Source organism: Mobula birostris, chromosome 21, assembly GCF_030028105.1.
Source record: "Mobula birostris isolate sMobBir1 chromosome 21, sMobBir1.hap1, whole genome shotgun sequence".
Taxonomy (NCBI): domain Eukaryota; kingdom Metazoa; phylum Chordata; class Chondrichthyes; order Myliobatiformes; family Myliobatidae; genus Mobula; species Mobula birostris.
In genome coordinates, this window is record NC_092390.1 from 49,623,359 (window position 1) to 50,776,791 (window position 1,153,433).

Below are 1,153,433 nucleotides of genomic sequence, written 5' to 3' on the forward strand. Positions count from 1 at the left end.
GGTGCACCTGTGCTGATGGAGATTGTGGAGGAGATGTTGTTGCCATCTGGGGTCTGCAGGTGAGGAAATGCACAAGGAGGTATTGAGGCCAAGGTCTTGAAGCTTGTTGGTCAGCTTTAAAGTGATGATGGTATTAAATGCCGACCTGTAGCTGATAAAGAGCATCCTGATGTATGCATCTTTGCAGTCAAGATGTTCCAGGGTTGAGGGCAGAGCCAATGAGATGGCATCTGTTGTGGACCTGTTGCTGCGGTAAGCAAATCAGAGCGAATCCAAGTTGCTTCTCAGGCAGAAGTTGATATTCTTCATCACTGTCCTCTCAAAACACTTCATCACTGTGGATGCAGTGTAAGTGCCGCTGGGCGATATTCATTGAGGCAGGTTACCATATTCTTCTTGGGCATGAGTAGAATGGAAGATTGCTTGAAGCAGTTGGGTACCTCAGACCGCCAAAGCGAGAGGTTAAAGATCTCAGTAAGCACTCCAGCCAGTTGATCAGCACAGGTCTTTAGCACTCGGCCAGCTACTCCTTCTGGGCCAGATGCTTTCCGTGGGTTCATCCTCCTGAAGAATGCTCTAACGTCACCCTCAGAGACTGAAATCACAGGATGATCAGGGAGCTGTGAAAGTTTGTGATGGTTCATCCATGTTTTGATGGCCAAAGCGAGCATAGAAGCCATTCAGCTCTTCTGGAAGCAGAGTGTGTGATTTTACTTTGTAAGAGGTGATAGCATTCAAGCTGTGCCACAACTGTTGAGCATCCTTCATTGAATCAAGTTTAGTCCAGAATTGCCACTTCACCTGTGAGATGGCTTTCCAGAGATCACACCTGGACCTCTTTTATAACTTTCTTGGTCACCAGGCTCAAACGCCTCTAATCCAGCCCTCAGCAGGTTGTGGATCTCATGATTCAAGCAGGGCTTCTGGTTGGGGAAGACTGAATGATTTTGTGGGTGACACACTCATCTACTGTCCGTGACAACTGTGGTGTAGTCATTCAGATCTGCAACAAGCCCTTGAGCATGGCCCAGTCCACCGACTTGAAGCAATCCCACAGCCACTACTCTGATTCCGGCGACCACCTCTTTGTTGTCCTAATGTTTGGAGCCTTGCTGTTCATTCTCTACCTGTATGCAGATGGGAGAAGGACAGCCAAGTGATCATACTTCCTGAAATGTAGTCTGGGCATGGAACGGTAGGCATTCCTAACTTAGTATAGCTGTGATCTAGTGCCTTCAGACCTCTGGTGCTACAGGATATATGCTGATTGTAATTCAAAACACTCTGATTTAAATCCCTGACTATGATATGAAATATGTCAGAGTGGATTGTTTCTTGTTTGGTGATGGCACCAATCAGTATCTCAAGCTCTTGATTATAGTCAGCCACTGGTGGTATGCAAACTGCAGTCAGGATCACAGAGGAGAACTTTCTTGGTAAATAGAATGGTCAGCATTTGATTGCTAGGTGTTCAAAGTCATGGGAACATGGGCACGTCAAAACCTCCACACCAGAGCACTGCTGAGAGTTTAATATGAAAAATACACCTCGACCTTTTGCTTTTTTCGAATCAGCCCGTTTGGTCTATCATGAGTACCGAGAAGCCTTCTGGCCTGTTCACCGTATCTGTCGAACTTTGAGTAAGCCATGTCTTGGCAAAAGACAGAACACAACAATTACTCATTTCTCTACAACACAGCAACCTTGCCCTCAGGTATTCGATCTTGTTCTCCAGCGACAGCACACTTGCCAGCCAGAGGGTGAGTACAAAGAGCGTAATCTCTCGACGTTTCAGTTTAGCTTGGAGTCCTCCCTCCTGCCCTGCTTCTGGTCATGGTAATGAACCCTCCTCCGCTTAAAGATGCTGTATCTGCTTGCTGGAGATTTAAATCCACCAAGTCCATTTCACATAAATGCATACACATATACACACACACACACACACACACACACCCACACACACACACACACACCCACACACACACACACATTTTACCCCTCCCCCCACCACCACCACCCTCATCAGCAGATCACACATCTTCATGAGCAGAGATATTGGATAAGGAAGTAATTTCCTTCTGCAGGAATCAGAATCAGTACTGTATCAGGATTAATATCACTGGCATATGTCATGAAATTTGTTGCCCTTGTGGCAGCAGTACAGTGCAGTACGTAATAATAATAAAAAACATGAATTACCCTAACTATATGTATTAAATAGTTAAGTTAAGTAACTAGTGCAAAAATAGAAATAGAAAAGTAGTGATGTAGTGTTCATGTATTCAGACTTTCCTATTCTGCACCCCTATTCACTCAATGAAGTTATGCCTCAAAGGAGAAGTTAGTTGCCTCTAGACACCAGTGTTTCAGGGTCCATCAGCCAGTTCATCACTGGATCTGGAGGTTGAAATGCCAGTAGAGCACTCATATTACTGCCATTTGTCTACACAGCCCCTTGAGAGCTTCCCTGGAGAGCAGATTGAGGACACTGAAACCACATCAAAAGGCCATCAATGCACATCCCAGCACAGCCTCTCAGTCTACATATTTGCTCATCTCCCCCACGCTGAGACATCCCACTCTGGACCTTATTCTCACAGACAGCTGTCTGAAGGCAACTCATCTAGAGCAAGAGCTGCTTATAGATCATAAGTGAAAGGAAGCATAGGGAACACTGCAATATGTTGCTAGGACACCAACACCCACCAATAAGGTATCAAGGCATGTTAGTTTACTGATCATTGTCATAATTTTCTGTTTCTTTATAATTTATTTGATGTAGCTTTGTTATAAACAACCATCAAAATACATTTATCATTTCCAAGAAATAATATGTTTCAATGAGAAAAGAAAAGTCACACTCACGTGGCAGCTGCTAGTATTACCTCACGCTCTGTGATACTTTGTCAAGAAAGGGTTCTAGTGGCGTGTACATCTTGTGAAAACGTTTGAGATAAACCTTGGATTACCCGCCAGACGATCAATGTCTTTAAACTTCATGGTGTAGCAATTTTCTATTCTTTGGATAGATTGAAAATCCACAATTTATGGCATCTTTAATTGTTTCAGAATGTAGCTTCTCACTTGAATCATACTGCTTGCTGTCTTTCAGTGCATGTCCATATGTTATTTTAATTCTCAGGCACAGACTTTAAATTTCATGGTTTTATTAAAATGGTTTTTGACAAAATGTACCACTGTCACTTTCCAAGGAGATGGTTGATAGCTACTAAATTAACAAAAGAATTTACTAGGAAACATGCATCTTTTTTTCCGATAAGCATCTAATACACAGCAGCATGTAAGCGGAAAGTTTTCAAAAACTTATTCCTAAACATTGCTGCAATATGGGCAAAGAAAATCAGAATCAGAATCAAGTTTAATATTACCAGCATATCTCATGAAATTTGTTAACTTTGTGGCAGCAGTACAATGCGATACATGATACATATAGAAAAAAAACTGAATTACAGTAAATATATATATGTACATTAAATGGTTAAGTTAAAATAAGTAACGCAAAAACAGAAATTAAAAAATCGTGAGGCAGTGTTCTTGGGTTCAATGTTCATTTCAAAATCGGATGGCAGAAGGAAAGAAGCTGTTCCTGAATTGCTGAGTGTGTGCATATATATGATCCTTAAATAGTTCACACCTAATATTACATAGATACATCTGTTTTAATTTCAATTGACCAAATGATCATGAAATAATTTTGTTGTTGTCATGGCAGCCATGTTATTTGGGCAGTTATTTAGTCAGTCCTGATGAAGGGTCTCAGCCCGAAATGTCGACTGTTTATTCCCATCCATGGACGCTGCCTGACCTGCTGAGCTCCTCCAGCACATTGTGTGTAGATTTCCAGCAGCTGCAATACCTCAAGTGTATGAGTTACTGAGTCTGCTCTTCATTCTGGGATTGATTTTTAAGTCTTGATTCTTTTTGCATGCTTAGTCTGCTCTACAATGCTTCATCACCGCAACTTGCAATGGAAGACTGGGAAACGTGAGCAAAGTTAACCAGTGAGAAGAAATATTTGCTCCATGTTGCTTATTCTCCACAAGGCCCCTTCAAATGTGGGGTTTAATGTTACAGAAACAAGGTGAAAGAATAAAAGACAACTGTGATGGCTTGTGCAGAAAACCATGTGGCTACATGAAATGCACCCAACTGTTACTAGCACTGTACCTTGAAATGGTCACCTAGAGCAAAGACTCAAAATGAATTCCTCTCGGAATTTTGTTAGGGATTCCTCATAGCTGAATGAGTACAGACATCACTGACTTGAAATGTTGGATCTTTGATGACACCTATATTTCGGTTGGTTATAATGCTAACCAGTTACAACCAATGTTAAGAAGCACTCTAAAGAGTTCACAATTGCAACTGAGGCTTGAATCTGCAGACCAAAGCTAATCCTAGGGATGTACATTTTATACAGAAGTCATAGCTGCTCAAGCAAGGTGTCAATTATCAGGAGAGGTGGCGCTAGAGAGAGGTAGGGATAGAGATAGAGGAGAGGTAGGTTGCAATCAATTTAAATAATTGAGTCATTGATGCAGTCATTGATACAAGCAATGTAGGCAGACCTATGCAGCAAGATGTAGGGAATTATATTCAACATCTGGGAGTTTCTGGCTGATAATTAGGGTGCTAAATTGGTGTAAGGGACTGCAGTGTAGATGGGATCACTTGGTTTGCAATAGAATCTGTTTCTGAACAGGCTTCTCTAGAAAAATGACAGGATCCTTTCTAGTCTATGCAGACAAAAGCAGTCTAAAGGTAGCGCACTACTTCCAAACTTTGAATACGAAAGTTAATACAGATTCACAATTTAAATCATAGTAATATTACATTTTCAGTTAGTCGTTAGCTAAAAATTATTATTTATATGGTTATACAGTTTGCACAAATAGATATGCCAATAATTACTATAATGTGGTCTAGCAAATCCTTCACTATCTTTATTTGTATTTATTATGTTTGAAGTAAGCATATTTAGTTGTTCTTCCAATTCCTGGAACAGATACAATGCAAAATCCTGCAGTATAAATTTTTCAGATTCTATTCATTAAAATATTCCCTATTGTCCCCGATACCTGCATTTTTTTTCACAATTGTATCTAGAACCTATACACAACCAGAGGAGAAAAACAAGGCTTACAAAGATGAAAAGCCTGGCAAGGAAAATTGTATCACAGCAAATTAAGACCAGAGGTTCCATCGTCAATCCGATGTCTGAAAAGACATTGCATCTGTTGAAAAATTCTCCATAAAGGAACACTGAATGGAGCATAAACTGGAAAGGTTAACTACTGAAACATGAAGGAATATTACCCACAATGGATAGCAACAGAGAAAGAGGATGGACATTTATTTTATTATATTGGACATTTGTTTTAGTTTATGTCACACTGGTTGTCCCCAGATGGATAGTAAATAGACAATGTCAAGTGATATGAAGCACCTTTACCGTATACCAATGCCAGAACAGGTTGTCTATCTAGTTAACATACAAAAAAAATGATGAAAAAGCACCATTGTAATGCAAGTCTGCGATGCCTTTAAAAGTCCTCTACTGTTTTGAATAAGATTTCACTGATCATTTGTTTCACTTTATATTTTTGTTCTTGAATATGGAACATACAATATACTTAAATTAAGAATAGAGATTACTTTAAGTGAAGGTGTTTTTGTGAGTATTTTAAATTCATGTGATTTTGTTGAGACATATTTTATTTATTTATTTGATTATTGCGATAGAGTGCAGAGTAGAACCTTTAAACCACAATGCCCAACAATCCCCCATTCTAATCCGAGCCTAATCACTGGACAATTTATAATAACCAATTAGCCTACCAACCAGAACATCTTTGGACTGTGGGAGAAAACCAGAGCGCCTGGAGGAAACCCACGCAGTCACGGAGAGAACATGCAAACTAACTTCACTGTACTAAAGATTCAATCTTCTTGGTGGCACTCTGTTTCTTTCTGGACCTGTGGAGTGACATCAGGTTTGGCAAGTGTCTTGTCAAAGACAACGTTCTCAGTTGCTGGTGTCACATTGCTGTTAGTGACATGATCATCACTGAGAGGTAAGTCAGGTGACTATAATGTGTCCATCTTGTTGGATGCAGTCGACTCAGATGTGTTCTTCAGTTGAACCTCCAGTATCTGGTCACATGATGTCTCTTCAACATCCACTGTGTACATTAGTGGTCTAGTTCTTGTAGCTATTCTATCGGGTGTCCACTTGTCATCTTGGCAATCGCACACTAGGACTTCCTGTCCAACCTCGAAGCTCCTTGCTGATTTACTTGACAATTGGCTGAACTGTTTATTCTGCACTTCTCTCAGTAGATCTGGATTCAGGAGGTCTATGCGAGCTTTCAGAATCCTGTTCATGAACAGTATTGCCGGTGTTTGAATTGTCGCCGCGTGAACAGAGTTCGATACTCAAAAATGAAGTTGTCCACCTTGTGCTCTAGAGAAAAGTCCTTCTTGCCCATTGCTTTAATGGACTTCTTGTAGGTTTGGATGAACCTTTTACTAATCCATTCGTTGCTGGGTCATTGCTGATGCCATTTTTCTTCATGAACAGACAGAATTCTTCTAATGTGTATTGTGGCCCACTGTTACTCACAATTTGTTCTGGTAAGCCATTTCTGGTGAAGATGGTCCTCAGAGCGGTAATAATCTTTTCTGAGGTGGTTGACTTCATTGGTATAACCTCCAGCCACTTCAAATGAGCATCCACAGCAATCAGAAACACGGAGTCCATGAATGGCCCAGCAAAGTCAATATGCACTCTTTGCCATGGTGATGATGGCCACTCCGATGGATACAACGGTGCCCACAGGAGTGCATTTTGAACTTTTTGACATCCAGAACAGCTTTTGGTCGAGTCCCCAATCTGTCTATCCATTCCTGGCCATTGCAGGTAGCTCCAGGCAGGACTCTTCATCTTTACTGTACCCAGGCGTCCTTCATGCAAATTCTCTAACATAGGTGTGCAGTTTAGAGGGAACTACAACACAAGATCCACACATCAGTGTTCTTTGACATATACCAACAGTTGGTCTCGTCTCACTGAGAACCCTGGAAACATGCTGTGTGGAACACCTCTGCTGGGTCACAGAATGAAGACTTTTCTTCTTCAGTTTCCAACAGTAGAAGTCATGACAAACAGTCAGTGTTGTATCTGGCTCCATTTTCAGTTTTACACCAGACACATCTATTGTGATCCATATGATTTTGTGATCTGCTTCAGTTATGCATTGCAGTTCTAGGCTTGACAGTTCACCTGTGTCAGATTCTGTTGTCTGATTCTCTTTCACATTCACTAACTTTATGCATTTGCTTAGTTTTATCTTTGAAACTTTACACTCGGTGTGGTTTTTCTCTTTTGTTATGTTTTTTGTCTGCCTTGCTCACTTTCTGTGACCTCGTCTGTGACACTTTCTGCAATCCTTTTCTTTGAACCAACAGTCATTTTCATCATGGGAGGACTTGCCACATCAATAACATTTTTAGCTTTTTGCACTATTCAGAGACATTTTGTGCATTTCACATTCTAAACTCTTTTTCTGCGGTTCTTCTACATCCTTTGATGCAGTCTCTTAACAATATCACAATAGTCAATGCCTGTTCCAAGGTTAGGTCTCTCTCTGACAGGAGCCTATTTTGAATGCTTTGACTATGCAAGCCACATACAAGCCTGTCCCTTAATGCATCAGGAAGTCCACCTCTAAAGTCACAGTACTGGGAGAGTTTGTGAAGCTCTGCAATATATTCAGAAATGCTTTCATTTTTTTGACTGGTTTCTTTTGTGAAATTTAAACCTCTCAGCCATTACTCGTGGTTTAGGGCTCAAGTGATTTTGTAAAGTTGGAACAATTTCATTGAATATCTTCCTTGCTGGTTTTTCAGGAGTTACTAGGTTGCTTAACAGCCTATACGTTTTAGCACCCATTAAGCTAAAAAGCATGGCTTTCTTTTCCTCATTCTCGTTGATTGCTTTACAACACAGTTCAACCCTCACGATATATGTCTCTCAGCCTTCATTAGCAATAACAAATTCTCAACTTTCCTGACTAAAGCCATCGCCACATTATTTTCACTTTAACTTTACTGGTTGTGCATCCTTCACCATGTACTATGCAGATACTCACGCGTCCATTCGTCAGTGTCTGTGACGAAATACACTGTACTGCTTAACTCTTTCCTCTGGCTGTCTCGTCCCATAATCATCCCATAACTGTTGGTGGAGTTCGTGATATTCTCTGACATTCAGGCTCGTACTCTTCGCCAATTTATTGTGTCTGTGCACAACTACATATCAATTAAATAAAAGCATGTGGGCTATAGCTTTAATTGGTGTGTTCACACTGCAGCAAGAGCGAGAGAGAGAAAGAGCAGATTAATATGCATGTATAGACAATAGATTATTGCGCATAGAGCATAGAACATAAACATCTACAGCTCATTACAGGCCCTTCGGCCGACCATGTAATCTACTCTAGAAATTGCCTAGAATTTCCCTAGCGCATAGCCCTCAATTTTTCTAAGCTCCATGTACCTATCTAAGAGGCTCTTAAAAGATCGTATTGTATCTGCTTCCACCACCGCTGCCGGCAGTGCATTCCACACACCTACCACTCTCTGTGTGAAAAACTTACCACTGACATCCCCTCAGTACCTATTTCCAAGCTATGCCCCTCGTGTTAGCCATTTTAGCCCTGGGAAAAAGCCTCTGGCTATCCACACGATCAATGCCTCTCATCATCTTATACACCTCTATCAGGTCACCTCTCATTCTGTATTGCTCCCATAAGAAAAGGCCAAATTCACTCAACCTATTCTTATAAGGTACACCCTCCAATCCAGAGTAAGTTATCAGTCCATACATAGTGCTAAGGGGAGTCATTGCTCGAAAAGAAATAGATCCATACATTGCAGTAACCAATAGAACAGCTAAAGGAGAACCAACATATAACCAACAGTGGAGTGTCACCACAAATGTTATGAAACTAAATTCAAGCACATAAGGTTCAGAATTATATTTTGGTGCATGTTTGGACAGGAAACAAAAGCTTACTATAACCTGACTGTTTTCAGACTGGAAAACCAATGTGAAACCCTGGTAAGACTTCACATGGAATATTATGTTCACATCTGGTCACCGACTGAAGGAAGAATGCATTTGCCTGACAGGGAATGTAATAGAATTTCATCAGATTGATTCCATGCATGGGGAGAAAACTTCAAGCATGCTGAGACCATAATGTAGAAGAACAAGAGGTGATCCCATTGAAGCAACCTAAGGGTGGATGTTTCCCTGACTTAGAACCAAGTATCCTAGACTCAAAATAAGAGGTCATCCTTCAGGAGTAAAGTGAGAAGAAATTTCTTCACTGAAAGTGTAGTGAAATTCTCAACCCAAAATGTGAGTAGAGGCTCAGTATGGAGCCTCAATATTGGAGATGAATAGATTTTTGGATAGTAAATGAAACAAGACATATAAGATCAGCACTTGCTGAGGGGAAAGATCACACACAGTTTTATTGGAACAGGCATTGTAGGCAAATCTTTCACCTGATCCTATGGCTTGAGTTTTTTATTCTTCAGTCATTGTAAGGAAAGTAAATTTGCTGCATGATTGTAGCTCTTCCAAAACTCTAAGTACCATGTTCACAAGTATTTACTTTGTGTTGCTAATTCCATGAAACTGATAAATCAAAACTCTTTTAGAGATTTGGGGATTTAATGACTACATTTAAAAATGATTCTTCAATAATTTATTTATTAAGACAGAGCGTGGAATAGGTTGTCTTCGAGCCTTGCTGCCCAGCAAAACCCGATTTAACCCCAGCCTAATCACAGGACAACTTACAATAACCAATTAACACACCAACCAGTACAGTAACCAATAGAACGGCTAAGGGAGAACCAACAGTGGGAGACTGTGGGAGAAAACCAGAGCACCCAGGGAAAGCCCATGTATTCCTTGGGGAGGACGTACAGACTCTTACAGATGAGGTCAGAATTGAACTCTGACCTCTGACACTCCGAGTTGTAACAGTGTCACACTAACTGTAATAGCACTACATTTCATCTATTTAAAGATAATACTAAACAGTCACTTTTTTTGTTATACTGTACTTTGAAAGTATATATTAATTTCTGACTGTTTTCCAAGAACCAGTTCATTGGAAACTAAATCAGGACGGAAGAGAATCTACAGATGCTGTAAATCTGGAGCACACATAAACTGCTGGAAGAACTCAGCAGATCAAACAGAATTGGTGAAGGGAAATGGAGAGTTGGTGAATCAGACTGCAGACCTGCATTGGGATTGGACAAAATGAAGGGAGATAGCCAGTATAAAAAGGTGGGGGGTGAGGTGGAAGAAGAGCTATTGAGTGATAGATGGATCCAAGTTGGGGGGGGCGGGGGGGGGAGGTTGATAGACAGGTGAGGGAGCGAGAGACTGGGAATGATGTAAGAAGGAAGAATATGATGGGTGGAGGTAGCAATGGGCTGAAGAAGATGGAATCTGATACAAGAGGAGATAAAACAAGAAACTAAATCTTCAATAATGTAAAGGATAAATTCTCATTATAAATTCCCTTTTTAATATATAATGAGTTGAATTGTGCTTGACTTGATCCACCAACCATGCTCATCTCCTGTACTAGCCTTGTAGCAGCACTGACCAACCGTCATCAGTTCAGTGGCCTCGCCATGAGTGGAGCTTTTCTGATCAATTCTTATTGCTCATACCTCTGATCCAGAGAGCATCCTGGTAAACCTCCTTTGTACCCTCTCCACAGTCCCCACATCCTTCCTGTAATGGGGTAACCAGAACGGTACACAATACTCTGTGTGGTCTTTCTCCTTTCTTTTGACTTTCCAAATGCAACGCCTCACACCTCGTTAGTACTGAATTTCATCTACCACATCTCTGCCTATACCTATTAATGATCTATATCCCACAACATGTTTTGATAATCGTTTACCTTGTCCAGAATTCCACCAATCCTGGTGTTATTCGCCAACCTGCTAATCTTTTATGTATGTATTATGTATGGTGGTTGTCCATCCTGTCCGACGATGACAGGAAACCTGCTCGGGAGAGTTTTTAAAGTGGAAAAGCCACGGGGCAGTTCCACTTTCTCAACCCCAGAAGTCTGGGTCCGGTGGTACAAACAAGAATCACAAACTGGGGTCTTCCTTGGTTGCAGTGCGTGACCATGACATCTTCTGTTCCTTGTCATGCCCTTCGCTCTCCACAGAATGTTGCAGTACTGCCGTCCTGCCCATTGGATCTCACCACAAATCTCATCTGCCCAGTCCGCTGGAGCTAACTTTGCATGCTAGGACAGGCATGTCCCTGTCTCACTGGGGTACGAGGCTGCCACCTACCCGAAGCTGACAATACTTCCAGTAAGTAAGGCAATCACTGGAAAGGCAAGTGAATGGAATTGACAACGGATGAGACATGTTTTAATTGAATGGTGAAACAAGAATAATGGCCAACTCAATACCCTACTCCTTTCTACATTCTTGCCTCTTGATTTAATGGCATTAATGTTTCTGAACATTAATATCCCAACAACCTCCCGGGGTTATTTGTGTGCTCTGCGATGACAACGTTGTTTCTCACTCTTCCCTTGCAAGGACTATCTCATCAGTTGTTCAACTTGACCATCTCATTTTCTAATATAGTTCCACAGAACTATGCATGTTATTTCCAGCTTTGCTTTATGACCCATGGTGTGCTATTATATATAAACTAGGTAAGAAATAGAAACACGTTATACTGAGGTTTTCTAATTTTCATCAGCAGCATGATTGTCCCTTACACAAATACTCCATTATGTCCTTGAATGTTTCCCAAATCACTGACATCCTCACTTGAGCTCCTTTGTTCCATTGCCCATTTAATAATATTACTTTATAAAGCATTACAATAGGATATTGACAGGTTGCAGACCTGAGCTGAGAAGTTGCAGATGGAGTTCAACATGGAAAAGTATGAAGTAGTTCACTTTTGAAGGCTGAATTTGAAGGCATAATACAGGGTCAATGGTAGGGTTCTTAGCAGAGTGGAGGAACAGATGGATCTTGGGGTCTACATCCACTTATCTCTCAAAGGTACCACATAAGTTGATAGAGTTGGTAAGAAGGTATATGGTATGTTGGCCTTCATTAGTCAAGAAATTGAGTTTAAGGACCGCAAAGTAATATTGCAGCTCTGTAAAATTCTGGTTAAACCACACTCGGAATATTGTGTTCAGTTCTGGTTGCCTCATTGTAGGAAGGATGTGGAAGATTTAGAGAGGGTGCAGAGGAGATTTACCAGGATGCTGCCCGGATTAGAGAGCATGTCTTTTGAGGATAAATTGAGCGAGGTAGAGCTTTCTCTCTGGAATAAAGGAAGATGAGAGGTGAGGATTGAGCTATACAAGTTGCTAAGAGGCGCAACACCTTATATGCCATCTGGATAGTTTCCAAACTGATGGCATGAATATTGATTTCTCCGCCTGATTAAAAAAAATTGCCTCCTCCTTCTATTCCCCACTCTGGCCCTTTACCTCTTCTCGCCTGCCTATCATCTTCCCCAGGTCCCCTCCTCCTTCCCTTTTCTCCTATGGTCCACTCTCCACTCCTACCAGGTTCCTTCATCTCTAGCCCTTTACCTTTCCCACCCCAGCTGACTTCACCTATCACCTTCTAGTTATCCTCTTTCCCCTCTGGCCACCATTTAATTCTAGCATCTTCCGTCTTCCTTCCCAGTCCTGAAGAAGAGTCTCGACCCAAAATTTCCATGGACGCTGCCTGACCTGCTGAATTCCTTCAGCATTTTGTGTATGTTGCTTTAAATCGTTAACTGACTTGTTTCTTAATATTTGTCTACATGTATTAACATGACTGATCTCTAGTGACAACACAATCAAAGTTGCTGGTGAACGCAGTAGGCCAGGCAGCATCTCTAGGAAGAGGTACAGTCGATGTCTCGGCCTAAAACGTCGACTGTACCTCTTCCTAGAGATGCTGCCTGGCCTGCTGTGTTCACCAGCAACTTTAATGTGTGTTGCTTGAATTTCCAGCATCTGCAGAATTCCTCGTGTTTATGATTTCTACTGATGCTACTTTAGGTTGCTTAAGTTACATTTTCTAATAGCTTCATCTCATTATTCCAACTCTTCACACAGCACCTATTAATCATACTTACTCTGACAATTTTTTCTCAAATAGTCCTATACAAAAGTCTAGATTTTTGTATTGTTTCAGATGGTATGGCCGCCACAGAGACCTGAACTCAACATCATTGAAGCTGTCTGGGATTATCCTTAGGCACAGAAGCAAGCAAGACAGCCCAAGCCTGCAGAAAATCTGTGGCAAGTTCTCCAGATGCTTGGAACAACCTACCAGCCAATTTTCTTATAAAACTGCCTAAGCGAATTCATGCAGTTTTAAAGGCTAAGAATGGTCACACCAAATCTAGATTTGATTTAGCTTTTTTTTACTGTTTACTGCTCTTCACAGTAAATTTTTAGTTATTTAGAAACTTCTCATATAAAATTTTTGAAAACATCATTGCTTTACAGTATGTTTTTTACATCTACCTAGGATTTTTGCACAGTTCCATAATTTCTAAATAATTTTTCATTTGATTTCCTACAGAGAAGCAATAGTTTAAACAAATAGCCCTTAGAATTTCTCTTACCAGCACTGTTCCCTCTAAACTACAGGAATGTACGGCCGCACGGTAACTGAAATGCTCCCGCGCACATAGCCTTTGTTGCCGCACAGCTGGAGTTTTCTTTTATATAAACATTTAAAGTGCTATGCAGTTTTCAGCCCGTGAAAAAATTTCCTGCTCAGAGCCATAGTTGGTTAGAGGGAACATGGCTTATCAAGAAACAATATACAGTATGTTTGATTTCTAATTCTGTTACTTTCTGTAAGATAAGAACTAATAAAATAATATCATGAACATAAATAAGATCATTTTTTATATTTGTCCTTGGGATGTCCGATTAGATTTAACAGTCTTTATCTTGTGTGAATCATATGACGAATTGTTCTGTGTCCAACACATTCTTTAATGGAATATAATGCATAGGCTTCAGTAAAGAACATGGATCGGATTCCTCAGTTGTCAATCAGCAGATTTCTTCTATAGATTCTCTGAGGTGATGTCAATTTTTGCTTTATATTGCTTTTGCTCCATAAAGGCATTATATAAATGCTGAATATCATTGTTATCACAAACTGGAAATTCAGGAGACTGAGTTTCAGGATGCATTACGTTTATTGCTAGCAATTGAAAATAAATTTCACGTCATACTGTATTCTCTCCTCCTCCTTTTTCCTCTTACACGTTTCTTTCCTACTGCACTAACGCTTGATGTGGTGAGCTCCAGTTTTTTTCAGTTCACCCAGGTTTCAACATCATTTCCAGGCCAAGTTTTGGTTTCTGAAATCCACAATAAATTTTAGGAAGCACGGCAGCACTGTAGTAACTGATGGCTTAGGATAACCAGCAAAGCTCTCGTAATGTCTTGGCTGATGCTGCCCGAGATCTGTTGAATTATAGCATTGTTCCCTACTGAAATATGTATGTACCCAGATGTCTTATAACATATTGGTATCAATATAGGAAGGAAAAGCAATGAGATCCTGAAAAGAGAATTTAGAGAGCTAGGTAGAAAGCTGAGAAGCAGGGCCTCCAGGGTAGTAGTTTCTGGATTGCTGCCTGTGCCACATGCCAGTGAGGGTAAAAACAGGATGATTTAGCAGATAAATGAGTGGCTGAGAAGTGGTATAGGGGGCAGGGCTTCAGGTTCTTGGATCATGAGGCAGGAGAAATAATAACGAGGGACAAGGAGATGGCTGACGAACTAAATGAGTATTTTGCATCAGCCTTCACTGTGGAGGACACCAGCAGTATGCCTGATGTTGTAGTGTGTGAAGTGGGTGCAGTTACTATTACAAGAGAGAAGGTGCTCTAAAAGCTGAAAGACCTAAAGGTACATAAGTCACCCGCACCAGATGAACTGCATCCTAGGGTTCTGAAAGAGGTAGTGTTAGAGATTGTGGTGGCATTAGAAATGATCTTTCAGAAATCATTGGACTCTGGCATGGTGCCAGAGGACAGGAAAATTGCAAAAGTCACTCCACTCTTTAAGAAAGGAGGAAGGCAACAGAAAGGGAATTATAGACCAGTTAGCCTGACAGTGTTTGGGAAGATGTTAGAGTCAATTGTTAAAGATGAGGTGATGGAGTACTTGGTGACACAGGACAAGACACTACTAAGTCAGCATGATTTCCTTCAGGGAAAATCCTGCCTGACGAACCTGTTGGAAATGTTTGAGGAGATTACAATTAGGAGAGCTAAAGGGGATATAGTGGATGTTGTATATTTGGACTTTCAGAAGGCCTTTAACAAGGTGCCACACATCAGGCTGCTTACCAAGTTAAGAGCCCATGGTATTATAGGAAAGTTACTAATATGGTTGGAGCATTGGCTGATTGGTAGGCAGCAGCTAATGGGAATAAAAGAATCCTTTTCTGGTTGGCTGCCAGTGACTAGTGATGTTCTGCAGGGGTCAGTGTTGGGACCACTTCTTTTTATGCTGTATATAAAAGATTTAGGTGATGGAATAGATGGCTTTGTTGCCAAGTTTGCAGATGATACAAAGATTGGTAGAGGGGCAGGAAGTGTTGAGGAAACAGATAGGATGCAGAAGGACTTGGAGAGATTAGGAGAATGGGCAAGTAAGTGGCAAATGAAATACAATGTTGGAAAATGTATGGTCATGCACTTTGGTAGAAGAAATAAATGTGCAGACTATTTTCTGAACGGGGAGAAAATCCAGGAATCTGAGATGCAGAGGGACTTGGGAGTCCTTGTGCAGAACACCCTGAAGGTTAACTTGCAGGTTTAGTCGGTGGTGAGGAAGGCAAATGCCATGTTAGCATTCATTTCAAGAGGTCTAGAATACAAGAGCAAGGATGTGATGCTGAGGCTTTATAAAGCACTAGTGAGGCCTCACCTTGAGTATTGTGAACAGTTTTGGGCCCCTCATCTTAGAAAGGATGTGCTGGCATTGGAGAGGGTCCAGAGGAGGTTCACAAGGATGATTCCAGGAATGAAAGGGTTATCATACGAGGAATGTTTGATGGCTCTGGGTCTGTACTCACTGGAATTCAGAAGGATGGTGGGGGGGATCTCATTGAAACCTTTCGAATGTTGGAAGGCCTAGATAGAGTAGGTGTGGAAAGGATGTTTCCCATGGTGGGAGAGTCTAGGACAAGAGGGCACAGCCTCGGGATAGAGTGGCACCCTTTCAAAACAGAGATGTGGAGAAACTTCTTTAGCCAAAGGGAGGTGAATTTGTGGAATAGGACATGGCATCAAAGGTTATGGAGAGAAGTCCAAGAACCAGGGTTGAGGAGGAGAAAAAAAAATATCAGCCATGATTGAATGGCAGAGCAGACTCGATGGGCCAGATGGCCTAATTCTGCTCCTCTGTCTTGTGGTCTGATGATCTTATGGAAATGCTTCATGAAAATCATCAAAAACCTAAATAAGGCACTTTCTGTAAGACGAGCACTAAGAAAATAATATTATGAACATAAATAAAATCATTTTTTTATATTTGTTCTTGGAATGTCCGCAGTTTGGGCAAGCTCACCATTTATTGCCATCCATAACCATATCTTCAGCTGGTTTACTAGGCCATTTCAGAGGGTGGTTAAAGGTCAACTGCACGGTCTCCAGTCTCAATGTAATCTAATGATACAAAATATATAATTGTGCTGTGTCTACCAGCAGCTATTTAAAAACTCAGTTTGTAAACACTTATTGTGTTTATTTGACAGGAGTATTGATAAGAAACTCTTCTGATTCAGATTTGTATACACAACAATGTTGAAAGCAATGATATTTGCAAGCTTCTGTTTTCAATACTTCTTTTTGTTGATTCAACATTTTTACTTGCCTGACTTCCTCCTTTTCTTTCGTTTGAAGGATATACTTCCTTCCTGACTACAGTTAGCTTCAGTACCTTGTCCCAGCGAAGGACATACTTCCCCTGATTACTGTTAGCTTCAATACCTTGTCCTAGTCATCACATTTATGTGTGAGTCTTGTCTTTGAAAGTCAGCAGGCTGACTTGATTTGAAGGATGCCACAATGCAATCAGCTCACTCACTCATCTTCACTCTTGTGCAGAAATCTTAGGCATCCTAGATTATTTATGTGGCTTCAGATGGTATGGCCTCTACAGAGCCCTGATTCTAACATCATCGAGGCTGTCTGGGAGTACCTGGAGAGACAGAATCAGATGAGACAGCCAAGATCTGCAGAAGAACTGTGGCAAGTTCTCCAAGATGCTTGGGACAACCTACCAGTTGATTTTCTTATAAAACTGCATGACTATGTACCCAACAGAATTGAAGCAGTTTTAAGGGCAAAGGATGATCACACCAAATTTTGATTTCATTTAATTTTTTACTGTTTACTGCTCTTTATAGTAAACTTTTGATATTTAGAAACTTAGTTTACTATTTTTGAAAACACCTTCACTTTACACAATATTATTACATGTGCCAAAGACTTTTGCACAATTCTGTACATCCATGTATATTCACTTCATTAGAGATCACTGCACAGTGATCCGAAACAGGAACCATGGTCAATTTGTTCATCTTTAATCAAGCTACTCCAGCTGTTGAACAGCAGTTCTTGTGAGGCCAACTAACTACAGAATGGATGTCAAACTTGATTTTTCCCTATAATATTTGGTTTAAACGTAGTCATAGAAAAGCACAGCACAGAAGCAGGCCCTTTGGCCCAAATAGTCCATGCCGAGCTATTTAAGCTGCCTGCTATTATTGACCTCGACCAGACCCATAGCCCCCCATACTCCCACCATCCATGTACCTGTCCGAACTTCTGCTAAGTGTTGAAATCGAGCTTTGACACACCACTTATGCTGGTAGCTCATTCCACACTCTCACAACCCTCTGAGTGAAGAAGTTTCCTCTCATCTGCCCCTTAAACATTTCACCTTTCACCTTTAACCCATAACCTTTGGTTGTAAACCAAACCCAACCATAGTGGAAAAAGTCTGCTTACATTTACCCTATCTGTACCTCTTAATTTCGTATACATCTGTCAAACCTATCTCAATGTTCTACTTTCCAAAAGAATAAAGTCCTAAACTATTCAATCTTTCCTTATACCTTAGAACCTCCAGACCCAGCAACATCCTTATACATTTTCTCTGTGCTCTTTCAACCGGAATTTCTGTTTTACTGGATCTCCAAACCATTTTCAATTGTATTTAGGGGGATATATTTCCCACTCTGAGGTCATGGCAAAGAATCAGCCCTAATGTTGGGTATTTCTGAGTCTAGCGAGTGGCTGTGAAAAATCTGCAAGTCTGAAAGTGTTGAAAATTGAGCAGCTTGGCATGTGAGTTCTGGTGCAAAGCATCAAGGAGATTACTATGTGTTAAATCACAGCCATTCAATGCAGTTGGAAATTTCAACATTTTAAATCTGCACTCCACTAGCCACAGGAAGATGAGAACCTCAAAAGTTCATATCTGGACATGCACATTGAGCATTTAGTTATTTATCGATTGATCAATTGATTGAGATACAGCGCGGAATAGGCCCTTCTGGCCTTTCAAGCCACATCGCTCAATCATGGGACAATGACCTATTAATTACTAACTGGTACATCTTTGAACCAGAGCACCCAGAGGAAACCTATCTAAAATACCTTTTGATAATAATTACCAGGGATGAATGAGAGATTGAGTAAAGGAGGATCTTGAATCAATTTCTGTCTTCTACTGCTCTATTTATACTGTGGAGTGGGTGGCATAATTCAAACAACATCTGGGCCCATGCTTCTGCTCTTAAACTATTGCATAAACCACATTTTAATTATTAGCCCAATATCCAGTTCTTATCTGCTGATCAAATGACTCAGGTATAACAATTAAAGGTATGTTGTTGAGAACACAAAAAAGAGCTTATAAAACCAGCATACAGAGCCAAATAGATTTCCATAATGCATTAGGGAATATAATTTGAGTGATTTGTAATGCGCATCAATGTAAGGATGCTAAGTAGTGAGTTTGTTGTTTATTAGGCCAATATTGTGGACAGCAGAGAACAGATTCAGGCCTAATGCAGACAAATAGGATCAGCACCACAGTCAGTATGTACGAGGTGGGCTGAGAGGGTCTGTTTCTGTGCAATTCAATTCTATGATTTCATGATTCAAGTCAATACATTACTGCAACAGGTTTGGGATATCCACTACCAGGATTGGCAGATGTGAAAGTTTTGTGGTTGTCTTCTAAGACTGACAGCTATAGATAATGGGTGATATTACAGGAGCACGAATAAGGTGTTACAAGAAATGTGCATAGGACATGAGAACTTGATTCAATTTATATTTAATTGACAGGTCCTTTTTGAAGATGAAAGAGCAGATATTCAACAACCAAGGTGACCCCCTCGCTACGTTCTGAGAAATAAGATGGGAATTCACTAGTTCAGGGGAGTAGAAAGCTTTCTGAAAGGAAAACATCTTTGGTTGTTGGAAATTCTCATGGGAAAAGATAACTTAGAAATCTCAAAGCCAACAGGAGACGGGTTGAGAAGAACTAACTGATTGATGTTTATGAAAGAGAAGAGAAATAGTGAGCCCAGAGTTTCTGGAAGCCTGTTCTGTGACTGCAAGTTAAGCATTCCAGCTGAGCTGTAGCCCTGACCTCGATATTAGGGTATGGATCATTTCTGTAACAGAGGTGGGGCCTACTCACATTTCTGTGTTCTCTGCCTGGTGGAAGGAAGATTTGTCAGCAATGTTTTCCCACTACATTATGCAGGTGTCAGATGAGCTGAATAAGGCAAAAAATATTGAAAATGAGAACTGTTTAGCACTGCTAAGGCAATTACTCCAACATGGAATTCACCGAAGCAATGGAATTGATTGTTGACGTTATCACGAAGAGTCTCGTCACCTATTTTCCCCCTCCCTGAATCACAGAGCTGAGTCTATCCATCCAAAGGCACAAGACTGACTCCACGAACACTAATATCATGTATGGAATTGTACTGCTGCCACAAAGTTAGCAAATTTGACAACATATGCTGGTAATATTAAACTTAATTCTGATTCCAATTCTTCTCATTTTTACCATCAGGTAGGAGGTACAGGAGCCTGAAGGCACTCACTCAATGATTCAGCGACAGCTTCACCTCCTCTGCCATCCGAATCCTGAATGGACATTGAACCCCTGAACATTACCTCACTACTTTTTTGATTTCTAATTTTTTGCTCTACTTATTTAATTTCACTATCATATATACTTACTGTAATTCACAGTCTATTTTTTCTCTCCACGCTCGACCAGAAACAAGTCATCCTTGGTTCTGAGGGATGACTTAAAAGAAAAGGGTAAGGCGCCAAGAAATCTTATTTCGTTCCTTTCATACTCTTGGTAAATGGAGCGCCTAGATCTTGCAGAATGATCAAAGCTTAAAGTAAATTTATTATCAATGTATGTATATCATATACAACCTTGAAATACTTCTTCTTGCAGATAAAACAAAGCAACACAATAGAATCCATAAAAGGACTCATACAACAAAGACTGACAAAAATCCCAATTGCAAAAAAGGACAAATCGTACAAATGGAAAAAAAACTAAATAAATAACACATAGACCATGAGCTGCAGAGTCCCTGAAAATGAATCCACAGCTGCAGAGTCATTTCAGTGCTGAGGCGAGTGAATTCAGTCCTGGATCCCAATGGCAGGAAACTCGTGGAATTCCTGACCAATAGCATCATCACATTAAGCTTTCCTCTTTTGTTGCTTTGCATGGGTTAGTAGGAGCATGCTCAATGCAGGGAGTATCTTTCTGCATCAGCAGCAGAATTTGTGGCCAGAGAAAGAATAGGTTTCAAAACTTGGTTGAAGAAGTTTAAATCTTCTCTTCAATGGGAGGTCAGTGAAACCCTCTCTCACTGCTCCCCTTCAGTGATCTCTGCTGCCCTCTGACTCTTTGACATTTCCCACCCACCTGTTCTCACCTATCACCTTCCAGCTAGCCTCCTCCCCCTTCCCCCACCTTTTTATTCTGGCATCTTCCCCCTTCCTTCTCAGTCCTGAAGAAAGATCTCAGCCCAAAATTTTGATTGTTTACTCTTTTCCATAGATGCCCCCTGCCCTGCTGAGTTCCTCCAGCATTTTGTGTGCTTGTGTCACTTTTGATTTCCAGCAGCTGCAGACTTCCTCCTGTTTATCAGTTGAAGTGAGTTTTGTGTCAAATTCAGGTTGACTCCTTGGCTCATACATGTTGTTGCTAACTTGACACCTATAGTTTCATCCTTAGGAATCCAAGGCCCAAAGTGAACACTGAAAGCTCAGTTGTACTTGATACATTTTACTTTGCCCTCTTGGAATTCAGTGGAAAACCTCCTGTCTGAAGTAAATTACTAGCATAGATCACAGAGAACGAATGGAGTCACCCAAGTTATAATACACAGCTACTTATGATGACAGAAGCACTGTGATTTAGGGATAAAGACAATGGATAGATTCAGACAATGTAAATGCAGAAAGGTTTCTCAACTTAATTGTTAGTATTCTCAGTTTTTTAGTGCTTAGCTCCTTTTCATTGGTGGTTTATGCAACAGAACATATTTTAGCATCTTAGCAGAACTCTGCAGATAATATCAAAGAGCCTAATTTACAGAGATTGTTTTCTCCCAAGTGCAGAAGACTACAAGCCCCTGAACCAGCTGCGTTGACTCTAAAGCACTGGAGATTACACTAGGTACTCCCCCAATGTCAAGCTGCTGCATACATTTATTCATTCAGAGGAAACAACCTCTGAGTGAGTCTCTCCATTATATTATCACTAGTTCAGAGGCCTGTCATTGGTCACACTGAGGAACACCCAGTTAAACAGATTGAAAATTAGTTTAAAAACCAGCTTTTCTGCTTTCCTGGAATAGTGTCAAATCAATTTTGCATCCTTTCATGAAAGACTAAATGATGGAATTTGTTGTAGGAGCTGTATTTTGTTCAGTCATTGGTTTTACAGGACGTAGCAAGTTTATGGGTGCATAGTGTGCCATTTTTTCGAGTGCTTTCATTTACTTCCCATAGACAATCAATGCACCCAAGAATTACATTGGATTATGTACATAATTGAATACTCAACATGGGTACAATGTTAAAATGAACAGATAACACTATTACTCAACTATCACATGAAAATCTGCGGATGCTAGAAATCCAAAGCAACACACACAAGTTGCTGAAGGAACTCAGCAGGTCAGGCAGCATTTATGGAAACGAGTAAACAGTCAATTTTTCAGGCTGAGTCCCTTGATCAGGACTGGAAAGGAAAGGGGGGGGAAGTTCCCCTTTATTATTTAACTATATTATTAACAATAATGGCTCAATCCAGTTTGTGGTAAATGCAAGATCCTTCTTGAAGAGTGAACAATGATGCTTATCCATGTAATGTCTAACACAAATCCATTGGCCTCAGAGAAAGAGCAGTGTTGATTTATCGTGGTGATACCTGGAATCCCAAGATAAAGTCACAAGAAGCAATTAGACAGATTAGTTTTGTAATCTTGTAATGTTATTTGATCAAATTTTTCAAGATGACAAGAGAAACAGATACAGTAAATAGTGGGAATCAATTTCCACTTACCGAGGAGTGTAGGACTCAGTACAATCATCTTAAAATATGAGCCAAGCCTTTCCAGACTTTCTGGAAACAAGCAAAGAATTTTGGAAAGCCCTTTCACAGTGGGCAGTGGTGCACATCCATTTTAAATCAGAGATGAATAGATTTTTGTTAATTTCGAGTATCGAGGCAGAATCAGATACTGTATTTGAATTTAGATGACATAGTGTCACTAAGTAGCAGAGCTTGCTAGAGGGATTAAATAGCCATAAAGTGAAAGTTGATCGAGTGCAACTTGATTAAAGTGATACTTTAATCCTTCTCCTGCAGAATTTGCACATTAAAAATTGGTCCAGAAGAAATAATATCACTCTCCAACTATAAATGCACTGATAAAAGATACCCTAAATTCGTAAGTAATTAAGTTTCTTCCTCAAGGTTAGGTCTAATATAGAACTAGAATTTTTTGAAAGATTATTAAATAGGATAATCTATCCTATTCCTTCTGAACTGCTGCTTATTCAACTTCTCTTTCTGACCCCCATGAAAGCTGATATTAGTAATCCTCTGCATTTTTCTGTCTTGGAATATTGTGCACAGTTTTGGTCGACCCATCAAAGAAAGGGTGTGGAAGCTTTAGGGAGGGTGCAGAGGAGAATTACCAGGATACTGCCTGGATTAGAAAGCATGGCTTAGCAGGATAGATTGAGCGAGCTAGCGCTTTTCTCTTTGGAGCAAAGGAGGATGAGGGGTGACTTGAAAGAGGTGTACAAGATGACAAGAGGCATTGATAGAGTGGATAAGTGGCATCTTTTTTCCCAGGGCAGAAATGGCTAATATGAGAAGGCATAATTTTAAGGATATTAGAGGAAAATATAGGAGGGATGTCAGAGGTGGCTTTCTTACATAGAGAGTAGTGGGTGCATGGAATGCACTGCCAGGGATAATGACAGAGCCAGATATATTACGGACATTGAGGGACATGAGTGAAAGAGAAATGGGGAGCTATGTGGGAAGGAAGGGTTAGATTGGTCTTGGAGTAGGTTAAAAGGTCAGCACAACATTGTGGGCCTACACTGTGCTATACTGTTCTATGATCCCCCAAAATCCTAAGTGTTTATTATAATGTGTTTTTACTGCATTTTTGTTGTGTCAAAACCAGCAAGATTCATCTCTATATTTTCTGTTCGAACTTTGATGTCACTTTTAATTCCCCAAAGGAAGCTGGAGGCAGTGTTTAACAATCTTGTGCAGCGTTGCTTATTCCTAAATTCTGTCCAGCTTAAGACCTAGCTTTAGCTTTTTAAATCGGCAGTATTCTAAATTCCCACCCCAAATGTCTGATTATTGTTAATGGGTTGAGATATAGAAGTCTTGACGTGTACTGCATCCAACAAAATCAGTGACCTTAATCTCTATTGTACGTCACCGTTACAAACCCTAGAGCTAAAAGGTAAATCTTTGATGCTGCTCACAAGACACCACCTTATAATTTAATTTTGTTGGAAGAAGTAATCAATGTATTATGAAATAATTTGGTTGTGAATTGACATTGTTCAATTTGCTTTAAAATAATGAAATATAATCAGTTTTTTTCTATTGCTGTTTTCATATTACCATCTATGTTTGGTTCTGTGGGTATATGGGCAGGAAACAAAGGAAGGAAGAAAAACTGTTTATTTATAGTACCATTCAAATTCTTAGGAATTGTCAGGGTTCCAATAATATATTTTGAAAGTACAACTACCTCCGTAATGCAGGAAATTTGAGCAGAGTGTATTTTTACTAACCAATGATGAAATAAAATAACAAGATCATCTGTCTGATTCCTTCTAAACCACTGACCACTTAATGTCACTTTCTGATCTCCACGGTAGCTAAAATTGATAATGGTTTTCTCCCTTCATCTGCTTCAAATCTGGGGACATCAATGTTTTTTAAAAACCCTACCCTTGACCCTTCTGCCCTTGCAACTCCATGATATCTCTAATTTGCAATCCTTTCCACTGCAGTGACTTTTGTTAGAGGCATTAATGACATTGTATATAATCATGACAATAGTTATCTGTTCCTCTTTGTACTCTGTAACCCTTTTACAAATGTTGTCATGACTGTCAGAGTGTTGGAGGAGGATAATGTGGCCAACATACAATTGGATGGCTCTTCAATCACTTGCTTCCTATCTTATCTATCTAGTCTGAGCCACAAACTCAATAGAAGTGCCCTCCTTTCTTTTTTCTTCACCCTTCCCACTCCCAGGGAGTGGCCAGTACATGGAATGAGCTCCCAGAGGATGCGATTGAGGCAGGTACATTAACAAGATTTAGAAGATTCAGGTACATGGATAGGAAAGGTTTGGAGGGATATGGGCTAGGCACATGCAAATGGGACTAGCCTTAGAAGGGAATTTTGGTTCCCATGGACTAAATGGGCTGAAGGGATAATATTCATGCTGTATAACTTTATGACTCATGTTTAAGGATCCTGTTTACCCCTTCCTAATTCTGATCTACATACTACCTGGTGGCAATACCACCCCAAACCAAAGTGCCAGTATCTACGCTAGACTAATGAAACCTCACCAGCAATCTCCTTGAACCCAAAGTTGTGGCAGGCCTGGCATTCACTACTGCATGAACTAACCCCCAAGGTTCTCCACAGGTTACATCCCTCTGGCTTGAAGTGAATCAATTTATTCCAACTCCTCGCTTTCCAACAGACAACCAGTTTTCAATCCATCACTTAAAATCTGGGAAGAGTTTTTGCATCACTGATAGTCATGTCTTCATATGCAAAGATCTTAAACTTTAAAATTTCCTCCCTAAATTTTTCCACCATTTTGCCTCTCTTTGTGCCATCAAGAAGCTCATTAAAACCCATCTCTTTCACTGCACTTTGATTCACTGCCTTAATGTTTTTTTTCAAATTCTGTTTAATAACTCTCCAGAGAAGCAACCTTTGTTATGCCTTCTATCTTGGAGGTGGACAGGGTGGGGGCTTCTTTATGAGGTCTTCTCTGTTGGAGGTGTTAGGCCAGAACAAATTGCTGTTACCTCTGTCTTAAATATAGGGTGAGATGTAGACTTTGGACTTCCAGCAGTACTGTATAATTTCCCTAGCCAGCAACAAGAAAGCTACCAAACTAATCCCAGTAAGCATAGTATTTTTTAATGTCAGCTTTATCCATAGATTACTATTGATACATTTTTAATATTATAGATCCCAACAAACTCTGCCCATTGAAAGTCTAAAATATTTGATCCTTCAATCAGAGCATCAGAAGTTTCCAATTCCAGACAGAGAGAGAATAAGTGGGCAAACAAGCATGGTTAATCTGTCAAAAAACAGAAAATGCTGGAAATACTCAGCTGGTCAAGCAGGATCTGTGGAGAAAAAAAAAGTTAACATTACAAGTATCTCAGAAAGGATCTGTTGTCATTAGAGAAGGTCCACAGGAGGTTCATGAGGATAATTCCGGGAATGAGGGATTAACATATGGGAAACGTTTGGCAGCTTTGGGCCTGTACTCACTAGAGTTTAGAAGAATGCAGGGGGATCTCATTGAAACGTATCGAATGTTGAAAGGGCTAAATAGGCTGGATGTGGAGAGGATGTTTCCTGTGGTGGGGGGGATCCAGAACTAGAGGATAAATCTTCAAAATTGAGGGGCGACCTTTTAGAACAGAGATAAGAGGGATTTTTTTTAAGCAGAGGGTAGTGAATCTGTGGAATGCTCTGCCACAGACTGTGGTGGAGGCCAAGTTCGTGGGTATATTTAAGGCAGAATTTGATCATTTCCTGATCAGTCAGGGTATCAAGGTATATGGCGAGAAGGCTGGTGCATGGGGTTGAGTGGGATATGGGATCAGCCGTTATGGAATGGCGGTGCAGGCTCATTGGGCTGAATGGCCTGATTCTGCTGCTATGTCTTATGGTCTTAAGTAATTCAACCACATTTGGAGAATAAAGCACAAAATGGCAGGTTTATGTACGACTGTAAATTTTCCTCAGTATGAGTGAGTGGCAGGAAAATGGCAGGGGGGCAGGGATGGGAGGGAGAGTTGAAGAACAAGCGAGATGGTCCAGGTTACAGGAAAATAAGTGAGAGAATAGCATTGATGTAATTGCTCAGAGAGCAAGGATAGCCTTGATGGGCTGGGTGGCCTCATTTCTGTGGTAAGAAAATATGAGAAGAGAAAATTTGTGATCCTGGACATCTGAGATAACTCACCTTCACTGCAACAAAATAGTGCACACAGGATTTTTAACGAGTTAAAAACTGTGTATCTTTTACATCCAACTGACAGAGCAGATGGGGTTTTGGTTTAATGTTTTAAGTAGAAGATGGCAGCTTGCAGAGTGCAGTGTTCACGCGATACAGTGTTCACGCGGTACGTTGTTCACTCAGTACAGTGTTCATTCAGTACAGTGCTCACTCAGTGCAGTGTTCAATTGGTACCGTGTTCACTCAGTGCAGTGTTCATGCAGTACAGTGTTCACTCAGTACAGTGTTCACGCAGTACAGTGTTCACTCCGTGCCGTGTTCACTCAGTGCAGTGTTCACGCAGTACAGTGTTCACTCAGTACAGTGTTCACGCAGTACAGTGTTCACTCAGTACAGTGTTCACGCAGTACAGTGTTCACTCATTACAGTGTTCACTCAGTACAGTGTTCACTCGGTAATATGTTCACTCAGTACAGTGTTCACTCAGTACAGTGTTCACGCAGTACAGTGTTCACTCATTACAGTGTTCACTCAGTACAGTGTTCACTCGGTAATGTGTTCACTCAGTACAGTGTTCACTCGGTACAGTGTTCACTCGGTGCAGTATTCACTCAGTACAGTTTTCACTCATTGCAGTGTTCACTCAGTACAGTATTCACTCAGTACAGTGTTCACTGGGTACAGTGTTCACTTGGTGCAGTGTTCACTCAGTACAGTGTTCACTCAGTACTGTGTTCACTCGGTACAGAGTTCACTCAGTACAGTGTTCACACGTTACAGTATTCACTCAGTACTGTGTTCATTCAGTACAGTGTTCACTCAGTACAGTGTTCACTCAGTACAGTGTTCACTCAGTACTGTGTTCATTCAGTACCGTGTTCACTCGGTACAGTATTCACTCAGTACAGTGTTCACTCATTACAGTGTTCACTCAGTACAGTGTTCATTCAGTACCGTGTTCACTCAGTGCAGTGTTCACTCATTACAGTGTTCACTCGGTACAGTATTCACTCAGTACAGTGTTCACTTATTACAGTGTTCACTCAGTACAGTGTTCACTCATTACAGTGTTCACTCGGTGCAGTGTTCACTCAGTAGTGTTCGCTCAGTGCAGTGTTCATGCAGTACAGTGTTCACGCAGTACAGTGTTCACTCAATACAGTGTTCACTCGGTGCAGTGTTCACTCGGTGCAGTGTTCACTCAGTACAGTGTTCACTCAGTACTGTGTTCACTCCGTACGGTGTTCATTCAGTACTGTGTTCACTCAGTACAGTGTTCACTCGGTACAGTGTTCACTCAGTACAGTGTTCACTCATTACAGTTTTCACTCAGTACTGTGTTCATGCAGTACAGTGTTCATTCAGTACAGTGTTCACTTGGTACTGTGTTCACTCAGTACAGTGTTCACTCAGTACTGTATTCACTCGGTACAGTGTTCACTCAGTACTGTGTTTACTCAGTACAGTGTTCACTCGGTACAGTGTTCATTCAGTACAGTGTTCACTCGGTACAGTATTCACTCATTACAGTGTTCACTCGGTACAGTGTTCACTCAGTACAGTATTCACTCAGTACTGTGTTCACTCGGTACAGTGTTCATTCAGTACAGTGTTCACTCGGTACAGTATTCACTCATTACAGTGTTCACTCAGTACAGTGTTCACTCGGTAATGTGTTCACTCAGTACAGTGTTCACTCGGTACAGTGTTCACTCGGTGCAGTATTCACTCAGTACAGTTTTCACTCATTGCAGTGTTCACTCAGTACAGTATTCACTCAGTACAGTGTTCACTGGGTACAGTGTTCACTTGGTGCAGTGTTCACTCAGTACAGTGTTCACTCAGTACTGTGTTCACTCGGTACAGAGTTCACTCAGTACAGTGTTCACACGTTACAGTATTCACTCAGTACTGTGTTCATTCAGTACAGTGTTCACTCAGTACAGTGTTCACTCAGTACAGTGTTCACTCAGTACTGTGTTCATTCAGTACCGTGTTCACTCGGTACAGTATTCACTCAGTACAGTGTTCACTCATTACAGTGTTCACTCAGTACAGTGTTCATTCAGTACCGTGTTCACTCAGTGCAGTGTTCACTCATTACAGTGTTCACTCGGTACAGTATTCACTCAGTACAGTGTTCACTTATTACAGTGTTCACTCAGTACAGTGTTCACTCATTACAGTGTTCACTCGGTGCAGTGTTCACTCAGTAGTGTTCGCTCAGTGCAGTGTTCATGCAGTACAGTGTTCACGCAGTACAGTGTTCACTCAATACAGTGTTCACTCGGTGCAGTGTTCACTCGGTGCAGTGTTCACTCAGTACAGTGTTCACTCAGTACTGTGTTCACTCCGTACGGTGTTCATTCAGTACTGTGTTCACTCAGTACAGTGTTCACTCGGTACAGTGTTCACTCAGTACAGTGTTCACTCATTACAGTTTTCACTCAGTACTGTGTTCATGCAGTACAGTGTTCATTCAGTACAGTGTTCACTTGGTACTGTGTTCACTCAGTACAGTGTTCACTCAGTACTGTATTCACTCGGTACAGTGTTCACTCAGTACTGTGTTTACTCAGTACAGTGTTCACTCGGTACAGTGTTCATTCAGTACAGTGTTCACTCGGTACAGTATTCACTCATTACAGTGTTCACTCGGTACAGTGTTCACTCAGTACAGTATTCACTCAGTACTGTGTTCACTCGGTACAGTGTTCATTCAGTACAGTGTTCACTCGGTACAGTATTCACTCATTACAGTGTTCACTCATTACAGTGTTCACTCAGTACAGTGTTCACTCAGTACTGTATTCACTCGGTACAGTGTTCATTCAGTACAATGTTCACTCAGTACTGAGTTCACTCGGTACAGTGTTCACTCGGTACAGTGTTCACTCAGTACTGTGTTCACACAGTAAAGTGTTCACTCATTACAGTGTTCACTCAGTACAGTGTTCATTCAGTACAGTGTTCACTCGGTACAGTGTTCACTCATTACAATGTTCACTCAGTACAGTGTTCATTCAGTACCGTGTTCACTCAGTGCAGTGTTCACTCATTACAGTGTTCACTCGGTACAGTATTCACTCAGTACAGTGTTCACTCGGTACAGTGTTCACTCAGTACAGTGTTCACTCGGTACAGTGTTCACTCGGTACAGTGTTCATTCAGTACAATGTTCACTCAGTACTGAGTTCACTCGGTGCAGTGTTCACTCGGTACAGTGTTCACTCAGTACTGTGTTCACACAGTAAAGTGTTCACTCATTACAGTGTTCACTCAGTGCCGTGTTCATTCAGTACAGTGTTCACTTGGTACTGTGTTCACTCAGTACAGTGTTCACTCAGTACTGTATTCACTCGGTACAGTGTTCACTCAGTACTGTGTTTACTCAGTACAGTGTTCACTCGGTACAGTGTTCATTCAGTGCAGTGTTCACTCGGTACAGTGTTCATTCAGTACAGTGTTCACTTGGTACAGTATTCACTCATTGCAGTGTTCACTCATTACAGTGTTCACTCTGTACAGTATTCACTCAGTACTGTGTTCACTCGGTACGGTGTTCACTCAGTACAGCGTTCACTCAGTACAGTGTTCACTCATTACAGTATTCACTCAGTACTGTGTTCACGCAGTACAGTGTTCATTCAGTACAGTGTTCACTCGGTACAGTGTTCATTCAGTACAATGTTCACTCAGTACTGAGTTCACTCGGTACAGTGTTCACTCGGTACAGTGTTCACTCAGTACTGTGTTCACACAGTAAAGTGTTCACTCATTACAGTGTTCACTCAGTACAGTGTTCATTCAGTACAGTGTTCACTCAGTACTGTGTTCACTCGGTACAGTGTTCACTCATTACAGTGTTCACTCAGTACAGTGTTCATTCAGTACCGTGTTCACTCAGTGCAGTGTTCACTCATTACAGTGTTCACTCGGTACAGTATTCACTCAGTACAGTGTTCACTCGGTACAGTGTTCACTCAGTACAGTGTTCACTCAGTACAGTGTTCACTCGGTACAGTGTTCATTCAGTGCAATGTTCACTCAGTACTGAGTTCACTCGGTACAGTGTTCACTCGGTACAGTGTTCACTCAGTACTGTGTTCACACAGTAAAGTGTTCACTCATTACAGTGTTCACTCAGTACAGTGTTCATTCAGTACAGTGTTCACTCGGTACTGTGTTCACTCGGTACAGTGTTCACTCAGTACAGTGTTCACTCATTACAGTGTTCACACAGTGCCGTGTTCATTCAGTACAGTGTTCACTCAGTACAGTGTTCACGCAGTGCAGTGTTCATTCAGTACTGTGTTCACTTGACACTGTGTTCACTCGGTACAGTGTTCACTCGGTACAGTATTCACTCAGTACAGTGTTCACTCGGTACAGTGTTCACTCAGTACAGTGTTCACTCGGTACAGTGTTCACTCAGTACAGTGTTCACACAGTGCCGTGTTCATTCAGTACAGTGTTCACTCAGTACAGTGTTCACGCAGTGCAGTGTTCACTCGGTACTGTGTTCACTCGGTACAGTGTTCACTCGGTACAGTGTTCATTTGGTACAGTGTTCACTCGGTACTGTGTTCACTCGGTACAGTGTTCACTCAGTACAGTGTTCACTCAGTACAGTGTTCACACAGTGCCGTGTTCATTCAGTACAGTGTTCACTCAGTACAGTGTTCACGCAGTGCAGTGTTCATTCAGTACTGTGTTCACTTGACACTGTGTTCACTCGGTACAGTGTTCACTCGGTACAGTATTCACTCAGTACAGTGTTCACTCGGTACAGTGTTCACTCAGTACAGTGTTCACTCGGTACAGTGTTCATTTGGTACAGTGTTCACTCGGTACTGTGTTCACTCGGTACAGTGTTCACTCGGTACAGTGTTCACTCGGTACAGTGTTCATTCGGTACAGTGTTCACTCGGTACTGTGTTCACTCAGTACTGTGTTAAAATACGAGCTCAGATTTTGAGCTTCTGTCTCTGAGTCATTTTCTAACTCTGAGGAAAATGTGCTTTTAACCGAACAACCGTTTACACATTCAGACTCCTGCCAATCTGACTTGGTGACAATGGAGGAGATTTTTTTTGAATGATGGGGTTAGTAAATACATTAGTGATTTATGTAAAATGAATGTAAACTAAATGCTTGACTGTATTTTCTTAGGAATATCTCATGAGGAGATCAAGTCTATTTACAGCCAGAGTTTATTCATACTAATTCCAAAGGAACTTCAGTGGCTCGACTGAGTGCCAGCGAGACATAACATTATCAAAACTAGGACCCCACGATTAGCACTATTGGGGAGTCCACTTAAATAACACAAGTAACACAGAATCCCTGAGCTCATCAAAGTACACTAAACAACCTTAAACAGAAAGCACCAGGAGGCCACGTTACAAAGAGCGAGGTGCTGGACAAAAACACAAGCAGATCTAAACGATTAATGACTCTCATTGAACAACAATTAACCGATACAGGTGCCTTGAAAACCTTGGAGCCCCACACTCTCCGGCACCCGCACACATGGCCAACGAGCTCATTTCACAGTTGGGTCGATGCTGCTTGAAAATATCCTGATGTATGCAGTTGAATTATAGAATAAATCTTGGAGTTGAGATGTTATCTGCATTTGTCCTGTGTTCATAAATGCTGAGATTCGAACACTTTACATTTCCAGTACCTAGTGATAAACTATTTCTCTTCCTGGAATGGATATAAGGCATCTGTGATCATATATCAAAACGCTGGAGAGCTTACATTCCTACTTTCCTTACACCCTGGCCCATATTCGTCCGTCAGTCAACGTCACTTAAAAAATTCAGTATGTCAACCATAATCGTCACCTGCAAAGAGTTGCTTGGGTTCTCTACCAAGATTAAAATTTTAAAGTCTGTCACAAGCCTTCTCTACCAAGAAGTAGGACCTAAAAAGAAAGCAAAGGAAGAGAAACAACAAACTCACCACCCCATACAAGAAAAGAACTGCAACACGGTCGTCAACTCCCAAACCCCCTCTCCCCGCACAAAATATAACAAGAACTTTGACCACCAAACCACCCCACTCCCCATGTATGAGGGGAGGGGTTTTGGGGCTTGATGTCCATGTTACATTTTGTTAGTATTTTGTAGGGGGGAGGGGGTGTTGGTGGTCAATGGTCTTGCTATATTTTTTTGCGGGGCGAGGGGGTTTGGTCATTGACGATCGTGTTGCAGTTGTTTTTTTGTACGGGGTGGTAGGTTTGTTGTGTCTCTTCCATGTTGTTTTTTGTCTGGTGGCTGGACTGATCTCAGAGCTGTATACGGCATACATGCTTTGATCATAAATGACGCTTTGAACAGGAGAAGAAACTGGTATACTTAGAGGGAACAGAGAGAATGAACGTGCCAATCCCATGCAGACAGCACCCATGATCAGGATTAAAACCACCCCAATGCAAGGTAATGGCTCTACCAGCTGCATCACTGTGTCACCCTGTTTAATGAGAATGACCAAGAGATCATAGAGCCCATGTTCATTTACTGAAGCAGACAACTCAATTGACCTTGCAGAAGACATCTGCATAGCAAAGGTCTTTTCCCAACCTGGACCCACAGCACCAAAGCACCACCTGACAATAAAGGGCCACATTGAGATCCTATTCAATTATCCAGGAACAGAAAGTCCAGTCCTGAGAAGGGTCTCAGCCCTATTCATTCATTTCTATAGATGTTGCCTGTTCCTGAGTTCCACCAGCATCTAGTAGGTGTTGCTTTGGATTTCCAGCATTTGCAGAATTTCTCCCGTTTATGATCAGGTACAAAATAACTTGTGTTTCACAAGTGTCCCCAACATCTCCCTGTGCTGAGAGGTGTTTCACAGTTTTTAGGGATGAAGTCCATGCCTTCCATTGACTATATAAATAATTCAAAAATATCAGCAATTTCGATTTCCATTTCACTGTAGGATAAACTCAATGACTTGTCCACACAGCAGGAGTCAGGACAGAGAATCAGCAACAGTGCTGTCAAACTGAACTCCCTTTAGAGCTGAATTTGCAGTATGTGCTTCTGGGCAGAAATAATGCTGGTAAGATGAATGGGTATAAAGTTCATGATTTTGCTTTTTTTCATTATAATTGTTAAAATCATGGGTTATGTGCAAAGTAATTCACCTGTGCTCCCGTAATCTGCCATTCTATTCAGGGAGTGCCCTATCACAGAATCAACTCTGTCTTCTGGGAGCACTCCTGTGCTGAATTTAGCCTTAAACATCATCTTTCATTTTAGTTTTATTGTTATTTTTCCTGTTATTATATTTTTACTGCTTTTAGTGATATCTATATATTTATTGAGATACGATGTGGAGCAAGGCCTCCCAGCCCTATGAACCATGTTGCCCAGAAACCCCCAATTTAACCCCAGCTTAATCACAGGGCAATTTACAATAACCAATTAACCTACCAGCCAGTACATCATTTGGACTGTGGGAGGAAACCAGAGCACCCGGAGGAAACCCACGTGGCCACGGGGAGAAAGTACAAACTGCTTACAGGCAGCGGTGGGATTTGAAACCAAGTCACCTGTACTGTAAAGCGTTGTGCTAATCACTACGCCGCCATTGAAGAGAGATATAGAAATGCTTTCTGATAGGTAGGGTTTGACAAATCATGGTTCCCAATGTTCTGTACTTGAGCCTGCGGTTTAAATGAGTTACATCACTGATTTGGAAGAGAAGATTGATATTTCTGCTATCCTGTTGGCAAGTCTGAATGAGAAGGCATAGTTGTTTACCCTGATGGGAGTGATAGGCGTTGTGCTAACCGCTACACTGTTGTGCCACCAAAGAAGACACAAACTTCTTACAGGCAACTATCGGAATTGAACCCCTATTGGTATCGCTGGCCGGCACTGTAAACCAATGTGCTAACCACTACAATACCATGCCACCCTCAATGGTATCAGTGAGAGGGTACAATAAGAAAATCAGGATACATTATCTAAACCAGAACACATATTACAGACAGCAACACACACAAAATGCTGGAGGAACTCAGCAGGCCAGGCAGCACGTATGGAAAAGAGTAAACAGTCGATGTTTCGGGCCGAGACCCTTCGGCAGGATTTTGTGTGTGTTGCTTTGGGATTTCCAGCATCTGCAGATCTGCTGGTGTTTATGACGTATTTTCAGCAGTTTCGTGATATTCAATGAAAATAGCAATGGTGAGCCGGTAGTAACGTGTTCACTTTCACAGAGTAAAAGAATGTACAATTAATCGATCAAAACATTAGAAATATAAAAAGAATAAACACAACACAGTAACTTTAGAGCTCTACACCTTAGGGGCTTTGTTGGTGGATGCTTGCAGAAGCTTCAACCTGCTGACAGATGTTAATTAAGTGATGTTTACATTTTTGATTTACTGCCTAAACAAAGATAAGGCAGCCTCATCTAGACAGTTTGAATGCACAGTCCAAACACATCTATTAAATCTGTCACATTAAACATGACAGCTTTCTTCTAACCTAACAACCATATTCTTCATTTCCATATTAATGAGAAACTGAGACCAGGTAATGCACAATTACTTGAATATAGACAGGATCCGCCTCCAATAGCACAAACCTGCAGTCATCAGTACGAGCTATCACAGTACCGGTGTGAATTACCTTTGTTCGGCCTGTTTTCTGTGTTGTTCAAATTTTTTTGCTGGGGCAAATCGATTTTTAGTCCTGGAGTCCACAATTTTGAAACCAATTGAATGATCTGCCCAAACATTACAAAGAATCCAGTTATGAACCAGATTATCACAGGTAAGGTCAGATCTGGTTTCGAGCTGTCATGGTAGCTTAGTGGTGAGCACGATGCTTTACTGTACCAGTGACTGGGGTTCAATTCCTGCTGCTGCTTGTAAGGCATTTGTACGTTCTCCCCGTGACCGCGTGGGTTTCCTTCCACGGTCCCAGATGTACCAATGGATAGGGTAATTTATCATTGCAATTTGTCCTGTGATTAGGCTAGGATTAAATTGGGGGATTGTTTGAAGGGCCAGAAGGGCCTATTCCATGCTGTACCTCAATAAATAAATTTTCATTTTGACTGTCACATAGACTGACCGATGTTATCATCAATCACTGTTTGTGAATTGTGCACAGTTTGACTTTTCAATAAAAATTGTGTTTCTACAAATCAAAGCTCTAGATTCCATGGAAATTATACAAATAAGGTCATCTAGGATAAGTGAACTTAGGTGGGTCTTATAACTCTGCCAACCAACCAGCTTGAGCATCGAACAGTGGAAACTCAAATGTTTACCAAATTCCTCGAATTATGGTGGACCACGACTATTCGCCAATAAATCTGACATTGATCATGGCTGTGATGTTGTCCTGTGGGGTGGGGGTGTGTGGCATATTTGCTGGTCAAAAGCCACTTCCGTCGTGATTGGTCAGTTTAAAAACTGCAGCTGCTCTTCCCATTTGTTGGCCTGCGTGCCACAGCACCTAGTGTCCAGTTTCAAACACCTCAGGCGTATAAAGAATAGCACGTGTGACAGATCTTCCCTCTTTCTCTTTGTCCCCAGAACCATCAGGAAAGTATCCTCTGCGTGCACTTTTAACCAAGTAATTGTTTGTTGAATATATAGTTCTGTAATTTGCGTAACTTGGGGGGGGGGAGTGTCCTAGATGTTGGTTGAAATTTTTACTGTATGCTGATTAATATACTTAATCACAGTCAATATTTTCTGTCTCACTCACCAAAACTATGAACCTGCTTCAATGTTACAGATGTTATTTATGACTGTATAAAAATGTAAACTATTGCTATTATTGCTGTTTTAGAGCTGCAATGGGACCATCTGTTTGAGAGCCCGGAGTATCATAACTTGTACTGCTGAGTTGCCTTTTCTGTATCGCCATTTACTTGGAGATGTACCTAGTGTTTGATTCCCCTCTATCTGAATCACCTACTGCTGTGTGCTCAAAGTGATCCTGCTAAAAATAAACTTTGAATAGTTACAGTGTCGACTTGACATAGTCTTACATCATCTGGCACTTCAATCACTATCACTTCCAACCCTTCATCACCAGCGCTACGTTCTTCTGCCATCATTTGATCCAATAGTTCGCCATGATCTTCAATAACATCTTGTAACGTGGATCAAGGTAACTTAACTAACACTTAAGAATTAGGGTTTATAAAGCAACCATAGCTTCATTCAAGTAGAAAAAAAACAAATGCTGGAAATAAGATCAGAAAATGCTGGAAATACACAGTGGGTCAGTTAGCATATGTGGTGAGAATGTTTCTTTCTCCACAGGTACAAATTTTACCTGTGGAGAGAGGAACATTCCACAGATACAAACCTCACCTGCTACAGTTTTCCAGTATTTTTGACCATGTTTCAGATTTACACATCTACAATACTTTGCTTCTGAATCTATTACAATGCCCCTTTTATCCATCAGAACTTGACTAAATTTAATGAACTAAAGAGTAATTTTGTATTATGATTTAAAGGCAATAATTATGAAATATTGAACCAATGGCTTTATTGATAGTCAACAAAAAGTTTTGAATCATGGGTAATTAACTCAATTGAGGTAATATTGTAGATGATTAACATTACCTTTTAGCTAGTCCATTGCTTCTTTACAAATTTTGACTGTTAATTAAAGTCACATGTAGTCAATATTTATTCTGTATATTATCAACCTTGTAAAATGGATCTGCAGTATTTAACCAAAGCATTTATTAACATGAAAATGAGCCTAGTAGGAGGATAATAAATTGTAGCAATTCAGCAAAAATACAAATAAATTTAAGTTACATACACAAAATGCTGGAGGAACTTGGCAAGTCAGGCGGCATCCAAGGGAAGGAACAAACAGTCAACGTTTTGAGGTTGAGATACTTCTTCAGAACTGGAAAGGAAGAGGGAGGACAGAGAATAAAAATCAATATTTAAATCATCAGATTGGAGAATTTCCTTGGAGAGCATTAGCTGCAATATGCTCAGAGTGTTTATTTTAACAAACTAAATTTGTGAAAACAGCAATAATATTTTAATAATTTTATTGATTCCTAGCCAAAAGGAATATTTCTTGCCCCTTTCTTGTACCAGGTAATTTGTTTTATTGTTCACTTGGATTCTGGGACGGTGGTGTTGAGGCCACCATTTACTGAGCTCCTTACTGGTGAAGTTATTACCACAGTACAGTTAGGTAGTGAGTTCCAGCATTTATGCTGGTGAAGAAATAGGGATGTTTCCAAAATCAGATAGCAGCTAAGTTGTAGGAGGACTTACTGAATCAGTTTTAATTAATGAATCAATTGTGAGACAAAATTAAGGGGTGTCAGATTATGCCCTGTATCAGATTTCCCTGGGTTGAGTTGTTCTTTGATCTTGACAATTTACTTGTGAATGTTTCATTTTGTGGTGTGTCTTCCAAATGTTTGGTCTTTATATCCTTTTCAATCAGCAGATAGAACATCATTTTGGAAACTCATTTGTGATTGGGGGGGAATCTCATCACTGATTGGCTGTGTGGCGAACTTTGTGCATTGTGGTCTGAAATTTTGCCCGCATCGGCTCATAAATAGGATCGAGGTCTACATGCTTGTTTAAAGAATTGTTTGCGGAAAACTAATCTTCTATGAATCCTCTTGCATGCCACGTGTTTGCTTGCGCCATGAATCTAACTGATGACCAATCGACTTTGTGGCCCTCTTGATCTTCATGGGTAGAGACTAGAGAGAGTGGCTCATGCTGCTGTACAGCCAGTTGATGTTGTGGAGAGTTTTCTCCCAGCTCGGCCAACAGGATCTCCTCCCCACATCACAATTGTGTTTCTGAGATGATGTCCAGTCAGCTGACTGGAAAGCATATAAAGGCCAAGCATTCGGAGGACATACCACAATCAACAGCGCACAGACGATGCCTCCTTGCATGGTAATGAAGCGCTTGCAAGTAAGTTGCCAAGATCGGAGAACAGCTCAACTCGAGCGACACATCTTCCAAATTATTTCCAACCTCAGATTTACAGCTTTGTTAATAAGCAAACTGACATTGTTCTGCATATTTCATTATGAAAAATGTTTAATTCCAAGGTTTATACAAAGTAATGGATAAACATAAATTCTTCTAATTAATTATTAACTTAATAATTATGGTACTGCTTATATCCTATCCCTGTATTCTGCAAATAAGAGATAAAGAGTGCCATGTCAGGCTTCCCCTGATTGATGTATCTTTGCTATATGTGTAAAGCAATGTCTAAACTAAGTTTCATGATCAATTTAGCTTTGCAAATCAGCTCAAAGAACCTAGAGGTTATAACAGCTGTGTGACCATATAACGCCTATTGCAGAAGCTTTCATTTTAACCGTCAAGGTCTAGGATGAAATAATTAAATCAACTAAAAGAATACAATCTGAAAGAATATTTCCTATTGTATTTTATTTTGCTTGAAATCGAAATTCCTTATGTGCACTTAGTCTTTTACACAAAAACTCTAGAGAAAAATCTAGCACCTGAGATCAACTGTCATTTAAAAAGATATTCTAGCTCCAGTCTCTGTGCTGACGTGCAATGGCATCATGGCTGACAGTACACCATGATAGCGAAGGGGATTTAAATAAAATGCAAGCACTTTGAATTTAACCTTTGCATTTTATCCTGCCCTTCTTTAATTGATCCATTTGCCAGAGTTGCTTATTTCTCGTTTATTCGTGGATCTATGTATGTGGAAAATGTGACTGCTAAGCAAAACGAAGTCTCTATGTCCCTTGCCCAATACAAATTGGATGGGGCATAGTGATTATAATTATAGCTTACGCTATAAAATTAATGGAATAAAAATGAAATCTTCTGCTGAAATAGTAGACAGAGAGGAAGGCTACAAGGTAGCAGCAGGTAACATTGTTGGCTGAATCATTCAAACAAAGCACAAAACATGCAATTACACAGCCAGGCTAAATACTCTAGATTTTTTGACCTATCTTTTCTTAAATCCAGCTGCATTTACTTTTACGTTATATTACATCTCCACTTGTAAGCAAGGTGGAGGTTGGATTTTGTCTTTCAGGAAGTTGATTTATCTCTTCACGTCCTCTGAAAGCATGTCTACAAACATCAATCAATCAAAATGGCATCCGACAAGAAGAAAACAGTGACATAAGGTAAGCACCAAAAGTGCCAAGACTCTGCCGGCTTTGAGGAGAACAGCAATCATCTCTTTACAAGCATTTTCATAATGCACATTCCCCTCAAAGCCCAACCCTACATCCCCGGCGTGAGAGGTGGAAACAGCTAAGGCCAGCCGAAGGGTTCTGGTGAAGCTGTACAGGCAAATCCCCTATACAGTGGATGCAATGGATTGTAGAAGTGTTGATGAACTCCAACCATACCATTGGCTTTGGAGGATGAAGACGGGAGGCCATCAAAGGCCTATGCTCCACTGGGGGCTAAGGGCCCGAGTAAGTAAGTCATATGTTCATGTCATTGCACACTTTCCCTATCCTTCGCATCAGAAGAAGTGTATACTTACAGTACAAATTTCATGCAAAATAATATCTTAAAACGTAAAACATAGAACAGTACAGAGTAGAAACAGGCCGTATGTCAATGCTGAACATGGAGCCAATCTAAAGTAATCCCATCTACCTGCTCATGACCCATGCCCCTCTATTCCATGCCCGTGTATGTGTCTGCCTAACTGCCTCTTAAACATTGCTGACATATCTCCTTCGGCTGCCTCTCCTGGCAATGTGTTCCAGCCAGGGATCACTCTTTGAGTGCTGACCAGAAATGCACACAATGCAAATGTAACACAAATGTGGCATACACCATGGTTTATGCACATGCACCAGATCTTCCCAACTTCCACTCTCCATGCCCCAAACAATGGAGGTATGCATGCTGTATGCTTTGCTTACCACCCTATCAACTTATGCTGCCACTTTCAGTGAACTATGGACTTGTATCCCAAGATCCCTCATGTTCCTAAGGTTCCCTACCACTTACTGTAAACTTTCCTCTTTACCCTCCCAAGATGCATTATCTTAAATTTGTCTGGATAAAACTCCATCTGCCATTGCTCTGTCCAATTTTTCAGCTGATCTATATCCTACGGTATTCTTTGAGAATCTTCTTCACTGCCCACAACTCGACCAGTTTTTAAAGTCCTCTGCAAACTTACAAATCAGTCCATCTACATTTTGATCCAATTTATTACATTGTTAACCTGAAATACAACTCTAAGCTGCTATAGCCATTCTTTCCTATAAGACACATTACCAAGAGGTGATGAATTAATTATGCCCACTTTCATTTGTTGGTCAAGAGATGTTGCTAGACTGGACCCAATAAGTTGCAGTGCTGTGGATACAATCAAACTCAAAAACATCAGGAAACGATTTCTGGTTTTGGAAGTCCATAAAATGTACTATTTATTCTCCACATTTGATGAGCTCATACCCATTCTGGGTTGGGTCCTTGTGTGTTTGGGTCATGAATAACCTTTACACATCGAGTAACCCACATGTGTCATGGAGGTCATCGAGTTAGTGAGCCTCCTACCCTCTTTCCATCCAACATGTGTTCTTCTGTTGAGATTTTCTGCTGGACCCTTGCCTTCAGGCACTGGTACAGTTGTTTCCTCTCCCTTGCACAACTACATGTAATGCTGATTAGCCCCTCAATCTCCTTGTCATTTTCACCAGAGCAATCCTGATTCTGCTTGGTAAGGAAGCCAAGAGTCTTTTCACAGATGCCACTTGAGGTAGGCACTTTGTGGCTCCTGTTAGCTGGGAATTGACAGAAGGCCTATGAGATACAGTCTGTGGGGCCCTTATCAGCTTCAGCATTGGTTTTCTCATGGAAATGTTTCTGTTAATGATTTGGGTCCACCTGGTCAAGATTATTGTTGGATTTGACCGTGATCAGTCCAGCAGTCATTGATAATTTTCTAAATAATCAAAAGATTGATAAATATTCAATTCCTATCGACTGATAAAATTTCTGTTAAACAGTTTTGGAGTCTCTCACTCAACTACAAAATAATCTTCAATGAGCCATGTGCAACAGAAATCTTGTCAGCCTATAGGAACTGAACATTTATCAATCTTTTAATTATCTAGGGAATTACTTAGACTGGGGTTTGCTGCCATGAGGACTTGTGGTTGTCCCTCTGACAAAACTGGGTGTTGGTTAATTGCAAGACCATGGTCAGGAAAAGCTACTTGAGAGAAGTGAAAGATGGGAAAGCTGGATGAAGCAGGAGGAAAAAGGTCAACGTTAAATGGAAGGAAGTCAAGTAATAGAGAAAGGTTCAAAGGGTGGTTAAAAAATAAGAGATCATGACAAAAATGTGTAAAGTGTTTGCTTCAATATCCAATGTTTTATTCTTTCTTGGTTTCATGGCTATCTGGAGGAGAATTTCAGAGTCGTATACTTTGATAATAAATGAACCTTTGAAGACTGCACACCAGGGTAACATTATTTATACACAAAATAGAATACACCTTTGACAGTCATAATGCTGCAGAGAAAGGACCATAGAAACTATATTACTGTACAATGGTATGTAAAAATTTACAGTTCTGTGCAAAAATCTTAGGCACAAATATATAGCTAAGGCGCCTAAGACCTTTGCACAGCACTGTATTTGTCAATGTGTACTACAGAGCAAGTTTGTAAATCTGGTGGGAGCAAAGGCTGTGGGAATGGTGAGGGTGGAGTGCCAAGGGAGGGGAGTGGGTGGTAGGTTGATCAGCACTCATATATGTCATGAAATTTGTTTTTTTTTTGTTGTGACAGCAGTACAGTGCAATACATAAAATTACTACAGTACTGTGCAAAAGTTTTACCTATATTTATATGAGCCAAAGACTTTTGCACAGGACTGCAAAATACAAATGTTTGTACACTACACTGAATGAAGAACAAAATAAAAAAAGGCATTTGAAAAAAATTGGCTAATACTTCAGGTAGAGGCCATTCATCAAAACTCTTAGGGATTTTTCTCGAAGAATTACTCTGCTTTCTTTTTGGATTGCAAGAGATTTAATGCATAGCTATTATTTCCTATTTCATTACAACAGTAGTGCCAGCAGTGAATAGGAATTGTGCATTTATCATTTCCTTCAACATTTTAATTATTTATAGAAGGATCATTCAATTACATAAGGAAGATATAAAAGAATAACATAACTCTAATCATTGCAGTCTATCAGAAAAATGGCAAAGGCTCCAGTTTTTAACAAATTATAACTAGCCTTCTTTTTATAAAAAGTTCTTTATTAGGAGAGAAATTTCCCATAAATTACCCATCAATTCAAAGTTTTTCTTTGTACGTCTATCAACAGCCTTTTTGTTGTGCGTTTAATATTTCAGTTATATTTCAGCAGTCTTGTATATATATTGGACACACACAAAATGCTGGAGGTACTCAGCAGGTCAGGAAAACGGAAAGCAATAAATTGGCGACATTTTGGGACTGGAGAAAAAGATGAGAAGTCAGAGTAAGAAGGTGGGGGGAGGTGAGGAAGAAGTACAAGGTGGTAGGTGACAGGTGAAACCAGTAGAGGGGGAAGGGTTGAAGTAAAGAGCTAGGATGTTGTGCAGAATTTCTCGTGGTATTTATTTATTTATTTATTTATTTATAGTTTGATTAAGTATTCTTGTTTGTTTCAATAATTAGTTAGGGGTTATATGTGAAATACATTGATTGCTCACATCATCATGCTGCCATGTGATATGTGCATGCATCACTTAAAGTAAACTCAAACTACACCCGTATTCCCTGACTCTCCGTGTCTTCATTTGAATTAGTTTAATGTTTTGAAGTTACAAAAAATAACACTTTTGAGACACAGCTGCAGTAAATTCTACAAATATTAGCTACAACTTTTAAAATGTGGTCAAAAATTTCAACATACTGTATACCATAGATTAATGAAGTGCCTCTGGAGAAACAGTTGAAGTCCCAAAAGGGAAGCGGGGAAGATATGAATAAATAAAAGAGCAAAATGGAACATCAGGAGGAGGGTAACTGGAAATGATAAGAGTACGTGTAGATTGAGCAAATCCATGCTGAAACATAAAACCACATGGGACCTTCAAAAGTTGAACGACCGCGTGAATTTGTGTGAACTGAGTCTTTCAGAGGATCAGGTTACTCAACAAAGAGAGGCTTTTCACTTTATCTCAAGAAAATACTGAATCACCAAACCGAGACCTGTGCACGGAGCCAAAAAATAAGAAAGAAGGATATCTGGTTACACTGAAAAGCAATAGTGATATTTTTCAATACAAGGAAGGGCAGACTTTTTATGGGTGTATTTAGACTTCTGGAAGGTCTTTGATAAACTGTCTACACAAGAGATTATGAAACAAGTATAGAGCAATTGTTTTTGGAGTTAATAAACTGTTTTGATGTTCAGAGAGGCCTGGGTGCCCTTAAAAACAAATTTCTGAAAATTAAAATGTAAGTTCAGCACGCAATTGGGAAGACTAGCCATATATTGGCATTTATAACGAGATAATTTATATTTCAAGTTCAAGTTTCTTGTCATCTGACTGTACCTGTATAAAACCAAACAAAATAATGTTCCCCTGAAGCCCGGTGCACCCACAAAACATATATCACTCCCAACACATAAAACAAATATTACCCCAAATAAATCAATACATTAATAAAATATCATTCAAAGTGCATGTATAGTGCACAGTACAGACAAACAGTAAACAGTAAAGTAGAGACATCTTGCTCCAATTACACAGTACTGAACAAAAGACTTAGCTATATATAGCCAGGGTGCCAAAGACTTTTGCACAGTACTCTATTTGTCAACGTTGATTGGAGAGTGGAGAGTGAGACAACAAGCAAGGTTATTTGATTCCAATCAATTGGTTTATTGATAATTTTAATCAGGACAGAATGTCTCTCAGGTGTTTCCCGCTCCTTCCCCTCTCCCTTCTCCTTTTCTCTACCATGATTCCCCTCCCCCAGCCCCCTTCCCACTGTCAGTCCACAATAGAGACCCATATCAGAATCAGGTTTATCATCACTCACATACGTCATGAAACTTTTTTTTTGCAACAGCAGTACAGTGCAAAACATAAAATTACTACAATACTACAATACTGTGCAGAAAGTCTTAGACACCCTAGCTATATACTGTATAACTGCCTAAGACTTTTGTGCAGTAATGTATATAACCCTGGTAAGACCATATCTGGAATATTACATACTACCCTGATCTCTCCACCTGATAGAGAATAATTCTGCAATAGAGGGAGTACAACTAAGATGCATCAGATCGAATCTGGATCATAGGGGCTGTCCAGTGGAGAAGCATTAAGCAGTTTAAGTTTAGACTGGTTTAAGGTGAAAATAATGAAGGATGATTGTAATATATAAAAGTTTACAGGACTGGACATTGTGAATGTTTCTCCCGACTGGGGTATCTTAAACCAGGATAGAGTTACAGAGATGAGAGGATTGTCTTCTCACAGACAACGTGTATCTTTGAATATCTTGGCCCAAGAGGGTAATGGAAGTTCAGTTGTTGAGCATTTAAGTGCTATTGGGCTAAGTGACCAGCCATGATTTTGCTGAGTGCTAGAGCAGGCATTGGAGTTAATTAGCCTTCGCCTGCATTTATTTCTTATATTCTTTTATAATTGAAAGTAGGCTTGTAGTTTGAGGGGAATTTAGTACTCGACCTTTTTCCAGAATACTACAGAGAAACAGTATCATAACTTTTATGAGAACTTCTCTTCCTTCTTTTTTGGGGCATATTCTATTACATGAAGTAAACAACACTTCAAGGAACCCACGATATTAAACATTTAAATAAAAATGTCCAATTACAAATTAAGTTTGCACACTCTTGTTTACATATACGCCAAAATTCTAGAATGGTGGGAATCGAAAGATTTGACATACTGTAAAGTATATTTACACATTGTCTCAAGATGTTATAAGCAATCGCACAGTGCAGCCAATTCACAATTTGGGGAATATATATGCAGCTCAAGTGTCTTTAGTATTTCTTTCACTGAGGTACTGAAATGAATTTGAAATGTTGATTTTATACCTTAGATGTTGATGATAATTAGCCGGGGCATAGGCAAATATAATCTGTAGGAATCTTTACGATGTAACCCTACATGCCATCATAGTTCTGGTCTCATTACATTCAATGTAGTGGGAAAATCTAGGACCAGAAAACACAGCCTCAGAAAAGAGGGACGTCCGTATAGAATGGAGATGAGGAGAAATTTCTTTACCAGAGGGTGGTAAATTCATTGCCACAGACGGCTGTGGAGGCCAAGTCACTGGGTATAGTTAACGTGGACGTTAATAGGTTCTTGATTAGTCAGGGCATCAAAGGTTACAGGAAAAGGGCAGGCGAATGGGATTGAGAAGGATAATAAATCAGCCATGAGGGAATGGTGAAGTTGGTTCGATGGGTCAAATGTCCTAATTCTGCTGCTATAATGTCGTGTGGTCACTCGGAAACCTCTATAAGGTGGAGCCACAACACTGAACCGGAGCATGTGATCTGGAAGCTTTAACCCCAGTAACTCAAGTATACAACCCTGTTCTGGTGCTTGAATGAATGCAAAGGCAATGAAGTCACCATCCAGGGGCAGAGGTCATATAAGTGAAAGAAAGTGTGCGGTGAAAGCATCTTTGGGATCCAACGTAATTGAAACGATTTGCTAGGGGCAGCAATCGGGACATCGTTGTTGAGTATAGGAGGAGTCTGGAAGCGGAGGAGTACTCCTGTTCCCACCAAAGTTGCATCAGAATGAGTCACCAGAAAATCTATCTTCAAAAGTTAACTTTACCTTCTCCACCCATGGTTAAAAACTCTGCTCCACTACTTTTTGCTGCCTCTCAAGAGAATGTGCATGACCTGAACCTTGATTAAAACTGCAGCCATATCCTGATGAAGTCATCATGGTATTGTCACTTAAAGTGGTTTCCTGCATCACAGAATGGCACTTGATCCACACTCGAACTCCAGCACTCTGAACTACTGTCAGAAGGAATACGATGTAATGTCTCCCAGCCTCTTAACACAGCACCTACTCCCTTCCTGCTAGGAGTGGCATTAAAAACAAAGCCAAAAGAATAAACAAACTCCTCTTTAAACGCATATTTCCTGTCATTCCTGAACAAGACCCACCCTTATCAGCTATTTTTACAAGTATGCACTGCAAAGAGAGCTTTTCTGGTGAGAAAATATTAAATTAATATGTGCTCAACAGATGCAGGCAGAAACTGGGCAAGGTTAAGCCCTGATCAGTTTCCCAATGTTCATGCACACATTCTGACATAACTCTATAGCCATGGCAACCAGAAAATATAGCTGTATGATACTTCTGGTGATAATTATTTAAACAAAGTAATTTTGTGGAGAAAATGAGAAGGGAATTAATCCTAGGTAGAACTGATTTAAGAGTGATAATTATCTCATAAGTGACATGTCAACATGTCAATTCTGAGGAGCCACATATCTGTAATAGTCAAATTATTCCGGTCAATCCACAGTAACTTTCACGTGCATTATCTACATGAAGTATCAAGAATAAGATACTTGGACTAGATGGGATTGCAGCAATAGGGACCAACAATGTGATATGTGCAGCACAGGAAAAGAGTGAGTGAAGCTGTCCGATACAATGATGATATTTTATGTATCATGAAAAGTACAGTGTAAAACTTTAACCAAAGAGAGGTCTGTAAAGCGAATATCAATCTTTTAGCCAGAAACCCACAGAGAAAACCAAAACATTAGGTAAGAATCAAGGCCAGCTAAGGATTGAAACTTTAAATGACTTCTTCCACACCCACCCTCTCACTGGCAATATAGACAGTTCAAAAGCACAGTATGCTACTTTAAAGGGAAATTGCAGGCTGCAGATTGCTGCAATAATAGTTCAGATGAAGCATATCTAAAAGTTTTGTTGGCTGTCTGCAAAACAGCGCTGTGTATTACCAGCGCCATCTTGGAATTGATGAGGAGTAATCCGTTATCAAGGACGTGCACCATCCAGGTCATGCTCTCTTCTCACTGCTGCCATCAGGAATGAGGTACAGGACCCTGAGATCCCACGCCATCAGTTTCAGGAACAGTTATTTCCCTTCAAACACCAGGCTCTTGAACCAGAGAGGATAACTTCACTCAATTTCACTCACCCCAACTCTGAATTGATTCCACAACTTATTGACTCACTTTCAAGGATTCTACAACACATGTTCTCAATATCTATTGCTTATTTCTTTATTGTTAGTATTTTGGATTTTTTTTCTCTTATTTTGTACTTGCAGTGTGTTGTCTTTTTGCACTTTAGCTGTCCTTCTTTGTTATGTGTGGTTTTACATTGATTCGATTGTGTTTCATTGTGTTTACTGTGAATACCCTCAAGAAAATGAATCTCAGGGTTCTCTATGTACTTTGATAATAAATTTACCTTGAACTTTGAACTTTTGAATACAGAAAGTCAAAATTTATCTCGGAAATCAAATTGACACTGCCAGAAATAAGTCCAGTTCCCTCTTGAAGAAAATTTGCAAAGCACATTCAGTGCATCACTTGCCAACCTGTCTGCTATTCTTGAAGAACCACTTAATACCCAAGCTGTTACACAGCTTCTATGAGTAACTTTGCTTTCCACTGCATCCCAACTCTTCCCAGTTTATTTTGTTATGTTGTAGTCGATGTCAGGTGTTCCCAACCTTTTTTATGGCGTGAACCCCTACCATTGACGGAGAAGTTTGTGGACGCCAGGTTGGGAACCCCGGTCTATCTGAATTAAATACAATCTAACCTTTCAATTTCTATAAGTATCAATCTTCACTACAGTGTACAAATTTAAGAATATCTCAATGGTAGAGGCTCTTAATTTTCTAGAATTGATTTTCAGTCAAGGCCAGTTTTATGCATTGCACTTACCTCATTGTCCTTGGTCAAGCTTTGGGAACGCCTCCATCAACCATTCTATTTCGTCTGGTGAATTTCTGCAGATGTACCTGGGAGAGATTTCTGGCTGGTTGCATCACCATCTGCTACAGAACAACCAAAGCACAAGACTGGGAAAAGCTGCAGAGAGCTGTAAAACCAGCCAGTTCCATCATGGCCATTAGCCTCCCTCACCATCAAAGACATCTTCAAAAGATGATGTTTCAAGAAGGCATCATGAAGGACCTTTGCCATCTTGGACATGCCCTCTTTTCATTACTACCATCAAAGATGAGGTACAGAGATCTGAGGTTACACACTCAATATTTTAGAAACAGCTTCTTCACCACAACCCCCACCCCCGACATCAGATTTCTAAACTGCCCATGAACTATAAACATTACCTGACTATTTTGATCTCTTTTTGCAATATTTGTTCATTAACTTTATATAATGATCAAATATTGAAAAATAAATCAAAATAGTGCCCCCAATAGTGTTAGTTGTTGTTGCAGCATTCATCGAGGCAAGTGAAGAGTGTTCTGTCATGCTTGTCAACAATGGAAAGCCTTGGGGTGTCGGGGATGAATTGTTTGCTATTATGTTTTGTAACTCCAAAACACAATAGCTAATTGAAAGGAAACAAGGGAGCCAAGTGATGAGAGACTTAATTCATTTTTACTTCAGTAAGGTGCACCCGGATCACATGGTGGCCTGATAACTTATGCCATTTACATACTTTTACAAACAATCCACAATGCATTATCTAAACAACAAAGAAATTATTTAAACAAACAAGAATGTTTAATCAATATTACCCAAATATCACTGAAATATTAAGTACACAACACTCTTCTCTGCTTAGCTATAAACTCCAACTCAAAATAGAATGCTTTTCAACATATACACAGTTTACTATATAATACAACTACTATATAGACATCCACAGCATAGTAAATTTTAAGTTGTCCCATTCAGATCCAAAGATTTAATCACTATTGAGGCTTTCTTACTCTTGTGGGATAATGTCTTTCCTGACAAGAGGGATCACTCTACTTGAAAGGTGAGACTTGGGGTTGTAAAACAATCTCAGGTTCTGGGACATCCTCCGTGGTGGTTGGAAGAGTTGACTCTGAGAATGCAGGAAGTGGTTTTGACAGCTCTGGACTCCTTTCTTCTACTTTTCTCAAGTTTTCTCTCTGGATTTTCTTCTATCCTTACTTCTCTCCCGGTCCCAGCTTCTTTCTCTCTCTTTCTTTACCTTTTTCTTCTTTCTAGGATGTGCATCTTGGTCTTGGGAAGGTGCATTTAGTTCACTGGAGTATTCTCTTATTAATCCTTCAATTGCTCCCTTTATGAAATGTTCTCTCCTGGTTTCCATATCCACAACATCATCTGATGAAACTTCTGTTTTTGTATATCCATTGACTCCTTTCTTTTTGGCCTTTCATTCATCCAGATGGGCTTTGGTCTTTGCATCTAGTTTTATAAGCAGCTTTTTCTCTCCCACTCGAAGTTCTTGCAATAACCTTAATGCATGTAGAGTAGATTCTGGTTCTTTCATACTCACAAAAGCTGGTTCTTTATACTCACAAAAGCTGAATGCTTGCAATTTTCCTGAAGCTGCTTGCACTCTCTTCCAGCTTAAAACCAAGCAACATTTTGCAAGTAACTGCCTGATTAACATATCAGAAGCTTTCTCAGATATGTTGTCTATAAAATCTGTTGTAGTTGGACCACTGCTTTCATCACCTTCATGATTCCGCTGAGCAGCATGGTCCTTCTTTGATTCTTCATGCTTTCCAACCAGAGGCATAGAGATTGGCTTCAACATCTGCTTATCCTGTTGGGGAACGATTCATGGTGTTCAGCATGGAGACAGTTGCGGCATCATCCAGTACTTGCTCTCAAATGGATTCATTGCAGTGGATGTGGCATGCAAATAGTGGGTGTATTTCCAATCAAGTTGTAGTTGTCTCAGCCAATCATGCCTCACAATGCTGACCCTTTTGTTTTCACCACATGCAAGATCAATGCAGCTTGTTGATTGTTGTATTTCACAGTTACAAATGTCATTCCCTCAGGAGTTATCTTTCCTCCAATATAACTTCTTGGTTAGATATCTGCAGGCTTCAGTTCAGTATCTTTGAAATGCTGTTCAGACTCTTATTATAGAATGACTGAAACAGCCGAGCCCAGGTCTAATTCCATTTTAATTAATTTGCCGTTCATTTCTGGAGTAAGCCATAATGACCTACTAAATTCCTGCAGCATTTCATGTTGTTGCTTCTTTATTGTTAGTTTTCACATTGTAAATCTCAAAGCTATCCGGCCCTGTATTACTCTCATCATAATCAGATTTTTCCTCAACAGCATGCAGTTTAGTGCTCTTTTTGAAACTGCAACTTGGCTTTCGTCTTTTTCTCTTCCTCGTACAGTTCATTTATTTTTGTTTGCCCAACATGCTCTTTGTGTCATACTTTGACGCATTTTCTGTAAGTTTTGCTCTTAAATCTGCATTGGTTTGGCGTATGTGAGCCTCTGCCACAATGGTAACACAATTTGCTTAGCCAGGCTATTTTCTGTTTAGATGTTGCAATTTTATCACGCTCACTTTCATTCTGGATATCAACTCAATCATGTCTCCGTCTGCCGCTTTCATTGATACAGCGACTTCACCTGCTCTTTAAAATGTAAGTTGTGCTTCAATAAGGAGCCGTTTTTGAATGCTTTCTTGTAAGATTCCTCAAACTGAACAATGTCTCATTGCATCATTAAGCCCATCATTGAACTGATAATGCTCAGACAATCTCTTCAATTCAGCCACCTATGCTGAAATGGACTCCTCTTCCTTTTGATTCCACTTATGAAATCTGAATTGTTCTGCAATCAACAATGGTTTCAGTTCCCAATGTTTCTGCAATGCTTTCACAATATCTGCAAATCTCATTTCAGCTGGTTTGGTTGGAGTCAGTTAAACTTTGAAGCAATGCACTTTAAACTCAATGCACTCAGCAAAACTGGTACAGTACTTGCTTTAAAGTACTGCAAATGCCATATACATATTCCTGTTATCTTTTGTGTAATCAAACACAATGTAGCCAGCCATTTCTTCTCTCTTTTCTTTTAGGATTATTATCACCTGCTACTCATTGTTTATGAACCCGTGAATTCTTCCATTTTCTACCTTTTTTTTAAACTCGGCCGCATCTTCTCCTCTTGTGAAGAAGGCATGCTGCACTTTTATTTTTAACTTGAATATCTTGCTGCACTTCAACAGGTAGGTAGTCATCTCAGGCTCATTTAAAACTTCCTCATTACAAAACACTGTTATGTTTTGTAACTCCAAAACGTAAAAACTAATTGAGAGGAAAGCAAGGGAGCCGAGAGGTGCATTTCTTAGTTCATTTTAATTTAAGTGAGGCACGTGCCTATCACATGGTATCTGCCATTTATGCACTTTTACATATAACTCACAATGCATTACGTAAATAACAAAGAATGCTTAATCAAATAATATTTTTATAATATCACACAAATATTACTGAAATATTGAATACACAACTCTCGCCATATGATACCCAACTTCTGACCTGCTCTCGTAGCTGTGATAGTTATTCGGCTAGTCCAGCTGAGTTTCTGGTCAGTGGTGACCCCCAAGATGTTGAAGGTCAAGGATTCAATAATAATAACATTTTTTGAATGTCAAGGGTTGGCAGTTAGACTCTCCCTTGTTGAACCTTGTTGCTATAATTTGCTCCCCTTCCAAAGCCTCAGATTCAGCCACCAAGGAAATAAGCTACAGCAATTAAACTGAGGCCTGTTGAGGTATAGGATATTCTGGCAACACACACAAAATGCTGGTGGAGCTCAGCAGGTCAGACAACATCTATGGAAAACAATAAACAGTCAACATTTCGAGCCCAGACCTTATTCTTCATTGTTTTAAAATATATTGCCCTTTGAGTACAACTCCATGCACAGAATAGAATGAATCTAAAGGATTATAATTAATACAATAGATAGCTGTAGATGATATTCAAGAATAATAAATGGCAAGTTGTTCATCTTTGGTGCTAGCAGATCAAAGTTAGGAATATAACACAGATGGCTCCATAAAGAGATAGAAGCTTACAGAAATTGCAGTAAATAACAGTATTGTTAGTCTATCTAAACAACATTATGCTTAGTACAACGTTTTACAGTACAGGTGGCCTAAGTTCAATTCCCATCGCTGCCTGTAAGGAGTTTGTATGATCTCCCCATCACCACGTGGCTTTCCGCTGAGTGCTCTGGTTTTCTCCCACAGTCCGAACACGTACCTATTGTAGGTGACACACATCAAATTTGCTGGTGAATGCAGCAGGCCAGCCAGCGTCTCTAGGAAGAGGTACAGTCGACGTTTCGGGCCGAGTCCCTTCGTCAGGACCAACTGAAGGAAGAGCTAGTAAGTTCACCTATTGTAGGTGAACTTGGTCACTGTAAGTGGTCCCGTGATCAGGCTAGGATTAACTCAGGGGATTGCTGGGTAGTGTGATTTGAAGGGCTGGGAAGGCTGATTGCATGCTGTATCTCAATAAATAAATGAATAAATTCCAGTAGTTTTCACCCTGAGCTTCCCTCTGTAAGAAGCCATTTTATTTTTGCATTATCATCCAACCACCAGGGGGAGAATCAAACATGAAATGAAAGTACCCAAGTTCTTAGAAATTCAAGCTGGTAAGAGCACACGTGACTATTTCCTGGCACCAGAGAACCAACAAGTATATTGTGCACCTTGACTATGGTAAATGACCCAGATAATACTCAGCAAATGGAAAGTCATCAACTTCTTGGTAGAACCTCCAACAGAATATTCAGCTTTTTTATGATTTTGAAATTAGGAATACTAAGAGCCCAAAAACTACATCTAAATTTTAAGGAATTGGAGGAAGATTATTAACAAACTACATTTAATAATCTATGGTTGCTCTTTTGTTTATTTCAGCAATAACTATATTAATTGATTGTGTTCAAAACAAATTATAAAATGTAACAAAGACATCACTTCTTAACAGAAGTGCCATTCAATTCACTGAATTGGGAGGAAATGAATATGTACCATATCAGGTTCAATGACTGCCGGGGGAAAGAGAGAGAGAGCTCTGAATAAATATCTCAGTACAACCGAGATATGAAAAGGAACACACATCCCATTTAATCTGTCCATTGAGACCCTTGACATTTGTTTTCCATGATGGCTTCAAGCACAGAACCTTCTGTTCCCTATTGTGTTCTGTTCAGTTCCTCTTGTAATACTTTAAGTGAAACTATATTATCTGTGATAATGTTCACTTTTCCACTAATTGGCATTTGAAAGGATGGAGAGGTTGCAATTTATTTTGCTTGAAGTCTCTTTTTGAAGAACTTCCAATTTTAACTTCTTGTTTTTTTTAATCCTGGGTTCTGAGAATTCTGTTCCTGACTTCTGTTTTTCTCTTCTGTGTAAACTGAAGATTGAAGTAACAGATTGAATGTATCTCCATAACGTCATTCTGTTCAATGTGTGATATTCAGGACTCATCATTGATTTTATGAACAACAGATCTGAATCCTGTTATTAATTCCACCTACTAGCTATCAATTGCCTGAAGGCTTTATTACATGGTGCATGTTATCTTTTGCTGTCTCTAATCAGGAAAGTAGGTAATGGATGTACAGTACTGTCTTAGGCACAGATATATAACTAGGGTGCCCAAGACCTTTGCATGGTGCTGTATTTGTCATGATGGAGCAAAGAACAAGTTTGTAAATCCGGTGGGAGCAAAGGATGTTGGGAATGGCAAGGACAGAGTGCCATGGGAGGGGTGTGGGACAGGTGGCAGAGAAGGATGAGACACCGGGCAAGGTCATTTGATTCCAAACAATTGATTTATTGATCATTACAGAATGTCTTTCTGGTGCTTCCTGCTCCCTCCCCTCTCCCTTCCCCTTTTCCCAATCTCTCCCTGCCCCCTTTCCCATTCTCAGCCCATAATAGAGACCCATATCAGAATCAGGAATATCACCACTCACATATGCCATTAAATTTGTTTTTTGTAGCAGCAGTATAGTGCAATACATAAAATTACTACAGTAGTTTGCAAAAAGTCTGAGGCACCCTAGCTCTCTCTCTCTCTCTCTCTCTCTCTACATATACATATATATATATATATATATATATACACACGCACACACGCACAAAAGGAGTGATTGATAAGTTTGTGGCCTAAGGTAAAAGGAGTCAACTTTAGAAAACCTAGCACATTTATTTTTCAACATAGTCCCCTCCTACATTTACACACTTAGTCCAGCGGTCGTGGAGAATACGGATCTTGGACCTCCAGAAAGTGTCCAGAGCAGGGGTGATTTATAAGTTCATGGCCTAAAGTAGAAGGAGATGAGTTATACAGCTCTCGTTACATGCACATGCAGTTCAATGCTTTGCATGATTATGCAGAAAGTTTGAAGTTAATAACTCATCTCCTTCTACCTAGGCCACGAACTTATCAATCACCCCTGATGCGTTATTAACTTCAAACTCTCTGCAGTAACATGACTCACTATTGGGATAGATGCAACACTCTGTTACTCCAGTGTGTCATATGTCATCCTATCTAGTGGTTTTCTGACTCTCTGAGATCTTCTTCACTCACCTTCAGCTTCTTCAGCCTCAGGCACTCTTTGGGACTGTTCCTGTTAACTTGAGGATGCCTCTCCCTGTCTATTACTCCTGCCTTCCGGCAACTGAGGTCCCCCTGTCCCCTGACAGCTTCATACTCAATTACATTGGAGCCCAGTTTCCCCTCACTGCCTATCATAACGTCTGCCTGCCCTCTGGTAGTACTCCCCATTACATCTGTGTCAGGGCTGGGAGATTCTGGAATCTTTTCATCAATTCTTGGGGAGTTTGCATAAGATAACGTAAACCACATCACCATTTCCTCATCCTCTGAGTTCATACAGCAGTCAGTGGTTGGGGCCCTTTCAGGTCATTCCGCTGCTAGAGGTAAAAAGTGATTCCGATGCAGAATTTTGACAGGGCCATTCCCATCCTCTGGCTTCACCCAATAAATGGGTACATTTGGCATCTGGCTCTCCACTACGTAAGTCGTAGACACCCAGTGATCAATGGACCAATGCTTCCTTGGTGGCCCCAAACTTCTTATTAAAACTCTGTCTCCAGGCATCAGTGGACAGAACCTAATCTTTTGATCATATCTCCTCTTGTTGCCTTGATTTTTCTTACTAGGCGAAACTGTTGCTAGCTCATGAGCCTTTTGCAGTTCTTTCCTCATGTCAGACACATACTTGAGATATGTCTTCTATAGCAAGTCTTCACTGCCGGCTCCAAAACAAAGATCTACAGGCACCTGAACATCAAATATTATTGTGAGTATCTAGTAGCTTCATTCTGTGTACCGTTGTATCAGTACATCAAACATCCAATATGCTGACTACACTTGTTCTTTTTCCTGATATCCAGGGCTCCAAGCATGTCTAGCAATGTCTGGTTGAACTTTTCAGGCTGGGGCTCACCCTAAGGGTGAGATGTCGTGGTCCTCGACTTCTCGACTCTAAGCATGCTCAAGAACTCATGCATGAGCCAACTCTCAAAATCTTTTCCCTGATCACTGTGTGTCCTTATTGGGAGGCCATAATCAATAAAATACTTCTCCCATAACTCTGTGGTGACTGGGCGCACCCTGATCCTTTGTGGGGAAGGCCTGAGCGTATCTGGTGTAGTGATTGGTGAGGACCAAGACATTTGCAGCATTGCTGGAATCAAGCTCTACAGAGAGGAAACCCATGCACACTAAATCAAGTGGTCCCACACTCTGTAAATCAGATAATGGAGCAACTCTTGTAGGCAGCGTCTTCCTCCGAATGCATCAGGTGTATGACTTACAGTACTCTTCAACCTCAGGCTTCATTCGGGGCAATAGAACTGATCTCAGTCCAATCATAGGACTTGTCAAACCTCAAATGACCTGAATCATCATGAAGTGACTTAAACACAATCTTCTGATGCTTCTCAGGAAAAACCAACTGGAAACACCGAAGCCCAAATGGAGGAGACGTGACCCTGTATAAAACTTGATTCCTCAAGTCCCATTGTCCCATTTCCTCATCAGTAGGAGTATGGTAGGGAGTTTCACCTTTTCATCTTGGGCCATATCCCCTTTGGCAACCGATGACCAAATGGCACCTATACAAGTGTCGTCTCGCTGGGCCATGCTAATTCCTCTCAAGGACTCAGGCAACTGCTTCGAATCCAGAGCCATCAAATTGCAATATGCTTATGGAATGACACAACCAGAGCTCCCAAATGATCCACAGCTCTATCATGCCATATCCTTGCCTCTGATTCCCCACTGTGCAAATCTGGCACATTCCTTTAACACCAAATGGAGAACAGCCCTCCCACTCTTGGTAAATTTCCAGAACCTCATGCAAACACCGGTACAACACATACACAACAACGTATGGCTCGCTGGCTGATATTTCAGGCTGAAATCATAAGCAGACAATGCCACCAACCAGCGATGACCTGTGGCATTACTTTGCCAAGGTCAGGATATAAGTCAATGGATTGTTGTCAGTCCTCACCTCAAATTTAGCACCACTTAACTTATCCACCACAGACCATTTCAATGCCAGAAGTTCCAATTTATGCATAGGGTAGTTTCATTCGGAGGGTGACAGATTCTGGCTGACAAAAGCATCAGGTCTCAGCCCTTTGCCCTGGTCCTGATATAGAACACCCCCTAAATCCTCACAGCTAGCATCGGCATGCAGTACATACAGCAACTGGGGGGTTTGCAAAGGCCAACACGGATGCTTTAGTCAGCAACTCTTTCAGCAGTTGAAAGGCCACTTCACATTTTGCATCCTATCATTCTCCAAAATGCTCTGAATGGCTAAGATAAAATTTGCCTTCTTCTCCTTTCATTCTCCTCCCTTTCTTCCCCAAATGAGGGTAACCACACAGAAGCTGATTCAAAGGGTGGCTTTCTTTGGAGCAATCTTTCACAAATCTCCACTAGTTCCCACAGAATCCAAGGAATGAGCGCGGGGCACTCACATTCTTGGGCCTTGGCCATGTGGTCACCGCCTCTATCTTAGATGGATCTCCTGTGAGACTATGTGCCTAATGTAGCTGACTGATGTCTTACAGAACTGGCACATGTCCAGTGACAGTTTTAACCCTTCAATAGCCTCGCCTCATGCTCCTCCAGTGTAGACCTGAACACTATGAGATCATCCAGTACACCAGAAACTCAAGCAAGTTCATGTGCCCAACAGTCTTCTCCATGACATGTTGGAAAGTAGCCGGTGCTTCTGAAATGCCCTAGGCCATTCTTTCAAACTGAACGAATCCCAGTGGACATATAAATGTCGTCTTCTCTTTATCAGCTTCACTCATGGGTATCAGATAATACCTGCTCCTTAGGTCCAATGCATTGAACCATTTTGCTCCACTCAGGCAGACCAGAGCATCCTCAATCCATGAAACTGTATATTGGTCAGGGACTGTACGTCGGTTCAGTGTCCGATAGTCAACACACATTCGTACCTTCCCATTTTTCTTCCTCACCACCACTATGGGTGACACATAGGGACTCCTTGACCCAGTGATAATTCCAGTTTCCTTCAGTTTCAGCAGTTTCTGCTGAGCATTTTCCTCCTCCACTGATGCTAACCGTCAAGACTTTTCTCCGAAAAAGTTGTCCTCTGTCACTCAGCTAGTGTGGCGAGTACTCTTGCAGCAACCCTCATCAAACTCGTCAGTGAAAAGACACCTTCAAACTTCAACATCTTCTTTGTAGTCTCCTTTTCCATCCCTCGGATGCTGGGGAGTCTCCAAAGTTGAATGACTTTGCAGATGACTTTCCCTATCCAGGAGTCTGTCTCTCTCTCCTGTTTTCTCACTGGAAAACTAGACATTACAGCCACCAGGAAAAGATGTGCCATCAGCATCCCACATCTGAGGGTGACCTCTCTCGCCAAGGTGTTCCTGACAATCGCTGTCAACCTGTTTACGTGTACAGCCAAAGGTTTCTGCAGTTTAGGTCTCACCAGCACCCCAGCAGGTACGTGTGACCCTTCTTTGTGATCCTCTGCAGCATCCCCCAGGAGGGCCTCAGCATCAGGCATTCTGGAGAATTTGGGGGTTTCCCGTCAATCTAACTACTTCCCTGGGACTTAAAATGATGGGATTGGACTGGGTGTACCACACGGTTCCTTGTTTATGCTCATCATCTGCTTAGGAGGAACTTGCACCTTCTCAAAAACAGCTCTGAATACCAGATGAAAGGACAAGGTTTTCAAAAAATGCTCTCTATTTCTCTCCTTGCGTGCTCCCACAAGCCTTCTCACAATGGGAGTATTTGTCTCCACAATAATGGAAGCTCTACCTTTTTCCAACCAAACCTGGACAAACCAACATTAATATCTCAAGGGTCTCTGCTACTCCAACTTCTGCTTCCGAAAACTCCAACTTCAATGACAAGTAGCCATCATGTGGGTAATCATCCATCCTAGGGTGCTGAGTGGCGTCAGAGATAAATGTATCAACTACCAATTGTAAAAGGATCTGTAGAGTAGAGTAACCTATATCAAGAATGGCTCTAGCATTAATACCCTCAATCCATATGGATACACCTGAGTTTGGTCCTACTAAGCCTTCAAGAATAGAGTTTTGCACTTTAATGTTTTCCTTGATGCATTGACTGGAATGTGTTCTCTCTGAGATGCCAGGCCATTCCTTAATGGGTCTCTCCGAAGTTTCCTGACCTCCTTTCCTATTCAAGCAACTGCTGGGTTACCTTCCAAAGGTTTTCCTGCCTTTCACACTCCCTCTTGAAATGGTGTAACAGAAAATACCAGTTGCTTCCCTCATCAATAGACTCCTGTCAGCAGCAGTCCTCTGCTTAGTACGTCCTACCAGTGGGTTTGGTCTCCTAACAGACTTGTCACGCTTGGTGGCAGCACTCGGCAACAGCAACCGAGATACCTTGGCTTGCAGGTTTTTCAGTACGTCCTGCAAAACCCCCTCTTGTGTGGCATCAGGGCTCACTTCAGCAACTGTGGCCTCTACCGACGACTTTGCCCTGCTGATGGAGGCCTCCTGTTCCTCCTTTGTCATATCCTCCTCTCTTACTTTTGATGTGATCAGTTCAACCAATGGGGGAGGGGGTTGCATCTTATGAGACATTCAAATGCCTAAAGCAATCATGCCATGTGACAGAACGCCCTTCACAACTTGCTCCATCCTCCATCAATTTATCTCAGCCAGTTGGATAGCCCCTTTACAGCACACACAATGCAGTTGTCTGTCTAGCATGAAAATGGAGGCAGAAAGTTTTTCCCCTTTCTCCTGGAATATGTGCCTGAACGTCATGCCAAAAATTTTTTCTAATGCTTGAATATAGCCCAATGTGACCAATGGGTTTTCTGCCTGTAGAGACCTCACCACCTCAGCAGCCAGACCTTTTAGACACTCTGTCAGTCACTGTCTTTTCATTTTATCTGAGCAGTGCCACTCATCCAGTAACTGAGGTGTCTGCTCCACCCAAGTCCCATATTCTTCCTCCTCATCAGGAATGGGCTTGACTCCAGAGAACATTCCCAGCCTACAATAACTTCGGCTCTCCACAGGTACACTTTGGCATTTATCAACCAGTGATGTAATAGCCAAAGCCAGCTCAGAATTTCTATCAACCGCTGAAGTACCCATTACACCTTCCCCTCACTTTGCAGAAATGAGAACAACTTGCCTTTACTGAGAACAACTCAGCTACATTTCCCCCTTCTCTAAGAATATGGACTGCTCATGGCCCCACTCCTCCAGGTGCCCCTGTCCTATCAAGCAGTGCAACTACAGTTACATCACTGCTAGTCTAGACTAACACATCACCCTTACTAGCCAATTGATCAAATCACCTTTCAACCAGTGTAACTTTCTCCAAAACTTTACAGAACTCAGCATTCTAATTAGCAGTTCATCAAAGCTTCAGATGTCCACCCTGCTCAGGCTACAAGCATTATTTGTGGATAATCCCTTCAAATCACACCAAACCTTAATTACTGCAGCATCCATAATAAAGTACCTTCGTCACTTTCCCCGACACTAGTTTAAACACAGACCACTTCATTAATTCTGAAACAGCATTCACTGAATCCCGGATGAGCCCCCAAAAATGTAATCCTTGCACTGAGCTCTTATGCAAACTTGGCTCGATAGCTAACTCTGCTAAGACCCTTATGACTCAGCAGTGAGAAGGACACCTTTCACAAACAATGTACATCTAGGGTCTGTTTGATGTGCGGTTCAACCAAACAGGAAATTTGGGATGTTCCAATTAACGGAACCTCGATTTGAGCGAGTGCTGCGTAAATACTGCCCATACAGAAATATCAATCACCAAGAAATGACCAATCATGCACCAGCATAAAATTATAAAGAAAGTATATTTACCAATTTCAGCTTAATCAAATACTTATTAAGAGAAAGAAAGGAAAAAAAGGCTCAATATAGTTAGAACAGCCTAAGTGTGCGCATGACTGTTGGAGATCATCTTTTCAAAAGGCTGGGTATAGCCACTACTCACAGTACTGTAGTGAATTCTTATCATCATTCATCAGTAGAACTTCCCATCTTGGACTCCTTCACCTCACAAAGCACTCCTTGCAATAGTGTCTTCTCATCAGATCGAATCCTATGGGCCATCTTCTCAATCTTCTCTTCTCCAGCCAAACGACCACAAACTCCACTACTATCCATCACAAATCTCTTTACACCCAGCTCCCTCTAGAACATCCTCCCGATCCCACCATCCTGACTGTCTGACAGAACTTTCCTAAGTTGAACAACATGGCTTCTTATCTTTAGTCGAAACCAAAACATTCTACCAGCAGGACACTGCTTTTACAGAAAACAACTAAAATGAAATACCTCACAGCATAGCAGTGGAAATCCCAACCAGAGCATTCCACATGGACTCAGTGGGCACAAGGATCTGCTTGCTTGCAGTATGATGCAATGACATTCTTCACGCATGTTCACATATGCAAGTCTTTGCAAAATCCAGCAAACTGAAATTCAGGCAATATCAAAAATATCACTTGCGTTTTAGTCTTCATTATTTTTCTTGGCTATTTTCCCCATTCCTCTTTTAAGAGAATATGAAAATGTTAATAGCCAGCGGCTGTGTGAAGAAACATTGCTCAAGAGCCAGAAGTAATTGAAGTTGATGGTGAGGGGACTTTGGCCTGATCTGAAATCATCGAAGAACTATTTAAAACTATTCTCTGCAGTAGAGATTGCTTTACACTCTAAACTGTGCTCAAAGGTGCTTGTAAAACCAATGGTGAAAACTATCGAATGAATGAGTGAAGCTTGAATGGTGCTCAATGTTATTGCACCAGATCTTCTGTGTTCTAACTACCGATCATCAAACAGACTTCCAAAATCTTCCCAGAAAATGCTGAACAGTGATCTCCAGGTTATAGTTTAATGCAGACAGATGCAGTAAAGTTGAGCTCCCTATTCATAAAAGTATGTGTAAGCCATTGTTCGCTTCACTTTCAGTGTACTTGCGAGCCAGCTCCACTTTAGATCTCTCAGCTCTCGATAAATCATCTGGCAAGTTGACGGCTGATCTGCCTGGTATGCACATCTCATCGTTTCTATTTGTAGGCAGCACTGCGATAAAATGTGATTCAAGCTCAAGCCAACATAGGCTGACATGTGGAGCTATACTCCGAGTTGAAATCCCTCCCCACCATCAAGAGTATCTACTGGAAGGACTGCCTCAGGAGGACAACATCAAAGATCTCCACCTCCAGGCCACGCCATCTTCTCAAGCTACCATCAAGCAGGAAGTATGCAAGTCTGAAGTCCCACACCAACAGGTTTTAAGGCCAGCCCCTGACCTTCAGCCATTCAGTTCTTGAACCAACCAGATCAACTCTAATCCTTATAGTTTAGCCACACCATGAGCACTTTGCACAAAAAATGGACTTCATTTTCTAATTGTTCTAATTGTTTTCTTTCTTGCAAAAAGTGGGTATAGTTTACACTTAATTTGTTTTTTCTTGTGAATACCATCAGTCTGTGATAATACTGCAAGTGAGTCTTCGTGCATATGACAATGAATTTAACTTTGACTTATAGTATGGTAGCCACTGACAAACTGCCGGTTACATCTTGTGTACTACGACTGGTCAGAGGATTAAGGGAGGAATCAGATGCACTCTCATCATAGACTTGATCAAGTACTCCATGCACCTAAACCCCTTCCCACTACTCCACATTTCTAGTCATGTATTTACTCTGCTAATCTGCAATTTGAAAATTGGGATGTTATATATATTTTTATGCTTTTATACTTGAAGTCTAAAACTTTCTGTGACCTGCAGAACTGTAGAAGTCCTTTACTTCTTCCACTCTATTTAAAACTTAGCCATTAAAGGTTTGTTTCCTACTTCTATTCTCATTCTAAGATACATATTTTAGTTCACATTTTTCTACACTGAACTTCCTCTGCTGACTATACAGCTATCTATATTCTTTTTCCTTTATTTCACAATTTTCTTCAAAATCTCCCCTAATTTTCAAACCGATCTGCAATCAGCAAATTTCATCATTGTTCTCTCAAAATTATTAATTGCAGCTCAATGTAATAAACAACAGAAGCCCAAATGTACCTCCTTGTGGAACACATTTCACTGGTACAGATCTCCGATTCATACATGCTTTCCTTTCCACCTTCCTAATATTTATCTTTCCATATGGTCATATCATTTATTAGCATCCAGTGATACCCGAACTTTGGTTCCATTAGCTCATGTAAAATCAACAGCATATTGAAAACAACAATAAATTATAAATACTACTTTTCCTTTTACTTTATAACATTTCCCAAAGCAATTCTAATTATCTGGTGAACCAGACACTACCTTTTAATCCACATTCAGGTGTTTTGAAGTTTTAATTTATCCAGAGTTATATATTCCAACCCCTGACAAACCAAGTCCAGCTTCTGGTCTTCAGGTGTGGTTTAGCTAATAAGTCTGACGGAACCATTTCTACTGACAGGAGAAAGGGCAAAGACATGTTACTGGTGCCTTAAAACCAGTTGCTTTGGGCAGATGGTGCTCATCAGCCGTGTTTGGCAGCTCATCTAGGAGAACAAAAACTCTGATCTCAAACCTCCGTTGCCTTGCAGCTATTCCCATTCATGGGGAAGACTTCGGAAGTAGATCCCAAGGGAAAATCTGGAGCTGCAGTCCAAGTATTTAGTTCAATGCTGACTGGCAACCCCTGCAACAACGCTAGTGTCAAATTGTATCAGCCTCTGCCGTTCCTTTGGGTTCATCAACTGCATGGAGAGCCTGCTGCATGGGCAACAGCTTGCTCTCCATATCATACTGCCTAGGCTTGCCTATCATGTAGACATCTGGAATGCAACATCCGTGGTCAGCTTCAACCAATGGAGGGCCTCACTAGTTTACCAGTAACTGAAGTTAAAATGGATGTTCTAAATTTTAAACCTGTTTCAAGGAAGTGAGCTGCATTTACAAAGATCAGTATTTTGACAAAATGTTCCTTTCTTACAGAAATTTCAAAGTTCACGGTCTTTCTTTCTTTCTTAACCTAAAGGAAGGCTTAATTACTGTCTTTAGAGCAAACTCTCTTTAATAATGACCTCATTGTCTCCCCCACATCCACCTCTGATCGTTCCAAAATCAACCCCATCTTTAGCTATGAGGCACGAGGCCAGAACGTGCAAGATGCTTGTGGTACGACAGTAAGCATTGTCGTAATGGTCAACGCTTACTTGCATTTCTGGTCAGAAGGTGGGTAGAGACTCTCTGTGACTCCTGAAACCTCTTAAACAGCTGCTTTCTCACTAATGAAAGGGACTCCCCTACTGACACCTTCGGTGCCGCTCAGAGCTGAATCTCTTGGTCTTTTCATCAGAGGAGGGCCTCCAGGTTCGGAGATCTCACCTAGACCACTGGATAGTGACAGCCCTCTGGCTGTGTGAGACCTCAAAAGGAACTTGGCCCAAGGTGGTCTGAGGAGATGGAGGAAAGAGCCATGCTTACATTTCAAACAGCATGTTTACTTCATGGGTGTTAATTATTTATATTCTCTAAACATTCCACAAGAATATTCATTGGGCTGATATGGGTTAATTTAACATAAAGAATCTACAACATTCCTTATGAGCTTTTTATAATTCTGGAGTCACCCCTCAGCAAAGATAGATATCACTATTGAAGGTCACCTGCATCTCCGGTGTACCAGTGCAGTCTTTAGTCAAAACAGAGGAAAAGGACATTTGAAGATGAAGATTTATGAGGTGGTGACTCCTTCCAGGACTCTCAATGCATCGGGACAGGTTCTCAATGCCATTGCTAATGGTCCTTCTCCACTTTGAGGAGTTATGGCCCAAGAATCTCCAGGAATCAGTGAGAGCGAAACATCTTTTTCAAGGAGGCTTTGAGCACATTTTTGAACATTTCCCTGCCTGCCATGACAGAGCTTGGGCTACGGCATCTGTTCCAGTGGATACACCTGTTTTATGTCAATGGCCAAGATCATTATGCAAGGGGTCTGTGGACTCCAGGTTGGGAATCCCTGTTCTAGATTGACAGTTGATATGACCAATTAGAAGAGTGCTCCAATTAGAGTGCTCCAAAGGCATGAGGTGCTGTAGGCTCAACTGATGTGAGTAAAATCTAGCCAAAAGAGAAAATGGAAGTCCTTTTCAAATAGACTATTGTTTTTTGTATCCTGAAAGCATTCCATGAACTTGCCCTTAAAACTCTTTTGCCAATGCATTTGACTCAGTCCTAATGAATATTAAAGTCTCTCACAGTTATTGGCTTTAGAACAGGCCTTCATTATTTGTAGTTTGACACTCCATCCAAAAGCACAGATACAATTAGAATGCCTACAAACTACCTTCATTACTGGTTTCTACCCCTGGTTATTCTCAAGATCTTCCCAAACTGATTTCCTGATGTTATGCACCAAGATTTTTTTAGCATTACTCTCCTAATTTCATCTTTTGTTAGAACATGGAACATAGATCAGAGGACAGTACAGAACAGGAACAAGACATTTTGGTCCACGGTGTTGTGCTGAACTAATTAAATTGATGGCACCTAATCCCTTCTGTCTGCCCGCTGTGCATGTCCCTCCATCCTCTGCATATTTATGTGTCTATACAAGAGCCTCTTCACTGCAGAACTAATCCCCACTTCTTCTTTTCCATTCTACCCTTCTCTTCTAAATGTAAATTACAATATCTTGTCCCTGCAAAGGCTATTTTGCAAAATTCCATTCATTCCTATTTGTGCCACTAATATCTTGTCCAATAAAGTGCCTTTAATTTCAACTAACAATGTTTCCATTTTACCTACATTGACTGTATTTCTGCTTCACTGTTATCATTATCTGATATCTGTTTCTTTCTTTCACATCCTGCCTATCATTATGGAAAGTGCTATTACCTTGCCTTTCTCTTAAAAATTTCAATTCTTCTCTCACCTGATCCTCTGTTGATGTTTATTTGAATGCCTTATCTTCAACCCCAGGTCCCAGTCAGATTTAATTGAAGCCATTCCAGCAGAACAGTTCCTCAGCACTGTTAACATTGAAACCTTTTCTTTTCCCAGACCACTCTTCTAGCCGTGCATTCAATTATCAAATCTATTTGATCTGTTGCCAATTTGCATGTGGTTTAGGTAGTAATCCCACAATTACTACCCTTGTTGCTTTGCTTGTTAATTTAGATCCTTGCATCTTATATTACCTTTCAGAAATTAGTTCTTAGTTTCACCTAGGTCATTGGTTCCTAGGTTGACCACAACAATCGAATCTTCCCCTTCGTACATCGTTCCCCATCAATCCCAAGGACATATGCTTATTCCTGGCATCAACCAGACAGTTCAGTTTTTGTAGCCTACTGCTATAGGATAACTTTTTTCAAAGGCAAATGCAATGTTAGAATTCTTTTCTAGAGGACTAGAATATAAAAGCAAGGATGTAATGCTAAGGCTTTCTAAGGCATTGGCCAGACCACATTTGGAATACCGTGAGCAGATTTGAGCCCCATATCTAAGAAAGGATATGCTGCCATTGGAGATGGTCCAGAGGAGGTTTACGAGAATGATCCATGAAATGAAAGGATTAACATATGAGGAGCGTTTCATGCTGCTAGGTCTGTACTCGCTGGAGTTCTGAAGAATAAGGGAGAGATCTCATTGAAAGATATCTAATATTAAAAGGCCTGGATAAAGTGGACGTGGAGAGGACGTTTCCAATATTGGAAGAGTCAAGGACCAGAAGGCACAGAAGGATGTCCCTTAGAACAAAGATGAGGAGGAATATCTTTAGTCAGAGGATAGTGAATCTGTGGAATTTATTCCCACAAACAACTGTGGAGGCCAATTCATTAGATATATTTAAAGTTGAAGTTGATAAGTTCTTGATTAGTAAGGGTGTCAACAGTTACAGGAAGAAGACAGGATAATGTAGTCGAGAGGGAAAATAAGTCAGCCATGATCAAATGGCAGTGCAGACTTAATGAGCTGAACAGTCAAAATCTGCTCTTTTGTCTTATGGTTTTCTACTATTACCATATACCCTACAGTTATAGAGTCATAAAACACCTAAAAGGTGGCATGTACACTAACCTTGTACTATTACTTACCCCACTTTATCCCTCCATATTCCCATTAACCCCAGATTTTACCACAGGGCAATTTACAGTGGACCATTAACCTATCAGTCTGCATATCCTTAGCATCTGAGAGGGAACCAGAGAATACAAAGGAAACCCTTAAAGTCATGGGGAAAACATGCAAGCTCCAAACGTGCAAGAGGTCTCTGAAACTGTAAGGCAATCTCTCTCATAGTTGTGCCAGTGTGTCACAGGTACATTTCAGAGTCATACAGTTATACAGCTTAGAGACAAGCTGTTTGCCCACCACGTCTATGCGAATCCACATACTAATCTATACTAACCCCACTTGCCTGCATTCATTATAATCCTTTCATGCCTTGATTGTTCCATTTTTCAGACACTGTGTGAAATGAAAGAGAGAAGGATTTAGATGTATGTTTATATCATATCATCATGGCCTCAAACTGTTGCAAAGTATTCAGTTGACATGGTACTCTCAAAACTGTAGTCAATTTTATATTGTAAGATTATGCAGGCATGTACACCAGTGATCAGTACAGGTGGTTCTACAATATTCTATGTTTTCATAATGTGAACTGGTTATAGCATAATTGTTGGATCTGGGAACATATTTACATTACGTAGGCTGCAGTGGTTATAGAGTGACTGAGATCATCATACCCTTTTAAAATCTCTGCTTTGAAGGAATCTACAGCCTGTTCTGTAACAGCACAACTTTCTGGAAAGCAAGATATTTTTAGGAAAGTAACTTTTGTGTCCCAGCAGAACTACCTGCATGTTGGTGAATGATAAAATGCTGGAGGTCCATGTGTGCACATCTGGTTCCTCCTACTCAGTATCCTTACTTAGTACTTAGCTAGGTCTTTTCACGTGGACTCACGATAACCATCTGAGTCACCAAGAACTTACAAAACAAAAATGAATATAAGCACTTCAGGGTGAGGTGAAAAAGTTTGAAGAAAGAAATCCATTAAAATTATTCTCTTTATGTGAAAGTTGGGTTATAATGGAATGGAAATGATAGGATGAAGAATTATGGCAGATTCAAGTATTCTGTACCCTGAGCTCAGCTGTAACAGTGACAAATAATTATTCCCAATAGTTCACTTTGAGGAAACAAAAAAGAAAGGTTACACTGACTTAAATCATTACATATACAATACTGTGCAAAAGTCTCAGGCACATATATAAAACTAGGGTGCCTAAGAGTATTGCACAGTACTGTATTTGTCAACGTGGAGCTTAGAGAAAGTTTGTAAATCTGGCAGGAGCTCAGGATGGCATGGGTGGAGGGCCACAGGAGGGGTGTGGGACAGGTGGCAGAGAAGAAGAGCCAGGGGTGTGGGTGTGATCCAGGTGCAGACACACCCCGCCCTGAGACACCAGACAAGGTCATTTGATTCCAATCAGTTGGTTTATTGATCATTACAAAATGTCTCTCTGGTGCTTCCCAACCCTCCCTTCCCCTTTTCTCAACCATGAATCCGCTCTCCCTGCCCCATTCCCACTCTCAATCCACAATTTGTTTTTTTTTTTGTGACACTAGTACAGCCATCGTCATTAGGTCGCATCTGGAAATTCCAGTTGGCAGACAACTTCCCTCCACGCCGCTCTGACACATTGGGTAATCATGTACTCAGCAGGTTACAGCACTGGTTTGCCTTTGCCTACTGCTGGGTGAGCTTAACGAGATCACCACCTCTTGCAGTGGATGACCAGGACGTCTAAGTGTCTTGTCGCGCTCTAGTGCTCCACAACACCTGCTGGGCCTGCTTTCTTGACCGTTGGACCATTAATCGGTCTCCTCTGCTCAATCTGCCAGGGCCAGTCTTCACACGCTGGGATAGGCAAATCTCCTACCTCACCGAGGGTTGAATACCCGTCGGCTATCCTCCCCTGGTTTGGCCCGTCTACCGAGACGGTTTACCAGGATGTTGCCGCTGCGCGTGTTACAGCTACTTGGAGTCACAGGTGAGAGCTGAGTGCCAGGTGGGGACCAAAGGTGGACGAGCTGCCCTGAAAAGGCACGGCAGGCCCCCCCACCAGAGGTGCTACCCCTTCCTGGACACCCCATACACCCCTATAGTGCAATACATAAAATTACTACAGTACTGTGCAAAAGTCTTAGGCACCCTAGCTATATATATAGTATATGCCTAAGGCTTTTACACAGTACTGCATTTCTTGTCCACATCAAAAAAATATACATAAATGCCTATTCCTATTCTAGTTCTCCAGTAAATACAAAGGCAGGAACACAATGCACAGAACTGAAGCAAGCAGGACAATTTATTTATTCAGCAGGTCAATATTTTTTAATATGATAACATTATTATTTTGCAGGGAAAAATAACTCTTTTAAAAAAAAAGTCCCTCAGATATCCTTCCTATTTCCTTCCTCTCACTTTAAGCCTATGCTTTCTGGATTTTGATACCCCTGCCATGGAAAAAGATTTGGTCTATCCACTCAATCTGTGGCCCTCATAATCTTCGATTGGGTGGCAGGGTCAAGATATGATTCTAAAAAAGGAGTACGAGGCGCTCCTTCCCTCCGCTAGCTTGCAGGTCACCCTTGGGCAAGGTGTAGCACCTGCTTAGCACCCACCCCCCGCCCCAGATCAGGGTCATGTGAAGCCATGGGATCGGGTGGTGGATGGTCACATGAGATCAGGTTATGTAACCACTGATGCCAGACAAACAATCTCTGGAGAGTATTGATAATGGCCAGGGTCACCTTTCTTGTAAAGACACTGCCCAGAAGAAGGCAACGGAGAACCACTTCTGCAGAAAAAAATTGCCAGGAACAATCACGGCCAAGACCATGACCGCCTACATCATACGGCACGGCATATAATGATGATAACAATGATGAATCTTATATATTTCTATCAGCTTCCTTCAAACAACCTATCCAAACTCTTTCCATAACTAAAGTCCTCCAATCCAGACAAAGTCCTGGTGAATCTCCTCTGCACTTTCTCCAGCACAAATCCTTCCTTTGGGGTAGCAACCAGAACTGCACACATTTTTCTAATTTTAGCCAATGTCAAAGCAAAAGAATACAAGGAAGTTAAATAGAGAAGTGGCATAAAAAGCATCACTTTAAACCGTGGAATAGAAAAGCATGAGTCATCTTAAGTACTGAGTATAGCTTTTTGATCAGAGAAAAAGAAGGGGAGAAAAGATCAGATGTGTAGCCAAATTAGGAAAAGATAACTTGTAACAAATTTGAATTTATTCCAAAGTGAATTACAGCTGGGTAATGCTTGTGATTAGAAATGTGTCCAAGCTGACCTCTCTTATATGCTATCACTTCAATAAGAAATGTAATCTTATCAGGGAAATCTAACACCTAGGGAACATTTGGGAAACATTGTCCAAAATATAACTTGATTTATTAGGAGAATAGAACAATAAAAAGAGAAGTTAAACCATAGAATAGACAAGCAAATAAACCAAGTTACAACAAACACTAAAATACAATTATGGACAGAAAATCTGGAAGAAATCCACAGATTAGAATCATATGTAAATGAAATAGAGGATGGGTAAAATGTCAAACATATTCCAGTAAAATTATCTAAGATTGAAGCTGCATGAGCAAGTGAAAGATTAGTGCAATTTTTAACAAACTTAATTAGGGGAGTGAATAAAAATGAAAGTTAGGACAAATATGAAGAACATGGGGGGTTCATAATGCATATATAAAATGGTAAAGCACCATAAAATGGAATAATATGTCTGATCATAATGATATTTATAGGAAGAAGCTTCTCAAAACATGAATGATCATGGAGAAAGAAATTAGTTTACATGGGAAATTGAGGAAGTGACATAGATCCCCAGAGCAACGCACACAAAAGCTGGAGGAACTCAGCAGGTCTGGTACCATCCATGGAACCAACAGTCGACATTTTGAGCCAAGACACTTCGTCGGGACTGGAAAAGAAGGAGGAAGGCGCAGATTGTCTAGCACCACGTGCCCTCAATTCGCTATTTGGTTGTGGTTGCAATATGACCCCAATGACAATTATCAAACCTGCTAGGCTCCTGATTCATCCCAGCAAGTAGACCCTACATACAGTGCATTCTGTCTCTGGCATGTGTGAAAGTCGTGTGAAAAAACATTTTAATTCCACATCCCATTCCCATTCTGACATGTCTATCCACGGCCTCCTCTACTGTAAAGATGAAGCCACACTCAAGTTGGAGGAACAACACCTTATATTCCGTCTGGGTAGCCTCCAACCTAATGGCATGAACATCGACTTCTCTAACTTCCGCTAATGCCCCACCTCCCCCTCGTACCCCATCCGTTATTTATTTTGATACACACATTCTTTCTCTCACTCTTCTTTTTCTCCCTCTGTCCCTCTGACTATACCCCTTGCCCATCCTCTGGGTTTCCCCCCCGCCTTGTCTTTCTCCCCGGGCCTCCTGTCCCATGATCCTCTCATATCCCCTTTGCCAATCACCTGTCCAGGTCTTGGCTCCATCCCTCCCCCTCCTGTCTTCTCCTGTCATTTTGGATCTCCCTCTCCCCCTCCCACTTTCAAATCTCTTACTAACTCTTCCTTCAGTTAGTCCTGACGAAGGGTCTCGGACTGAAACGTCGACTGTACCTCTTCCTAGAGATGCTGCCTGGCCTCCTGCATTCACCAGCAACTTTGATGTGTGTTGCATGAAAAAATCTACTGGATTTCCATCGTGAATGCTTGTCATTGGAGGGCAGTGTTGTACAGTGGGACCAGGCTGATAAGAGAATGTTTGTGTTCAGCAAGAGGCCCATCCGCTCATATGCTTCACTGAATGAGTCAATGATTGCTTGGAGCTTGGCCTCCAAATGTGCACAAATACAAGTGTAACCTCCATATTGCAGGTCAGCTATCGAAAGTTGAGTGACCTGGAGTACAGTTGCCAGAGGTTGACATCTTCCCATCCAATCCAAAGATTATCTCCGCTCCCACAAAGTTTGTCAGAAGTACAATGCAGCCTTACAGTAAAAAAAGCTTGAGAAAAGTGTCCTGCCAATAACACAACTTTGTTTGACATCAGATAAGCTCTGTTGTAGGCCAGCTGATTAGGACCACGGTTTACAATACAGTTGTAAACCTCAGCAGCAAACACCTTCAGACACAAATGTGCGATCATGTGGTCCAGAGTGAAAAGAGAAGGTTACAAGGGGGATGTCAGAGATACTACAGTCACAACTAACTTCCAGGAAGGAAATGTCTGACTTTGAAGGGTTATAAAAGGTTCTTCCTGCTGTCTGCCACACAGGAAGTCATTGCTATGTTCTTCTCAACTGTCTCCTCACATGGCCGAAGAGCTGGTTCCCAAGTCAGCGTTAATTGCACCCATAGTAGACATGATCTTCCCTTAATGGCGCACAGCATGAAGCACTAAGAATGGTCAACCAATATCGCCTTCGACTCAATCGACAGGAAGCACTTTGAATTAACCTCCACAAATATGGCTGTCCAGAGAAATTTGCTATATCATAGGAGTTGGATGCACATCACTTTGCTGGTGTTTCTGTTGAACTACAGCTTGTGTTGCAATGGGAGATCAAAGAGTCCCTGAGAAATTTCAGAGCCAATGCACTGAAGGGGATTACCTATTGATACCTAAAATCACTTCTAAAATATTTCAGTGAATGATGGGGATATACATGGGCAAATACTTCTGTCCTACTGAAAACCCAATTTCTATTTATTTGCTTAGGTCAAGAAATGTGCATTTGTTTTAGTGCAGTAATTAGAGTCGTAGAGTCATAGGAACGTACAGCACAGAAACAGGCCCTTGGCCCATCTAATCCATGTCAAACCATTTAAACTGCCTACAGTTTCTCAAGCGACTCGCTCTTTGTAATGTGGTCTTCAAGTGCTTTCTGTTTAAGCCCAGGGATTCTATATTACTTGTATTAATTAAGCAAGTGCCTGATTAGTGCTAATCAGTTTTGATAATGTTACCTCTTGCAGTGTTGCTTGGCCAAGCTTCCGATGTTCTTTTGGAATTATTATGAGTAATTTCTGCTCGTCATCTCTACATCAGAGCCTGTCTTTCCTCTGCACTTGGGTTCCGACGTTGCCAGCAAACATTGCGACAAGTGGCTTCCTAGACCGGTTGAAGGACTCAGATTTTTGTATATCAGTATTCAGAAGGAAAATCGTCCCTGAAACTGTTCGACCGGCAGTTAGTGGGTTCTTTTGTTCTGATATTTACCACTAGATCCAGTCTAAGGAACAGGCAAGTGTAAGTGTCACTTAGAATCTATGCCTTCCAACTTTCACCTGAGGACATTACTCTTCTACTAAATGCTGCCCAATGGTTTCACTTTAAAGAAATAATGCTGCATTTACCAATCATTACAGTAAGCAAGTTAAATGGCAAATTTCATCTACAATTTTCAATGACTGTCTTCTAAGGTAAGAGTTAACAGCTAAGCGACATCATAGGTGGTTGGGTTGAGTTGTTCTCTGATCTTGGCACTTTATTTGCAAACATTTTGTCGCCATGCGAGGAGATATCATCAATGTGCTCTTGATGTCTCCTTGTGTGGTGGCAACACGTTTGCAGGTGTAGGTTTTCACAGATGAAATGGTGTGAGGCATTTTATCTTTAAGGAAACCCATAACAACTCATTTATTGTTCTCCAAACACTGAACACAAACACAGTAACAGAAACTCACAAAATTACATCATCACGTCAGACCAGCCTCTTAAAGTGAACCCCAACTCAATGTCAGTGGTTGTGAATTATGTACATTTCCAGCAGTTACATTACCCTACACAAGTAACTTGCCAAGATCGGAGAACAACTCGACCCAACCGTTGACTACCTGAGCTACACGTCTTCTGAATTATTTCCAACAACATAGGTATTTATCCATGCTTTCAATCTTTCTATTCTTTTGAAGGAGGAGAGAATTCCAAATTCTTCTCCCTAATGCTCAGCCTTGCCACCTAATTTCCATTCATGAGACAAACCTGTTGGTGACACATCAATATGGTACACACAGAAGCACGATCTAGAATCCTTTATAAGGTTAAGAGCGAAACAGAGGGGGCTTTAAAAGAGGAGAAGCATTATAAAATTAGAGCAGGATCCAGATATGGTATTGAAGATTTGCTCCTGTTTATAATGCTCTCTCAAAAACAAATCTTTCTCCAACAAATTGCTTCAGCAAAATAAATCATCTGATGCTTCTTTAAATATCTGGGGAACATGCAAAATTTCCAGATAATGGCTCGGAATTCCAATCCGCTGAAACTTTTCCAGAGTGTAGGATATTTTGGAAAATCATAACCAGTGCAACCACTGTCTCTGTGTCTGCTTCTACCAAGAACCTAGGATGCAGGGGAAAGACCAGAAGCATTGCCTGAGGCAATAGAGGTGACCAAAGATTATTTCAATAAAATAAATGACTGCATAAATAAGAGCCAATTTTTCTAGTGCAGGATCTTCAGAGAGATTCATCCATCCATCAGAAGCATATTTCAGGACAGCCCATGCTTTGTAGATTTAATGAATGGAATATGATATGCAGTACACCTGTAATTTCCTGATGCATTCTCCCAGTGGGGAAAACTCAAAGGCAGGAGCTTGCATTGTGAAAATGTTATTACATATGCTCGACATGAAGAACAGTAATATTAAAGATGTATGCAAAAGCTGCTTTACTAACTGAAAAATATGGTCAATTTTAGAGAAAAATGGTAGAAGATAGAGAAAAGATCTTGTCTCAATCCTCAAAGATTAACAATTAAAAATAAACTAAAAGGGCATGGCAAGCAAGCAAAACCTGAATTATTTCAAAGGGAATTTAGGGAAGGCTTTAGAGAACTACAGAAACCAGCAGAGAGCATTCTGAAATTAATCCTGCTTTCCACAGCCTATCGACATTGCATCAATTTTTCCAAGCTTGTAATATTATGCTATCCCCAGCAAGTAAATAAAGTTCTGTTCTCACAGAGCAAATACAATACAGCTATTAACAAAAGGCAATGAAACATATCACTCTCCTAAGCATTAACCATCAAACCAAGGGGAAAACACATGTAATTCTGCAAAGATTAGTGGTAAATCAGAAGATTGGAAACATTTTAGAAATCAACAAAGGACGACTGAAATGAAAATAAAGAGGAAAAAAGTGGATTAACACTAAGCTAACAAGAAATATGAAAACAGACACTAAGAGTTTCTGCAAGTAGATCAAAAGGAAGAGAATATTTAAGGCAAACATTTGTACCTTAAAGGATTAGACCGGGGAATTAATAACATGAAATAAGTAGATGGCAGAGCTTTTAGACAAATATTTTGTAAGTGCCTTCATGGTTGAAAATGATAAAGGCATCCCAATTATAGTAGAAAATCCAGGAACAAAAGAAAGGTAGGGATCTGAAATAATTGCTGCCATTATAGAAAAGATTCTAGACAACCTAATGGGGATCTGGTGCATTCTCAAGACCTCAATGAAAATGATGCACAGATTCATGGGTTGTCATTCTCTAGAATTCAGTAGATTCTGGAACGGTCTCTGTGAACTGGAAACTGAAAACAGAGGCCTCCCATTCAAGAAAGTAGTGAGACAGAAAGCAAAAATCTGTTGATCAGTCAACTTTAATTCTGCCTTTTGGAAACTGCAGAAATCCATGATCAAGGGAGTAGTAACAACACACTTAGAGAATCATTTTACAATCAGGCAGGGTCAAAAAGAGTTTATGAAAATGAACTCATATTTGAGGATGTAACAAGCAGGTTGAAAAAGGCAAATTAGTAATGCAATTGCTAACATGCCACACTAAGCTTATAATATTTGTTTTTTTTTTCATTATGTGCCATGTCGTGTGATCAGGGCAATTATGGTCTTTACATGACCATGATTGTTCTTGTCAAATTTTTCTACAGAAGTGGTTTGACATTTTCTTCTGGGCAGTGTCTTTACAAGATGGGTGATCCCAGCCGTTATCAATACTCTTCAGAGATTGTCTGCCTTGTGTCGGTGGTCACATAACCAGCTGCTCCACCACCTGCTACCACGTGACCCTGGTCAGGGAGCAAAGCAGGTGCTACACCTTGCCCAAGGGTGACTTGCAGGCTAGTGGAGGGAAGGGGCAGCTTGCACTCCTTTAAAAGAGACGTATCTCCACCTCCACTTCCCACAAGTTGCAGTATTTACTTAAAAGTAAATACTTTTAAGAGTCGCGATGTAATGATGCAGCTCTATAAAACTCTGGTTAGGCCACACTTGGAGTACCGTGTCCATTTCTGGTCACCTCACTAGAGGAAGGATGTGGAAGCATTGGAAAGGGTACAGAGGAGATTTACCAGGATGCTGCCTGGTTTAGAGAGTATGCATTATGATCAGAGATTAAGGGAGCTAGGGCTTTACTCTTTGGAGAGAAGGACGATGAGAGGACACATGACAGAGGTGTACAAGATAATAAGAGGAATAGATAGAGTGGATAGCCAGCGCCTCTTCTCCAGGGCACTACTGCTCAATACAGGAGGACATGGCTTTAAGGTAAGGGGTGGGAAGTTCAAGGCGGATATTAGAGGAAGGTTTTCTACTCACAGAGAGGTTGGTGTGTGGAATGCACTGCCTGAGTCAGTGGTGGAGGCAGATACACTCGTGAAGTTTAAGAGACTACTAGACAGGTATATGGAGGAATTTAAGGTGGGGGCTTATATGGGAGGCAGGGTTTGAGGGTTGGCACAACATTGTGGGCCGAAGGGCCTGTACTGTGCTGTACTGTTCTATGTTCTATATTCTAAAATAAAGAATAAAAAAACATGCATCATCTGCACCAGTCTACACACCAACAAGGACGTATTGTATATCATCATCATCATGTCCCGTGTCGTATGACATAGGTGATCGTGGTCTCATGACCATGATTGTTCTTGGCAAACTTTTCTACAGAGGTGGTTTGCCATTGCCTTCTTCTGGGCAGTGACTTTACAAGATGGGTGACTCCAGCCATTATCAATACTCTTCAGGGATTGTCTGCCTGGTGGAATATGAGTTGTTGCTTCTCCAGCCTGACAGTAGCCTCATCATGAATGTACAGGAGACCCATGGGACGCGATGTCAGAACGGGAATAGGAATTAAAGTGCCAAGCCACCAAAAGATCATTCCTGGTGTGAACAGAGCAAAGGCGCTCATCCACAACAGGGAGGATTTCCCAGTGGCTAAACACTTTACTCCAACAACACCGCCATTTTCTCATTCTGACTTCATTCTCCTTCCTTTCCAGTCCTGATGAAGGGTTCCAGCCCAAAGTGTCAACTCTTTCCTTTCCACAGATGCTGCCTGCCCTGCTGTGTTTCTCCAGCATTTCGTGTGTGGATTTCGAGCACCTACAGAATCTCTTGTGTTTTTAAATTCTCGTGATGATTTCCATATACTTTCTGTCATTCTTTGAGCCATAATTGCACAATGGAGTGACACGGGTATCACTACTGGAGTCCCAACCTTTTAAAGTTTATCACATAGATGAATAAAACCAAATGTATTGTAACCAATCATAAAAACAAAAAAGTCTGCAGATACTGGAAAACCAAATCAACTCATACAAAATGCTGGAGGAACTCAGCAGGTCAGGCAGCATCCATGGAGAAGAGTAAACAGTCAACATTTCGGGCCGAACCTCTTCTTCAAGACTGAGAAGGAAGGGGGAAGATGCCAGAATAAAGAGGCAGGGGGAGGGGAAGGAGGATAGCTAGAAGGTGCTATGTGAAGCCGGGTGAGTAGGAAAGGTAAAAGGTTGGAGAAGAAGGAATCTGATAGGAGAGGAGAGTGGACCATAGGAGAAAGGGGACTCAGAGGGAAGTAATAGGCAGGTGAGAAGAAGTAAAAGGTCAGAGTGGGGAAAAAAGGAAGGGGTGGGGGGGTATTTGGTTACTGGAAGGAGAAATCGATATTCATGCCATTGGGTTGGAGGCGGAATATGAGGTGTTGCTCCTCCACGCTAAGAGTGGCCTTCTCATGGCAAAAGAGGAGGCCATGGACCATGATGGACCCAGCCATAGGGAATTTCTGCTCTTAGCAGGTGGAGAGGAGGTGCTTGACATAATCCTTGCAGCTTGCTAATTGGCTCTGTATCCAAACAATACGAAACTCCAATTCAAACAGAAATAGTTAATTTTACTACAAAGGGGAAAAATATTCAGAACTCTCAAATTATATGTTTTTTTTGTGGTCATTGTAGTAACTCCAGTGCCTCTGCTCTCTCCAAACTGTTCTGACATATCTGCTCCTTACAAGATAAATCTCATCTGGTTCAGAACAATTGGTGGGTCAATCAGAACACAGAGTAACCCTGAGGTTCTGTAGACTAGATGACATGAGCTATTCAGGGCCCCAGAAAGTGAAGAAAGGTCTCACCTCTGCTGGCTGAGGATGGAGGACATATGGTCCTGCCCAAGAATATACCAAGGGGATCTGATCTAAAATCAAACTTTTTGTCCTTCATATAAGAGGTATGTAGAATCACCTCTCTTCTCCAAACAAATAGCACATTTTCCATTTGCATGAAGTCAAGTCAAGTTTTTTGTTATTTAACTATAGTGTATATAACATATATATTCATATAATGTATAGAGAAACGAGACATTTCTTCAAACCAGCATGTAAAGCACAGTAGCACACATAACACACAATAACTTATAAAAGTAAGGATAAAATCTACAGATGAATCATATATAAATAATACTAAACTGCATTAATATTAAATATTGTATGGTACAGAATAGATTAACCAGGGACACTTCGATTACGATGCAACAGGGAGTTCAGAAGCCTAATGGATTAGGGGAAGAAACTGTTTCTCATTCTGGCCATTCTTGTTTTTATGCATCGGAGTCTCCTGCCTGATGGCAGAAAGTCAGAGGATGCTGGATGGTTGAGTGGGATCCTTGTTAATACTAAGCGTCCTGAGTATGCAGCGCTCCTGATAAATATCCCCAGTGGATGGTAGGGAGACCCCTATGTTCCTCTCAACCGTTCTCACAGCCCTTTGTAGGGACTTCCTGCCCAAAGCTCAGCTGCTCCCATACCCAGATGGAGCTGCATCTTGTCAGGACACTCTCAATGATGCTCCTGTAAAACTAAGTGAAGGGTGCCAGAGATACACTCACACACGACATGGAATTGAAGCTGTAGCTGATCATTTGCGAATAATGAAATGGTTGGAGTTGAAAGGCACAGTGGAGACAATCCTTGGGAGATAATGCTGAGATCATGCCCCAAAGATTTTCAAGCCAAGATGCCAGATGACACTTAAACCAAATGGCTGCTTCTTCGGATGTTCCTATGGTAGCTTGGAATGTAAATGAGACCTGAAAGTTGAGAACAGTGTTGATTTTCACTTCTATTGGTAACACATAGCAGATGGTTAACTGTTCCTGCGGGTTTCATCGCCCAGATGGCTGGATGTAATCACAACCTCACTCCTAAGCTCGAGGCTCCTTTATCATGCAGGTAGCTGATTGTTGCAATAAGCCTGCTACCTAATTTGTGCATTTTGCACTTGCTGTACCATCTCCATTCCTGAGCAGTCCTGCCTTCTCCCTGCTGCACGGAAATTATTTTTTATTTATTTGACTTTATGTAGAGCTACAGTGTGGAACAGGCACTTCAGGCCCATTGAGCCGCACCCCCTGGCAAACCCTTGATTTAACCCTAACCTAATCACAGGACCATTTACAATGACCAATTACCTACTAATCAGTATATCTTTGAACTGTGGAAGGAAACTGGAGTACCCAGAGGAAACCCAAATGGTTCATGAGGAGAATGTACAAACTCCTTACAGGCAGCCCTGGAATTGAACTCCAAACTCTGCAATGCCATGAGCTGTAATAGCGTTGTGTTAACCACTTTGCTACTGTAGCAGACAAGTATACTGTATCTTACATTAATTATGCTCAGACTTGATCAGTGATTTCCTTGCTCAACTAAAGTCAGTGATTTTTAATCCATGAAATGTAATAAAGCGTCTGATATCAGCTCGTGATTTAAATATTCCTGCTTTGATTTTACTAACATTGCATTAATAGCCTAAAAACTGTATTAGCATGTAAAAATTGACATTCCTTTTAACTGTTATTAATTGATAATCATTTTGGATTAACAACTAGTAAGGTTTGGAAGCTTCTCCAATACAGAGAATGTTCAATTACTGTATGAAATAATGAATTGTTAGCAAAACACAAAAACTGGAGGAATTCAGCAAGTTAAGCAGCATTTATGGAAATAAATAAACAGTCAACGTTTTGGGCCACGACCCTTCTTCAAGACTGTAAAGGAAGGGGGGTAACACCAAGGTAAAAAGGTGTTGGGGATGGGAAGGTGGATAACTAGAAGGTGATAGATAAGTGAAGCCAGGTGGGTGGGAAAGATAAAGGGCTGGAGAGGAAGGAATCTGATAGGAGAGGAGAGTGGACCACAGGAGAAAGGGAAGGAGGGGACCCAGGGGGAGGTGATAGGCAGGTGAGAAGAGGTAAGAGGCCAGAGTGGGGAATAGAAGAGGAGAGGGGGAGGGAATTTTTTTTACCTGAGGGAGAAATCGATATTCATGTCATCAGGTTGGAGGCAACCCAGACAGAATAATGAATTCTTCCTCACAGCTCCTTCTCCTCAAAAGGACTGAATAAGCTATGTGTGTCAGGGATCAATATATAAAGGGGTATAAGTATACAGAAAGAATAAGAGAAATAGTAGAAGAGTAGAACAGTCTTATTGATTAAAGATGAAATTACTTCAAGGAAGGACGTAATGAGAGGGAGACAGATAGTGGAGTCTTCACAGCTAGAATTAAATAAGAAGAAAGTATATTTACACCTGAACATGTGCCTAGAGCTCCGAATAACACAAAGATAAATGCAATCAAAAAATGAAATAAGAGTGCCATGTGCATTAAACAGAGATTATTAACTTTATATGATTGGGATAAGCAGACTAGCTCACATCAAAAGGTTCAAAATTTATGTCGGCGTGTTCATGAAAAATTTCTGCAACTGCACAGAAGTAGGAACAAACCCACTTTTGATGCACCAACTGTGCATTTAGCTTACGGCTAAGTAAGTGTTCACCAAAAAAAATCACAAAATTAGAATTTCCTTGCTTGAAGAAAGTGTTGTGGAATATATACCTCAAGAGATTTTTTAAAAACTTGCCTTTCTTTTTGCATACGTCTCTGGCTGTGAGGTTAACTTAGGGAGGAAAGAGGAAATGGATGAGAGACCCTCCTGACATTGGAATGAGTCATCAAGATACTTGGCTGCAGCTGTATCCCGAGCCCCTGTGATCAACATCAGCATCAGGACACACAGTTCTCAGAAGCTTTTTATTTTCTGATGACTGCTGGCAATGGAGTTTACAGAAATAAAAGGTACTGAGCTGTAATTTTTAAAAGAAAAAAAATCTCAAAATTGAAGCAGACTGTTTTGCTACTTTCAATATGAAGTACTTCTTGCTGAACTGTGTTAATAACACATATTGAAAATTGCAACATCATGTTGATGCTGTTTTCCAAATGATGGGAAGTGATATTGACACTGGCATGAACTGCACAAGGAAGTGTTAGCCAAATCTACCGATGGGCCGGACTTCTCTAAAAAGAGATGTGCAAACATTGAAAAACATGCTGGAATTTGTATGTTATGAGCAATTCAGTCATGCAAACAAGTGCAGTTAAATGTTCTCTAATCTCCCAATTCGTAATTTACACCGTGAGGATTTTATGATTTTGTTAATATCCTAATTTTATGTAATAGCAATCATAATTTGCTCAAATTCAATACTGTTGTGAAAAAAAGACTGCATAGATCTGTAACTGAGTAAAACAACAGAAAATCAGTAGGGAATATTCCAAAAATAATGTAACATGATGTACAATTAATATCCATCCATATCAGCAAGAGGTTTACATGATGATAAGAAAAATCTTCCATGGATAGCTAAAGTGGTAATGGTATTGTAATACTCAGATCATGGTACAAAGGATCATAAAAGAAATGTCACTGAAAGCCATTAACAACCATACCTTAAAGAGAAAAAGAGAGATGACTGGCATGAAGAGTACTCTGCTTGGTGACATTGAACTAGGACCATGAACTTATTGAAATTGTTAGTGATAAACTAAAGGTACAGAAGAAAATGAAGGTACTAAAGATTGTCAGATTCTCAAGACTAGATGAATTCTCTCCCAGTTAAATAGGTGTGAATATTGCAGATTTGTATGTTTCAAAGGGTACCATTCCATTACAATTGAAAGTTTAATGTGTTACTCCGTTATTTAGTAAAAGTGAGATGACAAATTGAAGAACTGAAGACCAGGTGGCCTAGAATCCTTCCATTCAAGTTCAAGCTTAATTATCATTTAACCATACATGAATAGCGTCAAAGGAAGCAACGCACCTCCAGGGCCAAAGTGCAAAACGTATTACCAACAGCACACAGCACACTGAACATGGCACATAGCACAAACAGCACATATGGTGCTATTTTTTTTCAGAAAAAAACATAGTCTCAAAGAAAAAGAAAATAGCCTAAGTTCCTGAGTGTCCAGCTTGCTTTCCACCCAGTGAACACTGGAGGGGAACTCAGAGCAAGCAATGGAGAGCAGCACTGAAGGGAGAGTGCTCCCCCCCCCAATGCAGAACAGATACCAGTGAATCCCACAGAGGATCTCCCACATTGCCTCAGTGTCTCCTCTCCTGGTAGGCTGCAACAGGTGACCCTGTGGCCTAGGCCTAGTCCTTGCCACAACAGCTCTCCTGCTATTAGTCCTGCTGCCAATGAACCAGTGAACTGGACTTGCAGTGTTCCACATTACCAAAGTCAAACAGGGTCTTGTGATCGCAATAACAACACCCAAGGCAATCACTCACCTGTTTTTTGAACTGTATACTGTCTAACACCAACAACAAGTTGAGGTGACAACACGACAGTACACAATAAATCCAGCTCCATCCCTATCAAGAAACTCACTGATGGAATAGTTCAATAGTACTTGTTGTTCTTAGTATCCAATCGAAAAAAAAACATGCTCAATGAACAAATTTATCTTTGCTTGGACCTGGAGTGGCCTCTGCACGTGAGCACTCTGCCATCATACCTGAAGGTGGAAGATGGAATCATACCATTGTTGTAAAATTACTATAATCCATAAAAAATAAAGGTAGCGTGATTCAACACCTTAAATATCTTTGGATAATCAGACGCCTGGCACAGATTCTTAAAGAGTGAAAAAAAAAGCAGAGTTATAGATTGGGGAATATCTAGAGATGTTACTTATTGACTCAGTTAAAAAATTTGTTGAAGCATATTCAAAATGGTTGGTTTCCTAGACGTTCACTATACTTACCAACATCTTATATAATGGAATCGAAAGCCAGATATCCAGATTGTGCAATGACTGAAAAATAGTCTGACTCACACACTCACTTTGATTCAAGGATGACTTGCCTCTACTCCACTTCTGTGGGTTCAGAAATGACTGAAAGGTCTTTTGTAGGATCTACAGTCTCTACCACATGAGGAAGGTGAGGCTTGAGAGACCTAATGAGCTGGTGTTAGGGATGTTAGGTGATCCCTCTGCTATTTGCCCATCAGATTTGTGTGCTTCTATTGTTGAGACTAAAGGTGCTCACTGCTCTTCCCAAACGTTCCTCCTCCTTTATGAACAGTGCAGGCAAACTCTGCATTATGGAGGTAGGTGAGGGGTGAGGGGTTGCATTCTTAGAAAAAGGGCTGTAGCACGAATTTACATAATGCAAAGCCATGTGATCTGCGCACGCGATAAGAAGTGCAAATTGAAAAGCAATAAATGCTGTTTTGATTATTTATGTTGTTTCGCATAGATTATGTATATATGAGTCATATAATCTTCATTTTAAAATTTTGTGTACAGGGGCCCTCCATTGGTCAGGGTTAGCCATGGATATTGTGATATGCAAGCTAGTACATACGCCAGGGCAGTACGATACGGAGAGCAAGCTATTACCCATGTAGCAGCCTTTCCCTGTCCTAGTAGCTGCTGAATCCAATGGAATGGCAGAGACTGATACAGTTCAGCACCAGCGGCATCGCAGGAGTTGCCAGTCATCGTTGAACTCGACATAGGACTGCCTTTGAGACTCCTGCTCTGGAATTTCCTTAGGGTGTGCTCTCAAAGCCTTCCCCTTGAGTAGGTATACCCACAAGGCTGCAGAGGTTTTAGATCAGAGTCTCCCTTCTCCTGGATGAGCTGCCAACCACGGCTGATAAACCAGATCTACCCAGAATTTTGGGTAGCGATTTGTAAATTCTGTGTCCCTACACATCAGCTGTAATGTGGGGATCACCTGCAGGGATTCCCAAAAAATAATGAGGATGTTACATAGCTTAAAAGAGGCCCAAGAATATTCCTGATTCATGTTTTCTATCCTCTAGGAAATGTCTTTGTGTGGTGTACTGTGGATCAAGAGCAGAGTGTTGGCTTCAGAAGTCTGGAGCCAGACATGTCATATAGTCATAGGGTTAAGCAACATAGGAACAGGCTCTTTGGCCCATCACTTCTTTGCTGACCTGTAGTCCAGCTACATTAATCCCATTTGCTCACATTACAGCTACCTTCAATGCCTTGCCAATTTAAATGTCTGTTGAAATGGCCCTTAAATATAGAAATTGCATCTGAATCCATCATCTCTTCTGACAGCACATTTCAGATGTCAATATTTTCCATGTGGAAAAACTTACCCTCATAACCCTTTTTAAAATGTCTTCCTCTCACTTTAACATATGCCCTCTTACTTTTGATAGCCCACCACTTAAAAAGATTTTGACTATCTGTCCTACTTATGCCTCTCATAATCTTATATACAGTATATCTTGATGATGTGGAATGTCCACTGGGTCTGACTGAGCTTGATCATAACCTTATTGTCAGGGATACTAGGAGGGAGGGGACACTGGCATTGGTTTGCTTATTCTGTCAGTGGATTTGGAAGATTATATGGAGACAGAATTGCATTTCTTCTGCAGTGCTTTAAGACATTTGCTGAAGGTAGTTCACCTTTCAAATGCATACTAAAGCATCAATAGACTGTGAGGTGCATGTCAGGTTTGAAATTTTGAGCACCTTGGAGGTGCTTTTGAATTTTGTCACCAACAACCATCTTCACTGAAATATGGCTTTCATGATGTGTGGAAAATGATCTACAATTTCAAATGTTGTGGTTGTTGAAATATACTTAGATGTTCATGTACATACGTCTTTAAAATGCCACGGTAGGGTACAAAAGATATTGTAAAATTTGGCTCTTATACTGAGGAAGTAAAAGTTATCCTACAGTTATACAAAGCAATGGTTAGTACTAAGAAGACAGATTGGTCTTAGAGGGGATACGATGTAGGTTTTCCAGAAATGGCATCTGGAATCTAAGGGGTTGAGTTATGAGGGGAGGTTATACAAACTAGGATTGTATTCCTTGGAGTATTTTAAAATAAGAGTTGATTTAATCAAAAGTTTCAAGACATTAAGAGAGACGAGGCAGCCAATTCTGCTGGTTTCATATATGATAAGGAATAAAGGTCTAAAATCTTTCAAGAATGAAGTTATGAAATATTTCTTCATGACAAGTGTGCATATGGAAATTGATAATTTCAGATGTGTGAGATCATTTGATTATCGTCAACTAAGCATATTAAGAGAAATAGGACAGCGTTTGACCTGTGGAAGTGGATCACAGATTAGAAATAATCTCAATCTATGGTGATACTGGTGCTGGGGAAAATCATCTATTTCTCATCCTATTTTCACAATTTTGAAGAAGTGAAAATCTAGATAATAGAACGATCATCTGCAAAAGAAAAAATATTGAATTTCATTTTAAAAGAATTTTGGTCATTACACGCCATCATGGATTCGCTTGAATCAATGTCTTCAACTTTACATTTTATAAGTAAAGTACCTTTTAAATTGTCATCATTTGAAAGACTATATGAAAGCAAATTATTAATGTTGCTGACATCAGCCAGAAATCTTCAACATAATTACACATAAGGGTTTGGAAATTTCTTTTGCCAGCTTGTAGAATCTGACTTAATGGAAAACTAACAGCCAACTTTTAAAAGAAAATTCACAACCCTTCCCCGAACTGGGTGATGTGAAGCTTGCATAAGGAAATATCTATCATTCTACCATCTTAAAGCACATCTGCTATGTACAATGTGGTTGAATTGGAGGTTTATGCAGAAGAACAAAACTACTACAGCACTGAAACTCCAATTTCATGTTTTCAGATTTTATCAAATTTATTGGTAGGCATTCGTGTGTTGCATAATACTTGTACAATTACATTTGGGGAAATTCCACTCTTTGTTTATTGTTCTCATCATTTTCACATAAAGTTCTACCAAAATAAAGCAGCAGATTATTTAGGATTAAACATTCAATAAACTGTCTGCTGCTTTAGAGCTTAGTAACCAAAAACTAACCTTTGACAGCTTTGATAAAGAGGAGTGAGTGTTGGCCCAACTTGCTACCTAGGCTCACTTGCCTTTGTGGAGAAAATTACATAATTTTTGAACTGTTAAGAGGAGAACTTTGCAGAATCACCGTGAGGAGAAATAATTGTATTCCACAAGCCAGCTTTCTCCCAACTGTTGTGGAGAAACACTGGTGCAGGGAAGTGGTAAGGCAAAAAAAAATCTTCCTGTGGGTATTTCACAATAATTGAAGACATCTTATTTGATTTTTTTTGTATTCTCCTGCTGCTTTGTGACATTTAGAGGTATTCCAAAATTTGCACTTGTGCCAAAAAAGCAGCAAAGTCTGCCACATACAACCTTATACATTGTCACTGTTAAGATTTGTCAAAACTTTCATCTTCTACATACCACCAATTATTCCTGCGATCAAAAATGAATTTAATATAAATGCTGAATTAATAGATCAACAAATTAATGTAATGGTATCTTAATATAACAACTACTTATTCATACAAATGTATGAATTAACTATTTTCTGTCAAAAATGATGTTGCATTAATATTTGTGTATGCCATCCAGTATGGTATTTATTACTGGGAATCCAATGGCTATCTGTGAACAAATGTACCCGAAATCTCCATTTTAAATTTAAAGGATTTCTTGGAACTCTATAAAGAGCTAAAGAGCTTCAAATTAAGTTTGGTCTAATAAAACTGTTTTATTGCATGTGATAACTAGCTGCTAATTTTGTGTTATTCTTTGTGAAATGTGAGAGTGGAAACATAGATGTAATATTTAGTTATTAAGCTGGAGATCTAGATGGTGGTCACTTTATTATCAGAGCTCCCTCCAGAAAAATACCTAAATTTTTGAAATGTATGTAATGTATCCAACTGGAATTTGGCAACTTCTTAATTTGTACATGTATGTCATATTTCTAATTATTTTCTGTGCAATTAAAGTACTGCACTTCTGAGACTTTCTACCATCTCTCTAGAGACCATATATCCCAATTGTTCTGACACAATTGATTTTCAATCTTCAGGTAAAGTGGAAGCTGGTTCAGTTACTTGACACAACACAATGTAGCTAGGTAAAGAACCTGTGCCACATACAACAACTTTAAGAGTACCTTACACCCATTGTCCAGGCTTCCACCCAAGTCATACACTATTTGCATTCTCATTTCTGTTTCTCGTTAGCAATGTGTACCTCACTGTCTTGGTGCATACCTCCCTAACATCCAGGACATTTTCAAGGAGCGATGCCTCAAAAAGGTGCCGTCCATCATTAAGGAACCCCATCTCCCAAGATGTGCCCTCTTCTCTCGCTGCTTCCATCAAGTAGAAGATACAGGACTCGCACCACCAGGTTCAAGAACAGTTACTACCCCTCAACCATAAGGCTCTTGAACATAAGGGGATAGCTGCACTTATTTAAGGACTCTGTTATATTGTTATTTCATGCTCATTATTTATATCTGTATCTGCACAGTTTGTTTACAGTTTACAGTTAGTATTCTATAGGTTTGCTAAGTATGTCGGCATTAAAAGAATCTCAGGGTCGTAAGTGGTGATGTGTATGTACTCTGATAATAAATTTTACTTTGAATTTCTCATTGCTACCACCAGGGAGGAGGTACAGGAGCCTGAATGCACACACTCAATGATTCAGGATTAGCTTCGTCCCCTCTGAGAAAAGATTTCTGAATGGACATTGAACCTATGATTAGATTAGATTAGATTATGAGGACACGCAGTCCTCTTTTATTGTCATTTAGTAATGCTACCTCACTACTTTTTTACTCTTATTGAACTATATATTTAAATTTACTTTTTAAAAAATATATATACTTCTTATTGTAATTTACAGTTTCATGAAATATGCTGGTGATATTATACTTGACTCTTATTCTGATATCCTGACCCTGTTAAAACATAGGACAGCAAGTGATACGCCTAGTCAAGCTGCTCCAGTGTAACTTCGGTGACCCGGTTCATTCCTGATCCCTGGTGCTGTACAGGTGCAATATGCATGTTTTTTCTATGTCCCCCTGTTTCTTCTGTTGCTTCAGCTTCTTCTCATATCCCATGGACATGCAAGCTAATTGCTAATTGGTCAGTGTAGATGCACCCCCCCCATGTGCAGATGGTGGGCAGAGATTTGGAATATGAGCAGAATCCCTACCTCAGTGGGTATTTGATGCACTGGGGGGAAGTATCCAGGCAAATATCAAGAGGATTCTTAGCCTCAAAGAGCAAGGAAGCAACAGAAGCGAATGTCCCAAATCCGGAAAATTATGTCAAATCAGGATTTGCTGCAGTCAACAGGAGTAAGCTTCAAGAAGGGAACAACTTTGCCTGAGAGCACTTTAAGATAGTCGTCTGGTTCGCTCTCTGCTCTGAGGAACAGGATGAGATGTGCTTATATACTTTTTTCTTCCTAAGAGCTACTAGAGAGAGCTGAGGTAAATAGCCTGAAGGGAAAAGATAACTTAATAATACCCACATAGTCTAACACAGTAAGCATCACCAGGTCCTTTTAAGGACTGTGCAATATATGAAGATGAAAGCTCAGAGTACCACTGCTTCCTATCCTCTATCCTGGAAGCAAGTGGAAGTGTCTGCATCATGTGCTAACCTTGGACAGGTCTTGCAAGTCCAGGAATAGTAATTTGTTAGTTGGGGTGTATTCAATAAATTCCAGCTAGCAACTGGACAGGTATCATCCCTTATATCTGCTACTTGAAGCAGAAGAGTGAAATGATTGAAATTGGAAGCTTATTTTACAGAGAGAAAAACAAGTTCACTATAAAATCTTCAGGTCAAGTATGCTTTGGAGCGAGTGAGGTCATAGCACAGACCTGCTACATACGGTCCATTGTTAGCGTGCACTCCAAAATGGGTTGGAAAAAGAACTCACAAATGAACATAAAGGAAACAGTAGAACTATGTAATTGATAGTGTAGGAACAGAAACCTTCTGGTGATCAGGCAAGGCTGTTCTCCCTCTTGTTACTTACTGGTAAATTGTGTATAGGTAGTCGTGTGTGAATCGTCACCTTTTCCCCTTTCAATGTCAAAAAAAAACTGAGAAAGTCACTGGCTTTCTTTCTCTTCCCTTGAATACTTTTGATATCTAAAGTGATGTCATATGTTAGATGAAAAATGAAAAGATGATGGTCTCATTTCTAATGAATTGAAGGTATCATGGAAACCTAGAGCAACATGTCAGTCCATGGCCTCCATGGTGAAGAGGGAGCTCTGGGTAGCCTCCAACTTGATAGCATGGATATCGATTTCTTCTTCTGGTAACCTAATTCCACCTCCCCCCCCCATTCCCCAGTCTGACCTTTTACCTCCTTCCCCTGGGTCCCCTCCTCAATCACTTTCTCCTATGGTCCACTCTCTTCTCCTACAGATTCCTTCCTCTCCAGCCCTTTATCTTTCCTACCTACCTGGCTTCTCATATCGCCTTCTAGCCGTCCTCCTTCCCCTCGCCCGCCTTTTTTTAGTCTGGCGTCTTCCCCTCTCCCTCCTCAGTCTCGAAGAAGGGACTCGGCCCGAAATGCCGACTGTTTACTCATTTCCATAGATGCTGCCTGACCCGAGTTGCTCCAACATTTTGTATGCGTGTGTTGCTCAATGTAAAGTCGATGTAGGGCTGTTCTGCTCCTCCGAAGACCGACCCAACTGATCCCACTACCCCGCTGCTCACTTGAATTCTCGCCTCTGGTATTTAACGTTTCATTCCGAAAACCGGCGTAATTCTATCGCATTGTCAGACAATGCATTCCATAACCTCACCGGTCCTTGTGCTCTGCCGACGCTTATGTAGAATGTTGCCTTACGCTGTGGTAGGATTAATCCTGAAACTGTTAGTAAAACAGCTATACTGTGAGAACGGAACTTTCCTATCCCCAAGACCTTTCCAAATCCGATCCGACAGACTCGCTGCATATAAATATATAACCAACGAATGAGACAAGAGCAATAAACCAAGCGCTGGAGGAACTCAAACTCCCCGGGTCTGGCAGCATTGGGGGTGGGGGTCAGTGAAGAAGGAAATTGTCGACGTTTCGGGTCGAAACCCTGCATCAGGACTGGAAACAATGCTGATGCATGCACGCTGCAACTTTTTAAATCAGCCGGATGGGGAAAGAGTAGAGCGTTTTTATTTGTCTTTTAAATTTTTAGAATTTAAAAAGCATGTGAATTTTAACCTAGCTTGAAGGGATTATTTTTGTCAATATTCAGTTAATTAAAGAAAACAAAGTAAATCTTGACTTAAGTCTGCAGTTTTGCTCCCAATGTATTTAATTAAGTTTTTTTAAAAAAAATATAAACGAGCAGAAGCGAGCTGTTGAAGTCTTGATGGGAGACAGGCGGAAAACTTGGGTCACCTCACTTTCGTTATGGTGAATGCAATGCTTTTCTGTATTTGGAAAGAAAAAGTGAGGCTCTTGAGAATATTTTCAGTTCACGAAGCAGATTTTAATTTGGCGTGTTTTTTTTTAACGAGGAACCTTGCAGTCGGAAAGTTGAGGGTTGTAGGCGGTGCTGTGTAGTTTTTCGTGCACGGGGAAGGAGTCGGTGGCTCCTGTCTCCATGTCGATGCTATCGGGAGAAGTGTAAAAGTGAGCGGCTGTGCGAGTGTTGGAGGCGCGGTTGTCCATGTGGGGCTGTGTCATTGGTTTATGGCAGAGCCCGCCCGCCGAAGCCAGCCCAGCCCAGCCCAGCCAGACCCCCTCCGGTCCCGGCCCGCTTGTTTCCTCTCCCTCGCTCTCTGCAACTCGCTGTTTCTTCTGCTGGGGGTGTTGGAGGGGGGCAAGAAGGGAGGGGGCGGGGGGCGAGAGGAGGAAGTCCGATCGCCAGGAGTCACCGAGGACCAGGACAGCAGAGCGGCCGCTCCGTCCTCCCCTTCTCCGACTGCTTCTGTCTCTCGCAGCGGCTGTCGTCCCCCACTCGGGGGGAGAACCCGGTCCTGTCGCTCGGATCTTACAGGCTGCAGTCCGAGGATTAAGTTTAATTGTTTTCTTTTTCTGATGTGGGACCAGCTGATCGGAGGGAGCTGCCGGCAAGCGTGAGCGAGGTCCGCCGAGTGATGGAGATACTGGTGCCGAGGGACGGGCTGTAACCGGGCGGTGATCGCACAGGTACCGGGAGCTGGGCTGGGCTGGGCTGGGCGATTGGCGACAGCGACACCCTCCCTGGGCAATCCGCTCCCTTCCTTATTTCCTTCCTTCCTTCCTTCCTTCCTTCCTTCCTTCATTCACTCACTCCCCCCACCTCCACCTTGTACACGCCCCCACCCCGCCCCCTGCGGTCATGCCGCCGCTCGCACACCATGCGCGAACTCCTTGCGTTCGCCGCCAACACAGCCCCCCTCCTTAACTTAATTCTCTCACTTCTCTCTCGCCATCACTTCACTCTGTCTCCTTCCCGCCCGCTATTCCTCACTCCCTGACTTCTCACTCCCCCCTCCAGCCCTACCTTCAGGAGCTTCTCATCTTCCTGCTCTCCTCCTCCCTTTTAATGGGAACAGTCGCTGTGTCTACTCTCCTGCCTACCCCCACCCCCACAGAGTTGCCTGCAACCCCCACAAATGGATCTGCCACCCCTTTATCATTTCTTCCCTCTTTTACCCACAATAAAGAATGACCATGCCTATTATCCTGCATATTCCAAATTAATTATACTGTGCTCTTTCTCTTCAGCCCTGAATTCCTTCTTGACCCCATACCTTTTGTGCATGGTGCAGGTCCAGGTTCAGGTATGCCTGTCCCCTCAATCAGCCTCAGATCCCTTTCCACACAGCCTTTCTATTGGCACACTTATCCGCGACCTTTTCAACCTCTACTCCACTTCCACACAGAGCCCAGTCTCCTAAACAAACAAATCCCAATTTGTCACCAACCACCTGCCAATAGTTCCTTGCTGCCATTGTCCTTAAACACACTTCCCTTCTAATCTTTCTCTTTTCCCTCCGATCGTTTTCTGTCTCCCCTAGCTTCATTTCCCCTGGCACCCTTCTTTTCTCTGCCCTCTGCCTTCCCTCTTTTTCCCACCCATCCTTTGCTCCTCTGAGTCTCCAGCTACTTTTTCTATCTTCCCCCATCCAGCTCAACTTGTGTTTTTCGTCAGTAATGCTGAGAGGATAGTTGGAATGTAGGGAAGTAAATGTCGCCATGCAGTGGTTTCCTGCTGTTTTCTAATGATGAGAAACTAGATTATCCACGTTTCCAAAAGGAAGTTTGGGGGGTGGGGGGGGGGTTCTATGCCTTGAATGTTAAGTTAATTGCGCCCTTTTGGGAGCTTATATATCATGGCAGAGTCATTTACAAAGATGTATAGAAATGATAATTTGAGGTATTCTCCTTGGTATTACTGGATAGATGCTTTTGGAAAAATATGTAAGAAATATTTTCAGTTTTAGATATCTGCCATTCTGACACTGAAGATTTTTAGATCCAAACAATTCTAGTCCCTTCCAGATGATCTTCCTTACACTATGGTGATTGTGACTGACCTAACGTGGGTGCATTAATTTTGTAAAGTTGGAGCCTATGTTTATTATAAAGTTTGGTGGTTTAGGAAGCAGTCATTGAAAACTACAGGCCGCTTTTGGCCCATCCAGTCTGCGCTGAACCATTGAAACTTCCTAGTCCCATTGACCTGCTCCTGGACCATAGCCTTCCCATCTATGTACTTCCCTTGTTGGTAAAAGCATATGAGGTTTTGTGCGTATTTTAAACAAAGGCTTCCCCGCCCTCCCCCAACAAGTTTATCCTTTTTTAAAAAATATTGCCAGTCTATGAAATTTGATTCCAGAGGTACTTTTTAAAATACTCCTTCACAGTTGATATGCTGAAGGTGGTGCATTTATGTTAATCCAGGGTCACTTATGGTCAGAATGCATACTGTCTGTTGAATTATGTATTTTGGGTGTTTTTTCTTTAGAATTACATCTAACATCACAAAACGAGAGAAATAAAGTGATGTTTGACACTTACAGGGTATGGGCCTGAACTTGTCACTTTTGTGTGTGCCAAATGTTTGGGCAATATATCTTGTGGGATATATATAATGTGTAACAGCAATAAGCAGACAATAGTCAGTTTGTCAGATTTATAATGTTAGTAAATGATTAAATAGTGATATGAAATACCAGAACATGTTTGTACCAGTTTGTTCCAGTTGAGCAAGGGAAAGTAAAACGTTATGAATTAGTAATAGAAACCTTGGTTAATTTCACAAATAGATTAACAGCAGATTGAGTTTGCCGCTGTATAATTAAAATGGCTGCAGAGTTTGACTTTTCTATAGAGATTGATTTAAAGAAATTTCAAAGCAGTTTGACTATTCTTAAATTGATTTGGTGATTTATTAGGGAGATAAAAAATGGATTTCAAATGTAATGTAAATTTAATATAATTGATTCTCAAAACCAAAACATTTAAGCCACGTTGTTTCAATGGAAATGGATATTAAGCAGTAGTTTCTGTGTATAGAGTTGGTACACTACCAGACAGTTTTCTGGGTCTAGCTTTAGAGTATGCTCTGTGGGGTGTATCTGCAGATAATTGAAAAACATGCATAGACTTCTTCTGTCCTTATGCTCATTTCCAAACAAAAAGTGCCAACTACTTAGTGGAAAACATTTCTGGCAGTGGAGAACATGGTTTTAACTCAATATGTGGAGTATATGAAGTCGCTGGTAATCAGCTGAAGTTTTTATATTTATTTACTGAGATAGGGCCTTTCAGCCCTTTGATCCACACCGCCCAGCAATCCCCCAATTCAATCCTAGCCTAATCACAGGACAATTTACAATGACCAATTAACCTACCAATCAGTAGGTCTTAGGACTGCGGGAGGAAACCGGAGCACCCGGAGCATCACAGGGAATGTAAGAACTCCTTACAGGCAGTGGTGGGAATTGAACCCAGGTTGCCTGTACTGTAAAGCATTGTGTTAGCAACTACACCACTGTTGAAGAGAGAAATAAGAATGCTTTCTGATAGGTAGGACTTGACAAGTCGTAGTTCCCAACATTCTGTACTTGAGCCTCAGCTTTTCATCAATTATACCTGTGATTTGGAAGAGGAGATTGATGTTTTTGTTATCCTGTTTGCAAATCTAAATGAGAAGGCATAGTCGTTTGTATTGATGGCAGTGCTAAGTTTTAATTAGGTTGAACAAGACTAAGTAAAATTGAAAGCTGGAGTTCAGTGCAGGGAAGTGTAAAGTCATCAGCTTTTGGATTGGAGAGAGAGAGTTTGGAATTCTTAATGGGAGGTGATGATGAGCCGTTGAAGAGAAAAGGAGTTTAGATGTACATATCCTTAAAACTTTGTGTGCAAATGTATAAAAAAAATCAAAAAGTCTTGTAGAATACTGGTGGCTATCTGAAGGGGTTAACTGCAAAGCGGAAAATGTAAATTAAGATCCAGTAATGTAGGAGGGTGTTTTAAAATTTTCCTCAGATTTAACTCTTGGTACTACACCTAAGGAAAGGTGTATAAATTTAGAAAAAGGTGTAGATTCATTGGAATAGCACAATAAAAAGGTTGCTTTTGATCACCTTGGCTTTAGGAGATTGAGGAGTGATGATAGGTACGTAAAAATGCTGAATGTAATGAGGGAGATCAAGAGAAATAAAGAGTTAGGTTTGCTGTAAGTGAACTCAAGAAGCACCTACTGTACTTACACCGCTGTGGATGCAAAAACTCTGCCGAAAACTGGATGGTGCTGAGGTAACCACAGTTTTCAAGATTGTGGTTGATAGATACAGTATTGGGTTATGGAGAGTGGTTAAATGGAATTAAGGTACAGAGAGCCACAATGCACTGAATTGTGAAACAGCCTTCAGATTTAAAGATGGTTTGCTTTTGTTAGCAAATTGCTGTTGTCTGGTATAGTTGAGTGGCTGATTTCTTGTGCACCTTTTGATGGGCATCTCAAGATTCATTTGTGTGTGATGATCATACAAACCTTTTGTCTCAACTACTGCCTTTTGGTCCACCTAAGCTGATGAAATTGGAATCAAACTTACCATTAAATTTCCTTTATCTATATATACAGATTTAAACATCTGTCTAGTAAGTATGAGATTGTACTCTTTGCTAATTTGACGTTTATTTGATTAATTCTGTTAAGCTTTGGTTATTTTTCCTGAACCTTATTATCATAGAAGTAAGTTTTCAGCCAATTCAGTTTCCGCTGTTTGGTGTCTGAAGGAACTGGGTACAACAGGGGCAGGCAATGGGATCAGTCATCACCCTAGCCACTTTCCTGCATCTGAGATCTAATTGCACCTCTAGCCAAGCTATTTCAGTACTGTTGTAATACTGACATCTACAGCAAGGTGGAAAGTTGCCCTGCTGTGTCTTATTCACAGAAAGTAGGACAAATCCAATACAGCTAATTACCACCCAGTCAGTCTATCTTCCAATACCAGGAAGCTGATGGAAACTGCTATTGACAATTCTATTAAGGGCAATTGTTTCCCTTACCTATTTCCATTGTTTCCATTATCTATTTCCCAATGTCCAATTTTGATACCACTTGGCTTCAGATCTAATCACAGCCTTTAGTCGAGATGTGAACCAAGGAGCTGAATTCCTAGAAGTTGAGGTGAGTGACTGGGCATTCAATTGTGTGAATTCAAGGTAAGGCTAAAGTCAGTGTTCACCATGTGGAAAATAGAGTCACACATAAATGAAGATGTTTGTGGTTCTTAGTGCTTAATCATCTCTTCCCTAGGATATCCCTGCAAGAATACCTCAGAATAAGCTCAACCTTCTTCACTCACTTCACTACAGGCCTTCCTTCCATCAGAATGGGTTTAATATCATCGGTGTGTGTTGTGAAATTTGTTGATTTTGTGGCAGCAGTAGAATGCAATATATAATTTAAAAAACTGAATTACAGTAAATATATATAATTGTTAAATTAAATAAGCAGTGCAAAAATAGAAATAAAGAAGTAGTGAGGTAGTGTCTAAGGGTTCAACGTCCGTTCAGAAAACAGATGGCAGAGGAGAAGAAGCTGTTCTTGAATCGGTGAGTATGTGCCTTCAGGCTTCTGTACCTTATTCTTGATGGTAGCAATAAGAGCAAGGCATGACCTGAGATATACCCAAGTAGAGTTCAATTCCCTTCACAATTCTTAGAAAAAGAAGTGGTTTAGGTCTGTATGCAGCAAGATCAGAACACAGTCAGGCATGATATCGGTGACACAGTTTGGGTTGATACATAGCAGCAACATTTGCAGCTCAAGACTACTAGGTAATAATTGTCTCCAATAAGAGAAAGTCTAACCACTTTAAGTATTATTACCATTGCCAAATCCTCCATTATCAATGTCTTGGGCTCACCGCTGAATGAAAACTCAGCTGGACCAACCACATGGTTATTTGAGTTGTTGAGTGGCTGTGTTACAACCACGGACTCTGTTGTAGGGTCTAAGCACCCAAGCAGGTGGGCTGTGCACCAGGTTTGACAATTGCACCCGTTAGTATGCATGTTCTTGCTAATGTGTGTCCCATTATGATGGTATTTAACTCCCTTCTTTTCATTCTAGTCTAGTTGAGACTTGACCAAAAGCACAGCAACATTTATGCTCCCTGATTGCTCTCACCTTTGTCTGGGAAAGAAGACTACTGTTTTGACTGACGGTATCAAGGAGTGGTGTACATTTAGTATTTAGTTATTGCTTCCAACCACAACGTTGGTGTTCACTTTCAGTTTGAGGGTTTTAGTTAATGACCCTGTTGGCCTAGCGTTTCTTGTTTTCCCTTTCTTTTAAAATCTACACCAGTTCTCATTAAAGTCAGTGAACTGTTGACCTGCTCCAGTGTCTCTTACTCTCGGCACTTGGCCATATCCAAACCTCTTAACAGGTTGGGTATCCTGCAGGGAGTGACAGAATCCCTAATGTCCCAAGGTCCTTCCTGTATCTCTAAGTCACAGTGCAAGAGTGCGATGGACTACTTTCCACTTGCCAGGACACATGCAGCACCAAGAGCTCGCGAGAAGCTTGATGCCATCCAAGACAAAGCAGCCATCCTTATTGTCACGCAAACACGAGGAAATCTGCAGATGCTGGAAATTCAAGCAACACACACAAAATGCTGGTGGCACGCAGCAGGCCAAACAGCATCCATAGGAAGAGGTACAGTCGACATTTCAGGCCGAGACCCTTCGTCAGGACTAACTGGAAGAAGAGATAGTAAGAGATTTGAAAGTGGGAGGGGGAGGGGGAGATCCGAAATGATCGGAGAAGACAGGAGGGGGATGGATAAAGATGAGAGCTGGAAAGTTGATTGGCAAAAGGGATACAAGGCTGGAGAAGGGAGAGGATCATGGGACGGGAGGCCTGGGGAGAAAGAAGGAGGGAGGGGAGCACCAGAGGAAGATGGAGAGCAGGCAAGGAATTATTGTGAGAGGGACAGAGAGAGAAAAGGGGGTGGGGGGGAATAAATAAATAAATAAGGGATGGGGTGTGAAGGGGAGGAGGGGCATTAACGGAAGTTAGAGAAGCCAATGTTCATGCCATCAGGTTGGAGGCTGCCCAGATGAAATATAAGGTGTTGTTCCTTCAGTCCGAGTGTGGCTTCATCTTTACAGTAGAGGAGGCCATGGGTAGACATATCAGGATGGGAATGGGACGTGGAATTAAAATGTGTGGCCACTGGGAGATCCTGCTTTCTCTGGCAGACAGAGCGTAGGCGTTCAGCGAAACGGTCTCCTAGTCTGCGTCAGGTCTCACCAATATATAGAAGGCTGCACCAGGAACACCAGACGCAGTACAGTATATCACACCAGCCGACTCACAGGTGAAGTGTCGCCTCACCTGGACGGACTGTCTGGGGCCCTGAATGGTGGTGACATAGGAAGTGTAAGGGCATGTGTAGCACTTGTTCCGCTTACAAGGATAAGATTTCTTTTTGGCCTGGTGCTCCTTGGTGGGGTCATGATCGAGGGGTAAATAAGAGGAGGTATCAGCGAGTTGTCGCTTTGCCTCGGCAAGGTAGAGGTCAGTACGCCAGACTACAACAGCACCCCCCCTTATTAGCGGGTTTTATAGTAAGGTTAGAATTGGTGCGGAGGGAGTGAAGAGCAGAGCATGGAAGGAGCGAGGTTGGAATTGGAACAAGGTGTGGTGAAGTTGAGACGGTTGATGTCCCGTCTTCCTCTGGCGCTCCCCTCCCCCTTTCTTTCTCCCTAAGCCTCCTGTCCTATGATCCTCTCCCTTCTCCAGCCTTGTATCCCTTTTGCCAATCAACTTTCCAGCTCTTAGCTTTACCCTCCCCCTCCTGTCTTCTCTGATCATTTCGGATCTCCCCCTCCCCCTTCCACTTTAAAACCTCTTACTATCTCTTCATCAGTTAGTCCTGACGAAGGGTCTCAGCCCGAAACGTCAACTGTGCTTTTTCCTGTGGATGCTGTCTGGCCTGCTTCGTTCCACCAGCATTTTGTGTGTGATCCTTATTGTCACTCCATCTGCTATCCTAAATACCCGTCTCTTCCAACACAAGTGCACAGTGTTGCAGCGTCTAGCATGTCTAAAATATAATACAGTTACTTGCCCAAGCTAGTGACCTTCACAACCAAAAAGGGCAAGAGTGGCAGGTGTGTGGGAAAACGACCACATGAAGATTCCCCTCCAAGTGTCTTACCATCCTACTTTAGAAATGTAGCACTGTTCCAGCATTGTCTCTAGGTCTGAATCTTTGTTATTCTTGAACAGCAGCACTGCAAGAGGACATCAAAAACAACACTTCAAAAAAACCAGCTTGCTTTCTCAGGAAGACATCTTTTTCCCAAGAATGGGTAGTAAGTGCTGTCCTTGCCAGTGCTGCTTAGATCCTGAAAAGAAATTAAGTACTTGTGAAAGAAACGAATATGATTTCTATGTGCTAGACACTCGATTGTAAGAAATCCTACTTCAGCACCATGCTATTTATGCCATTACACCAGAACACGATCAAACATGACGCATATATGAGCTGAAGCTTTGTGTGCATACACTACCACCAGTTATTGTGATGATTTCAGAGGCTGTTCAAATCTTGAAACAAGTAAGAAATTTCTTCTGACAGATTGTTGGGGTGTCATCAAGCCAAGAAGGAAAACTTACTTAGGTTGGGGAATCAAAGGAAGGTTGCTGTGGTGATAGTTACTATTTCTTTCAAACAAGATGCAGGAACAGCAGCAAGCAGGAATTATTTTACAACCAACTAGCGTGAATTGGCGTTTGGCGACTTAAATCCAGATTGAACAGTTACAGTAAAATTCTGACCATTTAGACCTGATTGTTTGAAAATCCTGGTTATCTGGCATCTGATTCACCCATTAGTCTGGGATGTGCAGTGAACTAATGCAATGTAGTACCATAGCCAGGGTTTCAGAGTGCAGATGGGTATAGTGCCTGAACAGATGTGTGCCTGCAAAGGGGTGGAATCAGGTAATTTGTTAGGTTTGTGGCCAGAAATGGAGTACAGAATGTTTGTTTATCTTCCAATCCCTTTAACCTTGCTGACTCCATTGAGAAGTTTATTAAACTACTTTCTAAGCTGTAAAATTAAATGAAATCTAAGTGTGTTTGGGTATGAATAGAATTATATCTAATAAGATGGGTAATCTCCTGCTCTACCTGTACCTGTGTCAAAAAGGTGCTTAACTGTATAATTTTAGAGACTTATATTTGACTCCTTTGGTTAACGAATACTGTATTTTCACCCATTAGTTTGCCTAATTCCTGCATAAAGTGAAGTGGAGTAGTGACTCTTTCTGCACCCAGTTGTAGTATCTTGTGCAGTTTCATGGTAGTGACTTGTACCTTATTATTGAAATGTTTCCAAATAACATACCTGTGCTCTCAGTAGGGCTTGGTATGTCACCAAAGACGCTCACAAATTTCTACAGATGTACCGCGGAAAACGTTCTAACTGGCTGCATCACCACCTGTTATAGGGGCGGGGGGGGGTGGTGTGGGGGGGTTGAAGTAAGCTGCAGAGAGTTGTAAAATTAGTCAGCTGCATCATGGACGCTAGCCCCTGTGGTATCCAGGACATTGTCAAGGAGCGATGCCTTGAAAAGGCAACATCCATCATTAAGGACCTCTGTCACCCAGCGCAGTCCTTGTACTCATTGCCACCATCAGGAAGCAGGTACAGAAGCCTGAAGGCACACACTCAGTGATTCAGTAACGGCTTCTTTTCCTCTGCCATCCGATTTCTGAATGGCTACTGAACGCATGAACACTACCTCACTACTTTTTATTTCTAGTTTTTGTACTATTCAATTTAACTATTATATTTTTTTTACTGTAATTCACTTTTTCTATTATCGTGTATTGCATTGCACTGCTGCGGCAAAAACAACAGATTTCACGACATGCTTGTGATATTAAACCTGTTTCTGATTCTGATTCTGCACAAAGATGACTGTGGAAAAGGTGGATTTCAATCCTGTGCTGCCTTTGTGATTTTAAAAATGGGAGTTAGTCTCAACCATGTAAGCAGTAAGGTTTCAATCATTGAAAGATGTTGAAAGTTGAACTTCAGTCATAGTTCTTGTTTACATTTGCTTACTTTCATCACTTTTGATTTCTCATTGTGTTTCCCAACTCTGAAGTTCTTCATAGTAGAGGTGACAGTTGTCTACAATTTACCGTAAATACTGCCCACGATTTACCGTAAATACTGTCCACATTCTTGGTAGACTCATGGCAAATTTTTCTTTGGTCACGAACAAATAATCCTGCCAATTCCTCTCAGAGATGAACTAAGGTTTCTGCAAGGGCATGAAGCTTGTTAAATGTAAGTGCTGGCAATAGTTGAGGCTTGTTTTCCTGAGTTGGCATTTCATCATTCTGTCTGTTCAGCTGTTCTGTATCAGTCCCACCCTCTAATCTGCATTGAATCAATGTGCTTTCCCCTTTCCATTGCACTATCTCCATTGCTGTTTGGTCTCTTATTCATTTTTACAAGGCACTAACACTCATGAAATGGATGAAACCTGCCTTTATTAAAGATTCAACTTAAATCGGAGTCAACTTTGTTTCTTCATCCTAGCATTGACAGCAGTGTAGGAAAGAAATTGTTAAGCTAATTAAAGAAAGCCCCTATTGATCAAGTTAAATGCCATTCAGTTTTAAAATGCATCTAGAAGAAATGTTTACAAGGATTTGTGTACCTGCAGGAGAATGGTGAATGTTGGCGATTATGTAACTACACACACAAAGGGCTGGAGGAACTCAGCAGATCGGGCAGCATTAATGGAATGAATAAACGTTCAACGTTTTGGGCTGAGAACCTTCTTCAGGATTAGAAAGGAAAGGGAAGATGCCAGGATAAAAAGGTGGGTGGAGGAGAAGGATAGCTGGAAGGTGATAGGTGAGCCAGGTGGGTGGGAAAGGTGAAGAATTGGAGAGGGAGGAATCTGCTCGAAGAGGAGAGTGGGCCATAGGAGAAAGGGAAGGAGGAGGGAACCCATGGGGGGGCGGGGGGGGGGGTGATAGGCAGGTGAGAAGAGCTAATAGGCCAGAGTGGGAATAGAAGAAGAGGGGAGGAAGAAGGGAATTTTTTTTACTGGAAGGAGAAATCAATGTTCATGCCATAAGGTTGGAGGCTACATAGACGGAATTGCTATATTTATTGCTATATTTATGTATTGCTATATTTATGCTCTATTTTTGGTTGGTGCGGCTGTAATGAAACCCAATTTCCCTTGGGATCAATAAAGTATATCTATCTATCTATATAAGGTGTTGCTCCTCCATCCTGAAGGTGTCCTCATTGTGGCATTAGAGGAGGCCACGTACCGACATGTCAGAATGGGAATGGGAATCAGAATTAAAATGTTTGGCCACGAGGAAGTACTGCTTTTGGCAGATGGGACGGAGGTGCTCGATGAAGCAGTCCTCGAATTTTTAGGGGTCTCACCAACTTAGAGGAGGCCACATTAGGAGCACTGAATACAATTGATGATCCCAGCATATTTGCAGGTGAAGTGTTGCCTCACCAGGAAGGACTGTTTGGGCCCTGAATGGAGGTGAGGTGAGGTTATGAGGTTACAATGAACAAAATAATATGTATGTAACATACTATTTTGGCCATTGTAATGCTGATTACATGGGAACAAGTTTATGCACCTCCCACGAATAGCACTGAAATCGCATTGTTTTAATTATGCTGATATTGGAGAGGGTCTGAGGAGGGATTACGGGAATGAAAAGATTAATGCATGAGGAGTGTTTGATCGGTCTGGGCCTGTACCTGCTGGGGTTAAAAGAATCGGGGTGGGGGGAGGTCTCATTGAAGCCTACTGAATACTGAAAGACCTCACTAGAGTGGATGTGGAGAGGATGTTTCCTATTGGACCAGGGGACACAGCCTTAGAGTAGGACTGAGGAGGGATTTCTTTAACCAGAGGGTGGTGTAACGTAGAAGTCATTGCCATGGACAGCTGTGGAGGACAAGTCATGGAGTATATTTAAATTGGAGGTTGATATATTCTTGATTAGTCATGGCGTCACAGGATATAGGGAGAAGGCAGGAGAATGGAGTTGAGAGGGAGAATAAATCAGCCATAATGAAATATCAGAGTGGACTCAATGGGTTGGGTGGCCTAATACTGCTTCGATATCTTATGGTCTTACATAGTTCCATGGGACCTCTGGTTTAGTGCTGAGTTTTGCTGGCATTGCACTGATTTCTTTCTAGTCTTTCCAACCCAGAGTGGGTTGTGAACCCACAGTCTTCTGACAGAGGCTTTCGCTCTGAGTGTTTGTCACCAAGAAGAACAGACATGCGGAACTTCTTTCTGTGACTTGTTTTCGTGCTGTTCAGCATACAGAGAGCTAAGTGTTACCATCACCCACGTTTCTTGGTCAATGTTTCTAGTCATCCTGACAGTCTGCGTAACATGTTTGATTTTCTACCTCATGACTTAGCCTTTCAAGCTTTGATAATAACATCATTGTGTATCTGCTTTGTCTTTTGTAACAATTGCTTCACCTCTGTGGCACCTTGTGACAACTTAAATAAAAGGTTTTTTTCTTGGTTTTCCTCATTGGCACAAATTGTACAGTGGCATGCTAAAGTTTGGGCACCCATGGTCAAAATTTCTGTTACTGTGAATAGCTAAGTGAGTAAAAGATGACCTGATTTCCAAAAGGCATAAAGTTAAAGATGACACATTTCTTTAATATTTTAAGCAAGAGTACTTTTTTATTTCCATCTTTTACAGTTTCAAAATAACAAAAAAGGAAAAGGGCCCGAAGCAAAAGTTTGGGCACCCTGCATGGTCAATACTTAGTAACACCCCCTTTGGCAAGTATCACAACTTGTAAACACTTTCTGTAGCCAGCTAAGGGTCTTTCAATTCTTGTTTGGGGGATTCTCGCCCATTCTTCCTTGCAAAAGGCTTCTAGTTCTGTGAGATTCTTGGGCCGTCTTGCATGCACTGCTCTTTTGAGGTCTATCCACAGATATTTGATGATGTTTAGGTCGGGGGACTGTGAGGGCCATGGCAAAACCTTCAGCTTGTACCTCTTGAGGTAGTCCATTGTGGATATTGAGATGTGTTTAGGATAATTATCCTGTTGTAGAAGCCATCCTCTTTTCATCTTCGTCTTTTTTACGGATGGTGTGATGTTTGCTTCCAGAATTTGCTGGTATTTAATTGAATTCATTCTTCCCTCTACCAGTGAACTGTTCCCCGGGCCACTGACTGCAACACAAGCCCAAAGCATGATCGATCCACCCCCGTGCTTAACAGTTGGAGAGGTGTTCTTTTCATGAAATTATGCACCCTTTTTTCTCCAAACGTACCTTTGCTCATTGCGGAGTTCAAAGGAACATCTAAACAAGCCTGATGCATTTTGGAAACAAGTCCTGTGGACTGGTGAAGTTAAAATAGAACATGCTTCTGTAAAAAAGCTGAAGATGAAAAGAGGATGGCTTCTACAACAGGATAATGATCCTAAACACGCCTCAAAATCCACAATGGACTACCTCAAGAGGCGCAAGCTGAAGGTTTTGCCATAGCCCTCACAGTCCCCTGACCTAAGCATCATCGGAAATCTGTGGCTAGACCTCAAAAGAGCAGTGCATGCAAGACAGCCCAAGAATCTCACAGAACTAGAAGCCTTTTGCAAGGAAGAATGGGCGAAAATCCCCCAAACAAGAATTGAAAGACTCTTAGCTGGCTACAAAAAGCGCTTACAAGCTATGATACTTGCCAAAGGGCGTGTTACTAAGTACTGACCATACAGGGTGCCCAAACTTTTGCTTCGGGCCCTTTTCCTTTTTTGTTATTTTGAAACTGTAAAAGATGGAAATAAAAAAGTAATCTTGCTTAAAATATTAAAGAAATGTGTCATCTTTAACTTTATGCCTTTTGGAAATCAGGTCATCTTTTACTCGCTTAGCTATTCACAGTAACAGAAATTTTGACCGGGGTGCCCAAACTTTTGCATGCCACTGTACATGCTTGATCTACATTTTTGAATGCAGATAGTTGGGAAATAACATGTGAAAAATCTGAGGGATTTATAGTTGATGAATGCTGATGTAAAAAATCTGAGGGATTTATAATTGATGAATTTTGATGTATAAGTTCTATTTATTTCAGGAAGATTGCTAATAGAATAATGCATTATGCAAGGTATTTTGCCTGTTTTATTGGTTAGTTCTATTTGAAAGGATTACAAAGAGAACTGGAAAAATAATGATGAACAAAGCTAGAGTAACCCCTTGCAGATAGACAGATTAATGAAGTTGCAGTCAACAAGCTTTTCTACTGCCTTTAGTTATTTATTTTCCTTGGGCAAACAAAGGCTGCATTGTCTGAGAGTTGTTCGCAGCTGTGTGTTGGATGTCCAATATTTTGTGATGTAATATTAAACCAAACAGGTGTTCAAGTATTTCATCTGCGTCATCTGGCGTTTCACTCTATATTGCGAGACTTCTCCCTCTTGAGGTAACGCATCATTACTGGAATTATATATTTCTCTCAATTGCTTGCTGATTTTTGCAACCATCTTAGGGAATACATAGCACCTGAATCTTGTTTTAGAAACTTAACAAGGTGGAATGAGAAAAACGCACTTATTCTGTTAAGTCTATTTGCTACAATTTTTACTCATTGATTGAAGCTCATTTATTTAATAAAGCACCTATTTATCCCCAAGAGTTAATTTTTGAACAACTTTCAGAATCTTGCATATTTACCGCGTAGTCTATTCATTTATTGATTGATTGGGATACAGCGTGGAATAGGCCATGCAAGCCATGCTGCCCTACAATCCCCCGATTTAACCCTAGCCTAATGGGACAATTTACAATGACCAATTAACCTACCGACCGATAGGTCTTTTGACTGTGGAAAGAAACACAATGGGAGAAAGTACAAACTCCTTGCAGGCTGTGGTGGGAATTGAACCGGGGTCACTTGTACTGTAAAGCTCTGTGCTAACCACTATGCTACCATACCTCAGACCATTGGTTGATCTCAGATAATCTCAGTTGACTGCCTACCATTGTTCCATTTACCACTCCCTCTCGCTTACACGTTTTCCTATTTTTCCACCAGCGACTGCTATGTCTCCCCCTATCCCAACCAACTTTTCTCTGTTCTATTAATTGAGAAGTTAAGTCCATGCCTTTATGTTATGGACTGATTACAGTGGGCAACAAATGTTTTACAGAGGTGTTGCTTCTTCAGAATTTTTTTTGTTTACGACAAATCTCTTGAAGCTGAACACAAATATAATTTCAAACTATTTATATCATGTAGGAATTTATAGAAACAAGAAATTAACTATTCAATATGTGTTGAGTTGTATAACGGTGCTGATGTTTTGCAATAGCTCAACTGACTTAAAAATGATTTGATGATGATTTTTAATTTGTACTCAGTCAGAGTCATCTCATTTATGTGTCCCAACAATAATCAGCCAGCATTGGTGGATTCTAGTTGCCCTGATGCTGTTTCTCCATGGCAGCATTGTCCAGGTGAAACCCTTCAGCATGCTTGTCACTGACAGTGCCAAGACTTACAGGGAAGAAGTCTAAATGAGAATGCAGAAAATGAATCTTTGGTTGCACTTCATGGTTTTGTATGTTTGAAGCCTGTTGTCAACCAGCTACACATAGTTTGATGCTCTGTAGTTGCCAAGAAAATTTTCAACAACATCCTTGAAGCTTTCCATGTGGTTTTCTCTGGTTCCACTAGAAGTTCTTTGAATCACCTGTCATTCATGACCTGTTTGATTGGTGGACCAACAGAAATGCCTTCCTTAATCTTGACTTCAGTTATTCTTACTTGAATTATGAATTGAAATAACAAATATAGGCGCTGCTGGGCGATAGAGAAATTTTGTGGTGATTTTCATGATCAGTAGCCCAAAAGCCATGAGATACACCCAAAAAATATTCAGGAAGCAAAATCTCTGTTGACCAAAGTTAGATGTCTTGGTGCGTATTTTGTGATGACATGAATTAACTCTCTGGTGGTGAATCTAATGCTGTGACTCACTGGTGAAAGACAACATTTGGGACTAAAAGACTTCCTTGCATATTATTCTTTATCTCTGACTAGCAGGCTACCAAGCTGGTGATGTACTGTAATATGAATCCAGAGAAGGAGAACGCATGTAATGAGAGAGCTCAAATACTTTCTTTAATTCTGATCACTGTCATTACATTGAAATTTAAGAATTAAAACATGATTTTAATTTTAAACAAAAGTTGTCTATATTTGTGAAGAGACGTGTACAATAAGCAGCTAAATTATCAATTAATTGTGAGACAATATAAGTTATTTCTATTGGTACATGAGCACCCAAAATTATTACTGATATCAGTGTATAAATACTTCTTAAAAATTTGTGGCGGATGTTTTTAGAAGGAATATTAATTTATATGCATTAGAGTTAGCCAGCCAGTGGTGTAATGGCATCTGCACCAGACTTTGCGGGCTGTGATCCCAGGTTTGAATCCGGCCGGCTCCTTGCACGTGCTGGGTTGGGTTGAGCGTCGAGCTAGCAACTTGGCCTTGTAAAAAAAACAAGACAAAATGCGAAAGAAATAGCAATGTTGCCGCCCGATGCGACATGACATGGAAAGGATTAAGAGGTAGAAGTTAATAATTTGCATATGTTGTCTATGTTCGGCTTTAAGTATTAATACTATTAAATGACCATTTGATGTGCGTTTTCAAAACCTTTAGTTTGGTATTCAGCCCGATAACTAGCTTCATTCTTAATGTTTTGGAGTCTGTTTGATGTATCTGAGGGGTATTAACTTCTGTGCAGGTCATTTGAAGGTGCAGTGATACTAATCTTTTGCAGTCTGTAACTTGTAATGAGAAACAGTGCCGGAAGGTTTTATGCAGAGAGCAATTTTTTTTTCCCTGAGAAGACTCAATTCCTCATTTTACTACCAGCACTATATAAGTGCTTGGCCACTTTTACTTGGCAGTAAAATAAATGAGCTGACAGGTTTTGGTAATGGCTGGAGTGAAACAAAGCGTTAAGTGATTGTACCCGCTGTCTTTAATTATTGATATAAAGAGTATATCATGCTCAGTTTTGGGAATTGTATTTAAATTACTCTGATTTAAGCTGACCGTGAGTTTGTCATGAACGGTTTAAGAGGTGAAATAGAGATTGTACTCCATTATCTAATAAACACATTTCAAATGAGTTGAATAAGTGTCAGATAATTCTTAAATTGATGTGAACTGAGGGGACGGAAGCGTTGTGGCTCATTTTTACCTCAGTGCCAGTGGCTACATGAGTTTGCAGCTTTTTGTTCCTCCTCAGCCTGTCCAGATTGCTCTGTCGTGTGAGGTAGCTTCATCAGTAACAGAAACTACTGCCCTGGAACTTGTGGTTAATGTGCAGAACTGTAACCATAAGTGCACACTGTTGGATGGGGAGCTTCCCCCATCTTGGGGGAGGTCAGAAGAGGCCATTTATTTATTTAGAGATGTGGTGTAGTAACAGGGCCTTATGGCTTATGGCCTATAGAGCCACGGTGCCCAGCAACCCACTTACTGACCACAAGCCGGAATTGAACTCCGAACTCTGACGCCGCAAGCTGTAATGGCATCGCGTTAACTGCTATGTTACCACGGTGCCCCTGTTATAATGAGGAGGAGGGGGATGCATTTGCTGCTAGCCTATGCTGGTGGTGCAGCAGCCATCCATGGCACATTTTTGTCAGCAAAATCCTGTCATAGAACCATAGAACATTACAGCACAGAAACAGGCCCTTTGGCCCTTCTTGGCTGTGCCAAACTATTTTCCTGCCTAGTCCCACTGACCTGCACCTGGCCTATATCCTTCCATACACCTCTCATCTATGTACCTGTCCAAGGTTTTCTTAAATGTTAAAAGTGAACCCACATTTACCACTTCAACTGGCAGCTCATTCCATACTCCCACCACTCTCCGTGTGAAGAAACCCCCACTAATGTTCCCTTTAAACGTTTAACCCATGTCCTCTGTTTTTTTTCTCCCCCTAGCCTCAGTGGAAAAAGCCTACTTGCATTCACTCTATTTATACCCATCATAATTTTATATACCTCTATCAAATCTCCCCTCATTCTTCTACGCTCCAGGGAATAAAGTCCTAACCTATTCAACCTTTCTCTATAACTCAGTTTTTCAAGTCCCGGCAACATCCTTGTAAACCTTCTCTGCACTCTTTCAACCTTATTAATATCCTTCCTGTAATTTGGTGACCAAAACTGCACACAATTCTCCAAATTCGGCCTCACCAATGCCTTATACAACCTCACCATAACATTCCAACTCTTATACTCAATACTTTGATTAATAAAGGACAATGTACCAAAAGCTCTCCTTACGACCCTGTCTACCTGTGACGCCACTTTTAGGGAATTTTGTATCTGTATTCCCAGATCCCTCTGTTCTACTGCACTCCTCAGTGCCCTACCATTTACCTTGTATGTTCTACCTTGGTTTGTCCTTCCAACGTGCAATACCTCACACTTGTCTGTATTAAACTCCATCTGCCATTTTTCAGCCCATTTTTCCGGCTGGTCCAAATCCCACTGCAAGCTTCAAAAACCTTCCTCACTGTCCACTACACCGCCAATCTTTGTATCATCAGCAAATTTGCTGATCCAACTTACCACATTATCATCCAGATCATTAGTGTAGATGACAAATAACAATGGACCCACCACTAGTCACAGGCCTCCACTCAGAGAAGCAATCCTCCACTCCCACTCTATGGCTTCTTCCATTGAGCCAACGTCTAATCCAATTTACTACCGACCTATAATTTCTCGGATTACTTTTAGAGCCTTTTTTAAATAACGGAACAACATGAGCTATCCTCCAATCCTCCGGCACCTCACCCGTAGATACCAGCATTTTAAATATATCTGCCAAAGCAGAACTTTAGGGTGGCATGGTAGCATAGTGGTCAGCACAATGCCTTACAGTTCCAGTGACCTGAGTTCAATTCCCACAACTGCCTGTAAGGAGTGTGTACATTCTTCCTGTAAGTGCGTGGGTTTCCTCCGGGTGCTCCAGTTTCCTCCTACAGTCCAAAGGCGTACTGTTTGTAGGTTATTTGGTCATTGTAAATTGTCCCGTGTTTACATAAGAACGTAAGAAATAGCAGGAGTAGGTCATCCGGCCCATCGAGACTGCCCTGCCATTCAATCAGATCATGGCTGATCTGTCCGTAAACTCAGCACCATCTACCTGCCTTTTCCCCATAACCCTTAATTCCCTTACTATGTAAAAATCTATGTAACTATTTCCTAAATATATTTAGTGAAGAAGCTTCAATTGCTTCCTTGGGCAGAGAATTCCACAGATTCACCACTCTCTGGGGAAAAAAGTTTCTCCTCATTTTCGTCCTAAATCTTCTCCCCTGAATCTTGAGGCAATGTCCCCTAGTTCTTGTCTCACCTACCAATGGAAACAACTTTCCTTCTTCTATCTTATCTATCCCTTTCAAAATGTTATATGTTTCTGTAAGATCCTCTCTCATTCTTCTGAACTCCAAAGAGTATAGTCCCAGGCGACTCAATCTCTCCTCATAGGTTAACCCCTTCATCCCTGGAATCAACCTGGTGAACCTCCTCTGCACTGCCTCCTATGTCTGTATATCCTTCCTCAAGTATGGCTACGATCAAATCAGGGGTTACTATGCGGCATGCGTCGAAGGGCCAGAAGGGCCTATTCTGCCTGTATTTTAATAAATAAAAAATAATTGAAACTTCATTGTCCATTGCCTTGTTTATGTCTCAACCATTTTATCAGTGGAGATAAATCTCACTAGGTAAAGGAAAACTGCAGCTACTCTTGATTGTTGTGACAGGTCTGGTCTATTGAGAAGCTGATCGACATCATCTCAAATAATCCTTCAATAGGAAAATGACTAATGCACTGTATGGGAATGTGACAACACCAGAAATGATTTGATTTTCCTGTGAGTCATGGAGGCAGTGTGAGCCTTAAACGCATTGACTCAACAGGAGCAATAATGCCAAGAGTCTGTTCAAGTACATCAGTGACTGTCGTGAGGAAATGAAAGCTCCACTTACCGTTGAGTAAGAGCTGCAGGCAGTAAGTGTTCCATAGCAGAACAACAAATTTCAACAGGGTCCTGCACTAAACTGGATGTCTGTAAAGAAGCTATTAATGCTGTGACACAACGCTGAAACTACTAGTTTCAGCTTTGACAAGATGAGGATTTGTTTTGTTGTGGGACCATAAGACTTGGGAGCAAAATTTGGCCATTTGGCCCATCGAGTGTGGTCCACCATTCCATCATGGCTGATTTATTATCCCCTTCAACTCCATTCTCCTGCTTCTCTCTGTGACACTCTTGCTAATCAAGAACCTATCAACTGCCACTTTAAATATACCCGATGACTTGGCCTCAGCAGCTGTCTGTGCTAATGAATTCCACTGATTCACCTCCCTCTAGCTGAAGAAATTCCACTTCATCTTTATTCCACGGGGACGTCCTTCTGTTCTGAGGTTGTGCCTTCTTGTCCTAGACTCCCCCACTATAAGAAACATCCTCTCCACCATCCACTCTGTCTACGCCTTTCAATATTCGATCAATTTCAATGAGATTCCCCCCTCATTCTTCTAAATTCCAGCAAGTAAAGACTCAGAGCCATCAAATGCTTCTCATACATTAACCCTTTTGTTCCCAGATATATCAATAATGATGTCAATGTGTGCCTGCTCAAACCTTCATGCCCTGCTTAAGTGCTGAGGCAGGTGGTGCATTGATTGACCTAGTGCACTCTGGAGTTCGATGCTGGGACTCAGCACAGGTGACTCATCCCTGATCTCCTTGTGTTTGTTGCTCATTGATGTTAATGCTCAGGCTTCCTCACACAAGGAATGGTTGCTTACACGAAATAATAAAGAACTGTTTCTGATTGGGAAACTGCATCACCATAGGAGTACAGGGAGTGGAATAATGATTAAAACAAAGACATTGCTTGAAGCAGTGATGCTTATTTGTACTTTATTCATTGAGATTTTATAAAAAAAATTTTGATGACATGGCATGCACTTTATTATTGATTGCCATTCATTTTCCTTCACCCCGTGTTCATTGTGATCAGTTTGCCCATAAGATAAAAGTAACTGAAGTATTTAAGTCATAGAGCGTAGAATCATACCCCACAGTACAGGCCCTTTGGCCCATGATGTTGTGCCAAACTTTTAACCTACTCTAACACTGGACAACAAAATCTTTTGAAAGTGCTGCTTCCTCAGAATTTTTTTTTTGTTTATGATAGACCAATTGAAACTGAACACAAGTATACTTTCAGATTACTTGTATCACATAGGAATTTGGAAAAACAAGAAATTTATTGAATAGAATGCATTCAATTACATAACAGTGCTGACACTTTGCAATAGTTCAACAAAGCTAAAAATGGTTTGTTGATAATTTTCATTTGTACTTGGTGTCTGAGGCTTCTCACTAAAGTGCCCAACAATAATCAGCCAGCATTGGTGGATTCCATTTGCCCTGATACTGTTTCTCCATGACAGCGGTGCCCTGGTGAAACTGTCATGCTCGTCACTAACAGTGCCAAGACTTACAGGGATTTTAACATTTAAGAATAAATTGGACAGATACATGGATGGGAGGTGTATGGAGGGATATGGTCCGTGTGCAGGTCAGTGGGACTAGGCAGAAAATAGTTCGGCACAGCCAAGAAGGGCCAAAAGGCCTGTTTCTGTGCTGTAGTTTTTCTATGGTTTCTATGGATGGAAATGCAGAAAATGAACCTTTAGTGACATGCTACATTTAATGGTTTTGTATGCTTGAAGCATGTTGTCAACCAGCTGCATGTAGTTTGGTGCTCTGCAGTTGCCAAGGAAATTTTCAGCAACATCCTTGAATGCCTTCCATGCGATTTTCTCCAGTCCCACTAGAAATTCTTCGAAATTTCTGTCATGGGTGACCTATTTGATTTGCGGATCAACAAAAATGCCTTCCATAATCAGTTATAATGGGAATCATCTGTCAAAATATTGAAATCTTTCATGGAGATAGATAGCCTTTCTAAAACCTGTCGAGCCATGCAGCATCCAGCCTGCCTAAGCATGCCCAGGCATGCCTGGACAAGATAGAAAACTTTTCAGCCTACATTGCAGGCAACATTTCAATTGACTTGAATTACAAATTGATATAACAAATATAGGTAATAGTGCGGCTTCGGGAAATTTTAGGGTGATTTTCATGAGCAGCAGCCTAAAGTTGATAAGATACACCAAGACATATTCAGGAAGCAAAATCTTTGTTGTCTAGTGTAATTAAGCTAGCCCTTCCCTTCCCCATAGCCCTGCATTTTTCTTTCATCCATGTGCCTAAGAATTTCGTAACTGTCCCTGTTGCACCTCCCTCTACCGCCACCCCTGCCAGTGCGTTCCATGCACCTCCACGTGGTGTTAAATGTATGAGTGTTTCCCAGGCCGCTTATAGTGAATAGTGGTTTGTAATACCAGCATTTGCCATTTAACTGGTGATTAACAACTGTTTTGTTTGTTTTATGAAAAAAATTATCTTCTTAAATCACTAATTAACAAAAACAGCAATTTACAAAAGTACACTGTGTGCTTTGAAAACCAGTTATTTGGAGTATTTTGTCTCTGCTTTGGAGAGATTGTACTGATTAAATTTCTCTGAGATGATATCTGAGAGTGTGTGAGATGTTCTTATGAGCTATGCCCACACCTTGCATGATTTTGTTTATTATTGCTGTTAGTCAACACCAGCTTGCTCTCCATATCAAACTGCCCTGGCTTACAAATCATGTAGGATTATAGGAAAGATGTCAATAAAATTGAGAGAGTACAGAGGAGATTTACTAAAATGTTGCCTGGGTTTCATCTCCTAAGTTACAGAGAAAGGTTGAACAAGTTAGGTCTTTATTCTTTGGAGCGTAGAAGGTTGAGGGGGGACTTGATAGAGATATTCAAAATTATGAGGGGGTTGACGTGGATAGGCTTTTTCCATTGAGAATGGGGAAAATTCAAACAAGAGGACATGAGTTGAGAGTTAAAGGACAAAAGTTTAGGGGTAACATGAGGGGGAACTTCTTTACTCAGAGAGTGGTAGCTGTGTGGAACGAGCTTCCAGCAGAAGTGGTTGAGGCAGGTTCTATGTTGTTGATACGATGTTGTTGTTTAAAATTAAATTGTACAGCTATATGGACTGGAAAGGAATGAATGGTTATGGGCTGAGTGCAGGTCGGTGGGACTAGGTGAGAGTAAGAGTTCGGCACGGACTAGAAGGGCCGAGATGGCCTGTTTCCGTGCTGTAATTGTTATATGGTTATATGTAGACAGCCAGGATGCAATATTCATGGTTGACCCTAGCCAACAGAGGGTTCCGTATTAGTCAATACCTTGAATCAGTCAGTTTTAGTGAAGATATTCGAGATTCAAGTTTACTTATAAGGTGTGTACTGAGACATACAGTGAAATGCATCGCTTGCGTTAACAACTCATCTTTGCTCTTTTTAACCAATCAACCACAACAGCACTATACGGATGATTATTCTGTACGGTTTTATACCATCTCTCTCTGTTATGATGACAATTAAATTCATAGCACCATTTACATTTTCTCAGAAAGCCAAGCTATTTCTGCCAGCGATGAAATTAGTCATTAACGTTCTTCAGTAAAATGTTTGAGAATGCATCAACAATGTGCTAATAGCCCAGGTATAGTAATTCTGCTTGTTTGACTGTCTTTATGATATGAATATGTAAAAAATCCAAACTAATTGTCTCCATACAGCTGTTTTACATATTGCTGGTAAATGGTTAGTACCTGCTGCTTGTTCTTACTGCAATATGACTGAGTTTTCATTTTAGTGTAGATTACACTTTTGAATATATTTAGAGTCCAAATTGCACATCCTGCATAGCTAGACATGCCAGTATATGGTCTGGAATGTGACTCGTTTGAGCCTAATGATTCAATAGAAAGGCAATTGTAATAAACTGAATGAGAACAGTTGACGACCAGGAGTACGTGGAAGTTGTGTTCTGTCCTTTTGTATGTCAGAAAAAAGGAGAAATCACTTATTGCAAAATTAGTTTGTCAGAATATTCTAAATGTATTTTCTGTTTTTGTCAACTGTACTGTGCAAAGGTCTTAGGCACCCTAGCTGTATATACGTGCCCAAGAGCTTTGTACTACTACTAGTATAGCTGTACTTGTTAACGTGGAGCGGAGAGTGAGTTTATAAATCTGGCAGGAGCAAAGAATATTGAGAATGATAAATGTGGAGCACCGTGGGAGGGGTGTGGGACAGGTGGCAGAGAAGTGCTAGGAGCTGGGTGGGGGTGACGCGGGTGTAGACACACCCAGCCCTGAAACACCAGGCAAGGTCTTTTGATTCCAAATAATTCTTTTATTAATCATTGCAGGGTGCTTCTGCTCCCTCCTCCCCTCTCCCTTCCCCTTTTTCCAACCACGATTTCCCTCTGCCTGCTCCCATGCTGCTCTCAGTTCACAATAGAGACCCATATCAGAATCAGATTTATAATCGCTCACATATGTCATGAAATTTGTTATTTTTTTGCAGCAGCAGTAGTGCAATACATAAAATGACTACAGAACTGTGCAATTATCTTAAGCATCCTAGCAAGATATATGCCCAAGACCTTTGCACAGTACTGCATTTTTATCAAGATATTTGATCTTTGTCATTGGTTTAAAGATTCTGATTTGCTTCTTACATAGTGTGTGTGTGTGTATTTTAACAAACAAGCATGAAATTTTGTCCAGTTGTCACTGATCTGTGGTGGTGTTGGGGAGGTAGGTTGTATTTCAAATGTTAAAGTTTTGGTTATTTGTAAGTATTTTTAAGCAGTATTTTCATGGGGATTTATACCTTGGTGTACTTTGATCAAACCTAACCTATCAATACATCCCTAACCGAACACAAGAGCTTTTAATAGAGTCTGTGTGTCAGCTAGCTTAAACAATTAATAAAACTATGGCTTCTTCAGAAATTCTTTTACAATAACTGAATGTTTGAGATACTCCACAGTGGAAAATTATTAAATTTCATTCACTTTTCACCTTGAGTCTGGTTCAAAGATGTCAAAGGCCCCCAGGATAACAAGGAGTTTATTGGAATGAGTGGGAGTAATCAGGTCGTAAGGAGAGGCTTTTGACCATACAACAAGGTGATGGTTGGTCATGTTACTTATAAATCTCTTTAAAAATGGGCATCTCCACTTTACTGTGAATGTTCAATGTTTTTGTTAACTAGTTTACTGAATATTTAACCATGAATGATTAAAAGCTAACTGTTTGGAATGCAAGACACCAAAATTGCTAATAAGCAATAATTATTTTCTGGATTTTTTCACCCAGTTGACAATTAACATTGCCCCTTCCCTCAATATTACTGGCAGCAAGGATAGATACTGTTGAACTTGTACACAGAGCAGAGAGCTCTGCTGTTTATAATTGCAATCAGTTTTACCCTAACTCTGTCCACTTTAAATCTTAACATGCAAGAGTCTCCAGATTGTGCCTTGTACTGCAGTTTAGCTGCTGTTCAGCATGACTGCCCCTTTGCTGCTTTATCATGCCCTTGCACATAACTTTATAGACCTTGTGCCAACTTGCTAGCGTCTCAGCAGTGTTTTTAGTGTACCATTCAGTATTGTTGGAGGTCAGTGGAAAACGTTCAACAGAAACAGCTTGTGTTTTTAGTATAAGAACACGCCCGGTGCTCTCCGGCGGGGGCTCACCCGGTTCTCTCGGTGGGGGCTCGCCCGGCGCTCTTGGCGGGGGCTTGCCCAATAGTCTTCACTGGAATAGGCAAAACAGTGACTCTGAACCAAAGGAAGAGATATTAGAAAGTTCTCTCAAAAATGTGACAGGTTTTAGAGAGCATCTTAAAAGTGAAGAGAGGTTTGTGAGGATAAATTCCAGAGCTTGTTTGAGTGACTAAAAGTGCACTGTCAAAGGAGGGAAGAGATCAAAAAGGTGGGGAACAGGCTAAGAGTTTGAATAGATGGACATAATTTAAAACTCCATGCATTATGGAAGTAGAGGTATTTTTTTTCCACAAGATGGTTATTACTGGCAATAAAGGCTAGCAGTTATTGCCAATTCCCAATTGCTTTTGAGAGAGGGAGTCTCTTTCATGATCTGAGGCAGTCCTCTAGGGAATGCATTCTCACCATGGTGTAGAGATGGGTATTCTGTTATTTAGCCCCGGAGGCAATGAAGGTTTATCATTGTATTTCTCAATCAGGAAATTGTATGACTTGAAGTGGAACCTGATAGTGATGGCATTCATGTGCACATACCACTTTCTCCTTGGTGAAAGAGCCCAGGCAGATAACTGCAGTGTAGTTTTTAGATGAAGCACTTTGCAGACTATCCAAGTCTGTGGTTCAGGTGAAGGGTAGAATGCCAGTCAAATAGACTGAGTTTCCTGAGAATGGTTGCAACTGCATTAATCCAGAAAGTGGTAAGTATTCCATCTTGCTTTTTCACTATGTAGATCGGAGGTGGGGGGGGTGGAGCAGGTGCGTGTAGAGGGAGAGACTCTGAGGAGATCAGAAGGTGATTATTTGTTTTTCCTTGCTTTCTGCGATCAGGATGTATCTGGGCAGATTTCCGCGTTATGGGTTAGATGTCAGTATGTTAACACTATTGAAGCAGCTCGGCTAGAGGTGCCTTTAGATTTGGAGTGAGGATCTTCAGTGCTGTAGCCAAGACCTTGTCTGGTCCCATAACCTTTGCTGGGTCCAGTATCCTTGGCAGTTTCTTTAGTGCCTTCTAATTAAATAGAATTGGCTGACGACTGCATTCTGTGATGATGGGGATCTCAGGAGAAAATGGGATTGTCCACACAGGACTTTTGGCTGAAAGTGGTTGTGGATGATTTGGCCTTGTCTTCAGCACTCGTGCTGGGCCCCCCGAACTTTGAGCTTGATAATATTCTAGGGTCTGGACGCCCACCCAGTGAACCTGTTTCCAGTCATTGAACCAGCCTATGATGGTAGGGTGGAGGGTATTCGCGGTGTGAAGTGGGACCATGTTTCTGCAGCACTATGTGATGCGCACTTCTACCAGTGCTATAGTGGATGGAAGTATCCCTCTCAGATAAATTAGTATTGGGTTATCATTGTCACAGGTACTAAGATACAGTGAAAAGCTTGTTTTGCGTACTGCTTATACAGATCAAATTCTTACACTGTGCTTTGAGTTAAAACAAGGTAAGTCAATAAAAATGCAGTGTCACGTACCCCGTGACGGGTTAATGAACCAGCAGTAATGGAAAACACTTTGGAGTCCAGTATTGCTACTAACTAATGATATTTATTAGTAACTACGCAATACAGTAATATAAAATTTAGATAAATCTAACAGGTTAGCAAAGATTATATCTAAGTAAGTGTTGAAGTATATGAAAACCAAGCTTCTTCAAGTCTAGGGGTAAATAGATAGTCTTACGATGATGAGTAAAGTTCAGTTCAGTTCGTGGTATTGAGTTGAGTAGTGATGGCGAGAGAGAGATTTGAGTCTTCAGGTGAGCTGACGCCATCGATCTTCCCGTTGTCCTCCAGAATCCTTTAAAAGCCACCGACTGTGACCACAACAAAGGGGACCGTTCTTTTGTGGTGGAATCATCAACCGAGGCGAGGGTTGGACACAGAAATAACTCCCCATGGTCACACCTTCTTCACACTGCAAGAGCCACTGATCAATCCGCCTGATCGATCCTCCAATAACCCACTTTTTCTGTGGGCAAAACAAAGCTCATTCAGTGTCCAAAACTGTGTGTCTGAGGTCTATCATCTGACCTTCTATTTATCTCCCCGTGCTGAGCATCAACTGTCTCTCAAATAACTCGTCCCTTCTCTTTCTGTAAGAACGTACAACCAGGCAATGTCCTTGGGAAAGTATAAACAAACTGTGAGCAGTCTTCGTCCCTCTGTCTCCTTCTTTCTCTCTTTTTAACAAGATGTCTGTTGTTTGAGCATCTCTCTCTCTCTCTCTCTCTTTTCAAAAGCACAGTTCATAGGAGTAATCGAGCACAGTTCACAGGGGTAATTCAGGACCCCGTCACAGCAGAATAAAGTGTAAAAGTTACCCAAAAAAGTGCAGTGCAGGTAAACAGTAAGGTGCATGATCATAAGAAGGTAGATTGTGTGGCCAGGAGTCCATCTTATACAAGAGGCCCATTCCAGAGTTTGGTAAAAGTGGGGTAAAAGCTGTCCTTGAGCCTGATGATACTTGCTTTCAGGCTTTTGTATCTTCTGTCCAGTGGCAGAGGGAAGAAGAGAAAATGTAAGGAGAATGTCAAATAGATTTATTTCTCATTAAAAGTTCAAAGTAAATTTTATTATCAAAGTACATACATGTCACCATATACAACCATAAGATTAATTTGCATGTGGGGCCTTCTCAATAAATCTATAGAATAATAACCATAACACAATCAATGACAGACTGCCCAAGTGGGCATTCAACTAGAGTGTAGAATCCAACAAACTGTGCAAATAGAAAAAGAAAGAAATAATAATAATAATTAAATAAGCAATGAATATTGAGGACATGAGATGAAGAGTCCTTGAAAGTGAGTCCATTGGTTGTGGGAATGGTTCAGAAATGGGCAGCTGAGGTTGAGTGAAGTTATCCCCTTTGGTTCAAGAGCATGATGACAGAGGGGTAGTAACTGTTCCTAAACCTGGTGGTATGATTCCTGAAGCTCTTGTACTTTCTTCCTGATGGCAGCAGCAGGAAGAAAGCATATCCTGGTTGGTGGGAGTCCCTGTCGATGGGCAGTGCTTTCCTGTGATAGTGTTTCACGTAGGTGGTTGGCAGGCCTTTACCCATGATGGACTGGGCAGTACCCACTACTTTTTGTGTAGGATCAGTTCACCCACTCCCTGTTGCATATATAACTTGATGGGTACAACCTTTAGGATATGGACAGCCTCATTAACAGTGGTATAGCCTAGCTACTCAATGCGTAGAACAGTACAGAACAGAAATAGGCCATTTGGCTGACAGTGTTGTGCCGAACCAGCTAAAAAGCAAATCATAAACACCAAACACTAATCTCTCTTATCTACACCATGTCCGTATCCCTTCAACTTTCTAACATCTGTGAGCCTATCCAAATGTCTCTTAAAAGCCTCTAATTTATTTGCCTCTACTACCATACCAGCAGTGTATTCCAGGTATCCATGACTCTTTGAGTGAAAAATCTTGCCCCTTACATCCCCCTTGAACCTACTCTTTCTCACCTTCAATGCAATTTCTCTGGCATTAACAATAATGGCATTGAAATCTTGCAACCAAAGTATATTCTGCCCCTACAAAAAGTGCTGGTGAATGCAGCAGGCCAGGCAGCATCCATAGGAAGAGGTACAGTCGACGTTTCAGGCCAAGACCCTTCGTCAGGACTAACTGAAAGAAGAGATGGTAAGGGATTTGAAAGTGGGAGGGGGAGGGGGAGATCCGAAATGATAGGAGAAGGCAGGAGGGGAAGGGATGGAGCCAAGAGCTGAACAGGTGATTGGCAAAAGGGATACAGAGCTGGAGAAGGGAGAGGATCATGGGACGGGAGGCCTAGGGAGAAAGAAAGGTGAAGGGGAGCCCAGCGTATGGGCAAGGAGTTATTGTGTGTGTGTGTGTGTGTGTGTGTGTGTGTGTGTGTGTGTGTGTGTGTGTGTGTGTGTGTGTGTGTGTGTGTGTTAGGGCATTAACGGAAGTTAGAGAATTCAATGTTCATGCCATCAGGTTGGAGGCTACCCAAATGGAATATAAGGTGTTGTTCCTCCAACCTGAGTGTGGCTTCATCTTGACAGTAGAGGAGGCCGTGGATAGACATGTCAGAATGGGAATGGGACGTGGAATTAAAATGTGTGGCTACTGGGGGTCCCCCTCCCCCTTTCTTTCTCCCTAGACCTCCCACCCCATGATCCTCTCCCTTCTCCAGCCTCGTATCCGTTTTGCCAATCAACTTTCCAGCTCTTAGCTCCATCCCTTCCCCTCCTGTCTTCTCCTATCATTTTGGATCTCCCCCTCCCCCTCCCACTTTCAAATCTCTTACTATCTCTTCTTTCAGTTAGTCATGACGAAGGGTCTCGGCCCGAAGCGTCGACTGTACCTCTTCCTAGAGATGCTGCCTGGCCTGCTGCGTTCACCAGCATTTGTTATGTGTGTTGCTTGAATTTCCAGCATCTGCAGATTTCCTCATGTTTATATTCTGTCCCTGTGCTTTTTCCGGTGTTCATCAGCTGAATGAGGAGGTACTCAGAAGGTGGGCTCCTTACCTCTGTTTGTTCTACTGCCTTCAGGCTTCATGGGCTCTGGAATCAATGCTACGGACACACAGGGAAAAGGTGTTCTCCTTTAGATTTGATAATGCTGTGCCTTTATGGTGGTACTATTCTGCTGATATGACAGGATATATTCAAGGACTGAGTTGGAGTAGTCTGAAAAAATTAGAACACTGTTTACTTTACTAGCTTATAATACAAATAAAATGAACCGAGTCATTGAATGATGTGGCAAGGGTGAACAACATGTGATAGTCTGATGAGTTGTGATAGTGGCTAGCACAAGGCTTTACAGTGCCAGCGACCCAGGTTCAAGTCCTGCCATTGCCTGTAGGGAGTTTGTGTATTCTCAGAATCAGAATCAGGTTTATTATCACCGGCATGTGATGTGAAATTTGTTAACTTAGCAGCAGCAGTTCAATGCAATACATAATCTAGAAGAAAAAAAATAATAATAATAAGTAAATAAGTAAATCAAGTACAGTATGCATATTGAATAGATTAAAAATCGTGCAAAAAAGTAGAAATAATAGATATTAAAGAAGTGAGGCAGTGTCCAAGGGTTCAATGCCTGTTTGGGAATCAGATGGCAGAGGGGAAGAAGCTGTTCCTGAATCACTGAGTGTGTGCCTTCAGGCTTCTGTACCTCCTACCTGATGGTAACAGTGAGGAAAGGGCATGTCCTGGGTGCTGGAGGTCCTTAATAATGGTCACTGTCTTTCTGAGACACTGCTGCTTGAAGATGTCCTGGGTACTTCGTAGGCTGGTGCCCAAGATGGAGCCGACTAGATTTACAACCCTCTGCAGCTTCTTTCAGTCCTGTGCAGTAGCCCCCTCCCCACCGTACCAGACAGTGATGCAGCCTGTCAGAATGCTCTCCACAGTACATCTATAGAAGTTTTTGAGTATATTTGTTGAAATACCAAATCTCTTCACGTTCCTAATGAAGTATAGCTGCTGTCTTGCCTTCTTTATAACTGCATAGATATGTTGGGACCAGGTTAGATCCTCAGAGATCTTGACACCCAGGAACTTGAAATGGCTCACTCTCTCAACTTCTGATCCCTCTATGAGGACTGGTATGTGTTCCTTCATCTTACCTTTCCGGAAATCTCAATCAGCTCTTTCGTCTTACTGATGTTGATTGCCGGGTTGTTGCTGCGGCACCATTCCAATAGTTGGCATATCTCACTCCTGTACGCCCTCTCGTCGCCATCTGAGATTCTACCAACAATGGTTGTGTCGTCAGCAAGTTTATAGATGGTATTTAAGCTATGCCTAGGCACACAGTCATGGGTATATAGAGAGTAGAACAGTGGGCTAAGCACACACCCTGAGGTGCAGCAGTGTTGATCGTCAGTGAGGAGGAGATGTTGTCACCAATCTGCACAGATTGTGGTCTTCAGGTTAGGAAGTCGAGGATCCAATTGCAGAGGGATGGTACAGAGGCCCAGGTTCTGCAACTTCTCAATCAGGATTGTGGGAATTATGGCATTAAATGCTGAGCTATAGCCAATGAAGAGCATCCTGATGTAGGTGTTTGTGTTGTCTAAGCGCGTGACCAAGTGGTTAAGGCGTTTGTCTAGTGATCTGAAGGTTGCTAGTCCGAGCATTGGCTGAGGCAGCGTGTTGTGTCCTTGAGCAAGGCACTTAACCACACATTGCTCTGCGACGACACCGGTGCCAAGTTGTATGGGTCCTAATGCCCTTCCCTTGGACAACATCGGTGGTCTGGAGAGGGGAGACTTGCAGCATGGGCAACTGCCGGTCTTCCATGCAACCTTGCCCAGGCCTGCATCCTGGAAACCTTCCAAGGCACAGATCCATGGTCTCACGAGACTAATGGGTGCCTATATATAATGTCTAAGTGGTCAAAAGCCGTGTGAAGAGCCATTGAGATTGCATCTGCTGTTGACCTATTGTGGTGATAGGCAAATTCCAGTGGCTCCAGGTCCTTGCTGAGGCAGGAGTTCAGTCTAGTCATGACCTTTCCCCGTGACTGCATGGGTTTCCTCCGGGTGCTATGGTTTCCTCCCACAGTCCAAAGACATACCGGTTCGTAGACTGGGGGGTCATTGTAAATTGTTCCATAATTAGGCCAGAGTTAAATCAGGGTTTGCTGGGAGGTACGGCTCAAAGGGCCGGAAGGGCATATTCCATACTATATCTCAATAAATGAATAAAAGTTTTGATTCTATTTATACCTAGTGTAATTTCACAAATTGTATGATACAGTTTAATAATCAGTGGGGAATTCCAAAGATACCTCATTCGTTCTTCATTTCCAGTTTTAATTTGTATAAGATTTTACGAGATTTTTCTTACACTTCCTTTTAGAAGATAGTTTTAACATTCTTACAGCGATCACATAACTTGCATTAAATGATAAATGAGAATTGATACCTCCAGATGTTGAAAACACATAAAGAATCAGCTGATGTGGGTTTCCATAGACTGCACGAACATGTTTTATGGGGATCTCCTGAACAATAAAGTGCCAATTTATGCACTCTTGGCAATTACCACTGCATGTATTGTATAATAGATTTGCCTGTAAAGTAAATTTTTAAGAATTTCCAGTGGCACCGTCGCATTGATGAAGATCAAATTTATATTTGAAGAAGAGCAATTATCAAGATTTAAAGAGTGGGTTAATTTTAATAGTAAATAAGTCACAATAACTGAAACTGCAGATGCATTGCTCAGGACGTGACCAGCTTAATCAGGCTGAAAGATTGTATGTTAACTGGAGGTGAACTCAGTGGATCCTATTACAGTTTTTGCCTACCTCTATTCAATAATTTTTATCTGTATGTGTTTTCTCAATGCAATGATTTGAAAACGGGCAAGCTATCTTTATATGTCTTGTTGACTTAATTACATTATTAATGAGGTGAGAGGTTAATTAGTTCATCAGTGGATTTGAATGAGGATGATGTTTAGAATCTGAGATGATTAGTTGATTTGTGCTGGCCATTCAGAGGTTTTATCTGCTGCAGGAACAAGATAATGGCATTCTAAGTGGATAAATCTAATGTTCCTTTTCGAATGCACCATGATAAGATGTTGCAGTTAGAGTTTGATTATCTGCAGGACATATTACGATGCAATTAAATGCCCTGGCATTTCCAGATAGTAAAGATTAAATATGAACATTTCATTTTGCACAAAATATTTCTCAGCACTCAGACTGAAGTGATAAGTTGTGTAATTATGAGCATATTTGTGGCTTGCATCATATTAAAATTGTTTACCTCAGGACATTAATTTTGATAGTGCAAGGATTAAACCAAATGACAGACTCTATGGGGATACTCACACCCTTCCTGTGTCATGAGAAATTAAAAACTATTGGAACTTTAACTACAAATCTGAAAATCTACATGAAGTCTCGCTCCAGCATTCTGCTTGACTACCCATGGAATCTCTTCGGATATTTTGTGTTTCATTTTAAAATTTGAATTCCTTCACTTTTGATAGTTGCAAAGTCTGAAGTGGCTGTGTCATGGATTGATGTAATGTTGTGTGACATCCCTAGTCTAGTACTGAATTATCAAGAGGGTCAGTCCTACAAAGAGCATCAGGTTTCATTCAGTGAAGATGGAGAATTATTCAAATATGGGCTGCTCATAAAATTGCTGAAATAAAACTTCAACAAATATAGCGAATATTTAGTATGTCCTTTAGTATTATTCAAAAGCATTTAAGCTTTTAAAAAGTTAATGAAACTATTTAAAAGCCAGTACTCATAACAATTAAAAGATTCCATTGAAATTGAATCAAGGGAATTAAATTATTGGCATTCTATTTTTGCTCCACAGTCAACAAATCAATTCAGGATTAATTTTCTGCTCTGCAATTAATTGCAACTAAGTTAGTTTTCAAGACCCTAGTTTCTTCATTTTCAAAAAGAAAACACTTCTTAGATCCGAGAATTTTGCCTGCTTCCTCTGTTTAAAAGAATCCCAGGAAGGCAAAATATACAGACTTTGAACTGATTATTATAAAAACAATGGAAGGAAAAATTGTGTGTTATGTTTTGGATTTCGATGTTAGTTCCTGTAGTTCATTTTGTTTTCTTTCTCTCTCAAGAGGTAAGAGCCCAATCTAGTTGTGGTTGTACTTAAGCAACACACATAAAAATTGCTGGTGAACGCAGCAGGTCAGGCAGCATCTACAGGAGGAGGTACAGTCGACGTTTCGGGCCGAGACCCTTCGTCAGGACTAACTGAAAGAAGAGATAGTAAGAAATTTGAAATGGGGTAGGGGTGATCTGAAATTATAGGAGAAGGCAGGAGGGGAAGGGACGGAGCTAAGAGCTGCAAGGTTGACTGGCAAAAGGGATATGAGAGGATCATGGGACGGGAGGCCTAGGGAGAAAGAAAGGGGGAGGCGGGAAACCCAGAAGATGGGCAAGGAGTATAGTGAGAGGGACAGAGGGTTGTATTTAAAATTGCTTAGAAGTACTAAATGCTTGTGTCGATTTATCAATCCAGAATTAAGAGATTGTATTGTACCTGTATTTGTTTGCATATAGTTAAAATACTCACACAAGTCTGACTCTGTAGGGCCTTTATTTTTAACTGACATTTCTGACAGTTTTATTTAGTGTATGTCAAGGACCGATGGTAAGCATCAACAAAGTGACACTGTCCCTTCTGAGTCCATTTTGTTTAAAAGTTACAGAAATAAAAAGATGTCATTGGCTTCACTGCTGCTGACAAATTTGGGCATTCAACTATAAAAGGGGTAAAAGAAAAGTAACACGAGATGGAGAAAAGACTTGTCAGGATGCGACCAGGATTAAGTTCTAAAGAGGTTCTTGAAAAGATGGGATAGGAAAGCAGCATCCATCATCAAAGATCCTCACCACCCAGGCCATGTTCTTTTCTGGCTTCTGCCATCAGATACAGGTGTCTCAGAGCTCACACTACCAGGTTCAAGAACAGTCACTACCCCTCAACCTTTAGGCTCTTGAACAAAAGGGGAATCATCTATTGAGATGTTTACACAACAAATGATCTCACTTTAAGGATTGTTTGTCTTGTTATTTCATGTTCTCATTATTTATTGCTATTTATTTATATTTGCATTTGCACAGTTTGTTGTCTTCTGCACTCTGATCTTTCATTGACGCAAACAACAGGAATTCTGCAGATGCTGGAAATTCAAGCAACACACATCAAAGTTGCTGGTGAACGCAGCAGGCCAGGCAGCATCTCTAGGAAGAGCTACAGTCGACGTTTCAGGCCGAGACCCGAAGGCCTGAAACGTCGACTGTAGCTCTTCCTAGAGATGCTGCCTGGCCTGCTGCGTTCACCAGCAACTTTGATGTGTGTTGCCTGATCTTTCATTGATCCTGTTTAGAGTTACTTTTCTGAGTATGCCCGCAAGAAAAAGAATCTCAGGGTTGTATGTGGTGACATACAAGTACTCTGATAATAAAGTTTACAGTGTACTTTTTTATTCTGTTCCAGAGCTGAGAAGGCAGAAGGTCTTGGAATGTGCTTATATGGTTGTTCATTTCTAAAACTCTTTAATAGATTTTTGTATTTTTGTTTTGTAGAAAGCCAGGCAAGGGTAATTTTGCAGGATTGAAAGGGAATTTGAGATATTTATTGTTGTTTCAGTTGTGCCCTTCAACCTACTGTAACCGCGGTACTGAGAGATGCCAGTGGCATTCCCAAAGTTTTCTCTGTGCAGAAGCTGCATAATTCACAGCCGAGGCTGCTCGGCACTACTAGATCTTTGAACCTTGTCAGCAGTGGGAAAGGCAACACCCAGAGCATTCCCTCTTTACTGCTCTCTGTGTTATACGCCTGTTAGAGATTGTTCAGGTGCATAGAGGCTAGTGTCTGTAAAAAAATTAATAACTTGCTGTATATTAAGCTGGTGAAGAAGGGTATGTGATTTAATGGGAGACATAGAATCTGTGCTGTGACTGTCTGTACCATGGTTGGATTACTGTTGCTTTAGTGCGCTGATTCACTGTGTGTTGTCAGGTATCGGGTGCCAAAGTTACACGGGGAGATCTAATATCGGGTTTGTTCTCAGTGCAGCGGAAAACTCGGTAGGTGATATTTATGAAGATTTAGAATATTATGATGAAATTTATTAGAATATTTTCAGCTGGTTGGTACATCAGTGATGGGAGGGCATCAACTTATAATTAGTAAGTGTGATAATTAGCATTTTTTGCAGAGTTTTGTTACATGGAATGAATTGCCACAGTGCATTTGGAACAGAAGATAAGATCCCTCTCATTCTTCCGAGTTCCAGTGAGTATAGTCCCAGGTGACTCAATCCCTCCTTACTGGCTATCCCCTCTTCTCCAGGATCAAACAGGTGAGCCTTCTCAGCACCGTCTCTATCTTTCCTCAAGTAAGGAGACCAGGCCGCACCAGTTCTTAGTTTCAAACCCTCTGGCAATGAAGGCCAACATTCCTTTTGCCATTTGTTTTACCTGCAAACCAATCTTCTGCGATTCATCCACCAGCATTCCCAAGTCCCTTTGCACAACAGCCTGCTGCGATCTTTCACTATTTAAATAATAATCTGTTCTTCTAGATTTCCTTCCAAAGTGGATGACCAATATTGTACTCAATCTGCCAGACCTCTGCCTGCTCACTTAACCTATCCATCTCTCTCTCTGCAGTCTCTCCATACTTCGATTTTCCACTCAATTTAGTGTCATTTGTGAACGCAGATACACTACACCCAGTCCCCTCTTCCAGATCATTAGTACATCATGAACAGCACTGACCCCTACAATACTCCACTCACCACTGACTGCCAACCAGAGAAACACCCATTTCTCCCACCTCTTTGCCTTCTGTGGCTTAATCAATCCAGAATCCATGTTGATACATTGCTGCCCCCCACCCCACCCCCGCCGACTCCATGCATCCATTTCCTACGGATAAGACTTTTATGCAGCACCTCAAACATCTTCTGGAAATCCAAGTATACAGCATCCACCTGTTCCCCTCTATCCATTAAACTCATGATATCCTCAAAGAACTCCAATGGGTTTGTCAGACAGCACCAGACCTCGCTGACATCGGATGTATGACGACTCTGGCAGGGTTTGCAAGATATTACTTCCTACAAAGTGAAATCCAGTAGCATGAATGGCAGCGATGCTTCACTACCAGATGAACTCAATGCCTTCTATGCCCACTGTGAAAGAGAGAATATAACTACAGCTGTGGAGAGCCCTGCTGCACCTGATGACCCTGTGATCTCTGTCTCAGAGGCCGATGTTAGGCTGTCTTTAAAGAGGGTGAACACTCACAAGGTGGAAGGTCCCGCTGGAGTACCTGGTAAGGCTCTGAAAACCTGTGCCAACCAACTGGCGGGAATAGTCAAGGACATTTTCAACTTCTCACTGCTATGGGCAGAAATTTCCATTTGCTTTAAAAAGGCAACAATTATACCAGTGCCTAAGAAGAATAATGTGAGCTGCCTTAATGACTACCACCCGGTAGCACTCACATCAACAGTGATGAAATGCTTTGAGAGGTTGGTCTTGACTAGACTGAACTCTTGCCTCAGCAAGGACCTGGACCCATTGCAATTTGCCTATTGTCACAATTAGGTCAACAGCAGATGCAGTCTCATATGGCTCTTCACATAGCCTTAGACCACCTGGACAACACAAACACCTATGTGAGGATGCTGTTCATTGACTACAGTAATACCATCATTCCCACAATCCCGATTGAGACGTTACATAACCTGGACTTCTGTGTGGATTGGTGATAACATTTCCTCGTTGATGATAGTCATAGTCATAGTCATACTTTATTGATCCTGTGGGAAATTGGTTTTCATTACAGTTGCACCATAAATAATAAATAGTAATAGAACCATAAATAGTTAAATAGTAATATGTAAATTATGCCAGTAAGTTATGAAATAAGTCCAGGACCAGCCTCAACACTGGTGCACCTCAGGGGTGTGTACTTAGCCCATTGCTGTAGTCTCTCTATACCCATGACTGTGTGGCTAGGCATAGCTCAAATACCATCTATAAATTTGCTGATGATACAACCACTGATCACTCAAAAACTTCTATAGATGTACAGGGGAGAGCATTCTGACAGGCTGCATCACTGTCTGGTATGGGGGGGCGGCTACTGCACAGGACCGAAAGAAGCTGCAGAGAGTTGTAAATTTAGCCGGCTCCATCTTGGGTACTAGCCTACAAAGTACCCAGGATATCTTCAAGGAGCAGTATCTCAGAAAGGCAGTGTCCATTATTAACGACCTCCAGCACCTATGGCATGCCCTTTCCTCACTGTTACCATCAGGAAGGAGATACAGAAGCCTGAAGGCACATACGCAATGATTCAGGAACAGCTTCTTCCCCTCTGCCATCCGATTCCTAAATGGTCATTGAACCCGTGAACACTACCTCACTTTAAAAAAATATATTATTTCTGTTTTTTGCACGATTTTTAATCTATTGAATATATGTATACTGTAATTTATGTATTATTATTATTTTTTTCTTCTCCTTCATGTATTGCATTGAACTTCTGCTGCTAAGTTAAGGTATTTCACGATACGTGCCGGTGATAATAAACCTGATTCTGATTCTGAATCCATGCTCTGTCTGCCTGACTTCTGTTCAGATGTCTCACTATATCTTCTTTAATGATTAACTTCAAGATTTTCCCAGCTGCGATGTTAAGCTAAGTGGCCTATAATTGCCTGCCTTGTGTCTGCTGCATAATTTTTAAACAGTGGCATTACAATCTGTCAGAACCTCTGGAATCCACTGAATTTTGTTAAATTGTCACATCACAAATGCCTCTGTTATAACTATCACCATTTTTTTTCTATACCCTTGAATGCATTCCATCAGGACCAGGAGACTTGTCTACATTTAGGCCCACTAGTTTGCTAAACACTATTTCTTTAGTGATAGTAATTGTATCGGGGTTTCTCCTCCTATTGCATCCATAATTTTATATTAAGTGTTGGAAAAACCTTACCTATCGAAATTGTGCACTATTTAAACTGGACGGATACTGCCTCTAATACATTGTTGTTAGATCAAAGTTCTTGAACTTAATACCGGCAGTGTCAATGGGATATTGACACTACACGAAAAATTTTGCAGATGCTGGAAATCCAAAGCAACACACACAAAATACTGGAGGAACTCAGCAGATCAGGCAGCATCTATGAAGATGAATACTCACAACACGCTGGAGGAACTCAGCAGGTCGGGCAGCATCCGTGGAAAAGATCAGTCGACGTTTCGAGCCGGAACCCTTCGGACAAAGGGTTCCGGCCCAAAACGTCGACTGATCTTTTCCACGGATGCTACCCGACCTGCTGAGTTCCTCCAGCGTGTTGTGAGTGTTGCTTTGACCCCAGCATCTGCAGATTATTTTGTGTTTATGAAGATGAATAAACAGTTGATGTTTCAGGCCAAGTCCCCTCTTCAGGACTGAGGATGATGATTGTGTGAATGGATTTAAAGAGAAGGCCTCTCAGCAGTTTAGTCAAGGCATTAAATAATGGCTTTATTGGCAATGTCTATACCCCAAATATTATGTACTTTTGAAAGCAAACAAGTTTCATTGCTCTCTTCAGTACTGCCCAACAGTTTGATTACTTTTTCTTTAACATGCTGATGGCCAAAATTGTTTGTATGGTTCACTGTGTCATCTGTACAGTTTTTGCAGAATCTAGGAGAAAAATAAAAATATGCACAGAAACATCCAGAAGAGATGGTTGTAATTTTCACTCTAATTAGTCTTAGTACATCAAATATATCGTCAAGCTTTTAATTGAATTTTGTGATCTGCCTGCTTTTATTTGTAAGTAAATAATTGCGTTTAGTTGGCACATTTAATGTTCACAGGGTGATTCAGAGCCAATGAATAACTTTGAAAGTGTAGTTGCTGTTAAACTGTAGACAAGCAATTTATATTTAGCAGTTTTCCACAGGTTTTTTTTTAAAGTGCATCGCTGAGTTTGAACTGCATGTTCCCTGTGGTCACAGGGGTTGAAACCTGCCCTTCAATTTTGGTTGTGTGTTTTATTAGCAACCTCTGTACTCCTGCTGACATCATCAAATTCCAGATAGAATGCCTGCTCGTGTCTTCCGGTATTCTGGAGGTGACCTCTATTATTCACGAGCTTCCATATCAGCGGGTATAATTTTCTACAATTAAGAATTCCTCATTAATACTGGAGCATATTGGAAAACAGGCATCCTATCTCCTATTGGATTCAACTACTCTTCACTAAGCTGTAAACATCTGTGACACACATTTTTTTACATTAAACTCTCAGGGGAAAAATAAATCCTTTTCAATTGTTCTTTAACTGCAGAACGACCTAACTAAGTTGGAAGCCTGTGGATTTTTTTTTCTCAAAAAAAGTTTTTTTTCTTCACTTTTGTTTTGTACAACCAATTGTGGTGCGTAGTTTCATGTTTCAGGGACAATGTAACCATTGCACTCGAGAAGTTTTCATTTGCCCACCATTTATTTCAGTATGGGTAAGATGTAAGACTATGAAATCGAGTTTATTGGAGAAAATACCAGAGTGAAAAATAAATTGGCCATTAAAATTCAACAGAGCTCTTGAGTTTTATATTGGCAGATGTAGCTGGGTACACAGTCTGATTTTGCCACCACAACAAGCAGTAACGTGAAAAGTACTGAAGTATTTGAAAGGAATGGAGAAAAGTACGTGAAAGGCAGATAGGACCAGGAGGATATGCTGCTATAGGGCTAGATGACTACATGGAATATAAACACAGATATGTGCTGTTTTGTGCAAAGTTGAATGCAAGCCTGATATTTCTCAGTGCTATTGTGATTTGTGTCTGTGCTTTCACACTAAGAAGTGTGTTAATCCTAAACCCTACCAGTTTTCTCAGTGCATGGAATTTTATTTTGCCATTTGATTGGCAACTTCAATCTCGTTCCCTTAAGCTCCCTTGATTTCTTTACCACCTAACCTTTTAAAACTGAAATCTATCCATTTCAGTTCCTGTGCTACCTCACTCTCCAAGAGTCATCATTTCCTTCCATGAATCTAATAATAGGGAAAGTTCAAAGTAAATTTTATTATCAAAGTACATATATATCACTATACACAACAGTGAGATTCATTTTCTGTGGGCAATCCCAGCAAATCTAAAGAATAGTAACCGTAGCAGGGTCAATAAGAGATCAACCAGAGTACAGAGGACAACAAACTATGCAAATACAAATATAAATATATAGCAATAAATAATGAGATAATGAGATAAGGAGTCCTTAAAGTGAAATCAATGGTTGTCAATTATGGGGCAAGTGAGTGTGGTTATCCCCTTTTGTTCAAGAGCCTGATGGTTGAGAGGTAGTAACTATTCTTGAACCTGGTGGTGTGAGTCCTGGGGCTCCTGTACCTTCTACCTGATGGCAGCAATGAGAAGAGAGCATGACCTGGTTGGTGGGGATCTCTGAATAATAGAAACAGTTTTACAAATCACAGCTATTCACATTTGTTCTGAATATTGTCAAGAGATATTATAATAAAAATAGTTGTTATCAGTTTTATTGGCTATTTTGCACTATAGAGTCCATTTACCTTAAGGCAAAGCAAATTTACCATCAATCAAAAGTGGAGTACCATTAATGTTGTTGAGAATATGACAGAATGTACGTTATTCAAGATCATACAGTATTATTCAAACGTCAGAAACTTATTTTGCTTTTAGATTAATTGACCAAAGTATTGGCCCTTGTATTTATTTTCCTAGAAACCTCTGTAGAATTCCACTTGAGAGCAGAGGAGAGATTTAACAATGTAAGTCCTGAATGCTCAGACTTTTTCTGCTGCTGAAGGCAGGAAGTGGCTGAGCGCAAAAGAGGCAGGACTTTCCCCCTCTGTGTCTGAAGAAGATTCAAGAGATATGCTCAAAGCTTTCTTGGAAAATTTGCAACATCCCTATTGATCCTTAGTTGTTGCTGACCTTTGACCATTCAAAGTGGAGAAGTGATATTCCAGATGTTGCTGTGAATCCTGCCCATGGATTAGGAATACAGAGAGGTCCAGTAACACACACAAAATGCTGGAGGAACTCAGCAGGCCAGGCAGCATCCATGGAATTGAATAAGCAGTCGACGTTTCAGGCCGAGACCCTCCTTCAGGATTGAGAAGGAAGGGGAAAGATGGCAGTGTAAAAAGGTGGGGCTGGGGGGGGGGAGGGGAGGGGAAGGAGGCTAGCTAGAAGGTGATAGGTGAATCCAATTGGGTGGGAAAGGTCAAGGGCTGAGGAAGAAGGTATCTGTTAGGAGTGGAGAGTGGACCATAGGGGGAGGGGCCCCAGGAGATGTAATAGGCAGGTGAGAAGAGGTAAAAGGTCAGAGAAAGAGGTTCTGTTTAAAGGGCAGAAGGAGTGTACTACCTCAAAAACTACCCATGCAACTGTCCTGTCAGGCACCTCCTGTCCCACTTGTGGCAGACTCACTTGTTCCCATTTTGGGTATTAGGATGACTGATGAGTGGAATCAAAATAGAAGAACGTCTTCCTTAAACCTGAGAAGATTCCTGAAGTGAAATAGTCGTTGGGCTAGCTTTTAACCTGCAAGTTTAAGCAGAAAAAAGGTTACAACTTGTTAAATAACAAGCAGGTTTACCCAATTGTTACAGGTGCACCAAAACAGCAATCAGACCACACCTATGGTATTATCCCTGATCAAAGAAGATCACCATCTTTAGTACAAAAGGTACAAATCACCATCTCTGTCTAATCAGATAGAAGTTGTAGGGATTTTTGCTTTTCTGCTACTATATGAGAAGTAATTCATCTCAAGAATAAAGGTAACAAAGTGTGACATACATTCATGGAAAAAACTTTGCTGGAAGCTTGATCCATGAACTGGCAGTACCAAGAGTTCTTTACTTTTTTGATAGATCATTCTGTTAGCAATAGGGGCTTTGTCTACAATGACAACATGGAACAGAAAGTTCTAGTACAACAAAGCATTTAACTTGTACAAAATCAGCAAGGAATAGACGTTGATCATTGTGCATTGTAACTTTAGCAGATCTGGCTCCTGGGGATGACTGTTGAACTGTGTTAATGAAGTTAGAAGGATAAAGGCATTTCGAAGAGTATAGATGTCATCAGTGTTGAACACTGCAAAGCATCACTGTTCAGTGAGAGTATTCTGAAAGAGGGTGTTAAAACCGCACAAACAGAATTATGGAAGAGTTACATAAGCGGAGACAAGCCTGTGGTTTGCAAAGAACATGACGTAAACCGAAAGCAAAAACCGTGGGAGCTGCAGTGTGTTTTAGCTTGTGTCCCTTTTAAGCTGTCAGCTTTGAGTCCTTATCCACCATGATGCCAGCCCTGTCACAAAAGAAGCCGACTCTGCTGGAACCAGGTCAGGATGATGATGTACAATTGGAAATATATAAAAAAAAACAATTTAAAACGAAAGCCAGCTGACAGCCGCAGCAAGTTCCCGGCACGTGCTTCATTTCAGGAGACGTGGTCTGAGAAACAAGAAAGGCAACGTGGTGCTTTGATTCAAAGCTGCTCAATTCTGCCTCTGAAACAGGCCACTGCTGTCACTGACTGTTTTTAAGCTCTGATGGAAGTTTGAAAAACAAGTCGATGGAAATGAGTCATAACAAAAAAAAGTGTGGTTAGAACTAACGGCTTGGAAATAAATGGAAAGCATTGCGTTCTCCACCACCGAATCCTTGTCATTCATTCATGATCCTGCTGTTTTCTGCAGCATTTTCCCAGATAGATTTAGTACAGTGAAATCAGTGGTTGGTAACTGATGCAATCTCTATCATGACCATTGTCTCCTCAGGCAGATTGGAAAAAATGAATTGGTATTTTTGCAACTTCATTAAGATAATATATGTTTCTTGTTATTTCTCTAGAGCAATGGATCTCTGGCTTTCACTGCACACTCCTGTCCCAGCTACTCCTGATACCCAACACCAATTTTCTTTGATTGATGAATGATTTACACACTCACTCACTCTTGTTTCTCACTTTATCTCAGCCGTGCTCTCTCCTCACCTATGAGCCCTCTCCTTCTCATGTTCATGGTTTCGTCAGTGCACTTTTCTCTAAGCTGGGAAGCCAGGGATAAAACTTCAGAATACCTGCAGCCAAAATGTGTTGATCCTCTGGCCTTCCTGGCACAGAATTTTTAGACACTGGGATGGACAGTTGACATAGTAATATTGTTTTGTTAATTTGGTGTGTGTCTTGCTGTTTCTATGACTTGTATTCAAACAAGAATGATGAATCTTTATAAATTATTCTTTTTCCCCAAACAGTCCTTCCAGGTGAGGCAACACTTCACCTATGTCTGTAGGGGTCATATACTGTGTTTTTTGCTCCCAGTGTGGCCTCCTGTATATCGGTGAGACCCAACTTAGATTGGGAGACTGCTTTGCCAAGCACCTATGCTCCATCCACCAGAAAAAGCGGGATCTCCTAGTGGCCACCCATTTTAATTCCACTTCCCACTTCCATTCCGATATGTCTATCCATGACCTCCTCCACTGTCGCGATGAGGCCACACAAAGGTTGGAGGAATGACACCTTATATTCTGTCAGGGTAGCCTCCGACCTGATGACATGAAATAGATTTCTCGAACTTCTGGTAGTGCACCCTCTTCACCATTCCCCATCCCATTTTCCCTCTCTCACCTTATCTGTTTGCCTGTCCATCACCTCCCTCTGGTGCTCCTCCCCCCTTTTTCTTTCTTCCATGGCCTTCTGTCCTTTCCTATTAGATTCCCCCTTCTCCAGCCCTTTATTTCTTTCACCAATCAACTTCCCAGCTCTTTACTTCACTCCCCCCCCCCCAGTTTCACCAATCACCTTGTGTTTCTCCCTCCCCTCTTCCCACCCTTTAACTCTACTCCTCATCTTTTTTTTCTCGAGTCCTGCTGAAGGGTCTCGACTGGAAAAGTCAACTGTGCTATTTTGCATAGATGCTGCCTGGCTGCTGAGTTCCTCTAGCATTTTGTGTGTATTGCTTGTATTTCTAGCATCTGCAGATTTTCTCTTGTTTGTGAGTTGTAATCCTGTTCTTGGTTTTGCCATTAAGCAATGCAGGACCCCAGTAAACAGTTGAACTTCATTGCCTCAATCTTTCGATCACTTTGGGTCGCTCACTTCCTACAGCTGAGGTAGCAAGAGAAACACTTGGAACTCCAGATGGTGTACAAAGCAGCTCAGTGATGCCTCTTAATGTCCTGCCTTTCTCCGACTTCAGAGCATGACTTGGTGTATCAGAAGCAGGTTTAATATAACTGGCATATGTCGTGAAATTTGTTAACTGTGCGGCAGCAGTACAATGTAATACATGATAAATATAAAAAATAGAACTGAATTGCAGTAAGTGTGTGTGTATATAAAAATAGTTAAATTAAGTAGAGCAAAAACAGAAATTAATAAAAAACTAGTAAGGTAGTGTTCATGTGTTCATTTGGAAATCGATGGCAGGGGGGAAGCAGCTGTGCCTGAATCACTGAGTGTGTGCCTTCAGGTTTCTGTACCTGCTTCCTGATGGTAACAATGAAAAGAGAGCACATCCTGGGTGGTTGGGGTCCTTGATGATAGGCCACCTTTCTGAGGCAAGAAACCATGATGGAGCTGACTAATTTTGCAACTCTCTGCGGCTTACTACGATCCTGTGCAGTAGCTCCCCCCACACCCATCGTAGGTATCTGTCTTATTGGTGGTATTTATTCATGAGTACAGATACAGATCGAATGTTTTTGTGAATTACCAAAGGGTTTGAGCAAATGTTAAATTGCAGAATACAATAAGCTGGTTTACTTGTTCTTCGTAAACATGAGCAACACACATCAAAGTTGCTGGTGAACGCAGCAGGCCAGGCCGCTCTTGGCTCCATCCCTCCCCCTCCTGTCTTCTCCTATCATTTTGGATCTCCCCCTCCCCCTCCCACTTTCAAATGTCTTACTAGCTCTTCCTTCAGTTAGTCCTGACGAAGGGTCTCGGCCTGAAACGTCGACTGTACCTCTTCCTAGAGATGCTGCCTGGCCTGCTGCGTTCACCAGCAACTTTGATGTGTGTTGCTCCACAAAACAAGTTCAGTTCAAGTTTTTATCATCTGACTGTGCATATGTACACAGGTTGGAGGAAGGTTCTATTGTCTGATGAAACCAAACTTGAGCTTTCTGGCCATTGGACTAAATGCTATGTTTGGAGTAATCCAAACATCACTCAGCATCAATAACACACCATCCCTACCATGAAGCATGGTGGTAACTGTATCATGTTGTGGGGATGCTTCACTGAAGCAGGCCCTAGAAGGCTTGTGAGAGTAGAGGGTAAAATGAATGCAGCAAAATACAGGAAAATCCTGGGGGAAAATTATTGCCATCCACAAGTAAACTGCGACTTGGGAGAAGATATATTTTCCGGCAAGACATTGACCCCAAGCACAAAGCCAAAGCTACACAGAAATAGCTTAAAAACAGCAAAGTTAATGTCCTGGAGTGACCAAGTCACTGTCCGGACCTCAATCCAATTGAGAATTTGTGGCTGGACTTGAAAAGGGCTGTTCACTCATGATCCCCTTGCAATCTGACAGAGCTTGAGCAGTTTTGTAAAGAAGAATGGGGAAAAATAGCATTGCCCAGATGTGCAAGGCTGATAGAGACCTATCCACACAGACTCAAGGCTGTAATTGCTACCAAAGGTGCATCTATAAATACTGACTTAAAGGGGATGAAGACTTAAGCAGTCAATTATTTTGTGTTTTATATTTGTAATTAATTTAGATCACTTTGTAGAGATCTGTTTTCACTTTGACACAAAAGAGTCGTCTTCTGTTGTTCAGTGTCAAAAAAAAACAAATTAAATCCACTGTAATTCAATGTTGTAAAACAATAAAACATAAACTTCCAAGGGAGTTGAATACTTTTTATAGGCACTGTAAATGAAGCCTTGGGGCTTTGTGCCATTGCTACTGTTTTGACCTTGTGTTTAATCTATACTTTCAAGTGTGTAGTTGGTTGCTTTTGGACCAAATGATGCATTACATATTGTTTAGCGAGTAAGGTATGCTTCTCTTCAATTCATATTGGATTTCTTCCACCGCTTCTCTTGAACAGGCAAGATGTAAATATAGCATCTCAAAGACAGTAAATGCAAGCAAGAGACTGGAATAATAATTGATGAAGACCCTAATCTGTGCTGCATTAGCTGCAGTAAGTTGATGCATCTTAAGGGCTTGTGAAAGTCTGCAGACCACAGGATGCCGCTGATGACCGCCAGCACCATCTTGACCAGAAGAAGCGAAGTTGGGGATAACTACACGCAACTTCACTTGACCCATCATTGAAATGTTCCCAGAACCAATGAACTCACTCTCAAGTACTCTTTATCTCATATTCTCGTTATTTATTATACTTATTTATATTTGCATTTACACTTGCACGGTTTGGTATCTTCTGCATCCTGGCTGATCTTTTCACTGATCCTGTTTAGTTTCTATTCTATAGATTTGCTGAGTATGCCCACAAGAAAATGAATCTCACAGTTGTATATGGTGACATGTATATACTTTGATAATAAAATTGACTCTGAACCTTGAACTTTGAAGTCTGTAAATGTTTTGACAAGGCCTTAACTTCAACAGTGTTCAAATAAACCATTATGATGACTGCTGTTACATAACAATAATCAGTAGCTCAATCTCTTATGGGGACATGCATTAAACAGTATTTTTAACTTTGAAGTTCAGGCTTCTTAACAGCAAGAGCTTAAAGTTCAAGTCTTTGCCGCATTCATCCTCCTAAACTGGAGAGGAGGGATACTGAAAACATTAAGTATGCGGTATAGCATCTTTTATTGTTGTCACTTAATCCAGGTTTTAAATTCAGTGGAAAAAAAATTCTCTGCAATCTGTACATAGGTCGGCAGTTCCATAACTGCTGCTGCACTTATTGCTGATGACTTGACACTGAAGAAACTGACCTGTGCAAAATGATGCACCTACTCATCAAAAAATGTTATTTTCTTGCAGACCTGTTAATCTTATGGAGCAAACAGGAGCTAATGACATCAAATGCTGTTTGTACCCAGGATCATTGTTGTGAGAGAGTGAGATGTTGCAGAGTGTAACAAAGCTGGCATTTACAGATGCAGCACATATGAATTAATTTCTATTTATCTTAGATGCCTATTTCCCAATATTTGCCTCCCAAAGCAAGCTCAGACATCCCCGCCATCCAGGCCATGCTCTCTTCTTGCTGCTGCCATCAGGTAGAAAATACATGAGCCTCAGGATTTGCACCGCCAAGTTCAAGAGCAGTTATTTCCCCTCAACCATCAGGCTCTTGAATAAAATGGGATAACTACACTCATTTGCTCATCCTTGAGAAATTTTCCACAACCAATTATCTCACTTTAAGGACTCTTTATCTCATTATCTCATGTTCTCATTTATTTATTTCTGTGTGCTATTTATTTCTCTGTGCATTTGCACAGTTTCTTGTCTTCTGTACTGTGATTGGTCTTTCGTTGATCCTGTTATAGCTACTATTTGCTGAGTATGCCCGCAGAAGAATGAATCTCTGCGTTGTATATGGTGACGGATATGTACTTTGATAATAAAATTTACTTTGACTTGGATTTTGACTTTCTTTTCCTTCAACAAGGAGGTTAACGTAATCTCAGATGAAGATAAGCAAGATTGGACTTTCATCTTGGCTCCCTAAAGGAAGCAGACTTACTTATCTGATACACGAGGAATTCTGCAGATGCTGGAAATTCAAGCAACATACATCAAAGTTGCTGGTGAACGCAGCAGGCCAGGCAGCATCTCTAGGAAGAGGTACAGTTGATGTTTCGGGTTGAGACCCTTCGTCAGGACTCACGAAGGGTCCAGACGAAGGGTCTCGGCCGGAAACGTCAACTGTACCTCTTCCTAGAGATGCTGCCTGGCCTGCTACGTTCACCAGCAACTTTGATGTGTGTTACTTAACTGACAGACTGTTTATTCATAATGTATGACTGTTACGTTTGTAACTCCAAAACATAAAACTAATTAAAAGTAAAACTCGGCGAGTCTGGGAGAACGTGTACACTTTGTTTCTTTACTTTAGTGAGGCACGCATTTATGACGTGGTGGCGTGATAATGTATGCCATTCACATACTTCTACGTGTAACCTGTAATGATTTGTTTTTACAAAGAATGCTTAATCAAACAATATATTTGCAATACTACTCAAATGTTACTGAAGTATTAAATACACCATACTCTTCCTTGCTTAGTTATAAAACACTAACTGAAAAAAACAATTCATATATAACTATATAACACAGCTACTATATAGACATCCACAGCATAGTAAAATTTAAATTGTCCCCATTTAAGCTTAAAGATTTAATCTCTGTGAAGGATTTCTTACTCTTGTGGGATAACATTTTTCCTGACAATGGGTGTCCCTCTGCTTGGGCAATGCAGGCTATTCACAGGGATGGAGGGGTGTTGTTCTTGGCATCTTCTGGATGTGTTACATCCCGAACCGTGCATGGCAAGCTGCTTGATCTGCTGATCTATCCCAGGCCACCAGACAAAGCTTCAAGCCAATGCTTTCATTTTGACCACACCTAGATTACCAGCATGTAGCTCCTTCAACACCTTAGCTCTTAGCTTGGATGGTGCAACAACTGAAAATCCCCTCATAAACCAACCTCGGTCAAAGGCAAGTTCATCCTGGTGCTGTTAAAAATGGGGGAACTGGAATTTCTGCTATACATTCTAGCTATTTTGGGTAGCTGTGTAGACATGAGACAATGTGGGGTCTTTTCTGCTTTCCCTTTGCATCATCCCTGTCATAACAGGAATACAATGATTTGCATTATGGATAATATGTCAAGAGGAGTGTCCTCTTTTGTAAATTTTTCAAGTATTCCCTTTTCCAAGGGTAAACAGGACTACCCATCAGCATTTCCATGATTAGCTGTCCTCTTGAATTCAGTCTTGTAATCGTGTCCTCTAGGAAACAGCCCGTCTCTACATTCGTGCTGCTGCTGTCAGTGGAGCAACTTCCTGTGGATTGAAAATGAACACTACTCGTTGATGATCAGTAATGATCTTTCCCATACAAATACTGGTTGAAACATTTTACACCCCAAACCAGACTCAAAACCTTTCTGTGCGTAATTTTTCTCTGCAGCGTTAAGGAAATGTGAGGCAGAGCCTATGGGACATTCATGTCCATCCCTCATCACCTATGACATGACTGCACCTATACTATAAGGCGAGGAGTCACAGACAAGCTTCACTGGACAATGTAGATCATAATGTGTGGGTACAGTGCTTGACGTTACCATTTTCCTTACCGTCTGGAAAGCCACCACACGCTGCTTTGTCCATTGCTGTTTCTTCCTGATCTGTAGTAATGAGTTCAAGGGATGGAGCACTGTTGCCAGGTTTGGCAGGAACCTGTTATAATAATTGACAAATCCTAAAAAGGATTTTGAATGTGACATGTCCTTTAGCCTTGGGACATCCACCACTGCTTGAATTTTCTTAGCAGACTTGTGTAAATCTTGTGGATCAGTGGAGTGACCATAGTAAGTGATGCTTGGTTTAAAGAATTCACATTCGTTGCGTCATGCTCTGAGCCCCTAATCTTATAATCTTTTTCATACTGTCTTGAGATTTTGGAGATGTCCTTTGTCATCCTCACTGGTAACAATGATGTTATCCAGGTGACACTGAGTGCCTGGGTAGCCTCGCAGCACCTGGTCCATAGCTTTCTGCCAGAGCGCAGGTACAGGTGCTACTCCAAAATAGGCCTATTATAGCAAAGAGGCTCTTTGTGAGAGTTTATAGTGAGAAACTCTTTGGACTCTCCTTCCATCTCTATCTGTAGGTAGGCCTCAGCTAAGTCCACTTTGCTGAAATGTTTACCTCCAGAAAGGTTTGCAAAGGTATCCTGTATCCTGGGCAGAGGGTATTGATCTACTTTCAGTTCTGCGTTGATGGTGTCCTTAATATCACCACAGATCCTGACCAACATACTCTTCTTAGCTACTGGGACCTTTAGCATCGTCCCTGGGCTCCACTCAACCTTGGAAAGAATTCCTTCAGCCTCCAAGCGATGTAACTCACTGACTACCTTTTCATGGATGGTATAAGGAACTGTATGAGCTCTGCAAAACTTGAATTTGCATTTTCAGGTAAAACTACCTTATCGTTGATATGTTTGAGTTTTGCAATGCCATCTTTGAACTCTGCTGTGGCATCATCCATTACCTTTCTTAATTCACTTTCAGCTGACTGTATTGCAGGGGATATCATATGCAAATAATGGTTGTTTCTCCAATCCGGTTGCATTTGGCTGAGCCAATCACAACCCCACAATGCTGGCCCTCCTTTTTCAACGCATACAAGTCACAATCACCGTAACTTCTTAAGACCCAAAGACATAGAAGCAGAATTAGGCAATTTGACCCATCAGGTCTGCTCCGCCATTCTATCATGGTTGATCCATTATCCATCCAATCCCATTCCCCTGACTTCCTCCCATAGCCATTGACACCCTGGCTAATCAAGAGCTTATCAACCTCTGCTTTAAATATACCAAGTAACTTGGCCCCCACAGCAGTCTGCGACAATGAATTGCACAGATTCACCATTCTCTGACAAAAGAAATTCCTCTTCATCTCTGTCCTAAATGGACGCCTCTCTATTCTGAGTCTGTGCCATCTGGTCCTAGACTTCCCCACTACCCTCTCCATATCCACTCTATCTAAGCCTTTCAATATTCAATGTGTTTCACGGAAATCTGCCCTCATTCTTCGAAACTCCAGCGAGTACAGGGCCAGAGTAACCAAAGGGTACTCAAATGTTAACCCTTCCATTCCAGGATCATTTTTATGAAGTTCTTCTGGACCCCCTCCAATGCCATCACATCCTTTCTGGTTAAAGAAAGGTGCCAGAACCCCTCACAATACTCCAAGTGCTGTCTGACCAGTACCAGATGAGCTTCAGCATTACATCTTTGCTTTTATATTCTAGTCCTTTTAAAATGAATGCTAACATTGCATTTGCCTTCCTTACCACTGACTCAACCAGCAAGTTACTCTTGTTTTGGTCGAGAGCGCCATTCAGCCCACTGACTCTATGCTGGCTCTCAAAGCGTTCCCACTGGTCTTACTCCCCCAAGTTCTGATGTAGTCTGTGCTCTGTCCAGAGCTCATTAACTTTCTCCTGTTCTCCACTTTCATTTAGGTGAATTTGTGGTAGCCAGCACAATCCATCTGTGCATATGTGAGAGAAAACCTGAGCTGTTGAGGAAAGCCACGCAGCACAGGGAGAATGTTTGCAGAGTGAACCAGAGGCCGGATGGAACCCCGGTACCTGGAGTTGTCCAGCAGCAACTTTTCCTTTCGTTTTTAGGTACAAGGTGGAAAGTTTCTTCGGTCAAAATACCCTCACTTGGATGAGATAGAAAGGTTATAGTTTCTAGTTGTTACTTCACAAGATTATCTTTGGGCAACTTATCTGAAAAAATACATTATTAAGCTATGTTACGTTTAAGTGCACAGAAGAAATCTGACCTAATAGACTCTATCAAGCTTGAAATTTTAACAATGACAGATATTACGAATGAAAATCATTTAGTAGCAGGCTGCGGTTCACAGAGACAGAGAAAAAAAAGTACACAATGAAATTTGCTGGGCTCCGGCTATAATTGAAATATACATACAGGATATGGGGGGGAGGAGTATCAGGAAAAAAACATTTATTACCCACTTCTAATTGCTTTGTAAGAGTGAGTCACTCTTGTGAACCTTTGCAGTACGGGAGTTTATCGTCATTGTACCCAGTCTTAGACCCAAAGGAAAAGGGATACATTTTGATGTTTGGCCATATAGGAATGGAAATTGCAAGTGAAGGCAAATCCATAAACTAAACCATTTTGCCCTTCAAGTCAATCCTTTTAATAAATCTAAGCTTCCAAGCACAACCTTTTTAATTTTGCAACCTTTTTATTTTTGCATAGCAATATCTATGAGCTGTTCCATGTGTGTGACAATGGGGAAAAAAACAAAAATGCCGGGTTATTGTTATGGGCACATCTGAGATTTCTGGAATTTGGAGCAGGGATGTTAATAACAAGGAGAAATAAAACCCTGACAAAATTCAATCATATTTATCCTCATCTTCCCCTTACCTTACCCCCTACATTGATTGTGTCCACAATTGCCATTAGAGCAATTAGTTTCCAGTGTGTGTTTTGCTCCCAGTGTTATCTCTCCCATTACAATTCCCTCTTGAGCCTCTGCTGTCTGATCCTTTATTTGTCTTGTGTTAGCATGGAAGAACGCATTTTGATTTTTAACAGTGGGTGACATCATAACAATCCCACTCCTCTGTATAATCAGTGAAGTTGCCAGCGGGTGTTCAAGAGTAGAAAATGTTCACCCTCCCATCTCAGCATGGAACCTCAGCTACTCAAGCTTTAGAGAGGCTTTGCTTTTATTTTGAAGGTTTGTGTTAGACAAAAAAAAGGATAATTTCACTTCCAATAGTCTATTTTAACACAACCCTTGGTTTCCTTCTGGCAACAATTCAAGCTTGTGCTTGGAAGCTTGAAGTTATTAAAAGAATGGGCTTGAAGGACCAGATGATTCAGTTTACGGATTTTCCTTCACTTGCAAGTTCCTTTCCTAAGTGCTTCAACTTCAAAATGTACCCCGGTTCCTTTGGGTCAAAGAATGGAAACAAACCTTATATGGTGATGATAACCTCTTTACTGCAAAGGTTCACAAACGTGATTGGTAATTGATGTTATATTTCTGGTAAACCTCCCCATATTTTCTGTATATGCATATTTTAATTATAGCTGGAGCCTAGCAAATTTCATTGTATGTTTTTTATATTCTCTCTGTGAACCACAGCCTGGAACTAAAATGATTTTCATTCTTAATATCTGTCATTTTTTAAATTTCAAGTTTAATACAGTCTAATAGGTAAGATTTCTTCTGTGCACTTAAACATAACATAGCTTAGTAATGTATTTTTTCACAAAAGTTTGCCCAAAGGTAATTTTGTGAAGTAAACGCTAGACACTATAACCTTTATATCTCGTCAAAGTGAGGGTATTTTGACCAAAGAAAGTTTCCGTGTTGTGGCTCAGTGTAAGGTACTTTCTTGTCAAACCAGGTGTACTGTGATGGAAAGAAGTTATATTTAACTACCACCTTTATGCAGCTCCAAAGCACAATATGCCCCATGAATTATTTATGTCTTTGTTGACTACAGTTGTTACATAGGTAATCACAGCAATCCGATTATGCAGAGTAAGATGTCACAAATTGCAAATAGTTTTATGATAACCTTTGCTTGACTTTTTTTTTGAACTCCCTGTCCTTTGAAAGGTTCCCTGTGATTTTCATTGTAAACATCCACATGCAGACATGTCTTGACGTTTCATATAAAAGGTGGCATCTTTGATAAGAGCAAGAGTTGCTTACTGTTACCTGAAATTGTGAGTTCTGATTCAGATAAAGTGGGGACGGCCAGGTGTTATAATTCTGACTATTCAATCGAAATGCTGCTGAGAACTTCACTGTGTACAAAAGCAACCCCCTTCAGTGTGTGTTTTAAGTGTGATTGCCAGATTGTGCTGAATTACGGGCAGCTTTGTATTTACTTGTGCATCGGACACCTGCTGTTCACCCAGCGGGTGGAAATTGACCCAAAGGTTTCCTGCAGAGAACAAAAGCAAGATTTTCATTTCTGCCTGCATTAGCTACGTTTAAAGCCAGATTTTAGAAAGTAAATGCGTGTTTCTTGGTGCAAAGATGGATTTAGGCATGGCTAGTTTGATCTTGGGATATTTGTTTCTCTCTGGTTCTTTACCAGCTTTCTCTGATTGGTTCTGCCTTGATGTCTTAACGCATTAACAAAGTCACTGGAGAGAAATACTGGTAGATATGAAGTAGTCTCTTTATTTGACAAAATGAGACATCATATTGAGACCCCTTTCGGAGGAAGAGGCCTGCTTGACCCAACACTACATGACATTTTATATGCTAAAGATCTAAGGACAATTCTATATTTACAATGCATCCACAATCCTTCCTTTGAATTACACACAACCTTCACGCTTCCCTCTTCACACCCTCATTACAGACATCCAAATGAATTTTAAATCAGCATTTTCTGGTCTTCCTAGTAACTGTAGTTCACAACGTTTAGGAACCCAGAGCTGCATTTTAAATTTAATTTACAGTTCATGTAAAGATTTAAAGATAGGTGGCTGAATTTAGTTGCTGAAGTTATTTACTGTATGTGCTAACCCCAGAAAATTTCCTAACATTGGCTATCTCTAATCAGCGGATTTGTTTGATTAGTATTCATAGTGAAATACTAATATTCGCAGGTATATTTAACAACATTCTATTCTTGACTAGAATAGATCATCTGCACCAATTCCTTTTTGTGGAAGAAATCATCCTGCTTATACTGAGAAATGTTGACATAATTTCAGACATCATTTCAAGGAAATGCACAGTTCATGAGAAGCTGTTTAATAATGTCTTACCATTGGCATTGCTCATTGACTGACTCAGTGATGTCAGTTGCCACTGAATATTTTCTCACACTGTGAACCTGAGTACAAGATACTTTATAGTGGGCTTCTGGAAGCTGTCAAACCTGAGATCTGGAGGGAGCAGGGTAAGAGTGGAATAGTTTGCAAAGACTCGGCTTGTTAGATACAAATAATTAACCTTGGAATGGAACACTTCATACTCTGTTTAGGAAACCTCTAACCTGATGGCATGAACATCAATTACCTCTTCCTGTAATCTTTTCCCACTTTTTTCCCCCTTGCCCTTCCTTCTTTTATTTCCCACTCTGGCCTCTTACCTCTTCTGCTCACTAGTCTATCACCTCCTCCTGATGCCTCTGCTCCTCCCTTTTCTCCTATAGTCCACTCTCCTCTCTTTTCAGAGCTCTTCCTCTCCGGCCCTTTATCTTCCTACCCACCTGTCTTCGCCTATCACCTTCCAGCTATCCTCCTTCTCTCCACCCCTCCCCCCCACACCACCACCCACCTTTTTATTCTGGCATCCTCTCCCCCTTCCTTTCCAGTCCTGAAGAAAGGGTCTCAGACAGATACGTCAACTGTAAATTCATTTCCATAGATGCTGACTGGCCTGCTGAGTTCCTCCAACGTTTTGTCTTTGTTGCTTCCTAATGGAAGATTGCTGCTAAACCCTGATAGACTGCATGAGCATGGTATAGCAGAAAAAATAAGTTAACAAATCTTTGAATCTCTTATGCAGTGGGTTCAGATTGATTTTGGAGGGGGTGGGGAGAGAAAACCAATTGTTACCTTTTCCGCGGCTTCACTAAAATGAAATTATGGTGCGAAAATTACCTTGGCCATTTTATTTTCCCCTCTAATATCACCCATTCACCTTAATTCATCCTTCAGCAGTCTCTGCAGTGAAAGAATTGGATTCTGATGAAACGTAATGAGGTTCCTGCCTTTTTTTACACAGCTAGAAGCAATGTTCTAATTGACTCTGAGTCACAAAAGCAGCAATTTTATCAGGGAAGACCACAGAATGGATCATTGTGAAGCGTGATGTCGAATTTGAATTGATAATGCTGCTGAGACATTTATGTGCACACATCAAGTTGGCTGTGTTTGTCTTTCAGAGAGGTAGCGAGTCTTACCTCCTCCTCATTTCAGAAGTCTAACAGAATATGGAGAGAAAAAACAAAGTTGACATGTGCCAACAAAAGCTAAAGGTGCAGACCTTGTAGATTAAATAGTTCATTAGTAATGTTTTAAGAACAGCTTCTTCCCCTCCACAGTCAGATTTCTGAATGGCTAGTGAACACCTCTATTGCAATATTTAATTATTTTTGTAGTTTAAAGTTTTATATATATATTTACTGTAATTTACAGTTTATTATTATGTATTGTAATGTACTGTTGCTGCAAAGACGACAAATTTTACGACATATGCCGGTGATATTAAACCTGATTCTGAACATATGGCAGTGGTAACGAACATTACTCTCAACAAAGGATAGCAGTGGATAATTTTGAACAAAATTACCTTCCTTATATAGTGAGGGATCTTGGTACATAGGAGTTGGAAGTTTTCCGGTTCCAATGCCAGTGGCAACATGTACAGCTTGCAGTTAAAACACAGATCAGGTATAATGCTACCTTTACCCACCTGATTATGTGCTTTGCTACAAACCACAGGCTGAAACTCGTAATACTATGGTAGTAGCCAGTCCCTAGCTTTTATCAACAGATAGCTGATTAGTATTGGGTATTCTGCCTAATGAGAATTTTGCTGAGACTGTTGTTTGCGCGGTGTGACAGATATTTGGGCACTGATTGCTTGGTTTTGCTTTCCGTAAGTGCTGGCATTGAATCAAGACAGAGGGTCTAATCTTGTTCGTAGTTGGTTAAAATGTGGTGTGTGAGAAACAGAACCACTGACGGTGTTCCAAAGTGTGGCTTCTGGCCTTGTATAGGATAAACTGTAAGCTCGTGACACCTTCCGGTGCATCTCATTTAGGGCCCAACACTGGTGCTACAGCTGTGGGAATCTGCCAGTGGAGGAGGGCAGATGAGGAGAATGTTCTAATTGACTCTGAGCCATCACAAAGGCAGTATTTTTATCAGGGAAGACCATAGAATGGATGGTTGTGAAGGATGATGTCTAATTTGAATTGATAATGCTGCTGAGCTGTTTGTGTGCGCACACTGAGGTGCAGGCAGGCATATTCTCACTCTTCCCGACTTCAAGAGAATGCTTTCTTGGAAAGAAACTCGCCTTCCTTCCACCAGCTCAGGGCAGGCTGTTTTGAACCTTATTTATATCTGTATCACTTCAGTATTCCTTCTGGGTAGAATTATTAAAATAGGCCAACGTCGAGGTGGGCTGGGTATTAATATGACTTTCTTACTGAGAACGCTGATTGTTAAGGTTAGGCTTTGATTGCAGCAGTTGTTTACCCAGGTTGGGGTAATGGATGAGGTGGGTAGGGAGAGATAGATGGGCAGGAGCCTCAAGTAATATCCAGACAATGGTGGGACTATGGATGCATATCCATGCCCCTCCAAAGCCAATAAATGTAGTTCCTGTGTGTGATCTGCTGAGATCCAATTGTTTGTGTATCAGCAGTAGCAGCTCTCTGATACACTGTTAGTACATGACACGATAGTGTAGTGGTTAGTGCAGCGCTTTAGAGTGCCAGGGATCCATGTTCAACTTCCTCTGCTGCCTGTAAGGAGTTTGTGCGTTCTCCCGTGACTACATGGGTTTCCTGCGGGTGCTCCGGTTTCCTCCCACAGTCCAGAGACGTACAGGTTGATAGGTTAATTGGTCGTTGTAAATTGTCCCGTGCTTAGGCTCGGGTTAAATCAGGGGTTACAGGGCGGCATGGCTCGAAGCGCTGGAAGAGCATGTTCTGTGCTGTATTTCAACAAATAAATAAATTAATTAATTTTTTAAAAAAGTCTACATGTGCACATCTTCAGAATCAGGTTTATTATCACTGACGTGAAATTTGTTGTTTTGCGGTAGGAATACAATGCCATAACATAAAGCATTACTCTCAGTTAAAATAACAAAAAATATATTAAAAAAACAAATAAATAGGGCAAAAAAAAGGCAGTATTCATGGGTTCATGGACCATGAGGAAATCTGGCGGTGGAGGGGAAGAAACTGTGCGTCTTCAGGCTCCTGTACCTCCTTCCTGATGTTAGTAACGAGAAGAACACGTGTCCTGGATGGCGAGGGTTCCTCAAGGTGAATGCTGTGTTCCTGAGGCAGCACCTTTTGAAGATGTCCTCGGTGGTGGGGAGGCTAACGTCCATGATGAACCAGCTGTGACTGTAACCCTCTGCAGCTTTGTTTGATTTTGTGCATCAGCACCTCCATACCGGACAAGGATGCAACCAGTCAAAATGCTCTCCATTTTACCTGTGCAGAGATTTTCTAGAATCCTCGATGACATACGAAATCTCCTCAAACTCCTAATAAGATATAGATGTGACTGCATGAATATGTTTTGTCCAGGATGGATCCACTGAGATGTTGCCGCCCAGGAACGTAAAATTGCTCACTCTTTCCACTGCTGATCTCCTGATGAGGACTGGTGTCAGTTCTTCTGACTCCCTTGACCCAAAGTCCACAATCATTTCCTTGGTCTAACTGATGTTTAGTGCAAGGTGGTTGTTGCAACACCTCTCAACCAGCTGATCTATCTCACTCCTGTATGCCTCTTCATCATCAGCTGAGATTCCGCCAACAATAGTTGTGTCGTTGCTAGCCACATGTCATGAATGTAGAGAGAGTAGTGTAGCAGGCTAAGCAAGTATCCTTGAGGTGCATCTTTGTTAACTGCCAGTGAGGAGGAAATGTTATTTCTGATCTGGACTGACTGTGGTCTCCCAATGAGGAAGCCAAGGGTACAGTTGTCGATGGAGGTACATGTCAATGGAGTTTTGAAGTTTGTTGATGAGTACTGAGGGTGTGATGGTGTTGAACGCTGAGTTGTAATCAATAAACAGCGGCCTGACTTTGGTATTGCTATCGTTCAGGTCATCCAAGGTGAGTGGAGGGCCAGTGAGATTGCATCCACTGTAGACCAGTTGTGGCAGTAGGCAAATTGCAGTGGGTCGATGGAAGAGTTAATTCTAACCATGAGCAACCTCTCAAAGCACCTCATCACAGTAGGTGCAAGTGCCACCATGTGATCCTGCTCTTCTTGGGCACTGCGATGGTTGATGCCCCTTTTGAAGTAGGTGAGAACCTCCGACTGCAGTAGTGAGAGATCGAACATGTCCTTGAAGAGTCCTGCCAGTTTGTTGGCACAGGTTTTCAGTGCCCTGCCAGGTACAACATCGGGTCCCAACTCCTTGCATGCGTTCACCCTTTGAAAGATGGTCTGACATTGGCCACTGAGATGGATTTCACAGGGTATGCAGGGGTGCTGCAGGGATTCATACGGGTGTAGTTTTATTCTTCCTTTCAAAGCGTGTATAAAAAGCATTGAGCTCATTGGGGAGTGACACATCACAGCCATTTGTGATGTTATTTCACCCTATAGGAAGTAATGGCATGCAAACACTACCATGGCTGACATGCATCCAGTTGCGTAGATAACACTGGATAACAATCAGGGTTGACATTCTGGCTTATTTGTCATTTGCTTGCTGGAGCTCAGCAATGCTGAACTTAACAGCTTTTATCCAGCATTAAATTGATCAACTTTAGCCTAGTATCATATACAGTACTGGAAAGATAATAGATTCCGCCAACAATAGTTGTGTCGTTGCTAGCCACATGTCATGAATGTAGAGAGAGTAGTGTAGCAGGCTAAGCAAGTATCCTTGAGGTGACTGGAGATAGAACCTTTTAACTTCATTACTACCATACTTTATAATGTATCTTTTCAACTGTAAACTTGCTTGGAAGATGTATCTTGTGCGACACACACACACAAAATGCTCAAGGAACCCAGCAGGTCAGGCAGCATCTATGGTAGGGAGTAAACAGTCAACGGTTTAGGCCGAGACCATTCACCAGTACTGATGGAGTGTCCTGATGAAAGGTCTTGGCCTGAAATGTAGATTATTTCTTCCTCTCCATAGACCTGACCCACTGAGTTCCTCTAGCATTTTGTGTGAGGTGCTCTGGATTTCCAGCATCTGCAGAATCTCTTGTGTTTTAAGATCTATCTTGTGTTTGGGTGGAATAATGTTCAGTGCTCTACCTTATCCAAACTAACTCTGCGTCTGCTTCATTTGTATCTGAGTGGTCCTCAGTACAAGCCAAATAAAAATTAGCATTTTATGCATAGTCATGAGTTTTGTCATTATCATGCCTAGAAACAGCAGATCAGTTTTTGAGCTGTTGAAGGAGATAGCTTTGTTTGAATTGTTTGAATTGGCCTGTGGGGTGGAGGTTCTTTAGCAGCTGTGATGCTAAGCCTACAACACATTTCTCCACACACTGCTATTGTAGTTCTGAGAACACAGATACCTCCCTGCTTCAAATCAGTCCATGAGAAGTTATGGAGGTAGCAGAGTCATTTTCTTCCTCCATCTGTATTTTTGCAGAAGCCTCTCCAATATAATATTTTAAACTATCATTTTGTAAGGCCATTGTTGAACTGTGGCTTAACTACCTCAGAGTCAGGTTATGTTGTGAAAAATTTGTTTTGTGGCAGTACAGTGTGATACATAAAATACACTATATTTATAACTTCCAGTTCAACAGGGCACTACTGAGGCTTACAGATAGTTCAGATGGCAAGAAATATGGCTAAAGTCATTATTAATAACACCTTTCTGAAGTAAATTGTGGTCAACTATCACCACAATCAATGAAGAAACAAGCGGAGGCAAAGCTGATCGGAAGGATGGGTCATTGGGGAGCATCGCAAAGCCGAGGGGCAACATGTTCAAGACAGGGTCGCAGATGGAGTTTGTATCGCTGTTGCTGTTGGAGTGAACGATTTGGAGAGGAGTCGATGCGGAAAGGTTATGATGCCCTTCCACTTAACCCGGGTGTGAGGGGGATCGGCCCAAACGTCGAGCCGATTTGGTGAAATCAAGAATGGCTTCGGGCTATGTAGTCCAAACGTGTCCCTGCGCCAGGATCTGGGTCCTGGAGCTAGGCCTTACCTGGTGCTTGGGCAATTTAAACACCTGCCCAGATAGACTGGAAAGCCAGAGTGTTGGTACTGGAGGTGAGGGGCGGGCTGATTTCACTTACTCTCCCAAAATATTCATTCTTCTCACTGGTGGCAGTCGTCTTTGAGAGTTTCGAGGCATTTTTGCCTGCTAATATGATGAATTGAGATGGCTAATATGAGTGGCCTGGGGTCTCAGTTTGGCACTTAAATCCTTATATCCCTCTCTACTCTAGATAACATATTCATCTTGGTTTTAAGATCAATAATTGATATAGCATCATTTGGCATTTCTGGAAAAAAGTTCCAAATTTCCACTACACGTAGCCTGCGGAGATGTTTCGTAGCTTTTACAATTGAAAGGTCAGACTTGTAATGTTTTTCTACCTTCAAGTCTATATCCTGCCTGTTATATCTCTTTGAAGCGCAGCATGTGTTAAGTAGATATTTAATTTGTGTTTTCTCCTTGCTCTATTAGTGTTAAACTTTTGTTCAAGTTGCCCCTGTCAGAGCTGGTGGGCACCTGCCCACAAAACCCTGCTCTTCGTTTGAACAGCGCCCAGATGTGAACAGCTTTGGATAAGCCCTCACTGAATAGAAATCAGACCCAAAGTAAAGGTGAAATCTGCCCATAAATATGTTTGCCAGGCAGCTAACCCATGCCCCAGTTTACCAGCTGTCAAAACACTCGAATGGTTTAATGGTTCAATTTAGTATCAGAGAATGTATCTAGTATACTACCTGAAATTATAACTCTTTGCAGACATCCTCAAAACAGAAGAAAAATCCTAAAGAATGAGTGGCAGGTAAATATTAGAGTCCCAAAGCCCCCCACCCCTCTTATGCACATGCATCAGCAAAAGCAACAACTCCCTCCCCCAACTTGCCTCAGCAAAAATATCAGCCCCCACCACCACCCAATAGCAAAGCGCCCCCACAGATCATGATCTAAAGTCCATCTCACAGGCCCTCTCACTCACTAACAAGGGAGAGACTTGCCCCCTCCTGCCACAGCGAGAGGGGGGAATCAATAACCTGCTGTTTCCCAAATATTCAAAACTGTTTAAAAAATATCCTGAATCTAGAAAATCAGACTATAAACACTAGAAAGCAAAGACTTAAACCAATTAAATATAACATTTACTCAAATAAATAACTTCTGTCCTTCACCTTTCTAGCTATTCCCCTTTTGAAGATGAATGGGCTGGTTATTCTGGCAACAGTACACCTGGTGGTAGGGCACAAGTGAATTAGTGGGCAGGTTTCAGTCTAATTGCTGTGCAAGGTGTGGAACCGGGGTTCCCAAACTTTTTTGCTGCCATGGAGCAATATTATTAAGCAAGGGGTTCGTACACCCTGGGTTGAGAACAATTTTGCATTTATGTTCAAGATCTGAATTTCCGTTTAGAAGTAAGTAGACAGAACACTGGTGTTTCTGCAGACAATTCAGTATTGGCTGGTTTTTGACACTGATTAGTAAGGCAATATTGAACACTATGTTGAGAGTACTTGGTGCCTGTTCCTTAATGTTGATTTGTCCAGTTCTGGTTGTTCTGACAATCTCTAGGCTTCACTGCAGTTTTAAGGTGAAAATTACATTCGTTTATTGTCATTCCCACCGGGTTATAGTTTAAACAGTATACATGGTCCCGATTAATCAATAAACACAGTGGTGGGAGCAGAACAAGGGAATGGTGCAGTGGCAGCAGTGCAAAGGAAATGCTAAATTGACAATAACTAAATAACCGAGAGGGACAGGAGTAAGAGTCTGAGAACATTGTAGCACCACTGAGAGCAGTGGGGAAGGTACTGCTCTTGAGTCTGGTCATCTGGGATTTCAAGCTTCTATATCAGGATCAGGTTTAATATCACCGGCATATGTCATGAGATTTGTTAATAAAAATGTAGTGTTCATGGGTTCAGTGTCCATTCAGAATTCGAATGGCAGAGGGGAAGAAGCTGTTCCTGAATCGTTGAGTGTGTTTCAGGTTTCTGTACCTCCTCCCTGATGGTGGCAATGAGAATAGGGCATGTCCTGGGTGATGGGGGTCCTTGATGGACGCCACCTTTCTGACGTATTGCTCCTTGAAGGTGTTCTGGATACTACGGAGGCTAGTGCACATGATGGAACTAATGAATTTTACAACTCTCTGCAGCTTACTTCAATCCTGTGCAGTAGCACCCAGGAAGTAGAAGGGATGGCCAGGATGGTAGGTAACCTTGGTGATACTACTGTATTAGCCACTGTACCATGAAGATGGCCTGGATGGAAGGAAGTGACCACTGTGTTTTCAAGTCACGGTTGAACTTGCTTTATGGCATCATTATTATTCCAGTTAAAACTGAAGGCAGGCAGCATCCCTCCATCCATCAGCGTTTTAATAGCTTCTCACACCACTCTTGCCGAGTCTAAGTCTTAACTCTAAGATGCTACTCTTTTAGTGTGCTGAGCTTGGCCTTTTCTGATAGATTTTACAAGTAGTAAATATAAAATGACAATATCACCAGAATTAATTTTTATAGTTTTTTTTTACTTATTCATTTAATGCCATTATAACAGGGAGTAAGGAAATTAAAATCCTTCAAGGTTGATCTGTAAGGATTTTGTGTGGAATATATTCATTGACGTGACTTAAAATGAATATTGGTATTGCTTGATAGAGTCCAATCCCATCATTCTTGTGGTCACACACACTTGCATTATATTTTTATCTTCAGAGTTGTTATTTCCATAGAATTTTTCACAAGTTAATCTGGCATTGTTATTAAAGAATTCAGCCGACTGATTTTATCATTCCAGAATTTCTGTTTTGCAGTGATAATACTATTGATATATCAGCATTTTCAAAATCTTCATAAATCAAAATCACACATTCTTTTAGCTGTCACTGTCATATTCATTTCTCACACCTCATTTTGTCACTTTTATTTTGTCTTAAATATCTGTTTCCTTTTGCTTTGCATTTATTGCCTCTGAATGATAATTTTTTAACTCCTCTAGAATCCTACATCTATTTGCCGTGCAGAGCTGTTAAACCAAAAAAGCCAAGCCCAAAAGGACATTTTTTATGTATACAGTGCTTTTGCACAGTACTGTTATTGAAGAAAATGAAGTTTAAATACGTTTACGATGATTGTCAAGGTCAGAATAGGTCCTTCAAACTGAGGGAAGAGATGCAGAATATCTAGGTGAAGTTCTTGTGTGGCATAGTTTTGCTCAAGTGTTAAGTAAATATGACCATTTGTACAGGAAATGCAATTTTTAGGGTGTTGATTTACATACCAAATAATTTTGTCAATACAAGATAGAGTTGCTAATGTTGACGAGTACCTCCATAGACCTTGCTTTGTCACACTTTGCAACAGCCGTTTCACACTATTCCCTATCCTGACCTAGCTGGAGTGATATCGCCTCCGAGTCCTCCCAGGGGAATGCATTTCTGACCTTGAGGTTACTCATTTGCTGACTGTGTAGAATTTGCACGCTCTCCCTGTGACTTTTCCGTAGATGCTGCCTGGCCTATTCTTCCAGCATCTGCAGATTTTCTCTTGACTCTGTTTCCTTCTTTTGTTTCAAAGACATTCTGGGTTGATGAAGCCACACTCAGGCTGGAGGAACAACACCTTATATTCCGTCTGGGTAGCCTCCAACCTGATGGCATGAACATTGACTTCTCAAACTTCCGCTAATTCCCCACCTCCCCCTGGTACCCCATCATTATTTATTTATTTATTTGTTTATTTATATGCACACATTCTTTTTCTCTCTCTCCTTTTTCTCCCTCTGTCCCCCTCATTATACCCCTTGCCCATCCTCTGGGCTTCCCCCTCCCCCTTTTCTTTCTCCCTAGGCCTCCTGTTCCATGATCCTCTCATATCCCTTTTGCCAATCACCTGTCCAGATCTCTCCCCTTCCCCCTCCCACTTTCAAATCTCTTACTGGCTCTTCCTTCAGTTAGTCCTGACAAAGGGTCTCGGCCCGAAACGTTGACTGTACCTCTTCCTAGAGATGCTGCCTGGCCTGCTGGCTTGAAATTCCAGCATCTGCAGATTTCCTTGTATTTGCGTTCTGGGTTGATTGGTGGGTTAATTGGACCATGGGTGTCCAGATAGTGCCGTCTCATTGAGTTGATGTCCCTGTCTCCATGTTGTGTTCCTTGATTAAATTGTTAAATATATATTGTTAAAAGAGCATTCCAGATATTTAATACAAGCGGTGTGTGGGTGAATAAGCAAGCTCAGACAGTGAGAATAAGTTTTCTGACTGTGAACCATTTCAAGAGGGCAAGGCTTGCCCTTACCAGAAGCCACATGTTCTTCTGAGCAGGTGTTGTTGCGTCCCTGACTAATTGTTGGGGAACAGCTGGTGAATTCCTCCAACTCTCCCTCGCCCAGAGGTATGGAGACTTCATTTAACAATCCAGCTAGTGATTGGATAAAATTACTTAATTTAGTGCAGACCTGAGAAAGCAAACCTTGGGGTTTCTAATCTGTTATTCACAATGCACCAAACTGAAATTGGTAGGCAATTAGGCATCAACTTATGCAGTGGAGTTCGACAAAACAATTGCACATATCCAGTCATAAGGTCTGAAAGTTCACCTTAAGGTCTTTTAGGGACTTGTATATAAGTACTGTACATATGAAATAGGAGCAGGTTTGGGCCCTGTGACCTTTAATATGATCTGCCATTCAATGGGCTTGTGATGGATCTGATCTTTACATGAATTCCACTTTCCTGTATCCCTCAGCTTCCTGAATTTCCAAAAATCTGTCCATCTTAGTCCTGAATATGACTTGATCATTCTCAACTTTCTGGGTCAGAGAAAATAACACACTACAGCGCCATTTGTTCAACCTACTGTTCAATTAACATAACTCTTCCCTCCTCCACAGAAAATAACCACCCATTTTTCTTTCATCCATATGCATATCTAAGAGCTTCTTAAAAGTCACTAATATATCAATCTCTACCTCCACCCCAGGCAGTGCATTCCACGCACTTATCACTCTCTATTTAAAAAAAAAGCTACTTTTGACATCTTCAGTAAATGTTCCTCCATTCACCTTAAAAGGATTTTCCTCTGGTATTAGCCATTACCACCTTGGGGGAAAAAAGCACTGGCTGATCACTTTATTCCTCTTGGAATTTTATACACCTCGATCAAGTGGCCTCTCATCCTCATCCACTCCAAAGAAAAAACCATAGCTCACTCAACCTTTCCTCATAAGATATTTTTTGCTAATCCAGGCAGCATCCTGATAAAACTCCTCTGCACTCTCTCTAAAACTTCCACATCCTTCTTATAATGCAATTACCACAACTGAACACAATACTCCAAGTGTGTTCTAACTGGAGTTTTATAGAGCTGCAACATCACTTCATGGCTCTTGAACTCATTCCCCCAACTGCCAGTCAACGTATACGGCAGCTTTGAAGGCTCAATGGACTTGGACCCCAAGATCCCTCTGTTCCTCTACACTGCTAAGAATCCTCTCATTTATCATATATTCTGCCTCAGGTTCAAGCTTGAATAGGTTAGGACTTTATTCCTTGGAATGTAGAAGGTTTAGAGGAGATTTGATAGTATACAAAATTATGAGGAGTATAGATAGGGTAAGTGCAAGCAGGCTTTTTCTGCTGAGGTTGGCTGGGACAAAACAGGAAGTCATGGGTTAAGGGTGAAAGGTGAAAAATTTAAGGGGAATATAAAGGGGAATATAAGGGATCTTATTCACTCAGAGTGTTGAATGAGCTGCTAGCGAACGTGGTGCGTGCGAGCTCGATTTCAATGTTTATGAGAAGTTTGGATAGGTACATGGATATTAGGGGTATGGAGGGCTGTGGGCCTGGTGCAGGTTAATGGGATTAGGCAGTTTAAATGACTCAGTACAGTACAAACAGGATGGGCCGATTGGCCTGTTTCTGTACTGTACTTCTCTATGACTCTAATTTTAGATTCCCCAGAGCAGGAAATATATTAGGATCTGCTCTGTAAAGCCACATTAGAATGTTACATGTTTCAACGGGCCACCTCTTGTTCCTCTGTACTCCAGTGAGAATAGGCCTAGCTTGATCAACTTTTCCTCAAGATCAAGTGCAAGTTTATATCAGCCATACATATGTATACAGCTAAACGAAACATTGTTCCTCTCGGGCCAAGGTGCAAAACACAGTCTTTAAAGTTACAATCCAGCACACACATTCACAAAATAAAATTAGAAAAATTTGATACCTACATCCCAGAAATCAACTTAGTGAATCTTCCCTGACCTGCCTTCAACTAGCATTCCTTAGATAAGATAACCCAAACTCTATGTTCCTGATGTAGTCTTCCATCATTTATCATCATCATCATTTATCTGTGGTCTTGGGGTGCAATTTCTCCTTATGATCTGTCTTTTTTTGTTAATTTGTATGAAAAAATATCAAACATCCTTGTTTGAGAGTTATTTTTATTAACAAATTCAATATTTTAGGGCCAGCTTGTTAGAGAACATGTTACCTGATTTGAAAGGTTTTTTTTTGTCCACTGGCATGCATCCAAGCAGTAATCTGGTGAATGGGTTTTGCATGTTCTTGCACGTACCCATAGAATAAGCAGTGAGCTGCTCTGCAACAAAGGAGTAGGATGGTGGAGGATCTGAATTGGTGTTTTGCATATTATAGGATCAGAAATGATGGAATAATGCACATAAGATGTAGGTCATTGTGTTTCGGGTGACTTTTTGAAAAAGCTTTTTTACACTTTTTCCACAGCTCTTCTAAGTTTTCCTCATTCTGTTCGCAGCATGCATCCATTTCTCTTTTGACTACAACCTAGCTATCTTAATGGATCCATGAAAGAATGGAGAATTGATTTTCAAAATTGATTTTCAAAAATGACTGAAAAAGATGGAACCAATTGTTGAAATGTTGCTGTATTTTTTGTGATGTGTAATATAAAAGAGCTAGTGTGTAAAATTACTTTTCTCAGAGTGCCACCGTTTAATAAACACTTGCTCTACAGCCTTTACAATTTTGATTTTTTTGACAAGTACCACAAAGAAACCTTTCGAAAGTGTCTAAGCAGTTTTGCTATTGCAACATTGCAACATCTTATATCTTTTAATATCTCTGCCTCAATCATTAATTCTGCCAATGCTGTACTGAGCTTCACAACTTCACATCTTAAAAAAAAACTCCCATTTGCAGCCCTTTAGCATTTAACCTTCATTCTGGTTTTGCTCACAAGAAGTATTTTGCTGTGTTCCAAACCGTAATTTGAATTGCCTTTATCAAATTTTCATTTATCTTCAATGGCTGCCTGTACTCGTGAGAAGGCATAGATGCTGTCAAATCCACAGTCATACCTCTTACTACAGTCAAAGTACGTAACATAATTTTAAACATGAATATATTGCTTGGGTGACACTTCAATGTATCAACAAGCTCCAGAGTGAGTTGGACTGTGAGCACCTATTGGGGTGAATGGAGTCATCGTGACCTTATGTTCTATGGAGAAAGCAGTCCAAACATGAGGGTGTGACCAAATGTCTTTGTACAGAATGTTGCTTATCTCTGAGGTGACCGCTTTGAAAAACCTGAGCCATTGATGACCAGAGCGATTGTAGCAGAAAGGACACATCTGAGAGGAGATTTGATAGAGGTATACAAAATTATGAGGGGCATAGATAGGGTAAATGCGCTAGGCTTTTTCCACTGAGGTTGGGTGGGACTACAACCAGAGGTCCTGGGTTAACAGGGAAGGGTGAAAAATTTATTGAGAACATGAGGGCAAACTTGTTCACTCAGAGGGCAGTGAGTGTGTGGGATGAACTGCCAGCCCAGTTAGAGCATGCAAGCTTAATTTCAATGTCTAAGTGAAGTTTGGATAGGTATGTGGATGGTAGAGCTATGGAGTAAATCATTGGGAGTAAGCAGTTTAACTGGCTTTGGCATGGACTAGATGGGCTGAAGGGCCTGTTTCTATGCTGTACTCTTATGACTCTATAAAATTTAAGCTTTTCTATCTTTGGAAATTATATTTTAGCCTTAATTAACATCTTTAATTCAGACAATAAATGCAGTAGCTAATACAATATATAGCTAATGTAAAGGCATCCTGCAGAATAAAGTTGTACAGATACAGAGAAAGTGCAGTGCAAGTAGAAAATAAGATGCAATCTCACAATGAGATATATCGTGTGGTCAGCAGTCCATCTCATCATACTAGGAACTGTTCAATAGTCTTAGAACAGTAGTGTCCTTGAGCCTGGTGGTACATGCTTTCAGACATTTGTATCTCCTACCCAATGTGATGGGGGAGAAGAATGTCTGCCATGGTTGAGGACGTTGATTATGCTGGCTGCTTTACTGAGGCAGTGAGAAGTGTAAACAGTGTCCATGGAGGAGAGGCTGGTTTTAGTGATGCGCTGAGCTATATCCATGACTCCCTGTAGTTTCTTGCAGTCACGAGCAGAACAGTTGCCATAGCAAGCCATGATGTACCTAGGTAGGAAACTGTCTGCTGTTCGTTGGCGAGGATCAGAAGGGACCTCAGCCTCCTGAGGAAGTAGAGTTGCTGGTGAGCTTTCTTGACTGTGGCATCACTGTGGTTGGATGAGGACATGGCAGTGTTCACTCTTACGTGCTTGATGCTTGCATCCTCCTGACATCAGCACCTTTGACACAGAGGACCACGTGCACCAATCCCCTTCCTGAAGTCAATGACCACCTCTTTTGTTTTGCTTACATTGAGTGAAAGGTTGTTATCAAGTCACCATATCACTCGGCTCTCTATCAACTTCCTGTACGCTGACTCATCAGTATTTGAGATGTGGCCCATTATGGTGATATTATCTGAAAATGTGGATGGAACTAGAGCGAAGCCTGGCCACAGAGTCGTGAATGTGCACGGAGTAGGGGATTGAGGATTCAGTCTTGTGGGGCAGTAGATTTGAGGTTAACCATGGCAGGGGTTGCTGCCTATCCTTACTAATTGCAGACTGCTGGTCAGGAAGTCAAGGATAAAATTGCAAATGGAGGCAGGGAGTCACAGGTCTAGGAGCTTGGAGATGGGTTTGCTTTGAATTATAGGACTGAAGGTGGAGCTATAGTCAATAAACAAAAGTTATTATAGGTCCCTTTACTGTCGTGATGTTCCTGAGATAAGCGTAAGTCAGGGAGATGCCATCTGCCATTGACCTGTTTTAATGCAAATTGCAGTGGGTCAAGGTGATCTGGAAGACTGGAGTTAATGAATGCCATAACCTGCTCTTGAGGCACTTCCTTTTGGTGGATGTCAGAGCAATCAGCAGTAGTCAATGTTTTTCTTAGGTTCATTCATTGTGTACTGAGTCATATGACATGGGCGAACATGGTCTTTCTATGACCATGATTTTTCTGCAGGTGGTTTGCCATTACCTTCTCCTGGGCAGTGTCTTTACAAGATGAGTGACCTCAGCCATTATCACTACTCTTCAGAGATTGTCTGCCTGGTGTTAATGGTCACATAACCAGGATTTGTGATATACAACCAGCTGCTCATATGATCATTATGGTCTTTCCATGACCAGGCTTGTTCTCTGCAAATCTGCTCCCATAGCAGATCTGGGGGCTAAACAGGTGCTACACCTTATGCAGGGGTGACCTACAGGCTAACAGAGGGAAGGAACGCCTTACACCTCCTTTGCTAGGTGCTACTCTGCCACCCATTTTCTTCGGTACAGAGATGATAATGGTTTCTTAAATTGAAACCTCAGATTGAAGCAGGAGGAGTTTAAAAATATGTGCAAGTATTTGCACCAGCTGATCTGCACTGGGTCTAAAGACACAGCCAGGGATATCTCCCCCCCCCCCCCCCCGCAGGCCAGATGCTTTCAGTGGGTTCACTCTGCAGAAGACTGTTCTTACATCTGTAATGGTGACTAGATTCAGCTGCATTAGAGGCTGTCAGGACAAATGGTGACATTCCAGTCCCCTCTGGTGAACATGCATAAAATGCCTTAAGATAATCAGGAGGGAATGCATTCACACCCCCTCCCCCCATGTTGCCTGACTGAGCTTGTTTTGCAGTCATTTGTAGCGTGTAGGCCCTGCCACCACTGGAGCTGGTCTGGGACTTGACTTTGGACTGGTATTGCCTCTTGGCATCTCTGGTAGTTTTATGGAGCTCGTACTTTGATTTTTTGTAAAGCTTATGGTCAGTATCATGTGATTTGAACACTGTAGTCCTAGACCTCAGTAGGGAATGTATCGTCCAGCCTGGGAACACCCATATTGACATCTTTGGTATGGAGTTCACAACGCACTTGCTGATGAAGTCCATTATGGTGGTGACATACTCATCTAGGCTGGCTGTTGAGTCTTTGAACCTGGACCAGTCTACCGACTCAAGAAGCTCATCTATATCCTCAGACCAGCACTGAATGACTTTCTGTACTGGATCCTTGTGTTTCAGCTTATGTTTGTGTGCAGCGAAGAGTACAACTTGGTGGTTTGATTTACCAAAATGTGGGTGGGGAAGGGTGTAGGGCTGTTGCCTAGTAGGTGCTCTTGATGTAATATTGCTGAATACTTCAATAATACTACCCTAAGAAGTGAGACAGGAGATATGCAGGTAGTGTTTTGGTAGCACACTCCTGAAGCTGCCCTGTTTGAAGTTGCCAGAAAATGAAAATTTAACAGAAAATGAATGCTTGTTGGAAATAAATTGGTGCGAGGAAACTTTAGAGTGATACATGAATTATTACAAACAATTTCTGAACTCTTATCTTAGATGTGAGTTTGGATCAAAGTGGAGTTTAAATTTCCATTAATGTGAAACTGTGATCATAAAGTTTTGCAACTAATCATGTGACATAGTTAGTTGACTAAGAAGTTGAACTTTTGTTGTCCTTGACATTAAAAATTAACAAAAAAACTAAGAGTTTTTGTTTGTGTAATTCTAGAACACATTTTATTTGGGTAGGCAAGTGGTTGCAAATGATAATCGCCATAGCAACAGTTGGACCTGAAGACTTGTCAGTTTAGACGGCTTTATCATGTGTCAGTATGGCTTGTTGCTTGGAATTTCATAAGGTTGAGAAGTTCAATAATTCCTTTGTTTTCAGTTTGCTAACTATTAATCTGCATGCATTGATGGGATGCTGACTTTTGAGGAGATTTCACCGAGCAAAGAAGCAAATGTCTCTTTAATGTGGTTGCACAAGATCAGAACTTTATTCTGAGGTATTTAAATTGATTTATATTCTTAAATACAAAATGACAGTCTTAGTCTCACTGTTTCAATTTTTTTTTGCTTTGAATGGTTCAAAGGTGAAAATTTTAGTTAGATTTTTTGCCTTTACTTGTATGACTTCAAACCTACAGTGTTGGGGATGATCAACTTACTTGTCTTTTACAGGACCAATGAGAGAGTATAGATTTATCTGTGTATTTGAAGGGTTTCAAAAACTTTGCTTCAATCGAATTAATATTCAAAAGAGATGTGTGGAGCAATGCTGCCGGGGTTGGTGGTGGAGGCAGACATGATAAAGACATTGAAGAGGCTTTTGGATAGGCCTTGGAATGTGCAGGAAATGGAAGGATATGAACGTTGTGTACACAGACACAGTTCATTTGGTTGGGCATTTGATTACTAATTTAATTACTCTGACACAATATTGTGGGCCTGTTCCTGTGTTATGAGGAGGAGAGCGAGTGGTTCGAGTTGCTTCCCTCGGAGGTGCCACTGGGTCCCAATGCTCTCGGAATTCTGAAACTTTGAATATCGAAATACTGAGATTTATGGATTGGATGTAGTTCAAATGAACTGTTGTTCATATTGGCCTCTTTCAGTTCTCTGGTTTTGTTGTGTTTTTGCCCAATCTTTCTTGTTGCCAATTGGCGAGCTGGGGTTTGGGGTTTGATGTTCTTGTTGTTTCTCCATCTGGGTGATCTCTCAGTTTTTGTGCAAGAGAGGGGTTGGGGGGGGCTTGGAGTTTTCAAGTTTTTATTTCTTTTTCTTTTCATGCAGGGGTGGGGTGCATGATTCATGTCTTTCTTTCAGCTACCTCGATGTTTTTTTGTATTTTATGGCTATCTGGAGAAGACAAATCTCAGAGTTGTATTCTGTATGCATTCTTTGATAATAAAATCAAAGATCCTTTGATGTTCTGTTCTTATATGGGGTTTGATGGAGATCTTCTATGCATGTATGTAGACCAAGAAGCATTATTTAATAGTGAGTTGTAACATTCTGAGTTATGAAGTTACCTGTTAATGAAGCATCATCTAATTTGAAAGGAGATACTTTATTTATTTTTTATGATTGTTCTCTGAGTGCTGAAGCTAGCATGCTTACAAACTGAACGAGCTACTGTTCTAGACCCTAGGTTAGCCAGCATCCATTTAAACAGTTCGTTGACTGCATGTAATTAGATTTTTTTTCAACAAAAAAATCAATTGGTTTGATGCCTTAATTCCTTTAAGTAATCTTTTCCTTTGAGGTTTGAAAATATAATTTTGTTATTTTGGAAAATATATTTGTTACTTCCCAGAATGAAATACAGTAATAGGTTGCTGAAAAGTAGGAACCATGTTTCTGTATTGTTACTTAATGGAAGGGGAAAGGGTTAGTTTAAATAGTGATTGAGAAAACTTTCTCAAAAAATTGTCCAGATTTTAAATGGTTTGATTTACACCACTATTTTGCAGAAATATTTCAATTACAGTGTCAGCTTTTTCTCTCATTTATTTTTGGCTTAATTTCCTTAAAACTGAACAAGCCTCATGTAATCTTGTTAAAAACTGTTGTACATGCTGGTGTCCTGTTCCTAGTCAACTCAACCAAAGCCAAGATGGTCCCCATGGCTTTGCCCCAATGAGAACCCTTGTCTCATTTCATGACACCACTAGTGACTGGTTTAACAAGTCAAGCATGTGTACTGTACTTGAATTTATTGCTGCTATTTTGCTGGGCTGTGAAGCAGTATAGCATGATATAGATCCTCATTTTATTCTGTTTTCTCCATTTACTGTGTGGTTACTATCTTCACAAGTTGTACTAATGAAAAATAACAAATTACAGATAAAAATTGTTTTTGAATGAAATCCTGTATATTTATGTTGAATGTGATGCTTGTTTTGGCTGATAACTGCATTCCTTCTGTAATATTAACTGTGAACATAGAGAAGTCTTTTTTTCTGGTTATTATAATAATCTGTTAAGAAGTTTTTGCGTTTTATAAGGAGTGCTAGGGAGGCTATGAAACTTCCTTAAGTATTAGCAATTTGCACGCAATGTGCTGGAGGAGCTCAGCAGGTCAAGCAGCATCTATGGATGGGAACAAACAGTTGCTGTTTCGGGCTGAGACGTTGACTGTTTATTCCCATCCACAGGGGCAGCCTGACCTGCTGAGATCCTCTAGCACATTGTGTACATTGCTCTAGATTTCCTGCATGTGCAATACCTCTTGTGTCTTGTATAAGTTGTAATGCTAACTGTAAACTTGATTTATTTAATGCTGTATTAATCTCAACTTTCTTGTAAAAGTTCCTGCAACGTAAACCAGACTTCCCTCTGGGTTAATGTTTTGAGGCTAGGCTTAACTTCCTATCACTTGTAGCTTGCCTCCCATAATTAACCCTTTGTAAATGTTGAGTTTCTGTAAAATTAACCCTTTGTAAATGTTGAGTTTCTGTAAAATTTTGCTCTCTGGTCCTTAACTTCTGTTTAAGTCTTTAGCCATATGCTCACTAATGTCGATTGGGGCCTCATAAGGCAACATGTTCTTGTTTCCATACCCCTTCATAACCTCAAACCTCCCTCTTTCTTTTTATCTCTTTCAACTCTACTGTTCTTCCAAGATATCTGTTCTTCCATTTCTGAATCAGAATCATATTTTGTTGTTAAATTTATTAACTTTATGGCAGCAGTACAATATAAATAAATATAGTGAAAAAAACTGAGTTACTTTAAGTGTATATATGTCTGTTAAGTTAAAAATAAGTAGTGCAAGAAAAGAAGAAATAAAAAAGTCGTGAGGTAGTATTCATGGGTTCAATGTTCATTTAGGAATTGGATGGCAGAGGGGAAGAAGCTGTTCCTGAATCGCTAAGTGTGTGCCTTCAGGCTTCTGTACCTCCTTCCTGACGGTAACAGTGTGAAGATGTTATGTTCTGGGTGGTGGTGATCCTTAATGATGGATGCAAAATTTTCTTTTGTATTGTTGGCATTGACGTAGACTGTTTCAGTTAGTAATAAAATGATACTGCAAGCCTAAGGCCTGGTGCACCAGGAGTTTATTGCTTCGAATACAACTCAGATTTTGATCATTCATTTGATGGTATCCATTCCTTCCACTGCCAGGGCCCTGAGTTCTAGAATTTCATCCTTATGCTCTTTGTCTCTCTATTTTTCCCGTCTTGGTGTTCAAAAGTTGGAAGTAAATTTATTATCAAAGGACATATATGTCACCATACACAACCCTGAGATTCATTTTCTTGGAAGCATACACAATAAATCCAACACAATAGAATCAGAGAAAGACTTCACCCAACAGGTTAGACAAACAACCAAAGACAACAAACTGAGCAAATACAAAATAAAACAATAACAAATAAGCAATAAATGTCGAGAACATGAGATGAAGAGTCCTTTGAAAGTGGATCCCTAGTTTGTGGGATCATTTCAGCAATGGGGCAAGTGAAGTTGTGTGAAGTTATCCCCTCTGGTTCAGGAACCTGATGGTTGAAGGGTAACAACTTTTCTTGAACCTGGTGGTGTGGGTCCTTGGGCTCCCCGTACCTCCTTCCTGATGGCAGCAGCAAGAAGAGTGCATGGCCTGGGTGGTGGGGGTTCTTGTTGATGGATGCTGCTTTTCTGCAACAGCTCTCCATGTAGATGTGCTTACTGGTGGGGAGGGCTTTACCCATGATGGACTGGGCTGTATCCACTACTTCTTGTAGGATTTTCCATTCAAGGGCATTGGTGTTTCCATACCAGGTGGTGATAGAACCAGCCGAGAAACTTTCCACCACACATCTGTAGAAGTTTTTCAAAATTTTAGATGATATGCTGAATTTTGCAGACTTCTGATGAAGCAGAGGTGATACCATGCTTTCTTTGTAATGACACTTATAAGCTGGGCCCAGGACAGATCCTCTGACTATTTGACCAAGTTCCTGGCCAAATATGTCCTTGTCAAACTTAATTTGATAACACATCTCGCATTAAAAGTATGTGTGTCTGTATTGGGGGGAAGGGGGAATGTCATAATTCTTGCATCTGGTAGGGCAGGTTTTAAAAATACACTAGATGGAAAGTAGTATGCCAGAGCATTTCATGAACGTAGGTGATATTTATTATGAGATGCCTGACCTTGAGATAATTAGTTTTCTGTCCTGTATTCCAAGCAGAATCCTTCTGGATTATTCATTACTGCTTTTAATGAGGTGGTGTGAGAGGATGTTTCCTTTTTGTGTTATCACATGGATTGTTTATTATAGCAATATAAATATTGATAAATATCCAAACTAAAAATTGAAATAGATTTTTTTATTGAAGAATGATGACCCATTAATTAAAATCCAAATTAATGGTAGTTCAACTAATATTTATGGGTTCCCTAAATGGTTCTGGAGTTGTATATGGTGAATTGAAGAGTAACCGACAAGAATAGATTTATCAAATGACTTTGATGTGTCATGTATTTGTGATTTATCTCTGGAAAGTTTCAGACCCAGAGCGAGGCTTAATTGCCATTCTAAATAATATCCAGACATTTATTTATGTATTTATTTATTTAGAGATCTCGCTCAGAGACAAATTCATCTGGCCCTAAGAACCCACACCGCCCAATGACATCCGCGTGGCCAATTCACTTACTAACCTGTATGCCTTTGGGATATGGGAGGAAACCGGGGCACCCAGAGGAAACCCACACATTCATGGAGAGACCTTGCAAACTCCTCACAGACAATGGCAGGGTCGCTGGTGCTGTAAAGTGTTATGGTAACTGCTACACTACTGCGATTTATCTCTGGAAAGTTTCAGACCCAGAGCGAGGCTTAATTGCCATTCTAAATAATATCCAGGCATTTATTTATGTATTTATTTATTTAGCGATCTTGCTCAGAGACAAACACATCTGGTGTTATGGTAACTGCTACACTACTGTACCGCCCCACAAATGTAGAGGACAGGACGTCCGGATGTGGAATTGGCGATTTTGAAAGTTTTTCAATCAGTGATTCGTGGTCCGGCAATGTTGATTTGGCTATGGCATTGCTGTATTTGGAACAACAAGCTCCTGTCGAACCAGACCTTCAACATGTGGCATCATTCTGTTATTGATTGTAGCAGACAAGTCAATGCCAGCATGTGGTAAAGTGCAGACCTCATGAATGATATGTCTAGCTAATTTTGGGTGATGGGGTGGAGATACATCTCTACCAAAGGAGGTGTGAGGCGCTCCTTCTCTCCACTGGCCTCCATTGGGCAAGGTGTAACACCTCCTTCGCCCCTCCATTCAAGGTCATGTGAAGTCATGGGTGCAGACGGTCGTATGAGCAGCTGGTGCATATTGCAAATCTGGTTATGCAACCATTGATACTAGGCAGAAAATCTCTGAAGAGTATTGATAATGGCTGGAGTCACCCTTCTTGTAAAGATACTGCCAAGAAGAAGGTAATGGCAAACCACTTATGTCAAAAAGTTTGCCAAGAACACTCATGGTCATGGAAAGACCATGATCACCATGTCATACGACATGGCACATAACAAACGAATGAATGAATGAGCTAATTCATGTAATGTGGGCAGCCCTAATTATTTCTTAAACAGTGTGTTGGCTTCTTAAGCCACTGGTCTCTGTAGTGAAGATATGCCTTCAATACTTCTGTATAAATTCTCCAGGAGGACCACAACCTTGTCATTGAGTTTGGAGGCTTGCTTGCCTCAATGACCAGGTGATCTATGTTGTCTGAAGTCAGGGCTTTATGCTTTGGCTCTTGGTAGGCTCACCTATGCCAAACAGATCAAAGAATAGAGGACAGACTAAGTGTGGTCCACTGGTGTTTCAGGTTCAGCGGTTCAGCTCAGGGCTAACAACCTGAACTGGAAAAACAAAATTGCTATGGAAACAGCAGTGAAGAATCCTTCTACATCTGAGTGTGACAGTATTCCTGGGTCTCCACCTGGGACTTGCGTGATTGACAGTAGTGAAAATGGAGAGGAAGCTACTGACATGATGAAGGAAACCCTGAACACTACCAGAGATGGAGGACCTTCATAGCTGCCCTAAACACCAGCAGCATAATGGGCAGTAATTAAGTAACTGCTGGCTAAATGGATCCAAGAATTTTGACCAAGCGATAATGAAAGAACAGATATTCAAATGAAGATACTGTATAATCTGTAGTTCGTGCTGTTTCCCTGCTCCTCCTGCTCTTAGTTCTCCATCAGAAAGGAAGATCTGGTTTAGGCGATGCCTCTAGCTAAACCTTGGCGATATTGATGGATTGACCTGTGTGACATTAGTGGATTAGGGGAATGTCACCCTGGATCATTTCGGGATATCTTATGACACATTGCAGCAGCCTAAACGTGCATATTAGCCATTGGCAGAGTGTTTCATACCCCTTCTTAATCGTCCAAGGATACCTTATAACAAAGGAGGTACAGTATGTTAGATCATTGTTATAATATAGGGAGCTCACGACCGACAATATGATGATGTTCAGCAAGTGATACGTATTGGCAAAATATAAATCTTCAAAATAAAGCTATAAGACATTTTACATCCACCTGAGAGAGCAGGTGGTTTTTATTTTAATATCTTCCAGCCTAAGGATGGCAATGGCCGCAGTACCCTGATGCCTCCTTGTGGTAATGATGTAATACTATTAGTGATCTCCTCTGTTGATCTCCTTTTAATGTTGGTGGAGTAACTGAATTAGGATTAAGTGTCTAGAAATTGGATTTACAGTGAAAACGTGAGCAGATATATTGGTGAAACACACACACAAGACAGTGGAGAAGCTCAGCAGATCAGGCCTTTTATTCCATGGTCTTCTGTCCTCTCCTACCAGACTCCTTCTTCTTCCACCTGTCACCTCCTAACTTTCTCACTTTATTCCCTTTCATTCACCCTTCCCCACCCACCTGTTTTCCCCTCTATATAGAAGTACTTGGTTAGGTGCGTGGAACGGTGGGGTTTAGAGAGATATGGGCCAAAAATAGGAAATTGGGACTAGCTGGGTGAGCACTATGGTTGGCACGTACTGATTGGCCCAAAGGGCTGTCATGCTCTGTGACCCTTGAACTCACCTATTGCCAACTTATGCCTTTCTTCTCCCCCACCACTTTATTCTGGCTTATGCCTTCTTCTTTTCCAGTCCTGATGAAGTGTCTCAGCCCAAAACATCGACTGTTCATTTCCTTCCATAGATGTTCCTGACCTGCTGAGTTCCTCCAGCATCTTGTGTGTGTGTGTGTGTGTGTGTGTGTGTTGAAATGAACAACATTTCGACATTTCGGGCACAAGAGGCTGCAAGTGCTGGAAAAGTGGAGTAAAAGGATCTCAGCTCTCTGTTGCTGTGAGTAACTCACGGGTGGCATTCTGTTGCCTTGGCAAGTGTGGCAGAGCCAGAAGAAGCAGCCTTTTCTACAGCTGCTCTGGCTACCATAGAGAAATGAGGAAACAGACAAAATGCAGAGCGTTGATTGCTTCTGGTCGCATCCCGGACCCTGTCCCTCCACGCCTCTCAATTAGCCATGCTGACACAGTCGGCATCTGCAAGTAAGCTCTTTCCTCTGGGGTCCAGCCTCATCATGTCTGTGGAGGTGGCAGTAGGCATCAATATTGTGAATAACTACAATAATATAAGAGCCAGTGATGATTCATAAAGTGAAGTATTGAAAACTCAATAGGGGATATGAGGCAGTGTTGATGTCCCATTAGTTTACACTTACTTATACTTCATACTTTATTGTCGCCAAACAATTGATACTAGAACGTACAATCATCACAGCGATATTTGATTCTGCGCTTCCCACTCCCTGGATTACAAATATTAAATATTAAAAATATTTAAAATTAGTAAATATTAAAAATTTAAATTATAAATCATGAATAGAAAATAGAAAAATGGAAAGTAAGGTAGTGCAAAAAAACTGAGAGGCAGGTCCGGATATTTGGCGGGTATGGCCCAGATCCGGGTCAAGATCCGTTCAGCAGTCTTATCACAGTTGGAAAGAAGCTGTTCCCAAATCTGGCCGTTCGAGTCTTCAAGCTCCTGAGCCTTCTCCCGGAGGGAAGAGGGACGAAAAGTGTGTTGGCTGGGTGGGTCGTGTCCTTGATTATCCTGGTAGCGCTGCTCCAACAGCGTGTGGTGTAAAGTGAGTCCACGGACAGAAGATTGGTTTGTGTGATGTGCTGCGCCATGTTCGCGATCTTCTGCGGCTTCTTTCGGCCTTGGACAGGACAACTTCCATACCAGGTTGTGATGCACCCTAGAAGAATGCTTTCTACGGTGCATCTACTTCTTTACCTACCTACTGTGAGAGTTGCTTTATTTTGCCCCTGAATTATAAATGCAAACCAAAGGGGTAGATACTACTGCTTTATTTCTAATGCCAAGAAAGAGATGGGCATTGCATCAGTGTGTCTGCACATAACACTAAAAAAGTGGCAGCCAGCCCAAACTGAATACTGTCTAGTCCAGTTTCACCAAGGACAGGAGCAGAGTTCAGATCCATTAATCCAGTTTTAAGGTTATAACATCAGCAATGAAGTGCTGTCAGCAAAATACCTATCAGAAATCAACTTTAAATTAATAACTCTGGGGAAGAGTGAGCAGTGGCTGAAATCTAAATGTGTAGATCTGTTTCATTTTTATTTAATGAGATATAATGCTGAATAGGCTCTTCTAGCCCTTCGAGCCACACCTCCCAGCAACCCTCAATTTAACCCTAGCCTAATCACAGGACAATTTACAATGACCAATTAACCTACCAACCGGTACGTCATTGGACTGTGGGAAGAAACCCACGCAATTACGGGGAGAACGTGTAAACTCCTTACAGGCAGCAGTGGGAATTGAACTTGCGTCACTGATACTACAGAGCATTGTGTTAACCACTGTGCTACCATGCCGCCCTGTCTGAAGCTTTCCTTAACTCTTACATCAATTTCTGAAATGCTTCGTTAAGCCTTGAATGTTGAAGATACTATTATTAGTCAACAAGGTTATTTTTATCTGCCTGAACGAACTTGCTAGCTGTGGGTATTAAAGCTGTTATCATCTTTCTTCTTGCTTCCTCTTATTGCAGAGTGGTAAAAATGGAAAAAGAAGCACTCTAGTGTGAACGTGTGTATATGCGTGTGAGCACGTGTGATATTGGCCTTGTTCCAACTGGCAATGATAGATGGAAAAGCAGAAATTCAGGATGAGAAATGGATGGGAATACCTGTGTGAATTTTACCCTCTACCTATTACACAACAGATTTTTAATGGTAAATTTTTGATTCAAGTGTATAGTACCTTGAAAAAAATATGCTGACAGTAATTCTTAGTAAATGCCGACCTTGCCACTGAAAATATTTGTATGAGTTTGTTAATAAAACCCGAATGATTGGGCGGTTTTGTAATTTTTCCACGGCACTGAAGAACTGTGTATATGAGGGCTTCAGTGTTTCATGATCTAGGATAGACTTTTGACCCTCGTGTTGTAGAGTGTGATATATAGGCACACACACCTTCAAACACACCAATATTCAGAAGAACCATAGATCAACTGCCACTGCTGAATTGTTTTAAAGAAAATATAACGAATATATTCAACATAATGAATGGGCACCTAAACTATAAATTAAATTAGAGTCATCTAATCTTTAAGTGGTTTAGGTAATTTTTGAGAGATAATTAGGAGTAGGCCTAGGCTTTCATCATTTAAGCCTCAGGTACAGTAACAAATTTAAACCATTCATTCAAGAGCATTGTCTGTGCTCTGAAATAAAGCACAATAGTGATCTGGTGAGTTTGATTCTAATACCCTTATTAAAATTTGATGCCATTTGTAATGAAATAAATTCTGAAGTTACTAAAGGCTTTCGTTTGTGGCTTGATTAACCTGCATGCTGTGCTGTCAGTGAGTTTTTATTAACAAATGTTCCTTTTTAAAACCATGGTTTTAATCGTTTTTCTCTTTGCTTCCTTCTGACTTTGATCGTCTTTGAAACATTCTAATCTCTGCTGAAAGGAAGACTTCCATTTAAACCACAAGCGCAACTGCTTCTAATGCAATTTATTTTTAAATGGAATTTGCAAAATGCAGCTGAAGTGTGTTTTGCTGAGTGTCTGCATTGATACTAGAGCTATGCACAGTATCTTAAGTCAGCAGCTTTATATGGTGTTATCTCATTAAATTTTCAGAGAAAAGCTGCAAGCAGCTAATTGGAAGCATGTAATAGTTTAGGCCATGAGCTGTCTTATGGTGTAATAAATTACTGAAGGAGAAGACAGTTTTATACACTTATAGAGGGTGAAGTAGTTTACACTTAATGAGTTTTTAGAGAATATTTGATAGAAACATTGAACTCCTTAATCATTACAGCTTCACTCTAAACTATTTAGAGTTACTTTATGAATAGCATTAATTTCAGCAATAGTTGCAATAATTCATTTATCACAAATTAATGACTTGCGGATAAGAATGAGACTGAATGTAATTTTCTCTATAGCACTGGCTATTCCCATTTATTACAGGCATCGTAATTTCAATGAAAGAAGTACCTTCAGCTTTGCATGGATTTGTTTCCTGGAGAGGATCATACGTATCTGTAGTGTTGATTGGGTATCATTATAGTTGCCGGTGTAAGCACTGTACACAAAGCAAATTATTGCAGCCTGTAAATATATGGTGACTGGAGAGTTATAAAGTAACTATGCTTACTGCTACTTGGCATAAATGCAATGTGAACTGAGGAAAAATGATTGCAGAACAACTTTCTCTCACCCCCCCCCAACCCTGCCAATTGCTGACTGAACACAAACGCGGACACGTGCCTGATTCACTTGTCCCCACATATATTTGCAAATGAAATGACCAAAGTGACCCAATTTCTTTACTTTTCCCGCATAATAACATAGTAAGCAGATGCTGGAAATCTGGTCCCTTCTGACTCGTGTTTATCTGCCAACTCCAGCGAGTGCAAACTGTAAACTAGGGAGATTGCCAGAGCTTAGAGGCTTTTATTTAAAAGGCAGGCCAAACTGTGCTGGTAATGGAGCATGAAATAACCTTCAGTTTTCAAATAGGTGCAGCAACTGTATACAGTCCTGTGCAAAAATCTTAAGCATAGCTAGGGTACCTAAGAGTTTTGCACCATACTATTTTTGTCAATGTGGAATGGAAAGCGAGTTTGTAAATTGGCAGGCATAGGGGATGTTGGCAATGGTGAAGATGGAGTGCCGTAGGAGGGGTGTAGGACAGGTGGCCAGCGGGGGGGTGGGTGAGGGGTGTTGCCAGTGCAGACACACCCAGCCCTGAGACATCAGGCAAGGTAATTTGGAATTTTTTCAGACAAGCAGCTGTGGAGGCCAAGTCTTTATGTATGTTTAAGGCAGAGGTTGATAGATTTTTGATTGGTCAGGGCATGAAGGGATACAGGAAGAAGGCAGATTCTTCAAATGTAGTTGAAATCTGCTTGATCGGACGTGTCCTGTTTGTTTTACAATATAGATGAGGTGGATCAAGTACTTAAAAGGCACCCGTCACAGCTTTGTACCAAAACGATTTCGGCCCTGCCCTTATTTGTGCTGGATATAGGACTGAGTGACTATTCAGAACTTAGTGAAGAAATCAATCGGTCCGTGACTTAATACTTTTTTTTATGCGTTCCTGCTGGCTGCATCTCTGAATCAGCACCATCATTTTCTCATATTTCCCCTGCAAGCCTTCAGTAAATGATTAGTGTTTCAGAAATCAATCATTTATAAAACACTCTCAAATTATTTTTGTTGGAGTTCACTCCTTTGGTATTCATGGCTTTTACTTGTGGTTTTAATTCCTTTGTATAAACGTGAAGAGGTACTGAGATGACATAGGAAGAGAAGGCAAAGCAGTGCAAAAACACTTCTACAGTCTCGTTCTTTGGTTGGAAATGAGCATTAGTTAAGGCAGCAGCAGAGAGCACAAAGCTGGTCAATACCAGTGTTTCAGAGTGAGTTTACAGAGAATCAACAACTCAGAGCCCTGAAGCAAACTTTAAGCTCCATGCCAAGAGATAATCATAAGGAGCCAGTAAACAATTGGGGAATTCTATACTGCTCAAAAAGAGGAACAGCATCTCGGAAAACACCACGCTGCTTGAATCTTGCAGAGATACCAAATCGGCTGAAGCAGCACATGGTGCCCCTACCTACCAACCAGTTGTCTCCAACAGAAAAATTAACTTTGGGTAATTCCTCTGCATCAGTGTGTATGGAGTGTATTCATTTGGGAGAGAGAGCAGTGGAGAACTAGCACTTAGAGCATCCCTATCTTGGGCAAGTGATGCAGGCAAGTAATAGAGTGAGAAGGGTAGAGGGGCACTTGAATTGCCAAAGGATAGTAGCCTGCAGGCTAAGTCCTGGTGAATGAGATTACTCTAGAAAGGTATTGATTGTCAGCGTGAACACGGTAGGCCAACATGGACATGACTGAATCAGTCAGATTGAGTAAAATGAAAAGTTCAAAGTTCACTTGTTATCAAAGTGTATGCACATCATACGACTATGAGATTTGTTTCCTTATAGGCAGTCACAAGACAAAGAAACCCAAAAGAACCCGTTAAAAAAAAGTCCTTCAAACACCCAATGTGTAGAGAGAGAAAAAAATACAAATTGTGCAAACAATAAAAGAAAGAAGAGCAGAGGAGGACAGCAAATAAGGCATCTGCTAGCATCGACAAGGCTATCAGCGTATCTCTGCAGCAGATTTGAAATGTGGTTAGTGATGAATAGTCTTGGAGGGAGCCAAGTCAATTGGTCCACTCACCAATTCTCTCTCTCTCATACACGCGCATGCACTCACATTCACTCACACTCAACAGTGCCTTAGCTTGTGATAGCATCGATGTGAATGCAAATCAGAATGCTGAAGATGCAGTTCATTGTTTGGTTCAAAACAATGATAAATATATTGGAACTCTTCTAGCAGGGATTATTGTAAAAGGAATAAACACAAGAGATTCTGCAGATGCTGATAACCTTGAGCAACACACACAATGCACAAGGAATTCAGCTTGACAGGCTGTGGAGGGATGCTGAGGGGTTTTGGCTTGATATGCTGACTGTTTATTTCTCTCCATAGATGCTTCCTGACTTGCTGAGTTCCTCCAGCATTTTGTGTATGTTACTGTAGGAGAAGCAATCACGGACATTACAACACAGACAGCTCATCTAGTCCGTGCCAAACTGTTATTCTGCCTAGTCCCATCAAACTCCATTTGGACCATAGTCCTCCATACCCCATCCATCTTCTTATCCAAACTCACTTAAATGTTCCAGTTCGTTCCACACTCATGCCACTTTCTGAGTGAAGAAGATGCCCCTCATGTTCCCCTTAAATATTTCTGCTTTTACCCTTAATCTGTGACCTCTAGTTTTAGTCTTACCCAATCTCAGTGAAAGAAGCCTGTTTGCTTTTACCCTATCCATACCCCTCATAATTTTGTATGACTTCTATCAAATCTCCCCTCATTCTTCTACCTTCCACGGAATAAATCCAATCCTATTCAACCGTTCCCTATAACTCAGGTCCTCAAGTCCCAGCAACATCCTTGTAAATTTTCTCAGTACTGTTTTGATCTTTTGATATCTTTAGGTAGTTAACCAAAACTCCATGCAATGTGCCATATTTGGCTTCACCAACATTTTATTCCACTTGAACATAACATCCTCATTCTTGTACTCAGTACTCTGATTTATGAAGGCTAATGTGCCAAAAGCTCTCTCTAATACCCTATCTACCTGGGATGCCACTTCCAAGGGATTATGGATCTGTGTTCCCAGATTCCTTTGTTCTACCACACTTTCCAGTGCCCTACCATTCACTGTGTAAGTCCTACCCTGGTTTGTCCTCCCAAAGTGAAACACCTCACACTTGTCTGCCTTAAATTCCGTCTGCCATTGTTCAGCCCATCCTCCCAGCTGGTCCAGTTGCTGCTGCAAGCTTTGATAATCTTCCTCACTTACACTGGACAACAATTTTTTTCAAAAGTGTTGCTTCCTCAGAATTCCTCAGAAACAAGAAACAATTAGTTAACTTTTATTGAATATAATGCATTTAATTGCATAACAGTGCTGATGCCTTGCAATAGTTCAACTAAGCTAAAAATGGTTTGATAATACTTTTCATTTGTACTCAGTGTCTGAGGCTTCTTGCTTAAGTGTCCAACAATAATCAGCCAGTATTGATGGATTCCAGTTGCCCTGATATTATTTCTCCATGACTGCAATGTCCTGGTGAAACCTTTAACCATGCTCATCACTGACAGCACTAGGATTTGCAGGGATGAAGTTTAAATGGGAATGCAGAAAATGAACCTTTAATGAAATGTTGCACTTCATGGTTTTATATGCTTAAAGCATGTTATCAGACAGCTACACATAGTTTGGTGCTCTGAAGTTGCCAGGAAAAATTTCAGCAACATCCTAAAATGCCTTCCATGTGATTTTTTCATATACAAATAGAAATTCTTTGAATTGCCTATCATTGATAACCTGCTTGATTTGTAGACAAACAAAAATGCCTTACTTAATCTTAGCATCAGTTATTCTGACTTGAATTATGAATTGAAATAACAAATATAGGCAATTTTAAAAATGGCACGTGATTGGGACACCTTGGTGATTTCTTTAATATTATTTCTGTTTTGCACTACTTTTAATCTAACTATTTAATATACAGATATATACTTACTGTAATTGATTTATTTATTTATTCCTTCTATTTTATCATGTATTGCATTGAACTGCTGCTGCTAAGTTAACAAATTTCACAACACATGCCGGTGATTCTGATTCTGATTTTCATGATCAGCCGCCCAAAATCCAGCAGATACTCCCAGAGCAACACTCACAACATGCTGGAGGAACTCAGCAGGCTGGGCAGCATCCGTGGAAACGATCAGTCAACGTTTCGGGCCGGAACCCTTCGTCAGGACTGAAGAGGGAAGAGGCAGAGGCCTTATAAAGAAGGTGGGGGGAGGGTGGGAAGGAGAAGGCTGGTAGGTGCCAGGTAAAAAACCAGTAAGGGGAAAGATAAAGGGGTGGGGAGGGGATAGGCAGGAAAGGTGAAGAAGGAATAGGGGAAAACACAATGGGTAGTAGAAGGAGGCGGAACCATGAAGAGGGAGGGAATTACCGGAAGTTGGAGAAACTTCAACTTCCGGTAATTCCCTCCCCCTCCAACTTCCCCCATCCCAGTTTCACTCTGCCCCCTCCCCAGCTGCCTATCACCTCCCTCATGGTTCCGCCTCCTTCTACTACCCATTGTGCTTTCCCCTATTCCTTCTTCACCTTTCCTGCCTATCACCTCCCTGCTTCCCCTCCCCCACCCCTTTATCTTTCCCCTCCCCCACCCCTTTATCTTTCCCCTTACTGGTTTTTCACCTGGAACCTACCAGCCTTCTCCTTCCCACTCTCCCCCCACCTTCTTTATAAGGCCTCTGCCCCTTCCCTCTTCAGGCCTGACGAAGGGTTCCGGCCCAAAATGTCGACTGATCATTTCCACGGATGCTGCCCGACCTGCTGAGTTCCTCCAGCTTGTTGTGAGTGTTGCTTTGACCCCAGCATCTGCAGAGTATTTTGTCTTTAAGGTACACCCGGAAGTATTCAGAAAACAAAATCTTTGTTGTCCAGTGTTCCCAGTTATTTGGATAAGCTCTCTGTTTCTTTTACGCATACATTATGGCAGCCTCTGGTATTGTCCCATGGCAGTGTCCTGTGAGTATGCAGGAAATGGCTATAATTGGTCAGAGAAATCAATTTTTAATTCCCACCTCCTTTTGCACTCCTTAACCTCCCACTCACCCTATTTACATTTTAAGTGTCATGTCGTCATGCTAGTTGGAGTATAACCTCACCAGATAACCGCTTACAAAATCAGGTATTAAAGCTTCATTGCGAAATGAATTGCTGGCCATCACTAAGTGATCAGTGATATGCATTTAACCTGTAATTAATTTAATCTGTTATTAGCAGGTGGCTCTCTGTAATTTTCTCCTTTTTTCGTTGGAAAGAGTGGACAGTGCTGATATGGTAAAATGTTTCCTGAAGATTAATTTTAAATCCGGACATTACAGTGGAGTCCTGTTTAGATTTATACCTGAGCTTAGCAGAAGCCTGTTTCAAGGATGAACATCTCTTGGCCAATTACTTGGACTCTGTGCTTTTCAAAATTCAGCTGTATTCATATTTAAATTGAGTAGAAATTTGAAATGTCACGGAGATTAAGGCACTAATGACACAAAATGTAACAAAACCCCACAGTGAATTGGACGTGCAAAAACTGGAAATGTAAATGGCAAAGTTTTTTTTTTCTCCCTGTCAGCTATTTAACCAGTTACGACCATGGTGTACTTGACGCTGAGAGCAAGAGAGTGCAGGCCAGCCAAAGGTGACCTTGGGAACAACTTTACCCACTCCCACTGGAAGAGCAGTGGTGGTGTTTGTATCTTTAAACTAATGACTTGTATTATTTCATAACCTTTTACAAACAATGAAGCTTGGCCACCTTTCTGCAGCATAGAACATGGGGCAGGAGCTTTTACCCAGTAGTATCCCACAATACAGTAAATAACTTGATCATCTGTTTTAGTTGTTGGATGTCACTGGCTGCAATCTGTTTGGAATGCTGGTTTTCTAAACTCATCCAATTTACATAACATTGGAGCTGAGAACAACATTATAATTGAAGCTTTTGCCTGAAGGTTGGCAAGGGATTTGAGGTTCATCCAATCCAAGGTTGTAATGAACACATTGTTCCGGCCTATATGGGTGGGCTTGTAGGTTCAGCTGGCAACCTGCACCATGGTGCATTTGTTTACAATCTCACTTCTCAGTGCACAGAAAACCTGGAGCAAATTTGGGCAATTTTATGAAACTGGAGGCATCTTTTACTGCAAAGCACACCTAGCAATCCTTAGCAAAATAAGTTTAACTGCATAAAATGCTTATGGAGTGAAGAAAAGATTCTTACACACAATGAACTGATCATATATTGTTGCACAGATGGTGAGTCAATTGTGTAGTCTCAGCTTTTTTTATAGTTAGATATTTACTGAGATACAAGATGTGAACAGAAAGTCACATGTCGACTTAATTTCAAAAGAGCCTCAAGTAAAGTTACTGCATAAAAATTTGTTTACCTTTGGTCTTGGTTATCAAAGGTAAACAAATGCATTATAACCAAATCTTGTGATTTTGCTAGTGTAATCATACCTAATTCTTTAAATTCACATGTTATAATGTATATCATCTAGAATTCGAATACCTATGGAATGTAGGAGGAAACCTTTAAGTTCGTTGTAACCTCTGAACCATTACCAATTATCTCTCTGCAATTCAAAGCCCAATTCAGTGGCATGCTTTTAATTAAACAAAATAACAAAGCTCCCAAGCTCTGCACTCAAATTTCTGTTAATGATGAAGGGTTAGGTTGCAGGATTTGTGATTGGACAATATTGAGTTTAATGGCGATTCCAATTCTGAAGGGAAAGTAGGAGAAATATCCGAAGCAGTGGAAAATTTCAATCCTTGGTGGAATGTAACCAATAGGACATGTTTAGTTTTCTCCCTGGCACAGAAATGTTTCAGAGTGGAGAAAATGCCAACTAAATTTAATGGAGCAAGAGAGAGTTGAAGAGGAAAGTGGGAGCAATAAGGAGCTTCATTTTACCCAAGCATAAAAAAAGGATCTAGTACTTTCCCGGCGTATATGACTCATAAACTCTTCTCGGGCTTCCAGCCGGATCCAGGTGTTGATTTTAACTGACATTTCAATGACAAACTCCACCATCTTCATCAGGGATGATGCCTAGGCATGTCTAGTCCAGTGGAATATACTGTATTCTCAACTCCTGCCATTTGTTCCTCCTGATTGGTTAGTCCTCAACCAGTCAGTTTTCCACTGTTCCACCTTAGTAAGACCTGGAGTAGAATTCTTAACAAGAGCAAGACCTTCATCTTTGTTGAAATTTATTCTTTATTCAAAAGCCATTGGCGCAACACACTAGTTCTGTCCTATCGAAGTCAATCTTGTGGTCATTGCATGTGTAATGTTCTGCTACCGCCGATTTCTCTGGGTACCCCAAACGAGTGCACCTCCTATGCTCCTTAATGCACGTTTCCACTGTGCACCTCGTCTGGCCGATACACATTGCTCTGCATTCACAGGGTATTTACAGATGGGGTAGATCAAGTCAAGTCAAGTCAAGTCAAGTCAAGTCAAGTCACTTTTTATTGTCATTTCAACCATAACTGCTGGTACAGAACATAGTAAAAATGAGACAACATTTTCCAGGACCATGGTGCTACATGAGACAATACAGAAACTACACAAGAAAAAAACGCGAAAACTACACGACTACAGACCTATCCAGGACTACATAAAGTGCACAAAACAGTGCCGGCACTACAATAAATAATAAACAAGACAGTAGGCACAGTAGAGGGTATAGTAGGTTGGTGACAAGCCAGGCTCTGGGTATTGAGGAGTCTGATGGCTTGGGGGAAGAAACTGTTACATAGTTATCCAGCATTAGAGAATCAAGACCTTACACTTGCTGTAGGTTTCAGATCGACTTTTTACACCATAAACTCAATCTTCTGTTGGTTTCGAAGTTGGAATAAAATTTTAAGAATGGGTAATTGGATAACAAAGAAAAGTATTTACAAACAAACTCAGATTATTTTGAAACATAAGGTATAAGAACAGAAAATGCTGAAAGACTCAGTGGGTCAGGCAGCATCTGTGGTAGAACAAACAGCGTTTTGTATTTGTGAATTAACATTTACATTGGAGAACCACTTAATTGCAGGATTCTGCAGAGAGTGGTGTGGACAGCCCAGTGCATCTGTAGTTGTGAACTCCCATGATTCAGGACATTTACAAAGACAGATGTGAGAAATGGGCCTGAAGGATCATTGGGGACCTGAGTCACCCCAACCACAATCTATTCCAGCTGCTGCCATCTGGGAAATGGTACCGCAGCATAAAAGTTAAGACCAACAGGCTCCGGGACAGCTTCTTCCACCAGGCCATCAAACTCATTAACTCACGCTGATTTGAGTGTATTTCTATGTTACATTGACTGTTCTGTTTATTATAAATTATTATAAATTACTATGATTGCATATTTAAATGGAGACATAACGTAAAGGTTTTTACTCCTCATATGCTGTATGTGAAGGATACAAGAAATAAAGTCAATTCAATTCTAATCATTGAATGAATGTTGATTATGTGGGCTGATAAACAGCATTGCGTAATCAGCACCGGGATAGGAGATTTGAAGGAAGGAGTTGTTCTTGTCCAGTGACAGAGAGAGCTCTTGATGCTGTCTACAACACATCAGCAGCCCAGTGCTGCCACACGTTAGTGCATTTCCCAACCTGAAAGGAAATGGAACAACACACTTGCTTTACATAAGGATTTGGAGCCAAAGCTGGGTAGAATAAAAATGGAAATCAAACTGAAACCTATTGTTCATGTAAGGGGCTATTTATACTGAATATTTGCTTCATGTGCAATGATTATTTGTGTAGGCAGACTTTCTAAAATGATGCCGTGGCATGGTTTGTTAACGAGGGCAATTGTGGTGAGTCTCAGGCAGCAGTGTCTCATTGCTTTAATTCTCGATATTACTGATCTTTACCATCGTAAGATTGAGTAAAATGAAGATTTTTGTTGCAGTTCTCTCCCCCGTTCCTTCCTGGCCCCTCCCCTACCCCATCCAAGTTGATTTGTATTTTCTTCACACCAGCCATCTTTCCTAATAAGAAGCTGAGGAAGTCATCTGTCCTTGCTCTGCATCATGTTTGTGTCTAAATGGGTGTCAACACCCTCTCTGCCTGAATTGCCCCCCACTGTATTGTGCAGTCCGGGACAAGCTGTGTGAACAGAAGCACTGTAACAGTGAAGCCCACCCCCCTCCTCACCCAGTGCTTAACACTCAGAGTTGCTGACTGATCAAGGAGCCAGAATTCCTTGCCTTATTCTCAGCGTGGGGAGCCTGATCTTATCAACTTTGGATGTTCACCCACTGCTGATACGAGCTAGTTTACTATAAAAGCTGAATGTGGTCTTTGTATATTTTCTTACGCATTTAACTCACGGAGGATTGGGAAACTTGACGCTCTTATCTGAAGATAAAATTATATGTTCAGGAATTCTGTACATTGAATTTAATGTTCTTGGGAAAATTTGTGAGAGTGTTGAATTTGTCTAATATGTGCCGTGAATCCGGAATTACTTCAATATCCCTTCTGGGTAGAATTGTTGAACTGGACCAACATCAAGGTGGGCTGGGTATTAATATGACTTTCTTACTGAGAGAACGCTGATTGGTAAGATTTGGCTTTGACGGTGGCAGTTATTTACCCAGGCTGGGGTAATTGGTGAGGTGAATGGGGAGAGATAGATGGGCAGGAGCCTCCTCATGCTCACCTCAAATAATATCTGGAAAATAGTGGGATTATGGATGCATATCCATGCCCCTCCAAAGCCAGTAAATTTAGCTCCTGTTTATGCTTTGGTGAGATCCAACTGCTTGTGTTTCAGCAATTTGAAGTCAGAGCTGTTGTAGCTGTCGCTGATTCACTCTTAGTACACAGCACTGTAGCGTAGTAGTTACTACAACGCTTACAGTACCAGCAATCCAGGGTCAATTTCTGCTGCTGTGTGTGAGGAGTTTGTACGTTCTCCCCATGACTGCTTGGGTTTCCTCCAGGTACTCTGGTTTCCTCCCACAGTCCAAAGACGTTATCAGGGTTGTTGGGCGGCACGGCTCGAAGGGCTGGAAGGGCCTATTCCGCTCTGTATCCTTGGAGCTGATAGAGGTGTATAAGATGATGAGAGTCATTGGTCTCATGGATAGTCAGAGGCTTTTTCCCAGGGTTGAAATGGCTGCCACAAGAGGACACAGGTTTAAGGTGCTGGGGAGTAGGTACAGAGGAGATGTCAGGGGTAAGTTTTTTACTCAGAGAGTGGTGAGTGCGTGGAATGGGCTGCCGGCAATGGTGGTGGAGGTGATACGATAGGGTCTTTTAAGAGACTTTTGGATAGGTACATGGAGCTTAGAAAAATAGAGGGCTGCAGGTAAGCCTGGTAATTTCTAAGGTAGGGACATGTTCGGCACAATTTTGTGGGCCAAGGAGCCTGTATTGTGCTGTAAGTTTTCCATGTTTCTATGTATCTCAATAAATAGTAATTAAATAAATATGGATCAAGAAAAGATGGGGTTTAGTCCTTGTCTAGTGCTAGCTGATTGCAACCAAACACCTAACGCTCCTCTATCACATTCCTATGTTATTGACCTTTCCTTTACTGTGATGAGGGCCGTGGTGCTAACTAATGGAGCTTTTTATCCTGAAGGAATGCTGTAAATGTTCAGCACGGTCAATCAAACTAAAAACTAATACCTCACATTTTGAAAAGGAGAAAAGTAGAAGATACTGTTTACCAAGTGGATGGATTTCAGAGGCATTCTCCGCCTGTGTGATACTGTATTGTCTTCCTTGTCCTTCTGCCCTGCTTTGAACTAAGCCATGGTTAGCTTCTTCTTTACTACAGTCTAAAGCAGGGTTCCCAACCATTTTTTTATGCCATAGACCAATGTTATTAAGCAAGGGGTCCATGGATCTCAGGTTGTGAATCTCTGGTCTAAAGCCTCACGTGAATTTGATTCTGGTTGAGTTCTGATGTGCAGAAGACGTAAACCAAAATGATGGTGTGAAGGACAAAAGCTAATCTAATGTTCATGTCTATTTTTATAAAATTGCAGCTGCCCTGCAGAAGCAATGCAAATCTTGTGAAGATGTATTGGATTAGAATATTATTAGTCCTTTGCAGATCATAATGCCTATGGGCCCCCTAAATTGTATTTTAAGTGTAATGGAATTCCTCATTTGTATATTGAAGCTGTGTTTGGCCCAAGTTGTATGGTGCATTACCCAATACATTATTTAATGGGTGTAGTGTTTAGCCATGCGCTAATACAGATAGGGTTATTGGAGTTCAGAGTTCAATTTCAGCATCTTCTATAAGGAGTCTGTGTATCCTCCCCATGGAACATGTGAGTTTTCTACGGGTCCTGCAGTTTCTTACCACACTCCAAAGACCGTGGCAGATAGGTTAATTGGTCATTGTAAATTGTCCCGTGATTAGGTTAGGGTTAAATTGGGGTCATCGGGGTTTGTGGGGTGGTGAGGCTCAAAAGGCCAGAAGGGCCTATTCTGCACTGCATCTCTAAATAAATAGATCATGTCAACTATTAAAAGAAGTTGCTGCAGGGACCTGTTGAGATCATGGAGAAACTGTTTAATTCTTGTATTTTTCACATACCAAACAAAAGATGGGGCTCCTAAGTCTTTCTGGAATTGCTTTAATACTTCATCCAGATCTAATATATTCTGAGACATATCTTCAAAGCAAGCCTATTTATTTTGTCTAAGTGCATGTAAATTTTCTGGTAAGAATGTGCTCTTTCAGTTGTGTTTGTAAAGAGAGCTCAAGGACTCTTCTGTAAATCATTTTAAGCTTTGTTACCTTCACAGTTCTGTTAAACTCTTGAGCGTTGGGACTGATCCAGCCTATTTATAGTTTGAGTACTTCTGCCTGGAAGTCAGATAAACAAGCTGCTTACTGTTGGCATTGTAGTCACGTGTCTGTAGTCCTTTGGCAAGAGCAATGGGCTCTTAGTGGAGTATAAAGATCCTTTACGAATATCCAGAAGAGGATATTGTGCTTTCCTGCTTCTAGACACTGCTTTTGATTCAAGAGAACCTGTAACTAGGCTGTGGTGCAAAGCCTGCAACCCAATGTGTTAACTGAGTGTACCTTCAAAGTTCTTGAAATCCAGTGTTCTTGGCACAGTGTAATGTGTTTTTAAAAGTGGGGTAGCTTATGTTCGTCAGGATTGCGGGACAACCCTTTCTGAGCTCACTGGAATTTTACATCTGGGGAGAATGTTCCAAGGTCCTCGATTTGTTTTCCACCTCTTCTGAAATGCCCAATTTAATCCGTCCCTCATCCAAGGATTACAAGTCATGGCCATGCACATTGGAGTGGGCTGTAATTTTGCAGTTATTGCTAGTGAGAGTATTCGTAGTCCTTTGCACATTTTAGGCAGCTGGAGAAGCAGGTTTGTGTTAGTAAGTGGTAACGTCTGTAAACACGATAGATATTGGTTCACCGAGAAGTGTCTTCCTCCATCATGAGAATCATAACCAAGTAGTAGTTATGGGAAGCTAAGACTAAGTCTGCTGCTGCTGCTGCAGAGCGAAGGGTCTAATTCTCTGTTTTGATCTATCTTGCATTCATTTCATAATTTTAGTTTTGCTTTCAAAATCTAGAATAGGATCTCGGCTAGGATGCAACTATTTTTTTCTGTATATTTATTTACTGTATTGTACTGTGATTAAGAAACATCTGTAAGGAAATGGATAATTATAATGGTGGAGCACAAAGTGCGTTCTGTCACAAGCTTTCTTGCGACTTAATTCTCCACCTTCATATGACATCTTGAGTCAGGAAATCCTGTTCTCATGTAAAGGTGCCTTAACTCTTTGTGGGGTTATTATAGATGGTTTCAACCTTAAGGAAAAGATGAGCCACTTTCATTGACTCTATGCGTAATTAATGTTTTGTGGCAGGCAGTTTAACCTTGACTCACACCCGTCGTGGGAGATTCTCATTCTGCTGAGTCCCAGCAGAGCTCTTGTGATTGTTACATTTCTGGCTTGACAGCGAGCTAATGATCTCAAGGTTAAACCCTGAACTTCTTCCTCGGCACTTCATCCAGCTCAGCTTCTATTATTACACTTAACCTGCTGCTAATTCTCTTTTTATTGGAAATGATATTGTTTAACTTTTAAATTGTTTTCAATATTCATGCATTTGTGCAATGAATTGTATTAAGTCTGACATTAGAAACACGAGTGTCACAGGCGAGGCACCCTTTACTTATAATCGAGTTTAGTTACCCGCACCACTTCAGCATCAGATGTGTTATCACTGACATATTTCCTGAAATTTGTTTGTTGCTCCAGTGCAGTGCAAGACTTAAAAATTATAATTAGTTGCAAAAAAAAATAGGAAGAGAAAAGGTGAGGGAATGTTCATGGGTCCATGAACCATTACGAAATCTGACAGTGGAGTGGAAGAAGCTGTTTTTAAACTTGAATATGGGTCTTCAGGCTCCCGCTCCTCCTCCATGTTGGTTGTAATGTGAAGAGGGCATGTTCCAAATGGTGAAAGTCCTTAATGATAGACGCTTCCTTCTTGAGACGCTGACTTTTGAAGATGCCATCGATGGTGAGGAGGCTTGTGCCCACGATGTAGCTGGCTGTGTCTGTGTCTAGAACCCTCCGCTGCCTCTTTTGATCCCGTACATTAGAGCCTCCATGATGGAACCCGTCTCTCCTCTGTGCAACTGTAGAAATTCGCGAGTCTTTGGCGACATAGCAAATCTCTTCATACTCCTAATGAGGTACACCCACTGGTATTCCTTCTTCATGATTATATCAGTGTGATGGGCCCAGGACAGATCTTCTGAGATATTGATGCCCAGGAACTTGAAGCTACTCATCCTTTCCACTGCTGAACCCTCACTGAGGATTGGAGTGTTTTCTCTGACATTCCCTTCCTAAAGTCCACAGTCAATTCCTTGGCTTTTCTGACAATGAATGCAAGATTATTTTCTCTCTTGTATGTCTCCTTGTCGCCATCTGAGATTCTGCAAACAACAGCAGTGTCATTGGCAAATTTATAGATGGTGATTGAGCTGTGCCAAGCCACACAGTGATGAGTGTGGAGATGTTACTGTTATTTATTAATGTGGTGGCACATGGAGAGGCTTTCCCATAGAGATTCTGATCAAACAATTTGGTAAAGGTGAACCCAGTTTGGTGGTGTTCTGAGTGAGGCAATGGCCCTTGGGTCATTAGGCCCCAACATTTCAAAGTTAATTACAATCCCAGCAGAACAGATTAAGAGACCTCTACTAACAGCCCCATGGGTACCTGCTTCCTAATGTCTTGGGGGCTTTCCTGTAATAAACCATTGTACCACTGCCATGATCATGCCCTACCTGTATGTTAATACAGAATTAACTGAGAAGATTAAATAAGTACCTGCACAAGGGATTTATATTTACAGTAACTAGACAATCCCAGCAGTTACTTGCTCAGTTCCATTTTTAAATTTAACAAGTTAAATAAAATTCTTGTATTTCAAGTTGTTCTTTCAAAAACATCCTGTGTTGGATCAATATTTTAAGACAAGCAGTGACAATCTATTCACTTTATTGCCAGCATTTGGAAAAGGTTAAAGAGACACTTTACTATAGATTTACTCTAGTGTATGAAGATTTCAAAAGCTGTTACCATGCTCCATTTGAGCATTCAAACAAAGTCCAAGTACTTCTTGCCGACCAAAGTAAAACCACACAGACTACGCGTCTTAAACAAGAGAAAATCTGCTGATGCTGGAAATCCAAGCAACACACACAGAATGCTGGAGGAACTCAGCAGGCCAGGCAGCATCTGTGGAAAAGAGTACAGTCGATGTTTCGGGCCGAAGCTGCTCTTCAGGACTGACAGGTTTTGAGTCCCAAAAAAGTGTCTCAGACCAAAATGTCGACTATTTATTCATTTCCATAGATGCTGCTTGACCTGCTGAGATCCCCCAGCACTTTCTCTGTGTGTTGCTTTGGATTTCCAGCATCTGCAGATTTTCTCGTGTTTAAATATTACTTAAAACCAGTAAATCCCAATAAATAGGATAATGACCTTTGTTCTCTTTAGTATTTTTAGAAGTTTAGGTTTTAAGTTCTGGTTTTAATTCAGCCATGAATATAGTTGTCTTTATGAAACTTTCTGACTGCCACTGTCACCCTCTTGTTTTCCATAAAGAAATACTTGTTCTTACATTCGCTTGTTTTGTGTTATGGTTTCCTTTGAAAGTCCCAACGCAGCCTAGAGGAAATAAAAGTCTGCACCATGGGTTTGTACCTCTTTATGGCTGTTGGTTCTGCTTGTGTCTGAGTAGAAACATGACACAGTGGAGCTGACAAATTTTCTTCAGGATTCCCAGTGGGCTACTTGCCAGACTGAGAGACCTCAGTAGTGATCTGGGTTCAAAGGTTAGGGGTCATTATATTGCTTGACTATACTTGCCAAAGAACTCAGAAACAGAACCTCCTGTTTGTTTTTCTAAAACCATTTGTCCAGAAGGAGCTCCATTCTGTTTTTCTTACAAGTTTTGCTGAGGATGTGAAAGTATTAATGATTTGCATCAGATCTAAATACCCTTGTTATTCACACTTTGAGATTTTATTTAGCACTTTGAAAATGATATTTGATGCTTTTTAAACTGACTTTATTCACCAGCTATATGACGCAATTTGGGAAGGGTTATGCAAAAATTCTCAGATGCTTCAAGTCATTACTTATGCCTGCAAGAGCTGATTAAAATGGGGTACACGTTTGACGCAAATCTACCTGCCAGAGATGGCTGAAGGAGATGCTGTGGAAAGTAGTTTGGCAAGTTTTCTGGTATTCCTGATAACTGTCCTTTTATGGACGCAAGAGTTCTAATTTACATATGGAAAGAGATTCCAGTTTATTTGTGTTCTAGATGTTGGATTTGATACAGTGCAAGATCCTGAGTTAATCCTTCTGGGTACTTCAGCAATCATTGTCAAACAGGACATTGCTTTCTCTGGGGGTGGGGGGGATATTGCTGCAGAGCGGGGCTGAGCTGTATGTCTTATCTTCTCTACTGCCACCACCTTCCTTGTGAGGCTGCGACTCGCCAGGTCTCCTGGTGAAAGAGGAATGAAGGATGTTGCCATGTGCACGGTACTTTATATGCTGTCCTGCAGTTTTCTGTATTTTCTTTCTTGTTTCCAAGTTCCGAGTGGGTGATCTGTTGGTTTTTGTGTGAGGGAGGGGTTGGGGGGTTTGAGATTTACAAGTTTTGTTTCTTTTCCTTTGTGTGTGTGTGTGTGTTGGGGAGGAGGGTTGATGTCTCTTTTTTTAAATGACTAACATGTTTTTTTCTGTATTGTATGGCTATCTGGAGAAGACAAATCTCAGAGTTGTATTCTGCAAACATACTTTGATAATAAAATGAACCGTTGAACCTTTACAATTCTCAGGCCTCCTGGTTTGGACATGTGTTGCAGCAGCATTGTCATCAAAACTAAGTATAAACAGATTAATACTCATGTATTAATTATGTTAAATTTGAATAGCTCTCACTATTTCAATGGGGATCTAATTTTAAAATTAATTGAATCCTGATAGATTTGAACTGTGAGTGGGATTTTGCTTTGACGATGTCTGTTGCTTATTCTTTTAATTCTTCTAATAAATTTATTTCTTGAAAGCGTGTTTCCTGTTTGGATTTTTGTACTAACAATGATTTTATTGTTACATTTCTTGTTTTTGTTTTCCCTTACCGACTCCCACCACAGCTGAACATGTTAGCACTACCTCCTCTATATTAATTTAATTACTTTGGTAATTTGTTTCCTTTTGGTAGTAACTGCCAGAAAATGACACGTGTCGATATTTGCACAGACAAATATTTTGTCAATGCCATGGTAACCGACTATTATTGGGATGTTGGGCAGTTAATATTATATTTTTGCTGCAGGCAACTTCTTAATGCTGAGATACATGTTAGGATACGCTGCGACACATCATCAGTGAGGTAACCTCGGGTCATTGGGTTTTTGGAGTCTTTCAACATCAGACACTCTCGCCCAGACGACCCAGCCAGGGTTGATCAGGCCCTGGCTTGTGTCCCAGCAGCTTTGGTCTATGAGTCACACCTCTTGATCCATACCTCTGGAGGCTTGATCAGCACCTTCCCAATGACAAGGAAGATTTTAAGTAAATCTCCAGAAACTTTCACACTATGCAGAAGCACAGTTATCCTGATGAAGAACCTTGGTCCATAATGTTGACTGTTCATTTCCCTCCATAGATGCTGCCTGACCCGCTGAGTGTCTCCAGCATTCTGTATGTGTTGCACAATTCCTATGTTGAGTTGTAGGTTGATAATTTAGTTCTGTATTTTCACAATTTATTCTTTAAAAAAAGGCAACTGGAGCTTTTTCTTGGGAATTGTTTCTCTACTTGTAAGCATTATTTTCCTGTGGGAAATCTGCATGTTGGGGTTCCAAGTTTTTGACAATGGACACAAAAATGTAAACGATAGAGATCTTGGAGAATTGTTGCCGTAGCTTTCTACCTGAAGGCACCCTTAATTAAGAACGTAAGACCATAAAATGTAGGAACAGAATTAGGCCATTTAGCCCATTGAGTCTGCTCTACCATTTCATCACGGCTGATCCAATTTTCCTCTCAGCTCCAATCTCCTGCCTTTCTCCCATGTCCCTTCATGCCCTGACCAATCAAGAATCTATTAACCTCTGCCTTAAATATACATAAAGACTTTTGGCCTCCACAGCTGCTTGTAGCAAATAATTCCACAGATTCACCACTCTCCGGCTAAAGAAATTCCTCCTCATCTCCGTTCTAAAAGGACGCCCCTTTATTCTGAGTCTGTGTCTGTTGGCCTTAGACCCTCCCACCAAAGGAAGCATCCTCTCCACATCCAATCTTTCAAGGCCTTTCACCATTTGATAGGTTTCAATGCGGTCACCCCTCATTCTTCTCAATTCCAATGAGCACAGGCCAAGAGCCATCAAACGCTCTTCACACAACAAGCCATTCAATTCTGGAATTATTTTCATGAACCAGTATGTGAATTAAGTAAGTGTTGACATTAACGCATCAGCAAGTATAATCCCATAGTCCAAAACGCTATAGTTATGGTAATATTAATGAAGGAACAGAATGTTTGTAAGTGGTGTGTAGAAACAAAATTACATCGTGGTGGGCCTTTCTAACTGGGTGCATCACCATCTAGTATGGGGAGGTGGGGGGGGGGGTGCGATCGCACAGAATCAGAGTAAGCCACTGGGTTTTGTAAAATTAGTCAGCTCCATCACCGGCAGTAGTCTCCAGAGTATCCAAGTCATCTTCAGGGAGTGGTGCCTCTAAGAGTCATTGAGCAAAAGAACAAAATGAGTGTTTGGAAAGACGAATGTGTTGCAGTGCGTGTTTGTGACTGTTACACGAATTATGGTTAGTGGTGGGAAGGAGTGGAAACGGAGTTATAAAACACTGTTGATGAGTTTTGCTTGCCCTTAGTAGTCTTGTGGGATGGTTTTAGTATGCCCTACATTCTACTTGGCCTTGTTAACTGCCTCTGCCTGGCAGGGAACACTCCCTCAGCTGCTGTGGGACTACACTTTTTGCTCCTTACTCTCAGGCCTGTGGCGGGGCTGTGGCACACCTTAATTTCCCCTCACAGTAGTGATGTCTGAGTGTTTTATTTTAAAAGTTATATACTCTCTTAAGATACTCTTCGGGGTTCTGAGAGTTTTCCACTTCCTGACTAAATCAAGGAGACAACTCAACTGTCATATTGAAATGAAAATTGGGGCTAAAGTTGTGTGAGCCTTGTGGTGGTGATGCCATGGGATGTTTTCTCTCTGGGATTCAAGGCATTCAGTTAAAATTGAGGTTCTTGCTTAGTTTCTCAACATAGTGAAAGTACATTTTGAGAATTGCTGCACATTCTGAGCCCTAATTTACATTAAAATTACCTAGAAATTAATTTTCAGAGAGAGTTTAATACACTGATATTACTATATGGTATGTTTGTGACTAGGAATTAATTTTTAGGCAAATTGATTTATTAAATCTTAATTTGTGGAAGTTGATAGCCTTCAGTGAATATAATTAGCAACCTGTGTTTTTTAAAACTGTTATTTTGCATCAATAAGACATACTTTTACTGGAGCAATATTCTGCTTTTATACTGCAGGTTTTGGGTGTGATTCTTGATTCCTGCGTATTACTATTTTTTGTTTAAAAATAAACTTTATTTGTAAAATGTATTGATTTATTGATTGATTGATTGAGATACAGTGTGGAATAGGCCCTTCCGGCCCTTTGGGGCACGCCGCCCAGCAATCCCCCAGTTCATTGCTCACCTAATCATAGAACAATATACAATGACCAATTAACCTACCAAATGGTTTGTCTTTGGACTGGAGTACCAGGAGGAAACCCACGCAGTCACAGGGAAAACATAGAAACTCCTTACGGGCAGTAGTAGGAATTGAACCCAGGTCACCTGTACTGTAAAGTGTGGTGCTAACCATTATTCTACAGTGCATCACTTAGTGCATGAAATTCTTTACATACATAATGTCATTCAGTCTAAACATTCATAGCTTGATTGGTTTGGTATATCTGTGCGTTAGCACATTCTGTGTACGAAACGCCATTGTCTCTCCAAGTTTTCTGGGATGATTCAAACTTCAGGTGTTTGTGAGGCTTCTACACAAGGCTTAGCTCCTTGATGTCTAATGGCAGAAGGGCTTTGGACTGTAATCTTTCCCTGCAGAATGTTTGAACTGGTTGCATATGCCTCAGTGCATCCCTCAGCATGTTCAGTACAGCACACAAGTTTTCAGGAAAGAATGGTTAGCCTCGTTTTACTCCAGACTAGATGGGGAAGCTGTAATTTTTCCACCCATTGATTTGGACTACACTGCAGGATGGTGGGACCAAGGACGACATCCAGAGCAGACTCAGCAAAGCTAGAAACATCTTCAAACCAATGAGCAGCATGTGGGGATCAACCAAGTACAGAATCCACACCAAGGTGAAGCTGTACCAGAGCTGTGTTCTGCCCACACTCTTGTACGGACCAGAATGCTGGCCAATGATAGAGAGCGACCTTGCCAAGCTGTCGTCATTCCACATCACAAGCCTCCAGAAGATCCTTCGTACCTTCTGGCCAAAAACAGATTTCCAACCACACCCCACTCCTTCAGTGTCAAGAGGACATGGTTATAATCATCATCAGGAAATGCTGAAAATGGGCTGGGCATGTGATGAGAAGAGAGGCCAACTCCATCATCTAGACAGCACTTCACTGGACCCCAGAAAGGCAGAGGAAACACGGGAGACCAAGGACGACTTGGTGCCATACTGTAGAGGCATAAATGGGGATCGTGAACCACACCTCGAGTACAATAGAGAAGATGGCTAAAGATAGAGGGAGATGGGGGACCTTCATTGCTGCCCTAAACGCCAACAGCATATTAAGCAATAATCAGCCAAAGTCAGTGCAGAGCAATTGTACATTATTGCTGATTCCCTCCTCAGGCCTGCTTTGGGGAGAAGATCCACCATATACGTATGCAATAATCTGTCAAATACCTTCTCCTGGTCTAAGCCGCCCAGGCCAATGTCCACTCCACTGTGGATGATAGGAGAATCAGGGGTTAATGAGCTTCTGAGAGAATAAGTAATACACTTGAGAAAATAGGGCGGCTTTGAGAGCCAGTAGAGAGTCGGTGAGCCAAATATCTATCTCCTAAGCAGCCTCCCCTCCTACTCCCCTGCTCCTGCCAAGCACCCCTCATCCCTGTTGCCCATACTTTGTCTGACACCTCTCCAGATGCTGACTCCTGGGTTGAGAATGCTTCCTGCCTTCCTCTGCCCTTTGGAGGTTGTACTTGCTGCATACAATATCAAGAGAGAATGACAAACCATTGTCTGCACCTTTTAAAAGGTAAGATATGGTGTTGTTTGCAGGGCTGTTGACATTAGTGGTATGAATTGGACGCTAGGACTTTGTTCCCTGACAGTTAATTAATGACTGGGCCACCATTGTTGAGACCAGATCAGCATCAGATCACATGGGGGACATGTCTTTGTTTCAGTCACTGTTGTAAGCTGTCCCTGTATGGGTGGGGTTTATTTGTAATGCTGTAACAACAGGCACAAAATGGTAGATTCTAACATAAGGAAGTGTTGCCACTGTTCTGTATTTAATATTCCAGTTATATTTGAGTAATATTGTAAATATATTATTGGATTAAGCATCTTTGTTACTTACATAATGCATTGCGGGTTATATGTAAAAGTATGTGAATGGCCTCCGTCATCATGCCATAAGTGCATACCTCACTAAAAGTGGAAAACAGAACTAGTACATGTTATTCCCAGATCTATGTCTTTATTTCAAGTGGTTTTATGTTTTGGAGTTATAAAACACAATAACCTCTGTCATGCCTTCAGAGTGGAATTTGACTGGTGGAGCAGAGCAAATGGAATATGGGAGTGTGTCAAAATGATCTGACGTCATCCTGCTGTAGGCTTCTTGAAAGTTTTATTGAGGAAAACATCATTGCTTGTAGTTTGTCACCAGTTACAATATATTTTCTTTGCATCTGTGCATTATCAAATACAGGTGCACATTCCTTTATCCGAAATTCTGAAATCCAGAAAGCTCCGAAAACCGAAGTTTTTCTCGCCGACAGCTGACGTCACCCAGGTGTGATGTGGCAGCACTAAGCAGAGGCCGCCAGACGTCAGTTGTGGCTCAGCGCTCATACTGGTTACACGTGCATTTGCTGTTTGCTGATACTTTGTGTTCACTGTTGATTTCACTGTGAAAATGTCAAAAAGAGCTGCAGATACCCCTATGGGTAACAATGAGAAAGAGGGAAGGAATCTCCTCTATCAATAATGCAGAAAGTGGAGTTATTGCAGAAGCTTGATCGTGGTGTGTCTGTGCAGCGTCTTACTGAAGAAAATAGTGTCCAAACGACCACTGTATATGATTTAAATAAACAGAAAGACAAGTTACTGAAGCTTTATAGTGACAGTGACGCTCTACATTTATTCCAATAAGTCATTTACCATGTGTTTGATTCTGTTTGTTTGAAGCTGTATATTTTTATGTTTTATTGAATGTTTTTGTTGGAAATAAAATTTCTTCTTGTCATTATTCCCTAAACAATACAGTATAACAATTATTTACATAGCAGTTACATTGTATTAGGTATTATAAGTAATCTAGAGATGATTTAAATTATACAGGAGGATGTGCGTAGGTTTGGTGCGCCGCCGGGTCCTAAAGTCCACCACACTGAGACAGATTAAATAAGGGACTTGAGCATACATATTTTTTGGTATCGGGGGGTGGGGTCTGAAATCCAAAAAATTCTGAATTCCGAAATGCAACTGGCCCCAAGGATTTCGGATAAGGGATTGTGGACCTGTATTATTGAATGCTGTGTTCTTAATCAGTTAGCATTCATTTCCAGAGGACTAGAAAGTAAAAGCAAAGATGTGTCAGTGGGGCTTTTATAGGGCATTGATTAGACTTCATTTGGAGTATTGTAAGCAGTTTTGGGTCCCACATCCAAGAAAGATTGCGCTGGTGTTGGAGAGGGTCCAGAAGAGGTTTATGAGAATGATCTGGGAATGAAAAGATTAACATATGAGGAGTATTTGATGGTTCTGGGCCTGTACTTACTGGAGTTTAGAAGAATGAGTTGTAACTCAATTGAAACCTACTGCCTAGATAGAGTGGGTGTGGAGAGGATGTTTCCAGCAGTGAGCAAGTCCAGGACCAGAGGACACAGCCTTAGGATACAAATTAGTCCCTTTACAACAGAGATGAGGATGAATTTATTTCACCAGAGGGTGGTGAATCTGGGATTCATGGCCACAACTGGCTGTGGAGGCCAAGTCATCGCGTATATGTAAAGTGGAGGTTGGTTAGGTTCTTGATTAGTAAAGATGATGGGGTTGAGGGAAAATAAATCAGCCATGTTTGAATGGCAGAGTAGATTCGATGGGCTAAATGGTTTAAGTTCTACTCCTATGTCTTGTAGTCTTAATTAAAAAGATTAGTCCCTGACACAATGCAGATCCACCCTTTCACACAGCACAGTGTGATGCACACCAGACAGCTGTCACTGTGGAGGCTGAGTTAGTACAGCAAGAAGTTGTAGGTTAAAGTTCAGCCTCTCCCCGTCATCTCCTCACAGTTGTACGTGGAAACTGTGTAAAGGCATGGCAAACTAGACTGATTTAATAACAATATGAAAATATCATTTAACCATCAATTCTCAACAGGGATCTTGATTGAAAATTTCATGGGTAAGTTGTCACCATTTTGCTTGTCAATAGGGTCACTGTTACTTAAATCTTTCGGTGAGATGGGCAAATCTTTCAGCTGATCTTGAAATCACTGCGCAGCCCAGTGCATCTTCTCAGCAGTGTGTCCAATGGCTTACTTTGAATTTGTATCCTCCTCAATTTGAACCATATGGGTGTGGATAGTTTTCAGTTGGTTGGCACACTCACCATTTCTCCCCAAGTCTGAGTATAGTTGGAGGTGGGGTGGGGGGAAGTGGTTTGGTAATATTATATACTGTTAATCACATACACCAGCAGTATAGAGATTGTCAGGAGTATTGCATGCTGAAACATTATGTGACCTTGCACAGTGCTTTGTTAGTGTGCCCCGTCCACGTGTCATGTGAGAGTATTAACACTCAGTGTTATGTAGCATGCTATTTATTTACACTGTAATTAAAGTCCAAAAGTTCCCAAAAATTCTCTTTATATATTTTGGTTTTGGGCATTTGCCAAGGTGGAGTAGTCCACAGTGAAGTTAGGCAGTTTGGCACATTTAGTTACTGTAAGGCAATGGTGAAATCCCTCGAATTTTTGAAAGCAGTGGTATGGCATTGATGATAATACTAATCAAAATGTTCCTTTCTGTGTGTTTAAGGAAAATTTGTTATTCTTATCAATATCACTTGCATGGGGCACTATATCTCATCAATAATAGTTCAGTTTGAGGTACTGAGTGGAGAAAATCACTGCTATTATAAGAAAATCAAATAATGTGTCTGTGGCCACTATTTCTGCAGTCTCACCATGTCTCTGGTGCTTGGGTGGGCTATACCAAGACCTCGCTTTAATGAAGAATTATAGCACTAAACACATCCTGCAGGAACTAGAAACAACGAATCCCTAATTCACGTTTATGGCGTGCTCCAGTTCTCTGGTTGCTCTTTTTTTGTGGGTAATCTGGATGATTTTCAATCAGGGCAGCCTGCAGATAATGAACACTGAGCTGAGCTGAAATATGCCTTTTGATTATCTGTTTTAAATCTGTATTTTTGCTTGTTTTTTGTTGCTGCTTGTGCGATTTGTTTTTGTTGCACAGGGGGTAAGGGAGTTGTTAATTCATGGTTCTTTGTTTCGTGACTGTCTGTGGGAAGACGAATCACAGGGTTGTATACTGCATACATTCTTTGATAATAAATGTACTTTGTATCTAGCATTTGTTTTAAGAGTTGAACATTTAATGTTTGATTTAATAAAAATTGTGGGAGAAGGAATCTTTTTTTAACCTGCATTTTAATTTGGCTTTTGGCTCATAAAAACTCAGTTTTACAGGTTTTGCCTTCAGCACTTCTTGTGCATCTGTTTGGAGAAAGAAAATAAAATGAATGTGATTCAAGGTCAGTCAAATATTATTGTCCAATGTTGAAGACGGAGCAAGGTGGATGGTGGGAGGTCACATGAGATTTGAATTCAGAGATTTTCTGGAGAAAGGGGGTGAAGGTAGATTTGGTTGTGGAATGCTTGAGTATTTGATGGGGAGAGGTCTGAGTTTTTGAAAATGGTTGAAAGGATCTGGTAGAAGTTAGGAAATAAGGGATTACTTAAAGTAGAAGGCAAAAGAGCTGTTTGCTGCCTGTTGACCCACTAAAATACTCCTGACTTTGAGAGGGTCTCTGGCACAAACTTCTACATAGAAGCTGATTTTGATCTGCTCAGTTTGATCACTTTGGTAGAAAGGATAAAGAAAAGATTTGTTTTTCAGTAGTGAGAAGCTAGAGAGCAGTAGAGCTCTTGCTGTGGTGGTTGATGAGATGTGAAATGTAAATCTGAAGTACAGTGAACAATTAGAAAAACATCTTCGCCTTTATGTCAAACTAAGTATTTGACGTACAAACTAAGGACGACTTGCTGAAACTGCAGAGGGCAGTGGTGGGAGTTCATTTGGAGGACTGTGCAGTTTGGGTCTGTCTTAAGAGGATTTACTTTGGAGTCAGTGCACAATTGACTCATGAGCTTGATTCCTGGGATGAGGAGCTTGTTCTGTAGAAGATGGAGCCATACTTCAATTCAGAAGAATTTCACTGAGACAATATGGGTTAACAGGGTAGATAATGAGGAGCTGTTTCTCATTGCCAGAGAGTTTAAGTCTGGGAGGCACAGTGCCAAGATGGGGGGAGAGTGGTGTTTCAACCTGAGATGAGTAATGTCTTTAATTGAGCAGCTTTAGTACCTTAGGTAACTTAATCAGAGGCATAGATATAGTAGAAGGGGGTATCTGATTCCCCGGGTTGAAATGTCCAATATCAGAGGGCATGCATTGAAGGTGAGAGGGGGTAGGTTCAAAAGGGATGTGAGAGGTAATTTTTTTTACTCAAGGAGTGTGACGGAAGCCTGGAATGTGTTGCTTGGTATGGTAGTACCGGCAAATGCTGCAGAGGCTTTGAAGAGAGGTTTAGATGTTTAGAATGTGAGTAAGATAGACAGGTATGGATATTGCGTAGGTAGGAGGGATTAGTGTTTGGGTGTTTTTGATTTGCTTCTTGGCTGGTTCGGCGCAACATTGTGGGCTGAATCATGGCCTGTTCCTGTGCTATACTGTTCTATGTTTTTTGTTCTATTCCACCTTGGATGCTTAGGCAGAGAGTATATTCAATGAGAAGACCAGCAGATGTTTGGGCAGAATTAGATCAGCTATGGCCTTATTGAATGATAGATAAGGTTAAGCGAAGTGGGAGTAGTTTCTGTTTGCAGATCTTAAAAAATACTGCTGAAGATTAAACATAAAACACTGAAACCAAGAAAAAAAATAGTTTTCTGCTGGCCTGTCTTTGTAAGTACCTGCTTTAGTCAACTTGTTTTGGATTTGGATCAGAATGCAAGAGTATTCTGAGAAATTCTGACTAAGACTGTGTAACTGAAGAAGGGCATCAAAATATGTGTGCATCTATCAATCTACGTATTCAAGATATTTTCACTCTGAGCTGTAGTTGATATCTGAGAGCTGCAACATCTATTTTGGTGAGGTTCAGTATGTCATTATGTGGTGTGAGGCACACTGGTTAGATTTAGTCTTGCGGAAGTTTGTTGCCTGCTACATCTTCAGATCAACTGAAAGGTACAGGAACGATATCTGGGCTGACATGATTTTTTTTTCCTTGTGGTTGGTTTGCCAGACTTGCCTTCCCAATAGCTAAATTTAGACTGAGTTGCTTCCTGTTGGAAGTGGTGGTCACGCAGTCTAATTGGAGCCTCTCACCGTGAGAAAAGTTAACGCAGGGCAGAAAAGCACAATGCATCACTGCTAAGGGATCCAGACATACGGTACACATAGGAAGGAGTTGCAGCAAACAGCTTCTATTATACAGCTGGACTGGCACATGAACGTCACTTTGATCAAAATGTCAGGGTGTTCTTCTTTAAGTAGTAGCTGCCATTTCTAGTTGTCATTATTTCCTCTGACAAGAGCGCAACTTCGAAAAGCATCGAGATTCAGTTGCACACGATGATAAAAAAAAATCCAGAACATTAAGTTAGTATCTACTGTTTGAATTACTGTAATAATTTCAGAATGGGTCATGAACTCTACACTTCCGTAATGTACGACTGAAGTCATTTTGAATTTATGAAGCACCTTTTCAGTTTAATAAAGATCCAAGGGCACTGAGAGATGCAAAGCAAAAGTGGGCACTGGGGGAGTATGTGAGAACTTTGGAAGGGTTTGTCAGAAAGATCACTTTGGGAAGGAAATTATCGTGATTAATTCTCTGGTATTCAAAGGAACAAAGGGAGGCATTATGTAGAGAGTAATAGAGAAACAATTTAGAGGGGTAAGAGTGGGATATATGACTATTAGGTGAAATGACATGGTGAAAATTAAAGATGAAGAATGAGACTTTAAATCTGAGAGAATATGTTCACTTTTTATGCTGGTATTTATAAAGTTTAAAGCAAATAGGCCAAGAAAGCATTCATGGAGGGGGAGAGGGAATTTGAATGCTTGAGACAGGAACTGTTAGCAAAGCGATTGTGGTCAGCAGAATGAAATGATTGAAATATGAAGTAAACAAAGTTTTGATCATTACAACAATAAAATAAGTCTTCATGAGTTCTGAAGAAAATATGTTAACTAAGATTTAGTAGTGCTAATGACTCTAAAACTGTTGGTATTAAACCTGTGGGAACATTGCAAATTCCTTGTATTTATTGTTTAATGTGGAAATTCCAACATTGTTGTCAGTGATTAATTGTGTCTTTTATAGATGCTATTTGCTGGTTGCTGGCTTCTCCGCTGGGATCAAAGGAATTAATGTGAATTAAAGATTTTTACAAACTGGTCTCATTATGAAATGCTTAGAAAATGTGCAGCCTTGTAGCCTGAAATCTATTTGACGAAATATATCACATTAAGCTGCTGCCTTGGACCTTGGTTTCCCTGTAAGTCCAATTCTGTGTGTATTCTGATTTCTTCGCACATACATTTCAAATGATAGTTGAAATATCAGATAAAAGTTAAATGTTAGCTTATACAATTATATATGCAGATTCCAGGTTTTATTTACCACCCCATGAAATATTCAGAAAATGTTCCTTTTGATCCTGTTGAAATCTATTCAATTATAGTTTCATTTTGAATAATTCAGATGCACTGAAGACAGGACATTTTCCTTTACCTTTTATCCGTTTATATCAATGATTCCACTGACTGGTTTTGCACCAGTTTGCTGTATCTCAACGTCCTTTAAAGTGATTTACTGCGATACCCTTGGAGATGCTGGACAGCAGGGAATCCTATTGAACTGGCACCTGAAGCCAACAGATTGGACCAGGGACGTTCTTAACCGCAGGGTGTTTAAGGGGAGTGACGTTAGTAGTTTGAATCGTTGCATTGCCACTGACTGCACCTCTATCCTCAAAGGAAAGAATGTCAACACCTCTACCCTTCCTCTATACCCTACACTGACCTTTCACTTCTCCTCACCTGCCTTTTACTTCCCCCTGTCCCATCCTCCTGTCATCCACTCTCCTCTGCTATCAGATTCTTTCTTCTCCAGCCCTTGACCTTTCCCACCCACCTGGCTTCACCTATCACCTTCCAGCTAGCCTCTATCCCCTCCCCCAGCTTTTTATTCTGGTATTTTCCCCCCCTTCTTTCTCAGTCCTGAAGAAGGGTCTCAGCCCAAAATGTCAACTGTTTATTCTTTCCCAAAGATGCTGCTTGATCTGCTGAGTTCCTCCAGTGTTGTATGTGTGTTGCTTTGGATTCCCTCTTCAAGTCCTTTATTTTTTTGTTGTGATGTACTATAGTTATTACAGAATGCAACAGAGAGATCAGAAGTAATATTTTTGCATACAGGTCCCTAATGCATTGTTGCAGGTTAAAATTCCGACAGCATGTTGCTTAGTCGGGTATCAAACATATTTTGGTTCCTTAGTGGCTTTTCTCTCCCAAAAAATTTCATGTTTCCTAGGAGGAAATGAGTTCTAAATTTGTGGTCATCTTGTGAGACCCTTTCCTTCCCTGGATCATTAACCTTGTCTCCAGCTGGAAGTGTACGAAGGACAGAGTTATGCTGCTGCATTGTGTCGATTCAAAATAAGGGCCAATACAGTGGGTAAATATCTCAAAGTACTCTGTCTCCAGGGTCTTACTGCTCAGTTTGGACTATAAGACTATGAGCGGAATTAGATCATTTGACCCAGCAACTCTGCTCCACCATCATGGCTGATCTATCATCCCTCTCAACCCCATTCTCCTGCCTTCTTCCCCCATAACCTTTGACCCCCTTACTAACCAAGAACCTATCAACCTCCATCTTAAGTATATCTTATGATTCCTCCACAGCTGACTGTGTCAATGAATTCCTCAGGTTCACTAGTCTCTAGTCCTAGACTCCCTCTTTATTGGAAACATTCTCTCCACACCCACTCTATTTAGGACTTTTAATATTTAATAAGTTTCAATTAGACCCCCCACCCCCACTCATTCTTTTAAACTTCAGCAAGTACAGGCCCAGAGCAATCAAATGTTCCTCAGACAGCGACCCAGGGTTCATTTCCCGCTGCTGCCTGTAAGGAGTTTGTATGTTCTCCCTGTGACCACATGGGTTTCCTCCGGGTGCTCTGGTTTCCTCCCACAGTCCAACGATGTACTAGATGGTAGGTTAATTGGTCATTGTAAATTGTCCCGTGGTTAGGCTAGGATTATTTTTGGGCATTGCTGGGCAGCAAGGCTCAAAGGGCCAGAAGGGCCTACTTTGTGCTGTATGTCAATAAATAAACAAACAAGCAAATAAATAAATAAACCCTTTGATTTCTGGGATCATTCTCGTGAACCTCCTCTAGACTCTGCAGTGCCAGCGCATCCTTTCTTATATTTAGCTTTTTAAAAAATATCTTAACCTCCATTACAGGTGCCATTCTGGTCCTTTACAGAATTTTGCGAAGTGTCAGTAAAGGGCATCAATTCTGTCATTGTATAAAATGTCATCTGGAATGCATCACAATCTTTCATTTCTTTTAATCTTCAAATGTTGCTGTTGGGAATTGCTTTGTTTGCCTTACAACAATTCATCGATATTGTTTGTTTTTGCTTCTGTGCAGGCAATTTATCGCTATTTAGGTAAACTTTCCTTATTTGAATCCCCGTTTGAAATGAATCCTATTATTCACTGTCCTTGGCACTCCTAACTCCTTTGCTGCCATCTGATCTCGCTGGGTTTGGTGCCGAGCCCCACAATCAGCAGGAAGGGTTTGAGTTCTTTCCCAGGCCTGAACTGAGTAAGCTGGTCTCACCTGTTGTTCGTGCCGCCTGTTCTCTGTAGTCTCACAAATAACCCAATGCTTGCTGAGATAGTATGGGGAATACTGCGAGTGGTTTTGGAGCCTGCAGACTAGTGGGAACCTCAGCCCAGAATGTTCTGCCAACTTTCTCTCTCTAAGCGTGAAAAACGACTACTTTGGATGTGCTGCTGGTATTCAGCCAGCACTTGCTAAACTTGCTCCAGTCTAGCTTTAGTAACTGTATCCGAGCAGTGATGGAACAATACTTGTTCAAGCTGTTGCATTGAAACACAGATTGTGTGCATCTTGTGGAGTAAATGAGTTACAATAAGATGCCAGCGAACGAAACAATCCCGTCTTTATAATTTCAACATCCTATTCAAATCAGTTTGAGTAGGATTTCCTCTTGGAACAGTTTAAATACACTGCACACAGTAAGTGTTCGCCTGCCCTTGTCCCTTTCTATCGGTGATTTTTAAGGACAGGTTTTACCTCAGTTTGGTGAGGTGAATGTATAAACAGAAATATTTTATGCTGTTTTCCAGCACCTGGCGAGGGCAGGAATGTCCTGACAACAAATGACTGAGAGAGATAGAAATAGGCAAGCAGCTTGGTGACAAGGGCAGCCATTTTCTCTTGCTCCTTCGGAATGAGTTTGCAGCATTTGTCGATGAGCTCCCTGATTGCTTAACAAAGAGGGTACATCTGCCACCATTCTCACCACTGGCTGCTAAAACACTAAATGTGGCTGACAACAGATTGTGATGTGCTGAGTTTATGTGTAGAAGCTGTTTTGTTTGGAAGCACTTTGTCGCTTTTATGTAGTGGTTATTTTTGAAATCTCTAGGCGCAGGGTTTAAACTTTTATTTATTTAGAGATGCAGCATGGAACAGGCCCTTCTGGCCCTTTGAACCGTGCTGCCCAGCAACCCACCGATTTAACCCTAGCCTAATCACGGGACGATGTACAATGACCAGTTAACCTACTAACCGGTATGCCTCTGGATTGTGCGATGAAACCCATGCGCACACGGGAAGGAACATGCAAATTCATAGAAGAGGCCAGAATTGAACTCTGAACTCTGACCCATGCGCTACCGTGTACTCGATCCAGGCTAGAGGGACATGTGTTCATTTGCTCAACTCTTGGCACACTGTATCTCAGAGATATACTCTCACCTCTCTAAATTGTAATGTTCGAACCCCCAGCTGCGCTCAATTACTTGGGTAGAATATGGTGTTGGGAGTGATAAGGTCATGGCAGAGCACACAAAATGCAGGAGGAGCTCTGCAGCGTGTCTGGAAAAGAGTAAACAGTCGACGTTTCGGGCCGAGACCCTTCTTCAGGACTGAGAGGGAAGATGGGGTGGGGGGGGGAATAGATGCCTGAATTAACTAGTGAGGGGAGGGGAAAGAGGCTGGCTGGAAGGTAATTTTTTTTTACTGAGTTAAAAATATTGGGCCCAAGGTTAATATTGATTAACTTGCTTTACAGATGTCATGCAATGATGACATCACCGAATCAGTAAGGCTGCACTGAATTTGTGTGCTGAATGGTCAGGAGCAAATATTTTCAGGGCATAAAAAGAGTACAATCCATTATTGTCCAGGATACAAGAGGTACTGCAGATGTTGGGAATCTAGAGCAACACAAGGAATGTGCTGGAGGAGCTCAGCAGGTCAGACATCCTCCGTGGATGGGAGTAAACAGTCAATGTTTCAGGCTGAGACCATTCCCCAGGACTCATCTGTCCTAGACCTGTTTTTGCAAGAAGCGCTGAAGCTGGACTTCACGATAGCTGTTCTACCAAGGCTGGAGTTGCTGGTGGAAGAAAAACAGTAACGTCACAGTTGGTGCGATGCTCTTACAGTTCAGAACATTCTGAAGTTCGGAGCACAGTCCAGCGCCTTTCTGCAAGGAGTCTCTGTATGTCTTCCCCGTGGAATGTGTGGGTTTTCTCCGGGTCCTCCAGTTTCCCCCGACAGTCCACAGACCAAAGGTTAATTGGTCATTGTGAATTGTCCCGTGATTAGGTTAGAGATAATTGAGGGCAGCGTGTCTCAAAAGGCCAGAAGAGCCTACTCCGTGCTGTCTCACTAAGTAAACTGAACAAACATCTCTGGCCTTATTTCGCCTTGATCATCAACTTGCAGTGTCAGCATCATGTTTTGTAACCTCAACACATTAAACTAATTCAAAGGAAGACATGGGAGTCCAAAACGTGAGTCTGACTTTGTGGTCATTTTTAGCGAGGAGCGCATCACGTTGGGAGCGTGATGATGTATGCAATTAACATATTTAAGTGAACAAGAATGCTTAATCAACCCATATATATACACAAGGTTACTCAAACATCTCTTAGATATTAAATAAACAACAGGGAGAACATGAATTCTGCTGCTTCCCTCTTAAAATTGCCGGCTGCTATTGGGCATGCTTGCTCTGAACCTGTCTGTGGGCTAATCTAATGTTCATATGACCTATATTTGAAAGACTGGAGTTAGTCCAAAAAAAATGCTGAGTTCAGAGTACAAACCTTTTAGATTATGTATGGAAACAGAGCGTGTTTTATTTGTGCCTTGCAATTTGATGTCACTGGAGAAATCAGTCTTTGATCATAACTCAAAATGGGAAATAGGAATCCACAGACCATTTATAAAATTCTGCAAGGCATGGAGAGAGAAAACAGCCAGTATTTTTTTCCCAGGGTTAATTTGACTAATTCCAGAGGGCCTGCATTTAAGGCCCTTTGAGCCACACCACCCAGCAATCCCCAGATTTATTCCTAGCTTAATCACCGGAAAATTAACAATGACTGATTAATCTACCAACCAGAATGTCTTTGTAATGCGGGAGGAAACCCACGCAGTCACGGAGAGAATGTAAAAACTCCTTCCAGGCAGTGGCGAGAATTGAACCCGCGTCACCTGTACTGTAAAGTGTTGTGTTAATCGCCATGCTACTGTGCCACCCCGTAGAGCAGAGTTTATTTGGGGCACTTGATTACTAATTTAATTAGTTCAGCACAACACTGTGGGCTGAAAGGCCAGCTCCTGTGCTATTCTGTCACATTGCTCACTGCATTTTCTTTTTCTGTTGATTTTGGTGATCAGAAAACAGGCCTACCACTTTCCAGTACAGCTCAAAAACATCTTGCTCTGTGTCCTCGAGATGTAAGCAGCCAGGGATGCTTGCTGCAAAAGATAAATCTGTCCCATTATTCAGCCATTAGACACATCTTCAACTGACAGTCACAGAGGATGATAGACACTTACAGAGCCTTTTCCTAGCTCTTCTTGCTGCCCAGTGGCAGAGCGGAGATATTGGCAGTGGTGTACAATGTTCTTGTCCTTGGACTCCTCTGTCTTAAAATCAGAAAAGGTAGATTGATTCTTACTTTGCACAAAATACAGAGGGAAAGAAATCATGACAAGTGCCTTTGAATTCTTGCCAGTTTTTCTGGGAGTGACAAAAAAAGTGGATCTGATTGGTCTAAAAGTATTAAGGGTCCATTATGTTAAGTCAGAATCAGGTTAAATATCGTGGGCATATGTTGTGAAAATTGCCATTTTTCAGCAACAGTACAGTGCCATACATAAATTACAAAAAGGAAATTCAAACATCATTCTTTTTTTAAAGAAGTCATTGTTATTTTTGGTGAATTTATTTCTGAAAACATGTAAGCTTGCATCTTGCTTTAAAACCCACGTCTTTTCCACAGATTGGTAATCCTTTTGTGGGGCAGAACCTGTTTGGGTAATGATGATGTGATGTCGCAGTTGATTGTAATAAACTGAAAGCTGTGCTCCTGGATTACTAATTCAGAGCTCTGGACTAATAACCTGGAGACATAAAGTTAAAAGCTTGTTAATTAAATAAATTGAAAATATCAAATTAGCATCAGTAATGTTAACTACCAAATGGCCAATTTTCCTTAAAGCCCCATATGGATAACGAACCTCTATTAATGAAAGAAGTACACTGTCCTTGGGCTGCTGGTTTTTAAGCAATTATCGGGGTGAAAACTTGGGCCTGATCACAGACAATCCCTCTGTTATTTGTTCTTTTCACTCTTGTTCTCTTTGCAATCCAAAATGGGCTTGTTCCAATTCTGTTGATGGCTCCTGGAAAGTGTTTCTCTGTATAGACACGGCTCACTGAGTGTTTCCAACACTTTCTGGGAAGTTTTCAAATTTTCAGCATCTGACATTTGTTGCTGTGCATTTTCTAGTTGTTTGCTTAAGTAAAAGTATAAACTCAGGCTATTTATTTAATTGCTGTTTCGTGCATCGATTTGAACTTTAATCTTCACATAGTGAGGGAAAACCACCTCAGCTTTTCAAATCAGCCATTTGTATTTGAAGTGGAGCCATACTTGGGGGAACTGTGCAATGATTTCAGCTGAGTCCCATGTTTCTAATAAAAGTCCTAATCAAGGCTTATACAATTTCAAGTAAGTGGACTCCAAGGCAGCTAGTAAAAATGTGATTTCCAGAGCTACTCCAGAACTCGTTTTGATCATTCACAATGCAGTCACTGTAATCTGAAAAGATCTAGAGCGGCATTCAAGATGTACTTTGAGAAAGCAGCAACCATGTTTCAGGTGTAATTTTGTTTCAGCGGTACACATTATGTTTTAGAAACAGTGCATTAACTGTTTCTCGGTACATTATGGTTGAATGTGATCTGAGTCACACCAGTGCTTTCTTTGCTTCATTTTAAAATATACTGAAGGTCACAAGGAGCATTTTCTCATTCTCTCCTTTGTACTCTAACCAGAGAAATCGTTTCCAGTCCTAGCCGAATCTCAAACCCTTGAACAAAAAGCTTAGATATTTTGCATACTGACATTTCGTACTTAAAAGCCAAATCTTTGTTGTGTGTTTGAGATATGTGCCGTGCAGCACGTGCAGACTTGTTCCTGCAGGGTATATTTAACATCTTCACTTTACAATTATTATCGAGGTTAAGCTGAATCAAATTTACAAAGTTTGCAAGGGAAAAAAAAGATTCCTGTTAAACGTGTGGTGGGGTAGAATATGGAGAGCAAGAATATAATTCTGCTCATGTATTTACTGTGCATGCAGATAGTTACGTATGCGACGCTCATCTGCCTTTTAGCTCCCAGGCTGTTGAATGAAAATGCCCGTGTTGCACAAGGTGAGGAACGATGCAAAAGGTATTTTCCATGTGAGGATATCGAGATGTGATGGTGAACTGGCTGTAGAATCCCTAGTCAGGTATGGGGACTTTGTGGCAATAATTCTGTATGCCCTGCAGATGTTCTCAGGTGACCTGTTTGCCTTAATGATGGGCATCACAAAAATTTAGTTTCTGATGAGATTTGCAACTAGTTGGGCAGTCTTTCATCGATTCTGTTGTGGTTATTATCCTGTAGGTTTATTGAGTATGCCCTCAAGAAAATGAATTTTAGGGCTGTATATGGTGACATGTATGTACTTTGATAATTAGATTTACTTTGAGCTTTGAACTGTATTAGCCTAAATCACAGTTAGCGTTACTGTACAGCTTTTAATAATGCCGAGGGCTAAAACTGAGTAACGTCTGAATGGTCAGGCACATCTCTCCAACATTTGTTGACCGACAAGATTCAAGATTCTTTAACGTCATTTCCGGGGGCACAAGTCTAAAGGACAACGAAATAACTGTTACTCTAGATTTGATGTAGCACAAAAAACACAATTAAGATAAAGAACACGATAATTAAAAAAAACACAATAAATATAACTACATATGATAACATATATATGTATTAATTGAATGTTATAAGGTTATAAGTGACGCTAGGCACAGGAGTGACTGTCCATAAGTTGACGCTGGTGTGGATGCTACGTAGCCTCCTCCCTGATGGGAATGGGACAAACAGTCCATGGGCAGGGTGGGTGGGATCATTAATGATGTTACTGGTCTTTTTCCAGCACCTTTCTATATATATGACCTTGACGGCGGGTGGTGCATTGGGCAGTTTTGACTACCCACTGGAGAGCCTTCCTGTCTGCCACAGTGCAATTCCCGTACAGTGCTGTGATGTAGCTGCTCAGGGTTCTCTCCACTGCGCATCTGTAGAATGACGTGAGCATAGATGTGCAAAGCCCAGCTCTCCTCAGCCTCCTTGGAAACCAGGCATCGCTGCTGATGACGGGCCCCACCACTCTTGTGTCATCGGCGAACTTTGGCAATGTGAAGCCTTGAATGTTTGCCGTTTGAGTGGAGTGAACCCAGTGGGCTCAGCAGTCTGTCCTGGGGGACACCCATATTGAGGATGATGGGGGCAGGAGGAGTGGCTGTGCACCCTGACTCTGGAGATCTGTTGGTTAAGAAGTTGTATGGATAGACCAAGGGGAAGGAGAAGGGCAATAGTGTTTCTACAACTCAATATTTCTTAGTCATAGAGTCAGACCACATGAAAATGAACTCTTGAACCAATCACATCTCTGCTGACCATCAAGCACCCATTTTATTCTCCCCGCATTCTCATCGGCACTCCACACATTCTGTGACTCACCTACTCAATTGTGCTATTTACAGTGGCTAGTTAATCTACTAACCCACAGGTCTGCGGGATATGAGAGGAAACCTGAGTACCCAGAGGAAACCCATGCACTCACAAGTAGAGCATACAGCCTCCACATCGATAAGACCTGAGGTCAGCATTGAACCTGCATCTCTTGGTGCTGTGAGGTAGCAACACCACCAGCCATAGCTCAAATAAACTTTGGTAAAGGATCCTGGTCACTTTGTGATAGCTTCTTTCAAAAGTTTCTTCCTCAACATTAAATGTCCAGAAATGCCATAGGAAATTCGAACAAGCAGAGAAAAGCTCAGATTAATTAGAAGGCGAATGACTGAAAATGTAAAGGGTATTTGTTGCTACAGAGTTGTAGGTAACGAGCCAAGTGCCTGCATTTTTAGAAGCCCTTTGCTGCAGCCAAACGCACTCTCCATGTGTGAATGGAAATGTCACATTCAACAATTCAACTGTGCTGGCACAGCTTGTCTTGACTTCCGCAAGGCAGCAGAGAGAAGCAGAATGCCACATACGGCATTTGCGCGTTCTCTGCAAGTCAGTGGCCCTGTGACTGCTGAATGCAGCAAATAATATTTTATTTTCCTCTGCGGCGTGGCAGAACCTCAGCGGGTAATCTGACGAATCTTCCATCTACGATGACTGTGGTTTTTGCAGTCATGTCTGGATGTGGCATCTGACTGCAGTACAGGGCTGGCAAAAGTGCGGGCATTCGTAGAGGGTGCTCATGACTCCGGAGATGACTGCTTCCTTGCACGATTGCCCTTTACACATAGATTCTGCCTCTTATGCTCGGAGCTCTTCAGAAATTTGTGCCAGTTTCTCTTCTCCCACCACCCCTCCCCCAACAGACTACATTGTTTCCCATCCTCATTAATTGCCAATACTTTCTTTTTGTATTGTTATGAATCAGGCTGCCTGTGCACTGACCCTTCCTGAGTTTAAAAATGTGAGAAAGGGGACAATTAATGGAGGAAATTTGCCAATAATACCCACTGTTGTTGAAGCAAAGCAGTGTCACTTGTGAGAGAACCTCTTAGAATCAGAATCAGGATCAGGTTTATCAGTGACATGTGTCATGAAATTCATTGTTTTGCAGCAGCAGTACAGTGCAATATGTAACAAACTACAAATTATAGTAAGAAATTAAATTAGTAGTGCAAAAAGAACAAAAATACTGATGTGGTGTCATGGGTTCATTGTCCGGTTCATTTTGCATGGTTCTGAAACTGGTACGAGTGAATTTTAAAACTTCCTTTAGCACTTTTTAGAAGTTGTTAACTTGTTTCAGCGAAATGGCATTAATGAATTTCCAGGCGTTGGCGTGTTACTTGCCATGATAAAGAACCTCTGCCTGCCTCTACAGTGCACAACTCTCGATATGTAATGTCCTTGTTTTGGAACATTGTGCAGAAGTGTAGTGAAACTGCTCACACTGCAGTGATGCACAGGAATGTCACATCATGACGAAGTTAGTGCAAGTATTCTTGCCTTTGAACTGCAACATTGAAAATGTTTGGAGATATTCAAATGGCTGTGTCTAAAGCTCCTTTCACTTGGCAAGCCTTAATTGTGAGATAATTTTCAAGTACTGTACAAGTAATTTTGATTGAACTATTAGTGTCCAACCATTTCTATAGCAGAGACCAGTGCATCTGCTGGGATTGGGGCAATTTATCTGTACTACAGGTGAACTTGTGCCAATGTAAACACACTATGTATGTATTCCATGGTGTTAATTGCTTTTTAATCCTTTTGTATTTTCATTGTCTTAATATTTTTAGAGAGTACTTTGATGGGAACTGCATATAAAGCAGGCTGATTATTATCACAAACACAAAAAAATCAGCAGATGCTGAAAACCAAAGCAACACACACACACACACACACACACACACAATGCTGGAGGAACATAGCAGTCCAGGCAGGATCTACGGAAAAGAGTAGCAGCCCAGGCCATTTCAGGCTGAGACCCTTCATGAGGACTTAACTACCCTTTTCTGTAGATGCTGCCTGACTTGCTGAGTTCCTCCAGCATTTTATGTTGAGGCTGATTACTATGTTGTCCTAGCTTGCTTGGAGCATCAGCCTTGGATAGCAACACACCTGGAAGGTAGCAATGTTTCCAATTGTTCACAAAGGAAGCTTATAAACTTGTACGAGGTTTGGGTCACTTGACTCTCCAGTGAAGAATGTCTGTGAAATGATTGATTAAATATTCAGACTGAGGATATTCATCCTCTTAACATGTTGTGGACAAATAATTTATTAAAGAACCGTTGGTTTTTCCGTTTACTTCTTTAACAATTTGACCAAATCTAGACATGGGTTTTAAGTCTATCAATGTGGCATTGCCCCATGTTGATCCCTCGTCTGCACTAAATTAACCATCTTCAACCACGTACTTCTTCAGTTTCAGTGTCCCTCAGTAAAAGAACATTGGGAAATATAACTAGGGCTCTTGCACCTGACAGTATTCTTTGTTGGAAGGTACATGTTTGTCAGTCTGAATTCCAGTCCCAGCCTCTACCGACATTCTTGTATTTTCATACACCGTTTCAAACAAATGTCTACATTTAATGCTTCAATAATGTTTTTGCAAACGTCGGTAGTTGCTTTATTTCTTCTGCTCCATTTGAAATGAAATAGCAAAAACTGAATTTAAGCAAATGCTACAAGATGTCATGTTCAAAATATATTGTTTTTCCTCTGTACCAGAAAAAAAAATCAGCCTACAGTAACTTATTGGATTTGGGAGACTGAAGGCACACTCTTCATATACTGAGTGGAACTTTTAAAAAAATCAAAGTTTTGATGTTCAAAAATGTTGCAGAATTCATTTACAGCAGTTGATTTTCAAAGGAGAGCTTTGCAGTTTACAGGTAGGGGTGGTGTTTGGCAGAGGGTGGCAATTTTCACCACCCTTTTTGAGCTGTAGAAAATTGCAGCCTCTCTGGGATAGAAGGAACTGGAGAATGGTGACTTCTTTCTCATTTCCAAGTTATGTATTGAATGGCAAAAGATAGCAAATATACATGAAAATCTTCACAGGGGAAAAAACAGGAAGTACAAGAAGTAGTGCAAATCAGACAGCATCTATGTGTGTGTGTGTGTGTGTGTGTGTCGGGTTGTGGTGGGGGGTGGTGTAACCTATTCATTGTCAATATGCTGTAGGAAAGACTACAAATTACAATTCCCCTTTTCTGTGGTGTCCTTCATTCCTGCCCTTAAGTTGTTCCTGTGAGTATCCATACTGGTAATGGATGTTCTGTCACCAGTGTTTTAGATCTTTTTGTTAGACTCATCCCCACACCAACCCTGGCCTTTAATCCAAGTTAGTGGAAATCAAACTTCATGAGGCAGGCGTTAATTCAAGACTGTTTAATGTCATTTCCAGTACACAAGCGTGAAGGAGAATGAAATAGTTGTTACTGAGGATCTGATGCAGCATATAAAAAGCACAAAGATAAAGAACAGAATAATAAAAACACAATAAATATAAATACATAGATTATATGTACCTAAAGTGATGCTAGGTACAAGAGTGTCTGGGCTAAAGGTGACTCTGACAGGAAATGACAAAGTAGAGGTGCTGGGGGTAGTGGAGTGATGGGTTAGTGGGTGGAGGTGTTGATCAGCCTTACTGCTTGGGGAAAAGTAACTGTTTTTGAGTCTGGTGGTTCTGGCAAGGATGCTGCGAAGCATCCATCCTGATGGGATGGAGGCAAACAGCCCATAGGCAGGGTATGTGGGATCCTCCACAATATTTCTGGCCATTTGGCAGTACCTTTCTGTATACATATCCTTGATGCCGGGCAGGCTGGCACTGGTCATGTGTTGGGCAGTTTTGACTACCCGTTTTAAAGTCTTCCTGTCTACCACAGTACGGTTTCCGAACCCTGCTCTGATGCAGCATGTTAAGTTGCTCGCGACTGTACATCTGTAGAAGGTCATGAGTATTGTGCTGAATCTGTTAGAGTTCACAGCCACCAGAGGAAAAGGATTAGTTGTGGCAGAATAAATGCTTAAGGCTAACTCATCGGTGCTGGTGTGCCATAACAGAGTCACTAATTATTTATGTCAACCGATATTTTTCTCAATTCAAGTGGACAGAATTTAAAGCAAATTCACACATTTTAGGATGTGATATGCTTCATGAATTTTTTAACGGGTACTTACTGACCCAAGAAGACTAAAGGAAGAAGATTGGGCACATGAGGCTGCAAACTGCAAGTCCAGCTAAATAAAGTTGTAATGTTATTGGTGAATTTAAACATTCCTGTCTTGCTGAGCTGTAGTTTGGAGACCTGAAAACTGAAATGAATAGGTTGACCACAAAGTATAAAAGCAACTTTATTATTGACTGTGTGGCTGTTGTAGGTTTTAGGTGCAGTTGAACAACTTGGAACAGTACTTGGCAGATTGAAGACACTTATTAGAGAATGACTCAAGACCACAGTTGTCCAAGGGGGCCTCCACACCATTATCAGAGTGTAGCTGTAAATAGAGAGCATGACATAATTTGCTGTGTGATACCAGATAAGAAAACAGAAATTTTATCAGTTTATGAAAACAGTCTCAATTGAGTAATAGTGTACTTCACATTGCTGCCTACTCATCCAGGCAAGTGTAGAAACCCACGTTTGATTACGAAAAAGGGCCATTATAAGTACAAGTGAGACTATAAAACAACGGAGCTGGTTCAGCCATTTGGTACATCGAGTCTGGTCTGCCAAAACAAAAATGGCTGATTTATTATCCCTCTCAACCCCATTCTCCTGCTTCCTCCCCGTAATATTTGAGTGTTCCGACAGAAATCAGTAGCCAAGGTGTGCTTTTAGTGGAAGCTGTTCAGAATTGGGGATTGTGGTGTGCTTATTTAGTTGCTTTTGGTATTGACAATGGATTTTTCTGTGACTTGTTGCTGAATTGTGGGTTTACCTTGCACCAATAGCTGCAGGTGCCTCCAGCAATTACTCTAAACTGATTACCTTTGCTAAGGACAACAAAGAACACGCTTCATTTTTAGGAGGAGAAAAACATCACTCCATTGTGTTTTAAAATGCCTTATTTTGATGGTTATAGCTGACACATCTCTTTGACTGTGTAATTTTGTGATGGACTGAAATCTGTCAATTTTAGGTAGAGAACGTTGCCGTTTATCATGACAACATGGGAAGGAGAGCACTGACCTAAAGGTCAGGTATCCAGGATCCATCCAGCGCTGTCCTAACGTTTCCCTGCAAGAACTGTGACACTAATCTGCACAAAGTAGGTCAGGCACATGAACTAGGTCACCTTACATCCCTAATTACTCTTAACAGTCTGGCTTCTTTCAGGTTCTGAAGCGTTTAACCTTGTCAGTAAAAGAGAAACTTTTTCATGTAAAATCAGCCCTACAAGGCTTGTAGTCTAAGCCACCTCTCTGCTTTTGCTTTTATTCATCCTCTTTCCATGAAAATTAGTTGTGTCGTACATTTGTATAAAGCCGGTTGTATTTTTCTTCCTCCTTTCTACATTGCAATATTGACACTCTGGGAAGAAGTCAGACCCTGGTGACTTTGGGTAAAAATAAATGGAGTTCCCCTTTAAGCTTTATTGATTTTATAGTTGATAGTACAAACCAATTAAATAATTATGTTGGCAAGGGCCCTCTGTAAGCAAGCTTTCAAATTTGTCTGCAGTATCAGAGCTAAATATCTTCCAATAAAAATAAATAGTAGCAATATAAACAAATAAGGGCAAGCACGGAATTTCCCTCGTTACGGGCAAAGTAAGAATGAAAGCTTCTTAGGTCAGATGAAATACAAGTTGTGCGAAGCACATCAGTCAATAAATTCATACATAAACGTCACTGAATACTGTGCATGGCACTGGCAAAATCTTTCCCTTTTCCACATTCACTCAGCTTTGCAGGCTGAGCCAGTATTTAATTGTCCATCTCTCGCTGCCTCTGAGAAGATGGCGGTAGCAAGCTGCCCGCTTTGATCTACTGCCGTGCTTACCGTGTGGGTGAGAGCCGTGGGACTTCGACTCAATGCCGGTGAAGGATGATGTCAGCATGGTGTGTGATTTGGAGGGCAACTTCCAGCTCGTGGCGTTCCCATGCTTTTGCTGTTCTCCGTCTTCGAGCTGGTAGAGCTCGTGGGTTTGAAAGCCGCTGTATAAGGAGTCTTGGTGAGTTGGAGCAGTGCATGCAGCGAATGGTACAAACTGCTGCTACTGTGTGTTAGTGGTGAATGAGTGAATGGGCTGCCTATCAAGTGGGCTGCTATGTTGTTGGGGACACAGCCTCTGAATACAAGGGTGTCTCTTTAGAACAACAATGAGGGGGAAATTTTTCAGCCAGAGGGTGGTGAATCTATGGAATTCATTGCCACAGATGGCTGGGGAGGCCAAGTGATTGGGGATATGGGGGAGAAGGCAGGGGAATGGGATTGAGAGGGAAAATAAATAAATAAACCCCTACCACTGTCGGTGAGGAGTTTGTACGTTCCCCTCAGTAACTGCGTAGGTTTCCTCCAGGTGCTCCAGTTTCCTCCCACAGTCCAAAGATGTACCGGTTGGTAGGTTAATTGGTTATTGTAAATTGTCCTGTGATTTTTTTTTTCTGTGTGTGTGCCATGCTCTGCCAGAGCCTCGGCGACCACTTTTTCAAGTGGTTGCCTTGGAGGAAAGATTCTGTGAGTGGTCCCCCACGTCCTTCTCACAGCGCAGTTTTATTTTTTATGAGGCCGAGTTGCGAGCTCGACACTCAACCCGGCACGGATGGAAAACATGCCCGGGAGCAGCCCGACTGGACTTGAACTTGTGGACCTTCGCTCCGGAGTCCGGCGCTGATGTCACTACGCCACCAGCCAGCCGTCCTGTGATTAGGCTAGGATTAAATTGCGGGATTTCAGGGTGGCACGGCGCAAAGGACCGGAAGGGCCTATTCCATGCTGTATCTCTATAAATAAAAATAAAATTAAATCAGTCATGATTGAATGGCAGAGTAGACATGATGGCCAAATGGTCTAATTCTGCTCCTATCATAAATGTAGAGTCTTCTATGACACTGCTGACTTGAGCCTCGTCGATAGTGGAGAGGCTTTGTGGAGTTACGAGATGGGTTACTCACCGCAGGACTCGTAACCTCTGTCCTTTTGTAGCCACATTGTGTTTAGGACTTGTTCAGTTCAGATTCTACTTTGCTGTCCTTTTGAGCTCAAGGTTTTGGATATGACTAGGATTAAACTGAGTGAGCAAAGTCTCCCAGCAATTGCCAGAAAAGGGAAGAGATGAAGCGAGGTAGATTGAGCTTGAGTTAGAATCCAGGTCGAGAGAGTACCAGGCTGTTGTCCACACGTTATCCACTCTTGCTTCTCACACTGCTGTGTGTAAGGCGGTATAAAGAGAGGTACGAGTGGTGCGAGTTCTCCTGAAGTCAGTCACCATTGCTGTGGTCTTGTTGACATTGAGGAAGAAGTTATAAGCCTGGCACCAGGCCTCAAGTCCTACCATCTCCTCTCCTCTCTGTAGGCTGTTTCATCATTGTCCATGACGAGCCTCACCTCATCGGCGAACTTGACAATGCAATTACTCTGGTGTTGGAATGGGACATAACTTGTGTTGTCTTGGTCTGAATATGGGCTAACATCTCAATTTCTAGCAAGTGGTGGGGATGAGATTTGTGCTAATCAACATGCTTATGCACAATGCTGGTGTGTTCTCAAGTAACCTTAAAGAGGTGATGTGTATTGAAGGAGTCTGGTCGACTCCGGAAATGATTGGGGGACACTAGATGTAAGATTTTCATGTATTTAGATTTTCCATTGTCCACGTTATTTTGCTATGTTTCCACCCCACCACATCTATTTAATAATAGACATAAGATGATGGAGATAAGCTCACTCTGTGGGGACAGGCCATAGTGAGAGTGAATAACAATATTAATATCAGAGGCAGCGGCAATGAAAGTGAAGGTGTGGTTGAGCAGAACTGTAGTGGCAGGAGTCTTGTGATGAGTGGAGGGCCAAGTGGAATTTTCACAATGCCACCGTAAGTGAATTGGGTAAGTTATTTTCCAGGGTAGACACTGGAAAGTGGGTTGAGACAGAACAGGGAACTGTGGGCAGCCGGCAGCACAAGGAAGCAGTCTTTGCAGACTGTAGTCGTGACTGAGTGGGAGAATGGATGGGATATGAGAAGGCAAGGTCAACACTGGGCTGAGATTGTGCGGTGGGAATGTTTATGTGGAGTGATTAAGGGAGGCGGGGAGAGCAGTGAACTTGGCATAGAGCAGAAATTTGTCTTGAGGTTTAAATCAATCACTGAGGATGAGAAATTAGTTGGTGGCATGAGTTCAGGAGGAATAACATCAACATAATCTTAGTGAAACGTTTATTACATTGTGGGTGACGGAGTGGAGATGCGTATTTACCAAAGAAGGCGTAAGGCCCTCCTTCCATCTGCTAGCCTCCCGGTCACCCTTGGGCAGAGTCATGTGAAGCCATGGGAGAAGCTGGTGGATGGTTGTTTAAAGAGTTGGTGCATATCACAAGTCCTGGTTATGTAACCACTGATGTCACGCAGCCAATCTCTGAAAGAGTATTAATAATAGCTGGGGTCAGCCATCTTGTAAAGATAATTGCCCAGAAGAAGGCAGCGGCATACCACTTCTGAAGAACAATCATAGTCACGGAAAGACCATGATCACCTACAAATGAAGAATTATATTAGAGTTGCCAGAAAAAGAGGATTTTTAAATGAATGGTGAGACGGGTGGAACGAAGGGTGACCTCGGTGATGAATCAAGATGCACAGGGCAGGGCAAGTGGTTGAACATATAATTGCGTGAAGCAGCACAAGAAATATTCATCGCCTGTAGCCTGCATCCGGTCAAGGCCACATTTTTTTGTAGCAAGAGTCTTGTTCAGAGTGGGCAGATGTTGTAGAAGTGGAAAGAGGTGGGGACTGCAGCACTGGTAGAGATTGCTGTATGTGGGATGAAGATGGTCATGGCGATCACTGCTGCCTGAGCATGTGGCGAGAAAATAGGGTCGCGCAGATGGGATGGCTGTTTATGGGGAGGCTTCGATGTGTCCAAATGGACGATGTTCAGAAAGGCATCGGGTGAATGTGCAAGCGAGAGCCAAATCCGAGGAAGCAGCAGCATCTGGGAACAAAGGGTAGAATAGTGGAAGAGCAAGAGACATCAAGAAGGGAGAAACGGAGGCAAATAAGAATGGGCAAGAGTGCAGCTGAGTATTTTTTGAGGAAAAATTTGATCTTGGAAATGATGAGCTTGGGTCTGGCAGCTGAGCTGTGCACAGAAATGGAAACAGAGTATACACAGCAATATTTTAAAAAAGGTAAGTTAATAATTTTCTGATAATGAACTGAAAATGCTGGGGGGGGGGGGGAAGCTCCAAGACAATAATCTGTCATGGTGGGATGGATACAGTTGATGTGGGGAGGTGGAGTCAGTGTGGAATATTGATGAACTAACAGACATTTTTGGAAATCGGTTTGGTGAAGCTATTTGTAGGGCCACATTCTGAGTCTTTCTTTGGATATGAAGGAGATTTGCATAACTGAATTTAGCAGAAACAGGCAGTTGGAGGTCAGCCTAAGACCCAGACGCAGCAAAGAGATTTAGCTCTCCGCAAGTGAGTGAAACTTCTGCTGTGAACTGGTAAATTTTAAGGCTCAGCAGCTGAAACTGATCTGAGGTACAGTTTAAATAACTGGGAGCTGTGCCGTGACGTGCAGTCTGTTTAGGAACATGATGTCCAGAGAAGCCCAGGTGGTTGAGGGCTAAATTTGCAAGATCAGTTCTCATTGGCCTGCATGTGGGGTTTAAAGGTGCGGAAAGAGTGGGAGGGTGGAGAGGAAGGCAGGAAGGTTGAGCACTGGCATTTTACACCAGCAGTTAATTAGTAGTTAGTGTTACAAGGCACCAAAGAGAAGGTTAACCAGTGGGAGAAAGGACAACCGTTGGAGGCTCACAGTAAGCAGTTCTCACAGTCTAATTGCCCTGGATTTGTCTCTCAGTTCACCTTCAGAACTTGCTCAACACAGAGGGTTTATGAGATGTTTATTCATAAAAGTATGCGAAGTATCATTGAGAGCCTCTTTCATGATTTGCTGAGAAAACACCCACTGTGCAGAGGGAAATGAGAATTATTACGCAATTACCAAGTCTTAAGATGATTATTGTGTGTCTAAAATAAAACATTTAACTGAAACGACTCTTATTTCCTTGAGTACTAATTAATTCTTTATCTGACAGTACTTCTAGTTCTGCAGTTCTGAATGCTTTTGTCTTTCCCAGTTTTCTGACTTATCATTGTGCTGAGCAGTGAATGAAGGAAATCTTTCAATTAGTTCTGAGAATAAGGAGGGAGTATAGCCTGTACAGTGAATGAGCACACGCCATATTGGAGGTCCAGTTGCTTTATCACTGCATCACTTGTGAACCTGGAATGAGAGCTTAGAAAAATCCAACTGCCTCATGTTCTCAGAGTCACAATCAGCTTTAGTATCACTGGCATATGTTGTGATATTTGTTGTTATGCAGCAGCGGTATATTGCAATATATAATAATAAAAGCTGTGAATTACAGCAAGCATATTTCTGTATATTAAACAGTTAAATCAAGTAGTGCAAAAAAGAACAGAGGTAATGCTCCTGGGCTCAGTGTCCTTTCAGAAATTTGATGGCAGAGGGGAAGAAGCTGTTCCTGAATCATTGAGTGTGTGTCTTCAGGCTCCTGTACCTCACCCCTGATGTTAGCAATGAGAAGAGGGCACGTCTTGGGTGACGGGGGTCCTTAATGATGGTGCGTTTTTGAGGCACCGCTTCTTCAAAATGCCCTGGATGCTGTAGAGGTTAGTGCCCATGATGGAACTGACTGAGTTTACAACTTTCTGCAGCTTTATTTTGATCCGCTGCCGTAGCCCTTCTCCGCCCCCACCACCACCAGTGACATACCAAGCCCCCACAAACTCCTAATGAAATATAGCTGCTGTCCTTGCTTCTCTGTAGCTGCAGCAATATGTTGGGCCCAGGTTAAATCCTCAGATAGACACCCAGGTACTTGAAATTGCTCACGCTTTCCACTGCTAATCCCTCTATGAGGATTGGTTGTGTGTTCCCTCGTCTTAACCTTTCTGAAGTCCACAACCAAATCTTTGGTATTGTTGATGTTGAGTGCAATGTTATTGTGGCAACACCACTCAACTAGCTGGTATATCTGGCTTCTGTATGGCTTCCTATCATCATCTGAAATTCTGCCAACAATAGTTGTGTCGTCAGCAAATTTATAGATGGCATTTGAGCTGTGCTTAGCCACACAGACGTGGGTATAGAGAGAGCAGAACAGTGGGCTAGGCACACATCCTTGAGGTGTGCCAGTGCTGACTATCAGTGAGGTGGAGATCTTATTTCCGATCTGCTCAGATTGTGGTCTTTCAGTGAGGAAGTTGAGGATCCAGTTGCAGAGGGAGGTTCAGAGACTCAGGGTTTAGTGCTTTTAGATCAGACCTGTAGGAATGATTGTATTAAGTGCTGAGCTCTAGTCAATAAACAGCGACCTGACATAAGTTTCAGTATTGTCCAGGTAATCCAAGGCCGCATGAAGAACTAGTGAAAACTCTTAAGAATTCTCAGCAGTTAGAATACTAATTTGATGTTCTGACTGATAAAATAATCCTGCAAACTAACATCAGTGTCTATATATTATTTCCTCTTTTTTAGTTGGCTAAAGGTTACAACTGCTCTTCTATTTTCTGCAACAGACAGAACTCCAGTGGCTCATGCCTTTGTTTACAGAACACGTGCTTTTAGATAACCTGGTCTCTAATAATATTTTACAGCTCTTCCAGAGCAACCTTGCAATTGCCTTCTTCAGAGTTCTGATGAAGGGTCTCAGCCTGAAACTCTTTTTCATGGATGCTGTCTGGCCTGCACAGTTCCTCCAGCATCTGCATATTTTAAAAACGCAAACACAAGGAAATCTGCAGATGCTGGAATTTCAAGCAACACACATAAAAGTTGCTGGTGAACGCAGCAGGCCAGGCAGCATCTCTAGGAAGAGGTACAGTTGACGTTTCGGGCCGAGACCCTTCGTCAGGTCCTGACAAAGGGTCTCAGCCTAAAACGCCGACTGTACATCTTCCTAGAGATGCTGCCTGGCCTGCTGCGTTCACCAGCAACTTTTATGTGATCTGCATATTTTCTCTTGTTTTTCTGAGATCACTGGATGACCTCTTGCCAGCGTTGACCATAGGAATAATTTGGTCATGGGCTGAAGTTCAGGATATTCACAACTCAAGAGTCCAAAGTTAAAAGCTGTTTTCTGAAGAATGGTTGATTGCTTCTGAACATGGTCTGGTCTGGCTTGAGCTTTGCTGTGCTACTTAGTAATTTTGATCAGTAAAACAGGGAATAAATACTCTATGAATGCGATCTGCTCAACAAGTCATAGCTTTGTCATGAGAAATAATAGTAGATTTGTGTGTATATTGTTACACCAGATGTTGGGGTTGTGGACAGTTGAATCAGAAACAGCTCAACAACCACTGCTTTATTATTGAGAGGAAGAAGCCATTTGGTCCATTGAGTTCTGTAGGATCTGTGATTAGATACCCACTGGTCTCCAAATAATGTTTCAAATACCCAACTAACCAACTTCCTGCAGAAAACTGATCAATTCTGTATCCATCATCCTTATAATAAATGAGTTCTGAATCAGTCACACGGAATTTTACCAAAAATCTTCCTGTATTTTTTCCCACTTTGAACCTATGTTCTTAGATTCTTCAACCATCTGCCAATGGAAAAGACTTGTCTCCACAGTATCAAGGCCAACTGTGATCTTGCACACCTCTATTAAATCTCCTTTTAATTTCCTTTGTTCCAAGGAGGACATCCCCAGATGCTCTAAGCTGGTAGTTGAAATCCTTCATCTCTGAAACCTGGTACATCTCTTCTGTACTCTCTCTGGGGCCCTAAAAGTTCCTCAGGAATAGTGACTAGACTTAAGCAAATCGTAGCCTAGCTCTTACTTTATAAGTGTTGATTAAAACCCTTGTGTTTTTTTTAAATTCTCAGTGCCCTCTACATATGAAGTCTAGGATCCCATATACTTTACCGACCATTTTCTCCACATATCCCGCGACTTGCAAAGGATCATACACTGATATACAAGAATCTCACTGCATTTGCATAATATTCAAATACTACTATTTCCTTGTCTCTCTCCATTTTTGTATCATATTCATCAGTATACCCTGCTGAATATTAAATGTCATTCACAAGTTATCTACTCATCCTGCAAGCTTATTGATGTCAACCTGACATCTATTACTGTATTTCTCTATTCACCCTTCACCATATCTTTGAGTTTTGGATCCATAACATACCAAATTCTGTTTGCATATCTACCCCTAAGGCATTAGCAGATGTAGTATTCCAAGTGTTCATCCCAGTCTGATCATGATGACTTTGTGCTTTCAAACTTTAAGTCAGGATTTGATCTGCTACCACTGGATTCTGTTATGCCATGGACCAGTGGTTTTGCTGATCACTCTTTCTCTGGGCTTTGTCCACTATGTTCCGAAAGTTAATTAAGGATACTTCTGCCACAACTCAGTAATCAACTTTCTATGTCACTTTTATCAGTAGAATTCATTCCGACTGGTCAAACATAATTTGCCTCTAACATATAATCCTTTATTGGAAATTGACCTCTTATACTGGCATGTGTACAGAAGTGCAGGAGAGTGATTCACTCTCTGAAGTTATCAAGTTATACTGTATGGGAGCATAGCCTTTTGACGCTTAAATCCATACTGGCCAACAATCACCCACTTATGCTAAAATTATACCAATCTCAAGTGTTTTGTCCACATTCCTGTCAATTTTGCCCAGATCCTGTCACTCATGTACACACTAGTGGCAACTTATAGTGGTCAGTTAACCTTACCAAACTTTCGGATGTGAGAGGAAACTGGAGCATCCAGAGGGAACTCACTTGGTCACAGAGACAACAGTGAAGGGCATGGTTGAACTTTAAGTGCTGGAATTGAGTGCCAGCTCTACCTGTTGTGCCATCTGGCACCCTAAACTCATTGACAGACCCTTGACAGAACAGGCTTTTAAATAAATACCTGTGGAATTTCAAAGTAAATTTATTATCAAAGTGCATATATGTCACCATTAGCAACATTGAGATTCATTTTCTTGTGGGAATACTCAATAAATCCATAATAGAATAATTACCATAATAGAATCAATGAAATACTGCATCAACATGGGCACTCAACCAGTGTGCAAAAGACAACAAACTGTGCAAATACAAAAATAAAGAAATAATAATAATAGTAAATAAATAAAGCAATAAATATCAAAAACATGAGATTGAAGAGTCCTTGAAAATGAATACACAGGTTGTGGAAACAACACACATCAAAGTTGCTGGTGAACGCAGCAGGCCAGGCAGCATCTGTAGGAAGAGGTGCCAGTGAAGTTGAGTGAAGTTATCCCCTCTGGTTCATGAGCCTGATGGTTGAGGGGCACTAAGTGTTCCTGAACCTGGTGGTGTGAGTCCTGGGGCTCTTGTACCTTCTTCCTGATGGCAGCAGTGAGAGGAGAGCATGTCAGGGGAGTGGTGGTCCCTGATGAAGGATGCTGCTTTCTTCCGACAACGCTCCGTATAGATGTGGTCAGTAGTGGGGGAGGACTACACCCATGATGGACTGGGCCATATCCACTACATTTTGCAGGATTTTCCGTTCAAGGGCATTGGTGTCTCCACACCAGGAAGTATTTCAATGCATACATGCCTTCAGAACTGAAATAAGGAATTACCACCTAGAAGCTTGGTGGTCAATAGTTGAAAGGTTTACATTATGCAAAATAATAAGCAGGTCCTCAATATATCCCAGAAATCCCTACCCACAGTCTTCTTTTCAAACAAGTGAATGCTTAAACAGAAGTCTCCCAAACTTTTGTCTTTGTAGAAACATGCAGGCATTATATATCCCTGTAAGTCATGCTGACTGTTTAAATCTTTTATTTAGCATATACCTCAAGACATGATATTTCTCTAAATCCTGAGTCAGGATTTATCTAATCTATACCAAACTTAATACTGGTTATATTTAAATTGGTTAAAGCAGTGACAACTAAAAGTCCAGATTGAATTGAGATGTTTGCATTCCCTGGTTTGCTTTTGTATCATTGCATGTGGCTGGTTTTATTGCAAACTTCATTACAATCTGTAATTAAAATGCTTCATTTAGGCAGTGAAATCTTTTATATTGCCCAGGTAAAGTTCTTCTCAGTAACAGATTCTGACTTTTAAGTAAATATGCAGCATACCACAATTGTTCCAATTGATAAAGTATATTTTAAGATACTGTTTCTGACATACAATACATCTGCATTAGCAGGTGGGCTGGCTTGTGCAACAAATAAAAGAATGCCGTTAATTTTGTTTAAGTACATATTCTAGTGCAAGAATGCAGCAACTTTTACATTTTCCTGAATGATGAAATAGTTCAGTATTGTACAGTTGTGCATTAACTGCCTTCCAAGTTTTAGGTGCTAAGAGGTGAGAGGTGTTTCCTTTGGGTCTGTTACTACACTGATAGTTCAGTAAGATACTATTATCACTATAATACAGTCTGCATTCCTGTAAAGCAAGATCATGTAAATACCTTTTGAAAAGGCTGGACAAAATGCATTATGAACTTTATTGTTCAGAGACATGCACCCTAAGGAGTCAGTGGCATTAAAATTCAAATTCATAACTCATTTATATTTTAAGGAATGTCTACATCATACAATACTCCATTCACTTCTAACAACAAATAGGCTTTAGCAAAAAGAGGTTTGTCAGGATATATCAGAAGAAATGTGGAATAAAATGGAATTTGTGTAAGTGGGTGGTTGATGGTCAGTGTGGACCTGCTTTTGTGCTCTGTGACTCTCAATCTAATTAATAAAACTTGTCCACAAACTGAGGTAAATGGATCTTTAAAAAATCCCGATGAGGTCCTTGCGTACTCTCAGTCCACAGGTGATCATCATTGTTTTAATTAAATGTACAATTATTAAAAGATCTATTAATGGCATTTGAAGTTACTGACATGTTGAGATGTATATTGGGAAACTATCTTCACTGCTTAAAAAATTGAATATCATAACACCAAATTCTTTCATACAGAGTGTTGGGACAATCAAAAGTATATTCAGAAACAATGTTGTTCGAGACTCCATTGATGCTTCTAAAACAAAAGTAGTTGAACATTTGAAGCACTGAAGTCAAAAAAGGAGAATGAAATCTTACACAGTGGGAAATAGGTCTGAAAGGCAATCAGAAATGCAATGGGATAAATGGCATCCTATTTAATACTTCCTACCTTCAATGGGTCTACATGCTTCAAAGTTCAAAGTAAATTTTATTAGCGAAGTTCTTATATGACACCATATACAACCCTGAGGTTCATTACCTTGTGGGCATACTCAATAAATCTATAATAGAATAATAATATCAATGAAAGATCGCACCAACTCTGGTATGCAAAACAAAACAAAACTCTGCAAATACAAAAAGAAAGAAATAGAAATAATAAATAACTAAGCAAGAAATATTGAGAACATTAGATGAAGAGTCCTTTTCACAAAGAGCGTGCTGGGTGCGTGGAATGCATCTCCAGCGACTGTGATAGAGGCAGATACAATAGGGCCTTTTTAAGAGGCTCTTAAAAATGGAGCTTAGAGAAACAGAGGGCTATGCAATAGAGAAATCCTAGGCAGTTTCTAGAGTAGGTTACATGGTGGACACAAATTGACAGCCGAAGGGCCTGTAATGTGCTGTAGATTTTTACGTTCTGGGTTCTATGTTGAAAGTAAGGCCATAGGTTGTGGGAAGATTTCTGTGATGGGGTGAGTGAAGTTATCCCCTTTGGTTCAAGAGCCTGATGGTTGAGGGGTAATAACTGTTCCTGAGCCTGGTGGTGTGAGTCCTGAGGCTCCTGTACCTTCTTCCTGATGGCAGCAGCGAGAAAAGAGCAAGGCCTGGGTGGTTAAATATATTAGTTAGATTATTTTAATGTTTTGCCTCATCCATTAATTTAAGTCTAATTTCCCTAGATATAGAAAGTTGTAAGTGTTTGCAATTTGCAGCAGATTTTATCAAGATTAGAAATGGAGGAACTTGCAAAAACAAGACATTGATCTAATAGTGAAGCAACATGGTGATGCTGTGGTAGTTTTAATGCTGGTGAACTCTAATCTGTGAAAACCATGTGAAAAACACAACACAAAGCACCAAATATAGTCAGAAAGTGTTGTCTCCTGACAGCAGAAAATTATTCCCACACAGTAACAACAGCATTTGTTTTGTTTAGTCCTGTTAAATGACGAAGATCGAAGGCAGTTTTGTGTCGGTTTATCTCTCCGATAGCTCCATTGGGCGAGGAGAAGGGTAGTTACTGCTGACTACAGTTCTATGTTATGGACTCAAAGTACTTCTCATTGCAAACCATTTCTTTAGCTGGCAGTGTTTACAAACGCCGCTGTCTACAATGAGTTTGTACGTTCTCCTCTTGACCGCATGGGTTTCCTCTGGGTGCTCTGCTTTCCTTCCATAGTTCAAAGACGTACCAGTTGGTAGGTTAATTGGTCATTGTAAATTGTCCTGTGATTGGGTTAAATCGGGCGGAGGGGGGTGGTTGCTGGGTGGCGTGGCTTGAAGTGCACGATAAAAAATAATGTGGACTGAAAGTTGTGAATTGGGAAGGTTAGTTGCTAGGTTGTTACTACTGCTTACACAGTGCCTGACATTAGGAGAATCTAACGTTGATACAGTTGTAAGTACTGTACTTCTAAGACTGTAGACAGAGGATGTAAAGCATGTTTTGAAATGACACTCAGATTTCAGCACTAATCTAGGTCCTAATGTAACTTTACTCGCAAGAGCAAAGCAGCAATAGCTCACATTTCCTTGGCTGAATTAAGTGATTCATCAATGCACAAGCTTCAAGTCTCTGGTTATATTGTTTGCCAGTCTTTTTTTAAGTGGGCTCTTTTGGGTTTCTTGTTTTGTGGCTGCCTGTAAGGAGACAAATCTCAAGGTTGTATAATGTATACGTACTTTGATAATAAATGTACCTTGAACGAGGGGTCACAGTTTGAGGATAAAGGGGAAGCCTTTTAGGACCGAGATTAGGAAAAACTTCTTCACACAGAGAGTGGTGAATCTGTGGAATTCTCTGCCACAGGAAACAGTTGAGGCCAGTTCATTGGCTATATTTAAGAGGGAGTTAGATATGGCCCTTGTGGCTACGGGGATCAGGGGGTATGGAGGGAAGGCTGGTGCAGGGTTCTGAGTTGGATGATCAGCCATGATCATAATAAATGGCGGTGCAGGCTTGAAGGGCCGAATGGCCTACTCCTGCACCTATTTTCTATGTTTCTATGTTTATATTGCCTGAATATCGAACTGTGAGGGACTCTTGCTCTACTGTGATACTTCTGACATCATATTCTACAATTGTAATAACAATAGCAGGGTGCCTGATGCATTGTGGTATGTCACACCACTTAATTCTGGTTCTGTAATGTGTCTGCTTATTACTTGGGGATTACTAAAATGAGTTTTAGTTACATATGTGCGCTTAACTTGGCTTCAAAGTTGGTATGGTTTTAAACCCTGACATCAGACTGAATGAAGTATAAATGGCAGACTGGATTTAAGGCGTTACTTAAACCATTTCATGAATTAGGCCCCAGAATTTAATAGTCTAATCAAGGTAGCATCAAAGGTTAGAAAATATGTAGAAGATTTAATATTTTTTCGGTGTAAAACTATTGTGTATTTTTTAATTTCCTTATGTGAGACACATGGCTTTTTTTGCAGGATTTAAAGATTAGTTAAATCTTTAAAGAGTCAAAATGCCACTCGTGGTAATTTTCCTATTGCAAGCTTCAGTATTTATGATTGAAAAACATCTTCTCCATGCCAATAGAAAGCAAGAAGCTTCAAATTTGGTAAGGTGATTAGTCACAGAAAATGGACATTACCTGTAAACTCCCCGTCTAAGACTTCCACTATCCTAACGCAGAAATATACTGTTCCTCCATTCCCTCTTTGTCACCAGGACTAAAGCATGGGACTCTGTCTCCAAAAGCATTGTGGGAACACCTTCGCCAGAAGGTCAACAGGGTTCACCATCACTTTCTCAAGGGTGGTCAGGATGGGCAATAAACACTGCTCTTGCCCATGATCTCAGAATCCCAGAAGATGAATAATTAAAATAGATGTGGTTCAAATTTCCCATTGCTCTGTATTTGTCAGCGTAATTGACAAATTTTATTTATGGGGTGTTGAGCTATCCCATCAAGCCTTGGTGAAGCACATCAGTAAAGAGGTTTCACTGACTTAGTATAGGCTTTATTTTGAATATTCGTGTGGCTGCAGTCTCACTAACTACTTCTGTCTGTTAATATTTCAGGTTTTGGGATAGAGTTATGCACTTGCACTCCTGTGGATTCTTCTGAATAGTGAACAACTCGAAAGGCTGTTTGCTTGTTATAGCGAAAGGATTTCTTTAAGTGGCACGGCTGACATCTCTGATGGACAAGCACAAAGTGAAGCGACAGCGATTAGATCGAATTTGTGAAGGTAAGCAGGTTGCACAGTTATATGGTCTTCAGCAAAAGTAGTAGTGGTAATTGAGGAACGCCAGGGTCATTATGTCTGATAGGTTAGGCTGTCAGTTTGGTAATGTGCGGTTTGAAGGATAAATTATAACCTGGACGTGTCAGGTTGGCTAAGTAGGTGGTGTACACTGTAGAGTCATACGTATGGGGCGCCACAGTAGTGCAGTGCTTGGCACAATGCTAATACAGCTCAGAACATTCCAGAATTCGGAGATCAATTCCAGCGCTATCTGTAAGGCGTTTGTACGTTCTCCCCATGAACCGAGTGGGTTTCTTCTGGGTGCTCCGGTTTCCCCCCACAGTCCAGAGGTGTACCGGTTAATGGATTAATTGGTCATTGTGAATGGTCCTGTGATTAGGCTAGTATTAAATAGGTGGGTTGCTGGGTGGTGAGGCTTGTTGGGCCAGAAGGCTTTGTTCGCGTGGGATCGCTAAATAAATGAATGTATTTCAATAAGAACGTGGTAAGTTAGTAAACTGGAAGCTGTAGAGAAGAATGATAATAATATGATAGAATTTTATACAGAGGCTGAATATAATTTACTTCAGCTTGATATTAGGCTGGGGTCACCTGTCTTGTAAAGACACTGCCTAGAGGGCAAGGCAATGGCAAACCACATCTGTCGAAAACTTTGCCAAGAACCATCATGGTCAAGACCATAATCGCCCATGTCGTACAACACAGCACATAATGAATGATATTAGATCTTAAATTTAGCTATATCAATTATAAAGGCATGGGATATCAGTTGACCATGATGGATTGGGGAAACTATATTAAATGTTTTGACAGTAAGCAACAATGGCTTACATTTAAAATTACATTGATTTCAGCAAATCGATAGCCTTTTAAGACTCAACCACCCAACAGAAATGTGGTCTAGTCATGGCATATAGGAGAAGTTGAAAATCACATTTGGTTAACGGAAAAAGTTTGTAATATTGCGGTCAAGTGTAGTAACAAGGATTAGGAAAATTTCAGAATTCAGCAAAGGAAGATCAATAAATTGATAAGAAAGGGACAATAGACTACAAAAATAATTTACTGAGAGATATAAAAACAGACTGGGAAATCCTCTGCAGAAATGTAAGAGAAAGGTTAACAAAAGTTAGTGTTGATCCCTTACAGACTGAGACAGGAAATAGTACAGAAGTTATACAAATATTTTGTGTCTGTCTTTGTGGAAGAAGACCTAAAAAACTTCTAGAAAGCTGTAGCAGTCTGGAGTGAATAACTGCTGAAAAACATTAGGAATAAAATGTGGGACAAATTAATGTGACTGGAGGCTTGATGACCTGCATCCCATTAAAGTGTTCTGGTGATGGTGGGAACATGGTTATAGAGTTTGTAAAGGATTAGATGTAATCCTATTTAAAGTAGAAGTAGAGGAAAACAAGAACTGAAGATAATTTAACAGTGATAGTAGGGAAACTGTGAGAATCCATTACTAATGAAGCAGTGACAGAGTGAAATCAAAGTTCAGAGTAAATTTTACTATCAGAATACATGTACGTCACCACATACAACCCGGAGATTCTTTTTCCTCCAGGCATACTCAGCAAACCTGTGGAATAGTAACTATAACAGGATCAATGAAAAGTCAAGTAGGGCATAGGAGACAACAAACTGTGCAAATGCAAATATAAATAAATAGCAATAAATAATGAGAGCATGAAATAATGAGTTAAAGAGTCCTTAAAGTGAGATCATTGGTTGTGGCAACATCTCAATGGATGAGTGTAGTTATCCTCTTTTGTTCAAGAGCCTGATGGCAGAGGAGTGGTAACTGCTTTCGAACCTAGTGGTGTAAGTCCTGAGGCTCCTGTACCTTCTACCTGATAGCAGCAGTAAGAAAAGTTATGGCCTGGGTGATGAGGATCTTTGATGATGGAAATCATATTTGACGTGTCAATTAGTTTTTTTTTGAAGTTGTAAGGAGAAGAATAAATGAAAGAGAATCAAAGGATGTAGGAATTTGAACTTTTAGTAGGCCTTCACTAAGATTTTACAGAAGAAATTAGTAAATAAAATTCAATAGGGCTGAGATACTGGCATGGAATGAGGGTTGGTTAATGTCCAGAAAGCAGACTGCTGGGATAAATGGGTCATGGCCAGGTTAGGAAAAGGTGATTTGTGGAGTGCTGCAGGAGCTGGGGGTACCTCTTCATGATCTATGTTGGTGATTTAGGCAGGGGAAATACCTGTAAAATATGAAGTTTGCAGATGGTACAAAAGCGAATGTCACCTTTAGGTGACACAGCGGAGCCTTAGTGGGGTATAGCAGGCTAAAGGAATGAACAAGGTGGATGGAATATAACGTGGAAATATGAGGACACTGACTTTGGGGTAAAAGACTTTTTTAAAAAGTAGGATTTCTGTTTCTAAGTGATTGAAACGTTCAGAGAAAAAAGGTGTCACGGAAAGTTAGTGCACAGATACAGCAAGAAGTTAGAAACTAAATCCATTATCACAAAAGGATTTGAGTAAACGGCCAAAGTTATTTTGCTGCAGTTATTTAGAGCCTTGGTAAGACTGTACCTTGCATATGGTGTTCAGATGTGGTCTCCCTGTAAGGAGATTGTTCAAGGAAAGTCTGCCAAATTGATTCCTGGGATGGGAGAGTTTGTTGTATCAGGGAATAGGCAAACTGAGCCTGTATAATTAGCAAACGTATTTTGATCAGGCAGAATGTAAAGGAATAAGTTGAAGAAGAGGAGGGACTACCTCTGCCTTGGTTAACATTTCTCCCTTGAGCAGAATGACCAAGACAGAAAACCAATTACTTATTCCCCTGCACCCTGCATTGTCTAGTGTGCTTCTCTGCACAGCAGCTTAGAAAAAAAACTGATTGATCATGATGCTGTCTCAAGGCTGTAGGATAAATGCTCAGTCAACATAACACAGCCACATCAACCTGTGTAGGATTCAGATTAATTTATTTATCACATATGCATCAGAACACACAGTGAAATGCATCATTTGTGTTAACAACCAACACAACCTAACACTACCTTGCCAGAAAATGATTGCTGACTTTTGTAGCCTCAAGTAAAATGCAGAGACAATGGATTTGGATAATAACTGACTTTCCTTTAACTCAGGGGTTTCCACCCTCTTTTATGCCATAAACCCCTACCATTAGCTGAGGGGTCCATGGACTCCAGGTTGGCAACCCAAGCTTTGAATGGATATACTCGATTAACTCTTGACTACAATATCTTTTTTAAATGAAATGTGTTTTTTATATTCTAATCTTTATGCTAGTTATTGGGAAGGTGCGTTGGTGGGAATGCCTCTGCAGGGGAATAGGCAGGTGATAAAAGGAGTTTGTACATTTTCCCCATTACCATGTAGGTTTCCTCCAGGTGCTCCAGTTTCCTCACCCAGTCGAAGGACGTACCGGTTGGTAGATTAATTGGTCACCGTACATTGTCCCGTGATTAGGCTAGGGTTAAACTGGGGGGTTGCTGGGCAGCGTAGCTCGAAGGACCCGAAGGGCCTACTCTTCCCCGTATTTCAATAAATAAATTGAAATTTTCAATGGGATGATACATCGGTTGAAGTGGATAGTTGGTGCTAATCTTACTTACTTCTTGCCCATGTTGAAGCCAAGGAAATAATTTCCTCCCATTATTCCAATAATGTAATCTATATTGTCCAGTTTAAGTGTGGGAATGGGCGTCATCTCCCCTACCTCATTCTCCTTTTCTGAGTGTCATCTGCTTTTATAGTTATTTTTATATAAGGCTTGGAATCTGAATTTGTGCTCAACAAGAACTAGCCTATGTTAATTTTAAAGTATCTATTCACGTTTTATCGAATAAAAATCCACCTGATTTAGTGAAGAATATTTGTTGGCAGCCTCGAATATTTGTTGGTGCCTGGAATCTTCTGAGTGCTTACCCGTAAGAAAATGAGCATTACAACGAAGGATTTTGATCAAGGTACTTGAGAATCACATGCGCCTTTTTCTCACAGTAGAGCACACCCAAAAAAAACAGGGAAAATTGTAAAGCATGAAAAACCAAAAACTCGAAAACTGAGCTGTCAGCAGTTCAAAAGTATTCATCCCCCTTTGATCAGTACTTGGTTGAATCACTTCCTGCAGTTATTACAGCCTGTCGTCTTTTTGGATAAGTTGCTACTAGTTTTGTACATCGTGATGGAGCAAGATTTGTCCATTCCCTGTTGCAAAATTCCTCAATCTTTGCCAGGTTAGTTGGGAAGCGACGGTGGACAGCAATCTTTTGAAGACTTGCCAGAGAGCTTTGATCAGGTTAAGCTTAAGACTCTTAAACACAAAATAATCTGCAGATGCTGGGATCAAGACAACACTCGCAACACGCTGGAGGAACTCGGAAGGTCGGGCAGCATCAGTGGAAACGATGAGTCGACGTTTTGGGCCGGAACTCTTCGTCGGGACTGAAGAAAGAAGGCGGGGGAGGGTTGTAAGAAGGCTGGTAGGTTCAGTTAAAAAACCAGTAATTTGAAAGACAAAGGTGTGGGGGAGGGGAAGCAGGGAGGTGATAGGCAGGAAAACAATGGGTAGTAGAAGGAGGCAGAACTATGAGGGAGGTGATAGGCAGCTGGGGGAGGGGGCAGAGTGAAATAGCAATAGAGGAAGGGAGGGGGAGGGAATTACCGGAAGTTTCTAGAATTCTATGTTCATACCAAGGGGCTGAAGACTACCTAGACGGTATATGAGGTGTTGCTCCTCCAACCTGAGTTTAGCCTCATCATTGCAGTAGAGGAGGCCATGTATGGACATACCTGAATGGGAATGGGAAGCAGAGTTGAAGTGGGTGGCTACTGGGAGATCCTGTCTGTTGTGTCGGACGGAGTGGAGGTGCTCGATGAAGCGGTCCCCCAATCTGCGTCCCGCTTCACCGATGTAGAGGAGGCCGCACCGGGAGCACCGGATGCAATAGATGACCCCAACAGACTCACAAGTGAAGTGTTGCCTCACCTGGAAGGACTGTTTGGGGCCCTGAATGGTGGCAAGAGAGGAAGTGTAGGGACAGGTGTAGCACTTACGCTTACAGGGATAAGTGCCGGGTGGGAGATCCGTGGGGAGGGACATGTGGACCAGGGAGTCGCGGAGGGACTGATCCCTGCGGAAAGCTGAGAGGGGTGGAGAGGGAAAAATGTGCTTAGTGGTGGGGTCCTGTTGAAGGTGGCGGAAGTTGCGGAGGATAATGTGCTGGATCCGGAGGCTGGTGGGGTGGTAGGTGAGGTCAAGGGGAACTCTGTCCCTGTTGTGGTTGTGGGAGGATGGGGTGAGGGCCGAGTGCGGGAAATGGAGGAGATGCGGGTGAGGGCATCATTGATGATGGTAGAAGGGAAATCACGATCCTTAAAGAAAGAGGACATCTGAGATGTCCTAGAACAGAAAGCCTCATCCTGGGAGCAGATGTGGTGGAGGTGGAGGAACTGGGAATAGGGAATGACATTTTGGCATGTGGCGGGGTGGGAAGAGGTATAGTCAAGGTAGTTATGAGAGTCAGTGGGCTTGTAGAAGATGTCAGTGGACTGTCTGTCTCCAGAGATGGAGACCGAGACATCAAGAAAGGGGAGAGAAGTGTCCGAGATAGACCAAGTGAGCTTGAGGGCTGGGTGGAAGTTTGAAGTAAAGTCGATGAAATTGACGAGCTCAGCATGGGTGCAGGAAGCAGCACCAATGTAGTCGTCAATCTTCGAAGGAAAAGTTGGGGAGTGTTACCAAAATAGGTTTGGAGCACAGACTGTTCCACATAACCAATGAAGAGGCAGGCGTAGCTGGCTCCCATGCGAGTTCCCATAGCTACACCCTTAGTCTGAAGAAAGTGGGAAGAGCCAAAAGAGAAGTTATTAAGTGTGAGAACCAGTTCCGCCAACCAGAGGAGGGTAGTGGTGGTGGGGAACTGGTAAGGTCTATTATCCGGGAAGTAGTAGAGGGCTTTGAGGCCTTCTTGATGGGGAATGGAAGTTTATAAGGATTGGACATCCATAGTGAAAATGAAGTGGTTGGGACCGGGGAATTGGAAGTTATTGAAGAGATAGAGGGCATGGGATGTATCCCGGATATAGGTGGGGAGGGACTGAACTATGGGTGACAAAATGGAGTCCAGGTAGGCAGATACAAGTTCGGTGGGACAGGAGCAGGCAGAAACTATGGGTCTACCGGAACAGTCAGGCTTATGTACCTTTGGGAGGAGGTAAAACTGAGCAGTACGGGGTGTGGGAATAATGAGTTTAACCCCTGAGGATTGAAGGTCTCCGGAGTTGATAAGGGCGGTGATGGTGCGGGAGACAATGGTTTGATGTTTTTTGGTGGGGTCCTGTCCCAGGGGTAAGTAAGAGGAGATGTCAGAGAGCTGCCGTTTGGCCTCAGTGAGGTAGAGGTCCGTCCGCCAGACTACTACGGCACCACCTTTGTCAGCAGGTTTGATGGTGAGGTTGGGATTAGTGTGGAGAGAGTGGAGGGCAGTGAGTTCAGAGGGAGTGAGGTTGGAACAGGAGAGAGGAGTGGTGAAGTTAAGACGGTTGATGTCTCGGCGACAGTTGGAGATGAAGAGATCGAGTGCAGGTAGAAGGCCCGGGCGGGGTGTCCAGGAGGAGGAGGAGGGTTGAAGACAGGAGAAGGGGTCATCAGTAGGAGGAGGGGAATCCTTGCCAAAGAACTAGGCTCAGAGACGTAGGCGACGGAAGAAGAGTTCAGCGTCATGGCGGGCATGAAACTCACTGAGGTGTGGACGGAGGGGGACAAAATTCCTTCCAGGTGAGGCAACACTTCACTTGTGAGTCTGTTGGGGTCATCTATTGCATCCGGTGCTCCCGGTGCGGCCTCCTCCACATCGGTGAAGCGGGACGCAGATTGGGGGACTGCTTCGTTGAGCACCTCCACTCCGTCCGCCACAACAGACAGGATCTCCTGGTAGGCACCCACTTCAACTCTGCTTCCCATTCCCATTCAGATATGTCCATACATGGCCTCCTCTACTGCAATGATGAGGTTAAACTCAGGTTGGAGGAGCAACACCTCATGTACCGTCTAGGTAGTCTCCAGCCCCTTGGTATGAACATAGAATTCTAGAAGCTTCCGGTAATTCCCTCCCCCTCCCTTCCTCTATTGCTATTTCACTCTGCCCCCTCCCCCATCTGCCTATCACCTCCCTCATGGTTCCTCCTCCTTCTTCTACTAGTCATTGTTTTCCTGCCTATCACCTCCCTGCTTCCCCTCCCCCACCCCTTTGTCTTTCAAATTACTGGTTTTTTAACTGAACCTACCAGCCTTCTTCCAACCCTCCCCTACCTTCTTTCTTCAGTCCTGATGAAGGGTTCCGGCCCGAAACATCGACTCATCGTTTCAAGTGATGCTGCCCGACCTGCTGAGTTCCTCCAGCGTGTTGTGAGCTCAAGACTCTGACAGGCCACTTATGAACATCAATTTTCTGAATTTGAAACCCTGGCAGTGTGCTTTGGGTCATTGCCCCGATGAAAGATGAACTCCCTACCCAGTTTAAGCTTCCTGGCAGAGGCTAGCAGGTTTTTATCCAGGATCTCTCTGTGTTTAGCAGTGTAGCCCCCTGCTAAGCCTCAGGCTCGCTCAACTCCCTTTCGTCTAGGGGAAGCAGCCTTTGGCCCCGCCAAACTGGGTAATCAAGTTCGTGTGGATGCTGTGTGATATACCCCACCCCGCCAAATAACAGACAATACACCATATATGATTAAATGATTACAATTGATAGATATTACTGGAACTATATAATTAAAAGAGATAAAATATAAAAGGAAAGTAAAAGGCGCCAAACTTATCAAAGTTCAACCTCTTGGTGCACAAACAGTTGGAGCTCTAGTAACGGTCCTCTTCTCAATATTCGATCCCCTCTGTCCACCTTGACCTGCTGCCTGGGACCAACCACGGTGGTCGACCAGACGCTCCACACGAGTCTGTCTTCGTCTCCTCTCCTCGCCGAAGACCCTGGACCTTGGGCTCCGGCTTGGGGTCTGCCTCGTCGGCCCGCTCACAGCATCGTGTCCACTCTCTCTCTCCCCATCGCGCCTTCTGCCCAAAAACTCGTGCATCACGATAACTTACAGACACACAAGAAAGAATAACATCTATCCCAATTGGTTAGCAACTGAATACAACTCGCTCTATAACCCAAACAAGCTGCTAGTGTGAGAACTTTCTCAGCAGTTAACATAACAAAGAAGCCATTTTGATTAACCTACGCAGTAACATAAAAGAAGAAACCTCTTACAGCAGCATTCATCATCCCATCAATCCTGACCAGATTTCCAGTGCCTGCTGCTGAAAATCATCCCAATAGCATGATGCTACATCCACCATACTCTATTGTAAGGATGGTATGTCCTGGCTGAAAATCATCCCAATAGCGTGATGCTACCTCCACCATACTCTATAAGGATGGTGTGTCCCGGCTGATGCTCAGTAAACTGGAAATCTGGTCAGAATAGATGCGAACATGAATGCTGCTAAGTTTTTCATGCTTTACAATTTTCCCTGTTTTTTGGGCTCCAATATGGGAAAAAAAAGGGAGCATGTGGTTCACAAATAAAAATTCTCAGTTAAATTGGTCAAACTCCCTGATTGTAATACTCATTTATGTGAGCAACGGGTTGGGGGCTGAATACTTTCTTAAGGCTCTCACTCTATTTTGTAAAGCTAGCACCTAGAGTAGGTCATCTGTTACATCCATGTGTGTAACATTAAAGCTGTAGAATGAAAGGAAAAAGAAAATGTCATGCTATCTGGACAAATTTATTTGCGTGGCTGTCTCCCCTTGGGTCATCTCTCTGAGGTAATTTTCTTACCTGAAATTCTATTATGGTTTATATATTCTTTTAATAATTGTGACAGAAAAGAGCAAAGCAATCACAGGTTAATCTGAACATGGTTTGAATTCTGCATCAACTTTACTGTGACTTTGTGTGAGATGAATAAAATTGGAGCAAACAACGGCCCAGACACACATGCAGATGCATATGATGTCTCCTTCTGGACAACCATTAGTGACAAGCTGTGATCACCCATGGACACAATGAAATGCCCCCATCATTGGGCTATCTGGCATGTCATTTTATCTTTACTATATCATGGTTAGCTTCGTTTTATTTTGTTCAGTTAATGGTTGTGGACTGGTCTCCCAGAGTTCATTTAGTGGTATTGATTGCATTGTAAATAACTCAAGACTCCTAACAGTAAAGTGCCTGAAGTCCTTTCGCTTAACAATGCAATGACTTGTTTTGGTGGGTTGAAAAATGTTAAGTCATTTTGAATTCGGTTCTGTTAACTCCTTGACTAGAATCACTGGTTTAGTCCGTTCCCATGTGTTCCCAGCTTCAGTTCCTATTCTGAGGGTGAGCTCTGAGGGTGGAACAATTGGTCGCAGGCAACTGCTGGAGGGGAAGTGCAGGTTAAGTCAGCCTGGTTGCCTGCTCGCATTGTTACGCAGTGGCCTCTGCTGGCAAATATGCTGTATGGACAATAAATTGGGAAACGATCAGACTTGGCTGTCCTCCTTATCCTGGCCAAGTGACCGCTTGGCACTTGGATATTCAATGAGATAGAGCCAGCAAAGTTTGAGAAATAGCAGGGGATTCTAACTCACCAACCTGTACCCACTGTGAACCAGTGCTTTAAAGAGAAGAATGGAAATGGGGAGAGTGCGTGAGGGGTGGTGAAAATTATGTAGGTATGGGGGAGATTACAATTCCAAATCAATTTGTTGGTTTAACGGCAACATCTCATTTTCATTTTGGCAAAGGTCTTTCACAGTGATTGCTGTGGTGAAAACAGCTGGCGGGTGACAAAATCTGAAAGTTAGGCAATGTTCCCATGTCTTCCACTTGTACTTCGCTTTGTAGCAAATGTACTCATTAAGCAATCCCTTTACCCATGATTTATTAAACTCAGTTTCATCATTTGAGGGTAATCATGCGTTCTTGTTCTACAAAAGTGGCTTTGAAGACAAGTTAAAAGTACAAATAAGCAGAACTACCTTCTAGAAATTTGCCTTTCTTGTCTGATGTTTTTCATCAGACCTGATAGCTACTGATTTGAAAGTAACTGGAACAAGAGAACAAATGGTTGTAAAGAATTCCACAGTTGCAGATTTGATTATGATTGCAGATTATTTCCAGCTGTGATCCTTAATTTGGTGTTTTCTCTTAAAGGGGACCAGTTTGGTGAACTGCACTTCAGAATGTTCAGCACCTTCATCTGTCTGTTTACACAGCTGACAACAAAATTGAATGAGATTGAGCATTAGTTTCTTGCTCTGCAAGTTAGTCACAAGCAATGAAAGTTTGTTGGAGCATTTATTAAACTCACATCGCCAAATACTCCCTCTTCTCCACTGCAATTTTGCATTATTTCCAATTATTTTACCCTGCAGATGTAAACATAGATCAGAGGGCAACTTTTGCTTGATCTCCTTACCTTCCATCAGGTTACCTGTTGGAATAAAGGCACCCGCTGTCTCGTTAAACCTGCAGCAACACTCAGCGTTGAAGCCAAGTAAAGATTGCTGCAATGGTACTGCCCTTCAAACTTAACGTATAGAATTTCAGAGTAAATTACAATGAAACACCGAATTGCACCAGGAGCTGGAAATCAAGTGGTGGTGATAAGGAGTTTGTGCATTGTCCCCGTGACCCTGTAGGTTTTCTCCAGGTGCTCCAGTTTCCTCCCACAGTCCAAAGACGTACCGGTTAGTAGGTTAATTGGTCATTGTAATTTGTCCTGTGGTTAGGCTAGGATTAAAATGGAGGATGCTGGGCAGCGTGGCTCGAATAGCCAGAAGGGCCTATTCTGCACTGTATCTCAGTCAATCAATAATAAATAAAACTAGGATGCAGGAAATACTCAACAGGTGAAGCAGCTTCTGTAAACTTTCAGGTCCGTGACCTTTTATTAAGGGGTGGGGGGTAAAGGGGGCTCCAACCTTGGCGGAGGTGAAGGCGTGCTTTGGTTTCTCCTGTCTGTATGTGAAGTATAGAGGAAAATCTCAGCAGCAGCTCTGCTGGAGGTACTTCGGTCCTGATCTGGGGTGCTGACTGTGTGCAATGGTATGTTTTCCCTGTGACCACATGGCTTTTACTGGTGTTCTGATTTCCTCCCCCATCCCAATGATATGCTGGTAGGTTAATTAGCTACTGCAAGTTACCCCCTTGACATACCCAGTTAATAAAACAACTAAGGGGGAATTGACAGGCATGTGAGGGAGAATACATTGCAGGGCCACAGGTGAAAAGGCCAAGGCAAATGGGACTGATAGGATGTTCTGCTGGAAGCTGGCATGGATCTAATGGGCAGAATGGCCTCTTCCTGTGCTGTGCTAAGTAAGAAAATACCACCTTTAGCCTGTAGATGTCAGTCAAATTGCTCTCTTTCTGTCCAGATTAACATAGCCACCCAATGACATTAGTAAAGTAAACTTCTTTATTATCAAGTTGCATATATGTCATCATATACAACCCTGAGATTCATTTTCTAGCAGACATACTTACTAACTGCAATGACCGAAATATACTCAATAGAAGACCGCACCAACTAGTGTGCAAAAGACTACAAAGTACAAATACACTAAGAAAGTAATAATAATAAATAAATAAACAATAAATATCGAGAACTTGAGATGAAGAGTCCTTGTAAGCGAGTCCATTGGTTGAGGGAACATTTCAGTGATGGGACAAGTGAAGTTGAGTGAAATTATCTTCTCTGGTTCAAGAGCCTGATAGTTGAGGGGTAATAACTGTTCCTGAGCCTGGTGGTGTGAGTCCTGAGGCTCCTGTACCTCTTTCCTGATGGCAGCCGCAAGAAGAGAGCAAGGCCTGGAGCGGGTGGGGGTCCTTGAGGATGGATGCTGCTTCCCTGCAAAAACATTACATGTGGATGTGTAACTAACCTGGTTCTCGCTGGTTGTACTGAGGTAAAGTTAGCACTTAAAATAAAATTTTGGTACGATTTGCTTGATACCACTTCTAGGTCAGAGATTATTTGTTTTAAGTTCACTGCCGGAACTTTATATTCTGGGAAATTATCGAGGAAGTGTGACATTACCTGAGGTGTGTTAGGTGAACTGCAATACAGTACTTGGCAGTCTATTGCTTTGTCCTTACGGTGCTGGTTCAAAATCCTGGCCAAATATTCCTAAATTACTGCTGTGGTTGCAATCCTGCTGTGTCAGGCCATTGATTCAATCTAATCAGCGAGATTCTTGAGCTAAAATAGGATGTGTGTGAATGCTGCTGATTACATATTACTTCTTTTTGATAAAATTGTTTTGTTACTCCTTATGACTATATATGAGGACTACTTAAAGCTATGTTTCCCCTCTGTGCTTTCATTCTTTTTGAAAATCGGGGGACAAATTGCTTGAGGAAAGCACATCAGCTGGCAGGATATGGATCTGGAGTGAGAACAGTCATTAGCTCCAATTAAGTTCCCCCTGCCAGGGAAGCAAGTGAACTGACCTAGAACGCATTGACACAGAGAAGTGCTTCTCAATGGAGGTCCAATCATTGATCTCTGTCAGGTTCCCACTAATTACTCAATCTTTTGAGTTGCTAACTGTTTGAAAATCAGTAGTCATTATTTTGTTTATTTTTTTCTGTGATTTTGTTCTTCAAAAACTTTTTTATTAGCATTTTTGGTCTTTGAGCAAGGGTAATTAGCCAGGGTTAGGAAAGCTTTTGCAGTGATGAGTGTGATGTCATGTGAACTGACGTGTTACCATTACTAAGGTATTTAAAGGAGTTGCATTTTTTACTTCCTTATATTCCTCCCAGTATTATCAATTAGTAAATCTCTCAGGAACTACATTCTACAATTTCAGAACTCTTTTTGCCCACCTGGGAAGACAGTGATGTGGAGGTAGTTTGCAGTCCCTGATGCTGTTCATTCTGTAATAAACACTAAAGTATTTTAAACATTTTCTTGTGTAATTTTCTTTTGATATTTGCTGGTGTATGCATGGATCTGATGGGATAGCTGCTTTCAGCGTCTGTGACAGCAGTAATACACCAGCCTTGGTGAAGTTGGGGTGTATGAGAGGGTTCTCACCATTGTGAAATCAGAGCCCAATCTGGCTACAACGTGAGATCACAGGAGCGAGAAATTGCAGGCCCCACCCCGCCCTGCCCCGCCTGGATCAAACCATTGCAACAATAACATCTATTCACGTGGTTCCATTGAAATAAAATGTCCCAAATGTCTTCTCAGTGTCATTTTGAACAATCCCCACAAGGAATTATTTGGAAAGAGTGCCAAGAGCACGGCTAAAGATGTAACTCTTCGGTGGCGTAGCTAGGAAGTGGGATGAAGTCTTGAAGAGTGGTCCAGGAAGGAAATGCAGGCCCACAAGGGTAGTGATCTTGAGGTTGTTGCCTGTGTCTCTCACCAGAGAGGATAAGAATAGGATAAATTGGCTCATGACTGTGTGGATGAAGAATTGGTGCTGGGGCAGGGCTCAGATTAGTGGGTCATTGGGATCACTTCTGGGAAGATATGACCTGTACAAAAGGTATCTTTTATACCTGAACTCAAGAGGGACCAATATCCTTGCAAGCAGGTTTGTTGGAGCTTTTGGGGAGGATTTAACATGGTTGGCAGGGTGACGGGAGCCAGAGTGATAGGTCAGACGATCGAGTAGTTAGTGTAAACGTGGAAGCATTGTGTGAAGAGACTGTGCAGAGGAATAGGTGGTGGACTGAGCATAAATGCAATCAGCTGGATGGGTTGAAATTCATTTTACTTTAATGCAAGAAGTAGTAGGAACAAGGGTGATGAACTTAGGGCATGGATCGGTAATTGGAGCTGTGACGTTGTGGCCTTTACAGAGATTTGGCTGTCACAATGGCAGGAATGGCTGCTAGACGTTTCAGGGTTTAGATGTTTCAAAGGGGATGGGGATGGAGGTAAAAGAGGAGGGGAGTGGCACTGCTAATCAGGGATAGTATCACAGCTGCAGAAAGCGAAAGGGCAGCACAATGTTGTGGGCCGAAGGGCCTGTATTATTCTTTGTTCATTGAATGGTCCTGTGGTATTCATCTCAAACAATGTATGGATTCCACAGTCTCACCACTCCATATGAAAAAGATTTCCTTGATTACTTGATTGGATTTATTGGGACAAGCTATGTCCATATAATAATTCAGCTTTGTATTCTTGCCACAGTCTAAAATCCTCCTCTGTATATTTCCTCTGTCAGGTAACCACCACTGTCCCTTTTTCCATTCAGTCAAACCCGCAATCTCCATTGCCTTTAAACAAAGGAACCCTAATCCATTTGTTCCTTACTGAAAGTTCTACCCTCCCACCAGAAATGCTTTTGTAATTTTTCTAGTGTTTCTGCATTTGGTAAGAAGAAGGCCAGAATCATGCAAGAAAATGTTGATCTAACCAGAAATTATATATGAGTGCAACTTAATGATGATGTTGAATGCTGTTCCACTAGAAATAAACTCTTTTGCTTATATGTGTTATGGTTTCGTTAGCCTGCTGTTAATGGCAACTTTTAAGTTGCTGCGCAGGAGAAATAACTTGTAAATACATAATTTACTCTTTTTTAAAATCTGTTTGAATATATATGCATTTCTATAAGAATTACAATTTAAGTGCTTTGGCAGTCCTGATATGAGATAACTTCCCAACCTAATCAGAGTGTGTGAATTACTGTCTGAATCAGCTCCGTGTCGGTGTCTCATAAACTTTGCATATGGGAGTAAAGCAAGCAAATCTCATGCATGGTGTATGTGTGTGTGTGTGTTTGTGTGCACATACTGTACGCATGCACGCGCACACGCATGTGTGTGTGGGGGGGGGGAGGGGTTCTAGTAACATGAGTGCAAATCAAATCAATAGTTTAAAAATCTACTTCCCTCTCCCCTTACTGCTAATTACAATGAAAGACGTATATTATCAAACAATAGGATCCTTATGTTCTTGTTATTTTTTAAAGCGGGGGCTTGGTGGGGAAACCAGCAACGGCTTGCAGAGGAACTCAGCAGTCTGACAGGGAAAACAGCAACAAGGAGAGGTACGTACTTATGTTTCAGATATAGGAAGGTTAATAAAAGCAGTCTATTGTATCATTGTGTTTCATGCATTATTGGCACCATGTCAAGATTCAAAACAAATTAATAGAAAATTTGTACTTTGAAAACTTTATCCAAAACTTGCACGAAAGATGCTTTCTCCAATCCGTAGTAAATAAAAGAAATCTGGACCGTAGTTTGAGAATGTCTGCAAAGTGGTACCAAAAAAATTAGATGCTTTCCTTGAGAGCAAATGTTAATGGTTATTATGAAGCTGTCAATATTTGTGAGTTTTCATTTTTCAAATGAAGATGCTTCAAACTATGGGAGAGATGTTTAACTAATGAGTTGATTCAGCTATTAAGACAATGCATATCTGGTTGAAATTATGTTTTGTGATAGTTTTTACGGGTGTAGTACTGTTGTAGCTTGTAGACTATATGTATGCTGTTTTACTGGATCTGCATATAACAAGGCATGTAGCATTTATGATGAAAAGTGTTCTAATATTTGATCATTTGATTTATTGTTCATGCACCCTTGGACAGTGTATGCTGAGAGGCCAGTATTTGTGGGGGGGGGTGGGGGGAGGTTGTAATATATTATGAGCTTAGTACACATAAAGTTGTTAGATATCATACAGATATTTGTCAAGATGTATACTTCCTATATTTTAAATGTCATTTATTGTCATACTTGTATTTATTTGTATTTGAAGACTGTTGAGGTCTTGCATTAATGGTACAAGTGTAATTGTAAAATGGATCATGCCATTCTTGCTATAATTCATTTTTCAAATGTGTTTCAAAAGTGTTTCAACCCCTTTATGCCCAATCTCATGTTGGGAGTATGAAGACATTGCTGCAACTTGCCTGGAAGGAGAATTGTAACAAAATTAACTCTTCGAACCGTGATAGCTGACTATTCCTCCTTTGTGGACTGACTGTAGTCCAGGCATCACATTTATTAATGATGATGCACAGAGAAGAAATCCCAGGTTAGCCGTGATGTAGAGGAAATTTATGACTGAAACCTTTGAATAGTAACTAATATTTGTCTGGTGTGTATCGCAATATGATATGTAATGTTAGCATTTTAGACATCCTGAATGGTTTGTAGTATATTTCTGTTTCCTCGCTGTTATGGCAGAGAGTCAATTTTTGTTTGGATAAATGTACTAATAACAACCAAAAGAAATATCTGTGAGCACAAAATGCGGGAGTGAGTCAGCATTTGACCTATTAACCTAACCGTTTTCATTATAGGTTTGGTTTAGAAATTCACCTACATCATTTCTCAGGTATTAAAGCATTGTTAACTAGCTTAGCTGCTTTAAAAGGTCATGAAACAGTGCTATTTAAAAAGCCTAATAATCGGGCTCCCTTGAGCAATTCCATTCTGTTGCAGAAATGGTCAAATTTCTTGCTGCTGCCAGCGTTTAGACACAGATGAGAGCTCCTCAAACGTATAAGCGCACAATGACACCAGCACTTCTCCAGCTCTGAGAGACCTCAAAATTCGGGGGAGTAGGTTTAGGACAAAGATGAGGAGGAAATGCTTTTCCCCAGAGTGGTGAATCTGAGAAATTCTCTGCCCAATGAAGCAGTGGAGGCTACCTTAGTAAATATATTTAAGACAAGGTTGGATAGATTTTTGCATAGTAGGGGAATTAAGGGTTATAGGGAAAAGACAGGTAGGTGGAGATGAGTCCATGGTCAGATCAGCCATGATCTTATTGAATGGTGGAGCAGTCTTGACAGGCCAGACAGCCTACTCCTGCTCCTAGTTCTTATCTTCTTATGTTAATACTGTTTCCTTGATGAGTGTACCAGTAATTCCTGTGGGTAGCGAGCATGCTCGTAGGGTTATGATGGACAACTAGAGGCTGGAGGATCACATTATCAGGGTGGGCCATGAAGAGTAGAATTGTTAGTGTTGTGATAAGATAAAGAGTTGAATGAGGAATTGTTACAGGAGCTGACAATCCTCTACTGAGAAAAGTGGAGGAATGCTCCCTGTCATAAAACTTGGCCTACCGTTACAGAGAACTTCCAAGGCTGCAGCAGGAGTAGTTTTTCTAAGGACCGCAGCAACCTTGTCTCCTATTCTCAACCCCCGCCCCCCTTCCCCACCCCATCTCTCGCCTGCTTCTGTAGGCTGATGGAGATGCAGCTGCTCTGATCTGGTGGAGTCGGAAGTGTGGTGCCCTCCCCCTGGGCGGAAGTGAGATGTGGTATATATCAGCAGGCTTGAATGTCCTGCAGCTGCTAGCTGAGGGTGAATGACTTGGTCCTCATAAGTGTCTCTTCATGCCCCAGGCATCCATGAAGAAGAGTATTATTCTAGGCAAATAGGCTTTGTAGGTCAGTTGTGGTTGCAGCTGAATACTTATTGATGAAAGGAAGAGTCCGCTTTCGATGTGAGCAGCTTGCGGGATAGGCTGTATGTATATGAAGCAGTGTGCTGTTCTCAACGGTGCAGGTTTAGAAAGGACGGGATCTTTACAGAACAATTAGTTCACCCTTTCATCAATCGTAAAAGCTGCCGTCTTCAATCTGACCAAATTTTACAAAATTTGAAGATATTGATGAGTTTTGGGCCTTGCACTGCTGTTGCTGTCATTTGGACAAGTGTGTTGCTAGGAGTATATTGCCACCGAAGAAGAAGATTTTACATCATATGTTTAGTCAGTCAGTCAGTGGGTGCCATCCCGAATCCGGGGTTGGCGGCTATGCACCTCCATCTTCTTCGATCTTGCGACAGCACCGAGTACAGCCTCTCCTCCAGTTTGTTCTCGCTGGCCGCCTTGTCATCGCCTGCCGTTGCCCCACCGAAGTCGAGCCCGAGGCCGTGTCGGTCTCCAGCTGCGGCCGTTTCTTCGAGCTCGGCCCTTCCTTAAGTGGAGGCCTTGGGCAGGTCCAGGCACACGGTGCAGCGCCCAAGTTCATCATGTCTCTTCTAACTAAGTGCATAGCGTACGATTCGTAGATACGTGGTGAGGCTTTAATCTCTTCCGCAATATGTTTAGTGGCTGGCATTAAAATGCCCAAATAAGGGCACTGAGCAAATATGATATTCATCTTATCAAACCCTGTTTATTTGGTGTCATGCAGGTTATTATCATGGCCATTAAATGATTTGCTCCGTGCTTCCAATATTATCGAGTATTAACTTTCTAAATCAGCTTCTCAGCTTCTGCTATTTCCTGAGATTGATGTAGAGACTGTCAGCTTTATCTCTTGCACACTTTCTGCCATATTGCAAGCTATGTTCATTGTTTTTGTTGAATGTACAGGCAACACAAGTATTTTATAATTTAAAAGCTAAAAAATAACTAACACTATGTTGAAGTGCAGTTGCATAACCAAGGCGAACGAGTATCAGAAGTTCTGATTTGCAGTAAATGAGCCTGATGAAACAGAGCTTTAATTCGCAATTCAGGGTCTGTTTTGGATTTTGCGAAGCCTGAGATATTAAACGTTAACTATCTGAAACAAGATCAGGAAATATATATAGTTCAGCAACATTATTGAATAATGCCTTCTACCTGACCATGTTTAAAAACTACTCAGATAATAAGTAAATTCAGTCTACAGCAGAGCTTCTCAACCTGAGGTCCACAGACTCCTTGGTTAATGATAAGGATTCATAGCATAAAAAAGATTGGAAAACACTTGGTCTACAGTAAGTAAGACAAATCCAAACCAACTAATTACTGCTCTATCACTTTACGCTAAATGACCAAAAATGTGGTGACCGTGCTGTCAAGTGGTACTTACTCATCAATAATCTGCTCATCTATGCACAGTTTTGCCAGGGTCACTTGGTCCCACACCTCATCACAAACATACATCAAAGAGATGAATGCCGGAGGTGAAGTGCAAATGTTTTCTTGACATTTGACGTCAAGCCTGGTGGAACTGATGGTTGGTGCCAAGTTCTGAACAAAGGAAGACACCTGTGATTGTTAAATAGCAATCATTCCAGTGTTACCATATGGTCAGTGTTCAAGGGGTTCCTCAATGCATTATCCTGGGCTCAACATCTCAACAGTGAAGGTTCTTCCATCGCTGGATCATGCAGTGATGTATATTGATGATTATGCAGCACTCTGCTCCATTTTCACTCCTTAGAAAGGAAGATAGTTTAAGACAGCAAATAGCAGAGCTTGGAAAATATTCAAACAGGGTCTGATAACATTTGCATCACACAAATGCAGAGCAGTAACCATTTCCAATAAAAATAGAATCAATAACCCTTGATATTCAGTGGTAAAATCATCAGTCAGAATCAGGCTGATAAATACAGTGATATCAAGAGCAGGTTAAAGGCTTGGTATTCTGTAGCAACTGACTTCTTACATCCCAGAACCTTTTCATAATTGCCTTGGTTCAAGTCAGGGGCTTGAGAGAATATTCCCCACTCACCTGAATGACTGCAGCTTTAAGAACAATGAAGAAGGTTGTTACATTCCAGAATAAAGTAGACCACTTAATTGGTACCTCTTCTACTATCCCGAACATTCACTCTCTTTACTGCCATGGCTATACTATATACAGTTATTCAGCTAGGCTATTGTGACAGCACCTCTGAAGCCCACAAACTCCCACCGTGAAAGATAAGGGCAGTAAGAGCATGGGTAAGCCACCATCTAGAGGTTCCCTTTTAAACCTGGGTATCAGAATCAGAATCAGGTTAATATTTGTGAAATTTGTTGACTTTGCAGCAGCAGTACAATGCAACACATAATAATAGAGAAAAATTGTAAATTATATTAAGTATATACAGTGGCATGCAAAAGTTTGGGCACCCCAGTCAAAATTTCTGTTACTGTAGATAGCTAAGCGAGTAAAAGATGACCTGATTTCCAAAAGGCATAAGGTTAAAGATGACACATTTCTTTAATATTTTAAGCAAGATTACTTTTTTATTTCCACCTTTTACAGTTTCAAAATAACAAAAAAGGAAAAGGGCCCAAAGCAAAAGTTTGGGCACCTTGCATGGTCAGTACTTAGTAACACCCCCTTTGGCAAGAGTCTTTCAATTCTTGTTTGGGGGATTTTCGCCAATTCTTCCTTGCAAAAGGCTTCTAGTTCTGTGAGATTCTTGGGCCGTCTTTCATGCACTGCTCTTTTGAGGTCTATCCACAGATTTTTGAGGTCTATCCATGGACTGTGAGGGCCATGGCAAAACCTTCAGCTTGCACCTCCGGAGGTAGTCCATTGTGGATTTTGAGGTGTGTTTAGGATAATTATCCTGTAGTAGAAACCATCCTCGTTTCAGCTTCAGCTTTTTTACGGAAGGTGTGATGTTTGCTTCCAGAATTTGCTGGTATTTAATTGAATTCATTCTTCCCTCTACCAGTGAAATGTTCCCCATGTCACTGGTTGCAACACAAGCTCAAAGCATGATCGATCCACCCCCGTGCTTAAGAGTTGGAGAGGGGTTCTTTTCATGAAATTCTGCACCCTTTTTTCTCCAAGCATACCTTTGCTCATTGCGGCCAAAAAGTTCTATTTTAACTTCATCAGTCCACAGGACTTGTTTCCAAAATGCATCAGGCTTGTTTAGATGTTCCTTTGCAAACTTCTGACACTGAATTTTGTGGTGAGGATGCAGGAAAAGTTTTCTTCTGAGGACTCTTCCATGAAGGTCATACTTGTGCAGTTGTTGCTGCACAGTAGAACAGTGCACCACCACTCCAGAGTCTGCTAAATCTTCCTGAAGGTCTTTTGCAGTCAAATGGGGGTTTTGATTTGCCTTTCTAGCAATCCTACGAGCAGTTCTCTCGGAAAGTTTTCTTGGTCTTCCAGACCTCAACTTGACCTCCACCGTTCCTGTTAACTGCCATTTCTTAATTATATTATGAACTGAGGAAACGGCTACCTGAAAATGCTTTGCTATCTTCTTATAGCCTTCTCCTGCTTTGTGGGCATCATTTATTTTAATTTTCAGAGTGCTAGGCAGCTGCTTAGAGGAGCCCATGGCTGCGGATTGTTGGAACAAGGTTTGAGGAGTCAAGGTATTTATAAAGCTTTGAAATTTGCATGACCTGGCCTTTCCTAATGATGATTGTGAACAAGCCATAGCCCTAACAGGCTAATTAAGGTCTGAGACCTTGGTAAAAGTTATCTGAGAGCTCGAATCTCTTGGGGTGCCCAAACTTTTGCATAGTGCTCTTTTCCTTCTTTTCACTCTAAAATTCTACAAAACAAAAATAATACACTAATCTTGCTTAAAATGTTGAAAGGAATGTTTCATCTTTAACCTTATGACTTTTAATGATCAGTTCATCTTCTACACACTTAACTATTCATAGTAACAGAAATTTTGACCGGGGTGCCCAAACTTTTGCATGCCACTGTATATATTAAATAGTTAAATATGTAGTGCAAAAATAGAAAGGAAAGTACTGAGGTAGTGTACATGGGTTCAATGTCCATTCAGAAATCAGATGGCAGAGGGGAAAAGGCTGTTCTTGAATCTTTCTGTTTATGACTTCAGGGTCCTGTACCTCCTCTTTGATGGTAGCAATGAGAACAAGGCATGACCTGAGTGATAGGAGTCTTTAATGATGGATGCCATCTTTTTGAGGCATCACTCCTTGAAGATGTCCTGGATACTATGGAGGCCAGTACCCGTGATGGAACTAACTAAGTTTACAACTCCCTGCAGCTTACTTCAATCCTGTGCGGTAGCACCCCACCCCCAATACCAGACTGTGATACAGCCAGTTAGAATGCTCTCCATGGTACATCTGTATAAATTTTCTAGTGTTTTTGGAAACATACCAAATTTTCTCAAACTCCTAATGAAATATAGCGACTGACATGCCTTCTTTGTAACTGCATTGATATGTTAGGTCCAGAATAGGTCCTCAGAGATGTTGACACACAGGGTATGGAATTATATTACTGTTAATTATCATTGCTAAATCATGAAGCTCTCCAACCAGCACCACCTCGAGAGACACTTTGCCCAAAGGACTGCACCAGCTTAAAACATTGGCTCACTACCATTTGTTCAAGAGTAATTACGGGAGATAATATTAGTGTTTCCACATCCTGAAAAATGAATTTTAAAAATATTTGGATGTACTAAAGTAATTTCTGCAATATTTTCCTGAGCTTTGAATATCTCTTTACATAGGAGTTGTGGTTGTGTGAACAAAGTCATTGGTGAAAAGTACCGGTAGATATAAAGCAGTCTCTTTATTTGACAAAATGAGATACAGCGGGCATCAGATGGAGACGCTTTCAGAGGAAGAAGGTCTGCCTAACCTAACGCTACATGGCATTTTATGTGCTAAAGGTCAAAGTACAATTCCATATTTACAATGCATCCACAATGCTTTCTTTGAAATACACACAAACTTCACACCTCATGCCTGCACCCACGCCACAGTTTTTTTAATCACTGTTGTCAGGTCTTCCAATTATCTGTGGTTCACAGTTCTTAGGAACCCATTGTTTAGAGTTGCATTTTAGATCTAATCCACAATTCATATTTGCATCTGAAGACTGGTAGCTGGAGTCAGTTGCTGAAGTTATTTGTTATGTGTTCTAACCCCAAAAAATGTTCTAACAGAAGTTTATTTATCTGTTCTGTTTAAAGTTAGATTTAGACCACAGTGAGTGTTCAAGCATGAAAGCAAAGGAGTTTGTACTGATTCAAGTTCAACAGACATTATTTATAGATCACATCCAATTCATTCTGAAGTCACTGATAAGTCAGCGTAATGCTGAACAAAATATTAACATAAGACATTTTGAGTATGCTAGATGGAATTGAAACCATAAATCCACTGAGTACTCTTAATTCCATTCGCATACTAAGATAATTGTGTGGTAGATCTTTATTGTGCAGGCAGTCTAAGAGTTTCATAGAGAGGGCTTGCATTTAGATTACAACTGCAGTATCTTTGCTAAATTGCTTCAGTGTTATAGAAGCTACAAAGTTGTCGCAGATTTGAGAATTTTGCCCCAAGAACAGCTATGTAGCACATCAGAAGCAGGCAAGCATTTACCATGTAGGCTTTTGAACCAAAGGGGATAACTTTACTCTACTTCACTTGCCCTATCAATGCAATGTTCTCACAACCAATTTACACACTTTCAAGGACTTTTCATCTCATGTTCTCAATGCTTGTTGCTTGCTTGCTTGCTTATTTATTTATTTATCTATATATCCATCCATCGGGGAAATTTATCAGGAACGCTGCATAAGCAAGGCCCTTAGTATTGTCAAGGATCCCACCCATCCATCCAGCATCCTCTTTGACTTTCTACCATTAGGCAGGAGACACGAGGCATTAAAACATGAATGATCAGGATGCGAAACACTGTCTTCCCCCAGGATATAAGGCCTCTGAACTCCCTGCCGCAACATATTCAAAATGTCACTGGTTAATCTGTTCTGTACCTTAGAATATTTAATATTATTACACTTCAGTTTGTTATTTATATATGATTTATCTGTAGATTTTATCCTTACCTTCATAAATTATTGTGTGTAATGTGTGCTATGTGTACTATTGTGCTTTACACCCTAGTTCGGAGAACCATCTCGTTTCTATATATGCAAACAACAGGAATTCTGCAGATGCTGGAAATTCAAGCAACACACATCAAAGTTGCTGGTGAACGCAGCAGGCCAGGCAGCATCTCTAGGAGACCGCTTTGCTGAACACCTACGCTCTGTCCGCCAGAGAAAGCAGGATCTCCCAGTGGCCACACATTTTAATTCCACATCCCATTCCCATTCTGACATGTCTATCCACGGCCTCCTCTACTGTAAAGATGAAGCCACACTCAGGTTGGAGGAACAACACGTTATATTCCGTCTGGGTAGCCTCCAACCTGATGGCATGAACATCAACTTCTCTAACTTCCGCTAATGCCCCACCTCCCCTCGTATCCCATCCGTTATTTATTTTTATACACACATTCTTTCTCTCACTTTCCTTTTTCTCCCTCTGTCCCTCTGACTATACCCTTTGCCCATCCTCTGGGTCCGTTCCCCCCCCCACTTGTCTTTCTCCCCAGACCTGCTGTCCCATGATCTCTGGTATCCCCTTTGCCAATCACCTGTCCAGCTCTTGGCTCCACCCCTCCCCCTCCTGTCTTCTCCTATCATTTTGGATCTCCCCCTCCCCGTCCCACTTTCAAATCTCTTACTAACTCTTCCGTCAGTTAGTCCTGACGAAGGGTCTCGGCCTGAAACGTCGACTGTATCTCTTCCTAGAGATGCTGCCTGGCCTGCTGCGTTCACCAGCAACTTTGATGTGTGTTACTCGTTTCTATATACTGTAGATTAAATGGATATATACATTATATTCATGCATATAGTTAAATGAGAACAAACTTGGCTTAATTCTTATTCTTTTTGTATTTGCACAGATTGTTGTCTTTTGCACTCTGGTTGAATGCCCAAGTTGGGTGCGGCCTTGCATTGATTCTGTTTTGGTTATTATTCTATAGACTTATTGAGTACGTCCTCAAGAAAATGACTTCACTGTTGTTTATGGTAACATCTATGTATTTTGCTGATAAATTTGCTTTGAACTTTGAAGCATTTCATCCAGTAAACTCCTGATCAAGGTGAAGTCTGTGTTGAAAATGAAGGTTATTTTTGATGTACAATGAATCACTCAGGAATAATACACATAGTAAATGTAATTGATAGAATGCATGCTGATAAGCGATTCTACAAAAGTGCACTCTATCTTAGTTGCTCTCTATTTGTTGCATTAATTCTCAGAACTGATGCTCTTGAATGCAGCTCTGGAAAATCCTCCACTTTTAAGTGTTAGGCACAGGAAGGTGTTGCAGTCACTGGGATGCTCTAATGGTTAGGTGAATTTCAACCTGAATACAGAGATAGAACTATGAATGGAAAATAATTATATTAGGTTATAATCCACGAGGGATAGAAAAATAAGCGAGGATGTGAAGTGATAATTCAGGGAAGCACAGTCAATGAAAGCAAAGTAATTATTTAGAGTTAACGCAAGTGAAGCTCAGTGAGTGTCCACTCGTTGAGTACGTGTGACTCAAACTGAAAGGAGTAATTCTACTGACTGATTAGAGAAATGAATGGGTTGAACAAAATTATCATTTGAAAATATTTTACTTACTAACTTTATCCATTGTGGTAAGGACTTAAATGAAGATGAGGTAATGGGATTCCTCAGAGTAACAGCACACACAAAGTGCTGGAGTAGCTCAGCAGGCTAGGCAGCATCTTCGTAAAAGAGTAAACAGTTGACGTTTTAGGCTGAGACCCTTCATCAGGACTGGGAAGGAAGGGGAGAAGTCAGAGTAACAAAGTCGGGGGGGGGGGAGGAGAGGAAGAAGTTCAAGGTGGCAAGTGATGGGTGAAAACAGGAGGGGGAGGGGGATGAAGTAAAGAGCTGGGAAGTTGGTGAAAGGGATAAAGGGCTAGAGAGGGTAGAAGATCATGGAAGAAAGGAAAGGGGGAGGAGCACCAGAAGGAGGTGATGGGCAGGTAGGGAGATAAGGTGAGGGACGGAAGCAGGAAGGAGGGGGAACAATTGCTGGAAGTTCAAGAAATCAATGTTCATGCTATCAGGTTGGAGGCTACCCAAATGGAATATAAGGTGTAACTTCTCCAACCTGAGTGTGGCCTCGTCGCAGCAGTAGAGGAGGCCATGGACTGACATGTCTGAATGGGAATGGGAAGTGGAATTGCAATGGGGGGCTGCTGGGAGATCCTGCTATTCCTGGCAAACGGAGCGTAGGTGCTTGGCAAAGTGGTCTCCCAATCCACGTCGGGTCTCACCGATATACAAGAGGCCACGCCGGTAGCAGAGGATTCAGTAGGTGACCCCAACAGACTCACAGGTGAAGTGTCACCTCACCTGGAAGGACTGTTTGGGGCCCTGCATGGTAGTGAGGAAGGAGGTGTAGGGACAGAGCAACATGTTAGTTTGCGAAGATTTTTTTTGCTGCTTGTGAATAATCAAATAGGTCAAATAGATGAATTAGTTGGTGAACTCAAAGGAAATACAAGTCCAGAAGAGTGATATTCTTAAAATTCAACCAAAGTATAAAATATTTGAACATAGAACATAGAAATCTACAACACATTACAGGTCCTTCGGCTCACAATGTTATGCCGATCATGTAACCTGCCACTCTAGTTTTCCAAGTTCCATGTACCTATCTAAGAGTCTCTCAAAAAGCCCTATTGTATTTGCCTCCACCACCATCACTGGCAGTGCATTCTATGGACCCACCACTCTCTGTGTGAAAAACTCACCCCTGACATCATCTCTGTACCTTCTTCCAAGCACCTTAAAACTATGACCCCATTGTGTTAGCCATTTCAGCCCTGGGAAAAAGCCTCTAGCTATCCACATTAGGAACCCTAATGCCTCTCATCATCTTATACATATCTATCAGGTCACCACTCATCCTCCGTCAGTCCAAGTTGAAAACCTATCTTCATAAGGCACGCTCTCCAATCCAGACAGCGTCTTTGTAAATCTCCTCTGCACTCTCTCTGTAGTATCCACATCTTTCCTGTAGTGAGGTGACCAGAACTGGCAATATGTTCACAACATGCATAAAACTGTACTGGCAGCAGTTAGTATTAGTGATTAGCATCAGTGAGATGCTACAGCAAAACCACTGCCTACAGGCCATGCTCCAAGTTGTCCTGAGCATTTATTTCTTGCTTAAGTAGTGTTTCAAAATCCCGGAATTCCCTACCCAAGATCATCTTGGGAGTGCGTAAAAATCTTGGCCAGAATAATTTATCAAAGGTACTTGATAAATCCTTGATTCCTTCATCTGTATCGCTCGTCATAGAACCATCTGGGTTTATCAACCAGTCTGTGCCTGGGAGTTAATGATGCCTATGTTGAGTCCCTGAATTGTTTAACATTAAGTGGTTTGAATTATATTAGCATTTATACCATGAAATTCCCATCAGGATCTGAACAACGTACTAACTGAGCAGATAACCCTTTGGTGCCAGCATTAGAAAAAGCCAGACCGCAAAACCACAAACTGGCAGTCAGTCATTTGACTTTAAGAGGCACTGAGATAGGCAAACCCTGCACGACAACCATTTGGATGATAGAAATTTAAATTCTCAAATCAGCACCTAAACATTAGTGCTGCGGAGTAAAATTTCCCATGCTGCCTTTAAGGAGTTTGTACGTTCTCCCCATGACTACAGAGGTTTCCTCCGGGTGCTCCAGTTTCCTCCCGTAGTGCCAGCTGGTAGGTTAATCAATCATTGTAAATTATCCATGATTAAGTTCAAAGTTTGTATAAACTATACAGTCTTGACATTCGTCTGTTGACAGGCAGCTGCAAAACAAGAAACCTGAAAGAACCCGATTTTAAAAAAAAGACCAACACCCAATGTGCAGAGAGAGGAAAAAAAATTACAAATCATGCAAACAATAAAGCAACAGCATTTAGAATGAAACTGAGTCCATAAACCTGAAGCCTGGAGCAGCCAGAGCAGGCCCGTAGCCTCGGTCTCAGTTCACAGCGGGGCAATTTGCCAGGAAGCTCACAGGCGCTAAGCCCGAAGCAGTGCCGAGGAGAGCGGAGTAAACGCCACAGAGCAGATTAGGCTGGGGTTAAGTTGGGGATTGCTGGGCGACATGGCTCAAAGTGCCGGAAGGGCCTATTCCACACTGTGTCTCAATGAATAAATAAATAGAATTCTGTCTCATGGAAGTTATGTGAAATAAAGTAAATTGACATAAACTTTTTTTTTCCAACACAGAAAGTCATGATACACCCCATTTTCTTGGAACTCCACTTGCCCGAAACACAGGGTGGCCTATATGCAAATAAATAGTAATTCAGCATTAAGTAATTGATTACATCTAAGATTGATATGAACTGGTGACAATATTGGACTCTGTATATGCAGAGCCCATTCAGTGTGAATAAATTAAAATTTAGTGTATTTTCTTATATTCTTACAGTTATCTTTATGCATAACTTGGCCGAATGAACTGGTTGCCTTGTGTTCCTCTGGGATGATGCTAGCTTTTAGGCCTGTATTTTCCAATCTTCCTGGATTCTGTGCACAGGTCTAAATTCACCATCTACTCTGGAAACTATCATATCTCATGAATATCTGAAATGTGCTTCCTTTTGTCTGGAGTGGCAACATTCCCTATTTTTGGAAATGTTTCACTATATTAGTGACAGTCTTTTCAAGCTTGCAGGACACCTTACCGCATCCTTGTACCCAGAATACTCATCTAATTTCCACTCTGACTAGTACTGCGGAAGCTACTAAGAGAATTCAAAAATAGAATGCAGACTGTTTAAAACACAAAAATTTACAAGGATGTTGCTGGGACTTAAGCAACAGAGTATAGGGAAAGGTTGAATAGATTATTCCTAGGAGTGCAGGAGAGTGAGCTGGATAGAGGTATACAACATTATGAGGGGTATAGATAGGGTCAATGCAAGCAGGCTTTTTCCACTGAGGTTGGGTGAGACTGGAATCAAAGGTCATGGGTTAAGGTTGAAAGGTGAAATGTTTCAGGGGAACATGAGGGGGAACTTCTTCACTCAGAGTGTGGTGAGAGTTTGGAGTGAGTTGCCAGTGAAAATGGTGAGTGTCGGTTCAGTTTCAACTCCTAAGAGAAGTTTGGATAAGTACGTGGATGGGAGGGTTATGGAGGGTACCGCCCAGATGCAGATCGATGGGACTAGGTAGAATAACAGTTCCGCATGGAATAAAGATGCTGAAGGACCTGTTACTGTGCTGTAGTGCTTTATGACTGTTTCTTAACACCTTAATTTCCAATGAAACTTTTGCATTTTTGTCGATCCATTTGAATGGCAGGCATATTTGAATTTGTGCTTTTCAGTTAGCACGGACATCTAGATGGTCCAATCGCATATTTATTTCTGTTGTGCTTTGGGGGCTGCAGTCTTGACGGTGTATCATGTTGGCAGGGAGTACTTTGTCTCTATAAGCTTCAGTCAGTTGATTAGGATTAACCCTTTCAGAGCTGAGTCCTCAGTTTGACACTCCATTTTGAGAGCATGTTCGAGGTAGTCACTGAGTTCCTCTTGCAAACAGAATCATCTTGAGGATTTCAGTTGTCAATAACAAAGCCTAACTGCTGTTTTATCAAGAATACTGCAGTTCTATAATGTGTTCTTAGTCATCCAGCTGGCTTCTATTCTGCTGTTATAAGACTATTGAATGGTTCCTTAGCACAATTGTCCTCACAGTTCACTTCATTATGATCTTGCACCTAATTGTCTACCTGCACTGCACTTTCTCTGTAGCTTGTACACTTTATTCTGCATTCTTGTAGTACCTCAGTGCACTGTGTAATGAATTGATCTGTATGAACCGTGTGCAAGACAAGCTTTTCACGGTACCTCGGTACATGTAATATTAACAAACCAATTCCAATTCACCCATGTTGTATGACAAGTAAAAACTGAACCAAAATGTTTTGGCTGTAAAGCTGTGTTGCAGTGGCATGCTTAGGGAACTATGTTTGGTTTTGTGTGTGTGATGCTAGTGCACAGATTTTTTAAAGAATATTTCTTACTTCAGTGCACTTGCAGGAATCTGTGTAAGTGCATCTTAAGATAAAAAATTAAAGATCTTTAATTGTCCAGCAACTTGGATGAAATGCCGTATCTATCTTGCAGAGAACTTTTCCCTGTTGATAAAAATATACTCACCCAGGATTTATATATTGATTCACTGAGATACAGTGCAGAATAGGCCCTTCCATCCTTTCAAGCCACACCGCCCAGCAATCCCCTGATTTAATCCTAGCATAATCATGGAACAATTTACAATGACCGGTTAACCCAGCAACCAATACATCTTTGGACTGTGAGAGGAAACCGGAGCACCTGGAGGAAACCCATGCAGTCACGGGGAGAACGTGCAAACTGCTTACAGGCAGCGACAGGAATTGAACCTGGGTCGCCTGTACTGTAATGTGTTGTGCTACCATGCCGTGCCATTGTAGAGCATGTTTAGACAGTGTATCTTGGAAAGCTATGCCTAAAGCATATTGTATATTGGGGTTCACTGGATTTTATAGGGCATGGGACACACCATCAGGTGAAGTCTTGGTCTGTCGAAAATTGTCTGCATAAGCCAGTTATTTAGGTTCCATTAAAAGACACTTAATTATTATTAAGACTATTTAAATACAGCTGTAAAAAAACAGGGTCTGTCAGTGATTAGTAACAGTTTTGTGAGTAATTACGTGATGGGACTGATGTTTCATGCTGCAACATGCAAATGAAATTCAATGCCCAGTGGAATACTGTGTAATTCCCGGGAACTGGAACCACCCAGAACACTCTGGCAACATTCTGTGATGAGTCTGAATTATGGCTGTAGTCTTGGATGTTTTTGATGACTTTTTGGAATAAAGCACCACTCTTCCAGAAGCAGGCTCTTGAACCAAAAGGAATAACTTCACTTGCCCTCTCACTGATATGTTCCCACAACCTATGGGCTCACTTTCAAGAATTCTTCATCTCATGTTCTTGATGTTTGTTGCCTATTTATTTATTATTATTATTTTTCTTTTTTGCACAGTTTTTTGTCTTTTGTACACTGGTTGAATGTCCAAGTTGGTGCGATCTTCCATTGAGGGTTATTATTGTATTATGGGTTTGTTGAGTATGTTTGTTTGCAAGAAAGTGAATCTTAGGGTTGTATATGGTGACATATGTGTATTTTGAAATATATTCACTTTGAACTTTGAAACATTTTCATCCTGTTTTTGGGAAACATTGAGAATTGTAGCAAACACGAGGAAATCTGCAGATGCTAGAATTTCAAGCAACACACATCAAAGTTGCTGGTGAACGCAGCAGGCCAGGCAGCATCTCTAGGAAGAGGTACAGTCGACGTTTCAGGCCGAGACCCTTCGTCAGTGAATTGTAGCGTCTGATTTGTGAGCTACCAACAGTGTTGCCACGTGGCACTTCTGCTTCTTGTGGAAGATTAAGTTCTGCAAGAGCCACCAACCCTTGGATTCTTCACCTGAACACATGGGCAGGTCGTGCTGACAGTTTCAACGTATTCCAGCTTGTTCCTTGCAAGTGTTGGCTTTTCTTTCTCTGCCTAGTTCTGTTAGTCTGGTCACAGTCGAGCAAGTGGAGGTTGTCTACTGTAACCTGACCTCTAGTCTTAAAGCTCTAACTGTGAGGCATTTGCTGCCTCAGAATGACTGAGTTTTTTTTTACTTTGTGTAACTATGGTTATACAATAAAGGATAGATGAAAGCAGTGTGGTAAACCATGTATATAGGTTGTAACTGGGTTACCTGTCTGGACACGCCCCTCTGCTGACTGCTCCTGTGGCTCCCCCCACAGATCCCTGAATAAAGGCGATTGTGTCATTGCTCCTCCTCTCAGTCCAGGACAGATACTCAGCATGGACGAGGACCCATTTTATTGTTAGTAAAAGTCTTTCAGTATTTACTCTACTTCCAGTCTTTTGGACTAATTGATAGTGCATCAAGCAGAGCAGTGTTCATCCTAGCACCAAACACATCTGTGCATCACTCCTTTTCTCCGCTTTCCACAGGGATCGGTACACTGTACACTGAATACAGTTTACCAATTTTTCTCTTCTGGAGCATTTTTTAACTTTGCTGATTGTGATGTTGATTAGACAAGGAGAAAGCATGTAGGGTAACATCTGAACACTGGGAGAAGCACTATGCTGTAACCTTGACACCAATGCAATTTCTGGGACCAGAATTAAAAACCAAAAACCCTGGAAATACTCAGATGTCAGGCTGCATCTGTAGGAAGAGAAGTAGAGTCAATAGCTCGGTTTGAAGACTTTACATCAGAACCTGGAAAGAGAATTGGTGCTAGAATGAGTAATATCCCTGATAAAGTAAAACCAAGCTGACAATGGATGTAAGCTGTCCACAAAGTTATTGGGCCATCAAGTGAATGGGAGCAGTTAGAGCATGAGGACAGAGATGAAAGAACAAAGCAAGAGGACTGTTGGAGTGTTGAATTGCAGAGTCTGAGGATATGCCAGGACATCAAACCTGCCATGTCCTCCACTCCCGGAGGGAATAAAAGGAAAAATGGAAATAAGTCGAGACAACGTCACTTGGTGGCAATGAAATGTAGAGTTTCACCTGATTGCAACAGAATCTAGGTTGTTGTGCCAGAGTTAGATTTAAGTATCATTTAGAGATGACTGAAGTGAACAGGAACTAGAAGAAAGCTACAATGCAACCCCTGTCCCCCATCTCCACCAAGCCCTAAATAACTTCATCCACTGATGTTCTACTGAACATCAACACCACAACCAAGATGAGGCGTGAAGTCTGCAGTGAGTTGAGTTCATTCTGGTTTGCATTGAGTGTTATAAATATTCTTGCTTTCCTTCACTGAGACAAGACAGGTGGAAATTGGTGTCATTTCCTGCTGGTTTGGCATGAATGATACCTGCAGAGTAGAAGAGAATTTTGGTATTCCTCATTTGTAAAATGATTTCTTATCTAAACCTGACTGGTTTTTATCAATCGTGTCCCACTCCAAGAAAGCTAATTGCCATCTTCAAAAGAGAGCTTGGGATAGAAGATAAATGTGAATGCCATCACTTCTACCCATAACACTGCCGGTGTTTAGGGTAGCAATGAAGGTCCTCCATCTCTGGTGGTGGTGGTGATGTTCATCGTGTCAGTAGCTCAGTTTTCACTACTGTCAGTCATGCAAGTTCCGGATGGAGACTCAGGAATACCATCGCACTCAGATGTAGAAGGATTCTATATTGCTGTTTCCATAACAACGGTGTTTGACCAGTCAGGGTGGCTAGCCCTGAGATGAACCCCCGAACCTGGAGGACCGGTGGACCGCTCTTAGTCTGTCCTCAACTCTTTGACCTGCTTGGCATGGGTGGCCCTACCAAGCCCTGAATCCAGCCAACATAGCTCTCCGGGTCATTGAGGCACACAAGCCTCCAAACCCTACGACAAGTTTGTGGTCCTCTTGGAGAATGAATGTCCATAATCCATGAATAAAGTGAAAATTCAGTGGTAAAAGAATTATCACTTCAACATTAGGCAAAACCATTAATATATCCATTCCATTCTCATTCCCATCTCTCACTCTCTGGCACACACTCCAGTGTTTTAAAGAAATGTGAATTTTGTTGCATTCTAGGCACATCAGTAGTAGAAAGCTTGACGTGAACGAATCTGTTTCACAAAAAACCCGAGTTGTCTCTGTAGCTTTAAAGCCTTGCGTGATTAGTTAATGAGACATGAGCTCAGTAAACAGTGAAGTTCTTACGTGGCAAAGTAAATTATCATTAGTGGCACACAGTTGTTCATTTACTTCCTAGTGAATGGATTTTTAGTGCCATGCTGTCTCCTCCAATGAATTGTGTGTAGAGACGCGCCGTTTTTAACAAGAAAATCGACTAAAGCATAACTGCTCTTTCTTGTCCAATGTTTACCTTGTGATTAGATTTTTTTAAAGTTTGGGTTTGTAGAATCATGGTGTTTATCAATGGTCCAGACAAAGAGGCTTTTCAAATATTTAAAACTCCTATATTTTGTTCCCTCAGCCCCTGTTAATATCTTGTGTTCTATATGCTGTGCTGTTTAATGTAAGCATATCTGAGCACTGCAATGGTAAATCTATAGCATGCAACATAAAACAACACGTCTGATCCATTTTTACAGCTGGAATGCCTATAAGACAATCGCCAGCAGTTCATTACCACATGCCATAATTGGTCAGTGTAGTTGTTTCATTATTTTTACACTATCATTTGGCTTCAGGATCACATACTGTATACCTTTGGTAGCTTTGATAAAGACCAGTGTCATAGTCCTTACAGCCAGTGGGATGTACATTTGCCACACTATTACATGCAGGCAAATTAATTAGAGCTACAAAAATTCCTAGCACATATTTAAGATCTACATTGCAGGGCGTGAGGCACCCTTTGATAATGGAGGTCTCTATTTGCCATTTCTATTTTTACATTAACAAGCAACAACCATTTGAAAATAAAACACACTTATATACTGCTTTGGCCTGTTTTCAGCTGCCAGGTTCCACACATAGGGTATTTTCAGCATCTCTGCCAAGTTTGTTGCTGTGTGTGTTTTTTTTGGTAGAACAGAGCATTCATCTGTATATTTTTTCCACTTTTCCTTCCTCCATTAGCACTGTTTAAAAGCTAAGAGGGCAAACAAACTGTAGTCCCTTGCACAAATGGCAACTTTAAGGTTGTTTCATGAATCATAGGTACAGTCTCTGTGAGGGAATGCAGCATTAGTGGTGGGTTTTTCCCCCTCGGAGTTGAAGTGTGCAACCATGGTTCAGGAATATGGGATATCTGTCATTTAGATGGTTAACATTTTACTGCTCACCTCCTTAGGGATTTTAGTTACAATCAGACACCTTAACTGCTCGCCATTGTTTGAATTAACGTGTTTACTGCATGCTACAGAAAGGTATTGGAGTTGGTGTGTGAAGGTGATGTGCAGTCCAACAATGGGTGATTGCCTTGGACATCTTTCCTGCGATTGCAAGGCCCTGTTGGACATTGGTAATGTAGAACACTGTCAAGTTCGTCTGCCTTGTTTATTGGTGAGACGGGTGGCGGGGGATCTGCGTGGCCTTGGTTTGCGGCGAGCACTAGGCCACAAGTCGCGGACTTGCACTTTGCAGCGGTCCGGGAGAGAAGATGCTGGAGGCGGTGTAGCTCGGTGGCATCCATGCCGGGTTGGTGGGAGGGGTGGAGGGGTGCTGGCCTCTCCCGTTGGTACTACCCTCCAGGGTTCACATGATGCAGTGATAAGCTGGATAGTGTATGTATGGTCATCTGCTGACTGCTCTGAACTACTTGTTCTTGCCAATAACACCCATGCACTATCAATTTCCAGGACGTGTCACTCATGGACTTGGGCTATTTATGTGTGACTGTATATTTACTTGTTACCTTATATGTGCCTTATGCTGTGTATGACTGTTGGTTATGTGTTTTGCATCTTGGCTCCGTAGGAACATTATTTTGTTTGGCCGTATTCATGGGTATTCATGTATAGTTGAATGATAATTAAACTTGAACTTGACTTATTTCCTTTTAAAATAATACTTCAGTCGATATGTTTATCTTGGTGTCTGCCAGTTGCAGCTCTGTTTTCCTTATCATTACATCCTACAGGAAACATCTACATTTTTCTCAATTTCAGCCAGTGATTCACTTAGACATAGTACTGTTTGGCCATGCAGCTGTCAAATTCTGTGTCACTGTACTTAAGCAGGGTTTAATTTCAACAGCAGAGAATCACAGAAATTTCCATCCATGGCAATACTCCAGGAAAGAGAACCAGACAGAGTGCCAGCAAAGCTGACTGTTCCATTAGTTTCTGGCCATTGAACTAGCAGTCTGGTTGAGATGGAAAGAGACATTTTAATTCAACAACGTTGTAAGTATATTATTCAAATTAATTAAGATAAGTTAAGCCACAGTTAATTGTCCACCTTTGACTTCTTCCGGACCAAATATGAAAACGATCATTCTCCTCGTGTTCTGTAATTTTTCACGGCACTTTACTGTTCTGTTTCTCAGTAAAGTGATAGATGTGATAGATCTAAAGGTGGTGTTGTTCTTATAAAACCAGTTATGATTATTTGTCCGCTGGTCAAACAGGGCTTTCAGCGAAGAGTTTTAAAACTTTTCAAAAATAGTTGCTTCACTGATTTAAACATCCTTTTTGACATTTTTTGATAGTTTTAAAATTTGTTTTATTGCTTCATCTCCTTAAAACAGTAATCCATATGTCATGCATTTATTCCATGTTCTTTTGGACCGTATTTGGGTATGGTATTTGAAGTACTGCATCATGCTGAAAAATCTTTTGAGAGCAGTGAAAGGTTAAACATTTTTCTAATGAATGCTGCATAATTAATGAACTCAATAGGCTCCAACAGTGAATCAGAAAGCAATCTTTTCCATCCACTGAAATGATAGGATTGCGGGTTCTACTTTAATTACTAGTGACAGGCCGGAAATTCCTTCGTCAACATTGACGTTGAAGTTGATCGTTCCACTCAACCTTTACAGTTCTCCTTAATATTTCATGGAAGAGACTATATTTGCAATTTTGCAGCATTCTATTAAGATTGTCCTGTAAAATAAGTTGGAACTGATGGAGGTTGTCACCAAATTCATTTTTCAAGTATTTCAGAATCAATGTACAACTTGCTCTTCAGATGATGGTGGCAATGGACTTGGATATTTTCTGATGATTTGCATCACTCCCCTCACTACTTGGAGGGAGCTGTTATTGTCTGCTCCTCATGGTGTGGGATTAGGTGGCCACTGTCTGTTATCTGTTGACCAATTATCATCCTAAGCGAATGGGTGCAAAACAGCATTCCCTTGGAGTCAAGTTCTGTACATGTTTTCATGCTCCTCAATGGGAAATTAGAACAAGACAATGATTGTTAATGGGTAAAAGAAAGCACCAAAATATCCCCTGTCAAGATGTCAAATAAAATGCAAAATAATCATTTATGGAATATCACATTTCTTCACACATGTAAATAGGTGAATATTTATGGTGATGTTTGAGGTTTAAAAAATGAATTCTATTTGTTTTGTTAATGTTTAGATCAACCTAACCAGCAAGTGTATTATTCACTAAGTCTGTTTAGGAACTGGTACAGCTGAATCCTAACCCTTCTGGGTTTTTTTTCCTTGAGGTTTGCTGACCTCTGCTCTGTTTACAAGGCTGCAAATTAGAGATTACATTCTGATCATTTTTCTTTGAGTTGGCAAAAGATGTTTTCTCTTCGTGGTAGTGGTGTATGTTGAATCTTGAGTTGGGTTGATATAGGTTAGCAAACGTGACTTTGCTTAGAAAATAAAAACCATAATTACAGCATGGGACAGGAAAATTCCCACATTTTTCACTTTTTTAAAATTTAAATTTAATTTAAATACAGAATAAATTTCAGTTTCATTTAAATACAAAATAAATTTCAGTTTAATTTAAATACAAAATAAATTTCAATTTAATTTAAATTTCCTGAGTTTTCACAATTTATGCGCACAAAAACCATAAAATGTCGATAGACTGAAAGGATAATTCTAATTCTTTGCTTATGCAGTTTAAATTTCTATATTATCAACATTCCCTTTCGCTTGCAATTTACTTCCAGCTATTTTTGCTGGATTAGTATCTCATCAAGATGGATTTGAATTGTGCTGACAGTGAGGGATTGTCAGGGTTTTTTGCCTCTTTAATTCTCCCTTCTCCTTTTTACCACAAAGTATGAGGTCCTCCATTTATAGCAACATTTTAAAAATGCAGAACGCATAAGCAATTTGCTAGGAAATTGCTTAGTGGCTTCATTTAAAAAATTGCGAATCTGCAGCGTATGACCAGTGTAAGGTTTGGAATGAGCTCGGTTGATGTCACAAAGAGCAAAGGCTTTACTGGTTTAATATAGTGCTTAATCCATGAGCCCTGTCATACCAGTTGTCTGCACAAGCCGTGTCCCAAGCAGGAAAGGATAAATGTGTGGATTAAAGAATCTACCCTTTCTATCTGCAAGCTGACACACAAACAGGATCTTTCATTTGGCCGTTGTGGAATGAGACTTGGTAACAAGGTGCGTTATTTTTTTTGTTTCTTCTGATGTTTCTTTGGATTAATAATTCAAGCGGTACTTTGTAATAGAAAACCTGCAGTTGTTTGGTTCTGGAGTCCCACTGGGGCTCAGGTGAAACCGGCCTGCTTTGTTTCATGTTTTATAACCAGAGGTCCCGCCTCTTTAACTAAGCTGAAGTCATTTTATCCCAATGCCTGTCCCTAGCAAGCATACAACTGTTGGCTGCTCTCAGAGCTGGGACTCTAGCAGATGGTACAAAGACAACTGGGACAACAACAGCGCATGCGACTACCAAAGGCCTAGCAGGAGAAGAGGTTCGCTGACCTACTCCAGCGACGGTGTCTACGACGGCAGCGATAGCGTCAGAGTTCATGGTCACGACGTTGCAGGAGGGTATGAACATAATTACGAACATTACAGCCATCCAGATTCTGGGTTTGATGAAGATTATCCCAATCGGTATGATCACAGACCTGTGAGAAAATCCTCTGAGTCTGATCTCTCTTGCTCCCATGAAAAGCAGGCCGTGATGACCGGACGCAACTCGGTGCCTCCGCAAGATTACTATGGCGACCCTGGCGTGGCACTTAGGCCATCTGAAGAGGCACGGTTTTATAGGGATCATATGCTGAACAGATCAGCGCCGAATTATGGGATGTCAAGTGGGAGAATGTCTTGGGACCACTCACAGGGGAGGCCTCCCCCTCCTCCTGAGGTAAACCGAGTGTACCATGATCCTTCTGGGAAGCTGGTTCACGACGGACAGAAAATACGCAGCCGAGACCCTTCTCCCGCCAGGTATGGTGCTGAAACCCCTCTCCCTCGTTACGGGGCTGAACCGCCACCTTTTTCTGGTAAACAGATGTACACTGATACCACTGGTCGGCCACTGGACTCCACCAACGCACGACAGATTACTCCAACGTGCTTAGTGGTGGATCCCGCCATTGGGTCTCGGTGTGAGAACAGCTTGGATAGAATGCTGTGCCCTGTCACACTAAACCAAAGCCGTAGGCCAGGAGGGACAACTCGAATGATGTCTGAATACGGCGCACACAGGGACGGTTTAATTTCAAAGCCTGTTTATGATGGTTATGACAACACCATGCTGGCCCGCAGCCACCTTCCCACGGGAATCCCCGGGCAGGACAACAGAGCTGAATTTCTGGCGCTGCTGCGCTCGGAGGGTTTATCGGAGAGCACAATTGCAAACCTACTGCAGCAAGGCTTCGATTCGACCAGCTTCCTGGCCGTGCTGGAGGAAAATGACATCAAATCTGTGGCCCCGAACCTGGGTCAGGCGCGATTGCTGTCGCGGCTTGCCCACAGTTGCAAAGCGGACGCGCAGCTGCGGCAGGAGCTGCAGAGCAGTGGCGCCCGCATGAGAACACGCTCGAACAGCTTCAGTCACAGGAGCGAGCTAATGCGTAATGACTATGGAGTTCCAGCAGGCGTGGTCCCTCCTATGGATAATGCCAGTGCTCAGCATCTACCAATGGCTTTGCAACCAATGTCACCCAGGCTCGCCGAAGTGAGCCGCCGGCCATCCAGTGCCCCATCCCAACACCTCCTCGAAACCGCTAACTATGGGTCCTCTGGGTCTGGAAGACTTGGGGGCCATTTTCCAAGCCTGACAGGTTACAACGGTCCCGCCCCAGTGGGGCTGCAGAACCTCCGATCAGGGCCTCTCTACCTCGCTCAGTCCGGAATAGCAATGAATACACAGCAGGCCACTCCGAATCCAGGTCCCAAAACTGCCTACTCTACTACCTACACTGTGCCCATAGAACTGATGACGAGGGAGCGCAGCTCAACCCAGTCCCTTATGCACAGCCCTCACAACAGTCCTCGGATTCTTCGCAAGCCAGGAACGCAGGTGGAGGCCACACTGGTACCTACAAGCTCGGCTTACCAGCTGGTGAATGCTGCAAACCCAAAAGTGACCAGGCGGACTGGACCTCCAGTCATTGTCTCTACAATGGCATCACCTGAACCAAGTAATGCATTTTTTACATTCTAGCTGTGTTTGATCTATGTGCTATCACTCCTACTTAAATGCTTTTATCTCTTGTTTTTTTTTTATCCTTGTGAGGCAAAATGGACTGAAACCAGAGGCTGATTGATTTTCTTTTGCATTTTATGGCCATTGTTTTTGTTTCACTGTTTTGACACGTTATCAAAAAAGATTATTGAAAATCCCTGTGTGTGCCAATCTGCATCTTCTCAATTAATTAGGTCAGTTGTCTTTCTATTAATGCAATAATTTGTGTCAAGGTGGGCCTGTTCACTATATTATTGTAGCATGCAATTCTCCCTGTAGAGAAATCAGCAGCCATCATTATGATACAGAATATTTCTATCCTGTAGGTCAAGTATTCATTAGACCAGCTCATATGTGTCTATAAACTGATCCTCTTGCCATTGTGGTTTCATTTATTTGCTACAGAAGAGACTAAGGCTGATTGTGTTCTTATAACACATTGTTACGTGAGCTCTCAGTGTTGCATCTATAGATTTGTATGCTGCAGAACAGTAAAATAATCTAAAAATAATTAAAGAAGCAATTATCAGTCAGCTTTAACATGTATAATAAAATAGCCATTTGTTGAAATCTTTTATCGGACAGGAAAGAAAGTCAAGTTTTAAGCAATATTTTTGAAGAAAATGCATTTAATGTATTATAAAGATAGCAGTTAATGACTAACAGTACTGGGCTTCATACCACTTTTGAATTATTTCTGTGCATTGGTTAATGCACTCATATTAAATTCTTACTTCCTTACTTACTGCCCAATATGCCACTGACGTTTAGGGCAGCAATGAAGGTCCTCCAAATCTAGCAGTGTTCAGGGCTTCCTTCTTCATGTCAGTAGCTTCCTCTCAGTTTTCACTACTGCCAGTCATGCAAGTCCTGGGTGGAGACTCAGGAGTAGTATCGCACTGAGATGTAGAAGGATTCTTCATTGCTGTTTCTGCAAAAATTTTGTTTTACCAGTCAGGGTTGTTAATCCTGAGCTGAACCCCCAAACAAGGAGAACTGGTGGACCGCTCTCGGTCTGTCCTCTACCCTTTGACCTGTTTGGCTTGGGTGACCCTACCAAGCCCTGACTCCAGCCAACATAGCTCTCCAGGTCATTGAGGCATGCAAGCCTCCAAAGCACAACAAGTTGTGGTCCTCTTGGAGGATTAAATTCCTGCCTGCCCTTTATTAATCCAACGATAATAACTGTGTTAAAATAATGAACTAAGAATTTAACCTCAGTGTTAGCCAGTACCAAAAATATCACAAAGAAAATTAATGTGTGTAAGCATATTGATTAAGGTTTGCATCTGGATTCATTTAGAAGTCTCCTTCAATTATCTCCTACAGGACATCAGATTTATTTTATTGCGAGGGAAAATGTCAAATAAGCAATACTGAATGATTACCTATACCATAACAGAAAACTGATTCTCTGTGGTTTATTGAGGTACAATGCCTGCTTTCTTTGTTTCCCTGGCAGGAAGCATGTAGTCTATTTTAATTTTTCTTTGAGAAGTGTGGTTGAGCAGGAAAATAGTCAGTAACCTTTGATAGACCTGGCATTGCATGTCTTAAGAGAACTAGCTACTAGACAAATAACTAAATGTAAAGGTGGTTAGTTACACTCTGTCCAACATGAAGGCCACTGTCCATGGAGAGTTCAGAGAATTGGCATTCAAATAGGAAAATGCTATGAGACATGACTACACAATACTGTATGAGTCATATCGGAACGCACCTACTTTTTACCAGATAATCTTGTTAGATTTTTGAACTTCAATTTCCCCCAATTATTCAATTGGGTTGGTGAAAGGTCTTCCCAAAATAATTTTAACAATAGTTGGACATACTTCCAGCCACACCCTTTCAAATAAACTATGTGCCGTTTTTAAGTTGCAGTATTACACAGATTTCCTGTTGAGCAGGCTGTATCTTGGACATTATGAAGTCATGGGCATCTCAGTAATTCCCCCCAGGTGAGTATTAAGCAATAAGTGATTGAAAGTTGGTTGTGATATGGTACGGCAGAAGGTATTTTTGATGGCAATCTATTATTCAGAAACTAGAATTGATGAGAGGATGTATCTACAGATCTTTATTAATCTTTGCTGTAAATTTTCTTTTTTAAGCAAAGTTCAATGCTAAGTAAATCATGGCAACTCTATACCACATGGGAAATAATTGAAGAACTCACAAGTAAACCCATAGAGTCAGGGGCATTTCAGGACAATGGACTGAACAGGATGAAGGCTAGGGAATGTACCATTAGACCATAAGATGTAGGAGTGGAAATAGGCCACTCAGCCCATCTATTCTGCTTTGTCATTCCATCATGACTGAATTATTATCCCTCTCAACCCCATTCTCTAGCCTTCTCCCCGTAAACTTTGACGTCCTTACTAACCAAGAACATATCAACCTCCATTTAAATATACCCAATGAGTTGGCCTCCACAGCTGGCTGTGGCAATGAATTCAACGGATTCTCCTTCCTCTGGCTAAAGAAATTCCTTCCCATCTCTGTTCCCATCTCTCTATTCTGAGGCTGTGCCCACTGGTCCTAGACTTGCCCACTATAGGAAATATCCTCTCTGCATCCACCCTATCTAGGCCTTTCAATATTCGATAGATTTCAAGGAGATCTCTCCTCATTCTTCTAAACTGTAGTGAGTACAGGCTGTGAACTATAAAATGCTCCTCATACGTTAACCTTTTCATTCCCCGAATCATGTAATTTTCACAGATAAGGGGCACAGAACTGCACACATTTACTCCAAGTGAAATTGGATCAAAGCCTCAGCATTGCATCTTTGCTTTAATATTCTAGTCCTCTCAAAATGAATGCCAACATTGCTTGTGCCTTTCTTGCCAATGTACCACTGACTCAACCTATAAGTTAACCTTTAGGGAATCCTACACAAGGACTCCTAAATCCCTTTGCATCTCTGATTTTTGAACTTTCTCTCTGTTTAGAACATAGTCTATGGCATTATTCCATCTACCAAATGCATAACCAAATACTTCTCTAACTATATTCCAAATGCCACAACTTTACCCATTCTCCCAATCTCTTCAAGTCCTTCTGCAGACCCCTTGTTTCCTCAACACCATCTGCATCTCCACCTATCTTTGTATCATCTGCAAACTTGGCAGCAAAGCCCATCAATTCTGTCATTCAAATTGTTGACATATGAGGTGAAAAGAAGCGGTCCCAACACCAACCCCGGTGGAGCACCACTAGACACTGGCAGCTAACCAGAACAGACCCTCTTTATTCCAACTCTGCTTCCTGCTGGTTAGCCAGTATTCTATCCATGCTAGTATCTTTCCTGTAATACCATGGGCCCTCATCTTGTTAAGCTGTCTCATGTGCAGCACCTTGTCAAATCCACTGACCCACCCCACCCCCCTTTATCTAGCCTGCCTGTTATTTCCTCAAAGAATTCCAACAGATTTGTCAGGCAAGATTTCCCCTGAAGAAACTGTGCTAACTTTGGCCTCCTTTATCATGCTCTTCCCCATACCTTGAAACCTCATCATTAATAATCAATTCCAACATTTTCCCAAACACTGCAGTCAGACTAACTGGCCTGTAAATTCCTTTCTTCTACCTCTCTCCCTTCTTAAAGAGTGGGGTGACATTTGTAATTTTCCAGTCCTCCAGAACCATTCCAGAATCTAGTGATTCATGCAAGATTATTACAAGTGCCTCCACAATCTCTTCAGCTGCCTCTTTAAGAACCCTGGGGTGTAGTCCATCTGGTCCAGGTGACTTACCTACCTTCAGACCTTTCAACTTCCCAAACACATTCTCCTTAGTAATAGCAACTGCACTCATTTCTGTCCCTGGCACTTCGGAATTTCTGGCATGCTGCTAGTATGTTCCATAGTGAAGACTGATGCAAACTACTTAATAAGTTCATCCACCATTTCTTTGTTCCCTATTACTACCTCTCCAGCATCCAATTCTAGCCGTCCGATATCTACTCTCACCTCTTTTAATCTTTATATTACTGAAAAAACTTTTGGTTTCCTCTTTGATATTATTGGCTAGCTTACCTTCATATTTCATCTTTTCTCTCCTTATGGCCTTTTCAGCTGCCGTCTGTTGGTTTTTAAAAGCTACCCAATCCTCTTAACCTCCCACTAATTTTTGCTCTATTATATGGCCTCTGTTTTACTTTTATGCTGTCTTTAACTTCCCTTGTCAGTCAGGGTTGTCTCATCCTTCCTTTAGGATGCTTACTCAACTTTCTGATGTATATGTCCTGCACCTTCCAAATTGACCCAGAATCTCCAGCCATTGCTGTCCTGCCATTATCCCTGATAGTGTTCCCTTCCGATTAACTTTCCCTAGTTCCCCTCTCGTACTTCTGTAATTTCCTTTATTCCACTGTAATACTGATACATCTGACTTTAGCTTCTCCTTCTCAAACTGCAGGCTGAATTCTATCATGTTATGATCACTGTCTCCTAAGGGTTCTTTTACCTTAAGCTCCCTACTCAAATCTGGTTCATTACAGAACACCCAATCCAGAATTGCCTTTCCCCTAGTGGGCTCAACCACAAGCTGCTCTAAAAAGGCATCTCATAGGCATTCTTCAAATTCCCTCTCCTGGGGTTCAGAACCAACCTGATTTTTCCTGATCGATCTGCATATTGAAATCCCCCATGACCATTGTAACATTGCCCTTATTACATGGATATTCTATTTCCCATTGAAATTTATATCCCACATCCTGGCTACCGTTTGGGGGCCTGTATATAACTCTCATCAGGATCTTTTTACCCTTGCAGTTTCTTAACTCTGCCCACATGGATTCTACATTTTCCAATCCTGTGTCACCACTTTCTAAGGATTTGATTTCATTTTTTTGTCCCCTCTGCCTACCTACCTGTCCTTTCCATAGAATGTGTATACTTGAATGTTAAGCTCCCATCTATGATCTTTTTTCAGCCACAACTCAGTATATCCACAACGTCATAACTGCCAATCTCTAACTGCGCTACAAGATCACCTACCTTATTCCATACACTGCGTGCATTTAAATATAACACCTTCAATCCTGTATTCATCACCCTTGTCCATTTTGGCCCTACATTTCATTTCAACTCGTCCCACTGACTGCAATTTAACCCTGTCCTCTGGCTGTGCTTCCTCACAGTCTCACTACACACTGCATCAACTTGTATACCATCCTCAGCCCTATCACTTTGGTTCACATCCCCCAACCAAACTAGTTTAAACCTCCCCAACAGCTCTAGCCAACCTACCCACAATGAGTTGGTTCCCCTCCAGTGCAGACATAACCTATCCTTTTTGTACAGGTCATAACTTCCCAAGAAGAGATCCCAAAGTTGCAGAAATCTGAAACCCAGCCCCCCTTGCACCACTTTGTCAGCCACTCATTCATCTGTACCATCATCCTATTCCTGTCCTGACTAGCATGTGGTACTAGGAGTAATCCGGAGATTACTACCTTCGATGTGCTGCTGGTAAGCCTCTTTCCTACACTCACTGCACCTTTCTACCTCTTCCACCTTTCTGCCCATGTCATTGGTGCCAATGTGCATCACGACTCTGACTGCTTACACTTCCTCTTGAGAATCTGTGCAGCTGCACTGAGACAATCCCAGACCATAACACCAAAGTGGCAACACGCCTAGCTTCTCTTTTGTGGCCGCAGAACCCCTAACTATTGAGTCTTCTATCCTTATCACCCTGCCTGACTTTACCCTTCCCTGCTGAACCTCAGAACAGGCCACAGTGCCACTGCCTGGCTGCTGCTGCTGTGCCCTGCTGCTGTCTTATGGTCATCCCCCTTCGCCCCCAGCAGTTTTTAAAGAGTTGTACTTGTTGCTGAGGAGAATGGCCACAGAAGGACCCTGCACTGACTACTTACTTCCCTTACTTCTCCTGGTGGTCACCCAACTGCCATTGGGGTGTGACCACCTCAGTAGATGTCTCAACCATAAGGTTTTCAGCCTCCCAGGTGGTCCTCTGTGCGTCCAGTGCCAGTTCCTTGACCTTGCTAGTCAGGAGCTGAAGTTGGGTGCAATTCCTACAGATGTAGCCATGAAATAAATGCTGGAACCCCAAGTCTCCTGCATCTTTCTATGAGACTGAGGGTTGAAAAGGATGGTGAGCTGGCCTGGAACCAATAGAACAGCTGGCTGTTAAGAACTCTCAATTCCTAACTCTCATGCAAGACATGATTGCAGAAGTCTTGACCAGAGACAGACAAATTGTATGGATCTAGCAATATCTTGGCATAAACAAAATTAGCATCTAATGACATGGTCTGATTGGCCAATAGTGTAACCTCACATTTTGCACATTCTGTGATTTCACAGAGCATAGAATTTGGGTCTTTATAGCCTCTAGTTCATAGTGCTGAAACTTAATGGTGGCTCTGCTTTAATTATAAGGTGTCAATATGAAAATCCAAATATCATTATATATATTTAAAAGTAGGCCAAAGCAAGCAGAGAACCACTTAATGAATCCAGAGACATTGATTTCAAGCCTAAAAATGGTAACAAGATTTCAGATTTAGATTGATTTATCGTATGTATTTTGATACCTGCAGTGAAATATGTTTCAATTGCATTAACAACCAACACACCTGAGAATGTGCTGTGGCAGCCCGCAAGTGTCGCCACACATTCCAGTGCCAGCGTAGCATGCCCACAATGCTCATAAGAACAACACACAACACATCAAGTAACAATGCAACAACAGCAAAACAAACCTCATTCCTATATTAGTAAGACTTTGACATGTTACTTTGTATTGGAGAATGAAGCAACACACATAAAAGTTGCTGGTGAACGCAGCAGGCCAGGCAGCATCTATAGGAAGAAGTACAGTCGACGTTTCGGGCCAAGACCCTTCGTCAGGACTAACTGAAAGAAGAGCTAGTAAGAGATTTGAAAGTGGGAGGGTGAGGGGGAGATCTGAAATGATAGGAGAAGACAGGAGGGGGAGGGATGGAGCCAAGAGCTGGACAGTTGATTAGCAAAAGGGATATGAGAGGATCATAGGACAGGAGGCCTAGGGAGAAAGAAAGGGGAGGGGGGAAAATCCAGAGGATGGGCAAGGGGTATAGTGAGGCGGACAGAGGGAGAAAAAGGAGAGAGAGAAAGAATGTGTGTATATAAATAAGGAACGGATGGGGTACGAGGGGGAGGTGGGGCATTAGCGGAAGTTTGAGAAGTCAATGTTCATACCGTCAGGTTGGAGGATACCCAGATGGAATATAAGGTGTTGTTTGTCCAACCTGAGTGTGGCTTCATCTTTACAGTAGAGGATATCCTTTCATATCCCTTTTGCCAATCAACTGTCCAGCTCTTGGCTCCATCTCTCCCCCTCCTGTCTTCCTCTATCATTTCGGATCTCCCCCTCCCCCTCCCACTTTCAAATCTCTTACTAGCTCTTCTTTCAGTTAGTCCTGACGAAGGGTCTCGGCCCGAAACATCGATTATACCTCTTCCTGGAGATGCTGCCTGGCCTGCTGCATTCACCAGCAACTTTTATGTGCGTTGCTTGGAATTCCAGCATCTGCAGATTTCCTCATGTTTGTATTGGAGAATTATTGGTTTGGTATTTGCTGTGACTGTGAACAAAGCAACCAGAGAGACACTGAAGCTGATGGATATAGAAGTCTTTGTTCAGCAAAATGAGCAGCAGGGATCATATTCGAGGCACTCTTGGAAAAAGAGGTCTGCCTGATCCAATATTACATGGCATTTTATATGCTAAAGGTCAAAGGTAACAGCAGGACAATTCTATAATTACAGTGTACTGTATCCACAATGCTTTCTTTGGATCGCATGTAATTTTCAAACACCTTCACCTTCACACCCACACTCCAGACACCCAAAATGAATGTTAAATCCCACTGATTCAAGGACACATTCACGCATATGCAGGCATCTGAGGTCAAATGGAGTGTTTCTTTGTTTGTAATCAACCCCAAAATGCAGATCCAGAAAGACCATTGTTCAGAGCTGCATTTAAATTCAATCTATAATCCACATTCAGGTCTGAAGACTGACTGTTGTTGAAATTAGTATTTGCTATATTCCCTAACTCCAAAATACACCCTAACAGTATTAGAACATTCACTCTGGTGAATTGACATGTATATGAATATCATTTCAAGTTTGCCTTGATAGCAGTTCATATTGCTTGGACTGTTTTTAATCTAAATATGCAGCCTGGTATTCAGATGCAAAATTGTCATTTTATTAGAAGCCCTTTAATAGTGTTAAAATAGTCTGATTAAGGTGCATTAACCAGTTATTTCGCCCTGAACTTGTAGTGACAGGGTAAGGTTATTGTTGTTACCAATAACCTTAACATTTCCCTCAGAGACAATGCAGCCTGCCTCCGGTGAGCTCTGGCCCCTTGTCTGATGCCAAGTATGCTCAACTACAAGTTCAAGGGGACCCCTGACACCTGTGTTGTAGTCATATGTTATTTAGCCAATCCCCTTTCTTTTAAAGCAACTTTCAACCAGAAAATTAATTTTTGTTTAAACTTCTTAACAATTATTTCAATTGCTAAATAAAGATTGGCAAGCAAATGATTAAACATGTACGTAAAATTTCATTTCCTTTTCATTTTACAATCCTTTGTCATTTCAGAATATCATGATAGATTTGTTTCCTTGGAGCCAAATAGTTTGCTAAACAGCAATTTGGTTTAGAAAGCCATTATAATTCATTCAGACTACATGTAATCGACTGTGAGATTTTCAAGATATTTTACAGTGGGACTTGTTCACAAATAGCTCAAGTTCACAGCATTTAGAATGATTTCATCAAGTCTGGTGGAAAAGTTCATAAACAGTGCTGTTTCCTCTAAGGTACGCAGTAACTGAGATGCCCCTGCGCACATAGCCATTGTTGCCGGGTGGCTGGAATTTTCTTTTAGACAATGTTTTATTAAAGTGTCACATATTTTTCAAGCCATTAAAAATTTCCTACAGAGCAATGGTTCGTCCACACAGTTTTTTTTAAAAAAAATTAGAGCAAGCTTAGAGGAAGGAAGAGTGGATCACTGCCAGGAGCTACTGGGACTCCTGCATTCAGAAGTCCAGAAGCTGCTGTTAGTTCCACAGAATACTGAACAGTGAACATCATTATTCTGAGCCATTGCTTTGATAGACATGCAGATTAAGCTACTAGAAGTTGAGAACAATAGTTTGGTTGAGGATGGCAGAGTATTAAATCTTCAAGTTCACCCAGGCCTTGCTGCTTTCGGCTCCAAAGAGAAGAATAAATGAAATGGAAATCCCAAACCAACTGAGTGGTATGATACTGTTGCACCTCGCTATCGAATGTTCAGCGATTTCTTTATTTTGATGGGCAAAATTAGCCACCTCTGTGACGGATGATAAGTAGCCAAGCATTTCTCTTGTAATTTTAAGTACAACTTGAGTAGTTCCTGCAGATTTTTAAAATGTTGTTTCAGTGTGTTGTTCCAAGCTGATAACAAAAATTTCGGACCTCTCTCCCAGTGAAATGTTCTGGTGGGAAAAGTCAATTTATGGATTACTTCCTTGGTTGGTTTCTATAAATATGCTTTAGCAATCATTTCAGCTTAAGTCAAAAAGGGCAATCTGTGTTTAGGGTGTAAAACGTTCATTTGATACTGGGTGAAGACTATTCATTACTGGAGTATTAATGGGGTTTCTTGGCCTGAAAACCGCATAGCTTAATGGGTCAAATGTTAGTCACAAGTGCAAAACTTTCCCAGTTGTAAAATATCCGCTCTGCTGATTGATTGGACCAGTTGCTCGATGACAGTACGTTGAGGAACACGTCTGCTTTCATAGCCGAGTCTTATTATAGGCAACTCCAGACTGGAGAGGGAACATCGGCTCTCTGGATCCACTTGTCCACTCTAGGCTGCTAGGAAATCTAATAAGCAGATAACTCACCTTTGTCAGCTTTTGAACTGTTAATTTACACTCGGGTTCTATTGAGTAATCAAGGTTAAAGTTGATACCCCTGTCATGTCCAAAAAAAATCCTCTGCCTGGAGGATCATTTGAACTGTGAATCATCCTTTTAAGTCATTCTGTTAATTTCGTCTCTGATTGTGCACAGGTTTCGCTTCATACTCGTGAAGCTTCCAAGCAGTTAAACAACAGTCCAGTGCCTGCTGCCTGAGTTCGTTACTTGATTTATTGTAAATCCACAATATCCTTCTCTTTAATTCCTGATCTGATTTCTGTAATCCTCCTGAGTACAGAGTCTAGAGTATGTGTTATTTATCCTGGGGTTCTGTCAGTTAACAGGAGTGCTGGTTAACAAGCAAACCCCCTACGTTCTGATAAAGGTCATTGATGAAAAACGTTAGCTCGTTTACTCTATTCACAGATGCTGCCTGACCCACTGTGTTTCTGGTGTTTTGTACTTTCATTTCCGACTAACAGCGTTATTTTACTCTTGAGTCTTCCATGTATGCTAGGTAATTACCTAATCCACTAACAAACCCTCTTATCTAAAGGGCATAGAGGCTTTGAACATCGTGGGTTTTTTACCTATTTATTCCATTGTGAGATATAAACATCTCATTTACGATTCATTTAATTTGCCCTGAAATAGGCTGTTAAGAAAAAAAACCACATTGGTTGAACCTGCTGTTGCATTTAGCTCATACCAAATAAAGGTGGCAGATTTTCATCCCTGTGGGATATTTTGGAACCAGATGGGTTTTTACAACAAACATCATTTCATAGTTGTTGATGTTAGTTTTTTTAGATTTTAATAACTTGAATGATTTGCTTTGGAGGGGTTTAACCTCCCACCTGGAGACCGCAGGTATATTAATTTACCCACCATGCTATTGTAACATTCACAGGATTTATTGTATCATAACCTAGGGAAATGTTTTGTAGGATAAATAGTGTAACACACACAGAAAGCTGGAGGAACTCAGCAGGTCAGGCAGCATCAATGAACTGGCCATGTTTTGAGCTGAGACCCTTTGTTAGGACTGGAAAGGAAGGGGAAAGATGCCAGAATAAATAGATGGTTGGGAGGGGGGGAGGCAAAAGAGGACAAGCTGGAAGTTGACATGTGAAGCCAGGTAGGTGGGAAAGGTAAAGGGCTGGAGAGGAAGGAATCTGATAGAAGAGGAGAGTAGACCATGGGAGAAAGGGAAGAAGAGGGCCCAGGGGTGGGGATCGGCAGGTGAGGAGAAGGGGTAAGAGGTCAAAATGGAGAATAAAGGAGACTGTAAAAGGGGTTAGACAGATTAGGAGAATGGGCAAAGAAGTGGCAGATGGAATACAGTCGAGATGTGTATGGTCTTGCACATTGGTAGAAGGAATAAAAGCAGAGACTATTTTCTAAACAGGAAGAAAATTCAAAACCTGGTGGTGCAAAGGAACTTGCGAGTCCTTGTTCAGGATTCCCTAAAGGTTAATTTGTAAGCTGAGTCGAGGTGAGGAAGGCAAATGCAATGCTAGAATTCATTTCGAGAGGACTAGAATACAAAAGCAAAGATGTAATGTTGAAGCTTTATAAGGCATTGGTGAGGCCTCTCTTGGAGTATTGTGAGCAGTTTTGGACCCCTTATCTGAGAAAGGATGTGCTGACGTTGGAGAGGGTTGAAAGGAGGTTCACGAAAATGTTTCCGGGAATGAAAGGGTTATCATATAAGGTGCCTTTGATGGCTCTGGGCCTGTACTTGCTGGAATTTAGAAGAATGAGAAGGTAGCTCATTGAAACCTATCGAGTGTTGAAAGGCCTAATGGAGAGGATGTTTCCGATAGTGCGAGAGTCTAGGACCAATAAGCACAGCCTCAGAGTAAAGGGACGTCTGTTTAGAATGGAGATGAGGAGGAATTTCTTTAGCCAGAGGGTGATGAATCTGTGGAATTCCTTGCCATAGGTGGCTATGGAGGCCAGGTCTTTGGGTATATTTAGGCAAAGGTTGATAGATTCTTGATAAGTCAGGGTGTGAAAGGTTACAGGGAGAAGTCAGGAGAATGGGGTTGCGAGTGAAGTGGATCAGCCATGATCAAATGGAGAAGTCTCGATGGGCTGAATGGCCTAATTCTGTTCCTATGGTTCTTGTAGTCTTATATTATTCATCACCGCAGTTTCAAGTGGGAATAACTAATGACTCTTGTAAAGCTTTCCTCCCTAGATTGAGAGAAATAACAAAAATTGTTACCAGTACCTCTGCCAACATGACATACATATGGATTTCTGGGATATCTAGCTGGTATCATGGCTATTCCACTTAGAACAGCGTTACACGACACATGAAAGAGCAATGAAAGTGCTAAACCTTTGCTGTTCCTTGCCCAAGGGAAAATAGTTTTTATGTATGGGAGCAGTGAAGTTTATTTAGTTCCAGCTCATTATTGATAGTAATCCTTAGTAGTGTCCCAAGTCAGACATCAAGGACCTTCTATTGGTCATGTGATCAGAGATGAGGACCTTGGTAGGTGACTTCTCAAGAGCCTGTTTCCAATGACAACCCTTCATGTAAGGAGGCTGTTAGTACTCACCTGCCTTAGGACCTGTCTAACCAAGAGACGGGTAACATTTGTGCCAAATAAATCCATATCTTCTTGATGTTCAAAAACATTTTCACTCTTGTAAGAGGATTTAGGTGATGGGATGGGGGGAAGTTGGGGTGGAGATAATTGCAAGTGGGTGAGATTGGTTGACACCTCATAAGGCCTGTCATGTAAATGCTGTGGCTACAAGAGCAGGTCAGAGGTGGGGACTTACTGCTAAATAGGTCTGGACTCCCCAGAGGCTTTCCATAAGGCAGGAGTGTGATGGAATATTCTATGCTAGTTGGATACAGCTCCTGCAATATTTAAGAAGTCAGCACCATCCGGTCGAAGCAGCTTGTTTGTTTTGTATGCATCCAGTAACTTAAATATTTACTTGTTGTCCCTTTGAAACAATGGGGCTGCAATGTGCACTGTCTGCAAAATCCAATAACAATAGTTCATCAAAGCTTCTAAAGCAACCCATCTCAATTTCCACCATCTAGAATGAGAGGAGCAAGGAAATGTTCGTCTGTTCATTATGTGCCATGTCATATGACATGGACGCTCATGGTCTTTCCATGACCATGATTGTTCTTGCCAAATTTTTCCACAAAAGTGGTTTCCCGTTGCCTTCTTCTGGTGGTGTCTTTACGAGATGGGTGATCTCCAGCTGTTATCAATACTCTTCAGAAATTGTCAATGGTCACATAACCAGGACTTGTGATAAGCACCGGTTGCTCATACGACCATCCACCACCTGCTCCATGGCTTCAAGTGACCCTGATTGGGGGGCTAAGGAGGTGCTACACCTTGCCCAAGGGTGACCTGCAGGCTAGCGGAGGGAAGGGCCACCTTACACCTCCTTTGGTTGGGACATATCTCCACCCCAGCACCGTCAGCTGCCATCAGCTCTAATTCTTCCTCCACTTGCCCTTGTGGTTGTGCATAAGCCTGATCTAAACATGCATGGCAGATCTTTCACCAGCGCTTGGTCAAGATGTCTTCACTCTATAACTTATGATTTGACTTACAGCACACTCGTAAGGAAACTTGCCACTATCTTCTCTAATAATTCCTGACTCTGCTTATGTTAGCCAGAACTTACGATGGCCATAAGTGATTGAGGACAAGCTCAGTTTAGCTTTGTTACCCACTCCCACTACCCCTTGACCCCACCACTGCTCGTGCCCACAGTTTAGGACCTCACAGTCCAGACTCGGAGGCTGTGCTGTGGAGAGCAGTGAGGTACCGGGACTGGCTGAGACAAATTCTTTGGCTTAAGGAGCAGGAAGAATGAAGGGAGGAAAATCAGGCAGGAGACAAACAGGAGCAAAGACAAAAAAAAAGCTGACAGGATAACAAAAAAAAATAGCAATGCTTGTACAATAAAAGTTAATAAGTGAACAGGAACCATCAGGCAAACAGCCAAAGCGATGGCATGTATAACAGTAAGACAACAGATCCACATGGCACCTGCCTCTTAGTAGATAAAGCACTAACAAGGTTCTTTATACAATTGGAAATGATCATCTATCTGCATTCTTTAATAGAGATTGGCACTTGAGGAAAATTAGAAATACATAAAACCACATCACAACAAAACAAGGCTATGAAAGCAGCAGGGGAAAGGAACAAAACAAATAGCTGCTGATAAAATAATCAGGAAACCATTATTGAAAGAGACAGCTTGGAACATATTTCCCCTCAAGCCCTCATAAGCATCCTTTGGTATATGAGCATGTTGAGATTTGTCAGGAGAACTGCACAACAAAACTGTTGTGATGGCGAGACCTACAGCTACTAAAATGTGCAATGCGGATAACACACTTCAAATAAGATAAAGCACCCCAAAATAGAAACAAGTTGAAAATAATACAAGAGGCATAAATGAAATAGGATTCAAATTGCATACTGATCTGGATAAGTGGATTCTAATTCGTAACCACAGATACCGCATAATTAGCTAAGTATTTCCATCATTTTCTGATATTTGTTTCAGGTTTCGGCATCTGCCGTTCCATTCAGTTTACTATTGAGCTCCACGTTTTTCCTGCTCTTTGTGTGCAGTATTCCTGCATGATTATTTGTGCTGTGGGCATTGTGAATTTATGCTCCCTTGTTCCGAACTTCCACAAAGAAGGTTATGGGGAGAAGACTGGGGAGTGGGGCTGAGGAGGGGAAAAAATGAACAGCCATGATTGAATGGCGGAGCAGACTCAATATCCAAATGGCCTAATTCTGCTCCTGTGTCTGATAGTCCTATGGTCTAAAACTATTTCAATGTTCATCTTTTTAATGTCCCTCTTTATTACCAAAACTTCTTTAAGTGTCCTCTTTGATTTACCCTTGCCAGATAAGAGGGCTGTAGCTTGCTCCAGAACTGTGCAAAAGTCTTAGGTACATATATATGGCTGGCGTGTCAAAGACCTTTGCACAGGACTGTAGTAATTTCATGTATTGTACCACAGAAATAAACTAATTTCATGACATATGTGTTTGATGATAAACCTGTGGACTGGGAGTGGGAAGGAGGCAGGGAGAGGGGAATCATGGTTGAGAAAAGGGGGAGGGAGCGGGAAGCACCAGAGAGACCTTCTGTAATGATCAATAAGCCAATTGTTTGGAATCAGATCACTTTGCCTGGTATCTCAGGACTGGGTGTGCCTGTACCCATTCCACCCCCACCCCTGGCATTCCTTCTCTGACACCTGTCCCACATCCTCCCATGGCACTCCATCCTCGCTATTCCAACACTCTTTACACTCTTTCCCAACGCCAGATTTACAAACTTGCTCTCTGCTCCATGTTAACAAACACAGTACTGTGCAAAGGTCTTTGGCACCCTAACAATATATATGTGTCTTAAGACTTTTGCACAGTACTATATATATATAAACAATTCGTGCAAACATTACAGCAAAGTTACGATATCTATTTCTACCTGCAGGTTAAGTGGAGATAAAATACTTCATTATGGGTGAGAAATTTGACAAACACAAATCGACCTTCTCCTTGCAATAAACCTGCAATGAAATATGCAAACAGTGCTATCATATTCCCTTGGTTTGAAATTATATTGACAAAATAACATCATTGATGTCTTTCCTGCACTATAGAAATACTCATTAAAATTCATTAAAGTCACAAGCACACAATGTGCTTTCAGACAAGAATAATCACTGCCAGGCCTGTGATGATGATGAGCAGTTGACTCCTAAACAGTCTACCCGTGAGGCTGACTGTTCACTATTATGTTGCCGCTTACAAGTTATTTAATGAAGCACCCCTGGAAAGACAGTTATCCTGTCACAACTGATTACAATATTTAATACCCAAATACTTAATAAGTTACCAAACCAGAACTCATACATCAGATTCCATGAAAGAAACGACCACTGTTGTACGTGCTAACGCCTCGTCAATGCTGAATGTTCCCATGACTGCAACTAACGATACGAAAACACACTGGAGTAGTCCAGGAGAAACCACAACTGCAGCACTACATTTCATCCTAATAATAATCACAGCAGGTAGACCGTGTTCACTACTGATATACACATTAGCCAAGCTAATGATATCAGTGAATGCTATAACAAAAATATCTGCAGCAAAGTCACGTCTTGTTAGTTTGACATCCTCATTGAATGAAAGTTGCTTTACTTTATAACTGAATTGCAATTCCATGCCGGCAAAATGCCGGAATTTTGACAAAATTTGAATAAAAAGTTCAATTTGCTGACAGACATTCAGCAGCAAAGTCCAACAAATGACTCTGAGAGACATCTAATTCTGTGACCTATATATCCAATTTAAATACATGGGCCCTGAATTTATTGAAGAAATAAAGGTAGGTTTAAGAATATTTTATTAATTGTGCATTTCAAAAAAAATTCTCAGTGATGAATTACTAGTCAACTTCTTTTTCACTTCATCATCATTAGCTTCACTCTTGATTTACTGGTCCATCTATTTAGTATCTTATTTCACATGTTCCATTTTGAACCTTATATGTTATTGTGTTAACTGTTTCATTCCAGTACTTGCTAAAAGCACTCACTCTCTCCCACAGCCCACCCCCACCCTATAACTCTAATCCCTCTCCCCTCCCCCTCACACTTCTCCCTTTCCCCCTTCCCTCCCTCTCTCCCCTCCTCCCATCTTCTTCTCACATCCTTTCCTTCCTCCCTCCTCTCCCTTCCTTCTCTCCCTATCTCCTCTCCCCCTTCCACCTCCTGTTCCCTGTCCCCCCACCCCCTCTCCTACCCCTCCCCCACTCTTTCCTTCCCCACCCCCTTCCCACATCCTCCCCCAAATTCTCCCTTTCTCTCTGTCTCTCTCTTTCTCTCTGTCCCCTGTCCCTCCCACTGTCTCTCCCCTGCTATCCTCTGCACACACCAACAAGAGTCTTCCTGTACATCCAGAGTACCTCCATCATTATAGATCATATTTTGTCTTCTATCCTTGCTTAATGCATTATTAATTGTTTATCTTAGTTATGGTTATTTTTATACTTCGGGAGGTGAAAATACTGATCAGTGTTACGTCAGGTTGCTCATATTTTACACTGAAAAAGTAACTGTACAACAAACTCGTTTGCATAAGCTTAACATTCGTTGCTCTAGTAATTTTAGCTGATGATGGCCTGATTGCAGAATGGATCTGAAAACATATTCCTTAATTGTGTGTTGCTAGGTTACAGAGGGTTTGACCATAATCAGAGAGAGATTATGGACTCATTTTAGTTGCTGAAAGGTTTAACCAAAGGAGGACTTGGAGAAAATTGCTTTTGGATTTTTGATGTATGCAGTTATTCATGCAAAACATTAACCAATCATCAGAATTATTATTCATACTAGTAATATGATACATGTAACATATTCATTTTCAAAAACAAAGGTAATGAACCACTAATCTCTTGTCTTTTAATTTAAAAAAAAAGTGGAATTGAGTTGACCTTTATTAATTCTTAAGCCTTTCAGGAAATTTCCATCATTGTGTGATACATCATTTTATAATGGCAGTTTATTCTTCCCTTAATATACATGAATGAAAATAAAGACCATCGGCTTGTTAAAGGCAAAATTTCTTGCTTCTGAGAATTTAATGTTTATAATTAATATGAAGAAGATTGGCTTGCTGCAGGTGGAATTTATTATATTTCCATGAACTTATGTTTTTAAAAAACTGGACTGCATTATTGAGAAAAATAAAAAAAAACAATCAGCAATGCAAATACTCAAGTTATGCAGGGTAGCAGGAATTCTCAGACTAGGTCATCGGTGTTTGCTCAATTAGTTTATGTTGTGTTGGTTAAAGCAGAGGAGTTCTCATTTCAACTTTTTGTCCAGTGATCTTCCCTGGAAGAGTATAAACCTACAAGATTCAGCAAGGACAGTTTTCCCTCCCCTCACCAGCACAAAGTTGAATGATGCCACATAAGCAAACATCAGATATCAGGGGACTAAGGAATCAAAGATTACATGAGAATTAAAATAAAACAAAATATAATGATAAGATGTAAATATTTGCTGAAATTCTTGAAATATTAAATACTAAACATAGAAGTTATTAAGAACAGGGTTGGCTCCACTTTTACACAAACTGACCATTTTTAAATTCAATTGTGGTAGGTGCCTATCACTGGTTCCTCTGGGGTAATGTGGCAATCTGGCTGATGAAAGTACAACCACGCTGCTATTGAGCAGGGGTACCAGGATTTAGGTCTAGCGTTGATGGTGATGGAATCATCATCTTCTCCGAGGGTCGTCACTTTGTCATGGTGGAGAGACCTGTGCATTCCTCAGATCTTGAGAGTGATGCCATCTGGAGCTTAGCTCCTGGTGGCGTCACCCATGGCAGTAAGGTCTAGAGGGAGGTTTCAGATAAAGACGATCTAACCAAGACCTGTACCATGGAACTGGTGGAAGATGATGTTGTTGAGTTCTTTATATTTATATGTACCGTGGGTTAACAATAAAAAATCATATTCTGGAAGAATTAGAACTTTTATTTACAGCAACAAAACCAAACCACATTTTTACCAAGCCATGTTCTCGATCATCCTAACATTTCTGCGCATGCTCAGAACTCTTTCCAATCACATTCTGACACGTCATTACACGTGATATCACCACAGATGTCAGATCACAATGACAGTGAAAGTGGAGGAAGGCTACAGCAGTAAAGGTTCCGCATTTATTTTGCATTCCATGCCATTGGACATATTAGGAGGACGGAATTCACAGGCCTTGGTCTCCAGTACTAACTCATTAGCCTCGTCATCAATTTTACTGCCCTTCTTGCTCTTCATCTGGCATTGAGTCAGAATTTCTACAACCTTGGCATCCTGTGGAGCAAGACTGCAGCTTCGTAATTGCTCCATTAGAAAGGCCTCCAATCTCCAGAACCATTAGATTACATTTACCAGCTGCTGCCTCAGCTATTCGTTACAAAACCCTCATTCATGCCATTTTCTGATCCAGACTTCATTTTCCCTCATTTTATTTATTGACCACCATAAGCAGCTCCTCCAAAGCCTTTCTGGCCCAGCTCCAAGTACCCCTCACCATTATGCTAGCTCAGTCCCATACTGATCATTGCCGCACTTCTCTTTCACCTCCCTCCATGCTGAAAACCACCACCTGTGAGCTATCAGTGAGCAAGATATTTTGGTCGACAGCAACAGTTTATGCGAGGGGAGCATGATCCTGGTTGTGCTGACTTCCCGCTGCTGGCATCAGGAAGAAGGTACAGGAGCTGCAGGACTCACATCACCAGATTCAGGAATGGTTATTATCCCTCATCCACCAGGCTCTTGAACCAAAGGGAATAACTTCACTTGCCCTATCACTGAAATGTTCCCACAACCTATGGACTTGCTTTCAAGGACTCTTCATCTCATGTTCTTGATATTTATTGATTACTTATTTATTATTATTATTATTAATGTCTTTTTGTATTTGCACAGTGTTGTCTTTTGCACACTGGTTGTCTGTCCTGTTTCTGTGGTCCTTCATTGATTCTATTATGGCTATTGGATATACTGAGCATGCCTGAAAGAAAATGAATCTCGGGGTTGTATATGGCAACGTATTTACTTTGATAATAAATTTACTTGGAGCGGCTGTGGGCTCACTTTCATAAGACTCGTACGGCCAGATTTGGGAACAGCTTCTTTCCAACATACTGAACGGATCCTGACCAAGATCTGGGCCGTACCCTCCAAATATCCAGACCTGCCTCTTGTTTTTTTTTTGCACTACCTTACTTTCCCTTTTCTATTTTCTACTTATGATTTAAAATTTAAATTTTTAATATTTACTATCGATTTGTACTCCAGGGAGCACAAAGTGCAGAATCAAATATCGCTGTGATGATTGTACGCTCTAGTATCAATTGTTTGGCGATAATAAAATAAAGTTATATGCTTTCTTTTGTTGTTTCCACAGTTTTTTTCCTGCACATTGGGCGTTTGATGGTCTTTTTTTAATGGGTTCTATTGGGTTTCTTTGTTTTGTGGCTGCCTGTAAGTAGAGAATTTCAAGATTGTAAGTAGTATGCGCACTTTAATAACAAATGTTTTATTGTCAACTTGAACAGTTGTTTCATTTGGATGCTACTTCTCCCCTTAGAAAGAGAATAGAGGATTAGAAGGAGAGGGAACGGGCTATTGGCACCAGGTTATGTATGAGCTATGCGCTGTAGTAAGAATGTTTCACTGAAATATTTTTCCTACTGCAGCCTTGACTAAGAATCAGGGCAGGAACTGCAATGCCTGAGGCTGTTAATAGACATGTGCACTGATTTTTTTAAGTATGTCTAGGACTGGCCACATCTTGTATTAGGTTGTCTATTATTCCATGAGAGAGATTACTAAGCTCCCTATTCAGTGAACCATCACAATATTTTCACTTTTTCTGTTTGTTCTGTCTATTTGCTTGAACCGTCATTATTGTCCTCATCTTCAACTGTGAGGGCCAAAAGACCTTGATTTCCTCAACGTGTTGTTACTATTACCTCTTCATTTCTCTCTCGTCCCTGAAACGGTTCTTCCCAAAAATCTATTAATATTGTCACTGTTGTAATGTGAGCATTATAAAAATAAGTTAATACTAATTAGGATAATGGTAATATAGCAATACTCCCGCTCGGGGAAGCTGTTTGTAAAGGGAGGCTGGTTCCGGGGTGGGAGGGGGGGTTTACTTCCGTTTTCTTGTCCGGTGTACACGTGTGTAGCTTCTCTGCCATGCAGTACGGTTCAGTGAAAGCCTCTGTATGTAAATATTGGTTTTGCCATCCCAGATAAAGTTGTTTCCTTTCGGCATGAAGCTGTCCAGTGGTCCTTTTTCAAAGTAGAAGTTACCACATATTTTTGGCGATGAGGTGAACTGGTTTGTTGCACGTGTCGTCCTGTTTCATTGTTTGTTGTTAGCTTTAGCTAGGCTACAGTGTGCTAGCTAGTTAGGTAGCTTCGTATGAGCAGCGGTGCCAAGGGGGAGCTGCTCAGGTACGAGAGGCAAAGGGTGCCAGTGTCTGACAGGAGTTGTGTGGGGACGAGAGGCAAAGGGCATCAGTGTGTGAACAGGAGTTGTGTGGGGGACAAGAGGCAAAGGGCACCGGTGTGTGAACAGGAGTTGTGTGGGGGACGAGAGGCAAAGGGCACCAGTGTGTGAACAGGAGCTGTGTGGGGGACAAGAGGCAAAGGGCACCGGTGTGTGAACAGGAGCTGTGTGGGGGACAAGAGGCAAAGGGCACCGGTGTGTGAACAGGAGCTGTGTGGGGGACAAGAGGCAAAGGGCACCGGTGTGTGAACAGGTGTTGTGTGGGGGACAAGAGGCAAAGGGCACCGGTGTGTGAACAGGAGTTGTGTGGGGGACGAGAGGCAAAGGGCACCAGTGTGTGAACAGGAGCTGTGTGGGGGACAAGAGGCAAAGGGCACCGGTGTGTGAACAGGAGTTGTGTGGGGGACGAGAGGCAAAGGGCACCAGTGTGTGAACAGGAGCTGTGTGGGGGACAAGAGGCAAAGGGCACCGGTGTGTGAACAGGAGCTGTGTGGGGACGAGAGGCAAAGGGCACCAGTGTGTGAACAGGAGCTGTGTGGGGACAAGAGGCAAAGGGCACCGGTGTCTGAACAGGAGCTGTGTGGGGGACAAGAGGCAAAGGGCACCAGTGTGTGAACAGGAGCTGTGTGGGGATGAGAGGCAAAGGGCGTCAGTGTCTGACAGGAGCTGTGTGGGGACGAGAGGCAAAGGGTGCCTGTGTCTGAAGTGGAGCTGTTTGGGGACAAGAGGCAAAGGGCGTCTGTGTCTGACAGGAGCTGTGTGGGGACGAGAGGCAAAGGGTGCCAGTGTCTGAACAGGAGCCATGCAGGGGACGAGAGGCAAAGGTGCCAGTGTCTGAACAGGAGCTGTGTGGGGACGAGAGGCAAAGGGCGTCAGTGTCTGACAGGAGCTGTGTGGGGAGGAGAGGCAAAGGGCGCCAGTGTCTGAACTGGAGCTGTGTGGGGATGAAAGGCAAAGGCACCGGTGTGTGAAGAGGAGCTGTGCGGGGGACAAGGAGCCTCGCGTTTAGATAGCTACGTTTGGGACTATCCGTGAATTTGTGGAGGGGAACAAGGACTGGCTGGAGTATGAGGAAAGGTTGGGACACTTTTTCTGCGCTAATGGAATTACTGAGGAGGCTAAGAAGCGCTCTATTCTCCTGAGTGTGTGTGGGGCAAAGGCTTACAAGCTGATAAGGAACTTAGCCACACCGCGGAAACCAGGGGAAATTCCATATGACAAACTGGTCAAGCTCGTGGAGAACCACCACAATCCGAAACCTTCAGTGATAGTCCAATGGTTTAAGTTTCACAGCCATTTCAGGAAGCCAGGTCAGTCTGTGGCCAATTTTGTGACTGAGCTTCGGCAGCTGTCGGAGTATTGTGATTTCAGAGCGGTGTTGGAAGACATGCTCTGTGATCGATTGGTATGCGGCATTAATAATGACACCATACAATGCCGCCTGTTAGGGGAAACCCCACCGTTGACTTTCAAGAAAGCCTTAGAGATTACCCAAGGCACGGAGATGGCTGCTAATAATGTCAAGGATATCCAGAAAGGACATGTGGGGTCGCAGTAGGCGGCAGTGCACCGCGTCAGGAGGGAGACTGGTAAACAGGCAAAGTGGGTGGAATGTTTCCGGTGTGGAGGGACGCACTATGCAAATGATTGCAAATTCAAAGACACTGTCTGCCATACCTGTAACAAAAAGGGACATTTAGCTAAAAAGTGCAGAAGTTCAAAGGGTAAGATTAAGCTTGGGCAGGGAAAGCTCAACAGGCTCAGGCAGCCACACACCATCTACAAGAATCAGATGAAGAGGCAGCATGGGCCTACAACATGTTTGGAGTGAAAATGGATGAGGAACCACCTGAACCATATTATGCCACAGACACTGTCAGGGGAAAGGACTAAGTTTGAGATTGATTCAGAGGCTACTGCATTGGTCATTAGTGAGGAGACCTACAGGAGGACATGGGGGTCCAACCTGCCTTCCATTAGACTGTCAAAGCTCAAACTTAGGACCTATACGGGGCAGCCCATACCTCATTTAGGAGTGTTATATGTGGACATTTCAGCCGGGGGTCAGAAGGCTGAAGCCAGGCTAGTGATAGCTAAGGGCAGGAGGCCCAGTCTTTTGGGCCACGATTGGCTTTGCAAAATCCAGCTAAACTGGCATGAAATTAAGTATGCACACACGACAGAGGACATTCTGCAGTGGTGCAGTGGTACAGTGACGTTTTCAGGGAGGAGCTAGGAACACTGAAGGACATGACAGTGAAACTTCATGTCGACCCTGAGGCTACACCACATTTTTTTAAGCCCAGGTCGGTGCCCTATGCCATGAAAGGCAAAGTCAAGGAGGAGCTGGAATGTTTAGAGGCTGGGCATCATTGAGCCCGTCCAGTTTTCAAGGTGGGCTGCTCCCGTTGTTCCAGTTTTGAAGGCAGACGATATGGTGAGGATATGTGGGGATTATAAGCTTACGGTGAATCAGGTCTCTAAGCTGGAGGAGTACCCATTGCCACGGGTAGATGACCTGTTTGCAACCCTGTCAGGGGGTAAGCTGTTCACAAAGCTGGACATGAGCCAGGCTTACCAACAGCTACTGCTTGACAAGGATTCAAAGGAGTACGTCACTATCAATACGCACAAGGAATTATTCAAGTACAATTGCCTGGTGTTTGGAGTGGCGTCCAGCCCCGCTATTTTCCAAAGGACAATGGACACTTTGCTGCAGGGGATTCCGCACATAGCAGTGTATCTTGATGATATTTTGATCACGGGGGCTATGGAGGTGGAGCATCTGGCTAATTTAGAACGGGTGCTGAAGAGGCTCTCAGATGCAGGGCTGTGGTTGAAACGTAGAAAATGTGTGTTCCTGGCATCGAGTGTGACTTACCTGGGACACCAGATCACAGCTGAGGGGCTTTGCCCTGTGGAGGACAAAGTGAGAGCTATTAAGGAGACCCCCAAGCCCTAAGATCATCACGGAACTCAGATCATTTTTGGGCATGGTGAATTATTATGGCAAATTTCTTCCTGACTTCTCAAGGGTTTTGACCCCACTGTATAAGCTGCTTCACAATGACACTAAGTGGCAGTGGGGTGAAGAGCAGGAGGAAGCTTTCAAGGAAGTGAAAGAACTCCTCCACTCCGCGAAGCTGCTTGTTCACTATGACCCAGACAAGGAGATCACCCTTGCATGCGATGCCTCGCCCTATGGAGTCGGGGCAATTCTCTCACATGTAATGGAGGACCGTTCAGAGAAGCCTATTGGTTTTGCTTCTCGTACCCTGATGGCTGCTGAGAAGGGATATGCACAGCTAGACAAAGAAGGTCTGGCCGTTGTTTTTGCGGTCAAACGCTTTCATCAGTACCTTTATGGATATGTATTTACAATTTACATAAACCACTGATGAGCCAGTTCAGTGAGACTAGATGCATCCCACCGCTAGCCTTAGCTAGGATACAGCGTTGGGCTCTTACATTGTCAGCCTACCGGTACACTATAGTGTGCAGAGCGGGTGGGGATAATGCAAACGCCGATGCGCTGAGTCGACTACCTTTACCTGAGACACCTGCTACTACATATGTGCCTCTAGAGACTGTGTTTTCATTGGAGAGGCTGTCAGAGACACCTGTAAAGGTGACTCAGATCAAGCAGTGAACAGAGAGGGACCCAGTCCTGTCCCAAATCAGGACTTTTCTTTTACAAGGTTCTCCCAGCGCCGTGGAAGGACAGGAACTGAGGCCTTATGCCAAACGCAAGACAGGACTCAGTCTGCAGGATGGCAGCATTTTTTGGGGAGCGAGGGTCATCGTGCCTCCCCCTGGCTGTTCACAGATTGTGGAGGAAATTCATGAGGCTCACCCACCCAGGGGTGTCTCGGATGAAAAGCCTTGCAAGGTCCTACGTCTGGTGGCCAAGAATGGATCAGGACCTGGAGAACAAGGTAAAATCATGCATGCAATGTCAGACCAATCAGAACATGTCACCACCAGCTCCTTTGCACCCATGGGAGTGGCCAGACTACTCCTGGTCTGGGCGACATTTGGATTTTGCTGGCCCTTTTATGGGGCAGTTGTTTTTTGTAATGGTGGATACGCACTCCAAATGGATCGAAGCTCGCATCATGAGCAACATCACAGCCCACTCAACCATAGAAAAACTCAGGCAAGTATTTGCAGTCCACGGGTCGCCTGACACTCTGGTCACTGATAATGACCCGACGTTCACCACTGAACTGTTCAGTGAGTTCATGCAGCAGAATGGCATTCATCACATTCGGACGGCCCCTTTCCACCCAGCCTCCAATGGCTTGGCTGAGCGGGCTGGCAGACAGTGAAGGAAGGCCTGAAGCGGATGACAGGGGACTCTCATAGCATTCGGCTTTCACGTTTCCTGTTTAAATACCGTCTCACGCCACAGACTACGACTGCACGCACTCCAGCAGAGATGCTGATGCAGTGTAGGCCCAAGGCAAGATTGGATCTGCTGCTCCCAGACATGAAGGCAAAAGTGGAGAGAAAGCAGGAAAAGCAGAAGGAGGGACATGATGAACATGCGCAAGAGAGACATTTAAAATCAGATGACAATGTTCATGTGAGAAATTTCAGCAGTAACAACAATCAGCAATGGCTACTGGGGGTTATTCTTAAGCAGAGTGCTCCCGTCTCCTATGTTGTTCAGCTGACTGACGGACGTGTTTTCTGCAGACATCAGGACCATGTGTGCCTGCGTCATGATACAGGCTCAGAGGCAGACAGTTCCACAGAGTTTCCAATGGTGAGAGAGACTACATGATGAGACAGCATGTCCACCAATGACTTTGCCAGAGAGAGAGAGAGAGAGAGAGAGAGAGAGAGACACACAGGCAGAAGAGTCAGGGTCTCCTGAAGAGGATGAACATTCTCACATGGACACACAGACCCCTCTCATGCCCCCAACACCAGATCCACCCAAAACACCCTCACCAGCAGTGCCTGCTGGGTCACCGGGGGTAGTACGCAGATCACAGTGCACTCGTAAACCTCCTGACAGGCTGAGTGTTTGACTGGACAGTCTTTTTTGTGTTAGACTGAATGTTGAATTTGCCGCATTTTTTAGGTGTTTTGTATTGGTAAACTGTTGCTGAGACACTAGTATATGTTTCAGGGGTATGCATGTTAATGACACCACTGTTTTTGTTTCCCAGTTCTTTTACATTTGGGAAATGTTGGGGGGAGAAGTGTTATAATGTGAGCATTATAAAAATAAGTTAATACTAATTAGGATACTGGTAATATAGCAATATTCCCGCTAGCGGAAGCTGTTTGTAAAGAGAGACTGGTTCCGGGGTTGGGGAGGTGGTTTTACTTCCGTTTTCTTGTCCAGTGTGCACGTGTAGACCATAAGACAAAGGAGCAGAAATCGGCCATTTGGCCCATCGAGTCTGCTCGGCCATTTTATCATGAGCTGATCCATTCTCCCATTTAGTCCCACTCACCCGCCTTCTCACCATACCCTTTGATGCCCTGGCTACTCAGATACCTATCAATCTCTGCCTTAAATACACCAAATCACTTGGCCTCCACTGCTGCCCGTGGCAACAAATTCCATAGATTCACCACCCTCTGACTAGAAAAATTTCTTCGCATTTCTGTTCTGAATGGGCGCCCTTCAATCCTTAAGTCAAGCCCTCTCGTACTAGACTCCCCCATCATGTATAGCTTCTCTGCCATGCAGTACGGTTCAGTGAAAACCTCTGCATGTAAATATCGGTTTTGCCGTCCCAGATAAAGTTGTTTCCTTTGGGCATGAAGTTGTCAAGTGGTCCTTTTTCAAAGTAGAAGTTACCACAGTCACCTACCCCAATTCTCCTCTCTGCTGCTGTTACCTAACTTCTCTTTAATTAGATTTCCTGTGATACGCTATTTTTATAGTTTTCTATAATGAATTTGCTTTTTAAATACAAACTCTTGTTGATTAGAATCTTGTTTTAAGTTTCTGAAAGATCTCTTTATTTTTCTTGTCCCTCTGCTTTATGTTTTTGAAAAAGGAAAATTTTCAACTGATATGCATTGAAAAGAGTATTTTTATCTGTCACTCATTTCTGAGCAGAAGACAGTTTGATTATAAAGTGAGTTGAACTAATTGATTTGAAAATGTCACCATTAGCTTTGAGGGTTTAGAGGCCTAGTTAAGCACATGCATAAAGTCACGCCAAGTCCAAACACACAACTGTGATTCACACAAATTGTTTTTGTAGATGGTTTAATCTTAGAACTATATTTTAAGACAATAATTGCTTAACTATCTAATTTTTGGTCTTTCACAAACATAGTTATTAAGACCTTACTTTAATTTTTTGAATCCCCATGAATCATCCTCTTTTCCTTCTCAGTCTTGCAGATACCTAAGTCTAGGTCGTAACAAAGGCCCTCAGCAGAAACTTGGGTGCTGTTAGGAAACTTATGTTAGGAAAAATAAAAATGACAATTAAAGCCTGAATGGTCTTGAGGGGGAGCTGCCTGCGAATAGCTGAGCTAGAAGGTGAGGCTGTTGCCTGCAGGTTAATGGCAGAGAGATAACCACACAATGAACACCATTTGACAAAAGAAACCAACCAAATTGTCTGTCTAAGATGTATTTGTGGAGATCAAGTCAAGACCTGTGAGAGGAACTGATTTGTCCATGGTATCATGTGGATAACAAGATGCAGTCAGATATCTTAAAATCTGAATTACTAATATCCTGATATTGATCACAAGCTTAGGAGTCGTGTAAAATACTCTACTGTCAAGATGAAGCTACACTCAGGTTGGAGGAACAACACCTTATATTCCCTCTGGGTAGCCTCCAACCTGATGGCATGAACATTGACTTCCCTAACTTCCGTTAATGCCCCTCCTCCCGTTCTTACCCCTTCCCTTGTTTATTTATTTATTTATCTATCTATCTATCTATTTTTTATTATTTATTATTTTTTCCTTTTTGCTCTCTTTCTCTGTCCCTCTCACAATAACTCCTTGCCTGCTCTCCATCTTCCTCTGGAGCTCCCCTCCCCCTTTCTTTCTCCATAGGCCTTCCGTTGCATGATCCTCTCCCTTCTCCAGCCTTGTATCCCTTTTGACAATCAACTTTCCAGCTCTTAGCTCCATCCCTCCCCCCTTGTCTTCTCCTATCATTTCAGATCTCCCCCTTCCCCTCCCACTTTCAAATCTCTTACTTTGTCTTCTTTCAGTTAGTCCTGACAAAGGGTCTCGGCCCAAAATATCGACTGTGCTTCTTCCTATGGATGCTGTCTGGCCTGCTGCATTCCACCAGCATTTTGTGTGTGTTGTGTAAAATACTCAGTGGGTTTTGATGATTATGTGGATGTCCATTCCATTCTCACAAAAAATAAATTCTCTTGCTAGCATCCCACTAAAATTCTGCTTGAATTGAGCTATCAAGAAGATACATGTAGACCAATGACAAAATAGAGTATTACACGGACACAAGTTATTTCATATGAGACATCTTTAGTTTTATTATAATCCCATCCTACATTTTGCCTTAAAAATCTTTGTTTAAAACAAATTGCCTCTCACACCTCTTTCCGTCTTCTTTAGAGTCATCCCAGTTTCCAAGTTCTCTTTCAACACAGGAAAATAAATACTATGTCAGTCCACTGTAAAAAAGCACTCTTCTCTGAGAAACATTAAGTCGTTTTGATCCTGTCTGCAGTGCGATTATCGTGCAGTAAGTGTTCAGTATTTCACAGAGACTGCTGCTGCGTTTTCATGGAGAATTTGATGCCTTTTCCAGGATGAGCTGTGTACCTTGAATGGCTGCAGTTGGACAATAATAATGTGAATAAATAGTGTCTAAAAATGGTGTTCCAAGCAATATGCATGGCAATGTGAAACACTGTGCATTTTGATTAGTACTGACCATAGAACAATAGCTCCAAGTAAATCTTGTATGGTGCTTCCTCTAAACTGACAAATCATAATTTGAACTTGAGTGTATTCCAGTGAAATAATGTTGCAGCTCTAAAGTATCCATGGAATAAATGCAGACTAGTGTGCTGAAAACTCCCTTTAATTACTTTTGAGTTACTATAGTCAATGATGTTTGTTCAACTTTAATTAATAAGTCAATCAAAAATAAATTGTCACCAGTTTGTACCTAGTTATTGACATCCTACTTCATTTTCGTCCTTCAAGAAGATTTCAGAATAAAATCTTATCAATGACTTCACCTATAAATCATGGAGTAGTCAGAATCAGAATCAGGTTTAGTATCACCGACATATGTCATGAAATTTGTTTTGTGGCAGCAATACATAATAAAAAATCTGTAAATTACATTAAATATATATATATATGTATTAAAATAATTGAATTAAATACCTGGTGCAAAAAGAGAAAGAAAAAGTAGTGAAGTAGCATTCATGGGTTCAATGTCCATTCAAAAATCGGATGCAGAGGGGAAGAAGCTGTTCTTGACTCATTGAGTGTATGCCTTTAGGCCTCTGTACCTCCTTCCTGATGGTAGCAATGAGAAGAGGGCACGTGATGGGAGATGGGGGTCCTTACTGATGGATGCCAGCTTTCTGAGGCATTATACATTGAAGATGTTGTGGATGCTGGGGAGGCCAGTGCCCATGGAGCTGACTGAGTTGACAACTTTCTGCAGCTTATTTTGATCTTGTGCAGTGGCCCCTCCGTGCCAGATGGTGTTCAATAATTTAACTAAATTATAAAAGTGCCATCGCTTGCCATTAAAAATGGAGAAGCAATCAGCGGCAAGTTTATTGTCTACCTCAAGATTAACATAAAAGAGTCTTTTTGAGGCAATGACTGCTTAAATACCTAATTTTCTGTTTTTCACAAACATGGTTATTAATACCTTCAGCATTGTATGGTATAACAGCATAAATTATGCAGTAGCATAGGGGATAGCACAACTGTACTACAGCTTGAGGCGTACCAGAGTTTGGAGTTCAATTCTGGCATCCTCTGTACGGAGTCAGTATATCCTCCCCATGGAATGCATGGGTTTCCTCTGGGTGCTCCCATTTCCTCCCGTACCGGTCATTGTAAATTGTCCTGTGATTAGGCTCAGGTTGCATCGGGGTTTACTGGACAGCACGGCTCAAAGGGCCTGTTCCACAGTGTATCTCAGTAAATAAATAACGTTTAACGCAGGGTGCTGAAAGTTAGTTAAAACTAAATGATATAACTAGGTGCCTAGATACAAAAAGTTATAAACAGGATGAGGTGGGGTTGGGGGAGCTGATAAAACTGCAGACTTTTACTGTCATTCTTTAGTTTCTGCAACAATACACCCTCCCATTCTGAACGCTTCACGAAGGCCCTGGAGAACGTGTAGAAGAATTTTCATGCAAAGTGATCAGTGTCAAGATTCAAAAAAATTGCCATTGTTTCTACTGCTGCAAAGAATGTTAGGAGACGCCCCGTGGAAATATTGTTGAGGAAGAGCAAGAACAGTAGATGTTGCAGATAATATATATTCCTCAATCAATATCACTAAAAACTAATTACTTGCTGTTGTCAAGTTGCTATTAGTTGAAGCTTGCTGGGTGCAAATTAGCCAGTGTGTTTCCTGCACTAAAGTTGCAGAGGTGCATTAGGAGTCACCTCAGCAGGGAAGGTGCCGCAGTGGAGGGTCCCCAGTTGTCTTGCATCCCAGGCCACTGGACTCTGACACCGAGCAGTCAAGGACTGTGCATGGTGGCTGCTCGTGCATCAGCCTCCCCACCTGAAACAAAGTCACGCACAGGCCTTCTCCATGAAGGGATCCACGCTGACATCCTGGATTAAGTCCCTTGGCGATCAGCAGGTGGAGAAAGTGGCAGGATTATGAGGTCTGGAAGCCCCTAGCCCCTAGGAATATATAGATCCTGGGTCAGCCTGTACAGCCACATGAAGACCCACCAATAGACAACCCCTTGGGAGAACATCAATCTCAACTCGAGAGACCGTGGTAGTACTACTACTACATCAGGAGCAGGTTAGTTGCTGGCAAAGATATCTGTAGCTTGATAGGCACTGTAAAATGGAAATCTTTTTTATTTTTTCCATTGGAAAGAAAGATAGGACAAATCTATCAGTGTTAGAGCTCTTGGAAAATCACAATATTATTGGACAATATTAACACTGTCATATGACACTTTTGGTATATCAATTAAGAATATTTTGGGAGCATAATGTTTAAAGAGAGTGTATTTGACTTTTCATATAGCTTGAGAAGCCACTCGAGGTTATTACTCCAAATCAGAACATCTGGAAACAGGGTTAAAATATTGCCATATATCGAGGATTGGATGGAAGAAAGTATTGAGTGGATGAAGGAGATTGGCAGCCTGTAACATGGGGTAGAATGCTTGGACTTCTTCTATTTATCATCTACATCAATGATGCATCTAAGTGCTGTTGCCTTGGCCAGAAACTATAGATGTGGTTAAAAGTCAAGCATCAGGAAATAGACCCATTTTGACAGCTTTATATTTTGCACTGCTGGAGACAGCTGATAAAAACAAAATGCTGAAAACTGCAAGTGAAAATTTTCATTTTATTTTTAGATCTAGGGAAATTGAAAAATAGCAGCATTTATGCATGTACAATGTAACTGTATCAAAATATTTCTTCCCTATCCAAGAGTCAAAAACAGCTGTTCAAATCACATTGAAATAGTGTAAACACTTAAATATTCCAGATGGAAGGGGTGAAAGGTTATTCACATGTATTTATGGAAAAGTTAATTCCATTGTCAAGTATTTGACAATTAACATATATTTTTCACTGGAAATGTTTTTAAAAGGCTATGCCAGGATAGAATGGGATCATTCAAAAATATAAATGTTTTTACAATAATACAGTTAATAAAACATGAATATTGATTTTTCCATCTGGTGAACACAATCCACCCTCCCCCGCCACCTTCCTCTATTCCCCACTCTGACCTTCCACATCTTCTCATCTGCCTATCACTTCTGCTTGTGTTCCCTCCGCCTTCCCTTTCTCCAGTTGTCCACTCTCTTCTCCTATCAGATTCTTTCTTCTCCAGCCCTTGACCTTTCCCACCCACCTGGCTTCACCTATCACTTTCCAGCCAGCCTCTTTCCCCTCCTCATCACCCCCGCCCCGCCATCTTTTAATTCAGGCACCTCAGTCCTGAAGAAGGGACTCGGCCCGAAACATTGACTGTTTACTCATTTCCGTAGATACAGCCTGGCCTGCTGAGTTCCTCTATTTTGTGTGTATCCCTTCAGCTACTTTTGGATGCTTGCTCAGGGGTAAAGTTACCCCCACAAAGCTGCTGTGCAATCTTATTAATATGACAACAAACAGTATTAATAGTCTAGAAGGGGAAGAATTGAAGCAAGAGCTGCTTTTGCATCTTGTCATCAGATCGCTTGTGGATTAAGTGGAAATTTAATGCATTCACCTTCACCCTTGTTTCTGTCAGCTAACTCTACACAGACCAGTGACCTTTCATGTTTCTTTTCATTTATTTATCTCTTTTCAGCATCTGGCTTTCACTGGAAAAACCATCATTTATTACCCATTCTAAACGGCCCTTGAACTGAGTGCAAACACGAGGAATTCTGCAGATGCTGGAAATTCAAGCAACACACATAAAAGTTGCTGGTGAACGCAGCAGGCCAGGCAGCATCTCTAGGAAGAGGTACAGTCGACGTTTCAGGCCGAGACCCTTCGTCAGGACTAACTGAAGGAAGAGCTAGTAAGAGATTTAAAAGTGGGAGGGGGAAGGGGGAGATCCAAAATGATAGGAGAAGACAGGAGGGGGAGGGATGGAGCCAAGAGCTATTCAGGTGATTGGCAAAAGGGATATGAGAGGATCATGGGACAGGAGGTCCGGGGAGAAAGACGGTGGGGGGGGGAACCCAGAGGATGGGCAAGGGGTATAGTGAGAGGGACAGAGGGAGAAGAAGGAGAGTGAGAGAAAGAATGTGTGCATATAAATAAATAACAGATGGGGTACGAGGGGGAGGTGGAGCATTAGCGGAAGTTAGAGAAGTCAATGTTCATGCCACCAGGTTGGAGGCTACCCAGACGGAATATCAGGTGTTGTTCCTCCAACCTGAGTGTGACTTCATCTTTACAGTAGAGGAGGCCGTGGATAGACATGTCAGAATGGGAATGGGACATGGAATTAAAATGTGTTGCCACTGGGAGATCTTGCTTTCTCTGGCTGACAGAGCGTAGGTGTCTTCAGTTAGTCCTGACGAAGGGTCTCGGCCTGAAACATCGACTGTACCTCTTCCTAGAGATGCTGCCTGGCCTGCTGCGTTCACCGGCAACTTTGATGTGTGTTGTTTGAACTGAATGCTTTTGCTTGGCTATTTCAGGTGTCACATAAGAGTCCAGCACATCGAGTCTGGAGTCACATATTGAATAGAGCAGGAAGAAATGGCAGATTTTCTTCCCTAAAGGACATAAGTAAACCAGATGTGTGTTTTACAACAAACCAGTAATAGTGTAATCATTGTTACTAATGTACTGATTTTTGGTTTTAATTTCAGTTTATCAACAGAATATTAAATTCCACAACTGGGGTTTTAGCTCTGCTTTCTTGATTGTCAGTCTAGGGCTCTGGATTGTCATTCCAGGCTGCTGGATTACTAGACCAGTAATTTGACCATCCCTGTGCCTCTATATCATACTTAGCAGAACATTTGCCTTTTGATCCAGCAGGAAGCCTAAAAGCCTGTTCTATAAAGTAAAACCAAATTTAAGTAGTCAACTGTGACACATTCACATTTTAATGACAGAGGAATAGCTCAGTGTTTCTTTCTAGTCATTAAACGTTTTCATTGGAAATTGGAGACCATTCTGCTGTTCCTGTATAGGCGATTAAGTATGTTGGTGCAGACCCCTAGCTACTATACTTACAATGCAACATGAGTGTCAGGTGAAAATGCAGCTCCCTGCTTGCAGTGGAGTGAAAATTGTGGTAATTTTGTGCTTTTTGCTCCTTTACGAAACACAGCAGTCACTGTGTGGAATGAAACAGTATGCATAAGCACACTCACTAACTTAAGTCATAATTTGGCTGAACCACAACCGGGACAACGAAATTTAAGAAGCTTGATATTTAATAGGGGGAAAAAACACGTCAAATATTCAGATTTGATATCATGGGCCAACTGCTGATTAGAACAGTGAACTGAGCAACAAACATCTTTGATATTGGACTGCGCTGAAAATGTATTTTTAAAGGTAGAGATTCAGAAACTGTAGTGTTTTGCACATCTGCTCAGTAATTCCAAACAGCTGTATCTTTCTGATGTTATTGGCTGCCAAGGTGACAGATGACTGTTCCAGTTGGAGATTAGACCGCACATATGCTAACCCCAACATTGGTGTGGGTGGCAACTGGGAGGATTGTGTGGTTAAGCGAGGCCTTCAGGAGACATTATTTGAGTGGAAATGGAATAAAAGAAATCTGCATGAGACCAGATAGGTAAGGAATGCCTCAAAATAGTACCTCTCTAGCAGGTCTGCATACATTGTACAAAGCCTGTAATCCAAGTGTTGTTTTGTAACAGAGGATCATATGCAAAGAGAGGATTATTGCTTAGCCATCAAGACTGATTACTGCAGGCAAATGTTAATCTGTGAGTAACTAGAAAGCTATTTGTAGTCTTTAAATCAATAGCATGCAACAAAATTGGAGACAAAAGAAACAAGTTTTCTACCTTGTAATGATAAGCCAGAAGATTTCGCCTTCCCCTGAGTCAACTGGTTAGTTATCCAAGATAGGTAACTACATTATTCATCAATGGAAAGTTTTTTTTTCTTAAGTGTATTATGTTGCACAGTTATAAATAACTAATGAATCAACATTTAGCAGCAAACAGGAGTTTTTAGTTCACCTAGATCATGTTTGCTACATTTTCAGAAATCATTGTGGTCCTCTGTTCCTTTACTCTTAAATTCTAAAAACAGTTTCCGCCAGTAAAGTTCAAAGTTTTTTTTATTATCAAAGTACATATATGTCACCTTATACCACCCTGAGATTCATTTTCTTGTGGGCATATTCAGCAAATCTATAGAGTAGTCACTATAGCAGGATCAATCAAAGATCAACCAGAGTGTAGAAGATAACAAACTGCAAATGCAAATATAAATAAATAGAAATAAATAATGAGAACATGATATAATGAGGTCAAGAGTCCTTGAAGTAAGATCATTGGTTGTGGGAGAATTTCAATGATGGGGCAAGTGTGTGTAGTTACCCACTTTTGTTCAAGAGCCTGATGGTTGAGGGGTAGTAACTGTTCTTGACCCTGCTGGTGCAAGTCCTGAGGCTCCTATACCTTCTGCCCGTTGACAGCAGTGAGAAGAGAGCATGGCCTGGGTGGTGGGGATCTCTGATGATGATGATTACAGCTTTCCTACGACAGTGTTTCATGTTGATGTTTGGGAGGGTTTTACCTGTGCTGTACTGGGCCAAATCCACTACCTTTTGTAGGATTTCCCATTCAAAGGCATTGGTGTTTCCATACCTGACTGTGATATAGCCAGTCAATATACTGTCCACTACGCATCTTTAGAAATTTGCAATGTTTTAGATGCTGAATCTCCACAGACTGCAAAGGAAGGAATTAAGAACTTAATGTAAATGGCTGGTGTTTGTGTGTAGGCCCAGAACTGACTGTTAATTACCCCATTAACACCAATAAGAGATTGCTCTTTGACAAGGCAGTGGGTCTGTGGAGCACTCTTCCTCTGAGAGTAGCGGAAACTGAAGAATATTTGAATATTTATAAACAGAAATAGAATTTTGATGAGCAAGGGCATGAAATGTTATCAGGGATGGATAAGAATGTGGAGGTCACAGGTAGATCAGCCATAATCTCATTCAAGCGTTTAAAAAAAATAAGACATCATTCCCCTTCACTCACCTTTTTATTCTGGTGTCTTTCCCCTTTTCAGTCCTGAAGAAGAGTCTCGGCCTGAAATGTCGACTGTTTATTCATTTCCTGACCTGCTGAGTTCCTCCAGCAACCCCATCATGACTGATCTATTATCTTTCTATAAGACCATAAGGTATAGGAGCAGAATTAGAGAGCCATTTGAGAGTCATTTACCTTCTCCCACAGAATCAGTAACATAGTTGAACTGAAGGGGTTGCCCCTCATAGCCAGCCCTCTCTGGTTTAAAGCTGAGGGGCCAGATCCAAAATTTGTCCTCTCCCCACCTTTGTACTTCAGGGCTCTGTAGCTGGTCTTTTATCTTGCTGAACTTGCGAGGAAGCCCAAGGCAAACTCAGCCAGACCAAGGGTAGCAAATAGCCAATGGCCAGTGTTACGTACCCCGTAACTGGGTTGCCAAACCTGCAGAAATGGACCACTCATTGGAGTCTGGATTACTAGGAACTAATGAAGTTTTATTAAAGAAATAAGTAACACAGTACTCTAAATCGTAAGGATATAAATGCAACAGGTTAGCAATGATAATACACATATGTACACAGAACTAGGGTAATAGGGGTCAACCAAGCTCTACTGCAGTCTAGGGGTAAAATGATCAGTCTTAAGTGACGCAAAGTTCAGTTCAGCTTAGTACAGTTCACAGTAATCACTGTTGTGCCGTTGGAGCGAGAGAGGGAGGGGGATGCAATTTGATTCAGGCAGACCTTTGATGTCTTCACAGTTGGTTTCAGGCGGTCCCTTTTATGTCTTCTATCCCGCTGTGGTCACCGACTGTGACCCCTCCATTCCGGATACGATCGTTCTTCCGTGGTGACCCTGGCACCCAGACAAGGGCGAGCACACACACCAGGTTCCCACCGATCGTACCTTTACGCCCTGTGAGCCTATGGTCGGTTCCTGCGAACCGGACCTCCAAACTCCCACCAACTTGTGGGGGCACACCGCTCTTCCAGGGTCTCATTATCTCGTGATCTCGTAGTGTGTCGCGTGCCTAGCGAACCTGCTCCTTTTTATCCCCCTGCTGGGGTATCACTTGTCCATCAAACTTCAAACAGTTCAGGTTCAAAGTAACCGGTCTGTCAATAGCTGAATTGTGTTTCTTTTCTGTTAATCTCTCTCTCCTCTCTCATTAATATTTTGAATGGTTCTCCATTGTCTCTCTTATCTCTCTCATTAGCATCAATCGTCTGATAACTTGGTTTGGCGTCACATCAGTCAGCTGAATTAAGAATTGACTCTTAATTTTGTGGATGTCGATAATAATCTTTCTGCTTTGGCATTCTTCCTTTAGAGAATAGTTTTTGGACTAGTGGAAGGATCTGCAGGATAATTATTGTGTTGATATGGCAAGACCTGAACACTTATTCCATGACTGTGACTGTCGGTGTATCAGCCAGTCGATTGTCTGGTTATATTTGGTGGAAGAAGTTTTAGAGACCCTGCAGTTCCTAACTGGCAGGAAATGTAGAGGAGGCTTGGCCCAAAAAACAGAGCAGCAGAAACAATTTAGTGGTGAGCGATAACTTTAATAATAAACTGCAAAATATCAAGCTGCAAGAGGCAACAAAGCAAGAGAGAATAGATACTAAACACAATGAGGCAACAAGGTAACTGAAGGCCAGGAGCAACTTGTTGAGCCTGGCTGGTTTGTATGAGTGAACAGGGACTGTGGATGAGAGCTGGGTTTTAATAGGCTGCAGGCCTATTGACCCCCTAACCTGCATGTCTGTCCTCTGCGATGATTTTATCAATGTATCCTCTCCACTGATACTGCTCACCTTTTGATACTGCTGTCATCAATCCCTCTGCTGCCAATGAAATGCATCTTTAACCCTTTCTTCATGTAAACTGCCGCTCTGTTTCCACTTCCCCTTCTTGCTTGAAGTTATTCAAGGTCTTACCACCTCCATATTTCCCCATGAGTTCATGGCTAAATTAGGTCTGCAGCTTCACCAAAATAGGCTGCAAGTTTTGATTTAGAAATGAGTGCCAGGTGACTCCTATCAGCTGGATGGAGACTTGGCAGAGCCCGCATGTGCATGAACTCACATCCACAAGAAGGATATGCAGACTCCTTACCAGTGACGTCAGAACTGAACTCCGAATTCCGACGCCACGAGCTGTAAAAGCATTGTGTTAACCACTACGCTACTGTGGCACCCTTCCTAAACTAACCCATTGAATTGTCTCTGCATTCCTAACAATTTCCACCCAAACTTTAGCACTCAACTACAGTATATACAGTGCTAGAGGCATTCTACAATGAGAAAGTTACAATAGCCAATTAGCCTACCAACCCAATCAGTTTTGGCAAGAATGCAGAGGATATACACAGTCAGTTACAAGGAGACTGTGTTCCCTCTACACGGATAGGACCAGAGGTCGGGATTGTGCTGGGATTATGAGATAACAGATCTAATAGCTGTGACATTCCTAAATGTATGTTGTGAAAATGTAATAATGAGATTCAGAAGTTACAGGTTATTGTGATGAAGTACAATGTATGGCCTACATAATACAGTACTTGTGCAAAAGTCTTAGGCACATTTATTTGCTAGGGCGCCTAAGACAGTACTGCAGTAATTTTATGTATTGCACTGTACTGCTGTCGCAAAAAAAAATCATGACCTATGTGAGTGATGATAAACCTGATTCTGATATGGGCCTCAATTGTGGACTGAGAGTGGGAAGGGGTCAGGGATAGACAGTATAGTCATAGTCATAGTCATAGCCATAGCCATACTTTATTGATCCCGGGGGAAATTGGTTTTCGTTACAATTGCACCATAAATAATAAATAGTAATAGAACCATAAATAGTTAAATTATGCTAGGAAATAAGTCCAGGACCAGCCTATTGGCTCAGGCTGTCTGACCCTCCAAGGGAGGAGTTGTAAAGTTTGATGGCCACAGGCAGGAATGACTTCCTATGATGCTCTGTGTTGCGTGTCACATGCCACATGTCATATGTCACATACTATCCCTCTACTTCCTCATTGGAAGCTACAGTTTGAGATTGTACTTCTCACATCCCGTTGATCAGCGGTATATATAATTTATAGACTATCACTTTACTCCAATAACTTATTTATATTAAAGCACTACAGGTGAAGTCATTTGGTGAGCACGCTGACCATGCAATTGGAATCTCTGTCACAGAGACACGTGATGCTCGTTTGTATTTATGAGTGGAAGTATTATTACTAATAAAACAGGAGCTGCTATTGTGTTGAATCTGCTTTATGCAGCCAATGCTAAATTGAACCACTCAGGAATAATGACTTGGGTCATATTGACATTATGGGCTTGAACTTTTGCTAAGCCTACACTGTGGTAAGAATGCTTAACACATTTCTATGGAATACTTTGACCAGTGTTTTTATTAGGGGGCCTGACCGATTTGTTTCGCCACTTTCATTTATTTTGTTGCTATTCATGTAGTTTGAAGTTTATGAGGAGTAGATGGGAATATTTGCATTTATCTTTAATGAGCCGTTACGTTTTCCAGTTAAGTGGGAAACTATGTGAAACAGTTTGTCAATGTGTTCAAATATACCTTTCACTAAATTGCCAAATATTCTCCACTCAGCACTGTATACTGTATCAGCCTTGGGGTGGCGTGAATATTGATTTCTCCTTCCGTAAACTAATTCTGCACCCCCCTTCCTCTGTTCCCCACTCTGACCTTTTACCTCTTCTCACTTCCCTCTGGGTCCCTTCCTCCTCCCCTTTCTGCTGTGGTCCACTCTCCTCGCCTATCGGATTCCTTCTTCTGCAGCCCTTGACCTTTCCCACCCGCTTGGCTTCACCCAGCTAGCCTCTTTTCCCTCCCCCAGTTTTTCTTCTGGCGTCTTCCCCCTTCCTTTTCGGTGCTGAAGAAGGCTCTCGGCCCGAAGCATCAACCGTTGGTTCATTTCCATAGATGCTGCCTGACCTGCTGAGTTTCTCCAGCATTTTGTGTGTGTCTACTGTATAATGCTTCCTCGAAGCATTAATTTCTATTGGCAGATGCTACAGCTGAGATTATCCCAGCTCTGCTGTTTGTTAAGGCATTCACACGCTAACATTTATCCTTCTGATATTTTGTTTATTTTCCAGAAATGTTCTCTTTCAGGTTTTTAAACTGTTTTCGAAGAGTGTCTGCAGCCTTTTGCACATTGTATAAAGGAGTGCTAATTAGAGATATTACTGTCACACATTGGATTGTGGACTACATTTGAAAGAAATGTGGAAGTGTGCGAGCTCACATTGGGTGCCCGGTAATCCGTTCACATTTGTGGCCCTAATTAATGTTATTTACTGTGCACCACATTTCAATTACTTGTTACATAACCAAAAAAACAGATCCTGACCTCGCGTTTCAGGGCTTGTAGAATGATTTAGCCAGGACAGACTGTCTGAAGAGTTCTGTGTAACAGTATAATGGAAGAGAAGTGGCAGAGAGTTGCAGTAACTATATACAGTGCTGATAATAAAAATGTTTTCTTTGCAAAAGAGATTGCATGATTAATTGGGTTTATGTTTGAATATTTAGTTGTGAGTGTTCTGAATCTGTTGTGTGTTTATGATTTCTTTTCATCCTCCCAAATGCACTTGCTGGGATACACTTCCACTGATGCCAACAACCCTTCATTATCTCAGATAAGTGGCCATTCTTGGTGCACAAGCCTGGACAATGAATGTCATTGGGCTATTCAGCTGTGAAATGTGATAACTGCAGAACCAGCACTCTCACACCAACGTACTCATGCACTGGGTAGCACACTAGGGAAGAGTTCTTGTCTTCTCACGAGTCGAGGTACTGTTGCCTCGACAGTAACTGAGCTTGTACCCAAAATATTGGAAATGTGCTTACTGGCTTGGAGAAAGAAAATCAGTCGCATTAGACTTGAGAGAGAAGCAAACCTGAGGGTAAACGATACAGCTGGGCTGTCATTAACAGTGTGAGAAAGAGCAGAGAAAGAAAAGCAGAATTAGCCAAACACAAGGGGGAATATTCTGAAATTATGTCCAGTTCAGCCCAGTGTAAGAAATTGTACCACGATGGGGCCACACTCGGGGTGGAGGAACAACACATATTATATTTTGTCTGGGGAGCCTCCAGCCTGATGGCATAAATATTGATTTTTCCTTCTCGTAAAAAAAATTTCCCCCCACCTTTCTATTCACCATTCTGGCCCCTTACCTCTTCTCACTAGCCTATCACCTTCCCCTGGGTCCCCTCCTCTTTCCCTTTCTCCCATGGTCCGCTCTCCCTCCTATCAGATTCTTTCTTCTCCAGCCCTTTACCTTTCCTTTTCACCTGGCTTCACACATCACCTTCCAGCTATCCTCCTTCCTCTTATATCTCCTTTTTATTCCGGTATCTTCCCTCTTCCTTCTCAGTCCTGAAGAAGGGTCTGGCCTGGAATGCTGACTGCTTATTCATTTCCACAGATGCTGCCTGACTTGCTGTCCTGCATTTTGTCTGTGTTGCTTTGGACGTCCAGCATCTGCAGAATTTCACTTATACAGATATATATTAGTTTATAATTTTAGTGAATATTAAAAGTGGCTGGTAGATAGGTGGTTAGTGCTGGCTTTTAGATTTTTTCTTTGAATTACACTTTATACGTTGCTATTAGATAAACAATTAGCCGAATCTAAAAGAAGTATATAAATAAATTTAATTTATGAATTAAATACCTAAAAGCTATGGAAAAGCAGTTTGAGTTTCTGGAATGCAGCAATGGAGTTGGTAGCCAGTTGGACGAGTGTGAACAATCACCTCTGTATCTTGTTCTGATTCATCAAGGTAGATAGTGAATTGGAGTGCTCTTGCTCATAAAGCAGGGGCAGGAATATCTGGGCAGTTTACTAAAGACCAACATCGCATCTGATTGAGGTGATGGATCATCATAGGACTGAAGTAATGGATAATGAAAGGAATAACTAGAGCTCAAGTTTCAAAGTACATTTATTATCAAAGTGTGTATGCAGTATACAACCCTGAGATTTGTTTTCCCAAATTAGATTTAGAGGTAGGTTTGAAAACTTCGAAAGAAGAATCCCATCCAACGTGGACAGGGGTATCATCTTGAGGCAGGAGTTTTTCCAAATAGAAATGACCGGTAATGGAAAAGAAGTACGCCAGTTATATAGGGGAAATGGTGGGGGTGGAGTGGCCTTTTACATTCAAAAGGAAATCACTTCAGTGAAGATAATAGATAGTCGCCCAGCCCTTCCTATGGAAGCAGGAAGTTCCACTTGGAAGAGCAATGCTTGACTGCTACTTGGCTGGCTGCTAATTGCAGTATATTTGTGCTTCACTGTTGGATTTCTTGTGCAGTTCATTGGAGGAGGGCAAACATCTGTAGATGTCACTGCAATTATGCTGATAAATCTGCACTGGGTCCAACAGACCTATTCATTTCCAACAAAAGAAAAGGCTATTATCAGAGATATACATGCAGGATAATTTCACATTTATTATTTAATTAAGTCTATTTAAACATATTTAATTGTTGCCCAGTGTTTCAAAAGAATTACTTTATTTAATCATTCAGAACTTTCAAATGTAACTCTTGATAATAATTTTAATACTTTTTGAGTGGTTGGTAATGTTGGTGAATATCCTTGGCATTCACTACGACAGTTCTGACAGCTGGTAAGCTTAAGGGAACAGGGAGTCTAGTTACCTGGCTCTGAAAGGACCCATAAGGTATCGGACCTGTCAGGTTGACTTGGAAAGGGCCCCACTGAGTTGTGCCCCAGTACAACACTGGAAGTTGGTTTCCCAACAGAAACTTATACCCAAGAGCCCATTCCAGGTAACAGGAGGGCCAGGGCAAGTTTTATGTGCAGTGGAGACTGCGTTGGTTCATTCATTCATTATGTGCCATTTTGTATGATGTAGGTGATCGTGGTCTTGACCGCGATTGTTCTTGGCAAATTTTTCTGCAGAAGTGGTTTGCCATTGCCTTCTTCTGGGCAGCGTCTTTCCAAGATGGGTTACCCCAGCCATTATCGATGCTCTTCATAGACTGTCTGTCTAGCATCAGTGGTCACATAACCAGGACTTGTGATATGCACCGACTGCTCGTACGACCATCCGCCACCTGCTCCCATCGCTTCACGTGATCCTGGGGGGGGGGGGGGCTAAACAGGTGCCTCACCTTGCTCACGGGTGACCTGCAGCCTAGCAGAAGGAAGGAGCGCCTTGTACCTCCTTTGATAAAGACATATCCCCACCCTGCCACCCCCTGCATTGGTGCACCTTAGAAATAGAAAAAACGTGAAAGACTGTGTTGAGTTTACAGGTCTCTAACTGGATGCTGCGAAATGGTAGTTTATATAAATATAGAGATTAAGCAAAGGGAAATTTAAACTTTTGTATTGGCCTAAGCAGCCTCAATCACGTTGAAGAGATGAAAAGGGGGCAACCAAATTAGAATTCGGAATGAGTAATCAAACAGATTTCATTAGTAGCCTATTGATTCAGGAGTCTATATTTAAAGATTATTATAAGGTATTTTATTTGTTGTTTTTATAAGGTATTTTATTGTTGTTGCTCTCCATGCCTTGTGGCGTATCGGGCAGCAACCTTATCATTTATTTAGCGTTTGTCTTAATTTTTACGAGGCAGAGTTGCTAGCTCAACTGGATGGCAGCTGATTTGAACCCGGGACCACTTGCCTCGAAGTCCACGCGGATGGCAGTACACCATCAGCCGGCTAGTTATATTGTATGTGAAATCGATATTTCTTTTGAAAAGGAGAAATGTAAAGCAGCTACTTGGATTCCAGATTGATCTGGAACTGATTTCACTGGGACAAGACTTGCCACAACATGTGACTCAACCTTTTTTTTTAAATGACCAAAACAGTGCACATCAGTTGGATGAGCTTGAAGGAGGATTTAAAGTGATGTGGAAAGTCTGAGGACTGAGAAGGGCTTTGCGAAGTTTTGTAAGGTGCTGGAAAAACAGAAGAACAGGAAAGGTTTTGTAAAGTAGTTGCAGAGTCTGGATTTGAAGACAGTGCCACTAATGGCTACGGGAAGGGAAAAGGGGTATGTGCATTAAGGATCAAAGTTTGATGTTGTTAGGGATGAATCAGTCAAAAGAGACCATTCAGGCTGTGGAAGATGAAGATGAATGTAAATTTAATGCATTAAATATTGGGAGCCTGTGTATTCAGTATGAGTATCATTGGGAGTAGATAATGTATTAATTGAATACATACAGTGAGTAACTTCACGTTGAGAGTATAAGGACACCTTAGCTTCACTGGGTGGGCCTCACTGATTCAGAAGGTCCTCCACTGATCTTTGCACTGAAATATTGAAGTTAAAATATGATGGCAAGCAGTGCTAAATTACTGAAGAAGTTAATTCCTGTCACCTTGACAACTCTCTACTAAAACAAGAACAGTGCTCATTTTGCTGAATACCTTGGGTGAAGTATTAATTGGATCTTTGGCATGCCTGTTCTGTTGTTGATCTGGTCCAGTTGGAATAATCGGAAGTCAAACCCACAGAGAAAGGGATTTTAACTTTGAGTTACTGTCTCCAAGATACTTAAAATATTCCTTCAAAGCATTCGTGTCCATTATGTTTGCATAGCTGCATTTTTTAAAGTTTTGCTAAATAGAATATTCAATGGGGAAAAAAAATGAAATATTCTGAACTTGGATGTTCTCACTGTCACTTCTGAGTAATACTTTTTTGTTACTGAGATACAACATGGAACAGGACACTTCAGCCCTTTGAGCCGTGCCGTCCAGCAGTCCACCAATTTAATGCAAGCCTTATCACAGGACAATTTACGATGACCATTTAATCTACCAGCCGGTACGTCTCTGGTCTGTGGGAAGAAACCTGAGCACCCGGAGGAAACCCCTGCAGCCACTGGGGAGAATGTACAAACTCCTTCCAGGCAGCAGTGGGAATTGAACCCGGTTTGCTGCTAACTGCTACATGACCGTGAATTGGACTTCCCCACTGTTGAATAAATAGCTTCCAAGCATTTTGAGTGCATTTTTTTCAATAAGAAAAATCTGTTTGACAGTGAATTGAATTGACATTATTTCTCACATCCTCATATATATTAGGAGTAAAAATCTTTACATTACGTCTATGTGCAAAATGAAATTTAGAGAAATTTATAATAAATATTATGTACAACAGGGTAGTCAATATAACATAGAAATGCAGTTGCGTCAGCATGAGTTAAGCAGTCTGATGGCCTGGTGGAAGAAGCTGTCCCGGAGTCTGTTGGTCCTGGCTTTTATGCTGTGGTACCGTTTCCCGGATGGTAGCAGCTGAAACAGTTTGTGGTTGGGGTGACTCGGGTCCCCAATAATCCTTTGGGCCCTTTTTACACACCTGTCTTTGTAAATACCCTGAAAAGTATACATGAGCATCATCAAACGGCAGAAATTGGAAATGTATGAATGCTTCTTGACACAACTTTTAAAAGAAAATCCTTTAAATTGTCTTGTCGCACTATTATAGATTTTACATTTTTCTCAAAGATTGCATGTTGCTCTGTGCTTAAGCCTGATGCATGCTGTTGGCTGCAGGCTGGCTTTTCCCAGATCACAGTTTATATTCTGCCTTTCTAATTGTCATCATCAAAATGTACCTGTTTACACATGCTGCACTGCATCCTTAATAAGGGTTTCATACATCATAGTGTGGTGAAATTTTGAAATGGCAGATACTAAGAATTCATTCTGTTTAATATCCATTGAGAAGTTACTGTTTGCAATATTTGCTTATGAATGTTATTATCGCTTAATGTTTCCATATGATGTTCTTCTGCGATTTAACAGGGGAGCAAACACATTTAAAATCAAACAGGTTAATGATTATTTTAATAGCATTCAGAAGAATGTCTTTCAAATAAATGCACCAGGCTTGTAAGTGAATGCAAGGAGTAATTTCCCCGCTGTTTGGTGATTGTTTATACATTAACATGAAGAGAGAAAAATCAAAAATTGGAACTGTAGGAATCAAAAATACGGATGCAACTATATTGAGTTTGGAGTTTTATTTAGGAAATTGTCAGCTATGTGCTTGAGTAACAGAAGTTTATATATAGGCACATATCTATAGCTAGGTTGCCTAATACGTTTGCACAGTACTGTAATAATTTTATATATTGCACTGTACTAATGCAACAAAAATAAACAAATTTCATAACATATATGAGTGATGATAGACCTGATTCTGATATGGGTCTCTGTTGTGGACTGAGAATGGTAAGGGGGCAGGGAGATAGGAATTGTGGTTGCATAAAGGGGAAGGGAGAGAGGAGGGAGCGGGAAGCACCAGAGAGATATTGGGTAATGAGCAATAAGCCAAAGGTTTGGAATCAAATGGCCTTGCCTGGTGACTTAAGGATGGGTGCGTCTGAACTCACACCATTCCCCTCCCCTGGCACTCCTCTGCCACCTGTCTCACACTGCTCCTGCGGCACTCTATCCTTACCATTACCAACAAGCTAACTCACTCTGCTCCGTGTTGACAATACAGTACTGCCTTCTGTATATAGTTCTGTCTTGAAGTAGGAGGGGGATGGGTGAAAATACATTGTTGGCACAGTCACAGATGTTATCCCTCTCTTAACAAAAGCCTGCTTGTTCTTTGCAAATATTTCTTCGATTTTGCAAAATATTTGTTTGGTAATTTTGCCATCAAATCACAGGGATCAGAATCCACAAAGTTTATATGACCAAATAGACCCTCTGAGATGAAAATTGATCTGTCCTCACATTGAAAAATAGTTCTGAAATTGGAGCAAAAGACTGTAGCCCAACCTTAGCAGAGTTTGGATAGGTGGAAACAAGATTGGTTCTGAACTGCCAGCACATACTGCACAATGGAAGGTACGTTTGTTGCAGCAAGATTGCTGCTGTTTGCAGTTTTCCAGGCCTCCTTCATTTTTCCATCATTCACAGGAAATCCAATCTTTTCTTCAATCTGCCTTGTTACACAAACTATTGTTTCATTATGTAGCTCCCCAGTTTCCTGTAAACATAGCAAGCTGTACCTCAATAAAATTTCAAAAGAAGAATGAAAGTTTAGAAATCTGAGCAGTGTATTTTGACAAATAGCAAAGGAAATTCACTGCTTTCATAGGTAATGCTTTTGTTTCTTTGCTTTTTAAAACTTTCTATGATATTGAAATTACACAGTTTGAATGTCAGCGTGTGATTGAATAATGCTTTACACAAGGCACTTTTAGTTTCATTCCGAGGTGAAGGGCTAGCTTAAATCAATGTTGGTGTTAAAAGTGGGGAAACTTCTTCAGGTGATGTGAAATGCTTCCACACAGATGTTTTCCCCACTTAGTTTCAGGCCTTTGTAAGTTTCTTTGTGCTTTATTGCCCCTTCACTCTCATATTTATCTCTTCATTCATTGCTTTATTCTTTTCTACTCTAACTCCTCTTCCTGATCCTTACTGAGTTTCTTTTGTCTCCAGTCTCAAATCTGATATACAATTTACTAGCAACTTTTCTAGAGTCTTTGATTATGGTAACTGAAAGTTGCTCGAAGTTGTGAAGGTATAATTCAAATAATGTCTGTACTCTATTTGTAGACAAGTTTTTGCTATTAATCTCAGGTAACTGATACGTTCAGGTATTTATAGTTAATCCTTGGAAAATTTCTGTTGGTCATCAAGGGCTAGTAGTTAATTATTTCTTATTTATGTTAATTGTTTAGTTTTCCATTGTTACTGAAATTTTATGTTCCTCATTAACCTGGGAGGGGAGTGACCCTTGTATTTTATTTGGCAACTATCAACTGCTGTTCTCCAAGTTACTTACAGGAAATAGTTGTACTTCCACAGGATGCCACTTGCTTTGCTAGTTTTTCAACCGAAAGGATAGCCACAACTTTCCCAGAGTCTTGGTTGTGGTAACTGAAAGTTGCTCAAAGCTATAAAGATATAATTCACACAATGTCTGTATTCCGTAATCTTTAAGGAGTGCCTTCTGAACTACAGATGCAATGATAACTAAATCCCTTGAATTTAATGTTGTGTGCAGTATCAAAGTTCAAAAGTTCAAAGTAAATTTATTATCAAAGTAAAATATATGTCACCATATTCTACCCTGAGATTCATTTTTTGTAGGCATTCACTAGAAATAACAAGAAACACCACAGAATCAATGAAAATTACACACAAAGAAGGACAAAAAAATGTTCAAAAGACAACAAGTTGTGCAAATGCAAAAAGAGAAACAAAATAATAAGTAAGTAAGTAATAAATGATATTGAAAACATAGGTCGTAGAATTCTTGAAAGTGAGTCTGTAAACGATGGAAATCAGTTCAGGGTTGGGGTGAGTGAAGTTATCTACTCTGGTTCAGGAAGGATAGTATATCTTCTATGTATTTAGTAGACTAAAGGTGTCAGAAGACTAACATGAAGACTGAGAGGAATTAAAGCTCAATGCCTATTAATATCTAAACTTTTTGATGTCAGAAAAATTGTTAGAGATTGACGGGTCCAGTGCTTTCAAAATTCTCAGTATTGCTTTGTATGAGTAGAAAAATGCTAAATAGCTCCTTTTTCATTGAGCAATAATTCACTTAAACATTCAAAAATGAAGAGATTATTGATAACACAATCCGGGGAATACACAACAAAGGAACAGTTTCAATTCATTGCCACTCCCCTTCACCAATCTAGCTCTTGCCAGTTTTCAGCAAACAACAAAACACCCAAAATAAACTTCCGAGTTCTGATAAAATGCTATTTCAAATTTAATACAGAAGGCCCCCTTAAATAATGTGCTGTTTAATATGTTAATATAAAATATATTTTAAAGGAAATAATGCAGTGTGGCATTCAGCAAGTAGAATTGGAATAAATTTAGCTGTTCTCCAGCTGATTTCATTTTTTCATGAATACAGTGTTAGATGTTCCAAATATGACCTCATTGTCTGAGGTGAAACTGCACACTGGCCTGTAGTGAAATATGCCTTTTGTGTTTTATATTCTGTATTTTACATTTTTTGGTTGCCTTTTGCACAATTGTTTTGCACATGGGGGGGAAGGGGGTTATGATGTTTGAAGTTTTTCATTTAATGGGTTGGTCCCATGGTTTTTCTTTGTTTCATGATTCTGTGGGAAAGACAAATTTCAGGTTGTATACTGCAGACATGCTTTGATGTTAAATGTATTTTGTTAATAAATATACTTTGAACTTGATATTTCAATTAGCTGGGAGTAATTCAGAGTTTTGGATTCAAGGCCTGCACCTCTGGATGAGGACTTTGTAATCATCTTTTAGCGAACAGCAGTCCCCCAGCTGGTATGTATGCAGGAAAGGAAGATTAGAGCTAATGCCGGGGACTGAAGTTTCTGTGACTGCCTTTCAGATCCGAAATGCCAGAAAGGTCCATAGCGCACCAAGTTCCAAAGATGAGGGCTGAGCAGAAATCTCAAAGTAAAATCATCATGCAAGAACAGTTGACGTTTGACCTGGGCAGCTTTTAGTTTGAGCAGCACACACAAAACGCTGAAGGAACTCAGGCCAGGCAGCATCTAGGAATCCTTTGGCAGGACCGAAACATCAACTGCACTCGTTTCTTAGATGCTGACCTTGGCCTGCTGAGTTCCTCCAGCATTTTGTGTGTGCTGCTTGGGTTTCCAGCTTATGCAGATTCTCTCTGGCTTTTAGCTTGGTGCCGTTTAGTGGTAGATGGTAGGAGACAGGAAACTGTTTGACTCAGGAAAAGGAGAGACTGATGGAGTCAAAAAGAGAGGCCGAGGGTGACAAAGGCCTGAATTATATTTGCCCTTAGCTGGTGATTTGGAAGAGAACCCCCTTGTGAGGTGCTTTTTGCAGGTCAGTGTGTTCCCTGTCTGTGCATTGCAAGTGAAAGCAGAGAATATGTGGCAGGTCAGGTGTCTGTGTATCTGAAACCTCCGCAGGCTCACCCACTCAGTTCAGGAGCATTTCCACATCTTCCTGAGCTGGTGGGTGGTGGGGGAGAACGGATCAGATCACTCATCATTGATTACAATGCAGCCAGTTGGGCCCCCATTGACGGCTGCTTTCAGCCATGTCAGCCCCTGCCTTTGTGCCACCAGGATTTGTGGGAAGCAGATCTCAGCCTTAAAATGCACTGTCCTGGGCAGCTATAATACAGCAAGGCTGCTGCAGTGGTGAGTGAAGTGTGCATGGTGAGAGGCCACCTGCCTCCAGAGTATGCAGCCACACCCCTCTCCCCTCCCTCTGTATTCCCATGATTATCAGCACAGATAGGGTCCATTGCTTTGAATGGCATCAGGCCATAGCAAGGCACAGGCTTATCACTCAACAGACTATGTACTGTACGCAGCTGTAATTAACACTACACAACGCAGCAACGATGTGTCAAAATGGAGTACATTAAAAACTCAAGCACGTTGAAGTGTCTGTGTGGAACCTTTCACTCGCATTTCCTTGCCAGTCTGCTGTGGGCTTTGCTTCTTGTTTCACTGACTGTTGGAAACAAATATGATAGGTTGCACCTTACTGCTCCAGATTCTGTGGGTGTAGTGGGGATTGGTTCTGCAACACGTTAATTATGTGTAACTCCCGCTTCGTCTAGCGGCTTAATACACAGGAGATGATAGCCCCCGGCCCGGCCAAACTTAAGCAATCTCGTTTGAGTGGATGCTGCGCGGTGTGTCCCCTGTTACAAATTAGTACCACAAAATAACAAACAGTACACAATATGCGATTAAATGATTGAGCGTTATAATTCTTAATTTGACTATATGGTTAGTAAAGAAACAAAAAAGAAAAAGAGCCCATTCTCATGAAACAGTCTATTGTGCAATGTTGGAACTCACTGATAAGCCGATCGTCCACCATCGACCTCCTCCGCTCATCACTGACTTTCGGACCCTCGCTTCAAATCCACTCCATCTGGCGGTCTACTAACTCTCCCTGTTCGCGTCTTCTATCCTCATCTCTCCCCAGCAAAACACCCGCAAAATCCTAGCTCCCAGACACACAAGAAAGAACAACATCCTGCTCATTGGCTAGCATGCCCTGTTATCTCTAGTCATAACCCAAACATTGCTGCTACAGGGAAAGCATTACCTCAGCAGTGGAACATTACAGAGAAGCCATTACATTAGCAGTAAAATCTTACAGCGTGTTACATATGTCATTACGTACACGAATGATGCCAGAAATTGTCATCTGTAGTGAGGTAAATTATGTCCAGAAGTGTTCAGTCTAGTTGTATAATGGGCTGGACTTCCATGGTAAATGGTAGCTATTGTCTTCAAGTCTCCGTAAAATGACTTTTATGTGCAATTTGTTGATAAAACAATGGGTGAAAATGAGTCCAGTTTGTAGGCGTTTGCAGTAAGGATGGTGTTACCTGGCTGATGTGCAGTATTAGATTTATGCTATACATACGGCTAAAAAAACATATCCTTGCCCATAAAGACTTTGCAAAGTGTCAATTAGAAGATACTGTAAAGATGTGGAAGCAAGTCTTGTGGTCAGATGACACTAAAGTGGAACTTTTTGGCCTCAACGCTAAGTGTGGCATAAATCTACTACTGTGCATCAGCCTGATAACAGCATCTCTACTGTAAAGTATGGTGGAGTTAGTATTATGCTAGAGGGATACTTTTCAGCAACAGGGACTAGAAATCTGGTCAGGATTGATGGGTAGATGAATGTTGCTAAATACAGAGAGAGATCCTGGATAAAAACCTGCGCTATCCTCTGCCAGAAAGCTTAAACTGGGGAGGAAGTCGGCCTTTCAGCAGGATAATAATCCAAAGCACATTGCCAGATCAACCATGGAGTAGCTTCAAATTCAGGAAATTAATGTCCTTGAGTGACCCAGTCAGAGTCCTGACTTAACCTGATTGAGCATCTCTGGCAAGACCTCAAGATTGCTCCCCAACAGAACTGGCACAACTTGAGCAATTTTGCAAGGAGGAATGGGCAAATCTTGTTCCATTGCATTGTGCAAAGTTAATAAAGGCTTATCCAAAACAACTACTGGCTGTACTAGCCGCGAGAGGTGGTTTATTTATCCTCACAAGCAACATATTTTTCCTTTATGTTCACACTACTTAAGGAACCTAAGATTGCTCTCTCAACCACGAAAGGCTTGTTTCTATAATTCAAAACAAGCTGTCTGTTTTGTAGGCAAATCTGTTTCACTTTGGAAAAACATTATTGTCTAGCTTTATCAATGGTTCTTTCAAAGCCTTTCGGACTTGGACAGGTAGACCAATGTAGATCCTTTATAAATTGTCAGGTTCAAATAATTATGATTATTTGCTGCAGTTTGAATAGTGTTAGTGATTAATCTTTGGACAAATAAATGTGCATCTGGAAAATCCTCGATTTGTTTGGATCCTTAACTTTAGTACCAAAATGGTACTGAATTGTTACTTAATTGAGTGTATCTTCCTGGACACCTGCTTATCATATCCATCAGAAGATGCTGTGAGTGGACATGATGCACATGACACCACGGTCAGCATGTTTTAGAAAGAAACCACTAGTAGAGAAGCCATTGCATTTCATAGCTCCATCACTTGAGTAAATCATCCATTAGAATTTCACTGATTATTGTCAGTCAAGATTTGTGAGTTGAGATAGGGGCAGCAGAGCTGGCGATAAGTTCCGTGTACAGAATGAAAGGTCTTAGTGTTGAGGCCAAGAAGTTCCACTTTAGTCTCATCTGACCACAAGACCTTCTTCCACATCTTTACAGTATCTTCTAAGTGACACTTTACAGGCAAGGATATGCTTTTTTTTAGCAGTATGTGTAGCGTGAATCTTATACCGCACATCAGCCAGATAACACCATCCCTACTATAAAGTATGGTGGAGTTAGCATTATGTTATGGGGAGGTCTTTCAGCAAAGACTGTAAATCTGGTCAGGATTGATGGGAAGATGGGAAGAAGCAAAACATCGACTGTTTATTCATTTTTATAGATGCTGCCTCGCTTGCTGAGTTCCTCCAGCATTTTGTGTGTGTTGCTCAGTATACAGAAGATGCAAAGTGGGCACTTAGATGGCTCCAGTTAGAGCTGAGTACATTTTTTTTCTAAGGGAAACCACGCTCAGAGGCCACTATATTAGGTACACCCACACACCTGCTTGTTGGCAGCAACTCAATGCATAAAAATATGCAAACATAGTCAAGAAGTTCAGTTGTTGTTCAGACCAAACATCAGAATGAAGAAATGTGATCTAAGTAACTTTGATCATGGAATGATTTTTGCTACCAGATGGGGTGGTTTGAATATCTCAGAAACTGCTGATCTCCTGGGATTTTCATGCACAAGCGCCTCTAAAGTTTACAGAGGAAAAACAAAAAACAATCAGTGAGCGGCAGTTCTGTGGGTGAAAATGCCTTGTTAATGAGAGAGGTCAGAAGAAAATGGCCAGACTGGTTTAAACTGACCGGAAGGCGACAATAACTCAAAAGACCACGCATTACCACAGCAGGCATCCCACCTCTCCCGGAAGTTCCGGGAGTCTCCGGCATATTAATAGCGGCTCCCTGATGCCCGCAAGTTATATACAATATCCTGGAAATCAATTTTTTTGAGAGAGAGCGAGCACGCACCATGGCAGAGTGTTCCAAAAAAAGAAAATATAAAACGTACGTCACCCCAGACTACCCTAAAGTGTACCCCTGCCTAATAGGGGTCAAAAATAATGACAGTGTTGCTCGCTGCACTGTTAGCTACAGTGACTTTTCTATTGTCCATGGTGGGTTAGGACTGTTAATGCCATGTTGAGGTGAGTTTAACAGGTGTCAATCTTTCATTATCATAGCTAACGTTATTTAAACTAGCTGGCTAGCTGCTAAGGAGCTACTCTATTGCAGACATCCCACCTCTCCCGGAAGTTCCGGGAGTCTCCTGCAAATTAATGGTGCTACCTCCCTGAAATGGGTTTTTGCAGGGTGGGATGTCTGCAACAGCGGTGTGCAGAAGAACATCTCTGACTGCACACCATGTCGAACCTTGAAGTGGATGAGCTGTAGCAGCAGAAGACCACACTGGGGTCTGTTCCTGTGCCGAACGGAGTGGACACTGAGTGTATGGTGACCTGTAATATGAATGTACTCTGAGAAGACTGACAATCACACATATGCTGCAAACTGCAATTATATGTGAGCTGGCTTGGATAAAAATGGCAGATCTCCTTCCCTGGAGTATATTTGTGAATCAGTATGGAATGGATTGATGGTCTGGTATTCCTCATGTTAACACGTCTCTAGGCAAAAGAAAAAGCATCAGTAGGAACACTTAACACCACACCACTTTAACTGGCCTCAGCGTAGTTGGATTAGAAGGCACTTGGATATCTCCTGAAGGCACGCGAAGAAGGGGAATGTTTAGTGGAAACAGAGCAACGCTGCTTTTAGTCAAGCGGCTGGTCAGCACTTAGAAGCACAGGAGGTTCTGCAGATGCTGTAAATCCAGAGCAACACACACAAAATACCAGAGGAATTCAGCAAGTCAGGCAGCATCTGTGGAGGGGGATAAACAGGCGACCCTGATGAAGAGTCTCAGCCTGAAACATCGGCTGTTTATTTGCCTCCTGACCTGCTGAGTAACTCCAGTATTTTGTGTGTTGATCAACACTCTGGTCAATTAGTACTCACCAGCGACCAAGGAAAAGCGAGAAGAGTGAACAATGTAATTAGAAAGAATACAGTGAAAAAGCAAGTTCCCATATTTGCTTGAGAATTCGGAGTTCCTACTTTATCTCTGAGTGCTGAATGGGTTGCAAATAACAGCAATTTGCAATCTCCTTTTTACATGGCTGCTATCATTTGTCACTTTTTGCTGTTGTATCGTCCTGTGAGCTGTCTCATTTATCTGACATGCAGGATTGAGACAACTTAATCTGACATGTCAGGCAAACAAGATATCCGGTGCATACACAGATCTGGGGAATTGGTTGAGTTATTTCAGCCAAATAAATTGACTATGTGAATAATTAGTTGACAGCTTGCAAATCTGCATGTCTTTTTAGCGTGTTTTTATTTTTGGCAAAAGCAGTCTTTGAATTAATTTTGCCTTCTAATGCTGCACAATTTGCAGGGGATGCCTGCATTTTTGGCTAGATGGAAACTGCCCAATTAAAAAAAGTTGGATTAAGACCGCCTGAAATACATAATCAGTTTCAAGCTAGTTCAGTCCTTTGAACTCTCTGAACATCACATTGTATAAAAGTTAGTACTAGTGTTGAAATCACTTAACTAACCACCTGAGATACTGATTTAAACTTTACTTACTCGGTTCATAGTAAATAATATTTTGTCATGATTGGACTTGCTTCTCCACCAATTATTTATGAATGAACAAAAATGGTAGCGTTTCCCGGCATGTTGTGATCAACATTTTAGTAGAAAATTGGGATGTGTTTTGTAAGCAGCTCTACTGTTTACTGAGATAAGAGTATTGAGAGCAACGACAGTCTGTGTATCTACAGAGAGTGATGATCAGATATTTCCTGGAACACAATGCATCCTGTGTTGTTAGGACAGCAACTAGTCAGATCTAGCAACAGAAGTGTTGTGAAGATTCAAGTTGTGAATGTTTGCTTGGCTGGCAATTCCTTTACTGGAATGCTGCCGTAGCTGATAATTTTTGGGTGGAGTCGAGATTAAGCAGATTGTACCTGAAGGTGTGCTGAATTTTTGCTAGAGCAATATTATATTTCTAACTCAGTGTCAGGACACTGCTCGTTTAGTAACACAAGCTGGTGTTTGCAAAATGCAACCTTAGCAAGTTTGCACTCTTTGTGTTGGCCTCTTAAAATTGTCATTAATACAGGGGACTTAAAGATCTTCACAATAAAACCAGAACAATGTCATAGGCTTCTTAAACAATTTTTTCCTTCTTTCCATTTGGACTTTGCAAGGACTCCAGCCTGGTAGATGTGGCTTGTTCAAGATTGTGTATTAAGAAGTTATATTGATAAATGCATTCCTACCCTTTCCGTCTCTGCCGTACCTTCTCAGAAGGGGTGGCTGGAGTTGAATTTCGCTGCGCAGAAACCTGTAAGTAAAAATCTGTGTCCAGCACTTCCTGGATATGAAGTTATTTTGACTTATTCTGAAAAAAACTGTGTGGAAAGTTTTCAGCCTGCAAAGTGGTTGGAATGTAAAGATTTATGCCTTAAAAGGGCACAGCATTTGGTGCCAGTGGGTCATTTTGGTGGACCCCCCTCCACTGCAGGAGTTATTGGTGCAACAGCCCAGCCTTTACATGTGCCGGCTAGTTGGATTTGTGCAGTGGGTAGTGGAATAACTACTAACAATGTATGTCAAGAATAAAGAACTGGGTATGGGTGTGACTTGCAGGAAAAAGGTTGTCTGACTGCAATCATTTCATAAAATTTGATGAATAGGCAAATGAATTTTTAAAACTGATATAAAACTAACATTATGTTAGAGCTCTCAGGCAGGGGAGAAGATCTTTGGTATTTCGTTTTAAGGTATTAATGGTTGCCCCAAGTATTAGAGGAATCGGCATTGCAACAAGGTGAGGTTCAGGAAGGATGGGAAATTTCAGTATCACAGTACAAAAGGTGGGAACCAGTGTGGGGATCGGGAATATTGAGGCTATCAGTAGAGCATCAAGCTGAATGGGAAGGGTCCAGGAATAGAGGTGAGTAGTTTGCTGTCCTTGTGCATTGGTGTTGTGTATTTAAATAATATTTGAGTAATCTTGTGCACAATCTTGGTTAAGCATTCCTGTTTGTTTAAGTAATTCATTATGGGTTATATGTATAACTATGTGAATTGCATACATCATCACGCTACCACGTGATACATGAGCACCTCGCTAAAAAGTAACTTTGAAGTTACACCTGTATTTCGGACTCCAGTGCCTTCCTTTGAATTAGTTTTGATGTTACAAAACACACCATTTGGATTTATGAGACTCAGAGCAATTTGTCCCAGGTGCGACCAGCAGGGAGAGACCCAGAGCAACATTAATCCAAGTTCTCCTGTGTCCTGGGGAAATTACCTTGTGTACGGAAATCAGGTCAGGATCACAAAACAAGCCGACAACAGGAAATGCCGCTTTCGGTTTCCCAATTGGTGCCATGTGAGCCAGTAATTGTTGCAAGTATGCTCAGTGGAAATGACTTTCAGTTGGATTGCACTGAAAGATTCAGTGGGAATTGATCTACAATCTTGGCGGATGATGCATGTTTTGGTTCTTCTGTTTTTTTTTCTGTTTGCTGCCTTTTCTCAACTTCGGTTTTCCCTGAAAATTGTTTCCTGTTTGAGTCAAAAATAGCAGCAAGCTCTGCTTCGGCGCCACTGTCGAATGAAAATGGTCAAATTGCTGATTGAATGGAAGACTGGCAGATTGCAAAGGTTGGAGTGTGGGGACCGCAGGCAAGGCACGGGCTGGTTCTGCTTGCTGCTCTGTGACGTTTACTGGGCTCTGCTCTGCGCTGAACTGAGGCTGCAGCCTGCTCTGTCTGCAGTGATGCCTGTCTTCATGTATGTGAACGCACTTTCATAAAACTTCAGTTCTGAATGCTATTTTCTTACTTTAATCATTCACACGATTTGTTTAGTTTTCTCTGCACATCGGGTGTCGCGGTCTTTTTTTTAACAGGTTCTATTGGGTTTCTTTGTTTGGTGGCTGCCTGTAAGGAGACAAATCTCAAGGTTGTATAATGTATGCATACATTAATAATAAATGTACTTTGAACTTTGACTGTCTTCCCCAGAGCAGACATTTTCCGGTAAATTCTATTTAGCCGTTTTCCACATCGATTATACCTCGTCTGACCACTGACAAGGCAGTGAAATAATCTACATGCTCGTCAGCTAAAATTAAAATAGTGTGACAATCAATTTACTTCAATAAGTCATTTACCAAAGCATCCAATTAATGGACCAAAGATAGTACTCAGTTAAACTGACTAGTTTAAGAAACTTCACGTAGGTTCACCAATCCAGGTGTTAAATGCGTGCATGATTTAGTAAGTGTGATGCAAAATGACAACCTGACATTTATTGGCCTTAATTTGGAGTGAGAAGGCTTTGCCTTTATTCCTTGAATAGGTTTGCCAGTCATTTAAAACGTTGGATCAGTACTACAACAGCACGTGTTGTCGCTGGAGAGAGAGAAACTGTCAGTAACGTCCATCTGTTTGAATTTGTTCCTTTATACAGTCAACCAGCATTAACTGAACAAAAATGTAATTGCAACACTGCGGTGGATGTTGCAGTGCAATTAAACTGGCTTGACCCCTTGTTAGTAAGTCAATGCCAGCCAAACTTTACAAGTGTGACAATCTTTGTACAGGCACACCAAAGCTATCTTGATATTTTGTCATATACTGAGGAGGCCAGCTGGGCTAAGAACAGACATAAAGTCATTTCAAGCACCACCTATTGGACCCCACCTGCAGAGTGCAATTCTGTCTTTACGTTATCTTACAGCAGTTGGTGTGGCAGCAACTTGTAGCAGTTAGTCCCTAATATGAATGCATGTTATCACCCTCCTGAGCAAACATAAGATGCCAGGCTGCTTTTCCAAATCTGTTCTGTTTTCTGATACTTCCACACATGTTCTGTGCTATTATTATTCAATATAATTTCTTCAAGATTGATGCTAAATGTGCTTTTAGAATATGTCAGAACTTATAGGCAAAATCTAACTAATGGAAAACATATGGCTGCACAGAGCCAAAGTTCTCATTAGTGGATGTATAGAATGTCAGAAAGACTGGTAAAATTTGGCCTGTTCCGTCACAATTATTTAAAAACCTGAACAATTTATATAATTGGTTCAACTCATAAATTTAAAAAGTATAAGTTCTTACATGCATACTCTTATGAGATAGAAATTGCCTTCATGATCTTAGAATTCTAGTTTAGCTGTAAAGTTCCTATGCTTCAAACAATTTCTCTAAATCTTATCTTACGTTGGAATCCATTATTAAGGATGAGGTTTCAGGGTACTTGGAAGCACGTGATAAAATAGGCCAAAGTCAGCATGGTTTTGTTAAGGGAAAATCTTGCCTGACAAATCTGTTGGAATTCTTTGAGGAAATAACAGGCAAAATAGACAAAGGAGAGTCAATTGATGTTGTTTACTTGGATTTTCGGAAGGCCTTTGACAAGGCGCCACATATGAAGCTGCTTAACAAGATAAGAGCCCATGGTGTTACAGAAAAGATACTAGCATGGATAGAACTGGCAGGAAGCAAAGAGTAGCAATCAAAGGGGCCTTTCCTGGTTGGCTGCCAGTGACTAGTGGTTTTCCGCACTGTTCAGTGTTGGGACTGCTTCTTTCCTTGTCATGTGTGAATGATTTGGATGATGGAATTGATGGCTTTCTGGCCAATTTTGCAGACGATATGAAGATAGGTGCAGGGGCAAGTATTTCTGAGGAAACAGGGAGTCTGCAGAAGGGCCTAGACAGATTGGCAGAATGGGCAAAGAAGCGACAGATGGAATATAGTGTCGCGAAGTGTATGGTCATGCACTTTGGTAGAAGGAATAAAGGCTTAGACTATTTTCTAAACACAGAGAAAATTCAGAAATCATTGGTGCAAATGAACTTGGGATTCCTGAGCAGGATTCCCTATAGGGATGCGGGAGTGGCAAGGAAGGCAAATGCAATGATGCATTAATTTTGAGAGGACTGAAATATAACAGCATGGATGTGATGCTGGGGCTTTATAAGGCTTTGCTGAGACCGTGCTTGAAGTATTGTGAGCAGTTTTGGGCCCATTATCAAAGAAACGATGTGCTGGCATTGAAGAGTGTCCAGAGGAGGTTGATAAGGAAGATTCTGGGAATGGAAAGGCTAATGTATGAAGAGCATTTGATGGCTCTGGGGCCTGTACTGGAATTTAGAAGGATTGGGGGTGGGGGGGCATCTCTTTGAAGCATGTCGAATTATGAAAGGTCTGGATAGAGTAGATGTAGAGAGGATTTTTCCTATAGTGGCTGAGTCAAGGACCAGAAGGCACACCATCAGAATAGGATAGGAGTTCATTGTGATATTAGGAAGGTTAAGACTCTTCATCAAGAGCTGAGAGATGGAAGTGAAGGCCAGGGGCAGGTACATCTGAAGCTGGATGTGAGTGAAAAGCAGGAGGTGAACCAACAACACAATGAGGCCACGGTAGGGCGGGGTTGAAGCAGAAGACATTGGCAGCTAGATTTGTGTGGATTGTGGAGTGATGAATGACAAACAAAGTACCTTGAAAGAATATAATTCCCATGTGATGAATGGTAAGGCTATTTCCCTTGGTGTATTAATCCAGTTTGTGGGAAGAGCACCAATGTGAACTGGTTGAGAGAAGTTGTGAGCTGGTACACAAGGAGTTTCAGAGAAGTGGAAAACTAATATCAGTGATTTGTGGAGCTCAGCAATGAGGGCCAATGAATGTGTTCTGATTGACCTAAGTGTTAACTTTTTTTGTTCTCTGTGCATGACACCTCCATTGGTATTTCCAAGATTTTTTATTATTTCACTTTCTAATAGTCTCATTGTTGTGTTTTTGTAAATTATAGAATGCAAGATTGAATTTTGAAGTCAACGTTAAGGTCAGTGAGAGAGTTAACAAGAAAAGTGATCGTGATTAATAACCAGATTAACAGTTTACCAAACTAAGTAGCAAAGGCAATCTCACACTTTTTAACCACATTTTCTGATGTGGTATTGAGTACACCTCTGCTCAGTTATGGCAAATCATTGCCCTAAATCTCATTTGTTGTGGCCCATCACCACTTTCTTTGCAAGCTGTTGGTCTACGCTTCCATTTCTCTGGTTTGTCATTCTTCTGGCAAATAGATCGCCTCAAGGTACTTCATACACCACCATAACACACAAGAGATTTTGCAGATGCTGGGAACCTTGAGCAACACACACATACACACACACACACACACACGCGCGCGCGCGCGCACACACACACACACACACACACACACACACACACACACACACACACATACACAAAGTACTGGAGGGTTTCAGCAGGACAGGCAGCATCTAGAACAGGGGTTCCCAATCTGACATCCAGTGATGCCTTGGTTAATGGTCGGGGTCCATGGCATAAAAAAGGTTGGGAACCCCTGATCTTGAGGAATATATAGTGGATGTTTCGGGCCCAGAGCTTTCATCAATCCTGAAAAGTCAACTGTTTTTTTCCTCTCCAGAGGTGCTGCTTGACCTTCTGAGTTCCTCCAGCATTCCTCACCTCATGTCAAAGGAGATAACTGAGAGGGCTCAGATTCTGGTGCTCTCCATTCGCCGAGCTCAATAAACATGTATTTCTGACAAACTTAATCCCTAAACTCCAAATTTTCTTTCCGATAAAAGAGCAGGTTAGTGCATTTTGTGCCATCAGCTATTTTTTTATCAAGATGCTAAACCATTGCTCATAGATCATGTGATAAACAGCAAGGCAACTTAAAAAAAACTTGCCTATCTAATAGCCAAGCTAAGCCAAGGGCATTTGGATTTACAAGGTGGCGTTAACCAAAAAAATATTGTTGGAAAATGTTGAAAGCTTATTAAAGTTGCTGCTGGCTTGTGTTCTTCCCTGTTTTTGATGTTATGATAGCGGGGTTTTCTGTCACCAGTCTTTGGATCTTCCATAATGACCAATCAGGTTCTTTGAGTACTCAACAAACAGTGAGCAGCTCTACTAATAAAGACACACCTTCTACTAATTCGGAGACTCTGTCTGTCTCTTGGCAGCCATGATTGAAGCAAGTAAAAGTCTTCACCTTTGTATACTAAAGAAGAACATAGACTGCAGAGATGTAAGACCATAAGATATAGGAGCAGAATTACGCCATTTGGACAACCTAGTCTTCTCCGCCATTTCATCATGGCTGATCCATTTTCCTTCTCAGCCCAATCTATTGCTTTCGCCCCGTATTCCATCATGCCCTGACTAATCAAGAATTTATCAACCTCTGCCTTAAATATACCCAATGATTTGACCTCCACAGCCACCTAGTGAACAATATCCAGCAATTTATTCAAGAAGATTTTAATACTTCCAGTCCTCAAGGAAGTATGTTTGTCCAACAAGAATGATGGCACAGCTTTGAAACATCTGCTGCATTATTAAATTATATCAACAAATACTAACAATGACACATTCCCAGTTCTGGTCTCTTTGACCTGAAGAGTTAATTCTGTGTCTTTTTCAACATATGTTGCCTGACCTGATCAGTGTTTACAATAACTGGTTTTATTCCAGTTTTCCAGCATCTATATTGTGATTGTAAGTATTAATTTGTAATTTAGTTCAATATTTTACCCTTAATATGAAGATTCTGTATTGTTTAACTGGGTTGTGTGGCAACAATTTAGTGCTCACTTGTTAGAGTTAATATTTCAGGCTGAGACTCTTTGTCAGGACTGGAAAGGAAGAGGACACAAGCCAGAATAAGAATCATTTCCCTCTGTAGGTGCTAACTGACTTGCTGAGTTCCTACAGCATTCTGTTTGTGTTGCTTAAGATTCCCAGCCTCTGCAGAAACTCTTGTGCTCACTTAGTCGAGTTACCTGAGGTACTTTGATAGTTTAAACTTAGTTGAGAGTTCGGGATCATCCGAGGCCTGGCTGCACAACAGCCAGTGCTGCTGCTTCACAGCTTCTGAGACCTGGTTTCAGTCTTCGTATCAGCTGCTGACTGCACAGTCTGCACATTCTCTCCATTACAGTGCGAGTTCTCTCCGGGTACGTTGGTTTCCTCCTGTTTCCCTCATCCATGCTTGTCAGTTGCAAGTTGCCTCTAGTGGCAAAAAAGAACGAAAGTGCAGTTGTTGGGCTTGTGCGATGGAAAGCTGCAGGAAAAGAGGAATGGCATTATTGGAATGTTCCCCAGGAAGCTGGCATAGTGTACAATCGGTCAGTTGGCCTCCTCCTGTACCATTGTAGAAGGTGAAACAGTACAGCATAGAAAATGGCCCTTCAATGTTCAATGGCTCCATTTAATATCAGAGCACGTGTACAGTATACGAGCTGAAATCCTTACTGTTTGCAGATATCCGTGAAACAGAGAGAAAAATAAATAACCCAAAGAATGAATGATAGAAAAATGTTAGAACCTCAAGGCCATCTCTGCCCCCCCCACTCCAATAAAAACATCCGCCCCTCCCACCACCCACCATGCAATAGCAAGCCCAGAGTCCAACAGAAACTACTGTCCAGCCCAACACTTCGACATCTCAACAGGCCCTCTCTCTCACTAACGAGGAAGAGAGAGATATCGTCCACAATGTTGTCCCAAGTATATGACGGACTAAACTAATCTCTTCTGCCTACACAATGCCCATATCCTTCCGTTTTCCTCACATTCATGTGCCTATCTAAACGTCTCTGAAATGGACAATTTCTGCCTCTACCACCACCCCAGGCAGCGCTTTCCAGACATCCACTACTTTCCGTGTGAAAAAAAGCTTGCCCCTCACAACTCCTTTGAGTGCATGCCCTTCTGGTATTAGACATTTCAACCCTGGGAAAAAGATACTGTCTGTCTGCTTTATTTATGTCTCTCGTAATGTTGATAAACCTCTATCAGATCTCTCCTCAGCCTCTGCAGAGAAAACAACATAAGTTTGACCAACTTCTCATAATAGCACATGCTCTCTAATCCAGACAGCAGCTTGGTAAATCTCCCTAAAGCCTCAACAATGGGACGACCAGAACTGTATGCCATTCTCCTGTTGTGACCTAACTGGAGTTTTATAAAGCTGCAACCTAACTCTCTGGATTTTGAACTCAGTACCTCGACTGTTAAAGGCAAGCATGCCATATGCCTTCTCAACCCCCTATCAACCCAAGTAGCCACTTTCAGGGAGTTATGAACTTGGACCACATGTTCCCGCTGCTCAGCAACCGTGTTGGGGGTCTTGCCCTTAAAAGTATACTGGTTCTTTACATGGTGTGTGAAAATGTGATTTCTATATTTCCATGTGTTGAAAGCAGTGACTTTGCCCGTGGGGTTTGTAGGTGGACTTGCATTGTTTTACTAAAACTTCATGTGTAAGGAAAAGTCCTTAGTAAAGCACTTCTCATGATTTGCTTGTATATGAGGAAGGAGAAAGAGAAAGTGCTGATCAGAACAACTTCAGTCTTGACCGAGTACAGTCCTGTCACAGGCGAGCACAGCTGGAGGCAACTGCAGGCTTCGGTAACTCTTGGGCCACCATTCATCATCATTGCAACAACTCTGCTAACCTCAGGAAGAGATCAAAGTTCCTCACAACAAAAATTTGTTCTAAATCTATTAGGTTGATGTCTGTTTTTAGCAAAACCTGCTCAACAGGTTTGCTTCTCTCCCTCTCTGTCGTGCTCGCTTCCTCTCTCTGTCACAGATACTCCCGCTCTGTCGTGCTTGCTCCCTCCCTGTTGTGCTCGCTCCCCCTCTCTGTCGTGCTTGCTCCCCCTCTCTGTCACGCTTCCTTCCTTTCTCTGCTGCGCTCGCTCCCCCTCTCTGTCACACTTGCTCCCTCTCCGTCGCGCTTGCTTCCTTTCTCTGTCACGCTGACTCCCCCTCTCTGCCGTGCTCACTCCTCCTCTCTGCCGCGCTTCCTTCCTTTCTCTGTCGCGCTCGCTCCCCCTCTCTGTCGCGCTTGCTTCCTTTCTCTGTCGCGCTCGCTCCCCCTCTCTGCCATGCTCACTCCCCCTCTCTGCCACGCTTCCTTCCTTTCTCTGTCGCGCTCGCTCCCCCTCTCTGTCGCGTTTGCTTCCTTTCTCTGCCGCGCTCGCTCCCCCACTCTGCCGCGCTCGCTCCCCCTCTCTGCCATGCTCACTCCCCCTCTCTGCCACGCTTCCTTCCTTTCTCTGTCGCACTCTCTCGCTCTCTGTCGCGCTCGCTTCCTTTCTCTGTCTCGCTCGCTCCCCCTTCTGTCGCGCTTACTTCCTTTCTGTGTCGCACTCTCTCGCTCAGTATCTCGCTCACTATCGCACTCGCTCCCTCTCTCTGTCGTTCTCGCTCCCTCTCTGTCATTCTCACTCTCTCCCTCTGCCGCACTTGCACCCTCTTTCCGTTGCACTCTCTCACTCTCTGTCACAATCGCTCCCTATCACTGTCTCCCTTGCTCCCTCACTGTCTCGCTCGCTCCCTCTCTCTGTCTCCCTGGCTCCCTTTCTCTGCCATGCTCTCTCCCTATCTCTGTCACACTCGTTCCCCCTGTCTGTCTGCCTTGCTCCCTCTGCCACACTCTCTCAGCCTGTCGTGTGCTCTCTCCCTGTTGCACTTTTGCTTTCCATTGTGCTTCCTCTCCATGGCACTCTCTCTGCCTTGCTCCTCCTCTGAATGCATTGTTCCCCCTCTCTCAGCGTCCCTCCCACTCTCCCTGCATCACACCCCCTCTCCCTGCATCACACCCCCTCTCTCTGCGTCACTCCCCTGCTGCGTCACTCCACCACTCCCTGCGTCACTCCCACCCTCTCCGATATCTGTCACACACTCACTTCAAACAGATCTTCTGATGGCATTGCCGAGAAGCTGAAGAATTTGCATCAAGTTTTTGGTGTTAACAAATGAGTTTGCATTGGAGCTGGAGCAAACCTTTAGAAACAGGAGGAGATCACTCAGCCTTTGCTATTGTATTCTTCAGCTACATCACTACTGACTTATTATTATTTTAGGTTAACTTCTTGACACCCTTTCCCATCAGAGATCTATTCATGTCAATCTCAGAATTCTCAGGCGAGCCGGCATCCACCACCCCTTTGGGAAAGCGAGCTTGACGTATTCATTACCTGGAAAATAATGCTTGCTGGGTTCACTCCTAACTAGCCAGATTTTAAGGGTTGAAGTGACTCATTTTACATTCTTGCTCTGAATGCCATAATTTTAGTGGAATCAGAAGGTGTAAAGATTGAGCTGGTGTGTGCTATTGGATCCAATGATCAATCCCCATCGTTTTGTGAACGACAGGACAGGACAGATTCGGCTCATTCCCTTTTCTTCTAAACACAAGAATTTCTGTAGATACTGGCATCTTCCCCTTCCTTCCCAGTCCTGAAGAAGATTCTTGGCCCGAGACGTTGACGGTCTGTTCGTTTCCGTAGATGCTGCCTGACCTGCTGAGCTCTTGCAGCATCTTGTGTGTGTCGTTTTCCCTTTTCTTCTCCCATAATGGGCTAATCTGAACGTAGGGAACAAAGGGAGCACAAGCCTTGGCTCTTTATCTGTACTCAAAATTGATATCTTTAAATTCTTCTGTCATTGAGTTAAGTCCATACCCTACTATTACTACAGTAAATATATTGGTTTTGTTTTAAGGAAAATGTTACAATCAGTCATACAGCATGGGTGCAGGCTTTTTATCCTCTGAACCTGCACTAGCCATCAAGCACCTAATAATACGGTAGCATAGTGGTTAGCACAATGGTATCAGTGACCCAGGTTCAATTCCCACCACCACCTGTAAGGAATTTGTACTTATTTCCCATGACAGTGCGGGTTTCCTCCTGGTGCTGCAGTTTCCTCCCATAGACCTTCCGTTTGGTAGGCTAATTGGTCATTGTGAATTGTACCGTGATTAGACTAGGATCAAATCGGGGAATTGCTGGGCGGTTCAAAGGGCACTAAATAAATAAATCGAACCACTAAACTATACCTAGTCCTTTATTATTCTCGCCGTATTCCCATTAACAAGCCAGTACCCTACTCGTACCCTGTCTAAATTCTACCTCACACTCGGGAAATTTACAGTTAATGCTTACCTGCCTTACAAATGCTTCCAAAATAAATCCAAGCATAAACGTAATGATACTCCCACTAAAATAAATCTCCAATTTCCCCTTCATCTGACACTGTTACACACCTGGGAACTGGAGATGGACAGCTCGGATTCTAACTAATAACATGCTGCTGGAGATGATCCCAATTGGGCAGCGTCCCATCAGGGTCTCTATTTTGTCTTTTGCATGTGTTTTTGTAAGCTTTCTGGAATGGTTTAGGATGTGCAGCATCTTGAGTCGTTGGCTGTCAGTGACGTTGCACTAGCAGCATCTGTATCAGCTAGGATTGCAATCAAATGTACTGAATCAAGGTTTTAAAATAATTCTGCTTCGGGTTTTTGATTCTCATATTCAACTTGCCACCATCTGCTTGGATATCTTGCTGCCTTACTACCCTGCCGTCTCAGCAGCATCTCACTCAAGGGATGAGGGGTGTATTGGTGGGTGTGGTAGATAGATACCGTGTCCTGCCATCTGCCCATGACAGAGCATTGCTTATATTGTTAAAGACACTTCCAAGACCCTGGATTCCCCACCCTCCCTGCTGATAGGCCGTATAAAGACAAGAGGTTGGAAATAAATGTGGGGGAGGGGGGCATGAAGGGAGTAGGTTGAAGGAAACAGAAATTTATACAAAAACTGAAGAGTTACCGAAGCCTTCAAATTCCTACTTGGAATTAACTATTGTGTGAAATAAAATTGAGTAAATCAGAACTGCAGGAAAAACAACAGGCTATTAAAAACAAAAATCAAATAATAACTTTAAAAAGCACATTTAGCGTGTCTGGTTTCTAAGTGTTTTTTTTTAGGCTGGCTCACATGATTTTTCAAGGGGTTGGAATAAATTGTGATTAGTTAAAAGCTTCAGCACAGTGCGGCGTGAGTACTGTGGAGTTTACAGTGGTGTGGAGGTGACTGTATCCGTGCTAGGGGAGCCTGGACCTTTCCTCAGAGCCCAGGACAAAAGCCTTTTCTTTTCTATTTGTGTTCAAAGAGACATTTGTCTCGAGATGTTGCAGCTGTGGGGAGGGGGACTGCTTGATCGAAGACATCCCTTGTAGTTGTACTGGCGGAGGCTACGAACTAGACCCTGAACACTGAGTGTCTGCCTGTTGTGTTTTTTTTTAATTTCTGTTTTCCTGCGCTGCCATGTACCATGTGTGACTCTTATCAATGTATTAATGTGAAGAATGTGGAAGCAACATTTTCCAGGCAAGGAAAACTTCCTGTTTCTTTTCTCTTTGTTTAATAATTGTGCACCATCTTTTCAAACTGTAAACGTTTGGTTTATACTAGTGAATTAATCCTTCCATTTGAGTATATGAGAGAGTGTGTGTGTGTGTGTGTGTGATGAGCCTGTAGCCTGTTTATGCGCACTTCATATGCTGCAGTTTAACACATTTAAACCATCTAAGCTCTGTTGTGGTGCATGCAATGGAGATTAATGAGAATTAGAGAAATGGCTTCCCTTTTGTTTTTCTGTGAGATCGTACCAGGGACATTACAGTAATACAAAGGCGGCTATTTAACAAGGAGTAAGCTCTAATTTACTTGGCAGGGTGGCATTGGAATAGGATATGACTGGGTGGCAAAGAGCAAGAGACGTGAGCAAGGACAAGCAGTCTTTGTGCATCAGCAGTAAAACAAAGACACTTTATACAGTGTGCTCCATGCAACAAGCTGTTCAGCTTTTCATTTGAGGGGGAGGTGGAGTTCTCTGTGCTGTGGACAGTGGAAACTCAGAACCCTCCTCAGAATAAAATGCAGCCTTGCTTCCCAGTAAACAACTGAAATTAGGAGCTGTGTTTGCGACTAAGGACATATAATTGAAGGAGAAATTGATCCTTGCGTCCATTTGCTAAATTAAGTGTTGTACCCCAGAATTCCTTACATATAAACTTAAACTTCCCTAAACTTCCTAATTTCGGAGCAGCTGATCTGGAACCAATTATTTTTTAATACTGACCTGAAACAAGTGTTGGTAAAGAATTAGTTTTGTCCCTTCTGATTCAAACCCCTCACAACAAACACATCAGAGTGTGCAATGAGGTCAGCCCGGCTCAGGACACATTCTTGATGTGTCTATTATTGACTCCGAAGTGATTTCCCTCCTGTCTTTTTTTTCCCACTGCACTTCATTCCTGAGCTGAGTGCAGGTCCTCGGACATTCTCTGGTATCTGAGAGTTCACAAACTTTCAATTTAAAATTCCTTCCCTGGGCATGATTTTGAGTAGGATGTGATGTAATTGAAATTCATTTAGTTTAAGTGATATCTGACCCTTACTTAACCTGTTGAATAGTTATGTGTGTTTGCAATCTAGACAGTAATACAGTAGCTTGCATTAAAAGATTAAACTGATTGGAAAGATGAGTCTAGCTGTATAACAGAATGGCAGAGGTGCAAGTTACCTCATTTAATTTACTATAGTGCAATGTAGTATCCTGCCCACACTACTGAGTGCTTTCTCTTTCAAGGAAGATAAGGGAAAATGTTGAAAATATGTTCCCTATTGTGGCTTGGCATGTGTAGTCCCCTCGCAAAGATCAGCAGCCTCGCTCTCAAATTAATATTTCAAATGAAAAGGATATGGGGAAAAAAACAAGAGTTTAGTTTTTAATTATATTCTTTCTTCATAACTTAAGTATGATGTGTTCTTCTGATTTGCAAGACAAACACCTAGTTCATTGAAGCTAGTTTGGATAATCATTGGCTTTGAAGCCATTTTCAATTTTTTTATATAACTGAACTCAATAAGTCTTATTTTTCCCCATATCCTTTTCATTTCAAATATTGATCATACAGAGAGGCTGCTGATCTTTATGAGGGGCTACACATACCAAGCCACAACAGGGAACATTATTTTCAACCGAGGAAGCAACGTTTTTCCCTTATCTTCCTTGAAAGAGAAAGTATATTAAGTCAAGAGGAACTTACCCATGAAGAAGATCCTTTAGAACGGCCCTTTGTTTCTGCCATTGATCATAAAGGTGTTTGGATTATTATAAATTTTTACATTGAGGGGTTTGTGGGTTTTCAGGAGTTTCTAGCGTGACCTTTCTCATTGGCCTGATAAAGCATTCATTATGCATTCAATATGAGCAGCCTCTTTCTTCCTCCCCCATCCACTTTCAGACCAGCCGAATAACATTAACCACTATCTCTGTTTATGCTGTGATAATAAAATGGTACACTGCCTGAGGCCCCACGAAAGAAATGTACCAACAACAGAGCCGTTTAATGGAAATATTTTCAAAATTAAAAAGTGAAACGTGAACGAACTAACTGGAAATTATGTACTGTTAGAGTTTTTGAATAGGATCAGGGAAAAGGTCAAGGCCTGCCCTTTACAAAATGGCAGATTCCTAGCACATTCTGAGGTGGTGTCAGTATAGTGATTAAAAAGCATGGGCAAGTATGCAGCTCTTCTGGAAATATCTCTATGGTTTGTTAACCTTTCACCTTCTGTTGAAGGAGTTACTATCCATTAGTAGGTAACTAGTCTTGGGAATATGTTTCAGGAGGAGGGGGGAGAAATAATATTTGTGATTAAAATAATTGATTTTTACTTTATCTAAAAAACATGCGATATTGACATTGGCACAAATGCAATTTTCACTGCATTATTCATGTCTTCGTGCAATGCATTTTCGCTGCCAATCTTGTCTGCAGCTGCCACAGTCATTCATAAGTTAAAATGGTATTTAGCATGATGAAGAAAAATGACATGTGCAGTGACAGCATTTTAAATAATTAGCGGAGATGCAGGATGACTGAATGTTTGGATAGAGTCGTAGAAGGAACAGATGTTCTGCCAACCTGCTGTCTCTGCACTCCTCTTGCCAGTTCCTCATCTTCTGAGAGCCAAAGTTGTTTGAAAAGAATACAGCAGCGTCATGTGAGTGCCCCTGAATTACATTGTACGGATTTGGGTCAATGTGATGTTTATTGGTTTTCATTCTTTCTGTTGGAAAGATGACGCCTATTAACCCGTTAAACTTTGCAAGCAATTCTTGACAGGAATGCCCAGTAGCTGCAGACCCACGACCTGCTCAGCCCTATCGTCTGTAGTTTGCCAGTTTACCAGATGGAGTATCATGGACAGAATTCTGTGCGTCTCTGTTAACCAAATCAAAGGGACATTCACAACTTCACTGCCTTGCAGGGACAGATAGAGGAAATGGCAGAATGCGTTAATCTTGGTCTATATTGCATGTTCTGTTGCTTTGATTGTGTGATATTTTCTTTATTTCCCTTCATAATGATCAAGTTTGCAAGTTGCACTCGTGGTTTTCCAGCTACTCAGCAGATAGTCAAGGAAGCTAAGCAAATGGCGCTGTGATCATTTTGGTTCATATTGTTTAATTTTAAATTAGCAGCAGAAAATGGTCTCTGTAAACTTGTCAGCTCTGTCATTGGCACTGGCCTCAAGAGTAACTGGGACATCTTCAAGGGTGATCTGGGTGCCTCAAGAAGGCAGCGTCCATCATTAAGGACCCCCATCACCCAGGACATGCCCTCTTCTCATTGCTACCATTAGGAAGGAGGTACAGGAGTCTGAAGACACCCACTCGATGTCTCAGGAACAGCTTCTTCCCCTCTGCCACCCGATTTCAGAATGGACATTGAACCAATGAACACTACCTCACTACTTACTTATTTCTATTTTTTGCACTACTTAATTAATTTAACTATTTCATATATATTATATATATATTTTAGAATCCAGTGTTTTCTCTATTATGTATTGCACCGTACGGCTGCCGCAATGTTTACAAATTTTGCGACATATGCTGGCGATATTAAACCTCATTCGGATTCTGATATCCCTGACATTTCCCCAATTATCACATTTAAAGCTGCACCCTGTTGTGGTGAGATCCCTGTATTCTTGTAGCAACTTAACCAGTTTGAAACCTGTTCAGCTGTTGGATTAGCTTTTGTATTTGATATTTTTGATATTTTCTTGTCAGGCAGATTGAGGAGGTTTTCTGGCTTCTCAGAATTGAGTGGAACAGCACTAAAAAATGCAAACATGCATCCCAGCCTGAGGTGCTTTTAGGTGTAAGTAAATGGTCATGGTATATTGTTAAAACATCGCTGAAGATTTTTAAAAAACTTATCTTGGTACAACCAGAATTAAATAGACAGCAGAGACTCAGCATGAAGTGCTGCTACCAGAAGAGGAATTGCACCATGCCGAACTCTTATTGGATTTGGTTCACTGGTGTCTGATTTCTGCTGCATTCGCAGTATAATTTTAGGATCAGATATTAATTTGTTTCCATTTCAAATTATTCTAGTTTATAAATGTGCCTGTTTGAAAACAAAAAGCTCCACGTTTCACAGTGCAGTTACAGTAACTGGCAGCATGACATTTTGACCATGTATCTTCACTTCCCCCTGCCCAAGAGGCTGAAGCTGAGGTGAGATATTCCACAGGACACCAGTGCGTGTGGGAGGCTAGTTAAGATTCTCCTCCCCCACACCATCCCCCTCCCTCCACTATTAAATTTTATTAAAATACCAGCAGCCTCGTTACACGTGCTTACCCAGAAATAATTCTGTTGCCGGCTCATATTTCGGAGAAATGCCCCTCATGCCCCTCTCTCTACGCGCCCCCCCCACAACAAACCCAGAATATAATTACTGATGTGAAACCGAGCTGTAAATTGATTGATTTCCCTTCATGAATATTTGATGGTGTGAAACACTGTTCATAGCTGTCCCTGGGCTCACTGGGAATATTTTTACCAATAGACTTTAGAACATAGAACATAGAAAACCTACAGCACAATACAGGCCCTTCGGCCCACAAAGTTGTACCGAACATGTCCTTACCTGAGGAATTACCTAGGGTTATCCATAGCCCTCTATCTTTCTAAGCTCCATGTACCTAACCAAAAGTCTCTTAAAAGACCCTATCGTATCCACCTCCACCACCATTGCCAGCAGCCCATTCCACGCACTCACAACTCTCAGTAAAAAATTTACCCCTGACATCACCTCTGTACCTACTCCCCAGCACCTTAAACCTGTGTCCTCTCGTGTTAGCCATCCCAGTCCTGGGAAGAGGCCTCTGACTATCCACACAATCAATGCCTCTCATCTTATACACCTCTATCAGGTCACCTCTCATCCTCCGTCGCTCCAAGGAGAAAAGGCCTACTTCGCTCAACCTGTTTTCATAAGGTATGCTCCCCAATCCAGGCAACATCCTTGTAAAAGAAAATCAAACTTAACTACTACAAATGTACATACCTTTTGTCTGCTTTGAAGCTATTCTGATATCTGGTGTAATGGTAACAGCTCTTAGCATTACGATCTTGTGCAGATGTTGGAAAACCGTCCGTGACTGGGTTTTGTACCAAACCACCTCAAAATAGTGGGAGAGTCCTAAGACCAGAGGAGGCTGCCTCAGAATAGAGGGACGTCCATTTCGAACAGAGATGAGGAGGAATTTCTTTTGCCAGTGGAGGGTGAATCTGTGGAACCTGTTGCCACTGTGGAGCCCAGTCACTGGGTGTATTTAAAGGACAGGTTGATAGATTCTTGATTAATCTGAGCATGAAGGGATAATCTGAGCAGGAGAACGGGCTGAGAGAGAAAATGGATCAGCCATGATGAAATGGCGAAGCAGACTCGATGGGCCAAATGGCCTAATTTTGCTCCTATAACTTATGGTCTTATGGTCCAAAATGGTTTCATCATTTTTCATCCTTAGTGGTTTAGCCCAACGTTTTGTCCAGGTGCAAGCCAAGCTTAGAATGCCAGCATTTACTCTCAATGTATTCAAGTGCACACATTAAGAAAAACATGACCACAGTCAAAATTTCACTTGGTCACCATTTATACTGGCACTGTGCTCTCCTGAATAAAAGAAGTCAGTGATTCAAAATTTTAAAATGTGAAGTTTGTTCATGTGGTTGCCAGTACTTTGAAGGTAACCTTCAACTTTTGCCTGTTTCCATCGGTCTATGACCAAACGGGACCTGATTTGGGAAGTTTTTCCCCTTCCACAGTCCAAAGGAAAATTTTGTTCTGAGTTTGCATTTTCTGCTTGCACAGCACGGGCACGATGTTCTTGCTCCAGCAGAGGTCAAAGTCAGAACCTCTCTCTTTGCAGTATTTCAGATAAATAAATTTGTTAGAAGTATTTCAGATTTAGATTCTTCTGTGCTCCTTCAGTTCTCCTCCAGTTAGTGGAATGATGTAACAGAGAAGAAGAGGGAAGATGTAATTGTTATTACATGTGTGAATCTCTCAGTTGCTGCCAATAGTCTTCAAGGTTAAATACTTCTGATATCTTCTGTCAAGTGTGCTTATACACCAGAATGAAGGCCTTTCACACAATGCCTCAGTAGAAGAGGGGATGAAATTTGGATTAAGAAATTCCGTGTGAAACTACTTCTTTATGGGCTTTAGTATAAAATTCAGTTAAGGATCTAGTTTCTTGCTCCATTAACTTATCATTGATTTTAGAAGAAATATAACAACATAGAAGGAGGCCGTTCTGCCCTCTGATTCTCTGCCAGCTCTATAGAAGTTCAGTACAGTTAGTCTGATTAATGTGTTCATGTTCCCATATTGCTGCCCTTGTTTTTCAGCTGCTGGAGCTGAGTTGCAGATAGATATAGTTGTGTAATTAATTTCGATTGTAATATTGTTTATTTATTCTTATGATAGGAGCAGCTGCAATAAGAAAACTGTTCATGTTGAATGCAGTGCGTATGAAGCAAAGTAGTTTTCCTGTGAGGGAAAGTGTGATAGTTGGGCACGGATTAACGTGTGGTTTGTTTCAGTTGTGTATGTTTTATTAATGTTCAGCAAAATAAGATGTTTTCAGTCATCAGTTGAACGTCAGTCAGAAGATGTACGTATCATCTCTCTGTCTCTTTAGAACAGGTGTTGCCAACCTGGGTCCACACACCCCTCGATTAATGGTGAGGCTCATTGGCATAAAAAACAGCTGGGAACATCAACCAAAATCGGTAACAGTAATATCATGCACACGTAACTAAAGCCAGATTAGTGCTAATGATAACCATTTTGTACCAAATTACACCCATTGACCAGCACATCCCACAAATAAATACAATATTCTTAAAACAGTATGAATGAATCTATACATTCTGCATGGTTGACAGCACAGGATGGAGACAAACTGAATTTACCAACTTGAATTTCATGGGTGCCTTTGGATACCTTTTATTCATTAAAAATGAAATTGATTGCTAATAATAGTCAAGACCAATGAGGAGACAGAGGGACAGATCTTCATTCTAATTATGGAACAGCAGAATTTGAAATTACCGTATTTCACAAGGAAAGCACACACTGGTGCCTTGGATGTTAGTTTTACTTCAATGGGAGCACTTTTAGATTTACAGGTTACATCCCTCTTCTCTGTTGGATTTCAGTTTGCTGAGGATGAATGCATGTCCCTGTTTATGCTAGCCTTTAATAATAGTTCACATTCATTTGTTCTTTCCAGGTATCCGTCCTCAAATTATGAATGGGCCAATGCATCCGCGCCCCCTGGTGGCACTGCTGGATGGCAGAGACTGTACCGTGGAGATGCCAATCCTGAAGGACATGGCTACTGTTGCTTTCTGTGATGCACAATCTACTCAGGAGATTCATGAAAAGGTAGCATTCAGTTTTAACATCAAGTAAAGTGGTTCTGATTTTGTCCGTCTCATGTTCTCTCCATTTTCCCGTCTACCCACCGAAGTGGTTTTTTTCTCACCTTGTTACAAAACCTCCGAAATTCTTCTCTGCTTGGCATTACTTTTGGATTCCTAAGCAACACACACAAAATGCTGAAGGAGCTCAGCAGGACAGGCAAGAGTAAACAGTCGACATTTCGGGCCGAGACCCCTTCTTCAAGACTGCTTTTCCGTAGATGCTGCCTGCCCTGCTGAGCTCCTGCAGCATTCTGTGTGTGTTGCTCGGATTTCCAGCATCTGTGGACTTTGTCGTGTTTGTGACTCTTGGATTTCTGTCATAGATTTCAAATTCTGAGAGCAAATTTAAAAATCCTTAGCCTTTAAACAATATATTTAAAAAAAAACAAAAACTGGCCTCATTGATGCACAGACAAGTGAAAATCTGCAGATGTTGAAAATCCGAGCAACACAGCACTTGTTGATAATGTAATGCCATGAACTACCTGTATTAACTTTCTACTGATGCATTTTGTTAAGTTTATTAGACCAGATGATGATACTTATGTGCATACTTACAGCTAACTGAGATATGGATACAATATCCCTTGTTGACTTGCTATATGCGAGCAGCCTGATCTGACCGTATCGCTCTCTACTGCGACGCACTGTCCTGTGACAGCTTAAACAACGAATGTGCTCCTTTCCTGGATTGCAAGTGTTGTTGCTGAAGTCAGCATTTAACTATTCACCCCATATTTTTGCTCGAAAGTTGATGGTGAGCCTCTAGCCTCAGCTGCAGCAGTGGTGAGCTGCCCACTGTGTTGTTAGAGTGGACTTCCATTAACTTGACCCTCTGGCTAATACGGAGCTGCTGCCTGATGATTCAGCGACCCCAGTTCAACATTGACCTGCGCTCGTGCCTGGGCAGAGTTTGCACATAGAACATAGAAGAATACAGTGCGAAATAGGCTCTATGGCCCATAATATTGTACCGAACTGATTAAATTAATAATCAAATGCCCATTAAACTAATGCCTCTGCTTACACAATGCCCATACCCTTCCATTTCATGCACGTCCATGTGCCTATGTAAGAACCTCTCGATTACTATTGTATTTGCCTCCACCACCACCCAAGAGAGCACGTTCCAGGCACCCATCACCCTCTGAGTAAAACAAAAATAATTGGCCCCGCACATAAGACCATAACGTATAGGAGCAGAATTAGGCCATTTGGCCCATCGATTCTGCTCCTCCATTTCATCATGGTTGATCCATTCACCCCTCAGCCCCTCCTTTGAACTTGTCCCCCTCACCATAAATTCACTTTCCCACTATGACCATGTGGGTCTCCCCAGTTTCCTCCCATGTTCCAAAGACTTGGAGGGTGTTAGGTTAACTGCCTGTGTTTCAGGGTGAGTAATAGAAACTGGAGGAAGTTGATGAGAACTTGGGGAGAATAAAATGGATCGGGGCAGCTTCAGTGTAAATAAAGCTTTGATGTCTGACACACATTCGGTGAGTCAGATGGCCTGTTTCCACGTGGTATCTCTGCAATGTAGATGATGATAGCATGATATTTTCCCATTTGGGGGTGAGGTGTGATTTAGTGTATCCAGTTACCTGCTCCTTTTACCCTCTTAGACCAGAGGTTCCCAACCTTGTTTATGCAATGGCGCCTTGCCATTAACTGAGGGGTCTGTGGGCACCAGATTGGGAACCCCTGCCTTAGACAGTAGAGAATGTTTTTACCAGCTGCAGTTATAGATGGTGCAGGATTCCCAAACTTGGTCCATGTACCCCATGCTTAATAGTTTTGGTCCATTGCATAATAATGGTTAGGAACCCCTGCCTTACTGTGTTGCTGCATTACATCTTGTAGAGATGGTACTCAGTGCAGACTTGGGTCAAGGGAATGAAAATTTAAGGTGGCAAACGGGCTGCCCATTAAACAGGCTACTTCATCCTTGGATTGGGCTTCTTAATTGTTGCTGGAGCAGCACTCTTCCAGGTGAGTAGAGAGTAATCCATCAATTTCTTAACTTGTGTTTTGTGAAATCAGGAACAGAGTCGTTTGATAACTTGACTCTGATCTGCTCTTTTATTGGCCCGGTTAAGCTTCTATTTCATTGTAGCCACCAGGGCATTAATCATGGTGGATTTGACAGTGCCACTGGATATCAAGGGGAAGTGGTCAAACTCTCCGTGAAAATGGTCACTGCCAAATGTTGGTGCAATTGTTAATTGTCACTGACCAGTAACTGTAGACTGATCTGAGAAACTAGCAATGGATTTAAACACAGTGGAATTGGCAGTAGGCATCCCCACTTCTTTCTTAAAGTGGAAGGAAAGTCATTCATAAGATGAAGGAAGGTTATTGCTGAACCTGGTTCTGTCTAAGATGGCTGAGTACACAGAATTTTCTTGATGAATTCCCTAAAATGGTGCTGTAAGCTGAAATTATTGTCTTTGTATCATCTTTCTATCACAAAGTATGACACCTCCAAAGGAGAATTTACTCTTGCTTCAGAGTGGTTTTAATTTTGCTAGGTTATATTCTGTCAGTCGTTAAGGGAAATCCCTGTCATTTCATCTCCAGAACTCAGCTTTTTTGTCCGAAGTTGTAATGATGTCTGGAGCCAAATGTATCTTGACAAAACCAAATCTTAGAATCATTGTGCATGTTATTGGTGAGTAGAACACCTTATAGAGGTACTGGAGCAGATTGGCTGAAGTGGCTGTGAACTCTGAAGCATCAAGTGGGTTTCACCGAGCTCTCGCTGTACTCAATACATTCTACAGTTACTTGATACTCTGAGGAGATAATTGAATTTGCTAAAGATTGGCTTCTGTGATACTGGGCACTCAAGGAAGGCCATGGTGACACTTCTGGCCAATGACAACTGCAGATGACTGAACACTTGTTGCCTTTAACATTAAACTGGGCTCTGCCATTGTTGAAGATGTTCAGTTGCAAGAAAAAGTTTGCGAACCCTTTGCAATTACCTGTTTTTTTTGCATTAATTACTCATAAAATGTGGTCTGATCTTCATCTAAGTCACAATGACAGACGAACACAATATGCCTAACGTAATTGATTGATTGATGGATGGCATCCGTCTGTCTCAACGGACAATGGAATGTGCGCTATGGGTGACACAATCCTACGCGGTAGGTATGGAGATCCTGGGATGCCCAGTCGTCAAGATCCCCCTCTAGGCCTCACCAGTATAGTCCAAAGGAAAGTGAAACAATACATTTGGCACCAGCTTGGCTGCCGGAGCTGCCGGAAGGAATTTCAGTGACGTCCAGCCACCTGAGGGGCTCCACTCCAGATTTTCTGTCTGGGTTTACTTCCATATCCTTTGTCTCTCCCGAAGCTGCCAACAAGGCAGTGGGGTTATCTACCCATAGTTTGGGATCTGGTTCACGAACAGCAGAGCATGTTCACACACCGATGGGCCTGAATGCTGCATATTCAGGGGCCAGACCTCCTCCCCATCCTCTGAGGCTCAGCCTGAGTACAAAAGCCTGATCTGGAGTCTTTTTCCGAGTGTCACCAGCGAGGAGGCACTACATGAAGCTTGCTGTTGGAGAGACTCTGTATTGGCAGGGAAAGACTTACGCATTCAGCTCTTCTTTTCCTGTGACTGCTAGCCAGCAGTGGAAGCTGAAAGTGACAGCGACAAGCACTACCCACTACACTACTGCTCCAGGTGTGTCACAACAGCCATTTGACACACTGATGAATTGGCCAGGAAATGAACCTGGGCCTCCCAGGCGGCAGGCAAGTAGCCTAAAGTAATAACACACAAACAGTTGTACTTCTTCTCATCAATACTAAGTACACCATTTAGCCAATCACAGATTTGGTTCAAAGAAGTAGGTGAACCTCTGGGGTAATGCCTTTACAAAAGTGATTTGGAGTTTGGTGTTCCAATCAATAAGTGCTGAAGGAGGTGAAAAAGATTCCAAGGGTAACAGCAAAAAGACCTGCAGAAACCTCTAGAACTTGCTAAAGTCTCTGTTCTTGTGTCCACTATAAGAAAAACACTAAACAAGAATGGTGTTCATGGAGGGACACCACAAAGAAAACCACTGTTCTCCAGAAAAAAACTTGCTGCACACCTCAAGTTTGCAAAGACCAACTGTATGTTCCACAACACTTCTGGGACAATGTTCTGAGGACAGATGGGACAAAAGTTGAACATTTTGACAGAACTGCACACTGCTATGTTTTGAGGTAAAAAGGGAATCAGAGTTGGAATCAGAATCAAGTTTATTATCTTCGGCAAGTGAAGTGAAATTTGTTGACTTAGCAGCAGCAGTTCAATGCAATACATAATCTAGCAGAGAGGAAAAAATAATAATAAATAATCAGGTAAATCAATTACATATATTGGATAGATTTTTTTAAATGTGCAAAAACAGAAATACTGTATATTTTAAAAAAGTGAGGTAGTGTCCAAAGATTCAATGTCCATTTAGGAATCAGATGGCAGAGGGGAAGAAGCTGTTCCTGAATGGCTGAGTATGTGCCTTCAGGCTTCTGTACCTCCTACCTGATGGTAACGGTGAGAAAAGGGCTTGCCCTGGGTGCTGGAGGTCCTTAATAATGGACACTGCCTTTCTGAGACACTGCCCCTTGAAGATGTCCTGGGTACTTTGTAGGCCAGTACCCAGGATGGAGCTGACTAGATTTACAACTTTCTGCAGCTTCTTTCGGTCCTGTGTTGTAGTCCCTCCATACAGTGGTGCAGCCTGTCAGAATGCTCTCCACGGTACAACAATAGAGTTTTTGAGTGTATTTGTTGACATGCCAAATCTCTTCAGACACCTAATAAAGTATAGCTGCTGTCTTCCCTTCTTTATAACTACATCGATATGTTGGGATGAGGTTAGATCCTCAGGAGCTTGAAGCTGCTCACTCTCTCCACTTCTGATCCCTCTGTCGAGGATTGGTATGTGTTCCTTCGTCTTACCCTCCCTGAAGTCCAAAATCAGCTCTTTTGTCTTACTGACGTTGAGTGCCAGGTTATTGCTGTGGCACCACTCCACTAGTTGGCATATCTCAATCCTGTACGCCCTCTCGTCGCCACCTGAGATTCTACCAACAATGGTTGTATCATCAGCAAATTTATAGATTGTATTTGAGCTGTGCCTAGCCACACAGTCATGTGTATATAGAGAGTAGAGCAGTGGGCTAAGCACACAGCCCTGAGGTGCACCAGTGTTGATCATCAGCGAGGAAGATATGTTATCACCAGTCCACACAGATTGTGGTCTTCCGGTTAAGAAGTCGAGGATCCAATTGCAGAGAGAGGTACAGAGGCCCAGGTTCTGCAACTTCTCAATCAGGATTGTGGGAATGATGGTATTAAATGCTGAGCTATGGTCAATGAAGAGCATCCTGACGTAGGACACTGCACGCCAACACTAAAACCTCATCCCAACTATGAAGCATGATGGAAGGACCATCATGGTTTGGGGCTGCTTTGCTGCCTCAGAGCCTGGACAGCTTGCAATTGTTGAAGGAGCAATGAATTCAAAATTGTATCAAGATGTGTTCCAGGAGAATGTCAAGGTAGTAGTCCATCACCAAAAGATTAGTAGAAGTTGGATATTGCAACAAGACAATGGTCCAAAACACCAAGAGTAAATCAACAACAGAATGGCTTTAAAAGAAGAAAATCTGGGTTTTGGAATGGCCAAGTCAGAGTCCAGGCCTTATCCCAATTGAGATGCTGTGGCATGACCTGAAGAGGGCTGTTCATGCAAGAAATTCTAGTAATATTGATGAACTGAAACAGTTTTGTATGGAGGAATGGTCTGAAATTCCTCCTCACTGTTGTGCAAGTCTGATCAGCAGCTACAGGAAATGTTTGCTGGAGGTTGTTGCTGCTGAAGGAGATTCTACCGGTTATTAAATACAAGGGTTCACATACTTTTTCCAGCCTGGACTGTGGATGATTAAATAAAGTGTTCAGTAAAGACATGAAAGGTGCAATTGTTTGTGTGTTATTAGTTTAGGCAGATTGTGTTTGTCTATTATTGTGACTTAGCTGAAGATCAGACCACATTTTATGAGTAATTAATGCAGTAAACCAGGTATCTTCAAAGAGTTCACAAACTTTTCTTGCAACTGTGAAGTTGTCTGCAATTTCCTCATCTCTTCATCTCTTTTACTTGTCCATCACTATTTGACACCGAGTGCTTTGAGCTGGTCCATTAGCTATGAGGTTGCTTGGGTCAATCTCAGCCATGTTACTTCTGCACATAAATATCTACATATTACCTCAGTTTCTCTAGGTTGGATTTCAATTTTGTACCTGGTGCTACCCCTGGGATGTTGTTTTGCATTCTTTCTTATCTTCATCATAAGGAGAGCACTGGAAAAAAAAATTAGCAGATCAGACCGTTTGTGTGTGGTGAGAAAAACAGGTAACATGTTAGGTCAATGATCCCTCTTGATGCCCTGAAATATCATCTAGATTCCTCACTACACTTGCTGAGTGTTGCTGGCATTCTCTGGTTTTAACATAGAACATTACAGCGCAGTACAGGCCCTTCGGCCCACAATATTCTGCCTATCTTTTAACCTACTCTAGGACCAATCTAACACTTCCCTCCTACATAATCATCAATGTACCTATCTAAGAGTTTCTTAAATACCTCTAATGTATCTGCCTCTACCACCATCTCTGGCAGTGTGCTTCATGCACCCACCGTTCCCTGTGTAAAAAAAAACTTACCACTGACATCCCCCCTATATTTTCCTCCAGTCACCTTAAAATTATGCTCCCTTGTATCAGCTGTTTCTGCCCTGGGAAAAAGTCTCTGGCTATTCACTCAATATATGCCTCTTATCATCATGCGCACCTCTATCAAGGGGTTTCAGATCCCCAAAATCTCACATTCTTTGCTTCACTTTGGCTTTGGCGAGCATGCAGGAGCGTTTCACAAAAGTGATTCCCACGATGAGGAATGTGGTTAGACTGGAGAAAGTGCGATACTCCTTGGAACAGAGAAGGTTGTGCCGTGATCTGGTGGTTTTTAAAGTCATTAAAGTACAGACAGTAGATACTGTACAGTGAAACTATTCTCATTGCCGAAGGAGTCAAGAACCGGGGGGGGGGGGAAGAGAGGTGTAGGGGGCAAGGAATGAAAGTGGCCAGCACTAGATTTAAAAGTGACATGAGGAAAATAGTCCTTTATATGATTTGTTATAGGTCTGGAATGTGCTGCCGGAGCGGTGATGTAGATTCAATTGTAGCGTTCAAAAGGGAGTGGGATAAATATCAGGGGAGAAAGGATTTGCGAGGCCCCATGTGCTACCTAAGCACCAAGGGTTCAGTCGAAAGGATTTGCAAAGATGTGGGGAGGGAGAGAAGCGAGTTGGTTATACATTGAGCTAGTCTAAATCTGATGATCTGAAAAGGCCTGTTTCTGTGGTTGTTGGTTATGGAGCCATGTGGCTACAGACTGTGTGGTGGAAAGGAATTCTGCTGCTGTGAAGACCCACAGTGCCTCATGAATGGTCAGCTTTTGAGCTGCTGGATGGATTTGCTTTGAATCTGTATCATGTGGTACTTTGGTAGACTCACACAATAATAGGAGGGGGAGTCCTCAGTGTGAAGGTGGGACAATATCTCCACAAGGACTGTGAAGGTGATCGGCCCGGCCAGTGCTGTCGTGGACAAGTATAGCAATAATGAGCAAGTTGATAGAGAAGTGTTTTCTCTGGGGCTATTCCTCTGGCCAACTACAAGTGTAGTAATCACGTCCATCAGTTTCTGTCAGTGGTGCTATGGAGGTTTTTTTTCATTTATTCATTTTATGGGACGTGTGCGTCAGCAGCTAAGCCCATCCCTAGTTACCCTTGAGAAGGCGATGATGAGCTGCCTTCTTGAACCACTCCAGTCCCTGGGGTGTAGGTATGCCCACAGTGCTTTTAGGGAAGGAATTCCATGATTTTGACCCAGCGACAATGAAGGGTCGGTGATTTGTTTCCAGGTATCTGCTGTTCTCTTCCTTCCAGATGGTAGTGGTCGTGGGTCCGGAAGGTGCTGCCTTAGGAACTTTGGTGTGTTGTAGTGCAACTTGCAGGTAGTACACACTGCTACAACTGTTCGTTGCTGGTGGAGGGATTTGATGCTTGTGGAAGGAGTACCAATCAAGTTGGCTGCCTTGTACTGGATAGTGTCAAGCATCTTGAGTGTCGATAGAGCTGCATTCATCCAAGCGAGTGACAAGTATTCCATTCCACTCCTGACCTGAGCCTTGTAGATGGTGGACAGGCTATGGGGAGTCTGGAGGTGAGTTACATGCCACAGGATTCCTAGCCTTTGACCTGCTCTGGTAGCCACGGTGTTCAGTTTCCAGTCAAAGGTAACCCCTAGGACATTGATAATGCAGGATTCAGTGATGGTGATGCCACTGAATGTCAAGGGACGATGGTTAGAGCCTCTCTTGTTGGAGATGGTCATTGCTTGGTACTTGCATGGCTCGAATGTTACTTGCCACTTGTCAGCCCAAGCCTGGTAAAGATGCATGGTAAAGTCCACTACTCAGAGATTTTAGTGTGCCTTTATCACCCCCGGTGCATCTTAAACATTGTTCCAAATGAATAATGGTAATTCGTCCTTGGTGAGAAGTAGGTGGTAACCATATTGAAGGTGTCTTGCCTACGTTTCACCAATGCATTGAGACAATGACCATGTGGGACCAACAATGTCAACTTCATTCCTTCCCAATTCTGTATCACAAAGACCCTCACCTTTGGTGAATCTATCCTGACAGTGATGCAGGCCATACGCAGGGAAGGTTGCGGAGGAGCCTGGTATTTGGCTGAAAGTATGATTCTAAAAGCATTAGTACATCCCACTGAAGTTTGATCTATCTTTCTAATGGTGTAGAAAATATTCTTTATCTTAGGGGTTTAGACTTTGCTCCAGAGAAGCAAACATTACTGATCTCAAACATTTGCATCTGTTGATGTGAACTTCCCTCTACTGAGGACATTTAGAAGGCCTGGAAGATCATCGGGGAAACCAATCACCCCAACCATAAACTGTTTCAGCTGCTTCCATCTGGCAAACAGTACTGCAGCATTAAAGCCAGGTCCAAAAGACTATGGGACAGCGTCTTTCTACAGGCCATTAGATGTATAATTTCACGTCTGTACATTGCAATTCATAACGCAAGGATTTTTACTCCCTCACATTGTGGGACAGGTGTAAGATCTAAATAAATTCAAATTCAAATTCAAATTCAGTCCCTCTGTTTCCCTCCTTAAAGGTGCTATCATATCTGCTGATTAGTTTGTTTTTATTTTGTATTTCCATCATACAGTTTTCACTATTGCACGCCTGGTTTATTGAAATGTTATGCAGGTTGAGTACCCTTTTCCCAAAAGTCCAAATTCCAAAACCTCCAAAATCCAAAATTTTTTTCTGAGTGCTGACACAATGTCACAAATGGAAAATTCCACAAGATGCTGGGAAGGTTGGGCAGGTCTTTGACACCACAGGCAGTTCTGAGAAATGACTTCACATTATAATATACGCAAGTTAATGAAAAATAAAAAGATTGCATAAAGCAAAAACTGAAGATCGCGATTGTGTATTGAAAGAGTGGATTCATCAGCGTCAGAGTGAACATATGCCGTTGAACAGTACGCTGATCATAAAACAAGCAAAGATATATCACAACCCCAAACTAAAAATTGAAGGTAGCTGTAAATATTTAGCAGGCTGGTGGCAGAAATTTAAGAAAAGGCACAGCATTGATTTTTTAAAGATTTGTGGTGATAAAGCATCTGCTGATCACGAAGCAACAGAAAAATTTATTGAAGAGTTTACTAAGATTGTCGCTGATGAAAATCTAACACCAGAACAAGTCCACACTATTGATTGTTTTTATACCATACATAAAACCTTAAAAAAAGTAAAATACAAATAGTGTACTGTAACCTTTTAATCAAAACACGACATTGTAGATGGAGACGGAAAGTCTGCATTTGTTTGTTATTGTTCAACAGCTGAGTCAGGTTATTTTCCCGATGCTGCTCTGCTGCTTTTGTTACCCTGCACACATTCTGTCTTCGTTATATTAATGTTATGTAGTGATTTTTACTGTTAAGTACATATGTAATGTGTGATGAACAAGTGTAAAACAAAGAAAGCTTACCGGTTGTGCATAAATTCAGAGTTGGAAATGATGGTGACCCCCAACCAAGCTATCTCATTATATATTTCAAAATCTGAAAAACTTATGGCCCCAGGCATTTCAGATAAGGGGTACTCAACCTGTATTTCTAGTAATTTGATTTAAGAACCTAATTAGATTCAGGAAAGTAGATACTGCACTGTGATAAAAACATTTCTTCTGCTCAGTGTTTACTATTGGAATTTGATAAATTATAATTAGTTCATGTAGATGAAGGTCTCTTTGACATTCAGTTGGTTGAAAATAACAACAAGTTTTCCTTATGTTTTTATTTACACCATTTCTACACAAAATTTAATGTGAATCAAAAGAAATCTGTCATTTAGATAGAGGCATGTATTTTGGCAAAATTTAAAAGCATTGGCCTAGAGATTTTTTGGGTGTACAAACAATGTTGGCAATCTACTTGATGGTGTTGTAAAAAGCAGTTTAAAGAAATAGTGAAATTCATTAGCGTTAATTCCAAAAGCACGTAGGCGGGCTTGTTTGTTTGTTTATTGATTTAGCGATACCGCGCAGAATAAACCCTTCTGGCCCTTCAAGCTGCACTGCCCAGCAATCCCCTACGATCCCCCTTTAATCCCAATCTAATCACAGGACAATTTACAATGACCAGTTAGCCTACCTGGTATGTCTTTGGACTATGGGAGGAAACCGGAGAAGCTGGAGAAAATCCACACATTCCACAGGGGGAAGATGTACACACTCCTTCCAGGTTGCTGGGATTGAAGTCTGGGGTCTGACTCTCCAAGCTGTGGTAGCTTCATGCTAATCACTAAGACACCATGGCTTTGCTCCATATCAGGGAGAGCAGATGTTAGTGATCGATTGGTTACATCTTTCCTAATCACTCCGACCTCAGGAAGTAACCCCTCAGAGGGTCTCACCACAATGCATCTTGCTCTTCCCGCTGGTGGGAACTGTGGGCTGAAGAATGAATTCTGCTACAATGATAAGAGGTGGGTGGTGGGACAGACTTAGGGGGCCACCTCTTTGGTTAGATTTCTTTTTCGTGATGTTTAGTCTCATTGCAGGTATAATTAGCAATCTCCCTTTTTGCTGGCTTTCTCTCCTGGCCGCTTAATTTGAGAGAAATTTTGCTTGAAAGCCGTTGGAGGTGTGGTGATTGGGATTCCAGTTTGCATCAGACAACATATTTATTGGGCAGTGAGTTATGTAGCAGCCTACTTATTGCCACTTATTGACAAATGTACCCAGCCCTTTAACTAACATTTTTCAAAGCGGTTATTATTTTCTTGCCAGTCATAGTTCAGAACAATCTCACCAGTAATGACTCTTGGGCTGTACACGACCGTTGTTATTTTTGACAAAGGTCAGTGAAACAGGATCAACAAATTTTTCACCAATAAGATGTCCACTCATCTGGGGTGGAATCATTTCGAAATGCACAGAATCTTGAATGATATTTTGTGAACACATTTTTTGTCGAACCAAATGGATTCTTTACTGGGGATGGGGCTTTGGGCAGGTTAATTTCTAGGCTTCTAAGTGCTGAATAGTGTGAGCTATTGAAAATAAAAAGAAAACTTAAGTTGTTGCAAATCTGAAACTAAAACAGAAAATGTTGGGAACTTCCTGCAGGTGCAGCAGCATCTGTGGAACAAGAAACACTTATGCTTCAAGTCCTAGACCTTTCAACCTAATATGTTAGCTGTTTCTCTTTCCACAGGCATTTTCTGTGTCCATTAGAGTTTGAGCTTCCAGTAGTTACTGATATTTTGCTTCGTAAAGTTGGCTCAAAATAAATCGCTGGAATGTGTTTAACTTCCTGCTGATGGAAGGAAATATTGGCCTGCTGCAGTAGCTTTGACGCAGGAAATAAGTTTGTAAGGAGCTGCCAATGCGTAGGCACCTGAAATCAAAAACTAATTTTTCAAGAGTGAAACAGGGTATCTAACATTTCTAGGCCATTTTTGTAATTCTCTGTAAATTGAACTGACCACTCCCCGGCTACAATCACCCTCACAGCCCCAAGGCGTTGTTGTCATTCTTCATACAGCCTTCCTTTCGCACCATTGCTGTGGAGTTCAGACCATACCGTGTTATGGTCTGCCCATAGCAGTGCCTGGCAGATAACACTAGAGCCTCTCCTCCGATCTTCCTGAAACTGCTCACTTTATGCACCCATTTCCAAAATCTGCCTGCTTTGGACCTCCGCCTCCACTTTTCTCATCCAGCTCCAGTTCCAGAACCCATCATGACCATCTCCATTTCCCAGCTTCACATTCTCAAATCTGCCTGTCCCCCTTAATCTGCTGCATGGCACACCCACGCACATAGCTGCCCTGCCCTATAATTACTGATTGAAGCACCTAGATCTTTGGATATGCCACCTCGCAATCCCTCCCGAAACTACTGATGGCAGCACCCATTCAAATTGTATGTCTTGGGTACAGTGGGTTCAGCAATGCTAAAGCAGTCACTTACCTTCATTGAGCTCATCTGACAATCTAGGATTTCTGTGCATAAACGATTATTTGTTTGAAATGCACCACTTGGTTTTGAAACCAGCCATTTGATTAATGCATTTAAAAAGATGCAGATACTGGAAATCCAAAACAAAAGAATGAAAGGGTAGAGAAGTTCTGGTACAATTTTATGAAGCATTGACTGGGCCACACAGTTTGCTTTCCTCAGAGAGGGGAACATTAATGAGGCACACAAGATGGAGGGGCAGAGATAAGGTAGTTAGTAAAAGCTTCCTTGCCATTATGGAGCTATCTAAAACCCAGGAGGGCAAAAGTTTAAGAAGCAGGAGCTTAGAAAGGGGTATGAGGAAAATCTTTTTCGCCTGAGGAATGTTGGATCTGAAGAGCTCTGTCCTTGGGTGGGAGAGGCAGAACACTTCACTCGCCACGGTATAGAAGACTGTGGGCCAGGTGCTGGTAGATGGAATTATTATGGATAGTTAGCGATCAGGTGGGCCGATGAGTCTACTTCTGTTATGTACGGTGTATTATGTCTTTCCAGTTACCAAAGAACACTTAATACTACTGAGCTAATGCAAAGCTAAGTACTCTTATTTCTGTTTCCCAACCACCTTCCTATTTTAACCAACATACAGTAGTGAGCAAACATCTTGGACACCCTGTATGCGCCTAAGACTTTTGCACAGTACTGTACATACAGCAACTGAAAAGCAGACAATGCTAGTTTCCCTCAGCAGGTTGATGCAGCATCTGTGGACAGAGGAATAGAGTTCATGCTTCATACCAGAACACTTCGTCATCGCTCTCTTCAGAAGTCCGGAATGAAATTCTTGAATCGCTTGTCATTCGCCTCTGGCACTGGCCCCACCGGGCTTGAAATAATTCCCGCCATCTGGAGCATTTGGCAGTGTGTGCAGCCTGGGCACAGAAAACTTCACCCGTGAAAATCACCATCGGAGGGAAGAAATGACATCTTTCAACTTAAGGTGACGCTTACGATGGACCTGCAGCTCTTGGCCACTCGTAGGTGGAGAAACTGCACACCAGGGAGGTCGTTTCTGAAGTGCGCAAAGGAAAGAAGTGAACACGTGGAAGTGAAACAGCTGTGAAGTTAGTATCAGTGTACTGGATTCGCGCTGAAAGGTGGCCTATCATGCAGCTTCCTCTCAGATTGTCAAAGCAGATGAGGCTGGTGGAAAGCAAATTCCATGTGGTGACATGAGCGAGGCTATTCTGCCAGGAACAGATCAGCATCCACTTACTGCGCTATAAATTATTTTGTTTAATAAGGAATGCACCAGGCTGGATTAAGATCTCAATCCCTTCACCTCTTCACACCTAGGTCTATTCTATTTTCCAGCGGCCACCCTATGCTTTCGGTCAGATTGTAACCATCTCGTGGCACATTTCCATGATATGCACTGAGAATACTTCTGACTGAATTTTGTTCAGATACGCCCTGCAGCCTCATGACAAATCACAGAGGCTGGGATTGACTGCCATCTGATTTTACTCTGTCACAACCTCACTTCTCCCACTGCCTGTGCCCTGACCCTGGCCTTAACTAAGAAATAAATCAGTCTTGTAAATCCCATGAAGACCGCCTGCCTAAGTTCTTCTAAAGCGGGGGCTCCCAACCTGGAGTCGAAGTAACCTTCGGTTAATGGTAGGGGTCCATGGAATAAAAAAAGATGGGGAACCCCTGATCAAAAGTGAGCTTGTCATCGAAAAGATTCCTAGTCTGGGGTGAATGAATTTCGATGCAGGAAACTTCAGATGCACTGAAGTGAGCCATTCAGCGCAAATGTGCAAGTATTTTGTGGCAATTATCGAATAGGCCCTTCTCTCATTCTTAAACATATGTCCAAATCCCTTTGGAAATGTCTGGCAAAACTGTTGATGAAACAGGTTTAATGAATTACAGGGGCAAACAAATTGTTGCGTAAAATTATGCCATATCTTCCTTCTGATTCTGGTTTTCTTAAATTTTCATCTCTTGGTTACTGACCTTACTGCCCGTGGAAGCATCTTGTGCCTTCTCTGTTAGAACCAGTTACTGCCCAGAAATTCCTCTCCATCTTCTGTGACTGAAGGCGAGCGATCCTCGTTCCCTGTGTTTTCCCACTTTACTGGCCTTTCTCCCTGCCATTCAGCTCCCATATTAAGAACTGAACACAGTTCTGCTGCTCAGGCCTAACCAGAGTGAAAATGTTAACGCTCAGTATAACTTCTTTGTTTTTGTGTTCTTTGCCTTTTTAGATGAAAACTAATGCTCATTCCGAACAGTTCCATCAAACTGTTTGCCATGTTCAAAGGTTCTTTTTTGTGAACTGCTAGTTCTTCCTGATCATGCATGGCTTTTAAAAAGCTGACTGTATAATTTATATACTGTATCCTTTCCACATTTTCCTTTTAACACGCATGACTTCATACCTCTCTAGTGAAATGGCAAGTGAAATTTAGTTTGAACTAAATTTGTGTTTGAACTCCAGAAACTGCTCCTATCCTCCTTCCTTGATTTCTTTGGGTCATGGTTTAGAAAACATGATTTCCTTCCCTACATTCCAGCTTACAGTTTTAAAGACACTGAATGCCTCTCTCTGAGGCTGCACTCATTTCTAGTTGAGCCAGTTATGATGGAGACTAAGGATTTTTTTTTCTCTTGTAGACAAACCTCACACATCAGTTCTGTTTAGTGAGCAGATTACCAAAAAGATAGTAAAGTGCGTGTTATTATTTTGTTCTTTTAGAGGTATTTTAAGCTCCGTAATCACAGTATTCATTTCCTGCTCTTGCCCAATGGCAATTTTTAATAAATCTGATTCATAGTTTGTAACTTGAGTCACAGCATGTTTACTCCTTGGTTAATTGAAGTCTGGGAGAAGGAAAATGTTGTGGTTTCATTTCGGTGAGGTAAATGTAGTGTTTGTGTTTGACTCTGGACCCAGATATTATGCATTTCACTGTGGCTTGTGTAGTACAAACCCTTATGATGATTAGTACTAAGGATAGATAAGCTACCCTGCTGAAGCCCTAAAAACACTGCTGACTTAACAAATGACCTCCATCTCTGTCTGTATAGAAATATTCTTCATTGCTGTCCAAAACAATTGTTTTTTGACCAGTCAGGGTTGTTAGTTTTGAGCTGAACCCCCGAACCTGGAGGGCCGGTGGACCACTCTTAGTCTGGCCTCTGCCCTTTGACCTGTTTGGCATGGGTGACCCTACCAAGAGCCAAAGCACAAGACCCTGACTCCAGCCAACATAGCTCTCCGGGTCTTTGAGGCATGCAAGCCTCCAAACCCAACAGCAAGATTGTGGTCCTCTCGGAGGTAAAAACACTGCAGCCTATCACAATTTGTGAGCAACAGTGCTTCAGCAAGGCATTGCAGAACAAATAATTTCATCCAGACTTCCTGTTACTTTTGTACGAGCTGTAACCACATGGAGGAATTCTGCAAACTGTTAGTAGCACAAATATCACTCCGTTTTCATGAACAATTAGTGTTGTGTAGTAAGTGTCAACCAATTTCTCCATAACATCAGATTTTAGAGTATCTTGTACTGTCTGTGGCTGCCCTGAAATTAAATCATCATAGATTGATTATTCATCAGCTCAGCAGGCCAGGCAGCATCAATGGAAATGAACAGATAGTCGTCATTTCAGTTGAGATCCTTTTTCAGGACTGAGAAGGAAAGGGGAAGATGCCAGAATAAAAAGGTGGAGGGAGGAAAAAGAGGCTAGCTGGTGAAACCTGTTGGGTAGGAAAGGTCAAGGGCTGGAGAACAAGGAATCCAATAGGAGAGGAGAGAGGACTACAGGAGAAAGGGAAGGAAGAGGATACCCAGGGCGAAGTAATAGGCAGGTGAGAAGAGGTAAAAGGTCAGTGTGGGGAATGGGGGGGGGGGTAGAATTTATGCCATCAGGTTGCTGGCTATCCAAATGGACAATAAGGTGTTGCTCCTCATCTTGACACAGGAGGAGACCGTGGGCTGACATTGGTGCACTGCTGCTAGCAAGGAAAGGAACAGAGACAGACCTGACAGGGAACCTCAAATCCTTTTCAGATTTGAAACAGCACATTTCCTACTCACTGAATATTTTTGCAGATTTAAAAACTACAGGAATTTGTACCAAGCTGTCATTTACACATGTCTGATGGCAAAATATACTTTGAATCTACCATCATTACCGCCCTCAATCACATCTCTTCCACTTCGCACACATCTGCCCACCATCCCACCAGGGGTAGGGTTCCTCTTGTCCTCACCTACCACCCCACCAACCTCCGTGTCCAGCACATAATTCTCCGTAACTTCCGCCATCCCTAATGGGACCCCACCACCAAACACAACTTTCCCTCCCCCCCCCCCCCCACCACCTTCTGCTTTCCGCTTTCCGCAGGGATCACTCCCATGGAACTCCCTTGTCCATTCATCCCTCCCCACTGATCTCCCTCCTGGCACTTAGCCTTACAAGCAGAGCAAGTGCTACACCTGCCCCTACACCTCCTCCCTCACTACCATTCAGGGCCCCAAACAGTTCTTCCAGGTGAGGTGACATTTCAGCTGTGAGTCTTTTGGGGTCATCTACTGTATCTGGTGCTCCCAGTGTGGCCTCCTGTATATCGGAGAGACCCGACGTAGATTGGGAGACTGCTTTGCCGAGCACCTATGCTCCATCTGCCAGAGAAAGCAGGATCCATTTCCCATTCGCATTCCGCATGGCCACACTCAGGTTGGAGAAACAACACCTTAAATTCCATCTGGGTAGCCACCATCTTGATGGCATGAACATCGATTTCTCAAACTTCCGGTAATGCCTCCCCCTTCCTTCACCGCTCCCCATTCCCATTTCCTTCTCTCACCTTATCTCCTTACCCACCCATCACCTCCCTCTGGTGCTCCTCCCCCTTTTCTTTCTTCCACGGCCTCTGCTCTCTCCAATCAGATTCCCACTTTCACCAATCAACTTCCCAGATCTTTACTTCACCCCTACCCCCCTACCCCTCCTGGTTTCACCTATCACCTTGTGTTTCTTCGTCCCCTCCCCCCACCTCCTTACTCCGAATCCTCAACTTTTTTTCTACAGTCCTGCTGAAGAGTCTCGGCCCGAAATGTCGACTGTACTTTCTTCCATAGATGCTGCCTGGCCTGCTGAGTTCCTCCAGCATTTTGTGTGTGTTGCTATACTTTGAATCTGTGCATTGGTGGAAACTGGAGAGCTTTGCTATCTATAAATGCTTTTGCAGTTAGACGTAGCATTGGGCTTCAACAAACAAAGTTTATACATATGAAACCAATAAGCCTCTTCTATCATTTTAGAGCTTCAGGTGTGTGCATCTTTGCAGGTGGTTTGTTCAAAGCTCGTGGGGCTAAAGTTGGCACTGAATCAACCATCACGTTTCTTTATATTAACAGTAGTTAATAATTTTTCTCTCTGTGTAGGTTTTAAACGAAGCCGTAGGTGCATTAATGTACCACAATATTACCCTGACCAGAGAAGATCTGGAAAAGTTCAAAGCCCTGCGAATAATTGTACGGATAGGCAGTGGATATGACAACATTGACGTGAAGACTGCGGGAGAGCTCGGTGAGTCAAGTCCAAGCATACTTTTCAACACTACTCTTTCATGTGTATTTGTAATGTGTGATTTGCAAAGTCATTTATGAGTCTGCAATGGAACAGATGCAAAACATCACTAAAGAGCCTCTATAATTCATTAAAGAAGCAAGTAATGTCTTGCATGAATTATAAGCACAGGCAGTCTAATGAGTAGAAACAATTAGGCAAGGTTCTGCAGTATCCAAGTGAGAATTGTTTTGAGAAAAGTAACTGAATGTGTGCTGTGCTGCCTCTCCTCATCTGGAAACACCACAATTGTGTTTTTCCCAGTGCGTCAGCCAAGTTAGATGGAGCAATTGATAATTTATTGCTCAGAAGGTGGTGGTGCTGCTGCAGTTTGCCCGCATGTCTCTCTGTGTCTGAGGAGGACAGAGGATCACTGAAATACCACTCCTAGTCATCCATCCTTCCACGTTCACTGAGTAGGCTCAGACAGGAGACATGGCCATGCATTCATTGGGTGTGCCTGTATCTTGGCACGTTAGCCACAAATCACCGATTTTGTTTTGAAAGAATGGGCAGCCATGGATCATTTCTTGTTCCAAATTGCAGCTGATGGAAGATAAAGATTTTTTGTCATGTTTACACCATTTAAAACACTACACTGTGTTCATCAGAATAACAAATGTGAATTACAGATGTAGAAGTCTTTATAACTTTATACTGGCACCATTGCATGGAAAATTTGTGAGCAAAAGTTACCTGTGCTGGATTGTGGTTTACCAAAGCAATTAAAAATCTTTTGGAATTATGAGTTCCAGAGTTTAAGCAATGACCTCATAGAGTATGCATGTCTTACTCCATGTGTCCAGAAGTACCCACTGGGAGATTCAAGTCTTGCTGCTAAATTTTCCTTCTTAAGTGTCCGTTGGAGAAATGCCTTGGGGGATTTCAAACATAAATATAGAAAAAATGATGTATTCATTTGTACAGTTGCTTTTTTACAAAAAATCTGGCATTTGTAAACACAACTACAGTTCAGGCCATCAGAGTTCAGAGTTTGATTCTGGCGCCTTCTGTGAGAAAGTTTGTGTGTCCTTCCCATGAACGCATAGGTTTCCTCTCACAGTCTAAAGACACACCAGTTAGTAGGTTGATTGGTCATTGTAAATTGTCCTGTGATTAGGCTAGGGTTAAATTGGTGGGTTGCTAGGCAATGCAGCTCAGTGGGCCGTTTCACTATGTGTCTCTAAATCAAAATTAAATAAAGGGGAATCTGACAGAGATCACAGCTGTCCAGCTGAGTTAGGTAATTGTTGTAATACAGGATAAAGTAGTTTCTAAACAAGTACAAAGAGTAGCTTGAGACAGTCCAATCTAGATTTAATGCATTCAAGTGCAAGGTGTTACACTTTGGTAGGACCAATCAGGCAGGTCTTAAACAGTGAGTGGTTGGGCATTGAGGACTGTGGTAGATCAAAGGGATCGGGGAATACAGGTCCATAATTCATTGAAAGTAGCATCACAGGCCGATAGGGTTCTAAAGAAATCTTTTGGCACCCTAGCCTTCATAGATCAAAGTATTGAGTACCGGAGATGGGATGCTATGTTGAAGTTGTATAAGACGTTGGTGAGGCCTAATTTGGAGTATTATGTGTAATTTTGGTCACCTATCTACAGGAAATATGTAAATAAGGTTGAAAGAGTACAGCAAAAATTTACAAGGATGTTTCCAGGTCTGGAGGACCTGAGTTATAAGAAGAGATTGAATAGGTTAGGACTTTATTCCTTGGAACATAGAAGATTGAGAGGAGATTTGATAGAGGTGTACAAAATTACAAAGGGTATAGACAGGATAAATGCAAGCAGGCTTTTTCCACTGAGGTTGGGTGGGACTACAGCCAGAGGCCATGGGTTAAGGGTGAATGGTGAGAAGTTTAAGGGGAGCATGAGGGGAAACTTACTCACTCAGAGGGTCATGCCAGTGTGGAATGAGCTGCCAGCACAAATGGAGCTTGCTGGTTTGGTTCCAACATTTAAGAGAAGTTTGGAGAGGTATATGGATGGTAGGTCATAGACAGCTATGGTCCTGGTGCAGGTTGATGGGAGTAGGCAGGTTAAATGGCTTGGCATAGACTAGATGGGCTGAAGGGCCTGTTTCTGTGCTGTATTTTTCTGTAACCCTATGATGGGCACCAGTTTAGCACGAGGATAATACAACTTCTGAATTCCTTTAGAAAATTCTTCTTGCAGTGCATTTGATAAGAGAAGAAATGTTTGGTAGTTTTACCATTAGTACTTTGAAAGAATTCCAACTCATGGAATCATGTCGTTATTTATTCTTCAATACTAACTTGTAAAGAAGACTTGCACCGAACTGAAGGTCATAGGAGTGATTTGGCAGTGTGCCCTTAATAAACTGTGCTATTAGAAAACAGCCCTGGCTATTGGTGATGATTAAAGGATGCTAATTTAAGTGTATGCTAGATTAAAAACTGAACGAAGAACCAAGTTGTAATGTCTGATTTGTTTTAAATGGGGTACAATGTTGAATGTAAAGATGCATTTTAATTGGTTATTACCTAAATATTTTGCTTAATATGTTTGCTGTGGTAGTGGAGCAAGTTAATTCAGAACACACAGTTCCTGGAACTGAAATCTTTAACAGTTTATTCCCATTTAGGCTCTGGGTTGCTCAGAGGGTCAAGACAACGTGGTATTTTGAGAATAAGAACAATTATATGTGTTGGATAAAGGAATTAGACCCACAGAGTTAGAAATGTTAGTGGAACTATGAACTCTGTTTTTTACTTGATAAGTAAACAGTGAGGTCAAAAGGATTTCTTCATGCTGAACCATTTTTTTAATAAAGGGCTCATGTATGAAGATCTAAACATAAGAATTAAGCCACTCTGCCCCTCAAACTTTCCTCCTCCGATCAATAAGATCATGGCTGATCTAATTAGGACCAAAACTCTGCATTCTTAACTCCTCCCAGTAACTTATCACTGCCTATTTATCTCTGCCTTAACATTATTCAGATGCTCTGCATACAACTGAGTAAAAGGCGAGACCCAATGAGATATGAAAAAAAAATCACCTCTCTGAAGTAGTCAATCTCTTATTTTATACAGTGTCCCTAGTTTTAATTTCACTCACAAGAGAAAACATCCTCTCCACTTCCATCCTGTCTTGATGATGTCATCCTGTCAGGATAATGTATGTTTCAATCAAATAATATCTAATGTTTCTAAACTCCAGTAGATACAAGCCTAGCCTCTCCAGCCTTTCCTTACAGGACAACCTACCTATGCCAGATGCTCTTCTGAACTGCTTCCAATGCATTTGTATCATTGAATATTGTATCATTTCTTAATGCATGCATTGCTGAATGACAATAAAAGAGGACTGTGTGTCCTCATAATCTAATCTAATCCTTTCTTATATTAGGAGAACAATACAGTACACAGAGTTTGAGATGTGATCTCATTGTTGCCCCATATATCTGAAGCAACACCTCCCTACTCTACATAATGAATTACTTGAAGAATAAACAACAACAGTCTGGTAGCTTTCCTGATTACTTGCTTTACCTGCATATTAGCCTTCTGCAAATCATGCACAAAGATAATGAAATCTCTCTGTATTTCAGGGATCTGCAATCTCTTACCATTTAAATAATAGGCTTTTATTCTGACAAATTTGGCGATTTTAGCTTTCACTACATTCTACTCCACTTGCCTGAACCTTGATGACTCACTTCATCTGTCTACGTCCTTTTGTTGTATCATATCTTCTTCACAACATAGTTCCTTGCCTTTCTATGTGTCATCAGCAGATTTAGCAACCTTTGATGCCTTCATCCAAGTCATTTATATAAACTATTGAAAGTAGAGATCCCACTTGCTACATCTTTCCAAAAACCCATAATTCCTCTTTCCTGTTAGGCAGCCAATCTCTTTTCCAATATGGTAACTTCTATACATTGAGCTTTCATTTTTTGTAGTAACACTAATGTGGGACCTTTGGGTGGTGGAATGGAGATACGTCTCTACCAAAGGAGGTATAAGGCGCTGTAAATCACCCTTGGGTAAGGTGTAACACTGACTTAGGACCCCTCCCCCCACCTGTAAGGGTTACATAAAGCCATGGAAGCAGATGGTGGTGGATGGTCTTATGAGCAGCTGATATGGATCACAAGTCCTGGTGATGCAACCACTGATGCCAGGCAGACAATCTCTGAAGAGTATTGATAATAGCTGAGGTCACCCGTCTTGTAAAGATACTGCCCAGAAGAAGGCAATGCCAACCCACTTCTGGAGAACAATTTGGCCAAGAACAACCTGGGTCATGGAAAGACCATGATTGCCTACAGCGAATGGCACCTTACACTAATATGTAAGCATAATCAGAATGTTAGAATCAGGTATATTATCACTGACATGTGTCATGAAATTTGTTAACAGCAGCAGCAGTTCAATACAATATATATTAATAATAAATAAATAAATAAATTACACTTAACATATATTGAATAGATTAAAATCATGCAAAAAACAGAAATATATATTAAGAAAGTGAGGTAGTGTTCAAGGGTTCAATGTCCATTTAGGAATCAGATGGCGGAGGGGAAGAAGCTGTTCCTGAATCGCTGAGTGTGTGCCTTCAGGCTTCTGTACCTCCTACCTGATGGTAACAGTGAGAAAAGAGCATGCCCTGGGTGCTGGGTCCTTAATAATGGATGCTGCCTTTCTGAGACACTGCTCCCTAAAGATGTCTTGGGCACCTTGTAGGCTAGTACCCAAGATGGAGCCAACTAAATCCACAACCCTCTGCAGCTTCTTTGGGTCCTGTGCAGTAGCCGCCCCCCCCCCCCATACCAGACAGTGATGCAGCCTGTCAGAATGCTCTCCACGGTACATTCACAGAAGTACCTCCCCTTTCCCCTTCATCCACAATATGTTAATTCTTTGAAGAATTCCAGTAAGTTAGTCAAACATGATTCCCTTTCCACGAACTTCGTATGATTGCCGAAGTCAAAGTTGAGTTTATTGTCACATGCACAAGTACATGCATGCCCAACTGCAGTGAAAAACTTCCCTGCAGCAGTATCACCGACATTTAGAATCAGATAAGCAGCTTTTACAAGAAAAAGTATATATTATACATAAGTTTTGCATGAAAGACCACAATTCAAACCAAAGAAAAGCCACAGTCATGGTGCAGCTATACTGAAGTAATGATTAGGGTTGCGGCTGTTGGTTCAAGAAGCAAGTGGTTGAATGGTAGCTGTTCTTGAACCTGGTTATGCGGGACTTGACCTCTGTATCTCATGCGCGAAGACAGCTGCGAGAAGATGGCATGGCCCAGATGGGGGAGACCTCTGACGATAGGTGTTGCCTTCCTACAGCAGTGTCTCAGGTGGATACTACCAAGGATGGGCTGAGATGTGCCCCTGATATATTGGGGCTAAGCCCACTACTCTCTGCCGTTTTTTTCATTTCTGCACACTCAATTGCCATACCAGGCCTTGATGCAACCAGTCAGGAAACTTACAGCTGTACATCTGTAGAAGTTAGTGTAGAAGTACTTCTTCTTGTTTCTTTTGCCTGTTACGTCACTGGTGTTTAGTGCAGCAATGAACGTCCTCCGTCTCTGGTGGCATTCCTTCATCAGGTCAGTAGCTTTCTCGCGGTTTACTGTCAATCATGCAAGCCCTGGGTGGAGACTGAGGAATACCGTTACACTCAGATGCAGAAGGATTCTTCATTGCTGTTTCTGTAACAGTTTTGCTTGACCAGTCAGGGTTGTAAGCCCTGAGCTGAACCCCTCCCAAACCTGGAGGATCAGTGGACCACTCTTAAACTGGCCTCTACCCTTTGATCTGTTTGATGTGAGTGACCCTACCAGAGGCCAAAGCATAAAGCCCTGACTCCAGCCATCATAGCTGTCTGGGTCATTCAGGCACACAAGCCTCCAAACCACAACAAGGCTTTGGTCCTTTTGAAGGAGTGTACAAGAACCTGTACCCATGATTTGCTACGTCTTCAGTAATCCACATTGAGAGGAATTTGTTTGACTTACAATATACGTGCTGTGGATTTCTTTTGACACTCCTTAAACAGTCAGTTTCCCTACAATTACATTCTTTTGTTAAAATATTATTCAGGCATGGTTTTGTGGATGCAATGTGGAAGTGACTTCCCCAGTTTCAATACTACTTCCCGACTGGGCTTAGTGAACAGCAATGAAAAGTGCAAATATTAGCACTGTTGGTACTCTGCAATATTTTATCTATTTGCGATGTCTTATTTTACTTCTGTTGTCTATTCACTGAACATGGCACCAATTGCAAAGGGTCCTTCAATCCAAAACAAGATTAACTGGTTCTTCATCTCTGCAGATGCTTGCATTTGCACCATTAGCCAGCTGATGTATCTGTTTAACAACATAGTCACACTTCAAAAACTGTAACTCTAGCAAGCAAAGTCTTGTAGAGCAGTGCCACATGCAGAGATGAGATGAACTAGGTGCAGTACATTGGTTTTGATTGTATACCAGTGTAATTTTTTTAAAAAATAAGATTTATTAGAATTGGAATCATGTTTATTATCACTGACATATGTCGTGAAATTTGTGGTTTTGTGGCAGCAGTAGAGTGCAAAATATTTAAAAATTACTGTAATTTACATTGAGAAATATAAGAAAAGTGTGCTTAAAGACAGCAAAGTAGTGAGGTAGTGTTCAGGGATTCATGGGCTATTCAGAAATCTGATGGTGGAGTGGAAGACCATAAGATCATAAGGTATAGGAGCAGAATTAGGCCATTTGGTCCAATGAATTTGCTCCGCCATTTCATCATGACTCATCCATTTCCCTGTCAGCTCCAATCTCCTGCCTTTTCCCCATAATCCTTCATGCCCCGACAAATCAAGAATCTAACAACCTCTGCTTTAAATGTACCCAGTGATTTGGTCACCACAGCCGCCTGTCACAATGAATTCCACAGAATTCTACAGAAGAAGCTGTTCTTAACACGCTGAGTGTGCATCTTCAGGCTCCTTTACCACCTCCCTCATGGTAGTAATGAGAAGAGGGTATATCTTGGACAGTGAGGGTCCCTAATGATGGACATCTTCTTGACTGGAAGTCATGAGTGTAGAGAGAGTAGAGTAGTAGGTTAAACATGCATCTCTGAGCCGTGCCAATGTTGTTTGTCAGCAAGTAGGGGTCGGTTTACCAGTGTACACTGACTATGGTCTCCTGATAAGGAAGTCAAGAATTCAGTTGCAGAAGGAGGTACGGAGGCCCAGGTTTTGAAGCTTGTTGATCAGTACTGAGGGAGTGATGGTGCTGAACACTGTTGTGTTGATGGTGAAGAAGGAAATAAAATTGATTGGAGAATAAAATTTGTGGGGAAAAGAAACAAGGGGATTGGGTGTTGGGGAGAGGTTCAACTTTGACCTCTACAATAACCAACAATGTGGGATGATATGAAAATGAGGTTCTGTTGAGAAAATGAAAAGCTCCAGTTAGTGTTCAAAAAAGATCTCAAATTTGTGGAAGGTGGTGATCTCTGTTTTTTTTTGTCCTGAACTACATGCAAATTAGCATTTTGTCAAGGAAATTAGAGGTTTAAGTGCATGACTGTGTAATTAGAGCAGAAGATGCCACAGGTTTACTGTTGCCATTGATGGAGAAAGCAAACTAGAACAGACTCAACTCAAACTGGAACCTGCATCACAACAAATCAACCTATTAGGATAATTAATAATTGGAGACAAATAAGATGGCTGGAGGGAAGAAGCAGGCAAAGAATAATAATTCTGAGAAGCCAAAGCTGTAGAGAAAAGTAGTGATATGGGTAAGAATGAGCAGATTGCATCAGGAGAAGGTATATTATAATAATGGAGGTGGTGCACCGGTGACTATGTCACATCAGAATCAGGTTTAATATCACTGGCATATATTGTGAAATTTGTTGTCTTTGTGGCAACAGTACAATGCAATACATAATAATAGGGGAAAAAATAAAAAAGTAGTGAGCTAGTGGGTTTAATGTCTGTTCTGAAATCAGATGGCAGAGGGGAAGAAGCTGTTCCTGAATCGTTGAATGTGTGCCTTCAGGCTTCTGTACATCCTTCCCAATGGTAGTAATGAGAACAAGGCATGACCTTGGGTGATAGGAGTCCTCAGTAATGGACGCCGCCTTTTTGAAACATGGCTCCTTGAAGATGTCGAGGATACAACAGAGACCAGTGTCCATGATGGAGCTGACTAAGTTTACAACTCTCGGCAGCTTATTTCCCTCCCACCCACACAAACACACAAACAGTGAGAAATAGTAAAGCACTAAAATTAACAGTGATAGTGTGACTGTGGAAAATATTTAATCAACGTAGATGAATTAATGACATAAGTAGAGGTATGTGGACTTTATCTAATCGTCATTATAGGAATGCAAGGTGACCAGGAGTGGGACTGTAATCATAGTGTTGGGTGAAGTATGCGTTGTTGGATTAAACGAGCATGAAACAAGGATAAGCAATAATCATTAGGGACCTTAATCTTCCTAAACAGTGTGCAAACCAAATTAGTAAAAGTAGGACAATTCGTGCAATACATCTGAGACCACTTTCTGCAAACAGATGTCAGGGAATCAACTAGGGAACAGGGCACTTTATGTAATGAAGCAGGATAGATTAGTAATCTTACAGTAATGGATTCTCTGGGGAAGAGTGCTCATAACATGGAATTTCATTTTGAATTTGAGCTTGAAATGAGGATCTTAAATTTCAACAAATCAACACAAGACAGTTGAAGGCCACATTGCTTTGAGGAAATCAGATTCAAAGATGCAATGGGAGATAAGCAACAGCAAGCTATAAAAGAAATAATTCGTAATGCTTTTGAGCATGTTTCTTTGAAGGTGAACATGGCTCCAGAAATGCAGCTATGCATTGTCTTGCTTTGATGGCATTGACACCTGATTGATGGTTTGTACAGAGCCATTGTCATGCTGCAATGCAAACGTCATCCCAGCCTGCACACTGCAAGACACTGGTGCAGAACACATGCAAGATCACTTTGGGTCTTCAGCTCTGAGTCTGTAATCATTCCATAATGTTCTGAGCTGAGGACCTGGTTACACTTTGTGTCTGGTCTTTTACCTTCATACATCTGGTGTACCTAACTTAATATTTGATGATCTAGGACCAGAGCACACAGTCTCAGAAGAGAGGGGCTTCCCTTTAGAATGGAGGCAAGGAGAAATTTCTTTAGCCAAAGAGTGGTGAATTGGTGGAATTCAGTGAACAGGTAGCTGTCGAGTCCCAGTCTTTATGTATATTTACAGCAGAGGTTGATAGATTCTTGATTGGTCAAGGCATGAAGGGAAATGGGGAGAAGGCCAGGAGACTGAGGCTAAGAGGGAAAATGGATCAGCCATGATGAAATGGAGAGCAGACTCGATGGGCCAAAAGGCCTAATGATGCTCCTATAGCTTATGGTCTTAAGTAGAAAGAGAAAGATGAAAGATTATCTTTATTTGCTTGTCACATGTACGTTGAAACATGCGGTGTAAAGCATCGAGATTGTGCTGGCGATGGTGCTCATGGATTGTCATGTTTGCAATAGCAGCATAGATTGCCAGCAACTCACTAACCCTAACCCTAACGATACGCCTTTGGAATGTGGGAGGAAACCAGAGCATTCAGAAGAGCCCACGCGGTCACAGAGAGAACACACAAACGCTTTACAGGCAGCAGCGAGAGTTGAACCCTGACTGGTGATTGCGTAGCTATGAAGCATTGCACTGATCACTAGCTGAACTTCGTTCATTTCATTTCTCTGCAATTTTATGTTGTTACTCGTTTCACTTTCTAAAATTCTATAAATTAAGTAAATCTATGTCAGTCTTCTTAAATACCTGGTTCTGGAGACAAAAGTTGTGAAGCAAGTCTTTGATAGCATAAGCTGTCAGGTCAGACAGTGATGCAGGTGGCTCCACAGAGATGTGGGTGTTACCAGGTACTCTGGGCTGCCGGATGCCGAGGTTTTTGTTATATATCCCATTATGCAAACAGCCCAGCGTACGTAGCAATTCAAACATTCGCTTCTGACTATCTGAAAACACAACTCAATAGAAAGTAAAACCCAGCATTGTGAAGTCCCATAAAAATATGGGCATAGGGAAACAGATATATCAATGTATACCTCAAACCAGTCGCTGAGAATCAAATCGCTCACGAAAATCATGAGAAAATCAAGGATGCTGGAAGTCCTGATGAAGGGTCTCAGCCTGAAACTCAGACTGTACCCTTTTCCGTAGATGCTGCCTGGCCTGCTGAGTTCCTCCAGCATTGTGTGTGGGTTGCTTGGACTTCCAGCATCTGCAGATTTTCCCATGTTTGTGATTGGAAATCTGAATCCACAGATGCTGCCTAACCTGCTGCATCTTTCTAGCATTTTCTGTTTTTTTAATTAACATAATGTCATAGCATCCATTTTTAAAATTCTTGATCTCTCTAGTCCTGTCTCTACCCCTCTCCTGATACTCAGTCAGGCTTTGTGTAATTTCTCTCATATTTGGTGCTTTCAGCACACTGTCTACTCAAAACCGATCACTGTTCTTTGGCTTCACCGATTTCTTAGGGTCTTTCTCAAACCTGAGATCTTTTTCCCCACCCCTCCATTTGCCCTCTTTGACCGCTTTTCATCCCCTCTTTTTGACCTCCTCTGGTAGCTGGAACTTAATGCCATCAATGGCATACACTTCAGAATTTCAGCTCCAAACCCTATTGCTTCTTCACCTCCGCCTCCTCCTCCAAATACTTCATAATTAAACATAAGTTATAACATAATGTCAAACCACTTTGTCCAAAAAATCCATGTTGCTGTATCTTCTTTGCAAATATTAGACATAATCGCATGTTTCCTTCCCATTAATCTCCTTTCCCTTCAATGAGTTGTATAACATATTCAAAACCTGACATACTTGCTTCACCAAACACCAGCATTCGACAGTGCCTCAGCCACTCATATGAAAAGTAACATTATCCTAAATATGCTATATTTAATCTTGTAACCTATCACAGTCACTCATCCTTTAAACTGTTTCCATCTATTATTAACCCTTCATTATTTGAAATAAAATCTAATTTTCTCAATTCTAGGAAAAGCATGCCTTTATTCATATTTCTGCTTCCTTAGACAAGGCAAGATTGTGATACTTCCGTTATTGGCTGAACATCTTATTTGCTTTGGAAAATATTTCTGTTTTAAAAATGCTCTACAAATACAATATAATTTTTGTAATAACACAGTTCAGATGCATGTGGAGAAAAGGCTTGTCATACCCAATACCCAACGTCAGATGTATTGGTGTTAACTGAAGTGACGATCCATTTACTTCCTATCTTTGTTACAGATACACCTTCCCATTGCTAATGGCTTGTGTTTTAAAGTTGCGTTCATCGTCATCTTATGTGCTGTGTTGTAAGACGTAGGCAATCATGGCGACCATAATTGTCCTTGGCAAATATTTCTACAGAGGTGGTTTGCGACTGCCTTCTTCTGGGCAGTTTCTTTTCAAGACGGCCATTGTCAATACTCTTCAGGGATTGTCTGCCCGGCATCAGTGGCCACATAAGCAGGACGAATCTCCACTCCGCCACCATTGAATCAGGGGTTCCCAACCCTTTTTATTCCATGAAGCCTTACCATTAACTGAGCAAACCCCAGGTTGGGAACCCCTGCTTTAAATTGATTCTACTATTAGTTCCATGAATGCTTTGATTTACATTATCCAGCATGTATACACACACATACTGACCAATACTAAACTAGGCATGACAACCGGCCTCAGAGTACTGAAATCTTACGTTTATCCAGTTGTGTTATATGGCTCAGAATGTTGGACAATATCTAGTAACATGAGGAATCGAATTGAAGCAGCAGAGATGTGGTTTTTGACGAGGATGCAAAGAATATCATGGACGAAACAAATATCTAACGAGGATGTCATGAACAGAGCAAACACAAAAAGAGAAATAAATGTATGAGATCATGAAAAGGCAACGTAACTTCATTGGACATGTGATTAGGAAAGAGGAGTTAGAATGCACAGTAATTATGGGAAACATTGAAGGGAAGAAAGCAAGAGGAAGACAAAGACAAATGATGCTGGAGACAGCAGCAGAGAACTGGAAATGAATACCAATGAATTGATCCACTTGACCTGAAACAGGAGTGTGTGGGCCATGGCAGTCAAAGCTCAAACTGGGCACAGCACCTGATGATGATGATAATGATACACACACACTCCCCAGAAACATAGGCCCACAAAATGTTTAAAATTATTATTGACCATTCCACACATGTTTTAAGCAAAACAATTCTAGTTCTCCCATTTATTCTTTCCGTAAGATAGTGACTCTAATGAAGGTATTGGCAACGCTGCTGTAACTGAACCGAATGTTGATCGTACATCTTTGAATCACTACGGTGAGTGACGGTGAGCTATGGGAGCCTGATCTTGCCTCCACACTTGAGCTTTTCTCAAGTGAAAAGCAGTTCTCTTTTTCCTAGCCCAAGGCTGCAGCTGGGGAACAACCAACTCTGACCTGAATAAGAGCAGTTAATTCAGCATACATCAGGAGCCGAGGCTGTTTGATTCCACACGATAGAAGCACACAGAGTAAGTTGTGAGGTTAAAACCGCTGTCTGAGTTAATGCATATCAATAAAGCCACAGCTGCTAGAAACTGGAAATATAATGGGTCCCAGTCCTGAATTGTTAATTATCCATTACACTTTCTACAGATATTGCCTGAACTGCTGCATTTTTCTTGCATCTTCTGCTTTTATTATCTAAGTTAACACTATTCAGTATTTTATCATTTTTTTTCACTGAGAGGGACCTAGAACTTTCTTTGCTTGTTATATTGCTTGGTCATTAATCAGTCAAGATGTTTTTAATCGTCCTTGTTTTGAGTCATCAAAACCCACCTAAACATTAAATGCTGTGGGTACCTGTCTGTTAAAAGCAGCGAAGGGAAATGGGAGCAATAACCAAACTTATAAGCATCAACCCAAGAGTAGAAGAAGGGCACTGAAGAAATGTTAAATCCACGTTTCTCCCATTGCTGTTCTTTCTATTCAAAACAGTCTTATAAGTAGTCCAAAGAATTGTTTATTCACTGTTGGTTAACTGTATGTGGCTAACCTTGTAACTCTGCTAAATTCCAACGTACATATATACGACAGATGTACAGTGTCTGACAGATTGGAAGAGTGTAAATATCCCCTAAGGAGCACTCTTTCTTCTGAGGTCGAAGCATTTACCACTTAACACCGTTAGTTACAAACTGCGGCTACAACTGCAAGCATCAGCCTGCCAGTTCTACTTCCAAGTGACAGTGATGGATAGTAATGCTTTCTAGGACTAGCAGGGAGACTGCTGCGGATGTGATATTTATATTGCATTTCTGTTGCCATTACATTCCGCCTCAACAACAAAAACAGAATTAACAGAATTGTGGCTTTTAAATATTGATACTGAACTAAGCACTTACTAAACATTATTCTCAATGGGGCATTTTATATTTTCTAACTAATACACTTAACACCGGCAGTTGTTCCATTTATTTATGGCCCTATTCAGTGCCTGGCAGCACAACTTTGTAGGGTTTTTTTTTTACTCTTTCGACTCAATGCACCGTAAAGTGCTGGGAGTAGGGCTCACCAGTTTCTGCTCTCTGCTGAAGACTTTCTTGTGGAAGACGGGAATCTTTAGAAGCCTGGCCGCTGCAGACTGCTGATTTGAGACGAGGAGCTACTCTGGGGAACAAGCTCTCCATCTGCCCATTTCAGGAAATATGGAGTAATTTTCGAATACTTATCCAGGATAGAATAAGAACAGGGTAAAAAATCGTACAGTTACCTACAAACAAGACAACAGGGACTTCAGCCCAACTAGCCTATGCTTCATCCAATGTGGTTATGGTGTTGAAAATTCGGCTACTTTCTCACTAATTTTCATAGGCAATAAACAGTGATTTTTTTTTTTCTTGAGGAACATCAGAGTTTGTGGATCCCTTTTCTTAAACACATTTTATAAACCTTTTCCCAAAAGGAAAGAAGGATCTCCCGTAGGTCCTTCCCGTAGGGTGGCATGGTAGCATAGTGGTTAGCACAACGCTTTACAGTACAAGTGACCCGGGTTCAATTCCCACCCCTGCCTGTAAGGAGTTTGTACGTCCTCCCTGTGGCCGCGTGGGTTTCTTCTGGGAGCTCTGGTTTCCTCCCAGAGTCCAAAGATGTGCTGGTTGAGAGATTAATTGGTCATTGTAAATTGACCAATGTAGGATTAAATCGGTGGTTGCTGGGTGGGGTGTCTTGAAGGGCCGGATGAGCCTATTGCAGTTGTATCTCAATAACTAAATAATAAATATTTAGTCGCTCAGGGTGTGGCAAGAGCAACTGCCTGGTTAAGAAAGAAGCTGATAAAAGTCACAGTGTTGTGGAGTGATCCAGCAAGTCCCTTCAGTGCAGCAAGTGCATGCCAATGGTAAAATAGTTACATTTAAAAGGATTTACATCTAAGAGGATCTCTTTGTCATTCTCCTCATATTCCACAGCTCCCATTCATCCACATTCTCCAATTTACAGAGAGGTATTGTAACGTGGGGGGAAAGCAGGGCACCTATGTGTGTAACGTGGGAGGAAAGCAGGGCACCCATGGGAAACCCAGCTGCCCCAGGGAGAATGCTGCTACGTGAAAGAAGATAGAGGGATTTGTATATGACGATACACCAGTGAATGCTGAAATCCTGTATGGATTTTCAATTTACGAGGGGTGATTGATAAAGTTTGTGGCCCAAGGTAGAAGGAGTCAATTTTAGAAAACCTAGCACATTTATTTTTCCTACATTTACACACTTAGTCCAGCGGTCGTGGAGCATACGGATCCCTTCTTTGTAGAAGTTGGCCTCTTGGACCTCCAGAAGTGGTCCACAGCAGGGCTGATTGATAAGTGTGTGGCCTAAGGTAGAAGGAGATGAGTTATTAACTTCAAACTTTCTGCATTTTCACTCAAAGAGTTGAACTGCTTGTGCATGTAACGAGAGCTGTATAACTCATCTCCTTCTACCTTAGGCCACGAACTTATCAATCACCCCTCGTACAAGGATCAAGGAGCTTCATATCTATCCTAATAGAATTATTCTGCTGTTGGCTTGGAAATAAGGGTTCAGCTGTAGCTTGTATTGTTATTTCCTAAGGAAATATTGAGATAAATTGCATTTTAACTTTCTAAACTACCACAGAGATACTTTAGAGATTGGTAAGAGTGCCTCAAGTTCACTCCCTCAACAATGTTTCAAAACCTTTTTTGTCGACTCTCATGAAGGCACTGAATGATTCTTTAGACATGATATTTAAAGTGGAGGTTGATAGGTTCTTGATTAGTAACAATGCCACATGTAATGGGAAGAAGTCTGAAAGGAATTGGATGGGATAATGAATCAGCCATGATGGAATTGCAGAGCAAATCCGACAGGCCAAATGGCCTAAATCTGCTCCTTTGTCTTATGGTCTTACATGGGTCACTGAGGGCATCTGGAGGTTTGTCCAAGTGTCCATTATTCATATTTGATTCTTGATTCACATTGAGAGTGAATATTATGCCACTGAGGGAGAGATTAAGAGTTTAAACAAAAGATTTTCCAAGTGTTTGGTTTCAAGATCTCAAACCTCCTACATAGAGCTTAACACTGACTGGCAACTCCTGCAACGCTGCTGGTATACCAAACTGTATCGGTCTCTGCCGTTCCTTTGGGTTCATCAAATGCGTGGAGAGGGGGATCTTGCTACATGGGCAACACCTTGCTCTCCATATTCTACTGCCCAGGCTTGCATATCTAGACAGCCAGGATGCAGTATCTGACTGATGGAGGCATCCTTCTTGGTTTCAAAAAATGTAAGAGACAGTCAGCAAGGTTCAGAGGAGGGATTCCAGAGAGTAGCATGTGTGTTGCTAAAAGCACGATGATCAGATTGTCATTTCCGAGCATCCATGTGGTGAGTTTATAGAAGCAGATTACATTCCCAGTCCTTCTACCTAATAATAGTTGTTGTAAAATGACGTTAAATAAAAAAAGAATCAGTCCACAATTGCAGTGCACAGACTGAGCCAAAATCAATTGTAGTCTTCAGTTGTATTGCAGCTTTAACGTCTAGGAGCAATTTGAATAATGCTGTAATCCGCGACTCGGTGACATTGCTATTTATATCACATACCTCTGAGTTGATATTTATAATTACACTGGCCAGGTACATCATTCACAGTGTAATTGTACCCTTCTATAAGAGTCAACACAAGGTTCATCTGCAGTGAAATTGTCAGTTGTCCAGAAATTTATCTCCAGTTGCACATACTGAACACTCCAAATAGTCGTATTGATCGTGTTGTACTGTAGCTCTGAATGGAATGAATTTTGAAGCCAAGTACAGCGTCTGGTTGCTGGTGTAAAGCACATGTGGTGGTATTGAGCTGCTAAGCAGATTCTATTATAAGCGCAACCGTAGGACTTTCTAATCGGGAAAACAAGGCAAGAAATGCATATCAAATCAAATGGTTCCGTTTATTATCAGAGAATGTATATAGTATACAATCTGAAATACTTAGTCTTCACAGACACCCATAAAAAACAGAACCCCAAAAGAATGAACGACAGAAAAATGTTAGAGCACCAAGGCCCCCTTCGCCTCTCCGCGTAAGCAGCAACAAAGCATCAGCCTCCTGCCTCCCCCATCCATTTCAGTAAAAAGGCATCGCAGCCCACCACCCACCAAGCAATAGCAGCACCCAAGGGTCATGATCTGCAGTCAACAAAAACTGTTGTTTACCCAACAGTCCAATATGTCTGTCTGTCTCTCTCCCTCCCTCTCTCTCTCCCCCTCTCCCCCGTCACCCCCCTCTCCCTCCCTCTCCCTCCCTCTCCCCCTCTCTCTCACACACACACACACACAAGAGACAAAGAGATGTCTCCCATTTCACAGTGAAATGGGAGACTAGAAGTCACTGTTACGATGTCACATCAGATTTTTAAAACTAGGCTTAGTCAGTTCTATGGTGGCTTAATGAATAAAGTCACTGGCTGTACAGTAACTCACAGCAAAATCTTCAATTTCATGACTTGATCTCATCTTCAGCCAGCTAGTGCAGGTCTTGAAATAAGTCACTGTTTTCCAGCGCATTGACAGAAAAGTGGAGAGTTTTGTCAGTGAGTGAGGGTACAGTCAGTCCATGCTGTGATTCTTCCTCTGAGTGGAGCAGTAGATGATTTAAGCTGAAGAATGTGAACCTGTGCAGGAGGATAACCATGGCCTAGGTTAAATCTACATCTTCAGGGAAAATGTGGTGAAGTTACAGCACGTGGTGGAAAATCAAATGGGTTGGTACTCCTGGGCTCCATTCGAGAAAGCCGATTTAACCACGGGACTGTAAAACTGGTGTCGAAGGTATCTTTTGCAGAGTATAGTTCGTAAACCATATGAAAACAAAATTAAAATAAAAGAACCAAAAATGATTCAATGAATTGGTCTGTAGTAGTTCCTCCTGATGTTGGGTTCTCTCACCACAACTGGACTGTGGGTCATGCTGGCCATTAAAAAAGTATATTTTTAAAACAGATGTCTTAAAGTTTGTGCTTCTAACCTTGAGACAAGTTGAGTCTCCTAATTCTTTGCATACTCTACAACCTTTGCCTCCAGTCGAATTCCACTTTCCATCTTTAAAATCCCATCTATCCTAACTCCAGTATCCCTGCAATGCCTTAAAGCAGCATAAATTACAGGGGCCTCTCTCTCCAGGACCCCAAACCTGCCACCAGTCCCTATTCCAAGCACTGCCCCCAATCTGTGCACGCAGACTAGCTGCTGACCCCTCTGTGATCCCAAGCTGGCCACTGCCTCCAACTGGATTCCCTTCCTCCACAAAGCCACTGGTTGGAAGTGCCTGCCAGTGCTTTGGGAACTGGGGCACAAATCACGCCTTTTGTCTTTGGGTTTTATCACTCAGTTCTCTGTGCATGTGCCCCCTGAAAAGCACCATTAAACATTTGATTTTTACCTTGATTCCATATTACTCATTTGTGGATGAAGAAACAGCATTTGATTTTAGATTGCATCAACTACCCCGTCCTGATCATAGCCTAGTATGGAAACACCTTTGACCAAGAATGAAAAAACCCACAAAGATTGATGGATACCACAAGTCCAACACAGGAAAAGCCCTCCCCACCACTAGTCCCTCCTGCAAGGAGCACTGACACAGGAAAGCAGCACCAATCGTCAAGGATGCCAGCATCCAGGCCGTGCTCTATTCTCACTGCTGCCATTGGGAAGGAGGTACAGGAGCCGTGGGTTCCACACCTCCACATTCAGGAACAGTTAATGGCGTTCCACAATCAGTCTCCTGAACTGGAGTGGATAACTTCACTCAGTCCAACACTGAACTGCTTCCACAACTCGTGGACTCACTTACAGGGACTCTACAACTCCTGTTCTTAGTACTATTTATTATTTGTTTTGTTCCTCTTATTAATATTATAAAGTAACAATTTGTTGCTCTATAGTATATGTGTACGTTGATAATAAATTTACTTTGAACTTTGTGTTCTGCCGTGTCTTGCACAGGGATTGCCGTGTGTAACATCCCGGCTGCAGCTGTGGAGGAGACAGCCGACTCCACCCTCTGTCACATTCTTAACTTATACCGACGGAACACGTGGCTGTACCAGGCACTGCGCGAGGGGACCCGTGTACAGAGTGTCGAGCAGATCAGAGAAGTGGCATCAGGAGCAGCCAGAATCCGGGGCGAAACACTTGGACTCATTGGTTTTGGTAAGCAACAGGGCAGAAAAGACACGTTAAAATTGATGACTATATAAGGTAACTGTGTGTTACTACACAAGTGTCTTGGGTAGATTTTAATGCAATTTAATCACTTCCAAGTCTTAACCTTAATGAGCTAATTAACTCCTGGGCTTAGATTTTCAATTGGAATTCCAAAGTCTTCTCTAACTTGTCCCTGGACTCACTTATTTCCATGAATTTTTCCCAGGTGGCACCTATTCCCACTAAGTTTGGCCTAACAGAGGAGAAGTACTGGGTTTGAATTGTAGTCAGATCTCACAGTGGTGTCATTAGGACAGCTTCCATGGAATACCAGTGGGTAATTCTCCCATTCCTTTCTGATGAGTAGTGGTGGTTAGCAGCATTCTCTTCCCTTGCAGCATGAGATGCTACTGACGTAAATAACAGTGTCGCTTTGGTTAAAATAATCTCTAGGCAGTATCAGGAGATTTAAGATTACTACAGCTGATTGGAAGCTTATCACAGTGACAGTTCATTAATTTTGAAATGCTGCACTAGAGGTTGGGTGCAAATTACTTCTCAGAAATGTTTTTGTGCAGAAGAAAATATTGAAGGGAGTGAATGAGCTGATAGAGCAAAATCATTGACAATAAATGGGGATTGCCTGACGGATTGAAGTTTAACTAGAATTTTCCTACAATTGAAACTTGTTGCAAAAATCAGGGAGTGGAGAGGAAAGGAGAGAGGAGTGATTCAAATAACTAGGTTTCAGTCAGTCTGCCTCAGAATCTAACATCAACTAGATCCAATCTACAGTGTATCAGTCAGAAACCATAGTCAAGGCACGACGATTCACAACCTTGATCAATTAATGTGAAAAAGATGGAAAATTAAGGTTTAATAACCATGATTTCCCAATTGAAGTATTACTAATCTCACCCCATTCTATCAATATGCATGGATTCTATAATTTGCATGAAATGTGCTCTAAGAAGTGCAGTCTTCACATTGTAAGGATTGATGTCCGTCTTGATGTTGAGATTGGTCCAAGTTGGCTAAATCTCAATCAAGCAAGTAATCTAAATACATCTTGTTCAAAACACCTTGTTGGTTATATTTTAAAATGTTTATTGATGGGCTCTGGATATTTAGTGCATTTGAAGCATTATGGGTTGGCAGCATGTTGGTGTTTGAGCTTGTAGTTAGGTATTCAATTTTAACTAAAGAAAATGTAATGTGTTGGTCATTCTGATGGTCACAGTCTAGCTGAAATTGCTTTGTTTGCCTCCATCTGGAAGGTGTTCCAGGAAGCTCGTTTGCTGTCCTAAGGAATATGAAATAGTTTACTATAACTACAAACGTTTGTACTTATAATAACAACCTTTATTTCTGTAAATGTTCATGAATAAAAAGGAAGTGACACTCAAGTCAAGTATTGGCCAGATATTAATTTCTTCATCTGAAAACAGGAAATGAGGCAAATGAACTCTGATTCAGTAACCAAAACGATTTAAACTTAACATACCGGTTAATGCTCTTCCAACTTCTCTACAGTTCAAGGAATGCATGGAGATGCTTTCATATGAAAGTAACTTGTTTTATCCAAAACGTTTTTAACTTGTTCTGCTTTACAGTGAATTCAAGAGAGTTCTTCTTATTCTTAAGTGAACTGTGTTTTTCCTCTTAACTGTTTTAATGCCTTTTTTATTTCTTGACCTATTTTGATTGCAGAAGCTGGAAGAGAGAATGCACATATGAAACCTCTGGGGCCCCTGTGCCAATTAGTGGTGTAGTCTGTGAGAGAGCCTGCAAGTCAGAGGACAAAAACTACAGGCACTCTGAGTTTTCTCAGAGCTGTGAACTGACAACATGTACAACACATGATATATTGTTCTTGTCGCACAGCTCTGCTATTGACTGGGAATCTCTGTTCAACCGTTCTGTTTTTCTACTACTTAAAGTGACTGCGTTCCTGTATTCTACTGCATTAAGAGTGAAAATGTTTAAATGCAAGTTGAATGCACTTGGCCAATCATTAACTCTGAAGGAAAGGTCAAGGAAAACAAGAGTATGACATATCTATTTTGCAATTCCCTTGTTGCCTGGAAATGTTCCTTCTTTCAAGCTCCAACCATAAAAGTTGGCAGAATTTCCAGGGGCTGACTAAACAAGATTAGATCTTTGCTGAGTTACTTACCACTTTGATGGTCTGACCTGCAGTCAAGTGCTGAGTAAAATTAATGTTACAAGAAGTTGTAAATAAGTCTACACTGAATATCTTGCACATCAGTATATTCCTGTCACGTATGACTGGAGAACAGAAAATGAGTGACAATATTCGGTTGCACATGATGGCAGCCATAGCTTAGTGAGTTTATTCAATGAATACAGGATTTTACATGGGCTTCAGAAACTGTCAGAGCTATGTCCAATTCGAACTGACCATAGACCGGTCAGCATTAGAAATGCTTTCGCTGGCCTGAGAGTTCAATTAGCTTCCCTAATGCTGTTCGATTTTCCACGTATATGTGGGCCAGGTGAAAGGGAGATAGGAGGGGTCGCAAGGCAAGTTGGCCTGCCATTAGTGATCAGGTTGGCTGATAAACCTGCATGAACCATGCCCAATGCAGAGTCACTAACGCTGCAGAAGATGACCAGGCTGATACACTTTGTCTTAATAAAGCTGCATTTTATCAACAGTGGTACTTCAATGCTGGTTTTAAAATAAACTACTTAACACTGGCATTAAGTGAAGCGTCCAGCTATGTTTTTCAGAATATAAATTAGCTGATTTCCCACTGACAAAGATGTTAACTTGATTATTTGTCATCATATGCAAGCCTTCAAATCCACTGGCCTTCAGTTTCCAGGGATGTACAAGAGTTAGATAGAACTCTTAAAGATAGCGGAGTCAAGGGATATGGGGAGAAGGCAGGAACAGGGTACTGATTGTGGATGATCAGCCATGATCACAGTGAATGGCGGTGCTGGCTCGAAGGGCCGAATGGCCTACTCCTGCACCTATTGTCTATTGAATTATAGTTTGTCTCTCAACAGCTTAAGCCTCTGTGATACTGGATGGAATGATATTTGCCAAGACGTTGGAGAGAGCACATTTTGGTGCACTGAACACATATTGTATATGGCATAAATGAGCTGGATGGAAACGTTGATGGGTGGGTTAGTAAATCTGCTGATGATAAGAAAATTGATGCATTGTTGATAGGGTATAGCAAGGGTTCCCCACCTTTTTAATGCTGTGGAACCCTATCATTAACCAAACCCCTGGTGCAGAGGGTTTGCCAAAGGATATAGTGGAATATAGCTCAATTATAGATATGGGTAGAGGAATGGCAGTAGAGTTTAAAACTTGTGTAGTATTGCATCTTGGGAGATCAGACATACAGGACAAAAACACAATTAATGGCATGATCCTTAGCAGTGTGACCTTTACCAGTGTTGGTGTTGGGGTCAAAGTCCACAGCTCTTTGAAAGTGGCCGCACTTGTCAATAGGGTGGTAAAGAAGACAAACAGCATGCTTGATCTTGTCAGTCAAGGCGCTGAGTTCAAGAGTCAGGAAGTTCTGTTACAACTTTATAAAGCTCTGGCTAGGTTGCATCTGGACTATTGCACGGAGAAGCTCCGGGAGAGGTTTACCAGAACGCTGCCCGCAGTAGAGGACAGGAGCTATGAGGAAAAGTTAGTCAAACTAGGCCTGTTTTCTCCGGAGCAGCAGAGGATGAGGAGAGAAGTTTATAGAATTCTGAAGGACATAGGTAGACATCTTTCACCCAGGATTGAAATGTCTAATAGTAGAAGGCATACATTTACGGTATGGGGCGGGGTGTTCATAGAAGGTGTGCAGGGCAAATTTTATTACAGCAAGTGGTGAGTGCCTAGGAGCACTGCCGCAGGTGAAGGCAGATCGAGGCATTTCAGAAGTTCTTAGATTGGTACGTGAATTTGTAGAGAGTGAAGCAAAATGAACCTTGCGCAGGCAGAAGAGACTCAGTGAGTTCAGTACAACATTGTGGGCCAGAGGGCTTGTTCTTGTGTTGTACTGTGTTCTATGTTTAGTAACATGCCATTAGATCCCTACAAAACTTTGTGAAGTTGGTTTACATTTTAAAATGTATACTAAAGCAAGACGTGTACTTTTCCTGCACTACCCAAGTGAAAAGCTACCCACAGCGCCGTCTTTGCCGTACTGATACCTGAAGGAGGGAGGGGGCTATATTTTAAAGGCCATTCCCCATGACAACCACAACACAACTGCATGACAGGTTACTGTGGAGGTGACAGAAACTACAAGGCGAGGAGAGGGTCGCCGAGTGGAGACACTTGGAATTCCTGTGAGTTAGCATTGCCTCCTTCACCGTGTCATCCCAAGCCTAGAATGAGTCCCATCTGCTAGTGGCCCCATGCCGCTCTGAGGGAAGGAAGGTTCAATGAGACGGTCACCATAGTATCTAATTCTACTGTGCATTTAATAAAAAAGGCTGCAATCGATAATGGGACAACCAGTGATCAGGTTTCACACATCCAAAGCAATAAAAATACAGGCTCACAGATTATCAATGTCAAATAGAGACCTATTACTTAATACCTTATCAGAAATATTTGCACAGTGTTCTTCTAGTGGCTGTGATAAGGAGGAAACAAATGGTGGGCAACTTGTTATGTCATAAGGTGCACGACGGATATTGAGGGAAAATGCCATCCGCATTAAGTGACAACAGTGCACAGGCCAGTTTCCCAATGGGCGTGAAATTGGATCCAATTTCTAAGCTGTTTGTTTAATGACCTAGTGATTATGCTGCAGCTGTTCTTCTTTATCAGAAACTCTTCATTATGTATTTGTCAAGGCCCCTTAGCCCCGGCCATGACAGTTGTCCTAGTCATGCCCAATTAAAAATCCATTTCACCAGGAATTGCCATGACAACAAGTTGCAAATGAGACCATTATTAAACAACTTATTACACCAAATTGGGGGGAAAAAACATCCTTTTAAGGCAACATAATTTGATCTGTAGTTGGGAACATCTTACAGTTTTCAACCAGAAGTACCTTGTTTGCCACTATCTTCCGTAAGTCATCAGTGGTCACAGCTCTATAATAATACTAAAGTTTGGCTATGAAATCCTGGCATTAAAAGGAAAATACCTTTTGGGATTCATGATGACGTAAATGAAGACCCCAAGATCAACAGCTCGAAGGAAGAAAATAGAGTCACCTGAATTCCAGACACTTCACAAATTCTTAAAGCATTATAGATTTGGGGAAGTTTTTTTAACACAAAATTTGCATAGCCAAAAAACAGAAAAATGAGCACGAATTGTATACTGAGATCAAGGAGGTAATTTTTAAATTAAATTTGTTCCTTTCAGAATTCAAAGACAGAGCTGAGTGGTGGAAAAACACAGTCAGTAATATGTTTTCATTCATTATTTCATGCACCAAGCACGATGGGCATGATTTTTTTTATTTTCAGGTATAAGGAATCGTTTGTTTTAACTTCACTTTTCATTTCCCCCTGCAGTCCCATTTTCCTGTTATCCTGTGTTAACACTAGCAAATGCCAGCCACTAGCACCTTCAGGGACTCCGCATATGCTGTTCTTGTGTTAATTGACCAAGAGCCAGCTTACCATGTTCCTGATCTTAACCCAGGCAAGGCTGCTGAGAACGTAGCAAAGCGTTCTGTCTGCAGGAATTCTGTGAGTCTTACATAGAGACTAGCAATCATACTTGTCTCTCCTGGCAAAATAGAGCCTTTTCCTGCATTTAATTGTGTGAGTCGCACAACTGATAGTTTACTGTGAGAAAAGAGCACCCTTTCTATCTCCCTTTTTTTAAGTATCTTTAGAAATGTCTTTGTGCAAAGTTTATGCTATAACAGTTTTGCCCACAATCACTGGGGTGAAGCTCTTTGGGATAATTTATTTTGTTAACAATGACTGCGTAAGCGTACTGAAATAGTGGCTTTGATAACCTCAGTTATTGGTATTTGCTCCGAGCCCCACTTATTGAAAAACCTTGGTGTTTTGTAGGTCGCGTTGGCCAGGCCGTTGCTGTTCGAGCTAGAATCTTTGGGTTTAATATCATATTTTACGATCCGTATTTGCCGGACGGAATTGAGAGAGCTCTGGGCGTTCAGCGCGTTTATACTCTGCAGGACCTGCTGTACCAGAGTGACTGTGTCTCATTGCACTGCAACCTGAACGAACATAATCACCATCTTATTAATGACTTCACCATCAAACAGGTAACCCTCATGGTAGACTGGCTCACAGGTGCTTGAGTGTTCTTAGAATATTTATGATATTTGTTCCAATTATAGCTTTTAATACAGTAAAATGTAAAGTTAATAAGAGACAGCAAACGCCCTGTGTAAGCACAGAGCCAAAATGGCTGGTGTTCCTTGCCTTGTCTGAGAACATTTCCTCTAAAAAAATGGGAATTATCTGTTAGGGGGAGAAGGCAGGAGAATGGTGTTGGGGAAAAGAAAATCAGCCATTATTGACTGGTGAAGCAGACTTAATGGGCCGAGTGGCTTAATTCTGCTCCTATCTCTCATGGTCTATGTGGTCGGAGAGTGAGAGCAGTGCATGCTCTGTCTAGAGGAATTTGTGGCCACTGTATTACAATTACACTGCTGTGCAGTATTTGATAGACAGCTAGTGAGCAGGTAGCCCATCGGCCTGCTCCATGTGGTGTACAGCTCCTGTGTAATGTAAAAGGACACAGTGGTAACTGTCTATGTGGCAGATACATAATCTTGGTTCGATCCTGCTAGTGCAACAGGGTGGCAGCCCAGTGCCATATTTCAGGATTAGAGGTAAAATCAGCTGGTCAGACCTCTTGAATGACGTGAATGCAGCTCCTGCCGATTTCTAGTGATTGGTATTCCGGGAACGAGCTGTCTAATCAGCTTCAGTGTCAGTCAGTTCATGGCGTCTCAGGAAAGAAACCTTCCAAAATATGGATGAAGGAATGTAGGTCAGCATTGTGTGAATATATTTATCTATTGTTTGGTGTCCTTTAGAGTTATCATCTTTGCTGCTTTTTGATGTTTAGTTTGTTTATTTTTTCAGGTTAAATAATTACTATGCAGACTTCAGGACACGTAGTTAAAAAACAATACTCTGTGAGGGATATGGTGTTTTTTATTTCTGTCCAGGGAGATTCAAGTTTGCAAACACTGGTCTGATAACCAATGTGAGAAGCAAGAAGGTACATAATAATTCCTACACTAGTACGTTAGAAAAAGCCTCTTGGCAGTGAAACCACAGGCAATATGGCTTACTATCCTCTGGAGAAAATGGTTAACTTTAGGCAAAAAATAGAACAAGTCAAAGTCTGTTTTACACATAAGTTGCCTGAAAATCAACAAATGCAAACAATTAGACAAGGTTTAAGCTTTGGATAGGATGAAGTGTGACAGAAATGGATTTCTTTCTGAAATAACACAAGGAAGATCATCCTGTTGGTGACTAACGTGATCCCATTGATGTGGTCCTATCAGAACTTCAGAGATAAAGTTGCAACAAAGGTGGACATGCGACAACTGAAATTTTTGTAAAATTACTCTTAAATAGAGTGTTACTGACGCCATCTAAAAATGTGTTCATTATTTGACAAAGTGTTCTTATTCTACTGGGGGCTCATTGGCAGAGTAACAATTATTTCCTTCTCCTTACACTAATGTGTACAGGAAATGACATTAAACAATCTTAAACAACATTACACGCAATAAAGCCACACTACATCGGATTTATGTACAAACTAGACATACTGTGCATCGTGGGAGCAGGCAAACGAGCCACCATGATAATTGTTTTGTCATTATCGTAGACTTTGGTAATCATCTCCTGGAGTAAACTCTTGCTGTGCTTGGTCCTCAGATGAGACAGGGAGCATTCTTGGTTAACACAGCACGAGGTGGACTGGTCGATGAGAAGGCGTTAGCTCAGGGCCTGAAAGAGGGAAGGATACGAGGAGCTGCTCTTGATGTCCATGAGAGCGAACCCTTCAGGTAAGACATCGACACCGGATGTAAAACTAATCAGATCAGATCGTGCCGGGGACGGAGCGACACAGCTGCCCTGACTTGAGTTCAGTCCAGACCTGCGGTGTTGCGTGAGTGGAATTTGTGCAGCTTCCCTTTGGGTGTTATTTACACCATAACCTACGGACACGCAGCTTGGTTGGGAAGTGGTAGAGTCCTTGGGAAATGCAGCAGAGAAACAGGCCATGCAGCCCATCGAGTCCATGCTGACCATCAAACACCCTTTCTACAGGGAAGACGGAGAGCTGGTGGAAAGTGTGGGGAAAACATATCAGAGTAGGGTTAGTGTCAAAGTGGTTCTTACCACATATTATAATGTGATATATCCATTTTGCACCACTCCAGTATTCTAATAGAATACTTTGTGCATTGATGTAAATTGTGCCATTCCCCATTCACTGCTCCTTCTGAAGATTGTAAGGACGATGAACCACATTGTGCTGAGGATGACATTGTAGTGCCCTATGGGATCAGCTGCCTCCTTACAACCAGTGGTAGACTTTGGCCGCATCAAATGAAGACCACTATTGCTTTTCATCCTTCAGCCCCTAGCTTGGGAATTACCAACTATGGACCCCTCAGTTAATGGTAGGGGCCCATGGCATAACAAGGTTGGGAACCCCTGCCCTAACCCCTTGTCGGACTTGTTACTCTCAATGCCCTAATTGGCCCAAACCTCAGCCTCCAACCTTCGCACACCAAATTGGCTCTGCCTCTTAAGTTGTTCATGGGCCGCTGATTTCCACTCCCAGTTCAGCAGCCGTTCTCTCCGATCTGTGTAGAGAGCCCTGAATACGTAATGCCCACATTCACCTTCTTTACCTGATCACTGACCCAGCATCCCTCCAATCTGTGTAAGTGTGCAGAGTGCCTTGAACACTTCCCCAACGCCCACGTTCATGTCCCTTCACCTGATCACTGACCCAACATCTCTCTGATCAGTGCAGACTGCTTTGAATGCTTCCCCAATGCCCAGATTCACCTTCCTTCACCTGATCATTAACCCATCACCAGGAGCTACACGTCTCTCACCTCTATTTGGTCATTTCACGTATAATGCCTGTTCCTGAGGTCCTGGTATAAACACAGAACTGTCCACAGTGCCGTCAGATCACACCAGAATTCCTGGGCAACGCTGTTTGATTATGATAGGATCTTGAAAGTACCTTTCCGTAATGGAGGCGTACATCGCTTTTAGAATACATTGGATAAATAATATCCATCAATTGGGATGTGCAGATTCATTTCCTTCTGTAATATTGTCCTTCAGATTCCAGTGTGAAACGATTAAAGTTCAAAGTAAATTTATTATCAAAGTACAGCTATGTCACCATATAAAACCCTGAGATTCATTTTCTTGTGGGCATACTCAGTTAATGCATAACAGAACAATAACCATGACCGAATCAATGGAAGACCGTACCAACATAGGTATTCAAACAGTAAAGTAAAGGCATCCGTTAGTCTTGCGAGACCATGGATCTGCGCCTGGAAAGTCTTCACTCTCCAGGGCGCAGGCCTGGGCAAGGTTGTATGGAAGACCAGCAGTTGCCCATGCTGCAAGTCTCCCCTCTCCACGACACCACTGTTGTCCAAAGGAAGGGCACTAGGGCCAATACAGCTTGGCATCAGTGTCGTTGCAGAGCAATATGTGGTTAAGTGCCTTGCTCAAGGACACAACACGTTGCCTTGGCTGGGGCTCGAACTCACGATCTTCAGGTGGCTAGTCCAATGCCTTAACCACTTGACCACGTGCCCAAAGAAACAAATTGTACAGGAAAAAATACAAAAAGAGGAAGAAAATAATTATTAATTAATTATTGAGATACAGTGCAGAATTGGCCCTTCTGCTCGAAGAGCCACCCAGTAGCCAAATCGCGGGACAATTTATAATGACCAATATAAATTGGTCAAAGACCAAGTGGTACGTCTTTGGACTGTGGGATGAAACCCTCCCTGTCATGGAGAGAACATACAAACTGCTTACAGGCAGCGGCGGGTAATGAAACCGGGTCACTTGTATTTTACAGTGTTATGTTAACCACTATGCTTCCATACCGCTCAATAAGCAATAAATATCAAGAATGTGAGATGAAGAGTCTTTGAAAGCGAGTCCATAGGTTGTGGGAACTTTTCAATGATGGGGCAAGTGAAGTTGAGTGAAGATTTTAACTCTGGACAATGGTTAATGTGCTTTGTCTGCTCCCTCCCTGCAATTATGGAGCTTTTTTTTTTGCCATCTTCTTCAATATATGTCAACCGTGATAAGGATGAGATTAAAAATAGTGCAGCTTTTTCTTTGGGAGCAGAACAGCTGTTACAAATTGAGTGTAATTATCTATTTCTCAATTGAAGAATGCCAAATGTGCCTTTCTTTATCAGTGTTGTATACACAAAAGTTGAAGTGTTTTACTTTGCATTTTGTGAATAATAACTAAATGCAACTGAAAGATATTAACATTAAGAATCCCCCTTGTTTAATTATTCAAGCAAGTAAACATCTTGAGTAGAAACATTCCTTACTCCAGTAGCTTAATTCAATTATTACGAAGAAAAAGAACTCCAACCTAAACTTTCCAACTCAATCAAAATTATATAATAAGCAAGGTGAAATTCAGAAATGTTGTTAGCTGTAAGTACCTACTACTTAATCCTGTCTCCACTCTCTGGCTTTACATCATTTAAAATATAATGGGGGTGGCATGGTAGTGTAGTGGTTGGCACACTGGTGACACTGGTTCAATTCCCGCCACTCCCTGTAAGGAGTTTCTACCTTCTCCTCTGTGGCCGCGTGCGATTCCTCCAGGTGCTCCAGTTCCCAAAGACGTACCGGTTGATAGGTTAATTAGTCATTGGAACTTGTCTCGTGAATAAGCGAGGAATAATTCTGAGGATTGCTGGGTGGCACAGGTCAAAGGGCCGGAAGGGGCTATTCCGTGCTTTATCTCAATAAATAAATGGATAGATAGATAGATAGATAGATAAATAAACAGCCTTTAAAGCAGGAGGATCAGAGCAGGCACTTGATACACACAGCATCTTCTACTTAATCCTATTCACTGCAAAGGACATGGAAGGGAGCAGACAGTAAAGGCAGTATTGCCTCATCCTTAGTGAATTTCCAATCGTTTTTTGTAACTTGAGGTAAGATGCCAATTTAGCCTTCATATGAGCTGTAGAGATTGCTTAGAACGCTTGTTTCAGACAGCTTTACTGTTCCTGACATCTTATAACCTGGCATTGATTTGTGGTACATGGTGTCATCTGCAGAACAGCATATAAATTGACTGTAGTATTTTAATCTATTATTTCACTTCTGATTCTCAGTAGCACCTAACCAAAACTTAAGATATTATTGAAACTCTGCCAAAGTACCTGAGTCAGACATCTTTCTGTTCACCTGGGTTCCAGATTTTTTGCGGAATGAACGTTCTTTGTTGTCCATCAATTTTAAGGGTTAAGCATATCTAAATTCATACCTTTACTTCACCGAGCATTGTAAGTATCTGCCCGTTATTGTAGATGTGTATTGTCTGTAGTTGGTGCCACTGGTGCGGTGGTGTCCGCACCCAGACTTCAGAAGAGGTCCTGGGTTCGAATCCAGCCTGCTGCTTGCACGCTTTCCATCCGTGCTGGGTTGAGTATCGAGCTAGCAACTCAGCCTCGTAAAAAAACAAAAGCTAAAGAAACAGCAAGGTTGTTGCCCCATGCTCCAAACAAGGCATGGGGAGACATTTTACCTTTACTTTTATATTGTATGTAGCAGAGATTATAAGGATGGGGAAGGAGAAAGACATGGAGGGATTTTCAGTTTGAGGCTAGGATCCAATATGAGGTTCTGTTAATTGGTGGCTCTTCTATTTATAGCATTGACCAGATGGGCTGAATGACCACCTTCGCTATCATTATAAGAGTGACCATGTAAAACTATGATGGGAAATGGTTGACCACGACAGTAGCATGTGAGATTATATTACATAGGAAATCCTCACCAATATAAGATTACAATGTTAATCTGGTGATTCATTGCCAGCACTTAGTCTGTTGGGTGATGCTCTGCAAAATTAATGAAAAAAGAGAAAATAGAAAGGAAGTAAATGTTTTGTAAATGTGTATATCAGGGTGCTGCCGTAGCCCAGCACCTTGCTCACCTCATCAGCCACCTTCGGCCCCATCTGTGCAAGCATCTGCCTTTTCCATATTGACATTATCAGCCACTCACAAAACTACGGACACAGAAGCAAATCACTCTCAATCCCAAGACTGCCGAAGAAGAAGATGAAGAAGAGGCCTGCCAGAAAGGAAGTAGCTTCATTTTGAGATTACATCAGATTGTTAGTAAGATGGAGCTGTTCCTATACTGCACGTACTGGACATTGTGACGTTGGGTATAAATAGTCAAGCATAACCAGCCATAGATTGTAGAAACACCATTTTAATTTTTTTCCTTTTCTCTGTAATTTACCTTACTGTAGCCTTCTAGTCAGACTCCTCACTGTGCTGAGAGAACTGTGTTACTCAGCTGAACCAAGACCAGATAACTTTGTCCTGGCACTGCTATGCTAAAACTTCACGTGATAGAGCACAACTGCTGAAGATTTGCTTTTGACACTTATGGAGTTAACTGAAATCTTTAATCAGACTGTTGTGTTGTAACAATTTTGAAATATCTTTACTTCTCTGTCGGCAGATTACAGATGGATGCCCTCGCATGTGTGCGAGCTCCCACAATACTAGACATGTAGACATTCATTTGTCCCTACGGATAGCAGAACTAGTTTCCTCTCTCTCCTCTTTAAGCAATTGTTCTTTCTTATCAGTCTTGTGTGCTTTTGATGCCATTCATTACAAGGTTGTGAGGGTAGGATTACCATATTGAGTGTTTTGACTTAAGGACAACATTGACTAATGAATGCCCATAAAGACAAATTCCATTCGTTGCCCAGGAGTGGTCCGCATGCGAAATTTCCATATTAGTGACATCTCAGTGAATAGCATCTAGTCTGGTGACCTGCAGCTTAATTTTGTTTTGCTGGATTTCCATGTAGTTCCTGAATCTTGATGTCCTTGTGAATGAACGTAAGTATCAGCAGCAAAGCTCTCTGCTGTCCTTTCAGCTTTCTGGTGCGAATCAACTGGTGATGTGCCACACTGGCAGGTCCAGTTAGTTTCCACAGCACTGTGTCTCCTCACCAATCTCAAAAACTGCAGATACTGAAAATCTGAAACTATATGGCAAATTATACAAAGCTGAAATTCAAGACAAGGACACATGAGCTGTTTTACTGCCATGCAAGTTGACTGTCAGTAATGTTAATGGCTTGAGGTCAAAGTTCAATGATAGATGATTTATGACAAGGGTAATGTTTAATCATTCAAAATGTATTTTGCCCCTAGTAAATAATTTTAGTTTCATTCACAAAGTGATCTAGCTATGGGGTAACTTTCAAGAATGTTTGAACATACAGTATTAGCAGCAAGTAATGTTTTTTTTAAAGATCTTTTTCAAAACAAAATGGAAATCCTTTGCATAGCTAGAGCTAGAACACTGTATTTAACACCTTGCTGTGCTGGAGTTTTAACTTGTAACGTATACACTGATGAGATTCCTATTAGGAAGGCGTTATGTGCTGGGCTGTCCTTATGGTTGGTTGTGGAAGATCTGTACTTAGGAGAACATTGGGATGGGGAGGGAGGGAGGTTAGTTGTAAGAAAATAAATTATAACTTGTGTCTAGAAGAAGATCAGGGAATGGCTGACCAAGTTGTTAATGTACGAGGAGTGCTTGATGCTTCTGGGCTTTTACTCACTGAAGTTTAGAAAAATGAGGGGTGTGGAGGTAATCTCATTGAGACCATCCAAGTATTGAAAGGTCAAGGTAGAATGGACGTGGAGACGACGTTTGCGTCATTGGGAGAGTCTAGGACAGGAGGGCATAGCCTTAGAATTATAGGATGTCCCTTTAGAATGGAGATGAGGAGGAATTTCTTTATCCGGAATGTGGTGAATCTGTGGGATTCATCGCCCATCGGACGGCTGTGGAGGCCAGGTCGTTGGGTATGTTTAAAGCAGAGGTTGATAGGTTCCTTAGTGGTAAGGGCATCAAAGGTTATGGGAAGAAGGCTGGAGAATGGGATTGAGGTAGGAAAATAAATCATGATGAAATGGCGGAACACAATGATTAGGCTGGATGGCCTAATTCTGCATCACTGGCTTATGGTCTTACCTCAGACCCTCAATCATAATACTTGCAGCTTTAGGGCAAGTGGGGGATACAGATCAGGATGTGGGTAGTCTGGGAACTAAGAATGGAGGGTTTTCAAATTTAACAAGGCGCAAACCATACCCAGCTGTTCCCTACAGCAGGTGTCCTGAAACAACATGGTTGAAGTTGCTCTGCAGTGGTCCGTAAGGAGTGGGGTTTCCTCCTACACTCTGACTGGGAAATGTCATTAGAGTTACAATGATAACCGGCACCAGAGAGTGTAGGGTGAAATCTCCTGAGCCTGAAATGGACATTACCATGTCCTGGTGAAGGATCTCGGCCCCAAACGTCAACTGTTTACCCTTTTCCATAGATGCTGCCTGACCTGCTGAGTTTCCCCCAGCATTTTGTGTGTCTTGCTTAGGACTTCCAGCGTCTGCAGATTTCCTAATGTTTGTTTTGCCGGGTTTCATCGCTGGGGGAAGGAATAGAATATCACTTACACAGCACCACTAATAAATGGGTTTAATCAGGATTTTACAGATGTTCTCAGGCCCAGCGCCCACACGGAAGATCACTTGTTTGTTGGTTGTACACTGCAGTAGGAGTTGCTGCTATTCTGTGACAGCGAGAGAATCTAGAAGAGGTAGTTTCAGTATGATATATTATTTTTTCATTCATTGAATGTGAATGTCATGGGAGAAGAACCAAAATCAGCTTTATTATCCCTGACATATGTTGTGAAATGTGTTTGGTGACAGCAGTGCAGTACAAGACATAAAAAGATTACGATAGGTTACAATAAAAATAAAATGCATAAATAGTGAAAAAGAGGAATAGTGGGGAAGTGTTCATGGGTTTCTGGGCCGTTCAGAAATCTGATGGCAAAGGAGAAGAAGCTGTTCCTAAAATGCTGAGTGTGTGTCTTCAAGCTCCCTGTTGGCAGTGATGAGAAGAGTTTGGTGAGTGGTCTTCATGATGGATTCCTCCTTCTTGAGGCACAGCTTTTTGAAGATGTCCTCGGTGGTGTGCAAGTGTATTCCTGAGATGGAACTGGCTGAGTCTACAAGCCTCAGCTTTTTTCGATCCTGGGGATTGGAGCCTCTGTTACCAGGTGGAGATGCAAACAGTCGGAATGCACCCCACAGTGTATCTGTAGAAATTAGCCAGAATCTTAGATCAGATTAGATTATGAGAGCACTCAGTCCTCTTTTATTGTCATTTAGAAATGCATGTATGCATTAAGAAATGATACAATGTTCCTCCACAGTGATATCACAGAAAACAGGACAAACCAAAGACTAACACTGACAGAACCACATAATTATAACATATAGTTACAGCAGTGCAAAGCAATACCATAATTTGATAAAGAACAGACCATGGGCACGATAAAAAAAAGTCTCAAAGTCCCAAGTCAATCGACTCCTGAGTCCTGATAGCAGGCTGCAAAGGGAGAAACTCCCTGCCATAAACATCCAGGCACCGACAACTGCCGATGCCTTGGAAGCACCCGACCACAGCCAACACTTGAGTCCGTCCATCTGAAAATTTCGAGCCTCCGACCAGCCCCTACGATACAGCCTCCCGAGCGCCATCCTCTGCCAAGTGCCTTCGACCTCGCCCGGCCACCAAAACAAGCAAAGCCGAGGATTCGGGGCCTTCTCCTCCAGAGATTCCGAACCACACAGTAACAGCGGCAGCGAAGTGGCCATTTCAGAAGTTTCTCCGGATGTTCCTCCGTACTCTCACGTCTGTCTCCATCAGATGAGAATTGTGCACGGTCTCCTACTTGACAAATAACAGACATCACCACCGAAGTGGCCGCGCGTGCTGCGTCGCGCTGCCATCTTCTCCTCCCTCCTGCTAAGAATCTTTAGGTAACATCCAACTCCTAATGAAGTCTAGCCAGAGTTTAGCCCCATCCCTAATCCGCCCAACAGATAAGTGCTGGCACGGCCAGTTCAGAGGGCAGCTGAGTCAACAGCAATGGTACGGAGTCAAGTCGTGCACAAAAAAGATTTTCTCCATCCAGTGAAGTTGGTGGGATTTTCCTTTCTAGCCAAAATGCAACCACTATTACTCGTGCTGATTCTTGATAATTTAACTGTATTTAAATCCCTACCTACTTTGTTGAGACTTGAACTTATTTCTGTACAATTAGCCAGTAAAATCTATCTAAAATCAACGAACTGCTAGTCCAGCGACATAATCCCTAAGCTGCTCCTCTCAATATTTATTATGGGTGTAACTTTAACAGAACCTGAAGTGTAAATTTAGTAGGAAAATGGAGGGCTATGTGGGAGGGATTAGATTGATCCTGGTGTAGGTTAAAGGGTCAGCACAACATTGTGGGCCAAAGGGCCAGTACTGTGCTCTACTGTTCTGTATATGGTCTAACCGTGCAGTTATCTTCGTCCCTGTGGCTCACTCTTGCTTTCTCTTATTAGTCACCATCAAATATTCTGCTACTTCAACATACTCTGTGTGAGAGGGGGAATGAGAGAGACAGGTGCATTAACATTAGTGCTGCTGGAGCCCACTGTGTTGACTTTGTCGCTGATCTAGGCCTGATTGATCATTGGGAATCTCGTGGCAATGTGGCAGTTGTCTTTGGTGCATCACCTTTGCCTTCATGGTTCATTGCCTTGGGTTGCTGGATTAATGGACACGTGAGAAGAATGAACAGACAGATTCTTTATTTTTATTCGCATGCAGTTTCACACAAGGCCCACTGAAAGATGCTCCCAACTTGATCTGCACACCACACACATCCTGGTACAGTGAGCAAGCATCCCTAGAGATGAGAGAAGCAGCTGCCACTGAGATTCGAAGAGCTATTACAGGTGAGAGCACTTGACAGCCATAATTTCAGAAAATATAATGATAATGGTGCTGACATAGCTAATCATATGATGTAACCTTCTTCAATGTAAGTAAATATTTTCATCAATTTTCAGATTTTGGCCGATTTGTTACTTTAATCTTAGACTGTGACAGTTTGAGGAAAATAATTATGATGTTAGTTGTCTTCAAGGATGCATAGTTGTAATTCATTAATTTTGATACCTTTTTCCTGATGGCTGCAGGTCGAATCCCAGACAGTTTAAGAAACTGTGTAAATAAGGATTACTTTGTTACAACTGCTGCCTGGCCAACGATGGACCAGCAGGCTGTCCACCCAGAGCTCAATGGAGCCACCTACAGGTAAGAGGATGTTCTGTGCACATTTCAAAATGAGATCATCTTTTTATTCGTTCACAGAATATGGGTAACCTTGGGAAGAAACCTTTCCCTCATTGATCCCTGAAGTGAGTGGTTTGCCTGTCAGTTCAGGGGGCAATTAAGAGTTAGCCAAAATCAAAAATAAAATGTAAATAATGGAAATCTCTGAAATAAAAAAGCAGAAAGAACTGGATACACTTAACAGGTCAGAGAGCGGAGGTGAAAGAGTTAACATTTCTGGTTAGAGACTCTTTGTCCGATCCTTCTGAACCACTAAGTGCTTCCAGCGTTTTCTGCAAGGGTTACCCACATTGATGGGTTTGGACGGTGAAGACGGCGGAATTCCTGCCCTGGAGGATGTGGCATTTATATAAGAAATAGGAGCAGGAGTCGGCCGTCTGGCCCGTTGAGCCTGCTCCACCATTCAGTAAGATCATGGCTGATCCAGCTATGGACTCATCTCCACTTACCTGCCTTCTCCCCATAATCCTTAATTCCCCTACTATGCAAAAGTCTACCTAATTTTCCAGCAGTTTAATAGTTTCATAGTCACTGTTCCTGATACCATTTAAACTGTAAGTACTTGATTTAAATTCCTGAAGAGTCATGATAGAAATTACATTCTTGAGTGTGGATATTAGTCCGGTAACTTAACCACATTGTGCATGTGTAAAGTGAATACATTTTCTTTCTTTCAATGCTTGCAGTAAATAGTCAAGCCTGATTTTACTACAGGAAGGGATAAAGCAAGAAAGTAGAGATAAACGAGTTTAACTCGTGTGGACAAGTTATTGGAGTGCAATCAAAGGGGCAACAAACTTCCCAGAAAAGCACAGATTAATTACAGGGTGCTTGTAGAGTAATGGTCTGAAGTGCAGGATAGGAATCTGTAGTAGCCAACACATATACTGTACGTGAAGCAACACGCATAGATTCTGATGGAACTCAGCAGGTCAGAATTGAATAAGCAGTCGATGTTTCGGGCCAAGACCCTTCTTCAGGACTGAAAAGGAAGGGAGAAGATGCCAGAATGAAAAGGTGGGGGGAGGAGAAGGAGGCCAGCCAAGAGGTGATAGGTGAAACCAGGTGGATGGGAAGGGTAAAGCTCTTCCTTCTCCAGCCGTGTGGATGGCCTCTTTGAGTCATGAATTTCCTATAATTTCAATCCTGCTTTTCTTCCTTATTATCCTTGATCAGCAAAACACTGTTCTATGTGCTGCTGCCATCTAACAGTGTTGCTGAGAAGGAGAAGTGCTTTACCTGTAGCTTTAGAATATCTTTGCAGTTTTAAGCTCCAAAGATGGATTTTTTGATTGAGATACAGCGTGGAATAGGCACTTGTGGCCTATTGAACCGTGCCGCCCAGCAACCCCAGATTTAATCCGAGGCGATCCTGAAGTTTCCTCATCTTTATTTGAGCCCGGAGAGGATGGCCTGGCAATGTTCCATCATTAGAGAAGCTAAGCCCTCTGACATCACAGGCAGTTAATACTTCTGCTGTAAGCACCACAGGTTCAGTTCACATCCTAGACATCCACGTGATCCTGAATATCTCTCAGAACAGATTTTAAAACCAGGTCCTCTTCACCTTAGCAGTACAGTCAAAACATCACCTAATCCCAGCGTCACACATTATTCACAATGAACTGGAGAAATTGTCTTCAATAGTTAGGCAAACCCATTGCTTGCAGAGGTGGAGATGATACCAATTTACCCTATGATTTGACATAATTTCACAGGTACAGTTGGAATATTCAAAAGATACTTTACGACTTTGCTTAGTATCCTTGCAAACAGATTACATTAAAATCTGGAAAATCAGGTTATGTGAAGGTTGAAGCCTATTGCTTTATAATGTAATAATTAAAGACATGTATTGACCACATATTATCTGTTAACCGTTGCTAATTGACTAGTCCCTTATGAAAGGTCTTCTCTTTAAATTCAAATTCTGATGCATTGACTGGATATTATGAGCTTAACTGGATACCTAAATTGCCCAAAAGTTTCACCTTGTGCTCTTTATTAATTTGTTATTCTATATTTTAACCAATTTTAATGGTTAAGTTAGAACGATGGACAAAGTAATTTCATACATATATGGCTGAACATTTGTATATAAATTACTGGTGGTGTAATATAATTTTAGCAAGTCAGGAAAATGATAATGTTAGAGGGTATCCACCTTCAGGCTTTCAGTTGGCTTCATTTACTTTGCCCAGCAATGTTGCCCCTCTTCAATTTAAGCCATGCTCTTCCCAATATGTGTTCAATTTCTGTCATTATTCATTTGAAGTTTTAATCTCTTGCCAATGAACTGCAAGGTGCTGAGCCAAGATTCAGGAGGTTTTACATGATAGCTATTAAAATTACTAAAATTTCCTTTTAGATTCATAATCCGAAGTTTTTTGGAGAATTGGTCACTGGTTTTTTGTCACTGGGAGAAGGACAGGAGGCTATCTGCTTCTGGCTTAAACACAGCAAAAAAGGAGTTTGGTGCATTTCCATCTTAGCAGCGGAATGCACATTGCCCATTAATAGAAAACAAACTCCTTTTCTGTTTGATCAATAGGGAAAAGACTAATTGTTGTGAGCTCTCCTCATTCACAAAAACCCTCCTATATTGATATTTGAAGTTTACCATTTCAGCCAGCAGCTGCTATCATCTGCTGATAAAATGCATTAAGGTAAGGAAAATAAGTATATGTTTATAGATGAAGTGATGTGAAGCGTCTCTCTATCTATCCTCCCCTCCCCACCCCCCAAATCCCTACTGTTTCCTTGCCTTGCCTTCAGTCATGAAGGTACTGGTTCATGCTGTTGATTCAGCCTGTAGACAGTGCTGATTATTCAAGTGTAATCTCATTCACAAGGTGCCTATTTTTCATAGACAATGAAAGATAGAGTGCTAGCAGAGTTTTCATCTGTGGGACATTATAGTGAAGTTCATCTTAACTGATCTCCACCCTCCTGCTCCTAGCCTGCATTTTTTTTTTGTGGTTGCTGTTTCTTTAAACCTTGTTCAGCCACTGATTTAGTGTTTGTCTTGAACATACGCTGCTTAGAGCCTGGCATGACTTACGGGCTGCACAAAAGTAAGATCTCAAGCTTTAGGTCTTGAGGTATGTTTTTGGTCGCTGATTGGCTGGTGGAACAAAGGGAAGCCATCACTGGTTAATAGGTAGCAGGATCGAGATCTGAGGCTGTCTTCTCTGCTCCTTCTGGTGGTCGCATACTCACTTGATTCTGCCTTCCTTTCTAGGTACCCTCCTGGTATAGTAGGTGTACCGTCTGCTGGAATCCCAGCATCCATGGAAGGAATGGTTCCCGGTGGAGTCACCGTCTCCCACAACCTTCCCGCAGTAGTGCATCCGTCACACACTCCCTCCCCCAATCAGCCCACAAAACACGAAGGCGACAGAGAGCACAGCGCTGAGCAATAGCACAATGTAGAGCTCATGCAGTCTTAGGGTTGGGACCAAGAGACACCGAAAATATCATTATGAAAATGGAATATTTATAGGATATTTGAGACTTGAAACTCTTCTAGGAATTTGTACTCTCTACAGCTGCCAGCCTCGAGAAGTCAGTGTTATCTATGGATGGGACTGAAAACTGCGTTAAACTCAAGAGAATTCCCTTGACTCAACACAAACTAAGAAGTATTTTACAAAGTGTGTTTTCCGATGAAATGTCCCTGTTGATAAATGTGTGTCACGTTCCTTCATATCTTTTATCTGTTGATCACAAGTTTTACTGGGTAGATTTTTTCTTATAATTTGAAGTAAGTATTCGATAGGTGATAAGAGAGAGTGAAATGTGCTATTGACAGAAAATGGTAGCCTTAGGTGTGGAGTTTCAATAAAAGTAGCTTGAAGCATTTCCCTTCATCTCAGGAACAAAACCTTTTATATTGTTTGTTGGAAAGTTTGGCTTCAGATCATTTGTTCCTCAAAGGGTCTCCCATTTCTTGAACAAAAAAAAACCCTCTCTGTCATAATCTTTTTTTTTTAGTACAAGAACTCACCTGGTGTGGATCTGTCTGGACATATGAATCAAACAGGTTTATTTTCAGATACATCAGTGCAGTTTCTTACCAGTGAGAATGGTGCAGGAGACAAGAGCTATAATATTAGATATTGCAGCTCGTCATGACCTTGAGGGGTTCACGTGGTTACAGCAGATTTTCTTTCAGTATAAGATCACTTAGCTGTGAAACTCAGCATGGAACAACAGATTCAAATTTAAAAATCCTTTACCAGGTCATAGCACTACCACACAAAGCTTTTGTTCATTTCTAAACTTTTCCACTATCAAAGATTTTCTTGGCACTCAACACACTGGACGTTATCAAACTGTCGCCTGATTTCACTTAAAAACAGCAGCTCAAGTTACGTAAACAGATTTCATTAAAACTTAATTTTTGCTTAATGTTGTTTTCAGATAACAAGTCTCTAGTGTTTTATTTTAGTTATATTCAGTTGCTGAGTGAAAGACTAATTGAGATGAATTTAGTATTGCACATTATTATAGTCCAAAATCCTGATTCAAACCTTTACCTTTGCTAAATGTGTTTATCGTGATTCCACTCTGTTACTATTTTTATAGGGTTCTAGCAATCATTTCTTGTATGGAGTTTTAAAGATTGTTTTTTTTAAAATCAGGAAAAGCAAATCGTCAAGTGATTTCTTTGAATCTATGGAAAACGCATACCACTGCTGTGAGTTGGGGAGGGAAGAGATGCTTGCTGTACCTGGATATTAATCTACCCTTTTAAAAGAAGGGTCATCATATGGAGATCAAAAGTATGCGTGTGTGAAAGACCTTGTTTAAACATTCTTTTCGGCTTAATGTGTTCTCATTTAAACTAGAAAGCTCTTTATTAACGTTTGTTAAATTGTGTCATAAACTTGCTGTTCTGTTGTTCAAATGTGTGCAGCCATGTTGGGTTAACATTACTAGTGTTAAGCCTTTTTCACTTGAAACTTTTTTGGTAGCTGTGCAGTGACAGTTTCCAATTGCAGGAAAATCATTTTTTTAAAGTCAGTCTTTCAATTTCTATATTTCTTCAACAATTTGTGTTAACAGTGAAAAAATATAAAGAATTAAAACTATTGCAATTATTGTTTGCATGTGTCTCATTGTCAGCAGTTCTTGAAAATAACAGAATTCAAAATATTTCCTGACACTTTCAAATATATTCCAGATTTTTAAACTGTTAAATATTTCACACGTTTTCTTGGTGCAGATGTACATTTTAAGCTATTTCTATCCCTGATATTCCTTACACATTTTAAAGAACGTAATTATTAACGTTTTCTTTTCCCCCTTGTCTTTGGAAAGGGAATGGCCAACAAAATAACTTCATACAAGAAGTTTCACAGCTTTCATTGTCCTGGTCACAAGTTCTAGCTTGGACTCTGAGAGTAATAATTCTTGACGAAGACAGACCATTTCTGCCTTTTCTGGATCAAGTCTGAGATTTCTATTCTCCTCTAGATCTTCTTCCTCCTTTTCCTTCTGTTTCTCCCCTTCTTCAATCCCCTACAGTCCAGCTGTAAAGTTCTCAGTGCTGCCTCCAAGACTTCCACAACAATGTCCACAATGGACTTACCAGCCATCAGAAATTGTGCTCCTCAATTTCATATTTGCAGTCCCCCTACAATGCATGTTTCTTTTAGTGCTTTAAAGTGGCTCAATTATTAAAAGCCAATGCAATTTCAGCAGTCACTGGCTTTAAATTTATATAGAGTTATACAGCATAGAAACATCCTTCAGCCCAGCGGGTCTATGCTGACCAAAATGTCCCATCCAAGCTCGTCCTTCATTCGTCAGACTTTGGCCCATAACCTTCTAAACCTTGCCAATCTATGTCTTTTAAAATTTGTTACTCTATCTAACTCAATCACACTTCCTCTGGCAGCTTAGACCATATACATACCACTATTCAGTTAAAAAGGTTTAATAACAAAAATGTTCTGTTCCTCCTTAAAATGTTCCCATTAAGTCTTTCCCCTCTCACTTTAAACCAATGCCATCCAGTTCTTGATTTCCCAGCTCTGGGGGGTGGAGGTGGGGGTGGGTGTGGAGGCAAGGGAATGGAAATTCACCTTATCAACGGTGCTGTGCAAAAGTCTTACATAGCTCGGGTGCCCCAAGACTTTTGCATGGTACTGTTTTGTCAAAGTGGAGCAGAGAGCTTTAGTAAATCTGGCAGGAGCAAAGGATGTTGGGAATGGTGAGGATGGAATGCCACGGGAGGGGTGCGGGACTAGGGAGTGGTGTAGGTGCAAACACACCCAGCCCTGAGACACTAAACAAGGTCATTTGATTCCTAACAATTGGTTTATTGATCACTACAGAATGTCTCTCTTGTGCTTCCTGCTCCCTCCCCTCTCCCTTCCCCTTTTCCCAAACATTCCCCTCTCCCTGCCCCCTTCCCACTCTCAGTCCACAGTAGAGACCCATATCAGATGTAATGCCAGACTGCCCGTTAAACCAATCCTATTTAATTTATTGGTTCTGAAATCTTCATGCCCATCAACTGCAGCTCCAAATTTATCTCCTTTAGCCTTTGAGGGGCTATAGACTCTCCCTAGTTACTCTTTTCCCCTTAATATTTATAAAATCTCCTGGTATTCTTCATTATCTTCTCTGCCAACACTATCCGGGCTGAGGGAGATGATAAATCAGCCGTGATGGAGCAGCAAAGCAGACCCGATGGGCCAATGGTCTACTTCTGCTCCTATTTCTTATGGTCTTATCTTATGCCTATCTTTTGTCCTCCTGATTCCTTCTTCAGTACACTACTCCACTTCTCCATCCCCTACAGTCCTCCGGGGATTTGCTTGATCCCAGCTGCCTCTCCCTGACCCAAGCCTCCTTTTTCATAGGAACATAGAAAACCCACAGCACAATGCAGGACCTTTGGCCAAACATGTCCTTACCTTAGAAATTACCTAGGGTTACCCATGGCCCTCTATTTTTCTTTCTTCATGTACCTATCCAGGAGTCCCCTATCGTTCCTGCCTCCACCACCATCGCCGGCAGCCCATTCCATGCTCTCACCACTCGCTGTGTAAAAAAAACTTACCCCGACATCTCCTCTGTACCTACTTTCAAGCACCTTAAAACTGTGCCCTCTCATGTTAGCCACTTCAGCCCTGGGAAAAAGCATCTAACTATCCACAGGATCGATGCCTGTCATCATCTTATACACCTCTGTCAGGTCACCTCTCATCCTCCGTCACTCCAAGGAGAAAGGGCCGAGTTCACTCAACCAATTCTCATAAGGCATGCTCTCCAGTCCAGGCAACATCCTTGTAAATCTCCACTGCACCCTTTCTATGGTTTCCACATCCTTCCTGTAGTGAGACGACCAGAACTGAGCACAGTACTCTAAGTGGGGTCTGACCAGGGTCCTATATAGCTGCAACATTACCTCTCGGCTCCTAAACTCAATCCCACGATTGATGAAGGCCAATGCACCGTATGCTTTCTTAACCACAGAGTCAACCTGGCCAGGGTCCCTAAATCTCTCATCATCCAGGCTCCATTACTCCTGCCTGCCTTGCCTTTGTCTCTAACAGGAGTGTGGAGATCTTGAGCTCCCACAGGCCTGTGACCTACTTGCCTGCAAACAACCTCGTCCAATCAACCTTTGAAAGGTGATTCTCCAGAGCAGTACCCCTGCTGTGTACAATCTGGGAGCTGCATGTCAGAATGGGTGGTAAGCATTAGTCTACTGCCTAGGGCTTTGTCCTTCATCAGTTGCACATGCAGGATAATAGGACAGGAAGAGCTGGAGACATAAGAAGCAGAAAGTGATGTCAAGGTGCCCAGGTAACAGGTGAGGAGCTGTTCCTCAGGCTTGGCCTGTGCTGTTCAGTGCAGATGGCCACAAACATGCAGGTCACTAGAATTTCAGGGACAGGCGCACAGAGCTAATTCACGTGCTCTGCAAAGCGAACACCAATTCGTGGTATGTCAAAAACGTTTCTGGCTGTCTACAGTTAAAAATATATTACATCAGAGTGAGGCACAGTGACATTTCTATCTTTGTCCAAGTACATTGTCCCACCCTACCACAGCTGCTGCCCCCCAATTAAGAATAGGATTATGCAGCAGGAGAAAACTTGACCAAGGTATCTTCCCCACAGGCACATTATCTTGGTGTAGTTTCTTGTAGTGAATAATCTTTCTGTGTGGCTTTTTTTTCCCCTGGAGTTGGGGAAGGGGAGCACAGAAAAAGTGGGTGAGAAAAGAGGGCAAGTGTTTAGAAACAGATTTTTATTTGCCTTGTTGGTTGGTTTTTGATCACTAGGTGGCAGTATTTCACTAACCTTGGAACCCATGTTTAATATTAGCAGCCCTAACACAATGGCTGGTGAATATAAAGTAACTTAAAAAAACAATTAATTCCATTAATATTAAAATTCCATCACTTAAAAGATAAGCCTTTGTACAACATAATATTTGTTACATATTGGGTGGTGATTCATAATCTTGTTAGTAACCATGACCAGTTTTTGATACTTAATGAAAAGGTAAAATGCTATTGTATCAACAACTATCACAGGGTTTAATGTTTTAAGTACAGTATCAGACAATCATTTAACTAGAGCCTTCAATGATTTGGATTAGAAGAAGATAATTTTTTATGATTCATTCAAAATTAGAAAAAATGCATTAAGTGTAAAACTTTATGGCATTATGTGACATTAGGAAAAAAAATTTAGGGTGTGTATATTGTGGATCATCCTTTGTTTCAAAACCAGTTCTCGGGAAATGGGAGAGCATCAGAAGATCTTAGGTGCCTTCCGAACCAATGACTCATATACGTATTGCCATTCAAGCAATTTGTTATTTCATTCATGCTGTTTATCATTTGAACACTGAATCAATAGGTGGACATGAACAACATGAAGAAATACAAGACATCAGCTGAATGATCAAATATTGTAAAACAGTAACTGGTGCCAGAGGTGTACAGCACAGAAAGAGTCCCTTGCATGCAGAGCAAGTACTTACCTACTGACTTGCATTGGTCCGTATCTCTCTGAATCAGGGGTTCACAACCTTCATTTTCACACCATGGACCAATATGATGAAGCAAGGAGTCCATGGACCCCAGGTTGGGAATTGTGTCTCTGCACATCTACATATCAACTAAATAACATGCACACGGGAGGTGGCTTTAGCAGGTGTATTCACATTGCAACGTGAGAGAGCAAGAGAACAAGGCGTATGCATAAACAACAATACGTGCAGACAGCAGATCAATGTGTAGTGCTGTGGGGGGTAGGTTCATTGTACCAGCAGGCACAGAAAGAGCTTCTTCCCTGAGGCTGTGACACTGCTGAACCTCTCATCACAGCGCTAAGCAGAATTGCATCCGTATTGTACTGTCTCAGTACTTTTATATTTGTGTGCTGTAGCACTTTTTTTATTCACAGTTATTTTCTAAATAACACTATTCTTTGCATTTCTGGTTAGATGCTGAATGCATTTCATTAGCTTTGTATCTGTACTCGACAAAATGACAATAAAGTTGAATCTAATCTAATCTAATCTAAAAGAAATAGATCCATACTTTACACTTCCTCCCCCTTTAGATTAATGTAACATTAAACTGTATGTGTACAAAACATTTAATTTCTCTTTCACAAACCTATATTCCAAATAAACATGCTCTCATAATAACAGTCCACAACCAACTTCACAGTTCTAAAGGTTCAATCTTTTGGGTGGCAGTCTCTTTCTGTCAGGATAGTGCCTCTGAACCTGTGGAGTGGCATCAGGTGTCTTATCAATGATAAAGTTCTCTTCGCACCTCTGGATCTGTGGAGTAGTATCAGGTTTCCAGTATCACGTCACTGTGACATCATCAGTGAGGGGTAGGTCCACTGACTGTAATGTGTCAATCTTGTTGCGTACAGTTGACTCAGGTGAGTTCTTCATTTGAGCATCCAGTATCTGGTCCACATGATGTCTCCATGTCTGATCTCTAACATCCACTGTGTACATCAGTGGTCCAGATCTTGTAGCTATCCTACTGGGTGTCCACTTCTCTTCTCAGTAATGACGCGCTAGGACTTCCTGTCCAACCTCGAAGCTCCTTGCTGCTTCACTTGGCAACAGGCTGAACTGTTTATTCTGTACTTCCCTTCGTAAATCTGGTTTCAGGAGGTCTATACAAGATCTGATTCTTGCTCATGGACAATATTGCAGGTGAGTGATTTGTCATCTCATGAACAGAGTTCTCATACACAAAAAGAAAGTGGTCCACTTGGTGCTGTAGAGCAATGGCCTCCTTGTCCATCACTTTAGTGGACTTCTTGAAGGTTTGTTCAGCTAACCCACCCCACTCATTGCAGGGCGGTGAGGAGCTGATTTGAAATGTCTGGTGCCATTTTTCTTCATGAATAGATGAAATTCTTCTGATATGTGTTGTGGTCCGTTGTCACTCACAATTTGTTCTGGTAAGCAGTTTCTGGCAAAGTGGGGGCAGTCTTTGCTGAGGCGGTTGACTTCATTGGAATAACCTTCGGCCACTTCGAATGAGCATCCACAGCAATGGCCCAGCAAAGTCAAGATGTATTCTTTGCCGTGGTGACAACAGCCTTTCCCACAGTTTTAACAGTGCATCTTGAACTTTCTGGCAACCCGATCAGCTTTTGGCCAAGTCTTCAATTTGTTTATCTATTCCCGGCCAGACGTGTCTCCAGGTGAGACTCTCATCTTGACTGTACCGAGGTGTCCTTCATGCAGATTTTCTAACACTCTGGTGTGCAGTTTAGAGGAAACCACAACACGAGATCCACACACCAGCATTCTTTGACATCACATCTCACTGGGAACTCTGGAAATATAAGGTTACCATGAGCTGGCCATCCTTGCCTTGTGATGTCATAGACTTTTGAGAACGTTGGATCATTCCTTGTTTCCCTTTGTATTTTGGAATTCGTTACCGGCAACTGGTCCATCAATGTAGTGTGGAACACCTCTGTTGGGTCACAGTATGAAGACTTTTCTTCTTCAGTTGCCAATACGGTTCTAGAAGACATGACAAGTCATCTGCGTTGCTATGTTGTTTAGTACCCTTGAACTCTATGTCATAAGAGTGGGCTCCGAGGAATAGTGCCCAACGCTGTAATGGGGTAGCAGATATCACTGGGATTCCCTTCCTGGGATTGAAAACAGATAAAAGGAACGAGTGACCTGTCACTAGAGTAGACTTTTGTCCGCAGAGGTAGCGGTGGAACTTTTTTATTCACCATACTATACTAAGGGCCTCTCGGTCGATTTGTGTGTAGTTGCATTCTGTGCTCATTGGTGATCTTGAAGCAAACACAATCAGGCGTTCAGATCCATCTTTCGTAATGTGTGACAAAACAGCTCCAATGCCCTAAGGGGACGTATCTAACATTAGTCTGATGGAGCAGAGATAGGTCATAATGGGTGAGCAGTTCATCAGATGTTATTAGTCTCTTTGTTTCCTTGAATGCTTTTTCTGACCATTCCCACTTTGCTCCTCTCTGCAAGCAGCGTGCTCTGTAGCAATGTTTGGGAGAAGCCGGGGGTAGTAGTTTACACGGCCCAAGTATGACCTGAGTTGTGACACATTTTCTAGTTTAGATGCTTCAGTCTTCTCTTGTGACTTATGTAAGCCTTGCTTGTCAACGACATCCACAATATGAGATTTCAATCTTAAAAAACTCACATTTCTCTCTTTTTGTGCGCAGACCGTACTCACTCAGCCAGGTAAGCACTTTACCAAGGTTCTGGAGGTGCTCTTCATCATTTCTGCCAGCCTCTATGAGGTATCAAGGTAACATTGTGTTCCTGGATTATCTTGGAGCATTAGGTCCTTTGCTCCTTGCTGGTGCTGCTCCAAATATGAGAAAATTATACTGGAACAGTCCCTCGTGAGTGTTGATTGTGAGGAACTGCCTGCTTGACTCCTCAATCCCCATTTGCAGATAGGTTTGTGACAAGTCAATCTTTAAAACCCCTTCCCCGCCTACTAAAGATGCAAAAAAATGTCCTCTATTTTTGGCGGGGAATACCGCACAGTGTGCAGCACCGGGTTGATAATCACTTTGAAATCCCACATGTGAATGGCTCTGGCCTTCCCTTTCTTGATCACTGGGACAAAGGGCATGGCTCAATTGCTCCACTCAGCCTTGGAGAGAATTCCAGACACCTCTAAGCTTCGCAGTTCAGCATCCACTTTAGGACGTAGTGCATAAGGCACTAGACGCACTTTATGGAATCTTGGTGTTGCTGTTTCATTCAGTTCAGTTCTGGTCTTCATGCCTTTGAATTTACAAATCTACTTCTCAAACACCTTCTCATTAGCATTAAGCAGCTGTGCCAGTGTCTGATTAGTGTTACCATTTGGGCTGCTGTTGCCTGTTGATGTCACCCTGAGAGCTTTGATTGAGTGCCAGTCTAGTTAGATTTTTCTCAAACATTCACATCCAAAAAGTGCTGGCCCTCTACTTTACAATACATGAAGCTCTAAACTGCTGTGTTTGGCCTCCATACATCACACTTACTTTCAGTTTGCCTTTCTCTGTAAGTCTTTAGCATCACTGAGGTCTTCTCTAATGGCATCTTAGAAAACAGTATGCTGTCATTAGCCTCTGGAATTATGGGCAAAGCTGACCCTGCATCCAGCTCCATTTTCAATTTTACACCGGACTCATCTATTGTAATCCGGTTCTGGGTATGACAGTTCACCTTTGTCTGACTCCATTTTCGGATAGTAGCCTCTTTTGAGTGCTTTGACTATGAACCACATACAAGCCTATCCCTTAATGTTCAGAAAGTCCATCTCTAAAATTTGTGCAGTTCTGAAATGAATTTAGAAATGCTTTCATCTTTTGACTAGTTCCTTTTCGTAAAATCTAAATCTCTCTGCTATCGCTAGCGGTTTAAGGCTCAAGTGATTTTGTAAAATTGTAACAATTTCATTGAACGTCTTGCTTGCTGGCTTTGCGGGGGTTACTACATTGCGTAAGAGACTGTACGCTCTTGGACCCATGAAGCTAAGAAATGTAGGGAATTTCTTTTGCTCCTCCATATTGTTCGCATTACAGTACAGTTCAACCCTCTCGCTATACGACTCCCAGCCTTTATTAGCGCTATCATATTTGTCAACTTTCCCAACTGAAGCCATCGCCAAGTTATTTTACTTCAGATTCAGCACATCTTTCACTGTTACTGTGCACTGTACTTGCACGTTTGGTAGCGTCTGTGACGGCCTTCTCATGCTGTTTAACTCTCGCTGTTTCATCCCGTAACCGTGGGTGCAGATGGTGATATTCTCTGACATTCAGGTTCGTAGTTCTCGCCAATTTGTTGTGTTTGTGCACAACTACATATCAATTAAATCAAAGCACACGAGGGAGATGGCTTTAACTGTTGGATCCACACTGCAGCAAGAGGAGAACAATGCGCATGCGTAGACAACAGCGCAAATGCAGACAACAGATCAATACATATAATCCATATATTACAGGAACCCTCTGCTCTAAACCTTTTCTGTCTGTGTACTTGTCTAAATATCCCGAAATGCTGTGTACCTATCTCTGCAGCTTCCTCTGGTAGCTCTAAAAGACATTTGACAAATGTACAGATTGTACTAGAGTATTAAAAAATTGTTCAGAGATTCAAAAAACTAATCCAAAATAATTCTACCCAAGTCCTTTGTGAACGTGAAAACTCATTTAATGTGTTGAAGCTTTTGTGCAGCCATTTCAAAAGACTCAATTTTCTTAAGAGTTTTTCGAGGAAGTTACCAGGAAAATTGAAGCCGACAAGGCGGTGGATGTTATTTACATGGAATTTAGCAAGGCCCCTCATGGGAAGGTGGTCAAAAAGATTCAGTCACTTGGCATTCAAGATGATGTAGTAAATTGGATTAGACATTGGCTTCGCAGAAGAAGCCAGAGAGTGGTAGTAAGTGGCTACTTCTCCACCTGGAAGCCTGTGACTAGTGGAGTGCTGCAGGGATCGGTGCTGTTCGTCCTTTCTACCAACAGTCTGGATGATCATGTGTAAACTGCATCAGCAAATTAGTGGATGACACCAAGATTGGGGGTGCAGTGGACAGCGAGGAAGACTGTCTGAGCTTGCAGCGAGGTCTGAATCAGCTGGAAAAATGGCAGATGGTATTTAAAGCAGACAGGTGTAAGGTGTTGCACTTTGGGAGGCCCAGGGTAGGTCTTTCACAGAGAGCAATAGGACACTGAGGAGTGTGGTAGACCAGAAGGGTCTGGGAATACAGATACATCACAGGTAGAAAGGATTGAAAAGAAAGCTTTTGGTTAGCCTTCAAAAATCAAAGTACTGCATACAGGAGTAGGGATGTTATTTTGAAATTGTAGAAGACATTGGTGAGGCCTAATTTGGAATATTGTGTGCAGTTTTGGTCACCAACCTACGGGAAAGATGTAAATAAAATTGAAAGAGTAGAGAGATGTTGCCAGGACTGGAGGACTTGAGTTATAAGGAAGGATTGAATTGGTTAGAATTTTATTCCCTAGAATATATAAGATTGAAGGGAGCTTTGATAGAGGTATACAAAATTCTGAGGGGTATAGATAGGGTAAATGTAAGAAGGCTTTTTCCCACTGAGGTTGGGTGAGACTTCAACTAAGGGTCATTGGTTAAGGGTGAAAGGTGAAATATTTAAGGGGAACATGAGGGGAACTTCTTCACTCAGAAGGTAGCAAGAAAATAGAATGAGCTGTCAATGGAAGTGGTGGGTGTGGGTTTGATCTCAACATTGAAGAGAAATTTGGATTGGATTGGTACATGGATGAGAAAGGTATGGAGGGCTGTGGTTCAGGTCCAGGTCGATGGGATTTGGCAGATTAATGTTTCGGCACAGACGAGATTGTCTGAAGGGCCTGGTTCTATGCTGTAGATAATTATTTTTGTTCCTATACTGAAACATAAACAGATGCAGAAATTATAATGATTTATTAACTGACACCAAACTGTCATTTTATGAAATATACTGTAAATTCAAGGAAAGTCTCAAAATATTTTAAGCCAAAATGGGAAATTGCAAAAAGTACAGTATTTGAAAAACGTATACATGGCTTTGTCCATGAGAACTCATAGTACGTATTTCTTGGCCTTCTTCAAGGAGGTAATCAAGAGGAAGGATGAAGGTCGGGCAGTGGATGTTATCTATGTTGAAGTTAGCAAGGCCTTTGACAGGCTCCTACTTTGTAAGCTAGTCTGGAACATTAGATCACATGGGATCCAGGGGTTCATAATTGGCTCAGTGGTGGAAAGCAGAGGGTGATAGTCAAGGGTTCATTTTCTCAAAGTGGATGCTTGTGTTTAGGGATGTGGCACAGGGGTTGGTGCTAAGATCTTTGTTGTTTTTAAGTTATACAGTATAAGTGATTTGGATGTGAATGTGCAAGGTGTGGTATCTAAGTTTGCAAATGATACTAACATGAGTGTAGTAGACAGTGGAAAAGGTTATGAAAAATTACAGGGGATCTTGATGTGAGCTGATATAAATGTGAGGTATTGCATTTTGGTGGATCAAACCAGGATAGGACTTGCGGAGTGAACGATAAGGCCCTGAGGAATGTAATGGGACATAGGGACCATGGAGAGCAGGTGCATAGTTCACTGAAAGCAACATCACAAGTAGATAGATTGATCAATGTATTTGGCATGCTGACCTTCAGTCAGGACAGAGTATCTGAGTTGTACAGTTTAATTACATAATATGCTGTTGAGACAACACACAAGTGGCTACCGTTGTAGGAAATATTATTAAACAAGAATGCAGAACGTACTTACCAGGGGGCCTCAGTTAGAGAGGGCTGCAAAAAAAAAAAAAAAACAACCAGAGGGCTCAGGTTGAGATGAGAGGCAAGAAATTTAAAAGGGACATCAATGATAGCTTCTTCGTGCAAACAATGGTGCTTATTTGAAATGAGCTACCAGAAATAGTGCTTGGGGCAAGCACATTATCAACATTTAAAAGCTATCTAGATGAGTACTTGAATAGGAGAGACTGAGGGGGTATGGTGAGATGGGACCAGCTTGCTGGGCAACACAATCAGCATGGACACGTTTGTAGAAAGGGCTTGTCTCCAAGCTCCACATGACAATAATTCAATAATTAATGAATGATTTTTCAAGTACAGGTTTTTGAAGTACCTGTCAAGGGACCAATGGATAGATTGTTTTGTAGACAAATACCTAACGGAATCTGCTGGCGGACCACATGCTCTGGGATTGAAGAGACCCCTGCCAGTTTAGTTTGGTAAGAGAGTTGTAGGATACTAAACATGTCCCAATGCAGTCTCCCGGACTGAAGTCAACAAGAAAATTGAGATCCTTAATGCAGAGCATCATGGAGAGTCTCAGATGGATAGGTACTAATTCACAGCTTAATTCATTTAATATGTTGCCAGATGTTTGTAAATAAGATTTGATAACAGGGAGCATGATACAGATTCACACTCGTGCTGAAATGAATAACAGGTGGAATTTCATTGAAGTCCAACTTCCATTGTAATTGGCCCATCCCTGGAAACAGACGAACTCTAGCCAAAGTGTAGTAGGTCTCTTTCAATAGGCAGGTGATAATAGTGGGACTGGAAGGGTATCAAACTAATTCCAAGTTAGTTGGTGCCTTAAGGTCAATTTAAAAAACTCCTGCCAAAATATTCGATAGTACCCATAGATTTCATATACCAACTATTAGCACCAAAATCCTAAATCTGGATAATATATCAACATCACTAAGTAAGCAACTTGAAGTATTGTATTAACAACACTGCATCACATGTTTCTAGATCAGACATGGGTCAGGATCAGCTAACTGGTTTCCATTTAACTTGCCAAATCCCACTCAGCACCAGTGATACTAAATTAAGGTCATTGCTCGTCTACTATTTCAATGTTCATTCTGTACTTACTAGGTTACTTCCAGCATTGCACAACACCGAGGTGCGACATCTCACATTTATCTGGGTTAAACTCCATCTGCCATTTCTCAGACCACATCACCAACTGATCTATATTGTGCTGTATTCTTTGCCGGTCTTCTATACTATCCACAACACCACTAATCTTGGTACCTTCTGCAAACTTACTAACCCACCCAGCTACATTTTCACGCAGGTCATTTATATACATCACAAACAGCAGAATCCCCAGCACAGATCCCTGCGGAACACCACTAATTACAGACCTCCGGTTCAATCAACCCCTTCAACCACTCCCCCCGTCTTCCATGTGCAAAGCTGCCTGGATTCAGAACTGCCAATTCGCCATGGACCCCATGCATCCTGATGTTCTGGATTAGCCTCCCATGAGGGACTTCGTCAAACATCTTACTAAAATCAATGTAGACAACATCTACTGCCCTGCCCTCACCAATCTCTCTCATCACATTGTCGAAAAACTCAGTCAAGTTGGTAAGACACAACCCTGCCCCGCACAAAGCTATGCTGGCTCTCCCTAATTTTTCTCCTTAATCTTTCCTACTAAATCCAATAAGCATATACATAGAAACATAGAAAATAGGTGGAGTAGGCCATTCGGCCCTTTGAGTCTGCACCGCCATTTATTATGATCATGGCTGATCATCCAACTCAGAACCCTGCCCCAGCCTTCCCTCCATACCCCCTGATCCCCGTAGCCACAAGGGCCATATCTAACTCCCTCTTAAATATAGCCAATGAACTGGCCTCAACTGTTTCCTGTGGCAGAGAATTCTACAGATTCACCACTCTCTGTGTGAAGAAGTTTTTCCTAATCTCGGTCCTAAAAGGCTTCCCCTTTATCCTCAAACTGTGACCCCTTGTTCTGGACTTCCCCAACATCGGGAACAATCTTCCTGCACCTAGCCTGTCCAATCCCTTTAGGATTTTATACGTTTCAATCAGATCCCCCCTCAATCTTCTAAATTCTAACAAGTACAAGCCCAGTTCATCCAGTCTTTCTTCATATGAAAAGTCCTGCCGTCCCAGGAATCAATCTGGTGAACCTTCTTTGTACTCCCTCTATGGCAAGGATGTCTTTCCTCAGATTAGGGGACCAAAACTGCACACAATACTCCAGGTGTGGTCTCACCAAGGCCTTGTACAACTGCAGTAGTACCTCCCTGCTCCTGTACTCGAATCCTCTCGCTATAAATGCCAGCATACCATTCGCCTTTTTCACCGCCTGCTGTACCTGCATGCCCACTTTCAATGACTGGTGTATAATGGTGTACAACAGTTTATCTCTGTGCGACAGGAGAACATACATCATAGTACAATATTCTCTGCTTTATTAATCTGTACATTATTATTGCACATTCATACATTGTGTATATTATTCTGTACTTTATTATTAGTTAAGTCTGCACACTGCTAAGTGTGTTTTTAAATGTTGCTGCTGTAATGAAAATATTTTCCACTTGGGATCAATAAAGTATTACAGTATCATTATTATTAAGCCATGGGTTTCCAAATGCTCATACATCCTATCCCTAAAATTTTTCTCCAGCAATTTCCCTATAACTCACATGAGACTCACTGGTCTATAGTTTCCAGAATTTTCCCTTGTTCCCTTCTTAAACAGAGGTACAACATTAGCCACTTATCAATCCTGCAGGACTTTGCATGTGGCTAGAGAGGACACAAAAGTACTGGTTGAGGCCCCAGCAAGTTCATCTGCTGCCTCCTCCAATAACCTGGGGTAAGTCCCATCAGGCCCTAGGGACTTATCCACCTTAATGCTCATTAAGAGGCCCAATACTTCCTCCTCATTGATCTTTAAATGCCCGAACGTATTTATACACTCAGCACTGATATATATCCTGGTCCTCCATACCATTTTCCTTGAAATACTGAAGCAAAGCATTCATTAAGTATCTCACTCAAATTCTCATCATCCAAGCAAGTGTTCCCCCATTATCCTTGAGTGGTCCCACCCGCTCCCTTTTACTCGATGTATTTATAGAATGCTTTGAGATTCACTTTTATCCTACTTGCCAAGGATTTTTCATGGCCACTCCTGGCCTCCCTACTTCCCTTCATTAGTTTTTTTCTGGCTTCTTTATACTCAAGTGCTTCATTTGATCCCAATTTCTGAAGCTTTACATACTTTTCCTTTTTCTTCCTGACAAAATTCATCCCGTCTCTGGACATTTTAGGTTCTGTTATCATTCTATCCCCGTCCTTCCATCTAACAGGAGCATACCTTTCCTGTATTCTGCACAATTGATCTTTAAAAACACCCTACATGTTTGATGCAGACTTGCCAAAAAAAGGTGTTCCCAATTAACTCTTCTACGCTCCCACCTAATGCCCTGTAGTTTGCCCTACTCCAATTTAAAACTCTCCTCCAAGGATCCTTATCTATTGCTATCCTGCAAGTTAAGGAATTCTGGTCACTGTTCCCTAACTGCTCACCCACCGAAAGGTCAGTTACCTGGCCAGGTTCATTACCCAACACCAAATGCTGGAAATCCTGAATAACACATAAAATGCCGGAGGAACTGAGTAAGTCCAGTAGGATCAATGAAAGGGAATAAACAGGCAATGTTTTGAGCTGAGATCCTTCACCGGGATTGGAAGGGAAGGAGGCAGAAGCCAAAATAAGGTGAGAAAAGGGGAAGGAGATGAAGGAGAAGGGGGTTGAAGAAGCCATGAGGTGATAGGTGGAAGGGATGAAGTGCAGAAGGAGGAATCTAAAAGGAGTGGGCAGTGGACCACGGAAGAAAGGAGGGGAACCAGAGGTAGCTGCTGAGCAGGTAGCTAGAATGGAGAATGGAAAAAGAGAGGAGGGAGTTAGTACTGGAAGTTGGAAAAATCAAAGTTCATGCAAACTTTTGCACAAAAAAAAACTTCTGGAAGTAGTCAGTGGGTCAAGAGGCATCTAGGCAAAAAGACGGTAAAGAACATGCATTTGGACTGTTAGTGTAGCGCAGGGTTTCTCAACTGGGGTTCCATGAGAGATCGTGATTAAAAGAAAGAAGACATCATTTTTTGAACTTCGCACAACGTGCGATGCTGGTGCTCGGTGGTGGACAGTGACTGAACAGCCCCGTTAGCAATCACATTAGAGGCCCCTCAGCCCAGTGTGACAGAACGCAGTACGACAGTATTTGTTCTCAGTTGTTGACGCGAGATAGTTTTTAAGGCCGTTGATAATTGGTAAGGGAAGAACGGTAGGCTGATGAGGAACGAGCAATGCATTTTCTGAGCATTGACTGGACTCACCCAACTTGGGCCGTGACGTCTGCCTCTCCATCCCAAATTACCTCCCCTAAATACCTTTACGTGTCACCAACTGACTTAAGGGAGCGAACAAACTACCAGTGTAGTAGAATATTGGAGGGAAATTTTCATTCTAAAGAATGACATTTTACGTGCCGCCGTTCAGCTGCTGGCCTGCCGCTACCCTGTTGTTGTAAGCATTGCAAAAGGTGGATTGTGTAGGTTAGAAGTGAATTGTATTAAGTTTTCATATTTTTTGTGGTTTTCTTGTTTAGTTATTTATCATGCCGTTCTTCTTATACAATTCTTTTTTGCAATGGAAGCTACTTAACAAATGGGTTTTACACTGAGTGGTGATCCAAGTTGTCCTATTCCATTGTACATAGACTGCGGCAAGCAACTTACAAATGCAACAATAGCTCCAGCAAAATTGAAAAGACACTTAACTACAAATCACAGCCATATGACACGCAAGAGTACTAATTATGCTAAACAGCTGTTGCAATCTCAAACGGAATAAAGGTTTCATTAATAAAATCACAGTCAGTAAAAAGACACAGGAAGCAGGTTTTTTTTAATAGAACTTATTACCCAGAAAAGGAAAGGTCACACAATCCCTGAGAAATAATGATGACAGGTGTAAAATTAGAGGGAAAATGCAAGGACAGACACAACATTCTGGAGTTATAGAATGGAAGTTCAATTGCAAAGCATAAATACTGATTAAAGTATGAATTCTCATTCAGGTGTCTAATGGGAATATTCATACATACCTCATGATGTTTACAGTTGAATAGTATGGCTTTCCTGATTATAAAGTGATGACATTAGCTCTTGTGCAATGTGTATTTCAATCCTTCCCCACTTAATTGCATCATCTTACCTATATTGCATGGGCCAGACAGGATATCATATGATGGAATGACAGAGCACTGAATGGGCCGTGCTCCAACATCTTATGGTCTTGCATCAGAACAGCAGGCAAAAGCCTTGCATTTATGCCATTAAAGTAGTCACACACCTGTATGGAGTTGGAGAAATTGTAGATTATTGCATTGTAATTTGAAAATGCCACTATTAGCAAAAAAATTTCCAGAGGAGAAAGTTTCTGCTCTAGTTTGGCTAAAATCAGAGAAGATTCTGTATCATCGATGGCACATCCCAGAACAGGAGCAGTTGTCGTCCAAAATATCTTTGGCTGAAGTGGGCAAGGAGAGCTCTTTCTTACAAATGGTTCACAAGACAGCTTCCTTTCCTGGAAACTGAAGCAGGCAATCCCCATGATTTGGGACCCTATCTCAGCAATGCCCTTCATTTCTGAAGACATTTCAAAATCAATAAAACCTTACTGTTGCTTGATACAACAGTCTGCTATCACCACCACACCCACTCTAAGCACATCAGATTTAGCAATCTATATTAGGAAAAATTGCTAGTGTGGTGTAACACCCTAAAAGTTACTGAGCACTACAGCTCAGAAGCAGAACAACAGTAGTATCTGCAAAGCTGGCACTTTACAGTTGAATAAGTTCCTACAATAGGAAGGAGAGAGAGAATGACATATGCACTGTCTTTATATGAAAAAAATCCTCTTGTAATCAATTAAAATAATCCTTTAGGATTAAAGGGTTTTCTTTCATTCATTACTGGTGAAATTAATCCCAAAAGGCAAAGCAGAGGAAAACTAGTAGGACTTTGTTAATTAATTTCCTAACCAGATTAAAGACTTCAGAAGTTTAGTAGAAATAAGTAAACCTGAAACATAGGTCTGAAAAAGGCTATTGTGTGAAAAATAAGAGGCTACCCGAATACAGGGATTAAAAATAAGGAAAATAAAATATGCAGGTGAAAATGAATAAGATTCCAGGTAAAAGTGCCAAAGCAGAAGATATGAGAGTGAGCAAAAGTGAATGTGTGGTGGTGGGGGCAGGGGTGTGTAAATGGAGATGGCTTTGAGGAATTTGCTAAGGCAGTAACTACAACAGACCAAAGTAATATCCATGGTAATCTAATTTACATAACTGTCCACAATAACATTGAAAATACATGTTCATCAGTAAGAAATTCACTTGTACTAGTTAGAGATGGATTTTTCACTATCCACACTTTTTAAAGACAACTTACTCCCAGAGTCAGTTTTAGGGTGGTTTCTAGTTTCTTTTAATTAAAGTAACACAATCTGCTTCTTTGAGAATGTATGGATGCAAAGAACACAAAGGAAGAATAAGCAGTGTAGTGTCACAGTTGCTACCTGTCAGCTCCAGCAACACTGGTTCAGTCGTCACCTCTGGTGCTGTGTGGAGTTTGAACTATGTCCCTGTGACTGAGTTTCCTTCAGGAGTTGATTTTGTCTCACAGTAAGTAGCTGGTGAACATTGCATCTGCTGTGTAGGTGAGTGGTAGAAACTTGGGTATGGCAAAACAAAGTACCCACAATGACGGGTCTGTGCAATTCTCAACTTTAGCCAATGGAAATGGCACAGTGTTGTAAAACTTCACTGGGCATCTGTGATGTAACTGCTTACGTACACTGAATGTCTAGTAAGAATAAATGCTTAAATTTTGTGAAGCAGTATTTTCCTGGGCACAGCTATTATATTCATTAAAATTTTAGTACTCTGAGTACAAAAATTTAAAGTAACAATGTGAGAATAATTGAACAATACACAAGAAACAAGAGTCCATTTGCTTAAAAGACAACTTTGGGAATTTTAACTTCATTGCTTGCTTTTGATCTAATTTATATCAAATGCAAAATTCACTTCACTTCAGACATGTGCATAATAAATTTGACTTTTATCATGCAAAAGATTAGTTTGATCTACCTGATACTTCAAAGAAATTCAAATGCTTCAGGTAAGCTCCAGCAGAAAATCCAAATAAATGGTCTATGAATTTTTTACAAATACAGATTGCAATATTTACTATACAAATATACTGTACACTCTAGTCTGGAGCAACTCTTCTGAGATACAAGATTCTGGTAATTGTCTAACTCTAACTTGTTTTTTTTCCCCTCTCTCTCTCTCTCTCTCTCTCTAGTCAGCTACAATTTGAAGATAGACATCAGCAGGAAAAATTGCATCTGATCAGCTTGCAAGGACCAGCTAAACACCAAGTTGTTAAGACAAAAGTAGCTCTGGGGCATGTATTCACTTTTTAAACTTTCATCACCAACTGACATTTGAAGTATAATATGCGCTTTTCACGTGCTTAGGTTGAGCCAGAATGTTATACTTTAATATTTATATTTTTAAGATATTTCATAATTATATGCAAAATACAAATCTTTATATATAATACAATCTTCATGGTGGTTGTGCAAACCAGAAGCGTGAGCAAGTAAGTAACAACCCATTGACCTTCATCAATTTCTGTACTGTAGCACACACCAAATTATTTTAGAGAATGAAACTAGAAAACCTTCCACTTTCCTGTTATATCACCATTAACTGAGTTATCTATCTTTAAAGAGTGGAAAAGAAAACACTGCTTTAAACCATAGGGAATTTAGTAGATTTAATTTGTAGCAAGAAAACTAGTTAACTGTCTTCCATTGTGATACTGGGCAAATGGGGCATTTTTGTTTTCAAAAATTAACATCAGAATCCATGCAAAATATAGTTTTATAATTTCCTACAATAGAACAGCAGAAGATATGTTACAACCAACAAACTGATCAATCAAAATGATTTTCTGCCTTTAGGAGGCAGCCATGATTTAATTGATAGCACATTTGCTGAAGTCAGGTTGTGGGTTTAAAATCTAATTATGGAAATTAAGGCATTAAAAATTAAGTCAAGTATTTGTTTGCCAGGATGCAGCTACCTTTCAGATAACAAATTAGAAAGAGACTTTGTTTCCTTCGAGACCTCACGTCACCAACATAATGAGCGGAATTTTCCTCATGGCCTAGCCATGAATGGTTCTTTGCCCATAAATGGTACATTTTTAAAAATCTTATTTTTTTTTCATTGGTACATTTTCAACAGCACCTATACATTTCATTCAATGCCCAACCATCTCGGACATCTACCCCACTTCTTCCTTACAAGGAAAAAAAAGATATAAGTCACATAAATTTAGAATACTTTTATGAAAAATATCACAAGCATAGTTATGAGCTCAAATTGAACAAATTTCATGGAACTTAAATCTAATTTTTAAAGACACAATCTGACACTGGTGCTTCAAAAATATTTGTATTCTTAGTTGTTAATATATTGCTGAACACAGTTTCTCTGCAAACCTGAATACATCATTTTATTCAACGTATTTACCATATATTTACTTTCTGATCAATTCTTCTAATTCCTCCCCACCTTCCTGTTACTTAATGCTGTGAGGTGAGTCAAGACACAATCATCGACTTGATCACTTGAAACTGACAGATTGCTTTTTCTTTCAAGGAAATGTTATGCAAATTGAATAAACGAAAAATTCACAACCAGAATGGGGAGAAAATATCTTTTGAAAGTACAAAATTCTTTGAGACATTATACTATTAAGCCTTCACTTCCACAAAATGACAGATACTGAATATGTATGTATTCCTTTACTGTCAGTACTGCTTGTAAGTCATAAGATTTGGATGATTTTTTACAACGAGATTCTATAATTGTTTAAATATGTCATGTTAATAAATAAAACCATAACAATGCACTCTAAAGCTACACATAGAAACATTAGGACATTTTCATGCTCCATTTAAAATCCAGTCAGTCATCCTGACTTGTGCTGAAAAAGTTACATAGATGCATCACCAAATACTGCAGATCAACAGATCTCAATGCAAACAAATATTAATTTATAGCAATTAAATAGGCTATGTGCATGCCTGTGAGCACATACATCTCAACCAAAGATTGCATATATGCACTTGTACTTTGCAAGCATACAATGAATTAGTACAAGTTACCATATCATGTTTGGATTCAACTTTCTTCATAAGTTACTTTTAAAATGACACAGAACTTTAGAACTGTTTTGTGCCTATTATATACTTTGGTTACAATTCTATTTGTGTCTTTTGAAACAGTTGCAATTTCATTTATTAAATACTCATTGCCTAAGTATTTCACATCAAATGTAATTTAATTTGCACAGCTGCTGTTGTGACAAGTACTGTAGGGATTACACAGTAAACTCAATTTGCATAAAATGCATGGAATAACATTACTTAAAGTGTCCCTTGTAAAGCTCAAAAATGTACTGAGGAGAATTATAAAATTTCTGTGAAACACATGCAACTGCAGTATAATACCCTCGTTAAGTTGAAACCTTTGGCTTTGCAGTGGTGCACAACATTTGCATAGACAAAAAAAAAGTCAACAGCACATTCAGCAACGTTTTCACAGCAAGAATATGTATTTGTGCAACATGAAATTCTTCATCAGGGTTGAGTAAACAAATCAACAAAATCCACACAATTGGTTCTGAACTTAATTTTATGGGAAAAAGCACCTCATATCTTCAGGTCACTTAAATAAATAGGCTTATCAGAACAAAATTCATGGCAGAGTTCAGGGTCTAAACTAGGTTTTCGTAGTGAACATTAGTGAAGAGATGAGAACATGAATGACCTCTGCAAACTTGAAAACAATAATTAGCTGACTCTATTCTAAATAGAGCAAGTCTTTAAAAAAAAACTTAACAAAGACAATATTTGGTGAACACTTTCCAATACAACGCAACATCTCCCATTTTGTTCCTTAGAGATTTTACTTCATTATAGTATTCAATCTTGCATTTAAAAACAACACTCATGCACTTGTTCTCATGGTGGTTTTTGCCCTCCATAATGCCCCTATCTCTTCTCATCCCAATGCATGTCCCTGGCCCTCAGTAACATAATTTGGCATTAAAATCTCTCTTAAAGAACATATGCACATGCATTTTAAAAACATGACTATAATAAAATAAACCCAGAAGGAACAAACCAAAACCTAAAAGTCTTTAAGTGCCCTTTTTTGGAAACCATTACAAATTCAATTATCTTAGATGCTGGTATAGTTTTCCCCCCTCCCCTTGTTACACAAGTTCTTACACAACCACATGCAGTACATTTATAGCTAAGGATGTACAGACTGGGGGGTTGGGGGGGGGGAAAGAAAGCTTTCTCTTAACATTAAAGTAAATTTAAGCATAAACAGTTTATTGTCCAACTATGCCAGTTCTGATTTTAACATGGCACATCACGTCAGCCTTTCTGTTGCCAACGATCAGACTTCATATAGAACTTCTATTTGGTATCCAAACTTTCCATGATGCACGACAAGCTAGAAGAGTCCAATCTGGAGGCTTCCGCACAAAGTAATGCCCATGACACCATCAGATACCATGCATCACTCATCATCTTCCTCCTCATCTTCTTCACCATCTGAAAGTGAAGTACATGGTCGTATCTGCCGGTAACGGTCCAACCATTTCTCCACCATTTGTGTAACTAATGGATGGTTGCGTCGACGGGAGCTCCTTTGCTGTGCAACAAGAATTCCACCTTCGGTGACACAACAGTCAAGCCATTCCCTCAGTAGTTTCTCCTGCTGGTCCTCATTACCAATCTGCAAAGAGTCATTTCAAATAATTAGTAACTCAGCAAACTAAAGGCATCAGAAATAGCAGACACTATAAACTGGGGAAGGTATGGGATGATGTTTGGCTGAAGTAGAATGGGGTACAGCACTTCTGATGATAGATTAGAAATGGCACACCTAGGGCAAAAATGGAACAAACGGAAAAAAGTATCACTCATTTGAAGGAAACATGGACAACTACCATATACAAGGACATAGAAATTGAAGCGAAAAGAATCACATCCTGCCCAATTCAGAGAAGATTAAGATCAGTGCATAAAATTAAAACACGTGGGAATGGGGTACTGGATACTAACATGGATAAAGAGATGGTAAGCAGGAAGCAGAGTTCTGAATAAATGGGTCCTTGTCCCATCATCAAGCAATATCTAAGGACATATCAAAGGATCAATACTGGGGCCCCAGCTAGTCATGACCAGTTGCAAGAAAAATGTTTGTGAACCCTTTGCAATTACCTGGCTTTCTACATTAATTACTCAAAATGTGGTCATATCTTCATATAAGTCCCAATAATAGACAAGCACAAGCTGCCTAAAGTAATAACACACAAGCAATTGTATTTTTCATGGCTTTATTGAACACAGTGTTTAATCTTTCTGTCCAGACTAGAAAAAGTATGTGAACCTGTGTATTTAATATTAGCAGCAATAACCTCCACCAAACGTTTCCTGTTGCTGCTAATCAGTCTTGCACAAGAGTGAGGAGGGATTTTAGACCATTCCTCCATACAAAACTGTTTGTTTATCAAAACACAATTTTTCTTCTTTTTAAACCATGTTGTTGAGTTCCCCTTGTGATTTGGATCATTCTCTTGTTGCAACATCCAATGGCCTACAGGGACGAGGTCCAGCACCTGGCTGCGTGGTGTGCTGACAACAACCTGGCCCTTAACAACCAGAAGACCAAGGAGATCATTGTGGACTTCAGGCATGCTAGGTGCCATACTTACGTCCCCATCTACATCAACGGAGCTGTAGTGGAGCGTGTATCAAGCGTCAAATTCCTTGGTGTCCACATTTGAGGATCTCAGCTGGTCCCTGAACTCCTCCATCCTGAACAAAAAGGCGCAATAGCGCCTTTATTTCATGCGGAGCATCAAGAAAGCTCACCTCTGTCCCAGGATACTGACGGACTTTTACCGCTGTACCATTGAGAGCATACTCACCAAATGCATCTCAGTGTGGTATGGCAGTTGCCCCGTATCGGACCGCAAAGCACTCCAGCGTGTGGTGAAAGCTGCCCAGCGGATTATCGGCACTCAATTGCCCACCATTGAGAACATTTACCATAAACGCTACCTGGGCAGGGTGAAAAGCATTATTTATCAAGGATGCATCTCACCCTAACCATGGACTTTTCACTCTCCTCCCATCCGGTAGGCACTACAGGAGCCTCCACTCCCGCACCAGCAGGCACAGAAAGAGCTTCTTCCCTGAGGCTGTGACCCCACATCACGGCGCTAAGCAGTATTGCATCCATATTGTACTGTCTCATTACTTCTTTATTTGTGTGCTGTAGCACTTACTTTTTATTCGCAGTTATTTTGTAAATTAACACTATTCTTTGCATTTCTGATTAGATGCTAACTGCATTTCATTTGCTTTGTGTCTGTACTCAGCACAATGATAATAAAGTTGAATCTAATCTAATGCTACCCTGACGTTCTCCTGTAAAAATGTTTCGATACAATTTTCCCCTTAATTGTCCACTTAATGATTGCAAGCTGTCGAGGCCCTGAGGCAGTAAAGCAGCCCCAAACCATGCTTCATAGATTGGTGTTGGTATTGTTACATACTCAAGGAGATCTGTTTAGTTTTGTGAGAATGATGTAATGGTCTTTTGGAGGTCACCTGATGGGATTTTCCTGCCGATGTGAGGTCACATGATGACATGTGCACCATGGCTATATAGGGTCGACTCAGATGACGCAGTAGGTTTTTAGTTTGTAGATTTCCAGGTAGAATGTGCTGTGTCTCTGTTTCTGTTGCGTGTTTGTTTTTGCGACGCAGTTTCATTTTTAAAACGGAGTATTGCGTTCTATTGCAAGATACCATATTATTGGACTAGAAATTTTTGCTAGATGTGTTGATTTACCCAATTCCAACAATAGAAGGGAGAGTGAAGAATTTATCGAAGTACAGGATCGAAGGATCGAGAGGAGTCAGCATCATTTGGCAGTTTAATAAAAGATCGACCTTATTGAGTCTTCGTTGGAAGAGTAGCAACCTGCATCGAGGATAACCCTTGCCAAAAAGAGCAAGGAGTTCATGTAACGGTTTGCTCTCTCTCTAAAAGAATTTAAGGTCAGTTGTTTTAAACTGTTTATTTTCAGCATGATGAATCCTGTGGACAGAACCAGCAGGAAAGTTGCGTCTGTGAAGAAATCCTTCTCCAGAGAAGTCTCTCCCAACTGAACGTGCAAATCTGTTGGACTTTCGAAGTTATCGCTTTAAGAACTATATTTGACTTTATCGCTTTAAGAACTGTTTTCGCATTTAACACTTTAAGAATCAGTGCCGAGTGACGAGCTGTTGAACGGCTGCATAGTGGTTAACATCCGGTTAAAGTTTTCGTTTTTTTTTAACCTTATCGTTTATCCGTGTTTAATTAATGTTTGGTTGTTTTTATATAACCTGTCTTGATTGATATTCATTGCTGCCGGTTACGTAACAGTATACAGTGCCCTTTTTCCTCCTAACATAGCAGGGTGCATTTCTGCCAAAAGTTAAACATTTGCCTCATCTGTTCACAGAACATTGTCCCAGAAGCACTGTGGAACATTTAGGTGGTCTTTTGCAAATTTGAGACGTGCAGCAATGTTTTTTTTTTAAAAAAAGGAGTACTTGTTTCCTCCATGGTGTCCTTCCACTAACACCACTCTTGTTCAGCGCTTTTCTTATAGTGGACACATGAACAGAGACTTTCGCAAGTTCTAGAGATTTCTGCAGGTCTTTTGCTGTTACCCTTGGGTTCTTTTTCACCTCCTTCAGCACTGCACACCGTGCTCTTGGTGTGATTGTTGCAGTATGCCCACTCCTAGGGAGAGTAGCAATGGTACTATAATTCCTCCATTTGTAGACAAAATCTCTTAATATGGACTGATGAACACTCAGGGCTTCCGAAATGTTTTTGTAGCCTTTTCCAGCTTCATGCATCTCTACAATTCTTCTTCTAAGGTCCTCTGAAAGTTGTTGTGATAAAGGAATGGTGCACATAAACATTTTTTTGCGAAGAGCAGGCTCTGTCAATAACCTGACTATACATTTTTTTTATATACAGAGCAGGGCACCTCTACAACCCACACCTCCAATCTCATCCCATTGATTGGAACACTGAACTACAAATAGCTTTTGTATAGGGCATTACCCCAGAGGTTCACAAAATTTTTTTGAACCTAGACTTCGATTGTTTGAATGGCGTACTCAAAATGTCAAGTAGTACAATTGTTCGTGTGTTATTAGTTTAGGGAGATTGTGTTTGTCTATTATTGTGACTTAGATGAAGATCAGACCAGATTTTATGAGCAATTAATGCAGAAAACCAGGTAATTCCAAAGGATACACTAACTTTTTCTTGCAGCTATATTAATAATTTAGATGAGGAATTAATGGGTAATATCTTCACATTTGCAAACCACGTGCAGATGGAATTGATCACTGAGAAGCCACAGAATAATTTGAAAAGGTTCACTTACGAGTTATTCACTTCAAAGTCAAAAACAGAAAGCAGGTTACCTGAAACTGTGTAAGATTAGGAAAAGAGGTGCAACAACACCTAGGGTGCCCTTGTGCACTGGTCATAGAAAGTAAACATAGCATTGCAGCAGGGAGTTAGCAGGGCAAAAGTTACAATCAGCTTTCATGATAAGAGGATTCAAGTGCAGGATAAAGAGTATTTTGTTGGAGTTGCACAAGGTCTTGGCAATATCACTTTTAGTATTATGCACAATCTTCCACCTCCATATAGCAATTATTGTTAGTGTTTTCAGCATTATGCCTTAAAATAAATATTATCTTAGTGCATTATCAATCTTAGCCATTTTAAATCCCTTTTAACTATTATAAATATGGCCATAAAGACTAAGCTATTTAAGTAAAGTGCAATATTCTATATAAAGTATTCAAAAGACCTTAGGACATTATAGCAGAATTAGGCCATTTGGCTTATTGAGTCTGCTTATTCGATCAAGTAATTATAAATTGTTAGTCAAACTCCATGTACAACTATAATATTCAATCACATAGAACTGCTACAATTGCTCAAGGTAAATTTCACTACTTTCTGAAGCAGGTTAAAATTATAGCAAATTGTGTCATAAAAGTTGAAAAAACAAACCTCATGAGCTGAAAGGAAATGGATGTGCAATAGCTTCCTCTCACTGTCCACCAATGGCAAAAAGGTAATGTTGACATCATCATCTGTATTTAGGTTGGCGCCAGCACCTCGATTGTCATAGCCAACATTTTCCATAGCAACCAGTGCAGAGAAGTGGCCCCTTGTATACCCAAGAGCTATAGGGCTCTTCCAACAGAAACTCTGCTCCCATAGCAAAGGCAAATACACACCTAAGAAGGAGAAAATAAACTTACCCAATACTAATGCTAATTAACAATAATTTTACTAATAATTTTTACTGTTTTTGATCATTGGCACCATTTTCTTTCAGCTCCACCTATTATAAGCATGCACTTAAGCACCTTCTAAAGTCCTTGCCTATTTCTCAGAGAATTCTAGTATGTATAATTTATTTATATATCTATTACAATGTGATGTGCTTCTCTGAGTATATAATTTAAAGTGTGGAATAATTAAACACGTTACAATTTCTAAATTTCATCCAAGTAATTCCACTAACCTTTTAAAAACACCTAACTGCTCTTTTAACATCCCTACTTACATAACTGAAAAATGTCTCGGGACACAAGGTCAAATACTTAACGAGCTGGAAGGGAAGGAAGCAATTATAACTAGATGATTACAATCGGGCTAAATGAACCAATCAAAATTTCATCCCTCATGTTGCACATCTTCTCCATTTATAGTAACACCAACTGTTATCAGATCGTAAACTACATTTAAGTCTTTTTCCCTCAGCTGGAAGACTTTATTCCACCAAACCGATGCAAGGATTGATTGCATCGAACTACCAATCCACTACACAAAAACCTGTATTGATGGAGCACATCCCCTAGTATCAATTTTGCATAACTCTTAACCACTTCTTAGGTCAGATGCATTGGGAATGTCAGCACTCCCAGCCATGTACACATCACATGAATGCACAAAAGTCCCTTTGTTATTTTGCACTAAAAATTCAATAATAGCATTATAAATTAAAGCTTTAATGAACTATATGCAATTTCAATTATTCACAAAATTCCTTAAACTAGTGTTGGGCAAATTAATAAATAATGATGCAAATAGTGGAAGTACATCTCTTGCACACCTACAGTAGATATATGGAACGATCTGTAAGGGCAACTTGCAAACAAGGCTTGTCACTGCATTCTAGAACATGTCACCAGCAGTACTAACACACAGAATATAACAATTAAGAACCTTGGACAATCAATTAAATAGCATTGTTTCTCTATGACACAGGCCACCTTCGTGATCCTACGACCTAACAAATCAATTTGTAGGGGGATGATGGCCACTATATAAAAGTGAGAGGGAGAGGCAAGGCAGATATATGGAACCAGAAAGAGTGTGGTAGGAATGGGCAGATAGAGCCAAGTTTTGAGAGGTAAATGCTGAGAAAGAGACTGATAAGTAACAAGTGAAACTACACCAGGGGTGGGGTGTTGTGTGGAGAGGCAGAGAAGTGATGTGTATGGTGAACCAGGTGGGGGAGGGAACTGAAATTACCAATAATATAAACACAGTAATATGTGACAAAATTCCAACAAGCTAGTTAAATCATTAATCTTCACATCAATACTTGCTCACTCAACAAAAAGTAAAGTTAGTAACCAGGATTTTTCAGTGAATTCCTTTTACTTAAAACCTAGTAGCAAGGAAATCCTATCAACATGGGGTGAGGTGGCTCTGTTGGTGAGGAATGAAATTCAGTCCCTTGCGAGCGGCGACATAGAATCAGATGTAGAGTCAGTATGGATAGAACTGAGAAATTGTAAGGGCAAAAAGACCCTAATGGGAGTTATCTACAGGCCCCCAAACAGTAGCCTGGATATAGGGTGCAAGTTGAATCAGGAGTTAAAATTGGCATGTCGCAAAGGTAAAGCTACAGGTGTTATGGGGGATTTTAACATATAGGTAGTCTGGGAAAATCAGGTTGGTACCGGACCCCAAGAAAGGGAGTTTGTGGAGTGTCTCCGAGACGGATTCTTAGAGCAGCTTGTACTGAAACCTACCAGAGAGAAGGCAATTCTGGATTTACTGTTGTGAATGAACCGGATTTGATAAGGGAACTCGAGGTAAAGGTGCCATTAGGAGGTAGTGACCATAATATGATAAGCTTTAAACTACAATTCGCGAGGGAGAAGGGAAAATCAGAAGCGTCAGTATTGCAGTTGAACAAAGGGGACTATGGCGCCATGAGGGAGGAGCTGGCCAAAGTTGACTGGAAAGATACCCTAGCAGGGATGACAGTAGAACAACAATAGCAAGTATTTCTGGGAATAATACAGAAGGTGCAGGATCAGTTCATTCCAAAGAGGAAGAAAGATTCTAAGGGGACTAAGGGGCGACCGTGGCTGACAAGGGAAGTCAAGGATAGTATAAAAATAAAAGAGAAGAAGTATAACATAGCAAAGATGAGCGGGAAGCCAGAGGATTGGGAAACTTTTAAAGAGCAACAGAGGATAACTAAAAAGGCAATACGGGAAGAAAAGATGTGATACAAAGGCAAGCTAGCCAAGAATATGAAGGAGGATAGTAAAAGCTTCTTTAGGTATGTGAAGAGGAAACAATTAGTTAAGACCAAAGTTGGGCCCTTGAAGACAGAAACGGGTGAAATTATTATGAGGAACAAAGAAATGGCAGACGAGTTGAACAGGTACTTTGGATCTGTCTTCACTAGGGAAGACACAAACAATCTCCCAGATGTAATAGTGGCCAGAGGACCTAGGGTAACAGAGGAACTGAAGGAGATTCACATTAGACAAAAAAAAAATGGTGTTGGATAGACTGATGGGACTGAAGGCTGATAAATCCCCAGGGCCTGATGGTCTGCATCCCAGGGTACTTAAGGAGGTGGATCTAGAAATCGTAGACACATTGGTAATCATTTTCCAATGTTCTATAGATTCAGGATCAGTTCTTGCGGATTGGAGCGTAGCTAATGTTATCCCACTTTTTAAGAAAGGAGGGAGAGAGAAAACAGGGAATTATAGACCAGTTAGCCTGACATCAGTGGTGGGGAAGATGCTGGAGTCAATTATAAAGGATGAAATAGCAGCACATTTGGATAGCAGTAACAGGACCGGTCCAAATCAGTATGGATTTACGAAGGGGAAATCATGCTTGACTAATTTTCTGGAATTTTTTTGAGGATGTAACTATGAAAATGGACAAGGGAGAGCCAGTGGATGTAGCGTACCTGGACTTTCAGAAAGCCTTTGATAAGGTCCCACATAGGAGGTTACTAGGCAAAATTAGAGCACATGGTATTGGGGGTAGGGTACTGACGTGGATCGTAAATTGGTTGGCAGACAGGAAACAAAGAGTGGGGATTAATGGGTCCCTTTCAGAATGGCAGGCGGTGATTAGTGGGGTACCACAAGGCTCGATGCTGGGACCGCAGCTATTTACAATATACATTAATGATTTAGATGAAGGGATTAAAAGTAACATTAGCAAATTTGCAGATGACACAAAGCTGGGTGACAAGTGTGAAATGTGCGGAGGTTGTTGAGATAATGCAGGATGACTTGGACAGGTTGGGTGAGTGGGCAGATGCATGGCAGATGCAGTTTAATGTGGATAAATGTGAGGTTATTCACTTTGGTGGCAAGAACAGGAAGGCAGATTACCATTTGAATGGTGTCAAGTTAGGAAAAGGGGAAGTACAATGAGATCTTGGTGTCCTTGTTCATCAGTCACTGAAAGTAAGTATGCAGGTACAGCAGGCAGTGAAGAAAGCTAATGGCATGCTGGCCTTCATAACAAGGGGAATTGAGTATAGGAGCAAAGAGGTCCTTCTGCAGTTGTACAGGGCCCTGGTGAGACCACACCTGGAGTATTGTGTACAGTTTTGGTCTCCAAATTTGAGGAAGGACATTCTTGCTATTGAGGGAGTGCAGCGGAGGTTCACGAGGTTAATTCCCGGGATGGCGGGACTGTCATATGTTGAAAGATTGGAGCGACTGGGCTTGTATACACTGGAAGTTAGAAGGATGAGAGGGGATCTGATTGTAATATATAAGATTATTAAGGGATTGGACACGCTAGAGGCAGGAAACATGTTCCCGATGTTGGGGGAGTCCAGAACCAGAGGCCACAATTTGAGAATAAGGGGTAGGCCATTTAGAACGGAGTTGAGGGAAAAATCTTTTCACCCAGAGAGCTGTGGATCTGTGGAATGCTCTGCCTCAGAAGGCAGTGGAGGCCAAGTCTCTGGATGCTTTCAAGAAAGAGTTAGATAGAGCCCTTAATGATAGCGGAGTCAAAGGATATGGGGAGAAGGCAGGAATGGGGTACTGATTATGGATGATCAGCCATGATCACTGTGAATGGCGGTGCTGGCTCGAAGGGCCGAATAGCCTACTCCTGCACTTATTGTCTATTATGGAGTTAAAAATAATGTATTCTTTAAGAGAAATGAAATGCTAGTAAGAATGATTTCCTCCACACTGATAGCAGTTTTCAAGTTTGATTGGCTGAGGGCATTGCAAAAATTTACATTTATATGGCCTGAGAAATCATATTCTTATAGATGCTGCCTGGCCTGCCGCATTCACCAGCATTTTTTGTGTGTGTTGCTTCTAACTTAACTGTTAGCTTTGGTTTAGTAAAAACAATTCAGCCCAGAAGATTATGAAGTCCAGTTTATAATATCGAATTGTATAACATGTGCCATTCAATTTTAGAAATGTTAGCAAGGCAGTGTGTGGAACAATCAGTAGACAAAATGAGTTTAACATTTGCTAACTCCTTACCTTGAAATCGTGTATAACCCAGAGTCTCTCCACGGAAACTCTTATAGTACTTTACTCCATATACTATAATTGGTCGGCGAAGTATATGTGCCAAAACAAAAATGTGGGTTTGCTCTAGACTGGCTCCAGGCTAAAGTGAATAAAATAATGAATTCAAATTAATAATTCCATTCAAAATAGGTTGATCTCTTATGTAAAGATAAAGAAGATACATTTTAATTGTTTCCAATATATCTTTTGTAAACAAAGTGAGAATTGGGAATCATGCAATCGACGACCAATTTGAAAAACATGAATACAATCTCGTTAAGACAAATTCTGCATGCATTTATGACATACAGATTTCTCATTTTCACAGATATGCTATTTACTCTGAGATTCATGCAAGCAAGGAATTTCAATGTAGCATGTTGTATATGCCAATAAACTAAACCAGAGTTGTTGGGAGATCCAGGAATACTAAATGTGGAAATTTTGATAAAAGATATGTCACATTCTCCCAATCTCTGAATTTTATTTTTTCATTCTGCTGTTCCTCAGGAGCAAGAAATATCATACAACGTACATAGATCTGTAATCACGCAGCTGATGAGATCAAACGTAATTAGGTTTTACCTAGAAATATTAATTCTCCCTTCCCCACTCTACACGATTCAGCTATAGTCAAAGAACACTACAGCACAAACAGGTCCTTCAGCCCATTTAGTTTGTGACCTGTCTAGTCCCAACAAAGCAGATGAGCTTAGAGTGCGGATCAGTACTTGGAGCTACAATGTTGTGCCATTACAGAGACTTGGATGGCTCATGGGCAGGAATGGCTACCTAGAGTGCCAGGCTTTAGAGGTTTCAGAAAGGACAGGGAGGGAGGCAAAAGAGGTGGAGGCATGGCACTGCTGATCAGGGATAGTGATATGGCTGCAGAAAAGGAGGAAGTCATGGAGGGATGGTCTACTCTGTGGGTGGAAGTTAGAAACAGGAAGGGGTCAATAACTACACTGGGTGTTTTTTTATAGGCCACCCAATAATAACAGGGACATCGAACGAGTAGATATGGAGACAGATTCTGGAAAGGTGCAGTAATAACAGGGTTATCATGATGGGAGATTTTAATTTCCCCAATATTGATTGGCATCTCCCTAAAGCGAGGGGTTTAGATGGGGTGGAGTTTGTTAGGTATGTTCAGGAAGATTTCCTGACACAGTATGTAGATAAGCCTACAAGAGGAGAGGCTGTACTTGATCAGGTATTGTGATATGAACCTGGTCAGATGTCAGGTCTCTCAGTGGGAGAGCATTTTGGAGATAGTGATCACGATTCTATCTCCTTCACCATAGCATTGGAGAGGGATAGGAACAGACAAGTTAGGAAAGTGCTTAATTGGACTAAGGGGAAATATGAAGCTATCAGGCAGGAACTTGGAAGCATAAATTGGGAGCAGATGTTCTCAGGGAAATGTACAGCAGAAATATGGAAAATGTTCAGGAGATATTTGCATGGCATTCTGCACAGGTACATTCCAATGAGACAGGGAAAGAATGGTAGGATACAGGAACCGTGGTGCATAAAGGCAGTTGAAAATCTAGTCAAGAACAAAAGCTTACGAAAGGTTCAAAAAAACTAGGTAATGATAGAGATCTAGAAAATTATAAGGCTAGCAGGAAGGAGTTTAAGAATGAAATTAGGAGAGCCAGAAGGGGCCATGAGAAGGCCTTGGCGAGCAGGATTAAAGAAAACCAAGGCACTTACAAGTATGTGAAGAGCAAGAGGATAAGACGTGAGAGAATAGGACCAATCAGGTGTGACAGTGGAAAAGTGTGTACGGAACCGGAGGAGGTAGCGGAGGTCCTTAATGAATATTTTTCTTCAGTATTCACTACAGAAGAGGACCTTGGCAATTGTAGTGATGAGTTACAGCGGACTGAAAAGCTTGAACATATAGACATTAAGAAAGAGGATGTGCTGGAGCTTTTGGAAAGCATCAAGTTGGATAAGTCACTTGGATCAGACGAGATATACCCCAGGCTACTGTGGGAAGCGAGAGAGGAGATTGCTGAGCCTCTGGCAATGACATCTGCATCATCAATGGAGACGGGAGAGGTTCCAGAGGATTGGAGGGTTGCAGATATTGTTCCCTTGCTCATGAAAGGGAATAGAGATGGCCCAGGAAATTATAGACCAGTGAGTCTTACTTCAGTGGTTGGTAAGTTGATGGAAAAGGTCTTGAGAGGCTAGATTTATGAACATTTGGAGAGGCATAATAAGATTAGGAATAGTCAGCATGGCTTTGTCAAAGGCAGGTCATGTCTTACGAGCCTGATTGAATTTTTTGAGGATGTGACTAAACACACTGATGAAGGTAGAGAAATAGATGTAGTGCATATGGATTTCAGCAAGGAATTTGATAAGGTACCACATGCAAGGCTTATTGAGAAAGTAAGAAGGCATGCGATCCAAGGGGACCTTGCTTTGTGGATCCAGAACTGGTGTGCACACAGAAGGCAAAGAGTGGTTGTAGAGGGGTCATATTCTGCATGGAGGTCGGTGACCAGTGGTATGCCTCAGGGATCTGTTCTGGGAACCCTTCCCTTCATGATTGTTATAAATAACCTGGATGAGGAAGTGGAGGGGTGGATTAGTAAATTGCTGATGGCACAAATGTTGGGGATATTGTGGATGATATGAAGGGCTGTCAGAGGTTACAGCAGGACATCGATAGGATGCAAAACTGGGCTGAGAAGTGGCAGATGGAGTTCAAACCAGTAAGTGTGAGGTGGTTCATTTTGGTAGATCAAATATGATGGCAGAATATAATATTAATGGTAAGACTCTTAGCAGTGTGGAGAATCAGAGGGATCTTGGGGTCCGAGTCCACAGGACCCTCAAAGCTGCTGCGCAGGTTGACTGCGTGATTAAGAAGGCATATTGGCGTTCATCAACCGTAGGATTGAGTTCAAGAGCCGAGATGTAATGATGCAGCTATACAGGACCTGATCAGACCCCACTTGGAGTACTGTGCTTAGTTCTGGTCGCCTCACTACAGGAAGGATGTGGAAACTATAGAAAGGGTGCAGTGGAGATTTGCAAGAGTGTTGCCTGGATTGGCGAGCATGCCTTATGAGAATAGATTGAGTGAACTTGGCCTTTTCTCCTTGGAGCAACAGAGGATGACCTGATAGAGGTGAATAAGATGATGAAAGGCTTTGATCATGTGGATAGTCGGAGGCTTTTTCCCAGGGCTGAAATGACAATCACGAGAGGAAACAGTTTTAAGGTGATTGGAAGTAGGTACAGAGGAGATGTCACGGGAAAATTTACTACCAATCCCTCCACTTGCTCATCCAGGTCATCTATAAAAATCACGCAGAGTGGTGAGTGCATGGAATGGGCTGCCAGCAACGGTGGTAGAGGCGGATACAATAGGGTCTTTTAAGAGACTCCTGGATAGGTACATGGAGCTTAGAAAAATAGAGGGCTATGGGTTACCTGAGGTAATTTCTAAAGTAATTACATGTTTGGCACAGCGTTGTGGGCCAAAAGGCCTGTATTGTGTTGTAGGTTTTTCCTATGTTTCTATGACCTGCACCCAAGACCATAGCCCTCCATACCCATCCCAAGTTTAGGTACCTACCCAAATTTCTCTTAAATGTTGAAATCAAACAGGAATCCATCCACTGACAGCTCACACTTTCACCACCCAGTGAGTGAAAGTCCCCCTCATGTTTCCCTTAAACATTTCACCTTTCAGCACTAACCCATGACCTACAGTACTGGTCTCACACAATTTATATTTCTCTTTAGTCCCTTCACTTTCAATTTCCCATATTAAAAACAAACTGATCTAATGATTTAAGCAGCTGTTTGCCGAGCCTCTTCAGAACCAATATATAGTTAATACATACTTCTACCAAATTAGGCACAAAATATTATCACTGCTCAAGAGACATTCCTTGAACTGTTGTAGGAAATTAAGAATCATTATTACCAATCTTTGTAAAAAGTATCTAACTAGATTTAAGTGCATGCAAGATACCAGCTAAATATTTTTGCAGTCAATGCTTTTGTTTAACCGTTTTTGGACTTCAACAATCCATTACTTGTACCCATTTCCTTATCTCTTGTGCATGGTATTGTTAAATGAAGTTAACAGTTAATCTGATTTAATCTACCTACTTGTTGCAACACTTTCCAAATTAATAGTGCTGTAAGCAATACTTGTCACCTCCTGTCCTCACTTCAAATTTGGGATACTAAGGATCTGGAGCATTTCTTAACTCTGCCGTGTGTCATAGCTCCTACTGGTTAAGTTTCCAAATATTTATAAGTGATTTTTATGGTTATGGATTTTTTTTAAACCAAAAAAAATTATTTTTACCCAATTAGTTGGAAGAATAAAATGCAATCCACTGGTGAGAATAATTTACATAAATAAACACCATATGATAAGGCTAGTTAAAAACTCTGGTCAATTAAATTAGGACACTTACAAAGTGAATATGGTATGTAGGAGATTGGACATTGTGATGGTGCAGAGGATGCATGCCAAGGAAAGGGAAAGAAGGTCAAAGGATAAATGCCAGGAAAGCAGACAAAATTAAGTACAATGGAATCCTTGTAGTGGAACATTTTTAAAGCAGTACAAAATGAAAAAAAGAGCATTCAAAACATGCAATTCCTCATTACAGTCAGCATGAAGCAGATAAAGTGCCTTGTACAGAAAATACCCTAAATGAATTGAAAAGTTGTAACATACTTTTGTACTATCATACGAAAAAGACATGCACCAAGTAAGCAGCACATATCGTGCTGAAATTAAGAAATTATGAAATGTTTTATAAAAGGACTTAAGAGAATGATAGCTTGACCAAACAAACAGTAGCCTGAGGGGCAATCTCCTCTTATATTTTGTCTTATTGCCAGACATTCAAACCATGGCCCACAATCAGCAACTGTTTGTTTGCCAAGTGAAGGGAGCACCCCTGAAGTTTGAAGATAAAGTTGACATTCAATGTTGAAATTACTCTGATAAAAGTTCTTTTCTGTTTAAATTATTGATTTAAATTTATTGCAAGAAATGGCCAAGTAGGAGAGATGAGCACGCTTGTCCAAAATAAAAACAGAATTGAAGAAAGGTCATAGACTTGAAACAGACTTTCTTGCCAGAAAATGTCTGAACAGCAGATTTTTGCTTTTGAAATGTTTTAAGTCTGACTGTAAAAGTTTTCACCATAATTAACCAGAGAACGAGATTAAACAGTTGACGGTTTTGGTGTGGTGTACTGCAGGTCAAAAATTCCAAAAAGCATGACTACAAATGTTGAGTCTTTTTGAAGTCAGCAGTAATGCCATTTACCTGACTTGCAAGAGAGAGAATGAATGCCCAGTCTTCCTGCCACTGCTCCTCCCGCAGAGAGAAATGCAACCCAAAGCTCTGAGAGTACCATGACTCCCATTCCTTCCAGCGTGTATAAAACCTAACAAGGAAAAAGATTAGATGCAATAATTGTATATATGAAAGTAAAGTCTGCAAATAATACCACTGACCTTATAGTTTGCTCTTCAACACAGAAGTATCTAGGGCAGGGATACCCAATCAGTGGTATAAAGACCATACTGATCCATTCTAATGGCCTATGAAATTCTACCATGCACAAATCCAAAATTTACCTGGTAGAGCAAGCTCTTCCTCTGGGATCTCATTGCATTAAGAGCACTGTGGTGTTGTTCAAGTTAGGGTAAGGTTCAAGTTGATTATAGGCTAGATCAGGCAAGGATGGAAGGATGGAGGAGATGAGAGTTTTCAAACTCACATAGTAGGAGGTGCTAGATTTTACTGAAACATCCTATGTATTCCAACTTACAAAAATGAAATTGCAACTTGGTGAGTTAAATATGAAATAAGTATCAGGAAGAAATGAATAACTTAGCAAAAAAGTCACTATAAAGAATGAGCATTAAGCTTGCACTTACATAATACATTAAAATACCATCTTTAAGAGCCACATGAACAGTAGTCAGACCTCAGCTAAGTTCACATCCATATGACAAACTTATCACCAGTCAACACATTCTTATTGAAGCTAATGGTGAACCTAGATAATTGATGCATAAGCCCATGTACCACCACTAACATACAGCTTTTTGTTAGTACTTGATATAATATGAACTGTGAGGGGGAGTAGGTAGCCACAAAACAGTGTCTAAAGTCTAGATTTTCTCACAAGAGAAAACACTCCTCCATTAAAACCGTTTAGGAACTTGCCTGCTTCAATCCAAGTCATCCTTCACACTTCTAAATTCTGGTGGATCTAAGCCTAGCCTGTACAGCCTTACCTCATAAGACAATCCACCCATTCCTGTGTACATTAATTAAGATTAGGTATTAACATTTTTATTTAAATTTGACAAGATTGCACACAGAGCTGCAGAACCAGTGTGCTGAACAGCTGAGGAATAACCTTCCTACTTTGATTTGCAAGTTTTTATGTCTATTAAGCAGCTGGATAGAAATTAGATTGAAGCATAAACTGATTTCCACTGCAAGTCTGCTGTATTAATTTCTTCAGATTCAAAGCAAATGCGAACCTGATTATTTTTGTAAATTTCCACCCTTTGGTTTTCATTACCCACTGGTGTATAATAAATAAATGTTGATATTAAAAGATGTTAGAAAGACAACAAGCAACTTGATAAATTCAAAAATCTCTCAGCTCCGAGAATTAGGTCAATATAGAAAATTAGAATGCTAAGACTCAATTAGGACAACAGCAAATATGACCAATCTCAATAAAAAGAAATATGGGAATACGCCAAAATCACTGGACTGATAGGTCATGGAAGTCTATAGCATAGGAAGTTAAATTTTCAAGTGTGTGAAAGCATATATTGTCTCTTGATGCATGACCCACATTAGCTGCTAAAACCATGCTGTTGGACTTTGGGGTGAAGAGGGCTATTACAATAGGTTATTGGAATCTTCTGCATTGCTCAGGCAAGTCCCAAAGTTTGCCAAGATCTCAAGTTAGGTCATATTGATGTTGAACTTTAAAGAGCAATTGCTAAACTTATATCAATTCACAGAAACAACTTTATAAAAGCAATAATTAGAATGTTAGTTGGAAGTGTCATTACTTGCTTTCAGTCAATTACAAGAACTTGCTGGAGCACTTTTATAGATTGAACTGAATAAACTTTCTTTGCAAATATCAACATTGTAGTTAAAACTCATACCAATGTGAGCAGTCATGCAAGCTGTCATGAAGAGCTTTCCGCAGAACCGAATCTTTGTCATAAATACCCCACGTTGCTTGTAGTACTGAGTCAAGCAGACAGTCACCTGCTGTGCGATTCCAGAGAGCATACAGTCGACTATCAAGACGGCTTCCAAGTTCCAAAGACCAGTTTATAATAGGGGACTCCTCTTCTAATTCTATAAATCCAGAATATGAGATTTTAAATAACCAACTAATCTGCAAATTAAAGGTTAACAAAAAATACCTTTTCACAATATTGACACTGATGAAATAATTGGATTTACTTAAAGAAAAAAAGATCATCAGTGCTCCAGTTGTTACAAATTTGAATACTTCAGTAGGGTAACAAGAGGATGGTACTTACCTTAAGAGCATGGGTTAGTTCATAAATCTCTGGACAGTCAATCCTCAAATAGATAATAAATTAGACTTTTGTACTCAAAGGTCAAACAATTAACTGCTGACAGCAGGAATGAAGAAAACTGACCCACTCCTGCACATCTTATGGGACAGATATAGGCCATACAATCCCTTGAGTCTGTCATGTAATTAAAACCATTAAACTGTTTCTTCACATAAGCAGGGGAAGAAAAAGAGAAGGAGGGCAAGAGACTGGTGGCTGAGTGTGGTGGAAGGCGGCAAACCCTGGACTTCACATAGTAGATCACCTCTTTGCACTGCTCCAAATTAACCCCAGACCATTCAAGGAAGACATACACATTGTATAATTTAAACTAAACTCCAATAATTGTCAGAAATTTTATCAATTCAAATAGAATTTTAAAAACTACCTTTCTGTACATCCCGATCAAGCACCTCATCAAACAGCTTTTCCTGGACAGACGGTGGGAGATCTTCAACATCTGCAAGAAATAAATGGCAAATTCAGATCATACAATTTCACTCATTCTTAGCACCAATCCACAAACATGTAAAATTTCTGGTATCTAGCAAGTTCCTGGACCATAAAGCACTTAAGCAATTCCGTTTCATATGTTCATTTTTATTCATTCCATTCCATGTTCGAGACCAGCATTTATTGCCTATCCATAATTGCTCAAGAAGTTTACCATCATGCTGTCGTCTTCAGTCCTGCTGATAATGAACAGGCTTTGGGGGGTATGATGGTCCAAACAAGTTCTCAGTCAACAGTAGCCACCAGGATGTTGGTGATGGGGGATTCATAACTGATAAGAGGCTAGTAGTTAAAAGACTCCTTTTGGAGGTGGCCTCTGATTGTGACTTGCTACATACTTAGCGGACACTTCATTTGATACACCGGCACACCTGCTCGTTAATGCAAATATCTAATCAGCCAATCATGTGACATCAGCTCAATGCATAAAAGCATATGGACATGGTCAAGAGGTTCAGTTGTTGTTGAGACCAAACATCAAAATAGGGAAGATATATGATGTCAGTGACTTTGACCGTGGAATAATTGCTGGTGCCAGGCAAGGCAGTTTGAGTATCTCAGAAACTGCTGATCTCCTGGGATTTTCATGCACAACAGTCTCTAGAGCTTGCAGAGAATGGTGCAAAGAACAAAAAGCATCCAATGTGCAAAAAAAACAGCTTGCTAATGAGGTCAAAGGATAATGGCCACACTGGTTCAAGCTAACAGGAAGCTAACATGTGTTACAACAGTGGTGTGCAGATAAGCATCTCTGAATGCACAACACATCAAACCTTGAAGTTTGGGAGCAGGCTCAGTGGGACATGGTAATGGACAGGAAGGCTTATGTGGTCTATTTATAGTTGGTGGCCACTTTATTAGGTACAAGATACCTAATAAAGTAGCCACTGAGTATAAAAGTTGTGAAAATCTAGAACTTCTTGCATACAGGTGAATAGAAACATTAGCTAACATCCCCACTTCTCAACGTATGGTCAGTAGAGGAAGTAGGAGGGAGGGAATTTGGTGGAATTTTGTTCACCGGGAAAAATTTATATTCATACCATCAGGCCACCTTCGTCTATTCCCCACTCTGACCTTTTACTTCTTATCTGCCTATTACTTCCCCTTGGGTTCCCCCCCCCACACCCTTTCTCCTTTTGCCTACTCTCCCACATGTTTAAGGTATATATTAGAATTAAAGGTTCAATATTGCAGGTTTGATGGAAATTAAGCTTCCACAATGACTACAGTTATAAAATACTTAAATGAATATCAATGTTCAAATATTCTGAAAACATCCATAAAATTCACATCTGAATTGTCAATCATATTGCAAAGGAATAGAAAATTATATCTTTTGGAAGCAACACAATAACTTGATAGAACTTGCTCTACACAGGAACAGGTTGCACTTGTACATTCAGGAATGTTAATTTCATCAGCAACAAGTTATTAATAGAAATTTCGAACAAATTCACCACTATCAAAGTAGAAAGATAATATATGAAGCAGGACTAAATGTAAATGTAAAAATATTTTTAAGATTAAGATGCATTCAAATTTCTAATGAATACACAGAAAAAGAGTTTCTGCCCAGATGGAAGGTAGTAAGACGAGATACAAGACCACAGATGCTGGAATCTGGAGCAAGAAACAATCTGTTTCACATCTGAGGTGCGGGGGGAGGCAAAGGAATTGTAAACGTTTCTGGTGAAAACCCTGTATTAACAATTCCCCTCCCCCATTAATGGTGCTCAAACTGCTGAGCTCTTGCAAATTGTTTGATAATAGATCGATGTTGGCTTTAAAAAAAATGCACAAGAAACAGCGCCATGTCATTTGTCATCTGGCACTTAATCTCCTACCTCAACATAATTTTCTGCACTTTCACCATAATTCCAATTGCCTTAATATCAGTAACCAGTTTTTGAATCCAGTCAACAATGAGGCTCCTTTCACCTCTTCTATTCCCATCATCCAGGGTCTCACTCTTACCCAAAAAGGCAACAATTAATTTGCATTTCATCCAATCTAGTACTGACTGTTCACAATGTGGTCTCGCTCACATTGGATATTGGAAAAACCATGGATTGGGTATTCACTTTGCTAAGCGTCTGTGCTTATTTTGCTAAAATGAGCCGAAGCTTTCACATGCCTGTCACTTTAATTCAACTTACCACTCAAACTCCATCCTCTGTGACCTCCAGGATAGCTATATAAAGCCACAATGCAAGGTCAAGAATCAACTTCTCATGTTTTGTCTGGCATGCTGCAATGTTCGAGACTAAATATTGAATTCTCCAACTTTAAGCAACCATCTTTTATTCCCGTTTGTATCAGGGCTGGCTGTTTTTACCTACAATTGCCCATTTCCTCCTCCTCTCATTTGTACAAGTCTGGTCTCCTGGACATGTCCTAGGTTCGATCTATACAAAATTATGGAGACAATGATCTGTTCTGATGTGTTGACCACCCTTCTGCTCCACAGATAAGACTTGTAACACAATACTGTTACCTGACCTGCTGAATTTCCTCCAGCAGTTTGTTTTTTGCTATATAACATTAGAGACTTTACCCGGCATTAACAACACATTACATACAATAGTCCCTTGACAGTATTTTACCCTCTCAGAGAAATTCCCATTACTGCCCCCGCCCTTCACTTTCTTCGTCACCCAGTCTGAAGATCTAGGATCTGATGTGTTAACAGTTTCCTTTCACTGGTACTGCTTCACCTGCTTACATTTCCCAGCAATTTTTGTCAGTTAAAAATTTCACTGATGCAATTTTCTGAATAAAGCTTATACTTTTCTTCTAAATGAGAAAAACACAAAATTTCTGGTACTTGTCAAGCTCCTTCAAAATTTTTTTTTTCACATTAGCAAGATCCTCTAAAGTTGTTACAAACTCCAATCAGTATGGACACAGCCTGGTCAAACATCACACTTGTCAATCCAGTTACACCAGACATCAAGCTAGAGAACTCCTAACTGCCTCCACAGTGTATTCCTCAACTTAGGAAACCATTACTGAAACTGTGCACAGTACTTTGGGTGTGGCCTTACCAACACATTAGTGATGATATTTTTTATATAGTGGTGCTAGAAAGTTTATGAACCCTGTAGATTTTTCTTTCTGCATAAATGACCTAAAATGTGATCAGATCTTCACACAAATCCTAAAACTAGATAAAGAGAACCCAATTAAATAAATAATGCAAAAAACATTATACTTGTCACTTATTTATTGAGAAAGATGATCCAATATTACATGTATACATTGGAAAAGGTATGTGAACCTTTGCTTTGAGTAACTGGTGTGACCATCTTGTACAGCGATAGCTTCAACCAAACATTTCCAGTAACTATTGATCAGTCCTGCACATTGACTTGCAGGAATTTTAGGCCATTCCTCCTTACAAAACTACTTTAACTCTGGGATGCTGGTGGGCTTCCTAGTGTGCACTGCTTGCTTCAGGTCCTTTCACAACATTTCTACAGGACTTTGACTCGGCCATTCCAAAACACAAATTTTCTTTTTAAACCATTCTGTTGTTAATTTATTCTTGCCTTTCAGATCATTGTCTTGTTGCATTATCCAACTTCTTTTAAGCTTCAGGTGATGGACTACTACCTTGACATTATCCTGAAAAATATCCTGATACAATTTTTGAATTCATTGCTCCCTCAACAATTGCAAGCTGTCCAGGCTCTGAGGCAGCAAAGCAGCCCCAACCATGATGCTCCTTCCACCATGCTTCACAGTTGAGATGAGGTTTTGGCGTTGGTGTGCAGTGTCCTTTTTCCTCCAAACATAGCAATGTGTATTTCTGCCAAAACGTTCAAGTTTTGTCTCATCTGTCCACAGAATATTGTCCCAGAAGTGTTGTAGATCATCCAGGTGGCTTTTTGCAAACTTGAGACATGCAGCAATAACATTTTTGAGCTGTGGTTTCTTCTATGGTCTCCTTCCATGATCACCATTCTTGTTCAGTATTTTTCTTACAATGGACACTTGAACAGAGACTTTAGCAAGTTCTAGAGATTTCTGCAGATCTTTTGCTGTTACCCTTGGATTCTTTTTCACCTCTTTCAGCATTACACATTGTGCTCTTGCTGTGATCTTTTGCAGGACACCCACTTCTAGGGAAAGAAGCAACAGTACTATAATTCCTCCATTTGTAAACAAAAAACTCCTACCATGGACTGATGAACACTCAGGGCTTCAGAAATGCTTTTGTAACCTTTTCCAGCTTCATGCATCTCTACAATTCTTCTTCTAAGGTCCTCTAAAAGCTGTTTTGATCAAGGCGTGGTGTACATATACAGATCTTTCTTGAGAAGAGCAGGCTCTGTCCGTAACCTGACTGTGTCTTTTTTCATTAGGCAGGGCACCTCTACAACCCAGACCTCCAATCTCATCTCATTGATTGGAGCATCTGAATCCAATTAGCTTTTGTAGAAGGCATTACCCCAGAGATTCACATACTTTTTCCAACAAATATATGTAACATTGGATCATTTTTCTCAATAAATAAATGAATAAGTATAATGTTTTTGTTATTTATTTGGGTTCTCTTCATCTTGAGGACTTGCATGAAGATCTTATCACATTTTAGGCCATATTTATGCACAAGTAAAGAAAATCATACAGGGTTCACAAACTTTCTAGCACCGCTGTACTATATTCCATCTGTAATAAAGGACAACAGTATATTTAACTTTCTTTCTAAGAAATGAGATCAGACATTTAAGTTCCTCTTTTGGCATCAAAATTATAAATTTCCAAGTTTTGTTTTTTGAAGGTCCCAATTCTGAAACAGACCAGATATTCCCTGCCACCATAAGCAGAAAAGGCTTCCTTACATTTTCTCAATTCATTTGAAATACCAAAACCTCAGTATTATTACTATGTTCAATAATTTCTTGATAGTGTAATCATTGGAGCTCTGGCAACATTGCAAATATGCTGCATTACCAAAGGTTAATACATCCAGCTGGAACAAAGAACATATGATGTAGTCTAACCAAACCTTTATACAAGTTTACAACAAAAAATGCTGCTTTATGCTGTAGCTCCCAACATAGAAAGGCTCCCATTTCATTAGCCTTACCTTGACATGTCTGCCTATGCCCTCATCGATACTACGATGAACTCAAACTCAGGTTGGTGGAGCAACATCTCAAATTCCATCTGAGTAGCCTCCAATCAGATGGCAGGAACATCAGTTTTTCCAAATTCTGGTAATTTCTCCTCCTCCCATTTTCAATTCATCATTCTGGTTACCCTCATCCCTTCTCTTCTGCTCACAAGTCTGTCAGCTCCCTTGGGTGCCCTTCGTCCTTCACTTTCTTCAATGGTCCATTGTCCTCTCCTAACAGATTCCTTCTTCAGCCCATTAACCTCTCCCAGGCAACTGCTCCCAGCTTTATACTTCATCCTTCTCCCAACACCCCTTCAATTTCACCTCAAAGCTTCCAGCTTCTACTACTCCCCCTACCTTTTTATTCTGACTTGTGCACATTTCCTCTTCATTCCAGATGAAGAGTCTCAGTCCAAAACACTGTTTATTCCCCTCCATAGATGCCATCCAACTTGCTAAGTTCCTCCAAAATTGTGTTGCTCAAGATGTTCCTTGAAATCTGCAGAATCTCATGAGCCTAAAACTATTTCTTTTTAAATCTTCCACTTATGAGCTCTGTACACAAACCTCATCTTAGTGAATTTCTACAGCAAGTAGTTTTTCACAATTTATTCAGATCTATTATTTTGCAAGGAGAGGCCTTTTTGATTCTATATACAGGTGTCCCCCACTTTTCAAGCGTTTGCTTTATGAAACCTCACTGTTACAAAAGACCTACATTAGTACCCTGTTTTCGCTTTCAAAGGTGTTTTCACTGTTACGAAAAAAAAGCAGTGCGCGCCCCGGGCAGCCGCTCTCCCCCGGATTCTCGCTGGCATTACTTAAACACGAGCCTGTGAGCAGTCGTTTGCAAGATGAGTTCTATGGTATCGGAAAAGCCTGGAAGAGCTCGTAAGGGTGTTACACAGCATAAAACTAGACATAATTAAGCGTTTTGATCGTGGTGAATGAAGTAAGGGCAACGTGAGTTTGGCTTGTGGAAGCTGACAAACATGATGTTGAAGAGGTTTTGGCATCCCATGACCAAGAACTGACAGATGAAGAGCTGATGCAATTGGAGGGAAAAAGGATAACAATCGAAACTGAATGAGTAATGATAAAGTAAGACTTTCATTTTGAAAGGGTACGTCGGTTTAGGGGATATTTGCAGGATGGTTTGAGTCCTTACAAAGAACTGCGTGATAGAAAAATGCCTGAGGCTCAGCAGTCAATTAAGCCTTCCACATCAGCCACATCGAGGCAGGCAGAGATAGAAGAAGACCTGCCTGCTCTAATGGAAACAGATGATGGCGAGATGACACCCCAGTGTCCCACTCCCCCAACCCCCAGGCCACGGACAGATACTGATTTGCAGAGAATGCAACGGTAGCCGGGAGGCACACAGCACACCTTTAAGAAAAAAGCCGAAATAAACATGCTAATTAATTAGGTGCTGCCGACACGTAACTGTCAGCCCAGATCAGAAACGACGCAATCGCAAATCGGCACTGATTTGGGCCGACAATTACGTGCTGGGAGGCACCAAATTAATTAGCATTTTTGTTTCGGCTTTTTTCTTAAAGATGTGCTGTGTGCCTCCCGGCTACCGCTGCATTCCTGTATGCTTCGCGGCAATGTATCGCTCGGCGGCCTGGAGGGTGGGGGCCGCTGCACCACCCAAACTCCGAAGACTCAGTCTAACACACCATCATCCGTGTGCTCGGCGCTGTCTTCCCGATTCCAGTAAGTGATACTACACTATACGTATGTTATTTCTACTTTATATAGGCTGTGTATTTTTACATGTTATTTGGGATGATTTGGCAGCTTCATAGCTTAAAGGTTATTGGAGAGCGCTTGCGCTGTGTTTCTGCCAACAGCGCTTGCGTGAGATTTTCGCTACGGAGAGCAGTTCAGTAATGATTGTGGAAAAGTATTTCTACTTTATAAAGACTGTGTATTTATCATATCATTCCTGCTTTTACTATATGTTACTGTTATTTTAGGTTTTATGTGTTATTTGGCATGATTTGGTAGGTTATTTTTGGGTCTGCGAACGCTCACAGAATTTTCCTATATATATAATGGTAATTGCTTCTTCGCTTTACGACATTTCGGCTTACGAACTGTTTCATAGGAACGCTCTACCTTCAGATGGCGGGGGAAACCTGTATTGATCCTTTGTTTTTAACCATAACCTGTCATTCATTTGGCACCAGCTGAAGTATAATTTTGAAAAGTTTACCGCTTCTAGCTTCTCACATCCAATTAAAGTCTGAGTCAGTCTTAGAAAAGGGGACATCAGTGTCCCTGAAAGTTACTGTCATGTTGCACAGCCATAACAAGGTATATCTAGAAATATCAAAGACAAACCATATCCTGGTTTCTACTTATAGCTTTGAAACAGCTGCCCAGAATGCGACATATGCAAAAATTAATTAACGTTTTTGTTCAAAGAACTCAAGACATAATCTGCTTTGAACAAATCAGCATTAGTTGCTCCTTGTCAATTTATGCCTCCATAAACAGGAATTATTTTTGTCCTTTGCAGTGAGGTGTCAATGGAATCTAGGTTAGTGCAGTTGACCTTTGAATTAACAGCTAATATTTAGCAGTTAAAACCATCATACAGCTTCATGATCAACAGAGCAGCCAAGACCCATCAATGCAAGTACTACTGTTAACTATGACCGGTATTTTAACTAAAATTGTTATCTTGGCTGTTACCTAGAAAAGCATTTTCATTATGTAAAGTGCTACTGGCAAGCTCAGGCAAAATTATTACCCAAGTTCCTTTTTCTTTCAAAATTCAAAGATACAAATGAAGTAAAAATGATCCATTCGGGTTGAAGACAGGGCTTAAATTGCATGATGAATTGCAAACCTACATAGCTGGATGACCTATACATTGTTCTGTGGCTATACCCTGATGGCTCATTTTTATTCAAAGGTTTCAAAGCTGAACTTAATGTCAGAGAAATGTATACAATATACATTCTGAAATGTTTTTCCGGTGGATTCCCACTGAACTTAGCATCAAAAAGCTGGAGATGAGGTATATATATGCAGTTTCATGCCAAAAGTTTCTGCTATATGAACTGCTCCATCCATGAAGATAACTGTTAGGTTACTTCATCTTAGATGCTGTTAAATTATTTATTAACTCAAAAAATGTTTTCAATTAATTCATTTTAATTTTTAATTATTTAAATTTGAATCCAAATTAATTAAATCTAAATCTTAACCCTTCTCAATTCAATTCATCACATGTAGAGGTTATTTCACCCAAAATTCTTCACCCAGATGGGCAAGCTGAGCAGGTGACAAGTCTGGACTCTGTGTCTGATCGAGCACAATCTGACCCATAAAATTTTCCCCAACCTCTAATCTTGCTGATTTCAGATTACTATATCTGACTACTATAGATTCAGTCAATGTTAAACCAGTTTCCTTCACTATTTAAAAACATCCCAAAATATGAATGCAGCCACAAAATTTACTTCCACAATTTCATTTCAATGTAATTGACATATCCTTATTTAATATAAAATGCATGGGCACAATAAAGTGAAGCCTATTTGTGCTGTAAAACTATAACTCTATTTAATGCATTACTTTATACAATCATTATAGATATTAAGTAAATACAAATTAGAACATTAACAAACCTTAGTGGAACACTATTTATTATGAATCTCATCTTAAGTATACTAATTTTTTTTAGAAAATGGATAGGCTTATTTATTTAGTCATTCAAAATTTCTGAAACTAATTTGATAAAGCGTAATTCTGCCTCAGTCTTGCACAGAACATTAATTCACGATTTTACAAATAGCCACTGCTGTGGCAGTGAACTTCTGTATGGCTTCTCAGCAAAGTAGAATAATTAACTCTTAACCATCATCACTGGGACTTGTACTGTGCAGTCTGCTGTTCTGCAGATCAATGGTAAACAGAGTCAGTTCAAACAACTTTAAATGGTTGATCAGCTTCAGTATGCTTATACAAACTCAAAATGCAAGTGCCTATTATTTAATACTACTTGAATTACGATTTGCTGATCGGTGTCTGTAACATCGTTGGTGACTAATACTCATCAGCTCTCTTGAGTAGTTCCCTAGGATAGCAACTTTTTTCATTTCAGCAAGATTTCAATATCTCAGTTGTGATGAGAAGGTTGATTCTCATTATTTTGACGCAGTGATCACTATGTATAGATACCTTAGCTAGGATCAGGGGCTCCCAACCTGGGGCCCACAGACACCTTGCTTAATGATATTGGTCCATGGCATACAAAAAAAAAAGTTGGGAACCACTGGCCAGGACAAAACATTGTATCTACCTTGTCAAGCTTTGAAAATTTTGCACACTTCAACACAGTCATATCTCACTCAGTCTGATTAATCTCTCTCATCAACTCCCCACCAGTAAGTAAATCTGCTGAAATTAATTGCACTACCTCTTTGTAAATGCATTGCTCATTTGATAAGAGATAACACCTCTACACAATACTGCAGATATGATTTCATCAGGAACTTCACAAGGCATCTTTACTGGCACTGTAAATTTTTCTAAATACCTAAATTAGCATAATTTATTCTGTCATTGATATCAAGCTGTTTCACAGCTCCCCATTCCCCCCTCATCCTTTTTTTGAAAAAAAAAGAAATATTATGATGCCATGCATACGCTATGATCCAGGAGCAACTTCTTCCCCTTTGCCATCTGATTTCTGAGTGGATATTGATCCCATAAACACTACCTCACTACTTTTTAAGCACTAATTTAATTTAACTACCAAGTTATATTTACTGTAATTCAGTTTTATTATTATGTATTGTATTGTACTGTTGCCACAAAAACAAGAAGTTTCACGACACATGCCGGTGATATTAAACCTCATTCAGGTTTTTCTTATTAACTGTAGAACAATTGATTCTTATCAACTATTGAACAGAATAAGTCAACTGACCTGCTGGTTTTGTTCCTTGCATATCAGATACTCCCTTAAGGGATACACTGTTCATTCAAGTAAAAATATCTCAAGCCACCTCCATAAAAAATACCATGCTGAATAGCTAGATGAGCTTTCACTGGCTCTCTCCACTGTCTACAAAAGGCAACATCTCCGGAAGGCAACATCCATCATTAAAACCTTCTGCTCTCTTTGGTGTCATCATACAGGAGGTACAGTTCACCTCAAGATTCACCATCATCTTCCCCCCTGCCATTAGGGTCTTGAACTGGCCTGAAAAGCCCTAACCCTACCTTGTATTTTATTTTATCTTGAAAGTTATATACAAATGTTAAATTATGCAAACTCATGCTCGTCACATTTGTAATATAATGTGCTGCAGCAAAAAGCTAATTTTCATGGCATTTGGTCACTGGTATTTAAACCCATGACAATAAACTAGAATGAACATTACATATCCAATTCAGAATCAACAGTAAAACAGAAATCTGGAATCACGTACGTTGACATTCATTTAAAATTTTTCATTCTTAAATCAATAAACTTTTGAATTCAATATCCATACAGAGTTCAGAAATAACTAAACAGAACCCCAGTGGGATCACTCATTCTACTTGTACTGAAAATGTTACTTTTTTTTATTCCTTAGAGGCATGATCATCCTTGAAAAGTATCATTTTGGGACTAGAAATCAATAAACGTAATATCGGCATTTGCATGATTTTGTCATGGTGCAAATGTTCAGTGCATTACCTACATTTTTGGCAAGCTTTATATTATTCTAAGATGGACTTTTTCATCTATGTAACTTTATATTTAACCATAATACTGGATGTCTTCGCACTGCCACATTTTGGGGGCAATCTGTAGTTATGCCCCCATACAACCGGAGCATCCAATCTGCCTCATATGATTCACTATTTCTTTGAAATGCACTTCTGACTTCTAAATTAGATTATCCCATTATTATAAAGAAGAAAACCAAGGGTATTCTGTAAATATTCAGTTAGGGGATTTAAAGGAGCATTACATACCAAGACCAGTCATTATAACCATTGAGAATGTAGTGGTGAACCAACTTTCCGACTATTCAAGTCCACCTGATGGATGATGGGGTGGGGGGGAAGGAATGAAGCTCATATGCAACTGAGAGTGTGGCAAGTTACAGGTGACTATGTTACAATGCATCTGTTCAGTTTGTTCTTATAGGTGGCAGAAATTGCTGACAAGGAGTTTTTTTTTGGAAGAACCTTGGCAAATACTGTATGCATTTTGTAGATAATACATATTGTAGTCAAAATTTGCAATGACAGATGGGATGAATGACAGTATCGATCAAGCAGGATGATTTTCTCAGTATGGTCATCAAACTTGGTGCTTTTGGAGCTGTACTCAACTAAACATTCCCATAAAATTCCTGACCTTATCTTGAGGTTGGCACTTGGGAGAGTCAATGGCAATTTGCAGATCATACCAAACTGCTCATCTGCAGAGTTTACTCGGATCAAACCATTCTGATCAAGTGACCTTAGTGCTGGAGAGCTCTACGGATGTAACTGAACATCAGATCCTTTTGCACAACTTGGCCACAATGACCTTGGTGCCCACCAAGACAGTCCCATTTGTTCACGTATGACCTATATCACTCTGATGCTGTGCTATCTATGTACTGATCCAAACATTATTGTACCTGCCTTAACCACTTCCACTGGCAGCTCATTCCATGTACACACCACTTTCTGTGTGAACCTGCTCCTCAGGTCCCTTTAAAGTCTGTCACCTCTGAACAAAACTATATCCTCTAGCTTTTAATTCTTATTTTCTGGGAAAAGATGTACATTAGATCTACCTTTCATGATTTCACAATAAATTCATGATTTCAGACATCTCTATAACGTCATCCCTCAGTCTCTTGTGTTCCAAGAAATAAAGTCTTAACCTGTCCAGCCTCTCTGTAACAAAGGCCCTTAAGGCCCGGGGACATTTTCATAAATCTACTCTGCATTCTCCACAGTTTAATGATGTCTTTCCAGTAATAGGGCAACTAAAACTGTACACAATACTCTGTGCAGTCTCACCTGCATGCTACACACCTTCACTACCCCATCCAATTGTGAACGTACTTTCAGTAAACTGTGTTCTTGTAACTCTAGATATCATTGCTCTATAGTACATACCAGGATCCCACCATTTGCTGTACAAATCCGAAGCAACAAACAAAATGCTAGAGAAACTCAGCAGGACAGGTAGCATCTACGGAAATGAACAAACAGTTGACGTTTCTGGCTGAGATCCAACTCAGTCTGAAGAAGGAGAAGGGTTCTAGCCTGAAACAAACAGTTTATTCATTTCCATGGATGCTGCGTGACCTGTTAAGTTCCTCCAGCATATTGTGTGTTCTGCTTTGGGTTCCCAGCATCTGCATACTTTGTACAAATCCTACCCTTATTTGACTTCCCAAAATACAATACTTCAGTTCAATAAAATGATACAAGCAAGTATATGAACATAAAAATCAGGAACATAATTGGTTACTCAGACCTCCAAGGTCTGCTCTATCTGTTATTATTATGGTACATATCATTGTAGGCAGTATTCAGTATATCCAAGTTTAGCTCTGTTGAAAAAAATCTTCAGAAACATTGCTTTTTAATTGAAGAGTTACGTAAACTCATGATCTTCATAAGTATATTCTAAATTTCCCCCTGCCCCCAAGAGGAAACGCACTTCAAATTCACTTATGTTTCAATCATGACTCCTCTCATTCTTTAAACTCCTGCAAATACAAGCTTAGCCATAAGACAAACTAACTGCTCTCAATGCATTAACATCTTTGTTCAATTAAGACAACAATCAATACCTTATATTGTATTCCAGATGTAGTCTCACCAATGTATCTGAAGCATAAATTTGCCTTCTTTCGCACTCAGTTACCCCAACAATAGAAAATAACATCGTTCGCGTCCCTAATTAGTCACTTAACAGTACATAATATATTAATAACAAACAATTATCAAGATTTCCCCTGTGTGGTTGGCGAATGCTGGAATCTGGGGAGTTGATAGAATGTGGAGAAAATAAAATAGGATTAATTTACAATTTGCTTTTGCTTGCAAAACTGCAGTTAGTCTTTTTGTTGCGGATTTAAAGAAGATTGTTAGACAGGTGTATACCAACATTCATCCCCATTCAATATACATTTTATGATAAGTAACTAGGGATTCAATAAAAAAAAAATCAGAAGATTAAAAAAGTACAGCTTAGTTAGAATGTCCAAACAGCAGCAGTAAACTGCATAAGAATATAAGTTCTTATACAAAATAACAAAGCCCAGGATGGAAATACCCAATTACAGTATAAGAATATTGAACTAAGAATATTTGAACAAAATTTCATAGATAAAAGATCACTTTTAAATAATTTGCATTGTGAAACTTCTTCAAATCAAGAAAAAAATCTAAAGGTATAGAGGGCGACTACAGCAGACAGCCATTAATTGAAGACTGCAAATTTTGTTTGTGCTGGCAATGATGGTAAAAGGTTGTAATGGTCTCAAGTAACAGCACAAATAAATCTAGCATTATTTGAAGCAACTAGGATTAGGGGAACGTTACTTTATTTACAGAATGACACCAATGCCAATTATACCCACAAACCATAAGGTTATCAGTTTGTACTGGAGAAACTAATCACAGTCAAATCACGTATCAGGCTCACAACTTTGGATATAATTGCATGGAAAAGAATGGAAGTCAGTGAACTTTAGCAGCAGAATTTCCAGACGAATCTATCTTTTGCCAAAGGAGTTTGGGGTCAATTGCTGACAAGCATTGCAGACCAGCCAATTTGAATTGTGGATTACATTTCAGTAGGATCAACTTTCAACTGAAGAAACTCAACCAAGTCATCAAAGCAGATATCATTCAACCAATAGGTAGAATTTGCTTTAAAATGTTAAACTATGACAGAAATTTCTTTGAATGGAAGACCCGTGCAGCTGCTGGGAATAAAGAACGATACCCAATGGTTAACTTAGTCCTAAAATTTTGTTGTTTACATCAATGATGTGCCTGGTTGATGTGCATTAATTCTTCCACTTTACTAGCTTCCCAAATCTCCTTTAAGGAGCCTTTTAAAATTCTAGTCTTGGGATCTCTTATGATTAGAGCTACTGTATATCTGTACCTTCAGACACATTTGTTTGATTACATCCCATAAATTCTTAAGAATTTTTTAAACATACAAAAAGCACTACATGAATATAAATTGCTATTTTAAGATAAAAAGCATAGTCTGACTTGGTGCTAACGCCTGTTGGGAAAGCAATGCATCCAATTATAATTCTACCTGTTCAGAGCACATTTCTCACCTCACATTGAGAAAGATGATATTACTGATAACATTACATCCTACCTCAAATGCACACTCACTTCTTCAAATAAAAATACCTCAGCAGGTACAATTGATTTCACTTTCAGATTGCTAGTTACTAAAACAGGTGACATATTATGAGTCAAATCATCTGAATACACCCCTTTGAATATAGTTGTTACCTGCAGGTAATGTAAATGTCACCAGATCAGTCAGGAAATAGCAAGCAAAGTCTCCCTTGCGTTGATGAAGTGATGCAGCTATTTCACGCCGTATCTGTTCAGTGAGCTCCAGACACACCATTGCAGGGATGCACTTCGCAGCTTGCTGAGACACCTGAAGAAAAAGCACACAGATATAAATTATTAAATTACTTCAGAAATTAAATTGTTTCAACATATAATAAGCAAAAACTAATCCCTGGTGGTGTTGGAAATTTGATAATACTACCAACACTCAGAGCTAATGTTTCAGGTCAATGATAGTTCATATCATATCACAGGTCACTGATCCAAATTTTAACTAGGTTTCTCAGTAATAGGAAACTGGGTTTCAGTATTACATGTTCATTCCAATTTTCTAACACATTTTTTTCATTACTGTTTGGATAACAGCCTTCTAGCTATAGTCAAAATTTTCAAAAGGCTTCATATTCCACAACTAAATTGACATCTTCCCCAACTGATTTGAAAATGACTATGAAAGGCATTTTTGAACTTGGCTAAATATAGTGCAAGTTATTTACACTCACAATGCACAACCAATGGGAAAAGCAATTTTTTTTAAAGTCATATAATAAATTGGATGTAATCTTATTTAAATGTTGGCATCTTCACAGTGTTCAACTTTTATACTGTCACTGCAACATCTGTTTCCTCTGTTATCCACAAATCAGTAGCTTTGTTTTGAAATCAACTTCACCTAGTTCTTAACTTCAAAACTTGTTTTTGTTCATGACAAGAAGCTTAATTTTTCTGTATAACAGATTATTTATTTTAAAAAAGAATGAAAAGAAGGTTTATTGTGGTGCCTCAAACAAGCCACTTTTTTCTAGAAATTCTAGATTACAGATGCTCATGTGCTTTTCATAAGTGTCCCCAGTTGCTACCTTGGAGGTAAAAAATAGAAGTGTACTGCACTGAACATTGATTTATTCAAAGGTTTGCCATATCACTTTGAAACTGAGCAGTGAGCTTCAAAGTAAGCGTCAAAATTTACCTTGAGGTCAAAAACCTGGCTGATATTTTCAAAATTTAAAAAATCTTTAGCATGAACAAGCAGAAGTTACAGGATACAACTTGATCTCATTCATCATTGAGCACTATAACAAATTATTGGCAAATTTATTCTAATCCTCCTTTTTTCCAAGTTTGTAAGATTTTCTAGAATCAATTGCATTCTCTAGTCTCCAGAGTCTTTGCATTTGATTAGGAGTTTTTGAATGTCGAAATCCAATAAGTGCACAGGGAGACATGGTGGCAATAGTACAGAAAAATCTAAGGTCTTTCCAAGTGTAAAGCACCACCTTTAGCTTACTTTGCAAATAGTATGGAAAAATCTAATGCCCTTTCCATGTGTAAACCACCTTTAGCTTACTTTGCAAGTTTGAAAGCAACCCCACAACCAACGATGAAAATTTTCTCAGCTCTTCAACAGTAGTAACTCTTGACAGTGCAATACGTATCAGGTGAGTAGGGTCAGCAACACAGAGCAGTGCCAATTTCTGATTAATTTAATCTGTGTAAATCTAGCCATCCAGGAAGCAGGATCTCAAATTCTTGACAATACCTTCAGGGTATGTAAAATTGGACGATAAAAAATGTTTATTTTACTTCAGTTTCTTGACAAATTGAGGATGATTCAGGAGACTCATTACAGCAACCAATGCAGTATTTTCATGACAAGCAAATTGTCTGCTTATGCAGCATAACAGAAGTCAGTAGAAAGTTTGTCTATTTTGCAAATCTCTCACTCTGTACATCAGCACCTTCAGCTTATTTGCATGTTTAAAAGCAACTCCACAACCAATGATGAAAGTCTCTCAGTTCTTCAACAGCAGTAACCCTTGACAGTGCAATATGAATCAGGTGATCAGGGTAAGCAATACAGAGCAGCACCAGTTTCTGATTAAATTTTATCTGTTTAAATCTAGCCATCCAGGCAGCAGAATTTTTTTTGTAGATGTCAAGCCTCATGGTGAGAAAAAAATTGAATGCTACACTTACTAATATGTACCTCAAAGTAGATGTAATTTGAATTTATACTGGTTCCCTCTATTTTAGGCTACGTCCACACTAGACCAGATAATTTTGAAAACGCCGGTTTCGAGTAAAAACGACAACCGTCCACACCAAGCGTTTTTCAAAATATCTCCGTCCACATTAGAATGGATATTTGGGCGAATCTTCTCCTACTGGGCATGCGCAGGACACACAGAAAACAAGCGAAGAGGAAATGGTATACTTGGTGCGCGTTTGTCCAGTTACAGACTAGAAAAACTTTAAAGGAATTCTGTTGGCTCTCGCGCAGGAAGGCTTAAAACTAAAAACAACAAATACTGGAACGTATGGAGGCAACCAACAGGGCATTCACGGACAGTATGACCTGGCTGACGACAAACACTGAAAAACTGACTAACTCTGTTGCATTAATAAAGCACCTTGTTAAATGTATAAAACATGTCTGCATCAGTGTTATCCTGTATTTCCATACAACGTTACATTAGGCTGTTACACATCTATTGTCAGAGAAGTACTTGCATAAATAAGTAAACCACCTTCATACAAGCAAGGACAGAAAACAGGGCAAAGTGAGTATACTTATTTATTCAGTACGCTATGGGTCAAAGTATTTGGTGAGTACATTTCTAACTCTTCTGGCTTCAGGCTTGTTGCCGTCTGTTCTGAAATTGTTAGGTTGTGTGGGGGGGTTGCGTTCAAGAAAACAATGAAATGCCGTGCTGCGGCCGTCTGTTCCGGCACGTCATGACAGTGTTTTTAAAATAGTCAAAAAAGCTCACTTTACAATTTAACTCTCAAGCCGTTCACACCCACTGCGCGTTATAACAGCCGTCCGGCAGTGCCTGCGCAGTACCAAGCAGAAGCAGAAAAAGCATTGTTGTTGTGGTGTTGACATGACAGCGCTTTTAAATCTCTCTGTTTACCCTGTCCACACTACAACCGCAACAATTGTTTTCAAATTTACACACTCTGGAGAGTGTTTTAGAAAAGCTCCATTTTCGGGGAATGAAAACACCGTTTCAATGTGGACAGAGGGTCAAAACGAAGAGAAAAAGCTTCGTTTTCAAAATTATCCAGCATAGTGTGGACGTGGCTTTAGTTTACCAAATTCACTAGACTTAACCTGCAATACATTTGACATCGACTCCTGTTTTTTGGCAAACAGAAATGGGGGTCACTTTAACTGGGTAGTTAAAATAGAGAAAAGTTTGATTGGTTAACTTACCTCCGTCAACAAAACTGCCAGCATGTCCTGTCTCTGAAAACGGATAGCAAGGTGTACAAGGGTGTAACCTACATCAAAAGCAGAAGGTCGATTCAACAGACGTACTTCATCGGATACAAGCTGACGAGCAATGTCACTTCCAGATGACTTGTAAGCTTCCACTGCAGCCAGATCCCCCTCAACTACTCCTGCAGAATACAATGAATGTGCAAATTAAGATACCTGTTACATATTGCTACATACTGATTTTGTCAACATAAGACACAGAATTTGGAACTCGGCACATCTATATGAAGACAGTAAATGATTATAAATCATTCAAAATATAAACAGTTAAATGACAACTTTAAAAAAAAAACTTGCTAAATGGAACCTATAGAGTCTGCCTTTAAATATTTGCTTAATAGCAAAAAGCGTTTCAACTCTTAATTCTGATAACATAGTTAAATGTGAATTGAGAGCAAATAAGATGCTTTTAAAAGAACTTATTAAATACTATGGGAGCTTGGAAGAGAAGGAATAAAAATTCTTTGACAGTGGAAAAAGCTTGCAGCTTACCCCATCACAGAAAATTAGAAGATATGTGAAGGCAAGTTCAATATGAATACCTGTGGATGGGAAAGATACATCTCACAGATCATTTAAAATGCAAGCAAAATATCTTGAAGCTTCATCAATGACGGCATATTTTCAAGAAAGTTTTGTCAACTGCTGAATTTTTATTTCATGCTTCGTAACAGGCAGTTTAGGAAAAGGCAGCTGTGACTTCATTTTAATACAAACACAGCTCACTGTAATGAAAAAATAATTAAATCAAACATCAGCTACACTTATTTCTTTCCCAAGAATGGTTGTACTAATGTCACCTAATTTTAAAAAGCTAAAAGCAGCCTGTTGCTCAATTTAAGAAATAGATTAGCTTACTTTATTTTAAACAAGGCAAAAAGTTTAAAATATTTTGTGTCAAAAGAGTATTTGTTAACTCATGTACTGCACTTGCTAATGAGTTAGTTCACAGAATTGTTCAATGACTTCATATGGAAAATTACGTACGGGGAACAGTAATAGCTTCAGATAGCTCATTACGATTAAAAAGCCATTAAGACATCCCTGCACATAAAGAGAGATAGTTTTTTTTAAAAAAAAGGCCGGAGAAATATAGGTACAGGGAAAAAAAATCTTCCTAAGGCTGAATTGAGTAGATGGGGTCAATATATGTGGCCATAAATGATGTTCTGAAGGAGATACAACGGCAGAAACATGTAACTAAGAATGGACACAAACATCAAAATGCAAAAGCAAATACACTAGATACAAGAAAGAAGCACACTTCCAATGAGCATTCAGGAAATTATTTCCACATGTACACTTCAGATAAAGCAAAAGTTGAAACAGCTGATCTAGAAAACAAAAATTACATTAAAAACCTAGCATAAAAGAGAGCAAGGCATAATGAGGAAAATGCTGCAGAGGTCAGGAATCAGCTTACAATTCAATTAAAATGTTGAATAGCCAAAAAGTGTTTCACATATGGCAGAGTTATGACAGTGCAAAAGTGTATTGAACCTGCTTATTTGGGCAGTATTTTGATTGGGCACTAATGTAAAGCAACTACAAGCTGGTGAGCACTTATTGGTAGGGTAGCCAAAGACAGACTTTGATAACAATCTAGCAATATCTTTATTTAGGAGTATGAAGAAAGAAAACCAGCTCACTCAATTTAATAACAAAGAGGTTTTATTTTGGGGGGAGGGGGTAACAGGATGAGGAAAGGCATGAACAGAAAAAGTTTGTTCAACACTTCATTAAAATTTACAATACTCAATATGTTAAATACAAAGCAAGGCCTAACAAGATGACGTAAGCTTAAACTAAAACAACATTTATTAATTGGAGAGGGAGAAAATGAACACAAGATCAATATGTTGCTAAACAATGTTATTCACTATAACTAAAATGCAATATGCAGAAAACGTACACAGGCAACATGACCTTAACATTAATGGGGGGAAAAAATGAACCTAGCTGCAGAAAAACTATTTTCTAGAATTTTTCTACCTTTAACAAGGTAAACCTAGAATGACAGGCGGAAGCAGAGATGAGCCTAATATAGCTTGATAAATGATTTCTGAAGATTTATCAGATCAAACATTTATCTTTCCTCCATGATAGGCAAATAATTGATATTACAATTAAAAACAGAAACAAAGATTTCCTAAAGTACAAATTGCTTACAGCAAGTATATTGCTAGGAATAGATGGTACGATGCAGAGGAGAAGAAATGAAGTGTTTGAGAAAATTTAACAGCACAAAATTCACTGAATATTGTAAGCATGTTAATGGAACAAGTAACGGCAATACAACTGAATGTGGCACCCAAAGTTAAATTAACCTTAAAGATAAACAAAGTACTCAGAAGTACATTGAAAAACTATATCCACAACTTTTTAATATAATTGTCATTAGGGAAAAGTGAAAGTGATCCGATGTAAAATTGTAGAAGATATTTTCATATTTAATGGTTCAGATAACTAGTCTCAGCAAGCTTTATCAGACATCTAGCATTAACAAATAAAAGTAAAATTAATCCTGCACACATTCAATAAAGAATAGTCACATAAATTGGACATTTCAGCTGTACATCTTACATTCTGACTGCCTATTCATCGACTGCCATCTTTCATTCAACTTTTATTTGTGATGGGGCATGTTTATTTTGTAAATTATTTTGACCAGAAAAATTGCAAACCCCTTGAAATTAATTAATGTTGTTCTACTTAACATTATAGCTAAAATTATTACATAAGAACATAAGAAATAGGAGCACGAGAAGGCCATCTGGCCCATCAAGCCTGCTCCACCATTCAATAGGATCATGACTGATTTGGCCATGGACTCACCTCCACCTACTTGCCTTTTCCCCCATAACCCTTAATTCTCTTACTATGCAAAAATCTATCCAACCTGGTCTTAAATATATTTACTGAGGTAGCCTCCACTGCTTCATTGGGCAGAGATTTCCTCAGATTCTCCATTCTCTAGGAAAAGCAGTTCCTCCTCATCTGTCCTAAATCTACTCCCTCAAATCTTGAGGCTATGTGCCCTAGTTTGAGTCACACCTACCAGTGGAAACAATTTTCCTGCCTCAATTGTACCTATTCCTTTCATAATTTTATGTTTCTATAAGATCTCCTCTCAGTTTCCTGAATTCTAGCAAACACAGTCCAGGCAACTCAATCTCTCCTCACTCCCCTTATCTCTAGAATCAACCTGGTGAACATCCTCTGCACCGCCTCCAAAGCCAGTATATCCTACTTCAAGTCAGGAGACTAGAACTGCATGCAGTACTCCAGGTGCATCCTCACCAGTACCCTGTACAGTTGCAGCATAACCTCCCTGCTCTTAAATTCAATCCCTTCAGCAATGAAGGCCAACATTCCATTTGCCTTCTTGAAAGCCTGCTGCACTTACAAACCAACCTTTGGTGACTCGTGCACAAGCGCTCCCAAGTCTCTCTGCACAGCAGCAAGCTGCAATTTTTTTTTTAACCATTTAAAAGATAATCTGCTCTTTAATTTGTGTTTCCAAAGTGGATGAACTCACATTCACCAACAGTGTTCACCATCTGCCAGACCCTTGACCACTCACTTAACATGCATCTCTCTGTATCTTCTGCAGAAATTTGCTTTTCTACTCAATTTAGTATCATCAGCAAATTTAGATACACTACACTCGGTCCCCTCTTCCAGATCGTTAATGTATATTGTGAACAGTTGCAGGCCTAGCACCGACCCCGCGGCACACCACTCACCACTGACTGCCAACCAGAGCAACACCCATGTATCCCAACTCTCTGCTTTCCATTAGTTAACCAATCCTCTATCCATGCTAATATATCACCCACAATTCCTATGCATCCTTACTTTATGGACAAGTCTTTTATGTGGCACCTTTTCGAAAGTCTTCTGGAAATCCAAGTAAATATCATCTATTCCCCTCTGTCCACCATGCTTATTATATCCTCAAAGAACTCCAGCAAGCTTGCCAAATATGACCTGCCTTTGTTGAATCCATGCTGCCCCTCCCCCCCCGATGGATCCATTTCTTTCCAAATGCCTATTTCTTTTTTAATGACAGCTTCAAGCATTTTCCCAACTACAGATATTGGGTGATTGCCTCTCATATTTTCCAGAGCTTGTTACATATTAAATTATCCACACATCTAAAGTTTTACTCGTTGGTGGCTGAGCAGTGTTGGAATTTTTATAAAAATAAAGTTGGAATTCAATTACTACAAGTGGTCACAGACAATCATCAATTACACAGAAAAAGGAAAATTAACAAAATCCAAACAACACATTATTTTGGAAATTAATGATAACAAATGTACTTTCAATTTAAAACCATTAGATGTTCTTATCAATAACTTGTTTAGGTAGCTGATGAATGCTAGGGTGAAGGATTTCTGGAAGTCCTAGCACAGTTTAAAAAAGTATTATTATAAACAAAAATGCCTGAGTGTACATGTTCCTATTTTTAAACAATGGCGGTTTTCCAAGTTTTAAGTTTAGAAGCAAGCAACAAACAGAAATTGGAAGCATGTGCTCTACTGAAAAATATACAAAATAATCTGGAATTAGGAGTTCACTTGGAGAGCTAAAAATAATTAAATATGCCCATCTCAACTTTACTGTTCTGCCGAAATAATTAACAACATTCAACTCAAAATACCTTCACATGTTTTATGGTGTGCTGAACTTGCAGTTCACAGCCCACACACAAATTAAGGCAGTATTCCAAACTTCAAAATGTTACTTTCTGGTTCCTGTTTTGTTTAAGGATAATCTGACTGAATAGCCCACATTCAGTTAAAGTGCCCGTTTCTGCGCAACCCTCTGTGGTACTAAAGTGGAGTATTCTCAAAAGCCCAAGTTCATGCTGATAATTGACCATTTAATTATAGTAACTCCATTTTATTCTCTCCTGATCCACATTAAACCCTCCCCCCACACTTACGGCAATTTACAGTGGCCAATTAATCTTGCATGCATTTGGGATGTGGGAGGAAGTCAGAACACCTGAGGGAAACCCAAGTAGTCACAGGGAGAATGAATAAAACTTTATACAAATCGCATTTGAGGTCAGCATTGAATTTGGGTCACTGGAGGTTTGAAGCAGTTCTACTAACAGCATCATTTTGCTGCCTATGATCGCCTCTCATTGTCCTGCGTTTCTACCAAAATTTGTAAATTTATTATGATAGGATGAACAACGTTTTAGGAACTGCTTCTTCCCCTCCACCCAAGACAGTAAACCCATGAACACTACCCCACTATTTTGCTCATTTTACTCCAATTATGTATATTATATTTAAGGCATTGGAAAAAATTTGTGTAGCTCGGGTTGAGGATGTTGTTGTTGAGTGGCTTGCCGAGCTGGCTTGTTAGCTTGCAGACGTTTCACTGCTCAGCTAGACAACATCATCAATGCAACTTTGAATGAAATATTAGTTATCTAGACTGTTAAGTCTTTTTCTCAGCAATTATCACCTTATCAGATTTTTTATGAAGCATTCGCAGATTACATAATCAGTAACCAATAGAAATGACACACACACACACACACACACACACACACACAGAGCCACTCAACGACAGCTTATTATATTTTAATAAATTGTATAATAGAGTTCAGTGGTACCCAACCACCGGGCCGCGAGGAAACGCTGCACCTTTCCTCATTTCCTGTCACGCACTGTTGAACTTGAACATAGGGTTGCCAACTGTCCCATATTTACCAGGACATCCCGTATACTGGGCTAACTTGGTTTGTCCCATACGGGACGGCCCTTGTCCCATATTTCCTCGCTAAGGTACAGCGTTCCTATGAAACCTTTCGTGCCGAAATGGCATAAAGCAAAGAAGCAATTACCATTAAATTATATGGGAAAATTTTTGAGCATTCCCAGACCCAAAAAATAACCTACCAAATCATACCAAATAATACACAAGACCTAAAATAACACTAAAGTATAGTAAAAGCAGGAATGATATGATAAATACACAGCCTATATAAAGTAGAAATAATCTATGTACAGTATAGTTGGGAAGATTAAGCCAAAATCGATTTGTGGGAATATTAAACCGGTCCGCGGTGCAAAAAAGGTTGGGGACCCCTGATATAGTTTATATATTATACAGTTACCTCCAACAAGTATTTAGCCCCCAACCCTTTCACATAAGTGATTATTACGAACAGGAATTTTGATCTATTTAACTGAGGAATTTTTTTCATGAATCACATGCTCCTTCCTCCTCTCGGCCCACACAGTAGAGCCCAAAAAAACAATGAAAATTGTAAAGCGTGAAAAAACAAAAATTCAAAAACTGAAATGGCAGCAGTTTAAAAGTATTCATCCCCTTTACTCAGTACTTAGTTGAACCACCTCTCACAGCTACGACAGCAAGTAGTCTTTTTGGATAAGTCTCCATTAGCTTTACACCATATAATGGAGCAACATTTGCCCATTCTTCCTTGCAAAATTGCTCAAGCTGTGTCAGGTTAGCTTGGGAGCAGCAATGGACAGTAACCTTGAGGTCTTGCTAAAGATGTTTGATTGCCTTAAAGTCAGGACTTTGACTGGGCCACTCAAGGACATCAATTTTCTTCTTCATTTTAGGCATCCATTGATGCCTGACAGTGTGCTTTGGGTCGTTGCCCTGCTGAAAGACTACCTTCCTCCCCAGTTTAAGGTTTCTGGAAGAGACTAGCAGGTTTTTATTCAGGATCTCTCTGTATTCAGCAGCATTCATCTTCCCATCAATCCTGACCAGATTTCCAGTCCCTGCTGCTGAAAAGCAGCCCTACAGAATGATGCTACCTCTACCATACTTTACGGTAGGGATGGAATTACCTGGTTAAGTGATACACTAAGTGGTATATGTGTTGAGGTTAAAAAGTTCCACTTTAGTGTCATCAACCACAAGACCTTTTTCCACACCTTTACAGCATCTTTTAGGTGTCATTTTTGAATGTCTTTACGTGCAAGGATATGCTATTTTTTTTAAGTCAGGACTCCTTCCTTGTCACTCTTCCATAAATATTTTTTTATGGAATGTCTTAGATTGTGAACCATGAACTTCATCTCCAGCTGCAGCCACTGACCTTTGCAGCTCAGTCAGATGACTGTTGGCATCACAGTGGCCTCTCTTACCCCTGTCATTCTTCTCCGGCGACTAAGTTCAGGGGGTGGCCTCACCTAGGCAATGGCTTCATATTTTTTCCCCACTTTTTCCACAATGCACTGCACTGAGCTGAGGTGTGTTCAGTGCTTTTGAGATGGTCTTGTACCCTTCCCCAGATCTGTGCTTCTTTGTTATTATTTCCCTGACTTGCCTTGAATGCTCTTTTGTCTTCATTTTGGTTTGGTCTTTTGAAAATCTACCACACTGTTGGGCCATACACAGAGAGAGGTATTTGTTCAGGTAATCCTCCAATTTTCGGCATCAACGAATTGGGTGAGTTGGTAAGGTTAATAGTATATTGCACCTGAGGAAAGTCAGCGTAATTACAAAGGGGATAAATAGTTTCTCAGCCTCAAATTTGGTTTTTAATTTTTAGTGAATATATTTTAAATTTAGAAAATGAGACAGTAAAATGTGAAAATAGTTTTGCAGGCTGAAGACTTTTTCAAGACACTGTATAACACACACACACAACCTACTCTACTAGGTACAAGCATAAAATCTAGTGTGGTCTTCTGTTGTTGTAGTCCTTCCACTTCAAGGTTTGACTTGTTGTGCATTCGAAGATACCTCTTCTGCACACCACTGATGTAATACGTGTTTATTTGAGTCACTGCTACCAACCTGTCAGCTTGAACCAGTCTGGCCATTCATCTCTCATTAACAAAGAATTTTTGCTCACAGAAATGCCACTCACTGGAAGTTTTCACTTTATGTACCATTCTCTGTAAACTCTAAACTATTGTGCATGAAAAACAAGGAAATCAGTATTTTGAGATACTCAAAACAGCCCATCTGGCATCAACAATCATTCCATGATCAAAGTCACTTAGATCACATTTCCTCCCCATTGTGATGTCTGGTCTGAGCAACCATCTTGACCTTATCTGCATGATTTTGTGCACTGAGTTGCTGCTACATGATTGGTTGATTAGAAATTTGCATTAATAAGGTATACACGTGCACCTAATGAAGTGGCCACTGAGTGCATACTAGGATTCCACTTCTGTCAAATGCCTTTTTTAAAAAAAAAGACAAGTTAAATGGTATTCAGTAAAAGTTACAATTTAAAATTCAACATTAAGAGGGAGAATACTAAAACAGTGAACTATCTTCCACAAGTTTAAATGGTGTAGGGTTAAGTTTATGAGCTTCAAATTAAAACAGGCACTCAGTCATCACTGGCAAACTTCTGATCTTGTTGGTATAAAATTGCTCACAGACACACTGAATGGACCCAATCAATGTTTCCATTCAATTTTTTTTATAAAGCACACTGTGCATGGAGCAAGATTAAAATAGTTTGTGCATACAGCCTTGTCATATGTTACATGTATGTTACAAACATCTTCCACTATCATTGGAATATTCTTAGGTACATTATACTTCTGTCACTTATAAAGGTTAAGCCCTGCCATCTGAAATGTTCTTTTCAGGCCACCTTAAAGTTATCTTATCAAACTGCTGCAACCAATCAAGACAAAAGTATTTTAACATTAGATTATGAGGACACGCAGTCCTCTTTTATTGTCATTTAGTAATAAATGCATTAAGAAATGATACAATGTTCCTCCAGTGTGATATCACAGAAACACAAGACAGACCAAGACTGAAAAACTGACAAAATCCACATAATTATAACATATAGTTACAACAGTGCAAGCAATACCATAACTTGATGAAGAACAGGCCATGGACACAGTAAAAAAAAAGTTCAAAGTCTCTTGAGAGTCCCATCATCTCACACAGATGGGAGAAGGAAGAAAACTCTCTTCCTGCCATGAGCTACCAGTGCCGCAAACTTGCTGATGCAGCACCCTGGAAGCACCCCGACCACAGTCCGACTCCGAGTCGTCCAAAAACTTCGAGCCTCCGACCAGCCCTCCGACACCGAGCATCATTTCTGCCAAGCGCTTCGACCCCAGCCCCGGTTGCCAGCAACAGGAAAAGCCGTGGATTTGGGGCCTTCCCTCCAGAGATTCTCGATCGCACAATAGCAGCGGCAGCGAACCGGGCATTTCAGAAGTTTCTCCAGATGTTCCTCCATGCTTCTCACGTCTGTCTCCATCAAATCAGGATTGTGCATGGCCCCTATTTAACAAATACGATACCATTTCATCGGAGAGGCCGCGCACACTGCGTCGCGCCACCATCTTCTCCTCCCACCATTTGCTTCAGGGAATTTAGTTACAACCCGTTTGATCGAGAATTAATCAAAAAAATACTGGTGACTGTCTACTTACACACAGCAGTCTCTAGAGTTTACAGAGAATGGTGCGAAAACAAATAAAAATCTAGCGAGCAGTTGTGGCAGATGACAGCAAGCATAATAAATCAGTCACTTTGAGATAAAGGAGCTACCTCAAAGTGACTACTGTGTGTATTATATACATACACAGACTTGTATATATACATACCTATGTACATACAGTACAGTATATAAATTACACAGTACACATAAAAGCACTGAGCAAATATCTTAGGCACCCTAGATTTTTATATAAATTTTGTTTTAGATGTTTACTTTTGTCTTCTGCATTAGCGTTAACAGCAGAAGAGAGCAAATTTTAGATTTCAACAAGTGAAAATATGCAGATGCTGGAAATCTGAGCAACACACACACAGGCCAGGCAGCATCTACGGAAAAAAGTACAGTTGACGTTACGGGCCGAAACTCTTTGGCAGGACTGGAGAGAAAAAAATGCTGAGGAGTAGATTTCCAAGCTTTCATTTTCCAAAAAATTAAATGTTGGTAAATTTTTTATATTTCATTAAAGAAAGTAACGTATTAAGCAATAAACCACTTATCAAATAAAAACTTGATTACTTTGTAGGTATAAAGCTCACGATTAAACAAAGATAACAGACAGATCAATGACTTAATGAGTTGATGAACTAAACTGATTCAAAGTGCATAAAAGTTGTATAACTTATGGTGGCATCCGTTAGTCTCGCAAGATCATGGATTTGTGCCTGGAAAGTCTACTGGAGTGTCCTCTCCAGGGTGCAGGCCTGGGCATGGTTGTATGGAAGAGTGGCAGTTGCCCATGCTGCAAGTCTCTGTTCTCCACGACACTGATATTGTCCAAGGGAAGGGCAAAGGCCAATACAGCTTGGCACCAGTGTCGTTGCATGAGTTGCCAGAACAAGGTTGAAGGCAACCTCGGACTGCCATAGGGACTCCAGCTCCAGATTTGTCCTGAGGGTTTACTCCCAAAGCCTTTCCCATGAGTAGGTATGGCCGCAAGGCAGCGGAGGTTTGAAATCAGAGTTTTCCCTCTCTTAGGTTCCAAGGTTGTCAAGCCGAGGGGTGGTAGTGGGGATAAGCTCCCACTATCTAAAAGTGCTCCTCACGGCATGTGCCTCAAATAGCCTCTGACAGACAAGTCCAATTCCTGGCCTTCTCATGTGGTTTAGCCTCTAAGCCCAGCGAAGCTGTTTCTACTGACGAAGGCGGGTCCTGGCGCCTTAAAAGCACTGCTTCGGGTATAACTTATACAATTTATTAATCTCAATATTATATAGATTATAAATACTTTGATAATAAAAGTACTTTGAATTTTTTGATTAACTGAAACAGGAACAGGTATAGAAGGACTTAAACTAGGCGGGAAGACAACCAAACTAAAAATGTCAGTGTGTGGCAGATGTGACAGTTTAACCTTCAAATCAACAATTCTTACACCATGGCAAGAATTGAACTGACTTTATTTCTTACATCCTTCACATACAAGAAGAGTAAAAATCTTTGTTACATCTGTCTAAATGTGCAATCATAGTAATTTATATTATAATAAATAGAACAGTCAATGTAATATAGAGTACTCTCAAATCAGCGTGAGTTAATCAGTCTGATGGCCTGGTGGAAGAAGCTGTCCCGGAACCTCTTGGTCCTGGCATTTTTTTGCTGCGGTACTGTTTCCCAGATGGCAGCACCCGGAATAGATTGTAGTTGGGGTGAGTTGGGTCCCCAATGATCTTATGGGCCCTTTTTACACACCTGTCCTTGTAAATGTCCTGAATCATGGAAAGTTCACAACTACAGATGCGCTGGGCTGTCCGCACCACTCTCTGCAGAGGCCTGCAACTAAGGGAGGTACAGTTCCCATACCAGGCAGTGATGCAGCCAATCAGGATGCTCTCAATTGTGCCCCTGTAGACAGCCCTTGGGATTTCAGGGCCCATACCAAACTTCCTCAACCGCCTAAGGTGAAAGAGGCGCTACTGTGCCTTTTTCACCACACAGCTGGTGTGTACGGACCACATGACATCCTCAGTGATATGGATGCCGAGGAACTTAAAAGCTGTTTACCCTCTCAACCCCAGATCCATTAATATCAATAGGGGTTAGCCTGTCTCCATTCCTCCTGTAATCCATAGCCAGCTTCTTTGTTTTCATGACATTGAGGGAAAGGTTGTTTTTTTGACACCACTGTGTCAGAGAGATGACTTCTTCTCTGTATGCCAGCTCATTATTGTTTGAGAAAAGGCCAATCAATGTAGTGTCATCGGCAAATTTAATTAGATTAGAGCTGTGGGTGGCAACACAGTTATGGGTATACAGGGAGTAAAGGAGGGGACTCAGTACACAGTCCTAAGGGGCTCCTGTATTGGGAGTCAGAGGGGTGGAGGTGGGGGAGCCCACTCTTACCACCTGCTGGATCATATCAACAGGATACAAGGCCCTCCAAGCCAAAATTTCACGGTAGACAGGAGTTTCAAGATGTGCTGTCCAAGCTCTTCTAAAGAAGTTTTGCTCAATTAGCACTTTCTGACCTGAGGACATTTCCTACAGATTTCATGTCATAGAATTTATGACATGCCCCTACTCACTTGCCCTCATTAACCAATCAAGAGGAGTACTTCATTAACAGCTCAACCCCTCAGAAAGCTGGGCTTATACTCACTTTATCTTATCCATTCTACTTCCTCTGCAAATAACTTGCTTACTCACTTTCCTAGTTCTGACTAACGATAAAGAGGAGAACACCTCTTTAAAGTAGTCGCATGAAACAGATATCCACGGAACTTCATACAAAGATGCCTACAAGGTCGACAACAGACCAACCGTGTTGTCCTTCTATACATTCGAAATATCTCAGCAATGACAGCCCAACTGCTACAAGAACAAAGAATTTCAGTTACGCATAAGCCAAGAGCAGATGCGAGGAGAGTACTTTACAGACCAAATGAACCAGCCAACCTATTAAGTCAAGACCAACGTGGTCTACAAAATCCAATGTGGGGACTGCAGCAAATACTACATCAGCCAAACTGGGAGAAAACTATCCATGAACATCAACTGGCTTCAAGGCAACATTACCAACTCTCCCTAGTCTCTACCCATGAAGACCACGAAGGGCACAAATTCAACTGGGCACCAGTGAAAATCATGGCGCAAGCAAACATATGTCATGCAAGAGAATTCCTAGAAGTGTGGCTTTCCATGAACAATTCTGTAAACAGATATGTAGATCTCAATCTTATTCACAGGCCAATGCACGCAAAATTCGAGATCACAACACTTTCATAACACAACCAATCTGCAATGAGAGTTCCTTCCCATATCACAACTGAGTTTCTGAAATGACGATCAATCAGCTGATAGATAAGTATATAAAGGCCAATCTTTATGAGGACACACCACAATTAACATCTTACCAATTATGTCTCCTTGTATGGTGATGAAATGCTTGCAAGCAAGTTGCCAAGATTGAGAACTCAACCCAACCTTTTACAGATGTACCATGCAGAATATTCTTACTGGCTGCATCACCATCCAGCATGGGGGGGGGGGGGGGGGGAAAGAGGTGGGGCGCGACACTACTGCTTAGGCTCAAAATAAGCTGCAGAGAGTTGTAAAAGTAGTCATCCTCATCATGGGCACTAGCCTGTGTAGTATCAAGGACATCTACAAGAAGTGAAGTCTCAAAAAGGCAACATCCATCATTATGGACCAAATCACCCAGGTTATGCCCTCTTCTCATTGCTACCATCAGGAAGGAGGTATAGAAGCCTGAAGGCAAACACTCAATAATTCAGTAACAGCTTCTTCCCCTCTGCCAACCGATTTCTGAAGAGACATTGAACCCATGAAAACTGCCTTACTACATTTTTGAAATTTCTATTTTTGCATGACTTATTTAACTATTTAATTTATTTACTATAATTCAGTTTTTCCTCTATTGTGTATTTCATTGCACTGCTGCTATAAAGACATATACCGGTGATATTAAACCCGATTCTGATACAGCATGGAACAGGCCCTTCAGGCCATATCACCCAGCAATCCCCGACTTAATCCTAGCCCAATCACAGGACAGTTTACAATGACCAATTAACCTACCAACCAGTACATCTTTAGACTGTGGGAAGAAACTAAACACCCAGGGAAAATGGATGGTTCAGATGGAGAGTTTATTCCAAGAGATATTCCTAAGGTTTAGGTCAGGAAGTAGTAGCACACAGGTAAAAGATTGGCAACTAGTGCTTGGACCTGAATATTCCATTCCTGCTTTGAATTCTCATATTCATAGTAATACCATTTATTAAGGAATGGAAGCAGAGCTTGAGAAAGAGGAAGGCAAATATAAGGAATACCAGACACTTTGAAATGCGCCAGTTTTCTTCTCACCAACCCTTTTGTTTTTAATTATTATCCAGAATGACTTCAAAGCTCACTGTACCAAAGGCAAAGTTGTCACAGATTTTTTTTTCCTGCCCATTAAAAATATGGCAGCTTAACCCACAATTGTGGATGACTAGAAAATTATTTATTCACTCTTAAAATCTCGGGTAAAAACTAGTGTCTACAATGTTAGGTAAATACTGAGGAGCCTGATCAGTAGAAGTTTCCTCATGCAGACCCTATCCCATTGTGCACATCATACTGAGCCTATTGTGGCACAGTACTAGTCCCCCCAAAAAAAGTTAAAAGCAAACACTATTTTCGGCTGTTGTTTTAGTAAATGTGTTTTAAATTATCCTCAATAGATAGACAACAACCAGATTTCAGCCTGGCCCACTTACAGATCAGACCACTTTAAACACAGCTTTTATGGATGAATGCTGCTTTATTTTTGGTGCATGAGATGCAGCAAATTGAGAAGAAGGATCCTATGCCTGAAAGTAGCTTATCCAATTTTCTGTTTAAGTGTAATGCCCTTATTCAGGGCAGACAGTACACCAAGCAGAAAAAAGGTTTAATTATTATTCTTGTGGCTGGATAGTTTAAAAGCAGGCAAAGTTATTATTTCTTGTGAGGCAAGAGATCATACAGTGAAGGCAGTCAGAAATGTTGATTTGGCTGTAATTAAGGATGAACGCATTACTTTAGAGGAAGAGGTGCAAAAGTACCAACAGCTCAAGACACTTGCAAATTATCTATAGAAGTATCAAAGAACAAACTAACTTCTTTAATCTACCAATAAAGTGCTTATCTATTTAACCTCAAAGGGACTACAGAGCCTGGATTTTTAATCTGATCAGTCATCAGGGATACATGGTTATGAATTGCAACTCAAAAACATTAAACTAATTGAAAACAAAACACAGAGCCAGGAATAACGTATCTTAGCCTCATTTTTAATTTAAGCAAGGCGCGCACATATGACCTGGTGGCATGAGAACGTGTGCCATTTACATACATGTAACCTGTAATAACTACTTAAATGGTTAATCAACATGTACATTACTGAAATATTAAATACACAACACTCCTCCCTGCTTAGCTAGAACTCCAACTCAATATGGAATGCATCTCAACTTGCAGAGTATACTGAATATATACAGTACAATGGATTTAATCTGGCTTTTTTTGGACACTGATCAACAGAAAAACTCCTTCGCATCAAAGTGAAAACAGATCTCTACAAAGTGATCTAAATTAATTACAAAAATAAAACACAAAATAATTGACTACAGTTTAAGTATTCACCCCATTCAAGTCAGTGTTTAGTAGATGCACCTTTGGTAGCAATTACAGCCTTGAGTCTGTGTGGATACGTCTCGATCAGCTTTGCACATCTGGACACTGCACTATTTCCCAATTCTTCAAGACATTGCTCAAGCTCTGTCAGATTGCATGGGGATGGTGGGTGAACAGCCCTTTGAGTCCAGCCACAAATTCTACTTTGGATTGACATCTGGACTCTGACTAGACCACTCCAGGACATTATCTTTATTGTTTTAAAGCCATTCCTGTGCAGTTTTGGCTTTATGCTTAGGTTCATTGTCTTGCTGGAAAATCTTCTCCCAAGTCACAGTTCTCTTGCAGACTGCATCAGGTTTTCTCCAGGATTCCCCCATATTTTGCTGCATTCATTTTACCCTACACTTTCACAAGCCTTCCAGGGCCTGAAGTATCCCCACAGCATGATGCAGCCACCACCATGCTTCACAGTAAGGATGGCGTGTTTTTGACGATGTGCAGTGCTTGCCTTACACCAAAGCTAGCATTTTAGTCTCATGGCCAAAAAGTTCAATTTTGGTTTCATCAAACCATAGAACCTTCTTCCAGCTGACTTCAGAGTCTCCCACATGCCTTCTGGCAAACTTTAGCTGAGATTTCATTTGAGTATTTTTTTTTCCCCCCAACAGTGGCTTTCTCTTTGCCACTCTCCCATAAAGTTGCGACTGGTGAAATGCACAGTCTCTTCCATCTCAGAAGCTTACAACTCCTCCAGAATTGTCATAAGTCTCTTGGTGGCCTCCCTCACTAGTCCCTTTCTTGTGCAGTCACTCAGTTTCTGAGGATGGCTTGCTCTCAGCAGATTTACAGCTGTACCATATTCTTTCAACTTCTTGATGACTGACTTAGCTGCACTCCGAGGGATAGTCAGTGACTTGGAAATTTTCTTGTATCCACCTCCTGACTTGTGCTTTTCTCCAACCTTTGTGGAGTTGCTTGGGAGTGTTTTTTTTGCCTTCATGGTATAGTTTTTGCCAGGATACTGACTCACCAGCAGTTGGACCTGCCCAATACAGGTATATTTTCACTGCAATCAATTGAAACAACTTGCCTGCACACAGAACTCCATTTATAAGAACATAAGAAAGTGGAGCAGGAGTAGGTCATCTGGCCTGTCGAGCCTGCTCTGCCATTCAGTAAGATCGTGGCTGATCTGGCCGTGGACTCATCTCCACCTACCTGTCTTTTCCCCATAACCCTTAATTCCCCTACTATGCAAAAATCTATCCAACCTTGTCTTAAGTATATTTACTGAGGTAGCCACTGCTTCATTGGGCAGAGAATTCCACAGATTCACCACTCTCTGGGAAAAGCAGTTCCTCCTCATCTCTGTCCTAACTCTACTCTCCCAAATCTTGACGGTATGTCCCTTAGTTCTCGTTACACTTACCAGTGGAAATAATTTTCCTGCCTCTATCTTATTTATCCCTTTCATAATTTTATATGTTTCTATAAGATCTTGTCTCATTCTTCTGAATTCCAGTGAGTACAGTCCCAGGCGACTCAATCTCTCCACATTCCCCTCATCTCTGGAATCAACCTGGTGAACCTCCTCTGCACTGCCTCCAAAGCCAGTATATCGTTCCTCAAGTAAGGAGAACAGATCTGCATGTAGTACTCCAGATGTGACCTCACCAGTACCCTGTACAGTTGCAGCATAACCTCCCTGCTCCTAAATTCAACCCCTCTAGCAATGAAGGCCAATATTTCATGAGCCTTCTTGAGAGCCTACTGCACCTGCAAACCAACCTTTTGTGGCTCATGCACAAGTACTCCCAAGTCCCTCTGCACAGCAGCATGCTGCAATTTTTTTTTACCATTTAAATAACATATCTGCTCTTTCATTTTTCCTTCTAAAGTGGATGACCTCGCATTTACAATAAATTATTTGACTTCTAGAACCAAATGGCTACACCAGTAATGATTTGGTGTGTCATACTAAATGGTGTGAATACTAATGCAATCAATAATTTTGTGTTTGGTATTTGTAATTAATTCGGGTCACTTTGTAGAGATCTGTTTTCTCTTTGACATGGAAGAGTCTTTTTCTGTGACCACTGTCAAAAAAGCCGAAGTAAATCCACTGTGATTCAATGTTATGAAACAACAAAATATGAAAACACACACACATCCCCCCCACCCCCCCCGTACAGGTAAATTTTAAAATGCTGCATTCAGGCCTAAAGATTTAATTGCCGTGGACGATTTCTTGTTCTTGTGGAAGAACGACTTTCCTGACCGGAGTGGGGGGAGCGAGGTGCCACTGCTTGGCAGGTACCTGTGGCTATGAAAACAATCTCAGGATCTGGGCCCTCTGATGGTTGTAGGAGTCGACTTCAAGACTGCAAGAAGTGATTCTGATAGCTCTAGACACCTTTTCTCTCCTTCTCTTGACTTTTCTCTTTGGATCTACTTCAATCCTTGATTCTCTCCCAGTCCTGACAGCAGCGATACTTCATTAAGAATCTGAAGAGATTTGGTATGTCAACAAATACCCAAACACTTCTATAGATTTACTGTGGAGAGTATACATCACTGTCTGGTATGGGGTGGGGGGGGGAGCGGGACTTCTGCACAGGACCAAAAGAAGCTGCAGAGGGTTGGGTACCAGGCTACAAAGTACACCAGACATCTTCAAGGAGCGGTGTCTCAGAAAGGCAGTGCCCATAATTAAGGACCTCCAGCACCCAGGACATGCCCTTTTCTCACTGTTACCATCAGGTAGGAGGTACAGAAGCCTGAAGGCACACACTCAGCGATTCAGGAACAGCTTCTTTCCCTCTGCCATCCGATTCCTAAATGAACATTGAACCCTTGGACGCTGCCTCGCTTTTTTGATAATTTGTTTTTTGCACAATTTTTAATCTATTTAATATAAGTATACTGTAATTTGTTTATTATTATTGCCTTCTATATTATGTATTGCATTGAACTGCTGCTGCTATGTTAACAAATTTCACAACACATGCTGACGATAATAAACCTGATTCCGATTCTTTATGCCACTCTCAATCCCTTTCCTGGTCGCGTTCCCCTTCCTTATTCTTGGTCTCGCTTATGGTCCCGATGCCACCCACATTCTCATTCCACCTCATGTTCTCTGTCTTTTCAACTTTTTGTCTTTGTTTTCCTCACCTTCCTTTTTTTTTCATCTACTTTCTTGTATCTGTTAAATTTGCTAATTTTGAGAAATTAGATCTGCATTATTCTTTTCCATTTCCATAGCCCTTATTTCATCAACAGCATGCAGATCTGTGCTCTTTTTGAAACTACAACTTGACTTCTTAGCTTTTTCCCTTCCCCGTGCAGTCTGTTTTTGTCCGCAAGACATGCTCTTTGTATGCATCCCTTCTGTTGCATTTTCTGCAAATCTCATCTTCAAATCTGAATTGGTCTGGTGCATGTGAGCCGCTGCCACAATGGTAACACAATTTATGAGGGTAACTATACTCATCTATTGCGATGTTCCCACAACCAGTAATTTCACTTTAAGGACTCCTCATCTTGTTATTTCATGCTCCTGTTATTTATTGCTACTTATTTATATTTGCATATTTTGTTGCCCTCTATGCGCTTGCTCTTTCATTGATCCTATTTACAGTTCTACAGATTTGCTCAGTACACCCTTGGAAAAAGAATCTCAGGGTTGTATGTGGTGACATGTATGTACTCCGATAATAAATTTTACTTTGAACTTTAAAGTTAGGAGCCTTTTTGAATGCTTTCTCGTAAGATTCCACAAACTGTCATTACATCATTAAGCCCATTACAAAACTGACCATGCTCAAACAATTTCTTCAATTCAGGCACGTATGCTGAAATGGATTCCCCTTCCTTTTGATTCCACTTCTGCAATCAACAATGGTTTCAGCTCTAAATATTCCTGTTTTACTTTCATGATATCAGCAAAGCTCATTTTGGCTGGTTTGGTTAGAGCAAACTGTATTTCTGTAAATCCAATGCATCTGGCAAAATTGGCACTTGCTTCTCATTGGCAATTTCATTTGTTTTAAAGTTATCTCTTGTGCAAAGAGTTTATTGCCGTGATGTAGCCAGTCATTTTTGCTTGCTCTTTATCATCATTTGGTACTCACTGTTTATGAACCCGTGATTTGTCTGTTTTCTGCCCTTTTAAAAAAACTTTGAACAACTTACTCCCCTTGTGAGGAATAAAAACTTGCTGAGCTGCTTTTATTTTACTTGACCACTTCACGCTGCTCTAGGTAATCATATGTTTAAAACTTCTTTGTTGCCACTGTTGTGTTGTAACTCCAAAACATTAAATTAATTGAAAGCAAAAATGGAGCTGGGAATAACTAAACAACAGGAATTCTGCAGATGCTGGAAATTCAAGCAACACACATCAAAGTTGCTGGTGAACGCAGCAGGCCAGGCAGCATCTCTAGGAAGAGGTACAGTCGACATGTCAGGACGAAGGGTCTCGGCCTGAAACGTCAACTGTACCTCTTCCTAGAAATGCTGCCTGGCCTGCTGCGTTCACCAGCAACTTTGATGTGTGTTCCGGGAGTAACTATCTCAGTTTCGTTTCTACTTTAAGCGAAGCACGCGCATGACATGCTGTCATATGCCATTTACGCACTTTTACATATAACCTGTAATGAATTATTTTAACAAAGAATGTTTAATCAACTTGTTTACAATATTACTGAATTATTAAATACACAATGCTAATAACGAGACAGGAAGTCTGATGAAAGATGGTGGGAGACCATTCTTCACCAGCTCTCCTCTACATCCCCTAACATGCCACTGAGCAACACTGTCTCACACAAGGTAAAAACATGGGGCAAAGTCTGTGACACCGAGTGCTGAAAATAATCCGACGTAGCTTTAGTGGCTGCTCGGATATGTTTGCTCTTAGTTGAGCAACGCCACTGAGCTGACCTTGGTTTTGTCTACAGAATTAAATGCACACAATGTAAGGATTTTAATTCTGAATATCCAGTACACAGAAATGTACATTTGATATGTTTTGTACTTCGGAAGAATACTGCTAGCTTTTGATAATTGGACTTGTACTGGATTTGAATCGCTATATTTATTTTGCAATTAAATACTTCAGTGTTCAAGGTGTAAATCAATTTAAATATTTGTTCATGCTTAATCCCGACATATTTTTCTTTTCATATTTCTTAATAACCATTTTGTTAAGTTGATCAAAAGGATTTCTGGCATGCAGTGATTTTATTGCCAGTGTCAAATCCAAAGGATCTGTCACATGATATCCTGGATGAGAAGAGACCAACACCAGTTCAGCAGAATCCATATGGATTTGGTGAGTGGCATTGTGGCAACTGACAAAGGGTGGATGGTTGTGAAAATTTTAAATTGGCATTCACAATAAGGATGATTCTCTACAGAAGTATTCAAATATTTTAGGATTCTTCTCCTGTCAAATAAAACTAATGGCCTCTTAAAAAAAAAAGTTGTCCAGAAGTTAAATGGAATAAAACTTACAATTTAAAATTTAATGTTGAGGAGAAGAAAAGCAATGTATGAACTATTTCACACAAGTTTAAATGGTGTAGGGGAAAGTTTAAACTGAAATTAAAACAAACGCTCAGTCGTCACCAACAGAAACTACTGATCTTGTGATATAAAATTGCTCACAGACACGGCTTCATAGAATGGACCCAATCAATTGACTTCATTCAATTTTATTCAAGTACATCGTGCATGGATCGAGATTAAAATAGTTTCTATAATCATGTTTTGAACGCATTACTTACAACTGTTACAAACAGTCCTCCAGTCTCATTGGAATATTCCATTTCAGGTACTACCAAATACTTCTGTCACTGTTAAAAAGTTTAAGCATAATCTAAAATGTTCCTTTCAGGCCACTTTAAAGCTCTATCAAACTGCTGCAACCAATCAAGATGAAAAGATTGAACATGCTACAGAGAGTTTAGATACAACCTGTTTGATCTAATAGTCAAAGGAATATATGGGTCGGTACAACATTGAGGGCTGAAGGACCTGTACTGTGCTTAGTATTCTGGTGTCAAAGAATACAGGTAGCAGTCTGTTAAGAATTCTTGTCTCAGACACGTAAATGAGTTTGCACACCTCGATAAAAATGAATAGAAATACACAACTGCTGCCAAGTTCTCAAGCGTGTTCATAGTTTAATCCACAAGTCATTGCGGTAAACATTATGACTGACTGTGAGTGGTTACAAACCAGCAAGGAATGGGAATCTCCTTATTTGGCAATACAAGAGGCCTCTTGATCAGAATTTATTCGCAAAATATTCAAAAGCAGAGTTCTCAAAAGATCCTATTCCACAACTATTTAGATGAAGCTTAATATTTTTTTTAATGTGTATTACCCAAGATGGAATACTCAAATGAGAGTAGCCTACTGCTGGTAACAATTTATTTAAGTAACAAGTGCAACATGTGACATGACTGCCTGCACAAACTATTTTAATCCCGCTCCATCCACAATATACTCAAAATTAAATTGAATGAAAGCAATTGTTTGAGTCCATTCCATGAAGCTGATTCTGTGAGCAATTTTATGCCAACAAGATCAGTAGTTTGTCAGTGATGATTGAGTGCTAGTTTTAATTTCAAGGCTCATATTTTGAGGAAAATTTCCATACTATAACTCATTTCCGTTTCTGGTTATTACTTATATCATGTAATGAAGTAAAATCTTTATGATGAAACACTAAAGACAGGAAAACATCTTCAATCGAATAATCTGATATTTTCAATGATGAAAGGGTCAATTACCAAGTATTTTGTTTCAAAAGCTTTCAGCCTCAGTTTTCAAAAATCTACTTCAGAATCTGAAACTGAAGGCTTATACCAGCAAGCTCAATGGGCTGTATGTTTATCTTTTGCAGCAGCATTCTCTCACCCCTCCCACACCTAAATTTTGTGCCCTCTTGTTAAATTTTGTTCTAACTAGAAAATAAGGCAAAGGATTGTTACAAACTTCTCATGAAAGGTTTGTAAATCGCATACATCAGTAAAATACAAACCCCCATTTCCAGAAAAGTTGGGATATTTTCCAAAATGCAATAAAAACAAAAAGCTGTGATATGTTAATTCACATGAACCTTTATTTAAGTACAAAAAAAAGATTTGCAATAGTTTTACTGACCAACTTAATTGTATTTTGTAAACATACACAAATTTAGAATTTGATGGCTGCAACACACTCAACAAAAGTTGGGACAGAGGCATGTTTACCATTGTGTCACATCACCTTTCCTTAAATAACACTTTTTAATCGTTTTGGACCTGAGGATACTAATTGTAGCAGATTTGAAATTGGAAATTTTGTCCATTCTTGCTTGATATAAGACTTCAGCTGCTTAACAGTCCGTGGTCTCCGTTGTTTGATTCTCCTCTTCATCATGCGCCATACATTTTCAATAGGAGATAGATCTGGACTAGCAGCAGGCCAGTCAAGCACATGCACTCTGTGTCTACAAAGCCACGCTGTTGTAGCCTGTGCAGAATGTGGTCTGGCATTGTCCTGCTGAAATAAGCATGGACGTCCCGGGAAGAGACGTTGCCTTGATAGCAACATATGTCTCTCTAAAATCCTAATATACGCCTCAGAGTCAATGGTACCTTCACATACATGCAACTCACCCATGCCATGGGCACTGTCACAGAAGCTGGCTTTTGCACCTTTCACTGATAACAATCTGGATGGTCGTTTTCATCTTTGGCACTGAGAACTCGATGCCCGTTTTTCCCGAAAACTAGCTGAAATGTGGACTCATCTGACCACAGCACACAGTTCCACAGTCTTTCAGTCCATCTGAGATGAGCTGGGGCCCAGAGAACTCACCGGCGTTTCTGCATAGAGTTGATGTATGGCTTCCTCTTTGCGTAATACAGTTTCAAGTTGCATTTCTGGATGCAGCGACAGACTGTGTAGAGTGACGATAGTTTTCCGAAGTACTCCAGAGCCCAGGTGGCTATAATTGTCACAGTAGCATGACGGTTTCGTAGGCAGTGCCGCCTCAGGGCTCAGAGATCACGCGCATTCAACAGTGGTTTCCGACCTTGCCCTTTACGCACTGAGATGTCTCTGAATTCTCTGAATCTTTTCACAATATTATGTACCGTAGATGTTGAAAGACCTAAATTCTCTGCAATCTTGCGTTGAGAAATGTTCCTTTTGAACTGACTAACGATTCTCTCACAAATTTTGTCACAAAGGGGTGAGCCACGACCGATCCTTGCTTGCAAAGACTGAGCCTTTGATGGACGCTACTTTTATACCCAGTCATGATACCTCACCTGCTACCAATTAGCCTGCTTAATGTGGAGTCTTCCAAACCGGTGTTACTTGAATATTCTGTGCACTTTTCAATCTTATTTTAACTCTGTCCCAACTTTTCTTGAGTGTGTTGCAGCCATCAAATTCTAAATTTGTGTATGCTTACAAAATACAATTAAGTTGGTCAGTAAAACTATTGCAAATCTTTTCTTTGTACTTTTGTCAGTTAAATAAAGGTTCACGTCAATTAACATATCACAGATTTTTGTTTTTATTGCATTTTGGAAAATATCCCAACTTCTCTGGAAATGGGGTTTGTATATTAAAAACACATTTGTTTAAAATGAATTTATATTCCTAAGAGATAAGACAATTCAAGCAATCAATGCTTTAATCAGATTAATAGTTTGATTTAAAAAAAGGCGTTTAGTAAATTCTCTTTTTAAAAAATTTAAAATTGTAAATGAGACAAGAGAATGACTTCCTGTACAGTACGTATTAAAATAATTTGATTGGAAAATAATCACTATTGCTTGGAGCCAAAAGTTTAAAACACTGATTCATTACTACTATCAGAATCTACAGTCAAGGTTAGTCATGCCAGTTAAACCTCTCATCTTTAGTAGCAATCTGGAAGGCATGTCCCAAGTGTCATTGCTATATCTGGAAACAAGAGACAAAGAGTTCTTAAGACAGTGAGAAATACAGTGTCCTTGTACCACTCTACAACTTCATAACACAAGTGGGAGGGGTGCTCAAATACAAATACCTGAAAGCAGCACAGCTTCCCCACTTTTCTTCCGCAGGCAAGGTGTATGGCAAAAAAATGGAAAATCCTGAATTGCAAGTTTCAAAGCCTTGCATAGAATTTCCAAGGCATTTTTTTTTTGCTACTTCCTTCAATACTGACCAGTGAATTACATTATAGGAGAAAACAGTTCACCGAGAGCTGAAAACAGTACAAAATCAACCCTTTCTGAAGCAGCTAAATACAAGCATTATACAGAATCCCGAGTTGTCTTGTACAGTTCAAAAACAGTTAGTGAACAGTATACTGTAACAAAATCAACACTTCTAAAATCAAGCAAACACTCGAAACAAAAGTAAATCACAGACATCTTACATTTTGTCACATTTTAGTGCCATTGGGTAAAAATAATTCTCCCAGTGGCACCATAAGTTTCCTCCGGGTGCTTTGGTTTCCTCCCACATCTCAAAATTGTGCAAGTTGGTAATTTAGCAGACAACTACAAATTGCCTCAGTAGAATCTGGGATGTGTTGACAGGATTGCAAGTAGAATACAATAAGCTAAATTCAAATTAGTATAAAAGTGGGTGCCTGATAGTCCACACGGACTCAGTAAGTTATAGGACATTTTTCTGTGCAGCATTTCTCTATCCTGCATAATTTTCAATTGATGTGTATATGCCAATTAAATTCATCCACAAAGGATGTGCACTGTTTTAACTTTAAAAATAACTTCTTTTACTGAAAAAGAATATCGTGCTTTCTCAGTGTATATGACGAATAAGCTCTTCACTGGCTTCCAGCCAGGTACAGGTATCAATTTTAAACGACGTTTCAATGACAAACTCTGCCATCTTTGTCAGGGATGACCCCTGGGTATGTCTAGTCAGTGGCAAATATACCCCATCGTCTGTTCCTCCTGATTGGTTAGTCCTCATCCAATCAGGTTTCCACTGTCCACTTTGCAACTTATGCAGGTCAAAGATGACCTGGGACTCAGGACAGTTGGCATTTACAGGATTCCATGTGAATGCAAAGCAGCAAATATCGGCCAGACGGGGTGCACGGTGGAAAACTGCATCAAGGACCACAGGAGGTGTATCCGGAGAAATCGGTGGTAGTAGAACAGTACATTCGCAATGTCCATAGTATTGACTTCGACAGCACACAGCTACTGTGCCACACCAATGGGTTTTGGACTGCCAGGTAAAGGAAGCCATTGGAATAAAACTAGAGAGATAGAATTTTAATAAAGCCAAAGGTCCCCCTCCAAGAAAGAACTTGAATTTGGCTGTAAACAAGGTGGGATACCGGAAATCTGGATGGGGGAGGACTAACCAATCAAGAGGAACAGACAATGGGGTAAATATACCACCAGACTAGACATACCTAGGCATCACCCTTGATGAAGATTGCAGAGTTTATCATCAAAACATCAGTTAAAAGCAATACCTGTACCCACCTGGAAACCCAAGAAGAGGTTATTTTACTGCTCATCATCAAAATACACTTGGTCAAAGTACACAATGGACCATGAACAGAAAACATTATCCTGCTTTGCTTTGAATTGGAAAATAAAAAATGTTTGTAGATATTGGCACCACTAGTACGGGACTTTTGCATTCTAACCTTTGGCACGCCAAAGTTGCAAACAGTCTGTTATTTTAACCCATTTTACAAAGTATCAATCACCAAGTCTCCAACTAAGGAGTGTGAAAATCAGAGCATGGCACAAATGAACCACGTTCATATTGGTTGAATAAAATATAAAATTAAATGCATCTCATACAAAATCAAATACAGTGGATTCCAGTTAATTGGGCCAACGGTTAACAAGGGCAGCCACCATTTGGGGCAACTCTCAAAGAACAAAAACTAATCAAGAAAATAGCTGGGATTCCCCTTAATTATTTGGAACACCATGTCGCTTAATTGAGATAGGAAACTGTTTGTTAATAGCTTCTAACTAGCAGCAGTCACGTGCACCTGAGGCCATTAGACACTGCACCATACTCAGTGCAAACAGTTTTTAAATAGAGACAGTTGCACATGTTTATGTTCAAAAAGCAGTGATTATTGTCACTGATACCTGGTGAGAAATAAGCACTAAGACAACTTAAAACTGTTTCTTTCTCTGCAGTTCCAAGCAGTGAGGCTTGAAGATGCTAGAAATGCCTGTAAGTGTAGAAACGTTTTCACTACTTCAAGTTAGGAATGACAAAGGATTTGAAAGTATCAACAAATAGTGGCTTTCCTTATCAACAAAGAAAAAAAAAATGAAGATCTGGAGGATGGAATTGTCAAAAGCATTGTACGAAGGCAGCCCATTACCTGCACCAGCTGTCTGTACTAATTTTGTTCACTTACAGTCAAAAGAACATGGCAGTGTGCACCAGATGAATTCCTCCATTGATAATTTTAGGAACTGATACAATTTCATCGTACTGTAGTAGTATAGGTAGTGCTCTAATTTGTTCTATGTCTCACTTCAATAGGTAATTTGTGACAGTTAAATAGTAGTTTGTCTTTTGTTTAATACTTTAACTATTTCTACGAATCTTCGGCTGATTGGGGCAGTCATGTAATTGGCCCATAAAGCACTGGTCTTAATGTGTCCCAATTAATCAAAATCCACTGTATATAGAAATGGAATTCAATTTCTGATTGCAAGTCTATTGTCAACAAAATTAGTTTATGGACTTGTGGATCAACACATTTTTCAATGTAAATGTAATCTTTGGTGCCAAAGTGAGATAAAGAATTCTGAACATGTAATGAAAACTTTGCAAGTCAAATTATACAATTTAACATTATTTCTAGATCTCAACCTGTCAAAATAATCTCATTAGCAAGAGAAAAAAATCCTTGCAATAGTTGAGAATAGAAGAATTTAGACTCAGTATTACCACATCTGCAAATTCTAAAGATCAAATTACAGCATATGGAATATTCTATGATTCTGTGTGAACAAGTGCTCTGTTAGAAAAATTAAAATATTTGATTCACGAAGCACTTCATCAGGGTATATCTTGTGATATTGAAACTCGAAATATATAAAGCATATATCCAAAAATACACAGAGCACATATAGTCAGCAAGACAAAGAGTAAGCCCACTTAATGAACCATTTAGACAAGTAGTGAAGTTCCTCCTTTCCTAAGGGTTTAAATGAACCAACACTGAGCAAGTACTTCTCAAGCTGAGAAAGTATTTGGTGAATGGATGCAGTAACATAGTCTCAAACTCAAGAATTTACATTGTTCATACTAACTTTGTAATTAAAAAGCACATGATGAAAACGTGTTCATTACTTGAGCTGTTTTTTTTAAAAATGGAGGTGGTTACAAAATATTAATATTAAAAAGAGTTTACTTACAAATGAATAGAAAGTGTTATGCTATGGTTTAATTTATTAGCCCAGTAGCAATTCCTTGTTCATATGACATGAAAAAATTTTGCAAATTTAAGAAGGACTAACGTGTTGCTTTGTAGTTGCAATAGAAAAAATTGAATCAAATTAATAAAATCATGACCACTCTGGGAATCACTGGAGTCCAGTACTTCAGATTTTCTGATTGCTTTGGAAAATGAATTCTATACTGGTATTAAATTGTATTAAAAAAATTATGGCAAACTTGTGCTCATAACCAGAAGCAGCAAAATTAACCATTACTTATAATCCAAACATCAATTTTTCAATTTTAAATATACCAACTTGACATCATCTCCACCACAAAATGTTCTTTCACAAAGATACAGAATTCTACTATGCTACTGACAATGAGCAAAGTGCACATTTCAAAAATGAAGTTTACAAAAGACTTACCCACACAAGCGTTGAGAAAGAGCCAGTCTGATCTTTTCATTCTGTTCTTTATTTGCTTGAGTCTTTTAAAATCTACTTCCAAATCTCCTTTACTGCAAACAGCTCCAGGTGCTAGCTCAATCCTTTGGAAGTCCATTTTCATCTCAGTTTCAAGTTTCGGTACAGGAGGAGACCTCCTTTGGCTATTACCACTGCTGCCACTGCTCCTCCATCGAGCCCTGTCCTGCTCATTTATTAGTGACGAAGCCTCCTCTGCTTCTGCAAATTCAATTGCTTCCAAATTGTTAGGTCTAGGATAGTCACAGACTGCACACTTCCGAGACTTGGGGCAGTTCTCATATGTGCAAGCTGCACAAATCCAATGCTGTGCTTTTGTATTTAGTCTGTTTCTGTCATTGTATTCTTCACAAGGGTCCTGAGAAGCCTGAACTGGTCTTGAAATACAACCAGATGATTGAGGGGAGTCCGCAGGACTTCTGGTCCGACGCTGAGACAAACACTGAGTGCATCTAATTGCTCTTGGCCAATTCAAGTAAGTACACATGTGGCATGACCACTTGCTTGCACTTTCTGAACTGTATGATTTAATTCTTGGTCTAGCACTAGAGTCTGGACAAATCAGAGGGCTGCTGCTACTCTCTATACCTGTGGTATCCCAATCTTGATTCAGATCACTTGAGCTGCCTCTGATTGAATCTTCAGTTATTATAGTGCTATTGGGTCTCGGTGCACGACACATGGTGCATTTGATTGCAGATGGCCAGTTTTCGTACGTGCAGTATTCGCAGGCCCACTTTATTCCATATTCAGTCATCGTTGCTTACACCTCACATCAGTTGCCTTTGCAAGACTGGAGGCTGCAAAATTTAAAATTAACCATCATTAAGACAGACACCTTCCCCAACCATCCCATTGAGCAAACACTATTACACAGGATTTCTAAAATGAATTGCAAGATGAGAAACATAACAATTGTTCAACGAAACTTTACAGTTAACATGTGTTCAGATCACAATTCCCACTCCCCTTCTACCCTCATGCTAGATTGTAAAATCTACAAAATAGTTATTTATAAATTATTATTTTAATGAAATAAGTGATTCCCTGTTGCAAATAATACAAGCCTATACAAGGAGGGAACTAACTCATTATTTCTACAGTTTGGACATGAATATTTGGATAGAACTTTAGTACACCAAAGTATTGTCCACTGGCAATACTTATTGCATCATTAAAAACATTATTTTTTGGCAACTCAAAAAAATGCAAGAGGAACGCAGGTCATGCAGCATCTTGGTAATAGATACGGTCAATGTTTTGGGCTGAGACCCTTCTCCAGGACAGGTCTCACTGCTACAGTTTTCCCACAACTCTCAACCATCTAAACATTACCAATTCATTACACCAAAACCACAGAACAAATCTTAATTATTACAAAATTAGAAATTATACCTGACATTCATACAGTTGGCTACTTTTGACCATTTAAAAAAAATGTACTTATGCAAACTAGTTTTCAAATACAGACATGCTACATCATTCCAAGTAGAAAATGGTACAAGGCAGGTGGGCTCAGAATTCAGCTGCTCAGTAACAAACTGTAAAAATTCAACATAAACAATCTGCTGATAGTAATTAAGAAATTGAAGTATATGAGAGCAGAATATTTGCAAGATGTAGTTCACACTCAAAATGCTCATGTTCCAAAAAAAAGTTGAAGACCAACTTTAAACACAAGAGAAGCTTCAGTTGCTGGAAATCTAACACACACACAGAAAGTACTGGAGGTAATCAGTCAGGTACAAATTAACTTTTCTGAATCTGCAGAAGATATCAAAATTTTTGATAGATTTCTACAAAAATAATCTGTCCTAAACTTAACCAAGATGCAAGTTTACTGGAATTATTCCTTTTACCAGAAAGGAAAAGTGATGCTAGACATTTGGATTTCTATGTGTAAATGTCTATATAAATTAGCAACTTGAAAGACAATTAGTAGACAATACAATGTGAAAGACAAAACTGAACAGTGTGGATTCCTCAAACACTGATAACAAGTTAAGTGACTATTGTTTCTGAAAACAGCTTGGCCTTTTTCAACAAGAGCTGTATGTGCTAAAACAAACTGCATATTATGTGATTAAATACATTTAATTAGTAGAAATACTACTAAATCAAAACATTGAAGGAATATATCAAAAGTTTTACACTAATTACATTGCCCAATTTTAATATAGCAATGAGTAATGACAATAATAGATTTAAATACAAACCAAGCAATTCCAAATTTCAGTTGCATATCATAACACTCGCTGTGCGTTAATTTAACTGCAACACTGGATTCGGGAGCAGATTAAGGGCTAGCACAGCAAGCAGAATGATTTATTGTAATATAATGCAACAAATGTTATAAATAAACACCGTAGACGTATATACTATTCCAGCATTTCTAATCAATGGCTTCAAACTACAAAAACTATAAACGGTTTCGTAGGTGGTAAAAGCAGCTGAAAAAGACTTGCAATGTAACCCAAAACGTCTACAAATGCGTTTTTTTTTGTTTATCCTATAGTCTTCAAACACTTGGCAATTCATTCGAGGGATGCAAACCTTAATGAACGTGACATCTGATCTGGAGCAAATGCAATTGGCAAAAGAACAAGTTGAAAAAAGTATGCCAAAATGGGATGCGTTCACTAACGCAGCTCAACTCTTAAAAAACATTCATAAATATGGATATACATGTTGTATCGCATATTTTATGGATAAAGAAAAATGATTAGCAATAACTCATCTAAATACAAATAGCGAAACAGGGACTTGACGATCATAACCGAAATCACACATCAACCACAAACTTTTCAAAACTTGAAAACAAAACCTTGAACACAAAAGTAGAACTAGCTAGAACCTGTCCGCACAACGTGTCCATTTAATTTAGTTGCTAAAAGTGTCGGGCTCCGTCCTTTACTCTCTGAACTGCAACAGCATCAGATTTAAGCAGGTATGACCTCACTCTGCACCTCGCCGAAATCAGTTTCTGTCACATCGCGCAGGGTACTTAACTAGCGCGATTGAGCTCCGGATTTCACTTTTCGCTACTGATTGACCAGCAGTTACCTAATTCCAGTTCTCGGGCATCAGCCTCGCAGGGACTGCACTTCCACGCCGCCGCCGCTGCTGCATACTTAGGTTAGGGTCAGAAGGGGGTTGCACATAACAAACAGACCTTCTCCCCGCGCACTCTCGCTCTCTTTCGTCTCTCCACCGCCGCCTCAGCCGCTGCCGCCGTTCCAGTCGATCCGCTCCCCACACATCCCCCTCCCCAACCCCACTGCCCCCGCCGCCGCTCTTTTCCTTACATGGTGGCTGGGTCAAACAAAAACCCCGCTCACAGCCATCGCTCCATCCGACCGGCGACCTCCGGCTTCCACCTGCTCCCCCCACCCCCCCTAACCTCCTTGTTTTTTTATGACATTTTCTTCCCCTTCGCTCCTCCGTTCGGCTCTAATGGCGACGGCAAAGACAACATAAAGACAAAGTTTGCTGGGATATTTAAAACGTCACACCGCACCTCACGCTCGCATGCTTCTCTGATTGGACATTGCTCCTTCTCAGGCGAAAGACCAATCGGAAAAGCCGTCCTTGCTGTTTTGGAATGGACGTCACCCCAAATAACCAGGCTCTGACGACGAGGCGTAAACAAAATGAGAGGTCGGGGAGTACAGACAGTCGATCACGTGATGTTCACTCTCACGAATTTTGATTGGCTTACGATTACATCACACAGTTCGGTCTCGTAGAAAGCATCTCAGCTGATGAAAGTCCGTGCGCACTGATAGTGAGAAAGTTTGTATAACTTTAACTGGGCTGACTCATCATAACGCCTTTTGCCTTGAAGGTTCTTTAAAATCTAACCAGCATCGCACGGAGCAACATTTGAACGGATCCATTCCGATCATATCGGTTTGATTATTGACCCGAAACGGGAATAATGGAAATCATATAACTTGGCAGTATTACAGTAATATGTTTAAATTTCGTTTTATAATTATTTCAATAACGGTATTTACTTTCAGCAGTATTTTTAAAAAAATCAAGTCTGCAAAGCAAAACAAAAATCTACAGAAACTTGAAATCTGAAATATAAAACCATACATGTGCTAATATTAAACACGAGATTCTGCAGATGCTGGAAATCCAGAGTTCTATACATGTATATGGTTAAATGACAATTAAACTTGACCCTGAACTATAAAATGCTGGAAATACTCCTTGGGTCAGGCAGTATGCATGAAGAGAAGTTAACGTTTCGAGTCGATGCGTCGGGCGAATCTCGGCTAAAGGGAACGAAGCAAGACTGACTGACGCAAGTGTTGGTGGTAAAAGGCTTGTTAATCGCAGCTGATCTGTCTCGAGAAGATATAAACAGAAGTAATTGAATAAGAACAGATGAGGATGAAACACAACGGATGTACAAATGCTACGGGGTTGAAACTCCTAAACAAAATAGTTACCATGTCATCTGAAAAGGCTGCTTCTCTGGAAGTGTTGAATTTATTGAGTTCTGAGGGTTGCAATGTGCTATTTCAAAAGATATAATCATATATCAGCGATTCAAGAACAGCTTTTTCCCCTTGCCATCCGATTTCTGAATGAGCATTGAAACGATGGACACCACCTCGCTACTTTTTATTACTGTTTTTGCACTACCTATTTAATTTAACTATAATATATATATAGTTACGGTAATACAGTTTTTTAAAAAATTTGTATTGTACTGCCGCCGCAAAGTTAACAACTTTTCATGACATATGCCGGTGATATTAAACCTGATTCTGATTCTTTCTCGGGCTCATATTGGACCTCGTTTAAATAGTGTAAGAAGCCAAAGGCAAAAGATAAAGATAGAAATTAAATGTGACAGGCAAATGTAAACTGAGGAACCCACTTGCAGCCTAAATAGAGGGTTTTTGAAAAGTAATCACCAAAGCTGGGGTGTAGGGGTGAAGATTGAGCTTAAACCAGAGGTTTACAGAGTGAAAAATTCCTCTCCAGTGGTGAAAGGAGAGGGAAGGGGAAATGTTGACAGTGGTACAAACTACATAGATTGATTTGTTGAATGTGGATTGTGGAGTAAAAGACAAGAAAGGGAAATCTGTGCCTGCTCTGGATGTAAATAGAGAGTGTGAGAGCAGAAGTGTAATAAATAGACAACTGTGTTGTGAGTCCTGCGAACTATGCTGGATGGAGAAACTAGTTAAGTAAAAAGGAATAAATCATGAAATTATTGCTGTGGAATGTTGTCAGAATACACAAAATTGAGCTAAAGAAATGGGGAGAATAGAATGGAAATCTTATCAGAAGTAGGGTGGTAGGAGTCTTTAGGTTTGTAATGGGTATTGATTGTTCTCATAACCCTGAGATGGAGATAAAGCAGTTAAGGGAAGAGTGACATATGGACCATTTGAAACCAAGTTCATAGAAAGGAAGCTGGTTCCTGTGATGTACTGTGGTGTCCACAACTCTCTGCAGTTTCTTACAGTCACATGCACACCAGATGCCATACCAAGTTGCTATGCATCCAGACAGAGTACTTTTTATGGCTAATTGATAAAAATTGGTAAGAGTCAATCGAGACTTGCCAAATTTCATTAGCCTCCTGAAGTAGAGGCGTTGGTGAATTTTCTTAGTCATGGCATCATAGTTGCACTCGGACAGGTGATGTTCAGATCTAGGAACTTGAAGTTCTCAACATCAACAGGAGCACATGCACCACCTCCCTTTTTTGAAGTCAATAACCCGCTCTTTTGTTGACATTGCCAGAAAGGTTGTTGCCATGACATCATGTCGCTAATCTCTATCTCCTTCTTGTACACTGACTCATCGTTCTTTGAGATGCAGCCCATTACATCTACAAACCTGCAGATCAGGGATTCCCAACCTTTTCTGTCATGGACGAATATCATTAAACAATGGATCCGTGGGCCCCGGGTTGGGAACCTCTGCTGTAGATGGAGTTCGAGAAGAATCTAGCTATGCAATCATGAGCGGACAGAGAGGTGGGCCAAAGGACGCAACGTTGTGGAGCACCAGTGTTTAGAGTAATCACGGTGGAGGTGTTGCTGCCTATACTTGCTGATTGCAATCTGTTGGACAGAAAGTCAAGAATCCAGTTGCAGAGGAAGGCATCAACTCCCAAGGTCTGAAGTTTGGTCATGAACTGTAATGAATTAAGTGCACTTGAATTATATTCCAGAAATACTTAATTGTTTTTGCAAAGCACTTTATGATATACTAAGGGATGACGTGATCTATACAGATACCAGATGCAGAAGTGAAATGGAAATGGATTAATTGCATTCCTGTACCCGAAGTCATTTATACCTGATGTTCATGTAATTGATATAACCTGTTTCATCAATTTGATACCGAATCAATGGAAATATTAACTCTCATACGTCATACTGATTAGGAGCGTTAAGAACGATTATTTGTAAGTTATCTGTCTCTCATCAGATAGATAACTTATCAACTGATATGCTGAAATTGTAGTCTTTTTCTGTTTATTTACATAAGGCAGATGTTTTAAACCTCCTCAAAAGCCAATAGGCTGGATTCAGCTCACTACCTGGACTAACACCCCTGCATTCTTACTTGTAATATCCTGGTACAGATATGCAGGTCCAGTCATCCTTGTTTCATGATCCTAGAGTCAGGTAGCAAAGCTGCAACTCAGCTTCAGCTAATATACTGTTGAGACGTGCTTTGAGAATACACTTGACAGCCTTTAAAAGAAAATGGACTGAGAATGCTCCCTTCTTCCCACACTATCAAACTCTTTAAGGTTTTATAATAAATTTTAAATCCCTCTGATGTGCAGAGATATTATAAAATTTATTAAAATATGTTATATAATTAAACACTTAAACTATTTTAAACATTAAAACATCAATAAGCAATGAAAAATATTTCAAAATATTATAAGTAAATACTGAACTTACCTTTATCTTCCTAATCTTCAGATCAGTAAATCTCATTCAAACATATGGGGATCTTAATCCTACATCAGGTCTGACAGTTGTAGGATTGCAGAGGCATAATGCCCTGGCAAAGATGCATTAGCATCTGTCACTCCACTTGTAATAGATTTATGGCAGACCTGTGTAGCTCTGGAACTCGCTTATCAATGAATTTCTAAGTGGCATTATTTATATTCAAAGTCACCAGCTACAGCCAGCTTGACCTGGCCCATTACTTAAAGTCAATTCTCCTAATCTTGTCATCCACTCTTTTTATTAATGTTGTAGTCCTTCCTATACCCATGAATTATTGTGATATTTCAAAGTAAGGCCATGTTTAGCCAGCAAATGCTCTCAGGGAAGAGTCAAGGATGGATAGGCATCCAGTACAAGACCACAGATTCCCATAGTTATCTTGACTATACAGCCTCCCACACCACCTCCTATATTGAAAAGTCTTCAAATGGTTCACTTCTAACTCTTTCTAGATCTCTCTATTGCCTTCTCACAGGGTATGTAAGCTGCAAACATTCATGACAAACCTACAGACTCCAAGAGCAATCTGAACTTACATAGTCACATCTTGCCTCCTGAAAGGTCTGCCTTTTATTGTACTAGTTCCTTGATCTGTCACATTCGGTCAAAGGATTTGATATTCCACACAAGTGCCTCTGAAATGCCATTCTTATTCCTGAACTGTGGCATCACCTTCACCTTAGCAGACAGAGTGATTTTCCAAAATTCATCTATTTCCCATTCCTCTGCTCTCACTTCCTCTTGGATGGAGCATAAATAGAATTCTCCGGGTCGTCACCTTCAGCCCTACTAGCCTCTGCATTCAACAGATCAATCTTTGGAATTTCTGTTGACTCCAACAAGATTCCCATGCTAGGGTACATTCCCTTCCCCTTTCAGATTCAAGATTGTTTAATATCATTACCAGTACACAAGTGTAAAGGGGAACAAAATAATTGTTATGCTCTAATACAGCATAAAAACACAAACACAATAAATATAAATACATATGATAGCTTATATACTGTATATAGATTGTTTATATGTCCATAAAGTGACAATAGGCACAGGCGTGTCTATACATAAGACAACTGACAGGAAATGACAAAGTAGTGGTGGTTGGGGGTGTGCAGGGGTGGGTTAGTAGGTGGTGTTGATAACCTCATTACTTGGAAAAAGTAACTATTTTTGAGTCTGGTGGGTCCTGGTGTGGATGCTACATAGCCTCCTTCCTGATGGGAGCAGGACAAACAGTCCATGAGCAGGGTGGGTGGGATTCTTCATGATATTACCGGCCCTTACCTGGCACCTTTCTGTATACATGTCCTTGGTGGTGGGTAGGCTGGTGCCAGTGATGCGTTGGGCAGTTTTGATGACCCATTGTAGAACCTTTCTATCCACCGCGGTACAGCTTCCATACCATGCAGTGATGCAGCTTGTTCGGATGCTCGCTACTGCACATCTGTAGAATGATGTGCATTGTCTAGCCATCTTCAGCCTCCTTACAATCAAGTAGAGGCTTTCCTGATTGAATATAATGGGGCTATGAGAGGTTGTGCTATCACTGTAAAGAGGGGTGTAAGTGGTGCAAATTCATCTCTTTTGTCTTGTTGACATTGAGGAAGAGGTTATTAGCCTGGCACCATGCCTTGAGCTCCTCAAACTTCATTACAAAGAAACGGTTCAAAATTCCTTGGGTCGTTCTTCTATCGCCACCGAACACTCCCCAAATAGGACAATTTCCACGCAACTGCAGGAAATGCAGCAACTGTTCTTTCACCTCTTCACACCCCACCTTACAAAGACCAAAGGAATTCACTTGCACTTCTTCCAATCTAGTATATTGCATTCGGTGTTGACTATGAGTTCTGTTCTGCACTGGAAAACCAAATATAGATTGGAAAATTTCTTTGCAAAGCACCTGGTTTTTGTCTGCCAGAATGACCGTGAATTTACAATTGCTTGGCTCTTTAATTCACCATCTCATTCTCACTGTGCTTTCTAGCACAGATACTGTGTGATCTGCTGATACTTGCCGCATTTTTTCATTTTTATTTGATATTTATATTAAAAGAAAAATAGATGGGAAAAGGGTTGGTCCATACTAGGACAAAAAAGAGAATCTGTATCAGGAGCCTGTGAAAGTGGGCAAGGTCCTAAATGAGTACACTGTATTGGTCTCACCGAAGAACATAGATAGATGATAGTGAAATCTTGGGTTGGTTATGTTGATACTCTGTCAATATTAAGCAGGAGGTGGTGTTGGGATACTTTAAAATATTAAAGTGGGTAAATCTCCAAAACTTGATGTAATCTATCCCAAGATACTGAGGAGGCAAGGCTGGAGCTTAACTGAGCTACACTGTCACAGGTGAGCTTCTAGAAGACTGGACAAAAGCCAAATTTTTTTCCTTCATTTAAGAAGAGTAATAGTGACAAACCAAGAAATTATAGGCCAGTGAGCCTGTACTTTTTCACATTCTACCTCCTGTGCTAGGGAAATTCTTACATAGGATTTAATCACATTTGGAAAAGTATGGACATATCAGGGAAAGTCAGCAGGCATTGTGTGGAGAAAGTCCTGCTCACAAATTTGATTCAGTTTTTAGGGAAGTGATGAAGATGATTGACAAAAGGTAGGGCAGTGGATGTTGTCTACTTGAACGTGACTAAAGCATTTCACATGATCATTTATGGAAGGCTAGTCGAGAAGAGTAAGTCACACAAGGTCCATAAGGAGTTCGTAACATGGATACAAAATTAGCTTGGTCATAGAAGACAGAGGATAGTGGTGAAGGGATGTTAGTCTGTTTGTTAAACTGTGACCAGTGGTGTTTTTCAAGGACCAGTACTGGATCCTTTATTGTTTGTGATATAAGGTCTACCAATGTTCTAGATGAAAATGTAGGTGGTCTGATTGATAAGTTTGCAGATGTGATAAATAAGAAATTGGTGGAATTGTGGATAGTGAGAAAGGTTGTCAAAGGATAGAGATTAACCTAGAAAAGAAGGCATTCCATTCTCGGGCAAATGAAAGAGGAAAGTGTACAGTAAATGGCAGAACTCTTACGTTCTGGCATTGGACTGATGGATCTTAGGCTGCAAGTTCATAGCTCCCCAAGTGTGGCAACACAAGTAGATAGTGGTAAAGAAAACATACTGCATGCTCACCTTCATCAAATGGGGCATAATAATGCAGTTCTGGTCACCACATTGTAGCACCTACTTTGGAGAAGGTGCAGGAATGGTTCACCAGGATGCTGCTGAGGTTGGAGAGTACTACATATGAAGAGAGGTTGGACAAACATGGATTTTTTTTCACTGGAGTGTCAGATGCTGAGAAACAATCTGATAGAAATATAAAACTTTGAGGCATAGTCAGGGCAGATAGAGTTTATTTCTGGGATGGAAATGTCAAAAGATAGAGGATATTGGTTTTAGATGAGAGTGGAAAAAATTTAAAGTGATTTGTGAGGCACACATTTTTAAACAAGAAGAGTGGTATGTACCTTGAAACTACTATCAAGGGAGTTGGTGGAAGCAAACACAATAATCATATTTAAGAGGTATTTAGACATACTGTAAGTATGCACAGCCAGAGAATAGAGAGATACAGACTTTCTGCAAGCATGACGACTGAAATCACATTTGGCACTTACATGGTGTGCTGAAGGGCCTGTACTTGTGCTCCGCTTACTGTGTCCTATTCCTGACTTCCAGCATCTCAGTTTGTCTATTTTCTTGAATAAACTGATTAATTTATTGTGATCAGTATAAGTTTAATAATATGTGAACATTGAGCTAACCTGATTATCTTCAGAGATTTAAACAATAGCAAAGGGAAAACATGTAATATTTCAAGATTCATTTATCAAAGAATGTATAAATTATGCAACCTTGAAATTTCCTTGCTCACAGATAGCCACAAAGCAAGGAACCTAAAAGAACCCAATTAAAGATAAAAACGAATAAAAGTAAAAATAAAAGACCAACACCCAATGTGCAAGAAAAAAAATTGCGAACAATTGAAGTGAAAACAGCATTCCAAACCAAAATTGTGTTCTCAGATCTGAACCTCAGAGCAACTTGGAGTAAGCCTAAAGCTTTACTTATCAGTTCAGCATATTAGTGGACAGTCTTCATAGCCTCACTGCCACGGAGATGACCATTGCGGAGAACGAGCAAAATTAGCTCTCGTCCTGACCGACACCCTGCCTTTGCAGTCTATCTGGGCCAGTGTTTAAACTGACCCAACAACGGAACAGCAAAAGGTTCCACGCCCTGGAGATAGGAGTGACCATCACGGAGAGTGAGCAAACTCAGTTCTCACTTCCAATCTGGGCTTCCATTTAAATGGTCTAAGGAGTACATTTTACCTTGCACTAGGACCCAGGCTCCGGGCACAGATCACACTCCAGGCCCAGATTTTGCTGCTCAGCCCAAAGCCACTCTCAAGCTCTGCAAATCAGCATTCTGCCCAGAGCACTCCAACCTTGCTTGCTTCAGAAATCTACATTTCTCAAGCTAATTAAAACAATGCAATCAAAAATTATGTTCCTACTATTCTTTAAAGCTAGGTGTGATTCTTAACCCAGAAGTTTATCTCGTCTTTATTGCCTTCCATTAATTACTATATCAATGCCTTTGAATAAGAACTCATTTGATCTTTGTTTCTTCAACGTTACAACATACATCCAACAGGAAAGTTCTATCTCCCTTTGAAATATGTCTTGTGATTTATTCGTTTCACTGCTCACACTAGCAGTTGCTACATGAATGCACATTATTTTTTATTTATACAGTACTCTAGACATAGGGTTACAAAAATGCCTCAAGCACTCCAATGGACACTGCATACTCTCTAATTTACAAAGATGCAGGCAGATGTTTTACAGCAAAAACTTTTTAACTAGAATTACAAAGAGATCTCCATGCCGGTTTGCTCTCCTCCATGCAAATTAAGACTTTGGGCTGAAGGACATTGCAAATGATAATGGTTTATGTGTAATGTAAATTCTCAAATCACCAACAATGCTATATTCCAAGGAGTCTGCAGGTTGCTGATCTCATCCAATAACGATAAACTTAGATTCCTTCTACATCATTCCCTGTTGCCATCCCAGTCTCAAGTTGCAGAGATTCTTGCAGCAGGCTCCCAGTCTATGACAGTCCATGAGTTGGCATTGATATTACACCTTCGGGACAACCTTTTTCTCCAACCCTCATGATGGAGCCGCGAGGAAAAAAAAAGCTAGTTTGAAGAATTGGGAGCTGAGTATCTGTATGATTTGACTGGTGTAAGTGAGCTTATGTAAGATAATCTTTACTCCAATGCTTGATGTGTTCCTTTGAGAGTATGCTGATGTCCATTAATCTCTCATATATACGAAAATATTAAAGGTTCTTCAGTTGTTGATGATGGTACCATGAGAAATCTCACATACACTTACCATGTTTCAGCTCTGTACCTAAAAATCACAGTAAATCACAATCATTAAGAATGTATTTTCACTTTATTTGTGGTGAAATTGGAGTCCTGTCAATAGTTCGCCAGAGGCGGCTTCTGAAATATTAAGTATGCTCTCTCAATGAGTTTCAGTTGTTGGAAGAAACTGTTGATTCCTCTCTTCTGTGAGGTTCACAATGAATTCTGCGTGTTGCTGAGTTGCAGGGATAATATGTGAAGTTCTGGAATGAAGCTATCTAGATGGTCTTTTACAATGATCTTTCTTTGATAAAATCAAAGTGAGCACCATGCAATTTCTGTTGCAGAATAGTTCTCTTTTCTCTAAATTTTTCACAATCTTGGCACCCCAATTTGTCTGGAGTTTAAAAATAGAAAATGATTGGAAAAGAACTGAAGGTCAGGCAGAATCTATACAGAGAAAAACAGAGTTAACAGTTCATACCAATTACCTTTTATCAGACCAAGGAAAAGTTAAATTTTAAACCACCTTCAAATTGCAAGGAATAGAACTGAATTGAATACAACAGAATTAAGGCCAAGAAAGATTGGAAAATACAAAAGGTAGTTAGTGCCAGCTGAGTTAAGGGAGTGAAGGCTTGTTAATCCTCTGGGGTTTTCTCATTATTTTCACTTTCAAAAAGATCTGGATAACGTTATCTTAACTCGTCTAGCTTGAAAACATCTACATCAGGGGTCTCCAGACCCGTCGCTTAATGGTATTAGTTCATGGCATAAAAAAGGTTGGAATCTACATAGATTTCATCACTTCCGGATCCTTTGTCACTTCTCATTTTTAATGGTCATTCACACTCGTTCAAAAAAGGTAATCGCTATCTCTTAGTCATACAGTCATCCAGCCTTGGAAGTTTTCATGTTTTATTGTTCTACTACATTGAATCCACATATTTAATTTGGCTTGTTCTGACACTGATCAACAGAAAAAGACCCTTTTGTGTCACAGTGAAAACAAGTCTCTACAAAGTGATCTAAATTAATTACAAATATAAAACAAAGTAATTGATTGTACAAGTATTCACCCCATTTAAATCAATATTTAGTAGATGCACCGTCAGTAGCAATTGCAGCCTTGAGTCTTTGTCAATAGGTCTCCATCAGCTTTGTACAGCTGGACATGTACATTTTTCCCCATTCTTCTTTACAAAACTGCTCAAGCTCTGCCAGAGTGCATGGGGATCGTGAGTGAACACGCTTTTCAAGTCCACCACAGATTCTCAATAGGATTGAGGTCTGGACTCTGGCTTGGCCACTCCAGGACATTAACTTCGTTGTTTCTAAGCCATTTCTGTGTAGCTTTGGATTTCTGCTTGGAGCCACTGTCTTGCTGGAAAACAAGTCTTCCAAGTCACAGTTTTCTTGCAGACTGCATCAGTTTTTCCTCCAGATCTTCCCTGCAATTTGCTACGTTCACAAGCCTTCCAGGACCTGCTGCAGTGAAGCATCCCACAGCACGATACAGCCACCACCATGCTTCACTGCAGGGATAACGTATTTATGGTGTTTAGTCTAATGGCCAAAAAGCTCAATTTTGGTTTCATCAGACCATAGAGCCATCTTCCAGCTGACTTCAGACTCCCATGTGCCTTGTGGCGAACTCTAGCCGACATTTCATGTGAGGTTTATTTCAACAGTGGCTTTCTCTTTGCCCCTCTCCCATAAAGCTGTGACTGGTGGCGCATCCAGTTGTTGTGGGCACAGTCCCACCCATCTCAGTCGCTGAAGCTTGTAATTCCTCCAGAGTTGTCATAGGTCTCTTGGTGGCCTCCCTCACTGGTCCTCTTCTTGCACGGTCACTCAGTTTTTGAGGATAGCCTGCTCCAGGCAGATTTACCCCTGGGCCATATTATTTCCATTTCTTGATGATTGATTCCAAGGGATATTCAGTGACTTAGAAAGTTTCTTGTGTCCATCCCCTGAGTTGCTTGGAGTGTTTTAGTGGCTTCAGGGTGTAGTTTTCGCCAGGAAACTGACTCACCAGCAGTTGGACCTTCCAGATTCAAGTATATTTTTACCACAATCAATTGAACACATTGATTCACAGATCTCCAGAATCAAATCTCCATTCAACTAATTATGTGACTTCTAAAACTAATTGGCTGCACCAGTGACGATTTGGTTTGTCATATTAAAGGGAGTGTATACTTATACTATAAATTATTTTGTGTTTTATATTTGTAACTGAGATCACTTTGTACAGTTCTGTTTTCACTTTTTACATGAAAGATGGAATTGAGAGATACAAAATTCTGCATCTTTTGAGTCACTGTAAAATCTGAAATTGAGAAATTGCTGAAAATACTCAGCAAGTTAGAAAATAAGTAAAGTACTAAGTAAAATTTACAGTTCAATAACCTTTCATCAGCACTGAGGGGGGGAGACATGAGAATGCAGATCCTGAAAATCTGGAGCAACCAGCCAACTGAAGGAACTTGGTAGTGAGGCAACAACCCCAATGCATCACTGGCACTAGCATACCCACCAAGGACATATACACAGAAAGATGCCAGAAAAGAACAAGTAAAATCATGAACAGTGAAAATGTATGAGCATAAAACATAACCCACTGCATCATCCTCAATAGACAAAGGGCCGAGGTCAACAGATTTGCACATAATAACATGCAATGGATGAAAAAAAAGCAGCATTTCCCTGACCCTGAGTATTTTTATCCTTTTTTTAAAAAAAGCTTCAGATTCCAGCATCTGCAGTCTTTGCATTTTTATGAATATCTGTCTTCTGTCACCTGCTTTCAGAAGATATCACTTCAAAAGAAATCCTGAGCTCCTCAACACAAGAGGTTCTGCAGATGCTGGTAATCTTGCGCGATGCATACAAAATGCTGGAGAAACTTAGCAAGTCAGGTAGCATCTATGGAAAGAATAAACAATTGATGTTTGGGGCTGAGACCTATCATCAGGGCTCAAACTGGCTAAACAATGAATCATAAAGAACTCGCGAAAAGCAGAGATGTTTTATTACGTAATCATTGAACTATTATACAAAATATCTAAATATTGAAACATGAACATAAATTTACAATCAAGTGGGGAATATTTTTGACATCTTATGTTTTCACTTGCTCATATAAACTGATAGAAACAAACTTAAGCATAGTGTTACGAACAGTAGCATTTTAGAAACAAACCAGCAGGAAGAGATTTCACACTGAGTCAGGTTTTAATGTTAAAACCACTATCTTTATTAGTATCTACTTAATATAGCAAGTCAACCAAGATAAACAAAAGTTAACAGTGTTATGTGTATATATGTGTGTAAATATAACTCCCAAACTACTGTGCTTGGGGGAACAAGGCTTAGAGTCTTGAGATGGTAAAGTAGGAAAGTTCAGTAATCCACAAAATAAATGATGAGAGAGAGGTATTTTGTAATCCACATTGTATTGGAGAGGGAAGGTAAGTACAAAGTATTCCACATATTCCATGCTGGTAAAACGAGATAATAGTCACCATAGATCTTGTCCGTCATGACATTCCAAATCCACATACAAATTATCACCAAAAGTGACCTGTCACAGGAATATCGTCTTCCAGTAGTTACCACACAACATACCCAGCCAAGGGCTACACAAGTGGTCCCACAAGATGTTCCAAAAATCCACTCCTACGGTTTATATGAAGTGACAGTTACACATTCGTTGTGCACCGTGTGGGAATATTTAACCCAATCTTCTGGGCTTAAAAGAGTTCCAAGCCTCAGCTGCAACAAGCTGAAGCTACCAGCTTCCCCAGTCTCTCTCTACTACAACTGAAGGTCTCTCTCTTTCTCTGTTTAAGTCCACAGTCAGCAGTGTCAGCCTGTGACTGATGTCATTGTCCCACCTCGCTCAGGCGCTTACAGCAACAGTCCACAGTAAACAAAACCTGTGGGTTCGTAACAATAGGGCCCCAGCTGTTTGCCAAGCAACTACAACTATAGGTGAGGAGTTCATAGATACTTTATACTTTATTGTCGCCAAACAATTGGTACTAGAACGTACAATCATCACAGTGATATTTGATTCTGCGCTTCACACTCCCTGGGTTACAAATATTAAAAATAGTTAAAATTAGTAAATATTAAAAATTTAATTTATAAATCATAATAGAAAATAGAAAAATGGGAAGTAAGGTAGTGCAAAAAAACCAAGAGGCAGGTCTGGATATTTGGAGGGTACGGCCCAGATTTTTTCACTACAGGTTACCCAAATCCATCATCAACCCAACATTTATTTCTGCACTAATGCTAAACAAGCCAAACTCTTCCATGTTGAAGCACCTTCTCCAGCTTGACTGCAGGAATCAACAGTCCATAAATTGTATCTGTTTTTGCTGCATGGGTTACCTGGCCTTAAAACTCAACCCCCCCCCCCCAATACACTTAAAAATGGTCTCACTTTAAAATTTTCCACCCTTCCTCTTCACCTGGTCTCATTTATCACCTACCAACATACTCGTTCTCCTCTCCCACCTTCTTATTACAACTTCTGCCCCATTTCTTTCCGCTCCTGATGAAGTTTCTCGGCCTAAAACGTCGACTGGTTCCTCCTCCAGAGACGCTGTGCTTCCCCCCCCTGCATTTTGTGCGTGCTGCTCAAGACCCTCAGCATCCTCAGAACTTCTCATGTTCTCCCCTGAACTCACTTCTTCGAGCAGGGTTTTGGAATGGCACTTTCTGTCTGTCTGTATCTTGTTTTACGGCGGTTGGCATCCAGCTTAATGTTGCATTACCGCCACCCTCTGCTCCAGAATGTGCACTAAACATACATTCTAAATCCCTTCACCCAATCACGCGCGCACACACACACACAAACCTACACTTCACCCTCCCATCTTTGACCATCCTAGTATCCTATTCCTGTTTATTCGTCATATTCTATAAACCCCTGTACCCCTTAAAAATGCTAAAAATACCCAGACTTGTGCTCTCTCACCCATGCCCAGCAACCCTTTTAATGTGAATTCCTGCATCCCCAACTCCCTTATTTCTCATCATCTCTCTCTGTATCCCATACTTCCTGCAACACAAAACTACATGTTCCACTGACTCCTCTTCCTGACATTCCTCACACAATCCTGTCTGTTGTTTCCCTATCATTTTCAATGTTTTGTTTAATGCACAATGCCCCAGCCTTAACCTAGTCCACACAATTTCCTCTCTTCTGTTTCCATTACCTACCCTAGTAACTACAACACTCTTTTGTATTTGATATAAATGCCTCCCTTTCCCCTCCCTGTCCCATCTTTCTTGCCACATTCTGTTGACTTTTTCCCCAGATTACACACTTAACCTCTGCTTTACTGATACTAATGTGCATTTCCACATTTTCTTTCTTTAACGCCCTCTTTGCCAACTCATCCACCCTCTCATTCCCCTTCACCCCTACATGTGCTGGAACCCATAGAAATTTTACCTGACCTCCCTGATTTGCAAATCTTGCAATTAACTGAAGGACTTCATAAAGTACATCTTGCCGACTGTTTGTGTAAAAAGACCTTAAACTTGCTAGAACTGAGGATGAATCTGAATATATCAATGCTTTGGTTTGTCTGGCTTTCTGCACCCATTGCAACGCAACCAACACTGCCATCATCTCCACTGTAAACACCCCTAACTTATTAGATGTTCTTCTGCTGATTCCAATTTCTTTTGCTGGTATTACCACCCCAAACCCTGTCACTCCTGTTTCAGGTGGAATAGCACTTCGAATATTGCTTTAGGTTTTATACCCAGTTATAATTAGTACGTTACCTGGGGATGGTCCACCGTGCCTGAAGTGATTCAACCACCCCGCCTTCTGTCTAAGTGAGTGACGTTCCCACCTGGCCGTGACAGCTGCCGGTCCCACGTGACAACGACTCGCGCCCTTCCCGCCCGTGCGCGGTGGGAACCGCCCCCTCCAATCATGTCCTCCCCTGGCTCCACGCCCCGCCCCCTGCCCGCCCACCATCGTGAGCTGCTCGCGCCCAAGCCAGAAACAGCGAGAAATTCTACAGATGCTGGCGATCTTGAGTAACGCACAAAAAACGCTCGCGGACCTTAGAAACTGAGGCGGCATCTATAAAGGGGAATAAACTGATGAAAAGTCCCGGCCCGAAGTATCAACTGTTTCCTCGAGCCCGCCTGCCGGCTCGGAGTAAGTAATCCGCCCTCATGTGAGCTCCGACCAATAGGGCTTGTGCTGACCAATGGGCTTGTGCCTCATGTGAGCGCTGACCAATGGGCTCGGCCAAACGTGAGCTCCGCCTCCACACGTGTCCTGACGAGAGGTCGGCGCTGCGGCGTGTTCCGATTTCTGTTCCCACAGACGCGGCCTGGTCAGTAGCGTATTCCCGGTCTCCGCTGTATTATTTTCAGATTCCCACCATTTGCTAATTCATTAGTTTCCTTGACTCAATATCCCGCTCACTCCGTCCCTGTGACTCTCCATGCTTGTTAATGGCGGCCCCGGTGCAGCGGCTGAGTCACCTTGCTTTCCATGTCAGCGACAGCGAGCGCCTGGTCCGCTACTTGGTGCGGGCGTTCGGCTTCCAGCTGTGCGGCAGCCGGCAGACGCCGAGTGTTAGGCAGTCGCTGCTCAGGAAAGGCTCCGCCGTGTTCATCGTTAACGAGAGCGCGGGCGGCCGGTGCTCGGGGCCGCAGAGCTTTCTGTACGACGCGGCTCCGGCGCATGTGGTGGACACCGCTTGCAACGTGTCCTTCGAGGTGAGGGACGTGGAGCGGGCGACGCTCAGCTTGAGCCGCCTCGGCTGCCGGGTTTTAGTGCCACCGAGCCCCGTGGAGGACGAGCTGGGTTCGGTCACTTACTCTGTGCTGGGGTCGGTGGTGGGTGATGTCCGCCACACTCTCATCGACCGCAGCAACTACTTCGGAGACTTTCTACCCGGTTTCGGACCGGGTCCTGCGGCTGCGGTCTTGGCTTGGGAGCAGGACGGCGATCCGGTGACAATCACTCATTTTGATCACATTACCTATGCGTGCCCTCAAGGGCACTGCAACTACATCATGGACTGGTACCGGAGGTGCTTCGGCTTCCAGCGCTTCCTCATTAACCGGTGAGTGCCGATGGAGGCGCTTTAAATAAAAACGCAAAGATTTCCATCCTTCCTCTTGTGACTTTATAAGTTACTTGGAAATGTAGCGATGGCGGTGAAGGGAATATGATGCTGTTGTTTTATAACAACCGATCCATCCGCTGGCATTTAAGAATTCACTTTTGGCTTACAAGTGTGTCCTGACGTTAAAGTCTTTGTTATGTCTCTCTGGAACCTTACAAGGTTGTCAGAGCAATAATTTTGGTGCTGGTGTTTATTCTGTAAACAGTAATGATACCCTGCAGGACTTTTCACAAATTATAAACATCAAATGCAGAATGCACCATAGGTGCTGAAAATCTGAAGTTCAACAAAAACAAAGCGCTAACGTTGGGACCATTCACACAAATAGTTGAGTTAGAAATGGAGTTAATGTTTCTGGTGTGACTTTTCCTCAGGACCTCTATAATGCACAATGTACTAATGTAAGACACAATTAAGACTGTAAGACTTGTGTTCAACATCTACTAGTTTGTGTTGCCAAGAATTTTTTGTCCATTTTTATGAACTCAAACCTGTTTCCTCTCCATGGTGTGTTTTATTATCTTTTTATTTTCTGTTTTTGTTAATCTGCTTCTTCCAGGCACTATGTAATAGACATTTTTACATTATAGATACAAATATTTGCTGAAGGTTCAACTTTTACAGTTAAGAATTGATTTTAATAGTGTTTTTTTCGGACTAACCAACTTAACATTAATGCTTTGGCAATCTTACATTAGAATCAGATTTCATATCACTGGCATATGTTGTGAAATTTTTAACTTAGTGGCAGCAGTACAATGTAATACATGATCTGGGAAAAAATAAGTAAATCAATTACAGGATGTAGATATGTATTTACTAGTTAAATTAAAGATAGTGGGAAAATAGAAATAATAAGTGAGGTAGTGTTCATGGTTCATTGCCCATTTAGGAATCAGATGGCAAAGGGAAGGAAGCTGTACCTATTTCTGAGTATGTGCCTTCATGCTTCTGTACCTCCTTCCTGACAGTAACAATGAGAAGAGGGCATGTCCTGACTGATGAGTGTCCTTAATGATGGACATCACCTTTATGAGGCACTGCTTCTTGGATACTACTGAAGCTAGTACCCAGATGGAGCTGACTAATTGTACAACTTTTTGTAGCTTTTGAACCTCTGCAGTAGCTGCCCTGAACCAGACAGTGCTGCAGCCTATGAGAATGCTCTTCACAGTACATCAGTAGAAGTTTTAGAGTGTCTTACGTGACAAACGAAATCTTCTCAGACTCCTAATGAAATATAGCTTCTGTCTTTTTATAGCTGCACTGATATGCTGGAAACCAGGTTAGATCCTCAGATCTTGACACCCAGGAACTTTAAATTGCTCACTCTCCACTTCTGATTCCTCTGAAGAATGGTTTGTGATCCCTCGTCCTATCTTCTGAAGTTCACAATCAGCTCTTCAGTCTTACTGGTGTTGAGTGCAAGGTTGTTACTATGACATCACTCAACTAGCTGGTATATCACGCTTCTGTGTGCTCCCTTGTCTCCATTAGGATAATTTGAATTGTAATAGTGTCAAACATTTTATTTTTCTAGAAATGAAAGTGTAGACAATGGTTATGTCATTCAAGGGAATGACATTGGATTGCGCTTGACTGCTATGGAATATTGGAAATGCAGTGAAGTTGGTATGTCAATCTCTACAAATGAAGAAAAGAAAACGGACTGCAAGTTTGTGATTGCTGAGTCCTTACCCTGTCAAGGTACAACAAACATTACTATGGCAAAATGTCACTTCATTTTAAAAAAAATTAAATGAAGCTGCATTTTATGTATGCATAGTTTCAGATATTTCTCCATGTAATATCTCCAATGATGGCCAAATATTTTAACAATAAAATCACTGGGAGTCCTTCTCATCAAGGTGTCATGTCAATTTTGTCTGTAACTAGTTAATCACATTTGCATCTTTTCCCTATTAAATAGTAAACAGATGATCACAATCTAAGCTGCATCTGTCACCCTATAAGGTGCCACCAGCCAGATTATAATTGCTCTGTGGATAGAAGTTCTTCCAATTTCATCTTTAGTTCAATGGTTCTCAAACTATTCCTTTCTTCATTTCTTGGTGTTCTTAGAGCATAACATTCCTATCAAGGTAGGCATTTGTCACCCAATCCTGTGTCCTTGAAAGGATAGTGACTCAATTTTGAGGGAAGTTTAAAGGTAAGGTGAGGGTTTTTTTTTAACGTAGAGAATGGATGGGAACTGCCTCCATTGTAAGTACACTCCTCCTTAACTAATGGAATCAAATCTATTTGCAGGACACGTAAACTCATTAATGTTCTCTACTGTTGTAGGAAGGTGTATCAACTTTGACAATAAAAGCCAAGATCCAGTTTTTTCTTAATATAAGCATTTGCTGTACATCTGTAATAATAAGTACTGTGTATGAGATCCCCTGTTGGCAACATTGTGTTCTTCACATGTAAGCAACACTTTACTGTTTTTTTTACTCCTCCCAAAGTGGTAACCGCACTCTCTGCAAGTTTTACTCCATCTGCCAACCTTTTGCCAGTCACTTAACCTAAGAATTGGTGTAGTTGTTAGTTGTCAGTATCAGTGCATACGGAAGTGCTATCTAGGTCTTATTACACGCAAGTATGGACTGCTCCATTTGCTAAGGAATTATTAATAATGGGAAATGTTCATTGAGTATCTACCCTGCTGATCTGATAACTGTAATGAAAACTGAAAATTTAGAGGCTAAAAACCTGGAATTAAAATGGAAGCTGCTGGAAACAGTCAGGTTCGGGAGCCAGTGTAGGTTTTGAGGTTCTGAGGTTTTAAACATTGGCCAGGCAATGTGCATTTACAAATCAGACCTTAGTACGACAAAGTTAATACTAAAGGATATATTTGGCATTTCAGGAGGAAAAAGTTTGTCTTATGAAAGAATAACAGAATAGAATTTGAAATGGGCTTAAAGAAGAATTAAACATCTACTTCTGTGTTTAGTTTGCTTCAAATTTGGCAGTGATTATCACTTGGCAGTTAATTTGTGCAAACATATTATTGAACTTTAAGTATTTGAGATTAAATTATAAACCAGTCTACTGTTTTTTGTGTGTCCATGAAGGATAAACATTATTAAGAACAGCAATGTTACTTCTCTTGATAATAAATAGCACTGATTATGTCTGTACTGGAATGAGGCCGAGTTTCATGCTTTCAGGCCTTGGAGTGGATTGTCTTCGTTTCAATTAGTAATTTGAAAATTTACTGCAAATCATCCTTACAAGAGACTGTGTATTAGCATTGTTGTTTTCTGAAGAGTAATAGTCACATTGGCATAATCCAACTTTTGGACATGCACCTCCATAGTGGTTCTGGTGAGGATTTGCTTTATATACTTTATCCCATTATTACTGTGCTTTAAAATCTGGAGGTGAGAGAATACCAGAGAGATGGCAGGGAAAATGCTAGTACAGTGATTATTACCTTAGTGTTAAATGATTGTACAAAGTAAACTTAGAATGTACTTCAGACTGACAAGCAGGACAAGAAACATGCTTGTTGCATTGAGAACACATTTGCGTTACTCTTGGGTAGGGAATTTTAGAGGTTAAGCGTAGTGCTGATGAAGGGAATGGTAAAATGTGTACACGTCAGGGTGTTTTTAGTGTGACGGTGTGCCCTTGTACCACCTGGCCTTGATGTTCAGGAATATGGTCAAGGGACCCTTGGTTAACATTGCTGGTAGCTCATAGTGAAGCCATTGTGTGCCTATGGTGATGGAAAAATATTTTTAAGCAGGTAGTTTAAGAACTGTTGGAGTGGATTACTTTACTCTGAATGGTGGTGGAGTGTTGCTTCTTGTATGAGTGTAGTGAGGATAACACTCAGTGATGGAGTGTATTCTTTCATGCTGCTGACTTGTGCTTTGGTGGGGAAAGTGAGGAGGTGGAATCTCAGTATTATACACTTGCTGTGACCTGCTATTGTGGTTAGATTCCATTTGTATCACAGATGCCTGGCTGCCAAACAATAAATAAACTTCCAGAAAATTAGCTTTATAAACATGCAAATATCTAATTTCTGGGAGACTCCTCTGCTGATGCACGGGTATGGATACAAGCTGAGCCTTATCATAACCTGGATGACTGTCTAACTGATTGGTGGCTACATTGTAAGGCTGTTGCGATCTTGTTCCAAATATTTTTTGCAGGAGAAGTCCATATTCCTTTTCCTTATAGAACAACAATTCTTGACTTATGCTGAACAACAATTTGAAGGAGATGATAAGTAATTTAAATATTTATTCTTGTTTTCCCCGACCTTTTTTTGTTCATGACCTTTGGGTAACTTGCTTAGAGAAGGTTTCTGGGGTTTGAGCAGGGATGGCACTTAATCATTTTGAGATAACACATTTAGATCATAATAGCTGAGTATCACCTTGAATGAACTACAGTGCCTATAAAAAGTATTCACTCCCCCACCCCCTTGGAAGTTTTCATGTTTATTGCTTTACAACATTGAATCACAATGGATTTAATTTGGCTTTTTTGTCACTGATCAACAGAAAAGACTCGTGTCAAAGTGAAAACAAATTTCCACAAATTGGCCTGAATGTATTACAATTATTAAACACAAAATAATTGCATAATTACTCATCCCCTTCAAGCCAGTATTTAGCAGATGCACTTTTGGCGGCAATTACAGCCTTGAGTCTATGTGGATAGGTCTTTATCAGCTTTGCACATCTGAACACTGCAATTTTTCCCTATTTACCAAACTGCTCAAGTTCTGTCAGATTGCATGGGGATCATGAGTGAACAGCCCCAAATTCCCAATTGGATTAATGTCTGAGCTCTGACTTGGTCACTCCAGGACATTGATTTTAAGTCATTCCTGTGTAACTTTGGTTTTATGCTTGGTCATTTTCTTGCTGGAAAACACATCTCCCAAGTTGCAGTTCCCTTGCAGACTGCTTCAGGTTTTCCTCCAGGATTTCTCTGTATTTTACTGCATTCATTTTTACCCTCTACTTTCACAAGCCTTCTAGAACCTGCTACAGTGAAGCATCCCCATGGCATGATGCAGCCACCGCCATGCTTCAGGATAGGGATGGTGTGTTTTTGATGGTGTTTTGTTTTATTTACACTAAACATAGTGTTTAGTTTGGCCAAGAAGCCCAAATTTGGTTTCATCAGACCATAGAATCTTCTAGCTGACTTCAGAGTCTCCCATGTGCCTTCTGGCAAACTCTAGCTGAGATTTCATGTGAGTTTTTTTTCCCAACAGTGGCTTTCTCTTTGTTACTCTCCCATAACATTGTGACTGGTCTGTTCATTCTTAGCCACTGCAGCTTGTAATTCCAGAGTTGTCGTAAGGCTGTTAGTGGCCTTCCTCACTAGTCCCCTACCTGCACAGTCACTCAGTTTTCGAGGATGGCCAGCTCTCGGCAGGTTTACAGCTGTGCCATATTCTTTTCATTTCTTGATGTTGACTTAACTGTACCCCAAGGGATATTCAGTGACTTGGAAATTTTCTTGTGTCCATCTCCTGACTTGTGCTTTTTAGTAACCTTTTCGTGGAGTTTGAAACACCTTGACTACACACAGATCTCCATTTAACTAATTACGTGGTTTGTAAAACCAATTGGTTGCACCAGTGATGATTTGGTGTCATAGTAAAGGGGGTCAGTACTTATACAATCAATTATTTTGTTATATTTTTGTAATTAGATAACCTTGTAGAGATCTGTTTTCACTTTGACATCGGAGAGTTTTTTTTTCTGTTGATCAGTGCCAAAAAAAGACAAATTAACTACCATGTGAAGTTAATGTAAAACAATAAAACATGAAAACTGTCAAAGGAAGGGTGAATACTTTTTATAGACACTATATTGATTTGTTGAATGATGGCTCTGTAACCTCACATTAGGAATTAATATTCAGATACTTCCTGCTTTGTAAAGACACTGAGTGTGATCACTGTGAAAGATCTTGGACATTTCTGCTTTAAATTATACAAATATTTTCTTAATATGATCCTGATAGTGGGCTAGTTTGATCTCAACAAATTTGCTTATTGCTTTTCATAACCTTGTGTTGTACTGCTAGTGTAATGAGAAGTAATGCATATCAAGGTAAATTATTTTAATACATTAAAAGGGGACATTCATTTAAATTTACATTATTAAACATGATAGTATTTCACAAGATGAACTAACTGCACAAATGAGAAATTCTGCACAAAGATAAATGGGTTTGAACTAGGGTATTAGTACAAAGAATTGGTTGCATAATTTCCAAGGTTGGGCTTGAAATCATCCAGCATGCCATGGGCAAAAATGGAAATTGTGGTGATGTAACCTTGAAAGTGACAACAGAAGGAAATAGTAAATCAGACGGTGTACTTATTATGTGCATGGATAAGTAATGAAGTATAAAACTCATGGTTTTGTTAACCGAGTATTTACTGGTGATCATACTTTGCTGGAACGGTATGAATCTCAAACTTAAACATATACCAAGATTTGGGCAATGTTATAGTTTTTTTTTTGTCTTCCTATAAATTAAGCAAACTTTATTGGTGTAGTTTCAAGTGTATTTAACAGTTTTCTAAATTATGTTGATAACTCATTTGGGGACAAGTCTACATTGGATTACAATGTTGTGTAATGAGAAGAGATTAAATTTCTTAAAGGATTGTAATAGATATTGATTCAATTTTATTCTGTAACTTCTTTGTCATTCCAGTTAGTTAGCCATTCTCCCTCATTCCTCCAAATTGCCTAGATGATATTTGCTCTCTTTTGTATCTTGCTATTTAAATAAGCTGGAAAATTAAATATTGTTAAACTAAATTAAAATTTTAATCACAACCAACTAATGTTCTGGCCTGACACTCTGTTTAAAATTGAAGTGAATTATTAGATATTTTAACAAATAATTTGTGTATGTGCTTAGGTAAAAACCAAGTTGACACATTTCTGGAGGAGCACCGTGGAGCAGGAATACAGCATGTGGGATTGTACACCAGTGACATAGTTTCTACCTGCAAATCTCTTGTAGACGCCGGGGTTCAATTTTTTACCCCTCCTGCTACATATTACACAGAGGTATAGTACTGACTGAACAATTTAAATAGTTTTCAAAAGAAATAAAAATACAATATCTCAAAAGGTAATATAAGATAGTTTCTTCTAATATTTAAGGTTAAGTTTGTGCTTTTCTTTATCTTGAAGAATCAGTCAAACATCAACAGTTTTGCAGTATGTTCAGCATAATTCTTGAGTAGGTATCATTTATGATCTTCCAACTTTTTTAAATAAATTGTTGGATTGAAGGAAGAATTTTTCAAACCTGTCTTTAGAACTGCATTGTTCTGAAGAAATCTCTGCGTTTCCATATCTCTGGCTATTATGACATTGATATATGAATTTTGGTAAGAATGTGCTTTGTATGTAACCCCTTTTACCCAATTACAGTCTAGTTCTAGGGCCTTTAGCCTCACAGCATCCACCATGTTAAGCCTCCATGGAAACTCCTATATTTCGGTGAGTTCATACAAGCTGTTGAGAATATAGGCCAATTTGTCTTAATCACTCTTCGAGGTAATCTTTTCATGTTAGGAATGCATCGTTAATCTTTGTTGCAGTAAGGTGCATACTTTCTTATTCATGAAAGTCAAAACTGCAAACATGATTTCAGAAATGGTCTTGCTTGTATGATTGTAGCAAGACTTTCTTCATGTACTTTTGCAGTAAAGGTTAACATAGTTTGATTTTCTAAGAGTTAGTTAATTCTCCACATTTAATAAAATCTTAGTTAAAATGAGTTGTTATTGTTTTTACCTGCCTTGTACAAGATAGGATCTAAAATATCATGTTCCTTGCTATGTTTGATTCCTTGAAAGAATCCTCTGAAGCAGTTAGCGTGCCGCTATTATAGCTCAGGGTGTTGTAATTCGGAGTTCAGTTCCGACATACAGCCTTACAGGTGACGTCTTCCCCGTTGCATGCGTGGGATTTCTTCGGTTTCCAGTCACAGTAGCATGACGGTTTCTTAGGCAGTGCTGCCTGAGAGCTCGAAGATTACGTGCATTCAACAGTGGTTTCCGACCTTGCCCTTTACGCACTGAGATGTCTCTGAATTCTCTGAATCTTTTCACAATATTATGTACTGTAGATGTTGAAAGACCTAAATTCTCTGCAATCTTGCGTTGAGAAATGTTCCTTTTGAACTGACTAACAATTCACTCAGGAATTTTCGCACAAAGGGGTGAGCCACGACCCATCCTTGCTTGCAAAGACTGAGCCTTTGATGGACGCTACTTTTATACCCAGTCATGATACCTCATCTGCTTAATGTGGAGTCTTCCAAACCAGTGTTACTTGAATATTCTGTGCACTTTTCGATCTTATTTTAACTCTGTCCCAACTTTTGTTGAGGGTGTTGCCGCCATCAAATTCTAAATTTGTGTATGTTTACAAAATACAATTAAGTTGGTCAGTAAAACTATTGAAAAACTTTTCTTTGTACTTTTGTCAGTTAAATAAAGGTACACGTGAATTAACATATCACAAATTTTTGTTTTTATTGCATTTTGGAAAATATCCCAACTTTTCTGGAAATGGGGTTTGTATTTCTCAACACTGTATTGCATCTGCCACTTTTTTTGCCCATTCTTCCAATTTGCCTAAGTCCTGCTGCAATTGCATTGCTTCTTCAGCACTACCTATCCCTCCACCTAACTTCATGTCATCCGCAAACTTTGCCACAAAGCCACCAATTCCGTTATCCAAATTATTGACAAACAATGTGAAAAGTAGCAGTCCTAATACTGACCACTGAGGAACACCACCTGCATCATTTTCCAGTGGTCCAATAGCAATTCTTACCTCCCTTTACTCTTTATATAACTGAAAAAACTTTTAGTATCCTGCTTTATATTACTGCGTAGTTTTCCCTCATATCTCATCTTTCCCCTCATGCTTTTTTAGTTGCCTTTTGTTGGATTTCAAAAGCTTCCCAATCACTCAATATGCCACTTACTTTTGATACTTTATATGCCCTGTCTTTGGCTTTAATAATGTCCTTAACTTCCCTTGTCAGCCATAGTTGCCTACCCCTGCCATTTGAGAGCAACTACTTCTGTGGGACATATCTATCCTGTGCCTAGTGAAGTATTTCCAGAAACTTCAGCCACCTCTGTTCTGCCATCATCCCTGCCAATATCTTCCTCCAATCAATCTGCGCAAGCTCCTCTCTCACCTCTATCGTTCCCTTTATTCCATTGCAGTACTGGCCCATATGACTTGTGCTTCTCCCTCTCAAATTGCAGTATGAATTCAATCATTGTGTGATCACTGTCTCGTAAGGGTTCCTTTACATTAAACTCCCTGATAAGACCTGGGTTATTACACAACACACAATCTAAGATGACCTTTCCCCAGATAGGCTCGAGCACAAGCTGTTCTTAAAAAGCCATCTCGTAGGCATTCAACAAACTCCCTCTCTGCGATCTAACACCAACCTGATTTTCCCAATCCCCTTGCATGTTGAAGTCCCCATTACAATTGCGACATTACCCTTTTTTTATAGGTCACACCTGCCCCAAGAGAGGTTCCAACTAACCAGAAATCTGAATCCCTGTCCCAATTCTTCAGCGATGCATTTATCTGCAACCTCCTTCTATTCCTATCCTCACTGTTGTGTGGCACAGGTAGCAACCCTGAGATTACTACTCTTGAGGTCCTGCTTCTCACTTCCTAACAAACTCCCTGCATTTTTTTTTTTTTTTTTTTTTTAATATAAGGACCGCTCCCCTTTTTTTCCTTCTACCTGAGTCGTTGGTAACAATATGTACTATAACCTGGCCTCCCTTTTCAGGATATTTTGGATGCGTTCAGAAACATCACGGATCCTGGCACCTGGGAAGCAAACTGACATCTGTGTTTTTCATGTCCACAGTATCACCATCTGTCCCCATAACTATAGAGTCCCCTATTAGTGCTGCCATCCTGTTCAGTTCCCTACCCTTCTGAGCCACAAGGCCAGACTCAGTGCCCGAGCCACGGCCACTGTTGCTTCACCCAGGTAGGTCATCTTCCCAACAGTACACAAAGTGGAGTACTTATTGTTATGGGGAATGGCCACAGGGGTGCTCTCCACTATCTGACGTCCTTCCTCCCCTCTCCTGACGGTCAGCGATTTATCTGTCTCCTGTAGCCTTGAGGTAACTACCTCTTTGTAGCTCCTGTCACCTCATCACTTTCCCTAGCAAGCTGAAGGTCATCGAGCTGCAGCTCCAGTTTGTTAACACAGTCTGTTAGGAGCTGCATCTTGATGCACGTGGTGCAGACATGGTCATCGGGGAGGCTGGTAGTCTCGGAAATCCCGCATTTGACACCCAGAACAAAACACTGGCCCTGTAGACATAGCCCCCTATTTCCTTGAGTTAAATAAGAAATAAGAATGAACATGCCTACTTGCCTTGCCTCCGTCTGTTGAGCCAAGGCCTTGCCACTCTGACTCAAGACTGCTCCTGTGATGACTGCTCTGCTCGACAGTACCTCTTTTATGGAAATTGGATTTTTAAAGCTCTTCGCCAGAGTTGCATGGGAACACTTCTCCTGCGGCTGCGCAGTACTCCGATCAACAACCTGCTGAAAAAAATTGCTGCTCTTTAAGGCTGTCTGGCAGACCTGCGCAGGAAAGCTTCTCCTGCATCTGCAGAGTACTCCAACCAGTCCTGCCCCTTCTCTAACCAAGTCTCACTGATGGCTACAATACCATAACTCTGCATGCTGACCATACTCTCTGCTCATGTACCTTGCACACAATACTCCCTGCATTGAAATAGATGCAACTAGGTACAGGTCGACCACCTTGAATCTGGCAATCAGTCATCCGGTTTTACCACTGGTTCAGACATGATTTTTGCCAGCCTAATTTCAAATTCCCTGTGCTTCTGCGCCAAACTGCCGCTACTATTTTGGTTGATGCCATTACCAGAATTAGCTGTTGGCATGGTCTTTAAAAGAAGCAAGTCATTCCTCTATTATTCTGCATTTAGTTTTTTTATATAACCTGTGCTTATCTATCCCCATTCATGTGTTCATTGAATAAAGGAAGTGCTTCTCGTGGTGTAAAGTGCTAACAGCATACATTGCTGTACTCAAGACAGACACTCTACAGAGGATGCAGAATCACCAACAGATTATAAAGCAGCAAAAGATCATTGAATTGACTTTATTACTAGCATCCTTCATATAGATGAGGAGCAAAAATCTTTACATTACGTCTCCATTATAGTAATTTATAATAAAATAGGGTATGTACAACAGAACAGTCAGTATAACATAGAAATGCAATTGTATCAGCATGAATTAATCAGTCTAATGGCCTGGTGGAAGAAGCTGTCTCAGAGCCTGTTGGTCCTGGCTTTTGTGCTGCAGGTGGTAGCAGCTGAAACAGTTTATGGTTGGAGTGACTCGGGTCCCCAGTGATCCTTCGGGCCTCTTTTACACATCTGTCTTTGTAAATGTCCTGAATAGTGGGAGGTTCAAATCTACAGATGTGCTGGGCTGTCCGCACCACTCTTTGCAGAGTTCTGCAATTGAGGAAAGTACAGTTCCCCTACCAGGCAGTGATACAGTCCAGTCAGGATGCTCTCAATCGTGTCCCTGTAGAAAGTTCTGAGGATTTGGGGGCTCATATCAAACTACTTCAACTGACTGAGGTGAAAGAGGTGCTGCTGTGCTTTTTTCACCACACAGCCGGTATGTACAGACCACGTGAGATCTTGGTGTATGCTGAGGAACTTAAAGCTGTTCACCCTCTCAACCTATCAATGTTTGGCTGCTCTTAACACTGCAGGAACACTCAAGTGTAACTTGTTAGTCTTAAGGTATTTTGCCTGTGCTGTACTTCAACCAATTTTACTTTTCATTTGTAGTTTCTTTTTAATTATTATCCAACTTAATTCTATTTACAGGATACTTTACAGGTAGGGTGAGTTAGATGTGTGTATTTACTTAATCCTAACCTAACAACCTGTGATTCAGCAAAGTCACTAATCCAGCGCTGCACAGTTCCAGGTTTGAGCTGGATCAGTCATGCAGTCACGAGTCAGCAACTTGCTGAGCACACAGCCCTGGGGTGATAGGGGGGATGTGGGGCACCAGTGACCTGCATGATGGAGCTTGAGCTGTTGCTGCCAACTAAGACTAACTGGGGTCTTTCCATCAAGAGGTCCAAGATCCAGTTACTAAAAGGGCTGTTGGGACAGTTTATCTACCAGACTCTCAGGGACGATGGTGCTAAATGCCAAGCTGAAGCCGATGACCCATATCCTGGTGTCTGCAGCATCATTTCCTAGGTGGGAGAGGACCGGGTGGAGGGCCGAGGCTATACCATCAGTGGATGAAGCAGCAGGCCAACTGGAAAGGGTCCAATGTAACTGGAAGGTGGGATTTTGTATGATCCATTACCAGCCATTCAAGGCACTTCATGATTGTTGAAGTCAGGGACAGACCAGGTTTATACAAATACATAATTCCAGAAGTTTTAATGAAAATTAAATTATTGTTTTTTTAAACAGGCTTTTTGCCCATTTTCCTTGAACTACATGGCTTGGGAAAGGAATTTGCAGTCTGAATGAAGAGCTAACTATCACTTTTCATCCTTGTACACATCATAGATCCTTTGTAGAGTTAGTTGTGCTGAAAATTAAGCTTAAATACTTGGCTGCTCAAAAATCCCTAAGGTGATAGTATCATTCTGTTGCTGTTGATCGGAAAATTCTGACCTGGATTATTTTTACACAATTAACAATTAAATCATTTTTGATCAGGAGGAATGTGTGCAATGTGCTGTCACTTGGTATGCACAGTGGTTGTCAGTATAAAGCTAATCACCACAGACAATTTATTGGCCATAAACTTCTGTGCCTCTTAAAATTAGTGAAATTAAAAATAGACTCAATGATTCTATTTAATCTACATTGCATTTACCGTTTCTTAATATTTTCCCCCTCTGAATAGTGACCAGTTATTGCTTTAGATACTGGGCCTTAATTGCAAAATAATTTACAGTAGTTGTTTCTGAAAGACATAAATTACTGAATAAAGTCACTTTCTCCACTAGTGTTTAATTACATTTTGCAATTGTTTTTTATATCTAGATATTTTAATTATAAGGTATTAAAAGTTTAATATCCTATTTGGGTAGACCAAATTTGCACTAAATTCTTTTGCCTTTGTCATGTTCTTTTTACAGATTGACAAACAGCAAGAGATCATGAAAGTAGGAGAAGATCCAGAGTTGCTTTCACAATATGGCATTCTCCTCGATTCGGAGGTTGATGGTGAGCACTGTAAAGAAGAAGCTGAATGTCACAGGCCAGATGATAACAAAAATAGGTTTGTTGTTTTTTGAGACAATATTTAAAATTTTCTGGTCCGTTTACTGTCATGAACAATATTTGAAGAAAATATTTGAATAAAATAATCATATTTTTGCTGACTGCTTTCTGATTTACATCTTGATCTGAAAAGCACAACCAGGGTAACCTGAATAGCTCAATACCACCACAAGTCTCTCAGGAAAGTATGCAGGGACATTGTGTTTGGGCATTCTTGGTCATTACTCAATATCCACCTCCAGGTTTTGACCAGTGATATTTACCATCCTGGCAAGTTTTGATTTGAAAATCTCGCTCTACTTTACTTTGACATTGAAGGAGGTCATTTGATCCATCTGCTCTCCACAAAACAATCTAACTAATCCCATTCTCTCTCCTTATCTTGCATTAATCCTCCTCCCTCCACCCCACCCCACCCAAACTTGTTCTTTCCACACCCAATAATTCCCTCCATTTTTTTATTGATTTTTTTTGACATTTACCAGACATCCCACCTCTCCTGTCCCTGATGCCCACAAATTATATACAATGTCCCGGAAATCAATTTTTGAGAGAGGGAGAGTGTGTGTGTGTGTGTGTGTGTGATGGCAGTCAGTCAGTCATGGCAGTCAGTTCCAAAAAAAGAAAGAAAATATAAAATGTACGTCACCCCAGACTACACTAAAGTGTACCCCTGCCTAATAGGGGTCAAAAATAATGACAGTATTGCTCGCTGCACTGTTTGCAACAGTGACTTCTGTATTGCCCATGGTGGGTTAAGACTGTAAAAGACATGTTGAGGTGAGTTTAACAGGTGTCATTCATTCATTAGCATAGCTAACGTTATTTAAACTAGCTGGCTAGCTGCTAAGGAGCTACTCTATTGCAGACATCCCACCTCTCCCAGAAGTTCCTGGAGTCTCCTGCAAATTGATGGTGCTACCTCCCTGAAATGAATTTTTGCAGGGTGGGATGTCTGCATTTACTTACACTAGCACTTTATTTATAGGAGGCATGCCTTGGAGGTGTGAAGGAATATGGAGTACCCACATGGTCATGTGGAGAATGTACTGACTTCATGCAGTCAGCACTCAGTCAGGACCAAACCTGCGTCTTGAGATGTGAGACCGGAGCTCTAATTACTGCCAAGTTGTGAATCGTGTTGCCTTTAAAGATATCCGTAACAATTTGGACTGTATTGGGTCACCTTTCCCTTGCTTTAGGATTCCCTAATTGTAGAGTACTGCAGGAGGGGTGGCATGGTAGTGTAGTGATTAGCAGAATGCTTTACAAAACAGGTGATCCGGGTTCAGTTCCCACCGCTTCTTGTAAGGAATTTGTATGTTCTCCATGTGCTGTGAGAGTTTCTTCTGAGTGCTCTAGGTTCCTCCCACAGTCCAAAGACCGACAGGTTGCTAAGTTAATGGGTCCTTGTAAATTGTCCTGTGATTAGGCTAGGATTAAATCAGGATTGCTGGGCGGCATGGCTTGAAGGGCGGGAAGAGTCTATTCCATGTTATATCTCTATAAGTAAATATGTATGTCTGATTTTTCTGTAAATCAAATTTTTGTTGCTACCTACTCTGTAAGCTCTGAAATTCTCTTTAATTTTTCTGGTATTCTGTCTGCATCTTCTAAGGTGCTTATCGAAAATAGCTCTTTCAGCGTGTAATGTAACTTATCAAGCATGATGGTTCTTTTTAGGTGAGGTGAGCCATTTTATTACATTAAAGATGTGTATGAAATGCAAGTTGTTATGGCAGCAAGCATGATGGACATTCTCCAGCTGTCAGCAAACGGAATCTGAGACTGAAGCATGACTTCCTTTCTGAGATTGTGACCTCCTTCATCCCTGATGTGAAACATTACAGAACCTCCCAAAGTTACAGCAGGGTGCTGCTCCTGTGAAATGTTCTAACCGGAACAGTTTGTGATTTGGAAATATGGCCAGAAATAGTTTTCTCATGGGAAGAGATGCCTGCATCCTCCAAACAGCCAGCAAATGCACCCTGCCTATCACCCGTGCTTGTTTGTACATTCAGCCGGAACCTAAGTGGCGCATTTGTAAATTGGTAAAGACCTGTATTGATTAGGAAAAACACAAAAAGAAAACTTTTCAGAATTATAACCTGCATCAAAACCAAACATAACTTGCCTCAGCTTCCTTGCTAATAAACATTTATGGACTGAATGCACTGTTACAGCACATTCAGTAGCTTTTGGAAAAGCTATTGCTTTTGCACGAAGACGTGTCACTGAAATGCAGTCTACTATCAGTTCCAGTGTCATGTGATGCTTTTTGTGTCTGGGCAAATAGAAACCGAAAACCTTGTTAGTATGATTGCAGTATCTTAAATCCTGAGTATATTGGCATCTAAAGGTAATCATAATTCAGACTTGTTACATTCTCTGTGAAACATCAAAGCAAAATTGTGCTGTATTTATAATAAAAATAATTCAGTCATAATTCTCATGAGGTTAATGTACTGCTTTAAAAAAATATATGGACTTTATTTCATTTGCTGCTGGGGTGCTGAGGCTGCTTCACCGTTCCTTTTTTAAATGGAATATTTCTAAAGTTTTCTACATGTTTTCTGAAGTTTCTGAACTACGTGCAGTGTGTTTTGCTATGCGATGTTTGTAGTCCATATCTTCATGGATCTCTGCCTGGTCCTAGTTTGTCATTAAGGATGCTTCTGTCTGTGGTCTTTTCAATATTGTTGGCTCAGATTCAGGAACAAGTTGTTCTACCATCTCACTGGAACATTGATAGGAACAGAAGAGTGCAACCAATGGCAATCTGAACCTGTAAACTTTTTTTGTAACAGCACTATTAAGGCATGCATAACTTTTATTTTGTCTAGCATTTGTATTAGATGCTACTTTAAGTGTAGTCAAGATTCCATAGCTTTGTATTAAATTTTATAAACAACCGAGGTTAGAAGTAGTTGCAAAAACCAAAATGACAGTGATTCCAAACTTGGTTAAGTATCTGTCCTTTCAGAAAATCTATTGTTTTGTGTGCCATTCCTCAGATCAGCTGCACCAACTTGTCAGTTCTGTCAGAGACAGTGGCTGTGAAATTCCAGAAATGGAAAGGCCAGTGGGGTGCTTAATGGTGTAAAGAAACTCTCTGCTGAAACAATAGGAACCCAAATAAGCATTTTGGGCCATAGTGCTATAAATTGATAAGAAAAGGCTGGAAGTGCCAGCATTTATGCAAGTATCACTGCAGGATATGCCTCAATGTTAGTTTATTATCAGGAGAGAAGTTTAATGTGTTAATTTTAGAAAACTATGACATATGAAAGTGAGCACGCTAGATGTTTTCCTCTACCTTAAAGATCCTGTTATGTTTTTGTCAATCTGTGCAAGGTTTTTTTTTCCCCCAAAGATTCCTATGGCTAGATTCCAAATGCATACTTCCTGCATAAGTGTATATTACTTGGGCACTAGTATCGAGCACCATTTTAAAGTCTTTGTCACCCTTTATTACATCATGGTAGAAGTTTTGGGTATTAAGAATTGCATTCAAGCATTCACCTAAAAAACCATCAAAATAGCTCAGACATTTAAATTATTTTTTAAAGTGCCATTCCCTTTCTGAGATTGTCATTCTAATTTCATTTATAATTGTGTTATTCTGAGACCTTACAACTTTCTCTGGCTTGCTATTTTCTCCTAGTATTAGTTTCAGAACTTGGAATGAATAATTAGGTTTTTGAAGTTTGATTATCAAACAATGTATGTTGCTTGTTGGTTTTGTGGATCCTATAATTCTGTGCTCTCGTCCAGTGCTCACAACTTACTTGACCCCCTTCTATAGTTCCTTCTTAGAATTAGCAAAATTGTTTGCTACAAGAGACAAGGCAGGTTCTGATTTGGCATGTAGAGTTGAGTTTAATGTATTTTTTGTGAACATTTATGATCAAAATTTTCTTTGTTGTAGGTACCTCATGCAAATGTTTACAAAACCAATATTTTCTGAAGAGACTTTTTTTCTTGAACTCGTTGAGCGAAAAGGTGCCTCCGGATTTGGAGATGGGAATATCCGTGCACTGTGGAAATCTGTTCAGACAGCTATGGATCAGCATGAGGAGAATAAAACCACAAAGGGAATATTGATGGGGAATGCAGGTTTGCTCTCAAGTTGAAGGTCTGCAAGTGACAGTTGGAATCTATCAGACCACAATCCTCCTTTTGGCATTGAATTCCTAGGGTCTGCTTTCCGGAAGTATGCAATTGTACCAAATATTAAATATAAATGTACTGTAACAGATATATATCAAGTTCAGATATGTCTTTGCAAAATGAAAAATTGCAATGTGAATCAATTTCTAGGAATTAAACCATTTCAAGTTAATATTTCTGTAATTTTTTTCTACTGATGTTGGTAACATTTCCAAATTGATCTTGATGTATAATTTCAAAGTTCATTCCTTTTTCACACTTCCAAAAGATTTAGTTAGAAGCTCATCAACCTCAGGAATAAATCAGAACAGTGAGGAATGGTTGGGTTTCCAGAGATACCATACTTTAGATGAAATTTTGGAAGAAAAATGTACAATTCAAATGATGCCACGGTCAATTCAGAGGAAGAGCTTTCCCTGTGGCCAGGTAAAGAAGATTTACTAATATTGCTTTCAATTTAGTATGGCCTATTCACTGCCTGATGTTTGTGTATTCGGACTCGATAAACATTCTTCCATACTTTGCAACAGAGGGCAAATCCAGGGTTCTGAAAGGCACAACATCAATCTGGGTTTTATTGATGTGCGATAGGGTCAACTTCCATGTCCAGATATACAAGTCCGTTACATCTGCAGATTAATGAGTTTAAATAAGTAGATTTGCATTGGTGGAATTTTCAGTTTTAATTGGAAATAGAGGCAAGGGGAATTGCACTCCAATATTAAGTAAACGTGTATACAGGTACCTTAAAATTCTTGTACATTTCCTCGCAGAAGTTTGAAATGAAATTAATTCTATCCATGTAGTGATGGTAAAACTGCTTTTCAGTTTGCACAACAGCAGCACATAAAACAATCCTTTTTTTTTTACTTTGTGGTTTTATAATTGGAATCAAACTACAGATTGTATCAGTGAAAGCATATTGAATAAATGCATACTATAATTTGCTTATCATTTTTGTTGTAAATTGATGTAATTTGATTTTACCATATTTTTTCCTTTTGGAGAACATTTTTCTAACACTATGTGCCTTTGCCTTTAAGACAGAGGATTATAGCTAGTGCATCCTGATTTTAGTCCCTTTATCTTGAAATGCACTGAATATGAATTGGTTTGAATTAAAAAATATTTTAAATAGGGCATTGTAATTCTGTAACTTGAAAATGTTTAAAGATAGATCAGTAAGAATATGTTATGGTATGCTGCACATTTTATTGGATTGTAACAGTTCTAACAAATTGCAAATGGGACTATCTCAGGAAGGAAGACACCTTAGCATAGACAAGTTGAGCTGAAGGGGTTTTTATTTAGCTCTGTATATCACTGACTGTTTATAAGTTTTTGAAATTTGTATCTTAGTTTTAATCGTGTTTTCCTAGTGACTCATTATATTTTTACTTTGTATAATTTGCACTCAAAATATCAGTTTACTTGCACAGATTTTTTAATAAGATTTTTGTTAATTATCTGTTAATCAAATAAACACATTTGGCAAAAAATAGATGAGTGAATTCATATGACTAATGATTAAAGAACTTTTGATCAATTTTGGAGCAATTATTTTTTGTACAGATATTTCTGTAACCAGGCTTAGTATTAATTTTTTTTTGGGACAGAAACATTTAGATTTTAAGCCACCTTCTCTCCAACTGCAACAAGATGCACCATTTGGATCAATTATACCACATAGTTCCATGATACAGGATGTGACATACCAGAGCCCAGTTTTATCCCATAATGGCTGTTGTAGTTTAAAAGACCTGTAATAGTCTTTTAGAAAATATACGGAGTGAAAACTTATTATTTTATCTGGAATTAATTGGACTTTTTTAAGCCAGTGATGATTATGATTATTTGTAAGTTCCTGGTACTGGATTTAGATAGAGGAAACATTTCCCGGGGGGTGGTTAGGACATTCATTTATTCATATGGAAGGATATGCAAGGCAAGTTGCTTGGGAATAAAGCTAGTTTCATACATATAAAAACAGATGCACAGGTTGAGTCTAAGTGTCAAGGTTTGCACAACTTTAACTATGATGGTGATAGATCCTTTTTGTCTAAAATTCCAGATACATCTTTGGCTTGCAGTGGTTTTGCATTTAATAAATTTGCTCAATCCTAAGTCCCAACTGAGACTAAATTGTATTACCATCAGTAGATTCCAGCCAGGACTAGTTTTCATCCAACTGTAGAGAAGTGTGAAATGTTAGTAGAGCTGCAAACTTAAGATGCTGTAATTGATATTGGAGGTCTGTATCCCACTTCCAACATGAATCACTTCATCTATACTGGGGTATCAAAACAAGGTAATTGCTTAACTCATACAGATACAATAATCATGGACAAAGCCCTCCTCACCTTCTGAGCACATCACATGCACAGGGAATGCTGTTGCAGGAAAATAGTATCCATCAAAAACCCAGGCAATGCTGTCTTCTCACTGCTGCCATCGGGAAGGTGGTACAGGAGCCTCAGGACCCGCAGGAACAGTTATTACACCGCAACCATTTTTGCAAAGGGGTAACTTCATTCGCCTTACCACTGAATTGTTCTCACTGAACCTGGCCCATTTGATGGCTTCATCTCATTTTCTTGATAATTTTTTTCTTTCTTATATTTGCAGTTTTTTTTTGTACATTGGTTGTTTGTTCATCCTGTTTCTGAAATTACTGTGAATTTCAGGGTTGTGTATAGTGATACAATAAAAAATTTACTTTGGCTTTTAAGCAAGCAATTGAGAGAGAGAGGAAGTTATAGGAAGGAAATACCACCAATGTGCTCATTAAATCACCTTTGAATCTTTCACACTGAGGTTTAGGATGGCCAACTAACCTACCAGCACATCCGTGGCTTGTAGGAAAGGAGAGCAGCCAGGGTAAATCTGAGTGATGGCAAGGTCATAAATTGCAAATACAGGAAAAGTGAGACAACTATAGTTACTGCTGCACCTCTTATCCAGTAATTTAAGCCAAATAAATCTAGTATAGATATGGAACTAAATATTCTCAATATAGAGTACTACAGCAAAATACTCTAACCAATCATGCAATTTTTGCCATATTTTTGGGGAAAATGCACTTACATTTACACTTAGTGACATTTTCACCTCAAGATTTTTCCTATCCAATATTACATACAAACAGTATAATTCAACTTTTATGGGAAGCATATTAAAATGTGAATTTGCTTAAAGAGTATTGTCATCTTGAAATTTAGGTTAGGCTTGTATTATTAGGCTCATCAATTAGGCTTCTGGATTAAAACTGGAAATTTTTTTTTTAAACCAAGTCAATCAATAATCAAAAAAACTTAGATGGCTACTTGATAATAGGTGCAATCAAAACTGGAATTTCTATTGCAAAATTCTAGAGAGAGTCTAGAGAGAGGTTTTCCTGGGAAACTGCCATTTGAACAAATGTTTCATTCTCCATACCTGCTGCATCACCCGTGTACTTTTATTTCAGCTGAAGTACTTTACAGAAAATTACATTGTTTTACAACTTCAATCATTTAAATCACTGGCATGAACTTTAGATCACTGGCAGTTGAAATTGTTTTCAATGACAACACCTGAGAATTCAATCACAGTGCAAGGGATAAAATGGGGGGAGGGGGAGAACAAGATGGGAATATATCAGTATTTAAAACTTTTTATTTCAACTAGTTATTTCCAAGGACAGGGAAGATCATATCTATTAAGTCACTTCCTTTGTTACTCATTTTACAGATTTTTCATACAGTATTTGTGTATATGCATTCAAAACAACTGCATATTCATACTTTCTACATTTCCATTTAGCACTAACTTGTCAATTCCAAATACACTGACAAAACAGTGCTAATGCTTGTTCACTGCAGCTTTCAAATCTGCCAGTGAATATATTTTATAATCTAATCTAAACACATTCTACTAAATAACACAACTGGTATTCAAGACTCCATCATCTCTCTAGTTGTGGCACTAGGATAAGAGTGCCATCACTGTCATCAGTAATCTTGGAATTTCTGTACCATAGGCTAGGTCAAATTATTGGAATTCTTTAGACATATTAAATGGTACGGAAAGTATACAATTTCTAACCCCCACCACATGGAAACAATTGATATAAATTGTGCATAATGCTAGTAATTTTCAAACCAGTAAGGAGTTAAATTTTGGAGAAAGATTTGGTCAGTAAGAATGATTGTCTTGCTGTGCAGAAATTATCTGTGCAATGCCAGGCTGAAAAATGTGGCGAAACAACATGCAATTCCTGCAGATTAGACAATAAACTTTAACCAAAAACTTCACTGAGTATGAATCATACTGCATTCCATGTACCCCCAAAAGGCAGTAATGCAAATATAGCCCAAATATTTCATACGTTTTGAAAAAGCACTGACACTGCATATAGTCAAATAAAAAGCAGTTAAGTTTATTTTAAGAAAACCTATCAATAATAATGCAGAAATTAGAATGTGTTGCATAACTGCAACAATGAATAATTGTTTTTTCCTCTATAGTTTTGATAGGACTAGATTAGTCTGCATTAGTCATTATATTTTTGTTACTGTCTACACAGTTTGGCTTTCAAAACTAATGTGTTAAACAGATTCACAGACTAGTTATTAAATGCGGAAAAATACATTTGGTACAATCACAGGTTAAACAAATTTAAGGCCAGAGGATATCGAAATTTAAACTAATGAGAGCATTGATTTTAGTCAAGTCTGTGTGAGCTCTGACAAAATTCTGAAACTGAAAATTAAAACTTGACAGGAATTAACGTAATTGTAAATTTTGGTGCTTGAAATGTTGAGGGATTACAGTGCTGATGGAAGCATTTGTGCATGATGATAGTATTATACTACTCCACATCTTGAGATTCTCCAAGAGGACCACAGCCTTGCCATGGTTTGGAGGCTTGCATACTTCAATGACCCAGAGAGCTATGTGGGCCGGCTTTGGCTCTTGGTCAGGCCACCCATGCCAAACAGGTCAAAGGGTACAGAACAGACAAAAAGAGGTCCTCCAGGTTTGGGGGTTCACCTCAGGGCTAGCAACCCCGTTCAAACAAAATTGCTACAGAAACAGCAATGAAGAATCCATCTACATCTGAGTGTGACAGTATTCCTGAGTCTCCACTTGGGACTTTCATGATTGATAGCAGTGAAAACAGAGAGGAAGTTACTGACGTGATGAAGGAAGCCCTGAACACTGCCAGTAATGGAGGACCTTCATTGCTGCCCCAGACACCAGTGGCGTAACAGGCAGTAAGTAATGTCTTGAGATTAAATCACAATCACTCATATATCTCTAACAGGGAAAATTAACTTCTCAGACTACTCCAAAAAATACATCAGTGTACCACTTCCATTGTTGCTAACCAGTTAACTTTATAGCCATAGGTATTGTGCAGACCCTATATTTAGCTGTCCAAGAAATTTAGAGAATAAATGGAATAATGCAATTTACCATTTTTTCTGATATGAAATATTTCAGTACCACTGCATCTCAATGCATTTTAATCATATATTAATCTCATAATTGATTTTTTGAAGTTTGAAACAATTAATTTTCTTCCAATTTTTTTTACTGCTGATTTTATTTTTAACAGCTACATTATAATTTAGCTAATAGACCTATTATTGCCCAATTTTAAATAATATCCATCAAGTTCTTCTATAAATGGTAGTTAATTTAACTAATTTGTGCAAACTCCCATAATCATTTGATGGCAAGAGCAGTATTCACATTCTTGTTAGATCTAAACATGATCTCTCTCTGATAATACAAAATTATTTTGAAGAACACTTGCTTTTCTCTTATAAAACTGAATTGTTAAGTTGTTAAGCATATCAAACCACTTACTGTAAAATTGCAGGATATTTGGTGTTATACAGTTTTTGAAAATAAATTGAAAGGTTAAAAAAAATTGGGACAAAGTGCTTTTCCTTCAAACACACTTAAACATATTGAATTGGGTAAAACCCTAATCAAAAAAAGTTATTGTTGATGGCTTCAGACTGCAAATCTGCTTGGGGAGTGATTAATATTACTTTTAAGTTGACAGGATGTATTACATTCATTTTACATTAAAACACGCGCACACACAATTCCTGAGTACAGGACAGAGTACATAAACAAACATAAAAGCTCCCTGTGAATTACAACAAAAACAAGTTATACACAATACTTTGTCCCAGTTTGTACAAAAGATTGTCACCCAAAGATTTGACAACTAACCCAAAGTAAATAAATTTACTAAATTTAATGAGACTTAAATTTTAGTCCCATTTTGGGAATATTCAAAAGCCATGAACTTATAAATTATTAATTCCTGTAATTCCATCCAAGATTTATGTTCTCCAATAATATTCCTATATCTCTGATTAACCCCCATGGCTCTTTTTTAAAAGCATACCGAAACTTTTCCTCATTAAAAATCCTAAACTAAAATTTGGCAAACAGAATTGGGGAAAAAAAATTATAGCACCCAAAAAGGAATATAGCAATAATTCTAGTAAACAGGAGCAGTGAGCAGATTACTTTATATATATATATGTATATATATATGTACACATTTTGCTATACTACCAGTCAGGCACATAATTGAAGATATCGAAGCTGTTTTGGATTACATACTGGCAAATTACATCACCATTTAAAAAAAGGACTGAATGTTAGATGCAGTGATACATTACACTACAAAATTTCAAATCCTCCAAATATTACAGTCCTAGTCACATAACCTCACAACGTGCATTCTAAAGCAATTATATAATCAATCTCTGTTCCAATTAGGTTACAAAGATTTGAAAAAGCACTAAGTTTGGCTCCTAATGGGGTTTTGAATTTTGAAGGCCGCTGACAATGTTCCCTTTTGTGAACCTGCAAAAGAAGACAAAAAACAAAATAGTGCAAGTAGTATGGTATTGTCAAATTAAAACAACTCTTCATTGGATACAGACCCAGCAGCAATTGATTTAAGTCTGTGATACCACTTAAAAAAAACTCTGGTGCTATCATTGTGTCTATAGTTGGTATTGTGCCTTTGGAAGCAATTTTTGGCTGCAACATGTGAACCTTTCAAAAGAGTACAGAAAAATCCTACATCCCATTTATCTGAAATCAGACTATGCACAAGGCAATAAACATTCAAGTAGGCTATTAAAGTTTTCTGCACACAGAAGCCTTCCTGTTACACATTGATTCAATTGCTCGGCTGAAAACTATCCTTCCTCGCATCCTTCAAAATTAATGTGCATCACAAATTAGTGCCACGAGAGTCTGTTATATTTGTGATGTTTGATTTATGTCTTCATTTGGATGTGAATTCGGACACATTCCATCCAGTGCAGTGTAGTCACTGTCAGATGTTTCTGAAGGTTCGTGCAAGCTTTCATAATTGTCCTCTTCTTTAGTAACAATATCTTCATGTGCTTTTTGTGAGTGGGGACTCCCCATTCGGTTTCCATAGTAGTTTGGAGCACTTGTGCTTGCTGAAGCTTTGCTAGCAGATCCCACACCTTGTACCCGAGGCACAAAAGCACTACTCATCCCCTGCAAATTGCCCCTAGCAGTGACATCAGAATTAAGCAACAGAGTAGGAGTAGAGTCCAAACGTTGTTGCATATGTACTTCCATTACTTGTTCAGGACTGGTCCTCAGATTAGGCACACACACCGAATCTTCTTCAGCTAATCCTCTATTCGGTGCAGCTTCTTGAAGTTCTAAATAGATTTAGAAAAAAAAAATTATATACATTAATTTACTTCACAGAGGCTAAGTAAAACTGTACAGAAACAAGCCCTAAAGTACTCCAAAGATCCACTTACATTAATTTTTTTTTGATTGTGAAATGTATTTTCAAACTAAGGCCACAGAAACAGGTCCTTCAGTCCATTTAGTTCATGCTGAAACCACTTAAGCTGCCTACTCATCAACCTGCACTGAAACCTATCCAAACTTCTCTTAAACGTTGAAATCGAGCTTGCATGTACCACTTGCGCTAGCAGCTCGTTCCACACTCTCACAACCCTCTGAGAGAAGAAAATTCCCCTCATATTTCCCACCTTTCACCCTTAACCCATGACCTTTGGTTGCAGTCCCAACCAACTTCAGTGGAAAAAGCCTGCTTGCATTTACCCTATCTATATCCCTCATAATTTTGTATACCTCCAACAAATCTCTTCTCAATCTTCTACATTCCAAGAAATGTCCTAACCTATTCTCTCCTTACTGAAATTTTTCCAGCTGATGCAGATCCCTTTGCAAGCCATGATATCCTTCCTCACTGTCTACTACACCCCCAATCTTTGTGTCATTTGCAAATTTTCTGATGCAGATAACCACATTATCATCGATCCAGATGACAAACATAGAACCCAGCACCGATCCCTGTGGCACACCACCAGATACAGGCCTCCAGTCAGAGACGCAATCCCTTACTACCACTCTCTGGCTTCTCCCCCAGAGCCAATGTCTAATCCAATTTACTACTTCATCCTGAAGGCCAAGCGACTGAACCTTCTTGACCAGCCTCCCATGTGGGACCTTGTCAAAGAACTTAATAAAGTCCATGTAGACAACATCCACTGCCTTGCCTTCATCAACTTTCCTGGTAACTTCTTCGAAAAACACTATAAGATTGGTTAGACATGACCTACCATGCACAAAGCCATGCTGACGATCTTTAATCAGTCCACTTCTATCCAAGTACTTATATATCCGGTTCCTTAGAATACCTTCCAATAACTTTCCCACAACTGATGGCAAACTCACCAGCCTATAATTTCCTGGTTTATGTTTAGAGCTTTTTTTTTAAAAAAAACACAGCAGAACAACATTGGCTATCCTCCAATCCTCTGGCACCTCTCCTGTCGCTCGGACCTCAGCAATTTCTGCACTTGCCTCCATAGGGTCCAAGGGAACACCTTGTCAGACCCTGATTTGCCTCAACACATCTTCCTCTGTAATCTGTACAGGTTCCATGAAATTGATGCTGCTTTGGCTTACTTCTATAGACTATCTGTCTCCTGAGTAAATACAGATACAAAGAATGCATTTAAGGTCTCCCCCAACTGTTTTGGTTCCACATATTCCAGAGGACCAATTTTGTCCCTTGCAAACCTTTTGCTTTTAACATATCCGTAGAATCTCTTAGGATTCCCCTTTACCTTGTCTGCTAGAGCAACCTCATGCCTTCTTGATATTTTTAAGTGTCCTCTTACATTTCTTGTACTCCATGACCACATCATTTGTTCCTACTTGCCTATACCTGCTTTGCACCTCCTTTTTTCTTAACCAGGGCCTCAACAGAAAACAAAGGTTCCCTACACTTGTTATCCTTACTTTTTATTCTGACAAGCACATACAATAGCCCGTCCCAATCCACACTTGCCAGATCATTTCTGATACCATCAAAATTGGCCTTTCTCCAATTTAGAATCTCAGTCTGCAGACCAGACCCATCTTTTTGTATATTTACTTTAAAAGTAATGGTATTGTGGTCACTAGATGCAAAGTATTCCCCAACACAAACCTCTGCAACCTGCCCTGTCTCATTCCCTAATAGCAGATCCAGTATCACGTCCTCTCATGTTGGGACTTCTACGTATTGATGAAGGAAATTTTCCTTGACACATTTGACAATCTCTATCTCATCTAGTCCTTTTACAGTATGCGATTCTCAGTCAATGTAGCAAGTTAAAATCACCTGCTATAATGTTACAAACAACCGCGGGACACTAGTCACACCATGCCCAACCCTTTGATTCCTGACTTTGTCTGAGGTCTTACCAACATCTGCCTTCACAAACCCTCCAAATGTTCTGGCACTCTGGCTCCCATCCCCCTGCAACTCTGGATTAAACCCCATCATACAGCATTAACAAAACTTCCCACTAGGATATTAGCCCCCCTCCAGCTCAGGTGCAAATTGTCCCTTCTGTACAGCTCTCACCTTCCCTGGAAGAAAACACAATGACCCAAAAATCTTATGCCCTCCCTCCTACAACAACTCATAGCCATGTGTCAAACCGCATAACCTTCCTAGTTCTGACCTCACTAGCACCTGGCACAGGTAGCAATTAATCCACCTACTGATGGTAACGTGGTGGGGTGGAGAAATGTCTATCAAAGGAGGTATACGGTGCTCCTTCCCCCTCCTCGCCTGGTCACCCTTGGGCAAGGTGGATGGTTGTATGAGCAGCTGGTGCATACCACAAACGCAGGTTATTTAATCACTGGCACTGGGCAATCTCTGAAGACCATTGATAATGGCTGGGGGTCACCTGTCTTGTAACGACACTGCCCAGAAGGTGGCACTGGCACACCACTTCTTTAGAAAAATATGCCAAGAACAAAGATGGTCATGGAGAGACCATGATCACCTACGTCATACGACACAGCACATGATGAACAAACTGATGTGGGAGGAAACCAATATACCAGGCAACCACAGAACATGCAAACCCCACATGCACAGTGCTGGAGATCAGAACTGAACCTGGGTCACTAGAGCTGTGAGAGGCAGCAGCTCTATTAGCTATGCCACTGCGATACCCAAGCACCGTGGTAGGTAGTGTGGTTGCCTAAAAACAACCTACTGACCACAGCTAAGCAATCTGATAATGGACCAAATGATACTGATATTTTGTTGCCAATTCTGAAGAGAACTGCCAATGAGGTATTTCTGGTACATTTGAATATTCATGATTTCTGTAGCACAAAGGTACGGAACTCGGCAGAGAAGTCTGACATTACTTGCTGATACTTCCAGTCTGTGCAACAAGGTCTGAAGTTACAGTGAGGCATGCTTCCACAGCAATTGATAGCAGGGAGGCAGAGAGGCATCAATTCCATTGTCAAGAGTAAGCACACCATATTTGCAGCATATGGAATAACCTGGAGCAGATTTATACATTATCTTGTGTTAAGTGGGAGGGTAAACAGTCAGAGGTCGTGATCCATGTAGGTACCAATGACATAGGTTCTACAAAGTCAGTTCAGGGAGTTCAATGCCAAGTTAAAGGACAGGCCCTCCAGGGTTGTTATTCAGGTTTGCTACCCATGCCACATGCCTGTGAGGCCAGAAATAGGAAGATCATACAGTTTTTACACATGGCCAAGGAGATGGTGTTGGAGGGAAGATGTCAGATTCTTGGATCATTGGGCTCTCTTCCAAGGAAGGTGAGACCTGTAGAGATTGTTTGCACCTGAAGTGAAAGGGGACTAATATCCAAGCAGGATGGTTTGTTAGTGTTACACAGGGGCAGGTTTAAACTAGAATTGCAAGGGAATGGGAGCCAGAGTGCCAGAACAGTTAGAGGAGAGGTTGTGGAGATAAATGTTGTTTAAGACAACAAAGTCAGTAATCAAAAGGTTGAACATGGTGCGACTAATCATCTGAGCTACATATATTTCAATGCAAAAAACACTGTAGGAAAGGCCGATTCGCATAGGACATGGATCAACATGCAATTGTGATATTGTAGCTATTAATGAGACTTGGCTGCTAGAGGGGCAGGACTTGCAGCTCAACATTTCAGGGATCCATTACTTTAGACGCAACAGAGAGGGAGGGATTAAAGGGGGATGGGTGGCATTACTAGTCAGGAAAAATGTCATGGCAGTGCTCATCAGGACAGATTAAAGAACTCATCTAGTGAGGCTTTATGGGTGGAAATGAGGAATAAGAAAGTTATGACCATGTTAATGGGGCTATATTATAGACCACCCAACAATCCAAAGAATTTAGAGGACCAAACTTGTAGAGATCGCAGACTGTTGCAAAAAGAATAAAGTTGTTATAGCAGGTGATTTTAACTTTCTACATATTAACTAGGACTCCCATACCATAAAAGGACTAGATGGGATAGAGTTTGTCAAGAGTGTTCAGGAAAATTTCCTTCATCAGTCCACAGAAGTCCCAACAAGAGAGATACTGGATCTCCTACTACAGAATGAGACGGTAGGTGACAACAATGTGTAGGGGAACACCTTGCATCTCGTGATTATAATGCCATTAGTTTCAAAGTAAATATTCAAAAAGATAGGTCTGGTCTGCAGGTTGATTCTAAATTGGAGAAAGGCCAATTTTGATGGTATTAGAAGGGATCTGGCAAGTGTGGTTTGGGACAGGCTGTTTTCTGGCAAAGAGGTATTTGGTAAGTGGGAGGCCTTCAAAGGTGAAATTTTGAGAGTACAAAGCTGTATGTGCCTATCAGAATAAAAGGTTGCCATAACAAGGTGCATATCAGATCTCAGTAGGTAGGAACAAATGAGGTACTTATGAAGTATGGAATTTAATGCAGACGAATGTGCGGTGATGCATTTCAGTAGCACCAACCAGGGTAGGTCTTACACAGTGAACGGTAGGGCACTGAGGGTAAACAGGGCCATAATTAATTGAAAGCAGCATCACAGGTAGAAATTGTAAAGAAAGCTTTTGGCATATTAGCCTTCATAAATCAAAAGTACTGAGTACAGGAGATGGGATATTATGTTTAAGTTCTACAAGATGTGAGACCCCAATGAAGTATTGTGTACAGTTTTTGTCACCTATCTACAGGAAGTATGTAAATAAGGCTGGAAGAGTACAGAGAAAATTTACAAGGATGTTGCTGGGACTGGAGGACCTGAGTTATAAGGAAAGATCAAATAGGTTGGGACTTTATTCCGTGAAACGTAGAAGACCGAGGGAGATTTGATAGAGGTATACAAAATTATGAGAGGTATAGGCAGGGTAACTGCAAGCAGGCTTTTTCCATTGAAGTTGGTGGGACCACAACCGAAGTTCATGGGTTTAAGGGCGAAAGGTGAAGTGCTTAAAGGGAATGCAAGGAGAAACTTCTTCATTTAGAAGGTTGTAAGAGCGTGGAATGAGGTGCCAGAGCAAGTGGTGCATGCAAGCTGATAGCAACGTTGAAGAGAAGCTGGGATAGGTAGATGGGTATGAGGGGTATGGAGGGCTGTGGTCTGGGTACAGGTTGATGGAACTAGGCAATTTCAATTGATTCAGCACAGACCAGATGGGCCCAAGTGCCCATTTCTGTGTTGTACTTTTCTATAACTAAACATTTACAAGCAAAGCAAATGGTTTCAGACCAAGATGTTTCGAAGGAAATGACCTTTAAAGACATTTAATTCAAGACATTTTAAAATCTAAATATTATGCTTTGCTGCAGGTTTAGAAATGTTTAAACTCATTTTCAGTTACTTAGAGATACAGGATGCAAAATGGCTCTTTTGGCCTAACCAGGCCACACCATCCAATTATACCCATGTGAGCAAAGGTTAATTTCAATCTCCCTGGGACATTGTTTTACAAGTGTGAACAGGTACAAGCTATAGTAAGGTGACAGCACAGGTTGTTGATTGTATACAAAAAGAAGAAAAATCCAATGAGGCCAATTAATGCAATTGCTTACTCTAAAAAGTATCAGCAAAATTAAGTGGCACTTGCTAATTATCTACCCACTTGTGCATTACCTGGATTCTGCTTAGGTGGACCAAAAAAACGAGATCTTGTGAGGCCTGAAAAAACATTTTTGATAGGGGACACACGTCTAAGTGTGACATTAAGGAGCTCTAGCCAAAGTGAGGGGAGCAAGAATCAAAGGGCAACTCTGATGACAGTTGTTACAGATACAAAAGGAAGGTGGTTGAGATTTTAAACCATAAGACCACAAAATATAGGAGCGGAATTAAGCATTCGGCCCATCAAATCTGATCCACTATTCCATCATGGCTGATTTATTATCCTTTTCAACTCTATTCTTTTGCCTTCTCCCCATAACTTTTGACACCCTTACCAATTAAGAACCTATCAACTTCTGCTTTAAATACACCAAAATAACATGGGTATGTTTTAAGACATGTTATCTTTGGCACCGTCTCATGCAAGTTCTTCATTACTGCTCTTAAAAAGTCAGCCATGACTAAATGGCAGAGTAGACTCAATGGGCTAAGACAACCTAACTAAATGACCTCATTCTGTTCCTATATCTTATGGTCTTATCTTCAAAGATCAGAAATTGGGATATTCAGTGATGATTGCAGTTTTCAGTTCAATTTACAGCTCCGCTAAAGGAAACAATTCATCCCTTGGAGAGATGAATTATTTTCACTTGATTGAGCTCATCATTGTAGTCAAGTTCCCTCTTAATAATCTGGGGATTAGAACTAAGCAGAACTTCAAACACCAAGGGAAAAGGTCAGCTGGGTATTCTGGGGTAAGTAACCATTCTCTGGACACCATCTGTACCACCAAAGGGATACAAATCTGAGCTGTGCTAGAATATCCATTATTTGATTAAATAAATATAATTCTATCCACCAGATTAAACACTGAATCACTCCAGCAGTAGTTGCAGAATTCCACATTTGGCACAGACTAGAAGGACCAAATGGCCTGTTTTCTGTGCTGTAGTGTTCTATGGTTCTAAGTATTTTGTCACCTCTCAAGCCCTAGACCCAGGTTAGCAAATGACAATCAGAGCAAAAATGATGTCACACAGTTTCCTTACTGAACTATAGATTAGCCTGACTAGGAAATATGTTGTCATTCATTCATTTAAAATCTCAAAACTAAGAGATTTGTGGAAACAGTTTACCCCACAGATTACAACAGTTTGCAAAAGACCCAGAAGGATAACTGACACTGCACCAATGGGTCAGAAGTTTTATGCATTGGTTTTTTATCATTTTGGACATAGAGTGAGCAGTTTGATTTTGTATGTTTAGTTTCAAATTTTGAAACCAATCGAGGAATGATACTGAACCTGTCAAGACCGACAAGTTCAATCAAAGCATACTGATTTACATTGCTATATATTCACAACAGAACATAGGATCATACAGAGTAGAAATAAACTAGATTCAATTTTCCCTTTAATTGCAAACACTTGTACAGGTGCACATTCCTTTATCTGAAATTCTGAAATCCAAAAAGCTCCGAAAACCAAAGTTTTTATCGCCAACAGCTGACGTCACTCAGGTGTGACGTGGCAGCACAAGCAGAGGCCGCCAGACGTCAGTTATGGCTCAGCGCTCATACTAGTTACACATGCATTTGCTGTTCGCTGATACAGGTGTCCCCCACTTTTCGAACGTTCGAATACGAAACTTCATTGTTATGAAAGACCTACATTAGTACCATTTTCGCTTTCAGAAGGTGTTTTCACTGTTACGAAAAAAAGCAGTGCGCAATAAAAAAAATTCCGCGCGTGATAAAAGGCAGCGTGCTGATTTTTTTCGCATGCTGAATTTTTTTCATTGCGCGCTGCTTTTTTTTCCCAAAACAGTGAAAACACCTTCTGAGAGCGAAAGCAGGGTACTAATGTAGGTCTTTCATAACAGTGAGGTTAGCAGCCACTCTCCCTCGGATTCCGAACTACATTCTCGCCGGCATTGCTTAAACATGTGCCTGTGAGCAGTCGTTTGCAAGATGAGTTCTATGGTGTCGGAAAAGCCTAAAAGAGCTCGTAAGGGTGTTATACTTAGCATAAAACTAGACATAATTAAGTGTTTCAATCGTGGTGAATAAGTAAGGACGAAGTGAGTTTGGATGTGGAAGCTGACGAGGATGACGTTGAAGAGGTTTTGGCATCACATGACCAAGAACTGATGCAATTGGAAGAAGAAAGGATAACAATCGAAACCGAATGCAGTAGCGAAAGTGAAGCAACTACGTGAGATTTTCGCTGCAATGATAAAGTACGACTTTAATTTTGAAAGGGTACGTAGGTTTAGGGGATATTTGCAAGATGGTTTGAGTGCTCACAAAGAATTGTATGATAGAAAAATGCGCGAGGCTCAGCAGTCAAGCAAGCCTTCCACATCAGCCACAGCAGACGACGAACCTCGACCTTCGACATCAAGGCAGGCAGTCATAGGAGAAGATGAGCTGCCTGCCCTAATGGAAACAGACGAAGAGATGACACCCCAGTGTCCCACCACCCTAACACCCAGGCTGCGGACAAATACTGTACCGATTCGCAGAGAATGCAGCAGTAGCCGGGAGGCACACAGCACATCTTTAAGAAAAAAGCCGAAATAAACATGCTAATTAATTAGGTGCCGACAATTACGTGCTGGGCAGCACCTAATTAATTAGCATGTTTATTTCGGCTTTTTTCTTAAAGATGTGCTGTGTGCCCACCGGCTACCGCTGGACCTCTGCATGCCTCGCGGCAATGTATCAGTCGGCAGCCTGGAGGGTGGGGGCCACTGCACCTCCCAACCTGCGACGACTCAGTCTAACACACCACCATCAGTGTGCTCTGCGCTGTCTTCCCAATTCCAGTAAGTGATACTACACTGTACATACATTATTTCTACTTTATATCTGCTATGTATTTTTATGTGTTATTTGGTATGATTTGGCAGTTTCATAGCTTAAAGGTTACTGGACAGCGCTTGCGCCGTGTTTTTGCCAACAGCGCTTGCGTGAGATTTTCTGCCGACGGCGCTTGCGTGAGATTTTCGCTACGGAGAACAGTGCAGTAATGATTGTGGAAAAGTATTTCTACTTTATATAGGCTGTGTATTTATTATATCATTCCTGCTTTTACTATCTGTTACTGTTATTTTAGGTTTTATGTGTTATTTGGCATGATTCGGTAGGTTATTTTTGGGTCTGCGAACGCTCACAAAATTTTCCCCATATAAGTGGTAATTGTTTCTTCGCTTTATGACATTTCGGCTTACGAACCATTTCACAGGAACGCTCTACCTTCGGATGGCGGGGGAAAACTGTATTTTGTTTTCACCGTTGACTTTGTGTTTAATTTCACTGTGAAAATGTCAAAAAGAGCTGCAGATATCCCTATGGGTAACATGAGAAAAAGAGAAGGAAGGATCTATCATTACCAATAATGCAGAAAGTGGAGTTATAGCAGAAGCTTGATCGTGGTGTGTCTGTGCGGCGTCTTACTGAAGGAAAGTGTCGGAACTACCACTGTATATCATTTAAATAAACAGAAAGACAAGTTACTGAAGTTTTATAGTGACAGTGACGTTCTACATTAATTCCAATAAGTCATTTACCATGTGTTTGATTCGGTTCATTTAGAGCTGTATATTTTTGTTTTATTAAATGTTTTTGTTAGAAACAACTTTTTTTCTTGTCATTATTCCCTAAATAATACAGTATAACAATTATTTACAAAGCATTTACATTGTATTAGGTATTATAAGTAATCTAGAGATGATTTAAAGTATACGGGAGGATGTGCATAGGTTTGGTGCGCCGCCGGGTCCTAAAGTCCACCACACTGAGGCAGATTAAATAAGGGATTCGAGCATACGTGGTTTTTTGTTTTTTTTGGGGGGGGGGGGGGCGGGGGAATCTGAAATCCAAAAGATTCTGAATTCCGAAATGCAACTGGCCCCAAGGATTTCGGATAAGGGATTGTGGACCTGTACCAAAACCTTTAATATCCAGGATAAATAGGTTGCTTGATTTTTTTTTAAAACAGCAGATATACTGTATTTGTTATGACTTATTCAAGACAGCATACTTCTGGCTATGCAACAGTAACAGATTACTGCTCATAATTGTTCAAGTAATCATCACTCTAAAGCCACTTAGCATTGCTATCTTCAACAAACATTTATATCTATTATGTTCAATTTACATTTGACATTTACTTACTCTTTTCCTCTTTAATCTCCCTTTTCCTACGTGCTATTTGTTTCTTCAATTTGTCCACTTCTAGAAGGTAACTTTCAACTGTTTGCTCACTTTTTTCCACTTCTCCACATACAGTCTACAAAAATGTTAAAAGATCTTTAAATTATCTTTATTACATAGTTAAATCTAAATTAACAATAAATTTATTTAACTGATAAGGCATCTCAATGTGCTTTACAGTTGAGTACTTGGATAAAAAGCAAGTAGCACATACAAGTAAATCCCAAATGTTAAGTCAATTAGCTGAAAGCTCAAATAGCATAAACAGGAAGCTGGGGATGCAGAAGAGGCTATCATTCCATGAAAACAACGTTATGGGGGCTTTATGTTAAGATTGGTGTGAGAGGCAAAGGCAAGACAGGGCGTTGAAAGAGAAGAATGAGAAATTTAAATTTGAAGATGACAAACAGTGCAGGCCAGCAACATGGGTTAGAGAGGAAATTTAATATCAATGTAAGGTAGCAGATTTGGTTACTCCCAGTCTGAGGATGGAAGATGGAAGGAAAGGAGTAGGCCATTTGTTCCAAAGCACTTATCTTTGGATTTCAAAAGTGCGAGCAAGAATTTACACAGTTCTTATGCAGATTTTTTCTTAAAATAATGTGTACATTTTCACACTTCATCACAAGACCAAACATGAATTAACAAAGCATATTAGGGTTTATTCCTTTAATTCCCTTAGGAAAGTAACTTACTTGCAGCTTTTCTTGCAGTGCATTGTACACCTGATAAATAGCCCTGATATCTTTAATCACACCATCTTTGTCAAAGAACTCAGCTCTGTATGAAAAATATAAAAACAGATTAACTGAAGTTTGAAACTGTATATACGATGTTTAATAGTTAGTCTAAGTTATATCTTCATTATGAATAGTTAAAATTTTAACTCTAGAAATGAGATACTGGTTAGAAAATGAATGATCAGCAAATTACATTCTGTGGAGGCAACATTTAAATTATACAGTGGCATGCAAAAGTTTGGGCACCCCTGGTCAAAATTTCTGTTACTGTGAATAGTTAAGTGAGTAGGAGATGAACTGAACATTTTAAGCAAGATTAGTGTATTATTTTTGTTTTGTACAATTTTAGAGTGGGAAAAAAAGGAAAGGAGCACCATGCAAAAGTTTGGGCACCCCAAGAAATTCGAGCTCTCAGATAACTTTTACCAAGGTCTCAGACCTTAACTAGCTTGTTAGGGCTATGGCTTGTTCACAGTCATTGTTAGGAAAGGCCAGGTGATGCAAATTTCAAAGCTTTATAAATACCCTGACTCCTCAAACCTTGACCCAACAATCAGCAGCCATGGGCTCCTCAAAGCAGCTGCCAAGCACACTGAAAATTAAAATAAATGATGCCCACAAAGCAGGAGAAAGCTATAAGAAGATAGCAAAGCGTTTTCAGGTTGCCGTTTCCTCAGTTCGTAATGTAATTAACGAAAGGCAGTTAACAGGAACGGTGGAGGTCAAGTTGAGGTCTGGAAGACCAAGAAAACTTTCCCAGAGAACTGCTTGTGGGATTGCTAGAAAGGCAAATCAAAACCCCTGTTTGACTGCAAAAAACCTTCCAAGAAGATTTAGCAGACTCTGGAGTAGTGGTGCACTGTTCTCCTGTGCAGCGACACCTGCACAAATATGACCTTCATGGAAGACTCATCAGAAGAAAACCTTTCCTGCGTCCTCACCACAAAATTCAGCATCAGAAGTTTGCAAAGGAACATCTAAACAAGCCTGATGCATTTTGGAAACAAGTCCTGTGGACTGATGAAGTTAAAATAGAACTTTTTGGCCGCAATGAGCAAAGGTTTGTTTGGAGAAAAAAGGGTGCAGAATTTCATGAAAAGAACCCCTCTCCAACTCTTAAGCATAGGGGGTGGATCGATCATGCTTTGGGCTTGTGTTGCAGCCAGTGGCACAGGGAACATTTCAGTGGTAGAGGGGAAAATGAATTCAATTAAATACCAGCAAATTCTGGAAGCAAACATCACACCGTCTGTAAAAAAGCTGAAGATGAAAAGAGAATGGCTTCTACAACAGGATAATGATCCTAAACGCACCTCAAAATCCACAATGGACTACCTCAAGAGACACAAGCTGAAGGTTTTGCCATGGCCCTCACAGTCCCCCAACATAAACATCATCGAAAATCTGTGGATAGACCTCAAAAGAGCAGTGCATGCAAGACAGCCCAAGAATCTCACAGAATTAGAAGCCTTTTGCAAGGAAGAATGGGCGAAAATCCCCCAAACAAGAATGGAAAGACTCTTAGCTCGTACAGAAAGCGTTTACAAGCTGTGATACTTGCCAAAGGGGGTGTTACTAAGTACTGACCATGCAGGGTGCCCAAACTTTTGCTTCGGGCCCTTTTCCTTTTTTTTGTTATTTTGAAACTGTAAAAGATGGAAATAAAAAAGTAATCTTGCTTAAAATATTAAAGAAATGTGTCATCTTTAACATTATGCCTTTTGGAAATCAGTTCATCTTTTTACTCGCTTAGCTATTCACAGTAACAGAAATTTTGGCCAGGGGTGCCCAAACTTTTGCATGCCACTGTATATGGAACAGTATATCAACCAAGTAAGTCTCCACGTTTTGCATTTAAGATCTAACAGCTTATTCTATGATGGCTTCAGTGAAATACTGATACATTTCATGTTTCAATGAAAATGCTGTTCCAAATTCTAAAACCAAATTCAAAAGAAGTCAAAGACAACGTATTCACAACTAAGCTTTTAAAAAATATATAGCATTTAATTTCCTAATCTTTTCTGTAACCTCAAAATATCACTTCAGTCATTTGCTGTGTACATACATCTATTGATGCTTCTGGACACATCTTCAGTGATGTTCCTGGAATCATCAGGTGTTTTGGGTCTTTCAACATCATACACCCTCCTCCAGGTGACCCAGCCGGGGCTGATCAGACCCCAGCTTGTGTCCAGATGGCTAGCTACTCATGACTCCATGGCTCCCCTCTTTTGAGCCACAGCCATCTTGAGGCTCTCTCTACCACATCGGTGGTACTGCGGATGGCTCTCCTCTTCCTCTCTCCCTCGATGCCCAAAATGCTGAAGGCTCTAACTAAAGAATGGGCTATGAATCCCCTACAACCAACCTCCACTGGGAGACACCTCGCTCTCCATCCAGCCTGCTGACAGATGCTGACCAGTCCTGCGTACTTGGAGAGCTTCCTTTCAAAGGCTATCTTCCAAGCTATCTTCCCATGGGACTGTCAGCTCCAGCAGCACCACTTGCTTAGTAGACTCAGACACTAGGACAATGTCTGGTCGCAGGGTGGTGGCTGCGATATGGTTAGGGAACTTCAGCTGCCCTTCGAGGTCCACCAACAGCTGCCAGTCCCTTGCAGAGGTCAGAATGCCTGCAGATGTTCTTTTGGCAGGTATTGGCTGCTCCCCAGCTCTGACAAAGGCAATGGTCTGCTTGGAGGGTCGGGACCGCTTCGCCCACTCAACTCCTGCACTGACGGCTTCAGTGATGGTCTTCAGGACCTGATCATGCCTCCACCTATACCGTCCCTCACCAAGTGCCCTTGCACAGCCACTGAGGATGTGCTCCAGGGTTCCTCACTTGGAGCACAGTGGGCACGCAGATGACTCTGCCTTGCCCCATGTGTGCAGGTTTGATGGGCTTGGAAGCACATCGTACACTGCCTGGATGAGAAATTGGATGCAGTGTGGTTCGGCTTTCCAAATATCAGCCCAGGTCACTTTTCTCTTAACTGCATTCTCCCATCTTGTCCAAGCTCCCTGTTGCTTCATTCCCACTGCCTTGCAGGCTCTCATCTCCTCCACTACTGCTCTCACCTCCTCCTGAACTAGACGACGCCTTTCCTTCCCTCTGGCATCCATTTGGGGAGTTGGAAAGGATCCTAGCCCAGCTCGGCCTTGTGTGACCACTCCCACCAGCCTCCTGTGACACAGCCTTGCCTCTGCCTCCTGAACAGCTTCCTCTGCCCTCCACTTCCTGCCAGTACTTACTTGGATCCCTGCTCCAGCCACCTTCGGGTCACTTGAGTCCCTACACTGTAGCACTTCTCTGGCTCTTGTTACCTTGAATTCTTCCTCCAAGGATTTGAAGGGCAGTTGCAGTTTGTTGTGGTGTCCATAGAGTGCGATGCTGCTCAGGCTCTTTGGCAGCCCCAGCCATCTCCTGAGGTGGTTGCTAACCCTCCTCTCTAAGGTTTCGACTGTCGAGATCAGAACTGCATAGACGAGGAGGGGCCACAGAATTCTGGGAAGAATGTCATGCTGATACACCCAGGCTGTAAACGTCCCAGGTAGGCCAGACTTGTCCACAGATTTCAGCCAGCCATCCAACTCGGTGCAGGTTGCCTGAATGGATGTTGTGTCCCTTAAAGAGCTGTCAAAAACTTTGCCTAAGCTCTTGACTGGCTTTTCTGTGATGGTTGGGATGGCTGTGCCTGCAATGCTGAACCGGAACTTGTTCTCCACCTTCCCTTTCCTCAGCACCATCCATCTTGATTTGGCAGGTTTGAAACGCATCCGGGCCCACTCCACCAGCTTTTCGAGCCCTTGCAGAATCCACCGGCAGCCTGGGACTGATTCTGTGGTGACTGTGAGGTCAACCATGAATGCCCTGATAGGTGGTTGCTGTTGAGCAGAATTCATTCTGGGCCCTCTGCACTCTGGTTCAGCAGACTTAGTGAGCACGTTCATGGCTAGGGAGAACAGTGTCACTGAGATAGTGCACCCTGTGATGATGCCAATCTCCACCCTGTGCCAGGTTGATGTAATTGCTCCTGAAGAGACCCTCATCCTGAAGTTGCTGTAATAATCAGTGATAAGGTCTCTGATTCTGCTGGTGGACGTGATATTTGGTCAGTGTGAGCTGCACTAGCTTATGCGGAATGAAGCCATATGCATTTGCCAGGTCGAGCCACAACACTAACAGGTTGCCCTTGTTCTCTCTGGCCTCCCTGATGAGCTGTGTCACCACATCGATGTGCTCCAGACAGCCCGGCATCCCTGAAATGCCACCCTTCTGGACTGATGTATCAATATAGGTGTTCTTTGCTAGGTAGGTGCACAGCCCGTTAGAAACGGCACTGAAGAAGATCTTCGCCTCGACACATAGCAGGGAAATGATACGGAACTGATCTATCTGGGTGGCATTTTCCTCCTTCAGGATCCACACTCCTTCAGCCACTCTTCACTGTTCTGGGATCTTCCCCCTTCTCCAGAAGATTCTCAGGATCTTACACAGACGCAGCAGGAGCTTGGGGCAGTTCTTGTACACTTTATACGAGGTGTTGCTTGGTCCTGGAGCTGAGCTTGCCCTTGCTTTGCCGACAACCTCTCTGACTTCCTTTAGTTATAGCTCTGACATGTCGAACTGCACATACGGTTCAGGTGGGTCTATTAGGATGTCGCACTCTCCCAACCCCTGCTCTCTTTCAGGATCATTATATATCTTCTTCAGATGTTGGTCTATGTCTTCCTGCGAACAGGCCAGTTTCCCACTGCGCTTCTTCCCCAGCAACTCCTTGGTGAACTTGAAGGGGTTGGTGATAAAGGCCGCACGTTTTCGGGCCCTTTCACGACGCTGCCTCTAATGCCACTCTGCCCGGCAGAAGACCCTGATCTTCTTTCGTAGTATGCACATCAGCCGGGCCAAGCCAATGCACTCTTCTTCTCCTGCTTCCTTGTATTGGGACTTCAGCGCTTTCATCTCCTGCCTGATGTTGTGGGTCCTCAATGCTCTTTGGTTCTTTGAGTAAGATGTTTTGGAGGCTTCCTTCTCCTCTTCTCCGAACCGTTCAGCTGCGATACTGACAATAATTGTTGTCATGGCTTGCAGCTTCCTATCAACCCCTCCCTTCGCTGTTGCCTCCAGAATTTGGTTAACATCTTCATCAAACTGCTTCCACAGTGAAGTCATGTTAGCTGCAGGCCATCTGATCCGCCTCCTGTTAGACTTCATGTTACAGGGATTAGTTTGCAACACTTGGAGGTTCCGGGCACTATGGGGTGACTCCGGGCCTGGCCCCTCCTTCGTCTCACCAGGTTGGACACCTGCACGTTGTGCTGCTCCTGCTCCCGCCAAACACTTCATTCTCCCTTGGTGGATCTTCAAGCCGCGATCATTCTTGCAGATTTTGCCACATGCACACTGCTTCCTCGTCGTTGTTTGTTTGTTGCCTGGGTCTGATGTCATTGTGTCCATCCAACTGGGGTGCTCATCCTCCCCCACTCTCCAGCACCCCTGGGGGTATCTTTCCCTTAGATTCATTGTAGCTTTTGTGGGGTCCTCCTCTCAGAGGACGCAGATTGGGTTGCCAGCCCGTTCTGCCCCGGTTGCCGTCTCTCCGGGCTGTCACTGACTCTCCAGTCGTCACCACTCTTTTCGCAGTTGTCACCCAGTCTTTCCTGGTTGTCACTGATGAACTCAGGGTGCAAGCTGTGTACATACATCTACTGATGCTTCTGGGCATTTAAAAAGTATCAAATTAAGCCAAAATAATTGCAACCAAACTTCTTACATCACCTACATTCCTTATTTAGGGATTGATTCAAACACATAAATACTCAGTTAAACTTGTCTAACACAATTACAGTCTTAACCCTACAATCCCTTGTTATATTCTGAATGTCATTTACAGATCTTCATGTTCAAATTACATTGAATAAAAATAGGCAATCTAACAGATCATAATTAATCTGTTCATAAAGGATTTTTACCAAGACAGTAAAAGTAACATGTGGTTCATCATAAACAAAATGCAAAGCACAAGATAATCAAGCTGTGGCTTTACATGTTAATCTATCTGACATTCCTTACAAGGCAACATCACAACACAAGTTATTGACTTTCAACTTATCCACACTATATAAAAAATGGCCGTGAATATGAGATACAGAGAAAGCAACAAGATCAGACAATACTCCTGCTGTAATGCTGAAAATTGACACCACAAAACCAGCTGTGCCTCTAGCTGAGCTGTTCCAGTAGTTGCAATACAAGCATATGCCTGACTATGGAAAAGTGCTTTGTTCACAAAAAGCAGAACAATCCAATCTGGCCTTTCAGCTGGTCTCCTGAAATAACTGGCATTTTCAACAGTGGTATAAAGTGACAGTTGATCATGAACTCTCTTGCAGTTCACCAGAATTACTCAGCCCCAGATCTCACTCATCCTTGTTGTAAACGTGGACCTAAGTGCTGAGTTCCAGAGCTGAAGAGGGAATGACTGGCCATGACATCATGATGTCGCTGCAGATATTTTTCAGGACAGTGTACTAGGCCCAATGATATTTCATAATTAGCCATCATAAGGCTAGAAGTGGAAATCTTCTCTGATGATTGTAGATTGTTCACAGCTTATAAAATGAAGACACAGAACATTCACACTCAAGTTGAAAATTTGCAAAAAAAATCTGTACTACACAAGTGCACGCCAACAACTACCTACCCCTGGCATTCAGTGGCATTACCATCACCAGCCACCGACATCTTAAGAGCCTACCACCAATCAGAAATTCATCTTATCCAACCAAAGAACTATTGTGGTTGCAAAATGAGGTCAAAATCTAGGTACCCCACCACAAACAACTTATTCTGATACCCCAAAATCTTTCAACCAAGAAACAACTACAACAATCTCTACATGCATGTTTGAGCACAGCTCCAACCACACTCAAGCAGTTCAAACTATCCAGGAGAAAGCAGTGCTCCATCCAGCATTCTAAAACATCCATTCCCTCCCCTACCAGGGAATCACAGCAGTAATCTCTACCACTACAAAATGCACTACAGCTTCTTCCTAGGGTAACCTGACAGCATCTTAAAAATCTCTCACCTCCACCTACACGTTCTCCTTCAAGTGAAAGCAATCTTGATTTTGAAACATACTACTGTTCCTTCATTGCTAGAATTCCTAGTCAAATAACACAACAGTAGTATTGACACCGGAAGTGGGACTGCTCCAGTTTAAGGTGACAGCTCATGACCATCTTCACAAATGCAATTAGAGTAATAAATTCCTGCCTAAGAAAATGGTACCCATGTTCTGAAATATAAAATTAGAGTAAAGACTTTCTGAAACTACTTTCCACTACACATCTATAACACCTATGGGAGAGTATATTGACTAGCTGCATCACAGCCTGGTGTGGAAACACCAATGCTCTTGAATGGAAAATACTACAAAAAGAAGTGGATGTGGTCCAGTCAATCACGGGTAAAGCCTCCCTTAACCATTGAGAACATCTACATGAAACACTGTCACAGGAAAGGAGCATCCATGATATGGACCCCCACAATCCATGATATGGGCTCTTCTCATTGTTGTCATCAGGAAGCTAAAGGAGCCTCAGGACTCACACCACCAGGTTCAGGAACAGTTACCCCTCAACCATCAGGCTCTTGAACCAAAGGGGGTAACTCCACTTGCCTCATTATTGAAATATTCCTACTACTAATGGACGCATTTTCAAGGACTTCATCTCATCTTCTCAATATTATTTCATTTTTTTGTATTTGCAATTTGTTGGCTTCTGCACTCTAGTTAAGTACCATAGTTGGGCAGGGTTTCATTGATTGTTATTATTCTATAGATTTATTATGGCCAAAAGAAAATGAATCTCAGGGTTGTATATGGTGACATGTACATTTAAAATAAAATGTACTTTGAATTTTAGATTAACCAAGTGTTAAGAGCCTGAAAATAGGAATCATCAAATAACTTCCAATTCAAATGCCAAGACATTCCTGCACATTCTCACTGTATTACTTGCTGGAACATTTTGAAAGTTACTTAATACGTACCCATGTTCTGTAACGACCTTCTCATAATTCCAAGATGTATTTGGCACTGAGGAACTCTTGTATTCTTGCTGACTAGTGTTCCCCAAATTAGGGATTGTGAGTGAAACTCTCTGATCATACCTTCAAAGGAAAAGCAGATTGTTTTAAAGAGTTAACATAAAATTATAAAAACTGAATACACAAATGCTCACAAATGCCCATATTAAAAAAAAGCAGTATTTAGGAAACCAGCCAAATGTATTTGGCATTTCTGTCACCTGGGAAATCACATTTCTAAATTGCAAATTTTTTTCATGTCATGAACAGTTTACAGGAACAGAACTATGCCACAATCTGGGAATGACCTGCACTAAATATTTATTTATATTTTGTACACATCTACCGTCATGTCAATATGCAGAAGATAGTAGGTTTGTGGAGATAAAATGATAAGAGAATAAATTGGAAAAAATTATTTTAAAAAGGTAAATAATTTATCTTTAACCATAAAGGATTTTTGTTTTGAAAAATAATTCATGAATCTTAGACTAATCAAGATGAAATTAATTACCGGCGACTGGGTCTAAACAGCACATATTCCAAAGCATGCGTTGAGTTGTTTGCTGTGGAGATGAAACTAAATAGAAGGAAGACTAGATCAGGCACTCCAAGGATGTTTGTCAGCTGCTTATGGATAATATGTTCTCTGTAGGACATCTGCTGCAGTGTATTTCTTCTAAATCTGTACCAGCCAATAACATTCTACAAAGGAAATAAGTAATTAGGACTTGTGGGTATGAAACTTGTTTAAAATAAACACAGTGCAATATATTTCTGAAAATAGTCAAACATTTGAAAGGAAGAGGCGGTGAAGGTTGAAGGAAGTTCTGAGTAAGAAGCTAACCATTTTATTTTTAAATCCATCATTGTTGTTCTCCCCAAATCAAATATGTGATTTTCTTTTTACAACATGCCAAAGGAGGAAAGTCTGGAAACTATGCACATATATGCACACTATTGGATCAGAGGCATTTAAAAGAATCTTAGATAGGCACATGGATTTAAGAACAATTGAGGCTCTGTAGGAGGTAAGGTTCAGTCTGATCATGGTTTATATACATCGGCACAACATGGTGGATGGAAGGATTTGTATTGCTATGCTATTCTATGTTCTATAGTTCAATCTCATTGCATTGCAACACAAAGCATCTAGCACATAGAACATAAAAATCTACAGCACATTACAGGCCCTTCGGCCCACAATGTTGTGCTGACCATGTAACCTACTCCAGAAACTGTCTAGAATTGCCGTACCACATCACCCTCTATTTCTCTAAGCCCCATGTACTTAATCTAAGAGTCTCTTAAAAGACACTATTGTATCCTCCTCCACCACCATCACCGCCAAGTGCATTCTACACACCCACCATCGTGTGAGAAACTTAACCCCGACATCCCCTCTGTATCTACTTCCAAGCACCTTAAAACTATGCCCCTCATGTTAGCCATTTCAGCCCTGGGAAAGAGCCTCTGGCTATCCACACGATCAATGCCCCTCCTCATCTTATACACTTCTATCAGGTCACCTCTCATCTTCTGTCATTCCAAAGAGAAAAGGCCAAGTTCACTCAACCTTTTCTCATAAGGAACACTCTCCAATCCAGGAAACATCCTTGTACATCTCCTCTACACTGTTTCTATAGTATCCACATCCTTCCTGTAGTCAGGTAACCAGGACTGAACTGGGGTCTGACCAAGGTCTTATATAGCTGCAACATTACCTCACGGCTCTTGAACTCAATCCCACAGCTGATGAAGGCCAACGCACCATACACCTTCTTAACAACACTGTCAACCTGCGCTGCAGCTTTCAGTGTCCTATGGACATGGATCCCAAGATCTCTTTGATCCTCCTCACTGCCCCAAGATCTCTTTCATCTTCCACAAGACAATACAAAAAATCTTGGATGGACAAAAGCTGTGCTGGAGGGCGCTGACATTTTTTTGCTGGTGGAGCGGGGGGAGGTAATTGCCTTGCTGCTGCTTGTGTGTGGGAGGGGGAGCTGTGGTGGGGGCTTTGGGATTCTAACGTTTAACTGTCATTCATTCTTTGGGGCACTCCTATTTTCACAGATGTTTGTGAAAGAGGATTTCAGGATGTATATTGCATACATGTCTCTGACATTAAACGTACCTATTGAAACCAATCGAACAAAGAGTAGTCAAAAGCTCATGAAATGTTATTCTTTACCTCATGGTAGAGAAAGGAAGGAAATTTTGTTTATATCAAACCATCACCTCATATGAAGAATTGGATTTACCCATGAAAGCCAACTTATACAGCAGGTTCTCCAAAACACCAGGCATCTATGTAGACTAGTTATGTAAATTTGACTTGTCTTTTTAAGAGCTCAAAAGGCCAAGGAGTGAATGGAGGTGTTCCAAATTATGAATTACGTTCTCTGGCAAGAGATATGTTAACAAGTTAAAGTCATGTTGGTTACACACAAAATCAGGAAGCATTTGTTCTGCATAAAGGATAGTGAGGTAACTTAATTATCTCCTCAGAACAAACTGTGGATGCCAGAAACAGTGACGTGTCAAAGTGAAGTAAATTGTGTATGGAACAAAAAAATATTTGTTGCAAGTAGTTCAGAGCTGACTGGTCTAACCCTACATTACAACATTTAAAGGAAGAAAATGCAAGTTACAAATCAACACTTACTTTTCTCCTTCCTTTGAGAATTCTATCCAGACTCTCTTCATTAACTCTTCCTGCATAGTCATAAAAACTGAAAACAACAAATTTAAGGTATTAATGCCATATTAGGCAAAGTATTTCAGTATCAACAAATTTCCAAGAGTACCAATACAAAAAGATGCTTAGGAAAATAGTTTTAGAAGGATTTTTCTCTATGCTCACTTAGTATGATATGGAGAGTGTACACACATGTGGATGTTTTGCAAACTACAACTAACGTCAATACATATCAAGGCAGCTATCTGCATAGTATATTAACACTACATGTCTACAGAAGTCTATTGAAAGAAATGCTTAAATCTATTTGGGAACCAATAAATTGTCTTTGCACTTCAAACTTCTATATTTACTGAATAAGCACCTTTTTACAAGAGCGTCATTAATTGATTCAGTGAAGCTATTTGGAGATTTCCAAATTGGAAGGACAGAAGATAAAATGAAATAAGATGTAGTGGCATTTTTACTGCTGGCTTCACATTCCTCATTGAGTAGCTATCCCTCATATGCCAAATATAATTAATTTTATTCTCCAACAGCCCTTTCTATTCAAATATCATTCAATGCCCTGTTTAAGACCTCTCCAAACAAGTCAGAACATCTGAGAATTCAAGCCTGACCGTACCCTCTACGACTTTGTGAAGATACTGGAAATATTTATCAAAATTTACAATCGTCTCTAGATGCAATTGATTATGCCAGCAGGCCAGAAAATGGCAAATGTTTCATTCTTTAAAAAAGGAATGCAAGGATGTCCCAAGTATCTATAGGCCAGTAAGTTCAATATCTAGAGGGGAAGCACTGAGAAACAACAAAAAAAAACTAAATTATAAGCACTTGGAGAAACTTAATTTCTTAAAAGGGAGCATGTTAACTTCAACCTAATCAAACTCCGACATGCAGTCTCTAACAAAAGAAAATATTCCACAGATTCACGTGTTGAATCCAGACAAGAGAAGATAAGGAAAGAGACACTGGTACAACACAGGAAGTGAAGGAAAAGGTTTTTGAGGAGAAGGGAGTACAAATGAAACTGAAAACTTTGCCAAACAAAGTAGAACAAAGGAAGTAGAATTCCAACAGTTTAAAATTGAAGGAACAGAAGATTGTTGGAAGGAAGCAATGGGGCGAGACTAGAGAATGACTATTTTGAAATCCATGCATCAACATGGAAACACTTCACACTGGCATAAGAAAGAGTAAAAAGGGAAAGAAGAAAATTTTATGCTGGTTTGGATAAATTAGAGAGTGGAGGTTGCACAAAGAATTGGTCCCAAAAAGTATTCAAAAATAATATAATCAGTAGCAAATGTGGAATCCCTTATGGCTTTAGTCTTTTCAACACTTGATATGCAGAAGATTTGAGTTGACAGCTAAATGCAGAACATTTCAGTTTATTTTTAATGAGGTTAAATAGGTAGTGGAACAGCAATGATAGTCTGAAATCTGGCAGTGGGGAATAGAAATGAAGGGCATCAAAACAGAGGATTATGCATATAAGCCAGTGGTCTGTGCTGACTAAACAAAACAAGATGTTTCAGCACCCAAGGTAAAGCAAACCTCACCACTTATCATAAGCTCCTCATTTGCCCTATAATGATTTTTATTGTGAATAACACAAGAAGAAAGCCTTGCAAGAACAGATGGAAAGGAAACCATGAGGCTGCATAAAATTTAAGTAATTTATGCCCTCAATACACCCCAAAGAGACTCAAAGCAGAAAAGATAGGGATAACACTCCAGGATGAGGTGTTTAGAAAGGTAGGGTAGTGGGAGAAAGGTACTAAATGGGAATTGCATAGTGCTGTTAAAGGAGAATGCTGAGAGATCAGGAACAGCATCTGTTTTAGTGAAGTTGAAATGAAAATAACATCACATTGAGACAGATAAGGGAAGAGCTTTTGGCCATCAAAAGCTGAAAATGGAGTGGGGACGGCAGAAATATTTGATTCCCAACTCTCCTACACGCCTAGGAATTATGCCAGATAACTAGAAAATAACAATGCAAGGACATCCCAGCTATCTACATGCAGAATTTTTTTAAAAATCCATTTAGGAAAATTTACTCGATCTGCGGAAAGGAAACACTGCTGGACTAGTCTGGAAAGGGTACAGTGTCAATCTAAAATTGAGCTTTTAATTAGAGTACTATCGCCAAAGGAGTGAAAGCTGTTAAAGCCAGCAATACATAGAACATAGTAAAATGCCGACCTTTTAGCCTACTCCAAGATCAATCTAATCCTCCCTCCTACATAGCCCCTAACCACTCATGTCTTTCATCCATGTACCCATCTAAAAGTCTCTTAAATGTCTCTATTGTACTAGCCAAAGATATAATTCCCTCTGCCCAGGAAAGCAATTGAGACTTCTTCACTAAATATATATAAGAAACAGTTAGATAGGTTTTTACATAGTAAGGGAATTAAGAGTTATGGGGAAAAGGCAAGTAAATGAAGCTGAGTTTACGGACAGATCAGCCATGATCTTATTGAATGGCGGGGCAGGCTTGATGGGCCAGATGGCCTACTCCTGCTCTCATTTCTTATGTTCTTATAATTAAGAATTGCATTTATAACTGCAGCAGAACAACCATTACCCTTAAAGAGATGCTTCAAGAGCAGGCTAGGTACATAACCTAGAAAAGATAGGGGAGCTTAGGTCAGGCCTCCCTAGATGACAAAAAGATGAAGAGGAAATGATGAAACAAGAAGTGAACAATTCAACTGAGAACCACATTCAATACTGTACCCCAAGGGAAAAAAACGACAGATGAACAACACCGAGAATATCGCAGTTAACAAGAAAGAAAACCCAAAATATTCAACAGACAAGAAAATGATTTAACAATTCATCTACCATTTGGAATGACCAGCAAATTTGGCATTTGAACCAAAACTATTCACAATTTCTATGATTATTAAATGTTTTTTTTTCCAAGAATTAGTAAAGCAGATTATACTAGCTTACCTAAAGAGTTGATAACCAGGCTCATGATTATGAATTTCTGTAAAAGAACAAAAGTAAACTCACATTTTAATACTGAAATTATTAAACTTTGTGCAGAATAACATTTTTACCATTGCTAAACTGACTGGATAAATCATAGAGCAGATTGAAAATTATCACCAATAGAAACAAGCAGCAGTTACTACACCTAAGGTTCCTATTCATTAGATTTACAACTTTTACATTTTCCACCTTAGCCAACCAGCAATATTAAATCTAAGGAACAGTGAGTTTGGCAACTATTTTTCTGCTGCCCATTTTCAAAGTAAGATTAATTTTATAAAATATATTAGACCAAACCATAATTTTGCTGAAGCTTTAGAAAATTGCTGGAAAATAAAATGCATGGAAGTTCATTCTGCACTTGTACTTCAGGAAACACAAGTAGGAATGTCTGCCATCCTATTCATATCACAGGATATTTTAGGTATTTATTTTGAGTCAGTGAAACGCCTATGCTATTTTAAAAGGTGCAGTTCATGGATTATTTTAATCATCACATTGCATTTCAGACAGACCTCACTGTAGGATCAGTTACTTCCTTGGCAAGGAAAAAGAAGAAAAACAGCTATCAAAACAATGTTAATCTAATAAACATTGAAAAGTTTTTAAAAAGTGAAAATTTAGCAAACATCTAAACTTAGAGCTTTATGTGGTTGTACTTTACCTAATTACAAAAGTCTCTCTACACCAGAGATTCCCATCCTGGGGTCCATAGACCCCTTGGTTAATGGTAGGGTCCACAGCATAAAAAAGTCTAAACCTCCCCGTCACTCCTGTATTTGCAAACCCACATTGACTGCAGAGTAAGAAATTCCTCAGATTTAAAACAATTTCACAAAAAAAATCCCTCCATTCTCTTGCCCATTAATCTCCTTTTGTCACATTTATCAGCACTCCTCCACTTCTGGTTTTGAAAATCAGCTTCTCTTTACACACTTTAAAATCGACCTTTTGTAAAACTGCTTTCATATCTCAAGTCAAGCAGCCAAATATTGCCTTGTAATGCTTCTGCGACACATCTTGAGATGTTTTCACAGTACTGCATAATTACAAGTGCCGTCGAAATTTTGTGCCATCAGATTTATTGCCATAACAAACGAAAGAACAACTGGATAATAGATCATTTTGGCTAAAATTTTTATCAATATCATGCACAGATAACTGGATTCATGCAATTAACCAGTGTATTGAAAATATACTCTTGCAATTTACTTCATAAATTTATTGAAGTTGCCTTACTGAAGGTAATTGTCTTTGGATGTGGTTACCAGATCTTAGGTTTAATTTTTTTTTAAACTGCTGAACAGAATTCTTCTAAAAAAAAAAGCAAAACTAAAATATGACAGATGCTGCAAATCTGAAAATTTAACAGAAAGCTGCAAGGTCAAATAACATCTCTGGAAAAACTTAACATTTTAAATAGATGACCTTCCAACAGTAGAGGAAATGTTCGTAAACAAAGAGGTTTTAAAATGTAGATATGATAGTGAATGGAAAATGCAACTTGCAGAGAACAAAAGGTAAGGTAAGTAATGGAGTGGAGACCAGGGGTTGATCTTACAACTAACATTAACTTCACCATTTCAGATAAATAAAGAACCTCTTCTGTGCTATACAATTTTATGACTCATTTAATTAGCATCACAACTGGGTCACAAAACTGCTTCTGGTCTTCACCACCATAGACACATTCTTTTGTTTTCTCCAACTTAAAAGATTTCTAACTTTCCTCCCTAATTATCTTGAAAGATCACAGATGTGGAAAGTTAGCTTGTTTATTTTTCCACTATCAATGCTGCCTGACCTGACAAATATATATGGCATTCTCTGTTGTTTGTTCAGGTTTTCAACACCTGCAAAATTTTGTTTTGTTTCAAAATAGGTTAGTTTATTTGAGACTGATGGCAGAGCATAAATTCTACAATTTTCTATTTTATAATGAGTACATTCATGACCATGCTGAAACATTTTTGGAATCCAGAACATAGAAAAGGTAGCAAAGCACAAAATAGCTAACATCGCTTCAAATGATAGAATAGAGCTGAGTAGCTACGTTACTGCTTTTATCAACGTCTTCAGTTTTATATGTATACCCCTATAATTCTAGTAATGATACATAAATTTTATTTAATCCATTTTTTGGGATGTTAGTAAATGCAAGAAATATCAGCATTCCATCCCCAATTACCTTCAATGTGATAGTCCACCTTCTTGAATCGCTGCAGAGTTTTTCAAGAAAGTACTTCCACAATGATGTTTGGTGAAGAGTTCTGAGATTTAGTCCCAACAACAATGAGACATTGAGACAGTATGAACATTGGAAGAGAAGATGCAGGTGGTGATTCAATGCCTGCTGCCCTTGACCTTCTTGGTGACAGAGAGGTCAGGGGTTTGGAATAATTTAGATGGTTAAGTGCTGTGAATTTTATAGATAATGCTCAAAGCAGTCTGTATGACAGTAGTAGAAGAAATCTGACAATTACATCTCTGGCTAGATTGGGTGGTGGTTTCCATGGCAGTCTTAATTATGGACCTTGAAACTCCCTACAGTACACTCTGTACCCCGCTACTGTTACTGATTCTTCTAGGTGAAAAAGAATTGATTGATCAGCTGTGGGAAGATGGAGGATGTTAACCAGGAATAAGTTTCCTTGCCCACTGATACTATGAGACTTCATAGAGCCTGTGGAGTCAACAATGATGACTCTTTGGGCTACAAGTATAATGTACTACAACCCTTGAGGGGGTTGTTCTACAGACAGGTCAGAAGTACCTGGGGATTAAAATAGAGGAGCTGGACAAGTTGCAATTGTGATTTGTGGGTACACCAATCGCTGAATTAGTCTGTAGGACAGATCTCCCGATGTAGATACCAGACCTCAGACATTTACGAGGAAGACATTAGCAAGGTACACAAAGCTGGCAGGTGCATTCAAATGCCCAAACTCAAAAAACAAGGGAACTTGGGAAATTTCATGTCATTAATCTATATATGAACACGTCATAAATATTCCTTTCGTATCTACACTAAAACAGAGGATAAAACTAAACAGATGAATGACACTTGGTTACTCTGTCCAGTTTGCCTTTAGTCTTAATGTAGACATTAGAATAAAACTGACTAACTTGGTAGTTAAGAATAGGTCCACAACCATGGGAGCAGGTCTAGATTCACATAGTTCAGATTGGATATTGATGCCAGGTGATGAGCTGTTCACAAATTACATATTCCAAGAATATAAAAAAAGTAATATTGAGGAAGAAACTAAAGCACGTCCTCATTGTTCAAAGCCACACAGCCTTGTTACACTAGCTGGACCTCTAAGCACAAAAATATAGATACCAGATATCTGGAAAAAGGGAAAATGCAGCAAATATTCATCAAGTCAGGAATACTTGGAGAGAAACAGTATTTCAGGTCAATAACATGATGAAAGAGATGAAACCTAAAATATTAATTATGTTATTTGTCCCTCTCATGTTGCTTGATTTGCTAAATTTTCCTAATATTAATTCAATTTTAAAGATGTTTTTATCCAGTATGACTTGCAAGCAGAGTAACAGACTACACAAAACCAAAATGCCCAAAATAAATTTAGGTGTGCTTTAAATAGTCTCAGGCATCATGGTGCTGGTCATTTTCATTAGTAATCCCAGAAGCTGACTTTCAGCCATTGGCCAATCTTTAATTTTTGCCCTGCTGTGTAATGAAAGTGTGCACAAAAGATTAAATGAATGTTCTGTGAGTTCATCTCTCCCATCACATCATTAAGTTACAATACATGATTTTTAAATGTCAGAGAGCCTGCTAAATATCATTTCCTAATAATATTACTTGCACCCCATACAAGGCATAGCTTTTTCAGCAAATTTTACAGGGAAGCTACTTTGTTAATTCACTAATATTTACAAATTCACTGAAGTAAATAATTTATGCACATAGGGGGGAATCATTGACAGTTATTATTGGATTTTCAAATTGAACTACAAATGCGGATAAATACTAACATTATAGTCACTTTACAGTGTAATAACACCAATTACAGATGAAACTGCCCTGGAAACTTTGGTCTAACAGTATTCTTTAAATCAATGACTGAAAATAATAGATGTAGAAAGCATTTAAACACTACTAAAATAGCTTTCTAATAAACGCACTTCTTATAGTTTAACAACCAATTAAATTCTAGAACGGTTAGTTTAAGAATAGAAGGAAGTACAGCCAATTTTCTCATCCACTTCAACAACATCTCGAAAATTACATCAACGGCATTGGAAAGCAAATTCCTTTTTACTTTTCATAGATTGTGATAAAATACAAATTAAGATCTTATTTTCAAATATAGACCCTTGAAGATCAAACCCAAAAAATAACTTTAGGTTGATTTTTCTATTTTGGAGATGAGAATGCTTCCTAATCTTAACAAACATTAATCCCAATTTTAAAAGAATCAAGAGAAAACTACATCTGTGTACAGCATGTTTTACACTAGTGCAATAAAAACAATCTTTGTCTTTTTGACTTGATCTGTCACCTTAATTATATGGCTAACATATAGCAAAATGTAAGCAAGATACACTATTTCCAAAATAATGTATTGAGAAAATATTAAATAAAGCTGAGCCCAAAAAAATCATTTGAGATATTTTGCAAAATAGACACCTTACAACAGAAGTGTAACAATGTCAAATTCTAGGAACAGATCCTAATTCTCACTATGATTACTCATTAAATCCTCCATTTTCTTCTACATTTATTGGATGAATTTTGGTAATTGTTTTACAGGAAAAAATACAGTAAATTGCTGCTGCTACATAATCATATGAATGTATAAGCAATGCAATTTGAACATTACTTACAAATTTGGCACATTTTATAATGAATTAACTTCTCAGTGAAATTTCAATACAGATCTGTTTAACTACACTTAAGTTGACATTTTTGAAATCCATTACTCCTCACCTTCAATTATGTATTCTAAAAACAACTTACAACATTTCATTATAACTTGTTCAGAATTTGAAAATAAATGTATTCCTTAATTAGAATCTGGCAATTGTGCAGTTACTCTGACTTTTGTAACACTGTAGATCACAAATATTAAATAGGGTGCAAAAAAAATGCAGGTCCTTATTTTTACTGTGAAACTGATCTTATTTCAAAAGGCTTACCTATAACTTGCAGCAGTTCTGTGTTACTGATATGTGAGTCACTAATACTGAAAGTCTCAAGTTGTTTTACATCACCCAAAAGAAATCCTTCCTGTAGAAATACAAGTTAAAACAACAATAAGAAAAACAAATTCAAAATGTGAAACGTTACTTTGATGTGCAGAAGAAATAAGAATAAAATTGTATTATTTCACAATGTAAGGAAACCACTCCTCTGAGTTGTGAAGCCATTGCATATTAAGTTGTCTAAAAACAGTAAGCTCAATCTTCTTCAGTCGGGAAAACATCATATGGTTATGCACATTTAGCACCACACTCATCATTACAACCTGTTCTGTGGATATTTGACGTAAATTACACTGTCTAAGCATGCTAATATACATAAAACAGAGCAACGGTTTGAATTTTAAATTAACTCTATTCTAACTGGTAGTGTTTTAAAGAGTCACGAGCCAGAGTTAATACAAAAAAATAAACATAAGTCCTCTACGGCAGACATCCTCTACGCACGTTGTATCTTACCGAAAATTATTTTTAATCAAAGATTTCAAGGTTTCAATGACATTGGCAAGTTCTACAGAGAAGGAAAACCCTGTGGAAAGTAGCGCATCCAAAACAACTGCTTCATCCCACCCAGGCTGCAGAGCAATGACTCCCCGACTGGATTCACCCTCGCAGTCCCAGTGTTCGGCCTGAGCTGGCCTCTTACTGGAGGCAGATGGCTGGCCAACCTGTCTCTGTCGCCGACGCGAGGGGCCTCAATGCCGGCTCTTGTCGTCGAACAAACCGAAACCTCCAGCGGAGGACAAGGCCCGGGTTCCGGGTAACAGGAACCAGAGGCTCGGCCTCTCCACAGACTAAAACACTCACTGGCCACAAGGGTACAGCACCTCAGCCCCGCGCTCTGCTCTCGGTAGACCCGCTCGGTCACTATATCACTGATACCTACGTGGTCCGAGGAGCTGTTGGCATGGTGGTACACTAAAGAACTGAAAGTATAGCCCGAGACGGAGGCGGCCATTTTTTCCAGCCTTCCCACCCCCGCGTTACGGGCACTTCCGTTTCACACCGATACCGTTATCAGCGTCCAACTTCCGCCCCGCAGAACTATCACTTCCGCCGCACAAGATGGGGGGCGGGTGGAAGGAGGAGGAGAGGGGGTGGAGAGGGGAAGGGGGAGGATGAGGGAAAGGGGGAGGATGAGGGGGAGGGGGAGGATGAGGGGGAGGGGGAGGGGAGGGAGGGGGAGGGGAGGGAGGGGGAGGGGAGGGGGGGAGGGGAGGGGAGGAGGGGAGGGGGGGAGGGGAGGGGAGGGGGGGAGGGGAGGGGAGGGGGGGAGGGGGGGAGGAGGGAGGGGAGGGGGGAGGGGGAGGGGGAGGGGGAGGGGGAGGGGGGGAGGGAGGGGGAGGGGGGGAGGAGGGGGGGGGAGGGGGAGGGGGGGAGGGAGGGGGAGGGGGGGAGGAGGGGGGGGGAGGGGGGGAGGGGGGGGAGGGGGGGGGAGGGGGGGAGGGGAGGGGGAGGGGGAGGGGGAGGGGGAGGGGGGAGGGGGGAGGGGGAGGGGGAGGGGGAGGGGGGAGGGGGGAGGGGGAGGATGAGGGGGAGGGGGAGGGGAATGGGGAGGATGAGGGGGAGGATGAGGGGGAGGATGAGGGGGAGGGGGAGGGGGAGGGGAAGGGGGAGGATGAGGGGGAGGGGGAGGGGGAGGGGAAGGGGGAGGATGAGGGGGAGGGGGAGGGGGAGGATGAGGGGGAGGGGGGAGGGGGAGGGGGAGGGGGAGGGGGGGGAGGGGGGGAGGGGGAGGGGGAGGGGGGGAGGGAGGGGGGAGGGGGGAGGGAGGGGGGAGGGGGGGAGGGAGGGAGGGGGAGGGAGGGGGGGGAGGGGGGGAGGGGAGGGGGAGGGGGAGGGGGGAGGGGGAGGGGGAGGGGGAGGGGGAGGGGGAGGGGGAGGGGGAGGGGGGAGGGGAAGGGGGAGGATGAGGGGGAGGGGGAGGGGAATGGGGAGGATGAGGGGGAGGGGGAGGGGAGGGGAAGGGGGAGGATGAGGGGGAGGGGGAGGGGGAGGGGAAGGGGGAGGATGAGGGGGAGGATGAGGGGGAGGGGGGGAGGGGGAGGGGGAGGGGGGGGGAGGGGGAGGGGGGGGAGGGGGGGAGGGGGAGGGGGAGGGGGGGAGGGGGGAGGGGGGAGGGAGGGGGGGAGGGAGGGGAGGGAGGGGGGAGGGGGGAGGGGAGAGGGGAAGGGGGAGGATGAGGGGGAGGGGGAGGGGAATGGGGAGGATGAGGGGGAGGATGAGGGGGAGGGGGAGGGGAAGGGGGAGGATGAGGGGGAGGGGGAGGGGGAGGGGAAGGGGGAGGATGAGGGGGAGGGGGAGGGGGAGGATGAGGGGGAGGATGAGGGGGAGGGGGAGGGGAAGGGGGAGGATGAGGGGGAGGGGGAGGGGGAGAGGATGAGGGGGGAGGGGGAGGGGGAGGGGGAGGGGGGAGGGGGAGGGGGAGGGAGAGACTCTTGACCTTGCAGTTGTAATCCAACTCGTCCTGGCCCTTGAACCTGTTACCTGCCGTACATTTTCTCAGTAACGGTGTCACTATATTCTACGTGGTTGAATATTCTATATTGCTCTTCGCTTTGTATAATCCGGATGTACTGATGTTGTGAAGTGATGTGTATTTTTTGGCATGCAAAACAAGATGTGTCACTATACCATAGCGCATCTGACAATGCTAAAGCAATTACCAAACACTGGAAGATCTCAGCAGGTCGAGCTGGAAAAGGCGTCAGTTTACCCTACAAAAAGGTTTTTGTTTTACGAACAGCCAAACGAACTTCCAAGACACTATGTTGGATCTTATTTCATGGTGTATTTTTTGAAGTTTATTATTAACTCTGGGGAAAGCAATTTAATTTGACCTCCAATTACTTTTTAAGAAATATCTTCATTTATCAGAGAAAGTGGTATCTTAAAGGCATGCCTGTTAAAAAATCCCTTTTCAAGATAACATTGACGTTTTCAAATTCAAGTTCAAATGTACTGTCATCTTTCTTCACGGGATGTTCAATCGATGATTTCAATATAAATTTCTCAACTGTTTATTTTAAAATATTGCTCCAGATAGTATCCAAGTTTGTCGGACATCGCTGCAACACACACAAAATACTGGATGAACTCGGGCCGAAACGTCGACTGTTTACTCTTTTCCATAGATGCTGCCTGGCCTTCTGCATTCCTCCAGCATTTTGTGTGTGTCACTCGGATTTCCAGTATCTGCAGATTTTCTCTTGTTAGACATCGTTGCTGTCTTTTCCCCAGTCATGGAGCCGAGGTCAAATAAAAGCAAGCAAGTTGAAAACAAGTATAAGAAAATCCTGATGAAGGGTCTCGGCCCGACTATTTATTCCTCTCCATATCTGCTGCCTGACCTGCTGAGTTCCTCCAGCATTTTGTGTCTGTTGCCTTGGAGTTGAAAACATTTTGTCAAAGCTAATGAAGCGAGATATTGGTTATTCAACCCGGGTCGTCTTGGATGGATTTCTGTTTTGGTGTGTAGTTAACGTTAGCTTGTCTTTTCTCAATGTTATGCTTCAAAGAAGTGTAGGGAAATTTTCAAAAAAAATCAATCTTATTTCATTCGATGGTTGGAGGGGTTTGTAGGGCTGAGACATCAAATGTGACCCGGAAAAGGATTTCAGCTGCGATTTGGTTGTTTGGAATATGCGAACCCTCCTTACAGCTGTTGTGGTCTTTTAGAATATAATATCTGTTTTAACACTTTCCATTTCTGATAGCAATATCTCATTGAACTCTTATGATGTTATAATGGAGACGGAGAACCGAAGTGTTAGCTTTGCCGGTCATAAATTTCGCCCGTCATAAATATGGCGACCTCCTTATAGGTCACATCTCATTTACCGCCGACAATTCTTCGGTAAAACGAACTGTACTTCCTGGGTTAACAAGTCATGGAGGATGGATGTTCACATGGTGCTGTCAGGCTGGAAGAAGAACGTGACGAGAACCAGTCCTCGTCCAACATTGACTTCCAACCCTCCAAGTTAGGAACGAAAGAGTAGTACGTATTACTGCTAGATTTGTTAATTATTTCAGTTGTGAAATTACTACTGCATAACCGATACGCATAGTAGTTGCTGGAATTCATTTGAAAAGTCCGAGCGACTGCACAGTGGGGAGAATAAAAGTTCCACGTGTAACTAGTTTCTACGAAACGCGGTTAATTCATGATGAACCCGTTTCGCCCGAGGCCGCATGGTGGTCGCTAATTATCATCGGAGTCATAATACTGTATGTTGGTAAAATCCTGGCTGTCGGTAGTACGGCGAGCACTCTTCTCAGGACAAAGGTTCGGCAAACTTCGCCTAACCAGTACTATAAAGTGCTCCTCACTCCGATGCGGACAGCAACCTGCCGGATTCTGTGGAGAAATTTTGCAGAGCTGGTATTTATTCATTGCCTACTGTAGGTTGACTCGGTCGCAGATGCACAATGGTGGGTAGAAATTAAAGATTTAAAAGTTCAGCCTTTGCCACTGCCGATGAGAGCGCGCTTTCCTGGATGCCCGAGGTCCAGATCCTCAAATTCCCCCTTTCCTTTATTTACCAGAGGCCGCTCTGTTGCATTGAAGACTGTGGTAAACTTCACTGTGGACGTCTGCCCTTGCCAAGAAGCTGACCTGACGCATGGAAAGTGGTCCTTTCATGCGTTCTGTTATACACCCCAGTTACTGGAGGGCAGTGTGACAGTTTAATAGAGAACATAGACCTTCCGAATATTGGGGGTAACGCCTGTCCACTCAATGAGTGAGTGGACAGTGTTTTGGAGCTGTCTTCAACGTTAGTCATAGTCATACTTTCTTGATCCCCGGGGAAATTGGTTTTCGTTACAGTTGCACCATAAATAATTAAATAGTAATAAAACCATAAATAATTAAATAGTAATATGTAAATTATGCCAGGAAATAAGTCCAGGACCAGCCTATTGGCTCAGGGTGTCTGACCCTCCAAGGGAGGAATTTTAAAGTTTGATGGCCACAGGCAGGAATGACTTCCTATGATGCTCTGTGTCTCGGTCTCGTTCAGTCTCTGGCTGAATGTACTCCTGTGCCCAGCCAGTACATTATGTAGTGGATGGGAGGCATTGTCCAAGATGGCATGCAACTTGGACAGCATCCTCTTTTCAGACACCACTGTCAGAGAGTCCAGTTCCATCCCCACAACATCACTGGCCTTACGGATGAGATTGTTGATTCTGTTGGTGTCTGCTACTCTCAGCCTGCTGCCCCAGCACACAACAGCAGACATGATCGCACTGGCCACCACAGACATTTGCCTGAGCATAGACATTACCGACTGGCACCTTAGCTACTAAGGTTTGAATGGCCCTTGTGGAGTGTAGTTACTGTAGATTAAATGATTTTCCATGAATTCAGATGACTGGGAAGTAGTTTGCTGAGGTGAGTCACATCCCACTGCTGTCTGTAAGGAGAGTGTACTTTCTCCTCTGTGACTGTGTGGGTTTCCTTCCACAGTCCAAAGGCGTATTGGTTGGTAAATTAATTGGTCATTGTAAATTGTCCTGTGATTAGGCTAGGATTAACTCGGGGGATTGCTGGGCGACCCGAAAGACTGGAGGGGCCGATTCCACGCTGTGTCTCAGTATATAAATGTTGCAGTAATAAGGATTGAGGAAAATGTTGGGTAAAGATGCAGCCTGGCTCTACTCCAGTCTTCACCAAGAGTCATCAAAATCATGGCTTACATGTCATTATGGAGCAGATGTAAAATTCAGATGACTTTGAGGAGGAGTATTCCACGTTTCCTCCTGACTGGTAAAATCAAAGGCTTTAGTGAGGTTGAAGAAAGCCTTGTCTAGTGGATGATGTTGCACCTTGCAGTTTCCTTGGAGTTGCATGTGTAATGCCCTGGTTAAGATTTGTATTACTAATGCTGTAGGGTATTTCATTTAGTCGCTTTCTGTAGAAGCAGTGTGTCCTGCTGATAGCATGTTTGGGTGTTCAGCTAAAGATAAGGGGCTGTGATGTTTCAACTTAGGACTGTTGAGACAGCCGATCAGGATGGTGGAATTGAGAGAAGGTTCTAGAGAAAGCTGGGTGGAGAGAGATTTGTGATGGACATTGGTGGGGTTTGTGCTCTTTTTGGCAGGAGATGGAGAGAGGAGAGGATGGGGAGAGACGGCCACAGGATTCAGTCCGATGGGAAGATGTGATTGCAAGGAGTGCATCTCAAGTTGAAGGAGTCCAAGATGGGAAGTTCTACCGGTGGTTGTTGATGAGAACTCAGCGCTGTGGACAATCGGTGCTCCAACGATGTGCACATTTAGACTGGTTTAATTGTAATGGGCCCTTTTATTTTTTTGTATTTTTCTTTTCCTCTTAGTAACAGGTTGATAAAGCTGAAATTAGTAAATACACTTTCTTTATAATTGTATGCAATGTATGATCTGTAACTTCTTGCTGACAGATAATTGTGCTTAGGCAGTCTTTGCACAGCATTCACTCAAATCGGGACTCATTAATCGAAACATCCCAACTTTCCAGTTTGGTTGGACCCAAATCATATTGACCATAGACGTACATTGTTTAAGGAAGCTGGCCTTCTCTCCGCTGACCCCAGTGGCTGTAAGCAGAGCCGGCTAACGAGCCAAGTTTCCCTATGAGCCCGGAGAGGGGGCTTTACATGGTAAAGGTCGCACCCAATGTACGTCTTGGTGGACGCAATCCACATTGTGATTTTGAACTAGCTCTTCAGCACCTAGGAGAAGGCTCTTGAGGACCCTGGCAATGACTTTCTCTTTGGCCTCTGCAGTTACCACAATCAAACTTCTCCACTTTCTTTAAAATAGTCGCTGTCACAGCATTTCTGAGGTGTCCTGGTATGTCCTCTTCCCATAAATGTCCAAGGAGATTGGTGATTTTGTGGTTAAAGCTCTTCACTGCTGTGTTTCAGAATTTTGGCTCCCATTGTTGGCTGAATGGTCATTTGGTTACAGATCTCATGAAATCTTCTGACTTCAGTCAGACATGCTCAGGAAAGTCTTGGGTTTACTTCCCCAGTGGACCACTGCCTGTCCATCTTAAACAAGGGTACATTTTCTACAGGCACAGTGTTCTCTGTCTGGGGACTGTGATTTGTAAAACTGTGGTAGCTTGTTGCCATCACCCTGACTGAGCCAGGCTGGGGCTGTGTCACTGTGTGAAGCAACAGGAAGATGGGAAGGTATCCCACTGGCCAGTGCCTGCCAATCCAAAAATCACCCATAACCTCCTACTGTGTATTATTATTCTGTCATACAAAGACCGTCAGTCCATGCCTGAGTATTACCCAGAATGTGTGTACTCTAATTTGGTTCAGTAACTTCTTGTGTGATATCTTTGTTGAACAGCTTCTGGCCCTCAGGAACTTCACAAATGTGTTAAAATATGACACTGAGCCATATTGAAGCAAACAATCAAAAGTTTAGTTAGAAGTGGTGGGTTTAAGGAATAAAGCTCATAACTAAGGATAGGGAGAAAGTGAGATGAAGATATTTGGGGAGTTCAAGTATTTGGTGTGTCAGCACCGAGAATAAAATCAGGTAACTAAAACAGCTGAACCCAAAACACTCGCACGCTTACAGTGCCAGCATTCTTTTATTTTACTTGTGCACAAGAACAGGATGACCCCTGTCACCCACACTGTTCTGAAGTCTGGGCAGAAAACTGCAATTTTACACAGAATTTATCAGAAAGGGATATTGATCATTGTCAATAGTATATGCTTGAATTCCTTACTCACAAGATCAATCGATATTCACGATAGAGGAGTTAAAAGTCAATCGAAACATCAAGCGGACAGTCAATATTATTTTACAGTTAGTAAAGACAATAGAGCCTTAGTTGTTGGGTATGTTTCACATCCTTCCATTATGCTGATTTTTGTCTGTCTTCAGCACCCCCTGTAAAGGGACACTATGTTTTAGGAAGACCTATCTGGAAAAGTTTCACTACAGGGGCCTCATTCGTTTAGCTTGAGTACAAATTGCCGCAGTGATCCCAGGCTATCTTGTCTGTAGTAAACACAGGTGTCTAGCAACACACATAAAAATTGCTGGTGAACGCAGCAGGCCAGGCAGTATCTATAGAGGAAGTACAGTCGACATTTCGGGCCGAGACCCTTCGTCAGGACTAACTGATAGTAAGAGGCGTCTCTAACAGTCTCACTTCAATGGTCTTGCTTAACTACAACTGCCCCAGGCTATCCTTGACTTGCTGCAACTTCCTCGGGGCCCGCGGCAGCTGAAGGTACAACTATGAGCCATTAAATTTGGGATGATCATGTCAAGTATCTCTGAAGGACAATGGTACAGGGCTTGGAAGGATTTGTGAACTATGGTGTGAACTTTAAAACTGAGGTAAAGTAAAAGAAGCAATGTGATTGAGACAGCATCTATGAAATGAAAAGCAGAATTGATGTTTCTGAGTGAAGACTTTTTGTCAAGACCAGGAATGAGAACAGTTTGATGGATGGCTGAGTCAATAAGATCTTCACATCATTGCACACATTCTGTAAGTTTTTAAAATGCTATGAACTTAATTTTCATGGATTAAAAATTAATATTCTGCAAACTACTTATGTACTTTCATACATTTTGCAATTCAATCTAAATAAAAGAGAAAGTATGGTGATTACTAAGTATAGCTTTATTATGCAAGTGTCTTCCATCTATTGAGGAATTTGATATCCTTGGAAATTACACAGTTGCTATGTTGGTAGGAGTGTTTTAGTGTCTCCTGAAATCCAGTGACTACTAAGTATCAACATCATTTTTAATCCAATACTCAATACCAAATACACAACTATTATTGGAAGCAAAATCAATCAGTCCAAACTCCACAATAGCACAGTTTTTGAGAAAAAGTAATTCATAGCACTTTAATAAAAGGGCTTGTAATTAAATGAATTCTTGATCTGTATCGTACCAGATATTGATGTGAAGTTTTAATTCTGAGATTTTGTTTTCTGGTTTGCTTTGCAGTTGGGACCATGCTTATGAAAGGGAACTCGAGGTTTTCCGTGAATCAGGAGATACAAGTGAGGTTTGGTAAGAAGCAAAATTAATTGAACATCATGACTTGCGTAGAGTGGACATTAGGAATATTTATCCACTTTTCCCCTCCATTAACTCTACTAGCTATTCAAGTTGAAGGAAAGCAAGTCTTCAAAATGGGATAAAATATATTAAAATCCATCAACGATACAGTAAAATGTGTTGATAGATAGATAGACATACTTTATTGATCCCGAGGGAAATTAGGTTTCGTTACAGTTGCACCAACCAAGAACAGAGTACAAATGTAGCAATACAAAACCACAAACAATAAAATAATAATATGTAAACCATGCCAGTTGTGCATTTTCATTGACACAGTGCCTTGTGGGGAGCCACAGTAGCCACGTGGTCCTTAGAGACCCATAGTCTTTATTCCACTTCCGTTAAGTCATTGGACTTTTAACCATCAGACCCCCTCCCCCCCTCGAACATTTACACTCCCATGTACTTTGATCCTTAAATCCCATCCCTTTTCCTGATGCACTTTTTATAATCCATGAGCCTTGCAGGTCAGGCAAAACATTACCTTGCAGACAATGAGCAACAATGCTGGAATCTGGATTGCCTGTTCACATGTCCTTGGACTGGAGAGGGCATGGCAAAGGAAGGACTTGGTTGTGAATGCCAACCCAGTAAACGTGCTGATGCCATATCCAATCCTCTTGACCCACAGTATTGAATAAAAATAAAAGCTGACAAAGTGTATTGATCGGCGTCCATCCCCTTGGTTTAATATCGACCCCAGCTGTTAAATGTTGGCAGTGGGCTACTTTGTCATCACTGATAAAATAGCTTAATGCATTAAAAGTATCGCATAGGAACATAATTTCCACGTATAACAAGGAATTCAATGGGTAAATGGTGGGATCATGTTACAGAAATTTGTGATATGGCTCGTTTTCTCTAAATGGTACCCTCCAATATCAACACTGTCATTTGTGTCAAAATAATCACATCTGAAAATGTACTGAACTGTTAATGGAAAAATATTAAAAAGTTCAGAATTTCCTTTCACACTCAAAGGGAACACTGTAAATGCTTCCCAGTAGGAATATTCTCAGCAAGCCATTCTTCTGTGATATCCAGTCCAATGCTGAAATTTTATTTTAATGTTCATCAGTTTCTAATGATGACTTTAAAATCCTTTAAAATATTACTGAGACATTTATGTCATGACATGAATATTTTTTCCTGTGCTTTATGGTTAAGTACAGAGCAGATTAGAAAACAGAGTCACCCCGCTCTGAACCCTGAGCAGTGGAAGGGTAAAGTTGCCCATTTTTGTGTTCTTAGTTGGGACTTCGTTTGAAATCTCACAAATAGTTTAAGCCAAGAGCTGATCCATTATTGAATAGCTTTGTAATGCTTTCTTTGTAGGTTTATAGTTTAATACGTATAACATGGGGAAAGGTTCAGAGAATGGCCTTAAAATGTCATTTGAACAACTCTGTCTTCAATACAGGATAAAATATATTTAGGAAAGTGAATTAGTGGTGGGAAGAGAAAGAAAGACATTTAATTAAATATTCAAAGATATATTTTAAATTAGTGTCTTTTAAGTTTAAAAACTCTTGAAGAACTGTAGGATTGGTGAACAATAAACGTGGTTAATATATTTATTGTATTTATTATTTAATGACATTTTATTGGTCTTGTGTGTACGTGGTTCACTGCTGCCATGATTGCACTTGTTTGATAAATAGGTTTTGTTTCATGATCCAAGACAAATATTTAGTATTGTGGATTAATTAAAAGCCCCATTTCTTCTAGGTTTGGTGAAGAAAGTATGGATCGCATCCTAAACTGGTTAGAAAAGCATGATATTCCAAAGGATTCTGCCATGTTGGATATTGGGACTGGAAATGGAGTTCTTTTAGTTCAGCTAGTAAGTATATGTCATTATGTTAAAAAAAATGTGAGTAAGATTTAATTCGTTTGAGTTAAGTCTTTGGTTTGGTCTTTATAGTCAGCATGGTTTATCAAAGCCTAAATTAGACCTTCCCTACAATCATCTATATCAGTTAAAACTGCCCAATGTATCACCAGCGTCAGCCTACCCATCATCAAGGACATGCGTACAGAAAGGTGCCAGAAAAATTCCAGCAATATCATGAAGGATCCCACCTACCCTGCTCGTGAATTGTTAGTCCCACTCCCATCTGGGAAGAGGTTACATAGAGTATCCACGCCAGGATCCCTAGACTCAAAAATGGTTACTTCCCCCAAGCCATCAGGCTGACCATCACCTCCAGTCATTAATCCACAACACCTAGTGTCACTTTATAAACCAGTCTACACATGGTACATATATATACATAGCTAGAGTGTCTAAGACATTTGCACAGGACTGTAGTAGTTTTACATATTGCACTGTACTGCTGCCACAAAAAAAAACAATTTCATGATATATGTGAGTGATGATAAACCTGATTCTGATATGGGTCACTACTGTGGACTGAGAGTGGGAAGGGGGCAGGGAGAGGGGAATCATGGTTTGGAAAAGGGGAAGGGAGTGGAAAGCACTAGAGAGGCATTCTGTAATGATCAATAAACCAATATTGAATCTTGAATTACTGCTACTCTTGTTGTTTTGGGGCTGTAAATGCGTGGATAATCTTGTCTTCGCCTTCTGGTCATTTAGTATTAGATTAGTTCCTGTTCCTTGTTCTGCTGGCAGTCATCACTTTGACTGTGTTTATCCTGCCCACCTGAGGTTCCTTTCCTACATTCTGCTTTATATCCTTAGAATGGTACTCTGTAACCCTCCTAAATCTCTTTCGCTGCCAACTCAGAGATCATGGAAGGTGCTTTGAAATACCTCTATATGTTAGGGATTCTATCAAGATGCACGTTGGTTTTGCAATATATTGAATACTATTTTCCAAATCATTTTTTGCCTCCAGCTTGCTGATTGTATGTGATCTGGCAGTCCTGTTCAGGCTACAACACTCTATGTACACAAACACATACTAATACTAATACTAGCTCTTAATACTAGCAAATTGGGACCCATCAGGGCTAGCGTGTCTGGCCCAATTATTCAGCTGCCCCAATTAGCTGATCTTTCATAGATATAGTTAAAAAAAGGAATAAAAAGACAAACTACTGTATAATTAAATAACGAATTATGTATTTAAATAAAACACGGAACTAATTAGAACACTTTCAATCCCACTATAAAACTGTGTATTAGTTCCTAATAGTTATCGACAGAGGAATTCATCCACTGTATGCTGCCATGCTCTTTTGATTGACTGGAAAAGAACAACATCAGTGCAGACACCTAGTGTAGATAATGGACTTCCTTCATACAATGCTGTCAACGACTGCATCTTCCAAATCTTCATTTTCATTGCAACATTCAAGATGTAGTCGATACCTTCAAATTCATCATAGGTCCTAACTTGTTGAAGCAGTAAAATCATTTCATTTTCACTCCCGACTGTTTCTCACATCGCCAAGCCTGAATGCTTGAAACTGCAATGAGCAAAATACAAACGTAGTTCTGAATTATCTTACTGCTTACTTCTCACCAACTATCAGTGACATGAGACTGACACTAGTTAGAAACTGTCCAGCAACAGTCTCCTGTCTGCGTAGTGTCCCAAATAAACGAAGGGAATTCCGGCTATTTTCCCAATTAGGTTTTGTTGTTCAAGGTTTGTCCCAAATGAACTGCTTCCCTGATTAAACGATGGCCCAATTATCCGGAATCCACTGCCTTTCAAACAGGTTGATTAGCAGATGCATCTGGAATCTAGGGATCTTTAAAATTTAGAAGCAAGTTTAGAATGTTCTAAGATTAATAAACATGCTGTAATTATACCTGTGTAGCTAAAATGTTTTTCTAAAATAGTATTTTAAGGAGCTGACTAAGCATCTGACTATTTTAAATTTAGATTTGTAGAATTATACAGATCTAATATTAAGAAAGGGTGGGGAATAAAAACAGGGGACGACAAACAATTTGTATTGACAACAGTAGTAGGGAAAATGCTGGGATCCATTATGAAGGAAGTGATAATAGGGCACTAGGATCAATAAAGGTCAACATGGATTAATGTAAGGGAAATAATATTTGACAAATACCGTAGATTTTTGAGGTTGCAACTAATAGAATAGGTAAAAGACTACAGGTAAATAGGGTGTATTTCAACTGTAAGAAGGGCTTTGACATGGTGCCCCATCAGGGGGGACTAAACAAAACAGGAGGATAGTTGTGGGTTACAAGGTGATATTGACCAGTTGATATGATGGAGTAACACAGCACAGAACTGGGCTTTTCAGCCTATCTGTCCCATGCAGATCAAGATGGCCCATCCAAATTAGTCTCATTTGCCAGCAGTTGACCCATAACCTTTTAAAGTTTTCCAGTCCATGTACCTGTCCAACGGTTTTTTAAAAAGTTATTATTGTACCTGTCTCAAGCACTTCCTCTGGGAGTTCATCGCACAGGGATACCATCCTTTATATAAATAAAGTTGCCTCTCAAGTTCCTAGACATCTTTTCCCTCTCACCTTCAACCTATGACCCTGTGTTCAGATTCCAAGTCCAGTGTCCTCCCTGAGGAGTCTCTGTACATCCTCCCTGAGGAATGCCTGGGTTCCCCTGGGTGCTCCAGTCTCCAGGCCAAAGACGTACTGAGTAGATTAACGGGTCATTGTAAATTGTCCCGTGATTAAGTTAGGGTTTCATCGGGGTTGTTGGAGCAGCATGGCTCGAAGGGCCTGAAGGGCCCACTCTGCTGTATCAGATAGATGGATTAGATAGATAATCCAACAATGACTGAATGCATGTACTATCGCTATGCCACTTCTGATTTTTATATTGGCAGAGCAATGCAGATGGAATTTAATCTTGATAAATGCAAGGTACATGTTGGAATATTAATATCAGCAGGATATACATAAAGAATAATAGAGGAATCCCCCGAGGCTTCTCTGTGAACAAGTCTAAGTATTTCTGAAGGTGGCAGCACAAGTAAATGAAGTGAATGGAGACAAGGAGGATGAGAGGAGACATGATAGAGGTGTACAAGATAATAAGAGGAATAGATAGAGTGGATAGCCAGCACCTCTTCCCCAGGGCACCACTGCTCAATACAAGAGGACATGGCTTTAAGGTAAGGGGTGGGAAGTTCAAGGGGGATATTAGAGGAAGATTTTTTACTCAGAGAGTGGTTGGTGTGTAGAATGCACTGCCTGAGTCAGTGGTGGAGGCAGATACACTAGTGAAGTTTAAGAGACTACTAGATAGGTATATGCAGGAATTTAAGGTGGGGGCTTATATAGGAGGCAGGGTTTGAGGATTGGCACAACATTGTGGGCCGAAGGGCCTGTACTGTGCTGTACTATTCTATGTTCTATAAGTGGTGGGGAAGGTATATGGGGTACTTACCTTCATTAGCTGGGGCATGGACTATATAAGAGCAGAACAATAACGGTCCAACTTTATAAAACATTTGTTAGGTCACAGCTGGAGTATTGCATTCCGTTCTGGTCATTATGTTGTGAGGAAGGTTGTGATTGCTTTAGAGCAGGGGTCCCAACCTTTTTTTATGCCATGGACCCCTGCCATTAACAGAGGGGTCCGTGGACCCCAGGTTAGAAACTCCTCTGGAGACATTGGTGACATAGAACACCGCACTGCTGCTGATTCCTTGGCAGGGGAGCCACATTGCCTCTCTTGTCGCGAGGAGTAGGCACGTGCCACAGGGTCCCCTGTTGCAGCCGACTGGGAGAGGAGACGCCAAGACAGTGTTGGGTGCGTTCTGGAATCCCCAATGGTTGTGGGCTGGCCCTCTCATCCGTGCTGTTCTCCAGTGGTCACTCAGTGGACGAACAAGCTGGACCATAAATCTACAGTCATGGCACTCAGAGCCTTGGGCTATATTTATTATTTTTCTTTGTGGCTGTGTATTTTTCTGAAATCGTAACCATTTGTGCTGCGTGCTGTTGCTAATAAGTTTTGCACCTTGGCCAGGAGGAACACTGTTTCGTTTGGCTGTATTCGTGTATGGTTGAATGATAATTCAACCTGAACTTGGACGTAGAGAAGATATTCACCCGGATGTTGCATGGAATGGAACATTTCAGCTATGGCTGGATTTTTTTTCCTTGGTGTAGAAGAGATTAAAAAGGCTTGACAGACACACTCAAACTCAGGTGGTGGGTTGGAGATGCATCTCTATCAAAGGAGGTGTAAATTGCCCCTTCCATCCACTAGCCTGCATGTCACCATTGGGTGAGGTGTAGCACCTGCTTAGCCCCCGATCAGGGTAACGTGAAGCCATAGGAATAGGGGGTGGATGGTCGTACGAACGGCTGGTGCATATCACAAGTCCTGGTTATGTGATTACTGACGGCAGGCAGGGAGGCAGTCTCTGAAGAGTATTGATAATGGCTGGGATCACCTGTCTTGTGAAGACAGTGCCAGGGAAGGCAATGGCAAACCACTTCTGTAGAAAAAATTGCCAAGAACAACGATGGTCATGAATAACAGCAGGATATACATAAAAATAATAAAGGAATCCCTGAGGCTTCTCTGTGAACAAGTCTGACGTATTTCTGAAGGTGGTAAATGAAGTGGTGAGGAAGATATACAGGGTACTTACCTTCATTAGCTGGGGCATTGATTTCTGATCTCCTATGTCATGCGACACGGCACATAAAGATGATGGTAACATAGAAAGGGTAGGTAGTAGGAAATTTCGCCCTGTATCAGAGGTGTCTAACGCTAGGGGCATAGTTTTAGGGAAATGGGGAAAAGTTTTAGAGGAGAAGAATCGTTTCACTCAGAGAGGGGTTAGAGTCTGAAATGCACTGTTGAGTGGGAGGCCAGACCTCTCACAACCATTAAGAAGTAACTACAAAGTACTTGAATCACCAAAGCATTTATATCTATAGCATACCTGCTAGTAGATGAGTTTGGATAGCCACTGGATGGTTGTCATGGAGATGGTGGGCCTGAGGGCCTGTTTCTGTGCTGTATGACTATATGCCTCTCGAACATATGAGACGAAGATAATACTGTGAATTGATTAGTAGGTGGGAAGCAGGGAATAGGAAGAGGCACTGAGTAAAACATTGGCTACATGATCTTCTTTCTCTATTGTGCTCTTGTTTTCAGTCTGAGGTCAAATCTGTGTTGTATTGTGCTGTCTTGTGCAAAAGATTTCAGTGAATGCAAGTTGCATTGCTGAAGGGTATAATTTAATTTGCAGATTTGAGATTTCCATGATTATCAAAATTTGAGAATACGTCAAATGTGAATATCCTCAAATCTAAAAATTTATCAATGTGAACAATTTTAACAGAGTTCATAATTAAAGACTGCCATTTCATATTTTAACTATATTCTTAACTGATATTGGTACTTTTTTTATTTATTTAAGGCAAAAGCTGGGTTTACCAATCTGTCTGGAATTGATAATTCATCCACTGCTGTAGAGCTTGCTAAAGCTGTTGCTGAAAAGGAAGGGATATTTTCTTTGAAATTACAGGTATGGATTTTAGCAAAGCTTTCACTTCAGACCTTGTTATTTCAAATATCATAATGGATAACTCAGCCAATGAGAGAGATAATGACTCAGCCAGTGAGAGAGATAATGACTCAGCCAGTGAGAGAGATAATGACTCAGCCAGTGAGAGAGATAATAACTCAGCCAATGTCAAATAGCAGAAGAGACTCAAAGGGCTGAATGGCCTAGTTCTGCTCCTTTGTCTTATGGTCTAGTTATCAATGTTTTATCAGACAAACATTTTCTCCGCTCCCTCAAATTATTTACACCTCTTTCCTGACCTCATGAAAACTGACACAAGATGCTGCAGATGCTGGAAATCTTGAGGAACACAGACAAAATGCTGGAGGAACTCAGCAAGTCAGGCAGCATCTCCCCACTCCTTCTCATTCTGGCTTCTTCCCTCTTCCCCTGCGGTCCTGATAAAAGGTCCTGGCCCAAAATGTCAACTGCTGGTTGACTCCTGTTTTGTGTGTTTTGCCCATGAGAACTGGATTACATTTGCAGTCATTCCCTTTCTATTTAATCTTTAATGTCCTTCTGCAGACTGAATCTACCTTCTAATTTGCTTTTTCGCCTATCTTTGTAAAGTATCAGCTATAATGCAGGCAGACTTGTATTTAGATCTTACTTTAATGAGTTCTTCACTTATCTTTGGGGAAGACTGAAATCTGGGAAAGGCTGTCTGAAGATTTCACAAGGACTGGGAGTTAGCTTGCACATCTCTCCTTAGGAGGATTTGTCAATCTGATTAGCTATGATGCTGAGCAGTTTTTAATATAATTAAGTGGGCATAATTGACTGGAGTTACAGTGAATGAAGGAGGTGTGTTCTGATGTCACAATTATTTTTATCTGTGCAATTCCTTGATCCATGCAAAAGCTTTGATACCTTTTCATGCAAAATGTTATAGTTCTGACGGCAAATAGTTGTTCTAAGTACCCCGACAATGCAATGCTAATTATTAAGTGCAGTGGATGATATGGAAATCAGATACTGAAAACTGCTTATTCAGATGAATTTGGCAATAATAAAACCGATATTGTGTCTGCACTATATAACAATAATTCCTTTTCTGCCATGAGTTAATAAAATGTTTTATCTGTAGTCTACAGATTAAATTCAAATTTTTAGTCATTGTAATAAAACCTCTTACTTCTCTTATTTGTTTAGAAATATGTCAATTATTGACGGAATTCTCACTTAACCGGCTATACCATTTACCTCAGAAATGTTAATTAATCAAATGCTGTCACATTAGTTAACTTCGAGTATTAGTAATGCAATGGATTCCAGTTAATTGGGACACTTCAGGATCAATACATTTTGGCCCAATTAAGCAGCTGCCCCAATTAGCTAAAGTTTCAAGGAAATAGTTAAAAATACCCATGAAAGATGAAATACCATTAAAATGAATAACAAATGATGTATTTAAATAAAATACCTGACAAATTAAGACACTAACAATACCACTCCAATACAATAAAACTGTTATTCTGAATAGTTATTGACAGAGGAAGTCGTCTAGAGTACGTGCTGTTCTTTTGATTGGCTGTAAGTGAATACAGTCAGCATGAACCCCTAGTGGAGATAATAGACTGCCTTCATACAATTGTGTCCTCCAGATCTTCATTTTCATTGTAGCATTCAAGATGATTGTCGAAACCTTCAAATTCTTTGTAGGTCCTATCTTGTTGAAGTAGTAAAATTGTTTCATTTTCACTCTCAGCAATTTCTGGCATCTCCAAGCCTGAATACTTGAAAGCACAGTGAGCAAAACAGATTTCAATTATCTTACTGCTTATTCCTCACCAACTATCAATGACAAAAATGACTTTTTTGAAAAGACATGCAACTGACCCTATTTTAAAACTGGTGTAGTGTTTTAACGGTCATGCAAGTGGCACACAACTGGTGCTTGTTAGAAACCTTAGCAATAGTGTCCTGTCCCAATTAAGTGGCATCGTGTCCCAAATAAGCAAAGAGAATCCTGACTATTTTCTCAATTAGCTTTGTTCTTTAAGAGTTATCCCAAATCAGCAGCTGTCCTGATTAACCGAGGGCCCAATTAACCAGAATCCACTTTATTTATAATCTGTAATGGTGATCATTTCTAGAGAAGCAAGATTACATTCACATGTGAATGTGAGACTCTTTTCCCCTTGTATGCTGATTTATAAAATGTTTTAAAAAGAGCATCCAGGAATCAATTCTTAACATTGCTTTATCTTATCTTTAGGTGGCAGACTTTTTGAATCCAATGCCTTATCTTTCCCATTATGAAATTTGCATTGACAAGGGAACTTTTGATGCAATTAGTCTTAGTTTTGACAACCCAGCTGAGAAACTGAGACATTATCACCAGTCCTTGTTGAATGTTCTGAAGAATGGAGGGCTGTTCCTTATAACATCGTGTAACTGGACTAAACAAGAACTTGTTAATCACTTCAATGAAGGTAAATTATCTCCTTACCAATTTCATTGTTGTTTCAAATGATTAGTTTTATAGTTTCTGTAGCAACAACTTAAAAATAAACGAAAAGTCACTGAGAGGTTAAATGAGGGAGTATCGGACAATATGATATGCTTCCAACTAACTGAATTCAAGTCAAAAAAGTACAACGTTTGTACATTTAAACTTTTGTTACAAACCAATAACAAAATCATTCGACTCTTCCATAATTGGATCAAATCCAAACAAGGACGAGTGGTCAACAAAAATATGCACTATTTACTCGCCTTCTCTCTGTGCCACCAAGTAGGTGAGCAGCTGACTATATTCATTTATTTTAACTACACCCGACAATGCACACTGCCCGCTATCCACATGACTAATTGCCTTAACCCTGAGTGACAGGATGTGCAACACAAATACAATATAGACAGACAATAAATAGATACATGGTTCCTACAGTTTTCGGAATTGTGCCCAGGAATGTACCAAGGAATCAAGGCGTGAACTCCGGAAAACCATTAAGGGCACCAAGAGGCAATATCGAGCCAAGTTGAAAGCCCAGGCTAACCAGAGGGATGCCGGTAGACTATGGCAGGGTCGAAATGAGATCACTGGGCGCAAAGAAAAGGCTGGGAATATTAATAACTGTGGCGCTTTCCTTCCTGACGAACTTAACATATTCTATGCAAAATTCGAACAGAAGAGGAGAGTCCTGCTTGACTTCAGAAGGAGTAGCGGACTGCACGACCCAACTTACATCGGTGGTACGCAAGTGGAACAGGTCAAAAGCTTTAAGTTCCTCGGGGTCAATATCACAAATGACCTGACTTGGTCCAACCATCGCCTTTACTTCCTGAGAAAACTAAAGAAATTTGGCCTGTCCCCTAAAACCCTCACTAATTTTAAAGATGCACCGTAGAAAGCATTCTTCTAGGGTGCATCACAACCTAGTATGGAAGTTGTCCTGTCCAAGAGCGAAAGAAGCTGCAGAAGATCGTGAACACAGCGCAGCACATCACACACACCAGTCTTCCGTCCGTGGACTCACTTTACACCGCACGCTGTTGGAGCAGTGCTGCCAGGATAATCAAGGACACGACCCACCCAGCCAAAACACTTTCATCTCTCTTCCCTCTGAGAGAAGGTTCGGGAGCTTGAAGACTCGTACAGCCAGATTTGGGAACAGCTTCTTTCCAACTGTGATAAGACTGCTGAACGGATCCTGACCCGGATCTGGGCCGTACCCTCCAAATATCCGGACCTGCCTCTCGGTTTTTTTTGCACTACCTTACTTTCCATTTTTCTATTTTCTATTTATGATTTATAATTTAAAATTTTAATATTAACTCATTTTTACTATTTTTAATATTTAATATTTGTAATCCAGGGAGTGGGAAGCACAGAATCAAATATCGCTGTGATGATTGTACGTTCTAGTATCAATTGTTTGGCGACAATAAAGTATAAAGGCAGGATCCTTGGCTGCAGAAGTACATTTTATCCATCTGACCTTTTCACTTTTTGCTGAAAACCATTTTGCAAGAGCATTATCAAACAAATTTGACACAAAGCCCATGAGATTTTGGGAAATATGATCAATATGTTTTCTTTTATCGGTATTTTTGGGAACGGGTGTTCTTGGCATGTCTAGAATTCATTGCCATCTCTAATTATCATGGAGAATGTGGTGAATTGCTCACTGAAGCACTGCTGTCCTTTCAGTGACGGTCCTCCCACAGTGCTGAGGGGAAAGGAGTTCCCGGATGTAGACGCTTGATAAGCTTCCAAGTTAGAATAGTTTGTGACAAGGAGAAGAGCCTGAAGGTAGGCAGTTTCATTGTACCCGCTCTGTTTGTCCTTTTTGCTGGTGGAGACCACAGATTTGGGAGGTGGTGTTAACATAACCAAGGTGAGTAATCTTACAGCCAGTTTGCACTGTGGTGACTGTTGTTGTGTGAATGAAGTCACTGGAGAAAAGTACTGGTAGGTATGAATCAGCCTCTTTATTCGACAAAACAAGATACATCAGGCATTGTATTCGGTGGAAAGGTCTTCTTGGTCCGGCCCTGCTGCCAAAGATCAAAGAAGAATTCAGGGCAACTCAAACAAATTCATATTTACAATGCTAACCTTTGAAATACACACCCCTTTCATGCTTCCCTCTTTCACACCCATACTACAGAAACCCAACCCAAATACACACAAGTAACGAATTTAAATCAACATTGTCTACCCATTGTTCAGAATTGCTTTTTACTTTTAATTTTCAATGCATATACAGATCTGAAGGTTGGTCACTGAAGTCAATATTTGCTTTATGTCCTAACCACAAAAACACCCTAACAGTGACAGTGTGTCACTATGGAAGGAATGAATGTTTAAGGTGTTTCATAGGGTGTCAATCAAGTGGGTGCTCGGTATTAGATGGTGTTGAGCTTCTTGGGAATTTGGTGTTGGATTCATCCAGGCAATTGGGGAAAATTCTGTCCTACTCCTGACTTGTGTCTTGTAGATGTTGACCAGGCTTTGGAGGTGAGTTGCACATTGTTGGACACCCAGCCTCTGACCTGCTCTTCTAGCCATTTTATCTATGTGGTTGGTCCAGTTAATTTTGTAGTCAATGGTAGTCTTCAGGGTATTGAAGGTGAGGTTTTTGGTGATGCTAACACCATTGTAATGGGTTGTAGATATGTCTTTCCCAAAGGCACACCATCCCTCTGCTAGCCTGCAGGTCGCCCTTGGGCAAGGTGTAGCACCTGCTTAGCCCCCCGATCAGGGTCACAGGAAGCCATGGGAGCAGGTGGTGGATGGTCATATGAGCAGATGGTGCACATCACAAGTCCTGGTTATGCGACCACTGACGCCGGGCAGCCAATCTCTGAAGAGTATTAATAATGGCTGAGGTCACCCGTCTTGTAAAAACACTGCCCAGAAGAAGGCAATGGCAAACCACCTCTGTAGACAATTTTGCCAAGAACAATCACGGTCATAGACTATGATCGCCCATGTCGTATGACACGGCACATATTGATGACATCATATGGCATGGCGCATAATGATGGTGAATGTCATTGACTGTCCAGGTTAGAGTGACTTTTCCCTAGGTTGGTTCCAAGGAGTGTCTTAAAGGATGAAAAAGAGATAGAGAGATTTTGAGGAGTAGATCTAGAACATTAGACTTTGGAAGATTAAGACAAAATCACCGATAGTGAACCACTAAATTAAAGGGAATCAAGAGGACTAAATTTGAGGTGCATAGGAAGTTTACGGTATAGGACTAGAGGGGAATGTGACTTGAACACAAGGAAGAAGCATTAAAACTTAAGGCATTGCTGAAGTAGGAACTTGAGTAGTTCACGGGCACAGGTTGATGGGTGAGTGGAACTTCCTGCAGATTAGGACTTAGCAGTAATCTGCAGTTTATGAGGGAGATGACCAGGTACACCTCCCCATGTGATTCCTCAATGAGACCTCTTTACAGGGTTAAAATACTACTGTGCCTTGTGACTGATCATTCTGTATGTGAATACTGGGCGAACAGGCCAAATCATGAGGGGCTCTGCCCTGGTCCACTCTGACCAGCTCCCTGCTGCCAAAGGTCTCCAACCATTTTTAAATATCTCCGATAATGATATATATCTAAAACCAGTGGAAATAGATGGAAATACACAATTTAAAGCATGCAAACATTAAATAAAATATTTAATTAAAAATACTAAAATTAATTGAATAAAATTTAAAAGACGGATTGTGTTATCATCTTAACCCAGGTCAGTGGCCCCATTAAGTGCATGTGATGGTGTAAAGTTGAAAGGCCAGATATGAGCTGCACCCCACCAGTGAACTCAGCCTGGCTCAGTGTGTGATAAGCAGTGAATCAGACGACCACATGAACCAACACACAGGCAATAGCCTGCCGTTTATGTTGCATACAGCAAGATCCAGTGTTAAAGAGAAAAGAAAGGTTCTAATGCAGATTCCAGTAGCATTTCAGCGAAGTTGAGCAGAATTAATGATGATGCAGTCATATGGTCAGATTGCACTTGGGTTCAGCTTTGGGCGGTTTTCAGGGAGAAATAGAACCCTTGGAACTGTTAAAGAACAGTTTGTGACAGGGACCAAAGGTTGCTCCTGCTTCCCAGATTTGCTCGGAAGAAATCTTTGCTCCTACCTGTTGGATAAGAAATCTGACATCTTGGATGCAGTGGAGGTCAGATATGAATTGAACCTGGCAGCCTCACCAGAGAAAGCTGGTGTGGTCAACCATTTCAAAGTTTGATGAATAAAAAGATAATCAATGTTACAGTCACTTGGGATGTGATTAGTAACTTTGATAGGAGTCTTGGAGTTTGAGAGAACTGAAAGTCTAATTTATTGGTTTAAGCAAGAAAAATGGATTGGAATTTAGGATGTTAATTGTCTGTGAAATTAATAATGTTATTTGCAAAGGAATTACATCCACTTAATTTGGAGATGGTGCTTGAAACAGATGCTGGAACAGAAGTATATAAATCTGACTCTGAAGAAGGCTTAGATTCCTAAATTATTTTTCCTTTGCTCTCTAACTAATTTTACCAAAGTTCAAAGTTAATTTAATATCAAAGTACATCTATGTTACCGTACACTAACTAGAGATTCATTTTCTTGTGGGCATTTACAGAAAGAAAAGAAATACAATATAAATTAAAACTATACATAAACAGACAAATAACCGATATGCAAAAAAAGACAAACTGTACAAATAAAACATAATATTGAGAACTTGACCCCTAAAGTGAGTCTATGGATCACACAGCTTAACCATTATCAGTGGCTTTTCTCAGGTGATCATGAGGGCAAATCAAGAAAAAACAATAAAAGTTAAAAGTTAAATTGTTCCCTTCAATGATGTAATAGACTTTTGATGTACAGGTGGAGTGCTGAGAGGTCGAACTCCTCCAGGTTTATACCTTGGCACATCTGCTGCACCAAAATAGATGAAAGCTGATGTCTCAAACACGAGGACATCTGCAGATGCTGGAAATTCAAGCATCAAAGTTGCTGGTGAACGCAGCAGGCCAGGCAGCATCTCTAGGAAGAGGTACAGTCGAAGTTTCAGGCCGAGACCCTTCGTCAGGGCTAACTGAAAGAAGAGCTAGTAAGAGATTTGAAAGTGGGAGGGGGAGGGGGAGATCCAAAATGATAGGAGAAGACAGGAGGGGGAGGGATGGAGCCAAGAGCTGGGCAGGTGATTAGCAAAGGGGATATGAGAGGATCATGGGACAGGAGGCCCAGGGAGAAGGAAAAGGGGGAGGGGGGGAACCCAGAGGATGGGCAAGGGGTATAGTGAGAGGGACAGGGGGAGAAAAAGGAGAGAGAGAAAAATAAAGCGTGTATATAAATAAATAAATAACAGATGGGGTACAAGGGGGAGGTGGGGCATTAGCGGAAGTTTGAGAAGTCAATGTTCATGCCATCAGGTTGGAGGCTACCCGGGTGGAATATAAGGTGTTGTTCCTCCAACCTGAGTGTGGCTTCATCTTTACAGTAGAGGAGGCCGTGGATAGACATATCAGAATGGGAATGGGATGTGGAATTAAAATGTGTGGCCACTGGGAGATCGTACTTCCTCTGGCGGACAGGGCGTAGGTGTTCAGCAAAACGATCTCCCTGTCTGCGTCGGCTCTCGCCAATATATAGAAGGCCACATCGGGAGCACGGGACGTAGTATATCACCCCAGCCGACTCACAGGTGAAGTGTCACCTCACCTGGAAGGACTTTATAGATAAAAAATTCATCTTTACAGTAGAGGAGGCCATGGATAGACATATCAGAATGGAAATGGGATGTGGAATTAAAATGTGTGGCCACTGGGAGATCCTGCTTTCTCTTGCGGACAGAGCATAGGTGTTCAGCAGGATCTCCCAGCGGCCACACATTTTAATTCCACGTCCCATTCCCATTCTGATATGTCTACCCACGGCCTCCTTTACTGTAAAGATGAAGCCACACTCAGGTTGGAGGAACAACACCTTATATTCCGTCTGGGTAGCCTCCAACCTGATGGCATGAACATTGACTTCTCTAACTTCCGCTAATGCCCCAACTCCCCCTTGTACTCCATCCGTTATTTATTTATTTATATACACACTTTCTTTTTCACTCTCTCCTTTTTCTCCCCCTGTCCCTCTCACTATACCCCTTGCCCATCCTCTGGGCTTCCCCCCTCCCCCTTTTCTTTCTCCCTAGATCTCCTGTCCCGTGATCCTCTCATATCCCCTTTTCTAATCACCTGTCCATCTCTTGGCTCCATCCGTCCCCCTCCTGTCTTCTCCTATCATTTTGGATATCCAGCTCTTGGCTCCATCCCTCCCCCTCCTGTCTTCTCCTATCGTTTTCGGGTCTCCCCCTCCCCCTCTCACTTTCAAATCTCTTACTAGCTCTTCTTTCAGTTAGCCCTGACGAAGGGTCTGAGCTCGAAACGTCGACTGTACCTCTTCCTAGAGATGCTGCCTGGCCTGCTGCGTTCACCAGCAACTCTTGAGAAAGCTGACTTCTGTACAGCAAAGACATTTTAACAATGTTGAATGCCTATAGCTTGTAATTAGTTTGGGCCAGATAGTTTCTCACCAGTTATTTGACATTTAAAGTGTCTTCCAATATAATTCATATTTATTTATTCATTTATTTTCATGTAACCTATAGTCTCTTGCAAGCCATTCAATTCCCTGTCTAACTACTGTAGTGGCAATTTGCAGATCCTTATGAACCCACCAACTGATAATACCTTTGGGATGTGGGGGAGAAGCCAGAGAGCCTGGGGAAGGCTCGTGGTCACAGGGAGAACATGCAAGTTACAGAAACGGTGACAGAGGTCGGTCACTGGAGCTGTGCTGACGGTACACTTGGTGCTTTGCCACTCTGACTGTGTGTCTTGGAGAAGTCTGTTTCCCGCAGCTGCAGCGACTCCCTGGGGATGGGAGTTATCTGTAATGTAACTGCCATGTACGATGACAGTCTGTTAATTTGTTTTATTACAGGATTAGAGTTGCTGGAGGAACTACTAACACCCAAATTCCATTTTGGAGGGAAAACTGGAAGTAGCGTAACAGTGCTGGTTTTCAAACGAAAAGCATGATGCTGGATAACAGCAGGTCACAAGCACCTCCTGGTGTTCATATCCCAATTACTGCTCTCCTAGAACCAGAGTTACTTAAACAGACCCCAATTGGTCCCCTGAGACTCAATATTGTCTTTTATTTATACATGGTGCACGGTGAACATGTGAAAATGATTATTTTTGTACCGATGTCATGGCTCCACAAAGTTTGAAGTTGTTACTAAAGCAGTTAGAAAAACAAAACATAAAAGTGATTTGTGTCTTTCTTAACATTTAAAACTGACAATTCTTCTCCTTTCCCCACGAATGCATGTTACAAAGCACTCTAATGGCCTCTTGTGGTACAATATTATTAATACATAAATCTGTGAACTCATGCTAATCCTGGGGGGGACGTCAGTATTAAAACTGAAAATCATATTTATACCACTCACTCCAAGAAGATCATGACCTTGGTTTTGAAATCCTGTTTGATCTATGTTAAAAGTCCTGCCAAAGCTTGTTTTTATGGATGTTGCATATCAGGAGGATTATAGGAAATCTGAAAGCTATAAACCATATTTCATTCTCAAATTTTGGACTTTAGCCAACTCAGTTTTTTTTTACTGATTTTTGCCCGCTTAAAACTCAATGATAGCAACATAACATGCCTTGATAGGTGGACAATATTCAGCATCCTTGGCAAAAGAAACTTAATTATTTAAAAAAAATAGATCAGTTCGCAAAACTTTCATTTGACATTTGAGAAGCTAGTTACTTATGGAAGTAGACCATAAGATATAAGACCAGAATTAGGTAATTTGGCCCATCGAGTCTGCTCTGCCATTTCATCATGGTTGATATATTTCCCTCTCAGTCCCAATCTCCTGCCTTCTCTCCGTATCCCTTTCTGCCCAGACCAACCAAGACTCTGTTAGCCTCTGCCTTAAACATACCCAATGACTTGCCCTCCACCTTTGGCAACAAGTTCTATAAGTAGTAACTTATAGAGTGGAAAATAGTTTTATTAGTTTATTATAATTGCTCATTTGGTATTCTCACCCAGTTAATTGCCGTGATTTGCTATACACAGCATTAGATGGTTTTGGCAAAATTTACTATTTGAGATATGAGTAGATGCAATGATCCAGTACAACTTCCTTCTCTTTAAGTTATTATTTATTGCTGTTTCCTGTCTTACAAACTGTGAAACTGTTTTGCTGTTGGAAAAAAAATCTTGTTAACCATCTAAAATAAAAATACAGCCTGTATAAAAATGTGCATAAATACTTTTTTATGTTAAGGGAAAAATAAAAGTCGTCTTGTTTTTTTGTTCATATTTTTTAGATTTCTTTTTCTGAAGTCCTTGCTGGGGTTCAAAATATTGGGGTTAGGTATCTCCTTGGTACCTCCTGATCTTAGATAATTTCACTCAGTGTTAATGAGCTATTTAATGGTGGAGGGCATCAGGACAATCCCACCTCCCTAACCACAGTAATCAATCATTTTGATGGATTGACACGCTTCCCCTTACCCATCTCACGCAGAAGGTATTGGAGCTGAACTGAAAGTTAAATTCTCGTACAATATCTGCTTATTTTACTTCCTGCCTTTTATTCCCATATTGTCTTCAGATCGAAAAGAAAATACAGATATGATAAAAGCTGGACCAACTGCTGAGACTAACATCAATTTCTTCCCTGTCATACTTGCTGCACCCCTGCAGTCTTCTCTCAGGGAGCAAGCTTCAAATCTAATTGCAATCAATGATGGGAATCAAACTTCATTTATCTCTCCCTCACCCTGCTGTGCTGGGTCACCTATTGGTTCATCCATCGTTATATCAGCCAGCAGAAGATCCCAGCTGTGACTTTCTCTGTTTGCATGTCTTAGTACTACAGCACCTGATAAATTTACGCCTTGTATCACAAGTAGTTCACTTTTACAGTTTAATATTTTGTTTTATTGAGATGCAGTGTGGAATAGGCCCTTCCAGCCCAGCAATCCCTGATTTAATCCTAGACTAATTGTGAGACAATTTACAATGATAAACCAACCTGTCTTTGGATTGTGGGAGGAAGGTCACTCAGTGGGTGGGAGGCCAGGGCGGCAGGCCGGAAGCGTTCCGGGGAGAACATACAAACTCCTTACAGACTGCGGTGGGAATTGAACCTGGGTCGCCTATACTGTAAAGCGCTGTGCTAACCACTACGCTACCATGGAACAAGTGATGACAATGAGTACGTCCATTCTTTGGAAGATATTTGGTCTGTTGCTCTATTTTCAGAATATAAATCTGCATTATTTAATCTGGTATAACTCGGTTACAAAAAGACACAGTATAACCAAGCAGATGATATAAAAATAGTGACAGCTGGACCTAAATACTATACTTTTTGCGGTGTTTTTAAATGTTGTGATTGAAAGCTGTTCATGTTCAGAGGTACCTCGAATCAGTGCAACAAGCAACTGGACAGCAAATGGAATGCTGGCCTTCATTACAAGAGGATTTATGTACAAGAGTAAAGGAAGTTTGCTCCAATTATGTAATGCACTGTTGAGAACTCATTTGGAATGTTATGTATGGGTCTATTCTCCCCTCCTAAGGAAGGATATATTTCTGATAGAGGGCATGCCATGAAGTTCAGTAGATAGATTTGTGAGGTGACGGGTTTGTCAATTGAGAGGAGAACAATTAGTCTCTGAGCTCTTCTGCTTTTTTTTTGCCCATTATGCTGCTGGCACTTAGAGCAGTAATGAAGGTCCTCCATCTCTGGCAGTGTTCATGGCTTCCTTCATCATGTCAGCAGCTTCCTGTCGGTTTCTACTACCGTCACTCATGGAAGTCCAGGGTGGAGATTCTGGAATACTGTCACGCTTGGTAGAAGGAATCTTCATTACTGTTTCCCCTACCGCTTTGTTTTACCAGTCAGGGTTGTTAACCCTTCGCTGAACCCCAGAACCTGGAAAATCGGTCACCCACTCTTAGTTTGGCCTCTACCCTAGGACCTGTTTGGCATGGATGATGCTACCAAGAGCCAAAGCATGAAGTCCTGACTCCAGCTAGCATAGCTCCGTGAATCATGGAGGCACACAAGCCTCCGAAACAGAATAAAGTTGTGGTCCTCTTGGAGGTCAAAGCATTTTTGAGGAAAAAGATCTCATTGCAACCTATAAAATTCTCAGGCTTGGGATGCAGGAGTGTCAAAACCAGAGTTCACAATCTCAAAGGTTGGCAATTCAGGACCAAGACAAAACGTTTCTTCTTTGGATGGATACTGAATCATAGAACTCTCCCACCAAGAGGGCAGTGAGGGCTCAGTCACTGAGCATATTTAAGAAATAAAGCAGTAGATATCTGGATGTGAAGGAAATCAAGGGTTGCAAAATGATTGCAGCAAAATGGCACTGGTAAAGTACAGGATGACTGTATTGATGGCTGAGCACACACAAGGACATGGATGGCCTATTCCATTTCTATCTCTTGAGTTCTTAAAGGGCTACATATTATCAGAATCAGGTTTAATATCACTGACATATGTCATGAAATTAGATTATGAAGACACACAGTCCTCTTTTATTGTCATTTAGTAATGCATGCATTAAGAAATGATACAATATTTCCTCCGTTATGATATCACAAAACACAGAACAGACCAAGACTGAAAAAACTAACAAAACCACATAATTATAACATTTAGTTACAACAGTGCAACAATACCATAACTTGATGAAGAACAGTCCATGAGCACAGTAACAAGTTCAAAGTCTCTCAGTTGTCCCACATCTCACGCAGACGGGAGAAGGAAGAAAAACTCTCCCTGCCATGCCCGACCACAGTCCAACTCTCAGTCGTCTGAAAACTTCGAGCCTCCGATCAGCCCTTTGACACCGAGTACCAAGCACTATCTCTCTCTGAGCGATTCGACTTCAATCTCGGTCGCCAGCAGCAGGCAAGGCCGGGAATTTTGGGGCCTACCCTCCGGAGATTCTGGATCGTGCAGTAACAACAGTAGCGAACGGGCATTTCAGAAATTTCTCCAGATGTTTCTCTGTGGTTTCACATCTGTCTCCATCAAATCAGAATTATCCACGGCCCCTATTTAACGGATACGATATCATTTTCACCGGAGGACTGAGCACGCACGGCGCACTGCTCCCTCTCCTCCCGCCTTTGGTGCTTTGTGGCAGCAGTACTGTGCAATACATAACAATTACTACAATTGATAAAAATAAAGAAATAGTGGTAGTTGTTGGTCAGGAAGATGACAGGAAGCCTGTGCAGAAGAATTTTTAAAGAGCAAAAACCATTGCACTGGGGCAGTTCTACTCCTGACCTCAGAAGTCTAAGTCCAGTGGTATGAAAAAACATCACCAACTGGAGTCTTCCTTGGTTGCAGTGGATGACCATGATGTGTTCTGTGCCTCGTCATGCTCTTCACTCTCCATGGACCATTGCAGTACCACCATCCTGGCCACTGGATCTCACTGTAGATCTCATCTGCCCTGTCCGCCAGAGCTGACTTCACATGCTAGGACAGGCATCTCCCTGTCTCACTGGGAAATGAAGCCGCCAGTTGCCCTCACCTAGTTTAGCCCGTCTGTCAAAGCGGTGAACAAGGGCGTGGATGCTGTTGCATGCAAGTAGTTTCTAGGAGCCACAGATGAGAACTGAGTATCCCATAGAGACCAAAGGTGAGTGACCTGCCCCGGAATGGGAAAAAAGCCCCTTCACCAGAAGTGCTACCCCTCCCTGGGACACCCTAATACATAATGGAAAAGAGGAATAGTCAGGAAGTGTTGATGGGTTTATGGACCACTCAGAGATTTGACAGCAGAGGGGAAGAAACTGTTCATAAGTTGCTGCGTGTCGGTCTTCAGATCTTGACTTAGAGCAATCGATTCAAATTGGGCTCTTTGGCCATGTATCCATTTGAGCAAATATTGGGAAATGGGAAATGAGTCTATAATTACTGGAGATGCTTAGGCTCAAGCAACTCTATGATCAAGCAAGACTGGGAATTAAGATATCTAATTTTCCAGATAGAAAGACTTATAAAATAAAGTAGCCTTTAACTTTCATTTATAGAAGCTACGTCAGCAGATTATTGCGAGGTATTTCATCATTATCATCATTATGTGCTGTGTCCGACCGACCTGGGCGATTATATTTTTTCCATGACTATCATTGTTCTTGGCAAATTTTTATACTGAAATGATTTTGCCATTGCCTTCTCTGGACAGTGTCTTTACAGTACAGGTGACCTCCTGCCCCCACCAGCCATTATCAAACCTCTTCAGAGATTGTCTGCCTGGCGTCAGTGGTCACATAATCAGTCCTTGTGATATGCACCAGCTGCTGATACGACCATCTACTATCTGCTCCCATGGTTTCACATGACCCTGCTTGGGGGTGGGGATGGGTGCTAAGTCAGTGCTACACCTTGCCCAAGGGTGATCTGCAGGCTAGCAGAGGGAAGGAGCTCCTTACTCCTCCCTTGGTAAAGACGTATCTCCACACCATTATCCAAGGCACTGACAGCTTTGAAAGAGGCCATTCTACTTGACCAGTCCAAGCAAACAAGTTTAACCCAAGCAAACCTCCTTCCAAAGTTTTTCAATAAACTTTATTGCTGTAATCCTCTATTCCTTGCCCCTTCTTATGCTTATTTAGCTTTCTTAAATATCACTTGCTGTAACTACTCTCCATGGAAATGAGTCCAATACTTCGACCACTCAAAAGGTAAAGAAGTTTATTTTAAATTTTCAATTCATTTCTTCTTAACTTTCTTCTACCGCCTGGGTTAGATCTGACAAAGTGACATCCTGCACATACCCATTAATAAAAAGACAATGCAAAAACAGCCTAATCAGTATTAAGCAAATAATCTGCTTAAGTTTGATTAAGAGTGTTTGCTCTCCTAATGCCTTCTCAGTAATGCACATGTTCTGCAGAGAAACATACTTGGAACACATGCTTGGAACTATTACTCTGAATAATTGCCTGTCAGGCACCGACATGGAGAGCATTCTGACTGATTGCTGGTAGTTACAGAGGTGCTAGTGCACAGGATTGAAACTGGCTGCAGCAGGGTCATAGGCTCAGCTCGCTCCAACATGGCCACAAGCCTCCCCACCATGGCCACAAGCCTTCCTACCATTAGGGACACTCCAAAAAGACACTGGTTCACAAAGGCAGCATCCATCTTAATGGGTCCCTTCATTTAAGTTTTTCTTACTTAACACGTTGAAGTTAGTAGACTTCAAAACAAAGTAAGCCACATCTGACAACAACTATATTTTGGCAATATTGGAAGAACAATATAAGGAACATGTACGTTCTCATCGTGATCTCGTGTGATTCCTCTGGGTACTGCAGCTTCCTCCCACAGTCTAAAGGCGTACTGGTCGGTAGGTTAATTGGTCATTGTAAACTGTCCTGCAATTGGCCTAAGTTAAATCGGGGGATTACGGGGTGACACGGCTCCGTGAGCTGGAGGGGCCTGTTCCATGCTGTGTCTCAATAAAATGAAATAAAACAAATACTAAGTATTCTAGGAAGTTGTCTTTTTTATTTACTATTTTCTCATATTTTCTGTTACTTGTTATAACACAAAGCAAAATCATTTTGTGTAGCCATTCGGTCCATCAAGGTTGTGCTAGGCCTGTGGCAGAAGTTTTTAATTCCATTTGGAAAACTAGTAAGAGATATTTAGGCAGATGAGACTAGTTTGCTGGGCAATACAGTCAGCATGGATGTTTTGGGCTGAAGAACCTGTTTCTACACTGTGATGACTCTCTGACTCCATGCTATGCATGTCAGTCACTCTCCAACCACTCTTTCCCCATTGGCCCTGAAAATAATTTCCAGTCCCAATGCATGTTTGATTCACTTATTAAAGTCAAGACCATAAGACTTAGGAGCAGAATTAGGCCGTTCAGCCCATCAAGACTGATCTGTCATTCCATCATGGCTGATCCTGGATCCCACTCAACCTCATACGCCCGCCATCTTGCCATATCCTTTGATACCCTGCCTTATCAGGAAAAGATCAAATACTGTCTTTAAGTATACCCACGGACTCAGCCTCCACCACTGTCTGTGGCAGAGCGTTGCACTGATTCACTACTCTGGCTAAAAAAATCCCCCTTACCTCTGTTCTAAAAGGTCACCCTCAATAGTGAGGCTGTGCCCTCTAGTTCTGGATATCCCCACCACAGGAAACATCCTCTCCATATCCACCCTACCTAGCCCTTTCAACATTCATTAGGGTTCAATGAGATTCCACCCCCCCCCCCCGCATTCTTCTAAATTCCAGCGAGTACAGGCCCAAATCCACCAAACGCTCCTTGTATGTTAACCCCTTCATTCCCGGAATCATCCATGTAAACTTCCTCTGGACTCTCTCCAATGACAATACATCCTTTCTGAGATATGGGGCCCAAAGCTTTTGATAATGATCTAAGTGTGGCCTCTTCACTTTCATATTCTATTCCCCTTGAAATAAATGGCAACATTGCATTTGCCTTCTTTACCACAGACTCAACCTGTAAATTAACCTTCTGGGAGCCTTGCGTGAGGACTCCTAAATTCCTCTGCACCTCTGATGTTTGAACCTTCTTCCCATTTAGAAAATAGTCTGCACTATTGATCCTTTTACCAAAATGCATTATTATACATTTACCAACACTATTCCATCTGCCACTTTTTTGGCCATTCTTCCAATTTGCCACAAGTCCTGCTGCAATTGCCTTGCTTCCTCAGCACTACCTACCCCTCCACCTAGCTTCATATCATCTGCAAACTTTGCTACAAAGCCATCAACTCCGTTATCCAAATCATTGACAAACAATGTGAAAAGTAGCAGTCCCAAGACTGACCCCTAAGGAACACCACTAGTCACTGGCAGCCAACCAGAAAAGGCCCCCTGTATTTTCACTCGCTGCCTCCTGCCCATCAGCCATCCCTCTATCCATGCCAGTATCTTTCCATAACGCCATACGATTTTATCATGTTAAGCAGATACATGTGTGGCACCTATCAAATGCCTTTTGAAAATCCAGGTAAATGACATCCACTGCCTCTCCTTTGCCCACCCTGCTTGTTAGTTCCTCAAAGAACTCTAGCAGATTTGTCAAGCAAGATTTCCCTTTACAGAAACCATGCTGACTTTGTCTTATTTTTATCATTAGTCTCCAAGTACTGTACATTGAAACCTCATCCTTAATAATAAACTCCGACATTTTTCCAACCACTGAGGTTAGGCTAACAGGCCTATAATTTCCTTATTTTTTGTCTTCCTTCCTTTTTAAAGAGCGGAGTGACATTTGCAATCTTCCAGTCGTCCGGGACCATGCCAGAATCAAAGTGATTCTTGAAAGATCATTATCCATTATCTCCAGCAACCTCTCTCCAGACTCTGGAATGTGTTCCATCTGGTCCAGATGCCTTATCCACCTTAAGGCCTTTGAGCTTGCCTAGCACTTTTTCCTTTGCAATAGCAATTCCACTCACTCCTGCTCCCTGACATTCATGGACCTCTGGCACACTGCTAGTGTCTTCCACAGTGAAGACAGATGCAAAGTACCTATTAAGTTCATCGACCCTTTTTATGTCCTCATTACTACCTTACCAGCATCATTTTCCAGTGGTCCAATAGTAATTCTTACCTCCCTTTACTCTTTATATAACTGAAAAGAACTTTTAGTGTCCTGCTTTATATTATCGGCTAGTTTGCCCTCATATTACATCGTTTCCCTTCTTTTAGTTTTTTTAGTTGCCTTTTGTTGGATTTTAAAAGCTTCCCAATCATCCAACTTTCCACTCACTTTTGCTACCTTATATGCCCTTTCCTTGGCTTTTATGCAAAACTTAACTTCACTTGTCAGCCACAGTTGCCTACCCTTGACATTTGAGAACTTCCTCTTCTTTGAGGCCTATCTATCCTGCGCCTCGTGAACTATTCCCAGAAACTTCAGTCATCTCTGCTCTGCCATTATCCCCACCAGTATCCTCCTCCAATCCACCTGGGCAAGCTCCTATCTTTATTCCATTGTGATACTGATACATCTGACCTATGCTTCTCCCTCTCACATTACGGTATGAATTCAATCATATTATAATTACTGTCTCCTAAGGGTTCCTTTACATTAAGCTCCCTCATAATATCTGAGTTATTACACTACACCCAATCTAAGATAGCCTTTTCCTGAGTAGGCTCAAGCACAAGCTGCTCTAAAAAGCCATCTCATAGGCTATCAACAAATTCCCTCTCTTGCAATACAACACCAACCTGATTTTCCCAAACTCCTTGTAGGTTGAAATCTCCCAGTACAATTGTGACATTACCCTTATTACATGCCTTTTCCAGCTCCCTTTGCAATCTCAACCCCACATCTTTGCTACTATGTGGAGGCCTATATGTGACTTCCATAATGTGTTTTTCACCCTTGCAGTTTCTTAACTTCAGCCACAAAGATTCAACATTCTCTGACCCTATGTCACAACTTTCTAAAGATGTAATTCCATCTCTTGCTAACAGAGTCACACCACCGCTTATGCCTTCCCTCCTGTCCTTTCAATACAAAGTATATCCTTTGATGTTAAGCTCCCAACTATGGCCTTCTTTCAGCCATGACTTAGTGATGCCCACAACGTCATACCAACCAATCTGTAATTGCACCATGAGTTCGTCCACCTTATTCCGAATGCTACATACACTTAAGTACAACACCTTCAGTTCTGCATTCTTCACACTTTGAATTTTGCCTTTGTGGTACAATTTAACTCTTTGCTCTGTCTGCATTTGTTCCCAATCATTGGCTCGTCCTTTGTTATATTCATGTTATATCAATCATCTACTTGTCAACCTGCTGGCTCGTCCTCAGCTCTATCATATTGGTTCCCATCCACCTGCCATTTTCATTTAAACCACTCCCAACAGCTCTAGTAAACCTGCCTGCAATAATATTGGTCCCCTTTGGATTCAAGTGCAACCTGTCCCCTTTGTACAGGTCCCACCTGCCCCAGAAGTGGTCTCAATTATCCAGAAATCTGAATCCTGCCCCTGCTCCAAATCTTCAGCCATGCATTTATCTGCCACCTCATTCTATTCCTATCTTTACTGTTGCATGGCACAGGCAGCAATCCTTAGATTACTACTCTTGAGGTCCTGCTTCTCAGCTTCCTTCCTAACTCCCTGTATTCTGTTTTCAAGACCTCCTCCGTTTTTCTACCTATGTCGTTGGTACTAATATGTACCAAGACTTCTGGCTGCTCACCCTCCCTTTACAGGATATCGTGGACGTGTTCAGAAAAATTGTGGACCCTGGCATTTGGGAGGCAAATTACCATCCGTGTTTCTTTTTGGCATCCATATAATCACCTATCTGTCCCCCTAAATATAGAGTCCCCTATCACTGCTGCCATCCCCCTCAGTTCCCTACCCTCCTGAGCCAAAGGACCAGACTCTGTAGCAGAGGCACATCTGCTGTTGCTTCCCCCAGGTGGGGCATCCCCCCACCCATGCCCAACAGTACTCAAAATGGAGTACTTATTGTTAAGGGGGGGGGGGCGGCCACAGGAAGCTCTTCACTATCTGACGTTCTCCCTTCCTGACAGTCTCCGATTTATCTGTCTCTTGTAGCCTTGCGGAAGCTACCTCCCTGTAACTCCTGTCTATCACCTCCTCACTTTCCCCTAACAAGCCGACAATCATTGCGCTGCAGCACCAGTTCTTTAACACGGTCTCCAAGGAGCTACATCTTGATGCGCCTGGTGCAGACATGGATATCAGGGAGGCTGGTAGTCTCCTGGAAATTCCACATCTGACACTCAGAACAGAAAACTGGTCTTGTAGGCACACCCTCTATTCTCTCAAGAGTTAAATAAGAAAAAAGAAATAGGAAATAAGGAATTAACTTACCTATTTACCTTGCCCCTGCCTGTTCTCTCCAAAGCCCTGCTGAGCCAAAGCCTTACCACTCTAACTCCGACCGCTCCCATGATGACCACTCCACTAGACACTACTCTCTTTTATGGAGAAAAAGTTTTAAAAGTTCTTCACTGGACTTGCACGAGAATGACTCATGCTGAAAAAACTTCCTGCTTTTTAAAGCTCTTTGCTGGACTTGCGCAGGAACACTTCAACCGCATCGTTAATAACCAAAGTTATTAAATTTGGCTGTACTGTACTCTTGGCCAGTACATTATAATTTTGAAATGGAGTTGCGTCTGATCCCAGGAAAGCCACTGAAGTGGAAGGGAAGTTTAGGTTGTGAAAGATCAATGATGGAAACGCCGGAAGAAACATTTGACAGAGGGAATAAATTAGTCTGTTGTTTTAAGTAACTACTTGGACAGAGCTGCCAACGGCCATTATTAGAGGGAATACTTTTGCATAGTAGGGGAATTAAGGGTGATAGGGAAAAGGCAGGTAGGTGGAGATGAGTCCATGTCCACATCAGCCATGATCTTATTGAATGGCGGAGCAGGCTTGATGGGCCAGATGGCTGACTCCTCCTATTTCTTATGTTCTTGTACTTAAACTGGCAGAGGGAGTTAATAAATTTATCCAGGACCAACTTGGATTATGGAATGATACAAATAAAGTTGTTTGGCTGTGAGGAGGTCAAGACAGCATGGTGAACTGTGCATTATTGGTTGGAGAAAGTAAATAATGGAAAAGGATAACGAATGGGAAGAGGGCATATGGAGAGGCCGTTGTTAGAATGGAAATTCAGGACATTAAACAGAGTTTGCAATAATGGCATTAAACACTAACAGCAAACACTTAAATATAAGGGTTGGTCAAAGCTGCATTTCCTGAAGCAGGAAGTGATTCAGACACTCAGGAGTCACCTTCAGTCAGGAAACTCGTCGTTGCTCTGTTAACTACATCAGGTCTAAAGCAAAGTCGACACAAAGATCAGAATAGTAATCCAGCCAGCACAGGAGCCTGAAGAGTCTTCAGTGGAAACAAAACAGCCTGACACACTTGTTTGCACAATGTGAAGTACATCCAACGGAATACATTGTTTTGCTTACTTGACATCTTTGAATGCCAGAAAGACCAGTGTCATTAACTATTATGTAACTGCAGAGCTCTGAGGTTTTGCCAACCATCCACACCCCGATGCACTGCTAAATAATTGCCTCCCACACTATTTTCTTTGTCCCTAAGATAACTTTGCTTGTCACACACCTATAAAATTGTCATTTTAATTTCCTTGGAAACTGCTCTCATTGTGTAGAATACAACTGGCAAGTGTGAAGTTTCATAGTATTGGAAAGTCAGTAAAAAAAACTAAGTCAACTTGACTAATCCATTAAACAAGTATATATAAAGTATGAAGCTGGTTATTGATGTAAGGACGATTGCCCAGATATAAATTTTACTGACTGACCTTCTAACCTTTTTTTTGTGGTGTTGATTAGCTCTGAAGTAAGGAAGGCCACTCCTCTAATTGCAGCTTCTTGGTTTCAATATTTCCAGAAAATGTTGTACCAAAACAGATCCGGTAACTTGTTCAACACTTTGTTATTTTTTAGGTCTGTTCTTCATCCTCATTTCCTACAGTGGTTGTAATGACAATTTAAAAGCAGGGATTTGTGAAGTAATGTGGTTTCAATTATTTCTGTACAGTGCTGTAAACAGGGTGATTTGTGGAAATGAGTAGCCCTGGGGTGATTGTTGAGGCAAGGAGGGTTCCTTCACTCCATCCTGCTGGCTCTGAGGTGAATAGTTCTGCTCTCCGACAGCCTACTGACGGTACCTTATTCCAGCTGTACCCTAAATTCCGTCCCATATTTTCTAATCAGTTGCTGCTGTCTCTTTTGTCATATTATATTCTATTACTTTCTTTTGTGTTCGGCCCCATGCAAACCCTGCGAACACATAATATGCCTACCATCTGCAGTTAACCTGACTTTCATCGTTCCAGAGACAATCTTCTATTTCTTTTCTTCTACTCCCTATTCTGTCTTATCTGCTTCCATTGGAACCTTCCTTTGAATGCCCCTTTCAATCTTTATCTCCTTTATTGTGCCCTACTCTGCGTCTGCTCTCACGACTTACTCATTTTAGGAGATGTACAAAATTCAAAATATGTAAATGATATTGTGACCGACTATATTTGGAGAAATTAGTTCCCAGCTCAAATCAGATCTGTACCACTAGAAAAGCAGATTCAAGGAAAAAGCTGGCCGAGCTCTGTAAAGTCCCCACTATTACAAACCGTGAATACAAGTTCCTTTCATGGAAACACAGTGGGTCATAGGTTTCTTAAAAATTATCTCCACAATAGGAGACAGAAAATATAAAAACAATAATCTGAAAGAGCTAATTATTGATGATATAACATTCAATTTTAAGAAATTCAAAAGGTCATAAATCGCCCGGATGATATTGGCACTTGGTTCAGTGGTTGAAAGTTGTAATTAACGTAAGAATAATACTTTTTTATCTGGAAGATATACTTTATTGAAAATTATTTCATTTGAATTCTGAGAATGAATTAGCTCAGATTTCCAGAATCAACACCCACTATTCTGATTGGAGCTGCCTGCGTTTCCTCATGCATTGTATATTTGCTTGAGACTTTTGCACAGTACTGGATAATCCTGAATTTCTTTACTGCTGATTGTTGCCTGTGGCTTTTCAACTATGCTCTGACACCATGCCCCTCATAAATCCAGTGGCAAAGTGACAACCTCCTGATGGCCTCCAGCACTAACACCGGTGAACCTGACCTAACGTAGCCTGAGTGTGGGGAGAATAACTCCAATCATTTCAGTGGAGACAAACAATTGTGAAGTACCAGGTCAATTTAAGATTTTAAATTTATTTTAGTCTTTTTTATTTATTTAGTGATACAGGGCAGAGTAGGCCCTTCCAGTCCTTCGAGTCACCCTAGCAACCCCACAACCCCAATTAACCCTAACTTAATTTACAATGACTAATTAACCTGCCCGGTATGTCTTTGAACGGTGGGAGGACACGGGAGCACCAGGGGAAAATCCACACATTCCACAGGGAGGATGTACAGAGACAATTTACAAAATGGCGCTGGAATTGAACTCTGAAGTCCTGAATGCCCTAAGCTGTAATAGCGTTGCGCTAACCGCTAAGGTATCACGGCGCCAGAGCATTTTTTTCTTTCGTTTAACCTTTCCAATATCACAATAGATACGTTGTTCTTTAATTGTTTTTGTATATGTTGGCACATACTTTCCATAACTATAGTAGTTTTTACAGTCATGTCTGTACCTGTTGCTGCAAAATCCTTTTACACCCGAGGTCCAAAGCACTGAGTGCAAGAAAACAGGGTTTGCACAAATAAATTTGCAAAAAAAAGTCTTAAGTAGGTTATGCATGGGTATCATACGGGAGAGTGGCTTGGTGGGCGGGGTGTTGGCGAGAGTCAGGAGGGCAAAGGTCAGGACAGGATTGCTGATGGTTATCCAGAGATGTGATTAGAGGGTGTTGAGGAGACTAGAAGAGAGTGTAGGGGTTGAAATCCTGCTGCACTATGCTGCTTGTAGAATCTGAGGGTTCTTTTTAAGGAGGTTAACATAAAGGACCTGCATATAAGTGTTTCCAATCACTGCACTTTCTGGTCGTGGACATGGTCATTCGAAGCAAGCTGGTGGTGTCTGTCAGCCAAGCCAGTATGAACAAATTTACTAGGAACTGTGTGCAAAGATGCATTGAAGACCGATAATGAAACAGATGGTGCTAGAAATACTCAGGTCAACTGTATCTGCGAAAAGAGAAGTGGAATTAATATTACACTTACATAATAACTTCCATCTGAACTGGACACAGTAAGAAATCTAAATAAGTCTTAAGTCTCAGAAAAGGTGTAGTGTTTGAGAGAATGTCTGTGACAGGGTGGAACTAAAGAGAGACTGTGATGCAGACTATTTGCAAATAATTTGCCCTGTGCTGTAGATCTTTTAGAAGAAGAATGCTTAGTTTTCCTCCATATCCACAAAGGAAACAGACTATATAGTTGGAGAATTCTGTGAAGTGTAGGGAAAGTTAAGTGTAGGTCTCCATAAGTACTCAGTGACTCATCAAAGGAACCAGCCTCTGTGGACACTGTCTACACTTCTCACTGCCTCAGTAAAGCAGCCAGTGTTATCAGAGATCCCACCAACCTCTTCTCTTTGTTCCTCTCTCCATTCATCCAGAAGATACAAAAGCATGAAAGCATGTATCAACATACACAAGGGAAATTTCAATCCCACTGTTATTAGTCCCTTGAATGGACCTCTTGTATGATAAGGTGGATCCTTGACCTGGCAATCTACCTTGTTGTGAACTTTCACTTTATTGCTTACTTGCACTGCACTTTCTTGGTGGCTTTTACACTTTATTCTGCATTGTTATCTTTACTTTATTACAGTTCAATGCACTGCGTAATTGGTTAGATCTGTATAATCAATATGCAAAATAAGTTTTTCATTGTATCCTGTTAAGTGTGATGATGGTAAACCATTATCAATACCAAAACCAGTGGGAACACGAGAAAGGCTGTAGATACTAGATTCTGGAGCAACAGGTGAAGGATATAGGAAGCATCTGATAGTGCTGGAGTGGGTACCAGCAGATATACCAGGATTTTGCCTGGGATGGTGCAGTTCAGTTCAGGGGGAATACTGGAGAAGTAAAGTCTATTCTCCCTGAGTATGTACATGTATGTATGTACTTATGTATTTCTTTCTGTCTATCTAGCGATACTGCGCGAGTAGGCCCTGCTAACCCTTCCTGCCACACCACCCCAGCAACCCCACAATCCTGATTAACCCTAACGTAATCATGGGACAATTTACAATGACCAATAATCTACCTGGTACATCTTTGGACTGTGGGGGGAAACTGGAGCACCCAGGGAAAGCCCAGAGGACATACAGAGACTCCAGACAGAATGGCGCCGGAATTGAACTCTGATCTCCGGAACACCTCGAGCTGTGATAGTGTTGTGCTAACCTTGGAGGAGTAGAGGAGATTAAAGGGTGACAAATGTATGAAATTATGCATGGTCTAGATAGCATAGATCGCAGGAAAGCTTTCCCTTTATCAGAGGTAGATAACATAAGAGGACACTGATTTAGTGTAAGGGGGAAGGGATTTGAGAAGGGATTTTTCCACCAGGGAATGTAAGAATCTGTAACGCACTGCCTGTTGGACTGGTTGAAACGGGGTCACTGACAGTGTTTAAGCTATGTCCAGATGAGTACTTGAATCACTTAGGAACAGAAGACTATACACCAAGTGCTGGGGATATGGGATTAATACCAGAGGGTTCCTACTGGTTGGTGTGGAAGATTTGGTTGATTGACCTACTTCCATGCTGTACGATTCCATGACTCTCTGACACTGCCTCGTTCGACTCTTCGCTGTACATAGTATTACTGTTTGAAAAGCCATCTCTCAAGTGCAGTGAGGACTCGTATGCATAGCCATTGTCACCAAACTAACTTTTAACTTAAAAAGTGGTCCAGGCCAGCAAGTAGTCTGCATTCTTAGTATCTTCTGAGGTTGAGCTGGTGACTCATTTGTTCACAATATGGCTTTCCCTAGTACCTTTTGATTTTTGGCAGTCTCTGTGCAATATTGTAAGTTGAAGAGCATTGATCCACTACGCATTGTAAACCACAGCCAAACTCTTATTACAGAACGAGGAAAACAACAGATGTTTACAAGCGATGAACCTTTCTGATAAGCACTATTTTGTTGAAGTCCATAAGTTTCTAATAATAAAAAAGTTAATAACAGATAGTTTGTTGTTCCGTCAGTCAATGCACTCTTTTGTAGTCATTAAATGTTTCAAGCAATTATCAGCAAAAAGAGACATTTGGTGACTTGTATATGGAGAAAGAAACTGTAATTGGTAAATTGAATTTGTCTTTAATTGTATTTTATGCTTTGCTGTTCTAAAAGTTCCAATTTAAAAAAGAGAACTGAAGAACTACTGGATGTTATTTTTTGTTAAGAAATTTGGCTGAAGTAGTGCGTGTCTGAGATGTAGTCCTAATATACTCAGGGACCAGTATGTTATTTATCTCTGTCATGGACAGCCTCAAACCGGTTTACGAAAGGAGGAGGGTTGGGCATGGGGTTACTAGCCACATCCCGTGAAATCTCAGTGCTACAGAAACACCAAAAAAAAAAAGCTCCAAAGACCTCATTCCTGGCAGAGGAAGGATCTTCGATAGGTTACACCTCAAAAGTATGGCCCAGGAAAGTGGACTCTGGTGAACTACTGTCAACAGCTGATGCCCCAGTAGGAGTGATGGGTTTAAGAAGAAGAAGAAGAAGAAGTATATAATTTGGAAATGAGGAATATGTATTTATCTTAGAGTCATAGAGAAGTATAGCACAGAAACATGCCTTTTGGCGCATCTAGTCCCTGCCAAACCATTTAAACTGCCTACTCCCATTAACCTGCACTGGAACCATAACCCTCCATATCCCTACCATCCATGTACCTAGCCAAGCTTCTCTTAAACTTTGAAGTCTGGCTTGAGAGTAGTTCATTCCACACTCTCACAACTCTCTGAGTGAAGAGGTTTCTCCTCGTGTTCTCCTTAAACATTTCACCTTTTACCCTTAACCCATGACCTCTGGTTGTTGTCCCACCCAATCTCAGTGGGAAAAGCCTGCTTGCATTTACCCTATCTATACCCCTCATAATTTTGTATACCTCTATCAAATCTCCCCTCAATCTTCTATGTTCCAAGGAATAAAGTCCTAACCTATACAACCTTTCTTTATTACTCCGGTCCTCCAGTCCCGGCAACACTAATCTTAAATTAGTTTATATAAGAATGAGTAATGACATTGGAGAAGATTTACAGAGGAGTACTGATGTGCCTGGATAATAAAAATTCATAGATATTTTAACAAATGCAGGCCATCATGAAAATCCTGTAGAGTTAATATTCTTTTTGGCTCAGTCTATGATTATTGCAAAAGCATATCCTGCTTTACAGAGTGCCTTGACAGAATGAACTAAAATAGATAAGGGAGTAATGTATTTTTAACAGCCTTGAATTACACGGATTGTCTTCCAAGGAGCTGTCCTGTTGCCTAACCACCTCAATGGATTGCAGTACCTAACATTCAACTTCCAATGCCAAGTACTTTTGCTCAGTTCTTATTGGAATTCAGTTCTGTCACAACGACAGAGTCCTGAGTGCCCTCACAGGCAGGCTACTGAATGGGTTTGGCAATCATACTCATGTATATACATGTTCCAGCCAAATGGTGTTTCATTGTTGTTATATTTAACTCCCTTCCTCTTACTTCAGTCTTGTTGAGTCTTGACCACAGCACAGCGATGCCAATGCTCCCTGCTTACCTTTGGTTTTTCTTCTGGGAAAGAAGACTACCATTTAGATTGATACTGTAACTGAGTGATATTTATTTAGTATTAAGTTATTGCTTCTGAGCCACATTGTTGACGTCAGCTTTCAGTTTGAGGGTTTTAGTTAAAGGCCCTGTTGGCCTAGCGTTTATGGTTTATCACTTAGTTCTGCACAGTTCCTATTAGAATTCAGTGAACTGTTCAATCCGCTTCAGTGTCCCTCCTTCTGTAGCTGGGCCACGACTGAATATTCGTGTCAGCAAGACTCGGCCACTAAAATTGACCTAGTGGATCGAGAACAGCTGATCTAGGCCCAGAATTTCATGAGGCAGGTAGGGGAGAAGCCAAAGTCAGTAGAGGCTGAGTCAGCAGTAGTGTCTCATGCAGTGCGAAGCAGCAAGCCCTGTCCAAACCGAAATTTGTTGGTCAGATGGAGGAGAAGTTGAAGTCAATGGAGTCTGGGTTGGCAAAAAAATGGCTGGCACAGTGCAGCAATTGCTTTCAGAGTGGCAGAGCCTGGTCCAAACAGGAAGAACAGGAGTCAGCACTCGTAGCAATGGTTCATCAACTAACCAGGGACAGCCAGAATCAGGTGGCAGCCATTACTGCTCTCACTGCTGTGGTTCATCAGCTCAGTCCTGACAGCCAGAATCGGGTAGCACATATCCCTCTCTCGCTGCTGCAATTCAGCATCCTTCAGCCAGGTTAGTCCCACCGCCAGCACCTCCCACATCTTCTGCTGTAACTGTATCATCAGCCACAGCCACCAATGCCCTGATTTTCTTAGCAGTTTCTGCGTCAGAACCAAGTATTCCTCCACCAGGCAGATACTCCGCTGACCCCAGCCGCTGCGAGACTTCATTACCCAGTGTGAGCTGAGTCCCCGAGCCCAGCCAGGTCAGTTCAGTGATGATGCATATAAACGGCTTAAATGGTGATTCCTAGATGGACCCTGACTCAGCCTGCTCAACACTCTACGAGGACAAAGTACCCCTGCAGCCCCAGTTCTTCTAACAACTTGTGGTGGAGTGAAAAAGAGTGTTTGCTATTTTACTGTAGGGTCAGGAGGCTGCAATCTGACTCCTGGACCTGTGCCAAGGGAAAGGGACAGTGAGGGACTGCACAGTAAAGTTCCGACAATTGCTGATGAGAAGGGGTGGAACGAGAGATTCCCTGTGTGGGGTGAGTGCAGGGGCTTGGCATAAGATCACAGTGTGCAATGAGCATTACAGCCTAGATGACCTGATAACTCCAGCCATTCTAACTGACAACCAGGTAGCAGAGCGGTGCAGAGAAGCAACATCTCACTCTTTAGATCACCAGTGTCACCCAATGTACAGTCTGCGGAGGAGCCGATGCAAGTGGGTGCATGCACCTCTCAGGAGGAATGAGATCGATGCAGAACAACAGGTTCCTGCCTCTACTGTGGTGATCCTGGACACTTCTGGGCATCATCTCTCAAGCACCCAGTATAAAAGGATGCCCATCAGGAGGAAGAGGAGTTCTGACGGGTCAATTCTCCCTGCAAGCATCTTCTCCTTATTGTCTAATGCTCCCTGAGTCCTCGCTATGGGGGCCCCAGACCCATGAGTCCCAGGTATTTGTTGCTCCAGAGCAGCTGGGAACCTCATGGGTATCTCTCTGGCTCAAAGATTGGAGCATTCCAACTCTGCAGTTGAAAGAGATCCGGATGGTCTGAGCACCAGCAAGATCCACCTTTCCACAGAACCCCTCCATCAATAAAAGGGAACAGCTCTCCTTCTACCTTGTTGATCCGCCTGAACTGCTGCTGGTGCTTTGTCTTCCTTGGCTATCTCGACACAACCCATAGACTGGTAGGTCTCTAAAGGAGCTTCAAGAGTAGGGCTGGCACGCTATGCTATCTGTTCGGTTTCAGCTCAGGCCACTGTCAGCGTATCCCCTCCTGCGCCAACTGCTAGTGTAGATCTGTCTGGGGCTCCACCTGAATATGCTGACCTTCAGTAAGAAGAGGTCCACCTCCCTATCTCCACATGGATCATACAACCGCACCATTGACCTCTTACCCGGTTCTCATCCTCCCCAGGGGCAGCTCTTTTCCCTCCCTCATCCTGAAATGGTGGCCCTGGATGAGACCAATGAGGTCAATGAGGCATTAGCCTGACGGTTTATCCATTCGCTAACTTGTCCAGAAGGAGCAAGCTTCTTTTTTTTGTGAGCAAGAGGATGGCAAACTCCATCCCTGCATTAATTATTGATCCCTCAACAACATCACGGTGAAAAACCACTACCCTCTTCTCCTGCTTGCCTCTGCATCTGAACATATCCAAACATCAGCCATACTCTCTGAGATAGATCTGCACAATGCTTACAATCTGGTTTGCATCCAAGAAGGAGACGAGTGGAAGACAGCTTTCAACATTTCCACTGTTGATTGCTATCTTTCTCTCATCCCCTCCTCCACTGGCCACTATGAGTATCTCGAGATGCCTTTTTGTCTGGCTAATGCCGGTGCTGTTTTTCAGGCCTTGGTCGACAAGGTGCTCCAGGACATGTTGAACCAGATTGTTTTTGTGTTGAATCAGATTCTCATCTATTCCTGGAACACATCCAGCACGTCCAAAGGGTTCTCAGACAGCTCCTCAAGAGCAACATTTATACCAAGCCAGAGAAGTGTGAGTTCCACAAAGAGCAGGTGTCGTTCTTGGGCTGTATCTTCACTCATTCCAGTGTTCAAATGGATCTCAGGCACTCACAGAGTGGTCCAAACCATCTATGGTCAAACAGGTGAGGTGCTTCATGAAGTTTACAAACTTTTACAACGGCTTCATCAGAAACTTCATTGCCATTGTGGCTCCCATTAATGCACTGGTCAGGAAGACCTTGGCAGGATTCATATGGACAAGTGAAGATGTCCCAGTGCTGTAACATCCAGACCCATCCCGTCCATTCATCATTGAGGTTGACCAATCAGATGTTAGCATTGGTGCTGTAATCTCCCAGTGCTCTCCTGTGGATAACTGGCTCGACTCCTATGCTTTTCTTCCCCTTCAATTGACTCCTACTGAGTATAACTACAATGTCAGGAGCTGAGAAATTCTGTTTGGAGGCCCTGGAAGCACAGTCACCCTGGCTGGAGGGGGCAAGGCACCCCTTCCTGGAAGGGACAAGTCACAAGAACCTCTCCTACATTCGCGATACCAAGGGACTATACTCCCATCAAGTCTGTCGGGCTCTCTTCTTCATCATTTAGATTGATGCTGTAAGGAGCGGTATTTATTTAGTAGTAAGTTACTGCTTCTGAACCGTAGTGTTGGCGATAGCTTTCAGTTTGAGAGTTTTAGTTAGTGGCCCTGTAGGCCTAGCGTTTAATGCTTTTTTTTTGTTCTGAATGGTTCTTATTAGAATTTAGTGAACTGTTCAATCTGCTTCAGTTCTCTCCTTCTGCAGTTGGGCCATCACCACAAACTTGTGTCATGTTCCTGCACACCCTCCACTTGTGCCTCTTACAAGTAACCATAACGACTGATATTGCATGGCCTCATGAGCCGGTAACCCAGCCTGCTGAGCATCAGTATCAAGGTTTGTAGACACAAAATCCTGGAGGAACTCTGCAGCTCAGGCACAGTCTACGGAGAGGAATAAACAGTTGACATTTCAAGCTGAGGCCCTTCCTCAGGATTGGGAAAGCAGGGTGCAGAACCCAGAGTAGGAAGTGTTGGGGGAAATGAAGGAGTACAAGTTGGTAGGTGATGGGTGAATCCAAGTGAAGGAGGGAGGGTGGAGTGTGTGGGGGAAGGGGAATAAAATAAGAAGCTAGACGGTGATAGGTGGAGGAGATAAAGGGCTGGAGAAGGAATCTGATAGGAGACGAGAGTGGACCATGGGAGAAAAGAAAGGACGCGGGATATTAGAGGTTTGATATCAAGGCTTGATGCTCAGCAGCATTGTTTTTTTAAGACATAAATCAGTTCTGTGTTACATATACAACCATATGTTGTTGCACTGAACCAGTATTGCCTGACTGATTGGTTTAAGTTAATGACTTGAGAACAGGAAAGCAATCCCATTCTGTAACAATTATTATAAGTAGATTCAAATTTTCAGATTTTAGTCACTAGTTATGAATACACCCACTGGCCACTTTATTAGCTACACCTGTATACTTAAATGTTTGTTAATGCAAATATCTACTCAGCTAATCATGTGGCAGCAACTCAATGCATAAAAGCATCCAGCCATGTCAAGAGTTTAGTTGTTGTTCAGAGCAAACATTAGAACTGGAAAGAAATGGGATCTGAGAAATGTGACTATGAATTGATTATTGGTGCCAGACGGGGTGGTTTGAGTATCTCGGAAACTGCTGATTGCCTGGGATTTTCACAAACAACAGTCTCTAGAGCTTACAGGGAATGGTGCGAAAAGCAAAAAAACATCCAGTGGGCCACAGTTCTGTAGGCAAAAATGCCTTGTTAATGAGGTGTTAGAAGAGAATGGCTATACTGGTTCAAGCTGACAGGAAGACGACAGTAACACGAATAGCCACGTGTCAACAACAGTGGTGTGCAGAAGAGCATCTCTGAATGCACAATAGGTTGAACCTTGAAGTGGATGGGCTACAGCAGCAGAAGACCATGAACATACACTCAGTGGCCACTTTCATAGGCATAGGAGGTACCAAATTAAGTTGCCACAGAGCGTATAAGGCCTTAAAACTAACAGTAGGTTCCTTGTAGTCACATGAAATATTTTGAAGTGATACTTCTGTTTTGTGTTCATAACAGTGCCTATTAATTTAAATGTAAAATTTTTATTTCAATTATCAAGAAAATGCATTTTTTATTTAATGTTGCACTTAATTTTATTTTTGTTCCATTCATGATGAGTTGATATTTACAAGTTTACAAACCTTAAGCCTGATGATTTACTGACAGAGGCAATTTGACTTCAACACTTTTTGTCAGTCGGCATAATCTTTAGTAGCTCTATAAGGGGGAAATAACAAATTGTAAAGAGATGGAAAGAAAACTAATTTCTTCTGAAAACATGTGGAAGCATAACATTGCATAAGCATGAGTGACAAAATAATAATTCCTTTGACCAATCATGTCACGAGAGACTCCAAACTACTTAATCAAAAACCAACAATCTGTCAGCTCTATAACCATCTTTTAATAGCTTCTCTCAAACTGCAGGCCAAGGAAATGCTCTGCTAATTTTATTTCTGTGTAGAAGGAGGTGCAGGGAATGTTCATCCTTAATTAATGAGGTTCTTCTGATGGAACAGTTTTGGAGATAGATGTAGTGGGGGGAGAGCAGTTGGAATTTGTCTACGGAAGTAGTGAGGACAAGGTGACCATGCATTGGAGACCATTTAAACTGTCTCTTTTTTTCTGTCCATGATTTGAACTGGTGCTTCTGTTGAGGACAAATTGTACCCTCAAAGGTAACCAAACCTGCAGAAAGCAGTCAATTCACGGGAGAAAAAAGCAAAACCAGTAGTTGAAATTGTATAAATCAGATCAAGTTAAATCATCATTCAAACTATACTTAGATACAGCTGAACAAGACAAGGTTCAAAATGTAATGCATGGATCTATTTCCTTTAGAGCAATGACCCCCTCTCCCCAGCACTATGTATTGATCAGTTGCCTGCGCATGTACTGCTGTCTATGCATGCACATTGTTCTTTCGCTCTCACTGCAATATAAATACACCTGTTAAAGCCATCTCCCACGTGTGTGCTTTTATTTAATTATAATTGATATAGTGAGCGCAGTAGATAGAGGGGAACAGGTGGACGTTATTTACTTGCATTTCCAGAAGGCGTCTGATAAGGCGCCGCATAAAAGACTTATCCATAAGATAAGGATGCATAGAATTGAGGGTGATGTATTAGCATGGATAGAGGATTGGTTAACTAATAGAAAGCAGAGAGTTGGGATACATGGGTGTTACTGTGGTTGGCAGTCAGTGGTGAGTGGTGTGCCGCTGGGGTCTGTGTTGGCCCCGCAACTGTTCACAATGTACATTAATGATCTGGAAGAGGGTCGTGCAGTGTATCTAAGTTTGCTGACGATACTAAATTGAGCAGAAAGGCAAATTGTGCAGAAGGTACGGAGAGTCTGCAGAGAGATATAGATAGGTTATGTGAGTGAGCAAGGGTCTGGCAGATGGAGTTGGTAAATGCAAGATCATCCACTTTGGAAGGAAAAATGTAAGAGCAGATTATTATTTAAATGGTAAAAAAAATTGCAGCTTGCTGCTGTGCAGAGGGACTTGGCAGTGCTTGCGCATGAATCACAAAAGGTTGGTTTGCAGCAGGCTATCAAGAAGGCAAATTGAATGTTGGCCTTCATTGCTAGAAGGATTGAGTTTAAGAGTAGGGTGGTTACGCTGCAACTGTACAGGGTACTGGTGAGGCCACACCTGGAGTACTGTGCGCAGTTCTGGTCTCCTTACTTGAGGGTGGTTGTACTGGCTTTGAAGGCGGTGCAGTGGAGGTTCACCAGGTTGATTCCAGAGATGAGGGGGTTAGACTATGATGAGAGATTGAGTCACCTGGGACTGTACTCGTTGGAATTCAAAAGAATGAGAGGAGATCTTATAGACATATAAAATTATGAAAGAGGTAGATAAAATAGAGGCAAGAAAGTTGTTTTCACTGGTAGGTGAGACCAGAACTAGGGGACATAGCCTCAAGATTCGGGAGAGTAGATTTAGGAGATGAGGAGGAAGTGCTTTTCCCAGAGAGTGGTGGATCTGTGGAATTCTCTGCCCAATGAAGCAGAGGAAGCTACCTCAGTAGATATATTTAAGACAAGGTTGGATATTTTGCATAGTAGGGTTATGGGGAAAAGGCTGGTAGGTGGAAATGAGTCCATGGTTAGATCAGCCATGATCTTATTGAATGGTGGAGCAGGCTCGACGGGCCAGATGACCAACTCCTGCTCCTATTTCTTATGTTCATTTGTTCTTAATTGATATGCAATTGTGCGCAGACACAACAAGTTGGCGATGAGTACGAACCTGAATGTCAGAAAATATCACGAACTGCACTGATAGTTATGGGACAAAACAGTGCAAGTTAAGCAATATAGAGAAGGCCATCATGGACGCTAACAAAGGCATGAGTACTGCTAGGTAAAAGTGAAAGACTTGCTGAACTTAAAGTGAAAATAATGTGACAATGGCTGCAGTCGGGAAAGTTGATGAATATGATAGCACTATTGAAGGCTGGGAGTCATTACTGAGAGTGTTGAACTGTTTTGTAACTGAAACAATGTGCAGGAGCAAAAGAAAGCCCCTACGCTTCTTAGCTTAATGGGCCCAAGAACATAGAGTCTCTTACGTAACTCAGTAACCCCTGTAAAGCCAGCAAACAAGACATTCAACAAAATAGTTTTACAAAATCACTTGAGCTATAAACTGCTGGTAATAGCTGAGAGATTTAGATTTTACAAAAGGGAACAGTCGAAATATGAAAGCCTTTCTGAATACATTGCAGAACTGTGCAAACTTTCGCAGTAATGTGACTTTAGAGATGGACTTTTTGATGCATTAAGGGACAGGCTTGTATGTGGTTTGCATAGTCAAAGCACTCAAATGAGGCCACTGGCAGAAAGAGACCTAAGCTTAGAACAAGCATTGACCATTGTAATATCATTGGAGACTGCAGCAAAGGAGTCTACAGAAAATGAGGCTAGAATGTGAAATACACAAAATGTCCCTGATTGGTGCAAAAAGCCAAAAATGTTATTGATGCGGCAAATCCTCCCATGAAGAAATGACTATTGGTTCAAAGAAAAAGTTCGCAAAAAGAGTGACAGACGAGGTCACATTGAGAGAATGTACAAGGCAGACAAAAAGTTCAATCAGTGAAAAGTATCAAACACAAAATTAAGCAAGTGTATAAAGTTACCAAATGTAAAACAGACTCAGGCAATACTGTATCGGGTCTGTCAAAGGTGAACTGTCATGCCGAGAACTGCATAGTATGACTGAAGCAGATCACAAAATTATTTGGATCAGAATAGTTGTGTCTGGTGTAAAGCTGAAAATGGAGCTGAATACAGGGCCAGCTTTGTCCATAGTTCCAGAGGCTGACTACAACAGATTGTTTTCTAGGATACGATTAAAGAAGACCTCTGTGATGCCAAAGACATACACAGGCAAAGAAGTGTTTCCCAAGCTAAGTGTGATGTATGGAGGCCAAACACAACAGTTAGAGTTTTATGTACTGAGAAGTGGAGGGCCAGCACTTTTCAGATGTGAATGCTTGAGAAAACTCCAACAACTGGCACTCGATCAAAGCTCTCAGTGTGACATCAACAGACAACGGCAGCCCAGATAGTAGCACTAACTGAGAATGTGTTTGAGAAGGGGATTGGTAAATTCACAGGCATGAAGACCAGAATTCAACTGAACGAAACAACAACACCAAGATTCCATAAAGCGTGCCCAGTGCCTTACGCACTACATCCTAAAGTGGATGCAGAACTGCAGAGCTTGGAGGCATCTGGAATTCTCTCCATGGTCAAGTGGAGTGATAGGGCCATGCCCATTGTCCCAGTGATCAAGAAAGGGAAGGCCAGAGCCATTCACATGTGAGATTTCAAGGTAAGCATCAACCCAGTGCTGCACACTGTGCGGTATCCCGGGCTGTGAATAGAAGACGTTTTTACATCTTCGGTAGGTAGGGAGAGGTTTTCAAAGATTGACTTGTCAGAAATCTTTCTGCAAGTGGAGATCGTGGAGTCAAGCAGGAAGTTCCTCACAATCAACACTCACAAGGGACTGTTCCAGTATAATCATCTCGTCATTGGTGTTGCATCAGCTCCAGCAATTTGGCAAAGAGTGAAGGACCAAGTGCTTCATGATATCCCAGGAACACAATGTTACTTTGATACATCATAGAGACTGGCAAGAATGATGAAGGGCACTTCCAGGATCTTGGTAAAGAGCGTACAAGGCTGAGTGAGTATGGTCTGTATGCAAAGAGAGAGAAATGTGAGTTTTTCAAGAATGAAATCTCATTGTGGACATGTCATTGACAAGCATGGCTTACAGAAGTGACAGGAGAAGACTGAAGCAGTGCTACAGGCACCCAAACTGGAAAATGTGTCAAACTCAGGCCATATTTGGGTTGCGTAAGCCACCACCCCAGTTTCTCCCTAACATTGCTATAGTGCTGCTTCCTTTGAATGCACTGTTACAGACAGGAGTGCGAATGGTCGGAAAGATATGAAAGAGCATTCAAGGAAATAAGGAGACTAATAACATCTGATGAACTGCTCACCCATTATGACCTATCTCTGCCCTCAGACTGGTGTGTGATGCATCCCCTTAATGGCATTGGAGCCGTTTTGTCACACACTATGAAAAATGGATCTGAATGCCCGATTGTGTTTACTCCAAGATCACTGATGAGCACAGAACACAATGCACAGATTGCACATAGGCCCTTAGTCTAGTATGGGAAATAAAGAAATTCCACCACTACCTCTACAGACAAAGTGACAGATCACAGGCTCTTTGTGTCCTTTTTCAATCCCAAGAAGGGAATTCCAGAGATTTCTGCTACCCGGTTACAATGTTGGGCACTATTCCTAGTAGACCACTCTTATGACGTAGAGTTTAAAGGTACAGAACAATGCTGCGATGCAGATGGATTGTTACGTCTTCCCGTACTGTATTGGCAACAGAAGAAGAAAAGTCTTCGTACTGTGACCCAGCAGAGGTGTTCCACACAGCATTGATGGACCAGTTGCTGAAATTAAAGGGAAACAAGGAATGACCCGACATTGCCAAAAGTCTATAACATCACCATGCAACGGGGGCTAGCACATGGTAACCCACAGTTCTCAGTGAGACAAAACCAACTGTCGGTATGTCAAAGAACGTTGATGTGTAGATCTCGTGTTGTGGTTCCCTCTAAACTGCACACCAGAGTGTTAGAAAATCTGCTTGAAGGACACCTCGGTACAGTCAAGATGAAGAGTCTTGCCTGGAGCTACGTGTGGCGGACAGGAATAGATAAACAGATTGAAGACTTGGCCAAAAGCTGTTTGGAATGTCAAAAGTTGAAAATACACCCCCCCTCCACTGGCACCATTACACCCACGGGAGTGGTCATCAGCAGCATGGTAAAAGAGTACATCTTGACTTTGCTGGGCCATTCATGGGCTCCATGTTTCTGATTGCTGTGGATGCTCATTCAAAGTGGCCAGAGGTTATACCAATGAAGTCAACCGCCTCAGCAAAGACTGTCTCCACTCTGAGGACTATCTTCACCAGAAGTGGTTTACCAATACTAATCGTGAATGACAATGAACCACAATTCATGTCAGAAGAATTCCAACTGTTCAAGAAGAAAAAATACACCAGACATTTCAAGCCAGCTCCTCACCACCCAGCAACGAATGAATTAGTTGAAAGGTTTAGCCAAACCTTCAAGAAGTCCATTAAAGGGATGGAGAAGGAGGACATTTCTCTAGAGCACAAAGTAGACAACTTCTTTTTTGTGTATCAGAACTCTGTTCATGTGACAACAAATCAAACACCTGCAATGCTGTTCATGAGCAGGAATCTGAGATATCGCATAGACCTCCTGAAACCAGACCTCCAGAGGGAGGTACAGAACATACCGTACAGCTAGTTCCCAAGTGAAGCAGCAAGGAGCTTTGAGATTGGACAGGAAGTCCTAGTATGTGATTACTGAGAAGACAAGTGGACACCCGGTAGGATAGCTGCAAGAAATAGACCACTGATGTACACGGTGGATGTTGGAGATCAGACATGGAGACATCATGTGGACCAGATACTGGATGTTCAACTGAAGAACTCACCTGAGTCGATCGCATTCAACAAGACGGATATATTACAGTTATTGGACCTACCTCTTGGTGATGATCATGTCACTGACAGTAACATGACACTGGAAACCGAGAACATTGTCTTAGACAAGACACCTGCCAAACTTAATGCCACTCCACAGGTCCAGAGGCGCTATCCTGAAAGAAACAGAGTGCTACCCAAAAGACTGATCGTTTACAACTGTGAAGTTAGTTATGGACTGTTATTGTGAAAGCATGGCTATTTGGAATATGGGTTTATGAAAGGGAAATTGAATGTTTTGTATATATACAGTTTTATGTTGCATTAACTAAAGGGGGAGGAAGTGTAATGTATGGAACTATTTCTTTTCGAGTAATGACCCCCACCCCATTCGCACTACGTATTGATCTGTTGTCTGCGCATGCACATTGTTCTCTCTCTCTCTCTCACTGCAATGTGAGTACACCAGTTAAAGCCATCTCCTGCGTGCATGCTTTTATTTTAATATGTATGTAGTTGTGCACCGACACAACACAAAAATAGCAAGCAAACTTGAATACAGTGAGTAACATTCAAAAAGTGAGAACATTATTTAACGGTAGCAAGCAAAGAAGCATATTCACTTGGAAAAAAAGCATATGTATAGTCCAAGACCCTGAGTGACAATGTCCCACAATCGATGGCACAGTCTCCCGGCAGTGTGCAGACACACGCAATACAGTCTGTCATTCCACCGCTTGAACACGAGAGGGCAGCACTGAAGGGAGAGGCCAGGCCCCACCCGAGTGCTACCACGTCTCTCACCTGATCTGCAACCGCAGGCAAGGCTGAGGCATTGAGGCCTGGTCCTCGCTACAACCAGGGCTACACAGCTCTCATGTCGCCTGTCCCACCACCAGACAAGGGTAACAGGCCTACGGCAGCTTACATTATCACTGTCCAAAAGAGTCTTGCAATTGCAAGTGAAATGTCCCAGACAATTTCCCACAGTTATAACTGCAGCAACTTCGATGCTTCTGAGTAGTGAGCAGCAACCCAGCTTGTAGCCAAGTCAGCTCCTTCTCCTTCTCCAATCCACTGGCTGACTTCTCCTTCTCCCACCCGCCAGCCGGCTTCTCGGTGGGGGATGGGGGGGATATATTGACTAGCTGCATCACAGCCTGGTATGCAAACACCCATCTGCTTGAATGGAAAATCCTAGAAAAAGTAGTGGATACGGCCCAGTCCTTTAAAGGCCTCCCCACCATTGAGGACATCTATGAGAAATGTTATCGCTGGAAAGCAGCATCCATCATCAGGGATCCCACCGAGAACATGCTCTCTTGCCACTGCTGCCATAAGGAAGAAGCTACTGGAGCCTCACGACTCACATCAGCAGGTTCAGGAGCAGTTATTACTCCTGTAATGCTCTGCTTTAGATTCCTACTGCTAATGCTGTAGGGTGTTTCATTTAGTAGCTTTCTGTAGAAGCAGTGTGTCCTGCTGATAGCATGTTTGGGTTTTGAGTAAGGATAAGGGGCTGTGATGTTCAACTCAGGAATGTTGTGTCAGCCAATCAGGATGGGGGAGCTGGGAGAAGGTTCCAGGAAAAGCTGGGTGGAGAGATATTTGTGACGGACACTGGTGGGGTTTTGGTCTTTTTGGTGGGAGATGGAAAGAGGAGAAGATCAGAAGAGATGCTGTAGGATTCAATTCAACAGGAAGATGTGATTGCAAGTACAGCTTCAGGAGTTGAAGGAGTCCAAGATGGGAAGTTCTACCGGTGATTGGTGATGAGAATTCAGCGCTGTGAGTAATGGTCATACCCAGCTTTTGGACAATATGACCTCCAACGATGTGCACATTTAGACTGGTTTAATTGTAATGGGCCCTTTTATTTATATTTTTCCTTTTTCTTTTCCTCTTAATAACTGGTTGATAAAGCTGAAATTAGTAAATACGCTTTCTTTATATAATTGTATGCGGTGTATGATCTGTTATTTCTTGCTGATGGATAATTGTGTTTGGGCAGTCTTTACAGCATTTGCTCAAATCGGGGTTCGTCAATCGAAACTTCCCAAATTTCCAGTTTGGTTGGACCCAAATCATATCAATCCTAGATGTATATTGTTTAAGAAAGATGACCCCTGACTCCAGTGGCTGTTAGCAGAGCCAGCTAACGAGCCAAGTTTCCATACCAGCCCGGTGAGGGGGCTTCACCCCTCAAGCATCAGGCTCCCGAACCAGAGGGGATAACATCACTTAGCTTCACTTGCCCCATCACTGAACTGTTTCCATAAACTATGGACCCACTTTCAAGGACTCTTCATCTTATATTCTCAATATTTATTGCTTATTATTATGATTATTTCTTTTTTTCTTCCTTTCTGTATTTGCACAGATTCAATTAAGGTAATTGGATTTATTGAGTATCCCATAAGAAAATGAATCTCAGGGTCATACATGGTGACATATATATACTTTGGTAATAAAGTTACTTTGAAATTTGAACTTTGAATCTATGAGTGCAAAGTAATGACCTATAATTTTTTATACACAGAATAAGCAAAAATTCATCTTGCTAAAGTGAAAAATGGGAAATTAGAATATTTTGGTGGCATGAAAAGATCTAATAGATAATCTTTACATCCCTGGTAGTGCTGGTAGAATATAAAAACATATACCACAAGGGCATACAATTGTTAAAACATTTGCAATTATGATGTTGATTTATTAAATACACTGGTGGTTTTCAAACTATATAGAAGGATCAGATAAATGTGATATGAGCTGTATCTGGTCTCCTTCCAGAGACCGGAACCTGTCCATTATTTAAAGTTCAAAGTTCAAAGCAAAATTTATTATCAGAGTCCATGCACATCACCACATACAACCCTGAGATTCTTGTTCCTGCAGGCATACTTAGCAAATCCATAGAACCATAACTGCAAACAGGATCAATGAAAAACAAACTGCAAATGCAAATATAAATAAATAGCATAAATAACAAGGATAAAGAGTTCTTAAGCAAGACCATCAGTTGTGTGAACACCAGAAAAGGAGTGAATGTAGTTATCCCCTTTTGTACAAGAGCCTGATGGGTGAGGGCAGTAACTATTCTTGAACCTAGTGGTTTAAGTCCTGAGGCTCTTGTACTTTCTACCTGATGGCAACAGCAAGAAAGGAGCATGACCTGGGTGGTGAGGATCTTTGATGATGGATGCTGCTTTTCTACAACAGTATTTCATGTAGATATACTCAGTGGTTGGGAGGGCTTTACCCATGATGAATTGTTCCGGATCCACCACCTTTTGCAGGATTTTCCACTCAAAGGCATTGGTGTTCCCATACCGGGCCAGTCAGCACACTTTCCACTACACATCTATAGAAGTTTGCCAAGGTTTTTGATGACATGCCAAACCTTCGCAAACTCCTGAGGAAGCAGAGGAGCTGTCGTGCTTTCTTTGCAATTATATTTATATGATGGTCCAGGACAGGTCCTCCGAGATGGTCACACCCAGGAATTTAAAGTTACTGACCCTCTCCACCTCTGATCCTCTGATGATTACTGGCTCATGGACCTCTGGTTTCTCTCTCCTGAAGTCTACAATCAGTTCCTTGGTCTTATTAACATTGAGTTAGAGGCTGTTGTTATTACACCACTCAGCCAAGTTTTCAATCTCCCTCCTGTATGTTGATTCATCACCACCTTTGATATTTGTCTGATACGTGTAGGATTGGAAGTATTAATAACTAATACCAATGAAAAACAACACCAGACCAATGCCTTCCAAATACTGTGGCAAATAAACACAAAAGAATTCTAACTGATAGGTAACATAAAAGAGAGAAAACAACTTGATGCACGGATGATACCAAATTAAGTGCAGGATAAACATCTTGTGAACAAACCTCAAGTCTTCAACCCATTTATTTTCAGAAAGATGTATGCTGAAGCAGCAGCTGAAACAACTTTAAAGTACATTTGAAATCCCGCTGTTGGGAAGTTGATTCAAGACTGGATTGTGGACAGGAAATTAAAGATAATACAAGTACCTTTGAAGCGTCTTATTTACAGCTAATGGCAAGGGATTAGTGAATCTAGGGAAGAGATTACAAAAACAAAACATGAACTTCCGAAAACCTCAAAGAACTTGAAAAGAGTTTTTTGATTAAATGAAACAGAGATACTTCCATAGATAGAGAAAATTACACTCTCCAAGATTCCTTTCTAAGTAATAATACCCCACTTTCAGTATTACTGTGCTAAGCTTCGACAGCAGTAAGTGGAAACACATTGCATCAGCTGGTACAATCTAGACAATCATGCTATACTTCCTTGGGTTGGCAAAGGGTCAAGAGCAGGATTCCAGTCCTGAAGAAGGGTTTTAGCCCAAAACGTTGACCGTTTATTCATTTCCATAGATACTGCCTGACCTGCTGAGTTCCTCCGCCATTTTATGTGTATGTTGCTTTGTATTTTTAGCATCTGAAGAATTTCTGGTGCTTATGAGGAGCAGAACTGACCACCTTGTGCTCAGCTGGGAGTTGTTTGACCTGCATGAATTGCCTCCTTTGCCTTCCTTTAATCGTCTGTATACTGTTGTTGTGGTTCCTTCCAGGAGCATCAATGAGAGAGAAAGACACTTAGTCCTTTTTATAACTGATGAATATTCAACTGATTTAAGTTCTCAAGTTTTTTTATATATCAAAAACCAGAACAGGTTGAACTGCTTCTTTTGAATGGCAGCTTCCATATCCATTGTCACCATTCCTTGCATTGATTCCATTTATACAGTCTGGGCATTACTGAAGAGCGTAGGCTGCAGTTAAATGCAGTGCTGTGTAGTGGGCTATTCGCATTTGGAAGCACTACAGGAACAAGCCTGAGTTTTTCCCCCACACTCGGGACATTCCATTGCTGTATCTAATTTGGTTCAGCACCTCTGGTCTCTTCAATGGTTCAGTTTAATATCAGAGAATATATACAGTATACAGTCTGAAATTCTTACTCTTCACAGACACCCACAAAACAGAAGGAAATCCCCAAAGAACGAATGGCAGAAACATCAGAACCCCAAAGGCACCCTCAGGGGCTAACAGTATCAAGGGTGTTTGACCATTGTGGCCATTGGTTTCTTCTTCTCCCTTCTGGGACAAGACACAGGAGCTTGAAAGCCAACAGACCAGACCACCTTCTTCCCCACCACTATCAGACTTCTAAACTAGTCGCCTCTTTAACATGCTCTTCCCTTAATTTTGCACGTCTCCATTATTTTGTTATGATTATGAGCATTTCTTTCTGGACTTTTTCAGACTGCACTTCTACCTTTACTCTGCTTTGTTGTATTGTGCTGTATTTTAGTGTACTTGTTGGGCCCTTGGCTCCCAGGGGAGCAGAGGCCATCGATGGCCTCCCATCTTTTGAAGTCGATGGTATGGTTGGTGTTGATCAACACTTCTGCAATCCATTGCATTCACTCTACAGGGGATTGGATTGTACAGCTTCCCAGAGCCCTGTTAGCCAGCCTTACCCATTTTCACCTCTCACGATGGAGATGTAGGGTTGGACTTCGAGAAGCGTTGTTGCTGTATTTAGTGTATTTATTCTTACTATCTCCATGTTTACTCTGTGAGTTCCATGCCAGTAAAGAATTTCATTGCGTCCTGATGCATACATCTAATCTAATTCTGGATAATCTGACACCAAAAAGACAATAAAAGTATAGGAGAAAATCTGCAGATGCTGGAAATCCAGAGCGACTCACACACAAAATGCTGGAGGAACTCAGCAGGTTAAGCAGCATTTATGGGAAAGAGTACACAGTCAACGTTTCAGGCCAAGATCCTTCATCAGGGCACCATGCTGGTTGCTCCAATGTGCTGGATAGGTGACATACTCCAGAGCATCCAACTTCATCATTAAATCTGGAATGTAAATCAGAGGCGGCAGGAACTTTTCTCTTACACCAGTTTTCTCCTTGAGATAGTGTGGTATGACATGAATTGGTTGAAGGCTGGCAACTTTGGTGATGGACATCACAGAAGTAAATCACTGTGGCATATTTATTATAACTTTTGCATTAATTATACAGTAATCATGTGGGGGGCAGGGGCGGAGATGCGTCTCTACCAAAGGAGATGTAAGGCAATCCTTCCCTCCGCTAGCCTGTAGGTCACACTTGGGCAAAGTGTAACCCCTGCTTAGCCGCCACCCCCCCCCGCCCCGGATCAGGGTCATGTGAAGCCACGGGAGCAGGTGGTGGATGGTCATATAAGCAGCTGATGCGTATCACAAGTCCTGGTTATGTGACCACTGACACACCAGGTAAACAATCTCTGAAGGGTATTGATAATGGCTGGGGTCATCCGTCTTGTAAAGACACTGCCCAGAAGAAGGCAATGGCAAACCACTTCTGTCGAAAAGTTTGCCAAGAACAATCATGGTCATGAGACCACGATCACCTATGTCACACGACACAGTATGTAGTAATGATGATACACAGTATATGCTTTGTCTTTCTGAAGCGCAAATTAAAGATTTATATTGTAATAATAAAATGCTGGTAAATAAAAATAAGTGAATTTTACATTCTAATAGAATTGCCCAGGTACTGTTGTCTAAAATTCCTTCAGTGTTTCAATATACTGAACTTAAAGCTGAATTAGAAATGGAAATTGTATTTTCTAACATGAGTAGCTGTTGCTAAAATAGTTATGAGACAGAATTTGTGGGAAAATAATGGCTAGAAAAATAACATTGGATACTATAAATTGATTTTATCAACTGATTTCAACAAACAATTATCCAGCTGTGATTAACTTTTACAATGTAAAATAGAAATTAAGAGTGTATATTACATTTAAGCACAAAACCACAGCTTGATCATATTTTAACTGATTGCACTGCTTTTATGGGACAGATTTTCATGTAAATAGCCCATATCAAAGAATTACAGCTAATCAAGAAACATTGAAATGATTTACTAACAAGTACAATGATTATCCAGTGATGTAATCTAAGAATGGTTGCTAATGACTTTCTACTAAGGACAACAGAAACTCAGTCAAACAAGAGAGTAGAATGAAGAATCCACAGGCATTTTATAACACACTAGTCCTTCAGCTCTTGTATGATATATCACCAGTAAAAATTAAGTGTAAATGAAAGTTTACTCTGAATTATAATTGAAGAGAAAAAATTCTAAAAAAGTTAATTTGGATCAGTTGCAGACAACCACAAAAACTATGTAACTTTGCACAAAACCTGATTGTAGAGAAAGCTCTTAACAAACAGTAGTGGCACATGTCTGGTGGACACTGGGAGAAGATGGTGGCAACAAACAATGCGACCAAGGGCGACGCCCTCCACATGGTTCATGAAACTACTTCTTTCGCATTAACATCTTCTTTTTCTTTCAAATATGAATCTCCTGCTCTTGGCGCCTGTAATCTTCATTTTGGTGGTGTGTTTTTGAGCCAATTGAGCCACCTGGCACTTTTCTGTCTCCAAGAGGGTTTCATGGGGCTTCGAGTAAAGTGGGTGGCCTCGAAGCCAAGAAACCTGGAGGTGAGACACAAGCCCATGATTGACTCCATTTCTCGCCGATTAAACTACCTAGGAAGATTGAAATCATCGAAGCATGTGGGTGCTCAGTGCCGTCTAGCAGCCCCTCAGCCGCTGCTGTCAGAGGAATGAGTCTGAGTGCGATGGTCTCTCTCTCTCTCCTGCTCACTTGCTGCTCCTGAAGGAAAGGCCCTGTTTCAAATGGTCGCTCTCTCCCTCTCTCTCCCTTAATGCTATCAGAGGGTGGTGCCGGAGTTCTAGATCCTGGGCACGGTTTAATCGACGCGGTTTGCGGATTGGACTCTCTGGTTCACTTTAGAATGTGTTTCTGGTTTCTCGTCACTCTTTTTTTTGGTTGCTATTTTGGGTAATTTTTTTTTATCAGGGCGGCCTGCAGATAACAAACACTTAACTAATTTGTGCTTTTTGCTTGCTGTTTTTTGGTTGCTGTTAGGGCAATTTGTTTTCTCGTTGTGTATTTGTAGTGGGGGGAGGGTGCTTGTTATTTTTCCTTGAACGGGTTCCATGGTTTTCTTTGTTTTGTGGCTGTCTGTGAAAGACAAATCTCAGGGTTGTATACAGTACTGTGCGAAAGTCTTAGGCACCCTGGCTGTAAACACAGCACTGTCATCATTCACAGCTTATGTCTCAGAAGCAGCGAGGGAGAACAGATGACGTCGGGAGGTGTGGTGCCCGGGAGGAGGTCACTCGTGCAATTGTGTGATCTGTGAGGCAGTGGGGGCTGGCCTCCCTTTTATTGAAAATGATGGCTAAGTCGTGGTATTCCTCTGCGAGTTTGGTGAGGCTGAGGGCTTCCTCCATGTCTATGGGTTTACGGGGTGAAGTCAACTGAGGTTTTAGGCTGATGGTCTGGTAGCTGGGTCCCCGACTTAGCAGTAAACTGGATGACCAGGTGAAGCGAGAGTCGTGAGTGGAGGTCAGGGGTAGCTCAAATTGAGAGGAGTGTTGTGTGAGCCGATCAGGAGGAATTGGCTGTACTCATGATGCTCTCCGGTCGCCACAATGTGTGCTGGCAATGTCAGAACCTGGGTGGAGGAAATACAGACTCCAATGTAGAGATGGGGACCAGAATTTACTTACAAGAAATCCAACAGAACATCAGTGGCTTGCTGAAGTGACACCGCAAGACGTAACATTTTCAAAAGTAGGACCCCACAATTAGTGCTGATTGGGTGTCCGCTTAAATAATACAAGTAACACCAAATCCCCGAGCCTATCAAAATAAACTTGGCAAGTTTAGACAGAAAGCACCAGGAGACCACATTACAAAGAGCGAGTTGCCTGAGGAAAAACACAAGAAACTCTAAACGATTAACAACTTTCGTTAAGCAACAATTAACCAGTTCAGGTGCTCCAGAAACCTCAGAGCCCAATGCTCCACTCCTTCCCGCATAAGCCCGAAGAGTTTATTTCACTGACACTCATGTACACAGGCTGTGTGTACGGGCTGACCATCCTGGACCTCAAGGGATGTTTGTTAATGGCTGTGATGCAGAAGGGGTGAGAGACAGGCTCAGTAGGGCGTCCAAGCTGCACACACAAGAGTCCAGTCCAGAAAGCTGCCCGCTATGCCAAATCCACCAGAGCCTCTTATGTGGGTAGACCCATCAGGGTGTGGGAGAGGACAGAGAGAATGAGTCGGGTGCTGGAATGAGGAGCCGGGGAGAGCTCACCAATTGGATCGCCCCTCGTTTCTACCTGGAGATGCTGTTATCCCAGATACAGTGGACATTTGAAACATTGGTGGTTGGGTAACCCGCGGTAGGCACACAAGTTGTTTCTCAACTGGCACTCACGCTTATGGGGGGGAGAGAGATGGTTGGTTAAGGGATCACTCCCTAAAAATATGGGTTCTGGAAGCTTTAATGCGGAAGGCCTTGAGTGATGAGGTGTTCAAGGTTGGTGGGCATCTCCCAGGTAGACAACTCATTTCTTGAGTACTCTGAAAGGCCAGTGATGGGACAGCATTCTAGCTGCAATCTGTCGTGAGGGTGCAAAATTCCATGGTGTAATCCAGCAACGGGCTGGGGTCTTGACGCAGGTGAAGCATCCGACCTGCTGCCCACCTTTCGCTTCCTGGATGCTCGAAACCCGGAGCAGCTTAGCTGCTCAGCAGCTCAGCGGTGAATTCCTCATGTTCATTGCAAATGGTGGTTTTATTGTCCCATCAGCTGTGACCCAAGTCAGACCCAGCCAAGGGCAATCTTGGCTCGGTCCATAGAATACAGAGATGGTTGGCGTTCAAAGTGTAAGGCGCACCGGGACAGGAAGTTGTGGCATTGGACTGGGGACCTATCGAAGTGTTCGAGCTCAGAGGGAGGAGGTTCACTGTCTGCATCAGGGCTGCAGTGAGACGGAGAGTGGTCAGCAAATGGACAATGATTTCCTGCTGCTTCTGGATGGTGTGCTCATGTCGACGGACGACTTCCTTCAGGCAAGCAATCTCTGCTGCATCAATCAATGATCCACTCATCCTGTCAGGAAATGTATGGAGGCTGGACCCAAAGGCAGAGCCGTGGAGATGACTTAGCGGTGGGCGATCTTTAATAATCAGCTGCAAAATAATAAGCCACGGGAGGCCATGAAACAAGATACTAAACACAACCTGGCAACAAGGCACCCGACGGCAAGGAGCAACGGGTTGAAGCTGGCTGGTTCGATTAGTGAACAAGGATTGTAGATGACAGCAAGGTTTATGCATCAAGTTGTTTTCACATAATTGGCTGATTAAGTATTTGGAGGTTAACTTGCAGGTTGAGTCAATGGTGAGGAAGGCAAATGCCATGTTAGAATTTGTTTCAAGAGGTCTAGTATACAAGAGCCAGGATGTGATGCTGGGACTCTATAAGGCACTAGTGAGGCCTCACCTTAAGGATTGTGAACAGTTTTGGGTCCCTCATTTTAGAAAAGATCTGCTGGGATTAGAGACGGTCCAGAGGAGGTTCACAAGGATGATTCCAGGAATGAAAAGGTTATCATACGAGGAACATTTGATGGCTCTGGGTCTGTAGTCGTTGGAATTCAGAAGGATGGTGGGGGGGGGGGGATCTCATTGAAACTTTCGAATATTGAAAGGCCTAAAGAGAGTAGATGAGGAAAGGATGTTTCCCATGGTGGGAGAGTCTAGGACAAGAGGGAACAGCCTCAGGAAAGAGGGGCACCCTTTCAACACAGAGATGCAGAGAAAATTCTTTAGCCAAAGGGTGGTGAATTTGTGGAGTTTGGTTGCCACAGACAGCTGTGGAGGGCAGGTCGGTGGGTGTATTTAAGGCAGAGATTGATAGGTTCTTGATTGGACAAGGCATCAAAAATTACGGGGAGAAGGCTGGGAACTGGGGTTGAGGAGGAGAAAAAAAAAGATCAGCCATGATTGAATGGTGGAGCAGACTCGATGGGCCAGATGGCCTTATTCTGCTCCTATGTCTTATGGTTTTAACGAGCAGGTGTACAGGTGTACTTAATGAAGAGGACACTGAATGTATGCTAGTTAAAATGGAGAAGAATAAATTCAACTGAATGCCTTGTTGAAATAGTTTAGGCTTGCACTTAAAGATTAGGTGGGCAACTGCCATTGAACAGAATCATTAGCCCTGTTTGGCTCTCCACAGATGCTGCTTGACCTGCTGAATATTTCCCCATTTTCTCTTTTTATTTCAAGGTCCATAAGAGCATCTGAAGTCTGTGGAAATATATCACAGTAAGGCTAATTATAAAGGGGGGAAGTGGAATTTTGTTAAGGTTACTGTTTTGGGAAATATTGACTGAAATAAATGAGATCTCAACAGTCGTTCTGAAGGATCTGCAGATACTCTGTATGGATTATACTCTCTGCAGTGACAACTGTGTCCTTGTCATAGAGTCCTATCGTACAAAAATCAGCCCACTATGCCCGGGCGGACATTTTTACCCATCTACATCGATGACATCTGCCTGTTATAGGTCTGTAGGCAGCACCCTTTATGTCTTGCTTTTCTAAACGTTTCTTACATGTAGCGATTGTATTGGTTTTCATCACCTCCTCTGCCTCAGTATAAAACAAATTACCCCCAAACTCCCTTTAAAGCTCTTTAAACTTCGGCCCTCGTTTGTGATTTTCTTACTATGGGAGAAAAATATGGCGATTTACTCTACTGTGTCTCTCATAATCTTAAATACATCCCTCATTCTATTGCTCTCCAGAGAAAACATGCCCAGCTAATCCACTCTCTAGTCATAAATTCTCCAGTTTTAACCTCTCCCTTTAAGTGCGGGAGCTTGCTGTGCACAGTTGGCGACGGCGTTTCCCGCCTGGAAGCCCTGACAACACTTCAGAGGCATTTCACCAGCTGGACAGTAGTTTGGGCACTCCTGAAGTTCTGCCTTTTCACAGAGTTCCCCATTCTCCTTTTCCATTGCCTCTTCTCTTTCTTGTCCACCTTTCCTTGTATCTTTCCGTCCCAACATCTGCCCCATTCCTCCACGTCTGATCATGCACCAGCAACAGCCCTCCGTCTTCATTGCAACTCACTCTGATTTCCCTCTTTCCGACGCTGCCTGCCCACTTCTGAATCCGATGAATAGATTTCCTCATTTATCTTAAGCGATCTACTCCGCGTCCATTCCCGTCATTGAGATCTGCTCCCGTGTTCAGTGCACTCTTAATGTTCAACGCCTTTTGGAAATGCAGTTGGCTTTGACTCTGGGCGGCACTTGCAATGTAGTCCAGCAGAGGTCTCCACACTCAGCATACGTGAAGCGGAATTTGGTGTGCCTGGGAGTGAATTAAACCCCCCAGCGTGAAACACAGAGCTAACACGTGCACTACGCGATTGCTGCACACCGCCCTCATTGTGCATTTGACATCTCAAGACTACAATATTTATTGCACTTGCCATCTGTGATTGTTGCTGAAATATGGCCAGGGCCAGACTTCACCTATGCAAGGGCATTCTCCGGCGCAAAAGACATGGTAATTGCCCATGTAGAGGCAGTTGTTTCATTTAGCTGCTGATATTATCCGGCAGCTTAATCCCCTGTTTATTACAGAGTCGGGAGGTTTGGATCACGGCGCCACCTATCGCAGGATAATCGCGACAGTATCGGGGGAGGGGGGGTAGTTTCCATCGTTTTTAAAGATATAAAACTGACACTGCGCATAGCTTAAAAATAAAAGCGTTAGGTGTTGCGTGCATCGCGCAACAGGGAACAACTTTGTTTCCCTGCCCGCAGAAAAAGCAAACGCACGCACAGCATCAGAGAAGCAGTCTGTCCAGGAAGTGACAAACCCACTTCCCTTTCATTTCAGCCGATTGGCAGCAATGAGTGGACAGCTCCACAACAAGGAGAGGGGTTGTGGAAGGGGACGGGGTAGACTCGGCTCGGCCGGAGCTGGAGAGGCGACGGCGGAGCCTGGAGCCTGCCGAGTGCACGCTGCCTTTCTCCGGGTAGGTGATGTTATTAGAGCGGGCGAGGCGGGTACTGGGAAGGGGCTGGGGCAAGAGCTCCCCTCCCTCCCTCCCTCCCCCCGTGGAGAGGCTGTGCACGGATATTGTTACAATGTGTAAAGTCAGCCCGTGACAGCAGGAGACGGAGTAGGAGCAGCGCTCCACAACAGCTGAAACCCGTACACCAGGGCTCAGCGTGTCCCCAGCACGGCAACTGTGAGATCAGCCCAACGCAGTTGACATCCTCCTCCGAAGAAATAGCGCTGGGGAGAAAAATATGTATATCTATTATATATATGTTTTAAAACGTCATACACCCATCAATTAACCGATCCAGCGCGTCGCATCCTCTTAATCCCGAAAGGATGGATGATCCAGTGGGTATTTATTTTCCTGTGATTATATCATAATTGCAAGTCCACCCGTGTCAAAAGTAATATTTTAAAAAATACATCTGAGACCGAGTAAAGAATGCAAGGCTTATTTGCATTTCGTAATGGCTTTTGTTCGATAATTTTACTTTGATTTTTTTTAAAGGAAATATTTTATTTTTTGGGTATGTCTTTATTGTTCGGATGTATTGATGTGTTTTATTTTAGTGCGAGCCTCAGTTTTTCTTGGAACGTCTGGTTTGAAGGGCGGTCGGTTCCTTTCCAGTCCATTTAGTGCAGATTGACAGCCTGCTCCCGAGCGGAGCGGGGCTGCACATGGCGAGGGCTCGGAGCACCACTCTACCTTCAGGAAAGTCGCGTACCCACTACCCAGCAATACGTCTGTGATTCGGAAAACGCCAGCTAATCCCGAGCGTTTCCTTCCCACTGTACATTTTTCATCGCAGCCTCGAGTATAGTGCACTCCCTTAGAAGTTTTGTGTTTTTCTTTTATTTAAAGGCTTGGAAATCTTGCGTTGTTTAAATCTGTGGGAGCAAAAGTAATGTGTGTTAGACCGCCGTAGCATTTGAGTACAGAACTGGTCCCTACCTCCCCTGTCTGGGTGCACAAATCATCATTACTAAAGATGACATTTGGAGTAATCGTGAATGTGCTGTTTTCTGTCACTAATGTTTAGTATGGATGGCATTTGCAGTTTTGATAGAACAATAAATCATTTACTATTTCTTTTTTAATACTGTAAGACCATAAAAAGCAGACTTCGGTGTTTGTACTGATGCTCTCAAATGCTTCTGGGATCCTTTAAGCGTTGATACAATGAGGTAAAATATAGATTATGCTCCATGTAACCGTGTTGAGAAATGAATGTGTAAGGTGTGACTCGCTGCCAAGATCAGATACTGTAGAATATTCCTAGTGCCACAGTGCAGAACTGTTTCTAGTTGGGACGATGGAATGTGTAAGGTATTTTGAGATTAATGTCACATAGAAAGCATTGTGCAGTAAGTACCTTGATGCAGACAGCTGGCAGCAGTATCTATGTGGAGTTGTAACATTGTAACACATGGTGTTGTTTCGAGTAAACGCTTGATTCATTGGTTTCCTTTGCGACACTCACCATTGACCGTGCATATCTAAAGATTTTATCTTGCCCACTATGATGTTTTTAAGATCTAATGTTTTCCACAGAATTGCATTGGCCCATGGATCATTTTGCATGGTTTTCCTCTTTGTAAGATGATACAAGTGCCTGCATTTTAAGTTAACCGACACATTTAATTGAATAGGCTGTTGAAGAACTACAACTTTAGGAGGGTGGGCTGGAGGATATGGAGCATTAGATTGTCATAATCTAAGAAGTCTTTCCACTCACGTGCAAGCACTTAGCTCTCCATCAGTATTGAGATATTAAAAAAATCAGTATTACCTATACCCTACCACCTTGTACCTCTTCTTCATCTGACCCCACCTTCTTATTCTGACTTCTCTTTTTTTCCTGTCCTAATGGAGTGTCTTGGCCCATAAAGTTGAAGGTTTACTGGTTTCCATAGATACTGGCTAGCCTTCTGAGTTCCTCCAGCATTTAGCGTGTGTTTCCCCAGCAGTACTCCTAGTTACCTCCATGTAACATCTTTCACATCTTCATAATAGTTCATTTTTAAAGTATGGTCACAATGGTAATGTGAGGGGAAATGATATTAAGTAACATCCATTACTCTCTCTGCACCACCTGGAAATGTTACCAGATTATTTGCCGGATTTCCTTTTAGTCTGTACTCAAAGCCCCTAATGCTAGACAAAAAATTGCTTCGAACTGAGTGATTTGAAACATTGTCTTATGGTGACAACAATTTTAATATTAGCAACCTTTGAAGCAGCAAACCTTTCTTCAAGTGATTCATGAAACATTGATGAGAGAGAAAGAACTCTCATGTGTGCAATGCGTTTATAAACTTGGCATACCTCACTTATTCAGACAATGTGAAATATTTGTCAAAGATGTTTGCTATGATAACGCAGTCAATTTTCATGTGGGAAAGCACAATGATCCCCTATTTTGAAAATGGAAAAATATTGATTAGTTTATTGGGACAACCCTATACTTTAAGAGAAATCTTCTATGGGGAGATAATATCTTAGTTTCCTGTCATATTGAGGGATTATTCATCAAATCAGTACTAGTATCTTATAGATCAGGCTCAGTTTGATCTTTCTTTTGGAGCAGTGAATAGCTTTAACTTGGGAGAAGCACCAATTATTTTTACTTTTTGATATAGTAAGGACAATCTATCTGGACATTAATCTAATGAAGTGGACAGAGGGTGGTGAATCTGTGGAATTTGTTGCCACAGGCGTCTGTGGAGGCCAGGCCACTAGGTGTATTTGAAGTGAAGGTTAATAGATTGCTGATCAGACAGGGTGTGAAAGGTTACGGGGAGAAGGCGGGAGAATGATGTTGAGAGGGAAATGTATCAGCCATGATGAAATGGTAGAGCAGACTCGATGGGCCGAATAGCCAAATTGTGCTCTAAGTCTTTATAGTCCTACAATATCCATTAACGATTTCTCCAGTAACATTATATGCTGCAATGTGAAATGCACATCAGAACAAATTTTATGTTTTTAAATTCACTCATTTAAGTGTAGTCCCGAAGGTATCTCATTTGCTGTGGAACAACATTGGAGAAATTAGCATTATGAAGGAAGAACTTATACCACTATAATATCTTTCAAATCACTCAGGAAATATAGTTTCTATTGTTTAAAAATATTTTCAAACTAGTCATATTAAAATATTGATTGATGGCAATCACTATAATGTTCCACATTATGGAACACAGAAATAAGCACTCAGCCTGAAGGTATTGTGACTGTTGTGCACACGTTTAGTTCTTGATAAGCATTAACAATGTTTTTGCTGTACCTTTGCCAATGACAGCCCCGAAGTAAACAGATACTCAGTAGTTCGATCAAAGTTGGTATGTGCCACCCACAGAGCTGACCTTGCTGGAGATGGCTGTGCTCTATAAAGGGCAAGGTTAGCATCTATTTTATAAGGTCTCTGAAGTATTTGGCATGCACCATTTAGGCCAGTTTTTCATCTGGCTTGGTGATTACTGGTGAGTTATTGGTGCACATTTTACTCCCAGCAAAATAAAATGAAACAAATAAAAAAATCTAAACATTAATTTTAAAGTACTTGTAATAACTTTAAGCATTGTGCTTGTGTTAGCTTGCAAATGTTGAAACAAAAAATTCTGGAACTACTCGGCAGGGCAGACAGTTTGATGGGTTTTTGACCTGAAACATCAACTCTCTTTCTATCTACTCAAGTGCTGCCTGAACTGCTGAGTGTTTCTGACATTATCCAGTTTTTAAAATTTTCATTTGCATTACAAATAATTGAAATAAAAATGTTCAGAACTGTGTATGTAAAAGCCCTAGGCACATGTATATAGCTAGAGTGCCGAGGAATTTTTCACAGTACTGTAGTAATTTTATGTATTGCATTGTATTGCTGCTGCTGCAAAAAAAATAGATTTCATACCATATGTGAGTGATGATAAACCTGATTTTGATAAGGGTCTCTATTGTGGACTGAGAATGGGAAGTGGGTAGGAAGAAGGGAATCATGGTTGGGAAAAGGGGAAGGGAGAGAGGAGGGAGCAGGGAGACATTTTGTAATAATCAATAAACCAATTGTTCGGAAACAAATGACCTTGCCTGGTATCTCAGGGCTGGGTGTGTCTACCTGCAGCACCCCCCACCAGACCTGGCCCATGCTCCACACTCCATCCTCACCATTCCCAATATCCTTTGCTGCTGCCAGATTTACAATCTTGATTTCTGCTCCACGGTAACAAATACAGTACTGTGCAAAGGTCTTAGGCACCCCAACTCTATATGCCAAAGACTTTTGCACGGTACTGTTGATCTGATACTGGAGAAAATGCTTTATAAAATAAGTTTTCCTCAGCCCATTAGCTATAACTGTACAGCAAATATACACCCGGTACTGGTGAAATTAAAATGAATTGGTGATGTCATTTTGTCATCTGGAATTGTTGATTGGATGGTGACGTGAGCTGAATTGCAATTTCCATAAGAACAAAAAAAAAGTAATCTGCATACTTCAGTAAAGACTGTTAAAAGGCAAATAAAAACAAAATGAAAAAGATCATTTCACAGACTTTGGAACAAGAGAATCAGGTTTCAAAGTTGACCTTCAGTGGAAAAACCCAGAAATAAAAACAAATGCAACTATTGCCAATCAGTGAGGAATATCATTGTTCAGAAGTTCATTGTCTCATGTAAGTTAGCGGCAATGTTTCATTTTTTATGAAGATTATATTTAAGAGTGTTTATTTCCTTAGGATGGAGAATGACAGGAAGAGCAGTTTTAATTCCATTGGCATTACATATAAAAGAAATATAAAAATGTCGCAGATTCAACTTATTCGTCCATGCATGCTGTTTAATCATTGTGAGTTTCCAAATGTGGCAACTGCTTCAAAGATGATTTGTATGAAGACTTTTTGTATTGCTGATTTTATAGTGTTGCTTAAAAAAAGGTAGAATTGAAACATATTAGTTATTATGGTCACAGTCTTATATTGGAATTTCTTACCAGGCGGTGACGTATAGTAAGTTGATGACAACAACAATAGTAAGCATTAACTTTGGATTAGTTTCAGGATATTAATAGAAGTTTAAAACATTTGTGGGAACACTAGTAAGACTGGATAACTTAATTTTTGATGGATTTGCTTTTAACACATACCTAATGTCTCCCACACAACTGCTAAATCCTACACATTGATGTGTAAAAGTGGTGCATGATAACAAGATTACAATCATGACACGTTGTCAGAATTGTTAGCAACTCTTATTCTCTTGATTTTTTTTAAACTTTGTAATCTCTCATTTGTTTTTCTGATGTTTCTTTCTGGTATTTTGTGAGGTTATAGGTCGGTACAATAGCATAATGGTTTGCACAACCCTTTACAGTACAGGCGACTCGGGTTCAATTCCCGACACTGTCTGTAAGGAATCTGTACATTCTCCCCGTGCATGTGTGGGTTTTCTCCAAAGGTTCAAAGGTCCATTTATTATCGAAGCATGTATCCACGTACAGCTCTGAAATTTGTCTTCTCCAGATGGCCACGAAACAAAGAAAGAACATGAAAGTCGTTCAGAACGAAACGTAATTCCCGCCCCCCACAAATAAGAACAGGACCATCAACCCCCAAGAACAAAAAGCTAACCCCAAAACAACATGGAAAAGGAACAGGTGACGAAAACACAGAATATAAAAACCGTAAGACTGAAAAAGTCCACAGTCCTTAAACGCAATAGCCCAATCCATAAATGCAGAGCTACAATACCATCCTACGATATCACCAACATTCATTGAAAGAGGCAAAGACCCGCAGAGTTCGAAAACATGCCGGTTGGTAGGTTAAGTGGACATTGTAAGTTGTTCTGTGATGGGGCTAAGGTTAAATCAGGAGATTGCTGGGTGGTGTGGTTCGAAAGGCTGAAAGAGCCACTCTCAGACAGAATTGCACTCTCGTATCCCACCCCCACCTTTTGTTTTCACCCTGATCATCGTAAATCAATCTCTGGCCATCTTCCACAATAGATGCACAAGTATGAAGCACATTTTGTAATTAAGTACAAACTATGAAGTTCCAAAAGGTTATTAATCCACCATCTTATTGGATGCCATAAATCTGGAGGACCAATCATCAATCAGTAATACCAATTAACTTAATGGCATTGATGTGCTTTCTCAGTTTGTTTCTAGTCTGCCAGTAAAATGAAAATTTGTGCTACATTTTGTCTGGTCAATGCGCGATGTTCAGAAAGAGGAATTATTGATTGGAGATGCAATTAGTATTGAGAAATGATCTATAGTTGATTTACCACAAAGTTGACACGGAACACATTTTATAAATCTGCGTGGTATGGATCTTCTATATAGTAAACATTTAAGTTCTGTCGCCGATTACTAATGGAAAATGTTTATTTTTTCCCCCAAGCCTCAGAATTGTTTTGGTAGTGGGGTTTATGTGAAGTACAATCTCTGTTTCCCATGCAGTCAGGTGGAGCAGGGGTGAGAGTTATGTTTATTCTCTGAGAGTCCATGGTTGATTGAAGCAGTAATTTGAGATTTGCTATTTGGTAGGATCTGCGTTTTTTACGCTGTAATAACATGACTTGCTGGTCATCAATTCACAACCGTCTGCCAGTGAGAAATTTATTTCAGAGCAAAGTGGCCCCGAGATGAAAGCAATTAGCAAGGAACTGATGCAGAGAGCACAGTGGAGAGTTTTATATTGCCACTTTTTAGTTTGTCAGCTACCAAAAGGTAAGAGCTGAAGAAAAGCAGTAGTAAATGGCCTTTCATCTCATATAATGCTGTTTTCCTTGCGAGAAAATATTTAAGCTGATAAATTCACTGGGAAAAAAATAAAAAAGCCACATTTTATTTAGGTTGACAATGTCACATTGCAAAGATTTTAAATGTGCCACTCTTCTAAAGGATCAGTAACATCCATTGTGAACTGTCTCGCAAGACTCACTGTCTGTTCTCTTTCAGAGCTCATTGTGATGAACAGCATGATATCACAGAGCGCACTACAGAATTACTTTCAGTAATTTTGATTTCAATAAAATGTAACATTTCTAAAATGATAGTTGTAAGATTTCTTGGCAGTGCTGAAATCCAACCAGTAGCCAGCATAGTTGTGCTGAGTTTTCTGCAATGTCCTCGAAATGAGTCAGTCTGATGTATAACGTCATTCCTTTGAAGAAAGAACCTTTAAGGAATTATCAAGGTCAAGAGCAGAAGGAGTGGGTTGTTCAAACCTCTGAATTACTGAAGTACTGAGCATGTTTTTCTTTCAAAGTGTGTTATTTAATTTATCAGTTATTGAGTACTGAAAGCGTAATGGATTAATAAAAATTGTACTTTTTCTTGAAAAGCTACTGTAAGGGGGGCATTTATTGTTCATCCTTAATCAGCTCTGTGTAGATGCTGGGAAGTTGCCATTTTGAAACTCAGCAGTCTTTATTTACAGTTGTGTTAGGTAAGTATCTCCTGTAGACACAGGCTCCAGATGAAGGATTTCAGCTTGAAACATCACCTGTTTATTCCCCTCCTTAGATGCTGCCTGATGTGCTGAGATCCTCCAGCATTTTTTTTTTGTGTATTTCCAAGGATCCCTTGTATTTAGATTTATGATCCATGGATCAAGTTGGGAGCTTGGGATGTCTCCATTCCGCTCACTGGCAATTGCCATCCCTGCAGCTCTATGTGACCTTCTGCTGTCCATTTTTTGGGAATCCCCATGAAGCCTCATCGCCTTGAAAGGGATGGAGGAAGCACATGGGGACCAGGAGAAGCAATAGAACATAGAACAATGCAACAGGAACAAACCCCTCAGCCCACTATGTTGTGCCAAGCTAACTAAGGTAATGACACCTAATTACACTAATTCACGTACCTATTGAAGAACCTCTTAAATACCTCCTATCGTATCTTCCTCCACCTGTATCCCTGGCCATGCATACCAAGCACCCACAACTAACTGTATCAGGTCTCCTTTCAACCTCTGCTATTCCATGAGGTATATCTTAGGATGTGCTGGGCCACATCATCGGTGATGTAACCTAGCACGGTAAACAGCCCTTGTTTGGTTAACCTCTCCTTTTAAGAGATGCCCTCTAATCCAGGCAGCATCCTAGTAAACTTCCTCTGCACCCTCTCAAAAACCTTGACATCCTTCCAGACCACTCGCATCAATGGACTGAGTGCAGTACTCCAGATGTGGCCTGGCCCGAGTTTTATAACTCTTTCTAACTCTTGAAATCAAAGCCCCATCTAATAAAGGTAAGCACGCCGTATGTCATCTTTACCAATAAAATACCAGTGAGGTTCAACATCGCCACTCTTGTTGATGGATTTATCCACAGGTCCCGTTCGTCTGTGTCCCAGAGCAATTATGGAAATGGCCCAGAATAAAGTAAATTCCAACATGGTTTGAACTCTGGAATAGCTTCAATAGGGTAGAGGTTAGCTTATGTAACCACACTATTTAGAAAAGGAGGTAAAGAAAAAGAAATGAAGCTATAAACTTATTATCCTGATGTTGATGAGAGAGAAGAGCACCATGCTGGACTAAACCAATGTGGGTTCATAAATTTTGACAAATCTTTTGGAATGCTTGATGCAGGATGGATGAGGGAGAAACCGTGGATGTAGTTTTCCAGTAAGAAGGTTATTTTAGTAAGGTTGTCCTTGAAAGGCTAGTGTGGAAAGTAAAAGTTAAGTTGGATTTTTGGGGGTGAGGTACTGACGTGACAAGAACTGGTGGGCAAACAAGAAACAGCAGGATTGAGTGAGACTCTTTTGAGTGGCAGACAGTGATCATTGGGGAACCAAGGAGATCAGAGCTGGGACCAAGCTATTGATGTATTAATGATTTGGCTGAGCAAATCAGGTGTGGTATCTCCTGATTCACTGACAGCACAAAGCTGGGTGAGAAGGTAAGCTCTGAGGAGGCTGCAAAGAGGTTCCAGTGTGATAATGAAGGGTTGAGTAAATGGGCCAAGACAAGAAGTGCAGTACAGTCTTGATAAGTGTGAGATTGTCCATATAGGCAAGGTGTTTCCAACCTCTTTTATGCCATGGACCCCTACCATTAACTGAAGGGTCCGTGGACCCCAACTTGGGAACCCTGATACTGGTGGCAACAGGAGGAAGGCTCTTCTGATGGAGGAGAGACATTGGGGAAGTTAATGACCAAGTGTCACACCATTGAGGACAAGGAATAAGCCATTTGAGATTGAGATGTGGAGACATTTCTTCTCTGATGAACCTTTAGAATTGTCTACACAGAAAGGTATTGCAGCCAAATCATGACATATGCTCAAGAAGGAGTTAGATGTTATTCTGAAGCTAAAGAGAGCAAGGATAAAAACCAGGAATATCGGTGCTAATCAGACATGATTGTATTGAATGGTGAAGCAGGCCCAGAGGACAAACGACTATTTGTCCCACTGTCAATGTTTAATGGGCAAGGGCTCTCACTATGTAATATTGGTATGGTAATTGTGAGAATTGATCTGCCTTGTAACAAAGGTATAGTACTTATGTCTATCATGTAACACTGTGAACAATACTGTTGGCCAGAGGTATGGTTTCTGGTAACACTGGAATATGGTATGGTTGTGCATTGATCTGTCATGTAACACTAGTGTACAGCCCTGATGGGCAGAGCTTTTTCACTGTGAACACAACAGATGCTGGAAATCCAGAGTAACATGCACAAGGTGCTTGAAGAACTCAGCATGGGTCATGATGAAGGGTCCCGGCCCAAAATGTTGACTCTTTATTCCCGTCCGTAGATGCTGCCAGATCTGCTGAACTCCTCCAGTATTTTGTGTGTGTTACTCTCTGTATAACCTGAACACAGACCTGGTGAGTACAGATCTGTCACTGTGTAACTTGGAAGGTATAGTACAGATGGACATGGGTCTTTCACAACGTAACAACTGAGCTACACTGCTGGCCACGTGTTGTTACTGTGTAACTCTGGCATACAGTACAGGGGGCCACAGCTCAGTTCCTGGAAAACACTATGTACAGTATGAATGGGCACTGGTCTGTCACTGTGTGACATTGAGGTACATTGCTGATGCACACTGATCTCTCACCGTTTGTCACTGGGATTGAGCACTGATGAACTTGGGCCAGTACAGGGTTCAGTATTGGCAGGCTCAAGTCTGTTACCATAAAACAAACAATTATGGTGGATACAGGTGGCTCACCGAGTGACAGTAGGCTAGGGTGAAGGTCACAGGTCTTTTCCTGGTGAGGACAGAACTGTCTCTGTTATAAAAGGATATGTTACCAGCAGCACATCTGTGTCACTGTAACACCAAGCATATACTGATGAGCACAGGTTTCTTGTTAGAGCGAACACAGATTTCAGTGGCCATGTCTGCACAGTGGTATTGACATAATGGGCTGTAAGATTCTTTGAACTGCCTTCTGTGCCTGGGCCTTCTTTCCAGGTCTTCCTCTCCATGGAGACTATAGGAATAGAATTAGGCCACTTGGCCCATTAAGTCTGCTCCTCTGCCATTCCATCATGGCTGATTTTATAATCCCTCTCAATGCCATTCTCCTCCCTTCCCCTATGACCTTTGATGCCATGACTTATCAAGAAACTATCAACCACTGCTTTAAATATATCCAATGACTTGGCCTCCACAGCCATGTATGGCAATGTATGGCCACAGATTCATTACTCTCTGGCTAAAGAAATCTCTATTTTACATGGACATTCCTCTATTCTGAGGCTGTGTCCTCTGATTCAGGACTCTCCCGCTATAGGAAACATCCTCCCCACATCCATTCTATCCAGACTTTGAAATATTTAATAGTTTTCAATTAGATTTCCCCTCATTCTTCTAAACTCCAGCGAGTACGGGCCCAGAGCCATCAAGTGCTCCTCATACATTAACCCTTTGATTCCTGGAATAATTCTTGTGAACTTCCTCTGGACCTTCTCCAATACCAGGACATCCTTTCTTTGATAAGGGACCCAAACCTGCTCACAATACTCCAAGTGCAGTCTGACCAATGTCTTATAAGTCCTCACTATCACATCCTTGCTTTTATGTTCTGGTCCTCTCGCAATGAATGCTAACATTGCATTTGCCTTCCTTACAAACCAACTCAATCTGCAAGTTAACCTTCAGGGACTACTGCACGAGGACTCCTAATTCCCTTTGCACCTCAAATTTTTGAATTTTCTCCCCAGTTGGAAAATAGTCTTTACCTTTATTCATTTTTTCAAAGTGCGTGACCATACACTTCCCTACATTGTGTTCTGCCACTTCTTTGCCCATTCTCCCAATCTGTCCAAGTCCTTCTGCAGACTCCCTGCTTTCTCAACGCTACCTGCCTACACTTATCTTCTTATCGTCCATAAACTTGGCCATAAAGCCAGTAATTCCGTCATTCAAATCATTGACATAGAACATGAAAAGATATGATTCTGACAGACCCCTGTGGAACACCACTAGTCACCGGCTGCCATTTAGAAGAGGCTCCCTTTATTCCCACACTTTGCCTCCTGCCCATCAGCCAATCTTCTATCCATGTTGATAACTTTCCCGTAATCCCTGTAATGAGCTGTTATCTTGTTAAGCAGCCTCGTGTGTGGCACCTTGTCCAAGGCCTTCTGAAAGAAGGATAATGAGTTTGAGCTTGAAAGACAATGGGCACTGAGGGAGAAAGGATGGATAGAGAGAAAGTATGTACAGTTTTCTGATTTCGGGGGTGGGAATGTTTTCCCTCAGGTTGTGTGTGAAAAGCTGGCTTTTGTAAGAAGGAAGTACTTAGGTTTTATGTGCTTTTCTGAATAGTTTGGGTACAAAAAACTGCATTCCTCTTGAGCGGCTCCTGGAAGTGGTTTGGATTGTAAAACGTGCACAACTGATTTAGACCAAGTGACAGTGAAGAAATAGCAACAAATTTCCAAGTGGGAATGGTGTACGGTTTGTAGCTGATGGCGTTCCCATGCTCCTGTTGCCTTCATCCTCCTCCATGGGAGAGACCTCTGGTTTGAGAGCCGCTGTTGATGAGGAACTGCGTGCTTCTTGAGCCTGGTAATCACTGTAGCCATGGTGAATGAAGTGAACGTTTAGGATGGTGGAACTAGTGCCAGAGAAGCTGACTGGGTCATCTTGGATAATGTCAAGTGTCATCAATACAGTTATAGCTGCACTCATCCAGATGAATGGTGACTATTCTTTGCCATGTCTGTCTTGTAAATGGTGGAAAGGCAGGAGATGAGCCAATTGTTGCAGAGTGCCCAGCTTCTGACCTGTTGTTGTAAGTACAGCATCTATGTGACTGACCCAGTTATTTTTGTGATTGATGACACCCCAGAGAACGTTGATCGTCCTGGGCTTGATTTTACGCGAGTGCTGCCCATTGTCATTTGGAGGTAGTTAGGCTCCCTTGTTGGTTATCCCATTTTCCTGCAAGGATATAAGAACAGAAAAAGTTGGAGTCGGCTTCTTAACTTTTTTGAATTTTCCGAGCCATTCCAATTAAATATCTTAAACACAAGAAGTTCTGCAGACTCTGGAAACACAGGGCAACACAAACTTCTGGAGGAACTCAGCAGGTCAGGCAGCATCTATGGTGGGGAATAAGCAGACAATGTTTCAGGCTGAGCCCCTTCAGCAGCACTGAAAAGGAAGGGGGAAGAAGGTGGGGGGAGTGGTAGGAGTACACGCTGGAAAGTGATAGGTGAAGCCAGGTGAGGGGGAAGGTAGGTGTATGTTACTCCGATGAAGTAAGTTGCCACACAACATTGAAATATCGAAAGTACCATTGACTTTGGCATAGTAAGAGCTGTTTTTCTTTGCCCCAAGGAGAAGTGCTAGAACTTTGCGCCTTGTGATGGCAGAGACAAGAACAACCTTGGAGTAAGTTGCTTTCTTTGCCTCTAATGTAGAGAGTGGCTGAGCGTAAGCAATGAAAAAGGCGCCTGGTTGACATGCCAGTTTGGTGCCGGTCTCATTGCATTGCTTTCTGCAAGGTGAGTGCCTGACCAGAGTAGGTTAATCAAAGATCATTGCGGCATCTGAGCTTCATGACTGTTCTAAATAGAAACATAGAAACATAGAAAGTAGGTGCAAGAGTAGGCCATTTGGCCCTTCGAGCCTGCACCGCCATTCAGTATGATCATGGCTGATCATCCAACTCAGAACCCTGTACCAACCTTCCCTCCATACCCCCGATCCCTTTAGCCACAAGGGCCATATCTAACTCCCTCTTAAGTATAGCCAATGAACTGGCCTCAACTGTTTCCTGTGGCAGAGAATTCCACAGATTCACCACTCTCTGTGTGAAGAAGTTTTTCCTAATCTCGGTCCTAAAAGGCTACCCCTTTATCCTCAAACTGTGACCCCTCGTTCTGGATTTCCCCAACATTGGGAACAATCTTCCTGCATCTAGCCTGTCCAATCCCTTTAGGATTTTATACGTTTCAATCAGATCCCCCCTCAATCTTCTAAATTCCAATGAGTATAAGCCTAGTTCATCCAGTCTTTCATCATATGAAAGTCCTGCCATCCCAGGAATCAATCTGGTGAACCTTCTTTGTACTCCCTCTATGGCAAGGATGTCTTTCCTCAGATTAGGTGACCAAAATTGCACAATACTCCAGGTGTGGTCTCACCAAGGCCTTGTACAACTGCAGTAGTACCTCCCTGCTCCTGTACTCAAATCCTCTTGCTATAAATGCCAGCATACCATTCGCCTTTTTCACCACCTGCTGTACCTGCATGCCCACTTTCAATGACTGGTGTATAATGACACCCAGGTCTTGTTGCACCTCCCCTTTTCCTAATCAGCCACCATTCAGATAATAATCTGTTTTCCTGTTTTTGCCACCAAAGTGGATAACTTCACATTTATCCACATTAAATTGCATCTGCCATGAATTTGCCCACTCACCTAACCTATCCAAGTCACCCTGCATCCCTCTTAGCATCCTCCTCACAGCTAACACTGCCGCCCAGCTTCGTGTCATCTGCAAACTTGGAGATGCTGCATTTAATTCCCTCATCCAAGTCATTAATATATACTGTAAACAACTGGGGTCCCAGCACTGAGCCTTGCGGTACCCCACTAGTCACTGCCTGCCATTCTGAAAAGGTCCCGTTTATTCCCACTCTTAGTTTCCTGTCTGCCAACCAATTCTCTATCCACATCAATACCTTACCCCCAATACCGTGTGCTTTAAGTTTGCACACTAATCCCCTGTGTGGGACCTTGTCAAAAGCCTTTTGAAAATCCAAATATACCACATCCACTGGTTCTCCCCTATCCACTCTACTAGTTACATCCTCAAAAAATTCTATGAGATTCGTCAGACATGATTTTCCTTTCACATATCCATGCTGACTTTGTCTGATGATTTCACCGCTTTCCAAATGTGCTGTTATCACATCTTTGATAACTGACTCTAGCAGTTTCCCCACCACCGATGTTAGGGTAACCGGTCTGTAATTCCCTGGTTTTTCTCTCCCCCCTTTTTTAAAAAGTGGGGTTACATTAGCCACCCTCCAATCCTCAGGAACTAGTCCAGAATCTAAAGAGTTTTGAAAAATTATCACTAATGCATCCACTATTTCTTGGGCTACTTCCTTAAGCACTCTGGGATGCAGACCATCTGGCCCTGGGGATTTATCTGCCTTTAATCCCTTCAATTTACCTAACACCACTTCCCTACTAACATGTATTTCCCTCAGTTCCTCCATCTCACTGGACCCTCTGTCCCCTACTATTTCCGGAAGATTATTTATGTCCTCCTTAGTGAAGACAGAACCAAAGTAGTTATTCAATTGGTCTGCCATGTCCTTGCTCCCCATAATCAATTCACCTATTTCTGTCTGTAGGGGACCTACATTTGTCTTAACCAATCGTTTTCTTTTCACATATCTATAAAAGCTTTTACAGTCAGTTTTTATGTTCCCTGCCAGTTTTCTTTCATAATCTGGAGAACTGTAATAAATATCTCCACTCACAAGCATCATAATGTAGAGGAAGCTGCATCAGGAGCACTAAATACAGACAATCTGCAAATCCGTTGGGATTGTCTACCCCATCTGGTGCTTCCAATGCAGGCTCCTCATCTGCCGTGATGAGGCTACTCTTAGGTTGGAGGAGAAACACCTTATATTCTGTTGAGGTGGCCTTCAACTTGATGGCATGAACATCGATTTCTCCAACTTCCAGTCGTATTTTCCCTCTCCCTTCCCTCTTCTTCACTTCCCCACTCTGGCCTCTTACCTCTTCTCCTCACCCGCCTATCACCTCCCCCTGGTGCCCCACCTCCTTTCCTTTCTCCCATGATCCGCTCTCCTCTCCTATCAGATTCCTTCTTCTCTAGCCCTTTGCCTTATCACCTCCCAGCTTCATACTTCATACTCCACCTACTTGGCTTCATCTGTCACCTTCTAGCGTCCTCCTTCCCCACCCCCCCACCTTATTCTGTCACCTTCCCCGCTCCTTCCAGTCCTGACGAAGGGTCTCGGCCCAAAACACTGACTGTTTATTCATTCCCTCCAGCATTTTTTTGTGTGTGTTGCTCAAGTAATGTTTAGTTTTTAACTATTTATGAACAAATATTTAAAAAGTAAGTAATCCTGGAGTTCACAATGGCATTGAATGTGATATGTGAAGTAATGGGCTGCTCATATTGCCGTGTCTCTGAAATGAAGGTGTTTTTGTGTTTTGGATGAAGGCTACACCACTACAGTTCTGGCTGAATTCATATTGACCTTCAGTAAACAAGCTATTGCTAAATAAGTGTCACTGAATGAACCTCTTGACAAGCCCTGCCATCAGTCAGTATGTAGTGCTGGGTGTGGTAATCGGTTTCTTTGGAAGGGCATGTCCTTCTGCCTCTGAGGGGGAAAAGAAACACCCATGGTGGAGCAATCGGGGGCGTTGCCTGGCAGATTGCTGCAAGCGTGTCTGTGGCAGACATGGCTTCTCGTGGGACAGTTCCCACAATTTTGGCACGTCTTCTGGTCCTAACAAGAAGATTGACTGGGTGGGCTGTGTCTAACAGCTAGATCATTCCCGTATGGTTTTATCCTGTTTACATAAAAGTGCACACTACAATGTCTTAGGAGCCAGCATCTTCCCTTCTGCAATGAAAGTTTAAAGTTCAAAGTTCAAACTATATTTATTATCAAACTGTCTATATTGTACACAACCTTGAGACTGATCTCCTTACAGGCAGCCACGGAACAAAGAAAGCCAATAGAACCCATTTTTTAAAAAAAAAGACTGTCGGACACTCAGGGTGCAGAAAAAAACCCGAAGTGTGCAAACAATAAAAGTAATCAAATTACATTCAGAACTGAAGTTCATGAAAGTGAGTCCACAGCCATGAAGCCAGTCCAGGAGCCCAGCGCAAATTTCTGGATGGTCATGAAATCATGAACACTACCTTGCTTTTGCACCTTTTATTGATTATTGTAAGTTGATAGTCATTTTTAATATCTTGCACTGAAATTTGCAGTGATAAGAATTCTGATCCTGTGTTTCAGTAGATCTTGACAAGTGAGGTTATTTATTTATTATTTACTTACTGAGATTGTTTCTGGCCCTTTGAGCCACACCACCCAGCAACCCCTGATTTAACTGTAGTCTAATCACGGGGTAATTTACAATGACTAATTAACCTACAAACTGCTATGTCTTTGGACTGTGGGAGGAAACCAGAGCACCCAGAGGAAACCCACACAGTCATGGGGAGAACGTACAAACTCCTTACAGACAGCGGTGGGAATTGAACCCGGGTCTCCTGTACTGTAAAGTGTTGTGCTAACCACTAGGCTACCGTGCCACCCCATATCAGGGTGCAGAGTATTGTTTTCAGAGCCCCAGTGGTGTTAAATTTGTTTGCTTGATGGTTATTTGGCTTGCATGGCAATTTGCTGGGTTCATTATGACTTTTACCAATACTTGCTTCTTATTCTTGGTTGTTTTTTTAACTTTGCTGAATTCAGATGCCCTTATTGGCATCATAAGATTTCTAGATTATCTCCAACCCTCTGGATTACTAAGTAACACATATAAAATGCTGGTGGAACTCAGCAGCTCAGGCAGCATCTATGGAAAGGAGCAAAGTCAATGTTTCAGGCTGAGATCCTCCATCAGAAGCATCGACTGTTTATTCCCTTCCATAGATTTTGCCGAGTTCCTCTAGCATCTGGCAGGTGTAACTCTGCAACAGTTATTACCCCTCAACCATCAGGCTCTTGAACCAAAGGGGATAACTTCACACTCAACTTAACTTGCCCCTCCACTGAAGTGTTCCCACAACATGGACCATAGCAAGGCATTTGACAAGGTCCCGCGTGGGAGGTTGTTCGAGAAGGTTCAGTTGCTCGGCATTCAAGTTGAGGTAGTAAACCGGATTAAACATTGGCTTTGTGGGAGAAGCCAGAGAGTGGTAGTAGATGGTTGCCTCTGATTGGAGGTCTGTGACTAGTGGTGTGGCACAGGGATCAGCACTGGGTCTGTTGTTTATCATCTACAGTATATCAACAATCTGGGTGACACCAAGACTGAGGGTGTAGTGGACAGTGAGGAAGGCTATCATGGCTTACAGAGGGATCTGCATCAGCTGAAAAAATGACAGATGAAATTTAATTCAGGTAAGTCTTGAGATTTTGCACTTCGGGAGGTCTAGCCAGGGTAGGTCTTACACAGTGAACAGTGGGACACTAAGGAGTGTGGTAGAACAAAGGGATCTGGGAATACAGGTCCATAATTCATTGAAAATGGTGTCACGGGTAGATAAGGTCGCAATTAAAGCTTTTGGCATGTTGGCCTTCATAAATCAAAGTATTGAGTAAAAGAGAAATGGGATGTTATGTTGAAGTTGTATAAGAGATTGATGAGGGCTTATTTGGAGTACTGTGTATAGTTTTGGTCACCTACCTACAGGAAAATATGTAAACAAGGTTGAAAGAGTACAGAGAAAATTTACAAGGATGTTGCCAAGTCTGTAGGATCTGAGTTAAAAGGAAAGGTCGAACAGGTTAGGACTTTATTTCTTGGAGCGTAGAAGATTGATAGAGGTATACAAGATTCTGAGGGATATAGGGTAAATGCACGCAGGCTTTTTCCACTGAAGTTGGGTGGGACTACAACCAGGGGTCATGGGTTGTATGTTAATTTAAACTTAAATTGGAACTTCTTTCTGTCTCTAAGTTTTATTTGTTTTCCTGTCAGGGGATGGCTGTGTAAATATGCTCTACTGTATCTGCTCTATGACATGCTGTGCTGCTTTGTAAAATAAGAATAAATAATAATAAAAATTTGAATTGTAGAAGAGCAAAAGTTGATAAGTTTAAGGGGAATATGTGTGAGAGATTCTTCAGTCAGGGTTCTGGGAGTGTGGAACGAGCTGCCAGCACAAGTGGTGCATGCGAGCTTGACTTCAACATTTAAGAGAAGTTTGGTTAGGTACATGGATGGTAGGGGTTGTGGAGAGTTATGGTTCTGTGCAGGTTTGTGAGAGTAGGCAGTTTAATTGGTTTTGGCCTGGAATAGATGGGCTGAAGGACCTGTTTCTGTGCTGTACTTCTCTATGAATCAATAGATTCACTTTCAAGGACTCTTCATCTCGTGTTCTTGATATTTATTACTTATTTATTTATTATTATTTCTACATTTTGTATTTGCACAGTTTGTTGCCTTCTGCACTCTGGTTTATTGGCCTCTTTGAGGGTGATTCCGTTATATAACATGATTCTGTTATGGTTATTACTCTGTAGATTTATTCAGTATGCCCACTCGAAAATGAATCTCAGGGTTGTACATACTGATATACAAGTATTTTGATAATAAAATTTACTTTGAACTTTGACCTTTTGGATTTCCAGCATCTGCAGACTCTCTTGAGATCTGGATTGCGAATGTAACCATGATGCTATTTGTTGCAATTACTTTTATGACAAGCAAGAACTGAGCATTACAATTATGGCTGTTGTATGGATCAGTTTGCTCCACTTTGTAGCAGATAGATGAAAATTGATAGGCCAATATCCATTGATTTATGGAGACAGTATTATCTCCACCTTCCCTTCTGCAAGACGAGCTGTCCTGAGCTGGGTACATGACATCATTCCTGCATTATGGCCTGGTTAAAGTTCCAGATTTTCTTTTGCTGAAACCTATCCCCATTCTGGGTAGACTGCCACCACAAAGGTTACAAGAGAAGGTCTGCCACATCATCCATAACTTAGTGACTATAATTTTATCTTTGTTTTTCACATACTTAATTTCCTCCTTGCTTTCCAGTTTGGCAACAGAATGCCAGTAATCCTGAAAATGCAGATAAACACCATTTACTGTTTTCGTCAGCGATATTTAATAAGAAATCAAATACTGGTTTGGAAAATTTTATTTTTGACTTTCTCGACGCCATGTGAAATTAATCATAATTCATTTAAAATCTTGGCTTTTCCTTCAAGGAAACTGGTGTAATTACGTGATTTATTTTAAAGTATGGGAATTCATTCACTCCAAAATTGCAGCACTTGAAATGTTAAAACAATAGTTTTAAAATTCGTCAAAATGTTAAAGCAGTTGTTTTAAAACTTGTCAAAGAATTGTGGTCTTCAATTGCAATCCTCAAATAATTGCACAGGCTCACTTAATTCAGCAAATGGAAATCGGTGTACCCGCTGAATTTTTAGGGTGCAGCTATCACCTTGAGTTTCAGTCTTTAAAGGCAGTCATAGTCATACAGCACAGAAACAGGCCATTCAACCCATCAAGAGCATGCCAGCCGTCAAGCACCCATTTACACTAATCTTAGTTAATAGACCCCAGATTCTACTGCTTATGTATGCAGTTGGGAAAATTTGCAAGTGGCCAATTAACCGAGACAGTTGGACATCTTAGGGAGGTGGGAGGATGCCTGAGAATCCTGAGAAAATCCGTGTGGTCATGCTGTGAATGGGAACTCCACACAGACAACAAAGGAGATCTGGATCGAAACCTGCAAGGTAGCAGGTCTGTAGGTTTATTACGCGTGTGCACATGCACACACTTCTCTCCCTCCTCCCACCCCGCGTCACTGGAAGGGTACGTACTGGAATTGCCCCAGGACAACAGAGCAGGTTTGCTATCTCCATGGTATGTAGAATCTTCTCCCTCACTGAAATGCATATGTATGCCTGGCATTTTCCAGGAAGGGGCCCTCCTGAGAGCAGTAATGGCCTGCTGCTGTTTCTGTCTATCACTGCTGGTTCAGCAGGGAAAACCCCATCACGACCTCTAGATGTTCCTGCCAAAGCAGTGATAGTAAAGGAGGTTCAGGTAGGGATCATCAAGGTGAAGAGTCTGTGGCTAGAGGGCATGCTGTACCATTGCCTCCATGTCTGCTAAACACCAGGAAAGGATCACTTCCAGGGTTTTGGCTCATGAAGGGATACACTTGGCACTGGAGGAAGCAAAGGAAACCTAGACTAAACATAGGCAGAGGGTGAAGATAAGAAAGTGAAAAAATAGGAGCAGGATTAGGCCATCTGGCCTGTCAAGCCTGCTCCGCCATTCGATAAGATCATGGCTGAACTGGTCATGGACTCATCTCCACCTACCCGCCTTTTTCCCATAACCTTTAATTCCCCTCCTATGCAGTGTGACTTCACACAGCCACCTTGCCCTGAGAGAGAAGTGTTCAAGAAGACGAGGGGGCTACTGGCAATGCACAGTGAAATGCTTGGCACATTGCTCCTCCTGTGAGACCAAACGTACAAGATGACTCGGACAAGTGCACCCAACCCTCATATCTTGGACAAGATAGTATGGAGCCCGGGGAGCATGACTCCCTCAATGGAGGTGATGTACTCAGCCAATCAGAGCTGTACTACGCCTGTCATCAATGTGAGGAAGTTGCTCTGTATAGGGGCAGAGAGAATGAATAAAGAGTTGACACTTTGGGCTGAGACCCTTCATTATCTCCATAGATGCTGCCTGACCTGCTGAGTTCCTCCAGAATTTTGTGTGTGTTGCTCTGGATTTCCAGCATCTGCAGAATCTCTTGTGTTTAGGAGCAGAGAGAGATTTTTTTTTCCCTATTGGGGCTCTTCATCTGTCAGGAACTGAATAATTGGTTTCTGTGGCTAGCAGGCGTCTGGATGCTCTGGCAACAGTGGTGTGATCTGGATCTCTAGGTCCATAAAAGCATAAGGTGTAGGAGCAGAATTAGGCCATTTGGCCCACTGAGTCTGCTGGTTTGCTGTTAACAGTAGTGTGATCTTGGTCTTTGGGTGACCATGGTTTCTTGATCTCTTTAGAGTCCCATCACTATATTTCCATCGGCTTTAAAAGGTGATGAAAAGAAAAAATGGCAGTACAGTTACGCATCTTGCCAGAGGCTTGGTTCAATGGGGTGCTGCCTTGTCGAGTTTTCGTGTTCTTCACGGTGACCACATGGGTTTCTTTGCATGTCCCATAGGTTAATTGGCGATTGTCAATTGCCTCGAGTGTGCAGATGAATAATAGAATTTGGGGCATTGTTTAGGATATGGAGAGAATAAAAGAAAAATAGGATTAACGTAGGATTAGTTTAATTAGATCCTCCAAGTTCGGGGGTTCAACTCAGGACTAACAACCCTGACTGGTAAAACAAAATTGTTACGGAAACAGTAATGAAGAATCCTTCTACACCTGTGTGAGACGGTACTTTTGAGTCTCCATCTGGAACTTTCATGACTGACAGTAGTGAAAACTGAGCTACTGACACAATGAAGGAAGCCCTGAACAGGGGTCGAGATGGAGGGCCGTCATTGCATCTCCAAACGCCAGTGGTGTAACGGGAAGTAGAAAGTTTAAATATGTGGCTGATGTGTAGCATGGACTTGGTGGGTTGAAAGACTTGTTTCTGTCTGAAAAACGAGGATTGCTTAGCTTAGGGCTCTCTCCTTTGGTCAGGATGTATGGATTTCTTCTCCCATTATAGACCCTCACAAGGTGCCTGTGCCTCATTTTATTTCCCCAGATTTCAACCCCTGTGGAACAGTGGAAGTAGACTTTCTAAAGTAACCGTTCATCTTGGACTTGAGCTTCCTCCACTAAAAAGTTGGCGCCTTCTAGCAGCCCAAAAGGGGCACAGCGGCTTACCAATACAGGGAGAATGATAAAGCACAAGGGCTTATAAAATAGTTTATAAATTGTGCGTATGTTTCCTGTTTAGATTTCAATTTATTTTGTCTGAGATGAAAGGCTTTTTTTTTGGTTGTTGGCAATTTGCTTATTATTGTCACACATTCTGAGATAAAGCAAAACATCTATTTTCCATGTCATAAATACAGATCATTCTAAACATAAGCACACTGAGGTGGTACAAAGGGAAAAGCAAGAACAAAGTGCAGAATGTAGCCATACAGTTGCAGAGAATGTGCAGTGCAGACAGACTGATAGGGAACAAGGGCCACAACAGATCAAGAGTTCACCTTTACTGTACGAGAGGTCCATTGAAGGGTCTTATAATAATGGCATAGAAATCGTCTTTGAGCCTGGTCGTGCATCTTCTGTAACGCTTGTACCATCTGCCTGATGGAAAGTGGAGGGAGCAGTGGGAGGGTACGGGATGAGCGAAGAAAGAATGAGAGGGGTAGGAGGAGTCTTCGATTATGTTGGCTGGTTTCCCAAGGCAACAGCGAGTGTTGACAGAGTTCTTTTTATGTTCAGGTATTAGTAAATTTCATTCTGTCTTTACATTGTAGATAAAACATTTGATCCCCTACAATAATATAGTACTGTGCTAAGGTCTTAGGCATATGTATATAGCCAAGACTTTTGCACAGTACTGTAATAATTTTATGTATTGCATGGTACTGCTGCTGCAAAAAAGAAAACAAACTTCATGACATGTGCGAGTGACGGTAAATCTGATTCTGATATTGGTCCCTATTGTGGACAGAGAGTGGGAAGGGAGTAGGGAGTAGGGAGAGGGGAATCATTGGTTGGGAAAGGGGGAAGGAGCAGGAAGCACCAGAGAGACATTTTGTAATGATCAATAAACCAATTGTTTGGAAGCAAATGGCCATGCCAGGGTTGGGTATGTCTGCACCTGCGCCACCCTCTGCCACTGGCACCTGTCCTATACCCCTCATGCAGCACTCCACTCTCGCTGCTTCCAACATCCTTTGCCTCACATTGACAAATACAGTGCAAAGTCTTAGGCACCCCAGCTATATATAGTATACGTGCCTCAGATTATTGCACAGTGCTGTATTTAATTTGAAAGGGAAAAATCTATGAAGAGTGAGTGAAGATCCCATTTGGGATAGACTGATACATTGTACTGCATGGCCTTATCCATAGTTTTTGTAGGATGTCATGCATTGCGCATCTCAGTTACAGAGTCTTTTACCATTGGAACAAAATGGCAATAGGAATCAACCCATCAGAATCATTGAGTCATTGCAAGTCTTTGCTGCCAGCACAATTCTATGAATAGGTTCTTCCTTCTTCAGAAATGGCCAGGCGTTCAGATGTCACTATTGGCAGTGCTTCCATTCTGATGAGCTGGTCATTTGGCTCTCATGTCTCGTAGGACCACACACACCTGTGGTTGCCTCTCATGCCTGATCTGAACAGAAAGCCAATATTCCACTTTTCTAGGCACTGGCCTCTACATATAAATGATCCCATGCAGTTTTTGAGCTACAAAGGAAAGCAACAGGATTTTCTCACTTTGCTTCAGTGTGCCTTTCCATCGACCAGACAATTGGCTGTTCCATAATGTGGCATCTTTCTGGCTGCTCATTTACTAGTGAAGTTGGCCCAGGCAACATATCTATGGGAAGACTCTTGAATTATCCTGGATTGCAATCTGGTGGGCTGACTAATGAGGAGGAAATCTGCAGATGCTGGAAATCCAAAGCACCACACACAAAATGCTGGAGGGACTCAGCTGGCCAGCCACCATTTATGGAACAGTTAACTCTTTGGGCCGAGACCCTCCATCAGGATTGGCTGATTGATGGTTGGAACCACTTGTAACAAGTAGTTTGACCTGTGTGGAGAGTGATATTAGAAGTAGTAGTTGTGATCTACCCAGGGTGAATTGAGACAGTAACCATTGTTGTTCCATATTATTGAGCCCAATAACAGTCTCAACATATTCAGCTTGAAATGTTGACTTTATTCCCCTCCACAGGTGCTGCCTGACTTGCTGAGTTCTGGTGTTTTTGCTGAGTACATTTTTATGATGCGTTGATCTAGCACTGTATACTGGGTGCAATAATTTATTTTACAGAGCGCCTAGCCAGCGAATACATGCTGGGGAGAGTAATGAACACTGCACTATTTTGAGAGTATCTTTCATTTGCTTGTCCCAGAATGACCTGCTGCTGGAGAATGGAAAAATGCAGTTGGCTGTGAAGATAGGTCAAAGCCACTGTTCATTAACTTACGTATGTTAATAGGTGGTAGATGCTGCTGGATCCTTTTGTACTTTGGACACTTCAATGCAAAAGTTTTAGGTGTGTATATATATATATATATATATAGCTTTGTTGCTTTTGAATTTTGCACAGTACTGTATTTGTCAACGTGGAGCAGAAAGTGAGTTTGTAAATCTGGTGGGAGCAAAAGATGTTGGGAATGGTGAAGAGGGAATGTTGCAGGAGGGGTGTGGGACAGGTGGTAGAGAAGGAGTACCAGGGGTGGGGGCAGGGGTGGAGCGCGTAAAGACATACCCAGCCTTGAGACACCAGCCAAGGTTATTTGATTCTAATCAATTGGTTTATTGATCCTTACAGAACATCTCTCTGGTGCTTCCTGCTCCCTCCCCTTTCCCTTTCCCTTTTCCCAACCATGATTCCCTTCTCCCTGCCCCCTTCCCACTCTCAGTCCATAAGAGCCCCTTATCAGAATCAGGTTTATCATTACTCACATATGTCATTAAATCTTTTTTTTCCAGCAGCAGTACAGTGCAATACATAAAATTACTACAGTACTATGTGTGTGTGTATATATATATATATATATAACTTTTGTACAGTACTGTAGATGTGGACAATCTATGATCTACTTGACAATTCCTAAATGATAATCAGATAAGACTGAGTCACAAAAGACGTGAAAATGCTGGCATCTGGAGCAACATTCAATATGCAGGCACTGATGCAGAGCTTTGACCCGAAATATCGATAATTTCTTTCCTCCCGTAGATGCTGCACAACCTGCCGATGGCTCCAGCACGTTGTTTGTTGACCCAGATAGAATTTCCTGCCTGTATCTCCTGCCATTCAGTTCTTCCTGTGCAACTGCTGTGTGCTACTGAAAAGGCCCAAATCCTCCTCGTTCTGTTATTTTTCTGCTCCTCTTGCTGAAGTTCCTTAGGAGGGATTCCGCTTTCTCGCATCCTCAGTTGAACAGGCTACTGTGAAGAGGGAGATCTGTGTATAGTGAGTACCGGAAGGTTCCAATGAAGTGCTGATACTTGAGAATTCAGAGCTGGCCTTTAGTCTTTCAACCACATCCATTTAATCAGCTGATCTGATTGAACACCCAGCTGGGCGGTCTTTCATTGATTCTGATATGGTTATTATCCTATAGATCTCTTGAGTATGCCTACCCACAAAAAATGAATCTCAGGATTGTATGTACATTTATGTACATTGAGAATAAAATTTACTTTGAATTTTGATTGTAACCATATCTTATTTCAGATGGGCAGAAACAATCTCCCTTGGATTTCTTTTGCTGCTATGGCTTTCATTACAGTGGCACTTAAGTAGGGTAGTTAGAGAAGTCAAAGTGTGGGACCTGTGGAAGGAGAAGATAATCCTAATGCCCAATATCCAGCTTTCGGTAGGGTCTGGTGTGAAGATGATAAGAAGCTGTCACTGTCTCTTAATGGAGACCTGCGAGCATCCATGATCTCTTGCCTTAAAACTGCCAGGAAGTTCTTCTCAGGGTCCATCGTGACCTGAATTTTGACGTGACTGGAAGGTTCATGAAGAGCTCTGGGATCTGATTGGGAGCACAGAGTATCAGAGAGGTATCGTTTAGAATAGGCTGAGCTTAATGAAAAGGGGAAAAGCTCACACACATCATCTGTCCCAAATCAAAACTAGAGATGATGTCTCCTCAACTCCAGAGTGCCAATGACCTCAATGCTGTGGAGAACAGCAAGCTGTGAAATCTAGCGTGTATTAGCTTTGTCCAGTTGGAACCATCCTGAGGTTAGGAGGGTAAATGTGACTGTCACCAGGACCTGGAACATTCCAAGCATGGTTACAAACCGAGTGCTTGGACTGTAGTGGACACACTCGCTGGGAAAATGGAGACATCGCTTTCTCCCTTATTCGGGAGAGGGAGAACCTGTGGCATGTCGAATAACGGGTGAAACGCAAAGTCTCTGGGTACTGCAAGTGTGTGTATTTGCTGTTGCTTTGCTCACACTTGAGTGCTTGGTGGCAATGCGGATGCTTTTTTTTGGTGTTCGGGGGTGAGGAGGGATTGTTGCCCGCTGCCGCTTATGCGCAGGAGGGGGGAGCTGGGGGGGGGCTTTAGGGTTCTAACATTTAACTGTCGTTCATCTTTGGGGCACTCCTATTTTCGTGGATGATTGTGCAGAAAAAGCATTTCAGGATGTATATTGTATACATTTCTCTGACGTTAAATTGTACCTTTGTACATTTGAACACTCTCTGTGCGAACTACCTTGGTGTCAATAAGCCTCTTGTGAACACCTTTTTGCTCTGAGTGAGAATCAAGTCAAAGTTCAAAGTACATTTATTATCAAAGTGTGTGTACTATATACAACCTTGAGGTTCATCTCCTTACAGGCAGCCATAAAACAAAGAAACCCAATAGAACCCATTAAAAAAAAGACTATTGAACACCCAATGTGCAGGGAGAAAAATTGTGCAAACAACAAAAGCAAGCAAACAATTGAAGTTTGCAAAAGTGAGTCCGCAGCCGGGGAGTCGGGCATGACTGCAGCGATCCAGTTGCCTGATAGTTGCAGGCCGCAGACTCAGTTCAGTACAGAGACAAGAAAACCTCATGGAGCAGCGAGCTGTGAGACCCTTCCATGCCTCTTCCTTCCGTGTGAACCTCTGTCCACGTTGCAGCGATGTCCGTGGAGGCCTGGCACGTACACTAATTGTAAGGAATGTTCTGAAAGGGCAGTGGAGGTCAGAAGAAGCTTCAGTGATGATTGACACCACATTTTGGCAGGAGCCGTCAGTCTCCAGTGTGGTCTCAAGCGTAGACCAGGAGTTGTGAGTGAGGTTGTGAGTAAAACTTTTAAGTAACTCAATTGCAGAGCAAACTGCAATATAAACACCTAGTTGCTGTGTGTGTGAAGGGGATTGGACGAACAATGGAAATATGTGGCTGACCTTGGATTATTGTAAATATGTTCATGTCTGTCTGGTGCTGGAAATACTTCATCTGTGCAAACTTAAATCATTCCTGGAAGTGTTGGGTGAAATTTCCAGACTGATGTAAAGTGTGCCCAAAATTTAACTTTTGCATTTCATTCTTGGTTTTCAAACAAATTAGCGTTATGTGATCAAATTTGTCGACAACGTACACAGAGTTGACCAGCAGAACTAGTTTTACTTACTTACTGCCATTACACCGTTGGTGTTTAGGGCAGCAATGAAGGTCCTCCATCTCTGGTGGTGTTCAAGGTTTTCTTCATCACGTCAGTAGTTTCCACTCGGTTTTCACCACCATCGTTCATGAAAGTCCCAGGTGGAGACTCTGGAATACCATCACACTCAGATGTAGGAGGGTACTTCATTGCTGCTTCCATAACAATTTTGTTTTACCAGTCAGGGTTATTAGTCCTGAGCTGACCTCCTGAACCTGCAGGACTGGTGGACCACTCTTGGTATGTCCTCTACCCTTTGACCTGTTTGCCATGGATGACCCTACCAAGAGCCAAAGCCTTGATTCTAGTCAACATAGCTCTCCGGGTCATTGAGTCACGCAAGCCTCCAAACCCAACGACAAGGCTGTGGTCCTCTTGAAGGAGAATTTGTTTTGGGGTATTAAAACATTGCATGTTTTCTTAACATTATTATGGTGTGGCTTGAGGAGAAAAAATGGCCGACTGTGATTTAACTGCTAAAGTTCTGAGGTATATAAATATTTTTCTTAATAACATCCAGTTGAAGCCGAGATCACAACATCCAGCATGTGGACTGATAACAGTATGAATCTAAACTGCAAAGATAACTCAACAGTATTTTACAATTAGTCTCTAGCTGTACAACAGAACCTTCTGCTGATATTGTGTGAAAATTGAAACAGCGATTTGTTAATAACCACAAACATCATGGATATACTGATGATACATCTAATACAAACAAAACAAAAGATTACAGTAAATTCTTGACTGCTCTCCAGAGATCGCTTTGAAATCAATGTCTGCAAGATGTGCTGTTGTTGAAGACAGCAAGCTGTTGACAAGTGCCTCGTTATTAAGATATTTTAGCAACAGCTTTTCCTCATCAGTTCTCACCTGCTTCCACACACCCTCTTCCATGGCTGTGATCAGTAGATAGTCAGAAGAGTGTTCCTAAAAATGCTGGTTCCACCCCCCCCCATGCACAAATTCAATCTAATACAGATTGCTAATACAAACAGTGCAGCCAGTGTGAGAAGTAGGCACAACAGAGACCGATCAGTATGGTTTCTTACTCTCATAGAACATAAAATTGTGTTTAATCACAGATTTATGAAACATCTCCATAAGCATTTTAGAGAGCAAGAAGCTTTATCAGAAGGCAGTTCGGCACTGTCTGCAAAGGGGACTTCGAATTTACACAAGACAGAACACGACCTAATCTAGTGATCATAATTCCATTGGCTTCAAGATAACTGTGGAGAAGGATGGGACTGGTCCCTGGATTGAGATTCTAAATTGGAGAAAGGCCAATTTTGATGGCATGAGAAAGGATCTGGCAGCTGTGGAGAGGGATAGATAGTTTTCTGGCAAAGGGTTCCTGAGTATGTGTGAGAAAAGTGAAATATTGAGAGTGCAAAGTTTTGTATGTTCTTGTCAGAATAAAAGGCGAGGGAAACAAGTTTAGGGAACCTTAGTTTTTGAGGGATATCGTGGCCTCAGTTAAGAAGGAGAAGGAGGTGCATAGTAGTTATAGGCAGCAAGGAATAAACAAGGCTCTGACCTTTCTATCCTCGGCTTTCACTGCTGCCAAAATGAAGCCATGTACAAGCTAGAAGATCAGCATCTCGTATTCTTCGTGGGTAGTATGTGACTGAACAGCATGAACAGTAAATTCTCAATCACCTCCTATCTACCCCACTCTTCTCTCAGCCTCCTGACTTCATCTTCCAATCAAGTCCTTCTCATCTGGGTTCTCCTGTTGCTGGAGAGCTCTTGTTCTGCCCCTCCCATCATCTCTTTATACTGGTGACCACTGCTCAGTCTAGATGAAGGGGTTCCCAACCTTTTCTTTTATGCTGTGGAGCTTTACCATTAACTGAGGGGTGGGTAGACTCAGGCTGGGGAGCCCTGGTCTAAATGAAGGGACCATCACTTTGTTGTCCATTTCCCCCTACAGATGCCGCCTGACTCACCGAGTAGCTCATCTTTTGTTTTGCACCAAAATATTTAATTATGTTTCTAATATAAATTATTATAGTTTTCACAGCAATGTAAAGAGGCATCTTCTAATTAATTTGGGTGAGGAGCTAGTGGGTTTTTGGTGTCCACGAGCAAGTCCCTATGGGAGAAGGAGGGAGGACTTAGGCTTCTTGAGGTACATTAGATGAGAACTCCTCCTTTAATGAAACAGTTTCCTATTGAGTTGTACTGTTACCTCAGTTCATCTAGGAGTCTCTCAACTTAAGTCATCACTTCACTTTTTGTTGATTATAATTTGTAGTATTGTTTGCATTAATTGGCTACAAATTTGGATGGCTTATATTTACTTCAATCAGCCCCGAATTGTACCTTTTAAAGTGGTCAGCAGATGTGGGAAGGACTTTGACATTTTTACCCCTACTGCTAATCCTCTCTCTGCTAGTGATGGATGTGTGAGATTGGGCTTATTATTGAGAGCTATATATTAAAATGGAAGGTATAAAAGTGGAAAGGGAATGTTTAGATACTGGAGCATTACCACAGGGAACTATTGAATTCATGGATATTTCAGATTCAGCAAAGAATTGACCAATACTGAAGGACGAAGTAAAATAAATGAGAACAGGATATGCTAATGTTGGTGAAGACAAAACGAGCTGGGTGGTAGCCTCTTCCACAGTAATCCTATGATTGATAGTCAGTGTAGACTTGATGGCCCAGAGGTCTTGTTTCTGTGCATGGTCCTACCTAGTAATGAGGCACTAGGATAGTTCCCAGCTGTCCAATTCTAACAAACCAATTGTCACTGCTGGTGACCTAGCACGGGTTGTTATCCTTGTATGACGTGCCCTCCAGTCAACCTAGTAATGTTGTTCCACAAAGTCAAAGAAATGTATTCAATCCTTTATTAGCAGCTAGCAAACATGTATGCAATTTAAACGTAATTAAGTGTTCAACAAAAGAAATGACAACCAGCAGTCCCCAGAACCAAACTTCCCAGAACAAAGCATGAATATGTAACTTATTCCCTTTGTTTTAACCGGGCCCAAACCCATGTGACTTGTTACCATAATCAACATAATAAATGTGCGACACAGAATACAAAGCAAATAGAGAACAGGTACATGGCTCCTACAATGATATTAGACACGTATATGATGTCCTACATCATGACTAAAAGAGAAAAACCTGCAAGCATTATCTTTAGCTGGGTGCAGGATGAAAGCAAATCAAGGAGAGAAATTTTTGAGTAGAGTGGTTATTGAAACCAATTTGAATTTGTCACAACCATGTGTGAAATTTTGAATAAAACTGTCTCAGAATGAGTTGTTTCACTTTTTCTTTATTGTTCTACCTTTTCTTTATTGTTCCTCATGCAAGTTACTTACTGCCCATTATGCTGTTGGCATCTAGGGCAGCAGTGACTGTTCTCCATGTCCGTGTTTGGCAAAACCAGTTTTGGTTTTGGTCTTGGCATTGTTCAGGGCTTCCTTCCTTCATGTAAGTTAACTTTACTTGAGGTGAAGTGGGTAAATGCTGCACTGTTTCAAGACTGGAATGTGCGAGTTCTTTAGTTCTAAGGAGGAAAGAAAGGCTTGCATTAATAGATTTTCTTAGAAATCAGAATGCATCATATAGAAAACTGTAGTCTCCGGTAAAAGGCAAGTAAAATACACCTAGTTTGGGCACAGCAAGTTCCCACAAGTACACTGAATTAAGGCCCAATAAATCTATTTTTAAGGTGCAGATTGAGGGTAAAATGTTGGCCGCCACTTTAGTGTTAAAGCCCTTAGCCCCCTTCAGAATAATGTAGTGGTGCTCCAAAGATCTCCAATTGAGAAAACAGATGAGCCCTAAGTTTAATGCCTGAAGCAATAGGTCTACATCCAACAGGTCAACACTGTATGGAGGTGTTTTTGTGTTTTTATTGGATTTGACACAACAGGCTTCTGAATCAGTTGCAAAGGTGTTATCTGTTGAGTTGAATTTCTAAATTCAGTTAATCTGAGTCCTGGAAAACGTACTCTTTATCAATGGAAAATATTTTTTTTCCCTGGTACAGGACAAATTCCCAGTTGAGCTTCTAGCAGCATGCTTTCATTTGACATTTTTCAAATATATCATTCACTGATTTATAATAGATGCTAATAGAACCTCCAGTGTCAAGAGGAAACTTGAGTGCTTTGCTATGATAGTGGAAGGAATTTTTAAATTCCCACTTTTTGAGTTTTTCTATTACTCTGCAGTTAGTTAATAAACTGGGCTGTGTGTTTTCAAATCCAAAAGACCAGTTCAGTTGCAAGTAGAGTATTTGTGTTAATAACGTCCCAGGTTTTTTTTTCAGAAGCCAAATCAGAAAGGCAGACTTTATGGTGAAGGTAACACCACTCTTTAATTTATTTATGTAAATTTAGAAAGATAACTTAAACTTTGAGAAAAACAACTACCTTTTAATGACCTAGAATATGAATAGTGGAGCATTGATGTAATAAGCATCATTTTGAATTTTATCAATTTAATGTCTTCTGCTTACTTGTTTTAAAATTGTGTATGCAGTGATTTTTTTTTTGCAGAGGAACCAGGAGTCTCTACACAGTTGTTAATTATGGTGGACAGGACACTGTGGATTTTCTGTGACTTTCTTGGTTGGGAGTCAGCCAATGTTTTTTCTGAGGTGCTGAGAGAATAGAGTTTTCACAGTGGGATGCTTGGGACAAAGATAGATGAGACGCGAGTGCCCAGGAGGTCCAGATGCTAAGTAATTGTGAACAAATTATTCTTTAATGGAAATGACATTACACTTCAGGGGGAAAGAAAAGATCTACAAGTGTTTGTAGGTGGAGTGCTAACAATAATACTAATAATTTGACAAAGTAGACAGAAAAGAGTGCAGGACATCCAGCAACTATCTGAAAGTCATGCATGTGATGATTCCTTATTGCTGTCAAAGCCATCTCTAGGACCCATGTCACTTAGGGTCAAGAACCATTCTTTAAGGACAGAAAAGCAGTCAATATTTGTTGAAAGGCATATAGAAGCCTTTGTTAAGGAGTTTTACCTATGTCAGGAGTGTCCCTGGCTTCCAGTGCTCAGCACATTACCCATCATGTTCTCAGCACTACCTTGGACAAGCAAGAGGTTAAACAAAGTGGTATCCAATGACGGAGAAACAACTTCAAGGATTCCGCAGCAGGTTGCTGAGGTTCTGAAACATGATGGAGAAACACTAGCAGGAATTCACATATGCCCATCCCTCTATTCTAGGAAGAGGAGAGGGTGCGAAAGGACAGTGGGGATACTGTAATCATAACCATCTCTCTTAGATGCCTGGATAGGGTCTCCGTTCTGTCACAGGAATTATGATGAGGATCCCCATTGTCTACCTCATCCCAATGGCTGAAGAGCTTCTTGGGGCGTTACAATGAGGATTCCATCCATCAAGTACAATGCACCACGCTTCATTGAAAATGTAAGGACAGCACCAACCACTGAACTTAGCCATTTTCGACCTCACAAAGGCCTTTGATGTCAACAAGCACTCAAGATCATGGAGAGTCCTCAAAATTTGGTTGCCCTCGGTAATTGATAGCCATTCCCTGTCTGCCATATGATGCCCTGCCAGTCCAACAGACAAAATTCATGCCACCTCCTGGATCTGTCACAGCCTGCAGCCGAGACGGGTAAAAGCAACCTTCCTTTACATGGCTGTATCATTACACCATTCTCTTCAATATTCCTTTCTGCAATATTACGCTTCACAGTCCAACATCTTCTCAGGTAAGCTACAGGATGTGTAGAAAGCCGTTTAATCTGTGTTACCTCCACTGCAGAATCAAAATTGGTCCACTTCAAACTCAATTGTACAGACAGCTTTCATATATACATGTACTCCGGGACCAAGTTTCAAGCTGTTGCTAACTCCTTCACTGAATGATACAAGGATGAACTTTGCGTTGATGCAGTGCACTCAGTGATCTTCTCTGCTGCTGCCCCCGTGGCGCAGTGTTGACTCCCAATGATCAAAATTCATGGTGAAGCCTTGGCAAACCTTGGCTTTTCCATGACAAAAAGAGCCACTTTACTGAAAGCAAATGGAGATAAACTGCAGGAGCTGGAAAGCTGAAATAAAATCAGAAAATGCTGGGAACACTCAGCATGTCGGGCAGTATCTGTGGAAAGAGATGCAGATTTAATGTTTTGGTTCCAAGTCTCTTCACCAGCACGGGGAAAGAGAGAAAACGTATTTGGAGTTCAGTAGCAGGGAAGGCAGGGGAATATTGTCTTTGAGACTGAGACAAAATGTGTTTATATGGTACTCAGAAGAGCATTATATTTGTTTTTGTCTGTGTTGTGTGCTGCGAATAGCTTGGCTGCAGGAAAGAGAGGGGAAAACTGAGCCAAAGTCACAGATGGAAGACTGCAAAAATGGTCAGATATTATACAGACCGAAAGAAAGATCAGGTTATTTTAAGTTGGATAATTTACTATTGAGTCTGGAAGACTGCACTTTGTCCCAGTGGATGATGACGCGTTCTTCCTCAAGCAGGAATCAGTAAGGGCAGACACTGATCATGACATTGCACACTGCGCAACACAGTTCCTTGCCAACTTAGATAAAGAGTGTTCAAAATTCCTCCAACCACCGTGCCCTTTCATGACTCTTCATACTCAATAAAAGCCCTTGGTCAATTTACCAGCCAAAATCTGCACTTCCCTGCATGCTTTAGAGAGATGGATGGACCTCCAAGGCATTGGAGAATTAGCATCAACAGTGAATCCACAAACTCCTCCGAATATTTCTTTCCCAGGCCAGGACGTTCAGCAGGAAGTCTCTGATCACATTCAAGCAGCTCCGACAAGGTCTTCATTGTCCATGTGCCTCACGTTGGACCTCAGAAATGAATACTTGGCTGCCTAGCTCTATCACAAGAGATTTCCTGGAGGGCAGGGAGAATATTTTAAGGATCTTATCAAAGAGCCCTTGGAACAATGCAAACATTTTTGCGGATGCATTAGAATAACTCACTCTGTAAGTGAACAATAGAGAAGGGGCATCCGGAAACTCAGAGCACCTTGAGAAGTATATGGAGATCTATCTAGTACAAACAGTGGAATAAAATTCCTTCAACCACCATGCCCTTCCAAGACTCTTCAACTCCCTCTGAGCATAAATGGAGTGGAATCAAGTCATCCTTGATTCCAAGTTTCCTAATGAGAAAAGTATGAGTTTTGATGCATTCAGCTTTAACAAGTAAATCGGTTGGCATCTGGTTGTTAAGTTTGTACATGATAGTGATCATAAAGTTTATCAGTTGGGTTCATCTATAGTCTGAACAAATGATGGTTTTCCTCTGAGGCCATTTTCAATGTTACATTTCAGAACAGCGATATCAGTTGAACAAGGCTCTAAGTTATCCTTATTTAACAATGAGGATATTTTGAGCCTATAGAACATTTGAGCTAATCATCATCTCAAATCAGTGATCAAAACAATCAAACTTTTTTATTGCAGGAAGAAAAAATGGTGCCTGGAAGAAACTATGGGGCTTCATTTACAATAAAATCAAAACGTTTTCAAATGTTATGTCAATGTAGAAGTGGTAACACGTGGATAAAAATGCACTTCTTTAATGAAAGATCATTGTGACTTCCATCCTTGGGTTGGCTGGTGGTAATGCAAAGGCACATTTCACAGCATGTTTCAAGGAATAAATTAATCTGAATCTGAATTTTATCCAAAAATATAAGAGCATTTTAGGAGCATAGTTATAAAAATAGGTGGAAATTTTATTAATATTTCTTCTCAAATCTTTAACTATTGACTTCCAGTGTTTTTTCACAAGAGCATTGAAAGATGCTATGTATTCATTTCCACCTGTACCCTTTTTATTAACTTGTTATCTTACCTCTACCTTTCATCCCCAATGAAGGATCATGACCCAAACAGCGTGAGTTGTCCATTTCCCTCCATAGATGCTGCCTGACACTTTGCCAGCACTTTGTTGATTGTTTCAAGTATTCAGTCTTGGATTTATTGAACAAAAAAAAAAGCTGATCTGTCTCTCTTTTTCTCTCCATGGTATTGGACAGTTATGAAGAGCCCGCTGTAGTACACACCCAGCTAGATCTCAGTCTCTCTTGAAGTGGAAGATGTGGCTTAGCATGGTGACTACTTACTACGGCCCTCAGTCTAATGAACTCAGAGAGCTGACTATGATACCATGGTGACTCTTTTAATGAAAGATCTGGAAAACAACAGCTTGGATTATGGTATTCATATTTTCACCAGAGAACTGGTAAGCTTATTAGTTAAGCCATATGTATGGATTTTTAAACATTTAATTTAAAAATATAAATAGATATTTCCACAGATATTTCAATTATTCAGCTTCAAGGTTAAAGTGTAGTTTCTATAAACTTTCAGTAGCGTAATCTAGTGCTTAATATGTAAATTTAATATCAACTAGTTTTGTTGGTGTAATTTATTTTGATTTCACTGTGATGGTTGAAGTCTTTTATTTGACCCTGCAATAATACATGGCGGCCTACATCACTCCCAAAACCAGTACAGCAGTTATACAATAATTGCAGCTGTTACCCTGGTAATTGGAGCAGCTGCTGAAATAATATACAATAGTTTAGGAAGGTTAGTTAATATTAATTTTCACATTTTTGTAGTTGGTTTCATGCATTAGGAATTACAACTAATATTTAAGCAAAGGTTCATAAAGGCCTTTTGAGTTAGATTTCTGGGGAGGATCTTTTTAAAATCAATACATGATATAAACTGTAAGCCTTGCCATTAGTGCTAATTTTAGCTCTATTTATATCCAGCATTTTAAAGTCAATACATTTGTGCTTGATGTTATTGCCTTGGTTTTTGCTCCTTATTTCTGTCCGACCTTCAATATCACTCACCTGTGACGAGGTATCCTGGACAGTGATGTTCCTTATTTTTTACCATGAGCACTTGAACTTGTTGATTTGTAAAGACGACTGAAAGTTTTTAACAGAGTTGCTGTGCCTTATGCAGACAGGTGCAGCATTTATGTGCATGAATGCAGCAGTGTGGAAAATCCAATTGATGGTCATTTCAAGGGCAGATTTTCCTTTTCAATGCTTGGGCATAAGAACTTGGCAAGGCAGAAACATTTATCACAAATTTGGGCACAAGTTGTTATGATTTTCTTCATTCATTAAATCAACAGCTGTTTGTGTCTGAGTTTCCAGTATGCACTTTTTGGCTGCCAGCCTCTTGTACCGTAACATCGGAGAGTAAAGTTCTTCCCTAATTTTTTGAAATGGATGCTGGACATGATTGGTAGAACAAACTGAATGAGGTAAAAAGTCTTTTTAATTTTAGTACAGGTGCACATGCCTAAAAAATGATGTTTAATAATAAGAACAGACCAAAACCTGAGATCCCTTTGTTAACATTTCTTTGTTTCGAAAGTTAATTGAAACATGAATCTACCTAGTTACTCCAGTTAAAGAGGCAAAGAAGTGTGTGCATGACTGACTCTGTGATCTGAAGTTCAGGGACGAGACAGAGCTACATTGAACTGAACTGGTCACACTGGCATTATCTGTGGAAGTCAAACTTAGAACAAAAGTTTAACTTCAATGTTCACTAAACAGCATTGTTGTAGTCATAGTCATACTTTATCGATCCCGGGGAAATTGGTTTTCGTTACAGGTGCACCATAAATAATTAAATAGTAGTAAAACCATAAATAGTTAAATAGTAATATGTAAGTTATGCCAAGAAATAAGTCCAGGACCAGCCTATTGGCTCAGGGTGTCTGACCCTCCAAGGGAGGAGTTGTAAAGTTTGATGGCCACAGGCAGGAATGACTTCCTATGACACTCAGTGATGCATCTTGGTGGAATGAGTCTCTGGCTGAATGTACTCCTGTGCCCAACCAGTACATTATGTAGTGGATGGGAGACATTGTCCAAGATGGCATGCAACTTGGACAGCATCCTCTTTTCAGACACCACCGTCAGAGAGTCCAGTTCCATCCCCACAACATCACTGGCCTTACGAATGAGTTTGTTGATTCTATTGGTGTCTGCTACCCTCAGCCTGCTGCCCCAGCACACAACAGCAAACATGATCGCACTGGCCACCACAGACTCGTAGAACATCCTCAGCATCGTCCGGCAGATGTTAAAGGATCTCAGTCTCCTCAGGAAATAGAGATGGCTCTGACCCTTCCTGTAGACAGCCTCAGTGTTCTTTGACCAGTCCAGTTTATTGTCAATTCGTATCCCCAGGTATTTGTAATCCTCCGCCATGTCCACAGTGACCCCCTGGATGGAAACAGGGGTCACCGGTGCCTTAGCCCTCCTCAGGTCTACCACCAGCTTGTGTTTCTGTATGTAAAGCAGTAGAGGTTGCAGGTTCTTGCAGCTGTCAGCATGTATCCCAGCAAGTATGATCTTTACAGCTAGCTACAGAATGAACAGGTCAAGTACATGTGACAGCCTTCCAGATGCAGGAATGCTGTCACTGACCAAGTGGATTCTGCAGTAATGGGGGTGTATAGTCAGAAAATTCCAGGATGGTCAGAGAGTCAGACAGACTCCTAAAGAATGTTGCCCAGAGGAGGCATGGTGTTTTCACAAAGGACATTGCGAAGACTACAGCCAGGATCACCTAGCAGGAGACTGATGGGAAACAATCAAGGACATGAGTGCACTTTATGAATGCTTGTGCTTCAGGGTTGCTTGCAACGCAGGTAAATACCTTCGCCTTCTCTGTCTGCTTCTGTGTGCTGAAGGAAAATTATATGGTCTCTTCTGATCAATCTAGGGACCTGGCAGTTCAATGGTTTCCTGAAAGTGGCTTCTCAGGTAGACATGGTAGTTAGGAAGGATTTTGGCATGATGGCCTTCGTCAGTCAAATATTTAATGGAAAAGCTGGGATGTTACATTGCAGTACAACAAGATGTTGCTGAGGCCACGTGTGGAATATTGTGCTCAGCTTTGGTCACCCTGCTATAGCAAAGATGGCATTATGTTGGAAAGTTAGCAAAGGAGATTTATGAGGATGCTGTGAGGGCTTGAGGACCTGAGATATTGAGGGAGGTTGAGAGGGTTGTGTCTTTATTCTTTGGAGCGCAAGAGAATCAACTGTGATCTTTCAGAGGTGTAAGAATCATGAAGGTTGTTGGACTGTGTCAATGCTCGATCTTTATGGGGAATCAGGAACTGGATGGCTTAGATTTATGTTGAGAGAGAAGAGATTTAATAGGAACTTGTGGGGCAACCTTTTCACCCAGAAGGTGGTCAGTATATGGAATGAGCTGCCAGGAGAGGTGGTTGAGGCAGGTGCATTAACAACATTTAAAAGTTATTTAAGCATGGACAGGAAAGGTCTTGAGCAGGGGCTCCCAACCTGGGGTACATGGACACCTCAGTTAATGGTACAGGGCCATGCCTTAAAAAGGCTGGGAACCCCTGGTTTAGAGGGACATGGGCCAAATTCGGGCCTATGGGACTTGCTTAGATGGAAATCTTGATCAGCATGGACGAGTTGGGCTGGCGGGGCCTGTTTCTATGCAGTATGGCTCTATGACTTTAATCACGGAGGCCAGTGACCTCCTAAATGCAGAGGTGGCCAGGAAATGATACATGGTAAGAATCAATTGTAGTGTTCTAAAATGAACCTGAGGCAAGATCCATTGCAGAATGCTGCTGTGCATTCCCAAGCTCCTTGGCAAAATAGTGAAGTCACATTATGGGCCTATCTTTGAGGTTCAAAGAGGTCACAGATCTAAGTGAAGTAAATGATGCAGCGTGGTTTTAGGGAAACTGGAATAATGAGAACAACAGGAGTTCTGCAGATGCTGGAAATTGAAGCAACACACATCAAAGTTGCTGGTGAACGCAGCAGGCCAGGCAGCATCTCTAGGAAGAGGTACAGTATATAGGGACTGGACATCCATGGTGGTGTCCCGTTTCCAGCTCCTATCCAAGATCCACAAACCTGCCTGTCCTGGCAGACCTATTGTCTCAGCTTGCTCCTGCCCCACCGAACTCGTTTCTGCATACCTCAACACGGTTTTATCCCCCCTTGTTCAATCCCTTCCTGCCTATGTTCGTGACACTTCTCACGCTCTTAAACTTTTCGATGATTTTAAGTTCCCTGGCCCCCAACGCTTTATTTTCACTATGGATGTCCAGTCCCTATATACTTCCATCCCCCATCAGGAAGGTCTCAAAGCTCTCCGCTTCTTTTTGGAGTCCAGACCTAATCAGTTCCCCTCTACCACCACTCTGCTCCGTCTAGCGGAATTAGTTCTTACTCTTAATAATTTCTCCTTTGGCTCCTCCCACTTCCTCCAAACTAAAGGTGTAGCTATGGGCACCCGTATGGGTCCTAGCTATGCCTGCCTTTTTGTTGGCTTTGTGGAACAATCTATGTTCCGTACCTATTCTGGTACCTGTCCCCCACTTTTCCTTCGCTACATTGACGACTGCATTGACGCTGCTTCCTGCATGCATGCTGAGCTCGTTGACTTTATTAACTTTGCCTCCAACTTCCACCCTGCCCTCAAGTTTACCTGGTCTATTTCCGACACCTCCCTCCCCTTTCTAGATCTTTCTGTCTCTGTCTCTGGAGACAGCTTATCCACTGATGTCTACTATAAGCCTACTGACTCTCACAGCTATCTGAACTATGCCTCCTCTCACCCTGTCTCTTGCAAAAATGCCATCCCCTTCTCGCAATTCCTCCGTCTCCGCCGCATCTGCTCTCAGGATGAGGCTTTTCATTCCAGGAAGAGGGAGATGTCCTCCTTTTAAAGAAAGGGGCTTCCCTTCCTCCACCATCAACTCTGCTCTCAAACGCATCTCCCCCATTTCACGGACATCTGCTCTCACTCCATCCTCCCGCCACCCCACTAGGAATAGGGTTCCCCTGGTCCTCACCTACCACCCCACCAGCCTTCGGGTCCAACATATTATTCTCTGTAACTTCCGCCACCTCCAACGGGATCCCACCACTAAGCACCTTCCCCCCCCCCCCGCTATCCGCAGGGATCGCTCCCTACGCGGCTCCCTTGTTCATTCATGCCCCCCATCCCTCCCCACTGATCTCCCTCCTGGCACTTATCCGTGTAAGCGGAACAAGTGCTACACATGCCCTTACACTTCCTTCCTCACCACCATTCAGGGCCCCAGACAGTCCTTCCAGGTGAGGCGACACTTCACCTGTGAGTCGGCTGGGGTGATATACTGCGTCTGGTGCTCCCGATGTGGCCTTTTATATATTGGCGAGACCCGACGCAGAATGGGAGACCGCTTTGCTGAACACCTACGCTCTGTCCGCCAGAGAAAGCAGGATCTCCCAGTGGCCACACATTTTAATTCCACATCCCATTCCCATTCTGACATGTCTATCCATGGCCTCCTCTACTGTAAAGATGAAGCCACACTCAGGTTGGAGGAACAACACCTTATATTCCGTCTGGGTAGCCTCCAACCTGATGGCATGAACATTGACTTCTCTAACTTCCGCTAATGCCCCACCTCCCTCTTGTACTCCATCCGTTATTTATTTATATACACACATTCTTTCTCTCTCTCTCTCCTTTTTCTCCCTCTGTCCCTCTGACTATACCCCTTGCCCATCCTCTGGGATCCCTCCCCCTTGCCTTTCTCCGCAGACCTTCTGTCCCATGATCCTCTCATATCCCCTTTGCCAATCACCTGTCCAGCTCTTGGCTCCATCCCTCCCCCTCCTGTCTTCTCCTATCATTTTGGATCTCCCCCTCCCCCTCCAACTTTCAAATCTCTTACTCACTCTTCCTTCAGTTAGTCCTGACGAAGGGTCTCGGCCCGAAACGTCGACTGCACCTCTTCCTAGAGATGCTGCCTGGCCTGCTGCGTTCACCAGCAACTTTGATGTGTGTTGCTGGAGTAATGAGAACTGTTTTGTTCTGAGTAACTAAGAACTAATTTGCACTGCAGGCTAGGCTAAAAATGTGACAACTATTATTGTAGTTGGAGAAATCTTACACTGGGAGGGAGTTTCAGTAAGAAACTCCCACAGCCTCAGAAAAGGAAGAGACCAGTTTCCCTTCAGACACACAGACACTAAGAGATGTGTGTCAAATTCCTGTACTCTGAATGCTGATTACAGCTTCAACTACATATAGCTGTTTTTTGGGAGTTATGAGCAAATTTGAATAGCAGAACAGGCTATTTCTTGAAATTTGATGGGATCTGGCATTGTCGTTTGTAAAAAATTGACTGAAACTCATTTTAAATTAAGTAAATAATCCCATGCAAAACCCGGGAGGATTCCAGTATTGGCTTTCATGGAACTTCTGCCCAGGCGGTGCAGGGGTTAAAATGAGTTCAAATGAAAGCTATTAGTTGGATTATTGCAGAATTTCATTACTTAGGGGATATCTTTGAGACTTTTATTTTTTAATTGTGTTCCTGATGATTATTAACCTCTAGTTTCTGAGAGATTTTGCCTTTGTTACACCAAGTATATTCTCTGGGCTGCTGTAAAAAAAGTGAAACCTGTTTACTGGTTCACTGCTGTACTGCACAACTGAAGAGAATTTGCAATTCTTTTACTTCGCACATTATTTGATTAGATTTAACCAATGCTTTTATACTTTTCAGATGGAGCGTCAAATTTTCACTCTAATCTTGCCATATCCTGTTGAGCATAATAGCTTGAAATTAGCTTTTAATCTTTTACTTGAGTGACTTTCTAAGATGATAGAAAGACCCTTCTAGAATGGAGAGAGCTGGGTACAGACTGGTGAACAAACAATAAATAGATCTGTATAAAATTTATCTAATATGATTATATTTTAATACCCTAGGTAATTTCTAGAGTAAGTACATGTTTGGCACAGCTTTGTGGGCTGAGGAGACTGTATTGTGCTGTAGGTTTTCTAGGAGGGGTGATTGATAAGTTCGTGGCCTAAGGTTGAAGGAGTCAATTTTAGAAAACCTAGCACATTTATTTTTCCTACACTTACACACTTAGTCCAGCAGTCGTGGAGCATATGGATCCCTTCTTTGTAGAAGTCGGCCTCTTGGACCTCCAGAAAATGGTCCACAGCAGGGGTGATTGATAAGTTCATGGCCTAAGGTAGAAGGAGTGAGGAGGAACTTCAAACTTTCTGCATTTTCACTCAGAGTTGAACTGCACGGGCATGTAACGAGAGCGGTATAACTCATCTCCTTCTACCTTAGGCCACGAACTTATCAATCACCCCTGCTGTGGACCACCTGGAGGTCCAAGACGCTCTTGTTACGCGCACGTGCAGTTGAACTCTTTGCGTGATAATGCAGAAAGTTTGAAGTTAATAACTCACCTCCTTCTACCTTAGGCCACGAACTTATCAATCACCCCAGCTATGGATCACTTCTACAAAGAAGGGATCCGTATGCTCCACGACTGCCGGACTAAGTATGTACACGTAGGAGGGGACAATGTTGAACAATAAATGTGCTGGGTTTTCTAAAATTGACTCCTTCTACCTTAGGCCACGAACTTATCAATCACCCCTCGTATGTTTCTGTGTTTCTATATGGTGAGTTGTTGGTAAAGATAATTGACATTTGCAAGTTTTTGTACTCTAATCGGATCATTTTGTGAAATTGGAGAGTAGCTGGAAATGTCCAGGGAATGTCCAGCATTGGTCAGCAATTTGTACGCATTTGGTTGAGACCATGAGAATTAGCAGATTATCTCTGGATTTATTGAGGGAATTTCCATTGCAGTACCTGCTCCAGATCTCCACTCAAAATGGCTTGCAGCCCATGAACCTACGTGGAGACCCAATGAAAACTGAGTTGGCTCCAACCTGACTCTGCTGTGGTCACAAACTTGATGACATTACAAATGAGGAGTGAATGAAGACAGGCAGCTGTGAAAACCTAGCTTAAGATCTTCATGCAGAAGATGGTCAGAGGGGGGAGAGATCCAGAAAAAAGAAAATGAATATAATCTGTGTCTGCCCACAATTCACAGTCCTGTGGAATAATTGCTATGATGCCCTTCTGAACAAGCTACGTGGTCTTACAGATGTAATCAGAGGAGCTTCCACAGTAACAGTCACTGCTTCAAGTGCTTCATGCTGTAATTGGTTTTTAGGAGGGTTTGGAAGGAGTTCATTTCTTATTTCAAGCACCCTTGGGATAGAGAAGTCCACATTCTGATAATCTGATGTGATTAGCCCATAACTATAAATAAACTGCTATCTTCAGAATCTTCAAGATCCTAAGTGAGTAAGAAAGGGTGAATCATGCTTATTTTTCTTTAAATTAAAAATAGTCACTAGATCATGAAGACCAGAGAATTCTTATGCTAAAGAAGGAAGTCCATGCAGGAAAGCTGTGTGGGGTGGGGAGAGATCCAATGCAGATACCAAGTTCTAGTTTAGGGCTTTGCTGACTTAATCTCTGGAATACAGACACGCTAGCTTTGCCTCCCAATCCACATCGAGCAAGGAGCTTGGAAAACCCCATGAATTCCTGCAATGTCATTGTTGATTTAAATTGGAAATGCTGGAGCTGGAAGCTATTTTGTAACTCTTTAGACCGGATCGTATGAAGGACAATTTGTTACTGGTTTTCTCATTTTAAACATTTGACTTTAGGATGGATTTCTTTTAGTGGCAGAGGTTTGAAATGAAGAAATGTTCAGGCTTGTAGTATGAGAGAACAGTGCACGTGCATAAGAATTCAGCAGGAAATACACAGCATGTTGACGTTAATTGACATTTCTGGCAATTATTAATTAGGAAACAAAAATGATTCAAATTCTTCAGCTCTGTTTAGAATTGAATCTGTGCTTCTTTCAATATATATTGTTAGTTTTTTTCACAAAGGTCAAGTGAAAAAGTTGTATTCGTTTTAAGTTATTATGTTGGTGTTATTCAAAATTAGTCAGTTAGTTGTGTCATAATATAACATGGTCACATGACACAATTCTTTTGTTGTGATTGGGTAACTTTTCTTGCTGTAAATTGTGAAGCTATAACAGTAATTTTGTCAATTACATTTCCTTTCCCCTGAGATATGATTGGCTAATTACATGACATTATATTTTATATTTTTGCTTGCACTCATTTTGTTAGCTGCCTGCATTTTCATTTTTTAAATGTTTCCACTTTGACCTAGTAGATTTTCTTTTATAATTTTGGCTTAACTACTTTTTTAATAATTTCAGCACAGTCCAAAGAAGATGAGTAAAGGACCCACTCTCCTTTCATGTGGAATTATGGGTAAGTTTAGAAATTAATTTACCAGTATCTATTTGCGCTAATTTTAACTTCTAGGATCTATTAAGGTGGGACGAGCTTTAAAGAGTAAAATAATTAAGGAGGTTAATTTCATTGGCTAAACACAGTGTAGAGGATGTTTTCTGTGAAGTGTGGAGCTGCTTTCATGCTTATTGTTCTTGGAAGAGTTTCTGGATGCTCTGAATTCTAGATCCGAATTGAATTAACTAGATGCCTAGTTAGCCCATATTGACTGGTCACTACAATAGCACAGCACTGTTACAACTTCGGGGCAATGGAATTTCACGTCCTCTCTGTGAACGCGTGGGTTTCCTTCAGGAGCTGCAGTTTCCTCCCACGGTCCAAAGACGTATCGATTAGTAGGCTAATTGGTCATTGCAAAAGGTTCTGTGATTAGATGAAGGTTAAATTGGTGGGTTGCTGATGGTGTGGCTCGAAGGGTTAGAAGGGCCTGTTCCATGCTGTATCTCTAAATTTAAAAAAAGTGTTGGTGCGTTGTCAAGTGGTTAAGGCATTGGTCTAGTGATCTGAAGTTCGCTAGTTCGAGCCTCAGCTGAGGCAGCATGTTGTGTCCTTGAGCAAGGCACTTAACCACACATTGCTCTGCGATGACACCGGTGCCAAGCTGTATGGGTCCCAGTGCCCTTGTCTTGGACAACATCGGTGGCGTGGAGAGGGGAGACATGCAGCTCAATTGCCAGTCTTCCATAGAACCTTGCCCAGGCCTCAGTCAACATCGAAATCGATGGACAGCCGAAGAAGAGAAGATCTCTAAATAAAAGAAAATCATAGAACATGTAATGTGCATTAATAGCACAAATACAATGATTGATTTGCAATGCATAGTTTAGGCAGCTCATAAGACAATGTGAAATATATAGGGTAATTTTAAACTATAGATTAACTTAACCAATCTTGCATTCCCATAGTGGGCTGTGTTGGAAGGGAATCTGGATCAGAATCTGTGCTATAGTATTATAGAAACTACACTGGCATGCTTCAGAAGAAATGTCCTTTAGGGAGCACCGGATAAGGTTATTTACTTTTCCATGAGCACAGGATTCAGATGGAGAACAAGTCTATGATGTCAACCCCTCCTCCGTCTCCCTACAGTACCCCAATTACATTACACCTTGATTAATATATAGCATTTATAATTCTGCTTATAAAATAGGGAATCTGAAACTCGTAATGTAAACTGAGGGAGCTGGTTGTGAGAGCTTTGTTTTTAAGAGTCCTGTATAAAAATCAGAGCCTAATATTTTTAAGGACTGTTTTTGTAGTCCAGGTATAAAAGTAGGAAAGGAGCACATTGTACTTCATCCAGTTTCAAGGTGGTAATTGAGACAGTAATCTGCTGAAAGGGTGTATCCTTTGAAACCCTTAATTGAATGGGTAAAGGAATTTCCATCCTCAATAGCTCAAGAGCCATGGGGTTGCTTCAGGCATGAACTGATGTCCTGATAGTCTGTGTACATACAGCATTACATAAACCAGTGGACAGTAAATGTGCAATATACTGATCATGTCCTAACTTATCTGCCTATCAGAAACATTGCAGATGACAAACCCAAAAGCCTTCAAGCCTGGTTGAAAATAGCTCACTGTTTAAATTGCTGAAAGCCCTTTTCAATTGTATTTAATATATTACAGTTTGATGTTTCTGATAAGGTTATTTGTATTGCATAGGTTTTGAATGATTTATTTTTATCATTGTTACAAATGGGTGAGTTTGAATTTTAATTTGCAAAGTAATGACTTGACTGATTGCAGAGCAACTGTCAAATAATTAAGAACATAAGAATATAGGGAACCTCAAGTCTGCGCTGCTGTTGGTTGATTTGATTTTGATCTCAACTCTAATTTACTGCATGTTATCATTATCCGTAGCTATGCTCCTGTTTAAAAATCCATCCATCTCAACCCTTAACATATCATTACTCGCCTCTAGCACTCTCTCGGGTTGAGAATTTAAAAAGTTTACAACCCACTGGTGAAGAGATTTTTCCTCCATTCTCCACCTTACGTGGATGAGCAATTGTCCTGAAATGTTGTCTCCTAGTTCTAGGTTTTCCCAAAAGGAAAATACCCTCTCAAAATCTACCCTATAAATCAGTCCCCCTCCCAAACTAAATCTGATGTGTTTCAGTATGGTCACCACTGATTCTTCTAAACCACATTAAGCAAAGGCCCAGCCAGTTCAGCCTTCCCTCATCTGACCATTTCTTCACGCCTGGAACCACTTAATGAACCTCCTCTGCACTACCTCCATTGCATTTCTAAATAGGAGAACAAAGTCATACACAATATGTTTTCGCCAACATCTGGCACATATGGCAAGACATTCCCCATGCAATAAGGGCCAATAAATAAAAATTTCCACAAAATCCACATATTGGTGAAAGCCGAACCTTGCATTGTTTGTGTTTTTATATGTTGAACAAAGTCTAGCTGAGACACACAGCTGTTAAATTTGCAAAGGAAGTACTGGAAATAACTTGGGTGATATATGGCGTAGCGCCAAGCTAATGTGTATTTTGACTTGCCAGTCATGAGGTGGTGTTGCAGTTCTGTGCAAAAATCTTATATAAAATATAGTTAGGATGTCTAAGATTTTTGCACAGTACTGTATTTGTTAACGTGCAATGTAGAGTTCTGCCGGGTGCAAAGCATGTTGGGAAGGTCGAGGGTGGAGCGCTGTAGGAGGGACGTGGACAGGGTGGCAGAGGAAGAGTGCCAGGGGCAGGGGTTGGCACAGGTGGAGACACACCCAGTCCTGAGACACCGGGCAAGTCCATTTGATTCCAAACAACTGGTTTATTGATCATTACAGAATGTCTCTCTGGTGCTTCCTGCTCCCTCCCCTCTCCCCTTCCCCTTTTCCCAACCGTGATTCCCTTCTCCCTGCCCCCTTCCCACTCTCAGTCCACAGTAGAGGCCCATATCAGAATCAGGTTTATTATCACTTACATATGTCATGAAATTTGTTTCTTTTTGTGTGGCAGTAGTACAGTGCATTACGTAAAATTACTGCAGTACTGTGCAAAAGTCTTAGGCACCGTAGTTATATATGTGCCTAAGACTTTTGCACAGTACTGCATGTGGATTGCATCTCATCTTGTTAAGATCTTTGGGGCAGTGATAACACAGAGAGCATTTTACCACCCTCTTGGCTTTAAGCAGGGGTTCCCAACCTGAGGTCCATGGACACTTTGCTTAATGGTATTGGTCCATGGCGTAAAAAATATTGGGAACCCCTGCTTTAGAGTAGTGCCATTGACAAAAGGCCTTTAAAATCATGGTATATATTAGTAAACTGATAGGCCGTTGCTGCGATTTTCTCCATTTGTGCCTTTGATGCTATTATTTAACCGACTGTTATCACCAAAAGTAGCCAAGAACTTTGTACAGCTCCTTATTTGGTTGGTTTCTTTCCATCAATGTAAATAGTAATCGGTTCACATTCCCTTCCATCTGAAAGTTACTCGACTGCCCCGCATTAAAGCATTCCTTACTGGAAAATTGAGAAGCTTTTGCCAACATACACTTTTATACACCGAGGAAACAGAGCCATAATGGTAACAACTATTTCCATAGTGACATGTGAATTGGAGGAGCATCAGAAACAGGGTCTGCTTTTGGTTTAGGCTTTTATGACTCGCTTAAGCTGTTTTAACGATACCCTCTTTGTACATTGAGATCATCCTGTCTGAAAATTAGAAGCCAACTTTAAGGATTGTGCCAAGGCTGTCTTTTCTCCAATTAACTGCTTTTTACACATAGTGGTAGCACTCTACTATTAAAATGGGCTGTGTGCTTCCACGCAGTGGATGGCACTACACTGCAGAGGTGAAACAGCAGAGATTCCCTGGAATGGATTTGGTTTTTTTATCATTCCCACATGGGAATACGTTGCTGAACTCAGGTTTCTATTTATTATTGTACCAATAAGGGTGGAAGCAGATGGAGTTGCTCTATCTTGAACGTTAAACACGGCGGAAATCCGAAGCAAATTGCTGATTCAGTGAGACTGCCCTTGGCAGTGGTTGCTGTGGCAACAACAACAACATCAGGAGTCGTAAATGCAGAAGAATGACTGGCTCAATAATTAGCTGCTGTAAAACTGGTGACTAGCTGCATTTGAACTTATTATTAAAGTGTGGCTGGAGATGAAGGAAGCTGGAATCAGACGCAGAAACTCTGTACTGAATGATGAGAAGGCGGCCGATCAGACTGCACCGGGATGTGCTGCCTCATCAGAAAGGGCGGTCACTGACTCACACTGTTCTACCCGGTTCCACATCTCTGCGTTCGAGGCTGACGTACATCCTCTGAGCTTCACGGCACAGTAGGAGTATTTGTTGACATCTTGTAGACTGTGTACTTCCCTGATCTGTGCCCTCCATTTTGGCCCTTCAATCCCCTGATTGCCGCTGCCACCTGGAGATGCGGGATCTTTCTTTAGTTTTGTACACCAACCATTTCTCTACACATAACGCTGCTCACCCTTTCACTCTCCTGCTTCCTGTAGGGCGTCGAGCCAGTGCCTCAGGGCTGGTCTCTTCACCCGGAGCAGGATAGTTCTGATCCCATTCACTAAACCCCCTTCATCCTTTAACATGCTCACCTAGATGTCTATCCCTAGGCCTTGTTTTGTCCAAATTTTGTGTCAGAGTCCTATATTTTATCATCATCATCATGTGCCATGTCATATGTTGTGGGCAAACATGTCTCCATGACCATGATTGTTCTTGGCAAATTTTTCTGCAGAAGTGCTTTGCCATTTTGTTCTTCTGGGCAATGTCTTTTCAAGACGGGTGACCCCAGCCATTATCAATGCTCTTCAGAGATTGTCTGCCAGTGGTTGCATATGCATCAGCTGCTCATATGACCATTCCCCAACTGCTGCCGTGGCTTCGCGTGACCCTGATCAGGGGGCTAAGCAGGTGCTCCACCTTGCCCAAGGGTGACCTGCAGGCTGGTGAAGGGAAGGAGAAGCTTACATCTCCCCTGGTAGAGACGTATCTCCACCTCCACCGCCCTATGTGTATATATTTTTAAAAAACAGAATGGCCTCAATGTGGACTTTTAATTAACCCCACTGATCATATTGCCAAAATATCAAAAACATCAGATAAATAATGTCTGTTTTCTGTATTCTCACCAGCTTTCTGTTGCTGTTTTATTTTTATCATCAAAATTAGGGAACATTTTATTAAAGACAATTACAGGGCATTATAGATATCCCATTTGAAAATCTACATGCAAAGCATTTACTGTATTTCCATATCAATGCAGTTCATTTATTTCCTTAACGAGCTACATCACGGTTTATATAAACCATGCTCCTTGACTAATATGGTGATGCAAGCGGTCTCAACTAAAAATCAGGTCACCAAAGTTCAATCTTAACATGGCAGCTGTGGAACTTGTTTTGGTAACAAGCTGGAATTCTATCTTAAAATTGCATCTGGTTCGCTGATGTTGTTCCGGGGAGGAAATCTTGTCATTGCTGTCTGGTCTGGCCTTATGTAATATTTGCAGGTTTCCTAACTTCCTTTTCCAAGCGAGCTTTTTCCAGCATTGTCCCCTCCTCTGGCGCAATGACCATAAATGAGGTTATTTGAAGGACTGTTGTAACCATCCTCTTTCTCTTCTCTCTGTATTCTGTCACGATCCAATGTTTATGGTACTTGAGTTTCACTAACTTCTGTACCACACTTATTTTATGTCCAGATAAATACTCTGTTTCATCCTTTTCAACCATTTTAACAGTTATACTCTTCTGTGGAAAACTGTGTCAGAATATATATAGTATCTGCATAACTGAGTATTTTTTTTGTATCCAGTAGACGTAGCTGCCATAAAGTTAAGAGCTTAGATGGGGTGGAATTTGTACGGTGAGGAAAGTTTTTCTTCAGACAGCACTTAGAAGGCACTATCAGCAGAGGGTAAAGCTTGACCTACTCTTGGGTAATAGGGTGGGGCAAGTGACTGAGATGACAGTGGGGGGAGCACTTTGAGAATAGTTCTGTTAGTTTTAAAACAGTTATGAAATGGACCAGAGCTGGTCCACAGGATCAAGTTCTAAATTAGAGCGAAGCAAGTTTTGATGAGATGAGACAGGAGCCTATAGATGTTGATTGGAGTCGGTTGTTTCCCAAATTTTATTGGGAAAGTTGCTGGTAATGTTATCAGCAGAAGATAAAGGCATTGCTTAGATTTTGGGTTCTGAAGGTTGTTGTCTTGGTGTTGAACCTACACATTTAAACAGAGAAAGTATCAATCACACAGATTTTATTGATGTATGATTAAAGCACTAATAATGCAAAAATTCAGGAGAGAGCAAACGTCGCAGTTCTAATCCTGCATTACCAAAGCCAACAAATATTTCATTTCTCCAAAGTTTGTCAGTTCTATGATTGGTCAATCATTCCCTGTAAAATAACGCTACAGATGTTTTGCAGAACATGGAATGAAATAGTGCTCCAGTATTTTTAGCCATCAGTCTTTTGTTTTGCTTTTATTCCTCATTGTCCCTCCTCCTCCTGACTTCAGCAGCAGCTCTGAAACTGCTTTAGCAGCTCCTGAAGGCTAAAATGATGAAGGAAAATCTGAACCATATTTTGGGGAGTTTGGCTCAATCCCCAACACAGTGGAGAAATAATATATTCCTTTTCAATCTTTCCACTTGGTTCTGATGTGTGAATCTCGGCAGTGCAGAGAATTCCAAAGCTTCGCTACTCTCCTTACTGTTGTCATCCATCTTGCTGTTTCTAGCGCCCTGTTTCCCTACTTTTCTTAAATAGTGGGGCTGTACTTGACGTTCTGCAGCCTGTGGCAATGATTGTAGAATTTCAAAGGCGATTCTGTATGCATTATCTGTTTAGTCACTCTCACCAGCCTCAAAATGTCAGGTCATTAAATTCTGGGGAAATGTCCATTACTTTATCTTTTCACGGATGTTAATTTCTTTGAGCTCCACCTTCACACAAGGAGTTCCCAACTTTGTTATGCGATGGACCAACACCATTAACTTTGTTATGCCATGGACCAACGCCATTAACTGAGGAGGCAGTGGACCGCAGGTTGGGAACCCATGCATCTAGATCAGGAGTTCCCACCTGGGTCCACGTCACATAGACATAGAAAACCTACAGCACAATACAGGCCCTTCGGCCCACAAAGCTATGCTGGACATGTCCTTACCTGAGAAATTACCGAAGGTTACCCATACTCTCTATTTTTCTGGGCCCCGTATACCTGTCCAGGAGTCTCTTAAAAGACCCTATCATAACCCTCTCCGCCACTGTCACTGGCAGTCCATTCCACACACTCACCACTCTCTGCGTAAAAAAAACTTACCCCTGACATCTCCTCTGTATCTACTTCCAAGCACCTTAAAACTGTGCCCTCTCATGCTAGCCATTTCAGCCCTGGGAAAAAGCCTCTGACTATCCACATGATCAATGCTTCTCATCATCTTATACACCTCTATCAGGTCACCCCTCATCCTCCGTTGCTCCAAGGAGAAAAGGCCGAGTTCACTCAACCTGTTCTCATAAGGCATGCTGAATGGTGGTGCAGGCTCAAAGGGCTGAATGGCCTACTCCTGCACCTATTTTCTACGTTTCTATGTTTCTATGCTCCCCGATCCAGGCAACATCCTTGTAAATCTCCTCTGCACCCTTTCTATGGTTTCCACATCCTTCCTATAGTGAGGTGACCAGAGCTGAGCATTGTACTCCAAGTGGGGTCCGACCAGGGTCCTATATAGCTGCAACATTACCCACGGCTCCTAAATTCAATCCCATGATTGATGAAGGTTAATGCACCGTATGCTTTCTTAACCACAGAGTCAACCTGCGCAGCAGCCTTGAGTGTCCTATGGACTCGGACCCCAAGATCCTTCTGATCCTCCATACTGCCAAGAGTCTTACCATTAATACTATATTCTGTCATCATATTTGACCTACCAAAATAAACCACCTCACACTTATCTGGGTTGAACTCCATCTGCCACTTCTCAGCCCAGTTTTACATCCTATTGATGTCCCGTTGTAACATCCGATAGCCCTCCACACTATCCACAACACCCCCAACCTTTGTGTCATCAGCAAATTTACTAACCCATCCCTCCACTTCTTCATCCAGGTCATTTATAAAAATCACGAACAGTAGGGATCCCAGAACAGATCCCTGAGGCACACCACTGGTCACCGACCTTCATGCAGAATATGACCCGTCTACAACCACTCTTTGCCTTCTGTGGGCAAACCAGTTCTGGATCCACAAAGCAATGTCCCCTTGGATCCCATGCCTCCTTACTTTCTCAATAAGCCTTGCATGGGGTACCTTGTCAAATGCCTTGCTGAAATCCATATACACTACATCTACTGCTCTACCATCATCAATGTGTTTAGTCACATCCTCAAAAAATTCAATCAGGCTCGTAAGACATGACCTGCCTTTTACAAAGCCATGCTGATTATTCCTAATCTTATTATGCCTGTTCAAATTTTCATAAATCCTGCCTCTCAGGATCTTCTCCCATCAACTTACCAACCACTGAAGTAAGACTCACCGGCCTATAATTTCCTGGGCTATCTCTACTCTCTTTCTTGAATAATGGAACAACATCCACAACCCTCCAATCTTCCGGAATCTCTCCCATCCCATTGATAATGCAAAGATCATCGTCAGAGGCTCAGCAATCTCCTCCCTCGCCTCCCACAGTGGCCTGGGGTACATCTCATCCGGTCCCAGTGACTCCTTGCTTAATTGTATTGCTCCATGGCGTATAAAAATTTGGGAACCGCTAGTCTAGACTATTCTTCACTTTGTTCTTCCAGGATGACTGATTCAAATGTTTGTTTAATAATTCCTTATTCCTCCGAGGTAATCTGTCTTGTTGCTATCTAAAGAACCCACATTAACTTCAGCTATCTCTCCCTATTCATTCATTTTATTTTGCAGTTATGTTTTTATTCCACACTAATTGACTCTTGTTTTTGACTCCCCTTTTTCTTATCAGCATCGTGCTCCTTCTTTGTTGAGTGTCAAAATGTTCCCAATTCTCAAATTACTGCCTTTCTTGGCAACTTTGTAATCCTTTTCCTTTGATCCAATACTCTCCTTAACCTCTTTTGACAGCTATAGCTAGGTCACTTGTTTTTTTTTCCTTAAAGAATATATATATCATGTAACTGTATATTAATCCTTAGAAAGTTGCTTCTTTACTTTCATACCTGTTAATGTGGTTTCCAGTTTATCATGGCCAATTCACATCATATGCCTTCATAGTTTGTCAGATTTAATAGATTAATTAGCTGCTGATACACAAAAGCAGATCTACTATACGAAGGGTGATTGATAAGTTCGTGGCTTAAGGTAGACGGAGTCAATTTTAGAAAACCTAGCACATTTATTTTTCAACATAATCCCCTCCTACATTTACACACTTAGTCCAGCGGTCGTGGAGCATACGGATCTTGGACCTCCAGAAAGTGTCCACAGCAGGGGTGATTGATAAGTTCGTGGCCTAAGGTAGAAGGAGATGAGTTATACAGCTTTCATTACATGCAAATGCAGTTCAACTCTTTGAGTGATTGTGCAGAAAGTTTGAAGTTAATAACTCATCTCCTTCTACCTTAGGCCACAAACTTATCAATCACCCCTCGCAGACTGTTGCTACATTTAGTTTTGATCTAGAAACCCATCTCTTACATTCTGCATGAGTCCATTCTTTTCATTTTTACTGCTAATTTAATTTGCCAGCTCCATGTTGATCAAGATCCTTGCGATTATTTTACTGTTTTGAAGGCCTATTTAATCTTTCCAACTAAGGTTTCTTGCCCTTTGCTCTGTCTTATCACAGCCAGACGTGTTCTACTTCATTTTTGGAGCCTGAATCCTTCCTCGCTGCTGCCTTTGTCCTGTTTTAGAATGGTAGGGCCATCCTGACACTGTTTTTCCATTTTGCCTGTCTCCGCTAAAATATAAAGCATTCTGGAATTCTCAGTATTGAGTCACTTTTCAGCTTGGCTCTTGGATCACATCCATTTTTTTTTCCAATTATGCCATTGTTTTTCTCAGTCAGTTATGAATGCAATGTGTATTCAAACAAAGTTGTTTTAAATTTGTCTCTTTACCACATCCCCTTGCTCTAACTGGAGCTGTGCTTGTATGCTCATATGCACTGTTAATCCTCACACACCCTGGTTATCCTGACCTATTTTACTAGTGTACGCTGTACATAGTGACATCAACAGTACTGTGCACAATTCTTAAGCACATCTCTATTGCTTGGAGCTGAGAGAGAGGTTGTAAATCTGGCAGGAGCAAAGGATGATGGGAATGATGAGGTGGAGCGCCAAGGGAGGGGTGTAGGATAGGTGACGGAAAAGGAGTGCCTAGGGCAGGCGATGGTGCGGGTGCAGACACACCCATCCTTATGATACCAGGCAACGTAATTTGATTTCAAACAATTGGTTTAATAGCAAGCTGGCCTTCATAACAAGGGGAATTGAGTATAAGAGCAAAGAGGTCCTTCTGCAGTTGTACAGTGCCCTGGTGAGACCACACCTGGGAGTACTGTGTGCAGTTTTGGTCTCCAAATTTGAGGAAGGACATTCTTGCTATTCAGGGAGTGCAGCGTAGGTTCACAAGGTTAATTCCCGGGATGGCGAGATTGTCGTATGTCGAAAGATTGGAGTGACTGGGCTTGTATACTCTGGAATTTAGAAGGCTGAGAGGGGATCTTATTGAAACATTTCAGATTATTAAGGGATTGGACATGCTGGAGGCAGGAAGCATGTTCCCGCTAATGGGTGAGTCCAGAACCAGAGGCCACAGTTTAAGAATCAGGGATAGGCCATTTAGAACGGAGTTGAGGAAAAACTTTTTCACCCAGAGAGTGGTGTATATGTGGAATGCTCTGCCCCAGAAGGCTCTGGAGGCCAAGTCTCTGGATGCTTTCAAAAAAGAGATGGATAGAGCTCTTAAAGATAGCGGAATCAAAGGTTATGGGGATAAGGCAGGAACTGGATACTGATTGTGGATGATCAGCCATGATCACAGTGAATGGTGGTGCTGGCTCGAAGGGCCGAATGGCTTACTCCTGCACCTATTGTCTATTGTCTATTGACTACTATAGAATGTCCTTTGGTGCTTCACACTCCCTCCACTCTCCCTTCCTCTTTTCCCAATCCCGATTTCCCCTGTACCTGGCCCTTTTCCACTTTCAGTCCACGATAGAGACCCACATCAGAATCAGGCTTATCATCACTCGCATGTATCATGAAATTTATTTTTTTTTTGTGGCAGTAGTACAGAACAACGCATAAAATTACCACAGTACTGTTCGAAAGTCTAAGACATCCTAGCTATGTATATCAATGCCGAAGTCTTTTGCACAGTACTGCACATACTTTGATAATAAATTTACTTTGAACTTTGAACTTTAAACCTTGCTTTGTTGCTTTGTCCTTTTGCTTCAGCTTTATAAATTTCTCTCACCAGAATGTACCCTACCTCGCCCTACCAATTAGCTTGAAGCCTTATCTACAGATGTAGTTATTTGATTTGCTAGGGCACTAATTCTGGCCTGATTAAAAGTTAAAGCTGCTCCAAAGGCAGTTTCCTCCTTTATCTGTAGTAGTGCCAGTTACCCGTGAAGTGAAACCCATTTCTCCCACTCTAATCTACTGCAGACGTGATTGCCATAGATTCCATCGATTTCAATTAACTATGATTGTTGTGCATGATCAGCCCTGCCATGTCTGTCCTAAAATACTTCATTTTTGTTGATCTGTTAATCACATCTAACTACAGTCAAGCCAAACCTTGGATGCCTGGTCTCCAGACTTAATTTCTCAGGTACCACTGCTCTCTGGTCACATGACTCCAGTGACCCAATTACTCGGCAAGCTGCTTGCTTACCACTGGAAATCAGTGGAATTTAAAACCACACGATTAAACCACACTGTGCAGCTACATTAAAGAAATATTTAATGTTCTGCTTGCCACTTCTTTTCATAGAGTTATAAAGTCCAGTGCCTCTCCGCGGACTGTCAAGCACCCATCTGCACTCATCACATTCATCTTCTTGCACAACCATTAGCTCCCCTCACCCAAATCCCCTGCCAGTCTTTTAAATGAGTGGCAATCTAATTAACCTTCCAAGCTTATTTCGACTATCTTTGCCTCAAAGTGCTTTCCCTTCCAACACTGTAGTTCCCCAGGCAGCCAAGCTGTGCAAAATAACACCCTGATTTTTGTCCAAGCCCTTCACGATGTCTGTGACCTATTCAGCAACAAAACTCTTGCCAAGTCCAATCCCACTTTTATCCTTTGGTTCCTAGTCTGTCCAGCAGAGGGCAGAATACTGACTCGCCACCCCCCACCCTCACTTACATACCTTGCTCATGTCATCAAGGACAAAAATAAAAATAATTGAAAGAAGTTTGGAAGGCGAATTGGATCCTGTGATTTGTCTCTCATATAAATGGGGGGAATTTGGGTGAGGAAGGAGGAAAAATGAGGTTAGTGTAGTCAGGTGCTTAAAGGTTGGTGGAGATGTGTTGTGGCAATTATAAAGCCCAACCACAATGAATCAACATTGCAGCAACAGGCAAGTTTGGACCTCTTGGCTGCATTCTCCACCAGGCAGTGTACGTGGCCACTGAGCCATTACGGACTAATGGGAGGGCAATAGTACCTACTAATCAGCCAGGGCGGAGTGAGGAGTCATGCTATAGGTGCGTAGGTTTTTTGTTTCCAAGCCATTGACGTACTCCATTAATACCAGGCATGGGGGAAGGAGAGTGTGAGAATGGTGATGGGGTTGGGCCATTTTTCTGTCTGGATCCAGAGGGTGGATAGTAAAGTGTCTTCTTTTGCTGGAGCACCTGTCCTGTCAACTATGGCTGCCTTCTCAATTCAGAACTAGGGCCAATGTTAATGGACGTGCTGGCACTGGAGAGGGTCCAGAGGAGGTTTATGAGAATGGTCCTGGGAATGAAAGGGTTAATGTATGAGGAGTGTTTGATGGCCCTGGGCTTGTACTCACCAGAGTTCAGAAGAATGTGGGGGTGGAGGATCTCATTGAAACCTATTAAATAATGAAAGGTCTAGATGGAGTGGATATGGAGAGGATGTTTCCGACAGTGGACGGAGTCTATGACCAGAGGCACAGCCTCAGAATTGAAGGAAGCCCATAGAGAACAGAGATGAGGAGGAAATTCTTAGCCAGAGGGCAGTGAATCTGTGGAATTAACTGCCACAGGCAGCAGTGGCGGCCAAAACATTGCATATCTTTAAAGTGGAGGTTGATAGGTTCTTGATAAGTAAGAACATCAAAGGTTATGAGGAAACGGCAGGAAAATGGGATTAAGAGGGATAAAAAATCAGCCAGGACATAATGGTGGAGCAGACTTGATGGGCCAAATGGCCTATTTCTGCTCCTATGTCTTAAGGTCTTATTGTTAATAATGTAAATATGCTTGGAACAACTGTCTTCCAGCCTCGAGTTGTAGGGTGTGTGGGTGTTGATGGTATTTGCTGTGGTGTGCACATCGTAGTTATAATGTGCCTCTAATGATGATCCAGACAGCTTTCAGTAATTTTCTTCTTCAATGAATGAACTGCCTGTAACCATTTGATGCATGAAACTTCCCTGGTTCTGACTCAGTTACAAACAAGGTGTCTCCTGTGACACCTGCCTGGAGCTGCTTTTCATGTTTTTCTCTGCAACACTGAACTTGTTTTCTTGAAGAGCCATTGTGCTTAATACTTCTGTAGTTTAGTGGGGGCGAGGAAGGACATTTTCATACTCGCCTATCAGGAGTCACTCCCAAAGGAGATTGCTTAGAAGGCACTTTGGTTGCATGCATGTAATTAGAGGAGGCTCAAAACAGTCAACTGCGAGCTTTGCCTTCAGACCTTGTTCTCATTTAAACAGAATTCTTCCACATCTTCAGAAAGATGTTTAAGCCACACCACCTTCCTGGTCCAAAACCCACTTCCTTTGTTTTTTTTGGGCTTTCAAAGTCACAAGAAATGTGACCTCCTGGCAAGTATATTTTTGCTGGATTAACAAAGCCAAATCGGTCAGCTCATTGGACTCTCAATTCCTATGAATGAGATGTCAGAGTTCAAAGTTTAAAGTAAATTTTATTACCAAAGTACATATTTGTCACCATATACAGCCCTGAGATTCGCCTCCTTGTGGACATACACAATAAATCTAATAACCATAACAGAATCAATGAAAGATCACACCAACTGGGTGGACAACCAGTATGCAAAAGACAGCACACTGTGTAAATACAAACAGAAAGAAATAATAAATACTTAAACCATAAATATCAAGCCCATAGGTTGTGGGAACATTTCAATGATAGGGTGAGTGAGTCTGAGCGAAGTTATTCCGTTTGGTTCAAGAGCCTGATGGTTGAGGGGTAATAACCGTTCCTGAGCTGGGTGATATGAGTCCTGAGGCTCGTATACCTTCTTCATGATGGCAACATTGAGAAGAGAACATGACCTGGCTGGTCGGAATCCCCGATGATGGATTTTGCTTTCCTGTAGATGTGCTCAGCGGCAGGGAGGGCTTTACCTATGAAGAACTGGGCTGTATCCACCACCGTTTGCAGGGTTTTCCGTTTTGCGCTGTTGTTTCCACACCTGGTGTTATTCAGCCAGTCAATATCCACCACAAATCTATAGAAGTTCGTCAAAGTTTTAGATCTCATGCCAAATCCTCGTAAACTCTTACGGAAGTAGAGGCATTGCTGTGCTTTCTTTGTAATTTCATTGGTGTGCTGGGCACAGGAGAGGAACTCCGACATGATAACGCTGAGGAATTTAAAGTTGCTGACCCTCCCTACCTCTGATTTTCCAATTCTCTGATGAGGACTTGGCTCATGAACTTCTGGTTTCCTACTCCTGAAGTCAATAATCAGCTCCTTGGCCTTGCCGACATTGAGTAAGACACCACTCAGCCAGATTTTCAGTCTTCCTCCTATATGCTGATTCATCACCGCCTTCGATTTGGTGTCGAGAGCAAACTTAAATATGGCATTGGAATTTGGCTTAGCCACATAGTCATAAGTGTAAAGCGAGTAGAGCAGGGGGCTAAGCACACAGCCCTGCGGTGCACCTGTGCTGATGGAGATTGTGAAGGAGTTGTTGCCAATCCGAACTGACTGGGGTCCTTCCTTGTGGAACAGACTAATGAATAGATTGGCATGCTACTATTGTGAATTTCTTACTGAGGAATTTAAAGTTGCTGACCCTCTCCAACTCTGATTCCCCTGATGAGGACTGGCTTATGGATCTCTGGTTTCCTTTTGCTAACCAAAGAGCTGATTATTGACTTCAAGAGGAGACTGGGGATTAGAAATTTCTGTAACTGAGATCAGTGGAGAAATATTTAACATGATTATTATGCGAACATAGTCATTTGCTAATATTGGTCAAGCTATATTCCAGCCTCTGTTTTGGGTGATCTCTACAGTATATGGCTTTGCCCATTCTGCTATACTTTGCTACCTTTGTAACTCAACAGGCCTGCAAAATCAATTATAATGTTGGCATTTATTATTTTCATGCTTGTTGAAAATTTGGCTTTTAAAAAAAAACAAGCAGAAGACTTGAAGTTTGAATTTGTCTGCTGTGCTCTGACTGAGCTGTTTTGCAACGTGCTTTCATTCTGAGAACCATGCGCTAACGTTGAAATATCAGCTTGTAGGTATAATAATTAATAAGAGGCTTTACACAGTTGAATGCAATATATAAAAATATATTCTCTGCAAAGTCTTTGTGATGGCAAATGCCCATCTTCACATCGAGGATGCCCCCAATGTGCCCAGTGGGTTGGATTCAGAACAAACCTAGCATTTCCACTGCTGATGACCATGAGACACTGTGACTATCTGCGGTAGCAGAAATGTTTATCAGCACCTACTGTTTAAGCCTCATGGTGCAATATTTTCCTCACTCTAATATTATAAGACAGGAGATCGGCTCTACTGCAATAACGAATGCAGAAGGGTTTGTTGGGATGCCACAGAATCATGGGGAACCAGTTTAATGAAGTTGTAGTGAGTTATGTTGGCGCGTGGCCAAGTGGTTAAGGCGTCCGTCTAGTGATCTGAAGGTCACTAGTTCGAGCCTCAGCTGAGGCAGCGTGTTGTGTCCTTGAGCAAGGCACTTAACCACACATTGCTCTGCGACGACACCGGTGCCAAGCTGTATCGGCCCTAGTGCCCTTGTCTTGGACAACATCGGTGGCGTGGAGAGGGGGGACTTGCAGCATGGGCAACTGCCGGTCTTCCATACAACCTTGCCCAGGCCTGCACCCTGGAAACCTTCCAAGGCGCAAATCCATGGTCTCATGAGAGTAACGGATGCCTAAAAAAAAATGAGAACCACTTGCAACAGTGATCTCATGTTTGGCAGATCAGACTGAGGCTCTGCTCCCACCATTGGGAACTAAACAGTGAACGGGTGGAGGAGGAGGATTGAAGAGCATCACTCGGGCTGCATGTTCCAAACCTGCAAAGAAGGGGAAAGGCTGTAAGTCCCTTGGAACACCCTCACCTGCAGGTCTCCTTCTGCATCACACGTCATTCAGACTTGGAAGTATATCACTATTCCTTCATGGTCACTTGGCTTGAATCTCGGAACTGGTGCCCGAATGCAGTGTGAGAGCATTTACACAGTAAGAACTATAGTGGGGTCGTAAGGTCAATTGGCTACAACATCGAGGATGCTTTGGCTTGGTCAACAGATCTTGCCCTTGCTAGTGACATCCAGATCCTGAAAATGAATTTTAAAACAAATAGAGCACTACCAATGATTGCAAAGTATGAAATTAGTTGTTGTCCGGCCCCATCCTCTGTTGCTTCCATGTGTGTTTTTTTGGGTGAGTTGCAAACCCCTGGAAGATTCCTAGTTTTTGCTCAGTTGACCGACATCCTGAAGAGCAGGGGGGTTCTCATTATTTTCTCTAGAGTCTCATTTGAGTAGGAGATCATCTGGACATTCCTGTCCTGGTTTACCATGCGCCGAGCTCCACTGCATGTGTTACTGTTGGGTGGATTGAGGGCTGTGCTTGGTTGTGATGCCCTTCCTGTACAGACCATTGCCAATATCAGAACACCTGGATGACAATAACTAAGGGCCAGATGTCAGTCTAGTGAAGAGCTGAAGGAGGGAGAGTGCTGGTTAATGAGGAAGAGGGTTTAGTTTATTTTTACAGTGCATTATTTGTATTTGTTCAGTTTCGATATGCCGAATAGCTTTAATGGATTGAAGACCAGGTGACATTCTGCCTCTCCATAGCAGCTAATGCAGTTTAGAGGGAGTTATCCCATAGCGGATTACCTGTAGTCATCCTTTATGTTGACTATTTGATGAAGTCATGTTAAAATATGTTAAAATACCCCTTTCTGCAAGTATGTACGCGCAGAGGCCACTTTATTGGGTACACCTATACAGCTGCTCATTAATGCAGCTATCTCATTAGCCAATCACATGACAGCAACTCAATGCATAAAAGCATATAGACATGGTCAAAAAGTTCAGCTGTCGTTCTGACTAAACACCAGAACGGGGAAGAAATATGATCTAGGTGACTTTGACCATGGAATGATTGTTAGTGCCAGATGGGGTGGTTTGAGCATCTCAGATACAGCTAATCACCTGGGATTGTCACGCACGACGGTCACTGGAGCTTATAGAGAACAGTGTGAAAAGTAAAAAAAAAAATCCAGTTAGCAGCAGTTCTGTAGGTGAAAATGCCTTGTTAATGAGAGAAATCGGTGGAGAATGGCCAGTCTGGTTCAAGCTGACAGTACCTCAAATAACCACGTATTACAACAGCGGTGTGCAGAAGAGCATCTCTGAATGCTCATCATGTTGAACCTTGAAGTGGATGGGCTACAGCAGCAGAACACCGCTAATAAAGTGACCATTGAGTGCATACGGTAGTTGTAGCCAGAAAATGAGTTTCTGTAAAGGGCAGGAAATAGGTGGAAATCCATTATGCTCACTTCAAATAAATTTACATTTGGTACTGGCTATGTATCGTATTCTATTTTGAAAATTCAAGTGCAGAACAGAAACAGATTTTGACGACACAGTATATGCCATGGCCAATGCACATTGAACACAATACTGACGGAAAAAAATCATCCTTATCGCAAAGCTATTATTTGTCACTGCCGAATAACTTGATTGTTCCCGGTATAAATCTATTAAAATTTAGCACTAGTGCCCCCTCCGACCATCCTCATGGACGTTAAACCAAATCCTTAAAGTTCCAGGAATAAAAGAATATTAGCTCAGTTTTGCTCAGGGATAAATTACTCCTTTTTATTTCAGAATGTCAGGTGGGCATGTATTGATCTCACTCTTAGTCGTTTGCCATCTGAATTTTATTTTCATCTTTCGCTCTCAGACTGTGGTGTGTGCGTGCGTGTGCATGCGTGTGTGCGTGTGTGTGTGCGTGTGTGTGTGTGTGTGTGTGTTGATTGGCAGGCGGGTCCTCTCATTATGCCCCCGTGCATTATTCCCATCACTCCTTGTCACTTCAATAATTTCTCATGAAATAGTCTCTGGTTTACTTGGCAGGGGGAATAATCTGTTTTCTGTTCCCTTCCATCTGCATTCCACGGCCTGTTTTCTTCAAGTGCAGACTGTGTTAACGTTCCAGCGTGAGGGGACCAAACTCAGTCCTCTTGGCTTTCACTGAGTACTCTTTCTTGTAATTTAACCAGGGCCTATCAGTTTGCCTCATCATGACTGAGTTGCGGGCTTGTGATGTGTTGTGACATGAAAGGACTGTGCTCTGCTGGCTTAGTGATCAACTTTCTGAATGGTTTTGTGAACGACTGAGATGTTGAAAAAATGCTGTTTGTTTCCCTGGTTAATATAATGTCAATTTGATTTATTTGATTGATACTGTAAATGGTTGCATTCAATTTTCTATTTAACGATCTAGATTGTGGGAATATTCTGGAAATTTAAAATAATTCTAATTGACTCCTACACCGAATTGTGTTTAGGGTTGGAAGACAGCTTTCTGAGTTGAATATTTAATCTCTGTTTGGAGGGTTTTTGATGGAGGGCATATAAAAGTCCTCTTGAATCTTCATGAAAATCTATATTAAAACTCGGCATTTATCATTAATAATAGTTTAAAGCTGAAGCCTACTGTGTTAACAAAATAATGAATCACTGTGATATAAATATATTCTTGTAGGCTGAACATGCCTTTGGCTTAAAATAGTTTGTGATGAATTGCATACGTATTGATGGAAATAATCTTTGTGTCATATCAATCATCTATGAAGCTGTTTAAACAATGTAATTCCAATTTGGATGAACCCGAAGCAGAGCCTTGCAGGTGATTACACTGTTGTCAGCAGGCTGACTTGCTATATTGCCGTGGTAACGAGAACAATAACCAGATCATAAAACCTCTGAGGAATTACGGACGTGAGAGTCTATTCAGCCCATCTATCTGGAAAAGTTCTAAATAATCAGTTGCACCAACCAAGCTCAATCTTGGATACTTCCAGGGTTACGTTCCATCTATTTTATGAGGAAATTCATTTTGGCTCAATAGTTACAATTTTAACCAAACCTTATTAAAGAACAGGTTGGACAAGGTCAATTGAAATATTTGTCTCACATGTAATTTCAGTTGAGCAATAAAGTAGGCATTGATTTTAACTACTTAATTTTCTTGTGGCAATACAAAACATAGAAATACAATAAGGCCACTTGGCCTATTGAGTTTCCTCTGCCATTCCATCGTGGCTGATTTATTATCCCTCTCAACCCCATTTTTCTGCCCTTCTCCCTATAACCTTTGGTGCCTTTAAAACAGAGGCCTATCAACCTCTACTTTAGATATACCCAGTGACTTGGGCATCTATGGCTATCTGTGGCAATGAATTCCACAGATGCACCACCCTCTGGCCAAAGAAATTCCTCCTCATCTCAGTTCTATATGACGTCCCTCTATTCTGAAGCTGTGCCCTCTAGTCCTAGGCACATCCACTGTAGGAAACACCCTCTCCACATCCACTCTGTCTAGGATTTCAATATTTGACAGGTTTTAATGATATCCCCCCCATTCTTCTAAACTCCAGTGAGTACAGGCCCAGAGTTATCCAACACTCCTCACACGTTAACCCTTTGATTCCTGGAATAATTCTTGTGAACCTCCTCTGGACCTTCTCCAATGCCAGCGTATCTTTTCTTAGATAAGGGGCCCTAAACTGCTTACAATACACCAAGAGCACTCTGAACAATGCTATATAAAGCCTCAGCATCACATCTTTGCTCTTATATTCTAGTCCTTTCAAAGTGAATGATGACATTGCATTTGCCTTCCTCTCCACAGACTCAATCTGCAAGTTAACCTTTAGGGAATCCCGCACAAGGACTCTCAGGTCCATTTCCACCTCTGATTTTTGAATTTACTCCCTGTTTAGAAGTAGTCTGTGCCTTTATTCCTTCTACCAAATTGCTTGACCATACACTTCCCTACACTATATTCCATCTGACCATTCTCTCAATCTGTCCAAATCCTTCCGCAGACTCCCTGCTTCCTCAGTACTATCTGCCCCTCTACCTATCTTCATTTCATCTGCAAATCGTTGACATATAATGTGAAAAAAATGGTACCAATACCAACCTTCGCGGAAGATAGCCAACCAGAATAGGCTCCCTTTATTCCAACCCTTTGCCTCCTGCCAGTCAGCCAGTCTCCTATCTATGCTAGTGTCTTTCTTGTAATACCATGGGCTCTTGTTAAGCAGTCTCATGTGGGGCACCTTGCCAAATGCCTTCTCAAAATCCAAGTAGACAACATCCATTGACTCTCCTTTGTCTATCCTCCCTGTTAAATTGTCAAAGAATTCTAACAGATTTTCAGGCAAGGTTTCCCCTCAAGGAAACCATTCTGACTTTAGCCTACTTAATCATGTACTCCTAAGTACCCAGAAACCTCATCCTTATTATTGGATTCCAACATCTTCTCAACCACTGAAGTCAGGATATCTGGCCTATAATTTCCTGTCTTTTGCCTCTCTTCCTTTCTTAAATAGTGGCGTGACATTTGCAATTTTTCAGTCCTCTGGAAGCAGTCGAGAATCTCGTGATTCTTGAAAGATCATTCCTAATGCCTCCACGATTTCTTCAGCTACCACTTCCAGAACCCTGGGATGTAGTCCATTTGGTTCAGGTGACTTATCAGATCGTTCAGCTTTCCAAGCACCTTTTCTCTAGTAATAGCAACTGCACTCACTTGTGCCCCCAACACTCTTGATTTTCTAGCATACTGACTGTGTCTTCCGCAGTGAAAACTGACACAAAATATTTATTAAGTTCCTCCGCCATTTTCTTGTCCCCCATTACTACCTCTCCAGTGTCATTTTCCAGTTGTCCAATATCCACTCTCACCTCTCTTTTAATCTTTATATATCTGAAAAACATTTGGTATCTTCTTTGATATTATTGGCCAGCTTATCTTCATATTTCATCTTTTCTCTCCTTATGTTTTTGTTAGTTGGCTTCTTTTGCTTTTTAAAAGCTTCCCAATTCTCTAACTGCCAATGAATTTTGACAGTATTATGTACCCTCTCTTTTGCTCTTGTGTTGTCTTTACTTCCCTTGTCAGCCACAATTGCCTTCTCCTGATACATCTGATTTTATCTGACTTTAGCTTCTTCTTCTCAAACAGCAGGGTGAATTCCACCATGTTATGATCACTGTCTCCCAAGGGTTCCTTTAGCTTAAGCTCCCTAATCAAATCTGGTTCATTACACAACACCCAATCCAGAATTGCCTTTCCCTTAGTGGACTCAACCACAAGCTGCTCTGAAAAGCTATCTCATAGATGTTTTACTTATTCCCCCTCTTGCGATCCAGCACCAACAGATTATCCTAATCTATTTGCATATTGAAATCCCCCATGACTATCATAACATTGCCCTTTTTACATGTATTTTCTATTTCCCATTGAAATTTATATCCCACATCCTGGCTACTATTTGGGGTCATGTATATAACTCCCATCAGGGTCTTTTTACCCTTGCAGTTTCTTCACTCTACCCACAAGGATTCTACATCTTCCAATCCTATGTCACCTCTTTCCAAGGACTTGATTTCATATTTCACCAAAAGAGTCACCCCACCCCCTCTGCCTACCTGCCTGTCTTTCCAATACAATGTGTATCATTGGATGTTAAGCCTTCAACTATGATGTTCTTTCAGCCACGACTCAGTGTTGCCCTCAACGTCATACCTGTCAATCTCCAACTGCACTACAAAATCACCTACCTTATTCAGTATACTGCATGCATTCAAATGTAACACCTTCTGTCCTGTTTTCATCACCTTTTCCAGTGCCACCATGTTATACTTCAGTTCATCTCACTGACTGCAATTTGACCCTATCATCCGCCTGTCCTTCCTCACAGTCTCACTACACACTGCATCAACTTGTATACCATCCTCAGCCCTATCACTCTGGTTCCCATCCCCCTGCCAAACCCACCTCAACAGCTCTAGCAGACCTGCCCTCAAGGATGTTGATCCCCCTCAGGTTCAGATGCAACCTGTCCTTTTTGTACAGGTCCTACCTTCCCCAGAAGAGATCCCAATGATCCAGAAATCTGAAATCCTGCCCCCCCCCTTGCCCCACTTCCTCATCGTCAGTCATTCATCTTTACCATCATCCTATTCCTGCCCTGACTGGCATGTGGCACTGGGAATAATCCGGAGATGATTATCTTGGAGTTCGTGCTCTTCAGCCTTTTCCCTGACTCCCTGTACTCACTGCACAAGACCTTTTCCCCCCTTTCTACCTATGTCATTGGTGCCAATGTACACCAAGACCTCTGGCTGCTCACCTTCCCCCTTGAGAATCTTCTGTAGCTGCTTTGAGACATCCTGGACCCTAGCCCCTGGGAGGCAACACACCATCCTGGCTTCTCTCTTAGGATCTGCTGTCCATCCCACTAACTCTCAAGTTTCCTATCACTAACACACTGCCTGATTTTACCCTTCCCTGCTGAGCCTCAGTGCCACTGGCCTGGCTGCTGCTGTTGTGCCCTGATAGGTCACCCCTCCCAGCAGTATCATAAGGGGTATACTTGTTGCTGGGGGGGGGGGGAATGACCAGAGGGGAACCCTGCATGCAGTGTTACTCTGCTTACTTCTGGTAGTCAGCCATCTACTATCTGAAGCCTACACTCTGGTTATAACCAATCAGCAAAAGTCACATCTGTGAGGTTTTCAGCCTCTTTGATGTCTAAGTACGTCCAGTTCCAGCTCCTAACTGACAAGGTGAGGGAACTGAAGCTGGAGCTAGGTGCACTTCCTAAGTAGTCATCAGGGAGATCATTAGGTACCCTAATGACAACACATACATCCCATGAAAAAATAAAACCCTTGACTCATTTAAATAATGTCTAAAAACTGCAAGCTGTGAAATGAGTTTGTACCAAATGGAGAAAGATGTTTTCTTATTTATAGTCAGAAGATTTAATGAATAAATTCTTGCTGTTCTTCTTACCATTGTAACAAAATAGGTCAAGAACACAGCAAGCAACATGCTCACTTACAGTGTTCCGCCTCAGAATTATTTGATTGGGAATTATTTAACATGGCTGTATTGAATGATTGATTTATGATTATTTTTCCATACTATTTCTGTTCCAAATAACTTTTAAAATCACCTCATGAAAATTTCCATTGAAGGATGAAAAGCCTCATTCCTCCAGTCTTTCTTCACAATGAGACAGGCTTCTGCCATTCTGATCCTGTCAGCACAGTTATTCTGTGATTTGTAATTGAAATGGGAGAAAGACGTATTAATTCAGCGCCTTCCATATCCCCAGGAAACCATAAAGTAATTCACAGCTATGCCAGTGTAGTCACTGTTATGAGAAATTTGTTTTTTCAGCGATATTAGATGAGGATCGCCCATGGGGCCTTTTACCTCCACCTGCAGAAATCAAAGAAGCCTTTGTTTACTGATACCAGCACCTCCATCAAAGGAGAGCTCCCATAATTTTATTGTGTTACCCTCAATTATTTGTTCAAATTCATGAGTATTTGGCAGCGAAGCATCCCACCGATGAACCACACTGACCTTATTGTTCCGGTACAGTGAGACTTTTCAGTTAAAGCAGTAAAGAGGACACATTTGGAAATTTGCAGGACGTATCATTGGAGTACTCCAGAGATGCTGACATCCCTCATCACAGTTAACTCTTAAATGCCATTGACGCCTGTACTTTACATGAAGGTTCTGTTGCCAGATTATTGACTTAATTTCATTCTAAAGAGCAATATAACTGCTGCATAGTTACCTGGTAGGGGAACTGCTACCTCTAGGATTTTGTGGTGAGGGAAAATAATCAGTTTAATCCTTTTTTCAGGAGCAATAGCCCTGATATCTAACATCAGCAAAGTCAAGCTGAGGTAATTTATTTTGGGCAGAAATGGGAGGGGCTTTCAGCTGATTCCATTCATCAGCATAAGAGATAGGAACAGAATTAAGTCTTTTGACCCATTGAGTTTGTTCTGCCATTCAATCATGACTGATTTATTATTTCTGTGACCCACATTCTCATGCCTTCTCCCCATAACCTTTGACACCCTTACTCATCAAGAACTCTGCTTTGAATACACTCCATGACTTGACCTCCTCTGTAGAATCTGTACAGACTCGTCAAGGTCTAAAATTGTGGGCACCCCATCAGCTGCTGTAGATATGTAGTTAGTCGGATCCTTTTCCAGAACATTTAATTGAACAATGGGGCAGAGGAACAGAAGGGCAAGAAGACCCGAGACTAGGAGTAGAATAGGAATTGGACAAACAACTGGAGGGGCTTTGGGATGGACGTAGAAGAACAACTATTATTTACATCAGCTTGTATGTCCCCCTTGGAATATTGTGAAGTATTTCACTTCCCATGAATCACCTCTGCAGTAATTTTGAAATGTAGGAACTGTAATCATTTGGAAATAATGTCATCGGTGGTGCATGGTAAGCTCTCAAAGCCGCTGAGCAATGATCTGTTTATAGCGATGTTCACCGAGGGATAAGTATTGGCCAGGACACTTGAGGTAACTTGCAAGGCGGAGGCAACTCTGCTGCCCTTCTTCAAAGTTCAAAGTAAACTTATTATCAAAGTGCATATCATGTAGAAATCTGAGCTTTGTTTTCTTGTGAGCATTCTCGGTAAATCTGAGAATCATAATAGAATCAATGAAAGACCACACCCAGAGGACAGACAAAGAACCAATGAGCAAAAGAAAAAAAAGTGAGATGAACTATCTCTTCAAGATAGTTCCCACTACCTATGGACTTTTGAAAGTGAGTCCATAGATGGTAGGAACAGTTCAGTGATGGGGCGAGTGAAGTTATCGCCTTTGGTTCAAGAGCCTGATGGCTGAAAGGTAATAACTGTTTCTGAACCTGGTGGTGTGAGTCCTGAGGCTGTTGTACCTTCTTCCTGATGACAGCAGTGAGAAGAGAGCATGTCCTGGGTGGCGGGGTAGGGGGTTCCTATATGATATGGGGCCATGGGATTTCTCTGGGAGAGCACATGAAACCCATGCTTAGCATTTCATCTGAAGACAGCACCTTTGCTAATGTAGATCCCCCCCCCCCCAAAAAAAAGCTATGGGCTTGGAATTTTGTACGCAAAACTCTGAATCAGTCGCAGAAGTGCTGTCTCCAGTGCAGGAGGGAAAACTAGAGTGAAGGAAGAAAAGGGGGATTGGACGTGGGGAGAGGCAGGGGATTGTTGGTGATTGGACAAGAAGAGGAAATTGAAGGGATAGGAGTAAAATCAGGGATAATCTCTGGGAAAAGAGCACAGAGCATGGAGACAGATTGGGGTTCCGCATGAAACATCAGAGGGAGTGATGCAGATGCAAGTTCAGAAGGGGACACATGAAACCAAAGTAAAAGTGGATTTTTCAAACAGCACATTCAGTACCGGTACCTCCTTGCATTTATAAGTGTTTGCCACCATGCGATGTGGGAGCTAGCAAGACCGAACCATATTATTGCACTACAGCATTTATCAGTGGTGCTTGCATGTACTTTAGTAAGATGATTTAGCAATTACCTGCACATTTGCTGTTGTGTTCTGCAACTTTTGAAATTTTTGGCCTCTTTACAGAATGTATATCCATCTTGCCCAGATACCTGTGCTCCCATACACCACCTCCCCTGATAGGGTTAGAAAATCTGTCATACTAATGTTTACTTGGTAGATTGAAATTATGATGTAGCATTCCGCTTATAATGTTTCTTTCCTTAAGAACTAATCCATACAGTAGCTTCAGGGTACAGTCTAATAAAAGCTTTTTGTTTTGTTTGTTTGGAATAAAAAGAGGGTGATCGGTGGAGAGACCTCAACAGGAAGTGTCAAATTGACCTTGAGCAAACCACCAGTAATCTGGATCCACCTTGGCCTTGTTTGACTGGCTCCGATGAGTATCAGGAAAATGCAGTCTGGCCAAGTGATGCAAGTACAACGTCTGCTGTGACCAGTTTAATCAAGGACCTCAGCCTCACTGACCGAAACAGCAACCCAACAGCACCTCCCAGCAAGCGGCAGTGTAGGTCGCTGTCATTTTCGGACGAACTCTCGAGCTGTCGGTCTCCGTGGAAACCAAGTGGGTCAAAGGTGTGGACTCCAGTGGATAAAAGACGCTGCCACAGCGGGAGTAGCGTGCAACATTGTTCGAACGGGGTGTCTACAATGCAGAGGAGCTCAAGTTTTAGTCTGCCTTCAAGATCCAACGTCTTTTCTTTTCCGTGTGATCCCTTGGCTACCAGCAACAGGTCTGTGTGCCCTCGGGGCCAGGGCTTCTGGAACTCGGCCACTTGTGGGAGGTTTGAAGATGATTTGCACCCCGATTCCAGTTCAGGGATTACCTCCAGGGTCGACCTGCTCCGACCCCTTTCTGCGTCTCACGAGCAGATATCTGTGCTGGAGCTCGGCAAGCCGTCCACAAGCACGGTGTCTGCGACAGCACCAGACCCCTCGCAGCAGACCAGCCGCCTGCTCCGGTGCAGGTCCCAGCCGTGTGTCCACAACGATCAGAAAATTGGGATGAAACGCCGGCGACCAGAAGAGCAGAGGCCGTCCCTTGACCTTGCCAAGATGACTCAGGTATGTGATGGACTGCAGGCTTAGGCTAACAATCATTTTCAAACCCTCCCTCACCTCCCCATGGATATGAAGCAGTCCACAGTATTATAAAGCCATAGAGCCCTCCAACACAGAAACTAACCCTTCAGCCAGTTAGTCCATGCCAACCCATTAATCAGCCTTGTCCCACTGACCTACACCCAGACCATAGCCCTCCATATTCCTCCCACCTATGTCCCTTTCCAAATTTCTCTTCAATGTTGAATTTGAACCTACATCCACCACTTCCACTGACAGCTTGTTCCACCCTCTGAGTGAAGAAGTTCCCCGTCATGTTCCACTTAAACATTTCCCCTAAACCCATGACCTCTTGTTGTAGTCTCACCCAACCTCAGTGGAAAAAACCTGCTTTCATTTACCCTATCTATACCTTCCATAATTTTTTATATCTCCTATTAAATTTCCCCTCATTCTAGAGAACAAGTTACTAATCTATTCAACTTTTCCTTATAACTTAGGTTCCAGTAACATCATTGTAAATTTTCTCTCTACTATTTCAATCTTATTGACATCTTTCCTGTGGGTAGGTGACCAAAATGGCGTACAATACTCCAAATTAGGCCTCACCAATGTCTTGTACAACTTCAACATAACATCCCAACTCCTGTACTCAATACATTGATTTATGAATACCACTATGCCAAAAGCTTTCTTCATGACCCTATCTACCTCTGATGCCATTTTCAAGGAATTATGGATCTGCATTCCCTGATCCCTCTGTTTTACCGCACTCTTCGATGCTGTAAGACTTTTCCCGGTTGGTCCTCCCAAAGTGCAACACCTCACAGTTGTCTGCATTAAGTTCCATCTGCCCTTTCTCAGTCCATTTTTCCAGTGGATGCAGATTCCGTTGCATGCTTTGCTAGTCTCCTTGCTATCCAGTACACTGCCAATCTGGTGTCATCTGTAAATTTGCTATCCACGTTATTATCCAGATTGTTGATATAGATAACAAACAACAATGGACACAGCACTGATTGCTGTGAGTCTCCAGTGGAGTCTCCACGGGCCTCCAGTCAGAGAGGCAGCCATCTCCCATGAAGCCAATAGCTAATACAGTTTACTACCTCATCTTGAATGCAAGCAACTGAACCTTCCTGACCAACCTCCCATGGGGGACCCTGTCAAAGGTCTTGTTGAAGTCCATGTAGACAACACCCTCTGCCTTACCTTCATCAACTTTCAGAGTTAATTCCTCAAAAACCCCTATAGGATTGGTCAGACATGACCTACCACACGCAAAGCCATACCGACTGTCACTAATCAGTCCCAGTCTATCCAAATACTCCTATATCCGGCCCCTTAGAATACTTTCTAGTAACTTTCCCGCTACTGATGTATGGCTCACTGGCCTATAATTCCTTGGCTTGTTCTTAAAATCTTCCTTAAGCAAAGGAACAACATTATCTATCCTCCAATCCTCCAGCACCTCACCCTTAGCTAAGGATGTTTTAAATATCTCTGCTAGGACCCCTGCATTTCTGCACCTGACTCCCACAGGGTCCGAGGGAACACCTTGTCAGGCCCCGGGGATTTATCCACCCGAATTTGCCTCTGGACTGCAAACATCTCTCCCTGTGTAATCTGCATAGGGTCCCCCACCTCTACAGACTCTGTGTCCATCTCCGGAGTAAATACAGATACAAAAAATCCATTTAAGATCTTACCCATTTCTTTTGGCACCTCACATAGATTACCACTTTGATCTTCCAGAGGACCAATTTTGTCCCTTTCTGTCCCTTATCTCTGAATATCCTGTATCTGTAGAAGCCCTTGGATAGTATTCTCCTTCATCTAGTCTGCTAGAGCAACCTCATGACTCCTTAGGGCACCTGATTTCCTTCTTAAAAGAGTTCTCTTGCATTTCCTATACTCCTCCAGTACCTCATTTACTTGAACATACAAACTCTGTACTCCTAAAGTGTTCTCCTCTGAAGGCCTTCCACTTATCAAGTACGCCTCTGCCAGAAAACAAACTGTTCCAAGGTCACACTTGCCAGATCCTTTCTGACGCCATCAAAATTGGCCGTTCTCCAATTGAGGACCCCAACCTGAGGACCAGACCTATCCTTTTCAATAAGTAACTTGAAACAAATAGCATTTTGATCAGTAGATGCAAAGTATTCCCCTACACATACTTCTGTCACCTGCTCTGTCTCATTCCCTAATGGGAGATCTCTCTAGTTGGGACTTTTATGTAACGATTAAGGAAACTGTCCTGAACACATTTGACAAAATACCCGCATATACTTTCCAATAACTTTCCCACTGCTGATGTCAGGCTCACTGGCTTATAATTTCTTACCTTATTCTTAGAGCCTTTCTTAAGCAATGGAACAACATTAGCTATACTCTAATCAACTGGCACCTCACCTATAGGTAAGGATGTTTTAAATATCTCTGCTAGGATCTTCTTTCCCATTCAGCACATTTACAGTACGGCAACCCCAATCAATATGAGGAAAGTTAAAATCACCGACTATCACAGCCTTGTGTTTCTTTGGACTGTCTGCGGCCTCTCTACGTATTGCTCCTCTAAACCCCGCAGACTGTTGGGTGATCTGTAAAATAACCCTTTAACATGCTCATACCTTTCTTATTCTTCAGTTCTATCCATAAAGGCTTACTGGCCGAGCTCTCCAGTCTGTCCTGACTGAGCACTGCCACATTTTTCGCAAAGTAATGTCATGCCCCCTCTGCCCTTTGATCCTTCCCACTCTGTCACATCTAAAAAAATGGAATCCTGGAACATCGAGCTGCCAGCTCTGCTCCTCCAGCAATCATTTCTCATTAATGGCTAAAATGTCATAATTCCACATGCTGGTCCACGGCCTGAGCCCATCTGCATTTCTTATAATACCCCTTGCATCGAAACATATGCAGCTCAGAACGTTAGTCCCACCTTTTGATTTCTGACTTTGCCTGAGGTCTTAACAACTCTGTTTCCACAACCTCTCCACTATCTGTTCTAGCACTCTGGGTCCCATCCCCCTGCAACTCTAGTTTAAACCTCCCCTCTGTAGTACCAGCAAACCTTCCTGCTAAGATATTAGTTCCCCTCGAATTCAGGTGCAAACTGACTCTTTGGTACAAGTTACACATTCCCTGGAAGTAAACCCAATGATCCAAAAATCGAAGCTCTTCCTCTAGCACCATCTCCTTAACCACGCATGAAACTGTATGATCTTCTTATTTTTTGCCTCACTCGCACGTGACTCACACTGAGATCACAGCCCTGGAGGTCCTGTCATTTAATCTAGTACCTAGCTCCCTGAACTCACTTTACAGGACCTCATCACTCTTCCTACCTGGGGTCATTGGTACCTATATGGACCATGACCTCTGGCTGCTCACCCTCCCACTTAAGAATGCTGAGGACTCTTACAGCTTGTGTCTCTCATCACTGAAGCCATAATGAGCCAAAGCCTCATTTCACCACTCTTACTACTGGCCCACTCACACAATGGCCACTCTGCTTAAACCTCACTTCTCTTTATTGGACCTTGCCAAGTGCCTAATTACGCGCAATCCAATGCCTCCTTGGGAACTCTGGCGCATATTTAATATTATTTAATTTATTATTGAATTATAACTTACAAAGATATGTACACTGCAGCCCTTGAGATACACACTACATTAGCACATTAGGAGAGGTTTGTGCATTTAAATTTTATAATGTGTAAGACAGATGCAGAAATTACTCAACCTTTTGATAAGATTACTTTAAATTTGCAAGGGATTGTCATTCATCTGTGTGCACAATTACATTTTGACAGGAGAGCGAAAGCTGATTGAAGAGAGACTGTGTGGGAATCAAAATTTTTTGTTTGAGCACCAATGTAGGACTGGAACAGAATTGAAAAAAACACTCTCCTGGAAGTATTAATAATTTTCAAGACTTCAGCAATTTCATTTAGAGCTGATTTTCTAAGTTGTGACAGAATTATTTTCAGCCATTAACAGATTTTTACCTCAAACACTATACAGGTTGCTTGGCCACTTTCAGGCAGGAGTGCACGTAAATTCAAAGAAATGTCCTTAGCTTTGTCTTCTCTCCGAATCACAAATAAAGTCTCTCTTTGTTCACCATCAATCTTCCTCCCCTCATGCTGCAGTGTTTTAAATTTTTAATTCAGCTTTGGAGCTTCTTTGCTATTCAGCTAAGTGACAGTTGATCTACATTACTGGAGCGGTTTGAGTTTCTAAAATTCAGCCCAAAAACCATCAAAGACCGAGCTGTAAAAAAAACATTCAAAATCAAAGATTGCAAAGCAGCCATTTTTATTTAAACAGGGGGAATCAATTCATTGCCCCAGTCAACCCCTAACCAATTCCTAAGTTAAAATCCATTATACTATGCTGATCTTATCATTTATAAGTGAATAGTTCAGTTTCATTTCAGTTTATTTTATTGAAATCTCACTGACACCTGAAGAAACACACTCAGTGTTTCAGGAACATCTTCTTCCCCTTCGCCATTAGATTCCTGAATGGCAATGAACCCATATAAACTACCTCACTATTTTTTCTGTTTCTTTGCTCTCTTTTTGCACTACTTTTTAAATGAATTAATTAAATAAATAAACACATTTTTCTTTGGTAATTTGTAGGTTTTAAAAAATTATGTATTGCAATGTACTGCTGCGACAAAGCAATAAATTTCGCGACATGCCAGTGATATGATTCTGATTCTGAAATAGTTTGCAGTCTGTTACATTTGGGAAGCCATAAAATGTTTCAGCTAGGAGTGGACTGCCTTGGAAATCTGTCATCTTTATTAAGAACATCAGGAGATGATTTAATGGCCTCTCTTTTGAGTATTAATATAGCAAACTCAGCACAAGTGCACTGATCCATAAAGTGTTTTCCTTTTGCACTTGGACTGTTGACCAATTTTCTTTTTATATCTTCTCAGATGGGGACGGAGCATTTCCATGTGCCTTCACTCCCCAGCCACCCTCCCTCCCCTGAGTCGTGACAGTCAGGGGCTGGGTTAAGTTGAGCAGAGTTGGAAGCACTGAGCAGATTTGCTTGCTCACCGATTTCACTGGGGCTGGCCGGCAGCTGCAGTTCTTGCCCCTGCTTGCTCACTTGTCACAGTTGTTCCTGTGATCTTCTGCCACATTCTGTTTTGTCATTTCCCACTTGCAAACACCTCAGGTGACGGACAGTTCTCAGGAATGGAACCCTGTTGTAACCTGTGGACTATTTGTATAAGTTAATCATGACTAATCACCTCTTTTACCCCACTCTATCTTCTGAGCTGTTTCTCCACTCTCGCTTCTGCCTCTCCTTCCTCCTCTGTCATGGCCCTTCCTCACCATTTGCTCTTCAAGTTCAAGTTTATTGTCATCTGACCATACATATATTCAACCAAAAGAAAAAAATTTCCTTCAAACCACAGTGTACCCACATTACATATATCACACGCAACACATAAAATATTGCAGCAAATAGGTTAATAAAATATAATTTAAAATGCACGTGAAGTGCGTAATACAGATAAAACAGTAAACCGTGCTGTAACTGGCTCTCTGTCCTCATGTCCTTGGCCTTCTCCTTTCTCTCCTCTCTCCTGCTCTCTCCCTTTTTGCATCCCACTTTCTGAGGCTGTCTCTGCCCACCAGGTCCCATGTTAACTGGAATTACTGAAAGGCCATCCCTGATTGATCTTGAGAAGGTGGTGCTAAAGTTGTCCTATAATGCTCTTCATTTGGAAGTTCTGGGATTTAGGCCCATCTTTGATAAACTAATGGCAATGCATGTCTAAGTCAGGATGCAGTGTGACTAGTAGAAGAACCTGCATGTGCTGACATTTCCAGGAGCCCACTGCCCTCCTTTCTCCAAAGGCTCATAGGCTGGGAGGCTTGAAGTAGTTCAGGTGGGTAACTCTTGTGAATTTTGCTGTTGATGGCATAGACTGAGACTGCAGTGCCCTGCTAGTAGAGGATATGAGCATTTAGGGAGGTGATGGGGTGTGGATCACGCAGGCTTCTTTACCCAGGATGATGCAGGATTCATGAGTTTTATTGGAACTTTGCTTGTCCAGGCAAGTGAGGGCGGCTATTCCGTTGCCTTTGTAAGCTGCGCCTTGCAGATGTTGCAAAGCTTTTGGTGTTGAACAGTGAGTATTTCTTACAGAATTCTCAGATTCTGACTTTTAATTGCCACATTATTCATGTCGCTGGTCGGTTTAGGTCTGTGGCCAATGGTCACACCCATGAGTTAGGTGGTGGAGAACTTGATAATGGTAACTCCATTGAATATCTCTGGTAGGTAGTTGGACCCACAGTTGGAGATTATGAAGATCTTGGAGCATAGATGTTACCTGCGATTTATCGGACCATGCTTGAACATTCTCGTCGCAGGCACGGATTGCATCAATTGCTGAGCACTTGCAAATGGAACTGAATATTGAACATTCATCAGTAAAGATCATCACTTCTAATTTCATAATGACAAGAAGATGTTTGGGCAGGACACGGTCCTGATGAACTCTTACAGCAATGTCCTCTCTGGGTTGGAGTGATTGACTGAACAATCACAACCTTCTAAATTTCCATCATTTTTGTACTATTGCCACACTTTTTTTTTGTATCTGCCTAAATATCTTAGAACTTGGTGTGTAGTAATGAGTCTAAGACTAATTAATGATTAACTAATGTTTTGACAACCTAGAGATTGAGATCATTTGGGCACATCTTTGTACATAACTAGATTCTGATCTTCATTAATCATTTCTGAAACTTGATATTCTACAACAGCAAAGAATTTAGGTTTTTTTTTTAACTAGATACTGCCTTTGCCATTCTTCAGTCCACAAACATGAGATCCCAGTTCCCTGGAACTTTAATTTTTTCTCTCTCTCTCTCTTTCTATCTATCTATCTCTCTATCTCTATCTCTATCTCTAGCTTTCTCTCTCTCTCTCTATCTCTTATATATATCAGCCACACTGACTTTTCTGCCCTTCACTATCTGCACTATTTCAGTGAAGCAGAAGAAATGGTTCTCCATCTTCGAAATAGGTCACGGTATATCCTTCCGAACTCAATATTGACTTAAGAAACATTAGATAGTCTGCATATCCAACCTCTTCTGATCTTATTTCAGGTTTGCAGTACTCACAATATATATCAGCAGAAACTTCCCATTCCACTTTGCCGAGGTCATATATTTAGGTTAATCCTTTTACCAATACCTGCTCATTTTGAATATCATTCACTTCTCCTCCGCGATCTCTTGTGCTTTTATCCTATCATAGATTGTCTATTCTGTCCTCCCTCTTTACACCCGTCTTGACACCCTTTTATCTCTGATCTTTTCTCAGTTTAATCCAAGATCATCAAACTGAAACGTTATCTCTAAGAAACGTTGTCCTAAGGATTACTTCCAGCATTAGTTGCTTTTCTTTCCTGGTTTTCTAGCATTCACGGTATTTATCTTTAACATTACTCCCTCCTTGATGTTGTTGGAATTGGTTTGTTTATTTATTCACTCCTGGGGAGAAAAGGATTCTAAATTATTAGATTAAATATGAGGAAAAGTGACACAAATTACTGTATTCCATTTGTAAAAGGAGAGCACATGATGGATGTACGATAAGATTTAAAATTTGAGGAAGAGGGAAAGTGAGTCGCAAAAGCACCTGAAATGGATTGAAGGTGAAAACATCAGAAATAAGCAAAATTGATTACATTTTTCAGCTTGTGACCAGTGTAAATGTTGAAGGATCAGGTGTGGGATGGGGCCTAAATAGGATTGAAACGAAGAATATGCACACATTTTGCAGAAGAGAAAGGTATAACTACATTTGTATAATACTAACTTTAAAGGAAGTTTGCTTGTAGAGTTGTTTGCCGAGCCTGGAGGTTATGTTGCAATTGCGCATTCATGATGTCACCTTGACTAGTGATAAAATGTTTGTGACCTAACCTCCAGGCTTGGCAAACAACCTTACAAACAAGCAGCCAACGCGAGCTCCCAATCTCCTCTTTCATTTAAAGGAGTGTCAGGACCTTGGTGTGGGCTGGTGGTGCAGTGGCATCAGCACAGGACTTTGAGAGGAGTGGTCCTGGGTTCAAATCTGGCCGGCTTCTTGCAGGCTGTCCACCCGTGCTAGGTTGAGCATTGAGCTAGCAGCTTGGCCCTGTGGAAAAAGAACGGACAAAATGGTAAAGAAATTGCAAGGTTGCCACCCAATGTGCCTCGGGGTGCGAAGAGGAATGACAGCACTAAGGAGCTTGGCAATCAAATGAAGACTTATTCAGCCCAACTGCAAAGTTAGCCAAGGGGGGATAGGGACTGTTTGGACCTGTTGAAAGGAACAGTAAAGGGTTCTCAAGCTTCCATAGTAAATGATGAGGCCAATTGAGATTTGAAATAAATGGAAGAATTTGTTCACGAGAGGATAAAAGGAAGGGAAGACAGTTGATGAAAACAAAATTGAAGGAAGATTGACAATGGACAAGTGAAAGAACAAAAGGCGGGACTGGAGAAACTGCAGATGCTGGTCTAGAGCAGATGTAAATGGAAACAGTAAAAATGTTATCTGGTTATTAGTTTGTATGTTAAGCTGGATTTTTTAGAGTCATAGAAAACTATAGCACTGAAACAGGCCCTTTGGTCCATCAAGTCTGTGCCTGGTCCCATCGACCTGCACCCAAACCATGGTCCTCCATTCCTCTCCTATTCATGTACCTATCCAAACTTCTCTCAGAATCAGAATCAGAATCAGGTTTATTATCACTGGCATGTGACATGAAATTTGTTAACTTAGCAGCAGCAGTTCAATGCAATACATGATATAGAAGGGAAAAAAATAAATAACTTCCTGAATCACTGAGTGTGTGCCTTCAGGCTTCTGTATCTCCTACCTGATAGTAACAGTGAGAAAAGGACATGCCCTGGGTGCTGGAGGCCCTTAATAATGGACGCTGCCTTTCTGAGACACCACTCCTTGAAGATGTCCTGGGTACTTTGTAGGCTAGTACCCAAGATGGAGCCGACTAAATTTACAACCCTCTGCAGCTTCTTTTGGTCCTGTGCAGTAGCCCTCCCGTACCAGACAGTGATGCAGCCTGTCAGAATGCTCCCCACAGTAGATCTCTAGAAATTTTTGAGTGTATTTGTTGACATGCCAAATCTCTTCAAACTCCTAATAAAGTACAGCTGCTGCCTTCCCTATTTTCTAACTGCATCAATATGTTGGGAGCAGGTTAAATCCTTAGAGATCAACACACCCAAGAACTTGAAACTGCTCACTCTACCACTTCCGATCCCTCTATGAAGATTGGTATGTGTTCCTTCATTTTGCCCTTCCGGAAGTCCACAATCAGCTCTTTTGTCTTACTGACGTTGAGTGCCAGGTTGTTGCTGTGGCACCATTCCACTAGTTGGCATATCTCACTCCCATATGCTCTCTTGTCACCACCTGTGATTCTACCAACAATGGTTGTATCGTCAGCAAATTTGTAGATGGTATTTGAGCTATGCCTAGCCACACAGTCATGTGTATACAGAGAGTAGAGCAGTGGGCTAAGCACACACCCCTGAGGTACACCAGTGTTGATCGTCAGCGAGGAGGATATGTTATCACCAATCTGCACAGATTGTGGTCTTCCAGTTGGGAAGTTGAGGATCCAACTGCAGAGGGAGGTACAGAGGCCCAGGTTCTGCAACTTCTCAATCAGTATTGTGGGAATGATGGTGTTAAATGCTGAGCTATAGTCAATGAACAGCATACTGACATAGGTGCTTGTGTTGTCTAGGTGGTCTAAAGCCATTGGAGAGCCATTGAGATTACATCTGCTGTTGACCTATTGTGGCGATAGGCAAATTAGACCATAAGACAAAGGAGCAGAAGTCGGCCATTCGGCCCGTCGAGTCTGCTCCGCCATTTTATCATGAGCTGATCCATTCTCCCATTTAGTCCCACTCCTCCGCCTTCTCACCATAACCTTTGATGCCCTGGCTACTCAGATACCTAAAAATCTCTGCCTTAAAAACACCCAATGACTTGGCCTCCACTGCCGCCCATGGCAACAAATTCCATAGATTCACCACCCTCTGCTTTCTTCCTCTTTCTTCGCATCTCTGTTCTGAATGGGCACCCTTCAATCCTTAAGTCATGCCCTCTCGTACTAGACTCCCCCATCATGGGAAACAACTTTGCCACATCCACTCTGTCCATGCCTTTCAAAATTGCAACGGGTCCAGTCCTTGCTGAGGCAGGAGTTCAGTCTAGTCATGACCAACCTCTCAAAGCCTTTCATCACTGTCGATGTGGGTGTCACCAGGTGGTAGTCATTAAGGCAGCTCACATTATTCTTCATAGGCACTGGTATAATTGTTGCCTTTTTGGAGCAAGTGGGAATTTCTGCCCATTGCAGTGAGAGGTTGAAAATGTCCTTGAATACTCCCACTAGTTAGTTGGCACAGGTTTTCAGAGCCTTACCAGGTACTCCATCGGGACCTTCCACCTTGTGAGGGTTCACTCTCTTTAAAGACAGCCTAACATCGGCCTCTGAGACAGAGATCACAGGGTCATCAGGTGCAGCAGGGATCTTCACAGCTGTAGTTGTGTTCTCCCTTTCAAAGAGGGCATAGAAGGCGTTGGGTTCATCTGGTAGTGAAGCATCGCTGCCATTCATGCTACTGGGTTGCGCTTTGTAGGATGTAATGTCTTGCAAACCCTGCCAAAGTTGTCGTGCATCCGATTTCGCCTTCTACCTCATTCGAAACTGTCTCCTCGTCCTTGAAGTAGTCTTCCGCAGATCATACCTGGTTTTCTGGTACAGGCCTGGATCGCCAGACTTGAATGCCACAGATCTGGCCTTCAGCAGATAACGTACCTCCTGATTCATCCACGGCTTTTGGTTTGGGAATGTACAGTAAGTCTTTGTAGGCACACACTCATCCACACAGGTTTTAATGAAGTTGTTAACAACTGCAGCATACTCATCAAAGCTTGAAGATGACTCCCTGAATACAGTTCATTCTACTGATTCAAAGCAGTCCTGTAGGCGCTCCTGTGCTTCCTTTGTCCATACCTTCTTGATCCTCACTACTGGTACTGCAGTCTCCTGTCTCTGCCTATACTGAGGGAGTAGAAGTACAGCCAGGTGATCAGACTTCCCAAAGTGAGGGCGTGGAATAGCATGGTAGGCATTCTTGATAGTGGCGTAGCAATGGTCCAGGGTGTTGTTTCCTCTGGTATTGCAAGTGATCTGTTGATGGTAATTGTTTAGTGATTTTTTTCAGACTGGCCTGGTTAAAGTCTCCCAAAACAATGGTGAAGGTGTTAGGGTGCGCTGTTTCGTGCATGTCGATCGCATTGCTCAGATCATTTAAAGCCTGATAGACATTGGCCTGAGGTGGAATGTATACTGCTACCAAAATGACCCCAGAGAACTCCAGTGGTAGGTAAAAAGGACAGCACTTTACTGCTAGATATTCCAGGTTTGGTGAGCAGAATTGGGACAGCAGTGATATATTTGTGCACCAAGAAGAGCTGATCATGAGACATACTTTTGAGAGACTATATAGATCTATCCTGACAGTGTATAGTAAACCCGTTGATCTGGATCGCTGCATCGGGTACGGAAGGGATTAACCAGGATTCCGTGAAACAAAGGACACTCATGGTCCTAATGTCCCTCTAATTCAGCACCCTGGCTCTGAAATCATCGATTTTATTCACCAGAGACTGCACGTTTGCCAGCAAGATAGTCGGTATTGGGAGTTTAAAACCCCATTCCCTTAAACGCACTTGTAACCCCAATCTACAGCCATGCTTCCATCCACAGTCAGAGTTGTTTCCCTCGGTTTTAAGCAGCGGTAGTTGCTCAGACATTGAAATCAAAATGACATCCACCACTTGCATTGGCAGATGGTTCTATGCTGTCACCACCCTCTGAATGAAGAAGTTTCCCCTCATGTTCCCCTTAAACTTTTCATCTTTCACCCTTAATCCCTGACCTCTACTTGTAGTCTCACTCAACCTCAGTGGAAAAAGCTTGCTTGCATTTATCCTATCTACACCTCTCAATTTTGTATACCTCTATCAAATCTCTTCTCTGTCTTCTACATTCCAAGGAATGAAGTTCTACTTTTGTTTCTGTCATTTTTTTCTTGCATTAAAATTCACAAGCAATCTTTCTTAAAGCAGTTTTAAACTTTTTAAAGAGATTAATTAGTGTCAGCTCCAGACAGCACCAGCAAGCTTCCTCATGTGACATTTCAGGGACAGAGTGTGTAAATACCAGCTTTCCACACAGCTCTGACAGGAAATAGCAGGCAGACCACAAGCAGCAAATAAACACATGCCTTCCCTCCTCTTAAGCTCAAATTTGCCCTCCATCTCACAGTCCTTGCCTGTGGATCTCTGCAGGCCTCGCTGCTGAGAAATGCCTCATCTGGTACTTTGCTCGTTGGTGCATTGCGGAAGGCAAGGAAAACTGGCAAGAGGGGAAATCTTTCTGTTTGGCGAATGTGAATTTTGCATTCACCGGAAAGGGCTTGGGTCGCAAGCATAAATAAAAGACTCTTGTGATCTGACAGACACCTCCTTGGCAACATCCTCCTTTGAGTGCCATGTTTTCAGATGTCTTTCTCCAATTTTTATTCAAATTATTTGTCTTTTTGCTGCTCTTTTTCTGGCATTTCTGCGTGCTTACATTAGAGACTTAACCAGCTGATGGCTGTTGAAGCCGTGGTAACTGGGATGTCAGTTTAGGTCAGCCTAGATGAAGCTAATTTGGCAGAGATTTATGCAGAAACCTGCCATCAGGCTGGCAAGATACGCCTGAGACTTTAAATAGCATTCAGTCTGAGTCTCCAGCGTTATAAAAAGCTGGTTCTTCTGTGAGGGCAGAGCACTGTGATTTACAGCTATGTGGTTAGAATTTTGGCCAGGAGCTGATAATGGGCATTGCATGTGTGTTTGGGTAAACTAGCCATCATAAAACATGCTTGGCACACAAAGTTTTTTTGCATTGAAAATCTATATCCTCATTAACCACTGATGCTATTTCACTTAGAAGTGTGAATAAAATTGGTTAGTGCTGCATTGCCCTGATTTTCTAATGTAGAACACCAATTTTCTGACAGTTGCCTAGGCAAATTTGTCGGCCAGATTCTCTTTGGAACAACGTGACATTCTATAGTCCAATTTTTTGAAACCAACACACATTGCAGTTAGTTTTGCTATGGGCACTGCAAACACCCTGTTGATAAATGCCCTAATTCAGAATCAGTGTCAGAAAGAGGCTTAATACCATTGGCTTACGTGGTGATATTTGCTGTTTTGTGGCAGTAGTACGTTTCATACGTGGCCAAGATGGTAGTGAAAATGCAAACATTTGGATTTTATCAAAAACAATATTTGCTGATTGGAATGAAAACCTGTAGGCTTCGGAAATACCTCGAGGACTAGAGTTAATAACCTCTGGTTTAGGTACACAGTCAGTGAACAGAACGAGTGATGTGTATACATATCAAAATGTTTGACACAAGATTAAAAATGGCTTATCAATTCAATTATGTTTACTTCAGAAATGACCTTGTCATAGCGGTCATCAAATGTGTTTGAAAAACTTTTAACAAATATTACTCAGTTTGTTCATTTTACATTTTTGTTAAACTAAAACTAATTGAAACCAAAATAAATGAACAGAAATGAGATCAATTAAAATTAACTAAGCAAAATACAACCAAACAGTGCCTAAAATGAATGTAAAAATAAAGCAATTTAATTAATTTGAACCTATTAAAGTTAGATATTGAAAGCATTCTTATCTTGCTATGCATTTGCCTTTATTGTTTTCATAGCTTCAATTATAATTTGATTGCTGGGTCACTCTAAAATTAAACTATCCTTGATTTTTCACTGTGAATATATAACAATAATCCCAGCAGCCACTGTTTTCCCTCAGTATTTCATTTGACAGACAGATATAGGTGTTGATTTAACATTCTAGATATTGATTAAAAAAAGATAAGATTGCATTTAAATTAAATTGCTACCTACATTGTAGAAATATTCATCCCTATCACTATTCTTTAAACATGATCTCCATTTTCTATAGATTCTCATGAATAGAGATGAGAATCAAATTTATTGTCACTTTGGTTCTATTTAATTTTAATTCTAGTTAAAAACAAATGATTCAAACTACAGTATGAAGTTTTATTTCCCTCAGTTTCTTTAGGAAATATAATTAAAACGGGTGAAAATTAGCTTGAGCAATTTGATTGAAAGGTAGATATTCTGGAATGTAATGTAAAGTTGACTGGAAAGTATCACAACAGCAGTCTCCGTGAAGCACCTTCAATTACTCCAAAAGACTGAGGTTTGGTAAAATACTGAAAGGCTTTTATTCGCTGTACAATACGACCTCCACAGTGAGTGTCTGCCCCTGGACTGAGGGGGAGGGGCAAGGCGAACACCTTTATACAGGACTCAGTGGGAGGATCCACAGGGGCAGTCAGCAAAGAGGTGTGTCCAGACAGGTAACCGAGTTACAACATATATACATGGTTTACCACACTCCGCAAGCTGTCAAAACTTGTTATTTGCTGCAAGAGATTCTGCAGATGTTGGAAATCTTGAGCAACTCACACAAAATGCTGAAGGAGCTCAGCAGATCAGGCAGCATCTATGGAAAGAAATAAAGGTATTTGCCATATCACTATAAAGGAACCCTTTTTAAAATGGATATGTGCTCCTACATTGAAAAATAAGGAACATTTGTTATCAATAAGTTTATAATCAGCTGATTCTAGTTGCAGATAATTTGCCAATGCTGCCAATCTGTTTATTCAAGGGTTTCCCAAACTTTTTTATGCCACGGACCAATACCATTAAGCAAGGAGTTCGTGAACCCCAGGTTGGGAACTCTTGGTTTGTACAATTGTAAGTGTTGTTGATATGGACATACTATAGATAAGTAATCTGAATCTTGAACAAGGGCTGGTAGCCAGGCAGTGAGAAACTGGGAATATTGAACTTTTGCCCTTTTCCTCCAGAGAGAGACTTCAACTTTTTTTTAAAGTTCCACGTTTCAGGGAAAAAAATTGGCTACAACACTGCAGGGATCATTGCAGGACAAAGACCAAATTAAAATTATAGAAGTTGCTCCTCTGGTCTCAGACTGTAGAGCAAGCTTAGTAAGAATTTTTAAAAAAATGCAAAATGTGGTTGTGGATTTGTGCCAGAATTTAGCTTACCAAAATGAAAGGAAATTTATCGGATCTCTTGAAGGTCTCCAGAAATTAATTCCCAGCTGTCTAAAGTTCATGGGAACAAGCTGCGGCAGGAGAGCACCCTTGCCTGTCCTGTCCTGCGGTCTGCCGTCATTCAACAATAGAAGTCATGCTTCTGTAGCATCTGTTCTATCGGTGTTTGCCAATATGTGCTGGCCTGAAAATGCACGAGTTAATCTCAGAGCATGAATGTGTGTCTCCCATCCAACATGTGAGTCTTGACGTGCTTGCTTCACCGAACCAGGTGGGGAATTTTCGTGAGCTTGTAGAACTTAATAAGGTTTGGTCCAGTGTTGATGATGAGGAACCTATTAGAATGTCATAAACCCACTTGGTTCACTACTGTCTTCATTTGCCTTCATTGGGGGTAGCATGGTAGTGTAGTGGTTAGCACAACACTTTACAGTACAGGCGACCTGGGTTCGATTCCTGCCACTGCCTGTAAGGCGTTTGTGCATTTTTCCCGTGACCGCGTGGGTTTCCTCCGGGTGCTGTGGCTTCCTCCCACGGTCCAAAGATGGTCCCATGGCAGGTTAATTAGACTTAGTAAATTGTTGCATGATTAGGTTAAGATTAAATTGGGGGATTGCTGGGTGGTGTGGCTCGAAGGGCCGGGAAGGACTACTCCACACTACATCCCAATAAAATAAAATTTTAAAAAATTACCTCGTAGGGTCCAACAGTAATTTAGTCAGCTGTCTTTTGAAACAGGCGAAGGGATTACTCAGTTGAACCTGGCTGCTGAGACCATTTGTCTGTCAGCATTGCTGAAGTACTTTTATCATGAGCCAGCACCATCTTCCCAAGGGCATTGAAGGGCAATAAATTGCAGCACACAGACTCTGTGAGGAAAAAGGACTGGAGAAACTTGTGTTTTCTTTGGAGGACCGGAGGCTGACAGGAGATCTGATGGAGGTTTATAAGATTATGAGAGGCATAAATAGAGTAGAGAGGGAGTAATTTTTTCCCCAGCGCAGAAATCCCTAATACCAGAGGGCATACAATGAAGGTGAGGGGGGTAGTTCAAAGGGAATGTGAAGGGTAAGTTTTGTTTACTCAGAGTGTGGTGGATGCCTGGTATGGTGGTAGAAGCAAATACATTAAAGGCTTTTAAAAGGTGTTTGGATAGGCACATAGATGTGAGAAAGATGCAGGGATATGGACGTTGTGTAGGTAGGAGGGATTAGTTTTGGGGGTTTTTGATTTACTTTTTAGCTGGTTTGGCACAACATTGTGGGCCGAAGGGCCTTTTTCTGTGTTGTACTATTCTATGTTCTAAAATAAAGCTGAGGCTAACTGTTGGACTTCAGTTAACACAATTAGCAAAGGATGAAGCTTTGCACCCTCTAAATCTGTTTAGTGAAATTACTTACTAAGTTTTTAGGGAGATCTCCGCAGTAGTTTCACTGCAGCTTGTTATACCGCAGCAGTCACGGAATTTCTTTAATAAGAAGGGTATCCCTTAGAAATGTCCGAAGTTTCATAATGAGCTAAAATTCTCTGGATAGAACTGGTTTGAACTTTGAAACAATTAATTGAAGTTAAAGTTCAAAGTAAAGAAGTGAATTATGGACTATTGTAATAATACATTTTACAGGAAATGATAAAGTTTCTTTATCATTTTCTGCCTGTCAATCTTGCCAGTTTACAGTATACCTGTGTTTCCACACTGATGTACTTTACTGACTCAGTGTTAGTTCTACAAAAGATAATAAGGTACACACCAAATGAGAGCTTGCCAGAAGTATTGCTAGTGAAAAGTACTTAGGGAACCATTCAGAGAGGGGAGAAAAGCTCTCCGTATCACAAAAAAACAGAAATAAGCAGTATTGTTATGTTGTCAATTGTCTGCTGACCTTTCCTGTAGTTTTTGAATGCTTAGCAGTTTGCAATGGTGACTGAGGGAACTTGAACAAAAACAGAAAGGGGATTGCTAAATGATTTTTTTTTCCTTCTGTAATTGGTGCTTCATAATAAAGGTGACGATGCTTTTATCAGAGGGCAGCAGTGGAGCCATATTAAATATGTGATTTAAGTACAGCTGTGCACTAACTCAGGCAGGTTTATGATTAGGAATTCTGGCAAAATGAATTTCTTGTGGGTCCTCGAGATCTAATTAGGTCTCGAGATCTAATTAGCGTTCTCTTCATTGCTTGTAGAGCTTTGGAACATTGAAACAATCTCCTCAGCCCAACTGGCCCTTGCCAACCATGGTTCCCTATCTAAGCTAGTCCTACCTGCCAGTGTTTGTCCCATAGTCTCCTCAACCTTTCCAGTCTATGTTACTGTCCAACATACTTTTCATTTTACCTGCCTCAACCACTTCATTTAGTTGGTGACCGTGGTGGGCATATTAGACCATAGGACCATTAGGCATTGAAGCAGAAATAGGCCACTCAGCCCATCGAGTCTCCTCTGCCATTCGATCATGGCTGATTTACTACCAACTCCCATTTCCCATCCCTCTCAAGAGTATTAGGCAAATTCTTCTTGATTTATGGAAGAGAAATCTTGTTTATCAAATCCCATGGGAGTGTTTGAGAGCGGAGATGATGAAATATCCAGTGCCCTGAAGAAGTATTCAGCTTCACAGTTACTTTCACATTTTACTGTCCCATTATCTAACTTCAAAATATATTTTCTGAGCTAATCTACAAAACATTTTGTGTCATGTCAAATCAAAAGAAAAATTCCCCAAACCTGTCACCAGTGGTGAGGAAGAAACGCAGGCTAAAACTCATGTGGAGAAGAGAGGAACTGGTTAGGGGTGTGGTGGATAGAGAGAGTTGGTAAGGTGGCAGGCATCAGTGCCAAAGTTCAGAGGCTGGCACGAAGGTGCAGGTTGTAATGTAAGAAATCCATTAAGCAGAGAGCGGTTAAGTGGAAATGCATTTGCTTCCTGGGTATCCTAATCTTTGGACTCATGTTAAAATCGTTAAAAATAGTGAGGCAGACAACCTCAAAATATTGATATTCCCCAAAATGCTCCTGGCTGTTAGGAGCAGGTTGACTGCTAGGCCCCACTGAGCTGCTTCCATGGAAATTAGCTGGGGTTGATTTGATAGTATATTTTGTCCAAGCCATTTCTGAGGGTATAAAATTCAACTCCAGCATTACATGTCTCACTTCTAAATTATAACATGTAGTGAGGCCCTCCGCTGGTCAGAGTCGACCATGGATGTTGTGTCCCAGCAGTCTATGAGATGCAGTAGCCAGGGCAGTACAATATGGAGAGCAACCTGTTGCCCATGTAGCAGGCTCCTTCTCTCTATGCAGCTGATGAATCCAAAGGAATGGCAGAGACCGATACAGTTTGGCACCGGCAGCCTCGCAGGGGTTGTCAGTCACCATTGAACTCAACACAGGACTGCTTTAGGGATTCCAACTCCCGATTTTTTTTTTTTCCTCGGGGTTTACTCCCGAAGCCTTCACCATGAGTGAGTATAGCCGCAAGGCAATGGAGGTTTGAGATCAGAAATTTCCTTCTCCTTGATGAGCTGTCAACCACGGCTGACGAGCCCCATCTGCCCGAAGCGACTGGTTTTAACACGTAATGACTAAATGTAAACACAACAATTATCTTTCAGAAAATTCAATTGTTTTAAGTTGCCATCATCAAACTTTAAAAATCCTTACTAATTGTGGTGACACAGTAGATCAGACGGCATCTGCTGAGACAGAAACAAAGTATCTTTCCATCAGGAATGATGAAAAGTCACTGATCCCTCAATGGGCTGGATCACACCCACTGCCCACCCACACACCAGATCCACTAGCAAGTTTGCCGCATGTGGGGGATTTTGCACCCAACAAGTGTCCATCATGATGGGGAAGGCTCAACTCTTCCCCTTGATAACTGGGGAATGTTTTAAAAGCTACTTGTTATAGATATCTTAAAACCAGTCCAAATTTATCTAAAAGCAAACAACAGGAATTCTGCAGATGCTGGAAATTCAAGCAACACACATAAAAGTTGCTGGTGAACGCAGCAGGCCAGGCAGCATCTGTAGGAAGAGGTACAGTCGACGTTTCAGGCCGAGACCCTTCGTCAGGACTAACTGAAGGAAGAGTGAGTAAGGGATTTGAAAGTTGGAGGGGGAGGGGGAGATCCAAAATGATAGGAGAAGACAGGAGGGGGAGGGATGGAGCCAAGAGCTGGACAGGTGATAGGCAAAAGGGGAGACAAAAGGATCATGGGACAGGAGGTCCGGGAAGAAAGACAAGGGGGGGGGGACCCAGAGGATGGGCAAGAGGTATATTCAGAGGGACAGAGGGAGAAAAAGGAGAGTGAGAGAAAGAATGTGTGTATAAAAATAAGTAACAGATGGGGTACGAGGGGGAGGTGGGGCCTTAGCGGAAGTTAAAGAAGTCGATGTTCATGCCATCAGGTTGGAGGCTACCCAGACGAAATATAAGGTGTTGTTCCTCCAACCTGAGTGTGGCTTCATCTTTACAGTAGAGGAGGCCGTGGATAGACATGTCAGAATGGGAATGCGATGTGGAATTAAAATGTGTGACCACTGGGAGATCCTGCTTTCTCTGGCAGACAGAGCATAGATGTTCAGCAAAGCGGTCTCCCAGTCTACGTCGGGTCTCGCCAATATATAAAAGGCCACATCGGGAGCACCGGACTCAGTATATCACCCCAGTCGACTCACAGGTGAAGTGTTCCCTCACCTGGAAGGACTGTTTGGGGCCCTGAATGGTGGTAAGGGAGGAAGTGTAAGGGCATGTGTAGCACTTGTTCCGCTTACACGGATAAGTGCCAGGAGGGAGATCAGTGGGGAGGGATGGGGGGGACAAATGGACAAGGGAGTTGTGTAGGGAGCGATCCCTGCGGAATGCAGAGAGAGGTGGGGAGGGAAAGGTGTGCTTAGTGGTGGGATCCCGTTGGAGGTGGCGGAAGTTACGGAGAATAATATGTTGGACCCGGAGGCTGGTGGGGTGGTAGGTGAGGACCAGGGGAACCCTATTCCTAGTGGGGTGGCGGGAGGATGGAGTGAGAGCAGATGTACGTGAAGTGGGGGAGATGCGTTTAAGAGCAGAGTTGATAGTGGAGGAAGGGAAGCCCCTTTCTTTAAAAAAGGAAGACATCTCCCTCGTCCTAGAATGAAAAGCCTCATCCTGAGAGCAGATGTGGCGGAGACGGAGGAATTGCGAGAAGGGGATGGCGTTTTTGCAAGAGACGAGGTGAGAAGAGGAATAGTCCAGATAGCTGTGAGAGTCAGTAGGCTTATAGTAGACATCAGTGGATAAGCTGTCTCCAGAGACAGAGACAGAAAGATCTAGAAAGGGGAGGGAGGTGTCGGAAATGGACCAGGTAAACTTGAGGGCAGGGTGAAAGTTGGAGGCAAAGTTAATAAAGTCAACGAGTTCTGCATGCGTGCAGGAAGCAGCGCCAATGCAGTCGTCGATGTAGCGAAGGAAAAGTGGGGGACAGATACCAGAATAGGCACGGAACATAGATTGTTCCACAAACCCAACAAAAAGGCAGGCATAGCTAGGACCCATACGGGTGCCCATAGCTACACCTTTATAGCTACAAATTTATCTAAGTAGTTTGTAAAAATAAAAACATTAAAAATGAATGATTAAGCACATTAAAAGACAACAAAAAGAACTAAAATAATTCAAATACTTAGCTTTTTTCTGCAGGGTTGATGACCCTATAGTAGCAGACGGGGCCATTGTTTCTATAAACATGACTTTATGAACAATATTTATGTGAGTATGCCCACAGGAAAGCGAATCTCAGGGCTGTGTATGTATGTACTCTGATAACACATTTACTTTGAACTTTGAGATTCTATAGATGCTGAACATTTTGAGCAACACACACAAAATGCTGGATGAACTCTGCAAGTCAGGCAGCATCTACGGAGGGGAATAAACAGTTGATGTTTCGGGCCAAGGCCCTACATCTGGACTGGAACGGAAGGGGGCAGAAGTCAGAATAAGAAGGTGGTGTGGAGGACTGTTTATCCTTCTCCATAATTGCTGAGTTCCTCCGGCATTTTGTGTGCGTGCCCAATTTTCTGTGCCAGCCCTCTGGCCTACGGGTGAGCAGCTGAATGCAGAGTGTCTCTTCAGCATCGCTCCACTCTTGGGCTCAATACTGAGGGTAGGAGCAGAAGGAACAGTCATAGGCAGTGGCAACCAATGCTCAGTGCTTCTTAACCTTCAGTCTTTGACAACACACACACACAAACTGTGCTGTGCTATGAATTTTCCTTTCTGCTACTAAAATTGAAATAGATTACTGTTGCATTTATAAATGAAGCTACGTTCTTGCAGATATTATCCAACCTCATTCACGTACCCATTGTATTATTTCTGCAAAACATCACCAACAACCACCACCCAAGCTGGTCTGGGGGTTACTGATCAAACTACTGCTGTGTAAAGATACCTGTATCCAGCACAATGACAGCTGCAAATCTCTCTTGCCTCTATTGCGCGATGCTGGCTGTAACTCTGGGTGTATTATAACCATTTGAATCCTATACCTATCTCACATTCTCTATGTGTACAGGGCTGGAATATTGCACTGCTACATGGAAGATCTCAACTTTGTTTTCCAACACTTTTCATAGCCCTGTCTCCCCATCAATCATCTTTTATTAGCGGATTATGTTTCTTTATGTTCTTCTAGTTCAAAAATGAAGTTGGCATTTTTTTTTCTTTTTTGACATGCAGCTCTTTGCATTTGTAAGGCACCTTGGCAGAGATGATAGCTCAGAATTGAAATAATTCAGAACGTGGATGGTCAGGCTGCAGACAAGGTTGTGAAGAGTCTCTTTGTTTCTTAATAATTTATGATTTTGAGCATACCCAGAGAATATTTTTGTGTTTTTTTTAAATTTGAGAAGTCTTCTGTATTTGATGCAGTTGGGACTTGGTAAGAATTTACATTTTCCATACTGAGCCCCACTATTTGCATATTTCAACTTCTTGCTCCCTTATAATGTCACACGTCAGATGTGTGGGCAGACAGCCTGCTGTCAGCCTCAGCTAATGCTGCTTTATAGTTCGAAATAAAGGAGGTGCTGTTGCTTGTTACCTTTACGAACAGAGGACTACCTTAATCTTCTCTGTTACCACCAGAAATCATCCAGATGGAACCAGAAATGTTCCAAGTGGAAAGATCAGGAGTTCAGGCATTTTAGATTCCACTTGAAACTTTAGGACAGGGGTTCCCAACCTTTTCCATGCCATGGACCCCTACCATTAACCGAGGGGATCAGTGATCCCCAGGTCGGGAACCCAAGCAACAGGAAGTCATACTTTTACACTGCCTTCAGTTGAATCACAGGATTAAGGCTGAGGTTAATCACAGCACAGAAACAAGTCCTTCAACCTATCCAGCCCATCAATTATTTTGTGTTTTATATTTGTAATTAATTTAGATCACTTTGTAGAGATATGTTTTCATTTTGACACGATAGAATCTTTTTTTCTGTTGATCAGTGTCAAAAAAGCCACATTAAATCCACTGTGATTCAGTGTTGTAAAACAATAAAACATGAAAATTTTGGGGGAGGGGTGCGGATGAAAAATTTTTACAGGCACTATACACCTTTCCTGTAGGTGAATGAGCAAGACTGCACACAATACTCCAAATTAGGCCTCACCAACTTCTACAATTGCAACATAACGTTTCAACTCCTGTACTGAATACATTGATTTATGAAGGCCACTATGCCAAAACCTTTCTTTCCGACTGTATCTTCCTGTGACACAACTTTCAATAAATTATGGACCTGTATTCCCAGATTCCTTTGTTCTACCATACTCCTTAGTGCCCTGCTCTTCACTGTGTAAGACCTACTCTGGGTGGTCCTACCGAAATGCAACACCTCGCGCTTTTTTGTGTTAAGTAACTTTGTGCATCATTTTAAAAGCTCAAACTGGTTTTCTCTGCTCTGTGGACTTTGTAAGAGCAACATTATTGCAGCAGTATTTTAAAAGCTTTGAGGCAAGTATTTTAAGCTTAAGCAGATTGCATGTATCAAAGGAATTTGTAGGTTGTACAAAAGTTGGCTGTGTGGTTGATGTTGAGGAATCATTGGACAGAAAAGTAACAGATGGAAAGTAAAGAGAGCTTAAGCAGTATGGAGTTTATGTCCATAGAACATTAAAGGGGCTGGACTGGGTAATAAGATGGTCTAAAAAGGCAAATTGCATGATTTCCTTTATTGTGCGACACAGAAAATAACAGCAGGGAGATGATGCAAGAGTTGTTAACAATTCGGGAGGTGGGGTGGAGATATGTCTCTACCAAATGCCCTGATGAAGGGTTCCGACCTGAAACATCGACCAATCTTTTCCACGGATGCTGCCTAACCTGCTGAGTTCCTCCGGCGTGTTGTGAGTGTCTCTACCGAAGGAGGTGGAAAACACTTCTTCTGTCCACTTGTCTGCAGGTTACCCTTGGGAAAGGTGTAGCACCTGCTTATTCCCCCCCCCCCCCCACCCATCAGGGTCTTGTGAAGCCATGGGAGCAGATGGTGCTCATCACAAATCCTGGTTATGCAACCACTGATGCCAGGCTGACAATCTCTGAGGAGTATTGATAATGGATAGGGTCACCTGTCTTGTAAAGACTCTGCCCAGAAGAAGGCAACAGCAAACCACTTCTGTAGAATAATTTGCCAAGGGCAATGTGATCTTGGAAAGACCACGATCACCCATGTCATACGACACGGCACATAATGAGCGAATGTTAACCATGCCAGCTACATAATTTTCTGGACATCTCATTAGAGAAAAAACATCTAAGCACAAAAGAGGATGCAGAGGAGATCTCTGTTGGTATTAATAGCTTTGGGTAATTGTTGCTTTGCGGAATGGACGAATAAGCTGGTATTGTTTTCTTTGGAGCAAATCAGACTCAGTGGAGATAACTGAAGGGACTCGATGTCGGAGGGAGCAAGATCAGTGAGCATGAGAGAGAAGGAACTTTCACACAGAGCACAGTAGGGGTCTAGAGAGAAGTTATTGTTTACACAGTGACCAAATGAAGATTGGGATCAACGCACAAATTTTAAATATAACCAAATTTAGTCATTGTTACCTCATCACAAACAAGGGAAAATCTGCAGATGCTGGAAATCCAAGTGACACACGCAAACAGGAAAATCAATGTTGCATTTTTATAAGACCTCTACTTAAGTATCATTTACATGAGCACCAGCCTCTGTGGTATCCAGGACATCTTTAAGGAGCGATGCCTCAAAAAGGCAGCATCCATCATTAAGGACCCCCATCACCCAGGACACGCCCTCTTCTCATTGCTATTGTCAGGAAGGAGGTACAGAAGCCTGAAGACACCCACTCAATGATTAAGGAACAGCTTCTTCTCCACTGTCTGAATGGACATTGAACCCATGAATACTACTCCACTACTTTTTAATTTCTATTTTTGCACTACTTATTTAATTTAACTGTTTAATATATATATTCATATTGTAATTCACATTATCTTCTCTACTGTTATGTATTGAATTGTATTGCTGCTGCAAAATTAACAAATTCCATGACAAATGCCGGTTATATTAAACCTGATTCTGTCTCATTTTGAATCCTTTATTACTGGCAGATTAGCTAGTCTAGTAAGTTCTCTTCCACCCATATGATTCAGCCTTACTGAAACAATTCTGTTAATATGCCCAACGTGAGTACCAAGGTTATTTGGAATTCCATAATTATAAACCACACGAGTAAGAATGCTGTAGCAGTGACTAGCGACACACACACACAATGCTGGAGAACTCAGCAAGCCAGGCAGCATCTATGGAAAAGAGTACAGTCGACATTTCAGGCCGAGATCCTTTGGCAGGACTGGAGAAAAAAAGGCTGGAGAAACTTCTAACAGATTACTAAACATGCCCACTCTGATTAGCCATCTGTCAAATTGGTCAAGCTTTTGATTCCCTTCAAAATCTATTAAATAATGCAATAAATAATTAAATGCAAAACTGATTAGCAAGATTTAAAAACACTTTAATTAAAACAACACTGCTGAGATTAAAATTCAATAAATTCTTGCCTTATTCTTTGCTTATCACCCACACAGCTGTAAGATCTCCAAGGCAATGAATGGGCTTTCAGACTCTGTGCCAAATCTACACTGGCAAAGGATCCATGTGCAGATTCCCAGCCTAAGTACCGGAGACTCTCATCAATCTGTTTTCTGTTTTGGACTTCATGCTGTGGCCTGGTGGCAGGGCATGCAGGCAGATTTTGCCAATGGGGATCCATCATTAAGTTTGGGATTCCACATTTGGATACAAATTCAAATCCCAAGCTTGCTAGTAATTAGGGGGATAAAGAACATGGAACTGCTGACACTTAACTGCAAGACTTGGTCTATTCCTTATTTGTGGAAATAATGTAACCGCGGACTGTGCAGTTTTATTGCCTGTTAAGAATGTGGTGGTATAGGATAATTCCAACAGTTTAAAGGTAATAAATAGGGATTTCTGCCTGTTATCCATTGTGCTTTACAATGTTTGTAGTTGGATAATAGGACAAAATAGTTTGTGCCTGCCCTTGAGCTGGGAGCAGGATTTGGGAACAACTTGGAACCACAAGTCCTGTGAATACAGCAGCATATGGGTCCAAGAGTAGACATCAGACATGCTGAAAAATGACGCTGCAGAAGTAGCAATGAAGGACAAAGAAATGGCTGAGGAACTGAATAAGTATTTGTCGTTAGTCTTCACTGTGGAATTCACCAGCAAAGTGCCAGAAATTCAAGAGAGATGGGGCAGAAGTTAAGTGTAGGTGCCACTACAAAGGAGAAGGTGCTTGGGAAGCTGACAGATTTGAAGGAAGATAAGTCACCTGGACCAGATGGACTACATCCCAGGGTCTTGAAAGAGGTAGCTGAAGAGGTTGTGGAAGCATTAGTAATGATCTTAGTAATGATTCTGTAATGGTTCCAGAGGACTGGAAAATCACAAATGTCACCCCACTCCTTAAAAAGAGAGGGAGGCAGAAGACAGGAAATCATAGGCCAGTTAGCCTGACTTCAGTGGCTGGCAAGATAAGGTTATTAAGCGTAAGGTTTCAGGGTACTTGCAGGCATGTGATCAAATAGGCCAGTTAACATAGTTTCCTCGAGACAATCTTGGAATTTTTAAAGAAAATAACAAGCAGGATAGACAAAAGAGTCGGTAGATGTTGTTTGCTTGGATTCTCAGAAGGTCTTTTATAAGGTGCTGCACATGAGGCTGCAAAACAAAGTAGGACCCCATGATATTACAGAAAAGATATTCGCATGAATAAATGATTGAATGGGAATAAAGGGGGAGCTTTTCTGGTTGGCTGAGAGTGGGAAGGGGTCAGTGTTGGGTCCTTTACACATTATATGTCAATTACCTGGATTGTGGAATTGATGGCTTTGTGACCCAATCTGCAAATGACACAAAAGTAGGTGGGGAAGCTGGTAGTATTGAGGAAGCAGAGAGACTGCAGTGGGATTTGAACAGATTAGGAAAATAGACAAAGTGGCAAATGGAATACAGTGTAGAGAAATGTATAGTCATGCACTTCGATAGAAGGAATAAATGTATAGACTATTTTCTAAACAGAAAATCAGAGGTGTAAAGTGATTTTTGGGAGTCTAGTGTAGCACTCCTTAAAGGCTAGCTTCCAGGTTGAATCCATAGTAAGGAAGGCAAATGTAATGTTAGCATTCATTTTGAAAGGATTGGTATATAAAAGCAAGGATGTAATGACCAGGCTTTATAAGGGGGTGGTCAGACCACATTTGGAGTTACTATGGACAGTTTTAGGTCCCATAACACAGGAAGGATTAGCTGTATTGAAGAGGGTCCAGAGGAATAAGATAGCTCTGGGTCTGTACTTGGTGGAGTTTAGAAGAATGAGGAGGGAGTATCTCACTGAAACCTGCCAAATTTTAAAAGGCCTGGATCGAGTGGATGGGAAGGGAATGAGTTCAATAGTGGGAGAGTCTAGGACCAAAGGTCACAGCCTCATAGAGCGTATCTTTAGAACAGTTATGAGGTGAAATTTTCTTAGCTGTTTGGTGCTGAGCCTGTGGAATTTATTGCCACAGAATGCTGTCGAGTAAAACTATTGGCTATATTTAAAGCAGAGGTTGATAGGTTCCTGATTAGTAAGGGCATTAAAGGTTACGGGGAGAAGACAGGAGAATGGGGTTGAGGGGGAAAATAAGTCAGCCACATCTGAATGGTGGAGCAGACCCAATAGGCCGAATGGCCTAATTCTGCTCCTATGTCTTCTGGTAAAGTTGAAGAGACATAGAGGCACTGTGAAGTCAAGGATGGTGATCTTGTCCTGAGATTTTGACTTACAGCACACAGCACACAAAAGCTTTTGGAGCCTGCAGGTGCATTTTATGGCTGAGCTCATGGTTGAAGTTAACAGGATTTAAAATACAAGTTTCTGACAATTGCCAAATGTTCCTATGTGGAAAGTCTCTAATCCAGATTCTTTCAGAGCTTTTGATTGCCAGCAACATCTGCTTGGAGCAGTAAACAACTTTTATTTCAAGAAGTTTCAAGTTTCCTAGCGGCCACTGTACGACTGAATTTTGAACAAGTAGCACCAAGCAGAGTGGAATTCCTCATGAGCTTCAAGACAATGGAGGCTGACCGATATTGTGGGCTTTAGAAGGGTTCTTGTTTGAGCTGGATCTGATTTCTTGATTAGTTGGACCCTGTTGAACATTGGTAATGTAGAAAACTGCGAGCCTGGTTTGCTGGTTTAGTGGGGAAAAAATGGCGGCGGGGAATTGCATGGCCTAGGCCTCATGCCATGGTGTCACCTATTACAGCTGCCCAGGAGAGACGGCACCGGAGACGGTGTAGCACATCGACCTTGCTGGATTGGGGGCTGCCCCCTCTAGTTGGTGCTGCCTTCCTGTGTTTGCACAAGGAAGATAAGCCAGATTGCATTCATCTGCAGATTACTGCAGGCTTGTTCTTGCTGACAACATGCACGGTCTCAGGGACTTGGGGTATGTTATATCTTATATCCACAGCACAACTTCTCTCGGTAACCCTTTTTACAGAAATGACGAAGCAAGTGACAGGGTCGGAGTACAGCATTCTTTACTGTCACGCACATCAACACTGTATTTTGCTGGAGAAAGCCACAGCAATATTTCACAATGACAGTGATCTGATATGACTGACCTTTCCCATCACTGACAAGGACCATTAACAGGACAGCTTTATCGCATCTCCAGAATCCTTTTCTTCACTCTAGTGCTTGGAAACCTGTGACTATCTTTTGAAGATAGCCTACTAAGAAAATAAGACTTTGAAGCGCCATGGCTGTAAGGTGGGCAGTCACTCAACACCCAGGCCATTTGTCCTGAAATAGTATAGCTTAATATGGATAAAGCGAGTTTATCTTCTTAATATAACTGGCATATGTCATGTAACTTATCTTTGTGACAGCAGTACAGTGCAACACAATAATAGAAAAGAAAAAAAAAACTGATTTACAGTGAGTATATACAGCATATATTAAATAGTTAAATTAAATATGTAATGCAAAAATAGAAATAAAGAAAAATAGTGAGGTAGTGTTCATGGGTTCAATGTCCATTCAGAAATCAGATGGCAGAGGGGAAGAAGCTGTTCCTGAATCATTGACTGGGTGCCTTCAGGCTCCTGAACCTCCTTCCTGATGGTAGCAATGAGAAGAGGGCATGTCCTGGGTGATGGGGGTCCTTAATGATGGATGCCGCCTTTTTGAGGCATCGCTCCCTGAAGATGTCCTGGATGCTATGGAGGCTGGTACCCATGATGGAGTCGACTTCAGTTTACAGGGAAAAAAAATGGTTCCCGAGAAAAAAGAATGTGCTTTAATTATTTTTGATGGGAAAGCGGTCGATGAAACAACACGTAGGCATTTTATTTTCATGAATTATAATAGTGCCAGATGAGATGATCAATATCTCACACACAGCAATAAATTATACAAAGAAAGGTATGTTTATGGAATCCCTTTCAGGACATACCAAAGCACTCAACTGATTAAGAAGTACTGTACATTTGCAATAAATTCACTATTCTACTGCAGATGTCATAGCAACCAATGTGTCCGCAGCAAAATGATAACGATCTGTTGACAGTTTTGGGATGTTGCCTGAGGAACGAATGTTGGCCAAGTTATGGGGGGATAATTCCTTGTTCTTTGAAATAGTGACGTGCGATTTTTTTTTTTTGATTTTTCCCATCCATTTGACAGCGTAGTTGGGGCTTTGGTTTAATCTCTCAAGGGGAGCAGCAGACTTGTAATGCTACAGCATTCTCTGGGTTCTCTTTTCTAAAATTTATTCATACTTAGAATGTTGCCCTCACTGGAAGGGTCATGATTTGCTGCCCGTGACCTTGTTAGCCTTGAACCTCGAACCACTGCAGTTTTTCTGGCCACAGAAATACCACAATGGCAATGGATTGAGATTACCAGGGTTTAGAGCCAGTGATGGTGAAGGAATGGTGCTAGGCTGTGATCCTAGATTGTTGTGCTTGTAACATTAAAGTTGGACTTGAATTGAGACTATTTTCACTTTGTGTTGAGAATGCCAGCAACTGCTTTTCACATAGGAGTAATGAACTTAATTTTTCAATACTGTGTGTAATATTGCTCCTGAGTAGTGCAGTGATACCTGGCTTCAAGTCTGTTCACTCACTTTCATAAACTTCAGTTCTGAATGTTATTTGCTTACTTGTATTGTTGGCATGATTTGTTTTTTTTCTCTCTGTCTCTGCACATTGACAGTTTGACGGTCTATTGTGTTTTTTTGGTTTTGTGGCTGCCTGTAAGGAGACAAATCTCAAAGTTGTATAAAGTATACGTACTTTGAACTTTGAACTCCTTGTGAGGAGGTATACTTTACATAGATGTTTTATGCTCGCTGGAATCCTGGTGGTTTCATTTGGGAAAAACTTTGCAAAATACTGATTTGACTTCACATAGCTTAGTGTTTGTGGTTTGCATGAGGTTGAGTGCATAATCAGCCTACTTTTCTTGCGACCTTTTTAAATCTAGTCACAGGTTTATTTAATTTGTTATATAAGCCATTTTATAACATTAGTAAACGGAACATGTTGATGTCATTCTGCCACTGAACATATACGCTAGGGTTAGCTTCAAGATGAATCCAAATAACCAGACACTGCAATATTTAAAACTGTGGGAGACTGAAAGCCTGCCAACTTGTGAATTTTGCCTTTTGAATTAGTTTAAGTTGTGATGAGCCTAATTCAGAGTCTCACTAACCAGATTCTTCTTAAAATGACATCCTCCCTCACAATAGTCCTCTGCCTGGGTACAACAGTTTAGTTCCTGCAAACCTGTTAGTACTGGTTGTTTCATAAAATTGCCGAACTTTGCCTTATTCTCTGCTATTAGTGAAAACTAGATGTTTTAAAATTATCAGTTATCTTAACACATTGTTAAGGCTACAATTTTTCATGTTTGATACTAGCATGGATCAAGGATTGACTGACTGGTGGGAGGCAAAGAATGGGAATAAAGGGGGCCTTTTCTGATTAGCTGCCAGTGACCAGTGGTGTTCTGCAGAGGTCAGGGTTAGTACAGATTTTTTTCTTGTCATATGTCAATGACTGCGTTGCTAGCTTTGTGGCTAAATTTGCAGTCAATACAAAGATAGGTGGAGGGGCAGGTGGTGTTAAGGAAGCAGGGAGTCTGCAGAAGGACTTAAACAGATCAAGAGAATGGGCAAAGAAGTGGCAGATGGAATACGGTGTAGGGAAGTGTATGGTCATGTGCTTGGGTAGAAGGAATAAAGGTGCAGGCTATTTTCTAAAAGGGGAGCAGTTTCATCAATCAGAAGTGCAAAGGGACATGGGTGTCCTTGTGCAAGGTTCCTTAAACATTAGCTTGCAGGTTGAGTCAGCGTTAAGGAAGGCAAATGGAATGTTAGCATCATTTCAAGAGAGCTAGACTATGAAAGTAAGGATATGATGCTGAGGTTTTTTAAGGCATTGGTCAGACTGCACTTGGAATATTGTGAGCAGTTTTGGGTCCATTATATAAGAAAGGATATGATGATATTTTAGAGAATCCAGATGAGGTTCATGGGAATGATTTTGGGAATGAAAGTATTAGTGTATAGGAGTGCTTGATGGCTCTGGGCCTGTTCTTACTGGAGTTTAAAAGAATAAGGGGAGATCTCATTATTGCATATTGGAAAGCCTAAACAGAGTGGATGTGGACAGGATGTTTCTTATAGTACGTGAATCTAGAACCAGAGGGCACAACCTCATAATAGAGGGAGTCCATTTAGAACAGAAATGATGAGGAATTTCTTTAGCCAGTGCATGGTGATTCTGTGGAATTCATTGACACAGACCACTGTGGAGGTCAAGTCATTGTATAGTAAAAGCAGAAATTGATAGGTTTTTGATTGGTAAGGACAGAATTTTATGGGGAGAAGGTAGGAGAATGTGGTTGGGAAGGATAATAATCAGCTGATGGAATGGTGGAGACTCGATGTCCCTAATGGCCTGATTTTGCTCCTATGTCTTATGGTCTTATTTACCATTGACCCACGCAAGATTCACTGGCACTAACAGCTTACATGTGTTCAGAAACTCAGTAACCAGATTCTTCTAAACTGTCCTGAACAGTCTAAAAAGGGAGTGCATGGCAGTTTTTACAGTTTCTGACCCATCGAGCGAACGCATGCAGGTGTGTACACTTAACGTCATGGTAGACAACTTCAGATGATGGTTGATGCACCCCTCTCCCCCCCCCCCCACCACACACACGTTGTACCCAACATTGCACTCTGGTGTTAATCTGTTACTTGAATGTGGCTGTTTAACACCATTGCAGCCACACCTCCTCTGTGGTTCTTTTGGTGTCTGCACCTGACTGTGGCTTAAGACTGTGCAACAATACAAGTCTAGATGCAAATGAAGCTCAGAGAATTTTGCACCTGGTTTCCCCCAACAGTACTCAGAGCCGATTCTCCTTTGGGACATAATTAATTCCTGAGCTGTTCTTCAGTGCTTTAAGAGAAAAGAAACAGGTTAATATTATGAGAACGGCCTTTATCTTTGACCAAAGGAAATGAATTTGCTGTTTTATAACATTGTAAAGTTCCACAAATCCTTCACATTTAATAATAAGATCAGTGTTGTGGAGTCCTTTTTGTTTGCAATATGTGCCATTTGTTGACAGGTGGTTAAGTTTGCCAAATTCTGCATGCATTCTTGAATGGTCAGGGTATGAAGAGATACCAGGGGGAGGCAGGAGATTGTGGCTGAAACATGGATCAACCACAATGAAATGGTGGAACAGACTCGATGGGCCAAATGGCCTAATTCTGCTCCTATGTCTTAAGGTCATTCAATGATTCAGGAACAGCTTCTTCCCCTCTGCCATCCTATTTGTGAATGGACATTGAACCCATGAACACGATCTCACTACTTTAATTTTAATTTTGCACAACTTATTTAACTTAACTATTTAATATATACTTACTGTAATTGAATTTTTTTCTCTATTATGTATTGCATTGTACTGCTGATGCAAAGTTAATGAATGTCACGACGTATGCCGGTGATATTAAACCTGTTTCTGATTCTGAATTGCTGTACACTTTCTTTCTCTACGCCACTGAACTGAATAAGTTATGAGTCATTGTCCTTGGCCACATAGCTTATGTTTTGTCACAGCCAGAGTCTGATCAGTACATGGACACCAATGATGTAAGTTAGTAATATGCAGACGTATATATTCCAGGACAGAAGAGATGTCGCCCTTCTTCAAAAAATGGCGTTTCCCTTCCTCTATCATTGATGCTGCCCTCACCTGCATCTCCTCCATTTCCCAAACATCCGCACTTACCCCATCTTAACAGTGATAGAATTCCTCGTCCTTACCATGAGCCTCTGCGTCCAGCACCTCTGCACTTCAACCATCACCAAAGGGATGCTAGCATCAAACAAACCTTTACCTCCCCCCTCCCCACTTTCAGCAGGGATCGTACCCTCCATGATTCCCTTGTCCATTCGTTATTCGTCCACCCCCACTAATCTCCCTACCAGATATTATCCCTGCAGGTGACCCAAGTGCTACACCTGCCCATTCACCTCCTCCCTCACCTCCATTCAGGGTCCCAAACAGTCCTTCTAGGTGAGGATCTTCTGGGCTCGTCAATTTTGTCTGGTGCTCCTGATACGGCCTACGTTGGTGGGACCTGTTATAAATTGGGGGGGGGGGGTGCGCTCCATTGAGTACCTCCGCTCCATCTTCCAAAAGTGGAACCACCCGATGGCCCAACATTTTAATTCCGATTCCCATTCCCATTCCTGTTCTGACGTGTTCATCCATGGTCTCCACTTGTGCCAAGATGAGGCCACCCTGGGTGGAGGAGTAACACCTTGTATTCCACCTGGGTAGTCTCTAAGCTTGTGGCATGAATATTGATTTCTCCTTCCGGTTAAAAAAAAATCCTCCCCAACTATCTACTTCTATTCCCTGCTCTGGCCTCTTACCTCTTCTCACCTGCCTATCACCTCCTCCTCAGTCCCCTCCTTCCCTTTCTCCAATGGTCCATCCTCCTCTCCAATCAGATTCCTTCTTCTCCAGCCCTTCAGCTTCCTACCCACCTGGCTTCAACTATCACCTCCTAGCTAGCCTCCTTCTCCCCCCTCCCAGCATTTTTATTCTGGCATCTTCTCCCTTCCTTTCCAGTCCTGAGGAAGGGTCTCGGCCTGAAACGTCAACTGTCTATTCATTTCCATGGACACTGCCTGACCAGCTGAGCCCCTCCTGCATGTTGTGTGTGTTGCTTTGGATTTCCAGCATCTGCAAAATATCTTGTGTTTATAATATGCAGATCTTATTCTGTCTGAAACCTGCTCAGCAAGCTCCACCTCTCACACTGCACTTTGAAGCTAAATGAACAGACTGTACAGTAAGTCAGAATAAGAATCAGGTACATTATCGATGTCATATGTCGTGAGATTTTTGTTTTGTGGCAGCAGAACTCTGCGAGACAAAATTTTTCAATGAATTACAGAAGAATTTGTGCAAGAGAGAGGAATAACTGAGTAATGTTCAGAAATTTGATGGCAGTGGAGAGGAAGCTATTAATAAGTTCAGGCCTCCTGTACCATTCCCTAATGACAGTGATGAGAAGAAGGCAGGTCCTGGATGGTGAGGGTCCTTAGTGATGGATGCCACCCTCTTGAGGCACTGCCTCTGGAAGATATCCTCGACGGTGGGGCAGGTTGTGTCTGGTTGACTATGTAGCCCTCTGTAACCTCTTGTGATCCTGTGAATTGGAGCCTCCATACCAGGCTGTGATGCTCTCTGCTGTCATCTAGAGAAACTTGCAAGAGCCTTTGGTGACAGACTGAATCTTCTCAGACTTCGAACGAAGTAGAGCCACCGGCATGCCTTCTTTTTTGATTGTATTATTGAGCTGGGCCCTCAGAGATGTTGATGCCCGGGAGCTTAAAGATGCTCACCCTTACCACCACTTACCCCTCAATGAAGACTAGTGTGTGTTCTCCTGACTTCCCCTTCCTGAAGTCCACAATCAGCTGCTTGGTCTTGCTGACATTGAATGGAAGACCAGGTGGTTGTTGTTGTGACCTTCACTCTATGGTAACTGTCCTTTGGCCTACCACAGCAACACACACAATATGCTGGAGGAACTCAGCAGGCCGGGCAACATCTATGGAAAAGAGTGAATGGAGACAGGCTAGCCCCTATTGACATCAATGGGACTGTAGTTGAGAGGTGAAAGTAGTTTGAAGTTCCTTAGTGTACACATCACTGAGGATCTCACCTGGGCTGTACTCTTTCACCTCAGTCAGCTGAAGTTTGGCACGAGTCCCCAGATCCTCAGGACTTTACAGGGGCACCTTCGAGAGCATCCTGACTGGCTGTGTCACTGCCTGGTACGGGAACTGTACCATCAATTGCAGCGCGCTGCAGAGAGTGGTGCGGACAGCCGAGCACATCTGTGGATGTGAACTTTCCTGTATTCAGGACATTTACGGTAGCAGGTGCATAAAAAGGGCCCAGAGGATCATCAGGGACTCCAGCCACCCCAACTACAAACTGTTTCAGCTGCTTCTGTCTGGCAAATGGTATTGCTGCATTAAGGCCAGGACCTACAGGCTCTGGGACAGCTTCTTTCACCAGGCCATCAGATTTATCACTACACATTGATCTGATTGCATATCTGACTGTACATACATGTATATAAAACTATTATGCATACAATCTCAGTGTTTGGGCCATAGCCTCCCACGATTCCCTTCCTTATTGCTTGTACATAGCAATGGAGACGCAACATAAAGATTTTTCTCCCTCATGTTGTGAGATGGATGTAAGAAATAAATTCCAATTCTAATTCTAAACTGGACTGAGGAAGAATCTTGGTCTGAAGCATCAACTGTTTACTCTTTTCCATAGATGCTGCCTGACCAGCTGGGTTCCTCCAGCATTTTGTGTGTGTTGCTTTGGATTTCCAACATCTGCAGATTTTCTCAACTTTGGCCTGCCTTGTCCGCTGAGGCTGTTATACAGGCGTTTCCAGCCTTTTTTTATGCCATGGACCACTACCATTAAGCAAGAAGTCCATGGAACCCAAGTTGGGGGAACCCATGAATTCTAACCTAACCCCACTTTTCAGCACCTGGCCCCTAGCCTTCTATGCATTGTTAGTTAGACAGTAGCCAGGATGCCGTGTGCAGTTCGATTCTCCACACTTGCAGGAAGGACATGATTGCACTGGAGAGGAGGCAGAGGAATATCACCAGGATGGAGGATGTCATTTATGAGGGACTAGTTAAGCTAGGATTACAGTACTTGTTTGTTTTCCTTGGAGGGGGAGGAAGCTGGGGGTGGTGGAGCTGGTTGCTGCTTGGTGGAATGTGATTAAGATACACGAAATATTGAGGTTCGTGGATATCATAGGAACTTTTCCACATAGCAGAGGTACGTATATGAATGCAAAGGAGATTGCTTTAAGATAGGGGTTCCCAACCTACCTTATACCATCTGAATGCATATCACACTATCATTAACTGAGGAGTCCAGTGGGAACCCCTGTGTTAAGATAAAGTGCAGGAAATTTGGGAGGAGATGAAGGACAGGTATTTGACCCAGAAAGGGGGGTTGGAACGTGAAACCATGTAACATGGTGCTAGAGGAAGAGTTTCTCACAAAATTTAGCAAGTGTCTAGGTGGGTATTTGAATCACCAAGGCACATGGGTCAAATACTAGAAACTAGGGTTAACATCGATAGGTATCTGTTATGTTTTGTTAGCTCCAAAACATTAAACCAGGGGTTCGCAACCTGGAGTCCACAGACCTCTTGCTTAATGGTAGTAGTCTATGGCATAAAAAAGGTTGGGAACTTCTGCATTAAACTAATTCAAAAGAAGATATGGGAGTTTGAAATGTGAGTCTATCTTGGTGTTTACTGTAAATGAGGCGTGCGTATATCGTGGTACGTGATTACATATGGAATTCACATATTTTTACATATAACCTGTAGGGAATTATTTAAACAAACACGAATGCTTAATCAAGCCATGTATTTACAAGATTGCTCAGATATTACTGAGGTATTAAATACACAATGGTATCGGTGGTTGACAGGAACACGAAAGGCCGAAGGGCCTCTCTCTGCCATGTGAAAAATAACTTTGACCCAAACACACTCCCGATATGCTGCCACTCATCACTCAGAGTGATTGTCAGTGGAGAGTTAACCCTTCAGCCAGCACATCCTTGGGACATGGGAAGGCGGTGGAGCACCCAAGGCAAACCCTCATTTTCACTGGGAGAATGTTCCAGTTCTATACATGACAGCGCCTGATGTCGGACTTCACCGCCTGCATTTGCACTGCGCTTCTCACAGTTGTTGGACAAAACTCCACAGTAATGCTGTGCCCGTTCTGCAGTTGACTCTACGTGGGATTCTGCTATCAGTGCTCTTGGTCTGGCAGGCTTCCAGGATTCATAATAGAATTATGATCTTGGCTGGGAGTACAAGAACAAAATCATTTTGGCATTCCTGGGCAAACTGAATGGCATTCAGGCAGGGTTTTTTCAGCTATTTATATGTCATAATGTTGGAATTGTCTCAAGGTCAGTGCGAACAGCAGTTTCTGCAGAGTTTGTGCCAGTTGGGAACCGTAATGACACACTGGCAGCATGGACATTACGAGCAGCGATGGACAAATAATGCCTGCATTATGCCATGTTTATATTGTGACAATGTGGGATAAGATCACTTTTTGAGAAAGTAATTCAGCTGAATAGCAGAAAGGAACAATGGAGTTTGTAAAATATCAACCATTATGTGCAGGATTCAGTTGTATTGGGGGGGCGCGGGTTGAAACTTTGCTGCTGCGTGGGGGGGGAGGCTTTGGGGTTCTAACGTTTTTCTGTCATTCATTCTTTGGGGTTGTTGTCTGAGAAGAATAAGAATTGCAGGTTGTATATTGTACACATTCTCTGATATTAAAGGGAACCATTGAACCACTGAAAATTTGATATTCCTTCCGATGATACATAATTCCCCTTCTCCTGAAGTTCTTGCGGAGGTTCAAGAATTCTGCTTCAACAGCAGCTCTTGCATGTGAGTACACTGACTTTCACACGAGTCAGTGTACTCATGAGAATATTTGTGGATATACCCTTTCTGGAAAAGGTATGGACAGCTCTGTGATTTTACTGTTCCTTACGTTTTGATGTCATGTGATGACCCTTCATTCCCCTTCCTGAAGTCCACAATCAGTTTGTCAGTTTTGTTGATGCTGGGTACTGCTACAAAATGAAGGTCACCACATGACCTCAAAATGTAAGGAAGAGCAAAATCACAGGCCTTTCCATACCTTTTCTAAAAAGAGTTCGTTCGCTATGTGCCATGTCGTATGATGTAGGCAGTCATAGTCTTTCCGTGACCATGATTGTCTTTGACAACTTTTTCTGTGGAAGTGATTTGCCACTGCCTTCTTCTCAGCAGGGTGTCTTTACAAGATGGGTGACCCCAGCCATTATCAGTGCTCTTCAGAGATTGCCTGCCTGATGTTAGTGGTTGCATAACCGGGACTTGTGATATGCACCAGCTGCTCATACGATCATCCACTACCTGCTCCCATGGCTTCAGGTGACCCTGACCAGGGGGCTAAGTAGGTGCTACACCTTGCCTAAGGGTGAGCTGCAGGCCAGCGAAGGGAAGGAGCATCTTACACCTCCTTTGGGTAGAGACGTATTTCCACACCCAACCTCCAGAGTAGATTCACTAATATTAATCTGGTATATTTCTTCCCCTGCAGTTTGACAGGAGTCTGAGAGATGGGTAACTTTTTTAGTACTTCTTACCATTCACAATCCTTCCTTCTACAAAATAAGCCCAATTTGACATTAATCAGTTTTACCGGGAGCTGGTGCTGAACTACAATACGGGACTGTGGAGAAAGTGTTCCAACATGTCACTGTGTGTGAAATTGCTGATGGAAAATTGATTTGCCCTTGCGCCTCTCTAACAATGAGAGGTTTGTCAAAAATATTTTAATAATTATGGCCTTTCCAACAAAGGCAAAAGACTTTAGAGTGTGTTTAGACCAGCTGAATTGGTCATGACGGCACTCAATTGAAGGCAATTATAAGTAAAAACAGAAAATGCTGGAAGTAATCATTGGGTCAGGTAGCATCTGTGAGGAGAGAACAGACTGAACATTACAATGACCTTACAGCTTTCAGAGGCAATTTGACATCATACCCTTTAAGTAGACACTATTATCTTGAGATTGTGCTGATTACTTATTTCACAGTTAATATTTTGGACAGATCATGATGGATGAATGCTGTTATGCTGGAATACTGTTATTGTTGGTGCTGGTTATAACAAGCTTCTTTTAAATGAAAATTCCTTCAAATTAGTTCATGTCAATTATACTAGCACTGAAATATGTTAAATGACTAGAAAGAGAAGATCCTAAGCCTAGATCTGTCAAGGAGTTTACATATTAATGGAAATGAGGCATTTAATTGGCTGCTCCTAATAAGTGCTTAACAGTTTGTAAGTCCACATTTCTTATGACCAAGCATATGGACTAAATGGGTATATGTACCTTCTGTACATGTCTAGAATGGTATTCGTCAGTTTAACAGAGGTTTTTTTTGATATGCAAATCTAGATTGCTTTAATGCAAGTTGTATTGCTGCTAAAGTTAGAGATTCAAATGCCAAATAATAAAACACTGAAATCAAATGAGCCCAACAAATAGATTTCAGCCAGGTTGAGATTTGTTGGCAGATTTTCCATGCAGCAGACTTAAATTCTAATAAGAGTTTGTACACCAAAATTAATTTCTAGTTTTTTTTGTTGATTATAAAAGTTATTAAAATGTAATTACTATGGTTAGATTTAAAGATTTGGTGCTCAGTCTATTAACCTACATGGAGAAATTTCAGTCTGTTCATTCAGCGCAGGGTGTTCATGTCCAGTAATTGAACATCAACTGACGGCAGATGCTGAAAATCTGAAACAAATGCTGAATGTGCTGGAAATTGACCATTGAGCATGTCAACATGGAACGTTGTCACAGGAAAGCAGCATCCATCATCAGGGACGCCCACCACCCAGGACATGCTCTCTTCTCACTGCTGCCACCAGGAAGAAGGTACGGGAGCCTCAGGACTCACACCACCGGGTTCAGGAACAGTTATTACCCCTCAACCATCAGGCTCTTGAACCAACTGGGATAACTTCACTTGCGTCATCACTGAAATGTTCCCACAACCAAGGGATTCACTGTCAAGGACTGTTCATCTTATGTTCTTGATATTTAATGTTTACTTATTTATTCTTGTGTTGGGCATGTGGCCAAGTGGTTAAGGCGTTCGTCTAGTGATCTCAAGGTCGCTAGTTTGAGCCTCAGCTGTGGCAGTGTGTTTGTGCCCTTGAGCAAGGCACTTAATCACACATTGCTCTAGTCTGTGCGAGAAGTGGCACCCCACATAGACTTCCAAGCTGCACCTTGTAAGGCATAAAAATGCCTGACGCAGGCCTCTCATGGTCTGAGTTGTCGTTCCCTCCCTTCCCTATTTATTCTTAATATTTCTTTGTTTTTGTATTTACATAGTTTGTTGGGTTTTGCACTCTGTTTGAAAACCTAAGTTGATGCAATCTTACATTGGTTCTATTTTGGTTATTATTCAATAGATTTATTGAGTATGCCCGCAAGAAGATGAATCTCAGGGTTGTAAGTGATGACATGTATGTACTTTGATAATAAATTTACTTTGAACTCTGGAGTACTCCAGCAGTTCAGCTGACATCTGTGGAAAGGCAAACATTTGACAGATAATCCAGAACCTTTCATCAGAAGGTATAGGTTACAGGGAAAATCAGTGGCAGATGCTACAGTAATTTCTGAAACTGTCAAGTTATTGACTCTGGTATCATGGCATAGCTGGGCAGCGGGGTGGAATTATTATGTCTCTACCAAAGGAAGTTTAGGAGCTTCTTCCCTCCGCTAGCATGCAAGTGATCCTTGGGCAAGGGGTAGCACCAGTGTATCTCCCTGACTGGGGTCACGTCAAGCCATGAGAGCAGGTGGCGGATGGTCGTATGAGGGACTGGTACATATCACAAGTCCTGGTTATAGGATCTCTGATGCCAGGCAGACAATCTCTGAAGAATACTGATAATGATATCTGTCGACACTGTCCAGAAGAAGGCAATGGCAAACCACTTCTGTAGAAAAATTTGCCAGCAACAATGACGGTCATGGAAAGACTCCGATCACCCACGTCATACAACACGGCACAAAATAGTGACGATGATTGTGGCATGGCGGTGTTCTGCGTGGGAACTGGACCTTCTCACAATGGAAAGGGTACGGTACAAAATTTAAAATCTTGCTTATCGTGGAGCAACCCTGCAAAGCAGACCTGAAGTAAAGAAAACAGAATTGCAAATGCCACTGTCACAGCCCCAGTGACCTGGGTTCAGTCCTGACCACCAGAGCTGGTGGTCCGGAGTGTGCACATTCTCCCTGTGACTGAGTAGGTTTCGTCTCTGGTTTGCTCCCAGTGCTCCAAAGGCACTAGGTTGGTGGGTAGACTCCCTTTGGGTTTAGTGCAGTCACCTGGGATCAACGGACCCCTTGGTTAATGGTAGGGTCCAAGGCGTAAAAACGGTTGGGAACCCCTGGTCTAGACTGTGCAGTCTCTTTGTTGTAGAAACGTGGCCCAAAGCCACAACTGGACTACAGAGGAACGCAAGGAGACAGGAGCTGAAATAGACCCCCTGACTCTGCAGATTGCCCTGCATTCAAGGCCAATCTGCCCATGCCTGACCTCTTCAGGGCCAAAGCTGCCCTGTGGTCGCTGAACACATTCCAACTGATTCTTAGTTACTTACAGCAGACACTTGACAAGAGCACAGTCTTCATTATTTGTTTCCTATATTTAGAATCTGCAGGGGCCAAAACGTCATGTAAGTTACTCGTATATATTCTATGCAGTGTACAACAAAGGGACAATTGGTAAGCTCCACACAATGCTGCATAACCCAGTTGTTTCACTCAGGACCCTTGGTCCTTTTGGCCTCCTGCCTTGTCCATACTGCTATGCAAATGATTCTGTTTAGAATGCAGCCTACTTAAAAGGATCATGTTACTCATTGCACGTGTGGGCACGTGGCCAAGTGGTTAAGGCATTGGACTAGCCACCTGAAGGTCGTGAGTTCGAGCCCCAGCCGGGGGAACATGTTGTGTCCCTGAGCGAGGCACTTAATCACACATTGTTCTGCGACGACACTGGTGCCAAGCTGTATGGGTCCTAATGCCCTTTCCTTGGACAATATTGGTGTCATGGAAAGGGGAGACTTGGGCAACTGCTGGTCTTCCATACAACCTTGCCTAGGCCTGCGCCCTGGAGAGTGAAGACTTTCCAGGCGCAGATCCATGGTCTCACAAGATTAACGGATGTCTTTAATTTACTTATTGCAAACTGGAACCAGGAAAGCAACTGGTTATGAACCGCCCTCCATGGGCTAAGCCTACTGCGTCCCTCTGCTCCTCTGAAGTTGGGCTCAGTGATGGGCAAATAATAACTGTGCATAAACTTCCATTCACAATAAGCTGTTGAGATCTGAGAAAACTTGGCTGCACCAACACTCTTTGCAGAGACATATTGCTCATTTAGATAATTTCTATCTGCCTATGCATTAGCTAGCAAGGCCATTTTTTTGAAATTAGTCGTGAAACTGAGAAGAGTAAGTTGTCTAATATTTCTTTTATGTGTTACTGTTTTACTAAGTTTCAAAAGCTAAGCTACCCTGCATTTGTATTGCTGCAGAGATGATTCTTCATGTCAGCTGGTTTGGATAAGAAATGTTGTTTCTGCTTTTGATTTATTTTTTTAAATTTTAATCCTCCAAGCTGTTTGCAAATGATTCATCTTGCTGCTTTTGCGAGCTTTGTTTTTGAAATTGGCAAATGTTTGGCATTTACTTTCTGCCCAGTCGAGAGCACCAATAACAGCCCGTAGAGAGAAAAAAAAGCATCTCTAATCTTATCAGAGCAAGTCCTGTCTGCTGCAAACTGAGTTTATTTTAGGGTCTAGTAAGCCTGTTTTTTTGAATATCAAAAGCAGATCGTTTCTAAAGAGGTTTTGGTCCTATGTTAGGTTGCTAAGCTACAGTTATTATTGTTCAAAGTGCAAAGTAAATTTTATTATCAAAGTACATTTATGTCGCCATATTCAACTGTGAGATTCATTTTCTTGTGGGCATACTTAACAAATCTATGGGTCAGTAACTATAACAGGATCAATGAATGACCGCCAAGCTAGGCCTTTCAACCAGAGTGCAGAAGACAGCAAACTGTGCAAACGCAAAGAAGAAACAATAATATAAATATATAAGCAATAAATATCGAGAATGGGATGAAAAATCCTTGGAAGAAAAGTGAGTCTATTGGTTGTGGGAGCATTTCAATGATGGGGCAAGTGAACTTATCCCCCTTGTTCAAGAGCCTGATGGTTGCGGGATACCACCGGTGTTCCTTGTGAATTTGTTAGTCATGGAGTCGTACAACATGGAAACAGGCCCTTTAGGCTACTGGTACATGCTGATGACAGCATCCTTCTTACAGTCCCACATTTGACCAATGAATCTCCAAACCCTTCCCCTCTATGTACCTATACAAATGCCTCTTAAGTGGTACAGTTGTATCTGCCCTGACCATTTCCTGTGGCAGCTTGTTCCAGGTTCTCAAAACCCTCTGTGTAAAGAAGATAACTTTCCTGCTTCTTATAAATCTCTCCCTTCTTATCTAGTATCTGTATCCCAACCCTGGGGAAATGATGGCGACTGTCCATCTTGTCCATACCCTGCATGATTTTATAGATTTCTATTAGGACATCTCTGCCATGATGTGCGCTGGTGATGTCAGAAACCAAATGCAGAGGAAGGACACTCCGATGTAGAGACAGAAACCAACATTTATTCATAAGAATTTCAACAGAACATCAGTGGGTCGACTGAGTGACACCAGGAGACAATAACAAGGACCCCACGATTAGTGCTAACTGGACATCTGCTTAAATAATACAAGTAACATAGCATTCCTGTATCCATCAAAATAAACTTAACAAATTTATACAGAAAGCACCAGGAGACCGCTTTACAATGAGTGAATCGCTCAAGAAAACACAAAGAGATCTAAACAATTAGATTATTAGATTAGATAATGACTTGTTAAACAACAATTAACCAATTCAGGTGCTCCAAAACCCTTGGTGCCCAAGGCTTTCCAGCTCCCTGCACTGGCCTGAAGGCTCATTATAATGTCTCATTCTCCTGCGCTCCAGGGAATAAAGATCCAGTTTGGCCAACCTCTCCATGTAATTTAGGCTCTTTAATCCAGGCGGCATCCTCGTAACCCTCTACAGCTTGGCAATGTCGTTTCTTTAACAGGCTGACCAAAATTGTACACAGTACTCCAAGTGTGGCCTCCCCAATGACTCACATAACTACAATATAATATGCATATTCCTAAACTAGATGCTCTGACCAATGAATGCCAGGGTGCTAAACACCTTCCTCACCACCTTGTCTACTTGCATGCCTGCTTTCTGTGCATTTGTACTCCAATGCTCGTCTCTTCCATAACACCTGTCAGTGCCTTGCCATTCATTGTGTAGGTCCTATCATTGCTATGCTGGTTTGTAAGTTCAAGATGCATCACCTCACACTTAACTAAGTTGAAATCCATTTCCCATTCTTGAGTTCATCTCCCTGACCGAATGTTCTTTGCAATGCATCGTAACCTGCTTCACTCTGAACAAGACCCCCTTATTTAGTAATATTAGTTAGCTTGTTAATGGTACATATACTTCCATATTTAATTTAGGTGCATAAATAACAAATACCAGAGGTCCCAACATTGAGCTGAGGGGCACCCCATTGGTCTCACATCTCCAGTTGGAGAATCGACCTTAAACCATCACACTCCTATCATTGAGTCAAATCTGAATCCACTTTGCTAGCTCCTGAATCTCATGCCACCTGACCTTCCAGATTAGTCTGCTATGCACGACCTTGCCAAAGGCCTTACTCAAGTTCATATATACAACATCCACTGCTCTACCTTCATTTTTGAAAGCTTCCAAAAAAATTGTCAAACACGATCTCCTATGCACAAAACCACATTGACTACTTCTGATAATGTCTTGACTATCCAAGTGAAGGTAGACCTTGTCTTTGATGATACTAAATTAGGAGGTCCTGTTCATTCTGGAAGGTAGCAAATGTTATTCCATTGTTTTAGACAAGCAGCAAGGACAGGCTAGGGAACAGAATGGTGAGCTTGAGTTCAGTTGTAGGGAAGCGTTCATTTTCCTTACCGAAGCCTGTGTTTCTCACTTAGTATCTCATTATACCCTCCCTCCATCACCCTACCCAGAAAACTGGGACAGGGATTGATCCTACCCTCATTCTCACTGGTTGAGTGACTTTATGCAGTGTGTTGTATAGGCAAGGAAATCCTGGGTGCTGTTTCTGCAGTGTGTTTAAAAAAAATGTTCTCTGCCAGGAAACAATTGGTGGCACCTTGTACAACCAGTTGAGACCAAAGATTAACCTCTGTTCTTGTCAGATTGCTGCCCGGTGACATCTAATGACATGTGGGGGTTTGTGTATCAATTTAAGAAGGATTGATCTTCCCAAAACCCACAGGAGTGCGCATCAAAGCTCATCTGCAAAATGGTATTGGTTTGAGCAGGATCTTGGAGGGTGAATAGCCAGGAGAAATAAGGGGAAAGAAGGATAGTTTGAGCACTGTTCCCTCTAAACTGCGTGGCTGCGCAGTCACTGAGAGACTTCTGCGCATATAGCCTTTGTTGCCATGCAGCTGAAAGCTTCTTTTATATAATTTTTAATTAAAGTGCCATGCAGTTTTCAGGCCGTGTAGAAATTTCCTGCTCAGAGCAATGGTTGGTCCGTGCAGTTATAAAAAATAATTAAGGCGAGATAGAGAGAGGTATTTTATTAAGTTGACTTTGTGTTCCTCTGAGTAACCGTTCCTTGGTGTGAAGCCTAAGATGTGAGAGTATTGAAAGTGTTGATGGTGTGTCTCGTTGCCTCACTGACTCTGGGAGCATCACTAAGCTGTAAAGAGAGAAGCAAGTGATTTTGAAGGCTTGCATTCATCTCCCATTTGCTCTATTTCTGGGTTGGTCACAGAACTAAAGTGTTGAAAGAGTTACAAGTTTGTGTGTATACAGTATCTGGGCTTGATGGTTACTGCTGAAAAGAAGTCAGGGTTTTGGCCAAAAGAAACACAGTGGGGGGAGGGGGGTTGGTGGACTTATGTAAACTGCAGTAGTGTTAGAACAGGGCTTCTCCTCTGAGGCTTAAGTCCCAGGATAAAATTCAACACAAGTTTCCAATTTACTTTTATAACCCAAGTCAAAACAGTATAACTGAGCTGTGTTTGTATTAGGCTTCAGTTGTGTTCTCCTGCTGGTGGGAAAAGGTGCTGAAGGTTTTTCCCAGAAGTACTTGGAGATAATTTTTCTGACACCTTCCCTATCACTTACTTATGTAATAGAAGGTAATTAATTATATCACCTGAAGTTAGACAGCAGTATTGTTCGATTTGAACTCAAATAAGTCTGCCTTTTCAATGGTCTAGTTTGTGTGGGCAACCTATCTGATCATGTGATGTTATGAATTACATAGACAGATTACCTGACACACTCCTAAAAACTCATGCAGCTGTTGGTATGAAGAGGTCCAGTAGGGGACTAAGCCGCATCTGAGTTTGGTCAAAGAGGAATGTTCCTGGGTTATTAAGTGAAGAAATATGGCTGGTTTTAAAAAAAAGAGTTGAGCTTACATTTTAATTAGGAGTTCATGGCACTGACACAGCCTGTTTTGTTGATGAAGCTTGGCATTTGGTCAATATTTCTGTGTTTAAATTGCTGTCTGTAATCTCTAGGCCCGATCTCTGCATACTCATTTGCTTTTTGTATGTTTTCTGCTCAACAAAATGAGGAATCGCATTGGCGATGGAGAGAACACATTTCCCACGCTAGATGGCCATGAATCGTTCCATAGTCAGGTACCGCAGTCAGATATAAAGCTCCCTGTAACTGTCGTTACTGTTACTTCGTAAATGCTCAAGAAAGCTAGGCTCCTTGTGCTTGAATGGTGCTGTGCTCCCACGAAAGGGAATCACATTTCATAGACTTGTCTTAGGTGAATATTAAGTCATCTATTGAATACCACTGCAAAGTAATGACAAAAACACTTCTTGTTCTTTGATGTTGTTACTTTCTTGAAAAATTGTGATTAGTAATAAATTGATTGTGGGTGTTGCTGAATTACCTGTAACTGTTATTTACTTAGTTTTCAGTATTATGATTATTCTGACTGTTGCACACTTGACCACCTGGTCTTTCCACTCCAATGAGGGATATAGATAGGGTGAATGCAAGCAGGCCTTTTCCAGTGAAGTTGAGTGAGACTACAACTGGAAGTCATAGGTTAAGGGTGAAAGGTCAAATGTTTAGTGGAACATTAGGGGAGCTTCTTCACTCTGAGGGTGGTGAGAGTGTGGAACGAGCTGCCAGCTTAAGTGGTGAATGTGGGTTCACTTTCAACATTGGTTTGGATGGGAGGGGTATGGAGAGATATGGACCAGGTGCAGGTCGATGGGACAAGGCAGAATAATAGATTGGCATGGACTAGATGGGTCGAAGGGCCTCTTTCTATGCTGTAGTATCTATGACTCCCATGTTGCGAAAAAGTACCATTGTGTTGTGTTGTTTGAAGGGTTCAAAATACATAGGCAAACTTTGCAGTTACTCAAAATCCTCTGCTCTCTCTCATCCCCAGTACTTTAATTCACACTATTGAGCAGACCAAGTGAGGGAAAAAATCACAAATAAATTTTAAGTACGTAAACATCTTTCTCTCCCTCCCCCCCACTTTCCGCAGGGATCGCTCCCTACGCGATTCCCTTGTCCATTCATCCCCCCCATCCCTCCCACTGATCTCCCTCCTGGCACTTATCCTTGTAAGCGGAACAAGTGCTACACATGCCCTTACACTTCCTCCCTTACCACCATTCAGGGCCCCAAACAGTCCTTCCAGGTGAGGCGACACTTCACCTGTGAGTCGGCTGGGGTGATATACTGCGTCCGGTGCTCCTGATGTGGCCTTTTATATATTGGCGAGACACGACGCAGACTGGGAGACCGCTTTGCTGAACACCTTTCGCTCTGTCCGCCAGAGAAAGCAGGATCTCCCAGTGGCCACACATTTTAATTCCACATCCCATTCCCATTCTGACATGTCTATCCACGGCCTCCTCTACTGTAAAGATGAAGCCACACTCAGGTTGGAGGAACAACACCTGCTAATTCCCCACCTCCCCCTCATACCCCATCTGTTACTTATTTTTATACACACATTCTTTCTCTCACTCTCCTTTTTCTCCCTCTGTCCCTCTGAATATACCCCTTGCCCATCCTCTGGGTTCCCCCCCTCCCCGTCTTTCTTCCGGGACCTCCTGTCCCATGATCCTCTCGTATCTCTTTTGCCAATCACCTGTCCAGCTCTTGGCACCATCCCTCCCCCTCCTGTCTTCTCCTGTCATTTTGGATCTCCCCCTCCCCCTCCAACTTTCAAATCTCTTACTCACTCTTCCTTCAGTTAGTCCTGACGAAGCGTCTCGGCCTGAAACGTCGACTGCACCTCTTCCTAGAGATGCTGCCTGGCCTGATGTGTTCACCAGCAACTTTGATGTGCGTTGCTTAAATTTTAAGTATCACTGTTTTTGTCCATGGCTTTTTAAATATTTTCATCCATTTTCTATTTTTGCTCGGGTGGTTTGATGACTTAATGCCAAATAGCTCCGAAATTCCCTTCAGGAGATGGCTTGCAATCCAGAGGTAGCTTTATCGGACAGATTAACCCAACTACTGTTCAGTCGAGAAACATTACCCAAATTGACACTGTTTGCATAGTGGTTCCAAGATGTAAGGATAGTGGAATGAATCAACATATTGATTTGGTTTGTGATTGGGGTATATTTTACCCCTCATCCCATGTCCCAAGAGTACAGAAAATTTGCTACAGGACCATATTTAGCAGTAATTGCATACATTATCCACATTAAAAGGAGGGGAAAAGCAGTTCCTGAGTTTATTTTATTGTCTAGCTAGCTGTTCCATTGCTCTAAGCCATTTCAACCTGGACGTTGCAGTGTACAGCAGTGATGGCATTATATAGTTTTACCAGGTGTATGTCTATGATAATCTTTGCCTGGAAAGATTATATAATGAGCTACACTGGGAATATGCTCAAAGGTTGAGATCAGTGAGGAAGAGACTGGAGGACGGGTGGGGGTGTAGCACCGTCCGCTTGTTTTTGTTTGGTCTTCCTCCCCCTCTCACGAGCTGCCATTGGAGGAAAGTGCAGGACTCTTGGGATCCACATTGCCAGGATGAATCAGTGAGGCTTTTGGGGGACTTTGTGGTTAATGTGCAGATCTTCCTGGATTCTGGTTACTCTTTTTTTTTTGCTGTTTTTGACCAGTTTGGTTGGGGTGATTGATGCGGAATGGCGTGCTTCAGCAAAGAGTGGCCCTCTGGCCTGCATTGGCTAGTGGTGTGGCGCTGATCTGAACTAAACTGAATACTACTGGCTTAATATTTGATATTCTGTGTGTTGTTTGTTTGCTTTTTGCTGTTCGCACAATCTGTTCTTTTTTTCTCACGTATTGGGTGCTTGGTGTTTTCCTGAACGGGTTCCATGGTTTTTCATTGTTTTGTGGCTGCCCGTGGGAAGATGATTCTCAGAGTTGTGTTCTGTATGCCTGCTTTGATAATAAATGTTCTGTGAAACTGAAATCTGAAACAGGAAACTCATTTCTCTAGGAAACACTCAAGCGTGAAACATTGAGCTGTCCTGGTGCGTGAATCTTATGTTAGGCTCATGGATTGGCAGGCAATCGAGCAGGTTGTTGAGTCTTGAGTGATGCTGAGTTACCTGAATATTGAAGCTCATTGTAGGAGAGCATTTTTGATTTGTGCCTTATGTGTGTTGGAAAGATTGTCATATATATTAATGATCTGGATGATGGGGTGGTAAAATGGATTAGTAAGTATGCAGAGGATACTATGATAGCTGGCGTTGTGGATAATGAAGGAGGTTTTCAAAGCTTGCAAAGAGATTTAGGCCAGTTAGAAGAGTGGGCTGAAAGATGGCAGATGGAGTTTAATGCTGAAAAATGTGAGTTGCTACATTTTGGTAGGACTAATCAAAATAGGATATACATGGTAAATGGTAGGGCATTGAAGAATGCAGTAGAACAGAGGGATCTAGGAATAATGGTGCATAGTTCCCTGAAGGTGGAATCTCACATGGATAGGGTGGTGAAGAAAGCTTTTGGTATGCTGGCCTTTATTATTCAGAGCATTGAGTATAGAAGTTGGGATGTAATGTTCAAATTGTATAAGGCATTGGTAAGGCCAAATTTGGAGTATTGTGTACAGTTCTGGTCACCCAATTATAGGAAAGATGTCAATAAAATTGAGAGAGTACAGAGGAGATTTACTAAAATGTTGCCAGGGTTTCATCTCCTAAGTTACAGAGAAAGGTTGAACAAGTTAGGTCTTTATTCTTTGGAGCATAGAAGATTGAGAGGGGACTTGATAGAGGTGTTTAAAATTATGAGAGGGTTTGATAGAGTTGATGTGGATAGGTTTTTTCCATTGAGAATGGGGGAGATTCAAACAAGAGGACATGAGTTGAGAGATTCTGTGGACTCAGGAGGAAGTGAATCCCCTGTAATCTGTGACAAGTGGTTCACTTCCTGACTTCACAAACCATCTACAAGGCACGTCAAGACTGTGATGGTATCCTTCCTTGTGAATTCTCTTTTGAATTCACAAGACTTAGGGGCAGAATTAGGTCATTCGTCCCATCGAGTTATCCCACTCAACCCCATTCTTCTGCTTTCTCCCCATATCCTTTGACACCTGTACTAATTTAAGAGCCTATCTCCTCTCTCAAGATGTGGCTAGCTGCAGGGTATCAGCTAATCATAACACCATGTGGTATATCAAGGGAAGGAATTTGTATTCTCCCTTATTGGAGAGCATTGATCATTGCCTGGTGTTTGTTGTATGTAACTGCTACTCCATCCCAAATACCCTACTGAAATTTCATAAGTGTCTCACTAACCTACATATAAATATGCAGACAAGAAACAGGATGAGGTCCTTTGGCCCTTCAAGCTTGCTGAACCACCCTGGAAAATTATCCTTAACCTGTGCAAACCTTTCACTCCTGTGCTAATCGGGTCTTAAAAGTATTCAAAGACACCACTTGCACTACTGTTTGAGTGAGAGGCCTAGCAACCTGTAAAATAATCACAAACTGGCATCAACAGCTGAGGCATTAGCCAAGTGTTCAAAACAGACATCATAATTCTGTGCAACACACAGAAAATGCTGGAGGAACTCAGCAGGCCAGGCAGCATCTATGGAAAAAAGTACAGTCGACGTTTCGGGCCAAGACCCTTCAGCAAGACAGGCCCGAAACATTGACTGAACTTTTTTCCCATAGATGCTGCCTGGCCTGCTGTGTTCCTCCAGCTTTTTGTGTGTGTTGCTTGGATTTCCAGCATCTGCAGATTCTCTCTTGTTTGTGATCATAATTCTGTCTCTGCATGTAAATACATTTTAAAGCCATCAAACTATATGTAAAGTCTGTCAACTGCAGATTATTTAAAATCTATGAATGTTTTAATTACATAATATCAATCCAAAAAGACATTCAAGAAAGTGACAGGAAAAAAATTCAGTAAAGCACTGGGAGTACAACTTTGCAAACTGCCATAATTTCAAGAAATTTGTCTGAGCTGATCTTTCATGAAGGTAGGTCTATGTTAAGGAGCAGGAAAGGAATTTGGCAGAGCTTTTATTGAATCACTGTAAAAATCCGAAGAAATGCGGGCATGGAACTAGACACGTTTCACATGTATTGACCCTTTACAGTGAAAATCATCATGGTCCCTTGGTAATTTTGTGAATTACCAGGGTAACCGTCCACGAGAGTTAGTGTCAAACTAACCCTCTTTCAGTCATTGTCTTCCACTCTTCTTTCCCGTTTTTCTGAAGGATCTGGCCTGGTTTCATTATTCACACAATAAATACACTATCAACTTTAACTTCATTGAAGAAGACATTGAGGTGGCTTCAAGCCACCTTGGTATAGAAAGGTATGGTATAGAAAGGTAAGGCTTCACCTTGAGTTCGACGCCCTGTCAAATGTCCTGATTCAAGCAGTCTATTTACATTATAGTTTGCCCTTGTGGATTCTTTATAAATAGCCTTTGGGCTCCCAGGTTGAAAGCTACAACATTACAGCATCTAGCTGCCTTAACTGAATTCAACCGGTTGATCTCAATCACCCTCCCTGTCCCAACTGCTGATCGCCTGTGTAAAGAAATACTTGCTGTTTGTTAGCTCTCCATAACTTGGCAAATAAGTGCTGTCTCAGCCAACTAGCCCGCATCTCATGAATGAGTACATTTAGAAAACAGCTTGTGCAAACCATGATCCCGTGACCTTTGCCACGCTGTCCTGATGCATCTGGAAATCTTGCTGCTTACCATTTCCTCACGGATACCTTGCTTGTACTCTTTGAAATGCCATTTTAGTACTTTCCCCTCCAATTTCTTTTGTTGGAATAGCTGTTGCATACTGTAGATTAATGTCATTTTTAACTCCAACACATTTTAGTTATTTTTCTGAATACAAGTTTGAATCAATTTACACTTAATGTGGTGAGCGGAGTGGATTGTCCTGCTGTTGTAGAACTCTTCCTCTTTACCCTTCATTGAATTTCCAATGAGAATACGCATTGGATAAGAGTCTTTGGTTTCTTACGTACCTGTTTATTTTTACACTAAATATAGCATTGGTACAGAGAGATCTGCATGGTCGAAGATGTCGCTATTTTCAGTTCACTCTGCGTGGCTGATTCCACTTTTCAATGAGATGAAAAGCTGAGCGAATTGACACTGTTAGGTACCAAACACTTATTAATTATGATGTCAGAAAACACGAAGAGAAGGTGCTTTTGTTCTATTGATGTAGGCTGTCATTTACATAAGTTAGTGTTGATGGTGGGGATGTGGAGGGCTGTGGTCCCAGTGCAGGTCGATGGGAGTGGGCAGTTTAAATGGTTCAGCACAGACTAGATGGGCTGAAGGGCCTGTTTCTGTGCTGTACTTTTCTATGATTCTATAACTGAAGATTGTCTTTTCATAATCTATTCCAGTTAATTGTTGCATATATTGTATGGAAATAAATCAAGTTATTTATTTATTTATTTATTTATTGTGGCACAGTAGCGTAGTTGTTAGCGCAACAACGCTTTACAGTACCAGTGACCCGGGTTCAATTCCCGCCACTGCCTGTAAGGAGTTTATACGGTTCTCCTCGTGTCTGTGTGGGTTTCCTCCCACAGTCCAAAGACGTACCAGTTGGTGGGTTGATTGGCCAGTATAAATTGTCCCGTGATTCGGCTAGGGTTAAGAGAAGGCTGGGCAGTATGGCTCAAAAGGCTGGAAGGGCCAATTCCATGCTGTGTCTCAATAAATAACTAAATAAAAGTGTGGGGTAGACCCTGCCGGCCCTTCGAGCTGCACTGCCCAGCAACCCCAATTTAACCCTAGCCTAGTCACAGGACAGTTTACAATGGCCAATTAACCCTATCCACCGGTATGTCTTTGGAATGCGGGAGGAAACTGGAGCACCCGGAGGAAACCCACACAGTCACAGGGAGAACAGAGAAACTCCTTGTAGGCAGGACTGAAAATAATGGAGTGGACTGCTTGTGGAAGGGATCACAGAGAACCAACAGCTGACCGCAGTACATATGTCAGACCATTCAGAAATCGTACACGTTGCAATACAGTAGAACTAAATGCATTGAAATCTTCCACGTGGGAACATGGGATCTCTCCCTCTGCCCTGAACTTGCCGTTCAGTCCAGAACATCCCCTGCTGACCTGAGCTGAGGATCTGGATAAAGTTTGTATTTGGCCATCTCATTCAATCCAATTCATTTGAAGAGAGTTTTGGATCTGCATTGAATACGGATATGGATTTTTTTTCCTTTATGCATAATTTATGACACTAGACAAATACCAAGGACACGAACTATTATCAGTACCTTGAATCTTGCTCTGGTCTTGTACTCGATTGGGTTCAGAAGTATGAGGAAGAAGCTCATTGAAATCTATCGAATATTGAAAGGCTTTGATAAAATCGATATTTCCAATAGTGGGGGAGTCTAGGACTCGAGAGCACAGTGTCAGTAGAGAAGGATGTCACTTTAAAACGGAAATGAGGAGGAATTTCTTTAGCCAGAGCGTGGTGAATCTGTGATATTCATTGCCATAGATGGCTGTGGAGGCCAAGTCTTTTGGTATATTTAAAGCATAGGTTGATAGGTTCTTGATTAGTAAGGGCATAAAAGGTTATGGAGAGTAGGCAGGAGAATGGTGTTGAGAGGAGTAGTGAATCAACCTTGATTGAATGGCAGAGCAAACTCAATGGGCCAAATAACCTAATTCTGGTCTTATGTTTTATGGTCTTATTATTAAGACTAAAGTGCTAATACGTAAGTTCATGCTGTCCTAACATGTTTGCGACACTTTGCAAAACAACAATTCTAAATCAAAGACGAGGAAATCTGCAGATGCTGGAATTTCAAGCAACACACATCAAAGTTGCTGGTGAACGCAGCAGGCCAGGCAGCATCTCTAGGAAGAGGTGCAGTCGACGTTTCAGGCCGAGACCCTTCGTCAGGACTAACTGAAGGAAGAGTTAGTAAGAAATTTGAAAGTGGGAGGAGGAGGGGGAGATCCAAAATGATAGGAGAAGACAGGAGGGGGAGGGATGGAGCCAAGAGCTGGACAGTTGATTGGCAAAAGGGATATGAGAGGATCATGGGACAGGAGGCCCAGGGAGAAGGAAAAGGGGAGGGGCGGAAGCCCAGCGGATGGGCAAGGAGTTTTGTGAGAGGGACAGAGGGAGAAAAAGGAGAGAGAGAAAAAGAATGTGTGTATATAAATAAATAAATAAATAACAGATGGGGTACGAGTGGGAGGTGGGGCATTAGCGGAAGTTTGAGAAGTCAATGTTCATGCCATCAGGTTGGAGGATACCCAGACGGAATATAAGGTGTTGTTCCTCCAACCTGAGTGTGGCTTCATCTTTACAGTAGAGGAGGCCGTGGATGGACATGTCAGAATGGGAATGGGATGTGGAATTAAAATGTGTGGCCACTGGGAGATCCTGCTTTCTCTGGCGGACAGAGCATAGGTGTTCAGCAAAACGATCTCCCAGTCTGCGTCGGGTTTCGCCAAGATATAGAATTCTAAATCAATGCAGGTTAGTGTGTGTTTACAGAAAGTCTGTCAAATCAGAGCACCGCAACTACAGCAAACTGATCTGCAGTGTCCTAGTGTTTAAAAAGCGATGTGTCAGCAGCAAAGAGAGGTGTGATTTTCGACAGATTACATACAACTGTTAAAATTAACAAAGGATAAACCTCTTCTTTTAAAATGCTGATGCCAGTGAGGTGAAGATGCAGCTTTCTCTTTTCAAATCACTATGGGAGCTGCAAGCACAATGTGAGAGATGGCTGAGGTGGAAGTGCCAGCTGTTTGGGAGTTACTGCCTGAGATTTCTCCTTTCTCTCTGGTGTCGGAAATCGTAATATCCTACCTTGAATATTTAACGTTTACTTCTGCGAAGCTGCAGTTTGACTAGGTTTTAAGCAGATTGAACTGCGAGGTGGTGAAGGCTTGTCAAACACTAGTTTCATTACCAGTGGGCCTTGAAGAAGAGGATGCTGCATGCAGACCTGATCTTCGGCTTTGGTTGAGTTATCCGTTCTGAGCCAATGAAGCAATTGGGATTCATTAACAGGCCTTGGTGTCCCTCAACTCGTGGGTGCCGTGGGTTGGTAGGTGAGTGGGTTGGGGAGAGGGATAAAGAAAGAAAGCTGGTTCTGAAAACATTTCTTCTCCATCATGTCTTCAGTGATTCCTGTTCTGTTCTTGTGAATATTTGCCAGTGCAGCCTATCTTTATGAAGGTGTCCACTGCTGATCCTGATGAGATCAGACTGGGGTGAGGAGCCTGTTTCTGTGCTGTCATTCGATGACTCTACCTAAATCTTAGTAAGAGTGAACTTTTCCCGATTAATAAGCAACTTCCCTTATATCATAACTTTCTGTTTAAATTGATTAATAATTACTTTTCATATCTTGGGATTAAAATTACTTGTAAACACAAAGATTTATTTAAGATTAATTTTTTACCCTTAATTGACCATATTATTCAACTTTCATCTAAATGGTTTCCATTATATTTAACTTTGATTGGTTGTATTAATGCAGTTAAGATGTTTTTTCTGCCAAAATTTTTATATATATTTCAGGCATTACCGATTTTTGTTCCAAAATCTTTTTTTGATAAAGTTGACTCAAAAATTTCTTCATTTATTTGGCAAAATAAAAACCCGAGACTGGGTAAAATACATTTACAGAAAGCTAAGAGAGATGGAGGTTTAGCATTACCTAACTTTAGATTCTATTATTGGGCAATTAATATTCGACATATGAAATTTTGGTTACTTGACCAGGATATACTATCCATTCCTAAATGGGTAGCATTGGAATTACAATCTGTTCAGGGCTATACACTTGGCTCTATTTTAGGTTCCTCTCTTCCTTTTGATTTGAAACGCCTCAAACAGGTATCTAACCCGATAGTTAAATATACCTTACGTATTTGGTTTCAATTCAGAAAATTTTTTGATCTTAACCAATTTGGGCTAGCGATTCCTATTTTAGGTAACATATTTTTTCCTCCCTCTTTCACAGATCGTGCTTTTCAAATTTGGAAGACTAAGGGTATTTCATGGTTTTTGGAGTTATTTTTAGATGGTTCCCTTATGTCTTTTGAACAATTATCTAATAAATATAATTTATCAAGAATACATTTTTTTAGATATCTACAAGTTAGAAATTTCCTAAGTACTATACTTTCTTCCTTTCCAATGCTTCCTCCTACATATATTTTAGATACTATAATTAACCTTAATCCATGTCAGAAAGGTGCATCGGCTATGATTTATAATATTATTATGAAACTTAGGAAAGCTCCATTTGATAAGATGAGGGTAGATTGGGAACAGGAATTGGGGTCTATCATTTCCGTGGATGACTGGGGGCAGATTTTACAATTAGTCAATACTTCCTCTATCTGTGCTAAACATTCCCTAATTCAATTTAAAGTTGTTCATAGAGCACATATGTCCAAAGATAAATTAGCTCGCTTTTATTCTCATATTGATACTTTTTGTGATAGATGTCCGGGGCAGATAGCCTCTTTAACTCATATGTTTTGGTCTTGTCCTACTCTGGAAACTTTTTGGAGAGACATTTTTAATATTATCTCAAAGGTATTGAATATAGATATCTCTCCTCACCCTATTACTGCTGTCTTTGGACTACCTAAAATTTCCAGTAATCTTTCTCCTTCAGCCCGTAGAATGATTGCATTTCTTACTTTAATGGCGAAAAGATGTATCTTACAACATTGGAAAAAGCTTAATGCTCCAACTACCTTTTTTTGGTTTTCTCAGACGATATTATGCTTGAATTTGGAGAAAATTAGAAGCAATCTCTATGATTCCTCACTTAAATTTGAACAGACCTGGAGATCTTTTATTCAATATTTTCATTTAATGTAATTTTTTTTCTTCTCTTTTTTGCTCCATATTTATATTCCCTTGTTTTTTTTTACTGTTTTTAATGGAGGTCAGGTTTGAGGACGTGATTTTAAGTTTTTTAACTTTACTTGGTTCCAAGTTAGCCCATTGCTTTGCTTTGCTTTTAGTTTAGTTGCATGGCAGGTCTTTTTTTGGGGTTTTTTTTGGGTTTTTTTTTCTTTTCTCTATTGATATATATATATAAAAATTAGTATACTATTATGTTACCTTATTATGTTATGTTTAAATTACATTGTTTGTATCTTTTTTTTATCTGTATTAATATCTCCTGTAATTTTATTATATTCTAACAGTGTATTAGTGCCTATATGGCTTACCTTTTTGTATACTTATTCAATAAAAAGATTTAAAAAGAAAGAAAGACTCTACCTGTGCCACTCAGTTCATGTAGAAGGTCCAATTAACAGACGAACAATGCAAGTGTTCTAGATCTGGGGTGAGATTTTTGAAATCTTGCCCTCATCTGCAACATGGTTATTACCTTTGGTGTTTGCTGGAGTGAATTCTGGTTGTTTGGATAGACGCCTGCTGAAGTCACCAGAAAGGCCAAAGGTTTTCATGTGCAATATGATTGATATCCTTGCACTTCACTTTATCATAGAGCATCTTGTTGACGGGTTTGATTTTCCACAGAAGCAATTCTTACTTGGGCAAAGAAGTGAAAAGAGGACTGGAGACTAAAGTCTTCTCAATTCTTTCTGTGAGCCTTACCTCAGAAAATGCAACTCAATGGCTTCATATTTCACTTTTTATCCACAGGTCTTCCTGCTTCAGGGGCCTTATCATTAGTTTGACATCTTGTGTGGATGTAGACTATTAGTGATGATGTGAGTGATGGGAGGTTCTAGACTTTGAGTGCATTTCAGAATGGCCAGGTATCTCTGTAACAGGATTGTAATTCTCTTGCGTCCTTTTCCAGCTGAGGCTGAAAGGCTGGGGACTCTGAATCTAATATTCCAGAAGTGTCTGTAATATCTTCAAACATCAAAGCGTGCACTTCACATTTAATGGGTTGAAGAAAAGTGTCAATCACAAGTGAATATTAAATTCATGTTGCTTAAAATAAATTCATGCTTACACTTGGGGTATCTTAATTAATGGAATTTCCTTCTGCTATTTTCCATGGAAGCATCCTATAAAGTTGAGCGAGGGCATACAAGGGACACACATTTTCAATGTTCATTCCAGATGAATCCCACCTTTATATAAACAAAAAGAAAAATCACGCCTCATGGAAATGGTAACTAAAACAAAAACTTTGATGCTCTGTTCTAAGCAAACGATTCTGACCAATACATTTTGTTTCCTGTTGACCTGTTCTAAAATTTTCACATTTCTTGTTTGCATTCTGTATATTTACACTTTGTATTGTGTTTGGAATTCAGTTTTTAAGCACTTTGCCAAAAATCTCAGGAAACCATCCATCTGGTGTGCTGATATTTTTGCTTGATTCCTGCTCAGTTTCTTTAGGAAAATCCAATGGTAGGACTTAGTTATTGTTACAAAAGTATACTTTGTAAAGTGGGATTTTGACAATTGTGAGATTTCTTGTCTCATTGTTTTCTGCACACTGTCAAAGAGCACTTCTGTTAATGATGTTACTACATCAGAGATGCTTTACCAAAGGCAGCAACTGTATTAATATTTACAGAGGGTGCTTCATGAGTTAACCCTATGGCTTTCTTGGCTGGGGATTCATGTAAATGCTGAACTGAAGTCCACTTGGAATAAGAATTCAGATTGCACAGATGGAATGGAAATTTTGCTGCTCAGCTTCACTTGTGAATTCTCTCCCACTCTGTCTAAAGCAAGCTTACTTTGTTTGGGAGAGAAAGGCCACTAGTCACTTCCTCAGCATTAATCATTAATCGTTCTGGAATCAGATCAGTAAACATCACTGGAATTACCTTCGCCAAGAACAAGCTGTGCTAACTCTCAGAATAAAACAATTCTGTGAAGTTTAAAAAAAATTATATCCATGTGGTCCATCAGAACACTTTATGTTGAACCTCAGAAGTCCGGGAACAAATAGCAGAATTATGGTCTTAATTTCAAAGTTCAAAGTAAATTTTATTATCCAAGTACATATACGTCGCCATATATAATGCTGGGATTCATTTTCTTGTGGGCATACTCAGCAAAGCTATAGAATCAATGAAAGATCAACCAGAGTGCAGATGACAACAAGCTGTGCAAATGCAAGTCTAATAAATAGCAATAAATATTGAGAACATGAGATAATGAGATAAAAGAGTCCTTAAAGTAAGAGCAGTGGTGTAGGAACATTTCAATGGTAGGACAAGTGAGTGTAGTTATCCCCTTTTATGGTGGTGGAGGGGTAATAACTGTTATTGAACTTGGTGGTGCAAGTCCTGAGGCTCTTGTGCCTCCTACCTGATGGTTGTGGCAAGAAGAGAGCATGAGCTGGGTGATGGAGATCTTTGATGATGGGTGCGGTTTTCCTATGAGAGTTTCATGTAGATCTGCTCAATCGTTGGGAGAGCTTTACCCGTGTTATACTGGGCTGAATCCACTACCTTTTGTAGGATTTTCTGTTCAAAGGCATTGAATTTTCCCTACCAGGCCATGATGCAGCCAGTTAATATACTGCGATTTGTATTACAATGAAGGAATTAGCCACATCTTCTTAATGAAAACATTCTTTTTGTCTTCAGATCCTCTTTGAATTGTGAAAAAGTAGATTTTCACTGGCTTTTCTCTGATTTCTCTTTCTAGAACCTCAGGAACTTTCACAGCCCCAACTCCGCGGGCGGCACTGGGAACGATGGCTGCCAGTGGGAACTGAATGCATCAACAGGAAAGACGTGGACGTCCTGCCTTTATGACTCTTCTCCCCATCCGGGCGCAACACCCACCTGCAGTCCTGAGCCACGGTATCACGTGGGCGTGGAGAAGCCCTCCACCAGCAAAGGGGAAACCAGCAGGGAGGAAACAAAAGTGTTTGGAACTGTGAAACAAAGTTGTCAAAGAGGCAAGAATGATAAAGATTCATGGAGGAGTGGAAATGAAATACAGGATGTGTTTCAGCTGGATGGTGAACTAGACATTGAGCAAATAGAAAACAACTAGGTTTTTGGGTTCTAGGGTGCATGAGCAGAAGTGATCTATAAAACTCTGCAGTTTGTTGCATTTTTAGTCTTTTGAATAGTGCTTCAAGGCACTTTGTGAAAAGCTTCATATCTAACATGCCCATACCTAAAAGATGAACTTGCCAGCAGAGAGTCAGAAAGTCATGGTTTAATGGGGCAATCAGTTGGTAATTATTAGTTTTTAACCTGTGCGTGGTACAACAGTTAAAATCGTCCATGTCCTGGAGGTGAAAAGCTACGCTCAAGCGGGTCACACTGCACGTTTTCAGTACAAGCCTAATCATAGTTTTTTAAAGTATTCAATACAGTGTTAATGACATTTATAATTTCTGTTTAGTAGGTGTCCCTTCATTGCCCACACCCCACCAAATCCAGTAAATGAAAGTCTAACAAATGCCAACGTTACAACCGCAAACTGTGATCCCAGTGGATTCATGCCACAAATTCAATCTGTCACATGCTACATACTTACACTCTTTTTGTTTGAGATGTATTTTCCTCATCTATACCCACTTCTTTTTAAGGTCTTATTAACGCTTACTTTGTGTGTCTTTTCATTTTCTTCCGTGCAGGTGAACCTTTTTGCTACCCGTTTCCTCATGCGCGGTGTGTGTGGAAGCGGACTGCTCGGGTGCTGATTGTTAGCAACACTCTCCAGCATGTTTGTACTACTGATGCATGTCCTGCATTACTGCAGATACTCCTTTCTCCCACTTCCAGTGAGTGGAAGAGAAAGAAAGAGCCCAACCTGGGTCCGTATTATGTTTGCACTGGCTGGCACTGAGACGTGGCGGTATTGCCTTTCAGAATGAACGCAGGCAGAGCGGCTGCCTTCTGTGCTGCAGGTTTCCACAGAGCTGCTGGTGTCTTTACAAAGCTTATCAATAGGCTCCCAGCCAAATGACATTAACCATCTTAAATGGGAGCTGCTCCAGCTTTTGACAATAAGGAGAGAAGAGAGATAGATTATTAATATTATCAGTGTGATTCAAAAATATTATACTGGCTTGGAACGATAAGTAGGAGCTGTTCTTATATAAATATACACAGGTTGAAAATGTACTGCCTATGGAAGTTACCTGAAATCCTGCCAAGATCAGGAGAGCTGGCATCATTAACTTTGGATGCCACCAGATTTCTGGTTGTGTCTACTGTAGACTCAGGGTGTCCATAACGGACTTGTATTATGACCATTTTAAAGAAAACCCACTCGGCATTGTTAGTTTATATTAAAATTGTTCAACACAAGACAAGCGTGTTTTCTACTGCAAGGGTTATTTTCTATCACTGACATTTAACTAAGTGTTTCAGTCTCATCCTTCGTGATCAGCTTAAATGAAAATTAATTCTATTAGACATTAAAGGTAAAACCAGTGCTTTTGGTATCAAGTGGACCTTGAGGGAATAGATACAATAAATGAGGCAGGGTATGGAGAGCCGGCACTTTTGTGAGTGTGACATTCTTTGTCAGGATATTGCATTTTCTGGAATTACAGGAAATCCAAGAAAAAGAACTTGAAAGTATTTTAAACTTTTTTTTCCAAATGTAAACCAAGCAATATTTATGCCTATACAGTACTACCTGCATGTGCAAAGGAATCTGATGGGAGCACAATCAATTGTTTTATGTTAAGACCTAGCAACTCATGAAATGCTGTCAAGCACACGAGCAGTGCCACGAAATGCAGTGGTCAAATGCATTTTTCAGACCATTAGTAGCAGCAATAATGCAACATGGCGTAACCTGTTTGCCTTACTTCAAAAGCTTACACAATAAACGCTACAGTTATATGTGGCAAATCTTCTGGGCATTTTAAACATAATGGAATTTATGCTAGCATATTCTGTATAAAAAGACTGCTTACATGCAGTGAAAACATGGGCTACAGTTGCTGAAATGATTTGGAGAACACTACTGCTTTTAACATGGTTTTTACCTAGACGCAGGATTTTTTTCAAGATGCCGGACATGTTCTGAATCAGTAAATCCAATTGCTATAAAGTGTCTTCAGCAAAACTGTATCACTTCTTGTTTTACAAAGGCTGTTCTCAACTTTAAATAAAAAAAAACTGAAGTTAAAAAAAAGACTACTCGTCCCTTCTTATTTTACTGCTATCATATCTGTCCATCATTTCCTGTTGCCCTCTCTGAAAATGAGAGGAAGAAGGTAATGTTCAGGCCTCTCTGTTGCTATCCTTAGTATCATAATTATTTATCAAGCTACGACCAGTGTGGAGCTGGACTTTATCAAATATTTATTTATGAATTCTCATAGAAATGTATTTACCATTACTACCCATTTAATACATGCAGTATCCAGTCAGGTTTACTAGCTCCATCTCAGCAAGTTAAAAACAATCCTCAAGATTGACTAAAATATCTTTTAGTTATTTTTCAGGAAGTTGAATTCCCTTTGTGAGTTTTATTTGAATTTATGAGCAAAGAATCAAATGATGATGTTGTGACAACAATTAGCTAGGTTGTGGGGGACTCTATCGTAAGACAAGAAGTTCAATCACATGGTACAAAAACAGGAAAAGTTGCAAACACGCAGCGGGTCAGGCAGCATCTGTGGAAAGAGAAATGGAGTTGGTATTTGTTGTTAAGTACAGTACTGTGCAAAAATCTTAGGCACATATATATAGCTAAGGTGCTTAAGACTTTTGCACAGTACTGTATTTGTCAATGTGGAGTGAAGAGTGAGTTTGTAAATCTGGCAGGAGCAAAGGGTGTTGGGAATGGTGAGAATGGAGCGCTATGGGAGGGGTGTGGGACACAGGAGAGAAGGAGTGCCAGGGACGGGGGCGGGGGGTGGAGGTAGTGCAGGTGTAGACACATCCAACCCTGAGACACCAGGCAAGGTCATTTGATTCCAAACAATTGGTTTATTGATCATTACAGAATGTCTCTCTGGTGCTTCCCACTCCCTCCCCTCCCCCTTCCCTTTTTCTCAACAATGATTCCCCTCTCCCTGCCCCCTTTCCACTCTCAGTCTACAATAGAGCCTCTTATCAGAATCGGGTTTATCATCACTCAAGTATGTCATGAAATTTTTTTTTGTGGTAGCAGTACAGTGCAATACATAAAATTATTACAATATTGTGCGAAAGTCTTAGACACCCTAGTGATGTAAATGTGTGTCTAAGACTTTTGCACAGTATTGTGTATATTGTATGCTTTGTCAGTTGTAAATAAAATTGTAGAGAAGGGAATTTTGTTAACAGGGTGAGAGCAGAATCGTAATGCAGATAAGTTGTAGAGATCATACAGTTGATGGATTAGTTAGAGAGTGAAACCACTGTCCGACTAACTTAATTACTTAATTTCATAGCCTTAGCTTTTCTCTTTCTACCTTGTGTTAACTTATTGTCTGGATGAGGGCCACAACCTCAAAGTGCCAGAGACCTGGATTCAATCATGACCTCAAGTGCTGTGTGGAGTTTGCTCATTCTCCCAATGGTTGTGTGAATTTTCTCCAGGTTCCCCTGTCTCCACTCACATCTGAAAGAATCTTGGAAGAGATGATAGGAATATGTGGAGAATAAATCAAATGGGATTAAAATGGGATTTTAATAGTATGGTATTGCTCCGAGTTGTACTGACTGTGTTTGTGTCTTTGGAATGGCAACAGAACACATGATCTACTGACTCTGAGGTGAGTGGTGTCGCCAAGTAAGCTACAGCTGAAGGAAATCAAAGATCTTGGAAAATATTCTTTTAGAAAATGAGGTGAATATTCTTAACATGAAATGGACACTCGCTGGTTTTCGTGCTTGCTTGTATGTCTTTGGTGGTTCTCAATTTGATTTAGTGTCTTGGAGGTTTTTTCCACTATAAGAGGTTCATGAAACGGAGACTGCTCCCAGTGGTTCAGCTAAGGCTGGGAATTTGTTATGTGGTGTAACTGGGAGATCAAACCTGCAAGATAACCTAACTTTATTGGGGACTTTGAAGACCTATAATGGAAACTGAAATGTAAGGAGCCGTATGTAGAAACTGCATACCAGTCAACAGTTACATGGTCTCTTTTTTGAAACTACAGACTAGAACTTGACTCTGTAGTTTTACAGCTTTCTCTTATGCCAAGTAGAAACTATTATTTTGGTGCTACAGTAACTTAAAACTGAGCTGGAAAGCAAAATGATTGGGTTGTCTGAATTTTGTTTTTAATTTCTGGCTTCAGTAAATTTATAAATGACCCTTTTACAGTACAGTGCAAAACTCTTAGGAACATATATATATATATATAAAACTAGGGTGCTTGCACTGAAATATATTTATCAACGTGGAGCAGAGGGCGAGTTTGTAAATCTGGTGGGAACAAATGATGTTGGGAATGGCGAGGGTGGAGTGCCCAGGAGGGGTGTGGGACAGGTGGCAGAGGAGTGCCACGGTGGGGGCGGTGGGTGTTGCCGGTGCAGATGCACCCAGCCCTGAGACACCAGGCAAGGTCATTTGATTCCAAACAGTTGGTTTATTGATCGTTAGAGAAGCCTTTCTGGTGCTTCCCGCTCCCTCCCCTCTCCCTTCCCCTTTTCCCAACCATGATTCCCCCTCTCACTGCCCCTTTCCCACTCTCCGTTCACAATAGAGACCCATATCAGAATCGGGTTTATCATCACTGACAAATGTCATGAAATTTATTCTTTTTGATGCAGCAGTACAGTGCAATTACATAAAATTACTACAGTACTATGCCTAAGACTTTTGTACAGTAGAGTACATTGTGAAACAAAATGATTGTGTAAATTAAATAGAATATAATCTGTTTGGAGTCCTATTGAATTACTACTGTAGTGAACTGAAGAACTGTATGCTAATTGTATCCCTGGACTTCATACCTTCTGATCACTGTATATGCTAGTGCAGAGATTATTTTTAAAAATTCATATTTTACCTTGCAGAGCAAACTCGATGGGCCAAATGGCCTATGTCTTCTGGTCTTATATTAATTAGCAATGTAAGAATGTAATTAATTTATTTTCAATCACAGCTGTGCTTAAGTTTGTGTCAAACAAACAAAGTTCAAAGTACATTTGTTACACAACCTTGAGATTTGTCTCCTTACAGGCAGCCCCGAAACAAAGAGACCCCAAAAGAACCCATTAAAAGCAAAGAAACGCTCTGAACTGGCGCCACCTGAGCAAAGAATTTTTTCCGATATCTGGGTTCAAATGGACAAAACCACTGGAACCGTTCACTGTACATGGGGAGGAAGTGTGCATGTATGGATTGGCCCTTACACAATAAGTTATAAGGTCAGCTTCTCTACTGGGAAGGAAAGCGGATAGAAGAGAATGTTATCTCTGCAGAGGAAGGGGTGGGTAGTCTTGGCTAGCAGGCATTCTTGAATCTTCTAAAGTCTTCCCTTTGAGCAAAAGTACCTGTTTAAGATTTCGCTCAGTGATTATTTTGTAGCAGGTCAACATCATTAGAAGTTTAAGAGTCACTCCACAGATTCTGACTGCATTATAGAATTAAGACTGGTGGACAAAGCTAAGATATCCCACTGAATGATGGAGCAGATTAGCATTAACACTAACATCAACCTGAATTCTTGCAGTAGCAAGCCTGCGCACAGTAACATTCTGATCATTTGGGACTTTGGTAGTGACAAGTGAGCAGATTTTCTGGACCATGGGATACTGTGGCTATTAATACAGAAAACATTTTTATTTCTCTTTTTAACATTTTACACCTCAGTACAGTATACTTCCTGTGAAGGCAGTGAGTTTAAATAGAACGGGAAGTAGACAGGTACCCTTGACCCCAGCTCCTGGAGCAGCCTAATCCACGATGATTCCGATTCAGACCCTGACCCTGACTCGAACACACATCCAGAGTCCAGATCCCAGCACCGACTGCACTCTCCCCTGTACTCCCGATCCCAGCCCACATGCTGGACTAATGAGTGAGCCAGACCACCTATCACCAGAATGTTTGAACAACTGCATTTTAGATTATTATATTCTACTCTGCTGTGTAATGTGGGAAAAGATACTTACAAAGCACACTTTGTCTTGCTTGTGAAACAAAATCATAACAGTCTATTTGTAACAAGTAGATTTTCCCCAGGTATAATACTCTATCTGTGGCTGTTACATTTTCAAATTCTTCATCTATTTCAGTTTGCATACAATTATCTTCTGTTTTCCTTGCCTATTTCTATAAGCTAGGTTAGGTGTTTTTCTCTGCTGTGTGTGTCCATTTTGATTCTTCTTTCCACTTTTATTATCCTCTTACCTCAGGCCAGGTTTCTCTGCTTTTCAGTAATCCTCGACACTTCCAGGCTGAATCTCAGTGAACATCACATTCCTGGTTCTCCCCATTGATAACTTCCCGCAATAATTCTTTCCTCTCCAGTCTCTTCCTGTATGCATCCAAGGAGTTAACAGTAACTCTGAAGGCAGAGTCTTGGACCTAAAGCATTCTATCTGCCTCTCTTTCCACATTTGCTGCTTGACCCAAATGAGCATTTCCAGAATTTTCTGATTCTATTACAAAAGTAAATCTTGCTTTCATGCCATCCTGCCTAAATGCATTTTTTGTCAAAGTTCATTTAGTGGAGATGCATAGGCACAAAACAAGTCTTTTGCTGGTGGTAAGAAAAACCCATTCTTCTGCAGGCGTTTGATCCTTGGCAGCATGGGACCACTTGGGAACTACAGGGGCTGACTCTCATGGTGCTCCCTGCCTTGGAACTTGGACAGACATAACATACAGTACTGTGCAAAAGTCTTAGGCACATATATATGGCTAGGGTGCCTAAGATTTTTGCACAGTGCTGTATTTGTCAGCATGGAGCAGAGAGCGAGTTTGTAAATCTGGAGGGAGCAAAGGATGCTGGGAATAGCAAGGGTGGAGCATCGTGGGACAGGTGGCAGAGAAGGAGTGACAGGGTTGGCACAGGTGCAGACACACCCAGTCCTGAGGCACCGGGCAAGGTCATTTGATTCCAAACAATTGGTTTATTAATCATTGCAGAATGTCTATCTGGTGCTTCCTGCTCCCTCCGCTCCCCTTTCCCCTTTTCCCAACTATGATTCCCCTCTCGCAGCCCCCTTCCCACTGTCAGTCCACAATAGAGACTTATATCAGAATCAGATTTATCATCACTTACATATGTCATGAAATTTGTTTTTTGTTGTGGCAGCAGTACATAAAATTACTACAGCACCATGCAAAAGGCTTGGGCACTCTAGCTATAGATAACGTGCCTAAGAGTTTTTCACAGTACTGTACTTCAGGCGATGCAATGAATACTTTAAGGCAATGTAGGTGAGCCAATGAAAGTGAACCTCTACTGTACTCTACTGTTGCCCAGTGAGTTGAGTATCCCTAAGGACAAAGACTAGAGAAAAATAACTCCGAATTTAACTGCTGTTGAATTCCTATGATTGCATATTGTGGCTATTATATTAAGTCTCTGAACATGGAGTGTTAACAGGTTGAATATAGTTGGTGTTTAATAGTACCAAGGGTGAACAGCACCAAATTGATTCTGTACAACAAAAGCACAAACTACTTTACTTTAACAAAGTAAAAGTCATTAATGTTATGTTAACATTAAAAAGGTAAATTTCTGATTACTTTTTGAATATTTTTTATCATAAACATAACAGCACATCGAACCTTTTGCCCATAATGCTGTGCTGACCTTTTAATCTCCTCCAAGATCAATTTAGCCCTTTACAACCATATAACCCTCCATTTTCTTTATTAATGAATCATATTGGAATACATTTCCATAGATAAATTGTTGGATTATATTTGGTCGTTAAACAAGTTACAAATGATTTGATTCTGAAATTGAAGTTTCTTGAGTTTTCCTGACCTTCCCCTGGCTTTGGAGGGGTTTGTATTTATTTCACCTTTTCTGGATAGAAAAAAAAATTTGTAAAGTTTCAGATAAGAATTGTGTTTTTAAAATCAGTAACAATGCCCACGTTCGAGTTTCTATTTAACAATTTTTTAAATGTTTTAGGAAACAAAAGATCAATGATAGCAATTTCTTCGGCAATATGTAATTTAGTCAAATAACCTACTTATCAGAAGAAAGTGCACAGTAGAAATGATTCCGAGATTAGTGGAAGAAAAGATGCCTCTGGAGTTACCTGGCTGAAGATTTGGATTTTTTGAAAATCAGAAGTGATCTCTAGTTTCAGAATCCGATTTGTGAAAGGGAAGCTCAATATTATTATATTCAAGCAGTGGAAATTGTGATTGGAGTAATGTCCCTCTGTATTCGATTAACTTATTCTTGCCCTATGGGGAAGTTATCCAACTCAAAACAAAGCCCTAAGATAATGCCAACTCTTGTCAAGAAGTGGGCAGGTCTTACCTCCCCAGACCATGGAACTCCTCTAACACTCGAAGGGATCACTGGGTGAGCACCAGTGTGCCAATAGCTACTTCATACTTCAACATAAATGCTTGCTATATCTTGGCTCCTTTGGGCATTTCCATAGCAGGTAAGGCTGAATGATTAATTCACTCTGTGTAGAATCTTAAGTTCAAGTCTTCATCCTGTTATTCTGTGGTATGGGGCAGCACGGAATAGCATTGCTGCTGCAAATTGTCAACAAATGCTGGTATATTATTTTTACAATTATTGACATTTAACCGAAAAGAACTGGGGAAAAAACTGCATATCAATTTCTATCTGTTATTTATTAAAAGTTTTTAATATCCTTGCTATATATTTCTGTAATGAAGGTCATCTACCTTCCTTTCTAAGTGTGTGAAAAGTATGATTAAAATCATATTCAAATCATGTGGGTTTTGATGCAAATAGATTTTCATTAAATTGCATTCAAAAATACAGCTCTTAAATGTCAGCTGTTTGGCAGCTGATCTAGGTGTGTCCATGACAACTCGGCCTCTCCATGCTGAGAGAACTGGAGTAGAAATATTTCTTTTACAATAGCTGTAGAATTGGACTTGGAACATCCAGCATAGGGAATTTCAATGAGGATTATTTTTAAATCCATAATATAAACTAAGATATCAAATTCATCCACAGATATCTGAGACCAAAGTGGAATCAAGGGAGAATAATGTAAAAACAAACATACAAATTAGGAGTGGGAATTTCAGTTCCTCAAGCTTGATCAGGTCTTTAATGGCTGTTCTTATTGTAACCGTTCCTGATGTTTACAGTTTACAGTTACTGTTCTATAGATTTGCTAAGTATGCCTGCAGAAAAAAAACTCTCAGGGTGGTATGTGGCGACATGTATGTACTCTGATAATAAATTTTACTTTGAACCTTTGAACTTTAACCACAATGTCACATACCCATTTACCCACGGTAATCTTTCTCTTTTTTGCTAGCAGTTAACCATCCATTACATCTTTAAAGTACTCAAAGACTCTGCGCCCTCTGCACAAAGACCCTCAGCTGTCTGAGAAAAATAAAGATGCCATCAGCTCAGTAACAGATTGGTGATACATTATTTTTTAAAGCACCTAATTCCAGATTTTCCCACAAAGAAAACATCCTCTGCAGTTCATCCTGTGAAGATCCTTCAGAGTCTTAAGACTCAGGTCACTCCCATCTTCTAAACTTTGCCATATATAAGTGTAGTCTGTTTAATCTTTCCTGACATGACAACCAATCTGTTTGTGGTATTTGTCTGGTAAACCTTCTCTGAGCTACTCTCAATGCATTAATGCATTTTGATTGCTGGGGAATCGCTCGGCTACCAGAGGGGGCAGACTGCCTTTTGATCGCTGGTGGAATCACTCCCTGCTGGAGAGGGAAAGATCTGCCACTGTGCTCGGGGAATGTTACCTAGGTTTCCTGCATTTTGGATTATGGACTTGGACTATCAACTTTTTTTTCAGTAATTTTTAAATATTCTGTTTTTTTTGCCATATCTTTCTTGTTTTTCTGTATGTTGGGGAGGGGGATTTGGGGGTCGATGTGCCTGTTCCATTTTTGTTCATTTTTTGTGTGGGAAGGAGGGATTTGTGGGTTGACAGTCGAGCTGCTGTTCTTTTTCTTTCTTGGTTTTGTGGCTATCTGGAGAAGAAGAATTTCAGAGTTGTATACATTGATAATAAATGAACCTTTGAACATACTAAGCTTACATAAATTTAATGATATACATACTGATGCAGATATACTCTATATAACTGATGCATAACTTGTCTAGCAATAAATGATAACCATTCTGTTTGGTGCAGCTGCCTGGTAGCCTGCAAATGCTGCTCAACCTACTGAGTTCCTCCTGCAGCTTGTCTGTTGCTCTAGTAAACTTGTGATTCATGCACCCTGATCTCTTGATATTCCTGCAATCTCTCACCATTTAAATAATATTCTGAAACCACTTTGCCCACCAAGACAGGCGAGTTCACATTTTACACAGAGAATGTGTGCATGGAATGCCCTGCTGCGGGTGGTGGTAGAGGTAGATACATTAGGGAGATATAAGAAACTCTATGATATGTACATGGATGATAGAAAATGCAGGACAGTGTAGGAAGAAAGGGTTAGATTGATCCAACCCTTAGATCTAAGGTTAAAAGGTGGGCGCAAGATTCATGTGCTCAAAGGCTTGTACTATGCTTTAATGTTCTATGTTCTAATGTAAATCAATTTCTGGAACAGTATTGGTAGGCCATTTCTCAAGCTTAGTGTTCAGACACTGGAAATATGGAGATGTTCAATTTCCTGATTTAATTGCTAAACATGCTTCAGAAATCACTCTTTGTGTAGCTCAGAGAAATTACTCGGTGTGTAGTTGGGCTGTGCAGATCAGAAGGGTTCTTGTCAATCAATTTCAGCCAGCGTGGAAGTAAGGGCAATAAAAATGATTCCAGCATTTCTAAGTTTAGCAAAGGGAAAAGTGGCCATAGGTTCTGCTTGTGATTTTTATCAGTTAACTCACTCTGGAAATATCCTCAGGTCAATCTTATAGGTTGAAATGTCATACTTTTGTTGTGGAATAGCATTGCCACTCATGAATCAAAGAGTCAACATCTTCAGGAGAGGAGAAAGTTCACGAGCAGAACTGAAAAAATACACTCACACAGCTGTTTAGATTTTATACTGGATGTTGCCTGAAGATATAAGTACTTACAGTACTCAGCTTAGATTGTTATCACCTGAAATTTCCAACCTAACAAGTGGTTCTGTGGTTATAAGCAACCCTAACCCTCTAGCAAGCAGAGGAGCATAGTTTCTGTTGACATATGGGTAGCATTTCTACTGGTTTTGTACGTTCTTTGGTCATGTTCCATGAAGGAGATTTGTTTTTAAATGATTGCAACAAGGTCTACTGATTTTGGATCCCTGTAGGCGCACTGTTTGTCATCACAGGTGATCTATCACTCTGGTTTTTAAACCACGGTAGCAATCAGAATCAGATTTAATATCACTAGCATAAGTCGTGAAATTTGTTAACTTTGTAGCAGCAATACAATGCAATACATGATAATTGAGAAAGAAAAGAAAACTTGAATTACAGTAAATACACACACACACACACACACACACACACACACACGGTGATTGATAAGTTTGTGGCCTAAGATAGAAGGAGTCAAATTTTAGAAAACCTAGCACATTTATTTTTCAACATAGTCCCCTCCTACATTTACACACTTAGTCCAGCAGTCGTGGAGCACGCGGATCCCTTCTTTGTAGAAGTCGGCATCTTGGACCTCCAGAAAGTGGTCGTTCGTGGCCTAGGGTAGAAGGGGATGGGTTATTAACTTCAAACTTTCTGCATAATCACTGAAAGAGTTGAACTGCACGTGCATGTAACAAGAGCTGTATAACTCATCTCCTTCTATCTTAGACCATGAACTTATCAATCACCCTTGCTGTGGACCACTTTCTGGAGGTCCAAGACGCAGAATTCTACAAAGAAGGGATCCGCGTGCTCCACGACCGCTGGACTAAGTGTGTAAATGTAGGAGGGGACTATGTTGAAAAATAAATGTGCTAGGTTTTCTAAATTTGACTCCTTCTACCTCGGGCCACGAACTTATCAATCACCCCTCGTATATGTGGCCTCCGCAGTAACATAAAAGACGAAACCCCCTTACATATATATACAGAGTTAAATTAAATAAGTAGTGCCAAAAATAGGAAATAAAAAAAGTAGTGGGGTAGTCTTCATGAGTTCAATGTCCCTCAAGAATGGGGTGATAACTATGAGTAAAAAGATACTGTACACTATGCCAGGGCTCACAGTTCCCAGAGTTTCCACTTGACTTCTCAAGGAGTGAACATGTTGCTCCTCCCTCCAACTATTGTGATGTAGGCGGGAAGCACAGCAATGGGCAGGACTGAGAATGGAATAAAATTACAGGAACAGAATCAGTCAGTGAACATAAAGGGCAGTGAGGGAGGGAAAAGATACTCTGACCAGAAAGGCAGCAGCTCTGTGCCATCTGGCATCACCACTAACGGAATGAAGGACAAATGATATGTCTCAGATAATACTTCAAATTAATAGTCCTGTAGCCTCCTCTTTAAAGGCTGCTGACCCTGTCACAATGATAACCAGAGTCATTTTAATTCTCTCTGCTCCCGGGAGAGCCAGATTCAGCCGGATCATCACACCGACAATACCACTTGAGCTCACTCGCTTCTCTAGGATGGGATGAGCCAGTGTGTCTGGAACGAAAGTTGATTAGGAGGCTCATGTGATGTTGAATTTGAATGCGTGAATTAGTAGACTCACTTGTCTTAATGCATTTAATTTGTTAGTTGTAGATCAGCTCCTCCGAATCTCTCCTGTGAATCAAAAGTCGTAATAATGAGAAGGAAAATGTTGAAAGTAATAGTGGACATTTGGGTGTTACTCAACACCTTTCTTTTGTCAACCATTGACCTTACATTTAGTCTGCTATACACTTTTGGACCTGGCTGGCCCACACAGGTGCAGATAAGAGCATTTTAAGGCAAGACCTTTATAAAATCTAACACAGAGAATCTTGGGCAAGGACATACTTCTCCCCCAGTTCCTTCTAAGATTGTTTCATTCTCTCTTCCTCCTCCCTCTTCCTTCATTTCCATTGGACCAGTTGAATAGAAAGTGCAGGTTAGAACAGACACAAGGGATGATGCAGATACCGGAAATTCTGAGCAAACCAAACACAAAATGCTGGAGGAACTCAGTAGGTCAGGCAGCAGCTATAGAGAGGGATAAAGGGTCGATGTTTTGGGCTAAGACACTTCATCAGGACTGAAGGGTCTTGGCCCGAAACCTGGAAATCAAAAGCAACAGAAAAAGTTATGGCTTATACCCTGCCTGGTGATTTAGTGTGTGTTGCACAGCATTTTATGAGTGCTACAGCTTCTTATAGTTATAATTATTCCCTTAGAATTCATACATACTGTATGTTAGTGGTTTTTTTGGTTTCTTTGGTAAGACACTGAATGAAGGACTGGCTTGCCAACAAAGGGAATCACTTTCACTTCCACTCTTGTGCATGTATGAACAGAAGCCATTATGTAATGTTGAACTTCGTGTTGCTGACAGAACTTAAGTTGAGTATCAGTGAACAGGTTATTCAGAAGTACCATTAGTTGTTGATTCTCTCACTCAAAAGGTTTGCCAATTCTTAGTTTGAACCAAAACTACTACATGCTGCCTGAAAGCAGCTACTTTCCTATATTTTTGGAACTAACTTTACAACACTGGATTAAAGAAACTTGATATTCTTAAGTAATATTTAAAGCAGAACATCATGCTGAAAACCAAGAAGCAACTGTCAAGATGGAAAGGCTATTGTTTCCCATTTTTTTCCTCCTAATTATATTTTTCTGGAGCATTCTGAGTTTCTCACCTTGTCTACCTCGTTCTAACTATTGTATCTTTTATGAGTCCTTGATATGATGTGCCAGTGAGCTATCTTCTGGGATGTAGCTACCTCCTTCCATAATGCTCTGTCAAATTTTTCCTATTTCTACCACGGCAATCCTCATTCTCAGGAGCTCAGCCTTTAGGTCCTTGGTTCCCAATATTTGCAAACTTCTCTTCCAGTTCTTCTTACAACATGCCCTGGAAGTGGGAAGGTAATGATATTAAACACTTTAAAAAATAATTTCCCACCAACTACAATATAAAGTAATTGGAAATTCAGTACTGAGCAAAGGTCTTAGGGATATATATATAGCTAAGGTGCCTCAGACTTTTGCACAGTACTGTAGTAATTTTACGTATTGCACTGGACTGTTGCCACAAAAAAAATCATGACGTGAGTGATGATAAACCTGACTCTGATATGGATATTGTGGACTGACAGTGGGAAGAAAAAAGGGAGAAGGGAATCATGATTGGGAAAGAGGGAAGGGAGTGGGAAGCACCAGAGTGACATACTGTAATGATCAATAAACCAATTGATTGGAATCAAATGACCTTGCCTGGCTGTCTCAGGGCTGGGTGTGTCTGCGCCTGTGTCACCCCCCCGACCCGACACTCCTTCTCTGCCACCTGTCCCACACCCCTCCTGCGGCACTCCACCCTCACCATTCCCAACATCCTTATAGCCTAGGTATATGTGCCTAAGAATTTTGCACAGCACTGTAGGTTTCAAGTTAGATTGAAAATTATCAACCATCAATTAACAAATAGTTGATCATCAATTATCAGCTTACAAATAATATGCGCTCCCTAGTGATCAGTTTGAGGTCTGTCAGAACCTCTAAACTCCATAGTACCTAATGACAATCAATTGGAAATTTGGCAGTATTTAAGAAGGATGTGGAAGATAATTTCTATAAGAATTGCTCCAAGAATGTCTCTAAAAGGAATTATTAGCCACAGATGACTGAGCTTTTAGTCAGAAGTGACCTGGGAATGCTGACTGAGATTTGTAAAAGTTAAGTTCTGCCCAACTAAGCCAATCTGAGTTTTTTTTTGAGAAGAGCACTAATGCTGTGATAATGCATGGAATCTTAATTAAAATCAGGTTATGAATTTCAAGCCTAACAGGACCCAACCATTGTATTGAGTTGGCTTTGAAAAGTAGACCTTCGGGCTTGGATCAGTGCAGGACAGTAAATGCTAGTATTTTGTAAATGGATGTACTGTTGCTTTCTCCAAATGTCTCACTGTACGAAAGCCAATGCTGGAGGAACTCAGCAGGCCAGGCAGCATTAAGACTGATGAAGTGCCTCGACTGTTTACCCTTTTCTACAGATGCTGCCTGACCTGCTGAGTTACTCCTGCGACTTGTGTGTGTTGCTTTGTATTTCCAGCATCTGCAGATTTTCTCGTGTTTTTGCTTCAAAGCCAAGTCTTTTACATTACATAAGGTTATATCATGGTGATGCTGATATCAGGGAGAGGGTTTGGTATGGACACCATGAGGCAGTCCCTCAGGATAACGTACCTCTACCCCAGCCACGGCTACTAGAGGGCCACAACCTTGTTGTAGGGTTTGGAGGCTTGCGTGCCTCAATGACCTGGAGAGCTGTGCTGGCTGGAGTCAGGGCTTTATGCTTTGGCTCTTGGTAGGGTCACCCATGGCAAACAGGTCAAAGGGTAGAGGATAGACTAAGAGTGGTCCACAGGTCCTCCCAGTTCATGGGTTCATCTCAGGGCTAACAACCCTGACTGGTAAAACAAAGTCATTTCAGAAACAGTAATGAAGAATCTTTCTATATCTGAGTCCAATGGCATTCCTGAGGCTCTGCCAGGGTCTTGCATGACTGACAGTTGTGAAAACATAGAGGAAGCTCCTGCCATGATGAAGAAAGCCCTGAACACCGCCAGAGGTGGAGGACCTTCATTGCTGCCCTTAACGCCAGTGGTGTAACAGGCAGTAAGTAAGTAGCACTCCAGCCACAGATGAAATGTCTAATCAGGGGGAAAGATGTTGCTGAAAGGGAGAAGGCACCTGGCTCAGACCTATGAGGACACTGGGATGAGGAGCTGATGACCCTGACTGGAAGAGAACAAAAGGGTAAAATTAACAAGCTCGTGTTGAAGGGTTCAGCGTAGTGGCCAAGCTGTGAAAGATGTACAAATATGGGAGCACTGCTAGGCTGAATGGCTGGGCATGTGTTTTGGCCCTACACCAAGACAGGATTCTTGGCAGTGGTCCAGTTGGATATCAACTACATGGGTTAGCTTCGGTTAGGGTTGAGTATAATTTTAAACCCAACCAAACTTCTAATCTCAATGGACACTGCTTAATGGATTTTCAGGAACAATTTCACACACAGGACTGTTAGAATCACTGTTAGAAACTTTGTGGCAAAGTTTGCGGATGATACAAAAATAGGTGGAGGGGTAGGTAGTGCTGAGGAAGCAATGTGATTGCAGCAGGACTTAGACAAATTGGAATAATGGGCAAACAAGTGACAAGATGGAATACGGTGTTGGGAAATGTATGATAATGTATTTTGGTAAAGGGAAAAATAGTGTGGACTATTATCTAAATGGTGGGGGGGGGGAAGGTTCAAACATCAGAGGTGTAGGGAGACTTAGGAGTCCTCGTGCAAGACTCCCAGAAGGTTAATTTACAGGTTGATTCTTTGGTTAAGAAGGCAAATTCAAATTGGCATTTATTTCAAGGGGAATAGAATATAAAAGCAAGGAGATAATGCTGAGCCTTTATAAGACACTAGTCAGGCTGCACTTGGAGTATTGTCAACAGTTTTGGGCCCTATATCTCAGAAAGGATGTGTTGTCATTTGAGAGAGTCCAGAGAAGGTTCACAAGGATGATTTCAGGAATGAAGGGGTTAACATATGAGGAGCATTTGGCAGCTTTGGGCCTGTACTCATTGGAATTTAGAAGAATGCAGGGGAATTTCATTGAAACCTACTGAATGTCGAAAGGACTAGATGGGATGAATGTGGAGAGGATGTTGGGCGTATCCGGAACTAGAGGGCACAGCCTCAAAATTGAGGGGCGAATTTTTAGAACAGAGGTAAGGAGGAATTTTTTTTAGTCAGAGAGTAGTGAATCTATGGAATGCTCTGCCACAGACTGCAGTGGAGGCCAAGTCCGTGGGTATATTTAAGGCAGAAGTTGACAGTTTCCTGATTGGTCAGGGGATCAAAGGATATGGCAAGGAGGCAGGTGTATGGAGTTGAATGGGATCCAGAATCAGCCATGATGGAATGGCGGAGCTGACTTGATAGGCTGAATAGCCTTATTCTGCTCTTATGTCTTATGCTGTTATGGTTTAATCAATGGAAGAACAATGAATTAAAGACAACCTTTTGACATAGGTAAGGAAATAGGAGATAGGAGACCGACAGCACAGATTCCATTGGCACCTTGTAGTTACTGGTATCTCCCAAGTGCAGGAAGTTGAAAATATACATTGATAAATTAAGTGGGTGAGCACACCAAAATTCAAAGTGCATTCACTTTTGACCTGAAATAGATTGAGGAGCACGTTGAGTTGCTGAGAGGCTAAGAACTGTAGAGAAGCAGAGAGATTTAAGAGTGCAGGGTCCAGCACCAGGCACAGATCGCCAAACACAGGAGAATAAGTACAAAAATAATTAGGTGACTTATGGCCTATTAACTTCCATCCACAGGGATTGCTGTTACAGCTCCTAATGTAAATCCTATACATTTACATTCCGCATGCTTTGCTTCAGGTAATTTTGTTGGCACCGAATCATGAAGGCTAATTGAAGCCATTAACCACAAAAGTCATTCAGGAACAATTCCCTAGCATACTTTTTTAAAAGAGAAAAACAATTATTAATCAAGGAGCTACAATCTTTCACACTTTTGAAAGAAAAATCACCCCATCCACCTCATTACCTCCTACTTACTTCTTTAGGGGTGGCCTTGCTTGAATAAGTGAACGATTTGGGATGATGATGTACAATGTTAAGAAAACTGAAGTAGTGACAAGTTAATAATACTGAATGAGCATTAAGATTGATTCTAAATTACTTAATCAATTTTGCTCTTCCGCTTGTTTTAAACTGATGTTACTTTAGCAACACAAGGATGGTTACAAACGCAGGGTATCGAATAAACTCTTCTCGGGCTTCCAGCCGGGTTCAAATATCGACTTGAACTGATGTTTGAATGACAAACTCTGCCACCTTCATCAGGGATGATGGCTGATGAAGATAGCAAAGTTTGTCAATGAACCGTTGGTTTAAATCAATACCTGTACCCAGCTGGAAGCCCAAGAGGAGTTTATTTGTCATATAGACTGGGAAAGCACTATATCCTTTTTTTTAAATCGGTATGCTTCCAGTCCGGATCTTCAATGGTGCTTGTATAAAGAAAACAAATTAAAACACACACAGTAGGCTCTCTACTGTAACACTGTTCTTGATTCCTGTAAGAGTGAGGACAGTGGACAGATGAAGCTTAAAACATCAGAACATGCCAAATTTGGAAAAAGAGCATAGGACAAAAATAAAACCACACACAAACATAATGTTACCATGTCAGTGTAGATGCGAATGTTTTCCCCTGAATATTCCCAGCATGGAATGTCTAATGTGGTGAAAGGTCACTGTTGATTGGAATTTACAGAAACCCTTGATCATGTTTCTCACTGCTCACTAACTCAGCGACAGTGTTTATGTTTGAAAGCACAAATAAAAGCTGTAGTTTAACCATCACAATTGTATTACCTTTCTGTAAAATATTTGTTTATCGTCACGGTACCATGCAGTGCAAATACTCATCACATGTTCCGAAGGGGACACTGACATTTTTACCACTGGCAAGAAAATTCACTGTGGTTACTTGGACATTTAATCTTCTAATGCAGTTCTGGGAATTTCACTTTCTAGATTTCTAGCTTTATTAACTTGATCTAAATTCTACATTCTTTAAACTAGATAAATTTAAAAAACATTAAAGCCACTTAACAGATAGAACAAGTAAGGACAATGGTTAAATTTAGTCTTTCCGTTAAATTTGTTGGCAATCCACCTTAACAGTAGGCTTAGAAAATTAATGACCACCATCCAGCACGGATAAAATTATTGCAGGTGGCCCTGAAGTTCCAGATAGATGTCCAGGTCGTCAAGCCTGGAAGTAGAGGCCTGAAGATCGAAGGCTGAATTTGACGAATCCAGTGGTAGAAGCTCAAAGGTTGAAGCCCCTGGGTTGGCTTGAGAGGAGGTCAGAATCAATGTCTACGAGCCATCAGGCCACAGTTGGAGGTTTGAGGCCCAATGTCTGCCAGTCTGAGGCCAAAGACTGAGGGGGGTTGGGGGGGGGGGGTGAGAGAGAGAGTGAGTAAGTGAGTGTGAGAGAGAGAAAGAGAGATAGATAGATCGATCGAACAGGAATCTATCAACTTCTGCCTTAAATATACCCACAGGATTAGCCTCCACCAGAGTCTGTGGCAGAGTGTTCCACAGATTCACTACTGCCTGGCTAAAAAAAAATTCCTCCATACCTCTGTTCTACTCCTCAGTTTTGAGGTTGTGCCCTCTGGTTCCGGATACCCCCACCAAAGGAAACATCCTCTCCACATCCACCCTATCTAGTCCTTTCAACATTCGGTAGGTTTCAATGAGATCCTCTGCATTCTTTTAAATTCTAGTGAGTACAGGCAAAAAGCTGCCAAATGCTCCTCATATGTTAACCCCTTCATTCGCAGAATCCTCCTTGTGAACCTCCTCTGGACTCTCTCCAATGACAACACATCCTTTCTGAGATACGGGGCACAAAACTGTTGACAATACTCCAAGTGCGGCCTGGCTAGTGTCTTATAAAGGCTTTTATTTTCCATTTCCCTTAAAATTAATGCCAAAATCTGCACCTTTGATGTTTGCACCTTATCCCAATTTAAATAATAGTCTGCACTTTCATTCCTTTCAGCAAAATATATTATCTTACATTTCCCAACACTGTATTCCATCTGTCACATTTTTGCCTATTCTTCCAATTTGTCTAAGTCCTACTGCAATCACGTTGATTCCTCAGCACCACCTACCCCTCCACCTATCTTTGTTATCTGCAAACTTTGCCACAAAGCCATCAATTCCATTATCCAAATCACTGACAAACAATATGAAAAGGCTTGTCATGCTGTTGTTTTGGTTTGAATTGTTGTTTTGTTGTTGTTGCTGCTGCTGGACATTGTGGTCATGCTACGTTGACACTGAAATGTGAGGTGACACTTGCAGGCTGCCCCCAGCACATCCTTAGGCTCTGTTGGTAACACAAATGCTGCATTTCACTGTATGTTTCAATGTACATGTGATAGTTAAATCTGAATCTGAAAAAGGGAGGAGCTAATGGGACAGGGATAGTAGGTGAAATCACCCATGATATAAGAGATATGCAAAGATTCTGTCAGGTGAATGTTTCATAATTTTACAAATGACTGCTAGGGAAATCACTGGCCTTTCACTCACATTTGTAAATTGCCTGTTTAACATTAATAACAATTTTAATGACCTAAAAGCACCATTCTGTGGTACCTCCAATTAATACGATTTATCTATTTTTTTTAAGTTTTAGATTCCATCAACAACAAAATAATCAATAGTAAGGATCATTGTAGTTTTCCGACAAATATAACTGGATATATGCATTAAACCCTCCGAAGTTGCTGCAAAGTAACAAATTTCACAATATATGTGATAAACCTGATCCAGATTCAAATTTTGCATTTTCTGTTTTTATTTCAGATTTCCAGCTTCTACAGTATTTTGCTTTTAGATGATTAGAAGACTGATCTGAGATACATTGAGGCACACTGGTTGGTGGGTTAACTGGTCATTGTAAACTGTCGCGTGATTAGGTGAGGGGTAAATTGGGGAATTGCTGGGCAGTGTGGCTCCAAGGGCTGGAGGGCCTATTCTGCACTGTGTCTCAGTAAATAAATAATGGAAACGTGAGTCAAGTAAGTCCTCAGACAGAAAACATGTTAAAAGTTCACACGTCAAACCTCAAACCAATGATTTCCCCTCAGTAAACACTTGACATAAGTGTTTTCAAGCTTGTCTTGTCTTTCGTTACAGTGCTACATTGTAAACAATTATGTGATAAAATATTGAACTGTTGCCCACTAACTTGACACCAAACCTATAATCAGGTACTAAAATTCGACTCTTGTCCTGCATAACTATTACCCAAAAAAAGATTAAATCAAAATAAGGTGATTATTAGAAATCTACAAAGAATTAACTTGCACGGACATGGTTCCCTGCTAGTTTCTTCCTTTGGGAAACTGTTTATATCACCTTACACTTTGCTGTAGCTCACCCAAGTATGGAAACTTAGACTAGGTTTGGGGGAGAGAAAATTACAATTGTAATGGAATCAGTTCAAAGTTCATCCAATACAAACTTGAGTACGCCAATGTGAGGCTTCAAACAACAGGGATCAAAGCAAATAATAAATTTCTCTTAAAAGATGCCTGAGTTTACATGGAAAATTAGTTATGACTTGAGTAGCTTCATTTGTTAGCAGTGTTGTTTTGCCCTTTGTTGCATTTTTCATGTGAATTTTAGTTGAATTATATGTAACAGATCTCATTTCTGAGTGAAACAAAAAATTCTGCTAACTTTGGGGAAAGTGACTTAATATGGGATTATTGAACCCAAATATTAAGGATGACTGTGGAAAACAATGTGTTCACATTCAGCACATTGAGGGAATTGTTCTTTATATAACTGCTATTGCTATAAGGTGTTCTAGGAACTGGTGCGGGAAGCAGGGATTTAGATTCTTGGACCACTGGGATCTGTTTTGGGGCAAGGATGAATTGTACAGAAGGGACGGGTTGCACCTTAACAGACGGGGGACCAGCATTCTGGCATGCAGGTTTGCCACTGCTGCACGGGTGTGTTTAAACTAAATAGTGGGGGGGGGGAGGGGGGAGGGGACGAACTGGAAATATAAGAATGGAGTTAAAGGGAAAGAGAGAATAAGAAAAATTAAGAAAGACAATATAATTAAACAGGCAGAAAGCTCAGGAAGGGATAGGAGAGTATGGCCAAGTGCAATAGGAATCGATGTGAAAGGTGAGGGGAGTAAAAGTATGACTTTAAAAGGATTAAAAGTATTATATATGAATGCACGGAGTATAAGAAATAAAGTGGATGAGCTTGAGGCTCAGTTGGAAAATGGCAAGTATGATGTTGTGGGAATAACAGAGACATGGCTGCAAGAGGACCAGGGTTGGGAAATGAATACTCAAGTGTATACATCCTATCGAAAGGACAGACAGGTGGGCAGAGGGGGTGGGGTGGCTCTGTTGGTGAGGAATGAAATTCAGTCACTTGTGAGGGGGGACATAGAATCAGGAGATGTAGAGTCAGTACGGATAGAACTGAGAAATTGTAAGGGCAAAAAGACTGATGGGAGTTATCTATAGGCCCCCAAACAGTAGCCTGGATATAGGGTGCAAGTTAAATCAAGACTTTAAATTGGCATGTTGCGAAAGTAATTCTACAGTTGTTCTGGGGGATTTCAACATGCAGGTAGACTGGGAAAATCAGGTTGGTACTGGACCCCAAGAAAGGGAGTTTGTGGAGTGTCTCCGAGATGGATTCTTAGAGCAGCTTGTATTAGAGCCTACCAGGGAGAAGGCAATTCTGGATTTAGTGTTGTGTAATGAGCCAGATTTGATAAGGGAACTCGAGGTAAAGGAGCCATTAGGAGGTAGTGACTATAATATGATAAGTTTTAATCTACAATTTGAGAGGGAGAAGGGAAGATTGGAAGTGTCAGTATTATAGTTGAACAAAGGGGACTATGGAGCCATGAGGGAGGAGCTGGCCAAAGTTGACTGGAAAGATACCCTAGCAGGGATGACAGTGGAACAACAATGGCAGATATTTCTGGGAATAATACAGAAGGTGCAGGATCAGTTCATTCCAAAGAGGAAGAAAGATTCTAAGGGGACTAAGGGGCGACCGTGGATGACAAGGGAAGTCAAGGACAGTATAAAAATAAAAGAGAAGAAGTATAACATAGCAAGGATCAGTGGGAAACCAGAGGATTGGGAGACTTTTAAGGAGCAACAGAAGATAATTAAAAAGGCAATACGGGGGAAAAGATGAGGTATGAAGATAAGCTAGCCAAGAATATAAAGGAGGATAGTAAAAGCTTCTTTAGGTATGTGAAGAGGAAAAAATTAGTTAAGACCAAAGTTGGGTCCTTGAAGACAGAAACGGGTGAAATTATTATGGGGAACAAGGAAATGGCAGACGAGCTGAACAGGTACTTTGGATCTGTCTTCACTAGGGAAGACACAAACAATCTCCCAGATGTAATAGCGGCCAGAGGACCTAGGGTAACAGAGGAACTGAAGGAAATTCACATCATGCAGAAAATGGTGTTGGGTAAACTGATGGGACTGAAGGCTGATAAATCCCCAGGGCCTGATGGTCTGCATCCCAGGGTACTTAAGGAGGTGGCTCTAGAAATCATGGACACATTGGTAATCATTTTCCAATGTTCTATAGATTCAGGATCAGTTCCTGCGGATTGGAGGGTAGCTAATGTTATCCTACTTTTTAAGAAAGGAGAGTGAGAGAAAACAGGCAATTATAGACCAGTCAGTCTGACATCAGTGGTGGGGAAGATGCTGGAATCAATTATAAAAGATGAAATAGCGGCATATTTGGATAGCAGTAGCAGGATAGGTCAGAGTCAGCATGGATTTACAAAGGGGAAGTCATGCTTGACTAATCTTCTGGAACTTTTTGAGAATGTAACTATGAAAATGGACATGGGAAAGCCAGTGGATGTAGTGTACCTGGACTTTCAGAAAGCCTTTGATACGGTCCCACATAGGAGATTAGTAGGCAAAATTAGAGCACATGGTATTGGGGGTAGGGTACTGACATGGATAGAAAATTGGTTGGCAGACAGGAAACAAAGAGTAGGGATTAATGGGTCCTTTTCAGAATGGCAGGCGGTGATTAGTGGGGTACCGCAAGGCTCGGTGCTGGGACCGCAGCAATTTACAATATACATTGATGATTTAGATGAAGGGATTAAAAGTAACATTAGCAAATTTGCAGATGACACACAGCAGTGTGGCAGTGTGAAATGTGAGGAGGATGTCATGAGAATGCTGGGTGACTTGGACAGGTTGGGTGAGTGGGCAGATGCATGGCAGATGCAGTTTAATGTGGATAAGTGTGAGGTTGTCCACTTTGGTGGCAAGAACAGGAAGGTAGATTACTATTTGAATGGTGTCAAGTTAGGAAAAGGGGAAGTACAATGAGATCTAGATGTCCTTGTTCATCTGTCACTGAAAGTAAACATGCAGGTACAGCAGGCTGTGAAGAAAGCTAATGGCGTGTTGGCCTTCATAACAAGGGGAGTTGAGTATAGGAGCAAAGAGGTCCTTCTGCAGTTGTACAGGGCCCTGGTGAGACCACACCTGGAGTACTGTGTACAGTTTTGGTCTCCAAATTTGAGGAAGGACATTCTAGCTATCGAGGGAGTGCAGCATAGGTTCACGAGGTTAATTCCCGGAATGGCGGGACTGTAATATGTTGAAAGATTGGAGCGACTGAGCTTGTATACACTGGAATTTAGAAGGATGAGAGGGGATCTGACTGAAACATATAAGATTATTAAGGGATTGGACACGCTAGAGGCAGGAAACATGTTCCTGATGTTGGGGGAGTCCAGAACCAGAGGCCACAGTTTAAGAATAAGGGGTAGACCATTTAGAACGGAATTGAGGAAAAATTTTTTCACACAGAAGGGTGCGGTTCTGTGGAATGTTCTGCCTCAGAAGGCAGTGGAGGCCAATTCTCTGAATTCTTTCAAGAAGGAGTTAGATAAAGCTCTTAAAGATAGCGGAGTGAAGGGATATGGGGAGAAGGCAGGAAGAGGGTACTGATTGTGGATGATCAGCCATGATCACAGTGAATGGTGGTGCTGGCTCAAAGGGCTGAATGGCCTACTCCTGCACCTATTGTCTATTGTCTATGAAATGGAGGGCACTACGTTTGCCACCTAAACTAGAAAACAGCTCCAAAGAGGATTAGGGTGCTATTCACAAGCCATCGGTGCTTCTCATATGAGTTGCTTTCTTAATGGAAGTAGCTAAGTTGACTGCAACAACCTTGCACTAATTGCCAGTATGAACGAAGAATTGATTGATGAACTGAAATTGAAAGTTATAAACTTGGTCAGCTCTATCATGGACACTAGACCCCCAGAATCCAGGACATCTTTAAGGAGCGATGCTTCAAAAAAGTGGCATCCATCAATAAGGACCCCGATCACCCAGGATACATACTCTTCTCATTGCTAACATCAGGGAGGAGGTATAGGGACAGCTTCTTTCCCTCTGCCACCAGGTTTCTGAATTGACATTGAACCCATGAACACTACCTCACAACTTTTTTTACACTACTCATTTAATTTAATTTATATATCACAGTTTTTATTATCATGTATTGCAATGTACTGGTGCCGCATAATAATAAGTTTCATGACATATGCTGGTGATAGTAAACCTGATTCTGACAATCTCAAAGTTCAAAGTTTATTATCAAAGTACAAATATGTTACCATATACGAGGGGTGATTGATAAGTTCATAGATTAAGGTAGAAGGAGTCATTTTTAGAAAACCTAGCACATTTATTTTTTAACATAGTCCCCTCCTACATGTACACACTTAGTCCAGCGGTCATGGAGCATACGGATTCCTTCTTCGTAGAAGTGGTCCACAGCAGGGGTGATCAATAAGTTCATGGCCTAAGGTAGAAGGAGATGAGTTATTAACTTCAGACTCTTGCATTATCACTCAAAGAGTCGAATTGCACGTGCATGTAACGAGAGCGTCTTGGACCTCCAGGTGGTCCACAGCAGGGGTAATTGATAACTTTGTGGCCTAAGGTAGCAGGAGATGAGTTATACAGCTCTCATTACATGCACGTTCAGTTCAACTCTTTAAGTGAAAATGCAGTAAGTTTGAAGTTTCTCCTCATCTCCTTCTACCTTAGGCCACAAACTTATTAATCACCCCTGCTGTGGACCACTCCTGGAGGTCCAAGATGCTGACTTTTACAAAGAAGGAATCTGTATGCTCCATGACTGCTGGACTAAGTGTGTAAATGTAGGAAAAATAAATGTGCTAGGTTTTCTAAAATTGACTCCATCTGCCTTAGGCCACAAACTTATCAATCATCCCTCATACATTTTCTTGCAGGTTTTCACAGTAGAACGGAGGAATAGATTCAATGAAAAACTACAAGGACTGACAAACAACCAATAAGCAAAAGACAAACTGCAAATAAAAAGAACAATAAGTAAGTAAATAATACTGATACAAGAGTTGTAGCATCCTTGAAAGTAACTCCATAGATTGTGGGATCAGTTCAAAGTTGAAGTGAGTGAAATTATCCATGCTGGTTTAGGAGCCTGATATTTGAAGCATAATAACTGTTCCTGAACCGAGTGGTGTGGGACCTAAGGCTCCAGTACCTCCTTCATGATGGCTGCAGTGAGAAGACAGCATGCCTTGAATGTTGGAGGTCTTTGATGATGGTTGCTTCTTTCTTGTGGCAACGTGCATTGTAGATGTGCTCAAACTTTCTGTACGCCTTTTCACTTATGGGCATTGAAGTTTCCATACCAATCTGTAATGGAACCAGTCTTGTTCAGTGCAAGATCATTTTATATGATGCTGACAAGGAATTTACTGACCTTCTTCCATCTCCGATCCCCTAATGAAGACTGGCTCATGGGCCTCTGGTTTCTTCCTCCTACAGTCAATAATTAGTTCTTTAGTTTTTTTTACTTTACCTCCACTACCACCTCTAGCAGCATGCCCTAGAAGCCTACCACTCCTCAGAGAGATGAGAGATAGAGAGATAGAGAGAGAAAGAGAAAAGCAGACCAGCTGGTCACTGCGATGGTTCAAAACTCTCTTCTGCCCACACGGGTGGGTTAAATATCTGCACATGGTGCACTACGAATGGATGTCTATCACTTCCTATAATCCAAAGGAGTGGATTTTGTTTGGGATATCCTGTGGAGACCACTTATGTGTTAACTCTTGCCTAGGTATGTCGTTTGGCAACCCCTTTAAGATGATATCCCTGTGACAGATCACTTTCAGTGATAATTTGTATGTGGATTTGGAACGACACGACGGACAAGATCTACAGTAACTGTTATCTCTTTTTACCATCGTGGAATCTGTGGAATACTTTCGTTTACCTGTGGAATTTGATGTAACCACCTTTTCTCTACATTTCACCCTGGATTACAAATATCTCTCTCCTATCATACATTCTGTGGATGAACTGAACTTTCCTACTTTACCATCTCAAGACTCTAAGCTTTGTTTCCCCAAGCTTAGCTTAGTTTGGGAGCTATATTACACACATATATACACATAACACTGTTAACATTTGTTTATCTTGGTTAAGTTACGATATTATAAGTAGATACTAATAAAGATAGTGGTTTTAACATTAAAACCTGACTCAGTGTGAAATCTCCTGCTGCTGGTTTATTTCTACGGGTTACAGTATGTAACAACATCCATCAGTTCTCCCCTCAGCCTCTGCCAATCCAGAAAAAACAACACAAGTTTGTCTAATCACAAACAAGAGAAAATCTGCAGATGCTGGAAATCCAAGCAACACACACTAGATGCTGGATGGGCAACAGTCCTGCTGAAGGGTCTCAGCACGAAACATCGACTGTACTCTTTTCCATAGATGCTGCCGAGCCTGCTGAACTTCCCTAGCATTTTGTATGCTTTACAGGCTTATCCAACAGGTAATGTCCTCTAATCTCAACAGTATCCCAGTAAATCTCTTCTACACTCTCTCCTAGGCCTCAACATCTAACCTACAATGTAGTGACCAGAAATGCATACAAAGCTCTAGATGCAGCCTAACTTGAGTTCCATAAAACTTCAGCATAACTTCTCAACTCTTGAATTCAGTGCCTCCACTAATAAAGGCAAGCCGCCATTACTTCTTCACCACTTGGGCTGTTTTATTTACACCACAAACGGAAACCTATTAGTGATTTCTTCACTTCTGACTTCATCGCCCCCAAAAAAACGAATTTCAACAAAGTGAGGAAGGAGTAGCGGATCTGCCAGACACAACCAAATGAAGAAGTTTTGTTGTTTATTGTAGAGTGTAAAAAGGAAATGGGTCCAAGAAAAATACCTCATTCTTTGTTATTTTCAAAATACAATTATGCTTAACATCAGTCTGTTGTTAATTTTGCACCATTGTAATCACGGAATATTTGAAAATACATTTTATTATGGGTTTAATCTGGAAATATGCTTAACTTCCTGTTTGGAGATCAAAGCAAATGGTGAAAATCTCATACAAGTTCCAGAGTGACTGAATCAGTACTAAAGTAATTTTAATCCAAAGTTTGCAATCTTGAATGCGAAGTAAATGAGAACGGTAAGTTTCACATCATGGGGTTCGCTTCTCCAAGCAATAGTTAGCTGTGAACACAGGAGGTGTCAAGAAAATTTGCTGATGCCTTGTCCACACTAAACTAATTAAAAATCACTCACAAAATTCCAAGCAAATACATTTATTTTCCTCTATAGAACTTTAAATCATCAGTTCTGCATGTGAACTTAATAGCACTAAAGTTTGTATTGTAGAGTTACTCTGAACAATGCCAGTTAATTCTGCAACTATTAGCTTTTAAGATCACACCAGATAAAATTACCATATTGTAGTTTTACCTTGTATTTCTTAAGCTAAATATATGAAAATGAATCCAAGCTGTACTAAATTACTTACTCTAGCCCAGGGATATGGCTCACTGTGTGGATTTTTGTGCCAAATTTGCTCCAGTGATTTCTGAGTTCATGCTCCTTGGGGATTAAATTTTAACAGACTGAGAAACGATTATTTTCTCCATCAGGAGTGATAATTAGCATTAGGCACAATTGAAACTCTAATCTACAAATTAAATTATCTTATTCTAGGTTATACATTATCAATTAGCTCACAATACCACCAAATAATAGATATCTTCAAAATAAATTTATACGTTCTCATTACTTGAGCATTTGACCTGATCATGGCAAGCTCTAGTTAATGCTCAGTGTGAGAGAATTTGATTGAAATGATAAACCTGAAACTCAGATTCAAATTATATTTATTGAGTATTGCAGTAAAATTTACAGATGTCTTGATTTTAGCCATCTATTTGACAGTACACTGTACATCATTATGTTCTGTGTAAACACTAAACCAATTTGTACACTATTTTAATTCAAGTACTTACTGCTTATTAACAAACATGTATGTTATTTCATAGGTTAATATGGTATTCACAGTAAATGCTACAGAGTAGAGCTAATTCCGTAAGGTCATGAAACCTCAATGGTTAATGTTCATTTCAGCACCAGACAGTAGATGAATTTGTCCATTTCTAATGACTTCCCAGTTCTTTGCCAGATGATTCTTTGAAACCAGATTCAAATTACTGATGTAGGTGTTTGAGAAGGATTGTGACTGCTTGTGCTAAGTTGTCTACGTACCCATCTGCCTTCACTGTTGGGTGCTGTTCATCACATGGCCTGCAAATAAAATCACAAAAAAATAATTTGGTACCTAGACATAGTAAAACAATTCATTAAAAATAATCCATCAAGCTTGAGTTTATCATATATTCAACATGCAAAATAGGTTGTAATTGTTGATAAAGATAAATCACAGTTAAGACATAATTTCAGCCAGTTCTTCTCCAAATACTATTTCTTTGTTAGCTTCTGAGGATATTCATTTGTATTTGTGCAACACTTTGATCCCTGGGCTTTATAGCAAACAGTCATAGAGTCATACAGCTACCATGCTGATTATGGTGCCCACCAAACTAGTCCCAATTTATTGCGTTTGGCCCTATATCCCTCCAAGCCCCGCCTCTCCATGTACTAATCCACATGCTTATTAAATGGTAATATATACTGACTCCACCACTTACTTTGGGAGCTCATTTCATATACTTACCACTCTTCATGAAAAGGTTACCTCTCAGGTCCTTTTTAAATCTTTCCACTCTCACCTTATACCTATCTGCTTACTTTTGGGCTCCTCTACCCTCGAGTAAACTCCAAGAGGATCACAACCTTGCCATTGGGTTTGGACGCTTGCGTGCTTCAGTGACCCAGAGAGTTAAGTTGGCTGGAATCAGGGCTTTATGCTTTGGCTCTTGATAGGGCCACTTATGCCAAACATGTAAAAGTGTAGAGGCTAGACTAAGAGTGGTCCATCAGTCTTCCAGGTTTGGGAGTTCAGCTCAGGGCTAAGAACTTTGGCTGGTAAAATAACACAATTACTGAAACAGCAATGAAGAATCCTTCTGCATCTGAATGGCCAAGGACAGACAGAGACAGAAGACCTTCATTGCTGCCCTAAATGCCAGTGGCACAATGGGCAGTAACTAATTAAGCATGGGGAGAAGATTGGTACCATCCATTATTATTTCAAACGATTCCATAAATGATCCATAACTTTCTGCAAACGATATGGGATATTGTGTACAATTTTGGTGGCCACAGTACAAGAGGAATGTGGTAGTAACAGAGAGAGCGCAGAAGAGATTCACCAGGATCCTGCTTGAAATAGAGGGCTGAAGTTACAGAGACGGGATAGCCAGGTTAGTATCATTGGAATTTAGTACACTGAGGGGTGAGATTCTAGAGCAAGGGTTCACAATCTTTTTTATGCCATGGATCCCAACCATTAACTGAGTGGTCCGTTCTTTCTATCTGTCTTGTTAGTTGGTTATTGAGTGATTGAAATACAACGTGGAGTAGGTCCTTCTGGCTCTTCGAGGCATGCCACCCAGCAATCTCTCAATTTAATCCTAGCCTAATCATGGAACAACTTACAATGACCAATTAACCTATCAACCGGTACACCTTTGGACTGTGGGAGGAAACCCATTCAGTCACAGGGAGAACGTGCAAACTGCTTATAGGCAGCGGCGGGAATTGAACCAAGGTTGCTGGTACTGTAAAGTATTGTGCTGACCACTACGCAACCGTGCCGCCCCACTATAAAATTCTGTTAAATGGGAAAGCTTTTTCCCCTCTTTGATACTAGTTGTAAAAACTGCATGTTCAATTAATAATCTAAATATTTACAAAATTATCAGGGGCAGAGATAAGATTGATAGTCAGAGTCTTTTTTTACCCCTAGGGCACCTCTATTTGGAACTATAGGGCATGGTTTAAAGTGAGAGGGGGGAAAAATTAAAAGGAGATTTGAGGTGTTGGTTTTTCATGCAAAGGTGGTGAATATCTGGAATGAGCTGCTAGAGGCAATAAAGATTACAATGTTTTAAAGACACTGGGACAGGGATTTATATGAGAAAGACACAGAGGGACACAGCCTAATGCACGATTAGCATAGATAGACATCAGAGTCAGTTTGGACAAGGGAAGCCAAAATGCCCCTACCATGTAGGTGAATGAAGTTAATAGGAATTTTGCCAGAATAAGATGAGATTAGTGCAGGATTAGTGTCATGGGTGCTTGATTTTCATCCTGGGAAAAGCCTGCTTTGGTTCTGTATCACAATGGGTTGAGCATTGCCAAATGGAATTTAATATCTTCAAGTGCAATGTGACACATTTTGGGAAGTCAAATATACAGTAAATAGTAGGTCACTAAGGAATGTTGAACAGGGGATCCAAGTCTTTAGTTTCCTGAAAGTGGCAACACTGATTGATAAGGTGGTGAAGGCACATGGCACGCTTGCCTTCATAAATCAGGCATTGAAAACAGAGAGTTGAGATGTTAAGATACAACTTCACAAAACACTTGTTCGGCTCTACTTAGCCTATTTGTCACACAATATAGAACTGATGTGATTGTGTTGGAGGGAGTGCAGAGGAGATTTTGCTGGATTGGAGGAGTTTAGTTATGGGGAGAGACTGGGTAGACTAGGCTTGTTTTTCTTGGAGTTAAGGAGTCCAAGAAGTAGACTGATTAAAAGTATATAAAATTAGGAGACCATAAGACATAGGATCAGAATTAAGCCATTTGGTTCATTGAGTCTACTCCACCATTCAATCATTGTGGATCCTTTTCTCCCTTCCTTAGCCCCACTCCCCGGCCTTCTCCCAGTAATCTTTGATGCCATGTCCAATCAAGAACCGATCAAGGTCTGCCTTAAATACACCCAACGACCTGCCCTCCACAGCTGCCTGAGGTAATAAATTTCGTAAAATCACCACTATCTGGCTAAAGTAATTTGTCCACATCTCTGTTTTAAGTGGGTGCCCCTCTATCCTGAGGCTGTGCCCTCTTGTTCTAAACTCCCCCACCAAGGGAAACATCATTTCCACATCTTCTCTGTCTAGGCCTTTCAACATTTGAAAGGTTTAAATAAGATCCTCCCTCATTTGCCTAAATTCCAGTGAGTACAGACCCAGAGTGGTCAAACGTTCCTTGTATGATAGCTCTTTCATTCTCGGAATCATCCTTGTTAACCTCATCTGAACCCTCTCCAATGCCAACACATCCTTTTTTAGATGAGGAGCTCAAAACTGTTCACAATACTCAGGTGAGGCCTCACCAGTGCCTTATAGAACCTCAGCATCACATCCAGCTCTTGAAATGAATGCTAATATTGCATTTGCTTTCCTCGCCACCTACTCTACCTGCAAGTTAACCTTTAGGATGTTCTGTACAAGGACTCCCAAATCCCTTTGCACCTCAGATTTTTGGATTTTCTCCCCTTTTAGCAAATAGTCTGCACATTCATTTCTTCTACCAAAATGCATGACTAAACCACGCTTTTTCCAACATTGTATTTCATTTGGCACTCTCTTGCCCATTCTCCTAACCTGTCTAAGTCCTTCTGTAACCTACCTGTTTCCTCAACATTATCTGCCCCTCCACCAATTTTCATATCACCTGCAAAGTAGGCAACAAAGCCATCTATTCCATCATCTAAATCATTGATATTCAGCATAAAAAGAAGTGGTCCCAACATCAACCCCTGCGGAATACCACTAGTCACTGACAGGCAACCAGAAAGGGATCCTTCTATTCCCACTTGCTGCCTCCTGCCAATCAGCCGATGCTCTAACCATGTCAGTAACCTTCCTGTAATAGCATAGGCTCTTAACTTGGTAAGCAGCCTCATGTGTGGCACCTTGTCAAAGGCCTTATGGAAGTCCAAATATACAACATCCACTACACCCCCCTTAAGGAAACCATGCTCACTTTGTCCTATCTTGTTCTGTGTCACCAAGTACTCCATAACCTTATCCTTAACAATTGACTCCAACATCTTCCCAACCACTGAGGTCAGGAGAGGATAAATAAGGTATATAGTTTTATCCCTAAGGCATTAAAAATAACACTGAGTGTCAGAGGAAGGATCGATTGATATGTGATTGAGTGGTTGATTTGTGGAACATGCTGCCATGCTGATGGTGGAACCAAATACAATAGCTACATTTAAGAGGTATTAGATAGACACCTAAAATAGTAAGGCATAGAAGAGTATGGTCCTGATGTGGGCAAATGGGATTCATGCAGATCAACAAAAGGTCAGAATGCATGCAATAGGCCAAAGGGCCTTTTTCTCTAAACAAGCTTTTACGAAATGAGTACGTTCTCAGTATTAGCATAAGTCTAGACAATTTGTCTTGTATGCCCATTAGTCCGAGTTGGCAGTTGAAGTAAGGAACCTACAAGTGGATGAGTGTAGGCAACACCAAAGAACATGAACACAATTAACTTTCAAGCTGAACATTATGATAGGAGTTTTGTGGTAAAACTTTCTTATAAAAGGCAAGAATTTTTAAAACTTTATCAGAAATGTCAACAGAGGCAAAACTGGTTTGTGGCTAACAAGCATTCATAGCAATGCCACTACTTGATCCCCATTCCTGTCACTGTGAAGCAGTTCTCAGTGACATTGTACTGTTCGACCATGAATATGGAATGAGAACTGAGATTGAACCATTGCTAGCTAGATTAATTTTGCCCCTATGTTGATGTGTTACAGCAGCAGCAGTATTGCTCAGTATTAAAGGAATAAGACTTTCATACTTTCACACATTTAGTATTGATATGGTGCACTTATTTCTAAAGAATTGTTCCCATTTTTCATACACGATTATGGACTGAAATGGCTGAAAGCAAGAGAACTGCACAGAATGCATTACCCATCAGCAACACATTGATGACCTGACTGATTTTGTACAGTCCTAGATATCTATTTCTTGAAAGAGTAGAAGCTGTACAAAGAATATGAATAAATATCAGTTCTTGGTATAACTGATGTCCATGTTGAAGAACTCGGCACATCTGTATTTGTGGCACTTAACACAGGTTCATCAAAGATCCTCACCACACAGGCCATGCTCTTTTCTTGCTGCTGCCATCAGGTAGAAGGTACACATGTCTCAGGACTTGCACCACCAGGTTCAAGAACAGTTACTACCCCTCAACCATCCTGCTCTTGCCAAAACAGGATAATTACACTCATTCTATTTTTGGTGTTCCCACAACCAATGACCTCATTTTGAGGACTCTTTATCTCGCTATTTCATGCTCTCATTGTTTATTTATGTCTGCATTTGCACAGTTTGTTGTCTTCTATGCTCTTTCATTGATCCTATTTACAGTTAGTGTTCTATAGATTTGCTGAGTATGCCTGCAGGAAAAAGAATCTCAGGTTTGCATGTGGTGACATGTATGCACTTCGATAATAAAGTCTACTTTGAACTTTGAACTTTTTGAACTTTGAGGTTTCTGAAGAGTGTACAGGGAACTGTATTGGATGTTTCACTACCTATCATTTTAAAATCAAAGACATGCAAAGCATGATCACACCCATTTGCAGTAAGATAATAGAAAATCTATCCCTAATTAAGGAGCAGAACTGTCAGCAAAGACAATTAAAAATATCATGGACACATAACTTTGTTTTATGGAATTAAGCCCTTAATATAGAACTCAATCCAAACAAACCATTTTCTCTCTCTGAATCGCCAGTGGGCGGGCAGCATACTAAATGCTGACTACTTTGAACAGACTGCTGACTTACTTCCTCCTCTCTGATGCACCAGCACTGCGCAACTACAGTAAGAGGTAAAGAGCTTCAGCTTGTTTCGACAACAACAAAAAAATTGCAGTAGGTGACAGTTTCAAGAAAACCAGCCAGATGGTAAAGGAAACCGCAAAATGATATAATCTAAGAGCATATACTCCCTTTATACATCTTAAACAGTTAAATCTTAGATTAACATCATTTCCAAGCAGCACTATCTCACACAACTAAATATCAGATGAGCACATCCAGTATGAATTATCCATTATCAATGCATTAGAAGAACTGAACTAGTTTTACGTGTCCCAAGAATTATTGTTACATTGCTTTCACACTAAACATTGATACAGTATATCCGATTCCATTTGGAAAACAATTGCTGGTCTAGTTCTGTATCATCTCTTGCTATACTGTAGTTTTTTAACTAACAGGGCAGACCTGCAATCGAATGCATGATGGTGTCAGCATTTGACAAGGTTTTTGGAATGCTCGTGCCAAAAGCGTCCAAGAGATTTATTGTTAATCACCAGAGACTCCAGGGCAATCTTCTATTGTTGGCAGACCCTCAGCATAATTCAGTATTATGGCCCGGTAATTGGTGGGAGTGGGGTGGGGTGGTGGGGTGTTGGGATTGGTGTTAAAAGAGGATCAGAGATCATAAACCTTGTTCATGTTAATTGCATAGATCGTATGTCACACCTCACTGGGATCATCTGTCTCTCACATTCATCATTTACATTGGCGTCCTGGTGAAGCTCCAGACCCACTGTCAAGTTTGCGCTCTCTGGAATCTAACTGTCTCCAAGAAAGACAGACCTGGTTTCAAATTTGGCGAGTAAATGAGTAAATTTAACGAAATAAAAATCATACCACTTAGGCAGTAAAACAAAGTTAGTCACAGGCAAACCACTTGCACCCTTGATGTGTAAATAACTAACAAATCTTATTAACACACTTCTCCTTCCTCTTATCCCACACCCAACAATTGGAAGATTGCATTTAATCTATCTGCGAGGTACCTACAGCAGTCTGCTTTATGCAGTTACCATTTCATTTAATTCAACCTAACCTTTTATTTTCTGGTCAACAAAATCCCCAATGCAACCAAGGTGGATTGAATGTAATATACTTTTATCACAAAGGATACTTAGAACTGATACCAGTTTCCATAACTTTCTGTTACGAGTTTAGTGCATATCTAGCACATCAATACTGCAATGTCACTCCATTCAATATGAGGGAATACAACAGTAAATCTTCTGAGAATAGAGACTGAAGCAAAAAGGATTGTGTTCTTAAATTGGAAACAAATATGGAATGATAATGTAAAATACGAAAGCAAAGCAGAAAAACAGATAAACACAAAGTGATTGGTAAAGATGACTGGCATTAAGTATTAAAGGGACTTTATAAATTAATTTAAAGAATAAGAACAGACAGAGAAAGGTAGACCACAATAGCAAATGGTGCCCTTTTGTATTTGTGGACGAGGGAATGGCATAAACATTCAATCAGCACTCACAAAGGAATCCAAATGTAAGATTTTACATTATTAGGGTAACTAAGGTGAATGCAGAAAAGCCTGTAGTAGAGATAAATACAACTGAATACTTGACTTCCTTTGGCTCTTCTACCAAGATAGCACCGGCGAGACACAATGACGTTTTTGGGACAACTAATCAAACTACTAACAATTAAAGAAAATATATTTATTCTGGCCTACAATCACTGCAATCTGAAGCCTGTAATTTCCCTTTGGAAGATGTGCCTTTGAACCGTCTGTACGACTTGGCGTTTTTGTGGTATCCTGAAATACTTGGCAAACTGGACTCTCAAGAATGCAGGTACGGCTGTGGTGGCCATTGCTGGAGTGGACTCCAGGCTGGATTTAAACCTTGGGCCAGATTGATGGGGCGTGGTCCAGGCCCGACAAGGAAAAACGAATCAATGTTTAGGCAATTAAAGTGCTGAGCCAGACTAAAAAGATTAAGGCATCGAGGCCGAGAGCAAGAGACTGACTGGCATTCAGCTCACTTGCTGAACCAGCTCTGCAGTTATGGCCTGCAGCCACTGGGCTCCTGGACTGGTTGCAGCATTGAACTAGCCCCATGGCTGTGAACTCACTTTTGGGGACTCTGTGGTTCATGTTCTGTGTATTACAAACGTTTGTACTTGTTAACTATTTTTTTTTACTGTTTATTGTTTCTTTTTTTGCACATTGAATATTTGACTGTCTTTCTGCTGTGGGGTTTTTCATAAATTCTATTGTGTTTCTTTGTTTTTTGGCTGCCTGCAAGAAGACAACTCTTCAGGTTTCCTATGGCATACATATTATAATAAATGGACTTTGAACTTTATTGGGAGACTAGTCAGTGCGGATCAGTAATAACATCTCCTCCTTGCTGGTATTCAACAGGAGGCATCTCAAGGATGCATGCTTAGCCCACTCCTCTACACTCATAACTATATGGCTGGCACAGCTCAATGACCACTTATAAATTCACTGATGACTCGACTGTTGTTGGCAGAATCTCAGATGACAATGAGGAGATGTATAGGAGTGAGATAGATTGACTGGTTGAACGGTGGTGCAACAACAATCTGACACTCAATGTCAGCAAGACCAAGCAATTGATTGTGGACTTCAGGAAGGCGATATTGGGAGCAACACAGTCCTCATTCAGGTGTCGGTGTTGGAAAGGGTGAGCTGCTTCAAGTTCCTGCACACCAGCATCTCAGATGATGTATCCTGGGCCCAACACATTGATGCATTCACAAAGGCACAACTGTAGCTCTACTTCATTAGGAGTTTGAAGACATTTGGTATGTCACTAAAGTCTCTTGCAAAGTTTCTACAGATGTACTGTGGGGAGCATTCTGACTGGTTGCATCATACAGAGGGAGCCTCCAAAGCAGAGAATCACAAGAGGTGCAGAGGGTTGTAGACTCAGTCACTTTCAACATGGGCACAAGCCTCCCTGCTACTGAGGCCATTTTCAAGAGATTGTGCCTCAAGAAGGCAGTGTCCATTATAAAGGAGCCTCGCCATCCAGGACATGAACTCTTTTCATTCCTACCATCAGGTAGGAGGTTCAGGAGCCTGAAGACCCACGTTCAATGTTTTAAGAACAACTTCTTCCCCTCTGCCATTAGATCTCTGAATGGTACGTGAACCCATTAAGATTACTTCATTATACTTCCTTCGCACTTCTAATTTTTGTAGCATAGTAATCTTATGTATTGCACTGTACTGCTGCTGCAAAACAACAAATTTCATGACATATGCCAGTGATACTAATTTCATTCTGATACCGTAGAAAATCAAGTGGAAACAAGAAAAGGCGCTAGGTTCAGCTAGTATACATCACAGAACACAAGAAGAAGCATTGAGGAGATAATGATCTAAAAATCCAGGGTTAATGGAAAAATCAATTATAGCAAAGTGAAGACTTGAGGAAATGAGATCATCATGCACTTTTAGAACACAGAATGAAGGGATCCCACAAAGGTTTTGAGATTATGAAAGGCAGTTGCTTCAGTACTCTGGAACAGAATTGTAGAGATAGGTTGCTGAGAACATGCATGTGGGGCCATCTCTGAAGTTTCAAAGTTAAGGATAATTAAACTTTTTTCAGAGTAGCATATATAGGCCAATTGTATGGTATCTTTAAGATTCATCAATAACACATTTGGTTCCAGTAACAAAACAGCAGCGTGACATTTTCATTTTCGCAGAAATATGCCAACATGTTTTTAGCTACCTTTAAGGCAAGTTAGAAGTACTCAACATTACGTGAGGGAACCTCAGAGTTGGCTGAGCTCCTAACAAAACTTCAGGCTTCAACTGTGACCAAGACAGATGGCAAAGCTACCTCCAGATTTGAAAAATCCTAATTTGCTCTGTATGGGTAGTTGTTAACATCTATAACTAGACAGGATTGATTGAATATATGTCTCCATGGCAAATGGCTAACCCTTTAAAGAAACAGACTCCAAACCCCAACTTTTATATCATTTTATTAGGCACCTCTTGGTTTCTCATGGCTGAAGAGGCTTAGTAGAGATCTGGGGAGAATCTTAATGAGCAAAAAAAGGCAACAGTGTGTGGCTTCATTCACCTGGCAGCTTCAACCTTCCCTTCAGCTAAAAAGTTTAATTGAAAAGGGAGGATGGAAGAGACAAAAAATAAATGGGCCTTTCTTGATAGGAGGGAAGGGGCCAGGCTTTGATTGCAAGGCTCATCTCCTGCAAATGTGAAAGACTTTCATCTCTTCATTTCAAACATTGTGAATTCAGGTCTCAGAACTGCAAAGGTAACATTCCAACCCTCAGTGGTAATCACAAGAATTTGCGTATGCAACCCAGTGGAATTACAAACCTACTCGCTGGGATTATAAATGATTATACGCTGTGTGGAGATAAATTTACTGGTGATCACACATTCCTTTACTTTTGTGACCAAGATGATTAATTTTGGGACTGATGTGGATTTGCACCCAACCTGCAGGTAGCCAAATCAGCTATTGGCTGCTGAGGGAGATGTAATATCTACTGCCTCCTAAATCATAGTCATGATACAACAAAATAGCAATGCTTTTCAATGCAGAGAGCTTGTTTCTACCAAGCAATGTCAGGTTCACGAGGAATAGGAAGGGACTGCATATGGAACTGAGATCATCGCCATATTCACAGCAGTGTGCAGCTTCTACCAGTTTCATTCCAAGCCTAAAGTAAGCTTTCCAATGGCTTTTGTTCAAAGCTGGATGTCAATACTTTTCATTTTGAGGCATCTTCAAGCAGAAGTGCCTCAAGAAAGCAGTGCCCATCATTAAGGACCCCCACCACCCACTTCTCATTGCTACCAGTCAAGAAGGAGGTACAGAAGCCTGAAGGCATACACTCAGCGATTCAGGAACAGTTCTTGTCCTCTGCCACCCGATTTAAGCCCATGAACAATACCTCACTACTTTTTATTTCTGTTTTTGTACTACTTATTTAATTTAACTATCTAATATACATATATACTTACTGTAATTCACAGGATTTTTTCTATATTATCATGTACTGCCACTTCAAAGTTAACACATTTCACAACATATGCAGGAGATATTAAACCTGATTCTGATCCTTTGAAAGCATAATCATTCAACCAACCTTCAGACAGATTTACTTTACGTCCCAGTTGTTTGAGAAAAATAAATTTCAATATACGACCGTGGTGTTTTCCATCTTGACTAACACCTTCCATTTTGTATACATAAGAGAGTGGCACAATGCCCAGCTTTGTCGGCAGAGTGTAAGGTATTTGTGCCTGTACTCAATCATGGAGTGACATAACTGCTTACAGACCAACCAGTCAAACCATGGAGGCAAGCTTCATAGAAGTCAAGTTACACTGAGAACCAAATTATCAGATGGAAAGAAGATGACAAGCTTTTCAAAACTAGAACAGGAGCTTTTCATCTAAACTTGGCTATTACGCCAATACAAACAGATGGCGGAAAACCGGACCATTTATTAAAAAAATGGAAATTAAAACAGGAAACGTGGCAAAATGCTCACACTTGACAACATTTCCCCTCCTTTGCTAAAAAGAAAAACCATGTTTATTGAATATTTTAGGTTAGGTGAGCAGTTTGCAAACTAGCTGAAACTTTTGTGCAAGATTTGAGGTTTGGGGAAGCCATCAGCATTCAGCATGCGATGGACTTGCATGGAACTGCTGTAAATCTGTTAGACACTGAGCAATAGATGTCAGTGCATCTAATTCTCAATCTGTTGTTGGACTCTGCATGGAGTCAAGTGGCAAAGCCTAACCCAGCTTCCATTCCTTTGTATTATTCTGTGGAATCCACTACTGTGATTCTGTGCCAATCAGAGCTTGAAAGCGTGAGATAAAATTGTTATCTTTTACTTCTTTTACCTTATGCTTTCAGCTAGGCCCTTACTGTTTCAGTGTGTCTTTATATTTTACTTAGAACATATTAATTATTTCCAGCAGTCCAAACAGTTTTTAAATGTCTCTGTATGTCAAAGATTAGTTATATTTAAGGTAGTCAGAGATAAATCATTGATAGAACAAGGAATTAAAGGTTAGAAAATTCAGAGAATTTATATTTGAGATGCATTGAAATACTTCAGACACATAAAGAAGATCTTCACATACAAATCTTTATTTCCATTTATGTCCAAGTTATACTGAACTAAATTAATGGTGTGATTGTTAATCTCCCTTTATTAATCGAGGACAATCTCTGTCCAGAATAAGTTACTAATAATCGTGTGCAATATCAGGTTCCATGCATTTGGCAGACTCCTTTCTGTGTTAATGCATGAAAGCAGCATGATGCTTTTTAAATTTGTTTGGCAAATTTGAACAATCTTTTCACTGGAGTCACAGCCTTTATAACTGGCATTAAGCCATGGAAAATCTAACTTTTGTAAGTTCAAATAGTGGAAAGAAGCTTTTCCCCCTTATATGAGGTTAATGGTAGATAGACGGGGCTGGAATAATGAAAGACATATCAGACCCAGCTTTTAAAGATTGCCTAAATTGTGTTCAGTGTACAAGTCTTTTCCATAAGATTATTAATGCTCATCTGACTTACACCATCAAATCACTGTAAGTGTTTGCTTACTAAAAAAACTCACATTTAAACCAATTTGTCCAGAGATTTCCCTAGATTCATTATCACTCATGGGAATAAAGTGTAATATTAGTGTAGCTTAATATGATAATGAAATTTCAGGGTCAGAAGCAAAATAAATGAACAAAATAAGTTGCTTAAATTCTGGCTGAATGAACATTCCTGGTATAGGTTCAAGTGGAAATTATATACTGAAAATACAGGATAGCAGCAGGTTCCAGCAAAATCACAAGTTTGGCAATGTCATGGCTTCTCTGGTCTCTTTCATGCATTATCTGAAAGAGCTGGCAGATTTTGGATCCACACCTAGTTGCCAGTGGCCAGATGTTGCCAATGAAAAATGAGAATCTTTACAACACCCATTTCATTTCATCCATTACTTAAACAAGAGCTGATTGTCAGCAAGTTTAGTTTTTAGTAGTTAACAGTGATAATTTGCTGGATAGTTAAGTGTCAGGAAATGCCTGGGTGTACTACAATAAAAATTTCCTATTTGTTATTCTGCGTCCTCAAAACATGTTGACTTTGTATTACAGCTCACACTGAAAAGATATGAGCTCCTTTGGAGTCATACAGTAAAAGCTAATTTAGAGAACAATGGGAGGATTTTAGAGGAGGGAGAGGCAATTTCCAAGGTGAGGCTGGGGTTGTTCATGTGCTGGGACAGAGAGGCTGGGTTTGCACAAATGGCTGAATTCAGGAACACAGTACTGTGCAAAAGTCTTAGGCACATATACTGTAGATAGCTAGGGTGCCTAAGACTTTGCACAGTACTGTAGTATATGTAGTTCATGATGCATATGAGTGATGATAAATCTAATTGGGTCTCTATTGTGGACTGAGAGTAGGAAGGGGGCAGGAAGATAGGAATCATGGTTGGGATAAGGGGAAAGGGAGAGGGGAGGGAGCGAGAAGCATCAGAGGACATTCTGTAATGGTCAAATTACCTTGCCTGGTGACTCCGGGCTGGCTGTGTCTGAATCTGCACTACACCTCTCCTTGCCCCAACACTCATTCTCTGTCTCACATCCCTCCTGCAGCACTCTAACCTCGCCATTCCTGTCAGATTTACAAACTTGCCCTCCGCTCCACATTGACAAATACAGTACTGTGCAAAATTCTTAGGCGCCCTACTTATATATGTGTGCCCAAGACTTTTGCACAGTAATGTACATACATTTTGAGAGCTTTCGCAGGAGGTCAAAGATAAACGGCAAAAATAACTCAGAGATTTTGGATAAACTACAAAGCTATCGATGAGAAGTTATCCAAGAAAACATTTGGATAGTTATTAAAAAGGCTTAAATGAAGGTTCTGCAACAAAAAAGGAAGTGTTTGTCACAGCTGAGTTTGGAAACTCAGTTTTGAAATGCATTGGGGTCAAAGATTTGCACAGAGTTTGAGACAGCAGTCGAGGAAAGGGATGGGTTATTATGGAAGCTGATGACACATTGTTTTCTTAATGTTGAACTAGAAAAAGAAAATAGAACTCTGAGGCAGCAGATATTCTACAACATCTCTTCAATAGCCAGTAATTCATGCACAATCTCACACGTCTCTGCCTTAAGACTGTAAAGTAATACATGTACAATGCTAACAGCTTCAAGCACTTTGCTTGTCCCAGGCCACATAATCAAATCTATTGTCGTGACCAATTACGGCCATCCTTGCTCTACCAATTAAAAATTTGATTTGCAAATATATTATGGCCACAAATGAAGTGCCAGTTCCTAGTAAAACAACAAGTGTCTGTATATAATACTGCTACATGGTCACTTAGTTTGACTTGACAGCCACAAAGTAGGAGAGAACCCAGATGCAGAGCATTATAAAAATAAATAGTATACAATACTTCCCAGTACTGGGACTGAAATATGTCATCATTTACAAAATATGGAAGTATGCCCCAAACTGAAACCACTGGATATCCACATTGCAAACAGCTGCTTTGAACCATTTCTGGAAAAGATTTAAACTATCGGAGCAGCTTCTATAATTTTCTTGTTGATGAGTCCTTCCAAAAAAAACTCCTAAGGAAAGGAAGCAACTGTTGGATCTTGCTTAAAATACGTAGAGATTCCTAACAACAGAACTCTGTCCTGCTCTAGATCAGCTGCAGTAATCTCAAAACCATGCTCAAATTGTGCCACAAAGTGCTAGATTCTTTCTGACGAGAAAAAAAACAGCAAGACAGTTGTAGCCAGCTGTAACAAGTAATTTCTGGGATTAGAACATTGAAAATGATAGCCCTGCCTGTCATAAGAGATTCTGTTCAGCATGCATGAACTAGTTTCCTAATGCCCGGTACTGCTGTAGCATGACTAACAGGAGTAGGGCCAAGTGTCACTTTCACCAGTTGCATGCTGCATTTGCCTCTTCTCTTGCATTCACTGTTCATTCTTATCTGATGATGTGGAACATCTTGAGGCATTTTGCTGTACTAAAAGTATAAATTGTTATTGTTGACATATTGGCAATTTTGCTGACAACTTTGAACACACAATGTAATTCTTTACTATTTCAATAAGCCAAAACCCAATTCTCCCACACCCAATCCCCAACCTAGTGCCTTGCTTCACCCACCCACTGCCACTGCTCAGTCACAAAAGATACATATAATTAACATACCTGCATCTCTGGTTTTTCTACACAATATGCCATTGTTTGGTTCCTAACAATTAACTCCTTTGGTGATGACTGTTCTTGTAGTTCAGAACAGAATAAGGCTCAGTTTGGTCAGATTAGGAGGAGGCAGTTTAAAGAGAAAAATGAAAAATTATAAACAGACAGTAACTGACAAGAGAGGAATTTACCTCAAAGAGTTATCGAAAACAGCTGCAACTAGGTTTATACAAAAGTTTCAGTAACGACCATGAAGAGGCACACCTGAAACATCAGCTTTTATTGTTTTTTAAGTTGTTGAATGAGCCACCGTGGACCTCTTTTTTTCTACGATTGTTCTTGCTTTACCAAAAGAAAAACTCTGGAGAATTAGTGCCTCTGCTGCACACTTACTGGCAGGCAAAAATGAGGAATTTTGATGAAGACTCTATTTGGTATCGTGTTGTTGAATTCCATCTGGTACATAATGGAGGAACTTAGTGGGTCAAGCAGTATCTGTGAAGGTAAAGGGGTATTAGAGATGCTGAAAAAGGATCGAGAGTATAGAGGTAAGACAGTCAGTAAATGAGAGGGGGATGGGTTGATGAGACAGAGGTTGATAGATGATAGGTGGAACCTGATGAGCTGGGAGGTGGATCAGAAGAGTGTTGAAGCAATGACTTGAAGGAGATAGGTGGAAACAAATAATGGGAGGGGTAAGGTAGACAAATGGAACTGGGTAAGGAGGGGAGAGTGAGAGAGGGGGAGTGGCTGGAGACAGAGACTGGTTGGACCGGAGAACGGTGGGCAGATAGAATCAAGTGGGGGGGCTCGAGTGTGTTGACGCAGAGGCTAGTAGGTTAGAGATGGAAAAAGATGGGGGCTGGTGGAGATTAAGCAGATGAAATTGCGTGGTGAGGGGAGGGCAGAGAAGGAGGCTGTTAGGTGATGGGTGGAACCAACAAATGAGGGATGATAGACAGATAGAACCAAGTGGGAGAAGGACTTGGTAATGAGTGTGGTGGGCAGGATGCAAAAGGTGAAAAAAAGAATAGAGAATCTGGATGGATCAGTGGAAGTGGGAAAACACAACAAAAGGTGAATGTTACGTGAGACTGGGAAATTCTATGTTCATACCCTTGGGTATTGACTGACCATGTGGAGTACGAGGTGTTGTTCTTCTATTTTTGCATTTGGCCTGGCTGTGGCAGTGGAGAGGCCAAGAACAGATGGGTTGGTGTGGGAATGGGAAGGGGAACTGAAATGACATGAATTGAGAAGCTCGAGAAGGCCATTGTGGACAGAGCACAGGAGCTCTCTGTCCGCAGTAGCCTTTTCGAGCTCCTGCTTCTACCGATGTTACTTAACCATCTGAGTTCTCCAACAATCAAAGCTTTGCTGCTGATTACAGCATCTGCAGTCTCTTGCGTCCTTCTGTATTGTACATGAGAGGTTCAAAGCCAAATTGGCACACAGAGGGAAAAAGGTGGCACACTTGAATATGGAACTAGTGTTTGTATAAGCAATAGAGTGACAGGAGTTACTCAGTTCAAAGAAAGACATGTACAGTGGATTCTGGTTAATTGGACCATCAGTTAAATGGGGTAGCCGCTTAATTGGGCCAGCCGCTTAATTGGGCCATAATGTACTGGTCCTGATATGTCCCAATTATCCAGAATACATTGTATTCTCTGTAATTTCTCAGATATATGTTACAATATCAATACTCTGAGTTTCTTATTTAAATCCACAAGCTGCTAGTAGAAGGCTTACTACGAAGATCTGAAACATTAGTGAATCCACCTGTCTAGACTGGAACTTGGGCATTTGCTGCAGTAATTCTGTGTTCAGGCTCAAGGGCAAAAAGTGAAGATGAAAACTGGAAAACCACCTCATTAGAAAATTATTTATGCCATAGTTTTGGTGCAGAAGTGTGAAATGATTATTTTCTATTTCATGAACAGAAAGTGAAAATTATTAACTGCCACAGAAATATTGTGTTTCTGTTATTATTCAATTGCTCTATTGCAGACTAATTAATAGATGATAGAACCCACTACATGCTATTCAAAACCACACCATATGCTATTCAAAACCATTTCAAAACAAACAGACCCTTGAAAGGAAAAGGGCAGAATCAGTAGCTAAGAAAACGTTAAAAAGGGGATTATTACTCATTTTCCAGACATACTATGGTTTTCACCCAGGTATCAGGACAAGCGAAAACATTTCAAACAGATTGGATTCACTCACTGACAGATTCTGAATAAAGGGTAAAACTGCTTTACAAAGATGTACCAAATTCACTGCTATGAAATTATAAGGAAAATTTATAATTTCCCTGTTTTGTTGAAATTATTATTTTTACAAGTTTTAGCTTAAATAAACAGACAACATAAATGCACACTGAGCTAATGTTTAAGAAAGATCAGAGTAAATTAAAAGGCATTTCACCATAAGACCATAAAATATAGAAGCAGAATTAGGCCCATCGACTCTGCTCTGCCATTTCATTGTGGCTGATCCATTTTCCCATCTCAACTCCATTCTCCTGCCTTCCCCCGGTAACATTTTACACCACAATTAACCAAGAAGCTATCAATCTCTGCCTTAAATATGCCCAATGACCCGGCCTCTACAGCCGCCTGTGGCAATGAATTCCACAGATTCACCACCCTCCGGCTAAAGATATTCCTTCTCATCTCTGTTCTGGCATTTCTGCATATATAAAAGGAAGTAAGTCTATTGACCTGGTTATAAGAAGCTGAAGCAAGTTAATAAGGCTCAGCATTTCAGAACTTGAACTCAACCTAGAATGAACTTATAGTATTGTCTTATGAAAAGAAGACTGTGGAAGTACGTACTGTGTTAATATATCAATTGATAGATGGACACATGTTGACTCCTTCTTAACGTTATCAGCTGCACAGTTCCATTCCTGAAAATATGCTTCAATTTTAATTTCAACCCCATAATTAATGTCAACCATGAGCAGTTACTAAAGCAGTATAACCAAACTCAATTAATTGGAGACTCATTCCACCATTGGTACCATCAGGTAGGAGACTCCAATGCATAAAAACAAGAACGGCAAGGATAGGAAACTGTTTCTTCCCTCAGGTCAATAGGCTTTTGAACTCCCTGTCACATCACATTCAAAGTGTCACAGGTTAATCTATTCTGTACCTTACAATATTTAATATTAATGCAGTTTGTTTACTTGTGTGTAATCCATCTGTAGATTTTAGCCTTACTTTCGTAAGTTATTGTGTGTTATGTGTACTACAGTGCTTTACAGCCTGGTTCAGAGGTTTAACAATATATATGTACGAGGGGTGATTGATAAGTTCGTGGCTTAAGGTAGTAGGAGTCAATTTTAGAAAACCTAGCACATTTATTTTTCAACATAGTCCCCTCCTACATTTACACACTTAGTCCAGCAGTCGTGGAGCAAACGGATCTTGGACCTCTAGAAAGTGTCCACAGATGGGTGATTGATAAGTTCGTGGCCTACAGTAGAAGGAGATGAGTTATACAGCTCTCGTTAAATGCACGTGCAGTTTAACTCTTTGAGTGAAAGTTTGAAATTAATAGCTCATCTCCTTCTACCTTAGGCCACAAATCTATCAATCACCCCTGCTGTGGACCACTTTCTGGGGGTCCAAGACACTGACTTCTGCAAAGAAGGGATCTGTATGCTCCACAACCGCTGGACTAAGTGTGTAAATGTAGGAGGGGACTATGCTGAAATATAAATATGATAGGTTTTCTAAAATTTGACTCCTTCTACCTTAGGCCACCAACTTATCAATCACCCCTCGTATATAATTAAATGACAATAAACTTGACTTGACTTGATGTGGTGTGTGTATTGTTTTCCAAAATATAATGTATACAATCTATAGTGTGGAGTGATTTATGAAAATATGTACAGTACAGGCAATAAACAGGCCTATTGCCTGCAGACATAAACGCTATTTCCAGAACTCTGCAGCTTAAGTTTACTTTCCAAACCACATCAACTTAAGGCTTCTTTCAATAAAGAGGAACTGCAAATAGTTTGTACTTCTGTAGCAAGCGACAGATTAAATATTCTATCAACCCTGCACTTCTGGGAGCAACAAATAACTTGTAATGACTCAATAAAACAAAATGAAGACTGATGAAATTATTTTGGGGAAAATAATCTGTCTCACACAGAATGATTTTGATAACATCATCTTGTTGAAGCAAACCCAGTGCACTGCAATAACTAACACATAAAGAAAACTGTACTTTTAGGACCACACGCTGCTGCGTTTTTTTATGTGGTGAGATTTTATTAGCTGTTATACTGAATGCTTTAAAAGGACTTTCTTCCAAATTTATTTGGCTGGATATTGGGTATAGAGTAACAATGTGGCTTATATTGCACACATTTATAACAGGGTAAATTGGACAGAAAGTATTTTATCTGCACATGTGTATTTAAACATGAAGTCTGTTAAGTCACCGTTAGAGTACCCCCACTTCTCCGGTGGCAACACGGTAACACTGTTCTCTGGAAAACTCAGTGCCCAATACAAGATCCATTTACATTTCAAATTCATTTATCACATGTACATTAAAACATGGAGTGAAAAGCATTGCTTGGGTTAACAACCAATATGTGCTGGAGGCAGCCTGCAGGTGTCACCACACGTTCCAGCACTAACACTGCACGCTCACAATGTTCAGCAGAACACCAGCAGCAGTAACAGAACAAAACAAGACCAAGAGCAAAACAAGCTCTTTTGCCACCCTCCCACCCAGCCATCCCCTCACACACACTCAGCCCCCTCTCTCACCTTCGTTTGCCCTTCACTTGGATTCACCTGCCAGCTCACACTCCACCCCTCTCCCCACCCTTTCACTCTGAATTTTTCCCTCCATCTTTCCAGTCAAAGCGAGTCGGCTCAAAATGTCAACTGTTATTTCCCTCCATAGGTGTTGCCCGAACTACTGTCAAGCACTGCACTTGTATGGCTAATCCCAAACACTGGTAAGAAATTATATATAGGAGAATGCTGTTTGGTAGTGGGAAACCAGGAATACCTTCAGTACACAGTGATAACCACTGGAATTTGGTTAGTGGAGGTGGGGAAGATGTGTCAGTGGCAAAGGAGAGACCAAAGGCTTCCTTAAGGCTCCAGAGGGAATGCTACTGCTGGTTCTGTGTTCTGACCTTACTGACTGACCTCATTGAACCAGCAAATTCTGAAGCTCCAAGGGCAACCGTTTAACTTATGTTAGGCTCACAGTCTCACTGCATAAATCTGTGTGAAATAAGTTAACAAACTGACGCTCTTCTCACCGGCTGGCAATAGGTGGATTGGAGAAATAGCTCCATTTAAATGCTTTTGGTTCTAATCCTCTTCTGCCTGCGGTGTAAAAGCTAATATCAAGATCACAGTCACGTGAAGTCTTTTGCAGTTGTGCTAATATACAATACACAAAAAAGGTGCAAAAGGTGTTCAGGATGTGGCAAGCACCCCCACACCAGCTTCCCCTATTTGCTTATTACCACAGAAGTGAGACAGTTTGCTGACTTATTTTATCCAATACAGACCTCCCATTGAAATAATCCCAGTAACGTTCTATAATTTTCCAAACTCATTTGCATTGGCATATTGAATAAGGACAATTTATGATGTATTTCTGAAAAACAAAGCTGTACATCCTTGTAACTCATTCGACACTAAGAATTAGGGAACAGAAATAAGCACTTGAACTAGACATTAAACTTTCAAATGTTATTCTCACTTTAATTAAACATGCAATATCTTTATTAAAAAAAGCATTGATGAAAACAAAAGTATGAGCTTGGTTATAAAAAAAACACAAACTATTTGCACATGATCCAAAATAGAGAGACCTATTCTAGGTTCCCAAATGTCAGAGTTCAGAACAAAGCTGCTGCTTACTTTGTTAACTTACTGATGGTAATCCGTATGTTTAACACTGTAAGCCTTTGTATGAGCAGCCAATCAGACTAAGGATAGCTGCACAGCCTCAGGGTTAAAATCATCCTTTATTAAATTAAGTGGCACATGACCCGAGATCAGTGCTTTGGTGTAGATTACATGTGTTTTTACAAATCAGGAGTATGGGTAGGGAAGAACAATGAAAGGAAAGGGAAAAAAAATGTCATGGCTTCTTATTTGACAATTATGGGAGGGAACTTTCAGAGACTTAATGCCTACAATCTCAAAACAACTAAAATGCATTGGAAAGTTACTGCTTTTGCTATTATTGTTGAGTGAAAAACAGATGTTTCATATATTACACAATGCCTCACATTACAAGTTGGTTAAGTGAAAGTACTGGCAAAGTTTATGCACAATTGCAGAAGTGTTTAAAGCAGATACAAAAGCTGCACAGCCAACTTGCTGCACAGAGAGGAATAATAAGTGCTTTTGGATTCTGAAAGGGGGGAGAAGGATGAATATAGAAATATGGATTGGAATGATTTAGCTATATTAAAAGACCTTGGTCAGACCCCACTTGGAGTACTGTGTTCGGTTCTGGTCCCCTCACTACAAGAATACTATATATGTGGATACTATAGAGAGAGTGTAGAGGAGATTCACAAGGATGTTGCCATGGATTGGAGGGCGTACCTTATGAGAATAGGTTGAATGAACTTGACCTTTTCTCCTTTGAGCGGCAAAGGATGAGAGGTGACCTGATAGAGGTGTATAAGAATGATGAGGGATATTGATCGTGTGGATAGCCAAAGGCATTTTCCCAGGGCTGAAATGGCTAACACGAGGGGGGCTTGGTTTTAGGTGCTTGGAAATAGGTACCGAGGGGATGTCAGGGGTAAGTTTATCCACACAGAGAGTGGTAGGTGTGTGGAATACACTGCCGGCAGCAGCGGTGGAAGCAGATACAATAGGGCCTTTTAAGAGCCTCTTAGATAGGTACATGGAGCTTAGAAAAATAGAGGGCCATGGGGTAGGGAAATTCTAGGCTGTTTCTAGAGTAGGTTACATGGTCGGCACAACATTGTGGGCTGAAGAGCCTGTAATGTGCTGTAAATTTCTATGTTCTAGGTTAATTACTGTAAGTTAATGGGAAAGTGCAACATATAGAAATATCTTATTCTATGGGATTCTGAATAACCAAAACAGTTTGGGATTTTTTTCTATTACCTTATCATCTTTGTTCATTATGATTTTATTGAAGGTATCTTATATAATTCTCCCCATTATCTATACATAGTTCATGCAAGACATGAAGTTAAGCAGTATAGAGGAACAGACATAATGTGGATTGTATGTCCCCAGATGTTTGCAGACAGCAGGACAGGTAGACACATTGCAATGCTTAAGGTGGTATATACTGGCTAGAGAACAGAATACTAGCACAGGATCGTTGTGCTGAACCTGTATAAAACACTATTTAGACCACAGTTAGAGGATTTAGCTGCTCTGGCCATCATATTATTGGGAAGATCTGATGGCACCAGAGGATTTACCAGCATGTTGCCAAGGCTGGACTGTTTTAGTTACAAGGGAAGTATGGCTCAGTTGGTGTTACATTGCTTGCAGTACATGAAGCTAACAGGAGAGTTGAGAACCTACTTTCAGAGAGGTCGATAATTAGGCAATAGACATTTAAGATAACAGCAGAAGACCAGGATGGCTGAGATATTTTAAAAAATCACCCAAAGAGTAATAGTGCTCTGGAACTCACTACTTGAAAGGCTGGATGGGGCAGAAATATTCATCATTAAGTGCTATAGGTTCCAAGTCTCTGGACTGAGAATTAGAAAGTGAGATAAGCAGCTTTTATTGTCCAGAATAGTCTCTTTCTGTGCCAGAATGGGCAGAATAGTCTCTTTCTGTGCCACAGATTTTGACAATTTCCCTAAATGTTTTATTTTCTCATTTATCCTGTTTTATTCCGTACTTGTCTATGTCTATTTTCCTTTCCCTAGTCCCAACCTCTTTTAAGAGGGAATGAGGTTTGTAATTCAAAGGTAATTAAGTGGTGCAGGGATTGAACCAGAATTACACCATTTTATAGAAAGTAGTCAATTCCTTACTGATTCTTCTTTCTATTGGAGTATCTTTATGAGACTATAACATCTGCACTTGCTAATCGAAGATGCCTCAAGCGAATAAAGTATGATAAATTATGACCTGGCTAATATTTGCTTAGGAAAGCACTGGAACATGACATCAACAAGTAACTTATCCCCATCAAACTGCTGTTAATGCATTCCATTTGAAAATACTTAGGAACATTGAAAGTGTGACCTTGTTTCATAAAATTTACTGTTGGATACATATGACAACTAATCTTGTAATTCTGAGAATAACTCATTACAACAGATTTATTCTGCTGTACAGTGTGCTATGTAATGAAGCCCACATTCACAAGATCACAGAAATGCATGGCATTTTTCAAACATTCCGACGGAACAAATGGCACATAATACTTCAAAGAATTGTTAAATTTTAATGACCAAGACTAGCTCTCAATGTATTTGCAACATCTGGAATCTTCCCATGTAAGGGTATCATAATACTCTGGGTTTCAGTGTTATCATAAATTAAATCTCACAACACTCATTTCTCAAGTCACAACAGCTCATAGAAAAAAAATGAAGATTAAAATTATAAAGAAACATTGAATACATGAATTAGAAATGATTGAAGATGAATACAATTCACATCTGTATTTTTCAATATTTTGTAAAGGCTAGTATTTCTCCTATGCTTCACATAGGAGAAATATGTATAATCAATGCTTAATAATTGACTAAATTAACAGCACAAGTTTGCTTTAATATTTTCCTTTTTTAAAAATCATAACAATCATAATCTAACCTGAGGTTTTTAAAAGTCAAAAGAAAATGCTGAGAAAAATAGAAGTGGCTTACATAATAAAATAGAGAGCAAAATTTGAAATATGGAAAAGTAAATTTAAATCCAGAAAAAAAATAAATTTTACCTAGGTTTCCAAACTATTTGGTGAAAGGAGATAATTCTAGTTAGTAAATTATTCCACATAAAAGCATCAATCTTTTACTCTCAAGAACCGTGAAAGATCATTCGAGATCAGAATATAGTCTTAGTTCCTCCTCCACTGCAAAAGGCCACTTTCATTTTTAATCACATTGATAGCTGTATTGTGTCACGTAAGAGGTAACATGGAGTAGTATGGCGGTTTACTGATGAAACCCTGCCTCAAAATCTATTTTGAAAGTGTAATACTGAACAATTTTCAATTTGTCTCAGTAAATTTTGACTATTAGGAGTTGTAGTCTTTTAGTAATTAGAAACAATAACTTATTCTCATATATCATTTACACTACCATATCACAAGGAAACCCAAGCATTCAGGGGAAACTTATATGATCATATGGGAAACTGTAGACTCCATCCTCTCTCTGAGGTCAGGATTGAATGCTAACTGCTACAGCATCATGCAACATTTATATTCCAGAGATATTGTAAAGTAAACGATTGAAAAAATGTTTATTTTATCTTTCCCATTTGTCAAGATCAATCATTTCTTTGATAAATTAGGTCTCACATTTGCTGATGGTGCGTGTGAATAGTGTGCTCTGGAAAAAGAACCAAACTGCTTAATCTCTCCTGCACTAGTCTTCCCTCAACCTTCAGTGAAATGGTGGAAGTATCATCCAGAATTCTCTTATGTCATTTACCAATGATTCTGAGTGAGTTCCTCCAGATCCACTGAGCCTTTGACCTCATTACAACCTTGGTCTGACAAGAGCTCAGCTCCAGAGTTAACTGTTCTTAATGTTAGTACCAGGTGTCCTGAGTAAGATTGCAATATGTGGGATTCAAAGAGGTCTCTCCAGCAGTTGACATCACACGTGTCATATTTTGGAGGCCGATGATCTTAGCCCCAGGATATCACTACAGTATCTCTTTAGGATTGTGGGGTTGTTTGTTCATAAACGCACAGAATTCTATTCTGTTCACAACTGCTCGGATGAAGAAACAATCTGTGCTTGCATGCAAGACCATGATAACCTTCAGACACGAGCTGGTAAAAAGCAAATTCCATTCACACCATTCAAGTGCCAGCAATAAGTGTCTCCAAAACAAAGTCAAACCACCTCTTTCGGACATTTAACCGGATTGCCACTGATGATGTCCCTACTGTCAGCTTCTTGAGAGTAATCATCCAGAGAAACATCACTGGACCAGCGACACAAATACTGTTCTTAAAAAAAAACTGATCCATGTCCATCTCCTTTCCATGATGGTCAAGAGTATTTTGAAATGGGCTCATTATTGTAATTTAAGAAATGCAACAGCTAATTTGGATGCTGAAAGCTCCCACCTACAGGAACATAACAATGACTAAAGTCAAAGTCAAAGTAAATTTTAATATCAGAGTACATATATGTCACCACATACAACTCTGAGATTCTTTCTTCCTGTGGGCATACTTAGTAACTATAACAGGATCAATGAAATATCAACTAGAGCATAGAAGATAACAACCTCTCCAAATGCAAATATAAATAAATAGCGAGAACATGAAATAACAAAATAAAGAGTCCTTAAAGTGAAATCACTGGTTGGAAGAACATCTCAATAGATTCAGCTATCCCCTTTTATTCAACAGCCTGATGATTGAGGGGTAGTCGCTGTTCCTGAAACTAGTGGTACAAGTCCTGAGGCTCTTGCACCTTCTACTTGAAGGGGGCAGTGAGAAAAGAGCATGGCCTGGGTGGTGAACATCATTGATCATAGAAAAGAGCATGGTCTGGTTTGTGAGTACCTTTGCTGATGGAAAACAGCATGGCCTGGGAGGAGAGATCTTTGATGACGGACCGTAAAATCTGCTTTGATGATGTTACATTGACAGACATCGTTATGCTCATAATGCATGTTTAGTCTGATTTTCTGAATGTATTTATTTTCCTGTCAGCAATTTTCCACACACTCATGCACTTAAAAAGCTTTATGAGCAGAAGGTATATGGAACATTATAGAGTATCTTAACCACCTGTCTGAATCTACAGCAATGCTGCAGTGAACCACAAACCAATTCTTCCACTTTAGGTTAAAAACAAGTACATTGCATTACTGACAACAATAAGTGCTTCAGGTGATTCTGTTGGGACCGTTCCTTCCATTATAGATCTATTCTCTCTAATGGTGGTGTCTGAAAAGAGGATGCTGTCCAAGTTGCATGCCACCTTGGACAATGTCTCCCATCCACTACATAATGTACTGGTTGGGCACAGGAGTACATTCAGCCAGAGACTCATTCCACCGAGATGCAACACTGAGCATCATAGGGAGTCACTCCTGCCTGTGGCCATCAAACTTTACAACTTCTCCGTTGGAGGGTCAGACACCCTGAGCCAATAGGCTGGTCCTGGACTTATTTCCTGGCACAATTTGCATCTTACTATTTAATTATTTATGGTTTTATATTGCTATATTTATACTCTATTCTTGGTTGGTGCAACTGTAACGAAAACCAATTTCCCTCGGGATCAATAAAGTATGACTATGACTATATGACTATTAATCTATATAATACAAAAACTCTCATGCTCTGTCTGTCTGTTTGTGACCTCCAATTAGCACAAACAGTGCATTACAGCGCACTTTGGCTTGATCGAATTAAAATGCGCTAACTTACAGAATGCAGGCAAAGTTCAGGGTTATATATTCGTATAAAATTGCTCATTCTCAAAAATCAACAGGCTCCCTTTTAACCCAAGAGCTGATCCACCATCATAGAAATCGGGACGCGACAGCCCGACGCATGCGCACGGCCAGTCTCAGCAGCGACATCTACCAGAGCAAAAGAGCAGGGCAGCTCTATGTCGAGTGGCCACATTCTGCTAATCACCATCACCATGTGCAGGATTGGGACAGATCTAACTGCTACCTATCAATAAGAGATAATTAAATCTTATTGTAATGACATACTTCAAGATACCCATAAAACCCTTTGCTGCAGTCAAAAGACAGCGGTGACGATATCACGTCCATTTAGGAGAACGTCATCAAGAATAATCAGCATCCTTTGGTGTTACTGCTTCGTATCTTCTATCCAGCATTACAGTAAAAATAAAATGGTCAGCCTAATTATGCCACGTGGTCAAGAGATGATGTCAAACGTCATCGGGAAGCAGCAAGGAGAGGGAGAGAACAAGAATCGGATGAGGCCAGGGCTGCACAACTCCAGGATCAAAGAGTCAGGACAAAAAAAGATGAGAGAAGAAGAGACAGAGGAGGAGAGGCATGCACGTCTCCAGGATCAGAGACAAACAACAAACAGCAGAAGAGATGAAGATACGGGGGATGAAAGGCCTGCACGTCTCCAGAATGACAACGAGCTGCACAAGGGTGGCAGATAAACCAGGAATGATGCCATCAAAAGTGTCCTTCCTTAAATGAGGAGCAGCTATATTTGCTTTGCTGTGCGTCGTTCTTTTTTAATAAACTGAGGTTTTCTACTTCAGTTTCCAAAGCAAAGCGATACCAATAGCATTTAGGAAAATTTAATGTTCATTCTGGTCACATCAGACCGCACTACCCTTCTCTCAAAGGGTGCCCCAGCGGGTCACCCCGTTGTCTAGTATTTACTAAAAATAGAACTTGCATAATTAAGTGATATTATAGCTTACCAATAGATTGGGCTGCTACTTCACTAAATATTGACGGAGTACTGCACTGACAGAGGTACTACCCTTCTAATGAGATATTGATCAAAAGCTCCATTTTCCTTTTTTATTGGCTCAGATGCTTGGAAAAATATCCCTAAGACACAAGCAATCTCACTCCCTAACTGGCAAAAGAACAAAGATGATCTCTATCCGTGCTATTTGCTGCTTCTGATATCTATCTGCATATAAACAATATAAGTCTTATCCAATATAACAACATTCCTGATGGAAAGTAATTCATCGATGTGAAGCTTGTTGGGCGATTATGGTGATAAACGTATGAGTTGTTCCTTTGCCTTTAAATTTCAGATCAAGGTTATCTTTAAGTACATTTGAAGTTATTTCCTTAAAATACTACACTCAGTGGCCAGTTAATTAGGTGCAGCTGTACACCTGCTCATTAATGCAATTATCTAATCAGCCAATCATTTTCCAGCAACTCAATGTATAAAAGCATGCAGACATGCCCAAAAGGTTCAGTTGTTATTCAGACCAAACCTCAGAATGGGAGAAGAAATGTGATCTAAATACTTTTGACTGTGGAATGATTGTTGGTGTTAGTCGGGGTGGTTCGAGTATCTCAGATTTTACACATTACAATCTCCAGAGATCACAGAGAATGGTGCAAAAAAAACCACAACCAGTGACCAGAGTTCTGTGGGTGAAAATGGTGTGTTAATGCGAGAGGTCAGCAGAGACTAGTTCAAATTGACAGGAAGACAACAGTAACTCAAATAACCATGCATTACAACAGTGCTGTGCAGAACAGCATCTCTGAATGCACAATATATCAAACTTTGAAGAGCAGTAGAAGACCTTGAACATACACTCAGTGGCCACTTTATTAGGTACAGCAAGCACTTTATAGTTAAAGATTGTAATGTACTTAATAAAGGAGAATACCATCCATACCTTAATCAGCTTCACTGGGTGTCACAGTGAAGGATAACATTGTGTATGTTTGGTTTTAGGTGTTGTATCTCTACCTATCCCCTTTTGTTTGGTGTATTTGAAAGTACTGGGACACTTTCACAAAGCCTCTACACAGTTTTATGTTTTTAAAAGTTTGCTCTTCCATTTTTTTTCATCCAAAGGTTAGAGTATGGTGCTGTAGCTACTTCCATTTCTGAAATACCACGAGCTCTTTTTAAATACTAGCAGCTGTCCACGTTAAATTTTGTTTTCAACACTCAGTTCCCTTGAGGCTTAACAACATTAATGTTTTGAGAATCAGTCCTTAACAGTTGCAGACCTTTAAAATCAGTCACTGAATCCAGCTTCTGTGATAACTTGCTGATTATTTATTGATGAAAAATGCTGATCATAAAGATGTGTCCTTGCTTTCAATACTACCACCATAATCTTGCACTTTAGTCTATCTGAAGTGTATACACCTTAGCAGATTATTCTACAATAGACAACATCACAGTAAAGCATTTTCTTCTTTGCTTTTATGATCTCCTAACAGGAAAATCCACATGGGAGCAAAGACCCACGGTGATTTTAATTTTTTCTCATGTCTGAGACTAATAGAGGTTTCCCCTGATGAATCCAAGTGACATGACACCAACCAGGACCAACCATGGATCCTTCGCAGGAAAACACTTTCTGAATACTAGATTCCTGTAAGAAATCCATGTGGGCTAGATTAGTAGCACCTGAAATTTAAAGCTGACTAACTTGTTCTGGGTGGCAGTGTGGAAATACATCTCTACCAAAAGCGATGTATGGCGCTCCATCCCACCGCTAGTCTGCAGGCCACCCTTTGGCAAGGTGTAGCACTTGTTTCGCACCCCCGCTCCCCGATCAGGGTCACATAAAGCTATGCGAGCAGGTGGGGGATGGTCACATGAGCAGCTGGTGTCCTGGTTATGTTACCACTGACACTAGACAATCTCTGAAGAGCATTGATAATGGCTGGGGTGTCTTGAAAAGACACTGGCCAGAGGAAGGCAATGGGCTGCAGAAAAATTTGCCAAGAACATCACGGTGAAGACCATGATCACCCATGTCATATAACACAGCACATAAAGATGATGATGAGCTTGTTTACTTGGATGCCAAGCTCTCTCCATATTTGTTCTGGACGGCATAGCGTGAATAAGTCAAAGTCATATGTATGTTAAAACAAATTCAACATTTTTAATATAATAATGAAAAATATCTAAAGTTTGTGCCAAAAGTCAAAATCTGAATGGAACCATCAGTTTGCATCAGGTAATGCATCCATAGATTTCTATATTTCTGTGACATTGTACCTTGACTACTGATTTAGTTAGTCATTGTGTGTATATATATATATATATATATATATATATATATATATAAACTGAGGTAAGGTATACACCAGAGAGACGCAGCTGGTAGATATAAAAGTCATAAAAGTCTTTATTTGGGAGATACACAAGCTGGCGGCCCCTGGTGGGGGGGAGGGGGGGGAAACACTCCAAGTCCCAACATTACAGCACATTTTTATATGTTAAAGAACAAAGGTAACAGGACAATCTCTAGAGCTACAATGCCCTCATAATGCTTCTTTTGCGCTACATGTAACTTTTCAAATGCCTGGATCTTCTCACCAACACAGCCGAAATGAGGATTAATTACCATGATCTCTGAGTCAGTCACGCAATGGGGTGTTGATGCAGACTTCTCAAGTTAATTGGATATCTCTTGTTCCGAGCTGCATTTCCCACCAGAGCCACATTTTAAATGTAATCCATATTCAGATCTGAAGGTTGGTTGCTGAAGTTTAATATTCGCTATATTGCATCTCCAAGATATGTCCAAACATTAGGATTCTTTGTTCATCATACTTTGATAACAATTGACCTTCTCTTCACTTGCTAACTTCTGATTCTAATGACTTTCAATATATATTTTTTCCACATATTCCTACACCAGTTTATTGCTGCATATTAAACAGAGGAGGTGGATGCTTCTTCAGAAAGAAGTAAAATTTCTTTTGTGAGATACATTAGATTCTGCAGATGCTGGAAATCCAGAGCAACACACACAAAGTGCTGGAGGAGCTCAACAGATCAGGCTGCATCTATGGAAATGAAAAAAAGTCGACGTTTCAAGCTGAGATCTTCTTCTGGACTCTCCACATTTCTTTAGGTAAAAGGATTCTACATCAAAAGTAACACAATGATGGAGGAGCAGGAGGAGATAGCATGAGAAGAAAGCAAGGGGTACTTTGTTAATTTTTTTAGGCATCATGAACCACAATGTGATATTTTTTCCTAATGCTACATACTGACTATTTCTATTTCTGGCATATACACTGATATTTAATTCAGCCTATAAAAATTCTAATTTGGCACTCTGATCCACTTAGTGTTGCAATATGAAGAGGTCGAAAAACATCAACACCAGGAAGGGCACATCAAGTAGAAGGCTTATAACAATCCTAAAGGCCATGTTGCCGTAAAGCTCTATCGTGCAAGAGGCTAAAGGCACTGAACATAATTGAAAAGGCATCAATATATTCAAATGTAGATTTGAAGTAGAGCATAAAAGTGTAGCTTCTGGTTGGGGAAGGGTATGAAGTCGGGACGGAACACCGGTGGTGAGGTGGTTGTGAAAATCTGATACATGGCATTGGCAGGGAACTGTGATTGTGACCACTGGGGAGGTCAGTGGCTTCAAAGAAAAGCTGCTGCCTTTTAGAACAAACCAGATCTATTTGAAGTGGGCTTTTATGTATACTTCAACAACTTCTTATTCAATTACAGCAAGACCAAGGAGGAAACCAGAAGTCCACGAGCCAGTCTTCATCAGAGGATCAGAAATGGAGAGGGTCAGCAAATTTAAATTCCTCGGAATTATCATTTCAGGGGACTTGCCCTGGGCCCAGTACAATTACGAAGAAAGCATGGCAGTGTTTCTACTTCCTTAGGAGTTTGCAAAGATTTGGCTTGACATCTATAACTTCAATTAACTTTATAGATGTGTGATGGAGAGTATATTGTCAGGCTGCTTCACAGCCTGGTATAGAAAAACTAGTGCCCTTGAATGGAAACTCCTACGAAAAGTTGTCGATATGGCCCAGTCCATCATGCATAAAGTCCTCCCTGCCATTGAGCACATTTACACGGAACATTGTCACAGGAAAGCAGCATCCATCATCAGGCACTCCCACCACCCAGGTCATGGTCTCTTCTCACTGTTGCCATCAGGAAGAAAGCTTGGGAGACTCAGGACTCACATCACCAGGTTCAGGAAGTTATTACCCCTCAACCATCAGGCTCTTGAACCAGAGGGGATAACTTCACTAGGCTTCACTTGCCCCATCACTGAACTGTCCCCACAACCGTGGGCTCAGTTTCAAGGACTCTTCATTTTATGTTCTTGATACCTATTGCTTATTTATTTGTTATTATTTCTTCTTTTTCTTTCTTTTTGTATTTGCACAGTTTGTTATCTTTTTGCACACTAGTTATCTGCTCTTTTGGTGTAGTCTTTTATTCACTCAATAATGGGTATTGGATTTATTGAGTATGCCTGCAAGGAAAAGATTCTCAGGGTTGTATATAGTGACATATACATATGTACTTTTGATAATAAACTTACTTTGAACTTGAACTTCTATGTGATCAAGCTTGAAAGTCATGGAAGCGGTCTCCAAGAACAAAATGCATGCAACACAATGCCATTGATTAAATCCATGTACCTCTAACCATTAGTGCATCTGAGGCACCAAGATCCCAAAGGAAAATGGATCATTTGTGGAGTGAACATTGAATCCTGACCAAACTTAATGATTAATTTGTATCACAAAGCATACATAAGCAATGGAGTTGTTCCTCTCAGCGCTTTGTGGTGCATCTGGCGCATCAGGCTATTTCTTCAGCATTTATCTTTTTTTTAAACAAGGCCAAATTGCTAGCTTAATGCTAAGCAATGGATTACAGGCTAGAGTTTCTAAGTGGGAAACACTTAAGTATCTGCATTTCTAATCATTCTTTTTTCCCATTTTATTTGCACTTTTATTGTGGAGATAGAAGTTTTGCCCCACTAACCAAAAATTGGAATAGATTGGAGAATTCCTTTTAGTGTGCTTGCCATTAAGGAAAAAGATTAATGCTTTGCCTACTGCCATTTGTATATTAAAGCCCAAAAGTCCCTACAGAGGTTGGGCTGTAGTTGTGATCAACTTCAAAAAGTGGAGAGAGGAAACAGAATGAAAAACATGGGCTATTAAATGAAGCAACTTTTATTTTACAAATTTATTTCATTTTATAAATTAAATTTATTTATACTTGAAATTAAACCAGAATTTGGGAAAGCTAACCAGAAAATATCACATTCAACTTTTAATGATTTCACTCAAAATATCAATCGTAAACTATTTCAAATCAGTCTATTGGAAAGGCATTATATTAAAATTTCTAAAAATAATTTTCTGCAGAGGCCATTAATCTTCAGGCCATAGAATCAGAATAAGAGTCTGAATCTATAAATCTATGACTTGTATACTTTAAGGGCACTGACACTACTTGCTCTGAGTACAATTATAAAACTGATACAGAAGTGCAAACAAGTTCACATATTTTTTCAGGTAAAACAAAGCTCTGTTGTGTCAGAGAAACTACAAAACAAGTAACTTGAAAAAAGTTACAGACATAGATTCTATTGTTTCGAACAGGAACTTGACCTCAAAATAGAAATGAAACTTAGGTCAATGACTGCATGGCAGACAACTATTTGGTGTTTATGTAATGAACGTAATGAATATTTTATAATAGCTACAGATCAAGGGAGATCTAAGATTTTTTTTCATGACTTCATGTTGTAACAGAACAATTAAGTTATATATCATAAGGCTCTTCTACTTACTGAAGCTAAAGTTCTACTGTAAAAGCTGGGTCAGTGTCCAACTTTAGGAGGGAGTCTCATTTATTTTTACTGCAGAATAAGGCAAAGCTGAAGCTCTGACTTACACTACAAAACGTTACTGCTGGCGTAAAGTGAAGCCAGATGCTCCTGCTGCACTGTGAGAGTCCACTCAGTAACCAATCTATTTGCCTCCAGTTCATGGAAAGCAGCAATAATGACAACCAAGTTCTATTATAAAGGATCCTTAAAGAAACCACAAAATACAATGTGGAAGTTTGCGGCAGGCATTTTAAATAGAACAATATTTTCTGAATTTGGTTATAAACATCATACCCTCATTTCAAATCTGGAAGCTCTTTCACTTATTTGTATTCACATCAATTAGAACATGAATCTTTTGTGCCAAAATAATCACTTGGAAAAAAACTAGAATTTTTCAAGATTTTCCATTATCTGTTGTAATTTATCTGGACGTTATAGTAGAAAAAAGATACTTAAATCACTGGGCGACTTCAATACTGTACATAACAAACGGATGTCAGAAGAACAAATAAAGTCAATGATGTATGTAATCTGTCAGTGTTTTCAAATCAAGTGTTTATACATAAAATGAGATCTAAACAGCCAGAACCTTTGTAATGGATCACTGACTGACGACCACACACTTAACTATGTCAGTACACACTTGGAGTACCTGGACTCAATAGAGATACTTGAAGCAAAACAAACCATTTCCATGCATACTTTAGTTCTTGCTTTCAGAAAGTAACTTGTACTTAGAACAACTATAGACTAACATAGCACTGGCAGGAAGTGCAGCAATTATGGGGCCAGCTTTGTAGTCCTATGGTTCCAGCAAAGGTCAATACTCCAAATGAACTCATTAAGCATGTCACCAAACTAATCATTTCTCATCTAGCTGCCTGGACTGAACAAACCAGAGGGAGAATGAATGCAAACTTCAAACCACTTTTCCCAATTCACTGGCTGGGTTTCCTTACTTAGTAACGGAAGAGTGATTTTAAACATGATTGCAATGGCAAATACACAAGAATAGGAAGATTAGGAAAAAGGTTTATTCAATTATTTAATTAGACTTTTATTAGGCTGATAACTTTGACTATCTCATTTTAACCCAACTCCTACTATATAATTCTGGCTATTTTTCATAACTAAAAATTAATTCTGTAAAACTAAATTAGTCGGCTAAAGAATAAAAGCAGCATATGACCCATGAAGGCTTGAGTATTAACAATTAAGGGACAGATTTCACCAGAACTAACATTACATGAAAGTAACAGAAAGAAATTATTTTGTAGCATGATTTTTCAGTGCAACATCATAGCTGAACTATTTGAGAATTAGGTGTTAATTTTCTAAATTTACACTGGAGATACACAGTCCTGAGAAAAGATCATGACCTAGTTTCTACAATCAGATGGAATGGCAAAGGAACACTATTTTCATTATTTCAACCAAGAAGCATTCTTTTGATCTACCTTTTTTTTTTAGCAACTTTACAACTTTATAAAGTAAGCTTCATAATCTATGCCTAATGAAGCAACACACATCAAAGTTGCTGGTGAATGCAGCAGGCCAGGCAGCATCTCTAGGAAGAGGTACGGTCGACGTTTCGGGCCGAGACCCTTTGTCAGGACTAAATGAAGGAAGAGCTAGTAAGAGATTTGAATATGGGAGGGGGAGGGGGAGATCCAAAATGATAGAAGAAGACAGGAGGGGGAGGGATGGAGTGCCAATCACCTGTCCAGCTCTTGGCTCCATCCCTCCCCCTCCTGTCTTCTATCATTTTGGATCTCCCCCTCCCCCTCCCACGTACAAATCTCTTACTAGCTCTTCCTTCAGTTAGTCCTGACGAAGGGTCTCGGCCCGAAACGTCGACCGTACCTCTTCCTGGAGATGCTACCTGGCCTGCTGCGTTCACCAGCAACTTTGATGTGTGTTGCTTGAATTTCCAGCATCTGCAGAATTCCTCGTGTTTATGCCTAATGAACGTGACTTGATGCATGTACTGATGGCAAGCAGGCATCAAGAGAAAATTCAGCATTACCATCATTCAGCTTAAACAGCATAAGCACAATCTAACAGAAAATGGTCCTTGTCCCCTCCCCCTCCTGGACCACCATCGATAGAACATTAAAACATACCATGCTTCAGAACTGCAAAGACCACCTGATCTCAGAGTTTGATTTCCGCTCTTACGTCAAATTAGGCAATTTCATTCCAGGCAAGTTTGGAACTACAAAATTAGCCTTCATTTTCCTGAACTGGAAGGTGGTCTGGGGACTGGGGGAAGGGAAGACAATTGTGAGAGAAAGGGAAATGACTGCAATATGATCATTCGGTTATATAATCTGAGCAGGGTTTAAACTTGAAGTTAAAATTATGTACTAATAACGATTTTTCTTAATGAACATTAGATCCATCATCACTGCAAGAATTATAAAATCTCACTTCCATTAATTCTCAAACACCTGAACAAAAGGAAAATCAACATTAAATAAAAATAAATCGAGTAAAATAAAATCAAACCCTTCACCTTATTTCCGTATCAACTGCTATTCTTTGCCTTTTTGGGGAAGCTGCAAAGATTAAAGGAAATTACTTACATAAGAAGCTACAGATTTAAAATTAAGGATTCTGTTTAAATTATGCTTTCATATTTGATTCATTCTCTCTCTTTTAAATTGGCTATGCTATGAGATACAATGTTTTAATGTTTTCCCTTAATTTGCAAATTCAGATTCGTACCTCCTTGCAGACTAACCTTTGTGTGCAAAGTTGACTAAAGTTCTACCAAGTATCACAAAGCAGTTGAATTGATTGTAATATTCTGGGTGGATGAAATGTCAAAAGCATTGCATGTTGGGATAATTTATGCATGACTCTCACCTTGTTCTCCGCAGATAATGCAAACATCATCAATATCCTGGCAGCTCCAATGTAATTGTTTTCTATGCAAAAAATATGATGCTCATTTTATTTCCTCTGTGATGGATAGTAATCTTGATTAATGTCATGGAGTTATAGTAGACAACCTAACTGAATGACAGCTAATGCACTCGTTATTAAAATCAACAGCTAGGTCTGCCCATAGAACTAAACAAACTGATTAAAAAAAGGCCAAAACTAATTAAATGAGACATTCTGCATGTTCCTTTAATAAATAAAAAAGAGAAAATGCTTTACAGCACAGAACCAGTTATTTGTTGTACTTTTCTGTTGGTCATTAAAATGTTGAGATACTCTAATTATTCCATTGTGCCTGGAGATTTCCATTACTGTAGAATGTAAAATCTGTACATAATATGAAAACATATGATTCACATCACCTGGAGTGGACTGGCCCACTCACAAACTTGGAGCAGATGCCAGTGTTGAGGAAAAGAGTCAGGCACAGTGCTGGAGAATAAGGTATCACAGGATTTACCACGATGAAATCACAGCTGGTTATTTCAAGTCCCACAGTGTAATGTGTAATACAGTAAAAGTACCTCTTTCACTGAGGTTCTCAGAAAGTGATGGAAGGCTGAGGCAGCAACAACAGATAATTCAAAGTCTTGGATAAGCACCATCAACTTCGCCTGTGCTAAATCCCCCAATCCATTAGTACAATAGATGCACCAAAGACCAGGAACCTTCAGAAGCTCTGAGCATGTTCAACCAACTTCAATGTATGGATTACACCAATGTGTGACCTGACACAAGGTACACAAAGCAAGCATTCTACTCCATCACAAGACCAACAGAGAAAATGCCGGATGTTCTCAAAGTTTCTCCGAAAATCATCACTGACTCAGGGAAATTCCCGGCCTGTGACCAGTCAAAAACAAGAAGCAGCATATGGGAAAGTGTGGAAACTCCTGAGTTTCAGCAATGGAGGTCAGATGCAAACACTAGAGGAAGCATACAAAATCAACCAATCTGGCAAACCAGCTGGTCAAGCACCACCTGCCCAACCTGTGTCAAAGACACATGGAATCTGTGTTGAATGCTTCCATCACCTCAAATACATTGGACTGGAGTGGAAGCAATTTATCCCTCAATCCAGTAGGCGTTGCCTAAGGAGTACACAGGAAGCCTGGGCCATGACATAAAAGATCACAAATTAGCATAGACTGTGGAAAAGGAAGGATTTACCAGATTAGGAAAGGGTAATAGTAATGATGTTAAATAACCTTTTTTAATGTTTATTTCAGCAGGAGCTCTCCATAGTTACTGTGTAATTGATTAATGTAACACAAGCCAAGAGAGCCATCTAGTGAGTGTAGTGTCAGCTCAGTACCTCAGTGACAATCAGATGGCCATTATTATTAAATATGGAACAGTGACAAAAATGGAGACAAGGTCAAACAGAAATTATTATATCACTAAAAGGGTGGCTTTTAAATACCATTAATGAAAACCACTTCTCCTGGCACTTACTAATGCACTCAACTTTCTGGGAGTGAAGCTTATCTCAACAGTTTCCTGCATCTTTGAAAGAAAATAGCACCAATGGTTTCCTTTCCCTTCAGAGTGTTCAAAACAATCCAGCAGCATATTTTTCAAAATTGTCTTTAAAAATACCTATAACTAATACAAATCAGCAAATTCACTGGACTCCAGAACAGCATTTCATATTCGCTATCCTGACTGAATCACTAATAGAAGCTGCCCCTCAGGCAGGGATTTTTCTCTAAACCCTTCCAATTCCATGTCTTAATGGGAAAGAGTGGATGAATCGGATTATGCTAGCTGGAAAAGCAGTAGGTAGCTTATTGGTGTTTTGTACTGATAGGTTGCAGTGTTCAAACCAAACTATAATCAAAGGATACACATCAGCATTAGGACCTGCATTATGGGCTTGCTTGACCTAAGAAAATGGACCAGATTCCTTTGCATAGCTTAGAGGAGCTTGGTTCAATGACATCGCCACTTCAAAAAACAGAACTTAGAGTTAGAACTCGGGACCATGGCTTTGTTGAACTGAAGCAGTAAACAAGAATGCTGATTTCACTTTAACTGGCTATGAATTCAATCCAGCATCTACAGAGAGTGGAATTTTCTCTTTAAATACTAAATGCCATGTTAATGCCATTACTTCATTGAATTCTATAAATCTTAGCTGTCAAGATACAAGTTTGAAGGATTACTCGAGTACCATACATACATCATCTTTCAAATTACTCCAATGACTGATACGGTTAAAATGTAAAAGTTAATACAGCACTGACAGGTTAGGACATAAATAAAAGGTGACAGTTTAATTATGTAAAATGTCATGGCTTTATCCATTTTTATAATTATTTAGAGAAGTTTCACAAGATATTAAATGCAGTTCATAGCACCACCTAGAGGCATTCTAATGTCTTCGGGCAGCTGAAAAGTAACCCAGGAACATAATAATAAAGAAAGGGAAATGCTTCAGGTCAAGACCCAACAAAATGATATATCTGAAAAACAGAAGTCGTATCACATGGTTTTAAAATATATGTCTATTGGACCCAACCATCCTCAAAAGCTGTAAAAGCAGTAGCCCAGGTTTGGCATAATGCTGATGTGCAGCATAAAAGGCTGAGAAATATTAGAACGATTTTAAAAAGTATGTTCGCATTTCCTCCGTTAGTTATACTTCACTGAACATTTTCAACATATATCAGGATAAAAAACTAAAATATCAAAATCTTCCAAAATTTCATTTTCTTAAACATGCTGTGATTATTAAGCTAACATTAATTAAAGCTAACTAACGTTTTGATGGCTTGACTTCTCAAACTTAATAACATGCATTCTCTCTTTTCCATGGGACCCTGGTTTATTGCACTGGTTCCTGTTTTCTTTAACTTCTATTGTTCTTTAACATAATTGTCAAGATACTTGACAACAGCAGAAGCAGTATATATTTCACAGTTCCATTATAGAAATTCCATTTCAATAGCACCAAAGAACTAAAATGCTGCTAGATTATAGCCTGGCATCAAGAGATCAGTGGAGCAAAAGCCAAGTTTATGTTGCATGGCTTTTATGAAGCAATGCCATTATATAAAAGTTCAATAGCTTACCATGATATTAATTGCTGCAAATGTGACTGATTAAAGAACTGGAAATTCCGCAGACTTAATTCAAAGTAACTCTGTTTAAATGATCACAAAATTAAACTGAAATTTTGTGAAATCTATTCTAGTATTTTCTTTATTTAATTTGTTTCATTCAACTTATTATATAATTAGATTTTTATTCAATTTTAAATGATTCAATTAATATGAATAGAAGATACACCCAAGCGATCATTATTCAGTTTTAATGGGTCTTAATTATACTGTTCAATCTCGTCACATTTTTCTTTAGTGTTGAAGTCAAGGTGTGCAAAAGAATCATTCTTCAGAATGTCTGGTAAAACATGCTGCATACTTTCTTTGAATTAACTCTACATTTAAACTGATGGTGCTTACATGCAAATTTAAAAAAATAATTTACAAATACAACACACACAAATTGCTGGAGGAACTCAGCAGGCCAAGCAGTATCTATGGAAAAAGAGTAAACAGTTGATGTTTCGAGCCAAGACCCTTCATCAGGACTGGGAAGAGAGGGGAAAGATGCCAGAATGCCAAATGTGGCTACTGGGGAAGTATAATTTCACACTGCAGCTCATGCAAAATGTGCTGAACGGCTTGTTCAGCTGCAAAATAAACTCATTTTAATATGCAAACAACAGGAATTCTGCAGATGCTGGAAATTCAAGCAACATACATAAAAGTTGCTGGTGAACGCAGCAGGCCAGGCAGCATCTGTAGGAAGAGGTGCAGTCGACGTTTCAGGCCGAGACCCTTCGTCAGGACTAACTGAAGGAAGAGTGAGTAAAGGATTTGAAAGTTGGAAGCGGAGGGGGAGATCCAAAATGATAGGAGAAGACAGGAGGGGGAGGGATGGAGCCAAGAGCTGGACAGGTGATTGGCAAAAGGGGATACGAGAGGATCATGGGACAGGAGGTCCGGGAAGAAAGACGGGGGGGGGGACCCAGAGGATGGGCAAGAGGTATATTCAGAGGGACAGAGGGAGAAAAAGGAGAGTGAGAGAAAGAATGTGTGCATAAAAATGAGTAACAGATGGGATACGAGGGGGAGGTGGGGCCTAGCGGAAGTTAGAGAAGTCGATGTTCATGCCATCAGGTTGGAGGCGACCCAGACGGAATATAAGGTGTTGTTCCTCCAACCTGAGTGTGGCTTCATCTTTACAGTAGAGGAGGCCGTGGATAGACATGTCAGAATGGGAATGGGATGTAGAATTAAAATGTGTGGCCACTGGGAGATCCTGCTTTCTCTGGCGGACAGAGCGTAGGTGTTCAGCAAAGCAGTCTCCCAGTCTGTGTCGGGTCTCGCCAATATATAAAAGGCCACATCGGGAGCACCGGACGCAGTGTATCACCCCAGTCGACTCACAGGTGAAGTGTTGCCTCACCTGGAAGGACTGTTTGGGGCCCTGAATGGTGGTAAGGGAGGAAGTGTAAGGGCATGTGTAGCACTTGTTCCGCTTACACGGATAAGTGCCAGGAGGGAGATCAGTGGGGAGGGATGGGGGGGACGAATGGACAAGGGAGTTGCATAGGGAGCGATCCCTGCGGAATGTGGGGGGGGGGAGGGAAAGGTGTGCTTAGTGGTGGGATCCCGTTGGAGGTGGCGGAAGTTACGGAGAATAATATGTTGGACCCGGAGGCTGATGGGGTGGTAGGTGAGGACCAGGGGAACCCTATTCCTAGTGGGGTGGTGGGAGGATGGAGTGAGAGCAGATGTACGTGAAATGGGGGAGATGCGTTTAAGAGCAGAGTTGATAGTGGAGGAAGGGAAGCCCCTTTCTTTAAAAAAGGAAGACATCTCCCTTGTCCTAGAATGAAAAGCCTCATCCTGAGAGCAGATGCGGCGGAGATGGAGGAATTGCGAAAAGGGGATGGCGTTTTTGCAAGAGACAGGGTGAGAAGAGGAATAGTCCAGATAGCTGTGAGAGTCAGTAGGCTTATAGTAGACATAAGTGGATAAGCTGTCTCCAGAGACAGAGACAGAAAGATCTAGAAAGGGGAGGGAGGTGTCGGAAATGGACCAGGTAAACTTGAGGGCAGGGTGAAAGTTGGAGGCAAAGTTAATAAAGTCAACGAGTTCTGCACGCGTGCAGGAAGCAGCGCCAATGCAGTCGTTGATGTAGCGAAGGATCCCCTCTACCACCACTCTGCTCCGTCTAGCGGAATTAGTCCTTACTCTTAATAATTTTTCCTTTGGCTCCTCCCACTTCCTCCAAACTAAAGGTGTAGCTATGGGCACCCGTATGGGTCCTGGCTATGCCTGCCTTTTTGTTGGCTTTGTGGAACAATCTATGTTCCACACCTATTCTGGTATCTGTCCCCCACTTTTCCTTCGCTACATCGACGACTGCATTGGCACTGCTTCCTGCACGCGTGCAGAGCTCGTTGACTTTATTAACTTTGCCTCCAACTTTCACTCTGCCCTCAAGTTTACCTGGTCCATTTCCGACACCTCCCTCCCCTTTCTAGATCTTTCTGTCTCTGTCTCTGGAGACAGCTTATCCATTTATGTCTACTATAAGCCTACTGACTCTCACAGCTATCTGGACTATTCCTCTTCTCACACTGTCTCTTGCAAAAACGCCATCCCCTTTTCGCAATTCCTCCATCTCCACCGCATCTGCTCTCAGGATGAGGCTTTTCATTCTAGGACGAGGGAGATGTCTTCCTTTTTTAAAGAAAGGGGCTTCCCTTCCTCCACTATCAACTCTGCTCTTAAACACATCTCCCCCATTTCACGTACATCTGCTCTCACTCCATCCTCCCGCCACCCCACTAGGAATAGGGTTCCCCTGGTCCTCACCTACCACCCCATCAGCCTCCGGGTCCAACATATTATCATATTATTCTCCGTAACTTCCGCCATCTCCAACGGGATCCCACCACTAAGCACACCTTTCCCTCCCCACCCCCCCCCTCCGCATTCAGCAGGGATTGCTCCCTACGCAACTCCCTTGTCCATTCGTCACCCCCATCCCTCCCCACTGATCTCCCTCCTGGCACTTATCCATGTAAGCGGAACAAGTGCTACACATGCCCTTACACTTCCTCCCTTACCACCATTCAGGGCCCCAAACAGTCCTTGCAGGTGAGGCAACACTTCACCTTGAGTCAGCTGGGGTGATATACTGCGTCCAGTGCTCCCGATGTGGCCTTTTATATATTGGCGAGACCTGACGCAGACTGGGAGACCGCTTTGCTGAACACCTACGCTCTGTCTGCCAGAGAAAGCAGGATCTCCCAGTGGCCACACATTTTAATTCCACATCCCATTCCCATTCTGACATGTCTATCCACGGCCTCCTCTACTGTAAAGATGAAGCCACACTCAGGTTGGAGGAACAACACCTTATATTCCGTCTGGGTAGCCTCCAACCTGATGGCATGAACATCGACTTCTTTAACTTGCGCTAATGCCCGATCTCCCCCTCGTACCCCATCCGTTATTTATTTATATACACACATTCTTTCTCTCACTCTCCTTTTTCTCCCTCTGTCCCTCTGAATATACCCCTTGCCCATCCTCTGGGTCCTCCCCCTCCTTGTCTTTCTTCCCGGACCTCCTGTCCCATGATCCTCTCATATCCCTTTTGCCTATCACCTGTCCAGCTCTTGGCTCCATCCCTCCCCCTCCTGTCTTCTCCTATCATTTTGGATCTCCCCCTCCCCTTCCAACTTTCAAATCCCTTACTCACTCTTCCTTCAGTTAGTCCTGACGAAGGGTCTCGGCCTGAAACGTCGACTGCACCTCTTCCTAGAGATGCTGCCTGGCCTGCTGCGTTCACCAGCAACTTTTATGTGTGTTGCTCATTTTAATATGATTGGCCTCCTGGTTTATAAAAAGGCCTCATGCATAAAGACACTGTACATCCAGTCATCACTCTGTACTGATCCTATAGTATTTTTGCATCAAACACTTCTAGGTTAGAACAGAAGGTGGTTAAAGACCTTGCCACTCTTCTCAGCAGATGGGAGTCTGAAGAAGAAGATTGACAAGCCAAGGCACATTAGAACAAGAAATGGAAAATTAAAAAGTCATATTTAGAAGGGATGAGTAAAGGTAAAAGGTGAATTAGAAAGTGCCAATATAGAGAGCTATTTAGGTCCAAGCCACAACTGAAAGACAAGGGGGTAAACCACAAACTAGCAAAAGACATATTGAGTATGAGAAAGTTCAGAATCAGAATCAGATTTATTATCACCAGCATATGTCGTGAAATTTGTTGTCTTTGCGGCAGCTGTACATTGCAATATATAATAACAGAAAAGAAAAAACTGTGAATTACAGTAAGTATATATATATAAGGTAGTGAGGTAGCGTTCATGGGTTCACTGTCCATTCACAAATCGGACGGCAGAGGAAGAAGCTGTACCTGAATCGTTAAGTGTGTGCTCTCAGGTTCCTGTGTGCCCACTTGCGCAGGGCATATCCTACGTGATGGGGGTCTTTAATGATGGACGGCACATTTTTGAGGTGTTGTTCCTTGAAGATGTCCTGGATACTACAGAGGCTAGTGCCCATGATGGAGCCAACTAAGTTTACAAGACTCTGCAGCTTATTTCGATCCTGTGCAGAAGCAACCCCCCCCCCCCGCCCCAATACCAGACGGTGATGCAGCCGGTTAGAATGTTTCTCCACAACAAATAAATAATGGTCATGACAGCCTCCTTCATTGTCAGTTGGAAGAATATTCTGCAGTTATTCAAGAAGCAGTTAACTGTAGTGATGATAGTTGGGCCATAAATTGTAGGTTTTATTGGAGAATATGCTAGCTGTGTGAATGGTGTCCGTTATCTACATGACCTTTGGAAAGCATAAACCATCTATTGTCTGTGTGCAGTTCACAATGGACAATAATAATCACTAGAAAAACTGACAAGCACAGAACAGTGTTATCATTCTTCTAATCCACATAATGAGACTTCAGTGCAAGAAAGACTGCCAACCTTATAATATGTTGACAGATGATTACATGGGAATAAATATTAATAAAATGTTATTTCATTTGGTTGGCCCACATCTATGATGTGTCACAGAATCACTTTTATGATGTGCTGTAATCTTTATGGAATGCACCATTGTTCTCTCCTGCTTTAAACAGATTCCAACCACTGGAGTGGCCTATGTGGGCGGCCCTGCAGTGGTTCTCAGCTAGTATGAGACAACAGCTGCTCTTATTAGGACACAGTGAACGAGAGATTTGTAAATTTACTTACCTGTACTTGCCTGTCCTTACTTGGACAGCCTTCATACCACACTTCTGGGCTCCACCTACATCATACAGAATATCATCTCCTATCATGATGACCTATCAGGGAAAAGAAATGAAGTAAATGATATCAGCTAAGATTATTTTGATGTGTTTGCATTTCTCAAAATATTAAATATGAACTGTCACCAAGATGAATGGGCTGACATTGAACACTGTCATTGAACAAGAGCACACTGGAATTTATAAGACACAGAAAATGGCAGGTTGCTAAAGGTGGGCTGCAAATGGGCGACTATCAAATCAGCCAAATGTCATCCTCACTTCAGAAGTTAAATTACAGCTGTGATCAACATTAATTTTACAGCAACTTAATCTAATATTTAAAACAAATATACAAATTCAAAATAGTTTTTAACACCACAGAATACAGCAGTCTGAGAAAGTTGAATTTTTTTCAAGATATTTGCCAGACTGGAGTTAAATGCCACAAGTTAAGAGATGACTTGCTGGAACAATTAGAGAACTCTTGGCTCCAGTGTGATTAGATACCAGGTTGCAAATTGACTAAGAATTATATCTCTACTTCCTATATTTATAAAAATTTAAAACCACAAATATAATTTTTGTGTATGTAATTTGTACGGACAAGTCATCAGCATTTCATATCATAGCTACAAGTTTAGACAGCTTAACTCCAATTTTCTTCAAAAGGTTTCACAATAGGTGCTGTACCCATGAAGGCTCAGAATTCTTGAACATTTTCATCCCTCTATAATGGAAGGCTCCTAGGAAACAGCAGGATCAAGCAAACATTTCATCTTATCATGAAACCTTGTTCAAATTCTTCAGGCTCTTGATGAAATCCCTTTCTCAGACCCACCCTAGCCAATTGACGGCACATTCTGGAATGGCTGGCAGCGTGCCTGGGTGTTGCTCGCGGGCTGCTGCACAAGGTGAACTGATGACCTTATGAAGGGGCACATTTATGCACAGCAGGTTCTGTACACTGACAAAGCTTAAGGCAGTAGGTAGGTGCCACAATGATCTCTTGTCTCTCAAATTTTCATAATACCTCTATTTCAACCAGACCCAGCTGGATTACAGATACCCGGACCAAGCCATCATTATTCCTTTCCATGTCATCTGACAGCATAACATGAACAGGACTCTCTGCTCATGATAAAGCGGTGTGGCAGTCACAGGGAGGTGGCATACCGCTGCTCTTGCTATCTGGGCCACATCTCAGAGAATAAAGGGAACACTTATAGAGTGCATCCTAGTGCTCATTGAGGACACTAATCTGCTCATGTGTGGCATTTCCCTGTTCTTGGAGAACAGCCAGCAGCTTATAGGTAGCATCCTTCTGTTCCATCAGGATGTTAGGTTGGTCCCTGATGGCATGGCACTGTTCCCAAGGAGTTTCAAGCTGCTCCCTTTGGCAGACACTAAACCTCAGCACAATCACAGTGGCCTTGGGAAGTGCCTCCACACCAGCTGATGCTGTGTGATGCAACTGTTGCCAGACTCTTCCCAAGAAATACAAAGACCACCATTCTGGAAGTCAAAGTTCCTCAGCTTGTTTAAACCTGCTGTAAGAGCATCAGAATCAGAATGTGGTTTATTATCACTGATATACGTTGTGAACCTTGTTGCCTTGTCGTAGCAGCTCAGTGCAAGGCAGAAAAAATTACTATTAGTTACAATAATAAATAACTTGTGTGAAAGAAGATTAATGAGGTGGTGTTCATGGCCTGTTCAGAAATCTGAGAAGAAGATGTTCCTAAAACATTGAGTGCGATTCTTCAGGCTCTTGCACCTCCTCCTTGAGCATAAAGATGGATTTCCCCCATGCTCCTATTAATCTCATCAGACAGGCCTGACAATGTATCGAGAGTGCATCAGACATGCAAAGATGGCATTCCAATTGTGTTCCTCGTTAAGAGTCCTCAGAAGCAGTGTGGATGCGTGGTCCCAGGCAACACACATAAAATGTGGAGAAACTCAGCAGGCCAGGCAGCATCCATGGAAAATAGTAAACAGTTGATGTTTTGGGCTGAGACTCTTCATCAGGTCTTCATCAGGACTTCATCAGGTCTCGGCCCAAAACATTGACTGTTTATTTTTTTCCACAGTTGCTGCCTGAGTTCCTCCAGCATTTTGTGTGTGTTGCTTTGGATTTCCAGCATCTGCAAATTTTCTCGTGTTTGTGATTCTCGTGTGCTACCAGACCACGGTGACTGTCTGCACCGGATTCCTGCACCTTGTGCCAGGCTACATTGTCCTAGTGCCTGGAGCACCTTGCCCAAAATATATCTCTCTAACTCAGTGGATCCAAAGCTAGTGTACATTATCCAAAATGGAGAGGGTGAACTGCAAAGGGTACAGTTGGTCTGTGAAGTTCTGGTGAGGTAGTTAGAGATTTCCCAAAAAAAAATACACTCATCGTTGCCAATGTACGCTCACCCGATGCACACCTAGCAATCCATGGACGTCTCCAGGACAGCCAATAACATCATCAGGCATTTATCTAAGCACTGTATTCTTGTAAATATTGAGAAATAGTGCTCCGAACTATTTTGCATTTCACTAATGATAGCATTTTCTGAACTGGTGTGCTGTCAGGTGTCTTTCTCCTCTTATTATATAGCTCCTGCACTTCCAGGAAGGGGTAAAGAGGGGACCTCTACTTCCTTCCCCCACCTGCAAAGGCAAAGATGAAGTGAACTGCATTTCTAAGCTACACCAAAACATTGCAGGTGGTAATGAATACTGCACAAAAATAGACGGAGTAGATGAAACATTGTTGACAAACACAGATAGCCATTCTTTGACTAAGGAGTTGCACCTTGGTGACCTCTCTGCCCATGAAGAGAGGCAGCAGTAATCAGAATCTCATTAGAAGGTGGAGGAGAATTGGTGTATCACCAAAGATGTTCACAAATTTCTAAAGATGTTCTGTGGAGAGCATCACCGTCCGGTATGGAGGAGCATACCTCCATACTGTAGTTGGTGAGCCACTGCATTTGGGAGGACTTTTTCCCCATTCCTTGCTTTGTTTAACCCAAATGTAGGAGAATAGGAACGGGAACAGATTTAATTTTTCTATCATGTTCTCGGTATCTATGTGGGGTGCTGGACAGATGGACAGAGCGAAATAGCAATAGCACAGTGAGGAGTAGTCAGAAGCAGAATAAGGTTTAATCTCACTGGCATGTGTTGTGAAATTTGTTAACTTAGCAGTAGCAGTACATTGCAATACATAGTAACTAAATTACAATAAGTACAGTATATATGAAAAAAGAAAATTAAATTAAGTGCAAAAACAGAGGAAAAATATTGATACATGATTCATTGTCCATTCAGAAATCTGACAGTGGAGGGGGAAGCAATTTCTGAAACATTGAATGTGTGTCTTTGGGCTCCTGTACCTCCTTCTCAATGGTAGCAATGAGAAAATGGCATGTCCCGGGTGATGAGGGTCTTTACTGATGAATGCCACCCTTTTGAGGCATCGTCTTTTGAAGGTGTCCTGGATGCTGGGGAGGCTAGTGTCCATGATAGAGCTGGCAGAGTTTACAACCTTCTACAACTATTTCTGAATTTTTGCAGTGCCCCTCCATATCAGACGGTGATGCTCTACATAGTACATCTATAGAAATTTGTGAGCATCTTTCATGACATACCAAGTCTCATCCAACTTCTAACTGTAAGGAGTTTCTTCTTTTACGTTACTGCTAAGGTTAAAAAAATGGCTTCTTTGTTATGTTAGAATAAAATGGTTTCTTTGTTATGTTAACTGCTGAGAAAGTGTTTCTCTATAGCAGCTTGTTTGGGTTATAGTTACTGATAGAGAGAATTGTATTTATTTGCTAACCAATTGGGATAGATGTTATTCTTTCTTGTGTGTCTGTAAGCTATTGTTTTCGCGGGCTTTGGGGCAGAAGGCAAGCTGGGGACAGAGAGAGGAGACGCGATGCTGTAAGCTGGGTGACGGAACGGACCCCAAGCGGGAGTCTGAGGCCCAGGGCTTTCAGGAGGAGAACCGAAGAGGAAGGACGTGCTGGACGCGCGCTGGTCGACCACCGTGGTTGGTCCCAGACGGCGGGTCGAGGGGGTCGGAGGAGATCGCATGGTGGAAAGAAGACCCCGTTCATTGAGCTCCAATGGTTGTGCACGAAGTGGTTGAACCTTGATAAGTTTGGCAACTTTTACTTTCCTTTTATATTTTATCTCTATTAATTATAGTTCCAGTAAGATCTACAAAGTGTAATCATTTAATTGCATAAGGTGTATTGTCTGTTATTTGGCGAGGTGGGGTACATCACACAGCATCCACACAAACTTGATTACCCAGTTAGGCAGGGCCGAGGGCTGCTCCCCCTAGACGAAAGCGAGCTGAGTGAGCCTGAGGCTTACCGGGGGACAACATAATGAAATTCTGATTCTGATTACTACTGCCCTTCCTCTGGCTGAGTTTTTCCTCATCGTTTCTATGTATTTGTGCATGTAGTCTCTTGGCCAAATCGAAGATTTTTTTGAGGGCTACTTGATTAGGCAACAGAAGCAAATGCAGCAACAAAATGTACATCAAAAAGTTGTGACCCAAGTTCTCATCACAGGACTTCTCGGATTTTGAACAGCTTAACCTATGAAGAAATAAGATCTTTAGGTTTAAGTACTTATTTGGAAAGAATAAAGGAAAGTCTTTATAACTACAGAACTAAAAAATATGTTTTTTACGGAATTGCCTTCAGAATGGGTCTGAAAGTACCATTTTGAAGCTACTTCAAAAAGTAGCTGAGACCTGCTACTTTTATTTAAGTAGCAGGTCTCAGCTACAACGCTACAATAAGCAGAATTGAGAGGACAACTGGTAACTAGTTGGAAACTTATATTTTTGCCCAGAATCGGGGTCTGAAAACATTTGGAATTTCAGTTAAAACTCCAGTGTTAGTTTGATGGATCATTTCTACTTGGTGAGAGTGAACAAGAGGCAAACAATCTGATGGGAAGCTGTTCTGAGAACACACAAAGCAATCTCTAAAAGTCCAGCTGATATCCCATTGGCTTTAAGGAAAGACTTTATGTTGTGCATCCCCAAGCTATATTTAGCCTGCTTCTTAATTCTTTCTAGCTCTCCTCAGAGCCACTAACATGAGGGGAAAGGTGGAAAGGAAGTAAGTTTCTGTTCAGTTGTAGATAGTTGAACACCACTTGGAGCCTGGCCCATGGATGGAAATCTTCAACTCCTCTTTCAGGCTATACATAAACTTGCTGGACTACACTAATAAAACTTATCTATAATTGTAATGGGAAACCCTGGAAATACTTAGCAGGTCAGGAAGCATCTGTGAAAAGATTACAAACTTGCATTAGAGGGTCGTTGACTTGACCTGTTAACTTTGTTCTTCTCTCCATAGGTCCTGTCTAATTTTGAAGAATGTTGCCAGCATTTTCAGTTTTCATTACACATTTCCTGCATCTCTGTAGTATTTTGTTTTTCTAAGATACTACAGAGATGATAGGACCAAGGTATGTGGGGACAATTTGTGTAAAGCACATCTGTTAAACAGAAATTCACAAGCTCAGATTTTCTAAATAGTTTAATTTGAAGAACCTTAAAAGACAGGTGTCAAACATCTGCTTGGCCAGGAAGAATAAAACCTGATATTTTATATACTGATGTTGAGGACCATGTGCAAGTTCAAAAGTTAAATTTTCATTTCAGAACCTTAATACACATTTATCTTCATTAATACTGCCTGAAATCATAAAACTCATATTAACTCAGAAATCTTTTCCTATTTGATAAACTAATCTGAAGGTTCTTCTTGAAAGCAAAAGATAGAAGAGAGAAATTCATCGTTCAATACAAATTTTATGGTTTTGCAAGAACTAGAAAATTAGAACGTAGAATGTAGAGCAGTACAGCACAATACAGGCCTTTCGGCCCACGACGCTGTGCCGGCCCTTTATCTATCTAACCTTTTCCTTCCCCATAGCCCTTCATTCTGTTTCCATACATATGCCTATCTAAGAGTCTTCTGAATGTCCCTAACGTATTTGCCTCTACCACCACACCTGGCAGTGTGTGCTACGCACCCATCAGTCTGTTTAGAAGACCTACCTCTGACATCCTTCCCATCTATACTTTGCTCCAGTAACCTTAAAATTATGCCCTCTTATATTAGCCACTTTTGCCCTGAGAAAAAGGCACTGGCTGTCCACTCTATCAATGACTCTTATAATGTTACATTCCTCTATCAAGTTGCTTCTCATCCTCCTTTGCTCTAAACAGAAAAGCTTTAGCTCACCCAGTCTTTCCTCATCTAAACAGCATACAGGTAAATCTCCTCTGTACCCTCTCTAAGACTTCCACATCCTTCCTATAATGAGGGGACCAGTGCTGAACACAATATTCCACACTATTCCAACTGAACTCCATCTGCCTCTTCTCAGTCAGCTCTGCATCCTATCAATATCCTGTTCAAACCTACCACAACCTTACACACTATCCACAACACCAACAAATTTTGTGTGACCTGCAAATTTATTATATCCTTTCACTTAATCAGCCAAGTCATTAATTTTTAAAAAATTACAAAGAGGAGGGAACCAGAACAGACCACTGGTTACCAACCTCCAGGTAGAACCTACTACCATCCTCTACCTTCTGTCGGCAAGCCAATACTGAATCCACACAGCCAAGCTTCTCCGGATCCCATGCCTCCTAACTTTCTAAATGAGTCTACCTTGGGGAACCTTGTCAAATGCTATCCCAAAATTCATAGACACCACATCCACTACCTTCATCAATGTGTTTTGTCACATCCACAAAGAATTCAATCAGGCTTGTGATGTATGACCTGCCTCTCACAAAGCCACGTTGGCTATCCCTAATCAGATTATGTTCCTCCAAATGCTCATAAATCCTTTCTCCTTCAATAGATGCAAAACTCACTGGTCTATAAATCTCAGGATTATTCCTACTACCTTTGTTGAACAAGGGAATAACATCTGCCACCTTCCAACCTTCTGGTAAAATTATTATAGAATTGAAAATATCGGGAAGACTTTCATGAAAGGAAATTACTCCTTTTTCAAATGAACAGTTGGATAACTACCAGTGATGAGTAAACACTGATATAAATGTTTAAGTTTAATTCTAAAGATGGTAAGAAAATGGGAGTACTGTATCTTTTTAGTTTATTTATTATTTATTGAGATGCAGCGTGGAGTCAGTCCTTTAAACCATATCACCCAGCAATCTCCCAATTTAGTCCTAACCTCATCACAGGACAATTTACAATGATCAATTAACCTACCAAACGGTACATCTTTAGCGTGTGGGAAGAAACCAGAGCACGTGGAGGAAACCCATGCAGTCACGGAGAGAACATATAAACTCCTTACAGACAGCAGCAGTAATTGAACCCAACTCACCTGTACTGTAAAGCATTGTGCTAACGACTATGCAACCGTGCCGCCCCAAAAAGTGAAAGTAAACAATACTAACCTAACAAGTTGCAAAACAGCAGCTAATTAAAAAATTTATCATGAGATGATGGCAGGATCATAAACAAAGGCTGTTATTGACTTTCCAGGACTTTCAGGAAATTAGGCTGTCAAACAGAAATCACGAGTCATAGTTCATAGCATTTTAAACAGGGAATCCATTATTGGCTTCTTCTTGTTTGGTCGGAAACTGAACATAAACTTGGCTGTTAATAAACTTTGGAATTTGTTTCTTCATATACACGTCAAAAAATGTCAGAATCTGTCAGAGTGTGGCTAAATAACACATGTTTGAAGATTGGGCCTCAAAATTAATTGTCAATTCGAATGTCTTCCATGAACAAAAAATTGAGCATCACTCCTCTAATGCACTTTGAGAAGAACATCACTGCAGAATATTTAAACTAATTTGGCAGGGGGATGGGAATGGGAGTGATAGTGCTGAGGATGAGGTAGTTGACTTACAAACAAAAGCAATGTGTAGTGTGACTTCTAGCAAGAAAAAGCTGATAGAACCATAGAAACACAGAAAACCTACAGCACAATACAGGCCCTTCGGCCCACAAAGTTGTGCCGAACATGTCCCTACCTTAGAAATTACTAGGGTTACCCACAGCCCTCTATTTTTCTAAGCTCCATGTACCTACCCAAAAGTCTCTTAAAAGACCCTATCGTATCCGCCTCCACCACCATTGCTGGCAGCCCATTCCACGCACCCACCACTCTCTGCGTAAAAAACTTACTCCTGACATCTCCTCTGTACCTACCACCCAGCACCTTAAACCTGTGCCCTCTTGTGGCAGCCATTTCAGCCTGGGAAAAAGCCCTGACTATCTACACGATCAATGCCTCTCATCATCTTATACACCTCTATCAGGTCACCTCTCATCCTGATGATGGAGCTTAGGAGGGATGATGATGCCTAACGGCGACTCCTTTGTTTGCATCTTCGGAAACAACACTATTTCTACCTTTAATATCTTTATTTTTCCCCTTCAGGGTTCTTTTGAAGACCCTGACCTGGAGTTACATGCAGGCTTCAGTTCTTTGCTGGAATGGGACCCGTTCTCAGGGTTCCACGACTGCTGTTATTCAACATGCCAAAGGTCTGGCCTGAGAATCTCGATCGTGTTCAGAAGCCTAAGATCTCGGGGCCCTGGAGACGGGCAGGTCGAGGGTTGGTGCCATGGCAGGAGATGCGTGTGTCATCGGGAGGCCGAAAAATCTTTCACTGTGGGCCCGAAGACCCGAGGTCTTTGTGATCTTTGGACACAGAGCTCAAAAAAAGTGACGAAACAGATTTTTAACATTGCAAACCAGCGGGTTGTTGTTATGTCTCCTGCTCACTGTGAAAATGGGGGACACCTCCCTCTCCCTTGCCGGGGGGGGGGGGAGAGGGAGGGAGAGAGGGAGAGAGGGAGAGAGGGAGAGAGGGAGAGAGGGAGAGAGGGAGAGAGGGAGAGAGGGAGAGAGGGAGAGAGGGAGAGAGGGAGAGAGGGAGAGAGGGAGAGAGGGAGAGAGGGAGAGAGGGAGAGAGGGAGAGAGGGAGAGAGGGAGAGAGGGAGAGAGGGAGAGAGGGAGGGAGGGAGGGAGGGAGGGAGGGAGAGAGGGAGAGAGGGAGAGAGGGAGAGAGGGAGAGAGGGAGAGAGGGAGGGAGGGAGGGAGGGAGGGAGGGAGGGAGGGAGGGAGAGAGGGAGAGAGGGAGGGAGGGAGAGAGGGAGAGAGGGAGAGAGGGAGAGAGGGAGAGAGGGAGAGAGGGAGAGAGGGAGAGAGGGAGAGAGGGAGAGAGGGAGAGAGGGAGAGAGGGAGAGAGGGAGGGAGAGAGGGAGAGAGGGAGAGAGGGAGGGAGAGAAGGAGAGAGGGAGAGAGGGAGAGAGGGAGAGAGGGAGAGAGGGAGAGAGGGAGAGAGGGAGAGAGGGAGAGAGGGAGAGAGGGAGAGAGGGAGAGAGGGAGAGAGGGAGAGAGGGAGAGAGGGAGAGAGGGAGAGAGGGAGAGAGGGAGAGAGGGAGAGAGGGAGAACGAACCTGTGGTTTGTTGAATTTCAGATGAAATGCGAAGTCTGGAGTAACTCTGGTCTAAGTCTTTGCTATTGCTTAGCACACGCTTGGGCTCGGTGATAGTACTGATGTGCATTTTTTTTGCTGGTGGGGGGAGGGGGGATCGTTGCTCACTGCCGCTTACGTGCCGGGAGGGGGGAGCCAGGGGGAGATTTTGGGGTTCTCACATTTAACTGTCGTTCATTCTTTGGGGCACTTCTCTGTTTTTGTGGATGTTTGCAAAGAAAAAGCATTTCAGGATGTATATTGTATACATTTCTCTGACATTAAATTTGGCCTTTCATGATGGGGCAAAATTGCAGTCAACAGGATGAATTGAAATGTTAAAGATGGACAAAAATCAAAAAGGGTGAATAGAGGACTGAAGGTGTTATATTTAAATGTGTGCAGTCTACAGAATAAGGTAGATGAACTTGTAGATAAACAATACAGATTGCCATGTATAAAGTTGTAGGCATCACTGAATCATGGCTGTAAGATTATAGCCAGGAGCTTAATATCCAAGGAAACACATTGTATCGAAAGGACAGGCAGGAAGGCAGAGGGAGCGACTTTGCTCTGCTGGTAAAAAAAATGAAATCAATTCATTAGAAAGTCGTAACATAAAGTCAGAAGGTGTTGAATCATTGTGGATAGAGCAAAGGAACTGCAAGTCATAGTCATACTTTATTGATCCCGAGAGAAATTGGGTTTCGTTACAGTTGCATCAAGAATAGAGTATAAATATAGCAATATAAAACCATAAATAATTAAATAATAATATGTAAATTATGCCAGGAAATAAGTCCAGGACCAGCCTATTGGCTCAGGGTGTCTGACCCTCCAAGGGAGGAGTTGTAAAGTTTGATGGCCACAGGCAGGAATGACTTCCTATGATGCTCTTTTTATAAAAAGACCCCAATGGGAGTTGTATACAGACCCTGAAACAGCAGTAAGGATGTGGTCTACAAATTACAAAGGGAGATAGAAAAAGCATGCCAAAAGGGCAATGTTGGAATAGTCATGGGGGATTTCAATATGCAGGAAGATTGGTAAAATCAGGTTGGTACCGGAATACAGGTGGGGGAGTTTCTAGAATGCCCACAGGATGGCTTTTTAAGAGCAGTTTGTGGTTGAGCCCACTAGGGGATCAGCTATTCTAAATTGGGTGTTGAGCATTGACAGAACTGATTAGAGAGCTCGAGTAAAAGAACCTTTAGGGAAAAGTGATCATAATATGATCGAATTCATCCTGAAATTTGAGAAGGAGAAGTTATAGTCAGATGTATCTGTATTACAATGGAGTAAAGGGAATTACAGAGACATAAGAGAGGAGTTGGCCAGAATTGATTGGAAAAGAACACTGGCAGGGATGACGGCAGAGCAGCAATGGCTGGAATTTCTGGAAGCAATTAGGAAGGCAGAGGATGTATACATCACAAAGAGGAAGAAGTATTCTAATGAAAAAAATGACACAACTGTGGATAACAAGAGAAGTCAAAGCCAACATAAAAGCCAAAGAGAAGGCATATAATAGAGCACAATAGAGAGAAGTTAGAGGATTGGGAAGCTTTCAAAAACCAACAGAAGGCAACTAAAAAAGTCAATAAGAAGGTAAAGATGGAATATGAAAGTATGCTAGCTAATAATATTAAAGAGGAAACCAAAAATTTCTTCAGATACAGGAAGTGTAAAAGAGAGGCAAGAATCGATATCGAACCACTGGAAAGCGATGCTGGAGAGGCAGTAATAGAGGACAAGGAAATGGCAGATGAACTGAATAAGTATTTTGCATCTGCCTTCACTGTGGAAGACACTAGCAATATGGTGGAAGTTCCAGGTGTCAGGGTCATGAAGTGTGTCAAATTACTACTACCAAGGAGAAGGTTCTTGGGATGATGTACACCTCATCGTTCTGAAGGAGGTGGCTCAAGAGATTGTGGAGGTATTAGTAATGATCTTTCAAGAATCACTAGATTATAAAACGCTTCTTGAAGACTGGAAAATTGTAAATATCACTCTGGTCTTCAAGAAAGGAGAGAGGCAGAAGAAAGGAAATTTTAGGCCAGTTAGTCTGACCTCAGTGGTTGGGAAGATGTTGGAGTTGATCTCGCCCAACAAAGCTGTTGGAATTCTTTTAAGAAATAACAAGCAGGATAGACAAAGGAGAATCGGTTGATGTTGTGTACTTGTGTAAGGCCCTGGTTCACATTTTTACTGCTATGGTGTAGGTATTTCATCTTAGCAGTTCTGTAAGAGCAGTCTGTTCTGCTTTCAGCCTGTTTGAGTTATTGTTGAAGATAAAGGAGGCTGAGGAATGTGAGTCATCCAATCAGGATGGTGGAACTGGGAGAAGTTTTGAGAGAACACTCGGGGGGTGGTTTTGTGAGGGACACCAAAGTTGGTCTTGTTTTTTATTTGTTTGGCAGGAGATGAAGAGAGAAGGCACTGGAGAGAACTGGTCACAGGATTCAACCCGGTGGGGGACCGTGATTCGATGAAGCCAGGTGCTGAGATCGACTGAGGATCAGTGAATATTGGTGAAGTGTTGAGATCCAACTTGTGCACATTTGACTGTTTAATTAAAATGGGACTTTTTTTTTCTTTTCTTTACTAACCCTTTGCTTAAGATTCATAAATTCCTTTAATCGTATGCAGTGAGCTGTCTGTTATTTCATGAGACGAATTTGTAACAGAGAAAAATAAAATAGCATCGACACAAACCGGGGTTTGGGGTGGGATAGCCGTCTAAATCTCACTGGTTTGGTGGGACCAGGGTGCGTCTTGCCTAGACTTACGCAACCACTAGAGTTTTACTTCGAATTTCAGAAGGCCTTTGAAAAGGTGCTTAAGAAGTTTCGAGCCCATAGTATTACAGGAAAGATTCTAGTATAGAAAAAGCAGAGTCTGATTGGCAGGAGACAAAGAGTGGGAATAAAGGTAACCTTTTCTGGTTGGCTGCCAGTAAGTACTAGTGTTCCACAGGGGTTGGTGTTATGACTGATTATTTTTACGTTACATGTCAATGATTTGGATGATGGAATTGATGGCTTTATTGGAAAGTTTGCAAATGATACAAAGATAAGTGGAAGGACAGGTAGTTCTGAGGAAGTAGAGAGGGTACAGAAGGTCTTAGACAGATTAAGAGAATGGACCAAGAAGTGGCAGATGGAATATAGGGTCAGGAAGTGTATGGTCATGCATTTTGATAGAAGAAATGAAAGCGTTAACTGTTTTCTAAATGGAAAGAAAATACAAAAAAAACTGGGACTAGGGAGTCCCTGTACAGGATTCCCTAAAGGTTAATTTGCAGGCTGAGTATGAGGTGAGGAAGGCAAATGCAATGTTAGCGTTCATTTCAAGAGGACTAGGTTATAAAAGCAAGGATGTAATGTTGAGACTTTACAAAGCACTGGTGAGGCCTCACTTGGAGTTTTATGAGCAGTTCTGGGCCCATTATCTTAGAAAGGATGTGCTGAAGCTGGAGAGGGTTCAAAGGAGGTTCACTAAATTATTTCAGGGTTGAATGGCTTGTCATTTGAAGAACATCTCATGCTCTGGACCTGTATTTACCAGAAATCTGTAGAATGAGGGGTGACCTAATTGAAACCTATTGAACAGTGAAAGGCCTTGATAGAGTGGATGTAGAGAGGATGTTCCCTATGGTGGGAGAGTCTAAGACCAGAGGACACAGCCTTAGAATAGAGGGGTATCCTTTTAGAATGGAGATGAGGAGGAATTTCTATACACAGGAAGTGTTGAATCTGTGGAGTTCGTTGCCCACAGGCAACTGTGGAGACCAAGTCTTTATGTATATTTAAGACAGATGTTGATAGACTCTTTAATGGTCAGGGTATGAAGGGATACGGGGGGAGAGGAGGCAGGAGATTGGAACTGAGAGGAAAAATGGATCAGCCATGATGAAAAAATGGTGGAGCAGACTCAATGGGCCAAATGGCCTAATTCTGCTCCTATATCTTGTGGTCGTTTGGTCTAATGCAGTTTGGGAAGAACATCACTGCTCTAATGCATTCTGGGAAGAATAGTAGAAATACGTATCTGTTCAGCACAGAAAGTGACTATTTGGCCCATTAAGTGTATGCCAACTGCGAACAGAGCAACCTGTTTAGTCTTTTTCCCTACAGCCCTGCAAATGACTCCCTCTCTGATGCATACTCAATTTAATTTTAAACGCTTTAATTAAACCCTCTAAAAATTAATCGAAGATATGATTAAGCATAGACTGACAAACCACTTGAAAACCAAATAGCAATAATGAGCTTAAATTTGTAGGTGATATCTACTCCAAGTGTCCTGAACAGATGTTAATTTTAAATTTGAGGATGAATTATATTAACAGATATTGAGCAATATGGGAGAAAGCTGAATGTATTATGCTAGGTCACAGATGATGTATGATTGCATGGAATTGCAGAATAGGCTTCACTGGTTCTACAGGGTATTCCCGCATCTACACTCTAAACTAAGGCAGGTCATCAACACAAGTCATTCTAAACCTTTAAAAAATTTCCTGTGCTTTCAAAGATCCCCATGTTGTTTACTCAATTGAATTTAGAGGGAGTAGTTCTATTTTCAAACTGTGCAGCACAGTAACTTCTAACAGTATCTGCACTGTGTGGTATTTTTTTTAAAATCAGTGTGTATACCAGAATCGCAGTGTAAATTTCTTTTTCTATCCTTGAGTTGGAAACAGACTATAGTCATTGTTTATATTGGGACTTGGGTACAGACTTTATACAGACAAATTGGATCTGCCTAGTTTACAATGCTGATTCTCCAAGGAGCCGTAATTACTTTCTATGTGTACATATTTGATGGCAAACTTAATTATTTTAAGAAGCATCTGTAAAAAATCTATGCTACTTTCCTTTGCATGAATTGGCACAAGTACTAACAAAGAGGTGGGCCCAATCTAAAATGGCATGGATTCAACATTCTTAAGCTTTCAGTCCAAAAACAAATTTTGTGTACATATCAAACATCGACTTTAAAAAGAAATAAAATGGAAATAGAATAAGATTAGATTAAAAGTATTTCAAGAAGAAATCCAGAAAATTCCCTACAACTGAAAAATCAAGTACAAACTAGGCACTGAAGAATTTCTTTCAAAGTCTTTGGCACTATGTGATTACCAAATCATTTTATAATAGGTTCCAGATGATCATCTGACATAGCATTGTCCCACTTAAAACTGTTCTCCTAAGAAATGAGGAAACTGTACCCTTGCACACCCAGTTACAGTGGTAGTTCTTCTTGCAACCTTGCTGGTAATGTTTTTCTGTGCTTCTCTTGCTAAAACTCATCAATCCCACTTCTTGCTGCTGTGAACAATGTTCTCAAGCATTTAATATTCACCCATCCTGGAACTGTCAGTTTCAAAGAATCTTAAAGACTAAGAAAGCTCCCAATTTACCAGAATTGTCTTGTCAAATGTTTGTTGGGTGGAAGCAAGACATCAACTATTAACAAAACTAATTGTATTGGATGGGCAATCGGAACTTTTAAATGATCACACCAACCTCTGGTTCAATCACAGCAGCGTTTTCACTGGAGCATTCATGAGCTCCTGATAAAACATGGGAAAGAATTTAAAGATTATAGTGATTCAACTATTTATTAGCAAATTACTATCTCAAAACAATACTGTTTTACTGCAATTAGTATCTGCCTGCTACATTATCGAAGTCCAGCAGAGGTGACTCATACTTTCAAGCATGCTTCTTTTAACGCAGTCCTCCAGGTTTGGGGATTCAGCTCACGGCTAACAACTCTGACCGGTAAAACAAAACTGTTACAGAAACAGCAATGAAGAATCCTTCCACATCTGTGTATGATGGTATTCTTGAGCCTCTACCTGGGATTTGTGTGACTGACAAGAGTGAAAACCAAAAGGAAGCCCTGAGCACTGCCACAGATGGAGGGCCTTCATTGCAGCCCTAAATGCCAGTCGTGTAATGGGCAGGTCTCTCTTTTTTAACCCTGAGGTAAAATCTCTTCGGCTGGGAACAGTGGTAACACTAAAAGTTGTACATTTAACCTAATACCTTGTTGTTGTTCCTTTCCAGACCTTGCGGCGCTTTGAGTGGCAACCTTGCTGTTTCTATAGCATTTGCCTTTTTTTTTTTAAATGAGGCTATTGCTAGCTTGACGCTCAACCCAGCACAGATGGAAAGCGTGCAAGGAGCTGGCTGGTTTCGAACCCGGGACCACTCACCTTGAAGTTTGGTGAGGATCCCACTACGCCACCAGCCGGCTAAAAAAACATACCTACTCATATCCAAATCAGTCATTATGGAGAGAAATGTAGAGGGTCAAAATTATTTTGAAGTTTCCGTCAGTATTGCAAGCTTTATGCCAATGTTATCAGATTAAATTCATGTACAGTGCTTAAAACTGGGTGTAATAAACTAGATACTGTACATGCCTTAGAGAGAAGACAATATGATGCCCACAACAGAGTTGGACCTTTAATGTTTAATTATAAAGAACCTTAAACCTAGATGAAATAACTTCTGCATACCCTTGTTCAACTGTGTTATTTTGACCCGGAATGCCAGCCCAGAACGGTGCAAGATTGCTGTCAATTTGTTTACTGCAGCAAGTCAAGAATGCTGTATTTGAGAAATATATAAATCGCAAACCAATGTGAAAAATAGCTAATGGTTTCTCAGAAAATAGCATGTGGCTTTATATCTTGATTTGCTAAATATGTCAGCTTCTCTGCTTTGATGTGTATTGGAATATGATTATTTGTGATATATGGAAGCTTTAAATTGATTTCATGGAAAATAAAATGCAATGTTGTCAGAGGTAAGAAAGGCACTCAAGCAGCAGTTGTTCCACTGGTGGGAACGGCAGTGTATCCCACATAGGACTCTTCAGGCACTTTAGAACTGGTGTGGAATGGAGGGCTGGGTGATTGCAAATAGTTCTGATTTCCTTTGTGATTACTTTGCAGTCAGACTGGTATGTGTGATTTTTCTTCACACTGCTGACTTAAATACAGAGCTAGAAATAGGGTGGGGATGTTTGGATGACTGTTAATCCCAATGAGTCTGAGAAAACAGCAAAATTAACAAGGAAGCCATTACCAAATAGGGTTTCTTCTCTTGATCACATACACCTAGGTAAGGTCAGAGGTCACATGACAGTAAAAGGCAGGTCAACACTGAGATGCAGGCTGACAACTTGGATGAGCTACGAGAAAATCAGTACCAAATTAATGTATAATTACTTTTTCAAGCATACTTACATTGAATTCCACTCAAAAAGAAAACAAAAACACACCACTACAGATAGTCACTACTGTATATCAATTTCCTTTAAAGCTCTCCTAAGGTGCAGTCTGTGGTCTGCACTGTCAGCTATTTGCAGATTGGGGATTGATTCGGATTGGGGAAGGATGTGTAAGGATGTAAATGCTATTAGTCCTTATGGATCAAGGAAGTACTTTTGAATGGAGCTTTTTCCTTCCAACCACAGTTAAGTATCCTTACTGGAAATCTCTGCATTTGATCATCAGCTTAAGCAGATGTAAATAAAGTTAATGAGTAGAGAGAAAATTTACAAGGATGTTTGCTGATGATACAAAGATTGGAGGTGTAGTGGACAGTAAGGAAGGTTTTCAGAGCCTGCAGAGGGACTTGGACCAGTTGGAAAAATGGGCTGAAAAATGGCAAATGGAGTTTAATACAGACAAGTGCGAGGTATTGCACTTTGGAAGGACAAACCAAGGTAGAATATACAGGGTAAATGGTAAGGCACTGAGGAGTGCAGTAGAACAGAGGGATCTGGGAATACAGATACAGAATTCCCTAAAAGTGGCGTCACAGGTAGAAAGAGTCGTAAAGAGAGCTTTTGGTACATTGGCCTTTATTAATCAAAGTACTGAGTATAAGAACTGGAATGTTATGATGAGGGTGTATAAGGCATTGGTGAGGCCGAATCTGGAGTATTCTGTTCAGTTTTGGTCACCAAATTACAAGAAGGATATTAATAAGGTTGAAAGAGTGCAGGGAAGGTTTACAAGGATGTTGCTGGGACTTGAGAAACTCAGTTACAGACAAAGGTTGAATAGGCTAGGACTTTATTCCCTGGAGTGTAGAAGAATGAGGGGAGATTTGATAGAGGTATATAAAGTTATGATGGGTATAGATAGAGTGAATACAAGCAGGCTTTTTCCACTGAGGCAAGGGGAGAAAAAAACCAGAGGACATGGGTTAAGGGTGAGGGGGGAAAAGTTTAAAGGGAACATGGGGGGGGGGGCTTCTTCACACAGAGAGTGGTGGGAGTATGGAATGAGCTGCCAGACAAGGTGGTAAATGCCGGTTCTTTTTTAACATTTAAGAATAAATTGGACAGATACATGGATGGGAGGTGTATGGAGGGATATGGTCCGTGTGCAGGTCAGTGGAACTAGGCAGAAAATAGTTTGGCACAGCCAAGAAGGGCCAAAAGGCCTGTTTCTGTGCTGTAGTTTTTCTATGGTTTCTGTGTTGCTGGGTCTGGAAACCCTGAGTTATAAGAAAATGTAGAATGTATAAGATTAAGAGCAGATTTGATTGAGGTATACAAAATTGAGGGGTATAGATAGGGCAAATGCACACAAGCTTTTTCCACTGAAGCTACAATCAGGGGTAATGGTGAAAAGTGAAAGGTTTAAGGAGAACCTGAGGGGAAACTTCTTCACTCAGAGGGTTGTGAGAGTGTGGAATGACCTGCTAGCAAAAGTGGTGCTTGCAAACTTGATTTCAATGAAGTTTGTATAGGTACATAGATAGTAGGCGTAAGAAGGGCTACGGTCCCAGTGCATGCTGATGGGAGTAGGCAGTTTAAATGGACTCGGCATGGTCTAGATGGGCCGAAGAGCCTGTTTCTGTGCTGCACTTTCCAATGACTCTATAATCTAACTGATGCAGCTATAATGCCTTCCGCAGTTGAATAAGTACCTACACTCTCCTCACATAAATCAATAAAGACAGTTAGTTATGGTGAGACAAATCTCTCCAGAAAAATATTATATACGTAGTCGACAGTAAACACAGCAAAAGCTGAAAATAAAGATTATTCAATGAAATTACTGGGGAAGAATTTCCGTGGAGTTCCCCGATTCCTTGCAATGCTTTGAGAAGAAACTCCAGAGACATTGCAGATGGGTATAATCACTTATACCTCAATATTTGTCCGTCATCTGTCGATAAATCACAAGACACCTCTCAGAAATTCTACTCTTCTGATTTGAAATAGCTTTCAATGAAAATACTAAAGTATAAATCATCGATGCTCAGGTACATCTTCAAACTCACTTTACCAGTACTACCAATAATTTCTGAACGGGAGCAATGGTGCTTTAATTGAGAAAATTAGGCATTATTTTCTTGCACCAACCTCAGAAAGGAAGGACAAATACATGCAGATGCTGCTTAAGATACAACTGCATGTGAGCAGTGGTGCTTGCAGAAGCAGGCAGTGGCAGACGCATGCAAAAATGGACTCTGGCCTCAAGGGAATTTAGTGATTTACAATCAGTGAAGGGTAATAATCACTAAAGGCACTGCAATTATCCCCAAATCATTTAGGATTTAAAAAATCATTGGTGAGAAGATAGAGGTCAAAAGGTCTCATGTCAGGGGAAATAAAAAGCTCCGGTCATCAAACCCAAGGTATAAAATACTTTTTTTTCAGGCTGACAGGGTAGGTGGGAATATCTAAGGGGATGAGCATCTGTGACAGGCAGTGTGACCAGCCTATAAAATGAGAAAAGTAAACAGCAGTTATTTTGATTAATAGGAAGCAGAAATAGCCACTGCAGGAGTTAAGAATTAGTGCTCTGTGACAAGTAGTTGATGTCAGAAATATTACAGCCATCCTTGGTAAATTTAGTCACCTAGAAATACACAGCAAACTAAGTGCATAAAAAAATCCATCACACTTCAGAATAAAATAATAGCTAGAAAGTAAATAGTCCTTCAGTCACAAATATTCTCCAAGAGCCAATATTCCAAGATAAATTTCCACATTTTCTTGTATATATTACCTGTGAAAAATGCTATAGCAGTAGTTAAATAGTCTACAAAAATCCATGTTGAAGCTTGATGCAGCCATGTCTAAACTGCAGCAATCTCATGCACTCAGGAAGGAGCACCAAGAATCCCCAGTCTCTGATTAGGTATTTGGTTTATTCTATGTGCATGTCTCCTGAGAGACTTCCAACCATTTCAGGTCTCAACACAAATGCTGTTGCCCATTAAATGATAATTCTTATGTGTGATTGTTATTGTGTTGTAGAGATAAGTGTGAATTATCTCCCAGTAAAGTGATGGCTTGTGCTGAAATAAACCATATCAAACAAAAAACATGATTTCTAATATTACAATATTTTCTACAGGGCAATTCACAAATCATAGAAGTAATGGTTGATATTTTCAAGCCTTTATACAGCTTTCTGTTATTACTTTCTGCTAAAATGATGCTTATTCCCTTCACTGGCAAAAAGTACGCGGTTGACAAATAAGCCAGCGATCAAAAATGCAGACACATAACTTAATTCAAATCAGGAAAAATCTTTTTTATTATGCCTCTCCATTGAAAGTAGCTAACCTGCTACTTAGACTCACCCACTGCTTTTGCTTATATGGGAACAATTACAGATCAGACTTTGACATATATACACCACAAATCAACCAAACATCACATTTCTACATCAGTTTAAATTGTGAGGAACAAATAAGGTCAATAGCTTTCAGTGGATTTTATGATAAGATTAGCTTTATTTGTCACACGTACATCGAAACATACATTGAAAGGTGTTGATTGTGTCAATGGCCAGCACATTCTGAGGGTGTGCTGGGAACAGCCCGCAAGAAGTCGCCATGCCCTCTGGCACCAAATTCACATGCCGACAATTTACTAACCCTACCAACCCATACGTCTTTGGAACGTGGAAGGAAATCAGAGCAGTGAGAGGAAACCCATGCAGTCACAGGAAAGACGTGCTAACTTTTTACAGACAGCAGTGGGAATTGAACCCCTATTGTTGGTGATATAAAGTATAATGCATGGTCCGACGCTACCATATCACTCATATTGTCATTGTACCGGTGACTATTAATTTCGCAATCACAATAGCAGTCAGGGGATTCACAACATTTGTCAAAACAGAAAAATTCGAACCAACTTCCAGCAAAAACCCTGCTTTCATTATCTCATGTGCAGAACTTCTGCTATTGTTGGAAACCTGTGATTTTGAAATCTCAAGTGGTCATTCTCATCAACAAAAACTACTGTATAGCTTCAACAATTATTAAAGATAAAGGGTAAAAGAAACGAGTGTGGTAGTATTTCAGTTTGAAACAATAGGAAATCTATTTCTTCATAAACTTTTCCATTTCTATTTCACTCCTTAGATGCTTCACTAAAGGAGAAGATGAATAGGTCCTCTTCAACCCTACTGCATTCTTTTATCCCCGATGTGTGTATCTTTCTAATAAATATTCAACAGACCTTACCACTAATAGCAGGAATTGTTCTCCAGATAATCAGTTTTTGTATCCTAAGGGACTCCTTTGCATTAGGCCTGAACTTGAGTTTTTTTTTATAAAAACACAATTCATACTCATATGACTCATATTGTGCTCAGGATTAACAGTTTCATGCAATTACTTCCAAATATTCCTGTTATAAATTCTGTACTTATTTATCTTCTTTCAAAGCAGAGAAGTCAGCACTTCTCTAACCTTCCTTTACAGCTGAGACTGCTGACAACTGAGTGGGTGCTGAGGGTGAGTGGTGCACGAGGCTTAGGGTTTCGTTTCGATCATGGGAGATCACCACTTGCCCTTTTGTTCGAAAGCAATGTGCAATTTACAGTTTCCAAATGTGTCACACACAAATCAGAGGTCATTCATCCAAGAATAAATCCCCTACAATTAAAATAGGAATGTTGACAATGCTTCCATCCAAGATCAGAAAGTGACTTTTATAAGATAAGATTAGCTTTATATGTCACATGTACATCAAAACATACAGTGAAATATGTCATTTGTGTCAATGACCACTACAGGCCAAGGAGGTGTTGGGGGCAGCCCTCGAGTGTTGCCATGTTTCCAGCACCAACATAGCATGCTCAGAGCATACTAACCTTAACTCTTTCATTCTGGAGGAACCCCACAGCATCACGGGGAGAATGTAAAAACTCTTTACAGACAGTGGCGGGAATTGAAGCCGAGTCACTGGCACTGTAAGCCACGCCACCTTATTTTTAACACAGCTTCTAATTTTTGTGCCCTTAGAATATAAAGTACTGTGGTCGCGCTGATACATTACAAGTGAAAGCAACACACTGAGTCGAGCAGGGTCTGGTTGAACTGTTTACTGTTTAAATCTGTGCGCACTTAAGTGCTTGCTCCCAGCATCCCACTCCTTTGCGGGCCAGAAGTGATGTCGGCTTCCGGGCCAAGGTCTGCCTCACACTCAGAGCCCTCTCAGTTGCTGCTGGCTGTGGACTTGCCCGTGACTGCTGGAGCCGGTTCGCTTGCCGCATGGGTGAGCTGCCACATGACCACCGCCCCCCCGCCCCCCCAGAAACGGCGCTTGGAGGTGCAGCCTGCACACTATCAGTTCTTTTAGGTGGCCGGTCTCATCGTCGTGGGGGTGGCACCGCAACTGGGCATTCAAGGTCTAGATGCACCGGTTTGAGTCGGTCAATGGTAAAAGTCTCTTCAAGACCGCTGATGTCGAGAACGCAGGTCGTCCCATTATGGCACACCACCTTGTAGGGTCCTTCGTATGGTCGCTGCAGGGGTGGTCTGTGCACGCCTCCGCGAACGAAAACATACTTGCTCTGTTGTAGGTCCTTAGGCACGTGATGGGACGTTGTTCCACGATGGGACGTCGGGACTGGGGCAAGTGTTCCAAGCCGCTCCCAGAGTTTAGTTAGGACTGCCGTAGGTGTGTCCTCTGGGCCACGGGGTGCTGGCACAAACTCACCGGGAACTGTGAGCGGGGCACCGTAAACAAGTTCAGCCGATGATGCAGCCAGATCCTCCTTGGGTGCCGTGCAGATACCAAGCAGCACCCAGGGGAGTTCGTGCACCCAGTCTGGCCCTCGGAGGCATGCCATCAGGGCTGACTTCAAGTGCCTGTGAAAACGTTCCACCAGGCCACTAGACTGCAGGTGGTAAGCAGTTGTTTGGTGGAGCTGGGTTCCGAGTAGTTGTGCCAGCGCAGACCACAAAGCCGATGTGAACTGCGCACTCTTGTCTGAAGTGACGTGGACTGGGAGTCCGAACCGTGCCACCCAGGTGGTAATCAGGGCTCTGGTGCACGTCTCCGTGGCCGTGTCAGTGAGTGGGATAGCTTCCGGCTACCTCGTGAACCTGTCCACCATGGTGAACAGGTATCTCGCTCCTCTCGAAACCGGCAGCGGGCCGATGATATCCACGTGGACATGTTCAAACCTCCTATGTGTCGGCTGGAAGGGTTGCAATGGGGCCTTCACGTGCCTCTGGATTTTGGAGGTTTGACAGTGCGTGCATGTCCTGGCCCAGTGCCCAACCTGCTTGCGTAGGCCATGCCACACAAACCTGTCTGCGATCAGCCGGATGGTCGCCCGGATGGAAGGATGGGCTAAGCCATGCAAGGTGTCAAAAACGCAGCGCCTCCAAGCGGTCGGGACAATGGGCCGAGGTTGCCCGGTGGACACATTGCAAAGGAGCTCATTACCTTCGTGCCCAATGGGTATGTCTTCGAGGCAGAGTCCTGAGACAGCGGTTTGGTACGCTGGCATCTCGCTGTCCGGTCGTTGCACCTTAGCTAACGCCGCATAATCCACCCCCGGAGACAGAGAGTGCACTGATTGGACGGAGGTGCGCGACAGCACCTCAGCCACCATGTTGTTCTTCCCAGAGATGTGCTTGATCATGGTGGTAAACTCTAAGATATACGACAGGTGGCGTTGCTGGCGGCCCGACCACGGGTCTGACACTTTGGCAAACACGAAAGTGAGGGGCTTGTGGTCTGTGAAGACTGTGAACTCCCTCCCTTCCAGGATGGCATGCCTCCCTGTCGAAAGCGCTGTACTTGTTCTGGGGGTCGTAGGTGCCGGCCGAAAAAAGTGAGTGGCTTCCACTGGCCTTCAATGAGCTGCTCGAGCACGCTGCCAACTGCTGCGTCGGAGGCATCCACAGTGAGGGCAGTGGGGACGTCGACCCGGGGGTGGACCAGGAGCGTGGCGTTTGCTAGTATGTTCTTGGCTTGTTCAAAAGCCGCCGTCGCTTCCTCTGTCCAGGTGACCTCTTTGATCTTGCCGGACATCAAGCCGAAAAGGGGCCATATGATCCGGGCCGCTGAGGGCAGGAAACGGTTATAAAATTTAACCATCCCAACAAATTCCTGCAGGCCTTTAACAGTGCTGGGCCTGGCGAATTGCTGGATGGCTTCAAGTTTTGCCGGCAGGGGCACAGCTCCACGGTCGTCGATCCGCTGTCCCAAGAAGTCGATAGAGGATAAGGCGAACTGGCACTTGGCGGGGTTGATAGCCAGGCCGTAGTTGCTTAGGCGGCGGCAGAGCAGGCGTAAATGTGCTAGATGTTCCTGGCGGGAGTGGCTGGCGATAAGGGTGTCATCCAGGTAGATGAACAGGAAGTCCAGATCTCGCCCTACTGCGTCCATCAGGCGCTGGAACGCCTGCACCGTGTTTTTGAGCCCGAACGGCATCCTGAGGAACTCAAACAGGCCAAAGGGGGCAATGAGGGCCGTCTTGGGTACATCGTCCAGATGGACTTGGATCTGATGATACCCTCAGACCAGGTCAATCTTCAAAAAGATGCGCGCCCTGTGCAGGTTGGCCGTAAAGTCCTAGATGCGTGGTACCGGATAGCGATCGGACGTGGTGGCATCGTTCAGCCTCCGATAGTCGCTGTACGGTCTCCACACTCCCGCAGACTTGGGCACCATATGGAGTGGGGAGGCCCACAGGCTGTCGGAACGCCGCACGATCCCCATCTTCTTGAATTCCTCTTTTGCGAGGCGGAGCTTGTCGGGCGGTAGCCTGCGGGCCCGGACATGAAGGGGAGGTCCCTGTGTGGGGATGTGGTGCATCACGCCATGCTTGGGGTCTGTTGAGGAAAACTGCGGCGTGATGATAGATGGGAACTCCAATAACACTCTAGCAAACTCGTCGTCGGAATAAGTGACGGAGTCCAGGTGTGGGGCCGGTAACCTGGCCTCACCGAGGGAGAAAGTCTGGAACGTCTTCGCATCGACCAATCGTCGTCCCTTCAAATCCACGAGCAGGCAGTGCGTGCGGAGGAAGTCCACACCTAGCATTGGCTGTGACACTGCAGCCAGTGTAAGTGTCCATGTAAAGCGGCTGGAACCGAACTGCAAGGGAATGGTTCTTGTACCGTAGGTGCAGATGGTGCTGCTGTTGGCTGCCGTAAGCTCCGGTCCTGTTCTTCTAGCTCGGATATCGTGGCTCGAGGGGGGTAGGACACTGATTTCCGCCCCTGTGTCCACCAGGAATCTACCCCCAGAGTGCTTGTCCTAAACATAGAGGAGGCTATCACGGTGACCAGCCGCCGCAGCCATCAGCGATGGCTGGTCCTGGCATTTCCCTGGAACGAGCATGGCGGTCAGCAGTGGAGGGCCCCGGAACCCCACCTTTGATGATAAAAACACCAAGACTCAGAAGTGGTGCCGTCCCTTGGTGTGGGTGTTACCTGCTCTGCTGCTGGGGTGTGGGAGGGCTGGACTTTCGGCCGTGCCGCAGCACGAATTTCGATTGTGGTTCCGCCATTTAGTTTGCCGTGCCAAAGCATGTCCGTGCAGGCAGCTACCCTGCGTGGGTCTCTGAAGTCTTCATCTGCTAGCAGGAGGTGGATGTCTTCTGGCATTTGCTCCAAGAAGATCTGTTCGAAAAGCAGGCAAGGCTTATAGCCGTCTGCCAGTGCTAGAATGTCACTCATCAGGGCTGATGGCGTGCGGTCGCCCAGGCTGTCCATACGCAGTAACTGCGCGGCCCATTCGCGGCGGGAGAGGCCAAATCTGTGGATTAACAGGGTCCTGAGTGCCTCATACCTGTCTGTTGCTGGGGGCTGATGCAGGAAGTTGATAACGCGGCCCTCTGTCTCCTGGTTGAGGGCGTCCACCATGTAGTAATACCTGGTGGCGTCTGAGACAATTTGCCTGACCTGGAACTGGGCCTCTGCTTGCTCGAACCAGACCAGGGGTTGAGTGGTCCAGAAGGTTGGCAGTTTAAGGGAAACTGCATTCCGCAGAGCCGAGTTGTTCATGCTGGGTCCAAATGCCGTTGGACCGTCGTGGTCACCAATGTGGTTGCGCTGATGCGCAACGAGTGAAAGCAACACACTGAGTCGAGCAGGGTCTGGTTGAACTGTTTACTGTTTAAATCCGCGCGCGCTTAAGTGCCCGCTCCCAGCATCCCCTGCTCTTTGCGGGGCGGAAGTGACATTGTCTTCCAGGCCGAGGTCTGCTCCGCACTCAGAGCCCTCTCGGTTATCGCTGGCTGTGGACTCGCCTGCGACTGCTGGAGCCGGTTCGCTTGCCGCGTGGGCGAGCCACCACATTACCCTGTTAACATGATTTTTCATTTCCTTCTCAACACCCCGTTACTCTAAGCAGCTTAACAAAATTGCATAATCTATAGCAGAATAGTTTTGCCGAAGAGGACAAGCAAAAGAATGAAAAGGGCAAAGAATTGTACTTGATGATAATGAGCAGGGAAGTATTATGTAATTAATTTTACTTGGAACAGTCAGCACAGGAAATATTGATATGTTTTAGATTTTTAGTTCCAAACACACAGTCCCAGAAATGCAAAAGTCCAAATTCTGCTCTCCATTCCTGAATATGTGGGCAGAAACCCAAGATTGAAAGAGGACATTTTAATATGCTCAGCACAATAATTATGCTATATCAAAACCTTGACATTAAATAATTCCTAAAATAATTTACATGCCTCATCTTTCACAGTGCCCATAAGTTACATGGCGTGTTTTCTAGGGTGTGGAGAGGTATTTTATCACATGAGGTGAAGTATCAGCTGCATTTCAGTTGCAATGCATTTAAAGTAAGTGCACTGAGTGGATTCTTAAACTCCAGTGAAACCCAGTGCAGAGTGCATAGATTGATACACGAGATCAGAGTGTTATTTATTTAAAATTTCTTCATCTCCTGCCTCTGGAATTTTTGACAAAACACTGTTACAACCCAGGAAGCCAGGTGGCCACATAACACAATACTTAAAGGGCAGACTGTCTTAAACTAAGAATTACTGCTCACAACCAATATTCCAAATACCCTAAGGCAGGGGCTCCCAACCTTTTTTTTATGCCACGGACCCTTACCATTAACCGAGGGGTCTGTAGACCCTAGGTTGGGAACCCCAACTCCAAAGGATGGAGACAAGTGGAAGGTCACCTATTAGGTACTGATAGGTGTGGCGCGTGGCCAAGTGGTTAAGGCGTTGGTCAAGTGATCTGAAGGTCACCAGTTCGAGCCTCACCTGAGGCAGCGTGTTGTGTCCCTGAGCAAGGCACTTAACCACACATTGCTCTGCAGCGACACCGGTGCCAAGCTGTATGGGTCCTAGTGCCCTTCCCTTGGACAACATCGGTGGCATGGAGAGGGGAGACTTGTAGCATGGGCAACTGCTGGTCTTCCATACACCCTTGCCCAGGCCTCAGTCAACACCGAAAATCAATGGACAGTCGAAGAGGAGACTGATAATGGATACCTCTCTCCCTAGTATAAAATTAGAGTGACTTGTATCCTCGTAAACTTCAAAAAATGCTGCACTTTCATTATTTAAAACTTTTGTAAAAAAGCTTGCCAACATCCACCCAATAATCATTCTGAAAAATTGCAATCACTGTGTGCAAATGATGCTGTTGGTGGAAATGGATACCATTGCTAGGGTGTTAACCAAGCAAACTACTCAATTCTAAGCAGAGTTGAGCTTCTTTATGGTGGTTGTATCATCTAAACCAGAATTCTATCACACTATGTAGTTGAGCTTTACAGATGTTAGAAGACAACAGTATTCCAGCTTGTAAGGGCAATAGAGAAAAAAAATGAAATTGCTGGAAATCTGAAATAAAATCAGAAAAGGCTAGAAACAGCAAATCAGGAAGCATCAGCAGAAAGAGAGGCAGAGATAATGTAGCCGAACTTAAGAATGCTGGTTAACAGTCTTAGACCCCACTTTTCTTTCCACAGGTGCTGCCTGACCTGCTGAGTGGTTTTTAGACTATTGTTGTATAGCTGGTTAGGTCTGTTAACTAAGAAATTAATCTACAAAACTCCATATGTAAACTAAGGGGAAGAGTCAATATTTATTGAGTCACTATATTTTCAAATAAGAAAAATGTACCTTTATGTAGAGTAAGGTAAAAAGTTGTAAGGAGGAGGAGAAGATGGCGACGCAATGCAGCTCGCAGTGGCCACTCCAGTGGTGATATCTGTTATTTGTCAAGTAGGGTGCCGTGCACAATCCTGATTTGATGGAGACGGACGTGACAGCACGGAGGAACATCTGGTGAAACTTCTGAAATGCCCGCTTTGCTGCTGCTGCTGCTACTGTGTGATCCAGTATCTCCGGAGGGGAAGGCCCCGAGTCCTCGGCGTTGCTTGTTGCTCGGCGGCCGGGGCAGGGTCAAAGCGCTCGGCAGAGGATGGTGCTTGGAGAGGCAGTGTTGGAGGGCTGGTCAGAGGCTCGAAGTTTTCGGACGGACTCTGAGTCCGCTGCAGTCGGGTGCTTCCAATGGTGCCGCATCGGCAAGTTTGCGGCGCTTGGAGGTTCATAGCAGGGAGAGTTTCTCCCTTCTACCGTCTGCGTGAGATGATGGGGCTATCGGGACTTTGAGACTTTTTTTTACCGTGCCCATGGTCTGCTCTTTATCAAATTACGGTATTGTTTTTCACTGTCGTAACTATATGTTATAATTATGTGGTTTTGTCAGTTCTAGTCTTGGTTTGTCCTGTGTTTCTTATGATATCATTCTGGAGGAACATTGTATCAATTTTTAATGCATGCATTTCTAAATGACAATAAACGAGGACTGAGTGTCCTCATAATCTAAGAAAAATAAATTCAGACCACAGTCAACACTCAACCAATCCACCTCTGGGGTACCAGGTCATACAAGTAGCTAAGTGCACTTAGAATATGCAATTGTCTACCACTCTCTTGATTTCAGTCCTCAAAGCAGCAAAATACTGTTCTTTTAAAAAAATACATGATTTCTGTTGTTAAAATTCTCTTCTATAATTATATAGGCTGGTTCAGTAACCTCTCCTTTGCAAATCAAAAATAATGTTCGTTTGTTCTAAACTTGTTCTGTACAACACATTTAAATTGTCATTATTATTTCTCCAATTATCAGACAATTCAGTTTGAAACCAGTTTATTGTCACATGCATGAGTAAATATACTGAAATGAAAAACTTACCGACAGCAGCAACATAGTAACATAGCATCAGATACACAACATTTGCAAGAAAAGCAGGAATTACACAAAATTATACAAGAAATCTGTCACTGTCATATAGCAAAACAATTCAAAGAAAAATCAGTAACCATTTGAAAATCTGAATGAGTGAAAATCACCAGAAACAGTCCAAACAAGGTTTTCTTCATATAAGTGACAATACAAATACCTTGTATTAAAGATTAAGTCCTACCTGATCTGGTTCCAATCCCATATCTGATAAAGCAGACAAGAAGAACATTTTTGCTGGTTTGCCAACAACTTCAGCTTCAATATCACAGGCGTACTGGTAGAAGCAATAGAAAGAAAATCAGATTTACACGCTTACTGTTAGAAAACTTTGAATGCACAGTTGAAGTACAGAAATGCATTAAAATAAATAAGAGACGAGGAAAACAAAGAGAAGTAATATGGTTGTACATTATGTATGTATTTATTTGTTAAGATGTGTCAATTGTAATAAGTGGCTTGTGCAACAACGAAATGAATAATTATTCACTCTGCAAACTAATTTGATGCATTTTTCATAAAGAGTTTGCCTTTTTGGGAAGAAGCTGTGCTCTGACAACAAAAAACCCAGGAATAGTATTTCTGACCAAAAATTATTAAAATAACCAACACCCACTTTAGATATTGTGCATGGCAAAAGCAAATGCCATTGGCCATTATTTTGTAATCAATGGCAGTCTGACTGCACTTCTCATTAATCCGTGAGAAATGTTCATACCTCCCTCAAGTACCAGGAACTTATTATGAGAAGCTGGCCTGTAGTATGGATGCTTCAGAATCAGACCAAACCCGCTGTGCAAAAATTGACAGCTGGCTAAGCCATGCCCCTTGGCTTATTTAGGTGTCAAAACTAACTTCTAAAATTATTCAAAAACTTATTAAAATGTAGAAAAATGAAAATAATAAAATAAAAATAAGCATTCAAATATGCTAATAGTTACCTCATTCCTTTACAGTGACTGACATCCTGGGCCAAGTCTGGACACTTAGATTTCCCATTGTATCTGACAGGGATCAGAGATGCATAAATGGAAATTCCCACAGATAACTATCAGCAACTTTCGAGACTTCTGCCTTTTCACAGAGGTCTTAAAGTTGCTGTTAGTTAAGAGAGGAAATGCTACACTCAATGTGTGAAATACTTCCCTGCCAAATCTGTGCCATCACATCTCATGCATCAGAGTACAGAAAAACAGCCTTCAAGTGTTTACACTTTCATACTGACATTCAAATGTGTTATATTATACTATATCCATCACTTTATAAGTTGTACACTAGATCGGATGTCAAGTACACTTAAAAAGCTCAACACACACACACACTCCTGATGAAGGGTCTCACCCCAAAATATCAACTGTTTATTTCTCTCCATAGATGCTATCTGACCTGCTGACTTCCTCTAGCATTTTGTGTGCTTTGTTCTGGATTTCCACATTTGGAGAATAGAGCAATTTTGGCCCCATATCTAAGAAAGGGTGTGCTGGGTGTGGGAGAATATTCAAGGGTTTATGAGAATTTTCCCAGGGATGAAAGAGTTAACGTATGGGAAGTATTTGATGGCTCTGAGCCTGTAATCACTGGAGTTTAGAAAGATGAGGGAATATCTTATTGAAACTTACTGAATATTGGAAGTCCTGGATGGAGTGAAGGTGAAGAGAACAACTCCAGCAGTGGGAGATTCTGTGACCAAACAGCACAGTCTCAGAATGAAAGAATGTCCCTTTAGAAAGATGGGTAGGAATTTCTTTAGCCAGAGGGTGCTGAATCTGTGAAATAATTGCTACAAATAGCTGAGGCGGCCAAGTCATTGATATATTTAAAGTGGAGCTTGATAGGTTTTTGCATAGTAAAGGTCTCAAAGATTATAGGGAAAATGCAGGAGAACGTGGTTGAGAACCAAAAACAAGTTAGTCACAATCAAATGACAAAGCAAACTCAAAATGCCAAACAGCCAAATCCTGCCTCTATATCTTATGGAGAAGATGGGGTTGACCACCTCAGTCCAACAAGGCAGCATAAATGTTCCATCACGTGTACAACATCATGATGGGCTAGAAAGTATAAAACGAGGGTAACTGGAGAGAAACTGTTACCACAAGTAGATGATTCAAGAATCAAGAGATACAAATGACAAATTCAAAATTCAGATAAAAGAGTTGAGATTAAGAGGCAGAAGCAAAATGAGAACAGCAGAGAAACTTTGTTAAGCAGCGAACTGTTAAAATCTGGAACTCTTTCCCACAAAGGTAATGAAGATATATTTAACATTTTCAGAAAGGAATTGAAAATACATGAGGAAAAACAGTGCAGGACTGCAGAGAAAGACCCAGGGAAAAGGAGTGAATAGATTGTTTTACAAAAGTCAGCAAAGGTTTTCTTTGCTGTAACTAATCTACACTTCATCATAGTTCTTCCATGATAGGTAGAGGTGTTCAATTGCTTTCTTCAGTAACTGCCTAAATTAATTTCTCTTTACATTAACTTCAATAAAATGACAGATTATCAGGATAGTTCATACAATCTTGTTCTATGCAATTTTACTGCCATTTTTCCTGAATTACAACGTTCCGATATTTCAAAGCACTTACAGTGACATGCAAAAGTTTGGGCACCCCGGTCAAAATTTCTGTTACTGTGAATAGCTAAGCGAGTAAAAGATGACCCGATTTCCAAAAGGCATAAAGTTAAAGATGACACATTTCTTTAATATTTTAAGCAAGAGTACTTTTTTATTTCCATCTTTTACAGTTTCAAAATAACAAAAAAGGAAAAGGGCCCGAAGCAAAAGTTTGGGCACCCTGCATGGTCAGTACTTAGTAACACTCCCTTTGGCAAGTATCACAGCTTGTAAACGCTTTCTGTAGCCAGCTAAGAGTCTTTCAATTCTTGTTTGGGGGATTTTTGCCCATTCTTCCTTGCAAGAGGCTTCTAGTTCTGTGAGATTCTTGGGCTGTCTTGCATGCACTGGTCTCTTGAGGTCTATCCACAGATTTTCGATGATGTTTAGGTCGGGGGACTGTGAGGGCCATGGCAAAACCCTCAGCTTGCGCCTCTTGAGGTAGTCCATTGTGGATTTTGAGGTGTGTTTAGGATCATTATCCTGTTGTAGAAGCCATTCTCTTTTCATCTTCAGCTTTTTTTTTTACAAACGGTGTGATGTTTGCTTCCAGAATTTGCTGGTATTTAATTGAATTCATTTCTTCCCTCTACCAGTGAAACGTTCCCCGTGCCACTGGCTGCAACACAAGCCCAAAGCATGATCGATCCACCCCCGTGCTTAACAGTTGGAGAGGTGTTCTTTTCATGAAATTCTGCACCCTTTTTTCTCCAAACATACCTTTGCTCATTGCGGCCAAAAAGTTCTATTTAACTTCATCAGTCCACAGGACTTGTTTCCAAAATGCACCAGGGTTGTTTAGATGTTCCTTTGCAACCTTCTGATGCTGAATTTTGTGGTGAGGACACAGGAAAGGTTTTCTCCTGATGACTCTTCCATGAAGGTCATATTTGTGCAGGTGTCGCTGCACAGTAGAACAGTGCACCACCACTCCAGAGTCTGCTAAATCTTCCTGAAGGTCTTTTGCAGTCAAACAGGGGTTTTGATTTGCCTTTCTAGCAATCCCACGACAGTTCTCTCGAAAAGTTTTCTTGGTCTTCCAGACCTCAACTTGACCTCCACCGTTCCTGTTAACTGCCATTTCTTAATTACATTATGAACTGAGGAAACAGCTACCTGAAGACACTTCGCTCTCTTCTTATAGCCTTCTCCTGCTTTGTGAGCATCATTTATTTTAATTTTCAGAGTGCTAGGCAGCTGCTTAGTGGAGCTCATGGCTGCTGATTGTTGGGGAAAGGTTTAAGGAGTCAGGGTACAGGTTTCCCCCACTATCCAAAGGTAGAGCGTTCCGATGAAACGGTTCGTAAGCCGGAATGTCGTAAAGTGAAGAAGCAATTACCATTTATTAATATGGGAAAAATTTTTGAGCGTTCCCAGACCCAAAAAATAACCTACAAAATCATGCCAAATAACACATAAAACCAAAAATAACAGTAACATATAGTAAAAGCAGGAATGATATGATAAATACACAGCCTATATAAAGTGGAAATACTTTTCTGCAGCGCTGTCTAGCGCAGCGAAAATCTCACAGCAGCACTCTCGGCAGAAACACAGCGCAAGTGCTCTCGGCAGAAACACTCCCTCCGGTAACCTTTAAGCTATGAAGCTGCCAAATCATACCAAATAACACATAAAAATACACAGCCTATCTAAAGTAGAAATAATGTATGTACAGTGTAGTTTCACTTACCAGAATCGGGAAGACTCCAATGAATTGGCAGTTTCGTCACAGTTAAACACTTGCTTATACGAATAATCACCTTTTGAAATTATTTTCTTCAGTTCAGCTAGGAACTTTTCGGCAGCTTCAGTATCAGCTGAAGCACTCTCTCCGATAAACGTTAAACCATGAAGCTGTCCTCACCTCAGAAACCAATCAAACCACCCATGACTACCTTTAAATTACACTTTCATCACCATCATCCAGTGCTTTCTGTTTCAGCTAATTAAAAAGACTGACTGATTTCTCCTTAAGTATAAGAAAACTTAATGGGACACCACGCTTTGTACACTCATCAATCCATTCAAACAATAGACTTTCCATTTTATCCATTATTGGATTCTGACTAAGAGAGACCACTTTGCTATGTGCAGAACCAACAGTAACATCAGCAGCTTTCAAAGTTCCTTCTCTCTGCATATAAATAGTGTGAATGGTGGATGCAGGCAAGTTCAACGCACGGACAATATCCTTAATTTGTTCACAACGATGGAAACGCTTAATTATGTCTAGTTTTATGCTAAGTGTAACACCCTTACAAGCTCTTTTAGGCTTTTTCGATACCTTAGAACTCATCTTGCAAATGGATGTACAAAATAAATCGAGATAAAGCACATGTTTAAGCAATGCCGGCTAGCATGCAGTTCCGGGGGAGGAGCTTGGCTGTTTGGGCGCACGCTGCCCTTTTTCGTAACATTGAAAACACCTTCTGTTAGCGAAAACAGGTAACTAATGTAGGTCTTTTGTAACAGCGAGGTGTCGTAAAGTGAACGTTCGGAAAACGGGGGCCACCTGTATTTATAAAGCTTTGAAATTTGCATCACCTGGCCTTTCCTAACGATGACTGTAAACAAGCCATAGCCCTAACAAGCTAATTAAGGTCTGAGACCTTGGTAAAAATTATCTGAGAGCTCAAATCTCTTGGGGTGCCCGAACTTTTGCATGGTGCTCCTTTCCATTTTTTCACTCTAAAATTGTACAAAACAAAAATAAAACACTAATCTTGCTTAAAATGCTGAAAAGAATGTTTCATCTTTAACTTTATGACTTTTGGAGAACAGTTCATCTTCTACTCACTTAACTATTCACAGTAACAGAAATTTTGACCAGGGGTGCCTAAACTTTTGCATGCCACTGTATGCTGACTATCCCTAATAATAAAAAGGTACAGCATTCATCATTAAGGACCATCACCACCAGGGACATGATCCTCTTCTCATTACAGGTGCCTAAAGAATCACACACAGCATTTTAGGAACAGCTTCTTCTCTTCTGCCATCAGATTTCTGAACAGTCCGTGAACTATTCCTCTTTTGTATTATTTTTTATTGTAACTATTGTATTGTTTTATGCCTTTCACAGTACTGCTGCCACAAAACTAACCAATTTCACAGCGTATGTCAGTGATAATTAACCTGACTCCGCTTTTATTTCTGACTCCGCTTTTATTTCTGACTCCACGGCTATCCTTAAGAGTCTTCAGCAATAATTTCCCTACCAGTGACGCAAGGCTCACTGGCCTATAATTTCCTTGTTTGTCACTATAGCCCTTCTTAAACAAAGGAACAACATTGGTTATTCTTCAGTACTCTGGGATTTCCCCCATGGCCCTGTGGAAAAATGGGGCACAAGGATCTCCATGAAGGCCCCAGCAATCTCCTGAAACAATAATCTGGGATAGATGCCATTGGAACCTCAATCTTGTCTCCAGCATGGGTAAACATTGTAGTTCTATGCATTAATCCAGGCTCTAAGAACTTCTATCTTACCTGTAATATTCCTTGCTCATCAACTTGGTCCTGCCTGTCCTTCCTCTCAGAGTTACTTGACCTAACCTCTACCTTATCTCTTCAATCCGCCCACTTGCTGATCTACTGCTCTGGTTGCTACCTCCTTCCAACATGTTACTTAAGTCCTCCCAAGTATTGGTGACCTGTAGTTTAAATGCAATCTGCCTTTCTCATATAGATCCCAATAATCCAGGTATCTGAAGTCCTGCCCTTCTGCTCCGACTCCTAAGCCTTCTATTCAACTGTCCATCTTTCCATGTCTTACCACGCTTGCATGTGGCACAGTCAGTAATCCTGAGATTACAATCGTAGAATTCCGTTTCCCTAAATTTTCTAACCTTCTCCCTAAATTCTCTCTGTAGGACCTCATCTCTCTTCCTGCTTTTGTCAATATGGACCACAACCTCTGGCTGCTCCCCATCCTCTTTCAGAATGTCTTGTGCCCACTCATAGACTTCCTGACCCTGGCACAAAAATCAGCTGATATTTCCAGGAATGTGCACAATGAGTGACATCTATTTATGGAAAAATAGTATCAATTGCACCATTCTATTGTAATATTTCTCATGTAACATTATATTAGCAATACAGTAATAGTCTAGGGAGAGAAAGGAAGATTTTGTGTACAAATCACTCATACCTCCAAGGCCTTCATGTAAGCTCCAACATCAAGTTTCAAACCATCTGTTTCCTTATAATATCGCCTAAAGTATGTAAACAAGAAGTATAGAGATAAGCATATATAAAAATAGAAGGCATGTAGAGAGCTTGGTCACAGCATTCTGCATATTTAACACAGCATTTTTTTTTAATAATTCCTCCTTTAATGAAGAACCAAACAATTGATGACAACCACAATAGTAGTGTAGTGGTTGGCACAACATTTTACTGTGCAGGTTCAATTCCCGCCATTGCCTGTAAGGAATTTGTGCATTCACCCCGTGATCACATGGGTTTCTTCCGGGTGCTCCGGTTTCCTCCCACAGTCCAACGACGTACTGAGTGGCAGGTTAATTGGTCATTGTAGATTGTCCCATGACTAGACTGGGATTAAATTGGGAAATTGCTAGGTGCTGTGGCTCAAAAGGCTAGAAGGGCCTATTCCATACTGTATCTCAATCAGTCAATCAATCAATAATCAGATAGTAAGACAAAAAAAGACATGGATGCAGCTTATTCTTGAAGACTTCCCTTTAATTTTTTTGAATAGCAGTAAATATCTTCTGCTGGCATAAATAAGCTACATATTAGAGCTAAAACTAAAAGAGAACAGGCCAAATGGCTTCCCCCAGAACACTACTATCAACTAAAGGTGATCGAGCCCATTAAACACAAATCACATATTGTTCTGTAAAGTTTTTTTTCAAAATAAGCCTGCATTAGAGGCAAAGAAAGTCAAGAAAGTTGAAGGATAAAATTTTAAATGTCTCTCAGTCAAAACTACAATAAAGTTGTAAAAAAATTCATATTCTCCACTCTCTTAAATGTAATTCACCTTCACTCAAGCAGATAATGTCAGCTGAGTGACAGAATTATTGAGCAAATAATTTTTTCTGAACTATTTTTGCTCCATGCCAGATGGACTGCATTAAGATCCCCGACAGCAGATGAGAAATGCGCAACATGGTTGGACATGGTTTTATAGTTTATCTTTCTGCCATTTTCAATTATACACCAAAGCCTCTCTTTCAAATGACCACTTGACCTTTGCTTGAGCAGCCATTTACCTTCCATCGCCTAGCGCAAGCTTACGCTGGCATGACCAGAGACATTACACTACCAGTTCCTTTTCCTCACCTAAAATAGATGCTGAATGTAAATCAGTACATTTATTCTAGTCTCTCTGAGTAATTTCGTCACTCTGGCATAACTTTTTAACTTCCCATGTTCTGATGAAAATTCAGATCCACCTTGACAATTCTCAGTTTGCTCTGAAGTCACACTGTATTTTTATCAATTAGATTTATATCATTTTCATACCTGCACAAATTACTTCTCAATGCACTACTTTTTAAACATTGCAATTACGTTTCTGAATATGAGAATAGAATTATAAATTGTACTTCCTTTATAATAAATTTCTACATTGTTTCAGCTGTGTAGTTTGTGAGCAACCATCTGGTCCTGCCTATCTGTTTTCTCACAATTTTTGCTTGTTTAGAATCACAGAGAAGTACAACACAGATACAAGCCCTTCGGGCTATCTAGTCCATGCTGAAGCCATTTAAGCTGCCTACTCCCATCAACCTGTACCAGGACCACAGCCCTCCAAATTCCTACAATCCGTGTACCTACCCAATGCACCACTTGTGCTGGCAGCTCATTCCACATTATCATGGCCCTCTGAGTGAAGAAGTTTCCCCTCATGCTCCCTTTAAACTTTTTACCTTTCATCCTTAACCCATGAGCTCTGGCTGTAGTCCCACCCAACCTCATTGGCAAAAGCATGCTTGCATTTACCCTATTGATACCCTCTTAATTTTGTATACCTCTATCAAATCTACTCTCAATCTTTTACATTCTAAGGAATACAGTCCTAGCCTATGGCTTACTTTACTTGACTTAACTCAAAGCTTAATGATTGGTGGCGATTTCCAGGTTGTTACTGCTGTCCTAATAGCAACTTGCCACTAGAAGGTGCCAAGCTGCACGTGGATGTTATTCTTCCCATTCTTAACAATGAAGGGAGTTCTGACCTAACCCAGTAGTGGCCTGCTTGCTTGATCAATAACAGAGCACATTATACTTTCAAGCTGCATCCACCATTACTCTCTGACACTATGTTAAAGCTTTATGCCTTTGATATTATCAGTAAACCCCTTGTGCAGCACACAAAATTATATCTGTTTGATATTTCCATTTTAAAGTTTTGACTTTATTGTAGTTTAATTCAAAATGCATGAACAATGTTGCCCCTTCTCCCTCTACTTATCAGTCTGTGATCTTCCTTCTTTCATACAAGCCTCTAAACTTGGAGTTATATATGCTTAAACAGTGGTATTTTTTCACTTTGCAGCTTATTCCCAGCTTTTGAATATGTAGCCTCATGCTGCTTCTACTATGGTTCCTAAAGCTAAAGATTTTGCACTCCCTCTGGCCAATATGGAAGCGTATAATGAAGTTGTGATAGCAAAGAAACACAGATCCAGTGTTGTACATGAGAAAGCCGAGTTTTTAATCCTTTTTGAATGATAACCATTTTACAAGTGTTTAATGCCTACCTAATATATAATCAGAAGTTTAATGTCCTCAAGCAATACAGGATCCAACTTGTTGGTGAGGTTAAATGGACCTCTCCTCTCTCTGGCACCTTCCGATTCTGCGCACAGTATCATTCAGACAAATTTCTAACTAGGTCATGCTCACCTAAGGCAACAAGACTGGGTACAATAATACTCAATCTATCTGAGCATTTCTCATGAAGTGGACTTTCTTTGTTTAAGTACTGAATTGATTATTGCACTCTAAATCAAATATCAAGGCTTAATGAAAATGTCATGTTCTTAGGTGCACAATTCTCTCTACACTTAGTTTCTTCCTTGAATACATTTGGTTATATCTCACCTCACCTATCATCCATCATAATCACCCAACAACACCCATCTTAACCCTCCCTCCTTTGGTCCACATATCCTTCTGCTTGACTTAGAATAGCACTTGATCTTGGCTCCCCTGTCCCCACCCAAACTTAACTGTAAATTAACCTAAAGAACAACTCTCTCTGACACTAACCAGACTGACATCTCAAGAAGAAAAAAAATCTTAGCCAGTAGAAGGTTCAAGTTTAAACCAAGAAGGAAATCAAACAAAATAATTAAAGCTAAAAAAAAACAGGTCCATGTAATTGTTATTAGTGAGCATTACAATTTTACAATCTGCATACAACATTTAGTAAACCAAAAGTCTTAAAGCACAAGAAATTCTGCAGATGCTGGAAATCCAAAGCAACACACACAAAATGCTGGTGTTACTCAGCAGGCCAGACAGCATCTATGAAAAGGAATAAACAGTCAGATATTTCAGGCAGAGACACTTCTTTCAGACTAACAGTCTTGTTGTTTAATAATTTCTCAGAGATTTCATGAAGGGAATCTGATGTTTCCTCCATCTACATAATTTAAAACAGAATTGTGCACATAGCAAGAAGACTTACAAGAGTTAAGCCATTCATCTTCAACAAAGAAAGCTTCTTACCCTTTGCCAAGAGAAATCAGGATGGGTTTCTCTAGCCCCATCAGAATTTGAAAAGCTTCATTCACGTTTTGATATGTAAAATACTCTGCAGCATCTCCAATCACAACACATGTGGGGTTGGACTGGTCAATCTGATTAAACTCTGGTCGAAGATCTATAATTAAATTAAAGGATAGAGACACATTACGTACTGTGTTGCCAGTTCTGTTATTTGATTAACTTTTTGGAATATTTTTGGAATCGTACAGCAATGAAACAGGCCCCTCAGCCCCCTAGTCCGTGCTAGCCATCAACCACACATTTACAGTAATCCCATCAATTCCTCCCAAATTCTACCACCCACCTACAAAATAATCAAAATTTACAGCAGCCAATTAGTCTAATATCTCGCATGCCTTTGTGATGTGGGAAGAATCTGCAACACCCTTAGGCAATAGGAAGAACTTGCAAAATATCTCAATAGTTCAACTGTAAAGATGAACTGCGTTGGCATGTGGCCAAGTGGTTAAGGTGTTCGTTTAGTGATTTGAAGGTCGGTAGTTCGAGCCTTGGCTGAGGCAGCACGTGTGTCCTTGAGCAAGGCACTTAACAACACATTGCTCTGCGATGACACCGATGCCAAGCTGTATGGGTCCTAATGCCCTTCCCTTGGACAACATCGGTGGCGTGGAGAGGGGAAACTTGCAGCATGGGCAACTGCTGGTCTTCCATACAACCTTGCCCAGGCCTGCGCCCTGGAAACCTTCCAAGGCGCAAATCCATGGTCTCATGAGACTAACGGATGCCTAAAAAAAAATGAACGAGCAATGTGCAAGCCACCTTCTCTTTTCTAGCAAGGTTTCAACAGTGATTAAAAAATAACTCTGGCTACAAAGAATATGGTACAGATAGAGGACGGTAACACATGCACACACAAGTCTACTTCACTAGCGAGCAGGATAACAAGGGTGCTGTACAGTTACAGACTAACATGTGATGTGGACCCTTGCTCCATGCTGCGACCTATTACAGCTACTAGGGGAAGCGGATGTTGGAAGTGGTGTGTGAGGATGCAAAAGTGCGGTATTTGAGCGAGACCTAAAGTGGATCCCTGTAGGAACTCACTAACGTTCAATCACCAGAAAATAAACTGGACTGCTTGTGCCTGCATTTGAACCAGCAGGAGATGAGGTACTGCTACACACTCCTCCTTGTGCAATTGGATCCTTGATTTTCTCCCAGTCAGTTCAGATTGGCAACAACATCTGCTCTACAATTTCCATTGGCACAGGCGCTCCACAGGCTCTGTGCTTAGCTCCAAGCAGCCAATATCATTCCAATGCCCAAGACAGCATTCAAAAAGATTACCACCCAGTAGCACTGACCTCAACAATCATGAAATGCTTTCAGCTTCTGGTAATGCATCATATAAAAACCCACCTTTCTGTTATATTGGACGATTTCCAGGTCGCCTAACGCTCAAACCAGTCCATTAGTGATGCCATAGCCTCAGCCCTCCGCTCTGTCCTGTCCCTCCTCTGCAAAATAATACCTCATACAGCAGGATGTTGTTCATCGACTTCAGCTCAGTGTTTAACATTAACATCTCTCAGAGGCCGGTGGGTAAATTGTCCTCATTGAGACTCAGCACCCCTCTTTGTAACTGGATCTTGGCCTTTCTGACAGAAAGACCCAAGTCAGTCTGAGTTGGCAGCAACAGCTCAAGCTCCATCACACTGATCACCTGTCTCAGGGCTGTGTGCTCAGCCTGCTGCTGTTCTCACTGCACTGCGGGATTCAGCTCAAACCATATCATCACGTTCACTGATGATACAACAGTGGTTAGCCTCATCAGCAACAATGATGAACTGGCATACAGGGAGAAGGTACAGAGGCCTTTCAAATGGTGTGAGAACAACAACCTGACTCTCAAAGTGGACAAGACAAAAGAGATGACTGTGGACTTCAAAGAAGGTGCAGGCTGACCACTCTCCATTGCCCATCAATGGCTCTGCCATGGAGAGTGTTAAGAAACAAAGTTCTTTGGTGTGCAGATAATGGACAATCTAACCTGGCCCCACAGGACTAGGAATGCCAGACTAGGTAACTTCCCTTAAGCTGAGACTAATGAATACCCTGCCACCACCAAGGTCTTGTCACGAGGACAATGAGTTGTTTACTGTTTACCTGTGTTTTACACTACATGCATTTTGAATTATATTTTATTAATTTATTTGTAGTAATATTCTGTTTTATGTGTGATGTGTGAAATATATTTTGTTTTGTGCTGTGATCCAGAGGATCGTTGTTTCATTTGGTTGAAAATATATACGGTTAGATGTCAATAAACTTGAACTTGAACACACACAAAAGAAAAAATAAAAAGTGCAAAATCTTGATAATTTTAATGATATAATTTTGATAACACAAAGGATAGGGGTGTTGTGGATAGTGTGGAGGGCTGTCAGAGGTTACAGCGGAACATCGATAGGATGCAAAACTGGGCCGAGAAGTAGCAGATGGAGTTCAACCCAGATAAGTGTGAGGTGGTCATTTGGTAGGTCAAGTATGATGGCAGAATATAGCATTAATGGTGGACTCTTGGTAGTGTGGAGGATCAGAGGGATTTTGGGGTCCAATTCCATAGGACACTCAAAGCTGCTGCGCAGGTTGACTCTGGAAGGCATATGGTGCTTTGGCCTTCATCAACCGTGGGATTGAGTTTAAGAGTCGAGAAGTAATCTTACAGCTATATAGGACCCTGGTCAGACCCCACTTGGAGTACTGTGCTCAGTTCTGGTCACCTCACTACAGGAAGAATGTGGAAACTATAGAAAGGGTGCAAAGGAGATTTACAAGGATGTTACCTGGATTGGGGAGCATGCCTTATGAGAATAGGTCGAGTGAACTCAGCCTTTTCTCCTTGGAGTGGCGGAGGATGAGAGGCGACTTGATAGAGGTGTATAAGATGAGGAGAGGCATTGATCGTGTGAATAGTCAGAAGCTTTTTCCCCAGGGCTGAAAGGGCTAACACAAGAGGGCACAGTTTTAAGGTGCTTGGACGGAGGTACAGAGGAGATGTCAGGGGTAAGTTTTTTTTAAAACGCAGAGAGTGGTGAGTGTGTGGAATGGGCTGCCGGCAATGGTGGTGGAGGCAGATACGATAGGCTCTTTTAAGAGGCCCCTGGATAGGTGCATGGAGCTTAGAAAAATAGAGGGCTATGGGTAACCCTAGGTAACTTATAAGGTAAGTACACGTTTGGCACAGCATTGTGGGCCGAAGGGCCTGTATTGTGCTGTAGGTTTTTTATGTTTCTATGTATTTTGCAACAGAATGGCTAAAGTCGAATGTTTTGGTTGATAAAGGATAGGTAATCTATTCCGCAGCGTTAAAATGTCCAACACCTCCTACTGACTTTGAAAAGCAGTCCAGTGCCACAATGTTAGTATCTTGCAGCAATGTCAATAAACTAGCATGTACAGAGCTGCAATACTGTTCCCTGATCTTTCTATGGTTGGTGCAGAGCTCATAACAGGATGGTGTAGCTGCAGCTTTCAGTACTTTCGGTTGGGACAAAGCAGCTTGTTTCCCCTGCAATGTACACTCAGTGGCCACTTTATTAGGTACCTCCTATATCAGGTACTTCTTTTAATTGGGATTTTTCCATTTGTTAAAAACAATAGTGATAATAATAAGGATAATATTTAGGATGAATATCCAATGAAATGAAGATAGACGTTTCTGACTAATGGTGAAATCAGCCTACAGACAGCTCTCAGGAATGGAATGTTTCTGTAACTCAGACTGCCTGTGCTTAACAGCTGAAAATATCCTCTTGTTGATCAAATTACCGAAGCAATTTAAACTATTTTAAAAGCTCAATGAACAGCAATGAGCTAGAGAGGCACTGAACTACCTACTGGGTTTTTCTTTCAGATCCTGCACAATCCTATGATCTACACGTTTTACTTCTCAATGATGATAGACTCCTGGAATTAACCATCAGAGAATGTCTTTAAATATGCCTTTTGCAATTTTGTCACAGAGTACTGCATAAAGATCTGGCTTTCACAACCTTTCTCCCATTAACCACACATAAACTATATACCCAGTTCATCAAGTCACATTATCTGGCTTATGATAACAATTTAGCAAATGAAAAATCTGTTAATGGTAACTGAACACTGCTTCACTTTTGCACCATATAATTTCCTCTTTCCAATAAAGACCCAACAAGATTATGGACACGTTCTGAGAAACAAAAGAATGGGAGCAGGCCAAACTACACAAGCATGTTCAATTAGATCACACAAATGCTGGAGGTCAGGCTGAGCTTATGGAAATGAATAAACAGTCGGCATGTCAGGCTGAGACCCTTCTTCAGGACTGAAAAGTAAATGGGAAGACGCCAAAATAAAAGGGCGGGGGGGGGGGGGAGGCAAAGGAGGCTAGATGGAAGGTGATAGATGAAGCCAGGTTGGTGGGAGAAGACAAGTCAAGGGCTGAAGAAGGAAGGATCTGATATGAGAGGAGAGTTTACCGTAGGAAAAAGAGGGGACCCAGGGGGAAGTGATAAGCAGCTGAGAAGAGGTAAAAGATCAAAGTATGGAATGGGGGTGGGGTAGAATTTGTTTACCCAGAAGGAGAAATCACTAACATGCCATCAGGTTGGAGGCTACCCAGAGGGATGATAAAGTGTTGTTCCTTCACCCTCAGTTTGGCAGAAGAGGTGGCTTTGGACCAACACATCTGAATGGGAATGGGAATTAAAATGTTTGGCCACCAGAAGGTCCCACATTGAGGAACGGCAAAGCGGTCCCCCCAATTTACAATGGATCTCACTGACGTAGAGGAGGCTGCATCAAGTTAGCACCAGCTACAATAGACAACCCCGGCAGAATCACAGATGAATCACCTGGAAGGACTGCCTAGGGCCTGGATTGGAGGTAAGGTAGGTGGTTTATGGACAGGTGTAGCACTTGGGATGCTTGCAGGAATGTGTTGGGAGGGAGATTAGTGGAGAGGGATGAATGGATAAGGGTATCTTAGAGGGAGCAATCCCTGTGGAAAGCAGGGAGGGGGTGGAGGTAAAGACATGTTTAGTCCTTTTGGAGACGGCAGAAGTTGCAGTGGATACTCTATTATTCCCACCCCACAAAAACCTAGAAATTTAATTTTTTGCAAAGCAGTATTGTGCTGTACATGAAAAAGTATTATTCATCCAATGAAGCTTTAGTAAATTCAACAACAGTTTGAATACTGAAAAAGGATCTAGTTTGAATACTAACCATCGTGTACAAGAAGATGAGGTCTAAGTCCTCGTTCCTTCAACACTCGACAAACAGCAGGGGCAGGAGCAAAGACTTCATCCACAGTGATATCAAACCCCAGATTCTGCAACTTCTTCACAAACTTTTCCCGGGTAGCTTGTGTTTCATTGGTACAAAAACGCACTTTTAAATTGGTTTCTTTGAGTCTGCACGAGAAAAAAAAAGTAAACCTTAAAAGTTAAGGCTTTAAAAGAATGAAAGAGATCAAAATAATTAATAAATTTCTTTGCACCATGGTATAATATACCAGCATTATACATGCTGAGATGTGTGGTAATTACATTATTTCCAAAAATTAAGCAGCATAAGGCTTAATAGTGTCAGAAGCTCCACAGCAGTAATTCAAAACTGAATTTATATTACCAACAGTAGAACATTGAAAGCATTCTCATTCTTTAAAGTTTGAAATAAAATATCCCAAAACAATCCAATGCTCTATAGTTTCCACAAGTAATGACAGCAAATTGTCTCTATTCATGATCGTTACTTTGGAAAACTACGCAACTTGTGTAACACTGATTTGATGTGGTTCAAGAATCAGGAACTCTTTTCACTGCAACTGCTATTGCAAACAATGTGCCATACTAAATGAAATTAAAAATGGCATTAACTACTCTTGAACAACTCTGAAAATCTATCATAATGCACACGAATTTTCATTCGCTCAAGTAACACTTTCAAAGTGGTAGAAATAATATTCTACAAAATAATTAATTTTGTCATTTTACCTCATCCCTTGTATATGCCTGAATCTTTATTTTCCTTTTTCATTAAATATTAGAAAGTTAAAAAGCAAATATGCTTAGCCTCCTTTTTGGAATCTATGATAACTACTTGAAATATTATTGACAAGAACAAAAGAATTTACAGTGCCAAGTGGCCATGAAAAACTGACTTGAATTTTAGTGAAAATAAATGAGGACATAACTTCAGAGAGCTACTAACTATAAACCCTGAAGATGTTGCAACTCTAACCTAAAAACCAGAAAAAGTGCTAGAAGTACTGACCAGGTGTCAAAGAGGTCAGAATTCCTTCAAAGTCCACAGTAAATTTATAATCAAAGTACATATATGTCACTATGTACTAGCCTGAGATCCATTATCTTGTGGGCATGCAGTGAATACAAAGAAACACAGTAGAATCAATGAAAAGTACAAAGACGGACAAACAACTAATGTGCAAAAGACTCCAAATTGTGCAAACACAAAAGAAAAACAAAATAATCATTATTATAAATGTAATGCCCTGGTTAAGATTTCTACTGCTATGCTATGAGGTGTGAAGTATTCTATTTCAGCAGTTTTCTGTAAAAGCAGTGTGTCTTGCTGGAAAGTGTTTTGGCTTTGGCTAAGGATAAGGAGCCATGTCGCCCAATTTAAGAATCTGTCTGTGTGTCAGCCAATTAGGAATGTGAGATGTGAGAGAGAGCTGTGGGGAAGTTTTCGCTTGAGGACAGTTCTCTGGTTTGGGGTCTTTTGGCAGGAGCTGCAGAGCAGGGCACAAGGGAGGATGCTGCAGAATGTTGTTGGAAAGAGAGGCCTCATTGTAAGAAGTGCTTTGCGCTGATGAATAGCTCCAAGGGGGAAAGGTCAATACCCCTGAGAGGAGAGCCAGATTGTTTGAGATGGTCTCTGAAGGGAGTTCAGAATGTGGCAGGTGCTTTCACACAGACCGTGGGTCCAGGGTGCAAGTAAAAGATACACCCCTGAGTACTCCAGTATGAGCTCCAATGTTTATGTGCACATTGGACTGGTTTAACTGTAATGGGCCCTTTTATTTTTCTTTTCTTGTCCTGTAACTGTTTGCTAAAGTTGAAAATTTGGTAAATATATTTTCTTTATAATATTATGCTGTTGTACAATCTGTCATTTCTAGGCGACCGATAAATGTGTATGGGCAGTATTTACACAGCATTCTGTCAAATCAAGGTTTCTTTAATTGAAACATTATGATGTTTCTGTTTGGTTGAACCCCAAATCATACCAACCCTGGATGTATATTGTTTATGACAGGTGGTCTTCTCACCGTTGAGTCACAAGGCTGTTAACAGAGTTAGCTAACAAGCCAAGTCTGTATACAAGCTTGGTGAGAGGGTTACATAAGTAAATAATAAAAACATTGGTATAGAGTTCTTAAAACTGGGTCTATAGGTAGTGGAATCAATTCAGTGTTGGAGTGAATGAAGTTAACCACTCTGATTCAGGAGCCTGATAGTTGCAGGGCAAAACTCTTCCTGAACTTGGTGGTTTGGGACCTTAAACTCTCGAACCTCCTTCCCGATGGCAAGAAGAAGAAGAAAGCATAGCTGGATGGTGGGATCCTTGATGATGGGAGTGCTACTGCAAAAACACAGCACCTTGTAGTTGTACTCAATAGTGGGAAGAGTCTTAGCTGTGATGGAGTGGACTGTGTGCATTACTTTTTATAGGCTTTTCTGTTCAAGAGCATTGGTGTTTCCATACCAGGCTATGATGCAACAACCATGCATCTACAGAAGTTTGTCGAAGTTTTAGAAAACATGCCGAATCTTTGCAAGCTTCTAAGAAAGTAGAGGCACTGTTGTGCCTTCCTTGCAATGGCAAGGAAATGATAATGCCGACTAATTTTAAGTTACTGACCCTCTCCACCTCTGATTCCCTAATGAAGATTGGCTCATGGACCTCTGGTTTCTTCTTTCTGAAGTTAATAATCAACTCTTTGGTTATTATCTGGTTATTGATTACTTGTAATCGATAATCAAAAGGGAAAGGAATAAGAATATAATTTTCTGTTGCAGAGAAGTTGGCAAGGATAGGCGGATAGAAGTAAGAAAATACCTGTGATAGGATAAGATCAGACCAATTGATTTGATGGGGGAAGGAGCGTGATTTTCCTTTTTGTGTTATATGTAACAAACAGTAAGGCTGTAGGTTTATGCCCGGCAGGTCAGGCTGTAATTTGTCCTGTCTAGGAAGAAACAAGGTTGAGAGGAGGTGTGGGAAATAGATGAGATACAGTCAAGGGCTCTGTTCTTTATGGTTGAGGTGAAGTTACATTTCAGGAAGAAGGCATGTGTGGAAGATGTCACCATTAGAACAAATACAACAGAGATGGACAAACTTGGAGAATGGACTCCTTCCTAGATGTAGCGTGGGAAGAACTATATTGAAGAACGGAATGGGAGCCTACAGGCTTGTACGGATGTTTGTGGCTGGTCTTTCCTCTGAGTAACTGAAAGATCCAGAAAGAAGAGCTGGACCATGTGAATATGCCAACTGAGTGGAAATGCCACTTTGAATTCTTCCCATATAATATTCAACATTCATAGGTTAGTTACCATTTTCATCTCTCTTTCCCATTTCTGTTTTTATTTCTGTCAAATAGAGTCCTAATGCATACTTCAATTGTATTGAAGTTCACCAACAGCTCAGCTTATACTTGCTGTAACCCATCATGCATTGCTGCAATCACGATTCCTATTATGCGGCTGCTGCATGGATCCTTCAAGCATTTATATCAAGTCTGAAAGATGTTCCAAAAATGAGTGGCACACTTATTAGGCATCCTTACTAGCACATCTACCTCAACATGAGTCTCTTGCCACTCATATCCCTAATTGGATTGCTATTTTTACGAGAAGAAAACTACAAATAAAAAATATTAAATCTAATTTACAGCTAAAACTCAATATGTATGCATGTTTGGGAATGGTAAAGTGTACCACAGGGGTTCCTATGTCATTATTAAGCACAAATGTAGAAAGATAGCTTTGTTTACCAAGAGATTTCTAATGGACTGAACTCTTGTTAAACATTACCAGTTGCAATAAAATGTTTCATTACAAGCAAATTGTTGGTTGCAAAAATAACACCATGCCTCCAAAAGATAATGAAGCCATTGAGCTTAATAGATGTTTGTGCTGGAAAACACATCAGACTCCATTCAGGGCAGCAAACGAAAGTGTATGACTTGACAAGTCTTCTTAATGAGAATGATGATCAGTTTCTTTAGCACTATTTATCTTTACTAATTGTGGTTAGTGTGAATTATCAATTACAGTTAGAGGTAATTGCCCTTCATACAGAAAGCTTTTTTAGTTCATTCAGGGCCATTAATGTAATGCTACAATTAACGGTCACATTTACATTACCAATATATCTCCATTGTTCTAAATTGTAAAGTAATTTCATTTTTCACAGGAGAGCCTCTCATAATTTACTGATGCAATTGACTGAATAAGTAGAGAGACTGCCATGGGGCTAATCAGTGATAATGAATTATCATTTGACCTTGTAAAGGTAATGCACAACACATGCTCTCTTCAGATAACTAGAGATGACATCTGCTGCAACTTTGACTTCAGTAAAGTTTGTGCTCCAATAGGGAATTAAAGGCAGCTAAATATTTCAAATATATAACATTCTACCGGGCTTATGCCAGGGTATTTTTCCTCTTTTCATCAAATAGGTAAAAGAACAAAATATCTGATAAAGCATAAAATTAAAAAGATAATCTGTATTTTTACTACTGAGAGATTTGAGAGGGCAGGTTGGCCCATCAGGTGAAACCCAACATTCAACTAATTTCTCCCTCGGCTAAAGGCTATTTTAAAATATTTTCCATCAATACGAACCCTATAGTATAAACATGCCAACCTTCTGCACTGCAGGTCACGAGGCTCTGAAAGAAAATATTTCCATATGATAACAGAGACCATTGGAACGTGGAAGAAAACCAAGCACCTGGGAGAAATCCACGTAGTCATAAGCAGAGTCTACAAACTCCATGCAGACAACACCAGAGTTCAGAATTGAACTGGATGCTTGAGTTGTGTGATACCTTGATGCAGGACAAAAGGTAATAATTACTTTTAAATTAGAAAACAATTAACTTTACAATGCTGTATATTACATTAATCATGAAGCAATGTAATCATTTACATTACCTGCATTAATTGCAAAATACTTGAATATTAAGCATTCAAGTAGTTTATGAAATTATGAATACTATTTCCAGCTTTTAGCATGGTTCATCTTCAAGTTGGAACTATACCACTTTGCTTCTATCAGTCTCACAAATTAAAAAGCAAGTAGGCCCTTGAATTAATTTTCAGTTACTATAATAGCTACAGCTAAATTAGTGTATATATGAATCTGACATTTCTTTCCCAGTTATGTCAATGATTGAAATACTCTACAAAGTGTCCATAAACAACTGGTCAGTCATCTTTGAAAGGTGCATTTTAAAGCAATATGTATAGCCGAAATTATGTAATGTTTTGCCAACTCAGAGTTTTGTTGTAAGATTGGTTTGGGTTTTCTTCCCCTCCTTCTAATTATTACAATAAAAAACTGCAAAATCTGAGGCATGTTTATGGACAGAGACCACAGCTCAAGGAAGTTCAAATAGTAGGGCAAAAACCAAGTGAACACAAAATTTTCAAGATTGGGATTCAGATTTATTTATCACATACAGTGAAATGGGCCATTTACGTTAACAATCAACACAACCCAAGGATCTGCTGGAGGCAGCTCCAAATACTGCCCACACATTCTGCCACCAGCATAGCATGGCCACAATGTCCACCAGAACAACAGCAGAACATCCATACACATGCGCGCGCGCACACACACACACACACACACACACACACACACACACACACACGACAGGCCACCTCTGTGCCTCCAGCCTCATGGACATTGAGCCTCCAACTTTTCCAGGGCTTCGGCCATTGGGCCTCAACATCCAGACTTCCGACTGACATTCAGGCTTTAAGCTTCGGTATTGCCATGACTCGACGATGACAGGATGCCAGACTACAGGCCTTGAACTCCAGACTCACTAGCTTGCATATCCAAGGGGTCACCAGGCCCTCATGCCTCCTGCCTGCACAGATCTCTGATCCTGCAGATCCAGCAGGGGACTCACTGATCTCAGCAGGGCTAAGGGGTGCACCAACCCTCATCCTTGCTAGACTTTGTCCACAATACTTACCAGCTTGGCATCCATCCATGCATGTCCTTTGTCCATGTCATCGCCGGCCTTTGAATGCGGATCACCTTTTCTCGTCATGCAAGGCAAATTTTGCTACAGGTTGCAAAATGTTAGAAGATTAGCCATGGAACAAAGTGCAAAATAATGGATATTGTTGTTTTAAAAACGCAGCAAAAAGTAATGAGCAGGTTGAAGTTTAATTCGTATTTACTTGCCAGGTTGTTAATTTGAAACCTGGAATGAACTACCAGGTCATGGGCATTTAAGTCTCATGAATTTGTAATCTCAAGAATTACAAATTATAATTTAAAGTTGTCCCCAAGCTCATTTGAGAAAGAAATCTTACTAACAGAAAAAAAAAATCAACTATTAGATTCATATCAAAGATTTAGGGACTCTTCATCTCATGTTCTCAATATTTATTGCTCATATATTTATTATTCTTTATTTTATTATTTGCAGAGTGTGTTGTCTTTTGCACACTGGATAAATGCCCAAGTTAGTGCAGATTTCCATTGATCCTATTATGGTTATTATTCTATTATGGATTTATTGAGTATGCCCACAAAAAAATGAATCTCAGGATTGTATATGGTGACATATATGTACTTTGATAATAAAATTACTTTGAAATTTAGTGGGAAAAAGTAATTTTGGAAATTTGAAGAAGCTCTTTCTGCAATTGATTTTATTAAACATGGGTTCAGATTTCTTCCCCATTGTTTGGTTTCTACAGGCCACAATGGAAAACCCAGACCCAGAACTACTTCAGGCTGTAATGGCAGGTTAAGTTTGAAATACGTAGTGGGGAAAAATAGTATATTTTTCAATAAACCATGACTGTCATGAGCAAGGAGTGGATTATATTCATGCCTCCTATCTTTATTATACACAATAGAACAGGTGAAGTAAAATGGCAGTCGCAGGTCATGGGACAGAGTGAACCAGGGAAAGGGTGCAAATCACCTTGTGGAGCTGGTTTAAGTTTTTACGTGAAGCAAGGCTGTAATTGGTAGCAGAGAGTCGATTGGTACCAGTGGGATGTTGGTCATTGTAACAAGATGGAGGGTGAGGGTAACGGACAGTTCTGGAGCTTGAGGAACAACAAATGAGAGTGGGAATTGCTTTATTTAAAGTGAGTCAACCTAAATGAAATTCCCAGTATTGAATTCAACAGGCTGGGAGACCTGAAGGCCTGCTTCTGAATCATCCACAGGACAGACATGCACCAATGTCATGGTGGAGAGGCTTGTGAATTCCTGAGATCCCAAAAGCAAAGGCATCTGGAACTTGGGTCCTGGTAGGGTCACCCATAATGGCAAGGTCAAAGAGAGGTTCCAGACAAAGAGCAATCCGACCAAGACCTCAACAGCAGAGCTGGTGGAAGGTGATGATGACACATTACAATAGCAGTGAAGGTGGAGGACAGCTGCAACAGTGAAAGATCTCTAGTTATCTTGCCTTCCATACCACTGTATCCTTACCGGATCTGTCAAGAACTGTGTGGTGGTTGCCTATGCATCAGCCTCCCCATGTTAAACAAAGTCACACACACATGTTCTACATTAAGAGAATCCACCCAACATCCTAGGGTAAGTAACCCACCAATAGACAGCCCCTTAGAAGAATATCATACTTGACTTGAGTGATCGCACTACTACATTCGCATTACAATCTTTCATAAAAGTTTCAAAGTGCAAATGGTTTGAGAACTAATTTGGTTATGAAATGAACATTTACCTTAGTCAAATTTCTGAATGGATAATTTTCCTTTCCTTTAAGTTTTCTATACAGAATTGATTTCTTATCTTAGCTGATCGGATAACTGATGATGATTTCCTATCCTGGCAGAAGGGATAACTGAGAATCCCGATGCCATGGCCCAACCATGTTACTCTATAAATAGGAAAATTCTAGAAATAATTGATGGACAATGTACAAATATGCATTCACTGTTGACTAGCTGTCCTCATCTTCCCAAGGCTGACTCAGATTTAAGAGAGTAAGCAAACACAAAGTGACCTAGTCTATCTGAAATCATATTTGATGCAGCGTGCTAATCTATTGAAATGCTGTAAAACATGCTTACACAGATCCTCGACATTACAAGATGAAATTCTGACCTGTCAAAGGAGTTAAAAGTTGGTTGAAGATCAGGAGCTTAGCCACTATAGGGCTGCTTTGAACTGACCTTTACCTCGCCCTAACAGGTCAACGGTCTGATGATGTCCCACAATGCAATTACTGAGTGTCAGATGTGCAACTCCTTACAAATCACCCAGAATTCTACACATCTGCTGGCTGTCAGCATCTGCCAGGCTCAGTCATGTGCAAATAATGAAAAGCATTTGTTATTGCCCCAGAACAGGTAAGCATTATGACAATTAATGTACATCCCAAGTGACCTTGTATAAATCTAAATTCCAATGACCCCTTTAAGCCACGGATATGTGGATGTTGAAAGTGATCTACATCAGTGAATGAGGTTTGAAATTCATTCATTCACCTTTCAGATGCAAGCTGAAAAAAGATATTCAGAGTTTTTACTTGATGTAAAAACAGCAACCAAAAATTGAAATATTTATCTTACCAGCACTGTGCTTAGCATAAATTTCAGAATAAAATTGCTTAAAAATGTCAAGACCAACTCGAATTGGGACACTACCTTCTGCTAGTGGATAGGTCAGAAACTTTTACTATACTAAAGACAAGCACAAAACATTCACAGTGAAAAGGGTGGATTTAAGTTCATGCTGCTGGCTTGAAATTTTTCCTTTGCCTGCAAGGATCTTGCTGAAATCAGTTCGTTATGGGTTTAGGATAAACTTATACCCATTTTGCCAATCTAATTCAAAAATTTTGCAGAGTAATTGGGTAGAAATGGGAATAAGTCACAGCAAAGACAGATTCAATAAAGAGGTAGGCTACAGGGAGCTGTCTTCAGTTATGTCTCTTTTGGCAATATTTAATTCAAAACACAGTTCAGATAGAGGAAAAAGTATAAAATTCCTTTAAAGATCTCAGCTAACATTTCCTATTTTGTAGAACAAAACAAACTCAGAGATTGCTTTTCAAATTGAGCATTTTTGATTTTCATCTCCACATGCTTTCCGCAGCAACAAGAAAGCAAGCTTGCATTTATATATGAGAATATCCTCAGACACGTCAGTGCAGTAGTGTCAATCCAAATTTAAAACTGAGCCACATCAGGGCAGATGACTTTGAACTTAAACAGGGTTTAAAAGGTTTCCTAAGGAACAATAAAGAGGCTCAAAGGTCTGGGGATAGGAGGATTCCAGAACTCCAGCTGCAAGGACAATTGTAAAAGTTGAAATGAATAAATTCAGAAAACAAAATTCGACAAGAATAGATGTAGAACTTTGTGAAAGTCTTAAGGGTACTGCAGATATAGGGAGGGGAATTTGAACACAAGAATTTTTTAATTAATCGGTTGCTGGAGTAAGAGTCAGTATAGACAAGGTAGCAGAGGGTGAGATGAATGAACATGAACTTCACGTTGATATGGGCTAAGACAGAAGTAAAAATCTTGTATGGTGACAGAGGAAATTGTGTCAGACGCCGATCTAGAGTGCCCAAAATTCTAACTACAAGATGATTTACAATCAGGTTATACATCATATTAAATCTAGCTTTCCTTGGCACTATTATAGGAAACTGAGGCTTCCACAATCATTTGTATAGCAAATTCCATATGACCTTGAAGACTAAGCACAGCAGAAGAGCCAATCTCTAGGCTGACTTGCAAGGAGACTGTCATCCATGCCCAGTGAAATGTCCTCTGCTCTGGCACAGATCCAAAGCATAACAGTCTGGATTTTGAAATTTAATTTGATATCAACTAATGAAATCAATTTTCAATTAAAAAATCAGGTTTGTACTTAATGAGTGAAAAGTGGAGGAATTACATTTCTACAATTAATTTCCAAATATATCTCCTCCACACCTCATAACACAAATGAGCTTTAGGTTATTGAGATTACAGATTTTCCTTTTCCAACCAAACTTATTTATTTATATTTAGTTATTTATTGAGATACAGCACAGAATAGGCCCTTCCGGCACTTTGAGTCGTATCAACCAGCAATCCCGATTTAATCTGAGCCTAATCACGGGACAATTTACAATGACCATTTAACCTACCAAACGGTACATCTTTGGACTGTGGGAGGACACCAAAGCACTCAGAGGAAACCCATGTAGTTATGGGGAGAACATACAAACTACTTATAGGCAGTAGCGGGAATTGAACCCAGGTCACCTCTACTGCAAAGCATTGTGCTAACCACTACGCTACTGCGCCACCATCAGTTTTTGTACTGATGTACTCCATCAGTTTCCTTCTCATCACCTATTTGATGATATCTATTGCAGGCTTTTTCTACTTCCCTCATGGTTCACTTTTGTAGTTGTTTTTCTAACATTAGCAAACTTGGATATGTTACACTTGTGTTTTCATCTATGCCATTAAAATAACTCTGAATGGCTGAGGCCCTATTATTCCTGAGGCACTAGACATGTAAGAAATATGTCAACGGTGAGGGGCATTGTTTTAGAATCCTGAAGAGGGATGTTAGGGTCATTCCAGTGAAGATTTCTAGCTTGATGGAAAATATGGTATTACTTTGATTTTAAAACATTGGAAGTCAGCCAAAGAACATCCCTCATTCTTTTGGTCCAAGGTAGTTTTGTTGCCCAGTGAACCACTGGACATTTGGGTATCAACAATTTTTGCTACAGTGCCTTGTAAAAGCATCCAGTCCCCAGCCCTTTGTTCACATAAATGAGTATTATAACCAGTGATTTTAATCCATTTAACAGAGAATTTTTATTTGTGAATCACATGCTCCTTTTTTCCAAAATAGAAAATTTTAATACATGAAAAACAAAAAAATTCAAAAACTATAAATGTCAGCAGTTCAAAAGTATTCATTCCCCTTTGCTCAGTACATAGATGAACCATCTCTTGCAGCTATTACAGCCAATAGTCTTTTTGGATAAGTCTCTATTAGCTTTGCACAATGTGACGGAGGAAGATTTGCCCATTTCTTCTTGCAAAATTGCTCAAGTGTGCCAGGTTAGTTGGGGAGCAGCGGTGGACAGCAATCTTGAGGTCTTTTCAGATATGTTTGATCGGGTTAAAGGTAGGACTCTGGGCCACTCAAGAACATCACTTTTCTTCATTTGAAGGCACTCTGTGGTTGCTCAGGCAAGATACGTTGGGTCATTGTTCTAGTGAAAGATGAACTTCCTCCCCCATTAAGATTTTTGGCAGAGACAAGCAGGTTTTTATTCAGGATCTCTCTGAATTTAAGCAGCATTCATCTTTCCATCAATCCTGACCAGATTTCCAGTCCCTGCTGCTGAAAAAGATCCCCATTATGCTACCTCCACCATACTTTACAGTAGGGATGGTGTTATTTGGCTGATGCGTATTATTAGATTTATGCCACAAGTACCACTTAGTGTCGAGGCTAAGAAGTTCCACTTTAGCCTCATCTGACCACAAGACCTTCTTCCACATTTTTGCAATATTTTCTAAGTGATGCTTTGCAAAGCCTTTATGGGCAAGGATATGCTTATTTTTAAAGCCAGAGCTTCTTCCTCGCACTCTTCCATAAATACCCTTTTTTGTTCAAAGACTTGTGGAGCCATGAACTTCAGATGCAGCCACTGACTTCTGTAGAGTGACTGTTGGCGCCATAGTAGCCTCTCTTACAAGTGCCATTCTTCTTTGGCAACAAAGTTCAGAGGGCGGCTTGACCTAAACAGTGTAGCTGTGGTTTCCTATTTTTTTCCCCAATGTTTCACGATGGACTGCACTGAGCTCAAAGGCATGTTCAGTGCCTTTAGATGGTCTTGTACCATTCCCCAGTTTTATGCTTCTCTACTACCATTTCCCTGACTTACTTTAAATGCTCTTTTGTCTTCATTTTGGTTTGGTTTGTTGAAAATCTACCATACTGTTGGACCTCACAGAGAGCGGAGTTATTTATTCTTATGAATTCATTGAAAACAGATGATCCTCCAATTTTCTACATCAACGTATTGGGAGAGTTGGAAAGGTAATATACAGTATTACACCTGAGGAAAGTTAGCATAGCAATTACAAAGGGGATGAATTCTTTTTCAGCTTCACAATTTTGGATTTTAATTTTTAGCAAATTGTTCACAGGGTTTGGAATTTCTCTTTTTATTTGACAATGATGTACAACTTTTTGTAGATTAGCTCAAAAAAAAACCTACTTCAATATATTTTAAATTTAGAAAATGAGACAGTAAAATGTGAAAATAGTTGTGGGGCTGAATACTTTTTCAAGGTACTATAAAATGTTAGATGTAATAGCAACACTATCACCCTAAAATAACAATTGTCATTCACAATACAAAGCATGATAAATAAATTATATGCCATCGAATTATGCAGTTTTAATGAGAAAACATTTTTCTATCCAAAGTAAAAATCAACTTTTGCAAAATGGTATCCAGAAACATTAGTGGCTTATGGTGCATTGCATATCTGACTCATGGTAGCTGATGTTACAAAGTGTAAATGTTTCCACTTTCTAATTGCTGGCATTCCACACACATAAAGCAAAAATACCTGCACACCCTTGCGAAGCATGACATTCAATCTGTACACTCCTTGTCAGTCTAGGGCCATTAGTGTTTTGACCCAATTTCATAATTGAGGTGCAAGGTAAGAGTGTGTGAGTAGGGTAACTGGGTAGTCACAAAGGTCTCCAAGTTTGAAAACTGTTAAATGTTGAAAATTAACATAATGGGAATTTAATATATAGTGGATTCTGGTTAACTGGGCCATCAGTTATTCAGGGAAGTTGCTTATCTAGAACAACTCTTAAAGAACAAAAACTATTTGAGAAAATAGCCAGGATCATCTTAATTTATTTGGGACACTATGCCACTTAAGCAGGACAGGAGATTGTTGCCGAACAGTTTCTAACTACCGTCAGTCGTGTGCACTTGTGTGGCCGTTAGGCACTACACCATGCTTAGAGTGAACAGTATTTAAAAAGCATCAGTTGCACGTGTTTGTGTTCAAAAAGCAGTAATTTTTGTCACTGGTAGTTGGCAAGCAAAAAGCAGTGGACTATTCAGAACTGTTTTGCTCACTGCAGTTTTAAGCATTTTGGCCTGGAGATGCCAGAAACAGCCTGGAGTGAAACTAAAATAATTTCAGAACTTCAACAAATTAGGAACTACGAAAAATTTGAAGGTATAGACAATCATTTTGAATGTTACAATGAAAAGGAAAATTTGGAAGATGCAATCATCATAAGCATTGTATGAAGGCAGTCCATAATCTGCACTAGCTGTCTGTGGTAATTTTGTTCATTGAGAGTCAATCAAAACAGCATGGCAGTATACACCGATGAATTGCTCCATCGATAATTATTAGGAACTATTAGCGTTTTATTGTACTGTAGTGGTATTATAGAGCCTCCCCCTCCTGTTAAGGCATAGGTATCGACTTACCCAGCAGCGGCAGATTCACCTGCCTGGACAGCATCACTCAGCGCAATCGTAAACACAAAATAATCTGCAGATGATGAAGGGTTCCAGCCTGAAACATCGACCGATCTTTTCCACGGATGCTGCCCGACCTGCTGAGTTCCTCCAGCGTGTTGTAAGTGTCACTCAGCACAATGGTGGAACCAAGGACAGCACCCAGTGCAGACTCAGCAAAGCTAAAAATGTCTTCAGATCAATAATCAGCATATGGAGATCAGACAAGTACCAGAGCTGTGTTCTGTCCACACTCTTGTACAGGCCAGAATGCTGGTGCATGATAGAGAGTGACCTTGCCAAGCTGTCACCACTTCACGCCACGAGCCTCCAGAAGATCCTCGGTATCTTCTGGCCAAGAAGGATCTCCAACCATGCCTTACTCCTTCAGTGTCATCAAGGGGACATGGCCACAATCACCATGAGGAACCACTGGTAATAGATTGGACACATGTTGAGAAGAGAGGCCAACTCCATCATCAAAACAGCTCTTCACTGGATCCCTGAAGGGCAGAGGAACTGTGGGAGACCAAAGATGACTTGGAGCCATACCACAGAGGCAGACATGAGGATCCTGAACCATAATAGAGAAGATGGTAAGGACAGAGATGGAAGACCTTCATTGCTGCTCTAAGCACCAGCAGCGTAACAGGCAGTAAGTAAGTGGTTTGGTAGTGGAAAAGGATCTAATGCTTTGCTTTCCAGGTGCGTAAGACGAATAAACTCTTCCTGGGCTTCCAGCGGGTACAGGTATCGATTATAACCAATGTTTCGATGACAAACTCTGCTATCTTCACCAGGGATAAAGAACCCTGGACTAGATATGCCCAGGGGTAGCATTCTAATTTCTTCTATATTTTATTTAAATACTTAATTTGTCACTCAGTTAAACTGTAGTTTGTTTTTTTTATATATCTTCCTAATTTTTTCCATGAAACTTCAGTTAATTGGGCAGCCACTTAATGTACGGGTCCTGATGTGTCCTAATAACTGTACCTGGATCAAATGCAGCATTTTCTGACAAGTGAGGAGCTTGAACTGAAAGGAGAAAAACAAGTCTACTGAAATGCAAAGTCATAAAACTGCAATTTCACAAAAGATTAAGTAGAGGAATGGAAATTTTAGTTGCAAAGACATTAGACTATCATCAAAATATGCAACAATAACATAGAAGGCAAACAAAATCTTTGGATATACAACTCAAAGCAAATGGAAAGTGATAGCTGGCCTGTACAATCCAATAGTTCTCACTGCCTTGTTGTACATGGCCCTGTGATGCATACCTAGGGAGCAAGCAATTTGGACACCTGAAGAAAGCACAAAAAGATCAGCTGACAAACAGCAACTGAGCATCTGAGCCATATGGAAGTACTAAAAGCACTCAGGATGCCCACATTTAGAAAAAAATATCCAGTTAATTAAAGTGATAAAACATAGAAGATCTTCAGTGAAAAGAATGGACTCCTGAATTATAATGAGACAAAGGGATGGATTATAATTTTGAGATTAAAAAATAAGTACCAAGTTAAAATACAAATGTGTTTTCTAAGGGAGGGAAATGCAACAGAATTAGCAGACATAAAGCGACTGGTCAACCGAAAGCAATCAGAAGTGTATGAACTACATAGAACTGATACAGTTCACACTCCAATACAGAAGAGATGGTGTGGAATGAGGAGGAAGGGATTATTGTATAAATTGTGCAGACCATTCCCAGGTAACAAGTTCTGCTTTTACAGATATCCATTCATCAATTTTGACCATAAAATCAGAAAATACTCAAAGTCACTCAATATGAAACCACATCTCCACTAATGGCATCAAAATCACTTATGACTGATAAGAAGAGGGGGGAGGAGAGAGAGTGGGGAGAGTGAGGGGCGAAAGAAAAAAAAATTGTCAAACTTCTGAATTAGATAATATTATGGGAGCTCACTCTATGAAAGGATGTCCATTAAGTCAGGTAATTTTAACTCAGGAGCAGACCTGACTTATGGAAACCCCTAATGGGTAGGTGCTCCCAGTGGCTTGCGTGAATACTTTCAGAAACATTCCTCCCTGACCTGATATTGCCAAAGGCTCCTTTGCCTCTACAGTTAGCATTAATAATGTGTGGAGCTTGAGGGGAAATTGGCCATAGAGTTTAAACTAGCTAACAGTTTCGACAAGCTTCAACTGACAACAGCCAAAACAGGCAGATGCCCAAGTGTGCACATTTATCAGTTCTTAGATCTGCTGTCATCATTGTTTTTGAAGAGAGTTGGATGTGTAAGAAATTCGGGAAGGAAGTACAAGTGCACAGTTATTCTTTCTAACCATTAACACATAAAGATTCTATGGCACAGAGCTAGTCAACTAGGGGAGTGTGAGGATAGAGAACTCAGGGAAGCTGATGATGTTCCAAAGGAATTTTTTTCCTCATCCACCCAATGGTTTCTGCTGTTGCCTATTATGGCTCTCAGCTGGTCGTTAATAGCCAGTAGCATTCCCATTCCGAATCTTCAATTAATCCCAAGATTGGATATCTCGCCCACACCAAAAAACATCAAACTCATTTATTAATTCCTCTGCCACATAGACATTATCCTTCCTATAATCAGTAACCAAACATCTACCAAGGGTGGAAAATTAACCCTAAAGAATACAAAGATTTGGAAGGGCACTGATGAGCATAACAAAGTACATTTTCTTCATAAACGTTAAATCACTGGAGCAGTTGGTCACGTAATTAAAACAGTACAACAAATACACTTCATAAAACAATTCCTTGCAATGGAAAATACTTTCATCAAGAAGCTACAGTATGACCATTTGACTTTTATAAGCAAGTTGTTATTCATTTAATGGATAATGTAAATTTAATTCTTGTATAAAAAGGCTGGTTCCACTCTTATTTGGGGAAAAGCCAGTTTCTGATTACGTAATACACATAATTACATGAAATGTCTGCATTTCTTGTCTTTAATGATGTTATAGTTAAATGAAGAATGCAATCAAGAAAGATGATTCCGATTAACTTCTTTTAAGACACAAAAATTGTTTATATACAGGAAGGAGTCTTACACTGCATTAAGGGAATGACTGACAAACTGCATGAAAGAATAAAGAGGTTTTTGGATCCTATTAATATGGAAAGTAGACCAAATGGAGGAAGTTGAAAATCTTTGCAAAGGTGGTCTACAACAAGCAACTGGAAACTCAGGGTCACCTTTGAGGAATGAACAGAGATATTCTGTTAAGTAATCATCCATAAGGATGAGAAAATCTGCAGATATTGGTGATCCAAAGGAACACACACAAAATGCTGGAGGAACTCAGCAGGCCAGGCCTATGGAAAAAAGTAAACAGTTGATGATTTGGGCCGAGACCCTTCTTCAGGACTGAGAAGGGTCTTGGTCCAAAATGTTGGCTGTTTATTCTTTTCCGTAGATGCTGCCTGGCCTGCTGAGTTCCTCCACCATTTTGTGTGAATCATCCATACGTACACCATGCTTGGTTTTCCAGTGAGACCACATTGCGAATACCAAATAGAATTAATTGCTGATTCACCTGGAAGTTGTGTTTGCGCCCATAAACATCATAAAAAAAAGGAGTAAAAGGACATCCTATTTCTCCAACAGTCGCACGGAATGGTACACAAAAAAGGAAGGTGGTGTTAGCGGATATGAATAATAGACCATGAAGTTGCAGACAGAATAGTCTCTTTCGATTGCTAAAAGGGAGGAGAGAAGTTTCTGGTGCTGGTATTATTTTGGAGCTGACAGAAATTCTAGAGAAGGATTTACTGAATGTGAAAGTTGACAAGGTGGTAAGCAAGATCACAGGAACGTGTTCCTTTTACTAGGTGAGTGATGAGGGAAAGAAAGCGTTAGTGCAGAAAATGGGACAGCCATGGTTGAGAACCCTGATAATCAAAGTAAAGGGGAATGTATGTTTGAGGAAAGGACATATTGGCAGAAGATGAATTTTAAAAACATTAGGAAGATGGCAGTTTGAGCATCTATACCTAAAGAAAAGCTTTCTGAGGAAATAACTTTAAAGCATATTATAAAAAGTTTGTTTACACTCATTAAACTCTCATTCTACAGAAAAAGGACAAAATCTATTGAATCCTACAGTATTATTCCATTAGGATATACTTTACCTTTATCCTTTAACATGAATTGCTTATCATACAACACAATAGAAACATCTGCCATTTGAGATTTTAATGCCAAAGTTCACCATTAAATTAGTGAATTTTCCATATAAACTAGTGAAATTACGCTAATCAGAATTATGTTCTTTTGATCAAACAAAAAAAAGATTTGTCATAGGTATGTTTGTACCTATTTCTGGAGAGGCTTACAGGAAAGAAATATCATTTGAATCCTATGGTTTAGGGTCAGCTTAGGTTGAAAAGGAGCTGAAGAAGATTCAGTCATCTTTTCTTACCAGTAGGAATGTTTTCGACTTTGCAGATAATTAACAAATGTGGGGCTCCCTGGTGGTAGATTGCTTTATGGGTGTATTTGTAGAACCAACAAACCCCTTGCTGGTTTTCCTGTGATCTTGGCACTATTATGGCTCTACAGGGTTTTGTCTGGCCACATATTGGCCAGCTGCTCCTGCTGCCTTCTTGTGGATAGGACTTGCTGGTCCTTTGTTAATATCCCATGTTCCTTGTTTAAAGTTCTGCTAACAGATGCACTATACCAAATCAACAACAGGATGTCGTAAAACTCCTACATTTCTTTGCTTTTCATATGGAACTGCTCTCAATGGGCAGGCGATGAGGATACAAATGTAAAGTATGGGTAAACAGAGCTAAGAATGAATAGAGTTTTCAGACATGTCACCTTCAACAAAGTCATAACTCACTACAGTACCCTGCTGTTAATGTAAAATGTATGCTTCCTATGACGAAATCCATGATTGTACTATTGTTAAATGCTCTGTTCCAAACATTAAACTGCAGATTATATTATGTATGTTAAGTGGCTGTGGTAGAGACCACCACGTTTCAATGGTAAATAAAGTAAATATTTGAGGTAGAAGAAGAAAGTGGGGAAATGGGATTTGATTGCTCTGGCAAAAAAGGAGAAATCAATGCAACCACCTTGTGCTATTTAAATTTACTTATTTTTTAATTTTACAACACGGTAACAGTCCGCCCAATGAGACCACAGCACCCAATTACACCCCTGTAATCAATTAAGCTAAATCTTTCAAATGTGGGAGGAAATCAGATTACCCAGAGGAAACCCACACGGTTACAGGGAGAACGTACAAACTCCTTACAGACAGCAGCAGAATTGAACCTAATTCGCTGCTGGTGCTGTAATAGGTTACACTTTAAATGAGTCAGTTAATACATTTTGAGAAACTTGGAAGTAACGTTAAGAACTACAGCAGCACACACAAAGTGCTGGAAAAACAAGCAGGTCATGCAGCAACAATGGAAAGGAATAAACAGTCAAAGTTTCAGGCAGAGACCCTTCTTCAGGACGGAGACGGAAGGAGGAAGATGCCAGAACAAAATGGTAGGAAGAGGGGAAAGAGACTAGCTGGAAGATCATTGGTGGAGCCAGGTGGGTGGGAAAAGTCAAGGGCTGGAGAAGTAAGAATCTAATAGGAGAGGATAGTGGACCATGGGAGAAAGGGAAGGAAGAAAGGACCTGGGGGAAGTAACAGACAGGTGAGAAGGAGAAGAAGGTCAGAGTGAGAAATAGTGGAAGGGAAGGGGGAATTTGTTCACCAGAAGGAGAAATTGATACTCATGCCATCAGGTTGGATGGTACCCAGAGAGAATATTGTTCCTTCAGCCTAAGGGTGGCCTCGTCTTGGCACGACAAATGGCAGAACTACAATATGCTCAATATTTCTTCAGAGCATGCTACTTGTTGAAATATATCTCAAAGAGAAGTATCTTTGAGAGTACAAAACAGCAAAAGCTCGACAGAAAAGGAATAAGTCCGGTCTAGAAACTGGATTGTGTACATGTTTCATTCACCATTATACAACACAAAAGTTAATTTTATTTGAATGGAATCACGCTACCAGCAAAACTAGTCCAGACACTTCTGGCTTTAATCCTCATTAGCATGGTCAAAAATTCCTGCATTAGGTTGAGTATCTAAAAACATGAATCGCCACACATATATCAGAGCTCAAAGCTGCACCAATAATTCTTAAAAATTGTGATGTCTCCATCATCTGGATTTAATGGACACTCAGAGGGAAATGACAAGAAACCCGCTCAGTTGTATCAAAACTACCTGAACTGAGGAATAATACCAGATGGCCCTCACAATATTGACCAAGGCATCAGATTCAGACACATTCCGCCCTGCTGACCCTATAAAATAAGGTTCATCACTATCTCCAGACCAGTGTCAAAATTGGGGAAATTTCATGCAACAACCTGATAGAAAGTATTATACCTTTCAATTAATGCTCCATCAACCTCTTCTCAATCATGACTACAATAACAATGTCATTAAGAAGCTACTTAATCTACTAACCACTCTCCTGTTTTAGGAGGACTCGATTTGAGATCTCGTTATGGCTTTGATTTAAACATGGGCAAAAAAGCTGCATTCTACAGATGAGGTGGCTGCCCTTGACAACAAAAAATACTTGACCAGGTACAATATTAAGAACCTTTAAAGTTACTGTGAAACTTAAGTCAATTGAATTGACTTTATTTCTTACATCCTTTACATACATGAAGAGTAAAAATCTTTACGTTATTTCTCCGTCTAAATGTGCAATGTGCATAGTAATTTATAATAATTTATAATAAACAGAACAGTCAATGTAACATAAAAATACACTCAAATCAGTGTGAGCTAATCAGTCTGATGGCCTGGTGGAAGAAGCTGTCCCGGAACCTGTTGGTCCTGGCTTTTATGCTGCTGTACTGTTTCCTGGATGGTAGCAGCTGCAATAGATTGTGGTTGGGGTGACTTAGGACCCCAGTGATCCTACGGGCAAGGGAGTAAACTGTAGTTGTATGTCCCTTAGTGGTTATTGGAGGCCACTTATCTCAGCCCCAGGACAATGGTACTGGTGTCCATAAGTTCAACCCCTTTTGTTGGCTTCAGCTATGAGTTTTCTTCCATCAAAAAAGTTCAAAAGTCAGAATATTTGTTGATAAAGCAGTGTACTGTTCTATTTGCAATTCTGATGAAATTCAAGCAGTCCATGCCCATACACAGCATAACGTGGGCAACAATCAGGCTGAGCTGATACGAAGCACGTAACATTCATACCGTGCAATTGGTGGTGGTACAATACAATGACAACGCCCAGCAAGCAACAACCTAATCATCATTTCCTGGCATCTGACGGAATACTCCACCTACACACTCCAGTGTGGCGTAGGAGGTGTTTGGAGCACCATCACTGATCTGCAAAAAAGAAAACAACCCATACTGCTGGAGGATTTTAGGAGGTCAGGCAGCATCTATGGAAAGAAAGGGATGGACAGCATTTTGTATCAGAGCCCTGTATCAGGCTTTTTGCTCCAGCTTCCAGCATCTGCAGTCGCTTGTGCCTCACTTAAACAGTACGGGCATGGGAACAGATCCAAAGCTCAACACTCTGCGGCAAGTGAGTCACTACCTGACTCCCCACCCTTTTCACTATATGGATTATGGGATGTCTCTGCTTGCATTGCTGAAATTGTACAAAACTCAAATCACTTGACACTGTTCAAGAAAAAAAACAACCCACTCATTGTCAGTCCATTCATTAACCATCATAAAGACTCACTCCTGGAGACAGCAAGGCTCATCAATATGATGCACCGCAGTAATTCCCTAATGCTATCAGATACAAGGGTACATTGAGCAGGCACAATGGAAACACCATCACCTTCCCTTTCTTTGATGTTCTGATGTGGAAATTTATCACTACTTCTTTATTGTCACAGGGTAAGAATCAGGGAAGGTACTAGTTAATTGGGAATCCTTTCAAGTTAAGATGGCAGACATTCCAGAAGACGACTCACCACAAGCTTATTAAGGCTGCCTAGGTACGCTGGAGACACAAAAGACCGCAGATGCTGGAACCTGGAGCAAGACACTATCTGCTGGAGGAACTCAGTGGGTCAGGCAGCACCAGTGGGAGGAAAGAACTTGTCAGCCAAAGTGTCATCAATTTCTTTCCCCCAGCGGACTGTGTGCTGCTCTTAAGGACATGACGCATGATGGTGACAACTAGATGGAGATAGTGTTCACTAAAAGATGAACTATTTGACAGTGCATCAACTGAAAAGTATATTATTTTTGGACATAAATAACCATACACAGACTCTGAAATACTCAAGTATGAAATAAGAATGTTGGCAGAATTTCAGATGGTGATGAGGAAGCGTACAGGAGTGAGACGTATCAGTTGGTTGAATGGTGTCACACCAACAACATGGCACTCAAATTCAGTAAGACCAAAAAATTGACTGTGGACTTCAGGAAGGGAAAAGCACGGGAATACATAACTGTCCTCATCAAGAGATCAGAAGTGGAAAGGATGAGCAGTTTCAAATTCCTGGGTGTCAACATCTCTGAAGATCTCTCATAGGCCCAACATACTGATATAATTATACACATGAATGACAGCAGTTATATTTCATTGGGTGTTTGAAGAGAATTGGTATGCTACCAAAAGATAATCGCAAATTTCTACAGATCTACCACAGAGAGCATTCTAACGGATGGCATCACCATCTGGTATGGAGGGGCCACTGCACAAGATCAGAAAGAAAGCTGCAGAAAGTTGTAAACTCAGCCAGCTCCATCATGGGCACTAGCCTCCTCAGCATCAGGGACATCTTCAAAAGGCAATGCCTCAAAAAGGTGGCATCCATCCCTAAGGACCACAACATGCAGAACATGCCCTCTTCTCATTGTTACTATCGAGGAAGAGATGCTGAAGACACACACTCAATGTTTTAGGAACAGTTTCTTCCTCTCCACCATCAGATTTCTGAATGGACAATGAACCTGTGTACATTACCACACTATCTTTTTCCTCTCTTTTTAAACTACTTATTTTTGTGTGTGTAAATATATATTTCTTACAGTAATTTATAGTTTTTATGTATTGCAGTGTACTGCTACTGTAAAACAAAAAAATTCACAGTATATGCCAGTGACATTAGATTCCGAAATATTCCGTGCTTCTACAGATTTTTTTGATGCTCAGTGGAATTGTCAAAGTACTTTACAATCAATGAAGCAAAGGGGCATAGTTTTCCTTGCCTCAAGGCTGCTGACCAATATCATAGACACGCTATTTCTTCTTGTGTTATCAGATACAGTCCCCTAACCACCTTCCTGAACTTCAACATGATAGAAGCAACACAGCACTCACAGAATTGCTTTGACAACTAGTCTGTCCCATCCACAACTTCAATAGCTGTCAAAGCTGTCATAGATATTGACTGTGGAGGCCTTTTATAATCACCTCGTACACATCAAAATAATAGTAAAAATATGATTTAAAACAATTGTAAGGTTGAAAGATTAAAAAGCACATATTTAAAAATTGAAGTAACATTTAAATCCAAACAGATCTTAACTCAGCTTTTTCCTGATAGATGACATCTTTCATTTATTTATACAGTGTCTATAAAAGCTATTTACCGCCCCCCCCCAAGAAGTTTTCATGTTTTATTGTTTTACAACATTGAATCACAGTGGATTTAATGTGTCTTTTTGACACCGATCAACAGAAAGACACTTTGGCATCAAAGTGAAAACAGATCACCACAATGTGATCTAAATTAATTATAAATATAAAACACAAAATAATTGATTGCATTAAGTATTCACCCCCTTCAAGTCAATATTTAGTAGATTCACCTTTGGCAGCAATTACAGCCTTGAGTCTGCATGGATTGGTCTCTATCAGCTTTACACATCTGCATACTGCAATTTTTTCTCCATTCTTCTTTACAAAACTGCTCAAGCTCTGTCAGATTGCATGGGGATTGTGAGTGAACAGCCCTTTCCAAGTCCAGCCACAAATTCTCAATTGGATTGAGGTCTGAACTCTGACTTGGCCAATCCAGGACATTATCTTTGTTGTTTTAAAACTATTCCTGTGTAACTTTGGTTTTATGCTTGGGGTCATTGTCTTGATGGAAAACAAATCTTCTCACAAGCTGCAGTTCTCTTGTAGACTGCATCAGGTTTTCCTCCAGGATTTCCCTGTATTTTGCTGCATTCATTTTACCCTCTACCTTTGCAAGCCTTTCCAGGGCCTGCTGCAGTGAAGCATCCCCACAGCATGATGCAGCCATCACCATGCTTCACTGTAGGGATGGTGTGTTTTTGATGATGTGCGGTATATGGCTTACACCAAAGCACTGTGTTTAGTCTGATGGCCAAAAAGCACCATTTTGGTTTCATCAGATCACAAACCTTCTTCCAGCTGGAGTCAGAGTCTCCCATGTGCCTTCTGGCAAACTCTAGCCAAGATTTCATGTGAGTTTTTTTTTTTAACAGTGGCTTTCTCTTTGCTACTCTCCCACAAAGCTGTGGCTGGTGAATCACCCAGGCAACAGTTGTTGTATGCATAGTCTCTCCCATTTCAGCCACTAAAGCTTGTAACTCCTCTAGAGTTGTCATAGGTCTCTTGCTGGTCTCTCTCACTAGTCCCCTTCTTGCACGGTCACTCAGTTTTTGAGGACAGCCTGCTCTGGGTAGATTTACAGCTGTACCATATTCTTTCCATTTCTTGATGACTGATTTAACTGTACTCCAAGGGATATTCAGCGACATGAAAATTTTCTTGTATCCCTCTTCTAACTTGGCCTTTTCAATAACTTTTCGTGGAGTTGCTTAGTATTCTTTTGTCTTCATGGTGTAGGTTTTGCTACGATATTGACTCAGCAGCAGTTGGACCTTCCAGATACAGATATATTTTTACTACAATTAATTGAAATACCTTGACTGCACACTGTGATCTCCATTTAACTAATTATGTGACTTCTAAAACCAATTGGTTGCACCAGTGATGATTTGGTGTGAGATATTAAAGGGGGTGAATACTTATTCAATCAACTATTTTGTGTTTTATATTTGTATTTAATTGAGATCACCTTGTAGAGATCTGTTTTCACTTTGACACAAGTCTTTTTCTGTAGATCAGTGTCAAAAAAGCCAAATTAAATCCACTGTTGTAAAAGAATAAAACATGACAACTTCCAAGGAGGTTAAAATACTTTTTACAGGCACAGTATGTACGTATCAATTTTACCTGAGGGAACTAGACAGGCAACATGAGCGTTGTTGGGAGGCTTGTGAAATGAGGCAATAAATGTAAAACTACAACAAAAAGTTCAAAAACAAATAAAAGATGCTGGAATTGAAAACAATCACACTCCCTTCTGACGAAGGGTCACTGGCCCCAGAAGTTGACTAGCTTCTCTTTTCAAAGATGGCACCCGCCTGAGTTCTTCCAGCACTTTTTTTGTTACAACAGAAGTTTGTTCAAAACCATTCAAATAGATGAACAATACTAATGGACAGAATTAAGAAGCTGTTCTAATACTCAACAAACATTTCACAACATATTAAACTTCTGGCTATACATTGATGCATTTTCAGAAGTCACCATTTGGACCGGTGCTCAGTGGATAACCAACTTGTATACATAGTTTATTAGTTTTCTATTCATTATTATAGATTTGAATTTAAAATGACTTGTTCTCTTTCTCTTTATTTCTGTTTTCTAATTAATCAAAGTGAATTCTCGATATAAAATGAAAGAAATAAAACCCAATTTGAATTTCTCCACAATAATACTTTTGAATGTGTGTCAGCTAAGGCTCTCCTGCTGCAAAGCTGACTGGTTCAGGATGTTGTAGCCTCATGACCCACTCCAGATATTTGGGAAATAATCTATATTTAACCTGATTGTTAACAAGTCACCACTGCAGTCATCACCCCTTCAGTAACTACAGTTGCCATACAACTGTAGTCAAGTCACTTTTTATTGTCATTTCGACCATAACTGCTGGTACAGTACACAGTAAAAACGAGCAACACGTATCAAAGTTGCTGGTGAACGCAGCAGGCCAGGCAGCATCTGTAGGAAGAGGTGCAGTCGACGTTTCAGGCCGAGACCCTTCGTCAAGACTAACTGAAGGAAGAGTGAGTAGGGGATTTGAAAGTTGTAGGGGGAGGGGGAGATCCAAAATGATAGGAGAAGACAGGAGGGGGAGGGATGGAGCCAAGAGCTGGACAGGTGATTGGCAAAAGGGGATACAAGAGGATCATGGGACAGGAGGTCCGGGAAGAAAGACAAGGGGGGGGAGGACCCAGAGGATGGGCAAGAGGTATATTCAGAGGGACAGAGGGAGAAAAAGGAGAGTGAGAGAAAGAATGTGTGCATAAAAATGAGTAACAGATGGGATACGAGGGGGAAGTGGGGCCTTAGCGGAAGTTAGAGAAGTCGATGTTCATGCCATCAGGTTGGAGGCTACCCAGACGGAATATAAGGTGTTGTTCCTCCAACCTGAGTGTGGCTTCATCTTTACAGTAGAGGAGGCCATGGATGGACATATCAGAATGGGAATGGGATGTGGAATTAAAATGTGTGGCCTCTGGGAGATCCTGCTTTCTCTGGCAGACAGAGCTTAGATGTTCAGCAAAGCGGTCTCCCAGTCTGCGTCGGATCTCGCCAATATATAAAAGGCCACATCGGGAGCACCGGACGCAGTATATCACCCCAGTCGACTCACAGGTGAAGTGTTGCCTCACCTGGAAGGACTGTTTGGGGCCCTGAATGGTGGTAAGGGAGGAAGTGTAAGGGCATGTGTAGCACTTGTTCCGCTTACACGGATAAGTGCCAGGAGGGAGATCAGCGGGGAGGGATGGAGGGGGATGAATGGACAAGGGAGTTGCGTAGGGAGCGATCCCTGCGGAATGCAGAGGGGGGGGGGGGAGGGAAAGATGTGCTTAGTGGTGGGATCCTGTTGGAGGTGGCGGAAGTTATGGAGAATAATATGTTGGACCCGAAGGCTGGTGGGGTGGTAGGTGAGGACCAGGGGAACCCTATTCCTAGTGGGGTGGCAGGAGGATGGAGTGAGAGCAGATGTACGTGAAATGGGGGAGATGCGTTTAAGAGCAGAGTTGATAGTGGAGGAAGGGAAGCCCCTTTCTTTAAAAAAGGAAGACATCTCCCTCGTCCTAGACACCTTATATTCCGTCTGGGTAGCCTCCAACCTGATGGCATGAACATCGACTTCTCTAACTTCCGCTAAGGCCCCACCTCCCCCTCGTATCCCATCTGTTACTCATTTTTATGTACACATTCTTTCTCTCACTCTCTTTTTTCTCCCTCTGTCCCTCTGAATATACCTCTTGCCCATCCTCTGGGTCCATCCCACCCCCTCATCTTTCTTCCCGGACCTCCTGTCCCATGATCCTCTCGTATCCCCTTTTGCCAATCACCTGTCCAGCTCTTGGCTCCATCCCTCCCCCTCCTGTCTTCTCCTATCATTTTGGATCTCCCCCTCCCCCTCTCAAATCCCTTACTCACTCTTCCTTCAGTTAGTCCTGACGAAGGGTCTCGGCCTGAAACGTCGACTGCACCTCTTCCTACAGATGCTGCCTGGCCTGCTGCGTTCACCAGCAACTTTGATGTGTGTTGCTTGAATTTCCAGCATCTGCAGAATTCCTGTTGTTTACAGTAAAATCAAGACGTTTTTCCAGGACCACAGTGCTACATGAACAATACAAAAACTACACTGAACTACGTAAAAAACAACCCAAAACTACACTAGACTACAGACCTACCCAGGACTGCATAAAGTGCACAAAACAGTGCAGGCATTACAATAAATAATAAATAAGACAATATGCACAGTAGAGGGCAGTAGGTTGGTGTCAGTCCAGGCTCTGGGTATTGAGGAGTCTGATGACTTGGGGGAAGAAACTGTTACATAGTCTGGTCATGACAGCTCAAATACTTCAGTGCCTTTTGCCAGATGGCAGGAGGGAGAAGAGTTTGTATGAGGGGTGCATGGGGTCCTTCATAATGCTGTTTGCATGTGGTGTAGCTATGAGAAGTCATAATAGCAATGATGACCTCAATGAGAAGTCATTGATATTATGACTTCTCATAACATTTTATTTCAAGGGTTTACTGAATTATACACAGGCTTGTTTACTTATTTTCTAGTTTCCATTAGGAAATTGTATGGTCAGTGATGCATATTGGTGGCCCAGCACAAATCTATGTATCAGGAACAGTTAGAAACAGAGCATAAACAGAAGAAATGCACTATCTATAAAAACTAACCCCCACCCCCTCCTCCCCAAACGCCCATTTCCCCAAATATGGCAAAGTCTGCAGGTTCCACACTGGAGGAAAAGCAAGTCGTCATGGAACCCCATAGACTACCTGTACATTGAATGAAGAAGGTTCATTAGGATAGATAAACCTTCTTCACTTATTTATAAAATCGCATAATCTCGCTGTAACATGTACTGCTTTAGAGCTACCTGTGAACAGTACCAAATAAGCAGCAAATAAGCCATCAAGGCATTTTTATTTAGATGGATTTAAACAAACACTATAAACTAAGTCTCTCGAGATATTACCCATGGAAGGATTTTCAAAAAAGAAAATCTGAGCATACGTTCCATACTTCAGTATTTCTTCCTTGGTTGATAGACTGTATACATTGTAGATCAGTAATAAAGCGCTAAAGAGTTGGAGGCGGTTGCCTTCCCAAGAGGGTTAGTAGGACGCATTAAGTCTCTACACGACCAGTATTTGATCACTATGTGTCACGACAAAAAAAACAAGTCATGTCGTTTAACATCTGCTACTCACAGAACCGCGGAGGCTATCTACCCCGCTGGGCGACCAGACTTCGCTTGCAGCTTTAACACTCACCTTTTAACCGCATCCACGGAACCTAAAATGGGAACCCCTCCTCCATCCCCGCTGTCATACAGAACCCCGCTAATATCTAACAGCACTCCCCTTACTCTACCCGCAGGCTTACACCATTCGGCCATCATAAGATCGAAACAAGATGCACTATGGGAGACGGAGTTTACCAAGAGCTACTAGATATTAAAATAACGACAAAATGAACTACAGTCACCAGTGCACCGTGCATTCACGCTACCTCCCAAAGCCCTAATCAATAATTGGAGCATAATTATAACTGGGCCGATTGTCCAATCATATTTCACGGCGATGGGCGCGTCAAGTATAGGATTCTGCTGCGTGCGTTAAAACCAGTGGTAACGTACTGGTTTTATTTTTAGTGCATTTCATCGTTCAGTTCCAAATATAAAATGACGTGAGCAAAAACGATACTGTCATACATTTTAAGTAAATCCAATAGTAACTTTATGACAGAACAGAGGTGTTCAGTGTTAAATTGAGAGCATTGCTGCTATTGCTGTCTAAGATCATGTGTATAAACTTCAGAGGTAAAATCGGAACAATTAATAGTTTGCGATTATTAACATCTAATAAATCAGAAACTGCAATATTTCTATGACAAGCGGACAATGTCAAAATCCCTATCTCGTGAAACATTAGTCATCAGCGTAGCGTTTATAACTATATATTACGATAAAGGAAATGGTAAGTAAACTATTAGGAGATATCCGCCAAAAAAGGGAACGAATTTTTAAACTCATTTCACTATAAATACGTAATAGATCACTTTTATGGTAATTAGCAACATATATTATTTTAATTAACGATCTTTGCCTAGAATCCAGAGCAACTATATAGTTATTAACTGAATCGCTACATGCAGAATCTCACCAAGTTGAGTCTACATTATATTGCAATGTATTTAGTCTCTGAACAATTTCTATTAGAATCTTCGAACCGTAATTCCTACGTATTTCGCCTATTGCTGTTTGCAAGGCTTCTAACTTCTTGCAGATATAATCTATACTGTAAAACTCATTAGCAAGAATTGGAGATTGAACAAGTTATTTAAAACAACATCTTTAATAGTGTAATATCTCAGCTGTCTACTTTGATAGTGAACATTGTCTTGGACAGTCTTATCAGCAGAGGACACCCGCTGTGAATATTGATTCCAGCTTGTTTCAAGCCATCAGCTGCCATCAGGACAGGTCAGGTCTGAATCCCACCTGGCGTCAAAGCAATTTAAAGGCAGCACTCACATTGAATTCTAATCCTTTGCCATAGCAGAGCCAGTTAAAACGGTCAAAAGGCAGGTTATTTCGCGACAACCCCGTAGAAAATAACTTCAGGAAACGAATTATTTTAATGTTTTTAGAGGCCTCGTTGCAGAACAACAATTGTATTTTGGTCTGATTGAACAACATAATCTACAATGCAAAGGCTACAATAAGGAAATTATTTTATAGAGCCATACAGTGGGAAACAGACCCTTCGGCCCAACTGGTCCATGTCAGCCAAGATTCCCATCTAAACTTATCCCATTTCCAGCGTTTGGCCCATATTCCTCTAAATATTTTCTATCCATGTACCTGTCCAAATCTTGTTCACGTACCTGCCTCAACAACTTCCTCTTGTAGCTTATTGCATATATAGACCACCCTCTGCGTGAAACCTTTGCCCATCAGGTTCCTATTAAATTTCTTCCATTTCAGTTTAAATCTATGCCCTCTAATTCTTGACTCCACAACAATTAATGAAAGAAATTGCATTACGTAGGCAAACTGGAAAGAGACTTAACATAGCATCATAATAACATATGAATTAAATTATTCTCCTCTAAAATGTCTACTCGCATTGATGTTTAGATTTTGTTCTTAAGAAAATAAAATTCAACCGTGGAGAAGACACGTAATACTACAGTTTTCAATCATATCAAAATCTAAAGTTGAATCGTGTACATATAGGTTAAGTGGCGTAGATTGATAGAGTTTTCGACAAAAAAAATCCAAAACTACAAATAAAAAGTGAAAGACGTGAATTTGTTGCTAATGAAATGGTTGTTTGCGTGCACGTAGGTCATACCTTGAGACAAACTTTTAAAAAAACCTAACAGATAATACAGTTTTTAATTATACTTAAATGTTCACTCGATTAGCGGATTATCGCTTGGTCCAGAACGTCGGAGGCAAGAGTCGGCTATCTCAGCTTTCAATGTTTATAAAGATTAATAGCTTAACACACGATACAGAAACAAACAAAAAAGTAGAAAACTAAGGGCCCTAGAACAACATATCACACATAGATTGAAGCAACGTCCCTTGTCCATAATAACAGCATTGACTTTCAGGTTTGAGTTCATTCACTTTGTAATTAAACTAACCTTGTAATTACTTAATAACTATTCTTATTATAATTGCTCTAAAATCCTACATTCTGCTATGAAAGATCGTTTCACCTTCACTAGCGACTTTTCCTTGAATACACCATTGAATAGCTTTACAGTACAGCGACAAACCGCCACAGTCCAAGCTTAGAGTTAGAAACACTGAATGCGCACATGCGAGAGCATCTGGAGCTAATATTCTTTTCAGTCCTTGAACTTTAGATTTTCCCCAACATCTTGAAAGTAAGAAATTAAATCCAGATAAAGTTTGTATCTCAGCCTTACGCTGAAGCATTTACTGATATTGTAGAGAAGTATTCGTTATTAGTGTCGCTGCAATAATGAATCATCTACAGAAGTGCAGGAGTTAAAAAACGACCAAGTCCCGAATATCGCTGGCACTAACATTCAATGAATTCGGACATACATGTTTCTTCAGCTTCATGCTGCACAAACACGTGCTAATGAAGGTTTGTAACATTACTATAAAAAGTAATATTTGTAGCTGCACTTAAAGAAGCACTACCGTGCAAAAATAGTTTTAAACATATGCAAGATTGTGTTTTAACTTAGCAACACCAGCTGGGTGCTGGATGGTTACAGCGCTGACATGCGATATATTGTCTAGCTCCCTGCATTTCCATCAGTCTGGTAACGCCTCTTAAGGTATTATCAGATGCAAATGATTTGATCTACATAATGTTTATAAAAAGATCCATGTAATTACGGCGGACAATAGAGTATAATTGAAGTACCGGATGGACGGTTAAAGTGCAACGCGAATTTGTTCCGCTGATTTGCAAGATGTCCCAAATGGGCTGGATCCGATGGATTTAGTACGTTTCTACACAATGTTTAAAACGTTATCCACAGGTTATCTCAAAGTACTCTTACTTTAATTCAATAAAAACGGAGATTATCAACAAAATACAGTTTTGATGGTTATTTCCAAAACAGCTTCAAGTCAAACATGCATATTAATTTACAAAAGGTTAAAAAGAACAGTGGATACAAACATTGTGTTTTTATGTGGCAGAATACACAATTCTCTTGCTTCGGAGAGAGTCACTTGATATCCATTCATTAAAGATTGAAGTAACATGCGATATATCAACATTACACAGGTGAACGGTATACAAAGCAGCAGAACGTCCTTGGCGCTTTTTAGAAAAAAACATCTTACTGTGCGCAAAGTATTTCCCAAAAGGTCTAAAACCAAATAGTAGCAAAGCTAAGGTAGGGGATATAAATTTCCAAGTGTTTGCCTTTGGAGTACACTATCGTATCCACAACTCAATTACCATAAGATTAAATGCAATATTAGATTTGGAAATACAAGATTTAATTGCAAGATGTATCTAGTAAAACTGAAATTATCTCATTGAATTAATTGATTTTTTCATGCCACACTTGATTTACAATAAAAAATTCAAACTGTCAAACATAATTATTAGTAAATATTTGATATGTTACTTAAACTTGCACCTATTTGCAATTTAAAATGTAACTTTTCAGATGACATTGAGAACTAAATATTCACTCAAACATGATTCTGCAGTATTAACAAAAATCCACAGCACCAGCAAGTAACTTTCCGTTACGTTTTCACACAATTGTCCTTTACTGCAACGGCTAGCTGAAATTAAGTGTCCGCAAATAAAAACACGCCATTGTTTTCCATCTATTGTAATGGCAATGGTTATCCCTTTGAAGTTCGCCTAAACTATTATTGTAATCACGCGTACGGAACTTGTCCATGCATATCCAAAGGCCTCTATAGTGTTAATAGCTGAGATTTGCTTCTGGGCTCTGTACCACGTGCACTGCTAGTATTACTCTCTGTCACGAACCCAGGCATTCATTCAACAGACCAGCTTCACACTCGGAGAGGAGCCCCACGACATAAGCGCAGGAGCAGAGGTTGCACCTTCATGTCGAGGGACTGCAATCTGCTTATAAAGGCAAACAGACGAGCAGCCCTAACATCGGATCAATTCATTGTCCACAGATGGTCACAAACCTAAAGCATTAACTGGTAATTGTGTCAGGTGTGCACTGTGAAGTGCGAGTATTTTGAAAATCTATTTTAGTTCCGAACTGATTTCTAGTGTGTGCCAACTTGTGTCAAAATCGCTGTCTTCTCTGTACTGTTACTCAAGCTCTGCCTACTGGGTAGATTCTAAAGTGGAAGAGGGCGATGTTCGAGTGTCCGGAGAGTGGGGAAGAGATGAGCCCCACTCACAAGATATCCTTCTCCATCATAGATATTCTCGACCCGCAAAAATTTACAGGTAAATCTCAGGCGTTTGGGCTGCAAGACAAGGGGCCAGATGAAAACAGTGTACTTAACAGTACAGTACAAACCTTAAAGGAGACAGTAAAGCTGAGTGCTGAAAAGAACAGCAACCAAATCGGCACCGAATCTGGTGAGTAAATCATGTATGGTCCTATTTTAATCAGCCTCAGGATCTTATCATAACAAAACGATTTCGCCAATAGCCTTTTGATCGTACCAAAGTTACTCGTTTTTTTAAATTAGGCCACTTACCGGGTTTGTATTGAAACGTATAAACAGCTTGCATAGTACTAGTTTGGTTTGTTATTTTACCCGAATTTTCAACGAAAAGAAACGTGATTAACGGATACTCAGGTCGTATACTACCTATGTGCTTCTAAACCAATCCACTGTCAAAACTCCTTGAGATAATGAAATTGACCAACTGTTTTTAAAGGAAACCTTGTAACTTTGTGGGCAAGAAGTCTTCATTTACTGTATTCCATCGTCCATGGGGAAAAAATCACGCCATGATCAAAATAAGCAATAAATTAATGAATGAATTGGGCAGATACGTAACATGTTTACTCAATTATATATTTTTTTAAATGGAGAGACGGTTAAACCTACGGAAAATGTATCTTCTTGGATAATTACATAACCACATCTGTTGGGCAAGTGTATTGAAATGGGAGACAAAAAAAGCTATTTTGTTGTATTTAAAACATCAGACCATCTCATGATTAGTGCATAGTAATTTAATATTTTCTCCCTTTTATTCTTATCGTGAAATGCACTGAAATCATAAATATGACATACACTTCTTGCCGTATCTTGAAAAACAATCACAGCTGTTCAATAACAGCTCTTTGCAGTGTGTGATTGGCACTGGGAGAGAGCCTGGGTAATTGTTTAAATCGTCCCACAGAGGATGCCGCTGCTCAAATGATCGATATCCTATTACTGACTTGTGCATATCTCCTTCCAGCAGCTTGCAGGTACAGCAGCAAATACGCGAGTCTGAAGCAGATCGAAGGTCCAAATATTTTTCGATTAAAACTTACCTTTAATAGATGGTATTATCGATCTGTTAAAATCTAAAACTCTAATTGCACATCGTGGCTAGTGTAGATTTGGATACCTTTTCGTGTATCCTGTCATAACTCTCCATCTGCTTGAAGCAGTGCTTGGTTTCGTCCCAATCAGGATGCGATCAGTGTTTTTGACCACGTCCCCCTTACATTCCTTTGAAAACAAAATCAAATATACTCATAATTTATTATTAGGTCTCAAGTCGAAGGTTCAGCAATGCAACTTGCGATAAACTACGTCAATAACAAAACTTTACTTTTGTTACCCGGGAGAGGCGTCACTCAATGACGCGCAAGTGCCCCTACTACAGTATAGGTATTCGGATTTACAATACCTTATCTTTCACCTGTAACTAAAAGAATCAGCGCTGGCCACAGTTCCGAATTTTGACCACTGCTGTCACGGTATTGCACTTGTTCTCTAATTCACAAAAATACCGTTTTAGGTTTTAGATGAATTCTGGCACACATTTTGGAAACTTAGTTGACCTATGATATCTGACTGCTTGCGATTTTTCAATGGGACAGTCCATCCGTGAATCGCTAGACAATTTCAGACTTTGAAAAGAATTTATGAAAACCATGTTAATCCATGTCAGCGTGAATCTATACAATTTCTAATTCCCTGTAACAACTTTAAAAAAAGGACAAGGAATGGGGGGGGAGGGCACAAATAGAATAGGCAGTCTATGATTACTGCCGTGTTTTGATTTTGTTGAGACAAAACTGATCTACGATCCAGAGGTAATTGACAGATAAATAAATTCATAATTGACATAATTACTACTAATAATTAATTTTACGATGAAGGAATACGGATCGACTCACAAAGTCTGAACGAAATAAAGAAAAATGGGAAAATGAATGTTTTGTTTTAATGGTAAATTTCATGCATTATAAATTATAATACTTCGCAAAGATTATATACAGTATATCGTTTTCAAGATAGCTAAACCCGCATTACTAGTCCTTAAAACATACTCGAACATTTCTAGAACAATGTTTTAACTATAAAGACATTCAAAGTTAGTATCATTTCTCAAAATTGTTCACTTGTTTGAATTGAGCTTTAAAATGGAATTTATTTTAGTGATTGGTCAATAAAACCTGTCAGTGTTGTGTACACAGGAGGTAGACTTTATAGAAGGAACATTGATTCGAGAGAGATAATGAAAGTATGGAAGCGTTGATTATACCGTATTTGCAATTTCCAGCAGTACCTCATGGTTGATAGTATATCTATTGGGCTATTGGGCACTACTCTCACAATCAAAACGTGTTTGTGCAAGTCTTCCCCCACCCCCCCACCCCCGTTTACAGTACACAGTGTTTAAAAGCACAACCACGGGCTAACTTTACTTTTTAACCATTTCTTTTTCAAAATTTTCCTTTGATGTCAAGGTTTTCAACATTTTTTTGAAAAAATTGATCTCCCTTAGGGTTATGGTCATGTAGTTGCCTTCTTTTTGGCACACACACTGTGCTACCTGTGTGTAATAAATGAGTGTAGTGCTTTACAGTTTGGGATTCCCCGTAGTTTTGGATTATATTAATAAATTGAAGTTCAAACTTGTTGCATTTATAAAGCTGAAAAGGGTATAAAAGTTTTATATCTACTAACTTCATGTAACAAATAAAACTTTGAATTACATAGCAGGAATGGCAAGAATATAAAAACAAACAATCCTAAATGCTGATCCATGTCAGCAAAACTAAACTAAGAAAAATCGTGCTAGCAGCCGCGACAAAAAGCAGATTGCAGACTTTAGAGGAACACAGAGATACTACATGGTGTAGATCAGAACACCTTCAGATTGCACAGTGCCAATGGGAGGGGGCATCGGGTTGGTGGGAATGGAGTTGGGCCAGAGATATTTCCATATTTCCTTCTGATATAGAAGGATGCCATTTGGCCCATTAAGTTGATATTCACTCTCAGTGCATTCCCATTGCCCATTAATTTTCATTGTAATCTATTTTACCCATATTTGCACCTACACTTAGGAGGGAAAATTTGCAGTGGTTCACCCAGACATCTTTAGGATGTTGGAGTATAGAGGAGCACCAGAAGAAACCAATGTGATTCCAAAAAAAGATGCAGACTTTACACAAATAATACCTGAAATCAAAATTGAATGCAGGTCATTGGCACTGTGATGCAGCAGGTCTATAGTTCAAACGAGTAAGATACTGAAATAAACATGTTATTACATTATGGGTGTTGGCATAAGGTATAACCTGAAATCACCGAGTTAAATGATGATGTAATGAAGATATTGCAGATTTCACCTCCCTGGAAGTATGACCTTTTACACAAGTAGGACTGTGCCCTAATCTATACTACAACCATAACTATCTATAGAATATTAATGACCCAAGCTTGGGTATATATGCTATGAAATATATATAAGCATAAATAGAAAGCAATAGCTGTATATAATTCAGCCCTCAAACATCTTTTTCAATGGTACCAAGGTATCTTAGTGAAGCAGACGCAGAACCTGTTCTGCTTATCCACTCTGGTTTACTACAGAATATGCATTTCTCATTTTACATTTAAGAGATATAATTCCGGCTTCAAGAGAGTGACACAAATACCTAGATAGGTGTCAATGCCATTTTGGCTGTTTGGAAATAGGATACTGTATCCTGAAATTGGACTGTAATAATCTAATTTTACACTAGTAAAAATGGTGAAACATAGTCCAGGATATTCAGTTCTAAATTCACTATTAAGTATTGATACTGTACATGTTGTATTTTAGTTTAAATGTTTGGATGTATTCCTTTTGACTCTATGGCTTTTAATAGCAATGTATTTGGCAACTTTTCATGTAATTCTATTGCATTGTGTGGGCACGTGGCCAAGTGGTTAAGGCGTTTGTCTAGTGATCTGAAGGTCGCCAGTTCAAGCCTTAGCTGAGGCAGCGTGTTGTGTCCTTGAGCAAGGCACTTAACCACACATTGCTCTATGTCTGTGTGAGGAGTGGCGTGCCACACAGTCTTTTGTTCCGCGCTTTGTAAGGCATGAAAATGCCCGACGCTGGCCTCTTAGGCCTGAGTCAACGATCCCTCCCCTCTATTGCATTCAGATAACACTGTAATAAAATAGATGGGAATATTTTAGAAGGCTGTTCTTTGTTCCAGTCAGTAAATCTACTGGACATAATATGACGTTTACTTTTATCCTTTGGGAGCAGTTCAGTAACTGATAGTTTAAAACAAAGTGCATATTGATACTTGTACTGAAGACTTGATTATGTTTTAAATGCCAATTATTTTACAATAACAAAAAAATTGAGAATTAACCACATATGCTGTAAGTTCGTTCAGAAAACATTCAGTTTCAAACCCAATTACTTCAGAATGAATATAGGTTTGACTATGGTAGTAGAGGAAAACAAATGGTTAAATATTATAGTTTGAACTGCATTCCAAAACCTCTATGGCTGATATCTTAATAACTGCTTGTTTGCAGATGGAAGGGAACAACACAGACATTCCAATGCTAATACTTCAAAAGAATTTCCAGAATCCCATGGAAACCTTCAGCTATATCAAGAGGATAATAATTCAACACAGCCTGAATTCCACAAAGATCAGAATGCCTCCACTGAGTTGGAATCCAGGTCTGATCATATTGCACCCAGGCAAAAACGTCGTCGAGCTGAACCAGGCTGTGCTAAACCAAGACGAGCTAGAACTGCATTCACATATGAGCAACTAGTGGCTTTGGAGAATAAATTTCGCTCGACCCGCTATCTATCAGTATGTGAACGCCTCAACCTTGCTTTGGCCCTCAGCCTTACAGAAACTCAGGTTAAAATCTGGTTTCAGAACAGACGCACAAAGTGGAAAAAACAAAACCCTGGAGCAGATAGCACAATTCAGCCTGGACCAACTAGCTTGTCTCGAGTCAGTCCGAGTCCTCCTGGACCAAGTGTACTCAGCTTTCCAACTTTTCAGACTTATGCTGCAGGGAACGTCATTTGCCAGACGGCAACACCAGTCCCTTTAGTATCATCCTCTACAGGATTGATGTCTCCCTTCCTGAGTTCTACTTACTTGACACCATTTTATGCACCACATTTGTGAAAATATATACCTCAAGTAATGATTTACACAGAACAGATTGACAACATTTTTCAACCATCTTGTAATAATGTAAGCGTCCCTCTTAAAAGGGCTGAGCAGCTCTAGAGAGGTCAATTTGTTTAGAGGCAGTGTTTAAAAGCATTATACTGACAAGGTTTGAGCTTCAACAACATATTAGAGATATGCTGGTTCTTCATCTGAAACTAAGAACAAACAAACCTGATAGAGTCAGAAGAAATATATCTGCTTTTGGATTCTTATTGAGCATTAAATCTAGGATTATAATTCTTAGATTATGAACCTAAAGACTAGCTACACCTGTATGTTCAGTCTATTGGTGCTAAAACAAATACAGTGGATTCCTGTTAATTGGGCCATTAGTTAATTGGGACAGCAATTTATTTTGGACACCATGCCGCCTAATTGGGGCAGGGGTATGTTGCTGAACGGTTTCTAGCTACCATCAGTCGTGTGTATTTGCGTGGCTGTTAGACACTGCACTGTGTTTAGAGCGATCAGTTTTTAAATAGTAGTAGTAGCGTGTATTTGTGTTCAAAATGCAGTGAATTTTGTCATTGATTGTCGACAAGAAACAGGCAGTAAGGCAATTTGGAATGATATTGCTCACCACAGTTTCTGGCTTGGAGATGCCAGAAACAGCTGGGAGTAAAAATGAAATGATTTCATTACTTTAACAAGTTAAGAATTACAAAGGTATTGACTATCATCTTGAATGTTACAATGAAAAAAAATTTGGAGAGAGGATGCAATCATTGAAGGCATTGTATGAAGGCAGTCCATTATCTGCTCTAGGTGCTTGCACTGATTTTGTTCATTTACAATCAATCAGAAGAACACAGCAGATGAATTCCTCCATCGATAACTATTAAGAACTAATACACAGCTTTATAGTACTATAGAGTTATTAGTAGTTTTCTTATTTGTTCTGTATTTCATTTAAATACATAAATTGTTACTTTGTTAAACAGTAGTTTAAGTATTTAACTATTTCCATGAAACTTCCGCTAATTGGGCCAAAATGTACTGGTCCCAATGTGTCCCAAATAACCCCGGAATCCACTGTATATTCTTTAAAGTCCTTAAACTCTACCTTTGTAGAACCTTAAATGTTATTCCATATTAAGTGTTTTCAATCCCTTGTGGCCAGAATTATCACAAAAAAATGAAAATTCTTTATCAAATATAACGAATGACAGCAATTAAATGATAGGATGCATGAGATGGATATGCACTGAGATACAATAGTTAACAGAAAATGAGGCAAGAAAGGAAGTTGTCGTCCAAAAGTAGTTCAAGTTATTTTGTTATTCCAGATAACGGTTTATGATATCAGGTACAGTATTTTACAGTTTTATGCCGCCTTCACTACCACAAGAGAATACAGCTTAATTAGAATGAATCTATATCCTTTTATTAACAACTTAATTTCGGAGAAGCATCATTACTTATTCCTGGATTCTTAAGGGAATTTGGCTTTGACAATCAATACATTTCTTTACAAAAGACAAATAAGTTTTTGACATAATAGAAATGCAATAATTTTCATGAGCTGGTGTTGAACTTTGTGACTCCCAAAGTTTGGATTTTGAACATGCCAGGTTCACCATAGAAGATAATAAAGAAGGTTACTACAGTTTTTAACGTTCATCATTTATAGCTCCATAGAGAGAGCAACTTAATTTCACATTGTTTAATTCCTATTGGTTGTTACAATGCAATTATATTACGTTTCCCGAATATTTGTTAAAGATTTTTTTTTGATTAACTATGATTAACTTGATCTGTCAATGTTTCTAGATGCTTGACACAGCCTTAGTTTCAAGAGAAATATAAACTGATAAATGTAGGATTATGGACATTCTAAAAGCTGGTTTTAAGGTTGTTTGAACCCACTGACACATTTTAGCTGTCAAAAAATAAAATCAGAATATTTGTGTATTAAAGATATTTAGGTAAAGCAACATCTTTAAACCTCACCCAATGCTAACCATGATTATAAATAATACATACCCACCTCAATTAAATGTAATGCTGATAATATCTGTGATAATCCATGTGAGATAATTATAAAAATAGCAAGTCATGGGTATAACTTTAATATTAGGCTAAATATTTTTTTCTATAAAAGTTTGCTAATTAATTTCAAATACAATGTGCCCCATGTTTGCATATTTGTTATTCAGATAAATAAATAACACAAAGCATGAAGCTCAAGGAAATAGCAAGCTGATTGTTCATGCTTATTGATTTCAAATTATTTTAACAATATATCTGAAGATCAGAACAAGTTAAAAGGAACTGTAGAGGTTTATCTAATGCTTTATGCTATTTATACTATAAATTTTGGTTGAAAATGGATTTTTCTTAAATCAACATTGCAGAATATAATTTTCACTGCTCAAATGTCAAGTATTGAATCTAATTTTGATGGTTTCAGTTGAGGGTTAAATTGTGTCTGGGAGAATTGAAAAAAATTCTTTAATCTTCTCAGATAGTGGCTTGGTATCTTTTACAGCAACAAAGCTTCCAATAAACAATAAAAATAACTGAAGATAAACTATCAAAGAAGTAGGGTCAGAAGAACATGCTTAAACTATATACAACATATTTTTGAAGAATTCCTTCCTTTGTGGTTTTTCTGTATTGTGAAGAAATATTAAAGCACAAATTGTAAATAAATAAGGTATTAAATGATAATAAAATGTTATTAATAAAGAGTTATTTTCTTTTGTTTTCGAAGTGTATTTAGTGATATTTCCTTCCACAGGACAAGCATTCTCAATGCATGATTTATGGTTTGCTACATATATTTTTGTTATGATACGCACCTGACTGCCCCAGCTTCCGAGGCGGAGGACACCGCAACTCTCTGGAATATGGATAGCTGGCAAGGTCCCTTTAAAGACTCAGGCCACCCCACTAAATGGCCGCCATGTTTTGATGCCAAGATTTTAATATTTAAAGAGCATGTGAACTGCGATTCAGTGCTCAATTGTTAGCTCAACTTCGGGTTCTTATCTAGTGTCTAGTTTAGATCCCTGTTCTCATCTCTGTCTTATATCGTGTCTCAATTCTAATCTTGGATACACCAGCACTTGGGTCCTTGGTCTCTCATTACATTTCCTCATTGATTTGGAGATTTCTGTGAACTGATCTAATTTTGGGCATAGTACTGTCTTATAGGTTCCTGAACTGACTTCACCAGTTTGTGCAAATCACTGTGGTGGATTAGGATATCAAGGTGGAGACACAGGAGACCACAGATGCTGGAATTGCTGACGGAACTCAACTGATAGAGTAGCATCTGAGGAGGGAAGTCAATAGCCTGATGAAGAACCTTGACCTGAAATGTCAACTCTCTGCTGTCTGACCAATTGAGTTTCTCCAACCTGATGGCATGAACATCGACTTCTCTAACTTCCGCTAATGCCCCACCTCCCCCTCGTACCCCATCTGTTACTTATTTTTATACACACACTCTTTCTCTCACTCTCCTTTTTCTCCCTCTGTCCCTCTGAACATACCCCTTGCCCATCCTCTGGGTCCCCCCCGCTTGTCTTTCTTCCCGGACCTCCTGTCCCATGATCCTCTCGTATCCCTTTTGCCTATCACCTGTCCAGCTCTTGGCTCCATCCCTCCCCCTCCTGTCTTCTCCTATCATTTTGGATCTCCCCCTCCCCCTCCCCCTCCCCCTCCCCCTCCACCTTTCAAATCCCTTACTCACTCTTCCTTCAGTTAGTCCTGACGAAGGGTCTCGGCTTGAAACATCGACTGCACCTCTTCCTAGAGATGCTGCCTGGCCTGCTGCGTTCACTAGCAACTTTTATGTGTGTTGCTTGAATTTCCAGCATCTGCAGAATTCCTGTTGTTTGAGTTTCTCTAGCATTTGGCTTTTTGCTCTCCAATTCTAAGTACTTTGACGATCTCTTTTAATTTGAAGTGGGAGGGTATGGTTGGCAAAAAGCAAGTCACACCACACTATTTTCACAAGATCAGTTTTGTTTTCATAAATAAAATCCAGTGTTTAAAAGTGCATTTAACTCACAAATCATAAAGGCTGTACCCTATGCAGTTATGCAAATAGAAATCAGGAATATGAAAATGTTTTCTGTTTTTGCAGTGTTATCAAATGGTAGTAAAATGTAACATTATGTAATCTATAACATCACTACATGCATTAGCTAACCTATAGAGATAGCTTCTTTCTGGGAAGGCATGAGTTGATTGTTGGACCTGAATTTATACTTGCACTGAATCTTAAAGGCACTGTGCAGAAGTCTTAGATGCATATATATAGCTAGGATGCCTAGGACTTTTCCACAGTACTGTGGTAATTTTATGTGTTGCACAGTACTGCTGCCGCAAAAACACCCACAAATTTCATTACATATGTGAGTCATGATAAACCTGATTCCAATATGGGTCTCTATTGTGGGACTGGCAGTGGGAAAGGGACAGGGAAAGGGGAATCATGGTTAGGAAAAGAGGAAGAGAGAAGGGAGGCGGTGAGAAGCAGAAAGATATTCTGTTATGATCAATAAACCAATTGCTTGGAATCAAATTACCTTGCCTGGTGCCTCAGGGTTGGATGTATCTGCACCTACGTCACCACCCTCCCTGCCCTGACACTTCTTTCCTGCTACCTGTTCCACACACTTCCTGAAGCCCTCTGCCCTCATCATTCCAAGCATTCTTTGCTCCTGCCAGATTTACAAACTTACTCTGCGCTCCACATCGACAATTATAGTATTGTTCAAATGCCTTAGGCACTCGACTAAATATATATGGCTAAGACTTTTGCACAGGGCATGTCCTTTTCTCGCTGTTGCCATCGGGTAGGAGGTACAGAAACCTAAAGGCATACACTCAGCAATTCAGGAACAGCTTCTTCCCCTCTGCCATCCGATTCCTAAATGGACATTGAACCCTTGGACGCTACCTCATTTTTCTAATATATAATATTTCTATTTTTTGCACAATTTTTAATCTATTTATTATATGTATACTGAAATTTATTTATTATTATTATTATTTTATTTTGGGTTTTTTCAACGTTGTTATGTATTGCATTGAACTGCTGCTGCTAAGTTAACAAATTTCACATAACATGCTGGTGATAACAAACCTGGTTCCAATTCTGATTCAGATTCCGATTCAGTACTGTATAAAGGTGAATTTCACACTGTATAGTATGACTGAGCTGTCTATTTTTCTTTCAAATACGTTTTTTTGACTTGTATGAACATTTATTTTGATTTTGCTTGATTGAGCTTTTTCTTTCAATACACCGTAGCAAGCAGCCTTTCTTCAGTCAATCTGGTTGTCTTACGAAAATCTTCCTGTTTTCTACATCTATGTTAATGCCCAGAAACCTCTTAGATTTTTTTTTATCTGATTCAGCATCTCAGTTCCCCTCCCTTTCTCTAGCTGCTTAGAATAAATTCCCCTGTTACATCTTGTGACACCTTCTACATTAAGTAGACTCTGAAATTGAAAACAAAATATTAATACTGTTCATTCTACATCTGTTTATACTTTTGTTATGAATTTTTTCCCTAGCTATTGGAAGCAAATTATAGCAAGAACTTCCTTGGAAATAAAAACTGGGAGGTAACATTCAAGTTTGAGAAGGTAACAAACAGGTTAGACAAAGGAGAGCCAGTAAATGTTATTAACTCGGATTGTCAGAAGGCCTTTACAAGTTGTTACACATAGGTTACTAAACAAGACAAGATCTAGCTTGGATAGAAGATTGGCTAACTGGCAGAAGGTAGAGAGTGGGGCTAACGGGCTCTTTTCAGAATGGCTCCAATGACCAGTGGAGTTCTGCAGGGTAATCATAAGGACTACAGCATTTCAATGGATGATCTGGATGAAAGAACTGATAGCATTATGGCCAAGTTTGCAGACAATACAAAGATAGGTGAAGGGACAGATGGTGGAGTCTGCAGAAGGACATGGGTCGGGAGAGTGGGTAAAGAAGGGGCAGATAGAATACAATGCAGGGTTATGTAGTTTGGCAGAAAGAATAACGTGCAGAATATTTTCCATATTTTTGGTTTTTCTTTAAGACAGCATGGTAACAGACCCTTGAGGGTCAAAGGGACTGCACTACCCAATTATACCTATGTGACCAATTAGCATACTAACCAGTATACCTCAACAATGTGGCGAAAACTGGAAACCTGGAGGAAACCTATGCATATATGGGGAGAACATATGAATTCCTTACAAGATAGCTGTGGAATTGAATCTGGGTCGCTGGTGCTATAATAACGTTAAGCTACATAAATGCTGTGTTACCATGCTACCCAATGCAGACAGAATTCAGAAATTGAGGGGCAAAGAGACTTGAGTCCTAGTTCAGCATTCCTTTAAGATTAATTTGCAAGTTAAGTTAGTAATAAGGAAGGCAAATGCAATGTTAGCATTCATTTTGAGATGACTAGAATATAAAAGCAAGGACATACTACTGAGGCTTTATAAGGTATTAGTCAGAACACACTTGGAATTTTGTGATCAATTTTGGGCCCTTTCTCTAAGGAAAGATGTGCTGGCTCAAGAAAGTCCAGAGGTTTACGAGAACGATCCCAGAAAAGAAATGCTTAACATATGAGAAGTGTTTAATGGCTTTAAGCTTGTACTTGATGGAGCTCAGAAAGATGAGGGGGGATCCCTCATCTGAATAATGAAAGGCCTGGATAGACTGGATATGAAGAGGACATATTCTTTAGTAGGAAAGTCTAGGGTCCAAGAGCACAGACACAGAATAAAAGGATGTCCCTGTAATTCTTCAGATATGCAATTTCTTCAGCTATGGAGGTCAATTCATTGAGCGTATTTAAGACAGAGGTTGATATGTTCTTGATTGATAAAGTGGTTAAAGTTTATGGGGAGAATGCAGGAAAATATGGTTAAAAATAGCCATAATTGAATGGCAAAGCAAACTCGAATGGTCAGTTGAAAGACTAAGAGACTGCTACAAGAAACTAAGTGGTTGAACTTTAAGAACAATTTCAATTAGTGAGAAAATATACAAGAGACTGCCAATCTCCACCAAATATATTGATAACTGCTAGTTACTTAGTAAGAGCTTTTGTGCAGATGTGTAACATAATAGAGATAACAGTTAATTATAACAAATTAATTTTGGTTTAATTAGATCTCCTGACTGACAATTTAATAAATGCTGTTTAATGTTACAATTATTCCAAGTTGTTATATTTAACTAAGTTAAATCAAATTATAGGCTTAAATGAAAAGAATTTTAATCTCCAATTTGATTACAGAACACATTCTGCATTATTTTGTTCTTTATGAACAAGTGATATTCATATCTCTCCCTGTAAAGCTGAGGATGAACACGCCTTCAAATGAATCTGAAGTCAACTGAAAGTAACTATAGCACTAATGATCGGAAATCAATTTTCCTGCAGTTGCAAATCTTCAGTAACAGTGTTTACTTTTATAAACTGCTATTCCAGATTTGCATGATCCAAAATGTAGCAAAGTATACCATGGACTCAATTCCACTTGAGAGACATGACCATGAAAATCAGGTTGACATTCCTGTGAATTTTACTGGTGCCAACTATTGGACGAGTAATGTGTTGGTGATCTATAAGTTTTTGTGTGTGGGAGAAGGGGTTGGTGGTTTAATGGTATTGTCGCTGTTCTTTTCTGCAAGGGTGGGGGTTGGGGGTTTAATGTAGTTGTCATTTTTCAATTGGGAAATCTGTTAGTTTTTATGTGAGGGAGGGGTTTGGGTTTGGAGTTTGATGTTCTCGCCACCGTTTTCCGAGTGGATGATCTGTTAGTTTTTATGCGAGGGAGGGGTTTGGGGTTTGGAGTTTGATGTTCTAGTCACTGTTTTCCGTGCGGATGATGTTAGCTTTTATGTGGTGGGGGTGATTGGGGTTTGGAGTTTGATGTTTCAGCTGCCATATCCTGTGTGGACGATCAGTTAGTTTTTGTGTGTGGAAGTGGGTAGGGAGGTAGGGAGGCTTGGGGTTTGCGAGTTTTGCTTCTTTTTCTTTATCCTGTGTGCGTGTGTGTGTGTGTGTGTGGGGGGGGTGGTCATTGATGTCTTTTCTTTCAATACCTCCCATGGTTTTTCTGTATTTCATGGCTATCTGGAGAAGATGAATATCAGAAATAGCAAATGAACTGAATAAATATTTTGCATCAGTCTTTATTGTAGAAAACACCAGCAGCATACCAGAAATTTGAGAGTATTGGGGGCAGAAGTGAATGTAGTTACTTCTACTTCAACAAACTCATTCGTAAGGCCAGTGATGCACATAAAAGTTGCTGGTGAATGCAGCAGGCCAGGCAGCATCTCTAGGAAGAAGTGCAGTCGACGTTTCAGGCCGAGACCCTTCCTGACCCTTTCAGTCGGCCTGAAACGTCGACTGCACCTCTTCCTAGAGATGCTGCCTGGCCTGCTGCGTTCACCAGCAACTTTTATGTGTGTTGCTTGAATTTCCAGCATCTGCAGAATTCCTGTTGTTTGCGTAAGGCCAGTGATGTTGTGGGGATGGAACTGGACTCTCTCACGGTGGTGTCTGAAAAGAGGATGCTGCCTAAGTTGCATGCCAACTTGGTCAATGTCTCCCATCCACTACATAATGTACTGGGTGGGCACAGGAGTACATTCAGCCAGAGCCTCATTCCACCGAGATGCAGCACTGAGCATCATAGGAAGTCATTCCTGCCTGTGGCCATCAAACTTTACAACTCCTCCCTTGGAAGGTTAGACATCCTGAGCCAATAGGCTGGTCCCGGACTTATTTCATAATTTACTGGCATAATTTACATTTTACTATTTAACTATTTATGGTTCTATTACTATTTATTATTTATGGAGCAACTGTAACGAAAACCAATTTCCCCCAGGATTAATAAAGTATGACTATGACTATGTCTATGACTAAGGAGAAGATGTTTGGGAAGTTTAAAGGTCTGAAGGTAGATAAGTCACCTGGACCAAATGGACTAAGCACAGGGTTCTGAAAGAAGTAGCTGAAAAGACTGTGGAGGCAGTGGTAGTGATCTTTCAAGAATCAAAGATTCTGGAAATGTTCTAGAGGGTTGGAACATCGCAAATGTCATCCACCATTTGGATTTTCAGAAGGCCTTTGACAAGGTGCCAAACATGAGACTGTTAAAAGCTCATGGTATTACAGGAAAGATACTAGCATAGACAAAAGATTGGCTGACTGACGGAAGGCAAAGAATGGAAACAAAGGGTGCCTTTTCTGGTTGGCTGCAGGTGACTAGTGGTGTTCTGAAGGGGTCAGAGTTGGGTCTGGTAATTTTCACATTATATGTCAAAGTTCTGGATAGCAAAATTGATAGCATTGTGGCCAAGTTTGCAGGTGATACAAAGGCGGAGGGCAAGTAGAGTTGAGGCAGCAGGGATTTTTCAGAAGGACTTGGACAGATTAGGCAAAGAAATGATAGATGGAATACAATTAGGGAAGTGTCGGATCATGTACTTTGATGGAAGGAAGAAAGGTGTAGACGATTTTCTAAATGGGGAGTGAACTCAGCAGTTGGAAGTGCCATGGTAGCACAGCGGTTAGTGCAATGCTATTACAGCTGGGGCATTCCAGAGCTTCGAGTTGAATCCCGGCGCCATTCTGTAACGAGTCTCTGTACATCCTCCACATGGAATACGTGGGTTTTCTCCACGTCCTCCAGTTTCCTCCTAACGGCCGGGTAGGTTAATTGGTCATGTAAATTGTCCCATGATTAGGTTAAGGTTAACCGGGTTTGTCAGGGGTTGCTGGGGCAGCATGGCTCAAAGGACTGATAGGGCCTACTCCGTGCTGTATCACAGATTAAATAAATAAGCACAATGGCACTTGGGAGACTTAGTGCAGGATTCCCTAAAGGTTAACTTGCAGGTTGAGGTGGTAGCAAGGAAGATGTATGCAGTGCTAGTATTCATTTCTAGAGGACTAGAATATTAAAAAATCAAGGATGTAATACTGAGGCTTTATAAGGCATTGGTCAGACCATGTCTGGAGTATTAAGAGCAGTTTTATCCCTCATATCTAAGAAGGGATGTGCTGGTATTGCAGAGGGTCCAGAGGAATTTTATGAGAATAATCCCAGGAATAAAAGGGTTGATGTGTGAGGAGCTTCTGATGCCTCTGGTCCTGTACTTGCTGGAGTTTAGAAAAATGAGGGGCTGTCATCAACCCTATCAAATATTGAAAGGCCTAGATAGAACGGATGTGTAGAGGATGTTCCTGTTGTGGGTCTAGGACCAGAGGACACAACCATAGAATAGAAGGACATCCCTTTAGAACAGAGATAAGGAGGAACTTCTTTAGCTGCAGTGTAGTGTATCTGTGGAATTCACTGTCACAGATGGCTATGGAGGCCAACTCACTGGGTATATTTAAAAAGAAGGTTGATAGGTACTTAATTATTAAGGGTGTCAAAGGTTACAGGGAGAAGACGGGAGAATGCGGTTGAGAGGAAAAATAAATCAGCCATGATGGAATGGCTGGGCCGACTCAATACACTAAATACCTTAATTCTGCTCCTATGTCATATGGTCTAACATAACACACAAAATATTTTCAGTGAGAAAGATGCAAACACATGACTGTATTAACAATGTGCTGTATAAAATCATTACTGTACTGAGGCCAAACTTGAGATATATATATATATATATATTTAAAGAGGGCAGAAAGGAGAGAGAAAGCCAATAATCAATGTTATTAATTCATGTCAGAAGGAAGTATTGGACTAAAGCCCAATACCCCCTCAGGAATAATCCCCTCAGGATGTTGAATCCATTCACATGTAAATATTTTCTTTCAGTGGGTTACATCATCTCTTGTACAATTAATTACGGATGATAGAAATGTTAATCATGCAGTCAATGGTTTTATAGAATCAGGGGGTTGTACAACAGAGAACCAGGCCCTTCACCCCTGTATCTATGCTGACCATGATGCTAACTATATTAATCCCACTTGGCTGCTTTAATTCTATCTCTCTCTCGATGCACTACTCATTCAATTATTTGTCCAGGTGCCTTTTGAGTCTATTCACTTTCTTTAAAAGTTATCTGAAATCACAGAATCATGGAATTTACACTTTAGCAAAGTGTATCTCAGGAAAAGGTAATTTAGTCTATTATGGCTCTACTGGTGTTTTCAGACTTCTAAATAATCGCAGTTTCCAAATACCTGTAAATAAACTAGGCCAAAGCAGTGATAAGGGAATATTGTCATGGTCCGATCCGTGGACTCAGGACTCCGGGTCTTCCAGCTGTCCCTTGTTTGAGTTGATCATTGGCACCTGATTCCCATCTTTGGGCTTGCAGTATAAATAGCCTTGGGATTGGGTGTGGGTGGCTGATTTGTCTTGTCAGTCTCCTTTGGAACAACCTACTGTTGGAAGGTTAGAGCAGCCAATTGCCATCTTTAGACTGTGTTGGGGATCCATCCCCTCCTGGAGCCTTGCTGTCAGTAGTTGGAGCTGTTGGCTGTTTCCTGGGCCAGTTAAGTGGCTGCTAGCCACTCTGAGCTAGGTAGGGATCTGGCTGTTTCTGTAGCCAGCTGAGGTTGCTGGCTGAACTGAGACTTTGAGCTACCCTGGAGCAGAGATGGAACTGTCTGTTGTTCTTTGGTGTTTGTCTCTTCTTGTCCTTGCCTCTGTGGGGTAAGTCAGGCTGTCTTGCTGTTGCCCTGTGGTGGGGGGGGGGTCATGTCTTGTCTTTGCCTCTGGGTAAGTTTGGCTGTCCTACTGTTACCCAACAGGTGGACCTGTCCCACCTTGGTGTGGAGAAATTGAGTCCTGGCTTGGCTTAGGATAAGTCCTGGCTCTATATCTATGTTCTGTCCTATCTCATGTTAGTGTTGTGTTATGTTAAAGATGAGTCCTGGCTTGTCGAAGGATAAGTCCTGGCTCTATGTTGAAGTTTGGTTCCCAGTCTGTCTCTGAGCTCCAAGAAGCCCCGGCCTCGAGGGTCCCGCAGCCGCGCTCCAAGAAGCCCCGGCCTCGAGGGTCCCGCAGCCGCGCTCCAAGAAGCCCCGGCCTCGAGGGTCCCGCAGCCGCGCTCCAAGAAGCCCCGGCCTCGAGGGTCCCGCAGCCGCGCTCCAAGAAGCCCCGGCCTCGAGGGTCCCGCAGCCGCGCTCCAAGAAGCCCCGGCCTCGAGGGTCCCGCAGCCGCGCTCCAAGAAGCCCCGGCCTCGAGGGTCCCGCAGCCGCGCTCCAAGAAGCCCCGGCCTCGAGGGTCCCGCAGCCGCGCTCCAAGAAGCCCCGGCCTCGAGGGTCCCGCAGCCGCGCTCCAAGAAGCCCCGGCCTCGAGGGTCCCTGTCACGTCCTTACTCTAGTCAAGTCCTGTTCCTTGTACTTCAGTGTCTGTGTCTTGCATTTGGGTCTGTTTTCAGCACTCCATTGTGACAAGTATTGCATTGTCAGAATCTGAAAACCTTTCAAATGAGGTTTTAATCTTCACATTCAGATGGACATTAAAATACCACAGTGCTATTTGAGGAATGGTAGGGATGGTGGTGAGTTCTAGTTTCATTAACTTCATGTATCCCTTAACAAATGCCTCAAATTGATGGTCTGGTTACTACTTCCTTGCTGTATAGAATCATAGCTATATAACATGGAAAAAGACCTTTTGATTCAACTGGTCTATGCCAACAAAGATCCCCAGCCTAGCAAATTCCATTTGCTAGCACTTGGCCCAAAATCAGTCCATATTCCTATCCAAATACCTTTCAAATATTGTTATTGTACCTGCCTTAATCACTTCCACTAGCAGCATATTCTACATACATGCCACCCTTCAGGTCACAAATTTGCTCTTAAAGTTCATATTAAATCTTTTCTCTCTCATCTTCAATCTATACCCTCTAGTTCTTGTTTCCTAAGCCCCAGGAAAAAGACCAAGTGCATTCACTCTATGCCCCTCATGATTTTAAACACATTTATAAAACCATTTTTCAGTCTCCTACACTCCAACAAATGAACTCCCAGCCTCTCCAACCCCTCCTGATAATTCTGTCCCTCAAGTCGTGGCATCATCCTTGTAATTGCTTTCCACATTCCTCCCAGTTAAGTACAGTCTTTCCAAAACCAGTGTCCAGTACAACTGCACCATGACCTCCCAACTTCCATGCAATTCCCTGACTTGTGAAAACCAGCATGTGAAACACTTTCTTTACCACCTGATCTGCCTGTGAATCCACTTTTAGCGAATCATGTAGTTGTGCTCCAAGGTACCTCTGTATTAGAACACTTCCAAGGCGCCTGCCATTCACTGAGAAAGTCAAACCAGGATTTGACTTTCCAGAATGCAATACCTCACACTTACCTGAATTAAACTCCATTTTTTCCTTGGCCCACTTACTCCGCTGTTCAAAAAAAACTCCGTCACTTTTGATAGCCTTCTTCAATGCCCTCTGTTAACTTTATTGTCAAGAATCCATTCATGTGCCCTCTGCTAACTCTTTCAGCCTTATTTACATCCTTCCTGTACGTAGGTGACCAAAACTGCACAATATTCCAAATTAGGCCTCACCAACATTCCATACAACTTTAACTGAGGTGGAATGAGAAGATGGTGGCATGACGCAGCGTGCACGGCCGTTCTGAATTGATATCGATATGTGTAAATAGGGGCCATGTATCAATCCGGATTTGATGGGGTCAGCTGTGAAGCGCAGAGGAACATCTGGAGAAACTTCTGAAATGCCTAAACTTCGCTGCTGCTGCTACTACTGTGCGATCGAGAATCTCTGGAGACAAAGGCCCCAAATCCTCGGATTTGCGTATCGCCTGTTGCCGGGGTCGAAATGCTCTGTAGAGATGATGCTCGGTGCATCGGTGTAGGAGGCTCGGAGTTTTCTGGACAGACTCTGAGTCGGACTGTGGTCGGATGCTTCTGGGATGCTGCATCGGCAAGTTGGCGGTGCTGTTGGTTTACCGTCTGCGTGAGATGATGGGACTTTCGAGAGACTCAGATTTTTACTGTGCCATGGTCTGTTCTTATCAACTTATGGTATTGCTTTGCACTGTTGTAACTATAGGTTATAATTGTGGTTTTTGTTAGTTTTTAAGTCTGTTTGTCATGTGTTTTTGTGATTATCATTCTAGAAAAAACATTTTTCTCATTTCTTAATGCATGCATTACTAAATGACAAGAGGACTGCGTGCCCTCATAATCATAAATCATACAACATTCCATCTCCTGTACACAATACTTTGATTTATGAATGCCACATCATCAAAAAATTCAAGTTCTGAAGACATGATCTCCCACGCACACTTCCATGCTGACTTGCCCAATCAACATGTCTTCCCAGATGATCCTGTCCGGTAACTGACTCAGCACATGTTAGAATTATAATTGTCAGGTTTTTCTTGTTTTCTTTGCCACCCTTCTTAAATAAAGGCAGAACATTCATTTCCCATCTAGTGTACTGGCAGCTCACCTCAGCCAACAGTGCAATAATTAAACAAGTTCCAGGAAGCTACCACTCTGTGGTTATAAAAAAAACTTGCCTCACACATCTTCTTTGAACTTAAACCTGTGCCCTCTCATATTTCACCTTTTCACTTTGGGCACAATACTCAAAATATAGTCTAACCACATGTTTTACAGCAGCTTCATAATTTCCCAAAGGCAAGCATGCCATATGCCTTCATTACCAACCTATTCACTGGTGTTGCCATTTTCAGGAGCTGTGGAATTCATTGCCACAGACAGCTGTTGAGGCCAAATCATCAACTATGTTAAAAGGAGGTTGACAGGTTCTTGATCAGTAAGGATGTCAAAGGTTACGGAGAGAAGATAGGAGAAGAGGGTTGAAAGGGAAAACAAATTAGCCATGATGGAATGTAGAACAGACCCGATGGACTGAATAGCCTGGTTTTGCTCCTATGTCTTATGGTCTTTTCATGTGGCTTCCAAGGTGAAGCAGTGATTTTTGACTTTGTGCTGTTGCTGTGAATAAGTGATGGCAAATGAATACTCACGGTTTTTATTTTCTTTTACTATTACCTGTTTTATACTCTCTCCAAGTAACTTCCAGGCAGTTACTTCCAAAGAAGTTAGGCCAGAAATGGAAGGATAAATGATAATGGAAGGAAAGAATTTATTTGAGATGGTTTGGATCTGTGTGAAATGGACTGTTCAGCATTTATTAGTTATTGCTAATTACCATTAAATCACTGTACGGCTCCGAGTTGTGGGTCACCTACTGTCACCACCTACGACTCCTTGAGCGTTTCCACCAGCGCTGCCTCCGCACCATCCTCAACATCCACTGGAGTGACTTTGTCACCAACATTGAAATCCTCGAACAGACGGAGGTCACCAGCATCGAGGCCATGCTGTTGAAGATGCAGCTGCGCTGGGCAGGGCACGTCACGTCTCCAGGATGGAGGATCATTGCCTGCCCAAGATTGTGCTGTATGGCGAACTCTCCACTGGCCACCATGACAGAGGGGCACCGAAGAAGAGGTACAAGGACTCTCTGAAGAAAACCCTTGGTGCCTGTCACATTGACCATTGCCAGTGGTCCAATCTAACCTCCGATTGCAAGGCCTGGTGACACACCATTCACTACTCTGTCTCCTCCTTCGAGAATGCACATAGGGCTGGCATTGAGGACAAAAAGAGGAGGAGGAAGAACCGTGACACAGCAGCACCAAACCCAGAACAGAATTTCCCTTGCAGCCGCTGTGGCCGGACCTGCCTGTCCCATATTAGCCTCGTCAGCCACCAGCAAGCCTTCAGCAGATGTGGGCAGTCCCCTTCCTAAATCTTCATTCGCGAAGCCAAGCTGTGGTGATGTTGATGATGACTAGGGTTCTTCTGGTGAAATTACTGCAACCATGCTATTGGATAGGGTTCTTCAGGATTAAAAGCTAATGACAATGAAGAAATAATATACAGGTTTTCCCTACCATCCGAAGGTAGAGCATTCCTATGAAACGGTTCGTAAGCCGGAATGTCGTAAAGTGAAGAAGCAATTACCATTTATTATATGGGAAAAATTTGTGAGCGTTGGCAGACCCAAAAAATAACCTACCAAATCATGCCAAATAACACATAAAACCTAAAATAACAGTAACACATAGTAAAAGCAGGAATGATATGATAAATACACAGCCTATATAAAGTAGAAATACTTTTCTACAATCATTGCCGTACTGTCCATCGTAGCGAAAATCTCACTCAAGCGCTCTCGGCAGAAACATAGCACAAGTGCTCTCGGCAGAAACACTCTCTCCAGTAACCTTTAAGCTATGAAGCTGTCAAATCATACCAAATAACACATAAAAATACACAGTCTATATAAAGTAGAAATAATGTATGTACAGTGTAGTATCACTTACCAGAAGGGAAGACAGCGCCAAGCACACTGATGATGGTGTGTTAGGTTGAGTTGTCGGAGGCTGGGGTGGTTCAGTGGTCCCCACCCTCCAGGCCATGAACCGATACATTGCTACGAAGCATGCAGCGGTGCAGCGGTGGCCGAGATGCACCCAGCACAGCTTTAAGAAAAAAGCCGAAATAAACAAACTAACTAATTGGGTGCCGCAATCGCCGCTGATCTGGGCCGACATTTACGTGCTGGGCAGCACCTAATTAGCTTGTTTATTTTGGCTTTTTTTCTTAAAGATCTGCTGGGTGCGTCCCAGCTACCACTGCACCGCTGCATTCTTTGTGGCAGTGTATCGGTCACAGCCCAGAGGTTGGGACCACTGGGGTGTCATCTCATCTTTGTCTGTTTCCATCAGGGCAGGCAGGTTATCTTCCTCTATCTCTGCCTGCCTTGATGTCGAAGGTCAAGGTTCGTCGTCTGCTGTGGCTGATGTGGAAGGCTTGAAAAATGACAGTGTGCTTGACTGCTTAGCCTTGCGCATTTTTCTATCATACAGTGCTTTGTAAGCACTCAAACCATCCTGCAAATATGCCCTAGACCTACGTACCCTTTCAAATTAAAGTTGTACTTTTCTGCAATCATTGCAGCAAAAATCTCATGCAGTTGCTTCACGTTCAATTCCTGGACGACTTCACTTTCGGTCCGTTTGCTACTGCATTTAGTTTCAATTGTTATCCTTTCCTCTTCCAATTGCATCAGTTCTTCATCTATCAGTTCTTGGTCATGGGATGTCAAAACCTCTTCAACATCATGTTCGTCAGCTTCCACAAGCCAAATGCACTTTTGTCCTTACTTCACTCACCACGATCAAAATGCTTAATTATGTCTAGTTTTATGCTCTTTTAGGCTTTTCCGATATCTTAGAACTCATCTTGCAAACGGATGCTCAAAATAAATCGACATAAAACACAGATGCTCACAGGCACGTGTTTAAGCAATGCCGGCTAGCATATAGTTCCGGGGGAGGAGCTTGGCTGCGCGCTGCCTTTTTTCGTAACAGTGAAAACACCTTCTGTTAGCGAAAATAGGTAACTAATGTAGGTCTTTCGTAACAGCGAGGTGTCGTAAAGCGAACGTTCGAAAAGCGGGGGACACCTGTACTTACAAGTCCCAACAGTGTGTAACTTGAAGAGAAATATGTAGGTAGCAACATTTCTATGGCAAAGTGTTTGACCAGGTCCCTCATGGTAGGTTGGTCCAGATGATGGGAAGTCACATGCGATCCAGTGTGAGTTGGATACACAGTGGTCTGGATTATAGGAGCCAGATGGTGGTGTGAAGTGTAGTATTTTTCTGAGTAGTCATCTGTGATTGGTGTGTTTTTGATTATATATAAATGAACTGGATGAAAATGTAGGTGGTTTGATTAGAAAGCTTGTGGAAAGTCCATCCTTTGGCTAAAGAAATTCCTCTTCATCTCTGATCTAAAGAGGTATCCTTCTGTTCTGAGCCTGTGCTTTCTGGTCCTGGACTCTCCCACTATTAGAAACATCCACTCCACATCCACAAAAGATGACTGATAACTTTACTACTACGTGGACTCAGGCCTAGGGGGCCAGCGTCTGGCACGATGACGGACTCTTCACTTCTCCCTCTCCCTCATCAGTGTGTTCAGTTCATCTACATTAGCTGTGCCGCTGTTGACCATAGTCTTGGGAGGGTGCCCAGGGTTCATCCTCCCACGCTTGGGCTCCCATATGATGACTAGGCTGGCAGGTAGCTCAGGGTGGCGTAGACAGTGCCCCACTAGTTGCAGTCTTCTTGCCTTGATTTTAGTGGTGAGCATCGGTAGGTCATCATAAAGCTCGAAGTACATCATGTGCTGTTGCCAATTCACGTCAAGAGCCACCTAGAGTATTCGTGTATAGCAACCACCTAGAGACTTTCTCATAGTCTTGGTGAGTGTCCACGCCTCGCATCCGTATGTGAGAATGGACTCTATGACTGCTATAAAGATCCTCTTTTTAAGCCCTCTGGTCAGGTTCGACTTCCAGATTTCCTTCATGTCATTCATAGCCCTCCACGCCAGAGCCTTACGTATCTTTATGTCCTTCTCTGAACTCATCATTCTTGACCCGAGGTACTTGAAATCAAAGACTTTCTTAATGGTATCATTCTTTACAGTCTTGAGAGTACCTTCGTCGCAGTTAAACACCATGTACTCTGTCTTTTTAGCGTTTAGGTGAAGTCCAACTTTATTGCACTCAATTTCCGCTTTTGTCAGTAGCTGCTGTGCTTCCTCCATCTGGTCAGAGAGCAGGACTATGTCTGACAAAATAAGGATATAATAAAATCGATATGGTGCAGATCTAGGCTGAGAAGTGGCAGATGGAGTTCAACTCAGACAGTGTGAAGTGGTTCATTTTGGTAGGTCAAATTTGAGGACAGAATATAATATTAATGGTAAGATGCTTAGCAGTGTGGAGGATCAGTGAGATCTTCGGGTCCATATCCATAGGACATTCAAAGCTGCTGCGCAGGTTTAGTGTTGTTAAGAAGGTGTATGATGTGTTGGCCTTCATCAACTGTGGGATTGAGTTCAAGAGCTGTGAGGTAATGTTGCAGCTATATAAGACCTTAGTTAAAGCCCTCTTGGAGTTCTGGTCATCTCATTACAGAAAGGATCTGCACACTACAGAGAGAGTGCAGAGGAGATTTACAAGGATGTTGACTGGATTGGGGACCATGCCTTATGAGAATAGGTTGAGTGAAATTGGCCTTTTCTCCTTGGAGCGACGGAGGATGAGAGGTGTATAAGATGACGAGAGATACTGATCGTGTGGATAGCCAGAGGCTTTTTCCTAGGGCTGAAAAAGCTAACATGAGGGGGTATAGTTTTACGGTGCTTGGAAGTAGCTCCAAGGGGGATGTCAGAGGACGGAGGGTGCGTGGAATGCACTGCCAGTGAAGGTGGTAGTGGTGGATACAATGTCTTTTAAGAGCCTCTTAAATAACAACATGGAGCTTAGAAAAATAGAGGGCCATGCGGTAGGGAAATCCGAGGAAGCTTCTAGAGTAGGTTACATGATCGGCACAACATTCTGGGCCGAAGGGACTGTAATGTGCTGTAGATTTTGTATGTTTTAAAAATTTAAATACTGCAAAAGCTGAGGTCATTACATTGAAGGCACTGCCCATTTGAAGAACCAGTACAGTCAGTCACAGATTCTTTGAAGAAATGATGATAGTAAAGAACATCATAATTGTATTCTGCAGTTGGGCATCACCATAAATTACAGTTTTGGATAAGTTAATGAATTCCTTAATAGATTAATTTACAGAACAGATCTAGATTACATTGAAGTTCCCCTTGAGAAAAGTATACTGATAAAAAAAGTTTGGTCTTAAAAATTAAACTCAAGTGGCCTATTGATTGCAAAATACAGGTGGTCATAACCTGATTCTAGTGTGGTATGAATGTTGCTTGCCACTTACCAGCTTTTGCTCGACTACAATGCCAGTAACACCCTCCACTTTGACTGAAGGTAGACATGTTACTAGAAATTGGATTGAGGTTGAAGCTGCATTTTTTCAGCACCACGCAGCTTAATATCTATTTAACTTAGCTCCATTCCACGTGAAATTGCATCAACCTCAAAGGTGGACTCGGTACTTGTGGATGTGATCCATATTAGTTATGCCAGCCAAGTTCCCCAGTCAAATTAATTGTCAATGCAAATTCATAAATCAAATGTTTGAAAACTAAGGAATACCTGTGATTGCTAATCAGTTTTTGCACACTTGCATTACATTTTTTTTTATTGAGATACAGCACAGAATAAGCCCTTCTGGCCCTTCAAGGCACGCCCAGCAAGCTCCAATTTAATCCTAGTCAAATCACGGGACAATGTACACTGACCAATTAACCTACCAAATGGCATGTCTTTGGACTGTGAGAGGAAACCGGAGCACCCGGAGGAAATCCACACGGTCAAGAGGAGAACATACAAACTCTTTACAGGCAGTGGTGGGAACTGAACCTGAACCTCCTGTACTGTAAACCGTTGTGTTAACCACTATGCTACCATGCTGCCCATCATTTTCATAATTTTTTGAGGGACTCAATTTGGTGCTGGCATTAAAAATGACCAAGTCAAAAACTAAAAGGTGCAATCTCATGAAGATGAAATTTTCATCTATTACATAAAATTGATTTGTCCTGCTTTTTACAGACACTGTTCCAAGGGAAGAGTGCTGTAATGGAGCACTTTGACTAAAGGCACAATTAGTTCTATGTATCAGTCATCTTTTACTTCTCCTATCTTTTATTAAATCCAGTGTATACATGTCTTTCACAGAGAGTGAATCAAATATGATGAAAATCTGAATCAGATTTATTATTGTATGATGGGAACTTTCTTGTTTTGCAGCAGCAGCTTCAAAGACATAAAATTACAATAAATTGCAAACAATAAATAAATAGTGCAACAAAGAAAGAGTAACAAGGCGGGAAGTTGTTCCTGAATCATTGAACGTGGGCCTTCAGGCTCCTGTATCTCCTCCGCGATGTAGTAGCATAAAGAGGGCATGTCCCAGATGGTGAGGGTCCTTAGAGATGTACAGTATGTCATCTTGAGTAACCACAAAGTCCTCGATAGTGGAGAAGGTTCTGCCCATGATGCAGCTGGCTGTCTATAACCCTCTTGTGATCCTATGCACTGGAGTCTTCATAAGAGTCAGAATGCTCTCCACCATACCGTACATCATTGGAAATCTTAAGGGCCTTTGGTGATGTAACTGAATCTCTTCAAACACCCAATAATGTAGCTACAGTTTTTAGACGGATATTTCTCTACCAAAGGTGTAAGGCTCTCCTTCCCTCCGCGAGCCAGCAAGTCACCCTCGGGCAAGGTGTAGCACCTGCTTAGCCCCCTGACCGGGGTTATGTGAAGCCATGGGGGCAGGTTGGTTGATCATATGAGCAGCTGGTGCATATCACAAGTCCTGGTTATGCGACCACTGACACCAGGCAGACAATCTCTGAAGAGTACTAGTAATGGTTGGGGTCACCCATCTTGTAAAGATACTGCCCAGAAGGCAATGGCAAACCACTTCTGTAGAAAAATATGCCAAGACCAATCATGGTCCTGTAAAGACCATCATCAACTATGTCATATGACACATGACAAATGAATTATTTCAGCTAAATTTCTGGTCAATGGCTGTTAACAGGTGTTGGATTTGGCAAGCATGCATTTCTAAATGACAATAAACGAGGACTGAGTGCCCTCATAATCTAAAAAAACTGCAGTGTCACTGAATGCATGCATATAAGCAATGGAAAGACACTCTCTTGTTGGATATGGTTATTGCTTAGCTCTTTTGTGACACAAATATGGCTTAATTGAGTAACCAAATGGTAAAGGTCCCTAGTGATGGATGCCTCCTAGGAGAAAGTGCTGCCAGGACTAAAGCACCCGAGTTACAAGGAGAATTGGCCACACTGGATCTTTATTTCTTGGAGTGCAGGAGAATGAGAGGTAACCTCATGGAAGTTTATCAAATCATGAGAGGTGTGGATAAGTTGGAGAGTAATAGTCATTTCCCCAGAGCTGGTGAGACCAAAAGAAGATGGCACAAATACAAGATAAGAGGGAAGAGATTTAAAGGAGATCTGAATTTTAACTTCATCACATAGAGGGTAGTCAGTGCCTGGAATGTTCTACCAGTGGAAAGTGATTGAGATGGGTACAAATGGAACATTTAAGAGAGATTTGTAGAGGAAGAGCTTGGAGAGCTATGGGCTGATGCAGGCAACTGGAACTAGAAAGGAGGATACTTTGATCAGCATGGAGCTGTGGTTGGGCCTGTTTCTCTGCTGTGTTACTCTATGATTCTATGAAGCTCAATAGCAGCCAGAACAAAGCAAGCTACTCAAAGCTGTACCCTCAGCATCCTCATTACCTACAAGACTGGAGCAAGGCTCCAATATTGAGACCTCCGCACCTGGCAGTTAACTGACACAGACAGTACAGAACCACTATGCCCAAGTGCATCAAGGCTTGGAAATAGTGACATTGACTGCACTTAAATATAGCAACACCTTTCCCAGCAAAATTGTGGGGCATATTCAACAAACCCAGTGCAGTAGTTCAAGGCAATGCCTGACCACTTTAACACCCTGTCACTGAAAAAAATACTGTTTGTTTTAAATTGGTTTTTACTTGATGATCAACTGGTGAGATTCCTGGTCAAGTGGCTAGCTTTGAACTGAAAGGTGTCAGTCTTTTTGAACATTGATGCAGCTCCAAGCATTCTGGGAAGTAAAAAAAATTCATTAAGTTACATTTATATTACTTAAAACACCAATTCTGGCCAAATTAAGGAATATGATATTATAAAACGGCCAGATTGCCAGCCTAATTTCATTACCAAGTTCTACACGGGTATCAATCTCCAATGTCAATCTAACCTCTGCAAACCATTTTTGCTGCTGGCAGAACCCTCTGGAACTTACCCAACTGAGCAGGCATCCAGTGGTGATTTGGACAACTGAGTGCAACATTTCCATTGATCGTTTTTTTCCTCTTACATCCGTAAAGGAGGCTGGAGTTATTTGCTCAGATTGATAAATTTGACGCCAATTGTGACTCCAGCTGTCCTTCTTATCGCAAGCACCAGCAGCGGTCCACCAGGGGGCCCACGTACCCGACCGGCCGCCGGTCTCACAGCAGCCGCCCGAGTCCGCGGTATCCGTTTGCCGCGCGCTCAGCCGGCGAGGCGTGCTGACGCGCGCCCGTGACGTTAACTCCTCGCACGCATATTTAAATAACCGTTGCGGTGACTACTAGCCCCCTGAGGGATCGTGAACGGCGTGGCGAGCGGACAGACGGACCAGTGACCGGTACGAGGATGGGGGCGGTGGGGAGGGGTTGATTGTGGACGAGAGCGCGGACAGGGCTCGGGGCCCGGGATACGAGGGTACAAGCGAGCCTGGGCGTCAAGTGGGTAGCAACCGAGTGCATCCCAGATTCGCCTCTCTCCCGACCACAAGCCGGATTCATTTCGGGCTTGGGCCGGGCTCGGCCACCGCCTGAAGGGGTATGGCTGACTCCGGGCATCTTGCATCCTCAGCCGCCGCCATCGTCTTGGAACGATTTGGTAGCCGTCCTCTGCGATTAATGGCAGACCCGCGTGTTGTGCCCAGGAAAAGATAATCGCCTTAGCTCTCTGCTCCAGAGCGAGGGTTCATCGGCAGGCGCTTTTACATAGCAGGTCTGCCACGCACCTTCTGGAGAAAAGCACGTTTCCCTACCTTGTTGTGGGCATTGTTTCGAAGTGAGTGCGGAAATATTTTTTTTAGTTGTTGAGGTTCCTGTTAATTGCACAGTTATTTAGAAAAAAAATGCCAAAAGGGCACAATTGCACACTGATTTATATATTTGTATCTACAGCATCTAACATTCATGAGTACGAATTTTAAGCCGTTGATTGGTCCGCATGGTTCCGGCCTCCCCAGCTGTTTCATTACTAAAAATATTTGTCTGTACGTACCGACAAGACTTGCTACCGTCCCAGGATTGAGTTTTTCCTCTGACTGAATCACAGGCAGTCTAATTACGTATTAAAGTACTTTCAATGATAATATTCAAACATTTCGAACGTTTATAAATGTTACTATTTCTGGTATTTATAAATGCATTGATCTCGTCTGGTTAGTCACAGTTGTACATTGCGCATTTCAATATCATATATTGTTGAACTGAAGAGTTAAGACATAGAACATTGTAGATTACCTCATAGTACCAGCCATGATATTTAAACGACTCTAAGATCAATCTAAAACTACTCACCATTTTTTCCATTATTCATCTAGCCAGAGGGCACTATGGCGCAGAAACTGGCGCCAGTCCATGCTACGCTATTAAACTGTTCAGTCACATCAACCCGCACCTGGGCTATGCTCCTCCCATCGATATACCAGTCCAAGTTTCACTTAAGTGTTGAAATCAGCCAGTCCAGGTCCTGCAGATGGCAAGTGACAACAAACCCAGCACTGACCCTTGCAGCAGACTGCTAGTCACAAGCCTCCAGTCAAAGAAGCACGCATCTGCAGTGTCCAGAATGATTCCAGGAGACGGGGAGTGTGCAGGAACCTTGTGGTGAGGAGTCTGGGGGACTGGGCCCGAGCCAATGTCCAACACCATTTCACCGATTTAAAGCTTCCATTGTTTGCCAATTAAAGTGACGAGTGAAATTGAAACATTGAGGTGAATGCAGAGGGTGAGCGCTAGCTGCCTGTCTTTTGATCACTGGGGAATTGCTCTGCTGGCTTTTGATCACTGGTGGGTTGGCTCGCTGCTGCAGAGGGAAAGGCGTGCCATTGTTTCTGGAGAATGTTACCTATGTTTTCTGTGTTTTGGAAATGGCCTAGGACTAGAGACTTATTTTTTTCTGTCTTGCAGTTTTTATATTGTGTTTTTGTTTTACCAATTTTTCTCATTTTTTTGTGTGCAGGGGAGGGGGATTTTGGGGGTCAATGTGTCTATTGTTTTTGTTTTTTTTTGTGTGGGGAGGGGGGATTTGGGGGCTTGATGTGCCTGTACTTGTTCATTTTTTTGTGTGGGGTGGAGGGATTTGGAAGTTGAATATCATGCTGCTGTTCCTTTAGTTTTGTGGCTATTTCAGAGTTGTATACTTTGATAGTAAATGAACTTTTGTTCTATTACTCTGGTTCCCATCCTTTTTCTAAACTAGTTAAAACTCTCCCTGATAGCTCTAGCAAACTTGCTCACAAGCATATTGGTGGTACTCAATTTCAGGTGTAACCTGCCCTCTTTGTACAGTCATATCTTACTCAGAAGAGATCCTAAACATCCACATATCTATCCCCTGCACCAATTCCTCAGTCATATATTCATCTGCTAATTCATCCTATTTTTTCCCTCACTGGCACGTGGCACAGACAGCAATTCAGAGATTATTACCTTTGAGGTCCTGGTCTTTGTGATTTTGATAAATGAGAAAGTGGAAGGTTAAGTTTTCAGACAGGAAAGTGGTGGTGGTGTGGATAGTGTAGAAGGTTACAGTGGGATGTAGATAAGATGCAATGCTGAGCTGAGAAGTGGCTAGTGGAATTCAATCCAAACAAGTGAAGTGATTCTCTTTGGAAGTTTGAACTTGAAGACAGAATACAGAGTTATTAACAAGATACTTAACAGTAGAGAAACGGGGATTTTGGATCCACATTCATAGATCCCACAGAGTTGCTGTGCACATTGATAGGGTGGCTAGAAGGTGTATGGTGCATTGGCCTTCATTAATCAAAGGATTGAGTTCAAGAACCATAAGATAATGTTGCAGCTCTATAAAACTCTGCTCAGACCACGTTTGGAATATAATGTTCTGTTTTGGTCTTTGTAGGAAGGATGTGGGAACTTCAGAGAGGAGATTCTCTCCGGAGTATCGGAGCACGAGTGGTGATTTGACAGAAGTGCAGAAGATTATAAGAGGCATAGAGTGACAGCCAGAGATTTTTTTTCCTCAGGGCAGATATGGCTAATCTGATGGGGCCTGACTTAATGGTGTTTGGAGGAAAGTGTAGGTGGTATTTTAGAGGCAGGTTTTTTTTAATACGCCTAAAGTGGTAGGTGTGTGCAATGTGCTGTTGGGTGGATGTAGAGGCAGATACATTGGGGACATTTTGAGGGACTTCTCAGATGGGATATGGCTGAAAACAGAGGATTATATGGGAGGAAAGAGTTAGATTTCTCTTATGGAATAGGTGGGCACAAATACAATATTGAACTACGCCAGTAAGATCAAATAACTGATGTGGACTTCAGAAAGGGTAAGATGAGGGAACACACACCAGTCTCTGAGGGATCAGAAGTGGAAAGGGTGAGCAATTTCAAGTTCCTGAGTGTCAATATTTCTGAGAATCTAACCTGGACCCAAACTATCAATGCAGTTACAAATAAGGCATGGCAGTGGCTATATTCGGAGTTTGATGAGATTTGGTATGTCACCAAAAACACTTGCAAATTTTGACAGATGTACTGTGGAGAGCATTCTAACTGGCTGCATCACCATCTGGTATGGGGAGGGGGTGGACTACTGCAAAGAGAATTGTAAACTTGGTCAGCTGTGTCATAGACACTTGCTTCCGTAGTATCCAGGATATATTTAAGGAGCGATGCCTCAAGAAGGTGGCATCCATCATTAAGGACCCCCATTACCAAAGTCATGCCTTGTTCTCATTGCTACCATCAGGAGGGAGGTCCAGAAGCATGAAGGCACACACTCGAACGATTCAGGAGCAGCTTCCTTCCCCTGCCATCTGATTTTGGAATGGACATTGAACCCATGAACACTGCCTCACAACTTTTTCGTTTTGATTTTTGCACTATTTCTTTAACTATTTGATATAGATATACTTACTGTAATTCAGTTTTCTCAATTATGCATTGCATTGTACTGCTACCGCAAAGATGAATTTCACAACATATGCCGGTGACATTATACCTGATTCTGGCAACATCATGGGCCAAAGGGCCTGTACTGTGCTGTACTGTTCTATAGTATGTTCTATGTTCTACTGTCTGATTAAGCAAATTATTGTGTAGTTCTGATTTTCAATATTAAATGGAAACAGCGCCTCTAGAGATAATACCAGAAATTTTAAGTTCGGGAAAGGATGAACTGGCTTGGTCTGCCTTGTGAAGAGATCTGGTGACTTACAGCTAATATACTACTCTCGTCTGTTTTCTTTTCCATGAATTGCTTAAAATTTAACAAATAATTAACTTTTTTGTCATGCAGATAATGTTGTCCCGATTCTCGCGTTACGTAAATTCCAGTGTTTCAGTTTTGAAGCAAAGAATCAAGACTTATTCTAGTGCCACAGAAACTTCATTAAAAACTGAGAAGTCAATCACTTCTGAAGAGGTTTTTGCTCGTGAAGAAAAATATGGTGCTCATAATTATCAGCCCGTCCCTGTTGCTTTGGCTAGAGGGGAAGGTAAGCATCCCAAATACTAGATCATAAAGTAAATGGTTGATTCTATATCAATGTATAAATTGTTGAATGAACGTATAAAGTTTTTGAGTTAAATACAATTATACTTTAAATTGATGGTTAAAATGGAATTAATCAAAAGGAAACACTACTGTCGGGATATCCTGATTCAATCATTTGCTGCAAGATCTCATTGGATGCAATTTTACTTAGTTAATTATGAAAGCCCAAAAATGCCATGGCGTTCCTCCTGCATGCACTTACAAATTTTGTTGTTTTTTTTTGTCTTTTTTGTATTTATTGGTGTGTATCAAGAATTCTGCCAGGTTCTTGTGAAGCTGTCTTATTTTAAACTTCAAGATTGTCACCTCTCCTGAAGCTTTGCAATGTAATTTCTAGAACCCCTCTATTGTATAGTTAATTTGTGCACAGCCATAAAATCTTTTGCCGGATATTCATTGCAAAACTAAAATTGACTTGGTCATAAGTAAAATAGAAAGTGAACATGGTATAATATTATGACCTTGGAGTTTCCTCTGATATATAATAATATATCAATAATATACTGCTTGGCAGTATATTATTGTTTCAGACTTGCTGAGCATAATCTTCAATTGTCTCTAAATTTCTTGATTTCTTTTTAGCTTTTTAACATTTGTTGAGTATAGAACTTAATGTCCTTTACATATTCCTCTCCAAATTCTGTGTGCTCCTTTTGTGGCCACTCATTATCAGGGTCGCCTTTTGTAATTTTCATGCATTCTCTTTTGCTTTTTAGCTTGATATTATCTGCAAGTTCAGCCAGATTGTATTGAAATGTTATTAGATTTCATTAATTCATCTTGTAATAGAAATGTATAGTACAGGAGGACTTACCCCTTTAGTCCCTAAAGCTTGTTGCTGAATTGAATATCCTTGTTAACATTAAAATAGTGGTCATCAAAAATAATTAAGCCAAAATATTTAAATTAATTGCTTTGATTAATTTTTCAGGTATTTATGTATGGGATGTGGAAGGCAGGAGGTACTTTGATTTCCTAAGTGCTTACAGCGCTGTGAATCAGGGACATTGTCATCCAAAGATTATTGCAGCACTTAAGTCTCAAGCTGATAAACTGACTCTCACTTCTCGAGCTTTCTATAATGATGTACTGGGAGAATATGAAGAATATGCCACTAAACTGTTCAACTACAAAAAGCTGTTACCAATGAATACTGGTTAGTGCTTAATAGATTTTTTTTCCGGGGAAAATAGGTGGATTTCTCCAAGTTTAAGTTTGTTTCTTGGTGTCATCTTCATTTTGCCAGAAAATGGCATCTTTATAAAAAAAAATCCACAAAGTAGATACTTGTCTTCTGCTCAGTGATGATCAGCAAAGAATTAAGAACAAATATATCTTCAATTTCTTCAGCTTTATAAAGCAGCTGTTGATGCTACAGGACTTGATGGATTTCAATCTGTCATACTCTAAAAGTTTAGAGATTTCTTTTAATAAATTAACCCATTTAAATACCTTGCAAATATTGTGAGGCTTGTAATTCACTGATTCTATTTCATTGGTTGATCTGCAGCAAGCTACGTTATTGAATGGTTCAAAGAGAAAATTTAGATTTTGGAAATTAGCTGATCATTTTACTTAGGAAATTCTGACGATAGTTCAACACAACAAAGAGATGTGTTGTAAACTTGGAATTCCAAACTGTCTCAAACTTGTACACCTTCAATCTTCAATTAAGCCACCAGGAATTGTGTTGAAGACCTTGCTGCTGTTTACAGTAATTTGATGAGCAGTGACCTAGTTTTCCAGTTCATTGCAAGATGCACAATATTGTGTATGGTATTTGTCAAATATGTACTTGAACATATTTCAAATCAGCCATAATGTTTTAAAAGGAAAGTGAATTATCTCAGACACTCATTGTTCATTAAATCAGTTAGATTGTTTAAATGTATTATTCCATTTGACTGTGGTTTACCTATTGTTTAGAGGATTAAAATGAGAACTTTTAAGCATTGGACATTACCAATTTTGAACTAGCTGAATTGCCTTTAATAAGTTTTCCTTTGGTTATTATTGTTTGAAGGTCCATGACCTGCCAACATTGAACCATGATTTTTGTTTGCTGATTCATATCAACTGGCCCAAGTTCATTGTATATACTGGATTTGTGTATTTTGTTACTCTAGTAAACTCTTCGTTAGTGATTTCTGATAAAGGTCCAGAACCTTGTTCTTTAATGCCTATATTTATGATTGTATGAAAATGATGCAGCGTCATTATCTGAAAGGAAATGTATGCAAACTCCTGAGACTGACATGGGGAGAAGCTAGAAGTTGTCTACAACTTCCTCTGACTATGAAACTTCAACTGATAATTCATTTACCTTGGATCGGGAGGGGTGGTTTGGAGGAAGAGAAAGGGAAGACAAATCAATCCCCATTTAAGATTTAATTGATTGCTAAGATGATTTGCATGGATTCAATGGCAATTCATTAGCGACTTGTTACCTTCTGAGGAGAAGGATGTCATGGGATAGTGTAGCAGTTAATGCGATGCTATTGCAGCTCATTCCAATCTGGAGTTCAGAGTTCAATTCCGGCACCATTTGTAAGGAGTCTGTACATCCTCTCCTTGGAATGTGTGGGTTTTCCTCGGGTGTTTTGGTTTTCTCCCACAGTCCAAAGACATACCAGGTAGCTTAATTGGTCATTGTAAATTGTCCCGTGTTAAGCTTAGGGTGAATCAGGTTTGTTGGGGATTGCTGGAGAACCGACGCTTGAAGGTTCTGCTCCACACTGTATTGCTAAATTAGTAAAATAAAAATGAGCATCCACCAGATTGGGAAGAGAAATCATAAACGTGGAAGATTCTGCAGATGTTGGAAATCTTGAGCAACATCTACAGTGCTGGAGAAGCTAGCAAGTCAGGCTTGAAATTTGGCAATTTTATTTTTTTGTTCAATCATTTTCTAGCTCTTGCACTTCGGCTTCTCTTGTTTTCCATAGTAATGTAATAATTTGTGCTTAAATTAATTTAGCATTTTTGATAATTGTTTTGAAAATTTGATTTATTCGAAGAAATCAACTTAAACATTTTGCTTTAGGTGTTGAAGGAGGAGAAACTGCGTGCAAATTAGCCCGCAAATGGGCATATGAAGTTAAAGGAATTCCTAAATACAAAGCAAAAATCCTTTTTGCTGGTAAGATTTTAAATTAAAATCCATGTGATCTACATTAACTTAGAGGAATGTGATTGTTATTTAATCATTATTCAGATCTTAAAGGCCAGTATGAAATTGTAGGGGCTGTGTAAATTTAATACTTGGTGTCTAGAAATTAAGTTTTATGGGATTTAGTTCTCAAATCAGCATCATAATACAAATATTTTCATTTTTATTTTATTCACATGTTTGATTCCTGTATAGAGAAACTCCTTTAAACTCCTTTTCCCCTTTTCTTCAGCTGGTAATTTTTGGGGTAGGACTATGTCTGCCATTTCCAGTTCAACAGACCCCAGTAGTTATGAAGGATTTGGCCCATTTATACCTGGGTTTGAAATTGTTCCATACAATGATCTGCCAGCAATAGAGGTATTGAAAACATAATTTAAATTGTTTTGATTCAGTTAATATTTTGTTTTGATTTGGTTTAAAATTACTGTTAATTAATTCTAGCTCTTTTTTTAGCGTGCATTCCAGGACCCTCATATGGCAGCTTTTATGGTGGAGCCAGTCCAGGGAGAAGCTGGTGTTATAGTTCCAGACCAAGGTTATCTTCAAGGAGTGAGAGAATTATGTACAAAATATAATGTGAGTTATAAGAGGTTGTATACTAGTTTAACAGTCTACTGAGTTCGAACAGGAAGGACTTTTAATTTGATTGTGATTGAACAGGTGCTATTCATTGCGGATGAAGTGCAAACTGGGCTGGCTAGAACTGGTCGTAGACTGGCATGTGATCACGAAGATGTTAAGCCAGATATTGTTGTTCTCGGAAAAGCTCTCTCTGGAGGAGTGTATCCTGTGAGTAATGTCTTGCTAGGCTTCTAGATCTGTTAACTGTCAATAGTGGGCAAAGTTAAGAGTTTCAAGAAAGATGAGACATAGAAGCCTGTTGATATAGCTTATCCACTTGAATAACTATTGAGAAATTTTTTGAATCTTTAATGATGGTGTCAGAGTTCCCTAAATTCAGTTGACTTTGAGAGGGGCAACATGGTAATTTAGCATGTGATTTTTTTTCTAAAGTGTGATTAAGTGGACTGTCCAAGATTTAATATTTATGCTCCAGAAAGCATTTATTGGTCTTTCATAAAATACTGTGGTCTAAAGTTAGTTAGTTATATTGAAGGCAAATTAATGATACAAATGGGATGAAAGACAGTATGGATAATTTACTTAAAATTAAAGAATTTTGGCCAGATGTGAATCTGAGCTACTAACCATTCACTGTTTGTAAACTTTGGTAGCTGAAAGTTTGTATTGATTTTGATCATGTTTGTAATAAAAGTTCCCTTTAAGAAAGATGTAGCTGGTAATTTCAAACTAATAATTTCCTTTGCAGGTTTCAGCTGTTCTATGTAATGATGAAATTATGTTGACCATCAAACCAGGTCAGCATGGGTCTACATACGGTGGAAATCCATTAGCATGCCGTGTTGCTATTGCTGCTTTAGAGGTATGTCCAAGACATGAAGACTGGGGTCAGTTACAGCATGAGTTTTAAAATCAGTGCAGGTCCAATTCATGCAATAAATGCTACTTCCTTTATTTGATTCCTGTAACTTGTTCTGCTGGATAATAGTTCCAGTGAATAAGGATTAAAAAGAGTCAATTGTACTGTAAATTTAACTAGTCTATATTATGACCAATTGGCCCACTGTTCCTAACAAAGAGCTAACTCAGTATTTGATTCCTAATCCAGCTGGTCATAGCTCTTGACATCCAAGCCTCTATTGCTGTTTTGGTAAGAAAACCTAATAATTTTGAAAACTGATATCCTGTTTTCAACTGCAATGCTCTCAATTGCTTGTGCCCCCCACTACCTTCTGTGTCCTAAAATCCACTGATACCCTAAATGAAAGCTTCCTTGTAGTCTTAAATATCACAAGACTAAATGCCTAATTTCTTTATGGTTTTAAGTAAACGCTTTGGAATGCTCACTTAATCATTGTTATTCATAGTATAGTTAGCATATTAAAAAAACAATAGAAACCAGTGATGGAAACACGAGGAATTCTGCAGATGCTGGGAATTCAAGCAACACACATCAAAGTTGCTGGTGAACGCAGCAGGCCAGACAGCTTCTCTAGGAAGAGGTACAGTCGACGTTTCGGGCCGAGACCCTTCGTCAGGACTATAGATAAAAAATTCATCTTTACAGTAGAGGAGACTGTGGATAGACATATCAAAATGGGAATGGGATGTGGAATTAAAATGTGTGGCCACTGGGAGATTATAGATTAAAAAAATTCATCTTTTCATTATATTACATTATACCCTTCCAGGTGAGGCGACACTTCACCTGTGAGTCGGCTGGGGTGATGTACTGCGTCCGGTGCTCCCGATGTGGCCTTCTATCCACGGCCTCCTCTACTGTAAAGATGAATTTTTTATCTGTAGTCCTGACGAAGGGTCTCGGCCCGAAATGTCGACTGTACCTCTTCCTAGAGATGCTGCCTGGCCTGCTGCGTAAACCAGTGATAGAGTGTGCTTAGGTCTTTGGTGCCAGACTGGCAGAGTTTTTGGTCTGTTGGATGTTATTACTACTAATAATCCAACACATTTATTCATCTTTAGTTTTACCTTGCATTGTAATGAATTATCCAGTGAATCTCAAGTTAAAAGGGAATGTGGGAGTCATGGTCCTAGTGAGGGGATGGGAAAAGTGCTAAACATCTGAGTCAATACAGAATCATCTGGTTTTCCGAAAGGTTGGATGGCATTTATTGGATTTACTATATTTGATAGGATGGCATCTTAACTGCTTTGGCTAGTTAGACAATTTTTATTACATGTAGTAGAATTTGAAAAAGTAAGGAATGACCAGGCTAATCTTGTTAGTTTGGTATTTTTCTTTTGCTGCATTTCTTTGATTTGAAATACCTAGGTCCTTGAAGAAGAAAAATTGGCAGAAAATTCTGAGGAAATGGGAATGTTACTGAGAAGAGAGCTGATGAAATTGCCATCAAATGTTGTGATTGCTGTACGAGGAAAAGGATTATTGAATGCCATTGTTATTAGAAACACAAAAGGTAGAAACTTTCTGTGAACTCTCATATTGACTTATTACTGTATTGTGTCCTGTGGGGGGAAGAAAGTGTTATTCTGCATGGTGTTGCATAAAAACCATGTTGGTCACTAATCTACAGCTGCTCTCTTGGTCCTCCAGATCTCTGTGATCTAATGACCAGTCTGGTCTTTTGCCTGTGTTTCACAATACAACGGTTATTGTTATCTGCAAGGATTAGGGGCATGGATTTCCTGCAGTAAGCAAAAAATGCACATCCCATTTAAGGCTCTATCTTTTATATGCGATAGGTCTACCCCTCCCCCCAGCATACATGTAAATATGCTTTAAAATAGTATGCATTAATAAACATAAAAATATGAAGTATATGAAATGAATTAACATTAGCACGAATCTGCAGATAACCTGAAAGTTAAGTTTAAATATCCCAACCTGCTGACCTTGTTATCAGGTACAATGTAATGCTTTATTTGGAATTGTTCATTTTTATAAACCCTGTTCTTCAATCTCTATCTACAACTGACAATTGGAAGAATTGAATTACAGTGCCTTGAAAAGTATTTAACCCCCCCCCAACTATTTTCACATTTTCTAAATTTAAAATGTATTCAAGTAGCATTTTTTAAGCTAATCTGCAAAACATTGTAGATCATGTCAAATCAAAAGAAATTCTAAAAACCTGTCAACAATTTACTCAAAATTAAAAACCAAAATTGAGGCTGGCAGAGTATTCATCCCCTTTGTAATTACTGCTCTATGCTAACTTTCCTCAGGTGCCATATGTTACCATATTAACTCACCCAATTGTTGATGTAGAAAATTGGAGGATCACCTGTTTTCAATCAATTCATAAGAACAAATAGCCCCTCTCTGTAACGTCCAACAGAGTAGTAGATTTTCAACAGACCAAACCAAAATGAAGAGAAAACAACATTCAATACAAGTCAGGAAGATGGTAATAGAGGCACAATTCTGGGGAATGGTACAAGAGCATCTGAAAGGCTCCGAACATACCTCAGAGCTCAGTGCAGTCCATCATGAAAAAGTGGAAAAAATATGAAACCACAGCCGCACTTCTGGGTTCAGGCCGGCCCTCTAAACTGAGTCGCCAAAGAGGAATGGCTCTTGTAAGAGGAGCCACCGTGATGCCAGCTGTCACTCTGAATGAGTTCCAAAAGTCAGTGGGTGTAAGTGGAGATGACATTCATGGCTCCGCAATCTCTAAGGCCTTGTACAAGAGGGGTATTTATAGAAGAATGGCAAGGAAGAAGTCCTGGCTTAAAAGCATATCCTTGCCTGCAAAGACTTGGCAAAGTGTCCTTCAGAAGATACTGTTAAGATGTAGAAGAAGGTTTTGTGGTTGAATGAGACCGGGAAGTGCAACTTTATGGCCTCAAAACTAAGTGGTACGTGTGGCGTAAATCTAATACTGTGCATCAACTAGGTAACGCCATCCCTACTGTAAAGTATGGTGGAGGTAGAATCATGCTATAGGGATGGTTTTCAGCAACAGGGACTGGAAATCTAGTCAGGATTGATGAGGAGATGAATGCTGCTAAATTCAGAGAGATCCTGGATAAAAACCTGGTAGCCTCTGCCAAAAAGCTTAAACTGGGGAGGAAGTTCATCTTTCAGCAGGACAACAACCCAAAGCACATTGCCAAAGCAACCATGGAGTGGCTTCAAGTGAAGGAAACTGATGTCCTTGAGCGGCCAAGTCAGAGCCCTGACCTTAACCTGATCAAACCTCTCGGAAGACCTCGAGATTGCGGTCTACTGCCACTCCCCAACTATCTGGCACAGGCTGAGCAATTTTTCAAGGAGGAATGGGACAAATCTTGCTCCATCATGTTGTGCAAAACTAGTGAAATTAGCTTGGAACAAGACTTGCAGGCAGTCCTTAAAGATGTAGGTATGCAGCAAATTGCAGGTAAGTCAACACAATTGTCTCCAGACTGCTTGTTGAAGTTTGGACCACTAATCATTTGAGTAGTCATTGACGAGTTGTACAAAAGAAAAAATGATAGCAATGGATTATCACAAACAAGCAGATATAATACCTGGAAGTGATAAACATGAATAAAAAGTACCACTTTTGCGGAGGAAGATAGCATATATTTGTATCCCGTGGTGGAAAGAACAGATGTTACCATTAATCCTTACAAAGAATACATAACTGAGCTCTACTTCTGTGAGGTAATTTGGGTTTTCAAGGGAACTCTTTATTCGTCCATTGACAGAAAGGATAAAGTTTGAGTTGAAATAAAAGTGAAGTCAGCACTGATTTTTTACTAACATTTAGAACTGAGAACATAACCTTGGGTTTTAAACAAGGATGAGAATTGTAATGTTCATATGTTGGTGAACATGGAGCAAATGTGAGCTGAAACAGAAATGAACAGTACTTGCTGTGTTAGGGTGCAAAGTTTTGGGTGAGTTCATATTTTCTAGGAGAGAGGAAATGAGATGTTTGGAGGGTAATAAAAATATAATGGGTCTTTTCTAACCTGGAATTGTTCATTAGAAGCATCATTTGTAAACAAGAGATTCTGCAGATGCTGAAAATCCAGAATAACACACACAAAATGCTGGAGAAACTCAGTCAGGCAACATCTATGGAGAGGGAATAAATAGACTGTCAATGATGTAACTTCATAGTTAAATTACCTGAAAGTCTGTATTCATGCTGAATAACAAATAATGCAATCTTTTTTGATACACCCTATCCTTGTTATATGCGAGGGATACGTTCCTCGAAGTTGATGCATAATGTGAATAATTATTTAAATGGAGAAAATAGGGATGCGTTCCAGAGGGCTTCCTAAATGTTTTATTTGTAACTTATTCACATTTTTGTACCAATACGACACAAAAGCAGTGCTACAACATTTGTATTATATTTAATTAATTTAAGGTACTATTCAATGTAATAAATCATAGAAAGTTAACATCCTGTGGTGTACAGTACTCACCAACAGTGGCAGGTGTGTTCGGTCCAGGAGATGAGTGGTTGTTGTGGTGTCGGGCAGCTTTGCACGGATAAGGTGGATGGTTGTGGTCATCAGGATAATATCAAGCACAGCAAGGGGTGAAGGAAGACTCACAAAACTCTTAGAACTGCCGGCAGCAGAAAGATTACAGCGATTTGCATAAAGTGGTGAGGGTTGTTTGCTTGGCAGCATTTTGTTTTAAATTTGCTTGTAGGGGAGAAAGGTTGATGGCAGGGAATGACTGAAATTCTGACTCCATTCTAAACTTGGGTCCATGTCCATCGCCATTTGTGTCAAGTGTTCCGACTTCCACCATTCCCTCACTGTTGGTAAACTCCCGGGATTTTCAAAATCGTCTGTTGCTTGCAGCATCTGAGAGAGAGTTTGCCGTTATAAAAAAAATACGTACGCCTTGAATGTGGATCACACCGGTCGAGTGGTTGAATCAGTGATGTTGTGTTCGGCAGCAGGAAACGCACTGTTATGTTAGGATGAATGCTGTCCAAATGTTTAGGATGGGCTGGCGCATTGTCAAGCAACAAAAGAACTTTAAAGGCAAGATTCTGTTCCCGTCAGTAGCGTCCCAGAGCTGTGTTACCTTCAGCTGATGCCGCACTGTTTATAATTTCCAACTTTTTTTCCCAAGTGTTAAAGCGGTTCTCTGCCCCTCGGCTGACGGCCCAGGTCATGACATCGGACACTTGGGAGGCATAATTAAATATTTCAAGCACAAAATCACTGCTCCGTAGGTAAAACCAACAAAAGTTGTAAGATCGTGCATCCACACCTTGCCAAAACCAATGCGAGAGTGGCAGGAGAGAGATTGTGAGGCGTGCGCACCTGACTTGTATTGGCGGGAAAGCAGTGCTCCTTGCATAACTGTGAATTTTGGACGCATATAATGAGATGTTGGTAGAAATAGGTTCCTTGCATAACTGTGAATCCGCATAGTCTGAAGATGCATATAATGAGGATAGAGTGTATCAGATAAGACCAAAAAACATAGGAACAGAATTAGGCTATTCCAGAAAAGGATCTTTTCTGGTTGGCTGCTAGTGACTAGTGGTTTTCCGCAAGGGTTGGTGTTGGGACTGTTTCTTTCTATGTTGTATATCAACGATTCAGATGATGGAATAGATAGCTTTGTTGCCAAATTTGCAGATGTTACGAAGATTGGTGGAGGGGCAGATAGTGTGGAGGATACAGGTAGGTTGCAGAAGGGCTTAGATTTGAGAATGGGCAAGAGAGGAAAATGAAATACAATGTTGGAAAATGCATGGTCATACACTTTGGTAGAAGAAATAAATGTGCAGACTATTTTCTAAATGGGGAGAAAATCCAAAAATCTGAGATGCAAAGGGACTTGAAAGTCTTTGTGCAGAACACCCTAAAGGTTAACTTGCAGGTCAAGTTGATGATGAGGAAGGCAAATGCAATGTTAGCATTCATTTCAAGGGCTCTAGAATATAAGAGCAGGGATATGATGTTGAGGCTTTATAAGACACTGGTGAGGCCTCACCTTTGAGTATTGTGAACAGTTTTGGGCTCCTCGTCTAAGAAGAGATGTGCTGGCATTGGAAAGGGTTCAAAGAAGGTTCACAAGGATGTTTCCAGAAATGAAAGGGTTATCATATGAGGATGGGTCTGTATTCGCTGGAATTTAGAAGCATGCAAGGAAACCTCATTGAAACCTTTTGAATGTTGAAAGGCCTAGACAGAGTAGATGTGGAAAGGATGGTTTCCTATGGAGCAGGAGTTTTGGACAAGAGGGCACAGTCTCAGGATAGAGGGGCATCCATTTAAGACAGATATGGAGAAATTTCTTTAGTCAGAGGGTGGTGAATTTGAGGAATTTATTACCACAGGCGGCTGTGGAGGCCAGGTCATTGGGTGTATTTAAGGCAGAGCTTGACTGGTTCTTAAATGGACATGGTACCAAAGATTACGGCGAGAAGGCCAGGGAGTGGGGCTGAGGAGGGGGCAAAAAAGACTTAGCCATGATTGATGGAGCTGACTCGATAGGCCAAATGGCCTAATTCTATTCTTGTTTTATGGTCTTATCTTTCAAGAGTCAGAGCTGACATGGTTGTGGAGAACTGGAAAATTACAAATGTCACTCCACTCTTCAAGAAGGGTGGGAAGCAGAAGAAAGTGAATTACAGGCCAATTAACCTGATCTCAGTGGTTGGGAAGATATTGCAATGGATTGTTAAGGATGTTGTTTTGGGGTACTTGAGGGCACATGACAAAATAAGCCAAAGTCTGCATGGTTTCCTTGAGAATTGGTGGATGTTGTGTACTTGGATTTTCAGAAGGCCTTTGACAAGGTATGACACGAGGCTGCTAAACAAGGTAAGAGCTCAGGTTATTACAGGAAAGATACTAGCATGGATTGAGTGTTGGCTGATTGGCAGGAGGCAGAGTGGGAATTAAGGGATCCTTTTTGGATTGGCTGTCAATGACTAGTGTTCCACAGGAGTCTGTTGGAACTGCTGCTTTTAACATTGTACGTCAACCATCCGGATGATGTTGATAGCTTTGTGGTCAGGCTTGTGGATGATACAAAGCTGGGTGGAGGGGAAGGTAGTGTTGAAACAAGCTGCAGGACTTAAACAGATTGGGAGAATGGGTAAAGAGGTGGCAGATGTAATACGGTGTGAGGAAGTGTATGGTCATGCACTTTGGTAAAAGAAATAATAGCATAGACTGTTCCCTGCGGGGGATGCGCAGGTCCTTGTGGAGGATTCCTTGAAACGGTTTCTCAACCAGGGTTCCACGAGAGATCGTGATTAAGATAAGTAAACATTTTTTTTTACTTTGTGTGATGCACAGTGCTAGTATGTGCAGTGTAGTCAGTGTCAGAGCAGTCCCGTTCGTAATCTCATTAGAGGTCTCTCAGCCCAGTATGGCAGTGCGCAGTAGGACTATGTTTATTTGGTTGAGTTCTCTCCCTCCCATATTACCTTCCCCAACTTTCAAAATCAATTTACAACCTTTATTTAAATTAAATCTACCAAGCCTATCTTTAGAAAACTTAAATCCTATTTTGGCTTAAGTCATTTATTTAACAGAAGTTTATTATGTTTACATCATGAGTTTTTAAAATTTATGAACAGGAAAGAAAGGGATTAATTTCAGGAAAGGTAAGCTAAGCTTAACTACCTGTTTTTTTTCCCCAAGAAAGTTTGGCAAAAAATTCATTCTCTACTCAAAAAGCATTGTCAATTATTTTTGTATTATATCTACAACTTGCTGATCACGCCAATGTACTGTGAGCTGTAGCTATAGTAATTTTTGCGCGGGGGTTCCCTGAGACCTGAAAATTATTTCAAGGGTTCATCCAAGGCAAAAAGTTGAGAAAGGCTGCCCTAAAGGTTGATTTGCATGTTGAATCGGTGGTGAGGAAGGTGAATGCAATGTTAGCATCCATTTTGAGAGGACTCTAATATAAAAGCAAGGTAATGTTGAGGCTGTATTAGGCGCTGGTGAGGTCTCACTTGGAGTATTGTGAGCAGTTTTGGGCCCTTTAAGAAAGGATGTGCTGACGTTGAAGGTTCAGAGGAGGTTCATGAGAATGAAAGGGTTATCATATGAGCAGTGATTCAAGGCTCTGGGCCTGTACTTTTTGGAATTTAGAAGAATGGAGGTTGGGGGGGGTTGAGATTTCATTGAAACCTATCGAATGTTGAAAGGCCTAGATAGAGTGGATGTGAACAGAATGTTTCCTTTTGTGGGCAGTTTTGGACCAGGGCCCACCCTCAAAATAGAATGCCATCTATTTGGAGCAGGAGTGAAGAATTTCTTTAGCCAGAGGGTAGTGAATTTGTGGAATTTGTTGCCATAGGCAACTGTGGACGCCGGAGCGCTGGGTGCATTTGACATAGAAATTAATCTGTTCTTGATTTGAAAGGTTGTGAAAGGTTATGGGAGAAGTTAGGAGAATGGGGCTAAGAAGGAAATGATCAGCCACAATGAAATGGAGGAGCAGACTCGATTGACTGGCCTAATTCTGCTCCTCTGTCTTATGGTCTACTTCAGCTTTGGGATGTATCTTTCCTGTGCCTTCATAATTGATCCCAGAAATTATTGCTATTCTGCTGTCAGCCCTGCTGATATCCCCTTCCACTCAACTTTGGCCAGCTCCTCTCTCATGCCTCTGTAATTTCCTATACTCCACTGTAAAACTGATACATCTGATTTTTAGTTTCTCTTTCTCAAACTGCAGGGTGAATTCAATTGTATTATGATCACTGTCTCCTAAGGGCTCTTTTTTCTTAAGCTCCCTAATCAAATCTAGGTTATTACAGAGCACCCATTTCAGAATTGCCATTACCCTAGTGGGCTCCACTGTAAACTGCTCTAAAAAGCCCATCTTGGCATTCTACAAATTCCAGCTGGCATCAAGCATCAACCAGATTTTCCCCAATCTATCTGCATATTGAAATCCCCTATTTTTATCATAAAAAGGGAGGAATGTTGCATACCTTTTCTATCTCTCGTTGTAATTTGAGGCCTACATCCTGGCTACTGTTTGGAGTCCTGTATATAACTCCCATCAGTAAACACAAGGAATTCTGCAGATGCTGGAAATTCAAGCAACACACATCAAAGTTGCTGGTGAACGCAGCAGGCCAGGCAGCATCTCTAGGAAGAGGTACAGTCGACATTTTGTGCCGAGACCCTTCGTCAGGACTAACTGAAGGAAGAGCTAGTAAGAGATTTGAGAGGGGGAGAGGGAGATCCAAAATGATAGGAGAAGACAGGAGGGGGAGGGATGGAGCCAAGAGCTGGACAGGTGATTGGCAAAAGGGATATGAGAAGATCATGGGACAGGAGGCCCAGAGAGAAGGAAAAGGGGGAGGGGGGGAAACCCAGAGGATGGGCAAGGGGTATAGTCAGAGGGACAGAGGGAGAAAAAGAGGGGGGAGAGAGAGAGAAAGAATGTGTGTATATGAATAAAGAACGGATGGGGTACGAGGGGGAGGTGGGGCATTAGCGGAAGTTAGAGAAGTCAATGTTCGTGCCATCAGGTTGGAGGCTACCCAGACGGAATATAAGGTGTTGTTCCTCCAACCTGAGTGTGGCTTCATCTTTACAGTAGGGCAGGCCGTGGATAGACATGTCAGAATGGGAATGGGACGTGGAATTAAAATCTCCCAGTGGCCACACATTTTAATTCCATGTCCCATTCCCATTCTGATATGTCTATCCACTGCCTCCTCTACTGTCAAGATGAAGCCACACTCAGGTTGGAGGAACAACACCTTATATTCCGTCTGGGTAGCCTCCAACCTGATGGCACGAACATTGACTTCTCTAACTTCCGCTAATGCCCCACCTCCCCCTCGTACCCCATTCGTTCTTTATTTATATACACATATTTTTTCTCTCTCTCCTTTTTCTCCCTCTGTCCCTCTGACTATACCCCTTGCCCATCCTCTGGGGTTTCCCCCCCCTCCCCCTTTTCCTTCTCCCTGGGCCTCCTGTCCCATGATCCTCTCATATCCCTTTTGCCAATCACCTGTCCAGCTCTTGGCTCCATCCCTCCTCCTCCTGTCTTCTCCTATCATTTTGGATCTCCCCCTCCCCCTCCCACTTTCAAATCTCTTACTAGCTCTTCCTTCAGTTAGTCCTGATGAAGGGTCTCGGCCTGAAATGTCGACTGTACCTCTTCATAGAGATGCTGCCTGGCCTGCTGCGTTCACCAGCAGCTTTGATGTGTGTAACTCCCATCAGGGTCTTTTTACCTTTGCATTTCTTTATCCAAAGGACTCTACACCTTTTCATGTGGGAAAATGAAGTGATAAGAGCTACAGAAAGGTAGATACCTGGGTGACCCTCAGAAGAGGGAAAGGGAACAGGCAGCCAGTGTAGAAGTGCCCCTGTGAATGTTCCACTCAATAAGTATACTGCTTTGGATACTGTTGGAGGGACCAACCTACCAGAGTGAAGCTGCAGCAACCAGGTCTCTGGCACTGAGTCTGGTTCTGTCGTTCAGAACAGAAAAGGGGTGAAGAGGAGTACAGTTGTGATAGGGGGACCAGAAAGCAGATTCAGTGGATGTGAAAGAGACACCCGGATGGTATGTTGCCTCCCAAGTTTCAGGGCAGGGATGTCTTGGATTGGTTCCAAGGCATTCTAAAAGGAGGATGCATACCACTGATATCACTGTAGGTAGAAAAGTGGATGAGGTCCTGAAGAGACAATATAGGGAGATAGAAAACTAGAAAGCAGGACCTCCAGGGTAGTAATCACTGGATTGCTGCCTGTGCCACATGCCAGTGTGGGTAAGAATTGGATGATTTGGCAGATGAATGCATGGCTGTAGAGTTGGTGCAGTTTGCAGGATTTTAGGGTTTTGGATCATTGGGATCTCTTCTGGGGAGGGTATGACCTCTACAAAAAGGACAGGTTACACCTGAACCAGCTACACTTCTAGTTCCTTTACACGGTCTCTAAGGAGCTGCAGCTTGGTGTATTTAATGCAAATGTAATCTGGAGGTCTGTCAGAGCTCCCACATCTCACACAAGGAGCATACCACGATGTCCGAGCCCACTCCCAGTGTACCAGCTATGTATTAACAGAAAAAAAAATCTAGAAACCTGCATACTTAGAACCTCCGCCTGTTCTTGCCCATGCCTGTTGAGACAAAAGTTGACCATTTTTAACACTGGCCCACTCTAGCAATGGCTGCTCTGCTTACACCTCTCGTCTTTTCGTTGATTCTATGTTGATGCAGCCGGTGAAAAGAGCCAAAAGCACTGGAATTATTTTTAAACCTCACACTACCTCACTAACGAATGACAAGCGATGTATGACAGTCTGTTTAATTTCTGATGTTTGAGAAGGGTGACATGGTAGCATACTGGTTAGCACGACGCTTTACAGTTCAAATGACCTGGGTTCAAGTCCTGCTGCTGCCTGTAAGGAGTTTGTACGTTCTACCTTTGACTGCGTAGTTTTTCTACTGGTGCTCTGGTTTCCTCCCACAGTCCAAAGATGTACTAGTTAGTAGGTTAATTGGTCATTGTAAATTGTCCCTTGATTGGGCTTGGGTTGAATCACAGGGTGGAGTTGGGGGAGGGATGATTGCTGTGCGACACAGCTTGAAGAGCTGGATGGGCCTATTTGGCACTGTATCTCAATAAACAAAGTAAATAAATTGGAAGTAGAATTGTACAAATTGGTTTTAGTGCTATTAATGGGCAGAGTATGCCAGGACGTTTTTTCCATTTTAAGTTCCGGTAGCTATCTTGGAATATCATAGCAGTGTTTGATCCTGGGCTTTGTGGAGCAATGCAGTTCTGGTTATTGTCAAAGCTGGCCTTTTTATATCTTTGATTTAATCAAATTGGCTGAAAAAATTGCCAATATGATTTTGACTTGGAAGTGGCTGAGCCGGCACTTTTCCTGCAGGTGCTTCCAACTGACCTACATCAGAATCAGATTTCATATCACTGGCATATGTTGTGAAGTTTGTTAACTTTATGGCATCAGTACAATGAAATACATGATAAACAGATTAAAAAACTGAGTTACATTAGGTATATATCTATATCTATTATGTAGTTAAAATAAGTAGTGCGAAAAGCAGAAATAAAAATAGGTGGTGTTTGTGGGTTCAATGCCCATTTAAAAATCGGATGGCAGAGGGGAAGAAGCTGCTCCTGAATTGCACGTGTGTACCTTCAGGCTTCTGTACCTCCCTCCTGACGATAACAGGGTGAATAGGGAGTGTCCTGGGTAGTGGGAGTCATTAATCATGGATGCCGCCTTCCTAAGCCACAGTTCCTTGAAGATGTATTGAATACTATGGAGACTAATACCCATGGACCGAGCTGACTAATTTTACAGGTTTCTGCAGCCTACTTATTTCTGTCTTAATGTCCAAGAAAAAATCTGGTTCTATCTTTGTGCAATATGTGGGAGTTTAGTGTGATCTAATTGAACATCTTGTTGCTTGTATCGTACAAATGATTTAGATTAGATTAGATTATGAGGACACGCAGTCCTCTTTTATTGTCATTTAGTAATGCATGCATTAAGAAATGATGCAATATTCCTCTGGTGTGATATCACAGAAACACAAGACGGACCAAGACTGAAAAACTGACAAAAACCACATTATTATAACATATAGTTACAACAGTGCAACAATACCATAACTTGATGAGGAACAGTCCATGGCACAGTAAAAGAGTTCAAAGTCTCTCGGAAGTCCCACATCTCACGCAGACGGGAGAAGGAAGAAAACTCTCCCTGCTATGCCCGACCACAGTCCGACTCTGAGAGTTGTCCGAAAACTTCGAGCTCTGATCAGCCCTCCAACACAGAGTACCAAGCACCATCTGTATCTGAACACTTCGACCTCAGCCTCGGTCGCCAGCAGCAGGCAAAGCCGGGGATTTTAGGGCCTTCCCTCCGGAGATTCTCGATCGCACAGTAACAACGGCAGCGAAACCAGGTGTTTCAGAAATTTCTCCAGATGTTCCTCTGCTTCTCACATCTGTCTTCATCAAATCAGAATTGTCCACGGCCTCTATTTAACAGAAACAATATCATTTTACCGGAGAGCTGCATCGCGCAGCCATCTTCTCCTCCCGATTTCAAGTGAAATATCTCGCTACAAAGTGTTTTGGGAAGCACTGGAACTGAGAAGGGTGTTATATAAGTGTGAGCCTGTTTTTATTTTGTCTGGGTGACATGTTTGATTTTGCCCCTTATTGTTTTACTTTGACCAAGATTGTTTCATGCTATAAAATGAAATGTAGTTAGTAGGAAATGAGTGATAGTTCTACAAAATGGAAATTTGTCCCTCTTCTCCCTGAACTGGTCCAATTTGCCAACATTTCCCCCTTATCTCTAAATATTTTCTTTCCATGTTCCTGTCAAAATGACTTGAAGGTAAATATAAAGCTAAATGATAAAATACAAACATATTAAGATGGATTTTGGACAAGCACAAAAAAGAAATCTTAATTTATTGAATCTTTTGTTTCTTATTTCAGCTTTTAATGCCATGGATGTTTGCCTTCGCCTACGTGACAATGGTCTGCTAGCTAAACCAACTCACGGGGACATCATTAGACTAGCACCGCCTCTTGTGATCAAAGAGGATGAAATAAGAGAATGTGTTGATATCATTCAAAAGACCATTTTGTCTTTTTGAAGAAGATGGAACCTATTATACGATGAGTTGTTTCTTTTCAACAAGATGGTATCTGTTGCTTATTTTCTAGCAGTTTCTTTGAAATTGTCAATATTCATCAATCTTGTCTCAAATAATCGTACTTAAATTTAATTTCAATTAAATAATACACACTTAACTGATGATACAGTGGATTTTTTCTGAATTACAAACCAAATTTAAATTCTCTGAAATTGAAGTCTACTTGCTGTCATTAAATTAACAATTTATAGATTCTATACATCTATCACGATGGAAATGCTTTTGTCTTGACAAGATTGTCAAAATTGTGTTGTAAAGTTAGTTTATTTATTTTTTTGGCATAATGCAAGTTTAAATCATCTCATTAAGAATTTTTTTGCTTTGTCCATGTTGCTAAAGTATTGTAGAAGAGAAACATCTTCCCATTTCTAACACTGAGACACATCATCATTTCTGTGTTCTTAATCTGTAATCTATCAACAATCAAAGTGAATAGCATGTTGAGGGCATCTTTGATGTAAGAAACTCATATTTGCTTGTAATTTATTATTTTAAAATATGATTATACTTTGAGGACATGGTCTCAACATGAAGGCAGTTAATTTTTGTCTGAATACTGAAACAGAATCCTTGTTCTTCAATAATATCGAATAATTTTAGATCAGAAAATGATAAGTTGGATGAAGTATGATTTAATTAACCGTATTTGCCATCTTGTAACTTATAGCCTGCATGCAATTAAGCTGTCTAGAGTTTGATCCTGGATATGACACAACTCATAGTCCTAGAAGACTACAGCACAGAAACAAGCCTTTTGGCCATCTAGTCTGTGCCAAGCTAATAATCTGCCTATCCTATCAACTGGCATCTGGATAGCTCTCCATACTCCTCCCAACCATGTACCTATTTAAGTTTCTCTTAATAATTAAAATCGTGCCTGCATCCACCACTTCCACTGGCAGCTCATTCCACACTCTCACCACCCTCTGAGTGAAGAATTCCCCCTTGTCATCTCCTTAAACGTTTCATTTTTCACCCTTAACCCATGATCCCTATTTCTCGTCTCACCCAACCTCAGTGCAGAAATTCTGCTTGCATTTACCCTCTCTGTACTCCTCATAATTCCGTATGCTGCTTATCAAATCTTTCTTCATTCTTCTATGCTCTAGGGAATAAAGTCCTAAACAATTCAACTTTTCCCTATAACCCAGGTCCTCAAGTCCCGGCAACATCCTTGTAAATTTTCTTTGCAGTCTTTCAATCTTACTAGCATCTTTCCTGTAGGTAGGTGACCAAAAGAGCACACAGTGCTCCAGATTAGGTCTCACTAGCATCTTATGCAACTTTCAACATAACATCTTAACTCCGGTACTCTGATTATTAAAGCTAGTGTGTCAAAGCTTTATGACCCTCTACCTGTGATGGTACTTCCGAGGAATTATGGTTCTGTATTCCTAGATGCCTCTGTACTTCGCTAATATCTCTGCAGCTGATCTGCCGTACTGTGTGGGGAGAAAAGTTATTAGAAAACATTGAAATGTTGCTAAATACTAGAAATATTGTACCATTTGGCCTCAAAGATGACAAATGTTAATTCAGTTAGTGGATGTCATGGATGTGAATGTAGGTACAGTAAGGACTGCTCTTCTATTATTGACTGGGCAAAATAAATAACTTGCTACCTTGCTACTTACTCATTGCTGGTAGCTGGCAGAATTTTAGGATGTTTCTATGAGATTTGATTACATTATACTATAGAGTAATTGCAATAATGTTGCACTAATTGAGTTCAGTTTTGTAGAAAAACCCTTGGATACTACTGTAACAGTGATTTTGCTTATCTGTGCAAGAACAGGATGTTCATTATGTACGTAGTATCCTTGGATTAATAAAGGTTTGCTAAATAAGGCACTTTTTATTATGCAACATTGTTGACCATTAAGCTCTTCCATGTAAGACTCGTATTTAATAGCTTGTGTAGGCATACCTTACAACAGGGGTGTCAAACTCATTTTAGGTCACAGGCTGGATTGGGCAAAATGCGACTTCATGCGGGCCGGATCAGTTGTGCGCATGCTCCCACAGCTTTCGTTGCCTTCGTTTTTTCAACCTGCTCTCATGTGTCTCAGTCTCTGCTGTAACTACAAAGTGTTTCACTTTATGGATTTCATTTCTTATGAAGAAGATTGCTTTGCAAGCATTATTTTTATGATTGGTATTAACTTAGGCTACAAGATAGTTGTGATGAGAGAGAGAGAGAAAAAACAATGCTATTTTGGCTAAGATTGTTTTGGGAGCCACACCCTTTCCATTAATAAACCATTTGAAATCGAAGCAACACACATCAAAGTTGCTGGTGAACGCAGCAGGCCAGGCAGCATGTCTAGGAAGAGGTGCAGTCGACGTTTCAGGCTGAGACCCTTCGTCAGGACTAACTGAAGGAAGAGCTAGTAAGGGATTTGAAAGTTGGAGGGGGAGGGGGAGATCCAAAATGATAGGAGAAGACAGGAGGAGGAGGGATGGAGCCAAGAGCTAGACAGGTGATAGGCAAAAGGGGATACGAGAGGATCATGGGACAGGAGGTCCGGGAAGAAAGACGGGGGGGGGGGGGACCCAGAGGCTGGGCAAGGGGTATATTCAGAGGGACAGAGGGAGAAAAAGGAGAGTGAGAGAAAGAATGTGTGTATAAAAATAAGTAACAGATGGGGAACGAGGGGGAGGTGGGGCATTAGCAGAAGTTAAAGAAGTCGATGTTCATGCCATCAGGTTGGAGGCTACCCAGACGGAATATAAGGTGTTGTTCCTCCAACCTGAGTGTGGCTTCATCTTTACAGTAGAGGAACCCGTGGATAGACATGTCAGAATGGGAATGGGATGTGGAATTAAAATGTGTGGCCACTGGGAGATCCTGCTTTCTCTGGCGGACAGAGCGTAGATGTTCAGCAAAGCGGTCTCCCAGTCTGCGTCGGGTCTCGCCAATATATAAAAGGCCACATCAGGAGCACCGGACGCAGTATATCACCCCAGCCGACTCACAGGTGAAGTGTTGCCTCACCTGGAAGGACTGTTTGGGGCCCTGAATGGTGGTAAGGGAGAAAGTGTAAGGGCATGTGTAGCACTTGTTCCACTTACATGGATAAGTGCCAGGAGGGAGATCAGTGGGGAGGGATGGGGGTGACGAATGGACTAGGGAGCGATCCCTGCGGAATGCAGAGAGGGGGGGAGGGAAAGATGTGCTTAGTGGTGGGATCCAGTTGGAGGTGGCGGAAGTTACGGAGAATAATATGTTGGACCCGGAGGCTGGTGGGGTGGTAGGTGAGGACCAGGGGAACCCTATTCCTAGTGGGGTGGCGGGAGGATGGAGTGAGAGCGGATGTACGTGAAATGGGGGAGATGTGTTTAAGAGCAGAGTTGATAGTGGAGTAGGCTGCACAACTGCACCTAATTTTTATTAGCCTGCTTCCAGCAATCAAACTCAATGAACACAGTTAGCCTCTAATTTTTATTGAAGTGATCATATTTACAATAATAGAAGTCAGAAGATGAATGAATCACAATATTATAACACTCAATATTTCATAATGAATTTTGCTTACATGTTGCAGTGCATCGAGCAGTGTCACTCATTTTTCACTTGCTGCTCCCTCAGGCCTAATTTAATTTGAAAGGCACGAATGCTGTCATAGTATTCCGTAACAAGTTTGTTGCAGCCTTGCATGTTAACATTAAGCACATTTAAGTGCTCAGTTATATCCACCAAAAATGCAAGATCATGAAGCCAGTCTGGGTCATCCAACTCTGCCACTGGCTTCCCTTTCTCGTTCATGAATAGTCCAATTTCCGCAGGTAATTGAAGAAACGTTTAAGCACAACCCCTTTGTTCAACCAGCAGTCTTCAGTGTGGTAGGGTAGGCTGTGTCCAATATTACTTTCGGACAAAAGAGTGTCAAATTGCCGATGGTTGAGTGCCTTGGCTCTAATAAAATTAACCATTTTGATTACTTCATCCATGACATTGTCCATTTTCAGGCTCCTGCTGCATAACACCTCTTGGTGTATAATACAATGAAAATTCCAGAATTCCTGCTCTGGATTCTCTGTCTAAATGTTCTCCCTGAGTTTCGCAACAACACCTGTCTTTTTCCTGACCATGGACAGTGCGCCATCTGTTGCCACGCTGACAGCGAGACTCCAGTCAACCCCCAGTCTGTCCAAGGCCTTGATGAGGCTGGAGAAAACGTCGTTAACCATTGTGGTGTTTGTCATGGGCACCATCTCCACAAACTCCTTGGTGACGGTCAAAGATGCATCAACACCACGAATAAATATTCCCAATTGAGCTACATCAGTCACAGTGCTCTCATCAATTACAATAGAGAAGGCAATAAATGACTTCATTTTGTCTTTTAGTTGACTGTTCAAATCTCCTGCAAGGTTCCCGATTCTCTCTGCCACAGTATTTCTTGACAAACTGATATTACCAAAAGCCTGTCTCTTCTCAGGCCACACCAGCTCAGCTGCAGTCAGCATGCATGCTTTGACGAATTCCCCCTCTGAGTATGGCTTCGACACAGCAGCTATTTTGTTGGCAATAATATAGCTGGCCTTGACAGCTGCGTCATGAGTCTTTCGACTTCTGGTGAACACTGATTGCTGTTTTTTCAGAGCTGCTTCGAGTTCGTTTACCTTTTGCGTTCTGAGTCGTCCTGCGTACTTGTCATGTTTTTCTCCGTGTGACATCTCAGTGTCGTTTGATATTGTACTCTTTTGCCACAGCCACTTGTTGCGAGCATATCAGACACACAGGTTTGCCGTTGACCTCATAGAAGAAAAAAATGATCTTTCCAATTATCGTTGAATATGTGACCTTCGATGTCAACTTTTCTTGGAAAGCATTTTGAACCACAGCAGCAAACAGTGTCAGCCTTGCTACAGGTGTTACTTACCTGAGTACTCTGTGTGTGACAACGTAAGTGGGGCCCTAGTGGTCTTCAATGCAGGGTGGTAGGTGCTTATGCACAGCAGGTGGTTAACTGCCGCCTATTGTTTTCTAAAAAGTACCCACAACAAACTGCCAGCGCAGCAGGCAGCACAGACAGTGGTGGGAGAGAGAGCAGCTGCCATACAGGTACATAATAAATGGTTGTGAATATACCTTTCCCCCCCACCCCACCCTCCAAATCATCGCGCTGGCTGGATTGGACCCCTTTGCGGGCCGGATGCAGCTCACCGGCCAGTAGTTTGACACCTACCTTACAGGAACATCTGAGGCACAAGTTTGTGAATTTCCTGGTTTAATTTTAAGTAACCTGTAAATGCTCACAAGATTAAATTTGAGTTTTGATATTTACGATGTCAATAAAGGTTGAGATCTTCAAAACTGAATCATCAAATGTAATTAGGCCTGGATTTGTGATTGGTGATCTTTTGAGTCTTTTGGTATAATGCAACACAAGTGCCAGACTGACCAGTTGAGTTCTCGGTCTTGCAACACTGAGCTTTTGATACCTGTTTGCCATTGTTCTGTGGCAAAAAAAATAGAAAATGCTGAAATTTTTCAACATGTCAGGCTGTATCCTAGTGGAGAAAGTTTTAATTTTAGATTGGTATTTCATGCCAGTTTATCTACTGAGATGTTAATTTATAACTTTGTTCTTTCTCCACAGAATGTGCCTGACTTGAATAATTCTGACTTTCTGTGTTACTTCATGGGCTTTAGATCAGAGGTTCCCAACCTGGGGTTCACGGATCCCTTGGTTAGTGGTAAGGCTCCATGGCATAAAAAGGGTTAGGAATCCACTGCTTTAGATCATTTTGTTTTTGTACTCTAGTGTCCTATTATGGCTTTTATAGTGAACTAATGATCCAGCTTTAAAGTTCGAAGGCTAGAGAATTGTGTTTTGCCACATTGGTTATCAAATCAATTTCAAAATTGTCTGATCATTCATTGTGTGAAAACAGTGAACGTATGAAAGGATGCCCATTGTCTGAAGTTGAATTTTTTAAATCATTCAACTCTGGCTCTGCCTTCAGAAGGCTAACCAAATATGTTCAATCATTGACCTCTGTATTGGGCAAATCTTACACAGTAGCTAGAATCTGCACAGATTATTCTTGGTTTGTACTGTCCCTCTTGGCACTCGTGAGATCCTGAACTTGATTAATATTTAACACATTTTCTAGTGTCCAAATATGATAATAGTTTGAGATGCACATTCCAAGCATCATTACTCTTGTATGAATGTAAAAGGTGTAACTTTTAGAATTGCATCTCATTACCTTGAATGTTTACTGCTGAGCTGACAATAGCTTGTAAGTTTGTATTTTGCAGATCTATAATTAGAATAGCAATGAAAACTGCTGGTTTAGAATTAGCAATTGACAGTGATGGCAAATTTTGATAAATAGAACCAGGGAATGTAGCAAAGCTAGATCTGCTTGAGCTATAACTAAAGCACATAATGTAGACTAACTATTAATAAACAATTTCTGCATTTTCTAAAGCTTTGAAATTGTTTTCATTTTAGATATGCTGGAAGCTCAACTGCAGATTCTGATTCTGCCTTGGGCTATATTTGTTTAGCAGAAATGTTCAGGCTTAAGATTCATTATCCTTTTAGTTAAGTGTAACCCTCGGTTCGGCTAGTGGCTTAATCTAGGGGATGATAGCCCCCGGCCCGGCCAAACTTAAGAAATCTTGTTTGAGTGGATGCTATGTGATGTGTCCCCTGTTACAAATCAGTACTACAAAATAACAAACACTACACAATATGCGATTAAATGATTGAGCTTTACAATTAGTTTGACTATATGGTTAGTAAAGAAACAAAAAAAAAGAAAAGGGCCCATTCTCATGGAACAGTCTTATGCGCAAACAGTGGAGTTCCTGATTCCATCCATTTGTTCCTGTCATCCTCCGAGCGTAGCTGACCCTCGGACCCTCACTGTTCAGTCCACTCCGTCTGGCAGTCTACCAACACTCTCCATTCGTGTCCTCTCTCCCTCACCGATAAAAGACCGCAAAAATCCCTCTTCCTAACCCACAAGAAAGAACAACACCCCTCTCATTGGCTAACATACATTCCAAAGTCCCCATTATTTCTAGTCATAACCCAAACATTGCTGCTACAGAGAAAGCATTACCTGAGCGGTATAACATTACAGAGAGGCCATTCATTAGGTGTGAACCCTTACAGTGTTACATTCTCTCCCCACCAAATTTAGTCATGTCCTCATGACGTTGAGATAATTTGCCAACCCTTCCTGCAAAACACAAAGCCCAATCCAGGTGTAAAAGGCAGTGACATAGCTCCCCAAAAGGGCAGGGATCACATTCTGTTTCTCCACTGCTACATAGGCCAGCCTATCCAGCGGTCTCCTAATTCTCTTGAGACCTCCATTCCCTCTCACCTAACTCTTCAGGTTCAGACACTACTGGGGATACTTCCGGTCTACCTGGCAAGGCCTCCCCCAACCTATTCTATTACTCATGCCTACCTGCAACTTAGAGCCCTCTGTCCTGTGGCCAAGTACCGCTTCCTCCCCTGCAGGGTCCCGCTGCAACCCAGGCTACCCACAGGTAGCCCCCCTACCCCCCCCCCCACTTCACCTGATTCAGTGGGAGAAGGGCTGGGGAGTCTTCATCAATCAATGGGGAGTTAGCGAAAGGCAGAATATACCGCACATTCAGGTCCTTATCTTCCGAATCTGTATCCCTCTCAGGTGGGGGCCAGCCTAATCTCACCTGCAGTCGCCCCGTGTTTCCGCAGAGTCCTCTTACTAAGCGTAGGCTCCAAGTCGGGCTCTGGGTCTACCTGCAGCTCTTGTCCCGGGGCAGCAGGTGGGTCCGATGGAGAATCTTGTCAGGCCCATTCCCCTCCTCTGGTTTCACCTGGAAAATCAGTAGGTTTGGCATCTGACTCTCCACCACATAGGGTGTAGCTGCCCAGCGGTCAGCCAACATATGCTTCCCAGGTAGTCCCAAATTCTTTGAGAGGTCAGTCTCCGGGCAGGAGTTGGGAAAACCTCAGCTTTTGATCATACCTCCTCTTATTTCCTTGATACTGCTTGGCAGCTCTGACCCCAGCTAATTCATAAGCCCTTTTCAGCTCTCTTCTCATATCAGACACATACTTCAGATAAGTCTTTGGGAGTAAGTCACTCTCGTCAGTCCCAAAACAAAGGACAATGGGCAACATCGCCTCATGCCCAAACATGAAATAATATGGCAAGTACCTAGTAGCTTCATGTACAGTTGTAACTGTGAACAAGATGCCCAATATGTTAACTCCACTTGCTCTTGCTGATCTCCAGGGTCCTGAGCATGTCTGGCAAGGTCCAATTAAACTTCTTTGGCTGGGGATCACCCAGTGGGTGATAGGGTGTGGTCCTCAACTTCTCGACTCCAAGCATGCCCAGTAACTCGTGGATGAGTCTGCTCTCGAAATCCCGTCCCTGATCACTATGTATCCACCTGGGAAGGCCATAATAGATGAAATACTTCTCCCATAACACTTTTAACACCATAGACACCCTCTGGTCCTTGGTAGGAAAAACCTGAGCATATCTGGTGTAGTGGTCCATGATGACTAAGACATTCGCCATGTTGCTGGCATTGGGTTCTATTGACAGGAAATCCATATACACCAGGTCCAGAGGCCCCACACTCTGCAAGTGGGACAAGGGAGCTGCCCGCGTAAGCAGTGTTTTCCACCGTAGGCATTGAATGCACAACTTGCAGTATTCTTCGACCTCTGATTTCATCTGGGGGCAGTAAAACCGGTCTCTGAGCAATCCATAGGTCTTTACCACCCCCAAATGTCCAGAATCATCATGAAGTGATTTCAACACAATCCTCAGATACTTCATGGGCAGAACTAGCTGGTAATGCCGAGGATGGTTGGGGTGATGTGACCCAGTATAAGATCTGGTTCTTCAACTCCAACCTAGGCCATTCTCACAGTAATGGAGGTACCAACACATGTTTTGTCGTCTCCGCCTGAGCCATGTCTCCCTTGTCGACTGCTGCCCAAATGGTACCAATGCCAGGATCATCTCACTGAGCAGCTGCCACTTCTCCAGAACTTAATTCTGGCAGCTGATTTGTTGTCAAGGCAGTCAGGTTTCGGTAAACTTGGGGAATGGTGTCATCAGCAGCTCCCAGTTGACCCTGCCCCTCCCTTCCCTCTGCCTTCATGGTGATCGCAAACTGACACATGGCTTTCACCCCTGGAGCAGGAACGCTTTCCCACACCTCGTCCCTGACCAGTCCCTCATGCGCCCGTTGGGACAAAGCATCAGTATCAATGTTCCTGCTTCCTGGCTGGTACTTCAGGCTGAAAACATAGGCAGACTACGCTGCCATTCACCGATGGCCTGTGGCATCCAGTTTTGCTGAGGTCGGGATGCAAGTTAGGGGGTTGTTGTCCGTCCTCACCTCAAACTTGGCGCCGTAGAGGTAGTCACTCAGCTCATCCACGACCGCCCATTTCAACGCCAGAACTTCCAACTTTGAGTGGGATGGTTTTTCTTGGAGGGCGACAGACACTGGCTGACAAATGCAATGGGTCTCAACCTGGTGCCCTGATCCTGATATGGGACGGCCCCTAAACCCTCTCGGCTGGCATCTGGGCCAGCAGCTCCTTCAGCGACTGAAAGGCCTCCCTACATATTGCATCCGACCTTGGTCCAAAGGTCTAAGATAACTCTCCGCCCTCCTGTCCTTTTTTCTCCCTCCCCTTCTTCCCCAAGGGAGTGTAAGTGCACAGAAGCTGATTTAATGGGTGACTCACTTTTGCATAGCTTTTCACAAATCTTTGATAGTAACCACAGAACCCGAGATATGAGCGCAGAGCGCTCACAGTCTGGGGTCTTGGCCAATTGGTCACCGCCTCTATCTTAACTGGATTTGTAGCTTCTCCATTTCATGTGACAACATGCCCAACATAGCTAACAGATGTTTGGCAGAACTGACACTTGTCCAGGAAAAGTTTTAACCCTTCAGCTTTCAGGCAGCCCAGCACCTTCAGCAACCCTGATGCATGTTCTTCCAAGGTGGATCCAAACACTTATGAGGTCATCCAGATACACCAGTACCTCAAGCAAGTTCATCTCCTCCACCATCTTCTCCATGACCTGCTGGAAGGTTGCAGGGACTCCTGAGATGCCATGGGGCATCCTTTCAAACTGGAAAAATCTCAGGGGACATTTCAATGCTGTTTTCTCTTTGTTGACCTCACTAATGGGGATCTGGTAATATCCACTCCTCAAGTCCAGCACACTGAACCACTTTGCACCACTCAGGCAGGCCAGTGCGTTTTCAATCCTTGGGACAGTATACTGGTCAGGGATGGTGCGCCTGTTCAGAGTCCTGTAGTCCACATGCATACGTACCTTCCCATTCTTCTTCCGGGCCGCTACTATTGGGGACGCATAGGGGCTTCGTCGCTCGGTGATGATCCCAGCTTCCTTCAACTTACACAAATGCTGCCGAACGTCCTCCACCTCTGCAGATGCCAGTTGCCGCGACCTTTCTCTGAACGGGATATCCTCGGTCACCTAGATAGTGTGATGTGTGCTCTTGGAACAATCCACATCAAACTCTTCAGTGGAAAAGACAGCTTCCAGTTTCAACATCTTCTCTACCAGCCTCTTCTTCCAACCTGCAGGAACTGGAGACTCCCCGAAGTTGAATGACTCAGCGGTCAACTTTCCCCTTTTTTCCAATAGTTTCTCCTCAGCTTGTCTCACAGGGACACTAGACATTACCATCATTGGAAACAAATATACCAGGGGCATTCCCTGCTTGAAGGTGACCTCCCTCTTCGTAGTGTTCCTGACAGTCACTGCCATCCTGGTCGCCTGTACCACCAAGGGCGTCTGCAATTCAGGCCTCACCAGTCCCCCAGCAGGAAATCCCGACTCCCCCTCATGGTCTTCCGGAGCGTCCACTAAGAGGGCCTCGCCCTCAGGCACTGCAGGAAATTTGGGGGTCCCCATCACTCTCGCTACTTCCCTGGGTTGTACCACCACTGGCTTCGACTGGCTGAACTACACAGTCCCTCGTCTAAATTTGGTATCTGGCCAATGCAGCCATGCACTTTCTCAAAAGCAGCTCGAAACACTGGGTGCATTGACAATGTTCCCAGAAAGCTCTCACCAGCTTTCTCCTTGCAGGCCCCCATGAGCCTCCTCACAAGAGAGGTGTTGGTCCCCACCAGAATTGAAATGCCACTCTTCTCAACAGGGTCCGGACAAACCAGCACTAATGTATCAATGGTCTCAGACAATCCTACATCGGCCCCCAAGAACTCCAACTTCTCTGACAAATTACCGTCGTATGGATAATCTCAAGCACTAAGCTCCCAGATCTCCAGCGCCCTGAATGATGTCAATGGTAAATGGTTCAGATACCGGTTGTAAAACGAACGGTACAACAACGTGACTTGTGATCTGGTATTGAGTATGGCTTTAGCATAAATGCCCTCTATCTGTAGTGACACACCAGAGCATGGTCCCACTAGGCCTTCTGGAATTAGGCCTTTTGCTTTCGGGGGTTCCTTGGTACATTTCTGGGAACGTGTTCTCCCAGAGCCACCAGGCCGTTCCCTCACTGGGTCTTCTCTAAGTTTTCCCAATGACTTTCTCTTCTTATGTACCTGGGGGCTCACTCTCCTCATGTGACACAGGCTGCCAGCAACCCTCCACATTGTTCCTCCTCTTAGCTCCATCATATTGGGGGGGGGGGGGGTCACACTTGCTGATAATAGCCGAAACATCTCCACTACTGCTCCCTGGGTTAGGCTATCTGTGGTCACTTCACCGCAGGGGTCTACTACCGAGGACTGTGCCCTGCTGACAGGCCTCCCGCATCTCTGACGCGTTCTCCTCTTCCCATACCTCTCTAATCAGCTCAACAAAAGATGGGGGGTGTGTCTAATGTGACTGTCGGAGACCCCAAGCAATCAGGTCTTGGGACCGGGCACCCCTGGCTATCTGGTCCTTTCTTAACTGATCCACCTCAGCTGCCTGAATGATCCCTATGCGCTGCAAGCAATTTAGCTGCCTCTCTAGCCGAAAAATAAAAGCATAAAGCTTCTCCTCCTTCTCCTGACACATGTTCTGAAACCCCACCATGGGCTCCATTGGGTTTCCTGTCGGGCCAAAAGCATTGTCCAGTGCTCGCATGTAATTGACAGCTGTCGCTATGGGATACCGTAACCTGATGGCTCTCACAATGTCAGCGGCCCGCGCATTCAAACTTTCAACCAATCTCTGTCGCTTTACGCCATCAGAGCACTAACACCTGAGAGTTCTGCTCCGCCCAAGTCTCATATTCCTCTTCCCCTTTAGGGGTGGGGGTTATTCCAGAGAATAGGCAAAGCCTACCATAGCAGGGACTTTGAACCTGCGCATATTTCCACTTATTCACTAGGGAGGTAAGGGCGGATAGTAACTCAGAATTCTCATCCTTTCCCTGGGGGACAGAGACTAAACATTCCAAATCTGACCACTCCTTCCCCTCACTCCTCAGAAACGATAGAACCCTGTCTTTGAAATCTCCGCCCCCCCCCAGCTACTGCTACGTCAGCGCTGGTCTGCATTAAAATGAGAGCTGCGCCTGCCATTTTATCAAACTTCTGCCCACAATTGCAACTTTAACAGCACTTAACAGGCGAATTAACAATTCATTCGGAGTAAGAATATCTACCCTACTGGTTCAATTCTCAGGGTAATCACACAGCATCCAATGAAATCAATCCCGGATGAGCCCCGACAATTGTAACCCTCAGTTTGGCTAACGGCTTAAACTAGGGGATGACAGCCTCTGGCCTGGTCAAACTTAAGAAATCTCATTTGGATGGATGCTATGCGATGTGTCCCCTGTTAAAAATTAGTACCATGAAATAACAAACAGTACACAATATGCAATTAAACAATTGAGCTTTATAATTCTTAATTTGACTATATGGTTAGTAAAGAAACAAAAAAAGGGGCCCATTCTCATGAAACAGTCTAATGTGCAAATGTTGGAGCTCACAGTTTTGTCCATTTGTTCCCGTCCTCCTCTGAGCATAGCTGACCCTCAAACCCTCTGCTGCACAGTCCACTCCACCCAGTGGTCTACCAACTCTCTCCATTTGCGTCCTCTCTCTTCATCTCTCCCCGACAAAAGACTGCGAAAATCCCTCTTCCAAACCCACAAGAAAGACCAACACCCCCTCTCATTGGCTAACATACATTCCAAAGTCCCCATTATCTCTAGTCGTAACTCAAACATTGCTGCTACAGAGAACGCATTACCTTAGTAGTGAAACATTACAGAGAGGCCATTACATTAGCAGTGAAACCTTACAGCATTGAAAGCAAGATTCACCGAAACTGATGAATCTTTGCTCTCTGGATTCGTTAGGTCATTTCCCATTGCTAAAATTTAATGAGACTTATTTCAGTTGTTGAATATTTAAAAAAAACAGTTGGCTCTCCTTCACGTCATCATTAGCTGTGAACAGCCAACTGAACATTTTTAAATATGATCTTGCAGGGATCAGTGAACCTGCATAAGTTGTGATGGAGGATGCTCATGTTTTCAATGGAGTAGTGATTTTGATGGCTGAAATTGGCAAGTGAAAGAGGGTAAGTGATTACAGGCCTTTGGGTCTAATGTTGGTGGTAGGGAAGTTTTGAAAAAGCTGAGGGGAAGAAGGAATCTACATGTTGAAAGGTACAATTAATCAAGATATGCCTTTATAAGGGGCAATCTTTGATAATCAGTATGGCTTTAATAGGGGCAATCTCTCCGACTAACTTGATTGAAATTTTTTGAAATAACAAGATGAATTGATAGTGTGGTTGATGTAGATAACATGCAATTGAGTAAAATATCACATTGCCCAACATGGTAGACTGGGGCAAAAGTTTAAAGCTCATTGGGATCCAGGACAAAATGGATTCAAATATGACTTTGTAAGGGAGGCAGAGGATGATGATGGTGACTTAAATGTGAATATAGCAGGTATAATTTGTAGATGATATAAAAATTAGTGGTATTAATAAGAGGGTTGTTAGGCTACTTGGTGATATTGAGTTGATAATATGGTCTGAGTGGTGGCAAATGAAATTTAATACTGATGTGTGTATTTTCCAGTCTTTGTCTGGGCAATGCAAGGTAGTACTGAGGAACGGGGGGCTTTGGTATACCAGTCCAAGGGTCTCTAAAGGTGGCAGTATAAATAGATGAGGTATTTGAGAAGTTACACAGGATTCTTGCCTTCAGCTGTGAAAAGGATAGGAGACTTATACAGAACTTAAAGAATTTTAACACCCGGGGTGGTTAAATCTGAAACTGCTGGAGAATGTTGTGGATGCATTTTAGTGTGTACTTAAATCACCAAGATGAACCAGACTGTACTGAAAAATATTTAAATAGGTGAATGCTCTGGCATTTCCAGAGTAGGCTGAACAATCTTTCTGTTTTGTCACTTTGTCTTTGGGTAGGAGAAACCCGCAGTAATATAAATTTCTGAATTACTAGGTACGAATGGAATTATTTTGCAACAACCAGTTCTTGCAGGAGGAGCCAAGGCTAAGTTTAGGGAATATCCATTTTGAGATTTGGAGGCATAAGGTGGTAGATCTATGTCCATTCAGTAAAGCCATAAATCCTTCAATTGGCAAACATAATGATACAGGTTTGCTTAGTGATTCATAATAGTATGGTGGGCAGTCTGAAAGACTTCTAGTAGGTAGGATCAGATCATTTTACCTCATCACTGCCCTCATTACCCTACTGGCTGCTGTGTCCTGAGATGCGTCTCCCTGCCAGTTAAGTGGTAGTCAGAAATTTGGTGACAAGGCGAAGTGATGAAATGATGGGAGAAGTACGGGTAAAGAAGTAAAGATAAAGGAGGAAATAAGGTTGCCTTGAACATTCCTTATGAAGCTCAAATGAGTATTTTGGCTTGCTGGTCTTCATTATCCTGACAATAATGGTCTAATAATGAAGCCACTATTCTCATCTGTTGTTCAGACTTTACCAGTCTTGATCTGTGGCTTTGTTAGAACACCAGATGTCTCTGAACTATCTTTTCAGATATTGAGTTTCAAAGCTTGGCCATTCCTTATACTTAAAAATCTTTATCCCTTCATTCCTTTTACCAGTTTCCTATCAACTATAGAAAAAAGACTCCCCTGTTCCCTTCAGACCTGTTATGGCTTTGAACATATACACAAATTTGATTAAATTTGTCTCCAGGGAAGGCAGTGCACTATCACCATGATAGGAGCAGATAAAATAGCAACATATAAAAGATATAGACATATGAACAGGTAGCGAACACAGGGATGTGAACCATGTGCAGCAGATCAGATGTTAGAATGGCCTCATGTTTGTGTAGATATGATGGGGCTAAAGGGTCTGCACCTGTACTATTCTGTGCTCTATTTCTCTCAACCATGTCAAGCAGCTTTAACACCTGACATGTGTTACATTTAGGAATGGAGCAAGCTATTTTCATGTTGGAAGGAATGGGTTCCATGCTCCTGCTTCCACACACATCATTGGTCAAAATTCCCACTTCTTCAACATTTTTGGACTGCCTTGACTGCTACCTGATGTTGTAGCAGTAGACTTAGATCTAATCAGGTAGAAAGTAGACACTAAGATTAGGCCAATTAGTTGTATAGGCTGCGTGGTAGATAGGTTTGAAATAAATTTATTTAGGTTTCGTTCACCAACCTTGTTTAAGATGATCAACAACAGGATGAACACAATGTTAGAGCCATTGGAATGAGGATTGTTCTCTAAATAAAAATTTTAACAGGCCCTTCTAGCCCACTGAGCCATGCTGCCCAGTAACCCAACTATTTAACCCTAGCCTCATCACAGGACAATTTACAATGATCAATCAGCCTACTAACTGGTGCACCTTTGGACTGGGAGGAAGCCCATACATGCATGGGGAAAATCGTACAAACTTTCTTCCGGGGACATTGGAATTGAACACTGAACTTTGCCCTGAGCTTTAATAACATCACGCTAACTGCTACGCTGCTGTGAGCCCTATATATTCACCCACTGAATGTGGACATTAATAGAGTGACCAATTGGTTATTTCTAATAGTGCTATATTGCTGCCACCTTGACCTGCCATAGTCCCTGTAGTGAAATAGTGTCTTCTATACTTCCCGAGCACTGCAGTGCTATGGGATTAGGAGTACAAGACTTTGACCCAACATAACACAGAGAGCATTGAGGTGTTCCACCAAACCTGTTCGGTCCTCCAGAGGGATGAAAGAGGTATAAGTTTGCAGATGCTGCTGAAGGGTGCGCTGATGAGTTGCAGTAATGCATTCTACAGATTGGACCAATTGTGTGATGGTATTGGAGAGAGTATAGTTTAGAGTGCTGCTGAGATGTTAGATGTCAAGCCATCGCACCTCTGTGTTTTGAAAACAGTTAATTTTAAATGTAACTGAATGTAAAAGGAAAGTGATTACGTGTAATTTGATGGAAATGGGTGTTGCTTTTCATTTGTGCAACATAGATGTAACTTGCTGTCTTGGTATTTCTTCGTAAGAAATTGGAAAGTAATGATTCAAACTAGTACCTAACAGATTGTTCATCAATTCAAATAGAAGTTTAGAGTATTAAGCATCACTTTTTCCATTTGGCTTCCCCCCCCCCCCCCACACACACACACACACACACACACAGAGCTACAAAGGGAATCTGGAACTTTTCACTCTAAACAGTGTATGTTAGAGAGCTGTTAATTATGTAACATTATTCTTAAGTGATGCAGCATTAGTGCAGCTGTAATTATTTTTAATTGTTACATTTGGCAGGTTTGTTTCACCTGCCACTTATTAGCCCAAGCTGAATATCCAAATCCTGCAGCATTCAGTATGCATAAGCAATTGATCTTAACCAATTTATCAGATATCATAAACAGCATTTAGTGTGTACTTGATTAAAACTTTAAATTGGAAATAAATAGGCATCCCTGGTGATGACAGAATTGACTCTCAGATACTGCTGAAGTAGACTCTGAACATTCAGACCATACCTACATTGACCCATCTAAAACCAGTTGAAAGTGCTGGTTGCTGGTGGGAGATGCTGACAAGGAATGATCTATAGCAGTTGACCAAGCGAATGTGAGGAAGACTGAGGCCATAACTGTATGTGAGAGCATAAATAGTACACTAGTGCCTAAAGGGGCAAGCCCTGTTGCCTCTATAAGAAATAAAAAAAAATGGTCTGTGGATTATTTAAAAAATTTGCATTGACAAAGTCTCTTTCACTGGTTTGGCCAGGAAAGGAAATTAAGAATAAACCTGTGCATGTCATTGGTTAAAATTTGTATCCTGACTTTCATGTGTTGTGTGTTTCATTATGCATTTATAAACATTCCCAAATGGTGTCTGCCTGGCTTTCTTCACTGTTCGGAAGAGAAAATTATGTTCGAAGTCTGCTTGTAATATTCAAGATTAGTAGTATGGCTTAGTTCCCTACCCCAATGTACCTGGCTCTTCAGCTAAACTGATATGTTTATAGACTCTCCAAAGGAAATAAAAGCCAAATGCACACAAGGGAGCAGTGCTTAAAAGCCATTGGGTTTCAGTGATGCAGTTTATGGAGCGTATGATACTTTAGGGGAGTCAAAGGAACCACTTATTCTTGCGAGTGGCAATGTGCAGATTGATGATATCCCTATGCAGTAGAATGTCATGAATGATGGCATAAAAGGCAAATTATCTTTTGGATGGGTAGATTAATGTTTTGTTTAGAAACAACATAATAAAGGTCATAAACAGTTTTTTGGACTACAGTTTCTAGGAAAGATTCTGCTGTTGCTGTATACAGCTTCAGTTCCGTCTTTCATTCCTTTCCTATCAACCTATCTTTCCAATATTCACTATGATTTGATTACTCCTGCATTTTATTTTTCACAGATCCTCTCTCTCCCACCACCCCCCCTTCTTTGTCTGCCTTTCTCCTAATTTAAAAAATGGTAAATTGGAAAATTCCTAATTCCTCCAGTTCTTGAGAATGGTTGTTCCTCTCTGACCTCTAGTTCCAGCACTTTCTGTCTTTAGTATAGCAATATGGATAATTATCATTGATATTGAAGCCACAAGATTTCCGGGTTATTAGATAGATGGTTTGAGAGGGATGGAATGGAGGCCATTTAGTAACTTGGAAGAATGTGAATGAGAACAGCAGTTTTACTAATGCAATGCAAATTGGTGAAGAAGATAAATTCAGGTTTCCCCCGCCATCCGAAGGTAGAGCGTTCCTGTGAAATGGTTCGTAAGCCGGAATGTCGTAAAGTGAAGAAGCAATTACCATTTATTTATATGGGGAAAATTTCTGAGCGTTTGCAGACCCAAAAAATAACCTACCAAATCATGCCAAATAACACATAAAACCTAAAATAACAGTAACATATAGTAAAAGCAGGAATGATATGATAAATACACAGCCTATATAAAGTAGAAATACTTTTCTACAATCATTGCAGCACTGTCCACCGTAGCGAAAATCTCACGCAAGCGCTCTCAGCAGAAACACTCTCTCCAGTAACCTTTAAGCTATGAAGCTGCCAAATCATACCAAATAACACATAAAAATACACAGCCTATAAAAAGTAGAAATAATGTATGTACAGCGTAGTATCACCAGAATCAGGAAGACAGCGCCGAGCACACTGATGATGGTGTGTTAGGCTGAGTTGTCGGAGGTTGGGGTGGTGCAGTGGTCCCCAACCTCCAAGCTGCAGACCGATACAGATTCACGAAGAATGCAGCGGTGCAGCGGTAGCCAGGACACACCCAGCACATTTTTAAGAAAAAAGCCAAAATAAACAAGCTGATTAATTATGTGCCGCCCAGCATGCAATTGCCTCTGATCTGGGCTGAGATTTATGTGCCGGGCGGCACCTAATTAATTAGCTTGTTTATTTTGGCTTTTTTCTTAAAGATGTGCTGGGTGCGTCCCGGCTACCACTGCACCACTGCATGCTTTGCGTCAATGTATCGGTCCGCGGCCCGGAGGTTGGGGTGGTGGGACACTGGGGTGTCATCTCATCGTCGTCTGTTTCCATCAGGGCAGGCACGTAATCATCTTCTGTCTGCCTGCCTCGATGTTGAAGGTAGAGTTTCGTCATCTGCTGTGGCTGATGTAGAAGGCTTGAAAAACGACAGTATGCTTGACTGCTTAGCCTCGTGCATTTTTCTATCATACAGTTCTTTGTAAGCACTCAAACCATCCTGCAAATATGCCCTAAACCTACGTACCCTTTCAAAATTAAAGTTGTACTTTTCTGCAATCATTGCAAAGAAAATCTCATGCAGTTGCTTCACATTCAGTTCCTGGGCGACTTCACTTTCAGTCTGTTCACTACTGCATTCGGTTTCGATTGTTATCCTTTCCTCTTGCAATTGCATCAGCTCTTCATCTATCAGTTCCTGGTCATCGGATGCCAAAACCTCTTCAACATTATCTTCATCAACTTCCACAAGCCAAGCTCACTTTGTCCTTGCTTCGTTCACCACATTTGAAACACTTAATTATGTCCAGTTTTGTGCTAAGTGTAACACCTTTATGAGCTCTTTAAGGCTTTTCTGATACCTTAGAACTCATCTTGCTAACAGATGCTCAAAATAAATTGACATAAAGCACAGATGCTCACAGGCATGTGTTTAAGCAATGCCGGCTAGAATGCAGTTCCCGGGGAGAAGCTTGGATGCTCGGGGCGTGCGCTGCCTTTTTGTAACAGTGAAAACACCTTCCGTTAGCGAAAACAGGTAACTAATGTAGGTCTTTCGTAACAGCGAGGTTTTGTAAAGCGAACGCTCGAAAAGCGGGGGACACCTGTACATAGAAACATAGAAGAGCTATAGCACAATACAGGCCCTTAAGCCCACAAAACTAGGTCGACCATGTCCTTACCTGAGAAATTCCCTGGGGTTACCCATTGCCCTCTATTTTTCTGAGCTCCATATACCTGTCCAGGAGTCTCTTAAAAGCCCCTATTGTATCTGCCTCCACCGCTGTCGCTGGCAGCCCATTCCACACACTCACCACTCTCTGCATAAAAAAAAAACTTACCCCTGATATCTCCTCTGTACCTACTTCCAAGCACCTTAAAACTGCCCTCTTGTGCTAGCCATTTCCGCCCTGGGAAAAAGTCTCTGATCATCCACACGATCAATGCCTCTCATCATCTTATACACCTCTATCAGGTCACTTCTCATCCTCCATCGCTCCAAGGAGAAAAGGCAGAGTTCACTCAACCTATTCTCATAAGGCATGCTCCCCAATCCAGGCAACATCCTTGTAAATCTCCTCTGCACCCTTTCTATGGTTTCCACATCCTTCCTATAGTGAGGTGACCAGAACTGAGCATAGTACTCCAAGTGGGGTCTGACCAGGGTTCTATATAGCTGTAACATTACCATTACTTTGTCATAACTATTACTTTGCTATTTTTTTAAAAAAAGTGAACAGGATAGCATTCCTGTAACACGTTCACTAGAGGGCACTCTTGTTATATAACCAGCAGTCTGTTGCAAATTAGGCTACAATCGGCTTTGTATTAAAGATCTGAAATGTCTGTGATCGGTTGACTACTACTTGGCTTATCCATGTGACACTTAGGTCACTATTTTAGCAAAAACATTGATGTTAACTGTGGAATAAAAGAATGTCATATGAATAGAAATTACAACATGGATTCTGGCCTTTTAACTCGTCTGTTTTGGCATTTACTATCCATATATAAGCAACTAGTCATAATCTCCCCAGACTTTGTTCTAATATCACTTCACAGTCTTAAACTCCACATTTTTTTGGCCTCATCTTGTGTGTGTGTGTGTGTGTGTGTGTGTGTGTATATATATATATATATATATAGTGTTTAAGACTTTCATACAGTACTGCAGCAATTTTGTTTTGCACTGTAGTGCTGCACCAGAAAAAAAAATAAATTTCATGATATGAGTGATGATAAAGCTGATTTTGATGCGGTCTCTCTTGTGTACTGAGAATGGGAAGGAGGCAGGGAGAGGGAAAGGATCAGAAAGTATGAGAGAGACATTCTTTGATTATCAATAAACCAATTATTTGGAATCAAATGACCTTGACTAATGTGTCTGCACTTCTGCCACCTCCTGCCCTGGCATTTCTTTACCTCCTATCCCACGTCCTTCCTGCGGTGCTCCACCCTTGCCATCAGGGGATGTCTGGAATTGGAGTTACTTCATTATTGTCACATGTACTGAGATACAGTAAAAGATGGGTCTTGTATACTGTCCATACAGATCAAACCATTACATATTGAATTGAGGTAGAACAATACAATGCAGAATGAAGTGTAATAGATGCACAAAGTGCAGTATAGATAAACGAAGTACAAGATCATAAGGTAGATTGAGGTCTGGTCCATCTTATTATACTAGGGAACCATTCAATGGTCTTAACAGCAGGGTAGAAGCTGTCCTTCAGCCTGGTGGTACATGCTTTTAGTCTTTTGTATCTTCTCTCTTCTTCCATTGAACAAAAGAGAAAATATCTGGGATGGGTGAAATTTTTGATTATGCTGGCTGCTTTACTGAGGCAGCAAAGAGTCAATGAAGGGATTCCGGTTTCTGCGACGAGGTGAGTCCACCACGATGCAGTTTCTTGCAGTCACGTGCACAGCAGTTGCCATACCAAGCTGTTGCGCATCCAGATAGGAGGCTTTCTATGGTGCATTGATAAAAATTGATAAGGGTTGATGCGGACATGCCAAATTTCTTTATGCTCCTGAGGAGATGGAGACATTAGTAACCTTTGACTGTGGCATCTAAAAGGTTGGGCCAGGAGTGACTTTGGTGATGTTGACTCCTAAAAGTTTGAAACTTTCAGTCTCATCACAGTAAATAGGAGCATATGTACCACTCCCTTTCCTGAATTAAATGACCAGCTCTTATTTTGCTGACATTGAGGAAAATGTTGTTGTCATGATGCCATGTTTCCTTCCTGTACTCCAGCTCAGTCTTTTTTAGACATCTCACTATGGTGCTATCATCTGCAGACCTGTAGTGGAGTTAGAACAGAATCTGATGGTCTTAAGACTTACCAATAGACGAGTAGAATGGGGGCTGAGGAAACGATTTTGTGGAGCACGATGCTATACCAGCTCGGGGCAATGGAGTTCAATCTTATCATCCTCTGTAAGGAGTATGTACATCCTCTTCATGGAATGTGTGAATTTTCCCTGTGTGCTCCGGTTTCCTCCTACAGTTGAAAGATGTACCAGGTAGGTTAATTGGTTACTGGAAATTGTCCCATGATTAAGGTTAGGGTTAACTCAGTGTTGTTGGGAGTTGCTACGTGGTGTGGCTTGAAGGGCTACTGGAAGGGCCTATTCTGTGCTGTTTCTAAATAAAATAAAAATGGCAAAGATGTTGCTGCCTGTCTAATGATTGCAGTCTGTTGATCAGCAAGTTGGGAATCAAGTTGCAGAGGGAGGTGTTGACTCCCATAATCTGGAGTTTGGTGATGAGTTTACTTGGAATTACAGTATTGATGGTGGTGCTGTAGTCCACAAACAATACCTCTATCATGGATGTTATTACTGCCAAGGTACTTCAGAGATGAAGGTAGGGCCGGGGGTATAGTACCACTGTAATTTGGTTCAGTGGTGGGCAAATTGCAAAGCTAGAGTTGATGTGTGACTTGACTAGCCTCTCCAAGTGCTTCATGATGGTGGATGTCAGCCACATTTGGTGCCTCAATTCAATGCCTTGTTTTTGTTTCATAATCTTCCACTGGACATTATCCAATTCACACCACAAAGTGCAAGGCCATGACCACCATCAATAAGAGAAAGTCTAACTACCCACCGTTGTCATGACTAGCACTGCCATCACGGAGTTTCACTCTACCAACTTCACTTAAATAGCATGTCTACAAAAAAGGTCAGAGGCTGAGATCTTAAGGCAACATTTTGACTTCCTGCCACCCCAAAGCCTTACCACACTCTCAAGGCACAAATCACATTCCAGTTCTTATTCAGAGTGATTGTAAGGAAGGTGGGAGATCGGAAACCTGATTGGATGAGGACTAACCAATCAGGAGGGACAGAATACGGGGGCATAAATACCACCGGACTAGACCTGCCCATGCATCATCTTTGAATGTGGCAGAGTTTATCATCAAAGCGTTGGTTATGATTGATAAATGTATCCAGCCGGAAGCCCAAGAAGAGTTTATTCGTCATATATGCTGGGAAAGCACCAGATCCTATGTCAATCTTGACTTTGAGTATACTTAACTAGAGCAGCCATAACTCTTGGGGTAGCAAATTCCAAAGATTCACCATCTTAATGAAGAATTCTTTCCTCATCTTAGTTTCATATTTCTCAGTCTAGGTTTTAAAGTTCTAGGTTCTCTAGCCTTTTGCTATCCACCCTTGTCTAGTTGTCTTAAAGATATTCTCATTCTTCTAGACACAAATGATTTTAGGCTCATGTAACATTCAGTTATATTGGCTCGTGTATGTCTAGGGGAAATCCAGCCCAGCACCCGCCTCAACACTCCCCACAGGGTCGGTTGCCGCCCGAATCAATCACAAACATCAATCATCAGCCAGCACACCCAGTAAATTTTAACAAATACACTTTATAGATATTACTAATTCTATGACATTAATATACATTTGATACAGAGAGGAAAGTAATGAAAAAAAAGGTGCCAACGCTTATCAAAGTCCAAGTTCTTTGCGCGCTACGTTGGAGCTCAATTCGACTTCAGACGACCACTCGAATTCCGTCGACTCACGGCTTGGGACCACCCTGAGTGATCAACCGGAGCCTCTCCACACGTCCGCGGTCCTCCTCGTCTCTCCTCCGACTCCCCGCCAAAACTCAGTCCACAGTCATATCATACAGCATGGTATCCGAAAACAAAATGATACATAACCACCCATTGGCTAATAGAACCCTGTTATCTCATTTTAAAGTAAAACAACTGCTAGCGCAAACTCTGCAGCGTTAAAGCACAACAAAGCCGCATTCCCCAGATTAACATAACAAAGTCGCCATTTTAAATGTAACAAAAGAAAGACCCCGTACACTCATCATACTCAAATTTATTCTTATGGCACACTCCTGTCTATGATAGAACATAGCACTGTACAGGTCCTTCAGTCCATGATGTAACAACCTTTTAAGTTGCTCCAAGGTCAATCTAACTCTTCTTTTCCACGTAGACCTCCATTATTCTTTCAGCTGCGTGCCTGTCTAAGACTCTCTTAAATGTTCCTAACGTATCTGCCACTACCACATCCCTTGCAGCTCATTCCACGTACCCACCACACTGTGGGGGAAGAAACATACCTCTGACATCTCTCCTATCCTTCCTTCCAATCATCATAAAATAATGCCCTCTTGTATTACCCATTTGCATCTCACGAAAAAGACATTGGCTATCCACTCTGTCTATGGGTCTTATCATCTTATACACCTCTATCAACTCACCCCTCATCCTATTTTGCATTATTTTGAGGATATTTGTTATTTTACCATAAACTCTTATCAAATTTCTACAGATATACCGTGGAGAGCATTCTAACAGGTTTCATCATTGTCTGGTATGGAAGGGCCACTGCACAGGATCAGAAAAAGCCTCAGAGGATTGTAAACTCATTCAGCTCCCCTAGCCTCCTCACCACTGAGGATGTCTTCAAAATGTGATGCTTCAAAAAACAGCATCTTTTATTCAGGACCCACACCACCCAGGACATGTTCTCTTCTCATTACTACTATCAGAGAGGAGGTACAGGATCAATAGTTTAGAAACAGCTTCTCCCCCCGACATAAAATTTCTGAGCAGGCAATGAAACTATGAAACTATTTTTGCTGTCCTTTTACACTATTAGTTTAATTTTGTATGCCACTAAACAACAAATTTCACAACATATGTCGGTGATAGTAAACCTGATTCTGATTCAGAGATGTTTTCTTTACCTTCTCTAAAGAAAGCAATAGGTGTTGTTGCTGCCTGGATTAGAGAGCATGGTCTTAAGAGGAAAGACTGAGCAAGCTATGGCTTTTTTCTTTGGTGTGAAGAAGGAGAGTTGAATTGATAGAGATGTAAAAGATGATAAAAAATTTAGATTGAGTAGATAGCCAGGGACTTTTTCCCTCGGTGGAAATGGCTAATATGAGGGGAATAACTTATAAGGTGATTGAAGGAGAGTACCTTGCCTGTCTATATCTCTCTGACACCCCTCTGCATTCTCTTACCTCCCTTCTTTATAGCATCAACAATGAAGTTCCAAGGAATTCATCCAATCTTCTGCTGTAGGTTTGAAAATTTTGGCACAATGTTCCATCAAGGGGACATTAAACACCAGTACAACCAGTACAACTTTAGATGCCAGTGCAGTTCTAGAATTGATGTCTGCTCAGCAATAGCACTAGGGGGAGCCAATGAATTAAAGTTATTTTTGGACCCATTGACGGAACTGATATGCTGGCAGTTTCGCCATGTGGTGTGTGGATTTCATATATTGCATAAAGTAATTTGATCACAAGACCTACAGATTAAAAATTAGCTACAGGTCTTCAATTTATCTGGTGCTGTTTTAAACAGAGACATGAAGATATACCTAACTGGGATTTTGTTATCACTTGCAGAAGCACATTTGTGCCTTGTGGCATGGAAAATTTGTTCAGAAGCAAACCTTCACAAGATAGATGAGGCCTGCTTTTGTCATATTCAAAGGAACTAGCCAGATCTGGTTTGTGGCCTTGGGCAATGACGTGAGGAACCTTCTGCAGATAGTCATTTAAGATCTTTTACTCACTGCACTCTCCATCCCACATTTCTATCTTGATGTGAATGTTCTTTGGGCCTTTTAGTACCTGATCCACATAGATTCATTCCCCCAATTAAAAGTTCTACTTTTTCTTCATTTCTGTCCTTGGCTAGTGTTGGAGCTGGTGAGGAAAAACCTTGTGGGAATTTGTGCACATAGGGCACGTGTCAATTGCACATGGTGCCATGGGGCCAGAAGAGCAAGAGAATATTGTTGCAAGAGACCCAGACATAAAATATACATGACCTGTCCTGCAACAGCAGTTCAATGGATCTTTTGAGAGTGAAACAATTTATAGACTTTGTGAAGAGAACTTTTGAAGTACTAGTGTAAAATATTTATTTGAAAATTTTTATTTATTATTACTGAAAAAGTAGAAATCAGTGTTTTACTTAATTTGAATCAAAATAAAGATCTTGAATGTTTTGAAATGCATGAAATATTAGCTACTGAGTAAAATACAAAATTTGTTACCACATGACTAGTACCAAATGTTCTATGGAACATAAAACTATATATAAGACCATAAGACGTTCTAGCAGAATTAGGGCACTTGGTCCATTGAGTCTGCTCTGCCATTCCATCCTAGCTGATTTATTATACCTCTTAACTCCATTCTGCTGCCTTTGGTCCATGATGTTGTGCTGAGTCTTTAACCCACTCCAGGATCAATCTATCTATTCCCTCCCACATAGCTCTCCATTTTCATTTAATCATGTACCTAACTAAGACTGTTAGATAGTCTTATAGTCTTACCTGACTATTAGATAGTCTTAGCTGACTCTACCACCACCCTGGCAGCATGTTTCACACAACTGCTACTCTCTGTGTGAAAAAGCTTGCCCTTGGCACCTCCCTATACTTTTCTCCCAATACCCTAATTATGGCCTCTTGTATTAGCATTTTCTGCCCTGGGAAAATATCTCTGACTGTCCACTTGATCTATGCCTCTTATCATCTTGTACATCTCTGTCAAATCTCTGTTACCTTTCATCCTCCTCTTCAAAAAGAAAAAGGAAAAGAAAAGTTGGTTCAATCTATTCTCATAAGACATGCTCTCCAATCCGGGCATCGTCCTGGTAAATTTCCTCTGCATCTCTATAAAGCTTCCACATACTTCCTATAATGAGGTGACCAGAACTGGACAAAGTACTCCAAGTGTGGCCTAACCAGAGTTTTATAGAGCTGCATCATTACCTCGCGACTCTTAAATTCTATCCCTCGACTTATGAAAGTTAACACCCCATAAGCTTCTGACCCTGAGGTTCCACCACTCATCTATTTTCTAGGTGTAATTAACTGACCAGTTACATATTTTTGGGATGTGAATGAAAACTAGAATGCCTAGAGCAGGGGTTCCCAACCTTTTTTCTGCTGTGGACCCTTAACATTAATTGAGGGGTCTGTGGACCCCAGGTTAGGAACCCCTGAAGAGGAAACTCATGTGGTCACAAGGAACATGTGTAAATTTAGCACAGATAGCTCCTGACATCAGGACTGAACACAGCTCTCTGGAGTTTTGAGGAGCAGTTTTAGTTGTCTCACTTATTGCCTGTTACACCGCTGGCATTTAGGGCAGCAATGAAGGCCCTCCATTCCTGAAACACACAGCTATAGAAGAGTTCTTAATTGCTGTTTTCATAACCGTTTACTTTACCAGTCAGGGTTGTTAGCCCTGAGCTGAACTCCCGAACCTGGAGGACCAGTGAACCACTCTTTGTCTGGTACTTACCCATTGACCTGTTTGGCATGGATGGCCATATCAAGAGCCAAAGCATAAAGCCCTGACTCCAGCCAATATAGCTCTCCGAGTCATTGAAGCAAGCAAGCCTCCAAGTCCTACGACAAGGTTGTGGTGCTCATGGAGGAGTGTTAGTTGTCATTCGCACCTATATCCATTAACTTTGTGGAAAGAGGAATATAGATTCATAAAATAAAATAGACAAAGGGGAAATATTTAAATAATACACATTGAAGGAAATTATATAAAAAGAACATAATGGTAGATAATGCTGTGCATGCTACAAAGACTAACATGGTGAGCATTTAGTGTTTGCAATCGGACATCATCAAAGTTGCAGGAGTATCAATATTAAGTTTATCTATCCAAGCAACATGAGGAAAACATAGTTTTACAGAGTTTTTGACTGAAGCAAGTGAACCAGGCAGCTTGAACTCCTGTTAACACTTGAGGAAAACAACAAACCAGCTCAACTCTCAGCCAAACTAATGGTCTAAACTAAACTTTTTTCACCTTTCTATCAGCAAAAACATTGCACTTATATTTTAACACCTAAGCCGCAAAACCAAACACACACAGCCTGTTAAACCAACTGCAATATTCCCCATATTGGACTAGGAACAACTATGAAGCCAAAATAAAATGTAAATGTGTTTTCAATATGAAATGTGGTTGCTGTGTGTCTTTGATATTGTTTAAAGGAACAGACAACTTGTGAAAATGTGAGGGTTTACCATATACCTAATAAAGTCCTGATTGAAGCAAAACTGTTTTAGGTCATTTTAGGTTGAGTACCTCTGCTCCACCCGCCAAAAGCTAGAAGGTGGCCAAACATTTTAATTCCAATTCCCATTCCCATTATGACATGTCAGTCCATGGCCTCCTCTTGTGCTACGATAAGCTCACCCTCAGGGTGGAGGAGCATCACCTCATATATCTCAGATCAGGTAGCCTTCGACCTGATGGCATGAATATCAATTTCTCCTTCCAGTAATTCCCCCCTCCCTCTTCTATTTCCCACCTTGGCCCTCTGACCTCTTCTCACCTTCCTATCATCTCGTCTGAGTCCCTTCCTCCTTCCCTTTCTCCTATGGTCCACTCTCATCTATCAGATTCCTTCCTCTCCAGTCCTTTACCTTTCATACCCACCTGGCATCACCTATCACCTTCTAGCTACCCTACTTCCCATTCCTGCACCATTTTATTCTGGCACCTTCTCCCTTCCTGTCCAGTACTGAAGAAGGGTCTCAGGCCAAAACGTTGACTCTTTTTTCATTTCCATGGGTGCTGAGTTCCTCCAGCATTTTATGTGTGTTGCTCTGGATTTCCAGCATCTGCAGAATTTCTCATCTTTAAGTCATTTTCATTGATGTGAATAGGGGAGATGTTCAGTCGTTTCATCATAGTAACTTGCCTTGTTCAGTTAATATTGGAATCATGTTAAGTATTTGTTTTTGAGTTGATGGGTAGAAGCTCTTGTGGACAAAGGAACTTCTAGCTCTCAACAGAATAAGCAAATACAGGTGTTGATTTCCAAAAGCAGATTCCTCTGCCAAATGCACTTGGAAAATACACAATTCCCAGGAGTGAAGGAGAAAAAAAAAGTCCAGAGACTTGTGATGCTGAGTCTTCACACCTTTAGTGATAACACTGGTTCTTCCTTTTGCTGGAAAGATGCAAACACACAAGAGCAGGCCGGTTTTGAAGGGGGAAGAAGATTTACCATTCGCTATCTAAAATGCTAGCTTCCTGAGATGTGTATAAAAGTGTGCCGAAAGATTGGAGTGGAAGTGGGAAGAAACACCATATGTTGTGAGTTTCTTCTTCTTCCATGGACAACATTTTTGGGATTAGATGCTGAGATCTTCTGGACGCTAACTCCATGCTTTAGCCAGAGGACCTGAAAACAGGTTAACTTTACTGCACCTGAACCTGTTGCAAGGTACAATATCCTAGGATGGATGGGCTTTTGATTTGTGTTTCCTCCCTACCAAATCGCCTAAGCCTGCAAGTAGTTTGCAGTGTGCAAAGGCTCTTCCTGCTTTTAACCTAAGGAATATAACTTCACCATCATATTTTACACACAGGTGACACTTCCATACAGAGACGACATGCATTATTAAATTCAAAGACAGGATGGATGCAATATTGTAAACATTTTTGCTGGAGAAATTCTAAAATGTTTGTACAATGGTGAATGAGGATAATCTGAAGGCACACAAAGGAAGTGAGTCAAAGATTTAGGAGGGAAAGAATCGAAATCAAGTCATCACATTGGATGAGCGAGTCCCTTGAGCCAGTCGGTCCTTTGCATTTTAGTGACTTATAAATCAAGTTTAATTGTCATTCACTCATACACATGTATACAGCCAAATGAAGCAATGTTCCTCCAGGACAAAAGAATACATGCAGTCATACACAGCACATAGCAAATAGCAGATATATTTATGATAGCACATACAGTCACAAAATAATATTGGCACAAGTCACTGAGTGGCATGGCCTGAAGATTGATAATGCATGGGATGTTTTCCTGGAGCCATGTTTCTGTAACAACAAGAATGCAGCAGTTCCTCATCTCACACTGGGTCATCAGCAGATGAAGGGAATCCAGCTTGTTCAATGGTCCAATGTAATGCCAGAGAAATATATACAATATACATCCTGAAATGCTTTTTCTTCGCAAACATCCACGAAAACAAAGAATGAACAACAGTTAAACGTGAGAACCCCAAAGTCTCCCCCCCCAGTTTCCCCCTCCCGCACATAAGCGGCAGCAAGCAATGATTCCCCCCTACCCCCCAGCAAAAAAAAATGCACCCGCTACCAAACACAAGTGTGAGCTAGGCGATAGCAAAGACACAGACCTTGCAGTTATCCCAAAGACTATCGCATTTCATCCGGCATTGACAAACCACAGGTTCTCTCCCTAATAAGGGGGAGAGAGGTGTCCCCCATTGTCTTATGTTAACTGGTTTATCATCATTTGCCTCTCAGGATTTAAATACAAGCAATAAGAAATGATTGTCAACTAAAGGTAATAAGCAGAGTGGCAAAATAAATTCAATTTTGTCAATTAAGTCATACTATATTGAGAGAATGTGATTGTTTATCATTCAAATCCATTATCTAAGGAGTTGATTACGTTTCAGTATATTCAAAAATCATTCTGCTGAACAATCTACATCACAGAGCAAAGAACTTTAAACTCACCTTCAAGGACCGTCCTACTCACCCTATATATAGGCACTGGTCTTTAAAATATCAAAATTGAAACCACATTTGGAATTGTTTCTAATTGTCATCATCTGGTGTGATCAAGAGAACTCATACAAATGTTCATACAATTGAACCATTGTGTTTTTGTTTGATGATGTGTCTCCAAATATTCAAGTCAACTAATTCTGTAAATATTTTACAGAAATCGATTAAATGCATAGGAAAAAGCACAGAATGTATACTTGCTGAAGTAAATAAGGACATTAATTTTTATGGGTAGATTATTTAGGGTGTGATGTGAGCATAATTAACAACACTTTTTTCTCCATTGTTCATGAGCTTCCTTACTGTTTTCTAAATTACATCATGCAAACAGTAAAACACAAATTTCAATCTGAAGATAACCAGGGAATCACTAAAGTTATATGATGAAGTGAGTTTAAAAAATAGAGGTGATTTAACAATGATTTGAACTTTTATAATATTTAATACTTGTTTATTTGCATTGCTTCCAAACATGGAAACACTGGAGTATTTTGGTCAATTCACGTGAGCATTTACAAAAAAATCTGGAGTGCTTTCTGGAAAAATTCTGAAAATACATTTTATGAGAAATTCATATCAGTCTGAGGCACTGCTTTCCATCTTCCTTGCTTCCTGACCAGATGAAGCTGGTACAGATGTAGAAATGACACTCCTTGTATATAACATCTGAGTTCTCAGCAAGCAGAATGTAAAACAAACTGACAGCCACACTATTAAAAGGCAGGAAGCCCGATAGATGGTTTATCTGAATTACTTACCCAATTACTTTTGTACTTTTAGAGTAATTTCATTCTTGTTTTCATGTCGTTCCTAATGTATTTATTAAATTGACAAGCAGACATGAAAAATTTTCCTAAGCAGTTTGGTTTAACCGATATTTAGTGATTGCATACTTTCCTTAAACAGCCAGGTGGATCAGCTCAGAAGTGTGACAAAAACAGAAAAGTGGAATCTAATTAGATATCAAAATCTTAATTATTAGGGATCTTATTAAAATACTTCAACAAATTCTGTGCCAGAGTCATCAGGGGCATCCGATTATCCTGTTCAGATGAACAATTCAGTGCAGTTAGTATGGTCCACTGAAAAATAAATGCTGGGTATAGTTAATTTAAAAGACGAATTTGCCAATCAAATTGTCTTAAGATAATATCCTATTTCATAGTTTTTTTCAAGCTTTTGATACTATGTCTGCAGTTTATTAAACATATTCCCACTGATATTTGCTCTGCTTGGCCTGCCTTATTTGCCAGAAACATACATCAATGTCTCCTTCAAATACTCAGAATGAATTTCAAAACTTCCTCTCCCTCTTTAACACTTCTATTATGTTTATCCACTCTACATTTGAATAGTTGAAGTCCTCCATCATCATCTCTCTAGTCTGCATATCTTTGCAATTACTCTGCAAATTTTCCCATCTACATCAATTCCCTCAGTGATGGTTGATAGACTAATTCCAGTAAGGCAATTACATCTCCATTGTTTCTTAACTCTGATCAAATTTATTGATCGCTCTTGAACGGTATTACTTTCCTTCAATACAACAGCCAGCAGCCTCCTTTTTTCTTTACCATACCTTTCCTGAATACTTGTATCCAGGAGTATTAAATACCCATTCTAACCCTGTTTTAAACATGCCTGATATTGTTGCAATATAATTTCCAGTGTGCCATTTGAGCCTGCTGCTTTGCTATCCTTGTTTAATACCCTTTGACCATTTAACTAAAATGCTGTAGACATCTTGCATCTTTTTACAGACTAGCATCTTGTGCTATTAACTTCTCACAATCCTTTTGCACTTGTCCTCTTTTTCATTGCCACATACTGGTATCCACCCCATTTGCTGAAACCTAATTTCTTCTCAGATCTTCATCCATCAGGGGATCCTCTTAATAACCTAATTATGGCCCAAATGAAATCCTTGCTGCTTAATATCAAGATGTGAGATTGTTAATTTTCTTTTGTGGTGTCAAAGGCAATTTACATGGTTAAGAGGAATAGCAGAAATTGCCTTCTCATGCTGTAAACAGCAAGATCAGTTTTTGAGAATGCAACGTGCTTAATTAACATCAAAGATGACTCACAAGTCCCAAAACTGCAGTCTTTTATAATCATGAGCTTTAACATAATTCTTAGTACCTCTTGAACATAATACCAGATGGTTATTACATCAGCAAATACTAATTTATTGCAACTCTTTACAAACAAATTACAGAGTGTTGATGTAGCTGTATTTTGTACTTTGTGTTATTCTCTGGGGATGAATTTTTAGGGTCATCTAAATTGAAAGTGACTATAGGAAACTTAAAAGAATGTTCGTAAGATTACTTGCCTGCAAAATAGCGAATCTGTTATATTAAATGAACATTGTTTGAACACATGCAAACAATAAAACGCGGTGGCATCCGTTAGCCTCGCGAGACCATGGACCTGCGCCTGGAAAGCCTTGCTTCGGTCTGTGTTCGCGGTAAGGCGACGCTGGAGTGTCCTCTCCAGGATTCAGGCCTGGGCAAGGAAGACTGGCAGTTGCCCTTGCAGCCAGTCTCCCCTCCATGACACTGATGTTGTCCAGGGGAAGGGCAAGGAGGATACAGCTTGGCACCAGTGTCGTCGCAGGAGTTGCCAGAACGAGGTTGAAAACAACATCGGACTGCCTTAGGGACTCCAGCTCCGGATTTGTCCTCAGGGTTTAGTCACGAAGCCTTTCCCATGAGTGGGTATGGCCGCAAGGCAGCAGAGGTTTGAAATCAGAGTTTTCTCTCTCTTAGATGGACTGCCTTCCCAGGCTGACGAGCTCCATCTACCCGAAGCACTGGTTTTAAGGCACCAGGACCCGCCTAAAACATAATGCTATTGATTTATAGAAGGAAGTAGCCTAATTGTAAGAAACATGTTTCACATGTTACATAAATTAAATGTGAGTTATGCACGACAAAGTTATAATTTCCCAATGTATATTATCAAGGTTAAATCACATAGGAAATTGCCTCCCTTTTCTCTAAGGAACAAGATAATTTGTGGAGAATGCAGCTGAGAATACAATCTGAGTTTGAATAACTATGAAGAAGATGACTCACAAGTTGTGAAACTGCATTCTGAATGGAGGAAAACTTATGTTAGCCAGTTACTACAGTTTTAGTTTCGTGAGATCACTTGTAATGTTCCAAATTTAGATTTACCCAGACATTCCTGACTTGTTAGGAGTTTTGATGAATTTATGAAGTAAAATATCTAAATTGTTCATGTTATTTCTGTGCATCTTTATTTGACATCATGACTTGACCGCTTCTTGTAAAGCTGAAAATAGGGTTGTGGTGTACCACATAGTAAAATCCTCATCATAGTTCAGAATGCACATGAAAGTAAGCGAGACAAGGGACAGCTTTTTAATTGCTTGTTTTAAAATTAAAAATCTAGCGATTAACGAAAGAAAATAAGGTGAACATCTTGAAAACTCATATTTCATTGATCTAAAAAGATGAAGTAGAAACAAATAAAATCTTGTCAGTTCTGATGAAGGATGAATTGACCTACTTTGTCGATTCTCTCTCTCCTGACGTGCTGCCTGACATGCTGAGTGTTGCTGGCAATTTTGTGCTTGTTTGAATGTTTGACCATTTTGACAATTCTAGGTTTCCAGGTCTCAGCAGATATCCAGTCCTTTTTCATCTTTAGCTCACACCAGGATGGCCTGAGGGTCCTTCAGTCCTTTCTTGAACAGAGAAACAGAGACCCAACCACATTCATCCTCCAGCACCACATTCCCTCACCTGCCTGATGTGACATTGAGCAACTCCTCTGTTAACGCCACTCCAAATCAAAAACATAGCCACTGGAACACACACAGGTTCACATTCTGCCCGGTTCTTTACAGGATAAATGAAACCATCCTTGTTTCATTCCTACTCAGATCCCTTTCTCACTTCTTTCCCTTTTACAGGTATCCCCAGGATATGATTATGGTATGGACACCTATACATTAAACGAGCTCCCATAATATTATTAAATTCAAAAGTCTAAGTGGCACACATAAGTTTGGCCCTGTGAACAAAGGAACTAGTTTCCACCCTCTGTCTCTACATTTAGTAATTGTTCTTTCAAATCAGATATATGTGCAGTACTTTTGATGCCATTGTTGTGGACAATATTGTGGAAAAATGGTTACCATATTGAGTGATTTTTGTGTACTTTCCAATTTATGGACAAAATCAACCTAAGGATGTCTGTAAAGATAGATCCTATCCATTACTCAGAGGATGGCTTGAACAATAATAACTGTATTAGTTTCCCGTACCTCACAAAAAAAAACATTTTGTCACCTCTATTGCCAATTTTTGCCCTCTATCTCTTCCTTTCTTGACATTTCTATCTCTAACTCAGGTTAAATGTGTATACTTCCCTTCACAACCAACACCCCCCTCTTCATTGCACCATCTGCCCCAACCTTTCCCACTGCATTGAATACTGAGTATGAAAATCTGACAGTCTGACAGTTATCAAGCCTTGGAAGTTTCACATTAGCGTTTCTCAGTATTTCAAGGAAGACAGGAGATGGGGTGCGAGCCCATGATCGACTCCCATCTCTTGCCAACCTCGCCAATTAAAGCACAGAGGAAGATTGAAATCATCGAGGCGGTTGCGGAGGGGGAGCGAGTGCTCACAGCCGTCTACCAGCCTCTTGCTTGCTGCTTCCGGAGAAGATGTCGGCATATGGTGGTCTCTTGCTCTCTCTTGTTAGCTGCTGCCAGAGAAGATGTCGGTGTATGGTGGAATATTGTTCTCTCTCACTTGCTGTTCCAGAGGGAAGGTCCTTGCATTTGAGTGATCTCTCTATCCCTTGTGATGTTGGCAGATGGGGCTGGAGCAAGTTTTAATTGTCGCAGATTGTAGATTTACGCTCTTTTATGCTGTGATCTATTTCTAGTTCTAGTTCTGGCCGCTCTTCTCTTGTTACTACTTTTGGCTGACTTTTGAATTGCGCAGCCTGCAGATAATGAACATTGAGCTGAACTATACTGAAATAATCATTTTGTGTTTTATACTGTATTCTGTGTTTTCTCTTGCTCTTTTGTGCCGTTTGTGCATTTTATTTTTGCAGGTGGGGGAAGGGGGTTTGAAATCTGAATGTTTCCCTTTAAATGGGTTGGTTCTTTGTTTCGTGACTGTCTGTAGTGAAGACGAATTTCAGGGTTGCATGCTGCATACATACTTCGATAATAAATGTACTTTGAATCTTTGAATATAGCGTAAAGCAATTAAACTTAAAATTCGAGCCTCTGATATTTAGGGTGATTTTCCTTTGTAGCACATTGGTTGGTACTTGCATCCATGCCTAAGGACGATGTTTGTGATCAGCAGCTCAGGCATTGTGAAAGTCAGCAAAATCCCCTTTTCCTGGGCCAGGACCCAAGGTACGTTGGTAAGTAGAGGAATGAACAAGTCATTCTGTGAGTTAGGATAGCAACAGCAAGGTTCTAGAAAAACTGAAATTCACCAGATATCTATATGAGGAAGCCACCTCAGAGAATTTTAAACTAGTCAGTTTGAGGAACAGTACAACATCTTTCATCTTTGCATGTTACAGCTGCCTGGAGTCAATATCAACTTCTCTAGCTTTTGTTGAACTTTCTCACTCTCTCAATATTAGAGCTGAATATTCTGTGTGTCATCATTTTGTCTCACTGTCTTTTCTATTAGTATAGTCCGGCCTTGCTAGTAACACAGACAAAGAAGCATATCGTGCCAAAATGATGCCACCCCCAGGGTGGAGGAGCAGCACCTTATATTCCATCTGGGTAGCCTCCAACCTGATGGCATGAGCATTAATTTCTCCTTCTGGTAAAAAAAAATTCCTCTCCCTCCTCCCTCCTTCTATTCATCACTCTGACCTTTTACCTCTTCTCACCTGCCTATCCCCTCCTCCTGGGTTCCCTCCCCCTTATTTTATTGTCCATTCTCCTCTCCAATCAGATTCCTTCCTCTCCAGTCCTTTACCTTTCCCACCCACCTAGTTTCATCTATCACCTTATAGCTATCCTCCTTCCCCTTCCCCACCTTTTTATTCTAGCATCTTCCCCCTTCCTAAGGAATGGTCTTGACCCAAAACGTCACCTGTTTATTCATTTTCATGGACACTGCCTGACTCTTGAGTTCCTCTGGCATTTTGTATGTGTTGCTTTGGATTTCCAGCATCTGCAGAATCTCTTATGTTTTTAATGTGTTGCTAACTGCTGCTTTAACCTCCCGTTTATCCATTTGGTCATTGTTCCTTTATCACAGATGCTGCCTGACCTGCTGAGTGTTTCCAGGATTTTCTGTTTATATTTTAGATTCACAGCATCTACAGTTTTAATTTTCTTTCAAATGGTCAGGTCTAAAGTGTCAGAAAATGACAGCTTCAACTGCAGATTGACTGAAGTGGATGTAGGGTCAGGTGCTATTTACGATGTGAATGGGGATATTTTTTATATGGGGATTCTTAAGCCCTGCTGGGCGTAGGTCGCCTACATCAGCTTGCCAGATTCCTCTGTCCTGGGCCAGTCTTTCAAGTTGTCCCCAGGGTGTAGTCCATCTTCAAAGATCCTTCCTTTCCCAGGGATGAGGTCTTTGGAGATTCTGTGTTGGCATTTCTGTAGCACTGGGATTTTATGGGATGGGGTTACTAGCCCCATGCTGAACCACCCTCCTTTTCCAGCTAGGCTTGGAAACATCCATGGTGGAGTTTGAGACAGCTCCTATGATGATTAATACATTACTTCTTTTCATAACCTTTGAGCCCAGCTTATGAAACAGACATTTATGTTTAATTAGAAATAATAATGAACTAGGTTGTCATCAAACTATTACAAAGAGCTTGATATCCAATTGTATTAGATATCTTTGCCTTTGGGCCAAGAAGACCCATCACACCCTGGACATCACCTGTTCCAACTCCTTCCTTCTGGTAGGCACTTTAGATCAATGTATGCCAGGACAAACAGGTACAAGAACGGTTTCTTTCCGTATGCCATCAGTCTTATGAACACTTGAATTTTAGTCTATCATAAACCAAGTCCACCTGTACATACACTGGTATACCTCATTGTATATAGTTCACAATTATTTGCACTATTGTTTTGTTTGCTTTTTGATTCTGTACAGCGAGAGCTCAGGGAAAACAGCATCAAATTCCCTGTATGTGCCCACATACTTGGCAATAACAAAGGATTCTGATTCTGATTCTGAAAGAACTGGGGTTGAGGCAAACCATCATTGTCCCAAATTACACCAGAAGGTTTCCACCCAGAATAAAAACCCTGGGGATTTTAAGGAAGAGGAAATAGGGCACAAAAGTCACAAAATGCCATGTCATTATTACCACGCAGTTTATTTTATTTATATTGCCAAGATGCTGGATAGAACTTGCTCTTTCTTAAAAATGTCTCATGGAGTCTTCAACATCGACCTGAGAGAGGGCTGACATGAGCTTGGTTTAACCTATTTGACAGCTACTATCCCTGACAATGGACTATTTCCTTGGTTAATAACAATAAAGTCAGCTCATTTCATCTGCACTCAGGTCTGTAGCACTGAATGTGAAGACAGCTTTCAGATTCAGTTTCCAGACTGCATTCACTGGGCTAACACAAAAGAGGAGTTTTGGGACACATCAAATGCAATGGTACAACCAATGCCTCTGAAATTGTTCACTGATCCTATTTATAGTTACTGTTCCACATATTTGCTAAGTATGCCCACAGTAAAAAGAATCTCAGGGTTGTATGTGATGACATGTATGCACTCTGATAATAAATTTTGCTTTGACTTTGAAACATGTAGACCCAGAAAGCTCCCTTTCTAGTGTTTTTGATATTGACGTCAGCTTAGAAACAGCATGGATATTGCAATGAGCTTCACCTTTCCTGTTGAAGGGGACAGGTTAGAATGAAGGGAGAATGAGAAGCGATTCTTGTTCGTATCTTCGTAACTGTAGTATTAATAGAAAGAGAGAGAGGAAGTTTGGCATTGGGCGGCTTGTGGGTAAAATTTGGTGGTGGAAGCAAATGCATTGCAATTTTTAAAAGGCATTTTGATAGGCACATAAACAAGCATGGATATAGACCAAGTGCAAGGAGATGTGCAGCTGAAATTGCCATTGTGGTGAACACTTACATTGTAGGCCGAAGGGCTTGTTCGTGTACTGTACTGTTTGATGTTCCATTAAACCCTCAGAAATACTCAAAGCTGCTTCCTTACACACTTGTGGACAAGGTGTTTCTTGAGAAATTATTTTGCACATATTGGAGATCTCCTCAAATATCAGGACTGGGGGACATGTTGACATCCTTAGAATGTACCTCAAACAAAGACACGTCCAAGCACCAGTCAGCTGTACAGAAATCTGCTTCAGGATAGCTCTCCAGGACACGTGCTTGGTTTGGTGCTGGAGCAGAGGTGCCTTTGAGTCTCTTTGATAGGCAAGGCAAGTGTTTTTACACAGAGGTGCGTGGAACATGCTCCAGGAGAGAAGGTAGAAGCAAATAAGATGGCAAAATTTGAGAGGCATTTGGACAGACATATGAACAGGCGGAGAATTGAGAGATACAGACAGCATGCACACAGATGGGATAAGTTAGATTGGCATCATGGTCAGTGTAGACGTGGTGGGCTGAAGAGCTTTTGTTCTGTGTGTTCTATATATTCTATGGATCTGCTGCACTTCAGAATTCATCCTAGGTGCATGCTGTAAGTATTCCATAACAGACTTAATTATGTGAATTTCAGCAATGACCAGACCATTGATAGTGACACAGTAGCCTAGTGGTTAGCACAACGTTTTACAGTGCCAGCAATCAGGGTTCATTTACCACTCTGCCTGTAAGGAGTTTGTACGCTCTCCCCGTGATCGCTCTGGTTTCCTCCCACAGGGATTGCTGGGCAGCGTGGCTCAAAGGGTCAGAAAGGCTTATTCTGCGCTGTATCTTAACAAATAAGTAAAAATTATCAACAGTGGAAGACTCTTCTGGTGTCAATCCTCAACAATAGCTTAAAGTATGAGGGTGGTTTTTGTGTTTGTCATAGATGCTGTTCTCCAGTACAAGAGCCCAAGCAGGGGAAACTTGCTCCAGAGTTGCTGAACCTCCACTCTTTTTCTCTGTGTATTTGTACTGCAGGGAATGCCCCTTAAAGGTAATCTAGTCATGTCATACATCAAGTTCCACCGTGATAGATTCTGGCATGGTTCCGGAGGACTGGAAGATTGCAAATGACACTCCACTATTTAAGAAGGGGGCAAGGAAGCAAAAAGGAAATTATAGACCTGTTAGCTTGACATCGGTGGTTGGGAAGTTGTTGGAGTCGATTGTCAAGGATGAGGTTACAGAGTACCTGGAGGCATATGACAAGATAGGCAGAACTCAGCATGGATTCCTTAAAGGAAAATCCTGCCTGACAAACCTCTTTCAATTTTTTGAGGAAATTACCATGAGGCTAGACAAGGGAGATGCAGTGGATGTTGTATATTTGGATTTTCAGAAGGCCTTTGACAAGGTGCCACACATGAGGCTACTTAACAAGATAAGAGCCCATGGGATTACGGGAAAGTTACATACGTGGATAGAGCGTTGGCAGATTGGCAGGAAACAAAGAGTGGGAATAAAGGGATCCTATTCTGGTTGGCTGCCGGTTACCAGTGGTGTTCCACAGGGGTCCGTGTTGGGGCTGCTTCTTTTTACATTGTACATCAACGATTTGGATTATGGAATAGATGGCTTTGTGGCTAAGTTTGCTGACGATACGAAGATAGGTGGAGGGGCCAGTAGTGCTGAGGAAACGGAGAGTCTGCAGAGAGACTTGGATAGATTGGAAGAATGGGCAAAGAAGTGGCAAATGAAATACAATGTTGGAAAGTGTATGGTTATGCACTTTGGCAGAAGAAATAAACAGGCAGTCTATTATTTAAATGGGGAAAGAATTCAAAGTTCTGAGATACAGCGGGACTTGGGAGTCCTCGTACAGGATACCCTTAAGGTTAACGTCCAGGTTGAGTCGGTAGTGAAGAAGGTGAATGCAATGTTGGCATTCATTTCTAGAGGAATAGAGTATAGGAGCAGGGATGTGATATTGAGGCTCTAAAAGGCACTGGTGAGACCTCACTTGGAGTACTGTGGGCAGTTTTGGTCTCCTTATTTAAAAAAGGATGTGCTGATGTTGGAGAGGGTACAGAGAAGATTCACTAGAATGATTCCGGGAATGAGAGGGTTAACATATGAGGAATGTTTGTCCGCTCTTGGGCTATATTCCTTGGAGTTTAGAAGAATGAGGGGAGACCTCATAGAAACATTTTGAATGTTGAAAGGCATGGACAAAGTGGATGTGGCAAAGTTGTTTCCCATGATGGGGGAGTCTAGTACGAGAGGGCATGACTTACGGATTGAAGGGCGCCCATTCAGAACAGAAATGCGAAGAAATTGTTTTAGTCAGAGGGTGGTGAATCTATGGAATTTGTTGCCATGGGCAGCAGTGGAGGCCAAGTCATTGGGTGTATTTAAGGCAGAGATTGATAGGTATCTGAGTAGCCAGGGCATCAAAGGTTATGGTGAGAAGGCAGGGGAGTGGGACTAAATAGGAGAATGGATCAGCTCATGATAAAATGGCAGACCAGACTCGTTGGGCCAAATGGCCTACTTCTGCTCCTTTGTCTTATGGTCTTATGTAATTGGATGATTAACAGAAATTTAAGGGATTTCAAACACAAATAGGAAAACTCCACGGGTGCTGACAAATGAAAAGTCTCCAAAATAATTTCATATTTTGAATGCATAATTAAGTTTCATAGCTGAGTCTTGATGATTATTTAATTACAAGCCAATTGTGCATTATTCCTATTATAGAAATATGTCCTGATGGAATTCACAAATTATTGCCCAAAAAGTCTAAGATAGAGAATAAAAGTCCCTCTTATGGCATATATAGTGGTGTGGGGATAAACATGAAATACAAAAGAAACAACAAATTTTACCAATCTTTTTTAAACTTGCATTTTTTCAATACATGGACACAAATAATATGGAGGCGTTTAGTTTGTGTGGTGGGTTCATTTTGCTGATTAGCAGCTTTTTAATATTCGCCACCCTCTAGACATTTGAATCAGGGCCAGCCAGCTTAAGTGTCAGTTGCAAACCTAGATGACGACTGTTACCTTTTTTGGAATTACATCATTAAATCAACTTGACAATATTGGATATGTATGATTCCTTTCAAGTTGAAGGCTGGGAGGTGATAAAGTTACTTGCATCTCCAAATGCAGCTGCTGGACTCTTAAGCGATTGCCTTCAGTTTCCAAAGAGAATCTTTCTAGTTACCCTCCTCCCATCACCACCTTAAGCTTGCAGCTATTGTAACTCAATGTTACTTTCGAGAGAAACACATCTCCACTTATATTATGGGATTCAATAAGAACTGCAGTTTCAATTTATGGAATATCACAATACAATGGTGTACTAGGAACACAATAGTTTTGAAATGCTGATGTCACTCGTATAAGTTATCTTTATATATTAGAATAAGAAAAACAATTGGAATATTTCATGTCCCACTATAGCTAACTATCTTTTCTGGGTTCTTTTCTCCACGCTTGCCTTATTAAGAAGGTGGAAGGCAGCCATTTGGCCCATCTCGCCTCTGCCTGATGGTCTGAAAGAGCAATCCTGCCCAGGATGTCCACAGCAGTTCTGTTAATGCAGTATTATTGTTTTAGTAATATGATTCTTTTGATCCATTGGATAAAACCTCAGGGAACATTTTATAAAGTTGTGTCATCAATTACAAAATTTGTTCCAGTGAGAAATCATATTGGGAAATGGAAGTAAGCAGGCAGTGCACAATTCGTTATCGTGGGGACTGAGAAGTTGTTATATGCTGCCTCTATTAATTTCCTGAAAGACAATTTCCCTTGTTTGTTCTTTGTTGTGCAGTCATAGCGCATTCTCTATATGCACGGTTGTAATTGCACATCTACTCAATTCATCAATGCATGAAGCTTGTTCGGTTGGTACCTTGAAGCTCAAAAAGACTTCCAGGATATTTACCTTCAAAGATGGAGTACTATAACTGTTAAACTTTTCAGCTTCTATGAGGCTAGTTTTAACACTGTGCAGAAGCTGAATTACTACATAAACAATACAAATAACTATGTTACATACATTACATTTTATAATTCCAATTTTCCATTCATTGAACAGAAAAAAGTATAATAATGTTTATAAAATTCAACTGCAAAATACTTGGTAGCTATAAGGCGACTCTCCAAATGCCAAAGCCTGGACTTTGGCAAGAACACTGCAATGTGGTTGGGAAAGTGCATGTGGAATTGGTACCATGTATGAACATCAAATAAAATTGTTTTCCCCTCTGTAGCACTACCTACTGCAAAGACATGTATAATGAACAATCTAGCTCCTCTGTGTATTTTGGAGTGTCTGTCCCCTAACATCCATAATAGTAATCTTAGATCTGCAAATACTGGTTTGGTTAGTGTTCCCAGAGCCAAAAATATAAGAACTGGTGATGTGGCCTTTTGCTCTTATGCTCTTATTGTCCAACAGATCAATCGTAATATAATTTTTGGGATTCTGAATCTAAAACTGGATCATGCTTGTATATATAGTAAGGTATTGTTTCTTTTATGAGTTTGCATTTTAAAGCAAGATCTTGGTGAATGATGTTTGCCATTTAATTGTGCCTGTGTAAGTAATCAGATTGAGTTAACCTGCTGCAGGATCCTATAATGTGTTGGATTGTTTCTGGTTTCTCTTGGCATTTTCTGCATTTATCATCTTGAATTTGTTGGTCTTTTATTATGTATTTTTGATATTTTTGTGTTAAATTATTGCTATTATTACTATTATTCATACTGTGAATGTGGATGAGCTGAGGAGTTAAAGAATATCCCTCCGTCCCTGACCTACCCCGACCAGAAAACAAACCATGGTTATTAAAATTTTAATAAGACTAATCATGTCCAATTTTTGTGTTGCTGGCATTGGTCTTATAACCGAAGTTCATTTCATGGTGCTGGAAGCCAAGAGAAACAGAAAACACTTCTGTATAATATAAGTAAGCTAAAAGACTGAGACAAAGATTAGCAAGTAAACTCCAATGAAGTCCATGGAATTAAATGCCTACATAGTTATCTATACAGTGTGCTATTGGTTCTGCAGTTATGCTGCCATGTTCAGACCAGTGAACAACAGATGGTATTTGTATTGACATGAAAGTACCAGTGTTGGAACAATTTTCCTGCCTGAATGTTAAGTAGGTGAAGCATGTCTTCATTCTAATATCATTCAAGGAGTGTTAAATAGCCCACATAGAGTGCAATGAAGGCCTGCCGTAGGTAGGCCTGGCAGAAATGTTAAAGTCTGGGGATCCTGTCAGTGGTGCTGTGAAAGGACAGAAGACTAGAAGGCCGACATTTGGATAGCGGAACATTCAGACAGAGAGCCGAGCCTGTCTGTCTATCTGATAGGATGGAAGGTACAGGAGGACAAAGGATAATTTCCTTTGGCAGATCAGCAGGGTTGTGCTCCATGGTTGTGGTGGCATACTCTGGCCAAAGCACCTCAGCTACTGTTGTAATCAGTTGGAGAAGAAATCTCTGGACTGTGAGATCTCTGCACGCCACTTCACACACATTTATCTAGAACCATAACGAGAACGCAGGAGAACAATTCGTCAACAGGCGAACTTTGTTGCCAGAAGCCTGTTCCCTCCCTCCAATCTTCAGTCATTTCATGGCTGCAGATCGAAGCTCCAGTGTTGGGAGTGAGACACTGTATGGCAGGTCCAATAAATGTGCTAATGGAGTTTGCCTCCACTTGCATGCTGGGAAGAATGGCCTTGAAGAAGTATTCAAAACCTTAGCAACACACATCAAAGTTGCTGGTGAACGCAGCAGGTCAGGCAGCATCTGTAGGAAGAGGTGCAGTCGACGTTTCAGGCCGAGACCCTTCGTCAGGACCTTACATCATTTTATGCCAGATTCCTTGATGCTGAATGACAGTGAGGTCAGGTTTACCGGCAGGTTTGCTTATGGTTCAAGTACTTCATTGTGTACCTCCAACAGCCTTCTGCTGTAACGAAGAAGAGAATACAGGTTTCCCCCACCATCCGAAGGTACAGCGTTCCTATGAAACGGTTCGTAAGCTGAAATGTCGTAAAGTGAAGAAGCAATTACCATTTATTTATATGGGAAAATTTTGTGAGCGTTTGCAGACCCAAAAATAACCTACCAAATCATGCCAAATAACACATAAAACCTAAAATAACAGTAACATATAGTAAAAGCAGGAATGATATGATAAATACACAGCCTATATAAAGTAGAAATACTTTTCCACAATCATTACTGAACTGTTCTCCGTAGCAAAAATCTCACGCAAGCGCCGTTGGCAAGAATACTCTCTCCAGTAACCTTTAAGCTATGAAGCTGCCAAGTCATACCAAATAACGCGTAAAATACACAGCCAATATAAAGTAGAAATAATGTATGTACAGTGTCGTATCACTTACCGGAATCGGGAAGACAGCTTGCCAAGCACACTGATCATGGTGTGTTAGACTGAGTCGTCGCAGGTTGGGTGGTGCAGTGGTCCCCACCCTCCAGGCCGCCGAGCAATACATTGCCGCGAAGCATGGAGGAATGCAGTGGTAGCCAGGAGGCATCCAGCACATCTTTCAGAAAAAAGCCGAAATAAACAAGCTAATTAATTAGGTGCCGCCCGACACGTAATTGTCGGCCCAGATCAGTGCCGATTTCCGATTGCGTCGTCTCTGATCTGGGCCGACATTTACGTGTCGGGTGGCACCTAATTAATTAGCATGTTTATTTCGGCTTTTTTCTTAAAGATGTGCTGTGTGCCTCCCGGCTACCGTTGCATTCTCTGCGAATCCCTGTCTGTCCGTGGCCTGGGGGTTGGGGTGGTGGGACACTGGGGTGTCATCTCTGTTTCCATTAGAGCAGGCAGCTCATCTTCTCCCATGACTGCCCGCCTCGATGTCGAAGGTTGAAGTTCGTCGTCTGCTGTGGCTGATGCGGAAGGCTTGCTTGACTGCTGAGCCTCGCACGTTTTTCTATCACACAGTTCTTTGTAAGGACTCAAACCATGCTGCAAATATCTCCTAAACCGACCTACCCTTTCAAAATTAAAGTCGTACTTTATCATTACTCATTCAGTTTCGATTGTTATCCTTTTTTCTTCCAATTGCATCAGCTCTTCATCTGTCAGTTCTTGGTCATGGGATGCCAAAACCTCTTCAACATCATGTTCGTCAGCTTCCACAAGCCAAACTCACGTTGTCCTTACTTCATTCACCAAGATCAAAACGCTTAATCATGTCTAGTTTTAAGCTAAGTGTAACACCGTTATGAGTTCTTTCAGGCTTTTCCGATACCTTAGAACTCATCTTGCAAATGGTTGCTCACAGGCACGTGTTTATGCAATGCCGACGAGAATCCGGGGAAGAGCGGCTGCTCGGGGCGCGCGCTGCCTTTTATCGCGCGCTGCTTTTTTTTCGTAACAGTGAAGAAAGCGAACAGTGAAACCCTTCTGAAAGCAAAAACGGTATTAATGTAGGTCTTTCGTAACAGTGAGGTTTCGTAAAGCGAATGTTCGAAAAGCGGGGGACACCTGTACTGTTAGAACGCAGTAGCTCAAACACCTTCTGTAGAGGCAAATGGAGTAAGTTGATGTTTTGGGTCGGGACTCGGTCTGTTTCATCTTCAACATTCTTCTGTAACTCACTGTCACCCTTGCTCCCTGGTGACCTGAGATTTTGTTGTTCTTTCCTACTGCCTTAGTAGCATAGCATTTGTGTCCAATATCATTCTGTAGATAGATCCTGCCACAATGAAATCCTCTAACTTACATGAAATATTATTACCTGTGCTTGGAATATAAGAGTGCATAGTCAACCACAGGCCATCATCATCTTCACGGATCAGTTCCTGGCCAGGCTTCACTCCTTAAGAGAAAGGCATGATGACAATGTTGTACGGATAGGATGAGGTGGATGGAGGGACGTTAAAGAAAGGGCTTACACCTTCTATGAGAAGAGATTAAATGATTCTGAAGCAGTGGGGTTTGGGAAAGCAAATTAGATTTGTGGATAGTATCATATTAAAGTGATGCAACCTCTGCCTTAGCAAATGTCAGTTCAGCTGAGCTGACAGTATCTCCTCTGTGAGTAGCAAAGATACAGTATGTATTGCTTTGCCTTGTGAGAGAAATGCAAGTGCTTAGATTGTTGCTCCTATAAGATATCTGATGTGGGGATGTGTTTTATCGTAGCAAAAAAGTGTGCGAGGATGTGGTGGAGAATATGACTGATAGATAAATTTCCTGTTTGAAAGAGATGGTAGATCAGTGAGCAGGGTGTGGTGGTCTGAACTGTGTTTGACACAGATGAAGTTATGAACTTTAAATGAGACTATATGCAAGTCCTTGGGACTTGACTCTCAGCATGAATTCCAGAGCCATCTGCTCTCATAGCCTTCGCCCTAAAGGATTGGAGTACGTCATGTGGTTACAACACATCTTTTTCACTTTCCGCCAAAGCCTCACAGAGCCTTCTGAAAATCCAGGAAACTGCAGTTTCATTTCTGATCGTTCATTCTCTTTTCTCGTGTCATTGTCACTTGTAGAGCAGGTAGATCCTTCAGCTGCAATGCAAGTCTCTTTTAAGAGGAATAGGTTGGCTTTATTGGGTTCTTCCAGCTGGGATGAGCTCCCCTTTTAAATATGCAGTTTTACATAGTTATCTGCCTACACTCAAAATGCTAAAATGTAACCACTGAAACTGTAACTTATGCTTATTATTTTCTTATTTAAAAAATGCTCTTTAAGGTTTTCATAGCTGGGGAGGTATTGGGGATAAGCTCCCGCAATTTATTAAATGTTCCCAATGGTCTGCATCTCAGATAGCCTCTGACCACCCAGTTCAGCTCCTGGCCTTCACGTGTAACTTTGCTACTGACAGGAGAAGGGGCAAAGGCAGGATACTGGCTCTTTAAAACCAGTCACTTTTGGAAAGATGGGGCTCTTCAGCTGTGGTTGGCAACTCATCTAGGAGAAGGAAAATCCCAATCTCAAGCCTTTGCTACCTTGTGGCTATACCCACTCATGGGTAAGGCTTCAGGAGTAAACCCTGAGGAAAAATCTGGAGATGGAGTTCATTAGGCAGTCCTACATTGAGTTCAATGCTGACTGACAACTCATGGTGCTAAATTGTACCGGTCTCTGCCGTTTCTTTGGATTCATCAGCTGTGTGGAGAGGGGGAGCCTGCTACATGGGAACAACTTGCTCTCCATATCGTACTGCCCTGGCTTGCGTAAACAACTAGGATGCAACAGCATGGTCGACCCCGATCAACGGAGGGCCTAATTTATTTAAAGAGTATAACACATCACTGTCAATTGAGTGTGGGGAGTGGAGAAGTAAATTCTCTGGTGGGCCTGTTTGTGATAAATAAAGACCTTTTATAATAGCCAGCTTCAGTGTCTTCTGTGACTTAGTCCACAATGACAAGGATAACGAAGATGTCCTCCAACACCTTATATCTACTACTATGAATTTGCTGCCTAAATTTATTTTAACCTATAAAAAATATAAAGATAGGCATTCATTAGCCCTTGTGGTTCACCTTCTTGTGTTTGACAATCAATAAAATGTACCTGAGATATAGTTATTGCAACACAGCAATCTACTTGTACACAGTAAAATCTACAACCAGGAATGTCATGAATACCAGGCTACTTGTTTTAATGTTGTTGGTTGAAGAATAAATATTGGGTGGGCACTGTGAAAAATTCCAATATCCTGCTTCCAAATAAAGACATGAGTTCCTTTACTTCCTCAAGTGAGCTCTCACAGCTGTGTATTAAGCTGTCATGCAGAAACACAGAAAAAAAAATTCTGATGATGGTTTTGGGTGTACTCAAGGCTACTGGCCTCTTGGCATAGAGGCTTTTTAATGAAGAGCAACTGATACTGCATATAATGGCAGTTATGACTTTAATGAGAGTTAGATTGAATTTGAACAAGCATAAAAAACTTACCCCTGACATCTACTCTGTACCTACTTCCAAGCACCTTAAAACTGTGCCCTCTCGTGTTAGCCATTTCAACCCTGGGAAAAAGCCTCTGACTATCCACACGATCAATGCCTCTCATCATCTTATATACCTCTATCAGGTCACCTCTCATCCTCCACCGCTCCAAGAAGAAAAGGCCGAGTTCACTCAATCTATTTTCATAAGGCATGCTCCCCAATCCAGGCAACATCCTTGTAAATATCCTCTGTACCGTTTTTATAGTTTCCACATCCTTCCTCTGGTGAGGTGACCAGAACTGAGTACAGTACTCTAAGTGGGATCTGACAAGTGTCCTATATAGCTGTAACATTACATCTCGGCTCTTAAACTCAATCCCATGGTTGATGAAGGCCAATGCACTGTTTGCCTTCTTAACCACAGAGTCAACCTGCCCAGCAGCTTTGGGTGTCCTGTGGACTTGGACCCCAAGCTCCCTCTGATCCTCCACACTGCCAAGAGTCTTACCATTGATACTATATTCTGTCATCATATTTGACCTATCAAAATAAACCACCTCACACTTACCTGGGTTGAACTCCATCTGCCACTTCTCAGCCCAGTTTTGCATCCTATCGATGTCCCGCTGTAACCTCTGACAGCCCTCCACACTATCCACAACACCCCCAACCTTTGTGTCATCAGCAAATTTACTAACCCACTTCCTCATCCAGGTCATTTATAAAAATCATGAAGAGAAGGGGTCCCAGAACAGATCCCTGAGGCACACCACTAGTCACCGACCTCCATGCAGAATATGACCCGTCTACAACCACTCTTTGCCCTCTGTGGGCAAGCCAATTCTGGATCCACAAAGCAATGTCCCCATGGATCCCATGATTCCTTACTTTCTCAATAAGCCTTGCATGTGGTACCTTATCAAATGCCTTGCTGAAATCCAGAAACAGGACATCTACTGCTCTACCTTCATCTATGTGTTTAGTCACATCCTCAAAAAATTCAATCAGACTCATAAGGCACAACCTGCCTTTGACAAAGCCATGCTGACTATTCCTAATCATATTATACCTCTCCAAATGTTCACAAATATATGATTCAGTGCCAAATCAAAACATATTTAAGAAAAACCTACTCTAAGCCATTTATTAAATAAGGAAATATCCTACAGTAATATTAAGCTAATTTATAGAAAATAGCCTAATGCCATTGATGACCAAATTAGCTTAGAGTGGAGACAAAGAATGGGCTTTCCTGATATTTGAGGTATTCAGGTGACAACCTTATCTACTATGCTCCTAAAGCAACAAGATTAAGCCCATGCAATGTATAACTATGGAGAACTGCAGAGGAGACTTACCAGGATGCTATTAGATCAGAGGACATGAGTTATAAGGAAAAATTGGATTAATTCGGACTGTTTTCTCTGGACTAGTAGAGGGTGAGGGGAGGCTTGATAAACATGGATAAGATTATGAGAGACATAGATAGATGTGCCAAGTTCTGGTCATCTCACTGCAGGAAGTTTGTGGAAACTATAGAACGGGTGCAAAGAAGATTTACAAGGAAGTTGCCTGGATTGGGGAGCATGCTTTATGAAAACAGGTTGAGTGAACTCAGCCTTTTCTCCTTGGAGCGACGGAGAATGAGAGGTGATTTGATAGAAGTGTATAAGATGATGAGAGGCATTAATCATGTGGGTAGTCAGAGGCTTTTTCCCGGGGCTGAAATGGTTGCCACAAGAGGACACAGGTTTAATGTGCTGGGGAGTAGGTACAGAGGAGATGTCAGGTGTAGGTTTTTTTACGCAGAGAGTGGTGAGTGCGTGGAATGGGCTGCCAGCAACGGTGGTGGAGGCAGATACGATAGGGTCTTTTAAGAGATATTTAGATAGGTACATGGAGCTTAGAAAAATAGAGGGCTATAGGTAAACCTAGTAATTTCTAAGATAGGGACATGATGGGCACAACTTTGTGGGCCGAAGGGCCTGTATTGAGCTGAAGGTTTTCCATGTTTCTATGTTTCTAAATTTTCTGCTGAGATTTGGGAGTAAGTGCATTACAGAATTATTACCGCAAACAAGAGGAATTCTGCAGATGCTGGAAGCTCAAGCAACACACATCAAAGTTTCTGGTGAACGCAGCAGGCCAGGCAGCATCTCTAGGAAGAGGTACAGTCGACGTTTCAGGCCGAGACCCTTCGTCAGGAAACTCTTACTAACTCTTCCTTCAGTTAGTCCTGACGAAGGGTCTCGGCCTGAAACATCGACTGTACCTCTTCCTAGAGATGCTGCCTGGCCTGCTGCGTTCACCAGCACTTTTGATGTGTGTTACAGAATTATTATTATATTTTGTTATTTCTGTTTGGGAAGTACCTTGCTTCACAACTGAGGACCATTGAGAATTTTTAAAAAATGCGGTGCCTCAAGAAGTTGGCATCCATCATTCAGGACTCTCACCAGCCAGGTCATACCCTCTTCACCATCTGGGCCATACCCTCTGCACCACCTGGGCCATACCCTCTGCACCACCTGGGCCATACCCTCTTCACCAGCCAGGTCACACCCTCTGCACCATCTGGGCCATACCCTCTTCACCTTCTGGGCCATACCCTCTTCACCAGCCAGGTCACACCCTCTGCACCATCTGGGCCATACCCTCTTCACCTTCTGGGCCATACCCTCTTCACCAGCCAGGTCATACCCTCTTCACCATCTGGGCCATACCCTCTTCACCTTCTGGGCCATACCCTCTGCACCACCTGGGCCATACCCTCTTCACCAGCCAGGTCACACCCTCTGCACCATCTGGGCCATACCCTCTTCACCTTCTGGGCCATACCCTCTGCACCAGCCAGGTCACACCCTCTTCACCATCTGGGCCATACCCTCTGCACCATCTGGGTCATACCCTCTTCTCATTACCACTATCATGGAGGTGGTACAGGAACCTGAGGACTTACATTCAATGTTTTAGGAACAGGTTCTTCCCCTTTGCCATCAGATTTCTGAACAGCCCATGAACTCATGAACATTACCTCATTATTTCTCTTTGGCATTATCTATCTATCTGTCTATTTTAACTTACAGTAATTTGTTATACCTGTTCCCTATTGCACTATGCTGCCACAAACCAACAAATTTCAGGATTACTGCCAGGATTAATGATAACAAACCTGATTCTGATATTGAAGTTCTAAATTCCACATTTTCCTTAAACACTGATCCATGAACAAGGGTTTCAAATCATAGATTAAAGTAACAATCGGTAAAAGTAAGAAGGATCATTGGGATAATTGGACACTGTAAATTGGCTAGTGTGTAGGTGAGTGATTAAGGAAGTGCGAATGTGACAAGAATAGACATTTGATGAATGCAGAATTGGTGTAAAATGGCTGGTTGATGCTCAGCATGGGCTTGAAGGCTACAGGGTCTTTTTCTGTATAGTATCTCTCTGTACCTCCATCAATAGCTGAGTGAGAAATATCTGAACGTGTAGGTTATGTCATTGGTTAAAAGCATAGGACGGAGAACAGAAAAGCTAACAGAGGATAAGTGTTGACTGAGGCAAGACAGCTAGCCTGGAAAAACATTTAAATGTTGGTTGCAGGGTGCATGAGAGAGATACTTTATAAGCAATGCTCCCTCTATTTTTTTTAAACAGCTACACTGACCAAGCATTGCTCTGAGCAGGAAATTTTTACATGACTGGAAAACTTTAAATGTTCTTTTTCTGTAAAGTTTCAGAAGTTCATTTTTTTGTTGAAGTATGCATGTACAATACAACTCTGTTACTTGTCTTCTCCAGCTAGCCATGAAGTACAAAAGACCATGATCATTGTTGAAAGAAAAGATGTCAACCACGGCATGATAAAGAGAATGGAAACAAAACTCACAAACACCAAAATCCCCCAACTCCACCCCAGCAGAAAAAAACAGCGACAATGGCATTAAATCCCAACCCCTCCCAGCGGGAAAAATACAGCGACAATAACAATCCCCAACCCCCTCAATTGCAGAAAAGAACAGTGACAATAGCATCAAAACCCACAACCCCCGCCCCACACACCGAAAGTGAGCAGATCACTCGTCCGCCAATCGGCCACAAGAAAGAAAACACTGAAAAACTGAAGGAGACCAATATAAAGTACAGTCCAATAATCACATGAATCTCAGAATATTGAAACATCTTTCTGCCAGCATATGAGGAGAGCGGCCATGCAAACTCAGTCGTTCTGTGAAGAGTTACCGCCACGCCGGACCCAAACGCCGCTGACCTGGCTGCTGACCGTTGTCACTCCAGTGGCTTCCCTTGGGAGCAATCGCTGACCCTCTCCGGATTCACTTTGACGTTTCACTGCTCCTGGCTGCTTTGAGATGGGGTCATTCGTGGCCCTGTTTCCCGTCTCTGTTCTTTACCAGGAGTCAGCTCATGTTCTCGGTCCTTTTCGGGTGCCCATGAAGCAGCTCTCCGGACGCAGCAGAGTGCTAGACCATTCAATCAAGTTCCAAGCTGTATGTCAGAGGCTCCAGCAGTTTCCATAACACAAACGACAAAAAAAATGAGCAGAAGGTGTAGAAAAAGTGAAAAAATGGAAGAGATTGGAATCGTTGTTCAATGGCACCATTTTGACTGGATAATGTGCATATTCTGAATATTTAGAATGAAAATTAAAAAAACATAATTTTGATTTTATTTATTAATTGAAAGGTGTAATGAAATAGGGTACAACAAAAAATCTTTCACGTTTCGCAAACTCTTAAACTTAGTTGGCACTGGCGTTCAGAAGTTTAACAATGAGCTCCAGACTTCCATTCTGTGTTTATTTGTAACAGTGTTGTAAATGGAAACACTGACAATGTAAGTATCTTGAAGCTATAAAACGTTTCAATAGTAAAGGTTGTGGTACATTTATTATTTAGAAAATTTATGAATTATATTTAATGGATTAATGCCTTTATGGATTTATAATTTATTCATTAACACATAATTAATTACAGGGTATTTCACAATTATATTAATATTTTCAAAATTATATTAGCATCATTTCTAAATTACATTTGCATAATTTCAAAATGATCTTAACAATTTCTAAATTATATTAACAATATACAAAAGAAAATTCCAGTTGTGTGGTAACAAAGGCTCCATTCAGATACTGTGCAGCCGCACACCCGCACAGCTGAGAACTGGGCTCTACAGCCACAGAGAATGAAAGCAGAGCTTCAAAACAGGAGTGAAGCTGCATTTTAATGCTGAAGAAGCTGATCCAAAGTCCTAAAAATGTGCAGCCATCAAATATTCTGGCTGTATCCTAAAAAAGGAGAATATTGTTATATTTGCTTTTTATTAATATTCTAGATCCTGTGTTACAAACTGACAGAAATGTGTATTGATCACAATATCACGTTCTGCATCTCAACATGTGGGTGGGGGGTGGAGGTTAGGGGCAGTGGCTGTCGGGAAGTAGGGAAGGGGATGTAACATACTGTAAGATTTCAATGCTAATGCAATGGCTTCTCTGTAAAGTTCCACTGGTAAGGTAATGGTTTCTCTGTAGCAGCAACGTTTGGGTTATGACTAGCGATAACGGGGCATGTTAGCCAATGAGCGGGATGTTGTTCTTTCTTGTGTGTCTGGGAGCCGGGAATTCACAGTCTTTTGCCGGGGAGCGATGAGGAGAGATAACGCGAATGGAGAGAGTTGGTAGACTGCTAGATAGAGTGGACGGAGCGAGAGTCTGAAGGTCAGTGACGATCGGAGGAGGTCGATGGTGGATGAACGACCTCATCAGTGAGCTCCAACATTGCGCAATAGACTGTTTCATGAGAATGGGTCCTTTTTCTTTTTTTGTTTTCTTTGCTAACCATATAGTCAAATTAAGAATTATAAAGCTCAATCGTTAAATCGCATATTGTGTACTGTTTGTTATTTTGTGAAACCGATTTGTAATATGAGACACATTGTGCAGCATCCACCCAAACGAGATTTCTTAAGTTTGGCCGGGCCCGGGGGGTGGGGGGGTGCTATCGTCCTCTATATTAAGCCGCTAGCTGAAGCGAGAGTTACAATTGTGCAGGCTTGTCCGGGATTAACTCCATTGGATGCTGTGTGATTACCCTGAGTGGGGTAGATATTCGTACTCTGGATGAATTGTTAATTCGCCTGTTAAGTGCTGTTAAGGTTGTGATTGTGGGGTGGGGTTTGATAAAATGTTGGGTGCAGCTATCGTTTTAATGCAGACCAGCGCTGATGTAGCGGTAGCTGGGGGCGGAGATTTCAAAGACAGGGTTTGATCGTTTCTGAGGAGTGAGAAGGAGTGGTCGGATTTAGAATGTCTAATTAGTCCATGTCCCCCTGGGGGGAGTGAGAATTCTGAGTTAGTATCCACCCTTACCTCTCTGGCGAATAAATGGAAAAATCAGATTCAAAGTCCCAGCTATGGTAGGCTCCACCTATTCTCTGGATTTACGCCCACCCCAAAAGGGGAAGAGGAATATAAGACTTGGGCAGAGCGGACCTCTCTGTTGTTAGATGAGTGGCAGTGCTCTGATGACGTAAAGCAACAGAGATTGGTTGAAAGTTTGAATGGGCGGGCCACTGATGTTGTGAGAGTTGTCGGGCTGAAGTATCCCTAGCAACCATGAGCGATTACTTGCGAGCACTGGAAAGCTCTTTTGGCCTGACAGGAAACCCAATGGAGCCCATGGTGGGGTTTCAGAACATGTGTCAGGAGAAGGGGAGAAGCTTTCTGCTTTTATTTTTCAGCTAGAGAATCAGCTAAGTTGCTTGCAGCGCAGAGGGGTCATTCATGCAGCTGAGGTGGATCAGTTAAGAATGGACCAGATAGCCAGGGGTCCCCATTCCAATGACCTGATTGCTTGGGGTCTTCAACAGTCTCGTAAGATGCGCCCCCCTCCATCTTTTGTTGAGCTGATCAGAGACGTATGAGAAGAGGAGAATGCGTTAGAGGCGCAGGAGGGCTCCGTCAGCAGGGTACAGTCCTCGGTAGTAGTCCCCTGTGGTGAAGTGACCACAGATAGCCTACCCAGGGGAGTGGTTGAGGAGATTGTGGCAGAGTTGATCCCCGAAGGGGACAAAAAATGCAGAGGGCTGCTGACTGCAGGTGTCACACCAGAAGGAGAGTGAGCCCCCAGGTGCCTAAGCAGAGAGAGTCATTTGGAAAAATTAGAGGAGACCCAGTGAGGGAACGGCCCAGTGTCTCTGGGGAAACACATTCCCAGCAATGTACAAGGAACCCCCATTCCTGAAGGCTTCGTGGGACCATGCTCCAGTGTGTCGCTATGGATAGGGGGTATTTATACTAAAGCCATACTTGACACCGGGTCGCAGGTCACGCTGTTGTACTGTTCGTTTTAAAAACCGGTATCTGAAGCATTTACCATTGACCCCATTCAGGGCACTGGAGATCTGGGGGCTTAAAGCTAGTGATTATCCATACGGCAGTCATTTGTCAGTGAAGTTGTAGTTCTCAGAGGCCGATGTGGGAGTGTCTGAGGTCCTTGATACATTAGTGTTGGTTTGTCTGGGCCCTGTTGAGAAGTGCAGCATTTCAGTTCTGTTGGGGACCATGGGGGCCTGCAAGGAGAAGGCTGGCAAGAGCTTTCTGGGAACATTGTCCATGCACCCAGTGTTTCGAGCTGCTTTTGAGGAAGTGCGTGGTTGTAATAGGTCAGATACCGAATTTAGACGAGGGACTGTGTGGTTCAGCCAGTCGAAGCCAATGGTGGTACAACCCAGGGAAGTAGCGAGAGTGATGGGGACCCCCAAATTTCCCGGAGTACCTGAGGGCGAGGCCCTCTTACTGGATGCTCTGGAAGACCACGAGGGGGAGTTGGGATTTCCTGCTGGGGGACTGGTGAGGCCTGAATTGCAGAAGCCCTTGGTGGTACAGGAACGCAGGATGGCAGTGACTGTCAGGAACACTACGGAGAGGGAGGTCACCTTCAAGCAGGGGATGCTCCTGGTGCATTTGTTCCCGGTGACGGTAATGTCTAGTGTCCCTGTGAGACAAGCCGGGGAGAAACTATTGGAAAAAGGAGGAAAGTTGACTGCTAAGTCATTCAACTTCGGGGACTCCCTGGTTCCTGCAGGTTGGAAGAGGAGGCTGGTAGAGAAGATGTTGAAGCTGGAAGGTGTCTTTTCCTCTGATGGGTTTGATGTGGGTTGTTCCAAGAGCACGCGTCACACTATCCGGGTGACCGAGGATACCCCGTTCAGAGAAAGGTCACGGCGACTGGCATCTGCAAGGGTGAGGATGTTCGGCAGCATTTGTATAAGTTGAAGGAAGCTGGGATCATCACTGAGTCCCAAAGCCCCGATGCGTCCCCAATAGTAGTGGCGTGAAAGAAGAATAGGAAGGTACAGATGTGTGTAGACTATAGGACTCTGAACAGGCGCACCTTCCCTGACCAGTATACTGTCCCAAGGATTGAAGACGTGCTGCCCTGTCTGAGTGGTGCAAAGTGGTTCAGTGTGCTGGACTTGAGGAGTGGATATTACCAGATCCCCATTAGTGAGGCGGACAAAGAGAAAACGGCATTGAAATGTCCCCTGGGATTTTTCCAGTTTGAAAGGATGCCCCATGGCATCTCAGGAGCCCCTGCAACCTTCCAGCAGGTCATGGAGAGGTCAGTGGGGGATATGAACTTGCTTGAGGTATTGGTATATCTGGATAACCTCATAATATTGGGATTCACCTTGGAAAAACATGAAGTGAGGCTACTGAAGTTGCTGGGCTGCCTGAAAGCTGAAGGGTTAAAACTTTTTCTGGACAAGTGCCAGTTCTGCAAGATGTCTGTTAGCTACGTTGGGCACATAGTCTCACTGAATGGAGTAATTACAGATCCAGCTTAGATATAGGCAGTGACCACCTGGCCAAGACCCCAGACTGTGAGCGCTCTGCACTTGTTCCTTGGGTTCTGTGGTTACTATCAGAGATTCATGAAAGGCGATACCAAAGTGGGTCACCCGTTGAATCAGCTTCTGTGCGGCTACCCTCCCTTGGGGAAGAAAGGGAGGGGGAGCAAAGGACAGGAGGATGGAGAGTATCTTAGCCTGTCAGAGCCCTTTGGACGGAGGTGGGATGCAAAATGTGAGGAGGCCTTTCAGCCACTGAAGGAGCTGCTGACTCAGGTGCTGGTGCTGGCTTTTGTGGACCCCCGTACTGCACATGGATGCCAGCCGAGAGGTTTTATGGGGCGTCCTGTATCAGGATCAGGGCACCAGGTTGAGGCCTCTTGCATTTGTCAGCCGGAGTCTGTCACCCTAAAGACTATCCCACACACAAGTTGGAATTTCTGGCGTTGAAATGGACAGTGGTGGGGTAGCTGAGTGACTACCTCTACGGGACCAAATTTGAGGTGAGGACGGACAGCAACCTCCTAACTTATATCCTGACCTCGGCAAAACTGGATGCCATGTGGTTGGTGGCATTGTCTGCCTATGATTTCAGCCTGAAGTACCGGTCAGGAAGCAGGAACATTGATACCGATGCTTTGTCCCAACGGGCGCATGAGGGACTGGTCAGGGACGAGGTGTGGGAGAGCGTTCCCGCCCCAGGTGTGAAGGCCATGTGTCAGTTTGCCATCACCGTGAAGGCAGAGGGAAAGGAGGGGTAGGATCGAGTGGTGAATCAATTGGGAGCATCTGATGATGCCATTCCCCAAGTTTACTGTAACCTGACTGCTCTGAAGCCAAATCAGTGCCGGAATTGAGTTCTGGGGAAGTGGCAGCTGCTCAGTGAGATGATCTGGGCATTGGTACCATTTGGACAGTGGTCGAAAGGGAGACATGGCTCAGGCAGGGAAGCAGATAGGGAAACAGATCCTGGAATGGTGTAAGGAGCAGATAGGGAAATAGATCCTGGAAAGGTGTGATAATAACAGAGTTGTCGTGGTGGGAGATTTTAATTTCCCAAATATCGATTGGCATCTCCCTAGCGCAAGGGTTTTAGATGGGGTGGAGTTTGTTAGGTGTGTTCAGTAAGGTTTCCTGACACAATATGTAGATAAGCCTACAAGAGGAGAGACTGTACTTGATTTGGTATTGGGAAATGAACCTGGTCAGGTGTCAGATCTCTCAGTGGGAGAGCATTTTGGAGGTAGGGATCATAATTCTATCTCCTTTACAATAGCATTGGAGAGAGATAGGAACAAACAAGTTAGAAAAGCATTTAATTGGAGTAAGGGGAATTATGAGGCTATGAGGCAGAAGATTGGAAGCTTAAATTGGGAACAGATGTTCTCAGGGAAAAGTACGGAAGAAATGTGTCAAATGTTCAGGAGATATTTGTGTGGAGTTCTGCATAGGTACGTTCCAATGAGACAGGGAAGTTATAGTAGGGTACAAGAATTGTGCTGTACAAAAGCTGTAATAAATCTAGTCAAGAAGAAAAGAAAAGCTTACAAAAGGTTCAGAGAGCTAGGTAATGTTAGAGATCTAGAAGATTATAAGGCTAACAGGAAGGAGCTTAAAAAGGAAATTAGGAGAGCCAGAAGGGGCCATGAGAAGGCCTTGGTGGGCAGGATTAAGGAAAACCCCAGGGCATTCTACAAGTATGTGAAGAACAAAAGGATAAGACTTGAAAGAATAGGATCTATCAAGTGTGACAGTGGGGAAGTGTGTATGGAAGTGGAGGAAATATCAGAGGTACTTAATGAATACTTCACTTCAGTATTCACTATGGAAAAGGATCTTGGTGATTGTAGTTCTGACTTGCAGCAGACTGAAAAGCTTGAGCATGTAGATATTAAGGAAGAGTATGTGCTGGAGCTTTTGGAAATCATCAAATTGGATAAGTCGCTGGGACCAGATGAGATGTACCCCAGGCTACTGTGGGAGGCGGGGGAAGAGATCGCTGAGCCTCTGGCGATGATCTTTGAATCATCAATGGTGACAAGAGATGTTCTGGAGGATTGGAGGGTTGCGGATGTTGTTCCTTTATTCAATAAAGGGAGTAGAGATAGCCCAGGAAATTATAGGCCAGTGAGTCTTACCTCAGTGGTTGGCAAGTTGATGGAGAAGATCCTGAGAGGCAGCATTTATGAACATTTGGAGAGGTATAATATGATCAGGAATAGTCAGCAAGGCTTTGTCAAGGGCAATTCGTGCCTTATGAGCCTGATTGAATTTTTTGAGGATGTGACTAAACGCATTGATGAAGGAAGAGCAGTAGATGTAGTGTATATGGATTTCAGCAAGGCATTTGATAAGGTACCCCATGTAAGGCTTATTGAGAAAGTAAGGAAGCATGGGATCCAAGGGAACATTGCTTTGTGGATCCAGAACTGGCTTGACCACAGAAGGCAAAGGGTGGTTGTAGATGGGTCATATTCTGCATGGAGATCGGTGACCAGTGGTGTGCCTCAGGAATCTGTTCTGGGATCCTTACTCTTCATGATTTTTATAAATGACTTGGATGAGGAGGTGGAGGGACGGGTTAGTAAGTTTGCTGATGACACAAAGGTTGGAGGTGTTGTGAATAGTGTGGAGGGCTGTCAGAGGTTACCGCGGGACATTGATAGGATGCAAAACTGGGCTGAGAAGTGGCAGATGGAGTTCAACCCAGATAAGTGTGAAATGGTTCACTTTGGTAGGTCAAATATGATGGCAGACTATAGTATTAGTGGTAAGACTCTTGGTAGTGTAGAGGATCAGAGGGATCTTGGGTTCCGAGTCCATAGGACGCTCAAAGCAGCTGCGCAGGTTGATTCTGTGGTTAAGAAGGCATACGGTGTATTGGCCTTCATTAATCATGGAATTGAATTTAGGAGCCGAGAGGTAATGTTGCAGCTATATAGGACTCTGGTCAGACCCCACTTGGAGTACTGTGCTCAGTTCTGGTTGCCTCACTACAGGAAGGATGTGGAAGCCATAGAAAGGGTGCAGAGGAGATTTACAAGGATGTTGCCTAGATTGGGAAGCACGCCTTATGAAAACGGGTTGAGTGAACTCAGCCTTTTCTCTTTTGAGTGACGGAGGATGAGAGGTGACCTGATAGAGGTGTATAAGATGATGAGAGGCATTGATTGTGTGGATAGTCAGAGGCTTTTTCCCAGGGCTGAAATGATTGCCACAAGAGGACACAGGTTTAAGGTGCTGTGGAGCAGGTGCAGAGGAGATGTCAGGGGTAAGTCTTTTACACAGAGAGTGGTGCATGCATGGAATGGGCTGCCAGCAACGGTGGTGGAGGCGGATACGATAGGGTCTTTTAAGAGACTTTTGGATAGGTACATGGAGCTTAGAAAAATAGAGGGCTATAGGTAAGCCTAGTAATTTCTAAAGTAGGGACTGTTCGGCACAACTTTGAGGGCTGAAGGGCCTGTATTGTGCTGTAGGTTTTCTATGTTTCTAGGAAACATGCGTCGGTGCCTCCATTACTGCAAGAATGGCCTAGGTTGGAGTTGGAGAACCAGATCTTACACTGGGTCACATCACCCCCGGACTGACCTCAGCATTGCCAGCTGGTTCTGCCTGAGAAATATCAGAGGATTGCATTCAAGTCACTTCATGATGATTCTGGACATTTGGGGGTGGAAAAGACCTATGGATTGCTCAGCAACCAGTTTTATTGGCCCCGGATGAAATTAAAGGTTGAAGAATACTGCAAGTCATGCATTCGATGCATACGGTGGAAGACGCTGGTTACGCAGGCAGTTCCCTTGTCCTACTTGCAGAATGTGGGGCCTCTGGACCTGGTGTGTATGGATTTCCTGTCAACAGAATCTGATGCCAACAACACGGCGAATATCTTAGTCATCATGGACCACTACACAAGATATGCTCAGGCTTTTCCTACCAAGGACCAGAGGGCGTCTATGGTGGAAAAAGTGTTATGGGAGAGGTATTTTATTTATTATGGCCTTCCCAGGTGGATACATAGGAGTCGAGAAGTTGAGGACAACACCCTATCACCCACTGGGTGACCCCAGCCAGAGAAGTTTAATCGGACCTTGCTAGACATGCTCGGGACCCTGGAGATCAGCAAGAGCAAGTGGAGTTAACATATTGGGCATCTTGTTCACAGTTACAACTGTACACGAAGCTACTAGGTACTTGCCATATTATTTCATGTTTGGGCATGAGGCGAGGTTGCCCATTGACCTTTGTTTTGGGACTGACGAGGGTGACTTTCCCCTGAAGACTTATCTGAAGTATGTGTCTGATATGAGAAGAGAGCTGAAAAGGGTTTATGAATTAGCTGGGGTCGCAGCTGCCAAGCAGAATCAAGGAAATAAGAGGAGGTATGATCAAAAGGTGAGGTTCTCCCAACTTCTGCCAGGGGACCGGGTCCTCATAAGGAACTTGGAGCTACCTGGGAAGCACAAGTTGGCTGACTGCTGGGCGGCTACACCCTATGTGGTGGAGAGTCAGATGCCAAACCTACTGATTTTCCAGGTGAAACCAGAATGGGTCTGTCAAGATTCTCCATCGGAACCACCTTCTGCCCCTGGGACAAGAGGTGCAGGTAGACCCAAAGCATGACTTGGAGCCTATACCTAGTAAGAGGACTCTGCGGAAACGCGGAGTGACTGCAGGGCCCACAGCAGGCGAGGTTAGGCCGCCCCCACCCCTGAGAGGAATACTGATTTGGAGGATGAGGACCTGAATGTGTGGTATATGCCGCCTTTCGCTAACTCCCCATTGATTGAAGAAGAGACTCCCCAGCACTTCTCCCACTGAATCAGGTGAAGTGGGGTGGGGGGAGAGGGGGGGCTATCTGTGGGTAGCCTGGGTTGCAGCAGGACCCTGCAGGGGAGGAAGTGGGGCTTGGCCACGGGACAGAGGGCTCCGAGTTGCAGGTAGGCATGAGTGATAGGTCGGGGGAGGCCTCACCAGGTAGAACGGAAGTATCCCCAGTAGTGTCTGAACCTGAAGAGTTAGATGAGAGGGTGCGGAGGTCTCAGAGAATTAGGAGACCACCAGATAGGCAGGCCTAAGTAGCACCAAGGGAGCAGAGCGTGATCGCTACCGTTTTGGGGAGCTATGTCACTGCCTTGTGCACCTGGATTGGACTTTGAGTTTTGCAGGAAGGGTTGGCGAATTATCTCAATGTCATGAGGACATGACTAAATTTGGTGGGGGGAAGAGTGTAACGCGCTGTAAGGTTTCACTGCTAATGTAATGGCTTCCCTGTAGTGTCCCACTGCTAAGGTAATGGCTTCTCTGTAGCAGCAATGTTTGGGTTATGACCAGAGATAACGGGGCATGTTAGCCAATGAGCGGGATGTTGTTCTTTCCTGTGTGTCTGGGAGCCGGGAATTACAGGGATAAGCAGTGCCTGGCTGAAGCCTGTAGGGAAATTGATTCTAAGATTCATTTCACTCCCATGGCCCCACTTTCAAGCTATTAAACTTATGCTTCTGTTGAGTAGCTGAAGTAACCAGTTACCATACACATAGGCTTGCTGTGGTCATGCAGTAGACACAGGCAAGCTTAGGTTTCAGGCCTTTTAGGATACAGTTTCATTCAGGCTGTTACCGCATGGTACCCTTGAAGTGAGTTTTGTTTCTATTGGGGATGGACATGTTGTTCTTCTGCTATTTTCTATTGATAGCTGCCTTGTAAAGAGAGAAATATCACATAATTTCGTGATATTTATTAATAACCTGGATGTGGGGGTAGAAAGGTGGGTTGGCAAGGTTGGTGGTGTGGATAGTGTAGAGGATTGTCGAAGATTGCAGAGAGACATTGATAGGATGCAGAAGTGGGCTGAGAAGTGGCAGATGGAGTTCAACCCGGAGAAGTGTGAGGTGGTACCCTTTGGAAGGACAAACTCCAAGGCAGAGTACAAAGTAAATGACAGGATACTTGGTAGTGTGGAGGAGCAGAGGGATCTGGGGGTACATGTCCCCAGATTCCTGAAAGTTGCCTCACAGGTAGATAGGGTAGTTAAGAAAGCTTATGGGGTGTTAGCTTTCCTAAGTCGAGGGATAGAGTTTAAGAGTCACGAGGTAATGATGCAGCTCTATAAAACTCTGGTTAGGCCACACTTGGAGTACTGTGTCCAGTTCTGGTCACCTCACTATAGGAAGGTTGTGGAAGCATTGGAAAGGGTACAGAGGAGATTTACCAGGATGCTGCCTGGTTTAGAGAGTATGGATTATAATCAGAGATTAAGGGAGCTAGGGATTTACTCTTTGGAGAGAAGGAGGATGAGAGGAAACATGACAGAGATGTACAAGATAATAAGAGGAATAGATGGAGTGGATAGCCAGCACCTCTTCCCCAGGGCACCACTGCTCAATACAAGAGGGCATAGCTTTAAGGTAAGGGGTGGGAAGTTCAAGGGGGATATTAGAGGAAGGTTTTTCACCCAGAGAGTGGTTGGTGCGTGGAATGCACTGCCTGAGTCAGTGGTGGAGGCAGGTACATTAGTGAAATTTAAGAGACTACTAGACAGGTATATGGAGGAATTTAAGGTGGGGGATTATATGGGAGGCAGGGTTTGAGGGTCGGCACAACATTGTGGGCCGAAGTGCCTGTACTGTGCTGTACTATTCTATGTTCTATGTTCTACATAATATATTCACATTAAGTGTTAAGTTTGAACTACAATATTGGGCAGGTTCTTACCAACTCAGAGAAATGGGTCTTGGTTAATCAACTGTATGTTAATTAACTCCTGCCCCATCTGTACAGAATGCTGTCCTATTTAGTTCTCATGAGAAGTCCCACTTCTGTTATTTGGCAGTGTTACAAACAATCAATATTTAGTCCACATCAAACAAGTTCATGTGTTTTGAAACTATGGGGATCTTCTGATTAGTGGCAAGCACTAGCTTGCTTCAGGAACCTGATATTTGTGTTGGACATAAATAAAAAGAATCGAGAAGAAGTCCTCATAGTAGTGATTACATCTTAAAGCAACATATCAAATACGATTCATGAAAGTAGTACTCGGCCACTTATGTTTAAAATAAAATCCATCTATTTTAAGCAGAAAATCAATGATTTTTCATTGTTAACAAAGTCTATGTTGAAAAGTTGAGTGATTACAGTATTCCACTTTAATCAATGATGTTGCTCACGTGAAATACTACTTCTGATTTTACTTCCCAGCTTACACACACAGTAAGCAGTTAGCTCTTCATCTTAAAGACTCTGAGATGTGTTACTGAAAAATTGCCCTGCTTTCTGTAGTTATTATTTTCTTCTTCAAAAATAAAATAGAGGCAAGACAAATGTTCAGTTAAAGCTCCTGGAATTTCCTCTTTATTCTATCCAATCTCAATAAATTGTTCTAACCTCCCAGCAAGAGAGCTTCCAAAATTTTGGAAAGCTTGTTGGAAGCTAGCATGTGGCAGGACAGAGAAGGAGCAGATTGCTGTGTAGTCTAGAAAAGCTATCCTATGAAGAGGTTTCAGGAAATATCTCTGTAATCAGGATGCCAATACGTGGTAAAGTAAGGGAATCAAATGCCAGGTAGAATCGAAACAAGGAAAATGCATTTATTAGGCACTAATTTCAAATGACGAACACCGCAACATAAAGCTATCTCCAATAGTGATACTCTTCTTCTCCGAGAAGTTCTTACTTTTTCCTGAATTGGCACTGAATTCATTCCTTTGGGAGATCTTTCTTCCAGACTTATCATCCTACATCCTGTTAACTACCTCCTCCCTAAGATCCACAAATAGAACACTTCTGCACACTGATCGTTCCATCCCATTCTTGTCTCACAAAGCTTATCTATTCCGAACTTGACCCCTTTCTTTGCCCCTTGTCAAGTCTCTTCTCATCTCTGATAGCTGCTTTCTAATCTCTCTACTTGTCCATTCTACAACAGGATGGTATGACAACTCTTGTCTTCTTCTAGAAACAGTGGCTCAACCATTCCTCCTCCTGCACTCTTTTGCCTGACTGTACTTATTCTCACATTGGATTAACTCCCCTCAATTCCTCCAAAACAGAAGTGCAGCCATGGTAATCTGCATCTGCCTAATCTCTGCCTGTATCTGTGTGCAACACAAAGATTAGGCCTTGTTTCAGGCCTCTTCCCTCTCTGACTTGGCATCAGGGTCACTTGTATCATTCAATCTCTTTGTATACACAGACATTTTCAATTGTTCTCCCATTCATCCTCCTCTCCTTGCAATTTAAGACATTCCTGATACATTGATGGAAGTTTGATGTTGTTTACTGCTCTTGTACAGGAATCATAAGATATCATCATCTTTGCTGCCATTTTCCACTTGTATGCTTTTTCTTTCATGTTGTCCATTTCTGACTCTTGGTGTCTCAACTTCTCCACCTTCATCCCAGCGGGCTGGTTAACAAACAATGTTCTTAAAGTCCCAAAATCTCTGGCAGCTATTCTGGCTACACCCCCCATCTTCCAGATTGCTTCACATAAGGACAGCATTTCATTCTCTCATTTTCTTCATCTCTATCATAACTATCCTGATGCTGACACTCTCCTTGCTGGTGTAATTTCAATTTCCTTGACCTATGGCTTCTCATTACATTTAGTTCAGTTCTCCTACAGCTATGCTCCTACCCACTTCCCCCCGACTTGCAGCAAGGATAAGGTTCTCAACTTTGACCACACCAATCTCCACATTAAACCAATAATTGTCCATAATTTCTTCCACCTTTAATGTGGTGCCACCACTTGCCACATTGCTACCCGTTCAAAGTTATGAAGGGATCAATTCTTATATGATTCACTGATACTCTTCTCTATCCTGTGTGTGCAAGTCACCTGTATTTTCAATTTAGTGCACTGCATCCATTGCTGAAGGTGTAGTCTCCATAACACTGAGCAAACAAAATACAGACTACATGACTACTTTGTATCTATGTTGATCCTAAACTTCCTGTATCTTTAATTCTCCATCTTACTCCTACTCCGATTTCTCTATCTCGCTCTCTTACACTGTCCTGTTAGACAATGGTTAAATAGTGGCAGCTTGAGTTGTCAGGTTCTTATCTGTGGTGTTGGTATACGTCAATTCATTCAACTATTTATGTCCTTTTATAAAATTTACAGCTCCTGGTTTCCAAATGAGTTTTTCTTGGCCCTTGTACGAGTTTGTTGGATTTATTGGTACTTTTCTTCTGTTTCATCTGTGAGCTCATAAACCTCCTATTCCATTCCCATCACAGTAAATTATTAAGAAGTGTGTTGGCATGCAACAAATATCAAATATCTTGAAGAAAGTTTTGACAAAGTTGGATCATAGCTGCTCTAGCAGCCAGTACCAAATGGAGCGATTGGTTCACCTGCACCTTCTCATCAGCAGTTCTCTGATTGTTGCAGATGTACATTGAAAGACAGAAGTAAAGAGAAGCAGGGGATAAATACTGGGGTTTATGTGCTTCTGTTGCTTTGCTTGAACCATTACCCAAGTCTCATCACGCAACAGTGATGACTTCAAGAAAATAGCAGCGTATGAAGTGTTTAGATTCCCCAGATGACCCTGTGAAAAAAGTAAGTTTTACTTTTAACTTACTTTACTTTATAATATTTTAAGTCAGGGGTTCTCAACTTTTTTTATGTCAAGGACCTCTACAATTAACCAAGGGGTCTGTGGACGCCAGGTTAGGAACTCCTGCTTTAAGTAGTTTTACAACTTAAAGGCAATTTTAATTTAAGAAGTTTCAATTATTTAAGTCTACTTGAGGAGCTTTTTTTGAAGGGCTGTTAGTATAAAGGCCATCAGGGCATTCTGCTGCATGACCTGCCATCTGAGGCTTGGCTGTCAGTTGAAGGCCGGTTTGCTTCATAGGATGATTTTTGTATATGCAGGGCCAGCTTATCTAAATCAGCCTAATGGGGACAGACAGATATCCTTCTTCTTCTTCTTTTGTGCTGATGGCAACTTGCACCCATCAGGAAGGAGCATTACCGCCACCTACTGTCGTGGAGTATGATGGGAGCCATGACGGGGATCAGATCCGACCTCCAAAACCTGTTCAACAGGGCCCAACACGACTTAATCATCTCTGCCTCAGGTGCCAGAATATCCTGCAAACTTGGCACCCCAGAACTACCCAGTAATTACCTAAACAGCTTCCTGCGTTCCAACGAATATCTGTGGTACTCCATGATCACATGTTCCACTGTCTCTGGGACCTGACAAAAACCACACTACCCATTCCCATGCTTACCAACAAATGCCAAAGTAGAGTGTAAACTCGTAATCCCAAACTTCTGCCTCGGCAACCATGTCTTCCCTCATATTCCTTCCCAAAAGCCACCTCCCCTGGACTGATGGGAACAAATTGTAATACCATCTCCCTATTCAACCTCTATCCCACAATTTCTGCCATTTTCCAATCCCAGCCAACCTAATACAAGATTTGGCTTCATACTTTCCCAATTAACTATAGTATCTACCTCAGACTTATTAAGTGCCTGTTTTGCAATAACATCTTCCCTTCCATTACCCGATACACCCTCATGTGCAGGTACCCAGCAAAACTGTACTCCTATTCCCACATTCACTGGACCAGATAGATTATAATACACTTCTATCAACTGATCAGGCCTCATTGAACACTTTTATTCCAAACTCTGTAGTACCAAAGCAGAGTTTGAGCAGATCATGACCCTGTTTGGCCTAACTTGTTCAGCACATTGCAGACTAATGATAATAGTCATAAATTCTGCTGTATAGACAGACAAACACCCCATCCCCTGTCAGCCTTTTCGCCATCTCAACATTAAACCAGGGGATAAACGTCCCAGAGCCTACCCGATTGCTAACTGGATCTTTAAAATCACCTGTTAAGAACAGGCAAAAAAGGAAGTAAACTGCTGCCGTAAATGACCAGACACCTTCTCACCACCTACAAGACCCTGCCTATCCTCCAGTAACATCCAATCTATTCCCATATCTATAAATTTCCATGGTGGAACTTTTGGCCAGGCCACAGCTGGGCCAATCTGCAAGTCCCCAAGCCCGTACCCCCTGAACATATTCCCTAATTATCTGCCCAAAACATTTCAAATTCTCTTTATTCCCAGCAATCCAATAAAACAGAATACATCAAATGGAACACCTCCCGCCCCAGTGAGGAAGTCCAGTGTGCAAGGCTTAATGATCCTCTCCTCTCCGCAAGTTCAGAGGCATCTTGCCTAGCTCAACTCCCAATGCATCTCTCACTGGGGTCTGGAGTGCTCCATTCCAGATTCTAAGTGCACTGGCCTGTAGAACATCCAGCCTTTATAAAACTGAATGAGCTGCCTCTCCATAAATCATACAACCATAATCCAGACAAAAACGCATTAAAGTGCAATAAATTGTCAGCAGCACAACCTAGAAGTGCTCCAGTCATACTCAGCCAGGTTAATGACCTGCTTACATTTATCCTCTAAAACACTATGTGTTCTCCAAGTCAGTCTCGCATCCAGCCATAACCCCAAATATTTAACCACAGGAACCGAGGCAGTGAACACCCATACAGAGTAAGGTGAGTATTATCCAGCCCATGTCTCTGAGTAAAAACCATTTATTTTGATTTAGAAACAGAAAATTTAAAACCCCTGCCCAAACACCATTCTTCCATTGCTGCTAACGCTGTTTGCACAGACCTTACCACATAGGCCCCATCATCACCATATAAAGCCAATCCAAAACCCAGGCCCAACACCACCAGAAATATCATTAGTGATCAGATTAAACAATATTGGACTAACAACACTACCCTGGAGGGGTCCCATTATCCACCGAAAGCTCAGATGGTAATTCTTCACCCACCCTCACTCTAAATGACTGGCCAAACAAAATATGCAATATCCAGTTGTAAAATGTACCACCAATACCAAGCTTACTGAGTTTAATCAAAAGCCCTCCCTCCATAGCATATATAAGCTTTGTCAAAGTCCAAAAACACTGCAATTACTGATTCTTTTGGTGGAAAAGCTTCTCAAATATCATTTTCCAGTAGTATAAGGGCATCATATGTAGATCTCCCTTTACGAAACCCACACTAGTCATGACTAAGTAATTCCCTCTTCTCCAAAACAAACATCAGCATAATTACTAATATTTTCTCCACTATCTTACATAGTGAAGAGGTGAGAGCAAAAGGCCTGTAGCTACTCGGCAGCATCAGATCCTTCCCAACTTTAACAATAGGCAGCACCACAGACCTTTTCCAGTCTCCTGGGAGCACTCCTAGCTTCCGGACCTTATTATAAAACTCAAACAACTTCTTTTGGGCTGCCTCAGGCAGATGCTGGAGCATCTGATAGCTAACTATATCCTGTCCTAGGGCTGCAGTACTCCGCTATTGACAGCAAATTCATCCAATGTAAAGTCATTGTCCATGACACTCTCAAACATCTCATGTTTCTCACAAGTCTTCCCAATGTCCATCAAAATACTCCGTCGTCTCTTAATATATTTATCCTTAAATTGTCTTGTCTATGTATCTTTGCAAACGGGTCTCCCAAATATTCTGCCTTTTCTTTGTCATTGCAGCCAAATTTTTGTTCTTCTTCACTAACACTAAAATCTGCTTGTTATCTCTGACATCATCCATTGTCTTTAGCATTTTGCACACCACTGTCAGACCAGTTTCCCTCCCAATCTATGAGTAAAGTCCCCGCCAAGCCACACTTGGAGCATTCCTAATAATTCTTTGCTATTGCTTTTTTCCACTGAAAGTTCAGCAAGGCTTCTTGCATTAGCCTATGTTTCAGAACATGAAATGCCAGTCTCTGGTCTCTGATGGCCTCTGTACATTCCTGTGTCCACCAAGGAACACATTTTTTACCAGCTCTCCTAGACACAAAAGGAATGGCTTGACAGACTGCCTCACACAAACCAGGAATTGTACTCTGATAATCTTTTTCTATGGCACCACCTAGAGACAATTGATCAAACGATTTCTCACACTCAAGGGAAAAATTTTCCCAATTTGCCCTCTTTAAACACTATATATTACCAAATCAAATTTTGGCAGTAAACCTTAATCCCTACAATATACAAGACTGGGAAATGGTCACTCCCCATACAATCAGCCATTACATCCAGCTACTAAGTCCAGCAAGTGGAGTAGAGATAAGAATGAAGTCCAGACAAGAACCCCGACCTTTGGCAATATTCATCCTCATCTCTCTTCCATCATTCAAACAAACTAAATCATATTCTTCCAGAGAACTCCACTACTGCTATCCCATTAGCATCTGTAGTCTTACTGCCCCACAAACTACTAGGTGTTTTAAAGTCACTACAAAAGATAATTTTACCAGAATAAGTTTCCACCATTTTCCCCAACCCTTCCACAGACAGCTCCCGTCCTGAAATATAAAATTTCACAATTTTGAGCCTGCTCTATGAATGTAATAATTCAATAATTACACATTCATTATTCTCTAGAGAAGGCAGAATTCAAAGCAATAAACCCTCTTTCACAAAGATGGCACTGCCTCATCCCACAGCTGAACGTCTATCATATCTCACAACCTCATAACCCAGAATCTTAAAACAGTAAATGTGATCATAACCACATTTCTTATACACATATTAAACTCAAGGGAACACTAAAACCTAAAATATATGCTTCAAATTTCTATCAGTTGGTGAACAGACTTCTCGCATTCCAATGAAGAACCATAAGTTGATTGGAAAATATCAATGTGTAGCACCGGGTATAGAATCACCCTCCACCACCAGCCCATTCCCTCTAATATCATTCCCCAAATCTTCTCTCCGAAGTGCTTCATGTACCTGTTCAGCAGTAATTTCCATTGTTCCCAAATACCTCGATGCTATTCTATCAGATTTCTTTTCCATTAACCACAATAACGCAACAAAATCTAAATTTTTTTAAAGAATCAGTATCTCACTAGATGCTTCACCTCCCACACTCTATGATCTCCCTCCATCTGAAACCCTGTAAGTGTCTGTTTTAACCTAATGCCCATCTGATGTAGAGGAATCAAATCTTCTGACAGCTTCAGAATAAGAAACAATATAAGCTATCTTCAGCTTCTGAATTTCCTTATCTTTTGTAAAGCAGGACAACCTAAATAAGCAGCAATATGAGTGCTCCGCCAGTAGTAGCATTTTGCCTCAGTGCCAACATCACAATTCCCATAATCATGTTCACCTCTGCTCTTTGCACATCATAATTTTCCTCTGCAAGAAGCAGCAACTTGTCCCATTCATTGGCATTTAAAACACTGCCATGGTGGAAGGTCATTTGCTCTGACAAAATAAGGAATACAACTGAAATAAAATTTTGATGGTAGCAATTCATCTGAAAAACCCAACTGATCAGACCAACTATCAAATTGTTTCCCTTCTCTCCAAGTCTGTAAGCTCTTAAACAAAACTACCTTCCCCCCTCAGATTATCTGTAATATCTTCCATAGATACACAGAGATACAGCTGAAATAATACCCCAAACCTTCCTTTCTCCCCCAGCCAATGTACTAATAAATTTACTCCCATTTATTGTTCAGTTGTTAAGTTGAGGCCGACCCTTTGTGACCTCATGGACCACAGGGTCTCATGGCAAGATACGGAAGTAGATTGCCAGGCCTTTCTTCTGCACAGATACTGCTGCTGCCCAGGTTCGGACCCGGCTGGGTTTGAACTTAGGACCATCTGCCTTGAAGTCCAGTGCTGATGCCACTACACCACCAGCCAGCCCTTACTCCCATACAGAGTCTTAATTATCAGTATTTTCTCCTGTTGTTTTAAATCAATACAAGTAATCAACACCTTATCTTTGCTAAGACATATTGCTGACTCTACAAAATTCATCTGAATAGCCTTCGTTAATCTAGCCAGATGAAAGTATTTATCAGATTTAGATATAAAAGTAATCATTACCTTGAAGACAGTATCATCTTCCAAGCCAGTCCTAATGCCCTTCTCAATCACACCTGCCCCCCATGACTCATTGTCCTTTATTTCTACCAAATTCCATTCCATACCATCTCTTAACTCCCCATCTGAACTTCCCGCCATCGGCTGCCCTCATTCACATTACAGGAACGAACAACCTGGTGGCCTCTTCCACTTCAGAGTTGCTCCCGCCATGAGAGCTCCCCGGCCTATTGGTCAATACCTAGCCTGTAGCCACTTCCAGGCTGACATCCCAGCTTGTGAGCCCAGCCTTATCCAGGCCAAACCAGCCCGAAATTCCTTCTAATTATAGTTCACAGAACACCTGGTGAACTTATGCAGTTCCAATTAATGGGTGAGGATCTCACCTTCAGAGAAAGAAGATCATCTCATGGGTATATTCCATAAAAAACTACTAAAATCTATTGTTAAGTTTGCAATAGCATTTTATCAAGCAACTTAATGAATACTAATAGACTCTTCTTACTAATTTATTTGCTGAGAAAGCAACGGAGGATTATGTGCTTACAGTGGAAACAGAAGAAATGTACTAATAAATCAAACAAGTTCTTAGAAGGACCAATTATTGTGCTCAGCGGCAGCACCACATGTTCTGAATTAAGTTAGCAACGAGTTAAATGCAACAAGTAATTAAGTCCAGTTCATAGGAGGGCGCATTGTTTCCCTGAGCCGACTGTCATTGAAATCGCTCTGAGCATGGAACTCACATTAGTGTTGCAAAACCCAATTAAATCTATTTAATCCAGCCACTCAGGACAGAATTTGACCTTGCTGCAGTATTAATTTCCTTCTACTTTCTTTCTAAAATATTATTGTTTTTGTATCTTAATGAATACATAAGGTGATTGCAGCTACTATTATGACAGCAGTTAAAACGTGATCATTTACCAGTTTGACTATTACGGTGCCTTGCAGTGTAAAATATATCAACATTGGTTTTACTCAAATCGTATCCATTGGCATTCTATCCATTTTGTAAGTGACATACTCTATTTTTCTCTTTCAGTTTCTTGCTACCGTTCCATCATCTAAATGAGGGTTGAATAAATGCACCAGAACACCGTGCTTAGAGAGTTCAAGCAGGGATTAATGTGGTGGCAAATTGAAAAAGGCAGACTGCTGTCTGACCAGACTGCTGTGTGCTGATTCTGATACACTCATCAATACTTTTCAATCTGCTTCATGCCGAGTAATTTCAGTGCTGACACACGCAGGCCAGTAGATCAGTTCACTACAGGGAAGTCATATTGGAAGCGCCTTGATAAATGATTTCTTTATTAGACTTCATAACAGTAATAGTTTTTGAAGACCATTCTGCTTAAGTCTCTGTTTAAATGTGATGACCAACAATGAGATGTTTTCTGAACAGGAGTAGAGTTGATGGTTTAGTGGCTCTGCTGAAGTTGCCGTAGGAGTGGGATGAGGCATAAGAATTGTATCAAAATTTTAATCTCTGACTGAAAGCACCTGGGCCTCTGAGGATTATTTCTCTACATCTTGAAATTTCAGGTAATAGTTCAGTGAATCATAAACAGGTGGAAGTCTGCAGATGCTGGAAATCCAAAGTAACACACACACAATACTGGAGGAACTCAGCAGGTCAGGCAGCATCTATAGAAATGAATAAACGGTTGACATTCTGGGCCAAGACCCTTCTTTAGGACCTAGAAGAAAGGGGGAAGATGCAAGAATAAAAAGGTGGAGGAAGGGAAGGAGGGTAGCTGGAAGGTGATAGGTGAGAAAGGTCAGGGGTTGGAGAAGAAAGAATCTGATAGGAGAGGAGAGTGGATCGTAGGAGAAAAGAAGAAGACAAGGGACCCAGGGGAAGTGATAGTCAGGTGAAGGGAAGTAAAAGGTCAGAGTAAGGAATAGAAGAAGAGGGTGGGGCAATTTTTTTACTAGAAGGAGAATTCAAACTCGTGCCATCAGGTTGGAGGCTACCCAGATGGAATATAAGGTGCTTCTCTTCCACCCCGAGGGTGGCCGCATCTTGGCAGAAGAGGAGCCATGGACTGATGTGTTGTAATTTTCATTTTCAGTGATTTTATACTGTTTGTACAATCACACAGCTGATTTCCCTTGCAGCTTAGTGTTTGTAGTCACTGAGTGTTCTGTTACTGTTGAGAGTTTTATAAATTAAATCCTTGAAAATAATTTTCGAAGTTTTCAAACTGCAATGTTTGTGCATAGGAATAAATAAAAATATAAAATATTAATGTGATTTTTTAAAACTACAGAGCGTGCCCGTAACTGGCCTAAATGATTACCACCCAGTGGAGCTGACCTCAATAATCAAGAAGTGCTTTGTGTGGCTGGTAATGGACCGTATAAAATCCCACCTTCCAGCTACATTGGACCCTTTCCACTTTGCCTACCGCTCGAACCAGTCCACTGATGATGCCATAACCTTGGCCTCCACCCCATCCTGTCCCACCTAGAAATAATGCTTCATATGCCAAGATGTTGTTTATCAACTTCAGTTTAGCATTTAACACTAACATCCACCAGTTTACTCACCAGCCTCTGAAGGATGTTAGATTAGATTAGATTAGATTAATCTAATCTAATCTAACATCCCTCAGAGGCTGGTGGGTAAACTGTCCTCATTGGGACTCAGCACCCCTCTTTGTAACTGGATCTTGGCCTTTCTGACAGAAAGACCCAGGTACATCTGAGTTGGCGGTAACACCTTAAGCTCCAACACACTGACCACCGGTCTCAGGGCTGTGTGCTCAGCCTGCTGCTGTTCTCACTGCACTGTGGGATTCAGCTCAAACCACATTATCACATTCACTGATGATACAACTGTGGTTGGCCTGTTCTGCAACAATGATGAGTTGGCATACAGAGTGGAGGTAGAGAGGCTTTTCAAATGGTGTGAGAACAACCACCTGAGTCTCAACGTGGACAAGACAAGAGAGATTATTTTGGACTTCAGGGAAGCTGCATGTCAACCACTCTCACCGCCCACCAATGGCTCTGCTGTGGAGAGTATGAAGAGCACAAGCTTCCTTGGTGTGCACATAATGGACGATCAAACCAGGTTCCTCAACACCTCCTCGTTAGTCAAGAAGGCACAGCAGCATCTACACTTTCTGAGGAGATTGAGGTGTGCAATGCTCCCTTCCCCCATTCTAATGACTTTCTACAGGAGCACCATCGAGAGTGTCATGTCTGGCTGCATCATTGTGTGGTACGGAAACTGCAAGGCATCAGACGGTATCAGATCGCAAGACTCTACAGAGGATAGTAAAAACCGCTGAGAGGGTCACCGGGAACTCCCTCCAACCTATTTGTGCCATTTACTAGGAGCGTTGCAGACAAAGGGTCTGAAGTATTGTTGGGGATCCCTACCACCTATTCCACTATTTTTCTGACCCACTACCATCAGGAAGAAGGTACAGGAGCATCAGGATTAGCACTGCCAGAATAGTTAACAGTTTCTTCCCCGGGCTCCAAGGGTCTACTTTTAGGAGCTTTTCCCTTTGACAGGACCTGGTGACTGATCCCTTAGGCTTGGCTGCTAGAGCTCCAGACTGCTTGGGCAACTTCTTGGCTTGCTCCAGGCCTAGATACCTTTTCTCTCCAGTTCCAGCACACCTCCGACTATGGGTCCGAATGCAAGGCACAATCTGCTGTTTGGATAATTTAAACGCTGGCCCATATAGAATGGAAAGGCAGGATGTCAAGAGTTGGACGAGCTGACTTGACGAGGTTGAGAATGGCAGTGAAATCTAGGCCTGGAATGATTGCTTCTGGAGAACCCAGGTCCTAATGGTGGTACAATCCATTGTTTGGACAATTTAAATGTTGGCTGAGATTGACTGGAGGCTCCTCTCTCCATGATGCTAGGGTATGGGACTGCCCCCGGTTGCTGTGCTAAGGTCTGCGAACTTTGAGGTGATTTTCCTTGCTAATATGATGAACTGAATACTGAGGCTTTGGGCCTACTCCACTATCTTTGGGCATTTGGATCTAAGGACTCAATTCGGTTTGGAATACTGCTTGCTTCTATTTGCATGATTTGTGTTTTTTTCCCCCTCTTTCTCAGTATACCTTGGGGGTTTGTCTTTATTCTTTTTAATTTGGTTCTTTTGGGTTTCTTGCTTTATGGCTGCTTGTAAGCAAACAAATCTCAAGGTGTATAATTTATATGTTCTTTGATCACAAATGTATTTTGAATATTTGAACCTTTGAATCACCGAGGTCTCGTCACTAGGACAGCGAACTGTTTACTGTTTACCCCTGCTGCGTATTTCACACATATTTTTGAATTATAGTTTATTAACTGATTTTGTTTTATGAGCTCTGTATATTATATTTATTGGAGGGGGGGGCAGGCGTGCTCAACGGCTCACTCTTGTATTCCTAATGACCAGAGCTATTTATTGTTCTTGTGTTAAAATGCTTTCGTAGGATTATAGTGGGATGTTCCAGTTCATTTATTGTTACATTTTATCTTGGGTTATTCACTGTGACTTGTGTGTTATGTGGGTCACCCTGACTGTAACCGGGGTGTGTAATAATCACCTCCCCTGTCTGTACGTGACCGAGTGGGTTCTCTTCCCGGGTCGTAGTGCTCAGTCCGTTTTTGTGCTTGTTACAATGAAAACGGTCGTTGAGTTAAACGAGTTTCTGTCACCTGTCATCATGGACCGAATGCTTGCCACAGTATTGTGGATGTTTCGTTTGGTTGTATATATGTACAGTCAGATGACAATAAACTTGAACTTAATAAAACTGAAAATGCTGGAAAAGCAGAAAGTAGCAATAAAGACACAAGAAACCATAGGTGCTGGAATCTGAAGCAACCAACAACCAGCTGGAAGAACTCAGTGGATGGGGCAGTATCTGTGGTAGGAAAGGAATTGTTGACATTTGGGGTGAAACCCTGCATGAGGACTAATACAGAGTTTCAGTCTAAAATATTGATCATTTCTTTCTACCCACAGATGCTGTTCAACCTGCTGAGCTCTCCCGACGGATTCCTTGTTGTTAGGACAGCGAGCATATCTGAAAGAGAAACAATGAACCTTATAGGCCAGAATTGTCGATTTTTTTCCCCTGTATTTCTGTTTAGTTTCAGATTTCCAGCATCCGGAGATTTTTGTTTTGATAATCAATGATTGTACGTTTTTTGTTGTTTCCTTATGGTTTCTAAGAAGCAAATGTGGCTTGCCCTACAGAAGATTTTTTTTTTCTCCTTGTTATATGATGCTGCCCTTGAGCCTCTCTCTCAATGACTCCCAGTTGCCTTGGAGGATTCGTTTGAAGCCCCAGTAGCGAGCTTCAGCATTTCTCTTGGAATCTGACTGTTGGCCAGCTACTAGTTCAGGCGGGAGATTGTCAAAGTCCAAAGTATATTTATTACCCAAGTACGCATATGTGTATGTTACAATATACTGGCTTGGGATTCATTTTCTTGTAAACATTTACAGGAAAAAAGAAATACAATACAATCTTACAAAAAATCTATATCTATAAACAGGCAAAGATTGACAAATAACCAATGTGGAAAAGAGGGAAAACCATGCAAATGAAAAATAATATTGTGAAGCTGAGTGATAAAGAGTCCTTGATTGTGAGTCTGTAGGTTATAGTTCAGTTCAGAGTTGTGGGGAATGAAGTTATCCATGCCATTTGAAGAACCAGATGGTTGCAGGGTAATAATTCTTCCTGCATCTTGTGATGAGGGATCTAAGGCTTCTGCACCTCCTGTCCGATGGTGGTAGTGACAATAGAGCATGGCTTGGATGGTGGGGTCTTTGATGATGGATGATGGCAGTGCTCCATTGAAATGTCCTCAGTGGTGGGGAGGGTTTTGTCTGTAATGGTCTGGGCTATATCCATCATTTTCTGCAGCCTTCTACACTCATGGGCAATGGTCTCCACTGTGCATCACAGAAGTTTGTCAAAGTTTTTGGTGACATGCTGAAACTATGAAGATGTCTAAGAAAACAGAGGCACTGTTGTACGTTCTTTGTTACATCATTTAAGTGCTGTCCCAGGATAAATCTTCCTGACTCTTTCCACCTCTGTTCTGCTAATGAGGACAGGCTCATGGACCATGGGCTTTCTCCTCTTGTTTTTGTTTATCAGCTCCTTGGCTTTGCTGTTGTTGTAGTGCCGCCATTCCACTAGCTTTGCAATCTCCTTCCTATATGCCGATTCTTCACCAACAAAAGTGGTGTTGGCCAACAAGCTTCAATGTGGCTGTACTTTGCCACATAATGGTAACTATAAAGTGAGTAGAGCAGGGGCTACTTTGATTGTCAGGGACTGATCTAATGAGGCTCAAGAGTTTCATGCTGATGTGACTTGGAAGACATTCTTTCTTACTCAGCCACCACTTGCACAGTCCCACTGAGAGTTAAATTTCATTCCTGGATCAGCAACTGATGATTTGTTCCAGAAAATCAATGCAATTGTTATTATCATGGTAACCATGGCTTGATTGCAGCTGGCTAACTAACCCCTGAGGGATAAGTTTTCAACCTTAAACTCAAGAGATTCGGCAGATGCTGGAAACCCAGAGAAGCACACACCCAGAGAAGCTGGAAGAACTCAGCAGGTCAGGCAGCATCTGTGGAAGGGAGTAAACAGTGGATGTTTTTGGCTGAGATCCTTCATCAGGACTGGAAAGGAAGGAGGGAGTAGCCAGAGTAAGAAGTGGGGGGGGGGGAACAGGGTGCAAGCTGGGAAAAATTGGTGGAGGAGATAAGTTCCCAGGAAGGACATGTGGCTGTGCTGGTAAGTCTGGGTGAGCACATGGTCAAACAATCGGAGACCAGCAGAGACACAAAGAGGGAGCAGTGAGAGAGGGTCTCACTGAACTCCCATCTTCAGGGTAGGCATCCCTCGAAATCAGAAACACAAGAGATTCTGCAGGGGCTGGAAATCCAGAGTGTCCCACAAATGCTAGAGGAATTCACCTGGTCAGGCAGCATCTATGGAGGGGAATAAATGGTCAACGTTTTGAGCCAAAACTTCAGTGGCTCCAGTAAGGTAACAAAGGACTGGAAGTGGGTGAGAAGCACTCGAGTTTTGGGGGTTATGAGGTCCCTGACTTTTCAAAGCTGGCATATGCAAAGTGCTTGCAACAGGAAGTGCTGCAGTCACTATATTTGCAAAAGCATCTAATGTCTTCCGGGAGCTCCTTAAGCAGGCAGACTGTGAAGCTGATTGGGGCGTGTTACTGAAGACCTCAGCATTGTACAAGGACTGATCCTGGGGATTAAGGGCGCATTTGAAAGTAACACGCATTAAAATTGCTGGTGAACACAGAAGGCCAGGCAGCATCTCTAGGAAGAGGTACAGTCGACGTTTCGGGCCGAGACCCTTCGTCAGGACTAACTGAAAGAAGGGATAGTAAGAGATTTGAAAGTGGGAGGGGGAGGGGGAGATCCAAAATGATAGGAGAAGACAGGAGGGGGAGGGATGAAGCTAAGAGCTGTACCTCTTCCTAGAGATGCTGCCTGGCCTGCTGCGTTCACCAGCAATTTTTATGCGTGTTGCTTGAAATTCCAGCATCTGCAGATTTCCCTGTGTTTGCAGCTTGAAAGTAACGGGCAGATTAGAATATCAGACCCTAGGAACTGAGGACGTGTGGGAGAAGGACTGAACTGAGCAGGGCAAGCTGTGGGAAGAGGAGGTGTGGAGGGAGAATTCTCAGTGAATGGAGAACAAGTCTTTCACCTGAACTTCAAACTTCAGCAGCAATTGTGATATCTGTTGCACAGAATTCAGTTGTGACTGAGAATCGTCAACTGCTGCAGACATAACCCTAACCTCAAAGAAGGCTGAGTACTGTGCTGCTTGTAGCTTTCAAAATATCTGTGGTTTTAGATTCTCATGCCTTTTGCTCTTTCTTGGCTGCTGCCAGAGGTAGAAAGTACATTTTGCAAAATGCTGCGCAAGTGAGGTCAGAGAGACTCCCTGTTTAAAGGCAAGCAAGATCGAGTTATGGTGAGCTCTGCATAGATAGCAGACATCTCCCCCTGACTAGGCACACATTGCTCAGCATTTTCCTCCTCTCAGCTCCGCCATTTTTCTGAACCAATAGATTCAGCTGCCTTAGTGTGTGGCCAATGTCCAACTGGCTATTGAGCAGGTGACCTGGCAGAGGTCACCACGTCTTCACACTACAGGAATTGAGTCTGCTGCTTGAATTGGGATGAGAGGGTGGTTTTGTTTAGCTGTATACATGTGTATGGTTAATTGGCAGCAAGCTCTATTCACAATTGTGAGCTGGTTTGTCACTCCAGTTTTGTAGCAACCCGAACCCACTGAGCAAACATAAAATGAGTCATGCTGGCGTGAGGGATATGATAAAGCACACCATGGACATCCCCCAGCAGCAGTTTGCCTGTTTGGTTTATTCTGCAGAACTCAGTCATCTGCAACACAGGTGAGACATTGTGCAACCCCAAGCTCTAAAGATTGTCAAGCTGGAAAACAGGGACGCGAGCTGAGGAAGAGGGAACAAGAGGAAGAAAGGCTGTGGCTCAGCCAAGCCTTTATGTCCAGGCACCAGGTATCAAATAATTAAGCAGCACCAACCACAATTCCACTTTCAATGTCAATCCCACACACACTGACCTCTTTGTATTACCAAGTAACACTTCCTTCTCTTTCCCACAATATAAAAGCCAGCACAAAGGAAGCATTTCAATGTCACAAAAAGGTGACAAAACATAAACAAACAATAATCACTTACACGTTTGCTTGGTGCCTCTAAAAAGTCTTTGCCCCTTTCCTCATTCTTTACCAACGCGTATGTTGATTCCAGTTTCAGGTTGTTTGAGGTAAAGGAGGAACCAGCGTTCGAGGTTCAAAGTTATTTTATTGTCAAATATGTATATGTTGCCATACGCTACCCTGAGATTCGTTTTCTTGCAGGAATTCACAGTAGAACAAATAAATACACTAGGATCAATGAAAAACTACACACAAAGACTGACAAACAACCAATGTGCAAAAGAAGGCAATCTGTGCAAATACAAAAAAAAATAAATACGAAGATGCCTACAAGGTTGACAAAGCACCAGCCAAGGAGCGGGCAAATGGGTTGCCCTTCCATAAATCTGAAATATCTTGGAAATGACAGCCCAACTGCTCCAAGAACATTAAATTGCAGTCAAGCATAAGCCAACAGCAAACGTGAGGAGAGTACTTTGCAGACCAAAAGAATGAACCAACTTATTAGACAAGACCAGTATGGTTTACAAAATCCAATGCAGGGACTGCAGTAAATATTACATCAGCCAAACTGGGGGAAAACTATCCATGGACATCAACTGGCTGTAAAGCAGCATGATAAACTCTTTCTAGCCTCTACCCATGACTACTGAGAGTGGCACAAATTTGACTGGGTATCGGTGAAAGTCATGGCGCAAGCACGAGAATTCCTAGAAGTGTGGCTTTCCGTGAACAGATCTGTAAACAAACACGTAGACCTCAATCCTGTCTTTGAGCCAATGCCGACAAAATTCCAGACGGCAATGCATGAAGTTCACCACACAGCCAATAAGCAATGAGATTTCCTCTGCACATCACAAATGAATTTCCGAAATGACGTCCTATCGGCTGATTGAAAAGTATATAAAAGCCAAGCATTTGGGAGACACACCACAATCAACAGGCCACTGACGATGTCCCCTCGCAAGGTGACAAAACCTTTGCAAGTAAATTGCCAAGGTCAGAGAACCACTCAACCGAGCCAATAATAATAAATAAATAATATTGAGAACAAGAGTTGCAGAATCCTTGAAAGTGAGTGCGTAGGTCGCGGAGTCAGTTCAGTGTTGTGGCGAGTGAAGCTATCCCTGGTTCAGGAGTCTGAGTGTGGAGGTGCGATAAGTGTTCCTGAACCTGGTGGTGTGGGACGCAAGGCTTCTTTTCCTCCTTCCCAATGGCAGCAGTGAGAAGAAGGTTGAGATGTAGTACAGGGAGAGGAGAATCAATATACATTACTTATAGCCTCTCAGTCAGAGGGATTTGGGGGGCTGATGGATAGATATATGGACAGGAAAGGAATGGAGGGTTATGGGCTGAGTGCAGGTTGGTGGGACTAGGTGAGAGTAAGAGTTCAGCACGGACTAGAAGGGCCGAGATGGCCTGTTTCTGTGCTGTAATTGTTATATGGTTATATGACAGAAGGAGGTGCTCTGATACCTTAATCATCAATCACTTCAGGGCCCGATCTCAGCAGCACTTCCATCATAGCCTGTATTGTCTGGTCCATGCATTACACTCTTTCCTCCTGTCTTCTGTCCTGTGCCAAACAAGAACGAGATAAGTGTGTATTTGAGGGCATACAACTGTTTGTTCTGCGAGGTACGGGTATGGAGGCTGCAATAATGCTAAGAAGGGGCTCTTCGATCTTTTTCTAGCAAGAAATGGATTGATGATTAAAAATAAATCATTTACGATGAAATAAAATGGAGAGGAGGAGAATGCTGGTGACTGTTAGAGAGTAATCTGGAGTTAGGGTATATAGCAAAATATTAACTTTAACAACTAACTTAAGTAATCAATCTTTAGGCCTGAGCATGGAGTGTAGATTAAATTTAAAATGCAGCTCAGGACAATAGATTCCTAGAGCTGATCTGTGAACTGCAGTTAATTGAAAAACCAGACAATGCTGATTAGCACTCATATTGCGTGTCTGGTGTGAAGAAGGAGGTGTGAAAGTTATATTTGTGACCTTCCGGTTTGGCCGGCGGCGTTAATCTAGGGAAGACAGTTTCTGGCCCTGCCAAACGTGTGAAATCTGAGGTGCAAAATCTCTTGTTTGTGTGGATACTGCGGGATGTGGTCCCCTGTTACAAATCAGTACCAAGAAATAACAGACAGTACACCATATGCAATTAAATGATTTAGCTTTATAATTCTTAATTTGACTAGAGGGCTAGTAAAGAAAAACAAAAAGGAAAGGGCCCATTTTAATGAAACAGTCTAATGCTCATGTTGGAGCTCACGGTTTCCAGTCCATTAGTCCTCCATCAATTTCCCTCCGGCATCGTCGACTCCCAGCTGCATTCCAAGTCCACTCCTTCCTGCAGTCTTTGACCTCTCCATTTTGGCATCTTCTCTCTTCATCTCCTGCCGAACAAAAGACCTCGAACCACTCGCTCTCAGGCACTCAACAAGAAAAAAAAACACTCCCTTCATTGGACGACGCGCATTCCAAAGCCCCGTTATCTCTAGTCTTAACCCAAACACTGCTGCTGTAGAACAACCATTACATTAGCAGTGAAACCTTTCCCAGGGTGTTACATATGTAATTTAAAGGAAGCATTGTAGATACATTATAAACTTAGAATTATCCTTTGATCTTTAGCATATAAAATGCCATGCACTGCTGGACTGAATAGGACTCTTCTTCCGAAAGAGTCTCAATGCGATGCCTGTTGTGTCTCTTTTTGTTGAATAAAAGACTACTTCATATCTACCAGCTGCGTCTCTCCGATGACTTTGCAACAGAGACTGATATGGCTTTCTGATTTCAATGTGCTACTATTTTGAGAGGTGAACACTATCCTGTTATAATCCATATCTGAAGAGTAATTTTACATCAAACATGAGGTATAGGAGCCTGAAGACCCACACTTAATCTTTTAGGAGCAGCTTCATCCCCTCTGTCATCAGATTTCTGAACAGTCCATGAATTCTACCTCACTATTCCTCTTTTGCACTATCAATCAATCTATCTATCTACTCACAAAGCCATAAGACTTTCCATACACTATGGAACTATGGAATCCTCATCAAAACATATTTCGACCACAAATATTTCACCCGATATTCCCTTGGATATAAAGCTCGGCCTTCTTACAGTGAAAACCAACATCAATAACCTTCAGATATCATTTTAAAATTGGAAACAAAGATATTCTGTTATATCTTTGCAAATGATAATGGATTTCAGTTTAGGAATATTACAAGTGCCAGGATGAATGGAGGTGCTTTGGAACGTTGTTAGCAACACAGCGTGTGTTCATTATCACTGTTAGAGAGAAAGAAAATATCCATTGTTCTCCTTGGTCCTCTTGCCATTATAACAGCAGCTTTGCTGCCACAGTAAGATTAATAGGCTTATTAAGCTGAGCAAATTCCGTTTCTCACGAGTTTAACACAATTCCCAGTTGAAATTGGATGTCATTATGAAAACTGTAATTGCATACATTTTGAAAACTGAGTTCATTTTGAAAATAATATACACACTCATTTAGGAGTTGAGAATGTTACATGTAGAGGGCATAAATAGACCATGCTATTGAGAACACTGCCATAGGTTAGGCATAATAAGTCATTTTTAATAGGCCTCCTGTAAACGGAGAACCCTTGTGTTGAATTTGCACTTGTGGGGCTTTGATATTTGTCTGCATATAATTTATATGTGTCTCTTCCTGTGAGCCTGCTTTGTTTTGTGGTTAACTTCCAGGGGTGCTATTGACTTTCTGATGCCTTGTCCCAAATAGTTATTTTTCACATGTGCCTTCAAAGGGAGATTTAAAGATTAGCTGTATTTGTCACATGTACATTGAAACATTGAAATGTACAGTGAACTGTATTGTTTGTGCCAATGACCAATAAAGTCCGAGGATGTGCTGGGGGCAGGCTGCAAGTGTCTCCATGCTCCTGGTGCCAACGTAATATGCCCACAACTGAATGGCCCGTATGTCTTTGAAAAGTGGAAGGAAAGCAGAGCACCTGGAGGAAACCCGTGCTGGGAAAGTACAGACTCCTTACAGACAGTGGCAGGAATTGAACCCTGATAGGTGGCACTGTAAACCATTATGCTAACTGCTACATAGGGTACCAGATTCCGACTGCAACTAACACCACCTTATCTCCCTAAAATATTTGCATACTCTCCAGCAGGCACCAAAGAATAACGGTTAAATATGGTGACGCTTCTAACCTTCGTAATTCGATCAGAATTAGAATTAGCTTTAGTATCACTGGCATATGTTGTGAATTCCTGTTGGTTGTGTTGTGAAATTTGTTGTCTTTGCGGCAGCCGTAGAACGGAATACATAATAATAGAAAATATCCATGAGTTACAGCAAGAACACACATATTAAATAGTTTAATTAAATAAGTAGTGCAAAAATCAAAATAAAAATGTATTGAGGTAGTGTTCATGGGTTCAATGTCCATTCAGAAATTAGATGGCAGAGGGGAAGAAGTTGTTCCTGAGTTGTTGAATGTGTGCTTTCACCTTCTGTACCTCCTTCCTGATGGTAGCAATGAGAACAGGGCATGGTCTGGGTGTTGGGGGCCTTTAATGATGGATGCTGCCTTTCTGAGGCATCGTTCCTTGAAGATGTCCTGGTACTATGGAGGCTAGTGTCCATGGTGGAGCTGACTAAGTTTACAAATCTCTGCAGCTTATTTCAATCCTGTGCAGTAGTTCCTCCACACCCCCAATACCAGATGGTGATGCAGCCAGTTAGGATGCTCTCCACGGTACATCTGTAAAAATCTCCAAGTGTCTTTGGTGACATATCAAATCGCCTCAAACTCCTCATGAAAAATAGCCAACATGATTTGATAGATCCTCAGGGATATTGACACCCAGAATATTGCTCACTCTTTCCACTTCTGACCCCTCTATGAGGACTGGTGTGTGTTCCTTCACCTTGTCCTTTCTGAAGTCCACAGGCAGTTCTTTGGTCTTACTGATACTGAGTTCAAGGTAGTTGCTGAGACACCACTCAACTAGGTGATAAATCTCACTCCTGTATGCCCTCTTGTCACCATCTGATGATCAAAGAATGCTGCATGCACTTAAAAAGGGCCCATTGCAAACTGGTAAGCAAACATTGCAGGTTGTTTGTAATAGCAAATTTGTGCATATATAATGACCAGATTTCCAGTTATCAAACTGCTGCAAGATAATTCTTATCTTAACTTTCTTCTTTGAAATTATGCCGAGGATCTTATATGTTGATGTAATACTGCAACTGAATGAGGCTTCAATTTGACACCTCATCCAGTCAACCAGAAGAGATAGCAGCATAAATAGGCCATTCAGCCCATCGAGCCTACTCCACCATTCCATCATGGCTCATTTATTATCCTTCTCAACCCTATACTCCTGCCTTCTCCCCGTAATCTTTGATATGCTGATTAATCAAGAACTAGTCAACCTCTGCCTTAAATATAGCCAATGAATTGGTCTGCACTTAGTCTGTGGCAATAAATTCCACAGATTCACCACCCTCTGGTTACAGAAACATTTCCTCATCTCGGTTTTACATGGACATCCCTCACTTCTGAAGCTGTGCCTCTGGTCCTAGACTCCTCCGCTATAGGAAACATGCACTTCTCACAGTGGAAAGCTCGTTTGATCTTGCACTGGAACAGTGAGTGGCACTTTGATGCTCTCAGCTCTAGAGTGGAGTTCAGACTTTTGACTCAGAACCCATGGTTGAAACTATCAAAGTAAGGAAGTAGGAGGACCATGAAGAATGAGTTCTGGGTGTGGTTACTTTTACTACTGGATTCTAGATTTGCAATGATTTATTTAAATTGATATTATTGAATCAAGCTCAAACAAAGTCAGGATCAAAGGAGAAGGAGCAAAGATGGGTTACTGACGCCTTAGAATCAGTCGCTTCGGGCAGATGGAGTTTGTCAGCTGTGGTTGGCGGCTCATCTGGGAGAATGAAAGCTCTGATCTCAAACCTCCGCTGCCTTGCACCTATATCCACTCATGGGGGAGGCTTTGGGAGTAAACCCTGAGGGAAAAATCTGGAGCTGGAGTCCCTAAGGCAGTCCTACTTTGAGTTCAATGCAGACTGGCAACTCCTGCGACACTGCTGGTATCAAACCGCTGTTCCTTTGGGTTCGTCAGATGCGTGGATAGGGGGAGTTTGCTACATGGGCAACAGCTTGCTCTCCATATCAGACTGCCCTGGCTTGCGTATCTAGACAGCTTGGATGCAATATCCATGGTCGACCCTGACTGTTGGAGATCCTCACTGTTTCCAAAGGTTAATTAATCAATTAGAGGCTATCAGGGACTATCAAAAATAGGGCTGGGCATCCATCTGCAAGTCTTATGGACAAAATATGTTTCCTTTGCTTGGAATTCTAGCAAAAATGCTACATTTTTACACCAGAATTAAACCAGAATAGCTCAGCTTTGGTACTCTTGGAATTTCTAAACTGAAAGAGAACCTTAATATATACTCTTCCTAGAGGACTGCAATGTTACTGCGGTTTGGAGGCTTGCGTACCTCAGTGACCTAGAGGGCTGTGTTGGCTGGAGTCAGGGCTTTATGCTTTGGCTCTTGGTAGGGTCACCCATGCCAAACAGCTCAAAGGGTGGAGGACATACTCAGAGTGGTCCACCAGTCCTCCAGGTTTGAGGGTTCAGATCAGCAATGCAGAATCCTTCCACATCTGAGTGCGACAGTACTCCTGAGCCTCCATCCGGGACTTGCATGATTGACCATAGTGAAAATCGAGAGGAAGTTACTGACACGATGAAGGAAGTCCTGAACACCACCAGAGATGGAGGACATCCATTGCCTCACTATTGGAAGGATGTGGAAGTATTGGAAAGGGTACAGAGGAGATTTACCAGGATGCTGCCTGGTTTAGAGAGTATGCATTATGATCAGGGATTAAGGGAGCTAGGGCTTTACTCTTTGGAGAGAAGGAGGATGAGAGAAGACATGATAGAGGTGTACAAGATAATAAGAGGAATAGGTAGAGTGGATAGCCAGCATCTCTTCCCCAGGGCACCAAGAGAACATGGCTTTAAGGTAAAGAGTGGGAAGTTCAAGGGGGATATTAGAGGAAGGTTTTTTAATCAGAGAGTGGTCGGTGCATGGAATGCACTGCCTGAGTCAGTGGTGGATACACTCGTGAAGTTTAAGAGACTACTAGACAGGTATATGGAGGAACTTAAGGTGGGGGCTTATATGTGAGGCAGGGTTTGAGGGTCGGCACAACGTTGTGGGCCGAAGGGCCTGTACTGTGCTGTACTATTCTATGTTCTATGTTCTATAAATGCCAGTGGTATAACAGGCAGGAAGTAAATATATACTAGAAATTCAAAAAAAGCGCACAGATACTGGAAACCTGAATTTTTAAAAATGTAGATGCTACAAACACTCAGCTGGTTCAGCAGTAACTGTGAAAATGAAAATTGAGTTACGCTTTCATCAGACCTCTCATCAGATCAGTATAACCTTACCCATTTTTCTCTGCCAGTTGCCTCATGGTTCAGGTAATAATCTGGAATCCACTACCTTTGTGGTTCTGTCGACAGGGCACCTACGTTAATCTTATTATGTGACTGGAATGAAGATGGATCAGCACCATTGGATCATCTGTCTGCCACTCTGTAGCCTAGAGGAGATGTTCTTTACCCCAGCTGAAGCATATCTTTCTGGTCTCATACACCCTCTGGCCAATTTCCCCAATTAAATATCATGCCTATTCACTTAAATAAATGTTGCCTGCTACAATCTTTGACTTCCAAGAGCACTCAGACAAAAACGCCACTAGCTGAGAGACCTCGCAAGATTTGATTTGTGATTGGGATGTGACTGAAGAATCATGTTTTGGGGAGTCCGACATGATGTTTTACTTGAGAAAAAAACCAGCAAGCTAAGTTGTGTCCACAGACCTCATCTTAATTTTTATTTTTTTTTCATATTCACAAACAATGAAGAACTAATACGAATTTTAAAATAAGAAGAATCTTAAAAACAAAATATGTAGGTTCTGGAAATCTGAATTAAAAATAGAAAGAAATTTTCAGTACAGGGAAAAAATGCCCAGAAAGACTCACCCATGTTGAATGAGGATGACAGAGCAGTCTGCTATCCAAAGCTAAATTGCGGACAGCATATTTGAGAATTCAATATTTGCACATGTATGTGTGGAATCCCTAGACTCACTTTCATGGGGTAATGTCAGTAGTTCTGTCGGCCTTTCCTACAAAATCCGGGTCATTAAGAATCACACATTCTGCAAAATGTTTAGGTTAAAATTGTTATTTCTGTAAATGCAGTGACTGGCCAGTTCTAAAAAGCAGGCATCAGGCAAACCCAAAATTTGCCCTGGAGCACTTGCTATGAGAGTGCAGCCTTAACAAATCCCTTCCAGCACACTGCCCTTCAATTCCATCAGGACAGGAGATCCCTGTGGAGTGTTGGTAAAAGGTAAACAATCCAAATTGATTTCTGCTCTTCGGGGCTAAAAACAGCAAAAGACAGGCTTATTACTTGCATGAACAACTACAAACAGTGGCCTCTTGTTTAAGTTTGCAGATTAAGGCAAATTGTTAAAAGTCAGAGAGGCCAGAAGGTGGTACCATTCAGTTACTCTGTTAATTGGAACACCATGTCCAACATACTTTCTTCTAAGAAAACATAATATCATAATTTAAATTTAAAGTGAGGGCAGCTGTTCATTATAGGGAGGGTGAATGACTTGCTGTCTTAGAGGAATGTCCATGTTGCTAGCAACCAATTTAAAGTGTTTTCAGTGCATAAGCCCTACCATCTACTTGGTTGCTAGTATTTCTACTCTCTATCACAGAAAAAGCAAGGGTGCTATTCATATTTTTGTCACCCCCAGCCTATGAAGGGTGAGCAAGCATCAAGTGAAAGAGTAACACAAGCAATATGGAAATAAGCTGATCAAGATTAATTAAAACCATAAATCAGTAAAGAGTGACAGCCAGTATTATTTGATGTAAGGCAAGGATATCAAGATGAATGTGGTATAAATTACACAGTAGACTTTATATTCTAATAATTCTGAAGAAAATTAAGCCGAACTTGCTTTGCAATGCTCAATTAAGTTTTAATTGCACCTCTGTCACTTTGTTCTGTTTGCCTTATTTGTGTTGGAGATATAAACTGTAAATTAAACTTGACGGTTATTGTGGATCACCGGCATAAACACTAATATTTATTTATTTATCTATTTATTTAGGCCTTTCCAGACCTTCGAGCCACACTGGCAAGCAATCCCCTGATTTAATGCTAGCTTATTCACGGGACAATGTACAATGACCAATTAATCTATCAACTTGTACGTCTTTGGACTGTGGGAAGAAACTGGAACACCCAGAGGAAACCCATGTGGTCATGGGGAGAACGCACAAGCTCCTTACAGGCAGCAGCGGGAATTGAACCTGGGTCACTGGTACTGTAAACCATTGAGCAAGCCACTAGTCAAACGCACGCAGCTCAGTGCTACAGCTTGCTATGACGTTGTTCAGCAATCCCAGAATGATAGTTAGTCTCTTCTAACATGGGCCAGCAGGTGCTACATTCTGGTCATCCTTTCAAGGCCCACCATGGAAAGGAAACGGACTATTTCTAAGGCATGCTGGGCCGAATATGCCTGGGAAGTAGAGTTCCTTTAAAATCATAGCAAATATTAATGAGAATTTTTGAGAGGGTTGATTGTTTTTCAGCTTGTTAGTTACCACGGCAGATGACAGGGATCAAAACCTTCAATCAAATTCTTGGCAATGGCGGTGTTATTTGGAGCTGATGCCGCAGGACTAGATAAAGTGGAAAAAAACAAACAGTCTCATGTACTGATTTAAGATTTACCCAGAATTATCTGTTCTTATAAAGGAACTTCAGATCTGAACCCAATTTCTGTCACAAAATAACTTCCGGTGCCTGAAACGCGGCTGCCAGAATGGAACTCCCAGCTGCCCAGGGAGTCTGTCTTGTGGCAATTGTAGGGAATGAAAGTGGGCCTCAGATGCTTTTGACTAGTGGCTGCAAAGTTAGAGCAGCACCATATTGCTCTGGTGGGCTATAAGGGGTCTATAATTGGGCTTCTCTGAGTCAGGCAGCTCAGTGCTATAGCTTGCTATGAAGTTGTTTAGCAATCTCAGAATGGTAATTCATCTCTTCTAAGGTTGACCAGCAACCACCAAATGTACTGAAGTCTTTTCAAGGCCTATCATGGAAACAAAATGGACCAATTCTAAGGCATGCTGGGCTGAAATTGCCTGGGAAAGTCAGGACTTCTCCATGTTCCACCACTTCGACAAAGGACAAAAATGCAGAAGGTGCACTTTTGCACCTCCATAAAAAAATCTTCCAGCTTCTCTGAACATGGAATAAATCTGACAGTCCCAAATTCCACACTTTCCATGGCCTTACAGTGTTTACTATGGAGGGGTGTCTGGAAATGTGACTGGAATTTCCAGCAGAATGTGAAAGATTTGGAGGATTAGAGGATTGTTGGATATTAAAGGGTTGGTGGATATGCTGGATATGCTATTTTAACAAAGGTCCAGCACAGATTTGATTGGCCAGCCCTTCTGTGTTGTAATCATTCTTTGATTCTATTCTATACAATTGCACCTGAAGGAACATGTAGATGGGAGCTGGAGGTTACAAAGGGGTGAGTTAAACTCCAAGAAACCTTCCCCACATTGCTCCCTTTATTCCATGGTCCACCTTTCTCTCCTATCATATTTCATCATGTTCAGTCTCTTTCATCCTCCATCTTCCTAAATTGCTGCACTTGGGGTCCATTTGTCACCTGGCCAGTCTTGCTCCACCCATTCCATCCAGTTTTACACACTGACCATCTCACTCCTATTTTTGAGTCCATATTTATTTAGTTATTTGTTTATTGAGATACAGCATGAAACAGGCCCTTCTGGCCCTTCAAACCACGGCACCCAGCATCGCTCAGTTTAGCCCTAGCCTAATCGTGGGTCAATTTACAATGACCAACCGGTACGCCTTTGGACTGTGGGCGGAAACCGGAGCACCGAGAGGAAACCCATGCGGTCATGGGGAGAACGTACGAGTTCCTTACAGACAGTGGGGGGAATGAACCCTGGTACTGTAAAGCACTATGCTAGCCTGCTGCTCCATGTGAGGGGTCTCAACCTAAAATGTTGACTGTCCGTTTCCTTCCATAGATTCTGCCTGCTTTACTAATATATGATTCAGTGCCAAATCAAAACATATTTAAAAAAAACCTACTCTAACCTGTTTGTTAAATAAGGGAATATCCTACAGTAATATTAAACTATATTATAGAAAATAGCCTAATGCCATTGATGACCAAATTAGCTTAGAGTAGAGGCAAAGAATGGGCTTTCCTGATATCTGAGGTATTCAGGTGACAATATTATCTACTATGCTCCTAAAGCAACAAGATTAAGACCATGCAATGTATAACTATGGAGAACTGCAGAGGAGATTTACCAGGATGCTATTGGATCAGAGGACATGAGTTATAAGGAAAAATTGGACTAATTCGGATTGGTTTTCTCTGGACCAGTAGAGGGTGAGGGGAGGCTTGATAAACACTGATAAGATTATGAGAGACATAGATAGATGTGCCAAGTTCTGGTCACCTCACTGCAGGAAGGATGTGGAAACTATAGAAAGGGTACAGAGGATGTTGCCTGGATTGGGGAGCATGCCTTATGAGAATAGATTGAGTGAACTTGGCCTTTTCTCCTTGGAGCGACGGAGGATGAGAGGTGACCTGATAGTGGTGTATAAGATGATGAGAGGCATTGATCGTGTGGATAGTCAGAGGCTTTTTCCCAGGGTTGAAATGGCTAACACACGAGGGCACAGTTTTAAGGTGCTTGGAAGTAGGTACAGGGGAGATGTCAGGGGTAAGTTTTTTATGCAGAGAGTGATGAGTGTGTAGAATGGCTGCTGGTGACAGTAGTGGAGCCGGATACGATAGGGTCTTTTAAGAGACTCCTGGATAGGTACATGGAGCTTAGGAAAATAGAGGGCTATGGGTAACCCTAGGTAATTTCTAAAGTAAGTACGTGTTCAGCACAGCATTGTGGGCTGAAGGGCCTGTATTGTGCTGTAGGTTTTCTATGTTTCTACGTTTCTATTAGGCAGCTGGTTTCTTTATCTCAGGGTAGAACTATCAAATTCTAAAGGTATGCATTTTAAAGAGAGTTCGGTAAGTTCAAAGGAAATGTGTGGAGTAAGTTTTTTACACAGCAAGGGTGGGTACTTGGAATGCCCTGCCAGGACTGGAGCAGAGGCAAATGTGAGGCTCCATAGGGGCACTTAAGAGGCTCTTAAGCAGGCATTTGAATGTGGAGAGGATGGAGGGATATGCACATTTTGTGGAGGTAGACTGGGGTAGTTTTAGTTAGGCATCAATTACCAGTTTAATTAGTTTGACACAACATTGTGGCCCAAAGGGACTGTTCCTGTGCTGTACTGTTATATGTTCTATGTAGGAGGTAGGCAGGAATCCTTTCTTCAGTGCTTCGAATAGAAGTGGGGTGATGAATGTGATGGAAAAGCACTGATCCTGAAGAAGGATTCAGAGGGAATTCTTCTTTGCCTCTTAGCAATTTAAGATTTTAACCTCAGCCATATTTATACTGAAATAGACTACTGTTGTAGTATTAGCCACTAAGGAGTACCAGTCCATTAAATTAATATGAATATTTTACAAATTCCTACAGAGACAGACCTTGTGCTTAAAAGCAACCGATCAGAGTGCTGCCATGCTCTGCTGGCTTTTAAGCACTTAACTATGTAGCAGCTTGGGATTTCATTTCAAATGATTATAATTTTTAAATTATTTAATGCAATTCTTCAAAAATAAAGGTCTGGAAGCTGCATCGTGCCATGCCATATTTTTGTGCGCTGTTTAATTTAGTTTCAATAGAAGCTAAATGAAAATCAGGGACTTCATACAAATAGCACAGTGAATGAATTTTGTTCCTGGTTGCCAATTGCACCAACTGGCAGAAAGAGTCAGAAGGTCAGATTAAACCAAGGCAAATTCAAAATGATGCCACTTCAAATTGGACCATTATGATTCATGAGCCCAGCAAGGAACTTTGTAAAACTTTTCTATCACTGGCTCTGCCTCCGCCAAACACAGCGCTCCCTCTTGAACACTTCCTTTAACTGCTAAAGTTAGGCACCCATCCAAACACCACTGCATCAAAATGAAAACCAAATACATTATCTTCTTAACTTCATACCCTGTGTGTGTGTGTGTGTGTGTGTGTGTGTGTTTGTGTCTGTCTGTCTGTGTGGGTATAGAAGTGAGTTGGGATTTTTTTTGAAGTTGTTGGTGAGGTCTAATTTGGAGTATTGTTTACAGTTTTTGTCACCTACCTACAGGAAAGGTGTAAATAAGGTTGAAAGAGTACAGAAAAAAATTTACAAGGAAATTGCTGGGACTGGAGGACTTGAGCTACAAGGAAAGATCGAATAGTTTAGGATTGTATTCCTTAGAAAGGTAAAAGATTGAAAGGAGATTTGATAGAGAGATACAAAATTATGAGGGGTATAGATAGGGTAAATGCAAGCAGGCTTTTTCTGCTGGGGCTTTGTGAGACTACAACTGGAGGTCATGGATTAAGGGTGAAAGGTGAAATGTTTAAGGGAAACATGAGGGGAAGCTTCTTCACTCAGAGGGTGGTGAGAGCATAGAACAAGCTGCCCATGCAAGTGGTGGATGTGATTTTGATTTCAACGTTTACCTTTCGATAAGTACATGGATGGGAGGGGTGTAATGGGCTATGGTCCTGGTGCAGGTTGATGGAACAAGGCAGGTTAAATGGTTCCGAATGGGCTAGATGGGCCAAAAGGCCTGTTTTTGTGCTGTACTTTTCTATGACTCTATGTGTGTGTGAGAGAGAGAAGAGTGGGAGGATTGGAGGTGAATTAACCTGAGGAAATGCTGGTATAGAGAATGATCCCCTTAAAATGCAGAACTAGCCCTCACAATTCCTGTAAAAAAATTGTTTCTGCGCAAGTAGCCTCAGTGAGTGTGGTCCATGTACATGTCAGTAAAAACTACAGAAAGGGCAACCAGACTTCACCACACACGTTTGAACAACATTCATGCTGCTTCTGTGCAATTTCACCACGGAATGCCACTGAAATTCCTACATTCTTCCTACGCTGGTTCCCGATTTGAGACAAATGACTCTCTTAGAGAAAGGGTGGTTGGGGATGGCACAAAAATTACAACGATCTGTGAGGTTTGAATGACCATTTAGATAAAAAGTTGTACAAAAGCAGTACAAGATGTATATATTTATCAAGTAGAGCTGCCCCAGCATTAGGACAGCCCGTGGTCACCAGGAATCCCTGACTCTATCAGCACCTCCATCCCTAACATAATCAGGTGCTTAATGCGGGAGGTTGTTACACTTTACTGAAGGTGAAAAAGTGGGGCCATTAATTCAGAAAGGTTGGGAACCTCTGACCTGGGGGTGTAGAGGACATGCTATTTACAAGTCCTGTCAAAGAATTCCTGGTAAGGAGCGGCTGTGCATTTTGTGCATGGTCCACCTATACTATACCCTTGTTCTGCCAGGAGGCGATGCAGATAATCCTTAACGTAGCGGTAAGGTTGTTTTGCCCAGGACGCTGCCAAGCTTGTTGAATGGTGTGCGAGTGCAACTTATTCAGAGTATGTTGTCACTTTCACGACCTTTGCAGTAGGTGGTGGAAAGACCTTGGGAAGTGAAACGGGAGTCACTTGTTACAGAAGAGCCCTTCTCTGGTCCTCTCTCCTAGCCTTGGAATTCGGTGCCTTTATCCTTTTCTCATCAAGTGGCTGCAAGAATTGTGCACACTTCTATGAGCCTGATTTAACAAGGTTCGATACGATTCAGCAACTCTATTGTCCTAGACACAAACCCTCGTGTTTGGTTTGGCTTATTCACCAGTACACCACTTTTAGTGAAGTGTATCTATTCCCTTCCGATATTCTTGTTCCCTTTGACATTTGTCCTTGTTCTCCTTCAGACCTTGCTGCCACTTGTAAAGCTTCTACCCACAGGCTTCTATGCAAGCGAATGTTGACTTCTGCTGCACATCATTAAAACGTGCGTGTCTGCACTCCCTTGGTGTTGGTGACTGGATTAGTTGGCAGTAACTTTGTTTGAGTTTAACCAGCTGCTGTGACTAATGCCCACTTGCCGGGACAAGCCAGCAAAATTTCGGGCTGGTTAGGGAAGAGGGATTGAATGTGTTGAATTGCATGGTAGAATTATTATACAAAAAGACAGAAATAGTTTAAAAATAATGAAATCATATATTCACATAACCATATCAAGGGTCTGGAATGGTTCACACAGCTCCAAAACCACCTCCACCGCAGCAGTTGGAAATTAAAAGCTCAGAGACCTTCAGATGGGTACATAAATATGAAGGTTTTAGCAGGATATGGGCCAAATGCTGGCAAATGGGATTACTTTGTTTGGCATCAGGGTTGGGATAGACGGGTGGTGCTGAAAGGCCAGTTTCTATACTGTATTACTTTATAAAGTATAACTTTATCAGGGCAGTCGTGCAGACTTCTGGGTGTCCTTTTGCCCATTGGGAAATGCATTTCCTCTTTTTTAAGTGGGACTTTCATTCCCCTGACTATAAAACTACCCCAAAAGATGTTAACAGTTATCTAACATGCAAAATTCATTAGCAGAGAAACTTCCAATCTGAATGGTCTGAAGAACAACAGTTTAATTAGATCAAAAGCCCCTTACTGGTTTTTTACCTGGCACCTACCAGCCTTCTCCTTCCCACCCTCCCCCCACCTTCTTTATAAGGCCTCTGCCCCTTCCCTCTTCAGTTCTGACGAAGGGTTCCGGCCCGGAACATTGATTGATCATTTCCACGGATGCTGCCCGACCTGCTGAGTTCCTCCAGTGTGTTGTGAGTGTTGCTTTGATCCCAGCATCTGCAGATTATTTTGTGCTTAGAATGTAACCCAGCTCCTTATTCCTGAGCAACAGATACACATTCAGAACTACTTTTCTTTTTGATTGTCGGGTATCTGTCTACCCTTGATTTGAAAATAATTTCCTTGAGAAAGAGACATCCAAAAGCTTAAGAATCTCAGAGAGAGAAAAGTGCCTCATCTCTATATCTAAAATACTTTCAAATGGTGGCTCCTAGTTCTTGATTTTCTCACAGGAGAAAATAACCTCTTCGGACCACCCTGCTAAGATCCCTTGTGCCCTTGCATTTCAGCCAATTCAACTCATCAGAATTCCAGCAACACAGCCTAGCCTAAGTAGCCATTCCCCAAGAGACAATCAACATATCATAGATCATGGTCTAATAAACCTCTATGAACTGCTTTCGATATGTTTTTGCTGTTCCTTAATACTATGCACAGTCATCTTGACTGCTGAGAATCTCTATCCTATAAAGGAGCATTCAGAAAGGGTTTGAGAATTTTGAGGGCAAAAACAGTCAGGAGCTCTTTTCAGGGTTGGATGAAAGGATAGTGACACCTTACAAAATACACCCCAATCTATCATGTTCCACCAATTCAGTCTGTGGTTTCCACATTGTTCGCATCCACCACCACAATAAACTAAAATGGAAGCAAATTATTCACAATCATGAGAAACTTCCAATTAATAGTAAGAAAAAAACTGAAGCATAACTTTAAATTTTTGTATTCTGTCCCCTCAGCAGTAAATGATAACAGGCTTTATTAATACAATCACTAAATGCTTGTCCTATTCCAATTATATGGAAGCTATGTTCAAGAAAGGAGCCATTGCCTCTATTTCCTCAGAAGGCTAAGAATGTCCCAGATGACCCCATATCAGTTTTTATAGATGGTGCATAGAGAACCCATTAGCCAGATAAATTGTGACCATGCTTTGTTGGCACCAGAGTGTGTGGCAACATTTGTAAACTGGCCCCAACATGTCCTTAGGTTGTGTTGGTTGTTAATGCACTTCACTATATGTTTCAATGTAAACATGATATATAAGTGACTCTGAATCTGAATCTGAGTCTGAGATGATCACAGTTCGGTACATTAACTACAGAGATTTGTGAATACAGCCTGGTCTGTCACTGAAACCGGCCAAGGACTCTATTTGCATTTCTCACTGCCTCAGGAATGCAACTAATGTAATCAAAGGCCCCTCCCAAGCTGATCATTCTCATTTCTTCCTCTTTCCATCTGGCAGAAAATATAAAATCTAGAAAATACGCATCAGTAGGCAAAAGGACAACTTCTATCCCGCAGTTATAAACCTCTTGCACAGTCCTCTTGAATGGTAAAGATATACTCCTGGTCTCTCAGTCTTCCTCATCATAGCCTTTGCACCTTATTGCCTACCTGCACTGCACTTTCTCTGCAACTGTAACACTCTATTTTTCATTCTGTTTTTGCTCTTCCTTTTGTATTACTTCGATCTACTGATATCTGGATAGCACACAAGACAAAGTTTCTTCACTGTCTCCCAATACGTGTGACAATAATAAACCAGTTATCTCTAATGACCAAATAATTTGCTGTACCGCAAAGTAACCATTTGTGAATCATGCACAAGACACACAGATCCCTCTGCAACTCACAGCTCTGTGCTTTCTCCTCGCCAAGGAAATATGCTTTTCATAGAATCATAGTTTGCGGAGGATATGACAATAGGCAGAGGGGTAGGTAGTGCTGAGGAAGCAATGTGATTGCAGCTGGACTTAGACAAATTGGAAGAATGGGCAAAAATATTGGCAGGTGGAATACAGTGCTGGGAAATGTATGATAATGCATTTTGCTAAAAAGGAACAATAGTGCAGGCAATTATCTAAATGGGGAGAAGGTTCAAGCATCAGAGGTGCAGAGGGACTTGGGAGTCCTCATGCAAGGCTTCCAGAAGGTTAATTTACAGATTGAGTCTGTGGTAAAGAAGGCAAATGCAATGTTGGCATTTATTTCAAGAGGAATAGAATATAAAAGAATAGAATATACTTAAGGCTAGCATTTACTCTGCAGCCTTAATTGCCCTTGAGAAGGTATTGGTGAGTTGTCATTCTGAACATGTGGTCTGTCTGGTACTGCCATAGTGTTACAGAACCAGCAATAATGAAGGAAAGGCATTTCCATGTCAAGATGACATTCAGCAACTTGGAATGTAACTTGTGAGAATGTGTTCCCGTGTGCCTGGTGCCCCTGTGTTTCTGGGTGATAAATATCAACAGTCTGAGTCCTAATGCTCCCAAAATTTATTTGTAATTGCCCCAAATGGAGGATATCCAGTATCAAAGATAGATGCAAAGTTCAGAGCACATTTTATTATGCAAGTACATATATGTCACCATATACAACCCTGAGATTCATTTTGCTGTGGGGATACTCAGCAAATCTGTAGAATAGTAACTATAACAGGATCAATGAAAGATCAACCAGAGTGCAGAAAACAACAAACTGTGCAAATGCAAATATAAATAAATAGCAAAAATAATGAGAACATGAAATATCAAGGTAAAGAGTCCTTGAAGTGAGATGATTGGTTGTGGGAACATTTCAATGGATGGGCAAATGAGTGTAGCTATCCCCTTTTGTTCAAGAGCTTGATGATTGAGGGGTAGTAACTGTACCAATGCTTAATCACAATTAAGTATGCTCTAATAGTTCACACCATAGGCAATGAAGAGCAGAACAATTTTCAGCAGTTATCAATCCATTATTCGCTGCAGGACTGAGGCACAAAACTCTCAACGTTGTGAGAAAGAGTTCAGTATTCCTGTTCCTGCAAGTGGACTGTGGTGGAAAGAAATCCTCACCAAGTCAACTGCACAAGTTCAAAGTACTCTGAACTTGGAACTCTGGAAAGCCAGTCCTTACCAAATCAGCTAATTTCTCTGCAATTTAGTGGAGTGCACAGTTTCAAGCACACTGCACCCTTCTGATGGATTTTTTTTTCCTTTCAAATGTGGTTCTGCTACTGTTAGAGACTGTGTTCTACATTTTGGTGGTGTGCTTTTGGGCCGAATGAGTGATTGCTACCTCCTGGAGGTTCCACAAGGCTTCGAGTAAAGTGTGTGGCCTTACGGCCAAGAAGACTGGAAACAGGGCACGAGCCTATGATCGCCATTTCTCACCGATCTCACCAATTAAAGTTTGAAATAATCAAGACAAGTACAGAAGTGAGTGGGTTTTCAGTGCCATCTAGAAGACTCGCGCTTACTGCTGCCAGAGGAAGGTGTGGGCGTGTGATAGTTTCTCTCATCCTTTTGCTTGCTGCTCCCAAAGGAAGATCTCTGCATTCGGATGGTATCTCTCTCCCTCTCGCTCGATGCTGCCGGAGAAAGGTGGCTCTGTGTGATGCTCTCTCTCTCTCTCTCTCTCTCACTCGCTCCTCCCAAGCGTAGTTTCTTTTTAACTGGTTAAGCTTAGAAAGCATGATGCCTGTAGCTGATATGATTATCATATAACACACCATTCCTTCTTTCTCTAATCTCCTGCAGAAACCCTCCTCAACATACAGCCAAAAATATGCACACATCAATGCAGCATTTCTGGAGGGAATCTTGATTGAACACTGCAAAATTTAATCTGATTATGTATGGAATAAAATTGTAAGATTTTAGATCTTGTGTCTCCTCATCCCTCCCAACAAGGAGAATAATGGTAAGTCAGTCATGAAACCCTGGCTGGAGAGGCGTAGAACACAACCTGAATACTTAGCAAGCAGAAAATTGAGGTATCTCAGGGAGCATGTTGCTAGGGAGAAGGTCACTGCCAGAAGTGATGCCTGGGTCTTGGGCAAGGTTTAATCAACGTGGTTTGTGGATTGGACCCTGTAGCTCACGTTATGATGTGTTTCTGGCTCCGGTCACTCCTTTTTTTGTTGCTATTTAGGGTGATTTTGATCAGGGCAGTCTGCAGATAACAAAGTCAGCTGAACTGAATATGCCTGAATTCTTTTAATTTTGTGTTTTATATTCTGTGTTTTTTGCTCATTTTTTGTTTCCACAATGTGTTTTTTCTCACACATGGGGGGAAGGGTGTGGTTTGATATTTTTTCTTAAATGGGATCTATGGCTTTCTTTGCCTTACTTTGTTTTGTGGTTGTCTGTGGAGAAGACAAATCTCGGTGTTGTATACTGCATACATACTTCGATAATAAATGTACTTTGAATCTTTGAATAAGAAACACAAGAAGAGTACAGAGAAAATTTGCAGGGTTTTGTCGGGACTAGAGCACCTGAGTTACTGGCAAAGGTTGAATAGGTTAGGACATCATTCTCTGGAGCATTGGAGAATGAGGGGAGATTTGATAGTAGGGGTATGCAAACTTATGAGGGGTATAGATAGGGTAAATGCAAATTGGCTTTTTCCACTGAGGTTGGTTGAGACTAGAGCTAGAGGTCATAGGGTAAGGGTGAAAGGTGAAATATTTAAGGAGAAACCTGAGTTTCAGATAGTAGTGTGAGTGTGGAATGAGCTGCCAATGGAAGTGATGGATGTGGGTTTGTATGCAACATTTAAAAGAAGTTTGGCTAAGTAGATGGATAGAGGGGGTATAGGGGATAATGGTCCAAGTGCACATCGATGGGACTAGGCAGCATACAGTTCAGCATAGACTAGAGGGACCAAAGGGCCTGTTTCTGTACTATAGTTCTCTATCAGACATAGGAGCAGAATTAGGCTATTCAGCCCATCGAGTCTGCTCCGCCATTCCATCATGGCTGATCCTGGATCCCACTCAACTCCATAGATCTGCTTTCTCGCCATATCCTTTGATACCCTGACTGATCAGGTAACGATCAAATTCCACCTTAAGTACGAGGGGTGATTGATAATTTCGTGGCCTAAGGTAGAAGGAGTCAATTTTAGAAAACCTAGTACATTTCTTTTTCAACATAGTCCCCTCCTACATGTACACACTTAGTCCAGTGGTCGTGGAGCATACGGATTCCTTCTTTGTAGAAATGGTCCACAGCAGGGGTGATTGATATGTAGGTGGCCTAAGGTAGAAGGAGATGAGTTATTAACTTCAAACTTTCTGCATTATCAGTCAAAGAGTTGAATTGCACGTGCATGTAACCAGAGCGTCTTGGACCTCCAGGAAGTGTCCAGCAGGGGTGATTGATAAGGTCATGGCCTAAGGTAGAAGCAGATGAGTTATACAGCTCTCATTACATGCACGTGCAGTTCAATACTTTGAGTAAAAATGCAGAAAGCTTGAAGTTTCTCCTCATCTCCTTCTACCTTAGGTCATGAACTTATCAATCACCCCTGCTGTGGACCAATTTCTGGAGGTCCAGGGCACCGACTTCTACAAAGAAGGAATCCGTATTCCCCACGACCGCTGGATTAAGTGTGTAAATGTAGGAAAAATAAATGTGCTAGGTTTTCTAAAATTGACTCCTTCTACCTTAGGCCACAAACTTATCAATCACCCCTCGTATATCCACAGACTTGGCCTCCACCACAGTCTGTGGCAGAACATTCCACAGATTTGCTACACTCTGACTAAAAAAATTCCCCCTTACTTCTGTTCTAAAGGGCCACCCCTCAGTTTTGAGACTGTGCCCTCTGGTTCTGGATACTCCCACCATAGGAAATATCCTCTCCACATCCACCCTATCTAGTCCTTCCAACATTTGGTAACTTTCAGTGAGATCCCCCTGCATTCTTCTAAATTCCAGTGAGTTCAGGCCCAAAGCTGTCAAAAGCTCCTCATATGTTAACCCCTTCATTCCCAAAATCACCCTTGTAAACCTCCTCTGGACTCTCTCCAATGACAACATATTTTTTCTGAGACATGGGGCCCAAAACTTTTGACAATACTCTAAGTGCAAACTGACTAGTGTCTTATTAATGGTAAGTCAGTCATGAAACCCTGGCTGGAGAGGCGTAGAACACAACCTGAATACTCAGCAACCAGAAAATTGAAAATAGTGCCAGTGACCCCCATATCTCATGAATGATTAAAATAATCACCGGGTACTTGACATTGCTGACATGTCATTGCCTGGTATGATTTAAAACCTGTGAGGAATAAAATGTGGCATTTACCTGGACCAAAATCATTTCAATGACAGCAGTGATATTATAGTGACAATTAATGGTATTGAGCATTCAGTTCTGAGCTCCAGTTTCTGTAACCTTCTTACTGAAGGGAAACGACTGAATTAATGTCAATCTGAAATGTTCTTTAATTTGGTGCAGCACTATAATTTTAGTTTAAATAGGCTATACAGGTTGAAACCATCTAGTCCAGCACCCTTGGGTTTTGACTGGTGCCAGACCACAGAAAATTTGGTTCCTCATCATCTTCAGCTGAGAAGGAGAACTGTCCTTTTTAAGTATAGACACTCCATAGATCATTTAAGGGTTTGAGAACTGTCTAAGACCTGATATTTCTCCCGAGTCCATGTCTCCTCTATGAATACCTGTGGGTGTAAATTCATTAGGGCTGAAATGTGTTGTTGTGTTAACTGACCTTGACCATTTGTTTACATTTATTAATTGTCTTCCTGCACTGGGGCATCACTTCTGGCAGTGACCTTCTCCCTAGCAACATGCTCCCTGAGATACCTCAATTTTCTGGTTGCTGAGTATTCAGGTTGTGTTCTACGCCTCTCCAGCCAGGGTTTCATGACTGACTTACCATTATTCTCCTTGTTGGGAGGGATGAGGAGACACAAGATCTAAAATCCTACAATTTTATTCCATACATAATCAGATTAAATTTTGCAGTGTTCAATCCAAGATTCCCTCCAGAAATGCTGCATTGATGTGTGCATAATTTTGGCTGTATGTTGAGGAGGGTTTCTGCAGGAGATTAGAGAAAGAAGGAATGGTGTGTTATATGATAATCATATCAGCTACAGGCATCATGCTTTCTAAGCTTAACCAGTTAAAAAGAAACTATGCTTGGCTGCATTTTTGTTGAAAGGTGACAGTATACATTTTACATTCTACTTCTAGTAAATTCAATCACTTTCTGTGGAATGAAAGATTGATTTTGCTGTTGATTTGGAATATACCTCCTGTATTATATTTGGCACCCTGTTAATCCAAAATGTCAGTTTATTGTTGATCAGACATTACAGAGAAACCAACTAAAATGTTATTCTGGAAGTGATAATGGGTGATAAGTATAAGATAAGTCATGTTTTAAAAAAAATCAAGAAACCAAACCCATTCTGATAATAGCTGGGAATTCAGAGTAGCGATAGAACAATAGCGGTTATACCAGTTTAAACTCTTAACTGTAAATGTTATTGGTATTGTAAAAGGTTTTACCACTGAAAAATCTAACTGCAGCAGGTGAATGAAAACTGCTACCTGAACAAACTGCAAGCATCCCCCCTTTCTTATTTTGTCTGAAATCTTACAAAGACACCTAGGACTTTTTTTTACTTAAATGTGCTGTACTTTTTATACTTTATACTTTATTATCGCCAAACAATTGATACTAGAGTGTACAATCATCATAGCGATATTTGATTCTGCTCTTCGTGCTCTGTTCTCAGGGACTGCTGTACTGGCATAAATGGTGAATTAGATGGAGGTATTCATTATTCCCTGAATATTGCTGACGATCAAATATTCTTGCATTCTTTATTATTCTGGTGCACGCCTGCTGCACACTCTGTCACCATCACACACCCTCCCTTTCTGCTTGTACTTTCTAATGGCTTCTATATCTTCTCTCAGGGAAGATAACTTCATGTTACTAAGCTGCTGATCTTTCCAGTGCTTTAAGAACACAAGAAATAGGAGCAGGAGTCGGCCGTCTTGTCTGTTGAGCCTGTTTCATCATTCAGTAAGGTCATGGTTGATCAGGCTGTGCAATCAGTTCCACCTACCTGTCTTTCCCCCATGGTCCTTAATTCCACTGCTATGCAAAAATCTATCTAATTGTGTCTGAAGAGTATGTGATAAGGTAGCCTCTACTGCTTCCATCAGCAATGAATTTCATGGATTTGCTACTCTCCAGGAAAAACAGTTTCTCCTCTTCTCCACCCTAAATCTATTCCCCTTAAATCCTGAGCCCATGACCTCTAGTTCTAGTCTCACTTACCAATGGAAACAACTTTATTGCCTTTATCTTACCTATTCCATCCATAGTTTTATGTTTCTGTACGATCGCCTCTCATTCTTCTGAGTACCAGTGAGTAAAATCCCAAGGGAATCAAATTCTCCTCAAGAGTTAACTCCCTCATCCCTGGAATCAGTGTGGCGAACCTTCTCTACAATAATTCCAAAGCTAGTACGTATTTACTCAAGTAAGAAGACCAGAATTGAACACAGTGGTCTAGAACAAGCCTCCCCGTTATCGTGTACAGTTGCAGCATAACCTTCCTTTCTTAAATTCAGTACCTCTAGCAATGATGGCCTACATTCCACTTACCTTCTTCATGAATTGTTGTACCTGCAAACTAATCATATGTGATTCATACACAAGCGCTCCCAAGTCCCTCTACACAACAGCATGCTGCAATCTGTTTAACCATTTAAATAATAAACTAATCTTCTATTTTTCTTTTCAAAGTGCATTTAGCAACGTTGTACTCCATCTGCCAGACCCTTGTCATTCAGTCTGTCTAAACCTCTCTGCAGACACTGCATCCTTTCCTCAATTTGCTTTTCATTCAATTTGGTGTTATCTGCTTACCTAACTATGCGACACTCAGTCCCCTCTTCCAAATCATTAATGTATATTGTGAATAGTTGTGGACCCAGCACTACCCCAGTTGCACTCTACTCATCACGGCTAACCAGAAAAACACCCATTTATCCCAACTCGCTGTCTTTTACTTGTTAATCCATCCTCTATTCATATTAGTACACGACTTCCAGCTGCATACATCTTTATCATGTGGATTAAGTCTTTAATGTGGCATTGTATGGAAATTGAAGTTTACAACACCCACCTGTTCCCCTCTATCAAATACACTCATTATATCCGCAAAGAACTCCAGTAGGTTTGTCAGGCAGGACCAGATCTTTCTGAATACATGCTTTGTCTGCCTGAGGGAACTACTTCCATCTACAGTGTACGTCTTACTGTTTCTTCCGTAATGATAGCTTCAAGCATTTTCCTGACTACAGATGTTAAGGTAACTGGCCTATTGTTACTCGACTTTTCCCTACGTCCTTTTTTAAAGTGTCTTTAAAAAATTTGCTGTCTTCCAGTCTACCAGGACCTGCCAAGAATCCAGGGAATTTTGGTAAATTATCATAAATGCATCTGCTACGATTTCCACCGTTTATTTCAGTATCCTGGGATGTACAGCGATTCTATCAAGGTCCTCTCCTCACAGTTAATTGATAATTAAGCTTACTTTTTCCTGTGGTAAAATATTCACACTTTTACTTGACATTGTGTCTTAGGACAATTATACAAATTAATCATAAATAGTGTTCAAAAGCTGTTAGAATATAATGAGAAAAATCATCATATTTTGTCCCTTTTTATTACTTCTTATTATTCATCTAGAAGGGTAGAAATCCTGAGAGCAGAGATAAAGGTATGTTCTTGGTCTGATAATGATTTCTTGTTTTAATACATCACTTTTCATTAAGTTTTGCTTTTCACTAAAATTAACAAAACCAAGGCTATCAATCCCTTAATGAATTCTTAATTTCTACTTAAGGCAAGATATTCTTTTAAAATGGATGGCGTTAGAAATACATTGACTAGGGACATTGATACTAATGGAATCTCCAAGCTCGAGGGAGGGTGACAGCATTTTACTTGGGTCAAGTGTCATTTGGGAATGTTAGAAAATCTTGTTAACGGTGGTTGTTGTGGGGCTGAAAGTAGGAAGGTGAGCAGCTCAAGGGTCCGCTGAATTATTTTAAAAAATTACCCCTTTGAAGGGTCAGAGTTTGACCCTAGAATGTAGATTATCCCAGTGAGGTATGTTTGGATTGATGTCTGCTGAACATTGAGAACTCAGTGAATCTATCTCTCTTGTATTTGCTTCAGTGATGAGACTTTCAGGAAATGTGCCTCTGACTGTGATCATTGTTGACAGAGCCCTTGACCTGTCCCATTCATTTTCTGCACCTCTGATCTTACCCAACCACCCCCCACTACCTTCTCTGGGACACTACATAGCTAAGATTCCCTTGATCTTCACCTTCCTCTCCATCAACCTTCACATTCATTCTCTACTTCCCTCGAAATGATCCAACCTACCTCTCCTTTCCTCCTCTTTCAACAGTTCACTGGGACAGAAGTCCAGCAATATGGGGTTAATATGGGAATGGATTAGGAGGTAAGTGATCACCTATGATCATTTAGAGAAGAGCAGGCAAAATGAATAGGCTGATACTGCTAGTATTTTCTACAGTTTAAAAGTGGTTTACATAATGTTCTTGAGATTTGTGCCTTCCTGTCATGAACAGGAAGATGCTCTTACTGAGGGGATGCAGAGTGAATTTGAAATCTGAATATTGCACTGACAAGGAGTGCTAATAATTAAGCCAATTAGTCAAGCAACAGATGTACCAAAGTAAAACTGTTAATTCATTGAAAGTTACAAACTTCCAACTCTGATTCCTTCCAGGTGAGCCAACACTTCACTTGCGAATCTGGTGGGGTCATCTATTGCATCCGGTGCTCCCGGTGTGGCCTCCTCTACATCGGTGAAACCCGATGCAGATTGGGGGACCGCTTCGTCGAGCACCTCCACTCCGTCCGCCACAACAGACAGGATCTCCCGGTAGCCACCCACTTCAACTCTGCTTCACATTCCCATTTGGATATGTCCATGCATGGCCTCCTCTACTGCCATGATGAGGCTAAACTCAGGTTGGAGGAGCAACACCTCATATACTGTCAAGGTAGTCTCCAGCCCCTTGGTATGAACATAGAATTCTCCAACTTCAGGTAATTCCCTCCCCCTCCCTTCCTCTATCCCTATTTCACATCACCTCCCTCATAGTTCCGCCTCCTTCTACTACTGCGCATTGTTCTCCTGCCAATCACCTCCCTGCTTCCCCTCCCCCACCCATTTGTCTTTCAAATTACTGTTTTTTTCAACTACCAGCATTCTTCAAACCCTGCCCAAAGTTCTTCCTTCAGTCCTGACGAAGGGTTTCGGCCCGAAACATCGACTAATCATTTCAACTGATGCTGACTGACCTGCTGAGTTCCTCCAATGCATTGTGAGTGTTCCTTTGACAACAGCATCTGCAGATTATTTTGTGTTTACAACTCTGATTCCTGATAGCTCTACCGAATTGCAAATTTGTTAAAAACTAATCCTGTTTTACAAGTTCCAAAGGCAGGACTGTTGGTTACTGTAATTAGGCACTCGGGATGAGAAGGGATCCTTGAAGGAAGTGATGGTCAGGGAATTGAATGAAACTGATTCATGGATGGAAAGTGAAGAGTCGGGGGCTAATATTTCCAATACGTTTTCCGTGCGAGAGCTGTTTCTGTTCAAGAGTTCCTGTTCGGAAATCAGCCTATGAGTGTTATTAATTCATTTATTTATTTGTAGCCTTGGAAAGCTCTAGTGGACAGGGAATGGAATTTACTCAGCTGTACTACCCATTCATCACTATAGAAGCATTGGTGGAATATTATACATTTATATTTATATAGGACAGAGAATGCTATTAATCTGTTTCAAATGAAGTTGTGGAATAATGAGGCTGACCTTGCCAATATCCCTTGAATCATCTCTTTTTGGAAATCTGAAAGAATTTCCTTGTAAGCTGTTGCACTCCTATGCTGTGCTTCTTTAAGTGCTCGTTTTATCAAAGCCAATTGTATTTCTAATTAACTGTCCGCACTTCTGAATGCCAGGTGACTTTTTATCAGCCACTCAATATGATGTCAACAATAAGATAAAATGTGACGAGAATACGCATAGATTAAGATGTTAGCTGTCTTGTGCTGGCACCAGTGGGATCAGCAGTTGGTCTGCCACTTGTCTTCAGGAGAAAGAGAGATAAGGAAAACAATGAAGCAGCATTTGGAGATGTTAATGAAGGGACGGAAGGAGAGCTGTCAAGATCGGCTCCCCTTTGAACCCTGAACTGTTTGAAGTGATGGACAGGCGATACCCCAGCAGGGGATAAAAAGGGATAGGTTCGCTAAGGCAAGACACACACGACAGCACGAGGTAACGAGACCCTGGAAGCGGTGTGCCTCCCACAAGTCGGTGGGAGTTTTGGAGGGCTGGTCGCGGGACCAAGCCATAGCCGCACAGGGTGGAAAGGTACGATCGGCGGGAACCTGGTGTGTGTCCGCCCTTGCCTTGGTGCCAGGTTCACCGCAGAGAAACGATCGTATCTGGAAATGGAGGGGTCACAGTCGGTGACCTCAGAAGACATTACAAAGGGCTCGCCCGAAAGCTGACTGCGAAGAATATCGAAGGTCTGTGTGGAAGCCGTTTGAATATTCATTTGTTTTTGTTCTCTCTCTCCTTCCCCCACACTGTCCATCGCCATGGCAGTGATTACTGCGAACTGAACTGAAGTCAGTTGAACTGAACTTTGCGTCACTTTGAAACTGGTCATTTACCCCTAGACGACGATAGAGCTTGATTGATCGTGTTATCTTAATTCTGTGTACATGTGTGTTTATCATTGCTGAACTGTTGCATTTATTATCCTTTTGATTAGAGTACTGTCTTGTTTGTTTCTTTAATAAAACTTTCTTAGTTCCAGTAATCCAGACTCCAACTGAGTGATCCATTTCTTCTGGTTTGGCAACCCAGTTACGGGGTACGTAACAATAACTTCTTTAAAGGTTTCCTGTATGTGGTTGCCGAGGCGGAGGTTTGGGATTATGGGTTTGCACTCCACTTTGGTACTTGTTGGTAAGCATGGGAATGGATGGTGTGATTTTTGTCAGGTCCCAGAGACGATGGAACACAGATATTCGTTGGAACGCGGGAAGCTGTTTAGGTAATTATTGGGTAGTTCTGGGGTGCCTGGTGTGCAGGATATTCTGGCACCTGAGGCGGAGATGGTTAAGTTGTGTCGGGCCCTGTTGAACAGGTTTTGGAGGTAGGATCTGATCCCCGTCATACGCCTGTACAGTACTGTAGGCAGTCTAAAGGCAGCGTACGGATCTTCCTCCAGCACCCTCACCGGCAAAGGTGACATTGTCCAATGCTGGGCAGACTGTTTCAACCAGCTGCTGAACAGGCCATCCCAGAGAGACGACCAGGCCATAGAAAACATACCCCTGCATGCAGTCTTGAAGGCTCTTGATGATTCCCCCCACATCGGTGGAAGCTAGGAAGGCAGTCAACCAGCTGCAGCTAGGTAAGGCTCCTGGTCCGGATGGGATCACACCAGAAGTCTTCAAGGAGGGTGGTGAAATCCTTCTTCAGAGGCTGACAGAGCTCATGAAGTAGTTCTGCAAGAAAGCCTGTGTACCACAGGACTTTAGGGATGCAAACATCATCCATGTACAAGAACAAAGGGGACAGGGTAACTGCAGAGGCATACCCCTCCTGAGCATAGCCGGGGAAGATCATGGCCCATATCATACTGAACAGGATCACCTCTCTCCTTCGTGATGATGTTGTCTCAGAGAGCCAATGTGGTTTCAGATCGAACAGAGGGTCGGTGGACATGATCTTTGCTGTCAGACAGTTCCAGGAGAAGTGTCAGGAACAGAACCAGAATCTCTACATCTTCTTTGCGGACCTGACAAAGGCATTTGATACTGTGAATCGCACAGACATTTGGGGCATCGTTCCCAAGTTAGGCTGCACCCCAAGGCTGGCCAGCATTGTCAGGTCATTCCACGATGGAACGATGGCCAGGGTCATCGAAAGCAGCAGTACTTCTGACCCCTTCCTAGTAACTAACGGTGTCAAGCAGGGCTGTGTCCTCGTGCCTACTCTGTTCAGCCTGCTGTTTGCCACGATGCTGTTCTCTGCTCTCTCACAGACTGATGCAGGAATAACAATTCACTACAGGACTGATGGACACGTCTTTGATCTGCGACACCTCAAGGCCAAGACCAAAGTGCTGGAAGCAATAGTATGAGACTTCCTTTTTGTAGATGCCTGCCGCCATGAATTGAGATTGAAGGCACACAGCTCAACAATGTTGGCGCCTTCACCTACTTGGGAAGCTGCCTCACCTCCTCCTGCAGTCTAGAGCGAGAGGTCTCAAACAGACTTGCAAAAGCTGGGACATCCTTTAGCAGGCTATGGACACTTGTGTGGGGAGAACAGGCCAGCCGGCTGAAAACCAAGATGGCAGTCTACAGAGCAGTCGTCCTGACTTCTCTGCTGTATGGCTGTGAAACATGGACCCCATACCACAGGCACATGAGGTTGCTTGACTACCTCTGCCTGCGAATGCCTTCGCAAGATCACGGGCATCTTGTGGCAAGACATAAGTCCCCACCACAGATGTGCTACGAATGGCCGAGAGCTCTGGCGCAGAGACGCTAATCATGAAGGTTCAACTTCAACGGTTTGGACATGAGGTCCGGATGGAAGACAACCACCTTCCAAAGATGGTATTCTTTTCCGAGCTGGCACCTGGCACCAGAAAGCAGGGAGGCCCTACAAAGCGCTATAAAGACTGCATGAAAGCATCCTTGAAGGCATGCAATATCCCCGTGACTGGTTGGGAGCCCTTGGCCAAAGGCCACAATGCCTGGCACCTGGCAGTCTGCAAGTGTACCAGCTCATTCAAAGAGTAGCGGCTCAAAGACCCTGATCAAAAGCGCCAGGACCACAGGGAGAGACAACCTGACCCTTCAGTGGCCGTACTGTGCCCGATCTGTGGCACATCTGCTCTTCGCAGTTCGGGCTTCGCTCTCATCAGAGGCGTCACTGACATCATCGTCATTCCTGACGGACTTCCAAGAGAGAGGAAGGTAGTGGTAATGCACTTTCCTGATAGATGCAAGTTGCCATTGGGACAAAAAATGAAAGGTTTTCTGTGTTTTAACTACACTTCATATCTGTGTGAGAAATTCTTCTTTGTGAGAATCCTGCCGCTTTACAATGATGTCATAAACGTGACGATCTGGTTGTCTTAACATTTCATCTTCAGTAAACAGAAGTTCTATGGTACTAAAGCTGGGGCATGGTCAGTCTTGTAACCATGGGTAGTTGCTCTGGTAACCTTGTTAAAACACCCTGAAAATAGATTAACGGGTTGAAAAGAACTGTTGTGTAAATTTTACTAACTGTTGAACATCCTTTGTTTGGATTTTGCTGCGGCATGCTTGGTAATTGCACACATTTCCATATCAAAGAGGAGCAGATACCTGTAAAACAAGCTTTTACAGAAGGCTCCATAAAGAGAACAGGTGATCGATTTTCATCTACACATCTACAATTGAAATAACACCTGGATGAAGAGAAAGGAAGGAATTCTGGTGGGGAGTATTGCTCACTGATAACAGAAAATATTGGTGTAAAGAAATGTGCTATAGCTAGTGAAGAAGCTCTTCCAAGTTCAAAGTTCAAAGTAAGTTTATTATCAAAGTACATATATGTCACATATATAGTGTGGGCACGTGGCCAAGTGGTTAAGGCATTCGACTAGCGATCTGAAGGTTGTGAGTTCGAGCCCCAGTCGAGGGGACGTGTTGTGTCTTTGAGCAAGGCACTTAACCACACATTGCTCTGTGACGACACCAGTGCCAAGCTGTATAGGTCCTAATGCCCTTTTCTTGGACAACATTGGTGTCGTGCAGAGGGGAGACTTGCAGCATGGGCAACTGCTGGTCTTCCATACAACCTTGCCCAGGCCTGCGCCTTGGAGAGTGAAGACTTTCCAGGCGCAGGTCCATGGTCTTGCAAGACTAACGCATGCCTTTATTAATTTAATTTAGCATATATGTCACCATATACAACCCCGAGATTCATTTTTTGTGGACATTCTCAATAAATCTACAGAATAATAACAATAACAGAATCAATGAAAGACTGCCCAGCTCGGGCGTTCAACCAGAGTGCACAAGACAACAAACTGTGCAAATGCAAAAAGAAGGAATAATAATAATAAATAAATAAATACTAAATATTGAGAACATGTGGTGAAGAGTCCTTGAAATTCAGTCCATTGGTTGTGGGAATACTTCAATGACGCGGCAAGTGAAGTTGAATGAAGTTATCCCCTTTGGTTCAAGAGCCTTATGGTTGAGGAGTAGTAACCTTTCCTGAACCTAGCTCTTGTACCTTCTTTCTGATGGCAGCAGTGAGAAGAGAGAATGCCTAGGGTGGTGGGAGTCCCTGATGATGGATGCTGCTTTCTTGTGACAGCGTTTCAAGTGGTTGGGAGGGCTTTTCTGTGATGAATTAGGCCGTATCCATTACTTTTTGTAGGATTTTTTGTTCAAGGATATTGCTGTTTTCAGACTAAGCTGTCATGCAGCCAGTCAGTATACACTCCACTACACATCTACAGAATGGCCGGCTGGTGGTGTAGAGGCATCCGCACCGGGCTTTGAGTGGTCCTGGGTTCAAATCCAGATATCTCCTTGCACACTTTCTGGGTTGGGTGTCGAGCTAGCATCTCAGCCTCGTAAGAAAAAACACCAGACAAATGCCGAAGAAACAGCAAGATTGCCACCCAATGCACCACAAGGCATGGAGAACAACGACAACACATCTCCAGAAGTTTGACAAAGTTTTAGATGTCATGCCAAATCTTCACAAACTCCTAAGGAAGTAGAGGTGCTGACATGCTTTCTTCATAATTGCACTTACGTGCTGGGCCCAGGTCAGATTCTGAGAAATAATAACACCAAGGAATTTAAAGTTGTTAACCCTCTCCACCTCTAAACCTCTGATGAGGACTGGCTCATGGACTCATTTCCTTCTCCTGAAGTCTATAATCAGCTCACACACAAAATGCTGGAGGAACTCAGCAGTCCAGGCAGCATCTGGGAAAAAGAGTAAGCGGTCGATGCTTTGGACCGAGACCCTAGCTTGCTAATTTCCTCCAGCATTTTGTGTGCATTGTTTAGATTTCCAGCCCCTGTAGATTTTCTTGCCTCTATAATCAGCTCCTTCGCCTTGCTGACATCGAGTAAGAGGTTGTTGTTATGACACCTCCCAGCCTGATAGTCTCCCTCCTATATGCTAATTCAGCTCTACCTTTGATTTCACTTGTGATTGTGGTTTCATCAGCAAACTTGAACATGGCATTGGCGCTGTACTCAGCCACAGTCTTACTGTCTCTTGTATCATTGCAAAGGATTGTTGCTAATATCGGAACATCAATTCCACTGGACCTTTTGACGGTTGAAGTTGCCTCTTGTCCTCACATTCAGTTCTGGAAACCAGTTGAGATTAGATGCAAATGCTAGAGCAAATTCTGTACCTGTAGGGGCAAATGAATAATGCCTCTCTTATGATCTCTTTGGGTTTCATTTTGCTTTATCCTTAATTAGGATTTGGGTGAATTAACTTTATTAAGATATACAGTATTCCATTCTGCTTGGCAAACTACCACTAATTGAATTGCTAATGAAGCTTTAAAATGTTTATTTATCAGAGCAATAAATGATATGACCAAGATTATGGAAGTTCTGCAGTAATCTTGGTCACATCATCACTCTGATAAACAGCAAGGTTTTTTAAGCACGCGAACACGAGGAAATCTGCAGATGCTGGAAATTCAAGCAACACACATAAAAATTGCTGGTGAACGCAGCAGGCCAGGCAGCATCAATAGGAAGAGGTACAGTCAACGTTTCGGGCCGAGACCCTACGTCAGGACTAACTGAAAGAAGAGCTAGTAAGAGATTTGAAAGTGGGAGGGGGACGAGGAGATCCGAAATGCCAGGAGAAGACAGGAGGAGGAGGGATGGAACCAAGAGTTGGACAGTTGATTGGCAAAAGGGATATGAGAGGATCATGGGATGGGAGGCCTAGGGAGAAAGAAAAGGGGAGGGGGGGAAGCCCAGAGGATGGGTAAGGAGTATAGTGAGAGGACAGAGGGAGGAAAAGGTTTTTAAAGCTTCATTCTGCAGTAAAGCAGTAGTTACTGCAGTTCTGCAGTAATCTTGGTCACATCTCCAAGGAGCTCATCGAGAAGGACTGTTTCCACCCCCCCGCCCCACTTGTTGCTGCCATCGAGAAGGAGGAACGGGAGCCTTAGGTCACACACCACCAAGTTCAGGAACAGTCAGCACCTTTCAACCATCAGGATACTGACCCAGTGTGGACAACTTCACTCAGCTCAACACTGAACTGATTCCACAACCTATGGACTCACTTTCAGGGACTCTGCAATTCATGTTCTCAATAAATAACCAAACAAATAAACATTTAGTTATCTATGCTTATTTATTTATTATTTGTTTTGTTTTGTATTTTTACACTTTGTCTTTTTTGCACAGTGTTATTTGTCCATCTTTGTGTATAGTTTCCCAATGGTTCTATTGTCTTTCTTTGTGTCTACTGTGAATGCCCACAAGAAAAGAATCTCAGATGACATATTATGCACTTTGATAATAATGTACGTTGAACTTTTTAAAACTGATCTCCTGATGTGGGGTTTCAATGGAGAAAGGATCAGACTATGTGGCCTATTTGCCAATGGCACTTCTCTGCCGAACATAAGACTGTACTCGACTATTAGCGAGCACAGCACTGCTGAAATTAACTTTCCATTTCTTCCATTTAATGATAATTTACAAGATGTTTTCTTTTAATCACCTCCACACTTTAGATATAGTCCTGAGCTGTCTGCAACACAGAGTCGTACAGTTTTATGCAATACAGCATGGATACAGGCCCTTTGGCCCAACCAGTCCATGCTGACCACGGGGTCCCAAGCTAGTCGCAATTTCCTGCCTTTGCCCCATATCACTCAAGGCCTAGCCTTCCACATACCTGTCTAAGTGCTTCTTAAACGATACTGTTGCAGCTGCCTCAGCTACTTCCTTTGGCAAATTGCTTCGTATAACCACCAGCCTCTGTGTGAAAATGTCCCTCAGTTCACTTTGAAATCTTTCCCCTCACACTCTAAGCATAAGTTTGGATTCCCCTATCCTGGGGGAAAAAAACTGTTACCATCCACCTTTACTACGCCTCTAATAATTTTAAACATTTCTGTAAGGACACCCATCATTCTCTAATGTTCCAAGGAATAAAAACCTGGCTAACCTCTCCCTATAAACCAGACCCTCTAGTCCTGAAAACATCCTTGTGAATCTTTTCTGCACCCCTTTCTAGTTTAACCACATCTTTCCTACAATAGTGACCAAAACTGTACATAGTGCTCCACAAATTATACAACTGCAACATAATGTGCCAACTACTATATTCATAGAGCTTCCACACTGCTGGCATTTATTTCAAGGTAGCAGCTCAAAATATTGTCAGTAGGTGTGATGGAGAGCACTCAGCAAATGCATTCCTTACACACACGCATTCACTCACACACACAGACGTTGCCTTGTCGTTCTGCTGAGTGTCCTCACTTCAATGTCTTCCCCGACATATTCTCATAGTGGGTCCTAAACTGAGCCGATGCACTCAGGTTGGCTTTATGGTGCCTTTCCCACCAGTCTTATAGACAATAGACAATACATAATAGGTGCAGGAGTAGGCCATTCAGCCCTTCGAGCCAGCACCGCCATTCACTGTGATCATGGCTGATCATCCACAATCAGTACCCCATTCCTGCCTTCTCCCCATATCCCTTGACTCCACTATCTTTAAGGGCTCTATCTAACTCGTTCTAGAAAGCATCCAGAGAATTGGCCTCCACTGCCTTCTGAGGCAGAGCATTCCACAGATCCACAACTCTCTGGGTGAAAAAGTTTTTCCTCAACTCTGTTCTAAATGGCCTACCCATTATTCTTAAACTGTGGCCTCTGGTTCTGGACTCCCCCAACATCAGGAACATGTTTCCTGCCTCTAGCCTGTCCAATCCCTTAATAATGTTATATCTTTCAATCAGATCCCCTCTCATCCTTCTAAATTCCAGCGTATACAAGCCCAGTCGCTCCAATCTTTCAACGTATGACAGTCCCGCCATACTGGGAATTAACCTCGTGAACCTCCGCTGCACTCCTTCAATAGCAAGAATGTCCTTCCACAAATTTGGAGTCCAAAACTGCAGGCAATACTCCAGGCATGGTCTTACCAGGGCCTTGTACAACTGCAGAAGGACCTTTTTGCTCCTATACTCAACTCCCCTTGTTATGAAAGCTAACATGCCATTAGCTTTCTTCGCTGCCTGCTGTAGCTGCATGCTTACTTTCTTACTTACTTAGTCCTGCACCTGGCCATACCCATAATCTGCAGCAGGTCTCCAGAGTCCTGATGAAGGGTCCCTGACCCGAACAGTGACTGTTTTTGCCCATCCATAGATGCTGTCTGAGCTGCTAAGTTCCTCCAGCACATTGTGTATATTGGTCCAAGGTAAATAGCCTCTTAAATACATTAGTAATGTAGTTGTGTAAATGTGTATATGTTGCTTGTATGCTGTTTTTAAGGTGGATACTTCTATTTATTTTGTAATATGATTGTAACTATATTGTGAGATGCATCATATTCTAATGCTTGTGTAGTTTTAAGTTAACTTAGTTGGTAATTAAAGAAAATAAAAAAAAAGATGCTGATCACCCTAAGTAGTGGAGAGGGAGAGGGGTTGCCAGGAGTTCACAGTGGACAAAGTATGGAGCTATTGTTCTGATTTCTGGTAGATATATTTGTGTAAATCTTGGCAGTTTTTTCACTATTTTCACTAATTTTTCTAAGGTTGATTTTTGACTCATCTAAAAAACACTTTTGTGCTAAACTGCTAAGTAACTCCATCAATTTTTCCTTTGGTCATAACCCATGTATCTAATAGTAGCCTAATCTGGATTTAAATTAGATTATGAAGACACGTAGTCCTCTTTTATTGTCATTTAGTAATGCATGCATTAAGAAATGATACATTATTTCCTCTGATGTGATATCACAAAACACAGGACAGACCAAGACTGAAAAAACTGACAAAACCACATAATTATAACATATAGTTACAACAGTGCACAATACCATAACTTGATGAAGAAGTCCACGAGCACAGTAAAGTTCAAAGTTTCTCAAGTGTCCCACATCCTACGCAGACGGGAGAAGGAAGAAAAACTCTCCCTGCCATGTCGACCACAATCCGACTCTGAGTCATCCGAAAACTTCCAGCTCTGTTCAGCTCTCCGACACCAAGTACTGAGCGCCATCTCTGTCCGAACGATTTGACCTCCTTCTTGGTCGCCAAAAGCAGGCAAGGCCGGGGATTTTGAGGCCTTCCCTCCGAAAGATTCCCGACCACACAGTAACGACAGCAGCGAACGGGCGTTTCAGAAATTTCTCCAGGTGTTCCTCTGTGCTTTCACGTCCATTCTCCATCAAATCAGAATTGTCCACAGCCCCTATTTAACAGATACAATATCATTTTTCACTGGAGGGCTGTGCACATGCATTAAATCAATGGTTCGAAAGGCAGTAAGGATATTTCTTAATTGTACACAATTTTTTTGTGTTCAATTACTGAGCAGCAGTGAACCATCTGATTGGTCTATCAGACTTCTCTCTGAGAACTAGTTGACTTGATCAGCGTTTGTGATCTGGTTATTGTTCATGATTGCACTTAATGAAAAAAAAGGATGATGGAGGATTTCTATCCATCTTTTCTCCTCCCTCCCTGTGATGCATCATGACCAATTCCAATGGCCTGTAAGACTCATCTGAAAGAAAAGAAAGACATGCAGTTATTTGCTGCTATTTTTAAGCCCAAGGTTGGGGATCAGAAATCAGTGAGGTACAGTATGTGGCCATTATTGTAATGCAAGAATCATACAGGCTCTTAAAAATTTGGAATGTAGTTACACTTTGCATACAAATGATCTACAAAGTTGTGGGTTGGATCAACTAGCCTGCCCAATGGAGTTTACAGAGTTGTAAGCCATTTTTTGGCAAATTCCTCTCACTTTTATTGTATTTTTCTGCTTCCAAGTGCCCTTGGTTGGGTCTTCCATTTCATTCCTCCTCTGCTGCTGATGACAGACCTTGACATTTCTTCCTGACTGGTGAACTCCTTTTCCCTTCACTGCCAACATATCCATTTGTGTTTCATCACTTTTTTCGCTTTATTACCAACTTAAGTCAATTCTAGTTTCTTCATATTTTTTATAGGGGTTTCTACCCAATATAGTCACTATTTATTCAGGCGGTTTATCTAATGTAAACCTTATATATATTGTTTAGTCTCCATGTGGTATTTTCCTTGCCAACTGTTATATCCTCAACATCATTGCAGTAATATAGTATTTATGGACAGTTCAAATTTCACGTAAGCTAAAACCCACAGCCTTAGTCATATTGTGAGTAGCAAACTTGCCATGAAAACATATCATCCTAGCAAATCTCAGAACAACCACTACACCCTCATGGTTGTTGTAGACCATTACGTAAATGCTCTAAGTAGTATTAACAGTGAAGTTTATTTACACATTAAATAGTACACAAAGAAAAGCAATGTTGACTAGAAGTTGAAGTACATAGTTCATGTTTTTATATCTGTAAATTATGAACGTAATCAGTTTTGCACACGTTAAAATACACTTGTGCCCATCTCTGGTTGACAATGTGACGCTGGACCGGACAAGTCACTAAAATGGGGAAGTTAATTTTGTGGGATTGTTTGTATGCATTAAGATGTCACCATATCTAATGATTCCATGAAAACCACTGCCTCATTTAGGTGAATTGCAACCGAATAAGCAGTGACCTCTCCACGTCCTGCAGTTGAATCTCAGGTTAGTATTAATGCCAGAAAGGAAAACCATGCTAACAATTTTGAAAGATGATTTTTTTTTTCCAAATGGTAACTTATAATGGATGCCCTCTCCTTTTGACCAGGCTTTGGGGTTAAATAAGCATCTGTTTAATGCACCTAAAACAAATGGAATACAATATCTGGGCAAGTGCTGTACATCAATGTTCAGAAGATCAAAATTCAAAGTATATTTATTATCAAATTTACAATGCTATGATTCATTTTCTTGTGGGCATACTCAATAAATCCAATAACCATAATAGAATTGATGAAAGACAACCCCAACAGGGCATTCAACCAATGTGCAAATACAAGAAAAAAATTAATATTAATAATTAATAAATAAATAAGCAGTCGATATTGAGAACATGAGATGAAGAGTCCTTGAAAGAAGGTCCATAGGTAGTGGGAACCGATAATGAAGTTGAGTGAAGTTAACCCTACTGGTTCAAGAGCCTGATAGTTGAGGGGTAATAACTGTTCCTCAACCTGCTGCTTTCCTGTGATAGCATGTAGATGTGCTCAGTGGTGTGTGGGCACATGGCCAAGTGGTTAAGGCATTGGACTAGTGATCTGAAGGTCGTGAGTGCAAGCCCCAGCCGAGGGAATGTGTTGTGTCCTTGAGCAAGGCACTTAATCACACATTGCTCTGTGATGACACTGGTACCAAGATGTATGGGTCCTAATGCCCTTCCCTTGGACAACATTGGTGTCGTGGAAAGGGGAGACTTACAGCATGGGCAACTGCCGGTCTTCCATACAACCTTGCCCAGGCCTGCGCCCTGGAGAGTGAAGACTTTCCAGGTGGAGATCCATGGTCTCGCAAGACTAACGGATGCTCAGTGGTGGGGAGGGTCTGGGCCGTATCCATTATTTTTTGTAGGTTTTTCCATTCAAGGATGTTTGTGTTTCCATACCAGGCTGTTATGCAACCAGTCAATATACTCTCCACCACATATCTACAGAAGTTTATCAAAGTTTTACATGTCATACTGAATCTTTGTGAACTACTAAGGAGGCACCACAGAGGTTTCTTCATAATTGCACTTACATGCTGGGCCCAGGCCAGGCCCTCAATGAGGACTGGCTCATGGACTTCCAGTTTCCACCTCCTGAAATCAATAATTAGCTCCTTGGCCTTGCTGACATTGAGTGAGAGGTTGTTGCTGTGGCACCACTCAGCCAAATTTTCAATCTCTTTCCTATATGCTAAATCTTTTATTCGGTTAATGACAGTGGTGTCATCAACAAACTTAAAAATGGCATTGGAGCTGTGCATAGCCACACAGTCATAAGTTGAAAGCGAGTAGAGCAGGGGGCTAAGCACACAGCCTTGTGGTGCACCTGTGCTGATGGAGATTGTGGAGGAGATGTTGTTGCCAATCCGAACTGACTGGGGTCTGCAAGTGAGGAAATCAAGGATCCAAATTGCATAAGGAGGTATTGAGTCCTTGAACCCTATTGATTAGTTTTGAGGGGGGGTGATAGTATTGTCTGTCAAGTTATAGCCAATAAAGAGCAGCCCGATGTATTTACCTTTGCTGTCCAAAAAATCCAGGGTTGAGTAAAGAGCCAACGAGATGGCATCTGTTGTGGACCTGTTGCTCTGGTAGGCAAATTGAAGTGGATCCAAGTTGCTTCTCAGGCAGGAGAATGAAGATAAAGTAAAAGCACTGTGGCCTTTTCAATATACTCCTATGCACAAATCCGAAGACCAAATACTCTGCAAGTTAAAATCTTGGGTAAACCATTTCTGCACAGTGTTTGGGTGTTTCAGCTTCCATTTAGAGATCTGACTTCTGTGTTTTCTGTTGGCTATTGGTTCTTGCCAGCAGTTTCTCTCCAATGTAAAACTTCCAGAAACGACAGCAAATATTGTTCAACTCATGTTCTCAATATTATTTATTATTTATTTATCTAATTTTATTATTTTGCATTCTTCTATTTGCACAGTTTGTTGTCATTTTCACACTGGGGGTCGCTTCTCTGTCTTTGTAGTTCTTCATTGATTCTATTGTGTTTCTTGATATTTATGCAAATGCCCGCAAGAAAATGAATCTCAAGGTAGTATGTGGTGACACATTCAGTATGTACTTTGATAATAATTGTACTTTGTACTTTGTACTATTGTGGCACGTGCCACATTGCAAACCTCACTGGGATGAACAATGACAAGCCTCAAATATTCACTAAACCATCAGGATGTACTGACCACGATCCGTCCCAGACCATGCCCTCTCAAGGGCCAATGTTCAAAACTGCATTCACTGTTGTTACAGTGACCAGTAGCCTCCCATGATATGAAATGCAGACCCAGGTGTGCTTGGAATGCTTTGCCTCAGATCAGGACCACTGCAAATGCTGCTGCTCTCTGGTCACATCTCACTATTTGATCTTATGACGACCCTAGGAGATCACTCGGATTTCACATTCAGGGGAAGAATCTTCAGTCAGCAGGGACAGGGGCAGCAGGAATGTGCATTTGCTCACATTGCAGAATTTCAGAATTAGAATCAGAATCAGGTTTATCGTCACTGACATAAATTGTGAATTTTTTTTGTGGTAGTAGCATAGTGCAGGCATAACAAATTACTCGATGTTACAATATAAATAAATAAAGAAATAAATAAATATTGCCAAAGAGGAATAATGAGGTAGTGTTTATGGGTTCATGGATCATTCAGAAACCTGATGGCAGAGGGAAAGACACTGTTCTGAAACACAATGTTCCCTGAAGGTGGAATCTCATGTGGATAGGGTGGTGAAGAAAGCTTTTGGTATGCTGCCCTTTATAAATAAGAGCATTGAGTATAGGAGTTGGGATGTAATGTTGAATTTGTATAAGGCATCGGTAAGGCCAAATTTGGAGTATTGTGTACAGTTCTGGTCACCGAATTATAGGAAAGATGTTAATAAAATTGAGAGAGTACAGAGAAGGTTTACTAAAATGTTGCTTGGGTTCCATCTCCTAAGTTACAGAGAAAGGTTGACCAAGTTAGGTCTTTATTCTTTGGAGCGTAGAAGGTTGAGGGGGGACTTGACAGAGGTGTTTAAAATTATGAGCGGGATTGATAGAGTTGACGTGGATAGGCTTTTTCATTTGGGAGTAGGGGAGCTTCAAACAAAAGGACATGAGTTGAGAGTTAAAGGGCAAAAGTTTAGGGGTAACATGAGGGGGAACTTCTTTACTCAGAGAGTGGTAGCTTTGTGGAATGAGCTTCCAGCAGAAGTGGTTGATGCAGGTTCGATGTTGTTGTTTAAAGTTAAATTGGATAGATATAGGGACAGGAAAGGAATGGAGGGTTATGGGCTGAGTGCAGGTCGGTGGGATCAGGTGAGAGTAAGAGTTCGGCATGGACTAGAAGGGCCGAGATGGCCTGTTTCCGTGCTGTAATTGTTATATGTTGTATCATTCTGCAGATACTGGAAATCATGAGAAACATGCACAAAATGCTCAAGGAACTCAGCAAGTCAGGCAGCACCTATGGAGGGGAATAAACAGTTAATGTTTCAGACTGAGATCCTTGATTAGGACAGTTTTGATTTGCTGAGTTCCTCCAGCACTTGGATTGTGAAATGGTTCCAAAAATGCTGAGGGTTGTTCTTCAGGTTCTTGCACCTCCTCCCTGACAGGTAGTATTGAAAAGAGAGCATGTCCTAGATGGTTATTGTCCTTAATGGTGAATGCTACCTTCCTGAGACACTGCATTTGATGGTGGAGAGGCTTGTGCCTTTGGTGGAACTGGCTGAGTCTCCAGTCTTCTTATGGTCCCGTGCATCAGTGCCGCCAGACTTTCCCTAAGTACTGGCACTAAACATTCTCACAGGAACCTCTCTGACGACCACTGCCTTGGAATATCTGGTTCCAGCTATTAAGGATTTGCATGGCTCCCGTGTAGAAAGAATGCCCCTCTTCTGGAGGTGCCCTTCATCAGATCTCTCTGCCGCATGGGAACTTTAACCCACTGACTCACACCTTCTATCATCACAGCATCTATTCATTCAGTAGGTATGGTCTCTTGCCACAGAGAGAGAGCTATTTATATTGCGGTGTGTCTCCTCAGACTGGTTGCTGACTGTATTAGTTTCAGCCTGGTATTTTTTATGCAAGGAAAATTGTGAACCTTGCAGTTGAGGATCTTGATATTTATGTGACCTTCAAAAACAAAATTAAGTTGATTCACAATGTTGTTTCATCATTATGGCAAGGTAGAAATGTCACTTCCAGTCCAAGAAAATAGGCAACTTAAAGTCTTTGTACTTTTTTTTCTGGCTGGATTTCTGATAATTACAAGGGAAGTGATCTCAGCCTGAGGCCCTGTGATGTTGTTTGATGGTTCGGAAAATAGTAAAGAGGAATCCATGACTCTTTCTTCAGTATGAACTTTACCTTCTTGCACTGAGTTTACTACCAATGAAAACCATATCTTGTCCTTTTCTTGAATAGATATCAATGTTTTTAGAAAAAGCAGGAACTGAAGTTTAGAACAAAGCTTCTTTCATACTTCACTCACAAAATGTAATGACTTTGACTGTAAGCCCAGATATGTTACCACTCCCTTGTAATTGAAATCATACCTTTGACTGACAGAAACTTTTGGAGTCTAAGGGCTGAATTCTTCTCCTGCCTGCAGGTTAGTATCTGGGCTGGAGTTCCACCCACGTGTGCCACTAACCCACTGAACTTTGTTTACCAGTGGATGCTTGGGTTAAGAGTGGTCACCCTATATCCAATCTACTTGTTGTCCTTGGCCGGGGGAGAAAACAGGATCGATTTCAGTCAGGAATTTGCAGAAGTGAAGTGGAAAGATGTATCACTTTTATTCAACGTAGTTTAAACGAGCCATATGAGATCCTGCCAAGGGTCAAACGGAAGTAGCACTCTGGAAAACTTGTAAGGATTAATTTTACGCTTTGCATTTGAGGGTAACCCTTTGTGTCTCCTTTTACAGAGTTAGTGGTCAAAACAGAGAGAAAATACCTGGTAAATTACACCAGAATTCAGAATTATATATTGCCCATTGATTCCATTGTTTCTCTGAACACCAAACATCTAGGAACATCAGAAGGAAGTTCCAGATTTACAGCCTACCTATAGATCAACACATATTGTCAAGACTCCAAGCCGCAAGACTCTGGCCTATATTTGTTTAGGCAAGAGATGTTAACTTTCATTTTGACATTAACAAATTCAAAATTAAATAAAATACAGATATAGGATCAAAAGACTATAAAACGCAAGTGCAGAATTATGCCATTCAGCCCAAGCCTGCTCCACTATTCCATCATGGCTGATTTATTATCCTTCTCAAATCCATTCTCCTAGCTTCTCCCCATGACCTTCAATGCCCTTACTAATCAAGAACCTATCAACCTCCATATTAAATATAGCCAATGATAGCCTCCACACCCGTCTGTGGCAATGAATTCCCCCTATTCATCACCCTCTGGCTAAAGAAATTCCTCATCTCTGTTCTAAAGGGATGTCCTTCTATTCTGAGGCTGTATCATCTGATTGTAGACTCCCCCACTATTTGAAGCATTGTCTCCACATCCTCTCCGTTTAGACCTTTCAATATATGGAAATGCTTGCCTATTCAAGAAAAATTCTGAAAGTCATTGCTGCTCCCAGAAGAAGGTCTCTGTGTTTGAATGGTCTCTCCTTGGCTCGATGCTGTTGGAGGATAGTGCCAGAGCCCTGGGCCTTAGGCAAAGTTTAACCCATGCAGTCGTGGATTGGACTCTGTAGCTCATGTTATGATGTGTTTCTGGTTTCCGGTAGCTCCTTTTTTTGTTGCTATTTTAATGAACGAACCAGTGCTAGACTGAACTAGAAGTAGGCTGAAACTGAATATGCCTGGACTCTTTCGACGTCTTTTGTGGGTTGTTGTTTTATATTCTGTGTTTGTTGCTCATTTTTGCATGATTTGTATTCTTTGCACGCTGGGTTGTGGGGGGGGGGCGCGCGGGGAGTGGGTTACAGGCCTGAGTTTCTCTCCGAACAGGTTCCATGATTTTTTTTTGTTTCATGGCTGTCTGTGGGAAGACAAATCTCAGGATTGTGTACTGCATTCATACTTTGAACTTTAACTAACCTGCATGTTATTTATGAAAGGCCAGAATGGGTCTTTAATATAATTCCCTTGTAATTAATACATTAGATGCTGTTTATGCTAGATACTGTCCTTTTGATTTAAATATTCCTTGAATTATAACTACATTAACTGGAATATAAGTTTTACATTAGTGTATGCCCTACAAAAACAGGAAGTGGATTATCTTGGGCTAGACGCTGCGGAAGAGCAGATCGACTGCAAAGCATATGTACATCTGCATTGGAATATGGGGACTTCAGAATTGCATTTACTCTTATTCACTATATAAACTCTTGGTAAAAATTCTTTGTGAATCCTCCTCTGACTGTCCAATTCTAACTTCTTCCTTGATGTTTTTTTTTAAATTTCCAAATTTACATTATTCATCCAAATAGCCATTATGACATTCACATTCTAACTTCATGTTGGGTTAGATTAGTTTCCTGCAGCTTCTTTTTCCCACCCCTTCATCTCTCGGATAGCATGACCTCCCTCCACCACACTTACCCCAACTAATCTCTCAACACAAATTCTTCAGCAGGGTGGTAAGCAGTCACCCAGAATAAAGATTCATGGACAACCAGCAACATTTTAATTGCCTTTGAATGCAACATGCCATCTGCCATTGATATTCACTTAAATTGTCCAGTCAAGTGTAACCATTCTCATGAAGGTTCCAATTTAGCAATTAAATCTAAATTTGCTGACTCTTTAAGACTGCTGTCAAAGTTTATAGAAGAAAACGTCTTATGCATTTATTATTAATGGCTAATTGAACATTAACTTTACAAATCAAAGCACAAAATGCATCTAATTTGACTGCTTTCATGAGTTGTCAACACTGCTAGCAAGAGCAGTATTAATTTTTCATCTGTAATTACCATCTAGAGTATGTTGGTGAGCTACTCTCTTGACAACTAAATGGCTTGCTAGGCCTTTTACAGGGCATTTATGAGTAACTCTCATAACTGTGGGTCTGAGTCACTCATAGACTAGACTGGGTCAGTACAGCAGATTTCTTTCCTGATGGACTGTGGTGAGCTACATGGGATTTTATGATAATCTGGTAGATTCCTGGTCATCAGCCGTGTTACAGGTTTTCAAAGGTTCAAAGTTACATTTATTATTACAGTATGTATACAGTATACAACTCGGAGATTTGTCTTCTCCAGAGAGATATGAAACAAAGAAAACTATGATAGCTGTTCAATCAAAAACATCAACTCCCCCTGCACAATCATGCAAACGGCAACACAACTATCTATCTTTCCACACGGGAAAATCAAATTGCACAAACAGAACCAAGAACAGTAAACCCTAAACCCCTATCCCCCAACACAAAAATACTAACTAATCATGCAAACAGCAACTAGAACTTCAAACCCCAAACCCCAACCCACACCCCCTGCACAAAAATACTAACTAATCATGCAAACAGCAACTTGTACATCAAACCCCAAACCCCAACCACCTGTACAAAAAAAATAACTAATTGCGCAAATGGCAATAAGAAAGAATGGGTGGAAACACAGACTATAAAAACATAAACCTGAAAGAGTCCAATGTGAACTACAGTCCACAGTCCAATCCATAAATCACAGAACATCAGTAACACCCTCCAACAGCATCGAGGGAGTGAGAGACCATCTAAATGCAGGGGCCTTCTCTCGGCAGCACCAAGCAAGAGGTCCGTCACACACAGGTTTTGCTCAAATCCCAGAATAAATTAAATAACCTTTGCTGCTGCAAATTATTTCTTTTGACTTCATTTTCAATTGAAAAGTAACCAACATAGAGCTAAGAGAAATAAATATGCATGAATGTATAATTCTAATTGGAATAGAAGTTAAATGTGTCTAAGGGTTTCCAAGCCTGAAATGAGTAATAAATCAACCGAATTAAAACAAAGAATTGGTTTTGTAACACCCTGGGAAATGTTTCACAGCTAATGTGATGGTCTTTATGTAGAAGCAGTGTTTGGGTTATGGTTAGAGATAACGGGTGTTTTGGAATGTGAGCCGTCCAACGATGGGAGGGATTTTATCGTGCTGTGTGCCTGACACTGAGGTGGTCTGGGTCTTTTGCCGACGGGAGTTGAAGAGAGAAGACACCGGAGTGGAGCAATGACCCATCAGATGCCGGGGAGATCGAAGGAGGATCGGCGAAGGGGAAACCGTGAGCTCCAACTTGTGCACATTAGACTGTTTCATTAAAACGAGCCCTTTTCTTTTTTGTTGCTTTTTCTTCACTAACCCTGTCATCAAATTAAGAATTATAAAACTAAATCATTTAATTGTATATGGGGTACTGTCTGTTATTTCACGGTAACAAATCACGCAGCATCCACACAAATAGGGGGGTTTCCGGGTGGACCCGCACCCCAATCTCACCCGTTTGGCAGGGCCAGATTGTCCTCCCTAGAATTACACAGGCAACAGAACCTGAGGGTTACAGTTTTATGTGTGGCAATTTTTCCTTTCTCAATTCACAATTCTGTTGGAAATATGTAACTTCTAGTGTGATACCTAGTGATAGATTGTCCTGCACACAGTACATCAGCTTTCTGTCATTGGCAGGGCAAAATCTCAACAGAGTAGACTTTGATGAAGGATACACACCACGGGCTGCCGTCAGTTATAAATACAGCAAAAAGTACTTGGCCCTGAAAATTGCAATCTCCAAATGAAAGGGAGCAAGGCTTTGAGTGTCAATGAACAGACTTTCTCCTTTATCAATTTACTGCAAGTAACAGAATCTATGGCCCATTATGTCTGCAGCTATAAGATGCCAAACTAATATAATCCTACCTCCCTGGCTTATAGTCAGGAAGAAAATTCTAGGAAGGACTGATCAGTTGGTCACAAAAGTGACAAGTGGAGTTCAGTTTGGGCACTGAGTTGTAGCTTGTACAGCTGCTGCCTCATCTTTACATAACCAGCATGCCAGAGGTGATATGACATGACATCAGTGCTGGAGTCAGTGTTTGCTTGGCAGAAGACAAGATGTATTGTGTTCAATTGCAGACTGCTGAGGTATTTGTGCACTCAGGGGCTTGGACAATATGTTTTTTTGTGTGTGACTGTGTATGAAGGTCGGTACCAGTTTCCGCACTTTGACTGTGGAGAAGTTCTATTTCCTTTGGCTGTATCATTGGCCATTCATGTATGGATGAATGACAATTAAACTTGAACTTGAACATAACACATATTCGATCCTGATTGCGGGTGCAGCCTGCGTGGAGTTTGCACATGTTCCGTGTGATCACGTTGGCTTCCTCCAGGTGCTCAGCTTTTCTCTCACATCCCAAAGTCAAGTAATTAGTCGGGACCTGACAGAGTGTTCCCTCGGACCTTGAAGGAGACTAGTGTTGAAATTGCGGGGGCCCTGGCAGAAATATTTAAAATGTCGCTGAATACGGGTGAGGTGCCGGAGGATTGGAGAGTGGCTCATCTTGTTCCGTTGTTTAAAAAAGGATCGAAAAGTAATCCAGGAAATTATAGGGCGGTAAGTTTAACGTCGGTAGTAGGTAAGTTATTGGAGGGAGTACTAAGAGACAGAATCTACAAGCATTTGGATAGACAGGGGCTTATTAGGGAGAGTCAACATGGCTTTGTGCGTGGTAGGTCATATTTGACCAATCTATTGGAGTTTTTCGAGGAGGTTACCAGGAAAGTGGATGAAGGGAAGGCAGTGGATATTGTCTACATGGACCTCAGTAAGGCCTTTGACAAGGTCCCGCATGGGAGGTTAGTTAGGAAAATTCAGTCGCTAGGTATACATGGAGAGGTGGTAAATTGGATTAGACATTGGCTTAATGGAAGAAGCCAAAGGTGGTAGTAGAGAATTGCTTCTCCGAGTGGAGGCCTGTGACTAGTGGTGTGCCACAGGGATCAGTGCTGGGTCCATTGTTATTTGTCATCTATATCAATGATCTGGATGATAATGTGGTAAATTGGATCAGCAAATTTGCTGATGATACAAAGATTGGAGGTGTAGTAGACAGTGAAGAAGGTTTTCAGAGCCTGCAGAGGGACTTGGACCAGCTGGAAAAATGGGCTGAAAAATGGCAGATGGAGTTTAATACAGACAAGTGTGAGGTATTGCACGTTGGAAGGACAAACCAAGGTAGAACATACAGGGTTAATGGTAAGGCACTGAGGAGTGCAGTGGAACAGAGGGATCTGGGAATACAGATACAAAATTCCCTAAAAGTGGCGCCACAGGTAGATAGGGTCGTAAAGAGAGCTTTTGGTACATTGGCCTTTATTAATCAAAGTATTGAGTATAAGAGCTGGAATGTTATGATGAGGTTGTATAAGGCATTGGTGAGGCCGAATCTGGAGTATTGTGTTCAGTTTTGGTCACCAAATTACAGGAAGGATATAAATAAGGTTGAAAGAGTACAGAGAAGGTTTACAAGGATGTTGCCAGGACTCGAGAAACTCAGTTACAGAGAAAGGTTGAATAGGTTAGGACTTTATTCCCTGGAACGTAGAAGAATGAGGGGAGATTTGATAGAGGTATATAAAATTATGATGGGTATAGATAGAGTGAATGCAAGCAGGCTTTTCCCACTGAGGCAAGGGGAGAAAAAAACCAGAGGACATGGGTTAAAGGTGAGGGGGGAAAAGTTTAAAGGGAACATTGGGGGGGGCTTCTTCACACAGAGAGTGGTGGGAGTATGGAATGAGCTGCCAGACGGGGTGGTAAATGCAGGTTCTTTTTTAACATTTAAGAATAAATTGGACAGATAAATGGATGGGAGGTGTATGGAGGGATATGGTCCATGTGGGACTAGGCAGAAAATGGTTCGGCACAGCCAAGATGGGCCAAAAGGCCTGTTTCTGTGCTGTAGTTTCTATGGTTTCTATGGTTAATTGGCCCTAGTAAATTCTCCCTGGTGTGTGGGTGAATTATAGAATCTGGGCAAGGGGGTTTATGGAGAAACTGGGGAGTATAAAATTGGATTGATGCAGGATTCATGTAAATGGGTACTTGATGGTCAATGTAGAATGCTTAAGCCAAAGGTCCTTTTCCTGTGTTGTATCACTCTATAATTGTACAGCTGAATACAAGGTAATGGATTGAGGAAGGACAATTAAAGTAAAGAAGTATGCAGTGTATACTCGATATGCAAGACTGAGGAATTTCACAATGTATGTTCACAGATCTCTGAATGTGGCGAGAGTGTGTAGGTTAGCTGATTCGGAAGGCAGCTGAGATAATTAACCTCATTGCTAAGACTAGAGTACAAAAGCAGGGCGGAATGTAGAAATATATAATGGAAGTATATAAACGTTTGTTAGGGCACAACTAGAGTACTGGTGCCAGTTCAGATCAGAACACAACAGAAAAGAAATGGAAGTTATAGGAAAGTTGCCGGAAGGTAGAATTATAATTAAAAAGAAGGGACTGGTGTTGTCTTCTTTGGAGCAAAGAAGTATGAGAGGAGATTTATTTGAGGAGCATAATATTATAGGACATCTACACTGGGTAAACAGAAAGTACCAATGACCTTTCTCAAATGTGTGTAAGTAGCTTGAGAGCATAGAGGTGGAAAGATGGGAAAGGAGTCATGAGAAAGTTAATGTACTCAGTAAGCGATGGGCTCTGTAAACTCACTTTGCTAAATGTCAGTGGAGACAAAAAAACCTTCATTGCAGCCATTACCACTAGAATATGGACCCAAAGCTGGAACGTACGATTAAGATAAAATCCATTTTTAACTGCCATTGGGTTGCATCAAATAGCCTCTTCCTTGGCTGTACATTTTGGATTCCATTCGGGAAAACTTGTGTTAAAAGAGAGGGAAGAATAGACAAAAGGAAGTTCAAGAATAAAAATTTACAGTTTGACATTTTAAAAATTACCTAAAGTAATTCACTGCTTGATAGAGTGGAACTTCACAACTGAAAAATTAACTTTGGAATCTTGAAATGTTTTTTCCCAGCCGCTGATAATTAGCACATTAATAAACCGACAGTTAACATTATAAATTAACTGCTCCTGTGCATGGATACGATGCCATAATTTTGCTAGTCACTAACTATAATTACTATATTTAAGTATCTCTGGCAAGCCTAGTTTGCATTGAAACATAGTTATAGCATTTTCACAGTATTCAATGAATGTTAACGGTGAGCTAGACAGTGTGATACCTGTTCATAAGTAGCTATCAATGAAGTCAGTCAAGAAATGAATAAGCCATTGGTTACGAACATCTAGTCGTTTATCCCTTCCTATTTTGAATTCTTTTGAATTTAATACAGCATTTATGCGAAAATAACAAATACTCTTAACGACATTATTATTTAGAGAGCAAAGCAATTTGTGATTCAGTGATTTGGTCTAAAGGAGTTTGGTCAATGTCTATGTGAATGCAGACTAACACCTTATGTTGAATTTTATCTGCAAAATCAGCTTTTTGATGAAGATACTGGGAATTTATTTCTCTTCTACAGCTTTGAGTGAGTGCAGGGAAATTTATTTTCCTTTTTTAGCCGTGAGTTATACATTTTAACTAAATGCCAAGAATAAGGTGGATTTAGCTGAGGGGTGTCCAAGCATGATAACATTTAATGAAATCAGTTTTATAACAATCTACACAGAGGCCATTTGGGCCATTATTTGTGTGCTAGCTCAGTGGAAGAGATGGTTTAGCCTGTTTTTGTCTATATCACTGTATGGAGATTATCTATCAATATGTGTTGAGGACTGGCTAACAGATAAAAAAATAGAAAGTTGGCATAAATGGGTGTTGTGCAGAAGAAGATTTGTGGGTTCGGTAAGTGATACAGCAGACACTGCTTGCGGCTAAGTACAGCAAATGTTTATTCACAAGCAAGTAATGAAACACGTCACTTGTGTGTAAATCAACCAAACACTCATCCAAGTTACCCAAACTATAGAAACTATAACACTAAGCATTCAATACACCTGTTAAATCTGTCCAAGTTACACACCAAGATTAAACAAGCAATCAACAACTAGTTAACTAGGTGTGCACCCAAAACACGAACTCTTCCCTCTACTAACTGTAACATAGCTTCCAAATGGTGTCCCCAGCGCTGCACACAGACCACAGCCTGAAGCAAGCTCAGGGGTCAAAAAGGAGTGCAAGCACACACGTGTATTCACCTTTATACACCTGATGACCAGAATCCAATCACAAGCATTGCCGCACATGAACTGGGACCAGGAATTGATGCCACAGGGCACAGGAGCTAACCAATGGGAAGGGGGCTATATGTGTTGAATGGGCCCATCATTAACCAGCACGGTGGAAGCGTCTTTCAGAACAATGCTCAATCAGCAAATACGTTGCAGTGGGTCATTTTCAGGTTGGGAATCTGTAACTAGTGTGAGGACACAGGGATGAATGAGAGGGGCTTAGCTGATCACAATCCATGGTTTGCATGATGTGGTCAAGTCTAATAGATCAACATCTATTGATGATATAAAGCTGGGTGACTATGTGAACTATGAGAAGATGAATAGGGATATCGAGTGTGTACAGGCAGGTTAGACCATGTCAGATGTAATGGCAAGAAGGCTGAGAAAGGTTAAAGTTCAGAGAGAAATTTGTCCTTATATGTGGATCATTGAAAATCAAACAGCAACACAATCAATAATGCTGGCCTTTGTTGCAAGAGGATTAGTATAAGTGTAAAAACACCTTACGCAATTATATAGGGCTGTGGTGAGATGCACCCGAAGCAGTTCAGACAAAGGATGTGCAGCTAACACTCACCATATATTCTGGGAAGGGGAGCTGGCTGATGGGCAGTGTCTAGCAGGAGAGACTAAACAGACCTGGCCAATATTCTCCTGTACTTGGAAGAATGGAAAATGATGTCATTGAAACCACTGAAATTCTTACAGAGTCTGACAGGGCAGATGGAAAGATGCCAGAGTGTGCAGTCTCAGAGTAAGAGGATGAGAAGAAAAATTTCACTTAAAATATACTAATAATTTTCTGGCCCAGAGGGTTGTGGAGTCCCAGTAGCTGACTATAGGACCATAAGACCACAAGATATAGGAGCAGAATTAGGCCATTTGGCCCATCAAGTCTTCTCCGCCATTTCATCATGGCCGATCCAATTATCATCTCAGTCCCAATATCCAGCCTTCTCCCCGTATCCCTTCATGCCCTGACCAATCTAGCATCTGATGTTCAAGAGACTGACAGATTTTAAATATTATAGAAACCAAGCAATATGGTGTTAGTGCAGGAATATAACGCTGAGGTACAAGATCAGTTATGGCATTGAACGGAGCAATGAATAGCCAGCCTCTGTTCCTATTTACTAAATGCTTGTGCACTTATCCTCAAATGTCTGTCTGACACCCTTCATAAGGAATTAGATTCTACCATTTTTAGGTGTATTCCTCTACCAACCTTGATTACCAATTCACCATCCCCTCCCAACACCTGAAGGCAGAAGCCCTCTTTGTGGTTAAAAAGTGCACCAGCTTCTATCTCCGTCAACAGTGTTAAGGCCGAGATGGTGGGAAGCTTTAAGTTCCTAGATGTGAACATCACCAATAGCCTGGCCTGGTCCGACCATGTTGATGTTGCTATCGAGAAAACTTACCAATGCCTCTACTTCCTCAGGAGGTTAAAGAAATTCAGCATGTTCCCATTGACTCTGACCAACTTTTGTTGATGCACCATAGAGGTTATTGTGTCTGGATACATAACAGCTTGATGTGGCACGTGACCGCAAGAAACTGCAGAGAGCTGTGGACACAGCTCAGCACATCTCAGGAACCAGCCTCCCCTGCACGGGCTCAGATTATAATGTTCACTGCCTCAATAAAGCAGCCAGCACAATCAAAGACCCCACCCACCCCAGACTCTTCTCCCCTTTCCCATTGGGCAGGAGAAACAAAAACCTGAACGATTATACCGTAAGGCTCAAGGACAGCTTCTATCCCACTAACATCAGACTCTTGAATGACAAGATAGACTCTTGGCCTCACAATCTACATTGTTATGATCTTGCACTTTATCATCTACCCGTACTGCACATTTTAACACTTTATTCTCTATTCTTATTGCTTTACTTATTCTAGCTTAATGGATTGTGTAATGATTTGATCTGTATGAACAGTATGCAAGGCAAACTTTTTGTTGTATCTTAGTACTTGTGACAACAATAAAACAATACCAATACCAAAGTATGTGAATGACTGATTGAAATGTCAATCTAGACCAAGAGTTGGGGAATGAGATGCCATGGATATGATTGGTCTTCTTCACGTTTCTCTGACTCAATGAAGGCATATCGACTTGTGCAGTTGATACTAACTTTAGTTGACACAATACTTGCAAATCTCTCTGTTGCTGGTATAATAGTGCTTCCTGGTAATGAACAGTGACACTGAAATCCACTGATAATAACATTTCAAGATTGCAAGCAATGTTGCAACTATCTTGATGAAAATCTGTTGACCTACAGAGGAAGATGCCCACGGACATTGATAGGTATGTCAATGCTTAGTGACAAAGTGACATTAAAGTAGATGTGCCCAGCACATGGGACAAATTCTCTCCCAGGATGTGGAGATGGCTGGCAAACTTACACACATTTATCATCCACCTGCAGTTCCTCAAAGACGTCTTTTATGCTATTGCCATCTGTATGGCAAAAGTACTCCACGTTGCCTTTAGGGTGGAAGAATTGAAGCAGATCTGGGGCTTTAATCAACTAATACACCAAGAGCAAAGAGAGGTGTCGTTGAGTGCATCTACATGAAACGCTGTTGTAGGAAAACACTATCCATCATCAAAGATCCTCACCACACAGGCCATGCTCTTTTGTCGCTGCTGCCATCAGATAGAAGATACAAGTGCCTCAGGACTCACACCACCAGGTTCAAGAACAGTTACTAACCCTCAACCATCAGGCTCTTGAACAAAACACTCATCTATTGAGATGTTCCCACAACCAATGATTTCACTTTAAGGTCTTTCTATCTTGTTATCACATGCTCTCGCTATTGATTGCAATTGATTTATTTTGCACTTGCACAGTTTGTTGTCTTCTATGCTCTACTTGCTCTTTCATTGATCCTGTTTATAGTTCTACAGAGCAAATTCGACAGATTTGCTGAGTATGCCTGCAGGAAAAAGGGTCTCAGGGTTGTATGTGGAGACGTATGTACTCTGAAAATAAATGTCATTTGAACTTTGAACTTGGAACTTTATTAGGAACCCAGGCTGCAGAAAGTTGATAAATATCCTGATTGGGAGCCAATTTGGAGAATTCAGGAGTGGCTTCTTTGGCAGTGAAATCCACGTCCCAAGCGAATCGCTGGGCAGCGTGTTCTAGACTCTGAGTGGTTTGCTGCAGTGAGACCCAGGTCGTAATATGAGGTACAATCCACTGTTTAGACAATCTAGACGCTGGTTCATATAGGCTGGAAGGGCGAGTGTTGGGCGAGGTTGGATTGCTCTGGGCGCTGAGTCGATTTAGAGAGGTCAAGAACAGTTTCTTTGGAAGCAAGATCTAGGTCCAGAGCGATTTGCCATGGTGGGACTTGGGACCTACTGTGAGGTACAATCCGCTGTTTGGACAATTTAAACACTGGCCCAAATAGACTGGGAGCTCCTCTCTCACGACGCTAAAGTTGTGAGACTGCACCCAGCTGCTGTGCTTTGTGTAGGTGAACTTTGTGGTAATTTGTCCTGCTAATATGATGAACTGAATACCAAGGCCTTGGGCTTACTCCAGGCTTTTCTGGGGATCTGGGTCTAAGGACTCAATTTGCTGTCGTTCTTGCTCACTTCCATTGTTTGCATAATTTGTCTTTTTCTCTCTTTCTCTGTGTGTCTTTATTTTTTTAAAATTGGGTTCTTTTGTGTTTCCTGCTTTACGACTGTCAGAAAGCAAACAATTTTCAAGGATGTATAATTTGATCATAAATGTACTTTGAATACTTTGAAATCAAAGGAACTAAATTAATTTGTATAAAAATTGCGCAAAAAGGTGGAACAATTAAGAAAGAGACATTGGCCTGTTAGTGTATTTTGGAGACCATTCCTGGAAATTAACAAGTGAATACTTAGGAAGGCATGAACTGATTTGAGGAAACATTCACTTGCAAAGGATGACATGTTTACATAAGTACGACGGAACTTTATTTAAACCGATAAGTGGAAGTGGAGAGGAGGATTGGGGTAAGCGTACTTATATCAAGCTCTATAAAGCATCGTCGATTTTTTACCTCAAGCGATTCCAATGGAGACTTGCAGACAAAACAGAAAAGAGAGTGTGGTTGAAAACTAAATACAAAATTGTTGGTTATGAACACGATTATTCAGACTGAATGCTCCTGTGTTTAGAAATTTAGAAGAATGGTGCGTGTGTGTGGGGGGTGGTGGTGTGGGGTAGCTCATTGAAGCCTACTGAATGGATTAGGTAGATTAGCTTTATTTATTATATAGTATGTTCATTGAAGCATACAGTGAAATGTGTCAACAAACAACACGGCGTGAAGATGTGCTCCAGGCAGCCCACAAATGTTGCCATCTTTCCAGTGCCAACATAGTTTGTGCATAACTTACTATCCCTAACTCGTGTGTCTTTTGGAACGTGGAAAGAGACCGGAGCACCTGGAGGAATTCCATGCAGCCATGGGGAGAATGTGCAAACTTCTTACAGACAGCAGTGGGAATTGAACTGTGGTCTTCCAAACAATGTTACTGTAACTGCCACACTACCGTGCCGCCCTACTGAGAGAGGTGGGTAGAGTGGACATGAAGAGGATGTTTTCAATAGTCTAGGACTATTTGGTACATCCTGAGAAAGAAGGATGTTACTTTAGAACAGAGATGAGGAGGAATTTCTTTAGCCAGAAGGTGGTGAATCTGTGAAATTCATTGGCACAGGTGGCTGTGGAGGCCAAGATATTGGGCATATTTAAAGCGGAGGCCGATGGATTCCTGATTAGTAAGGCCATCAAACGTTACGGAGCCAAAGTAGTAGAATGAGTTTGAGAGGGAAAATAAATCAGCCATGATTGAATGGTGCAGAATTGATGGGCCGAATGGCCTAATTCTGCTCCTGTGTCTTATGGTCTTCACAGGCTGATGTTTTCCCAGGTTACTATCACCAAGACGCATGAAATGTTGTGGAAAACCGTTGGCTAGGCTCTCACGATGAACAGCTCTCTCTAGCAAGGTCAAAGTCATCAGAAATCTGAAATGCACTGTCGTAGGATCTCCACAAATAAGCTCTGCCATGTCTCCCAAATTGTTGTTCACTGCATACTCAGGCACAGGACTGGCCAAGAGATGATTTCATCTAATTCGGCTTCATTGAGGAACAGGTGTCACCTCACACGCTTGGATTTTCCAAAACAATTGGCTTCCCACTACCTAGGAGCCATCAGCAATTTTCAGTAGCTAGCAATGAGTGGGAGGATCCTGGGGGTGAATGGTTCTCCTCCACTTCACTGGTAAATCTGTACTGTGCTGTGACTTCCTCCATAGCACCCAGGTGCTGTTGTAACAGGAGTATATTATTAGAAACTACTTTTGATGTCTTGATATTCTGTTGCCTTCAGCAGTCTGGGGAACAGAGCAGAATAAGCCCAGCAGGTGCAGAGATTTCAATACCTCTGAGCAGAGTGAATGAGTTACGAATGGAATGAACAGATAATAAGAGATTCCTTCACAGAAAGGTACCTTTCATAGAAGTTTAATACATCATAATTCCAAATGTACCCTCTCCACGCCTTACAGCATCATTGACCAATAATCGGTTGAGTCCAAATAACACATCCTCACTTCACTTACTACCTTCAAGTACCACCTGGCTGATGATAACACTCAGTGAATGAGTCCTTGATACAGTTACTGAAATGGTTCTCTTCCGTTTTCTGCAGCTCATGACATGAATGTTTTTGTGGGTTGGCATGAATAAGTTGATACTCTCACAAATGGAAAAGAGAACTAGAACCATCTCCTACCAGGCTGTTCTAGCCCTTTGGTGTCTCTACTCACTCCAAGCTTGTCTTGCACTTTCTACCACTGACTGTCACTAGGTTTGGGTATGGCCCAAGTGTGGAGTGAGAGACACTGAAGCGGGTCCGCATTTCACAGACTTTAATACGAGCAGTGTTAAAGGGAAAAGAAAACAATAAACACTAGGCCAAACAGGGCTGTTAACTAAGTTCTCAAACGGAAAGCAAAGCCTACGCTGCGGCTGAAAAGAACAACTAAAATATAAAACAAATACCGCTAGTCTTCAGAGTCAGTTGACTTGACTGTCCAGTTTCTCAGGTAAGGCCGAATGCCAATAGGCAGCGAAGCGTTACTGTGTTGTGTCCAAATCTCGACAAATACTATGACGGAATGAATGGAGTTAAATGCTATCACAATTAGGTAATAATTAGCTGACACATTCATATTCACGAGCGCAATTGCCGTATCAGCTGTATTGCGGAATCAATGGTTGTGGCACTGACATGCCTCTTTCAGTAAATCAGGGAGTTCTCTTCATCTTGCCAAAAGTTCCTTCTCCTTCAGTATGTGTTGCTGCAGTGGGGAGTGTGCTTTTAAGGACCATCACCAATCTACTTCTTCCTCCCAATCCTCAACTCCCCACAATCCCTACACCTTCTCAGGTAGGAATGTACCAGTTTTCAAGGCTCTGAACAGAGGCTGGTCTTTTTTGCCAATTTCACCTTTCTTTGTCAAGTATCTTTTTGTACATTAAACAACACAGTTTAGCATAGCAAGAGTGAAACCTAATATCTATAAACCCATAAGATATAGGAGCAGAATTAGGCTATTTGGCCCATCAAGTCTGCTCTGCCATTCCATTGTGGTTGATTTATTATCCCTCTCAACCATATTCTCTTGCCTTCTCCCTGTAACATTTGACACCCTGACTAATTCAAAACCTATCAAACTCCTCTTGAAATATACTCAATGACTTGGCCTCCACAGCTGTCTGTAGCAATGAATTCCATAGATTCAGCACCCTTTGGCTAAAGAAATTTTTCCTCACCACTGTTCGAAATGGGCATTCCTCTATTCTGAGGCTGTGCCCTCTAATCCTTGAATTCCCCACTTCTTTATCTTTGGGATCTATCTATCCTGTGCCTTCCGAATTGTCCCTAGAAACTCCAGCCATTGCTGTTCTGCTGTCGTCTCTGATAGTGTCTCCTTCCAGTCAACTTTAACCAGCACCTCTCTCCTTTATACTGCTTTATCTGGTACATCTGACTATATCTTCTTCCTCCCAAACTGCAAGGTGAATTCTATCATATTATGATCACTATTTCTGAAGAGTTCCTTTACCTTAAGCTCCCTAATCAATCTGGTTTATTACACAACATTCAATCCATAATTCTTCTTTTCTCAGTGGGCCGAACAACAAGATGCTCTAAAAATGCAGACATGCTACAAATTTTCTCTTTTGGGATCCAGAACCAACCTGATTTTCCCAATATACCTGCATATTGAAACCTAGATAGATATTTAGTATATCGCACTTGGGGAGCTAACACATACCAAAGAATTGCAGAAGATAACAGCCAAAATGACATTCAACTATAAAATAAACAATACTTTCAATGAAATATCTGCACAATAATGCTAGTTATAGCACTGTGGATCCTAGTTCTTATGTTTACATAATAGCATGTGTGGAAAACTTAACTTCCAGTCAAAGGAAAATAACAAGTGGTTGATCCAAGGTGTCTTGAAGCGTTCCAAATGGAAATATCAGGTTTAATATAGATGTTTATCCCTTTAAAATTTATTAACTTAAGTATGTTGTGTGCTAAAGGATGTTACCCAGGAGATATTATTTTAAATTCAAGTTCTACAAAACTACTTTGTAAGGTCATTGGCATCTATTTTCAGTTCTTTTTCTGTAAAGGTATTCTATTTCCCGTGGAAATTTTATAGACGTAGTAGATGTTTAGACTGGTACACAAGTACACAACACTCCAACAATGATAGCTTTATTAAACCTTACATGTTGTCTCAGGGAGAAATTGAGATCAGTTAGACTACTGCACTTAACTTAAGTAGTGTTTATTTCTTTACGGGATAGTGATGTTCTCACTCTAATTCCTCTTTATTTTGTCTTTTGAAATTGATGAGCTGGAATCAAGCCCTTTACTATCAAACCACACTTAGACCGGAAGGTAACTCAGTACATTAAAGTGGAGTTGATATCAATGATTTAATTCACAGTACCCATAGCTCAATTGATGAGATAAGAAATAATATTATGCCCCTATCTAGATAAGTAATATTTTGGCCAATAACACAAGAGTAGCTATGAAAGTGACAAATTAAGTATTGGTCCTGGATCTGTTTGAAATCCGTAGTCCATATAGAATCACTGACAGTCTGCCTTGGATCTGTATGCAAGTTTAAGGCTCCTCCTTCAATGTTAAAGTCCTGACCTTGGTGGGGATTGCTTGATAATGGTGCCAGATTTCTCTAAGAGTTCAGCTGTAAAGCATAAGTTATAGAAGGGAATTTGTCCAGTAGGTCCACATCAGTTTAGAGATACATCTCGAACTTATTTTAGTGGAGATGAGTGGCAGTGATTGAGAAGTGCAAGCTTTTTTATTCTTGATTTAACTAGATTTATTCACATATATTTAATTATTTCATGTCTCCTAGTTTCTGTAAATATTTTAACTATTCTTTATTGCACAAAGTGTTTACAAATGTTTTAGTAGATTTATTTTTTATTAGTTTTGAAGGTATTTGAATGTCTCTTGTATGGTGCAATGATTCACAGGCATTCCAGCCCTTTGACAGCCAGTTTAGTCCTACAGATTAGCTTAACTGAAGCAAGTCTTTGAGATTGATGATGTTTTTTTTAACAGAATTTTTCTTGGGAAATTCTCTCCTGGGAAGAGCAGGGTTGGTGGGGAGATGATTGCTGACTGCTGACCAAAAATTTTGAGCCTCATTTACAAAAATCTGGAGGAGCTCAGCAGGACAGGCAGCATCTGTGGAGGAAATTGGAAAGTTGACACTTCAAGTCAAGATCCTTCATCTGGATCAGATGAAGAATCTCCACTCGAAACATTAACTGTCCATCGCCCTCTATATATAATGACTGACCTGCTGAGCTCCTCCAGCTTTTTGTGTGTTGCTCCAGATTCCAGCAGTCTCTTTGTCTCCAAAGAGTTTGTAACAACATTTTAGATATTCAAAAACATTCTAAATAATCTTTCTTCTTCTTCCTAGGGTAATGATAATTGATGGTGAGGAACCATTCAATATCCCTGACTGTGAAGCATAGCTTGCCAAGACTTGTCTCCAAAATAATGTCATGAAAATGGGAAGACATTGGTGCCAAATTAGGCCATTCAGCCCATTGAGTCTACTCCACCATTTGATCGTGGCTGATGCAGTTCCCTCTCAACCTCAATCTCTGCCTATTCTTGGTAACATTTCATGCCCTGATTTATCAAGAATCTATTAACCTCTATCTTAAGTACACTCAATGATCTGGCCTCCACAGCCACCTGTGGCAATGAATTCCAGAGTTTTACCACCCTCTGGTGAAAGAAATTCCTCCTCATTTCTGTTCTAAATGGACATCTCTCTATTCTGAGGCTGTGCCCTCTGATCTTCAGCTCTGCACCACAGGAAACATCCTCACCACATCCACTCTAACTAGACCATTCAGTATTTGATAGGTTTTAATGAGATCTTCCCTCAAGTTCTTCTAAAAACCAGCAAGTAAAGGCCCAGACCCATTAATCGTTCCTCATAAGATAAGCCTTTCATTCCCACAATCATTCTCGTAAACGTCCTCTGTACCCTATCTGATGTCAACACATCCCTTCTTAAATAAGGGATCCAATACTGCTCACAATCCTCCAAGTGAGGCCTCACCATTGCTTTATAAAGCTTCAGCAGTACATTCTTGCTTTTTCATATTCTTGTCCTCTCAAAATGAATGCTAAAATTATATTTGCCTTCTTCATCTCCGACTCAACATGCAGATTAACCTTTGGGGAATCCTGCATGAGGACTCCCAAGTCCCTTTGTGCTGTGTACTTTTGAATTCATTCCTTCTACCAAAGTGCATGACCACACATTTCCTGACACTGTATTCCATCTGCCATTTCTTTGCCCAATCTCCTAATGTGTCTAAGTCCTTCTGCAGACCCCCTGCTTCCTCAGTGATAAGCCTTTCAATCCTGGAATCATTTTCGTGAACCTCCTTTGAACCCTCTCCATCAAGGCCTGTTTATTAATAACACCTGCAATTTAAAACTGTCCCTGGATTTGCTGGTATGCAAAATACAAAACTGCATTCTTACTGTGACTCAGATGCTTTAATCTTAATTATATTATTACTTGAAGTAAATTTTACGTATATCAAAGCAGCAGGAAAACGACATCAAATTGGAAGCAAAGAATCCTAAAGGATCTTGTTTGTCATATATAACTAATGTGATATGTTGTGATGTGACATCCTGCACTTTTTTTTCCTAGATGTTATTGCTTGTTATTGATGTTCCAATCTGCAGTTTGTTTGAATATGTCTGAGAGTTGTCTCTCTCCCGCTAGAAATTGTGGGGAATATTTTGTAAGCTGCATAAACATATCCTTCCCAGTCAACAAGCTCTACCCTGCTCAATTACACTATTTAGACATAAATACTGAAAGGACACATGAGTAACGCAGATTTAATTAACTGTCAACTCTTTGGCAACCACTGACTTTAAGCACACAACCGCTCACTCAGATTCTCTCTGCATTAGTATTTTAATTTGATATAATGCCAGCAGTCTCAGGGTTTGTTAACTGTTCACTTGTTTTACATTGCTTGTGCCTCAGCAATATCAACCTCACCACTGATACTGATGAATGGTCATCAACCTGATATGTGACCTTTACTTCTCTCTCTTCAGATGCTGACTGACCTGCTGAATATTTCAACAATTTCTGCTTTATTTCAGAATTGTAACTTCAGGAATATTTTGGTCTTATAAATAAAGTGCTAAAATAGCAGTTAATGTTTTGTGGTGGAATTAAAATAGGTGGTGTTTTGTGGAATATAAAGACGTTCATGGATTGTTGCAAGTGCAATTGATATTACAGGCATAGGACACTGAGGCTCATTCTTTGAGCTGAAGTTTTGGTAGTGACACACTATTGAATAAGATACGTCAGGGACAACCAGATGGTTTTCTACGGCCAGCAGATGCATCAGACAGTTGTTAAAATGAATGAAAAGGATTAATAAGATGAAGAGTGAATTAAACTATTTTCTACAGCAGTGTATATGACATTATAGTTAAAGTTCAAGTTTATTTGTCATTCAACTATAACATGAATACACTGAAATGGAAGAGCGTTCCTTTGGGGCCAAAGTGCAAACAATGATAACATTTATAGACATGGTAGGAATATTTGAAACTTTTATGGAAATGCAATGGAGTACAAAGATCTAAAAATATTTGTTTTGTATGTTATCAGTTGTAGGCGGTTATTCATATGTGGAATAGACATTTTATGTTGTACTTTGTCTCTTTTCCAATTATCAATAATATTTTGATACAACCATAAGGAAAGAATGATTTCCATTAGATGGCAAATATCCAAGTTAGAAGTAGATAAAACCTCAGTTCCTGCAAGCAAAATGGTCTCCTTGCAATTTCCTTCTCAAGGTGGTTTTCATAGCCACAATTATACATAGTATGGTGGAATTTGGAATGGGAGATTAACCTTGACATATTGTTGGATGAAGATAAGCTTCTTTTTGTGGTGGTTTCTAGTGGCAAATCATCGCACTTAGCTTCTCCCTGTTTACAGAGCCCAAGAAACAAATTGGCTCTGTACGTCCTGTTATTGTGTGGTGGTGTGAAGATACGTCTCTACCAAAGGAGTTATATCGTGCTCCTTTCCTCCACTAGCCTGCAGATCGCCCTTGGACAAAATGTAGCACCTGCTTTGCCCCTTCCCACTGTTCAGGGTTACGTGAAGCCATGGGATCAGGTGGTGGATGGTTGTATGAACAGCTGGTGCATATCACAAGTCCTGGTTTTGTGACCACTGACACCAGGCAGACAATCTCTGAAGAGTATTGTTAACTGCTGGGGTCACCTGTCTTGTGAAGGCACTGCTCAGAAGAAGGCAACGACAAACCACTTCAGTAGAAATGTTTTCCAAGAGCAATCATGGTCAAAGACCATGATCGCTTAAGTCATATGACACAGCACATAATGATGGTGATGATGATGTCCTAATATGAAAGACTAGATGCATAAAATAAATTAAACTCTAAAATATTGGTATTTCTTTTAATAAATTATCAAAATTTATGGAACTGAAGAATGCATTTGGATTTTTTAATCTACACTAGCCAAATACAGAAGATTTAATTAATCCCCACATCCAAATATTTACAGTAGTGGCTTTTGCAACTCAATTGCTTACTCAAACATGTTTCAATGTGCTGATGTTTCTAACTCCAATAACCTTCCAGGCATGGATGCACAGATCTCCAGAAATGTTTTGGGCTCCAGGGCCCCCCAGATCCTTTGAGGATTTAGATCCCTCGTTCTGAAAACTTTTACAATTGAGAAATATGTGAATTATCAAGGTTGAAAGCCTAAGACTGAAGAGAAGATCGCTGAGCACCAGGCACTTTGAAAGGCTGTGATTAAAAGCTTTTGTTTAAATTGTGTGTAGTTTAAAGAGGAAGGAAATATTGACTGCAGTTCCATGCAAAGAATGACTTGGCAAGTGAAGTAGACTGGAGACATGCACGAGCTATTGAGCAATTTGTAGAGTATGCTAAGAACAATAAAAGAAGCATAGATCATGCACTTGTTAAGAAAAGGACAGGATTTCAATGAGGCATTGTCAGGATGGATATGAGAAACTTTCTTCAATAAAACTGTTATAATATATACAACACCACATTTTTGAAGCAATTCTGAACACATTTCCAAAACATTCTGGGACATTGTGTGTTGGCAAAGAGTAAAGCGTGAGATAAACATCTTCTCTCCATTCTGCCTGAATACATATTAAAATACCACCCAAAAGTGAACAAATATCATAGAACATTACAGCACGGTACAGGCCATTTGGCCCACAAAAGTTGTGCTGACCTTTTAACCTACTCCATTCTCCAATCTAACCATTCTCTGCTACATAACACTCTATTTTTCTATCATCTATGTGCCTATCTAAGATTAAGTGCCCCTAGTGTATCTGCCTCTATGAACACCCCCGGGAGGGCGTTCCACACACCCACCACTCTCTGTGTAAAGAAATTGCCTGTGACTCACCTCTGTGAAGGTACCATGTTTGGAGCTGCTGTAGGAAACATGGAGGGCTCCTGACTGGGTCCATATAGGATGTGTTGGTCCATGATGCACAAATAGCGCATAAGAAGTTCCACACCATGTACCTGATCAAATTCTGCATCTCCTACCAACACTCTGCCAGATGCACAAATTCACAGTGAAATTATTTATTTCTTCAAGAGAAATATGATGGCCAGCTCAACTCAAATTGACTTCCAACTGCAAGAGTTTCTGCAGATGTGGAAATCCAGATTAACACACACAAAATGCTGGAGGAACTCAGCAGGCCAGGGAGCATCAATGAAGAGGAATAACCAGTCAACATTTTGGGCTGAGACCCTTCTTTAGGATTGGGTCAGGACTTGGTCAGTTCTTCCAGCACTTTGTATGTGTTGACTTAAAACTGTAGTTTTAAAAGAGCCAGAAGGAAGAAGGAGAGGAGATGGTGGGGTCCTTGATATAAAAGAGGAATATTGCCAACATCCCAAGGATGTTCCTGCCAGTGAAATGCTGGTGCGACTTTCCTCTAAGACTTTTACTATATGGCACGAACGCTCATTTGACTCAGGCTATAGGCTCTTTTAAGGTGTGAATTGGCATCTTCTAACATGGAGCAATGAATGTAATTTCAGAGCAGTAACGGGGTGAAGTGCTTGCAATACACACTTTGTTTGGTAACAGTTGGCAGTCCAGCTGAGGGGCTGCTAAGTTTTGAGCATTTCCAGACTGAGCAGGAGGAGCTGTGAAGTTCCTTTGTGCTGAGTGACTGGTTCTGTGTTGTACAGACTAAGGTGATCATTTGTCACCAGCAGCTACGTGGAAGGGTCCATTTTCAAAACAATTCTGACATTGCTATGGACCCTGCAAAGAGAGAGCTAAGGACATTGGTGACCCCAAGTGTAGAGTAAGGTCTAGAATACACTCAGACTCAAAATAAACAGCACAACACAAATGAAACCCAAAGGCAAAATTACAAACAGTATCAGAACTCCTTAACAATTCAGCATGAGGCCTTTAAATACAGAAGGAATGTGACAGGCGATAATAGGCAGTCTAAGTCTTAAAGGCACAGTGGAAGCTAACCATACTCCGGGGAATTGGTGTGCCAAAACGTGGATGTCTGCCTTTGCTCAGTCGGGACCATGACAGGACCTGACCTTTCCAGCCTGGGGATTTGCTGTTCCACCTGATTTTTCAAAGTGGTCATTTACTTTCAGTTAACGGAATTTAAATAGCTCTTGTCGAACACAATGGACCGGATCTCCTGTGTTATAACTGTCAACGGTTCTATGATTTGACTGCCAGATAACTTCTGTTAATTGAACTTAAAATTGACTAGAAGTAATTAAATGTGATTATCTTGCATAGGAGTTCACAATTTCATTCTGTTAGGATTACAGTAAGGACAGCTAAATAGATGCAGGGCAAACAACCTATTTGTTTTCAACATATTGTATGATATTCCATGATTTTGAGCATTGACACGATGTCTCCTTATGTTCTTTCATCTGCTTCTATCACTCTTCCTCAAACAGTTTTTAGTTCTCGCTCTTTCTCTCTTCCACAGCCTGTCTGCATCTCTCACTATCTTTCAATTTGTTAGCGGGAGCAATATACTGTGAGAATGAACCCTCCGTGACTTGCCTTCGTCGTGGAAGTTGGAGGTAAAATGTATTCTTCTTTACAGGGACCCCGAATGCTGGCTGCCTGGCCACAGTGTTTCCCTGCGAGCCTATGAGGGGTCTGGTGGCTTTAAATCTTCTTAAGTTGATCTAAGTAAAGGTAGGAAAGTCAACAGAGCAGGTTTCATTGGGGGACATGTTTATGCAAAATCTCAGAAAATAGTGTGTATCTGCAGAATTCCTTAGAACATACAACATAGAACACAGAACAATACAGCACAGGGACAGGGACAGGTTCGTCAGCCCTCAATGTTGTGCTGAACCAGCTTAAAAAATGTAAATTAAAAAAACAAAAACTAATTCCTCCTACCTACACCTTGATTCATTATTTTTCTCTGTATTCTATTGACTTTAGTATTATTTTGTGTATCATTTTTTGACCATAATGAATAGAGTACCACTTTCTGACCATTAAAATACACTGTGTCAAATTATTCATAACGACACCATTCAGCTTCCTTAACTTCGAAAATTTTGCTTGCCCACAGATGATTTTCAGAATAAACGCCGATAGAGGTTTAGTAAAGGTCTCATAGGACGTCTGAGAACCTGCTTCAAAACTCTTCTTTAAACCTCCAGCAATAAGTGAAAATTAAAATGTGAATAAGTTTGGAATCAAACTCAAGTTGACATGTTCTTGGCAGATTGCTGGTTGGAGTTGACTTTAGTTCAAATACAAGTCACTAATTGGACTAAGTGACCATGTTAATGAGTGGCAGTGCAATATGAGGTCAGCCCAGTTGCTAAAACGACAACTTGTGCTAAACGTGGAAAACTAAAGACCTCACTTGGGCTGTGTTAGAGGCGTTTTCATGCCCAATGAAGCCGGAGAAAATTACCCCCTTTAACTCCTGTAACAGCTACAAGCTAATCTAGCTAACTGTAGGTATTATTAGTTGGCATATGTAGGTGAAACACGTGGAAGTGACAGGGCCCAGGTCCAAGAATATGGAACCACCCAAATTTCGAATGATTTAAGCACTGGGCCAGATCGAATAGGTCGGGGAGTTGTGGCTGGAGGTGAGGGATGAGGCAGTTCAGCGTGCTAGTCCATGACATTTACTCAACTCTGTGCGGAACTGAAGCTGCAACTCTGAATGCTATCTTACTTACTTTTATTGTTTGCATGATTTTTTTTTTCTCTGCACTTTGGGTATTTGACGATCTTCATTTTTTAAAGGGTTCTTTTTTAAAATTTTTTTATTAATTATTTACTACTAACAAGCAAACAAAAAAAATACAGCACATCCACAAAAACCATGACCTTAACAAAATCAAATTAAATATTGAGCAGCAAAAGAGAGAAAAATATAAAGGCAAAAGTAAACGTACACAGCAGAGGTGCACCACACCAAAAAACCTCAGTCCTCACACCGTAAGAAAGTCCAATCCATATCCTTTCAAAGATGTCCCCTCTGTCCTCATTACATAGTCTCAGTCTCTACAAATGTAAAGTATTTGCCAGTTCTCTCAGCCACAGATCGTACGTAGGCACAGAGTCCATTTTCCACATTTGCAGGATTAACTTCTTAGCAATCACCATTCCAAACAATACAGCCGCTTTTTCATACATACTGGCTGAAGATAGGGAGCTTGTTGCTCCGAGGATGGCTATGAGTGGGTCTGGTTCCCACCGCTTCCCAAAAGCCTCAGAGAAACAGTGAAAAATACTTTTCCAGTGTGCATAAAGCTTAACACATGACCAGAATGAATGTGACAAGTTATTGTTCACAGATTTACATCTATTACAAACTGGTGAAACATCAGGGTAGAAGCTGTGCAACTTTTTTTCGGAATATTGGAGTCTATGTAGTGTTTTAAGCTGTATAAGTCTGTGTCTGATGTTGACCGAACAATCATGTATACGCTTTAAACACTCATCCCAGACCTCCTCTGTCAGTTCTATACTCAATTCATCCACGCATGCCTGTTTAAGACCTGCAGTGTTCACCCGAGCTCCATTATGTAGGATCTGATAAAAACAGGATACTGCACCACGAGTAACAGAATCAAATTTATTTATTGCCTCCAGGGACTGATGTTTGTCCAAAACCTCGAAGTTAGGTATATATTTCCTAACATAATCTCAAATTTGTAAATATCTAAAACAACTAGATGCAGGGATATTGTAAACTGCTTGTAACTGTGCTAATGAGGCACAGTTTCCATTAATATATAGGTCACCTACACTACAGATGCCTCTCTGTTTCCAGGTGGGAAAAAACAGTATCATTCAGGCCAGGCAAAAAGGAATGATTGTCACAGATAAGAGTGTCAATTTAAGTTATTGGGGCCTTAATGTGTAGTTGAATATGCTTCCAAATTCTTATATCGCTGCCGACCATGAAGCTGTTACTAAAATGTGACTTTTTAACTGCAATGGGGCTATTAAGGAGAGCTGGTAAGGAAGTCTTCTTACAAAGCATTCGCTCTATGAGTAACCATGCTGGGCACGAGTCTGAGGTAGAGGGTGGGCCTTTTTTCCACCGTGCAAGAATAGATAGGTGGGCAGCCCAGTAATACATTTTAACGTTCGGTAGGGCAAAACCACCTGCTTCCTTGGGCTTTGACAAGTGTTTTTTAGTAATTCTAATGGCTTTATAATTCGAAATGAAGGGTATAATAATTGAATCCAATTGCTTAAAATATGACAGAGCAATAAAACATGGAATTGACTGCATAAGATGAAGAAATTATGGCAGTACAATCATCTAGATTGCATTAACCCTCCCCACCAAAGAAATTGGAAGGGTTTTCCAAAAGTCAATATTGTGTTTAACCTGCTCAACTTTGTTTTGCCAATTCACTTGCAAAAGGTCATCTGGGTTTTTTGTAATAGTCACACCAAGATAGGAAAGATTATCATAAGTTATTTTAAAGGGAACGGACTGTAAATACGCTGTATTAACCACTGTAGTGACTGGCATTAGTTCAATCTTATCCCAATTAATAGAGACATCTGAGAAACTGCCAGAATTATTAATTAGAGTCAGAAGAGTGGGTATTAATGTTTGTGGGCTGGAGATATATAAAAGGACATCGTCAGTGTATAACGAAAGGTGATGTTTATGTCCATGCATATCAATGGGAGATATCAAAGGGTCCTGTCTGACGTTAACAGCCAGTGGCTCAATGATAACTGCAACCAAAGACGGAGAAGGGGGCAGCCTTGATGAGTCCCACGATGAATTGCAAAAGGGGAGGAAATATTCTGATTATTCATAATTGAAGTAGATGGGTGTGAGTAAATTGTCTCAATCCATTTAATGAAGTATAGTCCAAATCTAAATTTCTTAAGTGCTCACATCATATACGGCCATTCCACTTGGTCAAACGCACGTTGCGCATCTAATGAAATGACTACAGCCTCTTCTGCATGCTTTGTATATAAAATATTGAAAAGACGGCGCAAATTAAAATACGTATGTCTACTTTGCATAAAGCCAGTTTGATCTGGATGAATAATAGAACAGATGCGTTCTTTTAACCTATTGGCCAGGACTTTCCCAAGAATTTTGGTTTCAATGGGCAGCAGCGAAATGGGGCGATATGATGAAACCACCTCGGATTCATGGCCTGGTTTTGGAGTCAGGGAGACATTGGCTTTACATAAAGTGGGTGGCAATCTGGAAGCTAACCTAGAGTGATTCAACATTCTTAAGAGCAGAGGCGACAATTTTGGACCAAATACTTTGAAGAATTCCATACTAAAACCATCTGGACCCGCTGCCTTATTACCGGGGAGGGAAGAAATGACCTTCTTGATCTCACCTAGGCTTATATCAGCATCAAGTGTATTTACTGAATCTGTTGACGGCGTGGGCAGATTCAGATTATCAAAAGATGCTTCCATAGGTTCAGTGTCCAGACCACCTTGTGATTGGTAAACATTAGCTTAGAACTCCGCAAAACACTTACTAATTTATTCTGGGTCTGTCAATAAAAAGCCATCTTTCGCCTTTATGCGATGTATGGCCCTGGAGGCCTGCATCTGTCTTAACTGACGGACTAATAACTTATGGGGCTTTTCACCAAGCTCAAAATACCTCTGCCTGACTTGTGTCAGTAGTTTTGAGACACTCTTGGACATTATAGAATTATACTCATACCGTAAGGTAGTAATCTTATTAAGTAATTCTGCTTCATGGTTTATTTTGTAAGAAGCTTCCAGATTTGCCAACTGATCATCTATTTCAGTTAACCTTTTCTTGAATCATCTTTTTTCCACTGTCTCATATGCTATTATGCAACCTCTCATAACCGCCTTCATAGCCTCCTAAAGAGTGGAATCATCAACACCGCCCACATCATTGGTGCTTAAGTATAGAATCTTATCTGAAAGATAAGAGCAAAAATCCTTATCCTTTAAGCAAAGAATTACTTAAACGCCAACTATATTCACCTCTTTTGTGGTTCAATTTAAGTATAAAGGAGACAGGAGTATGATCTAATATAAGTATATTATGGTAAGTGCAACCGACTACTGACAAAACCAATTTTGAATCTAACAGAAAATAATCAATCCTAGAGTAGGATTTGTGCACTGCGGAAAAATATGAAAAATCCTTCTTCGTGGGATTAAGGAGCCTCCAAATATCCACTATGTTATACGATTGCATGAGATTTTTAAGTGTTACACTGTTTTTAAGTGAACAAACTTGGGGACGTTGTCTATCTAGGAGGGAGTCTAAGATGCAATTAAAGTGTCCACCTGCAATTATGTTAGAGTCAGACAGATTAGGCATGGCCTTAAAGAGGTTCTGAAAAAAAATTGGATCATCAAAGTTGGGCCCGTATACGTTCACTAGTGTCAATGGTATGGAGTTTAATATTCCACTTACTATTATATATCTGCTCCTCAGGTCAGCGATAGTTTGTGTGTGAATAAACAGTATGTTTTTTTTATTAGGATTACAACACCTCTAATTTTAGTACTAAAATTCATCTGGTGGACCTGAGATGCCCAGGAGGGACAAAGCACTTTCGCTGCTGTTTTCTTAACGTGCGTTTCTTGGAGAAAACAAATATCAGTTTTGAGTGTACAAAGATGTGCATACACCTTCCCTCTCTTCAGTGGACTATTCATCCCCCGTACTTTCCAGTTGACAAGTTTAATCTCACCAATGCTGTGCATACGCGCATTATATCTCATGTCTGCTGCTTAACAAAAAAAATGCTGTATGGTGGTGGCGTAACACAAACAGTAACTCGAACAAATAGATGTGCTGTAACAACCCCTTGAGAAACACAACAAACCCTCCCAAAAATAAAAACACACCAGGAGTAGTACTTCCATACCCCTAACCTAGAGTCAAAGCTATATCCAAGAGCCAACACATGGCTCGGAATAGCAAGATAACTACCCATTACTCACTAAACACAGGAGAAACACCTCTTCACAAGTACACTATGAAATAGAAAAATAAACAACAACAATCAGTCCTCACCCACATCTTAGTGTGAGCTTATTTTTCAGTTCCTCATGCGCTGAACATAATAAAGTCTCCAGATGAAGCCACTATCGATCAACGACGAATCCAGTAACCCAGCGTTAATCCGTTTTTAGGCTGATACGGTGTCCGAATGCCAATCTTTAACTTCTCGGCTCAGGAACTCCTCCGCTACGGCTGCAGTGCTGAATGTGCTGGTGGTATTGTTAACTGTAACCATAAACCTCGCCGGGTACCGGAATCCACACCTAATTGTCCTAGCTTTGCATTTCTCCTTAACGTGCTGAAAATCCTGACCTTTCCTCATGGTAGTCGAGGTTAAATCAGGGTAAGTGAACATTGGACGCCCATCATATAGCAGCGGAGCTCTCTCCCTATAGCGCCAGCTCTTTAACCTGGTAGTGGTGTAGCCTTGCAATAATAGCTCTTGGCTTACCATTTTTAGCAGGTGCTAGGCTCCGATGGGCATGGTCCACTTCAATCAGCTGGTGGAAATGTTCTTCCCCCAGCAACTTCGGAAGCAACGTGGCTACAAATTCTGTCGGTTTATTGTTTTCGGCTTTCTCCTGAACCCCGATAATGCGAATGTTTTGACGGTGAGACCGAGCTTCAGGGTCATGCACCTTGGCCTGCAGCTGCATGTTTTAGGATAATAGACTATCAAGCTGCCTCTCCAACTCTTCGATTCGCCTCTCATACGATTCGGCGATATCCTCCATTAAAGAAACATGCTTACTGACTTCGGCTAGAGCTGCTGTTAGGTTCATGATTGACTTATTATGCTCAGCATGTCTCCCATCTACCAAATTGTACAGCTTGCTTACCACCACAGGGACTTCTTCAATGCTGTTTGGGACCGGGGCGCTAGCAGCATTAGCTTTAGCTTCTCCTGGGCCCTCTAGCTTCGCAGAACCCTCACCAGAATCTTCTTCTCCTGCGCCCTTTTCTTGTTTCTTCCCTTTACCTGGCTTTGTTATTTCGTTCAGCTCATTACAACTCACTTCAGGCACTTAAAAAATAAGAATTAACTGCTATTTGGGTGAGGCAAAAGGTGAAGGTAGGCCCAGCTCCCAGGACACACGTCTACTCCATACCAAAACCCCCTTTCTTTGTTTTATGGCTGCCTATAAGGAGACAAACCTCAAGGCTGATTTTTTGATGATAAATGTACTTTGAACTTTGAACTTTGAACTTTGACTTCTGTGAATTATATGTTGAAACAAGTGATTAGGAAGAAAGTGTTAACTGAAAAAATTGCCCCAGCTGTTTGGAAATGAATGATTGTCACTATATAGGAAAGGAAAGGTACGTCGCATCCGGAGTTTCTCCGGTTAGCGGATGATCTCCCTCCACGCCTCTCTGACGTAGTTGGGAACCGCGTACGAGGCAAGTTACAGCAGTAGTTTGCCATTGCCTTCTGCCGGGTGAGTTTCCAAAGAGATCACCAGCTCGTAACCCAGCACGGATGGAAAGCCTGCCATATACCTGGTCATAAACTTAATACTCTTTCAATATTTTTGAATCACCTCTTTGCACATTAAAGCTGGTTTTAGTAGTCAAAATACATTGTGTGAATTTATAAAATAAAGCACTATAAAAAGGCCGGTAATTAAGAATTTATTACCTGCTGAATAAATTTAGGATACCGGGATTATAAAGTTGTGGTCAAATATTTGCCAACTATTGAAGAAAAGGTGGATATTGTCACACTTTGATACTCAGTTCTCTGCGACTCCTTGCCCAGGAGTCGCGTACGGTTTTGATGGGTACTGGGATATTCAGGAAATCAAGCAGTTTTCAGCTCAAGCAAGGACATAGAAACATAGAAAATAGATGCAGGAGAAGGTCATTCGGCCCTTCGAGCCTGCACCGCCATTTATTATGATCATGGCTGATCATCCAACTCAGAACCCTGCACCAGCCTTCCCTCCATACCCCCTGATCCCCGATGCCACAAGGGCCATATCTAACTCCCTCTTAAATATAGCCAATGAACCGGCCTCAACTGTTTCCTGTGGCAGAGAATTCCACAGATTCACCACTCTCTGTGTGAAGAAGTTTTTCCTAATCTCAGTCCTAAAAGGCTTCCCCTTTATCCTCAAACTGTGACACCTCGTTCTGGACTTCCCCAACATCGGGAACAATCTTCCTGCATCTAGCCTGTCCAATCCCTTTAGGACTTTATACATTTCAATCAGATCCCCCCTCAATCTTCTAAATTCCCACGAGTACAAGCCTAGTTCATCCAGTCTTTCTTCATATGAAAGTCCTGCCATCCCAGGAATCAATCTGGTGAACCTTCTTTGTGCTCCCTCTATGGCAAGGATGTCTTTCCTCAGATTAGGGGACCAAAACTGCACACAATACTCCAGGTGTGGTCTCACCAAGGCCTTGTACAACTGCAGTAGTACCTCCCTGCTCCTGTACTCGAATCCTCTCGCTATAAATGCTAGCATACCATTCGCCTTTTTCACCGCCTGCTGTACCTGCATGCCCACTTTCAATGACTGGTGTATAATGACACCCAGGTTTCGTTGCACCTCCCCTTTTCCTAATCGGCCACCATTCAGATAATAATTTGTTTTCCTATTTTTGCCACCAAAGTGGATAACTTCACATTTATCCACATTAAATTGCATCTGCCATGAATTTGCCCACTCACCCAACCTATCCAAGTCACCCTGCATCCTCTTAGCATCCTCCTCACAGCTAACACTGCCGCCCAGCTTCGTGTCATCCGCAAACTTGGAGATGCTGCATTTAATTCCCTCATCCAAGTCATAATATATATTGTAAACAACTGGGGTCCCAGCACTGAGCCTTGCGGTACCCCACTAGTCACTGCCTGCCATTCTGAAAAGGTCCCATTTATTCCCACTCTTTGCTTCCTGTCTGCTAACCAATTCTCTATCCACATCAATACCTTACCCCCAATACCGTAGGACATAGTTCAATATCAGTGACCCTGGGGCTTTTAGCTTGCAAGACTCCAATTCAGCCACTAACAACGTCACAGTTCCCTTCTGATGTGAACGTGGTAACTATCAGGCAGGGGAATAAAGAATTGATAGCAAACCTTGATAAATGTCCGCTGTACCTAATGCATCTTGGATGGTGGTAACCAATGCTAATAATTTGAATAACATCTTTAGTATTAGCAAAACATCTAAGGTACTTTATTGGATTTGCTAAATAAATCTTGATACCCCACTTATGGAAATGATTAAAAACTTGAAGCCTAGTTTTTAGAGTCTATGCTGTAAGACAACTTTCCTCTCCCTAGCTTCTTCCAACTTTACTTCCTGGATGTTAAACTTGTCTTTCCTGTTGGGAAACCTCAGTACTTTTCCTGGTTAATGTCTCCCATGTGTTAGATGTCAGAACCACTTTAGTGCCTGACTGCTAACGTTAAAGGGCACTCCTGTTATGTTGAAAGATTTAAGTGCATAAGAAAAGTTAGGTCTTGTCAGAAGGACAGTTGGATAGCTTACTAAAACACAGAGAAGTACAAGAAACTCCTACCTACCATTCAATCTATCCCATTGAAGTTCAGTGATTTATATTTGGCTGCCACTGGACTGTAGGCAGCTATTTAGTGCTCATTTTCAGTATTCAGAACTTTGGAATTTATGCTAGAATGCTATTCAAGGAATTCTGTTTGGTAGCTCTGAAATCATTTCTGCAGAGTGCACAGTCTTCTGTGAAATCTGAACCAACTGTGAACTGTTAATCCCCCTTCATCTCTGCCCCAGCTGAAAAAGACTGTGGGATTCCAGTTCTCCAGCAGTAATAAGAAATACGTAATTCAGCCTGCTCAGAGTAGGGGTATAACACAAAATTGGTTCTAATGAAACACCCAATTACAGTCTAAGTCAAACCAGGCTAAGATATTGTGAAACCTCCATTACTTTGTCAAAACAAACGTCAGAAATATAAAAAGAAGTTTTGGAGGGATGTGAAATCAATTTTTGAAAGATTCAAAGAAAATTCAGTACACAGTAGCCTGAATGTAACACCACTATTCAGAAACATGAGAAAATCTGCCGATGCTGGAAATCCAAGCAACACACGCAAAATGCTGGAGAAACTTAGCAGGCCGGGCAGCATCTATGGAAAAGAGTACAGTCAACCCCTTGGGCTGCGACCCTTCAGCAAAAGAAGACCCTTCTGCTGGTCTGCTGAAGGGTCTCAGCCCAAAACCTCGACAGTACTCTTTTTCATAGATGCTGCCAGGTCTGCTGAGTTCCTCCAGCATTTTGTGTGTGTTGCTGTTATTCACATGCTTGGTATTTTAACATTACAGTAAATGTAAGAAAGGACTTTCAAATGCAATGCTGCCTTACAATGCATCTTTATATTTTTATTAGATGTACTTTTCCAATGGCCATTTTTCACGCTCAGGGCAGGTAACATCCATGAGTTTGCTATCAGCTTATTGATTTTGCACAGTTGATAGATAAATCTGTTACGTTTATTTAGAGAGACAGGAAAATGTGAAAAGAATTGCCTTGTAAATTGCCTGCTAGCGGGATATTTGATTGTGGGAGCCTTATAGTTCCTGTTCTGAACTGTTATAAGGGCCATATTTATCCCATCGTGGGCAAATTTATAGATGGTTTTTAAGCTGTGCTGAGCCACATAGTCATGAGAGCAGAGCAGTAGGCTAAGCACGTATCTTTAAGGTACTCCTGTATTGATTGTCGGTGTACAGGAGATTTTATTACCAATCTGCACTGATGGTGGTCTCCTGATAAGGAAGTCAGAATCCAAATGCAGAGGGAGATACAAAGACTCAGGTTATGAGTGCAGCTGTAATCAAGAAACAGCAGCCTGCTGTGGGTATCGTTGTTGCCCAGGTGGTCTAAGGCCCAGTAGAGAGCTAGTGAGATTGCATCCACCGTAGACATGTTGTGTCAGTAGGCAAATTGTAGCCGGTCAAGGTCCCTGCTCAGGTAGGAATTAAGTCTAGCCATGAGCAACCTCTCATTGGAGAATAAGACCATAAGACATAGCAGGTCTAGGCAACTCAGCTCATCAAGTCAGCACCAACGGTTGTAAATCACCTCTTTAAATCATTGCTGATTTATGTTCCCTCTCAACTACACTCTACAGCATTCTCCCTGCAACCTTGGACTCCATTACTAATCAAGAACCTATCAACCCAATGGCATTGTCCCCACAGCTGTCTGTGTCAATGAATTCCACAGCTTCACTGCCCTCCTCCTCATCTAGGCCTTTCAATATTCAATAGGGTTTCAATGAGATTCCTTCTCATTTTTCTGAACTCCAGCGAGTACAGGCCCAGAGCTCTCCAACGCTCTTCATTCATTAACCCTTCCACTTATGGGATCATTTTTGTAAACCTTCTCTGGACCCTCTCTGATGCCACCACATCTTTTATAAGCTATGGGGCCTAAAACTACTCACAATACTCCAAATGTGGTTTGACCAATGCCTTATAAATCCTCAGCATTACATCCTTGCTTTTCTATCCTAGTCCTCTCAAGATTAATGTTCACGGTTATATAGGACCCTGGTCAGACCCCACTTGGAGTACTGTGCTCAGTTCTGGTCGCCTCACTACAGGAAGGATGTGGAAGCCATAGAAAGGGTGCAGAGGAGGTTTACAAGGATGTTGCCTGGATTGGGGAGCATGCCTTATGAGAATAGGTTCAGTGAACTCAGCCTTTTCTCTTTTGAGCGACGGAGGATGAGAGGTGACCTGACAGAGATGTACAAGATGATGAGAGGCATTGATCGTGTGGATAGTCAGAGGCTTTTTCCCAGGGCTGAAATGGCTGCTACAAGACGGCACAGGTTTCAGGTGCTGGGGAGTAGGTACAGAGGAGATGTCAGGGGTAAGTTTTTTACTCAGAGAGTGGTGAGTGTGTGGAATGGGCTGCTGGCAACGGTGGTGGAGGCAGAGACGATAGGGTCTTTTAAGAGACATTTAGATGGGTACATGGAGCTTAGTAAAACAGAGGACTATAAGTAAGCCTAGTAATTTCTAAGGTAGGGACATGTTCAGCACAAATTGTGGACCGAAGGGCCTGTATTGTACTCTAGGTTTTCTATATTTCTATTATATTTGTTAATGTTACTGTTGGTGTCTTCCACAGCGAGGACAGCTGTAAGATACTTATTCAGATCATTTGCCATTTCTTTTTACCATTACTACAACTTCAGCAGTCCAATGCCCACTTTTACCTCTCTTTTACTTTTTACATTTCTGAAAAATCTTTTGTATCAGTGGCTAGCTTACCTTCATATTTCAACCTTTTCTCGTTTTTGCTTTTTTGCCCACTGGTTTAAAATCTTCCCAATCCTCCAGTTTTCCACTAATATTTTGCTATATTATATGAGACTGTCATTTTACTTTTAATGCTCTCTTTATCTTCCCTTGTCAGCTATAGTTGCCTCATCCTCCATTTAAAATGCTTCTTCTTCTTCCTTGGGATGACCCAATCATGCGTCTTCTGAATGACTCCTAGAAACTCCAGCTACTGCTGCTGTACAGTCATTCCCATTACCTTCCCCATTCCAATCCTCTCTCATGCCTCTCTGGTTACCTTTACTCAAATGTGATACCAATACATCTGATTTTAGCTTCCCCACCTTAAGCTGTAGTGTGAATTCTATCATATTATGTACTGAAACTAGAGAGGGTTCAAAGGAGGTTCACGAAAATGATTCCAGGATTGAATATCTGATCATATGATGACCACTTGTGGCTCTTGGCCTGTATTCACTAGAATTCAGAAGAATGAGAGGAGACCCTATTGAAGCCTATCAAATGGCGAAAGGCCTTGGTAGAGTGGATTTACAGAGGATATTTCCTATGGTGGGCGAGTCTAAGACCAGAGGACACAACCTCAGAATAGAAGAGCGTCCTTTTAGAACGGAGATGAGAAAGATTTTTTTGAGCCAGGGAGTGGTAAATCTGGAATTCTTTGCCACATACAGCTGTGGAGGACAAGTCCTTATGTATATTTAAGGCAGAGGTTGATAGATTCTTGATTGGTCAGGGCATGAAGGGTGATAGGGAGAAGGCAGGAGACTGGGACTGAGAGGAAAATTGAATCAGCCATGATGAAATGGTGAAGCAGAATCGTTAGGACAAATAGCATAATTCTGCTCCTATACCTTACGGTCTTATGGTCTTACATTATGATCACTGGCCCTCAGGAGTTCCTTTATCCTAAGCTCCCTAATCAAATCTGGTTCATTATAGTCAAATCAAGAATTGCCTTTCTCTAGTGAGCTCAATGACAAGCCTTCTACAAATCCCTTCTCTTGGGGTGCAGCATCAAGCTGTTTTTCCCAATCCACCTGCATATTGAAATCCTCCATGACCATTGTAACATTGCCTTAATTGCATGACTTTACCTACTTCCCCTTGGAATTCATACCGTCAAAGCTCTCAATCACAATAGATGCAAGTGCTACTCCGCTCTTCTTGGGCACCAGTGTGTTTAGTGCCATTTTGAAGCAGGTGGGAACCTCTGACAGCAGCCTCTGAGAGGCTGAAAATGTCCTTGAACATTCCCTCCAGTTGGTCTACACAGGCTTTCAGTGCCCTACCAGGAGCACCACCTGGGTCTGACACCTTGTGAGAGTTCACCCTCTCGGAGGATGCTCCGACGTCAGCCTCCAGATGCCGTGGGGACTCACACAGACGTAGGTTTATTCTCCATTTCAAGGCATGCATAAAAGACATTGAGTTCGTTGGGGAGTGAAACATGACTTCCAGTTGTGCTGTTTGATTTCACCTTATCAGAAGTAACGGCAAACAACACTGACACAGCTGACATGCATTCACTAGCGTCTCCAACTTCACACTGACTTACCTTTTCACCCTCACGATGGCCTTCCACAAGTCACAAATAGCCTTGCACTCAGCATCAGCAAGACCAGGGAACTGATAATGGAGAACATCCACAGGTCCTCATTGAGGTTTCAGCAGTGGAAAGGGTGAGCAGTTCAAGGCCCTGGGCATCCACATCTCAGAGGATCTAACTTGGGCCCACTATACCGATGCAATCTTAGTGAAGGCAGGCCAGTGGCTGTACTTCATTAGGAGTTTGAAGAGATTTGAATTGTCACCAAAGAGACTCGCAAATTTCTACAGATGTACCACGCAGAGTATTGTCTGGTTGCATCACCCTCTGGTACGGAGGTGCTGATGCACAGGATTGCAAGAGGCTTTAGAGGATTTGTATACTCAGCCAGCTCCCCACCATCGAGGACATCTTCAAAGGGCAGTGCCTCAAGAAGGTGGCATCCATCATTAAGGATTCTCACCTTCTGGGACATGTCATTACTACCGTCGGGGAGGAGGTGCGGGAGCTTGGAGATCCACACTCACATTTTGGGAACAGATGCTGCCCCTCTGCCATCAGATTTCTGAACAGCTCATGAACTCAAGATCATTACCTTACCATACGCCTTTTGCTCTATTTATACTTATTTTTATTGTAACTGATAGTAAGCCTGCCAGAAAACAACACATTTTATGAGTAACGTCAGTGACAATAAATATGACTCTGGTTCTGACTGATTTTGATTCATGTCCGCACTTGTTCTATACTACAACAGTTCACTAGTTCCACCCCAGTCCCTTCAATATAGTTTTGTTCATCACCATGTGTTTATCTGATTCCATTTTGAAGGCCACAATGGAACCTGCCTCCACCGTTTCTGCAAGCAATGCATGTTACTATTAATTCCTTTTCCCCTTTATATCTATGACTTCTAGTCCTTGACCCCTCCAAGAAGACTGCTGTACAAGCAGCTAGCATAGAAGTGATTGGCTATTTAGCTGTACCACTGAAAGGTTGATATTGGCCATGGCAACATATGAACTATACTGTGCTTCCAAAACGAGTACCCCAACTCTTTTATTTTCACTTGGAAGAGGTTCAAAGTACATTTTTATCAAAGTTTATTCATTATGTGCTGTGCAATATGACATAGGTGATCATGGTCTTCCGATGATCATGATTGCTCTTAGCAACTTTTCCTGAAGAAGTGGTTTGCTATTCCTTCTTCTGGGCAGTGTCTTTACAAGATGGGTGACCCCTACCAAAATCAATACTCTTCAGAGATTGTCTGCCTGGCGTCAGTGGTCGCATAACCAGGACTTGTGATATGCACTGGCTGCTCGTACGCCCACTAACCACCTGCTCCCATGGCTTCATGTGACCCTGATCGGGGGCTTTGGGCTAAGTGGGTGCTACACCTTGCCCTAGGTTGACCTGCAAGCTAGCAGTTGGAAGAAGCGTCTTACACCTTCTTTGGTAGAGAGGTATCTTCAGCCCGCTACCCGATTATCAAAGTACGGTATGTATATTATACACAGACTTGAGGTTCATTTCCTGACAGGCAGAAGGAGCTAAGGTTTAGTGAAACTATTTGGCAGTGCAGCACTCGATGAAGACAGGACTGAAATGCATTCTGTATCCAAATATCTGGAATGGGAATTTCAAAACATGATGGCATGACTTCGGCATGGTTTCTACCAACTAAACATATTGACAATTTACAGAGTATCAGAATCAGAATCTGAAACCAGACTGAGTCAAGCTTACTACATGCTGCTTGACTTGTCTCCACTCACAGTACCGATAGAACCTGCATTATCTATTAAATTTGCTCTTTTAAAATGTAGTGCATAAAACACTTCAGCTTGTCAGTAGGTCTCTCCGCAGCATTTCTTTCTCATCTGAATCTCATTTATTCTGGGTCCTGGTGGTCCGGTTTGTAAATCAGAGACCATACTATTTATTTTACCGACTGTTGAAATTGAATTTATAGAACACTGCTTCATTTAAAAGTTCTCCTCCACTCCCTCATGTCTAATTTAGGACTATAACAATATCCTCTTGGAGAAAAGATGGATAGAGAAGTTTTTTTTACTGTGAGCATTTCTCCTGTATAAACTTGTAGAAAAGAATGAACTATGGCCTGTGGAGCTTTGTATAGTACAGTCTTCCCACAGCATGGGATTGAGTAAAATAGAAACTTTACTGATGTAATTCTTTAGCAAATACTTCATTACTGTTCTGAGAACAGCTTTGTTCAAAAGTATGCTCACGATTTCAGTCTCTGAAACCCATCCAACCACCAACTCATTAAGGCAGCAACCACATACATACGAGAAGGTCTGAGGATGCTGGAAATCCCAGGCAACACACACACACACACACACACACACACACAGAATGCTGGAGGGGAGGAACTTAGCATGTCAGGCAGCATCTATGGATATTAATAACCCGTCGACGTTTTGGACTGAGACCCTTCATCAGGACTGGAAAGGAAGGGGGAGACACCAGAATAAGAAGGTTGGGGAAGAGGAAGGAGGGTAGCAGGTGATGGGTGAACCCTTGTTACACCGTATGCCACCGTAACAGGCCAGGTCAGTTCAGAAGGATTTTGATTCACGTGAAACAATTAGGTGATTCTCTTTACGAGAATGATTCCAGGATTGAAAGTGTTACCGTATGAGGAACGTCTGGCACCCCTTTGGCTGTATTACCTGGAGTTCAGGAGAATGAGGCGGGATCTCATAGAAACATTCCGAATGTTAAAAGGCCTGAACAGATTAGATATAGCAAAGTTATTTCCCCTGGTAGGGGAGTCTAGAACAAGAGGGCATGACTTCAGGTTTGAAGGACGTTCATTTGGAACTGAGATGCGGAGAAATTAGTCAGAGGGTGGCAAATCTGTGAAATTTATTGCCACGAGCAGCTGTGGAGGCCAAGTCCTTGGGTGTATTTAAGGCAGAGATAGATAGGTTCTGGATTAGCCAGGGCATCAAAGGGTATGGTGAGAAGGCAGGGGAGTGGGGATGACTGGATGAATTGGATCAGCCCATGACTGAATGGCGGAGCAGACTCGATGGGCCAAATGGCCTACTTCTGTTCCTATATCTTATGCTCTTACGAAACTGTGCTTTCCAATTAAGATTAGTTCTGTTTATCACATGTACAACAAAACATCAAAATATATATTTGCGCCATTGTTTTTCTGCCATACTCTGGGTGAAGCCCACAAGTGTTGTCATGCTTCAGGTGCCAACATAGCATGGACACAACTCATGAACCTTATCCGTACATGTTTGGAATGTGGGAGGAAACTGGATCACCAGGAGGAAACCAACGCAGACACCAGGAGAATGTATAAGCTCCTTATAGACAGTTGAGAGAGTCGAACACTGATCAGTGATCACTGGCAGTATTAAGTAGTTGCGCTAATCGCTATGCTGCTGTGCACCCTTAATTTCACCATAAATAAAGGAACATTAATATGTATTTTAGAGGTGACTTAAAGAGTGGCTTGATAGATTTAGAAATATGGTGTTAGTGAATAAGGGGTTCAGGCAGCACTTATCGGAAAATTGCTACTGTGGATTCAAATTTGAAGTGTTTTAGTTCGCTTTCAGTTATGAGAAAACATTGAGTAAGTTTTAACATCGTTCAGCTTTTTAAGCAACTAATAGCCAGTTACTTTATTAGTGTCATGGTAATAAGCATTATGGATTCCGAGTGAGGTCAGGGACCATCTAGTCAGGAGCCGAGTAGGAGGAGATGATTGGCTCAGTTGTCCAGAAGCCTCATTTTGACAGAGGTGAAAGGGCAGATGGACATGGGCATGGGTGTCACTGGGGAAGATGTGGACTCCTGACAGATGCAGCAGGAAAACTGCTTGGGAATCTGTGTGGCAAGAGGGGAAATGACAAATGACAGGATTCATCAAAAGAGAAAAGTGATGAGTGTATCTTGCTAAAGGACCTGATTTTAATTGTCATCAGTTGGTCAATGTTCAGAACCTTGGAATCATTTTACCTCAAGGACAAAGTCAGGAATAATCAATTAAAGCTAAATATTGTGAGCAAGAGAAAATCTGCAGATGCTGGAAATCCGAGCAACACACACAAAATGCTGGAGGAACTCAGCAGGCCAGGTAGCATCTATAAAAAAAGTACAGTTGATGTTTCAAGCCGAAACCCTTCAGCAGGACTGGAGAAAAAAGGCTGAGGAGCAGATTTAAAAGGTAGGGGAGGGGAGAGAGAAAGACCAGGTGATAGGTGAAACCTGGAGCGGAAGGGTTGAAGCAAAGAGCTGGGAAGTCGATTGGTGAAAGAGACAGAAGGTCATGGAAGAAAGAAAAAGGGGGGAGGAGCACCACAGGCAGGTGCTGGGCAGGCAAGGAGATAAGATGAGAGAGGGAAAAGGGGTTGGGAAATGGTGAAGGGGGGGTGGGAGCATTACTGGAAGTTTGAGAAACATTTCTCAATATCAGGTTGGAGGCTACCCAATAGGAATATAAGGTGTTGCTCCTCCGACCTAAGTGTGGCCTCATCATGACAATGGAGGAGACCGTGGATGGACATATTGGAATGGGAATGCGAAGTGGAATTAAAATGCGTGGCCACTGGGAGATCCCACTTGTTCTGGTGGACGGAGCATAGATGCTTGGTGAAGCCATTGCTCCCTATGCGACTCCCTTGTCCATTCCCACTGATCTCCCTCCTGGCAGTTATCCTTGTAAGGGCAACAAGTGCTACACCTGCCCCTACACCTCCTCCCTCACTATCATTCAGGGCCCCAAACAGTTCTTCCAGGTGAGGTGCTCTTCACCTGTGAGTCTGTTGGTGTCATTTACTGTGTTCGGTGCTCCTGGTGTGGCCTCCTGTATATTGGTGAGACCCGACGTAGATTGGCAGACTGCTTTGCCAAGCATCTGTGCCCTGTTCACCAGAACAAGTGGGATCTCCTAATGGCCACCCATTTTAATTCCACTTCCCATTCCCATTCCGATATGTCCATCCATGGCCTCCTCCACTGTCGTGATGAGGCCACACTCAGGTTGGAGGAACAACACCCTATGTTCCGTTTGGGTAGCCTCCACCTGATGGCATGAACATTGGTTTCTCAAGTTTCCTATAATGCCCCCCCTCACCATTTCCCATCCCCTTTTCCATCTCTCACCTTACGTCCTTGCCCTCCCATCACCTTCCTCTGGTGCTCCTCCCCCCTTTTTCTTTCTTTCATGGCCTTCTGTCTCTTTCACCAATCAACTTCCCAGCTCTTTGCTTCATCCCTCCCCCACCAGCTTTTACCTATCGCTGGTGTTTCTCCTTTCTTTCCCCACTCTTAAAATCTACTCCTCAGCTTCCTTTCTCCAGTCCTGCCGAAGAGTTTCAGCCCTAAACATCGACTGTACTTTTTTCTAAATATTGTGAGGTCTGATTGGTAAATTTTCAAATACAAAAATTGGTGATTGGAATAACAACAAAAATAGAAGAGATATAGCCCAGATTCAAGAAGTGATGAGATGAAAAGCAACTAATATACTGGCAGCTGTTTTTCCTGCTGATGTAGAAAGATTTTTGAAGATTTTGTCAGGTACCTTTATCAAGACACTGATCTAGCTGTTCATTGACTTTAGGAAGGGGGGTGGTGCACAAGTTTCCATCTACATCAATAGTGTTGAGATTGAGAGAGCTGAGAGCTTCAAGTTTCTAGGAGTGAATATCAACAATTACCTGATCTAATTCAACCATGTAGACACCCAGTCCAAGGAAGCTCAGTGATGCCACTACTTCCTTAAGAGGCTGAAGAAATTTGGCAGGCTCTGTTGGCCCTTACCAATTTTATCAATGCACCATAGAAAGCTTCCTACCCGGGACTTCAGGCATCTGCACCTCCTGCCCGATGATAGTAGTGAGAAGAGGACGTGGCCTGGAAGGAGATGGGAGTCTTTGATGATGGATGCTCCAATACTTTCTTGTGATAGTGCCCATGTCAATTTACTGAATGGCGGGGAGGGCTTTGCCAGTGATGGACAGGACTATGACCTTCACTTTCTATAACCATTTCTGTTCCTGGGCTTTAGTGATTTCATACCAGGACATGATGCAACCAGTCAGGATACTCTCTACACTCCATCTATTGAAGTTTGCCAGAGTTTTTGTTTTTCTTTGTAACTTCTGCCCTCTTCTATTAGGCAGAAGATACAAAAGCCTGAAAGCACATACTACTAAGCTCAAGGACAGTGTGTAGCATGCTTATATAAGACTATTAAGTAGCTCCCTCATATGATAAGGGGAGCTCTTGAACTCACAACCCTTACCTGCACTGCACACTCTATGGAGCTGTTGCACTCTGTTCTGCATTCTTATTGTTTCACTTTGTTTTACCTTAATCTACAGTGTAATGATTTGATCTGTATGAACAGTATGCAAGATAAGATTTTCACCATACATTTGACAATAATCACACAACAGAACTGAGGAAGACGCTTGTGAATTATTAGGTATGTGAACAGTTTTGGTAAAAAGTAAATATACAGTATGATAATGATTGCTGGCATCTTGCAGATCAGAGTAACAGAATCCAGAAGAATCCTTGTGGGGAAATGTGGTTCAGGAAACTGGGACTTTTCGACCATCAGTTGCCTCTTGTTGACTCACCAACCTCCCCCAACAATTTCTCAGAAGACTGCTTCCTCATTGCTTTTTCCAACCCTAATAAAACCTCAAGTTTACCTTTCTCTACAGAGCACTAAATTTACTCGCCCTGGATTTTCTAGGCAACTGATAAACATACATTTCTCTAAAATGCTGAGATTTTCATTATTTATCCCATGCCTCTGATATTTTTAACCCAATTCTTAAGCCCCAGATGTAGTTCAGAAAATAAGTTGATCAATTCTCAGGAACCCTCTGCAGCCAGCATCTGTTATACGGCTATAATGCCAATATAAGTCAGATTATACAGTGTAATTCCTGCTTTACTTTACTTTTTAGGATACTTCTCAATTGTTTTTCACAAGTGCATTAAGGAAGTTTTGGTGCGTTACTTGAAAGCACCAACATCATAATCACTTTCTCTTCCATCAGTAATAATGATGTCAGATGACAATTATAAAATTTTGTGCATGTGGCTCTTCATGAAGATGAAGGAGTAACTAACTTTACATTGGTAATCAGTTGTAATCCTGTTCCTAATTCAATATCCTTCACAACCGGAAAGGAATTTGAACTTCTAACAACCAGAGAAGTGTTGTGCAGGCTGATGCTTGACAACCAACAGCTGCAAAAACGCAATATATCGAAGCAAATAGTTGGAGCATTATCATTTAAAGCGGAAAAGCTCATGGAATGTCCTCTCCGACAATAGAGAATGAAAGCCGATGGATTATCGTTAAGCAGAAACAATGAAGACCATGAAACAATTCAGGATGTTCATAAGATAGATGTTGAGCACCTTTGCTTATGCTTCAAATCCTGGATAGATCAGGGATTTACAGAAGTAGGGACTTGGTAGGTTGATTGGATTATTATATATACAAGGAATTCTGCTGATGCTGGAAATCCTGAGCAACACAAACACAAAATGTTGGAAGAGCTCAGCAGGTCAGGCAGCATCTATGGAGGAGAATAAACAGTCGATGTTTCTGGTTGAGAACCTTTGTCAGGATTGGAAATGAAAGGAACAGAAGCCACAATAATAAAGTGGGGGCAGGGGAGGAGTACAAGCTGGCAGGACAGAGGTGAGACCAGGTGAGGAAGAAGGTGGGTAGGTGGGGGAAGGGGGATAAAGAAAGAAGCTGGGAGTTGATAGGTGGAAGAGGTAAGGGGTTGAAGAAGAAGGAATCTATTAAGAGAGGACAGTGGAAGAAAGGGAAGGAGGAGAGGTATCAGAGGCAGGAGATGGGAAGATGTGGAGAAGAGAGGGGGTGAGAGGGGAACCAGAATGGAGGATGGATAAAGGGAAAAGGGGGAGGAGGGAGAAATTACTACAAGTTAGAGAAATTGATGTCCATAATATCAGGTTGGAGGCTTCCCTGATGGAATACGAGGTGTTGCTTGTCCAATCTGATTATGACTTCACCGTACCAGTAGGGAGACTTTGGATAGATATATCAGATTATCATGATATTCTTCCCACTCCTGATAAGCTCTGTTCTGCTGGAGACTAAAGTGGAATTGATAAAGTATGTCGAAATTTATGAAGCAGCTGCAGGAACGTTGGAATATCCCGAAGGATACTGTAACTATATATTTCACTGTGTCTGAACGTTTTGATGGAAAATATGTCTGATCGGCTGGTAGGGTCCAAAGCCATTGCCATGTAATAAAAGTGAGCTGGTCCTCTTTTTGCAAATGTGTTTTGTGTTGGTGGATTAATGCAAACAAAATACAAGCTTGCTCATAGATGAGAGTGTGGTTATTTCAAGAAATGTTTTTCATTCTCTACTTTTGAGCCTTAATACTCCTGCAGAGTAGAAATATTATTCAAAGTTTAAAGTTCAAAGTAAATTTATTATCAAATAATGTTTATGTCACCATATACAACCATGAGATTTGTTTCCTTGCCTGCATACCCAATAGATCCAAGAAATATAATAAAGTCATTGAAAGACTGTACCCTACAGGACGGACAAATAACCAAAATGCAAAAGGCAAAAAAAATGTGCAAAAACAAATAAAAAATACTAATAATAAATAAATAAGCAATAAATATCAAGAACATGGGATGAAGAGTCCTTGAAAGTGATTCCATAGGTTGTGGAAAGATTTCAGTGATGGGCCGAGTGAAGATGAGTGAAATTATCCCCACTGGTTCAAGAGTCTGATGGTTGAGGGGTAATAACTGTTCCTGGACCTGGTGGTGAGAGTCCTGAGGCTCCTGTACCTTCTTCCTGATGGTAGCAGTGAGTGGAGAGCATGGCCTGTACGGTGAGAATCCCTGATGATGGATGCTGATTTCCAGCAACAATGCTCCATGTAGATGTAGTTGATGATGGGGAGGGCTTTACCCTTGATGGACTGTGCTGTATTCATTACTTTTTGTCGGACATTGCTGCTTCCATATTCTCAATGTTGATATTAATTTTAGTTACTTATAATAATGGATATGTAATACTGATCCCAAAAAATTTCAAGTGAGATTTAATTGGTTGCACTGACATTTGGATCCAATTTATTTAATACACATACTTTGATTGAAGGGAAGTGTTAGAGTCTACCCATACCTTGGCTTTATTTGCTGGTGAGCTAATTTTATTTCCTTCATTACTTTGAGTAGCTTAATATGCACTCATTGTCATGGTTTCTTCCTCCACATGGCTTTGAATTCTTATCATTGAAGCCTTCAGCTCTGACTCCAACCAATTGGTTAATTCTTTAAATCTCTTCTGGAAAAGTAATAGTTACAGATTCGCAACATCAGAAGTCCCCTTTACGTTCCTTTGGTTTGGCTTGTATTAAAAAAATGTTCTTGCTAATTTACTGCTCATAAAAATGTTTCCCTGCAGATTTCACGGTAATTTTCCATTGACGTAGAGACGGGAAAGAGTGAAATGGGGTTAAACAACAAGCAATCAATGGTTTTTAATTAAACCTATTTGTGTCAGGTATCATCAGCAGCAAGCGTGTAACATAATTGGCAACTCTGTGGTTCTGGCATAAACGTTGGCAGTAAAACTTACAGCTAAAATCATTAAACTAGATAAAGATGAAATGACCAGCAGTTGGCTGAAATACAGGTAGTGCAGTAGCGTAGCAATTAGTGCAATGCTTTACAGCATCAGCTGTACGATCAGGGTTCATTTCCCACTGTTGTCTGTAAGGAGTTTGCACATTCTCCCTGTGATTGTGTGGGTTTTGTCTGGGTGCTCTAGTTTCCTCCCACATTCTAAAGATGTACGAGGTATGGTTAAGAGTTGAGGGCATGCTTTATTGATGCCAGAAGCATGGTGGTACATTAAGACTGCCCCAGCACATCTTGGACTGAGTTGGACGTTGATGCACACATTGCATTTCACTATATGTTGTGATGTTTCAATGCACATTTGACAAATAAAGGGCTAAACTTTAACCTTTCATAGCATTTACTTTTATTCCCATTGGATGCTAATTCCTTTCACCAGACTGAAGAAAATAAAATTTAAAGAATCAGGGATGTTACGGTACTGAAGGAAATAACATTGGCTTAAAGGTCAACAAAGCTAATGTACCAGTAGCCTTGAACCCTACCTATCAGTCAATGTACATGTGTGCTAATGTAGAAAAACAACCTTGTTTATCACTCTGGCCACTGTCATTGAAGGTCTTTCTCTGTGACTAATCCTATTGTAATGTGGATTTCCACTTTTTATAATAATCAGATTCAGATTTATCAAACTTAGATTTATTATCATTGACTTTTATATTTTTTTGTTTTTTGACAGGGTTGCTGCAGGGTTTCGGCCCGAAACATCGACTATACATTTTCCCATTGATGCTACCTGGCCTGCTGAGTTCCTCCAGCACTTTCCATGTGTTGCTCGGATTTCCAGCATCTGCAGAGTTTCTCTTCTGAGGAATGGGGTTATGTTCATGGTTTCCTGGACCACTTGGAAATATGATGGCAGAGGAGAAGAGGATGCTTCTGAGTGCAGATCCTCAAGCTCCTGTCCCTCCTCCACCATGATAGTAATGAGAAGAGCGATGTCCCAAATGTTGGTGGTGGTGGTCCTTAGTGGTAAATGCCACCTTCTTTTGAACCAGCACCACTTGAAGATGTCCTTAATGATGGGGAGGGTTGTGCCTATGCTGGAGCTGGCTGAGTCTAAAATCTTTTCTAGTTATTTTTGCCAAATAGTTGAAAAAATTCCAATGAGTCAAAATAGGACACAGATTCTGAACAGATCCATAGTCGCTGGCAAATCTCTGATATCTGTTACCTTCTCAGTGAAAATATGTAACAAGGTCATATTGTTAACTCAATAGGGGAGTGCACTATGTTTTAGAAGAATGTGGTTTGTTTTGAACTATTTGCAAGGGGGTCTTTTGCTTAAATTGTCAAAGCAGATAACCCATTTATCCTGTTTCCAACATCAATAATATCACATAATGTCACTATGCAATCATAACGGTTCCCTCCGCATAATGGCTAGATGCAAGGAAATACCTCAGTCACAGCAAAAGCTATGGGTCCTGACAAGATCCTGGAATGAAAGTTGAACAAACCTAACCAGTTACTGCCAATCTAATATGTTATTGCTACAAGAGCCCAGTATCTGTCATAAAGAAGATAACAGTGAAAGGACATCTAGCCATTTGTATTTAAATGACACAGAATCAGAATTAGATTTCTTATCACTGGCACACTATATGTTGTGACATTTGTCATTTTTTAAATTTATATTTTATTTAGCGAGACTCTTGACATGGAGAGCCAAAACTGCAGTCAAAAGGGTTCCCTAAAAGTTAATTTTCAGGTTAGGTCTGTGGTGAGGAAGGCAAATACAATGCTACCATTCATTTCAAGAGGACTAGAATATAAAAGCAAGGATGTAATGTTGAGACTTTATGAAGCACTGGGGAGGGCTCACTTGGAGTATGATGAGCAAGTTTGGGCTCCTAATATCTTAGAAAGGATCTGGTGAAACTGGAGAGGACTCAGAGGAAGTTCACGAAAATGATTCCAGGATTGAACGGCTTTTTATATGAAGTGCATTCAGCATTTGAGGGCTCAGGGCCTGTATTCACTGTAATTCAGAAGAATGGGGGGGGGGGTGACCTCATTGAAACCGATTGAATGTTGAAAGGAATGTTGAAAGTGGGTGTGCAGAGGATGAGTCTATAGTGGGAGAGTCTAAGACCAGAGGACACAGCCTCAGAATAGAGGGGCATCCTTTTAGAAAGGAGATGAAGAGAAATTCCTTTAGCAAGATATTGGTGTATCTGTGGAATTTGTGGAGGCAAGTCTTTATGTATACTTAAGGCAGAAGTTGATAGATTCTTGATTGGGCAGGACATGACGGGATATGGAAAAAGGCAGGAGATTGGGTCTGAGAGGGAAAATGGATCAGCCATGAGGTAATGGTGGAACAGACCCAAAGGGTCAAATGGTCTAAGTCTGCTCTTATATCCAAGGTCTTATTCATTTATTTATTTAGTCATACACTGCAGACCATACCCTTCTGGCTCAATGAACTGCCTCTCCCAGTAACCCACCAATTTAACACTAGGCTAATCACAGGACAATTTACAATGACCAATTAAGCTACTAACCAGTACATCTTTGTTCTGTGGGAAGAAACTGGAGCAGCCAGAGTTAACCCACGTGGTTATGAGGAGAATGTACAAACAGCTTTCAGACAGTACTAGTTTTGCAGCAGTACGGTACAATACACAAAATACTATTACAATAAGAAATATATATGTAGTTAAATTAAACAAGTATTGCAAAAAGAGAACAAATGTAGTGTTTATGGGTTCTTGGTCCATTCAGAAATCTGATGGCAGAGTGGAAGAAGCTGCTTCTAAAACTGTTGCAAAAAGCTGGAGTCCATTCCTCTGTCATTGATTAGCTTGGTAGGTTGTAATGGAGTAAGTTACAATGTGAGGAGTAGGGTTTTGAAAGAACTTGTGTTTATGTGAGTTACAGCTTAGAAACACACTGGAATAGTCAAGTCTAGAGAACAAAGCTAAAATGTCATCATTGGGGGATTAAGTGAGACTACAGATCATTAACCTATTCTCTGCAACATACAGTATCCTGGGACTCTGCCTCATTTGGACTGGACTTTTAAATCCTTCATGCCTATCTTCCTGTCAAAACTTGCGCTTTGGGAAAAGTCCCCAAGCAAATCTCAGAAAAGAAATCTTTTGTGCTCCAGAAATTTCAGTGAGATTGATGACAACTGAGTTATGAAAGACCATAGAGTCTGGTAAAAGGTTCCTCACCAGAACAAAAGGCTTTGGTTGGTGTGTCTCATGGTAGATTTTCTCTTCTTCCGTCAGAAATCATGTCCTTTCTATAGTTTGGCAACCAAAATGGTAGAGAAAATTCTTCTGGACCCATTCTTTTTCATGTCCCATTAGCACCTTCCTGTGCTTTGGACAATCATACCCTTTCTCTACTAATACCTCTTGACTTCATTCTGCCTTTCACCTTCCCTAGAATTCAGAACATAAGTAAAATCTGATGGACAGTCTAGAACATTAGCTCTCTTTCTCTATCAACAGACATTATATGAATTACTGTGTGTTTATTTCCTGGTCCTGTTTCATACTTTCAATATGTAATATTTTATTTATTTATTGAGAAACTTTTACTTACACTGGGTAGTTTTTTTTTGGAATAACATTGGCAAATTAGGCAATGTTCTGAATATTTTGGGGGAGATGCATTGCTCGTTCAAGAACTCTATTGCACTTCTATTAATGAGATTGAAAGGTAGATCTTGAAGGCAAACAATTAGATCCTTTTGAAAAACCCAGAAATCATGCTGAATAGTCCATGTGAATATTTTTCCATTGTATAGTATTTGTCAATGTGGAGCAGAGAATGAGTTTGTAAATCTGGCAGGAGCAAATGATGTTGGGATTGGCGGGGGTGGAGCTGTGTGGGGGGGGAGTGTAAGACAGGTGGCAGAGAAGGAGTGCCAGTGGTCGGGGTTGGCATAGGTGCAGATATACCCAGCCCTGAGTAACCAGGCTAGGCCATTTGATTCCAAACAATTGGTTTATTGACCATTACAGAGTGTCTCTCCGGTGCTTCCCGCTCCCTCCCCTCTCCCTTCCCCTTTGTCCAACCATGATTCCCCTCTCCATGTCACTCTTAGTCCATAATAGAGACAAATACCAGGCTTATCATCACTCACATATGTCGTGAATTTTTTTTGCGGCAACAGTAGAGTGCAATACATAAAATTACTACGGTCCTGTGCAAAAGTCTTAGGTACCCTAGCTATATATATGTGCCAAAGACTTTTGCAGAGTACTCTATAATTAGGTAGTCTTCAAAATGGCCTTTTTACAGGCACTAAGAATATCCAGGGAATAGTTCAAAGTATATTTATTATCAAACGATGTATTTGTCACCATATACTACCCTGAGATTCAGTGTCTTGCAGGCATTCACAGGAGAACGAAGAAATACTATAAAATCAATGAAAAAACTACACACAGACTGACAAACAACCAATGTATGAAGGAAGGCAAACTGCCAATAAAAAAACTAATAAAAATAATAGCAATAGTTATCAACATAAATAATCTAGTAAGAAGGAAACATACATTAATTGAAGATTTTTGCATATTGTATGAAAACATTCTAAGAAATAATGAACGAAGTTGCATTTGTAGCAGCTTTTAAAATGAAATGAATAAATGCATGGGAAGATAGATCTGGCCAGATCTCAGGCAAGGTGCAGGGAAAGACATAGAGAGAGTGCTCTCTGAGGAGTATCACAGGTTCGATGGGCTGAATTGACACACTCTTTCCTTCATCAATAGCCTTCTAGTGAAGTCTGTGGGAGTAATATGGAAAATCTCTGCTGGCTGGAATTTGATCCTGGGAATTGAAGATGGTAATTTGAGATCAATCGTTGCAGGGCCGGGACACTGTTACATATTTCTTCATGGCCAAGTCCTATGCCAAAACACTTTCAAATGCATCATTAATAACTCAGCTTCTACCATTATCTAGGTGCAGGGATAGTTATTGATGATTGTACAGCATGGGGAAGTGATCCAAAAGACTTGGATAACTTTTGGTTTGGCCAGATACATTAAATAGAAAATAAAATGCATCCAACTGTCAGCGATGGCTATTTCCATCAAGAGGAACATTATCACTCACTATATATCTTCTGAGACCTCACAAACTCTACACAGGGTGTGAAGTAGTTGGAGTACATACCAATTGCAAGATTCACTGCAACTAGTCACCAAGGCTTCTTTATCTGCACCTCTCAAATCTGCAAATGCATGGGAATACTGCCATAAATACTTCCCTATAAATTGACATAATCTTGGAAATAAAACAAAAACAACAGGCACTAAAAATTCAAAATAAAAACACTAAGCTGGTCAAGCAGGATCTGAGGAAAGAGAAGTCGAGTTAGTGTTTCAAGTCAGACACCATTTTCTTACACACTATTTTGACGTGGAATTGTACTTTCATTCTCAACCGTTGCTGGGTCAAAATTTAGGAATTTTCTACTGAGTAGCATTGTCATGGGTTCTTTAACAAAAATTCTGCAGCAATTTAAGAACATAGTTGTCCTATATCTTCCATTAGTTGTTGGAGGACAATAAATGTTGGTTTGCCAGTAATAATCACATGGACTGAATATATGAAGGAGTTTCTAGTATATTTACCTAATTTCTATTTTTCTCTTACCTTACTGATGCAATCAGTGAAAAACTGCTTGCAGGAAAATGCTTTTTTTTTATTTTGGAGTGAGCAACCATGAAAATGCCTCCTGAATTTTCAATGAAGGGATAGATTTACTGAACAATTGGCCTACGTTGAGCCTAGTATTACTCACATGATGTGGTAATCCAATGGAACTTGCACTGACTACACTCAGTACTTGCTTAAATTGATAGCTCTACTAAAGATTTTGCATCAAAGAGCTATTACAGGTATCTTGACAGAAAGGAGTAAAACACTCTACTTACATTCAGCTCATAGGAATCCTTTAATGGTCTCATTCATATGTTTTTTTTTCTGTACTGAACTTTAATGTTGACAGTGAGGTTACTAAATGTACAATTTGAAAGCAATTTTACATTTTTCATTTAACAGGAGATACTTAACTCTATTATATTCTACCATCATATACAGTCCTAGGAATTCATGCCTAATTAGTAGTGTTAAATATTTTACATAGTAGTGTCTATGAGTTTTATACAGCTTCCAAAATCTGTTCTATTGAAGTCAAAAGAATGAATTTCCAAAGCAAAGTACATCAACAGAGAGGATATTTCTGGACAAGAAGCCTGGACAGAAAATTGGTAGTTGGCCAAGTGCAAGAAGTTTTAATGCAATATTGTACAAGTATAAAACTTCTAAAAGTTGCCATTTATAGCAAAGTTAAGTATTAGTTTCAGTTAATAATGAGGCTTTAAATAACCACCATAATTAATGCCAAATTCTCTATAACTGCAAGTAATGATAACAAGCCAGACATCCAAAGAAAGGATATCTTATGATGATATTACATCTTCATAGCTGAAGTAGTCATTATGTTCTAGGGGAATGGACGAAAGATCCATTAGAATCATTTTTTTATGAATACAAATCCCGCTACTACAGCTGGAGAATTAAAATTAAGTGTATGTGGAATATGATGCCTGTATTAATAATAATACCAGTAAGAGTGTTGTATAGCCTCATTGTACTCGCAAGGGGGTGAACGAAACCATATTTACTCTGGCTGACTTTGAACAGCTATTACAGATAATATGGCAAGTTGTCCAGTTACATCAAATATCAACACAAAGTAATTTAATAAACTGAACAGATGATCAAGAGTAACACACACAAAATGCTCGAGGAACTCTATTGTGGCAGTGGAAGCAATTGTAGCTTGACCAGTCCGTGGTTCACATTTGTGATACCAGTACCTTGGTTAAGTTGGCATTGTGTTTGTTCTGAATGCCCAATTCAGTGCTTGATCACCTCGTTGTCGTGGCTATCCCTCGAGGTCGAGGAAGATGGTCTTCGTTCTGTTGCTCTACTTATGGGCTCCCAAGTGGCTTATGAGTCCAATCTTGGCTTTGAAAGTTCTTCCGCATTCAGGACAGGTAGTTCCACATGGCAGATCAGGATTTGGTTGTTGCTGCCTCCCTTTCCATTTTCTTCTCTTTTCTTCTAATTCTGCACATCTGTTGACTTCGAAAGTTGCTGTTCCTTCTCGGATGTTGGCTTGCCAGAGTTTCCTGTCCTTGGCATTGGTTTCCCAATTGTTGATGTCGATGTTACATTTCTTCATGTTGGCTTTTAAGACGTCTTTGAATCTCTTCTGTTGTCCGCGTCCTTTACGTTTGCCTTCTTTAAACCGGGAGTGGAAGATTTGTTTCGGCAGACGCTTATCTTTCATCCGTACAGCATGACCGCTCCATCTTAGTTGGTTCTTGATGACGTAGACTTCAATGCTTGTCGTTTTTGCTTCATTTAGCAAACCGACGTTGGTTCTTCTAGGTGATCAACACTGACGTTGATCACCTATAACACAAGAGTTTCTGCAGATGCTGGAAATTCAGAAGCACATACAAAATGCTTGAGAAACTCAACAAGTCATGCAGCAAGCATGGATAGGAATAAATAGATAATGTTTTGGGCTGAGTCTCTGAATCTGGATGAGGCATCTCAACCTAAAAAGCCAACTGTTTATTTCTCTCCATGGATGCTGCCTTATCCGCTGAGTTCCTCTAGCATTTTGTATGTGTTACTCTGAATTTTCAGCATCTGGAAAAACTCTTGTGATATAAATGATCATGCATTGAATTGGCTGCTCAATACAAACACAACAAAGGGAAACCCTATTATAAACAAGAGAAAATCTGCAGAGGCTGGAAATTCGAGCAGCACACACAAAACGCTGGAGGAGCTCAGCAGGCCAGGCAGCATCTAGGAAAAGAGTACAGTTGATGTTTCGGTACGAAACCCTTCTGTCCTGCCGAAGAGTTTCAGCCTGAAACATTGACTGTACTCTTTTTCTAGATGCTGCCTGGCCTGCTGAGTTCCTCCAGCATTTTGTATGTGTTAAAGGGAAATCTTGCCAATTCAACCTAGGTACTAATATCACAAATGTGAAGATTGACCCGTGGACTGGGTCAATTGCTTCCACTGCCACAATAAAGATGATGCACAGATGAAGGTGGATGGGCCTAGGAATCATTAGTATTAACTTTGAACTTACATGATATGAAGTCAAACTTGAACAATTACGCCTAATACTGCATACCTCATTATCAAAGAATTGACTTTATTTCTTACATCCTTCACATACATGAGTAAAAATCTTTACATTACATCTCTGTCTAAATGTGCAATGTGCCATCATAGTAATTTATAATAAATAGAACAGTCAATGTAACATAGAATACACTCAAATCAGCGTGAGTTAATCAGTCTGATGGCCTGGTGGAAGAAGCTGTCCCGGAGCCTATTGGTCCTGGCTTTTATGCTGTGGTACCATTTTCTGGATGGTAGCAGCTGAAACAGTTTGTGGTTGGGGTGACTCGGGTCCTCAATGATCCTAGGGACCCTTTTTTCACACCTGTCTTTGTAAATGTCCTGAATCATGGGAAGTTCACAACTACAGATGTGCTGGGCTGTCCGCACAACTCTCTGCAGAGTCCTGCGATTAAGGGAGGTACAGTTCCCATACCAGGCAGTGATGCAGCCAGTCAGGATGCTCTCAATTATGCCCCTGTGGAAAGTTCATCATCCCAAGTTGACAAATTGCGATGGATCCTGTACTATTAATTGGAAGAAACACTGAGGGTAGCAGAGCAATAATGGACTTTAACTGAGGGATCAACAAGAGTAGGTCATTAGCACAACATTTTGTTGAGTTGGCTGAGTTTTAACATGTATAACTGCTAGATAGAATCTTTGTCAGATAGAGAGAGATTACCTATGACCTTTACCCTATTAATCTATTTGAAGTAGAATCATCTGCCCATGTTGGTGTAATAGGAGAGAACCTGTGTATGGTTCTGAGGAAGCCAAGTCCCACATTCATTCTGCATGATACGGCAATTCCACTGGGCTAAATGGCATATCTTCAGAAGTATCCATAATCTCAAAACTGGGCTTCCATGAGGCATTGTGGGCCATCAGCTGAGGTGGAGTTGGTTCCATCATTGTCTATTAACCCATGGTCCAGAATGTCCCACACCATTATCATGAAACTCAATGAAGGACATAGAGGAGTATACCAGGCAGACCTAAAAATGAAGGCCACTCTGGTGAAACTGGGATGGCATGAATAACAAAGATTGGAAATGGCATGTTATATACAGAGTTAAGCAATCTCTCACAAGATTAAGATTAAAGTCTGCCACGAGCCTTGTGGCCCATCAGGCCGGTGCTTATGCCCATTTCCGTGGCGTGAAGTGACTGAGAGTACGAGACTCCCCCCCCCCCCACCCCGGACACCAGTCTATTGCGAGGTTAACCCCCAGCATTTTTGCCGCTACCCATTCTCAGCTGGGTAGACTGGAGCATTGTGTGGTTAAGTGCCTTGCTCAAGGACACACATGCTGCCTCGGCCGAGGCTCGAACCCACGACCTTCAGATCGCTAGTCCAACGCCCTAACCACTTGGCCACATGCCACACAATCTCTCACAAATGACCTCAATAAATGTCTGTAGCTGGGAATCGTGGTGGAGAATTAAATGACCATAAGGAGTTGTTTCCATGAATGTCTCCTTTCCTCAATTCCCTCACTTTTCAGTTTGCCAATTCTTCAGTCAGTATTGGTAGGCTGTAGAATTAGCAACTAGAAGTGTGGGTAGTTGAATAAGCTCACCTTCCTCCCAAAATCCCAGCTTACTTAGAATCAGCCTTCAACAAATTCAGTTTGCCCCATATGATATCATAAAATGACTGAGAACACTGGAAGCAGAAAAGGAAAAGGTTCCTATGACAAACTGGCTATAGTGCTTAAGACCTGTGATCCACACTTACCCACACCTATAGCTATGCTGTTCCTGTACTGAGACACACTCACATTTACATGAGCAAGAAGAAATTTGCTGAGTATAAGCTTTCTTGAAAAAGCATGGCAAAACCAATCCAACTCACTCATGTCTCATCAGCCTGTGCTCAGTCAACAATAAGATAATGGGAAAAAGTTGTCAACAGTCTATGAAGTGACAGTTACTCACCTTAAGCCTGATAAATGAGGGTTATGTTTTGACTCTACCCAGTCTACTCAGCTCTGGACCTCAAATCGAGTCCAAAGAAGAAGAAAGCAGATGCAAAGGCAAGGTTGGAGTGATTTTTAGGAAAATTTGGTCTGGTGTATCACCACAGAGTTTGAATAAAATGAATTTTCACTAAAGGATAAAATTAATTAGGCAGATGAAAATTGCTTGTGCCTGTTGGATGCCATTATCTTTGCCTTGAGATATGTTTTCAAGAGTTATTCACAGTAACCATCTACAGCTGCTTCATTATTGATCTTCCCTTCACAATCAGGTTAGAAGTTCAAAGATGACTGCAGAGTTCTATTTGCAGTTCTTGAGACAATGGAATCGTCCATTCTTGCATGCAACAAGATCTGGGTAATTTTCATGCCACCTAAGTGCCAGTCACTGAACCACCTCTTTTAAAATGATTATCTTGCTTTTTGTTCAACAGAATTAATGCTGCTGAATTCCACAACCATCCACTTCACATGTGTCGACTTTGAGCAGGAGCTTAGGTGGACCAGCACGTAAACACCAAGGCCACAAGAGCACACAGGAAGCTCATTTCTTGTAAGAGGCTCATTTTCTAACTCAGCTAAGTTTCACCACTGCATACAAGGAATGTAGTGTTTAAGTTTTTACCTCTTCCCTGGATGAGTGCTGGCAAAGCAACATTCAAAAAACTCATCACTTTCTAGGACAGGGCACTTTTCTTGGCTGGCTACCATTCGCTACCATAAACACACTCTATGACGCGACTGGTAAAGCACGGCTACAATGCACTTTGTCTGGTAGATACTGCAGTACCATCAAGAGATGTGCAGCAGATGCATGAAAATATCATCTCCACTCATCCCATTATACCGACTTCAAAATATGCACTCCGTGGCCACCTTACTGGGTACACCTGCACACCTGCTCTAATGCAAATATCTAATCAGGCAATCTTGTGGCAGCAACTCAATGCATAAAAGCATGCAGACATGGTCAAGAGGTTCAGTTGTTCAGACCAAACATCATAATGGTGAAGAAATGTGATCTACGTGACCTTGACTACGGAATGATTGTTGATGCCAGTTGGGCTGGTTTGTATATCTCAGAAACTGCTGATCTCCTTGGATTTTCACCTATAATAGGCTCTAGAGCTTACAGAAACTGGTGCAAGAAACAAGAAAAAAACATCCAGTGAGCAGCAGTTCTGTGGGTGAAAGCACCTTGCTAATGAGAGAGGTTAGAGGAAAATAGCCAGACTGGTTCAAGCTGACAGGGAGGTGACAGTAACTCAAATAAC

General features: G+C 41.3%; 9 protein-coding genes across 37 annotated transcripts; 6 read left to right on the top strand and 3 right to left on the bottom strand.

Annotated features, from left to right (window-relative positions):
* The first annotated feature begins 91,985 nt into the window (after nucleotides 1-91,985).
* On the top strand, nucleotides 91,986-463,027 carry LOC140185779 (C-terminal-binding protein 2-like). Of its 11 annotated transcripts, none has more exons than XM_072239428.1 (12): nucleotides 91,986-92,312; nucleotides 231,832-232,001; nucleotides 247,007-247,084; nucleotides 347,013-347,167; nucleotides 365,312-365,456; nucleotides 384,128-384,334; nucleotides 390,359-390,573; nucleotides 392,213-392,343; nucleotides 401,300-401,427; nucleotides 401,671-401,788; nucleotides 425,101-425,202; nucleotides 429,492-429,724. In XM_072239428.1, exons 2-12 carry the CDS (start codon nucleotides 231,953-231,955, stop codon nucleotides 429,673-429,675), a joined length of 1,512 nt encoding a protein of 503 aa, XP_072095529.1. In that variant the 5' UTR covers nucleotides 91,986-92,312; nucleotides 231,832-231,952; the 3' UTR covers nucleotides 429,676-429,724. The 11 variants fall into 11 exon arrangements, with proteins under 11 accessions (XP_072095529.1, XP_072095532.1, XP_072095530.1 ...); XM_072239429.1 differs by lacking the exon at nucleotides 91,986-92,312 and adding an exon at nucleotides 164,801-164,954; XM_072239431.1 differs by lacking the exon at nucleotides 247,007-247,084 and having other exon boundaries at nucleotides 429,492-429,726.
* On the bottom strand, nucleotides 427,134-495,419 carry LOC140185780 (ubiquitin thioesterase ZRANB1). 3 transcript variants are annotated; one of them, XM_072239437.1, is made up of 10 exons: nucleotides 495,273-495,419; nucleotides 491,911-492,767; nucleotides 463,855-464,042; nucleotides 460,572-460,725; nucleotides 445,815-445,886; nucleotides 445,001-445,199; nucleotides 443,124-443,244; nucleotides 437,774-437,903; nucleotides 432,990-433,219; nucleotides 427,134-428,621 (listed from the first exon to the last, which is right to left on the bottom strand). In XM_072239437.1, the coding sequence occupies exons 2-10, from the start codon at nucleotides 492,722-492,724 to the stop codon at nucleotides 428,403-428,405; spliced, it is 2,127 nt and encodes a 708-aa protein (XP_072095538.1). In that variant the 5' UTR covers nucleotides 492,725-492,767; nucleotides 495,273-495,419; the 3' UTR covers nucleotides 427,134-428,402. The 3 variants fall into 3 exon arrangements, with proteins under 3 accessions (XP_072095538.1, XP_072095536.1, XP_072095539.1); XM_072239435.1 differs by lacking the exon at nucleotides 495,273-495,419 and adding an exon at nucleotides 495,031-495,235; XM_072239438.1 differs by lacking the exon at nucleotides 495,273-495,419 and adding an exon at nucleotides 495,140-495,232.
* Nucleotides 495,420-510,689: 15,270 nt separating this feature from the next.
* On the top strand, nucleotides 510,690-530,527 carry hpdl (4-hydroxyphenylpyruvate dioxygenase-like). Its single transcript, XM_072239782.1, has 5 exons — nucleotides 510,690-511,484; nucleotides 513,088-513,254; nucleotides 518,466-518,617; nucleotides 524,781-524,923; nucleotides 528,854-530,527. Exons 1-5 carry the CDS (start codon nucleotides 510,868-510,870, stop codon nucleotides 529,056-529,058), a joined length of 1,284 nt encoding a protein of 427 aa, XP_072095883.1. The 5' UTR covers nucleotides 510,690-510,867; the 3' UTR covers nucleotides 529,059-530,527.
* A 2,004-nt stretch (nucleotides 530,528-532,531) lies between these two features.
* abraxas2 (abraxas 2, BRISC complex subunit) lies at nucleotides 532,532-567,562 on the bottom strand. Its single transcript, XM_072239439.1, has 9 exons — nucleotides 567,444-567,562; nucleotides 566,495-566,585; nucleotides 561,281-561,317; nucleotides 558,281-558,347; nucleotides 556,127-556,317; nucleotides 555,577-555,696; nucleotides 547,471-547,555; nucleotides 546,737-546,851; nucleotides 532,532-536,810 (listed from the first exon to the last, which is right to left on the bottom strand). Exons 1-9 carry the CDS (start codon nucleotides 567,513-567,515, stop codon nucleotides 536,371-536,373), a joined length of 1,218 nt encoding a protein of 405 aa, XP_072095540.1. The 5' UTR covers nucleotides 567,516-567,562; the 3' UTR covers nucleotides 532,532-536,370.
* A 2,844-nt stretch (nucleotides 567,563-570,406) lies between these two features.
* Nucleotides 570,407-593,981, top strand: eef1akmt2 (EEF1A lysine methyltransferase 2). Of its 2 annotated transcripts, XR_011882725.1 has the most exons (7): nucleotides 570,407-570,557; nucleotides 575,537-575,602; nucleotides 577,382-577,496; nucleotides 583,006-583,113; nucleotides 585,371-585,587; nucleotides 587,309-587,410; nucleotides 592,607-592,688. XR_011882725.1 is itself a non-coding variant. In XM_072239440.1 (6 exons), exons 1-6 carry the CDS (start codon nucleotides 570,448-570,450, stop codon nucleotides 592,702-592,704), a joined length of 714 nt encoding a protein of 237 aa, XP_072095541.1. In that variant the 5' UTR covers nucleotides 570,408-570,447; the 3' UTR covers nucleotides 592,705-593,981. The 2 variants fall into 2 exon arrangements, 1 of the variants encoding a protein (XP_072095541.1); XM_072239440.1 differs by lacking the exon at nucleotides 587,309-587,410 and having other exon boundaries at nucleotides 570,408-570,557; nucleotides 592,607-593,981.
* Nucleotides 593,982-634,646: 40,665 nt separating this feature from the next.
* fam53b (family with sequence similarity 53 member B) lies at nucleotides 634,647-769,812 on the top strand. 5 transcript variants are annotated; one of them, XM_072239442.1, is made up of 5 exons: nucleotides 634,647-634,842; nucleotides 670,524-670,729; nucleotides 679,640-679,694; nucleotides 706,143-706,927; nucleotides 767,369-769,812. In XM_072239442.1, exons 2-5 carry the CDS (start codon nucleotides 670,655-670,657, stop codon nucleotides 767,720-767,722), a joined length of 1,269 nt encoding a protein of 422 aa, XP_072095543.1. In that variant the 5' UTR covers nucleotides 634,647-634,842; nucleotides 670,524-670,654; the 3' UTR covers nucleotides 767,723-769,812. The 5 variants fall into 5 exon arrangements, with proteins under 5 accessions (XP_072095543.1, XP_072095546.1, XP_072095542.1 ...); XM_072239441.1 differs by lacking the exon at nucleotides 634,647-634,842 and adding an exon at nucleotides 634,917-635,219; XM_072239443.1 differs by lacking the exon at nucleotides 634,647-634,842 and adding an exon at nucleotides 638,255-638,272.
* Nucleotides 769,813-796,760: 26,948 nt separating this feature from the next.
* lhpp (phospholysine phosphohistidine inorganic pyrophosphate phosphatase) lies at nucleotides 796,761-949,021 on the bottom strand. Of its 7 annotated transcripts, none has more exons than XM_072239461.1 (9): nucleotides 914,905-914,981; nucleotides 892,468-892,560; nucleotides 891,213-891,309; nucleotides 886,449-886,636; nucleotides 881,181-881,334; nucleotides 877,627-877,690; nucleotides 871,041-871,133; nucleotides 841,772-841,863; nucleotides 796,761-797,201 (listed from the first exon to the last, which is right to left on the bottom strand). In XM_072239461.1, the coding sequence occupies exons 3-9, from the start codon at nucleotides 891,233-891,235 to the stop codon at nucleotides 797,105-797,107; spliced, it is 711 nt and encodes a 236-aa protein (XP_072095562.1). In that variant the 5' UTR covers nucleotides 891,236-891,309; nucleotides 892,468-892,560; nucleotides 914,905-914,981; the 3' UTR covers nucleotides 796,761-797,104. The 7 variants fall into 7 exon arrangements, with proteins under 7 accessions (XP_072095562.1, XP_072095557.1, XP_072095558.1 ...); XM_072239456.1 differs by having other exon boundaries at nucleotides 891,126-891,309; XM_072239457.1 differs by lacking the exon at nucleotides 914,905-914,981 and adding an exon at nucleotides 909,858-909,924 and having other exon boundaries at nucleotides 891,126-891,309.
* nkx1.2la (NK1 transcription factor related 2-like,a) lies at nucleotides 919,488-924,751 on the top strand. The gene is made up of 2 exons (XM_072239453.1): nucleotides 919,488-919,716; nucleotides 924,135-924,751. Exons 1-2 carry the CDS (start codon nucleotides 919,488-919,490, stop codon nucleotides 924,749-924,751), a joined length of 846 nt encoding a protein of 281 aa, XP_072095554.1.
* On the top strand, nucleotides 947,841-972,494 carry oat (ornithine aminotransferase). 6 transcript variants are annotated; one of them, XM_072239447.1, is made up of 10 exons: nucleotides 947,841-948,045; nucleotides 951,963-952,161; nucleotides 953,152-953,376; nucleotides 955,264-955,359; nucleotides 955,622-955,749; nucleotides 955,846-955,968; nucleotides 956,053-956,181; nucleotides 956,723-956,836; nucleotides 958,268-958,412; nucleotides 970,408-972,494. In XM_072239447.1, the coding sequence occupies exons 2-10, from the start codon at nucleotides 951,966-951,968 to the stop codon at nucleotides 970,566-970,568; spliced, it is 1,317 nt and encodes a 438-aa protein (XP_072095548.1). In that variant the 5' UTR covers nucleotides 947,841-948,045; nucleotides 951,963-951,965; the 3' UTR covers nucleotides 970,569-972,494. The 6 variants fall into 6 exon arrangements, with proteins under 6 accessions (XP_072095548.1, XP_072095549.1, XP_072095551.1 ...); XM_072239448.1 differs by lacking the exon at nucleotides 947,841-948,045 and adding an exon at nucleotides 948,129-948,479; XM_072239450.1 differs by lacking the exon at nucleotides 947,841-948,045 and adding an exon at nucleotides 949,108-949,303.
* The last annotated feature ends 180,939 nt before the right edge of the window (nucleotides 972,495-1,153,433 follow it).

Bases quoted from the DNA above. Each gene is read 5' to 3' on its own strand.
- fam53b (XM_072239442.1), top strand. From the start codon at position 670,655: ATGGTGACTCTTTTAATGAAAGATCTGGAAAACAACAGCTTGGATTAT. The intron at 670,730-679,639 runs GTAAGCTTATTA...TAATAATTTCAG, and splicing joins ATATTTTCACCAGAGAACTG to CACAGTCCAAAGAAGATGAG. The intron at 679,695-706,142 runs GTAAGTTTAGAA...TGGAATAAAAAG, and splicing joins CCTTTCATGTGGAATTATGG to AGGGTGATCGGTGGAGAGAC.
- hpdl (XM_072239782.1), top strand. From the start codon at position 510,868: ATGGCGGCCCCGGTGCAGCGGCTGAGTCACCTTGCTTTCCATGTCAGC. The intron at 511,485-513,087 runs GTGAGTGCCGAT...TTATTTTTCTAG, and splicing joins CAGCGCTTCCTCATTAACCG to AAATGAAAGTGTAGACAATG. The intron at 513,255-518,465 runs GTACAACAAACA...GTATGTGCTTAG, and splicing joins TGAGTCCTTACCCTGTCAAG to GTAAAAACCAAGTTGACACA.
- eef1akmt2 (XM_072239440.1), top strand. From the start codon at position 570,448: ATGGAGGATGGATGTTCACATGGTGCTGTCAGGCTGGAAGAAGAACGT. The intron at 577,497-583,005 runs GTAAGTATATGT...TATTTATTTAAG, and splicing joins GAGTTCTTTTAGTTCAGCTA to GCAAAAGCTGGGTTTACCAA. The intron at 585,588-592,606 runs GTAAATTATCTC...GTTTTATTACAG, and splicing joins TGTTAATCACTTCAATGAAG to GATTAGAGTTGCTGGAGGAA.
- LOC140185780 (XM_072239437.1), bottom strand. From the start codon at position 492,724: ATGACTGAATATGGAATAAAGTGGGCCTGCGAATACTGCACGTACGAA. The intron at 445,887-460,571 runs GTAACAACTATA...TATTTCTTGCAG, and splicing joins GACATTTACATTACCTGCAG to ATGTTGAAGATCTCCCACCG. The intron at 443,245-445,000 runs GTATGAGTTTTA...TTTCCTTGTTAG, and splicing joins TTGCATGACTGCTCACATTG to GTTTTATACACGCTGGAAGG.
- LOC140185779 (XM_072239423.1), top strand. From the start codon at position 269,925: ATGCCTGTCCCTAGCAAGCATACAACTGTTGGCTGCTCTCAGAGCTGG. The intron at 390,574-392,212 runs GTAACCCTCATG...CTTGGTCCTCAG, and splicing joins ATGACTTCACCATCAAACAG to ATGAGACAGGGAGCATTCTT. The intron at 425,203-429,491 runs GCATGTATTCAC...AATGGCCTACAG, and splicing joins AAGACAAAAGTAGCTCTGGG to GGACGAGGTCCAGCACCTGG.
- nkx1.2la (XM_072239453.1), top strand. From the start codon at position 919,488: ATGTTCGAGTGTCCGGAGAGTGGGGAAGAGATGAGCCCCACTCACAAG. The intron at 919,717-924,134 runs GTGAGTAAATCA...GCTTGTTTGCAG, and splicing joins CCAAATCGGCACCGAATCTG to ATGGAAGGGAACAACACAGA.
- oat (XM_072239446.1), top strand. The intron at 955,969-956,052 runs GTGAGTTATAAG...GTGATTGAACAG, and splicing joins AATTATGTACAAAATATAAT to GTGCTATTCATTGCGGATGA. The intron at 956,837-958,267 runs GTATGTCCAAGA...TGAAATACCTAG, and splicing joins TTGCTATTGCTGCTTTAGAG to GTCCTTGAAGAAGAAAAATT.
- lhpp (XM_072239454.1), bottom strand. From the start codon at position 915,032: ATGATGGCCGAATGGTGTAAGCCTGCGGGTAGAGTAAGGGGAGTGCTG. The intron at 871,134-877,626 runs GTATGAGTGATT...TGCTTCTACCAG, and splicing joins CTTACATGAAGGCCTTGGAG to TACGCCTGTGATATTGAAGC. The intron at 797,202-841,771 runs GTAAGTAAATTT...TTTTATTTGCAG, and splicing joins GTAAGGACAGGCAAGTACAG to GCCATGTGATGAACAGCACC.
- abraxas2 (XM_072239439.1), bottom strand. From the start codon at position 567,515: ATGGCCGCCTCCGTCTCGGGCTATACTTTCAGTTCTTTAGTGTACCAC. The intron at 556,318-558,280 runs GTAAGTGTTGAT...TTTCCTTTGTAG, and splicing joins TTCTCAAAGGAAGGAGAAAA to AATGTTATTGGCTGGTACAG. The intron at 536,811-546,736 runs GTAAGTAAATGT...AAATCTATTTAG, and splicing joins GGAGATTAAAGAGGAAAAGA to AACTTCAAGAAGCTGCACCG.